General features: G+C 44.5%; 5 protein-coding genes across 16 annotated transcripts in view; 2 read left to right on the top strand and 3 right to left on the bottom strand.

Annotated features, from left to right (window-relative positions):
• NR3C2 (nuclear receptor subfamily 3 group C member 2) overlaps window positions 1-118,012 on the top strand; it is a 531,591-nt gene extending 413,579 nt beyond the window's left edge. For 3 of the 5 annotated variants that reach the window (XM_029604838.1, XM_029604888.1, XM_029604756.1), the window contains exons 4-9: window positions 2,522-2,638; window positions 36,364-36,708; window positions 38,808-38,952; window positions 68,416-68,546; window positions 75,461-75,618; window positions 106,560-106,715. In XM_029604838.1, coding sequence (XP_029460698.1) covers window positions 2,522-2,638; window positions 36,364-36,708; window positions 38,808-38,952; window positions 68,416-68,546; window positions 75,461-75,618; window positions 106,560-106,715 — 1,052 coding nt within the window. Of the gene's footprint in view, window positions 1-2,521; window positions 2,639-36,363; window positions 36,709-38,807; window positions 38,953-68,415; window positions 68,547-75,460; window positions 75,619-106,559; window positions 108,594-117,503 lie in introns of those variants that run through there. The other 2 variants (XR_003857159.1, XM_029604625.1) reach the window with 2 other exon arrangements.
• A 26,170-nt stretch (window positions 118,013-144,182) lies between these two features.
• Window positions 144,183-770,913, bottom strand: ARHGAP10 (Rho GTPase activating protein 10). Of its 5 annotated transcripts, XM_029604284.1 has the most exons (24): window positions 770,369-770,464; window positions 627,443-627,580; window positions 575,141-575,236; window positions 574,977-575,038; window positions 570,407-570,478; window positions 556,266-556,367; window positions 541,635-541,745; window positions 530,207-530,311; window positions 503,849-503,978; window positions 493,872-493,978; window positions 484,077-484,171; window positions 460,937-461,018; window positions 453,912-453,951; window positions 436,142-436,207; window positions 411,039-411,113; window positions 397,464-397,545; window positions 360,013-360,071; window positions 348,685-348,790; window positions 339,037-339,196; window positions 283,293-283,440; window positions 201,320-201,479; window positions 166,237-166,386; window positions 155,539-155,630; window positions 144,183-145,223 (listed from the first exon to the last, which is right to left on the bottom strand). In XM_029604284.1, the coding sequence occupies exons 2-24, from the start codon at window positions 627,477-627,479 to the stop codon at window positions 145,135-145,137; spliced, it is 2,226 nt and encodes a 741-aa protein (XP_029460144.1). In that variant the 5' UTR covers window positions 627,480-627,580; window positions 770,369-770,464; the 3' UTR covers window positions 144,183-145,134. The 5 variants fall into 5 exon arrangements, 4 of the variants coding, with proteins under 4 accessions (XP_029460144.1, XP_029460058.1, XP_029460222.1 ...); XM_029604198.1 differs by lacking the exon at window positions 627,443-627,580 and having other exon boundaries at window positions 770,369-770,908; XR_003857144.1 differs by lacking the exons at window positions 144,183-145,223; window positions 283,293-283,440; window positions 627,443-627,580 and having other exon boundaries at window positions 770,369-770,911.
• A 14,424-nt stretch (window positions 770,914-785,337) lies between these two features.
• On the bottom strand, window positions 785,338-907,473 carry MKS1 (MKS transition zone complex subunit 1). 2 transcript variants are annotated; one of them, XM_029604047.1, is made up of 18 exons: window positions 907,225-907,471; window positions 906,210-906,337; window positions 895,321-895,385; window positions 894,566-894,721; window positions 885,204-885,301; window positions 884,984-885,112; window positions 884,388-884,492; window positions 877,401-877,509; window positions 874,150-874,206; window positions 854,316-854,358; window positions 841,929-841,991; window positions 836,246-836,316; window positions 836,066-836,135; window positions 835,634-835,741; window positions 824,133-824,266; window positions 797,679-797,761; window positions 793,656-793,753; window positions 785,338-786,363 (listed from the first exon to the last, which is right to left on the bottom strand). In XM_029604047.1, exons 1-18 carry the CDS (start codon window positions 907,299-907,301, stop codon window positions 786,242-786,244), a joined length of 1,716 nt encoding a protein of 571 aa, XP_029459907.1. In that variant the 5' UTR covers window positions 907,302-907,471; the 3' UTR covers window positions 785,338-786,241. The 2 variants fall into 2 exon arrangements, 1 of the variants encoding a protein (XP_029459907.1); XR_003857083.1 differs by lacking the exon at window positions 824,133-824,266 and having other exon boundaries at window positions 786,321-786,363; window positions 907,225-907,473.
• An 88-nt stretch (window positions 907,474-907,561) lies between these two features.
• On the top strand, window positions 907,562-994,049 carry PRMT9 (protein arginine methyltransferase 9). Of its 3 annotated transcripts, none has more exons than XM_029603911.1 (13): window positions 907,562-907,730; window positions 920,288-920,507; window positions 921,457-921,605; window positions 923,270-923,506; window positions 932,684-932,851; window positions 934,248-934,350; window positions 950,303-950,409; window positions 954,180-954,372; window positions 969,998-970,181; window positions 979,011-979,707; window positions 988,828-988,981; window positions 992,598-992,720; window positions 993,640-994,049. In XM_029603911.1, the coding sequence occupies exons 2-13, from the start codon at window positions 920,322-920,324 to the stop codon at window positions 993,862-993,864; spliced, it is 2,526 nt and encodes an 841-aa protein (XP_029459771.1). In that variant the 5' UTR covers window positions 907,562-907,730; window positions 920,288-920,321; the 3' UTR covers window positions 993,865-994,049. The 3 variants fall into 3 exon arrangements, with proteins under 3 accessions (XP_029459771.1, XP_029459595.1, XP_029459684.1); XM_029603735.1 differs by having other exon boundaries at window positions 907,562-907,813; XM_029603824.1 differs by having other exon boundaries at window positions 907,562-907,853.
• A 21,651-nt stretch (window positions 994,050-1,015,700) lies between these two features.
• On the bottom strand, window positions 1,015,701-1,085,454 carry TMEM184C (transmembrane protein 184C). The gene is made up of 10 exons (XM_029603602.1): window positions 1,084,955-1,085,454; window positions 1,050,421-1,050,551; window positions 1,050,293-1,050,329; window positions 1,049,311-1,049,516; window positions 1,045,583-1,045,657; window positions 1,042,572-1,042,665; window positions 1,025,212-1,025,324; window positions 1,024,137-1,024,236; window positions 1,020,481-1,020,652; window positions 1,015,701-1,018,077 (listed from the first exon to the last, which is right to left on the bottom strand). Exons 1-10 carry the CDS (start codon window positions 1,085,069-1,085,071, stop codon window positions 1,017,782-1,017,784), a joined length of 1,341 nt encoding a protein of 446 aa, XP_029459462.1. The 5' UTR covers window positions 1,085,072-1,085,454; the 3' UTR covers window positions 1,015,701-1,017,781.
• Between the last annotated feature and the right edge of the window lie 27,095 nt (window positions 1,085,455-1,112,549).

The raw sequence follows: 1,112,549 nt of genomic DNA, 5'->3' as shown, positions 1-1,112,549 counted from the left end.
TGGATTTTAAAAATTCACCTTTAAGGCATTTATCATGCGGTATATACCCAACGCAGCTTAGTAAATATGCCCCATAAGTCAGGGCATGGCTTTCAAAAACTCTCACCCACGGTGGCGGTTGTGCCAACATTTCTAGTTTTTTGTGTTAAATGGATTTTAAGTGAGGAAAAGCAAAAAATAAATCTTTCTTGGTTTCTTTAAGAATTAAAATGAATCTCCCCTTAAAGTACAGTGTAAGTAAAAGTTCATTTATTAGTTGAATTAGTACCAGTTTAAAACTTGAGCAGTAGCATCAATCATCTAGGATTCAAAGCAAGGTGCAGTCCGTTTGTGCATCTTTCATAAGAGAGAGAGGAGGAATAGCCTAGTGGTTAGAGCAGTGGGCTACAAAGCAGGAGACCAGGGTTTGAGTCCCACTGTCGCTCCTTGTGACCTTGGGCAAGTCATTTTATCCTCCATTGCCTCAGGTGCAAACGTAGGGGCCGATACAGTACAGTGCGTTCCGACGGAGCTCCCTTATTCAGTAAGGGGCGAAAAATGCGCATCCAACCCGCAGAACCTAATAGCGCCCTCAACATGCATTTGATGGCCCTATTAGGTATTCCCACGTGATACAGAAAGTAAAATGTGCAGCCAAAGGTAGGCGCTAGTTTCTGCCAGCACCCCTGGCGATATTAAGTCGGAGGTCCCGAAGAGTAAAAAAAAAAAAAAAAAATTTTAAATGGGCCAGCAGCTGTCGGGTCGAAAACCGGACGCTCAATTTTGTCAGTGTCCGGTTTCCAAGCCCGTGGCTGTCAGCAGGCTCAAGAACAGACGCCGGCAAAATTGAGCGTCGGCTGTCAAACCCGCTGACAGCCGCCGCTCCGGGCTAAAAGGAGGCGCTAGTGTCCCTAGCGCCTCCTTTTGCCCGTTTCTACCACCGGGCCTCATTTAAATAGAGAATCGCGCGCACAGGCGAGTGGGCGTTCGTCCGCTCTCCCATGGACTATACTGAATCGGCCTGTTAGATTGTAAGCCCTCTAGGGATAGGGAAATACCTACAGTACATGAATGTAAACCAATGTGATATCTCAGATCAAATGTCTGTATATAAAAAAAAAAAAAAAGATAAAGCATCCATAATTTCTGTTACTGAATAAAAGCCCCTATAGTATGTTGAGATCAAACTACTGTAGTGGTTCCAGTGTCCTTCAAATTATGTTCTGTCGCACTATGCATCCTCTCACCAGCAGGCTTAATATTGTAGTAAGTCATAAAGATGTTGATTTAAGATAGTTCTGTTTTATAGAGCAAACAACCTTCATGAAGCCTACAGTAGAAATGCTTTTGCAACATTAGATGTGACCTGCTTAAGCCTGCAGTCTACGTTTTGTGTAAACATGAAAAAAATCTATTGTAGAGTTTCATTATGGTGTATATAAGCAAAGTGCTTTACCTGTTGTTTGGAATCATGTCGGCTCATTCATACTATAAGGGTCAAATCTGCAGTGCAGTTGTATTCATCCTGGGATTCTTGAGGGTTCACAATGTGACTGTACAATACAGACGTTTTCAAGTGGACCACAAATTTCCTAGAATTTATAGTTTATTAATGATGTTTTCAAAAGTGTCATTGTAGTCAAATTTAGAGTTCATTCATTGCTATCTGGATCCATGAATGATGAGAGCTGAAAATGCCGCAATGCCAGTGGAGAGTCAGGTGACATCATGAATGATAGGGATGTGCATTCGTTTTGAATGAATGCGCAATCCGCAACGTGTAGGTCCCTATTCGTTGCATTTGTAGGGTTCCGAAATATATGGCAAACCCCCACGAATGCTACGTATCACTAATGGATAAATCCCCCACCCTCCTGACCCCCCCAAGACTTGCCAAAAGTCCATGGTGGTCCAGCGGGGGTCCTGGAGCGATCTCCTGCACTCGGCTGCCAGTATTCAAAATGGCGCCAATAGCCTTTGCCCTTATTATGTGTCAGGGGCTACCGGTGCCATTGGTCGGCCCCTGTCACATGGTAGGAGAAATGGCCGGCGCCATCTTGTGCTCCTACCATGTGACAGGGGCCGACCAATGGCACCGGTAGCCCCTGTGACATAGTAAGGGCAAAGGCTATTGGCGCCATTTTGAATACTGGCAGCCGAGTGCAGGAGATCGCTCCAGGACCCCCACCAGGGACTTTTGGCAAGTCTGGGGGGGGGGGGGGGGGGGTTGTAGTTAATTAAATTTAAAGGGTTGGGATGGGGTTTTTTTTGTTTTTTTTAACTTTAATGGGAAATGAATACCATATGTAACTAATGGACGAATCGGGGTCCCCCGAAAACGGATGTAACGGATTTGGGTCCCGACGAATACTGAATCGAACGTATCCGTCCCTGCTGCACATCCCTAATGAATGACAACATTACAAAAAAAGCCATAAAGGTCAAAATGTTGAAGATAATAAAATAAGAGGAAAAATTCAGTCTCTAAAATTAGTAGCTATAAAAGAAACTTAGTTCTTTTGTTTTTTTCTGGTTTATTCAGGACAACACAATTACCTGTGTGCAGGAAGAAATGATTGCATCATTGACAAGATTCGAAGAAAAAACTGCCCAGCCTGCCGACTGCAGAAATGTCTACAAGCTGGAATGAATTTAGGAGGTAAGAATAATAACAGCCTTTTAAAAAAAAAAAAATGTCATTAAGCAAAAAATAATGTAATTAATCTGCATACATTCACCAACATCCCAGACTGAGTCAAAAATAATGCAAATGCTAAATGCACAAAAGCTAAATCCAGATGCAATCAGGAGATGCTTTTTATGGCTAGAAAAGAGACCACTATGTAGTTATAACAACATTTATTTGTGTGGTTTTACATAAGATTCCTGAAGCTTAAAGAATTGTGAACTCTTTGTTAGCCCCTTTCGGCATGTTTTGTCAGTGCAAAGAGCACATTGTTATTGCCATGTTTGTCCATTGGTCTTTCCGTCCATACTTGATGCATCAGAGACCTTCTCCGTGGATGGATTTGACAGTAATTTCATAGGAAAGTCTCTTACTGAAGTTTTATCACTCCTGCCAAATTCCAGCTAAACCTCTTCAAGGAGAAGGCTCCAAAAGATGTGTCAAGGAAGCGGGGCTATCCCTAATTTCACAGGAGCAGGCAGAAACTAGCATATCAAACACAGGAAAACCATTAAATGCACTTATTTTGTGTTACACTACAAGCATACTCTTCAACATATTTTTTGCAGCTAATACATTAATGAAAGATAAGTGTTGTATATATGCATCTGGTATAATGAAATGCTGCTACTACTACTACTGCTATTAAATATTTACATAGTGTTACAAGGTGTACATAGTGCTGTACAGAGTTACATAAGAGATAGTCCCTGCTTTGTTGAAATTCCATTTCTTAGCATCCAGTCAGATGAATCCAGAACAAGTGGGTTATGCACCTTGTTCCCTGTAAACCGACATGATATGATACGGTTCATGAATGTTCGGTATAGAAGAGAGTTAAATAAATAAATAAATAAATAAATGCACCTCTACCAGCAGATGGAGACAGAGCGAACTGACGTCACAGTATATATACCCCTGCAGTGACACCAGCCTGCCAGTATTCTCCATCTCCAGCAGATGGTGACATGCATCTCCCTACTGGGGACTGCTTCAATTTGAGAAAGAATTAAGGAAATAAATTTTCCCCGCTCTCCTGCGGTGATACCAAATGGCCCTTCCCCCAGCTGAGAATTCCTGAGGTGATTTCCGATGAGTGCCTTGGTCAGGTAGCTGGTTTTCAGCCAGCTTGGATTTAGCTGCTTAAGCAGCTGAAAGGCAGTGGGTACAGGGAGCAGAGTACAGCGGTGACAGCACATGCCCTCTCCCCTCGCCACCGGAGACCATCTCTGCACTCAGCCAGGTAAGGCTGAGCTCTGGCTTTTGTTGCGTAGGGCTTCCTCCTTCCCCTGGTCTCCATGCTCAGCGCGCTGTTCCAAAGTTCATCCCACTCCGTGGGAGGTCAAGGGACATGAGCAGCCTGGCAGGTTGAGCAGCCTCCTTAGGCTAGGCTCCACTCAGACTTTTTTGCTGCGTGCTGCATGGTAGGCCGCAACGGCATTTCGCGCACTTTCTCTGGTTGCCCTCTACAGGATTGTCGGTTCGGCTTGTGTGTCTAGCTGTGCATCCAGGTTGTGCGCCCAGTTTTTGGCCTGTGTGTCCAAATTATGCGGTGCTGTAGTGGCCGCATGCTTACCTGTGCACACAAGTTGTACTGTGTGCTTATCTTTGGGACTTCTAAGTCTTAGATGCCTAGTTAGGCTCCTAGGTGTGGGTCGTCTAAATGTTGGACGCCTAATTTTTGGGTGCCTAAGTTGGAAATATATATTAAAAAAAAAAAAATAGCTAGATGCACGCCTCCAGCCGCTACTCAGCTCCCCTGACGGCCATAATGGCGCCTATACCTAAGAAGCCAAAGCACCTTTTCCTTTGCCTGTCATATTAGGGCATCTCAGCCAGGAGTACCCGCTAACTTGTGCCATTGCTGATTGGAGGCTCAGGGAGAATTATCTTCCTCTGATTTCACTAAATCTAGTTTTTCCCAGCTGGATGTAGGTCTGGGTAAAGATGATTCAGGTGGGGTGCCTGAATTTGGGCCTCCCCTAACTGGTTTCTCAGCAGGGGACGTTAGCTCAGTGAGTGTGCCTCCTGGTTTGGATACTTCTTTCCAGGGGTTGCAATATTTCCTTCAGATGCAGTCTTCAACCCTGTCCAATGCTCCCAGAGCAGAAGCGCAGGTAGGAACCTTGCCTGGACCTTCTGTTAAGCATTGGAGTACTCCTAGAGCTGCAGCGTGACTTCCTGATGGAGATCCACATGGCACAGATGATGGTGCTGATCCTGACTCTCCTGAGGATGATAAAATTCCTCTAGGATTAGAACCATATAGAACTATGCTACAGTTCTTTAATAGAGATGAACTGCCAGCTCTGATCTCCCAGACCTTGGAAATGCTTGGGGTTCCTGGGGCAGATTCCGAATCTGAGCTGAAGAGAAATCTCATTTTGGTTTCCTTGCATAAAGCCTCTTGTTTTTTCCCCCATGATGGAGAGTGTTCAAGAATTAATTGATCTTGACTGGGGCAACCCAGGGGCTAATTTTATAGGGGGTCGGGTTTTAGATGGCCTGTACCTTTTGGATCCAGTAGTAAGAGAGCACTTACATTTTCCGAAGATAGATGCACTTCTGTGTGCCATCTCCATGCAGACCACTTTTCCCGTGGAAGGAGGTGCGGCCTTGAAGGATGTTAATGGTAAAATAAAATTGAGTCTATGCTTAAGCAAGCATTTGAACAGTGGCATTGAACTTGCAGATCGCTTTTTGTTGTTCCTTGGGGGCTCTCTCTTGTTTGCTTCTCTCCCAGGAGATAAATCTGTGGTAAGCTCCAGGGCATTTATGGAACCAGCTGCTGCCTTCTTGGTAGATGAGGGCTGTGATTAGTCTGCACTTCAGCCAGAGTGGTGGCTTCTATTGAAGCGGCCAGGCATCAGTTATGTTTGAAAAATTGGTTGGCAGTTGCAACCTCAAGGCTGACCTCATATTGCCCTTTAACGGCTCGCTTTTATTTGGGAGTGAGCTGGAGGAACTGGCCAGTAAGTGGGGCGAAACTCTTCATTTGCCGGAGGATAAGAAGCAGATGTGGCGCTCCTTTAACATGAAAGGTCGTGCTTGAGGACCTTGTGTTTTCGACCTTATAGAGGAGTGACCTTTCAGAGGACTCGACCTTTTGGTAGGTCTCAGTCCTTTCACCTCTGACAACCCAGAAGGGCGCAGGCTTGGGTAGTGGCACTTTCCCAAGCCTCCCAATGAAGGTTTGCTGACCCACCCCTGGGAACAGGAGATAGGAAGATGCCTCTCTCTGGTTTATCAGAGGTGAGTCGAAATCACATCGAATCAGTGGGTCCTGGAAGTAATACAAGAAGGACATGCAATGGAGTTTTGCAGTGTTCCTTGGGACATGTTCATGGAGTCTCCCTGCAGAAGAATCGGGCAGTGGAGAGTACATTGGCAAGGCTCCTCAGTCTGAGGGCTGTGGTTCCAGTGCCCATGTCTCAAGAAAATATGGGGCAATATTCCATTTTTCATCATGCCAAAGAAGAAGGCTCTTTTCATCCCATCCTGTAAGTGAAACATTTTTGCATGGAAAACTTTCACTCTGTTATAATGGCCGTGCAGTTGGGGAAACTTCTGACCTCCCTGGATCTGTCTGAAGCGTATCTTCACATTCCCATCCAACTAGAACATTAATGCTTTCTGCGGTTCACAGTTCTGGGGCACCACTTTCAGTTTTGGGCACTGCCCTTTGGTCCGGCCACCGCTCCCAGAACCTTTTCCAAGGTAATGGTAGTAGTTGCGGCAGAGTTGAGAAAGGATGGAATCCTAGTACACCCATAATTGGATGACTGGCTGATTCAAGTTGCTGGAAGAGAGCCGCTTGGTGACTCAAAAGGTGATTTCCCTGTTGCAGGAGCTCAGCTGGGTGGTGAACCTAGGCAAGAGCAGTCTTCAGCCTACTCAGTCACTGGAATACCTCTGGGTTCGGTTCGACAAGAAGCAGGGCAATGTGTTCCTCCTGGAAGCCCAAATTCAGAAGTTGCTAGCTCAACTCTATCTGTTGTTGAACACTCTGCGCCCGACCATATTGTCTTACCTGCAGGTACTTGGCTTCATGGTGGCGACCCTGGAAGTGGTGCCATGGGCGAGGGCGCATATGCATCCTCTTCAGTGCCCCCTTCTGTCGTGGTGGAACCCACAGTCTCAGGACTATTTGATTTGGCTCCAACTACCGATGAGGTCTCCTCCCAACTGCAGTGGTGGCTGCAGTCAGATCATCTATGGAAGGGGTTATCCACCCCCACCAGACTGGCTAACACTGACTAATGCGAGCCTCCTTGGTTGGAGCTGACTGTGCAAGGGCGCTGGAGTACAGAAGTCTCTCTCTGGAACATCAATCGGCTAGAAGCCAGGCCGGCCCAGTTGGCATGTTTACAGTTCGGCATCAGGCTGCAGGGTCAACCGGTCCAAATAGTGACAGACAGTGCAATGACTGTGGCTTACATTAAATCAGCAGGGAGATACCAAGAGCCAACAAGTGTATCAGGAAATAGATTATCTTATGGAATGGGCATAGGTGCATCTTCAGATGTTCTCAGCCTTGCACAATGCAGGCAAAGACAAAGTAAGAGCAGACTTTCTCAGCAGGATAGTCTAGACCCAGAAGAGTAGGCATTGTCAGACTAGTTGTTTCAGCTGATTTGGGATTGCTGGGATCTCCCGTTCCTAGACCTGTTGACAACTTTGCATAATGCAAAAGTTCCACAGGAGGAAGTCATTGGGGTTCAATGCCCTAATGCAGGAGTGGCTGGAAGACAAGTTGCTGTATGCCTTTCCTCCATGGCCCACGTTGAGCAGACTGATTCGAAGGATCGAATGCCATGGAGGGATGGTGCTCTTGGTTGCTCCAGATTGGCCCAGGAGAACGTGGTTTGCAGATCTGCGGAAGATCCTGGTGGATTCACCTCTTCGATTTCCAGCGCACAGGAACCTGTTGCAGCAGGGATCTGTTCTTCACGAAGATCTGACTCGATTTTGTCTTATGATATGGCCGTTAAAAGGGCTTGCTGCTGAAACATGAATACTCTGCAGCAGTTATTTCCACTTTGCTAAGAGCTAGAAAGTTCTCCACTTCCTTGGCCTATGTGTGAGTTTGGAGAGTGTTTGAGGCCTGGTGTGAGGATAGAGGTACTCTTCCTTCTTTGGTCAAGCTTCTGCTCATTTTGGAATTGCAGGTTGGCTTGAATTAAGGCTTGGCTCTTAGTTCCTTAAAAGTACAAGTAGTGGCTCTCGCCTGTTTCAGGGGTCAGGTAAATGGTGGATTCTTGTCGGCTCATCCTGATATGGCCCGTTTTCTGAAAAGAGTGAAACATCTTCATCCTCCTTTGCAGTTTCTGGTGCCCCTATGGAGTCTTAATTTATTTTTGGCAGGTCCTATGTTTAAACCGCTATGTACTCTGACCTTGCTGTTGCTGACCTTGAAAACGGTGTTCATGTGACAATTTGTTCTTTGTGCAGGGTTTCTCAACTGCAGGCCTTGACTTGCTGGGAGCCATTTCTCCAGGTGACCCCAGGGGTCTTACAGCTGTTTACTGTTCCTTTTTACCGAATGTGGTCACTGAGTTTCACTTGAATCAGTCAATCTCCCTGTCATCTCTGGACAGAGAGAGAGATATAGAGGAGTATTATCTGTTGCGACCCTTGCAAGTCAAAAGACATATTGTCAGGTATCTGGAAGTTACTGAGCCTTTGCGGAAGTCAGATCTCCTGTTTGTCCTTCACGGCAGTGCTAGACAGGGAGAGCCAGCCTCATGGGCTACAATAGCTTGCTGGATTAAGGTGGTAGTCACGGCTGAATACATGGATGCTGAGAAGCTGTTCCCTGGTCAGTTTAGGGCTCATTCCACTAGAGTTCAAGCAGTGTCATGGGCAGAAGTTAGACTATCTCCTGTCGACATTTGCCAAGGTGCGACGTGGTCCTCCTTGCACACTTTTTTCAGGTATTATCGTCTGGATGTTCAGGCCTAGGAGGACGCAGCCTCGGCACGTGCAACTGCGTTGGACTGCGAACAGCCTCCCGCCTTATTCGAGAGTAGCTTGGGTACATCCCACTTGCTCAGGATTCATCTGACTACACCCTAAGAAATGAGAAATTTCTACTTACTTGGTAATTTCCTTTTCTTTAGGACAGTCAGATGAATCCAGCTTCCCGCCCTTGGCTGCCAAATGATTGCATACTGATCCCACTGTGTGCCTACATGTTACAGGGATTGCTGGCAAGTATTACTCCAGTCCCTAGACTAGTGTTATTACATTCTTGTCTGAGCTCAGTGTTGGCTTTTGGCTGAGTATTGCAATGGTTATCTGTTTTAATCAAGTTTTTTGCTAGTCTGGCCACAGTTGCTTTTGAAGAGAATACTGGCGGGCTGATGTCACTGCAGGAATATATATACCTTATATATACCTTGTCATCAGTTTGCTCCGTCTTCATCTGCTGGTAGAGGTTCATAACCCGCTTGTCTGAATTCATCTGACTGTCCCAAAGGAAAGGAAATTTTCAGGTAAGTAGTAATTTCTCATGCTAGGCAGAACAAACAAAATAAATAAGAGTGTATGGGAAAACAGGGTTTGACACTGAAAGACTCAACAAATAGGTTAATTGGTAGACATGGACCGATTTAACTAATTGGTAAAAGCTGAAGGGAAGCAAGTATCTATCTCACTAACAATGTATAAAAGATAAACAGAAAGTGAGTGGGTGTTTGAGGGGTAAGGAGGAAGGGAATTAAAGATAAACCAAATATTTTCTCTTTTAGAGGGTAATTTTCAAAGGCATTTCTGTGAGTAAAACATTTTTATTCACAGAAATGGCCTTTTACAAAATTTCCTGCATGATATCAAATTAATTTTAAAATCCCTACGCACGCCAAAGTGCGGAGATATGTACATAAGTGGGGCTGGTGCACACTGCGCGGATTTTAAAAAACACCCATGGAATATAGAACAGAGATCAAATACATCTGAAAAGATCCAACAAAACCTGGTTCAAGCAGATTTAATAAATAGCAAAAAATTGGAAAATGTAGAACATGCCTTGAGGTCTCATAATTTAAGAGTATTGAATTTTCCTGTGACAGATATATCATCACCACTGGAATTATTTAAGACCTATATTATTCAAGTGTTGACGGTACCAGATACTGCAATGCCTGTGATTACAAAAGCCTTCTATCTTCCGCAAGCTCCTGGTAGAACTGAGGCCACATCCAGACAATTACCATCAATGGATTTATCTGAGATTTTAGAAATGTCTCAAGATATGGATATTGTTAAAAGGAGGCCAATGTTAATTTCCTTTGAATAATATCCTCAGACTTTTTTTTTTTTTCCGTAATAGACAGTCTTTATTCTACGATCAAAAAATCTGGGTCTACCCTCACCTTACAAAATCTTACCCAATCACGCAGGAAGAATTTTTTGCTAATGCGTTCTGATGTTCTTCAAAAAGGGGCTCAATTTCTTCTTCGTTATCTTTGCAAGTGCTGTATTAAGTACCAAAATGTTCATTATATCATTTTTCGAACCATCGCAACTTAGAGGGTTTTTGGATACGCGCACCTAATTTGTCATAGCTGGTTTTGGTATTGATGTATGATTGTTGTGATTCTCTCTCAGCTACCTTTATTTACATTAGAGTCGATTTTTGGTTTATGAAGCGCTCCTATTTCTGAGCGCCACTCCTCCTCTTCATTTTTATTCAGTTCATGTCTATACCTTGTATTGATTTTTTTCTCTTTGATGTAATACTTGATATGCTCTGATATTGCAACGCAAGGTTTTGCTTGTGATTATTTGAAATGCCGAAAATTAAAAATTAAAAAAAAAAAAAAAGCACCCGTGTACGGGCATCTCTCCCGATATGCGCGCACGTTAAAGGTTCAGGAAAGGGGGTGGGGCAAGGCCAAGAGATGTGTGCGTAAATACTTACGCGCACAGGCACGCACTGAGGTCCTCTGCCGCGGAACTTTACTACTGCTATGGATGGCGTGTAAGTACAAAAACAAAAAAATATCTGGGCCAATATCTGGGGAAAGGGACGCTAATAATAAATTAGGGAGGTTTGGAAGTCATATCCCTAAATTGGACAAACTGGGAAAGCATGCTATGGCGTCGGCACGCCTCCCTTATACAATTCTGTCCACTTACACGGTAGAGGCAGCATTCGTGCACACGTCTGTATAAAATTGTGCTGTTTTATAACATGCATGCATGCATGTACGCACGTATGTTATAAAATGGCCACGTCTCTGGATGCGAGCCGGCGTATGTGCGTACATGTGCGCCCACGTTGGCTGTTCAAAGGTTACCGTCCAAGTGGGTAAACATGCCAGCATCCCTTTGGGATAGCCACCACCCTCCCTCAGCTTAGCCCATTGGTGGTGGCAGGAGCCATCTTTACTCATTCCTTTCCTGTGGTGCCATTCTTGAAAATTAGCACCACAATGGGCATAGGGAAGCATGAGATCGGCTGGTGCTATTTTTCAAGATGGCACCAGCGGGGCAGGAGCAAGTGAGAATCACTCGTGCCCTCTTGAGACAGAACTACACTTGGGGGTAAGCTGGAGGGACTCCTGGGAAGGGAGTGAGGGTGGCGCTATTTCCAAGGGGGGGGGGGGAGATTAAACAGGGCAGAGTTACAAGGCTGGACGCTTCCAGAAGGGTTTCTCATGAGATGGGATGAAGGTGGGGCCTGGGCCAGTCCCATGGACCACCAGGGATATTCTTTCACGGGGGAGTGTGTGTGTGGTTACAAGGACATGTGGCCCCTTTAAAAGATGGGGGCCCTACCGCATGCATTGCTGTGACTGAGAGTGCATGGTTTTCCCAGCCACAGTAACACAAGGAAAATTCCTGCTGGATTTGCTAACCTGCAGAACTGAGATATCGCATGTAACTCATGCAACCCATCTTCCCCTCCCTCTATGCAACCATTACAACCCTTTTCGCCTCCGCTTTGCTTTCTTTGCATTACGTCTTTCCCCCTTCCCCCCCCCCCTCAAAACAATTTCTCAATGTCATCACTTCTTCCCTACAACTCCTAATTAAGTTTCCTTATCAAACCTTGTTGCCAATTGTATAGTTTTATCCACTGTTTTTGTATTAGTTCCATGTAAAGCCTCTGTTTGCTGAGTTTGAAGTTATAATGTAAACCGAACTGATGTTTTCTACGAAGTCCGGTATATAAAAACCACAAATAAATAAATAAATAGTAAATAGTAAATCCCACAGGAAATAACTTGCGGTAATATAGCATGACGATGTGCTATTTTAACACAGGTTAGTAAATAGGCCCCTTAATATGATAAGATCACACAAAACACACTTAAACGATCAATTTTGGAAGTAGCTCAGTGATTTTATTGGAGCTGGTTTTCTAGGTCCTTGAGTGCTTGTTCATGAAAAGTAGAGCCTTCTCTTCTTGTGAAGGTTGAAGAAACACTTGATCCAAGTTGAAGAGCTGATGATGTTTTAGTGGGATGGTATCTGATTAAAGATTATGTACTTTGAAAACTGATACACCCAGGCACCCTTGGTGCTTTTCAAATTTCACTTGCAATTTTGTAATTTTTGTAATTTTTTTTTTTTAAATAAGATTTCCTTCACTGCCTGCTTTCTTCACATAAGTCATAGGATAATAGGGGCAGCATTATTAACTTGTTACATAGCGATGTCACTGTAGGCAGCTCTTCATGGGAGCAATCACCTGGCAACAAGATATTTTGGCCCCTACCCCTCCCAACAAAAAAAAAAAATACTTATAATCTAGGTTTGAACAAAAGTAGGTTAAGCAGCTTGCTGTAGGTGAGCGATGGAGAGGAGGATCAGACAGGGAGATTGAGGCTTTACAGCTGCTCATTCTGACAGCCTCGCTGCTCTGCTTTCCCCAGGCATGGATGTTCAGTGTATCACTGTGATTGACCTGGCAGCACTAATAATGCAGTGAGTACATGAAGTCTGTGACATCACTGCACAAGAACAGGAAGGGGGGGGGGGGGGGAAAGCTCCCATGCCGATGAATTCTACAGTATAGATAATTACATAGTCTCATTTTCAACCTTTTTTCTCTATTGCCAAAACAGTCACTATTTCAGCATTAGAAAAAATATTACATTTAGTTGGTCTGCTCAGGCTAAAGCATACGCACAGTGATTTTTTTTTCTTTTTAATCCAGATCATTATAAATTATGGTGGTCGGCTAATGAACACCGGGGGACATTTTGCTCCGGCTTTGGTTTGGTTTGGTTTTTTTTCCAGCATTCATAATCAGTCTTTCTAGGATTTGCGGGTCGGTTTTTGATGTTGACACAAGTTTTACGACTGCTTGACTGCATGTGGATGTAATCCGCTCTGGACAGATACGTATCTTGGAAGTAGCGGGAAAATAAAACTTTCAAATAAGTAAACAAACAAACATAAATAAATAAATAAAGCTACGAGCCCCAGAATGATCTGCATAGGAGTTGAAAAAAAATTAGAACTGGAATAAAATGTACTCTGGAGACAAATAAGTCACCTCACCAGCCTGTTATAAACACGCTCTTTCTTCAAAGGTGAAAGTTTTCCTTTAAGCTCGGTATATTTACATGTAGTTAAAAGCAGAGGTACAAGAGTCTGTAATAGCATTTGTAGTTCTTTTTTTTTAATAAGACGACATTGTTTCTAACAAACAGTGCGTGTGCAAAATTTATACTTTACCTGACAATAGGATTTCCACCTCATTCCAGGTCATCCGAACAGGCTGATCCAGTCCTGGTCTTTCCTCATCACATACACTGATTTGTAATTCTGATTTTCTGATTGATTTCCCCTTCAGAATAATCAGAACTACAAATACATGCATGCAATGGGGCAAAACCCGGCCTGGGTCCGCCTGTTTGGCTGAACTGGCAGACCTACCCAGGCAAATGTGGAACTTGATTGTAATGTGTATAGTTTCCACTGTTTGCCATTTGTTGTTCCTAACATATACTATTAATGAAAAATAACCTTCTGACATTATAATGGTCCCCTGCCAAAATATAAATGGTAAGATAAAACCCAGATGTCTGTTTTCAAAGTAGGAAAGCATTATCCAGTCGCCATATTCTGCGATGCAACATTATTTCTGTTATGCCAAGTGGTCAGCAACAACCCTAAATGAAGGTAGTGGGGAATCCAATCAGCCAGTCTAAAATATTTTACTTTCATTTAGCAATAGGTACTATTGGCACTACACATGTTTTGCTGTGCCCTTTTTACATTCTGGTTGGTTTAAGAATTGTTCTGACACATCAGTCATCATCTGGGAATGGTGAATAAAACGGAAAATTTCATAATGCCTCTGTATCGCTCCATGGTGAGACCACACCTTGAATACTGTGTACAATTCTGGTTGCTGCATCTCAAAAAAAAGATATAGTTGCGATGGAGAAGGTACAGAGAAGGGCGACCAAAATGATAAAGGGGATGGAACTGCTCCTCTATGAGGAAAGACTAAAGAGGAGGTTAGGACTTTTCAGCTTGGAGAAGAGACGGCTGAGGGGGGATATGATAGAGGGGTTTAAAATCATGAGAGGTCTAGAACGGGTAGATGTGAATCGGTTATTTACTCTTTCGGATAGTAGAAAGACTAGGGGGCACTCCATGAAGTTAGCATGGGGCACATTTAAAACTAATCGGAGAAAGTTCTTTTTTACTCAACGCACAATTAAACTCTGGAATTTGTTGCCAGAGGATGTGGTTAGTGCAGTTAGTATAGCTGTGTTTAAAAAAGGATTGGATAAGTTCTTGGAGGAGAAGTCCATTACCTGCTATTAAGTTCACTTAGAAAATAGCCACTGCCATTAGTAATGGTTACATGGAATAGACTTAGTTTTTGGGTACTTGCCAGGTTCTTATGGCCTGGATTGGCCACTGTTGGAAACAGGATGCTGGGCTTGATGGACCCTTGGTCTGACCCAGTATGGCATGGTCTTATGTTATCTAATTAGAAACTAGTTTATTCAGACTGTTTTACGATAAGGTGAATTGTTTTTTCTAATTATAATTCAGAGTTAAAATTTGTTGTTTAAACGCGCTGATGCTCCTCCTCCTTCCTGTCTGTGCGTCCCCGGAAGTAAACGTTGCCGGAGCCACGTGGGCAGGAAGGCGAGAAGCATCAGTGCGTGCAGAAGAGGAGCAGGCATTTGCGTGGGCCGCCGCGAATTCCAAGTCGCAGTGGCCCGAGAAGAGGAAGAGGCCTCGGTAGCAGGGCTGCCGCGGCCCAAGAAGATCAGGGCCGCTGCAGAGCCCATCCTGTGGCGACCCGCGAAGAGGAGGCTCAGAGGTGAGAGAGAGGCTGAGGGTCTGTAGAGTGTGCATGTGTGCGTGTATGAATGATTGTATGAGAGAGAGCATGTGCCAGTGAGAGCCTGTGTGTGTGTGTGAGAAAGAGAAATGCATGTGAGAATGAGAACCTGACTGTGTGTTTGAGGGAAGATGGAGAGAAAAGAAACAGAAAAAAACACAATATAAAAGGAATTGGCAAAAAAATAAGAAAGGGAAGGTGGAAAAAAAAAAAGCCTGTGACCAACCAATTAGAAAACTAAGATCAGACAGCAAAGGCAAAAAAAAAAAAAAAAAATTACTTTAGTGATTGGCACATGTAATCTTTGGGAATGTGCAAGAACAGCACTTTCGCTATGCGGATCTCACAATGTACGAGATCAGCATGGAGAAAGTGGAAGCCCACGGGGCCTGCACAGAGGAGGCAGCAGAATGGGCTTCAGTGTCAGTAGCAGCAATCGGCGCCTCCCCAATAGCCACGCAGCAGCAGTGACAGTGGCAGCAGAGGAATGAGAGAGGTTCCGTGATTGCTGGCAAAAGAGAGGGGGTCTGCCTTTAGTGTGTGCATGTGTATGAATGGGACTCTGCCTGGGGGTGTATGTGTGTGAATGCATGGGTGCCTGCCTGGGGGTCTGTGTGTGAGAATGAATGTGTGCATGCCTGGGGGATGGGGAGGGAGTGGAGTGAAAATGAATGGGAGCCAATAAAAGAAACTGACTGACAGATGAAGTCTGTAACGCTTGCTTGGACTTGGAAGTGTACGAAATACCAACCTTCAATTGAAGATTTAGCCAATGAAATTCAGCAACAAAAAAGTCACTAAGCAGGTAAGGTAAAGAATTATTTGTTTTTGCTTTATTAATAAATACAGTACATATTAAAATTATAACTTATTGATTAGAGCTACAAATATCACAAAATTATAGATTTTTCTAGAAGTGACACACCACCCGAGTTATGCTCGTTTTTTTTATGAATTTTGACACACTGAGCTCAAAAGGTTGGCCATCACTGTGATAGTGGGTAGATGACATCTAGCATTGCTGCAAGCATGAAATGCCTAAAGGTGACATCACATGGTGCACGGAGCTGCATTTCAAAAGTGGTATCACTACAGTTCCAGATAGGGAGATGCTTTCACGCCCTAGCAAGAGAAGCCCAGCTCCAGCTGTGACAGTACCACTAGAATCAATCAGAAGCAACATGTTAAAAAAAAAAAAAGAAATTACACCAAAAGGAAGGACTCTTTTTTAAAACAGATGCTGTTTCCAAAATCTCAGCCTGCTGTTTAAATGATTTAAAAGGTTTGTTTACAGTAACCGTCTTTGCACAACAAAATGCACAGCAATTTCCCCCTTCAGTATCCTTTGGGATACTCCAAAAAAGTGAGAGGTCCTGTGGGGCAGTTTAAGCAACTGTATAGTAAAAAATAAAATGCACGGAATGCAAATTAAACATTTTGTCAACTGGCTTTCAAAGTTGCATAAACTTTAAACAAAACTTTCAGTAGATGATTGTAACATAATAAACAGCAACCTTCAACTTACCATATTGATTCGTGGGGGATGTGTAACACCTGTTTGCCAGTTGTGTGAATTTCTGGCCTATTCCCTTCTCAGAACTCTGCCCCCTTCCAGAGTGCATGATTGATTTATCTTCAGGCTGATTCTCATGCTCCTCCCTGCTGCTCCTCCTGAGCTACTCTACAGATTAGTTTATGCGCTTCACCACTGGCATATTTAACCAAGGGAGAGTGACCATAAAGCGCCACGTGAAAAAGGGACAAGCTGACCCAGTCCTAAATAAGACGTCTGGTCTTTTTCTGCCGACATGTTTCTAATTTTACTCACATTGCATGCATGTGGCTCTGCAGTTCTGGCTGACCAACCTTCCGATACTCTGGGTCTTTATCTTTCCGTGTAAGGGGTCCACACATATACTAATCTTGATCCCACCATTATGGATCTAAATTGGGCCATGACTGTATCGATCTATGTCTGAATCACATGCAGCAGTACAGTTTGTAATGTTGCAGGCAGCATATGCAGCAAGTGCACGCAAAAGTTACACCAAATTTCAAAGGGAAGGTAGACGTGTGCATTCGCACTGGAAATTATCCCACTGAAATGAGTTGCAGCTACCATGTGAAGTGTGTACATTTTCTCTGTAAACTTACATGCATACTTTTTAAGGTTGAAAAGTGTGTGTGTAAGTGAAAACTCCCCCCCCCCCCCCCCAAGGAGTATGTCTGCACAGTCCAGGTAAACTAACTTGTGAACATGACATGTGGTTAAATTTACCCACACATTGGGCAGGCAGCTTTATAAAACCCAATTTCTGCACATAAATCAGTGTTTTCCATGTGAAAATGCACTGGAAATTTACCCCCCATGGATCCAGGAAGCATTAAAGAGCCATTTAAAGAAGTGAGATTTTAAAAAACACAGGGTGTGCTTAAAAGAAGATGCATGCTCTTTTTTTTTCCAAGTGAAATCATAAAAAATTAAAGGGTGAAATTTCAAAACATTTATGGTGAATTTTAAAAGCCGGGCATATGCTTATCCACCCAGCTGCACCCACAAGTTCCAATGTGCGAAGATCTCACATCAGGAAAAAAGGTGGAATGTAGGTGGGGCGTTGGCATTCTAGGGTGGGGTCAAGAGATGTGTGGGCAAGTACCAATGCACCCTGGCGCCTCGCCCAGATATACCAGAGTGTAAGTTTACTTCTGCTATGAAGGAGGTGTAAGCCTAATAAAGCTATTTCCAAGCATCTCTGAGGTATTTGAGGGATCTGGGTTAAGTGAGAGGCGTGCAGACTAAAGAACCAGGGGGGGGGTTTGGATGACCTAGTTGTAGAGTGGGCAAACTGGTGGTGAAGCTGGTCATGGCGTGGACGCACACCTCTTATAAAATTCCTTCTGTTGCTTGGCTCAGAGCCGACATTAAGAGGCTGTGGGGCGGATTTTAAAAGCCCTGCTCGCGTAAATCCGCCTATTTTACATAGGCCTGCCGGCGCGCGCAGAGCCCCGGGACTCGCGTAAGTCCCGGGGTTTTTTGTCGGGGGCAGTCTTGGGTTGTTTCAGAACCGGAACCAAGAGGTACCCAGGCAAGTTGCTATTTTATAACACTTACATGCGTACATTTGTCAATTTATTCGCGTAATTTTACACCTGCGCAATTGATGTCTGACTCATATTGTTTACTATTGATTGGGTGAGAGGTCTTGGTGAACTGGGGGAGTTCAGAGTGAAGCACTTAGGAGGGTCTCTGACATGGAGAAGGACTGGGTGGGGGTTTTGGCAAACTGGTGATTTAAGTTATGCAGGCATATTTTAAAATATACTGACTCGCTGTGCATAAACAGGGTTTTACATGAGCAAGTCAGTTTCTTTCATGCACAAAATATGCACAAGTAAGGTTTTTAAATGGGTAGGAAAAGTATGTGCTTTCAATAAATTACAGATATTCACACGTAAGGAAACAATCATGTATGTTAAAGATAGACATATGCATATTTTATATTCTGCATGTACCTGATGTGTAGGTTATAAAGTAGATCTCCTCACAGCCATATATGTGCATATATGGTGCCCCACAGAGTTGTTTGAAAGTTACCTTCAAAATATACAGGGTCAAAAAATAAAGGCAACATATGAGCAAAACCAAAAGACAAAGGAATATTGTCAAGATAAAGAAAAATTGATATACTGAGATATCTAAGTAATTATGTTATTTATATTTATGAAAAAGTACCATCCTTGTTATGTTCCCTACATCTACATGGTCCATTGCTTATGTTACTGAATTGTAGAGATAGCAGAAATTGGTCATTGTGAGACCGAGTGGTGATCTCCCAGGCCTGGAGACACAAATGCAGTCTGAGTCTGAGTCCAGCCTTTCTTAAACACTTATCTTTATTACAGCTTCACAATCACACAACAGTAAGCAGTCTTCCTTTCAGAACAGTGTACTCAATTACTCACAGTTCATACTGCTTCCCGCAGTACTCACAGTTCAGCTTTGGCACAGCTCAGTGTTTGGGCAGTTTTATTTTACAGGAGCTGTCTTCCTCCTGGAGACCCGGGCCTGGTCTGATTATCCCCACCTGGATCCCAGCTCTTATTCTCCAGTCTCTGGTTATGCCTTCTGAGCCTCACCTACCCCGCAGGATCCTGCCCATAGAGCATACAATCCTTAAGTCATTTAAGATGGATCAGGCGTCTAGCCTGATCCTGCACAGGTAAATAGGGGAACACTAGAGGTACTGCCTCACGTCATATTAAAATATTTTCACAGTGTGAAGCACACTGTACAGTACTAAAGGATCTGTAGTACAAAAAATGTTCTTTTCTTCCATGTTGTTATATCTATTTATTTACAATAGTTATAGCCCACATTATACAAGAAAACTTGTTCTAAGCAGGTAACATTGTCAACAGTAAAGACATAAAAACAGACATCACTTCATATAAAGTAGCAAAAACAAAATAAAATTGCTTGGTAGTATAAGATTTTGCGAGATAACATTAAAAGCTCCATATCTAAATGACTTGGCGGCTAAAATGGTTAGAGGACTTGATATTGGGGGTTTTTCTGACCTTGGCTTACAGGAATATGCCACCTCACTTCATAAATTAACCTCTGACATTTACACGAAGGAAACGCAGTTTAAACTTGTGCACAGAGTTTTCCTTAATACAGTTAGAAGTTTTTTGTTTTGACTTTTTGATTCAGGTGCATGTTCTGTGTGTCAGATGGAAGGAACTGGTACATATCTATGCATTCATTTCTGAGGTGTGCTAAACGGAGGTCTGTTTCGTGTGACGTCCAGTGCAGAAATGAGGTGGTTTTGGGTGCAAATGTTGACCTCGCGGCCTTTATTATTTATTTATTTAAGATTTTTTTATATACCAACATTCAAGACTATAGTCCCATCATGCAGGTTCACAAGGGTTTTTTGGTTTTTTTTATTAGGAGCGGTTGCCGAGGCTGATAGTTTTAAGATTTGGTGGAGAAGCGCATCCTTTATTGGACGTATTTACTGGCCAAAAAAGTGTATTTTATCAAATTGAAGTAGCCCTGCCCCCTCGCATGGGTTTCCATAGCAACAGGAAGCTCCAATTGGGAGGCGGGGACAGGATGACGCAGGGCCTTGAGAGTGTAACCGGTGGCAAGAGGCCCTGCTCTGGATTTTATTTTTAGAGTTGTATTGCTGCTACTGCCGGAGCTGGGTGGCACCAGGGAGGGCCGCAGAGATGACTTTGGGGTGGGGGTGGGAGTGGACTCCTTCCCCCACTGCTTATGGGGGCTTGATTATATAAATACAGCCCTGCCCTCAACACTCCAGGATTACTGTTCCTCCACCTCTCAGCACTATATGCTTGCTCTCTCTTTCAGTCTCTCCCCATCTCTTCGCTCTCTCCTCTCTTCTCCCCAGACCCTTCCCTCTTTTATTTTTCCCATTCTCTTCTCCTTTGCTGCTTCTCCCTCCCTCTCCTGATTCTTCACTATCCTATCCAGAAAGAACATTCTCTTCCAAAAAGGTTGACGAATACCTTAAAAATTTAGTTTATTTTTGATTACCTCCAAATCCAGAGTAAGAGATCAATGCGCTTACAGTAAAAAATTAAAAAAAATACATTTGCATAACACAAAAAAATATCAAACAATCCAAGCATAATCAACCTAAAACTTGCCCTGACCAGAATCATAGGACCACCTATTGTTAAAATTAACAGTCAAATGCTTCAACATATAACAGTCTTCACGCCCTATCTAAACTTAGCATAATCAATTTCCTTTTTTAAATTAGCAGGGAGTGACTCCCCTAAAACTAGGGCCACATATCTAAGCAATGCATGGCGTGCACCCCTCTAGTCGGATGGTCGACGGAAGAGGAACACCAGCATGCTAGCATGATTTTTAAAGTGACAGAAACTTCATAGAACCTAGGAACTCTTGGGACACAAAGGGAGTAATATTCAGCCACCGGCTGGGTTGCAGAGTTAGCCAGATAGACTTAGCCAGCTAACTCTACAAAGTGAAGATCTACCAAGGAGGCTTGCTCCTGCCTGCTCGCCTATGCCAAAATAAAAAGCTGCTTCTTTTTTTCTTTTGTCTATGCCTTGTCCATTTCGCACTTTATTACCAAATGAAATAAGACTTGAGCAAGTCGAATTCTGCTGTTAATTTATGAGGAAAGCCAGGCTTGTGATTCTGTTTAATAAACTTCACATTTTTCAAGTATTTTTTTCACGTGCTGTTTCGTAATGTAAAAATGTCATTAAATGTGTTGCTGGGAAGGTTGTAAGCCTTCTTCCTCATAAAACTCACATTCATTGTGCAGGGGAAAAAATGGATTTTCTTTTTCAGTAGCTGCTTTCCCTTGATTATAACTGCATGCAGGTGAACGTGTTTTAGTTAAAGAAAACAGAGAATTCCCATAGAGCATCCAGCCAATATTGCAGCTCGTCACTAACAGTCTAGTTACACGGGCCAGATTCATGAAAGCCAGGGACAGCTGAAAGGAGCATATTCTCAAGAGAGAGGTGCAGGCCATTGTATTAAACCTCTGTTTCCTTGATGGACATGATACCCAGAAGTGTGTCTTGGCTTCCACAAAAGAACTGGTTCCTCAAAAAAAAAGGGAACGCATGGGGGGGGGGAGGAGGGAGATAACCTGTATACAGAGTTGCAGTTACTACCTTTAACCGAAGGCGTGGGGGTAACCTGCATGGAGCAGCAGTTTCCACCCTTAACAAGGCTTGAGAACATAAGAAGTCGCCATACTGGTTCAGACCGAGGGTCCATCAAGCCCAGCATCCCATTTCCAGCTGTGGCCAATCCAAGTTACAAGTACCTGGCAAATACTCAAACATGAATTAGATCCTGTGCTAATGATTCCAGTAAGTGCTGTGGTTATTCCCCAAGTCCACTTGATTATTAGCGGTTTATGGATTTCTCCTTCAGGAACTTATCCAAACCTGTTTTAAACCCAGCTACACTAACTGCCCTAACCACATCCTCTGGCAACAAATTCCAAAGCTTAATTGTGTGTTGAATGAAAAAGAATTTTTTCCAATTTGTTTGTAATCTGCTACTTACTAACTTCATGGAGTGCCCCCTAGTTATCTATTATCTGAAAGAGTAAATAACCCATTCACATTTGCCCGTTCTAGTCCTCTCATAATTTTATAGATCTTTACCATATCCCCGCCTCAGCTGAGTCTTCTCCAAGCTGAACAGGCCTAACCTCTTTAGCCTTTTCTCATGGTGGAGCTGTTCCATCCCCTTTATCATTTTGGTTGAACGTCTTTGTACCTTCTCTAGGCAACTATACCTTTTTTGAGATGCGGTGACCAGAATTGCACGCAGTTCTCAAGGTGTAATCTCACCATGGAGCAATATAGAGGCATTAACACATTTTCCGTTTTATTCATCATTACCTTCCTAATAATTCCTAACATGGTTTGCTTTTTTAACTGCCGCAGCACACTGAGCCGATGATTTCAATGTAATGTATTATCCACTATGATGCTTAGATCTTTTTCCTGGGTGGTAGCTCCTAATATGGAACCTAACATCGTGTAACTACAGCAAGGGTTATTTTTCCCTATGTGCATCACCTTGCACTTGTCCACATTAAATTTCATTTGCCATTTGAACGCCCAATCTTCCAGACTTGCAAGGTCCTGCAATTTTTCACAATCCACTTGTGATATAACTACTCTGAATAATTTTGTATCATCTGCAAATTAGATCACTTCATTTGTTGTATCCCTTTCCAGATCATTTATAAATATATTGAAAAGCACTGGTCCAAGTACAGATCCCTGAGGCACTCCACTATTTACCCTTTTCCACTGAGAAAATTGACCATTTAATCCTACTCTGTTTCCTGTCTTTTAAACAGGCTGCAATCCATGAAAGGACATCGCCTCCTATCCCATGACTTTTTAGTTTTCTTAGAAGCTTCTCATGAGGAACTTTGTCAAAAACCTTCTGAAAATCCAAATACACTACATCCACCCGTGTCACCTTTATCCTCATGTTTATTCACCCCTTCAAAAAAAATGTAGCAGATTTGTTAGGCAAGACTTCCCTTGGGTAAATCCATGTTGGCTGTGTCCCTATGTCTTTCTATATGTTCTGTAATTTTATTCTTTATAATAGTTTCCACTGTTTTTCCCAGCACTGAAGTCAGGCACTCCAGGAGCCCTTTTTAAATATCGGGGTTACATTGACCACCTGCCAGTATTCAGGTACAATGATGATTTTAATGATAGGTTAGAAATTATTTATAAATAGGTCTAAAATGTCATTTTTTAGTTCTTTCAGAACCCTGAGGTGTATACCAGTTGTTCGCCATGTCAGAGGACCTCCTGGTTCTTTACCCTGAACTCCCTCCGGTTCACCCAGACCTCTTATCCAACCAATAGCAGACAATAGATGACTCTGATATCAATTGCGCAAGATAATTAGCGAATAAGTTGTCAAATGTACTCATGTAAGTCTCTTACAAAATAGAAACTTGCATGCATACCTCTTGGCCCCGCCCCAAAACATTCCTAGATTGCCCATTTTTTCATAGGTAAATGTGAATACGAAAGTGAAAATATACATGCATGATGTTTATAAAATAGCATGTACATGTGTACGAGCTACTTATTTGCATATATGCTAAATTTTACATTTATTTATTTATTTTTGATTTTTATATACCGATCTTCCTGCATTAAATACAAATCAAACCGGTTTACAAAGAACAAAGAATTGCCTGAACGGCGATACATAGAACTAAGAATATACATAGTAAACAGGGCAAACACAGTTAAAATTTAAAATTTAACTGAACAGAGAAAAAATATTTACAATGCATAGTCATAAATGTCCTAAAGCATTCAAAGAGAAAATGTGATTAGTTAAAATGATTACATGAAAAATTACATGAAAAACTCTTGAAAATTCACCCCAAATTGTACCCAGTTTAAGAAGGCATTTAATGGCTACGTGGACACATTTGGTTTTGTGTGCCAGTCATCACTGAACATGGTCAGTTGTGTTTTTCTGGAGAATAATGAAGAAAATTGTTGATTGCTACCATTTCCCTGATAAAATATTCCAGTACAGTTGGTTTATCATTTTCCCCCATTGAATTGGGAATGTAGCTGGAACAGTTCAATTTGGGATCTCAGGATTTTCTGTTTCCTCTTGGGGCTTTCTTCTGCGTTTTGTAGGATCACTTGTTCCTAATCATGGCCTAGCTGGGATAGTAGGGGGCCAAGAGACAGAAAATGTGCTAGGTATGGAGAGAGCTATAACTGACAGTAAAAAGGAGTACTGCCTCTGTTCAGGTCATTGGTAAGATCTGACATGGACTGTGTCCCCAATTCTGGATGCTCTCCCTCTGAAAGGATATAGACAGAGTAGAGATGGTGCAGGGCCTATACCAGAAGACTTTTAAGATGAGACATAAGGACCTAATTATGTATTCCCTAGAGGAGAGAAGAAATGGAGGACACGATGGAAACATTCAAATATTCCAAAGTTATAAAGAATGCACAACAACAAAACTTTTGCAGCTAAAGGGATGATCTAGATCAAGAGGTCATGGCATGAGGCTCTAAGGAGGTAGGCTCAAGAGTAGTATTAGAAAATATTTATTCACGGAAATAGTGATGCATACATGGACCAGCCTTCCAGTGGCGGTAATGGCAGAGGCAAAAACTGAAATAGAATTCAGGAATGCCTAGGATCCGAAGTTGTGAAAAATAAATGAACTAGAAATCAGTTGGAATCTAGGGCATGCACCAGGAAGTAAACGGGCAGACTACGTAGGCCTAATAGCCTTCATATTCTGTTTCTTCTGCAAAGTGGGTGTTTTTCTTAGTTTGTCCTATTGAGTGCAGTACAAGAAACAAATGATCTGGAATGTCAGGTTTGCTCCACTGGAAGCAAACAGAAAACAAATAAAACAAGTTTGTCATGTTTCAGTTTTCAGTGGCTCCGTTCACTATCTGCTGAACATCAGAATCATAGATGAGACCTTTTTATTGGGCTATAACAGTACATCTGTGCAATGCTCCCTTCATTGGGTCAGTAAGGAGACAGTGTAGTTACTATTTAAATCCATTGTAACCATGCTGTCCCTTCGCTGACATGATGAAGGGAACAGAGCTCTTCAGGAGCTAGTCACGGATGTACTGAGTTTGTCCAATAAAAAAAAAAAAGATCTCACTTACAGCTTATTGTTGAGATTCAATGAACTAACACAGAAACCAGGATACATTCAATGAACTAACACAGAAACCAGGATACATTGGCTCAGTGTTAGAAACCACAATTGAACTGTAGTGATGCCTAGAACCGTATGGTTTTAGCTTTAACTTTTATGCAAACGTAGGTGCATCTAGTAAACTATTTTACAGAACAGATGAGTGACCTATAAGATACACTGAACATCAATATAGTGAATTTATGAGCCTACACAATTACTAGCTACAAGGAAAGACTGATGATCCAGCTCCACTTTCTCTTTTGCTTTTTCAGGTGATTTAAAGAAAAAAGTAATGCGGAGAAAGTGGAGGGTTTTTACGAAATGAATAACCTAGTAACATATACAACACTAGGTTGGAACAAAAGAGATATTATGACATGCCAAATTTTTTTATAAACCGAAATTCCTGTTTGCCAGGTACGTTCATGGGAATTCAAGCTCTGACTTGTAATACAGTAAGCAGCAGGAACCTGTTAACCTCTCTACTGTGAATCTCTGATGACGTGGCCACGATTTCTAGTGTTGCAGAATGAGGGCAATAGAGAGATTAACTAGTACTTAGAACTCGCTTTCAGCAGGCTGGAAATCTAAGTGGAATCCCCAGCCTGAGCTGAAACACACACAACCCTGAGGAAGAGCAGAGCCCAGATACTGTTCTTGAGTCATAGCTCATGCCAGCATGTTATAAAATCGGGCGTAGATTTGTGCGCGCCGGGTTGCGCACAGGTATTAAAATCCGGCCCTTGGGGTTTAGACCAACCTGGCACCTACCAAAATTGTGATAAGTGTAACCAATCATGATTCCCCTTTCCAATAATGATCCTCCTGTAAGTACATATAATTGCACATATTCGGGCAGAATTTAAATGCCCGGTGCATGCCATGTTATAAAATCGAGCGCGCACACATGGATGTGTGCATGCACCTTTTAAAATCTACCCCTGTGCTTTTAAATATAAAACTTTAAATTAATATTCAAACTCTGGAGTTGCTTCAGACAGGAACACAAACTGCCTCCACTGCCAGGCACTCAACACAAATCCCTGCAAAAATAGACACTCAGAGGACCTATAGATCAAATCTACTGTATCATAACAATCCTAACTCCAAGAACTCACACGCAAGGGCCATCTTGTTTGACTTTGTCACTTATAAAGGGGAATATGAACTCTGAAATTAAATTAAAACTACCTATGAAAAGACAGCACTGCAAATATTGCAAAAGGTCCAGAACACATTATGTCTTCAATTGGGAAAACAGAATATGTTAGACTGCTACAGAGCCCTACACAGGAACTGCATGCTAGCCGAATCCCTCACCTTGGTCACATGCAGAATAAGGTACAATAAATTAGAAATAGAAATATGTAGACCAAATTTAAACTGGAAACCACCAGCTTGTAGGCACTGCAACACTGGAGGAACAGAAACAAATGCAGTTCTTTCTGTACTGTAGAAAATATAAAGATATAGAGATGCACATTCCCAAATTTGACATTTTCCTATTGCTAAATTGAAAATAAAATTCTTTTTCTACCTTCCTCGTCTGGACATTTTCTGTTTCTAGTGTCGGTCTCACTTTCCTCTGGTCATTCTCCAAACTCTTTTTCCAGAGTCTGTCTGCCATTTTTTTCTCTCCTTCATTTCCTCCCCTACATCTTTCACACATTGATCTTTCCCTTTCATGTCTTCTTTCTCTGCCTTTCTGTCCATTCAGAACTAGATTTCTCAGTCTCCTTTTCACCTCTCACCTATCCAGCTTTCCATTGCTCTCCATCACTTCTTCCTAGCCCTTCTTGCCACTCTCACCACCTACTCAGCCTTTTCATTCCCCCTCACCCCCATCTCTCACTCTTGCACCAGCTTATCTCCCCTGTCTTTCACCTATTCCCAGTCCCACCCTCGGTAGTCTCCCCTTCCCCAGTCCTCCTATACATTTTTGCCTCTCGTCCCCTCACTGACTCCCATCTCTTTGCCTATTAGTTAATCCTCTCCTCTGCCTACAGCCATTTTCTTCTGTCTCTTATCCCCTACCCGGATTCCCATTACTCCTTTTACCTTCTCCCCAGCTCCATTTCTGTCTCTCATCCTCTTCTCAGACCCATTTTCTTTCTACTGCCTCTCACCATCATTCCAACACATCTCATCCCCCTTCTTACCCTTCAGCCATTCTCTTACACCTGTCTCAAATACATCCCAAACCCTCAACTCATACCTTCCCAGCCCTACGACTCATAACCTCCCAGCCCATCTTAACACCCCTCTGCACATTACCCCCATGCAATTGCCAAACCAACAGTTTCAGCAAACCCTATTCAGTCTCCAACTCCCTGCTCTATCTCCAAATCAAGCATCCCTCGCCACTCTTCCCATCATTCATTCAGCCTTATCCCACTCTCCCTCCAATCCACAATTAATCCGGATCCTTCTCCCACCACACCTACCCAGTGCCCAGGTAATAACTTTCCCCTAGCCAGTCATTACTTGAGTACCCACTTCCCTTCCCCCATCCCCAATAACGCCTGGAAGCTCCACTTTTCCCCCTCCCCAAATTCCTGAGATCCCAATATCCTCTGAGTATTCCATTCCTCCTCCCCCACAAATCTCTAAATGCCTAGGTCCATCCCTCTCTCCCTCCCTCCAACCCCCGAGTCTCCATTTTTCCCCGTCCCTAATTATCTCCCTACCTCCTGGAGCTTACGCCTGGTATCCCTTCTCACATCTTCCTTTTGTAACCCTGTTTCAGGACCCCCTAGCAGCTGGCACCACTCTTCACCCTTCCCATGTGGTTCAGTGATGTTTAATCGGTGCTCGGTTATCTACAGAGCCCCGCACGATTAAAACTGAAAAGAATAGAACCGCGGAGGGGGGGAGGAGAGGAGGAGCTGCAGCATTATTAGTGCATCGAGTCCCGGCACAGAATTACAGAATGGGGAGAGGCTGCTCTCAGGGCCTAGTGTTGTTCCATACCTCGGCTCCTCTTCAGCAAGACCCTGTACCCTGAGTGCTGCGTCACTCCCGAGTCCTAGGCCTGGGGGGGTGTTCTACGCACGTGCTCCGCTGCTAGGAATGCTCCTCCCACTGACTGCTCTCAGGCAGCGAGCCGGCGTGCCTTGAGAACCTTCTCCCCTGCCGCTGATCCTGCTGCTAATCTAGTTGATTGCGGCTGCACTGAACCAATTGATCCACAGCCTGATAAGGTTCCCCTATGGGTTTTTTTGTTTGTTTTTTTTACTTCCCCTGGGTGTCGAATTGTTGCTGGCTATTTCCTATTGGCCCCCCGCACCGGCAAAATAATTTGGGTGGGCCTGAATGAAAAGTGGGTGGGCCATGGCCCACCCGTAGCTACCCCACTGCTTTGAAACATATGCACGACGTTCAAAACTACCCCTTTTTTTTTTTTTTTTTTAAAGCGCGCAGTACTCTACAGAGGACGGATCGACAAGGCTCAAACAAGTTCCGAGTTAACATGGAATAACTTACATTAAATGGTCGAGAAGCCTGTCAGGCAGACAAGCAGGTTTCAATATTATAGGAAATCAAAACTTTTAATAGTTTCCTCTTTCCTTCTTTATTTATTTGATTTGTATTCCACTTTTCGGCACTTCAAAGCGGATTACATTCAGGTGCTGTGAGTTTATTTCCCTGTCCCCCGGTCCCTTTTGTTTTGAAAATTAGGCAATCGGCATGTGCGCAAACTCACTTGCACATGGTTACACCTGCCAATGGTAGGGTGCATCTTGAGCAAATGGATTTTTTTTTTTTGTATACTTTGGAAAATCCAAACCCTGTCTCTCCCTGCCCCTTTCCCGATCTTCAATCCTAATGGCTTAAGCCACGATATTAAATGGCATATCTGGCTAAATTCTCGCCGGCTACTGGGTTATCTGGCTAGATAAGTCAGGGGCTTCCTGGGGCCAGGGGGGAGGGGTGGGTAGGCGTTCCAGGGAGGAGTGGAGTTAGCCTATCTGGCTAACTCTAACACAACCAGGTATATTCAGCAGTGCTGCCGAGCCACTGAATATCCCAGTTAAGTTAGCCAGATAGGTGTACCTGCATTGTGGGAGGGGCAAGAGTTTCTTTTTGAGCTTTCACCTCAGTTGGAACTGGCCTCTCATGTGCCGTATAGCACCATAAGCTTTTTTTTTTTTTTTTTTTTTTTTTTTACAAATACCTGGGGATTTTTACCCTGTGATATACCCCCCCCCCTCCCCCCAAGCTCAGTCCAGCCATGGCATCAGTGGACCATGACCAGAGGCTACAAACCATGGCTCCCCCCCAGAACCTGCTTGACACGGATCTGAATTTTTGCCCCTTGATGATGTCACTGAGCAGTGGCTGATATTCTTCCCTGTGCTCCTCTCAGTACCCAAGGACGATGCCCCTCCAGCATCCCCCAACTCTGACCAATCCAGGGAGCAGTCCTGGCCTAGGTTTTGAATCCAGGTCCTTTATATGGTATTGTGCAGCACTTGCCACAAGACCAGCCCTTGCGTATCTCTCTTTTTGTTTACGTCAGTTGACATATTACCTTTGGCATAAAATAATAAAACTAGATTTTGTTCAAATAAATGTGCCTACAAAATGTACATTGGACCCAATTCATCAAGTTCTTTTCCCATAGATACAGACCTGGAAAAAAAAACCCTTAATGAACCAGCCCCAAGTGAGGGTTATTGTGATTAATAGATTACAATTTTTGGTCGACCTGCACAATCTTTTGGTTATCTTAGAAAAATATTGAAGCGTAATTTCACTTTGCAAGTGATTGATGACAAAGTTACGTTTATCCACACCAGGCCTGATTTTAAGGTCTGTTCTATCAATGTTGCTCCTCAGGATGGAGCACTAAGTAAATGTTTAAATATTATCCGTGCTGTCAGGGAAAACAGATGTAACACTGATGCAGTACTTTGGATAATAAATAATATTGATAAGCCTGCATGTTCTCTGGATCATCCCAGAAGTCAGAACATTAACCACATTGCATATAAAATTATATTGCCGAACATGAGCAGCGCCAAAAATGTTTGCAGTGCAAGGAAACGTTGCGCCTGTCTTAAGAGCACTGAAACATTTTTTAAAAATCTTTTCATAACATACATCATTCTGGCAAGGGTTTGCCAGTTAACCCCTCACTCCCTCCGCCTCCCCTAGCCTGCTGCCGTAACCAGCTACCCAGAGAAGCCAGCCCGCCAAACACCTAGTTGAAAAAGACCATGCAGGTGATGCATTGTTGAGGATTTTCACATGTGCTTTCATTATAAAATAGCAACTTGTGCGTGTATGTGCAAACCATGCCCCAACACACCCCTAATACAACCACATTTTTTTTCATGCTTACATCTGTGGCCCATATGGAAAATACATCTTGTGCCCAAACACTTCACATACGCATGTCTTTGTCATTTTCACCTGTGGAACTCTATTGAAAATTCACCCCTATGAATAAGTTAATGTCACACACGCATAAAGATAAAAGCTAATATCCTGTATTTCAGCAATATTGTACTGACATGAGGCATTATTTAGGCAACCACTAGAAAACAAAGGGGGTCATTTACTAAGCAGATCGCACGCGATAAGGGACGTTTCGCACGTGAAAAGTCCCTTTTCGCGTGCGATACCAGGATGGGGGTGGAGTCGGCCCCGGAAGAGGAGGAGTCGGGGCAGCACCGGGGCTGACGTCGCGAAGACTGCGCCGGCAGCAAAAGGTATGCACCTTTATCGCTGCCAGTTTCGCGCCAAATAACTATAACTTTTATGGTGCAGTTATTCGGCGCAACGCTGGCAGCGATCGCACCGTGGAGGTGTGATCGCTGCCGGCTAGCGCAGGACCACCCCCCCCCCCCCCCCGTTTCTCCCCCCATCACCGCGGGAATCACTATGCCTTGCGGCATTAGTAAATCCAGCCCTAAATGACAATGATGTTTGATTCTCTATTAAATATGCATAAAGTCATGAAACAAGGAAAAAATATACATTTTTATGCCGGGTTTGATTAACTCAAAATTATTTTGGGCAGTTACCGGGCAATTTTAGCCTTGATTCTAATTTTCCTTTTAAATATTATTGGCTGTAAGCTGTTAATTCACTGCCTGTACCTTTTTCCTCGGTCATAATTGTAAATCTGTAAATGGTAGGTCGGTTCCCTCAGAACTGGTAGAGCCCAGCAGCTTGCACAGGGAAAGGTGGTCTGACCACCCGTGGCTTCCGAATGGGGGGAGGGAGGGGCAAGGATGATGATGCTGATGATGCAAGCTCATCCTGACGTTTCATTCTGCTACACTACAGACCGAGAGTGAAGCTGAAGGCAGTGGATCAGAGAGGGTAGGTCAGGTGATGAGAGAGGAAATATTTCCGCCTTTCAGACAAAATCATGAGGCCTTGAGGGAAGCTGCTGCGACCAGCAGGTCCTTCCTGATTCCACTTCAGCAGCCTCCTTTCACAACGGCACTGAACTCCGAATCAGCCTCACCCCTGTACAATTAATTTCAGTACAGCAATGGTAAACAGCCAAAGCGTTTTCTTGCTTGGCTTACAGTTACAGAAAAATGCAGTTTGCTGGTATCGATGGCTGCAACCTGTTCAGTGGAACTGAAAGGGAAATCCTGCTATTATTTCTGCTGGGGAAAAAAAATAAATAAATGGGGAGAAAAGTTCCGCAGGTTACAGCAGCGCAGTGCAACAGACGAACATTTTCCCAAACCTGCACTGAAGAAGGGCCCCCTTCTTTCCCCAACATTTTTTTTTTCCCCTTTGGAAAACGGATCCCATAGAATTTTAAAACCATCTCCGCGGGGGTGGGGGGGGGGAGGGGAGAGGGGAGGGCCAGTAGAGAACTTGTTGCCAGTTTGATCTGTGAGAGATCTGCCAGAACCCTGCACGTAAAATTGCCCCCTCTTCCAGATTCTTACCCCAAGAGATTATGGTCGGGAATGGGCACTTAAGTATTATGGGGAAAGAGAGAAAATTTTGATTGCATGGGTATGAGCACAGAAAAGGAATACGTTTCTGCAAAGCAAGAGCAGCTAAGAAATATGAAAGCGAGGTTCAGATTGTTCTCTCCAGCGAGGATGAGAGTCGCTGTCCATAATGAAGCAGATGTTCTAAGGGTTAAGGGGGCCCAGCTTTTGTAATTTAGGGTCCCTAAATTGGCCTTTGGGACAGTTTGCTCGGAATAAGTTTCCTAAATTCAGGCTACCGGTTTCACTAGGTTCTTAAATTTAGATTCCCAGAAAGGTGGGCAGCTGCAGGGGGGGACGACTTAGGGTGGGAATAAAATATTACGTGCTTAGCATTGATTTTCAGCGTTAGGCACTTGGCTAAACTTAGGCTCCAAAGTTAAGTGAATTCGCCTAAGTTTAGGGACCTAAGGTTCAGGATCCTGAATTTAGCTGAATTTTCAGCTGAAAACAAACATAAAGGTGAATTTTAAAAGTGATGCATGGGCGCTAGGTTTCTTTTATAAACCTTGCACGTCCACGCGCAGTTATCTTTGATCTTGTAATAAAGGGGCAGGGCCAACATTTATGCTCATAAATCACAATTTTTGTGAACGCAGCGTGCATTGGGCTGTTACCTGCACATATTTACTTCTGCTCTTGACCAGGTGTGAACTTGGAATAAAACTCTTTATTGTCAAAAATTGACTGGGTGAGGGGTCTGGGCAAACTGCGGGGGAGGGGAGGGGGGGAGTGTAAGCTCAAGAACTAGAGGGATCTTGAAGATCTGGAGATAGACTGGGCAAACTGGTGGACTAATTGGTAAAACTGGGAATTTACTTAATGCGTGCAGATTATAAGATGCGCTCACTTGCGTGTGTAAAAGATGACAAGTCCTAGGGAAAATACACAAATGTCGTTTCCTCATGTAGCTGCTTAAAATTAGGAGCCCGCATATGCGCACTAAGCATATTTTATATAATACACACACGCTTGCGCCGACGATATCAAATCCTAGCGTGTGCGCACTCGCGCCCACATGGGCATGTATAGGGGCGCACCCGTGCTCGTTTTAAAGTTCCCATCCTAGGCCTCCTAAGTTTGCCTGAAAATTTAGGGACTCTGTTTATTTTTAACGTTAGCCTCAATAATAAGGGCATGGCATTTGAGAATCCTGAAAACTCCGAGCTTTTTATATTGAATCGCTTTATAAAACAAAATGAGGTTTACAACTGCATGCTAGTAAACGATCAAGAATGTTTTCCCAAGGGGGTGACATACTGAGAGGAAAACGTGGCTGCGTTTTATAAACTTTTTTTCTATGTGACATTATATCAGTCTTAGATTTTCAAACATAGACTTGATTCTGTGCCTTTGGCAAAACTCGTGAAAGCAGGACCTAACTTGTAACTCATCAATGCCTGCATTTTGCTGTTGCTGTAGCAAATAGTTGCGGGGGTGGGGGAGGGGGTTAAATTCACCCAAGTGGCTTTGGCCTCCAGGAGGCAAAATGCGACTGCACATCAAGTTTTCTCAAATATCTACCATCATAGAAAGGGATTCTTGGCTGCCGTTTGGTGTGCTATTCACAAGAGCCCACATAAAGATATTTGGAGCAAACAGGAGGCACGGAGCCAGCCTATTCTTTTCCCTTATCGGGTTCCAGCTCTTCTTCCAACCTCAAAGTGTCATTCATCCATCTGGATGTGCCGCGCTATTTCCTTTTATACTGTCCACTGGAACGGCGTTGATATATATGTTTCGGGACAGTCTTGTTTGGAGCCACGTAGTGCCTCTTTTTACAAGAAATCATATTACGATGACCGCAGTACATCAAGGCACTTTGTTGAAAAGCGGCTTTGCTAGACCCTACCTGTTCCATGGACATTTCAACACCTCATCGACACGTGTCGTCCTTAAACTCCCGCCCATACACACACACTTTCATATCTCATTCTCAAGCGTACACTGTCTGGAAGTATCCTGTATCACACGCTCTCCCTCTCCTGCATTTAGATCCTCCATTGAGAAGCACACAACATGAAGCCTAGGAAAAATTGGAAAGGTTCAGGTCTATTCATGTTTATTCAATATTTGACTTTACTGCTGTATGCTGAGGACATTTTAAGCGGGTTACTGTATAATTAGGGCACGAAATTGTAGCAAAAGGGAGGAGTTTTTATGTAATGCAGGGCAATGTTTGTAAACATTTTCCCTTTCTCGGGGGCAGGTGGGTAGGAGGACACTGGACTTTCCGATATTTCCACCACCACCATCTCCCGCCGCCAAAGGCCTACATTTTGTCCACATAACTTTTCGTACGCACATAGGGCCATATCTTAAAATCTTCACCCGATTTTATAACATGCACACGCTGCCACGCACATGTGATAAAATTCAGGCTCGGCGCGCGCAAGGGGGTGCACACGTGCACCTTGGGAGCGCCGAGCCCAAGGGGAGCCCCAATGGCTTTCCCAGTTCCTTACAAGGCTGCTCCGAAATCAGAGCAGCCTTGGAGGGAACTTTTTTTGGGGGGGGGGCCCCCCCCACCTTCCCCTCCCTTCCCCTATCTAACCCACCCTCATCCCTAACTAAATCCCCCCCCCCTACCTTTGCTGCAAAAGTTGCGCCTGCCAGCGTGCCATTCCCCCGCAAAGGCCGCTGTGGCGGAGCACTCGACCCCGCCCCCAAACCGCCGCCATGCCACCAGACTGCCCCTTTTTGCAAGCCCCGGGACATACACGCGTCCCGGGGCTTGCACGTGCCGCCGAGCCTATGTAAAATAGGCTCGGCGTGCACAGGGGCAGATTTTCTCGGATTACGAGCCTATGTTATGTGCGTAGCCTTTGAAAATCTGCCCCATAATTTATCTGGGGGCAAAAAGGGGGCATCAGCGGGGGGACATTCCAAAGGCGGGGCTTAACCTTACAATGGTGAGCGCGTGCTTTCAGCGCTGCCCAAGTAAAGCCACGCACATAACGCCTGATCGGAAGACTGGCAGTCCTGTCTTCATCCGAGTGTCTTCAGCAGCGTACCCGTGCGCCCAAGTGCCGCCGGATATCCCGGGAAAAACGCACAAGTCTAACTTTCCCTGGATGCAGTATGCAGTACGAACGCTCATCTCCGTGGTGCAGGGCAGGAGTCAGTGTTTCTACCCCCAACCCATCTTGGCGCGAGTGCCTAGTTGAATGCTTAAATGTTCAAGACGACGTTAGTTTTCGAATATCGGAATGAGAAGACAAATCTCTGGTTGGGCAAAAGTCACTCCCTCCTTCCCTCTTCACCACCGCTGCATCAGGCCTTCAGAATCGTGCGGCCGAGCCCTAGGTTCACAGATGCACTGGGATGGATGTGGGAACCTGTTCGTGTATTTTCTCGTTAAAAGATAAAGAGGCATGGCGTATTGTATAAATAAAATAGAGATCCGGCCTGTAATTTATGGAGAGTTATTCTGGTAACAACACCTAATTATCTCTGCAATTCGTTCAGATCAGTTTATTCCACGAACAACGTCGCAGAGATTATAAAGGTGTGTCGCGGACGATGACCAAAATTAAATATTTATTTATTTGCAAAACATTTTTATGCCACTTCCCAAAGTGAAGAAATCATTTGGGCGGTGTGCAACAGTGCATCTTAGGAGAACGAAGGCATGAATGATGAGAATTTTTCACGTGAAAACGAAGAAATACAAGGAAAGAGAGGATAAGATACACAGAGGCCGCTTAGAAGCAGAAAACAAGTACCGTCTTGCACTGGTTTTTACAGCCTGTTGCATGTAAAGTGCTGTAGCTGGGGAAAGCTTAGGGAGCAGCTGGGGGGTCCTGGGCATTGTAGCAGGATGACGTTGGGCAGACTGGAGCGGCTGCAGGTTCCTCATCTGCCATCGTGTTCCTTGTGTGCATGTCCCAGGTTTAAATAAACAGGCGCTCTACTGATATATATCTCTGTGTTCTGCTTACCTTTAATTTCCCTTAAGTTCTTACTGTAATTGACTTCTCCTAATGAAAACAAATCAGAAAACTTATTTATCCCTCCCACTCTTTCAGAGTAACGCATTATTATTGCTATTGTTGCTATTATTTTTGTCTCAGACCCACAGAGGGAAAAACAGCATTGCGTTCCCCCCCCCCCCCCCCCCAGCAGCTCTTAAACTTCTCTTGTGCCCCTCGTTTGCAGCACGCAAGTCCAAGAAGCTGGGGAAGTTCAAAGGCGCCCACGAAGAGCAGCCGCAGCAGCTGCCGCCGCCGCCACCCCACAGCCCGGAGGAAGGGGCTACGCACATTTCTGCGGGGAAGGAGCTGTCGGCACCCGGGAAGGCCGCTCCGGTTCCCGTCCTGTCTGGCATTTCACCGATGCTGACTCCGTCGGCCCTCGCAGTCCTGGAGAACATCGAGCCCGACGTCGTGTACGCGGGGTACGACAACTCGAAGCCGGACACGGCGGAGCACCTGCTCTCCAGCCTGAACCGCCTCGCCGGCAAGCAGATGATACAAGTGGTGAAATGGGCAAAAGTACTTCCAGGTAGGGAGTCGCGCCAGGCTTCAGTTACATTCTTCCAAGGAAGGGATATCACCATGGGTACTGTAGCTTCACATGCAAGTGGCAGGCATGATTTGGTTTTTTTTTAACTAATGCCAGGGATTTATCTTCAGGGCATGCACCGTTTCCTCCCCTGCCTACATGCAAAGATAAACAGATCATCTTCTTATTTAAACAGTCACGTGTGTGGCCAGTTTACTGCTGCCTCAAGCCAATTAGTTGTAAAATCTTAATGGAACGAATACTGGAATTTGATATTTAAAAAAAAAAAAAAAAAAGAGCCCAATTAAAATCCTGCGGCTTTTGGGAGTGCGCTCCTGCAACTGGTAAATTTTAAAAGGAACGGGCTTATTGCAGCAAGAGCAAAAATACACCTCATTTTATAAAGTGCGCGCGTAGCGTTTAAAATGCTGTTGCTGTGCATGCTTCTACAGCCTTTACACCTGTATCTGGGGAGAGAGAGAGCGCGCCGCTGAATAGGGTCAGCCTGAGGGTTGCGGTTGGGGGATGGGGGTTGTTAGAGACACATTCATGGTAAAACTGACATCAGTAAAGAATTATAGCCCTTATAAGTGATGAAAAGGAGTAGTAGATTTGTATAATGCAGCTGGCACTGCAGTGTACAAATCAACTCCTCTTGTTAGACTTTTCATCACTTTTAGAACATAAGAACATAAGAAAATGCCATACTGGGTCAGACCAAGGGTCCATCAAGTCCAGCATCCTGTTTCCAACAGTGGCCAATCCAGGCCATAAGAACCTGGCAAGTACCCAAAAACTAAGTCTATTCCATGTTACCATTGCTAATGGCAGTGGCTATTCTCTAAGTGAACTTAATAGCAGTAATGGACTTCTCCTCCAAGAACTTATCCAATCCTTTTTTAAACACAGCTATACTAACTGCACTAACCACATCCTCTGGCAACAAATTCCAGAGTTTAATTGTGCGTTGAGTGAAAAAGAATTTTCTCCAATTAGTTTTAAATGTGCCCCATGCTAACTTCATGGAGTGCCCCCTAGTCTTTGTATTATCCGAAAGAGTAAACAACCAATTCACATCTACCCGTTCTAGACCTCTCATGATTTTAAACACCTCTATCATATCCCCCCTCAGTCGTCTCTTCTCCAAGCTGAAAAGTCCTAACCTCTTTAGTCTTTCCTCATAGGGGAGCTGTTCCATCCCCTTTATCATTTTGGTTGCCCTTCTCTGTACCTTCTCCATCGCAACTATATCTTTTATAAGGGCTATAATTCTTTACTGATGTCAGTTTTACCATGAATGTGTCTGTAACAGCCCCCACCTCCCAAAAACTCACCCCGATTCAAAGTGCCCTTCTACACTGGTAACCTATATAGAGAGAGAGTATCAGACTGACCCTGTACAGAGGCGCTCTCTCTCCACCTCTTCCTCTCCCAGGCTCCCGCTCCTCATGAGGAAGAGTAGCAAAGTTACACAGACAACGTCTTGGTAACACCCATAACCTGCCCCCTTTTCTCGCCTCCTTATTCTGAATGCACATATATATATATGTGCATGCACACATGCCTTTCCCGGCTTCTTAAAATTTGCGCGGCCATGCACACGTGGCCATTTTTTGCACGAGCAGCACTTTTAAAATCCACCTCTGCGGTTTTTAAAATGTTCCTAAAAAGTGGATAGGGATGGGGAATACTTTTAGATGTTACTGTTAGTTCATTCCAGAGCGAGTAACGGAGGTGGGGAGATCCTGCTAATTAATTTTAAATCGTGCGCTGCTTGTGTTGAAGACAAGAGAAAGAAAGGAATGGAGTTGCCGTAGCAAGGCAAATTGTTAGAATAAATGTGGCGTATTGTAGCTAGAGCTAAAAAAAAAAAAAAAATTTATTTTGTATTAATAACTTATTATCCTTGTTATAAATATTTATAGAGAGGAACTTGGCTGCAGCCGGTTTATTAATATTCCAAGGATGAGTATAAGAGTGGCAGGAAAGTTGTGTGTGTGGTTTTGTGATATCATAATTTTGTATTCTTGGCCAGCTATGTGCTATGCTGCTTTTAAATACTGAAAGTTTAATGGTGATTTAATCGTTCTGCTCCCCAGGGTTTAGAAACTTGCCTCTTGAGGACCAAATTACTCTAATCCAGTACTCTTGGATGTGTCTCTCGTCATTTGCATTAAGCTGGAGGTCGTACAAACACGCAAATAGCCAGGTTCTCTATTTCGCTCCAGACCTGGTCTTTAATGAGTAAGTATCTCTTCATTCACTTTGCCGGAGAGGCTTTGATATGTTAAACCACATTTGGAGATGTACCTAGGATCTTTAAAAAAAAAAAAAAAACCATGCCAACTCTGCTTTTTTTTTATTTGTATGGTGAACAGTGGCCCTTTAAGCAATTGGGGTGGGCGGATCCATCTTCTTTCAGAGGAAACCTAGATTTTAAAGAAAAAAAAAACCTTTGTAAAGTTTGAGAAACATTTGTGAGGGAGCACTTTCTGTCACAAAATAATATTTGTATCCCTTTCTTTCCACCCATCTGTCTCACTTCTCACCCCCATCAGTCATCTTCATGTATATGAAATCATTTTAAAATGTTCTCAAAATCAAGATTAATAGAAAACGGTAGGGATGTGCAGTCTCCAATTTTTTATTTTTTCATTTGGTGGTGGTAGGGGGAGGGGGGGTCTTCTTTCAGTTCATTGGATTTTTTTTTTTTTTGTTCAGTTCATTTGCCCATCAAGGGGAAAAAAACCCCCCATAAAATACAAAACAATAAACTAAAAAAAAAACAAACAAACAAAAAATGAATTAACCAATAAAAAAAAAACAAAACAGGCTTCCTGTGGCCCTAGAAGCCCCCTTCCACCCAGCAAAACATAAATCCTGGATCTGGGCCTGCCTGGCTGGGCTTCCCCAGGCCCAGGGTCTGGGGTCTCCCCCCTGGCCCCTCCAACCCCAGCCCAAAAATCTAATCCAACCTGCCTTCCTGGGGGCCTCTCCGGCCCCTGCTTACCCTCTTCCTGGATCCCGAGTTAGAAAGGGAAACAGCGATCCCCCACCCAGGTGCCAGTTTTGTCAAAACGGCACTGTCTGCCTGCAGGATGGCACCGGAACGACATCACTGCAGCGCCTTCCTCTGGTACTGCTGACGCCATTTTGCTGCATGGCCGTACATTTGTGTGGCAGTACACCGGAAAAGACACCAGTGTGAAGTCACTTCAGTGCCTTGCACCGGACAGACGGTGCCATTTTTAAGAGTGGGGTTCTCTTCTACCTTTTCTGTCTCAGGACACGGGAAGGGAGAGGGGGGGTGTGCCAGGGCCAGGGCCAGGGCCAGGGCCAGGGCCAGGGCCAGGGTGGAATCTCCCTGGGCCTGGCACCTGTAAATGGGGGAGGGGACCGCCCTGACAGGCAGGCTCCAGCAGGGTCCCGGAATACCAGATTAGGTTTTGATCTGGGAGTGGGGGGTCTGAGGGGGGCCCAGGGAGGTCTGGCTGGGTCCAGGAAAAAGCCCATCTGGGAGGGCCTGGACTTCAGGTTTGCATTTTGCTGGATGGGCTTACCAGGTCCATGCGAGGCCTGTTTTTTGTTTTTTTTTAATGCCACAAATATGGAAATACAAGAACATTTCTGGCTAGTTTCATGCATTGCATTTTGTGCATTTGTTCCACAAGAATACACAACCCTAGGAAACAGTTCATTTTACTGCCTACTGGAATTCAGGTAATGATAAAAGGGGATGGAACTGTTCCCTCATGAAGGTTAAACAGGTTGGGGCTCTACAACCCGGAGAAGAAATGACTGAGAGGGGATTTGATAGAGGTTTATTTATTTATGGTACATCTTTAATCCTCAGGTCTGAATTAGCGTACCTTCTGGGATGGAACAGGCGAATAAGGGATGATTATTTACCCTTACAAATAGTACTATAGCAGGTAGCACATTTAAAACAAATTAGAATATTTTATTTCACTCAGTGGACAATCAGGCTGTGGAATTTGTTGCTGGAGGATGTGGTCAAGGCATGGAGCAGAGTGGGGTTTAAAGTGGTTAAGGCAAGTTCCTGGAGGAAAAGTCCGTAAACGGCCATTAGCCACCGCTTACCCTGGTAGTCAGCAACAGAAAAAGGATCTATTGTTTGGGGATCTGCCAGATGACTGGTGAGGCAGATTGACCAGTGTCGGAGACAGGATGCTGGGCTCACAGGACCTCCGCTATGACTCAGCGTGGCACATCTGATTTTCTTCTCTTCTAAGTTTTTATAATTTCTAAGAATTGTGAATGCTTAAATTGCCTTTTTTTTTATAGGCTGATTCATGTAATGAGACTTTTGTTAACAGTAAGCAGCTGCTCAATGTGTTTTTGTGACCTTTCTAATTACCATTCTCTGAAATATCAAAATAAGCCAATCTTTTCAGTAATGAAATATTTCTGCTTTAATGATGTATTTAAAAGAATAATTTGAATTATTTTTCTCTTTTGGCTGATACATTTTACATTCACATTTTAATAATGTTATCATGCATGGATTTTTTTTTCCTAATGTTTCTGCGCTTTTATTAAAAAAAAAAAAAAAAAAAAAAAAAAAAAGGTAGCCCTGGAAACTTCTAACTGAAGAGAAGCCAAGCTAGGACGGTGTCCAGTGTTTATCTACAAATCAAGTTTAGCACATGTTGTTGGACAAGGGGGGGTATCAGAGGAATAAAATGATATGGGGCTTTTGCTGTTAAAACAAAAGCTTTGTAGCCAGCTCAGAAGAACATCATGCCCCATTTCTCTGAGATCCTCTATGAAAAATACTGAAATCCATGCACCACACTGTTTCTTTGTTAATTTCCCCTGGGTATTTTTTTTTTCTTTCAGGAGTCTTTCTCTGCTTCAGCTTTAATAGTCAACTTTTTTTTTTTTTCCTTTTGACATTTGGTGTCCACAATAGGGATTGTAGGGAATGAAGAGAGGTTCAGGTCCTGCCCTTATTTGTTTGGTTCTGTTTGACGATATGATGATGATAATTAGGATTTTAGAAAGTTATTAGTGTTACCCGTTGAAGTCCATGCTAAGAAGGATGTCTGCTTGCAGGGGGCCCAACGTAATTAAACTCCAGTGAAAATTGTGAGTTAAAGTTTAAGCCCTCGTTCTCGTTACTCGCGCGGTAAAAATCGAGTTAACGCTCGATGCAGTTGAGCTAATGGTATGCTAATGTATTGAAGTTTAAAAAAATTAAAAAAAAAAGCATGCCAACCCAACAATGTGCGTAGAAGACATGCATAGCGCACATAAAATGCAACTTATATGCAGAAAACATTTTTTTTTTTTGCCTACAAATCGTTTTCTGCCCATAAAGCATGATTTATGGGCAGAAAACTCAGTTTGTGTGCATAAAAAGGAATTGTGTGCAATGTATCTTCCCTGCACAGAAAAACATGCTTTATGCACAGAAAACTTAGAGGCTTATTTCTCTAAGCTGCATTAGGCTATTTACTGCTCGAAAATAGCCCGGTAAATGGCCTAGCATGAGCGTAGCTTGTGTTGTTTCAGCCCATCACTGTGCATATTTAATTGAGCTGATTAGCATGCTAATCAACTCATAAATACCATAAACAATGAAAATCAAATAACGTGGCTTGCTGGGAAATTTGTAAGCTGTATTATTTGACCTGAAGTTAGCTGTATCTTCAGAGTTGTAGTGGACTTTGGCTGGGGATATCTGGACGTTATTGCACGTCCCAGTGTTCCCTTCGCCCTGTCTTAAAGGGACCATTGGCCCTGAGTATTCAAAAACCACAGCGGTCTGCCCTGTCTTACCCACCCACAAACCTCACCCCCAACTCCTCCCCTTCAATCAAAAAAAATCTGACCCCCCCCCGCTAGATGCTGGAACTCCCACCCCCTTGACACGTCCTCCCTTACAGTGGTCAGTGGGGGCTCCGAGCATCCCCTAGGCTTCAGTCCTGGTGGCAGCCATTTTTCAAAATTATGCCACCTGGCCTTAGCGGCAATGGCCACCGCCAGGGATAGAATTGAGAGTAAGGGGAGGTCAGGGGAGTGGGGGTCCAAGCCTCCGACAGGGGGGCGGTCAGATTTTTTGATCGAAGGAGAGGGGAGGGGCTCGTGCTGCACTTAAAATTTGCTCAACATTTTTTTTTTAACTAAGGCCACCCCTAGGGGCGGTGGGGGATGGGGACAAGAGGTCTAGGCAGACCTCCCGTGGTTTTGAGTCCTTTTGAGGGGGTTGACTCGGAGCCGTCAGTCGCTTCAAGCAATGTCAGCACCACAAACCCGGGTCCACCATTGTGCCATCTTTGGGGGGGCATTTACCTCTGTGGTATTTATCCCCATTGTTTTTTAACCGCAAGGAAAAAAAAACATGGGAATTACAAAGCAGCAGGGCTCATTACCGCGGCTTTGCGACTCCCGCTTAGTGAATGAGACATTTAATTTATGGCCAAAACAAGTTTTATGCAAATAAATCCAGATTAAGGACCCCCATAGACTAATAGCCCAAGTAACATTATTCCAGCTCTGACCAGGAATTACATTTCCAGTGTTAAGCAACCATGTTTTAAACCTAATTATCTTTCTGCTTTGGGAAATAATAGCTCATGTTTTCATTAATATGGGATTCAGATGAAAGTGATAATTTGTGCACACTTTGTTTTGGATGCAGAACCTACTGCATCACTAAAAAAAAAAAAAAGGCTGCACACAAAAATGTGCACGGATGTGCTGGTTAAATTTTCCTCATAGCCCAATGCATCCTTTTACATTGGACTAATATAAGAGTAGGCACGAGAGGGTTAAGTGATTTGCTCAAGATTATATTGGGATCAATTGTCATTTGCTACCCAATTTCTTTGGTTCTCTATTGTACTCTTGTTTCAGATCCACTAAACTTCCCTTATGGATGAATACCCTGACTGCAGGTAGAATTTGAGGTGAACACACTTTTTTTTTTTTTTGGCCAGCTCTGCTTCTTTCTAGCATCCTTCCAATTCCACTTCCCATCCTGAGTCTTCCTCAGCTCCATTTCTTGCTTTCCCCAAGTCGGATTTCCTTACCGTGGCTCTGCTAGCTAGGAGAACGATGTCAGGATATGGGTGAGCGCGGGCTCAGTGAGCCCCAGGGTGTATGTGATTACAGGTCAAGCAATGGGCCTGTTCCCTACTCCCACAAGGCTTCCTATTTGCAAAGTTGTGTGATTATACTGTGAAGCCACCTGGAAGCCTGTGATCATGTACAGGCCGGCCTCATACAGGTCCCCATGCTCGCTGACATGCTGACACCGCTGTCTCCTAGCTGCTGGAGACCCAATAGGGAGAAAGCTGAGGGAAGTGGTGATGGGATGGGATTTTCTGGGCAAGAGAGAGGGGTATTGAAAGAGTGGGGGGAGTGGTTTGAAAGAGCTAGTGGCCGAGGGTATGGGGATTTTGAAAGAGTTGAGGTCTAGGAGGGAGAGTTTTAAAAAGCTGAGGCCTGGGGGGGGGGGCGGGGGAGGTGAGTGTGATGGTGAGATGTGAAAATGCCAAAATTGAGGGGTTGTTGAAAGAGCACAGATCAGGGAGAAGGGTGTGTGGGAGTGAAGAGGGTAGTGTAGTGTGTATAGGGTTGGGTTTGAAAGCGCTGAGGTTCATTGGAGTAGTGGGGCTTGGCCTTTTGTTTTTTGTGTCAGACAAAGGAGTGGAGGGGTGTGTGTGTGTGTGTGTGTGTGTGTGTGTGTGTGTGTGTCAGAAAGGGAGGGGATGGGCGGGTGTGTATGAGAGAGGGAATAGATGCCATTGGGGGGGGGGGGGGGGTGTGAGATTGCTTGGGTCAGATTTTCCGTTGGGCACAGTAATAGGGTTGGCCTTTGCCACGCAGGGTGCCATGGGTTTAAAGTGCTTAGGCAAGTTTATTTTTTAAATTATAAACAAATGTATGATAATATTACAAGTGAAACCCATGGTGAGTTTAGTGAGGTCCCCATGCCTTAACACCATGACGGGTGATCCTTACCCCCCCCCCCCCCCCCCCCGATCCCACCTGCGGGAGGAGAATAACACCTCTTATCTGCCTCTGCCTCCGCCTCATCAGTCTGAAGTGTGAACGTGTGGAGCCCCATCGTCTGGCGGGGAACCCGTAAATACCACACGTTCAGACTTCGGATTGAGGACAGTCCAAGGAGGAGGAGGAGGAGGCAAACGCAGGTAAGACTCACTACTGCCATCCTGCAGGAGGGAGGAGGAACCGACTCCATGTTGTAAGCATGAAGGTCAGCTGCAGGTGGGGGGGGGGGAGACGCTGACGATCTGGCACCAGGGGCTGTGCAAGATGTAAATCAAAACCTGGGGGAGGGGCATAAAAACTGGACGGGGGTCAGCACTAGGGATGTGTGCCTGAAAGGTGGGGTTTGTGCCCAGGATGCTCACGTGAAAGAGAGGATCTGCACCAGGTGGGGGAAGGGAAAGTGAGAGGGGATCCCCTCCCAAATCCCTCCCCCCTACCATCCTTCTTCATCCTCTTTCCCTGGATCCCCATCCCAGATCCTCCCTTCATCCCAGAACACTTCTGTCTTTCCCTCCCTCTCCCCTCTCTCCTCGCCCCTAACCTTGCTAATCCCCCCTTCCTCTCTCCTTTCCTTCCTTTCACCAATCACTAAGTTCCCTTCCCCCCACCAAAAAAAGAAACTCCATTAAAAATAAATAAATAAAAATAAATCACCCAGACACACAGAGATCAGGAAATAATTTAAATTTTATAAAGTAAAATAACATGTGTGCTGTTTAATATGTAGATATATGCAAATTTATGCAAAAATGCCTCAGAATATTCTAAATCTTGAGCAGAATTAACCTTGAGCTACAGCAAAAAAAAACAAAAAAAAAAACTGGGGACTGTGCATATAACTGTTTATAGAATCTGCAAGGGCTGACACTGAAGCCTTAAAGGTAAATTTTAAAAGCCCAGAATGTGCCGAAACCAGGAGATACGCGCACAAGTCAGGGCGGCGCATGCCGAGCGGATTTTAAAAGCCACCCATGTCCACGCGTATTCTCCCGCTAGGCTCACAGATGAAACGATATGAAAAAGGGGCGGGGCTTAGGTGTGGTCTGGATGGGGCCATGGCGTTTCTGGATTTCACCTTGAAATTTGTGCGTAAATACGCCTACAGGCGCGCACCAGGGTCCCTGACGCCTAATTTTACTTCTGCTATGGATGGCATGCAAGTTGTAAAAAATAAAATAAAATAAACACATAAGCAGGGTTTTAAGGGAGAAGGGAGGCTATTAAACTAAGGGGGTTTGGAAGTCCTATTCCTTATCTGAGCGAATTGGGAACGAACTGATAATGGCGTCGGCGTGCATGTCTTTTAAAATCTGCCCACTTACGTGGTAGGAGCGGCATTTGCGCGCACAAGTGTGTGTCTGCTTAAAATTGTGCGCACACGTGCACATGTCCACGCTACTTTATAGCGTGCGCACCTATAAGCGCGTATGTTATAAAATGGCTTCAACCCTGGGCGCGGACTGACACATGCAAGCACGTGCGCCTATGCGCCTGTTTAAAATTATCATCTTAATAGTTAAAGCACGCCGCTGTGAAGTGGATGTGTGTATAAATATATGAACAGAAAAGAATAAAATGTATTTGCACGAGTTAGCTCTGCCTGCATGATTTATATTGATCCTTGGCAGATGAAGTACCTGATTCACCAAGGGTTTTTTTCCCATAGACACAAAATGAGTGAAAAGCCATAACGAATCTTGGCCCAGAATTTGAAATCTTAGAATTTCCTACCACATTATAAATTCTCATTCTTTTAAGTTTCATAGTTCTTTCTCTGATTGAACTATAACCGCATGATACCTACTAAAATATTTGGCCGGAAAAGGAGACTGACAGGAGAGCATTAGCCAATGAGTGCTAAACTGCATACACAATTACATTCAGAAATTATTACCATTGAATTTGTTGCTCTGGACAAGAAAAAAAAAAAAACAACAACTTGTTAGCTCAAAAAATCTTCATTCATTATTATTATTTATAATTTATAAGCACTGTCAGTCTCTCCAGCGCTGTACAGCGCCCGGGGGTACCATACAATACCCGGTATACAATGCATTACAAGCAGTGAGCATGAAACAAAGACAACACGAACAGCAGGCACTGCCGAACTCTCTCTCTCCCTGTGGGCTCACAATCTAAATGAATGCTGGGTAGGTAGTTGAATATTTGCACACACACACATATAATGCCTTTATGAAACAAAAGGGCAAATATAAATAGTCTGACGCAGTAGGTAGTGTAGAATTCCACACTCCTAAGAAGATAATTTCCTTATCAGAACTGAGTTACAGCAAGCAAAAGTTTATTGGTATCCCTGGTGTTACATAATGTTTGTATTTTAATATATGCCGTGTATTTCCCTGAGTAAAATGTGCATGCACCTTCATATTTACATTCGCCTTCGTATTATTGTCTTCAGTGGCCTCTCCTAGAACACTCTTGCAACCTGAGACCCTGGAGGGATTAGTATTGTATAGTATACTGTAAGACTACAGCTACCTTTCTGTGAACCCCTTACCTACTGCAGCCTGTAATTCTTGCTAGTGCTCTAATTTTGGTTGCAGGGATAAGGATAACTGCCACATAAACGTCACCAGAGTTTCATTTATCTCAAAACCAGCTATTTTGAAAGAAAACAATGGGGTAGACATCAAGGTTATAGGAAGAAACTGCTGTCCTCCATTGGGAAAACCAACCATTTAATCCTACTCTTTGTTTTCTGTCCTTTAATCTAGCGGGAACGCGTGGCACTAGATTCGCTTTGTCATAGCATGCCATCATCTTCCCTCCTCCCTACTTTGATCATAATCAGCTTTCCTCCCCAACCCATCCCCCTACAATCATCACCTTCCCTTCTCCCACCATCCCCAGGATCATCAGCTTTTCTTCCCTCCCTTGGTACATCTAAAGCCTCTTTTAAAACGGAATTACGTTGGCTACCCTTCAGTCTTTCAGGTACAGTGGCAGATAACTTCCTTCACATCTCGGAGCCGAGTACCATCAAGCCCTGGTGATTTGTCAGTGTGCTCTAGCATCACTTTCAGATTCTCAGTGATTAGCCACCCTACCACCAGTTAGATCTACTCTGTCGTTTTGACCTATTTTGCACCCTGGACAGTTACAGTGATCTGTTGGAAGTTCCCAGGATTGAATCAGGGTGTGATTCAGGTACTGCGTGCGTGGAAAGGCTTGGGGAGAGAAGGGGGTGGTTAGTATGGAGGGGGTGGTGGTGGTGCTGGATCAAGGAGGCCATACTATTTTCTACTATTATTTGCAGAGGGAGAGGGGACAGGGGGGGGGGGGGGGTCAGTGGCTATATTATATGTCCTTTCTCTTTGGAAGGTTTGGAGGGGCCTCGGTAAGCAAGGGATTTATATATAAATGATTCTGCTATATGAAATTTAAAGCAATGACTTGTGAGTTATCCAGCTAAATGCCACTGAATATTGACACCCCCACCCCCCCCCTCCATTCCTGTTCACAACCCGGTTATCAGCAATTACTTTCAATAATTTGAAATCATTTAAATCCACTTGAGCTGCCTCAGCTTGTTCAACATCCTCTCTTTCGGAATACTCTGGTTCTTCCTGTTTTAACGGTATCTTTTGAAAACACCGCACCGCAACCTCAAAAAAAGTTATAGCAAAACTAGGAAAGTACAAGAAAGGCAGGAAAAATAACTGGAATGGAGCGGCTTCCTTATGAAGAAAGTCTAAACAGATTAGGGCGCTTCGGCTTGGAGAAGAGGTGACTGAGAGGGGATAGAGTAGAGGTTTATAAAATTATGTATTGTATGGAACAGGTGGATAGGGAATAGTTTTTTACACTATCAGACAATGCTAGGACTAGGGGACCCCCCCTGAGATGAACAGGTAGCAGGTTTCATACAAATTTAAGGAAGTTTTTGTTTTTTTTTCAGTCAGTACATGATTAAGCCACGGAGATTGTTGCCGGAAGATATGGGTAAGGATAGCTTTGGACACGCTTCTGAAGGACAGGTCCATAAAAACTTGGTTTTTCCACCTCTTATTTCTTGTGAACTGCAACATGAAATAGGATAGGCCCCTCCTTTTACCAAAACGCACCTAACAAATCTAAATCCTTCCTCACTGTACTGCCATCTCATCCGTAGCTCAGCCTGCCACCAGGGCCCTGGGTAGAGAGCTGGGAGTATTTCTGAGAATGCCACTGTGAGCAATATTGCATCTAAATCTTTTGTGGGCCGTGTGCACTAAAAACGTTTTCATGTGTACCGTAATGTAGAGATTTGTGTGCAGTGCTCCTTAAAACACCATTCCATTTTCCTTTTCTTGCACATACTCTGTTTTCTTGTGTGTTAGTTTCATAACCCGTGTGCATGGACCCAGTCCTGGATTTTTATCTCCTATCTAGAAACCTAAATTTGGCCTATAGAGCATCCCTCCTGCTTCCTCCTATCTCATTGGTGCCCATGTGTACTATGACAGCCAGCTTCTCCTAAGCAGTCTCTCTAAAATCCTATCTAGGTGACACACACGAGATCTGCAACCTTAGCACCACGCAGGCAAGTTATAAAGTGATGCCCTCAGCCACCAACTACCTGCAACCCAACTATTTACATTTCTAATAACTGAATTGCTAATAATAATGGAGGTCCTCCTGGGCAATAGGGCCCTAGAAACATGTCCTTGGTGCAAGAGGGTATCACGTTACCTGGAAGACAGGTCCTGGCTTACAGCATCACTTCCTGAAATCCCAGGATGTCCTTGCAGATGAGCTTGTTCTTCCAGAGCAGCACACAGAACGCCACAGTGGAGGTATGACCATTCTCCTGTGTCCCTGGATGTCTCCTCTCTGTCCGCCTCAGCTCCTCCATGTCTGCCACCATACTTGTTCTCTCAGGGCTAAGAGCCTTTTGCATACACACACGTTGTATGACTTTCCCCAAAAGACAGATAATCATCTATGTGGCAGGCACTCTGTGGGGAAAAGACTGGATGGCCACCCATCCTGCTTGCCCGATCGATGCCTTCGTACTTTTTATTATTTAGTGGGCAGAGGGAATGCTTAACAAAATGTAAGTTCTTGTAAACACTTAACGGGTAGATTTTCAAAAGGTCGCGCACATTAAATAGGGGGTTACGTGCGTGGCCGGGGCCTTGCATGCACAGCGCACGTTTTCAAAGGGGGGCCTGGCCACGCGAGTAACCCTGTTACACACAGAACTACCAGGCCTCTTTGAAGGGGCTGGCCTGGGGGGCGGGCCAGGACAGCACCATTCGTCGCTGTTCTGGAGCCTCGTGCGCCGGCCAGCTGCCGGCATGCGCAGCTTACTTTAGGTCAGGCCGTGAAGTAAGTCGGAAGATAAAAACAAAAGAAAAAGGAAAAAAGGAGGATTTAGGGGTTGGGGAGGGGAGGGGAAGGGAGATTAGGGTAGGGATGTTCCCTCCTTAATTGGAGTGGACTGGGAGGGAACTAGGGAAGGCCGGGATGCGTTGCCGCACGAAGTTTGCATTAATGCTCCCCCCACCCAACTTGTGCACGCCGCCCACACGTAGGCGCGGATTATAAAATCCGGCGCGTGTGCCCGCACGGCCCACAATTTTATAACATGTGCACGCCGGCACGCGCATGTTATAAAATCGCTGCGTCCACGTGCGCTCGCGCCGGGAAGCTCGCGCACAGGGGGACACTCGTGCGCTTCTTTAAAAATCTAGCCCTAAATTTATATGGTGTTAGAGATGAAGTTGGAAGTTTGTTAGTAGAGATTTAATGCAAATAGCCTTTCAGTGGTTTGAGATTGTTTTAATTTAATAACCTAGTGTTTAGCCCCCGCCTCAAGCCTTCTCTCCCTCTAGCCTTAACTCTCACAGTAGTTCATCTCTTAGAAGTCAAGGCAGCTACTGGCTCCCTCCGCTAGAAGCTCACTTCCCTTAAGTAAAAGTCTCTCGCAGGGAAATTTCTTTTATTCTTCCAGCTAGGCCTCAGCCCCCCCCCGACTACAGCCTGTTCTTTTAATGGAATTAGATAATCTTTTTGAAGCCTCTGACCCTAGGGTGAGGTATATTTTGTAATTAATCCGTTGCACGTAGTTAAATAGCCCCTTTTGAAGACTCTGACTTAGGGTGAGGTACCTTTTTATTAAGTCATCAGCCCCACACAGTGCCAGGTTGAGGTATATTGTGTAACTTGTTGCAACTGTACAAAGACAGCAAGCCCTGGCAAATCCAGGAAACTCTCTCTTACTTTTGCAAGCTAGCAGCTCTTGACTTCTTTTTTTTTTTTTTAATTAAATTTAGCTTCTAAATTCATGCAAGAGAACATTCATATTTTTCTTTCAAAAATATAGAATGGTAAAAGGGAAAATGTTAGCAGCTTTACCTGTCCTCAGAGTAGCCCAACCCTCTCAGCAGCTCGCTCAGCTAGCCTCTCAGTCCACTGGACGTTCTCGCCACTCCTAATGTGATGATTTTTGATAGCTTTAATGTTTTCCTTTTTTGGGGAGGGGGCAGCAATTTCCTGCTGCTCCTTTAAGCTTCAATCTAGGCCTGAGCCTGTCTCTAACGTACCTTCGTTCACAGCAGCCCGTGGATTCCCCCCCCCCCTTTTTTTTTTTTTTATAACCTCCCTCCCACGCCTGTGTCGCCCGGCCCATCGCCACAACCACGTTTGGCCACAGACCGACCGAACTTTCTTCAGATCCAGGGACGCCGTGCGCGCCCCCGACTCCGACCGCTGTGTGCCGTGGTTGGTTGTGCGATGACCGTGATGCCACCTCCCCCCATTTCCCCCTCGCCCACCCAAGACCCTGTGAAGACTTGCCTCTGTAGCAAACCCCCCCCCCCCCCCCCCCCCGGCCGCCGCTGGCCCGGGGAGCAGAAGCTGGACTCGAGAGATCAAAATGACCGAAACACCCCCCCCCCCCCCCCCCGATCTCTTTGCATGGTGATATATACAACTCTGCCGCCGAGCCATTCTCCACTTTAATCAGCACCCGTTTCAAATAAATGAAAGCTGAACTAGCATTCTTGTGAAGGGGGGGGGGGGGGGAGGTTGAAACCAGTGAGCAGCGTTCCTTGGAGAAGGAATGCGAAACCTACCTCAGGGCAGGAGAAACAAAGTTGTCACGTGAGCACGGACAAGGGCGATAAATAACCCATGGTATACAGTGGCCTCCTAGATAGACATACGCGATAGCCTAAAAGCAAAAACATTCAGGGCAGGGCATACATAACACGAGACAAAAAAAAAGGCAGCGAAAAAGCACAGAATGGAGTGAACTTTCAAAGGAGTTGCACGTGTGAAAGTCTCATATATTGCAGCAATTCTGAAAAGCCCATCTATGCACGTAAAACTGCCTCCAATAGTTTCATTCATTTTTTATGTTATTTTAATTTATATTCTGCCTTTCCTGACTACTTAGTCACTTCAAAGCAGATTATGTGCAGGTGCTGTAGGGTATTTCCTGTGTTCCCAGAGGGCCTACAAGCTAAGGGCCGGATTTTCAAAGCCCTAGGCACGTTAAGGGGGTGGTTACGCGCACCGGGCCTATTTTATAAAGGCCCGGCGAGGCGCGTAAAGCCCCGGGACGCGGCTAAGTCACGGGGCTTCGAAAAAGGCGTGGGGAGGTCCGGGGTCAGAAGCTTCCGGGGGATCGCGTGCCGGCAGGCTGCCCGGAGGCAGAATGTAAAACAAAAGTCGGGGGGGGGCGGGGGGGCTTTAGGATAGGGCTGGGGGGGGGATAGGTTAGAGGAAGGGGTGGGAAGGTTAGATTAGGGGGTTAGGAAGTTCCCTCCGAGGCCGCTCCGAAATCGGAACACACTGTGAAATCGGCCGTGGGCGTCGGCGCGCGCGGGGAGCACAATTGTGCACCCCCTTGCGCGCGCCGTCCCCCTGATTTTATAACATGGGCGCACCTGCACACGCATGTTATAAAATCGGGCGTCCGTGTGTGCGTGCCGGGTAGCGCCTGCACATTTACACCCACGTGCTTTTTTAAAAATCTGTCCCTAAGGGTCTGATTTTAACCCATACTTTGTCTATGGGAACAGTGCTTAGCAAACGAGGTCCTGTGTTATAACTCGTGTTTCATACCACTCCAACACGAGGGACTTGGTGATGTGTTTTGATGTGAGGGATTAATTCTGGTGTATTCTATACGCTTTGCTTTCTGACCTGGTGTTCTTATTTTGTGTGTCTGCCCAGCTCTGACCTTTATTTGGCTGTGGAACTGTGTCATATATAAACTATAGAAAAGTGAGAGCTTTGTATCATTTATAAACTCTTGGGAGTTACAGTACGTATACAACGGGCTTGGACAGGAGTGCAGGTTAAGCAGAGGAAACAAAAATACATGAAAGGTAACATTAAAAAAAAAAAATTAAACTAGAGAGCATAGACTGAACATGAATTAGGATACATTTACATTAAAATAAAGAGAAGCCTTTATATCAGCCAAGAGATAAGGCTCTAAACTGATTTGCTATTATATATTATCGGAACATCTTCAAGCATAAACTACAAATGTTCTTAGCTCCTAAAAATATCAGTGGTGATAGGGATGTCTAAAACACCGAGAAGACTGTGTGCAATGCCAAATGTTTTTGTTCGGTCTAACAAAAAAAAAGCATCTCTGCAGTGTCAAAGTATGCAGACAAACCTGTCCAAGATGTTTAAAACCTACACAGTGTGTTTCGTATACTCTGTGCTTGTGCATTTACATAATACATAGATAACGTGCATACTGTAAATATTCAGCTTGTTCATGGTTAGCCAGATTCCAGATCCTGGGAGTTGTTGACATGGAAATTGTACAGCAGCTGCATTAAATTTGTGAAGTGGGAGAGGACGAATGAAAGTCCAGTTAAAATTGGCAGGAAAACGGGGGTCAGTGTATTGAGGTCTGTGTGCAGGCTTTCATTTAGTGTGTTGTGGAAGAAGAGACAGGATGCTGATTCCTGATTAATGTGACACTGGCAGAATGCCCTTAAACTTAAATATATATATAAATATATATATGTGTGTGTGTGTGGGTGGGTGTTTATTTATTTAAAAAATAAGTAACAGTGGTTAGGCACAAGAAGTTAATGCTATGATTTCCCACACTTTAGAAACTGGAGCTATTTAAGTAATAATAAAAATCTCTTATAAAGAGCAAAGGGGTAGATTTTCAAACATAGGGGCACGCGATTCCGTTGTGCACCATTTGTGTGCGTAAGTGGATGCACAGAAATTTATGTTAGATTTATGTTGTGGAAACTGCACAGTTTATAAAATACTGCACATTTCTGCCTTGAAAGCCTGCGCCTATGATGTAGTAAACACACATATTTCCAATGCCAGAAAATGCTAGGGCTGTGATTTTTAAAATGGGTTTTGCGCATGTAAATGTACTTTACCTGTCTAAGGGGGTTTTGAAAATTGCTACTATGTGCACCATTGAATTGCCCATGGGATTAACTCACATAAGTGCACTTTGCTCAAGTAAATGGCTTTTGAAAATTGCTACGATAGCATGTTACATTTACGCGCTAATGCCTTTGAAAATTACCCCCTTTCTCTATCTGCCTATTTTAATCCTGTTAACATTAAATTGTTCATGTTTGCCGTGTCTCTCCTGACGCAGCCACGTGGCGAAACACAGTCCGTGTCTGGGGGGTTTCCACAATGTTTATGCCATTTGTAGTATTATGGGACTGATTAAAACTTATTGGAACCGTTTCAAGATTTTTTTTTTTTCTTTTTCCAGGCATTTGTTGCTCACAGACAAAGGCGTTAGCGATTCACATTTTTCCCCTTTCCTAACCTATTTTGTAAAGATAAATGCGTATATTTTAGGTGCATAAAAATACATAACATGTCTGCCTAATAGGCCTGAAATAAACGCAGAGGCAGCTATTTTATAAAGTATGTGCAGATACCGTTCTCAAGAAAAAAAACAACACTTACGTACTTGTGCATTTGGACTCAGCAGTTTGCTGATGACGCCGCAAGTTCGCCCAGTCCTTCTCCGGTTCACCTAGACTCTCTAACACTTCATCCTGAATCCCCCCACAGTTCACCCAAAACCTCCCACCCAGAAATTTCAAATTATGTATCTGATTTCAATTGTGCATGGTCACGTTTGCTAATATAATGATAATATATATTTATTTATTTGTTCTTATATACCGACATCACATCGATTTACATTATAACAAGTGGAGACTGAAAGGAAATTACATCTGAACAAAATTCTTAAAAAGCTTATCGGTATAACAGGGCCGATGAAAAAGTAGAGGGATAAGAGAGGGGTGGAGGAAGGGGGAATGCAGAGAGCAGGAACATAGTAACAATAGTGTTAACAGGTATAGCCTAACAAGAAAGTAACATAACATTAAGTTTAACATGTATGGTATATAAACAGTTTAAATGTATGGTAAACAAAAAGTCTAACAAGTATGATGTGGTATCCACGGAAAAGGGGGTGTGTGGGAGTTTTTGTGTGTGGCTGTAGGGTGTTCAGGGGGTCATGTGAAGGCTTGATGGAACAGCCAGGTTTTCAATTTTTGGTTTTTTTTTTAAGTTTTGAGTGTTTGGTTCCAGTCTTAATTCTTGAGGCATGGTGTTCCATAAAGAGGGGCTGGCAATAGATAGCGCTCGTTCTCGCATTGTGGTGAAGTGCGTAAGTTTAGGTGTGGGAATAGGGAAGGGTTCCGTTATGGGCTGATCTGGTGCTTCTACGTGGGTTTTTGAAATGGAAGGCGGAGTTAAGCCAGTGTATGTCTTTGCTATGTTGAGTCTTGTGTATGAGTGTTAGACTCTTATAGCGTATTCTGAATTGGATCAGCAGCCAGTGAAGGTCTCTTTTATTTATTTATTTATTTAATTATAGATTTATTGATTTTTCAAATGTATACAGAAAAGTAAATACATATTCCATAATATAATTACTAGATAACACTTTCAAATATATTCAATCTAATTTATGATATAATCAATAGAATTTTGCAATCAACTTCTAAAAAAGAACAGAGGCATAATAACTAAAGGGAGATTATTACAATCAAATTCTAAGCAAAATTCTGCATTGTACTTCCTGCATTTATTTAATTTATTCACTGGGTATGGGGGACACTACGGCTGATCTTCTTTGTTCAATAAAAGTTTTCAAGTGATCAAGCACGAAAAAAATGAAAGTATCTTGCTGTTTTTTAATTACACACTTACATGGATAGCGCAATATAAACGAATATCCCATAGCAATAACTTCTTGGCGAAAAGCCAAGAAGCTCTTCCTCTTTAACTGTGTAAGTGTTGAAAGATCAGGAAAAATCTTTATTATACTGTCGTTAAATGAGATGGGATATTTACTAAAATAGGATTTCATCACTTTGTTTAAGTCTAATAGATTCATAAAAGAAACCAATAGTATACCCCTATCAATTATTTGATTATTTGTACTTTCTAGGAAATTTGTGAGATTCCCTTGAAAAGGAGTCTCCTCAATGTTCAAATTAGGGTTTCTCTTAGGAAGAAAATAACAATAACTAATTGCAGGCAAGTCGTTTTCAGCAAAAGACAATACTTCTTTAAGAAACCTATGTAAAGTTTCAATTGGAACTTCACCTACTACTCGGGGAAAATTTAACAATCGCAAATTCAATCGTTTCGTATTGTTCTCAGACATTTCAATTCGCCTGGACAAAAAATCCCTGTCTTTAACAACGGCAACCTGAAATTCTACATTTTTCTTCCCCATTTCCTCTAATGACTTAATTCTATCTTCTGTATTATGTAGAACACTCTGTATCTCTATTATTTCCTGATTATTTTTCCCAGCGATAACATCCATTTTTCTCTCTAACCCTTTCAAATTAGATGCCATCGATGCCATCATGTCCCACAATAACTCCAATGTGACCACTGTGGGACGTGTCGAAGTCTCTGGGATTCTCTCACTACCTGTAACTTGATCTTCTCCTCCTAAATCAGCTCCCTGGGTAGTCTGAACCCTCAGATCTTTTATCGAGCTTGAAATAGGTCTCTCTAAACTTAAATCCTCAATGCCATTTACACCTGTTGGCGTCTGTGGCCCAGGAACAGTAGACTGAGATTGCCCCAGAGTTACTTCAGATGCTCTCCACTCCGGTGGTAGTCCTAGATTTGGGCTCAGTGAAGCCTCCTCCATAGATTCTGACCGACCTCCCTTTTGGCCAGAATCAGCAGTATCCTTGGCTACTGGATTAGATGCAGGATTGGTCATAAAGCGAACAATTTCCTGCTGTGTTAAAATTGGAAGGGGCGAAGAGGGATATACCCTAACCTTCCCCTTCTGCTTTGGAGGCATGCCACTTTTAACACATCAGAGAACTCCAAAATAGAGTAAGTAATAGAGTAAGTAACACCACTAATGTTTTAAATGTTTTGAAATATGCTTAATGTTGCAAGCTTTATTACACAATGACAAAGAATATCAAAACTATTCAAAAGATAAAACTGGCACAATAACACACACACACACACATTGATAATGTTTCCTAGTCAGTCATTCCTCAATCACACTACTTCTAAACTCTCTTTAGTGTTATGCATTTATAGCATGTATAAATACCAACATAAAACATTGCCAAAATATGTACAGAGTGTTTGTAATGAAACACTGGATCTCGAGAAGGGAAATTGATCTCTTATTGTTGATTCTATTTTATAAGTCGATTTGCCAATTCAGTGTCTCAAGACTTCAACTGTTGTTAATTAGCAACAGAAAGTACAGGACTGCAAGGAAGCACTGAAGTCTGCTACAGATGCAGCTCTGGCAAATAAGACAAGGGAAGGTTTCCAACATGCTGACAAGATATTGGAAGTTCACATATGATCATGCTGTATTTAGCAAGTTGTTAATTAACAACAGTTGAAGTCTTGAGACGCTGAATTGGCAAATCGACTTATAAAGTAGAATCAACAATAGGAGATCGATTTCTCTTCTCTAGATTCAGTCCATGATATTAACGCAAGAATAGCTATGAACCATATTTTCCCCTGACGAAGCCTGTATGGCGAAACAGAGGCCCTTGTGGGGACAGAGAGAATACAGGACGTTGCAGAAGTGTAATAAAAACTACACAGGATACAGAAAAATCATTGGGACAGAGTCAATACAGGACCCAGAAATACTGGTGGAACCCATATGAAGTGGTAAAGATATACCCAGGACTCTACACAACATTCTTCTAAAACAATTACAAAGTATCCTTTCTTGTGGACTGTGGTTCATCTGTATCACCTTTTTAATGAAGGTGTCTTTCATGTTACTTCTTACTTTCACCCTTCCCCCCAACGGGCTCCCCCGCCGATCGTGAGGCTCTGCTCTTCGGCCCTCCGCTTCCACGGGCCTTGCTTACCTTCCTGCTGCATCGGGGATCACGCCAGCCAATCGACTCCGAGGCGCCCGTGTGACATCACTCTCGGGCGCCTCGCACGGCCTTTAAATCGGATCTTCACCGCCGGCTTCCTCCTCTTCTGCGACGGACCTCCGGGGATCGGCTGCTCGGGCCTGCGCAATCGGCGCTGAAAGCCCGTCGGGGTAAGGCTTCTTACTTTCACCCTTCCCCCCAACGGGCTCCCCCGCCGATTGCGAGGCTCTGTTCTTCGGCCCTCCGCTTCCACGGGCCTTGCTTACCTTCCTGCTGCATCTGGGATCACGCCAGCCAATCGACTCCGAGGTGCCCGTTTGACATCACTCTCGGGCGCCTCGCACGGCCTTTAAATTGAACCCTCTCCCCTGGCGTCGCGCGCCGGGCGTCACGCGCACGAAGGAGCGCGACAAAGGGGCCAGCCCCTTTGTGCGCCCCTTCGTGTGGCCCCTTTCGGACTGCCCCGCGAGGCTACCCTATCTCACCACCATTGCCACTCCTCGTCGCACCGATTCCCCCACATCCGGAAAGAACCACGATCAGAAGACAACGGAACCTCTCCCCCCGATGCACTTGCTTCCTCAGAGGGCCCAATATCGGATACCTGCACCCAAGACATCCGAGACCAACAGACCACCTGACCTCCAACCTTAGCCAAGCCCTTGCATCTGAAGCCTCTGCCGGATGAGATCGTGTGGACCACTTCCTACCAGACCGGATGAGATCGTGTGGACCACTTCCTACCAGACCCCAACCATTTTACTGGCTTTCCTTAAAAGAACTCTTCTGTACCCCTTAAGTCTCAGCTTCTCCTCCCCTCCCAATCCCTTCCTCCCTGCAGCCTTCTCTGCAGCCCTCCTATCTGGAAATGGTCACCAACCTTCTCCCACCTCTAACCTCCCGCCAATCACCCACTTCACCCTTCTACACCCAACTGTAAGCACCATAACCACAATGTACGCTACCTCTTAATTAAACATATTGGGAGCTGCTCATTATATTACTCTGTTTTTATAACACAATACTATTGCACCATATTATATTGCACTGTATTTCTGACCCTGTAATACTGCTCCCAGCTTGATAATCTGAAATTTTATCTGTATAATCTGCATAAACCTGCTTCGTTTATTCTGCATTGTATATCCAGTAATGTAATCCACATTGTCTTACCTCCACTGCACATCCTGCTCTCTCCTAACCTGACGACTGACCTCCACCCACCCGTCTCACAACCACCCGTCTGTCCCCCCCAAAATGTGCTTCCCTACTATACCTATCATACACCACCCCCACCGGCGGATCCTCCGCCCAGCACACCCGCTCTCTTTTACCCAGCATAAATCCCTAGTACCCATCATGATCTCACCCATTACACAGCTGCTAGGCCTAGCCACGCTTGCCATCTCCCTATTCAATGCACAATCCATCCTAAAGAAAGCCCCCATACTTCAAGATTTACTCACTGACACCAACCCAGATATCTGTGCTATCACAGAATCCTGGCTAAAAAATTCAGACCATGTTTTCATCAACCAACTCCCGACACAGACATACGATATTTTCTCCATCCCAAGGCCCAAAAAAAGAGGAGGAGGCATACTCCTAGCTACCAAGAAACACCTTAACCTCAAGCTACAAACCAGCTCCCCCCCCCCCCCAAACTTGAAATTGGTCTTTTTAAATCCAAATCCCTGCAGGTCTGCCTTGTCTATGCCCCCCCCCCCCCCGGCATACTTGAAAAGGACACATCCCCCCTCATTGAATACATCACCGACAACATAAAGCCGGACACACCCGCAGTGATACTCGGAGATTTCAATCTCCATGTAGACACCCACCCTACTACGCCTGCTTGTGAAACTCTACTTGTCACCCTCAAAGCCCTGGGATTCAGACAGCTAATCTCTGAGCCCACACATAAAGCTGGCCACACACTCGACCTCCTTTTTGTTAACACAAGCATTACAGTACCCCAAGCACCCATCACCACCCCCATCCCTTGGTCCAACCATTTTCTCATCAATGCCCACCTCACCATCAATACCAACACACCAATCGCAAGCTCACATAAAAAAACAATTTCCTTCCGTAAACCATGTTCTTCGGAGGAACTCTCCCGAGCCTTCAGCAAAGTAAGTGAAAACCTCGACCTAACTAACCCAGACACCGCACTACTGTCATGGGATAAATCTATCTCCAACATAGCCAATGACTTTTGCCCCACCATCCACAAAATAATAACCCCCACACGCACCGAGAGAAAGCCATGGTACACCACCGAACTAAGAAAACTGAAACAAGACCTCCGTACCAAGGAACGTACCTGGCGCAAACAACCGACACCCACACACAAAATGGCCTACAAACATACATTGCATACATACCGACAAGCAACCCTCCACGCCAAACGTGACTTCTACGCAGCAAAAATCCATAGCTATAAATTCAATCCAAATGCCTTATTCTCTTTCGCTGCAGAACTCACGAAGTCCCCCTTTCCCTCCTCCCAAGAAGTAAATAGCATAGAGAAATGTGAGAAACTAGCAGACTACTTTAAAAGTAAAATCTCCAAAATTCTAACTCGACTCCCATCCAATCCCGCCCCTACAGACCCACTACCTATCGACAACAAAACTAATCTCGACTCCCTTGACACTACCTCCTCGAAGGAAGTTGAATCCATACTAAAAAAGATGCGACCAGCCACACATATCGCAGACGCCATACCATCAAAAATTCTCCTCACCATTCCCTCTGCCATTGCAAAACCAATAGCAGAAATCATAAACTGCTCCATTACCTCCGGGAAAGTCCCCGACCCACTTAAACTTGCCATCGTGAAGCCACTACTAAAAAAACCCACCCTCGACCACAATGACCCTGCAAACTACAGGCCCATCTCCAATCTGCCTTTCATATCCAAAATAATGGAGAAAGTGGTTAACACGCAACTCACCGATTTCCTAGAAGAAAACAATATTTTACATCCCGCTCAATATGGCTTTCGTAAAGACCGAAGCACCGAAAAACTCCTACTTGCAATAACGGATACCATCCTCAAAGGCATGGATCATGGCCAATCATACCTACTTGCCCTTCTTGATATCTCATCCGCCTTTGATACTGTGAACCATCAAATCCTAATATCACGCTTAGCGGAGATAGGCATCTCAAACACAGCCCTATCCTGGTTCTCCTCATACCTTGACCACCGAAAGTACATAGTCAAGCTTGATAATTTTGAATCCACTCACATTCCCCTCACACAAGGCGTTCCCCAAGGCTCCTCTTTATCGTCCACCCTCTTCAATATATACTTACTTCCACTCTGCCACCTCCTCTCCAAACTAGGACTAAAATTCTTCTTATATGCAGACGACGTACAAATACTTATTCCCATTCAGAAATCCATCAATGAAACCCTCCAGTACTGGGAAACATGTTTGACATCGATCAATTCTCTCCTCTCCAATCTACACCTAGCACTCAACGCCTCTAAAACTGAAATCCTCATCCTAGCAAATCAACCAATCGACTCAATCCACCAAATGATCCAAAATGCCTCACAAAATTACACACTGCCGCCCAGTGTCAGAGATTTAGGTATCTCCCTAGACAATCAACTAAGCTTCAAACCTCACATTAAATCACTTCTAAAAGGGGGCTTCTATAAACTTCAAGTCCTCAAAAAACTGAAGCCCCTTCTCCACGCCCACGACTTCCACACTGTTATGCAAACCACCATACTATCTAAACTCGACTATTGCAACTCCCTTCTCTTAGGCCTCCCAGCCTCCACCATTAAACCCCTTCAAATCCTTCAAAATTCTATGGCAAGAATCCTAACAAACACCAGAAAAACTGACCATATCACTCCCATACTCCAAGACCTCCACTGGCTCCCCATCACCTTCCGTTCCCAATACAAAACACTTACCATCCTCCATAACACATTATACAATAACAATTCACCCTGGCTTGATGATATGCCACAATTCCGTCAAGCTAATCGCCCCACTAGAAACTCCCTTGCTGGCACTCTCCAAACCCCTTCACTTAAAATTGGACACCTTACCACTACCAGGGATAGAGCCTTCACCATTGCAGGCCCCACCCTCTGGAATTCCCTCCCCGCCAAACTCCGCCTAGAACCGTCCCTGAGCCATTTCAAAAAAGGAATCAAGACATGGCTCTTTAAACAGGCATACCCCATTTCCTCCCGATCCTAGTCATTTTCCTCCACGAACCCCCTCAGCTCCCGCTCAGCCTATCTACCTTCTCCCTGACCTCCCCTATACCTTCCCTTTTCCCCCCTCCTCCTTCCCCTAGCACCCCTCAACCTCCTCTTACCCCGCCCTTTCACCCCCTAGCAATCTCTCCCTGAAAGTACTCTTGCTCTGTTGTACCCCTGTTCCCTCCACCCCCCCCCGCTCCTTTTCCCTCTCCTTTTCCCTTCCCGCTCCCTCCCTCATTTCCTCCCCCTGCACCAGCATTTATCTGTACATACGTGCACTTGCCTCCTTCATACTGTAAATAAGTTCCATATGCTAAGTTCTTAAGTGCACATGCTTCCTTAACATTGTTTATAGTTCACTTGCATATCTAACCCTATCATGAATGCAAAAGTGGTAACTCTGCTCGTTGACTCTCTTCACCTGTACTTTTGTATATTATCCAGTTAGCCCTCTTTCCTCGTTCATTGTAATTTCCTTTCTCAGTTACTTGTAAACCGACATGATGTGTCCTACGAATGCCGGTATAAAAAAAGTGTTAAATAAATAAATACATTTGCAATTCACAAAGGGCCGGATTTTAAGAGGTACGCGCGGGCGTAGATTTGTGCGCGCAACCCGACACAAATCGGAGCGGCCTCGGAGGGAACTTTCCTTCCACCTTCCCCTCCCTTCCCCTACCTAATCCGCCCCCCAGCCCTATCTAAAAAAAAACCCCCTGACCTTTGTTAAATAAGTTGCGCCTGCCTCCGGGCAGGCGTAGGTTGCGCACGCCGGCTGAGTACCGGTGCGTGATCCCCCAGCATGGCCGCTGTGCCAGAGGTCTCAGTCCCGCCCCGCCCCTTTTTTCAAGCCCCAAGACATACGCGCATCCCAGAGCTTGTGCGCATCACTGGGCCTATGCAAAATAGGCTCGGCGCGCGCAGGAGCGGGTTTTCGCGGTTACCCTTTTAAAATCCACCCCAAAGTATTTTTCTTGAAGTTCAGCTCTTTTGCAGGTGTTTTATTGTTTCATTACAAGCACTATGTATATATTTTGGCAATGTTTTAAGTTGGTATTTATACATACTATAAATGCATAACACTAAAGAGAGTTTAGAAGTGATGTGAATGAGGAATGACTGACAAGGAAAATCGATCAATATACGTGTGTGTTATTGTGCTAATTTTATCCTTTGAACAGTTTTGATACAGTGCCAGTGCTTACACATATACACACTGCACACAAACATACACACATGTGGGTCTGAAGTCTGTGCCAGGCAAAATAGTAGAAACTATCATAAAGAACAAAATTGCTGAACATGTAGATAGGCATGGTTTAATGGGACAAAGCCAACGTGGATTTAGCCTGCCAATTTTCCTCATTTTTTGAGGGAGTAAATAAACTTGTAGATAAAGGTGAGCCAGTTGATTATAGTGTATCTGGATTTCCAGAAAGCATTTGACAAAGTCCCTCATGAGTGACTTCTTTGTAAATGAAAAAGGTCATGGGATACGGACAGTGCCCTATTGTAGATTGGGAACTGGTTCAAGATCAGGTCTAAAACCTCTTTCATGAGTATAGGATGTTATCACCAAAAGTTTGTTACAACTGCAGTTTGGTGTTTGTGTTGAATCTAAATTAGAAAAGTACAAACAAAACTTGCTGAGTCACAATATGTTAGATTATTTTGGCGGCTCTTTCTTTTGTTGTAAGATGGACTGGAGTTACAGAGTTTTAGCTGCTGGTTTTCAGTGCTTCTCTTTTCTTGGCAGTTTATATAGCAGCTATGTACCTCTTGTCGGAAAGGGGGATGCTTCCATAGATGTTTGATTAGGATTTAATGTGTCCTAATATCCCATTATAACTCCTGCAAGAGGATGAGGGTCATGCATTCACTGTGCAAGGTCAAGTTTCAAAGGGCTAGAAATGCCAGCTTTGATTTTTTTTTAATTTTTTTATTCTTTCTTCATTTCCTTTCTCTGTCGTAGAAGTGGAACATGGCCAAAAAGAATAACATACTGACGTGAACTTTCATTTAAATCTCTTGGTGAGGTTATAGTTGGAAGGAGGAGGAAGAGAGAGGTTTAGGGGCTAGTTATCAACAGGGAATGTGTTTTATTAACATTTCAAAAAAAGAAAATCTGCAGAATAAGGAAAGAGAGGTGCTAGAACTGGAAGATTTCATTAATCATCTGTGTTTGCAGAGTGACTTCAGCTATTTGATTCAGATGTTTCGAACAGCTGTTTCCTACAGTTACCTAAACATGACTAAAATCTTTTCCAAGAACAGCAACAAAGAAAGGACTGTGTATAATTGATCCATCGCTAGTAGCTATTATGAAGAGGCAGAATTTATGCCACAAGCCAGGAGTGTTGGGAATCGTTCAACTGATATTTTCTATGTTTCTGTGTTATTTTATGGTAATATACTGAATTCACAGGAGCAGGCGTTCCTAGCGGTCTTACATAGCAACTCACTTATACCATTTTTGACTTTGTGACGGGAAATAAAATGAGCTTCTGGTTATCGACAGGAGAAGGCTAATTGCAAACACGCATCATCATGAATGGTGGGTTTTTTTTCTGCGAGACTGGCTGATATATCATGGTAGTTTGAGTCTGTCGTATTTTGGGTTGGACTGTCGTTATTTGCAAGACTTCTGGCCTGATTGGACAGTCCTGTTGCAGTGCTAATCAGCCAAACCTTAGGAATGCTGCAGATAGTGGAGCTACGTCAGGAAAAATGATGATCAGTTTTCCTATCACTTAAAAGCATGCTAATAGGATTCATTAGATTACCCTAATTATATGCTGCGAACGATCTGACCCAAAAGGTGAGCCATGTAAGAAGATTCCAGGGTAAGAGTGGTTGGGGGTCAGGGAGAAGCGAAGAAGAAATGGACAGAAGGTAAGAATAGAGAAGAACACCGGAGGGAGAGAAAAGAAAATCCAGCGGGGATTGGGTTTTAAGGATGGAAAAGGTGAATCGGATGGAAAAAGCGCAAAGCAAGGAACTGGGAGAAAGGAATGCAAGAGAGGAAATATAACCCCTGTGATAGTTTCTTATAGAAATAATGGCCTCCGGGATGGACTTGGTATTGAAACTAGGGGTGCTGTAGCACTCCTAAGCATGTAGGTTTCCATTATAGACAGGTCAAAACACCCCCATTATTGAAACTGTTCCCATTTCCCTGCAGGCATTTCCTGTTTGTTGATGCCATGTTTAATTTTGTCTCCAGCCATCAACTCATCTACCAGTGTATTAACTGCAAGAAATCTGCTTCCCATCTGTATGCCCAATTTGTGATTTAATTATCTGGCATGAGCATTTTTAATTAAAAACTCGATTGTGAAGGGTTTAGCTTAAAGTGAAATGTTGTGGCCACTAATAGTTCGCTGTACTAGTGGAGTTGCTCACTTTTTGATATTGTAGCATACTGGTTTCTCGTTCACTGTCCCTGGTAGATCCAGGCATCTGTAGTATCGTGCACCCTGGTAATTGGAAATGTCTGACTTACTTTTTAGTTGTATCCGTCCTCTGTTTGCCGGAAAAAGGGATATTAGAGATTAGAAAATGAAATCTGTTTGAGCTGGAGGAGCTTAGTGTTAATGCCAGAAGCTGAGCGGTATATAATGACTCATGCAGGGTTATTACTGAGTTCTCATCTCTTTAAAACACAGCCATGTCCATGCATGGCAATAAGCTTCCAGCTCCTTCACATTGCACTATGGTGATCTGAAGCTTTTGGTCATCTATTTTATTTTATTGATTTGTAGGCCATGCTCACCTTCTTCCTTCCAGAAAATTAAATAAATAGCATTATTTTCACATCTTGGTAATACTCGAATAAATTTGAGGTAAGTTTGGCAACAAAATACTTACATTATGTTTTTCGGTACCGTACAACCTATTTATCCCTCTTTTAACATTTGGACAGGACAAAGGGGGGCACATTGGGCAGCTGCTGGGTTACCATACAACAAATGGGGCTCCCTGGGTTCTTCTGGAAGGGGGGGGAAAAACTTGCCTCGGGGCCCTTGGGATTCAGGAACAAAGACAAATCCATGCCAATTGGTGGTGTTCCAAAAATTAAATTTTACTGAAACGTATGGTAAGTGATGATCCATTGATAAAACAAGCCAAGGTCCTGTGAGCGACATCCACCATGGGGAAAAACAAATGCAAACAGTCACATTTAACAATTCGTCAGCAAGCAGGGGTTTCTTCTTCCTCCAAACCCCTATCGGGATACTCCCGGGGATTTCTGTTCTTAGAAACTTGCCTTTTTGGTACCTGAGTCCGCCTGATGATTTCTCATTCTCTGCTGAAATCTTCTGAATGCACAGGGTAAATCCCCGGCACCTTATTGAGATCCTTCCCACTCCACTAGTTGTCCGCTATGTATTCTTCTGTAATTCATACTGTTAGAAGCTCTTGTTGCTACTCCTTTTGGGCGCAACACGTCTTTGGTTGCACATACACTTTCCTTGGAGATTGTCCTACTCCTGAAGGGTATATCCACAAGATACAGATCTGGATGATTCCCACAAGAGCAAAAATCGTGGGAAAGGTTTTTCTCTCACTAGGAGTCTAACCAAGACTCCAGCTGAGAGCCTCTCACAGCTGCTGCTGCAAGCATTGCCTGCTACCAAAATGATAAGGGGAATGGAACAGCTCCCCTATGAGGAAAGACTAAAGAGGTTAGGACTTTTCAGCTTGGAGAAGAGACAGTTGAGGGGGGATATGATAGAGGAGTTTAAAATCATGAGAGGTCTAGAACGGGTAGATGTGAATAGGTTATTTACTCTTTCAGATAATAGAAAAACTAGGGGGCAGTCCATGAAGTTAGCATGGGGCACATTTAAAACTAATCGGAGAAAGTTCTTTTTCACTCAACGCACAATTAAACTCTGGAATTTGTTGGCAGAGGATGTGGTTAGTGCAGTTAGTATAGCTGTGTTTAAAAAAGGATTGGATAAGTTCTTGGAGGAGAAGTCCATTACCTGCTATTAAGTTCACTTAGAGAATAGCCACTGCCATTAGCAATGGTTACATGGAATAGACTTAGTTTTTGGGTACTTGCCAGGTTCTTATGGCCTGGATTGGCCACTGTTGGAAACAGGATGCTGGGCTTGATGGACCCTTGGTCTGACCCAGTATGGCATTTTCTTATGTTCTTATGCCTCTCTAGCAGCTCCAGGTACTCTGACCTCGAGTCCTGGCTCTACTTCGAGAGAGAGAGAGCCCAGAAACTTCTCAGGTTCTTGGTTTTATTTAATCTACCAAGACCTTCAGGCACCTCCTACCCGGGGAGTGTTTAAACTACACCTCTTCTGACATCAGTGCAGTGTGTCTGTGTGGAGACCTACGCCTCACTAGTAGTAAGGGACTATTTAGACTTCCTTATGAACCTGTTCCCGATTCATGTACATCTCAAATCTTGCATGAACATTCCACTCCTGCCTTTATTTGATAATGTTCTCCTAAGTTAATTTAGGCTTCCTGGGTTGTTCCCTCACCCCACCCCACCCCTACCCCCAACAACCACACACCCTCACCCCTGTTTCCTCTCCCTGATGATGATGTTACAGGAGCAGAGGTCTCCTACAGGCAGATTTCCTGTGCCGAATCCTATCATACTCTTCCTGCCAGCAAGGTCCCCCCTGGCACTGCAAAACTATCAGCGTTTTTCCTAGAGTCTGGACCCAGTACCACCAGAGCTCAGTCAAATATCAATGGGTCCCATCAGAAGGGTCTTCAGGATGGCAGCATCCAAAATCTTTCACAGGGAAAGACTCTCAGAATCTCATCACTTCTCCAGCAGAAAGGCTTCTTCCAATCTGAGGCGACCAATGGGAAACACGCAAGCTTCACACTCTTCTTCTCCCCTAAGATAACAAACATTACCTACAAAATATATTCTTGGTTACCACTGATGTGATTCTAAATCCAGCCTACGTCTCTGACTTGATATGGTTTGAAGAGTGTAGACACGTCGACTGTGATTTTTGGAGTGTGTGCTATATATATTTCCCAAATATTTTCTTTTTTTTTTTTTTTTGCTCTTTGTAGACAGCGGATGCGTCAGTCGGCGATGTACGAGCTGTGCCAGGGAATGCAGCACGTCAGCGTGGAGTTTGGCCGTTTGCAGCTTAGCTTTGAAGAGTATACTGTCATGAAAGTTTTACTGCTGTTAGGCACAGGTAAGTTCATTTTTCTGATCCAGTAAAATTCAGCCGCCAGTATTGGGGTCTAAACCAAGAACCAACTGCATCCGATTAGGAACAGCCTCAGCCGAACGGTCCCAGTCTCATTGCCTCACTTTTCCGATCTGTGCTGCTGCTGCTGCAGCTTAGAAAAATGTGAAATTTAAAACAAGGAGATTCACATAGAAATATGAAATAGTTAATTCTTCTTTATTTTTAAATAAATATGCACATTTAGCCACTTCAGTACTGATAGATATCACTGACATGTCACATCCCATGTGATCTCCAGGGCCCTGTTGAGGTACTGGTACAGGAAACAGAGCTGCAGCTGCTGTCGGTCTGCAGCTGTTGCTCCTGTGTTTTCTTTGAACTCAGGACCCCGTCAGGGAGGAAAGCAGAGCCTGGCCTCTGCTGAGAGCTGGAGTCAAAAAAAAGCCATTGCTCAGCACCACAAAGCGGGTTAGGGAACAGAACAATGACTAACGTATGAAGAAATGGGAGGGGAGAGGATCATTGCAACATCACTGGAGGTCTGGCCCGGCCCAGGAGATAAAGAGTTAAGGGAAGAAGGTATCAAACAAGCGAAAAGAACAGCGAGCAAAGGGGAGACAGCGAACCATAGATTGCCATGGTCATCTGCGATCCGCCTGCCTATTCCTCCCCCCCCGATGAAGCAGTGTCTGCGCAATAAGGCGTACGGACTCCAGTTATATTTACTGAAACAAGGGCTAAGCTTCAGTTGCAGAGGTGGGCAAGAGTTATTTCCCCCCTGAAAACTGCATTAACTCATAACCCCCCCCCCCCCACCCCTCATAAACCAGATCTGTTACCTCTGAATATGTAATCTTGCCGCAAATAACAGGCTCCAGTTTAGGAGGGGTTATGTGTAGGTGCCTTTAATTGAGTTGACTTAGAAAATAGCCACTGCTATTACTAGCAACGGTAACATGGAATAGACTTAGTTTTTGGGTACTTGCCAGGTTCTTATGACTTGGATTGGCCACTGTTGGAAACAGGATGCTGGGCTTGATGGACCCTTGGTCTGACCCAGTATGGCATGTTCTTATGTCTAGCTCCTGAAATCCTCATTTCATCTACGTATTGACGCTGCATTTACTGTTTTATGTAAACCGATACCATGTTCCCAACTAATGTTGGTCTAGAAAAACCTCAAATAAATAAATAATAGATAAATAATAGATAAAACAGAACTCGTGACAGCGCTTTTTATTCAGATATCTTTTCGATGGTGGAAAAGATCTGCGGATCACTTAGATTAGGAACAGCCATAGACCTACTAGTCCTGTTTTTCTTGCCATGAAAAGTATCTGCGCTCTCAGTCTTGGGCATCCTGCCACCAATAATATTTTCAGCAACCAGACAAAATGAGGGTTTCAGGAATTGTTGTTGGTTCTTCTCCCACTAAGTTTCTTGTACACATACCCCTGCCTTGACCTGGGGCATTGTTACTGGAAAGTGTGTGTGGTTTCACAATTTTACTAGTTAAGGAGGTATTATGAGTAAAAAAAAAAAAAATACATTATCCTGATTTAATCATTTTTATGAGAACCTCCACCCAGTCCCCATAAAATGCCTTTGGCCGTGAAGGCTGCGAACGCTTTAGCAGTCGATGAGTTCATAAAATTGTATCTTTGACCGCCAGCGTTTTTCAGTAATTGGATTTCTTTTGCGGGCTGTTTTGCTTTCACCTTGCTGTCTGGAGCAGCAGCAGCAGAGAGATGCAGATTTAAGCAGCCGATCTGGCTGACCGTACCGAATTCTGTGACACCCTCAGAGCTAGGTTTCAGGCAAAAGCAGTGTAAAAATGTTCAAAATGCCTTCAAGTCAGTCTGCTGGCGCGTAGTGAGGTGTTCCAGTGACCACATCGGTCCTTTAGAAGACTGGCATCGTCGTAGGTTGTGATATTTTTTTTATCGGACCAACACTAGCTTTAAAGACCACATAAGTTCTTTCCCCAGATGTCAAGTTTCCTTGCAGGGGTTTTGAAATGGCGCACCTTGTGGCCAAGAGTTTAATTTCCTGTGACTTCCGGGAGGGAAAGAATATCACAGAAGTGGTAGCAACGTAGATTTGTCTAGAAAACACTGTGTAATGTTTTTGCCTGGTTCATAAAATTCAGTAGGTTTTGAAACCTAACCCTCCGCCATATTCTTTGCAGAAGTTCTCGCTTGCACGGTTCATTCTGCAGATTTTCTTCCTTTCCTCAGGTTATAGGAATTTAAATCCTTGTGCAAAAGATCTGCTGTTTCATAGTTGTGCAAGCCAACTGACTTGCAGACATTTTGTACTTTATTTAATTTAAAATTTATTTTTTTTTTTACTTCTTTTTGGGGTTTATGGTCCTAATTTGCTGTCGTATTCCGTTCCTCTGTTATCCTAATTGTGCTCAAAATTTTAAACCTGGCCCTAAAAGGGTAAATAAATTGCAACCACCGCAAAATAGACTACCCAGGCCCCAACTCCTTAAAATATATGTAATAAAAACTGAAAATTGTACTGCAGGGAGAGATCATTTAGAGATGGAGAGAGTGATTCCTCAGCTGCAGTCCAGTAGGCGCAGTTTTCTGAGTGTTTCGGCTGGCCGGTGGTTACATTTTGTGATCGGAATCCAGACTAATGTTTTTAAGATCGACCTTAATCCCACCCCCCAAGACCGTAAACAAGTCCATTCTCTTCATTTTCAGATTACGTTCCAGTCTTAAATTTGCAGTCCCTAAGTGGATCGCAAACTGCAAAATAAACTCCAAAATCCTGAACTGTGGTGTCACGGTTCAGGAAGCACGCCACCCATCTCTAACCTCATTAAAATGATATAAGAATAGTATTAGGCTGTGAAAATTCTCATGGTCTAAAATGTTTTGGGGGGAGGTCTTTTTGTTTACATTCTTAGCAACCTTGGTGCTAGGCTTTTTTTTTTTTTTTTTTATTTTATCTTTATTAAGTTTAACAATTTAGACAGCAATGCGGAGCAAAAGGGTTCTGGAAATAAAATAAAAAGGAAACACGGTTGTAAAAAGAAAATTATGATAAATCTTGAGCCCTCAAGGTGCTAGTCTTTTAGAAAAGCATTGACTGTGACATTAGAGTTACCAGTAGTTGTAAAGGTAAGAGAGTCTCTCTTCCCCTAAATGGTGTTCTTCAGTCAGCAGGTAACAGGCAGTGTATTCTGAGACTTGCACGATGACCACATCAAAGATGCTCTATTAACATTTTACGTGTTGCAAGAAACCACAAATTATATCTCAGATTTTTTTTTTGTTTTCACTCTTCCTCATCCCATAGAGTTTGGAAGTTAGCCAGAAGCTCTTCTGCATTTAATAAGTCAAATCAGAGACCTTGGGCAGACCACCAGAATTTGGTGTTTTGCTAGAGTTCCCTTTATTTGTGGTCCTGCTTCTAATTTCTTTTAGAAAGTGTTTTGGTGCCAAGTTGTTCTTGTATTTTTTTTTTGCTTTTTTTTTTGGATTCGGCAGTTTCCTCCAGCTCAATCAAAACCGGCATCTTTTGGGGCTGAGGTGCCAGTGGCCTTCATTTTCAGGTAGCCTAGGGTGGTAGGGGGGAGGTTCCCCCCCTATTTTTGTATCCTCCTCTCAACTTACTTAACCCAGCCATTACAGTGACCGTCCACAGCCAGAGGCCACAGACCACGGCTCCCTCCAAAATGCAATAAGGTAGACCCTAAGTCTGGTGGCTGGGACTTCCTTCCTCTGGGGACGATGGGGCTGTGAACGCTGCCTCTGTGGCATCCCCTGGCCCAGGGGAACAGACCCCTGGCGAGGGATCAAAATCCAGGTCTTAGTCGTGGCAGCGTGTTAACACCTCTGACCCTGAGCCTCCGGGTTGACACCTGTGTTTATCAGTGCTAGTAGTAAAATTAAACGTGCGGTGCAAAATACCAAGGAAACGTAATGCTACTGCTCACGGATGTCTTAACTCGGTAACCACAACCCCGAAGTCCTAGTTCTCAGTTCACCAAGAAGAAAGAGCTATAATCCTTTTACCTGTGTACAAGGGACGCTCTTTTAATTTTTCTGAAATTTTACAAAGCTGCTGCAGCAGGTTTTGTCCTCGGTGCAGTGCATATACTGTATCAGCATAGAGATCTGGGGTCAGTATTCAAAACCATTTAGCCAGGCAAACTCATAAGTTATCCATCTAAATGCCGACTTTTTGAAAATTGGGGAACGTTTCTGGCTAGATTTTAGCCTGGCAAGTCATTATCTGGCTATAAAATCTAAGTGGTTAAAACAAAGGTGAATGTAACCAGAGCCAGTCAGGTTTAAACGTTATCCAGCTGAAGTTAGCTGGATACTTGAATTGTGGATATTTATCCGGTTATAATCAGCAGGTGCTAGGTAGCTGGATAACTTCTACTTATGTCTGAATAGTCCGCCAGAAAAGTTGTAGGAAGGCAGAGGGTGCATTGGGTGCTGCTGCTTAGCTGGATAAGTAGCAATATACAGCCTGAGGTGGATAACTTATCTGGCTATTTCAGACCTACTGAAAGTAGGTCTAAACTTAAATAAGACTTATTCACCTAAGTAACGACTTCTACGGGGATATTTAGCTAACTTAGATAATTGGCTTAAGCTTTTGAATATCTACCCCCCTAGTGTTTTAATTTACTAGAAAACTCGAGACGTTGGCTTTACACTGTTGAGTACCTTAAGCAGTACATCCACAACTCTGACCATATGTGCAGGCAGAAAGTGGCAAAGTGAGGGAAAATAGTTCTCAGAAAATGCCGGCGTAATGATCCAGAAAGGCTCTAAAACACTGCAAGATATCCTTCTGTGTTTAGTACAGCTGCAGATATCCTATTATGTTTGATATAACTTGAGTTCTGGACTTTGGAAGCGGGGAGAGCTTTGCTCACCGTTCTGTCCGTGTCAGCTTTTCCTTTTTCTTTCCGTGTCTGTCTGGGTGCGTCTCCGCCACCTACGATTCTGCATCATCCATTTCAGGGTTTGCACGGCGCTGCTTCCTGGTAAATCTTCTGGCTGAGTCACAGCTGCTTCTGACTCTCTCTTTCTCTCAACTGCAGTGCAGGCACCGTTTACCGAGGAACTAGGGCCGGGCAGGCAGCTGTAACACAGGAGAGCTCTATAGGGTCCTGGTGAGAGGTCTTTCTGCATCGTGGTGTTGCATCTTTCACTTCTGTCTTTGCAGGCTGCAGAGAGGATGTGGGAAGGGGGAAAGGCAAGAGAGTCACCAACTCTCAGTGTTTTTTTCTTCACTTTTTAAGGTTTTCTTCACTTTTTAAGGTTTTTCCAGACAAGTTTAAAATATATTCCGTTTGGGTTCCAAAGCCACCGTTGTTCAAATTCATTTGAAACTTAAAAGCATATTGTATTTAAAGCTCATTTTAGAAAATGCTAAGCAAGAACTGTACTGTGTGTCTGAGAATTCTCCAGAACATTATGTCATCACGAAACAATTGAGTATTTTCAAGGTATTTTTATGGTATTTACATAAGTCGTGGCAGCAAGCAGCCTGCTAAACCTCACTATTCATCAAGCAAATTTAAAGAGGACATCCTAGGTGAAGGTGACCTTCAAAGGCATTTTTGCAGGTTAAACAGTGCTTTAATTGCAAATATAGCTTGTTATAAAATTGTCCACCCAGTATGTGTATAAACGTGTACTCGTGCTTCCTGTATGCCCTTAAGTTTACTCAGACTGAGCGGAGGCGTCCCCCCAGGGTGCGAAGTTGGGGAACGGTTTGGCCTTGCACGCAATACTTTTTTGATTTTGAAAAGTATTGCATGTAAACAAACTTCCTCCGACTTCTGGCACACGTGTTAAAAGGAGTAATTGTGCGCAGGTAGTTTGAGTGGGATCATTTCTAAAGTGAACCTATGACGGTAACATTGAAACAGCCGTGCGGGCACACATGTACGCCCGAATGCCAGCTCGTGCCAAAGGACGCGGCTGTGCGTATATGTGCGCAAAGTGTAAAACAGGCTACACGCGTGTACATGTGCGTGCAATTTTATATGGACGCGCACCTGTGCGCGCAACTGTTGCCTGTGCTGCCTAAGTGGGGGATTTTAGTAGACATGCGCGCTGACACAGTTACCAGTTTCCCCATTTGTTCCCAGTTAGCCCAGGTAAAAAATAGGACTTCCTAACCTAGTGAGTTAAATAGCTTCCCTTTAGCCCCCATCCTTAAAACCCCTCTGACTAGCCTACTTTTTTTTTTGTTTCCTGGACTTACACGCCATCCATAGCAGAAGTAAAGTTACGCGGTAGGGGACCCCGGCGCTCGCTTGTGCACGTAAAAATACTTGCGCGCAGATTTTATTGAAAAACCCCGGGAGGCCTCGCCTGGACCACGCCCAAGCCCCGCTCCTTTCTTTTTTTTTTGGAGAAAGTTTTGGGGGCGTGTGCTGGGAGATGCGCAGGTGGCTTGCACGCTTTGTAAAATCCCCCACGTGTCTCCCGGCTTTGGTGCTCCTAGGGCTTTAAAAATTCACCCCGTGTGCGTAAATTTGCTGCGGAGACTGTAATTAATGCACCTATTTGCTGACTTTCTTACAAAATTACCCCCAATGTACGTTAACTCTCGTTTGCCCAGGTCTGTATAGCAGCTGTTTATGTTTGAAGGAGCTGCACTCGGTATCAGCATCATAAGCCTGTTCTAGGTCCTTTCTTCATGAAGTCTGAATTATTTGCTGTTGGGCTGAATTAATTTATGATCTTCCTTGCTTCATCCCATCCAAAGATTGTTGCATTGATTAGAAGATGTTGATATATGATCCCTAGTAGCTACTGATTTTTCAGGAATTAACTACGGTAAATGTATTTGTATATCTACAGCAGGGCGGAAAGGACCGAACATGCTTATTCAATGGTATTTGGGATTTTTTTTTTGTTCTTATACCACAGTACCTAGGGATGGCCTAAAGAGCCACGTGGCGTTTGAAGAAATGAGGGCAAATTACATCAAAGAACTTCGGAAGATGGTGACAAAAGGCCCCAACAGCACCGGGCAAAGCTGGCAGCGGTTCTACCAACTGACAAAGCTTCTGGACTCCATGCATGACGTGAGTGCAATAAATCGCTGCTAGCACAGAAGCCAAATCGGGTGGCGGGTAATACGCAACACAGAGTATGGAAATGGCGCCCCGCAAACATTCAAAACTGCTTCTGAGCGTGCAGAGCAAGGCCCTGAATCAGGGGAGTTTCCACGAAAAGTGTACGCGTCTGGGTGGGACTGGGCGGTGTTCATTAAGGGAAGTAACAGGTAGCATATTTCTGGTTGCTAATTAAAACTGAACAAAACATTTTAATTTCAGTATTTGTGGACCCTAGGATTACAATTTTGCTGGCTTTTAAATTGGCCTTTAGAGGGTGGCCCCCTGGAGGCTGAAGCCATGGTCGGCATTAGCTAGCAAATTACTATGATCTGTCCTTGCTCTGCTCACTCATAAGTATGTGTGAATTTTTGTGGAATATTGTTTCTGTAATTTGTGGTGAGTGTAATAAATGCAGGATCCAAGTGCAGAGTGTGGTGTGGCAAGCTGGCAGCTGTCCACGGAGAGGAGGCTGCTTCAGGAGGGGACTGAGCTTTTGGCAGTAATCACGAGTGTGAGCTTGCCATTAGAAAAGCAGGGATTTTCTTCCATTTTTTTACCTGAATAGGCACTCATAGACATGCTGAGGATAAAACTGACCTTTCTCAAACTGATGAAATAGCACACGGAGGTTAGGATGAAACATTCTAGAAATGGAGCAAAACAGGAGTTGCTAAATTGGATTAACTGGTGATGGAATCAGTCATTGCATCGCAAATAATTTGGTTTTAAAGCCACTTACCTCAGCAGTGACAGTCTTGCCTTAGCACCCAGGGAAATCTCATCCTCTTTTACCCTTCATTTCTTTCCTCATGGGGAGGCTAATTTTGTACCATCGCAGGTAACTTATGCAGCAGTTATGGGCATAAGTTACGCCTATTTTCAAAATTAACTTAGGCGGTTAATTTCACTTTGAAAATTATGTGAAAGTGTGTGCAGAAACTCATCTGCATAAAGTTGCACTTGCTTTTTGCAATATGTAATTTGTGGATGCGAATTTACACATTTAGGGGTAATTTTCAAAAGGATTTGTGTGCGTAAAAGTAGCATATATTATAGCAATTTTCAAAAGTTCACTTAGGTGCGAAAAGTGCATCTACATGTCTAAAATCCAGTTTTACGCACGCAAATCCTTTTGAAAATTACCCCCATACTTTTTAAATAGAAAGTATGTGTGTAAATCCAAACTCCGCCCCTGTAGTGCCTCTTTTTTTGTGAATGCAAACGTATGCCCAAAATCAGGTTTCGCGCATGCTTTAAAACTGAAACAGGCATTTATATAACAAGCCATTTATATGTATAAGCCCATGTAATTATGTATGTAAATGCTTTGAAAATTCACCCCTTGGGAAGTGCTGAGCTGAAGGCATGGAGAAACTGTTATAGCTTTCTGGTAGGACATATTGCCTGTAAACGTCTGTCAAGAGGACCAGCATCGTGCTCAAAGATGGCAAAATCTCAGCTCAGGCTGCTCATGAAACAGGCCAAAGTTGAACAAAAGAATGCAATCCAATTGCAGTTGTCTCTATAACAATTCAGGAGATATAGTCCTCTACTCACAAAAAAAAAAGCACATTATTTACCTCAGCGTCCATTAAAGTCCGTATAAGTCACTGTCCATCAAGCAAAGTTAACTGGATAAACTTACCTCGCTAACTTTGGAGGTATATTCAATTGAATTGGATAACTTTATCCAGCTACGTTAAGGATAACTCTACGACATAACCAGCGTACCGGAGGATCTATCAATTTCCCTATAATTATAATTGTAGTGAAATGGTCCGCCATGGGAAAAGAAGGGGCGGGGAAGCGATGTTGAGCAGGCGGCCTCATCGCAGCGGTGTGTTTTCGCCCGCCGCGGGTTGCGGGCATGCTGCGCACTGTCGCCCCCCCCGTAGCACCAGTGAAATAGCTGTAGCTATTTCCGGCACTGACGCGGACGATGGTGATGTGCCGTAACATTATCGCCTGCAGCACTACAGGCCCCTAAATTTCCTTAGCCTCGCCTAAACCCCCTCCCCCTTTCCCCGATTTGCGTTGTCAACTCGCAGCGCAGTAGTTAACGTCCCATCGCGATTTGAAAGATGACCCGCTTAGCTAGATATCAAAATCCGGCTAATGTAACCCCCCTCCCCGAAGCAGCCGTGGGAGCACCCCTAAGGCATCCGGCTCAATTTTTTTTTTTTTTAATTCTTTATTTATTGTTTTAAAGAGCATAAGTACAATAAATAAAATATACTGAAAATAACAACAGTAATGACCGATTCTTGAAATTGTACAACCTTACATCAAATTAATAGCATAAAGAAAAAATTTTCTCACAGGACAAGCAGGATGGTTGTCCTCACAAATGGGTGACATCGAGGATGGAGCCCACCACGGAAAACTTCTGTCAAAGTTTAAACAGAACTTTGACTGGCCCCTACTGGGCATGCCCAGCAAGGCACTGACCCTGCAGCCAGCAGGGGTCTCCCTTCAGTCTTCTTTTTTCCGCGCAGCAGTTGCCACGCGGTGAAAGGAGCTCTCTAACCACGTTCCTGACAGGAATTTGGAAATTAATTTCCTAAGAAAATTTGCCCCTCAGGGGTCTCCCTTCGACAAATTTTTTAGTCATCTTACGGAACCCGGTAAGTTTTTTGCCTTCTTCCATCGACTGCCGTCGATTTTGGCCCTCGAGGCCTGTGGGCACTTACCGATCCCCAGCCTAAATTTTGGCTTCCAGCCATGGCAACGGGGCTCCGTCGTTGTCCGGATTGTACCCGGACTATGTCCATCACAGACCCCCACAGGGTTTGTGTAATGTGTTTGGGTAGTGGGCATGATGTCCTGACTTGCACCAAATGTGCCTTAATGACACCCAAGGGTCGCAAAGCCAGGATGGAGAAGATGGGGCTCCTCTTCCATGCACCAACCCCAACACCATCGATAGCATCGACGTCATCGGAACCGGCACCGTCGAAGTTGTACCATCATCGTCAACCCTCCGGTGACCGTCCGCCATCGATCGCTTCTCGGCCGTCGACTCCCGTCCCTTCCCCGGATGGGCGAGGGGATCGGAAAGAAAAGCACCGCCATCGACGGCATAAGTCTCGGCCTGTCGAGGATCCACAGCCATCGACCTCTGCTCAAGCCGAGCCACCGACAAAGAAGCCGCGAACAGACCGGACGCCCTCCACGTCTCGTTCGCCGGCATCGAGGAAACCCTCACCCTCTCGGGGTGTGGGGGCCGTGATCCCACCGGTTACGGTGGTCCCTCCGGCCCTGCCTCAGCCTCCCTCTCCCGTCGAGCCGGGTATGGTTACCCCTGGTCTCCGGGCAGAACTGGACCGGCTGGTCCAGGAGGCCATCGAGAAAGCGATGAAGAAATTACAACCTCCATCGGCACCGTCTCCGGCACCGGTTCCAGTGCCGCCCCCGGCACCGACGCCGGCACCAGCTTCGCCACCGAGGAGGGAACCGACCACCGAGCCGTTGATACAAGCGCTAGCACCGCTACTGAGCCGCATGGAGGCACTCATGACGGCCCTTCCATCGGTGATTCCAGTGCCATCGACAACACCACCGTCTCCGACTGGTTTCTCATCGGCAGGAGAAACACCGTTTCGAATTCCCCCTTCCGGGGTAGTTCCATCGGTACCTTCTGGTATATCTCCACCGATTTATCCTTCGGCTCCATCGATTCCGCGCCAGGCACCGATTATCGGCAGCACCGAAGCCATCGATGCCATTTCTGGTTCCACCTACCACACCGATTCCACCTCGGTTTCCATCGATGCCTTCAGAGCCTCAGCCAGGTCCATCAGGGCTACAAGCCACACATGATCCCTACGATACCTGGGGTGATGATGATGATACCTCTTCTGACACAGATCTGCCTTCGCCACCATCTCCTACAGAGAGTAGAAAAAGATCTCCTCCTGAGGATCTATCTTTCATTAATTTTGTGAAAGAGATGTCAGAAGTTGTACCTTTTCAACTACAATCTGAAGCTGATGACAGACACCAGATGATGGAACTACTTCAATTTCTGGATGCTCCAAAAATCATCGCTTCCATCCCTATACACCAGGTGTTTTTGGATCTGCTCAAGAAAAACTGGGAATCTCCTTCATCGGTGTCACCAGTTAACAAGAAAGCTGACTCCACATACCTTGTCCAGTCAGCACCAGGTTTCCAAAAACCTCAACTGGATCATCGCTCTGTTGTGGTTGAGTCCGCGCAGAAGAAGGCCAAGCGTCTTAAGCCGCACTCTTCTACCCCACCTACCAGGGACAACAAGTTCCTGGATAGTGTAGGACGGAAAGTGTATCATGGAGCTATGTTGATTTCACGCATAGCTTCATATCAACTTTACATGACTCAATACAACAGAGCCATCTTTAAGCAGATGCAAGACTATGCTGACACGTTGCCGGACCAATACCAACCACAGCTTCAAGCCCTTCTTCACAAGGGATTTGAGGCAGGGAAGCACGAGATTAGGACTGCCTATGACATATTCGATGCTTCCACGAAGGTTTCAGCCACAGCCATCTCAGCCAGACGTTGGGCTTGGTTAAAGTCATCCAACCTTCGCCCAGAAGTCCAAGATCGTCTTGCTGATTTGCCCTGCTTAGGCGACAATTTGTTTGGAGAGCAAATTCAACAGATTGTGGCGGAGTTAAAAGACCACCATGAGACGTTAAAACAACTCTCATCTGTCCCACCTGAGGTGACCTCCAAGCAACCGCAAAAGAAGGACTCTAAGAAGTCGTTCTTTCGACCACGTCGCTACTACCCTCCGTCAACTAGGGCTCGTCCTGCACGGTCCTCTAACAGGCCTCAGCCTCGTCAGCCGAGAAAGCAAAGACCTACTGTAGCCCCACCTCCTGGGCCTACGGCGGGCCTTTGACTTCCCTGTATTGAGCACATGCCATCTCCCTCTTCCACACATCCCTGTGGGGGGTCGACTGTTCCACTTCTTACACCGTTGGAAACAGATCACCTCAGATCAGTGGATGCTAGCAATTATCGCACAGGGTTACCACCTCAACTTCATAACACTTCCGCCAGACTCCCCGCCCCTTCAGGCATGGAGTCTAACCAGCCATTTCACTCAATTACATCAAGAAGTATCCCTTCTTCTACAATCAAATGCTATAGAACCCGTCCCTCCTTGTCAACAAGGGAAAGGATTCTATTCCAGATACTTCCTAATACCAAAGAAATCAGGGGGGCTACGTCCAATTCTGGACCTTCGGGCCCTCAACAAGTATCTGCAAAAAGAAAAGTTCAAGATGGTAACCCTGGGCGCCTTGCTCCCTCTGTTGCAAAAGGGGGATTGGCTGTGCTCTCTCGACCTCAAGGACGCTTATACCCACATTGCGATCACACAATCCCATCGCAGATATCTGCGGTTTCTTGTCGGCCACGACCATTATCAATATCGTGTCCTACCTTTCGGTCTGGCTTCTGCCCCACGAGTCTTTACCAAATGTCTCGTAGTGGTAGCAGCATTCCTAAGGAAGGAAGGTGTCCACGTCTACCCCTACCTGGACGATTGGCTAATCAGGGCCTCCTCCCAACACATAGCTCAATCCTCCCTAAAATTGACAATTCAAACACTCCTTTCCTTAGGGTTTCTTGTCAATTACGAGAAATCTTGCTTAGTCCCGTCTCAAACCTTATCCTTCATTGGAGCAGACTTGGACACCTTGCAGGCAAAGGCTTACCTTCCTCTTCAGAGGGTCCACACCCTAATATCCCTGGCTCGCCAGCTCCAGTCTCAAAACACTGCCACGGCTCGCCAGTTCCTCATTCTCCTAGGACACATGGCATCCTCGGTTCAAGTCACTCCCATGACCCGACTAGCCATGAGAGTAACACAATGGACTCTACGACACCAATGGATTCAAGCTTTTCAGCCTCTGTCCTCCATAGTCACAGTCACACAAGCCCTGCGCCTATCCTTAACCTGGTGGACAACTCAGGTCAACCTCCTTCAGGGCTTACCTTTTCTTCCACCGGATCCGCAAGTAATCCTAACCACCGACGCTTCTCACATCGGTTGGGGAGCCCATGTGGACGAATTACAAACCCAAGGGTTATGGTCCAAAGAGGAAGCCGAACACCAGATAAATTTCCTGGAACTTCGCGCAATCCGCTATGCACTCCGAACTTTCAAAGATCATCTATTCCATCAGATAATCTTAATCCAGACGGACAACCAAGTGGCCATGTGGTACATAAACAAGCAGGGAGGCACAGGCTCCTTCCTTCTGTGTCAGGAAGCTGCGCAGATCTGGGCGGAAGCCCTCTCCCACTCTATGTACCTCAGGGCCACTTACCTGCCGGGAGTAGACAATGTATTGGCAGACCAGCTGAGCCGTGTCTTCAAGCCACACGAGTGGTCACTCGATCCTCTGGTAGTGACCTCTCTGTTTCACAAGTGGGGTTTTCCCCGCATAGACCTCTTTGCGTCCCCTCAGAACCACAAAGTGGACGATTACTGCTCTCTCATTCGGAGCCAACACTTTCAGCCGAGGGATGCCTTCTCCCTCAAGTGGACGACAGGTCTGCTTTATGCATTCCCTCCACTTCCTCTTCTGTCAAGGACTCTCGTGAAGCTACGCCAGGACGGAGGAACCATGATCCTGATAGCACCCCACTGGCCATGCCAAGTATGGTTTCCCATACTCCAGGATCTCTCCATCCGCAGGCACATCCCTCTGGGAACGGATCCGCATCTGCTCACTCAAAACGACGGATGCCTCCTCCATCCCAACCTCCAAGCCTTGTCCCTGACGGCATGGATGTTGAAAGGTTAGTCCTTCAGCCTTTTAACCTTTCGGATTCGGTTTCTCGTGTCCTGATAGCTTCGCGAAAGCCCTCTACCAGAAGATCCTATTCATATAAATGGAAAAGGTACACATCATGGTGCACTTCTCAGTCCCTTGATCCCCTTTCCTGTCCAATCTCTAAGTTCTTGGACTATTTATGGCACCTATCAGAATCCGGTCTAAAGACCTCTTCCATTAGGATGCATGTCAGTGCGGTAGCCGCCTTCCATAAAGGTGTACAGGGTGTCCCTATTTCAGTACAACCCCTGGTAACACGTTTTCTTAAAGGCTTGCTCCATCTGAAGCCACCCTTACGTCCTCCGGCCCCATCTTGGGACCTTAACCTGGTTCTTGGTCGTCTAATGAAACCTCCTTTCGAACCTCTACACTCCTGTGAATTAAAGTATCTCACATGGAAAGTGTTATTCCTTTTGGCTATCACTTCCGCTCGCAGGGTTAGTGAATTGCAGGCCCTAGTTACCTATCCGCCTTACACTAAGCTCCTGCAGGACCGGGCGGTACTCCGCACTCACCCTAAATTTTTACCTAAGGTAGTTTCTGAGTTTCATATTAATCAATCCATCATACTACCTATCTTTTTTCCCAGGCCCCACTCCAACTCCGGAGAACAGACTCTGCATACCCTAGACTGCAAACGAGCTCTAGCTTTTTATCTAGACCGTACAGTTGCTCACAGGAAGAGCACTCAATTATTTGTCTCTTTCCATCCTAACAAGTTAGGACATCCTGTGGGTAAGCAGGCTCTTTCCTCCTGGTTGGCGGACTGCATTTCTTTTTGCTATCAGCAAGCTGGCATTCCTTTTCAAGACCGTGTGAAAGCACACTCTGTGAGGGCCATGGCGACTTCGGTGGCACACCTTCGATCGGTGCCGCTTCCTGACATCTGTAAAGCTGCAACCTGGAGTTCTCTCCATACCTTTGCAGCCCACTATTGTTTGGACAAAGCTGGAAGACAGGACTCCATCTTCGGCCAATCTGTCTTGCGTAACCTTTTTCCAACATGATGTACCAACACCCTTCCACCTGCCCGGTAGGGTGCGGATGCCCTTTCCCAAATTCCACCCCAGTTGCTGTGCCTGTTGCACGCCGTTGGGTGCATTTGGTGCACGTCAGGACATCCTCAGCTCGGTACTCACCCATTTGTGAGGACAACCATCCTGCTTGTCCTGTGAGAAAGCAAATGTTGCTTACCTGATGTAACAGGTGTTCTCACAGGACAGCAGGATGTTAGTCCTCACGAAACCCGCCCGCCACCCCGCGGTGTTGGGTTCGTTTTACTTTTTACTTTTTTAGGCACTGCCTGTAGCTTTGAAAATCAGACTGAAGGGAGACCCCTGCTGGCTGCAGGGTCAGTGCCTTGCTGGGCATGCCCAGTAGGGGCCAGTCAAAGTTCTGTTTAAACTTTGACAGAAGTTTTCCGTGGTGGGCTCCATCCTCGATGTCACCCATTTGTGAGGACTAACATCCTGCTGTCCTGTGAGAACACCTGTTACATCAGGTAAGCAACATTTGCTATATCTAGCAAGAGTCAGCCTATTGTTTACATATAGGTAAATCACAGTGATAGTCTACTATCATATAAGCCGCTTTAAATTCAATACTAAGAAAGAATAAACATTAAACTTTAAGGAATAATTGCATTAATTAGACCCTTTCATATCAATGGACCCGATACTATGCACTGAGAAGGTTTCTGAGATCTTCTGGGTCTGAAAATATATAATTCTTCCCTTTAAATTTAACAAAACATCGACAGGGATATCTTAATATGAGAGATCCTCCCTTTTCCATTAAATCTTTCCTTAATGAAAGAAACTTTTTCCTTCGCAATTGAGTAGATCTTGCACAGTCTGGATAAATCCAGACCTTCTGTCCGTAGAACAATTTTGTTCTATTGAGAAAGAAAAATTTCATTATTGTATCCTTGTCCGTGATAAAAGCACATTGGACTAATAATGTATCTCTTGATTTAACTTCAATTTCGTCATCCGGCTCAATTTTAACTGGATAAATAAGATATCCAGCTAACACGTAGCTGGATAAAGTGCTCAAATATTCATTTAGTCAGATAACTTCTGAGTTATCCGGTTTAAATGCCTCTGAATATGGACTTCATTATTTTTAATAGGGCGCATTTGCTAGCAACATGCGTTTTCATGCGTGAACTCTTTGTGAATAGGAGAATTAAGGTAAGGGATTTGAAGCTAACACAATTCACTTCAAACTGTAATCCCTTCCTTTCCATCACATCCTCTTTTTTTTTGTTTTTCTTCTTCTGACTTCACCAACAAGGGTGCGGTCTATGTAATGGTAACTCTGCAGCCTGGGGATGATGAAGGAGACAGTCGCAGTGACTCCCCTGCCTCCTTAATGCTGCGGAAGATGTATAATCCTCTAGTTTCATTCAAGGCACAGTCAAACCTCTGTCCTGCAGCTTTGTGAGAAACTGCTAGAATGACATAAGGGCTTTTGTGCTTGGCTCCTTTATGCATTTTTAATATCGGCATAGGCTGTACAGTAACTGCAGAGTTCATTTGAGGCCAGAGCTGGCTGGGATAGCCTGAAGGCTTCTTACAGACCTTACATATGGAATTATTTTAGCAAGACATGTTTTCTGCTCTTTTGTTAATAAAACATTGCAAACTCAGTGGGCGGCGGAGACTTGTATTACCTCGGTAATTGTTCATTCCTTCAGAAAACGGTTCTTACTTATCTTGTGCCAGTGAGCGGCATGTGACTGTTTGGTGGTAAAGGAAGGGGGTTCGGTGATGAAACTACCATTATAAAGATTTTTAATGTGTGGAAATCAATTACACACAATTCAGACCTCCCAGGTCTTGCACGCCGTCTTTCTGTTGTTTCTATGGCATTGGGCTAAACAATACAAATGTATGGTTCATGAAATGTAAATTCAAAATTGTGCTTTCAACCTTATTGGTTAGCCTTCTTTTTAAAGGAGGAGGATGAACAGAAGGTATAATTTTACAGTTCGGGCAAATTAGCGCTGCTCCATGTAACCTGACTTCCCACGCACGGTTGACAACTCTCAGGCTGGTTTTTGAAGTTCACCACCAGGACTAAAGAATCTTTGACTTTTCGAAGGCCGCACACCAGTCAGGTTTTCCGGCTCTCCCTAATGCATATGATTGATTTGTGTGCACATTGCCTCAGTTGTATGTACATCTGTCTCATGCATATTCAGAACCGGTGTGTGGCCCTTGAGGAATGAACATTCCTCACCCCTGATTTTCGTGGTGGTGGTCCTCTCTGTCTGAGGGAACGGCTTAATTGGTGTATTCCAGCATGCAATGTGTGCTCAACCAAAGATACTCGATTATGTATTCCTTTTATAAAAGATTTTCCTTTCACTGGGGAAGTGCAAAAATATGTTGGGCCTTCCCTTTGGAATGCCCTCTTTAGAGAGGCCCGATCAGAACACAAACAGAGCCAGGATTTTAGGTGTGCTTTTTGCAAATAGTTATTCTAATTCCAATTATCTGCTTTTAGTTTCTTTGATTAGAAATTTATGGTTTATTCTATGGTGGTTGTTTTTTAAATTTTTATTATAACTTGTATATAATAATTTATTTGGAGTTATTGATTTTGTATGTACCATGTACAGTGTATATATTGATTATTTGAAGATATTTTTTTCCTATATTTTCATGTTCTTTTTATTTGTACATTATCTTGAGCTTTTATTGGAAAGGCGATTTAGAAATCTAATAATAAAACTAATCTACATAACAATCTTTGCTTGAATGTAAAAAAAAAAAAAAAGTTAACAAAACTCTTAAAGGAAAACAAAGATTTATTATTATCATTTCCTGTTGTATCTTGACATTGAAATAATCAATTGCTTGCAGATTGGCAGCTCCCACAGGCCAGATGAACTATAATGGCAGACAGAGTGGTCTCCACACATTTTGTTTGTATAACCCTGGGAGAAATAACTTGGCACGAGAGCCACACAAGGGTGCCATACTACATCTTTATTTTCTGATTGATTGGGGGGTTTTTTTAAATTTTTTTGTTTTGTTTTTTTTTAGAGTTTAGGAGAATAGAAAAATCGTGACCAGCAGAAAGCAAGCTCCTCCATTTTAAAGTACAGTGCATCCTTTCCTTTACCTAGGGGGCCAATGCAGTAAGACTCACGCTGAAACCGGGCGCTCATATTGATCGCCCGTTTTCCTAATGCGCACACAGCCATATCCCCTGGGCACCCAAGGCAATATTTAAATGAGGGGGCCGCGCAAAACAGGACCCGCTAGGGAAGAGTTGTGCGTCCATAGAATTATGCTCAAATACAACAGGTGCCCACAAGTACAATGGGCGCTCAATATGATTGTCTGTTTTTATCCTGCTTCTTCAGGCCATTTTCTGAGTTATTTTGCTGAGGTTGCTGAAGACGCCTATAGCTAGGCGTCCCTTGCTATGAGCATTTAAATTGTAGCAGCCATAAGAATTGTGTTGGGTTTTTTTTTTAAATCAATCCAGTATACATTTATCTTTCAACACCGCAAGCAGTTAATTTAAGTGCCACAACTATACTAAGTAGGAGGAACCACAGAGGATCGTATTTGTTTTTTTATTTTTCATGAGCTCTTGAGTCGCAAATTGACTTTACAGCACCTCCGGCGCTGGAGTTAAATTAGCAGCGTTAAAAAGTGTGCTTTGGGTGCCCTGCGATTTCCTGCATCGGGGGTTAATAGCGAATAGCCTCATCTACGTGGAATTTACGTGCGATGGGCGCTAACGGCTGCACATTTCTCTGGGCACGCGTTTTGGAAGTGCTAATCCCCTTATAGCATCGGGTGCTAAAATAGCTTGTCCAGAACGGGCTCCCAACCACGCGCTGACCCATGCACTAGGCTGAGTGCACCTAATTGCATCGGCCCATGCAAGCTCAGAAAGAGAAGTCTCTCTGATGTTCATTCCTAATCATGTGCTCGCTTCCAGCTTTTTATTAACACGGGGCACTATTTCAGTGTTGACGATGCTCAAGTGGACAGAAATTTGTGAAACCATTTCCCTGGATAAAACAGCACTGCATCCATGGAAATGGGTTCCTTAAAACTTATCCCTCCTGTATGCAGGTAGAAGTCTGCATGAGGTGAATACTTTCAGCCACAGTGGGGGTCTCACTCCTGGGGGAGGGATTGGGTTAGGATTTGGAACCACACACATACTTTTAAATGTTCACAAATATGCATATATTGTAGCCAGAAAAAGAGCAGGGGTAAACGTGTACGGGTACATTTTTCCTTCGGCATTTCTCAAAACAAAAACACAAACATACTTGTCCTTTGTAAACAGTCCAAACCCCAGCAAGGAAAAAAGTACCCATACACTTTACATTTAAATGGCTATGTTCACGGGCAAAAGGGCCATCTGAATATTGCCCACCCTATATGCAGGTAAAAGTATACCTGAGGATCAACGCCTACTTTTATCCACTGGAAGAGTAAGCGGGATCATTGGCACGGATTAAGGGGTAGATTTTAAGACGGCGCACGCACATGGACGCCTGATTTTATAACGTGTGCGGAGGTGCGCGCATATTATAAAATCGGGGGTCGGCGCGCATAAGGGGGTGCACATTAGTGCAACTTGCGTGTACCGACGCTCGTGGCCTTTCCCCGTTCCCTCCCAGGCTGCTCCAATTTAGGCCTTCCCTTAACCTACCCACCCTCTAGCCCTATCCTAACCCCCCCCCCCCCCCAAAAAAAAGTAATCTTACCTTTTGTGCCTGCTTTGAGCAGGTGCAGGTTGCGTGTGCCGACAGCCTGCCGGCACTCGATCCCCCGGCACAGCAGCAAATGGCCGCTGTGCCAGGGGCCTCTAGCCCCACCCCACCCCCGGGACTTACGCGCGTGGCCGGGCCTTTTTAAAATAGGCCCGGTGCGCGTAGGCTTTTGAAAATCCAGCCCTAAGTATGGGGAGGGTGGGAAGGTGAAGTATCTTTACTTTTCAGGGAAAATATATTCACAGAAAAAGGAGGTGCAGAGTCCATGAGGTGAAGTTCCCCATGGATTTTGCAGCAATCTGCATAGTTTCGAGATTTGCCCTCCCACCCACCCCCTCCATTTAAATAATGTTGGGCCTTACTTTTACCTTAATCCTCTCAACACACCTTGAGTTTAGGGATGGTAATTTTATAGCTCCTCATCTAGCCGATGCACACGCAAGACTTTACCATGGATTTTCAAAACAACCTTGTGTACAAAAGCTTGCTGTGGAAATCTTTCCTTAATCTGCAGGGAATGCATGGAACTGTCCAGGAACAAACTTACACCTTATTTATTTAATTAGTTAATTAGTTAGGTATTTAAGAGATTGATACCCGTTCAATTGACACTTCTAAACAGTTTACAAAGGGGATGGTAACTTTAACAGCCGGGCAAGTGCACATGTGTACATGTATGCTGGCTCGTGCTAATGGATGCGGCCATTTTATAACATGTGCGCATATATGCATGCATGTTATAAAATCGACTGTACACACATACATGTGCGCACAATATTATATGGACGTGTGCGTGTGAACACTAATGCTGGCTATACCGCGTAAGTGGGAGGGATTTTATAAACAACAATTGCCGACGCAATAGCCCTTTTTCCCAGTTCACTCCCAGTTAACGGATCGGATTTCCCACCCTCCACCCTGTTATTTAGCCCCCCTTTTACTCTTTTAATCCCGAACCTGAACACCCCCTCCCAACTCGCCTAGTTTTTTATATTTCAATACTTGCATGCCATTCGTAGCAGAGGTAAAGTTCGCAGTAGGGGACCCCGGCGCGTGCTTGTGCACATAAATATCTATGCACACATTTCAAGGTAAATGTGCATTGTAAAGGCAATACCTATATAACCGTGGTTAGTAAGTTACATGTAAACCGACACAATGTGCAAACGGTTGTCGGTATATAAAACTGTTCAAATAAAATAAATAAATAAGGTAACTTCCCGGAATGCCCATGTCCTGCTCATGCTCCGTTCAGACCACGCCCATTGCCCGCCTCTTTTTTTTTTTTTTTAAGTTTTAGATTTGTTCGGGTAGAGGGAGATACGCACATACTCATACCCTTTGTAAAATCCGCTCGGCGCTTGCTGGTCCGACACAACGCAAATCTCCCGGCTTTGGTGCACGTAGGGCTTTTAATATCAACCTTTATATGTTCATAAATTGGTTAAAGCATGCAAATTCATAAAACATGAAACAACTTATTAAAGTTGTGTACGGTAACTTACAAAAAAAAATCATGTGCAAAAGCCATATTCCTGCCCCTCCTCTCCATCCCCCCTCCACCAGAACATCGCTCCTCATGTCCCGTAAAAATACACGAACTGTCACCGCAGCTCGTTTTCAAAGTCTAGGCCCTAAATATAGTGCATCTTTCCTGCAAAGAACTAAGCAAGGTAAGAAATGCTTGAATACTGACGGAAGTAACTGTTTGGGGTTTCATTAACACATTTACTTGAAAACTAGACAAGGTGGCTTTACACTGTGGAGTGCTTTCAGCAGCACATCCACACCCTGGCCATATGTGCAGGCAGAAAAGTGGCAAGGTGAGGAAAAACAGAGTTCTCTGAAAAATACAGGTACGCCGCTGAGAACCTGAAAAGATCAGCGACCCTGCAAGAAAGCTTAGTAAAATGAAGCATGGGGAAAACAGAAACAGAGTGCTGCTCAAACTGGTCCTCAGGCCTGACCACATCATAATTAATCTCTTCACCAGCCAGCCTATCAGGTTTCAGAAATATCCCCAATGAATATGCATGAGATTTCGTTGAATGCAGTGCCTCCAATATCCCATGCATATTAGCAGGTAAAACAGTACTTAACGCAGAGTGCTTAATAATGCTTTTTTTTTCCCCCCTCTGAGCTTCTGTTTGTGTACATATAGGGGTAGATTTTAAAACGTATGCGCGGGCGTTCATGTGCGCGCGCTACCCGGCGCACACGCACATGGATGCCCGATTTTATAACATGGGTGCGCTGGTGCGTGTATGTTATAAAATCAGGGGTCGGCGCACACAAGTGGGTGCACATTAGTGCAACTTGTGCATGCTGACGCACGCGGCCTTCCCCCATTCCCTCCCAGGCCGCTGTGCTGGGAGCCTCTAACCCCGCCCCTCCCCACCCCTTTTTCGAAGCCCCGGGACATACGCGCGTGGCCGGTCCTTTTTAAAATAGGCCCGGCGCGCGTTAGCCCTCCTACGTGCGGAAATCTGGGCCATAATATGATTTTTTTTCCCACATTTTAATAAAGGGTAGTGAAACTTTGCTCTATTTTGTTGCTGTATCCAAAGTAAATTTTGATTGATAATTTTCCTATTCTCTTTGGAGTCTCTTCTTCTGCTTCTTCCTGTCTCTAGTCTTGTCTTTCCTGCTTCTTCATATCTTATTTTAATTTTATTTAGATTTATATTCTGATTTTCAGCATTTTAAAGATTACATTCAGGTACTGTAGTTATTTCCCTATCCACAGAGGGCTTACAGTCTGAGGCCTAGATTCATCAAAATACTATAAATACAGCAGAAATAGTGCTTGCGATTAAAAAAATAAATAAATAAATTTAGGGTGGGTTGGGGGGGAGGTTACGTACACAGTCAGAGGAATTAACTGCAAATTTGAAATCGCTGAAGAATTTCTATCACTTGAATCCATGAAAGGTACAACAAGAGGAGTTGATTTGAACGATGCAGTCTCTAGCTGTCTTCAACGTTTGAAGCTCCCCTGGAGACAGATTGGCAAATTTAACTGGTAAAAAGGTTAGACTTCTGAAAAGAATAGAGGACAAAGTAAATGAAGACGACCCAACACAACAACTTGTATATCTACATCAGGAGGCACTGTGCAACAATGTCCTGGACATGGAGCCTGTTCTTCGCACAGTAGTGCAAGTATTGACTTACATTAGGTCAAAGGCACTCACTTATCAGTTCATCTCCCTTCTTGATGACACAGATGCTGAACATCAGGATTTGCTTTACCATAGCAATGTCCGCTGGCTAAGCCTAGGAAAAGTGGTGCTGCACTGCTGGTCCCTAGGGCTTGATGGCTGGGACCAACAGAGTCCTGGGCGAGAGCTGTGGAAACAAAGAAGAAGACATAGCTACCAATGCCAAGAAATACACATGGACTGTTTGGCATCAGATGCACACTTTGCATCTCAATCAATGTGAGCATCTTATGTCAAATGATTTGGACAACTGTAGCAGGCTTGCCATTTACAGGTGTGAGGTGAACTTACCAGCTCCGGCTCGTGCGGCATCTAGCAAATCAACTCCTCTTGTTGTACCTTTCATTGATTCAAATGATAGAAATTCTTCAGTGATTTCACATTTTCAGTTAATTCCTCTGCCTGTGTATGTAACATCACGCCTCCAAACCCTGAGTTGAATGTGCCCATCAATAGATTCCTATTCTCCCTATTACAGTGCTCTCTCTCGCTCTCTCTATTTCTCCCCTGCGATAATGGCTGTGGTTGCACGATAAAAACAGTTTTCCCCTCTACCGCAAAAGAAAAAAAGGTGTAGTTATTTCTGACATTAAATCCCGCATTAAGTCCTCCCACTTGCATAATACATTTAAAATTTACATGCTAACTTGTGTTGAGATATTTATCGCATTTAACGTGCATTCGGGCCCTAACGCATTTTGATGAATGACCCTGCGAGTTTGTATCTCTAGCCTTAATGGAGTCTTTCTACTTCTGCTACTTTTGCTCCTTTTTTTCCACAGCTTGGAAGTTTGGCTGGCAATCTGGGTAACACAATAGGCAGGTACCTGACGTTTTACATCATAGGACCATCATTCACAGCTCTAGATCCTGCCTACCTTTGGTGTTGCTTTTCCATACAGTCTGGAATTCACGTTGACGTGCAATAAAATAGACCCTCCAGGACTCTCTAAAGAGTGGTAAACCATGCTTGCTGTCTTTGGGCAGCTTGGTAGATGTTGATACCAGCAGAACATCGTGATCCCCTTCTAGAGGCTTTGCATTGAACATACAGACTTGGTTGAGAATGAAACACAGCCCCCTTCCGTCCCCAGCCCAGTCCAAATTTGGTTATGCTGCCACTTCACTGGGTTAATAATTTAAGTAAATTGATTCTTGCTTCCATGACTAGCCAAGGAAACTGCTACCTGAATACAGAACCGGTCCTGGATTAACCATTAAGCAAAATAAGCATGTGCATAGGGCACTAAGGGAAGGGGGGCACCACAGAGTGTTGAAAATGTACATTTTTTCTGTTGCCCCATAGTTATAAGTAAATAATATGCTTATACTGCTTACTCCTATTTAGTGTTTTAAAAAAAAAAAAGTTTATTTTTTAACTTATATTTAGTGTAGTTGTGGGGTCTGGCCTGGGCGATGGCCTGAAAGAAAATAGAATTTTTAATCTTCTTTCACCTTCAGCACTTATTGAGTCTTAATGTCTTGTCAGTTAAGCAATGGAAGGGCCGAGGCGGCACCATTGTTGGGCTGTGCTTAGGGCATCAGATGACATTAATATGGCCCTACCCAGAACAGATAATGTAGATAATAGAATGTGCTTAAGGACGGTTACTTTAAAAAAAAAAAAAAAAAAAAAGGCACACGGACACACGTTCGAATGTATGTTGGCCCGCGCCTAGGGATACGACCATTTAATAACACAGGCGCATATATGCACACAAGTTATAAAATTGCCTGATCGCATGTTCTCCGTTAGTGCTCCGGAGTTGTGGAACTCGGCACCATTGGAGGTAAGGATGGAACAGAATTATCTTAAATTCAGAAAAAAAGGTGAAGGCTTGGCTTTTTCCGCCGTAGCCTGGGCAATTTTTAAATTGGGAACAGCATAGTTAGATGGGGCTTGTATATAAATTATGCCATTTAAGTGTCAAGTCGTTTTATTGTGTTTTTATTTGTTTTATGGATACATATAGATTGTGTTTTTATAGTATTTTAATCGTAAACCGTTCTGGCCAGATCTGGTATCCGATGAGTGATATAAAAGAAATGAGAAATAAATACATTTTTAAGTGGATGCGCGCCTATGCACACAAATGCCACTTCTGCCACGTAAGTGGGGGGATTTTAAAAGGAACGTGTGCCGACACCATTTCCAGTTTTCCCAGAAGAATGTTGGGCTGCAAAGGGAGGAGGAGGTGACAATGCCCTCGTACAAGAACTTGGTGAGGCCTCACTTGGAGTACTGTGTTCAGTTCTGGAGGCCGTATCTCAAAAGGGATAGAGACAGGGATGGAGGCGGTCCAGAGAAGGGCAACCAAAATGATGTGGGTCTGTATTGGAAGACCTAGTAGGGAGAGGCTGAAGGACCTGAATATGTAGACCCTGGAGGAGAGGAGGTGCAAGGAAGATATGATACAGACCTTCAGATACCTGAAGGGTTTTAATGATGCACAGACTTCGAACCTTTTCCATTGGAAAGAAAACAAGGGTACGAAATGAAACTCCAGGGGGTACAATTCAGAAGCAACATCAGGAAATATTTCTTCACGGAGAGGGTGGTGGATGCCTGGAATGCCCTTCCGGAAGAGGTGGTGAAGACAGAAACAGTCCAAGAATTCACAGGGGGCATGCGATAAACACTGTGGATATGTAAAGGCTAGAGGACGGAAATGAGAAAAGCGAGCGGTGCGGCAGTAACCACCCAAAACAGAAGGCATGGAGAGCAGTACCCTTAGCCAATAGGCCTTGATGATTCTAACGCAACTGCAACATTGCTCCCCACGTCAACAGCAGGGGAAAGGCGGAATAGGATACAGACACAATCAAGAAGGCCCGACTTCTACAGTCTGGGGTACTGATACTTGGACATAAGGGAAAAAGCACAGGACTGCTTCCACAGCCAAACCATAAGCAAAGCACATCAGGCAGCACTGTCTGAATTTTCAAGAAAACTCATCACCCATTAGAAAAATGTTGCTAACTGCAATTTTTGTGGGTACCATAAGGCTTTGGGGATAACTGCACAGAGCGACAGTTACTACCCTTAAGAGAAACATGGGAGTAACTTACAGAGAGTGCCACTTACTACGCAGACCGGATGGACCGTTTGGTCCTTTTTCTGCCGTTATTACTATGTTTCTCTTTTCTCAGTTCTCCCAAGTAAGGGATAGGACTTCCAAACCCCCCCTAGTTTAATAGCCTCCCCTCTCCCCCGTTAGCCTCGACCTATAAAACCCCGCCGATCTGCCTAGATGTTTTTGTTTTACAAGTTACACGTCCCCCATAGCACAAGTAAAGTTGTACGGCTGGGGACCCCGGCGTGTGCCCGTGTGCGTGAGTATTTGCACTCCGATTTCAAGTTGAATTCCAGGAACGCCCCACCTCTTTTTTTCGAACTTTTCCTTGGTGCGTGCAGCGGCAAGCACGCATGTACCCGGGCGGTTTTAAAATCTGCTCGGCGTGTGCCAGCCCGACTTGCGCGCACTTATCTCCTGGTTTCGGCGCACGCCTGGCTTTTAAGATTCACCTTTTTAGTATGTAGGCAGACTATTATAATTGTATTACCAAATGTGCGATCATCTTTTTGTACGGCAGACTTTTTTTTTTTTTTTTTTCATTTTGTATCTCAAACAGCAAATGACTTTTTCTTTTTGTGGCTAAAAGCTAGTTTCCCTGTTCCGGCTATGGAACTCGAGTTCAGTTTCTATAAAGCTGGTGACAAATGAGGATTTTGTCGAGAGGCTTTAATTTCAGCAAGTTTGTATTAAAATGCAATAAGAGCCTGCCTGGGGGAAGGGGCCCGGGTTCTGTTTTCTCCATTAGGAAAGGATGTTCTTTGGGATTCCTTGAATGAATAATTTATTTGGGTGGGGGGGGGGAAGGTGGAGTGAGGGATTTCCTGAAGAGAATGGCTTTTGCCAGAAAATCACTCTTTTCTACCAGCATGCTGTATAAGCTAGAACTATTATTCCCTCAGGAAGCTGAGAGCAGAAGTGTCATGTTTGGTGCACGAGAATCTACAAATAAGAACTTGAGGGTTGCACCTTTTTGGCTATAATTGCAGGATGCTAATAAGGAAGACTTCAGAAGTTGTGCTGTTACCCATCAGAAGCCAGTTACAGTTTCATCTCTGTGTACTACTATAGCGTGAAGGAGGCGTTAATAGTTCTGTTGGAAATGATGGATGGGATATAACATTCCCATGGATAAATTTGCAAGAATATTACTTAACTGATTCTGATCCCTGCAAGCAGAGACAGAATGGCTGCCTAGGACCTGCAGATGTCTCAGGGGGCATTAAAATGGTCTGAGCTGCTTTCAGCCAGCCTCTTTGACAGTACCTAACCCTGGTTGCTCTCTGTTCTCAGCATACGCCCTTCTTAGAGCCCAGTTCATTTTACTATTAGTTAGAGCTCCTTCTCGTGTCCAATACACTTTCAGATTAAGCTCTCTTCTCAGTCCGAACTCCCTCTCAGAGCCCAGACCGCTCCCCCCTCAAGAATTCACTCTGTTCTCAGATTGAGCCCACCTCTCTCAGTGCCTGCTCTAGTTAGCTTGTGGTTTTAGCCCCCTTTCCGTGCCCAGTCCAGGCTTCTCTCAGCTGGAAGCCCTTGAAGTGCCCAGTCTGGGCTGATGTCATCAGAAGTCCACTTCGATCCTGCTCGCGTGCATCATCAGATTTTTCTGCATCTGATGGTTGAAGTAGTGCATGGAGCTCTGCCAGTTGCTGAACTCCAGGGGCCTGAAGTGGTTAACATCATGGGGGTCGGCTGCCAAAGGTTGGCAAAAGGAATTGCCGAGAGAGTGTGAATAGGTAAATCAGTAAGGCACCAACTGCCTGTAACACTTACCGGCCGCGGGGCCGTCCCGGCCGGCCTCTCTAACCCTCCGATGCCTCCCAGCGTCAGCACCGGTGCCTGGCTCCCTGGCCGCAGCACCCAGCTCCTCCTGCTGCGGTTGGCTTCTCTCCCACGCCGCCGGGCACATCTCGGCTCCGCCAGCATACGGGGCGCCGCCGACTGCTCCTTCGACAAGGCCCTCTCCTGCGTGTGCGCGCCTGCAGCGGAAATCTAAAGGACCCGTGGCGGGAAAACGCTGCCGGCTCCCTCAGCTGACATCATGGCTCCAGCCCTATATAAGGCTGCGACGGGCACTCAGCGGACGACTTGGCAACAGGTCTCTTCGTTCTTGGTTCCAGCGTTCCTGATATTGCATTCTTGATCCAGCCTCCCTGATCCAGCCTTCCTCTTCTAGCCTCTTGTTCCCTCTCCTCTTCGGACAGACCTCCTTGGCTCCGACCTTATGGCCAGGCTTCACCTTGCCGCCTGCTGCATGCCTCCGACCTTTGGACCGGACGTCGCCTCACCTCCTGCCGCCTGCCTCCGACCCTTGGACCGGACATGGCCTCACCCCCCTGCCACCCTCGCCCTCCGGGCTCGTCCACGCAGGGGCCCACTTAAGTCCGGCCGGCCCCGGCACCCAAGGGCTCAACTCGCGGGGAACGTGGGCTGGTAGTGGAGAAGCTCCAGCTGGCCCCTGCTCCTCTCCGGCCTCGCCTCCCGACGATGGAGACCTGTGGGGGGGGGGGGGGGATTTGGCCCTCCTTAGGTAGCGCAAGCTCCGCCTCGGGCCGAGGGTCCACATCCGGCACCAGACTCGTAACACTGCCACGTTGACTTTTAGCAAACTGTGTGATAACCAGGTAGCTGAAGTCGTACTCAGGGAGGAGGAGCATGATAGCAAAAAAATTTGATTTTATAATTCTTGCAATGTAAAACAAAAGCATTTGCAAAGCTTTAGTAGAAATGGAAGTCTGTTTCATGTAAAATAAATTGCTAGGCCAGTCGAGGGGCACAAGTGATAAATGTTGTACACTGTCATGTGGGGAAGTCCCCAGTTCAGTCCCTCGTTGGGCCTCCTGCTCTCTGGGTCAGCCTGTGCCGGGGAGGCAGTGTTCACAAACCTCTTGGGGAAGGGAGTCATGGTCGTTGCTAGTGCCCTCGATTGCACTATCCTGGAAAGAGCCAATGTGCTGGTCCCCCCACCCCCCCCAAACCAGCACCATCTCTGCAGTGACTTGCTAAACATAAATTGGGTGAGGTTATAAGATTAGGGGAATAAAAATTATCCCCAGGTGGTTGCAAATGAAGGCTCTCGTAGCCCCAGATCCCAGCTTTGGTTCCAGTCGAGCTGGAAGTGGAAAGGAGAAGGAGGAGAAACTGCTGGGGGGGGGGAGGGGGGAGGGGGGTCCCGAAAAAAATGATTTTTACATGAAATGCTCCGAGGACAATTTTCAAAAGCCTTTTACCCTGGGTTATATTGGCTGTATGTAAATTGTCCGCCCCTTTCCGAGAGTAAAAGTATATATTGAGACCAATAAACATGCACAGGAGGGAAAATATAGGCAAGCTCGGGAGCGAGGTTAGGACGCGGGAACCAACAACACGTGTAGTGTTCCGTTTTCAAAACTACGCAGAGAGGAGGTAATTTTCAAAAGGATTTTACCCATGTAAAAGCAGCCTATACCGTAGCAACCTTCAAGTGCCCATTTATGTGCGTAAAACCCAGTTTTACCCGCATTGAATCCCGTTGAAAATGACCTCTGTTACTTTGAGGCGGGATGCACCCGTAGAAAAAGCAGGTGGTAATCTCTGCGGGTGCTGCTGTTCCCCTTTGCCAGTCTCCAAAGGAAACGTGTGCTTGCTTTCCCCTTTGAGGATTAGTGTGAAATCTCTGGGTAGAAGTACCCGGGGATTTTGCTAGATCTGTGGGCTGTTTTGGAATAACAAAAAGTTACCCAATAAATGTGCAGGCAGCACAAAAAAAGAGAAACACCAATTTTTAGTATCCTCAGAACCCCCCCCAAATAGCTGGAAAATAATTACCAAACTTGTCATTTTATCAACACAAAAATATATGTAGTTGTAACTATATTTAGTTCTACCTAAGATTAGACATACAGCAACCACAACACAGTTTTACTTCTTTGTATCACGGACAGGAGCCTCAAACTTCCCCTGGACCTACTTCGCTCTTTTTCTGGTTGTGCCTGCTTTACAGTCTTTCTGGTGGTTTATAAATAGACTCCCCGCAGAACTGGAAGCTTGACATAGGGAACATTAAAAAAAAAAATTATAAAATGTCCTATTTCTGGCTTTTCCCTTGCCTACCCTGCACATAAGCCTTAAAAAAAAAAAAAAAGCAAAAGGGACCCCGGTGAGAGTTCTAACGGTGCCTAAACACAGCATATTTGACAGTAGCTTATTACAAAGCACCTTGAAAGTCTGCATAAATATTGAATATATTTTTAATTTTTTATTTGCATTACCAAAAATGTAACCACCCCCACATAGAATCAGAAAGTGTCTGATGCCTGTTTATGAATTGAGTAAGGGTAGTATTTATCAAGCTAGGTAGGGAAATGTCCCCAATAACACTTCTTTTCCTTCTGTGACCCCTCTGACCACTCCCCAGTTCCTTCCATGAACTGAAAGATGCCTCTCTCAAACCCACACTTTGGGGTAAAGGCAGGGCCGACTCTAGAGCAAATGGTGCCCTCCAACTGATCCTTGCTTCTGGAGGGCAGAGAGTGAGGAAGTAAGATTGAGGAGAGGGGGGGGGGGGAGGGAAAAGAGTGAGCACCCATCCCCCCTTCAGATTGGCATGGATTAGCGGTGGTGGGTACACTTTATCTTTCCCCCTGACTTCAGCACTCTCACCATCCCCCCCACCCCCCCAATTTCTCCAGTCCTGGCCTTAGAAATATAGAAATATACATTCTCTAGAAAGGGAAATGCTGCATTTACAGAATAAAAAAAAAACATTTTTTCATTTTCTACCTATCATGCATCCCTGGATCACACATCACTAGCAAAACTGAGCCAAAAAAATCTCCAACACAAATTTCATATTTTGATTAAATAACCAAGAAGTAGAGCACACCACTAGACTACACATACTGTGGCCTGATACTATGTGGCTATAAGGCATTACAAGAAAAACTCCTAAGGGCCCTATATGAAATAAAGAAAGCCCTGGCCAGTTCTAGCTACCCTGCATAACTATTTTTAAAATTATTTGACATCATTGCATGAACAATTTTAGAAAATAGATACAAGATTTAACACCTCACAGATTACATAAATTATATCCACAGATGTCAGTTAACTGTTGGAGACAAATAAGAACATAAGAAATTGCCATGCTGGGTCAGATCAAGGGTCCATTAAGCCCAGCATCTTGTTTCCAAGAGAGGCCAAACCAGGCCACAAGAACCTGGCAATTACCCAAACACCAAGAAGATCCCATGCTACTGATGCAATTAATAGCAGTGGCTATTCCCTAAGTAAACTTGATTAATAGCAGTTAATGGACATCTCTTCCAAGAACTTACCGGTATCAAACCTTTTTTGAACCCAGTTACACTAACAGCACTAACCAGATCCTCTGGCAACAAATTCCAGAGCTTAATTCTGCGTTGAGTGAAAGAATTTTCTCCGATTAGTCTTCAATGTGCTACTTGCTAACTTCATGGAATGCCCCCTAGCCCTTCTATTATACGAAAGTGTAAATAACAAATTCACATCTACTCGTTCAAGACCTCTCATGATCTTAAAGACCTCTATCATATCCCCCCTCAGCTGTCTCTTCTCCAAGCTGAACAACCCTAACCTCTTCAGCCTTTCCTGTTCCATTCCCTTTCTCATTTTGGTTGCCTTTCCCTGTACCTTCTCCATCGCAACTATATCCTTTTTGAGATGCAGCTCCCAGAATTCCAAAATAAAGAAACCCTACACAGGCTCTCACTCTCTTTCACACACATATACTTACACATTTCATTCTCTCACACATTTTCTATCTCATAAACACACTCATTTTCTTACACACACTGGCTTCCTCTCCATCACACACATAGATGCACACAGTATCTCTCACACACACAAACACATATACTCTTTCACACACACCCTCTCTCTCTCACACACACACACATACACACTGTCTCTCAGGCCCTTCCTCTCTCTTCAGGTTACAGCAGCATGGTGTTTTGACTTTACCCCATCAGGTCATTGTGGGATGGGATCTGGCATGACCCCATCAGGTCTCTCTTCAGGCTATGTTGGGATGGGATCCACAACAGCTATGCTGGGCTTGTCTTCAGGCCATGGCAGGATGAGGTCTACCATGACTCTGCTGGGCCTCTCTTTCACCGCTGCGCGGTGGATGATGCTCACACCATCCCAGTCGCTCTCCCAGCTCGCCCCACCCAAAGGCCGCCTCTGGCTAAAGGAAGGTCTCATATGAAAAGGTATCTTAACAAAACTAAACATTTTGGGGTTTCAAGTGGTCAGAGATAAACAAAATTAAAATTCACTGAGTAAATCAGGGTTCACAGGCTCTTACGACACTGAATCAACAGCAACAACAAAACACTCTTTCTCCAAATCTTCAATGGTATATCATAGCACAAAAATTATCTCCCATTTTTCCTCACGTCAGATGACGTTTAGTACTCGCAACACTCACAGAATTCTTCTCAGTCAAAATACCATCTGTATCATTCTCTCACGTTCCAACAAATTTCCACCAGTTTATTGTGGTCTGTAATTCTCCTGGGCTGCCTAGGGACAAACGCCCACAAGCCCAGTAATGGTTCACCAGCCTTCCATGGCCTCTGCTGGACCCAGGTGACCAGCTGCCCTCCTTGGAGCCATGGAGCTCCTCGCTCAGTCTCTGCACTAAGACTCTACAGGCACACTCCCACTCTGACCACCACCTCCTAATTCTCCAATGAAACTCTCCTTGCGGTTCTCTTATAACACTCATTTAGAAAACTATACCAAATCCCCTTAATAAACCTCTGCCACAATAACTCATCATAATAACCCAACAGTAGAGGTTAACAAGGGGACATTTCTAATAATCTAGGGTCTAGTTTTGGACCCCTGTCACAGGAATATATCTTGAGGTCCCTACTATTTCACCAAATGGAAACATACTGTACATAGATTAAAATGTATTGTCCTGTCTAGATAATAACAAAGTGTAGATGGCTGAATGCCTCTTGGTGCTTTATTTATGAAATTCAAGTGTTTGTTTCAAAAGTCTTAATCACAGTTATATTTTACGTAGGCTTATACTTGAGCACTAAAATCACTGTGCTAGATTGCATTCCGTACTATATAGAGAGAATTTTCAAAATGATTTATGTGTATGAATCAGCTCTTGAAAATCATCTGGGTTGGTTGAGCAGGGAATACTATAAAAGTAATTTTCAAAAGGATTTGCGCGCGTAAAATGTCTTTTGAAAATTGTTTTTTTATGAACAAAACTCCTTTGAAAATTCAGTCGATGGGCTTTTGAAAATTCCTATGATATATGCAACTTTTGCATGCTTAACGCCTTTGAAACTTCACTCCTAGGTACATAACTTGATTACAAGGGGTTCATTTCACCTACTTGTGGGAGACATTCTAGGGGAAGGGGGAAGATTTGGAGCAGGAAAAGCATTTATTGCATGCGCCTTCAATTTTTGAAGGTGTATACATGAATGTACAGGTAGAAAGGTACACCCAGGTTTTATGCATACAAGTCGCTTTTGAAAAATCAGGCCTTAAATAGCTATCAGTGCTAACCTGGTTATTTCCCTAACATCTTCCCGCATAGGTCCCCTGCATGGTCTGCCAAAGAGACCCAGCTATATGAGCACCTGCATTTCCACTAGGACTTTATGTCATTACTGTACTTTTTAGCAGACATACCCAGCTGCTGATTAATTCTGTCATCCACAGCCTGCTAGACACACTTGGCTGTGTGGTTGCCTGTATTTCCACTAGGACTTTTAACATTTCATATTACCCATGTTTACCATTCATTCTGACAGCCTCAACATGTGTTAAATCATTCAATGCAAAAAAAAAAAAATCAGCATTCAAAAAATATAAGGGAACTCAAAAGATGAACATAGGCAAGAATATCAGGTGAAGCTGAAGGAAAACAAGGAATGAAATCAAAATGGCAAAAGCTCGAGTGGAAGAAAAGAATGCCAAAGAGATATATTAAATAAAGGAAGAAGACCAGAGGAGGCATTGCAAGATTGAAAGGAGACAAGGAGCAAAGTGGGGAGAAGATGAAGAAATAGCAGACATATTTAACAATTACTTTATTTCACTTTTCATTAAGGAAAACATGGGAGAAGGACCATTGCTGACTAGAGATGTGGATCGGAACCAGAATCGGTTCGGATTCCGGTTCGGATTCACATGTGGGTTTTTTTTCAATCGGGCCCGATCGCGGCTTTGTTTATCGGCTGCACCCCAGCCAATAAACAAAAAACCCACCCGACCCTTTAGCCCTTAGCTTCCCCCACCCTCCCGACCCCCCCCCCAAAAAAACTTTTTACAGGTACCTGGTGGTCCAGTGGGGGTCCCGGGAGCGATCTCCCGCTCCGGGCCGTCCTCCCGCTCCGAGCCGTCGGCTGCCACTAATCAAAATGGCGCCGATGGCCCATTACCATGTGACAGGGTATCCATGCCACTGGCCGGATTCTGTCACATGGTAGGAGCACTGGATGGCCGGCGCCATCTTGTGCTCCTACCATGTGACAGGGGCTGACCAATGGCACCGATAGTCTTTGCCCTTACTATGTCACAGGGGCTATCGGCACCATTTTGAATACTGGCAGCCAACGATCCGAGTGCAGGAGGTCGCTCCCGGACCCCCGCTGGACTTTTGGCAAGTCTTGTGGGGGTCAGGAGGATCCCCCAAGACTTGCCAAAAGCCCTGGTGGTCCAGTGGGGGTCCTGAGTTAATTTTAGAACTTCCTTTCTACTGAAGCTTTTACTTTTTTGTGCATTATTTGTACTTTTGCAGCATTTGACTATCTCTGTCATAGCCAGCCTCCCCTCCTCCCCGCCCCAATCTCTCTCTTCATCTAGAATATATATATATATATCCTTATGTCTCATCTCATAAAGGAGTGAATTTTCAAAGGAGTTAAATGCACATAAAAGTAGCATATTTTGCAGCAATTTTCAAAAGCCCATTTACAGACATAAAATCCATTTATGCATGTAAAACCTTTTGAAGTTGGCTCTATGGAGTGAATTTTCCAAGGCGTTACTCCCATAAAAGTGGTAATTTTCAAAAGCCCATTTACATGTGTAAAGTCCATTTACTTGCATAAAACCCAGTTTTACACCCTAAAATCCATTTGAAAATTACCTCTAATCCTTTTAATGTAGACCTTGCTCCATTTTGGCATCCTTTTCTGGACCACCTATACATTGTCTATATCCTTTCAGAAGTACCGATACACTCTAGGTCAGATCTCACCGACAACTTGTACAGAGGTAATATCATCTTTTGGGGGGGTTTTTGTATTAGTTATGTCACTCTTTATAGATGCTAGCATTCATCTGGCTTTAGCCATTACCTTATAACACTGCTTCACTACCTTGAGATCATCAGATATAATCACCCTGAGGTCTCTTTCTTGCTTGGCACCCAAGTCAACTCCCATTGTATTCTTTCCCATTGTAATTCTTTCACAAAAATACTTGAAGTTCCATTGCTGAATTCAGCCCTTTAGGCTCGACTGTATCAAGACGATGGATCCAACGTTGCTCCGCACGTAATAATCGTCTTGATACAGTCGAGCCTAAAGGGCTGAATTCAGCAATGGAACTTCAAGTATTTTTGTGAAAGAATTATTTTTGTGAAAGAAATCTTTTTCATTTTTTTGAATCATCTATTCTCTGTCAGGATCACGTTATTATTTTGACAGCGCTGCTCTTTGTTGACACGTCACCATAGTAACGTTTCGTCAGTGAGACGGGACGTCACACGTCACCACGCACACAAAAACGCGGGCTTTTTAAAGGGTCAGTGATTCAGGGTTTGTTCTGTCCAGTTCTGAAGATTGACTTTTGAGAGACAGTATCGTCCGGGATGAAGGTTGGCGTCGCTGTAACACCCCAAGCTAAGTACTTGATATAATTCTGTGCAGATTACATATTTGATATATGTTTCTTTGTTTTCAAATAGCATCTGTTCTACATTTATTGAAATCATTGTAATTGACTCCTGAAGAAGCGATTTTTATCGTGAAACACCGGCCGATGTCGGGCTTTATTCTTCAATCACATTTTAAGGAACAGATGTCACATATGTATTGATATTCCATAACAATTGGCAATTCTTCTTGAATATAGACTTTCATTTAATTGACAACAACGCCGCAAATGACGAGTAGTCCGGACGGCAAGTTACCCTACTGCCGTTGTCTGGCTTGCTGATGCGGTCTTATCAAAAACTTTAAATATAATTATCAGCACATTGGGTGCATACAGTTTTGAAGATTTGGATCCTGAGTCTTTTTGGTTTTTTGTGTTTTGGCATTATTACCCATGATAACGCCATCACACATGCAATATTAATGGTATCACATTGCACAAAAGCAAATTTTTCATAGGGGTGGGATTGGAGAGGGGTTTGGGCAGGATTAATGAAAATGAGGGTTAATATCACACCATGCAATAGCATAATGCATGCTATTGCGCATTTTTAACACCGGAAATAACTCCACCTTTTTTCCTGGCGTTAAGCTGTGCAATATACCCAAAATGGCTGTCTGCAATTTGTCATAATGATTGCATATGGGCCATTTCTAAGAGAGAGAGAAAACCTCTAAGGAGCCCTTCACAGTAGTCAACAATTTTTATCACTATAGGAGGGCCAGCTAATAACTCGAGGTGAGGTTTTGCGGTCAGTTTGACATACAGACCTCAGTGAAGATTTGACGTCATTTGGAGTGAGGAAAGTCTCCCAAAGATTAGATTTCTACACTGTTCTCTTGCCCTAGCTTGATAGTACCCTGTTATAGAGTCCATCAAGCTAGTAACAAGTAACAAGTAACAAAATGTAAGTATTACAGGGTGCAAAATCTTTTAACGCACCCCACAATACACTACGGTAATTCTAAAATGATCATAAACGCTCCTTTTTCTGATCGCGGGCGTTATCGATGCGAAATTATAGCATTTTGATAAATCTAGAGGTTAAATAGCAAGACACACAAGTAACAGCACCTACTAACTTGCAGAGTTTAACGGCACAGTAATATTATTTTCAAAACCAACATATAACTTTATAGTTATTTAAGAAGGTAAGTTGAGAAGAATATAACATTAATTTTAGGAGACACAGTAGTGTATTTGATGATACCAATATAGAAAATGTACTGAATAAAATGCTGTTAATGTACTGAATAAAATGCTGCAAATTAATACAATTGTCAACCACCCAAAATCTTTACTCAAACCTGAATCTTGAATAAACACTATGGACATCATGAACAAAATAAAAACTTTTTACAGTGTATGGTATGCCATAGTATATCACTACATATACTAGCTTGTGAAGGAGATTTTCATTCTTTAATTTCTCTTCTGTAGTAGCAAGATTAAATATTCCAGTTCAAAGAATCATTAGTTTACTGTCAAAGGCAGGGTTTTCTGGACTGTTCATTTCAGTTCAGTGAACTGATTTTTGTGTGTTTGCTGTTCATAGGTGGTGTCAGAATTATTTCAGGCAAAAGTCAAGTGTAAAAGCCCATGTTAATTTACTTGCATGGTTTAGAAATAGTGCATCTTTTGCTTAAAGCATTATTTCCCTACAACTTTTCAGAGGGCATACATTCTACAGAAAAAGTAATGCAAGCAAAAGTCACAGAGCATTTTTGTTTGCACAGTTATTTCTGTAGATATTTGAAATTGCAAGAAATTATATCCCTGGGTAAAAGATGCTTCATTTCAAAATTGTACAAGCAAACTGACCTGCAGGCTTAAAAATATTGCCTAACTTAAATTTTTCCTTTCAGTTTTATTTACCTTATGGTAATTATATAAAGCATGGAGAAAAAAGCAAACAAACATGAAAGAAAAAAAAACTAAATCAATTTACGAGCTTACATTGTCAAATTGTTTGATAGGAAGACAAGTTTATTCTAATCCCCATTGTACTGAGCACAAGTGCTTTAAGGTGTATGATCTCACAATGGGAACACACACCCACCTGACCTTCTCGTCTCATGTTCTTGTTTTCCAGCTTGTTGGCGACTTGTTAGAATTCTGCTTCTATACCTTCCGGGAGTCTCAGGCACTGAAAGTGGAGTTCCCAGCCATGTTGGTAGAAATCATTAGTGACCAGTTACCAAAGGTGGAAGCTGGGAATGCCAAGTCTCTCTACTTTCATAGGAAGTGATGGAAAATGTCTTAACAGAAGAACTTTGCCTTAAGTTTCCATGTGTTATTCCAACTCCATGAAGGACCCAAGAAACCACATTTTTAACATGCTACTTACGCAATTGTTCAGCTGTTTCTAAATATTTTAAAATCACTTTGAAGGAGTTCGGGGTTATAAAGAAACATTATATTGGATTAGACCTTGACTTGGACATTTGGGGTTTTTTTTTAAACACCCGAATCACTCGGAAAATGTTCCTGTTCCTATGGATGACAAGCCATATCTAGTCAATAACTTTTTGATTTTGATATTTTAACATACTGAAGTTTTAAATATGCCATGGAATTTCCAGTCTTGATTTTCTTGTTGTTTTAAAAAGGGTTCAAGGACTAATTTGAACTTTATAAAGCTTACCCTTGGTTTGCACACAAACCGTACTGTTGATATGGGGCATTAATATTCTTTTTCTTGTAAAAATAAACTATTGTGTAAAATAATAAAGGAGCACTTGTGGAATAATTTCATTATCCCACCTGTGGCATTTGTTATCTCATGTTATCCATCATAGTTGGCATACACTGTATGACGCCGCTCATCCATTATTTAATAAGAAGAGGATAAGATGCTAAAACAAATGCCTCAGCTTCAGTTTATAGTAGCTGTTGTTGCTGGCTTTACAAATAAGTTTTGCAGTCTTTGCTGTACTGTATATTGCTGTATGTATAAATTGTGAAGGACCTGAATTAAGCTGTAAGGAACTTTTGTAAATGAGAAACAAATCTTTAATGGTTAATAGGACGAATGGGAAAGTATTTTTGAAAGATTTCTATTTTGCTGGAGACTATTTAAGTAATAACTTTGTCTAGACAAACAAGGTAATTCTTTTTTGTAAAGTGAAATGTTCTGCATGCATAATGAACTGTTTACAGTGTATTTAAGAAAGGGAAAGCTGTGCCTTTTTTAGCATCAGATCTAATTTACCATTTTACAATATTGGTTGTAAATAACCTCAGCCTTTTTTTTTTTCCCCACCCTCACTGTATTTAAGCCTTTTCTTCTTTTCTGTACATTTTATTTTGTGTGTGTGTACTGCTTGCAAGTGACTTCAGCACAATTCTGAGCACATCCTAGGAATCCAGCTGCCTGTTTCCGTAGGGAAACCTACACCATGTTCTGTTTGCAGCTTCGGCAGCTTTCGTTTTCCAAGACAGAGAGGGCAACGCACTTTGGAAAGCTCCATCAGCTCCATAATCTGGTGAGAGTCTGCCCCGCTCATCTTACTTGAGGGGAAAAAATAGTAAATTTTATCATGTAAGGAAGCGTTAATATCTTCCCGCAAAACTGGCCTCAAAATAATAAAAATAATACATGCGCTAGGATCAGGTTAATATGTAGTTGGTTAAAGACTTCTGTCAGGTTATGGTATAAGTTTGTCTCATTAGCAACTAATCTCCAAACGCATATACAATTGTCTGGTTATCTGTATATGTTTTAATCCAGGAAAAAAAAATCAAATTACAAAACTATATGCATATATATGGATTAAACAATTCTGCCCCTTTTAAGGGCATTCCACACTCTTTTTTTTCTCACATTGAGAATTTTATTAGTTTGTGGTTTCATAGCCACGGTTACTGCTGTTTTATTGCTTTGGGTGTGGTGCGGGGATGGGACTGGGTGGACTGCTTGCCATAAGATTTATCAGTGAGGAGAAACTTGAAAGCTTTTAACAAATGCAGCGGAGGCTTTTTGGGAACTTCCTTGTTTAAGTACTTTCCTCAATGTTGAAAACGGTACCTTGTGATTTGTATAATACTAATTTTAGTCTACACAGTTGTTGAATAAACTTCAAGACATACTAAAAACACACAGTAATATTCCCATATTTTTTTTTTTTACTTTATAGCATTCAAACATGGTAGCGAGTCCCGATGCAGTGCGAAAAATATGCTGATGGACATTACATTAGAAAAACAAAGAAAGTGTTCTGCTTGTGCGCCAATAAGATGTTAGCCTCTTAATGTTAAACTTTGTACTTGGTACCAGTCGTAGAGCTCAGAATCTTTCTACTGAGACGAAATCTCTGCTTTGGTCATTTTATGATTAGGTTAAGTGGCAAGAGTGTGGAATACCTTTAAGTAGGTCAGTATCTACTCCTGATTTAAAGGTGGGACGGGAAAGAGCTATGTTATGAAAGCATTCAATTCAATATTTGAAAGATTCTGCCTGCTTAGAAAACAGACCAGTGGGAATGGTGCTAAGATTACTTTTTTTTTTTAATTTGTTTATACTGTAATCAGAACACATGAAAATTAAATTTCTTTAAATGTACAATACAGTTTTAAAATGACATCCAGCTTTTGCAGATAGGCACACTTCAGAGTAATTGAATTAAACTTGGTGGGTGTGGTTTAGGCTAAAAAAAACATTGCCATGTGACTGGAGCCAGTGCAATTAAACTGACACCCTTGCAAATATTGTGCATCTTTCTAGGGGGCCATGATTATTGCCACCACAGTTTAGGTTGAGAATATTTTTATGGTTAAGAATAACTGCAGAACACCCCTCCACTTATATGTGCATCAAATAATTTTAATTTCTCTGTTGATAAGCAGGGCAACAAAGCTACACACATGGGTCACATGAGTCCACGCATGCTGGCATAGAGAATGTTTGTTTCCAGATATTTCTAAGAAAAGCTTTCTAAGCATGTGCTTTGGTTTTCTGTACTGCCAGACCCACAGCCACTCAGATTTTAGGTACATTTCATCAATTCAGCGCATCTATTGCTATCTCTTGACTGCCCATACACATGTATTAAGGATCCTCTCTGTGGATGGATTTGGCTGAAACTTAGCAGGGGAAGTCTTTTTTTTTTTACTGAGGTGCCAGAACTCCTATCAGCTCATGACCAAATTCATTCAAGAGGACAGCCCCTGATATATACTGGGAGACTGGGACCATCCTTTACTTAGCAAGCGGAGGCGAACTGGAGCCTAATACAGAACACTAGGAAACACGGATTCCTTTGGCTTACACCAGAACCATGCAGTTATCTAACTTCTCTCTCCTTTCATTGCTGAAAGAAGACATTCCCAGGGCTGCCCTTCTGGAGCACAGGAGGTGGAGACAAAAGCAGTATTGGAATTAAAGAATGCATGGGATAAGCAGAGGATGGAAATGAAGCAAATCGGGATAAGCTGCACAGAGCATTAGTTACAATCCAAAACCGCAGTGATGCAATTGCATCAAGGCTAAAAAAATAAAAATGGGGATAACCTGCACAGAGCGGTAGTTACAACCAAAAACAGCAGCATTGGTACACTTGAAAGAGGGCAACTTGCATGGAATAGCAGTTATAACCCAAAAAACAGCAGTGACGTGACTTCATCAGGGCCCAAAGAAAGCATGGGGAGGTCAACAGTGTGATGACTGTGATGAAACTGGCCATGGCTTTAGGCAGATATGAGAGCAGAGTTCAGAGATTGGGTGGACGAACCAAGGAGGAGTTGATTTTGCTTTGCATTTGGGAATTTTATATGCACAGCTAACAACAGAGGATGAATCTCAACTGGGCAGACAGGATGAGCCATTTTGATCTTTGTTTGCTATTGTTTACTATGAGGTCCATATTCAGAAGCCTTTAGCTGAATAACTCTCACAAGTTATCCGGCTAAATGCTGACTTTTGAATATTTTGGGAATGTATCCAACTAAACATTAGCTAGATATCTCCTTATCCAGATAAAGTTTAGCTGAATAGTATAGAGGTGTTTCTGGGAGGAGTTAGATAAGCCAGAAAGGTTATCCAGCTAACTGATATTCATATATTCTGATAACATAGTTGATAACTCTGGTCATACCATATAGCTGTCCTAAAGGTAGCCAGTTACACTTTTTGGGTTATCTTTAAGATAGCCATCTATATTCAGTACTGCAGCTATACCACTGGATATGCCTCCATAGTTAGCCAGATAAGTTTATCTAGCTAACTTTGCAATCCAACCAGTGAGTTAATATGGACCTCTAAAATACTAGTTCTACTTTCTAGCCATTTTTTGCCTCTGGAAATTTTTGCTAATATGAATCCTAGTTGTTTTTCAGTGAGGTTCTCCCTTCTTCAAAGTAACACCTAAGTTAGGGTTTTCAGCATTTTGTATTTATCTTCGGTGCCTTAGAGATACTGTCGCTGAAAAGTAGTAGTTCTTCCCACATATAGTGTCAGTGGCCCAGCTGGAAAGATTTTTTTCTCCTAGATATCTCTTTCCTGAGAAGATGTATTCTTCTTTTGATTTTGCATCATAAGTTTTCCTCACCATGTCTGGGATGCAAATAATTGGTTTCAAGAATTGCCCAAAGTGCTCTCCGAAGATATTCCTCATAGATCATTACATAGAGAGCTACAAATGCCCAGACACAGATTACGTCCTTTTGCTTAGCATCTGCAGCAAGATGTTGCTGAGAGCAGTATAAGTCCTGCAGGAGAGGCTCCAAGTCTACTTGTATGATATGAGTAAGATGAACTCTAAACCATCCCTGAAGCTCAAGCAGAAGTCCTAAGGAAGCAAGGTTGCACTGGTAACCAAATTTTGGCAAAGTGGTCTTCCCTTTTCAAGTCGTCATAAATCATTTCATACCTTACAAGATAAAGTGGATCGGCATACAGTCTCAAGGCGAGGCTTTGCCATACAACTGTAAGCACCTGAACATGTGGATATTGCCCATGGTCCAAAAGGGCAATGCCTGGGAGACTCCTTACTACCAAGCCAAGTCATGTCTAGGCCTAGTCCAAGTCATGTCTTCTTACTACCAAGGCCAAGTCATTTCTATCTCCCAAGGTCATTGAGCAGTTCCACTGCATTGCCTTCAAGGATGAACAGTCCTCTACAAGGCCTACCCTAATCTTTTCTCTAGCCACATTTTGAGGGGAAATAGAATCATCACAGAGGTGTTTGGTGCCTCAAGCACATTGAGTCTCATATGTTGGGTATTTCATTGATGGATATGTTGTGATCCACCTCCAGTGACATCACAGTGGGCAGCAGGTATGTCAAAGTTAACATGAATTGATCCTTTACACAACATTCTTCCCATGGTTTGATGCACATAATGAAGAATCTGCACTTTACATATTGGATTGCAGGAGAGCTTTATCTTCTACTGGAGTAAAGTCCTTAGGACATCCACTCAGCGTTTTGAGTCTTTTGATCCCAATTGGCTCAGCCTCATAATGAGAAAAAGTAGTATCTCAAATAAAGTAGCAGATTACATATCCTATTGTTATGCCTTAGCAGGTCTTGACCATAGATGGGAATGTCAAAGCCTATACTGGCAGGGCCATGATGACACTGGTTGCCAATTTGCAAAGTTGTGACATGGAGTTTGGTCCATCCATTCACTGATTATTACTGTTCTGACATGGGCTTTCATTTGAGATGCTAAATTTGGGCTATTCATCATTCAAAGCCTTATGAGGCATAGAACCCAAGGCACTACCCCATACGATCCATTTTTATGACTCTGGGTTGCCTTCCTTGGTTGATGTTCTTGTTCTGTTGGGGGAAAGGAGAAAAGAAAACTGGAGGCTCCCTATACAAAAATGTTTTTCATGTTTGACTGTTGGCTACTGTTCATCTTGTTTTTCCTATTTGAAGACAACTGGCTAGGTATTCCAATATATGTGTGGTTCAGTGGCACTACTTGTTACAAGAGAAAGCAAAATTGCTTACCTGTAATAATACTGCCCCTGATGACAGTAGTGTAACAAGCCATACAACTCACCCACCCGCCTTTCCTTGTGGAGATGTTCTGTACTCCTACTCCCTTCTTCATAGACTTAGGTAATCCATAAACTGAGCAGCTGTGGGTCTGGGACATACTAGGAATCACTATTCATGAGCTGGAAACAACCTCCATGTTGGACACAAGATAGAATTCCATGACCCATATGTGTGGCATTTTTCACTGGTAGCAAAAGAAAACACCGATTTCAAATAAGTAAGTTTGCTTTAAGTAGGATGCACCAAGGCATCATTCCAAAATGCTCAGGGGCTGATATACAAATAAAGCTGAGCTTCTAAATTTAGGTGCCTAAGTTATGTGTCTATTTTCAGCTGAACTTAGGATCCTAAGTTTTCAACTGAAAATTCACATAATTTTAGATCATTAAAATTTAGGCCCCTAAATAGGCCTACTATTCATTTGCAAAGATTTCAGATCCTAAATTAAGTGCACAGTTCTGAAAATCAGTGCTGAGTTCCTAACTTTATCTCCCCACCCAACTCTGCCTCTGCAGCCATCCACTTTGTAAGCTCCTAATGAAAGCTGGAGTCTAAATTTAGGAACTCAGCCCTAGTAAATTTTCAAAATGGCCAATTTAAGAGCCTAACTCCCCTAAAATCCCCTCTCCCCCCTCAGTCTTTAGCCATCCTGCTTGCAAAAGAATGGCCATGTGCGAGGCTAGATAAAAATAAAAAAACCCATCAGGATGCGGCATATTGATTGATTTATGAGCTCCGAAATATTAAACCTGCATTTTTCTTTAGATTAAGAATGAGTAGGTATATGATTCCAGCACTGATAAATGCTATAGGTAAATAGAACCATGGGACCTTATAAATGATACCTGCATTAAACCGGAGGAAAGTTAGATTGTACTGAGAGTGCAGCATTTTATGCTTGCTGTTACTTTTGTAAAGTTGGCAAGTTCTTGGGTCCGATCCAGAGGACTTTTAAATAACAATCCACCACCATGCACTGAAATATTAAAGCCACACTTCCAAGCTGAAAAATATGCAGCATGCGTCGCAGTTTTATTTTCATTTTAAAAAAAATAAATCACAAATCCACTCTTTTTCATTTGCACTTTTTTTCCTTCACTGAATTTGAACTTAAAGCAACAACCAATGTAAGCGGAAGATGTTTCCAGTTAGCAGAACTTGTTCTGCTAGCTTTTTGCGTATAGCCCAAAGGGTAGCAAGGACATTAACGGACCGAGTATCTAGACAATCTAGCTGTGCGCCATGCACGTGCTGTGAAGGAAGCCTCCGCACTACTTGGGTGGGCCAAGATAGCTTTCGAGAGCCTTTCCCTCTGAGTTCTTTCTTCCAGCTATGCTACTGTGTGCAGAATTACTAAATTAGCACTATTGACCTTAAACTATATTTAATTACAAAAAAAAAAAAAAAAAGCAAAGTCACTTTAATTTCCTTCCAAATGCCAGCAAGAACCAGTCAGGAAATTGCTGCTGCTAGTCTCTTATTGGCTGTTACTGGCAGTGGACAGGAAGTGGGAGCACGGGCTGAAAAACTTGTTTTTTTTATTTCCATTCTGTGATATCATGTCTGTCATTCCGTTTCTACCATGTAGTGAGAGAGTACTCAGTAGTGCTACCCTGCATATTCTAGCATTGCACTTCTTGTAGGTGGAGAAAATGAGCCAGATTATTTGTGAATAAAGTCTCCATCATCTTTTTTTTTTATTAGTATTATTATTATTGCTAATTAACAAAGTTACTGGAAGTTTTGAGCTTGCAAGTAACTTTGCTTGTTTAAACGGCTAAGCCATAAATTCTAAACTTTACTGCTAAATGCCTGTCCCGCTCTAAACACTTGTTTGTTCACTCATCGTTTTGTCTTTTATCTTTTTATTTTGTTTGTGTGCTATAATCCATAGTTCACAGAAAACTGCCTCATATAATTAAATACCACACTAAATTAGTTTTAAAAAGCAATTTATACCTTTATGCAAAATTGTACAGTATGTCTGTTTTAGCAAACATCTGTAAGCAGGTTAAAATAAATCCTTTACTTTAATCATTATTGTTCACATTCATTTGGTTTTACAGTGCTCATACAAGTGATGTATTACAACTTTTTTTTTCACATTTTCTTCCAGAAGTCAGCATTTATTTTATTTGGCTATCAGTTTCACTGTTCAGTTCTAACATTTATATTTTTATTTGAGCAAATCATTATGATATTTTAGGAAATCTATTTTAATCTAGACTTACAGTCAGTTTCAGCCACCATTCAATGGTGATACCTTGCTAGATATGATATTTATCTCCCCAAAAATATATCAGACTAAATGAAACTTTCAGGTGGGGGAAGGTTATTTTTGTAACTATTTTTGGGAAGGGATGACTAAGTTAATACTGTTATTCCAAAGAGTCCAGAGAAAGTATGAGAAATGAACTAGGAGGAAATTACTTATATGGTATAATAGAAACATAAGAGATTTATTACTATATGATACATGCCTGCCATTAATGGACAATGCAAACAGGAAAACGCAAGATGTTTTTCTAAATAGAATCCTGTTTGAATAGATGTTTTAGAACCAATAATGCAGAAGTTAATTTAGAGACTGGTGTTTACACTGATTCATTCAAGCATTGACAGTAAAATGAAAAAAAAAACCCTAATAAAACTCTTTGAAAGTGTACTATTAAAGATTTGACTTCTTCAGAGCAAAGAACTCAGTGAGAGATCACTAATTACACAAAAGAACTGTTACAAGGACACAGAATTTCTCTACAATGTCTAGTACCAGATTCCTAGAAACGGAAAATACAAACAGCGTTTATGATGTAAACAGTAAAGAAAGAAAAAAAAGAAAGAAACCTATGCATAATAATTCCTTTGTAATTGGGATTTAGCTTCTATGTTGAAAGCTTTTTGAATAAATAGATCATGTTGTTTGGCTTGTATGTTAATGTCTGAAAACACAACCTTTTTTAACTCAAATTGTGCAAATACAACACAAATTAAAATGATTTGATTGCAAGCATTTCTTGCACTTTAATTGTGTGTTTAAATGCGTGCTGACTTCCCAGGTATCAGCATTCTTGTTGTTTTGCAGAAAAAAAAACTTTGGAAGTTATAGTTTTTGCAAGATTTCTAGTGTGTCTGTAGAGAATAATTGCCCTGTCCTTTTTGTTGGGTTAGTTGGTGAGGCAGCTAGGACACCATGTTGGAAATGCATGGGGCAATCAACTGAAGCTTTCTTTCTTTTGCAAAAGACATATATTTAATAGAAATTAAAACAAAGGCTTAGATTTATGTTTTAGGCAAAAGCAGGGAAATAAAGTGCCAACAGTCTGCAAGTCATTTTGCTTGCGCAGTTTGGAAATGGTAAATCTTTTCCCAAAGATTTAGGGGGCAATTTTAATACCGTGGAGCTTGCAGACTCCCATAGGCCTGCAAGCCACTTTACAAGAGGACACTCCCCTGGGAGTTTCTCCTTGAAAATTCAGGCTGCTAGAAGAATGTGGGTACTTTGCATCTGCTTTGAAGTAGCTGCAAAAGTACACACCAACGTATGTATGCAAGGAGACTTCCAAATGAAATCTCTGTATGTAATTTCTCTCTCCTGAATTAAACCTTCTCTTTTTCCCCTATGAATAAAAGTGCATGTATTGTGAACACTTGTTTACCTATGTAAAAAGGTTTGAAACTATATATTCAAGAAATAATTAAAAAAAAAAAAAAAAGAACCCAGAAAACAATTTGTACAAAAATGCTGAATTTAGAACATTCCATACACGTTTTTTGCTTGTATATGTGTTCTCTTTTCCTGTAGAGTATACACAGAAGTTCTGGCAAATAAAAAGTTTTGGTCAACAGATCTACCATTCCAAAATTGTGCAAGTCAAATGCTTCTATTACCCCACGCTTAAATACGGCCACAAGGCTGCTCTCAAAATAAATGCCAATTTTGTAGTCTAGGAATGAAGCAAATACCAGTTGCTCCTTAAAAACAAAAAACCCCCAACGTTGTTTTCTATTCTGCACATCGTGGTCCTGTTCAGCATTTTAATGGCTAATAAACCAAACTTTCCCTGTTTGTGGTGTGTGCCTGCAAATAGTGTACCAAAAGGAGAGTTTGTGTAGTAGCAGCAGCTGGCCTTGGTTCCATGATCTCTTATCAAGGTGACAGGGCAGGAGAAAAAGTAAGCTCAGATATAGACGTGCTCACATTGACGGTCACGTAAACAGGCGTACATGTATGCTTGCATAGCGGCCATTTTAACATATAAAATTGGCAGTACGCGCGTACAGGCGCACACAATTCCATATGGATGCGCGCATGTGCGTGCAAATGCCGCCTCTAGCGCATAAGTAAGGGGATTTTGCTAGGCACCCGCACCTATGCAAATATCCATTCCCCCAGTTCATTACTAACCGCCTAGCTAGATAGCCTCCCTTTTACCCTAATAGCCCCGACCCTTCAAACCCTGCTGACTAGCCCAAGACTTTTTAATTTTAAAATTTGCACGCCATCTATAGCAGAAGTAAAGTAAAGACTCCGGCACGCTTGTGCCTGTAAATACGTGCAGACTTCATACTGCAGACCCGGACCACCCATATCCTGCCCAGACGCTACCCATGCCCCGCCCCTTTTTTTGCCTTTTCGATTTGTGCATGTGCCGGGAGCACGCGCACGCTCGGGCGCTTCTTAAAATCTGTGCGGCGCACCCTGACCCCCAGGCACACGAGTATCTCCCGGCTTTGGCGCGCCTAGGGCTCTTAACATCCACCCAAATGCTTTTGCTCTCCTTTCCAACTCATAGGCCCTCGCACTCCTCTTCCAAATCCTTGTGTATTCCTGCCCCTGATGCAGGAGGTCGGACTTTACTTTCATGATTTCATTTACCTAAATGCTTAAATTCATTTTTGCAATCTAGGGTGAGGTATGGACTCTTATTTATGTTTGGGTTTTGAAGAGAAATCACCTAGAATTTTGGTAATGGATTGTTTTGTAAGTCCACAGGTATTTCCCAAGTAAATTCTTTTTTTTTTTCTAGCTCAGCAGCGGGCCCGAAGTTGAAACTTTGTAAGTATATAGTCCCTCTTCCTCCTCCTCACTGCCCCAAGCTTCCTCCTCTTACATGACTGATCCCCGATTCAGATTGGGAAGTTCAATGAGAAGAAACGGTCCCATAGAAATATGCAATATTAATGCAGAGGAAGTAATGATCTAGTCTGCCCAGTTTATTTCTTGGTGCATGCCATAGGTTCACGGGTGCATTTCCAGATTTTGCTTTACTGCTTTGCAGCTGGGCCTCCTTTGTGCTTATTTCAGGCTTTCTGGAACTCCATTACAGTTGTTGCCTCATGACCTCCCCCCATGCTATGCATCCACCACCCTTTCCAGAACTGAATATTTTCTGATGTTACTCCTAAGTCTAGCCCTTGGAAGACTAATATCATGACGACATCTTTTAGAGCTTCCTTTCCAATGAAAATCATTTGCTCCTTGTGCATTATTTATTTATTTTGAAATTTCTACTCCACTTATTTCCAATAATATTGTACAAAGTGGATTACAATTACAATGTAAAACACTGTAATAAAAATGATACATATCCTTCCAATGTCTATTGTCCTCTCTACGGTGTGTATATATATATATATAATGTGTGTATATATATATATAGAATAATCAGCATATGGTAGCAGAGGATGGTTTCGATCCATGGCCCTCTGGGTTATTTTTTTATTCACTCCCGCTTTCTTTCTGCTCTACACAAAGAATGCCTACTGCTCCAATAAAACAAATATCCATTTTAGGTTTAACTACAATCACTAATCTATTTAGCAAGGAAACCTTTTACACAAAATCTTAACCTATATAAATAGATTCAAAGAGTAACCACATTTATAGCCTGCTTTAGAAGATTAAAACTGTTAACACCTTCCTGTATAAAAAACAAACAACCAAACTTTGGTAAAAAATCCACTAACTAAAAACTCCTTATCATACTAATTATAACTTTCAAACTTACCCAATTTAACTTCAAACATTTCATAATTCCCTCTTCCTCCTTCTGAAGCTACACCATCACCACTGCTCACTCTGCAGCTCCCCGTCTCCTTACAAACCGCTGCAGAGCCAGAAGCCATGCGGTCTGAGGACAAAAGACCACTGTTTCTAGCTAACCCTCTGGACACTGAAAGTTTATTAAACACCAAAGAAACGTGAAACAGCTTAATAAAAATATACTACAAACAAACTTCGAAATTTCCGTATCTGCACCCGCTGACCTGCTTTAATAACTTCTATCCCAGTCACCTTATTAATTCTGATCCTCCCCCTTTCTCTCCTCTGTTTTTTTTTTATACACACAATAATATATATAATTAGCACTTTCTGTCTCATGTCAAAGGGATTTGTTGTAGGCCCTGAGGTCGTGGTAGACCTTGTCTCTACTGCCTCTATTTTGTCTATATTCTTTCAGAGGTGCAACCACGAGAATTGGACACAATATTCCACATGAGGTCTCAACAATGACCAGTACAGCACCATTATCACCTACTTTTTTTTCTATCAGCGATGGATGCCTCTTTCTATGCACTGTAGCATTGCTCTGGCTATTGCCTTTTTGCACTGTTTTGGTACCTTGAGATCATCAGATATGATCACCCTGAGATCTTTCTCATGCTTGATGGACATCAATATCCCTCCCCCCCCCCCCCCCCAATCATGTAATATTGGATTTCTGCATCCCAAATGCATAACCCTGAAACTTAGATGTCAACCACGTAACCTCTTTTCTGACTTAAATAGCTTCCCATTCTGTCTACACCCTCACCTCAAGGGTGTTCACATGGTTGCAAATCTTCGTGTCATCTGTAAACATACAAACTTTTCCCCACTAATGCTGCTCCAATATCTCGCAAGAAGATACTAAACAGAACCAGCCTCCAGGACACGTCCCTGAGGCATGCCACTCATCACCTTTCTTTCCTCAAGAGTGAGCTCTGTTTACAATTACTTCTAGTTACTTATCACTCATCCAGTTTCTAATCCAGTCCCGCACCTTAGGGCTAACCCTCAGTAGCTCAGGTTTGTAGAAATTCAAGTATATTATATCCAGCATGTGTTCCTAATCTATTTTGGTCACCCAATCAAAGAAACTGATCAGACATTTTTACGCTTCTTCCCTCTAGTAAAACCATGTTACCTAGCATCCTGCAACATGCTGTATTCAAGGTATTTCCCTGTCTTTTCCTTCAGTAGAATCTTCATTAATTTTCCCACCAAAGAGCTCAGACTAATTGGCTTGTAGTTTCCAACCTTTCTTTATTACCACCTTTATGAAGAAGCATTTTTGGTATAGTTGACATACAGGGGAATGGTAACTTTGCTCGTGTGCGCATACAACATATATATGGCGCCCCCACACACTCGTTTTATACGCAGAAATTTTAAATTGTCTCACACTTAGAGGGCATATCTATGCTCCTAATTTGTGGTTACACAAGCAAACATTATTCATGTATCTTCCCTAGGGATTTGTTGGCTTTAATGCATGCAGCTAAGCAGATCTTAAGACATGCACGCGTAAAGGAAATAGCCAGTTTGACCAATTAGACCAGCAATTTGCCGAGTCTATCTCTAGGTCACTCAGACCTCTCTGAATTTTCAATACCCACGAAAGTGAAGGATGAGGGGAATGGTACAGTGGGTTTGTAGCTATCAGATAAGGTTTCTAGAAGTTTCAAGGTAGCAACATCTGTATCCACCTGTCTGGTTTAATGAGAGAAATTGCCAAACTCAGCTCTGTGCTACAGTTTCTTAAAAGAGCAACACAGGGACTGATTTATCGAGTACCACTGTTATAGAATCTCCAAAAAGGAGAGTCCATCTTACTGCAGGCGCAAGGAGAACCTGGACTGTGGACTGCAGACATTTATTTATTTATTTGATTTATATCTTGCTTTTCAGACACTTCCTTTACACAGTAGTGCAGAAGGAACGTCTGGAGTCATCTGGAATAGGGATTAAAATTGATGAGGGGCTCCACTATAGTAAGGAAGTTAAGAACATAAGAACATGCCATACTGGGTCAGACCAAGGGTCCATCAAGCCCAGCATCCTGTCCCCAACAGTGGCTAATCCAGGCCATAAGAACCTGGCAAGTACCCAAAAACTAAGTCTATTCCATGTTACCGTTGCTAGTAATAGCAGTGGCTATTTTTTAAGTCAACTTAATTAATAACAGGTAATAGACTTCTCCTCCAAGAACTTATCCAATCCTCTTTTAAACACAGCTATACTAACTGCACTAACCACATCCTCTGGCAACAAATTCCAGAGTTTAATTGTGCACTGAGTGAAAAAGAACTTTCTCCAATTCGTTTTAAATGTGCCCCATGCTAACTTCATGGAGTGCCCCCTAGTCTTTCTATTATCCAAAAGAGTAAATAACCGATTCACATCTACCCGTTCTAGACCTCTCAATGTTTTAAACACCTCTATCATATCCCCCCTCAGCCGTCTCTTCTCCAAGCTGAAAAGTCCTAAACTCTTTAGTCTTTCCTCATAGGGGAGCTGTTCCATTCCCCTTATTTATTTATTTATTTATTTATTATTTTCTATACCGGCTTTCACGACTGGTAGTCGCATCAACCCGGTTTACATTTAACATTTAGTGTAATGAACATAAAACTAGATGAACTGAACTGGTGCAGGAATAGCAGTTACAATAAAACAAGGAAAAATACAACTGGGAGAGGAGGAAGCAAGAAGAAAAATATAGCAATAGGTACAAAAAACAAAATTACAAGATAATATTTACAATATGTACAAAATTAAAGGCATTATCATTTTGATAGCCCTTCTCTGTACCTTCTCCATCGCAATTATATCTTTTTTTGAGATGCGGTGACCAGAATTGTACACAGTATTCAAGGTGCGGTCTCACCATGGAGCGATACAGAGGCATTATGACATTTTCCGTTTTATTCACCATTCCCTTTCTAATTATTCCCAACATTCTGTTTGCTTTTTTGACTGCTGCAGCACACTGAACCGATTTCAATGTGTTATCCACTATGACGCCTAGATCTCTTTCTTGGGTTGTAGCATCCAATATGGAACCCAACATTGTGTAACTATAGCATGGGTTATTTTTCCCTATATGCATCACCTTGCACTTATCCACATTAAATTTCATCTGCCATTTGGATGCCCAATTTTCCAGTCTCACAAGGTCTTCCTGCAATTTATCACAATCTGCTTGTGATTTAAATATTCTGAACAGTTTTGTGTCATCTGCAAATTTGATTTATCTCACTCGTCGTATTTCTTTCCAGATCATTTATAAATATATTGAAAAGTAAGGGTCCCAATACAGATCCCTGAGGCACTCCACTCCCTTCCAATGAAAAAATTGTCCATTTAATCCTACTCTCTGTTTCCTGTCTTTTAGCAGGTTTGCAATCCATGAAAGGATATCGCCACCTATCCCATGACTTTTTACTTTTCCTAGAAGCCTCTCATGAGAAACTTTGTGAAACACCTTCTGAAAATCCAAGTATACTACATCTACCGATTCACCTTTATCCACGTGTTTATTAACTGCTTCAAAAAGTGAAACAAGACTTGCCCTGGGTAAAGCCATGCTGACTTTGTTCCATTAAACCATGTCTTTCTATATGTTCTGTGATTTTGATGTTTAGAACACTTTCCACTATTTTTCCTGCCACTGAAGTCAGGCTAACCGGTCTGTAGTTTCCCAGATCGCCCCTGGAGCCCTTTTTAAATATTGGGGTTACATTTGCTATACTCCAGTCTTCAGGTACAATGGATGATTTTAATGATAGGTTACAAATTTTTACTAATAGGTCTGAAATTTCATTTTTTAGTTCCTTCAGAACTCTGGGGTGTATACCATCCAGTCCAGGTGATTTATTACTCTTCAGTTTGTCAATCAGGCCTACCACATCTTCTAGGTTCACTGTGATTTGATTCAGTCCATCTGAATCATTACCCATGAAAACCTTCTCCATTACTGGTACCTCCCCAACATCCTCTTCAGTATTTAGGCTAATAATCCCCCTTTACCTCACCTTTCTTTCCTACAAGCTATTCTACCAGAGTCCATCAGATTATATTTCAGTTTAGCTTCCTAACTCTGCAGCCAACTACTCCAATTATGGGTTCCATTTACAGTGACTTTAATTATGCCAGTACGCATCTAGATCCTTAGCCAGGTTCAGTTTTAGCTCCTCTAAAGAATCCTATTACCTTTATCTATTCATTGTACATTATTTCCCAGTTCCGTTTCAGATCCAAGTTTATCTAACCTGTTCAATGTATTTGCATTCTTACATGCTTGTTAATGTTCTAATGTAAACCGAAGTAATATGTAACCTTGCTACATGAATTTCGGTATATAAAAATGTTAAATAAATAAACACCGAAGCAAAGAAATCATTTAATCTTTCTGCGATGGCCTTATCTTCTCTAAGTGCCCCTTTAACCCCTCAATTATCTAACGGTCCAACTGACTCCCTCACAGGCTTTCTGCTTCGGATATATTTAAAAAGGTTTTACTGTGAGTTTTTGCCTCTACAGCCAACTTCTTTTCAAATTCTCTCTTAGCCTGTCTTATCAATGTCTTACATTTAGCTTGCCAACGTTTATGCTTTATCCTATTTTCTTCTGTTGGATCCTTCTTCCAATTTTTGAATGAAGATCTTTTGGCTAAAATAGCTTCTTTCACCTCCCCTTTTAACCATGCCGGTAATCGTTTTGCCTTCTTTCCACCTTTCTTAATGTGTGGAATACATCTAGACTGTGCTTCTAGAATGGTATTTTTTAACAATGACCACACCTCTTGCACATTTTTTACTTTTGTAGCTGCTCCTTTCAGTTTTTTTCTAACAATTTTTCTCATTTTATCAAAGTTTCCCTTTTGAAAGTTTAGCATGAGAGTCTTGGATTTGTACACTGTTCCTCTTCCAGTCATTAAATCAAATTTGATCATATTATGATCACTATTGCCAAGCGGCCCCACCACCATTACCTCTCTCACCAAGTCCTGTGCTCCACTGAGAGTTAGATCTAAAATTGCTCCCTCTCTCGTCTGTTCCTGAACCAATTGCTCCATAAAGCTATCATTTATTCCAACCAGGAACGTTATCTCTCTAGCGTGTCCCGATGATACATTTACCCAGTCAATATTGGGGTAATTAGGCCTAAAACGCTGACAAGTGAGGAAAAGGCGGTAAGGTCTGCAGTGAAAGCAGAGTAAGTGAATAAGAGGACTTTTCAGTGAGCAATTCGGAAGAATTCATTGTTGACAGCAGCCCATGAAGCAGCATCGAGCGAAACGTACGTCGGGCAGGAGCGGAGCTAATCGCCCTTGGAAAAAAGAAATAATTCCTGCATCATCTTCCGAATTAAAGGCGTTGAGTGCGGTTGCACCATTGTATCATCTTCCGAATTAAAGGCGTTGAGTGCGGTTGCACCACATTGAAGAAACTTCATTTAAGGAAAGTATTATACCTCTCTCTACTTTTTAAGAAAAGATCGTAAAAAAGCTTTTGAAAAAATAAGATAAAACGAAAAACGAAGATAAAAGTGTTCAACAATAAAAGATATGGACTTGGACCTATGATTAATTATGACCCGAAGAGGCTATACATGATAACAAATAAGTCAGTAAGCCCGCGGGTGTTATGATGGTCCTTAAAGAATTAAAAAATTAAAAATAATATTTATATAGCACATGTAAAAATAAAAAGTGAGTTTCATAATGTTTTCTAGTAGACATTGTACTCATTGTGACGAAAACTAACTGTTTATTGTTTGGTAATTGAAGTCTCCCATTATTACTGCACTACCAATTTGGTTAGCTTCCCTAATTTCTCTTAGCATTTCACTGTCCGTCTCACCATCTTGACCAGGTGGACGGTAGTATACCCCTATCACTATAGTCTTCCCCAACACACAAAGGATTTCTACCCATAAAGATTCAATTTTGTATTTAGTCTCATGCAGGATGTTTATCCTGTTGGACTCTATGCCATCCTGGACATAGAGCACCACACCACCTCCCTGGTGCTCCTCTCTGTCATTGCGATATAATTTGTACCCTGGTATAGCACTGTTCCATTGTTTATCCTCCTTCCACCATGTCTCTGAGATGCCCATTAAGTCTATGTCATCATTCACTGCTATACATTCTAATTCTCCCTTCTTACTTCTTAGACTTCTGGCATTAGCACACAAACATTTCAAAGTTTGTTTTTTGTTTGTATTTTCATTCTGCTTTTTAATTGATAGGGATAAGTTAGAATTTTTTTTAGCTCAGGTGAGTTTTTAGTTACAGGCACTTGGACTATTTTTCTAATTATTGGAACCGCACTGTCGGGATGCCCTAATTCTAATGCATCATTAGTATCCTTTGAAGATACCTCTCTCCGAACCATGCGCTGCTGAGCGACTGTCGACTTTCCCCTTTGTTCTAGTTTAAAAGCTGCTCTATCTCCTTTTTAAAGGTTAGTGCCAGCAGTCTGGTTCCACCCTGGTTAAGAGACTCCCCCTTCCCCAAAAGGTTCCCCAGTTCCTAACAAAACTGAATCCCTCTTCCTTGCACCATCGTCTCATCCACGCATTGAGACTCCGGAGCTCTGCCTGCCTCTGGTGACCTGCGCGTGGAACAGGGGCCATTTCAGAGAATGCTACCCTGGAGGTTCTGGATTTAAGCTTTCTACCTAAGAGCCTAAATTTGGCTTCCAGAAACTCCCTCCCACATTTTCCTATGTCGTTGGTGCCCACATGTACCACGACAGCCGGCTCCTCCCCAGCAGTGTCTAAAATCCTATCTAGGTGACGCGTGAGGTCCGCCACCTTCGCACCAGGTAGGCAGCTTATTAGGTGATCCTCACGCCCACCAGCCACCCAGCTATCTACATTCCTAATAATCAAATCACCACCTATGACGGCCGACCTAACCCTTCCCTCCTGGGCAGTAGGCCTTGGGGAGATATCCTCAGTGTGAAAGGTTACTCTGGTTAAAAGAAAGCACAGAAGCACCAAAAGGAAAAGCATGAAAGTTTTGGTTTGGAAGCCCCCTTTGAAAGGAATAGAGTTGCGAAATATCTCTGGGGAGAAGAAAGATGTTTGCCTTCCATATGCCTCAGATTGCAGGGATGGGCAGAGAGTGCAGATGATAACTATAGAAATGTAAAAGGGAGGTGAACTAGATATCATTGTCCACTTAGACATAAATGAAGAGCTAATAAAGATTCAAAAGAAGTTCAAGGAGTTGAGGAGGGGTGGTGTACAGGGAGCTGTTTTCTGTTTCCGTTATCTTCTTACATTTGCTAGCTAACTACAACAGGGGAGCAGAAGGAATTGCCCTTACAAAGAACATAAAGTCATGGTTGAAATCAGGAGTAGGCAACCTCCAGTCCCCATTCAAACCAGTTTGCTTGGGTTTTCAGGGTATCCCTAATGAATATGCATGAGATTGTTGCATGCAAATCTATTTCATGTATATTTGCTAGGGATATCCTGGAAACCCCAGCAGACTAATGTCCATGGGACTGGAGGTGACCTACCCTGGTTGAAAGACTGGTGCACAGAAGTTGGTTTTGAGTACATTGATGTTTGGGTATGTACTTTGAAGGATAAGGATCTGTACACATGAAACAGTTTTCTGCTATTCAAGATGGGTATTACAGATCTTACCCATCATTTCAAGTCCTACTCAGACAAGCATTTAAACAAAGCAATGAGGGAGGCATCAACTGTTCTCTCCCACAAACAAAACCAAATGTATTAAGCCCTGAAAGGATCAAAGACCAAAAAATAAAATTAGTGGGAAGAGTGCTGCTAAAGTAGTTAATACAAAAATAATAAGAAAAGGAATATGGAGACAGAGTATCATCTCCGAACATTGTGTGCAAATCTGTAAAGTCTTGTTAACAAAATTGCTGACCTGGTGGCCACCATGGTAGAGATGAATTTGGATTAAATTGTAATCAGTGATTAGTAAGGGTCTTGTAAAGCCCCTCACCTCCAGTCTGAGGTACCTCCGGCTTCATGCTGCACCCAAGGAATATGACTGAACTTACTGCAACTCTTGAGCTCTTTTATAGGTCCTGTGGGCAGGACTTCCTGTGACATACACAGATGACATCACATCCTGCCTAGTATAAAGGGAAACTCAGAACTATTAGGCAGTGCCTTTGTGTAACCCCATCCCAGAGAGCTGACTGCGGTCCGATGGGGGCCATAAAATAATTTGATGGTCTCTTTAGCACTGGATCACTCCAGCTAGCTTTCACACAATCTCTTTTTCCCCCAGGGTCATGTGGAGGAAAAGATTTACTTTCAGGGCCCAGAGTAACCAGGATGACTTTTCTACATATTCTATCAATAGCTGTGTTCCCTAGGAAAGAGGGTACATGTCCTCACTGTGAGTGTAGAATGTGCCAAAGAAATACACTGGAGCCACTGGTTTAGTGTCCAAAATTAAGGATATTACTGTTGAAAACTATGATGGAAGTATGGCACAATAACTTAATCCTCAGCACCATAGAATTGCTGTTTGTTTACAGTCTCTTTCCCTCTATCTATGCATGATCTCTTGTACCAGGACCAGGGAAACATCCATCCTCCAGGGCATGGAAAAAGTGAACTTTCCAGGTGGACAGAGGATCCTTGTTTGGGCAGGAAAACCCCCCTCCAGCATTGGTAAAAATGGTTAAAACACAGTCTCTGCATATCAGTCCAATCCTCTCTCCCCCCCCCCCCCCCCCCATCCCAGGGGGGTGAAGACTCCATAAGAACATGCCATACTGGGTCAGACCAAGGGTCCATCAAACCCAGCATCCTGTCCCCAACAGTGGCCAATCCAGGCCATAAGAACCTGGCAAGTACCCAAAAACTAAGTCTATTCCCTGCTACTGTTGCTAGGAATAGCAGTGGCTATTTTCTAAGTCAGTGGTTCTCAACTAGTGTGTCACCAAGGGATGGAAGGTTTGTCACCAAAAATTTGACATGGCAAGCCTGTGCTTTCTATAACAGCCACGTGTGCTTGCTGCTTGAGGAGAGTGCAGAGTAAGGAGCCTGGTACTTAAAATTCCCCATCATCACTCCCTGTTCCTGCTTTTCTCTGTATCTTTGTGTATAATTTTTGGTCAGTCTGTATTCTGGATGTTTGACAGAGGTGAGGGATTCTGCTTACTAGGATGTAGATACTGCGTAGGAATCTAGAGCAGCCTGGCTCTCTTTGTTTTTCCAATAGTAAGTGTACTGTGTTCTAAGTTTGCAGTCTTACTTTTTCATCGGTAAGGTTATTGCCTTTCAAGTCCTGGGTGTTAGTTCTCTTATGGTATGGCTGCTATGCTATATAATTTCTAAATGTCTTTTTAGCAGTTTTTCATGTTATTTCACAAAGTGTTTGGCAGAAAGGGATTTTGATATAATATTACTGAGGCAGTATCAGAATTTGAATATATTTTTTTGTATGGTGAGTTGAAAGGGGACATTTCCTATCTCTTCTTTTTAAAAACTCCAGAAGAGGTCAGAACTTTCTGAGGTTGACAGTGAAATGCATGACAGTTTGTCCGTATCGAAAAACTATGTACTGCATATGCATATCAGCCCAGATTTCTCACTGTTGCAGTAAGCAAAGATTAACATTTTTGTGAAAAAAATATTTTATAATATTTTATAAGCAGTTTTTGAAATTAAAGAATATGTTGTCTTTCTCCTGCTGCATTTTCAACAATAAAATATCTAGGATTTCTTTATTTAGTATAGCTGTTAAATGTAGTGTGCAATGTGTCACGCACGTGAGCATCATCTATCAGGTATGTCATGATGGAAAAAAGGTTGAGAAACCACTGTTCTAAGTCAACTTAATTAATAGCAAGTAATGGACTTCTCCTTCAAGAACTTATCCAATCCTTTTTTAAACACAGCTACACTAACTGCACTAACCACATCCTCTGGCATCAAATTCCAGAGTTTAATTGTGCTTGAGTGAAAAAGAGCTTTCTCCGATTAGTTTTAAATGTGCCACATGCTAGCTTCATGGAATGCCCCCTAGTCTTTCTATTATCCAAAATTGTAAATAACCGATTCACATTAACCCGTTCTAGACCTCTCATGATTTTAAACATCTCTATCATATCCCCCCTCAGCCGTCTCTTCTCCAAGCTGAAAAGTCCTAACCTCTTTAGTCTTTCCTCATAGGGAAAGATATAATATTATATCTTTTATTCCATCCCCTTTATATTCCATCCCCTTTATCATTTTGGTAGTCCTTCTCTGTACCTTCTCCATTGCAACTATATCTTTTTTGAGATGCAGTGACCAGAATTGTACACAGTATTCAAGGTGCGGTCTCACCATGGAGTGATACAGAGGCATTATGACATTTTCCATTTTATTCACCATTCCCTTTCTAATAATTCCTAACATTCTGTTTGCTTTTTTGACTGATGCAGCACACTGAACCGACGATTTCAATGTGTTATCCACTATGACACCTAGATCTCTTTCTTGGGTGGTAGCTCCTAATATGGAACCTAACATCGTGTAACTACAGCAAGGGTTATTTTTCCCTATATGCAACACCTTGCACTTGTCCACATTAAATTTCATCTGCCATTTGGATGCCCAATTTTCCAATCTCAATAGGTCTTCCTGCAATTTATCATAATCTGCCTGTGATTTAACTATATTACACAAAATAATATATCAAAAACAAACAAACTGGCTAAGTGCATCCATAAAACTCCACTCACCAAACCGAAATCTCTGTTCGGCTAACAAAAGTCTACTAAAAATTCCACCTGCTCGCCACACTTACCTCAACTCGGAAAAGAGCCATTTCCCTAGGAAGCCCCGAACTCTGAACACCCTCCCAACCGAACTGAGAACACAGCAAAATTTAAAAACCTTCAAAAAAGAACTAAAAACTTGGATGTGCACTAAAGCCTACCAAAACACCCAATGACTCTATGCTACAACTTCCATTGCAGAACCAATACAAAGCACGTAATTAAACCTGTACATGTTTATAACGACTACGATAACTATGTCAACAAGCAAGTGAATTTCTGAACACTCTGTTAAACATCGAAACTTTGTAAACCATTGTGATGGCAAAACCGAATGACGGTATATAAAACTCAATAGATAGATAAATAAATAAATAAACTACTCTGAACAATTTTGTATCATCTGCAAATTTGATTACCTCACTTGTCGTATTTCTTTCCAGATCATTTATAAATATATTGAAAAGTACGGGTTCCAATACAGATCCCTGAGGCACTCCACTGTCCACTCCCTTCCACTGAGAAAATTGACCATTTAATCGTACTCGCTGTTTCCTGTCTTTTAGCCAGTTTGCAATCCACGAAAGGACATTGCCACCTATCCCATGACTTTTTACTTTTCCTAGAAGCCTCTCATGAGGAACTTTGTCAAATGCCTTCTGAAAATCCAAATATACTACATGTACCGGTTCACCTTTATCCACATGTTTATTAACTCCTTCAAAAAAGTGAAGCACATTTGTAAGGCAAGACTTGCCTTGGGTAAAGCCATGCTGACTTTTTTCCATTAAACCATGTCATTCTATATGTTCTGTGATTTTGATATTTAGAACACTTTCCACTATTTTTCCTGGCACTGAAGTCAGGCTAACTGGTCTGTAGTTTCCCGGATCACCCCTGGAGTCCTTTTTAAATATTGGGGTTACATTAGCCACCATCCAATCTTTAGGTACAATGGATGATTTTAGTGATAGGTTACAAATGTTTACTAATAGGTCTGAAATTTCATTTTTTAGCTCCTTCAGAACCCAGGGGTGTATACCATCCAGTCGATTTACTACTTTTCAGTTAGTGTAGCTGAATTTAAAAAAAGTTTGGATAAGTTCTTGGAGGAGAAGTCCATTACCTTCTATTAATCAAGCTGACATCAGTAGCGTGGATATGCTTAGTTATTGGGTACTTGCCAGGTACTTGTAGCCTGGATTGGCCACTGTTGGAAACAGGATGCTGGGCTTGATGGACCCTTGGTCTGACTCAGTATGGCATATCTTATATTCTTATGTACCAATGGCACCCCCAAACCCAAGGTTCCCTGTGCCCCTTGTCTGACACAGTATGGCAATTTCTTATGTTCAGGTAGCTCATTTTAAACAAATCAAAGAAAATTATTTTTCACTCAGTGCACAGTAAAGCTCTGGAATTCATTGCCGGAGAATGTGATGATGGCAGTTAGTGTAACTGGGTTTAAAAAAGGTTTTGATAAGCTCCTAGAGAAAAAATCCATAAACTGCTATTAATCAATCAGGAATAGTAATTTGAGATCTATTTAATGTTTGGGCACTTGCCAGGTACTTGTGACTCAGCTTGGTCACTGTTGGAAACAGGATGCTGGGCTTGATGGACCCTTGATTTGACTCTGTATGGCATATCTTATATTCTTATGTACCAAGAGCACCCCCAAACCTAAGGTTCCATGTGCCCCGAATCCAGGCAATACCCATTGCTCTCACAAGGCTCCTACTATAGAAAATTGTAAACCCTGAAAAAATCAACCCAGAGGGAACCCCAACCAGGGGTCACATCCAGACAGCAACAATCATGGTTACGTCCAAGCAAGTCATGTTCTTTGGATGCAGCATGTTGACAGAGGTTATGTCAGAGGTGCTTCAGATTAGAGGTTACCTGTGTGCACTGTGATCCATCTGCACCAGTGTATTGCTGTCTCTGCCTTGCTTGCCCGTGTTTCCAGCTCCAGGCCCCACGAACAGCCTTCCTGCAACCGGATGAACTAGTCCCACCCATCAGTGACATCATCAGAGCGGGACCTCTTTAAGCGCCTCGATGATGCTGGAAAGAACTCTTTGCCTACCTGCATTCTAGGATACCTGGGTGTATTGTGATCCATCTGCACCAGTCTATTGCTGTCTCTGCCTTGCTCACCTGTGTTTTCAGCTCCGGGCCCCGAGAACAGCCTTCCTGCAGCCAAACCAGCTAGCCCTGCCCATCAGTGACATTATCAGAGCAGGACCTCTTTAAGTGCTGCTGCAAAGACACCAGGAAAGAACTCTTTGCCTACCTGCAACATATGCCTCAGATGTGTGAAGTTTTGGTTTACTATTTGCTACATAAAGTTCTCTATGGTTAGTTCCCCCCCCCCCCCCCCCCAAAAAAAACCAACATATTTCTAGAGGTGAGCATAATGACATTGGACCGGATTGTGAAAGCGCTACGTGAGGATTTACGCACGCCTGGCCTATTTTGAAAAGGCCTGGTGACGCGCATAAAACCCCGGGACGCATATAAGTCCCGGGGCTTGCAAAAAAGGGCAGTCCAGGGGTGAGACATGGGCAGGGCAGTCCGGGGGGTGGGGCCAGACATAACGGCGCGAAAGGTAAGACAAAGGTCAGGGGGGGCTCAGAGTAGGGCTAGGGGGGAAGGGATGGGAAGGTCAGGCTAGGGGGAAGGGAATGGGGGAAGGCAGCGCGGCTCGGCGCACATAAGGTGCACAATTGTGCACCCCTTTGCACGCGCCGACCCCCGATTTTATAACATGCGTGTGCCTGCGCGCACATGTTATAAAATCAGGCATTCATGTGTGCGTGCCGGGTAGTGCACGCACATGTACGCCCGCGTGCATCTTTTAAAATCTACCCCATTATATTGATATTAATAGCCAAGCATTAAAGAAAAAACTTCCGATAATTTATGATATTCTATCAGATCAGTAACCAGATGGCATTTGTATTACAGAAACCTAGTTATTATCATCTGATTAAATTTTATTGAATCAATTTCATTCACTGGACTATTTCTTTATTTATTGGCTTTATATACCGTTGTTCAGTATTCTATCACAACGGTTAAGAAAGTAAAAAATATTAAACGAGACACCTACTACAGGTAAAATAAAATTATAAATACCAAAAACTTAAAATCAAATACAGAAATTCATTAACAAAATAAAATGGTTACATTAAACTTAAAATAGTTAAAAAATAAAATTGAAATAAAACAGTTTTCTCCCAGCCTAGACCAAATAAGTATGGTGGTAGTCTTCTGCTTGCCATTAAGGACAAATTTCATCCTAAATATCTGCGTATTGATAATTTGTTTCCATATGAAATACTCATTGTTACTTCAGACATAGCTTACTGTCCACCTGGTCTTTTAAATCAAAATGTGTCACCTTTAATAGAATGCTTAGCGAATCTCGCTATTGATCTTCAGTCCACTATTGTCTTAGATCTATTGGGAGATCTAAGAGCCGGAAGAATACCACACATGAATTGTCTTGGATCTACCATCACCTACTGTACATAGGTTGCTGATTAGTTCGTGATCGCAATTTAACTAATTATGTTTATTCTCTGTTACCTCCTCTAAGTTCCCCTATTCCCAATTATGTTATTTGTTTACTTTCATTTTTATTTGTATTTGATAATTGATTTTGTTTTTGTTATTGTTTCTATGTTTCAATGTAAACCTCTTATCGAGGAGTGAGTTAGTTCCTTGTAAACCGGTGTGATATGTATATTATACAGGAACATCGGTATATAAAAATTAAAAATAAATAAAATAAATAATGCATATAGAGACCAAGTAAAGAAAGAAAATAATTTTAGTCTTCTAAAATACAAGCGGTGTCCAATAACCCTAGAGAACTATTCAATATTGTATGGAAATTTGTTTATAACCAAAATCAAGAACATGACTTATTTAAAGACAATCAATGCGATAAATATGCCTTGGCCATGTTAACAAAAATAACTAACATTCACAATAGTTTTGCAAATTTGAAAGTTGAATACAAACATGAAACTGCTCCTACTGACTTAAAATGTGAATCTTAATACTGTAAATCATCTGACTGTTGTAAAACTTATTCAGAAGATGAACCCAGTATCATGTCCTTTCAACAATTGTTCCATAGCATTGTTAAAAAATTTGAAAGAGGATATTGCATTAGTTATGACTTAAATAATTTATCCTTAACTGAAGGCGCACATCCTCCAAGCTTAAAATCAGCCTCCATTCATCCAGACCTTTCCAATCTTCTAATTTACAGACTAATATCCTCCCTCTCGTGCTATTTAGTGCTGCTTGATGCACTCTCTACCTCAGAGGTTCCCAACCCTGTCCTGGGGACCTCCCAGTCAGTCAGGTTTCAGGATATCCACAATGAATATGCATGAGATGTAGTTCCATCCAATATAAGCAGTGTAAACACATATCTTATGCATATTCATTATGGATATCTTGAAAACTGGACCAGTTTGTGGCTTTCCAGGATGGACGTTGCCAATACATTGTGGATAAACTGAAAAACTTACTGGCTGGGGGGTCTCCAGGACAGGGTTGGGAACCACTGCTCTATCTGGATGCTTTCAAGCTAGAGCAAGAGTGCATTGTAGAAATCTCATCTCTGTGTACCTTTCCTCATTCCAAATCACATCAAATCTTTACCGATGTGTACTGTGCTGTTCGTACGTCTGACTGTGCATGTAAAACTGCCCCCAAACCCTAGACCACCATGAAAGCCTCACCTTGAGTTACTAGTTGCACCTCCTACAGTGGTATAAATAGATGACAAATAGGTGTGCCACCCCAGAGGCACTCTCTCTCTCTCTCTGTGATAACGTGTGTGGCACTATCACACGTAATGTTAAACACCCCTCATTTTCATAAATCCTGCCCAAACTCCTCCCCTTTGACTACATTTTCAAAATTTGCATGCACATCTCGTGATGAGAAAAATAACGCATGCGTTATGGCGTTATTGCGGGTGATATGGTCCTAATGCCCGTGATAATGCCTTAACCCATATTGATGAATGACTCTGTTATTGAATCAGTTGTGTTAATTCAATTATCAGATTATTTAGATAATCCTCTATTAATTGACCAACACCAGTTTGGCTTAGAAAAAATGTAAGTACTGAAATATTATTAATCTCTACCACCGATACCATCATCTATGGCTTCAATCAAGGGCCTAATTATGTACTAGTACTAGTCTTGTATGAACTACTACTTGTATGAATGAAGAGTGGGTGGCTCGCAGGAATGACGGCTACGACCTGGATATAATACCCTTATTCAATAAACATACACATGGTTAATGCGACTCCAACATTGCTCTAAGCTTCAACGGCAAGAGGAAATGAGGAAATGTGGAAAAAAGGATTTGCATTCACAAAAAAGCGGGGAGTAGCTTGCTTGTTACGACGGTTACTACCCCAAACCAAATAAGCCTGATACTTCACTTTCAATGCATATCCAGTATAGCTCTCTGCTTCAACGGCAGGGGAGAAAGACTGATACTTCACGCATATCCAGCATAGCTCTCTGCTTCAACAGCAGGGGAGAAAGTCTGATACTTCACTTTCAATGCATATCCAGCATAGCTCTCTGCTTCAACAGCAGGGGAGAAAGTCTGATACTTCACTTTCAATGCATATCCAGCATAACTCTCTGCTTCAACGGCAGAGGGAATGAAGAAAAGTGGATCTATATACAGACAACAACCAACAAGGACTGAATTACATAGTCTGGGTAAACAAATAAGCATTAGTGTAGCTTGCTTATTGCGGCGGTTACTACCCCTAACTAATTAAGGGCCTCATTTTCCAAGCACTTTACCGCGTGTGATAAATTCGCAAATCGTGTTAACAGCTGTTAACGCGAATGCAAATTAGTAATTTGGTATTCAGGGGGCGGAGCATATGTAAAGCGGGAACCTGTTTATCGTGTGCGGCGAAACAGCCGCAGTGTTAGCGCGGCTGCTATCGCGGCTAATAACTCCAACTCCAACTTTGCGTTATAGACTGCACTACGGGCCAGAAAAGGATTATCGCCATCCACGATAGTCCCAGACAGCCTGTTTCGAGAGAGAGAGAGAGAGAGAGAGAGAGAGAGAGAGAGAGAGAGAGGGAGAGAGAGAGAGAGACTTACTATAGTGCCTATGCCCTACATAGGTATTTGAATCCCTATGGGAGGGCTACCTACTAACTCGGGGTGGGGATTAGGTATGAGCGTCGGGGGTTGGGGGCCACTTTCGCATTCCACATGAGACCTACGGACAGAACAGTGGTCTCTAGTGCAGATTTGCTGGCCGTCGGAGTGAGGACGCTCACTCCAAGAAGTGGTTTGGGCAACGTTCTCTCTACCTAGCTTGATGGACACTCTACCTGGGCAACAACATGCTAGGTGGAGAGAATGTTGCCCAAATCTCCTCTTGGAGTGAGCGTCCTCACTCCGACGGCCAGCAAATCTGCACTAGAGACCACTGTTCTGTCCGTAGGTCTCATGTGGAATGCGAAAGTGGCCCCCAACCCCCTACGCTCATACCTAATCCCCACCCCGAGTTAGTAGGTAGCCCTCCCATAGGGATTCAAATACCTATGTAGGGCATAGGCACTATAGTAAGGCGCTCTCTCTCTCTCTCTCTCTCTCTCTCTCTCTCTCTCTCTCTCTCTCTCTCTCTCTCTCTCTCTCTCTCTCTCTTTCGTGCACCGCAATAAAAGACTGAAAGAATCATCGCACACTGGGAAAACATCGTGTGCGGCGCTAATGTTTTCGCGAATGGCGAAAACATCGCCGCACGCGATGTTTCCCCACTGCACAAAAGAAGCCTCATTTGCATTGGTAACGCCCCCTAATGCATTACCAATGCGATATTGGAAAATGAGGCCCTAAGCTAGATATTTCACTTAGATGCAGTTCCAACACTGCTCTCTACATTAATGGTGGGGGTGGAAGGGAAATAGAGCCAAAAGGTTACTAAGAGCCAAGAGTAACAGATAAGTATGAGAAAAAAAATGTGCGAAACTTGCTGGGCAGACTGGATGGGCCGTTTGGTCTTCTTCTGCCGTCATTTCTATGTTTCTATACTCGACATTTCTGCAGATTTGACACTGTAGAACATCAATTATTATTACACAGTTTATCTGCACTAGGAATCCAAGGCACTGTTCTAAAATGGTTCAAGTCATATTCTTCATAAAGAACATTTCAGATTAGCTAGGTTGTTCTTACTCAAACTGGCATAATGTTACTGCTGGAGTGCCCCAGGCTCCACACTAACTGCGACTCTTTTTTTTTTTCATTATATTTATTGAAATTTTTTATAAACAAACAAGTATTAAACTTGTATGAAATAATATGAGACAAAGTTTACAATTGCATAAATCAGTGGAAATTGTACAAAAAGAATACAAAAATAAAGGAAATATATCAAATAAAATATAAATAAACTGTCTCACACTAAATAATAAGAAATAAGGAGATTCAAGAAGAAAAGAAGCGATACACAATTGCGATACAATATGGCATGGAAATAATAAAGAAAAAGAGAGACAAGTGCTGAATATGTAGATATCCCGACGAGATTATACAAAGATAAGCAGAAATAGCTTGGCTAGCCAATGAACAGGGTCAAAATAAACAAATCTAGATCAGAGATGGGAAATCACACATTTACAAGGATATCTGAGAATAAACATTTCCCCTAATGCCACAGTTTCAGAATGCATACCAAGAAATTTTTTTACGACATTCTTGAATAGTACGGGTAAATATTGGGGTAAATCCAGACTCGAGGGCCATAAAAGAAGACAGTTTATGTTGTAAAAACTCCTAAGAATAGACGTCTTAGGGCAATTTTTAATTTGGATTGGAATCAGAACAACTCATTTCTTCATCCTGTCGAGATTCAGTAGTTTCTTTATTAAGGGATTTTATCAATTAAACATAATTGATTATGTATTCTGCAAATTATAGTAACTGCTTCAGGTGATGCAATACTGTAGGATACACTTTTCTAAAGTTTATGTTACACAATCAGTGGTAAACTTGCACGGGTTTCACCAATACACAAATCCTAGCAGTTCACTGGCTCCAGACAATTTTGGAATTAATTCTCTCACCTTTGCAGCATTATTAGGAGTTAGAATCTGTTTTCTTACCACACTGACAGAAGCAGTGCTTGCAGCTCGATGACGCCCTTCTCTCTCGGTGTCTGTGAGCAATGATGTGTGCTGGACAGGGAGAGTGTCGGCAGCTTGAGGTTCAGGGACTTCGGGCGTCAGCTTCTCACAAGAGAAAAGGCAGAAGGGTAGGCTGCTTCTGTGTAGGGATCTTCAGCTCGGGGATTCAGTGTAGGGATCTCTTGTACACTGTCTGGCTCCAGGCACGGATAGGGATGCAGGCATTTTCTGCTTGGATAGCAGTGGTGGCAACGCGGGGGTCCCAAGAGCGTAGATTGTAAGCCCTCTGTGGATAGGGAAATACCTACAGTACCTGAATGTAATCCACTTTGACGCGCTGGAAAAAAGTGCAAAAAGCGGAACATAAATCTAAATAAATAAATAAATAAATAGTCTTCGGCTGACTGGAGCCCGGGATGATGGTGGGCTGTGCTGATGGGCTCGCCCCTGCTGTCTTGTTGCCGGGTTCTGCTTACTCGGGCATGAGTACATGGATATTGAGGAGGGCCAAACTTTTTTTTTTCCGTTATTGCTCCTGGTCACTCTCTTTCTAGCTCTTGGAGCACTAGGGGACTGGGATCTGCTGACTTTTGAAATTAATTCTCACTAGGGGTCAGTCCTATCAATAGAATAGGAATCCTCAACATTCTTCCACCCGGTCCCAACTTTTAAATTGCTTTTCAGACCCGCATCCTTATGATTTTTAAAAAAATAGTCAAGGACAGGAGAAAGTGTCTTTAGGAGCTAATTAACTAGTAAGAATTCGTCCTTCCATTCACTAACATCTCACATAGAAATATAGATACTTGTAAGTGTTAATGCTTATTTTGAAGTGGTTGTTGCATTTTGGGTTTCTGACCATGTGGTTTATTTTTAGTGCAAAGTAACCGGAGAAGGACCATCGCGTGCTGCTTAGACTCCAGACGCAGGGCAATGTCTGCTCTCGTCCTCTGATGCCCTTTGAGCGAGCATGCTAAAGCTGCCTGAATAGGGAAGTGCCTCGATACCCAGATTGCATGTTGTTTTACTTGCAGGAAAGTGAAAAATACTCCAAAAATGTTAAAAACAATGGCACACATTCCTCTTGGACCAATGATTATATGTGACCTAAGTGTGTAGAAGCACAAATTTGGCATTGCACACACGGGTGGTTGATGGTCCTTCACTTTGCATAATAAGCAGTTTTGAAATAGTCTGTGAATGCTTTTTTTTTTTTTGTGTTCTTTACACAGTGTAAATTCTGCTTGTAACTGAGTCTCTCTAGACACCACTGACTAATACTCTTCTCTGAAATAATCCCTTTCCAGAATTAGCTCTACAGATGTAAACTACCAAGGATATACACACCATCAGGCAGAGACAAATAAAGTATCCAAGTTTTATCGCGGAAGACTCCTGACAATAACAGAATATAAAGGGTCATTTTTAACCATTTTCCAGTGTAATTAATACAGCACAAGTACGGAGAGCTAGTAATGTCACTCAACATAGCAGAAACTGCACTTCCTGTCTCACTGTACTAAAGACACACAGTCTAAGTATTATTTTGTGAGGTTAATAACGTGCACATTCTCTCTCTTACTTTACAGGTCTAAAAACTGTCATCTCTTTCCTTGCTTGTTTGTTGGAAGAGAATTTTTCATCATTACTTTCTCCAGTTTTTGTCCATTCATTTTCCCTTCTTTTCTAGACAACTTAAAAACCTGCCAGTCTAAACTTAAAGGCAATTATATGCAGGGAATGCAAACCATGAGCCTGATCTCAAAATCCTGGATTCCTATTGCCCCAAATTAACCTCTAGGCTAATTATTTATAATTGTAATGTACAAATGGGCTAAGCTTTAAGCAGACACCCTTTGTGGACCCCCCCCCCACCCCCAAACACACACACACACACACCTTCCAGGTTCTGTAAACATAAATCAACTATAGATATGTGACCCCCCCCCCCCTTCCAATAATGTTATCAGCTCTGGGCTGTCACTTAAAAATAGGAATTCACACAAAATTTATTAACAAAGCTTAGTAAAACTGTTACCCTACAATTGCTACCCCTTATATATCTATCACCTGAAGTTTAACTGCTTCAGAAGTCTGGCCAAATTGAAGTCCTTAACAGGGGATGCTGTTGTGCTGACAGGACTCTCTGTGAGGTTGTGTGCTCCTACCACACTCCGTTGCCCATTGTGATCTTCTTGCGTTAGACTTCTGTACTGGTGATTTTGCATATAGGAGGAATTTAGTTTGTCACCACCTACATCTGGATCATAAGAGGCTGTCTGGGGTTAGGCCTTTTTCATTGGTTAGCCAGTTCATAGCAACCTGAATTATTGGCCTTCCACGTATCTCATGAGCCTTATGACAATCATATGGACACTCTACAATGTCAGCAAGTTCTTACCAGCTGGCTAGAGTTCATTTCAAATCTGATTGGATGGCAAAGCTGTCCATGTCAGATCTTAAATGTAATCATGGTCTGTTTAACAAAACGTCCACAGTACTTTCCTGCGTTATACACTGCAGGGTGTTTCTCCGTGCTGCGCCAAATTCTGGTCTCTAGGTAGCTGTTCCCACTGGATGTGCACATTCCACTTTATTATATTTTATATGTATCTGGAGCAGTTAAACTCAGATTCATCTAACTAACCCATTCTACCCCTCCTTTTCAGTTTCCTGCCTTTGTTTCTCTAACTTCTGAGCTAGGAGGAAGTGGATCTGGATGTTTGTGTCCCTATTTCACAGCATGCATCTGTAGGCAGAAGTGAATTGTCTGTCTCTATGAGATGGATTCAGTTTTTGTTTAAGTTTAAAATGGCAAAATAAAATAGAAATAAAAGCATATATCTTGCGAAGGGTCCTTACAGGTATACTTTACACTGTTAGCCCTGCCGCTTCTGGTGTATCTTTTGGACGAGCATTTAAAAAAAGCTCTAAAAAAAAAAAAAAAGACATATGGTTTCTCTGGATTAATCAGTTCTTTTGTATTTTCATATATTAACCTTATGCAAGTCAGAATACTGTATATACTGATTCAACTCAATAGTTTTTACATAAAGAGAAGCTTAGGTTTCTTGAGACTTGAGTTTCTATATCAAACTTTATGTGAGGTTCTATTGCAAGCCTGTAGGTGGCTCAGTCTTTTAAGTGAACCTTGTGATACAGGATATGCCTGTCTGCCCACCAGCAGACTGGTTTGGTCACTCTTAACTGCTCTATGGTTCCCACTTCCTCTAAGGGCTATCTTGCTTCCTATCTTGTTATGGTTATATACTGAGTCCTTGCCTGCTTTCCTTGCCAGAACTTGGTCCTATATTATGCTAGTGTATGCTTATATACTTCAAGACTTCCTGCTGTGGTCCTGCTCCTTTCTGGATCTCAACTCATCATAGTATCTCCTTTCAGTCCTATCTCAAGTGCATTGTACTTGTGTTCCGCTGGAATTGTCTTTGTGGATGGTTCATTGTGTCCGTTATCTCACCTCCCAATACCAGACTTGTGTAGTGAAAGAAACGGTGACAGTCAACACTGGAGAGCTTAGCCTGAGAGGAAGATGGCTGCCCCAGGTGGAAGGCCATGCCTTACTTTTTCTGGTCCCAATGGTGCTTTGTTCAGCAACTTTCCTTGCCCTGACCATGCCTTTTGGCCCACTCACCATCTTTGAGCTCCTGCTATTTGACAAGAATCGTCGCAATTTAAAATGAACAAATGCAAGGGCAGACAGCAAACCTACCTTTTAGAGACTAGCCAGCCAATGGTGGGCCTAGTGGATGCAGAGGGGTCCACTAGTGGTATCTTGGAGAGGTCCATTGACAACGCAGGAGGTCTTGTTACAAGCCTGTTTGACTTAGACCTCAAAATATACGGCAAGCCTTCCCCCCTGCCACACACACATCCCCATGCCCACCCTGCATCGAGCTGCCAATAGTACAGCATGTAGCACATTCTCTTAGGGGCCAGTGAGGCTGAACAGAATGTTATGAGAGAGTGGATAACAAACATGGTGGGAGTTGGCAGAATCTTGTTACATGCTGGGGCAGGGAATTCTCCTCTTGGATGACTGGCCCAGTAGATGGAACAACTAGAAATAATATAAGTTCTGTGGTAACTGTGTCCCAGTCTATCCAACAGCAGATGTGGAATAGCATTCTTATAAAGCCACAGACTATTACCTTCAAGGAGCTATGGCTTGCTGTAACCAAATTAGAAATTTCTCTGTTGTATCAGATGGATAGTTTGGATTGATAGTTCAGATTTAAAACTTAAGGACTATGTATGGGATTTAAAGTTAAATGATTTTATTATCAAAATTGAAGATCTTCAGAGTAAGATCTCTGATTTTGAAGCCACCAGTTGTATTTTGGTGAACAATAACATAACTCTGCACAGTAAGATGGACAGAGAACACTACAGAGAATGCCATCAGGAGAAACAACCTCTGTAAACGTTCCTAGACTACCTAATGCTCCACCTAAGGATTTGTTTAGTAGATATTTAATTAAAATGTTGAAAATCTTTGAAAAGGCTATTCTGCCAGCTTCAACAGTATATGTTCGCCTACTACCAGTTGTACAGGAATGGGCCCCAGAGGGTGATGCTATGGGGCACTTCTCACAAGATAGTCGGACTTTGACTGATACACTGAAATGAATGCAGGCTCTAAAGGGCTGCTGATGGTTTGTTTTTTTTCTACAGCCAGAGACTGAGCTCTAAAATATTTTTTTGCAAAGAGGTTCCTTGTTTTATTGGATGTTGAGTTTATGCTTTCCTGGATATTACTATAGTGGCCCAGGCAAGGCATAAGAAATTTCTGGGATTATGGGATAAAGTTGTAGTAATGAGAACCGAACTTATATTTAAGTTTCCATACATATATGGAATAGGTTATACAATATATCTTCTATCGTCCCCCAATAATTGGAATCCCTTTTTTTCTTTTTTTAAGAAGTAAATCCACATGATGGCAATTTTTTTCCCTCTCCAGTTTAATTTCCCCTCCTTCTTGATATAATGGGGATGAGGGGTTCTAAACTGGATCCATAGATATTATTTCACTAGTAGGTTAATTTGTCTATTGTATGTAAAGATCTTAAGCTGCATCTTGTGGGTTATTTTTAATCTGATTTTATTATCATGTTTGTGGCTTGTCACCACTTTGAAAGTTTGATATATTGTATATTTCACAATGTCTACATTTTAAGGGTGCATGAGAGCTTCCCTTAATTTTTTTTTTTAATTCTCCATCTGTGCTTCACTGAATTATAGGATTTCCATTTTAAATGCTATTTTTCCTTGAAATATGTAAACTATTATAGATTGCAGATTTACAGAGATACACCTTCAATGGATTTTTCCCACAGTTTGTTATAAAGTGTTTTTTTTTTTTAATTCCTACGTACAACCAAGAGGGTCTATTTATTAAGGGGTGATAAACATTACTAGTGAACAGGCCCCATTAGAAATAATGGGACTGGGGTAAATAATGCGTAATAACAGTGCACTGTACCTTACTGACCCCTAGGTAAGAAAGCATCCACCTGAAAATGAAGCATTCTGCAAGCCCAGAAACACCTTTTTGTAAATGAAGAGCGCAGTGGAGTGAGATAAAAGCTCCATGCTTCCAGTGTTACAGAGAGTAATGCTTGGAGGTCTTGTTACTGGAGAGACCTAGCAAAATGCCCATTATTACTGCTGAATGCACCCATCCCACCCTACTGCAGGTTGAGAATCACCAAACCCTGTACCCAGGTACATATATATCATGTACAAGATCGCTACAACTCAGATACCAGGTCACCACAACACTGACAGAACAATTAAAAGGACAAAATAATCTCTCATGGCAACATACTTAAAAAATAATTTGTTATACCGTAATGGGATGGCTGAAACAATTGTTTCACATGAATTACAGTAGGGTGCTTTGGCTCTGATAAAGTCAGGATTCTGGATAATACGTTGAAATCTTCTGCTCAGTGTGCAGCGGCAGCCAAGAAAGCAAATAGAATGCTAGGGATTATTAGGAAAGGAATGGAGAATAAAACAGAGAATATCATAACGCCTCTGTATCGCTCCATGGTGAGACCTCATCTTGAGTATTGTGTGCAGTTCTGGTTACTGTATCTCAATAAAGATAAAGCAAAATTAGAAAAGGCATATATATATAGAGAGAGAGAGAGAGAGAGAAGGGCAACCAAAATGATAAAAGGGATGGAACGATTCGCCTATGAGGTTAGGGATCTTCAGCTTGGAGAAGATACAGCCAAGGGGAGATATGACAGAGTCTTTAAAATAATAAGGGGACATGAAATAAAGTTACTAAGTGTTACAAAAATGTCTCAAGTAGGAGCCGGTCCCTATGGTTCAAGTCATGGCACGACCTCAGATCATCCATCGGTCAGGTCTGGTTAGGCCCGATCAAGCAAGGGTGGTGCACTAAGGCTCTGGGAGGGAGGGAAGGTGTCTGCTGCTAATCTGGAGCCTCTGCTGCCCCTCAAGTGGTGCTGAGGGCACACTGCGGAAGAGGCACCACCTCCAGACCTCGTCAGGCGAGGCTCGTTAGAGCAATAATTTGGAAGAAATTGATTAAAATCAATAAGGCTCTGAGTGGGAAAATCCGGTGTTAAGATTTAAAAGCAGCCTGTCTTCTGATCCCCTCACCCAAACAACAATCATTACACTGTTAGTTATCAAGTAAAATGGAAAATAAAATTTTTATTTCATTTACAGTGAAATATATATATATTTTTTTTTGGCAAGGCCATACTTTAAAAACAGTTTGGTACATTGTGGAACAAATACATTTATATGTAGTCTATTGCTGAACACGAAACCATGATGCTGCAAAACAGTAATAATAATTTAAAAAATGCAACAGCACAAACTAAATGGATTTAACATAGTCACTCACTGGTTTCCTTTCATCACTTTATTTTAGTATTCGAAACCTTTCCTGAATAGTTCTTGCTTGCTTGTCAACACGACGTGTGTCTTGAATTTTTTTTTCTCAGTGTTTTTTCACTCAATTATACATTTCTGGGTTTTCATGGAAAGGGACGGTGGATGTATAGAAGGGCCTCCCAGTGGAAATGGTATAGAGAGGCCCAAGCAATACCTGAATTCAAGGCAGTGTGAGGTAAGTCCAGAGGAAAGAAGGGCAAGGCCAGAGATCACGTAAGACAGACAGACTGCCGGGGCTTTCTGGCCATTCTCTGTTTCAAATTCTCTAGCAACATCTTCATTAGTTCCAAAGAAGGCTTTGTTTGTTTTTTGGTTTGCGGCTAAACTGCTTTGATTGCTGGAAGCAGGATATTCTGTATCGTGAAAACGAATACAAAATAATAATCAGAGTCCGTGGGCTCTAAATGGTTCATATTCCAGTGACCGATCAAACAAATCTCTCATCAACCACAGCAAAAAGAGCCAGGCCAGATCTTCACAACCTGCAACACACTATTTCTAAAATTAAGTATTTTTCTGCCTTGCCCTCAGTAAGAAGTACGTTTTTCATCATTAAGTCCTCGCAAAGATGATTATTTTCATCCCACTGTCAGGTTGGTAAGCAAACAGTCCCACCTCAGAAGGACGTGACTGCAGCAAACATCCATGGATACCATGTACGTCTCTTTGAGAGTAAATACATTTGGCTAAAGAAACTGGACATAATTCTCTGGAATAAGTCCTCTCTTTCCATTCAGTGTTCCTTCCAGCCATCCGGGTTCCCTTGATAAATGCACTACAAATTAAGGGAGAAGACAGTACAAAAAGGTTTTACCATGGGATATTGTTTCTCAGTTCCAACCACCCTTACTGAAAGGTAATTTCATATATTTAATATATTAAAGCCACATTCACAAGGATCCTGCTGGACTCCATCCCACCCTGAACAGTCACAGAAGAGATTCTGCAAGCACTCAAGGGTGCAAACAAATCCTAGGAATTTATCAACAGCAGCAGCAGAGGTAGAAAACACTTTATGTCACTACAAGTTCAGTGAGGACCTACAAGTCCTGCTACATCTCTCGATGAGACACACATGAGCTTGGTTGCAAACCTGGGTTGGAGTTTGCTTTTTTTTTTTTTTATTACATTGTGATTAACAAATCAAAATCTGATAGTCTGCAGCCCTAGTGTCAATGCATATTGGCATTTTAATATGATGGTACCATAACAGCTGATCGCTGAGTTATATGTACTGTAGGAAGTTATATTTTTTTATCATTCTCCGTTGTATGTCCTATTGGTACCAGTAACATTAAGTAAGCAATGATTAAATGAAAAATGAAAATAACCCTTTCTAAACCGTGGACAGACATGATCTTTTGACTCTTTATAGACAGTTCTTAAGTTGAAGCAAGAGAAATTCATTGTAAGGTTCAGATAAGATGTGCCTATATTTAAATTAACTCTGAACAATTGAGTTTTACCTTGGTGGAGGTCATGCGTTATGCAAATTATAGAAACCCTTGATGGTTATTTGTATTCCTTCAGCATTCTAAGCAGATTAATGTACACAATTTTCTACTACAAAGTTCCCTTATGTACAAGAAGATCCTGTACTATATATGGGTATTGTTCTGTCTTTGTTATTTTGGATTGTTATGCTTGTCTATTGAATTATATTCTTAAATGTAATCCACTGAACTATATAAATGATCAGCAGATAATCAAATTTAATAAATGAAATAAAGTAGGTTAGTCCTTGAGAAATGTCTTCAACAATAGGTAGCCTCAAAGACTCATATTCCAATGTTCTTTAAAACCAGAAATGTAAGAGTACAATTCACAGTTTAAAAACGGGTTTACAGCAATCAGCTTATGACGACCCTGAAACTGCAGAAAAAGACTGAGTCCCATCTAGTCTGCTTATTTTTCGGTTCTGCTGCAATGCCAGGGACTCTGTCTAATCTCAGGATTTATTCTCATCATCCCCCAACTATGAATCCTCTCACGGTCCTGACATTATTTTTGCTTCCACCAGAGTCAAGTGCTGAAAGAGGCTAATAGGGAAACACAGCGGGTAAAAGCCCATTCATCCAAGACTGGTAGCAGTAAGCATCTGACTGATAGAACATAACTGGTTCACAATCTCTGCTGGGAGGCTGTTCCATGCATCCATGACCCTCTGCGTAAAGAAATTATTTCTTATGTTTCTCTAGACTTTCCTTTCCACTGAAAAATGCTTGCTTTAGGGGTATTCTTTATACCTTTGAGGGATTCAAATGTCTTTACCGTAGGCCTCCTATTTCTTCTTCTCTAGTAACTGTAATGATGGCAGAAAAACCCCAAATGGTCCATCTGCACAGCAAGCTTAAGAACATAAGAAGTTGCCATACGGGGTCAGAATGAGGGTCCTGCAGGGATCTATATTTTCACCATATACTTCAGTTGATTTGATCATTTCAGATGAAATCCTGCATCCTCGTGGCTGATAATCATCCAGCACTACCAATGGACCCAGCAAAAGTCATAAGAAAGTTAACCACATGTCTCACAACCACCCAAGAGTGGACAAAAAGCAACAAACTCCCACTAAACCCAAATAAACAGATTCTAAGGGTACAAAATATGAGCAGGCAGGTGCCAGACCTGAAAATCTCATTCAGAAACAGTGAGCTCCCTAAAATTACAGGTAAAGAGCCTTGGAGTCATGCGGACTCAGAGCTAACCATGCTTCCTTAAATCCAGACACTTAAAAACTGCTTCTTCCACTTCTGTCAAGTACAAAAAATGCTGTCCTTTCATTGAGAAGTGGAGCTAATCACAGTCATCCATGCCATGATAACCTCACAACTGAATTACTGTTATGCTCTTTATAATGGACCAACAACAAAGGGTCTTCACCAACGCCAACAAATTCAAAATACTTAGAGCTCAATAGTTCTTCCAGGAAGAGTTTTTTTCTTTGAATTTTTTCCTGATTGTTCTTACTTTATTTTCACTTGGGTTCCTTCCCTTAAATATATTGTGGACTTAATTGCAACATTTACTTTTCTTATGTATTTTGCATTTCATTTATTGTATACAAGCCGTTAAGCCCGTTAAAACGGGCTACATCCCTCTGTCTCTCACCTCCCCCTCTTTCTCTCTCCCCTCACTCTTCACCACCCCCTCCCTCACCCACTCCTCCCCACCCTCCCTCTCCTATCACTCAGTCCCTCCCTCCCACTCAGTCTCACTCACTCCCTCCCCCCCTCTCTCCCTCCCTCCCTCTCACTCACTCAGTCCCACTCACTCTCACTCAGTCCCCACTCCCTCCGTCCTCTCCCTCCGTCAGTCCCACTCCCTCCCTCCCTCTCTCTCCCTCAGTCCCACTCCCTCCCACTCAATCCCTCCCTCCCAATCAGTCACTCCCTCCCCCCTCCCTCTCACTCACTCCCTCCCCCCTCCCTCTCACTCACTCAGTCCCACTCACTCTCCCTCAGTCCCACTCCCTCCCTCTCTCTCCCAGTCCCACTCCCTCCCTCAGTCCCCCCTCTCCCTCTCACTCAGTCCCACTCCCTCCCCTCTCACTCAGTCCCTCCCCCTCACTCAATCCCTCCCTCCCACTCAGTCCCTCCCTCTCACTCAGTCACTCCCTCCCACTCTCTCTCTCCGTCCCTCCCTCCCACTCAGTCCGTCCCTCCCTCTCTCGCTACCGCCCGCTACCGCCGTCGCCGCCCGCTACCGCCGTCGCCGCTACCGCCGCCGCTCGCTACCTACCGCCGTCGCCGCCCGCTGCCGGTACCGCTGCCGCCGCCCGCTGCTGCCACTGGACGCCGCCATTTTTTTTTCTTTCTGAAGCTGCCTCAGAGCGACGTGCTCGCCCGCACATGCGCGGTAGAGCTGGTCTCTACTGCGCATTTGCGGGCCGTCGGTCACAGGCCATTTATAAGGTAGATTTCTGCATTATTGCTGTGCAAGTTTAATGCTTGTGTTATAAATTGAAAATGTATTATTAAAGAGTTTTTAAAAATCTGTTCAAATTACTACAGTTAATTTGAAAATGTGAATTATTTTTACAAATTTTATGGTAAATACAGGTTGTACATATTTTTGATCAAGGAGGCACAGAATATGAAGGCAGAAAAGGGACATGAAATCCGTCTAGTCAGCCCAATTTGCTCCCTTTTGCAATGCCATAAACCACAATTGATTTGTAAATCTCTACTCACAGACCTCCTTCATGCCCCAACTCTAAGCAATCCAGCATGTCCCGTTTTTTAAACTCCCTACACTAGATCTGAAAACATTTTACCATTCTTTGTGTTCTACAACCAAAAAAGGTTCACCATTAGGTTCACAGACGAGGATACACAATGAAAGCCTACAAGCAGCCAAGCTTTTCTGGTTGCCAGCTGGGACATATCCTTAGTAGTGTTGGCCAATACAGCTGGGCAGACTAGATAGGCCAATTGGTTTTTATCTGCTGTCATCTACTACATTACATTCTTGGCCTAACTAAAGGACAATTCTCTAAAAGAAATTTTGCTGCAATAAACTGGCCAGATGAATGTGATGGAAAAGCATTCAATCGTTGAGATCCACAATCCCAGATAAAACAGATTTTGCTTTTAAGCTCTTTACTGATGGCTGACTATTTATTGCAGACAATACATAGACAGCAATCAAAACCACCCGAGTCATTCAGCTCTCACGTTCCCTGTAAAGACTTGAAAATAGAACCATCTCTTCCACCCTAGAGTCCCCCCATGCCCAGTGCAGAATTCAATAATGGATCAGCAACGGTAGCTTTGAGGGGTGAGCTGCTCTCTCATCGTGCCTTCTATTGGGTTAAAATCATCACCAGATGACAAGAGTGAAGCTTAGATGCAAGACTTAAAAGAGGGCAAACTCTAAGCAGCCCGCATAGCGGTAAAGTCTGTGAGTATACTGCACGCACACAATATACAGAGTATTTTCAACATGAACTTATTTTATTGTTGCTTTGAAAATACTCGGGTAATTAGCCGAGCACACGCACACATTCACTCGCATAAAGTTGTGCCTCTTCTACGGAGGCATAACTTATGCAGACATTTGCACTCACACTTTTCAAAATTGGAAAGCATGCGTGCAAGCACTGACTTTGCCCCAACCCTGCTCTTTCAGAACTCCTTAGCGCACACAAAACTGTTCTGCGAGCATCCAGCCTGAGTCAATTTTAGAACAGCAATTGATGTGCATAAAACTGGGCTTTAGGGTCAGGGTGGGGCAACAAGAGTAGAAACTCTCAGGGGCAGATTTTAAAACGTACGCGTGTGGCCTACATTTGTGCGCGCACAAATGTACGCCCGATTGTATAACATGTGTGCGCAGCCGCGCGCATGTTATCAAATCAGGGGTCGGTGCGCACAAGGGGGTGCACACTAGTGCACCTTGCACGCGCCGAGCCCTCGGGGAGACCAGCTGGCTTTCCCCATTCCTCCCAAGGCCACACTGAAATCGGAGCAGCTTCGGAGGGAACTTTCCTCCCCCCCCCCCCCCCCCCCACCTTCCCCTCCCTTCCCCTACCTGTTCCGCCCCAGCCCGAAAAAAAAAAACAACCCGTACCTTTGTTTTAGAAGTTACGCCTGCCAGCCAAGTGCTGTGCTGGTGCACGTCCCCCGGCCGCTGTGCTGGAGTCCTCAGCCACACCTCCCGGACCACCCAGCCACGCCCCTGTCCCGCCCATTCAGAAAAGCCCCAGGACATACACATGCCGCCAGGGCTTTTGAAAATTTATACCCCCCCAAAAAAGTTTATGTTATTGCTAAAAAAAAACCCCAGATTTTCCCCTTTAGTCACAAACAATATTTGGTAAATGATTGATGGCTTCCGAGGTTCACTATCTAAACATAGAAACATAGAAATGACGGCAGAAGGCTAAACGGCCCATCCAGTCTGTCCAGCAAGCTTTCACACTTATTTTTCTCATACTTATCTATTACTCCGACTGCTGAGGTCAGAGCCCTTATTGGTAACTTTTTGGTTCTAATTTCCTTCCACTCCCGCCATTGATGTAGAGAGCCGAGCTGGAGCTGTATCAAAGTGAAGTATCTAGCTTAATTGGTTAGGGGTAGTAACCGCTGTAATAAGCAAGCTACTCCCACGCTTTTTTGTTTACCCAGACTATGCAATTTAGTCCTTGTTGGTAGTTGTCTGAATGTAAATCCTCTTATCTTCATTCCCCCCTGCCATTGAAGCAGAGAGCTACACTGGATAAGTATTGAAAGTGAAGTATCAGGCTTATTTGGTTTGGGATAGTAACCGCTGCAACAAGCAAGCTGCTCCCATGCTTATTCGTGAATGCAAATCCTTTTTCCCACATATCCTCTTGCCGTTGAAGCATAGAGCAATGTTGGAGTCGCATTAACCGTGTGTATGTTTATTGAATAAGGTTATTAATCACTAGGTAGTAGCCATCATTCCCGCAAGCCACCCCCATGCCTCTTCTCTTCATTCACATCCTCTAGAATTTATGGATCCACAGTGTTTATCCCACGCCCTTTTGAAATCCTTCACAGTTTGGGCGTTCCAGGCATTCACCACCCTTTCCGTGAAGAAATGCTTCCTGACATTGGTTCTGAGTCTTCCTCCCTGGAGTTTTAAATCGTGACCCCTGGTTCTGATGATTTTTTTCCAATGGAAAAGGTTTGTCATTGACTTTGGATCATTAAAACCTTTCAAGTATCTGAACTTTTGTATCATATCACCGCTGCTCCTCCTCTCCTCCAGGGTATACATATTTAGATTCTTCAATCTCTCCTCATAAGTCGTTCGATGAAGACCATCCACCTTTTTGGTTGCCCTTCTCTGGACCGCTTCCAACCTGTCTCTGTCCCTTCGGAGATACGGTCTCCAGAACTGAGCACAGTACTCCAGGTGAGGCCCTACCAAGGACCTGTACAAGGGGGTTATCACCTCCTTTTTCTTACTTGTTATTCCTCTCTCTATGCAGCCCAGCATTCTTCTGGCTTTAGCTATCGCCTTGTCACATTGTTTTTGTTATAGCTGAGTAACCAGAGATGGCAAAGTTACTGGATAACATCACCTTGTATGTCGTTTTAAGCTAAAGTGTATCATAATATACAGGCCGGTGCCAGTATTAGGCATCTTGGAGAAACTTACAGCCCGCCGCCAAACCCCCCCCCAGGTCATACCCACCCCAAACACATAAAAAGTTATGCAGTTATAATAATTTGACATGAAAAAAAAAAACAAAGTACAGCTATAACACAACTTTAGACAGTGAACCTGTAAGTTTACAACATGCATATTATATTAAGATGCACTGCTGTGGTGCCAACCTGAAAAATCCTGCAAGAAAAGTAAAAAGGACACTTGGAATTGATATTAGGCCTATTGTAACGTTTGTTGGATGTAGGCTTGGCCCTCAGAACGCCATGACTAAACTGAATTACAGTTTCAATATAGGAAACCTCCCATAGCAAAACAATATTAACTGCCAGCATTCAAACAGTAACAACTCTAGCTATGAAAAGGCAATACTGCAAAATGTACATCAGGCCCTAAAACACCAATACATCTCCTATTAGGAAAACAGAAAAAGCCAGGCTGCCATAGATCCCTACACAGAAACTACACCCTAGTAGAATGCTTCACCTCAGTCAGACATGCATGCAATAATACAGACAGACCCTCGTCAAATACAGAATAAAAGACCATAAAGTATAAAAAGTAATGTGCAGACAAAAACTTTATTGGAAACCACAAGAAGCCAAACTCTATATGCACTGCAAAAATGGAAAAACAGAAATATCACCATTCTTCAAATATCACCAATAAAATCAAGAAATATAAATCATCGCCTGTTAGCGGCCGGATACCGGGTGAACTGGTTATAGTCCGTGTCGTGTGGTTCATTGGCCTTTTGCTACAAATACCCACTTACTGGAGTTAGGAGGAGGAAGAATCTGGGGACTGCACTGAAGGCTTGTGGCTCTCATTTTGTCTCTAAGTATTATCTGTTCGTATGCTGGGTAAAGGTTTGCTGGTCTCCCAGGGGAGGGTTAGGGAATGGATGATTGGGCTGTTTGAATTGAAGAGTTGGATCGACGGATGAATGGTTGGAAGGTGCTGGGTTGACTGTGAGTGAGTTGGGGGAATGAGTGGGGGTGATTTTATTTTTTAAAGAAAAAACGGAGATTTGCATATTGGTGGTTATGACAGAGCAGTGGGGGGGGGGGGGGGGGGGATATGGTGGTTGTCTCAGTCTCTTTACTGCATACTCGCTGTCTCTGGTTCTAGCCTTGTATTTTGTATGATAATGTTCTGCCTATGAGCTGCATATCTTCTTAATAAAAATGATTCTGCTAAAAAAAAGAAATATAAATCATCAACAGAAGCAAAACCATAACTAATAAAAATAATAAATGTTTCAATTCAGCTGATGAATAGAATAACATCCAATAATTCAAAATTCATACAAATTTCCAAAAGCAATAAAATATTTCAAAACAGCAGATCTATCAAACATCACCCGACAGTTAAACTAATAAGGATAACAAATTCCCTTACTTCTAACGCCCCCAGCTCATGCTGCTCCTATGGGCCCCTCCTTCTCTTCCAATCGCTGACCACAGACCAGGACTGATGTTGCTCCTTCCTGCGGAGGTTGGGGGAGCCATGCGGTTCCTCATCCTCCTTCCGACGGCTGCTTGGCTGATGCTGCTTGTCCCGGCTCTGAGCCTCAGCGCTCTTCCTCACTGTGCAGACCCCGGGGCCAGCACGGCCTCGTCCTGTGGTGGGGGGGGGGGGGGGGGGGGATGCGTGGTTCTTCCCTTTTGCTTCTGGCAGGAACAGCATGGCCTCTCCTTCTGCCCGCCCGCCCGGGGCCGTGCAAGCGGGAAGGAGGACAGACCCGTATCCTCGCTGCCTGCGGACCGCTGGCGCCTAACCTGCCTATCCCTTCCACTGGTCCTGATAATGCAGGGGGTTACAGTGTGCTGCCAGAGCTTCATTCCCAACCTAACCTAGACACTAAAATCCATGCTCCTACCCTTCATCCGACATTGTGGGAGGGTGAGGGTGGAGAGGAAAAGATCTGAAGAGGTGCAGCAATAGGGCTGCATTCATGACTGGTCAGGCAAAGGTAGCGCAGGGCCGATCTTTAGATCAAATGTATTATTATTATCTAATTAGGTGTGTGTTCACCTTCATAGCCGTGTCTTTCTGGCTAGACAAAAAGAACTTTTTAAACTTGCCTAAAATATCAAATTATGAAAACCCTTTCCCTGTGTAAACTGGTTGTACTCTGCCCTCATCACTCAGCTCTTTCCCCAGAGGCACAGAAACGGGGGAACAGCTCTGGAAAAGCTGCATGGCCATGAAACCAAAACCTCTCAGAAACGGCATCTGCTTCTGGAAGGCAATTTGGTAGCAGCCTGCAGAAAAATGTCGGCAGAGACTTGGATAAGTCACACCAATTTGCAAAGCGAATGTACACACCTACGTTCGCTCTGAAAAATTATCCCACCTGATTTCCTCGCCTACTACTACGCCTGCTATAATGGATGCAGAAATGTTTCAGGAACCTTTGCATGCACACCTTAGAACATCCAAAAGTACGCTTGTAAGCGCAAACCCTTTGCCACCTTGCCCCCGGGATCACCTCGCTCAGTCCCCTAAACTGATGCGTCTATAGGACACATACGTGGAGGTTTGCCTGCAAATCAGGCAGGCAATTTTATAACAAGCATTGCTTTACCTGTAGACATGACCTTTCAAATGACCCCTCTCTATCATAAAAGCTAAGCTCTGGCCCAATGACATTCTGCAATTAAATAATTCTGTGGGGTAGAAAAGCCACAGATAGCTTCCATGCATCAGGCTGTGTTATTACAGGGTTATGTTGTACTCGTCTATGTAACGAGTTTTATTTTATTGGGCCGTATAAAAATCCATATTCAGCAGCACAGCGAGCAGGAATTCATCTGGGCAACTTTGGGTGAGAAATTCAGTGAGACTTAGCCAAGTCAGTCTCTACTGAACATACTCACCTAAAGTCACCCGGTAAGTTTACCTGGAGAAGCAGACCAGCATCTTCGCCAGCCAGGCTTGCTAGCATAAGTTTAGCCCAGTAGCGTTCAATATTGGGGCTTGCCAAAAGGAACTCTTTAGAGACTGCAAAACAGTGCTGCCCGTCAAGTTGCAGGCATAAAATCAGATGATCATACTACCCCTCCGTTTTGAAAGCATTGCACTGTTGCCAGTTTCTTGTTGGACTCCTTTTAAGATCCTGATTCTGGTTTACAAGGCCCTTCGTGGTCTGGCCCTGCAGTACTGGAGGGATAAGCTGTCCCTCTATGAACACTGTCCGAGTTCTCCGGTGCCTAGAGTCGGCACGGTTTGAATACCTTCAGCTAAAGCAGCCAGATTTCAAAGTACAAGGAATTGGGCCTTTTACTGTTTGGGACCGAAATGCTGGTGTGAGCTTCCTATGGAGATTAAAGCCACACCGTGACCTTTAAAATTTCTTGCACAGCAGGGAAGACATTGTTGTTCCAATCTGCCTTTTCTTAAGATGCAGATGAGGTGGCCTTAATCCGCTCCCAAATTAGGGACCTGTTTTATTGTTTCTGCACACTGCTGATTTAGCTATGTAATTAACCACCGCTATAATAGCAGGACTAAAGATAGCTTGGCTTTTGCATGAGAGAAGCTGATATTGGTGGAGCTGGGAGTGGGGGGGCAGGAACTGAACAGAGTCTGTTGAAGATTTAGTATTTTTAATCCATTTAATTATTTACCATCATGTGAGAGCTGAGTCACGTTACATCCCCTGTATTGTCTGTCGGGACTCCCTCCCAGCTCAGCTTTCTGAACGTAGCGAGATATAAATCTTAACAACATCAAAAGCAGCTAAACTTAAGCCCCGCCTCCGACTTCTTCCTTTTTACCCGGCTAAATTTTATCTGAGTACAAAGCGACTTTGGTAAAATGTAGCCAGTGAAGGGAGCAGGAAGGGATGTTCAATTACAGATTTCGGTTAGTTTCCCAGGCAAACCCCCTTGAAACATGGACTTCATAGTTTTTGCACAAAGCAGAACGGTCACCACAGAATCACTTACCGTCTTCAAAAATTGCTCCGACTTGAAAGGATAATTCGGAACTGTGTTCCGCCTCGCAGGGGTACACTGCCTTTGCCTTCCGGTTACCAGCACTGCAAAAGGAAGAGGGTTTAGTGCACTCTCTCTCTCTCTCCAATTTTACATGCTTACATCAGTGCACAGTTCCTTGGAGAGAAATGGTCATTATTTATTAACCTTGATACCGATCAGAACCACATCCAGGGGATTTACAATAAAATCCAAAGTCAGCATTGAACATTAAAATGAAAAGAGTAACAGGCAGGGTTGACTGAGAGGGGCTTCAAATCTCCAAGGAGTTTCCTTGCAAGACGTTCAGCTGCCTGTGGCTCTTCAGTATCTTCACGATTTCATTCGTGTATTTTACCAGGGGCTTCATCCCTTCATCCCATAAAAACATCATTTCACCAATGAAGATTCTCAGGGTTTGAACGAGTATCCTGGCAACTTCAAGAGAGAGGACTTATCGCTGAGCTACCGGGCCAGGCCTATTGCATTTTATTTGACTGCAATATTTATATAATGAACCGCACCAGGGTCCTTTTCAACAAATTATGTGCCAGTACAAGTCCCATCCCAGAAGAGCTTACAATATAGTCAGGTATTTGAGGAAATGGGAGACAACAGTGAATTGCCAGAGGTCTAAAATGAGTGTTTTGGAGTGGCGGGGAGAAGTAGGATAGGCACCTTGCTCTCCTGCTTTGCAGTCCCACTGACCTAACCAATAGTTCATGACCTGCGTATCAGATATCTTTTTCCTGAAATGGTAATTCTTGTCACTTGGCAAGAAAATTCCAAGGCCAGCCCAGAGGTCTAGTGGCTAGCACTCTGATAAGGGCTGGCAGGGGGACAGGGTACTGCTGGGATATCGCTGGAAGAGGGAGCCGTAAGTAATGCTTTTAACCAAAAAAAAAAAAACCCCAGAACTGGAGACAGCTCCGAATACATTCCAATATGTTCCACTGACCAAAGCAAGTCACTGCAGTATATGAGCTAAGCATGAAAGGGTCTGAGCGGACAAACTGTTCTTTTCTAACTCTGCTGTAGTGGAAATCAGGATTGGGATAGGACCATCCCGGGACTACAATCTCTTCAGAAAAGAGAGAGGAGAGAAAAGGGGAGAGGAGTATTTCTTAATATTAAGAACACAACGACAGACTGCAATAAAAGGAGAGAGTAGGGAGAAGCTGAAAATGCTTAAAGACAAGTTGAAAGTAATGAGAGTATTAAACACACCTCCAGCAAAGGGAAAGGAGGTGGACTCTGATATAAGAGGCATCATCAGGATGGCATGCAAACAGGAGGGCCTGCTGGCAGATTACTTCAACGCACTGGATATGGACTGGAGCCTACCAGTTACGTTGCCAGCTGGGAGTGAAGTAGTCCTGAACGCCCTGCAAGGAGCATTCCTCAAATAATTAGTGGAACAACCCACTCAAGGAGAGGCAATGCTGAACCTGACAAATGGCGATAGTGTCACTGACTTCACAGTAATAAGGGATCAATGTACCTCAGTGGTTCAACATTTAACTCTGACCTGACCTGAACTATACTAAGCCTAGTACACTGGACTTCAGGGGAGATGCCTTTAAGGGGATGAGTGCTAGCGCTGGAGAGGCCCTGTTGGGAATATAAGAGCTGAAGGGATGCGGAGAAACGTCTGTCACCCATTCAAAAGGGCACTGAGAAGACTGGGGAAAGGGAAAATAAAAAGAGACAATATGATTTTCTAAGGAGGCAGCAGAAACAGGAAGAGTAAAGAGATCAGCATTCAGAACAGCACAGGCCTAGGAGAAATGGAAGAATTTTCAGGAACAGCGAAGAGGCTAGAAGGGAGATTAGATGACCAATGACCCAAATGGAGGAGAAAACTGCCCAATCGCTACACAGAGGAGATAAAACCTTCTTCAGATAACAGTGCTGATAAAAAGTTTTGAGGAACCCCCCCCCCCCCCTTGGATGGGCTGCACAATTTATACTCAAAGCATGATTAGATCCTAATATAAACCCGATAAGAGAGAAAGAAACCTCACTGAAAACATAATTCAGATAAACAGGATATATTTAGATTTTTTATTCAAGACAAAGTATCCTGCTGTGAAAAAGTAAGTGAACCCTTCATTCAATAACTTGTGGCACCTCCCTGAGCAGGAATTATTTCAACTGTTTTGTAAACTGCTACGAAATGTTATGGTATATAAATGTTAATAAATCATAAACCATAACTAAATGTTTGCTGGAGGGGTGGCTCTATATGTAAAAGATGCCATAGAGTCCAGCACGACACAAATCCTGCAGTAAACAAAATGCAATGTGGAATCCTTAGGGATAGAAAATCCATATTTTAACGGAATATATTCCACCTGAGCAAAATGAAGAAAGATCGTGAAATGCTAGCTGAAACTTAAAAAAGCAAATGCATTTGGCACAGTAAGAATGGAAGATTTCTACTACCCCGGGCCAATGTCTCCTCAGGACATGCTAGAGAGGTCAAGTTTCTAGATGCCATAAATGACCGCTTCATGGAGCAGCTGCTCCTAGAACTGATGAAAGGGGCAGCTACTTTAGATCTAATCCTCTGTGGAACACATGACCTGGAGCGACGGGGTTACTGCGGCAGTGCCGCTAAGCAACAGCGATCATAACGCAATCAAATTTGTCATAATCACTAGAGGGAGGACAGTAATAAAACTACTACAGTAGCATATAACTTTAATAGGGGAGACTATGATGGAATAACGAAATTAGAAAAACAAAATAAAAGGAGCAGATGCAAGGATTAAAGGTTTGCAAGAAGTGTAGATATTGTTTAAAAAAAACAAAACAAACAACATTCATTTTGGAAGCCCAGATATATAGTCTATGCATTAAAAAAGGTTGAAGGAAGACCAAAGAACTGTCAGCATGGTTTAATGATGAGATAAAGGAAGCAGTTAAAGCTAAAAGGGCATTGTTAAAAAAAAAAAAAAAAAAAATGGAAAGCGGATCCAAAAGATGAAAATAGGTAAGAGCATAAGCCCTGGCAAGTTAGATATAAAACAGTAGTTAGATAGGCCAAGAGAGAAAAAGCTTGCCAGTGAAGCAAAACCTAACAACAGAAACCTTTTCAAATACTTTTGAAGCAAAAAGCCTTTGAGGGAATTAGTTGGGCCGCTAGATGACTGAGGGACAAAACGGGTGGTCAGGAAGAAAGAGGAAATAGCAGAAAAACTGAAAGAATTCTTTGCCTTGGTCCTTATGGAGTACAATATTGGGAATGTACCCCACACATGAAATATTCTTTAATGGTACAGATTCTGAGCAACTAAAACAAATATCTGTGACAATGGAGGATATAATGATCAGATTGACAAACTAAAATATAACAAATCACCTGGACCTGATGGCATCTACCCCAGCATTCTAAAAGAACTAAAACATGAAATTGTTAACCTGTTACTAATAATCTGAAACCTATCGTTTAAAACAGCCATGAGTCCTGAAGACGGGAAGATAGCCAATTTAACACTGATTTTCAAAAAGGGCTCCAAGGATGATCCGGAAAACTATAGACTGGAAAGCCCAACATCGGTACCAGGCAAAATGGTAGAATTCATTCTTAAAAATGAAATACTGACCATATAATAGGCATGACTTAATGGGGAAGAGTAAACTGTTTTAGCAAGGTAAAATCTCGTTTTACCAATCTTTTAGAATTTTTTGATGGTGTAAACAAACGTAGATAAAGGTGATCCAGTTGATTAATGCATTTGAATTTTCAGAAGGCATTTGACAAAGTCCCCCATGAAAGACTCCTCAGGAAAATACAAAGTCATGGTATAGGAGGTAGTGTTCTATTGTGGATTGGTAACTAGTTGACTCAAAATTATTCATATTTGTTAGAACAGCAGATGATTGTGAGGAACTGTAAAAGGACCTTGTGAGATTAGGAGACTGGGCAAACTGTATGGCAGGTGAAATTAAATGTGGGAAAAGTGGCAAGTGATACACAAAGGGAAAAATAATTCCAACTACAAGAACATGATGCTGAGTTATGTATCGGAAGTCATTTCCCAGGAAAAGGACCTTGGAATCCTTGTGGACAAAATCACTGGCTTAGTGTGAGATGGTGGTCAAAAACAACAAATAGAAAATTAGCAATGATTCAAAAAGACAAGGAGAATAAAATAGAAAATGTCATATTGCTTCTGTATCGAGCCATGGTGTCACCACACCCTGAGTAGCGTGTGCAGTTCTGGTTGCCCCATCTCAAGAAAGACATAGCAGAACTAGAAAAAGTACAGAGGACGGGGACAAAAATGTTAAAAGGGATGGGAATGTCTACTGATTGGAAAAGAGACGGCTAAGAGGGGACATGATAGAAGTTTATAAAATCATGAGTAAGGAGGAACAAGCAAATAAAAGATGGTTATTTGCCCTTTCAAACAATATTAAACAAGGGGACACTCCATGAAACTAAGAACAGGTTCAAAAGAAAACCTAGAAAGTACTTTTTCTTTCAGCGCACTATTAAGCTGTGGAATCTGTTGCCAGAGGGCGTGATCAAGGCGACTAGCATAGTGGAGTTTAAAAGAGGTTTGGACAAGTTCCTGAAGAAAAGGTCCATAATACACAATTAACCATTTAGGGCAAAGAAAGATGTTGCTATCCCTGGGAATGAGTAACAGGAAGTAGATCTTCTTTATGGGATCTTCCAGGTATTTGCAACCTGGCTTGGCCACTATCAGAGATAGGATGCTGGACCAGATGGACATTGTTCTGACCGTTTGGGACAGATGTTGTACCCCGCTTAGAACAATGGATAGCACAAGTTAGAAATGTCTTAAATAAATAAATAAGATGCAGAGGATTTTAGTAAGAACTGAGCCGAGAGGTTGCAGTATTGCAACAAACCAGCTTTCACTCCCTCAGCAAACGGGAGAGAAGAGGAGAAAACAGAGTGACTAAAGAAAACACAAGCTAGTGAACACAGCAGGCCATGGCTTAGCTAGGTTGATATCAGCAGGATACAATTCCACCCCCCAGAAACGAGCCAGGCCGATGTTAACAGGTTGGTGGTGGTAGCTAAATACAGACTAGCAAGATGACAAAGAGACAACAAGTCCGATCCTTTGGAATGTACTACCAGACTCACTAAGATCCATACCCAATTTGAATCATTTCAAAAAATCCTTAAAAACATATTTATTTCAAATTGCATTTAAAATTACACCTACCAAATAACAGATCCAAACTAATTCTTCACTTTTACTTATATGGCACCTTATATTTTATTTTATATTTTACATTATGCATTATTTAATTTTTACTAGAACTATGTTAGCTGTTTTTTATTTTTATTAGTTTATTTTAACTATACTTTTTGTAACATTATGGCCTTTCTTTTATCTTTTCTTTTTATTTTGAATTAATTTTAATATATTTATGTAAACCGTTTTGATTAAACACTCTTTGTAAAAGCGGTATACAAACACTTTTAAATAAATAATTAAACAAGTGCAGATAAATGAAGGACAAGCTGGAGTCACAGCAGGCCGTGGGGTAGCCAGGTGGGTGCCAGTGCACGACTCCTCCCCAGCACCCAACCAGGTCAATGCTGGCAGATTGGTGACGGATGGAACTATCCAGCAAGGCCATAAGGATCTAGGAGGCTGGATGTTTGGGTAACAGCCTCACTTATTTTGGTAGCCGTTTAGATCAGTACAAATTCAAGCTCAAGAAGAGTTACAAATTCTGATACAGCTGGAACCAAGTGAAACAGTTCCTCCTTTGGGTAATGTTTTTACTATCTGGTAAGCATGCAGAGGAACAGAAAGATCCAGGACTTTCCCGTGATAGCCTGGATCTGATGGCAATCCTGGAGCGATCTACAGAGGAAGAACGCTTTTGGTGGCCTTTTTTCAAGCAGGCCAGAAATGAATTTTCAGTTATTTTTTCATCTTAAAAGTGCCTTACCTTCAGGGCTTAGCCAGACCTATGTAAGGTGACACAAGGCAGAAGAGAAAAGCACAAGGTACAGGCATAGAGATCTCTGTTAGATTCACTTTTAAATGTCTTGAAATGTATGGAAATGCGATGTACATATTTATGGGAACATCCCAGTAGTAATTTTCCCTGAATGCAAAAAGATTTCTATTCCTGAGCCTAGGATTTGTGACCCTAGTGGGAGTTACTGGCTTGATGTTAACCTTTGGCTGTGCATTGTGCACCTAGCAGGTTTTTTGTCTATAAACTATTTCCTTTTCATGTTTCCTATATATATATATATATATATATAAATATCTCAATCTCCAGAGATTTCTATTCCTGAGTTCACCGTTTATGGTTATGATAGGGAAGTACCATGATTTATTTCTTTATTAATTGGAATTTTTATGTAATGCTTAATCCATTACTGCATCAAGGGTTCTGAAAACATTTTTGTTATGCATAAATAAAATCTAATATAAAATAATATCCACACGTGTCTACAACACAGGTAATTTTGCTGCCTTGTAAAAAGACATTGCCGGGGGGTGAGGGTGAGGATGGGGCATGAAACCATATTCATAGTTTTTTATAATCTAAACTACAGAAATTGTTTCTTACTGCAGGTGCAATTCTCTGAGTGCTATTTGTTTTGGGCGGGGAAATGCAATAATAAAAACAAAAGAAAGCACCCACTTTTGCTTTCCTTATGACGGCAAACCCCCATGGGTTAAAATTACCTGCCAGGTTTGCAAGAGCACAGGTAGAGTTTGATTATCCACCACCGCTGGGTGCGGTGGACATGCATACAACTAGTGCCATCCAGCTTGCACTAGTACAGCAGCAGGGGTCTTATAGTGCCATCCAGCTTGCACTAGTTAGCGCGCAGCAGAGTAACAACTAGATCTGCTAAGGAGAAGCTGAGAAGAAAGAAAGAGAATGCGGGAAGATCAAACGAACGTGAAGGAGATGGGGAGAAAATAATGTGGAGAGGGTAGGCAGGTAAAAAAAAGAACTCGGAAAACAAGAGAGAAGAAAGACCAGCCGCTCATTTGCTCAAGTTAGATTTCATTTTTGATCCCAGTATTTAAGGAGGCCACATTCCCTAGTTTTATCTTATTAAGCAGGTTTATTCTATTCTTTACTTGACCTCAAGGACCTATAGGAGATACCAAAAGTTTTACTACTAGGCAGCAAAATATGAATCCGGATTTCACAAAATGGATGATGACCTATATGTGGCCAGAATGGTACGACATGACCGAATTATCTGATCTGCCTGTTTAATTAAGCCTCTCTGAAGAATAGCATCTTCTCTCCATAAACACTGACCTAAGGCAATGTGGGCCAGGTGTAGGTGCGTAAGGACAGTTCCAAGACCTGCAGCAGAGCACGGAGCAGCCTGGAGATAGGATAGGCCAATCCTGAAAGGCAGACATCAGACAGGTCGGCTCACAGGTGAACTCTGTCACACCGCCAGGTCAGCTCTCTAGTCAAGATGCCACAAGACTGAGGATCATGCACCCTGGCCAGGAGCTGTCACGTGCCAGAGGGGTCCGGCAGCCCAAAGGAAAGAAGAAACCCCATGTGTGAGGTCTTACATATGCATATCCTTGTTTTCAGAAACAGTATGGGAGAGGGGCTGAGGGCGGCGGTGAAGATGACCAATTAACACCACCAGAAGAAGATGCCTGAGCCATCACTCTTGGACTGTCCCTACAGCCCAGCGGACAAGCTTCAGCACACCAGAGCTCACTGCACATAAGTAAGTCTCCTGCCTGCTACCTAATAGCCCAAGGTGAACCTGTCTTTTTCTCCTCCAGGGATCAGATAAGTCATTGTAGCCCAGCCAGTGACAAAGCCACTGACAAGTGCCTCCTCCATAGAGACAGCCTTCTGAATTCCAGTTCTCTCACAGCAGCAACAGAGACATCTCCAAAGGTGAGCTGCTGGTAACCTTCTACAGTTATGGGGATCATTAGCTAGGTTTATTAATAACATCCTAAGCAGATCAAGGTTATCCTGACATGTGTTGCTCCGAGTTCACCTATAATATGCTAAGCTTTAGACATAAGTACTTGCTGTGTTAAAGATTGTAGCATAAGTTTCTTACCTAAGAGCCTAACTTGTGTATATTATTCTGAGTGGTAAGTCTGATATGTCTGATTCTGAGGTAAACAGTTGTCCTTTCCTGGGTTTCTCAGATCGCACATGAGGTAAGTAAGGGATAATCCGCAGTAGCAGAGAGAAAGGGAGAGAAAGAGAAGGGGGAGGAATGCGGGCTATAACCCACAGGCCACAGGATACCCTTATATTCCTTATAGACCAATAATTTTGGAGAAAAATAAAGATATTAAGGGGATTCTCCCATTTTGCAAATAAAGGAGAACTTCCTAGCAGTTCAAGGCTATAGCACTTACATAAGCCCCTATCAGATCATTTATCACAACATGATTCTGGCTGAGGTTGCTGCTTTAATGCATAGTACAACTTTAGGGATGTCTTTCACAAATATTTCTTTTTTCAGTTGTAAAACCCTTTCCTACTATTTTATCACAATGCAAATATAAAATAGAACACAAAAAGAAACAAAAAAAACATTTAAATTTTCAAAGAACCAGAATTCCTAATACCCATAATGCCTGCTGACGCTAACTTTCTTCTTTCACAGCCTGGCTGCTGTAGTATTAATGATTCTTTTTACTAATACATATTCGATTTTGCTACATCAACATTTTAAGTTTTATCTCCATAGGGACATACACACCTGCCCTTACTTTATCATATGGCTCACTGGAATGAATTTTCTATTATTAAACAGGCTTACTGAAGTAACACTATTTTTAAGTTTCCCATGGATTCAAAAGCTCTAGTATTTACTATACTAAGGAGCTTATTTTATTACAGTGGCTCTAGCCTGATTGTTTGCATAGATCAAAAAGTTCCAAGATAGAAGGTCAATATTAGGCAAGATCTATATTAGCTGGTATTACTTGAGATTGCCTTTCTATTAGACAGCATAATACATTAGGGCATCTACTGCAAAATTATTTCTAAGTTCCTGACTATACATGGAATTTTAAAACAGAATACTGAAAATAATTACGGTACATAATGAATGCGCGTCAATTATCCATAACTTCCTTAGCTGCATATATCACTTAACGCTCACTCAGTCAGGCTGCTGATGGTTTGCGGACTGCATCCATCCAGCATGGATGAAAAATAATTACCCAGAGATCTGAGGAATTGCACGGTCTGTGGGAGAGTTCCTTGTCCTGCGCATTGCCATTGTAAAGAACGTGCACGACCCTGACCCGCACATCCAAACGTGTATAGGAAATGTCCCTATTCCGGTGAGGTTACACTAAAGTCAGACATCATGTATGTCATTTCTAGTAAACAAGGTATTTATTCAGTTATTAAACTCAGGAAAAAAAACAACTTTTTAAAAATGTACATTTTTTAAGTTTCTGCTGCTCAGGTCATAAAATTCTGGCCTTAGTAGTAAGGCAGTCGTACTTAAAAGCAACCAACAACCCATGGCAGAAAATAATAATTTTCAGTCCTGATTTCATTTTCTTTTCTTTTTTTTTTATTTTAACATTGCTAATTATAAAACCTCAGTAGGTGTTCTCCATAATTCTGTACAGCTCTGCCTTCATGCAAGGAACATATTTGATACGCTTGATAATGAAATACGAATGTGAACTTGTCTCAGGTGGACATCTGCTTCTCAGGACACTGGCAGCACTGACATCATTCACACGACCACCGAGAAAAGATTCTGAAACTTCCATCATTCACTGAAAGGCAGCTGAAGGAGCAGCATCAGCCTCTCCCCTTGTACAGGAGAAAGGCAGGTAAGGGAAAGGATGGTAGGGGCAGAAAAAAGGAAGGAGAGGGAGAGGAAGAAAAGGATGGAAATAAAAGGAAAAAATACAAAATCAAGAGGGAGCAGAGAGGGAGGATCTTCTCTCTATATATTTAATTTGCTTAGGCGCCAGATGTGTCTGTTGGCAGCTGGTGGGATTGGGGGTGCATGTGCATGCCAGCAAGCAGGCGAACCCCACCAGCAAGGTTCCCTCAAATTTTTGAAAGGCTGCGGACACAAAAAATGTCTTCAAATTTATGCACTTGAGGCAGTATAATGCAAACATCATCAGGATTTCCTGTGCGCAGCATTCATGACATCTGTGTGCACGCAGACGTGCGCAGCTTAGAGGGAACAATGCTCACCGGTCCCTGACAAAAAGATCCAGGAACTCAGCATGTGCACCCCCGCCAGCCACTAAACTACAGAAACCACTAAGTTCCAGTCCCTTCCTCTGCCCACCAAGCCCAGTTAAACAAAGGCTGCCCTGGCCCCCTAGGAACCCGCCCCCGACCTCCAGCCCTTAACCCCATCACATGTCTGGGTCTTCTGGGGGCAGGAGTGATTCCCAGTTGCTTCTGACCGGCTGTTCCGGCATTCCCCACTGGTCAACTCGAGGCAGATGCCATTATGTCGCGCAGCAGTATTCTGCTAGGGTAGGCTGCTGAGGAGGCAGGGATGCTGTACTGGGGAGGGGGAGGGGGATCAGAGTGTGCTGTGGTAGAGCTGAGGAGGGTAGAAGAGAGTGCTGGGTTCAGAATGAGGAGGAGGACAGTGAATAAAGGCCTCCAGGGAATTTCAACGGGATTCGGCTAGTAAGACCAGAGCGGTCAAATTACCTTTCGGTCGGTTTTTCGCTTGCTGTAGCTGGGAGAGAGAAGAAGAGAGGCGACGGTGATGCTGGGGGTGATGGTGGTGCTGTTGAGGTAGGCGTGGTCGGCAAAGTGGTATTCATCCATGAGACCATCGTTGATCGACTCTGGCTGGAGCTGAAGATAGAATGTTGCAAGGCAGAGTTAAGAACGTGCAAGAAATAGCCTGGAAGGTCAGAAACACTCGGTGTGAGCCACTGGCTAACATGACTGAAAGGACTGTTTCTCTCTCTAAATGGAGGAAGATTAAAAGTTCACTGAGATGTCTTGAGAACTCAATGTATTGAAATTCTGCAGATCCTGTTCCTCTGTCACCAATGCATCCCTAGAACTAGGGTCAATAATAAAAGATAACATTCTTCATGACCAACATAGTGAAAGCAGTTCAAGTTAAGCTGCATTTAAAAGGTTAGATTATTTGAACAGTCTTTTGTATTTGTTCTGTAGTAGCTTAATGAATTTATTTCAATCCTTCCTTTGAAAGCAGCCATAAGTAATACTGCTAGCAACTTTCAAAAGGCCTCAAAACACTTGATGAAACGTATTTGATTTCACTGTGTTAAATCCCTTGTTTGTTCTGCCAAATGTCCTATTAGATTACCTCCAGGCATTTTGCCCTGACAGTCACTCCCCATCCTTATTGCCTGAAACCTCAGTGTAACAAGACCAACTTTCACATATCCCCTCTACCCCACAAGACCACTCCTATGGGAGGCACCTGACCACCAGTCACCAGATCCTTCCTATTTTTTCTGGCGCTGTAGCAAAAGATTGCATTTTACTCTTGCACTCTCTATACTCTCTTGTATGTTTTATTGGCTGTTTTGGACCTTTTGGGAAATTTAAATAAGTAAAAATCAAAGGCAAAAACACAATAGTCACCAAACAGTAGCAAACTGATACTCTGTACAATCCACCAAGGTGACAGAGACAACAAGGGGCAGATAAAGGAAACACAAGTTAGTGACATGGCAGGCCATGGGGTAGCCAGGCTGGTACCAGTGCACATATTTTCCTTCTAAACTGCCCTTCTGCAGAGTTCTTTTATTGAAAACACAAGTACATAAAATATCATCCCTGAAGTCTCTTGCTGATGCAAGTCAGATTTGAGCCAGTGGGGCCCACGTGAAAATGTCATGCACTTCCAAGTAGGAACACCAGTGTTTCCTTTTGAAAAAGGCATCCCCAAATGTAAGCAGTGACCAGAATAAAACAAACTGACACCCCCCCCTCCCATACACACACACACAAACAGACAAGCTTGGATGCGTCCCTAGCTCTGCCCCCAGGGTGCCTGCTACAAGTTCTGGGGACCAACACCGATGAAATTAGTGAGTTGCCAGTTGCTTGCCTGTTTGTTATCTAGCTCTGTTGCCCTGAGTACCAAGACCTCCCAGCTTCCTTCATCTGCTGCTACTGGGCTGTGCCTGTTTCTCTTCACCTTTCCTCCCAGGGGCATGGACCTGTGCCTAACCCTGCCCCCAGTGATATCGCTGGGGTGCAAGGTAAAAGGTCCGGGTGTCAATATCGAAGGTGTCACACTGTGGAGAGTGTGCCCGAAGAAGCACAACATAGAAGCTTCTTCTTTCTGCACTCCTTCATGCGGGCTGTATGCTTGAGATTTTGTCTGGATGCTTTGTTCTACTGGCTGTCTGGCTGGTCTGTTTCCTTGATCCCATAGCTATGGTTCAATCATTCCGGTTATGCATTGATGTGGATGTTATAATGGTATTTGTCAGCAAAGATACAGGCAAGTTGCTCGCCCATTGTCTTATCCTCATTACCTAAGCATATTCCTGATTCCATCTTGCTTTTACTACCTTTATCTGTTTATTTGATCCATGCAAGGACGATTCGTAACAAGATTGCCTTGATCTTCGATTTGTTAAGAGGTGAGCAGCCGGACCTTTTAAATGTCACAGAAATATGGCTCTTTCATTCTGATATTGTGATTCTTAATCAATTATGTCCAGCTTCTTATACTGTTACGTCTAAACATCAAAACTTTATATGTGGCTGGGGCCTGTTGATTGCTGCAAAAATAAATGACTCTTTTTGTCATATATAACAGTTGTTAACTGACTCTCAGCATGAGATGATGCTACTAATGACATCCACCTTAGTTACGTACTTCATCTATGCACTTCCGGGGTTACAGTCTGCTAATTACTCTCCTTTTATTGAAACTTTTATCACCTTACAAAAGGAGATTTTAATCTGCCTATTGATGGAACCCCATTGCCTGTTTTTTGGAGGATTTTCTTGTAGTTATGTCTCCCCCCTTCGGTTGGGAGCAGTTCATTCATGAGCACACCCTCAGGAGGTCGCCCTCTTGGATTTGGTGTTATGTAATATATATATATCATGCAGAAAATGTGAAAAGTGATGCCACACTAAAGACACAGATGCAAGATAATGTGTCATAAGGAAGAGCAAGGTAACACTGCTGTGAGGGAACATTCATTTGGGACCAGACCCATCAATAACCTTACCAACAGGATATTAAAAAGGGAAATTCAGAATTATCCAAGAACATAAGACATTCAAAATGAAAATGATCAGACACTTTAAAGAAACCTAAAAGAATTTAATGCTTATGAGCTTTCTGACTCACTGCTAGGCCTAATGGCTTCCTCATCACTCCCCCAACCCTTTCCTCTTTATACCTCCATAGTAATGTAATCTGTCATTCACCTGTATATTTGGGTAATGTTATCCCTTGCCTGCTCGTTTTCTTTTTACCTAATGATGAGAGTTTAACCCCCTAAAGCAAGTCAACAATGGTATTGAGTCTAGCTAATAAAAAAAAGGTATAAACATGTATATTTCTGCGTTGTCCTTTATTTCTGGGCTACCGTGGCAAACACACTACATTAACCTAAATCAGTCAAATCAACCATAATATGTCATACATTTCTGGTTCCAAATCTTGTTAATATTACAATAAGATTACAAGTTTCCCACTGCCTCTCAACTGATTAATGGGACACTTTGTTCAATTCAGGATAACTTCAAAAAATATTGTTATACCTTAATCTGCCGTCATGTCAGCCAGGAATGATACAAAGACTCCTTGCACCTTGGGATGTGCTAATCCTACAGAATCATAAAATCCGAGCACAATATTGCTCTGCTACTGTGAGACAAGGTCCTTGATGGGAACCAACATTGTGCTAAGGTGAGCCCACTGTACTTGATCCAACCCCTTAATGCAACCGAGCTGTAGAGAAACAGGGTGCAAAGCTACCTTTCCAATCACCTGCCAGTTTCAACTCATACCTACAGATCAGGCAAGCAAAGCCTGATTTACCAAACAGGGGAGGAGGTGGGATTCAGTATCTAAGCATAATGTAATGGAAAAGGCATGAAAACAGTCGTCTATGTGCCTCGCTGGCCCTACTTGTATTTATTCTTTAAAGTCTCATTTTTATGGCCATCATAAAAAAATAACAATAACCAAAGACAGAACATGAGACACAGACCATGCAGCTCTGCAGGCCCCTGCCCACCTGGCTCACCGCGGCTGCATTTACAATATCCAGACTTATCTTGAAAGCACACTTAGGAACATTAACAATTATCACAACTGACAAAAATGGAAAACAAATCAAAATACCACACTAAACAACTCAAGAAAGAGGGACATACAATAAAGCAATATGACACACAATACACACACAATATCCTTTGAAATTCCAGGAAGTCATACAAGGAAGTCTTCTTCTCTCTGGAAATCTTTCCCCGGTTATCCAACGACTCAAATTGTGCAGAGGCCTAACATTGTGCCAAATAGGTGTCCCTTGTGCCAAAAGAATTTTCTCTTCCTTGGAAATCTGGTCAAGAAAACCCTTTTATGTCTGGAAGACGCCCCACATTTTCTGACTCTGTCTTCCTGGGCAGACATCTGGTCCACTTCCATCAATGACTGCAGTGAAGCCCAACCACTGCAAAATGTTTGGTGGAGATTTTTTTTAATTTTATTAACTAAGACATTTCTCTGTGGCATTCAGGGCAGAGTGAATAAATCTCTCCATCCCTGGTGATCTCTTTAGAACTCTCCTATTATCTCTTCAGAGCTAAAACTTTCCTTCAGAAGGCAGAGATACATTTCTAATTGTATTTAACATCTTTAGAAAAGAATTGTGGTTGCCAAGTTAGGCCATTTGCAGGCGATACATTTTTATTAGACAAATTTAATAGATCTGTGATGAGCTATCGAGAGTTATCATTCTCTCTTTGTCAGGACAATTTCTTTTCAAGTGTATGTCATTTTCTTCTCATGAATATTCATTGTTTGAATATCAGATGCATTTAATTTATTAAATTGAATGCTGTTATTGAAAATCCAAAACTCAGACACTGGTATCAATTGATAGATTTTTTATATTAGAAAAAAAGAACATTTTCCTATGAGCTTAGAGAAAGTTGGCTAGCTTAATTTCATCTTACAGGGCTCAAAGCAATCACCAACTACTACTCCTTAAGTAGGAAAAGAACAGGAAAAGCCTAAGTCAACTTCAGCTATTAGTTTATTAATTACATGCTTTACAATAAAATCACAAAGTGTGGTACAATTACAACACAGAAAAGCTATACATCATAAACATACAAGCATAAATATAACAAATATAACAACATCTACCAATAATAAGAAAACAATTTCTAAAATATCATCAACATAATGGGGACAAATTTCAAAGGCTTTAGGCTCCTAATTTTTGGCATTAGGCTCCTAAATTGGCCCTTTTGAAACTTTAGCAGAACTGAGATTCCAAATTTAGGACCCTAAAAATTGGGTGACTATGGGGGAGGAGTTAAGGCATGGAAACAAAGTTAAGAGCTTAGAATTGATTTTCAGAACTAGGCACCTAAATTTAAGCACATAAATCTAGGAAAATAAACAGCAGGCCTAAATTTAGGGCTTTAACTTTTAGGGCCCTAACTTAGGGACCTGAATTCAGCTGAAAATAGGTGCCTAATTTAGCAATCTAATTTAGAGGCCTATATTTAGGTGTTCATTTTTTTTTTTATATCAGCCCCAGGAAAGTTAAGCAGTAAAAATCAAACATATAATTCTAAAATATGGTTCTCTATTAGACCTTTAACAGCCATCACAGATCAAAGCTCCATGCATAAAAAGGTTTGGACCTTAGGGGTCCCTATTCAGCAGATTTGTCTAGCTAAGTCTGGCACGTAGCCGGACAAATGTTGGGATATGAAAATCTCACCAGTCCAACCGACCTGGACTTAGATGAATAAGTATTTAGTTGGCTAAATTAGGGGCTGTCCAGGGGCAGTATTCAGCTAACTCGGTAGCAGATATTCATTGCTATGCGGCTAAGTTGGCCAGAGAACTCTAGGATCGTCTCAGAGCAATCCCAAAGTTATCAGGATTATTAAAAAATATAGCCAGTCAAGTACAAAAAAAGATCCTTGTAGACCAATAGGCCCGATCCCCCACCCTGCTAAAGTAGACCGATAGGCCCAATCCCCCACCCTGCTGAAGTACCTCAACTGCTGGAAGGCTTCTGCCTGACTTCTCCACCCCTCCAGCCCACCAGCGTTAAGAACGTAAGAACATAATATGAGTGCCACACTGGGTCAGACCAATGTCCATCTCATCCCCGACAATGGCCAGTCTGGGTCACAAGTACCTGGCAGACCCCAAACCGTTCATCTATTTCACTGCCAGGGATAAGCGCTGGCTTTCCCAAATCTACCTGACTAATAACTGTTTATGGACTTTTCCTTCAGGAACGTATTTAATCCTCTTTTGAATCCCTCTGTGTTAGTTGGCCTTGACCATATCCTCTGACAAAAGATTCAAACCCTGATTGTGAACTCAATGAAAAAAAGATATCCTATGATTTGTTTTAAATCTGCTACCAGCTATTTTCATGTCATCTCTCCTAGCCCTAATGTTGTTTGAAAAGGTATCGATTCCCTATTCACCCGTTCCACCCCACTCATGATGTTATAAATCTCAAACATATTCCCTCTTAGTCATCTCTTCCCCATGTTAAAGAGACCTAATCTGTTTAAACTTTTCCCTTTTTCTCATCCTTCTCTGGACCTTTTCTGTGTCTACCGTGTTTTTCTTGAGATGGGGGTGACCAGAGCTGCAAACAATACTCAAGTCAGACCATAGATCTATACAAAAGCATTATATGATCTTCTCAGTTTTATTCTCTGTCCCTTTCCAGATAATTCCTAACATTCTATTTGCCTTTTTGATTGCTGCCGCACACTGAGTTGAAGATCTCAAGGTACTGTCCACAGGGACTCCAAGGTCCTTTTCCTGGGTGGTGACTCCTAACACGGAACCCAGCATCGTGTACCTGTGGTTTGGGATTATTTTACCCCGAGTGCTTTACTCTGCACTTGTCCACATTAAACTGCATCGGCCACATTTAGATGCCCAGTCTTACATGCTCCGTCTTCAGTTCCTTACAATCTGCTGCTGTTTTAACAACTTGAAACAATTTGGTGTCATCTGAAAATGTGGTCACTTGACTTGCTGCTCCCTTTTCTAGATGTTGGATGGAAGGGAGGGTTTGCATTGGTTGGCAAGTAGGGAGGCCCAGGGGCTGCATATACTTCTTGAATTTGAAAGGTGGAAAGTAGGGAGCCTCCTCAGACAGTAGGACTGCAACCTTTTTGCCAACTCTGCCTCCCTATGCTCACCACTAATGTACCAGGCATCCACCATCCACGCTGTAAAGAAATACTTCACACATTGCACTTTAGACCACGCACTTCCAGCCTCTCACTGGGACCCCTTACTCTGGAACTTCCTGTCCAATGAAAGAAGTGTTTGCCTCTTGTACTTCATTTATACTCTTGTGGTATTTGAGTAACTATTTCATCCCCTCCTGTTTTTTTTTTTTCCAGGGTTTAGGTCTTTAAGTCTCACTTCAATAAGGTTTGTGATGCATTTTGGTCATCTATAGACTACGTCCACTCTATCTTTCTAGAGATGTAGCCTCCAGAATTTGGCACAATTCTCCAAATTAGGTATCCAGGCCGTAAAAATCTCCCCGTGGTAAACTCTGGACCTAAATCTGGCCTGTCTGTGGCTCTCAGAACAGGAGTTGGCCATATCTGCTATCGATGGTCAGCCATAAACATAAGGCACCAAATCATTCCCGTTTCACTAAGGTGGCCATGCTGAGTAATAAACTTTTCATTGCATAGTCAACAATATCATAATGTAAAAGTATGCAAACAGGTTCAGTAATGTATGCACATATTCCAGTTACAAAATAGCAACTTATGTGAACACTTATGAGCCCCGACCTTGAACACCCCTACACCATCTCTTTTATCCCTGTCAATATTTACGCACAACATACGCACGTACTTGCAGTGTTTCCAAAACAGAATATATGAATGCACATGCTACTTACACACTTATATGCTGACTTTACATTTGGAAACCTTTTAAAAATTATCCCATTTATGTACCATTAAGACATTGTGAGGTTAATATTCAAAGGCATTTAGCTGGATAAAGGTTGAATTTTAAACATTGTCAGCACATATCCAAATTAAATGTATCCGGACAAGTAAGAAGTGTTTCGGGGTAGTTGAGCTAGCCAAATAATTTATTTTTATTTGGAGTTAGCTGAAGAAGTTATTATGTGAACTCACGATGTGACTAACAGCAAGGTTAAGGTGATCTGGGTACTTGTTATCAGATAACTTTTAACCTTAACTGGCTACATTCAAAGAAAACAGCTGGTTAAATATAGATGTTGGCACAATCCCAACCTCCCACCCCGGAGAAACCAACGCTGGCTCTTTGTGACCACACCAAGCAGTAACAAAGTACTGCAGGCTTAGAGGCCCAAAAAAAGCCTTCCTTCCACCTCTCCACCCCAAAATTTTCCAATTATGAAACAGAGGTACTCCCAGGGAAACTAAGCAGTTGCCTAGAGTGCCAACATTTTGGGGACAGCCTGCCAGTACAAGGCCCAGAGGGTACTGTGCTTGAGGCAGTAGGACAGACTGCTATGCTGGTGCTGCTGCCAATAGATAAGTTGGTGCATGACCGAAGGTTCTTCTAGGATGCCAAATACTCTTGCACCAGCCTTGAGTACTCCCCTTCCATCCATCCGCCCAAACAACCCCTCCTGCTTCAGCCAGAAACCCCCAAACTACTTACCAGAGCCAGGAGTTCAGAACAATTGTCAAGCTCCCGGTGCATCCAGCATTGCTGTCAGAGTATTGCTTTGGCAGGCACTGCCAGAAATTTGCTTTGACAGCAATATTGGTAGCTAATGCTGGATGCACTGGGAGCCAGGTGGCCTTCTGAAGGGGGGACTAATGTTTCATTATATTTGGCCATTTTGGGATGGAGCTGGGAGGCTCTTCTGGCCTATAGGCCCACAAAGCTTTGTTTGGTCTTGTATTTGGCATTTCTACTGAACCAACTATACTCTCTTAAGACAGCTGGTTAAAGTTATTGAGGCACATGTTCCCGGATAACTCTGAAAGCTAACCAGCGATAGTCAAACTTAGCCAGTTAGGTTTCTATAGCTCTCCAGGTAGGAATATCTGGATAACTTTATGCAAGGATATCCAGCGCGATGTTTATCTCATTGAATATCCATGATAACTTATCCTACTGACGTTAGCCAGATAAATTTCTGTTTTATGGGGGGTTTTGAAATCGACCTCTGTGATTTTTTTTTTTAATCATTCAAGAACACCACTCGAGGGATGTGGCTAATGCTATTCTTTCAGCTACATGACGTTGACATGAATCCCAGCTTTTTGGTTGTTTTCCAGGTTTACCTCTGGATTTTTAGGGGGTTAGCATTTTCCAGTGTCACCCCACCAGTGAACATCTTCTCAGAAGAACAACCGCAGTGAGATTGTATTCTGAAAGAGAAGGTTGTAGAAGCTGTAACTGTTTAGTGAAATATAACCCAACCAGAATGAAGTGGGAAGGCTGATAGGAGGCCTTGTCCTAGGTCTGAGAAAAAAATTAAAACATTCCCAAGGTTCACTGAACCAATCTGCTGAACATTCCTGAAAAAATCCAGACTGGATTCTAAAAATTTGCTTCCCCCAGATTGTTCCAACTCTTTTTGAATTTTCTTCAAAATGAATTTCCCCAGCCAATCGGAGGAAAAAAAAAAAAACCCAAAATCTGCTCGATCTCGAAGCAGGCTGAAATTCTCCTGGTTCCAGTTCAACTTAGAATTGCTCGGATGTCTGTGAAAACATCTTTTTCTTTTTTTTTTTGTAACAGATAGCAATTTCCTCTAGCGAACGTATCTCTGATACTCTCATCTGATAGATGTGAGGAAGCCTGTTATGTCCAACAAAAGTCATAAGGCCGAGTCAAGAGCCCAAAAAAATCCACCACAATCTCAGTGCTAAATTCTTCTGAGAGCTGGGCCTCTGGCATGTCTTCAGAGACAAGTGGAAAAAAATGTTGTGTTTCTAGAGTCCCTGAGTTACAGAGCCAGAAAAAAAAAAAAAAAAACCCCCGTCACAAACTGGCACTTTATAATAGGTGCAAAGGCTTTGCTTCCAAATGCCTGGACCGAGTAGGATACCACGCAGCACACCAAAGCTCACTCCAAGCCTGAGCTGGTGTGAAGGGGCTCAGACGCCTCGCCCATTTCATGTAGGTCGTTAATTCACATGCTTGAGATGACAGAGGAGAAAGACTTCCATTTCCCAGGCTACGGAACAGAAGCCGTCTGACAGCAGGCTGAACCGTGGGCGCCGACAGGAATTCATTTAGCAGTCAGCAAAAGTACCAGTAATTATGTGTGAGACTTTTCTTCCATTCAGTGCGCCGCTGTTTCCTCTGTCCCCCTGTCTTCTGATAGCCACTTTGTCAGTGGTTTTCCTCTTTGTGATTACAGAAACCCAGTGATTTCCTGATGCTTTGCTTTTATCATGAGCTTCTTCACCAATAGCCCCCTAAGCTAGATTCATAAAGCAGCTCGTTATGAAATCTTATAGCACATTATAGTTCAATTACAACATTGTTCTAAATGATTTTTATTTCTTTTTTAGTGTGAGATGTTCTTAAAGCCACAGTAGATTTTTTTTTTTTTTAATTTTGAGGACAGAATTTGGCAAGGAGAACGAATAATAAATGCAGCCCGTTTCCCCCTCAATTAGGTCTCATTCCCTCGACAATGTGAGCACCGTTTGAAGTTTTTGAATAGCCCTCCTTCTTGGCAAACACCAGATTGTGAACCTAAGTAAATCATGGCAAACGAATGCTGCTCATCCTCAGTAATTACTGTTAGCACCATGCTAATACACTCACAGTATAAAGAGAGATTCAACAGCTGAAGGGGGAATTCAAGAGCGGAGGGGGTCATAACATATCTGATGTGTTGTATGGGGAGTGAGGGGAAGGGGCAGTTGTGTTACCATGCAAGTAGAGTGCCTCCTGGGTCTCTACTAACGAAGCACACCAATTAGTTACGTGGGCAGAGAAATGAGGCAGGTTTGGTTGGGTTCTTGCTCCCCCATGTGGATGAATTCAATGGTGGAACCCTTGCCTATAAAAATCCAAGGCACCATTTTGTAAGTGTAGATCTTGAGTTGCCGCTTTCTAGAGGTAGCAGGCTTTCATGCTTGCTCCTGGCTTTTTTTTTTGTTTTGTGTTTTGGGAAAATGATCTTTTTTGGGTTTCTTAATGATTCCAGTGTTTAACCTTTTTGATTGGAGGAAGTTCTATCCATCCTTCTTGCCTCATTTTGGGTTCCCTTTCTGGAAGCCGGTTTATTTTTACCCTCTGCCTGAGTTCCCAAGGATCCAGGGACTCAGAATTACCATCTAAAAGGAGAGTAGGAGCCTTTTGCCCCGAGGCACCCATTGACCTATGAAGGTCACTGAGGGAATGAATCATGTATTCCTGGAAGGAGGGAGAAGTTGGGCTTCAGAGACGCGCAGTGCCACTCACCCAGTGTTAGCCACTACGCTATCACTTGGATAATGAAGAGAGGCGATTGGACTGGGAAGTGAGGAGTACGTTCTTTTCATCTGGGCAAAGGTTTGCCTTATGGGACTTTAAAGGGCATCAACTGAATTGGATGAGAGAAACTCGAATCCTTAAAATTAAAGGGCATCAACTGAATTGGATGAGAGAAACTCGAATCCTTAAATTTGTGAGGGAGCTTCTCAACTACATTTACAATTGGCAAGGATCAGGAATGAACTAGAACATGCATTTAGCAGTACAACTTTATTAAACAGCTAAATAATTAAATGGACAGGGCTGCGTGAGGGATTGTAAACAGTCTTTTTCACTAGTCCATCATTAACGGTCAGTAAAGTTAAGATGCGAAGCACAATCAAGTCCCGGCGTGATTATTACTGCTGTATTCAAAGACTGTCCTAACAACGCTTAGGGCCTTGGAGAGAAGTCTTCCCTGCCAGGGATCTTGGAACTTAAGTCTGAATATCGTGAGCCCGTGGATTTGAGGGTGGCTCGTGGACTCCTCAGGGAGGACCTCTGCCTATGTGTTGCATGTAAAAGGAAGAGAGACAGCAGAAACTGGTGCATAATCTTGTTTCACGAGCTGTTTCTCTTCCAAGGGCTCAACAGGGTTCCCTGGAATCTGTAGTTTTATTCTTTCTTTTATTACTGTTTGTAATTTTTTTCTTTGCTACTATCTGATCAGCAAACATGCTTATGGAGCCCTTTCGTGTTTGCCTTGTGAATCGCCATCTTTAGTTTCTGTAGCCAAGGCTGTTGGGCGATAGTGATATCAACAGTGCAGTGGGGAATTCGTGCCCACGGGTGGACTCCGTCTGCACTGGAGATGTGTCCTACATAGAAAGGTGGCCAGAGTTGGTGGGAAGCAAGCAGTAAGTGCTGGCTGGACGGCTGTTAAGAACCGAAGCAGGTGAGGCAGACAGGAGGGCCGGCAGACGGGAAAGGTTCAGGAGCAGCTAAGGAAGGCTATGAGTTCTGTCTGAGCAGCAGCAGTGGAGTCCCGAGGAGCCGCAGCGGAGGGATAACCTGCAGGAGATAACCAGCTGCATGGCGTGTGTGTTGTGTGGAGGGGGCTGCAAGGAAGGACCTACGGCGGGATTGCTGTAGGCAATAGCTGAAGGTTTACATGAAATACTGCAGCAGAATCAGCTGACTGTAACCTGACACCAATGGGCCTGTGAGAGCAGCAGCTGGATTCCTGCAGGGAGCTGTGGGAAAGGACACAGGAAGTGAGGGGTGAGAGAGAAATCCAGACCCCAAATGTGCTGCTGCGAAGAAACCTTCCTCGCCAAAGCTGCTCTGAACTGTATTTTGGTGTGTAGGGGCTGATAGAGTAAAACCTCTTCCCATTTCACCAGTCTCTACTATGTGTTTCTTTTTTTTTTTATAATAAAAATAACATAGGCTACTGCAGACAGGAGGGGGGTTACACTAGCACCAGCCCTGCTCTCTGGTGAACAGTGCTGGTCTGGGGTCTGCAGAGCAAGCAGCACTCTGATGTCGCGGAAAGGCGTCCCAGCAAAGAGAAGGCAGCAAGATGGCCGAGAACATAAAGCTTTGAAACTTCTGCTAAGCTAAGGGGAACAAGATATAAAACGTTGGCAGAGGTTACTTCCCCCCTTTAAATCAACATAAGTGCTTTATCAGCAGTTCCACTTCTTTTACAATCATTTTATCGAAAGGATTAAAGCTTGAGCTGCTACACCTGTAAAATCCCCACACGCAAAAGCGAGTGCCATATGCATCGATCGTCATTTCTCAACGCGCTGCCTCCCTGCTCACAGTCCAGGTGTTTCTGACAGTGAACTGGTTTTCACTGGATACCCAGCATGGCCCATAGCCCCAGCTCATGCAGGCCCTGGCATGGCAGGGGGACCAGAAGCTCCTGCCTCAGCTGAGCATCTCCACAAGACGTTCCTGGCTCAGTTAAAGCAGACGAGGTCCCCCATTCACCATTTCCTCTCTCTGTCTCTCAGCATGGGCTTAATGCACAGTACATGGTGGGTACCCATTAAGGAAAGGCTTCTCTTCTCCCTGGTCACTTTAGGAGGTGGAAAATTTCCATAAATCCATGAGTTAGTTACAGGAGGTTCCTCCCATCACGAGTGAACCGTCATAATAAAGCCTTCCTCCTAATGGAAACGTTTCAAGGACAATTTCCAAAGGGATGTGGCCAGATAACTAAGCACTTAACCAGACGGATTCCCCTGTATTAAAACCGACTCTTCTCAAAGCAACTAAAAGTATGCACGGGCTTTCACAACATGTGCACCCATAGCCAGATTTTTTTTTAAAGACTCCTGCCACAGGTGTGTTTAGATGGGGGCAGTAAACAGCACGCATGCGTTTGGGTTTTCAAATGTAGGCGTGGTGTTCTGCCCCCGTCCCTTCGCCCACAGAGAGAGCACATGCAAAGTAGGCGGGCAACTTTGTATCCACCGGCCTTGTAGGCAGTTCTCAAAAGGGAAGCGACCTGGGTGGTTCCCTGAGGACAACTGGCTACAAGGTCCACAGGTACAAAAGTACCCGAGCACTTTGCAAAAATGTGGGCTGCTGGAAATTGCCCCTGTGTGCATTGTTTGTATCCCTGAGAACGACATTTTGTTTGACTGTATCTTAGCACAACTCCTAAAGTAACTGTTCAAAGAGTCACACAAATAAAGCTCACCAATAAAGCTTTCCAGCAACCTCAAGGCAACACCACTTCTTCCTTTTTTGGCTTTGTGAAGCCCCATGACACTTCCTCTTCTTTATGCTAGGCCTCTCCAATTTAATTCATCATCGGAAACCATTTCAAAGATGGATTTCACTACCCCACCTCTCTACATTCTCCATCTCCCCATCCATTTTCTCTTTTGCCTTATCTGGTACTCGTGAGCTCCAGTGGTTTCTCTCCCTTATCCACCCATCACTATTCTCCCCGAGAGTATCACTTTCTCCTCATCTTGGCCTTCACCACCTCCTCCTGGCAATCCTCACCTCATCCTTCTCCACATATCAAATTGTTATCCCTCTATCCCTCTCTTTCCTCCATTTTCCATGCTCACTGGGGAAGGCCTGCTCAATTTCCAGCAAACTGCCTCTTTCTCTCTCCTTCTCTCAGTCTTCTAACTTTAACAGGGACCTGGCTCTCCTCAAATGATTCTCTGTTTCAGTTGCCACGCTCCATCATGGAGATGATCTGTTCTTCTATAAACTTTGCTCACCAGGCCATGGTGGTGGTGTCAGAAGGCTACTTCCTCCCCGTACAGGTTTCAATCCCTTTTTCCTCCTCATTTCCACTCCTTTTCTTTTTCTGAGGTCCATTCCATTGTTTTAAAATTTGCTTACATACGCGCGTTAAAGTGGACAATTTCTTAAGGAAGATACGCGAATTACGTTTGCTCGAGTAACGGCTTAAAATTAGGAGCACATAGACGCATGCTAGGTGTATTTAAAATTGTGTGCGTGTAAACGCATGCATGATTTAAAATTCCAGTGTATTTCCCGATTGGCATGGTGGATTGCAGCATACTGGCTTGATATTTTCTACGAATGTCGGTATATAAAAGTTCATAAATAAATAAATACCTATTTTGGTTTTCCTGTTATCTTTCCCATCATGTTTTTAGTATATCCTCTGGTGGTCCTCCTCCCACTATAGGTAACCGTGCCCATGACTCTGTCCTGGGTCCTCTTCTCTTCTTCCCTCTCTCCAGGTAATTCTATTGGTGCTTTGCTCTCCTTCCACAGCTTTCAGTATGAGCTTTATGCTGACAGCACTTAGATATACCTCTATACACCAGAAGTTTCACATCTCAGCCTGCTAGTCAGACATCACCACCTGGATGTCCGATCACCACTTTAAACTTAATATGGCTAAGACAGATGATCTTATTTTTTCTCTCAAACTCAATTCCCCTTTTGCTCTCTTTCTATCTCTCTGGATAACTCTGGCACAGGGGTGCCCAACCTTTCACACATCAAGAGCCACAAAACCAGAATTCCCAACAGCAGAGATCCGCCATACGTATCACGAGTGCAGGAGTGGGGAACTGCCCACTCCCTTCCCATCCAAAAGAAAAGGTCATCTCTCTCACAGCCACAAAGACACACACACACACACACTCCTCTCTCTCTCAAAGCCACAAAAGACACATACTCCCTACCTCTTGCCCAGCCACAAAAAGACACATACACTACCACTCACTCTCAGCTACATACACATACTTTCTCTCTCAGCTACAGACACACACACTCTCTCTCATAGCCACAAAAAGAGACACACTCCCTCTCTCCCTGACTCAGATACACATACTCATTTCTCTCTCTCTCTCCCAGCCACAAAAACACACACATCCATTCCCTCCCTCTCTCTCTCAGCCATAAAGACACACACGCTCCCAACCCCCTGCCCCAGACAGATATATATTCCCTCTCTCCCATACACTCACTCTCGAACACAAAAATACACACTCCCAATCTCTCTCTTCCAGCAACAAGACACATACATTTCCCTTTCTTTTTGACCCAGAAAGACACATACACTCCCTCCCTATCTCTCCCAGCCACAGAAACATACACTCCCTTTCTCTCTCAGTCACAAAGTCTCACACACACTCCCTTTCTCTCTCCTGCCATAGACACACACTGCCCCTCTCTCTCTCTTTCTCCCAGCTACAAAGATACACCCCTTTCTGTCCCAGACACAAACCCCCCACCCCTTCCAGACTCAGATACACACACTCCCTTCTCTCTCTCATCCCAGACTCAAAGACACACACTCTTCTCACTTTCTCCCATACTGGGTCTCTCTCCCATACTGCTGGTCACTCAGTGAATGTCCCCCAATCTCTGCGGGAAACTTTTGAGGGGGCAATAATAAAAGTAGGTGCATCCTTTGTTTACTTTCATTATTGTGCAAACATCGCAGGTAAAACATTGAAACATAGAAATGACAGCAGAAGACCAAACGGCCCATCCAGTCTGCCCAGCAAGCCTCGCACTTTTTTTTTTTCTCATACTTATCTGTTACTCTGGCTCTTAGTAACCTTTTGATTCTATTTCCCTTCCACCCCCACCGTTAATGTAGAGAGCAGTGTTGGAACTGCCTCTAAGTGAAAAATCTAGCTTAATTAGTTAGGGGTAGTAACCGCCGCAATAAGCAAGCTATATCCATGCTTATTTGTTTACCCAGACTAAATATTTCAGAACTTGATGGTTGTTGTCTGTATATAGATCTACTTTTCTTCATTCCCCCTGCCGTTGAAGCAGAGAGTTATGCTGGATATGCATTGAAAGTGAAGTATCTGACTTTCTCCCCTGCCGTTGAAGCAGAGAGCTATGCTGGATATGCATTGAAAGTTAACTATGAGACTTTCTCCCCTGCCGTAGAAGCAGAGAGCTATGCTGGATATGCATTGAAAGTGAAGTACCAGGCTTATTTGGTTTGGGGTAGTAACCGCCGTAACAAGCAAGCTACTCCCCGCTTTTTTTGTGAATGCAAATCTTTTTCCACGTTTCCTCTTGCCGAAGCTTAGAGCAATGCTGGAGTCGCATTAACCGTGTGTATGTTTATTGAATAAGAGTATTATCTCCAGGCAGTAGCCGTCAATCCCGCGAGCCACCCACTCTTCATTCACGTCCTCTAGACTTTATGGATCCACAGTGTTTATCCCACATTGCCTGCGGTGTTTGTAACAACATGGGCAGTCTTGATTATTTACCCCTACATAACGCTTCCTTCCAACTCCTCTCACATTTCTCCTAGGACTTGAATGGAATTTTCTTACTATCAGGAATACACAGGAAAGTTTAGATGAACTGTAGATATCTGCACCCCCTTTTAGTAGTTGGCTTCTATTTTTCCCAGTCCCTGCTCACTTGCTTTCCCCCAGGTACATAAAAGGGACCCTGTTAGTATATTCACCTTTGCAAGTGAGATTTTTAAAGTCTACAGTATTCTGCTTTATTCAAATAAATTATGAACACTTTGTAGGGTTCAAAATAATAGCAATTATTCTTATCTCATTGATAACATTGTTGAAAACTTTTGGGTGTATGCCGAATACCAAAGACAGAGAGCAAATAAATCCCTCTCAAGTTCAAAAACGAAGATTTTCAGCCTGCATTGATTTTTAAATGTGCATTTTATTTGTGGAATTAGAAGCACACAATCACAAAACCAGGGCAGACTGACCATTCGCGCAACTGGGCAGTGCCCGAGGGCCCACAGCATTGTCCCTTAGCCTCTGATGGGTGGTTAGCGGCAAATGAGGGGACAATGACTCTTATTAGCCGAGGGCCCACCTCACTGGTAGTCTGGCCCTGTGTCAAGCTGATGTTTAGAAATGGCGTGACATTTCTAATGACTTGATTCTGGCCCGGTCTGGGACAGATGTAAATCCCATGTGGATCTCATTCTATAGTTGCTAGAGCATGCCCAGTGGCTCAGGTCTTCTGTTCCCCGGGTTGATCGGGGCTGGGGATGCCGTGGAGGCAGCGTTTACAACCCCTGGTGGGGGGGGGGGGGGCGTCATAGTCATTGTGTAATGCTGACACCTGGTGTCTACATGTAGGGCTCATGATTGCAGGGTTCCAGAAGGAGCCCTGGCTCATGGCTCACAGCCAAGGACTGTCATTGAGTTTGAAAGTGATATAAAAAAAGGGGTCGTTGCAAATGTTGGCTCGTGGCACCAGATCTCAGCCCTGGTTCCGACGGAGCTGGACAAGAGGAAACTGCCAGGCTGAAAATAAATAAAGTATTCCTGCTTGCACAGGGGTTGAATTAGGACACGTCTGAAAGTTGTGAAAAGTAGCACATATGATCAAGGCTTCAAGTATTCCTGCTGGAATCAAGGCAGCCTTAAGCTGTATTCACAAATTATGTTTATGAGATCATATTCAGGATGGCAACATGGAAAAAAAAAGTAAGCATTGCATGTCTTCATTTTCCCAGACAGAAGGCTATTTACACAACAAAGAAAGCCTTGCATGGCTCTGGAGAAAAATGTTGTTACTCTCATTTCTATGTCAGCTCTTTGGTGAAGATTTGGATTATCTACCATAAGGAATCCTTTCTTGGGATACTTCCTCAGCTTCAACTCTGTTGGAGAAAGAACGGAGAGAAAGACAGATATGAGAACAGAATTTGTAATGCTGCAAACGCTGAGCCTCTTCATCTCAAGAGGGTAAACGATCTAACTTGATGGATTGCAGATGGACCATAAATTTTATGATACATGAGCGTGCACATAATTTTATTTATTCTTTCTCGTGCAGGGATGATTTTCTCTTTTTTTTCTTTTCCCTCTCAGGCCTTTTCTTCCTGCTCCTTTTCAGCTTCCAGCCACGGCGGGGCTACGCTGCCACAGGCCCTTCATTCTCTGCTACACCAGGGCTGCTTCCCTACTTTATGATCCCGTGGCTATTTCCAGGTTCTTGGGTCACCTAGAACCCGGCATGTGCACTCCATAATTCTGGCCAATAACTGTCGCCACAGCACAATGGCTGAGACTGCCTCCTGGCAGGGGCTGTGAACGCTACTTCTGCCAGGCCCAGGAAGTGAACCAGGATCTTCCCCGCAGCAGCACACAGCACTCCTGCAGAGGTACTGGGCCAGCCTAGGGAGATGACGATGTTTCCGGATAGGGAGTGGGATTATTGGATTGTGATAAGTGAAACTAAAAATCTATCAGAGAAATCTGGAGAGGATTTTCACTCTCAATTAAAACAAAATTCATGGTAAGATCATGAGGGTCAACGCAAGCATGTTTAACTGTAACTTAAACATGAAATATTTCTTACTTATGACTATTAAGTGAACTATTTAAATCATAAGTGTATCCAAGCGACCATCATAAAGCACTGGGTTGACCTTATATTCCTTATCCGGCAACCCACAACAAACTTTTCTGTGCTTAAAACTAATTAATCATCAGTCGCTTGAGATAAAACTCTTTAAACAGTCTTTTCAGTCAGACGCTGTGAAGATTGCCAGGAGGGCGATATCATAAAGACGTTTGGAGCATCATGTATAAAGATGAAGGAGTATAATATGCTGAGCTGACTGGAATGACAGAAAATAACACTGCTTGGAATGTGAGGATGCAAGGAGTTAGTGGCAACCCATGAAGGAGGAGTATTTCTCTGAAACGCTGCAGTGTGGGGTGTGTTGAAGACAGCGTGGGAGTTTAAAGACTTTACATGCGCAAGTTTTTAGAACAAGTGTGATCCAAGTATTTGTCCATGGAATAAGCAAACAGCCAGCAGATACGTGCATTTTTTGAAGAAAAAAAAAAAGCTTTCTCATAAGTGTATTTTTTGAAAAAGAAAGTTTTCTTGATAAAATTAATGAAAAGACTGTTTAAAGAGTGTTATCTCAAGTGACTGATGATTAATTTGTTTTAAGCACAGAAAAGTTTGTTGTGGGTTGCCGGATAAGGAATACAAGGTCAACCCAGTGCTTTATGATGGTCGCTTGGATACACGTATGATTTAAATAGTCCACTTATAAGTCACAAGTAAGAAATATTTCATGTTTCTGTTATTTTTTTCTTACAGTTAGAAGGGTTTTTTTGTAACTGAGTATTAACTGTAACTTAACGCACCCTTCATCATTATCTCTGAAGGAAGTGCTATATTTTCTTTTCTTATCCATGACATCCCTTCCCCCACACATCCCTCGGGTACTGGAACATCAGCCCTGAAAGGTGGCATCATTCGACATTTGTTCCAGCTCGGGAGGGACTCTTTAGAAAAGGCACAAGTTTCACCTATTTCCAAAATCAGCTTTTTTTTTTTTAGCCCAGTTTCAGAAAATGCGGTTTATGCGTGGCTAGCATACTGAATTCACAGAAAAAATAAAGGTGGGTAACGTGTTATGTCATACGCTGCCTGTCTGTCCTCTGGAAACAGCAGCTGCGCAGTAAAGCATCCTGCTGGAAATTGTATTTTATAAAACCAAAGTACGAGAACGGATGACAGTTCTTTCCCCTGCAATGTTAGTTACCCCTATTACATGAAATCTGGAACATTCTTACATAAGAATACCATGCCGGTCAGAAAGGATTTATGGACAACTGTGACAAACTAGCTATACAGGGGTCAATTTTCAAAGGGTTTACACTCCTCACTTTTGGAGTTAGGCTCATAAATTGGCCCTTTTGAAAATTTACTAGGGCTGAGTCCCTAAAATTAGGCACCGAGTTTCACCAGTGTCCTAAATTTGGATCCTAAAATGTGAGTGGCTACAGGGGCAGAGTCAAAGTGGGGAAACAAAGCTCGGAGCTTAGCGCTGATTTTCAGAACTAGGCACCTAACTAGGGTGACAATCTAAACAAATAAATAGCAGCTCTAAATTTAGGATCTTACGTCTCAGGCTCCTAAATTAAATCCCTAAGTTTAGGACCTCAGCTTTATTTGAATATCCACCTCTAAGTGATTTCATTTAAGGAAAGCTCACCTTTGTGCTGAACATATCATATGTATGCTGTATATGGTATATGACAACATAATACTGATTTATAATTATATTTCCAAAAAAGCACTCATTTCCTGAGGTCATGGAGGCTACAAAGATCTTGGTCCTCTTGCTTTTTTTTGGGGGGGGGGGGGGGGGGATAAATGTTCTGAAATTTCTCTCAAGAGGATTTTGAGAGAGAGAGAGGAAGATGGAAAATTTGAACAAGGCTGTTCCTAAAAGAAAAGGCCTTCCTCCTATGCATGGACAGCGAACCACTGGCCATGGTTATTGCAGGTCTTTGTCTTTGGCAGCTGAACCGTAAACATTCAATAAGAAGGACTTGGGTAACCAAACTAATGTGGAAATCACTGGATACCAGGAAAGTCGCAAACAGCTTCTTCCAAGATTTCAGCCAAGCATGTGACGCAGCAGGCTGCGGAAGAGAACAGGGATAGTAGGAATAAAGGGGGGATCCACGGAAGGAGACAGAGAATGATGGTAAATGGTTTGGGCCGTAAGCGTGAGGTTAAAATGATGAACATCATGGAACCATTAGTCTTCCATCGAAAATTCTATTAGCAATCTGCTCAGAGGAAGTGGTGAAAAAAAATACAAATATTTTGTATAGGTTTTACCTTCTGGATATACTTCAGTTATTTGCATACAAATAAAATTACATTACTGTATTTAAGGAGCGCACATGGAAAAACAGGTGCAAAATGAGTCCTCATGCAAGGTGTGCTGCCTTTTATCAACTGCTCATCTGCTAGAATCTTTTTCTGTTGTACGCCATTGTCCATCTTAGATGTCTGTTTTGGTTCCTTTTCCATTACCACCCATTTCTGAATGTTTCAGGCCATGTAAAAGTTGAGCAGGGTCTCCACTAAAGCTCAGTTCCTACAATCGTTGATTGGTGGCACAAGGAAACTAAGAGATGTTAGTCAGAACGAACAACGTATGAACTCTGAAGATCAGTAGGGCATGCAAGAAGGAGGCCCATAAGGAAAGCCCTATCTGACGATCTGCAAAGGGAAGCGCCGCAGATTGCTTTGGGAACCGATGCACTTTGCACCTGCATGGAAGCGGGTACACCAAGGGTGCATCAAAGTACACACAGTGATGTGAAAAAGAAATCTCCAGGCATATCTTCCCTCTCCTGACCTAACCCTGCACTTTTTTTTTTTACACACTAAGGGCCGAATTTTAAGAGGTACGCGTGGGCGTACATTTGTGCGCGCAACCCGCAACAAACGTATGCCCAATTTTATAACATGCGTGCGCAGCCACGCGCATGTTATAAAATCCAGGGTCGGCGTGTGCAAGGGGGTGCATAATTGTGCAACTTGTGTGTGTCGCGGCGTGCAGCCTTCCTCCGTTCCCTTCCACCCCCCCCACCTTCCCTCCCTAACTCGCCCCCCAGCCCTACCTAAACCCCCCCAACCTTTATCTTCTAAGTTGCGCCTGCCTCCGGGCAGGCGTAGGTTGCACGTGCCAGCCAATGGCCGGTCTGCGATCCCAGGCACAGCAGCAAATGGCCGCTGTGTGCCTGGAGGCTCCGGACCCGCCCCTGCCCTGCCCACACCCCCGCCCATTTTTCAAGCCCTGGGACATACGCGCGTCCCGGGGCTTGCGCGTGTCTCCGGGCCTATGCAAAATAGGCTTGGTGCGCGCAGGAGCGGTTACGCGCATAAATCCACCTGGATTTACGTGCATAAGCTTTAAAAATCTGCCCCTAAGTAGGGGCAGCATTCAGACTGTGTGTTCACCTGCATGAAAACTTTGGTTATCGTTCCTTATGATTTCACTGGGCAATCCTGAAAAGACCCGGGGATATAAGATGAAACTATGAAAAGGGCCACTGAAATTGATTTTAAGGAAGAACCGTTTTACTGTGTGTGAGGGCAGATAAGGACAACATGGGCCCTTGTAGACTGCCCAGTTCAATTCTTGTTGCACTTCTGTAGACTTCAATTGACCTCTGACTTTCCCTTCACTTTTTTGCAAATAGAGATCTGTGGAGAAGTTTTATCTATGCCCTGGTATTCTTTCCCCAGATCCTCTGTGCTTATCCCAAGCTTTCTTGAATTCTTTTACTGCCTTGGCCGCCTCCATCTTCATAAGGTGGCCATTCCATGCATCCACCACCCTTTCCATCAATGTACTGTAAGCCACGTTGAAGTATCTCAGGTTAGGTGTCATATAAATGCAACCTAATAAATAAATGTTCTAATGTTGCTCCTGATCTTATGCCCTTTTGAGCCTCCCATGACTCCGTGTTATAGAATTTCCTTTCCACTGCGATTCCTGCTTAAAGTGATTAAGTTATGAAATATTCTGCCTAGTTCTATCAATTAGACTTATAAGCCAAGCCCACAAAAACAACGCAAGGACTACAAAAATTCAAACATACTACAATCAATAAATACATTACAAATCTAATGCTCTTTAATATAAATATACTATTCTGAAGTGTGGGACCATCATATAAACTGCCACTAAAGTGTCTCAGTATCAAGGGCAAAGAGTTATAATCACATAAGTAATTGCAACACCTTTATCTGTTCACCTTCATTGGCTGCTTGTTGAAAAAGAGGGCGCAATTTAAGCTAATGACCATGATATATGAGAGGCACTATATGGGTTGGGTGCTAGTGACTTACAAGGTAAGATCAGGAGTTATGTACCTAATCGACATTTGAGTTCAGTAACAGCAGCTCTGGCACTTATTCCAACCAGACAGGAGGTTCGTAAGGTGGTAAACAGGAAAGGAATGTTTTCAGCAGATGGACCAGAACAGTGAAGCTCGGCACCCTTAGAGGTGAGAATTGAAACTAATTATCTTAGTTTCAGGAAAACGGTGAAGGACTGGCTTTTTCCATCATAATAAGGGTCTTCGTGTTCGTCATTTCTGAGTGGATTAGTCCGGAGAGGGTAGAAGGTGGTCCCATTGCTGAATATGTTATGGTGGGGTTTTGTTTTAATGGGGAGCGGTTTAATTTTTATGGCTAAGGAATGGTTGTTACATTGTGGTTTTTTTTTTTGTTTGTTTTTTTTTATTTGAGAACCGCTCTGGCCAGATCTTGATTCTGCTGTGTGGGACATAAGAAACAATAAATAAAGAAAAATCCTTATAGACCAACAGTGATTATGGAGATACTTAGCTGAACATGCTACAAAACTTTCCCAGGGTTTACGCGCGTGGCCAGGCCTTACACGCGCCAGGCAAGTTTTCAAACAGGCCTGGCCACATGCGTAAACCCCGGTACGCGAATAAGTGCCAAGCCCAGAGAAAGGGGTGGTCTGGGGGGCGGGGCTGGAGGCGGCCGGTACAGTGACCATTTGCCGCTGTGCCGGGGAAGCGTGCGTCGGCAGTCGGCCGGCACATGCAAGTTGCTTCTGCTCCAGAGGAGCAGCAACTTACAAAATAAAAAAAAAAGGTAAAGGGAGTGGGGAGGAGAGGGAAAGGGGAAGGGGAAGGGAGGTTAGGTAGGGGGGTAGGGAAGTTTCTTCCCAGTCCGCTCCTTAATTGGAACGGACTGGGAGGGAACTGGGGAAAGTCGGGATATGTCGCTGCATGAAAACTGCATAAGTCCCCCCGCCCCCTGTGCGCGCGGCCCCCAGATTTTATAACACGGGCGCGCTGGCATGTGTGCACGTTGGGAAGCGCGCAAGCATGGACGTGCGCATGAAAGTTTAAGAATCTACCCCTTGGCTTCTGATGCTAACAGAGCTTCAGCTAAGAACATCCATAATCGCTGTTGACCTAGAAGGATTTTTAATCGCACATATGAGAAAATCAAAATACTTGTATGGACTGGACCTTTGACTAAAACTCTGCCCTTGGCGCTGAGTTACTTAGTAGCAGTCTTGAAGCATCATAGAAATTAGCGTATATGTACGTAAGTAGTCTGAACACGCACATTCCATATTTTATGAAAGTCAAACATATGTGGCAACGTGTAACTATAGTTTAGATTACTTTTCCCTGTATGCATCATTCTGCACTTGTCCACATTACATTTCATCTGCCATGTAGATACCCAGTCCCCATTCTTGTAAGGTCCTCTTGCAATTCCTCACAACCAGCTTGTATCCCCTGCAAACCTCGCTCATCGCTCCCTTTTTCAGATCATTTTATTAAATATATTAAAAAGCACGGGTCCTAGTACAGATCTCTGTGGCACTCCACAAATTACCTTTCTCCATTGAGAGAAATTAGGACTACTCGCTGTTTTCAATCGTTTAGTCAGTTACCAGTTCACAATAGGCCATTGCTTCCTATTCCAGGACTTTAATTTCCTGATGAGCCTCTCATGAAGGACTTTAACACCTTTTGAAAATCCAGATTCACTGAATCAACCAACTCACCCGTGTCCATATGTTTATTAACCCCTTCAAAAAAGTCTAACAGATTTGTCAGACTTCCCTTGGCTAAATCCATGTTGGCTCTGCCCCATTAATCTATGTCTATTCAGATGGCCAGTAACCTTGCTCTTCAGAATATCTTCTACCATTTTTTAATCCAACTGGCTAATACTGATGGACGTTTTCTCCAGGAACTTGTCCAAACCCCTTGCGCCTTCACTACATTCTCCAACAACAAATTCCATAGTCTGTGCAACGAGTACAAAATAAATACTTTCTCCAATTTGTTTTGAATCTCCTCTCTGCCAGCTTTCAGATAGCACTAGTCCTAGTGCTATCTGAAAGGATAAATAACTGTTCCCTATTTTCCTGTTCCAACCCACTCGTGATTTTATAAACCTCTATCATAACCTCTCTCAGTTGTTTCGTTTCCAAATTTAAGAACTCCAATCTGTTTAGCCTTTCTTAAGGGAATCACTCCCTCCCTTTATGAGGGTAATTTTATAATTGAGCAGGAAGGGCCGATGTCTCCGTGTAACTTAGACATGTAGACTTTAGCCACCATTTGCAAAACAAACCCATGTGCATAGGATTTACTTTGAAAATGCTTGTGTAAATGGCCCAGTACTTGCACAGATTAACTTGCGTTACGCCTTCCAGACTGTCGGCAGTTGCAGCTGCCCGGGTTGCTGGATTAAAACAATTATCAATACTGGAGAAATCCGACCCAACGATGGCTGTTTTGTTGTTTGTGATATCGGTTCCAGGAAGAATTGCTCCCAATTTTGCAGTTTCAGTAAGGGTTTGTTTGTTTTTTTTTACACTACTCTAGCACCCATTTTCACTAAAGATTTTACATTTTTTTTTAAGCTTTGATATGTGGCTTTTTAAATGAAATTCAGAGCATTAGAAGTTCTTGATCAGATCCTTAAAAAAAAAAAAAGTAAGTCATAGATAAATAACTTTTTCTTGCCCACAGAATTAACTACCAGCTGGAAAGAGCCTGGCAATGATAGAGTTTATAGGTAAGTAATGTCTTTGAGATCACTGATTACATGAGTAATACTCCCCAGAGTCTTGAATGTTGCTAGAGGAAAGACAGCAAATCCTTCAGTATTTCTGCTGCCTGTTATATCATGCAACCTTATTTGCTCTCATGATAACTTCAGCAGTTTTGCTGATCATTGTTTTTCTCTCCAGTCTGCAGCTGTAACAGCTTTGTCTAAAAACAGAACAATCAGGGGAAAAAAAATCTTTCCTAGCTTGCACAGTCATCGCTTTCCCACATTCTTGTGAAAAAGGAGGAGAAGGGTTACCAAGATTATATATTTTCTTTATCTAATATTTTTCGCCATGCATGTTTGTACAAGTCAACAATGGCAGCAGAGCAGAGGACTGCATGTGGCCCCAGATGTTACACAAAACACAGAGGCCTGGGTGAAGCAAAGGAATTGCAGGGGCTGAGCTTGTATGGAGAAAATGTTTATATTGGCAAGGAAGGGAAGTGCAACGTCTACAACAGATGTGAACGTGTCCTTGTGTGTGTGCGAGGAGATAGTAAATGTATATAACATATATATGCAACACCTCTAGAAGACATGGAGAGGAAGGATTGGGAATGATTTTTATCAAGGCAACTGGCCTAATCTAGATCTAATGAATTAAGGACTTTTTTTTTTTTTTTAATGATGAGCATAATTGCTGGTCCCAGTAACACCATTTACATGAAGGCAGAAATAGAAGAGGTGAAAAACCACTGAAAATAGTAAAGGTCAAAAATAAAAATGATGGAAGATAAAATAAAGGATCAGAAAAAAGACCTACAGAAAAATGAAAAGTCAGGGTGTTCAAAATAAATCATACATTAAAAAAAAACCCCCAAATGAGTCCATAAAACATTTATATAGTAACACAGTAGACGACGGTAGCTAGAGGCCAAGCAGTCCATCCAGTCTGCCCAAAAGGAGGTTCAGGACTGTAACTGATGCTTCATGCCAGTTAACCCTCTTGCCTTCTTTTCAGAGTTGTAAAACAATTTTTGTTTTTCTCATTTTGTTTTATCGAGTATTAAATTTAACTCACATTTATACTGTGCAGTCTCTGTGAGGTCAATATTCAGGGAACTGGCGAACGGTTAAGTTATCCGGGTAACTTCATCCAGAGATTCAGCAGCACTCGCGCGGATAAGTCTGCTACTAAATATACCCAAATAAAGTTACATGCATAACTTTACCAGGCTAATGTTAGGACAGGTAATTTTAGCAAGACAGCACTTAATATTTGCCACATCGGATAAAGTTTAGCACCGCCCCGGAACGTATCCAGCGCCATCTCTCTCTATATATTTATACATTTTGTGTGCATAAAATGTATCCATTTAACAGGGGGAAAGGGTAGATATTCAAATCTTGCCTTTTGTCCAGCTATCTACACACGTTAGCTGGAAAAAGCCTCTGCATATCAATCTCTGTGCGCTTATATTATGTGGAAACATCTTGGTAATAGTTTAGCACTGGTGTGTTAATTGTGTTCCAGCTGTGACCCGCACACATACTGTAAGGTAAATTTTAAAAGCCAAGCAGATTTTAAAAGCCGCCTGTGTGCACGCGTATCTCCCGCTAGGTGCACAAAGGAAAAGTTATGAAAAAAGGGTTGGAGCATGGGTATGGTCTGGGCACAGGCGTTCCTGGATTTCACCTTGACATTTGTGCGCAAGTATTTACACGCCTGCCGCGTAACTTTACTTCTGTTAGGACGGCATGTAAGGCATTAAACAAAAAATCTAAACATGTCAGCGGGGTTTTAATGGTCGGGGCTAACAGGGGAGAAGGGAAGCTATTAAACTAGGAGGGTTTGGAAGGCCTATTCCTTATTTGGGTGAACTGGGAACGAACTGGTAAAACTGATAATGGCGTTGGAGCACGTCTTTTAAAATCCCCCCTTATATGGTAGAAGCGGCATTTGCGTGTAGAATTGCACACAAATTTGTGCGCGTTCAAGCTATTTTACAACATGTGCGCATATGTTCTAAAATGGCCACGTCTCTGGGCACGGGCCGACGAATGTGCGCCTGTTTAAAAGTTACCGTCCCTATATTTATCAGGCTTATATCAGTTATTTCCAACACTATTTGCTATCTAACTTAATCGTTCAGCACTAAGCTCCATTTCGTTTGGTTTAGTCTGACTCCTGGGATCTGTATAAACGGATGCATTTTACTCTTCAGACAGACGAGCACCCCATCATCAAAAAATCTCTCTCTGAAGATTCCCAACCTAACTTTCAAAAGCCCTTTTTGACTTCCTCCGGTCTTAAACGCATATCCTTGAGAATAAGATAATCATACAACAGGACATTTCAGCTCAACACAGTATGCTGTGATCGAGCTGCTACGTTCTGTCTGAGATTACTATCTTTTCAGACAAAAGCGATTTCCTCTGAAGCAGGTATGTCTGCCTAACATGGCCATGCCAGGACTTATATTTTAACGTCCTTTTTTTTCACATGGATATTTTTTTTAATCGAGTTCCCACTTAAGTGTTATATTAAAATTATATGTATGTTTTTTTTTAATGACCCACGTGCACTGTATGCTTTTAACATAGGATTGCTTTGGAAGACCCTGATATTCCATTTAGTATTTTTTTTTCCAGATCCTTTATTTTATCTTCCATCATTTTTATTTTGTAACATCATTTACATGTACGGGCACCTCACAATCAGGACTGCAAACCCACCCCGGGTTGACCGAATCACAGTTGTGCTCCATTGCATACATGGAGTTGTAGGTTCTAATCACCCCATTTATTTCCCCTTTGTTAGAACTATGACTCCAATTCACAGAGTGGGTCGAAAATCCAGGACTGGATCCACCTGCTCAATTGACCTGGGGGGAGTTGGTGACCCTACTTACAATGGACACCTTGCCTATTATGGAGAATACCCAAGTGGTCCTGCATGAACATTTTCCTCTTTCAGCCAGAAGACATGCCTGTCCTCCATCTCCGGCCCCCTCCTTACTATCTAACTTAACAACACATTCTTTCTGAAACATAGACATAGAAATGACAGCAGAAAAAGACCAAACAGTCCATCCAGTCTGCCCAGCAAGTTTATGGTAGCATTAGATGCGCCATACAGATCCCCCCCCCCCCCCCCCAATAATAGTAGCATCTGCCACACCATACCAGGCACTCCCATACTTAGTTTCCCAAACTGTCAAAGTCAGAGCCCTTGTTGGTTGTTGCCTGAAACAAATTCCCCCTTTCCCCCTGCCATTAAAGCCGAAAGCAATAATGGAGTTACATCAACAGTATGAAGGCTTATTAGTTAAGGGTAGTAACTGCCATACCAGCAAGTTACCCCATGCACTCTTTCTTCATTTCCATCCTCTAACCTTTAGGGATCCACAGTGTTTATCCCATGCCCCTTTGAAATCCTTCACCGTTTTTGTCTTTACCACCTCCTCCAGAAGGGCATTCCAGGCATCTGCCACCCTCTCTATGAGTCGTCCTCCCTGGAGTTTCAATTTGTGACCCTAGTTTTACTGATTTCTTTCGAACGGAGGTGGTTTGTTGATTGTGCATCATTAAAACCTTTCAAGTATCTGAAGGTCTGCATCATATCTCCCCTGCACCTCCTGTCCTCCAGGGTATACATATTTAGGTCCTTCAACATCTCCTCATAAGTCATTTGATGGAGACCCCCCCTCCCCACCATTTTTGTCACCCTTCTGTGGATCACCTCCATCCTGTCTCCGCCCCTTTTTGAGATATGGTCTCCAGAACTGAACACAAGGAGAGGCCTTACCAAAGACCTGTACAAGGGGATTATCACCTTTTTCTTACTAGTTATTCCTCTCTCTATGCAGCCCAGCATTATTCTGGCTTTAGCTATTGCCTTGTCACATTGCTTTGCTGTCTTCAGATCACTAGACACTATCACCCCCAAGGTCCCTCTCTTGATCTGTGCACAACAGCCCTTCACTCCCACATCACCTACAACTCTTTTGGGTTACCACACCCCAAATGCATGACTCTGCACTTCTTGGCATTGAATCCCAGCTGCCATCTCTTCAAACGTTCTTCAAGCTTCTTTAAATCACTTCTCATTCTCTCCACTCCTTCCGGCGTGTCCACTCTGTTGCAGATCTTTGTATCATCTGCAAAAAGTCAAACTTTATCTTCTATCCTTCCAAAATGTCACTCACAAAGATATTGAACAGGACCAGTCCTAACACCGATCCTTGCGGCACTCCGCTTAACACATTTCTCTCTTCAGAATAGGTTCCATTTACCACACGCTGCCTTCTATCCGTCAACCAGTTTGTAATCCACACCACCACCTTGGCGCTCACTCCCAAGCTTTTCATTTTATTCACAAGTCTCCTATTCAGGACCGTATCAAAAGCTTTGCTGAAATCCAAGTAGATGACATCAAGCGCTCTTTATCAATCCAATTCTTTTGTCACCCAATCAAAAAAAATCAAACACATTAGTCCGACAGGACTGTCCCCTGGTGAATCCATGCTGCCTCGGGTCTAGCAATCTTCCTGAATGTAGATAGTTCATTATTCTTTCCTTCAAAAGAATCTCCATTAATTTTCCCACCACCGAGGTGAGGCTAACCGGCCTGTAGTTTTCAGCCTCCTCTCTGCTCCCACTTTTGTGAAGCAGGACCACCATCGCTCTTCTCCAATCACTCGGCACCACTCCCGTTTCTAGGGATCTATTGAACAGGTCCTTCAGTGTACCCACCAGCACATCTCTGAGCTCCCTCAGTATCCTGGGATGAATCTCATCAGGCCCCATGGCTTTGTACACCTTCAGTTTTCCTAGCTCTTCCTGTACATTCTCTTCTGTAAAAAGAATGTTGTCTACTCCACCCTCATCCACTGTCTTGTTAATTAGTGATGATCCTTCTCCAGGGTCTTCTTTAGTGAACACTGAACTGAAGTATTTGTTTAATATTTCCACCATTTCTTCATCTCTCTCCACACATTGATCCTTTTCACCTTTTCAATTTTACTATACCACTTCAGACCTTTCTCTGATGTATCTGAAAAATGTTTTGTCACCTCGCATTACCTCTTTGGCAATCCTTTCTTCTGCCTGACTTTTTGCTTTCTTGATTACTTTCTTAGTCTCCCTCAGTTTCACCAGATATTCTTCCCTGTGCTCCTCTTTTTGGGATTCTTTATATTTCCTGAATGCTGTTCTTTTAGCTTTTATTTTATCAGCTACCTCCTTTGAGAACCATATAGGTTTCTTATTTCTCTTGCTTTTGTTTACTTTTCTAACATATAGATTTGTTGCCTTTGTAATTGCTTTTAGTTTGGCCCACTGCTGTTCCACCTCACTCATTTTCTCCCAGTCTTCTAGTTCTACCTCCAGGTACTTCCCCATTTTAACAAAGTCCATATTTTTGAAATTCAAAAGTCGGGTCTTTGTGTGACTTCTCCGTATCCTATCTGCGATATCAAGCCATACCGTTTGATAATCACTGGTGCAGAGGTGGGCACCCACCCGGACATTAGAGACTTTATCCCAATTAGTGAGCGTTAAGTCGAGTAGAACTCCCTCCTTCGTGGGTTCCATTACCATTTGTTTGAACAGAGCTCCTTGCAGGGGATCCACTAGATCTCTACTTCTGTTAGATTGCACAGAAGGGATTCTACAGTTTACGTCCTGCAGATTAAAATCTCCAACAATCAAAACTTCTCCTTTCTTTCCCATCTTTTGAATGTCTTCAACCAGCTCTCTGTCTAGTTCTTCCGTTTGAGTCAAAGGCCTGTAAACCACTCCAGTAAAAATGGATCTTTTTTTTAAGGACGGCCCATAATGCTTCTTCTCTACCCCACATCCCTTGCAGTTCAGTTGCTTGGATATTGTTTTTTCACATAAAGAGTTACTCCTCCCCCTTTTCTGTCCTTCTGCTTTGTAGGTATTTGAAACATCAGAGAGCCCGGACCTAATAACCTGCTGAAGAGGAGCAGTCACAGCATGAAAGCGCCTGCAGCAAACAAACAAAAAAATCTTCTTCACTAACTCACCCTCCAGCCCCCTCCAGAGTAAACCATTTTTCATGGCATTTAAATTTTTTATGAACAACAAAGCAAGGAATTGACTCGTTTGATTTATGACCACAATGTAATAAATTCCTTATGTTTGACGTGTGGCAGTATTTGGACTGGAACCCACGGTGTATTGCAATGGAAGGTGAAATCTGTCTGGTTGATATGGATCTAACACACACCCACTGTCTAAGGGAAAAGCATTTCTTATACCCTGCCAAGCAACCCCTAATTAACTATTTAAAGCAACCCCCCTCCCACCCCCCACCTACAGAAGCTTCTCTTTCACAACAAGCGATGTCAGAATCCGGGTTTGTGACATCACAGGTCAGCATTATGAAAACAACTGGGGCTACTGAAGTCAGCAAGTGGCTCCAGCAGGAAAAGCAAGGCTAGCACACATATTGCTAAAGGCGGAGAACTGCTTTAAGGTAATTTTAGCCATTCTTGGCATAACTCTTCTGCAGTTAACATGTTCATTTGAGAAACAAGGGCCAGTTTCCAACATTTCATAGCTACTGAAGTGGACATATTTTGAGGATTGGTGTGTCCATGTTGGGGGGGGGGGTCGGAGGACTAGAAAAGGATATGCATCAATAACCCCAGATCTCAGAACATAAATGAACCTCAGAGGAATTAGAGCAGCAGGCTGAGATCCCGAGAAGCCAGGGTTCAAATCCTGCTGATGCTCCTTGTTACCTTGGGCAAGTCACTTCAGGCGCCGTGGCCTCGGATATAAATGTAGGACCCTGTTTACTAAACATTTTTCCCCACAGACACAAAATGCGATAAAACGTTTAGTAAACTGACCCTTTAGATGGTAAGCCCTCTGGGGACAGAGAAATACCAATTTCATTGCAATTAAATTAACGTTGGCCACTTGGCATTTATTAAAGTGCCCGCTTTTGATGCAAGAGGCCAACATTATTTGAATTGCAAAAAAAAGTGGCTTGAAAAACATAAAACCTGGGGACTCCTATGATTAAGAAGTGGAGCTAAACTTGTTTGTGAATGGAGTGATCTGCAGCACCACAATAGGCCAAGTCTCAATCCCTCTTTTTCCACATTGCTCCTTAATATGATAGTCTCTTGATATAATATGTAAGTTGTTTTGTGCATGATTCAGACACTCCATTTTTTTTTTTGGAGGTTCATGTGTTGTTCTGCTTAAGTTGGCAATACCACCAACATCAGGTTAATATTGTATAGACCAGTGGTTCTCAACCTTTTTCCCATCGTGACACACTTGACAGGCCACGCTCACATGTGTGACACACTGCTCATTACAATTCACAGTGGAAAGAAAAAGTAAAGGTCCGGTAATTATTTTTATTGTTTAAAATGACACAAAGAAAAAATACGTATTCTGTCTGAACAGAAACTGCATAAATAGTAAACATCCCACACCAAAACAGACCAATTTCCAGCGCTTAAACAGTAACCACCTTACCTAAGAAAAGGCAACACTGATAATATTACAACAGGCCTTAAGACACCAATACATCTCCTATTAGGAAAAAGGACCAAGTCAGGCTGCTATAGAGTCCTACACAGAAACTACACGCCAGCAGAAAACCTCACCTGAATCACATGTGCTGACTCTCACTTAACAAAGAATAAAGAGACCAAGACGCATAACTAGAAGCATTGAGATAAAAACTGAATTGGAAACCGCAACAAGCCAGAGTCTCTGTATGCAGTGTAATAAAGGAAAAAAAGAAACATCACCAATCCTTATAAAACAAATTCAAGAAATATAAAATCAGTAGCAGTAAAACCATATTAACAAAAAGAACAGATTATTTCGAAACAGCTGATGAGTGGAATATCCAATAATTAAAAACTCATAAAAAATTTCTAGATACCAATAAAATATTTCAAAATAGCAGACACAAAGACCCAGTAATGAAAAATAAGGATACAAACATTTTTTTGTTCTGCATACCTGGGAACGTTTGGTATCCAGGTGTCCTGAGATTGTTTTGAATTAGCAGGAGGAGGGGTGGTTTGCTTGGAACTTTCTCCTCTCTCTCACACTGGCTCTCAATTTCACACCTATACACACATGCTCTCAGTCACTCACATATACATATGCTTTTTCTCTCACTTATATAGGCTCTTAATTACACATTTACACACATGCTGTCTATCTTTTCAGGCTTACACATACAGGCTTTCAATCACACACATACATGCTGTCTTTCTCTCACACACAGACTCTCATTCACATTATTACAAACATGCTCTCTCTCTTTCTCTCATTTACACACAGGCTGTCAATCACATACTGACATGCTCTCTCACCTAAACCAGCTCTCAATCACACACAGACACACATGCTCTCTCTCTTACTTATACATACAGGTTCTTAATCATATATACACATGATCTCTCTCACACACAAAGGATCTCAATCATACACACATACTCTTTCACACAAACAGGTTTTCAATCACAAACTTACACATACAGGTTCCCACTCTCTCTCCCTCCCTCCCCGGAACTAGCAGCAGCAGCAGCCTCCTCCCAACCCTAACCTCCTTCATTTTCAGCCCTCGCAGAGAAAGGAGTCCCATCGGCCGCGGGGGTTGACGTTCTTCTTCATTTTTCTCCAAGCCGCGCTGCTCATCCCTCAAGGCCACGCCTCTCTTCTGTTCTCCGGGCGGACGCTGCCCGCACTAGCATGGTCTCTTCTTCCTGTGCATGCACCCGCTGCTCACCACTTCCTCTTCCGGGCTGTGGGGGGGGGGGGGGGGGAGAGAAGAAGAGACCATGCCGGTGCCGCTGACGCCAGCTGTTCTGCTGCGTTCCACCCGGGCTGACAGCATTTTAAGCCCAGGTGGAAGAGGACCGGAGAGCAGCTGGGGACCGGGAAGTGTGGTGACACACCTGCGTGTTCCTGGCGACACACTAGTGTGTGGCGACACACCGGTTGAGAACCACTGGTATAGACAGAGAAACTCTTACTGTATCTTAATGTAACTCATGCTGAGCTCCCAATGAAACGGCATGAGCAAATATAATCCAAAATTAAATTTGAAAAAAAAATTAGTAAGAATAGTGCTGCCTTTTTATTCATTTTTATTTTAACACTATACCTCCAACCCTAACAAGATCAAAACAAGTCAGCTTCAAGATGACTTGTTGTGTTCCTACCAAACTCAAAGGGAATCAAATGCTTTGGATGCCAGTCACTTACTTAGATGATGGCCAGTCAAGAAGATCCCCACTGTTCGTAATGAGGTGGTTTCTGTCTGGCCCCGGTGGGCTGGTAGAAGCCATTGGTGTGGGAGACTGTGAAGAAAGCGAATCCATGCTGCCGGTGGGGGTGTCCTCCTTGGGGAAGCTATGATTGTCAACTAGAAAAGGAAACACAAGTTCAGAAAGTGAAAACTAAAAAAAAAAAATATATATATATGAAGACTAATTTGTCCTCCTGCTAATTCCAAGACGATTAATGCAAAACTCCAGCACCTGTGGAAATGACTGAATTTTTGGAGAGATGGAAACTTCATTCTCATGCTGCAAAACTGATATTTGGACATTTGGATCTGTCCTGTGGAACCCATTCCTGAACATCAATCTCTGCACGCTTTACTCTAACCCACCTTATTGTTCCTTAGGACCACCCAAAGTGGCTTGCAAAATTAAATACAATGCATGAAAAATACAATTCATAAATACATATTAAATTCAGATCATAAAAAAATTCTAAACAGTTCTGTACTTGGGCTGGTGCTTTTCAATATATTTGTAAATGATCTGGAAAGGAATACGACGAGTGGGATGATACAAAATTATTCAGAGTAGTTAAATCACAAGCAGATTGTGATAAATTGCAGGAAGACCTTCTGAGACTGGAAAATTGGTCATCGAAATGGCAGATGAAATTTAATGTGGATAAGTGCAAGGTGATGCATATAGGGAAAAATAACCCATGCTACACAATGTTAGGTTCCATATTAGGTGCTACCACCCAAGAAAGAGATCTAGGCGTCATAGTGGATAACATATTGAAATTGTCGGTTCAGTGTGCTGCGGAGGTCAAAAAAGCAAAGAGAATGTTGGGAATTATTAGGAAGGGAATGGTGAATAAAATGGAAAATGTCATAATGCCTCTGTATCGCTCCATGGTGAGACCCCACCTTGAATACTGTGTACAATTCTGGTCGCCGCATCTCAAAAAAGATATAATTGCGATGGAGAAGGTACAGAGAAGGGCTACCAAAATGATAAGGGGAATGGAACAGCTCCCCTATGAGGAAAGACTAAAGAGGTTAGGACTTTTCAGCTTGGAGAAGAGACGACTGAGGGGGGATATGATAGAGGTGTTTAAAGTCATGAGAGGTCTAGAACGGGTAGATGTGAATCGGTTATTTAGTCTTTCAGATAATAGAAAGACTAGGGGGCACTCCATGAAGTTAGCATGTGGCACATTTAAAACTAATCGGAGAAAGTTCTTCTTCACTCAACGCACAATTAAACTCTGGAATTTGTTGCCAGAGGATGTGGTTAGTGCAGTTAGTATAGCTGTGTTTAAAAAAGGATTGGATAAGTTCTTGGAGGAGAAGTCCATTACCTGCTATTAATTAAGTTGACTTAGAAATTAACCACCGTTATTACTAGCAATGGTTACATGGAATAGACTTAGTTTTTGGGTACTTGCCAGGTTCTTATGGCCTGGATTGGCCACTGTTGGGGACAGGATGCTGGGCTTGATGGACCCCTTGGTCTGACCCAGTGTGGCATGTTCTTATGTAGTTAATGTAACTGTATGCGCATTAACTTACAGGGCCGGCGGAACTACTAGGCAGGAGCCTAGGGTGCCAAGGTCCCAGGGGCAGCAGCCGAGGCAGCAAGAGCCAGCGACCCGTCCGTCCTCACCAGACCTAGCACTTCACTCAGCCATGCGGTAACCTGATCCCCCCCCCCCGTGGTGGCTCCCTCAGGCCAGACCCCAGCTCGCGCCACTTTCTGCCATCTTGCTCCCATTTCCTCCGCCTGGAGGAGTGGGAGAGAGTGTGTGAGCCCAGGCGAGGCGGCATGACTGGGGGGGGGGGGGAGAGGGGAAAAAGCAGAAGGGCGCTTGGGCACCTAATACCCTTGCACTGGCCCTGATAACTTACATATATGCAGTTCACAGTAAACAGTCAAGAGCTATAGCACTAAAATGTCTACAGTGTTTCCTTTCAAATTATGCAAAATAAAAGTCTAAGGGGCCAATTCACTAAGGGATATTTTTCTCATTCTGAATCCATGAGGGAAAAACCGTAATAAATCAGACCCTGAAAGATCCCAGGTCTTGAAAAATGTTTTTAAAACTCCCATAGAAGCAACCCCCCCCCCCCCCCCCAAAAAAAAAAACCCAACAAATCATATTTCCCATCAAACAGATTGCTAGACAACCTAAAAAACACAACTGGAGAAGAATTATTTTAGCAAGACATTAAGCAATATGCTTTAACAGAAGTCAAAGAATGAGGCAGGTAGCTTCTGGAATGACAAGTCCTGTGCATGGTTTTTAAATAGGAGTGGCAAAAATCCCTCTCTAATCATTAACTTTTAGGGATGTGAAGTTTCAATTTGATTACTGTGCACTCATTTTTAGGGCATGCGAAATCAAATTAGTTTGCACTAAAATCTTTAGTGCACACTAAAGCGAAATGAAAAAAAAACCAAATGAAAAATGTTTGGCTGCCCCTATGATCTTTACTTTTTTTTTTTTTCTTTTTTTGAGGGGGAGGGCTAAGCCCGAAGGGAACGTTACATTTAATGTCAGCTAACCTGAGCTGTGTGATCTACAGTTGCAATGGTTCTTTTCAGCCCATCCTTTATTTGAATATTGTCAGCTATGATTCATCTTTGAATTGCGTTCACAGACAAGAGGCTGCTTTACTTTCGAAACGGAAATTAATCAGAACCCAATCATTCCTCTTCATCTGAGTCAGCTTCTTTGGCTTAACAAAAAAATAATAATACTGAAATCCAAGCAATCAGCCCGATCCTTTTTCTTCCCTGTCACTCTGCTCCACTGCCCCCAGACACTATTTAGTGTTTGTTATTTACATTTTTATACTGCCTATCAAAAAGCTCAAAGTGATGTACAAGCATAAACAAACCCAACACAGGAATAAAATACAAACAATATAATAAAATCAGACACATAAAAACAGCAGAAAAGAAAAGTAATATTTCAGTAAATGATCCCTAATTCAAAATGATTCTATTGACATTCACTATTTAATTTTGGCTTGCCTAAAAACTAATCAAAAGCTTGTGAAACATGTAACTTATGTGGACCAAAGAAAAACAGAGTTGCAGGATGTAAGTCATCAGTTATTATAGAGCAGGGGTCGGGAACCTTTTTGGCTGAGAGAGCCATGAACGCCACATATTTTAAAATGTAATTCCGTGAGAGCCATACAAGACCTACCAAATTAATTTACTACAACCCCCTACTCTCCTGACGCCCCCCCAAGACCTACCAAATTAATTTACTACAACCCCCACCCTCCTGACTCCCCCAAGACCTGCCAAAAGTCCCTGGTGGTCCAGCGGGGGTCCAGGGCTCGCAGACAAATCTTTAATAAAAAGTAAAAATCTAACAAAACCCCCCACCCTCCTGATGCCCCCCAATACCTCCAAAATTAATTTACTACAACCCCCCACCCTCCTGACCCCCCCAAGACCTGCCAAAAGTCCCTGATGGTCCAGCGGGGGTCCAGGAGCGGTCCGGGAGCGATCTCCTGGACTTGGGCTGTCGGCTGCCAGTAGTCAAAATGGCGCCGATGGCCCTTTGCCCTCACTATGTCACTGGGGTCGACCAATGGCGGCGGTAGCCCCTGTGACATAGTAAGAGCAAAGGGCCGTCAACGCCATTTTGATTACTGGCAGCCGACGGCCCTTTGCCCTTACTATGTCACAGGGGCTACCGCCGCCATTGGTCGACCCCAGTGACATAGTGAGGGCAAAGGGCCTTCGGCGCCATTTTGACTACTGGCAGCCGACAGCCCAAGTCCAGGATATCGCTCCCGGACCGCTCCTGGACCCCTGCTGGACCACCAGGGACTTTTGGCAGGTCTTGAGGGGGGGTCAGGAGGGGGGGTTGTAGTAAATTAATTTTGGAGGTCTTGGGGGGCGTCAGGAGGGTGGGGGTTTTTATTAGATTTTTACTTTTTTATTAAAGATTTGTCTGCGAGCCAGATGCAGCCATCAAAAGAGCCACATCTGGCTCTCGAGCCATTGGTTCCCGACCCCTGTTATAGAGGATCAAACTCTTGTTCTGTTATGGTATGACAAATGAGAAAACTCTCAAAAATTAAAGAATAAGACAAAACTCAGAACCTCCATCCCGGCTGAAGGGAGATGACTTGAGCCGCACTGTGGAGAATACGGCCATGAGCAAGACTAAATGTTTCTTCCACAATGGTACTCAGAAGAATTTCCTTTCATTTGACACAGTGATTTATTCTCCCCCCAACATACATCTTTTAAATTAAACTTTTATTTGGAGGGCCAGCATTTTCCTCCTGCTCTTTTAAAGGTGAATTTTCAAAATGTTTCATGAGTAAAAATCTGCATTTCTGCGCGGTCTTTTTTTTTTTTTTTTTTAATTTTATTTTTATCATTTTCAACAAATATACAAGTAAGAAAACACTTACTTCCAGAAAGAAACGAAAAAGGCAAATACAATATACAACAAAATATTATCCAGGATAACTTATAAACAATCTAAATGCACATTTTCACCAACTTAAGTAATAGCCCAAAGGAAGGGGAACGGATTACAGGGAGATAATAAAAGAAATATTCATAACAGAAACAGGCATTTAACGTGATCACTGCTTCTTTTACTTATACTTAAAGATCTTCACAACCTAGATGTTTACTAGAGATAGGGTAGTTATGTTCCTAGAGTTAATGAATGACTTCAACTGTTCTGGAAAAAAAGAAATTAAAGGAATCATATTGTGAACGAATCACACATTTACACGGGTACCTTAAACAAAAGGAAAAACCAAAAGATACAATCTGAGATTTTAACAAAAGAAACTCCCGTCTCCTTTCCTGGATTACACGTGTGAAGTAAGCAGAGATATTCTTAAAATATCTCCACATTACTTCACTAAGGGGGTCATTTTCCAAAGCGATCGCATGCGAAAAGGGACTTTTCGCGTGCGATCACTAAATCGGGGTGGAGTTGGAGCGGACTCCGCGATGACTTCGCTGACGGCGAAAAGGTAAGGGCCCTTTTGCTGTCACTAGCGCGCCCAATAGCACCACCTTTTATGATGGCGCTATTGGGTGCGAAAGCCGGCAGCGATCGCACCACGGAGGTGCGATCGCTGCCAGCTTTCGCAGGCCCGCCCCCCGCTTCGCCCCCGTTACCATGCGATTCAGGAAGCTGTGGTAGCTTAGAAAATCTAGGTCTAAGTTCTTGCTCTGTAGAAAATGTAACCAAGAGAGTTGCACGGTCATACATCTCCATAGAGGAGTTTTCCAGAAATTGTGTTAAATTCTCTAACACCTCAGACTGCTTTTGAGAACTTCTCACTTTGGCAGAAACAGGCATAAATAGCAATTTACATACAGACGGTAATTTATCATCTTCATATTTTAGTATTTCCTTAACATAACTTCTTAAAATATAATAGGGTTCTTCCCCCATAATTTTAGGGAAGTTTAAGAAACGAAGATTTAAGCGCCTATTATAGTTTTCCAAATATTCTAATCGTCTTGAGGTACTAATAAAATCCTTAATTAACTTAACATTACAGTCATGTATTTTTAAAGAGGAGGCTTCAACCTTCTCTAATCGTAATTTAGCATCTGCGAACTGACCATCCATTTTTCCCTCCAAGAGATCAATTCTTTTTTTAAGGTGAACCAACTTAGTCCCTTGGTCTCTCAGTGAGCAGCCAAAACCGGCTACCAGGTCCCATAACGCGTCTAGCATTACCACCGCAGGCTTTGATGGAACCACAAAGGACTCACCCTCTACTCAGTGACAGGGAACGTCTGCCTCCTCTGATGGTCTCATAGCGGCAACCTCCATTCCTCCACATATATCCAGGCTCCCATTCAGTGTCAAAGTCGCAGGGAAATCCTCTGCGCCGACGCCACCAGCCACAAGGGGGAAATGGACTGCCTGAATAAGCCTCCTCTCTGGCCCCCACCTTCTGGACGTTCCTCAGAGATTTCATTGCCCAGTGCCACGGGCAACAGAGGAGCTCCAGCAGACCTCGGGGCAGACTGTGGTTGAAGATCCGGGGGGGCTAAGCATGACCTCCCCAAACAGTTCCGCTGTTCCCTCAGCAGGGAAATTGCTCCCCGATAGTGAAGCAGGGCCAGGACCGAACGATGTTATTAGATGCTGTCCAGAAGGGAGAGTTGTTTCGGTGGGGTAAGTACAAACTTTCCCTTTCCTTTTTGCCGGCATCCTTTCAAGAAGTAAGCTTTCGCAGGGAGAGAGCGTTTAACGGACCTGGCTCACGCTGCCATCTTGTTCCCCCTAGTCTTTAGTCTTCTAGATCAGCCTATACTCATGTATTCTGTATTCCAAAATACGTATGTATTTTCACTTTCATGTGCACACATACGTGTGAAAAAAGGGATTGTGCAGGGGCGTTCCCAAACAGGGAAAACAATTGCACATGTAAGTTTCGATTTTAAAAGACACTTATATGTGTACATTTTCCAATAAACTTGCTAATCATCTGGTGTAAGAGATATTGAACAGGTTTATTGTGTAGTACTGACTGGGTGGGAGGTCTGGGTGAACTGGGGGAGGGGGGATTGTTCAGACTGAAGAACCAGGAGGGTCTCGATGACTCGGAAAAGAACTGAGCAAACTGGTGGAATAACTAGTAACACTGGTAATTTCATCGACGTGCGCACGCATTATAAAATACATCAACTTATGTGTGTAAATTGGGACTTTGCAAGTACATCCTACTTTACTTTCACGTGTAGAATATATGCATGTATATTTTTTTAAACAGGTGGGTAAAATACGTACGCTCAATGCACTGATATTGTGGAGATTACTTACCTGATAATCTCGTTTTCCTTAGTGTAGACAGATGGACTCAGAACAAGTGGGTATAGTGTGCTCATGCTAGAAGTTGGAGACGGATCTGACGTCAGCACGGGTACATATACCGCACAGGAAGTGAAACAACTCAGTAATCTTCCTTGCAAAAGCTGTTATGGATATATGTGTACAGACGATCAAAGAAAAATAGTGAAAACAGGATTCCCCTAACCGATTGATAGTAGCTGGAGACCGCCAGCATTCCCAACCGGAAGGCGTCGACACCTGGCAGAGTGGACGCACTCATGTAAGAAGTGATAAGGCTTACCTTGAATCGGTGAAACCAATGACTACAGGCAGCTGAGCGGGATGCTGAGTCCATCTGTCTACACTAAGGAAAATGAGATTATCAGGTAAGTAATCTCCACATTTCCTGTCGTGTAGCCAGATGGACTCAGAACAAGTGAGATGTACAAAAGCTTTACTCCCGGACTGGGCGGGAGGCTGCCTGAGGACCGTGTAAGAACGCCCTCGCAAATGCTGTATCCTCCCTGACCTGGACATCCAGACGGTAAAACCTGGAGAAGGTATGGAGGGAGGACCATGTCGCCGCTTTACATATTTCTGCAGGCGACAGCATCCTAGATTCCGCCCAAGATGCTGCTTGGGCTCTGGTAGAATGAGCCTTGACTTGTAGAGGCAGTTACTTCCGGCCTCTACGTAGGCTGCTCTGATGACTTCTTTAATCCAGCGGGCGATGGTGGGCCGAGAGGCCGCTTCACCTTGTTTCTTCCCGCTGTGAAGGACAAACAGATGGTCAGTCTTTCGTACTGTTTCTGTCATTTCCAGATATCTGGGCAGCAATCTGCCAATGTCAAGATGGCGTAGCAAACGCCCGTCTTCAGATTTCTTCAGACCTGCCGTGGTTGGCAAAGATATGGTCTGGTTGAGGTAAAATTGTGAGACTATCTTAGGCAAGAAGGATGGAACTGTGCGAAGATGGATAGCCTCAGAAGTGATTCTGAGAAAGGGATCACGGCAGGACAGTGCTTGTAGCTCTGAGATGCGGCGTGCTGAACATACAGCCAGCAAGAATACCATCTTCAAAGTGAGAGAACGGAGAGACAGGCCCCGAAGGGGTCTGAAGGTGGATCCCGCGAGGAAATCCAAAACAATATTGAGGTTCCACAAGGCACTGGCCACTTCAGTGGCAGACGAATGTGCTTGACTCCTTTCAGGAAGCGAGAAACATCTGGATGCGTGGCAATGGTCTTGCCAACCCTCCTGGGACCATAGCAAGACAGCGCAGCCACCTGAACCTTGATGGAGCTGAGGGAGAGCCCCTTCTGAAGTCCATCCTGCAGGAAATCCAAAACAATAGGGATAGTAGTCGCATGTGGATTGGTGCCATGCGTGTCGCACCAGGCTTCAAACACTCTCCAGATCCTTACGTAGGTGAGGGATGTGGAAAACTTGCGAGCTTGGAGGAGTGTATCTATCACTGGCTCCGAGTAACCTCTTTTCTTCAGTCTAGCCCTCTCAATGGCCAGACCGTAAGAGAGAATTGAGCTGGATCCTCGTGAAGGATGGGACCTTGACGTAGCAGGTCCCTGAGCGGAGGCAGGGGAAGGGGCTCCCCTGCCAGTAGTCTTCTCATGTCCGCGTACCAGGGTCTTCTTGGCCAGTCTGGTGCCACTAGAAGAACTAGGCCCCGGTACTTCTGAATCTTGTGGATAAGGGTGCCCAGCAGGGGCCATGGAGGAAAGGCGTATAGCAGGGCCCCTGGAGGCCATGGCTGAACCAGGGCGTCGATCCCGTGAGAGAACGGATCTCGCTTGCGGCTGAAGTATCTGGGTACTTGAGCATTGGACCTGTCCGCTAGTAAGTCCATGTCCGGAATCCCCCAGTGATCCACAATCATCTGGAAGGCTGTGGGGGACAGCTGCCATTCCCCCGGATTTAGGCTTTCTCTGCTGAGGAAGTCTGCCGTGGTGTTGTCCCTTCCGGCAATGTGGACAGCGGAGATGTCCTGAAGATTCGCCTCTGCCCAAGCCATCAGCGGGGCTATCTCGAGGGACACCTGTTGGCTTCTGGTTCTGCCCTGTCGGTTGATGTATGCCACCGTGGTGGTGTTGTCTGACATCACTCTGACTGCTCATTTCCTCAGTCTGTGAGCAAATCGCAGGCAGGCTAACCAGACTGCCCATGCCTCTAGTCGGTTGATGTTCCACCCTGACTCTTCCCTGCTCCACCGTCCTTGGGCGGTGAGTTCTTCGCAGTGTGCTCCCCATCTGCTCAGGCATCTGTGGTGGCATCTGTGGTGGCAGTGTGCTCCCCATCCGCTCAGGCATCTGTGGTGGCATCTGTGGTGAGCAGAGTCCACGTGGGGGAGGACATCTTTGACCCCCTGCTCGTGTGGTTGGACTGCAACCACCACCGTAGCTGAGTCCGCACTCTGGCCGCTAGAGGTAGATGCATGGAGTAATGCCGGAAGCGGGGGCTCCATCGAGAGAGCAGGGAGCGTTGTAGAGTTCTCATATGGGCCCTTGCCCAGGGTACCACTTCCAGGGTGGATGCCATGAGACCGAGAACCTGCAGGTAATCCCAAGCTGTGGGCCGACTGGCTCCCATCAAGGACCGAAGACGCGTCTGAAGTTTTAATCTTCTCTTGGTGGTGAGACTGACTGTGTCTGCTTGGGTGTCGAACTGGACTCCCAGATATTCCAGAGATTGGGAAGGCTGTAGGCAACTCTTGTTTAGGTTGAATACCCATCCCAGGCTTTCCAGGAGGGCGATCACTCTGTTGGTTGCCCGATGGCTCTCCTCTCGCGATTTCGCCCTGATCAGCTAATCGTCTAGGTAGGGATGGACAAGGATTCCTTCCCGTCTGAGTGCCGCTGCTACCACTACGATCACCTTGGTGAAGGTCCGCGGCGATGTGGCCAGCCCGAAGGGCAAAGCCCGGAACTGGAAGTGGCGTCCCAGCACCTTGAAGCGTAGGTAGCGCTGATGATCCTGGTGAATCGGGATATGCAGGTAGGCTTCTGATAAATCCAAGGTCGAGAGGAATTCTCCTGGCTGTACTGCGTTCTTGACTGAGCGCAGAGTTTCCATGCGAAGCTTCGGGACCCGTAAGTATCGATTGACTGACTTGAGGTCCAATACGGGCCGGAAAGTGCCCTCTTTCTTGGGTACCATGAAATAAATGGAATAATGCCCAGAATTCATTTCCCGTGCAGGTACCGGGATTATGGCTTTCAAGGACAGAAGCCTCACCAAGGTAGCTTCCAATGCGGCCTTCTTGTGGATCGGACACGAAGATTCCACAAACCTGTCCGGAGGTAGATGATGGAAGTCCAGAAAGTAACCCTCTCGGATGATGGCGAGGACCCACTGGTCCGACGTAATCTCGACCCATCTGGGGGTAGAAGAGGGTTAACCTGCCCCCTATGGCCCCATCCCTCAGATGGATCGGCTGATTCTCATTGGGAGGCACGGCCGGGGCCTGAACCCGAGCCGGCTCCCCTCTTCTGCTGCTTGGGCCGAAAGGACTGGTTCCTGGCCTGAGGACGAGGTGCCTGGTAGCGACCCCTATAGGGAAGGAAGTGTTGGGAGCTTCTGCCTCTGGAAGGCCTTGGAAAGGTGCGCTGGTTCCTTTTGAACCTGTCTTCTGGCAGTCGAGGTATAGGAGAGGCACCCCATGTGCTGACCAGTTTATCAAGGTCGCTGCCGAACAGGAAAGAACCCCTAAAGGGCATTCTGGTGAGGCGTGTCTTCGAAGGAGCATCCGCTGACCAATTAGGTATCCAGAGCTGCCTCCTGGCAGCCACAGAAGATGAGATCCCCTTGGCTGTTGTACGGACGAGGTCGGATGCAGCATCCGTGAGGAACGAGAGAGCGGACTCCATGTCCACCGCCGGAGCATTGTTCCTGACCTGTGACAAACAGGAACGCGTCACCACTGTGCAGCAGGTTGCAATTCACAAAGACAGAGCTGCCACCTCAAATGTCTGTTTTAGGATGGTGTCCAGTCGCCGGTCGTGAGGTTCCGTGAGGTTCCTTGAGGGCCGCCCCCCCCCCCTCAACTGGAATGGTAGTGCGCTTGACCACCGCGCTAACCAAGGCGTCCACCTGAGGGCACGCCAGCATCTCCTTGATTGCCGGATCCAGGGGGTACATGCTTATCAGGCCCCGACCCCCTTTGAATGAGGCCGCTGGTGCAGCCCATTCCAGATCTATCAGTTGCTGTGCGGCTTGCAAGAAGGGAAAATGGTGGGCTGTAGGACGAAGACTTTCCAGCAGAGGGTTCTGTGTAGATGGCACCGTAGTGCTGGGGCCTGTAATATCCAACTCCGCCAGGCACTGAGATATTAGGTCGGAGAGATCTTCCTTGGGAAAGAACCGCCTCATGGTTCGATATGGCTCCATCCCCGAGGGAAGTTCCCCCTCCTCGGAGGGTTCTGATTCAGTCTCCGAGACATCAGGATCTGCCTGAACCGGACTGCCCGGAGGCGGGTGCGCTCGCCCCCTATAAGGGCGCGAAGGTCCAGGGGCAGGGTCCGCTGAAGCAGCAACAGGAGCAGCAGCCACAGTAACAGCAGGGCCTGGACGGGAAGCTGATTGCATCCCTCACATTGGGCACAAAGGGAGTCTGGCTCCTCGCTGTGCGTGGCTCTGAGCTGGCATGCTGAGCAGAGGCCGAGAGCTTTCACGCCGGAATCAGGAGGCGGCGCCGCCGGGGACACCGGGGCATTCGATTGTTCCATTGCGCTCTGAAGAATATGCGCTGAATAATATGCGGCAGCAATATGCGCTAATACAACAAGAGCTTAATATAATATGCGCTCAATATAATATGCGCTCAACAATATGCGCTCAATAATAAGCGGCAACTATATACGCTTAATACAATATGTGCTCAATAATAAGCGGCAGCTATATACGCTAAATACAATGGGGTAGATTTTAAAAGAAGCGCGATCAGCCTACTTTTGCTTGCGCATCAGACTCAAGCAAAAGTACGCTGGATTTTAGTAGATACGCGCGGAGCCGCGCGTATCCACTAAAATCCTGGATCGGCGCGCGCAAGGCTATCGATTTTGTATAGCCTGTGCGCGCCGAGCCGCGCTGCCTCCCCCGTTCCCTCCAAGGCCGCTCCGAAATCGGAGCGGCCTCGGAGGGAACTTTCCTTTGCCCTCCCCTCACCTTACCCTCCCTTCCCCTACCTAACCCACCCACCCGGCCCTGTCTACACCCCCCCCCCCTTACCTTTGTCGGGGGATTTACGCCTCCCGGAGGGAGACGTAAATCCCCGCGCGCCAGCGGGCCTGCTGCGCGCCGGGCCGCGACCTGGGGGCGGGTACGGAGGGCGCGGCCACGCCCCCGGGCCGTAGCCACGCCCCCGTACCCGCCCCCAAAACGCTGCCGACACGCCCCCGGAACGCCGCGACGACCGGGCCCGCCCCCCCGACACGCCCCCGACACGCCCCCCTCCGAGAACCCCGGGACTTACGCGAGTCCCGGGGCTCTGCGCGCGCCGGAAGGCCTATGTAAAATAGGCTTCCCGGCGCGCAGGGCCCTGCTCGCGTAAATCCGCCCGGTTTTGGGCGGATTTACGCGAGCAGGGCTCTGAAAATCCGCCCCAATATGCGCTCAATAATATGCGGTCAGCAATATACGCTCAATACAATATATGCTCAACCATATGCAATATACGCTCAATAAGAAGCGCTCAATACGATACAGGCGCCTATCATGGGCGCTCAATACCTGAACAGGGCCCACAAAATGGCAACCTCCGCTGCGTGCCGCATACAGGCAACGCCGCCGATCCTCGAACTTCGGAGACCAAAGTAAAAGTTGTGCGCCTTACCTGATCCTCGGTGCTTCCCGGCTGAAACCCGGGCGGTCTCCGGCTGCGGGGGGAGAGGGGAAATACCTTCACCGCCGCGCTTGAGGAATGCACCCGCTGCCTCCCAAGTCCATGCCGGGACCGAGGTGCCTCTTAGCCCAACCCAAGCCTTTCCTGCTCGGGGGCTTGGTCCCTGCCGTGATTCGGCCACCGGACCGAGGCCTAAACCTCCGAGGGATCACGGAAATCACCTCGGGAAACTCAACTGGGGGAGGGACCGAATGGTATCACCGCAGGAGTGCGGGGCTCGATGTTCCTGTAGAAATGTAGTAAGTAGAAAGTAGAAAATAGAAAGTAGATTGGAAACACGCTCAGCGAGCGTGCAGGCTCTCCAAACTGCTTTGGAGACGGAAATTACTGAGTTGCTTCACTTCCTGTGGGGGTATATGTACCCGTGCTGACGTCAGATCCGTCTCCAACTGCTAGCACGAGCACACTATACCCACTTGTTCTGAGTCCGTCTGGCTACACGACAGGAAAATGTGGTTTAAGTGCACTGGATGTACTCACGTGTAAGTCTACATATGCTTGTTTGCTGCAGGATAGTGATACACGTATTTTATAACACACATGTATATCATACATGTTATACATACTACAGCAAATCTACATGTGGCAACATACCCGCGTATATGCAGCCACATACAATTATTTGAAATTCATCTTCCCTGGCTTTCCAGTTCAATTGGAGACAGGGCTGGACCAGGCACCGTGAGACATCCTTTAAAATGTCCTGGGGGTCTTTTCCCCAATTTTATATATTCTTTGTCATTGCAGCAATTGTCCTCGGCACCACGGCCCATTCCTACAAGCAAGGTCTTAAGTCAAGCCACTAGGTATCTCTGAGTAATGACTGGGATTCTGCCTCTGCTCCCCACCTGCCACAACCCCCTGCAGAGGCTGTGAAAGCCACCTCCCTCCACAGCATCCTCAACCCCTACTGGAACAGTTAGCAGAGATCTGCTCCAAAAACGGAACCAACTAGGTCAGCCCTGTAATTTAACGTTTGCATGAATTTCCTTCTTTTTGCGCTACCACTTATTGAACCAAAAACAAGCCAAGGGATAATTCAAATTCAGAGGAGGATCTTTTCAAAATACTGGCCAAGGGGGAACTTTGAATGATCCCATTTAAATGATCAAGGAAGGTGTGGATAGGTGAAAGGAAAAAAACAAACCCTACGAAGAGGGAAGGAAGATTTACTAAGCGAATGGATCTATCACCTGATTAAGCTTTGGTGGATTTGGCTGTATCTTCTCTAATAACCCTTTCCCAGCTTCCTGCCACTGTGCTGTTATTACTTCAAGAGACTGATTATAATTTGTTTATTTTACCCCTTATCTTTCCTTTTATGTTTGTTCTGGAACTATGGAACATTTGTTGCTCTCCAATTTAGTGTTTAAATGGTTTCCTTCCTGTTTTAGGCACATTGCTCTTTATTTGTAGAATATGATGAAATGCTTTATAGTTTTCAAAATGAGTTAACTTATTTATTTTCCCAAAAGGTACTCAAGTCAAAACTTTCTGCCTTTCTTTTAAACAGGATGCCAATGTATAGCACTTATATATGTATATTCCCATTGCTAGGGTGCATAGCCTGCCATCATATTTTTGGCATCTACTGTATGTAGTAGAAAACGTCCATATATCAAGACTACCATCTCTGTGCAATATATAAGAAAAAATGTATTAGCAGACAATGTAGAGTAACCATATGGTTACATGTCAAAAGAAAGGCAGAGGCCTGGTTTTATTAATTGCATTCACAAAGATACGGTCCTTCCTTTCTTAGCGACATCAGAACTATATTTCCATTCACGCAATAGCAAAGAACCAGCAAAGAACCAGCACCATCGGGTGGCTGGCTCAGCCAGCCACCCGATGAACCCAGACATGAGCATTCTTACTTCTAATTCATGGGTATTAAAGTCAAATTTATAGAGAGAGAGAGAGAGAGAGAGAAGTTTGACTATTACTGTGTGGTCTGTAGAAACGTGATGCAAATTCAGACATTTAAACATCCAGATTTACCCATTAGGCATTTTCTTAGAGGTCATTTTACTTGTAATGCTAAGCAGGTTGCGTACGTCCTTGTTGCAAAATGTACATTGGTCATACCAGGTTAGCAAAAAAAAAACAAAAAACACAGATTATACAACATAAATCTTGTATTCAAACTAAGAAGCTAGACGTTGCTTAGGATATAATCATGATATGGATCATTTACAATTCTTTGTCATATATCACGTGGCTTTCTCCGGGGAGGCAACCTTTCTTTGTTGTTGCAATGAAAAGAACTGAAATTCATTTTTAGATGGCAGACAGTTCACCGTAAGGATCTTAACATATCTACAGAATGAAGCATCTACAAAGTTGCACTTGTCATAGGGGGTGGAGTCTGATTCAGCTAAAATGACACCTTCTGGTGCCTTAATGGTGACTGCTTAGCCAACACGAATGCGTTGGTGGATGCTGCAGAGTTGTGAGAGCAGGTACGACGCTGTGGTTTTCTTCAGGGGTAATAAATGTTTAGAGAGCAATTTCTATAGTCACAAGTTATTTTAAATGGTGTTTTAGATAGATCAGTGGTCCCCAACCCTGTCCTGGGGGCCCACCAGGATAACCACAATGAATATGCATGAGAGAAAATTTGCATGTTGTGGAACAGTGCATGCAAATTTTCTCTCATGCATATTCATTGTGGATATCCTGAAAACCCGACTGGGTTGGGGACCACTATTTTAGATGGTGAAAGGTATTTTTGTTTGGTTTGCAGTGGACAATTAAAAGAATAATAATTAAAAGAAAAAGATTGAGAAGCAGCTCATCAGAACATCCACATAGGAATATAACTCTGAGAAGAAGACGTTTGACAATAAAAGTTATTTTTAGAAGAATTAGCTTGATGTACGAGTTAATACCCCCTGAAGAAGCCCTAGTAGTGAGTGAAACAAGGGGCTTTGTTGGGGCGTGTGCTGAGAACTTTCTGCTCACATCAGAATGTGATCTCATCTCTTCAACAGCGGCAAAGGAACTGTTTTAAATGCTTTACTCGCATGACCTTTGGGAGAAATGTTATAGCTCGAGGACTCAAGAATCTGATTTTGAATCTTTCTTGAAGTTGTTAAAGGTTTTGTAAATTTGTTGGTCTTCTAAAAGATTAGCCAACGATGTTGGTGGAAAAGACCCAAACCACAATATGGGGCGGATTTTAAAAGGATTACACACGTAACCCCGAAAACCTGCTCCTGCGCACGCCGACCCTATTTTGCATAGGCCCGGCGACGCACACAAGCCCCGGGACGCGTGTAAGTCCCGGGGCTTGAAAAAAATGGGCGGGATGTGGGTCGGGCGGTCCGGGGGCAGGGCATGGGCATGGCCAGAGGCCTCTCCACTGCTGCTGGGCCGGCGCGCGCAACCTACACCTGTCTAGAGGCAGGCGTAAATAAAAAAATAAAGGGGGGGGATTTAGGTAGGGCTGGGGGGCGGAAGGAAAGTTCCCTCCGAGGCCACTCCGAAAATGATTACATAACTTGTGTTATATATAATTTTACCAGCTTGGAAAAACGGAGTGGCCTCGGAGGGAACGGGGAAAGCCATCGGGGCTCCCCTAGGGCTTGGCGCGCAACCCCCTTGCGCGCCAGCCCCGGATTTTATAACATGCGTGCGGCTGCGTGCGCATGTTATAAAATCAGACATAGATTTGTGCATGCCGGGTTGCGCACACAAATCTACACCCACGCGTAGGTACAAATATCTGGCCCTATGAGTTGAAGCAAATAGGTTAGGGAATGCAATTCACTGTCCACAGGCAAAACTTATTCATAAATCCTCATGTAAATGATTTTTAATAATGAGTGATTTAGCGGTCCCCCGACACGGGCCATGTTTCGAAAGACTGCTTTTCGGGAGGGACCAAATCTAAAACAGAAAGTAATAAAAGGTCAGAAAGTGGACAAGCAGGGAACTAGGACAAAACCAGCAGATAATACAGCAAAAATATATAAATCAACAATTATAAAACGTGGTAATAAAAAGTCTCGTCAGTAATTTAATAATCAATAATTTCAGTAAGCTCTCACATTAGGATTTCTAGAGAACAAAATCAGAAGAGACAAAATATAGCATGCTCAGTGAAAAATAATTTCCAAGCTGGTAAAATTATATATAACACGAGTGGCTTAGCAGAACATAGATTAACAAAAGTAAAGAACAGCAAAGCTGAAAAGGGACAAAACAGAAAAGTTTAAGTAGTGGTGAAAAGGACGCCAAAGCAAAGGTCAAATGACAGCATCTGTCAATCTTGTACACGTCAGTAGTCGTCAGGAAAACATGCTAGTGATATCGCGGGAGGTAAAAAGGAATAAGTAACAAACATGGGAAAACAGAAGGTGAAATAAAACAAAGATTGGGGGAATTGGAAAAATCGAAGAAAATAATTTTAAAAAAATCAAAAGGAAACAGTCCATCTCAGTATTAAGGCCGTGCGGGGATAATGATTTGAGAGTGAATATCCAGCGGAGTTTTCGCTGAAGTAATATACGAGAAAAATCACCTCCCTCTATTAGAACAGAAAATTTATCTATAATGAAGAAGCATAGATCTTCTATCTAGTGTACAAGATGCCTCTGGTCAATGTTGAACAAGTGGAGCGTTCTCTTGAGAATGACGTAGACATGATAGATGTTTATTGATTTATTTAAAGCTTTTTTATACCGGTATTAGTGGTCACATCATAACTGCAGTTACATGAGAACTGCAGGTAGAAAATACATCAAACAGGTACTGGGGGTGGGTGGGGGTGGGATGTTTTCAGATCCAAGATGTTTAAAGATCCAAGGGTGAATCATGAGAATAGTTTTGCCAATGTAGAGAAGGAAGCAAGGGCAATGTATCATATACACAACGCCAGTGGAATGGCAATCAAAGGGAAATCTCAGAACCAAAGGTTTATAAAGGAAGGGATGAGAAAACAGAGATAGTAAGAGAAAATGGACAGGCTTTACATATCCCACAGGGAGAGTGTCCAGAGTACAGAGGGGGAATAAAGGTCAAATCACAGTATTCAGAGGATACAAGTCTATCGCAAAGATTGAGTCCATGATGGAAAGCAAAGTGGAGATTCTTTTGAAAGAGTGGAATTGGCGTAGTAGAGACCTATTGCCCTGTTGTTCATCTTCTGACCTATATTATTTTCAGTTTCAGATTTGTTCCCTCCCAATGCAGCCCGTGTCAGGGGACCGCTAACTCACTCACGATTAAAAATCATTTACATGAAGCTTTATAAATACATTTTGCCTGTGAATATTATAAACTGGTGGACAGTAAATTGCATTCCCTAACCTACTTGCTTCCACTTCTAAAAAATTGTACATGAGGTTTGCAATATGTAATACTACCGGTTTTTTTTTGATAGAGGTTTTCAAGTTTCATTGAATGAGAATCACTGGTTTTAAATGATGTGGCATGTGTTACTGGAGATGTGAAAGTGAGTGAGTGGTGTTTATTTTATGGATTCCTTTGTTATAGTAGGTTACAACTATTGTAAGATGATGTGATTAAATAAAGGCAATATTATTAGATATGATTTAGTGGGGTTCAATCATTAAGCATTTAGAGTGTGTCTAGATTTATTGCCCCCATTTTTTTTACTTTCTGTGTAAGTGCCAGTTGTACTATACTATTTATCTATCTATCTAAATATAAACACACACACACACACACACACACACACACACACACACACTCTGCTTATTACAGTCAATGCCCCTAGCCTCCCATAACTGTGCAGCTGTGGGAAAACCCACATAATTAGTCTATTGATACATATTCGACAACCTGCCACAGAGTCAACCTTTCTGAAAGCTTTCACACCTCTTAAATCAATCTTTTGAAGAAAGCTGCCTGCCTTCAGTTTTTGTTCTTGCTCTAGTCCCTCCCCTCACAAGCAGCCTGCAGGGAACCCCCTCATTCTGTTGTTCCCCCCACCCCTCTTTCTTCCTGTCCTGAAGTGAACAAGAGGGTGGGTAGTGAAGTTGGAGTGGACAGAGGAAGCAGTCAGGAATGTTTGATCCATCAAAGATCTCTTAAACCCTTATCAAACCAAAGATGAGTTTAATATAATTCCTTGATGATGTCCCTTTAGAAGAATTTCAACATTATGCATATGTGGCTAATCATACACCATTTACAAGTCTGCAAGTTTTTGGAAGCCTGCATTCAATTGTTGGTGTCTCACAGTTGGCTGAGAGGGCATGCATTTCTATTCTTAGAAGCTATAATGACGGATATTAAGGTTGAAAAGTTTCAAACTTGTGCTAACTCAACCCCTTTTTGTATCTGAATCCATGTATCAAATATATATGCACATATCCACTGCTGTTGAGGGCATTACAGCATATAGAGGCTCATATACTTGGAAAGATTGACAAGGACTTTCTCAAGAAAATATAAAAAAATAGGTGGCACTATTTCAATTCAAAACAAAAATAACATTTCACAGTTAAAAGTTTGTAATATGATATCTTGATGAATTATTGATTTTTGTATTTGGTACATTTTTTATTTGATTATAGCTTAAATAGTTTAAAAGTTTTTTTTTAACAAAAACTGATTTTCACAGACAGAGGTGTAAATCTTTATGCAAAATTATTCTAATGTGTCCATAACTGCCACAACATTTTGAAAAATCTGCCATAGAATTTGCTAACTCTTGCCTCAGGACCTTGAAAAATCTGCCATAGGAAGCCGGGGGGACAGGACTCTGATTACAGAATGACGATCCCTGGTGATCTCCACTAAATGGCCCTTTTTAAGAACATGGATAGCAAGTGTGGGAAGCATGCATATCACTGTGCTACAGCACCCCTCTCTATGTGGTGGCTCTCGTGGGAGGCTCCTGCCTGTGAAGGTAAGCGTGGCATTTTGAGTCAGAATTTGTAGCTATTCTGCCTTCCTCTATGCCTGGTGCTAGGCACCATTGTCCTGGAACATGGACTAGGAAGGAGGCAGATAATCTTTCCACTACATAACCTGTCTGGCAGGGTTGTCTCAAGTTTTAAGTTGAGAGATTTGTGGAATTTGTTTTGGAAGTTTTCTTGCCGATCCTTAGTCTTGGCTCAGGGAGAGAAAGGTCCTACCTTGGAAAGGATAGGAGTAGAGAAGACTTGCTGCTTGCATCTCACACCCAGTGGATGGGCAGTGATGACTTGCCACAGGGGGAGCCTATTTTTGCCTTTTGAGTTTGGAGGAAGTTTTTGCTGCCTCCTGTCCTGTCCAAAAATGGAGAAAAGCATTTTCCCTCACTGAGTGCAGAATTGAAATTGTTTATCTAAGAAGATCGTATATTGCCATCTGGAAAGGTTTCAACCTGAGAGGAGAGAGAAAGACTGGGAGCTGCGAGATATTGGAGAATCTTTGGTCCTCAGATATTTGTTGGGAGGGGATTTCTGTTCACTTCAAGGATATCTGGGATTTTCACTTTCCATGCCCTGGAAGGTGATATAATTTCAGGAGCCCAAAAACTAAGAGACACCTGCATAGATAAAGAGAATTTGGAAAAACTGATCTGCAGCAGTAAAGTTTAAGATGAACAGCCACCCAGTCTCTCCCATCTAGTTATTTGACTTGTACCCCCATTCACACTACACGTACTGAGAGTGACACCCACAGAAAAAGTCCAATCCTCTACCCTTCCCAGCTTTTGTAGAATCCAGTCCCGGGGCTGTTGGGACTGTGAAGGGACTAAACCCCGGAACTGAGTGTTACCCCAGACATCAAGGATAAATAGCAGAAGAGGGGGCCACAATAGCATCTACAATATCATCATGAAAGTACTGATGCACCATAAGTAAATATACAATTTTTTTTTCTCTGGCAAATCCTTGGCATTTTCCTTAATGAGAACATGAAATAAGAAGTGCCACAAGTATCACATTTTTCGATCCATTCCTTGGGAGTTGGAATCTGCAAATTATATCAAGAAAATGAAAGAATGCAAAAAGGAAAGTGACAGATTTGTTATGGCTAGCATCTCTCTTATATAAGCTTGCATGCTGCCCCCTCACCCACAATCATAATGGCCGCCTATTGTGCTTTATCAGCTACAGTATGAGTTGCACATTTCTTTTTATCTATTCTTGAGAGCCTCGACTGACTTTTCAACATTCCATTTGTAATCCCAAATCAGGGTGGCTGCTGAATTGTGCAGGGGTCACACTCAGTCCCGGGGCTAATCCCCAGTTGTGCTGTCACCAGTCCTTTCAACCTGGGACGTGGATCTGTCTCGAGAGTTGGGGGGTGGGGGGGAAGCTATCCTTCAATCCCTTCCCTTTGTTTGACTAGCAAGTCTTCGGTATAGATGCGCTGAAAGAACAGGCTGGACATAATGGTGGGGTGTTCCAGATTAAAAGTTTACTGTGATGGGTTCAAAATGATCAACTGGCATCAACAAAGCTGTCCCAGTTACATCCGTGTCCAGACTGGTCTATTTTCATATACTTCTCTCTCACTCTCTCTATCTTTGTAAGTGTCCCTCAGCACTGGCTCCTGAGATTTGCTTACCCTCCATGGAGTGGAAAGGTTAGTTGCCCTAAGTGGGTGGGGGTATCCTATGTGTAGAGGGATCCCTTCCCCAACAGTTCCTGAAGTCCAAAGTGAACTCCAGATCTTCAAAAATCCAGTCAGTGTCCTGGGGTGAAGACTCCAGTGAGATCGCCAGATGGCATGATTCTACTTTCTCCTGTTCTCCTCGCCAACTGCTAAGCTAGATTTCTCAGGGAGAGGAGTCCCTGGCTGGGTAAAAACAGATCTTCAAGTTTCTAACTTCCTTCCCAACTCAGGAAAATACCTAAAATCAAAATCCACAGAAAACTCTCTCTCAGTCTCTCTTGTGGCGAGTCACCACTGTCCCTCCTCAAGGGGAGAGAGGGGCTCTGCAGATTTTTTTTCCTGAGGCAGGGCCTGTCCCTCTTCCAGCCAGGACCAGGGAATCACAAAAAGAGAAAAAAAACCCCCAAACTTTCCAAAATTGACTTTGAAAATAGTTCATGGAGTCCAAAAACGTGAGGAAAAAACCTTCCAATAGGGAGTACACCGACAGGGAGAACTTCATTTTCAGGAGGTGAGGCCCAAAACAAAATGCTGCAACCAAAACCAACTGCTTCAAAGTGCCAGACTACCCTCTCCACTCAACACCCCCCCCCCTCCTTTTATGCAACCAGGAGCGCACCACTCCAGCAAGCCTCAGAGGGGGTACTGATCAGAGTGGTACCCCCTTCTCCTAACTCTCCAACCCCAGTGCTTGAACTAGGGCCATCTAATCATATCCTATACTAGCTACAATGTTATATGTCTGTCCCCCTGCCCAGCAACCATACCCTGCTGTCCCCCTCATAATCAGCAGCCGTACCTTCCTGTTGCCACACATCTATTGCTTTTAAATACTATTTCTGGGCTTTGAATCCAATACCTGACTGACTTAATTCTAGGAGAACAGCTGGGCAGGAATCCACCAAATTCAATTATCTCACCATAAGTAATTCTACCAGCGAAAATAAAGCAGCACTAAATGCAGGTTCACTGCTTCACCTCCCACAGGAGGTATTTGTGCAGACATAATGGCAAAAGAAGCTAAAGACAGCAATTGCTCATTTTATTGATGTTTGAATTCACTATGTCTCTAGGTGAAGTCGATTCTGTTATCTTTTTGTTTCATTGTTTTACACTTCATGCTCTTTCAATTAAAATTAGAAATCCAGAAATATAGACAGAGCCTGAGGGCAGATGAAGAACTCCAAGGCCCATATAGCTTGCCCATTTCCTCCTCCCTGCTGTAATACCACGCATCCTGTCCAGTCTCAGTTTTACCCTCATTAAGGATCCTCCGTGCTCCTCTCCAGGGGCGGATTTTCAGAGCCCTGCTCGCGTAAATCCGCCCAAAACCGGGCGGATTTACGCGAGCAGGGCCCTGCGCGCCGGTAAGCCTATTTTACATAGGCCTACCGGCGCGCGCAGAGCCCCGGGACTCGCGTAAGTCCCGGGGTTTTCGGAGGGGGCGTGTCGGGGGGCGGTCCCGGTCGTCACGGCGTTTTCAGGGCGTGTCGGCAGCGTTTTGGGGGCGGGTACGGGGGCGTGGCTACGGCCCGGGGTGGTCCGGGGGCGTGGCCGCGCCCTCCGTACCCGCCCCCAGGTCGCGGCTCGGCGCGCAGGAGGCCCGCTGGCGCGCGGGGATTTACGCCTCCCTCCGGGAGGCGTAAATCCCCCAACAAAGGTAAGGGGGGGGTGTAGACAGGGCCGGGCGGGCGGGTTAGGTAGAGGAAGGGAGGGAAAGGTGAGGGGAGGGTGTTAGAGGATTCCCTCCGAGGCCGCTCCGATTTCGGAGCGGCCTCGGAGGGAACGGGGGTAGGCTGCGCGGCTCGGCGCACGCCGGCTATACAAAATCCATAGCCTTGCGCGCGCCGATCCAGGTTTTTTAGTAGATACGCGCGGCTCCGCGCGTATCTACTAAAATCCAGCGTACTTTTGTTTGCGCCTGAGCGCAAACAAAAGTAGGCCTATTCGCGCTCCTTTTAAAATCCGCCCCACACTGAATATCCTTGAATTTCGGAAGGGATTTTGCGCAAACACCTCCCGAGAGACTAATCCATGCATCCACCACCCATGGTTTACATGACTCCTGAGTCCACCTCCCTTCCAGCTTCATTATCATGACCCCAGTTTTTTGCATCTTCCTTTTCGCTACTCATGCAGGCTTTTCTTGGGGGAAACATTTGATGATTCGGTATACTGGATAAGTTTGCTTTTTTAAAATTGTCATTGTATTGTAGGGGGGTGAATTTTCAAAGCATATACACACACACCTAAAAATGAGCACATACACGTGTTAAGTAGCCTGTACGCATAAAAGAAGGGGCAGATAGGGGCATTTCAGGGTGGGTCAAAAGTTATGTGTGTATATTTTTAAAGTTCGTAGGAAACGTATGCATATTCAATACATTGAAATACTCACTTTCAATGCATTGCGTATGTTTGCCTGTAGGTAGACATGTGCCTGGGTTATAAAATACTATCGAAGATCTCCACACGGCCATAGACAAGTGTATATGTGGTCATGCAGATTTGCTTGACAGTTGCCTTCTATTTGTATTACTGAGGTACTGTTTGTTTAGTGACCATGTTTTGGAAGAATTATATTTGTATCATTATCCAATAGTTTGATGTTCACTACAATCTGCTTCAGGATGCTTATTTGAAGTGGAATACTACATAGGGCAATAAAGTAAAGAAAATTTTATGTCACTAAGCTCTCTGGGGTGAATCTTAAAGACCCATTTTGGTATCTCTTCTATGGTTGCCTGTGATCTATCTATAGCCCTTTGGAGATTCAGACTCCAAAATACATACATCACATAAACTCTCACCAAAGAACTGTACAGACATATTACCACTTCCTTGGGAACCAAATGGCTCAAGGTAATTGCCAGAGCACTATAAAGCTTTTTATTTATTTTTCTATTTAACAAAAATGTATAGTTCGCCTATAAGAAATTAAGCTAATCAGATTCCATATTCAACATAAAACAATTATAAAACAGACAAATCACAAAACATACAATTTAAAATACCTTTTAAACAAAGCAGAGTTGCTTATCTGTAATGGGTGTTCTCCTAGGACAGCAGGATGTTAGTCTTCACACATGGGTGACATCATCAGATGGAGCCAGGCACGGAACTTTATCTCAAAGATTCTAGAGCTTGCAGCGTGCCCTACTGAGCATATGCAGCTATAATCATCACCCTGCCCCCTAGGCAAAGACCTTCAGTCCATGATATAGCTAACACATGGAGAAACCAACTCCCAGGGGAGGTAGGAGGGTTTCGTGAGGACTAACATCCTGCTGTCCGAGGAGAACACCTGTTACAGGTAAGCAACTCTGCTTTCTCCTATGATAAGCAGGATGGTACTCCTCACACATGGGTGAATACCAAGCTACATGCCGTCCTTTGCCTGCGAAGCAGCCGACCTACCAGGCTGGAGAAGAGTTGAGTTCTACAAAGAAAGTCAAGAAAAAAACAGACACAAATCCCCATGCATAGCAGGGATGCCTGAAGCAGGGGAGGGATGTGAGTGCAAACAGAAGCGACTGCGCATCATAGAAGACCGTGCTCTTCTATCCAAGAAGGCAGAGTACAAAAGAAGAAAGACTGTCCTGGATAAGAAGAGATCTTGCAGGTGGTCATGCCATGGGGCTGGCAGTTAGGGTGTACTTTTAGCAGTGTGGACAGGGTAACTGGGCAGACCAGTCAGTCTTTTTCTGCTGTCATTTACTATGTAACAATTTTCCCCACTAAAGGCAACCCCAGCCGTAGGATTCAAGAAAGCTTGGGATAAGCACAGAGGATCTTTAGTTAGAGGATGTGAGGGTACAGCCTGAGACTGGGTAGGCTCTGTGGTGCTGCATAAGGAATGTGAAGACTAGACTAGCTTCATGGACCTTATCTGCTGTCATATTGTACGTTTCTATGAAACAGCTCCATCCTTCTCATCAGTCGATTATCCAGCTACTATAAACTCTCATAGCTGGTGCTTCTGTCGATAACCTATTACATCTTTAAGGAAGTACAGAGGCCTAGTAACTGTTCTGGGGAGAGGGAGGGAATGGGAAGTTTGCAGGCTGTGATACTTTGTAATGGAAAAATAGAATTATCATTGAAGACGCTTTACAGAAGATGGGGCTGATATGGTCTTGAGAGGTTATGGATAACATGGAGCAGTCTAGATGGGCCAATTGGTCCTTATTCACTATCATTTACTTTGTTACCGTGTCTTTGGATTATTTTTAGGTTCATTCAATAAAGAGTATTTATTTATTTATTTGAACATTTTCTATTCCACCCTTCCAAGGTTCAAGGCGGGGGTACAATAAAAACATCCATATCATCTCAAACAGAGAACAGCAAAAATAACAAATACAGATACAAATAAATGAACAGAATGGCTGCAAGCAGATCATTAAAATAACTGAGCTCTCAGAACTATAGGCCATTTAGAATTGATGTGTCTTTAATGCTTTTCTGAAAAATTTAGTGTCAGAGATGGAAAGTATTTCTCTAGGGAGATTTCCACAAAATGGAACTAGCCATAGAGAAGGCACAATCCCTCTTCTCATCAAGCCAGGCCAATCAGGCAGAGGGAACATCCAAAAGTCCTTGACATGCAGACCTTAATGAACAGCAGGGTGAGTACAATTTCAATGAGGCAGTGATACAGGGTGAAGAAAAAGAGTTCAGTAGCGTATGAATTGTTGTAGCCAATTTGTACTGGACACGATCAGTGATAGAAAGCCAGTGGAGAGTCTGCAATACTGGGGTAATATGATCATGCAAAGGTGGATTTGTTAATAGACGGGCCGTGGAATTTTGTATTATTTGTAGTGGATGAATTACATATTCTGGAAGGCCAGTGAAAAGAATGTTACAACAGTCCAGCCCAGAGAATAGAAGAGAGATTGAAGCACCTTGCAAAATTCTGAAGGATATAGAAGAGGTTTCAAGTGCCTTAACAGATGAAGTTTGAAAAATGAGGATTGAGTAAGAGCTTTAATGTGATCATGCATAGATAAAGAAAAATCAATAACACCACTAAGGTTCCAGACAGAATGTGAAATGAGAACTTCCTGGTCTTTGAAAAAGATTTTATCGGGCATACGTGTGATGGGAATATGTGAAAGAATGATGATTTCAGTTTTATTGATGTTTAAAGCAAGCCTGTTATGTTTTAACCAGGCATGGATAGAAGATAGACATACTGAGATGAACGGTTCAGTTTGTGACCATGAGAACTTTAGTGGAAAGAAAAATTGTATGTCATCTGCATACAGTTTATAGTGTACCCCAAGGCTCACCAGCAGACGGTATAAAGAGAGCAGAGAGATGTTAAACAAGGCTGCCGAAAGCGCTGAGCCTTGGGGTACACCAGAAGAAAGAGATCCATGAAAAATCACTGGAATCAAAATTAACTTGTTGAGATTGGAGAGAAAGAGTTACTGAACCATGACAGAACAGTACCAGGAAAACCCAAAGAACCCAGACAAGAGAGAAGACTAGAGTGGTCGATAGTGTCAAAAGGTGAAGCTATATCAAGAAGAATGAGAACTAAGGAAGTTCCATTGTCAAATCCTTGAAGGACAGATGTCAAAGCTAATGAGCAGCAGCATTTCAGTGTTATGATGTTTGCGAAAACTGAACTGATATTGATCGAGAATTGCATGTGAGACAAAGAAGTCTGTCAGTTGCTGAAGTACTATGTTTTCAACGATTTTTGCTAAATATGATAGGACAAGAAAGGGCAGTAATTTGATAGCATTGTTGGGTCAGCTGAGGATTTTTTTTTTTTAATGTTGGGCAAACTGAGGCAGTTTTCATAGTAGTAGGGAGAATACCAGATGAAAGTGATGAATTTATAGCTTGCTGTTTCAACTTTTATTTCATGACAGCGAGTGAGCACGGGTTCAATAGGCTAGTGGAAGAGTTTAGACTACTGACTATATGAATGATTTCAGTTTCAGACATGTTTCAAAGCTGTCCCAACTCGCTCCATCTGCAAAAGGATTATCAGGAGGTTCTACAGAGATATTGTCAAATGAAACCCTGATCAAAGCGATTTTATCAAAAATTTGTATTGCAAATGTGTCAGCCAGATTTAATCTAGGAGAAGGTGTATTGTTAGGGGAAGCAACTGGACTTATAATTTGTTTAACAGAATTGAATAAATCTCTAAGGTTATAAGTGAAGCGGATAATTTAGAGTAAAGATAAGTCCCTTTCTGGACCATAATGGAAAATTGATAATGTGACTATAAGGAGCGATAAATAGGTTAATATCTGTAAGGGACCGGATGCCACTTCCTTTCAGACCTTCTCACTGATCTCTTTTGCAGTTTCAGGTCATGTGTGAACCAGGGAGCAGTGTTGGTTCCTTTTTTAGAGAACGTTTTCTTAGGTACTAATTTATCTAAAATGCCATTTGTGTGGCATAACCTAAACAAAATTCTTAAGGAAAAAAAATGATTTTTTTTGTGCTGGAGTTGATATGTGTTAATTGCCTTGCAAGATTAAATGATCAATTAGAGGCTACAGTTGTTATGTATTTATTTAAAAACATTTCTAACCTGCTCAGTCTTGAGATAGTAGGAGCAGTACAAATAAGGATGTAGTCCATTTTGGCTAATCCAATTTCAGGTTGGTGCATATAGGAAAGCTTTCTTCAGGGCAGGTAAAATCCCAGGTGCCACATCACTCAGGCATCTAAACCACAGACCGGTAGTGGCTGCTGTCGGCTCGGGCCTATTAGTACTACTACTCCACTACTTATTTCTATAGCGCCACAAGATGTACCCACGTCTGTACAAATACACACAAGGCAGTCCCTTCTCTATAGAGCTTAGAATTTATTCAGGACAGAGAATTAAGAATGAAAACATAAGAAATTTCACTTATTATGGAAAATGGTTAAAACCACCATGGGTACGATTAGGTATCAAAAACAAAGGTATCTCTCCCCCCCAAAAAATACCAAAACAAAAAATACATTTCCCTAGTTCTTACAAATTTTTGGTTGGCACTGGCACTTCTTCATCATCATCATTTATTTATATTCACGTTCTTCCACCATAAGAGTTCAGAGCGTGTAACAGGTAACAGCACAACAAAAGGAACTTTAAAATAGCGAGGTACAATAAAATGAGAAACAATATCAGAGAGGAATCTGAAATTATTCAAGGAACAGGAGACAGGAAATCAGAGCTATCAATAATTCTTTGGCAGGTTTTGGGGAGGTAAATTAACCGGGTAAGAAAGCGAGAATAGGGCATCGGAGGTTCAACAATGGCAGCGGATTAAGTTTTCTCTATAATTTCTCCAGTGCTATTTTATCGTAATCTGTCATCTAAACTAGTTTGAAACCTGCAAAGGAAGAGAAATAACTCTCTATATTTATATATCTCTGTATTTGCATATAGATATCTCTCTATATATTTCTATCTATATCTATAGATAAAGATTAAATATCCATGTATGTGGAATAATGCTGCACAGATTTAAAAAAAAAAAAAAAAAAAAAAAGTTTGGCCATGATTTACTAAGCTTTTCTCCCACAGACACAAAAAGGGAAAAAAAAGCCCTAGAAAATTAGGTCATTTGCCGAGCTTTTGAGTCTAGAAGTGCTGCTGAAGCAGTGTAAACAGCCACTAGCTAGACAGACGAGTCAAGCAGTGCGCTCCTGAAGCAGAAAACAAAATCGCAGTTTTGGAACGGGAGAGCTACATCCTGCTGTCTCAGGCACAAGAATTTGCTGTAATACTGTTGCAATGCATGGGGTAATGTAGGAGGAATAAAGCCTGTCCCTCGAGCCGGCAAACGTAACAGTTTGGAGTATAGAACTCAATATGATCTCGCAATAACACAGGGAGAAATGATTTTCAAGAGTTTAGAAACAACAACCTAAATCTATTCCTCCATTTGACCGGGAGCCAATGTAGGTCCCTCAAAACCGGGGTTGTGTGTTCTCTTCTCGAAACACCAATTATAAACTCGGGCGGCTGCATTTTGTACCAACTGCATGGCACGCATCAGCCTGCCCAGAAGCCCAACGTACAAAGTCCAGCAGTAATCCAGATGACTAAGAATCAGGGCCTGAACAACCATCCTTAAAAATCCTGGGGACAGCAAGGAGCTTAAAGGTCGCACCAACTTGAGTTTGTAAAATGCAGTTTTAGCAACAAGGCAGATCTGCTCTTTCATAGATAATTGGGAGTCTAAAAAGACTCCCAAGCTCTTTATCGTGACTGAATAGGCACCAATAAGGTTTTAGAAAGCCAAACCTTACCCACCCACAGGATCTTTATCTTCATATTTAAGAACAAGCGATGGTTAGTCAGCCATGACTATAATTGCTTGACAATCTCCTGCAATCTATCTTCTGGAACATCCCCCCCTGGGGTACATGGCAGAAAGAATTGAATGTCATCTGCATATATAAAATATTTAACATTCAATTTGAAAAATGGCTCCTATAGGGGCCAGATAAATGTCAAAAAGTACAGACCACAAAGCTGAACCCTGTGGCACTCCCCACCTAACTCTGTGCCAATCAAAAAATTGAGATCCAATCTAAAATCTTTGTTCCCTATTGGTTAAATATGACTGAAACAAAGGTAAAACAGTGCCTCCCACACCATTAGAAAGATATCATGGTGAAGAGTAAGGCTGCTGACAGATCTAACTGGACCAGGACCCCCGTGGCACCCTGGTCCAGGCAGCCCAACAGAGTGAATAATAAATACTCTGTAGAGCGGTTCCTATGGAAACCAAACTGACACTCATCCAAAAGCTGTCTCTCAGACAAAGTCTTCCAGCTGCTCTAACACTTTTTTTCCAAAACCTTCACAACTGTGGGGAAATTTGATAGCAGCTTGTCATCCTTCTTAATAGGCCTTACAGTTGCCTGTTTCCAAACCTCAGGGAGACTGCCATTGCCCAGCAACCTATTAATCATCATTGTCATGATATCAAATGTAAAAGCCTTCAAGGTTTTGATAATTTGAAAAGGACAGGGGTCCAAAAACAGAAAAAAAATTGATCTCAAACTGGAGACTTTAGTCTCCACTTCCTTCAGTGAGATCATATCAAAATCTGACCATTGATCCTGTACGGAACTTACATCCCCACCAACTGAATCCATTGAGATAAGGCCAATTTGTTGTTGGAGGCTCTCTATCTTACTTTAAAAAAAAATCAGCTAACGAGTTACAATCAGGAGACACAGTCTCTACTATGACGGGCTTCTTTGTCACTTGCCTAACAATATTAAACAAGTCTAATGGCTTATTGATGGATTGCTCGAGTTTGAAGACATAATAATCCCTTTTTTCTTTTACACAGCATTCATGGTAAGCCTTAAAAGCATTCTTGTAAGCTTCTAAGGAGACCTCATCTTTTCTCTTTCTCCATTGCTTTTCAACTCTTCTCACAACTCTCTTAGGCTCTACAACCCAAATCGCAAACTTTCCTTTTTCTCAAACATTATGGGGCAGATTTTCAAAGGCTACGCGCGTAACCTGAGAAAATCTGCCCCTGTGCGCGCCGAACCTATTTTGCATAGGCTCGGCGATGCGCGCAAGCCCCGGGACGCGCGTATGTCCTGGGGCTTCAAAAACGGGGTGGTCCGGGGGCGGGGCCGGGGGTGTGGTGGTGGTGCGGGGTCGGTCCGAGGGCGGGGCCGAGTGCTCCTGCACAGCGGCCTGTGCTCGGGCATGGCGCGCCGGCAACTGGCACGCCGGCAACTGGCGGGCAGGCGTAACTAATGCAACAAAGGTGGGGGGGAGGTGTTTTAGGTAGGGCTGGGTTAGATAGGAGAAGGGAGGGGGAGGTGGGGGCGTAGATTTGTTCGTGCCGGGTTGTGCGAACAAATCTACGCCCACGTGTATTTTTTAAGATCTGACCCTAACTGTATATGTTGGGGCAACTTGATCATATATTTGTTGAAGTGATGATTGCCACTGCTCAATCATTTCATGAAGGGGCAATTTATCCCAATTGGCAATGCCCACCTTACTAAGCCAGCAATCTTTAAATTGATCAATATCCAAGTTCTGATGCTTAAGTTTTATTTCTCTTGATTGACTGCAGTTAGATTTTATGTTAGGCAATGCATGATTTTATGCTTAGTTGGAACAGTCACACAGGCAGCATAAAATCACAGAAACGAATATGTGCATAGCTGTAATGATACTGTCCAAATGATCCACAAGGTTAACAATTGCAAATTTCAGGCTTCTTCATTTGGGGCTTCAGACAGTAGTACAATATATAGAGAAGTCAGTCCCCAACTTGGTCTGCATTTCACCAATTGGGCTGCATCAGGAGAGACAGCGAAGGTATAATAGAAGCTTTCTTGCTGTTTTTCAACTTTTAAAATGATTCAAGGTCCATTATAACTTTGCTGTCCCTCCCGATGCAGCTCCTCCAGCAAAACATAGACTCTGTCAGGGACTGACTTTTCTATATGTTGTACTATAGTCTGAAGCCTCGAATAAACAAGCCTGAAATTTGCAACTATTTCCTTGTAGACCTTTTGGACAGTATCATTATAGCTATGCACACATTCACTTCTGTGACTGTAGATATGGGCTATTAACACATTTGCTATGCTATACCCTGAGCTCCAGCTCTAAGAAGGTGCATTATAAATGCTTTAAAGACAGAAAGATGAATTTACATACATTGGGGACATTCAGTCACTGGACGGCTGGAAAAGCTAGCCGGCTAACTGGTGGGATATTCAGCAGGGCAACCGCAGCACTGAATATACCCAACTATCAAAGAAAGCAGGATAAATTCATCCTGCTAACTTTAAGAATATTCTATGGCATAACCAGAGCTAGCTCATAACGCCACCTCGGATAATGAATTATCCGACTAAAATGGAGCTGAATAAGTGCCCAAAATATTAAATGGCATTTAGCCTGATAACTTATTTGATTTATATTCTGCCTTTCAGGTACTTAAAAATGGATTACATTCAAAGACCGTAGGTAACTTACAAGTTATCTAGCTAAATGCCTTTGAATATGGACCCCAAGGCGTCTGAGAACCTTGTTAACCTCTAATTTTATGACTCTGAAAGACCAGACCTGTTGGGGTTGAGAACTACTATTGAGAATCATGTCGCGAACCTCTGTCCTAAAGGGTGTACCTTGCTTTTATATGGCAAAAAGGAGAGAGCACGTACCTGTGAGTGGTTAAAAAAATTGGTGGATATGAAATGCATCAAGTAAGGTTCCTCTTAACTAAAATTCATCTTGGCCAAGATGGGCTCCTGCTTTAATTAACTAAATAAGAATTCTATGCAATTCTTCACCGCAGGACATACATGGGTATTTTAGTCCAGGGGAGCCACAAACAGGTCTGGGCTTCAGGATATCCACCATGAAGATGCATGAGATGTAGTTCCGTCCAATATAAGCAGTGTAAACACATATCTCATGCATATTCATGATGGATATTCTTGAAAACCGGACCAGTTTGTGGCTCTCCAGGACGGGAGCTGCCTGTACAATAAAAAGAATCTGATGGGACTGAATTTCCACAAAGTTCTTGCAAGGACACGGCACTGCTAATAGAGGGCCAATTAATGACGTGGCAACATCTTTGCAAGCAAGGCAGTTTAGTCTAGTTTTAAACCAATACTCACTGTGCCTCATTCATCTCCTCTGACAAGTGTAGCAGAGTGAACAAAGCTGGCTACAGTAATGATGGATAAAGAATAAGGGTGACGGCTCCAAAAGCAGCCTGCCGAACGTACTGCAGAATGTCTGCTCCTAAGCACTACACAGTGAGACCCACAGAGGTACAGCTCAAGAGTGACATAAATCCACTACACGTGCCAAAAGGCTTCGTCCCCAGAATTCATCGAGGGAACAAACACTAACGGGGCACAATGGGGTAAAGCAGTAGGCCCTCCCTGCTTGCTTAACTAGATCTTACCAGGCAAAAATATCTATGCAGTTACTACATAGGGTTGATCGTTTGTTCTGAGGCCAGAAATTAACTTAAGACGAATAGCTATTCTGCAAGGCCAGCGAATTAAAAAAAACCAAAACCAAAAACCAAAATAACACTTTTTAAAACTTAAGCAGAGGCTGCGCAGGGGTGAATTGGGCAATAATAAGCATTAGGGATTTGGGTCCTGCTCAAGTGGAACCACACAACTCGTTACCAACCCCATTACAATATGGATGATACTTACCTCTTTTCCAACACGCGGTTAGGCTGGTGACATCTGTCCACTTTGGAAAAAGGCAGGGAAAATGCAATGATCATGTGTGGGCTGTGACAGCAATAGAAACTAAGGGCAAGAGGCCAAACTTGGCTACCTGTGCTTGGATTTCCACACCACCTCATTTGGTAGCATGGAAACTGAAGTGCCTCTCTGACCGAGGCAGTGCTGGAAGCACCGGGCAGAGGGTTGCTTGCTCCTGGCTCATGTTATAAAGGTATCAGGCGGGATGGGGAGGGCTTGTTGGTGCAAGGATTCCCCTTTGTGGGTAGGAAGGCGGGGGAGGTATGTGGTATGTGTGCTTTTCAATATATATATATATATATATATATATATAAATATATATATATATAAATGATCTGGAAAGGAATACGACGAGTGACGTTATCAGATTTGCGGATGATATAAAATTATTCAGAGTAGTTAAATCAGAAGCAGACTGTGATACATTACAGGAGGACCTTGCAAGACTTGAAGATTGGGCATCCAAACGGCAGGTGAAATTTAATGTGGACACGTGCAAAGTGCTGCATATAGGGAAAAATAACCCTTGCTGTAGTTACACGATGTTAGGTTCCATATTAGGAGCTACCAACCAGGAAAAAGATCTAGGCATCATAGTGGATAATACTTTAAAATCGTCGGCTCAGAGTGCTGCAGCAGTCAAAAAAGCAAATAGAATGTTGGGAATTATTAGGAAAGGAATGGTTAATAAAACGGAAAATGTCATAATGCCTCTGTATCACTCCATGGTGAGACCGCACCTTGAATACTGTGTACAATTCTGGTCGCCGCATCTCCAAAAATATATAGTTGAGATGGAGAAGGTACAGAGAAGGGCAAACAAAATGATAAAGAGAATGGAACAGCTTCCCTATGAGGAAAGGCTGAAGAGGTTAGGGCTGTTCAGCTTGGAGAAGAGACGGCTGAGGGGGAGATATGATAGAGGTCTTTAAGATCATGAGAGGTCTTGAATGAGTAGATGTGAATCGGTTATTTAAGGACTAGGGGGCATTCCATGAAGTTAGCAAGTAGCACATTTAAGACTAATCGGAGAAAATTCTTTTTCACTCAACACACAATAAAGCTCTGGAATTTGTTGCCAGAGGATGTGGTTAGTGCAGTTAGTGTAGCTGGGTTCAAAAAAGGTTTGGATAAGTTCTTGGAGGAGAAGTCCATTAACGGCTATTAATCACGTTTACTTAGGGAATAGCCACTGCTATTAATTGCATCAGTAGCATGGGATCTTCTTGATGTTTGGGTAATTGCCAGGTTCTTGTGGCCTGGTTTGGCCTCTGTTGGAAACAGGATGCTGGGCTTGATGGACCCTTGGTCTGACCCAGCATAGCAATTTCTTATGTTCTTATAGGCACCGGGGCCTAGCATTGAATGCCGGGCACTTCCTCATGATTTAAAAAGTTTTTTTTTTGGGGGGGGGGGGGGGGGGAAGAGGAGAATATGGTCTGACAGGGCCCTAACCTCACACTTCGGGGAGGGAGGGGACTGGCCGCATGCTGTACTGTTATTTACTTAGCAAATGACAGTGCTACTTAGTTGGATATTTGTTCAAGATACCCTGTTAAGTAGTATGCTATTTGGCCACACAACTTTAGACCTGCTCTATAATATAGCCGGATAAGCAGCTTATTATGCTGCATTAGCCATATAAGGTAAACACAAAACTGTATGTCCTCTGAAAACTCAGTACATACTATATATTAAATCAGAGGTCCTTAGGCAATTATACATGCCATACTATCTTTTTATTTTCAACAATTAGATTACACCAATATTTTACACAAAAGATCTATTGCATACATGGACTCTTCCCTATATCACCTGTACTAGTTACATCCTATTACTAAAAATATTATCTCATATCACCCAATCTTGCTTTTTCCAAAGAATCTTTCAAGCTCTTAAGCAAGACAATTATAATTTATTTATTTATTTATTTATTTATTTATTTAAAGCTTTTTTATACCGGCATTCATGATAAAATCACATCGTGCCGGTTTACAAGTAACAAGGGGAGTGATAACCTTGAACATTTAACAGGTGGAGAGAAGCGAGAAAGTTACAATAAAACAGAGGAAGCAGGAACTGGGAGAAGAAAAAGAAGCCTGAATAGTTTTAGGAGTAAGAACAGAAACAACTATTTACATAGTGCTGGAATGTATCTTGATGGTTGTTGCAGTCAGTCAGTTAGGCCCATTGGGAGAGTCAGTGAGATTCGGGAAAGGCTTGTCTAAATAACCATGTCTTAAGTCTTTTTCTAAATGTTAATAAGCATGGTTCCTGTCTGAGGTCCGGGAGAATTGCGTTCCAAATAGAAGGCCCCGCCGTGGAGAAGGCTCGTTCCCTGAAGGAGAGGTGGTGTGTCACTTTGGATTGGGGGACATGTAACGATCCTCTGTAGGCTTCTCTGATGGGTCTGAATGAGGAGTGTAGTCTGAGCAGGATTTGAAGGCTAAGAGGGGCTTGGGAATGGATGGTTTTATGGATGATGGTAATGGACTTATGGAGAATTCTGAAATGTATTGGTAGCCAGTGCAGATTTTTTAGAATGGGAGAGATGTGATCTCTTCTTCTGGTGTTTGTCAGAATTCTAGCTACCGCGTTTTGGAGCATCTGAAGAGGTTTAATGGAGGAGGAAGAGAGACCTAGCAAGATAGAGTTGCAGTAATCTATCTTGGAGAAAATCATGGCTTGGAGAACCGTTCTGAAGTCCTGGAAGTGGAGGAGTGGTTTGATTCTTTTTAGTACTTGCAGTTTGTAGAAGCTGACCTTGGTGGTGCGGTTGATGAATGATTTCAAATTCAACCTGTTGTCAATTAGAACTCCTATGTCTCTTGCTTGGGTGACAAAGATGTTAGATGGTGCGCTTTGTGTGATATTACTGTTTTCCGGGGAGATGAGGAGGATTTCTGTCTTCGCTGCGTTCAGTATCAGGTTTAGACTAGAGAGAAGAAGGTTAATCTCTCATCGACAGGTTTCCCAGTGTTCCGAGTGTTTTAGTAATGGATTCTTTGATGGGGATCAGTATTTGCACATCGTCAGCATAAAGGAAGTGTTTTAGTTTGAGGCTGGTTAGCAGCTGGCAAAGTGGAAGAAGGTATATGTTGAAGAGGGTGGGGGAGAGGGAAGAACCTTGCAGAACTCCCAGTGATGACTCGCAGCGGAGGGATTCTTTGCTATTGATTTTAACCTTGTACCCTCTGTTACTAAGGAAAGATCTGAACCATGAAAAAGCCATTCCTGTTATTCCGATGTCCGCCAGTCGGTTAAGGAGGATGGAATGGTTGACGGTGTCGAAGGCCGCAGACAGGTCGAGGAGAATTAGTATAAAGGATTGGCCTTTGTCCAGGCCCATGATGAGGTGGTCAAGTCAGAGAAATGAGAAGGCTTTCGGTATTTAATGCCTTGCGGAACCCGTATTGGGTGGCGTGCAGTATTTTATGATTTTCTAGGTAATTGGAAAGTTGAGAGTTGACTAATTTTTCCATTATCTTGGCCACAAAAGGAAGATTGGAAATGGGGCGGAAATTGTTGGGATCTTTTGGATCCAGATTCGGTTTCTTTAGGAGAGGTTTAAGAGATGCCAGTTTTAGAGCGTCTGGGAAGATTCCCTGAGATAAGGAACAGTTTATGATATCAGCCAAGGTTTTGGAGATGGTGTCAGGTATTAGCAGTAGCAGTTTTGTAGGGATATGGTCGAGTGGATGGGATGAGGGTTTCATTATCTTTACTAGAGATTGGATCTCTGAAGCTGTGGTTGGTTCAAACGCTTCAAGGGTGATGTTCTTGTTAGGGAGATGGTAGGAGCTAGTAGTAGAGGAGGGGTTGGGGGGTAACAGAGTTAAGAGATTGGAGATCTTGTTTTGGAAGTACAGCGCTAGTTCATCGGCTTTGGATTGTGCTTGGTCGTTGGGGATCGCTGGGGCGTTAGCTTGAGTTAGATCAGCTACGTAGGAAAATAATGCTTTAGCGTCGAAATCCTGTGAGCGTAGAAATCCCTTTTTGCCCTTAGGGTGGAGTTCTTGTAGTGGTGGAGAGCGAGTTTGTATGCGTATAGTGTGCTGGAGCATGGGGCTTTGCGCCAATTGCTTTCTTTCCGTCTGAGGTTTTGTTTCAGTTTTCGGAGTTCGTTGGTGAACCACGGTTGTTTTTTGGGGAGTTGAGGTTAAATTATTTTGTTGCTAGAGGACATAATTTGTTTGCCACTGTCTCTGTAATGTTGCTCCAAGATAGAAGGGCTGAGTTGGGGTCTGAAAGGTTGATATGCAGAAGTTCATTAGCCAAGTGGTTGCTGAGGACTTCTGAGGAACAGTGTCTTCTGTAAAGGAAGGACGATTGAATGGGGTGGGTGGCACGGGTTTGTGTCATAGTGAAGGTGGCAGAGATTAATGAGTGATCCGACCAAGGGACCTGTGTACATTCCGGGGGGGATGAGTGTGTAATGCCAGTGTTAATGAAAATAAGGTCCAGAGTGTGGCCTGCTTTGTGGGTGGGCTTATTGATGATCTGTTTGAAGCCCATAGCTGAGAGGGTGGTAAGAATGGCCTCACAGTTGGTTGTGAGTGTGGTGCTGTCGACATGTAGGTTAAAGTCACCTAGGATCATCGCCGGACAGTCCAGATTCATATGTTTTGCAATAATTTCTACGATAGAGGAGGCATTAGATTCAAGAATACCTGGCGGTGCGTAGATGAGGATTTGGAGTTGGTCTGTTTTGAAAAGGCCGATTTCTAGTTTTGAGTCAGATGTTATTGGGAGTTGGGAGAATCTCAGCTCTTTTTTGGCTGCTAGAAGAATTCCCCCGCCTCTTTTCTTTTGTCTGGAAAGGGAAAAGAAGTCGTAAAGCTGTGTGGGGAGTTGATTTATTAGGGCTATGTCTGATGGTTTGAGCCAAGTTTCTGTTATGGCGCAGATGTCCGGTTTGGAATCTAGTAGATAGTTGTTAAGGATCAGAGATTTCTTGGTAAGAGATTGTGCATTGAATAGTGTAAGTGAGAATAGAGCGAGACCTAGTAGTTGAGTAAGAGGTGAGATCATGATTGGGATGAGGGTTTTGCTGGTGCGAGGTTACGATTGCATTGTTTCTTTACTTGTGGTGATGGGACTGTGGCGCAGAATCGGGATTGGGAGACCTGGCGGCATTGTGAGGGAGAGGATAGGGTTGAGTGCTTGAGGAGGCTGGATGAGAGCTTGAAGAGGCTGGATGAGAGCTTGAAGAGGCTGGATGAATGCTTGAGGAGGCTGGATGAATGCTTGAGGAGGCTGGATGAGTGCTTGAAGAGGCTGGATGAGTGCTTGAGGAGGCTGGATGAGTGCTTGAAGAGGCTGGATGAATGCTGGAGGAAGCTGGCCGAGTGGTGGAAGAAGCTATGAGAATGTGAAAGCTGGAGTTGGGACGCTTGAAACGGTGCTGGGAGGAGGCGGTCTGCTAATGGAGAGGGCCCGGTCCTGGGACGCTCAAAGGGGCGCGCTAAGGGGCAGGCCCCCCTGAGAGGCACTAGGCCCTCTGATAGGCCTAGTGCCTCTCAGGGGGGCGCGGCTAAACTCACCGCGTGGCGTTGGTGGCTTCCTTTCTTGGTTATAGCCCTCTCCTCTTCCTTTTTTATTTTTTGTTTAGTGTTCCCGCTAGCGTCTCCTCTGCACGGCTCACCGTTCTTGGTGAGCGGGCTCTTGCCCCGAGTGGGCCGTGCGAGCCCCAGCAAGGGAGGAGGGAGGAGCGGTTGTTGCCGAGAGTTGTTGCCGAGAGCTAATTCAGTGTTAATCCCGGTACCGTGTAGATATACACATTATGTATTAATGAAAAGCATAGGTTGATTGTTTATGAAAAAGGTTATGATTTATGCATATTAGTAGCTGTGATTATGTTTATTGTATTGTAGACACTGAAAGGATACAATATGATACAGTGGACCACTTTTTGTGAATACACGTGTTTGGCTCTATAATTAAGGCAACAAATCAAGACATGTATGGAAATTTAAAAGAGCGATGTCCCTGAAGAAGCCCTAAGTATTAGGGTGAAACGAGGCTCTCGTTGGACAAAGATCACAGGAACACATGAGGACAGTATAATACAATTATAGGAGTATATGAAGATAATGGAATATAATGATACTAGCTTGAATTATAATTGTCTTGCTTAAGAGCTTGAAAAATTCTTTGAAAAAGATCATTACAGTTTGAAGAAGTATTGAGCATGTTATAAGTATATTTAGACAACTATTACTGTACTTGTGCAAAATAAGTTTTAGTTTTTACATCATTTTATGTGAAGGATGAATGAATGGATGTGAGAGAGATACATGTATGGTATGATTGAAGTGATTGAAGGGTAAAGCAAGATTGGGTGATAGGAGAGAATATTTTTAGTAATAGGATGTAACTAGTACAGGTGATATAGGGAAGGGTCCATGTATGCAATAGATCTTTTGTGTAAAATACTGGTGAAAACTAATTGTTGAAAATACAAAGATAGTGTGGCATGTATAATTGCCTAAGGATCTCTGATTTAATATATAGCATTAGCCATATAGACAGATAACTTGTGAGTTAACCATCTAAATGGCTTTTGAATAATGACCTCATGATCTTGATGTTGAAGTCTGCACCACACCACTTTCATCGCCTAAGGCAATTAACATATTTCAGCACACGTGACATGTTAATTGTACATAACAGGTACCTCCACATTCCTCACATCTTTCTGCTGCACTATTGAAAGGACAAAAGAAATGGATACTGCAAACCAAGAACCCCACTTCCAGGGGCTTTTGGTTTGACTTCTGAAGAGCTGCCTGCTATTTACATCCATTTATTTATTTATTTATTTATTTAGAGTTTCTTCTATACCGATAGCCGTTTGCACATCGTATCGGTTTACAAACAACGCAGAACTTTCGGGCATGGCCCTTACATAGAACATAGAAAAATTTATATCAGTAAACAAGACTACAATAAGCTCTCATGTTCTAGGGCAGAGGGTGTCAACCCCATCTTTCAGTGCCATCTTAGCCAGTCCGGTTTTCAGGATATCTACAATGAATATACATAAGAGATCTGCATACACCGCCTCCAGTCTGCAAATCTATCTCATAAGAACATAAGAATTCATGCAGAGTCAGACCAAAGCTCCATTAAGCCCAACATCCTGTCAGACAGTAGCCCCACTGGGTCACAAGTATCCAGCAGATGCATATTCATTATAGATATCCTGAAAACCAGAGAGGTTAGGGGGTAATTGAGGACAAGACTGACATCCTCTGCTCTAGGAATCAGAGGGCTGCTGAAGCTCTAAAAGCTGATAACTGAGCCACCTAAATCACAAAAGAGAAGAAGACTAGAAGGCTCAACTTTCAACTCAGAGAAATGGAGGTGTTGGAAGAAGTGGACTCACAGTTTTCAAAGCTCTATGGGGAACATTCGGAGTCCACTAATGATGCTACCAAACAACAGATATGGAATGAAATTCATGCCACTGTGAACAGCATTGGCATGACATCCATGGAGATGAAGGAACTCAAACATGAGTGGAGAGATGTGAGTGCACAAGTGGTTTGCTAGCTCTCCCGAGCATGAGGACAGATGCTCTGTAGAGTGTGTGTGTGTGTGTGTGTGTGTGGGGGGGGAGGCCATCACTCCCACGGCAACTCACATTCCTGGAGGAGCTATGAAACAAAACACCATCCATGGGCTGTCAGGACTCATGCAATCCCAAAGAAACAAACCAGAAACCGATCCAACATTGCAAGTAGCAACCAAATGGAGAGGATCGGTAAACACCAAGTGAACTTTACTGAGATAAAATGCCCGTCTGAGGCCAAGTTTCGCTCAATTCTGAGCTACTTCAGGGGCTAATATAAAAACAGACATAATAAATATAACCATATTATGTCTGTTTTTATATTAGCCCCTGAAGTAGCTCAGAATTGAGCGAAACTCGGCCTGAGTCGGGCATTTTATCTCAATAAAGTTCACTTGGTGTTTACCGATCCTCTCCGTTTGGTCGCCTCATGCAATCCCAGACAGGAAAATGCAAAACTAGAGCATACCATTCTACAACTGTACTATATAAGTAATATAGCTGTATCACCAGATACCTGCAAAGAGGCACGTACATACAGACAATAATCTGCAAATGAGGCCAAATGTTTATCAAGGGAATACGTATGGTAACTTTGGTTTCTACAGCCAAGCACTTACAAGAGCAGCACAGATCCCATCTCCCCATCACTGAACCTTTCCCTTTTCCTAGGTAGACTTCCCACAGCCAAAAGAGTCCAAGAGGGAAGCATTTCTTTATCTGTCTGACTGAGCAATTTGGGACATCAGTCAGGCAGAGCATAGTGGAAGCAAGTGTGTCAGAGTAAACTGGCCCGCAAAAAGTGCATCTTCAGAGCTCCTTATGGTTCTCTAGATATGGTTTCAGTGCAGGCCATGGACCATTTTGGATGCCCTCTTTTGAGATGCCTCCACCTTATCAATGTTCTTCTGTAAGTGTGATTTCCAGATCTGCACCGGAGATCTATGCGGAGGAGATATCCCTTTTCTCTTCCTATATTGCTGACACCTCTCTGTATGGATCCTGGCACACCATTAACTTTCCCAACTGCTTGGTCACACTGACTGGCTAGCTTGAGGTCATCCGAGAGTAGGCTCTTTTTCCTGTTTGGCGATTACTAATTCTTCCACCCTTCAAAATCCCTTTGGATTCTGCACCTCAAACAAATGAATTGCAAAGTTTTTTTTTGGATTAAAATGCAGTCGGCTAAGCTTGACCATTCTTGCTAATTTTTAAAAGGTATCTTTTTTTTTTTTCCCCCTCACTCTCCTTTTCTCTCCTGCGATGTCTACTCTGTTGCAGATGTTTCACATCCTCCACAACCAGGTAAACATTCCCTTCTAGAGAAGCAGACTGTGACAGCTACCTCAGATGAAAACTGCTGTGAGCTCTGCTGCTTTAATGCTAGACATCTTTGTGTGGTCTAAAAGGAACGAAGCAAGCACAACTGACATACTTTGTGCGACTCTGTGACCTTTCCGCTCGTGGGTCCCACCGTGTGCATTCTTTCTCCCAGATTTCATTCTTATAAGAATATATACAATTGTCTGAAACAATCTCTGGCGCTTTCCATGTTTGTTAGGCTTGGCAGACATGAAATGTAATTATATGCCATGAGGCCACGGGTATCGATGTGACGACCGCACCCGTGGCGCTCAAGTTAAGCCACAAAGAGGAGGGAAGGGAGACCTCAATGCTCCATAAACCCGGGAGTTTTCTGGTCATTAAATCCCATTCCGTGAATGCGATAGCAACAACACAGGTTGGGATTACAGATGACCCTCTGACATAACAGTAAATCATGCAAGTGGTCTCCTTTAGTGTTCAAACAGTGTGACATTTACTTATTTATTTATTTAGCATTTTTATATACCGATGTTCATGTAGCAAAGATACAAATCAGATCGGTTTACATTGTAACATTAACGGGCATGTAAGAATGCGATTACATTGAACAAGGAAGAATAACTTGGATCAACTGAACTGGGGATGTGGTATCACCGTAAGCAATAAATAATATGATACTTTTTTGTGTAGCAACGGCTAAAAACATGGTTCAACCTGGAAATAACTTTGGATTGAAAAGCTGCAATGTAGGAGTGCTATCTGAAATGACATCATGGGTATAATCTGAGAGAGCAATTGTAAGATGGAGAAGGCGTGAGTAGTGGGAAATTATTGGCATAGATTAAAAGCTTGCTCGAATAAATGACATAAAGAATGACCTAAAGAAAAGGAGTTAAAAACTGTTTGGAAAAGAAGCAATTCTTTTTAAACAATTTGATTCCATATATACAGGAGGCAATTTTCAAACTGTCTGCATGAGGATAAAGACCATGCCTACTTTTTTTTTTTTTTTTTATCCATGGGCTTTCCACCGGTTTATCCATGGGCTTTCCACCGATTTCTTTGAAATCTTCCATGGTCACTTGGCCCTTGCTTTATCTTGTGGGTTGATTTTGGCTAGAGAAGCACCTGCGTGGATTTGAAAATGACATCCATGGGTGGGATTTTTCTCCCCTGATACTAAACATGGCCTAGGACGTGCCGTGCAATGTTCTATAATGCTTGGGCTTTCAGCCGCGTTTCGCAAGGGGAAATTTCAGCCTGCTGATTAACAGATATAAAACCAGTTTTTTTGCCCATGTAAATCAATCACTTTGAAAATTGCCCTCTCCGTGTCTTTAACAACGCCACAATTAAATTCAAACAAAATTCTAAAAAAGACAAAGTATGGGAATAGACAAAATATGCTGCAAAATAGTATTTGCAGTCATTATTTTCCATCTTTTTCTCTATTTCTATTACTTTTTTCTTTCAAAATTTGTCTTTATTATCAATAAACTTAAACAGTAACCCCTTTTTCTCATGCACTGTGCATATAACCAATTGTCACATTACATGAAACATTATTGGTCCAATAGTAATATTGGTGCCTTCTTGTAAACTGTTATGATGGTACCTAACTTAATGACGGTATAGAAAAGTTTTTAAATAAATAAAATAAATAAATAAAAATTAATGACGTCTTTTTTCTGCTTGTCACAATTTGGCTCATGCCACTCAGTCCTTTTGCTGGCTTCTAATCCAAATGTGCATTCATCTTAATCTTCTCAAATTCACATGCTCCGCCTTTCATCTCATTGCACTTTCTTGCTTGCAGGTCTTAAGTCCTTTTTTTTTTTTTTTTGTGATCTCCAATCTCACTTTTAGCGTCATTAGTAAAAGGCAGTTTGGGGGCCACCCCTTCCATTGTTTGTCCATTATTACAGGCCTGTGAGCAACAGGATGGGTGCCCGTACGTTTCTGTGTGTTGGTTTTCTGTATCAAGAAGGGTCTTGACAGAGTGGCGTAAGAGGACATGGAACATAGAGGGGAAGGGGAGCACCAAGCGACCGGGCATGGAAGAGGCGTGACATGTGAAAGTGTGCGCAGATATTGTGAGCAGGAAAGGGAGAGGGGCTGGAATGCTAAGAGGAGGGTGCAGGTTACGGGAAGGAAGTTTACCAGCGTGCAGGAAGAAATGGAGGAGATAATACTGGGAGAAGGGGACTGGCCAAGGCCAGAGGGGTAGAAGACAGATTCCCATACAGCCTGGACCAGGCCCATTGGATTCTGGCTGGAGGAATTCAGAACAGCACAGCAGGGGGGAGAAGGGATAGGAGACGTAAAGGCGGCAGTGCATGTACATCTATCTCGTGCATATTTATTGTGGATATCCTGAAATTCAGGCTAGCTAGAAAGTACTCCACGATGGGCTTAAGAACCTATTCCAGACTTACAGCTGTATAAGCAGTAGGGATGTGAATCGTTTTAGGACGATTAAAATTATCGTCCGATAATTTTAATATCGTCTTAAACCGTTATGGAACACAATACAATAGAGATTCTAACGATTTATCGTTATAAATCGTTAGAATCGTGAGCCGGCACACTAAAACCCCCTAAAACCCACCCCGACCCTTTAAATTAAATCCCCCACCCTCCCGAACCCCCCCCAAATGACTTAAATAACCTGCGGGTCCAGCGGCGGTCCGGAACGGCAGCGGTCCGGAACGGGCTCCTGCTCCTGAATCTTGTTGTCTTCAGCCGGCGCCATTTTCCAAAATGGCGCCGAAAAATGGCGGCGGCCATAGACGAACACGATTGGACGGCAGGAGGTCCTTCCGGACCCCCGCTGGACTTTTGGCAAGTCTCGTGGGGGTCAGGAGGCCCCCCACAAGCTGGCCAAAAGTTCCTGGAGGTCCAGCGGGGGTCAGGGAGCGATTTCCCGCCGCGAATCGTTTTCGTACGGAAAATGGCGCCGGCAGGAGATCGACTGCAGGAGGTCGTTCAGCGAGGGTTCCGGCGCCTCGCTGAACAACCTCCTGCAGTCGATCTCCTGCCGGCGCCATTTTCCGTACGAAAACGATTCGCGGCGGGAAATCGCTCCCTGACCCCCGCTGGACCTCCAGGAACTTTTGGCCAGCTTGTGGGGGGCCTCCTGACCCCCACGAGACTTGCCAAAAGTCCAGCGGGGGTCCGGAAGGACCTCCTGCCGTCCAATCGTGTTCGTCTATGGCCGCCGCCATTTTTCGGCGCCATTTTGGAAAATGGCGCCGGCTGAAGACAACAAGATTCAGGAGCAGGAGCCCGTTCCGGACCGCTGCCGTTCCGGACCGCCGCTGGACCCGCAGGTTATTTAAGTCATTTGGGGGGGGTTCGGGAGGGTGGGGGATTTAATTTAAAGGGTCGGGGGTGGGTTTTAGGGGGTTTTAATGTGCCGGTTTTGCGATTTTTAGATTTTTAGATTTTTCACGATTTTTCACGATATTTTACCCCCCCAAACGGCAACAATACGATTCCCTCCCCCTCCCAGCCGAAATCGATCGTTAAGACGATCGAGGACACGATTCACATCCCTAATAAGCAGTGCTACTGACAACTCTATTTAGTCATTTAATGCAGACAGAAGAGATTCAAGAGGCCTGGATAACGGCAGCTGTCTCACTTCCAAAAAATGGATGCACAGCGGAATTATTACTGTTTTGGATCCAAAATAGTATGGATTCACTAGGTGAAAGTCATGTGAAACAAATCCTTTTTATTTCTCTCAGAGATCAGGAAATTAGAGCAGGAGAAAGCAATGGATGTGATTTCTTTTCATTTAGATTCCAATAAGGCCTTTGACACTGTTCCACATAGAAGACTCATAATCAAGTTCATTGGCCAGGGGTGAGTTCTAAGGTGGTAAATAAAGTTACAAGGTGGTTTCATTATACAGTTCCATCTTCTTAGACCCCGTCAACCATGAGATTCTAATATCTAGGTTCATGGAGGCAGTGGGTTTTTTTTGCTTGGTTGAATGTGGAAAGAAAAAGCCTCATCATATAGTCACAATTGGGGAGGGGGCAATTTTATCTCCTACTCTATTCGATGTCCTTTACTAGATATAGTTAGATCATTTGGCTTTAAATCACAGTGCTATGCAGAGAATTTGCAAATGTGTTGTCCTTTCAAGATAATACAGAAGACTGTAAAGATCATTAATAAGTGCCATTTCTAACTGGACCCAGTTTAGTAAACTGGCACTGAATGCACCTAAAACAAAGATCCTTTGGCATGGCAAATCAGAGATGGATGCCAATGATCTAAAGAGAAACCTAGATGGGGTTATTCTCCAACTTAAGCTTCAGGCTGAAAGTCTGGAGCTGGTGCTAGATTCTGCTCTTGACTTGCAGATTCTTATTTCATTGGTCAGTAAAAAAGCATGGTTCAGGTTACGGCTTCCTTGTTCCTTGAAGCCTTTTCTGATGAACTCTCAGATGAAGACAGCTATATAGTCCTTAGCACTATTGCCGACAGATTACTGTAACTCTCCTTTTACAGGTCTTCCTCTGAAGACTTTACAGAGCTTGCTGATACTACAAAATGTTGCAGGCCGGTGTCCCAGACATTGCATTATTCACAATTTTAGCTCATCTTCACTGGCTTTCAGTGAGTTATAGGCCACAATATAAGTTCATTTGTCTCACTCTTAAGGCCTTCTATGGACAGCGACCTAAGTGTCTAGAAAACTTAAGATAAATGTTCCAGGATGCTGTATGTATTCAGGTGGTAATTATTTGCTCAGTGTCTCCTTGTTAACAGGTAAATTTTAAAACGCCGGCGAGCATAAAAAACAAACAAACCGGGAGATACTTGTGTGGCCACGCCGCGCACTCGCTGCGGGCATTTTGAAAGGGTCATGGCCACGTGCGTATCTCCCAGTACACGCGCAAGAGCCGGCTTTTAAAAAAGGGGGCGGGGCGGGCCAGGACAGCACCATTAGGCACTGTTCCGGTGAAGCAGGGGCCAGCAGCCAGCCGGCCCGCACGAGTTACTGCTGCTCGGGACAGCAGGTAAGGAAAGAAAAAAAATAATAATTTAGCCTAGGTTAGAGGATTTTTAGGGGTGGGGAGGAGAGGAGAAAAGGCAGGTATCGTAGTTAGTGGGTTAAGGAAGTTCCCTCCCAATCCGCTCGTTTATTGGAGTGGACTAGGAGGGAACTGGGAAAAGGCCCTATCGTGTCGCTGCACGCATGTACCAAAGCCCGCCCCCTTGCACGCAAGAGTCAGCACTCATGCACACATGCGTGTGCAGATATAAAATCAGGCACGCATGTTCATGTGGGTAACGGATTTAATAGCGCACGCAGGTTATAAAATTGGCGCGTCCATGTGCGCGTGCCGGGAACCGTGCGCACATCGACGCCCGCATGCAGGTCCAAAAAGATGCTTAGGGTGAAAGGTTTACATGGCTTTTGGAAGCCCATTTCTTCAAGTCAGCATTGATGTGATTTTACTCTAGGGATGTTACTCTGACAGTTACCTATGAGCAATATAATTAAGTGGAGCATTTTTGGTATGGTTTCAGAATATTTGCTGTATTGGCTGATTGATAAATGAAATCATTTACTTACACCTGTGTGCTCTGATTTTTATGTACCTGCATTGTAGTTATAATGTAGTGTGTACATCGCCTCCAGCTTTTTGGATAGGTGATTAACAAACGCAGGATTCCTAACAGTGGAAGGGCAAGTGTAAACCAGAAAATCAAGCAGAGTCTGCAGCAGATAGGAATCATGAGCAAACCATCTACCATGTTTCTTTGCTATCCATCCTCTAAAAAACAAACAAAAAAAAAGACAACACACACCTTCCTACATAAACCGAGAATAAATGCAGATAGAGAGATTCGTTATGTAGACCTCAGTGGCATTAGCATTAGAATACCAGGATCCATGGGAGGAGGTTTGCTGCAATACTCATGGTATACTTAGTATTTTACCTATGTGGTCTTTCAAGAAAAACATATAACTGCGTTTTATTACCTCACGGCAAAGTGTTAAAAGAGAGTATCTGCCAGTGATGGAATGTCTCCCCTATAAGGAAAGACTAAAGAGGTTAGTGCTGTTGAGCTTGAAGAAGAGATAGCTGAGGGGGCATATGATAGAGATCTTTAAAATCATGAGAAATCTAGAATGGGTAAATGTGAATCGGTTATTTACTCTTTCAGATAATAGAACTCCATGAAAGTTAGCAAGTAGCCCATTTAAAACTAATCAGAGAAAATTCTTTTTCACTCAACGCACAATTAAACTCTGGAATTTGTTGACAGAGGATGTGGTTAATATAGTTAGTGTAGCTGGGTTTAAAAAAGGTTTGGATAAGTTCTTGGAGGAGAAGTCCATTAATTGCTATTAATCAAGTTGACTTAGGGAATAGCCACAGCTATTACTGGCATCAGTAGCATGGGATCTACTTAATGTTTGGGTACTTGCTAGGTACTTGTAGCCTGGATTGGCCACTGTTGGAAACAGGATGCTGGGCTTGATGGACCCTTGGTCTGACCCAGTATGGCAATTTCGTATGTTCTTAGGACGAAAATAACTGGTGCTCAAAAAGTGTAGAATGCTCCAAATGCTTCAGACAATATGCTTCTTTGCTAAAATATTTCTTGGTTACAATGGGCTGCAGTTTAATAAAAGATGGTTCCAGAAATACCTGTTCTGGATACTAAATAAGGGCCTTATTCACTAAAGGCCTGATTTTAAAAGCCATTTACTCAAGTAAAACCCAGTTGCACATGAAAGATTTTAAAGTAACACCAGAAATGAAAAATATTTCAAGTCAAATAGGTTACTAAGAATGATTAAGATCGCAGGATAGTATCTGAGAAAAGGTGTGGTTTGGCAGGAAATATTATTGCGCTGATGTTGTTGGTACAGATTTAGTTCAATAAAAATAGTTTTTAAAGGGTGTTTTGTTTTGGTTTTTTTTTTTAACTATTTCAATGCATGGTGTAAGAATTGCCATGTTGGGTCAGACCAAGATCCATCGACCTCAGCATCTTACCTCCGACAGTAGCCAGCCTGGGCTGCAAGTACCCAGTAGATCCCATATTTCCTGTTACTCACTCCCAGGAATAGTAATAGTTTTCTACTGTCTGCCTGGCCAATAGTGTGTTAATGCCTAATCCACCAGGAATGTGTCCAGACCTCTTAAACCCTGCTGTGCTAGCTGTTCTGAGCATGTTCTCTGGCAACAGATACCACAGCTTGATTATGCACGGACTGAAAAAATACTTTTCTACAATTTGTTTTAAATCTGCTGGTTGTTAGTTTCATGGCGTGTCCCCTTGTTTTTACACCATTTATTATTTATTTGATTCTGCCTTTCAGGAACTTCAAAGCAAATTACATTCAGGTACTGTAGGTACTTTCTCTATCACCCGAGGGCTCCCAATCTCCTAGATTTACTAAGCAGCTGTGCTAATGGCAGGGGTTCGGGCAGAGATCGTCATCCCCTGGGGTGATTTTTTTTTTTTTTGCCTTTAGGGGCATTTTTCAGGCTGCTGGCCCTTTAAGTGATGGCAGCCCCAGCTGAACTGAGCTGCCATGACGTGGAAAGGACCCTTACTGTAGGGTGATTTTCTGTCACGTGTTTTTGTTGCGATAAACGATTGCACTGCAGTAAAGCCATGATAATTTTTCGGGGGGGGGGAGGGGCAAATATTGCAGGGACACCCCCCCCCAATGATAAACTATCACAGGTTAATGAATCACCACCTAATTTTGTACCTGAGGCAACAGAAGGTTGACTTGCCCAGGGTTACAGGGATTTGAACCCTGGCTTCTTCCCTAGTTTCACAGCCCAATGACCTAACCACTAGGCTACTCCTCCACTCCTAAGGGTTAAACTCTGTACAATATGCACAAACATGCACAATATCTTACCCCAAATAATTAGGAGACGCTGGTTAGGACTGTGTATTCTACAGAGTTCTTGTAAGGACATGGCACTGCAATTTGAATGACATTTAATTACATGCCATTTTTGCAAGCAAGGTGGTTGTTGAATATTAAACTGACATTCACTGTGCCATATCAATCTCCTCCGACATGTGTAACAGACTGAGCAAAGTTTGATATAGTAATCAAGGATAAAATAGAAATAGTGAAGCTCCAGAAACAACTTACGAGAAGCGCTGCAGCACTGCTTATCCCCAGGCACAGCTAACACCAGAGGTATACAGGTCCAGCTGGATGAGCATTGTTTGCCATAAAAGCAATTGAAACGGCAGGGGCAAAATGCCGAAAATTCATTTTCTCAGCATTCACAGGAATAGACCCTGCACTGTATATATATACAACGGGGCAAAGCAATGGTCTTTCCTTTCCTAATTAACTGCTTCTTCCTTAGGCAGAAATACAGTGTGTTTGAAATAACATTTATTACTAATCAAGCTGAATTCTCATTAAAGTAGCCAAAATCAAGGATTTCACAGCCTTATAGATCTTCACAAATTCTCTCAAATAACATAGACCCCCTTCGGCATGTTCTTCATGCTGTATAGAGGGCATCATGTTCCCTTCTATGTTAACAGGGAATGAGCAGGTAAATTCAAGGACACAGAAACAATATACCATGTAAATGTTTGTTATTTATAACTATGGTACGTGGCCTGTTTGTGGAGCTTGAGTTGAGTACTTCAGCAGTATTCAAAAACATAATTCCTTCTGAAGTACTGCTTGCTCATTCCAGTCATTCAGTATCAGAATAATTAATAAAAGTCTCCTATTATGAGACCCCGTGATGCGATGAGCTGCTCAGACAAGGTTTTGAGTAGCTCTGGGTGCCACCCCCGATCTGCAAAAGAAATGTTGTTCAATAGCTAATTTTGTGAACAGGAACTAGGTTGGAGAGCTTTCTTAATCAGTGCACTAAACTCTCAAAAAAAAAAAAAAGGCAAAGAAAAAGTCAGAGGCTCAGATCCTAAGATGGCGGATGACAACGTGGAGACGACTGGGCCCTAAACAGCGTAGATGGTCTGCGAGGTCTGTACAGCAGTAATTACTGCTATGGACTGCAAGCTAGACAAGATTAATTCTCATATGGAAAAGATGAGTTAGGGACTGTATGGCAGCTTCTCCGACTCTGGAAGTGGGAGTGGCAATATTGTTTCCCAAAAAGGAGGGGCAATACCGGAAGAGATTTATTGACTCGGAGAATGATTTGGATGGGGATACTCTGAGGTGAAAGGATGAGTTGATGTTCTACCTATGCTCCAAATCAACAAAGGCACGTCTTTTTCTCCTCATTGGTGGACAAACTGGGTGGTTATGAAGATGTTCGTATTATTTTAGGTGGGGATATGAACTGTGTAGCTGGTCCATTTCTAGACAAAAGTAGCAGGACGATGGGGCTGAGATTGTGACAGGACAAAGGTAATACCCTCATCTGTGCTGTAATTTGCAACTATTGGATGTCTGGAGGTTATTTCATCCTAGAGTTAAAGAGGTCACATGTTTCTAGAGCCCATCTTTCACCAAACCTTTTTTTCAAAAGTTCAGTTGGTGAAAATCGGGGTGTTGGCTATTTCTGACCATGCTCTGGTGATCATGGAAGTTAGATTTAGTAGGTTGGAGAATATTTATAGATGGAGATTACCCACTTATTTCTTGGAAGATGCTGAATTCCGGGAATTTTTAAGTGCTCAAGGAGAGGATTTTGCTTATCATAATCAACATGTGGGGGCTCCAAAACTATATTGGGAAACGGCAAAGGTAGTATTAAGGGGGGCATATGATTTCTTATACCAGTAGGAGACAGAAAGCATTAAATAATAATATAATTCATGTGGAGCAACAACTGAGAAAAGTTCGATTGAGGCTAGCAGGTAATCTGTCTTATTATTAAAACAGAGAACATGTTAGAGGTCCCAAACACATTGAATATTCTCTTCAGCAACATACCTCCAATACATTATTATATCAAACACAATGGCAGCTTAAATTGGTAATAAGTTTGGGAAATACTTAGCAAGGATGGTTAAGACTTTAGAGAGGGTCATAATTTGTTCCCTTTTTAAAAGATACAGCGTGTGTAAGAAAACAGTCTAACAAGGACATTGCCAATATTTTTCAACAATTTTTATAAACACTTGTATACTGAGGTAGAGGAGGATTGTGATAAACAGGCACATTGACATCAGAACAATTAGCCTCTCTTAATGGCCCAATCACAGAAGCCAAAATTGTAGGGGTGATCTAGAATGTTAAAGGTCATAAAACTCCTGAACCTGAAGGGTTCCCTGCAAAATGTTATAAAATCTTGAAAAATCAAATTGTGTACCCTCTGCAAGGGATAACTGTGGAGTCTGCGTAGACAGGGGAGTTTGCCTACATTCCTAACGGAGGCCTATATTACAGTTTTGATAAAAAAAAAAGGCAGGGATTTAGAAACACCAGCTGCTTATATAGACCTATTTCTTTGTTAAATGTAGATTGTGAGCCCTCTGGGATAGGGAAATACCAAAAAGCAGAATTTAAAATATAATAAATAAATAACGATATATTCTAAAGTACTGGTGAATCACTTGTCCTTGGTTTTGCCTCAGTTACACTCAAAGGAAGAAGTAGGTTTTGTTTAGGGAATCTGTAATATTCGCCAGGTTGTTGGCTGTAGTGAATGCAGCAAGACAGTTTGAAGTCCAACCAGTTATCAATTTCAACATTGAGAAGCCTTTGATCACCTGGCATGGGGATTTTTATTTTTTATCCTAGAGCAGTGGTTCTCAACCCTGTCCTGGGGACCCCCCCCCAGCCAGTCGAGTTTTCAGGATGTCCACAATGAATATGCTTGAGAGAAAATTTGCATAGACTGCCTCCATAACATGCAAATTTTCTCTCATGCATATTCATTGTGGATATCCTGAAAACCCGACTGGCTGGGGGGGTCCCCAGGACAGGGTTGAGAACCACTGTCCTAGAGCAATTGGGTTTTCAAAGAACTTTAGTGGAATGTCTGTGGATTTTTTATACAAGTAATTTCAGAGCAATTTTTTCTTTTGAGGGTTACTAGACATCGATGCACCTTATCATAAGAACATAAGAAATTGCCATGCTGGGTCAGACCAAGGGTCCATCAAGCCCAGCATCCTGTTTCCAACAGTGGCCAATCCAGGCCACAAGAACCTGGCAATTACTCAAACACTAAGAAGATCCCATGCTACTGATGCAATTAATAGCAGTGGCTATTCCCTAAGTAAACTTGATTAATAGCAGTTAATGGACTTCTCCTCCAAGAACTTATCCAAATCTTTTTTGAACCCAGCTACACTAACTGCACTAACCATATCCTCTGGCAACAAATCCCAGAGCTTTATTGTGCGTTGAGTGAAAAAGAATTTTCTCCGATTAGTCTTAAATGTGTTACTTGCTAACTTTCATGGAATGCCCCCTAGTCCTTCCACTATTCGAAAGTGTAAATAATCGATTCACATCTACTCGTTCAAGACCTCTCATGATTTTAAAGACCTCTATCATATCCCCCCCTCAGCCGTCTCTTCTCCAAGCGGAACAGCCCTAACCTCTTCAGCCTTTCCTCATAGGGGAGCTGTTCCACCCCCTTTATCATTTTGGTTGCCCTTCTCTGTACCTTCTCCATTGCAACTATATCTTTTTTGAGATGTGGCGACCACTCTTATTCATTTTGAGTTTACAGATATTAGCCAGAAGATTTTTGTAGAATAACGCTATTTCAGGGGTAAATGAGGAAATGAAGATAGCAATGTTTGCTGATGATCTTTTGGTTTGTCTGTTACAACCTAAGCAAGATTTGAAGAGATTAATGATTGTTTTGTAGGATTTTGCTTCTTTTTTGGGGCTTCATATTAATATGGATAAATCTTTTGTGTTAGATCTTAAAGGTTCCTTAAAAGATTATTGGGAAGGGTAATTCCCCTTAACATGGACAGGTGACAGTACAAAATATTTAGGGCTGTTTATGTCTAGAGATATAGCTAAGGTTTATCAATTAAATGTGAACCTTTTGCTGAAGGTCACAGCTCACCTACTTGATAGTTGGAGGAATCTCTCTGTCTCATTTTATGGTAGAATTCAATTGATAAAAATGATTGTCCTACCAAAACGGTTATATATCTTGCAAAATCTGCCTATCTTTTTAGCTAAGACAGAGATTCTGAAATTACAGAGGATCATGTCAACTTTCATATGGAAAGGTAAAAGGTCAAGAATGCCAATCCAAAAGCTACAAATGTACAAGGTGGATAAGGAGGGGTGGGAGTTAAACTTTTAGATATTAGGGCATATAATGTGGCTTGTTTACTACAGGTGGCCTGAGATTGGATTGCACATACCTCTGGAGTAATAGATATACAAACTGAAGTTGGCTTTGTGTGTCTATTTCAGTTGACTTACATTTTACAAGCCAAAGCTATGGACCTACCCTTCATAGTTAAAGAATCAATATTATACTGCCCTGTGCATAGAGGGTGGGAATGGGTCATAAAAAGTATGGTTTATCTCCTTGGATTTCCAATTACTTGCCATTTAAAGGCAACAGAATGTTTACACCTGGGTCGGAAAATAAAATTTTTGTGAACTGGAAAGCTAAAGGTTTGCGATCTATAGGGCAAATCTTAATGGAAGATTGACGATGTGTCTAAACTGTTGAGTTCTTGAAAGAGAAATTTAAGCTGGGCATTATGTGGTTGCTTTATTGCGAAAGGATGCTAATATATTCAGGGCAGGCCATTTTGAATGAGACTTATGAGGAGAGGCTGAAGGATCTTTATATGTATATCCTGGAAGAGAGAAGGCACAGAGAAAATATGATACAGAGCTTCAGATACCTAAAAGGTTTTAATGATGCGTGAACTTCGAACCTTCTCCTTTGGAAAGGAAACAGTAGAACTAGGGGTCATGAAATGAAACTCCAGGGGGGATGACTCAGATCCAACATCAGGAAATATTTCTTCACAGAGAGGGTGGTAGATGCCTGGAATGCCCTTCTGGAGGAAGTGGTAAGGATGAAAACAGTAAAGGAATTCAAGAGGGCATGGGGTAAATATTGTGGATCCCTAAAGGTTAGAGGTTAGAAATGAAAAATGGGTGCACGGGGGTAACCTGCATGGGGTGGCAGTTAATATCCTTAATCAGAAGGCATGGAATTACTACCATTGCCCGATTCGCCTTGATGTTTTTGGAGCAAATGCAACATCACTCTCCACTTCAATGGTGGGGGAAAAAGGGGGGAACTGGATTCAGATGATAGCCAACGCTGAGCACAGACTTTTAAGGTCCGGGGTACTGATAAGCAGGCATCAGGGAAAAAGCTCAGGACTGTTTCTACAGCCAAGAACAAAAACAAAACATGTCCAAACAGCATTGTCTGAATGTAAATATTACTACCCTTAACATAAGGCTTGAGAGTAACCAGCATGGAGTGGTACTTGCTACCCTAAACAGAGACATAGGGGTAATCTGCACAGAGTGGCGGTTACTACCTTATGGAACTTGCTGGGCAGAATGGATGGACCATTTATTCTTTTTCTGCCATTGTTATTTTGTTACTAAGTGATGGTTCCTAAATTAGATAAAGGATGGATTTCTAAATTCTATAGGAATATGATGGAGGAGATGGTCTGAAGATCTGGGTAAAGAAGTGCTGGACGATGACCTACCATTTGGTCCTTTTCTGCCGTCATTAATATGTTAGTCTGGGGCAAGTACATAAGTTGGTTGAATGTGCTGCTTTGAGGGAACTTTATTTCAAATATATTCATAGATTATACTTTTCTCCCAAAAAAGCTTATTAGGCGAAGGTGATTCTATCCAGGGCATGTCCCAAATGTGGAGAGGAAGGTTTCTTTATACATTGTGTGTGCAATTGTCATTATATACAACAACTTCCACCATATGCACTTATGGGTATACCTTTGGCTGCTGATTTCTGCCTTTTAGATATTGAGGACTATGAGGCGGAGTTTAAAAGGGTTACGCGCGTAAATCCTCAGGATTTGTGCGTGTAACCGCTCCTGTGCGCGTCGGGTAGCGGGCACAAATGTACCTCACGCGCGCAGGTTTTAAAATCCGGCCCTATATTTTTTAATGATTTAGACATACTCCTACTGATTAGGAATTCATGTCGTCTTATTAAAAAATGCATATTATTACAGTGGATTGAGAAAGACCTGCTGACTTTCTGTACTTAAACCAGCTTGACAGCGAAAATGTCTAAGATTGTGGGATCCGTTTTTTTAATTCTCTTACTGCAAGGATGTGTAGTTTTGCTGACAATTCGTTACGTGTATCTGATAATGACCGAGCTTGAATATAGTTAATTTAAAAACAGATGAGGTGGCATTCAGAACATAAAATGGAAAAACTTGTTTTGTAATTGTAATGTGTGCAACTGTTTTACTGCATATTGTGTCTTTTTTTTGTGTATGATTAATCTTTATTTTTTCACTTAGGGGTTCCCCCACTGGTTCCACAGGATTGAGCACTGGCTTTATTTTTATCAGAACAGGTCAATCCGATCTTGGTTTTACGCCACTGCATGCATGAGTTTGTATTCATGATTTACTTAGGGAGATCAACAGGAAAATCAAAACTACAAGCCTCTCTACAGGGTAACACTGGAACACGATCAACCTGATCTGAAGAACACAGAGCCAATTCACAGCTTTCTCCTGACAGAATGCTTTTGCATTCATGGGTCAGAATTAAAGCCTGTTTCACCAACTACCCGCAGGGAGAGGGAAATAAAGGTCACGCAGAAGTGATTCTGGATAGAAATGTAAAATAAAAAGCACGTGAACAAAATTCATCTCGGCATTTGTTACAAGCCAGCAAATTCAAAAGAGGAAAATTAAGATAATCTGTTAAAAGAGGTAGAGACAGCGATCAGAATAAATATTTTGTCATTACAGGAAACAATTATCCTGACACTGAATACCAAAAAAGAACAAGCACGACTGCTAAGGGAACTATGTTTTTGGATTCCACCAGGCGTACTCAACCTCCACAGACAGGTTTGGTTTTCAGGATAACCAAAAACAGGCAGATGAACTGGATTCCTAGATCAAATATGTACAATAAGATATCTGGTGAATCTTCATCACAGATCTCCCAAACACAGTGTGGCCCTTGAGGACTTGCATAGAGAGTATCCTTAAGTTGCTTCTGTGATCTTCGGAAAAATAAAACCAATTAATCAGACCGGGAGCCCTTCTCAGCCTTGTCATGACAAATGAGAACACTGTGATAGAACTGGTAGGACAAGCGGACAATTGTTCTCGCAGCATGCTTCGTTTTCAAACGACCACAAACTGAGAGGGCAGATAGCAAAATCAAAGTACAAAAAAAAATTAAATAAAGCCGATTTCCAATGGATGGACTCTCTCTTTGTCAGGGAGAACTGTAAAGAGTTTAAAGATAAAAAAAATATATTGAAAAGAAATGGCAGATTTCTAAGAGAACAACACAAGGAATGCAGACTCAATGCATACATAAAAAGAAAAAGTTTAGCAGAAAAAAGAAGACGCACAGATGAATGAAGGGAACAAAGTGTGTACTTTTAAACTGTCAATGGCAAGGGAAACAGCAGGGTTACTGAAAAACTCCAAGGACTTAACGTAATGAATCCAGCCAAAGCAACAGTGAGAAGAGAGTGCTATTGGATGTGAAAGGGACATAAGTCCCACTAAGATGGAATAGGAGAATACTGGGGAATGCAGACATATTGACTGACTCATTTTTCATTTGTAGGGAAAAGCAAATAACAGGTCACAGCAGAATATATGACCCAACCCAGGATAGGACATTGTAGCAGTAAGGTGAAAACTGAATTGCAGCTCCAGGACCAGAGAGCATGCAGGGGTTTAAAAATGTACCCGTGTGTGTTTAATATGCTGACAAAAAGCCAGATCAACGTGCACAGGATCTTTGGGGAGGAGTTCCTCCAGACTTTGCGTGGGTGCTCTGAAATCTTCACCATGAGTCCTATAAGAAGCCACCAACAGGCTATTTGTGAGGGGAGGGAATGGAAGGGAAGGCTGATGAGAAGCAGAGCAGCGAAGCTAAGCAGTCACTGCCTGAGAGCTGCAAAGTAAGGGAGTTTGACTTGATATCCTTCAAAGAACTGGCAACTGCTGGGGTGAAAAACTAAACGACCTGTTTGTCTGGGACCTTTTACGACTTGGACCCACAGGTTGCTGGTTCTGTACAAATAAACACAAAAAACATTCCTAACTAGAGGAGGAATACACTAAAGAAAACAAAGGAGGTAATTTTCAAACCAATACACTATTATAACAATTTTTGAAAGCCATTTATGCACTTAAAGTGCACGTACATGTGTAAAACCTATGGATAATTCAATGGCATATATTGTGGAAATTTTCAAAAGCCTACTTGCACAGGTAAAGTGCATTTAGAAGTGTAAAACCCAGTTGTAAATCCTTTTGAAAATTACCGCCAAAGGTTTTAATTTCTTCCTAAAGAGGGAGACATCGATTTCCTCTTTTAAAACAAGAGGAAGAGCATCCCCCAGCATGGAGACTACCTCAGGGAACACGCTCTTCCACATATTTTGTAACTGGCTCACTTTAAATATAGGGATAACTATCAGACTTCTCTGCTGACTCAATGTATGTACCGGGATGTATTCATGCAAAAGTCTCTTTAAACGTAACGGCCCCTCTTCCTTAAGGAAACTGATCAGTAGCAACATTTTGAACTGTGCCTGCTTAGGAATGGGTATTCAATGCAGACCAATCAATTAATATACTGCTAAACCAATAAAGGACGCACCAAAGGTCAGGTCTGAATAACAAGTTGAGAACATGACCTGCAGAATACGTAGGAACATGCAAGTTGCGATAATCCTAACGCTGAAAGAACGTCAAGGAAATCAGCCACATAAACTGGCAGGAATTCGTCTCCACGAATCCTACAATCCCTGATTATAATAGCTCGTTTAGTTGTAACAGAAAGAAGCCAAAGACTCAGGTAACAAAAAAAAAAAGCAGAGCAGCACGTGCCCCTGGGGAACGATACAATAGTCAAAGCAACCAATTTTCCAAGTGCAGCAGCAGAACTTCGCAAATCAACGGGAAAGAAGAAACAAACTGAATAAATACTAAACAGCAGTTAATCACTGCAACAACACCCCCCCCCCCCCCAACTCAATTTATTCATTCTTGGTCGATGTTCATAAGTGTATCCTTTCAGACGCAACTCATTGAGAATTAAAAGATCAGACTTGACTCAACTGTACAAACCATTTCCAACCTGCGCTACTGAATATGATTACAAATGGCAGAGTCCCTTATTTTCTATTAGTCCTGCCCCCACCCACACTTTAATACAAACCAAACGGAATGGCATCTCTGGAGCTGAAACGAAGCATTGAGAATAAACTCTAGATGGGAGGTTGGTAGTCAGACATAGTACAGACCACAAGAATAAAATATGGCCCTCTTTCCAGTATCACACAATCATAAGAGGAAAGCATACAATTTTATTCATTTATTTTCACAAAAAATTATAACGAATGTGTCCATGAATTAAAAACACACACTCACACTCATTCACTCATTAAAATACTGACAGAGAGGATACACAAAAGACCAGCATATACCCGTATTAACAGTATCTACTGTAACTTTGTAAACATGATTCCCTGTGGAAACCTCCACTTACAATCTATCCAAGATTACATATGTTTATACATCTTTTCAAAGAAGCTGGTATCTCCTGTGTTACCCCCCTTCATGAAAATTTCCAAATTTAAAGTTGATTGCATCGACGTGGTCAAACCCCAACAAGCGGCCCTTGTTTCACACTCGTTTGCTTCCTCAGGGGGAGTGCGGCCACTGAGAAAATCAAACGATAAATAAATTTCAAACCTAAGGACACATTCCCTGTTATATCTCATGGCTATATAACAATACTAAATATGTATTACCTGAATAAATTTTTGTACTAATAGCTCACCAGGCCAACACCTTTGATTTTCAACATCTACTCCGAGTGTATTCACAAATTTTCATAACGAGTCCTTTTGCACTAACACGACATCTGTAAAATGCCCATAAACATATTATTAAACCTTCAAAAAATATATACCCCCACTACACTCGCGACTCTTATGGCACTAACACATACCTTCATAAAACTTCTTGTTAACAAGACCGATATGGCTTCTCTTCACCCGTATACCTTCTCACTCCGACTGATAACAACATCACTTGTTTAAACATCGATTTGTAACTGCGCCATCGCTTTACTAACCTATTTGAAACGAGCCAAAACTTTTTTTTAAATAGAACGCTCCCACCCCTCTACGTCTACTGACGCACTCTCACGTATCACATGGTCGCACTCTGGCGACTTAACCACCTCTTGATGTTCTCACAAAATGCAAAACACACGCATTGTGCACGTCATCATGCCTTCACCCCAAGACACACAGTCCAACACAGCAATTCAAACGCAGCAATATCACAACAACAAACTCTCCCCACCAACCTCAATCTCACCAACAAAAACCACACGGATACATCCACCAACAAAACCACACATACAAACCACGTACCACACCAATCCCTACCAACTCCTCATCAGCCCAAGCTCTCAACAAAACAATTCTCCCTCACAACGAAAGAAGAAAACACACCAAAGTGAGCCCTCACAAACTAAACATCTCATTCAGCTCTACCATATGAGGAATACTACCCAGTAGGGCTCAACCAATACAGTATACTAATCATATGCGTCCCCATGTTAAGCCAATAACTACTAGCTAAACCTAGAAACAAGCATTCCATTCGATTTCTACATTTAAGCCTAAAGGTATCAGAGTTTGCCACTCGAATATGCATTGTTGTTCCCACCGTATCAACAACCGTTGGGTATCCCCTTCAGTACTATTACACTGCCTTACCACAAAGTACTTCACATCATTTACAGTGTGAGCCTGTTGCAACCAATGGTTTAACAGTGGAGCAGATTATTTCTTAGTTCTCACGCAGTTCTTATGTTCAATTATTCTCTGCCTAATAGCTCTGTTAGTGTGGCCTATATATACCAACCCACAAGGACAGATTGTAGCATACACCACGCGCTCAGAAGCACACGTGTAATGACCTAATAATCTATACGGCTGAGACAATTTCTTAAACTGATATTGTTTAACAGGCAACACATTGGTGCACACAGAACAGTGACCACACTGGAATTGACCCCAAGCTAAAACATCTCTATCCACCTGCTTTTTAGCTTTCAATCTCTGTCTCAAATTTCTGCCTTTTTTGGTGGCAAATATAGGCAGTTCAGCAAAACCTGGTAAGGAAGATATAATTCTCCACTGCTTCATAATACTCTGTTTAATGGCTGTGGTTCTGGTTGAAAATGGTAAAGTGCATACCACTCTAGAAATTTTCTCTTTAACTTGTACACTCAATAAATTTTCTCGATTACATCGAACTTCTACTTGGATGCCTCCTGTTCCCCCCCATCCCCTTATAATTGCATTTGAACATTTAGTGCTGGAAGATTTGAACAATATAGAAACAGTACAGGAAACGCTCAAATATAATCTGAGTAAAGCAGAAAAGTATGCGATTAAGGAATTGCAATCTGATACCACTATAGTGATATCAGCAGCAGGTAAAGGGGGCACAGTTGTTGTTTTAGATGCTACATGGTATCATGATGAGGCATTACAACAATTATCAGATACATCGACTTATATAGTACTAGTGGAAGATCCTACTGAAATGTTGTCTATAAGGGTGGGGGAGTTGTTGGAACAGGCTTTAAAAAATCATACGATTTCAAAACAAGAATTTAAGTGGCTGTTTCAACCACATCCAACTGTACCATACTTTTATACGGTCCCAAAAATACATAAATCTTTGGAGCGGCCGCCAGGTAGACCGATAGTGTCCGGCATTGGGTCCATTTTTTAACCCATTGCCAAATACATTGATTGTCTTCTTCAAGGTAGAGTAACCCAGGTTCAATCTTATGTGAGAGATTCTATGGATTTTTTGAATTGTATAACACAGATATCTGCTCATTCTGTACGATGGTTTGTCACAGCAGACATATCATCTTTGTATACCAACGTTCCCCAAGCACAGGCCTTTTTGATAGTGCAGACATTATTGGAAGAAATGGGTTTTTCTCACAGAAAGTATAACTTATTAATGAAATTGGTAAAATTGGTATTGACTGAAAGTTACTTTCGGTTTGAGGGAATCTTTTATAAACAAGTGAGGGGTATCCCTATGGGGTCCCCGTTGGCACCCACAGTGGCGGGACTATATGTTGCTCAATATGAGAGTCGTTATATATATGCTTCAGAATTTTTCGATAACATCATTGTCTGGAAGCGGTATATTGACGATTTGTTCTTTTTGTGGAAAGGTGATGAGGCAACATTAGTAAAATTTCAAACATATATGAATCAGTGTGATGTTAATTTACAGTTCACTTTTGTGAAGAATGTATCCATGGTGGCGTTTTTGGATATGGTGGTGACTAAACACAACAATAGGTTTGAGACATCAGTCTTTAAGAAACCCACGGATAGGAACACCTTGCTCCATGCTACTAGCTTTCATCCCCGGAAATTAAAGGAGAATATACCATGTGGCCAATTTCTCAGATATAGGAGGTTATGTTCCACAGTGGAGGAATATAAACTTAGGGCGCAGGAATCGACAAAGAGCTTTGTGGAGAGAGGGTATAATAAGAGGATAATAAAAAAGGCATATAAAAGAGGGCTTTATGCCAATCGAGAAAATTTATTGAGTGTACAAGTTAAAGAGAAAATTTCTAGAGTGGTATGCACTTTACCATTTTCAACCAGAACCACAGCCATTAAACAGAGTATTATGAAGCAGTGGAGAATTATATCTTCCTTACCAGGTTTTGCTGAACTGCCTATATTTGCCACCAAAAAAGGCAGAAATTTGAGACAGAGATTGAAAGCTAAAAAGCAGGTGGATAGAGATGTTTTAGCTTGGGGTCAATTCCAGTGTGGTCACTGTTCTGTGTGCACCAATGTGTTGCCTGTTAAACAATATCAGTTTAAGAAATTGTCTCAGCCGTATAGATTATTAGGTCATTACACGTGTGCTTCTGAGCGCGTGGTGTATGCTACAATCTGTCCTTGTGGGTTGGTATATATAGGCCACACTAACAGAGCTATTAGGCAGAGAATAATTGAACATAAGAACTGCGTGAGAACTAAGAAAGAATCTGCTCCACTGGTAAACCATTGGTTGCAACAGGCTCACACTGTAAATGATGTGAAGTACTTTGTGGTAAGGCAGTGTAATAGTACTGAAGGGGATACCCAACGGTTGTTGATACGGTGGGAACAACAATGCATATTTTACCCACATTGTTAATTGTAAACCGGGTTGATGTGATTCCTATCATGAAACTCGGTATATCAAAAATAATAAATAAATAAATAAATAAATATTCGAGTGGCAAACTCTGATACCTTTAGGCTTAAATGTAGAAATCGAATGGAATGTTTGTTTCTAGGTTTAGCTAGTAGTTATTGGCTTAACATGGGGACGCATATGATTAGTATACTGTATTGGTTGAGCCCTACTGGGTAGTATTCCTCATATGGTAGAGCTGAATGAGATGTGTTAGTTTGTGAGGGCTCACTTTGGTGTGTTTTCTGCTTTCGTTGTGAGGGAGAATTTTTTTGTTGAGAGCTTGGGCCGATGAGGAGTTGGTAGGGATTGGTGTGGTACGTGGTTTGTATGTGTGGTTTTGTTGGTGGATGTATCCGTGTGGTTTTTGTTGGTGAGATTGAGGTTGGTGGGGAGAGTTTGTTGTTGTGATGTTGCTGCGTTTGAATCGCTGCGTTGGACTGTGTGTCTTGGGGTGAAGGCGTGATGACGTGCACAATGCGTGTGTTTTGCATTTTGTGAGAACATCAAGAGGTGGTTAAGTCGCCAGAGTGCGACCATGTGATACGTGAGAGTGCGTCAGTAGACGAAGAGGGGTGGGAGCGTTCTATTTAAAAAAAAGTTTTGGCTCGTTTCAAATAGGTTAGTAAAGCGATGGCGCGGTTACAAATCGATGTTTAAACAAGTGATGTTGTTATCAGTCGGCGTGAGAAGGTATACGGGTGAAGAGAAGCCATATCGGTCTTGTTAACAAGAAGTTTTATGAAGGTATGTGTTAGTGCCATAAGAGTCGCGAGTGTAGTGGGGGTATATATTTTTTGAAGGTTTAATAATATGTTTATGGGCATTTTACAGATGTCGTGTTGTTAGTGCAAAAGGACTCGTTATGAAAATTTGTGAATATACTCGGAGTAGATGTTGAAAATCAAAGGTGTTGGCCTGGTGAGCTATTAGTACAAAAATTTATTCAGGTAATACATATTTAGTATTGTTATATAGCCATGAGATATAACAGGGAATGTGTCCTTAGGTTTGAAATTTATTTATCGTTTGATTTTCTCAGTGGCCGCAGTCCCCCTGAGGAAGCAAACGAGTGTGAAACAAGGGCCGCTTGTTGGGGTTTGACCACGTCGATGCAATCAACTTTAAATTTGGAAATTTTCATGAAGGGGGGTAACACAGGAGATACCAGCTTCTTTGAAAAGATGTATAAACATATGTAATCTTGGATAGATTGTAAGTGGAGGTTTCCACAGGGAATCATGTTTACAAAGTTACAGTAGATACTGTTAATACGGGTATATGCTGGTCTTTTGTGTATCCTCTCTGTCAGTATTTTAATGAGTGAATGAGTGTGAGTGTGTGTTTTTAATTCATGGACACATTCGTTATAATTTTTTGTGAAAATAAATGAATAAAATTGTATGCTTTCCTCTTATGATTGTGTGATGTAGGCTATATAGAGGAAATTGTTTCTATTACCCAGTGTATGTACCTCTTTCCAGTATAACAGGATTGTGGTTACCGGTAATGCCGTCAAACTATAAAGTGCTCGCGTTCCCAGGCAAAAGCAAAAGGAGGCTGACAGCTGGTGCTTTAATCGGATGATGGTCCAGGTCGAGATGTGTGATCCAGGCAACAGTCTCTTTGGTAGCTGGAATGTTTAAGAGCTTCACTTTTGTTACTTTAGTTTAAATAAAAATAGTTGCCTGCGGTTTTTAAAATTCAATTTCCTGCTGCAAAGCTTCCGTCCCTCAAATTCCTGACATGGCGGGTGTTAAGGAACGACAGGAGAAAGCATTATTAACAATCAACATAGCTTCAGGAGCAACCCATCCTGTTGGACCAACCTCAGAGTACCTAATATAAACAGATTTACTGATAAAGAAAATAACAGAATATATTTGGAATCTGCTAAGTTTTTTGACATAGTTCCATGTGTAAGGCTGTTGTACATGGGAGAAAGAAGGCAGAAATTGGGGATTCCATTTCTGTTTAATTGAAAGCTGACTAGAAGCCAGGTTCAGGAAGCAGTGATAACGGAAACCATTCTAAGGGGCATGGAGTGCCAAGTGGTATGCCTCGACAGATGGAACTAGTTTTGCGCGTGCTTAATTTATTTATAAATTAACTAGAAGAAGGTGATAATATATGGCCATTCTTACTGGTGACACCAAACCATGTCATTCTGTAAACACTGTTTAGAACACAATCCTCCAATAGATGGATACGGACACCCTAAGGGAACAGGCATATGAGTGTTGAATGAGATTCGAGGTAGACACATGCTGTCTTTCTCCTTCCTCCCACAAATTGTGGGTGCTGAGCTCACTGGCCCATGCTATCCTCTCTCGACTATTTTGGTGGGCCACAGGGAGAAGTTCACTGGGTCTTCTACTGTACTCCATCACCACCAACTTGCCATCTGACAAAACTTTCACAATATACTAAAATGAAGCCCTGTGCTCTTCCCAAGTGTAGAGAATGTTGGCAGACTGTTTTCATAGACAACCTGATACTGTGATCACAAATACGTGTTTGCTCTTTTTTTTTTACAACGCAAAATCAGGAAATATGTTCCCTGTTCATCAGAACGCTGCAGAGATACTGTGGTTACCATATACCTGGTTTGGTGGTGTTGGCAGAGAGGCAACAAGAATAACAGTGGCACGTTGGCATGTGTGGTGGGGTAGATGAGGGGGGAGAGCAGAGCAGCAGTGGACGGCATTGGTGGAGGAGCAGCAGCCATGGAATGAGCGGCAGCAGTAGCAGTCGGCTTGAGGTAGTGGGGTACAAATGTCAACAGGAGGCAAATGAGCAACTTGTAACTATTTGGCAAATTCTGTTGTATCTGCTGCTGGCTAACACATGCTACTTCCTTTCTAAGCCCTGCCCGATGCAAGGATGTCCAGGCGCCTTAGGCAGTGATCTCTCTCTCTTTCCCCCGACCCCCCTTATTGCACTATCAACGATCTCACTGACCTCTGCGTCGCAACTCGTGACGCCTTCCCTTTTCAAACATGGCGCCCTCGCATCCACTTACTGTGCCCCGTCCCATTCAGGCACCCTAGGTGCCACCTAGTCCACCTAATATGTCTCTCAGGCGCCGTTTCTAAGCCATTTTTTAAAAGCTAAATGCCAGAAATATACTGATAAACCACTCCCCTGAGACAGAGGAGGATACATGATTCTTAGAAAAGTGGACTGTAAAAGTACACAGGGATCCAGTTTTGATAAAAGGTGCTAGCTATTCTCCTCAGAACCTGAACATATCCCTGTGCAATAGTGAAAGTACATACTTGACAGTTTTACTCTTCGTACTTTTATTAGCTCATATCAAATTCACTGTATTCAGTAAACATCTACAAAGAAAAATAATAAGCACACACTATAATGCAAGCCTGCATAGTGACAACCTAACACAGTGTTTCCCCAGCTTTTCAAGCACAAGCCACGCCTCCATTAACAAAAATGTTGTGAGGCACACCAGCCTCCAGAGAGCAGGCAGTGCAGAACATAGAAACATAGAAATGACGGCAGAAGAAGACCAAATGGCCCATCCAGTCTGCCCAGCAAGCTTCACACATTTTTTCTCTCATACTTATCTGTTTCTCTTAGCTCTTGGTTCTGTTTCCCTTCCACCCCCACCTTTAATGTAGAGAGCAGTGATGGAGCTGCATCCAAGTGAAATATCTAGCTTGATTAGTTAGGGGTAGTAGCCGCCGCAATAAGCAAGCTTACACCCATGCTTATTTGTTTTACCCAGACTATGTTATACAGCCCTTATTGGTTGTTTTTCTTCTCCCCTGCTGTTGAAGCAGGGAGCTATGCTGGATATGCGTGAAGTATCAGTCTTCTCCCTTGCTGTTGAAGCAGAGAGTCATGCTGGATGTGCATCGAAAGTGAAGTATCAGGCACATTTGGTTTGGGGTAGTAACCGCCGTAACAAGCCAGCTACTCCCCGCTTTGTGAGTGCGAACCCTCTTTTCTTCTCCCCTGCCGTTGAAGCAGAGAGCTCTGCTGGATGTGTGAAGTATCAGTTTTTCTTCTCCCCTGCCGTTGAATCAGAGAACTATGCTGTATATGCATTGAAAGTGAAGTATCAGGCTTATTTGATTTGGGGTAGTAACCGCCGTAACAAGCCAGCTACTCCCCTCTTTGTGAGTGCGAATCCTGTTTTCCACATTTCCTCTTGCTGTTGAAGCTTAGAGCGATGTTGGAGTCACAGTAAGCATGTGGATGTTTATTTAATAAGGGTATTGACTCCAGGCAGTAGCCATCATTCTGGCGAGTCACCCACTCTTCATTGGCAGCCTCTTGACTTTATGGATCCACAGTGTTTATCCCACGCCCCTTTGACGTCCTTCACAGTTCTGGTCTTCACCACATCCTCCGGAAGGGCATTCCAGGCATCCACCACCCTCTCCGTGAAGAAATACTTCCTGACATTGGTTCTGAATCTTTCTCCCTGGAGCTTCAAATCGTGACCCCTGGTTCTGCTGATTTTTTTCCTACGGAAAAGGTTTGTCGTTGTCTTTTGATCATTAACACCTTTCAAGTATCTGAAAGTCTGTATCATATCACCTCTGCTCCTCCTTTCCTCCAGGGTGTACATATTTAGATTCTTCAATCTCTCCTCGTATGTCATCCGATGAAGATCCTCCACCTTCCTGGTCGCCCTTCTCTGTACCGCCTCCATCTTGTCTTTGTCTTTTTGAAGATACGGTCTCCAGAACTGAACATAGTACTCCAGATGAGGCCTCACCAAGGACCTGTACAAGGGAATAATCACTTCCCTTTTCTTACTCGATATTCCTCTCTCTATGCAGCCCAGCATTCTTCTGGCTTTAGCTATCGCCTTGTCGCATTGTTTCGCCGACTTCAGATCATTAGACACCATCACCCCAAGGTCCCTCTCCTGCTCCGTGCACATCAGCCTTTCCCCCCCCATCGAATACAGTTCATTCGGATTTCCACTCCCCATATGCATGACTTTGCACTTCTTGGCATTGAATCTCAGCTGCCATATCTTCGACCACTCTTCCAGTTTCCTTAGATCCCGTCTCATTCTCTCCACTCCTTCCGGCGTGTCCACTCTGTTGCAGATCTTAGTGTCATCCGCAAAAAGACAAACCTTACCTTCTATCCCGTCCGCAATGTCGCTCACAAAGATATTGAACAGGACTGGTCCCAACACCGATCCTTGCGGTACACCACTTAAAACCGCTCTCTCTTCAGAGAAGGTTCCATTTACCATCACACATTGTCTTCTGTCCGTCAACCAATTTGCAATCCAGGTAACCACCTCGGCACTCACTCCCAAGCTTCTCGTTTTATTCACCAGTCTCCTGTGCGGAATCGTATCAAAAGCTTTGCTGAAATCCAAGTATATGGATTTCAGCAAAGCTTTTGAACAGACATGGAGAGGGCTCCTACAGTCAACAGAAGCGCTGAAAGCCCCACCAGTCTCTCTTCCACTGTTTAAAACTAAGGGAGGGACACACATGAACCCATCACAATGGACTAGCTCTCTATATATATGTGCAGGAGACGGGAGAAATCTGTCTGATTTAGGCAGCCAGCTTGGCTGCTGCATGTGGGCTCCTCCACAGCTGCTGCTCCCAGCACTCTGAATGACTCACGTCCAGTGCCCATGGCACATTTTCCCCATCTCGCTCAGCCTGGGAATAAGACGGAGACTGGAAGGATTCAGAGGAGGAAGCTCAAGGGTGGGGGTGCAGTTTGGGGGGAGGGGGGGAAGATGAGGAGGTGCTGAATGCACCGTGTGTGCCACACAAAGCAGGGTCCAGCTGTTCATGCCTTGCACGCTGCCCATTAATTTCCACACTCCAGGGCTCAAGCTGTAGCTAGGGAGAAAGAGGCAGGAGTGATTACACGTGTTCTCAGAAAGGAGCTCCTACATGTGTGAGATCCCCCGCTCATATGTCTTTTTGCATCAGGCAGCGGAGCCTCTTCCGTCACACGTCTGACCAGGTCTGAAGGCACACTGGTTGGAAAACACAGGCCTCACCCCATTATGTTATAATAACCAAAGACAGAAAATTCCCATTAACCACTTAATAGAGGAAAGTGATATCTAGGAGAACAAGGGAAATGGCTTTGATTTTTATGTGCAGTGCATTCTGTTTCATGTCTAATTTTATCTTTAATGAAAAGAGGACCATAGCAGTGCGGGCCAAGAGATGCCCCATTAACGTAGAAAGCAGTATTATGCAGCCGCCACGCACAGCTCTCTGGTGAACATTTCTAAGTCCAGCTGTTTCACAGCTGTCCAGAATTTGTTTATAACTTTCATTGATAGCCATGATGGGGAAAGGGGCCTTTCTTGTTTTGCTCTGTCAAGTATGTCACTGCAGGCAGACTGTTTGACAGCCTGGCACATGGATTTCCATCTTCTGGAGTGTCTTTACTTCACAAATAGCACCAGCTCAGCATCTTGATCCCATGCTGCTCCACATTAATTGGCAATGAATTAACCACACTGAAAAGGTGAGGGGATGGAGGAGAGGAAAGAGGGTAGGTGTCATGAATTTCCAAACTACAAGGTACAAAATCAAACAAATATAAAAGGGGTAATATTCAAAGCCATTTACACGCTTTACGTGCCTAAATGGCTGTTCCAAAATTGTCCTGGGCTCAGTGCACATAAAAGTATGCGTATAACCCGGTTTCCTGCGCACTTTTGTGTGCACCTAGGAGAGTCGTTTGGGAAGGTGCCAAGGAGGGAACGGAGCTGGCACTTATGAGCATGCTTTTTTATTTTACGTGAGTGAATGTGTACATGCACTGGGCCGCGTACCTGAGTATCTTCAGAACAAACTTACACGCTTAAGTTCACTTTGAAAATACTCGATAAATTCTGCATGTACAACGAATGTGCAGACTTAATTGCAATGCACACCATTTGAAAATTATCCACTAAAAGTCTAAAATAATACAAAAACCATCACACAAACATACATACATACATATGCACAAACAAGCAGATAAGGTAGGCGAGTTGGGACCAGCAGGCAACAACTCCCCAGAATCCACCTGGGTCAGCAACAGCAGGTTAGTGGCGACAGATTACCTTTCAGAAATGCCCGAGGTATCCAGGAGGCCATAATTTCAAGCGTCAGTCTCGCTAGCGTTGGGAGCTGCTTAGATTATTACAAAGTTTGATGGTAAGAAATGGGAGGATGGGGTGGAGACAGACAATGCTGTGTGTTGGATTCAGCATGCTCATCTGACCAAGCTGGTAGAGAACCAAAGAATAAAGCAAACACTGACATGGAGAAGGAGTGAGTCGGCATTCATGGCTGGCAGCTGGGATATATTCTTACAGTGTGGACACAAACAACTGGACAGATTGGATGTTTTGTTCTGGTTTTCCTAGCATCACCAACTATCTTACTGTGATTTTTTTATGCCACTGCACTCCCCGGGGATGGGGGTCGGTGGGAGAGAATGGAAAATGCACAGTGGTGTGCACAATGAAGGGCGTGGATCCTACCCACTGTGTAAGCTAGCTATGGCGTGTCTACGTGTCCAGCAATATCATACCGAAATGAAAGCAGATATTTAACAGGAACCAGAGTTCCCAGTAAGAGAACAGTCATTTAGTTTCCCGAATATAAAACAGCTTATATATGCACACACAAAATTTGCAGAAAACAGAATGGCGAGATTCAGAGACAATGTGAGAATAGAACGCCACACTCTCTTAATATGCACCTTAGTTCCTTAACTTCCCCTTTCTAAATGCACACTCTAGATTGTGTAGTTCCTCACAAATTAGAAAATCTCTCGGATAAATGAGTGACACTACCAAGGTTGTAGGTAATATAAATGTAGGACCACTATTCAATCAGCCAATTGTTCTATATCTCTATAGGCAGTTTGAAGTAAGGTCTGTTTTACTATGAGTTTTATATTTATATATATATATATATATATATATATATATATATATATATATATATATATATATATATATATACACACACACACGGCAGAAAAATTCTTTCAAATAGCAGTGATAAAGTAAAATACACATACACTCAATAGCAAAAAAAACTACTATCATGTGAAAATATCAAAAAAATAAATGAAAAAAACTATAATATATATAAAAATCAGATGAGTTTATTATAAATTCATATTTAAAAATGGGGAAAAAAAGCCAGAACATAACTTAGCACCACCAAGGTAAGCAAGCAGTCTTATAAGGCTATCACAACAAGTGCCAACAGGCCTTAAAGAGATTCAGTCATTTCTGGCAAAAAAACCCAACAAAAACCCTTAATAAAAAGAATGGAATCTAATATATTGCCACCCAATTACTAGTGTGCAAAAGGGACACAGGGAGATGTATTTCAAAAGTGCGTCGTCAAGCCTCAGCTTGAAGTTTTAAGATTGCCAGGAATATTATTTAAATCAAAGGTTTAAATGTACGTGGCTATAGGCCAATGTAATGAAACCATATTAGATCAGCCCAACTGAAGATCCTCATTTTGCCAACAGTAAGTGGCTTCCTCAGGGGAGTAAAGAATTTAGCATTGAGTCTGCAGCATAAAAAAAAACCAAAAACCAGCTGATGATACATCCAAATTGGCTTACAGTATGCAGGTGGGTAAGTCAAGTTCAGAAATGTTTAAAAGGAAAAATGCTCCTTTCTTGCAGGTAGATTCTAAAAGCACTGTTCGTGCAAAAATGGCCCCCACCCATGCGTATGTGGGCTGTGCGCAAGCAATGCAAATTTTAAGAAGCTGGGAAGTATGCATCCATATACCTGTGCACGCGTCAAGAATAAGGAGGTAGAAAAGGGGCGGGGCATGGGGTTCCGGGGTGGGGCCAAGATTTACATGCATAACCCCCGAATTTTGCAAGGCTGAAAGTGCAACTCGCACCATGTTGCCTGCATAACTTTACTACTGGTCCTGATAAGGCACAAGTCTGGAGATTATGGACCACAGGCATCCTGAACACCGGGGGGGGGGGGGGAGAACTGAGAGAGAGAGAGACTCTGTTAGAGAGACTGTCTGACACTATCTCTCACTGTAAGAGGGGCACTTTCAATTCAGGGTGGATTGGGGGGGGGGGGCGGCGGTGCTACACTGGTCTGCCTAGGGTGCAAGGGTCTTTAGACCCTTGTAACACTGCTCCTCCCCAAAACCCACCCTGAGTTGAAAGTGCCTCTCAGAGTGGGAGATATATACAGGGTCGGATTGACTGTCTCCACCCCCCCCCCCCCCCCCCCATGGTCACAAGTGAGTACGCACGTAAAGGCTCCATTCATATGCGTGGTAGGGATATTTAAATGATATGCATGTACTTGCACGCACAATATAAAATTAAGCATATTTTTGGTCGCGTGCCCAATACGAGTGTTTATGATTTGAAAAAACGTCGATAAACGCACTTTCTTTGAACATCCAAAAATCTTTTTTCAAGAAAAGCATGGGTCACCAAGCGAAGCTACCACGTCACTGCTCTCCCACGTAGGAATGAAAGCAACCGGCAGCGTGTGTTACAGACATACATCAGAATGAAGCAATAGGAACCAGTGTGGAAAATGAAGTACAAGCCAATGAAAAATACACAGGAAGTGGAAAGGGATTTTTCCTTGCTGAGTTATAGTTAAATAATGCTGCCAAAAAATCAAAAGGATATTGTTAGACATGATTATTAATAAAATGCTTCCCATTCCATGGCCAAATGAAGCCCAAACTGTTGGTGAAACAAGGATCTTCATTTGGGCTGATCTAAGATCGCTCATTATGTAGCCAAGCACATTTAAACCTTTGATTTAAATAATATTCCTTGCAATCTTAAAACTCGATGAAGCACTTTTGAAAATCATCTCCCTGAGTATATAAGCCTTTTGCATACTAGTAATTGGGGTGGCAATATATGAAATTCTATTCAATTTATTAAGAGGTTTTTGCCAGAAATGACAAAATCTTTAAGGCCTGTTGGCACTTGTTGTCAGGACGATACAGTAAGGAGCGGTAGGAAGAGCTGCGTTAGTGCCGGGCGCACCCGCGTTTGCCACAAGCACAGTCCGGCTCACCTACCGCTCGATACTGTATTAAAATCGCATGCAAATTCAAGCTGCGTCCAACATGCATCCAACGCACGTCCATGAAGCGTAATCCATTTTACTGTATAGGCGCTTTATACAGCGCCTATACAGTATCCTGGGTGCGCTGGTACCTGTCATTTCAAATGTCAGGCACCAGGAAGTGGATCCCAACTTTAACCAAAGAAAACCTAAAAACCTAAAATCCCCTCCTCCCGAAGCGACTCGACATGTAAAATATGTGAATAAGTGTAACCGACTTACTTTTTGTTTCTTTTTCAGCCCTTTCAGCCTTCTCTGCCGTCCTCCGGGGGGGGGCAGCCGGCGGGGGCAGCCGGCGGCGAAAGCAGCTTCCGGCGGCGAAGACAAACGAACGCACGCCCGTAGTGCACGGGCGCTCAAGCCAGCGAAAGCACATGGACGGGCGTGCGTGACAAATGCCGTGACATCATGCACGCGCGTTCATGTGCTTTCATTTGCTTGAGCGCCCGTCAATTTGGGCGCTCTAGCCAGCGAAGCGCATGACGTCACGGCGTACGCTTCGCTGGCTAGAGCGCTCAAGCCAGCGAAGCGCATGACGTCTCGGCGTACGCTTCGCTGGCTAGAGCGCCCAAATTGATGGGCACTCAAGCCAGCGAAAGCACATGAACGCGCGTGCGTGATGTCACGGCATATGTCATGCACGCCCGTCCATGTGCTTTTGCTGGCTTGAGCGCCCGTGCACTATGGGCGTGCGTTCGTCCGTCTTCGCCGGCGGGGGCTGCTGGAAGCCGCTTTCGCCGCCGGCTGCCCCCTCCGGAGGACGGCAGAGAAGGCTGAAAGGGCTGAAAAAGAAACAAAAAGTAAGTTGGTTACACTTATTCAAATATTTTACATGTCCAGTCGCTTCGGGAGGAGGGGATTTTAGGTTTTACATATTTTACATGTCGAGTCGCTTCGGGAGGAGGGGATTTTAGGTTTTACATATTTTACATGTTCAGTCGCTTCGGGAGGAGGGGATTTTAGGTTTTTAGGTTTTCTTTTGGGGGAAAGTTTGCAGTCTACCCTTACCCCTGCCTCTAACGCAGGGGTAGGGGTAGGCGGTAAATTAGCAGGTTAAACGCGCGGCTAAACTGCAGGTTAAAAAGGTGATAGTCGGGGCGCGTGCGTTACTGAATTGGGGGGGGGGGGGGAATAGCTAATCCGATGATTTACATCTCATATACATGCCGCGGGCGGAAAGGGGTACCCGGTGATTTAAAGAAGCGGTAAGGATGGGTTAAAAGGGATAGTGAATCGCGGGTTGGGCTAACGCGGCCAAATTGTGAGTAGAAAGCGGGTTAGAAGCAGGCGGGTTAGAACCGCGGCCGCACTTTACTGTATCGGCCTGATAGATAGCTCTATAAGACTGCTTGCTACTTTGTTGGTGGTAGATTATGATCTGGCGTTTTTCCCCATTTTTAAATATGAATTTATAGTAATCTCATATGATTCTTTTATATATATTAAAGTTGTTTTTCATTTTTTTTTGTATGTTTACATAATAGTTTTTATGCTATTGAGAGTTTATGTATATTTTTTTTTATCCCATACAAATTAAAACACAATTAAAGCAGCGGATCTCTGTTAATGTCCAGATGTGTGCCCAAAAACCTGCAAAACATAATATCCAAACAGTACTTAACTTAGAAATTAGTCAGTGATGGCTATTTAGATATTACATTTTGTGGGTTTTTGGGTACATATGTGGACATTAATTGAGATCTGCTGCTTTAATTTGCATGGAATAAAATATATATATAAAAATAAGCAACTCATTGTAAAACGGACCTTACTTCACACTTTGCCTATAGAATCATAAAAATGATGGCAGAAGAAGACCAATAGGCCTATCCAGTCTGCCCAGCAAGCTTTCACACTTATTTTCTCATACTTATCTGTTACTCCGACCGCTGAGTTCAGGGCCCTTATTGGTAACTTTTTTTATTCTAATTTCCTTCCACCCCCACCACTGATGCAGAGAGCAGTGTTGGAGCTGCATCAAAGTGAAGTATAAGGCTTAATGTTTGAGGGTAGTAACCGTTGTATCGAGCAAGTTACCCCAATGTTTGTATACTCATACTACTCAGATCAATGCCTTGTGAGATGTTGTCTGGATATAAATCCTATTTCTTCATTCCCCCCTTCCACTGAAGCAGAGTGCTGTGCTGGATATGCATTCAAAGTGAAGTATCAGGCTTAATTTGTTTGGGGTAGTAACCGCCACAACAAGCAAGCTAATCCCACGCTTATTTGTTTACTCAGACTGTGCTACCTTGTTGGTTGTTGCCTGAATGCAAATCCTCTTTTCAACATTTCCTCTTGCCATTGAAGCATAGAGAAATGTTGGAGTCACATTAATCGTGTGAATGTTTATTGAATAAGGATATTAATCATCAGGTAGCAGCCGTCATTTCCGCAAGCCACCCCCATACCTCTTCTCTTCATTCCCATCCTCCAAGCTTTATGGATCCACAATGTTTATCCCATGCCTCTTTGATATCCTTCTCAGTTTTGGTCTTCACCACTTCCTCCGGAAGGGCGTTCCAGGCATCCACTACCCTCTCCGGGAAGAAATACTTCCTGACATTGGTTGTGAGTCTTCCTCCCTGAAGTTTTAAATTGTGACCCCTGGTTCTGCTGATTTTTTTCCAACGGAAAAGGTTTGTTGTTGACTTTGCATCATTAAAACCTTTCAAGTATCTGAGCATTTATTTCATATCACCCCTGCTCCTCCTTTCCTCCAGGGTATACATATTTAAATTCTTCAATCTCTCCTCATAAGTCATTCAATGAAGACCAACCACCTTTTTGGTCGCCCTTCTCTGGACCGCCTCCATCCTGTCTCTGTCCCTTCGGAGATACGGTCTCCAGAACTGAGCACAGTACTGCAGGTGAGGCCTCACCAAGGACCTGTACAAGGGGATAATTACTTCCCTTTTCTTACTTGATATTCCTCTCTCTATGCAGCCCAGCATTTTTCTGGCTTTAGCTTTCGCCTTGTCACATTGTTTCGCCGACTTCAGATCGTTAGACATTATCACCCCAAGGTCTCTCGCCTGCTCCATGCACATCAGCCCTTTACCCCCATCAAATACATTTCTTTCGGATTTCCACACCCCATCTGCATGACTCTGCACTTCTTGGCATTGAATCTCAGCTGCCATAACTTCGACCAGTCTTCCAGCTTCCTTAAATCCCTTCTCATTCTCTCCACTCCTTCCGGCATGTCCACTCTATGGCAGATCTTAGTATCATCTGCAAATAGACAAACCTTAACTTCTATCCCGTCCGCGATGTCGCTCTCAAAGATATTGAACAGGACTGGTCCCAATACCGACCCTTGCGGCCCTCCGCTCTTCACCGCTCTCTCTTTAGAGTAAGTTCCATTTACCATCACACATTGTCTTCTGTCCTTCAACCAGTTTGCTATCCAGGCCACCACCTTGGCACTCACACCCAAGCTCCTCGTTTTATTCACCAGCCTCCTGTGCGGGATCGTATCAAAAGCTTTGCTAAAATCCAAGTAGATGACATCGAGCGCTCTTCTTCGATCCAATTCCTTAGTCACCCAATCAAAAAAGTCGATCACATTTGTCTGACAGGACCTTCCCTTGGTGAAACCATGCTGCCTCTGGTCCATCAAGTCTGCTGCTTGTAGATAGTTCACTATTCTTTCCTTCAGCAGCGACTCAAATACTTTTCCCACCACCAAGGTGAGGCTAGCCAGCCTGTAGTTTCTAGCCTCCTTTCTGCTCCCACTCTTGTGAAGTGGGACCATCGTCGCTCTTCTCCAATCACTAGGCACCACTCTCGTTTCCAGGGATCTATTGAACAGGTCACACAGTGGAGCCGCCAGCACATCTCTGAGCTCCTTGAGATGAACCTCATCAGGCCCTGTGGCTTTGTCCACCTTCAGTTTTCCTACCTCTTCCCATACATTCTCTTCCATAAACGGATCATCATCCATTCCACTCCCCTCCAGTTTCTTGTTAACTAGTGACGGTCCTTCTCCGGGGTCTTCTTTAGTGAACACTGAACTGAAGTATTCGTTTAATATTTCTGCCATTTCTTCATCCGTCTCCACCCATTGATCCTTTTCACCTTTAAATTTCAGTATACCACTTTGGACTTTTCTCCTTTCACTGATATATCCGAAAAATGTTTTGTCACCTCGCTTTACCTCTTTGGCAATCCTTTCTTCCGCTTGACTTTTCGCTTTCCTGATTACTTTCTTCGTCTCCCTCAGTTCCACCAGATATTCTTCCTTGTGATCCTCCCTTAGGGATCCTTAATATTTCTTAAACTCTGTTCTTTTCTCTTTTATCTGCCACCTCCTTTGTGAACCAGATAGGTTTCATTCCTTTCTTGCTTTTCTTTACTTTTCTAGCATATATATTAGTCACTTCAGTAACTGCTCCTTTTAGTTTAGCCCACTGTTGTTCCACATGTCTCATTTTCTCCCAGCCTTCTAGTTCTTCCTCCAGGTACTTTCCTGTTTCAACTAAGTCCGTGTTTTTGAAACACAAACCCGGGTCTTTGTGCGACTTCTTTGTATCCTATTAGTGATATGAAACCATACCGTTTGATGATCACTGGTGCTGAGGTGGGTGCCCACCTGGACGTTACAGACATTTACCTCCATTAGCGAGCACTAAATTGAGTATAGCTCCCTCCCTCGTAGGCTCCATTTCCATTTGTTTGAACAGAGTCCCTTGCTGTTAGATTCCACAGAAGAGATTCTCCAGTCTACATCTGGCAGATTAAAATCTCCAACCACTTCTCCCATCTTCCCCATCTTTTGGATGTCTTCAACCAGATCTCTGTCTATGCTTCCATTTGATTTGGAGGTCTGTAAACCACTCCAATAAAAACGTATGCCCCATCATTCTTTTTTAGGATGGCCCATAAAGCTTCTTTCTTTGCCCCATCTTCCTTGCAGCTCGCTTGCTTGGATATTGTTTCTAACATAAAGAGCCACTCCTCCCCCTTTTCTGTCCTCCCTTAATAAGTTATATCCCGGTATGGCCGTATCCCAATCATGTGAATCCGTGAACCACGTCTCCGTGACAGCAACAATATATAGATATCAATATAGAGATATAGAACGACAGGCTGACTGAATAGCGGTCCTATATTTATATTATCTATAACCTTAATAGTGTCACTCTGTCCAGGGGATTTGACTATTTTGTTTGGTTTCCTGCTTTTTTTGAGTTATTTAGGGCGTTTTTATTTTTCACTGTGTAGTTCCTCAACAGAATGGAGCACTGAAATCAGTTTTCATATGCACAATAAGCAATGTTAGACCCATCCATTTATACTATCTTCTTTCTATTCAGACAATTAACTTTTTCCTTTGGTTGGTATAGTAGGAGGTGTTGTGGGCTTCCAAAAAAAAACCCCACAAACGTATCTAAAACCAGATTAAAATGTAGAAGTAAAGAGAACTGAACCCTATATTTGAAGTACCAATAGCTTCCAAAAAATCAAAAATTGGATTTCAGATTATGAACCAGCATTCGTCAAAAAAAAAAAAAAAAAAAAATTCCATTGCGATGGAGTCCACATAACCAACAGAGAACACAGGCAATAAGCCATGATAGCCAGAATAGCAGAGAAATCCCCAGGGATGAGAAGTAATAAAGATAATAAACCTTAGTAATAAAGTTGCAAGAAGAAAAAAAGAAGAGGAAAGCGTGTTTCTGGAAGAGACAGATCAGATCTCCATCTAAGCTAGCCATTTTCTCCAGGGGCCTAGAAAAACAGAGGGTCAGACTGGATGAATGGCTGGAGGAGGGCACCAAACTGAGGAGATGCTGGAATACCAGCCAGGCCTACCTCAAATTGGGAGTGAGAGCCGTTCAGTCAGCAGGGAGGGGAGTGCCGAAAACAACCCTTGCCTGGTTGCTTAGTTGCGATACATATGCGTGTGTATACACACACACACACACACACAACACACACACACACACACACACACAGTTTATATGAGATGGGCTGAAAAATCATAATATGATATCCAGAGAACCAAAAAAAAACCCCACTTGCTTGGGGAAAAGCCTAGACAGCAGACGGAGTTTACAATCCCAATCACAGATCTCAAGTTTTTAGTGCATTTCTACCATAGGTTTAGAAAGATGATAAATTGATATGAACATAAGAAGGGCCATGCTGGCTCTGACCAAGGTCCATTGAGCCCAGCATCCTGTCTCTGACAGTGGCCGTAAGCATTGTTACTGAAAATTGGCAGAGATAATTCAAATGGACAGATGCTGCGATATCATTCATTTAATTTCTCTCTATAAATACAATGATTAGATTTGACATACCTATATAAAATGTCAGCAGCCCCTGAAATGTCCTGATCAATGTACACATGCTCACTGCCACCAAGGTATTAAGAGATTCGACTAGGCTTCTCCAGGGCCAGCAGGTGACTTGACCTTTTAATCCAGCTACGTTTTACATTATAGTGCATTAGCTCTTGAAAGAAAAGATTTGCTTTAACCTGAAATCCCTCTGCATGTTATCTTGCTGCTAATGCAATCTTATTAAAAAAAAAAAAGAAGAAGGCGGCATGCAGATCTAGAGATGTGCTTCGGGTAAATATTTCGTGTTGGGCTTCGTTTCGGGGCCCCCCCCCCCACGGGAATTTCATTTTTCCCATGGTTCAGGGGTTTTTTTGGGGGGTGAGCCCCGATTTTCGGGTTATTGGGAGTTAGTGCACACCAACCTGGCAGTTAGCGAGCTCTAATTCCCGTTAGTGTGCACTAACTCAAAATTTTGGAAAAAATTAAATCATTTTTTGGTTCTCCCGAACCATTCCAAATTTGGCAATTTCGTTGACATTTCCTAATTCGGGAAAAACAATTGCACATCCCTATGCAGATCTCCCCCATCTCCCCCCTCCTATGACATAAAAAAGGAAGCTGAGCAGCAAGGATTCTTCCATATTCCGTCCTATACAGGTAAACGGCACATGAAGATGTCATCCTACTCATTCCATGGCCAGAATCATTCCAAACACCCGCAAAACACAACACATCACTCCAATTTTAAAAGACCTGCACTGGCTGCCTATCTCCTTCCGTTCACAATACAAAACACTCACCATTCTTCACTGCTCATTATACCAACTCAATCACACCTGGCTGGAAGAAATGCCTCGCTTCCGCACTTCCAACCGCCCCACAAGAAGTGATCATGCAGGTACCCTACACATTCCTTCCCTGAAGGCTGCGCATCTGTCCCTCACCAGAGAAAGGGCTTTCTCCATAGCTAGCACCTACCTCTGGAACTCCCTCCCCCCCTTCCCTCCGAATAGAACCATCACTCAACAAATTAAAAAAAGCAGTCAAAAATGGCTCTTCAAGCAGACATACCTCAATGCAACCAATACGTAGACTTCTCCTAAATGGACCTTTCTAAGAATCTCCACTACCTGCCCTCCCCCCCCCCCCTCCCGTGCCCCTCCCCCCCTTGCTCTTCTCCTTTTCCATCTGTGCCCCTACCCTCCCCCCCTGGAACTTTTCTGCACTTCATAACCCCTATACCACTTTCTCATTGTTAAAGATAAAGTTTTCTTAGTTTGTACAAAGTTTCTCTTTCTTTCTTTCTACCTTTATCCTCCATAGCTATTTAGTTCTTTTATGTTATTATATATAATCTCAGAATGTTTTTACGATACTTATATCCTACACCATTTGCGTTTAACTATGACATGTTATTCTGTTCATTGTATTTTCCTCCTTTCAGTTCAATGTAAGCCGGTATGATGTGCCTCTCAAATGTCGGCAAAGAAAAGTCTATAAATAAATAAATGTAAAAAAAAAAAAAAAGAGGGGGGTGGATTCTGGACAGAGGCGGCAGTTGGCAGTACTGTAGCCCACTTTCCTGCTACCCTCCCGGCCTGCTGCCAAGCTAGAGGATGCTGCGAGGACCTTACCATTATCCAGCTCCAGACAGAGATTGTACACAGCTACGGGTCTCTTGCTGCGCTGCCCTCTTCTCGACTGCCTCGGCGGGGCGTTCGGCGGCGATATGGACAAAGAGATCGATTCGGAGAGAGCAGCATCTGGTGGGGTTCTGAAAATCTGTAACCGAGAACACAAAGGGTGCAAATGATTCAGCAGGAAACAGCAACCTGTGTTGGGCAGCTGTAAGCAACAATAGGGAAGCCGAAGCCAACGGCAAGCCATTGTCAAGAAGAAACTGCTCTGGATTCCAGTCAAAGCCAGACACGAGAGCCAGAAATGCATTCCTTTACTTTTCGGGAGTGTGGTTATGGCTCTTTAACAAGAACTTGTTTGGAAAGGATACAAAAAAAAAAAAAAGTGTTAACACTGCCTACATATTAACTGCTCTGCAAATAAACTAATCCCGAGGGTAAGTGCTTGCCAGCCAAGAGGAAAGGAGATAAATATTGTGTTCGTTTATAGGCTCAGATACAAAATATAGAAAAACACAGTGCTAAGATGTAATCTGTGCCTACATTTTCGCAGGACTGTATCCTTTAATTCTTTGAAAAATGCAGCAAGAGCCAGTTCAAGTAGTTTTTCCAACAGGCTAGACCACATGTAACGTTAAAAAGACTGATTTTGATAGTTGCATTAAGGGGAAAATAAGAGGCCACAATTTTGTTGTACTTACAACACTGAACCTTGAAAACCCTTAAACAGACCTGCATCAAAGGAGGAGGGCCACGGAGTACAAGCCAGTCACTTAAGCCAACTTTTTACCAATTTACCCTGCACAACGGGGAGAACTGGGGAAAAGATCCAGCAGCTATTGCACCTACCTGAACCGGCCACAGGGCAAGCCCATACAACGCGGACCCTGCAAGTCACAGAACCCGCAAGAGCTGGCCTACTGTCAAACCTGGCCACGACAAGCCACGCCCACCAGCCACTGAGGTGATGATTCTCTGGCCTTACCGTTCCTTGGGGCAATACCCTTCCCAGCATGCGGGGGATGGGGGCTCCCCCTTTGCCCCTTCTTTTAGTGAACTAGCACCCTAACTGTCAAACCTGCGCAAACTATAAAACCAAAAGAAAGGCAGGCAAAAACCATCAGACAAAACAAGCCCTCTCTCTTTACCATCAGTCCCCCTGGGAATCTCCTTAAATGGTCCATTTTAAATTTAAAATTTATAGTGTGTCCTCAGAAGGACCAGGTCGGAGACTCCAGTCAGCCAATTAATTCAAAAACAGACCAATCCCATGCCAGCTTCCCCCCCCCCCCCCATCTAGCTCCTGACCTTGTACCCTTTCCCTATTGTTCCTATCCACTCCCCCCCTCCCCTTTACCCTTCCCTGTGCTTCCACTCCCCCCACCCTGCAACGTTTGGAGAAGGTAAATGACCATATTGTGTGCTATACCCTTCCCGGATGGACATTTAAAATGGCTCCTTAAATAGAAGCAGATGACAATGCTAATATCCTCCAGTCTTTAAAATGTAAGAAGTGCTGTTCTGGGAATCATCCCTGTAACTGTATTGTTCATTTACTGAAGTATTACTATAAAATACGCTAACCCTGTACTGAGAGACCCACAATAGCCCAGAACAGACAACTGTTTTCCATTAGTGGCTTTAGTTTTGATTTATTAAGACCTCAGGAACGCAGAAATGCCTCTGCCTGCTCTCCTCCGTAAAAGCCGCAGCTCGCGCATCTTCCACAACTGCGACACTTCTTCAAAAAAATGGAACTGAATGAAGCAATGGTCAGAACACAGAGTGATGAAACAGGAAGGACCCGGGTTCAAATACCTGTAACCAAGCACCGCATAATCCTGAGCAGGACAGAAGACCTCTTCAAATCCTCAACTTAAAGTCAGCAACGCTAGCTATAAATTCACATTGATTTTTGTTTAACACCTTTCGAAACCCAGCACGATCATTAATAAGACCTTTGTTTGGATTTCTATTTAATTTTTAAAGACAAGAAATGTTAAAACTTCTCTCTACTTGACTACTCCTGTCATTAGCTCACATATGAAAAACAAATTCATGTACATCATCGTCTTTAGATAATTCTTTCACTAGTCCAAAAAAAGAAATAAAATAAAGGTTTCATAGTCAGCAAAGAATTTATTTTTCTCTAGTATCACCATGGTTGTAGTTACTAGAATTCTGCACTACCATTATCAATGTGTTCAAATCCCCAGGTCTCATAACCTGAGGTTGATTAATTGGGTTAACGGTAAGGCGCTATCCATGGAGCACTCACCCAGTGGTGCAGTAAAGCTGTGCTAAATCTGGCAGATGGGAGGAGCACTTCAAAGCAAAAATTAAGGATTGGGGCTAAGGGTGGACAGCTTCTGGCATTTAATGGACTCGAGGCAAAGTTATTTAGCAGTATTTTAATGATATAACATAGAGGCCGATATTCAAAATGAGCTAATTGACTAATGAGAAATTACTACTTACCGGATAATTTCATTTACTTTAAGACAGACAATAAGATGAATCCAGAACAAGTGGGTTATGCACCTCTACCAGCAGATGGAGACGGAGCAAACTATATATACCCCTGCAGTGACATCAGCCTGCCAGTATTCGCTTGAAAAGCAACTGTTAACAGACTAACAAAACTTGATTAAACAGATAATCATTTCAATACTCAGCCAACAGGCATCACTAAGCTCAGCCAAGAATGTGTTAACACTAGTCTAGGGACTGGTAATCCCTGTAACACGTAGCCATGGAGGAGGACCATAATACAACCATTCGGCAGCCAAGGGAAGGAAGCTGGATTCATCTGACTGTCCTAAAAAAAGAAAATTATCAGTTAAGTAGTAATTTCTCATTTTTTAGCATCCAGTCAGATGAATCCAGAACAAGTGGGATGTACCAAAGTTACTCCCGAACAGGGGGGGGGGAGGCTGACCGCGGTCCAGTCAAAACTGCACGTGCAAAGGCTGCATCCTCCTGGGCTTGCACATCCAGATGATAATACCTGGAAAAAGTGTGTAACGAGGACCATGCCGCAGTTCGGCAAGTATTGAAGGGAGACAATTTCACTTCCGCCCATGACACTACCTGAGCCCTGACCTGACTAGGTAACAGCTTCCCAGCATCGACGTATTGTGGTGATCTGAGCCAGAGGTGAGTCTCTGTGCTGTAAAACTTTGGGTGTTTTCCTTAAGGTGTGAAGGAAGCAAAAGGAAACTACATTTCCCAGATGCCCTGGTAGTCAGCCCCGGGAAGGGTTGGGGGCAGGGAAACAAAGAGGCGGTGTCTTCCTAGCGAGGGGTAGTCTAACTCACATAAAGGGAGGAGCCCTCCAGAAAGGGGACAGGCAATTCAGGAGAGCTCAATGGAAGGCGAGGAGGATGGAGAGGTTGAGGCAGACGGAGAACAGTGCCCAGGCGCACCTTTATTCTAAAGCTAAGTCAGCCCTGAGGTATCTCTTTCCCTTTTCACTTCTGTGCAGCAGTTTGCTGAATAAGAGTCTCTAGCAAGCACTGTTATGGGTTAATTACAGTTGCTAGGTCTATTACTGAAGAAGCAAAGGTAGAAGGTTTTATTTAAATGTTGAGAGCACTTATTTGTGTTGTTGGGAGCCAAGTAGGAATTTCTATGAAGAAAAGGGAATGGTTTGGGGGTTAACAAGTCTATGAGCTAGTAGCTGTGTAAAAAGGGTTGTTGTATTAAACTATGGCAGCTGTTGAGAATTGTAATGAGGGCCATGTAGCTGGCCTAGGGAGCCCTTCTTTTAATGGGGGTTTTCCAGCACTACTTTATATCTGGGAGAATTAGGAGTTACTGTTGTATTAAACCAGCTTTGCCTATATGTAATGTTGAAGGAAGGCATAGTAGAGCAAAGAGAAAGAAGCTTGTTGTTTTTATTTTAACAAATCATTGGTTTAAAAGGATAGGAAACCCAAGTTCACATTGATTGGGTGGAAATGCATTTCAGGCAATACTTTTATGTTGTGCGTGACTTCTCTTCTGTGAAGTTTGTTTCAATAAACTCCAGAGCACTATATGAAGCTACTGCCTGGGTGTAATACCTTATTTTAAGTTATGGCAAAAGAGTGCCCTGCCTGGAAGGTGACTCTTACTTTTAGTATGGAATGAGTACAGACCTGTCTCCATCGCCTAGCTTTAAGAGGGCCTTCCCATACAAGTAACTTTAACCAATAGCCTCCTTGCCTAAAGGTTACATTGTCAGCATTACTCGCTGGAGAAACTTCAGTGTTGACTCAGTTACAAAGGAATCTGCTGCAGCAGTCCTTGAGAATAAGCTTCCAAGCCAAAAGTCACCACAAAGGACCTGTCACTAGGGGCGCCACCTATACAGTATACAGCCGAGACTACCTCCTTAATCCAGTGAGCTATGGTAGCCCCTGCTCTCCCTGCCTAGTAACACCATGAAGGACAAACAGGCGAACCATCTTCTGTAAAGGCTCAGTAACCTCCAGATACTGGACAATGTCTCTTGACATCCAATGGTTGCAACAGACAATACTCTTCTACATCTCTTTCTCTGTCCAAAGATGGCAGAGATATGAACTGATTCAAGTGAAAGTCAGTGACCACCTTCGGTAGAAAAGAAAGAACAGTACGCAGCTGTACTGCCCCTGGAGTCACCAGGAGGAATGGCTCTCGGAAAGACAAGGCCTGCAGTTCAGAAACCCTTGCATAGAACAAATTGCCATAAGAAACACAGTTTTCAAGGTCAGTAACCGCAAGGTCAGGTTACACATCGGCTTAAACGTAGATCCTACTAAGAAATCCAATACCAAATTAAGACTCCATAAGGGCACCAGAAACTACAAAGGACGACGAAGATGTTTCACTCCTTTCAGGAAACGAGCCACATCAGGAAGAGCTGACAAGGATCCACCATTCACCAGACCTCAAACAGGCGAGAGCTGCTACTTGTACCTTTAAGGAATTAAGTGCCAAGCCTTTATTCAAGCCATCCTGCAAAAAATCCAAAATGAGTGGGATCTTGATCAAACAAGGAAAAGTACCTCGATTCTCACACCAGGCCTCAAACACTCGCCAAACCCGCACAAAGGCCAAGGAAGTGGAGAACTTTCTAACTCTTAGCAAGGTGGAAATCACTGCCGCAGAGTATCCATATTTCAGCAAGCAAGCCCTTTCAAGATCCATAGCGTAAGACAAAATCGAGTCGGTTCTTCGTGAAGAATAGGACCCTGCTGCAACAGATCCCTGTGCACTGGAAGCCCAAGAGGCAATTCCACCAGGAGCCGCTGCAGATCCACATACTACGTTCTCCTGGGCCAATCTGAAGCAACAAAGAGCACCATCCCGCTGTGGAGTGTGATCCTTTGGACTAATCTACCCAACATGGGCCATGGAGAAAAGGCATACAGCAACTTGTCTTCTGGCCACTCCTGCACAAAGGCATCAGTCCCCAACGACTTTGGATCCCTCCTGTGACCAAAGAATTGTGGAACTTTCACATTGCAATAAGTTGCCAGCAGGTCTAGAAATGGGAGACCCCAGCAATCCAGAATCATCTGCAATGCCTTGTTAGATAGCATCCATTCTCCTGGGTCCAGACTTTCCCTGCTGAGAAAGTCTGCTCTTATATTGCCTTTTCCTGCTATATGCAAGGCTGAGATCATCTGGAGATATAGTTAGGCCCATTCCATAAGTTGATCTATCTCCCGTGAAATTTGTTTGCTCTTGATTCCTCCCTGCTGATTTATGTAAACCACAGTCGTTGCATTGTCTGGCATTATCCGGACTGCTCGACCCTGTAGCCTATCGCTGAACTACACACATACCAGCCAGACTGCCCTGGCTTCCAAACGATTGACTTTCCAGAAAGACTCTTCTGGATCCCAGTGCCCTTGTGCTGTCAGCTCCTGACAGTGAGCTCCCCAACCATGGAGGCTTGCATCTGTCATCGGTATTATCCAGTCTGATGGTGCTAGTGCAATTCCCTCTCTTAGATGATCCGCTGTAGCCATCACTGCAGTCAGGAGGAGACCTCCATTGACAGGTGAAGCCAAATCAAACAGTCCAGAGACTGTGGGTTCCATTGAGACAACAGAGAGCGCTGAAGAGGACACATATGCGCTCTCGCCCACGGTACCACTTCCAGGGTTGCCATCATTAAACCAAATACCTGCAAGTAGGACTATAAGATCGATTACAAAGTGTTCATCAATAAATGTAGCTGTGCCATCAACTTCTGAATTTGAGCTTCCAGCCGGAAAACCTTGCCCTGCTTCTTGTTGAACCAAACACCAAGATATTCCAACAACAGAACAGGCTGAAGATTGCTCTTGGCCAGATTTACCACCCAGCCGAGGGCCTGAAACAGGGAAATCATCTTGCAGGTCACCAGGTGGCTCTCTTCCAGTGACTTGGCTCGAATCAGCCAATCGTCCACATACGGGTTTACTAGGATCCCATCCTTTCTCAATTCTGCCGCAACTACCACCATTACCTTGGAAGGTCCTGGAAGGGGTGTCCAGACCAAAATGAGTGCCCAAAACTGATAATGGCATCCCAGAACTGCAGAAAGCATTAATGCTCTAGTTGAATGGGAATGTGAAGATATGCTTCGGACAGGTCCAAAGAGGTCAGAAATTTCCCCAACTGCACAGCCATTATCACTAAGTGCAAGGTCTCCATTCAAAAATGCATCACTCGCAGATGATGGTTGACACCTTTGAGATCCAGGATGGAACAAAAGGATCCCTCTTTCTTGGGCACAATGAAATAAACTGAATATCGCCTCATATTTTCTTGAGACATGGGCACCAGAATCACAGCCCTCATACTGAGGAGCCCTGCCAATGTATCCTCCACTGCCTGCTTCTTCTGCAGGGAGAGACTATGAAACTCCAGCGCAAACTCTTCTTGTATCACCTCCAGAACCCATTGATATAAAGTGATCTAGACCCACCTCTGATAGAAGAGAGAGAGGCATCCTCCAATCTCCTGTTCCTGGGGATGGGTCGGCAAGCCTTCATTGGGAGGCTCGGGAGGATCCTCTCCCCAAGCCCACACCCCTTCTGAGCTGTCTGGGATGAAAGGACTGAGACCTACCAAAAAGACAGAGTCTTCTGAAAGGTCATTCCACTATAGTGTTGAAAACATTTGGATCCCCTAACATGACCTCTTATGCTAAAGGAGCGTGGCGTCTGCTTCTTATCCTCCGGTAATTAAGGAACCAGTGATTCGCCCCACTTACTAGCCAGTTTCTCCAACTCACTCCTAAACAAGAGCGAGCCTTTAAAAGGGCAATTTTGTGAGGTTAGCCTTGGAGGTTGCATCGGCCGGCCAATTTCTCAGCCATAAATATCGCCTGGCTGCTATTACTGAAGTCACCCCTTTGGCTGAGCTGCGGACCAAATCACAGCCTGCATCTGTCAAGAGGCGGCCGCTGGCTCCATAACTGCCCTGGAATTCACCCCAGAGTCATCAACCTCTTGAGAGAGAAGTAATCAAGAGCGAGCCACTAGGGAACAACAAGAAGCTATTTGCAAAGTCATTGCCACTGTTTTAAATGCCTGCTTAAGAATAGTTTCAATCCTCCTATTGTGTACATCCTTCAAGACTGCTCCTCCCTCTACAGGGATAGTCGTCCGCTTGGAGACTGCACATACAAGTGAATTCACCTTCAGAAAACAATGCTCTCTCACCAACAAAAGATACAGGTCTTCAAAAACCAACCTCCTTTCAAATTAGCTTCTGGGGTGCCCCACTCAAGATCAATCATTTCTTGAATGGCCTCCATCACAGGCAAAAAAACCCAAGAGGCTTTATGCAGGGAAACCAAAATGGGATTTTTCTTTGGCTCAGACATGGAACCTTTCCCAGGCATTCCCAGCATTTTCAAGGTCTGGGAAAGCAGGGCCAGCAGTTCATCTCTATGGAAGAACTGTATCATAGTCCTATAGGCTCTAATCCTGGAGGAATTTCACCTTCCTCAAGAGAGTCATGATCAGCATCACCATCCGGATCTCTATAGAGCAGTCCTGCTGTCGCTCTAGGAGGACTCTAGTGCTTAACAGTAATATAGACAAGGTTTGCACCTGTGACTCGGCCCTGGGAGTATTGTATGGGGCTGGGGACTGCGCCTGAAGAAAGGATTGCAATCCCTGGAAAAATTCTACCCATGAAAATGTGGAAGCACCAGGAAGCACCTGAGGCATACTCAATGAGCTGCCTTCCCCTGCTGAATAACCATTTAGGGGAGTTCCAAAATCAGGCACCCCACCTGAAATGTTTTTACCCAGAACTACATCCGGCTGGGAAGAACCAGGCTTAGTGAAATCAGAGGAAGATAATTCTCCCTGAGCCTCCAATCAACGCTGACACAAGTCAACGGGCACTCCTGGTTGAGAAGCCTGAATATGACAGGCAGTGCAAAGAGAAAAGCACTTAGGTTTCTTAGATATAGGTGCCATTAGATTGGCAGAACTGATCGGTGACTGGAGATGGCGACTAGCTTTTTTTTTTTTTTTTTTTTTTTTTAAGATATCCAAAAAATTCTAAACCAGCCAGCCTAGGCATCCAAAAATGTGGCATTTAAGACTTAGGCGTCCCTAGGATAGATGCCATAAAAAAATTAAGTGCATAGCAATGCTCAACTTCTGTGCACAGTTAAGCGGATGACCACTTAAGGCGCCGCTTACTTGAATGAACAAACTAATAGGCCTGCCTAAGCGTCCAAAAACTAGACACACAACTTGGATGCATAGCTAGACGCACACACCAAACTGACAAACCTGTAGAGAGCAGCTGAAAGAAAGCACGCAAAATGCCGTTGAGGCCCACCACACAGTGCGCAGCTAAAAAGCATCAGAGCGGGGCCTAGCCTACAGAGGCTGCTCAACCCGCCAGGCTGCCCATGTCCTCGACCTCCAATGGAGTGGGACAAATGTTGGAATGGCACGCCAAGCACGGAGACCGAGGAAGGAGGAAGCCATACAGCAAAATACCCTCGTTCTCTGTATTTTTAATCTATTTATTTATTTTCAGGCTTGCCTGGCTGAGTACAGAGACGGTCTCCAACTGCAGGGGGAGAAGGTGTATGCTGTGACCACCGCGCTTGGCTTCCACTGAAAAACCAGCCTTTGGGCCAAGACACTTATCTGAGGGACCACAGAAATCACCTCAAGAATTTTCAACTGGGGGAGAGACCTTTTGGTATCACCGTAGGGCAAATTTATTTTCCTTATTTCTCCTTTTTCAAATCAAAGCAATCCCCAGTAGGGAGATGCATGCCCACCATCTTCTGGAGATGGAGAATACTGGCAGACTGTCATTACTGCTGGGGTATATATATACTGTGATGTCAGTATATATATATACCCACTTGTTCTGGATTTATCTGACTGGACACTAAGAAATGGAGTGATATACCAGTTTGTGTCTTAGTCTCTGTGCAGGAATCCCTGTGTAAAAACCATATGACCAGTGTAAGATTGGTTATAAGTAAAAAGTTAAGCAGGAAACTACAATTCCCAGGCTACTCCTGCCTAGTCTCCTGGGGCAGCCAGCACATATGACTCAGGACTGGGTGGAATCATTAGTAGTTCCTGGACTAGTAAAGGGGAGTTCACTGCTAGGAGTAAAGGGGAGTTCACTGCTAGGAGAATGAAGCCAAGAGACACAGCCAGGGAAAAAGCCGGGCAGCAGACATGGAGGCCGACAGTGAAGAGGAGGAACCTGAAGCAGCTTTAACTGGGTTCACCACTAAGATAAATGATTTTTTCCAGAAAAAGAATTTCTAAACTGTTAGTTTTGAGTAAAGAAGAAGTTTGAGGAAAGCAGTAAAGAAGTTTGAGAAGTTTGAGTAAAGAAGAAGTTTTTTCCCTCTAATATCTCCAATTGCATATTAACGCTAGATTTGAACCGCTTGACAGTTTTTCAACCGACATATAAGCCTTAATTAACACATAGTCTTTTCTTATAAAATATGTTACCGTTCTATGTTGGCACATGTATAATTTCTAATCTATACCAATTATAGTTTTTTTTTAATTGTGCCTTTCTGTAAACCGTTGTGATGGTGAATTAACTTAACGACGGTATAGAAGAGTTTTTAAATAAATAAGTAAATAAAGAGAAAGGAAAAGTTTTGCAGAAGTGTTTAGGAAAATTTACAAGGGAGAGAGATGAAAAAGAAATTAGTGGGATTATACCTTGGGTTGAATTTTTGGGAGACTTTTTTTTTTTAGAGCTAAGAACTAGAGAGTTAGTACTGCAACACAAACAGATGCTGAAGTATTAACCATGAAGAAACAGAAGAGGACATGTGACTGCGGCCCTGTGAAATCACCTGGGGTTAGCCAGCTAGGTTCCTCAAGTACACAGAAGGAACATTTCTCCTTAATTAGTTAGCAAGTTGTTTCTGGGAGCAATGCTAGAAAAAGAACAGAAGTGCTAGCTGGCTGAAATCTGACCAACCTGAGAAGCTGCAAGGATTTTTTGTGTCTGGTGTTTTTTTTTGGAAGCAGAGTATGGACTTTAATTGTTTACTGAATAATTGTTTGTTGCCCTAAAGATTAAAATTGTAATGCATTCTAAATGAAGGTGCACATGTGGAGCTTGGAAACAAACAACAAACAAGGAATTTCTGTAGAGTCTGGTCTTTTGCTTAGAAGCGCGCACTTGTAAACCAGTCAGCAGGTTAAATGACCGATCACTGATGCCTGTAGCGGAAGCCTCCAAACTTGGCTTCTGAAGCTAAGCAGGGTGCAGAGGATAAAGACCAAGGCTGGTGTCCTGACTAATATATGGGAAGTCAGTGCCATAGGAGCCCTTTAGTTCCAGTCTGTGGTTTGCGAGTACTGGGATTTTATTATGAAGACCTTATGAGGCTGACATAAGGGATATGACATGGTATAAAGGCTGGAGGATCAGTTCCTAGCCAAAAGGGGGTGCTGCCAGCATTCGAGACAACCCTGTGGGGTATGTCTTCCATGTGGAGAGAGTTAGTCTAGGCCAGTGGTTCTCAACCTTTTTCCCATCGTGACACACCTGACAGACCACACTCACATGTGTGACACACTGCTCATTACAATTTACGACGGAAATAAAAAATAAAGGTCCAGTATTATTTTTATTGTTAAGAATGACACAAGAAAAAGATACATATTCTGTCTGAACAGAAATTGCATAAACAGTAAACATCCCACACCAAAACAGCACCAATTTCCAGCAGTTAACAGTAACCACCTTTCCTAAGAAAAGGCAACACTGATAATATTACACCAGGCCTTAAGACACCAATACATCTCTTATTAGGAAAAAAGACCAAGTCAGGCTGCTATAGAGCCCTACACAGAAACTACACGCCAGCAGAAAACCTCACCTGAGTCACATGTGCTGACCCTCACCTAACAAAGAATAAAGAGACCAAGACGCATAACTAGAAGCATGCAGACAAAAACTGAATTGGAAACCGCAACAAGCCAGAGTCTCTGTATGCAGTGTAACAAAGGGAAAAAAGAAACATCACCCATCCTTATAAAACAAATCAAGAAATATAAAACCATCAGCAGTAAAACTGTACTAACAAAAAGAACAGATTATTTCAAAACAGCTGATGAGTGGAATATCCAATAATTAAAAACTAATATAAAAAATTTACAGATACCAATAAAATATTTCAAAATAGCAAACACAAAGACCCAGTAATGAAAAGGTAAGGTTGGAGTAGATGGTAACAGGCACCGAGGCAGGGCGAGCAGGCCCTCAAGGAGCGAATACCTGATCCCAGTAAGGCACCTGAAAGGAAAGCAGAGGGCCCCCGAGGAGCAGGTACCCAGGTTAGAGAATAACCCGAAGGCCAAGGTAGAGCTTCCAGCGGCAGCAGGAAGCAGCAGAGTAGCGTAGACCAGACAAATCCAATCCTTGCTAACTCAATGAGCTAGCAAACAAGCGTAGGCTAAGTACCCGGAGGGCGTGATGTCACTTGAGGGGAACGCCCTCGAGGTTCGTGCCATAGCTGGAATAAAGACGTGGGTAGCGCGCGCACACTAGGAGGGCCCTTGGGAGGAACATGGCGGGAGGCAACGCCATAGCTGTTTCGGGGACGCCGGAGAGAGCGGCTTGCAGTGGTGGCCATCTTCCCAAGGCTAGCGGGGAGAGCGGAGAAAACGGTGAGGCACAAGCGTCGAAGCCGTCTGAGACCGATGGACGCAACAGGAACAGGGTATAACCAGGATCGAATGAGCCTGCTCTTTATGACATGGCAACCTTACAGGCAATGATATTTTCCATAATATATTGAGGGGCGGATTTTAAAAGGGTTACGCGCGTAACCCTTTTAAACCCGGTCCTGCGCACGCCGAGCCTATTTTGCATAGGCCCGGAGACGCATGCAAGCCCCGGGACGCGCGTTATGTCCCGGGGCTTGAAAAAAGGGGCGGGGAGGTCCAGGGGCGGGACCGAGGCCTCCGGCGCGCGCCGATACTTGGCACAACTTATAAAATAAAGGTAGGGGGGTGATTTAGGTAAGGCTGGGGGACGGGTTAGGTAGGAGAAGGGAGGGGAAGGTGGGGGGGAGGGTGGAAGGAAAGTTCCCTCCGAGGCTGCTCCGATTTCGGATTGGCCTCGGAGGGAACGGGGAAAGCCATCGGGGCTCCCCTAGGGCTCGGCGTGTTCAAGGGTGCGTGCGCCAACCCCGGATTTTATAGCATGCGCGTGGCTGCGCGCGCAAGTTATAAAATCAGACATATCTACTAAAATCTGGCCCTTAGTATTGTTGCTTTATACTTTGAGCACATTAAATTAGCATTGTAATCGACTGTCCAGGGAGGAGGGTGGGTATCTCATGGCAAAGTCATCCTATCTATCATTTACGATAAACAAACTTGCTTTTTCCATCGACAAACAGGATTGAATTAGCCAAAATATTTGGGAAGTCCCAAGCTGAGAGTTGCGGCAGAGCGTTACTGGAAAAGCAACCCAGACTTCACTGTGGAACGTAGACCACTGCAACACGTACTGTCCGTAGTTGATAGGTTGTCTTCTCCCGATGAAGAGCGGTGTAACACGCACCTTCTTTTGCATTTTCAAAAGTATGCTAGGTTTCCCCCCCCCCCCCAAATCATCTGCGTACAAATTAGCAACTGTAGCCATGTGCATGTAGTTTTGGCAGCAAAATTTTTAAATGGGAAAAGTATGCAGTACTTTCCCTTCGAAAGCTGGTGTAAAGTACGTGACCGACTTCAATCTTATGCGGACTGATATAAAAGTATCCCCTGAGTAGTTAATATTCAGTAATTAGCAAGCAGCAAAAATATCCAGGTAATGTTACCCAGGTAACTTTTCCCAGATATTCAGCAGGATGATTGCACACAGGTCTGCTGCTGAAAATACCCTGGATAAAGTTACTCGGGTAAACTTAAGACTTTTATTTTTACGACTGGGCTCGTGCAGCTAACTTTATTCTGGACAGTACCATTATCCTTCCTTCCGTAAAAATAGAACATTCAAAAGCTGGCCACTCAGCCAAATCTTCTCCTAAACCTTATAGCAGATCTTGCCCCCTCGTTGCTCCACGTGGCAGGCGTTTCGTTTTTGCAATGAAATAAGAAATAGACGATATTTCCTATTTCGTTGCAATTTCGGAATAAAAATGTTTTGTGTGCTTTGTCCTATCGGTTTTTTTTTTAGGGGGGGGGGGTGTTAAAAAAAACAATTACAGAACCCACCATTTCTGATTTATTAAAATACTTCCCCCGCCCCCACCAGTGGAGCCATCCTGCCCACTCTCCTGACCTCCCAGGTGGTCCAGCAGGGGGACCTGGGAGCAATCTCCTGCTCGCGGGGCAGCGGCTGCCATTAGTTAAAATGGCACCGACCACCCTTTGCCCCTACCATGTGACTGGAGCTACCGGTTCCATCGGGTAGTCCCTGTCACATGGCAGGGGCAAAGAGCAGTCACGTCATTTCATATTTTTTTTCTTTTTTTTTTTCATTCCCAAAATGCAACAAAATAGGAAATATCATCTTTATTTCTTATTCTGTTGCAAACGAATGCCCACCCCTACTATGCACTGCTATCTATACAGACTGCATTGCTCAATTTTCAGTTACATGTGTCTGTCTCATTTCCTCTCCCCTCTACTTATGTACGGCAGTTCACATATTTTTTTGTAATCTGCCTTGTGCCTTCCTATGTGGAATATTAAATAAAAATAAATATATAAGCAAACAGTCTGGGACGATACCGGCACAATAGGTCCTGGCTAAAGGCAAAGGGGTGGACTGGATGTCTTGAGGTCACTTCTAGTCCTATGATTCTATGTGATTGTACAGCCATGAAAACTTGTAATTCTATCCCCTATATTTTATTCTTCACATACCCTGTTTCCAAAAGTGACCAATCCAAGTCATAATACCTGGCAAGTACCCAAACATTAGATAAATCACAAGCTAGTACTGCTTATTAATTACCAAAATAGCAGTTTATGGAGTTTTCCTCTAGGAACTTATCCAAACCTTTTTTAAACCCAGTTACACTAACCACATCCTCTGGCAATGAATTTCAGAGCTTAACTGTGCACTGAATGAAAAAGAATTTTCTTCAATTTGTTTTAAATGAGCTACTTGCTGCTAACTTCAAGGAGTGCCCTCATTATCTGAGAGAATAAATAACTGATTAACATTAACTTGTTCATGTCCTTTCATTATTTGGTAGACCTCTACCATATCCCTCCTCAGTCCAAAAGCTCATTAAAAACTCCAATTTTTTAAAAATAAAATACAATTTATTTTCCCTGTTAAATTATTCCTCATGAAAGGTGCCAGTCTGATCCCACTGAAAACTGAAGTCCTCCATTTATCTACAGAATGGGTACAGGATGGTCAGCTGCAATGCTTGTCTCCTCTCCCTACATGCCATGCCTAACAGTGAGAGGGTAATTCAGTCTCCATGGCTGTGCAATTTTGCCCTCTCTGCCAAGACTGACAACAATGGAGCCAATTTGTGCCAATTTGCAATGGCCTAGGCCTTTTCTTTAATAACATGGACACATGTCCCTCTTGGAACCGGACTGAGAACAATAACTCATTCCACCCAAAAATGATTTATGGATTAAATATTTGTGATCCACGAATCATAAAATCTATTGTGAAAGCCTCAAATGAACGATAGACCACTGAATGAAAGATTAGCGAACAAAAAAAACAAGGACGAAAACATGGGATCAGTCATTGCTATCAAATTGCTGTTTGTTTGGTTTTTTTAAATCTTAGAACCATCTTACTTTTCCAGAAGGTACCTGGTCTCCAGTGTGCCTGCTGTTACTTTTACACATCTCAAGTAGCTGAAGTCTGCCCAGTCTAGCTCCTATATACCTCACATCATTCTTCAGGCAAACAATGCACACCCTGCTGTGTTTTATTGCTCAGTGAGAGACAGCAGTGACATAAAAAGATTAACCATGATATACAGCACTGAATTACAACATTATAATTTTATATAGGCGGCACGGACAAAACCAATCTAAACTAACAGGTATCACGCACATACAACCTGCATTTCCTTACAGTTCCATACTGCCCCCTTATGTGTAAATGCAACTAGAGAAGTTTCAGCAGACAAGACACTGCAAATACTGTAATTAAGGCGGCCAGGACTCCTAATCACAACTTTCCATGCCCTTGGGGTTAACAGTTTGACTGGGGAGATCGTAAACAGCACTGTTCAGTTGCCTAACATTTTTTCGGAGAAAAGGTGGTGGATGCCTGAAATGCATTCCCGGAGGAGGTGGTGAAGACAAAAAAATGCTGACAGAATTCAAAAGGGCATGGGATAAACACGGAAGATTCCTAGTGGCAAGAGGTTGGAGATGAAGCCGGCGCGGAGTAGCCTGTGCTAGCTTTTGTGTACGGGGATGCTTTGCCCTGAGCAGGACTTAGAACCCTAAACCAGAAGGTGAGGGAGTAGCCTGCACAGAGTGGAAGTTACAATCCTGAACACCTGGCTGGGGCAGACTGCACGAGATATTTTGGTCTTTATCTGCAGTCATTTACAATGCTATTGTGTTATTAATGGACCCCTGGCAGCACAGAGAGCACAAATGTCCCCGCACATTGCACACATCCAGCTAATTGTATCTGCACAGACAAAAGTCTCAAGGCGATACAGTGGACCCTCGAGTTACAACCGGCTTGACTTACAAACAACTTGGGTCACAACCAAAATTTTAGTTTTGAGTTACAACCAAAGACTTGAGTTACAACCTGAATGCCAGCCAAGGCCATGTGTATCTGCTCGTGCGTGCGGTTGCTTCTAATTGGGCGTTTTTTCCTGTCAATCGTGTTTTTTTGGGGCTTAGTGGGTGGGACTTCTGCTCTGCTGTTGCAGTGATTGGATGCTGCTGCCGCTGCCAATGAGGCCTGTCCATCTCAGGCGCACCCAGAGCTGCAAATGTTCACAGGAGCACGTAGGCAGACCCGGCATGGCATTGCAGCAAGCAACAGCAGCACTGGTGACCAAGGAAGCTTCTGTGCAGCAGCAGAAAGGGAGTGCAGCACTCAGCTGGCTACAGCAAGGTATCAGAAGGGAAGGAATGAGTAGGCTGGGAGGAGGAAATGAGTGTTTGGGGGCCAGAGATGTGCTCTGAGGGGGTGGGGAGGGAGGACTCCTCCCCTCCTCCAAGCCAAAGATGTCAACTTGAATGGTGAGTACGGTATGAAATTGTTGTTTCTGGTAGGCTAGGCACTTTTTATAACTTTTTGGTGAGTACACTAGGAAAATTTTAGGTGTTTCTGGTAATTACGCACATTATACAACCCTTTTTTAATTTTTTTGGGAGGTTTGGAATGCATTATGGGTATTTCCATAATGCGTTCCAAACCTTCTTATGGAAAAAAATAGTCTTGACTTACAACCAACTTGAGTTACAACCTGCCCTCTGGAACGAATTGAGTTCGTAAGTCAAGGGTCTATGATACTCAGCCCTTTGATAATTTAATTTGTCAGCATGTGGATTTGTTTTCATTTTCTCCCTGGAAACATTTGGCATACTCCATCTTTACCCTGGGTGCGCCATTATTCTTCAGAACAATGTGGCGAGCAATATCCGCATTAGGCGTTGTAGAGACAAGGAACCGGGTGGAGTCTGCAGCAAGAGTTCTGCGTGCAGTCGGTCAACATGCAACTCACTTCATTGCTGAAGTATCACCGAATATTCTACTCCTCATAACTTCTCTGCAAGGCAGAAATCCATCATCAAGGTACACACTTCACCTAGCTACCTGCATGTATTTAAAAACAACTCAACGACGAAAAAAAAGCTAAACCTGTTTGGGGTGTTTTGTTTTGCTTTTTTTTGGCAAAAGGGATGGGTTAAGTGTAGGCAGAAAACACTCTGTACCTGTGACCTCATTGCAAGGTCAGTGCATTTTGCATGGTGCTCCTTTCTCACGCAAAGTGATGACACAAGGGAGACAAACACAGCAAACCCAGAGAAGAGAGGTAAGTAAAGTTCAAAGCAATCATTCTCAGGCAGTGCAGGAGGAGAGAAGGCATTTGTCAAGGCTGCCTTTCAATGGTGAACTCCACCCACATTTACCCTGTATCTGATAAGACATTGTGCTGCAGGGGCAGGCCCCCTGCGCAGTAAGGACTGGCATGTCTAATCTGATTGGCTCTCTTGACTCTTTCACTCTGTAAGGCAGACACCTACAAGCAGCAGAGGTATGAATCGAGCCCTCTGCCTGCGCAAAATCCAGTCATTACAACTTACACTAGCATGGTTTGTTTTGTGTCTACCTCATTACAGCAAAATCTAAGGTGCAGAGAAGTAGTATACTGTTGCTATTACACTGACTGCAGATGAATTTTCCTGCTCTTAGTACTGCAGCTTTCCCAGACACAGTATAAAGTCCAGAAATCTGTATAGAGAATCCAACTTTGGGTCAAGAGAACTTCTTCTGGGACACGAGTTTCTATTTCTCACTCTGCCATAGGCTATGGGGATTTGACTAAGTCAGCCGTAACTGGGCAACACAAATGATGAATCTCCTTTCCCTCTCCCCTTTGAAGAGAGCCATTCAGTTCAGAAGGTGCCAGAAATGGGCTGTCAGGCTCGTTCCCCAGAGCTGAATACACCTATCTTCCTGTAGTGTCCCTCAAGGAAATTCTTTCTGAATTCAAATTCACAGAAGCATGTCTGTCCTGAAGAAAAGTGAATTCTTTTACCGATCTTGTTGTCCATGAGCTTTTGAGAACATAGGCCCTTTTATTGGATGCAACAGCAAGATTCAGGACACCCTTCATAAGGGGTGTGGGGGAACGGAAATGGACAACACAGGAATCAGCAGGTGGTGACATGGTGAGAAAGTAGTGCCAACAGGCAAAAGCTTGCACACTGGAGATGTCAGAAGTATTGTGTGGATCAAGGTATTACAAATGCACCTCACCTGAAGCAGAAAGCCCTAAGGGCCATCATGAATTATAAAGCCAATGTCTTGGTCAGTCCATTATTCTTCTGAACCTAGTGGATGAATGTATTTTGAGTCCCATGTCCTCTCTTCTCATGTAGTTTTGAAGATATATCAGGTGGTGGGTGCCCTGGTTAGACAAAGTGCTGTCCCGTAAGTGTATCGGTCATCGGTTCATATTATTGGGGGTACTTTTGGAAAGGTTTCAGCACATGCAATTTGAAGTTAAGTGTGTAAATAGCATTTTGCAAAAGCCTGGAGTATGCCCGTATTAGCAGTGTTGCAAGAACCTTTCAATGAAAAAAAAAAAAAAAAAAAGGGCAGTTTCGGGATGTTTTAGGATAGGGCTCGGATGTTTGCACACAGGTTGGTATTTTATAAGCGGCACTTGCGCAACCATTACCAAACTGACAGGCATGCTCGTACATCTACTGATCAAGTCGCAGAAGCGAAACTGCACTTGTCTTTGGTCGGCAGTTTTTGGGAGGGTGGTCTGGGTTAAAGTGGTGGTGGGGGGGGGGCGGGGGATCAGGCTCAAACGGTGGAAGGTTTTAGTAACTGGCACAAGTGTGGGTCACCTGGTGGAGGTGTTGGCAAACTGGCGATTCCAGGTATGTGCCCAAATACCTATTTTCATAAGTGAAGTATGCACAGTCTTTATAAAACACCTGCTGTCGCACGTAACAAGAGTTATTGGGCACACATGCTGCAATTACTTTGCACAGAAAATATATGCACATACTTTTAGACAAAGTACGCGACTCTGCATTACAAAAACATGCATGTACTGAAATATATGCATCTACTTTTGAAGCAGAGATGAGCAGCATTTTATAAATTATGTCACACCTTCCACACAGTTTAAAATGCTGTTGTAACTTTAGACTCACCGACTTATGTGCTGGCTTACACAGACTACTGAAAATTACCCTCATGGCGTACCAACGGCAATTCATCCTGGCTTAGATGACCCGTTTATTCTCTCTAACATACTGCTTGTTGAGAAGTTTTCACTTTGGATGACATACACTGTATAATGGTGGATTTCTACATAAATCTCCCCTGCAGTTCTCTGGGCTTGTGATATACAGTGGAAACAATAGTTTGCGTTTGCAAATTTTGTATTTCTTCTTGGCCCTGTTTGCTTGGATGGTAGTCGATGCCAGATGAGCAGCTTGAAGCCATTGTTCATTAACTCTTGCAGGTGACTCACTGAATGTGTTTCGTCAGAGCTGGTAAATTTTAGTAATTGCACCATTTTGATGCACGTGGTGGTGGGTCCAAGAACCTGATCTTAGTGGTGAGGGGTTAAATGGCGAATCTTGTGGAGAGGCAGACGTTGTTGAAATCCTCATGGGATTAAGTAGAAGTCCAAGAGTCAATGCAAGAGAAGCACTTAGTCCCACACAAATACTACCTTCTATCTAAAGTGGGCTTCCACAAAGTCTAAAAACACATTTCATGTGCACCAGCCCTTTTTATTAAATAACATAATTTCTCTACAAATATTTAATTTCACCCACAGATGCACAAATCAACCTGGCATGCAGATCAGTGACTATCACATTTCCATTTCTTAAAACGTATTAAACGCCTAATACAAAAAGGTCTAGGCAATTTACAACAATCATACATAATATCATTAAAACAGCAACATGACAAACGTATCAAAAAACACAAGACACCAGCATTTCGGCATCTCCTACCTCTTATGGGGGTCTATATTGCTTCAGAATTACACCATATTCAACTGAAGAGCTATAATCTACAATTGTTTGAAATGTTTCCCTCCCATCTACTATACGCTTTCTTTTCATGCACATCTGAAATGAAATCTCTTTAAATGAAGTTAAAATAGAGAGAGGAATATCTAGTAAGAGAAAGGAAGTCATGATCCCCTTGTACAGGGCCTTGGTAAGGCCCCACCTGGAATACTGTGTTCAGTTCTGGAGACCGTATCTCCAAAAGGACACAGACAGGATGGAGGCGGTCCAGAGAAGGGCGACCAAAAAGGTGGATGGTCTTCATAAAATGACTTATGAGGAGAGATTAAAGAACCTAAATATGTACACCCTGGAGGAGAGGAGGAGCAGAGGTGATATGATACAGACTTTTAGATACTTGAAAGGTTTTAATGATTCATGGTCAACAACAAACTTTTACAATGGAAAACAAATCAGTAGAACTAGGGGTCACGATTTGAAGCTCCAGAGAGGAAGACTCAGAAGCAATGTCAGGAAGTATTTCTTCATGGAGAGGGTGGTGGATGCCTGGAATGCCCTTCCGGAGGAAGTGGTGAAGACTAAAATTGTGAAAGATTTCAAAGTGGCATGGGATAAACACTATGGATCCATAAAGGATAGAGGATGGGAATGAAGAGTAGAGCCATGGGGGTGGTTTGCTAGAATGTTAACTACTACCTGGTGATTACTACCCTTACTCAAAAAATCCCTTGCACGGTTAATGCAACCCCAACATTGCTCTCTGCTTCAACGGCAAAGGGAAATGTGGAAAAGAGGATTAGCATTCAGACAACAACCAACAAGGACTGAACTTCATAATCTGGGTAAACAAATAAGCGTGGGGGTAGCTTGCTTATTACGGCGGCTACTACCCTAAACCAATTAAGCTTGATACATCACTTTGAATACATATACAGTACTGCTCTCTGCTTCTACGGCAGGGGGAAAACAGGATTTACATTCAGGCAACAACCAACAAGGACTGAACTTCACAATCTGGATAAACAAATAATCATGGGGATAGCTGCTTATTACGGCAGTTAATACCCTAAACCAGAGCTTTCCAAACATTTTATGTTGGTGACACACTTTTTTGACAAACATAATTTCACGACATGGTAATTCAGTCTACCAGCAAACCAGAGGTGAAAGGTTAAACGAACGAAACATATTTTGACAATTTATGTATGTTTCCTTAAATATATACATAATAAAATGTTTCACGACACAACCTATCTCATGAAAACCTTTCATTTATATTAAAAACTAGCCGTTAAGCCCGTAACAACGGGCTACATTTAAAAAAATGTTTTTCAGTCCATTTCCTCCACTCCCCCACTCATCCCCTCCTCTCTATCTCCCCCCTCGGCCCTCTAGCTTATTCTCCCTCCCCCGTCCTTCCCCTCCTCCCTCTGATTCTCCCTCTCTCCCACAACCCCTCTATTCTCCCTCCCCCTTTCCTCCCTCAACCCCCCCTCCCTCCTTCCTCTCCCCTTCCTTCCCCTCCACTCTCTCCTCCTCCCTTCCCCTCACTCTCTCCTCCCCCTCCCCTTCACTCTTCTCCTTCCCCTCGCTCTCTTCCGTCCCCTCTGCCTCCGTCACACCCCTCTCTCATCCCCTCCCCCTTGCAGATCATCCACAACCGGCCCAGATCTCCGGGGGGGTCCCTCCCACGCGTGCGGCGGCCACTACTGCTCCCCCCACCCTTCCTGCTTCTCGTCCCGCCGCCGTTCCTGCTCCTCGCCGCTTTGCTGTCTGCTTCATCGGTAGGGGGAACTGAGGAAAACAGGATTTACATTCAGACATCATCCAACAAGGCATTGATCTGTGCAAACAAGCATTGGGGTAACTTGCTTGATGTGGCAGTTATGGCCCTTAACCATAAGCCTTATGCTCAGCTTTGATGCAATTCCAACATTGCTCTCTGCATCCTTGACAGAGGATGGCGGGAAATTTGAGTCGAACAGTTGCCAACAAGAGCCCTGAGGTTGGTGAAACAGATAGGTATGGGGAAATAAAAGTGTGGAAGCTTGCTGGGCAAACTGTATGGGCCGACTGGTCTTTTTCTGCCGTCATTTCTATATTTCTATAAGATAAGGGTTCATGATTGTCACACTGGCTCTGATTTACACATCAGACTGGTTTGGGTCCCTACAGGTGAAATGAGATTTTTGTAGAGAAGATGCATTAACAGGTCTATCCTGTAAAGTGCGGCCGCGTTTACCCTGCTCCTAAGCCGCGTTTTACTCACTTTCCGGCCGCGTTATCCCTTCCTGCGATCCCGAATCCACTATAACCTACTCCTACCGCGTCCTAAAATCCCCGGCCAACCCCTTCCGCACGCGGCATGCATATTGCATGCAAACGAGCGAATTAGCTATTCCCTAGCATCCCGTAACCCGTGCCCCGACTATCGCTATCTTTCCCTGCCGTTTTGTCGCGCGTTTAACCTAACTTACCGCCTACCCTGACCCCTGCGGTAGAGGCAGGGGTCAGGGTAGGTGGCAAGCTTTCCCCCCAGCCCCCGCTCACCTGCCCCGGCCGTGATCATGGGTGCCGGTCTCCGGGGCAGCTCCAGTCCTCTCCCCTCCTCCCGAAGCAAAAAAAAGCGAAAAAACCAAAAGCAAAAAGTAAGTCGCTTCACCGCTTCACTCTTCCCTCCTCCCGGAGCAGGGCGCGAAAAGCAGCCTGCTCCGGGAGGAGGGAAGAAGAAACAGTGAAGCGGCGAAGCGACTTACTTTTTGCTTTTGGTTTTTTCGCTTTTTTTTTTTTTTTGCTTCGCCGCTGTCAGTGTCTCTTCTTCCCTCCTCCTGGAGCAAGGCTGCTTTTCGCACCCTGCTCCGGGAGGAGGGGAGAGAGATGACAGCGGCGAAGCAACTTACTTTTGCATCCGATCGGACCCGACAGCGGCGAAGCAAAAAAAAAAAAAGCGAAAAAACCAAAAGGTAACCCTGACCCGACCCGACTTACTTTTGCAGCCGTCCGGCCATCTGTAGAAGATATCGTTGCTCCCCTGCCTCCCCGGGAAGATGGCTGCCAGCACGGGGGAAAGCGGCCCCTGTGCATTCAATTGGCTGCTCAAGACGTGATGGACGGACGGCTGCAAAAGTAAGTCGGGTCGGGTCCGGGTCCGGTCGGGTCAGGGTTAACTTTTGGTTTTTTCGCTTTTTTTTTTTTTTTTGCTTTGCCGCTGTCGGGTCCGATCGGATGCAAAAGTAAGTTGCTTCGCCGCTGTCATCTCTCTCCCCTCCTCCCGGATCGGACCCGACTTCCTGGTATCTGTCATTTCAAATGACATTTGAAATGACAGATACCAGCGTGGCGTGAAGCGTTAGGCCCGCGCACCCAGGATACTGTATAGGCGCTCTATCCAGTAAAATGGGTTGCGCGGGCCTAAGGCTTCACGGACGCGGTTTACATTTACATAAAATTAGTGTTCAGGATTGAGCGGTAGGTGAGCTGCTCTGTGCGTGCGGCAACCGCGGGTGCCCTGGGCACTAACGCAGCTCTTCCTACCGCTCGGTACTGGATAGACCTGTAAGTAAATAAAAAAGGACTGGTTACTACAGAACATGATTATAGTGCTTTGTAAAAGTCTTCACACCCTTAAACTTTTTTCTAATTCTGCATTAAAGTAGGAGATTGTTTCACTGATCTACATAGCATACTTTACGCTTTCATTTTGTGAAGAACAATTATAGAAATATTCCAAAAGTTATAAAGAATAAAAAAACAAAAAAGTCTTCATCACATAAGGCTTCACGTCATAGCAAACTCAAATTAGCTCTGATTAAAAAAAACTGCTGCAGCCAGGCCCATAACAAGCTAACTACAGCCCACCCGTGTCCAATCACGGTAGTTGATCTGATTTCAATACTCCTGAATAAGTAATCAAGCTGTTTCTGTTGTCTGAATTTGAAACAAAGGTAGAAACATGCTGAAGAATGCGCTGCCAAAAGAACTCCAGGTTAGCGTTATTTTAAGGTACAGATTGGGAGAAGGCCATAAGAACACTTCAATATTTGAATATCCCTTGGGGCACCGTCAGGTCCATCACTCTAAAGCAGAAAAGGATTTGGCACCACCAAGATGCCTAACGAGATCAGGTCATCCTTCCAAAGTCTAGCCATGGGTCAAGAAAACGTCTGAAGACAGTCACTGTGAGGCCTAAGATTACTTTAAAAGAACTACAGAGGTTTCTGGCTGAGACTGGCAAAAATATTGACTGTTCAACAATTTCAAGATTACTCCACAAACATGGCCTGAAGAAAAGCATAGCAAAAGAAAAGTGATATTTTGTGCCACATAACATTTGCAAAGAAGCACTTAGGGGACACTGCACACATATGGGAGATTTTATTATCTCATGAAACTCAAGTGAGCCTTTTGTCTCAGTGCTATATGTGGCATAGAACACTAACCTAGTGGTTACAGCAGCAGCCCTTGGACCAGGGAAACCAAGGTTCAAATCCTCCCTGTGATCTTGGCCAAGTCACTTCAATCCTATTTTGCCTCAGATACAAATGTAGATGGTGAGGCCTAGAAATACCTATAGTACCTGAATGAAATCTGTTTTGAAGTGGCTGAAAGGCAGAATATAAAAAACAAACAACAAAATATTTATTTTAAATCTTTTCTATACCGTCGTTAAGGTAGGTACCGTCACAACGGTTTACAGTAAGGCACATACACGTAATGTTATTATAATATTTTTCAGTTTACATAGGTGCCATAGGGTTCGGTAACATAGTTTTTAATCAATGTTAATTGTTAAATGTGAAAACATCATGTCCAGGTCAATTCTATAGCAGTTTTGAGTACAAGACTCATTTTATAATTGTAACTTATCCTTTAGTGATGTGCTCTCTATTAAAAATAACTACACACAGTGATTACTGTTGTGTGTGTGGGTGTACCTCGCGCTTTCCTGGTTTCTATTCTCCCTTCTCTTTTTGAAAAGCTTGTTTAAAGAGCCAGGTTTTTAGATTTTTCCTAAATGTTTTGTTTTCTCTTTGTAACCTTAACTCCAAGGGCATGGAGTTCCATAGAATGGGTCCCGCTAAGGATAATGCCCTTTCTCTTACCTGGGTTTATTTATTTATTTAGTGACTTTTTATATACCGCGGCACGTTAAAAACATCACCTCGGTTTACAATAAACAATAAATCAGCAACAGGCTTTACAGTCAATATGAACTAATGTGGACATAATATATATCAATTAAGAACAAAATTATATGACAAAATATATCAATTAATTAATAACATAATATATATCAATTAATAACAAAATTAAGAACAAATACAATAAACCAAAGATAAACACATTCCATAGTTAAATAGCAAGTCAAAGTGTTAGACGGGCGATCAGAAACAGATTTTGTCAATTTTAGCAGTTTTGACTGATGGAATAGTTAGGAGTGCTTTGTTGGCTGATCTTAGGTTTCTGTTGCGGATGTGCACACGAAGGGCTGTGTTTAGCCGGTCTGCGTTTTCGTTGTGTATTAATTTGTGTAAGGTGCATAGTGTTTTGTAATGTATTCTTTGTTCAATGGGAAGCCAGTGTAACTCAGCCAGTGTTTCAGTGATGTGGTCTCTTTTACTTTTGCCAGTTAGGACTCTTGCCGCTGTGTTTTGCAATATTTGTAGTGGTCTTAGTGAGGTGTATGGTAAACCTAGTAGAAGGGCATTACAATAATCAGTGCTTGCGAATATCAATGCCTGTAATACTGATTGAAAGTTGTCTGTTGTTAGAAGTGGTTTGAGTTTTCTGAGGATCATAATTTTGGCGCATCTCAAAAAAGATATAATTGCGATGGAGAAGGTACAGAGAAGGGCTACCAAAATGATAAGGGGAATGGAACAGCTCCCCTATGAGGAAAGACTAAAGAGGTTAGGACTTTTCAGCTTGGAGAAGAGACGACTGAGGGGGGATATGATAGAGGTGTTTAAAATCATGAGAGGTCTAGAACGGGTAGATGTGAATCGGTTATTTACTCTTTCGGATAGTAGAAAGACTAGGGGGCACTCCATGAAGTTAGCATGGGGCACATTTAAAACTAATCGGAGAAAGTTCTTTTTTACTCAACGCACAATTAAACTCTGGAATTTGTTGCCAGAGGATGTGGTTAGTGCAGTTAGTATAGCTGTTTTTAAAAAAGGATTGGATAAGTTCTTGGAGGAGAAGTCCATTACCTGCTATTAAGTTCACTTAGAGAATAGCCACTGCCATTAGCAATGGTTACATGGAATAGACTTAGTTTTTGGGTACTTGCCAGGTTCTTATGGCCTGGATTGGCCACTGTTGGAAACAGGATACTGGGCTTGATGGACCCTTGGTCTGACCCAGTATGGCATTTTCTTATGTTCTTATGCTGTTTTAAGCTTAGTTCTGTGTCGATTATTACTCCTAGATTCCTTGCTTTTTCTGCTAGTATTATTTGTTTGTTGTTATTGAGTGTAATTGGGCTCTGAGTGATCTCCATATTTTTTTTCCGTTCTAAATGTAGGAATTCTGTCTTCTCTATATTAATCACTAGCTCCATTTGGTTTAATAATGCTTGATACATGTTCGCTATGTTTAATGTCTTCTCAACTGTATCGTCAATGGGTAGTATTAACTGAATATCATCTGTGTATATGTAGTGTGTGATACCCAGCCCAGCTAACAGGTGGCATAATGGTAGCAGGTATATGTTGAAGAGTGTAGCAGATAGGGCAGAACCCTGTGGTACTCCTGTTTGAAGGTTTATTTTTTCTGACAGAGAAGGGCGACCAAAAAGGTGGAAGGTCTTCATCAAATGACTTATGAGGAGAGATTGAAGAATCTAAATATGTACACCCTGGAGGAAAGGAGGAGCAGAGGTGATATGATACAGACTTTCAGATACTTGAAAGGTTTTAATGATCCAAAGACAACGACAAACCTTTTCCATAGGAAAAAAATCAGCAGAACCAGGGGTCACGATTTGAAGCTCCAGGGAGGAAGATTCAGAACCAATGTCAGGAAGTATTTCTTCACGGAGAGGGTGGTGGATGCCTGGAATGCCCTTCCAAAGGAAGTGGTGAAGACCAGAACTGTGAAGGACTTCAAAGGGGCGTGGGATAAACACTGTGGATCCATAAAATCAAGAGGCTGTCAATAAAGAGTGGGTGGCTTGCCAGAATGACGGCTACTGCCTGGAGATAATACCCTTATTCAATAAACATACACATGGTTACTGTGACTCCAACATCGCTTTAAGCTACAACAGCAAGAGGAAATGTGGAAAAAAGGATTCACACTCACAAAGTGGGGAGTAGCTGGCTTGTTACGGCGGTTACTACCCCAAACCAAATAAGCCTGATACTTCACTTTCAATGCATATCCAGCATAGCTCTCTGCTTCAACGGCAGGGGAGAAGAAAAACTGATACTTCACGCATATCCAGCATAGCTCTCTGCTTCAACGGCAGGGGAGAAGAAAAACTGATACTTCACGCATATCCAGCATAGCTCTCTGCTTCAACGGCAGGGGGAGAAGAAAAACTGATACTTCACGCATATCCAGCATAGCTCTCTGCTTCAACAGCAGGGGAGAAGAAAAAAGGATTCGCACTCACAAAGCGGGGAGTAGCTGGCTTGTTACGGCAGTTACTACCCCAAACCAATTAAGCCTGATACTTCACTTTCAATGCATATCCTGCTTCAACGGCAGGGGAGAAGAAAAACTGATACTTCACGCATATCCAGCATAGCTCTCTGCTTCAACGGCAGGGGAGAAGAAAAACTGATACTACACGCATATCCAGCATAGCTCCCTGCTTCAACGGCAGGGGAGAAGAAAACAACCAATAAGGGCTGAATAACACAGTCTGGGTAAAACAAATAAGCATGGGTGTAGCTTGCTTATTGCGGCGGTTACTTCCCCTACTACCCATAACTAATCAAGCTTGATATTTCACTTGGTTGCAGCTCCATCACTGCTCTCTACATTAATGGTGGGGGTGGAAGGGAAATAGAACCAAAGAGCTAAGAGAAACAGATAAGTATGAGAAAAAAAATGTGAAGCTTGCTGGGCAGACTGGATGGGCCGTTTGGTCTTCTTCTGCCGTCATTTCTATGTTTCTATGTTTCTATGAATCATTGATTTGCACTTGAAAATATCTGTTGCTTAGATATGTTTTGTTGTTTAATCCTATTTCTTCTAGTCTATTTAAAAGTATATTGTGATTTACCGTATCGAACGCTGCTGAGAGGTCTAGCATCACTAGGATGTAATGTTTACAGTTATCAAATCCCCTCATGATATTATCTGTCAGCGCAAGTAGGAGTGTCTCTGTGCTATAGTGTTTTCGAAAGCCATGTTGTGAGGTATAGTATGTTATTGCTATCTAGGTGTTCTGCCAGTTGTTTTTGTATAGTTTTTTCAATTAATTTTGCAATTAAGGGTAGGTTTGATACTGGTCTGTAGTTGCTCAGGTTGAGTGGGACACTGTTTTTCTTCTTTAAAATCGGTTTTACTATTGCATCTTTTAGTGCGTCTGGCGTGGAGCCTTCCTCTAAGGAAGGCTCCATGCCAGATGCATGCGCATATCACTCTGTTAACACTATCCCTACAGAAAAGCATGGTGGCGGCAGCATTAAGTTGTGGGGTTCCTTTGTGAAGATGAAGGGAAAGATGGATAGTGCAAAGATCCTGAAGGAAAGCAAAATAGCTTACTTGTAATGGAGTTCTTTGTAGATAGCAGAATAAATCAACTATATATATATATATATATATATATATATATATACACATACATATACATACACACACACAAATATATATTATCTGCCTACCTTGGAGAGATAACTGCTCAAACATGAGTGACATCATCAGATGGAGCCCGGCATGGAAAACTTTGACTGACGCATTGAGCATGCCCAGCATGCTATTATCCCTGCGTCCACGCCGGGTCCCTCTTCAGTCTTATAACAGAGTTCGCAAAAATAAAATAAACCGAAAGAAACCTAACTCTGCTTTCTCCAAGGACAAGCAGAATGGTAGCCCTCACACACGAGTGAATATGTAGCTACAGGCTGCTCCCAACATATGCAGCTTTTAACAAGTGCAAATGTGCACAACAACTAGAGATTACGGAGGACCGACTGACCAAAATGAATGTGTGAAGTGAACTCCAAGACACTGTCTTGTATAATCTCACGTGTGGGTATCGCACGCAAGTGAGCCACTGAAACTGACATGGCTCAGTCCGAATGAACCTTGATGTGGCCCTAAAGTTGTAGTCCTGCTTGTGCATAGCAGAAAGAAATACAGTCTGCTTGCCAATGGAATAAGGTCTGTATGGACACTGCGACCCCCAACCTGTTCCTGTCAAAGGAGACAAAGCATTGAGTGGACTGGCAGTGAGGTGCTGTTCGTTCCAGGTAACAAGCCAGGGCCTTTTTACAATCAAGTGTGTGCAGGGCTTGCTCACCCTGGTGAGCATGCGGTCTTGGAAAAAAGGTAGGCAAGACAATGTATTGATTGAAATGGAATTCCATGACCACCTTTGGGAGGAACTTTGGGTGTGTACGCAAGACCACCTTATCATGACAAAATTTTGTATAAGTTGGATACGACAATAAAGCCTGAAGCTCACTGACCCTGCATGCTGAGGTGACCGCCACCAAGAAATAACTTTCCAGGATAGGTATTTCAGATTGCAAGATCTCAGGGGCTCAAACGTGTCCTCATGAGATGAGCCAAGACCACACTGAGCTCAGGAAACCGCTAGGGACCGGGTTGGAGACTTAAGCTGCAATAAGCCTCACATGAAATGCCCTACAAGTGGATGGGTGGAAACGGAGGCACCATATATCCCCTGATGATATGCCCCAATGGCACTGAGGTGAACCCTCACCAAAGTGGTCTTCAAGCCAGCCTCGGAGAGGTGCAATAGGTAGTCCAAAAGCTTTTGTGAGGGAAATGAAAACGGGTTCAAACCATGCCCTTCATACCAGAGACCCTCTTCCACTTGCGATTGTAAGATCTCCTCGTGGAAGGTTTCCTGGACTCTACCAGAACCTGAGACATGCCGTCCAAAAGGCCAAGGGTCAGCATAGTCACCCAGTCAACAACCAAGCCGTGGCAGGGGAGGATAAGAATTCAGGAGGCCGGTGTCCCAGGGCTGTGAAAAGGCATCCGACACCAATCCCCTGCCCGCTCAGACCAGGGAGCAGAACCAATCCACTTTCCTGTTCTTCGGGGAGGCGAACAGACCTATGTCCAGGGTCCCCCTCACTCGGAAGATGCGGTTCGCAACCTCCTGATTCAAGGACCATTTGTGGGGTAGGAAGGTCCAAGTTAACGAGTCTGCCAGGATGTTGTTCGTCCCCAGGAGGTACACAGCTCAGAGAAAGATGCCTCTCGCGAGAGCCCAGGACCAAATCTGCATGGCCTCTTGGCAGATGAAGTATGATCCCGTCCCCACTTGCTTGTTCAAATATTATATCGCCACTTGATTGTCAGTTTGAACCAGGACTACTTTGTTGGCCAAGTGCTCCCGGAATGCCCTTAGGGTGTAACGGATCGCCTGCAGCTCCAGGAAGTTTATCTGGAAATACTGCTCCTGTATGGACCAATGACCATGGGTACTGAGCCCTGTGGTAAGGATGATCTGGGGCTGAGGTACCCAGACAGGCCATCCCCTTCTCCAGGTTGGTTAGGGTCTCCCACCAAAAGAGGGATCGCCAAAGTGGAGTGGTGACTAAGATGCGAGCCCGAAGATCTTGGGTGGCTTGGCGCCACTGTGAGCACAGTGTCCACTGCGCTCTGCGCATGTGTAGCCCAACAAATGGTGGTCAGTGCCCCAAAAGGCGCAGAAACTGGTGCACTGAAACATGAGGGCAGCAGAAAATTATTCTTGCCAGGGAAAAGAGGGTTAATGCTTGGACCCAGGGCAGGAAGGCTTTCCTCTGGACCGTATTGAACCTGGCTCTGATGAAGTCCAACTGCAGTGACAGCTGGAGATGGGATTTCTGGTAGTTGATTAGAAATCCCAGGTCCTCCAAGTGGCTTGTAGGGAACACAACGCCCTCTGCCTGGAGTTGCTCTTGATGAGCCAATTGTCGAGATACAGGACGATGTGTACCCCCTTGCCTTCTGAGTTAAGCCCCTACCACCGCCAGGCATTTTGTGAAGACGTGGGGTGCCAACATCAGGCTGAAAGGCAGCACTCGATACTGATAGTGCTCCCCTTCTACCATGAATTGAAGATACCTCCGATCTGTGGGAGAAATGGGAATATGGGCATATGCGTCTTTGAGATCAAGGGAGCAGAACCAGTCCCCAGTTCTGGGGAGAGGAATCAGAGTTCACAACGAGACCATCTTGAATTTTTCTCTGACAAGAAAATAGTTTAATGCCCTCAGATCTAGAATGGGGAGAAGGCCTCTGCTTTTCTTGGGAATCAGGAAACACCTGGAGTAGAACCTGTTGCCCCGCTGGCCTGGCGGTACTGGTTCGACCACTCGAGCCATTAAGAGGGTGGAGAGCTCTACTCAAAGTATATGCTGGTTCTCTGAACATCTCCACCGAGGACATGGGGAAGAATGAGTAGGAGTCTGTTGGAAATGCAACCTGTACCCCTGCCGCATGATGGAGAGGACCCATTGGTCTGAGGTGACTGAAATTCACTGGTCTGTGAAGAGCTGCAGGCAGCCCCCCCAACTGTGGGGGGGAGGAGGGGGTCGGTGTCCTTTGGTAGGGTTTGCTGGCTCAAACCCCCTCCCCCACCAGTCAAAACCCTGTGGCAGAGTTCTGAGGTGGGACAGGGGCTTGTCGAGGGGCACATGGCTGCCGTGCCCTTGGTCTAGCTGTTGCCCACTGGGGTTTTGCTCAGGACGCCGGCACATAATACTTTTGTGGCCGATAGAAAGGGCGTCCTGTGTATTGCCTGGGAGTCTTCTTGCCTGAGGAATGGGTGTCTGAGGTGCTGGCTGAAACTGCTGAAGAGTTTCATGATAATCCTTCAGCTGTGCTACCGCCTCTTTAATCTTGTCCCTGAAGAGGTTCTCCCCTGTACAGGGGAAGTCCACCAGACAATCCTGAACTTCAGACATACAACGAGCCCCAATGCCTGCTGCTGCAACCCTCATTGTGGTTTCAAACACATCTTACATGGAACAGACTCCGTGTTTGTCACACTCCAGGCCCTGTTGAACTACCTTCTGGAAATCAGCCTGAAACTGTTGTGGAAGGTGTTCCACAAAATCTTGGACCTGTTTCCAAAGGTTTCTGAAGTATGTTCATGAAGTTGATGGCAGGCAATCCTGGCTGCCAACATTGAGCCCTGGAATACCCGTCGTCCAAGAGCATCCAGAGCCCTGTGCTCCCTGCGCCCTGGAGATTCTTTGTTTTCTTCAAGACAGATTTCACCACTACTGACTGTTGGGCCGATTCAGTAAATGCGCGCGAGAGCCGGCACTCCGAGGCGAGCGCCCGCTCTCCCGATGCGCGCCGAGGCCACTCTCCTGGGCTTGCGATTCTGTATGCAAATGAGGGCCTGCAGTAAAAAGGAGGCGCTAGGGACACTAGCGCGTTCCTAGTGCCTCCTTTTTGGCAGAAGTGGTGGCTGTCAGCGGGTTTGACAGCCGACGCTTAATTTTACCAGCGTCGGTTGTCAAACCTGCTGTCAGCCACGGGTTCGGGAAATGGACGCTGGCAAAACTGAGCGTCTGTTTTCCAACCCGCGGGCAGTTATTTCTGCTTTTCTGTACACTTTCCCGGTGCCGGCCGAAATTAACGCCTGCCTTTGGGCAGGCGTTAATTTCTGAGAGTAAAATGTGCTTTCTTTATCACGCGGGACTAACTAACTCATCAACATGCATTTGCATGTTGAGGGCGCTATTAGTTTCGGGGGGGTTGGATGCGCGTTTTCCCCGTGCTATTACCCCTTACTGTATAAGGGGTAATAATAGCGCGTGGAAAACACGCTTCCAAACGGGGGCTAACGGTGCGCTCGGCCTGAGCACACTGTACTGAATCGGCCTGTGTGTGAGTTGCCACCGTTCAAAACCTGTGGTGGGCTGGACGAGATAGAAAGTGTAAGTTTTCCAGTTCACTGGTGGGATGGAGATGGGATGTTCCCAGATCTGGACAACAAGCTCCTTAAAAATGTCGTGTACTGGCACAGCCACCACTTCTTTAGGAGCATCAATAAATTGCAGGATTTCTAACATTTTATGCCTAGAATCCTGCTCTGTTAAAAGCTGGAAAGGCACTAACTCCGCCATGGTGTTTACAAATCCAAACATCAGATCCTCTGGTGGGGCTTTATGCCTCTCCTCTGGTGGAGAGGGTTCGGAAGGCAAGTCCTCAGATTCATCTGGGAGGAAACTGATGCCTCTCCCTCCCAGGGATCATAGGGGGCATCCTCCTCATTTTGGAAGCCCTGAGACACTTTGGGTGGAGCCCCCACCGGGGTCTTAAGCCTAGACCTAGAAGGCCTGGGGAATATAGGTGGGATCGAAGTAGGCACCGAAGGCACCGGTGGAATCCAGGGGAACATCAGCTCCGATGGTCCCATAGGCGTTGGGAGTGCCAGGGGAATCAATGGCTCCAAGGGCACTGGCCCCGAAGGCTCCAGGAGGATTAGCGCTGGCCTGGGCACCATCAACCCCGATGGTCCTCCCTCGTCCGAAGAGTCACTCATGGAAATTGGAACCGGTGGAGGCAGTGGCAATACACCCTTTGATAGAAAAGGAACTCGAGGCATCAGGGCTGGCTGAATCGCTACGATACCAAGCAGCAGGTCCAGTCATTCCAACAGAGGTGCAAACAACAACGGAGTCAGCTCCTGTGGTGGTGGTCCCAGTGGAACCAGAGGCTCGATGTCATGCAGGGCCCGGCCAACCGCCAGCCAACTCCTCCTCAAAAGCTGCTGAAGACAGGATGGCTTGAGGAAGAGAAGGCAGCGGAATCGGATTGCCCCTGGAACCGTGGGGGACACCAAACCCTTCACCAGTATCGGTGGGGATCGCAGAGGTTCCTCGGGTTGTCCAGAGGGTACAACATCCTCCACATAGGTCCGCTTCAAGGGAGGCATGGACGAAATCTGGGCCTTCCCATGGTCTGACAACTTTGAGGAAGAAGACAGGTGCCAGTACTTCCTGGACGTTTCCCGGTGCTCACCCAGGTCCTTCCCCTGAGCTGAGGGAGATAGAGAGGAACCGTATCTTGAACGCGAGGATATAGGCCTCACACAGTCCCCCGCTCAGACTTCTACATCGAGGCTCGGTAGCAGAGGGGACACAGAGGGGTTTGTAGCCGAGACTCCCTTACTCTGCGGAACTGAAGTCCCAGATGCAGATGTCAACAGTTCCGATTTCTTAGCGCTGAACAGCTTCTCCATTTTGTCCAGGCATGCCTGATGACCCTTGGGGGTAATTCGAACACAAAGATCACAGCCATGGACATCATGCAATGCCCTCAGGCATAGGACACAGACCTTGTGGGGGTCTGTGATGGACATGGTCTGGGGACACTGGGGGCAACGGCAGAAGCTGGATGACGCCATGGAAAAAAATAATGTGGCACGCGGTCAATACCCAGCGGCCACCGGGATGCGACACCATCAGTAATTGACTGCAAACTACCAAGGAAACTTACAGATATACAGAGAAAAAAACCCCCAAAACATGCAGAGGGACCTGACAGGACTCGCGAAAGAAGAAAAAGGTTGTTTTCCACAGCAAAAAAGCGCAAGCTCCACAGCCGTAAGGCTTCAGCTTCACGGAAAAAGAGAAACTGAAGAGCAACCCTGCATGGGTGCGTGGTTAGCGGCATGCTGGGCATGCTCAAAGTGTCAACGTTTCTAGAAACTTTGACAAACGTTTTCCATGCCGGGCTCCATCTGATGATGTCACCCATGTGTGAGGTCTACCATCCTGCTTGTTCTTGGAGAAATTCCTTTTCACCAGGGCTTAAAAGTACTCTCCAGAAAAAGCAATACTTATAGTACCGGGAATGGGTGATGAGAGTTGAGACTGCCCTGGCAATACAAAATTCTCTTCGCAATGCAGAAGTATGATAAATCCTCAACGACATTTTAAAATAGTTTTGCAAATCCCTAAGATGGAGGCCTCAATCCTAAGAAAGCATTTCTATCAGAATTTCCTATATCACAAGTAGGGCTAGCTTTAGTGCTGGACCCCTTCCAAGGCCAGAGAAGGGGGAAGGATGCTCACTCCTAAAGCTATCCCATCCCTTTCCTCCCCCCTCCTCCCTTCCCAGCAGCCCAATGAGAGGAGAGTGGGTCTACTGACTGGTGCTTTTAACCTCCTGCTATTGCCAGCTCCTTTCTCTCCCAGGTGGGTTCATTTACATATCAGCTGTTTGAAGGGTACAAGAGAGCATAGAGCTAACAGCGGGAGGAAGAGATTAGAAGTATGGAGGCACTGGCTCTGCTCTCCTGTCAGTTGGGCTGCAGGGAAGGCAAGGCCACAACAGCTGTCCTTCAGCCCCCCCCACAAGCCAAGTCAGGAGGCCAGGAGACAGAATCTCTTGGGCCATGTTGAGAGGTAAGAAAGGCTGGCAGGAGCAATAGCCCTTCAGCCTTGAGAGTTTTATTGGAAGGGGGTGTGGGATGGTCTCACACACTAAAAGCAGGCTCAGATTGCAAGAAGGGACTTCTGGTGTTGAAGAAGTCTCATGTAATACACAAGTGCTGGATTAATCTTGAACTGGTATGATACAAGTTTCACAACACAGAAAGATCCAGTGCCTCCTAGGACCAGCTGCTACAACTTCCCCCTCCATAAAGGAACAAGCAGCCTGAAAAAAACATTTATGAGACTAGGTATTCTACTGGATCCGCACTTCTATATTTTGTATTTCAACAGAAGCTCAAATAAGGTAATTTTCACAATGACTTTACTGCCTTTATTAGCACTGTGATCATATATTTAACCTACTGAAATATCTGCCACCATGTCTACTGTAATACATTTATGAAACCTTCTATTTGACTTGCTTGTGTGTTTTGATCGGACTGAAAGCTCCATGGAGCAGGGACTGTCTCTTGTGTCCTATACAGCACTGTGAACATCTAATAGCGCTATAGAAATAAGCAGAAGTAGTAGTAGCAGTAGCAATGTATTCTTTACTATTCAGGTAGCAAATACCCCAACTGCATTGCTTTTTTTTTTTTTAATAATTCATAACTGGAAGTGCTGCAACATTTATTTGGTGAGATTTCTGATGGCTTCTGCTAGTTATAAGGGAATAATCTGCAGCCAATTTAGGGCAGCAGTTATTTTAACAAGTTCACACATCATCTTGTGCACACTGTCAACACCAAAGCTAGGGTGCTCCAGGCACACATTCACAGACTAACCCCTCTCCTGCACCGAGGCTGGGAGCCCGACCACCACCCTGGTTTCAGGCAGGCTGGGCGTCTTGGGCCTGAGGCAAACTGTTTTCAGTCACCCGAGAAGCTGCTATTCATTCCTAACAAGTTGCTGCTCCTGTGGGCTGTCATGAAGCAGGCCGTTGAAGGGGCTGTGGGGAGACTCTAAAGATTGATACCACTGGTAATTTTAGTCATATTCTTTGGGGGCGGGGAATTCCCCTTTCTAAGTTAAAGTGGTGGAACATCCACTTGCTTAGGACTTTTGATCTGAAGAATGACTTTGTATTAAGTACTGGAACAGATCAGAACCTTCATGGTCAAATTCTCCCTCGTTTCAGGCTGAACAGCAAAATCCCTGAAGCTGTCAGGTCCCACTGTTTTAATTGTCAGTTCAGGCTGAACATTTTTGATGCACACGAAGTTTCTTTTTTATAATGCATGCAGGGCAAAAAAAAAAAATAATGTGCCAGTCATTTCAGCTGTGCCACCTAGCTCCCACTAAGAAGCAGGTGGAATAATGCAAAACACCAGTGGAATGTCCATGGTTCTCTAAACCGATTCTAAAAAGGAGGCTCGGCTCTGTATTCCACCCTAAATGCACACATACATATCCTTGTCCATGCTAAGGAGCCACTGACTTGTTGGTTTGGGATCCTATAACAGCAACAATGATTGTGCAACATGTGGTCAGTCAGGTAAGAGCCATTTTGCACACTGCATCTTCATTTAATCTCAGAACTTACATTTTTAGCTTGGCTGTATTTTCAAAATCCCTGCAGTACTAGGCAGCCAACACTGAGAGCCCCGCAGAGTCACACGAAGCTCCCAAACCACAATTTTGACAACTGCAGTACTAATATGAGCTTCTGTTGTGCACCTTAGGTTGTACCTTTACACATTTGATAACCCAATATGATGATATAGCTAACTTAGAAGCCCATTTACCGAAACATAATAATGTGCTAATGCATGTTGTTAGTAAATAGGCACAACAGAGATTAACGAGGCCCATTTATCAACTTGGCAATTAAGACACTTTTGGCCAATAAGAACTGAAGGCTTGCCATACTGGGTCAGACCAAGGGTCCATCAAGCCCAGTATCCTGTTTCCAACAGTGGCCAAGCCAGGTCACAAGTATCTGGCAGGATCCCAAGGGGTAGATAGATTCTAAGTTGCTTATCCCAAAAATAAGCAGTGGATTTCTGCAACGCTACCTTAATAATTGTTAATGGACTTTTCCTCCAAGAACTTGTTCAAGTCTTTTTTAAATGCAGCTACACTAATAGCTTCCACCACATCCTCTGGCAACTTATTCTAGAGCTTAATTATGTATTGAGTAAAAAAAATATTTTCTCTTATTAGTTTTAAATGTACTACTCAGTAACTTCATTGTATGTCCCCTGGTCTTTGTACTTTTCGAAAGAGTAAACAACTGATTAATGTTTACTCATTTCACTCATTATTTTATAAATCTCTATCAAATCTCCCCTCAGCCGTTTCTTCTCTAAACTGAAGAGTCCTAACCTCTTTAACCTTTCCTCGTAGGGGAATTGTTCCATCCCCTTTATCATTTTAGTTGCGCTTCTCTGTACCTTTTCTAGTTCTGCTATATCTTTCTTGAGATGCGGTGACCAGAACTGCACACAATACTCAAGATGAGGTCGCACCACGGAGCGATACAGAGGCATTATGATGTTCTCTGTTTTATTCTCCATTCCTTTCCTAATAATCCCTAGCATTTTATTTGCTTTCTTGGCGGCTGCTGCGGCTGCACACTGAGCAGAAGATTTCAATGTATTTTCAACGATGACACCTAGATCCTTTATCCTGAGTGGTGACTCCTAATGTGGAACCTTGCATTTTGTAGCTATAATTTGGGTTACTCTTCCCTATGTGCATCACTTGAAACCTGTCTACATTAAATTTTCATTTGCCATTTACACGCCCAGTCTCCCATGTTTGCAGTGTCCTCTTGCCATTTCTCACAATCCTCTTGTGATTTGACAACTTTGAATAATTTTGGGTCACTGGCAAATCTGATCACCTCACTTGCTGTTCCCATTTCCAGGTCATTTATAAATATATTAAAAAGCATCGGTCCCAGAACAGATCCCTGGCCCCCTTCCTGTCTTAAATGCAAATAAGCTAGTCAGAAATTATGACTTAATCGCAACAGCATGTATGATCAGCATCAGCCCCAATAAAATAGCCAATGATGCATGCCCAGACTATACCATTCTGTAGGAGCTTGGACCGTAAAGAGAAGAGTTATTTCTTGCTTTTCTATCTTGATGACACCGTCCAACATTCAATGTCAAGGAAGAAGAAGAATCAGACCAAACTGAATGAACTAACATGGGATTAATTTGCCATGTTCTCTTTCATGCATATAAAAAGTTTGTAAACCTTCTAAATAGGTCAATGATTACATTTATTTATTTGCTTGTTTTCTCTCATTGTTTATCCTTTTGCTCCCCAGATTCCCAACGTGAGAGAACATGACATACAGCAAAAGTACATTTTATAATAAAAACGAATACAAAACAAAACCAGCAAAAGCTAGAATGCACAGAAACATTGTTCTGTAACAAACATTCATAACCAGCTGTGTGCAGTCACCAGTACTGTTTTCAGACATTCCACAGAAACAGACAATAGATATTCTCCCACCCTCCTCCTATAAATCATAAAAGGGGCCTACAAATCCTGAAACGAAAGCCATCCACCATGAACAGGCTTTAATGTGCAGAATCAAACGGCCAGGCCTTTGCTAACTTTCTAAAGGCCAGGTGATCCTTCCTAACCCTCAACTCCTTAGGGACAGAGTTCCACAAAGATGGCCCGGCACAAGATACTGCCCTTCAATAAGTTTCTGAATACCCATGGAGGAAGTCATTGAGCACGCCCTAATGGGAAGAGCGTGGCACTCTGGGATGGATGGCAATAAGGAATCAAATGGTCATGAAGGGACTGAAGAACGAGACCATTCATAGCAAACAGACTTGTTGGGTGGGCAGGGGGTAAGCTACTTGATGTATGAGGACTCACTGATGAAGCAGTGTGCAACTCTGGTCCCCAAGAGTAGAAACTGGTTTGGGTTGCAGGATGACAAACAGAAATACCCATGAGATATATATATATATATATATGCACACATCTACTCTGAGAAACTAAATGAATTTGCATGTTTGGTTACGCTGTAAAGCAGACTGCTCTGTGGCTCTCAAACACCAGCAACTACACACCCTTGCACTAACAGTATCTCCTTAACAATATTTTGCCCAAAGGCTTAGTTTGCTCGGTTTGATTATGTTTTCTTATTGAGCTCCTTTTGACACTGTGATTAATAAAGGTTTTTTGACCTTGCTATTTATTTTTCACCTAACACAAGGGGGTTAAGAATAAAAGGAGGACAATATAACACACTAACCAACAAATAATGTAATATGCCACTTCTAGTTATAGGTGACTTAGGACCAGATGGACTAATGCGCATCTTTTCAGTTTGAATCTCTGGCAAAAAAAAAAAATGCTTACAACATAGGTCCATAAATTGGTGCTTCTACCACTTAAAACCTGCTTTACTGTGGCTTTTCTTGCATTCTGTGCCTACAGGGAGAAAAAAGGTTAGTAAACTAAGTACTTAGAAAGAGAAAAAATGAAGCCCATGTCATATACGGCTCTCTGAAATGGTGGTTTTTATTTATTACATTGGTGAAATGTCTTGTGGAGGGGCAGCTTTAGCTCTCTTGCTTTATGTTTAACAAAAAAAGCGAAAAACAAAAATAAAACTGGCTCATTAATCAAGCTAGATAAAATGCTACATTTGGATGAGTCGCGGGCTCTGAAGGGAGTCACTGTAGGTGGCAATGCATAGCTGTGGCCCATCCTCACAGGGGTGGCAGCCTCTCAGTGAATTCATTCGTCCAGTTATTCACAGAACGAGGACCCGCTCCAAAGATGTAAACCTAATACATGCCAGGTGCAGATACCTATCGGAGCACTTTTTAAAATAAATTGAACACATTACTCACTGGCCTCATAAACCTAGATTTAGGCAGGGTACCCGCACATCACATACAGCCGGCTGCAGTTTCAGTAGGCCTGGAAACAGAAACACACAAAAAAAGCACACACTGGCCAACCCTGACGAAGTGGCAGCTCAGGTGCTGGCAATGACGTCGTTGGGTTGCTCACCATCATGGCCAGCGGCATTTTGCATGGCGCTCCATCATGCTGCCTATGTGTCTGAAATCCCGGATTATGATAAAATGTGGTAACCCGGCCAGCTCAGGGTGCCAAAGACTGGACACGGGGATCGGACCAGGGACATTCCACATGGCAGCGTGCAACACTGCCCCTGAGGTTGCCATGTCTGTTTTGTCTGTTTTTTTCTTAAAGATAATTATGTTCCGAATGCTTGCATAAGATGCACAATGGACAGTAATTAGGGCTGAAGCCTCGATTGGTTGGCGCTACTGTTCACAAATTTCAAACTTGTGCTTATTGGACCCCTTTTAGTAGCAGCAAAACCGCAATTTTTTGTGGGGTTTTTTTTGTTTTGTTTTTTTTAAACTTTGGGGAATGCCATGGGAAGCTGCCAGCTCACCTTGTGATCATGAGATCACATGGAAAAACTGTTGCCAGCTGCCAGCTCTGCAAAAGCAGAAAGACGATTCAAAAGTAGCATTCAGTTTTCTGCGAAGAAAACCTACACGGCAGTTACAGATCATGCTTCTTGCTAGAGCTCAGTAAAGGTTTATTGTCTTATAAAAACTTTTATGAATGCTGCAACTGTGTGGGGGTAGGGGGAAGGGAGCTTGTAGAATATTTCTCGACTTTTTACATTAGCAAATGTATTTAATCACATTCCTCTCAGAGCTCCACTAGGATCCCCCCCCTCTCAGGCAAAATATAGATGCAGTGATCGGAGCAAACCTTTCCAGCAAAACCCAGCCAGAAGAGCAGCTAAAGGACTGCTAAGTTGGTTCTGAGAGGACCCAGTGATTATGCACAATAGACAGAGAAATTCTGCATTTGAGGGGGGGGACTTGTGACCTTGGCATCACCCAGTGGCTGAGGAAGGGATTGTTGTACAAAGCTCAGCACTTAAGCTTCTGACGTGCACTAAACCACAGGCTTACAGACAAGCAGAGTACAACTTCTAATTCACAGCTTCGAAAATGTAAAATAACACAAAACTATGTTGCCTGGCTTCTGGAAATTCAGAGTTTTTGAGGCAAAGGAGGTATTATCCCACTGCCGGAGGAGAGGGGATGGTTGGAGGCCTTGTTTAGGGTAACTTGTGTATCTGGGCTCAGTCTTAAGTACAGTAGTGGGGCTGATGCCACACCATTTACAGAAAAGACTATTTGCATGGAACTAGAAAAGTTGAGTGTAGACAAAGCTATGGGGCTGGATGGAATACATCCAAGGATATTTAAGGGAGCTCAGAGAGGTTCCGGCATATCCCGCTCATGGATATGTCCAATCAAGTTTTGGACACAGGACTTGAGAAAGGTGGATGTCACATCTCTTCATAAAAGTGGCGACAGAGGCAGCTCGAAACTACAAGCCCGTTAGTCTCACCCAGGTGACCGGAAAACTAATGGTGGAATATCTTAAATCCACTGGGTTGCAGGCTCCATGGTAACATAGTTTTAACTCAAGGAGATCGTATCATACAAATCTGATCAATTTCTTTGATTGGGTGACCAGGAAATTAAATCAGGGATGTGTTTAGTTGTGGCATATATGAATCTCAGCAAAGCTTTTGATATTGCCCCACATAAAAGACTCAAACTGAGCAGGTTTAGGGATGGCCCCCGATGTTGCTGACTGGATAAGAAACTGGTTGAGTGATAGACAACAGATGGTAATGGTTAGTAAGATTAAGAACATAAGATATGCCATACTGGGTCGGATCAAAGGTCCATCAAGCCCAGTATCCTGTTTCCAATAATGGCCAATCCAGGTCACAAGTACCTGGCAGGATCCCAAAAAGTCTATAGATTCCATGCTGCTTATCTCAGAGATAAGCAATGGATTTCTTCAAGTCCACCTTAATAATGGTTTATGGAATTTCCTTTCAGGAATTTGCCTAATTCTTTTTTAAACCTAGCTACACCACATCCCCAGGCAACAAATTCCAAAGTTTAATTATGCATTTAGTAAAAAAATATGTTCTCCTATTTGTCTTAAACGTATCACCTAGTAACTTCATTGCATGTCCCCTAGTCTTTGTAAATTTTCAAAGAGTAAACAACTAATTCACATTTATCCATTCCATTCCACTCATTATTTTGTGGACCTCTTTCATATCTCCCCTCAACCATCTCTTCTCCAAACTGAAGAGTCCTAATCTCTTTATCATTTTGGTTGCCCTTTGCATCTTTTTTAATTCTGCTATGTCTTTTTTTGAGATGCAGCGACTAATATTCACTCAGAGGAAAGGATGATTAATAGATTTCCTCAGGAAAAATTTGTCTTTGTGAAAATGACACTAAGATCTGAAAAAGTGGATATCCCTAAGGGAACAGAAAAAATGAAGAGTGATCTAAGAAATCTCGAGAAGTGGTTGAGTGTTTGATAGCTAGGTTTCAATGCAAAAAAGTGCAGGGTCATACATTTGGGGAATAATTTTGGAACAGCCCATGTAAAAAAGTTGATACATATGCAAGTTACAGCAATTTTCAAAATGGAGTCATGCACATATGTTTGCTTTGACAATGGTCCCATCAAAACTACCCGCATACAGTTATACCTGCCAGTAAGCGCACAGGAAATTTTGGAGAAAATTTGTGCACACATTTTTGAAAATCTAAAAGTAAGTGCCTGTGTCCAAACCCCTCCCCATCTTCACCCTTGGGGGTGCCTCTGCTCAGTCTGGATAAACTTATGCATACACAGGACATACCCATGCATGTTTACCCAAATATCAGGTAGGCAATTTTATACTAAGCCATCTCCATGGGTAAAGCACCATTTTATCCATGGAAATGTCTTTGAAAATTACCCTTTCTTGAGTGCACATGTCCAAGGGAAAAATACAGAGCCCTAGTTGGAGGGGTGGTTTCATAAATGGAAATAATAAATGAAGTGCACCAAGCACAACAGTGATCTCTGGAATATGAAGCGTCTTCTGGTGGCAAAGATTACTCCAGCAGCTCAGGTAGGGGAGTCTGAGAAATCTTCAGATCAAGAGTTGAAGAGACACTAACCCATGACCCCAGTGATGATGAAGGCAATTTGATCTGGGTCCTCAGTCATCTCAAGAAGGGACACTCCAGATTGTAATGTCCTGGCTCCTCCACAGAGAGGGATGGTTGAGAACTAGATTCCATCACCGGGACTTCTAATATGATCTCCCATGGTGTAGAGGTGAGAGAGACTCCCCCTGAGGGAACAAATCTGCAGCTCTGGGCAGGAGAGGTTGCAGGGTACCCTTCTTGTCACTTGCTGCCAGTGAGGCAAAGAAAGTCTTCACCAATTCTCTGACCTGGTCTAGGGGTTGCTGTGTCCTCTGATAAAGAGTTGGGGGAAAACATCCTCTTCTGAAACCAGCATGAGATCATCCTCTTGAGAATATTCTAGTGGACTCCAAAAGGAATCCCCCTCTTGGGTCAACTGTACTGGTGGACACACAGAATCCACAGGCTGTTAGGAATACAGCTTGTGGGATGGCCCGCAAGCCTCTGTGCTCACCCCAGTGCCACAGTGAGTAGTCTAGGATGCCGTCGGCATGTTCCCTTTGGCTGGGCCGCTGCCGTCTCCTCAGCGACACGCCACCATGCTGCTCCTTTCCTGGATCCTCCTTAGGCACACATGTGCAAATGCGAACATTATATGGGCCCCGTGATGGGAAACACTGAGCCCTGTGCATTTTAAATACCTGAGAAGTATTTAAAATGCACAAGAAATAAACATTTTGCAATGGAAAGGAAATTGTAGAAATATGAATCATGAAATGAAATTCCATGGGAGTAGACTCAATAACATCAGGAAATTATTTTTCACAGAAAGGTGGTGGATGCCTGGAATGCCCTTCAAGAGGAAGTGGTGAAGACAAAAACAGTAAAATAATTCAAAAGGGTGAGGGATAAACACAGAGGATCCCTGGTCCAATGGCTTCACAACCCACAAACTCAAACTGTATCCTTCCAAATCGATACTCCTCTGGTTAAGCCAACAAGGGCATGCCTTACTATCCCTGCCCTCCCTGTCTGGTAGTCTATTAGAACCAAAAAATTCAACTTGACCATAATCTTACAATGGAAAACCACATCTCGAAAATGGTAAAGACCAGCTTTTATGCACCAGTGCCAGATTAGTCAACTTCACAACAATTCTGACCAACACAACCTGGCCAACATGATACACTCTTTAATCACCAGCCAAACAGATTATTGCAATTCTTCACTCCACAGAATCTCACAACACAACCTCAAATACCTCCAATTTTTTCAAAAGTATGGCTGCAAAAAATTTGGCTGGAGCCAAATCATCTTACCACTAAGCTCATCTTAAATCAATTGCACTGGCTTCCAGTCAAAAACAGGATCCAATTCAAAGCTAGCTCTCCATATTTGTCTTAAACAACATGGCCCCAGAATACCTTTCCCAGCTTTGTTTTCCTACTCCCTCACTAGGGAACTTTGTTCCTCCCAAATGGCTCTACTATACCCACCCCCCCCCCCCCTCTGACTTCTACCACACTAACCTAAAGCAGATTTTGCCCCCGAGCTATGGAACAGTCCATTATTCTTACGCCATGAGACTTCCTACCTCATCTTCAGGAAAAGAGCCAAAGCCTGCTGCTCAACCAAGCCTTCCTCTAAGCCAGAGCTTCCTAAATCTGTCCTAGGGGACCCCCAGCCAGTCAAGTTTTCAAATCTAATTTAGTTAAGGTTTTCAAGTCTAATTTAGTTAAGGTTCTAGTTCATCTACAATCGCCTTGCCTAGGTCCTCCTGACCCCCTTTATTTTCTCTCGTCTTCCCACCTTGTTCCTTTTAGTTCCCTGTTACATGTAACTTTTATTTTCCCTTTCTTAATTTATGTTTTTTCCCCCGTTCCTTGTAAACCGATTTGATATGCAAATGAATGTTGGTATATAAAAGTTTTAAATAAATTAAAAAAAAAAAAAAGATATCCAAAATGAATATACATGAGATCAAATTTGCATACTATGCAGGCCATGCATTCAGATTTACCTCTAAACACAATCTTTAAAACTGTGACGGCTGTAATAAAATCAGTAAAGTAAACTGCCTTTAATCCTTGGCAACTGGACCTCGATCATGAGACTGTATCATCCATCACTGGACCTTCTTACTTATTGACTCTCTCTCCTGCATTACACTAGGCTCCTACCGTCACAATCGGTTTTTTCATTGACCCACTCTCCCTATCTCGCCTAATGGCCTTGGTACCTCTGCCAATCATTCTACTACCCTAAATGACCAATCTATTCCCCTGTGCCTTCAATCTTCTTATATTCCCCTCTGTCATGTTACCTTCATTGACTGGAACCCGTTACACTATTGAAATAGGAACTTAACTTGAAATCTAACTGTAATCTACTTTGAGACTAGCTTGGAAAAGACAGAATATCAAATGCTTATAAATAAATAAATGAATGAAGCACTGGGTTAAACTTGCGAGTAATTTCTCTGCATGAGGTTTACCTACTTGGAGCAGCAGTTACAACCCAAAAACAGAATGCATGGGGGTATCCTGCAAGGAGGGGCAGTGATAACCCTAATCAGAAGACATGGGGTAACTTTCACAGATGTAAGTTACAACTCTAAACAACTTGCTGGATAGACCATTTTGGTCTTTATCTGCCAGGGGTCAAATCCCGCTTCTCTCACATACACTCCTGGTGACCTTGGGCAGCCCCTTTATCTTCAATTGCCTCATGTACCCAATTAGATTGCAAGCTCTCTGAGGTAGAGACATAGAAATTAAAAAAAAATGCTGGAAACTGCTCTGTGCTAAAAACTGGAAAGTTGGTGTAAAAATTCAAGTATTATTATTATTATTATTTGATTGGTTGAATGCCTACAAGTACTCCAGACATGTTAAAAGTAAGTACAGGTGTGCTATTATTTCTACCTTCATTAAGACTGGATTCTGGGACAAACTGGGAGCTGGAGACCCAAAATGCTAGCTTAATTAAAAAAAACAAAAAAAACGATTTTGCCCCACCCAGCAAACAGACGATTAATAAGTTAATGCCAACAGGAAAGCATTAGCTCATATTGTAAAACGGCGACTACAGAAAACAGCTGGAGATCCCACATCAAATGGAATTATTGCTGCTCGCTCACTGTACGACCTTGAACTCTACATGGCTTTTACACAAATATTGTTGACAGCAAGACTATTTTGAAAGGAGTATCCCCTCCCTCTCCTCCTTCCTCTTCCTCTCCTTTTTAGCTCCAATATCTGTAGAGTAGCTGAGCAGCTGCTGTGCTAATAGCTTTTCTGGATGTTTTACAAAGTACAGCCAGATAGCTGTATAGAGCAATATTGTGTCTTTCCACGTACCAAGTAGTGCCAGTAATGGATTCTTAGGTCAGTCTATCAATTAGGATGCCCTAATCTAATGCCCACTATGCAGAGCAGGCACTCGTGGCACTAAAAGCTGAATTCAAATTGGCCATTGGTCTGTTTCTCGTGGCATTTAGTTTCTTCTGCAAATGTTAGCCATCTGTGACCTGTGAGCCCTCTCACTGGCTCCTTTCCCTCCCACTGTGCCATCCTCACCAATTCCCTCTTCTGGACTCCTGTTAACTCTCCCAGCACCTCTCTCTGCCTTGGTCCCTTTTCTTCAGATCCCGCAATCTTCTATCTGGTTCCTTCTCTCTCTCTCTCTCCCAACCCTATGATCTCTCTTCTCTGGTTTCCTCCCAGTATTAGTTTTTCTCCACCAAACTCTCCTTCCCCTCTCAGCACCACAATCGCTTACCCCTTTTCCTTCCCTTCACCAAGCCCCCTCAGTTTTCCTACTCTGTTCATTTCCTCACTCCAAGCAAGTCAAGGGTGTGTGTGACAGAGAGAGAGAGAGAGAGAGTGTTGATGTGCAAGTGAATATGGGAAGCTGTGGTGGGTAAGGTCAGTATATATATTTATTCATTTATGAGATGGTAGTCTCTGACTAATGGAAACAAACTTCTTTTGCATACAATGTACAGACAAATAACGGTGGTAACCAGAAGACAGCAGCTCTGATCTGGAGAGGGCCGAGAGCAGCCAGGCAGATTGCTACAAGTAAATAGGTAGCTGACCAGGGAGGAAAATATTCACTAATCAGAGAGGGTATTTTTTTCCTGCTCCCCCCTGCTGTGTTTTGGTCAGACAGGGAGGTCTTGTCAGGTAATCTATCCCAAGATCCCAGGGAAAGACTATTTATTCACCACATGCACGTGCCACTCTTACGGGATATTCCCTGAACTGTGTGAATTTACATTTGTTGCCAAGGCTGCGTTTTCCATTGATCAGAGAGGCTTTGTTTAACATTTCACAAGTAATTAAATAATAAATGCCAAGCTTAGCCTTAATGGATAGTTTGATTTTGGATGTTATTAGTTGATGCAGTAGTTAATTGATTTTATGTGTTTTACATTATTTTATTTAAATGTATGCTATTTTATTGTGCTGCTTTAAATTATGAATGGCAAGCTGTTATCTATGTTGATCAATTGAAAAATGAGGATTATAAATAAATAATTCTGGCTCAAAAGACACTTTTTTTTTTTTTTTGGAAGATTTTTATTGGAACTTAAAAGGTATATGCTTCTCTATGGTTTCAACTTGAAGTAGCTTGGTTACAAAAGTGTGCAGATGTTCAAAGTTGTATGTTGGCTCCGTCAAAGTGCCGTGTGTCTGTCTGTCTGTCTGTCTCTGTAATGGTAGCTTAGTTGGAGTGCTTGGGGGACAAAGGGGTTTATAGGATTACCCCCGACCTAGGTCAATCTTGAAAGGCTGATCCACTTTTCATTTTGCATCTGTGGATTTGCAGTTCTGAGAGAAATGTATTTATTTTTTATTTTATTTAAGGCTTTTGTGTACCGATATTTGTGGATACATCATATCTGTTTACAATGAACTTGAAACAACGTACAAAGAACAGGGAGCAAAAACTTGCATCTTGCCAGGGTCAGCCTTTGGGTAAGACAAGCTGCACAACTGTCCGGGGTATAGTAAAACAAGGACAGCCCTGGATGCCACTGGTATTACTCGTTGGGCTGGTCAGTTAGAAGTTCGGCCAGCAGCAGGGCCTGGGTCAGGAGTGGCAACTCAGGCAAACGCTAGCTGCAGAGAGTCCTCCCCTTAAAGGTATTCCCAGCCTGGCGGCACTGAAACTGCCTATGTACCCCTGCGCCTCTGGAGGCGGACTCGGACGCTACTCTTTACTGGTGCTGGCACTTTTTTCCTCTTTATCCACAGCTGTGCGGCTTGCTGCTGAGCTATTTGAGCTGCATGGACACAGAACACAGACGAGGCACCGGCAGCACAGAGGAAGTGACAAGCCAGAAGAGAAAGGTGGCGTGGGGTCTTCCAAACTATTGCAAGCCTGATGGTGCTGTGGAGTGCTTTATTATATCTTGCTGTCACTTGTGGTGTTGCATAAGCTTGGGATGTGCTGCCGAGTTATCTGCAAAGAGTTTTATTTTTTTTCGGTTGCTCTGTTGTGCGTAGGTCTAGATGCCATTCCAGAGAGGTCAATTATTCAGCCAGCTGTGTCCAGGTAAAATTACTCAGACAACTTTGTCTAATTTTATCTGTACCTTCAGCTTGAAAGTGTGCTGGCTGAATATCTGCTCTGAAGCTGTCTGGGTAACTTGCAGGACCTGCTGCTTACCTGGACGGAGTTTCTCGGCTGACATTATCTAGATTGTGCTGCCTGGATAAAGTGAAACCGTGACCCAGGAACACCATTGCTGCCCCTTTTTCTTTTCTCGTATGGGTAAATTTTGTCTGGATAACATTTGCACAGACAAAAGATAGCCAGGCAGCGGAGGAAAAACTTTAAACCTCAGGATTAGTCTGGCTTTCTCCAGAGGTTAGCTGGACAAACCATTCCGAGTACTGATCTCAGAGCCATTCATATTTTCCAAGCAAGCTAAATTCTTGAAAAGAAATCTCCATATAAAACTCCATTGTGGGGATTATTTATATTTTTTTTTAGCTTGTAAGAAGCACAGGAAGAGGGCTGCTTGAAGTTCTTGGTAGGGGAGGGAAGAGTGCAGATTGGGAGGGGGGGAGGGAACAGTAGGCACTGGGAGAGTAGGTGGGAGGGAGAACAGTACTTGGATTGTAGGGGAAGAGGCAGAGTACAGGATTAGGAGGTTGGATGGGTGGGGGGGAGGGAGAGAGAACTAGGACTTGGGGATGGGTGAGGACTTGGAAAAAGAGCAGGGATTGAAGTGGAGGATTCAGCAATTAGGTGGAGAGCATTAGATTGGCTGGGGGTGATGAGTGAAGGGGGTGACATGGGAGCTGTAGGGAGCTCAGTCTGCAAAAAAATAAAAGGGAATCCATCCACAATCCTGGGATCCGGGACAGGAGGAGCACCAGCCATGAGTGAGGCGGCGCAGGGCAGCTGAACCTGGGTGGGCAGCATGGAGGGAGGCATAAATGTCGGGAGACAGAGGAAGAAGAGAAAGGGGCAAACAGTGAAGGAGAGAGGAAGGGGACAAGAGTGAGAGAGGGGAGGAATGGATGGAAGGAGGGAGAAGGATGAAGAAGGCTGGGAGGGGAGAGAAAGTGCCTGGAGGAAGAGGGGAGAAGAGAGAGAACGTGCTTACAGGGAGGAAGCGAGGAGAGAAAAATGGATGGAAGGAGGAAAATGCTAGGAGGGGTGAAGGCGAGGGAGAGAGTGACTAGGGAGAGAAAGTTGAGCTGGGGTGAGGCGACGGATGCACCATCAATTTTTGGCTGGGGAGCCATTTGCCCTAGCGCCAGCCCTGGATCTGCTAGTCAGAATTGACCTGCATCAGCTGACAACCCTTAGGGGTGTCTGTGTGTCTGCAATGCAAGCTCTGTCTTAGCGCATGGGATATGTGCATGGTTGCAATGTTCTGCTAGAATGTCATGTGTGTACACACGTGCGTTTGTAATGCTACCTATGTCCAAGTGCCTGGTGTGGGTGTGTGTGTATACCGGTAGCTCTTCTGGCATGCCTGGGAGAGGGGCTGGGTTTGTATGTGTGGAGTGCTATCTCTGTGGGAGTACCCAAGCATATGCTGCACGGTAGCGGTGTTTTTTAGGTGTATGCTATCATTGATCACATTTCTCTCACTCCTCAAAAGAGAGGTCTATAGCAGATGCCAAGTGTTACTGACCCTTTCTCTTAGGGATATTACCCTTCATACAGCAACAAGACTCAGGAACATATACCATTTCCTTACCATAACACACTTTGGCAATGCAACCCACCCTTGTCTCAATCTCCTAAACTTACTCTCCACCTCAATTTACAATGACCTCCATCCTTCCAGCACTGGCTACATTTTTGTATTCACAAAGGGATCAGTATATACAGTACAATGGCTTTTCTCTTTTACAGGGGAGCCAACGAAATAAAACAAGAGCAAGCATGCATGTTGTATGTATTTCAGCACACATTTTCTTACTGCGCATGCTAAAAATAAAAGTTAACTCCCAACGCAGTAAGCTAATAGTATGAAAATGCACTGGGGATTTAAAAAACAAAAATGCAAACTTAAAAGCGTGCACAAAATAATGAACAGCATGAGTTAAGGGCATAACATTTGTGCTCATATATTGTGTGCACAAAAGCTGCACATATACTGAGATCAGGGCCCCCGACACCACAAACTCCAGGTTCAGTTCTACAGACTAACACTAGCCCCTGAAATTATTCCAGCTCTGACCAGGAGTTAAATTTCCAGCATTAAGAAAACAAGAGTCAAGCCTACGCACATCTCTGCATTGGGGAGCAACAGCTCATGCCTTAATTAACATGGGATTTGCATGGAGGAGCACTAAGCTGTGCGCATGTTTTTTTTGCTCACAAAACTCCTTACTACATCAGAAGTACAGCTGTACGCACAAAAACATTTGCAGAGCCACCCGGCTAGCTCACATCATCACGTCAGGGCCAGAAATTACTGTTGCAGGTTTGCAGGTTCTGTGGTATGCAACAGGTTCTTTATCTTCCTACATCTTGAACCATAATTCTGCAAGGATGGTCTGGGTTTAGTACTGACACAAACCATAAACTTTATTTCTTCTCTGAAATGTCAAAACCAAAGGGGATCTTGATTTCTGAAAACCGAAAAACAGCCTTGTCCATTTGAGTTCCTCTTCATGTGCCCTTCTTCCTGTGGGTTCTCAATGCTTGCTATCAATGCCATGGTAACATGCCACCGTTACAAGCAGGGTTTCCTGGTTTCACAGTGGTCTAACTTTATCTACAACCACCATGCTCGGCAACGTTGCTGGGTCTGGTTCACCACTACACTTTACAGAAAGATACCATTACAATTTAAGGCTTGAAAAATTAGGTCAACGTTACTGTGAGTGGCTTGCATAAAATGTATGTATGTGTGTGTATATATAATATAGATATAGATATATATGTAACTGTAATTACACATCTATCATTTATGTCTAAGGCCTTTGAGAAAGCAGCGATTACACAAATTTCAGGATTTCTGGAAGATACTAGGGGCTTGGGAGTTTTTCAGTCTGGGTTCAGATCGGGCCACATTACTGAGGGGGTACTGTTGTCATTATCTGGCAAGGTTTTGAGACTTTTAGATAAGGGGCATTCTGCTTTTCTGGTGCTTTAATATTTTAATTGATAGATGCTGTCGTGTGGGGCTCTTCTTTGAGTCACCGGGTCCAATGTGCACAGATAGTTGATGACTGCTCCCAGGAGGAGTTAGGGGGAACAGACATTCCACACAGGTTCATGCCAGTCACCACTGCTCTTAAATATCTTTAGGTGCCCCTTAGTGGGTTTCTTTCAGGAACTGGATGTCAAATGCTATCTTCATGCCAATGACGTCCAGTTCCTGATCCTGGTGCACTGTGGTATTGGGGAGGCAACTTGTCAGTTGAATTATCTGCTTACAGAAAATTTCAGGTTGGGTAAACGAGAGCCGATTAGTGTTAAGTCAATCAAAAATGGGGATTCTGAGTATTGGGAATCTGTTTTTGGAACCTGTTGCTTTCTCAGTTAGGCGATTATGTAATCCCAATCTCATCTAAAGTTAAAAGTCTGGGGGTGTTATGTGAGACTTGGGCTTTTTCTTTGGAGCCCTTTATAAGCCAAACTTGTACAAAGGCTTAGTAGCAACCAAAGAGAAGTCGGCAGTTGAAACCTTTGCTAGATGATTCTGCGGTGAAAGCTATTGTTCTTGCCCTTGGTCATCGGAGAACTTGCTTACTGTAACAGCTTGTTGGCCGGGTTACCGAATGTTTTGGTACGGAAATTACAATTGAACCAAAGTAGTGCTGCATGCCTGGGGTGTGGGAAGGCCAGACGGGAGAGAGTCTCTAAGTTACTGCCTTCCAGTGGCAGTAAGGGCTAGGTTTCTCTTGCATTCGCTTACCTTTCGGTGCTTACGTTCTGGTAAGCCAAAGGGTTTGGGTGCCAAATTGGCCCTGCATAAACCTAACCACGTTCCCAGGAGGGCGGAGTGGAAGTTGTGTATGATTATAAGTTCAAGACTAGTAAAGGGGGGCAAAACGTGCTTTTTCATCTGTGGCCCCCTGAGGCTTGGAACGCTTTACCAATGGCTATTAGAAATGAGGCAAATCATTTAGAATTCAGGAAACTGGTTAAGGCATATTTATTTCCTTTTAACCGGTGGTGCTGAAGGATGGCTTTGGGCATCAATATTATGCAAAGCAGCAGCAGGATGATGAGGAAATGGGGGTTTCGTAAGGGAGGGTGGCAACTATGTAACTATGAAGATTTTTTTTTTATTATATATGTTGAAATTGTAATCCGCATTACAGTATTTTTTTTTTTACTTTTTATGAGGTATATAAATGTTTCAAATAAATAAATAAATATATAAATATATAAATACTTCTTATGCACTGCAGTGCAAACCAATATCATAAAAATGAGATATCTATCTACAGTGATCATTAGAGAATAATATGAAAACAGAGTGGAAGAGATCTTAAGAGGTCACCTCCTGCATACATCACTGAAGAGAACTGTTTGTCTAATCCTGCTCTTAGAACCCTCCATTTGGCACACATGATCTGCACTACCAACAAGCTTTACACAGGGAGATATAAGGATCTAAAGACCGATTCTCTGGAAGAAAGGAGGGAAAGGGGAGATAGAAGCATTTTCAGATCCAGGAGGCCTCAGTAAGGAACCAAAGGCACCGTTTGCTATGGAATATAAGAGTCAAGGACAGGGGGGGGGGGGGGGGGGGCACCGAATGACACTGGAGGACGGAGGAATGTGAGACACCACCTTTCCACCGAGAGGGTGGTGGATGCCTGAGCCCAAACAGTGAGAGAGTTTAAGCATGCTTGAGACTGGCAAAGAAACCACAGCAGTGGGGCAAAGGAGGAGGGAAAAAAAAACCCCAGGTGATCAGGTAGGAGCAGGTGCAGAACAGTTAGGTAGGTGCAAATGGGAACACTGGGTGAACCCAAGTCATCCTAATCTGCTGGCTCCTTCTCTGTTTCTGTTCCACCACCTCGCTTGCTTTTGCGCCAAGGCTCAAGTACCCTTAAGGGTTAAAAAGTTCTTAGTGCCTCACCTAAATCTCCACTGCTGCAGTTTAAACCTAAGATGCCTGATCGTTTCCCCCAGTGGAGCAACATGTCCCCATCCTAACTGTAATTCCTTTTCTGCATTTGCAGTCTGTTTATTTACCGGTAAAGTTATCTATCTGAGCCTCAAGTCAAGTAATGACCTAGCTCTCAGAACTTGGCAGCAAATTTTACTGTAGTAATTAGTCAACAAGGACATCAATTCAGCAGATCGTGCACAGAAGATCAATGAAGGTTAGTCACAAAGCATGTGAGCGCCCATTGTCCTAGGCCACGCTTACTTTTTTTTTTTTTTTTGGTCTTCTTTGCTTAAAAAAATTACCATGCGTTTCATGATTCTGGTTATGTCTATTATTCCTTGTTCTGAGGCAAGTTACAAAAAAGTTGTGTTGCTCCACTAATGACTGGGCAAGGACTGCCATGTAATTCCATAACGGTAGCTTCCTCTAGCGTTGACAAATACTTCAGAAGGCTAAGGCGGATTTCTCAGATTTCTTCTATCTGTCACATCCTCAATCTATCACTCTCCACTGCTACTGTTCCTGCTGCCTTCAAACGTGCTGTAGCCATACCACTCCTTAAAAAACCCTCACTGGATCCTACCTGTCCTGCCAACTATCGTCCCTTCTCCCTCCAAACTACTTGAACACGCTGTTCACCACCGCTGTCTTCACTTTCTTACATCTCAATCAATTCTCCCAGCAAGTCATCTCTCTTCACTGCAATCTGCCCTAAATTCAGCTGCGTGACTGATCTTTCACCAAAGTCACTACACCCATATAACCCCTCTTCTAAAGTCACTGCTTTGGCTCCCTTATCCACTCCTGCATTCAATTCAAGCTTCTCTTTCTCACCTACAAATGCCTTCGCTCTGCAGCACCTCACTACCTCTCCTCATGCACTCTGCTCGTCGGATAAGTCACTCCTATCTGTGTCCTTCTCCTCTACTGCTAATTCCAGACTCCGTGCTTTCCACCTGGCTGTGCCGGGTGCTTGGAATAGTCTTCCTGAACTGGTGCGTCATGCTCCCTTCTCTTGCCACGTTTAAATCCTCCCTAAAGCCCCACCTTTTTAAAACCGCTTTTAAATCTTATGCCTGATTGTCTGGTTTTAGTCTTAACTAACTTTCTTTTCTTTTTAATCATTATCTTACTTTATGAAACACCCCAAATCTCTTGTCCCGTATGTTTGTCTTATTAGATTGTAAGCTCTATAGAGCAGGGACTGTCTTTCTGTAAGTTTGTACAGTGCTGCGTAGATCGTGTAGCACCTATAGAAATGTTAAGTAGTAGTAGTACTAAGGAAAACACGATTCCATTTAAAGGAGAGAGAAAACGCAGCGCAGAGCAAAATTAGACTTCTACACGGTTGGCTCCTGAGATGCAAGCAGGATCACTTACCTTCTCGTGGTTTTCTATCAGGATTTCCACCACAATGTTTTGAAACTTCAGATCCATGATGGCTGCCACAGTCTCCTCCTGCGGCCTCATCAAGGTGGGTCCAAACACCACGCCCAGGTTGGCCACAGTCATGAGGTTTCGCTTGGCGTGCTCAGAGACACTGAAAAGAAATGGGAAAACTCGTTGCTATTTGCTCTCGGAGAAGATGCTGTGCAACTTACAAAAGACAAAACACACTGTTCCCCTTGGCTGCATTTAGGTCATTTACTCTGTATAAGGTTTCTATTAACAATAACATGCTGGGTTCTATGAGGCAGAAAAACTTTTTTTTTTTGGAGGGAGGGGGTCGCGGGGAGGGGGAGTCCATAGTTTTTAACAAAACATAACTTAAGGCTCTTGATAATATTCCTTGTTCGCACTCACAGAACAAAAACAAAGAAGCTGCACATGGCAATTTACAGGGTTGTTTCACAGCTCAGTAGGCCAAGAGCAATAAGATCTATAGCATTCCCAGTGCTGGGATTAGCAAAAGCAGAGCTTCAAAGCTCCGCTCTCTCCTAAATACCCTCGGTTGCTGGCACCTTCATTAGCAAAATGCTTATTATTAGAGATTTTTTATTTCTGCCATCGTCTCCAAAATACATAAGCACAGCAGGCCGCGTGCTTGTTTTGGAATCTCTGACTCTTAACTATGCACAGGGTTATAATGACTAGCTAAGTGCCAGGGACTTGAAAATAATGACTGTGTCTACGAATGCTAGATTCAGAAGAGAACTGGACAGAAGACTGTACTCCCTACATCCTGGGTGAGGTTTTCAAAATAGAAACACTCACCCTGTAGCAATTAAAAATTCAATTTTGAATCCACTAGGGTTTTTATAAAAAGAATTTAAAAATGCAATTGCTTTCATCAAATAGGAGCAGACACATGGCACAACTTACATTACTCACGCAAAGGAAAATTAGTTTCTTTCCTGATAATTTTCGTTCCTGTAGTACCATGGATCAGTCCAGACTCCTGGGTTTTGCCCCCCCTCTAGCAGATGGAGACAGAGAAGTTCTCAAAACAAACTCCGCCTTATATAGGATGGTGCCACCTACAGTCCGGCAGTATTACTCAATGTCAAAGCAGAATGGCTCTCAAAACCACTATAACTATGTACAAAAACCCATCAACAAGAAAAAAGAAATAACGGGTTCACTGAACCACCAGGAACCTGAACCTGAAGAACTACTTAAGGACGGCCAATCCAAATTTCTGCAGATCTGAAAACGAACTAAATAATAAAAACCGAGCGGACTCTCCCTCACTTCTATGCTTCTGACGGGCGGGACTCTGGACTGATCCGTGGTACTACAGGAACGAAAATTATCAGGTAAGAACCTAATTTTCCTTTCCCTGTAAGCACCCAGATCAGTCCAGACCCCTGGGATGTACCAGAACTTTCTTACCTGGCTGGGACCCGGAGAGGCCCGCTCGCAGCACTCCGCCTCCAAATCCTCCTGACCCCGGCGCTTATACATCCAGTCCGTAATGCTTCGCAAATGTGTGCAAGGATTTCCAAGTAGCCACCCTGCAAATCTCCTGTGGAGAAACCATCTGGCACTCTGCCCAGGACACCGCTTGTGAACGAGTAGAGTGGGCATGAAGCCCAACTGGAAGAGGCCTACCACGCAGTAAATAGGCCGAGGTGATAGCCTCCTTCAGCCAGCGAGCTATGGTAGTCTTGAAAGCCATTTGACCTCGTCTGGGACCATTCCATAGCATAAAAAGATGGTCCGTTACACGAAAGTCATTTGTAACCTCCAAATAGCACAGCAACACTCTGTGAATGTCCAGCTTCCGCAAATCCCCAGACAAGGGGTCCGATCGGTTCAAATCTGTAAAGGCTGGAAGCTCCACCATTTGGTTGACATGAAAAGAAGAAACCACTTTCGGAAGAAAGGAAGGAACTGTCCTTAAGGAAACCTCCAAATCCGAAATTCTCAAAAAAGGTCTAGACAAAAGCGATCTACTTCTTCCAAACAAATCGGCCCTTGATGCAGTAGGTCCGGAAGAACTGGAAACTGTAGCAGCCCCTCTACCGCCAAAGTGAGGAGGTCCGCAAACCAAGGACGTCTCGGCCATTCCAGAGCTACCAGGATCACCTCCGTCGGGTGAATCTCTATTCGTCTGAGCACCTTGCCAATCAATGGCCAAGGCGGGAATACGTACAGCAGGACCTCGGTGGGCCAGGGTAGCACCAGAGCATCCACCCCTTCTGCTCCTGTCTCTCTGTGACGGCTGTAGAACCGCAGGGCTTTGGTATTTTGAAACATCGCCATGAGATCCATGCTGGGCATGCCCCACACCTTGCATATAAGCTGAAAGGCTGTATCCGCCAACTCCCATTCCCCGGGATCTAGGAGGTGCCTGCTGAGAAAGTCTGCCTGCACATTGTCTATGCTGGCAATGTGCGACGCTGCTATGCTGACTAAATGCTGCTCTGCCCAACCGATCAACTGGCAAGCTTCCACCGCCACCTGACGACTCTTGGTTCCTCCTTAGCAATTGATATACGCTACCTTGGTCGCACTGTCCAAGAGAATTCTGACAGACCGCCCCTGGAGGAGAGGACGAAATGCTTGCAATGCTAACCACACCGCTTGAGTCTCCAGACGTTTGATCGACCACTGTGACTCCTCGGGAGACCATAAGCCCTGTACCGATTTTCCCCGGCACACCGCCCCCCCCCCCAACCGGAGAGACTGGCATCCAGGGTGACCACAGTCCAGTCGGGCATCTCCAGGGGGACTCCCCGGAACAGAGTATCCGCAACCAGCCACCAATCGAGACTGGACCGCGCTGCATCTGTAAGAGGAAGAGGAAACAGTTCGGAGACTGGATTCCAAAAAGAAAGCAACGCGGGCTGCAAAGGCCGCATATAAGCAAAGCCCCAGGGTACCAGTTCCAAGGTTGAAGTCATTGAGCCTAGAACCTGCAAGTAATCCCGGATCCTGGGAGGGCATTTGAGCAATAAGCCTCGCACTTGATCTTGTAGCTTGGAAATACGTTCTATGGTAAGAAATACTCTGCCCTGCTGAGTGACGAATAGAGGCCCCAAATATTCCAAAGATTGAAAGGACACGAGCCTGTTCTTGGAGAGATTGACCACCCAGCCCAGCAACTGAAGGAGCTGAAGCACCCTGTGAATCGCCACCCGGGCAAGCGGCTCCGATTTCGCTCGAATCAGCCAGTCAACCAAGTAGGGATGCACCAGAAGACCTTCCCTCCGGAGATGAACAACCACCACCACCATCACCTTGGTGAACGTCCTGGGCGTGGTGGCAAGACCGAAGGGCAGAGCCCGAAACTGAAAGTGCTGACCCAGTACCGAAAAGCGAAGAAACCGCTGGTGATCCTGAAGGATGCCAATACAAAAGATAAGCCTCCGTGAGATCCAGGGACGCCAGAAACTCTCCCTTTCTCACAGAGGTAATGATGGACCGGAGCGTTTCCATGTGAAAACGTGGCACTCGGAAGCATCTGTTTACTCTTTTGAGATCCAGAATGGGCCGAAAGGACCCTTCTTTCTTTGGCACCACGAAGTAAATGGATTAACGCCCCTTCCTTCTTGCCTCCACCGGCACTGGGACGATGGCTCCCAGCTGTAGCAGTTTCTGCAAGGTGTCTCGAACTGCTTTTTGTTTGGTGGCGTACCTGCAGGGAGAGACAAGAAACCGGGCCCGAGGGCGCCATGCAAAATCTAAAGTGTAGCCTTATCTTATCACGGTGAGCACCCACTGGTCTGTTGTCACCTTGGTCCATTCCTCGAAAAATAGGGATAGTCTGCCCCCTACCGCAGGCACCGAGGAATGGACTGGCGCCCCTTCATTGTGAAGACTTGGCCCCCGACAAAGCCTGGGCGGTACTCACTTTGCTGAATCTTTGGCCACGAAAGGACTGGGACCAGGACTCTTACCTTGCCGGTGCTTGACGAAAGGAAGAACTAGGCGCTCTAGCTGGACGCAAACGCCAATTCCCTCTGAATCTGGCCCGGGAGGAAAAGGCACCTCATGATCGAGGTCTGTTCTCCAGTAACTGATGAACCTTATTTTCTCCCAGAGAGTGGATCATATCCTCCAAATCCTTTCCAAAAAGCAATTTTCCCTTGAAGGGCAAAGATCCCAGCTGCGCCTTGGAGGACACGTCCATCGACCAGTTTCGTAACCATAGGAGTCTACGAGCTGAGACTGCCGACACCAAGGATCTCGCCGACGTCCGCAGCATCAGCACAGTAGGCCACTGAGGCTCCCAGATGGCCTGCTTGAGCAGCCTCCTCATCCGAGAAACCAGCGTTAACTTGTCAGTGCTGCACCCAGCGGAGACCCGCTCGTAATGCAAAGTTGCTGCACATGGCCGCCCGAACACCCAGTGCTGAAACCTCAAAAATTTCTCTTAGGCTGTACCTCCAACTTTCTGTCCTGCTGGTCCTTGAGTGATGTCGCCCCTGTAACCCTGGATTGTGATCTTTTTGGTAACTGCGGACACCGCAGCATCCACCTTGGGCTCTCGCAGCAGGTCCAAAGCCTCCTCCGGCAGAGGAGAAAGCTTATCCATGGCTTTACTCACCTTCAAGCCCAGATCCGGGGCATCCCATTCCCGGAACAATAAATCCGTGGCCGAGAAATGAGAAGGAAAGGCGGTAGCCGGACCTCTCAGGCCCAACACAGGATCCGTAACCCCCAATTTGGACTCCTCAGGTGGATCTTCAATGCCCAACTCAGCCAGAATAGAATGGATAAGTGGCTCCAGCTCCTCCTTCCGAAAGAGGCAGACTACCTTAGGGTCATCTCCTTCCGCAACCTGAGAACCTGTGACCGTCCCCTGGTGCTGTAGATCAAGGGTCCCCATTCACCCCCTGCGGGGGCTTGGACAGAAGATCCGGGTCCCCTGGGTCCATATCCTGCCCAGAAGTATCCGTTTCGGTATCAGACTGAGGAACCGCAGTATGGAGGGGGCATTTAGATTTAGCTGGCCCTGAAGCCCCCTTAGACCGGGACCGTTTCTTAGGCAGAGGCTTGGAACCCAAAGAGACAAACTTTCCACCGGGCTGTAACTTCCCTGCCTTCCTCGCTTTAAAAGCTTTATGGAGCAATAAAACAAACTCCGAAGAAAAAGAGGAGGAGGAGGAGTCTGAAGCCCCCTCGGGGCTATCCTCCGTTGCAGGGGAATCAGGCTGTACAGGTTCCCTTTCCCCGGGAAACCTTTGCTGAGGAGAAAGAAGAGGTGGTAAAATCAACTCCCCCATGGCTGCCTGAGTAGCAGACCTGAATGTCTGCAAAATGGCCTCCGTTCCCGCGCTGAGCGGGAACGGGTCACCCCCAGCCTGACCAACACCAGCTTTACCTGAAGAAGCTTGGGCAGAGTTATTTTTAACCATATTTTTCCTGTTTGCAGCTCCTGAGGATCCCTTCCCCTCCCCCCCCCCCCCCCGGCAGACACCCCGAGCACAAGCCCTCCCGAGAGAGGCACACGCGGCACGAGGCAGCCCACGGCATCGGAGGAAAAGGGAAAAGCACCCAACACAAAAAAACTTGCAAAATTGGGCATCCCCGCAGCAAAACTCGGCAAAAACAGAGAGGAGAGAGAGAGAGCCGCTGTGTTGCCGAAAACTAAAGTAAACTAAAAGATTTTTTTTTTTTTCTTTAAAACTTGCCCGGCAGTGGTCCAAGTGCTGATCCTTCAGGGTGGAGTGAACCGGGCTCCCCGGTATCACACCCAAGTTGCCAAAGAAGAAAAATAGGGCCTTCAACCCTGGCTTGCAGCTGCCGCAATACCAGTGGGGGATGGCCCTCACAGAGCCTCACGACCCCCTGGGAGGCTGAAGATCACACTGCTCTCAAAGATGTTCTCCTTTTGTGCTTTTTAAAGCACAAAATTTAAAGCAAAATTTCCTAAATCAGAAAGAAACAACTACAAGCTAATTCTGACTAACTCCTAAACTAAAAACTAACACACAGACCAGACTGTAGGTTTTGCACCTCCACCATCTGCTGGAGACAGAGAAATACTGCCGGACTGTAGGTGGCACCATCCTATATAAGGCGGAGAGAACTTCTCTGTCTCCATCTGGTAGAGGGGGGGGGGGGGGGGGCATAACCAGGAGTCTGGACTGATCCGGGTACGTACAGTGCACTTTTTCACATTCATGTGCGTAAACACACACACACACATGGAGTATGCATATACCTGCACAAGCATGTGAACACACACCATGCACAGGCATGCAATGATTCGCTGTCTGGTACTGTGTACTCCACTTACTACTACTTACCATTTTAAGAGCACTACTAGACATATGCAGTGCTGTAAAGATTCACATAAAGCACAGTCTCTAAACTAGTCAAGACAAATATTCATGACACAAGAGTCTGTGGAAAGTGTTTTTATTGTAGAAAAGTATTTAGGATTTAAAAGCATCCTCAAAGAGGTGAGTCTATACTCTGGACTATTTCATGCATATGGTAAAGCAAGGTAGAAAGCATGGAGTTGGGAGTCGGCAGTGGAGGAGAAGGGCACAGACGAGCAACTTGCCCGATGAATGAAATTCAAAAGGAAGAGCATAGTGAGAAAGAAGTGAAAATAGGTTATGAGGAGCTGCAGACTGAATGCATTTGTAGGTGACTAAGAGAAGCTTGAACTGTACGCAAAAGTAGCAACTTCAAAGAGGTATTACACATTGCTCATAGTGATGCTGAAGAAAAATTGTGCAGCTGAATTTTAAACAGATTGCACTGGAGAAAGATGGCTCAATGGGAAGGGCAAGCTGCAGAAGTCTAAGTGGGAGGTGAGAGCATCCACAGAAAGAAAAGGATGGATTTTTAGCAATGTTAGAGGAAGAAGCAAAGTGCTTTAGCAGGGTTCTAGCAGTGCAAAGAGAAAGAAAGAGAAGGCATCGAAGATGACCCCCAAGGTTATGACCCAAGGGCTCCGGAAGGATGAGAGCGCCCTCCTCAGTGTGTACTCCGTGATGTCGCATCCGAAAGGGGTGTGCTGGAAATTACGATAGAAGCAGGGAAGAAGCTGGCAACCCATCCATCATGATAGGAACATGGATTGGCATCACGGGTACAGTAATACAGAAAACAACAACTTATACTGAGTTAATAACAATATCCAGACGAGGACAGGTGGGATCACTTCAATACCAGAAGCATGATCTTGGTAAAGGCTTGAGATTTCTATCACTGCAGACTTATTTTAAGTTTACTGCCTTTTGTTTTATCTGTTTGCTTTCATTTTATTAAGTTCTGCATATGCATGTTAAGTATGTTAAATACTTATTAATTAGACAATGATAATATGAAAGAACTGATCTAGGATAATTTATAGTGATTGTGTTAGCTAATTTGGCTGTTGATTGCTGACTAGATTAGGTTCATTTTAGTGATGAATACTTCTGTAGCTATTTGCTCTTGTATGTTGCTTTTTTATCATTTTCATTTTAATTAACTTTGATATTTTGCTATTATATTATGTTATATTGTTATTTGATGTTTTATTGTATTTTCATTGTACATTGACTTGTTATATTTAGTAAGGCATTATCGCCCGGATTTTAAAAGCCCTACACACGTGACCAGGCTTTGCTCGCCGAACGAGTTTTCGAAGGGGCCCAGCCACACGTGTAAAGTTCGATGCGCGCACAGGTGCTGGGGCCTCCTCAAAGGAGCTGGCCAGCACCACTGAACGCTGTCCCGAAGACTCATGCGCTGGCAGCTGGCCGGTACGCACAACTTACTTCAGTTGAAGTAAGTTGTACAACCAAAAAAAAAAAAAGGGACACATTATAAAATCTACCCCTATATCAAATAAACTAAACTAAAAATAAAAAGTTGAGATGTACTTAATAAAGTCAATATTCAGAAAGCTGAGAGGCAAATTTATCCGGTTAAAGCCCCACATGTAATTTCTATCTGGATAAGTCAGCCGCTAAGTATATGTGGCTAAAGTTAGGGCAGCTATTTTTCCAGCCAAACCTCGGCGTAACTTTAGCCACAGAGTGCTCAGAACGTATGCTAACCAGCAAAAGTTTAGCCCTACCTCCGGAACACATCTAACGACGCCCCTTTCTCTCCTGATAAATTTTGTGCGCACAAAATGTATGCAGTCAGCAGGGGGTGGGCGGGAATATTTGAACATCAAGCTCTGTGCAGGTTACTCAAATAATTACTCATAGAAACCCTATCAAGATCGACCTTAATATATTTACCTATGGTGTGATGGAGTGACCCTATTTTCCCCTTTTAAACCTGTGCAGGACCAGGCATTTAGCTTGGTCCACCTTAAATCCCATAGAGGGAGAGAGCTCAGTGGGTGGGACCCTGCTGAAAGGCCCCACCCCTTCCTCCCTTTGTCTCCAGGAGCTCCTGACCCTCTCTGAAGTGGTGTGTGAATATATTGCAAAGGTAGGCAATCTACTGAGATGTAAATTTGCTGTGTAGGTTAATAAAACTTGAAATTGCATTAGAAAAGGCTGAAGTCAGTGTGGTTTTCTGCTCCAGCCCAGAAGACATTGCTTGGTCATCCTCACATATGGGTAAAATAAATGTTCAGACAGATTTTTAGATTATAAAAGCTTGTTGTAATATAATAATATAATATTAATTGCCAGCAATATTGTCTGACGTTTGAATAACTGCCATCCTGTGTGTACGGTCAACAAAATAAAGAGTCATAGGAAAACAATGCAGCTACTGAAGCCAATGGAATTTCATATCAAGAAATGGTAAGGCAACAACTTAAAACAGGTCCCAACAACTGAAAACTATATTTATTCTGTACAGAGTGACACTTACCCATGATTCTAGATTACTAATATATTGTATTTATTCATGTATTCATATTAAGGGGTGTATTCTTTTGATGAATTATTATATTTTTTTGATGTGAGATTGTTTTTATGATGCATCTGATTATTGTATTGTTTTGATGTAAACCTCTTTGAATCAAACCTTTGCTCATTGAAGGTAGCATATAAATGTGATATAACTTGACAAGTACCATTCCAAAACATTGCGCAACAAACAGGCAAATTTATTTATTTTGGAGGGAGGGGTATTGGGGGGAGCAGTTTACTCCTGCTCCTTTGGGCTTCCAGCTCAACAAGAATTGGCTTAGGATTTATTTTATTTATTGGTTTTTATATACCGACAATCATCAAAGATATCACATCGGTTTACAGTTTAACAGTAACTTATGTGTAAAATGTGTTTGACATGGAAGGATACCAGGAGATTTCATTCACAAGTACCTGGGGTTTTACCTCTATTTTATAACTCCCTTATTGCAGGGATAGGCCTTGGACGGGGGCCATAGGCTGCAATTCTCTTCAGAGCCGGTACACACATGCGCCTAAGACCAACCAATAAGTATCACCATCTGTATAATAGTGGAGACTCCCTCACCCCGTGGACCGTGAGAGCTGCCTCCAGAGCATTCCCATTCCCAGCTGGCCCAGGGAGCAGAAGCCAGGCCTGGGAATGGAACCCAGGCCTCCCACAGAGCAATGCAGAGCTCTGCCGCGAAGCCACCAGGCCAGCCTAGAGCCGGTTTATTTGCAGATATTTTCTTGAAGAAAGGGTCAGAGAAGCTTGGGTGCTTACTTCGATAAATGCTTCACCAGAATGTCCAGCATCTCCCTGTTCTTCTCCGGAAGTTTATAAACCAAGTAGTGGATTGCATGAACTCGGGATTCTGGAGTGCCGCATTCTGCATTCAAGGAAACAATAATCATCAGATTAAAAAAAAAAATAAAATGCCATGTCAACACCTTTTTCAGAAACACTTTTGCCTTTAGTCCCTGATAACTCTCTTAATGGGCTCCCATTTTCAAACAGCTGCTGTTTTCATCCCTCCTTGGCCTGCTCCTGCAAAGCGTTAACAGGCGGTGCTGTCTGCTGTACACTTGTCAAGCCAAAAGCTAATTTTCTTTTCATTCTGAAAACCCACACAAGGATGCCTTAGGTCTCACGTAGGTTTTTCTGTCTGCTTCCATCTCCCGGCTGTTCTCTCGGCCTGCAGCAAAACGTTCAACAGTTCTGGGCTGCTCTTGGATCAGGCCCAGGCCCACCCCCATTCCCCAAGGTGGCGCGGGAGGCGACCCTGCAGCGCTTACTCACACAGGAGCTGACCTCCCTCAATAGCTGTGAGAAGATATATGAGCCTACTTTCACACCAACTGCTGCTTTAAATCCTCCTTTTAGCCCAGTCACTAATCACCCATTCCATATGTTGTGATGAGATGCTAAACACAGCTGAAAATGAATGCATTTCTCGCCAGGGTTTTTTTTGTTTTTTTTAATTTAAGGCTAGACAGCTGCAGTTTTCTCCTAATGCATCACATTTTGCCGGCTCACAAGAACACTGCAAGGTGAGGCACTGAGCTTCCGCACAAAATATCTCATGGCCGGAGGGGGTGTGTGAAAGCAAGCGTTCTCCATCGTTTACGCAGGGCTGGAGGGATGGCGCAGTAACCTCAGATGCACTTGCCTAACTTTAGCAATACTGAAGGCAGGGGCGGTGGGTGGGGGGGGGGGGGGGGGGGGGGAGTATTAAAAAGGCTCACTATGTGAAGGACGTAGACCTTGGTCAGCCAATAAGGCCAGATTACATAGACGGGAAACGCAGCTTCAGTATGCGTTTTGCCTGTCGTGCTCATTGGTGTAACGAATGCACGTAAACTCATGAAGAGGAATTAACAAAGTATTACAGCTCTATGGATTTAAGTAACAGGAGTTTCAGTTGTCACTCGATGCCTGAGTTTTTTCTTTTGTGAGGTGCAGAAGGCAGTGGTCCTAACACAGCGGTTCCCAAACCCATCATGGCAAGACTCCAGCCAGTCAGGTTTTCAGGATATCTCCAATGAATTTGCAAGAGAAAGTAGTTTGAAGTTTCACAAATCTGTTAAGGCCTGGCTATTTGAGCAAGTATTCAGCGAAGACTAGGAACTGGTCTTATTTGTATTTCTTTCTGTTTTAGCCCGCTTTGAAGTTTGATACTGTAGGCTGGATTTCAAAACCCTGGTGTGCATAAGTCCCGGGGTTCATGCGCGTGGCCGAGACTTACGCGCGCCGGGCCCATTTGCAAATGGGCCCAGCCACGCATGTAAACCCCGGGACGCATGTAAGTGCCGGGGCCTTAAAAGGGGGTGAGGTCCAGGTGGGGCGGGCGGAGCGGGCCGGGACAACGTCATTCCGGGCCGGCGCACGCAAGTTACTTCGGGTCGGGCCCTGAAGTAACTTGCAAAATAAAAGGTAATACAACCTAAATTGGAGCGGACTGGGCGGGAACTGGGGAAGGCCCCGATGCGTTGCCGTGCAAATGTAGAAAAAATGACACCCCCCCCCCCCCCCCCCCCCCCCCCCGCGCGCACTGCCTCTGATTTTATAAATGCGCGCACCAGTGCGCGCATCTTATAAAATCGTGCGTCCATATGTGCGTGCCGGGTAGCACGCGCACATGGACCTGCGCGCGCATCTTTTTAAAATCTACCCCTGTATGTTTAAGTTGGCGTTTTCTATGATGCTGTTGTAACCTGCTGCCACACTCTCTCTCAAAATCAGCAGAGTTTTTCCAAGGGGGTAGGTTTTGGGTGCTTATTCCCCAGTGCTTTCACCCTCCATGTTCTTATGCAACTCCCAAAACCATGGGATTCACTCACTTTGAGTTCAACGGTCTCGTTTATTTTCTTGCATGCATTTAGCATAGAAAGCGCAGGTTCTGAGGTAGCACATTGCGTTCAGTGAAATTCCAAACCGTCAGCACATCAGCAGTTATTGCTATCTAATGCAACTGAATAGTCAACATCAGGCAATGCTGCTCATCCGTCTCAGATTTCGCTATCAGTGGAATTGGTGTGTTATAATTAGTGAGGTTTGGGTGGACCCTTGGACACTGAGGCAGCTGACCACGCCCACGGAGGGAAGTCCCGTGAGGGGCCACAGGTCAGGCTCAGCTTAGGACACACAAACACAGAGAATGATCTTTTATTAGACAATGTGATGAAGCCACCAGAGGTGGCAGTGGTGAGCAGTAGAAGTAGCCCGGCTGGGCTAGTATCCCTCAGGCGCTGAAACAGCGACTCCTCCGGTAGCAATGCTGTAGTGGAAAGGACTGAGAATAATGAGTATAGTGGAATATGCACAAAGCCCCAGTATGGAGAACCTCAGGATAGGGAGAGCAGGCCCTCGAGGAGCGAGTACCTGATCCCTGAGAGCTGAGAGGCTTGAAGGTAATGTACTCACACAGCGGGTCCATGTAGGAGATGGCACTAGGGCTGGAACGGGGGCAGGCCCTCGAGGAGCGAGTGCCTGGTTCCAGGGAACAGCTCTGAGGTGAAGATGGTGTAGAAGATAGCGAATCCTTCCAGGCAGAAGAGAAGGTAGGAGCAGGCAGTGAGTCAGGGAACATGGGCCCTCGAGGAGCGAGTACCGGTTTCCTGATAGCGACCTGAAAAGCAAGTGAGGCCCCGAGGAGCTGGTACCCCGTTAGCGTTAAGAGTCCAATGGGAATTGGAGGCAGAGTAGCTGGGTATGGAGAGCGAATCCCATCCATAAGGTATCCCATTGCTAACTCAAAGGCTAGCAAACAATGTAGGCTTTAAATATCCAGGCAGCGTGACGTCATCACAGGGGGACGCCCGAGGTTTGCGCCAAGTAGGAAATAAGAGTGAGGGCCGTGCGGTGCTCGCGCCCTAAGGTACTAGTGGAGCATGGCGGGAGGCAGCGCCCAAGCCGGTCCAGGGACGCCGGAGAGGACGACAGGCAGACGCCGCGGCAGCCAGGCATCCATCCACAGCAAGAGGAGGTGCAAAGAAAGAAAGGTAGGCGGAGTGAAGCCGTCGGGAAGGGACGGTTGCAACATGGTGTAACTCCATGCTACTCGTGATGGCTTGGCAACAGGAGTCCCACAAGGACTCCACAAGGAGCTGGGTCCTCTGGAGCTGTGTGCTGGAAGGTGCTGCTTGCTGCAAGCTTCTCCAAGGAGCAGCTCAAGTGAAACTGGAGCATGCGCAAATAAAACCACAAAACATTACGAATTCCACAAGGACGTCCGAGTACCATTTCAGCGAGTAACCACGGGTTACAATATATTTCACGTTTCTCTTGCTTTTATGCTTTGAATTTATTTAATGTCCTGTAATTTATTTTTTATTTTGGTTGTAAACCAGTAGGATGGTTTTTCTAAAACAGGCATGCTCTGTATTTTATTTATTTATTTATTAACTTTTATTTACCGACATTCGTGAAGCACATCATGCCGGTTTACAAAGAACTCAGGCGGGAAATACAATATAAAAAGTAAATATAAAGTAAATAGGCAGAATAATAATGGAAAGTTGTATCAGGCACATTCATTGCAGATATCCCGAAAACCCAACTGGCTGGGTATTCCCCGGGACAAGTCTGGAAACCACTGTCCTAGCAGTTTCCTCCTGCACCTTTTGGGGCTTTGGCATCATAAGCCTTCATTCATAACTACCTTGGGGGGGGGGGGGGAGGGCATTCCTTTGTATTCTCTCTCTCTTTCCTCCCATTTAACCATCAGGATAACAGCACTCAACCAAGGCATGCTAATTACATTTCAGGCCCAACATAGGTGATACGTACTATACAAAGTGTTCATGGAGGCATGATTTCCACAAGTGACTCTGATACTGCATATGAACCGGGTCATATATTTGCTCAAAGGAAGGAATGCTTATATGAAAGCCTTGGTGGGTCAGGGTTAGCCAGTGCTGAACAGATATTCTGCACTTTCCCATGGCCTGAGCGCTTGTCCAAAGAGCCATTCTATCATCTTCTGCTGAATGTCGTCCAGGACAGTGTTTCTCAAGTCGGTCCCTCAAATACCCCCTAGCCATTTCTGGCTTTCAGGATATCCACAGTGTATATGCATGAGATAGGTTTACAAATAATGGAGGCAGGGCAGGCAAATCCATCTCATGCATATTCATTAGGGACATCCTGAAACCCAAGACTTGATTTTGGCTCTTGAGGACCAGAGTTGGCCACCCCTGAGCTAGGGGATTAGTTTGAGAAACACCGTTCGAGGAGGCTCACACTGCTTTTCATGTCTGCACTACATCCACCCCCACTGCACACTGACCGAACCAGTCCCGACAGGTTGCAGCATTTAACATCTTCCTCATTAACTTCCTGCAGGTACCACACCACATTCTTGGAACCAACACTAGTGTCCCTGTGCCGTGCAAGTGTCCTGCTTCATTCTGCTCGCACCTGCGCTGCTCCTAGGCCCTGCCATTCCTGCGTCCTACTTTTGGACGGCCTTTCCAGCTCTCGCCTCAGCCTGGGTCCTCCGTGTGCTTGCTGGACCTGCTTGCCTATGAAGTGCTTTCTCAGCTATTCTGCCTCTCCGTGAACTGTATTTGTATTGGTCATCTTTGCCTTGGCCATTATATGACGAACAGCATGAGGTCTCCATTAGAAACACTGTGAGCTGCCAACAAATACAGAGCTGCCAATTCTCCCCATTTATGACGACAGCACCTCCCTCTTGCTTCGCTAAACATGCTGTTGAAATTCAGCACCCTCCTTCCTCCGCTTCCCTCAGTTCAGTGCATTTCTATGGAAGATTACATTGTCGCCTTCATTCTGCCACCAGATGGCCCGCTTATGAATGTTAAAACAATGACATTTGCGCACATGCTACATTGGTCCTTGAAGAGGCAATAAAATAAAACCCTCCTCCTCCTACTCCCTGTCAGTGTACAGACAGACATCCCATCTACAGGAGGCTGCTTTTGTTTCTTGCAAATTTCTCTCTCTCTCTTCAGGACACATTTTTGGGGTCCATCTTCTCAGGCTTCTCTGATTTGGCCCTGCCTCTTCGGCCGCGCCTGCTTTCCTTGATTCTGTAGTTCCACCGCCCCCCTCCTCCTTCAACTGGCTTGGAGTGCGTTATGTCTGCAGCAGGCGGCACGTAAAGCAGATCTGCAGAAATCACGTACCAAGTGCTTACAGAACTGGCCCGACTTCCGCGCTGTGCACTAACTTTAACTTTATTTATAAAAGGGGCTACAAAAAAACTAAGGTGGATCAGACCATGACAAACATTTCTGCAAAAAGCACAGCAGGACTTCTGCCTGGATCCTTAAATTTTGCTTCTTCAGTCAAAAATCTCGCAATGCTTTCTTTTTCTTTTTTGCACACGGATTTGATTGCACTTTTATTTTCCCTGCGGAACATTTTTCCCCAGCCAGAAGCTGCAGGAAATGAAAACCCTGGACAACAGTTGCCCTGTTTCAAAACTGTGCCTCGAAACCACCTTGTAGGCTTCCTTGCAATTTTAATTCCCTATTTTTCACCCAGCAGTTTAAATCTGGCCCCTTCCAGTTCTAAATTTGGAAGAGCTCTGTCCCTGCATCAGGCTTGTGAGTGAACAGAGCCTAAGTTTGCATTTATCTGTCTTTGGCTCTAAGAGAAGCCCGGCAAATGGAAGCTGGCACTCAGCTGCTTTTTCCAGTCTTTTAAGACAAGCAAGCAAGATAAAAGAAACTGCCCTAAAAACCAAGGTTAATTTCTTTTCCTGCAGGCTGGGAAGAAAACTACTAAATGTTTCCTTGATATTCTTATAAGCCACTTTATGGAAATCCATAATTAAATATATAACCATAGGCACTCACTTTCCAATTAGATGCTCTAAATTTTTGTTTTACCTAATCTATTTTTAATGGCAGAGAAACCTAAGGAACTTGGAACATGCAAGGGAGATGATAGGAACATGCAGAGACCAAGAAAGCTTCAAGGAAGTTCAAGAAAGAAGCTTTTCTCACAGAAAAAGGCGTTCAAAACGCAAGGGGTCATGATATAAAACTTCTAGCACGGAGGCACACAGGAGCTGAGGCTGCAAGGAATCGACTACCAACGGAGATGTGGTGACTAAAACAGAGGCAGAATCTGCCATTTCGGTTCAGAACTAGGACCCAAAGGGCGGAAGAAAGCACAAAAGAGGGAGATGATTGGAGATGGAGGGGCAGCTGGGTGGACTGAGTGGTCCTTATCTGATGACAACTACTGCGTTCTTTATTTGGCTTTCAGTGCTTTCTCTCTGAGCTTATGACTTCAGGGAGGGTGTCAAATTCTTACATTCTGTGTTATGTATACAAAACCAAGTCAGTTAGTTACAATAAATGTTAGTTATGATACATATTTCTGATGGTGTAATTTATACATTGATGTTTTGATTATGTAATATTGATGAGGCCAGTATTCAGGAGGCCGTTTAGTGGACAAGCTATCCAGATAACTTGTCCTGTATATTCAGCGGGATAAAAACATCCCACCGAATATACTTGCTTAAAATGATCTGGCTACATTTAGCAGAATAAGTTTAAAACTGAACTAGCTATGTTTGAATATGTTCTACAATTATCCGGGCTTCTGTGGCCAGACAACGTGCTACTTAACCGGATATCTTTAAAGATATCTGGCTAAGCAGCGCTGTTAAAAATGAAAACCAATAAAATACATGCAGCGGGCCATCCCCATTGTCAGAAAATGTGTTAGAATATGTGTTAGAATATGTGTTTCTTTGTAATCATGTATGTACAGTGGAGTCAGTTACACCAAGTTAGTATTGAAGCATAAGAACTGCTTTTTTGTACATTTCATTAGATGAGGGCCTCTTTTGAGATGCCTTCCAACTTCAGACACCTGTCTCCTTGGAGGCTTTTCTTTGTTCTTGGGGAGTTAGAAAATGTGAGCCCCCACCTGGCTACCCTTTGTCGGGTGGGCAAAAAAGTTAACTTTCCCATTTGGGATGCCTTCCAACTCCCTTATCTTTGTCCTTGGGGGGGGCTTCAAAATCTGAGCCCCCACCGGCCTGGCTGTTCTGTCTATAAAAAACCCCCTGTTAAGAACAGTACGAAAAGAGGAGCGGTAGCTGAGCAAGATAAACTTTGACTGACCGCAGGAGAGAGACTTTAAAGGGCTAATTGCTTCATTAGACTGGTAAGCATTTGATTTTTTCTGCATAAGAGAACCCTAGCAAGTATAATTGACCCTAGCTAGTATTAGCTAAGCAGGTACTAGGAAGACTTTATTTTACTAGGAAAATGTCTTTAGTAGATATTAATCTAATTGCTATAATTTCAGTAACTATAGTTATCATTATTCTGCTTATAGCTCTGTACTGTTTGATTAAGATAAGATTTGAAAAATATAATGCCTCATAAACTAATCACATACTTTAAAAGATTATAACTTTTATCCGAATAAAGAGATTGTTATTTTCATACAACCAGTCTGGCTCATTTCTCTAAATAACTCTATTGGGAAACTCTCATCTCTAAATAAATAATAAACTCCTTCCCTAAGGGCTGGAGGGTCTTATGAAAAGGTAGGACAGGAGCAGAGCATATCCTGTCTATTCACTGACACCATCCCTCCCAAAAAGGCCCCCCAACTCCTTAAAATATAAACAAGACGTCCGTCCCCCCATATTGGTGTACTGAAAATTATCAAAGCAGGCCGCACGCTCCCTTCTCTCCCTCCCACCCGCCCGCAAATGTTTACTGTCTAGCGGCACCCCCTTCCCCTGACTCTGCCGATCCCTCTCAGAAACCTTAAATTAGTTTTCCGGGAGCAAGGGATCTTTCACCCTGGTCTTGGCGCCTCCTCTCTGCTCTATGAGAAACATGGCTGCCTCAAGCTCCCCTATAATTTAGCTGGATAAGTAGCTGAATATGCCTAATTTGCCATTTAGATGGATAACTTTTGAGATATCCATTTAAATGGCTTTTAAATACTGACCTTGATTATTTTTATCAGCTGCACACTGCTGTGGGCAGGCCTGGAACGGTGGTTATTTATTGTAATTTTTTTTTTTTCTGACGGATTGCAGGTAGCTCACAGATCTGAAATTCAATCGCTAGTACGACTGAAAGAAAAGTGGCAAATAAATCCACAAATGAAACAACGGACAGCAACGGATTTAGGTTTTCGCCGCCCCTAGGCACTATTGATGCTATGGACTCACTCCTCCCACAGTAAGGCTGGACAACAGGAAGCAGAATGTCCAAGATACAGCTCCACAGATTCTGCAGCAGAAATTAGAACATTCTGCAGCTCACTGACAAATATTTCCATCTTTTGTTTTACATTAAAAAAAATGAAGTAATTTTCCAAACTTGCTTGCATCTGTATCATTTATTTTCTTTTTATTGGGTGACGAAAGGAGATCTCAAGTATTAGTACAGGGTGGGGGAAAAAATCTTAGGGATGAGAAGAGGAGGGGAGAGAGAGAGAGAGGACCAAGGACAGAGATGACTGGGTATTGGGGAGAGGAAAGGGAGGGTTCACCAGGAATGCAGTGAGAGGAAAGAGGAGAGGGAGAGAAACAGGAGATAGAAAAGAGTGAGGAAGGGGGACGATAAAAGATCGAGAATGCTTTTTTTAAAATTCAGGACAAACGATATCTGAATTCAAGGAAGTATAGGCTAAATGCAGGGGGGGATCTCTGAGTGAGTGATGGGAAGGGTAGTTAGGTAAATTATACGGACGGGCCAAATGGTCTTTTTCTGCCATCGTGCTTCTATGTAACCTGAGATGGGGAAAGAGGGCTGAGATGGAGGAAGGATCTTGGATCGGGATGGGGTGGAGTTCTAAGGTATGGGGGATCAAGGGAGAGGTGGGAAGGAAGGCAGGAAAGTCCCGGGATCTGGGGGACAGACTCAGATCTAGAAAGGGAGAATACAAATTACATTCAGGCCGATTCTGTAAAGATCGCGGCAGGGCGAGCGCTCCGTGTTGAGCGACTGCTCTCCCAGCACACAACCCAGCCGCCTCCCCTGGGCACGCAATCCTATATTTAAATAAGGAGTCGCGCTAAAAGGAGGCGCTATTGGCGATTATTTATAACTAATTGGCTGATTGTTTTTTTTCTATTTTTATGTGAACGGTGAACCGTTGTGAGGGCACCCCAAACGACGGCATAGAAAAATTGTCAAATAAACAAATAAATAAATAAATAAACACCACCTCCTTGGCCCAGGAAAACGGACGCTGGTAAAATTGAGTGTCCGTTCTCCTAACTGGACCGGCCGGCAGAGTTTTTATTTATTTCCTACACTTTTGGTTCCTCCGACTTAATATCACCAGGACATTAGGTTGGAGGGTGTACAGAAAAGCTGTATTTTCTGCTTTTCTGTACACTTTTTCCGAGTTGCTCATAAATTAACGCCTGCGCTTAGTGTAAGGGGGTAACAGACGCCCCTCGAAAACATGCGGCCAAGCCCGTGTTAAACAGTGCGCACGGCCGAGCGCACTTTACAGAATCGGCCTGAATGAGGGGTACGGGGAGAGGGAAGATGTTCCTGCTGAGCTGCAGTCCTGCTCCCCTTGCATTTCCTCTCTAAGCTCCCGCCCGCTCACCTGATCTGGCAATACATAACACAGGCACCTCCACATTACTCCCTTTCTCTTTCACATACACAAACACTACCTCCCCTTCCCCTGTTCCCTACCTCTCACATATTGGCCAGTGCCTCTCATCCCCCTGCCTCTCCCCACCCAACGATCCCCCACTCGTCCCCCTCCTAACCCCCAAAAGTCATCTTCTCCTGATCTGTTTATTCCGCACTCATCAGCTCCTCTCCTGTCCCCCAATGACAGGATGGGGGAGGCTGGATTAGGGAGCAGAGCAGCTCCCCCACGCCTGCTCCAGGCTCCCCCCTCCCCCCCTCCTGTTTCTTCATGCTTTCTGGGAGGTGAGCGCTGCCGTTTTCCCACAGAGTGAGATTCACAGCTGGAAGGCAGCAAATCTTCAGCCAGCCTGCTGCCCCCTTAGATTTCTGCCATCCTAGCGTGCCTATTAACAAATCGAGGCCTAGAAGCGGGTGGTAAAAATAGTTTCTTTGTTTATTTGTGTCCAGTATGTCTGGCTAGATTTCTTCTTATCCCATCCCACTGATGTATGGCAACGAGACACCCTTCTAGACACGGAAGCAGAGAAAAAGGGGGATTTCAGCATGTCAGCACTCTCCACCCATGCACCTGATGCGTTTATTCATTTAAGGGTTGATTTTAAGACGCGGGTGGTTCCTGAGGCGAGCACATGGACATGCCGATTTTACAACATGTGCGCGATAGCGCCTCCCACAGTTCCCTATACACCAGTTCCTTCCCCGACCCCTAACCCCTACCTACCCTATTTTTTTGTTGTTGTTTTATAACTTACCTGCTCTAATGAGTAGAAGTAAGTTACGCGCGCCGGCCAGCTGCCCGTGCATGCTTCCCCGGGACAGGGCTTAATGGCCACGGTCCTGGCCGGCCCCCACCCCACCCCCAGCCCTTCGGAGAATATCGGGGGATACGCGTGTGGCCGGGCTGTTTGCAAAAATGCGCCCAGCGCGGGTACGGCCCGACCACACACGTATCCCCCCGGTTTCTGCGCATGCGGGCTTTTTTAAAATTTGGCCCTTATTTAGGGAAAGTTGATCCAGTCCTGGTTTTAGCCCTCGGTGCGCATGGATTTTCTGTCTCGCTTTTCTTAAGGAAATCGAAATTACAAGTCCATGCACACGAAGGAGTAAAACCAGGAATGAAAGAATCGCTCACAGAAAAACTGAAGTGGGTCATCAACCCTCGACAAGGACTGAGGTAAAAGATCACACTGGCACAGGAACAGACACTAGGTAAGGGTTACGGTTTGCTTAAAAACATTGCATTTTTTTATACTTATTAACTCACATTTTTTAGGCAACAGGCAATTTTAAAATACATATAAGGAAAAGTCTGGCACAGCCTTGCTTTCCTTTTTTTTTTTTTTTGGTCTAAAAGTTGGCGTTAATTTAAAAGCTGCAGCGGCGAGCTTCATTTTATCTGCAACCACACGTCCGGTGCCTGCTCCTGAGCCTGGATAACAAGTGCTAGCGAAAAAGAGTTACAGCAGAATATAAACCAAATATTTACTGGCAGGGACGATGAACTCTCCGTGCAAATCGTACGTCATCAGGGGTTCTGGAAGGCTTCTGGAAGATAGAGAAGACACACAGTCAGCACAGGCCACTGTTCCTTTTATTCTCTTCTGTCAGACAAGGAATTGCAATGCCATTTTTCTTTCTGGCAAGTTTATGACTGCAGGAGCTCTGAAACTTGGAATATTACACTCTTCATTACCTGGCTTAATTTTTCCATCTACTAGTTCTCTGTAGTTCCCCATTTTCTTTTGTCTAGACATTTTACTCCTTCTACGGCTACTTTAAGTAACGGTATTCGCTTTATTTTAGGGCCTCCCGGCCTTTGTCCTTCTCCAATTCAGTTGCTGGTGTTTTATTCCTCTCTCAGAGTTATCAGGGTGGCATTAGCACTGGGATCTGATGACAAACAGCACCAGCGTGCTCAATTCTTACATTGCGGGGTTGGGGTGGGAGACAGAACAGTTAAACAGGAGAAGATACTTGTTTGATCTGATGAAGGAAACAGAAGTGTGAAAGAAACAAGGAAATATGTACAGCTTTCTTTTAAAAAAAAAATTAGCTGCTGATTTAATTTTTAAAAAACATGTTTCTTTGACAGTAATGCTGCTCTGAAAGCAAGCTGTGCCCTTTGTGTGCTGATATGCAGTTCAAAAGTATACATGACAACTAGGGTCTAGTTAAAATGTTACTGTTAAGCACTTTTATTTGAAATTCTTGGAGTAGTTATCTTAATGCCCTGGAAGCACCAAGCTACCTAGAAGGTGTCAAAAATTACCTCGTAGGCACACTGAATCCAACTGGGCTGTACCGACTGTGATATCAGAAAAGAACAGCAGTACAGACGGCCATCTTCTAGGAGGACATTCGTGACACTTTTCAGAACATGGCTGCTTCTTCTGAGAGAAGGTCAGGGATTTCTCAAATTTGTCCTGGGTACTCCACAAGCTACTTAGGTTTTCAGGATATCCCCAAAGAATATACATGTGATAAATTTGCTTATTCTGGATCTCTAGTGTATGCAACTTTATCTCATGCATATGTAACAGTTGGATATCATGAAAATCCAATTGTTTGTGAGGTCACCAGGACAGGTTTGGGGAGCCGAGATGTAGGGAGAGAGGAAGAAAGCAGCTTAAAGCAGTGGTTCTGAGCTCAGTCCTTGGCACCTGCCTATTCAAGCCTGGTTTTCAAGATACCTGCAATAAATATGCATAAGATATTTGCATAAAATTGAGGCAGTGCAAACAAGCATCTCTCATGCATATTCATTGAGGATACCACTGAAAACCACACTGGCTGGGCAGGTCCAGAGAAATTGGTTGAGAACCTCTGGTTTAAATAAAGCCAAGGATGACAACTTAGCAGTTAAGAATTTTAACAGAGTAACCAAGCTCAGTTTTGGAGAACATACTTTTGTAAGGACGTTGAGAGGATAGAATCAGTTCAGAAAAAGGATATTAAAATCGTACAATGCTCACCCTACAAAGGGAGGCCTAAGACATTCATTCAAAATGTGTTTACAGGAGGAAAGAAGAGGAGGGAAGATATGATAGAAACATTCAAATCTTTCACATGGTTTAATAAAGTACAGGAAGGTGACATTTTCCATAGAAAACGAAATTCAAGGACAAGAGGTCATGATCTGAAGTTTCAAGGAAGAAGGTTCACAGGAAATGAGGAAATATTTCTTTACTGCGAAAATATTTGATGCTACGATAGATATAGAGGACCCAGGTAAGAACATTGCAAACAGCCCAACTTTCACTCCCTTGAGAGCAGAAGTAAGGGAAGAGGAGATAAGGATACAAGGCATGGGAAAAGCAAGCACAAATTAGTGAGCCTGTAGGCTAGATGATGGTTGAATAAGAACCAGCAGGTTACAACTCCCCAAAATTCAACTGGCCAAATGCCTGTGGGTCGGTGGTGGAGACCATGGAGACCTAGGCGGTCAGATGTCAGGGCAGCAGCCTTACTAGTTTTGATAGCCATTTTGATTATTACAAAGCTTAGTGGTAAGGTATGGGAGGTTTTGTTGGACCTTGTTATTGGATTAAGTATGGGAGTTTGTACTCATCTACCTAGGATGGTAGAGAACCCCAGGGGAAGGCAACAAAAAAAAACTGACTTAGATAATAAGTGAAATCCTACAAGTGGTCATGTTTCTACAGGTAACAGCTGGGATATAATCATAGCAGCTTAGACCAGAAAAACTGGGCCAGCTGTATGAGCCTACTGGTCTTTATCTACCATCATCGATTGTATTAGAATACTATGTTACTACTTGCTATATACTTTTTTCAAATACTGCATATTATACAGACAGTGCAACTTTCCTTTAATCAGTGCGGGGACATTTATCTCAAGCATATTCATTGTGGATATCCTGAAAACCCGACTGACTGTGTGGTCCCCAGGACAGTTTTGGGAAGCCCTGTGCTATTGACCATACTAAGGCACATTTAGAAAGACAATAAACCAGCTCGACTTCCCATCTATCATGCTCTTCTTCTGTCCTTCCTCCCACTTCATGGTTGACACTGAAGACTGGTATGTGCACTACAGAAACACACAAACTGCTGATGGTTAAGGACCACATGCTTCACTCAATCTGCCTACTGTGCTGTCATAGATCTTATGTTATTTGCGGTGTTCTCCATCCCTCTGCCACTAAGGTCCCTTCGTGTTTATTCCAGATACTCGAATTCTACCATCACTTTAGCTCCTATCATCTCTGCTGGAAATCTATTCTAGGCATCCACTAATCTCTCAGTTAAAAAGTATTTTCTAAGATTCTTTTTGAGCCTTCAGTTTCATAAGGGTGACTATTTGTCCTTGAGCTTTTCATTCCATGGAAAACACTAGCTTCTGGTTCTTTATTGAAGCAGCCTAGATATTTGAATGGGTGTAGATTTCCCCTTTATCTTCTTCTAAAGGGTACATCTTTAGCTTCTTCAGTCTCCCTATATAGTATTTATAGAAGAGGAAATGCACCATGTTTGCGCTCCTCCTTTGAATTGCCTCTGTTTAATCAATGTCCCTTTCTTGCATACAAGATTCAAGGTGGGATCTCATTACAGAGGTAACATTACTTCTCCATTAGCTTTCTCAACTTTATGCTATACTGATTGGCTTCTTTGAGATAATCTGAGATGACGACTGCCACTTCTCTTTCCTTTTGGTGCTAGGTCTTCCTCTCCAAAATGGTATTTGGCCCTTAGATTTCTGCATCCAACATGCATGATCTTTTACTACGGTATTATTATTATTATTATTATTATTATTATTATTATTAAAGCGTAATTGAAAAAAATGTTGACCACTGTTCCAATTTTTGAAAGTCACCTTTCATCTTATCTACCCCCTCGGATATGTCTGCTCTGTTGCAGGTTTTCCTATCATTTGCAAACAAGTAAACTTTCCCTTCAAGCTTTTCCCCGGTGTCACTTATAAGGGACGATGAAGAGGACCTGGCTAGCACCGATCCCTGTGGTAAACCGCTGGTCGCTTCGCCTTCACCAGAAGAGACCACACATTGACCAACACTCGCACAGCTCATCCCACTTCTCACTGCAAAATAAACCTCCCCTGGAGGCAGTTTTCTCCTGCCTGGTTCAATGCAGTACAATTTTGACAACATATACTTTAAACAGAAAGCATTACAAGCCGCGTGCAAAATATTAAAATACATTTCGAGAGGAGAGAGAAATTGAGAAGCAGCAGAAGAGAGTCAGCAGAAAACTGAAATCCTAAACTCTGCACAGACAGGGATGAGGGCAATGGAGGGCATGCTGCAGAGGTGAAGGTCGGGGTCAAAGGCAAGAAAGAGAACCGCACGTATCGATCTAAGGTGTACATAGGAATCAGACAAGAGGAAATCATGGGCCGCTGTCCATCTCTTATAGAACAAATATTGAACTGTTACCGTTATTCTAGCTTGTTTCCCTGTACTCATACCGAATGTATATAAGAGGACAAAGGTGCCCAACATGAGATACATTCCTGTTTTGGGGGACTCTGGGATCGATGCTGCAGTCTTTTTATCAGTACTATTACTTTGAAATATAACAAACATTTAAAATTGTTGCAGAGCAAATAGTCAAATATCTATGTTTTTGCAAAAAAGAAAAAAAAAAGGCACAAGCGTTCACCTTTAAGAAGGTCTGAAGATAGGGTGGTCCTGGTATATGATTACCATACCATGTTAGACATTTTCTACTTCTGTTTTTGAGAGCTTTTCTATATTTGGACAATATCAATCTCAGAGGAGCCAACACCATAACACCTTTTTTTTTTTTTTTTTTTTTTTTTTTTTTAAAGCTTTCACTGATCAATTATGCTCACTCTATAAATCTGTGGATTCATTTTCCGTTTTAAAAGCAGTTTTGCTGACAGCCTGTCCTTCGTGGTACTGGTGATCTATTAATATCTTGGGTGGCAAACGAAAAATGAAAAGAGCCGAGATATTTAGGTCTGAGAAGAAGCTGCTGCGTAGGCAGGATAGGGATTCAGTTACCCTGTCGGCTGCGATGTGACCTTACAGAGCGGGCCCTGGAGCAATGTCAAAGCCAGGCAGAACAGGTCAGCACAGCTTCGGCTTGCTGTTCAAAATAAAAGGAAACCAAACACATATACATACACACACACACACAAAGAAATGAAAATCACATTGCTGTACTTCACAGCTATGCATAACTAAGGGTTTTCCCCACAGAAATACCTTGCAGCAAGCCTATGATCATGGATCTCAGGATGCTGGTGGTTACAGTCAGGCCTAGATGATACATGAGTGTTTCTACATTAAACTGGCATTAGGAATAAAAAACATGAATCTCCATTTCCTGACATTTATTTATTTATTTATTTTTAGAGATTTAAATGTTATGATGTTGTTTTTTTTTGGGTTTTTTTTTTTTACAGTTGCGGGATTTATGCTGTTTATTTTTCAGCCCCCTTGATATTTAAATGCTCTGACTTTTATAGCATTTATTCAGTGAGCTCTGCTTTGTGTTGTGTTGTATGTAAAAATGCTCTGGAACTCTGCACCAAAGAAATACAGGTCATAAAATCAGGAGCCCTAAAAAGGAAGCAGACAGTCCCCCCAGATATCGCTGCATCCATTAGGAATGCTAACTAATGCCCACTGTATGAGACATGGGCTGATTTCCAAATTAGCAGGACATCTGGATAAATCAGCTAGAAATGTACTGCACATTTCTAAATGCACTGCAGTCTCTAGGGGAGGCTTCCACATCAAGCCTCCCCTCTCTTTCTTAGGAATTTTTGTAAATTCTTTGGGATTATTTTAAAACAGATGTTTATGATTCATATATATTCCTTTTGAATAAGCATATTAAATGGCCCACTCCTTCATTTATCTCTATGTAGTCTTACAAGTGTGCTTGGAATCATTCTGCAAAGGTCAAATATCTTGTATTGTAGCAAATTATATATTTATTGAAGTCATCTTTAAAGCAGCAGTACTATTTGTTTTTACAATTTTTCTACCCTAACATTTTATGTAAATCATATATTTTTACATGGTTTCAGAATTATATTTGCCCCTTCCCTTTCAATTGCCTCTGTTACAGATATACTTTGCAGGTTTCAGTGAGATGTCTGCATGAGGTTCTAATGAGAATAAGCCAAATAGTGTAAATTTATCTTATTGCATATTCATTGTGGATATCCTGAAAATCTGACTGGCTGAGGGTCCTTCAGGACAGATTTGGGAACCACTGCTCTAGAACATCATCATTAACATGTGGTGCAATATTCTAACAAAGCACTAAACACATCCCAGACTTTAATAGATAATAAACTTGTAACAAATTTCAAAACCAGATCCTCTGATAGAACCACCTCTCCATAACCCATAACCCATAACCCATAACTCAAATCAGTGCAATGCCCCATTATTTTCAAAAAAAGACTTAAAACTTGGCTCTTCCACCAAGCTTTTCCATAACATCAGACAGCACAAGCTTCTCTGCCAAGGTCCCCCTTTAAATCATTTTCAATCAAACCATAAGAGAATCTATATAAGAACATCAGTTGTTGTCAACAACCTATAAGAGAACTATACAAGAACTAGACAAGTTCAATTCTAAAAACTCTTTGAACCCCTATTCAATACCCATAGAACAACACAAAGAATTCCATAGAACATCACAAAGAATTCCCCAAAGAATTCTTCAACTTTAACTCCTTGGCAGCCCAAAAGTACAAAATGCAATTCCCAACCTCCTGACAGTCTTAAAAGCTATACACAACCCCACACAGAAGTTATCTGCCTCTGCCTATATTAGGCTATGTATATTGTATTTCTTTGTTTAACCCCATATATTCATTTCCAAGTTATTCTTCCTGTTCTCTGTAAGACATTTGCTTGTCACTGTTATTGTTCAAAATGTAAACCGAATTGATCAGTAATTCTGTTATTGGAAAGTCGGTATAGAAAAGTTCTAAATAAATAAATAAATAAACTTACACATACTTTTAAAATTCCTGTGAATAAGCACTTCTTATCATCCATATGAGCTGGAAGAAACTTGTCCTTCGCCATACCACCCAGGTGGATCCTAGACTGATATAGCAGGACTAAAGGAAAGGAAATCAATAGGTAAGAAATTTCTCCTTCTTCCTTGTCATCCTACATCAATCCAGACTAGTGAGAAGTTCCAAGGCCCAACTACTCTGGGAGGGAGGAAGTAAGGGCCGACTTAAGGATACCAGCTCTGAAAGCTGTGTCCTCCCTAGCCCAAATATCAGTAATGTTTGACAAAAGAGTTCAAAGAGGACCAAGCAGCTGCTTTTCTAATGTTCTCTGGAGCAATAACCACAGCTTCAGCCCGGAAGACGATTGAGCCCTGGTAGAAAGAGCTCGAACAGATGGTAATATAGTAATGATGGCAGAAAAGGACCAAATGGTCCATCCAGTCTGCCCAGCAAGCTTCATATGGTAGTATATGCCTGATGACACTTGAGTACATACGCTGAGGAGATACTATCCTTAATCCATCTGGCCAAGGTAGTTTTGGAAGCTGCCTCACCCTTGGAAAGACCTCCAAACAAGGCTTATCTGACACTGAAAGGAATTAGTAAGTTCCAAATCTCTTAGGAGAACCCAATGGACATCCAAAAATCTCGAAGACCTGCTTGCACAGACACTCATCTTTGGAAAGGGCCAAGAGGTAAACAGAATGATTCAGTTGAAACACCAAAAGCACCTAGGGTAAGAAAGCATGCACTGGCTGAATAGTCACCGAATTGGCAGAAAACACCAGGAAAGGATCCCTGATGTCCAAGTTACCAGGACATCTGGATAATCAGCTTTGACTATATTGCACATTACTAAATCACTGCAGCTTCTAGGCCTAGAAAGACAAAGGGGAGGCTTCCAGTGCAAGCCTCCCCTTTTTTGACTTCAGACTCGCAGCTCTGAAATATGCCAAGCTGAGCAGATCGCAACCAAAAACACTGCTTTTAGAGAAAAATCCTTGACAGACATTTGCTTCAGAAGCTCAAATAGAGGGGAAGACAAGGCCTTTGAGAGCCAAATTAAGGTCCCACTAGGAGCCACTGATCTTAAGAGAGTTTCTGATCTCTTAACTCCCCAAATAAAGTGAACGTCAGGATGGAAAGCCATAAGAGGTAATAACTGCAACCTGGACCTTAAGTGAATTCAATGCCAAACTTTTATCCAGACCCTGCTGGAGAAAGGCTAAAATGATAAACATCAGCCTGCCATAGTAAATTGAATACTTTGCGAAAGGCCTAAAAACTCAGCCAGACTAAGATAAAGATCACAGAATTAGACCTCTTACAGGCTTTCAACAGAGTGGAATTACAGAGGAAGAATAGCTTTTCCGTTGCAAATGCAACCTCTTAAAAGCCAAGTCATAAATGAAAAGAGAAGAATCATCCATGTTGATTGGACTCCAAAACAGGAAGCCTCTGGTTTCTGAAAACCTTAGCAGAAGGTCTGCCTACAGTCTTATCAGATCTGCCTACTAGAGCCTTCTCAGCCAGTCTGGAACCACCAAGACCATCTTGACCAGTTCCTTCTTCAACCTTCTCTCTATTAAGGCCCATGGAAGGAACACATACAGTAAAATCCCGCTTGGCCAAGGCTGGACTAGAGCATCTATGCCTTCAGATCTGAATTCCCTGCATTGACTGAAGAATCAGCAGACTTTGGGCTTCCTACATCACCATGAGATCCACTTGAGGAAGACTCAAATGGTCCACAATCTTTTGAAAAGCAGCATGACTGGAATTCCCACTCTCCTGGATCCAAAAGGCTCCTGCTCAGGAAATCTGCTTGAACATTCTCCTGTCCTGCAATATGTGCTGCTGAAAACTGAGTGAGGTTCTCTTCTGCCCAGAGAAAGAGGGGAGCTGTTTCTTCTGACATTCCCAGACTCCGAGTGACAAATCTAGAGAAGCAAGAAATTCACCTTTCTGTACTGCAACAAGAACCAACTGGACAGAATCCATTCTGAAATGGAACATGTGAAGGCTGTTTGCCCCCTTCAGATTAGGAATCAATCTGTAAAGTGTCGATTTCTGGAACTACAAAATAGATGAAATAGCATCTTGCACCTTGAGTTTCTAGAGGAACTGAAACTACTGCCTCTAACAGCTATAACCCCTGAAATGCAGCCTGCGCTGCCACCCTTTTGACAGCTGAGATACAAAGAGAAAACATAAAGGTGTTGAACTGGAACAGCTAAACCTAGAGCATAGCCATGCTGAATAACTTCCAAGACCCATCGGTCTGAAGTTATATGGGTCCTACTTCCAGTACAGCTGCTGTAGGCAGCTGTTTACAGGCAACACCAGAGATTTCATTGGGAAGCTCTACTGAGAAGGCTGTAGAATCTGGTCTTGACTTCCTTGAGCCACAGGAGGACTGAGAAGCAAACGGTATTACAATATTGAGTCCGGACTTTGCTAGGCTGATAAAATGTGTTTTTCTTATGTTCTGGGAGCCTATTGGGCTTGGGACTTCCCAAATCCTTCACCAATTGAACTAAGTCCTTGCTGATGAGTAGTTTTCTTTTGAAAGGAAGTTTACACAGACAGATCTTCAACCAAGAATCTGCTGCCCAATGCCTCAGCCAACCACGGACTCAGGAATGGGTCCCCTGCCAGGAGACTCTAGAGCTGCATGACTCCAGCGCACTGAATAGCACAAAAGGTCTGATGGAGAAATCTGAAGAACTCTGGAGAGAATTCCCCCGATGAAATAGGGCCTGAAGGAACAGGCGCTTTAGAGATCCCATCCCCTATTGGGGAAAAATGCAGGGGCTCCAAAAAATGGACGGGGGGCTCAGCAGGGTCCATATATGTTCTAAGGAACCAGACACCAAAACGGTGGCTGTTCCTACCAAAAATGCTGACTCTGAGGAACTGGGTGCCTTGCTCCATGAGTGGGAACAAGAGGATTCAATTCCCAGGACAGCTGTCCTTGCCAATAAAGAAACAGAGACCTTAGAACTCTCTCTATTCACTCCTATGGATCTGAGTCAGCCATGTACAGAATACCCAAAACAGAAGAAGAGGACTTGCAGCCGCAAGCTGAGCTCCAGCGGCCCTTCTTCTCCATCAAGACTGTGGGCAGTCAAATTAGAACAGCGCTGAAGGAACTCTCGTCCAAAAAACTTAAGAGGAACTTACTCCCAATCCCGACAACACTACTTGCACAAAAAGAGCCTCAAGGTGTTCTGGAGTTGCAATCTGTTTCCTTTTTTTATTTTTTTAAATAAATCTTTAAAGGCAGAGAAGCCAGATGAAGAAGAGAAGATGGGGAACGGGAGGAGGCAGACTCAGAGGATCTTCAAACTTTTTTTTAACAACTACCAACTCATACCCCTCAGGCTCACTCAAACTCCCTCTAGGGCTGGGAACCATCTGAACGGGCATGCTGCCTTGGTATTATAAAACCAGGAGCCTTGCACCTTAGGACACCAAGGAATCCCTTGCCTTACTCTAACCTCAAGAGCTAGACAGGCCTCGTCAGAAAAAAAATCCTGCAACAGCACCAGTAAATCCCTCCAACTGCTCACGAGAGATTACTGAGGAATTTTCTGGACTGCACCACATTTTAGTAGCTGGGACAATGTCACAGAGAAAGCTACGCTCTCTACCTCCATTTGCTGGCAGGGAGGAACAACCCACTAGTCTGGACTGGTGTAGCAGGACAAGGAGGAAACACTAATTCATAGGAGGGTCAAATCACTCAATTTTTTTGGCCTCTAAAAGGTGAACACAGTCAAAACATAGACACAGAGAACATGATGGCTGATAAGAGTCTGCCCAATTTCATTTCTGTTGCGGTATAAGATAAATCCCAGTTGATTTCAGGCTTGTTCCTCAAAGACAGATATCTCTTTGATGTATACAACTGTAGTCTACCAGCAATGATCCTCTTTTATGAAAATTTGGTAGGAACGCTCTCTTGTAGGAGATGTTTTTTTAAGGACATAAGAACATGCCATACTGGGTCAGATCGAGGATCCATCAAGCCCAGCATCCTGTTTCTAACAGTGGTCAATCCAGGCCATGAGAACCTGGCAAGTACCCAAAAACTAAGTATATCCTGCTGCTAGTAATAGCAGTAGCTATTTTCTAAGTCAACTTAATTAATAGCAGGTAATGGACTTCTCCTCCAAGAACTTATCCAATCCTTTTTTAAACTCAGCTACACTAACTGCACTAACCACATCCCCTGACAACAAATTCCAGAGTTTAATTGTGCGTTGAGTGAAAAAGAACTTTCTCTGATTAGTTTTAAATGTGCCACATGCTAACTTCATGGAGTGCCCCCTAGTCCTTCTATTATTCGAAATAATAAATAACCAATTCACATTAACCCATTCTAGACCTCTCATGATTTTAAACATCCCTCTCATATACCCCCCCAGCTGTCTCTTCTCCAACCTGAACAGTCCCTAACCTCTTTAGTCTTTCCTCATAGGGGAGCTGTTCCATCCCCTTTATCATTTTGGTCGCCCTTCTCTGTACCTTCTCCACCGCAACTATATCTTTTTTGAGATCCAAATACACTACATCTACCGGTTCAGCTTTATCCACATGTTTATTAACTCCTTCAAAAAAGTGAAGCAGATTTGTGAGGCAAGACTTGCCTTGGGTAAAGCCATGCTGACTTTGTTCCATTAAACCATGTCTTTCTGTATGTTCTATGATTTTGATATTTATATTTAGAATACTTTCCACTATTTTTCCTGGACCTGAAGTCAGGCTAACTGAATGCCCCTGGAGCCCTTTTTAAATATTGGGGTTACAGTAGCTACCCTCCAGTCTTCAGGTACAATGGATGATTTTTAATGATAGGTTACATATTTTTACTGATAGATCTGAAATTTCATTTTTTAGTTCCTTCAGAACTCTTGGGTGTATGCCATCCGGTCCAGATGATTTACTACTCTTCAGTTTGTCAATCAGGCCTATCATATCTTCTAGGTTCACCGTGATTTGATTCAGCCCATCTGAATCATTACCAATGAAAATCTTCTCTGGAACAGATATCTCCCTAACATCCTCTTCAGTAAACACTGAAGCAAAGAAATCGTTTAATCTTTCCACAATGGCCTTATCTTCTCTAAGTGCCTCTTTAACCCCTCGATCATCTAACGGTCCAACTGACTCCCTCGCAGGCTTTCTGCTTCAAATATATTTTAAAAAGTTTTTCCTGTGAGTTTTTGCCTCAACGGCCAACTTCTTTTCAAATTCTCTCTTAGCCTGTCTTATCAATGTCTTACATTTAACTTGCCAACGTTTATGCTTTATCCTATTTTCTTCTCTTGGATCCTTCTTCCAATTTTTGAATGAAGATCTTTTGGCTAAAATTGCCTCTTTTACCTCACCTTTTAACCATGCTGGAAATCGTTTTGCCTTCCTTCCACCTTTCAATGTGTGGAATACATCTGGACTGTGCTTCTAGGATGGTTTTTTTTTTTTTTTAACAATGTCCATGCCTCTTGCACACTTTTTACCTTTGTAAAAGTTTCCCTTTTAAAGGTTTAGCAGTAGAGCCATGGATTTCCTTACTGTCCCCCTTCCAGTCATTAATTCAAATTTGATCATATTATGATCACTATTACCTCTCTCACCAAATCCTGTGCTCCACTGAGAATTAGATCTAAAATTGCTCCCTCTCTCGTCGGTTCATGAACCAATTGCTTGATAAAACTGTCATTTGTTCCATCCAGGACCTTATCTCTCTAGCAGGTCCCTATGATACATTTACTCAGTCAATACTGGGGTAATTGAAATCTCCCATTATTAATGCACTACCAATTTGGTTAGCTTCTCTAATTTCTCTTAGCATTTCACTGTCCGTCTCACCATCTTGGCCAGGCGGACGGTAGTATACTCCTATAACTATTACTCTTCTCCAACAGCCAGAATACTGACGGGAAAAAAGAGGAGAGACCATATAACTGAAACTCTAGCAGACTTACATTGGTTGCCCAACGAATACAGGATAAAATACAAGGCTTTCTGTACCATACACAAACTAATATATGATAAAGAAGCAGACTGGCTAAACACAGCCTTACGAGTACACGTACCACAAAGAAACCTCTGCTCAGCAAACAAAGCACTACTAACAATCCCTTCAGTAAAGTCAGCAAAACTAACCCAAGTGAGAGAAAGGGCTTCATCATTGGCTGGGCCCATACTATGTAACACGATGCCCCCTGAACTCAGATTACAGAATAATCTCAAAACTTTTAAGAAAAATTTAAAAACATGGCTATTTAAAAAAGCCTTCACTAATGAGTCTGGAGGGTAGAGAATGAAAGTACACGGAAACGCAGATGAGAATGATTTTATTCAATCCTACATTTAAGAAGTAATATCTCAAAGAGATAGTAACTCAATAATATACCTGGACTAGACCAACCTTGCTCAAATATTGATTTTATTTATGAAATTGTAACCAAACTTTATTGGCACCTGTTAGAATGTACGATAACCTACATTACATACCTTAGTCTATGTGCCTATTTGTAAACCATTGCGATGGTATATAACTTAGCGACGGTATAGAAAAGTTTTTAAATAAATAAAGATTTTGATTGTGCATTTAGTCTCATGCAGGATGTTTATCCTGTTGGACTCTATGCCATCCCGGACATAAAGCACCACACCGCCTCCCGGATGCTCCTCTCTGACATTGCAATATAATTTGTTGCCCGGTATAACACTGTCCCATTGGTTATCCTCCTTCCATCATGTCTCTGAGATGCCAATTAAGTCTATGTCATCATTCACTGCTATACATTCTAACTCTCCCATCTTAATTCTTAGACTTCTGGCATTAGCATACAAACATTTCAAAGTGTGTTTTTTGTTTGTATTTTCATTCTGCCTTTTAATTGATTGGGATAAATTAGAATTTTTTTTAGCTCAGGTGAGTTTTTAGTTACAGGCACTTGGACTACTTTTCTTATTATTGGAACCTCACTGTTGGGATGCCCTAATTCTAATGTGTCAGTTTCCTTTGAAGATACCTCTCTCCGAACCATGCGCTGCTGAGCATCTGTCAGCTTTCCCCTTTGTTCTAGTTTAAAAGCTGCTCTATCTCCTTTTTAAAGGTTAGCGCCAGCAGTCTGGTTCCACCCTGGTTAAGGTGGAGCCCATCCCTTCGGAAGAGACTCCCCCTTCCCCAAAAGGTTCCCCAGTTCCTTACAAAACTGAATCCTTCTTCCTTGCACCATCGTCTCATCCACACATTGAGACTCCGGAGCTCTGCCTGCCTCTGGTGACCTGCACGTGGAACAGGGAGCATTTCAGAGAATGCTACCCTAGAGGTTCTGGATTTAAGCTTTCTACCTAAGAGCCTAAATTTGGCTTGCAGAACCTCCCTCCCACATTTTCCTTTATCATGTACCACATGTACCACAACAGCTGGCTTCTCCCCAGCACTGTCTAAAATCCTATCTAGGTGACGCATGAGATCCTCCAACTTCTTACCAGGTAGGCAAGTTACCAGGCAATCGTCACACCCACCAGCCACCCGGTTGCCTACATTCCTAATAATCAAATCACCAACTATGATGGCCGACCTAACCCTTACCACCTGGGCAGTAGCCCTTGGAGACACATCCTTGGTGCGAAAGGACAATGCACCACTTGGAGAGCAGGTCCTTGCTACAGGATCCTTTCCTGCTGCACCAGATTGATGCTCTCCGATCATGAGATCTTCTTTCTCCAAGGCAACACCAGGGCTGCCAGTCTGAAGTTGGGACTTGGCTATTGTGTCCCTGAAGGTCTCATCTAAATACCTGTCTGCCTCAGCTCCTCCAAGTCTGCCACTCTAGCCTCCAGAGATCGGACTCGTTCTCTGAGAGACAGGAGCTCTTTGCATCGGATGCACACGTACAACTTCTCACCGGTGGGTAAAAAATCATACACGTGACACTCGATGCAAAAGACTGGGAGGCCCTCTCTTGCTGCTGGACTGCTGCCTTCATCTCAAATTTGTTCAGTTCCTAGTTAAATTTTAGGTTGCTATGGGAGTAGGAATGTGTCTAATTAGTGTCCTTTAAATGTATTAATGAATTCACTATGGGCCAGATTTTCAAAAGGGTACACACGCAACCGGTCTTACGCTCGCCAGGCCTATTTTCAAAAGGCCCGGTGATGCGTGTAAAGCTCCGGGACGCGTGTAAGTCCCGAGGCTTGCAGAAAGGAGCAGGGAGGGGTCAGAGGCTCCCGGCATAGTGGCCATTTGCCACTGTGTCCGGGATCGCACGCAGGCATGCATAACTTACTTCAGCCCCAGGGGTAGCGCACACACATGTACGCCCATGTGGACCTCTTAAAATCTACCCCTATATGTCTGGTATTGGCCTACAGGGGAATGATCAAACTCTCAATAAGGTGTGAGGAATTCGTGAAGTTAAAAGGCTGATTTGATTTTTTTTTTCTTGTGTGAAAGTTGATCAAAGCTGACTGACTAGGGTTGTGCCTGATCAGAACTTTCATTTCCCATCTTTAAAAACAGATGAGAGGAAGCTTGGCCACAGATGTGAAAGTGCTGGCTACTAGCTTCTTCAAGTGAATCGTGGAAGACACAACTTATCATCGGTCTATTTTCTGTCTTAAGAACCATAAGCATTACCACTACCTGAACACTCACAGCTGCTTTGATCATTACTTGCTGGTGACAGATATGGTAACCAATTGTCTCAGGTTAAAAAAATTTGCTAGTACTGCTGCTTTAATCTTCATAACCTCTGCTGAATTACAAGACAGCAATTAGGCTCAGACAATTTCACAGCACCAACACAAGCTTCTGGCAACATCCCAGAGACCTTTTCTCTTCTTAGAGACAACTGTGCAAAATTCTTACATAGGAAGCCACAAATGGTATGATTGTTAAGAGATAATAATGATAATATAAAATAAACCTCCAACAGGCACAGCATCAAGTTCTCACAGGCCATACACTTTTGAACCTCTTTTTTTTTTTTTTTTTAAATATGGTAGATTTCTGTGAGCAGGCAGCCCAGCTCTGTGACTAGGTTTCCCTTCTTGCTGCCTGTAATTTGTCTGTCTTGCGCGGAGGGCCATCACATCGCCAGAGGAATCTCTTCCCTGTGCTGTATTAGAGGGCTTTCCCCTTCTGCACAATCACTTCCCTCCTCCTCCTCCTCTCCCGCTCAGCGTGACCGATCATCTCTCTCTCTCTGGCTTCAGTTCCCGACTTGAAAGCACAGCGCACGTGGCTCTAGACCGCCTCTGAAGGGAAACTGTGCTTATTTTTACCTTGCAGAGAGTGGACAGGGCTCTGTACACCTCTCCTTAAACATTATGAAGCATGGACAAGGAAACAAATCATAAACTAGCAGCAAGACAGGCCAGGGCCTTTACATTAAGCGGCTCAAGCAGCATCCAAATTGTTTTCAGTCGGGAATAGAAGGGGGGTCACGACAAGCATTCACTGCAAAAGGGCGGTGGGTAGCAGACCTTCTGAAGGGGCTGCTCTGGGCACCTTTTCTAACCAGTTTCGTTGGAAGAGAAGAGTGTCTGCTTTTGTTCTGACGCTGCCGTGACCGAGCCGTCTCACGCTGCCTGGAGTCAGACTCTCCCACTGCCTGATCCTGCCACCTCTCCCCCTCCATTAATGCAGGGGTCCTGTAGGTAAATCAGATTGTGGGGAGGGCAGTCAGTGGTTTGGGGAGAAAAGCAAAGGCGCAGGGACTGGGGAGACTACAGCCCTGCGAGTGGGTTGTGAAGCACGGGGGTTGGTTTTTGGTTTGTTTGGTTGTTTTTTTTCTGACAGTGAAATCTTGGGATCCTGAGTTTCCTGACTCTCACTAATTAGGTCGCCTGGCAACAGCGCTTCCCGCTCAGAATCCAAGTGCCACAGCTGAATGGCACGGAAAAGTCAATCCAGCTTTGAGGGACATCTGAAAACGTAAGAGAGGCACAAGCCCAACCCCCTCTCCAAGACTAGCTCCAGTTAAAACCCTGTTATTATGAAGTTCCACAAATACCATATCCACCGGCTAGTTTCCGTATATTCCTCTCCCAGCCAGAAGAATCACAATTTGTCCCTTTTTTTACACTCTCCCTCCCCCAGTCAGCATGCCTGAACCACACAGCGGATCCCTTGCTAACCAGGAGGGCTGAAGGAAAACGTCTCCTTTGAGACAATGCCTCAGTGCCATGCCTTTTGGCTGGCAGCGGAGGTCCCTCACACCTCGAGATCAAGTAATAATAATAATATTAATATTTATTATATGCTTTACTACTAAGTATTCAGAGAGTGGCACAACACTTAAAAACAATACACTCTCCAATCATGATATAAAAAGGCGTAATAAAATGACTAATATACATTTCAAGAAATTGCATCTTCATATTAATATCATCCTCAGAAATGCCTGAAAATTCACCCAACATCAGTACCACACTGGATCCCAGCCAGCTACAATAGACGGGCAACCTTCATGCATTTTTTTTTAATTTTTTTAATACGACACCCTCACTGGGTGACATAGGTGGTTCGTTGCTGCTTCCCTTGCACCAGGGAATGCTGTACAGAAAATGGAACATGCAACCAATCCAGCCAACAAGTCTCCTGGGTTTCCAAATCTCTCTCTATTTTAATCTGCAAGCTCCAACGTTCAAGCCCTGGTCATCTAGCTGCCCTGGTGGGGCTGGAAAGAAGCCAAACTGCTGGTGATAAAAAGCCTTAGTATAAAAAAAAAAAAAAAGAGAGGGGAAATATCTACTGAAGCAGAGCTCTGCTGGAACAGACTAACCAGGTAGTACTCTGTAAACAGGTCACCAATCATGCATGTAGGCTATTTGACCATGTTTGCTACCAAACAGGCCAGAAACTTCTGAAGCTTTCTGGAAAGGTAAAGGCATGTGCGACATTTTCTGCTTTGCAGCTGCTTTCCTCAGTTCTATGAAAATCTTTATGTTAGAATAACTCCAAAGGGAAGTAGGTAGGCTTGTGAGACTTGGGAACAGCGTTCTTCAGAGAGCATCTGTTACAGCTAAATAGCTTGGCTTCCTCTGAAGACAAGAAGGTTCATGAGTTAGAAAAGTGAGACTCCATAGCTAAATGATTATATTGAAGGAAAGGAAAAAAATGGCAAATGCCATTGGACAGAGAATATTTTTGTTGGGAATATCCCTTTTAAAATGTTTTTAAACAGGGAAGACAATCTGAAATCATGAAGATGAGCTTGGGTGGAAAGGAGTTGGCTCTACCTCTCAAAGAGACCATGGATAACACACTCTAAAACTACAATTCCACCGGGAAGCCATGTCCAGACAATAATCTGGACCTGAGCACATAGACTGTACTCCACGTCACAGCTTTGCAAATCTCAACAGAGGAAACCTGAAATGGGTGACTGATGCAACTATGACTCTTACACTATGGGCCTTGACGTGCTCCTCTAAAGTCAGGTCTACTTGGGCATAACAAGGCGGTGATGCAAATGACTACCCAATTTAAAAATAGTATTCATTTATTTATATTCCACCTTTCACATACTTCAAAGTGGATTACATTCAGGTATTCCCCTGTCCCCAGAGGGCTCACCACCTAAGTTAGTATCTGAGGCAATGGAGGGTAAATTGACTTGCCCACAGTAACAAGAAGCGGCAGCGGGATTTGAAGCCTGGCTTCCTTGGTTTGTAGCCCACTGCTCTAACCACTAGGCTGCTCCTCCAACTCCATACTACTCGCGAGCCATCAGTGGGAAAAGGAAAGACATTGGTTTAATTTTGGAGCAGGCTCTCCTGCAGCAATGGTAGCAGAGTAACTATTAACAAGAGCTGCAGATGCATGCACTAGCTCAGGCTGAAGTGTTTGTCTGCATGTAAGAACAACCTTTTGCTACAGCAATTCCAGGTCTATTTGGACTAAACCAAATAAGAAGTTGGGTGGACTTTCTACAGACTTAACTATGCTGAAGTTACAAGGTGACAGCTTTCTTGCAATACAATGAACAAAGGGCCATTTCACTTTATGAAGAAGTGGCTTACGGAAGAATGCTGGCAGAACAACTGACAGATGGAAAACCAATACTAACAATCAGAAAATTAAGGTGCATGTGAATGATCACCTTATGGTGAAACCTAGTATAAGGTAAATAAGGTAATTGGGGCTGGAGTTCACCGACTCTGCCACCAAAAATGTGACCTTCCACTTATGATACTTGAGCTCCTAAAGGGTAAGTGGTTCAAAAGGGGCTTTCATCAGATGAGTAAGAAAAGTGTTTATGTCCCATAACTGCAGAAGAATTGATGCAGGGTTCAATTGAAACAAGCCTCATGTGAGTCTGACATCTAAAGGGTGAACAGAAATGGTGCCTTAGTGCCAAATAAAGTGAACCTTACAAGAGTTGGTTATGAGGCCAGACTCTGAAAGATGTAAAAGGCTCTTTGATCACTGTATTGCAAGAAATCTGTCACCTTCTAACGTCAGAATAGTTAAGCTTGTATGGGAAAAGAGAAGGGATCTAGAGCCTTGGTTTCATACCAGATGGCAAACAGAAGGAAATAAGAATTGCCATGCTGGGTCAAACATAGGGTCCCTCAAGCTCAATATCCTATTTCCAGCAGTGGCCAATCCAGGTTAAAAGTACATGGCAAAATCCCAAACAGTAGACAGATTCCATGCTGTTAATGCCCAGGGATAAGTAGTGGCTTTCCCAAGTCTATCTGGTTAATAATTTATGGAGTTCTCCTCCGAGAATTTATCCAAACCTTCTTTAAACCGAGCAACGCTAAATGCCTTTACCAAATCCTCTGGCAATGAATTCCAGAGCCTGATTATGCATTGAATGAAAAGGAATTTTCTATGATTTGTTTTAAATTGATGCTTACTCACTTCATAAAGTGTCCCCTAGCCTTTGTGTTTTTGAAAGAGTAACTAACAGTTTCATATTTACCCATTCTATTCTACTCATGATTTTAAAGGGCTCAATCATATCCCCACCCCTCTTCTCCAAGCTAAACAGCCTAACCTTTGTTGCCTTTCCTCATAGAGGAGTCATTTCATCTCCTTTATCATTTTGGTTGCTCTTCTCTGTACCTTTTCCAGTTCATTCTTTTGAGATGTGGTAACCAGAATTGCGCATGGTCTCACCATGGAGCAATACAGAGGTATTATGGCATTCTCCATCCGTTTCCTATTAATTGTTAACATTATTTGCTTTATTGACCATCGCCACACACTGAGCCAAAGATTTCAAACTATTGTCCACCAGGACGCCCAGATCCTTTTCCTGGGTGGTAATGCCTAACATGGAACTCAGTATCATGTGACTACACTGTGGGTTACTTTTCCCTGTGTATATTTACACTTGTCCACATTAAAATTTTTCTGCCACTTAGATGCCCAGTCTCGGAAGGTTCTCCTGCAATTTCTAACAATCCACTAATGATTTAACAATTCGGAATAATTTTATGTCTGTAAATTTGATCACCTCACTCGCTGTTCTCTTTTCCAGATTATTTATAAGTATATTAAAAAGCACTAGACCCGTAACAAATCCCAGAGGCACTCCACTGTTTACCTTTCTCCATTGAGAAAACGACCTACTCTCCATTTCCTAACTTTTAACCAGTTTGCCTCCTATCCTGTGACTTTTTAATTTTCTCAGGAGTCTCTCATTGGGAACTTTATCAAACTTCTGAAAATCTAAATATACTATATCCACCAGCTCACCACTAGCCACATTTATTAACCCCTTCAAAAAATACAGCAGACTGATGAGGCAAGAGTTCCCTTGTATAAATCTATGCTGGCTGTATCCCATTAAACCATGTTTTTCTATATATTCTGTGATTTTGTTCTTTAGAGTAGGCGCTGAAGTCAGACTCACAGTTCTACAGTTTCCTGAATCACCCTTGGAGCCTGTTTAAAGATTAGCATTACATTGGCCATCCTCCAATCTTCAGGTACAATAGACACTTTTAATGATAGGTTAAAAATTACATAGTAGATCTACAATTTCATTTTTTAGTTCTTTCATCTGCCATTTAAAACCATAAGACTTTGTGATAGATTCTTTCCTAGAAGCCAGAAGAATTTGAGAAACCTTATCCAAGTAACAGGGATCATATTACATCCCCCTTCCATATCCAGGCATTGAAGGCCAGAGCCAGAATAATGATCCCCGATTCTGTATGATAGAAGTTGGAGAAGTTTCCAACCTGATCGGGTTCCCCAAGGACAGGTCCTGGAGAAGTGTAAACCAAATCTGTCTCTGCCAAAGACGAGGTGGAAGAATCTTACTTCCCTGGATCTTTCCCAGTTTTCTTAAGGTTATGGACACCAGAGGTATGGGAGGATATGTATACAGAAGAGGTGTCCCCCAGGAAAATGTTCTTGACTGCTAGTCTGTCTTCTGATCTCCTCCTGAAGCAAAAGATAGGCACCTTTCTATTCTGGATTGTTGTAAACAATTCTACCCTGGGTGTTCCCTAATCAAGGAAGATCCAAATTGCCTCATCTTTATGCAGGAACCCCTCAAAGGGGTCCAGATGGCAAATGAATCTGTGTGACTGGATGTGGCTCTTAGGGTGGTCCTGTGAAAAATGGTTCAATTTCATACCTTAACAGCTTCCTGACTCAGGATGTTGCAACTTCTTGAAGTAGACCATTAGTATTTGACTGTCTGTCTTAACAAGGACAATTTTGTTTACCAGCTGCATTCTGAAAGCCTCTACAATATTCAGAACTTCCCATAGCTCCAGTAGAGTGATGTCCAACCTTTTTTCTGATGGACCGGGGTCCTGGGTATGAAGCTCTTGTAGGTCCATTTCCCAGTCCAGACTGGATGCATTTGTACTTAGGACAATTTGGTGAGGAAGGATTGGTTAGCATAACCCCAAGGCCAAAACGAAATGAGAGTACTACCAAAACAGAGATTTTGAGTTCCTCCATGCTTCAAATGGGATTTTAAGGGCCATTGAGCTTATTTCATATGAAGATGTGCCATGGAAGTTAAATGAACTGGAGAAGCCATTAGGCCAAACGTTCTCAACACTGGCCAAGCAATTGACTGCTGACTTTTTCCACCATGGTTACTATGTCCTTGGTCCTTTTATTAGGGAGACAGGCCAATGCAGAGTTTTACCTAGCAGAGACCCTATAATTGCCCTACTTGGACTCAATTGGATTTAGGACTGTTGACAAATTCTAGTGACTGCAGGACCTGGGTAAGGATTTGCATGGATACATCCACCCCTACCAGAGATGCACTGTTGATCAGTCAATCATTCAAGTAAGGCAACATATGAAACCGCAGTTTCCATAAAAATGCTGCGATGACTGAAAGACATTCTGTGAATACCTAGAGTTGATGCTAAGCCAAAGGACAGTATATGGGATTGGAGATGCGGTGTCCCTATCATAAATCGGAGATACTTCCGCTGACTAGGATGAATATATAGGAATAGGCCTTTTTTAAATGCAGAGAACAGTTTCCCTTATTTAAAGGGGAAATAACAGAGCCCAAGGTAAGCATTTTGAACTTCTCCCTCTTCAAGAATCTATTCAACATTCTTAGATCTAGAACAGATCAGAATCCTTCTGGGGTTTTTTTGTGTTTTGGTTTTTTTATCTTCATTGATCATTCCATTTACATCAAATTAAATAATTAAAACATTTATTAAACTACCCATTTGTTTCATGAATAACCTACTTGTTTTGGAGGTAAAATTATACAGCAACTCATATATCAAGCCCACATAAAAAGAAAAAGAGGCAGATAAAAAAATATATTAAGAGAAAAACTATAAAGAAAAGAAGGAAAAGAGCTAGTATTAATTAGTGAAATAGCCTCCACCTTAGCTACCACCCTAAACTAAACGCAAATCTTCCACCTCATCCACCTTTATCAGAAAGACAATTCTCTAGATGAGATGGATCAGAAAAAGTAAACATTCTGACAGATAATCAGGCAACGACATGGAAATTTCAAAAATAATGTAACTCCAACAGCCAACACCCCTGCTTTAAAGAAAGAAAAAACTTTCTCCTAGTCTGAGCAATCTGAGACACATCCAGAAATATCGTGATTCCCTGGCCACAAAAACTAATATCTTTAGACTTGAAATACAATTGGAAAATGTAATCCTTGTCTTGTTCAGAACAAAAGGGGACCAATAATGTAGACCTACTAAGTATATCACTTATTGAGGTTTCTAAAATTGTAGAAACGTCAGGGCTTGATGTCAAGGTAAATATCCCTCCCCTTCTTCATTTCTCTGCAATACCTTCCTAGGAAGATAAGAAACCAAAGATAGTATCAGGACTTTCTCTTCTGGAATTAACAACACTTCACATACATATTTTTTTTTAACATTTCTCTCACAGATAATCTCATTTCTGAAAAGTTTAAAAATGACAAATTTTTAGATCCCATATTATTCTCCCAAATCTCCAATTGATTATGAATATATATAAACTATCATTAATGAAGGCTGCCCAATAAAAGAAGAGAGGAGACTTGTGGTCCAGCCACTGCAACAGTTTCCTCAAGCCCAACCAAACTTCTATCATGCTCTTCAAATTTTAATCGTGCTTCAGAAGTAAAAGTGCATAGTTGAGAAATAGATTGAGTCTAACATAGCAACTAATTTCCAAACATCTCACAAGGAGACATTCAATAATTCTTCTGTTTCTACCGTTATTATATGTTCAATCGGAACTACAGACAGAAGGGGCATCTGAACAACATTCCTTGGGGCATCTTCAATTCCAGACAGATTAACTGGCAAGGATGTTGCCAACAAAGACTCTTCCACTTTCTTCTCAGTAGGCATAGAATCAACCGTGGAACAATCAGAAATATCTAATAAGGAATTTAGTCTCTCAATTACCTATCCTGATGGTTGAGGTAGTGGCAAATTCATACCCAGACTTATTGAAGCTCCCAAAGAGGAAGACTCCATATTCAAGTCATTCCTAGGTATATCATATCCAGTTCCTAAGGAACTGGATATGATCATTTATAGGTCCTTTCGTCAAGGCTATAGCTGGCGAAGATGTTACATTTTTACCTTCCTCTTTTTTCCCCATCTAGGCATAAGGGGTGTGCCCCTTTGGCATGTGACTTTGGCTGTGCACCACAGGTCTCATTTTAAATAGGGGATCTGACACTGGTGTCACTATGTACCACTGGGGAGGCAGCTCACAGTACTTGATGACAAACAGGAAGGCAGGAGCAGATGTTAAATCATTTGCTTAGACATGCAAGCATTTCCCACTCTGGTAGCTCTTCCTTTAATCATTTGTCCCCCCGAATCCTTTTTGTCTTGATAACCAGTGAAAACCTGGAGCAAAATTTCTGCCTTGACTTTTGTAATAGGTCAGCTTTTAACATGCTCGCCTGCAAAAGGGAGTAGCCTTCCATACTGAGCTGGCATCTAACCCTGTTCCTCTCTCCTAATTTTCCTGTCCAGGCTCAAAACCTGCCTTTTAAACTGACCTTTCCTTTTAGCACCTCATGCGTTTGGCCTTTGTCACTTTCAAAGTACCATTTTCATCTTATTTTTAGTAAGCTAGGGAACTAAATAAATATCAGAATAATCACAGTAGTAATCTAGTCTCTGATAACCATAATTTAGCTGATTTATGTGCTGTTTTAGAGGTAAAGTGATCTATGTGGTGTTTTAGAGGTTTTAACTGGAAGATTTTCTTCAATGGAATAGAAAGTTAATCAGGCACAAGTTCAGCATTCTTAACAGATTTTGTTGTAGGCTGTGATGATGAAAATAATTTGCTATGAAATTACAAACTGGGTCCGTACCACAATTTGCACAGATGTTCATCCACCACTGCAAGGTGTTTTGTGAATATATGAGGTGTTGATGCCAGGCCAAAGGGCAGCATGCATTATTAGAGGTAGTGCTCCTTACTACGAATCTGAGATATCTCAAGTGAGCTAGAAATATGTCTATGCGGGTCTAAGCATTCCTTAGATCTAGAGAGCACAGCCAGTTCCCTTTTACTAGACAGGGAAACAAGGTGCTAACGGAAGCCATTTTGAACTTTTCTTTTACTAAGTATTTGTTCAAAGCCTTTAGGTCTAGGATGGGGCAGAGTCCCTCTGTATGTATCAGGATCAGGAAGTACCTGGAATAGAATTCCTGACCTCGTTTCCCTTGGTGGAACAGGTTTAACTGCATTGGCTTCTAAGAGGGAGGATAATTCCTTTTCCAGAAACTCCTGATGCGGAAAGCTGCCCAAGCACTTCTCAGTGAGCGATCTGGAGTGTCCCATAGTCGAATTAGTATTCTCTCTTGATAAAGATTAGAACCCAGGTGAGGTTACCAAGGGTCAAAGGTTTACATAAAACTCAGCTCTCCCAACAAGCAAGTTCTCGGGCATAGATACTGGGAATCTGGTTATGCTCTTCCTGACTCAGTCAAAAACCTGTCCCAGGATTTGGCTGGGATACTGGCTGTGGATTCTGGGCCCTCTGCTATTTAATACATGAGTGAGGTCCCTGTTGCTGATCAGAATGAGAGGGTGGAGGGAATAATCTCCTCTGAGGATAGAAATGTCCTGTTCCCTCTTGGGTCCCTCCTGGATGAGAAGGGCGTATCCGAAGTGGCAATGGAGAGAGTCTGAAGCATTGCACAATTTTTCATTTGGGCCACTGCTTCCTTGACCTTATCTCCAAAAGAGATTCTCCCCTTTGCATGGTATATCAGCAAGAATATCCTGGACATCCTATCATTGGTCTGAGCCTGCAGCCAGGAGAGTCTGCAGAGACTCTCAATGCCATCTCGAAAACATCTCAAGTAGACCATGTGTTTTCCACCCTCCATCCTCTTGCCCACTGGTGACTCCAGGGTGTCACATTTCTCGAGGGAAATGCTCTTGACAACTTCTTGACAACTTTCGAATGTTTTGTATGCACTGGCACATGAAAAGCTGGTAGGAGGCTATGCAGGTATTCGCCCCCTGAAAAACCCTCCTTCCAAGCAAGTCAGGTGTATGAGAATCTTTCCCTAAAGCCACAGGGGAATGAGTTCTAGACCTCTTGGCCTTCTTGAGGGCTGATTCTATCACCATCAACTCATGCAGCTGCTGAGTGTTGAATTCAGGAGCCTTCTGGACAAAATAAAAAACTGTGCACGTGTCCTTATTCCCAAAAGCTATAGAGGGGGAATGCCCACATTTTCCTCTGGGTCTCATGAAAGATCTCATGTATGGGCACTGCGACAATATCCTTGGAGAATGTCAAACATCTTGGTCCTGGACTCTTCCTCCTGCAACTCAAATGAAATTGCCTCCATTAATCTCTTCATAAACTTGGCAAAGGAGAGGGCCTTGGGAGGAGACTTTCTCCTTTCCTGTGGTAGAGAGGATTTGGAGGGAGTCCTATAGAGCCCTCCTGATCAGAGAAGTCATCCGACCTACAGTCATACCCCCAAGAATATGCAGCATAGACAATTCTTTTCTATTGGACTCTAGACCCCGATGAACTCCTGCATAATCAGTGAAGTTTCCTCCCTGATGCTTTGAAATGAGAACTGATGTGCCTCGGGTAATTTGGTTGCTACCCTTACTCTTCGAGCTCAGAAAATATATTGCATTTACTGTGACAGTGGACTTGAAAATGCTATATTCCTCAAACAGAGACAGACATGTCTTTGGAACCACAATAGTGCTCACGAGTGAAATTATACTAAAGGGTTTCCAGCTATCTGTCAACTGTCTGCATCATTTCAGAGAAAATATCCCAACCACGGTGAAGTCTGGTCTACCTTAAAGCAAGATCAGGAGACTAGGCATCTAAATGACAGATGAAATTGAATATGGACAAGTGCTAAGTGATGTACATAGGGAAAAATAATCTAAACACAGGCGATTTTTATATCAGCGAAGCAGTTATGTTAAATAAAACAAATAGGTTCTACATTAGGTGTCACCACACAGGAAAAGGATCTAGGGGTCACTGCGGACAATACGTTGAAATCCTCAGCTCAGTGTGAAGCGCCAACCAGAAAAGCAAACAATGTTAGGTATTATTAGGAAATGAATGGAGAATAAAACTGAGAATATCATAACACCAGAGGATGTGGGAAAGGCAGCGTAGCTGGGTTTAAAAATGTTTTGGAAACATTCCTGGAGCATAAGTCCATAAACCATTATTAATCAGGTAGACTTAAGGAAAGCCACTGCTTATCCATGGGTATAAGTAGCATGGGATCTATCTACTACTTTAGATCCTGCCAGGAATTTGTGAATTGGACTGGCCACTGCTGGAAACAGGATACTGGGCTTGAAGGATCTTTGGTCTGAAGCAGAGTGGTGGTTCTGATGTTAAAAAAAAAAAAAAAGGATGTGAAAAGCAATTTACAAACCATTAAACTATAAAATATTAAAACAGAATAAAAAAGAAGACATTTTCAATAAGATGTCAAAGCAGAGTATTTCCTTCCTATAAAATGTTTGGACTAAGAACGGATTTGCATAAGTGCTAATGTACTATTAACATACCTTTTATACAAAATAATCTTTAAGAAGCCATGGAGCCAAAATACTTGTTTCAAAAGAGAAAATGAAAAGGGACTTTGAAGATGTAAATAATAAGGGTTGGAGAGAATTTTAGAATTTGGAGAATTCCAGAAAGAATGGAGTGTGATGCTCCATTGAAACTTATCGAAATATAGATATGCGTGAACCAGTTGATATAGTATATCTGGATTTTCAGAAGGTGTTTGATTAAGTCTCTCATAAGATATTCCTATGAAAACTAAAAAGTCATGGGATAGAAGGCAATGTCTTATTGTGGATTCGTAATTGGTTAAAAGGCAGGAAATAGATCACACCTTGAGTACTTTGTGCAGTACTGGTTGCCCCATCTGAAAAAAGGCAAAATGGACATGTAAAGGATACAGAAAAAGTCAAGAAAAACGATAAAGGGGATGGAAAGGCTAAACAGCTAAACTTCTTAGCCTGGAAAAAAGATGACAGAGGGAATATGACAAATTTATAAAATCACGAGGGGGGAGAGAAAGAGGAGAGAGCACCCGAGGACATTTGTACTGCACGGCACCTGTGTTCCAGCTAACGGAGGGAGAGGTCCTGACCTGCCTGACCGGAGTCTGCCGCTGACGTCATCTGAAGGGGACGGTAGGCTATAAAACCGCCCCTTCCTGCGAGTGAACTTGGGGGAGAGAAAGAGGAGAGAGCACCCGAGGACATTTGTACTGCACGGCACCTGTGTTCCAGCTAACGGAGGGAGAGGTCCTGACCTGCCTGACCGGAGTCTGCCGCTGACGTCATCTGAAGGGGACGGTAGGCTATAAAACCGCCCCTTCCTGCGAGTGAACTTGGGGGAGAGAAAGAGGAGAGAGCACCCGAGGACATTTGTACTGCACGGCACCTGTGTTCCAGCTAACGGAGGGAGAGGTCCTGACCTGCCTGACCGGAGTCTGCCGCTGACGTCATCTGAAAGGGACGGTAGGCTATAAAACCGCCCCTTCCTGCGGCGCGCAGCTGCCACCGGCGCGCTGCCGAAGCCGCGCGCGCCAAAGGGGCGCGCGCGGCTTAGTTCTGGAATAGGATTGAATCCACCCGTTTCCCTCAGCATTCTTAGATTTTGTAAGTAAAAAGATTTTTTGAATACCTAAAATCTCTCTCCTACTCTCTATTACCCCCGTTAGGCAATTCCTATATTTACAAGTTAAATGGTTCCAGAGATATAGGAAGAAGTCCCCCAAATCCTCATAAAGTACCTATGCCGCATTCAAAAAGAAAAGCGAGGATTAGGGAGCTGGAATCCGGAATCCCTACCTCAGATATGTCACAATTGAAGATTGAGGGGTTCATGCTTCCGGTTGGTGCTACTATGACTCCGCGGCAGTCCTTGGCGACCAATCCAGAAGAGCAACTGGACTGCTCGCCGGACACACAGGTCACCTTGAGTCCCGGAGCTCCGTCTACCCCCCCCTTTCCCTCAGAATTGTTGTTCCCGGAATCCGGAGCAGTGGGATTTTCGGAGGGCTTGATGCAGGGGGAAGTTTTAACAACTCCCCTCTTGGTAAAAGCCTCTACTCCTAGAGAGAAAGAAATAACACCGGGGGAATTAAGAAACCATATTGAGAGCCAAGGACTGGAGCACAAACTGTTACGCCCTGCTATTCCAAGGCCTACTTCGGTCACAATGGACTCCATATGGACTGCAATAATGGTCTTAGAAAAATCTGTTTCCTCTTTGGTTGATGTTACCTCTAATTTGGTGGGGAAAAATCAGCCTATGGAATCAAATATTTCCTTAAATACGGAAAACATAGCAAAATTAGATCAGAAAGTTAACATTATGCAGAATACTCAGTTACAACTGATAAAATCAGATACCAGTAATCAGAGAAAATTGGAAAATATAGAAAATTCCATTAGATACTTAAATCTTCGTATTCTTAATTTTCCATGTTATGATAAAATAGCTCCTCTAGAAATGTTTAAAAAATATTTAATGGAAGTCTTAAGAATTCCTAAGGAATTGATGCCTACACTAGCTAAAATCTATATGACTAAGGTTACCCCTATAACAATACCCAATGAAAATGAACCTGAATTAGAGCTAGATTTAACTCAATTTCTTGAAACTTCAATGGAATTAAAGATAAACAAGAGAGGAACTTTGTTTATACAGTGTGTATTTGCTCAGGATAGAGAAATGATATTAAAAGCTTTTTTCCGCAATAGGAAATCACTCTTTATGGGTCAATCCATATGGATTTTTCCAGATATCACACGTTCCACCCAGGAACGGAGAAAAAAGTTTCTTTTGATGAGAGACGAAGTAGTAGGTATGGGAGCTAAGTTTAGTCTTAAGTTCCCTTGCCAATGCGTAGTGAATAGACAAGGTGTTAAAAATGTATACTTTGAACCTGATCAATTACGTATTTTTTTGGACTCCAGACCTATGTGAACTCAATTAGAAGTTATCTTGATTACGGTATAAGTAAAGATAGGTGACACCATTATCTCTGGTCCTATTTATTTCCAATAGAATAAGTGTATGTGATTTTCTTTGATTTGCTCATTAGGAATTGTCTCTCTTTTCATTAATATTACATAGTAATTAGGCAGAGTAGGCAGTAAATTTTTTTTATGTATTAATTTTTTCTCCTTATTTGTGCCAATGTATGGTCAAATTGATATGCTGATGCTGCAAAATCACTTGTATTTTTCCTAAAATTGTGTACCTGATTTGTCGGTCAAAAATTTTATAAATAAATAATAAAAAAAAAAAAAAAAAAAATCACGAGAAGGGTGGAATGGGTAAATAGTGAAGAGTTATTTACTTTTTCAAACAACACTAGGACTAGGAGATGCTCCATGAAACTATCAAGCGGCAAATTTAAAACAAATTGTAGGAAGCACTTTTTCACTCAGCGAACAATCAAGCTATGGAATCTGAGAGGACGTGGCCAAGGCGACTAACATAACGGGCTTCAAAAGAGGATTAGACAAGTTCCTGAAGGAATAGCCCATAACCAGTTATTAACCAGGAAAGCCAGCGCTTATCCCTGGGAGCAAATTATAAGAAACAGATCAAACTATTAGGGATCTGACGGGACTTGGACTGCCCACTGTCAGAGACAGAATGCTTGGGCTTGTCGGACCTTGGTCTGACCCAGCATGACAATCCTTATGTTCTTATGAGAACAGGACTAAATGGTCAGTTTTCCAAATGGAGAAAAGTGAACAGTTGAGTGCCTCAGGGAGCTATACTGGAACCGGTGCTGTTTAACATATCCATAAATGATCTGGAAAGGGAAGCAAATGGGGGAAGTGATATGTAGGAAAACAATAATCCCAACGTTGAGTTTTGTATTACAAATCACCAGCCAGGAAAGGATCTTGCAAACATGGTTGAAATCCTCAATTCAGTGGGCTTGGTTTGGGTGGGGTGTGGGCGTGTCGGAGAAAGGCCAAGAGACGTGTGCGTAAATACTTACGCACACAGGCGCGCGCCGGGTCATCTGCCACGTCACTTTACAACTGCTATGGATGGCGTGTAAGTAAAACAACAAAAATATCTAGGCCAGTCAGTGGGATTTTAAGGGTTGGGGCTACCAGGGTGAAAGGGAGGCTAATAAATTAGGGGGATTTGGAAGTCCTATCCCTAAACTGGGCGAACTGGAAACGAACTGGGAAAACTGGCTATGGCACTGGTGCGCATCCCTTATAAAATTCCCCCACTTATGCGGTAGATGGCGGCATTTGCGCGCATACGCCTACATCCTTTTAAAATTGTGCACACGTACGTGCGTCCAGGCTATTTTACAACATGCACACATATATACGTGTATGTTATAAAATGATTGCGTCTCTGGACACGAGTCGGCAAGCAGGCGTACATGTGCGCCTGAGTGACTGTTTTCAAAGTTACCATCCCCGTGTGCAGTTCTGTTCACCCCATCTCAAAAAAGACATATTAGAAGTAGAAAAGGTGCAGAGAAGGGCAACAAAAAAATAAATAAATAATGGAATGGCTTCCTTATGAAAGAAGGACAAACAGGTTAGAGCCCTTCAGCTTCCGGAAGAGGCAACAGAGGGATATGACAGAGGTTTATAAAATCATGAGTGGGGTGGAACAGGTAACTATGAAATGGTTATTTACCCTTTCTAACAGTACTAAGACTAGGAGTCACACCAGGAAACTAAGTAGATTAAAACAAATCAAAGTATTTTTCACTCAACTCGCAATCAAGCTAAAGGAATTTATTGCTGGAGGATGTGGTGAAGGCATCGAGCACAGCAGGGTTTAAAAGGGGTCTGGACAATTTCCTGGAGAAAAAGTTCATAAATCCTTATTAGCCAGGTAGACTTGGGAAAGCCACAGCTTATCCCTGAGAGTGAGCAATGAGAAATGTTTACACTCTTTGGGCTCTTCTGAGTACTTGTGACCTGAATAGGTCCCCGTCAGACACGATGCTGGGCTCAATGGTCTTTGGTCTGACCCAGCATGGCATATCCTATTGTTCTGTAAACAATGAAAAAAATCTACCCATCAATTTTTTTAAAAAAAACACTGCCATAAAGCACAAGTATGGACTTAAATCCCAGTTCTAAGGGCATGATATTGTTATAATCATTGGTCTTTCTTGCTTAAATTATTTTTTATTTTTAAATGCAGATAAAACCCATAGGTACTCATTCAATGATACTCTAATTCCTTCCTGTTTTTATTTTTTTAATATAAATAAAGGTCCAGCGGTACTACTCCAATGTTCTGTCCAGTTCCCAAAAAGTCCTGTGGTGCTTATCCAATAATTCTCCATCCGTTTCCCCAAAAGCTACTGGAAATTCACTTTTATGAAGATCTTTAGGAGTGAAAGAGCACACAGCATGCTTCATTGTAACACCAGATACAAAAAATATTCAAGTCCAATGGTGCTTCCCATCTCAAGATACCCTCAACCGGTCTTCCTCTGGTGGAATGCCCCAGAACGCCTTACCTGCAGCTTCCACTGTGGTACTGGTGGAGAGTGGGCAGCACGTCCCCATTTTGCAAAGCTTCTTTCCCCTCCATGGTGATGGAAAGTACCAGAATGCCATTCTGGGGCAGAAGGAACAGCACAAGCAGCTAAACGTGCAATATCCAAGCATCTGAACCGCTCACTCACCAGTGGAAAAAAAATTAAGGAAGCGGAGGCAATGCCTCCACCCCCGTTTTGACTCCCTATCCCCTCCTGCGCAATCCTTGGTCCTCCCCTTTGCTCCCCATAGGATTCTCTTGTCAATTCCCTTTTAGCCAGCAGGTGGAAAGCAATGTTCGCCTGCATCTGACGTCTCCACCAGCTGGCTTCACTTTGAAATTTCAACAGATAGGGTCTATGCTATGTCACAGGCCCTGCCAGCAACCACACATTCAAACTGCAAAGTGAAGCCAGCAAATGGAGCAGACAGATACAAGTAAACACTGTTCTCCTGCTGCCTGTCGAAGGAGTAGAGGAGTTTGTTAGTTAGAGGATGGGTAGATGACAGAGAGAATTCCTTAGAATGGATCAGTTGGCAGCAGCAGTCCAAAAAGCAAACAGAATGTTAGGAATTATTAGGAAAGGAATGAAAATTAAAATGGAGAATGTCATAATGCCTCTGTATCATTCAATGGTGAGGCTGTACCTGGAGTACTGTGTGCCGTTCTGGTCACCACATCTCAAAAAAGATATAGCTGCATTGGAAAAGGTACAGAGAAAGGTGACCAAAATGATAAAGGGAATGGAACAGTTCCCCTATGAAGAAAGGCTAAAGAGGTTAGGGCTGTTCATCTTGGAGAAGAGATGGCTGAGGGGGGATATGGTAATCACAAAAAAGAGATAATATAGACCCCCTACTCTTTACACAATACACACATACATAAGGGATCCAATAATATTGATATGTACATTTTTTAATACATAAATTGATCAATAAACATATTTTCAAAACATATTTATCAAAATATTTCAAACATGTATTAATAATATTACATACACATTAAATTCACAAATATTTTCATAATTACATCATTAATACATAAGCATATGTGCAACCTTATAGACATTATCACCCCATCATAGCACCCATAAACTAGCAGCATTACCACCCCACCATAGCAGCATTAACTTAAAAACCCCCTCCAAAGCTCATACATACATCACACACACACTCCCCACCCACTAAAAACCAGCCTCTAAAACCACCCAACCTAATGAACTTAGAGCTATCTTTTATCCCAGTATGCTCCACCACAAATTAATTTAGTATAGGAGCACTCAAACATCCCTCACACCTCTAAAATCCCCAAAATTATTTTGGTAAAGGCTATCTTTATTAGGGTATGCTCCGCTACATATTAATTCCATATGGGGGCAATCCACCACATCCTAACAAGGATCCCTGCGGTGAAACAGGGATTTTCAGAAGGTGTTTGATTAAGTGGTGGAGCATACTGGGATAAAAGATAGCTCTAAGTTCATTAGGTTGGGTGGTTTTAGAGGCTGGTTTTTAGAGGGTGGGGAGTGTGTGTGCGATGTATGTATGAGTTTTGGAGGGGGTTTTTAAGTTAATGCTGCTATGGTGGGGTGGTAATGCTGCTAGTTTATGGGTGCTATGATGGGGTGATAATGTCTATAAGGTTGCACATATGCTTATGTATTAATGATGTAATTATGTAAATATTTGTGAATTTAATGTGTATGTAATATTATTAATACATGTTTGAAATATTTTTATAAATATGTTTTGAAAATATGTATATTGATCAATTGATGTATTAAAAAATGTACAGATCAATATTATTGGATCCCCTATGTATGTGTGTATTGAGGGGGGATATGACAGAAGTCTATAAAATCATGAATGGAATAGAACAGGTAAATGTAAATAGCTTATTTATTCTTTCAAAAAAATACAAAGACTAGGGGACACTCCATGAAGTTAGTAAGCAGCACATTAGAATCAAATCAGAGAGAATTATTTTTCACTCATTGCACAATTAAGATCTGGAATTCATTGCCAGAGAATGTGGTTAAGGCAGTTACCATAACGAGATTTAAAAAAGGTTTAGACAAATTAATAAACTATTAACCAAGTAGACACTGGGAATAGCCACTACTTATCCCTGTGCAATAGCAGCATGGGATCTATTTACTGTTTCGGCTTCCTCCTGTCAGGTACTCATGACCTGGATTGGCCACTTTTGAAAATCTGACCCAGCATGGCATTTCTTATGTGAAAGGAAAGAGGCAGAGAGAGAGAGAAGATCAAGAGGGGATTGAGAAAAAGGAGGGAGTGTTTAAGAGAAGATTGGGGATGAGAGAGGATCAGGCAGGAGCATTTGAGAGATAAGGGGTGAGAGAAGATTGGGCAGTGAGAAGGATTTGAGAGTCAGAGAATCAGGTGGGCAGGCAGGGTGGTTTTAGGAGGTGGGGGGGAATGCAGAGGGAAGGAAGGAGAATCATGCGAGTGAGGGCATGGTATTAGAAAATCAAAGATGGCATGAACCTTTCTACCTAGAAAAACTACCCTAAACTACTGGAAATCCAGACAAGATTTCAAGACACAAGGCCCTGTACTGTGGAAAAGAAAGAACGTTTTTATTATCATGGATATAAAATCACAGTACACAAAAGAAAGAAGTTTAAAGCAATGCCAGAGCAACAAAGAACTATGAAAACAAAAGTTTGGGCTTGGGATGAGAGTTACTGTGAAAGATAGAAGCAAAACCCTTAAGGATCCTGAAGAACCTCAGTGTTACATTTGATACTTTTTCAGAAAACAAAATGGAGATCCAGTGATTCATATATGCAAAAGGAGACAACAAATGGACAACAGGAGAAAGAAGCTTATACTCTGTCGTCCTAGCTAAGAGATGTCATGAACCTTTCTCCCTAGAAAAACTATCCTAAACTATTGGAAATCCTCTCACTATAACTGCAACCCAGAGTCTGTATATACAGGTTCAGGTTTGAGAACCATCTGGATTACAACTGACTATAGAAAATCTGTAAATACCTGAGAGATTTAGGGAGAATCATTCTGAGTCAGCTCATGTGAGGTTTGAGAATTTCTGATCTGCAGGAAGATTTGTTAGGGCTACTGTGAAGTCCAATGGTGCAAAAGAACCTATCATAACAACAAAACTGAGTTCTGTAGCGACTCTATGCAGTTTGTAAAATCTTCCAGAGATCTCTTGTGTAATGTAATGGCCATGAGGAGCATGCATTGCAGTAATTGAGGTCTATTATGGAAATCTTGTAAATATACTCTGATACATCATTTAATTTTAAATGTGAATTTAAGAGTTTTGACCACACCTTTGGCTTTCATAGAAAATATGGAGCTGAAGATATGAGAACACGGGCAGTCTACGGGAGTATGTTTTTGCATTATAAGGTGCGTGAGAGCACGTGCATGGACTTTCAATTAACCATCTTAAAATGGGATAAGCCATTATGGAAGCTTGGCATTTTACACAAATAAAAGGAAATAATCTGAGAATTCTACAGAGATCCAAGAAGTCCTATGTGATCTAGGAGCCCTCAGAAGAACTGATGACATGATGGGGCGGATTTTCAGAGCCCTGCTCGCCTAAATCCGCCCAAAACCGGGCGGATTTAGGCGAGCAGGGCCCTGCGCGCCGGTATGCCTACATTCAAAGAGGCCTACCGGCGCGCGCAGACCCCGAGACTCGCGTAAGTCCTGGGGTTTTCGGAGGGGGGGCGTGTCGGGGGCGTGTCGGCAGCGTTTTGGGGGCGGGTACGGGGGCGTGGCTACGGCCCGGGGCGGTCCGGGGGCGTGGCCGCGCCCTCCGTACCTGCCCCCAGGTCGCGGCCCGGCGCGCAGGAGGCCCGCTCGCGCGCGGGGATTTACGTCTCCCTCCGGGAGGCGTAAATCCCCGGAGAAAAGTAAGGGGGGGGTGTAGACAGGGCCGGGCGGGTGGGTTAGGTAGAGGAAGGGAGGGGAAGGTGAGGGGAGGGCGTTAGAGGATTCCCTCCAAGGCCGCTCCGATTTCGGAGCGGCCTTGGAGGGAATGGGGGTAGGCTGCGCGGCTCGGCGCACGCCGGCTATACAAAATCGATAGCCTTGCGCTCGCCGATCCAGGTTTTTAGCAGATACGCGCGGCTCCGCGCGTATCTGCTAAAATCCAGCGTACTTTTGCTTGAGTCTGATGAGCAAGCAAAAGTAGGCCAAATCGCGCTGTTTAAAAATCTACCCCGATGTATGAATTCATGACGTTAAATCTGTAATAGGGATTGAGAACTACTATGTAAACTGGAAAAAAGACCAGGTTGGTGTAATTGCACAGTGCAAAGGCTTCCAGAGAATTCCTTGGAAATGCAGCAAACATATGGAATAGCAACATCGTGTACAACTATTAGAAACACGTCTCTTGACTTTAAATATGATGTACTGAGCTTAATTAATGACCCTGGCTTCATTTGAGAATGTGTAGGAGAGGACTTAAAAGTGCAGGATGTAGAAGAGATTGTATATAGAATTATATTCTGCATTTTAGGGGTTGTAAAAATGCATACACGAGTCTTAAAAGTAATAAAGGGATAGCACTGGGGAGTTTGCAGTTTTAATCTAGAAGATTCTTGAAAGTTAGATAATGAAATATTTATAATGTTACTTGGAGATAAATTCAATGTAGTAGTAAGTTAGATACTGAGACATACCAAAATGCTGGGATCTGAGAGGGTGGTACAGGCTAAGTATAAAGTTTGCAATAGCTGTTCATAGGATGGTTATTAACGTGAAACTGATTCAGGGATGTAGTTATTGGAAATGGTTGATACATGTACTATGCTAGTTAAAATGAGTGAATAGGATGAAATGAAATGAGTGAATAGGATGAAACGAAAGCAAAGGTAAAAGCCAGAAATATGTCTAGAATAAGTGAGATTATCAGACTGGAAAGTGACTGCGTGGAAGAGTAATGGAAGGAGATTAGTTTTCTTAAGGAATCTTCCAATACATAGGTAGATTCCTGTTTTTAGATCTATTGGGAGCAAGTAAGGTGAGAAGATTGAATAGCAGATGCTCTTACAGGTTTTCTGAAAGGAACTCGTGGGCTAAGTATTTGTTCTGGGGTAAAACTTTTTTTTTTTTTTTTTTATAGCTCATAGTTTATTCTGGGAGGGCTCGACTGCATCAAAAGGTCTGATGTATGGTGGTTCCTGATACAAAAATGATGCAGTAAAGATAATGCGTGCTGTACAATATGGTGATAACATCCCCCCATATGATTTAAATGTTTTGTACAAACCGTATATGAAATATTCTTGTGAATTCAATAAAAATATAGGAACGCACCCAAAATAATTTAGAAAGAAATAAAAGGGGGGTGGAACAGGTCTCCAAGATCATTCTCTATAGGTGCATTAAGAATAACGCATAAGGTTGAGGGTGCTCACCTCAAATACTGCTTCAAAACACTAGTAATGGTCTTCACTTCCCACTCTACCGAGTCTTCCAGGTCCATGTCTTCTTTTGTATCTATGGAGAGTGAAAGATCAAGGCAGGCATTCAAACACAGTGCATCTAAGTATAAACTTTCATCAATCAGCAACAGTTAAACTTGTTTATCCCATAAGCCTGCAAGACATTACTAGGGCATCCTTTGATGCCGAGATCAGCTATGATCTCAGAAGAGGGAGAGCAAACTTGCAGCCAGATTACTAATGTCACCAGATGCTGCTTTTTATGAAGGTTGTAAGAGCCGTTAGGAGTCTGAATAATTTCAAACTCAACCCATTAAACACAAATCTGTTATGTCTATTTATTTTAAGATTTGCTTCTAGCAATAAAAGTCATATTTGCAGATTGCAGATCTGGGTTGCAGATATACGTGGGTTCTATTTAGAGCTCTTAGCTACTGGATCCCTCCCTCAATGCAGGACTTTCCTAGTATTTCTCGTTTTGCATTCATTTTAATACAAATCTTGGGCTTCTTACTCTTCAAAAGAGAGAGTGTCAGCATTAGAGATGTGATTCGGCCGAACCTTTCGGTTTGGCCTTCATTATCGGCCCGCCGCAGGAAATTTCGTTTTCCTGAGGTTCAGGCCGATTTTATTTCGTCTGCCTCCGAAACCCACCCCAACCCTTCAGATTTAATGAATTACAACGGGGGGGGGGGGGGGGGGGGTTGTAAAAGAAAAAACAAAACCCCAAACCCACTCCAACCCTTAAAATGGCGCAGGCCATCCATTGCTCCTACCATGTGACAGGGGCCAACCAATGACACCGATAGCCCCTGTTACACGGTAAGGGCAAAGGGCCATCGGCGCCATTTTGATTAGTGGCAGCCGACGGCCCGAGAGGGGGAGATCACTCCTGGGACCCCACTGGACTACCAGGGACTTTTGGTAAGTCTTGGGGGGGGTGGGTCGGGCAAGTCTTGGGGGGTTGGGAGGCTGAGGGGTTGCAATTAATTAAATTTGAAGGGTTGGGGTGGGTTTGAGGTTTTGTTTTGTTTTTTTAATGTACCCTTTTCTCCCCCTCCGAAATACGATAAGAAAACCACACCAAATTTCATGGGTTTTATTCTCGTTTCGTCGCCTCCTCAAAACGCAACGAAATACGAAATATCGTCTATATTTCCTATTTCGTTGCAAACGAATGCACATCCCTAGTCAGCATATTAGAATTAATTTAGAATTTCTTAACCTTTCCTCTCAGCATCAAAATGTTGCTTTTGCTGGCCCCTGGACTCTGATGGTGTATCCTTCCACCAGAGGAACCGTTCAGGATTTTACACAGCGATAATCTTAAAACCCATCCAAATGTTATCTGTGTTTCCATGTTATATACTATTTGCGTTGTTCACCAGTTAAAACTCAGCTTGCTATTTTTAAAAGTAAAACCTGATTAAAACAGTGATACTTAAACTGTGCCTCTTCAGGATCCTGAGTTTGGCACGTCGCATGACTGTTTCTGGCACCTCCTCCTGGGGAATTTTGGCACATTCAGCACTGATTTCCAGTGGAACACAGAGGGCTCCAAATACTACATAATGTGCTGAGATACAAGTTCAAAATCCCAAACTAGCCAGAAGTCTTTCTCCAGAAATCAGGCCCCTTGGCAACTCCAGTTCAGGCCACGTAATGACTTTCTTGCACTCAAATTTGTTAATATTCAAGTGAGCTAAATCTCACATTGGGAATCCAAGCCAAGCCATAGTTTCACTAGTGAGGGGCAGAGATTGGCAACAAAATTAAAGTTTAAAAAAATGAGTGTGTCCAGCTTAAATTTGGGTGCCCAGTTCTCAAGCCCCTGCCAGCTTCTCTCAGGTTGATCCCGGTGCAGCCATGCCTTTGAGAAAGGGTAAAGGATGGACAGAGACTGGGATGGAGGAGCCATCACAGGTGACATCTATAGGTGGGAAGGAGAGCACAGGCAAATATGATTGGAGGATCTCAGTCAAATGACATCGAGCCTCTTTTTAGCTGAGTAAACAACAGCATTATCAACTAAAAGAAACAAAATACAACAGACTAATTTTGCTGTAAAAAAAAAAAAAAAAAAAGAGGTACCAGGGAACATTTTATTTATTTACATTTCTTAAACGCTTATCCTGAAACCCCAAGCTGCAAGTTTATATTACTTTAAAAGACATTTTTGGAAAACACTGTGGTGTTAAGATGGTTTAGAGATTTGTGGCACAACGAAGTTTGTTTACATAAAAGAAAGGGAGGTTTCCTTTTTACAACAGCATTAAAGCAACACTGCTTTCATTAACAGGGTAAAATGGAGCTGTAAGCAGCCAGCAGCTTAACTCACACAGAAACAGGTAGAAAGTAAGTATACACGCAGAGCAGTATGGAAGAAGCCGTAGCTCAAAACAGTTCAGTATTGGCTAACTCAATACAGTCCAGCACAGCGGCATGATAGATATTTCCAATAAAAATGGTATCCAATAGGTCAGAGTTAGCATTCACTTTTAAAGGAGAGGGCATGCGATTGTAACCCTGCAAAGCTTGGGTTATTATCAACATGTCCAGAGAACAGCCCTACAGTTGACTAGAACTGCGTGTTTGACATTATGGTCTAAAACATTAAGGGCTTAATTCATCAAGGTTCTTTCTCCATAGAGATGGAATGGGAAAATCACAGCGCTGTACAGGAGATACTTGGGAGTCCCTTGTCAAAATTGTTTTAGGACAACAAAGAGGGCAACAGTAGAAGGAAACTGGTAGGTCATCCCTGGAAAATATCTCCGTGAACTGGCTTAACAGCATTCTTTACTGAACTTTTCTCTGATATGCCAACCTCTGTTGAATTTTTTGGGGGTTATCATTAAAGAGGCCTGCAGAGTGGCAAAAGCCGATTTATCCCTCAATTAAAAACGACTTGAGCTGGGTCTTTTCAGATCATGGCCTCAACAGTAAGCCAGAGAGCAGCTAATGTCATGACAGGAAAGAAAGCAGCTAAAATTGCCCAGAGGTACTCATGGTAATTTGTACTAACAGAGCAGAATTGGATTTTAAATGATACAAAACACAAGACGTGCCCAGGCCAATATGAAAATGCACACACAGACAAACCCAAGGGCTTCAGTTATATAAAGTGATTTATGTCACAGAAGAGACATTTTAAGGCTGCAACACCAGGTGTTTGGATTTCTTCATATGTGAGCAAGGCTTAGTGTAATCCCTCTGGCTAAAATAACCCACCTGAATCCGTCCCTTCCATGTCTCTTGGAATTAGAAGAAAAATACTTTTAAGGGGAATCCGCTTTTCAATAGAGTTCCTAATGCAGCCATAGAAGAAAAGAAATAAGAGCAGATAAGGACTGTAAGGCCTCTGCTCAGGTGACTTCCCAGTGCAATGCCAGGGACCCTGGGTGATCGCTGGCTTTCTACTCGCTTCTCTGCACCTAGCTTTCCTCAGGGCATATGCCGGGCTTTCACTCCTCCAAGTCACAACCACAACTTCCCCTCCTGCCTTAGGGCTTTTAGCAAGGTCCTACTGGCTACATGAAAAAGGGGGGGGGGAGGGGAGGAAGAAAGGGGAAGCCTAGCGCCACAGCAAATTCTCCAGCTGGAAATGGGAAATGGAGAAAGAAGCACGGCGGCCACAGCCACTCTCACCCCACCCCCCCACCACCACAAGAAGATTTAAAAATTCAATAAAGCAGCATGGCAAAGATTTCTGCAGCACAGAAACCCTTCTGGAAGCGAGGACGTGTCTCCAGGGCAATGCCAATTAGTTACATACGTTAATAAGCATGGGCCTGGGCTCTCTTTTCCAGTACAAGGGTCCTTGCAGGCAACATGTGGAGCACCCTGTTTATATACCATACAATAGGTGTGTGTGACCCAGGTCTGTATGGCACATGCTTGACCATCACCATAACGTCCACTTAACCTCCACCCCTGTAAAGCAAAGGGTTGGAATAGATGGTGCAAAATGGCATGTATATCCTTAAGCCTTGGTTATGTCATAAGAGGACATCTAAGCACTATAAAGGGTGAAACTTTTAAAAGTGAATTTTAAAAGCCCAAAACCGGCACGTGCCAAAACCGGGAGATCTGAGCACAAGTCGGGTTGGCGCGCACCAAGCGGATTTTAAAAAGCTGACCGAGTACGCGTGGCTACACGCACAAATGAAAAGTTCCCAAAAAAAAAAAAAGGGGGGGGGGGGGGTTCTGGGCGTGGTCTCGGCACTGCCTGGGTGTTCTTGGAGTTTAACCTGAAATTTGCACATAAATACCCACGCACACAGGCGCGTGCCGGAGCCCCCTACTGCGTAACTTTACTTCTGCTATGGATGACGTGTAAGTTGCAAAACAAAAAGGCAGATCAGTGGGGTTTTAAAGGTGTGGGGCTGACAGGGAAGAAGGGAGGCTATTAAACTAGGGGGATCTGGAAGTCCTATCCCTTACCTGGGCGAACTAACTGGGAAAACTGGTGATGGTGTTGGCGTGGGCGTGCCTGTCTATTAAAATCCACCCCCCACCACCACCACTTGTGCTGCAGAAGTGGCATTCGCGCTCATCCACTTAAAACAGGCGCGCGCACGTGCGTGCAGTCAGGCTGTTAGAAGATGGCCAAGTCCCTGGGCGCGGGCCGACAAACGCACGCACGTGCGCTCGCCTGTTTAAAAAAGTTACCACCATAGCGAGGAAGGGCCCGTTTTATTCCAAACATTCCTGCTTCAGACACTGCTGTCTGCTTGCTTTGCGTTTGCTCGCTAGGGCAGAGACTAGGAAAAGGAACAATTTTTGTCCATGGAGGAATGAAACCTTAACCACAATGTCGTCCCCCCCCCCCCCCCCACCAAGGGGAAATAAAGGGATAGCAACTCGAGAGATCTGCCCGTCTGGAATCCTCCTCGTTTATCTCAGCTTCAGAATTAAGGGACTGGTTTTCTCCAATGAACCGTGCTCGGTTGTGTCAGAGATATTTCCCTATTTTCAGGAGTCCGTGGTGCTACTCACATGTTTTACTTTGCTACTGGCTGTTTTTATAACTGCAGGGCTTCACAGGGATCGCTCTCAAAGGACTGTGGCCTAGTAGTTAAGTCGGGGCAGTGGAGCGAGGAGAAATGTACCACTTATGTCACAGCACCCACGGTGCTGGTTTGTTCCTGCTTGCATGGAAACAAGAGACCCCCAAGTGTCCGTGTGAATTTTTAAGTGGATTCCAAGAAAGGGGCGTCTCCTTTCAGTGCTCTTAATTTTGCAGAGTAAAGGCACAAAGCCTTGACTGAGGAGCCTTAGAAAGTGAAGAGCACTTTTCAGTTCACACCCAGTGGCTGATGAGTCACCTCTAGTGATTTCTGCAGTTAAGCATCCTTAGCGGATTTAAAAAGAACCGTTTTATTAAAGCAAATCAACTTTATGAATGATTTTGTACCAATATAACGAAACAAGTTTATTATAGCAATTAGACATAAAATACACAAGATTGGAAGGAAGTTTTTTTGCACCCTTCCTGCCCAGTCAGAGGGGGCTCACGGACGTTGTTTTCCTGGCCAACCTGGTTCTGCAGTGCCCAAACAATTCCTTTGCCCACCTGGCAAATGTGGAAGGAAGAGGAGAACGAAGGATCCAATGCAGGGAGATAAAGTATGGGATGAGAAGGAGAAGCACCCATACACTGTTTAACCACAATAGCTACCCACAAGATTCCTGAGAAAGGAGAGAAGAAATTGGAGGATTCAAGATCCAGCACTGGGAAGAGGTCCCTATATTTCACCGTAAGCCAGGGCAACTTCACTTTCTAGCCAATAAGGAATAAATAAGGGAGGGTTCCCCTAAGGATTGAATCAAGGGCTCACAGATTTGCTGCTTCGACCGACTGAATGAGAATTGTACAAAAGTGCCATGTTTCATGGCTGCACCACCTCTTCAGTAATTTTTCAACACCAGCTTTATCCACAGCTTTGTTCTCGACACTCACCAAGGAAATTGCAAACAACCCCCAGGTCCCTGGAGGTTATAGCTCCCCCCCCCCCCGAATCCTAATATACCGAGGTTTGAAGAGAGTGAGTAATCTGGGAAAGTCAGAATCAGCCCCTAGTAAAGAGTAGGTGCCTTGTGGCTTACATGACTTTCTCCGAGGAAGGCTGTTGAAATACTTGATTGTGACTGAATACATTTATCACTATCGGAAACCACCAATCCAAGACTGAATCCTTTATCCCAGGCTTTGAGTTCATTTGTGGTGAAAAAGGCCTGTCAAGAGTGTCAGGAGGGTCTGAAGAGTTAGCCAGTTTCTAGGAAGGAGAGGTTTATTCTACCCACAGAGGTGGATTGGGTTTCCTGTCCAGTAAGGACACGCCTACTCTTAATCTGCCATCCCAGCTCCACTCCCCCCCCCCTCACCCCTCCCCTAACCCACACAACCTCACACCCAGACACTTTCTTCCCCCTCCACCCCCCTCCCCTCCTCACCCCCCCAACCTCTCATCCCATCCCCCCCAACCTAGCCTCCCCTCCACTCTCGCACCTTGTATATCGAATGTACTCAATAGAATGTTTATAGAATGTACTTAACCCCTGCTTTTTGTAAATAAACCCCTTATTCCCCCCCCTGCTCCCAGCATACTCATATAGTTCCAAGTTACTACCCTGCCCCTTCCCTCCCCCCTAGTTATAATATCAGTTACAATGTAAAGCCCTGTTGGCTGAATTTGCTGTTGTCTGGAAACCGATGTGATGTCTCGTGCGAATGTCGGTATAGAAAAATGTTAAATAAATAAATAAATAAAGATCACCAACAAAAGCCTTCTGGGATTTGTAGTTCTTTGTCCCCGCTCCTTCTAGATTTCTCCACACCCCTCCTGTCCCCCGCCATTTGAATATAGGACTACAGGCCTCCTGATGCTTTGGAATGGGATAAGATTCCCCCCCCCCCCCCACCCTCCCCAAATCTAACAACAAATGCGACTGGATAAACTCATCCCAAACACAAAGCCGTTTGCTCACTGCCCTTTAAAAACTAGAAGAACACAAGATGGCTTTTTGTGAAGCAGAGAATCACTTAAATACAAAGCCAATTATTTGAGATGTCTTGTAAATGTCTCCTTTAAAGTGTTCCAAATTTCTTGATTTCAGCAAGCGGGGGCAGTGTGCTATAAACTGCAGCGATGGTAACTGATACTGATTACATTTTGATCACTTCTGACAGTCCAGGATCCGCTTGTTACTGGGCTTCTCAGGCAAACCTAAGAGGACCTTTGATAAATCAAATTAGGCGTCCTGATTACAAGTGCAGCCCTCTATCACCACCAAATAACTGTTCCAGGGCTGTGCCAACCAATTATCCCCGTAACAGAATATTCTCTCGCTCATTAAATCCATTACTTAACCTCATTTTAAACACCCAAGTCGGAAAGCATCTTCTATCAGCTCGCTGTCGGCACACATTACACTCCCTCTGCCTTTCCAAGGCCGGCAGACTTTGTAAGTTAAACCCATTTCTCCTTTTCACTGCGTCGCCTTCCTCAAGGCGGCGTTTGCTCCGCCCAGAAGGAATGTTTTTTGTTTTTTTTTATAGCGTTTATTGAGTGCCATGCAAGGAATAAATAACTACCACCCGAGCAAAATGAACTGGGCGGTTACATTGCAATCGTAAGCTGAACCAGAGGAAAAGGGAAGGAATGAGGTAACTTCAGCAAGAGCCCGTTTTTATGTGCTGTATATGGGTCTTGGTACTAGGCTTTTCATTTAGAGCCAAGCATGATTTTGCTAACATTGCTTCTCTTTGTGGCCCCCCCCCGACGCAGAAAAGTCAAAACACTGCCACAGTGTCGGGCCTTCATAGAAGAGACCATCAAAACGACTCTCTTCTGAAAGATAAGTGTTTGGGGTTTTTTTATTTTTTTATCTGCAACTTAAAAATCCAAAAATGAACAAACATGACCTACGATGATACCCTATGATGCTCTGAAACGCGGATATATGAGTGCAGGCAGTGTCCCGCAATATATGACGGTCATGCAACCATAACAGCTGCCTTAGCCTTTTTCTAGGTGGGATCTATTGTATTACGAAAGCTTCAACCAGAATAAATATATTTGGGCCCGAAAGCTGTTGGACGTAAATAAAAGCTGAGTATGTACATGCATGAACAAGTCTGTGTGTGTGTGTGTGTGCTTATTTGTTTAAAATATGCATAGCCCGCATTATACAATGAAACCGCTTCGAAGCAGGTAAGAGCATCAGCAACATGTATGCAATGGATTGAAAACAAAACATGACAAACAAACATGGCACATAACTGAGCAATTTAAAAATATTATTCCCCAATGATTACATCAACATACAATACCATGACAGAGCAGCAGTCCAGCAAATACTTGTGGAGAAAGCGGAGGGTGTAGATGGGACCACCTATGGTGACTCTCCCTCCTGCTTATTCTGAATATCGCTTTTCAGGCCATGATGATTATTGTCCTGTTTGCAAACTTTCTGCTGATACGCTAGTCATTACTCATGGGGTTTTAAGATTCTCCCCTCCAGAGGCCTCTAATTGTTTGGATGGATAGACCCCCAAGTTATTTATACCCCAATTCCAGATCGTGAACTACTTAATCCCTCACCATGGCAGTACCTGGGCCACAGGTGGGCTTTTGAATCTCTGGCCCTTTTCTAGTTGCTAGCATTAAGTTATTGAGTGTACTACATTACAGAGCTAATACGGAATGCAAAAAAGAGTTGATAATCCATCAGTTTTACTGCTGATTCCATGAAACAAAAATGAAATTATAACTTTAATTAGTTCTCTGGTGATAAAAATCACTTTGTAAAAATGAAGCCTGGATTGCTGTATGATTTACAGCTCATATCTTCTCAGTTTACTGCTTAAAAACCCTCTTCTTATTTAACACACCACGTTAGAATGCCTTGGGAAGATTCTTCCAGACGCCGACACAGGTAAACACGGGCAAAAGGCCTGAAATAATGAAATTTAAGAATGGGGTAAAGTTCAATACTACTTTCTGCAGACACTTTTGCTTGCATGATTGATTGGGGTTTTTTTACCTGTTTAAGAGAGGGTGATTAAGACCTTCACTCCCGGCAGGGATGGATTTGGGCAATCGGGGGGGATAGGAAGTCTGGGGGTGAGCCCACGTTTTTGTGCCACTGTGGGAAGGAATGGGGATGGGAACCAACCACAACCTTCCTTTTGAAACTGGGCAAAGGTTTCTAGGGGGGGCTGAGGGGAGGGATTGGCAAGGTCTGGGGTAGAGGAGCACTGGGCTCCACAGGAAAGTTTATTGATCAGTGATGAAGGCTCACATTTGTTTTTTTTTTCCCATTTGTTTTTTTGTTACACTGATATCTCTGAAGAAAGCCGATTAAGTAGAAGTTTATCCGGCCAAAGAAGGACGGATACCTTTAAAACCTAACCAGCTATTTTCAAACATATACATGTAGTCGGATAACTTTAAGCAAGTATATTCAGCGGGACGTTTATACCACTGAATATACAGGAGAAGTTATCTGGCTACCTTTACTCTGATACCTCAGCCACTAAACAGTCATAAGAACATAAGAAAATGCCATACTGGGTCAGACCAAGGGTCCATCAAGCCCAGCATCCTGTTTCCAACAGTGGCCAATCCAGGCCATAAGAACCTGGCAAGTACCCAAAAACTAAGTCTATTCCATGTAACCATTGCTAATGGCAGTGGCTATTCTCTAAGTGAACTTAATAGCAGGTAATGGACTTCTCCTCCAAGAACTTATCCAATCCTTTTTTAAACACAGCTATACTAACTGCACGAACCACATCCTCTGGCAACAAATTCCAGAGTTTAATTGTGCGTTGAGTAAAAAAGAACTTTCTCCGATTAGTTTTAAATGTGCCCCATGCTAACTTCAGTCTACTGAATATTGGCCTCTAAGTTTGACTAATATAAGAATAATGGTTTTAAAGCAGAGATAGATAACTTGAAAGAAATATTTTCCTGAGAATACTGGAGGGACTTATAAGACTTTCATCAAACCCATTACCTTATTTCTAGTTTACTTAAAATGGCAACATTATGCGTGGCCCGCTGATGCTTTGACATGCCTGCTCAAGTGCCCGACGTCATCGTCGAAGGCCCGAGTCGCTATCGATGATGCCTTGAAACGCGAGCTTTCGGGCCTTTGGTGATGATTTCAGGCATGTGGCCAAGCAGGGCCTCAGAGCATCAGCACGGCAGCCTGGAGAGAGGAGACGAATAATTTTAAATTGGTGTCTACTATCTGCAAGCCAATGAGAGGCAGCAGATGTGGCAGCCATACTGAAAGCCTGCCGCTGGTGACGTCTTCCCTCCCCCACCTTGGCCATGAAGATAAGCTGAAATGCTGCCAGGGGAGGGGGAGGGTTTGCAAAGGGAAAACATCTTGTGGTCTGGGGTGGGTCTGCTCCCTCCTCAAGCGCTGCTCACAATCCGTGGGTTATAAGGTTGGGGGCAGCATGCAGTTTTGCTGCACACCGTGGCGCGTGTGCAGCAGTTGCTGCAAAATCTAAGGGAACAGGAGGAGACAGACACAGCAAGTTAATCTTCAGGCTGAACCAGGCTAGAATTTTTTTTTTTTTTTTTTTTTACCTGGCCCAGTCTGGGAACTAACTTGCTGAGAGAGGGGGAAAGAGACAGCAGCATCGTTGGACAGGGTTGGGGGGAGGGAAGGAGAGGAGAGAGTCCAAGCAAGTTAATCCTCCGGCCGGACCAGGGGAGGGAGAATTTTTTTTTTTTTATACCTGATCTAGTCTGGGGGCTAACTTGCTGGGGAAGAGGGAAAGTGACAGTAGCACTGTGAGAGAGGAGGGAAGGCGAGGATGATATGGGGGAAAACAGAGAGAGGGGTATGTTGAGCACAATGGGAAGGGGAAACAACAAAGAGAGGTTGGGGGATACTATTGCTGGGTAGAGGGTGTGAGAGGTACTTCCTGCATACACTCAGAGATACTCTGCTTAGTCTCTCACGCACCCCCTTGACCACCTTGTCACATACACACACTCCACTCAGTCACCCTCCGCTCACTTTTCTCTTCTCTCTCAAGGAGCTCCAAGGGGGAACTCCCACCCCTGGCTCCTGCTGTGGCTGGGAACTTGCCATGTGGACCCAGCACAAAAAGGTCTGCCCACTCCCGTACTAGAAGACTCTCACGGCATTTCTAAAGCAATTTTAAGCACATAAAAATCACTTTGAAAGTGGCAGTAAAGTCTGCACATAAGAAGTGTATGTAGACTTTACCACTATGCAGGGTGTTCTACCTGTACCCTCCTTAAGTTCTTCTAGTTCCACATGAACCCTCACTTCTACTGCATCTACTCAACTACAATACATACTCCCACGATCGACTGACGGTCCATTTCCAATCCCTTCTTCAGGAAGTCCCCAACATTAATTTTTTTTTTTGTTAGTATTTCTGCTTTTTCCTTATTCCCCTCAACCCACTTCTCATTCTGCCTCTCAGTGTTTCAATCCTGCCACCTTTGCCCTCCCATATCTAATGAAAGTCTCGTCACCTCACATTGCCTCGTTGGTTACTGTTTCTTCCACTTGCGCCTTTGCCATCCTGACCACTCCCCCTGCCTCTGTTGTACCAGATATTATTCTTCCCTGTGGCTCCTCTTTCTCAGCTCCTTTGTGTCTGAACACTGGTTCTTTTACCCTTCCGTTTTCTGAAAACCATATTGGTTTATTTAGTAAGGGAAAATAAAGACTCAAGGGTGGGGTTGTCATCAAGGTTAGTCCTCTCTTTTTATCATCTCGTTCTCACAACAGTCTCCAAGTTTTGTTTGTAATTTTCCAGAAAGATAAGCATTCTTGCTCCGTAACACGGCATTCCCCATTGACACAGGTGACATCTAGACTCCAACAATTTGGTTTCAGATTTCACAAAGACTGTGTTTATGGAAAACTGAAATACAAGGAAAGTCCCTGAATATAAAAGAATATGGCATTAATCTACATGGAGGTCATAAAAACAGAGGATAAGAGCAAAGGTATTTTTCGTGCCACTTTATTAACACATACATGTAGATTAGCATAGCAGATATATCAGATTTCCACTGAATTTTTCCCTCCTTTGACTGCCAGCAGGTGATTTCGATGACTTTTTGTAGTAGATAAAGGGAACATAGTTCTTGCAAGCTACACGAAAATGTCTTGAGTTAGACGATTAAGGAACTACCTACAAACTTGCAAGTTTGGCCTTTTATTTCTACAATTCTGATCTCTGAAATTTGAATCTTGCTACAGGTCCAAAGCACTTCTGATTTTTAAAAATGAAGCCAACCTAGAAACTACCAGGCCTCTCCTCCCATTCCCTCCTCAACCTCTGGCAATGAGAGGTTACTTGATGGCTACAAATGCAAATCTAGCCTCAAGCTGTGAGGCTGGGAAATACATTTAGTTTCTTGGCTGTTTTCCCCATTGTATTCTAATAGCTCTGGCTAATGACAGGTAATTCTTCCTGTGAGTTTTGGCCGTAAAAAGAGCAGCCACTTAAGTCTTTAGCTCAAACACAGATGAGCAACTAACCTTACATAATGTGTCTTTTATCCCTTAGTAATCACGGATTACGCTCGGCTACAAAGGCTTTAGGACAGAGTTAATTTATATGTAATAACGACATACCTCGAGGCACTAATAATATTGATTAACTGAAGCGAAACATCAACATATTAATATTTAGCAACATCATTAGAGCACACCGTAGCGACACAAAGCCTCAAGTCTTACTGGTGCACCTGAAGAGGCAAACCTATAACAACTAAAAAGATGTCCTCCTACAGGTGGCAAGGAGCTGACAGCCACGGCCGACATCAAAGCACTTTCTCATTCCCCTAACGTCTGGGGGTAATGAAATGCATTCACTTGCTGGCTTCCTCTAGCCTGCCTTGCCAAAGAACACTGTGTTATCAGCACAGATGGAGAATGCATGGATCTGGAGAGGAGCCTGGTGCAAGCTGCAAACCTGCCGCACAGAATACCAATGAAGCCCCAGGAATTAAGACCCTTGCTGTCAAATGACACACTCAGGCACTTCATAAAGAAATAACTTGAAAGAAACGTAATCCCATTAGCGCCGTCAAGCAGCACGTACTGCCACAGCATTTTGGATGAGCGATCTGGAACTATTTCATACGGGGGGGCAGGCAAGGCTGCTCCAGTAGTGGGGAGCAAGCTACCAGTGTGCCAAAACTTCTCTGGGTGGGGGAAAAAAAAGTGATTACTTGGACTAAAGGCAGGAAGGAAAATGAGCAAACGATCACTTTTATTGTCATCAGCCAATGCCATGGCCTTTTCACCTGATTTTCCTAGTCAACAAAAATTCATTTCCGATAACTGTAAATAGTAAAACAGCCACCGCCACTTGGCCACGGTTGCTGAAATTACTGTAGCGCAGAAGGCACAAGTATCTAGTTTACAGGTGATAACAGCCGTTTGGATGAGCAAGTACGAAATGGAGCAAAAGTGCATCAAGCTCGATTTAAATCAGAACGTGGTTAAGAAAAGGATTATAAAATGGAGGCATACCCATCAGCAAACCGAGAAGTCTCTGGACCTTTGAACTCACCCCCACAACTCTGTACAGTCCTTGGTCGTTTATACCTAGCGGGGGAAAAAAAAGACAGCAAAGTTAGTCACCACGTGATCCATGCAGAAGAGAAAACAAAGCAATCCGTAACCTAGGGAGCTGCAAACACAGTTGCACCGGCCTGAAAAGCCCATTAAATATGGGCACTGTTAATGCCTATTTCTTGCATTTTGCTGTTGGCATATGGACTGGAAGGGCTGCCGGTGTAAAAGTAACAGTGCATTTTTTTTTGCAATTTATATTTTACTTTTCAAGCACTTCAAAGCGGATGTCTTCTTAAAAGCCAACTGCTTGCTGAAAATGTGATGCTTTTTTTTTTTGTTTTGTTTAAAGGCTTTATAAAAATAAACACCATTAAAAAATACAGAATATGAAGCCAGATAAAAGACTGCCAGGCACATTTCCTTTGCCTATCACAACACCGCAGGCTCTGCTTTGTTTCTGGTTTTACCCTCCTCTGCTGGAGAAAACTCTATGCCTGTGGTGGACGCATGGAACAGATGCCCAGCGGAAGTGGTGGTGACAAGGACAGCGTCTGAATTCAGGAAAGCATGGGACAAGCACAGGAGATCTGTCAGGAAGAGGTCGGGATCACAGAGCTGAGCGGTCACGTGGTTGGGCAGACAAGACATACCGCAGGGCCTTGTTCGCTGTTTCTTGTCCTCCCCATGCCATTTTTTGCTTCCGCCACCCTTTTTCTGTGGAGGAAAGTTTTCTTACGCTACCCTCTTCCTCCAGCCTCACCTCATGACTCTTCTTAGTTCTGGCGATGCCTCACAAGCACAGAACAATATTCTGAACTAGTGTTAAATTTTAGCTCTCATCAGTTACCGGTCATCATCCTCTCATGTTCTGCGTTCATTATTTCAAATCATAAGAACATAAGAAATTGCCATGCTGAGTCAGACCAAGGGTCCATCAAGCCCAGCATCCTGTTTCCAACAGAGGCCAAACCAGGCCACAAGAACCTGGCAATTACCCAAACACTAAGAAGATCCCATGCTACTGATGCAATTAATAGCAGTGGCTATTCCCTAAGTAAACTTGATTAATAGCAGTTTCTGATTTTCTGAACCCAGCTACACTAACCACATCCTTTGGCAACAAATTCCAGAGCTTTATTATGTATTGAGTGAAAAAGAATTTTCTCCAATTAGTCTTAAATGTGCTACTTGCTAACTTCATGTATAAAGATAGGACAGCGATAATTAGGAAGTATCTGTCCACAAAAAATAAATAAATAAAAAGAGAGCTAGAGCAAATTAGGCCAAATCACACAAAACTTGTCCTAAATTCACGTATGATATTTAAAGGGGTGAAAAAAATATGGTGCCATGAAGACAGCAGTTCTATATTGCAAATTACTCGGACAGAGCAACATATGTGATGATGTAATACCTGCTTCCTTCACTGTCTGTCAGTTAGCCAGATCACTTCATTTCTGATTTTGAATAACTGCGGGCTGCCATCCTGAAGGTTTAGTCTCACTACTGATGTGTGAAGGAAAGGAACAAAAAAGCAGAAGAGGCAGCCAGAAGCTTTGGTTGCAGTAATTTCACTCATGCATAAAATACTGACAAATTCTACACCTAAAAGACAGCCATTACAAAAATCAAACAAAACTAATCTCTAATGTTTCTGTTGGGGTGGGGTGGGGTGGGGAGAAGAGGTGGTTTCTACAGCATTTGGGGTTTCCTCTCACAGTATTTAAATGCTGAAACTTGCTCAGTCCAGCTACTCATTTCGTGAGACTATACCCACCCCTGCAGGTTTAGACAGGTTCAGCAACGCTGCAGCCTAATTACCAAAGAAATTCTTGAAGGTGCATCCTCTACAACTCCAAATCCAAGGTCATTTGTTGTACAGTCAAGTAAAAAGTAGCATCAACACCTCACCCCTGGCTTAGACAATGAGGTAACAGACTTAAGCTGACTGCATGATAATTCAACTTGAGGATGCCTCCTGCTTGGTGGAAGCAGCCATTTTGTACCAGCAGGTGCAGAGCAAGCAAGCCTATTCACTGCAGGAAGTACGGGGCAGCATATGATCACCATCTCAAATCGTTCTTCTGCTATTTGGGGTAAGCTAGCTCACAGTTTGCATGGGTCAAAACTTAGGGCGGAGTTTCAAAGGATTACGCGCGTAACCCCGAAAACCCGCTCCTGCACACGCCGAGCCTATTTTGCATTGGTTCGGCAACGCGCGCAAGCCCCAAGACGCGCGTTATGTCCCGGGGCTTGAAAAAAGGGGCGGAGCAAGGGCGGTCCGGGGTGGGGGCATGGCCAGAGGCCTCCGAAGGCCTGCTAGGCAGGGGGGGTCGCGTGCCGGCGCACACAACCTACGCCTGCCTCTTAAATAACAAAGGTTGGGGGGGATTTAGCTAGGGCTGGGGGGCTGGTTAAGATAGGGGAAGGGAGGGGAAGGTGCAGGGGGGCTAAAGGAAAGTTCCCTCCGAGGCAGCTCCGATTTCGGAGTGGCCTCGGAGGGAATGGGGAAAGCCCTCGGGGCACCCCTAGGGCTCAGCGCGCGCAAGGTGCACAAGTGTGCACCCCCCTTGCGCGTGCCGACCCCGGATTTTATAACATGCATGCGCCTGCGCGCGCATGTTATAAAATTGGGCGTAGATTTGTGCACGCCGGGTTGCCGCACAAATCTACACCCGCGCATATGTTAGAAAATCTGGCCCTTAATGTTTAATTGAAAGGGGCTTTTCAAGCAGCTGGAAAACAACACGCCCTCTCCACCTTAATTTTAAGTGTGGTGAACCCCCTGGTCAGACACTAGATCTCTGCCCATTAGGTATAGTAACTGCTTAGTGGGTCTAGCATCCTGATAGTGTCTCTCCTACTGAGGTTGGCTTTGATTGGCTCCCTTAGTGCACTTGGGGGGGGGGGCTAGTGTATAGAGAGTGTGGTCATTTTGAGTGGGCTCTTGGACAGTAAAGAGCTGTTTTGCTTCTCCCCTGCTGAGTTGAGCCCCACTAACCCAACTTGGTGTATGTCCGTTAAGAGGAGGGTCCTCATCAGTAAGCTCCCTATCTGAGAGGGTATCCCTCATTTTTTTGGAACAGAGATTTTGCGAATTTTGATCAGGCTTTGTATTTGGTTTTTTTTTCTCGTTCTGGGGAACACCCTGTACACTTTGGAGAGGGACAAGCCCCAATGCAGAGAGCAGGGGCTGAAGGCCTTTGAGCTTTCCTGCTACTTCCCAGAGGAAGTGACAGCATTTCCCAACGTGCGATTTCTGGACTAAGAGTATTTGGGATTTTTTTCCCTTTTTGGCAGCGTGAAGGTTTGTCCACCCCTCCTCACAAATTGGAGCCAGGAGGCTGTGAAGCCAATTCAGGAATTCAGACACCAGACCTTTCCTTCTGAGAAGTCGCACAGACCTGCAAGGACGTGCAGGAAGAAGAATCAAGATCTGGAGGTCCTCCACAGGATCTCCATCTTTAAGGGACTAGGACATAGGTTGTGGGCGAGAGACAGAGCTTTGGATTCAGGTAGGATTTTTTTTTCGGGCTTCGGGGTTTCCCCAATTGGATTCCCCTCACACGCTGGAACAGTCTGTACACGGAAGAGATAAGTGACAAGCTTTACCCCTGAGATTTGAGAAAAGCACCCAAGCCCAGCATCAGAGAGATAGTGTAAGTGTTTCCCCTGTATAGTTTCAGTTGTGGAAACAGCTATTGGACCTTGATGGACATTTTGGAAATAATCGGTAAATTTTATTTGAACACTCAGTCTGCGTCCAGCTTGTTTGTCCCTGAAACAAAGACACTACCAGAGAGATGAACACACTTAAAGAAAATCCCACCATCACCTGGGCCAGAAAGGACTACCTTAGCCCCCCACAGAAAGAACCCACCCTTTGGGATCTGTTTTGAAGGGGTGTACTCTATGTGTGAGGAGACAATACATTCTTTTATGGCTCATGGGGAAATAGCCAACCCCCAGAAAAAGGATCACATAAAGCAAGGAAGTCACTTTAATTTCAAAAGATTCAAACAGAGAACTCGCCGCAATTCTACCTCCAATTTTAACACATGCACAACTTTCTCGCACTGAAACTGTGCTGGGTTTTGTAGTTACAAATGGAAAATGTCTAAAAAACAGTGGGCATTCAAGGAAATAAGCTTTTTCTGCATTTCTTCATAACGGAATGATATATAGTGGAATGATCGCCTGCAGCCAAAAAAGGGGCAGGGGGGCGAAAGCGTGCAGCCAGCTGCATTGCGGCGGCTGTGGCCGTGCTGAACCCTTTCACCCCCCCCGTAGCGCCAGTAGAAAAGCTGCAGTTATTTCTGGCGCTACTGCCGGCGATAATGTGTGAAACGTTATCGCCCGCAGTGCTACCGACCCCTCATTGTTCAAATCCCTGCCCAAACTCCTCACTTTTTAAAATTTTATTTCAAATTTAAATTTTCAAAGCACAATGCGGTAGCTATCGCGTGCATTACCGCAGTAACGCATGCAATAAGGCCCTATCACGATTTGATGAATGACCCCCTTAGTACATCAGGTCCTGAACTTGCAGTGGTAATTTCCTATGCTATTTCTTTTTCATTTCATTCATTTAATACAGGAACCAACCAAAAAAAAACAAACAAAAAAAACCTGAAAACTAAAGTAACATGGAAGATACAAAAATAATTCTGTAATTTTCAAATGTGAGTTTTTCACCAGCTAAGTAGCACAATTTCCTGTAAAAGAAATAATAATAAACAGTTCTCCTTGCCCCACATCCATCCCCGCACCCCCTCCCCACCCCCGCTCTACTTCCTTCCCCGCTCCCTCCCTCCCAGCCCCCTTTAGCCCCTGCCATCATTTGTACATAAGTTCATTTATCTACCTAATATTGATTATAAGTTCATATGTTTATTTAATTTTAATATGGATAACATAAAAATCCATTTAGTTCAACCAAATTTTATTTTGCTAGTTTATCTTCTATAAAAATGTACTTTCATTTGTTATCTAGCTATCCTACTATCATCGTTCATTGTAATTTCCTTTCACCGTTACCTGTAAACCGACATGATGTGTCCTACGAATGCCGGTATATAAAAAGCTTTAAATAAATAAATAAAAATAAATTTAACAAATCCCCAAATACTAGTATTACAGGATTTTTGGACTCCAGGAGGTTCAGGGGTTCTGGAGAAACGCACAGAACCAGACTCATTAGGAAAGCTCTCGTTTGTGCTGTGACCATGCTCCTAATATGGGAATGCATTTGTATCTCTCACCAGTTTTCAGCAGGATTACACTTTCCTATTTTGAATGAAGTTATACTTACTGCTTGCAATATCTCTTGAAAACCAACTCCAAAGAATTTTAAGAAAGAAAAACAAACATTTAAAAAAAACGCTTATATTCACATGGGGTATCCCAGTGAGAAAAAGATTGAAATAGTGCAGGCTTTGGTAGCACACTTAATCTTCCACTTCCACTGCCACAGACACACACATATACTCTCTCTCTCTCACAGGGAAACTGCTGGGGATGCCGCTGAAAGTAATCCTGTTTTGAAACTGACAAGTTCTATGTGGCGTTTTTCCCCACCTTGGGTACAGATCAATGTGTTGCTTAGAGCTTCCGCATGTGTCAATAACTAATCCAACACTGGAAGCGTTCATTGGCCTGATTACGTTTCACTGAGCCGTATCATTTAATAGGCGTTTCTATTCCTACTGCTGTTCAGCTGGAGTTACCAAGGTTGCAACTTGGGAGTTACTCAGACTTCTAGGTCTTTTGTTTTTACATATGTGTAGAAACCGTTGTGGCGGGGAACTCCTTCTGCCACTATTGTCCCTTTTTTCAACCACCTCAAGGCTTTTTTTGGGGTCCTCTCTTTGGCTTTCGCCTTCCCTTTTTTTGGGGAATGGTCTAGATGCGCCCAGCAAACAGCAAGGCAGAGACTTTGGAAGTGAAGATATTGTTCTCGAGATGTTTGTGACCGGTTCCTATGGTGAGGCCAGTACTTCCTTACTGTGGGAGCTGGCTGTTTTATCCCCTGACCAGGAAACAGTGGGTAAGACTGCTGGTGTTGTGAGGAATCATCTAATTTTCGAAACCGGAGAAATGTCTCCATCTGACCCCTTGCCGAAGAGACTTTTCCCATCCTCCACGGAGAAGAGATACTGGAAACTAGTTTGGTAAAAGAAAGAAGAGTGAAGAGAGGAAATGTTATGAATAAAGAGACCACCGCTTTTATTATTATGATTTTCGTTTTGCTGTTCATGATTTTCGTGATCCTAGCCTGGCTCTTGATTTTTAAGTTAAAGTACATTTTCAGTGGAACACCATCCTTCGACTCTGCGTTTTATTCGAGTGTGCCTTTCTTCTAAGAAGACTCTTTTATTGTGAGTATTTACCAATCAGTAAGAGAGGAAAAGAGTGGAGTGCGAATTCATGACTAAGATATGGGGATAACCCGCACGAAGCAGCAGTTAGTACCATAAAAAACTTGCTGGGCAGACTGGATGGACCATTTGGTCTTTTTCTACTGTCATTATTATGTTACTATGTAAAGACAGTTACCAACTACTACATCAGTAGCCCAGAAGGTTGAACCTCCCCCCACTGCCAAATGAACCCTGGCATTTCCAGAGGCTTGCATATACAATGTGGGAGAAGAAGAGAGGTTCAGATATTGAGGAGATGCCCTGGGAACTGTGTGCCCCTCTTAATCAAGTACAAACCAGTGGGTGGGGGTTACAGTTGGGACCCAATGCTGCAAGGGTAGTGAAGGATTACAGTGAAAACCCCATTATTTTTGGATCTTTGTGTGGATTTAGAGGATTTTGCAAAAAAAACAATCACAGTTTTGACAAGATGGCATCTTTCCCGCTAGAAGGAAGAGAAGATGGCAGGTTCACGGCAAATCAGTGAGAAAAAGAAGTTTGGGCACATGAACAAGATCTGGAACAAAAAGTGTCATTGTTCAGCAGCCACTTAACATATGCCGATGTTCCCAGGCTGCAGGTGGCACCACCCTAGTAAGAGAAGAGCTTATGCTTACACATGCATGCCTCACCCAAGGAGAGAGAGAGAGATCGAGAAGAATTCAAGGGAGTGGATGCAGCCATTGATCTAGGAGCAGAACAATGGGGCTTGCAGTACTGGAGAAAGATAGCAGACCTTCCTACATCTTGGGGAGGGGGGGAGGGAGATGGACCTCAGGCTAATGATTTCAGGAAGATCCCTTAGCAGTCCAACTAGTGGAATATCGACCAGTGATACCTCCACTCAGCCTGGACGGCCTGTGCTGGAAGGCGTGAGGCTCTTTTAAAATCCAGGACACCTACAGCAATTGCTCATCGGATGTACAATGGTGGCAATAGCAGTGTGTCACATTTTTCACCGGCTACAGCCTGTGGCCTTGCAGTGTTATGGATACTATGAAGCAATATTTCTGGAAGCAGATGCCAGAAATAGAATGTTAATATATTGAAAATCTTGCTATAGCAATAGAATGTTGGTACGAGCAAATACAGAGATAGCACTAGTAAGTGTACTATCCCAAGTGACAACTGGGGAATGAGTCAGCCAGGCTATGAGTCTCAAGACTGAAACCAGTAGGGAAAACAGTGGGGTTTCCTTCTAGAGCTGTAAGCACAGAGGTGTTGGGGAGCAACAAAGGAACAGGCCCCCAAACCAGTCCAGTCACTGATAGTGAGAGGGGGCTTGAGATGCCTGTAACACAGTTACCTACTCCAACAGAGAACCTTGGTGTATTGGTGGAGGAAGTTGTTGAAGAGAGCCCCGTGGAGGCTGTTGGTGATGGGGCCACAGAACCATCCTGGGCTGAGTTTGTCTATCACACAACAAAACCCACCCACACCAACTGGTGTATTCTAGTACACACCACTGTCAACAACCAAAAATAAACTGTGTACTAGTTACAGAGCTAACATAACACCCAAAAAACGCCAAACAAATTTTAAACAAATTTTGTAAGACCCTCTATTCACGAGAAGACATATTATGTGTTCAACTCGTTTCTCATAGGGGTCACTATTGCTTTTAATCATTCAAATATTCAATTTTGTTTAAATTAAATTTAATGTTGTTTAAATGTTAATTGTTTCATGTAATGCCATTTGGTAAGTTATTGTTCTATGTAAACCGGTTTGATTTGCATCTAATGTAGGAAGATCGGTATATAAAAACAAAAAAATAAATAAATAAATAATTTTTGTTATCTTTTTCAAAGTTTTTTTTAAAAGTTCCTCAACCAATTTTTTGGCAATCAAAATGCAACGGGTACTTATCCGCGCTGAAAAGGTCCCAGGTAACCCGACATGGCCATGTTTCGGACCGCTGTCCTGCTTCAGGGGAAAAGAAGGAAACCGATTCAGATGCTTGTAGACTTGTAGAAAACTTCTTCTTACGGCGTCTTTTATTCTGTGCCGGTCAATTTTTTCTAGCAGGCTGAAGTGCCCACTGTATTTCAGCGGGCTGAAGTGCCCGCTGTATTTCAGCGGGCTGAAGTGCAGCCTGCTAGAAAAAATTGACCGGCACAGAATAAAAGACGCCGTAAGAAGAAGTTTTCTACAAGTCTACAAGCATCTGAATCGGTTTCCTTCTTTTCCCCTGAAGCAGGACAGCGGTCCGAAACATGGCCATGTCGGGTTACCTGGGACCTTTTCAGCGCGGATAAGTACCCGTTGCATTTTGATTGCCAAAAAATTGGTTGAGGAACTTTTAAAAAAAACTTTGAAAAAGATAACAAAAATTATTTATTTATTTATTTTTTTGTTTTTATATACCGATCTTCCTACATTAGATGCAAATCAAACCGGTTTACATAGAACAATAACTTACCAAATGGCATTACATGAAACAATTAACATTTAAACAACATTAAATTTAATTTAAACAAAATTGAATATTTGAATGATTAAAAGCAATAGTGACCCCTATGAGAAACGAGTTGAACACATAATATGTCTTCTCGTGAATAGAGGGTCTTACAAAATTTGTTTAAAATTTGTTTGGCGTTTTTTGGGTGTTATGTTAGCTCTGTAACTAGTACACAGTTTATTTTTGGTTGCTGAGTTTGTCTATGCCATGCCATGGAAATAGGGACAGCCCATGCTACAGAAGCAGCTTATTGTTGCTAGGCCTCTGGGGGTGTTCCGGACTTGCCCTGTGCTAATCGTTAAAGGGCAAGGAGATTCACGATAGCATTCCTCTGATGAAAGTTCAACTGGCTTAAGAGTATCACAATGGGGAGGCTGAATGGTGATAAGAAGGAATTATTATTCTCGTGACAGTGAGTGCCCAGAGGAGATTTGTGATTGTCATCCTGCATAGCAATATGATAATCAGGGGTCCAATGACTATGCTCGATTTTTGCTGGATGTGCATGGACCATACATTTATAGGGTTCCCTGCCAGAGGGGCCAGAAGTCAAATGTCCTCTTCCGCATCTCTGCATAGCAGCCAGTCAGAGGGGACCATCGTCATCTCTGGTGAATCATCAGCTGCTAGCACTGGACCTGGGGGTCTAGTGGATAGTGATGTTCTGGATCACCAAGAAGTGAGGGACCAGTCTTGGGTTGTCCTGAGCATGATTGAGCATGGACAGATTTTACCGAGGGCATCACAAGCAAAAAGGATGGTGTGGCGCAAAATCCAGACTTTATTTGGTTTATACCAGTGGTTCTCAACAGGTGTGTCGGGACACACTAGTGTGTCGCGAAGTCACGGAAGGAGTGTCGCAGACCCAGCAGAAGGCTGCTCTTTCCTCATAAGTCTGGACAAGAGTTGGCTGATGTCTCCTTTATTCAGTATGAGAGGAAGCTACTCTTGCTTCCTTCTCCTCTTCCTGGCCCAGTGGAAGGTTATTCCCTTTTCTTTCACCCAGAGCAAAATATCACCAACTCCTGTTCATATGGGCCCTGCAGGACACAAACTTTCTCTTCCTCTGTCTTGCAGTGAGGCTGCTGATGCTCTCTTCACCCCATGGGGCCTGGACATGAAAGCAGGAACATGAGGAAAAAAGAATGCATGCTCTGTAGATCCACTGCTGACTTCTGCTGCTGCTGCCTCATTTTCCTCCTCTCCTCAGTGCTTCTTGCTCTCATCTGCTGCTGGTAAAATGGGAGGAAGACTCTAGATTGGACTGAAGACTTATGCTGGCTAGGAGCCAGGAGGAGGGGGCAATGTGCTGGGCAGTAAGGCTTTGGGAGATAGGGAGTCACAGTCTGCTGGGTAGGATGGGGAAAGGAGGTTGGGGTTGCTGGGTAAGGAGAGGTGGAAGAAAGAAGGGCTATAGGCTACTGGGTAGGGAGAAGAGATGGAAGTGGAGGGAGAGATGGAAATATGGAGCCTGCTGGTTTGGGGGAGAAGGGAGGTCAGGGGATGCGGAGCAAGAATAGGTGCAAAAGAGTTGGTCAGATGTATGCTGGCTAAGGAAGAGGAGTGGAAAGGGCAGAGAGAGTTGAGTATGGGAGAGAGGCGGCATAGGGAAGAGGTTGCAGGGGTGGAGGGTATCAGAAATATTGGACATCTCAGTTGTGTCCTGATAGAAAAAAGGTTGAGAACCACTGGTTTATACTATCCATGTGTCATCAATCTTGTGGAAAGGCATCGTGAAGAGTGGATCTTAGAACATGCAGATAAATGTATTATTAAAGATAAGACCAACCAGGAGTTCGTGTAAAGTCATCCTGATTATTCAACTGCATTGGAGAAGAGATCTGAGTTATGAAATTGGGACTCAACATTTATTAAAAAAAAATATTGTGCAATACCATCAGTGGGGTGGATGGATTGACAGAGCTCAGATCAAGTGCCAGTTGCAGTGCCATTGGTCAAGAAACCTCATGCTGACCATTATGATCCACTCCATCCTTCAGATGAAGACGACGAGGGGTATGAGTGGCCTCTTCTGTTCTTGTTGAAGGGCAGTGTGGAACAGTGTAATAGTAATAAATAGGTTGATTGAGATTAGTGTTTAAGTACTTTTACTGTTCTATATTGATCTAAGACGGCCTTTGTGGGAAGATATGTTTTCTTTGTGTTCTCTTCTAGATTTCTACACGTATCTACCTCAGCTTACAAGCAAGTGGCACCTGCCATTGAAGACTAATTGAGAGATGAGATTCTTGCTACTTCCTCATGGACTGTTAAGGAATAGTTAATCCCACATTCCGGCATGGGAAATTTATTTTAAATGATTGCAATATGATATTTATTTATTTATTTATTTAGAAACTTTTATATACCGGTATTAGTGGGGACATCATACCGGTTCACATATTAACAAAAGGTTTAGAAGTACATTTCAACAAGGTAGGCGAACTGGGCAGGGGGTTAACCTAGGGCAGTAGGGAAAATAGATTAAACAACAAGAAATCAACAAGAGGTCATAACAAGAAGACAACAATGTACAATGTGATTAAATTCCTTAATATAAGGATATGTATATGTTTTGTGATCTGACTTTGATTATTCCTATTTTGACAGTTTTACAGGTGCCAGGGTATTAATGTGGTACTGGTTGGTGGGAAAACAGGCAAAGCAATTCAGATGGTGTGATTAACTGGTTAACTATTAACTAATACGATTTCTTTAATTGGGTAAAATGTGTTTAATATATTCCTGTGACAGCATACAGAAGGTATTTGTATTAAATATGTTGAGGTCGAAAAATCCCTAAAATACTATAAAAATAGAAACATATTGTACCCACCTCCCAACAAAGGAGTTCAATATCTTCATTTGAAATTATTTAGTCTAACTATTTAATTGTACAACAGTGCCATTTTTGATTTGAGGTTGTTTCAGTCAAAAGGAGCACTGAGCCTAGTGCTTTGGTTCAGACTTCTCTGCAGCACGGATTTGGAAGGCCATGTGATTAAAAGGCGATTATAATGAAAGGAAGTTAAGATGCCTTATTCATCTCAAGGGGAATAAAAGTAGCTGATTGAGTGTTACTCCATTTTCTCCAAGTAAATGGAAGCTGGTGCCTCTTTTAAGGCATAATTCAATTAAGGTCTTAGTGATCTCTCACAGGGATCACATTTGTGGTTAATTGAAAATAGAGGTAGATCCTTCTCATCCCCGGAGATGTGACTGCCACCGATATTCTTCGTAGAATGTTTCTGTAATTTGTTTCCCCGCCAGTCTTTTGCTGGGTGTTACTGGAGATGGGCAGTTCCCCCCATCCTTTGGTGCGTTTTGTATTAGGTTGGTAGAAGGGACTTGTGTAACCATTGTTTCCCACCTTCTGGGTGCAGGAGGCAGTAGAGGGCCTAATTTTTCTTGAGTTTTTTTTTTTTTTTGCTTTTTTTTTTTAGGTAATACTATAAAATTTCTTTCTTAAGCTTTTCCCTGAGAACTTAAGTAAGGAATACTTTTTCAAGTGTGTTCTTCCTCAAGGAGAACAAAAATCTAATTATGTGACTTGTATTCTGATTATGGGATGTGCTATTCTATTGCATCATGCTGGTTATGGAGTGTCCCTTGGGTTTGAGCTCCCCCAAGTGGCCTAATGGAAAATTACATCACATTTAATTAGTGGCTGATTAAGTGTATTGTTGTACGTGAATACTGTATTGTTGCTAAAAGAAAGAAAGAGAACTGAAAAACTTTCCTGCTTTAAATTATTATAATTTTTTTTTCTTTGGCTGGGGGAAAAGATATAGCAGGGCATTGCCTCTGCCACTAATATTGTCCTTATTTTTCAACTACTAAAGAGTTTTTGCATTTTTTGGGATCTTCCTGCTGCTTTTCACCTTTGCTTCTTTTTTTTCTTTTTTTGTTTAATAGGTCTATAGAGTATAAATTGCTCCTGTGCATGAGCAGATGGTTTTTCTGCTCTCTGGTGGATAAATCAAGAGGTGCTTCCCATCGACTCTGTGCTTTATTGAAGAGTTCTTTTCTTCCAAGAAGACTCTATTTACCAACCAGTGAAAGAGAGAGAGAGCGGGGTGTGAGTTCATGACTAAAACTGAATTACCCACTACTGCATCAGGAACCCAGGAGATTAAACCTCTTTCCCCCACCCCACCCCCGCAGGATTAACCGGGCATTCCCAGAGGCTGGCATGTACAACGTGTAAGAGGAAGAGAAGTCCGGGATATTGAGGAGCTGCCCTGGGAACTGTGAGACACCCCCCCCCCTTAATCCTGTGCACCCAAAGATATGGGGGGGGGGAGGTTCATTTTAATATGCTATAATGAATGTATGGTTACATATAGATACTATTATATGGGAATTTGAAAATTCCTCCAAGACATGGAAGAAATGCAAAACCTTGTACCCCATACAAAAAGTTCTCTTCTCCCTGCCACTCCCGTGCAGTCTTCTCACTACCCTCCCCCAACCCCCTACACCCTGAAAGCCGAATGACGTTCCAGCTAATTCTTAGGCCCCTCTCAAATTGGGGCTAGAGCTGCCACTTCTTTTGAAAGTGACTAAAGATGTCGTCTCTATCTCCCAGCCTGCATGGGCCAAAGATATCACCACCCCATCCTTGTTCAGACTGGGCTGAAGGTACTGCCTCCACCTTACAGCCTTTTGGGCTCACAGTTGCAGCCCCTCTCCCTCTCAAGCCAGGAGCACCAAAGATGCGACTTTCTGGGCCTATATGGGTAGATGTCACCTCTTCTTCCTGGCCCAATCAGACCAGTGCCTCAGGGATCTGTACTTGGACCGGTGTTTTTCAATATATTTATAAATAATCTGGAAAGGAATACAACAAGTGAAGTAATCACATTTGAAGATGATACAAATTTGTGATAAATTGCAGGAGGACCTTGTGAGACTGGAAGTTTGGGCATCCAAATGGCAGATTAAATTTAATGTGGACAAGTGCAAGGTGATGCATATAGGGAAAAATAACCCATGCTATAGTTACACAATGTTAGGTTCCATATTAGGTGCTACAACCCAGGAAAGAGATCTAGGTCTCATAGTGGATAAATACATTGAAATCGTCAGCTCAGTGTGCTGCAGCAGTCAAAAAAGCAGAGGGTTAGGAATTATTAGGAAGGGAATGGTGAATAAAACGGAAAATGTCATAATGCCTCTGCATCGCTCCATGGTGAGACCGCACCTTGAATACTGTGTACAATTCTGGTCGCCACATCTCAAAAAAGATATAATTGCGATGGAGAAGGTACAGAGAAGAGCTACCAAAATGATAAGGGGAATGGAACAACTCCCCTATGAGGAAAGACTAAAGAGGTTAGGACTTTTCAGCTTGGAGAAGAGACGACTGAGGGGGGATATGATAGAGGTGTTTAAAATCATGAGAGGTCTAGAACGGGTAGATGTGAATCAGTTATTTACTCTTTCGGATAGTAGAAAGACTAGGGGACACTCCATGAAGTTAGCATGGGGCACATTTAAAACTAATCGGAGAAAGTTCTTTTTCACTCAACGCACAATTAAACTCTGGAATTTGTTGCCAGGGGATGTGGTTAGTGCAGTTAGTGAAGCTGTGTTTAAAAAAGGATTGGATAAGCTCTTGGAGGAGAAGTCCATTACCTGCTATTAATTAAGTTGACATAATAACCACTGCTATTACTAGCAACGGTAACGGTAAGACTTAGTTTTTGGGTAATTGCCAGGTTCTTATGGCCTGGATTGGCCACTGTTGGAAACAGGATGTTGGGCTTGATGGATCCTTGGTCTGACCCAGTATGGCAATTTCTTATGTTCTTATTTATAAGATTGTATGTCCCCCGAAGATCCAACCCGGTGAAGACAAACTCCTCAAAGTCAAACAATTCAAATATCAGTAGCAAGGATATTTATTTTTTATGGTGATGGCATTCAAACCCCGGTAATCAATACACAGGCGCAAAAAAACCCATATTTATTGCCAATGAAGAAGAATCCTGCTCCAGTAAGCGAAGTAAACAGCCTGATGTACTCCGACATTGCTTCCGTCTCGGGGATGGATAGTGGGTGCACTCTACCCAAAGGCGGTATTTTGCCTGGCATTAAGTCCATGGTGCAAATCGTATCTGCAATAGGGTGCGAGTGTCTGTTCGTTTTTGCTAAAGACATCTGCAAATGACACATAAGGAAAAGGCAAACCTGGAAGAACTGGGAGATCTGATCTGAAAACAATGCGTGCTCCAGGAGAGGATATCTCCAGTTCTCCTGTGCTGTAACCAGGGTAGACCAAGCAGAAGTGGATTGACTGCTTTCTGAAGCACAAAAATTGAAATACCTTCTTCAAGCAGGATCCCTCTCATGAATGACATAGGGCCTGTAGCATAGCGAGGGTCCTTCGTTTTCAGTTTAAACCTATTTTCACCCATAAATTCCCAGATTTTTCCCAAAGATGACATTCAGTTTAAAACCGATATTCGCCCTAATTTTAGGCTGATTAAAAAAAACTGCTCCAGAGCTGCAGATGCAGCGTTTCAAGGCCTCCAGCAACTGCTGGAGGCCAGTGTGGGCCAAAGCGCATGTGGTATTTCAAGTCCCATCCTCCACCAGTGAAAGCTCTCGCCCTCCAGTGCCACCCATGCAATGTTTTAAGTCCCAACTCCTCACCCTCTAGGCAGCCAAAGTGCCTGCTATCTGGTGCTGCGAATACATTTCAAACAGGCCCTGTCCACTAGAAGCACTTCCTAGCAGGCTCCCTGGCCCTGCATAAAAGCAGACCTGCAGTGCTGCAGGGCACAGGAGCCTCAGTAAGCAGGCTGCCGAGAGACAGAGAGAGAGAGAGAGAGAATCGAAGCCTGGAGCCACCACAGGTAAGGATGAATGCTGTTGCAATGTTGGGGGAAGGGGGAGAATGGGGTAGGGGGGAGAATGGGGGAAGAGGGATTCTCAGAGGGTTGGGAGGAGAGAGAGGAGGGCATGTTAGGCAGAGGATGGGGGTAGAAATGGTGATGCTGCTGAGTGGGTGGGTGGGAGAATTTGTTGCTGTTTTATTATCCTGGCTTCTGTCCACCAAAATAAACTCCGATATTTATCTGGAACAAGGAGTCATTTTTGTCAACTATTTTTCTCTTGTTTTTGTTCTTATCATAATAATAAACCCTAATAAAAACAAACAATAAAAACCGAAAATGAAGGTCCCTAAGTATAGCGATGGTTTCTGACAAGAGTTCTCCATAGACTGAAGAAACACAGACATGATTTTTCAATGGTACATGAAATTTTTCCACCAGGGCTTCAGCGATGAAATTGCAGGAGGCGCCAGAGTCCAAAAAAGACTTCTGAGAAGAATTCCTTACTTCCGAAGTCCAATTGAACAGTCAATACAATTTGATGTGGGGGAGGAAGGTGACTTCTCTGGACAGGAAGAGGTATAATAATCCTTGCCTGCACAGTATAAACAGAGGTTGGGCAACCTTCACTGGCACTTTTCCTCTTCTGATAACTTGGATCTCCCTAGTTGCATGGGTTCTTCCTTGGGATACGGACTGTGAAGGGGGCTGGACAGAGGACAGCATAGGTCTTTGAAAGCTGGGGGCCAAGCAGGTACCATGTCTGGGGGACTACCCTTCTTGGGACCTCTCTTGAAATCGAATGATCAATTTTCACACACATGGATACAAGGTCATCCAGTTTGGCGGGCCAATTCATCCTTGACCCTGTCCGATAAAGTCTGTCAGAATACAGCTATCTGGGCCTCTTCATGCCAAGAGAGCTCAGAGGCCAGGCTATGGAAGTGTACAGCGTATTTCCCAACACTCATGGACCCCTGTCTCACGCAGAGTAATTCTGAGGCTGAAGAGGATGCTCAAGCGGGCTTGTCAAAGAGATTCCTGAAGCGGGTCAGGAATACATGGAGATTGCACAGACTGGGGTCATCTCTCTCCCATAAGGGAGAAGCCCATGCCAGAGCCTGACCAGACAGCAGAGATATTCTAAAAGCCACTTTCGCTCGTTCAGGTGCAAAGTTAATTGGCTGGAGTTCAAACTGAATCAGGCACTGAGGACCTTGGGATTGCCATCATAACAAGGAGGCAGAGGGAGGCAAGGCAAAGAAGTAGTCAGAGACGAGATAGGGGCAGCGACCAGCTGTGGAGACATTGGGGTTGGTATAGCCATAGGTAGGGATGACTGCAATTCATTTAGCTACAAAGAAAGGTAGTGTAATCTTAATTTTGTATTATTGCTGGACCGTCTATGAAAGGTCCCGAAGAAACTCCAGCAGGGGAAAGTCAGCCAGGTCTTATGGCCTGAGCAAACTGTCAGAAGTTTGGAAGGATGAACCCTGGGACCACTGACTGACAGGACAAAGGCACGGTACAGCATCATGAAGCAGAGACTTGGTCGGACAAGAAAGGCTGAGGCAGGCGGAGTCCCCTCAGAAGCAGGAGACAAGCAAGGATCCAGGGCAGGCAGCAGACAGAAGCAAGGTCAGGAACTAGGCTGGGTCTATGGCAGTGGGAATCAGGAACTGCTAGATGCAAAGGAATGAAGAATCAGGACCTGTTGCTCAGGCACCAGCCCAGAGAAGTGCGTTTTCTTTTATGTTAAAGCAGTACTTATGTCATCAGTCTGCGCCACAGGAAATCCTGGGTGCTGGCCGATAAAGCTGGTGAGTTGCTACGGGTTCTTACTCAGAGCAGCTGGATGCAGAAGAGGAGCCGGACACTGGGAACCATGCTGGGAGGCCTCAGAAGGTCACAGATCACTGTGCTAGACCTTGGACCATGAGCTACAGGACGGAGACCACAGTGCAGCACCCCATGATTGGCGGCATGTTACACTTCTTGCATTCCCTCATCACTAGCTCAGCTTTTATCACGTTTTTCCCCAGTTACAACACAGAAAAATGATCCCTCCTGCTGCTGGTGGTTAGGTTCACATGCCTACGGACAGCTTAAAGGTGGTGAGGGAGTGAGGGAAAGCACATTTAGGAAAATGCATGCTCTTTCTGATACTTTGCTCTCGAATAGAAAACAATCCAAAATCCTAATTTATTTGATTTATATTCCACCTTTCAGCCATTTCAAAGGGGATTACATTTAGATACTGTAGGTATTTCCCTGTCCCCAGAGGCTCACAATTTGAGTTTGTATCTGAGGCAATGGAGGATAAAGTGACTTGCCCAGGTCACAAGGAGAGGCAATGGGATCTGAACTCTGGTTTTCCTTGTTTGTAGCCCTCCGAACTAACCACTAGGCTCTATTTTATCTGGTGAGTAGGTACAACTGCTAAATATTTTGTGAATATTATGGTAGTATTTTGTACTGGTAATGCTGATCTTCCAGTGTAAATCTCTGGTATTTCCTTTGTATTTTGTTGATTGGGATATGAGTTTTAGTGACTTTGAGATCCCAGGAAGTTAATCAATCTCCTTTTTGAAGGAGTGGAAGAACTGAATCTAAGGAATTCATTTTGAATTTTTATTTATTTATTTATTTTTAGAAAGAAGTTAAATTCCTGGAGATCTCCTGGGTTTTTTTCAGGATTAGGAAGTAGCTGAAATAGAATCCTGTCCCTCTCTAAATTTGTGGAATAGGCTGAATGTCTTTTGATTATAGAAGATATTGTGATTTTTTTTGAGTATCTCTAAACTGTTGGCCTGAATGATGATAACATGGAGGATTCTGTGGAGGTAATTCTTTGATAATCTTTAATACCCATTTATCTGTAACAGACAGACTCCACTGAGTTTTGAAATATTCAAGTCTTCCCCTACTGGTATGTCTGCAAGTTAGTTTTGGTTGCTAACTAATTTGAAGTGAAACCCCCAAGAAAGTTTTCTGCAGAGGCTGCAGTTCCTCTTTATTGATCTAGAGTGCTGCCGATTTATTGCTTTTGTGCCTGATGAAGTTGATGCATTATCATTGGGCATTGTCTTTAATATTGATATGTGAGAGAAGAAGGCCTTTTGTATGGTTCTTATTTGTATCTTCTTTGAGATGAAGTAGCTAGTTGTGATGTAGGAAGAAACTGCAGAGTTGAATTTTGTTCTTTAATTGCTTCTTGCCTCTTTTACTTCTATTCAAATAAATTGTCGCCCGTACATGGAATGTCTGCCAATTTCTCATATACATCCTTCTTTGAGTCCAGATGACCTAAGCCAAGCTAGCATTTTTGCTGCAATGATTGTAGCGGATGTTCTTGAAGCTGTGACAAAAGAATCATAGGACCGTTCAAAAAGCTAGTCCCAACTTACCATCTCTCCGGGACTCAGCCAGCACTGACGATCCTCTCACCCAGCACGCTAAAGGCAAGCTCCGCAGGGGCTTCACAGAAGGCAGATCACTATCGCAGCTTTCGCTGCTGCCTGAATTGAAGGAACACCGCGGGACGCCCCTCCCCCCACCCGATCACAGCAGGCGACAAGGAAATACTCAAGGCCTACCAGAAAGGCCTCTGATCGGCAACTACACCACCTGACCTGCAGCTAAGCCAGCCCTCTGACATCACCGGAGGGGGCCGGGTGAGTGAATTTTAAATTTACATTCGCCCCGGGTGCCCCCCCGAATCACCAGAGGACCGTTCAAAAAGGTAGTCCCAACTTACCATCTCTCCGGGACTCAGCCAGCACGGACGATCCTCTCACCCAGCATGCTAAAGGCAAGCTCCGCAGGGGCTTCACAGAAGGCAGATCACTATCGCAGCTTTCGCTGCTGCCTGAATTGAAGGAACACCGCGGGACACCCCTCCCCCCACCCGATCACAGCAGGCGACATGGAAATACTCAAGGCCTACCAGAAAGGCCTCTGATTGGCAACTACACCACCTGACCTGCAGCTAAGCCAGCCCTCTGACATCACCGGAGGGGCCGGGTGAGTGAATTTTAAATTTACACTCACCCCAGGCGCCGCGCGCCGTGCGAGCGCATCCAAAGGAGCAGGCCCCTTTGCGCGCTCCTTCGTGCAGCCCATTCAAAGCAGCCCATAATTCTTACCCACCCCAAACTCCTACCTTCCTCTTCCCGCTCCTTCCAAATGCTAAAAAAAAAAAAAAAAAAAATTGAAGATGAACAAGATCTCTTCTCCAATCAACCCTCCCACTTCCTTCTAAGGAACTCTCAACACAAAAAAAACATTCTTCTTCGAAACCTCTACACAACGTAAAAAAGTCAACCTCCATCAAAAACAACACACACATCCAACTCTCAAGCTATATGCTTCTCTCATTTATACTTATCAATACTCGCTCAATAATTTAAAAAATCCCTCTATTCAATGACCTACTCAGCGACTGCAAACCAGATTTCATTGCAATCATGGAAACCTGGCTAAAAAACACAGATTCCGTCCTAATAAACCAACTATCCAACCAGGACTACAACATCTCATCAATTCCCAGAAAAAATAAAAAAAAGGAGGAGGCTTAATGCTTATATCTAAAAAAACCTTCAACTAAAACTTCGTCCATCTACCAATCCTCCACCTTTTGAAATTGCCTTATATGACTCACCAAAACGTCAGATATGCATCGTTTACTCTCCACCAGGAGCACTTGAGAAAAACTGCTCACCTCTAATTGAATTTCTCATAAACAACATCTCCCTCAACAAACCCATCATCTTACTTGGCGACTTCAATATACACTTCAACTTACCCTTCCAATCAAAAACCTGCCAAACAATCATTGATGCACTATCAGCTCTAAATCTTGAACAAATAATCCAATCTCCAACTCACAAAGCAGGCCACACAATTGACCTCATCTTTATCAACACTGAAATTTGGAAATCAATCTCTACTCACACTACAGAAATACCATGTTCTGACCATCACCTAATCCAAGCTAAACTACTCACCAACCTCAACCTAAAAACACTTCAAAGCACCCCAAAAATAATATCTTACCGTCCACCATTTAACACAGATCTCCTACAAAAATCTTTTCAATCAGAACTAAAAAACATCAACCTATCTAACGCAGATAATGCTATCTTATCATGGCTGAATATCACAAAAAAAGTAGCAGACAACATCAATCCCATCATTACAAAATATAAACAACAGTCCAAACACAACAACCAATGGTACAATGAAAATATCAGAACTGCCAAACATCTACTCAGAAAAAAAAGAAAGAGAATGGTGGAAAAACAAAAACCCTACCACACTAAATAACTATCGGAACAATCTAACTCAATACAAAAATATCATCAACAATGCAAAAAAGAATTTCTTCTCCAATAAACTCTCCAAATTTCATCATAACCCCAGAATGCTATTCACAATAGTTCAAAAACTTACCAAAACCACCCAAGATTCTACATGCACCAAACATGGAAGTGACGCCTTTGCGGACTTCTTCAACAACAAAATAGCTCATCTCATCCACTCCAACATAACCAACAACAAACTCAACAGCATGATAACTTCATCCTGGTCAAACTTTGACATCTCCTCCACTCTTGAAATTAAAACTATTATAAACAAAATGAACCCAGCCAACCATCCCATTGGACACCATCCCAATAACCTCCCTCAAAACAATTGAACCAACCATTGCTAAAACCATCACCAAAATCGTCAATTTATCATTGACCGAAGGCTACTACCCCAAATGCCTCAAATCTGCTGTCATCAAACCAATCCTCAAAAAGAACAACCTGGATACAGAAATCCTCACCAACTACCGCCCCATATCAAACCTTTCATTCCTAGCCAAAACCATTGAAAAAGTTGTACACACCCAACTAGATGATTATCTGGAGTCAAACATCCTACATCCATCCCAAGCAGTACATGAAGGAGGTGCAAACCGAAATATGGAAAACATCCTTTTCTGTCACACCAGTAGCTAAAAATATTAACACCAAATACACAGGCCTATTCAGAACGGTGCGCTCAGGCCAAGCACACAGTTAGCCCCCTTTTGGAAGCGCGTTTTTTTTTTTTTTTACTAACTTTGTGTTTATACATTTCACTGTGAAATCCTTGTTGTGACTGCTGGTTTTCTTTGTAGATTTAAACATTGTTTGCTAAATGTCCTTTTCACTAGAATAACCTTATGCTTTGGGTAAGCTGTTCATATATACTGCTCTGTCTACTTTTCAGATGCTTAATATCCATTTTATATTGTTGCTTTTCTGAATTTGATTTTTACTTTTTTGCCAGGTTCTCTCCCAATGTAGTTTTTGCGAAACACTGCCCGAGTCGGGGGACTGCTGACTCTTGCATATGAGTTTTTTGGCTACATGCTGACACATTACAAGCTATGTTTAATAAAATTGCAATAAACTTTTTATGATCCCTATGGACATTGTCAGTGGTTTATATCCTTCCTCCTTATATGTTAGTTGACTTCGATAGTTGGATTCTTCGCCAGTCCCTGTTGCTGTCTGCTTTTAGTACCAAACTAAGCTGGACTAATGTGTTAAATATGGGTTTCCCTATTTCTTCTTCTAACAAACATGTGCATTAGTCATCTTCATCACATAATCTCATTAGTACTCACAGAGAATCACTGAATTCTTCACAGTAAGAAATTTCCAAAAGCAGCTACAGGATCTCCCATAATGTAATTAGTGTGCATGCCTCCTCCCAGGTGTCTCTTGGCAAATGCCTAGAAGCATTCCCATGGCAAACAAGCACCCATGGTAACAGATGGCTCTGAGAACTGGAAGAACTAACATGCCAAAAGAGATTCCCCAAATCACTTCAAGTCTTTCCCTTCAAGTCATGTCAAGGAAAATCACTCCTTCCCAGTCCGAACTCAGGCATATATCTACACAGGGCACACTACCCCTAGAAGTCATTTCTCCAAACACTTACTTAAAGAGATAAGCAAACATAATGCCATCTACGTCTGTACCACCATATCCTAAAGTAGTGGTTCTCAATTCAGAACTTGAGGCACCCCTAACCCGCCAGATTTTCAGGATATCCACAATGAATATGCAAGAGATAGACTGGCATACAATGGAAGCAGTGCATGCCAATCTAGCTCATGCATTTTCATTGTGGCTATCTTGAAAACTCGACTGGATAGATCTGTCTCGAGGACAGAGTTGAGAACCCCTGTCGTAAGCATAAATTACTAGTGGCATATGGACAGAATTTAGGGCATAGGCCACACTCGTGTGGCGGTTGTTTTAACATCAAGTCCCCTAGGTCCTCTGCATAGCCTGTCAGATAGACCTGGCAGTGTGGTTGCCTGCAAGTTCCATTAAGACTTCTAGCATTTCATATTATCCACTTTGCCATCTATTCTAGCAGCCCTAATGCTCACTGCTGAATCATTCAAGTAGGATGCTTCAAATACGTGCCACTAAGTTGTGCTTCTGCTATCGCTTCATTTGTTATTGCAACTGAAGATCCTCTGTGTTTATCCCATGCCCTCTCGAAGTCTGACACTGTCTTAACCTCCACAACCTGTCCCAGGAAGTTGTTCCATGCATCCCAGCTGTTGTGTGAAAAAATATTTTAATAAAAATATAGCACAAGCAGCCCACTTCCTGTCTTCCACCCCCCCTCTCCAAGGTTGACAGCACTAGCACAGTTACTGCTCAGCTTCGTCCTTCATACAATCCCAGGCTTCCATTTTCTTAAACAAAAAAAAAAAAACTTCACTAACAATATTTTCTGAGGAGTGAGTTTGGCCCAGCTACTTTCTCCTACTCCTCTGGGCTTCCAGAAAGCCACAGCACCATCAGTCTTCATTAGCTAGGACTCAGGTTCCCCCAGCCCCAGACAGTCTGAGAAGCAAATGCTGCGTTCACAAATTGAACCCAATCTCCCACAGATGGCGCTGCCACTGAGCCATGAGCTAGGCTTCCAAGTACTCTCATTTTCAGAAACATCTATTCTGGGGGATAATTTTGTAACAGCGCACACAAGTAGTCCAGAAAATACATGCAAAGATTATGCCCATTTTCAAAGCTTTGACAACGATCCCACTGAAGCTTTACCCATATACACAATGACACCTGCTAAAATGTATGCAGATTTTTTTTTTTCAGGAAAATTTGTATTCATGCGTTTTAAAATCCAAAATTCTGCACATAAGTGGAAAACCCCTCCTCCACCTCCGGAAACAGCTCCACTCCATCCATGTTAACTTGTTTGCATTTATAGATCACTCCCACACAACAAGGTGACCCAGGGCTGTCTACAGCATATTATCAAGTTACAACTGAATAATCATCAAACCCTAACATACAGGCCGATACAGTAAAAGTTGCGGGAGAGCGGGCGTGTGCTCTCCCGGCACGCACAGGCCACTCTCCTATTCGTGCGATTCAGTAACAAAAAATATTCAAATTAGGGCCCGCAGTAAAAAGAGGCGCTAGGGATACTAGCGCGTCCCTAGCGCCTCTTTTTTGACAGGAGTGGCGGCTGTCAGCGAGTTTGACAGCCGATGCTCAATTTTGCCGGCGTCAGTTCTCAAACCCGCTGACAGCCACGGGTTCGAAAACCGGACGCCGGCAAAATTGAGCATCCGGTTTTCAACCCGCGAGCCGATTTTAATTTATTTTTATTTTTAATTATTTTTAACTTTTGGGACCTCCGACTTAATATTGTCAGGATATTAAGTCGGAGGGTATACATAAAAGCAGTTTTTACTGCTTTTCTGTGCACTTTCCCGGTGCCGGCAGAAATTAGCGCTTACCTTTGGGTAGGCGCTAATTTCTGAAAGTAAAATGTGCGGCTTGGCTGCACATTTTACTTACTGCAGGAATAACTAATAGGGCCATCAACATGCATTTGCATGTTGCGGGCGCTATTAGTTTCGGGGGGTTTGGACGTGCGTTTTCGACGTGCTATTACCCCTTACTGAATAAGGGGTAAAGCTAGCGTGTCGAAAACGCGTGTACAAATTTTCCCGGGGAAAAAAAAAAAGTCTGCATACATTTTAGCAGGTATCCTTGTGTATATGGGTAAAGCTCCACTGAAGCACACTGTACTGTATCGGCCTGAGTGAGCCTAACCAAACCAGGGAAAGACAGGGCTAAATGATGCCTAAATCCTATCCCTCCCTCCCCCCAACCTCAAATCGTCTCAACATCAACAGAATGCCTCGGTTGACCTGCACATCCGGCAGGACATTTTTTAAAAGCCCATTTCTGCGGGTAAAACACGGTTTTACTCATTGAAATACTTCTGATCAATGTACCAGAACAACAACGTGAATGTTACCTCGTGTTTCAACCGCACCGATACATTTTCTCACAATTGTGAATCCGGTTTCATCCAACTGCGCCCCTAACAGAGGAAAAAAAAATAGTTGTTATAATACGACTCCTGCTTTTAGGCATTTAAAATGTATGAATTTCGGTGGTGATTTAAAGCTATTTTACAGCTTTATGTAGATACAAAATGAAATCGGGATTTTTTGGGGGGGGGTGGATTCCCCGCCCATCCCCATCATTACTCCTCCCTAACAGTGCTCGACTCCCTCCCTACCCCTTTGCTCCATTCTGTCTTACTCCCAAGTTCCATGGCTCGCCTGCCCAAGCCAGGGGGAAGAGAGGAAAAGCCCATGGGCTAAGAACCTGTGCAGCTGATGACTCTTCTGTACGGAAAAGACGCAAATACAGGTCCAAAGGTAGACAGGGGGGTGAGGGTGGTGAGAGTACTGGGGGCAGCAGTGCTCTCCGACTGTTTATTTAAATTTCTTTTCTTTTTTTTTTTTTTTTGCGCAACCGAGAGGGTTTTATCAGTGTTTATCCAGTTAAAATCTAAAGACAAAAGCTCTGTACTAAAGCAAGGCACTATTATTTTGTTGTCATACACAGAAATAGGGCCCTTGGGGTTTCACGCTGCTCTCTGCACGCCCTCAGCGCTTTTCTGTGGTGATAACGTCACTGCGCAACAGGGAGTCCTTCGTTTTGACTGTGGGGGGTTCTGCTCTCAAAACAAAACAAAACAAAAAAAAAAAAAAAAGGCAAAGCACCAGGCAAGTCAAACTCAAAAGATCCCCATTCTATTCCATACCAGTTCCAAAGTTTTGTCTGGTCCAGAAAATGAACTGTCTTCAGGCATATCCTTTCTTGGATCGAATATAATTTATTGATTGAATTTGATATACCATATGTAAAAACAAATTATACAGGTAGTTTACAATAAAATTTAATACAAAATACAAACAGTAAACAACTAACACAGGGAGGAGTTGATGAGAGATATCCCTCGGAGAGAGGGAAAGGCCACGGGACTGTGACGGGGCCTTCGCTGCACCCAGGAGGTCATGGGAACATCCTCTCAGTACGCGACCCCAGTGACATCATCTACTGGGGCCCGGACTGCCCGATAAATTCGGAAGGACTGCGGCAGAGAACCGGAGGAGTCGGTGAGAGATATCCCTCGGAGAGAGGGAAAGGCCACGGGACTGTGATGGGGCCTTCGCTGCGCCCAGGAGGTCGTGGGAACATCCTCTCAGTACGCGACCCCAGTGACGTCATCTACTGGGGCCCGGACTGCCCGATAAATTCGGAGGGACTGCAGCGTGCAGCCACCGGGGCGCAGCCGAAGCCGCGCGCCAAAGGGGCACGCCCCTCCTGAAAATGTTTCTTTTTCCTTTTACACCTATATATGGGTAGGAAAAGGAAATTCAAGCTGTTTACTTCGTCACCGGGGGCCTCTATGGTTAGAGGACCTATGGACCTTCATGTGGATCGTAGGGTAAGCTATTTTCCCAGGAATATTCCTGAAATTTCATTTTCCTTTGGTTCCCCCGAAAGTCCAGGCCCAGTGCAGATATCCCAACTACAGATGGAATCGTTAGAAGTAGTCCCTCAAGATATTAATCCTGAGGGAACATTACCTGTAATTAATTCTCCTAGCAATATGGTTACTGAGGGGGAACAGATCGAACCTGGTTTACAGGCAACATCGGAACCCCCTCAAGATAATTTAAATTTAGTAAGTATTGATCCTCAAAAAGTTACTTTGGGTGGTGTTTGGAAAGTCTTAATGGATATGCAAAAATTTCTTATAAATTTTACCACTCAGTTTAATAATGTAACCTTGGAGATTAAAAAAGTTGCGGATAAACATGAAGTACGCTTGAATCAGTTAGAAGAAACGTCTAAAATGGTAAATGTGCAAATACCTGCGATACAGGCATCAAATACTGCTTTCATTAAAGATAGCTTAATAATACATAGACAACTGGAAAATATTGAGAATGAGAATAGAAAGAAAAATCTTAGACTGTTAAATTTTCCAGTATCTAGACTCCTGTCTACTATAGAATTATTTAATAAATATCTATCAGAAATATTGTCTATTACCTCAATAGAGGAAAAGAATATTTCTAAAATATATTATGTTCCTAAAACAAAGATTAGGCCTCAAAACGATTTGGAAGAAATGGATGTAATACAAAGAGAATCACCTAATTTAACTTCTTTCTTAGAGGCATCAACAGATGACATACTGGAAAGAGCGACTCTTTTGGTCTCTTTTTGTAGTGAAAAGGATAAAAACTTGACACTACAAAAATATTTCAAAAATAAAGATTTTGTATTTTGTGGCCAAAGAATTCAAATCTTTCCAGATGTCTCTCACACTACGCAACTCAGAAAGAAACAATTTCTAGCTTTGAAGTCAAGGGTACTAGCTATTGGAGCGACTTGTTTACTTCGATTTCCTTGTAAATGTTCTGTGATTTATCAGAAGAATAAATTTATTTTCCAAGATCCTGTCCATTTAGAGACTTTTTTGACAGATAAAGAAGTTAGTTGAGATATATATCTGCACAAAGAAATGAATGATGCTCTCAATTAATTTGCTGATGCAAAATGTATATTTGGTTTCCTTTTTTTCTTATGTGTATCCTCCCAATTATGAGGACTTCTTTTTTTATGTGTACTTATAATGTGATAACTTGTTTCATGGAATTTACTTGTACACAGGAAAAATTTCTTATTTTGTGCAAATGTATAAATTTGTGTAAAATGAATAAAATATAAATAAAAAACAAAAAACAACTAACGCAATCAAAATATACATATACAAACTAATATACCGAGGTTCATCTGAATGTGCAGTGCCTGGCATTTGAACTGCCCTTCATGATTTTATCTCATTCTGGTCCAGATGCACCCATTTTTTTCTTATTGCTTCTTACTCCTGGGGGTGAAAGGGAGAGGAGTAGGGGAGCCATGAGACTCTGTCCCCCCCCCCCCCTTGTACACAGCTGCCAGCAGAGGGCGCTGTGATATGGCATGATCCTGTCTATAAGTCAGAAGTGGAACAGTTGTTGAACCAGGAGCAATGATAGCAGATAGATAGTGTAGTACAAAGGAAGAAGGCAAAAACTGATTGTCCTGAATAGGGAAAAACCTTGCAGGCAGTCACACAAATCGCTGCTGACCAACTGGGCAGACTGGATGAGCCTAATGATCTTTATTTTTTTAAATTCATTTGCTATGTGTAACAGGCCATCAGAAGCCTTACAAGTCCCTGCACATAAAGGCAAGCCCTTAAAAACCCAAGACAGGACCCGTTTGAGACAAAACAGTTAAAGCTAAGATGGCTGCCCCATGGACTACATTTCCCAGGTTCCCTATTAACCAGGGCTGTGGGAATCTGAACAGGGAGGAGCTGAGATGGGATGGAGTCAGCACTATGTCAATAGGCTACCAGGTGAAATAAAAGGGAAGTGTCTGCAGTAGCTAGAAGCCAGCAAATGGGAAGAAGAGTACAGCTTGCCAGCCTAGGGAAGTGGAAGAGACTGTGCTTATGGAACCCATTCAGTCAGAGTTAAGTTAATCTTTATAGCTATTAAGAGAGAGACCTTTTTCCTCACTTAGAGCCAGATTCATTAAAGCTTTTCTCCAATTTTGTTTCTATGGGAAAAAACTTAGTAATCAGGTTAATTAGGTTTTAGAAAAAACATGTAAGAAGATAAGCAATGTTGTGTTTCTGTGGGAGGTGAGACGGTGAAACACAGGCTGCAGCTGTGATTTAGGTTCTAGGGAACTGAACTACTCTAGATTGTTTAAAAGCTGCATTTTGGCTCCTAAAGAACAAAAGATGCTATAGGTTAATTGGAAAGCTATGCATTTGAATCCTAAGGAACTGAAGTTGTCATTAATTGCATAGCAGTAATGTTTTAATGCTGAGGAACTGAACTGCACTAGATGGTTTAAAGGCCGTATGTTTTTCTCTTTTGCCTGTGAAAACTGAAACAGATCTACATTCATTGAATAGCTGTGCATTTGAATCCCAAAGAACTGAAGATATCATTAATTGGGAATTACAGGTGCTTTTGATTCTGAAGACCTGAACAGATAGAGATTGTTTAAAAGCTGTACTTAATTTGATTGAGACTGCTATGCATTACTTAGAAAGTTATCTATTCTTCAATCCTTAGAGAGACTGAAATCGTATATAAACAGTGTTTTGACCAATGAAACTGGGGTAGTCCCACTTTAATTTTACAGGTCTGGTATCTGATAATAAAAGGAGAACCTCATAAAAGGCAGAACACCTCTAGCTCAGACCAGGAGTAGGTTTCATTCCCAGCCATGAGGACAGCAAGCCTTTTAGTGCTTATGTTGAAATAGGGGAGAAGCAGTTACCAAGCCTTAAGGCCCTTAATCGTGCCTTAAGATACAAGCAAGAGGGGAAGCTAAAGATGGGCAAACCCCCTTGTGCTTGTAAATGTGAGTCCCAGTGACCAGTCCACAAGGAGACTAAAGGCACCAGAGGAGACATGACCAGAGACCGCGAACATTGAGGGTGCTAAAGATGATGTGCCAAAGGCCTGACCATGAGGACTGGATGCAGGTAAGACTGGGCACACTCAAGGCTTGTCTGACAGCCCTTGACCACATGTTTACACTTCCACAGAATTGGTCTCCGTCCAGGCCCAAGCCGGCCAAACTCAGCCAGCAGACCCGAATGCACCCTAACACTCCGCCTACATCTCACTATGTTACTATGTAAATTCAGTAGTGTGATTGCACACAAGAGCTTGGAACCCTCCCGATCTGACCAGGAAAAATAGGGGAAAAGGAAAAACCTGTGGACAAAGCATGAAGTCAGAGAAACAAGACGGAAAGGGCAAAGATAAAACCACAGAGGGGAAAGCAGCTGCAGTAAAACATGGGAGGAAGAAATTCAGAAAAAAAAATGGCAAACAGTAACAGCAAAAGAGAAATAGGCAGACATAGAATGAAACAAAACTGAAGCAAATGCAGAAGAGAAAAAGACCAGAATGAAGGCAATCGCAAGGAGAAAGGAGAAAGGTGCAAGAAATGCAAACAAAGGAAACATAATATTGGAAAACAAGGAGGTGGAGATATTGTAAAGAATACAAACCCACAAAATACAACACAAGTTTAAAAAAATGTCTCCCTTCTTAACTTTTTATATCGGGAAGTTACGGGAAGAGTGCACCGGCGAGGAGTGTTCTCAGCAACTGGGCTCTGTCTGACACATCATCTCTAATCAGAACATGTCAGAAAACTGTAGCTTCACACAATAACCTGTACCGAATTCATTAGAATAATAAGTAAAAAGGATCAAAGGGAGATGGTAATAATCAGTTAAGAAGAAAATCCACAGGGATTTTGTGATTATATGAACCTTAAAAAATCCACGTTCCACGTTAACATTTTATGCATTTTTCCCAAAGCTCAGGTCTTTTATTAATTCCTCACACAAAAGATCATAAGAAGTACAATGTTGGGTCAAAACAAGGTCCATCAAGCCCAGCAACTTGTCTCTGACAGTGGCCAGTCTGGATCACGAATGTCTGGCAGATCCCCAAGAGCTGATCTATTTCTTATATCTCACTCCCAAGGATAAGCAAGGCTAATAACTGTTTATGGATTTTTCCTTCAGGAACTTGTCCAACCCTCTTTTGAACCCCACTATGTTAGTTGCCTTGACCATGTCCTTGGGCATTAGATTCCATAGCTTGATTGTGCATGGAATGGAAAAATACTTCCTAGGATTTGTGTTAAACCTCCTGCTAGTTGTGAGTTTCATGGAGTGTCCTCTAGCCCTAATGTTAATTGAAATGTTAAATAACCGTTCCCTATTTACAGATTCCATCATACTCATGATTATATAAATCTCAATCATACCCTTCTCAGTTGTCTCTTTTCCAAGGTAAAAAGCCCTAATCTGTTTAGCCTTTCTCCATAAGGGAGTTTTTCTATCCCTTTTATTATTTTTGTTGCCCTTCTCTGTACCTTCCCTATGTCCACTATGTCTTTTTTGAGATGTATGAACAGAACTGCACACGATACTCAAGGTGTGGTCACATCATGAACCTATACAAAAGCATTATGATATCCTCAGTTTTGTTTTCTATTCCTTTCAAATAATTCCTAACATTCTATTTGTCTTTTTGACGACTGATACATACTGAGCCAAAGATTTCAAGGTATTGTCCACAAGGATTTCTGTTTGTAGTGAAAAAGCTTTCCTGTTACGCTATTATTACTGCACTGTAAAATTGCACTGATCAGACTTGCAAAACTATCTAAGGTTGCTGAAATGACAGAATGCATGCTGAAATGACAGAATATATGTAAAAGATCAAAATGTATGTTAAAGTTCAACAGTGAGTTTAGTTTTGCCTTCTGGGCTCAACTTACAAGAAACTGGAAGGCTTACAAGAGTTATTTTACTTGCCGGTGTTTGTTTTTATTTAATTAATTTATATTCACTTTGCAGCACTTCAAAACAGATTACATTCAGGTATTATGGATATTTCACTGTCCACAAACAGCTCACAATCTAAGTTTGTACCTGAGGCTACGGATGGTAAAGTGAATTGTCCAACGTCACAAGGAGTGGCAGTGGGTTTTGAATGCTAGTTTCCCTAGTTCATAGTCCACAATGGTTTAGATTCAGATACTTGGCTACCACAAGGCCCAGCAGATCCTGTGATCTTTACGTTTTATCAAAATACATTACGTGATCTACATAATTCTTTCACTTCTCATCAGTCCTTTTCCAATTTGACTATATCAGAGGCTCAAGCTTTGAAAGAACTACAACAGAACAATAATCTCATCATCAAGCCTGCAAAGGAGGAAAGACAGTGCAAATGGATAGAATCCAATATGTCGCAGAAATAGAGCGTCAACTTCAAGATCAGCGTTTTTATCAACCCCTCCACACTTATCCTACTGAGAATCTTTCTAGGATCATTGAACATACAGTGAAAGAAGGCATCAATAAAGGTTTTTTTTGACTACACATGAAATTTCTTTTTTACTTAAGAAAAATCCGGTTGTCCCAGTCTTCTATAATTTCCCAAAAATCCATAAAAACATCATTAACCCTCCGGGCCGACCCATCGTCTCGAGCAGAGGATCACTTCTGGAACCACTTTCTAAAATTATAGATTATTTTTTAGCACCATATGTAAGTCTCAAAAATCTTATATCAGAGACTCACAAGAAATGATTCAGTTTTTAGATGAGTTTCATTCAGATACCTCACAAATACTTCTGGTTACCCTTGATGTCGAAGCACTCTACACTAACATCCCACAAGATGAAATGATACAAATTGCTTTTGAAGTTTTTGAAGATAGACCTCGTCCACAAAGGATTCCATCCACTTTTTTATTGTCTTTGTTAGAAATAGCCTTGACAAAAAACATTTTTTGCCTTTGAGGGCTCCTCCTTTCAACAAAACTAAATAAATAAATAAATAAAACTGTGGGACAACAATAGGGGCCACCATGGTCCCGGATCTAGCCAATTTGTATATGGCACGTTTTGAAGATCGATGGATTTATAATAACAACCCCTACATTCAACACATTAGTGTGTGGAAACGCTACATCGATGACATACTAATGTTTTGGACTGACACTGCTGCAACTTTCTAACAGTTTCTCCTTTGGCTCAATGGACGTAACTCACACCTGCATTTCACAGCAGATATCCAAACATCCGAGATTCATTTCTTGGATATTAAAATCATCAAAACCTCTGAGAGATTTGAGACCACACTATATCGTAAACCAGTTTCTAGCAATACTTTCTTGCACTTTACTAGTGCACACTCGCGGTCACTCAAAGAAAACCTTCCTGTCAGCCAATTTTTTCGCATTAGACGACTATGTACCACTCTAACAGAGTATCAACAACAAGCAGTCGCATTAAGCGGCTGGTTTAGATCTAGGGGCTATCCTCAACACTGTATCAAACGAGCCTACACTAGGGCCAAATTCACTCATCGTGAATGGTTATTTTTACCATGCCCGGAGTCCATTGAAACATTGACTTGTGTTCTTCCATTCTCATCTATGACCTATAAAATGAAACAAATTATTTTCCAAAATTGGCACATCCTTCAACTTTACAAAGAATTTCAAGTACGACCTAGATTTGCATTTTCTTGAGGGGCCAACTTACAGGACCAATTCGTCCATTCAGATTCTTCTGCAACCCTTCAGCCTTCTACAATAGAATCTCATGCACCTCGTGGCGCCTGCACTGTGGTGTCACATAATGATAAGCACTTTGGCTCTATATTTTTCCAGGCTCAATTTTACTTTCATTTAGAGAAATGTGACTGACTGCTGCTCTATAAGAGTCATTTACCTTATTCAGTGTCCGTGTAATCTTTGGTACATGGGAAAAACCAAGCGGGCTCTTAAGACCCACCTTATTGAACACCACTCATGTATCAACACGAGCCGTTTAACCGCTCCCCTTACATCTCATTGCATTCAACATGCACACACTTTTGTCCTTGAACAATTTTTTCTGAATTGGCCCGGAGGGGATTTCAATTCCCTGTTGCTTCAAGCTGAACAACGATGGATCCACCGCCTGAGCACCGTCGATCCAGATGGTTTCAATTCAGCATTGGAACTCCAAGTGTTACGATCCCTCCTGTTGCTGCGCTACAGGAGGCATCTCACCTTTTCCTCTGGAGGCCGCTCCAAAGCCAGGGCCTTGCCTGCAAACTATCCAGGACTTGCTCCAGGGCCTGGGAGGTCTTGCTGTTCTTGAGACCTGCCTGTGGCTTGCTTGGCTCTGCTTGGACTTCCTGGTTCGGCCACGCCCTTCTCCCTAGGGGCCGGCCCACGGCACTCCACCTCAGTTATAGGGCCAGCGAGGGGCGGTCCAGGTGAACTCCTCCCAGGGAGTTGCCTGCAGTATAAAAGGACTTTCACTTCAGTTCTTGTGGGCCTTTGAATTGGGTTCCACAGTTGTCTGTGTCTTCAGACCAGTCCAGGTCCTCCGTGGTCTCGCTCGTCTTGACGGCTCCCTGTCCTGTGTCTCCGCCTGTTTCCTTGATGTTTGTTCCAGATGTTCCTGATGTTTGTTCCTGTTCCAGTTCCTGATGTTCCTACCTGCTTTAGGCTGCCAGGAGCGCAGCAACCTGCCTTAGACTGCCAGGAGTGCAGTAACCCTCCTCTTCCCTGTGCTCGTCCCGCTCCTGCGGCTGTAGGACAGGGTGGTCCGTGACCAGTCCAGCTGTGCTGGCTGTGTAGGGCGCCCTGAGAGACAGTGCCAATGTCTTCCTTCCCAGCTCCCGTCTGTGATGTCTTCAGTGTTCAAGGACTCTGTCTGCCCTCGTCCTCTGTCCGGCCTGCTGCCCAATGCCGTTACCCAGCGGCAGGTCCGAAAGGGCTTGGAACAGTCGGAGGACCGTTCATCAATCAACATTGCGTTGTTGGTTGCCATGGGCGTGCAGGTCTGGCTGAGGGTCAGACTCCGTTCTCTATTCCTGCTTCAGTTCCTGTCTAGCTATCCATGCTCGCATCGGCTCACCTCCCACGGTGTGGCTTGGGGCTCCTCCCTGAGTCTCGCCGTGGCCCAAGGGCTCACTACACCTGCTCTAGAGGTGACCGCGCTCCTCGCGCCTGCAACAGAATCCAAAAGGCCTCCAAGCCCTCGGTTCGTCAGCGATGTGGAGGACGCGCTTGTAACAGAATCCGAAGGCCCCCAAGCCTTCAGCCCGTAACACCAAGTTTTTCTGTAAAGATTTCACATTAGCTGTTCCCACAGCAACCTGATGCTCAGACGTCATCACGCTGGAAAAAGCGCAGGCTATTTAATGTTACAACCAGTTCAGGGTGGTATCTGTCCCGTAGTACTGTAATTTTTGTTGAGACCTGTTGTCCATATGAAAAAGTTTGCTACGCTGCTGACATCAAAGCTAAGTATTGTTTATAATTGTTGGGCTAGATATTAAGTCTGGTGTTCCCTTTGTCTTTAGAATATTCATCTGTCATTTAGACTCCTGAAGAAGCAACTGCTAGGTTGCGAAACACCGGCCGCTGTCGGGTCTATTATACACATACTTGGCACAGGAACAGATGGACTTAATAGTTTCAAAATTGCTTTTTCAAATCTCTTTAAGGCATATGAAATGCTATTCTAAAATCCACAAATGAGGAAAAGACCGGACAGCTCTGCCTAAAGCACAGCTCATTGTCAGGCTTGCTGATGCGGTTCTTTCATAATTTTCTTTATAATATAGTAATTTCAAATCATATTTGTCACGGTGTTGGCAATTTGATATGAAAATAATTGAACAGTGTCCTTTTGTTGCATTTGATTATATTTGTATAGGACCATATTTTTCAGGCTTTTTTTGTTTTTTCTTAGATTCAGATACAACGACATAGGTCTTTTTCCTAGGTGGTGACTCCTAATATTTTAGGGTCCTCACTTCTGCAGAATTCCTGAGTTTCCTAAACAGACATATATCTGAAGATATGTGAGATAGGAAATTTTTCTCGTACTGCAGAAAATAACAGAATATTTAGAATGGCTCAGGGTATATTTGAATGTGTCTTGTGCCTTATTTTTTTATGCTTCTGACTTCCACAGGATAGAGCTCAAGTGTGAGCAAAAGCTGAAAGATGTTACTGTCTGAAGACTCGAACTGAACCCCGAACTCAGGCATCATCTTCCGAGCAGAGGAATCCAAATAAAAGGGAACCTCACCAGTACCCTAGCTAGAATCTCTCTAAACAAATGGCCATTACGTTTCAGCTCCACTGAGTCTGTTTATAAATGTGGCATGCTGCTCATGCAGTGCATACATGCTGCGTTAAACAAAACTCTACATCAATGAATTAGTCCAATTAATCCTCAAGCTCTTTTGGCTGAGATCAAGGCTAAGGTCTGAGTCATGCACCAAGAATGGTTCTCCTTGGCATTATGGCCGACACTGAGAACCCATACAATGAGGATTTAACATCCTACCACCCAACCCCACTGGGGCACTGAACCACTGAAAAGATCAGATCTCCCGTTTAAAAAAAAAAATCAAAATTTGTCCTATTGCTAAAGGCAGTTTTTTATTTTTTTAAATCATTTTTGTTTCATTTTATTCTTGAACTTTAAAGAGAAAGATTGTTACAAGTGGAACATCACCATATCGGCAATTCCAGTTCTGTATCCAGTTCTTTACAATGTCATCACTTCAAATTTGGCAAGGAGCTGCTGGCACAGGCTATGGTAACTCCTGTATACTCCCACCCACGGAGCAGATGCACCTCCACACGTCCACCTGAGCCAATGATGGTGTTGCTGGCTGGCCATTTGAATGGAAGGAAGCATCCCTAGCCTTATGCTTCTTTAATTTGAACGTGTGTTTGCGCTTACAGCCTGTCTCCTCTATACTGTAAGAAGTGATGAGAGTAACTACATTACAGCAAAATCAACAAAAGCAGCTGCTTCATCTGCACGCAATTCTGTCAGACTTAGTACCCTTTTACCAGAGAAAAAGCCACAACTTGTTTGCTTTTTGTGAAACTAGAGGAGGAAGCACGTGTGAAGAAAGTACTGAGTTGTGTCCATATTTGGCTGCAGAAGACCTGACCCCTTCATAGACATAGAAATGATGGCAGAAAAGGACCAATGGTCCATCCAGTCCACCCAGCAAGCTTCCTATGGTAGTATCTGCCACGCATTGCAGGCTATCCCCTATGCATCAGTCAGTTTTGCTGGACGTGCTTTGCTTATGGATTTGACCGTAGAAGCAGTCCTGTGTTTTTTCCTTGATGTCTGTGTATCAGTACCCCAGACTGTAAAAAGTCATGGCTTGTTTTGGTTGTCTCTAAATCTAAATTCCTATTTCCTATCACCCCCCACCCTCCTCCTTCGAAGCAGAGAGTGAAGTTGCAGTTGTATCAAAAGCATCAAGGCTTATTGGTTAAGGGTAATAATCCCATGCCTTCTGTTAAGGGGAGTAACTGCTCGTCTGTGCAGGTTACCCCCATGCTTATCAGTTCCCCAGACTGTAACAGTCAGGGCCTTCGTTGGTTGTTGTCTAAATCCAATTCCTCTTTTCCCCTGCTGTTGAAGCAGAGAGCAAAGATGGAGTTGGATCAAAAGTATTGGTTAAGAGCAGTAACCACTGTACCAGCAAGTTATCCCCATTCACGCTTTCTCATTTCCTTTAGGATTTGGCCAATGAAGCAGTCCTGTGCTTTGTCTCTTATGTCTGTGTATCAGTACCCCAGACCATGGAAGTTGGAGCACTCTTGTCATCTGAATCCAATTCCTGTTTTCTCCCTGCCATCTAAGAGGGGAAAAATGCTGCAGTTGCATTAAAAGCATCAAAGCATATTAGTTAAAAGTAGTAATCTCCATGCCTTCTGCTAAAGGGTTTAACCACCGTACCAGCAAATTACCCTCTTGCACACTTATCTCATTTCTGACCTCTAGAGAGCCATAGTGTTTATCCCATGTCCCTTTGAATTCTTTGACTGCTTTCTTCACCACTTCCTCTGGAAGGACATTCCAGGCCTCCACCACCTCTCCGTGAAGAAATATTTTCTGATGTTGGTTCTGAGTCGTCCCCATCTAGAGTTTCATTTCGTGACCCCTAGTTCTATTGTTTTCTTTCCAACAGAAAAGGTTCAAAGTCCATACATCGTTGAAACCTTTTATTTATTTATTTATTTATTTATTTAACGGTTTCATATACCAACGTTCATCAGAGATATCACATCAGTGTACATTGAACAAAAAACATTACACTGAAGTGGCGTCTGACAAGGAACATGGAGGATAAATATATAAGAACTTAAACTAGAAATTCGGTATTATATATGATATTCACAGGATAGTATAAAAGTTATATATGATACTTACAGGTTATCATCAGGGTTATATATAATATTTACAGGATAACATCAGTATTCATTAATCAGAATATTACGCTGGGGTACCCAGGGGTGGGGACTAAGGGAGAGTTAAAGAGTAGGGGAGAAGTAAGTGTAAGGTATGAGATTGGAGTGTGCAAACGAAGAAATTAGCTCGGGGTGGTTAAGAGGAAAGGTAGACAAGGGAGGAGTGGGACCAAGGAAGCTAGGTAGCAGAGGTGTAGGATTTAGGTGTAAGCCTGTGTGAAGAGCCACGTTTTTAGTTTTTGCTTGAAGTTTTTTGGGCACAATTCCTGGGGTAGATCTGTGGGCACTGAATTTCATAAGACAGGACCAGCTAAGGAGCGCGCACGTGCTTTTGAAGTTGCAAGGTTGGTGAGTTTGGGGGAGGGAGTGCGTATGGTGGCAATCTGATTTTTTTTTATTGTGTAACTAGAGAATTGGATTGAGGTAAAGTGCTCAACGTGATCTATTTGGATTTCAGCAGGTATCAGAAGGTCTGTATCATATGTCCCTTGCACCTCCTCTCTTCCAGGGTTTATTTATTTATTTATTTAAATAATTTATATACCGGAGGTTCCTGTATAATATACATATCACCCCGGTTTACAAAGAACAGTAACTATCGCTACATTTAGCGGTTTCCATAGAACAGAATTAAAAACGAAGTTTTTACATTGAACAAATGAAGTAAACAAGTTTTTACATTGAACAAACGAAGTAAATAAGTTTATACATTGAAAAAATTAAACGAAGTAAGCAAATAGTGTATAATATTAAACCGTTAATAAATGGTATATTTATATATATATATATAATATATAATATATATATATATTCAGATCCTTCAGCCTCTACTCACAGGTCTTCCAATACAGACTCCACACCATTTTTGTCGCTCTTCTCTGAACAGCCTCCATCCTAGCTCTGTCCTCTTTAAGATACGGACTCCAGAACTGAACACAATACTCCAGGTGAGGCCTCACCAAGGACCTGTACAAGGGTATTATCACCTCTTTTTTCTTACTGGTTATTCCTCTCTCTATGCAACTCAGCAATTTTCTTTCTTTAGCTATTGCCTTGTCACACTACTTTGCCATCTTCAGATCCCAAGACACTATCACCGCAAGATCCCTCTCTTGGACCGTGCACATCAGTCTTTCACACCCCCCCCCCCCCCAAAACATACAGCTGTTTTTGGATTACCACACCCCAGATGCATGACTCTGCACTTCTTGGCATTGAATCCCAGTTGCCAAATCTTTGACCACTCTTCCCAGCTTTCTTAAATCACTTTTCATCCTCTCTACTCCTTCAGGAGTGTCCACTCTGTTGCAGATCTTAGTATCATCCGCAAATAGACATACTTTACTTTCTATCCCTTCGCTTACAAAGATATTGAACAGAACTGGTCCCAACACCAATCCCGGTGGCACTACACTTAACATGGCTCTCTCTTCAGAGTAGGTTCCATTTACCATCACACGCGGTCTCCTATCTGTCAACCAGTTAGTAATCCACACCACCATTTTGGCGCTCACTCCCAAGCTTCTCATTTTATTCACAAGCCTCCTATATAGGACAGTATCAAAAGTTTTTTGCTGAAATCCAAATAGATCACATCGAGCACTCTACCTCGATCCAATTCTCTAGTTACACAATCAAAAAAAATCAGATTTCTCTAACAGGACCTTCCCCTGGTGAATGCATGCTGCCTCGGGTCCAGCAACTCACCAGATTGTAGATAGTTCATTATCATTTCCTTCAGCAGTGTCTCCATTAATTTTTCCACTACCGATGAGGCCAACCAGCCTTCTCTCTGCTCCCACTCTTGTGAAGTAGAACCACCACCACTCTTCACCAATCCCACAGCACCATTCCCGTTTCCAGGGATCTATTGAAAAGGTCCTTCAGTGGAGCTGCCAGCACATCTCTGAGCCCCCTCAGTACCCTGGGATGTACCTTATCCTGCCCCATGGCCTTGTCCACTTTCAGTTTGCCTAGCTCTTCCCATACATTCTGTTCCGTAAATGGAGTTTCATCTACCCAATCCTCATCTATGATCTTTGTTTACCAGCAATGGTCCATCTCCAGGGTCTTTTTTAGTCAACACCGAACTGAAGTATTTGTTTAATATTTCTGTCATTTCTTCATCTCTCTTCACATAGGGGCGGATTTTAAAAGGAGCGCGAATAGCCTACTTTTGTTTGCGCTCCAGGCGCAAACAAAAGTACGCTGGATTTTAGTAGATACGCGCGGAGCCGCGCGTATCTGCTAAAAACCTGGATCGGCGCGCGCAAGGCTATGGATTTTGTATAGCCGGCGCGCGCCGAGCCGCGCAGCCTACCCCCGTTCCCTCCAAGGCCGCTCCGAAATCGGAGCGGCCTCGGAGGGAATCCTCTAACGCCCTCCCCTCACCTTCCCCTCCCTTCCTCTACCTAACCCACCCGCCCGGCCCTGTCTACACCCCCCCCTTACCTTTGTTGGGGGATTTACGCCTCCCAGAGGGAGGCGTAAATCCCCGCACGCCAGCGGGCCTCCTGCGCGCCAGGCCGCGACCTGGGGGCGGGTGCGGAGGGCGCGGCCACGCCCCCGGACCGCCCCGGGCCGTAGCCACGCCCCCGTACCCGCCCCCAAAACGCTGCCGACACGCCCCGAAAACGCCGCGACGACCGGGACTGCCCCCGACACGCCCCCCTCGGAGAACCCCGGGACTTACGCGAGTCCCGGGGCTCTGCGCGCGCCGGTAGGCCTATGTAAAATAGGCTTCCCGGTGCGCAGGGCCCTGCTCGCCTAAATCCGCCCGGTTTTGGGCGGATTTAGGCGAGCAGGGCTCTTAAAATCCGCCCCATATTGTTTCATGTCACCTTTCAATTTCTCTGTCCCACTTTGTAACTTCCTTCATTCTCTGATATATCTGAAAAATGTTTTGTCACCTCATTTTACCTCTTTGGCAATCCTTTCTTCCTCCTGACCTTCTGCTTTCCTGATTTTCTTTCTTCATCTCCCTCAGATTCACCAGGTATTCTTCCCTGTGTTCCTCTTTTTGGGATCCTTTAAACTTCTTGACTGCTGTTCTTTTTGCCTTTATTTTTTCAGACACTTCTTTTGAGAACCAGATCGGTTTCTTTTTCCTCTTACTTTAGTTTACTTTTCTAACATATATATTTGTTGCCTTTGTAATAGCTCCTTTCAGTTTGGCCCACTGTTCCACCTCATCCATTTTCTCCCAGTCGTCCAGTTCTTCCTCTAGGAACATTCCCATTTTGACAAAGTCTGTATTTGTGAAATTCAAAACTCGGGCCTTTGTGTGTCTTCTCTGTATCCTGTTTGTGATTCCAAACCATACCATCTGATGATCAGTGTTGCTTAGGTGGGCACCAGTGATCATCCCCTCTGCACACTCCATCAGCTGCACTTTTTGAAAACAATTTCATCAAGAGATGACTTAAGCAAACTCATAACATTTGAAATCACAAACATATTTAGGGGGTAATTTTCTAACAGCTGACAAATTTGTGGGTTCTTACATGCCATAAGTTTCACCAGTTTTCAAAGGAAACTTTTCCAGACTTTAATAGCTGAAAATGCTGCTTCTTTCCTTCCCAACAGACCAAGATCTGACCCAAGGTAGATTTATTTCAGAGTTCATTCTTTTTTTTAGTCTTCAATTATTTTATTTTTTTTTTAAATCTCCATGTTTGTTTTCAATAATTTTAATACTGTTTTTTTCCAAATTTTTACCCAGATTCTCAAAGAATCAGTATATTTTAGAGGCCGATGAATAACAAACTTTTGAATAAATTGAAACACTACCACTGGAGCAGATATGGGAATGATCTTATTAGCTAACAGAGTGTGCTTGTACCTGAGGGATGGGTGTGAGAAGGTGGTGAAGGAGGGGTGGGGAGTGTGCGCATGTGTGCATGAGACATGAGCAGAAGAAGCGAGAGAGGTTTGTGTGTATGGGAAGGGGAACGTGGGTTGTATGTGTAAAGACAAGTGTGGTGGCAGCATTATGTGTGGCACAGGAGGTGTGAGTAAAGAAAAGTGTGGAGGCTATGTGCATAGAGAGTGTGGATTTATGCATGGGAGGCAAAGCGAGTGTCTGTGTGTATAGGGGGAAGTGTTATTGGGGGAGCCTAGGTTTGTTCAGGATTGATACAAGGTATTATGGATGTGGGGAAAAAGTAAACGAAGGTACCTGTGTGTTGGTGTAGTGTGTGTATCTATAGGGGGAGGCAGTATATGAGTTAGATTCACAGTTCAATAGTCTGTACCTGTTCACTCTCATAGCAGCTTTCCAATGGTTTATCCTCATTGTTAGATGAAAAATAAAAAAAAAATCTGCCATACTTTATCTTCATCATTCTCATCTCTGACTTTTGCTAGCAAAATACTGAAGTTATGATGTAATTAGAAATGTTGTTGTGAATACAGAAAAATTGCTGGTAATGTTCATAACAATGATGCGGTATATCAAATTTTACTGAATTTAAACTTAGAGCCTGGCTAGTTCTAAAATACCAAGGACAGAATACATAACTAAGACATGACTCCACTGTCAAAAATGTTCCTGGTCTGGAGATGCTGTCAGAAAAGAACCCGGAGGCCAAATCACTTTTCCATCCTGCTGAAAGCAAAAAATGCTTGAACGGCACACTGATCACCTCAGCATAGCCTGCAAGAAGCAGCACCTAGAGTGTGTCAAATAAGCTCCATAAAAAACCAGCTTGATTCTGCAGCCTGCAAAATAAAATATTACATAGCAATGCATCTTGCTGAGGGTCAACAACATAAGCACATTAACGAGACTGAGCAAAATAGCAAAAACCTGGTAATAAGTAGGTTATTTACCTCCCTCCCGTCGTATGCTGGCTCTGTTCAAATTGAAGAACTGAAAATAGAAATAAAGCAGAGCATTAAAATTCACAGCAAGACAACTGATGCATGGAGCTTGAGTACTGCAAGGATAAAGCAGATAAATAAATTAGACTTGCCATACTGGTTCAAGACCAAAGGTCCATCAAGCCCAAGATCCTGTTTCCAACAGTGGCCAATCCAGGACGCAAGTTCCTGGCAGAATCCCACACAGGCCCTTGCTTCCCGACCCCTATGGATCCTCTGTGCCTGTCCCATGTTTTCTTGGAGTCTGAAACCATTTTTGTCTTTACCATGGAGCTTTCCAAACCTGCCCTGGGGATCTCCCATAATCCATCGAGTTTTCAGGATATATGCAGTAAATAGGAAAGAAATCGGCACATGCTGGGTTTCCAACGTATGCAAATTTATCTCATGCATATTCACCGTGGGTATCCTGAGAACCCGACTGGCTGTGGGATCCTCAGGACCGGTTTGGGAAGCGCTGATCTACCATCTCCATGGAAGGCTGTTCCTTGTATTCGCCACCCTTTTCTGTTCTGGAATGCTTTCTGATGAAGAAACAGATAACACAGGCACATAGAAAGTGATGGCCCAGAAGGACCACAAGGTCCATCTAATCTGCACGTTCATGAAGCCGTATCACAGAGCTGAGCCAGTCTTTGGGTTTATCCTTACAACCTCACGTTTAAGGATCCTCTGTGCTTATTCCAGGCTTTTTTAGACTCTGTTGCTGTTTTGGCTGTTCCGTCCGTCGCTCTCAGATGGCTTCAACCTCTGTGCCTCGCCTTTCTTCCTTCTCTCTCCTCAAGCCTTGGGAAGATGGCTGCTGCCGTGTCTTCATGCCGCTCTCTCTGGTGTCCCCGGATCGGCAACGGTGTTCGCCATGATTTTCCTGAGGGCCTCCTAGGATGCACGCGCGCGCACGCCATCCACGTCATGGCGGGAACCTCGGGGGCGTCCCCTCCGAGTGACGTCATCACATCCTGGTATTTAGCCTGTCCTTCGTTTGCAAACAAACTGAGTTAGCAAGGATTGGATTGCCTCCGGTCTTAGCTGCTCTGCCGCTTCCCAGCTGCCGCAGGAAGCTCGCTCTGCCCTTTGGGGTATTCTTCACCAACCTGGAAACCCCCTCCTTGGGGGCCCTTCTGCTCTATTTCAGGTACCTATCTTGGGATACCGGGTACTCGCTCCTCGAGGGCCTGCTCTCCCTAATCTGGTGCCTGCCACTGAACAACTTCTGCCTGCCAAGACCTTCTACAATACAGCTTTCTACTTCAGTGAGTACCAACCCTTTCAGTCTGTCTCACCTTCAGCTTCAGTGCTCTGGGTTTACATTTATTTTATTTATTTATTTATTTTAAATTTTTATATACCGGAATTCCTGTATGCAATACAAATCAGTCCGGTTTACAAGTAACGAAAGAGGTTGCCCTGGTCTGGGAAGTTAGACCTGGGTTTTTTTACATAGAACATGGAACAATAACAATAATTATTTATTTATTTATTTAGCAGTTTTCTATACCGACCTTCATAGTAGATAACCATATCGGATCGGTTTACATTTTAACAAAGGGTAAAACTGAGGTAACAATTCTGGTAAATAATAGATAACAAAGGAAAAGGAATAAGTCAAAGTTACAATCAACAAGGTATGGAAAACTTGGAGGCTTAAAGACAAGCTGGAAGGAAGATAGAGGCAGGTAGAATAAATATAACATGATACGAATAATTTAACGGGTTAGAGCATATGCTTTAACCAGGAAATGCCAGTGTCCATTGTTCAGGAGGAAGTGTGTCAAGGTCCTTGTAAGAAGTGAGGCTCAAACTAGTGATTATCCGGTAGATCTGGGAAGGCTTGGTATATTATATTATACATCCGGGACCTGTCCCTGCTACGCACACTGCCTATCACCTACTCGAGTGTGAGACTGGTCTCCTCTGCTGAGGACCCCTGGACTATCTTCACTGCTGCCCACCCCGGGCAGTACCATCGAGCTGTACAATAAATACTACTTCTCTGTGTCTGCGTGTATAGAGTCTAGCCTAGTACTGCGGTTCCTCACGGGGCTCCTCCCCGTGGGAGTGGCCATCACCGCAGTACCCAAGAATCCACTCCAACACCTCATAACCATAACATCGGCCTCCTACATCTCTGCTGGGAGGTTGTTCCATATATCCACCACACTTTGGGTCCGATGCAATAAGACTCGAGTTGAAAACGGGCGCTTGTACTGAATGCCCGTTTTCCTAATGCACATGCAGTCACATCCCCTGGTGCCCAATGCAATATATAAATGAGGGGCTAAGTAAAAAATGACACGCTAGGGGAGCATTGTGCATCCCTAGCGCTCAAATGCATCATGTCCCCACAACTGCAACAGGCACGCAATGCAAGTGTCCATTTTTTTTATCCTGCTTCTCCTGGCCAATTTTGCTAAGGTTACTAAAGATGCCCATAGCTAAGCACACCTGTGCGTCCAGAAGAAAAATTTTTTTAAACAAGCCGATATACATTTATTTTTCAACACCACAAGCAATAAATTTAAGAGTCATAATGATACTAATTAAGAGGAACCACAGAGGACAACATTTTTAAATTTCTCATGAGCCCTTGACTCGCGGATTGGCTTTACGTTGCCTCCGGGGCTGGAGTTAAATTTGCCACGTTAAAACAAGCACATTGGGCGCCCAAAAGATTTCTGCATCAGGGGTAATAGTGAATAGCCTCATCTACATGGAATTTACATGTGATGGCACTATTGGCTATGCATTAAGCTCTGGAATTTGTTGCCAGAGGATGTGGTAAAAGCTTTTAGTGTAGCTGCATTTAAAAAAAGGTTTGGATAAGTTCCTGGAGGAAAAGTCCATTAACCATTATTAAAGTGGAGTTGCAAATATTCACTCCTTATTCTTAAGATAAGCAGCTTGGAATCTATTTACTCCTTGGGATCCTGCCAGGTACTTGTGACCTGGCTTGGCCATTGTTGGAAACAGGATACTGAGCTTGATGGACCTTTGGCCTGACCCAGTATAGCAAGTCTTATGTTCGTATATGTTTGTTTGGGAGCGTGTTTTGGACATGCTAATCTCATTGCATCAGGTGCTAGTCTAGTACATCCAAAACGCGCATCCAACCGCATGTAAACCTGTGCACAAGGTTGGGTGTACTTTATTGCATCAGCCTCTCTGTGTGAAGAAAAATGTCCTTATGTTATTCCTGAGTCTCATCCCTCCCTATACTTTCAGCCTGAAATCATGATCTTTTGCTTAATTTCTTTTCCACTGGAAAATGCATTCTTCTTCTGCATTATTTATATCTGAGACAATTACATTTCTTTTACATATCGCCCCATTCCCTACTTTCTTCTACAGTATATACATTTAATTCATTAATTCTCACGGGCCTGATAATGCAGATGTTGCGTCCGCCGGTCTTCGACAGCTTTGCCCCTATCTCGCCCCTATCTCGGCTCCTCCTGCTTACCTGGGCAAGATGGCTACCGCAACATCATCAAGCCACCTTCTCTGGCGTCCTCAGAATGGCTATGGTGCAGCCGTGCGCCATTGCTCCTCCCAGGTACCTGGCTAGGGTGCGTGCACGCAACCGAACCTCGAGGGCGTTCCCTCATCTGGCGTCACGCCAATCCGGGTATATCTGCTTCTCAAGATTGCTAGCTCATTGAGTTGGCAAAGACTAGAATGGACTCTAACTGTTCCTGTCTGCGCTACTATGCCGCTTCTCTGCTGCCTGCAAGAAGCTTTCCTTCTGCCCTTCGGGGTTTACCACTAACTTGGGTACCTCCTCGGGGGCCCTCTGTTCTATTTTCAGGTGCCATTCAGGGAACAGATACTCGCTCCTCGAGGGCCTGCTCTCCCTGCCTCAGTGCCTGTACCATCGACAACTATCTGGTGGAATCGCAACCATAACAGCTAACACCGAGTGAGTACTCTATCTTATCTGTCTCATCCACAGTAACTCCTTGCTGCGGAACCTCCTGACGTTGTCTTGGAGAGGACTCCCTCTGCCGAGGTCCCTGAGACTACAATTCACCACTGCCACCTGGTGGCTACTTCAAGCTGTATAATAAAAGAGTTCAATTCCGGTGTTTTGTGTATAAGAACGGGCTTTCTCTACAGCGGGACCAACCATATGGAATGCTATTCCCCCCGAACTCAGACAAGAATCCTGCCTGGTGACTTTTAGAAAAAGGCTTAAGACTTGGTTATTTAAACAAGCCTTTCCAGAAACTCACTGAATCAGCATAGCAATCATTACTGTACATTCAGCACAATGTAAATAATTGCTCTTCTTACCGTTGAATTACTTATGCTTTGTCTTCCTCTTCCCCCAGTTCCAGCACCCCTGTTTTATTGTAACTTCTGCTTCTATTCGCTTTGTTAATATCTAAGGTTATTGTACCCCCGTTCCATGTAAACTGACATGATATGATTGTATCATGAATGCTGGTATAGAAAAGCACCAAATAAGTCTAGCCCAGTGCTGTGGCTCCTCACGGGGCTCCTCCCCGTGGGCGTGGTCATCTCCACAGCACCCAAGGATCCACTAAAACACACGTAATAACAGCAGATAATGTACAATTTTGGTAACCCTTCCCTACACTATATCTAATAACCTTTTGGAGACATGGCCTCCAGAAGTGGATGCAGTACTCCAGAAGAGATTCTGAGTTTCTCATTCTAGGCTCAAGTCATCTGAACCAGATGCATGTCTTCCCTCCATCCTATTCACGTACTCAGTAATGCAGAGAACTGGATGCAGTCTAGGAGGGGGTGGTCATCCATTTTTCACCATACTTCAGCAAAATAACTCATTTCTTTTAACCAGCTCTTTCAATTATGCTTTTATTGTATCACATAGAATTTTATAATACATGCAAGGTAACTTTTGGAGTTACCTGGGCAAAACTCCAGATTTGAAAACATCCTCCCGCTACTTGGCTAGATTTTTTTGCGGGTAACTTGTTACCTGCACAATTTATCCAGATAAAAAGAGGCCTTCTGGGGGCAGGGCTACATTTTTGCCAGCGAGCGCTCTCTGCCTAAAATTATCAGGATAAGTCTGGTCAGAAAACTACCCATCCTAAGTTCACCCAGATAATTGTAGCCAGGAATAATATTCAGTGGCAGACTTAAGTACTGCTGAATATCTGGGTAAAGTCTGTCTTACTGGCCCACTGAACATCTACCTCAATGTTAACAAGAGATTCAGGACTTGAAAAGCTATCGATAAGAGCTGCAGGAAGGAAGGCATGAAGAAATAGAAGCCAGAGTAAGGATGTTAGCAAGAGCGGTCAAGAAACTGGTGAGCAAGAGGCATATTACTCGGGTGGTAAAGGACAAAGGTTAAAACTCAATGGAAGACACCTGTGCGAAAACAGATATCAACAAGGGAGAAAGAGGACACGGATTTGTGACAGATCAAGGATTTCTTGCCTGAGAAGAAGATTTTGCCCTCAGAGACATTCAAGTTAACCCATGAGTTGCATAATTAAAGAAAGGGGATACATTATAATAAGTGGGATCATCACATGATTTAAAACAGATTTATATCAGCATGTCATCAACATAAAATGGTATCTGAGATTAAAGCATGAAATCAGTTGTCCAAGGGAGAGAAGCTAGGGAAGCGTAGTAGGCCAAGGATATAACTCAGGGGTACATTACAGAGACAGGTTAGTAGGAAAGAGAATTCACCACAGGAAACAAAGTGGTGGACAGATAGGTACAATCATGAAATGAAGAATCCAGAGACCCCAGCATAATGTTCAAGGCATTTCAAGAGAATTGTTAGATCTGTGTGGAAGACAGCACAGAGTGTGAGAAGATGCAGGGGACAGTAAGAAATGCAGTCAGCAGAAAGGAAGTGATCAAATGCTCGCACAAGGTCTATCTGAGTCCAACAACTTGTGCGAAAGCCAGACCGAAAATAGTCAAGGGTACATTTAGTGGAAAGATGAGGAGAGAGATGAGAGAAGACCACTTTCTCAGGAGTGTTACTGAGAAGGAGAGGCTGGAGATGAGACAATAGATAAACAATTCGGATAAAGACAAAGTTTCCTTGAAAACGGGACTGTTACTTGCAGTTCTCAACAGGGCTGGGGAATCAATCAGTTGAAAACCAAATGAAGGCAGTGAAATAATTCAATATCAGTAGATAGAGCTCATCTGAAACATGTGCTGTTATAGATCTTCTCCCAGCGTATATGTCCAGCCACTAAGATCCCTTTGTGTCTGTCTCAATTCTGCTAGTGTTTCAGCTCCGACTGCCTCCACTGGTCATCCATCACCCTCACAGTCCACCACCCTCACAGTGAATAAGTGTTTTCTCAAATTTCCTTTGAGTCCCCTTCTCTTCGGTTTCATAGGACGATCCTTCCAGTACATTACTGACAACTGCTAGATATGCAAATATTTGCTATCTCCCATTTCCTTCCTTTATTATAGAGAGAGCACATCTTTAGCTCTTTAGGATTTCTCGGTTCATGGCCGTCCATGTACCACCCTAATGGCCCTTCTGCGAATTGCCTCCACCTAATTCACGGCTCTTCATGCCACCAAACCTACCAAAATTAAAAGGATGAAAAACTAAATTAAAAGTAGATGTTTTGCGAAATTGGAGTGCTATGATTTGCCAAACCATGAAAATGCTTTCAAATATGGTTGCACAAAATTACTGTGACTGCCTGATGATAGCTGATATAAAAGTATTGCACTAAGTTTTATATCCAGCTTTCCGAGTCTATACCAGTAGCCCCGTTTGGCTAAAGACTTTTTATCTCTACATGGCACCTCATTTAAAAAATTGTATTCTATGGTACTGAATGTTGATCTTTTATGTTACTTGTAATTACTTCAGCACAAGACAAAACTAAAGCCAGAACAAAATTGATGATGTATGAAAATTAGAATGTATCTAGTCACACTTGTATATTATATTCAAAAATTACCAATACTGCATTGGCATTTTAAATACGTACAGTGTCTATTCCATCCAAGGCTTGCATCCATAATTTTCGGTCTTCCTCGGATAGGGCCTGCATGGTGATGATAATGCCAGGTCTGTAAAACAGTTACAGAAAAAGTAAATAATGCATCTTTTATTTATTTTTACTGATAATATAGCATTCAAGGACATGCTCTCTATGTGTAAGTTACTCAATTTTCTCACCATTTTTTCCCCATCTCAACAGTCATGCTGGACATTCCCAAGTTTAGTAGTTAATAGAGGGCTGGAGAGTTTTGTGGCTCAGCCTTTCAGCACACACAGTGACACTTCTGGCATATGCAGTTTAATTAATGGTTCTTTGAATCCAAAAACATAGCTGTTCTTACTAATATAATACATTTATTTACGGTGAAGTGCCCTTTTTCATACATACTATGGTTGACAGCTTTTATAAGTTATTACTGAGCACACAGATGCTACCCAAAATAGTAATATAGTAGCATAACAAAACAGAGGCACTTTTCAAAATGGACGCTTTGCTGCAAAGTCTGTGGGAAGATATTACCTAGCCATTTGCAGCTACTTTTTGAGCAGCCAGATTTTTCGTGGAAAACAGCACGCATAGATTTGAAAATCCAATCTGACGTGTATTATTTTCCAATCCTGCCCAAAATAAGCACCGCCCCAGGAATTCCAAATGTGGCTTAAAGTGCCTGAGGTGTGGGACACCGCAAGTATTTTCACGCAGTTTAAGGGACAGCAATTTTCAGGTAGACAATTTATTCAGGTAAATTGTTCTCTATCTGCATACATGGCTTGGGAAACTGGCATCAATAACTTTACTATTTTAGCTAAGATTAATTTCTCAAAAACTGGATACAAAATACCTAAACGTTTCTCAAGGCTCCTTCAGCTGTAAATCCAGTTGTGTCGTGGCCTAGCGTCTAACACTTCACAACCATTTTCTTCTCTTTCCTTCTGGTGCTCTTTCCCCCCTTAGGGAAATGAAAGCTGATTTTGTATTGCTGGAAGCTGGAGCTACTCCCAGTTGGGGCCGACAGATCTTAAGGCCTCAGAGAGCTTTCAACGGTCATAAACATTCTGAAATATCCATTTCTAATCTGAAACTGCAAATTGCTATTGGGCAACACCCAGCTACCCAACTACAACCTGTAAACGGTTATCAGAGCATAGTATTTCTGGGGGGGGGAAAAAAGGGCCATTGCACATAAAGTTTTCCGTTAATGGGAAAGCATACATTTCTCATATTTTAATCTCACATGGTTCTCCTCTCCCAACCCCCACCCACTCCCCACTAACCAGTTCCGACCCCAAAGCTTTAATTTTTCACGTCACACAAGGGTTTTGTTCAGTGGTGCACTATACCTGATACCACATACTCGCTAACATAGACAAAACCATACGAGTGGAAGCAAGGCTGTTTTGTAAAGTGAGCTCTTCAGATATGATCACCTCAGGCTCTCTCCCATATTTGCAAATCTACACTTTTTTTTTTTTTGCACTGAGTGTTAGCTGCTAAGCACTTTACCGTGCCTCAATCTCTCTCAGATCATTCCTAATTTTGTCTACTCCATCGGAAATGTCTATCCTGATGCAGGTCTTAGTTTCAGAAACACAAAGGCAAATCTTTCCTATTAACCGCTCTGCAATATTACTGAACAGAACTGGATCCAGAACTGATTAATTAAGCACCCGAGCAGACGTCTTCTTTCCTTGGCATGAACTCCATCCATGTACCCTGACCCTCTGTTGTCTTATCACTCAACTAGTTTCTAACCTAATCCCTATCGTTGGGACTCACTCCTAGGCTGCTCACTTTAGGGGCCTGCTCATGTCAAAACCCTGGCGCACCCATGTATATTTTAGGCATGTAAAAACATATAACATATATGCGTAATAACCTCGATTTATAAAATTCCTGCCTCTGTGTATAAAGTATGCACTTATCCTGCTTGGAAAATACTTGCACGCATCCTTGAAATCACCTCTGCCAATTAAACCAGTCCTTTTCCAGTTCACCTAGGCCCTCTAGTACTTCGCCCGTATCCCCCACCAGTTCAACCCACCCAAAAACTGCAGACAACAGACAAGTCTGATTTCACTTACACGAGTCAATTAGTAGGTGTACACATTTATTTTTTTATTTATTTTAGATTTTTTTTTATACCGATGTTCCTGTATGAAATACAGATCACATCGGTTTACATTGAAACAGAACAAAATTTTGCCTAGAGGCATTACATAGAACAAGGTTACGGAACTTGGAACAGGGTAAACTAGTTCAAAATTAACATTGTAATGTAAACATGGTCAAATAAGTTCAGTAATGAATACTCAAATCTCTGACAAAACAACCGCTACCGCATGTACTTCTGAACCCCGCCCCAGAAAGTCCCTGAACTGCACTTTTCTGCGGTAGCAGCCACACTCGAAATGGAAAATGCACGCAGACTCTTGACATTTACAAAACCGCACACATGCACATCATGCTACTTACACGCTGTATGTACTTTTATGCGGGAAACCCCTATAAAATTTCACTCCTTAGAACTAAGTTTACCAGTCACCCCATCATGGAAATTGACCTTACTCGTTTCCCATGATCCTCCTCTGGTATGCCTTCGGTCCTATAACCTGCCTGATTCAGGATACCCCATAATCTTCTCTTTTAATATTGTTACACACAAACCCTCTCTCTTATAACTGCTGTGAGTTTATGAGCTGCTTCTTTTCTTACGTTTCTTATTGCTATAGGTTATGAATCATGGCATTTTATGTATCTTCTATATTTATCTTACGATTTTATTACTTTAAGTCAATATTTCACTTGTTTTTTAATCATGTTCTACGTTATATTGATTGGAAACTGCCGTGATTTGTTGAGAATGCAGGAGAAGAGCAGTAATCCTCAGTCCTGAGGAAGTAGAGAGAGTAGAAGATTTGGCTGGTGGCTGAAGAGGATTGGTGAGCATTGCTTGCTGGGTAATTTTGGGACTTAAAAGTTTGGGGGAGAGGTGAAACTGTGTGCTGAATTCCTCTTTAGTGTCTGCACCTTGATAATAAAAAAAAAAAAAGCTAGGAAAAGGTAGGTAATTTCTTGTAATGTATGTTGTGTGCCTTGATAAAAAAAAAAAAAGATAGGAAATAAGAGAATTGCTTTTGGTGTCTTTCTTGCGAGACTGGAAGATTGGGCATCCAAAAGGCAGATGAAATTTAATGTGGATAAGTGCAAGGTAATGCACATAGAGAAAAGTAACCCATGCTATAGTTACACAATGTTAGGTTCCATATTAGGAGTTACCACCCAGGAAAAAGATCTGGGCATCATAATGGGCAATACTTTTAAATGCTCAACTCAGTGTGCACAGCGATCAAAAAAAGCAAACAGAATGTTAAGCATTATTAGGAAAGGAATGGAGAATAAAATAGAAAATTTCATAATGCCTCTGTAGGTGGGAATACCATGTTCAATTCTGGTCGCTGTATCTTAAACTACACTGGAAAAGGAACAGATAAGGACGACCAAAATGATAAAGAAAATGGAAAGGCTCCCCTATGAGGAAAGACTAACGAAGTTAGGGCTGTTCAGCTTGGAAAAGAGACGGCTGAGGGGGCATATTCTAGAGGTCTATAAAATCATGAGTGGAATAGAACAGTTATTTATTCTTTCAAAATATACAAAAACTAGGGGACACTCCATGAAGTTAGTAAGTAGCACATTTAAAACAAATTGGAGAAAATTCTCTCTCTCTCAAAACACAGTTAAGCTCTGGAATGCATTGCTGGAGGATTTGGTTAAGGCAGTTAGCATAGCTGGATTTAAAAAAGGTTTGGGCAAGTTCCTGGAGGAAAGGTCCATAAACTGTTATTAACCAAGTAGACTTAGAGAAAACCATTACTTATCACTGCTTGAGTGTAGCGTGTGATCTACTTATTGTATAGGTACTTGTGATCTGGATTGGCCACTGTTGGAAACAGGATACCGGGCTTGCTGTACTCTCGGTCTGACCCAGTATAGCAAGTCTTATGTTCTTATATCAAATTTTATTTAAGTTAAAATAAATTCTGTAAAGGGAGTGGGGTCCACCCCTTCACCATATCTACCCCCCCTGTAGACTGTCTGTCGTTCTCCAAAACCTTCTTTGGTGAACATGGACCAAAGTATTTGTTCAATATTTCTGCCTTTTCTTTGTCACCCCCGCCACACATTCCTCCTTTTCACTTTGGTCTTACAATCCCACCTCTGCACTTCCTTCCTTCGCCTTGTTTTACCACATTTGCAGTTTTTTCTTCCCTTTGCAGCTTTGCTTTCCAGTTTCCCCTCAGCTAACCAGATATTCTTCCCTGTCATCCGCTGAGGGCTCTTACTCTTTTTGAATGCTAAACGTTTTGCCTTTAATTTTTCAGCCACATCTTTTGAAAACCACACTGGTCCTTTTTTTCCTTTTTTGCTTTGCCCTTACAATAGCTCTATTTAATTTAGACCCCTGTTCCTCAATTTCACCAAGATATCCCCACCCTGCCAGTACTCCCCCATGGGTTTAAAAGGGGTTACGCATGTATATTACACACGTAACCCTTTTAAAATCCGCCCCTAAGTTTGTACCTGAGCCAACGGAGGGTAAAGTGACTTGCTCTTAGGTCTCCAACCAACCCTGCTGGGAGTCTGTGAGCTGGGTCAGGAATCTGCCTTTCCTAGCCATTCCCAGGTATAATTTGGCCTTGAAAAGAGTTTAATTTGTAGGAAGCCTGGTGAATCCCTGTGCACCACCTGGACTCAGGTGTTTGGGGCAGTCCAGGTTAGAAAAGACCTGCCCTTCCCAAGCGCTCAGTGAGGAAGGAAGGAAGGAGTGGTTTCCCAATGCCAGGGCCCTCCCCGGTATTATTCTCAGTTTTTGGGAAAAGAAGAATTTTTGTAAGACGATCTGGGAGGACGTTTTGGCTGCCCCTCTTCCGGCCCATATGAAGGAACGACCAGAGCTGCTGCTCCAGCCTGGATCCCTCCCGTCAGAAATTTGTCTGAACCAAGAGAAGACTGAAAGCCACCTGTGAGTAAAGAAATAATTGAGAACTCTGAGGAGTCTTCACCCGGGGGAGAGAGCGGTCGGGACTCTCTGTGCAGAGACAGAGGCTTTTACATTAGGGGCTTCCGGCCATTCCAAGAGCAGTCCTGCCCCACCTGGGGACTCTACTTTTTACAAGCCTTGCAGGGCAGACGTTCCCTTGTCCTGGTATAAGAGAGTCCTGCACAGACCGAAGAAAGAGACTAACAGACAACGAAAGCCTGTGGTGCTATAGACTGACTTTAATTGTGCCATTCTCATCTGACTTTTTGAAACGGTAAAACCATTTAATTTTGGACACTAACCAGGCGTCCAGAGTAAGGAAAAAGTACTCCTTCTCCCAAGGGCAAAGGTGGGAGGGTCTCCTCTAGCAGCCTGGGCCTTGAAAGTAAAATTTTCCCCCCACCAACAAAGGATCCTGGCCCTGGGGAAGGGAGAGGCATGCTAGCGCTAGCCAGGAGTGGTTCCAGCCCCAAAGAGACAAGTCAGTTTTTTATGGCATCAACGGGTTGCAGTCTGCACCCAGGGATGGGGCTACATGAGTAATCAAGTGCAACCAAACGATTAAATAAATAAATGCGCAGAGTACAAAGTGATACACTGCAGGAAAGCTGTGCTGTCCTCATAGAACAAGCAGAATGCGTATCAGGGGCCTGAATTGTTCAGCTGACGTGACACGTCAATAACCTCTGAGTAACAGCAACCGTGCATTACAAAGCCTTCCCAGAATGCACATGCATTCAAGCCTACGGGCAACTGTCTACAGCGCCAAATTCTGAAGGCTCAATCTGGTCCTGCCACCAGCATGCCAGCTGCGATCCAGGTGGTCCTGTGCTCCTTGCAGTAATAATAAAATAAATTAATAAATCAGCTCAGGGCCTGTGAGCTGGCGTATGCTCACAGGCCCTGCCACAGGGTTTCTTATTAACAGGAAGCCCGTGTGGGAAGAAGAGGGGCGGGGCCACTGCAGGGCCCCCGGTCAGGCCTTGCTCTGATGGGGATTTTTTTTTTGCATGCTTCCACCTGAGGATCTCCACAACACCGGCCGAAGGAAAAGAGATGGGAGGACGAAGGAAGAGGCCCATGGGAGGAGGTCTCTGCAGAAAGCAGAAACAACCCCATCACCACAGCGGCGCCTATAGGCACCGAGGACCTAAATTTGGCCCCACAAGCACGCAGAATGCCAGACATGGCCAGCTGAATTCTGAACCCTGTCCCTGTGCAGAAAGTGAAGCTTTATATCTCGCTCCATGTATCCAACAGAGAAAAACATTAAGCAGGATATCCACAATGTCAAAGTACTGTAAGCGAATGGCTAGCACTCAGAACATAATTACTGGCCACTTTCTCATGATGTACAGTATGCTGCAGAACTAATAGTGTACTCGGGGGAGCCAATTACTGAAAGGCGAGAAAAAGCAGATATAGTATCTCTTCAGATCAATGAAGAGAGAAAATAACATTTGTACCATGCAGGAAGCTGAATTTACTGATCTCCCAAGAGACGTGCTGCAAGAGGATGACCACCAGCCTTGACAAGATAAAAAAAAAAAATCTGAAAGGAGGCTTTTGGCAAATTTTCGAGTGTTGCAGTTGGGAAAGTTAAAAGGTCTTTTCTCCACTTGTACTTTTTTTTTTTTTTTTTGGAGAAAAAGTGACAGAGGACCAGAGGAGCACTGAAATGTAGACTCATTAGTATAATAAAAAAACAAAACAAACCAGGATGTAGGTTATCCCTTCTGCTGAATTCTTTACATCTGCACAATGGGTGTAAGATGCATGAAATACAGTGCCTTGCAAGTGTCTTCATACCCATGTACATTTTCTCAGAAAACTAATATAACCTCCAATTTGGAGGGGCAGACTGGAAAACAGACCAAGCTGGACTGCTACCACAGAAAATGCACGCTAGCAGAATACCTCACCTCAGTTAAAAAAAAAAAAAAAAAACAGGCAGACCCTCACCAAATACAGGGAAAGTGAACACAGACTAAAAATAGAAAAATGCAGACAAAAACTAAACTGGAAACGCTAAGAAGCCAGACTCTGTATGCAATGCAACCCTGGAGAAATAGAAACAGAATGCATTTCCTTCTCTGCAGTGCAAAATACTAACCCCTAGATTCATCAAAATTTTGTACTATGTTATCTCAGCCTAGCTTGATGGTACCCTAGTATAGAGTCCATCAAGCTAGGGTGAGAGAACATAGTAGAAATTTCATCTTTGTGAGACTTTCCTCACTCCAAATGAAGTCTAATCTTCACCGAGGTGTACTGTATTGTTCGTATGTCTCATTCTGCATGACAAACTGGCCCCTAAACTCTAAACCACCACCAACACCTCACCTCGAGCTATTAAATGACCCTCCTCCTATAGGCATATAAATAGTTGCACACTGTGGGAGTCTCTCCAGAAGCTCTCTCTCTTTCTACTCCACTCCACTCCCTCTCCCCCCAAGCCCAGAAATGGCCGAAATGCAATTCTAAAAATTTATCACGAATTGCGTTTCGGCAGTTTCAGGCATATCGCATGGCTTAACGCCAGGTAAAAAGGTGTAGGTTTTTCCGGCGTTAAACCCATGTGATAGCATGCTTGCAATAGTGCCCCTCATTTTAATAATCCCCGCCCAAACTCATCCCTAATCCCGCCCCTTCCTGAAATTTGCATTCGTGCCGTGCGATAGGAGCCTTTAATGGCGTTATCGAGCGCGTTAACGCCATAACACATTTTGATGAATAACCTTGTAAGATATCAAAGGTGCACATTTCCCAAAGCGGACAATGAAAAGCCAAGACTTCCCACAAAAAAAATGAGCAAGAAAGACTCTGAATAATCCTGGGAGAAAGAGGAGAAACAGCAGCTATGGCAGCAAAACATGTGCTATCCTGCCACCAGGCCAGAAATGAAACCTGACCAGGGACAATATGGACCAGAACCAAATCTGAGATATGTCCGTCATGCTGTACTTCACGCAGGGCCGGTGGAACCGCTAGGCAAACTAGGCCTGGGCATAGGGCGCTGACCATTAGGGGGGCATGACCAGCTCCGGAGGGAACTTTCCTTCCACACACACCCCCCCCACACACACACCTTCCCCACATGGCTCACAACTGGGGCAGTGGTGGCGGCATGACAAGGGGGGGGGGGGGGGCGAGTGCAAGGCAGAAGGTGCCTAGGGTACCTAATCCCTCTGCACTGGCCTTGACTTCACAGAACCTGTACCTTGACTTGACTTATTAACACGTTGTAATTTTTTCCCTTCTTTTCCTACCCTTTAATTTTAATCATTTTGTATATTTCTTTGGCAACGCATATAAAACTGTCATGCCAATAAAGTTATCCGAAACATGTGCTGTTAAAAAAAAAAGAAAAAAAAACAAATCAAAACGTACTTAAAGCAGGAGTTTGTATCACTTATTCACACAAACTAAAGAGGTAGCCATAAAACGATTACACCGCTCTTATTTTTTGTTTCACTGATCCACACAACACACTCTACTCTTTCATCGTGGAAGAACAATTAAGGACATAGTCCAAATGTAATTAAGAATAAAAAAAATCCCAAAGAGTTGATTAAATACGTCTTTTAGCTGGGTTAAAGATGATTAATTTTCAGACTGAATAACAAATGGCTATAGACAACTGTCTTCCTCACGTAGATAATTCTGACATTAAGAGGCGAGGGGGCGGACAAAGAATATATACAACTTCTACCCAAAAAAGCAAACAGAGTGCATCCATTTTTAAGCTACTGCTCAAACCCTCGTCATTTAAACTTTCATCAGGCGCCTAATACATGTAATCAACACAAAATCTCGACAACAAATCATGTAAACAAAAGTCATGCAATTAATCTTTTTAAAATATTTATCACAAAACAGAAGATGCGTTAAAAAATAACTCAATTTCTCCTAACATTACAGAATCGCTATTGACCCTCTCATGGAACCAGATAAAGTCAATGACAAAATACTCTCAAACAGGCCAATGCAAGTATTTTCTGCTTTTCTGTTAACTTTAGGGACTCCTCAAGACAATGCCTGCTCCGGGGCAGAGTGAAAATGCGCGTGTCGGGCGCACATTTATTTTTTATGTAAGCGGGTAACAGCTACTAGCCTCATCAACATGAATTTACATGTGAAGAGTGCTGTTAGCCATGCGCTGGTTTGAACGTTCGTTTTGGACACGCTAATCCCCTTACTGCAAAGGGAGTTATGGACGCATGTCCAAAATGCACGTCCAACAGTGGATTAAAATCTGTGCGCTAGCCTGAGCACATGCGTATTGCGACGGCCTGTTTGAGCAATCCCAGTTCCTTGATCAAAGAAGTCAGACCATATATGTCCTTAGATGTCACATTATGTCCCTCAATCTTTATCAGACCTTTTTCTGAAACAGCCACTGTGTCTCTTTTCACGGTAGCCGCTATGGCTGGCTCAACCAACCCACTGGACTGAATCCCACTGATTATATCTTCACGTACAGAATTGTACTGGCTTTAACAACTCGTTATGCATCGCTCAGAAATTATTCCCTTTTTCGGCGTTGCAGCGTTTTGGCAAAAATCATTGCCTGCATCAGGAGAATAACATCAAGCTGTAACAAAAGATAGTGGTACCAGACAACATTGAAATGCATTTTTTTTTTAATTAACTAACTAGGAAAACATCCACACAATTACTTCCTGCTATATCAGCATCTATGTCTATCCAACATGGTGGTAATAAAGCTCAACTATCATTATACTATTTAAAGAAACTACCATCCAATCCCCAAGCACGTTTTTCAGATGTACTTATGAGTATTCAATACAATAAGAAAAAAATGTTGAAAGAACTTAAAAAAAAGTCTCCCCGCTCAACCTTCCTATTGATGCCCCTAGGGGCCACCATATCCTATTTGGAAATAAGAGTTTGTTCTTTTTATAACAAAAATGTTTCAAAATTACCACCTCTACCATGTGGTTCTGGTTTCCCCAACACACTGAACTTTAAGTCAACGCTCTGATGACCCTTATCTTTCCAATGGGAGACTAAAAGGGCATCTAATTTATCACATTTAATGCAGCTCAAATGTTCATGAAGCCTTGTTTTAATCCTGTGGATGGTTTTCCCGATGCAACACAAACCACAGTGGCACCATATTAAACAGATCACCCCGATGACTTGCAAGTAGTATGTGATCTCAACTTAAACCACGCAGACTAGTTTCTGCACAAAGCAGAATGAGTTATTAAAGCCAGTTTGATAATGCACGTGAAGATTTGATCATTGGGATTCAGTCCAACGGGTTGGTCATGCCAGCCATAGTGACTACTGTGAAAAGAGCCACTTTCAGTGGCTGTTTTGGAAACAAAGATATGATAAGATTGTGGGACATAATATGTGACATTCTAAGGACATATGGTCTGACTTCATCCATGAAGGTACCGGGATTGCTCTATGAGAGCATTTTACCAGTGACTTTATATGGTTCTATGAGAGGATCAATAGTAATTCTATAATGATAGGAGAGATTGAAGTTTGTTTTTTTTAATACAGTCTCCTTTTTGAGATAAATGTTTTTATAAGATTTATTGCATGATTTGTTGTTGAGATGTTGTGTTAATTAAATGTATTAGGCGCGATGAAAGTTTAAATGATGTGGGTTTGAGCAGTAGCTTAAAAATAGGATGGCAGTGCCTTGAAAAGTTAGTTAGTTGTTATATAAGTTTTGTATTACTAAATAATAAAATGAGTTAAAATCATTCATTATCTCCTGGAAATGCTTTAAGCCTCTACACTGTTCTACATTTTGGTTTTGAATAAAAAGGTTGCTAACTTTTCAAATCTTGATTTAATTTACAAAGGGTGCATAACAGATTGTAAAAGTGCATTCAATTTCTCAGGATATAAGCCCCAAGTCATTTTATTTGATATTGCTGTTTAATTGTATCTCCAACATGTTCAATGGTAGCAAATCCATTTTAGATGATTTATCTCTCAGAGTACAGAATAAACTTCCCATCTTTTATGGGAAATCTGTTTTTATTTTGGAACAGAAACGAGCAACATACAAAGAGCGACATATGATACATAATGCACTCTTTTACATATCATACCACCATAGACTTTGTGATCTTACATTTCTCCCTCAGAAATCCCTACCCATCCCTCCCCCCCCCCCCCCCCCCCCCCCCATGCACCGAAAGGGACCCAAAACCAAAAGATTGAGCAGTCTGCCAAGTCTATAACATCTGAGAGTATAAGAGCACCATGAATTCCAGATCTCAACCATCTATATGGTTAAGAAAGAGACTTTTCAAGTCCTGCGGTAAGGTCAGAATAAACGGCATCCAGATTACAGTGATAGCCCTCCTGGTCCAGATCGACAAGTGGCTAGAAGCCAAAGTTTCCATCGTTAGCAATTGTATGTTAGACAAACGCCAGGGTTGCCTACACGATTATATGAGACCCTTCCAACCCCTCTACAAAAAAGTTTGTTCTTATTATATTTAATAAAGAGAATTCCACAGTTTGTGTAGGTGCATAAAAATGTAAAAAAATATTTAAAAACAACAAAAACTCTGCAATAGTATACATATAAACGTTTTTCACAGTGAGTGAACCTTTTTGGTTCCTTTTTGATTATTTAACACTGTGCATGTGGCATTGATATATTTATAACTGTGGCCTTAGCCACATTATACACAACATCTTGGGAAATGCATTCCCATCACTAAAATGGAAATATGACCTCAAAGACCTCATCAATGGAATATTCTATTATAGGGTTTAATAAAAAAAAAAAAAAGGCAGTTTGAAAGTTCATTTCTTTTGCATTTCCTGGTTAGGCCAAAATGCAAGCAAGGAAATGGCCCCTACAGTTACCTTCTGCAGTATCTTGACGACATTAGTGCTACACTAAAAATCACATCGACACATGAATATGCATTCTTTTGGATAAAATTAACCTTTTTTCCCCAAAGGCTGCACCAATATCCAAATATTTCTGTGTGTCAAAGACATAACAGTCTTCTTCTGAATAAGGAAACATGAACACCAACAGAAATCCCCCAGCAGCAATGGTCATTTTGGAAGGTAATTTTATAAGAAATATGCAGATATGTTACACCAATTTTCCAAGCGAACTTAAGTGGGTATTCTTGCTTTGAAAATTTCCCCATCAAAACTACCTGACCACAATTACACCTGCTAATTTATACAGAGAAAACATTTGCTGTATCTGAATGTAGCTCACCTTCAGCTGCCAATGAAAAAAGACTGTGAACTAAATACACAGCATGTATAAATAAATAAATAAATAAATAAATAAATAAATAAAAGCTAAACGCGTGCACGTTAGTGAAAACCTCTCCCCAACTCTGCCTCAGGAAATGCCTCCCCTCGATCCTTAAACTGAAGCACACGCAGGACACACAGGCGCAGGTCTCACCCATGGGAAAAGCATTGTTTTATCTGCGGAAATGCTTTTGAAAATTATCCTCTTTAAACTGCAAAAGATGAAATCGTGAAAGGTCTCGAAAGTCTCCTAGTTTTAATGCCAATCAAATTTATAAAACTACAGACGTCAGATTTTGTGAAAACAAATTTCCACTTGTTGGAATAATAGTGGCATCAGGCAATAGCGGCCTGAAGTATACAAAGCTTTAGATTTCCCATGCCAGATTGTCAATGAGCTTTCTCTAATCTAAGCTCCTGATCACAGTCTAAAGTTGATGATAGCATTATAGAAACCTCAAACTATAACTGGTTTAGTTTGACTCCCTCATCCTGAAAATCCTGATATTGTTAAGCCATTGTCAGTTCTGGTTCTCTTTCAGCACTTTGTTTGCCCTCTGTGTGTCCTGATAAAATCCTGCTGTTGAGTTTGTTTACTCGCTGAGGTATACTTTCATTAGCCTCCTTACCATAAGGATCAGGGGCTTACCAATGTCAGTTTTATTTTATTTATTTATTTAATCTTACATACCGTCACTCGGATTCCATCGCAACAGTTTACAACAATAAATACATTATAAACAATAAAACAGCCAAATAAAACAAAATCAATATAAAACTTAAAAAATTTAAACAGCGACATTTCATAAATGATCCTAAAGTACATCAAAACTCCTGTTCAGTCCTTTCTCCTAGAATAAGCTATTCTGAAAATCCTTATAACCTAAAACAGTAAAATCAGAACGTTAATACATAAAACAGTAAAACATAAAATGAACTATATCAACTCTAAAATCCATACATAAAACAGTAAAATAGAGCATAAAAACAGACTTTAGGACTGATTGGAGTATGCCTCCTTAAAAAGCTATGTTTTTAAACCTTTCTTAAACTGTTTAAAATTCACCTCCATTCTGATTTCTATCGGGAGTGTATTCCATATAATCGGGCCTGCCAGTGTAAGGGCTCTATCTCTCACTTGACAGTTATGTCTGTGTGTGTCTGAGCTCTCCCCTTTCAACTTCTAAACAGCTAGACTGAGCTGAAACAAACTTACAGGTGAATTTTCAAAGGAGTTACCTATGTAAATGTAACATACGTTACATCCCACTAAGAAGGCAAACTTACGCCACTAGGGCTTCAGTTGTATCCTCCTTGTTTCAGATACTTCAGAAGGCTGGAATCTCGCCTGATGTTTTGCATGTTCTCCATCCATTGCATGCAAATCTATCTCATGCATAAGCATTGTGGCTATCCTGAAACCAGAGTCTGTTTGTGGCTCTCGAGGACCAGAGTTGGCCACCCCTATTATGGTCTTTCTTCCCATCAGTGCACAAATTTGGAAGAGGTTTTCAATTACTGCATTTCAACAAAATTAGTTCATCCTGCGTGGCTCTTTCCTCCCAAAAAATTGGTATTTAAGTTTGGGAACAGAAGCAGTCTGTTACGTCCATCGGTGCTAGACAGCTTCGCCCCATTTGACTCACTTTATTCACGGCTCCCCCCGCTTACCTAGGAAAGATGGCTACCTCCGCGCCTACAAGCCGACCTCTCCAGCATCTCCGGAACGGCTATAGTGTTGCCTCCCACCATGCTCCTCCCAGGTACCTAACTAGGGTGCGCACACGTCACCCACATCTTTATGCACCCCTTGGCGTGAACCTCGGGGACGTTCCCCCTTACTGACGTCATGCCATCCGAGTATATAACATCTACTATTTTGCTAGCTTGTTGAGTTAGCAAGGACTTGACGTCGGATACGTTCCGTTCCTGTCTACGCTACTCTGCCGCTTCCGTGCTGCCGCTGGAAGTTCTCTCTCTGCCCTTCGGGGTAACTGCTAACCTGGGTACCCGCTCCTTGGGGGCCCCCTGCTTTATTTCAGGTGCCTTACAGAGAACAGGTACTCGCTCCTCGAGGGCCTGCTCTCCCTGCCTCGGTGCCTGCACTTACTTCTACAACCTGGTGGAATCGCCTATCTACAGCAAACACCTAGTGAGTACACTAACTCTCAGTCTTTCTCATCCACAGTACTACCTTGCTGGGAAACCTGCTTCGGGACCTCCCATTACCAACGGAGTGAGAAGGGCTCCCTCTGCCGAGGTCCCTGAGACTGCGACTACCAGACTGCCTCACTACTGCCACCTCTGGTGGCACTCTTCAAAGCTGTTTAATAAACAACAACGTGCGTCTGTGCGTTCTGAGTCTAGCCTAGTACTGTGGCTCCTCACGGGGCTCCTCCCCGTGGGCGGGGTCATCTGCCACAGTACCCAAGGATCCACCCAAACACCGCTCATTCACAACACAGTCATCCTGGCTTGCAGCTCTAGGGGAGCACATGGAGAAGAAAATGTGTTTCGTTTTTTCCATGTTTATCGTTTGTTTCGTTTTAATGAGCGCTAGAGTCTTACAACACACATACTTTACTAAATACTGTGAAAAGCATGCACTGAAATGCTTTGGCGTGTGCCAAAATAGCATAGATGCCAAGTGATATTTTGTTTTTTTTTGTTTTTTTGGAAGGGAAATATCACAAAATGATATGACAAATACTGTTGATGTTTTCACGTCATTTTTAAAACAAAAGAACATCTCTACTCTTAAAAAAGAAAAAAAAAAAGCAGACTACTGCAGATATTTTTTTTATGTTTATCTGTAATTAAGCACAGTAATCATTACCTGTTCAGGATGCATTTTTGCTCCAGCATCTGATTTATTTATTTTTTAAAAAGTATTTTTGATATATTTTTCATGCAGTATTATGATCCTGAGAACTTTAAGCCCAATGTTTAAAGCGCACAGAGGCCCCCAATATAGCTAAAGTTATGTGTCTACATTCAGCTAAAGTAAGGCGCTTTCGTTTTGGACTGAAGATAGACCGCCTATGGTCTCACCCAAGTTAGGCAGCCTGCACTGCAAATCAGTGTCAAATGGGGGGGGGGGGGGGGAGAGAGAGAGTGGCGGGATTTTTATTAAGGAATATCTAGGATCTTTTGAATATTGGGCACTTGGCTTTTAATGTTACCACCGATATGAAATTTCCTGCAGTGATATCAGAAGCCCAATGCCTGCAGTCACGGTGCTGTTGGAATCAATTACAAGGACTGTGTTAAAAAGAGAGGACTGCTTTTTTTTTTTTGCACATGGGGGCCGATGCAATAAAGGTGCGCCGAAAGCGGGCACTCACTGTTGAGCGCCCGCTTTCCTAACGTGTACCCAGGTACCTCTCCTGGCTGGCGCCATGCAATATTTAAAATTAGGAGTTCTGCCGCCAAGGAGGCACTAGGGTCAATTGCATGCCCCAGCACCTCCTTGGCAGCGGGTGGTCAGCAGAGGTCGGCTGCCCACAGGTTAGGAAAGTGGACACTCAATTTTACGAGCGTCCATTTCCCTAACTTGACCACCGGCGCTTTTTGTTTTTTTTTACTTTTTAAACTTTTGGTTCTTCCGACTTAATATCGCCACGATATTAAGTCAGAGTAGGTACAGAAAATCAGTATTTTCTGCTTTTCTGTACAACTTTTTGGGGTGCTCAGAAATTAATGCCTGCTCTGGGCAGGCGTTAGTTTCTGAGCGTAAAAATGTGCGAGTCCAGCGCACTTTTATTTTTGCATGTGGGGTGAATAACTAATAACCTCATCGACATGCATTTGCATGTGATGAGCGCTATTAGTTTCGCGGCGCGTTGGACGCGCATTGTGGACGCACTAATCCCCTTACAGCATTAGGGGCTGTGGACGTGCCTCCCACACGCGCCTCCAACCGCGGGTTAAACAGCGCACTCGGCTGAGCGCACTGTTCTGCATCAGCCCCACGCTGCTTCCAAAATCACAGGCTCTCAGAATAAAGAGGTTACAGGGTTCATTTCCAATCTTTTTCTTTTCTTAATAAAAACACTTAAATATAGAATATGATGGCAGGTAAGAACCATGAGACCTAGTCTGCCCAATTTCAGTCCTGCTATGGTGCCATGGACTCCAGCTGATCTCTGGGGAGCCCTCTGTCCTTATCCTGGGATTTCTTGATTTCAGTTACTGGTTTTGTCTCTACAACCTCCACCAGGCGGACACTCCTGGCATCTACCACCCTTTCATGAAGAAATATTTCGACTTTGCTCCTGAATCTACCCCACTGGAGCTTCATATTGTGACCTCTTATGCAGCATTCTTCCTTTTGAAAAAAGTTTGCTTTCTGTGCCCGATTTATATCTTTAAGGCGCGTCTTCTCCCCCAGTCTCTCTTGCCTTCTAGGGTATACATATTTAGGCCCGCAAGTCTCATCTCATTACTTTTGATGTTGACCCACAGTACTTTGGTGGCCTCTGGACTGCCTTTGGTCTATTTCCTTTCGCAGATACAGCAACTATGGTGTACTGCTCCCTTTAAGGTGAATTTTAAAAGCCCAGTGCACGCATTAATTAGAGACTGCGTGAATAAGTCGGGCTTGTGCACAACGAGCGGATTTTTAAAACTGCCAAAATCTCCCGCAGTGTGCACAATTCCAAAGATTCAAAAAAAAGGGACGGGGCTTGGCAGTGGTCTGGGTGGGGTGTGGGCGTTTTGGAGCGTGAACCTGAGATATGCGTGTAACTAGGTACTCACCCCAGCGCCTTCAGTGGTCCCCTGCCGCGTACCTTTACTTCTGCTATGGATGACATTTAAGTTAAAAAAAACCCCAAAAAACCCCAAAACTAGGCACCATCTGCGGGGTTTTAAGAGTCAGGGATAACTGGGGGGAGAGAAGGCTATTAAACTTGGGAGGGGGGGGGGGGGTTTGGAATGCCTCTCTCTTAACTGGGCAAACTGGTAAAGCTGGGCATGGTGGCAGCACACGCCCCTTTTAAAATCCCCTGATTAACATAGTACAAGTGGGATTTGAGCAAACATGCATGCACCCAGTTAAAATTTGGAACACATATCTGCACATACGTTATAAAATGGTCGCGTCCATGGGTGCGGGCCGATGCCATGTGCATAAATGTGCGCCAGTTCCAAAGTTACCATCTTTGGATTTATGTACCCAAAACGCAGGAATCTGCTTTTTTTTTTTTTTTTTTTTTTGCACAAACTTAACTACCAAGCGCTCCTTGAACACACTTAGATCAATTCTAATTCTGTCTACTCCATCAGATGTGCCCACTGTGCTGCAGATCTTAGTCTCATCTGATAAAAGGCAAACCTTTCCTTCTAACCACTCTGCAATAATGGCTCTCAAAGATATCAAACAAAAATGCCTTCAGAACAGACTCTTTGGGCACACATCTATTCACTTTTCTTTCCTCCGAGAAAATTTCATTTACCACTATCCTCCATTGTCCATCACTCAACCAATTTCTCATTCAGTCCACCAGCCTGGGTCCCACCTCCAGGCTATCTAATGTGTTTACAAGCCTCCTACACGGGACAATATCAGAGGTTTTTCTGAAATCAAAATAAATCACATCCAGCCCTTGATCTAATTTTTTTTTTAGACATCCAATCATAGAAATCAATCAGGTTTGTTTGGCACAATCTCACTCTGGTCAAACCAAGCTGCTTCAGATCCTGGAAACTGCTAAATTCTAGATACTCCACTATCCTTTCTTTCAGTAGAGTTAAGAACACGCCATACTGCATCAGACCGAGGGTCCATGAAGCCCAGCATCCTGTTTCCAACAGTGACCAATCCAGGCCATAATAACCTGGCAAGTACCCAAAAACTAAGTCTATCCCATGTTACTGCTGCTAGTAATAGCAGTGGCTATTTTCTAAGTCAACTTAATTAATAGCAGGTAATGGATTTCTCCTACAAGAATTTATCCAATCCTTTTTTAAACCCAGCTACACTAACTGCACTAACCACATCCCCTGGCAACAAATTCCAGAGTTTAATGGTACGTTGAGTGAAAAAGAACTCTCTCCGATTAGTCTTAAATGTGCCACATGCTAACTTCATGGAGCGCCCCCTAGTCCTTCTATTATCCCAAAGGCTAAATACCGTATTTTTCACTCCATAAGACGCACCTGACCATAAGACGCACCTAGGATTCAGAGGGGGAAAATTAAAAATAATAATAATAATAATGGTGTGCTAAACTGGCTCTGTTCCCAGGCGTCTTATGGAGCAAATTTGGGGAGTGCATAAAGATTTTTTTTGTCCCCATTTCATTTTCGGGTCTGGGGAGGACCATTTCGTTCTCTTTCTGTGGGGGGGGGGGGGGGGGGGGAAACCCACCCCAAACCTTTAAATTTAATTAACTACAACATTGCAAAAGTCCCTGGTGGTCCAGCGGGAGTCCAGGAGCGATCTCCTGCGCTGGCCGTCCATTGCTCGCACCATGTGACAGGGGCCGACCAATGGCACCCATAGCCCCTGTGACATAGTAAGAGCAAAGGGCCATTGGCGCCATTTTGATTACTGGCATTCAACAGCCCAAGTGCAGGAGATCGCTCCCGGACCCCCGCTGGACCACCAGAGACTTTTGGCAAGGCTTGGGGGGGTCAGGAGGGTGGGGGGTTGTATTTTAGGTTTTTTTTTTATATTCGCTCCATAAGACGCACAGACATTTCCCCCCACACACACACATTTGGGTGGGGGGGAAATGTCATATCCCCCCTCAGCCGTCTCTTCTCCAAGCTGAAAAGTCCTAACCTCTCTAGTCTTTCCTCATAGGGGAGCTGTTTCCATTCCCCTTATCATTTTGGTTGCCCTTTTCTGTACCTTCTCCATCACAATTATATCTTTTTTGAGATGCGGTGACCAGAATTGTACACAGAATTCAAAGTGTGGTCTCACCATGGAGCAATACAGAGGCATTATGACATTTGCTGACGACGTGCAGATACTCATCCCTATTAATGATTCCATTGCAAACGCAATGAAGATCTGGAACTCTGCGCTATCTGAGATAAATAAACTGCTCTCCGATAATTTCCTTGCACTCAATACTAACAAAACAGAGCTACTCATTCTCTCCCCTCCCAACAACCCTTCACGCAGTCTCTCCCCCACACCCTCACTACCCAGTTGCCCTCCTACCCTACTAGTCCGCAACCTTGGCATTATGATAGACGATCAATTTAATCTAAAAAAATTCATTTCAGCCACCATAAAAAGCGGATTCTTCAAACTCCACACCTTGAAGAGAATCAAACCTCTTCTTCATACCTCTGACTTCCGCACAGTTCTGCAAGCTATGATCCTGTCCAAACTTGATTATTGCAACGCTATCCTCCTAGGCTTACCAAAAAGTACCCTACAACCTCTACAGTTATTACAAAATGCTGCAGCACGCATCCTTACCAACACTCACCATCATGACCACATTACTCCTGTCCTTCAATCATTACATTGGCTCCCCGTAGCCTCCAGGATACTATATAAAGTACTCACTCTCATACACAAAGCCATTCATAACCATGACATGCGATGGTTCCCTGAACATCTCCTGCTTCACGCTCCGACAAGACCCACAAAAACGCATCACCTGGCCAAACTCCAGATACCCTCTCCAAAGTTCATGAAGCATACCACCTTTAGAGAGCGATCTTTCATCATCGCAGGAACCGCCCACTGGAATAAAATGCCTTCCCAATTACGCCAGGAACCTTGCCACAAAAAATTCAAGCACAATCTTAAAACATGGCTGTTTAAACTAGCATACCCTGACTAACGAATTGTCTCTCACCTAAGATATGACTTGACCGCCCATCCGACCGCCCACCTGACCCTCGCCCTTTCTTTTTTCTCTCCCTACCGAATTGACCCTCACCCTCGCTATCCTCTCCCCCCTCCTCCCAACCTCTTTAGGTCTTCTCCTCATCTTCCCCCCCCATCGTTCACTTCACCCTGCTGATTTTCCTGATTGCTTTATATAACTTTATTGTTAAAACTAACATGTACATTTGTATATATATCTCGTACTATCATCCCCTGCCCTATTAACCGCTACCTGTTAATGTTATTATTGTAAAGCTTGTTCCTAAGTTATTATTATTATTATTATTATTATTGTAAAGCTTGTTGCTAAGTTATGTTACATTGTGAACCGAGGTGATATTTTGCAAACGTGCCTCGGTATATAAGAAACCCTTAAATAAATAAATAAATAAATAAATTTTCCGTTTTATTCACCATTCCCTTTCTAATAATTCCCAACATTCTGTTTCCATTTTTGACTGCCGCTGCACACTGAACAGATGATTTCAATGCGTTATCCACTATAACACCTAGATCTCTTTCTTGGGTGGAAGCTCCCCTAATATGGAACCTAACATTGTGTAACTATAGCATGGGTTATTTTTCCCTATATGCATCACCTTGCACTTATCCACATTAAATTTCATCTGCCATTTTGATGCCCAATTTTCCAGTCTCACAAGGTTTTCCTGCAATTTATCACAATCTGCTTGTGATTTTACTATTCTGAATAATTTTGTATCATCTGCACTCATCGTATTCCTTTCCAGATCATTTATAAATATATTGAAAAACACGGGTCCCAATACAGATCCCTGAGGCACTCCATTCCCCACTCCCCTCCACTGAGAAAATTGTCCATTTAATCCTACTCTCTGTTTCCTGTCTTTTAGCCAGTTTGTAATCCATGAAAGGACATCGCCACCTATCCCATGACTTTCTACTTTTCCTAGAAGCCTCTCATGAGGAACTTTGTCAAACGCCTTCTGAAAATCCAATTACACTACATCTACTGGTTCACTTTTATCCACATGTTTATTTACTCCTTCAAAAAGGTGAAGCAGATTTGTGAGGCAAGACTTGCCTTGGGTAAAGCCATGCTGACTTTGTTCCATTAAACCATGTCTTTCTATATGTTCTGTGATTTTGATATTTAGAACACTTTCCACTATTTTTCCTGGCACTGACGTCACTGGTCTGTGGTTTCCCAGATCGCCCTTGGAGCCCTTTTTAAATATTGGGGTTACATTAGCCACCCTCCAGTCTTCAGGTACAATGGATGATTTTAATGACAAGTTACAAATTTTTACTAAATGATCTGTATACCATCTGGTCCAGGTGATTTACTACTCTTCAGTTTGTCATTCAGACCTACCACATCTTCTAGGTTCACCATGATTTGGTTCAGTCCATCTGAATTATTACCCATGAAAACCTTCTCCGGAATGGGTATCTCCCCAACATCCTCTTCAGTAAACACAGAAGCAAAGAAATTCTTTAATCTTTCCGCGATGGCCTTATCTTCTTTAAAGTGCCCCTTTAACCCCTCGCTCATCTAACGGTCCAACTGACTCCCTCACAGGCTTTCTGCTTCGGATATATTTTAAAAAGTTTTTACTGTGAGTTTTTGCCTCTAGGGCCAACTTCTTTTCAAATTCTCTCTTAGCCTGTCTTATCAATGTCTTACATTTAACTTGCTAATGCTTATGCTTTATCCTATAAATTTTTCCAATAATTCGCACAGAATCAAGGTAAGACTAAGCAGCCTGCGATTTTCAACCTCTTTTCTGTTGCCACTTTTATAAAGAGGTACAACATCCACCATTCTTTAGTCCTTGGAAGATCTCCTTCAGCATACACACCAGAACCGCTCTGAGCTCCAAGAAAGCATTTGTGATTCAACGATGAACTTCTGGTCTGTGGACCGTTGCGTTTTTAATTGGCGAGCTCTTGAGAAAGAGATAGATCTGCAGGCTAGTCAGTTAAGGGTGAATTTTAAAAGCCCTACGCGTGGCAAATCTGGGAGATACGCATGTGACAGGGACGCGCACCTGCCACTCTGATTTTAAGAGGCCTGCAGCCACGTGCATATCTCCTGGTACGCGGATTAAGAACAGTTTGGCAAAAAAAGGGGTGGGACGGGCGTGGGGGGGGGGGGGCTGGGACAGCACCCATGAAGTCAGTTTCATGCACTAGCGCACACCGGGATCCCACAACCGCGTAACTTGCTTCTGCTATAGACAGTGTGTAAGTAGTTAAATTAAAAAAAAAAAAAAAAGGGTAGTCAGCAGGGTTTTAGAAGTTGAGGCTAGCAGGGTAAAAGGGAGGCAAGTTAGATAGGGGGTTTAGGAAGTCCGCCTACTGAATCGCCGCGCATATCTACTAAAATTCCCCTCCTTCCGCGCTCAACTCGGGAATCGTGATATAAAATTGTGCGTGCACGTGCATGTGGTAGCCAATTTTGTGACATGCACGCATTATAAAATTGGCACGTCCGCGTGTGTGCGCCAGCAAACGCACGCGACTCAAAATCTACCTTTATATGAGCAGCTTTCCCACATGGCAAGGGCGCAGCGTCATGTGGGAGAGGGGAGGCACTGAGCTCTCCCCTTTTAGCTATAAGAAGCGCCAGTGGCTGTAGAGATTTTACAGGGTGGTAGGTCGAGAACACATGGAGACAAAAGAAAAAAACCCTCTCAATTTACAGGGCCACAATGAAGGCTCAGAAATAGAATGATGAAGGATGTCGCCTGTAAAACGTCTGCCAAAAAAATACAAGGCCACTCCCTCCATAATGACAATTACCGAGTCCTGAGCCAGCTGGCAAGGGGAGCTGAAACGGGGTAGGATAGTGACGAGACATGATGACAGGAAGACAACAAGAGATGAATTACACAAGGGAAAATGCTCATTTTTTTTCCTTGTTGACTTATGAGTTATGCTATTTAAAAAGCAAGTGACACTCAACTTACCTATCTGAAGCTTCTATGTCAAAACAGAAGCGTCTGTCTATTGTATCCGTATTCCTTTTCATGCAGTTTTTTAGTGTGAAAAACTCTCCTTCACCCTGTCACACAACAAACAAATATATATTTTACACACTTCAAATGTCCACATACAAATACGTTTGTTTCTGGATAGAAAAAAAAGAAAATATTAGTTCTAACAGTATTTCAGCCAGATGACATTTTCCATTCTTTTTTTTTTTGGCCTTCCACATTATATAAACCTTAAGGGGGAGGAGGAATTACTACTGAAAACCTCATGCTATATGAAACAAGAATTGACATTAGGCCCCATTTTCATTGATAAAGGGTGCACAGCAAGCCATAGATTAGGGATGGCAACTCCCGCTCCAGGAGTGCCACAAACAAATCCTCGTTTTCAGGACAGCCCCAATGAACATGCATGAGATCTACCTGCATGCAAATCTCTCTCGTACATATTCACTGCAGATATCCCGAAAACCAGACCTGCTTGTGCACTGGCGGACTGGAGTTTCCTACCCCTCTGCTGTAGAAAAGGAAACGATTGTCCAGCTTTCAGTGAATGCCACCACACATCCACTTTCAGCACACAAGCCACAAGCTGTACAGACAGATAACTGCAATATTTATAGGACAGCATTTTGCATTTTACAGCTTACTATTAAGTATTACCTACAGGTGAAATGAGTCCCTTCTCCAGAGAGCTTACAAACCAATTGGGTACCTGAGGTAACAGGAGATAAAGTGACCAGCACAACATGTCCGTTACAGAAGCAAGGCTTGAGTTCCCAACCCATTATTCTAAAGACTAGGCCACCTATTATTTTCCAGTTCTGCACCAGTAACACATGCAAGAAATTGTATTTATTTTATTTAACAGTTTTTACTTACTGACGTTCATCGGGGATATCACTTCGGTGTACATTGAACAGAAACATTACGCCAGAGGCGTCTGACAAGAAACATGATGGAATATATGAATTTAAACTTGAGTGAACAGCATAATACAAGAGAATTGCAAGGTAGTATAAGTGATATATAAGATATTTAATGGATAACAATGCTATATAATATATACAGAATAAAGAACAACGAGATGCATTAGGAATGAAAAAGAGGGGGGGACCGAAAGATGGGACTATTGGGGGGAGGGGGGAAGAGTGTCTCAGGTATAGGAGGGAGAGATGCAGAGAAAGGAAGTTAACTCAGGGGGGGCTGAAAGAAGAGAGGCTATGAGGATGTGGGATGAAGGAAATTAGGTGGCTGAAGTGTAGATATTAGAATCCACTCCACTTTCACATAAAGGCTCATTATCTGGCATAGGGGCATCAACTATTGTGAGATCCCGCAGCTGGTGGAAATGGTAATCAAGTCCCAGAGGATGGAAAGTATGCGGATCCTTCCGGCAGCATTCTCATCTCTAGAAAGGGTCAATCAGTTTCAAAGCTCAAAGCAGCACTGCCACAAGCAGTGGGATGCAGTGATTGCTGCATGGCATGGATCATTATTTAGTCCTGGGGGAATTCTGCTTTGGAGCACAGAATTTGTGCAGAATTCCCCCCCCCTCCCCCATGCGCAGACTTGCCAAATCTGCGCAGAAAACGACAGAGGAGACCCCAGCATGTTGCGAACGGAGTGCACCGTTCACGGCAAAGATGAAGGTCCCCAGTGCACAGTTTGCAGCAAAGAAGGAGGCCCCCACGTGCCTTGGGACCCGCTCCACTTGCGGCGAAGATGAAAGCCCCGGTGAGAACAAACGTGTGTAGAGAGGTGTGTGTGTGTGTGTGTGTGTGTGAGGAGGGGGAAGGGAGAGGGGTGCAAGAGAAGGGAGGGGTGTGAAAGAGAGAGCAAAAGCAGGGAAAGAGATAGAGAGACAGCGGGGGGAGGTTGTGAAAGAGAGAGCAGGGCAGGTGAGAGAGAGAGTTGGTTGGGGCTTGAGTGTGGGTGCCAGAGAGAGGGAGCCTATATGAGGAGATTGTGAAGGAGTGTGTATGTGTGCGAGAGATTGGGAGCTCGTGTGCATGAAAAAAGGATTGTCTGTATGTGAGGGTGCTAGCCTGTGTATGTGTGAGACAGAGCCTGTGTGAAGGAGTGCGTGAGAGAGAAACACATAGGTAGCCTGTGTGAGGGTGTATGAGAGAGAGAAAGGGAGCTTGTATGGATTTGTATGCAAGAGAGAGGGGCCCTTTATGAGGGGATGTGTGTGTGTGAGGGAGCTTGTATGAGGGCGTGTGTATGTGTATTAGAGAGAGGGAGCCTGTGTGAGGGGCAGTACTGAGAACGGGGTCAAATTCTGGGACTGGCAATAGAGTGGAAGGAGTTGAGGTTAGAGGTGGAGGGGAAAGATACTGGCAGGTGGGGAAGTTGGGGCCTGAGAGGGCAAAGTGGCCAGGGGAGTAGGGAGAGCGAGTGGAAGGGACACTTACAGTGAATTTCTAGGGAAATTCTGTTCAAAATATTTAAAATTCTGCATCTCTAAGTAATAACTTTTTTCTGTATTAATGTAAAATGTAATTACTTAAAGACTATCATGTAAACTGTGTTATTTTGACCAATATAAAGTTTGCAGAATTTTAAGTTTTTGTGCGCAGATATTACAGCATAGTGAGTGGTGGTTCGTTCGTTCAAAGGCGAGGATCCAACTTCAGGAAAAGTTATTTTGTTAAAATGGGGAAGTACCTCAAGGAGTCATAAAACTGGATGAAGAAAGCTAGAAGTAAGGACATAAGAATTGCCATGGTAGGTCAGACCAAGGTCCATCGAGCCCAGCATCCTGTCTCTGAATGATAAAGTTCTTCCTATGATTTGTTTGAATCTTCTGGTTTTTCGTTTCATGGAACATTCCTTTGTTTTAGTATTTTTTGATGATCTTAAGCTGGCCAAACAAGTAGCTAGAGAGATCACAAAACCCAGTAGGATACTTGGGGTGCATAGGGAGAGGAGGGGGGAGCTAGGAGGTAAAGGAAGGCGATATTGCCTGGGTGCAAGTCTCCAGTGAGATCTCATCTGAAGTACTGTGTACAGTTCTTCAAAAGGTTAGAAACTGGATTGCGTCAGTCCAGAAGGCAGCCACATGAATACAAGCATTAAATGAACAAGAGGCAGTTCTCTTTCAACAGAAAGGAGGGGTCATGGGATGAGGGCGAAAGGGCATAAAATGTAGTAATATCAGGAGATATTTCTTTATGGAGAGCAGGGTGGGGGACACATGAAATGGCCTCCCAGCGGAGGCAGCGGAGACTGGGATACTGTCGGAGTTCAGGAGGGCATGGGATCGGCACAGAGGATCTCTGAGGGAGAGAAAGGAATGGCAAAGTTAAGCGAAAGATGTGTGTGTGGGCAGACTGGATGGGCCGTTTTAGTCTTAATCTGCGGTCATGTCCTACATCTCTCCATTTAACAAGTTATAATGCACGGAGATCCAGTGGCTGCAAGCATGCAGGAGTCCCCTTCTCTTGGACAACGGGGCACCCAGCTTTGCTGCGACAGCAGGCCAGCAGTGAGGAGACAAGAGCACCCCATATCAGAGTGAACCATGTATCACACCTCCCAAATCACCAGCCAAATCTCAACTTCCACAGGCTTCAGTGGCGTCAGCCCTCTTTAAATGTCCCGGGTACCCACATCTATCCACCTGTACAGTCTTCAACGTTATCACGCCATTCAGTTTCACTATACCTTTTCAAAATCACATACAACTCACTCATTAGGGGTACAGCAGATTCCAACTCACAAAATCCATCAAATTAAAGTGGGAAAAAATACATATACATATTAAATTATATTTCGCAATAGTCTTTCTTTAAGAGACATTTCAATGTCATAGAGAAAAAGAAACCAGCGGAGTTCAGAAGTCACTTGACTGAGTTCAGAGATGAAATGTAGCGTAGTGGTTCTTAAAACAACAAAAAGTAAAATGTTATCTTCCAGAGCCAGGAGTGTCCAACTCCAGCCCTTGAGGCCACACACACCAGTCGATTTTCAAGATATCCTTAACAAATATGCATGAGAGATTTGCATAAACCATGCCTCAATTGTATGGAAATCTCTCTCATGCATATTTCACTAGCAATATCTTGAAAAGCAGACTGGTTTGCAGTCCTCAAGGATGCCCCTATTCCTGACCATGCAGAGCAGGAGGACTCATCCTCCTGCTCCAGCAGTACTGCATTTCGACAGAGAGTAGTCAAGGGCAAGGCACCCCAAAGCACATTCCAAATCTAAAATAAAAACACTTATGATTTTTTTTTTTTTAGATGTGGGACTTGCTTTTGGAAGGGAATGGTGAATAAAACGGAGAATGTCATAATGTCTCTGTATCGCTCCATGGTGAGACCGCACCTTGAATACTGTGTACAATTCTGGTCACCGCATCTCAAAAAAGATATAGTTGTGATGGAGAAGGTACAGAGAAGGGCAACCAAAATGAAAAAGGTCTTTAGTCTTTCCCTATGAGGAAAGACTAAAGAGGTTAGGGCTGTTCAGCTTGGAGAAGAGACGGCTGAGGGGGGATATGATAGAGGGGTTTAAAATCATGAGAGAACTAGAACGGGTAGATGTGAATCGGTTACTTACTCTTTCAAATAATAAAAGGACTAGCGGGTACTCCATGAAGTTAGCAAGTAGCACATTTAAAACAAAGCAGAGAAAATTCTTTTTTACTCTACACACCATTAAGCTCTGGAATTAATTGCCAGAGGATGTGTTTTGGACAGTTAGACGCAGCTTGGTTTAAAAAGGGGTTGGATAAATTCCTGGAGAAGTCCATAAACTGCTATTGATCAAGTTGATTTAGGGAATAGCCACTGCTGTTTCTGGCATTAGTAGCATGGGATCTATTTAATGTTTGGGGAGTTGCCAGTACTTGTAACCTGGATTGGCCACTGTTGGAAACAGGATGCTGGGCTTGATGGTCTGACCCAGTATTGCAACTTCTGATGTACTTATTCTTTTATATTGTGTTATCGTTTTTACTACATTGTACCATGCCTTGAGGACTGCTTTGTGAAGGCAAATAACACACAACTGATTTCACATAAAAGTTCATATTTTTTCTCTTTCACAGTGTATACCATGCAGATCAAGACAAATATGTTATATACATTAAGAGCCAGCCCTTTAACACTGTCAGCCAGTACTCAAATTCCCCATTGACTTCAACAGAGGAAATTCTTGGCTCAGACTCTGCGGAATCACATAAGGTTTAAAAGGCCAGCACTGGATACTAAGGCACAATAAATTAGATACAAGTACGGGTATATTGTGGAATTTATCTTATTGCTTTGTGCCCAGTTTCCACATCGTGCTAAGATTATATTTTTGGTCAACTTCTGATAAAGAAAAGGAGTGAAAGGACAAGATGTCACATCAGGTGCTCTTGCTTCCAGATTCGCAGTTGCTCTTTCCAACCTTGCATTAAAACAAGCGTTGGCCATGAGCATGCAAGATGATCTCCTCGGACTGTCTGAGGCCTTGCTAAATTCTGAAAAGAAACTTCAGTGTTCATAAACCAAACTTTTAGAAAGGAGGTTGCTTGTCTATCACATGGCTTGCTTTGTCTGTAAGTACAGAGGTCGATATTCAAAAGGTTTTTTTCGGCTAATAAAGATTTGAATTGTATGCTCTGTGGCTACATTTTAATCAGGTAAGCGATCATCTGGTTATAAACGTTAGCCAGACAAGAAAGATGCGATGCAGGGGCATCCCAGGGCAGAACTTAAGTTCATCTAGCAAACTGTGGTTGGAAAATTTCCTGTCCTTAAGTTAGCTTGATAGCACAGAAAAAAAAAACCCCCAAACATCTATTTGCCAAGCAGCATCCAACCCCCCTTCCCCCTCCTCAAAATGAATCGAAAATGTTGGACAGCCAATCGGAACCCCCTCCCCCCTTCGCCAACACATGCAAACCTTGCAAGCATAGCCAAGCTGGACCCCTGCCCTGCCCCAAACAATGTAAAACTGTCCCATGGCAAGCAAAGCTGATGCCTTCTCCTCCTCAACAACTCCTGAAAAGGGATTAATACCTTCACTGAGAGCTGTCAGCGAACGGCATAATCATTGCCCAATGGCAGTGGATAAATGAATACAAAGCTATCAGCACTTAGTATTCAGCAGAGCAAGCAAAGGTAACAGTCTTGGAATACTGAGTGCAGTTCTACAGGCCGCACCTTTAAAAGGATATAAACTGGATGGAGTCAATCCAGAGGGCGGCTACTAAAATGGACAGCGGTCTTCATTCTAAAGCATATAGAGATGGACTTAAAGATCTAAACATGTACACCCTGGAAGAAAGGCGAGATAGGGGAGATATGATAGAGACATTCAAATAGCTCAGAGGTTTCCATGCACAGGAGGTGAGCGTTTTTCAATGAAAAGGAGGCTTTAGAATGAGGGGTCATGAGATGAGGGTGAAAGGGGGTAGACCCAGGAGTAATCTTAGGAAATATTCTTTATAGAGAGACTGGTGGATGTGTGGAACAGCCTCCCAGTGGAAGTGGTGGAGACAAAACAGCATCTGAATTCAAGAAAGCATGGAATAAACACAGGGGATCTCTAAGGAAGTGATGGGAATTATAATGCTGAATTAATTGGACGGATGGGCAGACTGGCTAGGCCATACTGTCGTCTTCTGCTGTCATGTTTCTATGCTTCTAAGTCTCGCCTGCTTCTGCTCTGCTTTCCGGACAGTTTTGAAGGTTCAAGGTTGGAGTTATTTGGCAGAAATGTTTTAAAGATGATGGTTGAGCAAGATATTAATACTGCCCACCACGAGACAATTTCAAATTATGCTACGGGGCAGGAAAAGGGTCCGACTCAGCCAACATACAAGGTTTGTATGTATTGTGGGGATCCACTTGGCCATGCAACATTTTTGATACAAATTAGGGATGGGATGGGGGTAAGGGTGGAAAAACTGGCCACCATTTAGCTGCTAAATTTCTTTTTGATGGGGAGTGCACTGGAGAGATTTTCCTCCCGCTGGAGGAATCGGCCAGAAGGGACTGCTGAGACCTTGTTACACCAGAGACTATCGCCCAGACGGAGCGACTCATGCCACGCCCCTGGTGATGTCATCTGACTGCAACATCGGAGCAGGTAAAGCCAAGGAGGCTGCAGCTGGTTCTTGGGAGTGCACTGGAGAGATTTTCCTCCCGCCGGAGGAATCAGCCAGAAGGGACTGCTGAGAACCTTGTTACACCAGAGACTACTGCCCAGACTGAGCGACTCGTGCCATGCCCCTGGTGACATCATCTGACCGCGACATTGGAGCAGGTAAAACCCAGGAGGCTGCGGCGCGCAGCCACCGTCGCGCTGCCAAGGGGGCGCCCCTTGTCGTGTTTGTCACACTTGTGGATAACAATTCAATTTGAAGATACATGGGCAGGAAAAGGAAAATTAAGGTATTTACCCCAGTTTCAACTTCTTCTACGATAAGGGGGCCTATGGATACACACCTTATTTATTATTTTTATATACCGGCATTCGATCTGAGATATCACATCGGTTTACATTCAGGTATCGTGGGTATTTCCCTATCCCCAGAGGGCTTACAATCTTAGGGGGTCATTTATCAAAATACGCTAAGGCTTTTTCGCATGCGAAAACGTGTTTAACACATGCGATAGCACCATATTGTATGGTGCAATGCAAATATGGAAAATAGGAGGAGTTAGGGGTGGGGATTGGGCTGGGTTTGCCTGGTTGCGAAGAGCTATCGCACAGACTTAACGTCGATTTTAACAACATCTTTTTGAATTGCGTTAGGCTGTGCGATAGCTGCTGTGACCGGGCGGTAAGGTTTTATCACCTTGCGCGATGTCTCCCGCAAGGCCTATTTAGATGAATTGAAGCTCCCAGAGCATCCAACTAGCCATCAGGGACCTCTGCGGGGGGGGAGGGGGAGAGAGAGAGAGAGAGAGAGCACATGGCCATAATGTCATCTCCCTAAATAGGTATTTGTATCCCTATGGTAGGCCCATCTAGTAACTCGAGGCGAGGGTTAGGTATCAGTGGAGGGGGTTAGGGGTTCCTATGACATTCAATGTTAGATGTACGAACAGAACAGTGGTCTCTTGTGAACATTTGATGACCCTCGGAGTGAGGAAACTCACTCCAAGATTAGATTTGTACAATGTTCTCTCCACCTAGCTTGATGTTACCCAGGTACAGAGTCCATCATGCGCACTGTACTGTATCGGCCTGATTGAAAGAGGATATTTCTCAAGATAAGAAGCAAATGGGTGAACCATTAGCGGTTGGCAGAGAGTTTGAAACTCCTCCAATAGCAGGTGCAGCAATGGTGGATAGCTCCAATGTAGAAACCCCTGAGCTTAAGAATGTGACTTTGATTGATGTATGGAGGTCAGTTAAGAATATGGAGAAGCTTCTAGCTCAAGCTATGGCTCAATTTGGGACATTTAACACTGAAACGAAGAATACTCTTCAGGACTATAGAGTACGTTTAAATAATCTGGAAAAAAAACTCTTCTGTGGTAACCTCTCAGGTTGCCACATTATAGACAGTGAGCACCTCCTTTAGTTTGGTAGCTCAAAGACAACTGGAGAGTTTGGAAAATGTGATGAGATCTAGGAATCCCCACTTCCTAAACTTTCCCGTTACTAGGCTGTTGTCTGCAATATAATTACTTAGAAAATACTTAGGAGAAGTGCTGCAAATTTCCTCTAGTAAAGAAATTATATTTTCCAAGATATTTTATGTTCCTAAGTCTAGAATTAGCTCTATGAGTCAAGAAGAAGAATTAGATGTGGTACAAGGGAACAGCCCTTATTTAACTTATTTCTTGGAAGCATCAATAGATGATATTCCAACTCGGGCTACTCTCTTAGTAACTTTTTGTAGTGAACTAGATAAGAATCTCGTCCTACAAAAATATTTCAAAAATAAGGATTTACTCTTCTGTGGAAAACTAAAAATACAGATATTTCCTGATGTGGCTAAAAGTACCCAATTGAGAAGAAAACAATTCTTGTTATTAAAAGACAGGGTTTTAGCTCTAGGAGCGATGTTTTTTCTTAAATTTCCATGCAAGTGCTGTATAACATATTGTAAAAACAAATTTATTTTTTATGACCCTTCTCATCTTGAAACTTTTCTTCTTGCTAAAGAATCTAAAATATAATTTAGTTTAGTTTGATCCTTTGAGGTTTAGATGGGGGAAAATAAATATATGTGTCTCATATTAGTTTTTATTTTTCTTCCAGGAATGTGTACCTATGTAAAAGTACTCTCCAAATTAGGATTCTGGGGACTTGAACCAAGGTGTTATGGATAGTTTAAATATCTTATTGGTATTATATTTTTTCCTTTCTTTTTCTTGATATCCTTGTTTTTGCTTATATTATTGATGTAAATGTTGATAATTCAAATAAAGTATTAATTTAAAAAAAAAAATTCTTTTTGTTTTCAAATATTCAGTAAGCCGGTGAACAGCAAAATTTCCAGGTAACTTTATCTGGGTAACTTCTCTTCTTATTGGCTTTCTGAATACTGACCTGATAGTATTTATAATATAAAACATTCAGAGTTGAATTATGACAAACAAACAATATAAAATTAAATGAGCAAATTAAAACTGAACCAACAAAAACAATATAAACAACTGTAAAATAATTGAAATGTAACAGTGAGAGCCAAAACTGATTAATGATAAAAATTCAACAGAGAATGACAAGAAATAACAGAGGACAAAACTGAACGTATCTCATGCTTGACACCAATTCTGATCCGTGAGAGAGCTAGGCATAATTAAAGGTACTCACTATCTTTCCACCCGATCTGTGTTCAAATGGCACCATGGTGAATTTCTTTGTCTCTTTCCTGTACATGCAGTAGTGTTTAACCCAACTTGAACCAAATGGAGCAGGTCCTTAAATAAAAACAAAAAAAATCAATCAATTTTTGTCACATGTGGGAACTTCTCAGCCCCTTCACAGTGATGTACATAATGCTCCTGTACTGATCCATGGTGCACCTTGAGTATTGTGTGCAGCCCTGGTCGCCCCAACTCAAAAAAAAATATACATAGCAGAACTGAAAAAGGTTCAGAGAAGGGCAACAAAAATAATACAGGGGATGGAACAGGCCCCTTATGGGAAAAAAAAAGGCTAAACAAATGAGGGTTCGTCAGCCTGAAGAAGAGACGACAGAGAGAATATGATAGAGGTTTATAAAATCACGAGAGGGGTGGAACAGGAGAATAAGGGGGACAGCTATTTTCCCTTTCATGCTCCATGAAACAAACAGGAAGCAGATTCAAAGCAAATCAGAGAAAGCGTTGGGGTTTTTTTCACTCAACACACCACCAAGCTGTGGAATGTGTTGCTGGAGGAGGTGGGTGAAGGCAGCCAGTTTAGCTGGGTTTAAAAGGGTTCGGACAAGTTCCTGGAGAAAGTGTCCATGAACCATTATTAGCCAGGTGGACTCGGGAAAGCCACCGCGTATCCCTGGGATTGAGCAGCAAAGAATGGACTTTACTCTTCGGGATCCTGCCAGGAACTTGTGACCTGGATTGGCCACTGTTGGAATTAAGATGCTGGGCCTGCTAGGTCTTTGGTCCGACCCAGCATGGTACATCTTACGTCTTATGTTTTAGGCACTTGAAAAAACAGGCATGGGAAAGCAGAGAATGAGGCAGAACAATAAGGTGCCGATTAGCTACTCCTATTATATGTAAAGGCGGGTGAGAAATTCAAATAAATAAGTGAATAAGCATGATATTCAGGGCACACAGTCCGGGAACCTGAATCCAGGCAAGAAAATTAATCTGCTGACTAAATGCAGAGGGAGGGTAGAGGGGGTGGAGGAAAAGGGCCAAAGCTTACAATTCGGGTGACCCTGGCCAGTCCAAATCGCTGCTGGATGGGGAATCTTGAACAAATCTCTGCTTCGTGAGAGGGTTCGAAGGTGGTTATTGGAAATGTATTTAGCTTAACACCGAGAGGAAAAGCACTTGGATCTGGTTTATTTCCATCTGCACGCCATCTAACTGAAGATCCGCATTGTATGCAGTTTGTAACTGTGAGCAGCTGGATCTGAACGTGTTACATTTTTAAGGAACTCCAGATCTTCTCTTCCATCCATGCACGCCTTCCAGTTACTGTTGGTTCCGTTTTACTTAGTAGTGGCACTGCTTTACCATAGGGTTGACAATGGCGGCACTGCTGTACGATACTGTAAGTGGGGGGGCATTACCTTTTGCCATGGTTGGCAGCAGCTTTCCCCTACGATACTGCTGGTACCAGGTTCTCCTGCTGTTTAAATTAAAACATAATCCTGCTCACAGCAGTTACCACATACCTATCCTGTTTTAAACCCTAGGGAGTAGAAACCATTTCAGCAACTTTCCAGAACCTCTTCCACCCTCACCCTCCATCCCAACCAAAGCCTTCACTGCCTCGACTCTTCCAGGATGCAAATCTTTCCTGTATGCATTCTCAACACTCCATACGAGCTAACAGCCAGGAAACGTTAGTACATGTCTTCTAAGAACTAGTGACCTAATTTGGCACCACATCAACATGCTGGTTTCTTGCTTCTGTTGCTTTTTTTTTTTAATCTTATTCCTACAACCCCTTTATTGTCCTTATGTATTCTGTGGCCTTCATCGGCATATTAAAAGTTGCTAGCTAAATAAATAAATAAATAAATAAATAAATAAATAAATAATCCTTAAGTGAGCAACACACTCTGGGGCCAATGCAATAAGATCCACGGTGAAATCGGTGCTAGCTGTCTGCATGTATTTGTTTTTAGCACACGTGAAAGAAGCAGGCACCTCCACGGGATATAATAAAAGACACATACACAAATCAGATGGACACAGAAAATCTGCGCTAAAGTAAAGCACGCAAAAAAGCGCGGTCAAGGCTCTATGTAATAGGCTGCACAGAAACCCGCATTAATGTGGCAACCCACGAGTGATAAACAGGACAAAAGCCTTACGCTTTCATAAAACAGTGAAGAAGTTAGTGGTCTAGGAGTGGGACTCAAGGTGGGTAGAGCAATCATGTCCCATCTCTGACTGCATTGAAGGAATACTGGCAAATGCTGGTAAGCGCAGGAAGTGTGCACAAAAACGTGCAGCAGTTTTAGCGCAGCTTCTTACATCGGCCCCTCTAACTGTACAAAGGAAATTCCCTGAACCTGCTCATTTTACACTTTGCAGGTATCTGTATGATGCCTACACAAGGATTCCAGTGAGGAGCAGCACAGCTGTGCTCTGACTAGAGGTCAAATTGATTCAAAACAGTAGGTATTGTTAGGTAGGTGGAGCTTTCAAAACCTTGAAAGCAGAGTTGCTTACCTGTAACAGGTGTTCTCAGACGACAGCAGGATGTTAGTCCTCATACATGGGTGACATCATCAGATAGAGCCTCAACATGAAAAACTTATGTCAGTTTCTAGAACTTTGACTTGGCATACTGGGCATGCCCAGGATGCTCTACACCACGTGTCCACGCAGGGTCCCACTTCAGTCTTATAGCATAGAAGTATATAAAAGGAAAATTAGGGGGAACCCAATTCCGCAGGGTGGCAGGCAGGTTTTGTGAGGACTAGTAATCTGCTATCCCTGGAGAACACCTGTTACAGGTAAGGAACTCTGCTTTCTCCGAGGACAAGCAGGATGGCAGTCCTCACACATAAGTGAGTCCCTAGCTACAGGCTGCACCTCAAAATAAAAGGGGACCAACAGACACCCCAAACAGGTGCCAACGGGCAAAACAACAACAGTGCTGTTGGTAACAGAGGGAGGAGACAGCCTGAAATCAACCAATGGTGGGGAGTTGGGTTCTATGCCTCAGATTCCAAAGGACAGACTGACCAAACCTATTGTCACATCAACCATCCCTATCCAGACAACAGTGAGATGTGAATGTGTGGCGAGAACTTCATGTCACAACCTTGCAGATCTCCTCCACTGGAACTGCTCGCAAGTGGAACACCGACGCTGCCATGGCTCAGACAGAATGAGCCTTGACACGACCCCTAAGATTCAGTCCTGCCTGGACACAACAGAAGGAGATGCAATCTGCTATCCAATTTGATAGCGTTTGTTTGGCAATGGTAATACCCAACCTATTCCTATCAAAAGAAACAAAAAGTTGGGTGGGCTGTCTACGGGCTTCTGTCCGCTTCAGATAGAAGGCTAAAGCTCGCTTGCAGTCCAAACTGTGCAGGGCGTGTTCACCTTGGTGCGAATGTGGCCCGGGAAAGAATGTTGGCAGGACGATGGACTGGTTAAATGGAAGTCCGTCACCACCTTAGGCAGTCTGTACCCAAATATTAAATAAATCTCAAGCTATAATTGCTTATTAATTAATAGCAGATTATGGAATTTTTAAACCCAGTTACACTAGCTGCTGTAACCACATCCTCTGGCAATGAATTCCAGAGCTTAAGTATGTGCTGAGTAAAAAAGAATTTTCTTTTAATTTGTTTTAAATGAGCTACTTGCTAACTTCATGGCGTGCCCCCTACTCTATTATCTGAGAGAGTAAATAACCGATGTACATTAACTTGTTTAAGTCCTTTTAAGATTTTGTAGATCTCAATAATATCCCCCTTCAGTCGTCTTTTCTCCAAACTAAACAGCTCTATTTTCTTTAGATTTTCCTCATATTGTTGCCATTCCATGCCCCTTATTTTGGTCGCCCTTTTTGTGCAATTTCTCCAGTGCAATCATATCTTTTTTGAGATGCAGCGACCAGAATTGCACACAGCATTCAAGATGCAGAATCAGCATGGAGCGATACATGGGAATTATGGTATCCACTGTTTTATTCGTCATTCCCTTCCTGATAATTCCTAACATTCTGTTTGCTTTTTTGATCACCACAGTACACTGAGCCAATGATTTCAATGTATTATCCACTCTGACACCAAGATCTCTTTCCTGGGTGCTAACTCCTAAGATAGAACCTAACATTGTGTAACTACAGCAAAGGTTATTTTTCCCTATATGCATCTCTTTGCAATTATCCATGTTAAATTTCATCTGCCATTTGGAAGCCCAATCTTCCAGTCTCGCAAAGTCCTCCTGCAATTCATCACAATCCGCTTGAGATTTAACTACTCTGCATAACTGTGTCATCCGCAACTTTGAATACCTCACTCATCATACCCCTTTCCAGATCATTTATAAATATATTAAAAAGGACCAGTCCAAGTACAGCGCCGAGGCACTCCACTGTTTACTTTTTTCCCACTGTGAAAATAGACCATTTAATCCTACTCTCTGTTTCCTGTCTTTTAACCATCTTGCAATCTACAAAAAGACATCACCTCCTATCCCATGACTTTTGAGTTTTCTTAGAAGCCTCTCATGCGGGACTTTGTCAAATGCCTTCTGAAAATTCAAATGCACCACATCTACCAGTTCACCTTTGTTCACATGTTTATTCAACCCTTCAAAAAAATGTAGGAGATTTGAGAGGCAAGACTTCCCTTTGGTAAATTCATGCTGGCTGTGTCCCATTAAATCATGTCTGTCTAAATGTTTTGTGATGTAATCTTAATAAGTTTCCACAATTTTTCCCGGCACTGAAGCCAGGCTCACTGATCTATAGTTTCCCGGATCACTCCTGGAGTCCTTTCTAAATATCGGAGTTACACAGGCCATCTTCCAATCTTCAGGTACAAAGGATGATCTTAATGATAGGTTACAAATTAATTGAAATAGGTCTAAAATTTCATTTTTTTAGTTCTTTCAGAACCCTGATGTTTATGCCATCTGGTCCAGGTGATTTACTGCTCTTCAGTTTGTCAATCTGGCCTACCACATCTTCGAGGTTCACCGTGATTTGGTTCAGTTCATCTGAATCATCACCCTTGAAAACAGTCTCCGGAATGGATATCACCCCAACATCCTTTTCAGTAAACACTGAAGCAAAGAAATTGTTTAATCTTTCTGTGATGGCCTTATTTTCCCTAAGTGCCCCTTTGATCCCTTGATCATCTAACAGTCCAACCGACTCCCTCTCAGGCTTTCTGCTTCGTATGTATTTAAGAAAATTTTTATTGTGAGTTTTTGTCCCTACGGCCAACTGGTTCACAAAGACCCACAGCCTGTCCCCAACTGGTGGATCCATCATCCTGGGTACGGCTAACTGGACTATGCTCCCTACAACCCAGTCAAAACCCTGTCCCTGGAGTTGACTGAGCTGGGGCTTGGGGACTCTCTGCTGCCAGGGATGGCCACAGGAGCCCTGATGCTGTTGATGTGAGGGAGGGGGTGAAGGATAGGACTTCCTCTGACCCTATCTTGCCGACTAACTAGCAGAGGAGGATGGGTCTGGAGTGCTGGCAGAGATTTGTTGAAGGTTTCAAGGTAGTCCTGGATCACTGTGTTCCTCACCCTATCACCGAAGAAATTCTCTCCGGTACACAGCACATTAGCGAGTCGTTCCTGTACCTCTAGTCAGAGATCTGAGGCCCACAGCCGATTCCTGATGCAGAGACCCTTGATGTTGTGTCTCAAAAACACTGTAGTTCGCTCAGACCTTGTGTTTCCCGCACTCCAGGCCCTTATGCACCAGCATATGAGGGTGTCCAGCTGCTCTGCCACCTCCTGCACCTGCTTCCAGATGTCCCGCAAGTACTGGCTCATATAGAGCTGATAGTAAGATATGCGGGCAATGAGCATGGCTCCCTGAAACACTTTTCTCCCAAGGGCATCCATCGCTCTATGATCCTTCCCCAGAGGCACCAAGGAATGGGGCCGAGAATGCATGGCTCTCCTGAGAGTGGATTTGATTACCATCGACAGGTGGGGCAGCTGTCATTTATTGAATCTGGCTGCCTTCTGGACTATGTAAACCCCATCAGCCTTCTTGTTCACGGGAGGCAATGTGAGAGGATGTTCCCATATCTTCAGCAGTAACTCCTTAAGGATATCATGTGCTGGGACTGCCACGATCTCCTTGGGAGGCGCCACAAATTAGACTCTATACTCTGTATCCTCGGGACTCTCCTGCTTCGTAACAATGACTGCAGAGCAGAACTAAGACATTTCCCTGTACAATTCACCATACAAAAAAGACATTCTGATTCTGGTGTCATCTTAATAACAGCATCACAAACTCCCTCTACTACAGGTGCATTGTAAAATAAGACGGACAAACCCCACTCTGTACACATCTATCAAACCTGCCCTACCTCAGCAGTACTAACTCCAAGAAATGAAACAGCAATAGCCCTACCATGTGAAGGCAGCAGCTCACCACCAGTGCAATATAATATTGAGAAAATACAACAAATAAGGCTGATACAAACCTCTGGACTAGTACTTCATCTCAGTCACATACACACACAGAACATAGACAGACCTGCCTTCACCAATATAGAATAAAAGACCACAAACTACAAATGTGGAAACAAAACCTGGAATGGAAACCCCAAGATCACCTTCTGCATGCAGTGCAAAACTGGAGACTAGAAACAAAAATATATTTCCTCCTATACTAAGCAAAGTTCAAAAAGAGAAGAAATGCTTTTTCTCAAAACTGACATAGTATGGCCCTTGTAACCCTTCACCACGTCCCCATCACCCCTCACTTCCTCCCAACTACTCAATCATCCCTTCTCATGCTCATATCCCTGTCCAACATTCAGGAAACCCCCCACTCCACATCCTCTTCCCTGTGCTCCCTTTCTCCCCTGCTCAACTCTTTCTGTCCTTCCCTCTCCCCTTCCCTACCCAGAATACCTCTGACCACCTCTTTCCCACTCCTTACTGCTCAGCATCCCCTGACCTCCTCTCTCCCCAACCCAGCAGGCCCCACACCTCTGTCTCTCTCTTTCCACTTCTATCTCTCCTCCCTGCCCAGCAGCCCCCAGCCCCTCCTTACCCAGCAACCCCAACCTCCTTTCCCCCAGCCCTTCCCTACCCAGCAGACTCCTGACTCCCTATCTCCCAAGGCCTTCCTATTCAGCACATTTCCCCCTCCTCTTGGCTCCCAGCCAGCATAAAAGCCTTCAGTCCAATCGAGAGACTCCCTCCTGCTTTACCAGCAGCAGATGAGGGCAAGAAGCACTGAGGAGAGGAAGAAGATGAGGCAGCAGCAATGGAAGTTGGCAGTGGATCTATAGAGCAGGCACCTCTCTCCCTCATGCTCCTCATGTCCAGGCCCCATGAAGAGAACATCAGCAGCCTCCCTGCCAGGCCAGGCAGAGAAGATAAAGTTGGTGTCCTGCCGGGCCCATATGAACAGGAGTTGGTGATATCTCACTCTGATCTGGGTTAAAGAGAAGGGAATAATCTCCCACTGGGCCAGGAAGAGAAGGAAACAAGAACAGCTTCCTGTCATACCCAGGGGCGGATTGGCCTATCGGGGGATCGGGCATCCCCCAGTGGGCTGATCGCTCCAGTCACGTGGTCTGCCATGCACGACCATGACAGAGCCGCGCTTGGCAGACCACGTGATGTGTCCTGGGCCGGCCTGGGCGGCGAATACCCGGGCCGGTCCGACATCGTGAATCCGCCGCTGGTCATACCCAATAAAGGAAAAATCAGCCAATTCCTGCCCAGACTGATGAGGAAAGAGCAGCCTTCTGCTGGCTCTGCGACACACCTCCCATGACCTTGCAACACACTAGTGTGTCCCAACACACCTGTTGAGAACCACTGAACTAGAAGATTTTTTTTTAAATTATTTCTATTGAAAAAGAAAAGATAACAAGAAAAACTTGTATAATATTGAGAAAAGGAAAAGGAAAAAAAATTCCAATTCCATGGAACTTTTATTTCTAATAATGATTAAAAAGACAAAAATGAAATTCTATACTTCTCAAGAATTTAGAAGGAAGATAAAAAGAGGAGAAACAAGAAAAGGAGCAAGACAACAGCAATAGTTAAAAGGTAAAAATCTGAGTGAAAACATCATTATACATCATATATGATGTATAATGATGTACACCTAAGGTCTACATTAGCCATTTTTTGCATGAGAGCCAAGAAGAATCTTAACTGAGAGGGTTTAAAAAAATAGATATTTTCTTGAAGAGGGTTTCATCATGCATTTACATAGATAGTGCAGGACAAAGTGAACACCTTTTCTTTTTAAACATGGTCTTGCTTTATACTCCAAGTCTCTTGTCTTCTTAGACTGTAAGCTCTATTGAGCAGGGACTGTCTATGTCATTGTAGACCTATAAAAATGTTAAGTAGTAGTAGAAGAAGTAGTAGTAGTAGTACCACCTATAGCCAGAACTTCCCTTCACAGACAAAATCTTTATCCTTCATTCTTGAGACGCTTGGGTAATGTTTGGATAAACCCAGGAATTGGAGAATTTCAAGCATTTTGTGCCTGGCATCCTTCTCCGTAAGTAACTGAAATGGAATGGCCTCTATCATCACCCTCACAAATCTGCAAAGGTTACATCGTCAGGTGGAGACTTTCTTTGCTTTACTGGAGAAGGGTCTGAGGGGAGACCCTCAGAGCCATTGGAGGAGGACTCCGTGGTAGCATCCCCCAGGGGTCATAGGGACCCTCATCCTCAGTGACAGCGATAGGGGATGGGGACCTGGGCACTCGGCCTTCATCCAGAGATGCAAGCACCGGAGAAGCTGGATAGGGGGATGCAGGCCTCGGCATCTCAGCCGGCCTGGAAGAAGCTTCTTCCTCTAAGGAACCGGCCATAACCACCTTATCTGTAGGGGAAGGCTGCGGTGCCCCTATGGGCACCAACGCTGACCCAGGAACCGATGAACACATTGAGCTGTTCCAATAGCAGTTCTAGAATGGACGGTACCGGTTCTGTCGGTACCACAGGACCAATGCCACACATTGCCTACTCGACTGCCAGTTGGATTCGCCACTCAAGCTCTTCCTCAAACATTGCCAATGCTAACACTGACTGGGAGGAAGGAGGTGTGGCCAGACCCTCCTTGGAACCAAGAGGCGAATTGGTGACTGGCATCAGGACCTGTAGAGACTATAGCAGACTCCCGGCACCAATGGAGGACTGGCACTCCTCACCACGGGGTCATTTCAGGGGCATCACAGCATAAGATCATCTCCATGCCCAGCACAACATCTCCATGCCCAGCACTGTGCATAGACAGGGACCGCTGCTGATGCATCTTTGGCTTCTCTCAATGCTTGATGAGGTCCTTCCCCGGTGTTGAAGCCTATGATGAGGGACCCAACGTCCTCGATTTGGAGAAACTTGATGGTAGTCAGTCTCCTGTGCCCCTATCTGTTGAATGCACAGACGGCACTGATGGTCCTACCAGGGTCGATGGCTCGGTGTCCACTGGAGAGGCTCCGAGGTCCTTTGCTGCCGATGCTGCTAGCTTAGTCTTCTTCGACCCGAAGAGTTGATCCATCTTGTCAAGTCAAAGATGATGTCCCTTCGGGGTCATTTATGCACTTTTGTGGCAACCCCAGACATCATGCGATGCTCCCAGATAGAGGACACATACTTCATGGGGGGTCCGTGGCTCAGTTTGCCAAGTCAACGTTCTGGAAACTTTGACATACATTTTCTGTGTCATGGCTCCATCTGATGATGTCACCCATGTGTAAGGACTACCATCCTGCTTGTCCTCATAGAAGCCCCTATAATGCCTCAAGAATAAGAAACAAATCAGAGAGCATAAGATGGATCTTAATGATCTGCATTTTCTAATGCTGTCATTTGAACTTTTTTTTCTCCTATAACCAGCTCCTTTAATAAATATAACCTCCAAACACTGGTCACCTCAGCTGGAATTAAAGGCTAAAACTGAGTAGCTTACGTTTCTCCTGAATAAAGAGGTAACCTTCCATGGTAAACAGGCTGGCTCGCTTATGCTCCTGGGGAGCATGACGGATCTTGTTCATGAGTTCTTCAACTTCTGACCTCGTCCCTTCAAAACGATTCCGTGTCTGAAACGAAAAATGACAACAAAGGCTCAGTTAAAATCAAACTCAACCTAAAGAATACCTGGCGCCAAGAACGGCAGGGCAGGGCAGAGAAGTACTTATTCTCTTTTGCTCAGGAGCATCAGATCTATATCATATATGATCTGCTTTCGTTTAGATGGGCATTAAAAACTTTATTTACTGCGAAGTAGGTGGGGAAATCTCCTTTGTATTATCCTTTTTGTTTCTTTCAATTAGTATTGATTGCTGCTATGAGAAGAGTGCACTTTATTGTTGCTGTGTATTACATGGTTCATGCTTGGTCTATTCCTTGGGCCAATAAAAGTACTCCATGCAGTCCATTACTGAGGCCACTCGCATATCAGTATCACACACTCAACTACCACAATACCACACAAACTGCAGAAGTACAGAAAAGATAAATCTCCAATTAACCGTAACCTAAACAGGACAATCATGTAACTCTTAGAAGTGTAATGTCAAGTAGTAAAATATTCAGTTTTAATCATAGATCCCAAATGTGTTTTGTCAAAAAAAAAAAGAAAAAAGAAAAAAGTTTGTAATTCTGTAACATAACTGACAGCAGAAAAAGACTGATGAGTCTGCCCAATTATTTCTGTCCATGCTGCTAAGGAAATTAAAAAAAAAAAAAGGTGCCTATTAATCCCACAATCCAAAATAATATAGCAAAAAAAAAAAAAAAAAAGCAAATGAGGGACAAAAATTCTTTTATATAAAAGGTTTATTCTAATGTGGCGTCATATAAATAGTGCTGAATAATTGCTATGGAAAAACCTAGCATACAACCATCCACCCTCAATTATTTTTAAAAGTTTTAAAACTATAGTGCTTGTGACCCAAAAAGGTTCAATTCACTCTCACTGGAGCAATGTGAAATTAACATACAGACTTCATAACGGTCAGAATAAAGCTTCTCCAGGCGTCTGCCCTTTACGAATTCTCTACGTTAATTTCACATCTCTGCAATGAGAGTGGATTTGTCTGCCTAAACAAATGAGCACGTTACTTTGCGGACACTGCTGAGTGTGTCTCGCTGAAACGTTAGCATTTGACCTCACTTTTCATCACCAAGAAGGATTTTCAGACTTCTGCTCGACTGCAGTTTTGGACTTTGAGGAGGACTACTGGGACTCTGGGAAGTGTCATCGAGCAAAAGATACGTTTGCAGTTTTGCCCTTTTCATTTTCAATATTATAAAATGAGCCTTTCTGGGTCACAGGCATTATTTCATTAGTTCAAAATTAAAAATAATTATTGTAGCTGGATGGATATGTATCGAAGTGCCTATGCGCTAGGTTTTTCCATAGCGATTATTCGGCACTATTTGTGGGACACCACATTAGAATAATTCCTTTCACATAAGATAGTTTTTGTCCCTCATTTACTTTTTTACATGCTGCTAAGGATTTATCCCAGCTTACAGTCCCCCCGCCCCCCAGCTGGCCTGCTTTGTATTTCACCATCTTGAGTGGAGGAGCAGGCAGGATTCCTTCGGCACCCATGAAGCTCACGATAATCTAAACAGCGAGCAATGTTAAGTGTGGCCAGTGCCCGACCTCTGAGCAGCCTGCCAGACAGACCCGGCTGCATCCTGCATGTCCGTTAGGTCAACTAATTATATTTCTAGTTTTTACAGCACTTGCAGCCTGAAAGAGAGACCCAGCTACGGAAGTGCCCACGCTCCCAATAGGACTTCTAGCTTTCACAGAACTTGCTGCCTGCTAGTCGGACCTGGCTGTTAGTCAATTCTAACACTGCAGCCTGCCAGAGAAGGCTGGCCATCTGGGTGCCTGGGTTTCCACTAGGACTCTCCCATTGCCATTTATTTTGGCAGCTCCGAACATTCACTGCTGAATCGGATGAGTGCAGCACCATAAATACTGAAACACATACTGCAAAGCTGGTGCTTTCTGCTGCCTTCACTTTTAGCAACCAAGCATCCTCTGTGCTTATCCTCCATGCTCTTTTAAGCTCTGTTACTGTTTTAGACACCACCATCCATCTTGGGAGGGAGTTACATGTGTTCACCACCTTTTACGTGAAAAAATTATTTCCTTACGTTGCTCCTCAGTCTATCCTCCCCCCCCCCCCAGAGCAATATATCGTGACCCCCCTTGTTCTAGAACAGTGGTTCCCAACCTATATTCTGTGGACCCCTAAGGGTCTGTGAGACCATCACAGGCAGTCGGAAGGAAATGCAGCTGAGCAAAAGCATTGCTGGAAGGATAGCGGCTAAGTGCCACTTTGGGGAGCCCAATTCTACGCCGCTGAGATGAGGAAAGTGGACCATTAACTAATTGCAGGAGCTCCCCAATTCTCCCCAGGTTTTTTGTTTTTTTTAATTTCACCTTATCTCTCAGTGAGAACAACTTTAACGGTGCCACAAAATCATTCCTACTTCCTGGTTCACGGGCTCAGGAGCCACTCCTCCTGCTGGACTACTGCATAGCAGCAGACGCCTTCACTGTGCATCCTGTTGCTTCTCTGGCCTCTTCTGCTTTCCCTCACTTCACAACAGCAACTCGGGTGATGCCACAACCCTGACCTCACATCCAGGCTGCTCCTGTCTTTTGCCTCTGCACTGGGAGCCTCATAGCAAAGCTCCTGCTACTCTTCCAACCTTTGCTCGACCTCTGCTGCCTTCACTGCAGCCCAGGCCCCTAAATTCTGAAGGCAGCCAAAAACTAGGGCTCTCCCTGCTGCTCTCTGACTTCTGGGAGCAAAACCTTAAACACGGAGTCTTCTACCTATGGGTGCCATAATCTTAAATCTGCAGCCACATGCTCTCCCCTCCAGCAACCACTACCACAATGAGGCCTCAGCCCCAGCTGCCGATCTATGCAATGCGCCAATCTTACAATTCAGATTTCTGGGGTTCATACACAGACATTTTGAAGTATGTTTATTTGTACTTCCATTTCTCTTTGTATTCACTACCTGCTTATTAGTAAACGATTCAGGCAGTGCAGAGGCATTCATTATTTGTGTGTTCTTTGTCTATGTCCGTCTGGGTTACTTCAGCCTTAACCACAACCTCTCTACTGGGATATTCTAACTTCCCTGTTTCACAAGTATCAATTCAAGATACAGCCCTCGGAACCATGTGCTTCTGCATGACTGTCGGCTTTTCCCCATGGTCTAGTTCAACATTTCCCAACTAGTGTCCCGTGACTGAAGTACAAGTGTATCACGGCTGCAGTCTCATTTCCTTTTTCCCTCCTGGTAGCAGGGTCGTTGGAGAGAGCAGAGTTGCTTACCTGTAATATTTATTTATTTATTTAAGGTTTTTATATACCGGCATTCATGATAAAATCACATCATGCTGGTTTACAGTAAAACAGTGGTGCATAAAAAGTACAAACAGGAACTATAGTGCGGAAGAAAGCAGTTACAAAAAACAAGGATGCTTTAACTGGGAGAGGAGGGAAATAAAGAGAAGGTTAATAGCATTTAAAATATTTACAACGCACTGAAAATTGATGTAATAGGTGTAAGAACATAAGAAAATGCCATACTGGGTCAGACCAAGGATCCATCAAGCCCAGCATCCTGTTTCCAACAGTGGCCAAGCCAGGCCATAAGAACCTGGCAAGTACCCAAAAACTAAGTCTATTCCATGCTACCATTGCTAATGGCAGTGGCCATTCTCTAAGTGAACTTAATAGCAGGTAATGGACTTCTCCTCCAAGAACTCCTAGGTCAGCTGGATGTTAGTCCTCACACGTGGGTGACATCATCAGATGGAGCCCAGCCCGAAAACTTATGTCAAAGATTCTAGAAACTTTGACCAACACACTGAGCATGCCCAGCATACCACTATCCACGCAGGGTCCCTCTTCAGTCTTATAACATAGAATCTGCGAAAAAATAAAATACCAAAACCAAGGAAAAAATCAATTCTGCGGGTGAGTTTCATGAGGACTACAAGAACACCTGTTACAGGTAAGCAACTCTGCTTTCTCCTAGGACAAGCAGGATGGAAGTCCTCAGACATGGGTGAATCCCTAGCTACAGGCTGTCCCTGAAGACAAAAAGACAGACAGGCATCCAAACCAGGTGCCAACGGCACAACAACCGCAGTGCTGTCGATCACAAAGGGAGACAGCCTGAACCCGAAGAAAGGGTCCAAGTTGGAAAGAGTTGGTTTTCATGGCTGAAAAAAATTACAGAAGACCAACTGACCGAAACTGCTGTCACGTTGACCATCCTTGTCCAGACAGTAATGAGAGGCGAAGGTGTGGAGGGAACTCCAAGTCACAGCCTTGCAGATCTCATCCATGGGTACCGCAAATAAGTGAGCCACTGAAGCCGACATGGCTCGTACAAAATGAGCCTTGACATGGCCCTCAAGTTGCAGTTCTGCTTGCGCGTAGCGGAATGAAATACAATCTGACAGCCAGTTGGACAAGGTCTGGTTGGGCATGTCACTGCCATGTGCCCCCAAAAATGTAGGATCTGGTGCACAGAGGCCCGGTGGCTGCGAGAGATCGATCCTGCCAGGGACACCAGGGTTAACACTCAGTACCGGGGCAAAAAAGCTCTCTCCTGGATTGTATCAATCCTGGCTCCAATGAAGCCCAGCTGTAGCGATGGAACCAGCTGGGACTTCAAGTAGTTGATTAGAAACCTCAAGGCCTCCAGGATCCAGATGGTGGGTGGAGTGGAGAAAATGTAATGCTCCCTGCCTGTCACTTTTGAAGAGCCAAGCATCTAAGGTAGGGGAAGACATGCACCCAGTGTCTCCTGAGATAAGCTCCCACTACTGCCAGGAATTTTGTGATGACGCAGGGTGTGGATGCGAGGCCGAAAGGTAGCACCAGATACTGATAGTGCTCCTCCCCCACCAGAAAACTAATGTATTTGCGATTGCAGGGAGAGATCGCAACATTAGCATATGCATCTGAGATCGAGGGAGCAAAGTCAGTCCTCAGTCCTGAGGAGAGGAATTAGGGCCCCCAACGAGACCATTTTGAATTTTTCTTTTACGAGAAATTTGCTCAATGCCCTTAGATCCACGATAGGGCGAAGGCCTCTGGTTTTCTTAGGAATCAGAAAATGCCTGGAGTAAAACCCATTGCCCCGCTGATTTGGTTGAACAGGCTCGTCCAATCGAGCCATTAAAAGGACGGAGAGTTCTAGTCAAAGTATTTTCTGGTGCGCCATAGACCCTCCCCCCCCCCCCCCCCAAAGGGACATGGAAGAGTTTGTGGATGGGTCTGTTGGAAGTTCAATCAGTACCACAGCCGAACGATGGAGAGGACCCACTGGCTCGAAGTGACTGAGAGCCACCGGTCGGCAAACACCTATAGGCCCCCCACCGGAGGGTCATTCCTCAGGGGTATGGATTGCTGGCTTAAACTCCCTCGTTGTCAGTCAAAACACCATGGCAGGGCTCTGCTGCGGGGTCGGGAGCGGTTGAGGGGCGCGAGGCTACCTTACTCTTGGCCTAGTTGGTGCCCGTTGGGGTCTTGCCCAAGCAGTCGGCGGATAATTCTTCCACAGTCTGTAAAAGGGGCAACCTGAGGTTTTCTGTGATGGCTTTTTGCCAGAGGACTGAGGGTTCGAGGTGCTGGCAGATAGCTGCTGAAGGGTTTCATGGTAGTCCTGATAATATACAATCTGGGTTGCCAACATGAACCCCTGGAAAACTCTCCTTTCCAGAGCGTCCAGGGTCCTATGTTCACGACTTGGAGGAGCCAAAGTGTGAGTCTGCACCCTATTTGCTTTCTTTAAAGCAGATTCCACCACTATGGACTGGTGTGGAAGCTGGTGACGTTCAAATCCTGTGGTGGGCCGCAGCAGATAGACCACATCAGTCTTTCGGTTTACTGGTCGGATGGAAATGGGGTACTCCCATAATCGGACGACCAAATCTTTAAAGATGTCATATACTGGCACTGCGACCACCTCTTTTGGAGAGTCCACAAATTGCAGGACTTCCAGCACTTTATGCCTGGAATCATGCTCGGTCAGGAGCTGAAAAGGCACGGACTGTGCCTTGGCCCTCAGAATCCAGCAAAAGTTAAGTCATCCAGCGGAGACTTACACCTCTCCTCAGAAGGAGATGGCTCAGGGGGAAAATCTTTGGAGTCCTCCATTGAGGACAGGGACTCCTCACTCTCCCAATAGTCATAGGAAGCATCTTCCTCACTCTACGTGCTCAGGGGCACCTGAGGTGGAGCCCCCAGCGGTCTTTTATGCCAAGACCCCGATGATCTTGGCGGCATCAAAGGCACCGGTGGAACTGGAGGGTGCACTGGTACAGAAGCCCCTGTGGGCACCGGGAGCACCAAAGGAGTTGGCAGCTCAGACGGTATCGATCCTGAAGGCCCTAGGAGGGCTAGCCCCGGCCGGGGTGTCTTGCACGGAACTGGCGCCATCGACCCCAATGACCTATCCTCGTCAGAGGAATCACTCACTGGGATAGCAACAAGTGGATGCCACATCGATGCCCCCTGCATTAACGAGGGGGCCCGGGACATCAGGGCAGCTGTGTCAGCAACACATGGGCAGTAAGTCCAGCCACTCCAAAGGCGCAAGCACACATGGAGTGGGCTCCAGTGGCAGCGGTAGTCCGGGTGGAACCGATGGCTTGAAGCCCTGCAAGGCCTAGCCGACTGTCAGCCGCACGTCTCTCCTACTCCTCGTATGCTGACATGGACAGTAAAGCTTGAGGAAGAGGCGACGAAACCAGAACTTCTCCGGGATCACAAGGGGAATCTGTGACTTCCACCAGAATTGGTGGGGATCGCCGTGGCCCCTCGGGCTCTACGGTAGGTGATGCTTCCTTGGCCCAGGACTGCTTTAGGGGCAGCACAGTCTGTGCCGGTGTTATGAATCGGCTCCTGAGGAAGGGAGGAGTTAGCAATCTGTTATGCTTTACTCCTCAAGAAGGGAGGAGTTAGCAATCTGTTATGTTATCTGTTGCTGAAGACTCCTGATGGAGAAGGGGTAGCAATCTGTTACCAGCGGAGTGCTTGAAGAGGGCACTCAGCTGTGGAGTAATGAAGATAGGTGGATCCTTGGGGCGATGGCAGATGACTGCACCCCCAGGAGGATATCCTGAGAGGGACCACCGGCTAGGCTTGGGTACGGAGACAGACACAGATAATTCTTTTATTAGACAGGTTAGTAGAACCACCAGAAGTGGCAGTAGTGAGCTGATATGCCCGGCAGGGCTGAAGTCCCTCAGGTACTGGAACAGCGATCCCAGGGTTGCTGAGCTGTAGAGAAATTATAGATAGTGAGTAGACAGGGAATGCTGTGTTCATAGCCAGAACTGAATGACAAAACTCACACAAGGTCTTTAGGAAGCTCAGTAGCTGGAAAGGGTTAGGCCCTCGAGGAGCGAGTACCTGGTTCCAGGGAAGGCTCTGAGAGAGCGATGGTAACTCACAACTGTCTGTATCTGCGATAGCTTCCAGGCAGTAGAGACTCTTCAAAGTGTCCAGGAACATGGGCCCTCGAGAAGCGAGTACCGGTTCCTATCTGCAATAAAGAAAAGAGAGCGAGGCCCCCGAGGAGCGAGTACCTCTGGTAAGTCCGAGGAAGCAGGGTAGCTTGGGAGTAAAGCTGAAGCAATCCCCTTTGCTAACTCGATTCGTTAGCGAATACTGAGACCTTTTTTATTGGAAGCGGATGACGTCATCTCAGGGGGACGCCCCCGAGGTTCGCGCCCTTGATGGTACATCCGTCAGAGCACGCGCACCCTACGTCATCAGGAACATGGCAGATCCGCAGCATTGAGCTGGTCTGGGGATGCCGGAGGGAGATGGCAAGAAGACGCCGTGGCAGCTAACCATCCATCAGACCCGGAGGGAGTCGCCATAGAGGTAAAGAGGGTGGAGTGAGGGCGTCGAGCAGCGACGGATGCAACAGCCAGTGCCTTCCCATGATCAGATGCATATGACGACGAGGATAGATGGTGATATTTTCTTGATTTCCCCCGATGCTCAGCCTGGTCTTTCCCCAGAGCCAAGGGAGATAGAGAGGATCCATCTCTGGAATGAGAAGAAACTGACATCAAATGGTCCTCGCACCCAGCTCCAGCCAGGCATCCGGTAGTGGAGGCGATACCAAAGTGGGGTTCGGGTTCGCAAGGACCTCTCGACCTTTTGGTGTCGATGTCCCCGATGCTGAAGTTGAGGGTTCTGACTTTTTGGCGCTAAACAACTTTTCTATTTTATTGAGGCACATGCGACGGCCTTTAGGGGTTATCTGGGCACAAAAATCACAGCCCTGGACATCATGTGACGCCCCTAGGCACAGAACGCAGACCTTGTCTGTGACTGTCATGGTCCTGGGGCACTGGGGGCAATGGCAGAAGTTTCCTTCTATGTGAAACTGCAGTTTCCTTCTAGGTGAAAAAACAACCGAAGAACAAACTGGGGTCCGAGAGCCATCCAGAAGAGACTGTTGACACTGACAGCCAAAGGTCTGAAGAAGAGTGACCAGATATAGCTGGCAGGCCAAATGGGCAGAAGAAACCCACACAATGTTTGAATGAACAAGTAGCAAACCACAACAGGGCCTGGGACAGACCCTGTGTGCTGAAGCATCAGACATAGTTGAATGTGCAGGACAGAGTCAAGGGTTTCAGGGAATGAGAAACAATCCCCGAAACTGACCTGTAGCATAAAAACTCCCAAACAGGAAGATGAGATAGGCCTGAAGCTCACTCAAGAGCACCTGTCAGAACAGGTTCATCTATCCTGTCACAGGATTGCGAGGGGAGCAGGAAGGCCCTTTGGGCAACCTAGAGAATGAGAAAAAATGAAGGCACTATTGGCCAGAGAATGGCAAAAATAAGTGGGAAAATGTGGTGTATCCTTTCCTGCAGGTATATACCACAGGTGCCTTACCTTTACCTCCCTTCCCCTCGACAAGCCAATCAGAAGTCAGAAGGAGTGACAAACACAAGGATGCAGATCAGAGGACTGCCGGGGCAAGCACAAGTCGCCCGGTTGTTTATTAACCCTAAGCAAATTCACTGCCGAAACTAGCAGGGAGTAACCTGCTGAGCTGGAGTACTCAGTCTTCTGGAGACAGCAGAAACTGGGAGCAATTACCCCAGAGGAGAAGCTTCCCCTCCTAAGGGAGCACATGGCCCAGAAATGGACAACGTTGCATGACCCAGGACTCCTCTATCCCCAGATGGGGTGATCCTGAAAAAGGGGAAAAACAGCTTGTATGCTACTGCAAGCAAAGGGAAGTGCCTCTGTTGTGGGGTACTCGGTCCCTAACTCCCTTAGCCACAATCATGGCAAAAGGGTGAAAGGCACAAGGGAAGTTGCGGAATTGGGGCCACAATAACTCCAACGGAGTGGAGAGGACAGTGTGACAATGGCAGCCCCAGCACCATTGGCGCTCTGGGTAAGGCATGGTGGAGGGTGGCAATCTATGGCGTCGCCCCATTCAGTACTGAGAACGCTCTAGGAGGCAAGCCATCGAAACTGCAGTCGACGGCCACAGTGGCGACAAGGGCGCTCAATGGCAAATCCAGTGCCTGGTCAGGGGGGGCTTGAAATAGTTGAAGTGGTAATGAGAGGCATCAGTGGTCCAAAGGCCTCTCCAGTGGCCCTACACCTTGATGGCCCCGAGGGCATCAATGGCTTTGGGGCAGCACCGAATCGTGATAGCATTGAGGACATGCAGGCACCAAGATTGTTGACCTCGACAACATAGTGGGGTCGACAGCATCGAAGGCTTGCCACCGCTTCAATCTCGCCAACCCCTAGGATGGCCATGCATACACCTTGATGGATCAAGGGTGTCTATGGTATCGAGAACATCACAGGCATCGAGAGCACAACAGCATCGATGGTACCATGGTCACCACAGCACTGAGTACAGCGAGGATACCAAGGCAATGAGAGCCACAAGCTTACCGAGGCATCGAGTGCACTGAGGGCACAGACTGCGGCAAGTGCCCGAGTGCCCCAAAGGCACCGTGACATTGAGTGCCTCAAAGGCACCGTGGCATCGAATGCACAGAGGGCACCGTGGCAAATGCACCAAGGGCACCATGCCGAGGGATCAAGTGCACTGAAGGCATTGTGGCATTAAGGTCATCAAAGGCACCGTAACATCGAGGGCATCGAGGCCACTGTGGCGAGGGCACCAAGGACACCGAGGCCACCATGGCAAGTGCACCAAGAGCACCGTAAGCATCATGGCATCGAGTGCATCGAAGGCACTTGACATCGAGTGCGCCGCATCACAGCACCACGGCACCAAGGGAATTGAGACCTTGATGCCCAAACCAGTGCAGCGAGAATCCAGTTCCACTGATAAGAACATAAGAAATTGCCATGCTGGGTCAAACCAAGGGTCCATCAAGCCTAGCATCCTGTTTCCAACAGAGGCCAAACCAGGCCACAAGAACCTGGCAATTACCCAAACACTAAGAAGATCCCATGCCACTGATGCAATTAATAGCAGTGGCTATTCCCTAAATAAACTTGATTAATAGCCGTTAATGGACTTCTCCTCCAAGAACTTATCCAAACCTTTTTTGAACCCAGCTACACTAACTGCACTAACCACATCCTCTGGCAACAAATTCCAGAACTTTATTGTGCGTTAAGTGAAAAATAATTTTCTCCGATTAGTCTTAAATGTGCTACTTGCTAACTTCATGGAATGCCCTCTAGTCCTTCTACTATTTGAAAGTGTAAATAACTGAGTCACATCTACTCGTTCAAGACCTTTCATGATCTTAAAGACCTCTATCATATTTCCCCTCAGTCATCTCTTCTTCAAGCTGAACAGCCCTAACCTCTTCAGCCTTTCCTCATAGGGGAGCTGTTCCATCCCCTTTATCATTTTGGTTGCCCTTCTCTGTACCTTCTCCATCGCAACTATATCTTTTTTGAAATGCGGCAACCAGAATTGTACACAATATTCAAGGCGCGGTCTCACCATGGAGCGATATAGAGGCATTATTACATTTTCTGTTTTATTAACCATTCCCTTCCTAATAATTCCTAACATTCTGTTTGCTTTTTTGACTGCTGCAGCACACTGAGCCGACGATTTTAAAGTATTATCCACTATGATGCCTAGATCTTTTTCCTGGGTGCTAGCTCCTAATATGGAACCTAACATCGTGTAACTACAGCAAGGGTTATTTTTCCCTATATGCAACACCTTGCACTTGTCCACATTAAATTTCATCTGCCATTTGGAAACCCAATCATCCAGTCTTGCAAGGTCCTCCTGTAATGTATCACAGTCCGCTTGTGATTTAACAGCACCGACGCTGTTGTCTCGCGGTTGTGGAGCTCAGGCCTCGGTTGCCACTAACCAAAATGGCGCAAGGGGCCTTCAGCCCCTACCATGTGACAGGGGCTACCGGTGCCATTGATTGGCCCCTGTCACATGGTAGGGGCTAAAGGTCACGGTGCCATTTTGCTTAGTGGCAGCCAAGGCCCCGGGAGCAGCAGATCGCTCCTGGGCCCTCTGCTGGACTACCAGGGGGGGCGTCAGGAGGGTGGCACTTGGGGAGAGGTAGGGCAAGTCGGGGGCTAGCAGAATTTTGAAAGGGCACTTTTTGCCCTTTCAAAATTCTGCTGCCTGCCGCAGCATCCCCTAAGTCTCGGCGTCCTAGGCACAGGTCTAGCTCTCCTAGTGGTTCCTCTGGCCCTGATTAGGCAAGGGTGGGGAAGAGGTTGTGGGAGAGGGAAGGTGATGATAATGGGGGTGATGAGAAGGAAGGTGATGATGCCAGGGGTTGGGGGAAGAGAGGAAAAAAGAAAGGGAAGATGATGATGATGATGATTCCAGAAATGGAGAGAGAAGGTGATGTTGATGCCAGGGAGTGAGCGGACAGGGAAGGTAATGATAATTCGAGAGAGGGGGAAGAGGTGATGGGAGGGGGAAGGTGATGTTGATGCCAGGGAAGGAAAGAAGATGCCAGGGGAGAGGCATGATTATGATGCTGGAGAAAGAAGGAAGGGAGAAGGTGATGATGCCCAGGGCTGGGGGGAAGAAAAGAGAAAGTAATGATGGGGAAGTGGATTGTGTGCCATAATGTAGTGACCCCTGTGCTAGGTGTACCCCGAAACAAAAAAGGTTGAGAACTACTGGCCTAGTTTAAAAGCTGCTCTACCTCCTTTGTAAAAGTTAGCACCAGCAGTCTGGTTCCACTCTTCTTCCTCTGTCCCAAGGAGTCACTTTCTCTCTCTCTCTCTCTAACCCTCCACCCTCCACCCAGTCTGTCCCATCCACACCAATCTCTCCCCCCCCCCCCCCCCCCCACACAGTCCACTCCAAACTCTTCTCCCTCTCTCTCTCCCCCACCAGTCCATCCCTACCAGGGTCTGTCTCTCCTCTCCAGTTTCCTTCTGCCTCTTCTACAATCCATCTTGTCTCGCTCTCTCTTCTCCCCCAGTCCATTCCTACCAGTCCCTCTCTACCCCAATTACAGTCCAGCCCCACCAGTTTATATCAGTAAACATTACTCTATGTTTTATACATAATGATATGCAATGCACGCCAGAATCATTCATAGTTATTACATTACTGCATTTGCCATATATGGTACATAACTATAAGAAAACTTAAAGTGGTATATGGGGGTCCACAAATATACAGAGGTTAAAAAAGGGTCCACACTGTCAAAAAAGCGGGAACGCCCCTGCTCTAGAATATCCTTTCCTATGAAACAGTTTTCTCCTTGTGCATTATTTCAGGTATTCGAATGTTAAAAAGACACCAAGTGTTCCAAATGCATACGAACAAAACAATTGGCAAAAGACAGGAAAAGTACTTCCCAAGTGCTCCAAGCAGATAAAGCTCCTACTTCATCCTACGTGAAGGGACAATCTAAGAGGATAGCGTACTGACACTTGACATGATCCTTGTTTTGACAAGACTGTCTGTATCAGGCAAATGTATAATACAGTCAACCCTGTCCAAGAACGCCAAATGTACCTTATGCTGCAACACTGCATACGTGACAGGCTAAACACTGGAGGCATTTTTAAACTAGAGTCAATTAACAGAAGAAAGATAAACTCCATTCTCTAAAGACTTCATGGGGGTGTGTTGTTTTTTTTTAAACAGACTAACGCATCCTCTGTGTTTCAGGACTTTGTAAACATCTTTCTTGGCATGATGCACCAATTTAATATCGTCTATTTGGATTTATTTAAAATTTCTTATATTCCGCTTATATAGAACAGCTACTCAAAGCTAAAACAAAGAGGCGTAAAACACAAACAAAATTAACAACCATGTAAAAAACATAACTTGGATGTAAAACTACATTAACAATAAAAGACAAGCGTGCAAAGCTCATTCTCCATAAACAGATAGTTAAAAAAATAAATATGAGGGGGGGCGCTGTTCGCCGCGCATGTGTGTGGACGCGTGATAGCTCGGCTCCGCGATCCCTCCCGCCGAAAGACCTGCTAAATCGCTGTTTTGAGCTTTGAATGACCGGCGATTCTCATCAAAAACGTGAGTGGGACCCCGCGCGCCCCGAGGCAGATGGCTACAAAACGCAAAACAATGGATTTGCGGCATTTTTCTTACGAAAAATTGTCGGGGGAAGCAGGCCAAGATGGCGCCGAAGCCGCGAGCTGCGAACCGCGCGAGCAGGGAGAGGAGACAGGGCAGTTTACGGACGTAAGCCTGCCGGCTGCACAGATTGATCCCTCGGAGATACTTACCCGATCTGAGGCCAGGAATTGGTTTATGGAAATTCGGGCCGACTTAAAACAGCATCGGGATGCCATAATGGCGTCCGTGGCAGACCTGAAGGACGACCTGGCTGCCCTGGGGAACAGGGTGGATGAGGCAGAAATTAGACTGGAAGGCCACGGGGAGTCTATCAACTCCCTAATCTCCCAGCACGCGTCATACTCATCAGATCTGCTCAATCTGCAAAACAAGGTGGAGGACCTTGAAAATAGAAGTCGGCGCAATAATTTGCGCATAAGGGGGGTGCCAGAAACCCCAGAATATGTTGGGGTAGCAGAGACAGCGGTACAAATCTGCACCTTTCTCTTACAACAAGCACAGGAGGGTGAGGTGTTGGAATCAACTTGTGGAACTGCTATTCAATTTGAGAGAGCACACAGAGCGCTGGGGCCCAGAACGGATCAGAGGCCTAGAGACATTGTGCTGTGCTTTTCTAGCTTCCCCCTCAAGGATAAGATATACAATATAGCCAGGAATTTAAAAGAAATTAAATGGCAAAATCATCACATATCCATATTCCAGGATTTGTCACCGGTCACCCTGAAGAAAAGATTTGACTTACGGGAAGTCACTGCGCAGCTGCGCGAGAATAACATTCGCTATCGCTGGACATACCCCTTCGGGCTCTCCTTTCAGGTCCAGGGTGTGGGATATAAAATTACTTCACTGGAAGAAGCACTTGGAGTATTTTCTAAAGCTCAGCTGCCGGTTCACTTCCAACTTCCAAATTCCAAGCAGCCGCAACCCCGGAGGGATGAGGCGCCCAGATGGCAGAGGGCGGATAAAGGAGGAAAGCGCCTGCGAAGACAACCTGGACTACGTGGTTCCGCTCCATCAGACAAGGGCTGACTTTTTCTGCTAACCTGTCTCCTTCAGGAAGTATTGGTTCCTTTTACGTAGAGCACATGAGGCTTCTGTGCATTTAGCCATTTCCCTTGGCTTGGATGAACTCTTGTGCGGTTTACAGGGGTTCCGTTCTCTTCAAATTGATGGGACATGAGATGTTATTCTACTGAGTTTTTGTTAGATTTAGGTCTTTTACTGTTTTAATATTGCTTCTGGTTCCATGCGGCGGGTGGGGAGGTCGCGGGGGGAGGGTCACGCATCGCATACACTACAACAGACCTCCAGAGGTGGAGTATCCATTCATGTGGGAGTGGGATACTATAGGAATTATTAGGGGTGACACTGGTAGTTTATGGATACTTGTGGAGGCTGGTACGGCAACATCTGTGGGTGGTTATGAGCGTGGGATTGGGACTGGGGGCAAATACTGCCGGCTGGTCTCACACTTTGCGGCTCCACGGTTTACAGTGATGGAGGCTGAGACGGGATGTGGTAGTTCTTTTCTATCTTGTCAGGAAACATGGCGACCAAAATATTGTCCCTTAATGTAAAGGGGATTAATACGCCCCGCAAGCGCACATTGTTACAGCGGGAATTGCATAGGCAGGGGGCAGGCATTGTCTTTTTACAAGAAACGCATATCAGGAAGCATCACCAAAGGTTACTGCACTTTTCGCAGTATCCAACTGCACATTGGGCGGCCAGCACCAAAACTTCTAAGTATGCTGGGGTGGGTATACTCTTTGCGTCTACTTTCGCTCATGAGGAGCTGTTTCATATATATGACTTACAGGGGCGTTTTGTGCTGGTTCGGGTGCGGGTGGGCAAACAGGTTTTTACCCTGGTCAATGTTTACTTTCCTAATGCACATAAAACTCAATTTCTACGGGAGTTTAGGGACTTATTGACCATGCATGTGGAAGGGGAACTCATCTTAGGGGGTGACTTTAATTTTGTACAGGTACCGTTGTTAGACTCCAGTTCTGGAAAGATCTCTGACCCCCAAACTAGAACCAGATGGAGTGAGATTATGGAGGACTGGAGTCTGGTGGATGTTTGGAGGGCTAGATACCCGAAATCCCGAGCCTATACTTTTTATTCTCCTGTTCACAACACATACACTCGAATAGACTGCTTCTTCATGTCCAGGTCACTACAGAACTCAGTTATTAACACTGATATTGACAACATTACTTGGTCGGACCATGCCCCAGTCTGGCTGGTGTGCCATTTTAGAGACCTGAATAAAGGGTTTCGACCTTGGCGTCTTAATGATTGCTTGCTCAAAGATACTGCCTTCATCGGTCAATTGGAAAAAACGCTGAAAGATTATTTTCAGGCTAATCAAACGGAGGGTATGTCCCCGTTGGTCGTATGGGAATGCTCCAAGACGGTGGTCAGGGGAGAGTGTATTGCCCGGGCTGCATATTGTAATCGGGAGAGGGAGAGTCAACGGCAAGCTTGGCTGCAGGAATTGGCTAAATTGACCCAAGCACATAGTCGAACGCATTCCGGAGCTACTTATCAACACATCCTGCTCCTCAAAGATAAATTGAGAGCATTAGATGATACCGCCATTAGTCACCAATTAATGCTTCTCAAACAACAGTTTTATGAGGGAGGGAATAAGGCGGGAAAGTATCTGGCTAGACAGTTAAAAGCGGCTCAATCTAGAACGATCATATCTACAATACAGACTGCCTCAGGCAATATGATCACAGTGTCCGAGGATATTAGGAAGGCCTTCACTGACTTTTATTCCACCCTGTACACTCAGGACACCAACATTAGGGCGGCGGCCATAGAACAGTATTTGACTACCGTACAGTTGCCAGTTCTTAGCGAGAGATGGCAGATTGCTTTAGATACTCCCATTGCAGTAGATGAAGTTTTGGCTGCCATCAAGAAACTTAAGCCTGGCAAGGCACCTGGCCTGGATGGGTTCACAGGAGTCTACTATCGTAAATTTGCTCCCCAATTAGCTGAGCCACTGGCAATGGCTTTTAATTCCCTCCTTGAGGGGCACACCTTAACGCATGAATCCAATACAGCTGGGATTTCTGTACTAGCAAAACCAGGGAGGGACCCCACTAAATGCAGCTCCTATCGCCCCATTTCGTTAATCAATATTGATTTGAAAATCCTGGCTAGAGTTTTAGCGGCCAGGCTTAATGGAGTTCTTCCTGACCTGATTCATAATGATCAGGTGGGTTTTGTTCCAGGGCGCTTGGCAGCAGACAATGTCCGGCGTATTGTCAATATAGTCGATTTAGTGCAACAACAGCAAATCCCAGCGGTACTATTAGCTCTCGATGCTGAAAAAGCGTTTGATCTTGTCCACTGGGAATTCTTGTTTAAAGTCTTAGGCAAAATGGGTTTTGGGGTTGCCTTTTTGAAATGGATACAGAAGCTATATGAGTGCCCCATGGCTAGGGTGAAGGTTAATGGAGGATATGGCCCCCCCTTTGATATACAGCGCGGAACAAGGCAGGGTTGTCCCTTATCACCTCTGTTATTCGCACTGTTCCTGGAGCCATTTGCCATTAGGGTACGCGAGGCCCAGCATATTACAGGGATCTGGGGAGGCAAGGTTCATTCTAAAATCTCCCTTTTCGCGGATGATGTTATGATGACCCTCTCTGATCCTGAAGCATCTTTGAAGGGGGTAATGATAGAATTGCAAGGATTTTCGGCAGTTTCAGGCATGCGCATTAATTATGACAAATCCGAAATACTTAACTTGACCCTCTCACCTAAGGTGGCGCATGGCCTTAAGACCCAATTCCCTTTCTTATGGGCTCCTACCTATTTGAAATATTTAGGTGTTAAGATTGGACCCCACGTTCGCCAATTGTTTGATCTCAATTATACTCCCTTGGTGGCTAATATTCGAGAGCATTTAAGACGCTGGGATAGACAGGTATTTTCCTGGTTAGGCCGATTGGCCATTCTTAAGATGAACGTCCTCCCTCGTTTCTTGTATTTCTTCACTACTCTTCCCATTAGTATACCCTCTATACTCCTCAAACAGTGGCAGCAACTATTGTGTGGCTTCATATGGCGGAGACGCCCACCCAGGGTGGCGAGGTCTATTCTTTATTTACCTAAAAATAGGGGGGGTCTTCACCTACCTAACATACTGTGGTATTATTATGCGGCTCAACTGCGTGCCCTGGTGGCCCTACATGGCTTCCCGGATGTACCTCAATGGGTGCGGTTTGAACAGGGGCTGATAGGCTCCTTCCCTATTACGGCTCTACCGTGGCAGCCTAGCGCAACGTGGGGGGTATTCGGGTATTACCCCTTCGCTTTGCGTACCACGATGCGGATTTGGCATCGGTGGAAAAATGAGTTGGTGGGACCTGAAAATCACTCCTTGTTAACCCACTTATTCACCAACACAGCAGTGCCTGGCTCGGAGCGATTTGTGGGTCTTAGCGATTGGCGTAAGGCTGGGGTCTTATGCATGGGCCATATGCTACAGCAGGGCAAGGTGCTCTCCAGAAAGCAACTCTGTGACCTGCACCCGGGTAGCACTCTGGATTTTCTATTGTATGCTAGATTATCATCCTACATACAAACTGGTTTACGGAGAGGCACTGTACGGTTTAAAAATACTCTATTTGAGACCTTGTGTCAGCACGCCTCGCTCATAAAGGGGATTATATCAAAAGTTTATACTATGTTTAATAATAAATCACTGGTGGTTCATAAATATAGGGCACTCTGGGATTTAGATTTTCCGGGTTCTTTGGATGACAATGATTGGGATGTCATATATACCGTAGCTGGCAAATGCTCCGTATCAGCGGGTTTACAAGAAAACTGCTACAAAATGCTCTATCGTTGGCATTACACCCCTCTCGCTCTACACAGATTCTATCCCCATATCTCAGATTGCTGCTGGAGAGGCTGTGGGGCCCAGGGCACATATATACACATATGGTGGTCTTGTCCCGGAATTCAGGGTTACTGGCAGGAGGTGATTCAATGGATCTCCCAGTTGTTACATACGCCTTGTGTAGCGCATCCCTGGCATGTTTTATTAGGTGCGCCTATGAAAGACTATGACACTTCACACCAAAAGTTGTTTTTGCAAATTTTTATTGCAGCGAGGACAGAGTTGGCTATAAAATGGAAACAAATTACGATTCCTACGCTTGCTGCAGTGCAACATCGCCTTTTCTCTTTATACCAATTGGGCAGACTTACTGCTGTACATCAGAATCGTTTGTCCTCCTTTCAAACTGTTTGGGGTCCCTATCAACAGTGGATAGCTGCCCACAATTCCACGTAATGCTCATAGCTTTCACCGCGTCTTACCAGTCCACTCGACAGCGGTGCTAGTTACTGTTTACCAAGTACCATTACTCTGTAGAATCTGTATGTAATACACCAGTGTGGGGAGGGGGGTGGGGTGGGGGTTGGGGGGTTACTTTGGTTCATATGTATATCATGATCACCCTGTAATCTGGTCTTTTCAATTTAGTTTTTCCTGCAGTTTGCTATTATTATTGAGGCTGTTTTTTGATTATCTCGAATGATGTATCTCATTGGCAAGGCTACTGTGATATTGTTAGTTCACCGTTATGTTGTTTTACATGCTTCACCATAGCGGTAGTCTAATATCAGCCTGTATCTTGTATATTGATGTTTATTGCAGCTTGTTCATAAAATAAAAACAGATTATATACAAAAAAAAAAAAATAAATATAAGGAACAAGACCTCAAGAAAACGCTAATTTAAAAAGATGTGCCTTTAGCATCATATGAATCAGCTTGTAATCCATAACTCCCCGTAATTCAGAAGATAAACTATCCCATAATGCAGGCCCAACCACTGAGAAGGCTCTCTGGCATGTACCCTGAACATGCACTGCCCCGACTGCAGTAAATGCCCATCAGCAGATCATAATCTCTTGGCAGGGGCAGATTTGGACAGCTGGCTTGTGAGAAAAAACGGCATTTTGTGTTTCTCAGAGAACCACATGAGGCACGTGTCCCCAATTTTGGCTATTCCCAGAATGTGCTTGTGGAGCTGGAGAAGCATGAATTTGACAAGCCACCATAACATTTTTTTGGGTTATGTCATATCACCCAACAGTCTGGCCGGAGATTCAAAAATGTCCAAGGCAGTGGCTGCCTGGCCTCAAGCTAAGGATGTCAATGGTGACTCCTGGAGTTTGCTAACTCTTGCCGTCACTTCATGGAAGCACTCTGCCAGTTAGCTCAGCAGTACCATCTTTGTCTATGAAAGGTACGTCCTTCCTTTGGATGGCAGAGGTACAGAAGGGTTTTGGACTCTCTTATTTCCGCTGCTATCCCAGCACTGCTGTTTATGGCTCAAACCATTGCACTCAGTACTGCAGTCTCAACTGCAAGCACTTCAGAGCTTACTCCGCTCTGTGCATTTTACCCTCGGAGGCTGTCTCCCAGTGGAATGCAACTATGACATCCGAGACAAGTAACTGCGGCAATTAAGATGACCTTCGAGGAATGCTGCCACATCGCTGAATGCTTCCCCGTTCAAGTTTTCGCCGATCACAAAAGCCTGGCATATTTAAGAACAGCATGACACTTTAACCTCTGACAGATCTGAGGGGCTCCTTTCTTTTCTCAATTTGAATTTATTGAATGAAGCCAAAGAATGGAAAGCAAATGCCCAGCCTAGGAAAGATGCGGATAAACACATAGACAGGCCTCTATCTAGGTCAGTCCAATAACTATAACTAAAATAGGAACAGCTGTTTTATTACCAATTCCTAACACTGCAGCCAAACACTTTCAGTAGGAGATTTGTAAATGACTGATTTTTTTAAAATTAAATTCTTTACAAATTATTGTATGTCACTGTCTCCCACTGGATGCAAAATTATTTTTCTGAAACACAGAGGTACCCTGTGATACCTTGTAGGTTTCTCAAAGAGAAAGGGGGAAAACAGAAAAAAAAAACAACCCCTATAACCGGATGTTTATACAATACTTTGTACGTATTCACAAAGATAATCTTCATCAAGCACTACCAACACAGTCTTACGCACCAGAAAAAACAATGGAACAATCCGATTGGTCTTAAACAGATTCGCCAGGACACATAAGCACTTTATGCTGGGTGCACATCTTGAATCAAACGTTGCAAGTGGCCTTGTTTTCAGGAGATTCAAAATGGATGGTAGCGAGATGGATCTGCATACATTTAGTCCAAGACTCAGTTTCATTTGCCTGCTTCCGTCCAAGGGAAGTGAGAGCTTTTATCCTGAAAACGCCACCCATCTTCTACACAGTAATATGCGACGTAAGAAAAAGAAGGAACTGGGCCCTTATAAAGAATTATGACCGTGTGCTTTAGGGCTCGAGTCTGCATGTAGAAAGCACGTGCAGAGTTTGGTCCGAATTTCCAGAGCGGACTTATGCTTTGCAAGTCCCGCCCTGGAAATCCACGGCTGCGCGCGGAGCCCAGCACCACGCACGCATATTTATACTTCCTAGGGAGCAGGCGTAAATGCGCACATGTAAATGTATGCGCTTAGTTTTGGAAATCAAAAGTATGCGTGCAAATTCGTTTTCCCGGCCCCCTCCCCGAACGCCTCTTTCTAGTGTGCGCAGAAAAGTACAAGCGGAATTCCCTCTGCATTTAATTTTATATGTACAACACCCCACCAAGCAATTTTCAAAAGCTCAATTTGTGAGCATAAAGCCACATTTTATGCATGGAATCCATTTGAAAATTCAGCCTAAAATGTATTAATTCTGAAATTTAAGGCAGAAGGTCCACTGCCTCCTCACTGATTTTAAAAAATAAATCCGTTATACGGCCTCACCAGGACTACTGTATGCAAGTGCCCTCGATAAACCTTTCAGTAGGGGGATCCAAGTTTTCAGGGAAACAGTTAGAGCTAGATGTTCTAGGCCAATGGTTCTCAACAGGAGGGTAGCAAAGTCCTGGGAGGTGTGTGCTGCAGGGCCAGTAGGGGCCTGCTCTCTACTCATCAGCTCGAATCGGTTGACTTCTCCTTTATCAAGCCTGACAAGAGGCTATTCTCGCTTCCTTCTCCTCTTGCTGGCTTAGCGGGAGGCTGTTTCCTCCTCCACCCAGATCAGAGCAAGACACTGCCAAACTCCCGATCTTCTGGGCCCGGCAGGACATCGACTTTACCTTCCCCATTGCTGATGCTCTCTTCACCCTGTGTGGGGTGGGGGAACGGAGACTGGGGATGCTGGGAAGAGAGAGGGGGAGTTACCAAGCAGGCGGGGAGGGGGAGGATGGGGTATTGAAAGTTGAGCTGGTGGACAGGAAAGAGGATGCAGAGATTGGGCAGGAATGCTGTGCAGGGATGTGAGTGCAAGGAGATGATTGAAAGGGAGCAACTGGAAGAAGGGAGAGATGATGGGGGCATGATAGTAGCGTAGGAGGATGCAAGAGCCATATGATGTCAGTTTTTGGCGAGTGTACATTGCTTCAAGGAAATGTATTTCTGGTTTTAATTCTCCAGTTTTGCACTGCATGCAGCATGGCTTTTTGGGGTTTCCATTCCAGTTTCTGTCCCCACATTTGTAATTTGCAGTCTTTTACTCTGTATTTGATGAAGGTGGGTTCTGTGTGTGGGAGGTGAGGTATTTTACTAGCAGGTAGGGATTTGTATCAGGCTTATTTGTTGTTTCCTCAGTAGGATATGCATTGGTGTGCACTGCTGCCTTTTCATATGCAAGGCTATTGCTCTTTGAGTCCTCGGCATTCATGCTGTTATGGTATGGCTGGTTTGCTACCCATATGCGAGTGTTTTGGGGTTTTTTTGTTCAGGTTTTGTATTTTACAGTGTGCCTAGAGTTTGAATTACTGAGGCGACATCTGAATCAGAATAACTTTTTTGAATGGCAGGTTGTATGGGGAAATATCCTAGTTCTCCTCTGCGCCCATTGTGGGAGATCATTCCTGTGGATGTAGAGTATGGGGAAAATTATTCAAAAGCGTTTACATGCTTAAAACTGGGTTTTCCACATGTAAATGCATTTTACCCATGTAACTGGGCTTTTCAAAATTGCTACAATAGTATGTTACATTTGCATACCTAATTCCTTTGAAAATTACCTCCCCTATGTTTACATTTATCCCAGTCATGGCCATGTGTTGAGTGGGACATGCAAGAAAGCATCATCTCGTCAGGCATACCGGGACTGAACAAAGGCTGACAACCACTGTTATAAGCATTTCTCCCCACAGACACAAAATGGGGAAAACCATTCTGCACATCCGGCCCTTGGTGTTGAAACCTGCCGAGCGTCAGATCTAGAGTAAGATGTGGCCCATCCTCAGCCACTGACCCAGCTATCTATTTCTTTGTTAACTTGTATGCGGGCTCATCACACATGGGGATAAAACAATATGGCTGTGAAGGAGCAGAATCCATGGACCCAGAGATAAAACAGTCTGAGGAAGCAAGAACACTGGCTGCTGAACTGTTTTAATAGATAAAATATCCAGCATGAGCATTAACACTCATGAGACTAGATCACAGGCCACGTGTAAGGTTCCTGGCTGCTAGGCAGTCCCCCTGCTAGCAGAGGTCCTCCCTGAGCCATGCTCTCTCCTGTTCTAGCCACCTCACCTCCTTGATGGCTCCATGAAGCAGCAAGACCAGCCCTATTTAAATCTGCTTCTCCCACAACTCAGTGCCTCATCATCGAGTCAACTCTACTCCTTGCCTTATTATTGCGGTGCCTTGTGGCCTTCTTGCCTTTGGACCTTTGGGCCTTCTAGTTTTGTCTTGCCTTGTGGCCTGTTTAGGCTTCCTTGTTTGTTGCCTCTCTTATAAGTACCTTGTTTGTCTTGAATCCCATTTTTCTGTGTTTGTATTTTCCTTGTCCTGTTCTGGTGCCCCTGTTCCATCCTCTCTGGGCCTCTTAGTGGCCCTCCTGTTCCCTGAGTTCTCACGTGGCCCTCCTGTTCCCTGAGTTCTCACGTGGCCCTCCTGTTCTCTGAGTTCTCCCGTGGCCCTCCTGTTCCCGCAGGCCTTGCAGTGGCCTCCTGTCTCTTATGTAGGCCTCCCTCGGGCCTATCCTGTGTTCCTGCTCTCTGTCCTTGTCTGTCTGTCTGTCCTTTGCCTTGTACCCCCTGTCCTGGTTTGCTGTGTCCATGCAGTGTACTTAATTACCTTGTTCCTGGTCCTTGTTACCCTATTCCTGGACTTCTCTCCTTACTCCTGCCTTGCCCAGTCTTGCCTTGTCAAGTTTCTGTTTGTCCAGCCTACCCTAGCCTTGCTTCCGTGCCACCCTGCTGCAGGCCTACTTACCTCGTTCCTGCCCGTATATTCTCTCCCTGTTTCTGCTTTGTCCTTCTGCCTGCCTCAGTCACGTGCCTGGACTCCAACCTTGCTTGACCGCTGCCAGCGCTGACCTCAGCCCACCAAGGGGGAGGTGGCTGGCCAAGCGGAAGACCTTGCCCGGCCATGAAGCCCTGTACTATTCCTGCAGGGGGAATCCCCAGACACAGCTGGCCAGTCTGTGGCACCAAGGAGCTAGGCCAACGGTAGTAACTGAGCTATTCTCTTGTAAAAGAAAAAGGAAATTAGAATTTCAACATTTCCTGAATGCCCTTTATGAGATCCTCATGAAGATTATGACTTCAGTCTCCTCCTTCACAGAAAGGATGTTATTTTCAGGACTATTGTATCTTTGAGTTCATAAATTGGTAGCCGTAAAAATGAAAGGTCAACAACCAAACTGAATGTGAGACCTTCTCATTGGGCTAGTTTAATATATTTGTGACTACTTTTTGAGGGCTACACTTCCTTCATCAGGTCAATGCATTGGCTTAACATAGCAACCTCACTGCTTTATTTAAATTGTGAGAGAAAGAAAGAATGTACTAACACACAGGACTTTCAAATCTAATATAGAGAAAACAAATACACAGACCCAGTTTACAAGAAGCCAGGTGTGTATTTTTAAACAGAAAATGACCATGCTGTAAATGGAACAGAAAAATCTTTATGTTGGCAATTCTATTTTCCATGAAATAAGAATTATAGCTTTATAAACTGACTAGAAACAAGGTTTGAAAGGCTAATCTTTAACTCAAGAGAATCTCCTAAAAGTGAAGTAAAAACACTTTTTAAAAAAATGTATTTTAATTTCTTTCAATTCCTGGTGGCAGGCTCATTTACAGCCCAGTGCTGAGTCAAATATGGGGGCAGATAAAACGCCCCAGTATATCATGGTGTGATTTTTCCACCAGAAATACCAGCCAATAACCCCCTAGTGAACCCAGACACTGTCGGCACCCCCATACATCACCTCCTAAGGCACAGCGCTGTAAGGGAACACTCCAGAGAGCATGGGGTACGTACAAAAAAAAACCCATTAATACTTTTCATTTAAAAATAAGGAGAGGGCCTGGAACACTCCTCGGAGTCCCCTCTGAAAGAAGAGGGAACCCCCCTTCAGATCAGACCATCACTTGCAGCATCGATCGCGATGGAGCTCAGTCTGCGATAGCCAGACGACAGCCAACACTGAAAGGGCCTCTCACTTAACTACTCCCACCGTCACAAAACTAAGTAAGCTGGGAGCACTGCTGTGCAGATCCTCAGCAGAGCCCCACACCAATAAAAAGGAACAAAAACCTAAAATAAATAAATATATGCAGTAATATCACACACACACAAAAAAAAAAGTTAAGGATCCCAGATTTAAGTATTTTAAAGAACCTAGCAAAAACTGCTGCTTTCCAGTAAATTGGCCAAGTGAAAAGAGAGGCAATATTCCCACAGTGAGCCTTCAGGGCCACTAGATGTCAGGGTTTAATGCCTCATTCCATTTAAAGTCTGTGCTACAGGTTCAGCTCCTCGAGCAGGAGATGGCAGTGTTCACTTACGATTGGTTTTCTTTGCTTCGTCTGTGAATGAACTCAAAGACGGCCAAGCCAGCTCTGAGATGTCACTGAGCAAAGGCGCAGCCTGACGCCTTACTGCGGTGTCACCTTCCCAAAGGGGCGGCACACATGACCCCCATCATGTCCCTTTGTACCGCAGTTCCATCATGATAACAAGATGCCATGGACGCACAAGGAAACAGACTATAACTGCACAAGCTGGGCCATCCTTGGGCAGGAGGGGGGCAGGTTGGCAAATCAGGGCAACTGGCCCAGGTCCCGTGTTCTTGCGGTAGCCCCGCCTCCAACACCTGACATCACTTTCTCGGCAGCGCTGGTGGACCAGGAGCTGAGGTGGAGATATCAGTGCTGGGCTAATAGGTACAGTGCCCACCCCCACACCCCCTCACCGCCACCACCTAACTGGCTCTTCAATCTCATGGGAAGCCCACACCCTGCCCGTCTGGTCTGCTCATTTCCCTCCCTGCTGCAATACTGTACAGCCTACGAGATCTCAGTGTTCCCTTTGCTTATGTTCCTCTCTGCTTGTCCCATGTATTCTTTAATCCCAATACTGATTGTATCCCCACCACCTCCACAGAGAGGATATTCCATACATCTTTCATGCTTTCTGTGAAAAAAAAAAAAGTTTCCTTAAATTATTCTACCCCCTTCCAGTTTCACATCATGACTTCTTCTTTTACAACTTCTCTTCCACTGAAACATACCAGACTCTTGGGTATTATTCACACCACTGAGGTCAATAAGAGGACTCTTTCAAATGACTCACATTCTGAATGTTGATTTGTAGCTCCATTTTATAGTGGTTGAAGTCCTTTGCCAGTTCATAGCCCTGGTGATAAAATGTGAAGATCCCTTGAAAGAACGCCAACATCTAGAATGCAAGACAGAAGGAATTACGGCACATCCCATCAGATCCTGTACAGCACTGTGGGGTCTACACTTAAGCCCCCTTCCTGTACCCCTTTAAAATGCCGAAGCAGACTTGAGATGCTCATTGATAAGCAATGCCAACAATCAGCAGGCAAGAGACCTACCGCAATGCATCCAGTCTTCATATGGAATAATGATCTCCCTGTACCCATTGTTGATATTAGTTAGGGGCCCAACATTCAAAGATACCCGGTTAACTAAGGGGATCATTTTCTGTCCCTATCACACACGAAAAGGGACTTTTCACGTGCGATAGCTAGATAGGGACGGAGTCGGGGCAGCATCGGGACTGGAAGAGGAGTCGGGGTGGCATCGGGGCGGAAACTTCGCTGGCGGCAATAAGGTAAGACCCGTTATCGCCGCCAGTAGCGCCCCTTTCACGGTGGCGCTATTGGGTGCGAACGCCTGCAGCGATAACACCGTGGTGGTGCAATCGCTGCTGACTTTCGCAGGCCCGCCCCCCCCCCGCCACCGCGGGATTCAATAAGAGGTGCGTTGTAAGAAAATCCAGGCCTAAGTTAGCCGGATATAACTTATCTATCTCACTTACAGGCCGATACAGTAAGGAGCGGTAGGAAGAGCTGCGTTAGTGCCGGGCGCACCCGCGGTTGCCGCACGCACAGTCCGGCTCACCTACCGCTCGATCCTGTATGTAAATAGCTTGCAAATGCAAGCCGCGTCCAAGAAGCGTCCGTGAAGCGTTAGGCCCGCGCAACCCATTTTACTGTATAGAGCGCTATACAGTATCCTGGGTCACTGGCCTAACGCTTCACAGACTCGCTGGTACCTGTCATTTCAAATGACATTTGAAATGACAGGTACCAGGAAGTGGACGGTTCTCCTACGATCGGGATTGCCAGTCCTCTCTCCCCTCCTCCCGAAGCAAGGCGCAGGGAGGAGGGGAGAGAGTACTGGTGAAACGACATGTAAAGTGTAAAGCAACGAAGCGACTTACTTTTCTTGCAGCCCTCCTCCGGAGACGGACATTGGCGGAGACGGACTGCAGCTCCCCTGCCTCCCAGGGGGCAGCCGGCGGCGAAAGTGGCCCCGCCGGCGAAGATGGATGCCTGCATGGGCGAAAGCGGCCCCTGTGCGTGCAATTGGGCCGCTCAAGACGTGACGTCACATGCCGTGACGCCAAACGTCGTGACGTCACGCCTTGAGCGGCCCAATTGCACGCACAGGGGCCGCTTTTGCCCGTGCAGGCATCCATCTTCGCCGGCAGCTGCCTCCGGGAGGCAGCGGAGCCGCGGTCCGTCTCTGCCGATGTCCGTCTCCGGAGGAGGGCTGCAAGAAAAGTAAGTCGCTTCGTTGCTACTTTTTTTTTTTTTTTCGGTTTTATTTTTTTATTTTTTTGCTTTTTCGATTTTTTCCGCTTTCATTGCTTTGGGAGGAGGGGAGAGAGGACTGGGGCTGCCCCAGAGACCAGCACCCATGGACGCGGCCAGGGCAGGTGAGTGGGGGCTGGGGGAAAGTTTGCCGCCTACCCTTACCCCTGCCTCTAACGCAGGGGTAAGGGTAGGCGGTAAGTTAGCAGGTTAAACGCGCGGCAAAACTGCAGGTTAAAAAAGCGATAGTCGGGGCGCTCGTTACTGTATGGGAGGGAATAGCTAATTCGACTGTTTATATCTAATATACATGCCGCGGACGGAAGGGGTTACCCGGTGATTTAAAGAGGCGGTAAGAATGGGTTAAAGGGGATAGTGTCTCGCGGGTTGGACTAACGCGGCCGAAAAGTGAGTAGAAAGCGGGTTAGGAGCAGGGTAACCGCGGGCGCACTTTACTGTATTGACCTGTTAGAAAAGGGATATTCAGCGGCATGGCTATGCCACTGAATATATCCGGATAAGTTCTAGTTAGCTGGATAAGTTATATCCAGTTAACTTTAGACCTGCTATTAAACAAGTCTAATTCATTCCATTAACTTGACCGGACAAGCCCAAATATCAGCACTTATTCAGCTAAGTTAAGTGGATAAGTAGTTCCTCCCCAATCTGCCCACATGTTATCCGGATAACTACTTAGCCAGATAAGTACTTATCCAGCTATGTGGTGACCACTAATCACAGCCAGATATTCAGTGACTGCCACTTAGGTGGATAAGTTGCTAATTAACTGACTAAGCAGAACTGAATATTGGTCTCTAAGAATACATGTAATTTATTTTTATAAATGAGTCTATGAAAAATACATCATATATATCTTAAAATAGATTACTAGAAAACCTTATTACCTGGACCATGGATAATGTTTACCTTGATTTTAAAGTACATTTTTCCTTGATCAGTTTTAGTCTGACCCTCTGCTTTTATCAATTCCATTTTTCTTGTTCAGGGTTTGGCATCAATCTACAATGATCCTCATATTTATAAAAGCATTATCACATCCACTCTATTGCTGGACCCCTCCTATGGAACTCTATTCCACAGGAATTAAGATTAGAAGCCGACATCAAATTTTTGATTTTTGTGAAACTATTGTAAACCACTTCGTTCAATCATGCAATGGTGAAACGGTATATAAATGTGTAAGTTAAATAAATAAATAAATAAATAATTTAAAAAGAGGATTAAAAAACTTGGCTTTTTAAACAAGCCTACCAAGAGCTGTTAGCATAATTATCTCATACTTCTGATTTTATACCAAGGTAATGCATATTTTTATTTTTATTATACTATCTCTACTCTAACTATACTTCTTCTCTAAGGGGGTCATTTTCAAAGGAGTTACGCATGTAAATGTGACATACTATCGTAGCAATTTTCAAAAGCTATTTACTCGAGTAAAGTGCACTTACTTGAGGAAATCCTATGGACAATTCAATGGCATATATTGTAGCAATTTTGAAAAGCCCACTTACTTGAGTAAAGTGTATTTACTCGAGCAAAAACCAGTTTTGCTCGAGTAAATGCTTTTGAAAATCTGGCCCTAAGTGTTTAAATTTTGATTATTTAGCCTACTATTTAGTTTGCTATGTTAATTATTTATATTATAAAACAATGTATTTACTGCCTTTCTTCTTTGGAAATGGAAATATTTTTAAATGAATATTTGCAAACTACTGTAAACCGATTTGATATGCCTGCATGAAAAGTCGGCATATAAAAATTATTAATAAATAAATAAAGTTGCCAAGTTCCTCCCATTCTACGTACTCCTTTTTTGCCACTAGTACTCTAGATGACTTTCCACAAAACTAGCCAATCAATGCAACTTCCCCCAGGCTGTATCCCACTAGCTGAGTTCAGGTCAATCTCTCCCAAAGTGATATAAAAGATTCTCCAGAGAATCAAGCAATCCATTTTCCCAACAGCCCCTGCAACCTAAGCAAAACCTAGCCCTCTGGCTAGTCAACATAATAAATTCTATGTTAACCAAAGAGTCAGTGATCAAACCCATACTGAAGAAACCAGGTTCTGATTCTAAAATAATCAATAACCATTGCCAGGTCTCCAGCCTTCCCTTCTTTACATAAGAAATGCCATACTGGGTCAGACCAAGGATCCATCAAGTCCAGTATCTTGTTTCTAGCAGTGGCCAACCCAAGTCACAAGTAACTGGCAAGTACCCAAACATTAAATAGATCCCAAGGTATTAATACTGGTAACAGTGGCTATTCCTAATTGATTAATAGCAGTTTATAGACTTCTCCTCTAGGAACTTATCCAAACCTCTTTTAAACTTAACTAAACCAACTATCTTAACCAAATCCTCTGGCAATGAATTCCAGAGCTTAATTGTGTGTTGAGTGAAAAATAATTTTCTCCAATTTGTTTTAAATGTGCTACTTGCTAACTTCATGGAATGCCCCCTAGTCTTTCTATTATCTGAAAGAGTAAGTAACAGATTCACATTAACCCATTCAAGTCATTTCATGATTTTGTAGACCTCTATCATATCCCTCCTCAGCCATCTCTTCTCCAAACTCAACAGCACTAACCTCTTTAGCCTTTCCTCATAGGGAAGCTGTTCCGTGTCCTTTATCATTTTGGTTGCCCATCTCTGTACTATATCTTTTTTGAGACATGATGACCAGAATTGTACACAGTATTCAATGTGTGGACTCAACATGGAGCGACACAGAGGCGTTATGATATCTACCATTTTACTCGCCATTCCCTTCTTAATTCCTAACATTCTGTATGCTTTTTTTGACTGCTGCAGCACACTGAGCCAATGATTTCAATGTTTTAAGTACTATGATGCCTAGGTGGTGGTTCCTAATATGGAAACTAACATCAATTAACTACAGCAAGGGTTATTTTTCCCTATATACATCACCTTGCACTTGTCCACATTAAATTTCATCTGCCATTTGGATGCCCAATTTTCCAGTCTCACAAGGTCCTCCTGCAATTTATCACAATCCGCTTATAATTTTGTGTCATCTGTAAATTTGATCACTTCACTCATAGTACCCATTTCCAGATCATTTATAAATACATTAAAAAGCACCGGTCCAAGTACAGATCCATGAGGCACTCCACTGTTTTACTTTTTCCACTGTGAAAACAGACCATTTAATTTTTTTCTCTGTTTCCTGTCTTTTAGCCAGTTTGCAATCCACAAAAAGACATCGCCTCCTATCCCATGACTTTTTAGTTTTCTTAGAAGCCTCTCATGAGGGACTTTGTCAAACACCTTATGAAAATCCAAATACATTACATCTACCAGTTTACCTTTATCCACATGTTTATTCACCCCTTGAAAAAAATGTAGCAGATTTGTGAGGCAAGACTTCTCTTGGGTAAATTTATGCTGGTTGTATCCCATTAGATCATGTCAATCTATATGTTCTGTGATTTTATTCTTTATAACAGTTTCCATGATTTTTCCCGGCACTGAAGTCAGGTTCATCTGTCTATAGTTACCTGAATCACCTCTGGAGCCCTTTTTATATATCGGAGTTATATTGGCCACCTTCCAGCCTTCAGGTACAACAGATGATTTTAATGATAGGTTACAAATTACTTGTAGTAGGTCTGAAATTTCATTTTTTTGTTCTTTCAGAACCAGGGATGTATACCATCCAGTCCAGGTGATTTGCTACTCTTCAGTTTGTCAATCTGGCCTACTACATCTTCCAGGTTTACTGTGATTCGGATCAGTTCATCTGAATCGTCACCCGTGAAAGCAATCTCCGAAAAAGGTATTTCTCCAATATCCTCCTCAGTAAACACCAAAGCAAAGAATTAATTTAGTCTTTCCGGGGTGGCCTTATCTTCCTTAAGTGCCTCTTTAACCCCTCAATTATCTAACGGTCCAACTGACTCCCTTACAGGTTTCTTCCTTTGGATATATTTTTAAAAAAGACTGTATTATGAGTTTTTGCTTCTACGGCCAACTTCTTTTCAAATTCTCTTTTTGCCTGTCTTATTAATGTTTTACATTTAACTTGCTAATGCTTATGTTTTTTGCTATTTTCTTCAGATGGATCCTTCTTCCAGTTTTTGAAGGAAGATCTTGTAGCTAAAATAGCCTCTTTCACCTCACCTTTTATCCAAACAGGCAATTGTTTGGCCTTCCTTCCACTTTTCTTAATGTATGGAATACATCTGGACTGCGCTTCTAAGATAGTATTTTTTAACAATGTTGTACACTCTTAACCTTTGTAGCTATTCCTTTCAGTTTGTCCTATTTTCCTCATTTTATCAAAGTTTTCCTTTTGAAAGTTTAGTGCTAGAGCCGTGGATTTACTTATTGTCCCCCTTCCAGGCATTAATTCAAATTTGATCAAGTGTCCCCACCACCATTACCTCTCTTACCAAATCCTGCTCTCTACTAAGAATTAGATCTAAAATAGCTCCTCCTCTAGTTGTTTCATGAACCAATTGCTCCATAAAGCTGTCATTTATTCCAACCAGGAACTTTATCTCTCTAGCACGTCCTGATGTTACATTTACCCAGTCAATACTGAGGTAACTGAAAGCTTCCATTATTACTGCACTACCAATTTGGTTAGCTCCCTAATTTCTCTTACCTTTTCATCATCCATCCCATCATTTTGGCCAGGTGGACAGTGGTATACTCCTATTGCTATACTGTTCTCCAACACACATGGGATTTCTATCCCTAAGATCCACATTAGTAGAAAAGTAGTCTACCTTCAACTCCTAGACTTCCTAGAAGAGGCCAGCATCCTTCACACATACCTGAATCCAGATTCAGGAAAGGCCGTGGAACAGAATCTATCCTGTTATCATTAACCAACATCCATCTATTTGCTGACCAAAGTGGTGACTTCCTTCTAACCCTATTAGATCTTTCTGCCACATTGATACTGTCAATCACCTGCTCCTCACTCACTGCCTAAAGGACAGAGTATAGCTATTTGCATATTCGTGGATTAAGGCTTTTCTCTGTCATTATTAGTGAATCAATAGGAAAAATGTATTTGGATAACTGATAAGGTAAAGATTAGATTGTGTGATACATGTATTGTGTATCTTTACCTGCCTTTGTTTTTTGTTAAGTTACTCCTGAATCTCTCTTCTAATGTTGTTCCCCAACACTCCCACAAGGGAATGTCGATCACCCCAACTGGCCCTTCTTTTCTCCCCTCCACTGTCTTCTACCAGATTATGTTCTTATCATGCACTAGAAGTCGGCCATTTAGCTACTCAGATGCAAAACTATGGAAGAAACCACCGCAAGACACATGCCTTGAACATTTTACCTCACCTTCCAAAAAAATAAACCCCCCAAAACATCAAAGCTTGGCTGTTCATCCAAGACTTCCCCTAGACTCCAAATCAGAGACTCTGCCATCTACTAGTTGACTACCCAAACTCTTCCAGATCACTTATTTAAACTTACTTATATTCTGCTACTTACTAAACATAGTTCAGTGCAGATAACACCACATACATTCAAAAATATTCTAAAGAGAAATGGCAAACAAATCCATAACACCCCTAAAACAAGATAAAAACCATTAAAATTAAATAAAACTAAATTTGGTCTGATGTTTAAGCTCACGTACCGATGGAGCAAAAAAGCACAGGCATTGGAAGAGCACAGTAGGCGAGCCATTTTGATAAAGATCTAATTTCACTCTCAAAAATCTTACTAAACCAGCATATGAGGTGCAGATATGAAACCCCCTCAGAACACCTTAAAGGACCTGCCACAGCTATCTGTACCGGTCCTCCTTAAGTCCCAAACCAGCAAGGGATTCTGGGCTAGGGTGGATCCCGGGAACCTGGGATAAAAGAGGGATGAGTGGGCCCCAGGTGGTAGACAGAAGCCTGGAGAAAGTGAACATAACTGAACTGTAAGTTGTAATTACCACGTTTGTTTTGCTGACCCGCATGAAAACAGCAAAGTTGTTTGTTTTCTTACTTTTCACCAATAATGAAGTTTATAAAGATTTTTTTCCAAGAGTCCAGCCTGTTCTCTGGCTAGATCTGACCGCTCAGTAGCACACAGCAGTGTTTCCCAACCTTTTTCAGCCCAAGGCACATTAACGTAAACAAAAACAAATTTGTGGTACACCAGGCCCCTCCCCTGCCTCTGCTCCTCGTCCTTCCCCGACCGCACAACACATACCTCATTGATCCCAGCACATTATTAATAATAAAAACCAAGTATGTTTTTACTTTATATTTATTAAGTTTGCTTAAACCGTGGCCCTCAGTTCCATTGCCCCATTTCATTCCTCCATGGAGGGAAAAGGAGATTATTATGATGGAAAGGAAGAACAAGGGGAAGGCTATGATGGGGCAATGGAACTAAGGGCAACAGAAGAGGGCGGGGCAGAGAGACAGAGATAGGAAGGATTTCATGTCATACAAGAACACTGCAGAGACTTAAAATGGTTTTCTTCCTTGCCCCTTTCTATTTAGTAGCATTCACTTACTTATGTGCAGGTTGTGAGCTCTACTGTCTGCTGCCCTGCTCTTGGCCTCCTCCAACTGCCACCAGCAGCAGGGCCGGTGCAAGGGTCTGTAGCTGAGAAGGTTTTATGGATGTTAAATCTCCAAGTCAGAAACCGTGAAATTGATTATATATCTTTAGATATGGACCCCTCAACAACACATGCTCTCTAGTATTTAAAGAACTGAAGCCATCTGCTAAGAGTGGTTACCTGGTTAGCTTCGACAGTCACATTTATTGGATGAAAATGAATGCTATCCATTAGAAGAACGGGGATTTGCCCCTTTCTAGTACTTTTATGGGGCACTATGGACTTTTCAAATGGAAAGAAAGTTTACATTTGCAGTCTCTGCTTCACTTAAAATTAAATGAAAGAAATAAGTAAGGAAAGCATGCAGAGGCATGGCTATGGGAATGCTTTCCAGCATAGTTATGGGACAGGTTTGCATGGAGTCATTGGGATCTCGGATTAGCTACCCACAAGTCTATGATTCAGAGGAGGAGTCTGCTTTGACCCAGAAGACATCTCATACTCCAAGTTTCTTAACAAAATGGGTAAAGCCATAGGAATCAATGTTCACCAGGACATGGATCCACGTATGGAAGTCATCAGAGCCCAGAGACATCCCAGTTTATAAAGATTATGAAAGACCTGCTAACAAGAATGTGGGATAATCTAGATCGCTAGAAAATTAGACTTCAAGTATAGGGTACAACAGACTCCAGGGTTCAGGGAGCCCATCAGTCTGTGATCATGGAATCAGCCCTGAAGTGACATAAGAAGACCCGCATCTTCTCAAACACTGCACGTGGTGAAGACCCTAGACTGCCGGACCTTAGGAAGAAAGTGTTCCAAGACTCCATGCTGAATGCCCCCATCGCAACCTATCAACTCTACATGGTACAGTACTTACATGACTGCATGAGAAGTTGAAACCACTGGCCAACACTCTGGAACGGGAGCAAGAAGGATATCATCAGGCTCCACTGGATACAGAAGAGTATCAGTGTCATTTCATACGGTCGATGTACAACCACTAGAACTTGGGTCATGGTGACCACAGCACATCAACTGGCCTGGCTCAGGACCAGCGGTCTGCAAGATGATGCCCAAGAGACGCTAGCTGATGTTCCCTACGCAGGGACAATTTCTTCAGGGATAAAGTCAGAGTAACGGTTGCCCATATTAAGGAACAGTCCCTTTCAGTAGCAAAGGATCAAGCATCTGAGCCACAACATCAGTTCTTCTCTTTTAAGCACCCCGTCTTTCAGAGTCACCCTTCCATTTTTTCTAGCGTTCTGAGCCCCACCATCTCCACTGCAACAGCAGCTTCTGGTACAAGAACGCTCTTGTGACTCACAAAGAACATACCAGCAGACCCACCCAAAGTTAGGCCCAGTTTTTATAGGTCCATCCCCTTGAGATGTGACCCCCTCTAGCGGAGGGGAGGATCCATTTGTTTTTGACTGAGTAAGGATACTGCTTCTGTTTTCCCCCAAACTCCATCTTCTTCCCAGCATCCAATCTGGAGCTGTCTCACGCGACTCAGAAAAGATTCAAAGTGGAGTCACTTCCCCGTCAGCAGGCGACAAACCTGGTTCCAGCCAAGGAATGTGACTAGGGGTTCTACTCCCACTACTTCCTTATCCCCAAGAAATCAGAGCGTTTGAGGCTTATCCAGAATTTATAAAGAAAAGAACAAGAAGAAGTTCAAGATGAAAGCCCTCCACACAATTCTTCCCTTTATTCAGCCAGGAGATTGGATGCATGCTCTGGACTTGAAGGATTCATACGTTTACATCCTCATCCCCCCGTTTACATTGGAAACTCTTCAAGTTTGTGGTGGAAAAGACTCATTATCAGTACAAGGTCCTTCCATTCAGTCTCTCAGTGGTCCCGAGTTTTCACAAAGTGTTTGGGGGAGACAGTAGCGCACATACGTGGCCAAAAGATCTGTGTCTTTCCGTATCTGAATGAGTGGCTAATGACGGAGCCTTCTCAGGAGAATCCGTTAGACCTCAGAGACAGGAGAGGGGAGAAAAGACATTATGGGTGTTGGGAAGACCGGGGGGGGGGGGGGGGGGCTGCTGGGCAGGAAAGGAGAGAGGGGGTAAGGTGGACATTATGCTTGTAGGGGTAAGTTGAATCATTGTACAGGAGGACCAGCTAGTTGCAACACTGGAGGCAGGCCCCTTCCACAGTCTGCTGTGACATTAGAAGCATCCCTCTCCTCCTTCCCCCTCCCCGGATGGCCATGAAATTAAAAAGAACACCTCCCCCCCACACACACACATCCACCCACCCCTGTAACCCAGACCTGCTCTAGCCCTACTAGATCCAAATTGGCCCTGCTTAAAAAAAAAACAGAGAAGACCACAAACGTAAGGTTTCTGTATGAGCTTGCACAGGTCTGCAGCGGATCTGTATGCGATCCACGTGGAAGTGGCATGCCAGACCTGTCCCTCTTATGAGGCTGTCAATGGATGCTGAACTGAAGTAGTGAGAGGACCATGCCCTGTGGTACACGCACAGCCTTCAGGATCATTACTCACAGCATAGAGGTTTATTCCCCTCGCCCACATTCAATTCCACTGTCTGGTAAAATCCCTGTGGCTGAAGAGACAGGAAGCAACCTTTAGCAAAACTGGCCCTCCTGCTGCACCGGGTGCAGTCAAGCAGGAGTGACTGAAGGAGCAGCGTAGGAAAAAGGCACATTTCCAAGATCACAGGCATGGACTCCACAGCACGCCTCGATCTGTCTGGTTTATACAATCAGAGCTAGAAAAAGGAAGAGGAGAGAGAGAGGGAGAGCGGAGGCTGGAAAGGGAGACTGAAGCAGAAGTGTAGGGAAAGACAACAAAAACTGGGAAACACACAAGAGTAACGGAGGGAAGACAGGAGAAAGAGAAATCAGCATGGGATGGAAGAGAAAAAGACACAGGAGTAAGAAGGGAAGACTGAGGAGAGGAAACATGGGGGCAGAAGAAATGGCGACGGGGCGGAAGGAGAGGATGGGCAAAGAGTGCGGGGGCAGAGGGAACAAAAACAGAAGCAGTGGAAGCAAGAAAAGAAGCTGGCGAGGAAAGAGGATGGCGCTTGGGTGTCTTACTGGATAATGCGATTATACTAAGCTTACACAGATCGCGAGCAGGGTCATGGGACAGTCCAGGAGCAGTCCCAGTGTCAGGCAGACAGGAAAGTCCCTTTGCGCTCCGGCACCTCTGCACACCCTCAGAAAAGCTCTAAACCCCAGCAGCCCCTCGCCACACAGCACGGTTAGGGCCTCCCGTTACTTAACATTCTCTACGGCACAATTTCTTTTAAACAATTTTTTTTCCAGCCATCAAGTGCATAGCACAGTTCATCTGAATCGCAGAGTTCAACTCACAGGTTCCACAAACTCAAACTTCTTCCGTTCCTGGATTTCCTGCAGCTTACACACGTATTCCAGGGACAGCTCGTAAAAATGCTGACGATTCTGCTCCACCTGGCCGTCGGCCTGAAAAAAAAAAAAAAGCAAAGCTCTTTGAGGCGTCGGAGACGGCAGGCCCTTCTCCCCTGATATTTATTCCATCCGCGTGGCAATGATGGCATAACGACGCAGCAAATGAGGGCAGATAAAGGCCGGTTTGCCCAGCAAGGTGACAAGTTTCCCCTGAATCCTAATCTCTCCCCCCCCCCCCCCATCTCCTTTAAATAATGCAGCCATGCTTTGCTGCCCCCCACAGATATAATGATGCTATTATGAGCGCTGGCCTTGGAGGTTTTGCAAAACAAGGTACATTATTTACATTTTCTACCTCATCTCCCCCCCCCTTTCCAATTTAAAATCCTTCAGCCAAATCATGCAAATACTTTTTCCAGGGGTCACTTTTCAAAGCACGAATTTGGCCAGCTCGGTTACGTTGATGTCCAAGCAATGTAGCTACCTCAGCTCAAGCACCTTGCGCTGCTGGCGTACCCGGACCGGCCAGCCAAGCCTACTCTCCACCTCCCAAGCCACCTCCCAGGCCACCCCGCTTTATTTTTTTTTTTTTTGTGGCCAGCTAAAATGTATTTGCCTACTGAATCTCGGAGGCTTAGATTTTAGCTGTTCTGCAGCCAGGTAAGTTCTTACTTATCCCCCCCCCCCCCCCCCCCCCCCCACGTATTTCCTGGCTGTGAAATGGAACTCGTTAATGTCAAGAAGTTCAAAGGACTTCTCTTTATTTACATTTAGCCTGCACTTATAAAGCCTGTGGTCATTGCTTGAAATTATTAAATCTGGAAATACATTTCTGGCGATACTGAAGTAGTTTTATTTGCTCAAGTAATCCTGGCTGTTATTCTTTCTTCTGCATTTCCCCTACAGACACAACAAGGGAAAATCCCTTTGGCCCATAGGAAAATTAGTTCTTACCTGTTAATTTATTTTATCTTTCTGATTTTTATATTCCACTTTTCGGCAGATTACATTCAGGTACTGTAGCTATTTCCCTGTCCCCGAAGGGTTTACGATTTAAGGGCCTAATTCAGTAAGGCATTTTCCCCTCAGACAGAGAATGGGAGAAATGCCTTAGTGAATCAGGCCCTTAAGTTCGTACCTCTGGTACTTAAAGATTATTATTATATTATTATTATTATTAACTTCATTCCTGGAATCTTGGGAGCACCTCCTGAGCTTGAGGCCTGATATATTTGTACTTCCTTTGCCCCTCTCTCGTCAGGACTGCTGATGGATCCTAAACCAATGCTGCCGCTCTTAGGTACTCCCTGCAAGGTGGGGAAGAGCGGGTTTGAAAGCACGGCCATTATTTCTTAAAGTGACACAGTCAAACTCATTTTTTAGCTAATTAACGTACTCTCGCTTAATCGCTAAGCAAGCTCACGCCTTAGGGGGGGAGATGGGTGGGTGTGGGTGACATACGTTATATTTACACCCTCCGGATGTACGAGAGGGGCTACAGAACGGAGTTCAGTGCTGTACTGCTATTATAACCTGGCCCTAGGGAGAAGCTAGTAGCTGACTATCTGGGACGTCAGCTAGAACGGGGAACAAGGAATGGGGTAGAGTCAATACCAGGAGCGGCAATCATGGCCCAGGCTGACATTCAGGACTCCGGGTATTGCAGCTCAGCACATCCACCCTCTTTCTCCTTCATCTAAATCAGGGACGCGCTAATGTCTTTACCGTGATATACAGGAATGTTTGTGTTACGTGCAATGCTTTGCTGCACCTAGCTTAGCACTGCAAGGTGGGGCTCTACAACTTTTGTATGCCGAACTTTATGTTTAAATTAACAGACTTACCAAAATGAATCCTGCATGCACAGGGTTGCAGGGTCTCACCCTCGCAGCCAACTTCCTGCCTGCCTGCTTCAGACTGGCTCTGCAGCTGCTCAGGCAGGAAGGCAGCGGTCTGAAAAATACTCAGAACTGCCAGCAGCTTTTAGTAAGTTTTGTATTAACACAAAACAGAACGGTAGATTTCTTTCACCTGAGAATGGCGGTGCCGCAGCGTGCAGCTCCTGCACCACAGGAGCCAAGCTCAACACCCCCAACAGCACACTGGCTGCCAAGCTGCTGCTTTCCTCCACAGGAACCATACTGTTTGCATATAGTGTCTTCAGCTGAGCTCACCCTGCCCTCTTTGGCTTTTGGCTCATAGCATGTATGCTTTTCTGAGGTATCATGTTCCTACGCCGACTGGAATACTTAAGGTTTAGCATTCACATGCCAGGATCTTAAAACATCCCAAGCCAGCAAACTGAACACGTTGCACTTTCTAACTGATCCGGCAATGTCATATGCAGCTGCACCCTCCTTGTAGGCTGTAAACATTCAGCGTAAAGCAGCAGCAGCAATGCAATATAAGTTACTATTTTGGTTGGCTGTTGGAACCCAAGGAATTGTTAAGGATCATTTCGGGTTTAAATCTTCAGCAAGCAGCAACTCGTGGAAAGTCATGGAAGGGATCCCTGGGCCCTGTGCTGACTCCTTTCTCCTCCCAGGGCCTAGGAAAGGGATAACTGGTGCCACATGCCAGAGGATTGCTCTGTGTGATGGTTTTACTGTAAACACCCACCGGACAGATTCTTTGGGGGAAGACGTTCATTTAGACAGTGCATTATGTTCCTTAAAAATGTCATTTTTCAGTAAAACTAGAGCTTGTACACAAAGGACACCTCAACCATGCTTGTAGGGCAACAGAAAATGATCCAACAGAGCATCCACACAAACACAGCGAGGTCCATATTACTAAACATGGAGTTTGCGAATAAACAAACAGGTGAAGTATTGGATAAGTCCTCCCAGTTAGCTGCCCCATTCATGATGAATCCACCATGAGCCTCACCATGCGACATCCGTAGGCAGCAGAGATAGCGGAAAAATGGCTTTGGGAGTGAAAAAGTGTAAAGTAGAGGCGTCGTAAGAAATTCTGTGCAGGAAGTTGCAGATCGGGCCTCATGCCCTGGTATATCTAATTTTTAATTTTTTTATTGGCAAAAACAGCGCTACTTACCCAGATATCTTTTGAAGATATCCAAATAAGCAGCAAGTTATCCGGCTACTCAAAGCTGGATAACTTAAAAACCTAAACGACAATATTCAAACATAGCTGGTTAGATTTTTTTTTTTACTGTAAGCAAGCATATTCAGCTGGAAATTTATCCAGCTGAATATCTGGGATAAGTTTTTCAGCTAACTTTAGCCAGATAACTTGTCAACTAACTGGCTTTCTGAATATGGACCTGTAAGGGTTTAGGCTTTCAAACCTATCCACAGCACAGCATCTGTGTGTAAGTGGACGCACAGAAATGAATGCTAATAATTTATAAACTGTATGGCAGAAGCTACACAGCTTATAAAATACTCCAGAAGTGCAGGTGTATATTTCCAACTTTAAGTTATCCTTCTAAATGGCTTTGGAATATTGACCTCCCAGTGGTAAAGCATAGGCGCTGGCAAAAAAAAAAATATATTTAAGCTAATTTGGTGGGCAGGTACAATAACGTCATAGATCACAATTCCTTTTTTTCCCTTAATATTTGCATTTCATTTCCAGGGACGATGCTAATGTTTAGTGTATATGAAAGCTCCTTTACTTGGCCGCTTAACAGAGGGTAAGAGTTTACAAAAGAAGGTCAGGTGCAGGAGGAGGGAGGTTAGTGTTGTGCTGATCCTTATCAGATCAATCCTCACATGGACTTGGCTGCTGGATTTTGCACAGCATAAATATATCATGATGGTTGGACTCAGATTTATTTTTATTTTTTTTTTTAAACCCAGTTACTTACAAAGAAACTGGTCTTACAAGACCATCAGGTCTGCGTGTTCTCCCATCTATAAATATGTCTCTCCCCTTCCCCAATAACTTTTGAACTGCTCATCCGATTTCATTCACATTTCGGCTACAGACAGCTGAACGCCCGCTGACCCTCAGATCACATTTCAAGTGCTCCTGATGCCCTCTATACTTAGGACTATCTGCTTCTTTTTCTTACTTATAGGAAGACCGAACAGTTCGGTTGACAACTCAGAGCACCCTGTGAAGTCATGAAGCATTTTGAAAGCTGCCTTGCTACTGGCTGAGATCAAGAATTTTGAAAGTTGCCCTGCAGGAAGTTAGTAATTGCAACCATATGCAAATTCCTGTGCCAATGAAGGAAACAAAACATCATTTATTTATTTATTTAAAAACTTTTCTATACCGTCACTAAGTTATGTACCATCGCAACGGTTTACAAATAGGCACAAATAATGTATATATAGGTGGGTATCGTACATTCTAACAAGTGCCAACTAAAAACGGTTACAATGTCATTAATAAAGATAAATTTTTGGGTAGTGTTGAATTAGTTCTGGGAAGGTTTATTGAGGTACTTTATTTTGATCTATTTCTCTAATGTACTGTGTATTTATCATATTTGAGGTGCCATTTATTCTGGCTGCGTTTTCTGTATTTTTTCGTTCTCTCTCTCTCCCTCTCTACTCCACTGTTTCTTTTGGAAAGGCTTGCTTAAAGAGCCATGTCTTTAAGGTTTTTTTTAAAGGATTTGATGTCACTCTGTAATCTTAGTTCAGTGGGCATTGAGTTCCATAGAAAGGGCCCAGCCAGTGATAAAGCCCTTTCTCTTACTTGGGTTAGTTTTGCTGATTTTACTGTAGGGATTGTTAGTAGTGCCTTGTTAGCCGAACGAAGGTTCCTTTGCGGTACATGGACTCTTAGAGCTGTATTTAGCCAGTCAGCTTCTTTATCATATATTAGTTTGTGTATTGTGCATAAGGCTTTGTACTTGATCCTGTATTCAATTGGTAGCCAATGTAGTTCTGCTAAAGTTTCAGTTATATGGTCCCTTCTTTTTTCCCCTGTTAAAATTCTGGCTGCAGTGTTCTGGAGTATTTGTAGTGGTCTGATTGATGAACTGGGGAGTCCCAGTAAGAGTGCATTGCAGTAATCGGTACTGGCGAAAACAAGTGCCTGTAGAATTGTTCTGAAGTGGGCAGGTGTGAGTAATGGTTTCAATCTTTTAAGGATCATGAGTTTTGCGTAACCTTCCCTTACTTTTAAGGATATGTGTTGTTTTAAATTGATTTCTGGATCCATTATTACTCCCAGGTTTCTTACTTTTTCGGCCAGTTCTATTTTCTGGTTATTTCCTAGCATTATTGGTGTTTTGACGATTTCAGATTGTCTTCGTTCAAGGTGTAGGAATTCTGTTTTATCAATGTTAATAACCAGCTCCATTTGGGTTAGGAGTTGTTTTATTATTCCAAGGTACATGTTTGCTAATCCTAGTGTTTTATCCATGGAGTCCTCTATTGGTAGAATTAGCTGAATGTCGTCATGAAATATTTACACAGCTCCTTTTTTTTTTTTTTTTTAAAGTCATAATAAAAAGGTGAACCCCTTTCATATATTAAAAAGTTTAAAAGTAAAATTAATTAAATATAGCAGTACAACAAAGAGTGTCCGGTTACAAACGGTAACCGGACACTGTAACACCCGGTCGAGCAAAGGGTGAAGATGTTCACGGCTGAAGATACGAAGAAGCCTCAGTGGGCCGTGAACGAAGGCCATCCCGTTCACAGCAGAAGAATGAGGCCCCCCCAGTGGGCCGCAAAAGGAGCCCATCCCGTTCGCAGCTGAAGACGGAGGAGATCCTGGGTGCTCCGTGAGCAAAATGCCACAAAGTGGAAGGAGGCCCCAGTGGGCCATGACTGGGGCCCATCCTTCTCATGGCTGAAGCTGAGGAAGGTGCCGGAGGGCCACAGGCGAGGAGCAGTAAGCAGCTAATGACCTCAACGCGGTCTGTGAGTGTGTGTGTGCATGCACCAAATGATAGGCACAGTGACAGGAGTGTCTATGTGTGTGATTTAGAGTCTTTGTGCCTGAGTGAGGGTGTGTGAGCAAGGGATTTTGTATGTGGGGGTGTTTGTGTGTGAGAGGGAACCCATGTGAAGGGGTGTAAATGAGTGAGAGAGAGCATACGTACAGGGGTGTATGAGTGTGCAAGAGAAGGAGCCTGTATGAGTGTGTGTTTGCCAGAAAGAGATGGAGCCTATCTGAGGGTGCATGTGTGTGTGCGAGACAGGGGGAGCCTGTGTAAGGGTGTGTGTTTGAGAGAAGGCTAGAGGGAGACTGTGAGGACTAGGGTGACCAACTGTGATAGAACAAGCCTGTGTGTCAGTGCATCCACTGAGAGAGAGGGAGTGTGTGTATGAGAGAATAAACGTGTGTGTATGAGAGAAGAAAGTTTATGCATCCCCCTCACCTCCCTCCACGCCCCAGTAATCCATGACAATCTCAGAAAGATTGAAAATCAAAAGGTCCCAGGTATAAAGAATTGGAGGTTTTTAAATTCTTAACTATTGGATGTTATTTGATTGGTTTGCTGTTTTTAAATATTTTATTTGTGGTTTGGAAATTTTATAAAGTTTTTAAGTTTAAATGAGCTTTCAAATATTAGAGATTCTATTCAAATTGTTTAAATTATTTACTCTATTAATATGGATTTATTATTACAATTGATGTTTTATATTTCTTGATTTATTAGTTATTTTATGAGAAATTGTGATGTTTCTGTTTTTCCATTATTGCACTGCATGTAGAGCTGTGTTTCCAGTTCAGTACTTGTCATATGTTTTTATTTATACTATGGTCTCTTTATTCTGTTTCTGGCAAGTGTCTGACTCTGCACGTATGACTGAGGTGAGGTAGCTAGCATGCTAGCACGTAGCTTCTGTGTAGGAGTCTTTGCAGCTTGGTTTGTTCTTTTTCCATGATAGGAAGAGTATTGGTGTTTTAGGGTCTGGTGTAATATTTGCATGTTGCCTTTTTATGACTAAGGTTGTTACTGTTTGAGTGCAGGCAGTTCATCCTGTTTTTGTCTGGGAAGTTTACCATTTTGTAATAGTAATTTAATTTATTCATGGCTTTCTGAGGGCCAAGCCCACAAACAATGCATGTTACAATAGGCCCGATACCATGAGATCAAGGTGGATGATCTGAAATGTATGCAAATTAATGCAAATGAGGGGGGAACAAACACGCCTCCTTGTGATTCCTCTCCCCCCCTCCCCTCAGAGTACGCAAGCGTTCACGTGTGGTCTGTGGAAAGGTTGGCAAACCTAGACACAGCACCGTCACCAAAGAGCAAAGCAAGTTGAAATCTTGTGGAATCCAGCGAGTACGGCAGCTTTGATGTCTAATGCAGCTGTCAAGGAGCCTATTTGCTCATTATTATTATATAGTGGAAACCTTTTTACAACACCCCATGCAGCTGCAAACGACATGGGTGCTTTCAGCACACATAGCCTACCCACATTTTCAAAGAGAATGTTGCTTCTCTTTGAAAATGAGGTTAAAGTGCATGCACAGAGGGTGGCCACGTGCTTTGCTCCCGCTCTTTCGTGCGGACGGCCGGGGGGGGGGGGGGGGGGGGGGGGGGGACGGCACGACGATTTTGTTATCTGTTGAAATTCCGCCACGCGCACTATTTATCTCCCCTGACCTAAACGCACCTCTGGGACTGCCTCTTGGCAGCCCAGCTAAAAACGCTCGCTAGGGAAGGACCAGAGGGCGGCCAGCTTTCGGACAGGCCACACTGCCCAGGTAAATGGCTTGGAAAGTTGTCAGTGGGAGCCCATTGACCCAGCAGCATGGAAATTCCAGCTGCGCATTGACCCCGTCCACCTTTTTTTTTTTTTAGGCACTCAGCCCCAATCAATTTTCAAAGGTGTCTTTGAAACTTGACTGCAAAACAATCTGGCAGCGCATCTTTCGATGACTCTTATGATGGTTCAACATCAGGTATCCCAAGACGCCAGTTTTCCAGAGGGACCACTCCAGCTACCATAAAGTCTAGCACAGAGATTTTTCAAATGCTAAATGACCGAGGGGGGGGGAGCTGATCGCATAGCTAAGCGGCAAATGCCTTACAAGACAGAGATGACTACAGCTGAAACAGAAGGTACATCTTAAATCTCGCAGGCCGGACAACTCCTCGGTAACTTCGATAGCCTGGAACATTCCATTCATTGTTTCACACAGAAAATCTTCACTGCTTTACACCCTTTAGAAAACAGTCTTAAAAATATGTTTGGGAGTCATCAATGTTAATTTAACCTTCAGACTTAAAAGCTCAAAGTTTGGTTTTATGCAGCTTCATGTTTTGCTAATTTTATTTTCATGCAAAAAATAAAAGAATTAAAAGGAGGAAAGTTTCTTTCCTGATAGATAACCCCATTCTCCAAAAGGTCTCTGCAACTTCCTCTCCTTTTCTTCTCATGCATTCTTAGCCTCAGAAGAAAAAAAAATAAGAGACACTGAAAATAAAATTTGCAATGAATCTCTTGAGAGAAAATGACCAAGCAAAGTAAGAAATTTTCTGTGCGCGAGTGTTCATCTGAAAAAGCATCAGCAATTTTTCCTCCCTCGTTCACTGTATACCCATTGTTTCCACACAGGAAAACCAGGCTAGCAAACGGCAGAACAAAGAACCTGCAAGCAGTGATGCAAGAGCTGGGAGGAAAACCATTCTTGAGAGATAAAATTCACTGTAAAATGAAACCGCTGAATTTCAGAAATACTAGAGAAAGCTTGGCATGCTTCCTTGGAATTCTTTCATACCAGCCAATCAGAAAGGGCTCCCACTGCCAAGGTTCCTTCGAAGTCTCCTTTCATTGGCCCTACCAGAGTTCCGTGCTGGACTATTTCCCGACAGCCTGGAAGGTTCCACTGCTGCACGATCTGCTGGGGGTATCCCGTTCATTTTCATTATTTATTTCTAAGCACAATTATTTTCCAACTTCAAAAATATAGGAGCCTGCAGGGCAATCCCATCCCACCCCTCACAATAACTTATAAAGGTTCTGTTAGGTCATTCTTGTCTCATCCCCCAAAACATTTTAGCGCCAAAGCTCCCTGTCCAGGATTTTGTTCACATTTGTTGACGAACAGCCTGCCCACTCCCTTCCCTCCCACCCTCCTGCAAATGGTGGGATCCCCCTTCCCCCCCCCCCCCTCCAACTCTCCATATTTCCCCAGTACCTTCTTTTTTTTTTTTTTTTTATTGCCAGGAGGGACTAACTCAGGCAGCACTGGAAGCGTTAGCTTATATTAAGCTTATATTAAGCTAACGCTTCAAATGCTTACTGTCCTAGAGCGGCACTGAGCGTGCCGGGAGCGGGGCAGAGGGTCCATTGCTCCTGGCAATAAAAAAGAAGGGACTGGGAGGATGAGGAGGGTCGAGGGGAAGGGGGGGGGGGTTTGTGCCATTTCTCTTCTTTGCGGGAGGGGGCAGGTTGTTTGTCAAGATTGGTATAAACGTGAACAAAAGCCGGTGCTGAAAAGAGGTGGGGAAGGCATTCTAATGGTAAAAGGGTATGAGGAGGAAAACTCTTTGGAGGTTGGGAGAGCGATGAGGAAACAGGAAGGAGTAGGGTTGCCAACTTTCAACCATCAAATTTCCGAACACTTTGAGGTGCTGTTTCATATTTTCGCTGATGGTGTTTACACACAGCCTGAAGTATGTGTAATTCAGTTTTCAGAGAAGAGAATGTGAGAATATGGTTAATAGAAAAATGAGAATAATGTGAGTAGAGTAACTGCTATGAGCTTTCGTTAATGTCAACTGACAAATAATAAATAACTTGATCTAGGGACATAGATACCATTATTTGGTAGTATTTTTCCCCCAGTTTCTGTGAAACTAAAAAATTTTTGTCTGAAGTGTGTGTTCATTATTGTTTTTATTATGTATGTATTTTTTGTTCATCGCCTAGGCCTATTCTGTGTTAGGCGATCAATAAATTTTAATAAATGAAATGAAACTATTCGCCATACGAAAAACACAGAAATACTGAATACAATGACAGATCCATCCAGCCTGCCCAGTTTACTTCCTGCTTCTGTGCCACCGACCCCAGTTGATCTCTGACTTCCCTCTAACTTCTTTGCAATTAATGATCCTCTGTATTTGTCCTCCTAACGTCCTCCTGAGTTTACCCCCATGGAGCCTCTTACCAGGAATGCTAGTTCTAGAACAACCAAAAAAGGTTTGCCTTTAGCAGTCCAAGGGCCAAACAACTGTATTGTAAAATGTTTAGGCCCCTGTTTAAATCATGAACTGAAGCCTATAAGTGTGACACAAAATACTGAATATAGAGTAGCTATCAAAGCACATACCATATTGTATAATTACAGGGGAAGATTGGATGCTAATCTGCAGTGGAGGGCTAAAATCAGGACATTTCCTCTTTTTTCCGTACAGTACCCCAAATATCTGTACAGAAAAAAAAAAAAATCAGGACAGATGGCCACCCTAGAAACGAGAGAGCTGTTAGGCCTGCACAGAAGTGTGAGGGAGAGGCGAGGCCTATGGAACAGGCCGAGCAGTAGATTGCAGGCCTCTAAAGGAAAATGAGGAGATGGAATCTTACTGGGAAAGAAATGGAAGCCAGTGGGTGCAGGGGCTGATGCAGGGGCAAGGCCTTGGAAACATTGCACATGGGCTGCAGCGGAAAAAAAAAGTCAGAGAGGATAGTGAGGTGGTGGAAGAGGCGATCAAGCGAAGAGGAGCCATGCATTCTCCTAGTTCACGTCACAGATAAAAAGATATTCTGAGCCTCGTACTGCTTTAATTTTAGTTTTCTGCAGGCTCTATAACTTATTTAAGGAAAGCTGGCACATGACCAAGTCCCAAAGGGAATGGAAGAGCAAATAGGAAATGTCACATCCGGCATTTTCCTAAAGCCTTGCTAATTCTGAAATGAAAACTTTCCTTTTCAAATGTTCTGTGTAGGAAAAATCAATGCTGCATTATGGTTATGGCTTTTAAATTGTTCAGTAAGAGGAAGGCACCTTTGCTTTATTTTCATTTATGTTCTGCCTTTCAGTGCTTCAAAGCAGACTACGTTCAGGTAGTGGAGGTATATCCCTACGCCAAGAGGGCTCACAGTCTTAGGGGTTCCTTCACAAAGCTGTTAGGCCGTTTATCACATGGTAAAACGGCCTAACACAGGGATAATGCGAGCTATTTGAAATACCTCACGTTATCCTACTGCCCGCACCACTCATATTAAAATGAGCTGATCAGCAGGCAAATATATGCTAATCAGCTCATTACTAGCTTAAAGTATGCTAAATAAATAACACGACTTGCCTCAAAAATAGCAAGTCAACGCTATTTGATGTGAAGTTGTGGCTGACTTCCCCTGGGAGCAATGCTCATGGGGCCCTATCTTAAAGGGGCTAATGGCATAGAGTTAGCCCTCCACAAAGTGACCAAAAAAACCCCAAGGTCTCCATAGACCCCTCCCCCCATCACCACTACCAACCGTAGAGGCAGCCATAGTCTTAGAAAAATATATATATACATAAAAAAATAAAAAGTCTGGCGTTAGCCCTGCCTCCAGCTTCCCAACCATTCGCTTCAAAATAAAAAAAAAAAAAAAAAAAAGCTGCCTCCTGAGGCCAGACCCTCCCCCGGCACCTCCATAACTTACAATTTTGTCCCTGGTGGTGTAGCGAGGGCCGAGAGCACACTCTAGGCTTTGGGCCTGGTGGAGGCCATCTTTTAAAGTGGCTCTGGCTGCCCCATTATGCGATGGGACAAAAGATGGGCCCCGCCAACCAGCACCATTTAGAAAAATGGCCATTGCCGGGCCTGGAGCTTAGGGGGTGCTCCGGGGCCCCCACTACACCACCAGAGAGCCAGAGAGAAAGCTGTAAATGATAGAGAGGTTCGGAGAGTGGGGTCCTGCCTCAGGGGCCACATGTTTCATTTGTAGGGGAGGAGCTTGATGGGGCTGGGAGAACACTGGACCTTTTTTTTTTTTTTTATTAATATATGGTTTAACACTACGGTCGCCTCTTGGGGCGGCGAGGTTAACAGGGGGGTCCTATGGAGAGTGGGTCCTTCCTCAGAGCTGAGCGACCCCTTTAAGCTATGGCAGCCTCACAGTCCCAAGGCTGCCATCGCACATTCTCTGGCTGGTAAAATACATGGCAGTATTTTACCAGCAGGAAAAATACCACAGGATTTACAAAGCAACAGGGCCAATTGTGGCCACTTCGTAAGTACCATAGTGTTTTCCCCTCCGGGAAAAATCCCATAGCTTGGTGAACAAGCCCCTAAGTTTGTACCTGAGGAAATGGAGGTTAAAGTGACTTATCCAAGGTCACAAGGGGTGGCAACGAGTGGTGGAATCATCAAACAGCCTCTCAGTGGAGGCAGTGGGGGGAAAAAAACAGTATTGGGATTCAAGAAGACATGGAGGAAGGAAAATGTAAGGAATAGCCGGAGACAGAGTAGAGTCTCCAGTATAAAAAGAAAATCAGAGCTTAGCAGCCTAGCTGTCTTTACTCAGACCAATATCTAGGTTTCTGTGTTTGCATTTTCACTAAAGCAGCAAAGACGACAATGGCCACAAGGCTTGCCGTCCTGCGGGCAAGGTCATTTTCAAAAAAAGAAACTCCTCAGGAAGCTTCCCTTTGAAAATCTGGTCAGCATGCCCAATACAGGTGACAAATATACACCGGAAATTCCCTGCAAAAATCCGATTATACAATCCCTGTGTGCAATTCCCCTCCCCCAACCTGCCTCCACCCACCTTTCTCAGGGAGTAAGAGGGCGCGTTTACTATTAGCTGCAGAGAGATGGGGGTGGGGGAAGTGGGGAGGGCGGAATAATCAGCCTGCGATTTCATGTGGATGAACACAATTTTGTCCACCTACATCGGGTGTGGTTACTGCCCCCTAAATAGCTCATGCCAATAATTCCCAGATGAATTGTATGTTTTTCTGTAGCTTAACAGCAAGCAAACCAGCCTTGCAATTCTTTTTCTGTGTCCAAAACTCGGCAGACACAGCAGCTTAAAGAAGACGGGGGCAAAACACACTCCAGGCAGCAGCAGCAGCAGCAGCAAGGGGCCGATAAAACCCAGCTCAGAAAGGATTTCCCGATACCTGGCACGTTCACGTCTACCAGAGAAAACGTACGTACGCACACAAGGAAAGCGGGACACGACCCGCTCTCTTCTCCTTCAGGAAGATCCAGCTCCTGAAGGGCACCGAGCTAGAACAAGTCTGGACATACATTACACAGACAAAACTCCTCGGTGACGAAAGAGATAATCAAGGATTCTACAGGACATCAATCGGGCGAGGCAGACAAGAAACGGGCGAGCAGGCAGAGCTCACTAGGTGGGCATGGTGGGGGGGGGGGGGGCGAGGGAAGGAGTAGGAAAGCAATTCTGCATCCTCACTCACCTGCCAAAATGTACATGGGCGAACATATCGAAACCAAGCAGATGCATCTGAAAAAGGAATCACCGTAGCACAGTGTACATAACTCAGATTCCTGTCATCTGGAGCTCAGATTCCTTTTATGGACGAGTCGGCTCTGTTTAAATAGGTTTGCCCTTATACGGTTTTCACAGAGGATTGTCCATGTCCACAACACATCGCATCACAGCAAGTTACTTTGGACTGGCGGTGTCGCCAAAATAACAGAAGGGCGAGCGAGGGTCAGCATAACTGCTTGCCTGCTTCAACCATTTCTTCTTGTCCCCAAGCTCCATCCCCTCTCCTCTCACAATAACCTCTACCAGCTTTTAGTCCAGCTCAGGGTTATGTGATTAATCACTTTTACAAGCCTTGTTATAAGACTCCTGTGGCACGGGGAAGTTTTGACCATGGGTTACAAACTGTTTGTTTTCCATGGAAAGGATTTCGCAAGAAAGACTATCAACATCTCAAGAGTGTTTTACGATCAGATCTGGGCGACACAACCAAAGGCCGTTTCCTCAGGGGCATAGAGGTATATTAAAGGCTGCAAATAAAACCCATTTTAATAGTAAGAAACTGCAGCATTTCTGCGACTGTGACACCTCAGAAAATATACATTCTAGACACCTCTAGGGTGGAATGTCAGCCTGCACATTTTGATGCCTTATCTGCAAGTCAGCATATAAAGGCAGACGTGGAGCGTGAACAATGTTAATAATATAAAACCTCCAATGATGTGCACAGAGGCAGGGAGCGATCAAGAGCCTTGCCTCTCTGGCGTGAAAGTAGAATATGAATGGCAGTCCCCGCACACACTAGTCAGTTCCCTGGCTCCTACCACTACAGCGCCCTCACCCCACTGCAGCTCAAAGCTACAGTGCTTAACAGTGCGTTTGAAATTGGTGAAATTCTCAGATTCACATTTGTGAACCTGACCAAGGTTCTCTCTTATTACATAACGGCAGCTTTGTCAGAGAGAATCTTGAGCATCTCTGCATTGGTGACATCCTGGACAGAACTTCCGGGAAATAATTTTATGGACAAAAAGAAGGCCTCGCCAAGGGTTGCTGAAATGGTGAGAAACACCCCCCCCCCCCCCCCAACACACACACACACACACACCTTTGATAAGAACATTGGTAGCACGTCCCTGCTCTGCATCCACCAGCAGTAACATGCAAGTGACATCCTTCCTGGAAGGAAAAGATCTTATGGGAGTGTTCCTTGCACAGCCCTCTCAAGCAGTACCTCATGAAGATGCAGCTCCTTTTTCTTCGCCGACAAGCTCAAGTGTTTATCCAGGAGGCTGTAGTTCTTCTCGGTCTCTTTGTCAAATTTCTTTTTCTCCTCCTGCAAGTCAGAAAAAAATTAAAATGAAATGATAAGTCTCCAGAACCTGGAAAAAAAAAAAAAAAAAAACCACACAGGATGACAGGCACATCAGGAAAAGGATCCCTTACTAGAGGTTACTTCTCACCACCTTTTAAGAGACAGTACCATGATTGCTGCAGCATCTAGACCACTACTAGTGTGAGAGAGAGGGAAGTGATCAATGGCACAGATGAAACATCTTGTGCTCATTTCTTACAGTTAACAGCAGCCTCTACAACAGAGGTACCAACAAGATGGTGCTTACTTTCCATTTGGTCTAACTATGATGGACATCAATTTGAAGTACATCTCAAATGCTCTAAGAGTGCATCTGAGACCCCACTCTTGACAAGTCCTCAGCGACCCACACTCCTAGCCCTCCTAGTCAGGGGATTTCCCTGTTTGAGAAAACATTGCATCTGACGGATGTGTGGCGCACATTACATCCTCAAGAAAGGGAATTTACTCACATTTCTAGGGCCCATGCCACGCACTCCAGACTGGATTATTTTTTGGTAAGCACACATGGTTTCTCTACGGTGGGAGGGGCAGGGATAGAGGACATTGTGATCTCTGATCATGCGCAGATCTGGATTGAATTCACTAATCCCTTGGCAAAGCATGCTACCAAAGTATGGAGGTACCCCTTCTTTTTAGCGGATGATGTCGCTTTTCAAAACTATTTGAAGGATTGTTGGGATGCTTTTGCCATATCTAATGTGCAGCATAGAAATGACCCTGTTCTCTTTTGGCAAACTGCCAAGGCTGTCCTCCGAGGGGACATAATATCGTATGTCTCCCATAGGAAAAAAGTTATAGATAAACGAATCCTTACTTTGAGTGCCCAATTACATAAAGCTAGGAGGACTTTGCTGCAGGGTAATACCACGGTTAATAGGGAATACTATCTCTCGTTGCAAACGACTATTAATTCACTCATTCATCAACGGACAAAAAAAAGCCTGTTGTTTTATCAATATAAATTGTTTCAGTTTGGGCAGAAGTCGGGGAAGCTGATGTCCAGATTGGTACAGTCAGCTAGAGGGACGAGATACATCCCGGCCATAAAAAACCATCGGCAGCAGATAGTGACGGAGGAAGGGGCCATTAGGTCGGTTTTTCAGACATACTACTCTGGATTATACCGGTCCGAGGGATGGGATGTGTCCCAATGGGAGGCATTTTGTGACAGGATCCAGTTGCCTTGCCTAACGGTGGCGCAAAGTCGGTGTTTAAATGAACCCATATCCGAGGATGAGGTTCGTCGGGTTATACAGCAGATGAGCAAATTGAAAGCACCAGGACCCGATGGGTTCAGCTCAGAATTTTATAAAGCTATGGCAGATTCGGTTGCCCCTATCCTTCCCCAGGTTTTTCATTCCTTAATCGACAGGGGAGCCTTCCCATCAGGGGGGAATCTGGCGCATGTCACCCTTATCCCGAAACCGGGTAAAGACCCTCTGTTACCAGAGTCTTATAGACCTATCTCCCTATTAAATGTGGATCATAAAATTTTGGCCAAAATATTGGCAGACCGCCTGGGGCATTTTTTGCCCTCTTTGATACAGCCGGGGCAAGTAGGCTTTGTTAAACAGAGATATGCCCTACGGAATGTTCGACAGGTGGTTACGGCCATGGCACTTTGTCAGAGAATAAATGATCCCTATTTGGTGGCGAGCTTAGACGCTGAAAAGGCGTTCGATAGGGTGGAATGGGGATATCTGTTTCAGCTTTTGCGACAGGTGGGGATTGGGGGATTTTTTTTACAAGCGATCCAGCTCTTGTATAGGCTCCCGCAGGCCTGTCTATGGGTTAATGGGGGTTTGACGGACCTGTTTATGGTGGAGCGTGGCACACGCCAGGGCTGCCCGTTGTCCCCCCTCCTCTTTGTTTTAAGCTTGGAACCCTTTTTACTAGCCATCCAGTCCACTGCTTCCATACGGGGCATTCTTTTCCAGGAGGGGCAGACTCGTGAAATATTCAAGTATGCAGGATTTGCTGATGATATTTTGCTTTTTCTTACTTCCCCGTCTCGGTCCCTGTCTACCTTACTAGATTTGTTCCAACAATACGCTACCTTTTCGGGGATGCGTATTAATTGGAATAAGTCGGAGGCCTTGGCTTTCCCCGCCTCCCTTCGGGAGCGCTGGGACGGTGTATTTCCTCTGCACTGGGCTGGAGACTCTCTCACGTACTTGGGATCATTCTCACCGCAGGACATCCATCAAATGTATCGTAGTAATGTGTCCCGCTTACTAAAAGCCACTCAAGACAAATTAATGGCATGGCATGATTTGCCGCTCTCTCTGGGGGGAAGGATCAACTTGTTCAAAATGGTGGTCTTACCCAAATAGCTATATGTTATGCAAAACTTTCCCCTGCTCCTGCTGGCCAGGGATCTGGCTCGGGTGGACAAATTATTGCGCCGGTTTATTTGGCATGGGAAAAAGGCCAGATTGCCATTGCGCCAGTTACAACACCCTTGGCGTTGGGGGGGTATGGGTCTCCCCAATTTGTTGCAATATGGGATGGCAGCTAACTCTCGTTTGATTAGGGGTTGGCTATTGGGGAAGTCCCCTTTTTTAAATATCACTGCTGAGGCCACGTTTACAAGACCGATCGCTTTGAGTTACATTCTTATGACTCCTTATACCAGGCTTCCACCAACGTTGGTGACTCACCCGTTGGTACAGCCTGTGCGGAAAACGTGGAGGCTTATCACTAACCTTTTAGGGCTTCCAAATCATTGCACGTGCTTTACCCCCATTAGGGGGAATTTGGACTTTACCCCAGGGTCTACCACTTCTTACTTTAGGATTTGGGAGCAGAAAGGGGTAATATACTTGGGACACGCTTTAGATGACACTGGGCAGCTGCTATCTTTTACCAGAATGTATGAACTGTATGGGCTGCCTAAGCAGCATTTTTTTGGATATGTGCAATTGGGACATTATCTGCGCAGCCTGGGTCCTCCAGCTCAACATATGACAGTGTTTAAAGCTTTGAATGGTTTTTTCAATTTGATCATACTAAAGAGCCCTCTATGTCCAGTTACTACAGGCAGCTGATCAGGCAGTCACAGAAGGAGGCTGGTGTCATTCCTGTTGATCGTTGGAACCGCGAGGGTATATTTTTGATGACCTCCCGTATTTACTTGCATAGTTTACGAAATGTTCTTCAAATTACTGGGAACATGTACTTTCGGGAGATGCATCTTAAATTTTTAAGCCGGGCGTATTTGGCACCACAATTGGCTTATAAGGCGGGTGTTATTAGCACAGCTCAGTGTCCGCGCTGTCGGGTGGGGCTGGGGACCTTGGCGCATGTTTTCTGGGGATGTCCCTCAATGGTGAACTATTGGCGGCGCATTGCTTTGTATTTGGGAGGGCTGGTTGGGGTTCAGTTACCAATGTCTCCTTACCTCTGGTTACTGCATTGCGTAACTCGCTTCCTGGTGGCGGAATCTGGCCCCCGGATATTGCTTCAAAAGGCGGGTCTAGTGGGGAAGAAGATCATTCTACTACACTGGTGTGACCCGGACCCGCCGACATTTTGGTTGTGGAGGATTCACTTTCATAGACTGATGCAGTTGGAGGCGATTCATGCTCGGACTTCACCCAAGCGACGGAAACTTTTCTTGCATACGTGGGAACCATATTTGCAATCTTTGCCTCATAGGGCTCGCAGCTTGGCCCTGAATGATTAACTGTGCTTTAGTGGAATTGTCTGGACGGTATCTGCATGGGTTTCTGGTCTTCGGTGGGGGGTTTTGGGGGAAGGGGGTGGTGTTTGAGTAGGGCGGGGGGAGGGGGTGGGAGAACAGTAGGGATTGGTTGGGTTATCCCTGAAAAGAGTGTTCCAGTTTTCATGGCAATTTAATGTGCATATCTGGTGTACCTGTATTGGTTTTATTCTTTCCTGTTGCATTGTGATTTGTGTGTACAATCGCTCAATAAAAATATATTGAACATAAGAGTGCATCTACTCTTATATGTGTTGCAGGAGATGCCGAGCCCCCTGTGGCAGAACTTTTCCAAACTGTAAGGTAATTTTGTCCAGGGTCAGGTTTTAGAGAGACCGCCTGATTGGATTCAGGCTGTTCCACCTTCCAGCTCTGTGAGAAGCTACATGATGGGTTTTCCGTATAGACTGCCCTCATTGCTTGTCACAGCTCTGCAATACCTTGCTACTATGGCCTTTCAAAATGGTGGCACTATTCTATTCAAAAGATATCATGTACGTGACCTAGGAGTGATATTGGACACAAGGCTAACTATGAAGACACACACCATAATTTAATAAAAACAGAATATTAAGGTGACTGAGACCTCTCTTGGAACCTCTGATTTTAGAATAGTGCTTCAAATGCTAATATTCTTAGGGATAGACTATTGTAATTCCCTGATGTTAGGCCTTCCCAATAGCACTCAGAGCACAATTGCTTCAGAATTCTGCAGCTCGTGTTTTAACTGGGCACACCATTTACAATCACATTAATCCTTTCAAAGCGTCGATGGTTATCCATTCAATTTAGAGTTCAACACAAAAGTTCTTCTGTTAATACCCAAAATAGTTTAAAATGATGACACATTATGGTTAGGCGCAGCCCTTCATATTTACACCCCACAAAGAACATTAAGATTGGCCAATGAAGGCCTTCTTGTGGATCCTTCCATATATCAAGCACATCTGAGGGAGGTTGGGGATCGGGCTATTTCTGTGGCTGGCCCTTTATTATGGAACACTATGCCAGAACAGTTTGTGTTATGTCTGACTCTAAGGCCTTTAAAAAAGAACTCAAAACCTGGCTATTTAGACAAGCATTTTGAGCCTTGAAGCTACAAATCTCATTGCTTGTTTTTATTTGCTGAGAAATCGGGTTTATTTGGCTTGTTTTTTTCTGCATGGCTTTTTGTGACAAGTATGGGCTGTATTTTTCTTTTTTTAATGCTTTCGATTATGTTTTATGTTGTGACTATGCATGTTTTTATTGTAAGTCGCCTCGATCTTTGAACGGCAGTGGATAAATAATTTTAAATTAATAAATGTATTTACTTCCACTTTATCTACTGCCTTTCCAAGGCAGATTTACAATAACAAAAACCAGAGCATATAATAAATCAATCTCAAACCTGCTAAAAACATATAAATGAAGTACAGATTTAACATATATTAGAACATTTTATATTTTGCCTTTTTACCAAGAATGGCCTCAAGGCAGATTACAATCAAACTGAAGAACAGACAAAATTGCAATGAAGATCATTTACAGCGGTTCTATGCACCAAAAATGGGGAACAAGGTACCACTACCCCTACAGCTTTAGCCTTGCTACCTCATTTCAGAAAAAAAAGCCAAAGCACAGCTCATTAGCCAGGTTTTCTTAGCAGAGACGCCATACACCTTGTTCTAACTCTTTGTCCTGATTAGGACTGCAAACCTCCAGTCTCAATGCTTTCCTAACTGTAAACTGAATGTATATTTGATTAAACTTGCTATATATGGAGAACCTGATTTACAGGTAAGCAAATTTACTTTCTCCGTTGACAAGCAGGATTAAATCAGCCATAACTTTTGGGGAGTCCCAAGCTGAGGGTTTCATTTCAATGCAATTTCTTAACAGACAATTCAGTCCCACCAGATGGAGAGGGGACTACTGGTTGAACAGGATGGAGAGGGGACTACTGGTTGCCCAAAATTACTGTCTCCCCAAGACATGTTGTCCAGATAGTAATAAACGTAAAGATATGAACCAGTGGCGTAGCCAGAATTGATTTTTTGGGTGGGCACAAGGTTAACATGGGTGGGCTGTAGGCATGCAGGTCTACTAGTTGTTTTTTTACTGATAAATAATGCCAAATTATGCAGCATAGCATTCACATCTACGCCTAAGTATGAGGTTTACTTAATGATACAAACATAATTCACGGTGATTTGTGGTACTTTTAGCCTTCTTATTATTACGATTTTATACACGGCTCCTACCTGTCCATAAATTTTGAGAGAGCGGTTGTGTTGCTTATATTTAAATTGCTAACATCTCAAAATATAGATATATATTTTTTACCTTTGTTGTCTGATCTTTGTATTTTTCTAATCAGTTGGTCCTGGTCTCTTTTTCCCATTTTTTCCCTTATAGCTCATTTCCTAATTCCTTTTCAGTGTCTTTCTTCTATTACTGTCTTCTTCCCTTCCACACACACACACACACATACACGCTTTCTCTCACAGACTCCCTCTCACACACTCAAGCTGTCACTCTCATATGCTCTCCCCCCCCCCCACCCCCCTACAAGCTCACATTCAAGTTCTCACTTTCTCACCCCTCCCCAGGCTTATATTCTTATGCACACACAGATGCACATCAGGCACCCATTCTCACCCACACACATAAACCCAGACTCCCATTCTCACCCACAAACCCATGCTCCCAGTCTCACCCACACATATTCAAGCTCCCATTCTCATCCATACATATACACATTTAAGGTACTATTCTCACCCACACATACACACATTCAAGCACCCATTCTTATCCACATATTCAAGCTTCCATTCTCACCCACCCACACAAACCCAGGCTCTCATTCTCACCCATATATACACACATTCAAGCTCCCATTCTCACCCACCCACAAACCCAGGCTCCCATTCTCAACCACACATACACACATTCGAGCTCCCATTCACCCACATATTCAAGCTTCCATTCTCACCCACATACACACCCAGGCTCCAGTTTTCACCCACACACACTCCCATTCTCATCCACACATACACATTCAAGCACGTGCACAGCTTCCGCTTTCTCCCCCAGAGCAGGAAGATCAGCTGCCTCTTCTGCTGCCACCGGCCTCCTGCTATCTTCGGGCGTCGGGCGGTATGGCTCGCCGAACTTCCTGTCGGGGGGGTGGGAGCGGAAGCGCAGCGCACAACGTCCGCTTCCTCCCTCCCCCCCAAGCAGGAAGATCGGCGGACCATACGGCCCGACGCCCGAAGAAGATAGCAGGAGGCCGGTGGCAGCAGGAGAGGCAGCTGATCTTCCTGCTTTGGGGGAGAAAGCGGAAGCTGTGCGCAGCGCTTCCGCTCCCCCAAACAGGAAGTTCGGCGGGCCGTTTGGTCCGAAGATAGCAGGAGAACGGGTGGCAGCAGGAGAGGCAGCTGATCTTCCTGCATTGGGGGGAGGAAGCGGAAGCTGCGCGCGGCGCTTCCGGCCCCCCCCCGAACAGGAAGACCGGTTGGCCATAAGGCCGCAGCAGCGCTGCCCCATGTGTGCCGTGATGGCGCGCGAGGCGTGGGTTCTCTTGTTCGCTGTCGCGGGGATGGGATCCCGCGACAGCCTTGCAGTTCCGGTGCCAGTTGGGTGGGCCTGGGTCTAAGTTGGGTGGGCACCTGCCCACCCAGGCCCACCCGTGGCTACGCCACTGATATGAACAGTCAACGAAGTAGCAGCTTTGCATATGTCAACAATGCAAACGGCCCTCAGATGAGCTACTGAAGTAACCATGGCTCTCACTTGATGAACCTTGACAGACTCTGCAAAATGTAAGCCAGCCAGAGTGTAACAGGACACTATACTGTCCACTAGGCAATTAGACAGAGTTCTTTTGACAATTGTCTTTCCAAATTTATTGGGATCAAAGGACACAAACAGTTGAGAAACTTGATGAGGATGAATCCTCTCTTGCAGTCCAAGGACTAGAGAGCGGGTTCTCCTTTGTGTGCATGCAGTTACAGAAAGAGTATTGGCTGTACAATAGCTTGGTTAACATGGAATACTAACACCACTTTCAGAAGGAGTTTAGGGGGAGTTTGTAGAATCCTGTTGTAGAAGAACAGCAGGATGGCAAATAAGAAACTAGAGCCTGTAGTTTGCTAACTCTTCATGCCAAAGTGATGGGCATGAGAAACACTTTCCAAGTTAGAAACTTTGAGATTCACATTCAGTAGCATTTAGCTGGATAACTCACTATCTACAACCCCCTACCTTTATCGCGAAAGTTACGCTTGCCCCAGGCAGGCGTAACTCGCGCTGGTCGGCCGCCACCGCGCGATTCCCCGGCCCGGGAGCGATTTCGGAGGCCTCAGCCACGCCCCCGGGCCGCAACCACGCCCCCCCCCCCAGAATGCCCCGAACGTCGTGCCGCCCCCCAACACGCCCCCTCTAGCAAAGCCCCGGGACTTACGCGTGCCGCCGAGCCTATGCAAAATAGGCTTGGCGCACACAGGGGTGGGTTTTAAAGGGTTACGCGCATAACTTATGCGCGTAACCCTTTTAAAATCTACCCCTAACAGTGCATCTACTTTTATATGTATTGCAGGAGATGCCGAACCCCCTGTGGCAGAATATTTCCAAAATGTTACGTAATTTTGTCCCGGGTCAGGTTTTAGAGAGACTGCCTGAATGGATTCAGGCTGTTCCACCTTCCAGCTTTGTGAGAAGCTACATGAATGATGGGTTTTCTGTATAGACTGCCCTCATTGCTTGTCACAGCTCTGCAATACCTTGCTACTATCCAGCTAAATTTATATCTGGCCAGATATCTTATTTGGCTAAAATTTAACTGGATAACTTAGGGGAATTTTGGGGAGGAATTATGTTAGCCGGCTATGGGGAACATTTTAAAAAGGTGCACACACGCACTTCCCAGCCCACACACATGGTTGCGCCGATTTTATAACATTTTATAAAATCCCATGGCCGAGCATTCATGTGCAGGTGGTGCGTGCAGGGGGGCCCAATTTTGTAAGGTTACACTCGGTGACGCAATCAGACTTCCCCTTGTTCCCTCCCAATCCACTCCAATTAAGGAGCAGACTGGGAGGGAACTTCCCTACCCCCTCCCCCATCCTCCCTCCCTCTTCCCCTCTCCTCCCCATCCCCTAAATCCTTTCGCCTACCTTTCTTTTTTTTTGTTTTATTGCTTACTGCTCCATTGGAGCAGAAGCAACTTGCACGCGCCAGCCGACTGCCAGTATGCGCTTCCCCAGCACAGCAGCAAATGGCAGCTGTATCGGCTGCCTCCAGCCCCGCTCCCTCCTCGCCCCCTGGACCACCCCTTTCTCTGGGCCCAGCACTTCTGCATGTAACGGGTATTATGCGTATGTCTGGGCCCCTTTGAAAATGAGCGCAGCGCGCGCAAGGCTCAGCCACGCGTGTAACCCATCTTTTTTTACGTGCGTGGCCGTGTTAAAATTCAGCCGTAAGTTTATTCAGCTAACTTTGCAATCCATAGTGACTGAATATGTACCCTTTCAAGTCCATCAACTCAAGAGGTTTGAAGGGAGGTTTCATGAGTTCAGCCAGGTCCACGTTGAGGTCCCAAGGCACTGGATGTTTACTGACCAGAGGCTTGGAATGGCACAGTCCCTTCATGAACTCTGATGCTAAATAGTGGAGATAGGAGAATCATCTAGTTACTGATGATACACTGTTGAGATGAACTATAACCTGAGAGGTGCTGAGATGAACTTTAACCTGAGAGGTGCTAAAGCCTGAGGAAGAAGAGATACTGAAGTAAGTCTCTTGGGCCACAGGGAAACAGATCCAGCTGGTTGGTCTCACACCTTGTAGAGAACCTCTTCCACTTGAAACTATAGTATTTTCTAGTTGAAGACTTCCTAGCTTAAATCAGCATGTCTTCTAAAATAAAGAGGAAACTACTGCATGTTCAACATCCCCTATGAGGAAAGACTAAAGAGGTTAGGACTTTTCAGCTTGGAGAAGAGACGGCTGAGGGGGGATATGATAGAGGTGTTTAAAATCATGAGAGGTCTAGAACGGGTAGATGTGAATCGGTTATTTACTCTTTCAGATAATAGAAAGACTAGGGGGAACTCCATGAAGTTAGCATGGGCACATTTAAAACTAATCGGAGAAAGTTCTTTTTCACTCAAAGCACAATTAAACTCTGGAATTTGTTGCCAGAGGATGTGGTTAGTGCAGTTAGTACAGTTGTGTTTAAAAAAGGATTGTTTAAGTTCTTGGAGGAGAAGTCCATTACCTGCTATTAAGTTGACTTGGAAAATAGCCACTGCTATTACTAGCAACAGTAACATGGAATAGACTTGGTTTTTGGGTACTTGCCAGGTTCTTGTGGCCTGGATTGGCCACTGTTGGAAACAGGATGATGGGCTTGATGCTTGGACCCTTGGTCTGACCCAGTATGGCATGTTCTTATGCAGTGAGGGCCAGTGATGCCAGATTCGGGTGGAAGAGTCTTCTGCCCTCCTGAGTGAGGAGGGTTGGAGACACCCCCAAGGGAATCAGAGGCTGAATAGACAAACAGATAAAGGTACCACACTTGCCATGGCCAAGCAAGAGCTATGAATATTACCTTCACCTTGTCCTGAAGGACCTCCTAGACAGTTCTGGCAATGAGAGGAATTGGCTGGTACACATAAAGAAGTCTGATGCTTCAGTTTAGCACAAAAGTATCAAGAGCTGCACTTGCTTGGATGCATAGAGCAGAACTTCCACTTGTGCTCTGACGTGAATAGTTCAATTTTGGAATTCCCAATGATGGAACAAGCTGTTCGAGACTTCTTGATCTAAAGACCACTCATAGGGCTGTAAAACTCTGCTGGGATGGTCTACCAGGCAGAATGGCAACTTATGTTGCCATTCTGCCTGAAACAAAAGTCTGCAGGAGGTTTTCCCTTACTCATTCTGGCAACAGTGATGAAACCTTACGGTTGAAGATTGTTTACAAAATCCTGCCTGAATCTGGCTGGAATTAAGAGAGAACTAGAATTTGTTCAATTCTCTGACATCACTTAGGAAGCTCCGCCTCCCGGGCCTGACTGACAGTTCCATGACAGCATGGCTAATTCAGCCCTGCTATCGACAGGAGATGAGCAGTTGCAACAGCAACAAGACAACTGAGACGGAAACAGATAAGGAAACAAAGTGTGATGTGGGCAGAGAGAAACTGGTTAGAATGGGCTGGCTCTCTCCCCTGCCCATCTGCGGTAGATGCAGTACATTCATTTTTCATGGCTACAAATATTTTCTCATATTATACACTGAGTCGTCTGAAAGGGTTGGCGATATGGGCACCCATCTGGGGGAGACAGGATGAGAGGGATTTCGAGTTTAGCCCCCAGCTTCCACACAGCTGGGTAAATAGGAAGGGGGCCCCTTTCTCTGGCCCAGCCTAGACTTAATCTGGGATCCCTTTTTACATTTTTTTTTTTATTATTATTATTATTATTATTACTTTTTTAGAAATCACCGCTGGAAGTATTGTTAGATTTGAAGAGATTTTTACATGTTAAGAGACCAGCATTTCTGCTGTTGGCCTGCAGTGACTGTGCTTTGCTCTATACCTAAGGAACTTCTGGCCACTGTCTGAGACAGGATTCTGTGCTTAATGGACTTTGGTCTGACACTCATGAAATTCCAAGCCGGGGCAGATAGGGCCCCTTTTCACCCCGATTCTCCTTTTCTAGTACAAACTTGCCTATGCTTAAGTATATCTGAGCTGTCAGGACCCCTAGCATTGGAAAAAGTCAAGTGGTTCTTCCTCAAATTAACAGTAAAATGTTTTTAACCAAATTAATAAGATGTATTTAACTATCTGAGTCGGGTGAGTTAACTCTTTATTCGGCCAAGAGAGGTCTTCATCAAACACAGTAATGATAAATTGGGCATTTACATACCTGTTTGCTTGTAAAGACAGAGCACATGATGCTTTGTACTTTCCACAGCCACGGACGGTAATGTTTGTCCTTTAGTAAAGTGTAATTCTGTGTGTGGGTGAGAGTGTGTTCTGGGGTTTTCCCCACTGATTTCCTATGGAGTCGGGAGCAAACAATGTTTCACAGATACATGAGATAGTGTTGAGAATAAAATGTGAACAGGCGATTTTGCTTTCTTCCCCCTTTATTCATGCTGGGATCATAGCCCCTGCATCCTCAGTGGAGTTTCCAACCCTCTGTCTTTTTCTATAGAGGACCGATTTCAGCCAAGCAAATTTATAAGTCCGAAATGCAAGAATGAGTTTCATGCACGAATAGGGCCTGCTCAATGTGGGGGTGGGGGCTAATCAGATTTTTAAAAATCCAATGACAAAAGGCAAGAATATTTTATTTATTTATTTGAGTTTTTTCTATGCCGGCATTCGCGATGGAATCGCATCATGCCGGTTTACAATTAACAAGGTGTGCCGAAGGAAAAATAATAATTACATTAACAGGTGCAACAGAAAAAGTAGCAGTTACAATAAAACAGGGCCGTAATACAACTTGGAACGGTGAAGAGGCGATAGAAATTTAACAGAAAAAACAGAAAACTGCCAAACCTGGCAAAGTTTTTGATTACCCTGTTGGGTGGTCAGAGTTGATTAAGGTGAATTGAGGTTCAGTTGGTGTCTGGAAAGGCTTTCATAAATAACCAGGTTTTAAGTCTTTTCCTGAATGTTGGAAGACTGGGTTCCTGTCTCAGTTCTGGTGGGATGGAGTTCCACAGAGTGGGTCCTGCTGTGAAGAATGCTCTGTCTCTGAGAGTTATGTGCTGAAAGGTTTTGTAAGGAGGAACCTGTAATGAGTCTCTGTAGGACTCTCTGATCGGTCTGGTGGAGGTATATTTTTTAAATGGGATTTGAAGGTTGAGCGGAGAGAGTTGATGGATAGCTTTGTAGATGGTGGTAATGGATTTGTTTAAGATTCTGTGGTGAACTGGCAGCCAGTACAAGTCTTTGAGGATAGGAGATATGTGGTCTCTTTTTCTTGTGTTTGTCAGAATTCTGGCCGCCGTGTTCTGAACCATCTGGAGGGGTTTAGTGTGAGAAGACGGGAGACCTAATAGAATGGAATTGCAATAATCTAACTTAGAGAAGATTATTGATTGCAGGACTATTCTGTAGTCATGGAAGTGAAAAAGTGGTTTAATTCTTTTTAAGACGTGAAGTTTATGAAAGCAGTTAATATGTATTAAACTGCCAAAAGCCCGAGTAGGGAATTAAGTGAAAGAAACAAGAAAGATATTGAACCAATGGCTACAAAAATGTCAGCAAAAACTGACACAACTGTGAAGCCAGAGATAATACATCCTACTGGGCCAGCAGCTGCGGGTCTACTATGGCCCAGGAAGTCCCGCACATGCTCAATAAAGGTTTATCGTCTTTTCTAGAACGTTAACTAAAATAAGTTCTGCTAATATCACATGACCCAGTTCTGCGATAGGTAAATTGCATGCCTTCAGAGAAAATATTCCCAGACAGGTTCAGTTTATTCTTAGGGTTAGAACCCTAAGCAGGAGTGGAACAGCAGCATCAGGATTCCAAGCAGCATGGACTTGACCAGCATGAAGAGAACATGGTTAAAACCCAATTTCAATGAGCAAGGGGAAGCTAGATTATATATATTTTTTTTTTTTGCCAAAATTAGAAAAAGGGTTCACAGGCAAGGTTAAAAAAAAAAAAAAAAAAAGACATGGAAGAGGGAGACGTTGGTGTTGAGCTGAATCTGGGAATTTATACACGCATCTACCCATAGTGGACGAATCTCAACTGGGCAGACTAAATGAACTACTTTTTGTCTTGATCTGCTGTCATTTCCTAAGAATTATTTTCCGTGGCCTCCCTACAATGTGCTGCCTGAGCTATAGCTCTCAAAATCAGAGACACGGTGTAAGCTGTGAAACAGGATCCTTAGTCATAAAAAGATCATAGTGGGTCCAATATGAAGCCCAAAATTACTGTTCAGAACTTAAAATTGGTTAACAGAAAATTTAAAAAGCTGTTGGGTAGAGAGAATACCTTTACAAGGCTAATGAATGTTTAAAGATCCAAGCCTTCAGGACTACCAAGTTCCCTTCCTCGGGCAACGTCACTGGCAATGAGAGAGGGGTAGGACGTCGCCCAAGGAAAGGACCTTTGGGGTTCCAAACCTTTACATTTATATTATCGCAGCCTGGATCACTGGCTTGCATGCAAATACTCAGCCTAGAAGAGAGATGTAAGCTTGTGACTGTGATCATTTGGCTCCTCTGTAGTAGTGCCTGCTCTAGCTCTTACCTTCACAGCACCCAGCTGCTCTTTTCTGAATCGTTCCAAAGGTTTAATCAGGGTTTCATTCACGCTCAAAGCCTGGAGAACGATAACACAAATGCACAATTATTAGATTACATTTCTGTCTGGAAAGAAAGCACTCAAAGAAATATTTTTTAAAAACTCTTAAAATAAGCTTTTAGAAGTAGACGTTTTGGCCCAAACAGTATGGTAAGCCATACATTTTAAAATGCAAATGAGTACTGTAGGCACTAGAGGATGACAAATAACCACTTGTGTTGTTCCAGGTCTGCCTTTTTCATGAGCAATACAAAATAAGAAGTAGTTTTCTCTGTTTCAGAATAATAATAATTATGAGGTCCACATTAAAAAACATTTAGCCGAATAACACAGGAGTTAGTCAGCTAAATTAATATTTGGACACAAACACGGCTAAATTCTAACCTGATAATAAGTTAGGAGGCTAGAATTTAGCTGGATAAGTTAGGGTTATTCTGAGGGCATAACCAGCTAACTCAGATATTCAGAGCTGGCCGGAAGACTTAGCCCACTAAGTCTAGTCAAGCCAAAGAGCTAACCTAAAGTTAGCCGGCTAACTATGGTATTATCTGCCAAGCCAAGAATGTTGACTGTGTCTTGGAATGTGAGCTCCTTGCTGATGACACAAATGATGCCCTGATTCATCCTGGGTCCAAAGAGTATAATGTGGATCTTCTGTGCCACAAAGGAAGACAGCACTGCGCTGACTAGGCTATCTCCTGTCTCAGCGTCGAGGAAGAGCCTATTTTCATGGAGCTCTGTGCTGACGATGTTGATGACCTCTTTGGCTCTGAGGGGATGGCCCTGAAGGAGGTCCCCCTTGCTGCTTAGGAGCTCTTCCTGCCAACTCTTCTAGCAACACAGGCGTTTGAAAACAGGCTCAGAAAGGAGGAGATCATTTTTTTATAGCAGTGTTAGATTTAGGTGTGGGGGGGGGGATTCTTCTTAAAATATCCTGCTAAATGTATAATTAAGATAGATAGCAGCAGATATACCTTCTTTGAGCTTAGTCAATTCAAAAATCATTTAGACAGTAGGATTACTAGGGCTCCTGCCTCAACTCCAGAGTTTGTTTGATTCGTGGCTTTGAATTTATACAATTTGCTCTCAGTCCTTGTTTTTCTTATGTAAATTGTTTCTTTTTTTTTATTAGCATCCCTTAAGTCTTTTCATTGTAATCCTTATATAGGGAACTTGAACGAAGGTATTGCATTTTGATTTTTTTTCTTGTATGTTTTGGTTGTTTATATTTTTACTTGTATGTAATACCCTATTTCTGTCAAGTGGTCATTTTTGCTTGTCATGCAAATGTTTGAAACTTGTGAAAAGTTTAAAAAAAATAAAAGAACTTAAAATTCTGTTTGAGGGGCTGCCGAGGTAGATGAAACAAAATGACGCAAGATGGTAAAGACTGAAGAGTAGAAAAAAAAAAGTTATAAGACTGGGGCACATCCATGTAGTAACCCAGACAAGGTAAAACCGATGGGCTTGAGAAGCAGCACGCTCGTGTGGGAGCACCCACACATGCTCAGTAAAGCTTTCACTGAGCTCCGAGAGCGGAGGCCATGGTGGCAACATCAGCTGATGTCATCTGCACATAATGGCCAATTCAACCTTGCTTATCGAGTTGCAAAACAACTCGCAACGTACAGTAATATCTTACGTGCATCTAATAATGTATGTAATACATAAGACCACACAGCTAAACATGAACTTTTTGGACCAAGTCTTCAAATATTCCTGTAACACTAAAACAAAAAAGTATATGAAAGTGTATTGTTATATGAAAAAAATATTTTAAAAAATTATCCTTGGCAGAGTCTAGATCCTCTGTTTCAAAACTAAGAGGAAACCCAAGATAGAAATTATACTGCTTTTAAAAACCTCCCAAAGTATTCCAAATTGTAAGCTAGAAAAAAAAATAAAACAACGTGCTATTTGGCAGTGATTTAGGTGATAATTGTGTAAATGGAGGGCAATGTGATACAACTTCACTCGTTTTTCATGCACTTTAAATATTTCCATCGGCACTGCAGGAGGCCCTAATGTTCTACTTTACGTCAGCCTTGGGGAAGATAGTCAAGTCTTGAAGTGATGGGAAAAGGGGCAATTTATTTCAGCTGCTGCCATATTATAATCATTAAACTGCAAGCTCTTGGATTTGTCCTTCACAAGTCCATCAACTTCTGCGGTAACAAAAAAACAGAAACTTCGCTGTCTTCAGATGCCTCTAATGACACAGAATGCAAAATGGCCTACGCGTAATCACTTAGCTTACATTATTAGTGCATGCTAGGCTTACGAAACTGGTACTAAGACTTGTTTTATGGGTCTGATTTTCAATGCCATTTATGTGCATAAAACCCGGTTTTGTGTATGTAAATAGCCATTACAAAAAAGCCCAGGCCCAGTGCGCGTAAGCTGGTTTCGCATGTACTTTTATGCAAACTGGGGGTTGGCATTCCAGAGGGCGGAGTTTGGGGGCAGGGATATGACTGATGCATATACTTTTTGTTTTTTCCAAAAAAGTGTGTGTATAAGTTATCCACGCAGCTTTAAAAATCCTTGGTAAAGTCTGCGCGAGTACACATTGTACATAGAGACTTTACTGCTATGCAGGGAGCTATACAATTACCCTCCCCATGAATAGTGTAAAAGGAAAATTATGCAGGTACATTCTGCACAGTTTTATGCTTTAAAGCATCTCCGGTTTTACTCAGAGCTGTACAAAAAAAAGAAAAACCACCAGTAAAAATGTTTTTACATGTAGCTAGGGACCCCAAGCATTCTGCATGGTAGTTCGAGTAGCAAGCTGAGAAACAGGGAAGCCAGGGTTCAAATCCCACGGCTGCTTCTTGGACCTTAGGGAAGTCATTGCACCCTCTGTTGCCCTCTCAGGCAAGGACCTGAATTTTCTTGAGCTTGGATTTGAAAAGGTGAACAATTAACTACAAAATCCAAAACACCGATTTCACAAAACAGAATTGGTTATTCTGGCATGATCCTTGGTGCACACTTATGTGAAACTGACCGAGGCAGAAATGACTATTGAGATAAAATTGTCTTTCTATTACATTCCCAGCAGTCTGCATTACAGGGAATTAAAAAAGCAGAAGCTTAAAGAGAGGGTTCCCACTATCATACTGAGCAATCTCTTTCTAAAACAACCGTGTACTGTGTAAGGTAGGCAAATAGATGTTGGCAGCTAAGGACAATTTAGCACATATAGTCTGTGCTGTTTTAACTTCCGGCTGGCAGCAGTACAGCCCTTACCATCTTGACTGTTCCCTTTCTGCAAATGCATGCAACAAATCCCTTGGTGCTGCTCCACATAAGTCCAGTGCAGAAGCTCTACCTTCTCCGCACAGGACGACAGCATCACTCAAACCGAATTCATACCCAGTAATCTGTAAGCTTGAACAGTACATCACTCCCCACCTAGAGACAAGGTGTTCTTTAATGCATACAAACTGAGGCATTTCACCTCCAGTCATCAAAGGGTTTGGTTCTTAGAATAACTACATTTTCCTAATTCACATGGGTCGTATGCTAAATTTATGGAAGTAAAAGTAATGAATCGTTACTGTGGGTAAACTAAATAAAGCAGACCTTTGTTGCCCTCAAGGAAAACGAGTTGAAGAGCTATGCTTTAGGCCACTCTAATATTCAATATTTTGATATTCGAGAAAGCCAGTATCTTAATTTCCCCCTTAGGTCTAAACGATGGAATTCTTCTGACACACCAGGGCTTTGGGTTACATGAAAACCTTGTGGAGGGAGGGAGGGTGGCGTGAGAGGGTCATATTTTGCACTAAATTCAGAAACAGCTCTTTATACAACAGCCGTGGGCAGCCCTATCCACTGAAGGGATCAGGACCCATCCCTGTCCCAGCATTTCAGGTAGGACGTCTGTTATAGGAGCTCCCCGAGTGATAAGAGAAATCTATTTTTAAAAAGGGGAGAGCTATCCCTAATATCCTCCTCTGAAGGTTAAGACATGAAGTAAAGGTGCGAGACCCGCAAAGGAGAAAAATAAAGAGATGAACCGGTGGCAGGATTATATCATTATACGCACTGGAAAGGTACCAGCATCATGCTACCAAACAGACCAATTGGACTCCTGTGCAGGGAGGGCGGGGCTGTCTGATTTTTGTTAAAACAAACATATATTCCAGGTACAGCATATGAAATCTGAAAGCTGGGCACATGACAGGGACTGGACTATTCTACCTCTGCTCTGTTTCCTTATCCACTTTCTCTATACATCCACTACTTGCCAGCATTGAAAGCAAGAAGATGAGAAAGATGGACTTCTGATCTGACCCAGACTGGCACTTTTTATGTTCTCAACCAGTCCCAGTACCACAGACAAAGCTGTAAACCGCTCTTACAGAGCAGTTTTCTCCATTTGCCTCACTCCTCTAGATGTCCGACCAGAGCATAATGCGTTTGTAAAGTATATCCGATACTGCGGGCACACCTATGACACCAGCTGTGTATATGCCCAGCTGCAATTCCCATGTAGACCCAAACTCACCATGATTTCTCTCTGTTCTTCCAGGTTTTTCAAAAAAATGGCAAATTCCTGCAAGGATGCATCTGTAAATATAAGAGAGCAGATCGGGTGATTCGAAAAGCAATTCACAAAGTGCAGCGGAGGCAACTGGGTGAATTCCGTTTAAGCAAGCTCTTCCCACCTACCTATGCAGCGTTCATCATCCGTCTCGGCATCGCCAATGAATTCGAATTTAAAATCTCGGAGAGAGTGGGCAAACTTTCGCTGAGCGGCAGAGAGATCTACAAGGAGAAGCGACACGACTTTAGAATTCCCATTGCTAGGGCAAGTCAAGTGGCCATTCTCAGAATCAGGAATTGCATGGCTTCGTTCACCAGCTCTCATCTGCTCTTCAACATTCAGTGAAATTCCACTGGGAGGGTCTTTTTTTTTTCCCTGCGTCATCCCCCCTCCCCGTGCAAACCAACGGCATCTTCAACATGACTCCTACTGGCAGAAGAGCCAGGACGCTGCCCTGCAGCAAATCTCAGGTATTGGCACAGGTGGGAGTCCGGTTCAGTATATTTCTGAACCCTGGATAAACGAAGGGGGTTTACGGCATGAGGCTGGAAGTATTTCCTCGGAGAAAGGCCCATGGATGCATGGAACACCTTCCCAGTGGAGGTGGTGAGAAGCAAGCCCAGTACATCCTGATTCAAGAAGGCACGGCACAAACCCAGAGCACCCTTAGCTGTAAGGAAGGGAAGACGACGAGAGAGATCAAGCACGAACAAATTAGATAAATACTGTAATCATTACCCGCCGTCATACTATCTGCTTCTCTGTCAAAGCATCAGTAGGCTGACATAAGACTATCTGTTAAGCAAATATTCTATACAGATCTTGCTACCTGCAGGCATCAAGACATTATGGATAGTCATTCTCGAATGTTGAAAAGACCAAGAGAAGAAGGTCCCTTTTGTTCATATAACCTACATGCAGATAAGGAGAGACTTCTATCTTGCCAATTTTGGGGCTGCCTAGAAGGACAAGTGCAAGCAACTTATTTAAATAATTCATTGAGTGGATACTGCTGGTTTGGATAATGTGTGTTTGAGAAAGGTGAAGGGTTTCTCAGGTTCTGTGTGGTGCTAGCCACTAAAACAGGGCAGAGATTCCAGGAGAGCTGTCGATGGATCGTGGCCTGGATACCCCGAAATCCCTGGAGCATTCCCCACAGTCAGCAGCTGGCGGACTTACAGGTCAGCATTTCCCAGCCCTCTCCTGGAGGCACACCCTAGCCAGTCGGGTTTTCGGGATTGCCACAACGAATATGCATGAGATAGATCTGCATACGCCTGCTGCCCAACACGTGCAAATCTATCTCATGCATACTCAACACGGATATCCGGAAAGCCAGACCGGTTAGGGGTGCGCCTCCAGAAATACTGCTGCAGACTATCCACCGGAATCCTTATCTTGAGTGGAGACCCCAGGAAGCGCGCGCAGGCTCTAAGCCCCTACGGCAACCTAGCTGCAGTGTCGCCCACTTTTTCCCCGAGGCAGAGGGGGAATTAAGGGGAAAGAAGAGTGGGAAGGGAGCAGGGGCTGGAGGAAGAGGATCGGTGAGAGCAGGCAGGGGGCAGGCTGCACTGCTACAGGGAGGTTTGACAGCTTTGGCACCGAGGTGCCTCACATTGCAGCTAGGTGGCACCAAAAGGGCAGTTCTCCGGGGCAAGTCCCCATTTCCTTCATCTTGCTTTGCAAGTGCTAGTTAGCTGCAAGAAAGATACATCGATACATCCCAGCAAGTGCTGATTATACATTTCCACCCTTCTCCATCCCCTGTTTGATCCCAGCGTGAGCAAGTCTGGCAAGTGGAACATATTTTGGCTAGTGCAGTCGAAGCTGGAATTTCACACACCATGCCTGCGTGTTTCTTTTTCCAATAATAAAGAATATTTCTGTTGTGCCTCTCGTTCATCCACACACGATTTACCGCTCTAGAATCTTGTTCCCAGCCACCTAGGAGATGAGATGAGGAAAGGAGCAATGCAATCACTATTCTTATTATCCAGTTATGCATCGTGATCTGTACAGAGCTGCTCAGCCATGATGTGCATGCCTACAGCACTGGCATAATCTGCATTTATCTGAAAAGTTGCAGCTAGCCCAGACTGCTGCTTTCATTATATCCCCTCATATTGGGCGCTGAGGGAACCTGCAGCCACTGGCCACGACAGGTACACACACCTGAGCCGCAGCTCGGCACCACTACAGCCACCATCTCACGGGACGTTCTGCAGGCTTTCACTGAACTCGGACACCCCCATTTCAATGGCCTGACTCTAGTCAGGCCCCCACCGAGGCTGTTATCAGGGTATTTTACTTTAGAAGCGGCAACCCTGCAGGACACAAAAGCAAAATAGCCCATCTCTCTCGCGTTAGCTTTATTACTGCCCTGCTGGCAAAGCAGTACAGCTCTTGAGTTTGCAACTACAGACCCCCCCGACACGTGTGACGGACCAGTCCAAGTACCTTGGCGTGATACCACCCATCAAAACCCTCATGGAAAGGAGGTTGATCCACTGTCCTGGCCTAAAGGCCTACCCCCTCCGCAGCATCTCAACTCCCTCTGCAGGCAGCAGCCTGAGCTGATAAAATGGCCACTCCTCCCCCAGGAGAGAGAGCTAGAGAACTCAGCATCCTCCCCTTAAACAGACAAAATCCGTTATTATTCACAGCCGCTTTCTCCCAGCACAGAAGGGGAAGGAAATATGCGTGCTTTGCGAGAGCCTGAAGGTCAAAAGTACGAGAGATTTTCTCAGGAGCAACCCAATTCCAAAAAAACTCCAAATGCTGCTCCTCCAGCAGGCAACCCATTCCCGTCTCCTTATTTAGGCATAAATTCTGCTCCGTCCCCGGGGGAATCTCTTGAGAAACGGACTTCCATGTTTACAGATGCTACGCAGCTCACCCTTGAAAAAAAAAAGCTGCTAGGGTGCCAAATAAATGAACTCAAGCCTAACGAGGCCTTCAGAATCTCGAGCTCCTCAGAGAGATCTGCGTGCCCGAGACAAGCACGAACTCGTCTGGGCTTTTCAAATGCAAGAGGGAAACTGCATTAAAATAATACAGAAGCAAGATTAAAACAAGCAGATTTTGCCAGGGGCGAAGGCGGCGAATGGCTTCAAGCTTTCACCCCAAGAACCTATTAGCAAAAGGGCTCACTTTTTGCTCGCCCGAGCGGCTGGCGCTAGTATAAAGGACACCTCCCACAATGCTCTGATCCCTGCAGCGCCCCTGAGAGGGAGCAGACGCTGCTCCGGGACAGGACTGCGCCCAGAACGCCAGCCGTGTCTCCTGCAAAGCTTCTATTCTCCCTCTGCCCGCCTCTCCTGCAATTATCCCTTCCACTTTTCTCTCTCTCTCTTGCCTCCCCAGCTGTTTATTTGTTCACATCTAATACACAAATTTATTAAAAAAAAAAAAAAAAAAACAACACCTCAGATAGGAATAATTAAAAAAAAAAAACAAAACCCATCACACCCCGATCATTCAAAATAAACAGAACATCTTGGGTGGGTCTCTAATCCTACCTCATTAACCCCTTTCCCTGCATCTCCGCATCCACGGTCTCACTCACTAGCCCGTCAACGCACCTCCATGTGTCCGTGTGTCTAATCTCAATCACTGACCCCTTCCCAGCACGTCCCTGTCTACAATTCCCTAACTAAATCCAACCCTTCATAGTGATACTCTAATCCCTCCCTTCACCTCCATGTGCCTGTAATCTCTCACTGACCCCTCCCCCAACTCCACACCTCTGTATCTTTAATCTCCTTCACAGAACCCCCTTTCCCCTCCCTGTACCTCCTCCGGTCTGTAATCCACTTTACTAACAGCCTCTCCTGCACTTCCTGGCATCTGTAATCCCCCTCACTAACCTGGCCCTATAATGCCACTCACTAACCCCCCTCTCCCCGCACCTCCTCATGTCTGTAATCCCCCTCTCACTAACCCCCTCTCTCCCCGCACCTCCTCATGTCTGTAATCCCCCTCACTAACCCCCTCTCTCCCCGCACCTCCTCCCGTCTGTAATCCCCCTCACTAACCCCCTCTCTCCCCGCACCTCTCCCGTCTGTAATCCCCTCACTACCCCCTCTCTCCCTGCACCTCCTCCCGTCTGTAATCCCCCTCACTAACCCCCTCTCTCCCCGCACCTCCTCCCGTCTGTAATCCCCCTCACTAACCCCCTCTCTCCCCGCACCTCCTCCAGTCTGTAATCCCCCTCCCTAACCCCCTCTCCCCCTGCACCTCCTCCCGTCTGTAATCCCCCTCACTAACCCCCTCTCCCCCTGCACCTCCTCCCGTCTGTAATCCCCCTCACTAACCCCCTCTCCCCCTGCACCTCCTCCCGTCTGTAATCCCCCTCACTAACCCCCTCTCCCCCTGCACCTCCTCCCGTCTGTAATCCCCCTCACTAACCCCCTCTCTCCCTGCACCTCCTCCCGTCTGTAATCCCCCTCACTAACCCCCTCTCTCCCTGCACCTCCTCCCGTCTGTAATCCCCCTCACTAACCCCCTCTCTCCCCCTGCACCTCCTCCCGTCTGTAATCCCCCCTCACTAACCCCCTCTCCCCGCACCTCCTCCCGTCTGTAATCCCCCTCACTAACCCCCTCTCCCCGCACCTCCTCCCGTCTGTAATCCCCCTCACTAACCCCCTCTCCCAGCACCTCCTCCCGTCTGTAATCCCCCTCAATAACCCCCTCTCCCCGCACCTCCTCCCGTCTGTAATCCCCCTCAATAACCCCCTCTCCCACGCACCTCCTCCCGTCTGAAATCCCCCTCACTAACCCCCTCTCCCCGCCACCTCCTCCCGTCTGTAATCCCCCTCACTAACCCCCTCTCCCCGCACCTCCTCCCGTCTGTAATCCCCCTCAATAACCCCCCTCTCCCCGCACCTCCTCCCGTCTGTAATCCCCCTCAATAACCCCCTCTCCCCGCACCTCCTCCCGTCTGTAATCCCCCTCACTAACCCCCTCTCCCGCACCTCCTCCCGTCTGTAATCCCCCTCAATAACCCCCTCTCCCTCCCCGCACCTCCTCCCGTCTGTAATCCCCTCACTAACACCCCTCTCCCCGCACCTCCTCCCGTCTGTAATCCCCCTCACTAACCCCCTCCCCCCCGCACCTCCTCCCGTCTGTAATCCCCCTCAATAACCCCACTCTCCCCGCACCTCCTCCCGTCTTTAATCCCCCTCAATAACCCCCTCTCCCCGCACCTCCTCCCGTCTGTAATCCCCCTCAATAACCTCCTCTCCCCGCACCTCCTCCCGTCTGTAATCCCCCTCAATAACCCCCTCTCCCCGCACCTCCTCCCGTCTGTAATCCCCCTCACTAACCCCCTCTCCCCGCACCTCCTCCTGTCTGTAATCCCCTTCATTAACCTCCTGTTCTCTTGTAAAATGGTAAAAGCTTTAGGGAGGAACTAATGGGATTCTAGGAATATTTAACTGCATGGAGGTGGTGAGGACAAGCTGTCAGGGACTTTAAGAAGTCTTGGGACTAAAATAGGAGGCCGATGCAATACAGTGCACTCAGCTGAGCACACTGTTTAATCCGCAGTCGGACACGGGATAAATAGGCACTAATCCACCCCCTAATGCAATAGGGGGTTTAGCACCTATTACCACGCGTCTGACGCGGTGAATGAGATAGCGCTCATCACATGCAAATGCATGTGAATGAGCCTATTACTCATTCACTCCGAATGCAAAAAGATAAAGTGCATCTCAGATGCACATTTATCGCTCAGTTATTAATGCCTGCCTGGAGCAGGCGTTAATAGATGAGCGCATTGAAAAGAAGTACAGAAAAGCAGAAAAAACTGCTTTTCTGTACTTCTTTTTTGAAGTAAAAAAAAATAAAATAAAATACCTTTGCAGACCGTCGAGTTATGAAGACCGACGCCGGTAAACTCGGCTTCGGTTTTCATAACCTGCCTGTCTGCCAGTAATAAAAACGGCCGCTGACTTTCAGCGCACATAAATTGCATGGGCCCCATAGTGGAGCCCCAGTTAGGAAGACGAAGGGAGAAAGCCAGAGATCAGGAGGGGTGTACAGCACTGCACCAGGAACGTAACTGAGCAGTCTGGATGAGCCTTAAGGGTCCTTTCCTGCCCTCCTATTCTGTATTTGTATAATCTACGCATTATTTCCCACAGATGTTCATTATTTGTCAGAAAATAGAATGTTTTGCGTCATGTGCCCAGCTGGGAAAGCCAGGCAGTTTTAACTGACAACACGGCGCAGGAGGCCAGTGCAGGTCAATCATCTGATCAGTACTGCAGTGGCTTGAAAAAAAATTAAAGCATTTAGCACATTATATTTAACATTTTTTAAACTTTGTGTGATAAAAGCAATAGCGTTCTTGGTGGTGGGCATATCAGATACTGTGATTGACCTAGATTAAGGAGGAGGAATAGCCTAGTGGTTAGAGCTAGAGTAGAGACCAGGGTTCGAGTCCCGCTGTCGCTCCTTGTGACCTTGGGCAAGTCACTTTACCCTCCATTGCCTCAGGTACAAAAACTTAGATTGTAAGCCCTCTGGGGATAGAGAAATACCTACAGTACCTGAATGTAAACCAGTGTGATATCTCGATTGAGATCAAATGTCGGTATATAAAAATAATAATAATAATAATAATATGTTCAAGCAGATGCCCTCGTCTGCTGCTCAGGGCACCTACCAGGACAAGCGGTTATCTCACAAGCCGGATCAACAGAGGAATATAGTAATGACGGCAGAAAAGGATCCAATGGTCCATCCAATCTACTCAGCACGCTTCTTATGGTCGTATCTGCCGTGCTGTGCAGGCCTTCCAAACGCTACTCTTAAGGGTAGCAATTGCTGCCTTATGATAACCTGTATAAATTTACTGCTAGCAACATCTTTACTGGATGATAGCCTAACTGATATCAGCGCCAGGGAGGGTAAAGTGTGCTGGGGACTTTTTGCACCCGCAGCTTTTTAGGCCGAATTTTCAACAGCTGCCTCTGAGGCATCGATGGGCTTTGAAAACTGGCAGGTTGGGCCGATCCGGCTCGGGGAGCAGGTGTAACATTTTTGCACTCGCATTTCGGCGCATACTTTGGATAAAATCAAAAAGCACAAGCGTGAATCTTTCCCCTCGCCTCCCGCCCGCCTCAGCTCCCGCTGGTGAAAGGAAGCGCGGAGTCGGGTTTCTCACACACCTTTTATACACCCGACCCCCTAGGGTTTAATGCGCCTTGGAAAATCAGCTCCTGGAGGATTACTGTGTGGAGCAACTGAATAAAACACCATGCAAGCCCTGCCGCTGCACTGGGATTCTTGCAAACTGCAATGAGAAATATTTAGAAAATTTAGGTACCCACCAAAAGTTTTAGGAGCCCGGAAATGTTTTCCCTTTTTTTTTTTTATTTTGCTCTCATTTGGATTATTTAATTTTTCTGTCAGGCCTGACAGTTTCCTCCTGCTCCTCTGGGTTTCCGGCTCACTCAGAACTGGGGCTGAGACTCGGTGCCGTGAGCCTCCATTCGCAAATATCAGAGAGTCTTCCCCCTGTTTCTTATTCCCTCCCCCTCCCCACTCCGCCTAATCTGTGCGCCCTCGAGAGGGGGCTCCTTCCGGAGCTCAGCAATCGTGAGCCCTAAATCCAGCCACCAGGGGTCGATGTTGCCCGAGGACTGTGACTCCCACCCTGCAGGAGTCTGAATTTCTACAGCATCCCCAGCCCCAACCGGCCTCTCCCTGGTCCCAGGCCCCACCGATGGCAGCAACAGCTGCATCTGTATCTTTCTCTGGTCCAATGCAAGGCACTAAATTTTAGACACATTTTTGCAGCACATTAAAAAAAAAAAAAAAAATCAAAAAACAGGTGATAGGAGCACTCACATTCATGCCAAAATTATTATAAAAGTAGATGTTTTATTTTGTATTTCACTGGCATGTGACCCCATGCTGATCTGCGCTACGCTATAAAGTTTTAGGAGATATATATGCAGAATAAAACGAAAAGATACCCCTCTTATTACCTTAATTGCTCTAGAATATTTACTCCCAGTGCTATTGTATAGAAACTTATACATATACTCATATCCTCAGAATCAGAAATAGTCCATGTGTCAATAATTAAAGCAATCATGCTGTTAAATCACCCAAACACACTTGCTAAAAATTATTCTGACACTCAAACCATACCAGTCACACTACAATGAAATGGTTAAAACAACCACAATAGGTTCCACAGCGCCTTACAGGATATCCCCCAAACAATATATCCTGAAAAAACCTCACAGGTGTGAGGGCTCCAGCTAGAAAACCAGTGTGGAGATAGCTGCAAGCTGACAATTCAGCTTTGGGGGGACGGAATTGGGTCTCATAGGGATGAACAGTCAACATGTTGCATGGAGGGTGAAGAGGGGAGAAGCACCGGAAGCAGACTTTGACCATCCCTGAAATGCCAATCTGACTTTCCCCACAATCCAACCACTGATCTGGTAAGGCTGCTTCCAAGTCATGACTTGCTCATCTATTTGACAGCATCGGCAGCATCCACAGCTCATTTTGCATTGCTCCGGTGAATGAAGCGTAGCTCTTGAAGGTTAGTCGCACGTAGACACGTTAGCCCCAAAAAAAGGTCTCACTAGCTACTTGTTTACGGACCTTTATTTCTATGTATCCAAATGGACTAACACGGCACACTATTAGTAATCTGTAAACTACCATTAAAATCACTTATGGTGACTGAAGATTGCAGGATGGCCAAGGCAACCCCAGTTTTAAAAAGGGCTCCAGGGGTGATCCAGGAAACTACAGACTGCTGAGCCAGACCGGGAAAAACGGTTGAAACAATTCTAAAGAACAAAATTACTGAATCCATAGATAGTCAAAGTTTAATTGAACAAAGCCAAGGGAAGACTTCCCACATCAATCTGCTATGTGTTTTTGAAGGTGTGAATAAACATGGATAGAAGTGAGCCAGCTGATACAGTGTATCTGGATTTTCAGAAAATTTTGACAAAGTCCTCATGAGACACTCTTGAGGGAATTAAAATCATAGGATAAAAGGCAATGTTTTGTTGTGGATTAAGAACAGGTTATTAAAAGACAGAAAACAGTAGAGCTAAATGGTTAATGAATAGTGGTGAGCTCCAGGGATCTGTCCTGGGACCACTGGGTTTTTTTAAATATATTTATAAATGGCCTAGATATGGAAACAATGAGTGAGGTGATCAAATTTGCTGATATAAAATTATTCAAAGTTGTTAAATCACAAGAGTATTGTGAGAAACTGCAAAACAGCCTTTCAAGACTGGGCGACTGGGCATGCAAATGGCAGATAAAATTTAATATGGACAACTGCTAGGTAACGTACATCAGGAAAAGCAACCCAAATTATAGCTGCACAATGCAAGGTTCCACATTGGGAGTCACCACACAGGTGTCATTGTGGATAATACGCTGAAATCCTCTGCTCAGTGTGTGGTGGCGGCCAAGTAAGCAAACAGAATACTAGGATTTATTAGGAAAGGAATGGAGAATAAAATAAGAATATCATAATGCCTCTGTATCTCTCCATGGGAGACTGCACCCTGAGTATTGTGTGCAATTCTAGTCAATGTATCTAAAAAAAAACCAAAACGATATAGTTGCACTGGAGAAAAGTGACCAAAATGATAAAGGGGGCGGAACAGCTCCCTTATGAGGAAAGGCTGAAGAGGTTAGAGCTTAGAGAAGAGATGGCTGAGGGGGGATAGGATAGAGGTGTTTAAACTCATGAGAGAAGTGGAATAGGTAAAACAATCAGTTGTTTGCTCTTTCAAAAAGTAGAAAGATTAGGGGACATGCAATGTAGATACTAAGTAATACATTTAAGTCAAATAGGAGAAAATATTTTTATACTCAATGATTAATTAAACTCTGGAAGTTGTTGCCAGAGGATGTGGTGAAAGCTGTTAGTTTTAATAAGGTTTGGACAAGTTTCTGGAGGAAAAGTCCATAAAGCATTATTAAGGTGGACTTGGAAATCAACAGCTTATCCATGGGATATCAGGATAGAATCTGTCTACCCCTTGAGATCCTGCCAGGTCCTTGTTACCTGGATTGGCTGCTGCAGGAAACAGGATGCTGGGCCTGATGGACCTTTGGTCTGACCCACTATGGCAAACCTTTTGTTCTTCACCACACTCAACCCTTCCCAGCTTCAACCATGCAAATAACCAGCCCAGTGCTGAACAATGGCGTAACTGACTCAGCTTTCAAATGAATACTTTCAATAAAGAAGTGCAGCTGTCCTGTCAGTCCACTCCAATGGATAGTAACAAAGGTCAACAAACACAAAAATACAAGGCAATCCCTTTTTATTAGATTGATCAAGAAAAGTTAGTTCAATAAAAAGGGATCGCCTTTTTTTTTTTTTTATATATATATCTACTTTTTTGACCTTTGTTTCCAAAGTAATACCTAAGAAGGTAACACTTAAACAGGTGCGTGGGCGCATATGTGCGTTCGTCCACCCGCTTCCAGAGACGCATCCAATTTATAACATACGCGCGTGTATGCTTGCATGCTATAAAATAACCTGGATGCGCGTACGTGCGCGCACAATTTTAAACGAATGCGCTTCATGTGCGCGCAAATGCCACTTCTATTGCGTAAGGGGTGAATTTTATAAGGGACGTGCGCTGACGCCATTCGCCATTTTCCCAGTTCGTTCCCAATTCGCCCAGTTTAGGGATAGGACTTGCAACATCCGCCCCTCCCCTCCTGTTAGCCCCCAACCCTTAAAACCCCTTCTGCCTTGCCTATATTTTTTTTGTTTTACTACTCACACGCCATCCGTAGCAGAAGTAAATTTACGCCGCAGAAGACCCCGGTGCGTGCAAGGACACATAAGTATTTATGCACACATCTGTTGGCCGAGCCCCGACATTCCCACACTCCGCCCAGGTCACGCGTACACTCCACCCCCTTTTTTTTTTTTAGAAACTTTTTACTTGTGCGTGCGGCAGGAGATATGCAGGTCCTCAGGTGGCTTTTAAACTCCGCTCGACACATTCCGGTCTGACCTGTGCGCGTTATCTCCCAGTTTTGGCATGCGCGGTGCTTGTAAAATACACAGGCAAACACAAGAAATATTCAAAAGATCACAAGATGGCACCACAGCTCCATGAATTTTAATAAGCAATGGAGTTTTAATGCTGAAGTTTTCGTTTGGAAATGTTTTTTTTTAAAGATCATTTAGTTGACAGAAAAAAAAAATTCTTAACCCTCTTCATTGAGATAATGTATTTGAAGTTACTTGAATTCTGCAATTTCCAACACCGAAGTCAAGCTGTGAATGTGTGGATCCTGATCAGAAACCTACGTAGGCATAACATTGATAGAGGCAAAATACAAATATGCCACAAATAGCTGAAGAAGTCAGATGGTTTTTTCCTCACATCTTCCACTAAAATTACTCAGTCAGACATATGACATCTTTCAGTCTGACTTCTGCAATTCATGCCTTGTTCACCCTTCTTCTATCCCTTAAATAGGACAAAAAGGGGGTATACAGATGAGTCTCCAAAATCCATGTGATTTTTTTTTTTTTTTTTACAGTATTTTGCCATTTTCATCTGTAAACACACTTTAATATCTTCTTGCTGACCATTTGTGAATTCCACAGCCTAGCCCTATAGCTTGAACTACCAATCTCTTATATTAAGTGCAGTAAACTTCTTATTGGTCCATCAGAAATATTTATTATATTATTCCAACATGGCGACTCCACATGTATATATACAGAATTTTAGATGAAAGGTCCCCCGACATGGACCCCATGTTTCGCCAGTCTGGCTGCGTCGGGAGGGACAAATTTTAATGCCACCAACCTGTAATGACAGAATACGTGTATATATCGACCAACTTAAATAAAGGGCAATGAACACATTTTAAACAGAGTCATCTTAAAATATCTCAATAGACCTACCGGTGTTTCAAGCTACATTCATTCCCAGGGGAGCGCACGGTACCGGTAGGTCTATTGAGATATTTTAAGATGACTCTGTTTAAAATGTGTTCGTTGCCCTTTATTTAAGTTGGTCGATATATACACGTATTCTGTCATTACAGGTTGGTAGCATTAAAATTTGTCCCTCCCGACGCAGCTAGACTGGCGAAACACAGGGTCCGTGTTGGGGGAGCTTTCATCTAAAATTTTGTATATATACATGTGGAGTCGCCATGTGGGAATAATACAATAAATATTTCTGAGGGACCAATAAGAAATTTACTGCCCTTGTTTTATGTACATTGGTACTCTTGAGTACAGTACTTGCTCCAGTATTTGTATTTCTGGATTCTCCTCTCCATACCACCATCAGTTCCTGCTTTGTAGCCCCTCAATTTAATAACTGTATCAGCTGGCCCTCGACTCAGAAGCACTTGCAATACCCTTATAATAATAAATAACTCTGCAGGCACCATGAAAAGATGTACATCTTTCATTCAACAACAACAACAAATGAACAGACGGGAAATACGATACATTTGAACAAAGAAGACTGGAAATCTAGAAATGAGCCTTAATAGAACAGAGCCAAAAAAGAAGCAAACTGATGGACCATTGCTTTATGAGGCCAGTGTTGCCTGTGCTACTTTTTACACTAAACTAACAAAAGCATTATCCCAAAAATGATACTGGACATAAAGTTTCAAGAAGGGCATGGGCCTAATTCTTCACACGTAGACTTGAAAGCTTCTACACCAGCGGTTCTCAACCGGTGTGTCGCCACACTTCCCAAGTCCCCCGCTGACCCAGCTGCTCCCCCTGCCCCAGCAAAACAGGAACTCATCCTCCACCCGGGCGGAACGCAGCAGGAGGAGAGCTGGAGTCAGTGGCACCAGCATGGTCTCTTCTTCCTGCCCCCTCCCGCAACCCGGAAGAGGAAGTGGTATGCAGCGGCCGTATGCACGGGAAGACGAGACCGTGCTAGTGCATACAGCATCGGCCCAAAGAAGAGAGGCGTGGCCTGAAGAAGAACGGCGCGGCGCAAAAGAGGAGTAAAGTCAGCCCCCACAGCGGATGGGACTCCTTTCTCGAGACAGCGAGGGCTGGAAGTGGAGGAGGTAGCTGCTGTTGCTAGTTCAGTAGTGGGGAAGAGAAAGCGTGAGCGAGCAAGAATATGTGTTTGAGATCGTGTGTGTGTGTGTGTGTGTGTGTGTGTGTGTGTGTGTGTGTGTGTGTGTGAGATAGCATGTATGTGAGTGATTGGGAGCCTGTATGTCAGGCCGATACAGTACAGTGCGCTCCGATGGAGCGCACTGTTAACCTGCCACTGGACGCGCGTTTTCCCTTACCCCTTATTCAGTAAGGGGCCGAAAACACGCATCCAATCCACCAAACCTAATAGCGCCCACAACACACAAATGCATGTTGATGGCCCTATTAGTATTCCCGTGCGATTCAGAAAACAAAATGTGCAGCCGAGCCACACATTTTGCTTTCAGAAATTAGCGCCTACCCAAAGGTAGGTGCTAATTTCTCCAGGCACCGGGAAAGGTCACAGAAAAGCAGTAAAAACTGCTTTTCTGTGCACCCTCCAACTTAGTACCATGGCGATATTAAGTCGGAGGTCCCGAAACTTTCCAAAAGTAAAAAAAAAAGAAAAAAAAAATTGAAGTCGGCCAGCGGCTGTTGGGTCGAAACCGGATGCTCAATTTTGCCGGCGTCCGGTTTCCGAGCCCGTGGCTGTCAGCGGGCTCGAGAATCGATGCCAGCAAAATTGAGCGTCAGCTGTCAAACCCACTGACAGCCGCCGCTCCGGTCCAAAAGGAGGCGCTATGGACGCGCTAATGTCCCTAGCGCCTCCTTTTGCCCGTTTTTACCACTGGGCCTCATTTAAATACAGAATTGCACGCACAGGAGAGTGGCCTGTGCACACGCCGGGAAAGCGGGCGTTCGGCCGCTCTCCCGCGGACTTTACTATATCAGCCCGTGTCTAAGTGTGTGATTGAAAACCTGTTTTCATGAGAGTATGTCTGTGTGATTGAAAGCCTGTGTGTGTGATTGAGAGCCTGTGTATGTTTGAGATCTTTGTGTGTGAGAGAGAGAGATAGCATGAATGTAAATGTATGACTGAGAACCTGTATGTGTGAGATAGATCATGTGTATGTATGATTAAGAGCCTGTGTGCATAAGTAAAAGAGAGCATGTGTGTCTGTGTGTGATTGAGAGCTAGTGTAGGTGACAGCGCATGTGAGTATGTGACTGACAGCCTGTTGTGTGAGAGAAAGAGAGAGCACATGTGTAACTGTGTGAATGAGAGTCTATATGTGTGAGAGAAAGAGAGCATGTGTGTGATTGAAAGCCTGTATGTAAGTGTGAAAAGACAGAAGGCATGTGTGTAAATGTGTGATTAAGAGCCTATATAAGTGAGAGAGAGAGAGAGAGAGAGCGCATGTGTATATGTGTGTGATTGAGAGCTTGTGTGTGACTGAGTCAGAGGAGAAAGTTGCAAGCAAACCATCCCTCTTCCTGCAAATTTAAAACAATCTCAGGGCACCTGGATATCAAACGTTCCCAGGTATGAAGAGCAAAGCATTATCCTTATTTTTCATTATTGGGCCTTTGTGTCTGCTATTTTGAAATATTTTATTGGAATCTAGAAATTTTTTATATGAGTTTTTAATTATTGGATATTCCATTCATTGGCTATTTTAAAATAATCTGTTCTTTTTGTTAGTATGGTTTTACTGCTACAGATTTTATATTTCTTGATTTGTTTTATAAGGATTGGTGATGTTTCTTTTCTTCCTTTATTGCACTGCATGCAGAGACTCTGGCTTGTTGCGATTTCCAATTCAGTTTTTATCTCGATGCTTCTAGTTATGCGTTTTGGTCTCTCTATTCTTTGTTAGGTGAGGGTCAGCACATGTGATTCCGGTGAGGTTTTCTGCTGGCGTGTAGTTTCTGTGTAGGGCTCTATAGTAGCCTGGCTTGTTCCGTTTTCCTAATAGGTGGTGTATTGGTGTCTTAAGGCCTGGTGTAATATTTTCAGTGTTGCGTTTTCTTAGGTAAGGTGGTTACAGTTTGAGTGCTGGAAATTGGTGCTGTTTTTGTTTACTATTTATGCAATTTCTGTTCAGACAGAGTACTTGCCTTTCCCTTGTGTCATTCTTAACGATAAAAATAATACTGGGCCTTTATTTATTTCTGCCGTGAATTGTCATGAGCAGCGTGTCACACAAGTGAGCGTGGTCTGTCAGGCGTGTCACGATGGGAAAAAGGTCGAGAACCACTGATCTACACAATATAAATCACCGGATCACTGTTATTTCAATAAAAGTAGAACGTTCCTGTATTCTCCAGAACCCTCATGGCCACCACTCATTTAAAGAGCTGGTAATAGCCAGATCAAAGCTATCCAACCTCCCCTTTCTCACTGGTTTCACTATACTGTTATCAGAGCATACTGTAGTTTTATCCAGACTGAATTTGTCATTGCCTCCTATTCTACTCCGTCCTACCATCATTATCATGAAGTGGTCCCTGGTGCTCAGAAGGGAACTTCCCATGGAAAACAGCGATGAAAAACATTAAGAGTTATTTAAGTAACAATCCTCCATAGACAGAACAGACAACAGACGTTCAGGACCCCTTTTGCAAGAGTTGAAGGCCCAAAGTGGAGCCAAGACCTTTTAAGCCCTGAGTATAAACACAATGTCCAGAGAGGATTCTTGCTATTATACAAAACAGTTTGCTCGTTTTAGGTTTTTCTTCGCGATATTTTAAAGACAGAAGCAGCCGGTGCAAATATTCCAACTGGTTTACTCAGTGAGACAGGGACGGGCCTAAGTCACTACCACCTTTAATTCTAGTCCAGATGTTCCCTGGGTATCCTGCATCGAGTCAGGTTTTCAGGATGTCCACAATGAATATGCATGAGGTAGGTCTGCGTGCAATACAGGCAGTGCATGCAAATTCATCTAATGCATATTCATTGTGGATATCCTAAAAACACAACTGGCTGGGGTCCTCCAGGACTAGCTATAGATTAAAATAATAAACACAGAAGGATCGCTAAATATGGAAGGGCAAAAAAAGAAAAAAAACCCTCAAAAACCCTTGATGAAATGATTAATTCTTCCACAGCCTTACAAGAGTTACTACTTGGCATTTATTTACTTTGCCCTTAACGTTATGAAATTAAAGACACGGATATTCCCAGCTAAGATTATGCGATTTCAGTTAGATTTAGTTGCTGCCTAGTTAGCTCAACAGATACATTTATATTGTAATCTGTACATTTATATTCTAATCTGCTTTGAGATGGCCATTTTAAGCGGAATGATAAATTTGACATTAAACTAAAGCAAACTCCTGCGTAACATTTCTATAGCACCAGTGGATGATGTATGAGCGCTGTACGGGATACCTATCAAGGATCGATCTTTTCAAACTTCGGTATAGGAAAGTAGGGCTAGAATCTGTCTAGGATAGGCTAGGAGCAATCTTGTGATCTGGGTCTGAAAAGGACTTCCCTCAGTTACTGCTCCTGCTACTGAGGCTGTCTATGAACACGCACGAGTCTGAGATGGCCGTAATTTCTGTAATTACAAAAAAGAAAAAAAAAACAAAACAAAAAAAGAAAGTTTTCTTGAAGCCACGCACGCACCAATCTGAGCTTTACCACACATAGGGCAAAAGTAACAGGGAACTGCCCACATCCATCGCGTGAGCACGTCTAACATAACTTAAACCTCGGAATATACGCACCCAATAAGAGGCAAGAAAGACAAATGACAGTCGCAAGCATGAAGAATAAATCAAATGAGAGAATGCATGATGCTCAAACAACCCACAGACTAAGAAGTGAAAACTACCTTATTATCCGTGATTACCAACACGGTCGTAATTCCACCTGCCCCAGAAACCGCCTCTAGATAGACAGAAATTAATACCTACATAGGAACTCCAACATTCTAACCAGTCGTTTAGTTTCGCCTAGGTTTATCTGTTGAATGTATAACTATGAATGCCATCTTGTAAACCGTGGTGATCTATACATGGAACGACAGTTCATAAAGGGCCGGATTTTAAAAGCTCTACGAGCGTAAATCGGCTTACGCGCGCCGGGCCTATTTTATAAAGGCCCGGCCACTTGCGTAAAGCCCCGGGACGCGGCTAAGTCCCGGGGCTTTACTAAAGGGGCAGGGCGGGGCCAGGGCCAGAGGCCTCCGGCACAGCAGCCATTTGCCACTGTGTCGGAGGATCACGTGCCAGCAGGCTGCCGGCACGCGCAAAAATTAAGACAAAGGTCAGGGGGATTAGAGTAGGGCTAGGGGGGATAAAAGGTTAGGGGAAGGGGTGGGAAGGTCAGGCTAGGGGGAGGGAACGGGGGAATCCCGCAGGCATCAACGCGCGCAAGGTACACTAGCGTGCAACCCCCCCCCCCCCCCGCCCCCGTGCGCGCGCCAACCCCGATTTTATAACATGCGCACGCATATTATAAAATCGGGCGTACATGTGTGCGCACCGGGTAGCGCACGCCCATGTACGCCCGCACGCAGGTTTAAAAATTCACCCCTTAATGTCTAAATAAATAAATAAACACAGCTGAACTTCCAAAAAGCGCCAGCACAGAAAGCACAGCTCTGTTCTTTGGCAAGCGCTCAGCCTGCCTGCACTGTTCCATTACTCCTTTTGGTTTCTGGTACGTGTGGCTGGAAGCGGTGTCTTGTTATTTCCTAGTTACTCTTCTACTGAAAATAGCTTCTTTATTATTAACGCGTCGGTGAACAATAAGATCTTTCACAAAGGCACTGGCCCGAGCAAACTTTAAAATCAAGGTTTCCATCGGTTTCTTTTTTTTTTTTTTTTCCTTTCACTACAAAAAATTATTTTCAAGTTGAAACCCATGCTCTCGTTTTCAAAACATGTTCTAATAATGAAAACATAAACCATGTAATGCAAAATCTTTTAAAAGAGAGCTGCGCCCCACTACATATTGGGTAGAATGTCAAAAGTAGCTATGGCACATTATTACCCTCTTTCAACTAAAAATGGTGAGGGTAATTCTTTTTTTTTTTTGTTTTGTTTTGCAAGTGGCATAAGCGCCGGTCAGAAATGACAGGAAATAAAAGCATTAAGGATTAGTACCAGCACAGAAAGCAGGAGCAAATATTTGCAGAGGTACCAGAAAAATCATCTGAAACACATCGATGTGCTACACAGAAGTTCAAATGAAGGTGCCTCCAGGGCATCCAAATCAACATTTAAAGCAAAACCAGCCAAAGGGTGAGGTATATATCTGGACATAATATCTTAGTGGCCTTGAGGAAATAAAATGTCAGCTTGCCCTCTATATTAATCTCCGAGAGCAGAAACTGCATGTGTCTTGAACTCTTAGAGGGGCAATTTCTAACTGCCCCCATCGGTGCAAAGTCCATGGGTACTTTTTACCACCCAGTTTTCAAAGTGAAAGTACACACTTTGAAAATTCTCTCAGGTGTGTACACCCGACGCTCCTGCTTGTGAAAATTCAAAAGTTTGCGTGCAAGTGCAAGCTCCTCCCTAACCCCCGTGAACACCTCTTCTCCTCACACGCAGAGTTACATGGGCAGTGACACTACACAGGCAGGTTTACCACACCCAGGGAGGGCAGCGTTTCCCCCTCTGGAAATGACTCAAAATTATCTTCATTTAAATCTTTAACTGAATGGTTCAAATGTCTGCACTGAGGCTTTTAATGCTGTTCGCTCTCTCTCTCTCGCTGTATCATAGTGTAAACCTTGAATAGGTTATTAGACTAGGCTTGGTTGAAGACTCTATATCTAGACCATAGAAAATGCCTGCTGTTTAACTTTTCCTTACAAAAACAATTTCCCTTGCAGCTTCTATACTGTCAGTTCAGGGAACTGAGGACCGGGAACTGGTAATGAACTTGACCTCTGGCTTCTAACACAATGACCTCCTCACCATCCAGCGGTTCCTGAAATTGTGCCCTTCTAGCATGCAAGCAAATTACTGCTGGGCTATTATGGCATTTCAAAGGCGGCTACTATCTAGTAAAGTAAGACCAGTTCAGTCAGTTTTGGAGGAAAAGTCCGCTGCACATCATTTCAGTCAGATTCCTCTCGACAGCAACCGTGGAGCCAAGGAAATGGGAGTCAGAAGCAGCATCCACAATAAATCATTAGGCTAAGGATAGACAAACAAGTTTCCCGAGATCTCCCCACTTCTGGGTCTATCACCCTCTCTCACGCCAATTGCTGAAAACAACGGATCATCGAATGGTGGAATTACACTGCAAATTTAAATTTAAATTAAATCCTGGCTCTGGAGGGACCGGCAGCATAAAATGACTGATTGTAGCAGAACATCCTAAACCAATACAGGATTATCTAAACATAAAGGACTTTCCCCCATTCTCTGCCTATGGAAAGCACAAACTTTACTGAATACGGCCCACGGCTTCTTAAGCCCAATGTCCATGCAATTGATCAGATCATCCTTCAGTAGGAGCCTTATATTATAACTAGAACGAACTCAGAAATATGCATGAAACAAACACCTCCCCATTCCTCCAGGTCTAAAGACACATCATTGGTAACTTTCAGAAAGTCTGCGTTTTGAGCTAGATTTCTGTGCTTTGTAAGACTCCTCGGGAAGTCAAAAAGTCGTGGAATAGGAAGCAGGATTAGTGACTGATTAAAGACAGGAAACAGAAGGTAGGACTAAATGGCCAGTTTTCCAAATGGAGAAAGGTTATTAGTGGCAAGCCCCAGGTGTAGGTGCTGGGGGCCTGTGCTATTCAACACATTCATAAATGATCTGGAGAAAAATAACCAGCAAGGTGACCAAATCTGCAGATGACAGGAAATGATTCAAAGTTGTTAAAGCTGCAGCAGATTGCAATTAACTGCGGAGGGATCTCGGAAGACTTAGGAGGCTGGGCATCCAAAATTATGGAACGCACTCAATTACGATTACAAACGAGCCTTCAGACATTCAAAAGAGACATAAAGACCTGGCTATTCACGAAGGCTTACCAAGATCCTTAACAACCCACTCAGCCCTTAGTACCTATCCTATACAATCACTCCATGATATTTTAACTCCTACTTGTCTTGTTTTTAATATTTTTTTTTTTTAATGTTTAAATGTAACCTTGATTCTATTATTTTTTTGTCATTTATTCTATTATTTTTTCCCATTTATTTATTTATTTATTTGAAGCTTTTATATACCGAGGTTTAGCACATGCCTTCACCCCGGTTTACATTGAAACGAAACAATGATACATAGAACAATTTGAGAAACAAAAGTATATGCAAATAGCATATGGAGTAGGTTGTAACAGGAAATAACTAAAAATAACTTAAGTCAAATAACGAAAATGAAAATAGAAACGAAAAACGAGGAAGGTATATACAAACTCGTGCTCTGAATACAAGAAAGTATGAATGGGAAAAGAAGGAAAAAAGGGGGGATGGGGTAGGCAATGGAAGGAGGAAGGGGTAGGTATGCGGAGAAGAGAAGAGGGGAGAAGCACTGTACTTATATGTATTAGAAATTGTACATGTGATGCCTGGTTAGCCGTTGTGATGGCCCCACCGAACGCCGGTATACAAAAATCAATAAATTAAAAAAAAAAAATTAAAGAAGCGATGCGCATAGGGAAAACTTATCCCAACTACATATATACAATGCTGGGCTCCGTTTTGAGAGTCACCACTCAGGAAAAGGATCCTGGAGTCCTAGTAAATAGACAATAAACTGAAATCCTCAGCTCAGTGTGCAACAGGGATAAAAAAAAAAAAAAGCAAATAGAATGTTAGGAATAATCTGAAAAGAAACGGAAAAATATCACGTTGCCTCTGAATAGATTCGTGGTACGACCGCACCTTGAGTACTGTGTGCAGTTCTGGTTGCCACATCTCAAAAACAGCAAAGCGGAACTAGAAAAGGTGCAGAGGAGGACCACTATAATGAAGGGAATGGAACGGCCCCCTCTACGAAGACAGGCTACACAGGTTAGGGATCTACAGCTTGGAAATGAGAGGCACAGGAAAAAAGTTTAGAGAATCATGAGCGGGCTGGAATGGATAAATAAAAGAACAGTTATTTATCCTTTCAAATATTAAAACAAGGGGACACGCCGTGAAACTAACAACCAGCAGATTTAAAAACACATCGGAGAAAGTACTTTCTCGCTTGGCGCACAATTAAACTATAGAATCTGCAGCTAAAGGACCTTGGTTAAGGCAACTAGCATAGCAAGGTTTGAAAGAGGGCGGACAAGCTCCTGGAGGAAAGGTCCATAGAACATAATTAGGCAGGTAGATTTGGGGAAAGCTACTGCTGTCCTTCAGGGTGAGTAACGAGAAACAGATTACCTTTTTGGATTTGCCGGGTACTTGTGACCCTGACTGGCCACTGTCCGAGGACAGGATGCTGGGCTGGATGCACCTTGGTCAGACCCAGCATGGAATCTCTTATATTCTTACACAAGAACATAAGAACATGCCATACTGGGTCAGACCAAGGGTCCATCAAGCCCAGCATCCTGTTTCCAACAGTGGCCAGTCCAAGTCACAAGTACCTGGCAAGTACCCAAACAGATAGATCACAAGCTGCTATTGCTTATTGATTAATAGCAGTTTACGGATTTTTCCTCCAGGAACTTATTCAAACCTTTTTTAAACCCAGTTACACTAACGGCTGTAACCACATCCTCTGGCAATGAATTCCAGAGCTTAACTATGCACTGAGTGGAAAATAATTTTTTCTGATTAGTTTTAAATGTGCTACTTGCTAACTTCATGGAGTGCCCCCTAATCTTTCTATTATCTGAGAGAGTAAATAATCGATTTACATTAACTTGTTCTTATGCCTTCACATCTGTTTCACTAAACAAAACTTGGGATTCAAGAGAGAAAAATATGAATTAATTCTGCTGACAAGGAAGAGGAATATAATCAGAGTACTCATTGATATGCTTAGGGTTTTTAATTACTTTTATTTACAGTATTTTTTTAAGAAGTTTTTTGAAGTCTGAAAAAAAATATTGTCATCCTCAAAATGTTCCAGATTACTCTGGCAAAGACATACAGAAAATCAATCTGTGGCCTCCTTGCCAGACTCCCCAATATTCCCCCTCTATATGTTGGAGTTTTGGAGAGCAAATCTCTTAGTGTAGTCCCCTTCTTTTGCAAACCACACTGATGCATCAGACCCCAGAGGAGTTGCATTCTAGTCCCATTATTTCTTCAGCAGCTGGGCCCTGGCATGGAGCTTTGGCCTCGTCTGCCAGGCCTGAATATAATCCAACCTAGAATAGTCTTCCCCGTGACAGCCAGCAACCCAGCTTGCAGTTCCGTCACTGAGCTGCCAACCCATGTCACGTGGCATGAGCCACTGATCTGCAGGAAGCACCGCGCACCTAAACCATGTGGAGCCCAACAGGCACTGGAGAGGAAGGGCATACAACCAACAGGGCCAGAGGCCACAAGATCCAAAGAGGAGTTTGCCCTCGAACGTGAGAATCAAGTTGACATTCAAAAGGAAACATTCTCCACAGCATTTTGTCACAGACCTCTTCTTGCAGAGACACCATGAGGCAGGGAAATTATATCGTAAGTCCCATCTGTTGGAAACTTGACTATCACGGGTTTACAAGAGACTTCCCTCTTTCTTGACCCGTATACATCTTTTTCCATTAGTTCTATTCAGCAAACTACAGCCCTGAGGGATAAACTGACACCAGCAAATTGCAGCATAAGGTCCACGGGTGGAGAGTTGCAGTGCGGGAGCAAAGCAGCATAAATGCATCTCTACACACAAGACTAACTGTTCTTTCTATAATTCATTCTATAGCTCCCTCTGGAAAGACATCAAAGGGTAGATTTTCAAAGCCCTACAGGCGTAAATCCTGGGGTTTACGCGTGTGACCGGGCCTTGCGCGCGCCGGGCAAATTTTCAAAGGGGCCCGGCCACGCTTGTAAAGCCCGCCACACGCATAAGTGCTGGGCCTCTTTGAAGGGGCAGGCCGGGGGGGGCAAGGGACAGGCTGGGACAGCGCCATTGATCGTTGTCCCGAAGACTCGCGTGCCGGCCGGCTGTCGGCGCATGCAACTGCCTTCAGCTCGGGAGCTGAGATAAGTTGTAAAACAAAGAATTAAAAAAAAAAAAAGTAGGGTTTAGGGGTTGAGGAAGGGAATTTAGGTAGGGAGGGTAGCAAAGTTCCCTCCCAGTTCGCTCCTTAATTGGAGCAGACTTGGAGGGAACTGGGGAAGGCCCGAATGCATCACCGCGCAGAAACTGCAAAAGTCCCCCCCCCCCCCCCCCCCCCCAAATGTGGGTGGATTATAAAACCTAGCACGCATGTGCGTGCGGCCCACAGATTTTTATAAACATGCGCATGTTGGCGTGCGCATGTTATAAAACTGGCACATCCATGTGTGCGCACTGGGAAGCACGCACACGTTTGAAAATCTACTCCAAAATATCCAAATCTACCTTTGAGGACGTCTTTGCGCCATATTTCCATCTGATCATTCCATAAGCATACGATCTTATTCTTAGCCCATTCTTATCAGAGCAGGCCCGTCCTTTAGTAATCACCCACTGACCCCCAGGAAGAGCAGCATTCCGCCTACACCCAACTGTTGGTGTTTCCTTTTTGGATTCTCACTTTTCCAAATTCATGGCTAAAGTTATCATCTTTGTTAAAACACCACACTCAGAATCATTAAGCTAGGAGTGGCCTACTCCAGTCCCTGAGAGCCAGGCCAGGTTTTCAGAATATCCACAATGAATATACATGAGATAGATTTGCGTACAATGGTAGCAGTGCATGCAAATCTACTGTAGATATCCTGAAAACCTGGTCTGCTTATGGTTCTCAAGGACCAGAGTAGGCCAATCTTGAATTTAAAAAAACAATGTCCCCTTCTGAAACAGCAAATATGAAATGCCTAAACAAACAAATATCGAAGGTCTAGAAACTTCTGGAAAATTGAACAAAGACAACTGGGAAAGTATAAACACTTATTTTTATTTTTTTTGGGGGGGGGGGGGAGGTTTTTTAAGGCTGAATCCTGTGCAAAAAAAACCTCCCTGACAATCTACTTCAAATCTTTTGTTTAACCATGGTATCCAGAGCTGGATTTGAACTTTGAGAATCATTATGGGCAATTCCATGTAGTTTAGAGCAAACATCCTTGGACTTTGTTTATTTACAGTATTTAAAATCATTTATGAATCGCTTAACTGAGAATCTCTCTAAGCGATGTACAATAAAATCAACATATAAAATGAAATACAATAAATTCATAAAAAACAAACAATAGAATAAGACCACAAAAGGGATACTGCCTACCATGTCAACACCCCGCACATTGTAGCGTCATCATACTCCAGACCTCTAACTTGTCACTGTCAATTTACCCCATCATCAACCAGGTCTTCAATTGTTTACAAAATTCCAATAGGACCGTTTCCTCCCTTAATTTCAATGGTAAATCATTCCATAAAGTTGCATGGCAGAGGAAAAGGACCTATTCTGAAGACATGACCGTATAAAAGCTTTAGCCACAAGAAACAGTAATAAACGCTTTTTAGTTGATCGTAAATTTCTCTCCCAGGATCCATCCATTTCAAACGACCTCACAATTGTTGGGAACCTAATCCATGCATGGATTTGAAAGCCAAAAGTAAGTTCTTGAATGTACCATGTGTTGCAGCTCTGGTCCGCAGCCAGTTCCTCTCCCTACCTCGGGGCTGCTCCGACTGACCGCGGCATCCTCACTGCCCATTCGGGCCTTCTCGGTGCTTTTCCGCGGCGCTCCCTCCACGAGCGAGACGCCGCCGACTCTCTGCTGCTGATCCCGCCCCTTAGGTGCACGCGCGTGCAGGGGCCTGGAATTTAAAGGGACCAGCGTGGGAAACAGCTCTGCCTCGGGAAATGACGTTAGATGCCTTCAATTATTTAAAGCCAGCTGTGAGTTCCATTCTTTGCCTTGCAACAGGTTGTCTCTGCTGAGAAGTGAGTTATTTGTTCCTGATTCCAGCTTGTTCCCGATTTCTGCTCCTTTCCAGCTTGTTCCAGATTCCTGCTCCATTCCAGCTTGTTTCTGATTCCTGCTCCTTTCCAGCTTGTTCCTGATTCCAGCTCCGTCCTTGCTTGCTCCTGCTCTCCCACTGGCTCGTCTTCCTGGCTCCTGACTTCGGTACATCCTCTGGTATTCCTGCTTCGCCGCCTGCCTCGACTCTTGGTCCGTCTCCGGTTTCTGCTGTCTGCTGCCTGCCCTGACCGCTGGTCTGTCTCCTCATTGTGCATCACTGCTGCCAGCCCTGACTTCTGGACTTTTACTAGATTTTCTACACCGCTGCCGGCCCCGACTCGGACAGTTCTCCAGATTCCTCTTCACCAGGAAATCCCGCCTAAATCCTGTGTGATCTCCTGGCCGATCCGCCTCCTGGCTACGAGTCGCTGTAGGCCTTTCCTCAGCAGGTCTGTGTCATCCTCTAGCCGGCTCAAGGGTCCACAGTTTCAACAGTTTCAACACCATGTGCCGTCACTGGGAGCCAACGTAAGGTCTTTAATAAAGGTCCTGCCTGGGTCAGTCTAATATTCCCAGTGACAACATGGGCTGCCATATTTTGGACCACCTATAATTTCCGCATTAGTTTCCTTGACAGCCTCAAATACAGCGTGTTGCAGTAATCAATATGAGACAAGACTAATGCATACCCCACTGATCTTACTTTATTCTTACCTCATCCAATAACCCAGGGGTGGCCAACTCCAGTCTTTGAGAGCCATAAACAGGTCTGGTTTTCAAGATATCCACAATGAATATGCATGAGATAGATTTGCATACAATGGAAGCAGTACATTTAGGCCCACAGCTGGGCCTAAACTCTGGAACACTCTCCCATCAGAGCTCAGATCAGTGCAATGCTCCACTACATTTAAAAAAAGACTCAAGACTTGGTTATTCAACCAAGCTTTCCCATAACATCAACCTGCGAAATATCCCTGCCAATATCCCCTCAGTGGTAACACGCTAGAGAACTATATAGATCTTCTCTAGAAATCACATGATCTTTGGCAGTCTATTATCAAAACCCAACCTCTAGCCTATATTAGGCACCGTACATGTTAATTATGTTATTACCCCCATATATCTTAATCCAAGTTAATTCGACCTGTTCATTGTAAGACATTTACTTGTCATTGTTGTTATTGTTTAAAATGTAAACCGAATTGATCAGTAATTTTGTTATTGGAAAGTCGGTATAGAAAAATGCTAAATAAATAAAATAAATAAATAAATACATGCAAGTCTATCTCATGCATATTCATCGTGGAAATCCTGAAAACCTGGCCTGTTTGTGGCTCTAGAAGAATGGAGTTGACCACCCCTGCAATAACCCTTCCAGGACACACTGTTCCTTGCTGGGGTAAGATCCAGCCCTTGAGGTATACATATGGGCCCTGCAGTTACAACAGTGTCACTGCAAATTGGAGATTTTGTCGGCTCCACCGTCACCTTGCCAGTGCTCTCCCTGCATTCTCTGCTTTTATGGGAGCAACCTGAGCCAAATTTAAAGCACAATCTTGCTTTCCCTGACTTTCCTCTCCATTTAAGAGAGTTACCAGTGGCAAAAGAACAAGCACAGCTCCAATTCGACATTCCCAGGGCACTGAAAAAATGAACTGCAACTGTCTGACCTACTCATTATGTCTGCAAAGAGCAAGCAGCATATTTTTCACTAGGGCTGCCACCAAGCTCCATGTCAAAAGGAACATACCATTCTACTCTTGGTTTTACTCCAACACAGGTATAGATTTTTGTTCTAGTTTTCCAAGGGAAATACATGAGAGAATCAGAACCTTAAGTCCATGCTATGCATCTGGGAAAAACAAGGACCGTTTTAGCCTGTTCCTTGCAACATGGAACCAGATGGCAAGCCTCCTTACAGCCGAGACCCAGACGTAGTAACCTGTGTGAGAGAGGCAGGGGGCGCCAGAGGACGCAATTGGAAGCGTTGCAAGATCTCGTGTGCAATTTCATTCATCTGAACCTGCTTGGGCACGGGCTATGCGCCCATGATATAGACTGGAGAGAAAAAACAGAGCACAGCAGGGGCCACGGCACTGGAAAATTACATCTGGCATCTCTTCAATAATGCTTTCTTATAAACAGCCAAACAGTGAAAACAGGTGAATAAAGTTTTGCAAACAATGCAACTCCCTAGGAACGGCAAACTTTCCATTTGAGTCAGAGCGACAAGAGCATCAGTCGACAGGGAATACATGCTGTGGTTTTACAGCTTCGACAGTAAAAGAAAACCCCCTCATTTTGCCATTGTATTGCTTTGGACTGAACAAGGAGCATTTGGAACCATTCCCACTTTTGCTTCGAGCTTAATAAGCCAGATCCCTTCTACATTTCTAGGAAATAAAACCCTCAAGTTACAACCAATGAAGCACAAAGAAAACAGCTTGCATGACTTACTGTAAATTGCTACACAAGTGGGAGTGCTGAACGTATTCCCCAGCATGAGCTAAACAAAACAGATATACATTTTCCACTTCCCCTGTTATATTTTCTGAAGTCATGTGAATATTAATTGTGTGTGCAGAAGGTTATTAGCAAGGGGAATAATTAAGCACCAAACACACAGTGCTTAATTATTCCCCCCCCCCCCAAGAAATCCCAACTAATACTGTGTTTCCCCTTTCTGTGGGGGGAGGGCGGTGTTAAAGGGTGATTTGTGGATTGAAATACCATTTATAGAACCAACATTCAAACCATCCAAAAACGAATCTAAAAATCGACCTCTTCTTCAGATGCAACCACAGGACTACAAGGCTAATAGAACTCTGCACTCCAGTTTTCACTAATTTATCATGCGGCTTTTATTTCCATAGGCAAACGTGGAGAGAATTTTGCGGAACCCCATCCTAAAATCTAGTTTTTATTTTATTTTATTTTTTTTATTACTACTACTATCCAGTTACATCTCTCAAACGCGGTGAAGTAGAATGAGGTACCTAAGGGCAAAAGAGAACCAGCAGCAGAGACCAAACTGAGCCTACTAAGAAGAACTCTGCTGGCCCCTTAGTCAGCCTCCCTCTTTCACCAAGGGGCCACACAGATGCCTAATGCTGGCATAGGGCTGGAACTTGAGATATTTTGAGTTAAAAGTTAATCTGAGTTTTTTTATTACAGGAGGACCTTGCAAGACTGGAAGACTGGAAGATTGGGCATCCAAATGACAGATGAAATTTAATGTGGACAAGTGCAAAGTTGATTCATATAGGGAAAAATAACCCTTGCTGTAGTTATACGATGTTAGGTTCCATATTAGGAGCTACCACCCAGGAAAAAGATCTAGGCATCATGGTGGATAATACTTTAAAATCGTCGGCTCAGTGAGCTGCGGCAGTCAAGAAAGCAAATAGAATGTTAGGAATTATTAGGAACGGAATGGTTAATAGAACGGAAAATGTCATAATGCCTCTGTATCGCTCCATGGTGAGACCGCACCTTGAATATTGTGTACAATTCTGGTCGCCGCATCTCAAAAAAAGATATAGTTGCGATGGAGAAGGTACAGAGAAGGGCAACCAAAATGATAAAGGGGATGGAACAGCTTCCCTATGAGGAAAGGCTGAAGAGGTTAGGGCTGTTCAGCTTGGAGAAGAGATGGCTGAGGGGGGATATGATAGGTCTTTAAGATCATGAGAGGTCTTGAACGAGTAGATGTGACTCGGTTATTTACACTTTCGAATAACAGAAGGACTAGGGGGCATTCCATGAAGTTAGCAAGTAGCACATTTAAGACTAATCGGAGAAAATTCTTTTTCACTCAACGCACAATAAAGCTCTGGAATTTGTTGCCAGAGGAGGTGGTTAGTGCAGTTAGTGTAGCTGGGTACAAAAAAGGTTTGGATAAGTTCTTGGAGAAGAAGTCCATTAATGGCTATTAATCAATTATACTTAGGGAATAGCCACTGCTATTAATTGCACCAGTAGCATGGGTTCTTTTTAGTGTTTGGGTAATTGCCAGGTTCTTGTGGCCTGGTTTTGGCCTCTGTTGGAAACAGGATGCTGGGCTTGTTGGACCCTTGGTCTGACCCAGCATGGCAATTTCTTATGTTCTTATGTTCTTATTAGAGATGTGATTCGGCGGAACCTTTCGGTTTGGCCTTCGTTATCAGCCCGCCATGGGAAATTTCGTTTCCCGCGGTTCAGGCCGATTTGTTTTTCGGCTGTCCCGAACCGAAAAAAAGAAAACCGCTCCACCCCTTAAGATTTAATTAAATATAATCCCCCACCCTCTTGACTCCCCCAAAACATGCCTAAAGTCCCTGGTGGTCCAGCAGGGGTCCCAGGAGCGATCTCCCGCTCTCGGGCAGTCAGCTGCCAGTAAACAAAATGGCGCCATGGCCCTTTTCCCTTACCTTGTGACAGGGGCTATCGCTGCCATTGGCCGGCCTCTGTCATATGGTAGGAGCAATGGATGGTCGGCGCCATCTTAAAAAATGGCACGGGCCATCCATTGCTCCTACTATGTGACAGGTGCCAGCCAATGGCACCAATAGCCCCTGTCACATGGTAAGGGCAAAGGGCCATCGGCACCATTTTGATTAGAGCAGCCGACGGCCCGAAAGGAGGAGATCGCTCCTGGGACCCCGCTGGACCACCAGGGACTTTCGATAAGTCTTGGGGGGGGGGGGGGGGGGATTGTAATTAAGGAAATTTGAAGGGTTGGGGTGGGTTTGGGGGGGGGGGAGGGGTTTGTGCCCTTTCTTCCTCCTCCCCCCAAAAAAATGATTAAAAAAACACCACATGAAATTTCGTGGGTTTTCCTATTTCGGTGACCCTCCGAACGCGACGAAATAGGAAATATAGACGATATTTCCTATTTCTTTGTTTTTGTTTTTTAGTTTTAATGGTTTTTATTCAGGAAATTTCTCCAAAAACAATTATTTCGTCGCAAACAAATGCGCATCCCTATTAAGTTAAACTGTCTATTGTAAAATTGTCTTGTGCATTGATTGTAAGGAAAGGGAAGTTTTAAATCAAAATTGATGATGATGAAGATTATGATGGAGGATATCGTTCCAGAAAATGAGAACACACACAAGAACAACCAACAAACAAAATTCAGGACACTTTTAAGGGTTATTTTATACTTGTGTGGGTGGGGCTAAGGTTTACATGCAGTTTTTATCCCATTGTGGTCACTTGGGAGCAGCCATGAGATGGGTAAAAGCCAGGAGACCAACTCCGACTGGTTCCACACAAACAAATTCTTTATAAGCCCAAATCGCAATACAGCATAGAGGCCGCTTACCTCAGCAGTCTCATAACAATCAAGTATACACAGTTCTTGCATAGACTGGCTTCCTGCCTCCTCCTAGGGACCTCCCCAGTCTTCTGGGCCCTGTCGTCTTATCCAAAACTGCAGGGTCCCTCCTTAGCCCAGAATCCCTTGATGTGATGGTTATTATGGAGAATGGGCCAGATAGTTGTGGCCGGTCCTTTAACTCCCTCACACACACACCCCCCCCCCACGCTCCCCAGTCCCCACGTCGGCCTTCTGAGGTCGAGTGTCCAACCGTGCCCGGACTAATTCCCGGCTCCTCAAGGATGGGTGGACTGCCCCGGCCACCCATGAGCTGGCCCCACAGCTGGGGACAATCAACGACTGGCTACAGGAACTCTCGCTTCCATAATGGCTTGACCTGCCAGGGTCGTCAGCCGGACCTGACTGGAAACTTCTTTTTTGTCCCCGTGTATACAAGCAAGTGTCTCTTTCCTCTTATGGTTGATGTGCTCTTTTTGAAGCAGGTCCTCATGAACGAGAATCTTGTCAGACCCTGAATCCACCGCAGCTTGGGTGGGAACTTCATCCGGTTCCACCTGGATCACAAACTCCTTAAGTCCTTAATGAGGAATGTCCACAGAGTTGCAACTTCGGAGCTTAGAAAAAGTGCACACCCATTCGTGCTCCTGCTCCTCGCACTCTCTCCAAAGGTAGTCCTTGACAGTGTGCGCTTTCGTTCCACAGTGTGGGAACACACACTTGGCTCCTGCACTGCTTTACTCTCAGCAGATGCCCACAAGGGACTGTCAGTCTCCCCTCCACCCAGAATGCCTTGCCTCAGTTCATGTAAAAATACACGTGAAACAGGATTACATGAATACTTTAACACACACAGCCCTGGCCTATTTTATAACAGCCATTTACCCACCTAAAACCATTGTTTGATGCATGTAGATGGCTTTGAAAATCTGGCCCTGTGTGTTCAAGACACGGCTTCATGTGGTCAGGATTTCTGACTCCCTCAATACTTTTCCACATGTACTGTTAACTCCCTCTTAAAGTCAAACTCTCACAATTTGCCAAAAATATTTAGCAAATTAATATATATAATCCTCACAAGGTTTTTAAGACATAGGCGCCAACTTTTCAAAATGATTGGGGATGCTAAAGTCAACACAAATTACCCCTCCCTGGACACAGGGGTACTCAAACACACTCTGCACCCACAGAGCTGGCACTGGTTTAAGATACCGATTTAGCACTGAAAATAGTAGGAAACCTCGCTCCCCAATGCACACACACACCAGCACCACCAAGTCTCAAGTTTACCAAAAATAAACAAAATTGTCCATGTTAAAGTGTTATTCATATGAAAACACACTCTCCAGAGTGTCCCATCTGTTTTAATGGCACCTACAACCACTCATCCACAGTGCACACCTACTGACATAAATCCCACAACAAGAGTCACCGCCTACACCTTGGGCATGAGAATCCATGCCCCAGGGCTGCTGGAATGTGCAAGCACTTTGCCCCAGGACTGAGTATGACCCCTGGACTTCTCAGCTTAATGCTAGAAAAGGGGCTACATATCTTTCAAATTACATTTTTTATAAACATGAACTGAGGTGGGGAAAACGAGTGCAGATACTCGTCATGCTTCCTGTGTTCCATCCATATCTTGACTCATGCCTTTCCTTCCTCCATCACCTGTTCAGTTCTCTTTCTCCATCTCCCCATCACCTTCCTCTCTTCTCCAGTGTCCCCCTCCTCAGGATTCTCTCCATCCCCTGCCTCCCTCCTTCCATTCAAGTTTCACTCTTCCTCCCTCCCTCTTTCAGGCTTCCAGTTCCCGTCCTCCCCTGTATCTGTTGCAGGTTCCTCTCTTCTCCCCCTTTCCTGTCCTCCTCCCTCTCTCTCCTCCTCAGATTCTTGATCCTCTCCTTCTGCCCTAGATAATTTATGTACTTCTCAGTCCGGGAGCTAGAGCAGGGTCAGCAACACTGCGGACAAGCTAGGAACCATGCTAGAACACAATCAGCACGTGCTCCTAAGTCCTCATGGCTGCTGCTGACCCTCCTCAACACGCTTCCATTTCAAACGGGAAGCGGACGGTACCAGGAGATTGACAGCGACTCTCTATTACTGCCACCATGGAAGAGGAGCGGGTTTTCTTCAGCCACAGGCACCCTTCTTCATCTTTTCTTGGCCACTCTGGGGTGAGAAAAATTCCAATGCAAAGTACTGTAAATAGGGGTAAATAAATTAAATATGTACCTGGGGTCCTGATGTCCGGAGGGCCATGGTGGGGGCTGGAAAGGTGTGTCCAAGTTGCAAGCCTGGTGGGGCTGATGTTGTGTTGGGACTTGAAACACAAGAAATATGGCCAAGGATTTTTTTATTTTTTTTTAAATGAGTGGACAGGAATGAAGCTGCTGTCAGCCACACGGTTGCGGGAGGCAGCGTCGGGGCGGGAGCTGCAGCTGGAGCGAACAGCTGTTTTTGCTGTCGCTGCCGCTCCAGCTCTCCTGCCCTGACTAGGGTCACGGTGGTGGGCCTAACTGGGCCACGGTAGCCTGGGAAGCTCTCGGCGGCTTATGCGGGCATGCGGTGAAGAAGAGACTTGGAGCAATCAGCCGATTCAGTTGACGCAAATGCTCCGAGCCTCCCACTTCAGTGCCAGGTCACAGCGGTATTATTAAAATTAAGCGCCGCCATGGGGAGATGGCTCACAAGGCAGCGGCGGCACTGGGGCAGCTGCTGCTGCAGAAACCAGGCAATCTAAGGCACCGGAAGCATTGGGAAAGCTCCCGGTGCAGAGTACAGGCTGCGCCCGCTGATGTCCCTGGTGACGTCAGTGGGGTCACCGGCCCAAGGCTAATTTTAAATGTCAAAAGTAAGGCAAAATAAATTTTAAAAAGTCCCCGATTTGGGTGGGGAGCCCTAGGGGAGATTCCCCATTGAGTGTGGACACCAGGGAAGCACCTTGGTGAACCCAGAGCCAAAGAGATTAAAAACACCCTAAATTTAATAAATTTAAGGAACTTGCTTTTTGTGTTCATGTGTGAGGTGGCCGAGGACCTGAATGAAGCCCTTATTTGGATGGTAAAAATACATTTTAAGGTCAGAATTTCTCCTGTTTTCTAAGGAGTGCATTCTGGGTTTAAAAACAAGCAGATCACCACAGAAACAGCTAGCAAGTAGTTAGGAACATCTGGAATGATGGTAAGGTCCCTAATTGACCCTTTACTTGGGTTAAAAAATTATAATCTCTAATTTGGGTATGGAGGGTTTTACATTATTTCCATGAGTTATGGTGTTTTTAGGGAATAATGGGGGTCTCATGGGAGACTTCTGACAAGGATGAGGTGCTTGGGGTGTGTTTGGATGATTTTACATTTTTATCTCTTGAAGGGGTTTTGTTTTGGGTTGGTTTTTTTTTATAATTTGGGTCCATGTTAGGGAGTTTTCTGTACTAGGCCTGTTAAAAAAAAAAGAAAAGAAAAAGTTCTGTTAGCTCAGAAAGATTTTTAAAACCTCAAAATTCTTAGGCTATCACTGGGGAGACACCATGACGCCATGGTTACGAAGTAAACAGAGAGAAAACCTCAGGTTAGAAGGCCAGCGCAATTCCACTATGAATGGTCAACATTACAATTTTATTTTGGTTTAAAAAGTTCCTTTTCCAAATTAAAACTCCCTAAACTTCTTTTGAAGGGTATATCTTTAGCAAGGATTTGAGGAGCTGGAGAGTGACATGTTTATATGAGATCTCAGTTACCCTCAGCACTATTTTAGTGTGATGCCAGTGAGAGGAGGGTTTCAGGCTTAGCTGTGTGACAGTTTAGAATCTTGGGAGGAGAGAGAGTTGTTGGCTACAGAGAGCAGGAGCTGTGTGTGTGTGAGACCAGTTACAGTAAAAACACATTAGGGAGAGGCGTCTTTTCACACTAGTATGAATGTGTTGGTGTGCTTGGTCATTTTTAGAAGTTTTAAAAGTTAAGAGTCCAGGTAACAAAAAGAGCCTTAGTTAAAATTGAAATTGTGGCTGACTGTGGGATTTTGTCAGCTTTTTGAAGGAGTTTGAAAGCTTGCTCAATAGACTCAAAGAGGTGGGAGGAAATTAATAACCTTAGTTTCCCTTAAAATACACTTGATACAACATATGTGGTGAATAAATGCTGGAAGGTGTGTATTGTAACTATTCCTTATACATTTTAAGAAAATCTCAAAGTCCAATTCAGATATGGGTTATTTCATTTAAATACTCACTGGTGTCTTGTAATGATCTAATAATTCCCTAAAACTTGTGTGAGGGGATAATTAACAAGGTTTCATTAAAATACACCTGCTGTAGTATATGTGGAGAATAAATGCTACCAAGTCATGTGTTACTACCAGTTAAAACAATTATTCTATAGTGTCTTGTGAAAATAAACCTCATGTAAGGAACTAACAAAGTAATGAGAAAAATCAATCCAAGCACTGTAGTTCACATAATTGAATGGAAGTATGTGAGAGGAATGTTTCTTCACTAGTGCTACAGAACATTATCATTTCTCTGTTATTTAGTCAGAAAAGGGAAGTTCAATTACCTTTTGTTTTTTCACTTAAGCAAGACCTGTTCAACTAGCCTACGTGACCAGGTAAAGAAAGATTTTAGTAACAATCTTGGAAGAAATATCGCAATAGAGCAATTAGGAACATGCTATTCATTTATTTAAAGCTAATTACGCTTCAAGGAGAAGTTTTATACTACTTCTCAGTTAAAACAGAGAACCAGCAGCGACATGCCAGGTGGAGAGAGGAAGAGAGATGGTAAAAGACAGCTAGAGACTACTCCCCTGGCCACTTATACCATGTCCTCTAAGAGCGAGACCAGCAGCACAGCACTAGCTAGTGTCACAGCAGGAGAAAAAGAACTCAGCACATCCTAACATCCAATAAGGATAACAGATAAGTGTATACACAATAGAGATGTGATTCGGTTTGGCCTCTGCTATCGGCCTGCTACGGGAAATTTCGTTTTCCCGTGGTTTGGGCCAATTTTTTTCGGCCGCCCCGAATTTCGGCGTTAGTGCACACTAACCCTGAAAAACGAATTTTCCCAAAATTTCGGGAAAATCCGCTTCGTTTTTCGTGGTGGCCGAACCAGGACGAATGTAGGATTTTAAAGGCGGTGCCTATACAAAAATGCCCACACATGAGCAACACAGATTTTAAACAGCCGCAAAGTTTGCGCATATACACCAGTGCGCACATGTCAGAGAGAGTGGGAAAGGGACGGGGCCAAGACGTACGAGCAAATGATTGTATTTTTAAAAATGGCCGACAATGGCACGCATTGGCTTATCCATGTAACTTTACTGCTGTTCCTGATGAGGAGCAAGTCTAGAGATTTCGAGTTTTAGGGCTTTTAGCACAGTGTGAGGGGTCAAGTTCAAGTGGGGGGGCTTGTAAGATGAAGAACCACAGGGGTCTGGAAGACTTCGATATTAACTGCAAAAACTGGTGGACTAGTCTGAAAAACTGAGTTGTCCCTCGTGCAAGCATGTTTTAAAATCCGCCCACATACACACATAAAAGCCAAAGTCCTATGGAAGATGCGCGCTATCTGTGGTCGAGTAACCACTTAAAATTAGGAGCATACTTATACGCAGTTGGCATACATTAAAACATATGCGGCAAGGGCACACACGATTTAAAATTCCAGCACATCTTTGCTCGCCCACCAACAGGCGCATGTATGGGCACACGGGCGCTCATTATCAAGTTACCCTTCCACTATAACAAAGTCTCGCTAGACAGCATAGAGAGTACTTTCAACATAAATGTACACTCAAATTTCTCCAAGAAAGAGTGAAAGAACAAATAGAAACAGAGGTACAACAGAAAGGAGACGCCTGCAAGTTAAAGAATTCTCAAATTCAACTCACCTATTCAGTGATTTCTCTTTCTTATGGGTCTACTCTCACAAAATACAACTGAAGTTTCAAAGAAGTGGTTGTGAAATCTCTTGAAAGAATACTTATCTAACTGATTTCCTGATTTCTATGGTGTTTTGACAGTTTAAAGACGTTTTCCTAACATACAGTAACTGTATAAACAGTGAAAGTTAAAGTAAAGTTATTGGCCACTGTGATAGATGATTTATCAATTATAGTATTAATGCTTAAGTAATTACCAGTAACAGCCGTGATTACCCTCACTTAAATAACTGATACTGTTAGTATCTCAACCAATTTAAAGGTACAAATATCATATAGGGAAATGGTGAAATCTCATAATTCTGGAAAATTTACAAAGTACGTTAGAACATTCAAACACTCACATTTCAGGCAGCTTAATTCAACATTGCAGCTATCTCACAAAAAATAATGCATTTGCTGGCACGCACACATGGATGCACCGATTTTATAACATGCGCAAGTTTATGCTCGCATATTATAAAACCGGCTACCCATGTGTACATGCACGCACAATTTTATGCCGTCACCTATCCAGGTGAGCTGTATTATTCCAAATTATCTTTTGCATGTAGAGACAAAATAAGCAGGAGATCAAACTACAATTCTCACAGCAAAGAAGATAATACCTTAGTGTAACAGGCCAGCAGAGGCACGCCACATACTTGCATAATTGCAGTCACCTTTAACGAGGGTTTTCAACACTACCAAACAGTTAGGCATTTACATCAGGTCAAAGTTTTACTTGTCAGCAAATCTCTCACTCCCTCCCTGTGCCTAATCCAGCCTTCTTCCTATCCCAATTTCTGTTCAGCAGAAGTGCACAGGTCAGTGGATCCCAGTGGTTGTCACGTGGACAACATAGTGCATAGGCCAGTGGATACATGCTGAGGTGCACTCTGTTCCCAATGCATTTCTATGGGGAAAGCCTTCCATTATCATGCATAAGCACAGGGTACAGCGAAGAATGACTGGATCGGTTAACTGACAAATTTCAGGAGTTGAATTATTTTTTTTCTTCTAGCCAGCTTTCTGATTAACCTTCTCAATTATAATCTGAAACACAAGTGGTATATATCGGGTTGTCTTTTCCCTGGAACATGCAGCACTTGGATGGCATGTTGTCTTCATTTCTGACAGAGACCAGAGCAGAAATTCTTCTTTGGAAAATCTCCGATCCAGCATATTGTTCATGTCCATAATTGTGAGAAGATCTGAGAGCGCACCCCCCCCCCCCCCCCCAGCCCCTTTTATTTATTTATTTTAATAGCGGGCACAAGGTGGATGCTAAACAAGGTACGATGGCACTGCCACATAGGAAATTATGGCAGAAAAAGACCCAAGTGGTGTATCCAGTCTGCCCAGCAAGCTTTTTATTTTTTAAATAAACTTAATTTAATTAATTTATTCTGTTAAGGGTAGTAACTGCCGCTCCTTGCAGGGTACCCTTAATGCAGGTTATAAGCTATCTTCGTTTCCATCCTTTAGCCATTAGGGATCCTGTCAGGCCAGTGCAATAAAGCGCACCTAAAAAATGTGCATCCAAACCTTCTTTTTTTTTTTTTTTTAAACGCACACACATCCAGCTCTTCTGGGCACACAATGCTATATTTTAATGAACTGCCGCGTTAAAAGGCATCGGGTGCCCAGGGGAGCTGTGGCAGGGCGCTCGTTGAAAAAAAACAGGCGCCAACTTTGGACGCACGTTTTGCATCAGTTCCCCACATCTCTTTCTCCCTACCTAAAAGATATTACTTTTTTATATCGAACTGACTCCCAGCATGGGAATAAATTGTGACGCTGCCTGATGCCATAGCTTGTTTTTCTGCATTGATTATGTAAAATCTATTATGTTTCCCCATTTAGGCTGCTGGCGTTTAGTGATTGCAAGTTTTATTAATATTTTATGTTACGATCAGTCACTTAATCCACAATTTTCCGAGTCCTTTTCAGTGATTTTGGCTCAGGACATGAAAAACCTGTGCATTAAATACCTGGAACTTTGAACACACTGCAAGACAGCAAGAGGCGCGAGGCAGACCCCGGGGGCATGGACCCTCTCTCTTTCTCCTGCCCACCTATCAGAGAAGCAGCAGGGGTCGGGGTGGGTAGTGGTGATGAGGCCGCTTCAGAGAGTTTCAGTATAAAAAAAAGAAGTGGCAACACCTGGCAGCCCCCTAATACGCTTCAGTAGTAGGAAACACAAAAAAAATTTGTTTTTTCAGATGAGCCCTTGACACGCAGCAAGACTGAACGCCAGATCTGGGGCTGGCATTAAATTTGCCCTGTTAAAGAGCGCACGTCAGGAGCACGGCAATTTATTGCATCGAAGGTAATAGCTAATAGCCTCATCTACATGACATTTATATGTGATAAGCGCTATTAGCTACACATGATTTTGGGCACGTGCTTTGAACATGCTAATCCCCTTATTGTATCAGGTGTTAGCCTAGCGCGTCCAAAACGCGTGTCCAATCGCTGGTTAAGTTGTGCGCTAGGCTGAGCGCCATGATATTGCATTAGCAAATATGTGTTTATTCTAAGCTGTTTGGAATTCCAATACAACTCGTCTTTCCATTGGAAAATGCATGATTCTTGTGAATCATTCATACTCTTCAATTATTTAAAAGTCTGTATCATATCTCTCCATCCCTTCTCTCTTCCAGGGTATACATATTTAGATCCTTCAGTCTCATCTCATATGGCTTTTGTCTCAGTCCCACAGACGTATGGGTACTTGGTTGATCTACCAATAGAAAATGCTTCTGTCAAATTGTAAAGATCGAGCTATTCATCTGATATATCACACGGCCAGTACAGTGAAACTGTGAATGGCTCATTAAATCAGTTATGGCTCCATCTGGTTATTTGTGCAGCTAATGAATGCCAATGAACACTGACCGCCAAGGCGTACAGTGTGGTGAATCACAAACAGTACAAAGTCATCAAAACCCCCAAGGCCTGGAAGTGTGGTTCATCATAAACATCACAAAGGTGTCTAAATCCCCAAGGCATGAAGTTTGGTCCATCACAAATAGCACAACGTCATACATAGGCCTTGACAGCAAGTTGGAAAAACAGAAAAGTGGTGAGGCGGGAGGAGAAACGTGTATGTTTTTTCTTTTTTCAATTTTTTTTTTTTTATGACAAAACACCCCAGTATAACCAATAAAGAAACAGGGTGGGAAAACTAGACTGAGCTTCAAAGAGCAAACAAGGAGGCACCAAAAGTCCCATGCTGGTACATTATAGAAATGGCAGGTAGGCATATTAACGGCATGACCCCCAAGCTGGTATATAAGGGGCATGGCATGTTGGCACAGCAGCAATAAAACCCATAAGATGGAATACCAACAGCATGGCACTTAGGAAGAGCGATAGCAGCAAGATCCCTATGGTGGCATATCTGAGGCATGACAGATAGGCAGAGTGGTAGCAGCAAGATCCTCAAGGTGTTGCCTTAAGGATCATCTTGCCAATCATCGCATGGACATTCTAGAAAATCAAGCAAAGTCAGATTGATTTTCAAAAAGACTAGCTTTTCCAGCAACTCTGGTTCCAGCTAGAGAAATGAAGTCCTCTGCCACTGAGAAGACACATTCACTGGGCATGCAGGTTGGTGGGCAGAAAAGATATTGCTGAACCACCTTCGCTAGATCTGCCCAACCTGTGGATTTGTGTGCCCAATATGCCACTGCATCTGTGATCTTGTCCTCTATAGGCTCTGAGAGGTAGAAAATTGTGCTGGGGTCTCCTTTGCTGGGATGAACTGAGGGTATCTCTTGCTAACTGCTTTAACTATGACCTGTGTCAAAAGAGTTTGTTCTTTGTGAGCAATATGCCTTTGGCTTATTGAAGAGAGGGAGGAAGTGGAGCTGATAGGGTGCTATTCCTGTTTGCACTACTCTCTGAGGTGGCCACTCTTTCCTATGCTACATTCCCACTGTGCCTCTGCCTATGGCACTCCTTTTCACACACCCTAGCTACCAGTATCTCCTTCATGAATGTGAGATACTGGGAATAAATGGCAAGACTCCCTTTCACTCCCTGGATCACAAAGAATGGCAAGTATATCTGTATTGTTTTCTGTCAAAGGTTTCAGTTTCTCTTAACACTTGCTGCTGCAAGGAAGCTGTAAACTGCAACACCTCTGTTTTCCATTCCCTCTTGTTCACTGAAGCTCTCTAATTTTTCCTCCAAAATATTAATATAGGTATGACACTTCTGGAACTCAGATCCTACGTGGCATCCATGAAGGGATTCAGGATTTCCATCAGCTGCCTCATCATTACCCAATCATGATGCCCCAGGGGGCGATCCACACCTATTTGTCTTTTTCATTCTTATAATTAGAGGGAGATATAAAGACTACTGCGGACAGGGGAGACTGCGAGAAAGAGCGAGTGAGAGAGAGAGCCCTGGACGTGATGATACAGCTGAACCTTTGGAAATGTAAGCTTTCTATATCTATGTAGCAAATGTTATTATCTACCATTACTACTTCTATCACATCTGATTTTATTTGTTCTATCCTCCTATCACTCAAATAGACTTACTTCATTACCTGGAATCATGATGTACTGAATGAACGTTTGTGTGTGGCTCTATGTGTTAGGGATAAGCCCCTGGGTTCAAGCCCCCAGGTATAATCCCAGTAATTGTGTGAGTTTATATGAGATTAGCCCTCCCCAGGTCAGAGCCCCTGGGCAGGATACTAGTGTGCACGGGCTGCACCCGTAACAGATGGAAAGTTATAGTGACTCTGTACAAAGTGCATGCAACGTGACCCATGATTGACAGGGATGTTCCTCTTGTAAACCGCTTTTTAGGCTATTTGAGACAGATGGCCAGCAAATTTGAAAATAAATAAATATAAAAGTCACCCATGATTGTCAGAGACACTGCCAAAAAGGTATGACATGAAACAAAACAGAGGAACTTTGGAGGTGACGCCATTACCACCATCAAGAAGCACATATGTACAGATTGATCATCTGACCTCCCTGACGACTTGATCTACAAGATGAAGTTTGGGCAATTGCCAGTAAGTCATACAACAGTGCTTGCAACAGTAAGTAGCAGCGCCTTGCTTTCTGTTTACATATTCTCTTTCTAACAATTCCTAGTGAATGCAAAATATCTAAATGTATGTATAATCATATCCTATAGGCTAATTAGTGTACTAATCTGTAGTACTTGTAGTTCTTATAAGAAAATATTAGTTAATTTTGGGTGACATTTTTGTCTCCAAGATTCATTTGGTTTCATTTGTAAGTTTGATAGCACATTTATGTATTTACTTATCGGGTTTTATATTCTGTAGTTCGGTTTTGCCATCACAACGGTTTACAAAGTTACACATGGTTTTGTTAACACACATACAGCTAGTTCCCTTTCACAAAACTGGCAATAAATGGAAAAGGAAGGAGGGAGATGGGATGAGAGCAAGACAAGTAGATTCCAGTGAAGGGTTTTTGAGGAGAGGTGGGATTATGGCATGACTGAAAGTAGTGGGAATGGCAGTAGTGGAAAGTGAATAATTGAAGCTGTGAAAATGAAGGGGGCTGACTGCAGGGGACACAGAACTGAGGGGCCAAGTGGGAAAGAGGTCAGAGGAACAAGTAAAGTTTGGAAGAGGAGGGAAATAGGCAAGTTCCTCGTCTAAGATTTCAGAAACAGAAAAAAAAAAAAAAAAAGAGTAGCAGGGATTAAGGGAATGTTATGGTTGTGGACTCTTGGGCTGGAGTGAGTGATGATGGAGCCACTGAGGGATTGCCCCCAATGGATCTAGTCTCCAGTAGGTGGAGCTGGTGAGGACAACCCAGCTGGACCTTCACCTATACCAGCCCTAGTTCCCCTCAGGTTGAGCCCTTGGGTGCCGGAGCCATCAGGACTTAGGTGTGGGTGCCTCGTGGAAGATGATGGAGCTGAGGATGAAGACAGGGTCAGAGGTCCAGGTCTGGGCTGGCAGCAGACAGGCAAGAACGAAGTACCCGGCCAAGGGTTGAGACAGGCAGAAGACAAGCAGAGATGAGAAAACAAGCAGAGGTCAAACCAGGAGATCAAGCCAAGGATGGGAACACAGGAACTGAGGATCAAAGAGAAGACCAGAGACTGGAACGAAGGCATGGGCAGGAAAGCAGGAACTGGAACGCCAGGACAGGACTTCAGGAACGCCAGGACTGGAGCAGAAGCAGAAAGGAACCAGGACCAGGATCATGGCAGGAACAGGAACGAAGACGTCAGGAACAGCAACTAGCACTCCGAGGAGACGACCTGTTGCAAAGGCAAAGGACTGAAGACTGCTGTGGGGTTTAAATACCTCTCCCTTGTGACGTCATCTCCTGGGGCCGGGCCGTGGTTTACCGCCGCAGCCCCTTTAAAGGGTGGAGCCTCCCCCACGCGCGCCTAGGGAGAGCCCCGGACGGAGGATGGCATTCGCGGCCATGCGGTAGGCCACAGTCGGCCTGCCATGGAGCGGGTCACAGAAGAGGCTGGTGGTGGAGCAGGTAGGAGGGACCAGTCGAGGCCTGCTGTGGCCGGGAGCCACAACAGGGAAGGTGAGCCTAATGAAGATGAAGTGGAAGTGGAAGAGGTAGAGAAGACTGGTGGGGAACTCCAGATTAATCCCATAAACCTTTTCATGGAAGAAACCAGTCATTGTCTGGGCCAAGTATGAAGTCAAGTTTGAGGAAAGGGATGGATGCCGTGAAGAGACAGTGAGGGCTGGAAACAAATGCACATCTCAAATAGCCATAGTAGGCTTGCTTGGCAAGTGTAATAGTAGAGTGGAAGGAGCTGAGCTACAATCTGAAATGTAGGAAGTCAGCATGGGAGCACGATTTTGGCCAGAGATGCAGAGTCAGTATAGAAATACAGGAAACCCAGGAACTGGACCAAGCTAGGGGTTTGGTATGCCTGAAAGGCTATAAGGAGGGGCATGCAAGTGTGTCCAAAGCAGAGGAGCATGTGGTGCTGTAGTTCTGTAAGATGAAACTGCCTCACCAGATTCTGAGAAGGTTGTGGAGGTCAACAGCCTAGAGAATTCTAAGTGGACAACACTACGAGGAAAATAGTTAAGCATGAAAGTTATCAGAGAATCAGAGAGGAAAAACAGAGGTGAAGAAGCCTGGGAAAATGCAGTTGGCAGAAAAGACCAGGTCATGCTGGTAAGTGAGGATGGTAGAGCATTAGTTGGAGATCAAATGAGGCATAAGAGAGTCACAGGGTTCATGGAAGTTAAAGTCCCCAAGAGCAAGAGAAAGGAAAAACAGGACATGAAAGAAGGAAAATTAGCAGACATAGTAAGTGATGAAGGAGGATGAGAACTTATCAGGTAGGATAACACATGTGTCCCACAGTCACCCATTCTTGACAGATGGGAAACCAACAAGTACACCCTCCCACTCAATCAGTTCATCAAGTAAATCATTAAAAAACAGGATCACAGTGGGCTCTGGTAGAATTAGACCTGTAACAAGGAGACACACACAGTATCATATGCAACAAGAACATAAAGCCCTCCCTATATTAACTGAAGAAATTCTAGAGAAAAACATTGAGATGGATAACTCTGTCATCAATGGCACAACTGCAAAAGGAACGAGTAAAGTGAATAACAAATCTCAACTAAAGTCTCATAAGGAGTACAGGAAAAGCAATAACCGTAAAGAGAGTACCTGGAAAGCTATGACTACAAATGCTCATAGTTTGGGAAATAAAATCCCAGATCTGCAGGCCCTAATGACAGAGGCAGAATTGGACATCGTTGCTATCACAGAGACATGGTTCACAGAATCTCATGATTGGGACACGGCAATACCAGGCTATAACTTGTTAAGGAAGGACAGAGTGGATAGAAAAGGGGGAGGTGTGGCTCTTTATGTCAGAAATAATATCCAAGCATCTGAGCTGCAAGGTAGTTGGGGCAAGGAAGAAGCACTATGGGTCGACCTAAAAACAGATGATGGAGCATCCATTTATATTGGAGTGGTTTACAGGCCTCCAAACCAAAAGGAAGAGCTGGACAGAGATCTGGTTGAAGACATCCATAAGATACGTAAGAAAGGGGAAGTGGTGATCATTGGTGACTTTAATATGCCAGATGTAGACTGGAAAATCCCATCTGCAGAATCTAAAAACAGTAGAGCAATACTGGATGCCATGCAAGTATCTTTGTTCAAACAAATGGTATTGAAACCCACGAGAGAAGGAACTATTCTCGACTTAGTGCTCAATAATGGAGAAATCGTCTCTGATGCCAAGGTGGGCGCCCACCTCAGCACCAGTGATCATCAAACGGTATGGTTTAATATCACTAAAAGAATAGGGAAAAGAACCACAAAGACCCGAGTTTTACAGTTCAAAAACACAGACTTTGAGGAAATGGGGAAGTACCTAGAGGAAGAACTAAATGGATGGGAAAATGAGAGAGATGTGGATCAACAGTGGACCAATCTAAAAGGAGCAATCGCCAAGGCAACTGCTCTATATGTTAGAAATGTAAAGAAAAGCAAAAGAAAATTGAAACCTATCTGGTTCTCAAAGGAGGTGGCTGACAAAATTAAAGCTAAAAGAACTGCATACAAGAAATACAAAAGATCCCAAAGGGAGGAGCACAAAGAAGAATATCTGATTCAACTGAGGGAGACTAAGAAATTAATCAAGTTGGCAAAAAGTCAAGCAGAAGAGAGGATTGCCAAGGAGATAAAATATGGTGACAAAACATTTTTCAGATACATCAGCGAAAAGAGAAAAGTCCAAAGTGGTATAGTGAAATTGAAAGGTGGAAATGATCAATGTGTGGAGGGAGACGAAGAAATGGCAGAAATATTAAACGAATACTTCAGCTCTGTGTTCACTAAAGAAGACCCTGGAGAAGGACCATCTCTACACAACAAGAAACTGGAGGGAAGCGGAACAGAGGAAAATCCATTTACAGTAGATAATGTATGGGAAGAGCTAAAGAATCTGAAAGTGGACAAAGCCATGGGGCCTGATGGGATTCATCCAAGGATACTGAGGGAGCTCAGAGATGTGCTGGCGGGACCGCTGTGCGACCTGTTCAATAGATCCCTAGAAACGGGAGTGGTGCCGAGTGATTGGAGAAGAGCGGTGGTGGTCCCTCTTCACAAGAGTGGGAACAGAGAGGAGGCTGGTAACTACAGACCAGTTAGCCTCACTTCAGTGGTGGGAAAAGTAATGGAGTCACTGTTGAAAGAGAGAATAGTGAACTATCTACAGTCCGGAGAATTGATGGACCAGAGGCAGCATGGATTCACCAGAGGAAGATCCTGTCAGACAAATCTGATTGACTTTTTTGACTGGGTAACCAAGGAATTGGATAGAGGAAGAGCACTCGATATCATATACTTGGATTTCAGCAAAGCTTTTGATACGGTTCCGCACAGGAGACTGGTGAATAAAACGAGAAGCTTGGGAGTGAGTGCCGAGGTGGTGACCTGGATTGCAAATTGGTTGACGGACAGAAGACAACGTGTGATGGTAAATGGAACCTTCTCTGAAGAGAGAGCGGTTTTAAGTGGTGTACCGCAAGGATCGGTGTTGGGACCGGTCCTGTTCAATATCTTTGTGAGCGACATTGCGGACGGGATAGAAGGTAAGGTTTGTCTTTTTGCGGATGACACTAAGATCTGCAACAGAGTGGACACGCCGGAAGGAGTGGAGAGAATGAGACGGGATCTAAGGAAACTGGAAGAGTGGTCGAAGATATGGCAGCTGAGATTCAATGCCAAGAAGTGCAAAGTCATGCATATGGGGAGTGGAAATCCGAATGAACTGTATTCGATGGGGGGGGAAAGGCTGATGTGCACGGAGCAGGAGAGGGACCTTGGGGTGATGGTGTCTAATGATCTGAAGTCGGCGAAACAATGCGACAAGGCGATAGCTAAAGCCAGAAGAATGCTGGGCTGCATAGAGAGAGGAATATCGAGTAAGAAAAGGGAAGTGATTATTCCCTTGTACAGGTCCTTGGTGAGGCCTCACCTGGAGTACTGTGTTCAGTTCTGGAGACCGTACCTTCAAAAAGACAAAGACAAGATGGAGGCGGTACAGAGAAGGGCGACCAGGAAGGTGGAGGATCTTCATCGGATGACGTACGAGGAGAGATTGAAGAATCTAAATATGTACACCCTGGAGGAAAGGAGGAGCAGAGGTGATATGATACAGACTTTCAGATACTTGAAAGGTGTTAATGATCAAAAGACAACGACAAACCTTTTCCGAAGGAAAAAAATCAGCAGAACCAGGGGTCATGATTTGAAGCTCCAGGGAGGAAGATTCAGAACCAATGTCAGGAAGTATTTCTTCACGGAGAGGGTGGTGGATGCCTGGAATGCCCTTCCGGAGGATGTGGTGAAGACCAGAACTGTGAAGGACTTCAAAGGGGCGTGGGATAAACACTGTGGATCCATAAAGTCAAGAGGCTGCCAATGAAGAGTGGGTGACTCGCCAGAATGATGGCTACTGCCTGGAGTCAATACCCTTATTAAATAAACATACACAGGCTTACGGTGACTCCAACATTGCTCTAAGCTTCAACAGCAAGAGGAAATGTGGAAAAAAGGATTCACACTCACAAAGAGGGGAGTAGCTGGCTTGTTACGGCGGTTACTACCCCAAATCAAATAAGCCTGATACTTCACTTTCAATGCATATACAGCAAAGTTCTCTGATTCAACGGCAGGGGAGAAGAAAAACTGATACTTCACACATCCAGCAGAGCTCTCTGCTTCAACGGCAGGGGAGAAGAAAAGAGGGTTCGCACTCACAAAGCGGGGAGTAGCTGGCTTGTTACGGCGGTTACTACCCCAAACCAAATGTGCCTGATACTTCACTTTCGATGCACATCCAGCATGGCTCTCTGCTTCAATGGCATGGGAGAAGACTTATACGTCACGCATATCCAGCATAGCTCCCTGCTTCAACGGCAGGGGAGAAGAAAAACAACCAATAAGGGCTAATAACATAGTCTGGGTAAAACAAATAAGCATGGGTGCAGCTTGCTTATTGCGGCGGCTACTACCCCTAACGAATCAAGCTAGATATTTCACTTGGATGCAGCTCCATCACTGCTCTCTACATTAAAGGTGGGGGTGGAAGGGAAATAGAACCAAGAGCTAAGAGAAACAGATAAGTATGAGAGAAAATATGTGTGAAGCTTGCTGGGCAGACTAGATGGGCCATTTGGTCTTCTTCTGCCGTCATTTCTATGTTTCTATGTATGTTTCTATGTTTCTATGTTTCTATAGATTAACAGCTAACCGGTATAGTGAAGTGAATAGGCAGATGGACTGGGACTCAAAGGAATTGGATTCAGGAGGAAGAAGACGTTGAAACGTGGTGGTGGACTGCTGTCCTGTGCCTCACCACAGCCTGCCAAGTGAGCTGTGCGGGAGAAATGATGACCTCCATGACAGCAAGCAGCAACTGAAACAGAGTCCTCAGGGCAAAGACAGGGAGTGTATAAGAGAGAAAGAATTAATATACAGAAAAAAAATATATATATACATATATAAATAGGAATAGATATAGATATTTCATAAATCCCCAGCCAGTTGGTATTCTCTCTGAACTAGTGGCCTTACCAGTAGGATCATTACACTATTGCCACTTACTCTTGGCGAGCTATCCTACCACAACCCCACTTCCCAACTTTATAACGAATAATGGGATAACCCATAAAGCTTAAGATTCTCCAGGAGACAGAGAGGAAGCTAGACATGGAGTTTTAACAATCAAAGGCCAGTAAATTTTTCTTTTACCAATCCTTCAACCCATTCAGGTTCAATCTATCTGATGTTTACTTCTGTGCTCTTTTACACAGAATTTTCATCAGAATTCACGCCTTGTTGGTACCAGAGAAGATGAACAGGAAAGGCTTAAAATAATTAAAATACTAAAAGGCTTGATTCAGCCAGAAGGTAATTATTCTTTATTGGCCAATAACCACCACATATTTTGGCAAGTTACTTTGCCAATAAGATGACCTTACTTTGTAAAGAGTTAGAAGGTGGAGATCCCAAGTCGCAGATGAGATGGACTTGGCCCTTAAGCTACTCTAGGTTTTATGATTGTTCCTAGGGCGGACATGAGTCCCCCCTTTCCCTTCCACTACTCTTGACTCTAAAGTAGAGATGGAGGGTTATTTAGATGCCCTTTGCCTGCAAATTAATTCCTCCCTCTCAGCAGGGGAGTTGCAGACAAATTGTGAAGCCCTCCTTGAAGAAGTTATGTTTAGACCCTGCACTCCCAGAGAACTATCACTCAGTCTCTAATATTCCCTTTCTAGGATGCATTCTTGAAAAAGCTGCGCTGGCCCAATTACAGGAATTTGTGGAGCGTTTATCTTTTCTTAATCCCTATCAATCTGGGTTTAGAATATTTCATAGTGCAGAGACAGCTCTTCTTGCTACAGCAGATGCCCTGCATTTAGACCTGGATAAAAGGACAGACTCCCTTCTTGTGCTTTTGGATGTCAGGGTAGCTTTCAGCATCGTCGATCATGATGTTTTCGTAAGATGGCTGTCAGTAGCAGGGATAGCAGATTTGGCGCTGCAATGGTTGAAATCCTTCCGGTCAGGAAGGTGTCAGTCTGTGTCAGTAGGGCCTAAGTCACCGGGGTTCCATTCATTGTCCTGCAGACTTCCACAGGGCTTCACTGCTCCCCTTCACTCTCCCTCCAGCCTTTAGGCGTCATTAGTGATGAGAGTGGGACATGACTTGCTTTCAAAGTTAGCACTCTTTAGCCAAGCAGTTGACTATCCATATGTTGGTTCTGATTTCCTATTGTCTTTTTTTTTTTTTTTAAGTAGCAGCTTATCGTGATCTTTTAAGTGGAACTTTTTAATTTGATCATTTATGCAAATTTTTGAATTTGTTTTTGCAAAGACTGTTGAGAAAATGATTATAAATAAATAAAATACTGAATCTGCTGCGCAGCATTTTTTGATGGCTCAGTCCCTTCTTGCCAGCTCTTCTGACTCTCTACACTATTTATTTTCTAACACTTAAGCATCTTTAAATAAAAAAAACACCTGACTGAATCTGCCTCCGTGATTATCTTTTGAAAGGTCCCTGGAGGTAGTGTGATGCTATCCTCACAACTGACTTACTTGCTACAAATAAAATTACATTTTAAACTATGTCTTTCATTTGTAACTTTCTCTGGTTGGAACAACTAAGCAGATGCATAAGAGCCTGAAAGGATCAGGTCTAAATAAAGTTGCCACTATATACTGCAGCTTTTTTTAAACTTTTGGGCCAATGTAGCAAGGTGCGCTGAAGCTGCCGCGTGTTTACACGGGCGTTTTCCCGTGCAAAGTCCTATATGGAGATGTAATAAGGGTTTTGGATGCAGGAAAAAAGCGTAAACAAATGTGCTTACTGACCCGCATTTTATTCTGCACGAATGCATGCAAAGGAGGCGATTACCTAATCTTAGGCAATGCAGGGAGCCACGCTAATGCTAGTGGGGAGGGGGGGGGGGTTAATGCGGATTTTTTACCACCATGGTCAGGGCACGAGTTAAGTGACATGGCCGACTCAGGGCCATTTTATTCCACACTGCTTGCATTGGTGCGGTGTGGTTGTGTGTCCATGTAGCTCCGGTGTGATTTCTATGACAGAGATTTCTGATTGGGTCCAACTGATTCCTGATGCTGGACACAATCAGGATGACAGCAGCAGAAGGTTTGGCAGGTGACAGAGGTCATGGCGGGAGAGAGAGAGGATCCAGAGGGAGCAGGCAGAGAGGAGAGATCTTGAGGAGCAGGCTGTTCCAGCTGGAACAGGCCACAGAAGGGCACGGAGGAAGCAGATATTTCGTCTCAGGACCACGCTGCTGGGGATGCCAGAGTAGTTTGTGGTGAGAACCTACAGACCGAGCTCCAGGGCTATCATGGGCCTGTATGAAGAGCTCAGAGAGGGCACTCTTCCCCTCATAGAACGTGGACATGCCATCCCAGGCCTGGCCACCGGTTCTTTCCAGAACACAGTGGCTGTGGTGGCTGGCATGGAGCAATCCACATTCTCCCGTCACTTCACCCACTGAGGGCCATGCTGAAGAGAGTGAAGCAGTAAATCACATAGCCACAGCAGCTTTAGGAGTGGCAGCAAATGAAGAGAGCGTTTTTGACATAGCCGATATGACAAATGTGATGGGAGTTATCGCCTGTGCCCATGTGGCTCTCACCCCTCCTCATGTAAGACAGATGGAATACCGGAATCAAAAGCATTACCACTCCCTCAATATGCAAGCGGTGTGGGTAACGCTGACCAGAGGATTCTCAGCATGGTGGCAAAATTCCCTGGTTGCAGCAATGATTCTTTAATACAGGCGCAGTCGGCACTGGCACAGAAATTCGCTGAAGGGAAGGCTAGTTGATGGATAAGTGTGAAAAAAAAAAAGCTGGTACAAGTACTTAGAGTAAGTTTCAATCAGTTCTGTGGGGTACACGTGCACAAACAATTTAAAATGTAAGTGTGATGAGGGTAGGAATCTAAGGCATTGTAGCAAGTGCTTTCTTGTACATTGGTGTTATGGTTAAGTGGTGTTTGGGTGGATTCTTGGGTACTGTGGCAGATGACCACGCCCACGGGGAGGGGCCCCGTGGGGAGCCACAGTACTGGGCTAGACTCAGGACGCACAAACACAGAATTAGCTCTTTTATTGTACAGCTTGATGTATACCACCAGAGGTGGCAGTAGTGAGGTAGTCTGGATGTAGCAGTCTCGGGACCCTCAGCAGAGGGGCCCTTCTCACCCCGTTGGTATAGGGGAAGTCCGGTGTAGGTTTCCCAGCAAGGCAATGCTGTGGATGAGATAGTCAGAGTTAGATTACTCACTAGATGGTAGCTGTAGGTATGCGATTCCACCAGACTGAAGTAAATGGTACTGGCACCAAGGCAGGGAGAGCAGACCCTCGAGGAGCGAGTACCTGATCCCTGTAAGGCACCTGAAATAAATCAGAGAGCCCCTGAGGAGCGGGTACCCAGGTTAGTCAATACCCCGAAGGGCAGAGAGAGAACTTCCAGCGGCAGCACGGAGGCGGCAGAGTAGCGTAGACAGGAACGGAACGTATCCGGCGTCAAGTCCTTGCTAACTCAACAAGCTAGCAAAATAGTAGATGTCATATACCCGGATGGCGTGACATCAGTAAGGGGGAACGCCCCCGAGGTTTGCGCCAATGCTGGAATAAAGACGTGGGTGGCGCGCGCACCCTGGTAGGCCCCTTGGGAGGAGCATGGCGGGAGGCAGCACCATAGCCGTCCCGGGGACGCCGGAAAGGGCGGCGTGCAGACACAGTGGTAGCCATTTTCCCAAGGTAAGCGGGAGGAGCCGTGAATAAGGTGAGGCAAACGGGGCGAAGACGTCGAGGACCGACAGACGCAACAATTGGTGCCAAAGCTTACTTATCTGTGATCTCACATTTTTTATACATTAATAATACCTTTTTCTTTTAAAAATTCAACTTTTTTCGTTAAGTGTGTTTTGGAAAGTAGGGGATTACTCAGCAGTTCGCAATTATTCCTTGTGAACAGGGTTAGTGGAGGGGGAAAGGTTACTAATTTTGCGCCTTTTTGTTTTTTTACAAATTGGACTTGAAGGCAGACAGGTAGACAGCCAGGAGATTAGTCTTATATGTCATAAAACTGATTTTTTTATTGGGTAGTATGGCCTTTAAAGGATATGGAGGTTCGTGAGTTAGAGAACAAACAGTAAAGAATGGGCCACATTTTGCTGGCACACATGAACCAGATAAGTAATAGCAGCATTATCCATGCTATCCTGTACATGGCTGTCATTAAGTCTATTAATATGGAGAGCAAGTTGGTAAACAGGGCTGAGTCCCAAAGGCAGAATAGTAATTTTTTTTTTATTGTACATAGGAGCCTCATTTGTAATTTAAAAAATGTTATAGATAGCTTAAAGGAATTTAGTTAATTTAATGCAAAATAATTTTTTTTTCTACAGGTGATGCTGACTATGCGTGCAAATCATGGTTGCTAATAACTCTTGCTGTCCCTAGGATGGCTATTGAATTGAGGTACCAAGAGGCACATGTGAGGACACGGAGCATCACAGAGAGAACATTTGGTCTGCTCAAGAGTCATTTCCACTCAGGAGGAGCGCTAAGTACTCACCTGAGAATGTAGTGGGTATTGAGGTGGCCTGCTGCATGCTTCACAACCTCGAACTGCAGCATGGTCTTCCACAGGACATGAATCCTGACCTGGAGGGAGAGCTGGATGTGAGCCCTGCAGATCCTAGAGAGAACGCAGCTAGAGGAAATGAGGTCAGGAGATATTGTCAGTCTCCAAGAAAGTCTTGTATAACATAAGGACTGTGCCTTAATGAGTACCTCTTCTTCAGCCAGTTATTTGTCCTTGTACATACTTGTTACTATTGTTAATAAATGTTTATTTCTTCACAAAAATACTGGTTTTTAAATGTTCTCTATCTCTGTTGGATGCTGTCCTTGGTATGGATGGACTTTGGGTTTGCCAACCTAGTGTCCAGGGTCCACTACCTTGCAGAACTGGGCAGGCAACACATATAGCACACCTCTGCCGAGCTCAGCAACCATATTGCAGTTCATTTCCCTTCACACTGGGGTGGTATTCTTTGGTGGACTTTTCAGAGGGCATAGGTAGGATGGGAAAAAGGTGGTAGGAGAGGGATGAGTGAAGGTAATAGTTGAAAGTGGGGTTAACAGTGGGGGAAGGCAGGATACGGTGTTAGGAGAAACCCATGCTTGTGAAAGGAGAGGAGAGAGAGTAGTGGGTTGATGAACTTTTGAGAGGGGGGAAGGAAGAGGGGGGAAAGAGTGGTTGGAGAGGGGTGGGTGAAAGTAACACTTGGAAGGGGGTTAGAAGTGGGGAAGAGAGAGGATAAGATGTTAGGAGAAACCTGCTTAGCTAGGCACTTTTCTGGGTGCCCGATCATCCAGATTCGCAGCCAGCTGAGCGCCTATATCTCAATGCCCGAACGGCCAGATTCACAGTCAAAAGAGCGCCTACTGCAGCACCCGAGCAGCCAGATTCGTCATTAGCTAGGCGCCTTTCTGGGCACCCAAGCGTCCATATTCGTACCCAGCTGAGCACCTATCTCGGTGCCCAAGCATCCAGATTCATGCAAAGCTGAGCACTTATCTAGGTGCTCGAGCAGCCAGCTTAGCTAGGCGCCTTTCTGAGCATCTAGATTCGTGACCAGTTGAACGCCTATCTCAGCGCCTGAGCAGCCAGATTTGTGGCCAGAAGAGTGCCTATCTCAGTGCCCGAGCAGCTAGATTCGTGATTACCTAGGTGCCTTTCTGGGCATCCAAGCATCCAGATTTGTGCCCAGCTGAGCACCTATCTTGCTGCCATGCCAGTGTGAGTTATTACCCTTGAAAATATTTGGCATTTTTTCTGCAGCGCATTTATTCAAAATGTTCAAGATACATTCCAGGGTCATACTTTCACTGAATAGGGAGAGCTGTTTGCTCACTCGCTTTTACGCGCGGATTATTGGCAAGGTTTTCAGTGCGGATGCTTATTACATAGGGATTTCTTCAGGAGTGCGCAGATTTGTGCGTACAAATCCATAATTTTTTTTATTTTATTTTTTTACATCCCACAGAAGTGCCAGCCTTAGCCGCACGAAGTGATCAAAACCCACGCTCATAACTAGTGCCTGTTTTGCCACAGGTCTTATTACATCGGCCCCTTTGTCAGATAAACAAATCCACAATCCACTTCCCTCCCATGAGAGCAGATTATTATTTATGCCAGGGTCCTTGAATCAGGTTCACAGTATGATTCAGCCTCCAGTCACTTTAAATTAGGGAACAGAACAATTACTTAACCATCAATTTGCTAAAAGGAATCTTCTCCCTTTTTTTGGTTTCTGCCAATTAGCAATTATTATTTCATGCATTATGTATGCTCACATGCAAGACTGAACCCTCTCTATTTACAGAATACCCTAAAATTATTTAATGTCCTTTAAAGCACATCCAGTAAAATCATTCTCACAAACTCAAGAAGCTCAAAATACCATTAACCCTTAGACAACACACTGCTCCTTTCTGCAGGCAGCTCCTGTTTCCCTGTCTCAGCTTTAACAGCTCTACACCAGTGTTCCAGTAACTCAGGGCTGGAAAAATCCCAGAAGCCAGCTCACCTGGGGCCTTAAATTCAGAAAAGCAAAAAATAAAAATAAGGTAAAAGAGGAAGAAAAACTATACGTAAAAAGCAGACAAAAATACAACAAAATAAGAAAAAAAGTTAAAAAAAAATAACAAGCAAAATAGCAAAAAAGAAAGCATTTCCCTACCAACTAAGTTATCTAAATATATTTTCAACCCTGCAGCAGATAGCTTTTTTCTAAAGTTGAAAGTCACTAGAATTCCGAAGTTGCCTTGCATGTGTAACCTGCCACTGCACACACTTTGCAAGTTAGCAGAATTTTATCCAAGGGTTATTGTACATTCTGTCTACGTAGTTCCTCATGCTCCATGCATGCTTGTGAATCCAAATAAAACTATGGAATCCACTCTCTTTGAGTGCAACCCTCTCGTTCCCTTCCTGACACACTCAAGACACGGAAGATGCAGGTTCCATACATGAGGTAGATCAATACATTCACTAAAATCCCAAAATGTCAGCACATCAGTGGAAGACTTTACCATCTGAAGTGATTTATTAAGTCCCACATCAGACAATGCTGCTCATAACTTTGAGAATTCACTAACTGCGGAACTGCTATAACCACATTTATTTATTTGTTTAAGGATTTTTATATACCGGGGTCCGTAAGAAACATCACCTCGGTTTACATTCAAACATTAATTCAGCATAGAGCTTTACAATATAACATAATAACTGTATGAATATAAGACCAAGTATAACTTTGTAATAAAATAAAGAAAATCAATAAAATAGTGTCTGTAGAAATATTCTGAAAGGTATATAATAGAACTCAGTTTATTGATAGAAGGCTTTTTTGAATAGCCAGGTTTTTAGGTTTTGTTTAAATTTTTTGTGGCAAAGTTCCTGGCGTAATTCAGAGGGCATAGTATTCCATATTGTGGATCCAGCAATGATGAAAGAACGTTCTTTTGTAGTCGAAAGTTTGGTCAAATTAGGCGCTGGGATCTTCAGTTTCGCTAAATGTACCACATGGTACATAGCCTGTGCCTCAGCCAGAGGAGTCCCAGAAAAATAGTTGGCTGTATGCTCTACATGGAACGGGGTTGCTCTATAGCTGCATGCTGAGGAAAACTGATGTTGCTGGTTTCAGTGCCTCCGAGGAATGATGTCACCAATGCAGGCGCATGCTCTTATATAGATGCAAAAATATGAAGAATTACCACTAAGGGCCACTGCAGAACCATGCAGCTAGGAACATGGATTACACAAGCTTTAATCTTGACTCCTAAGCGGCCCTTAACTCAAGTTCCAAGCTAGGCCCACAAATCTTAGTAGTCAGAAAAGTCTCAACCGTTCTGGGACAAAAAAAACATAATTGAGAATACCTAACAAAATGTACACACAGATGAAAAAGAAAAGTAGTGCCAAGAGAGTGCATTTCCTAGCGCACAACCAGAAAAAGCTTCCTTTTTTCTTGTGTCAATTTTGTGATATCTAGAAATATCCAGATTTTTTGCCTAATAAATTTTACATTAGTCTTAAGAAAGCGCAAATGCAAAACCATCATTCAGATATCATTGAAAAACAGAGGAGGATAACAAAGTAGCTCCATCTTGCTCTCTTCATTCTCTGAGCCCTCTAATACAGATGTTAAATTGAGATTGTCCTGGGATATTTGAGCCTCACAGAACTCTCTTCCTCCCAGGCAGATAGTAAACCTTCTTCATAGGGAGGGTAGCATCTCCTGAGAGGCCCAATATGTCCACCAGATATCTTTTGAAGGCTTCACAAGGTGAAAGAGCCCGGGATCTAGGAAGTTCGGAAGGCAAAGATTTAATTGCTTAGCCTGGTTCGCAAATTGTTCCAGTTTACTGTGCAAAAACCTCTCATCCTGGATCAGAGAGGCATTTACAAGTTTTAGTTCTCGCACTTCTTTCTCCGGTGCCTCAAGCTTCCCCTTAAATTCTCTGTTGTCAATCTCCAACTTCATGGCTGGCGTATGTATAGTTTTGTAAAACTACACGTCTCCCCCACCCTACTTTTTTTTCTGTTGCTTCCCATGCTTATTTCTACCCATGTCCAGAGTGGGCAATTTTCAAGCAGCACTATAAATACAGCCACCTACTGCTGCCAGATGACCTGACTTAGTTTTTGGGTACTTGCCAGGTTCTTGTGGCCTGGATTGGCCACTGTTGGAAACAGAATGCTGGGCTTGATGGACCCTTGGTCTGACCCAGTATGGCATGTTGTTATGTTGTTATGTTCTTATGACCCCACGTTAAAGCCAGCACCATCAACAAAATGACCACTCATCAGGAGCTCCAATCCCCACATCAAAAAATAAAGCCAGCTGATCACAACCTCCCCTCCCCCCCACTTCCCTTTGCAGTATACGTCTCGCTACAAAAACGGCTCGTCAACCATCGCAGTGGCAATGCTCTGCTGCCACAGCCCGACAGCTCAATGCAGCATCTATCTCTTGGGGCACACTTCCCACTGCATGAAGACGTCTTGTGTCTAATTATTAATCTACCTACATGATTTTATAAATAAATATAATGCAGTTATTAAGCAACAAGGCTGCATATGCTGCACAGCACGTTCCTGCTGCACTGTTCCTTATCACCACCTGCCCATCCATTTATTACATCCTGTACGTATACCACAAGACAGCTTTAGCGTGCCGTAAGTGTTCTGAGCTGAGATATCGTGTTTCCACAGTGCTTAGCAATGACCTCGCTCTGACGCCACGTGTGGTATCAAAGTGTTTCCAGAAAACAGCACCGGTCTGATCCATCACTGGTAGCACACACAATATGGAACCTGAAGAGCCGCCTTCCCCCAAACTCTTGACAATAGGGTTACATACCACACACCAAAGGCCCTTTCTATTTCTCACAGTTGCTATACTAGCTAAAGGGTTAGGGTTAGGGAATTCAATCAGCCATTAAAACTAATAAAACCATTAAGATTCCCCCTTTTCTCATTGCTGAAAAAAAAACAAATAATCGCTTAAACGTAAACCTGAATCGCTGCTAAGAGGATATAGGTGTCCACGCAAATGAGTCTGAATGAACACTGAGCAACTGAGGAGTTAATGCCAGGAAATAAATAATAAAAAAAAAAAAACCCAGCGATGGATGCAAATAAGAGGTTCATACCCAATATTCCCGCTAACTTGTCAGGGAGTAGGGGCAAAGAGGGCTCAGATTCCCTTCTGCCCATCTGGCACCTTTCTTGACATCTCACAATTCGAAGGGCAAGGAGGCCGGCAAGCCCAATGAAACTGAAGGGACCCCCCGCGGCTCAAAGTATGGGACAGATGAAGGGGGTACCAGGTGCTTAGAACGGAGGAGGACATCCTCCGTACAGGTCAACAGAAACACTGTTCACACCTTTCACCCCGAAAAAGCGTGAAAAAGAGAGAAGAAATAAGATATACGGGGGCAAACAGGAAAAAACACCTAGCTAAACAACTAAAAGAGAAAGCAACAGAGCGAGGGAGCAGTCAAGGGGAGAACGGATGGAAATACAGGGAGAAGACAGCCCAAGGAGCTGCAGCTCATCACAGCCTCAAGCCAAATTCCTAGGACGCCGTGGCTACAGCACTGGGCGACAATTTTCCATAGGCGCATGGAAAGAAAAATCATCCTGCAAAGGCAGGAGGCCAACTCTGTCTTGCATGCTGGCTCTCACCGACCGGAATGTAAACAACTGAGCCGGCAGGAGATCCTGGACACACAAAAGCATTTATAAGCTTCATTAGAGAGGAACATGGGAAAAGAAAAGCTTTGAGGCTTTTCTATCAGTAATATTGGTATTTGTAGCCAACAGTAGCTCTACCCATAATTTGTCTATGAAATATAGATTTTTTTTTTTTTTTAAACTGCATGTCCAAGAAAGACTGGTGTATCCAGTAGTGAATGGTTATTTATTACAAACCTCCCCATGGCCATAATCCAGGCGTTCAGCAAGCTGGGTTCATCAGTATGATTGATGACTATGATACGGGACCTGGGGATTGATGTAACAATAACAAAGTCCCCCAAACATACAAGGACTTTGTCCTTTGCACCCAGATTTCTTGATCTTATAATCATAATTAGTGTGTTCAGATCTGCTGCCCAACAGGGCTAGCAGGGCTCCAAGTGTGCTGCAGCGGCGATGCAGATCCCTGGGAGGGAGGAAGACAACTGCCACTACTGCCATGGCCTCTGCTGGCCACGAAAAATGGTGCTGAAGGATCGTCTCAGAGACATTCGTCCAGCACTCAAAGCAGGAAGAGCTCCCTGGGTCACCAGAGCGGGCTCCTTTTGGGTTTCAAACTCAATCTGAACCCGCCCCTATTGGGTAATGGACACCATGAGACACAACTAGCCGAGGTTTTCCCCACTGCATAAAAATCCCCTCCCCCACTGAGTTCAGCCATTAGAGCAATAGTGTTATGAAACAGGGGTTTTACACTGGCAGAAGCAGCCTGAAGAGAGGGGACAATTCAAACTATCCAGAAGACAGAGGTAGCTCTAAAGGGAGTTCCAGGGAAAACACTGCTGTAAAGCAGGAAGAAAGAGAGAACAGTTGTCTTGGGGATTACAAAGCCAGAAGAAACAGGAAGCCCAGGGCTCGTGGAAATGTAGTTTGGAGATCTTTGGCAGAAAACCAATTAGGATGAAGGTAGCAGCCACAGAAAGGTGTGGTAATAATTGGGCAGCACGGCTGAGGATAATTACAGAGTTACTAAAAAGAATTACTCTCTCTCTTAAGGGAGAGTGTACTGCCTTTCAGGCAAAGACAGATAGAAGGAGGTGCAGGGATATCACAGCCTTCGTCTGGGGATTTTGAATCTGCAAAGGCACACTTGGGAAGTAGTTTCTATACAGCCCTGGGGAATTGGCTGGCCTGCAAGAAACTACGAATGTATCCTGATGCAGAGATGTCCACAGCCTATGGTTAGAGATTTTGAATCTGCAATTGTGCAGTTGGGAAACTGTGTTACCTAGTGCGCATGTTCACTGTAATTCTCTTTGGTATATTTATCCCTTATTGACCAGACGTGGAGTGCAGGGATACCAGGTTCTGGCAGGAGCTGAGTCTGGGCCCTGTACACCTACTGACAGATCTCTGGAACACACAGTTGAGAGCCAACTGCTTGCAGTAAAAAGAAACTTTATTCCATGCACTGTTTATTTCACACTCAGATCTTTGGGTCCTTTTCCTGAGTCAACAGCAGTATCATCCCAATAGGATACATTGGTAGTCACTGAACTCAGCAGGGCCGTATGAAACCTGCATATTAATGCTGCTGATGTAGCATTAGTACACCAAAATGCAGTTGCGACATTTTTTTACACCCCTATCTACCTAAAATATGCAGACACCAATGCAAAGAGCTCATTAACACAGTATTTACAAAGCAGTGGTGCTGCCAAGGTAAATTTAACTAGACCACTAGAGGTAAAATTACCTGCTACCGGGTTACAACAGGAGGAGGCAGTGTCCTAGGTCTCAGCCAGGCAGACGCGGACTCAACTCCACTCCTTTGACTCAAAGGTGGCAAGAGCCCACCTCCCCTTGTACCAAGACAGCTATCCCTCAAACCAAGGAAACAGCAGGAGAAAAGCAGCTCATATCCAGTTCCCTTAGGCTCCAGCAATTGTGCAGCAGCAGGAAAAACCAAATAATTAGCTTCTTGGCGCATAATTGACAACCTACTGCAGAATCAACATTCCTGAAGATTTCCTACCTCTTAATTCAAATCTTTTGACCAAAACTACTGGGTGTCTGCCTGCCTTCAGTCTCGGCTCTCTCTCTGCTCTTGTTCCAGCCTCTCCCTTCACAAACAGCATGCAGGGATCCCTAGCCTTACGCTGTCTTCCTCCTGTCAGTGAAATGTTGGCGTGCACTGAGAAAGCAGTCATAATGTTTGATCTCATAAATCCTCATTGAATCAAAGAAGACTCTGATATACTGTAAGTCCTAAATGGAGTGATGTCCCTTTAGAATAATTTCATCTTTATACAAAGGTTCTTGCACCTGCATATTTGGTTAACTACAAAGACTTGGATGTGGGTTTTGGATGTCTACAACTGCAGGTATCTCACAGCTGGCAGAGAGGGCATTAGTTTCAATTTATAGAAGCCTTGGTAACTTGCAGTACTGCTGACAAACTGCTGATACTGAAGGCATTTTCAACATACAGAAGCTCATATACTTGGAAAGATAAAAGACTTTCTCAGGAAAATATAAAAAGGATGGTTGCACTATTCCAGTTCAAAACAAAAGTGGTATTTCATAGTTAAAAGTTTGAAACATATCTTTACTTGATAAATTAGTTGATTTTTGTGCTTTTTTTTTTAATTTGTATATAGTTTAAATATTGTTTAAAAATAAAATGGTTTTCAATTTTTAAAAAATTGACTTTTTTTAAATAGAGGTATGAATCTTTATGCAAAATTATGCAAATCTGCAGCATAACTGCCACGGCGTTTGCTGACTCTCTTACCACAGAATTTTGTTCCACCTTGAACTGCATTCTGTGGTTCACATCACAAAATGGCAATGCCACCTTTTAGTGTGAGGTCAGCAAAGCGCAGAATGGGATGGGGAGGAGAGGAGAGGAGAGGGAAGGCAGCGATATCCACAGGGGAGAAGGGGGGTTTAGAGGGTGGGGGACCTCTTGCCACTTTCCTAGGAGGGACAAAAGGCTTCATTTTTGGCACCAAACCCTCCCCCACACCTGTAACAGGTCTTCTGCAGCCCGACCTAACCAGCCACATTTCTCCAGACCAGTAAACATGGCCTGCAGGGGATACCACAAGGCACAGCTGCCTTAAAATGGAACGTGTTCAGATTCTAAGTGGCCCATTTTAACGCAGTCACATCCCGCCCATAATTTATCTTCGTAAGTCTCACGCTACAGCAGGCTTTTCGGTGCACGTTAAAACCAGTAGGTGAGGCACATCACATGCCAGACAGGCTTTAGTACACAGACCCCTAGGTGCAACCCAAGATGCAATAACTGCGATCCCCTCCACCCAGGGGCTGCAAACTTGGCCTCCGCCTCATCCCCGGCCTGCCCAATCAGCAAAGACCTGGACTAAGGAATCAAACCCAGATCTCCCAGGTAGCAGTGAGCGCTTCCATTGATCCATGGGGCCGTCCTCAAACGCTCGTTTTTAAAGCTTTCAAGCACCCTAAAAAAGTCGGCTGTTTAAAAGCAAGAGTCATCTTGAAATCAGTTCACTAAGGATTTCCAAATTTTATAGCTATACAACACGTACAGACCTTTAAATGAGCAGTTTTGTTTCCCTGGCTCAAGAAGTCAACAAAAAATGAAATGCTCAGATACACACAGTGCTAAAAAATATACACACACACATACATATATATATACACATATACACACACATACATATAATATATACATATATATATATTCCTTTATTTTTTTTAATTTTGACTAGTGTTATTTGTTATTCTTTGTTTAAACTTGAAGCTACCACAGATTGCATGCCTGGTGCTACTTTCTTCAAAAACTCAATAAATCAAGTTTAAGGAAAAGGTTAAAAGTTGAAAAGTTATTTTCTTTACTTGAGGATTTAATGTGCAATATTTCAGAGTTATATGCCCTCAAGGAGCACATTAGCTTCAGAAACTTTTATTACAGATTTATTATGGTTACCAAGATAAACACAAAACATGAGCCAGAGTTATAAAGGGTTTTCTCCCCACCCCCCACCCCCCGTTTTGTGCCTTAGGGGAAAATGTTGATAAATCAGGGTCTTTCATGTCTACTTGAGGGGGGGGGGGATTGTTTTGGTTTTTTTGCTTGATTGACCAAAATAAAGATTTCTTGCATGGTTGATATTTTGGAGGAGAGCAGGCAGTACTGCTGCTATACATGGACTGGGACTTTGCTGATAAAACAGTCTTGAATAAAATAGTCTGGTTGAGGTTGGTCCACTTGGGTACAGAGAAATAAAGGTCAAAATTTACTGAACTAACAGAATATATTTGTTAACTAGTTTTCAAAAGTTATGACCCCTTTCATCAGGTTGATGTTCACTTTGACTAAAGTCAATATTACCCGAGCCCTGAAAGGGTCTTTACGGGACAAGGGGATTGGGGAAGTGTTTGCTAGGTCTATGACCTTTTAAGATGAGGTAATAAAGTATGCAATACAAATGCTCCTTCTGCTGACTGCACCGTGCAAGGAACTGCTTGGATGCTTTAGAGGATGGAAGCGGCATCCTGGTTTCTGCATCCCAGAATGTGGGGAGAGGAAGCTTCCGCTCTGACAGGCCGATGCGATATCGGCGCGGGGAAACTGGGCGCTCACGATTAAGCACCCGCTCTCCCAACACGTGCCGATCAACCTGTCCGGGGCGCCCGATTTAATATTTAAAATCGGCTGCCGCGGTTAAAAGGAGGCACACATGGGGGAAATTGCGCGCCCCTAGCACCCGCTCGGCAGCGGGCACCCAGGAGAGGTGGCTGTCAGCCGGTTAGGAAAACAAGACGCTCAGTTTTGCGGGCGTCCACTTTCCTAACCTATGCACAGCCACGGGTTAGGAAAATGGACGCTCGTTAATTGAACATCTCTTTCCCTAACCTGACCGCCGATACATTTTTTTTTTTTTTTTAATTTTAAATGTTGTCCTTTTAGCTCCTCAGACTTAATATCGCCTCTGATATTAAGTCAGAGGTAGTACAGAAAAGCAGTATTTTCTGCTTTTCTGTACACTTTTTGGGCTGCTCAAAAAGTAATGCCTGCTCCAGGCAGGCGTTCATTTCTGAAAGTAAAAATGCGCACACTGGGGCAGATTTTAAATACTTATGCGAGCGCGAACAAAAGTACGCTGGATTTTATAAGATACGTGCGTAGCCGCGCGTATCTTATAAAATCCGGGGTCGGCGCGCGCAAGGGGGTGCACATTTGTGCAACCTGCGCACGCCGAGCTCAGCGCGAGCTGCCTGTTCCCTCCGAGGCCGCTCCAATTTCGGAGCGGCCTCGGAGGGAACTTTCCTTCGCCCTCCCCCACCTTCCCCTCCCTTCCCCTACCTACCCCCCCCCCCCGGCCCTATCTAAAACCCCCCCCCTTACCTTTGTCGGCAAAGTTACGCCTGCTGAAAGCAGGCGTAACTTTGCGCACAGCCGGCTGCCCCGCTCCGTGGTCCGGTCCCGGGGGCTGTTCTGGAGGCCGTGGCCACGCCCCAGAACGAAACCACGCCCATGTCGCCACCCCCCGAAACGCCGCGCCCCGCCCCCTAAACGCCGCGTCATCCCGACATGCCCCCGACAGGAAGCCCCGGGACTTACGCGTGTCCCGGGGCTCTGCGCGCGCCAGCGGCCTATGCAAAATAGGCGCGCCGGTGCGCGCAGGGGTTTTAAAAATCCACCCCCACTGGGCGCACTTTTTTTTTTTTTTTTATGAGGGAAGAATAGCTAACAGCCTCATCAACATGCATTTGATTTGCGGGAGGGAGGAATACGCGCATTTCGGAGGCGTTATTCCCCTTCTAGCGTAAGGGATTGTGTACAAAATGCACGTCCAACCAACAGTGCGCTCAGCTGTATTGCATCGGCCTGTAAAACAGAGAAGAGGGATGCGTTCTCAGTGGTCTCCCTTCCAGCCTCTCTCTCTCTGCTCCTTAACATGGAGACTTCCCGCAGGAAGGCAAGCAGGACCTGCAAGCTTACTCTTTGCAGGATTTTAAGCATAACGACACAGATTCTCTTCCCTCAGGGACAACACAAGGGTTTTAGGGTCAAAACAAGTTATGTTATGAAATGTTACATAAGCTATTTTTGCTCCCCGATTTTGTGATTGGGGGGGGGGATAGTTTTAATATGAAAAGGTGTTCAGTTTGGAATACCAAAACTAAAGAAAACTGTAAGATAACATGGAAAGCCTGGGGATTGATCATTGCTTTGCTGTATTTCAGCCTTCTCAGCTGTAAGAACAGGGTTTCCCCACTGCCTTTTCTCTACTGTTTTGAGTTATAGGTAGGTTCAGTTTGTTATTGTAAAATGAAAAACAAAACAAAAAAACCCCTCTATGACGGTTCAAGTGGAGCTCAGACTCCAGGAGCATGCAGACAGCCTTCTGAGCCCTAACAGTAAGTTTCCCACTGCCTTTTCTCTATGCTTTTGGATTGCAGACGAATCCTGAGGTCTCAGAATAAAGCGGTTATCTTCCCAACCAGCGTGTCCGGTCTTTCTCGGGCCCGAGCAGTCATGGGTCAGCAGGCAGCCGCAGTAAGCTGGCTACACTTTCTATTTTCAACTCTCCTCGCCTCACCACTACCACCGCCGCCAGAAAAACTGTTGCATTTATAATTTGTACAATTTTGCTAACTGCACTTTCACAGAAGGTGCATAACTGGGGTAGTTTTAAACAATTTTGATTTGTTTTTTTTCCCATAGGCAACACCACTGTGTATGCCAGCACAAGAGCTTTATGGGTGTGAAAGAATCGCACAGCAGAAAAGAGTTCGGCCATCTAATGTATCCACAAGACCATAAATAAACAAACCCAGATCCCATATCTCACACTAGGAGGACTCGAGGGCCAGATATATTAAGTCCTTTTCTCACAGAGACAACAGAAAAAAAAAAAAAAGACAACCTTACAAGAGAGTGTTTAGAAAATAGGATATATGTGACCAATTAAAAAATATATACTTTTCATTTTAAAATATTAAATTAAGAAACAAATTTAATGTTTTTGTGTCACATATGTCTTATGTTGCAAAGTCATGATGACCTTTTGAATTTTGTTATTCTGGATTATTTATTTTGTATGTCATTTTGATTCTGATAGAAAGATGGTATATTAAAAATAAATCTTATCTTATCCACACAAGGAGCCAAGGAGCTCACTCGAATGTGCACTGGGCCAAAAAAAAAAAAAAAAACAAGCCATAAGAATATAAAATGCTGGGTCAAGCTAGAGGACCCACTGAGCCCAGCATCTCGTCTCTGACAGTGACCCATCCAGGTCGCAAGTACCCGGCAGATCCTAAGAGAAGATTCATTTTTTGTTGACCACTCTCAGAGATAAGCACCAAGCTTACCTGGCTAATAATGATTTATGGACTTTTCCTCCAGGAACTTGTCCAAACCCTTTTTAAACCCCGCTATACTTGATGCCTTGACCACGTCCTCCAGTAATAAATTTCACAGCTTGATTGTGCGCAGAGTGAAAAATATTTCCTATGGCTTGTTTTAAAACTGCTATTTGTTAGTTTCGTGGAGTGATCACTAGTCTTAACACTGTCTGAAAAGGTAAATAACCATCCCCGATTTACCTGTTCCACTCATTTGACTTTATAAACTTCTATCAAACCCCTTCTCGGTTGTCTCTTCTCCAAGCTGAAGAGCCAATGCAAGAGGTTAGTGTTAAATGCAGCACCTACACAGAGCACTACATTGTGTTATTATTGCTTTTTTGGTCACCAAAGTATGGTGATGTCATCTTATGACATCCAGGAAGGAAACTCAGAAAATGCTGACAAACACGGCAACCCTGCCCCTGAGGATACGAATTGGTCCTTAGGGTTTCGAAAGAGGTGTCGCGTCCAGGACAGAGATTCCAGCAATTAGATGGTTAGGAGGGGCCAAGCTGAGACAGCCTGGTAACCTGCGAGTCTTAGGAAATAACAGGTAGATTTTCAACTGCCTGCGTGCGTAAATCCCGGCGTTTATGCACTTACTTGGGCCTTGCGCACAACGGGCGAATTTTCGAAGAGGCCCAGCCACGCACGTAAATGCCGGTACGCGAATAAGTGCCAGGCCTCTTCGAAGGGGCAGGCCGGGAGGGGGGGGGAGGGGGCAGGCCAGGACAGCTCCATTGTTCGCTGTCCCGAAAACCCGGCTGCCAGCTCGTGCAACTTACTTCAGCTCGGGAGCTGCGACGGGGGGAAAAAAAAAAAATAAAGGTAGCATTTAGGGGGTGGGGAGGAGAGGGGAGGAAGGGGAAGGGAGGTTAGGTAGGAGGGTAGGGAAGTTCCCTCCCAGTCCTTAATTGGAGCAGCCTGGGAGGGAACTGGGGCAGGCCGGAATGCACTGCTGCATGGAAATTGCAGAAGTCCCCCCTCCCCCCCTGCACGTGCCGCCCGTACATGCGTGCACGGATTATAAACTCTGGCGCGCATGCGTGCATGGCCCATGGATTTTTCACCACGTGCGCGCAAGGTAGACACTCGGTGCATCTATGTGTGCACGCCGGAAAGCACGTGCACATGGACGCCTGCACGCAAAGCGGAAAGTCTACCCCTAAGAGTATTTGCGCCTGTATGGTGGTTCACCGAGCCGTTGTGTAACTGCACGAGCTGACCTCGACTGGACTAGATTGTGATTATTGCATTTCAACCTGCTTATTTTGATCCTAAAACCCTTGTGACGTCCCTGAGGGAAGAGAAATCTGTGTCGTTACGCTTAAAATCCTGCAAAGAGTAAGCCAGGATTCTGTTATTCTTTCTGTAAGGTGCCTACTTAAATAAACCCTCAGCTTGGAATCTGGTCCAGAGAGTGGCTGACCCCTTGCAGGGGCTCCCAACCTGACACAGCAAAATACTCAAACTCTGACTGAGCACAAGCAGGCCAAGTTTGATCTCTTCAGCTCAATAACTTTTAATTTTCCTTCTCCATTGGTTTACAGCAGTTTGAATTTTAGGTTAGGTCCAAGTTTGTAATTAATAGCTTTCGTCCGATTAATACAGAATGGCGACCTACACACCAATATGACCTGCAGTTAACAGTAACTTTAGCCGCACAAATGGCAGGATCTGAAAATCCTGCCACACTGATCCCACGTGAACTGGGGTGGAGTCAGCTACATGGCTAAGTTAGCCAGATAAACATTGATTTTTAGTGTCATCCGGCTAACAGAGCCAGATAACTTTAGCAGAGCCAAAGAGCTGTCCTAACGTTAATAGGATAAACTTACCTGGCTAACTTTAAGATAGTAGGGGATATTCAGCAATATATCCATGCCACTGAATATCCCTGGAAAGTTAGCCTGACAAAAGTTAGCTAGGTAACTTTGCTAGCCAGCTAACAGCTGTCTATGGACCTGTAAGTACGCAACATTTCACGAGGTCCATAATATGCAACTGCTTCCACAAAGATTGTTCCTGCCACTGAATTTCAGCTTTTCCAAATACTAAGACACTCGTCAATCTGCTCCAGGATGTTAAGCCAGTCTCACATTTGAAAATTTTACCACTTGGTAAAACCAAGTGGTAAAATTTGATGTCCAGGGAAGCAAACTTTACAGATCAATAATAGTGCCATAGAGCAACCTGTTCACATCTAGACGTGTGCTGCTCTAACATGGCACACATCGAAATGTTATGACAGATTGGAGACGCCATGGGGGGAGGGGGAGTGATTACAGATCTGGTAAGTCCAGATTTTTAATGCTGGTGGGTGCCTTGCTTTTGAGTTGCTTTCCTCTACATTCCTCTGGATCATGTACCTAATTACCTGAAGAATTATAGATTATTCCACCCAAAAAGCAAACTGGTCACATCATTAACCTGCTCCAATATGAACTATAAGTTGAATTTATAAAAACACCTTTCAACTAAGATTTTTAACACTTTATTAGCACTGAAGAGCACGGGAAAACATCCATGAAGATAAGAAAATCCTTAGATAAAAGCAACAAACTGTAGGTATAGCCAGAATGGGTATCAATGTTAAAAAAAAACAAACAACAAACAAAAAAACCTGAGTTAAAGCTTCCTGAAGTCACTGGATAGTCCATACATTCAGAAATACGTTTTTGGTTTTATATTCATGGTAAATTTTTCTAGGCTGAAGTATACTATTAGTTAAAGTAACTTTTGACACCTGATGTTAGCTTGTTTTCATTAAGATTTCTGATATTCAGACAGTTGGATGTCTGGTGTAATGATGGAATTTGTAAACTCCGTGTAGGATTTTTTTTTTTTTTTTTTTTACAATTACTGTGAGATTAGGCTACACCCAGGAGTTTGTTCATTTTGCTTAAAATGTTGACACACAAGAGATAAGCAGCCGCTTCCAGCTCAGCGTCACTAAGTCAGTTGCCCACGATGAGTAAACTTAATCCCAAAATAGAATGCAAAAGGGCATTCTATTTTATCCTGTAAAAATGAGAGAATGCACTGGTAAACATGCAGTTTTTCCTTATTCCCACTATACTTTGTTCTCGTTCGCAAACTGTAGACGACAATTCCAAATGCTAAAGAACTGCATTTGCAGTCATGGAGGATGGTGCACAACTGTATAGAAGAGAGAAGTTTGAAAGCTCCAGCACCAGCAGGAACCTTCCTGCCACTGCTGAAATAGCCTGAAATGGCACCATGGTGACTGGCATCTCCTCAAACACCTCCCTCACAGTTGTCACCTCAGAGCTACGCCCAAGAATGTCTACAGTCAGTTCTATTAATAAACATTAACTTTCTTCCTCGGTGTCTCAGGGACTAGGATGGCCGACTGGATTGATGCTGCCCGGTTAAAAGCCTTGTCAAAGCTTTTGCAACCACTGCCTCAAAAGCAGTTCAACTCCGTAAACAGAGCACACGAAGCATCACTCGGTTGCTGAAAGCTGCTCTGGAAAACGTGACGCTGGAGCTCTATTCAGGCTTAGAAAAGTCTCAAGCATCAAGATGCCCAAGATCTGAGATCAGGCATCCAGTGGCACTATTACTGATGGGGGAGTCGGATGGGGGCCCAAGCCAGAGCGAACTACAGCAGCTGCCAACGGTTAGGCTTGGGGCCTCTCATGCCAGCTGCCCATGGAGGGAGAGGGGTGCGTCCAGGAAAGTGGGGGCAGCTGCCAGTAGCAGAGCGCCATTGCTGTGCCCAGCAGCGCAAGCTTTAAGTGACAAGTGAGAGAAGCGGGATTGGCAGGAGAGTGCCTGGAGGGAGGAGAAGGGTGAGGAGTGCTTGAAAGTAGGTGAAGGAGAGAGAGAAGAGTTTCAAGAGGAAAGGGAACAAAGAAAAGCAAAATGTAAAAATAAAGCAATAAGTAAGTCCCCGCAAAACAAATATACAGCAAAAATCAAGAGCAAAAAAAAAAAATCAAGAGCAAAACAGGCAAAGAAAGAACAAAAAGATTCCCTGGCTCTTAAAACGCTTAGCTGGCACCTCACATTTTCTAAAGATGTTTCCACCCTGGCTCCATGTCCTATAACTTCCAGATAATATCCTCTCAGGCTTTTTCTTTGTAGTGAGAACTGCTTTCGTTTCTTTAACCACTTTCCTTGCTGCTCAGGTGAAGTTTTGCTCCACGTACTCGCGAGATCCTCAGGGAGAGCTCATCCAGCCCTCACCAGCTCTCCTCACTGAAGGGGAAAGGAGAGAAACGGCGCAGGGCTGACTTGGAAGCCGCGACGCAGAGGGGCCTGGATTTCCTATGCCCAAGGAAGCAAAATCGGGGGGGGGGGGGGGGGCTGCATGGCAAACCTGCTGCCCCTGTCAGAGCCGCCGCCGCCACCAGAAGCCATGAGGAGGCCTAAGGAGAGGGGGGGAGCGGAGCAGCACAGACAGAGGCAGCTGAAAGCCGAAACAGCCACACACACACGGAGCACAAGCACTGCCTATCCCTACGGCGACCCTTTAAGCCTTCCCGCTTCTTGTTGCGGGTGGGTGCAAATAAACGAGCCATGAGCACGCAAACGCTTTTTTTCTTGAATATTCAGCTTCCTGCCCGTGAAACTTCCCATGCAGCTCGATAACCCCACGGGATGGCTCAAGCCTGGCCTGCAATTTTCCTTTACGCATGAGGAGGCCAGGAAATGAGAGCAAGATACGCCAAGAGTCCAGACCGTGCTTCCTCCGGGCTTTGCACACAACTGAAATGCCAGCGCGCGCCATCAGCAACTTCCAAGATCCCCCCGATCTGATTCTGGCATTTTCTGCGGCGTTAACCAACACTGTTATAATCAACAGCAGTTCAATCGGGCATTAAAGGCAGAAAGCTAAAGTGCGTCTGACCTACAAGCTTTGCCATTTCACCCCCCTCCGTAATCTTGGCTCTTACTACGGTACGGACATCACCTATACAGCGCGGAATGCCTTGATCCAAGTAACTACACCACAACCTGCTATATTTCGGTAAATATTTCCTTCTCAGCCTTCAGGCAAAGATCCTCTAGGAGAATTCTGTGCAACTGCTTCATGCCGAAATCGGCACGGGGACCAGCAGCCTCCATGCACATCAGAAGCCAGAGTCAGCCCCCGCAGTCAATACATGAAAGAGGCCTCAGCATCAGCCCTGGGAGAGAGGGAATGCTGGGCGTCTTGTTTGGGGTGAAGGGGGATAGATAGATGGGGATCTTGCTGGGGGGGAGAAAAAGTTGAAAGTTTTGAGGGAGGAAAAAGGAGGAGCTGGCGCAGGAAGGAATTCTAACTTGGCAGGGAGGAGAGGGAGTGCAGAGGAAAACGGGAGAAAGCTTGAGGAGTGGCAGAGAGAAAAAGAGACCTGGGGAATCTTGGTTGGGAGGTGTCCCCCCCCCAGGGAAAAAGCTAGGGAGATGGTTGACCGTGGGTTTGGTGGGGGCTAGGAAAGGAAGAGAAAACTGATGTGGAAAACTGAGGAGAAAAAGCATGAGCTGAGGGTGGGAGTCAAGCCAAAGGAGTGAGAAAGCAAGAGGGGGTTCAAAGCTTTAAGGGGAAGGTTGGTGGAATACTGCCCGAAAACTTTTTTTTTAAATTCTGCATCTTTGAGTAATAATTTATCTATATTGCATTTTCAATTATTACTCAAAGACCGTGGTTACATTGTGTTATTTGGACAAATCACGCATGCAGAATTTTGCAGAATGATGTGCACAGAGTAATTTTTTGCACAGAATTCCCCCATGAGTAAAGATGAGATGCAGAATCAAACACAGGGTTTGCGCTATGAGCGGAGCATGCAAAGCTGGAACATGAGGGGCTAATGCCCTGCTACCCATCCCCACTGGGGAGGTGATGATGTAATGACCACTGCTAAAGCAAGGAGGCTTAAACTTCCTGGCAAAAAACAAAAAAGATAAAAACCTTCCCACAACCTGCTCCTTTCAGGGTTTCAATCTCCCACACTTCCCCTGCAAAGGAGAAGGGCAAGAAACCACTTTTTGGCTAAGATCTAGTCTGGGCTAGGAGCTCAGGACAGTCCCTTCTTGGCTTTGGCTGAGACTGAGGATGTGTACGATATGAGGGGCGAACAACAGACTGCCCAAAGCTAGTGGGGGCGTGATAAGGTAGCAACCATTGCCAAAGTGAGAGAATTAAAAAATAATAAGTAAAAAAGCAAATTTATTCATCCTAATCGGGGTTTCTATATCCTGCCGTTCTAGGCCACCTCAAGAGCACTCAGTGCAATTTGTTTTCTTAGATTTAGCTAAGGCCTGTTCATTGGTAGCTGAAGGAGAGGTACATTCAGGTACTGTAGACATTTCCCTCTCCCCAGAGGGCTCACATTCCAAGCCTATAACTGAGGTGCAGTGACTTGCCTAAGGTCACAAGGCACGGTAGTGGGATTTGAACCCTGACTTCCCTGGTTCTCAGCCCGCGGCTCGAAGGACTAGGCTGCCACTCCTCCACTCCATCAGCATAGTCACATACCTGCCATAATACAGATCATTATTTTCAAAATACTTTTTAAAAACCCGGTAATTCAGTCCCTGGCTCAGCAAGAATCTCCCTGTCATCCTATATCACCCTATACCTCTTCTTTCAGTTAGTTCAATTTCCGCTGTTAGAACTCTATCAGTTGTCCTCCCCCCCCCCCTGTTTATTGTATTTTCCACCTTTTTGTTATTATGTGAACTATGATGTGTACTTTAATGTCGGTATAGAAAAAGCTGTTAAATAAATTAAATAAATAAATAAATCGGATATCTCCTTTCTCTGAACAACTGTGTGTGCACATCAACAGTAATAAAATAAAACTGAAAGCATGCCAAAAAAAACCAAAAAACACTTGGGTAAAGAAGATACTTTTATTAGGCTTACAAGTGTTTCAAAATGCACATTTTTTGCAGTTACTAAAAGTCCCTTCCTCTGGCATCATACTGGAAATGCAACTTGTGCTCCTTATACAGGAGAGAGAAGGGCACAGGTGGTGAATACAAAATGTATAGCCACTGCATTTCAGTCCTAGGATTCAACAGTGCTCTGCCAAGAAACCCAACTCGACAAGAAAATAATAGGAGAATCCTGGCAGGAAACCCCAATACAATCGTTTACCCAAAAAGGAAACAACACAGCCCTACACAACCAAACTCCAGTCCATGAAAAGGCGGAAGACGACAGAACAGGGAAAGAAAAAAAAAAAAAGATAAACTAAACACATTCTATTGCCTCAGATCAAGAAACTAATCTCCTCCAAGAAATCATATTTAATAATATCCCTTAAACCCAGCTAGCATAATCCCCACTGCATTAAGAAAAACACTTTGCAAAGGCAACAGCGCAGCAGAACCCCCAAAACTGCTCCTTCAGAAACCTTTCCAATGGGCCAGGATGGAGAAACATCCTGGTATTTATTCAGGCATTACACAGGAAATTAAAAAAAAACACACGTGCTCCCAGCACAACAGCCTGGCCCTGCAAACCTAGATAAGAATTCCAGACAATCTGATGAGAAAATAGAAGATCTGTATTGCAAAAAAGAAAGCAGATCCCAATGGCCAGTCCCTATCCGAATCTAGGAAAAAAGTCATTAAGAGTAGGTCTTGCAATCTTCTCCTCCTGAGCTGATGAAGCCGGGTCTCTCTGCTCGCCCAGCCCTGCTGCGTCCGTCCTGGAGACCAAGTCGTAAGACTCGGGTCCGTCTTTACACTTCCTATCCACTTAACTATAAATCGATAGCTCTCGATTGATATGCCCGACTTCTGGACCAGTTCTGGCAGAGCTCCAGGAGCGTGCTGCTACTTGAAGTTGGACATCTTTATCCCTTGCATTTTTATTTACATACTTTTAATAATGCATCTAAAAACACAGCATGCAGATGGTGAACAGACATGTGGCACCATGCGATCCAGTCACCCATGTATCCAACAAAGCAGCCAGAAGTAAATGTCTATTCAGGCAGGCTGGCAAATAAGTTTGCTTTTCAAACCCGAAGCAATGGTTGCAGGGAAGCCAAATAAAGGCGAAGAGGGCAAAAAAGGGGCATATAACGAAACGTGGTGGTCTTGACTAGCTCCAGTCCAACAGAATGCATTATCTGCCCGATTCCCTATGCACGCACCTCATTATTCCTTTTCAGAACTGCAACATTGCACTGTTCATGTCAGCTCCCTATGGAAACAGGCAGGGAGGCCACACAGAGCATGCTCGGGTCATGGTGACAGTATGATCCAAGGGCAAAAGGTCCATGACTGCTGCCCATACTTCAGTGGCCATACCGCCTCGTTTGCATCCTCTCTGAATCACTTAACGTCCCTCCTCTGTATGAAGGAATATACAAACGCCAGAAAACAAATCATCAATGCCACAGGAAGCTGTAAGGCGTGATGAGCTGTTGGCAAGCACGACATTCTTTAGTCAGCCTTCTCTTGCAACTCTCTTCTCAATGAAGAGACATCATTCTGCAGACCCAAGCCATTCATTCTTCCCTTACCCACACACCATGCTACCTTCCACTGCCACAGAGCTGGCAACCCTCCCTGTCTCCCAACCCACTTCCAAACTGGCTACACACAAGGGCTCCTTCACTGCACCACCAGGTCTGTATCCCCAGCAGTCACGCCATAATAGATATGGCGTTGCTTTACTCCATCCCATTCCTGCAAACTCTCTGCCACCCCCTACAACACATCTATCATACATACAGGATGGCAGAGTACCATCTAGACTAGGATGCCCTGCAGTCTCCTTCCTGCCTATCCCCCAAAAAGGGGAAAATGTTAAATAGTAATTTGTTTGTAAACAAAATATATATATATATATATATATTCTTTTACATCTGATGTCTTGTATGCATGTTCCTAGGCTTTGAGGTGCGTGTGCAGGAGCGTGGCTACAAGTATACAGCGCTGGTCTCAACAGCACTGGTGTTCTCAACCTTATCATGAAGTCACACCCAACCAGTCTGGGCTTGCAGGATAGCTACAATGAAGATGTGAGATAAATTTACATACATTGGGTCACCAATACACATAGCGATCCATCTCATGTACATTCATTATGTGGATATTCTGAAAAACAGGTGAATTAGATGTGGCCTCCAGGACACTACTACAAGTGCATACTTGTGAAAGAAAGCGCGTGCGAGAAACATGTATAAATGGAGGGATTCTGGTGGACACGTGCAGATGCTGTGTGGAAATGATTATGCAGTAGGTAGGGACTGGCAATGCCATTTCTTTAACAGAAAAGTGCCACAGTGTGGTGTGGAGATCATGGTACCATCTCTTTAAGGGGCAGATGTAATAAAACTTGCCCTAAAAGAGCACTTCACATGTTAGCACGGATACACACCCACAAGTACTTCTTGTTTTGGCTGTAGGTGCTCTTCCCAGAGAGCTTACTCTAGGGCCGATGCAATACAGTGCGCTCAGCTGAGCGCCGCACTCCATTACCCGCAGTTGGACGCGGGTTAAATAGGCACTAATCCACCCCCTAATGCAATAAGGGGATTAGCGCCTAATTAACGCGCATCCGACGCGGAGTGAATAAGATAGCGCTCATCACGTGCAAACGCACGTGAATGAGGCCATTACTCATTCACTCCGCATGCAATAGAATAAATGTGCATCTCAGACGCACATTTATCGCTCAGATATTAACGCCTGCCTGGAGCAGGCGTTAATAGCTGACTGCATGTAAAAGAAGTAAAGAAAAGCAGAAAAAACTGCTTTTCTGTATTTCAGTAAAAAAACAAACAAAAAAAAAATACCTCAGCAGACCGCCGAGTTATGAAGACCAGCAGACGGCCAGTTATGAAAACCAGTGCCGACTCATGTTGGTCACACTGCAGAAAAGTGTTTTAAAAACAGGAGGAAGGTGCCTGAAGTCAGAAACAGTGTGACCAACATGAGTTTACATGCAAGACTGGCACTGGACATTCCAACTTGGGCACAATCTCACATGCAAGGCCATTTGGTCAAGGCATGCCAAATGAAATCAAAGGTAAGCTCTCTGGGAAGAGCACCTACAGTCAAAACAAGAAGTACTTTTGCTGCTGTGCACCCCGACTAGGGCACAAAACAGTATGCAATGTATGGCTGTAGTTGCCCGCAGCAGAGAACTTACCCTTTCATTTCACTTGTCATGCTTTGCCCAAATGGCTTTGCTTTGCAATGTGCCCAAGTCAGGATGCAATCTTTCATGCAAGGCCCATTGTGCCACAGCGCCAGTGCGTAACCTTTCAGCCGTAGGTGCTCACCCGAGAGAGCTTACGCTTCGATTTTACGTTTCATTCCTTGCCACATTGGAGCAGGCACCTACAGCTGGCCTTCAGAAGTGTGAGTGTATTCCACCTCAGGCCAAGGAAAGAGTTACATTTCCAGTGGAAGCTCTCTGGGGCATGCACCTACTGCTGAACAAAAATGTAAGCTCTCAGGGACAGGCTGAACAGCATGCACTTTGGCACTGTGCATCCTGATCTTGGTGTTCTCTGCAGCTGTAGGTGCCTTCCCCAAAGAGCTTACACTGGAAGTGAAACTCCTGGGGCTGAGGTGAAGAACCCCAATGGGCACAACAACAGACACCACTGGCCACCAGAACTATGAGCTTACTCCGTCTCAGACCCAGGAAATAAACTGCCAGCATAAGCTCTCCGAGGCTGGCACCAGTCACAGATTTTCTTGCTTTTCCCGAAGCTGAACAGTTACGGGCACAGTGCCAAAGCGACTACTGTTCAGCTGTTGGTGTCTGCCTCAAGAGCGTACACTGGAAACTAAACTCCTAGGACCAAGGTGGAGTAAGCTCACATTACTGGTGGCTGAGTTAGACTATTGCTGTCGCAGTGTGGTAGAAAGCAGCCAGACACCACCACACTGGGCAGGGCAACAGAACAACACGGCTACCAGAAATGTGAGTTATCTTTTACCCCTGCTCTGATCCAGGAGGCACATTCCCAGCATTATGAAAATAGGCCTTAAGCTGTCTGCCCTTTAATGTACAGCCCTGCATTGTGGGAATAACTCATTATTCTTTTAACGTAGGATTTGCATACACTGGCATTAATTTTAGGAAAGTTACCAAGGTGAAAATGCACACTAAAGCAGGAGTAAGAACCTGCGTTATCGGCGCACCTTATTGAATGAGCCCCTAAAACCAGCTAGAAATGCTGCTGCAAACAGGTCCTTCTTCAAAACTTTTCCTCTTTTTGCTTCCGTTCTAATGGAATTAGACAGAAAAGGAATTAATGCGTCTTGGGTCAGTCTCCATACTCTTCCATGCACAGGTGTCGGAACGGGATGGGCCACGGGACCATGGCCCCACCACCTTCGGCCGGGGCAGGCCCTAGCGATTCCCACGGCTTCTCCTGCAGAACGGGCCCGGTTCCCAGGGAATCCCTGCGGGAGATCCGGGAACGAACTGAGCAGGCAGCAGGCTGGCTGGGCAGCACCATCCGATTCCCTCCCCCTCCCGCGCCGATCAATGAATTCGTCGAGCGACATCCAGCGGCCCCCTCTGCAGTCACAGGCTCGAGACCGCTGCTCTGAACCACAAGCTGTTCAGCCACGCCATTCAAAGCAGCAGCTGGGCCAGGCAGCAGCGGGGGGAGGACGCGGGCTAAGGAACCATCTCTCACCGCCTCCTACTGCAAATCAGCGTGGGAGGAGAAATGATGGGAAAGGCTAAAGGGGGAGGGGTGACCAGAGGGTGTGTTGTGGCTACTCTTGGTCAGACTTGGAGCTTAGGCTGGGGGCACAGAGGGAATCAGTATGAGGAGGAGGGGGGGGGAGCAGGGAGAGGTGAGAGAGAGTGCGGAGACAGGAGGAGACAGAAAGAGAAGAGGGGGGGGTGTGGAGGCAAAGGACAGAGAGAGGGAAGGGTGGTGAAATGTATTCTCCTGCCCTTGCTTCCAAGGGATGAAGATAAAATTTAAAACATAATTTTTCCTTCCATAAAGATAGAACAGGAGTTCCCCAGGCAAACGGAAAGTCCACCTGCCTTACTCCTGCTCTCAGCTGGAGAAAAGATATTTGGGGTGGAGACTTCCTGAAGCAAATAACCCCCACCCCACCCCATATGTAAATGGATTTTATGCAATACTGTTTAACATAGTAATGACGACAGAAAAAGACCAAAATGGTCCATCTAGTCTACCCTGCAAGCTTCCCAAGGTAGTAACTGCCGCTCCATGCGGGTTACCTCCATGTTTCTCTTAAGGGTAGTAACTGCCGCTCCGTGCAAGTTACCCCTGTGTTTCTCTTAAGGGTAGTAACTGCCGCTCCGTGCAAGTTACCCCCGTGTTTCTCTTAAGGGTAGTAACTGCCGCTCCGTGCAGGTCACCCCCGTGTTTCTCTTAAGGGTAGTAACTGCCGCTCCGTGCAGGTCACCCCCGTGTTTCTCTTAAGGGTAGTAACTGCCGCTCCGTGCAGGTCACCCCCGTGTTTCTCTTAAGGGTAGTAACTGCCGCTCCGTGCAAGTCACCCCCATGTTTCTCTTAAGGGTAGTAACTGCCGCTCCGTGCAAGTTACCCCCATGTTTCTCTTAAGGGTAGTAACTGCCGCTCCGTGCTGGTTTAGCTTTTTTATTTATTCCCATCCTCTAGCCTTTATGGATCCACAGTGTTTATCCCACGCCCCTTTGAAGTCCTTCACAGTTTTGGACTTCACCACTTCCTCCGGAAGGGCATTCCAGGCATCCACCACCCTCTCCATGAAGAAATATTTCCTGACATTGGTTCTAAGTCTTCCTCCCTGGAGTTTTAAATCGTGACCCCTAGTTCTACTGAATTTTTTCCAATGGAAAAGGTTTGTTGACGACCATGGATCATTAAAAACCTTTCAATTCTGCTCTCACCAGCTATTCTTCGCTTGTGGCAACAGAAGATCTTTGGGTTCATATGGCGCAAAAGACCTCCTCGGGTTTCACGCACTACTTTATATCTTGCTAAAGATAGAGGGGGCCTGGGAGTCCCGAACTTACAATGGTACTACTGCGCGGCCCAGTTTCGGGCTCTGCTGGTATTTCATTCTCTTCATAACCTCCCACTGTGGGTCTCTCTAGAACAGGCTGCAATGGGGGATTTCCCACTCTCTGCCCTCCCGTGGCAGCCTAAGGCCTCCTGGGCTGTGGGCCCTTACCTGCCCTTTGCTTTGGGTACCACACTTTGCCTTTGGCAGCAGTGGAAAGCTCTGTTGGTTGGGAAGGAGCCTTATACTCCTCTCACTCATCTTTTTGCTAATGCTCTTTTTCCTCGTACCTCCACTGCTGCGGCGTCTCAGCCATGGCTAGCCGCTGGCATTCGCTATATAGAACACGTTATTGTCCAGGGCTCTATCATGACAAAGGAGGCTCTTCGCTCTCATTATCATCTTAGAGACGTGGACTTCCTATTGTATGCTAAAATCTATCATTCTATTAAAAGGGCTGTCCAACAGGGTACTATGCGCCTTAATGTCACATTGTTTGAACATTATTGTCTTAATGTACATAAGTTACGGGGTCTCATTTCCAAAGTCTACGCTTTGTTGGCAGGGAGAGCCTCGGGCCACTTTTGCCAACAGAGGGCTTGGGTGTCTGACTTTGCTTATGAATTAGATGAGGATGACTGGACTCTAATTTTCCTGATGAACCGCAAATGTTCTATATCTGCTACCCTGCAGGAAAACTGTTACAAACTATTATATCGTTGGCATTATACCCCTCAACGTCTACATCGCTACAACCCTCGTATACCAGACACCTGCTGGCGGCAATGCGGACAGATAGGAGATTATTATCATGTATGGTGGCAATGTGGGAAAATTAGATGCCTGTGGACTGCGGTTTTTGAGTGGTTATCTCGTATCCTTCGAGAACCACTGGACATCAAACCGTGGCATGCTCTGTTAACCTTGCCAGTGACGTCAGTCAATAAGCCACAACAAAGGTTTATCCAACAAGTCTTTATTGTCACTAGGCTTGAAATAGCCACACACTGGAAAGCAAGTAGTGTCCCCAGTCTCGCTCGAATTCTCCACAGACTTCATAATGTTTATCAACTGGAGCGCCTCACGGCAGTACATCATAACCATATGAAACCTTTTACAGCGATCTGGGAACCGTATTGTACATGGCTCCAGGATCAAGCTCAGGGGGACTTTGCCCCTGATATGAGTGCTGAGTCCACTTGTTAATCTGATTTTCTCATTCCCTGGTCTCCTCTTCCGGGCTTGGGCTTCCCCGACGAGCATCGGTCGAATGATTCACTTCCAGCTATGTACTTCAGTCACCTTTCACTACAAATAACGCTATGTTATGTATTTTTGCCACTCATCTCTTCATTTGTTTTCTCAATTCCTGTTGTCAGGGGGGGAGGGGGGTTGGGGGTTTTATATAGCTCTGATGATTGCTAGTATGGTTGTATTTACTAATTTGTATTTGCTAAATCATCCAATAAAAATTGTTTAAATACGAAAAAAAAAAAAAAAAAAACCTTTCAAGTATCTGTAGGTCTGTATCATATCACCCCTGCTCCTCCTCTCCTCCAGGGTGTACATATTTAGATTCTTCAATCTCTCCTCATAAGTCATTCGATGGAGGCCACCCACAATTTTGGTCGCCCTTCTCTGAACCGCCTCCATCCTGTTTAAGGTGGATTACAGTCATAACAAACGTTTGCCAACACATATTCTGCCATACAAACACAGAATCATATTACATGAAATGCATATGTAGAGCCTAAAGTTTCTCCACCACAGAGTTTTTGTTTTATCCAAAGCGGTGAGGGGGGACAGAGTTTTTGTAAATCTGAGAGAGATAACGCCCCCATGCGAGAGCCTGAGACGGTTGGACCCCTGCCACCATCTTAAGGCGTGGAATTCTGAGGGGACCCTGATAGGGGCAGAATGGTCCTTGCTGTTCCCTATTTTATTTTGGATTGGGAAAGGACTCTGTGGTTGAGGCCCGGGGGCAAGGATGGAGACAAGAGTGCTTCTATCCATTTTACATTCAAAGGTTTTGGATATTTTTTTATTTTTTTTTTACATGAGGGAGAAATTTTCCACTCTTGCCACCTCTGTGGTTTCCTAATTTAGGGTGGAGGATCCTTTTGTTTTTTGCCAACGGCCCTCGAGCTCAGGCACTCAGGTTGCTTTCCTTTCCTGTTTCACATCGAGAGGCAGGGTGCCTTTCACCGACGGAGGACACTGGGATCACCAGTATCCCCTGGCAGGCACGATACTGGCGACATCCAGAGGGAGAAAGGAATGGAGTTAGGGGGAAAAGACCACAGCCCACAACCAGCTCAAGGAGATAAGAGGAGCAGGAGAGCAAACCAGGTGGCCGTCAGGTACCACCAGCAGGGTGAAGGCCAGGGAGAGTTGCGGGACTTTGTTATGGAGCAGAGACTTTGATGAAAGGCCTTTTCTCTATCAGTTGGGAGGGAGTTAGTCATTACCACAGGAGAATAACTAAATTTAAACAACTGGCTTTCAACTAATATCAGGCTGAGGGAAAGATGCCTAAAGGTACGATTTTTGCAATGTAAAGGGGACCCCTCCTCTAGGATTCCCACAGCACAGTCGCTAGGAGATTTAGCACATTTAAAGATCACCAGGGGCTTTTCTACCCAGAGGTCTTTGATAAGGACACCTACCTACCCATGCAGAAAACCCTGTAACTACAGTCAGATCCCACCACTCATCATTTTGGACAAAATGAACTTTATTTCACATTATGAATCAGTAAACCTTATTTTAACACCCAGACCTGTTCCTAATAGCCTCTCACCTCATGGGAAGCACTTAAGGTACAGCGCGCACACACTGGTGACCTTTTCTCATTGTCTGGGCTGTAAGTGAGAGCTCCTCCCTGGAAAAAAAAAAAAGAGTCCCCCCAGGGACTGAGAGTCAGTGCGGGATGAAATGGTTAGCTGGAGCAGACCCAGAAAATATAAACTAGACTGGGTGCCCTTGGGACTTAACACACCCCAAGTAAGGGTTAAAAGGATATAGTAGTGAATATTTTCTATCTGAATTCTGAACAGAAGACCAATTTATATCACTATGAAAAAAATATCACAATGTACACTAATTGGCACCTTTGTTCATGTTCGTGCACATCTTTAAACAATAAAGCCTATGGCACCGAGAAGAGGAGGCTGAACCAGCAATGCTTTGAAACTTAGAAATGGTAAAGCCACTTCAAGATTTCAGCATTCGTTTATTTGCCTCCCAAAAGCACTCAGTCCTCGGAGCCAGCTTTCCGTAAGTAAGTTATAAGGACTGACCGAGTACTTGTGAAATGTGTGTGCACAGGAAAGTAGCGAGACCTAACCCCTTGGCTTGGCTTTGTGCTTCACCTTTCAGCTCTTTCTGTGATGGAAGAGAGATTTAATCAGAAGTGGATTCTTTCTTTCTTTTTTTATAGCTTGTTTTTGGTACTGGACGCGACTTCAAGGCCTTGGCCGGCTGTCATCTTGCCCTGTGTCTTGGACTCTTCCATGGCGCTCTGACACAGCACATGGCAGCCGGCTAGGGGAAAGGCTTGGAAGGGTAGATGGTAGCCATCAAGGCTGGGAAGCTCTGCAATCTACAAGCAAGAGGCTCCCACAGTCACCTGAGCAAACTGGAGGGGGCCAGCTGGTCTTTACCCAACCTGACTTACTGTTACCCTCTAGTAACGACCTCCTGGCAGCTCTCTGGATCCCTGAAACTGCGCTCTGCTATAAAAAGAACTTAACTTAATCCATCTTTATCTCACAGAAGATGCAATCCTTAATGTGATCAAACAGCTCATTTTCCTCTAAAAAGGATTAGGTTCCTAGCACCAGCAGCCGTTTACCTCATCCTGGTAGTTCGTTCTGGTTTTGCACTGCTGCGGTTGTCCCGTGATGGTCCTGCCAGCACACGCTCACAGGAAATATCACTGCAGTTATTCCCATGATGCGTTTTCCGACACGGTCTCCCCAGAACAGATTTATGATTCATCTCCTGAAGACAGAGCCCGCCCGCCCCCTCCCCCACACAGACTTTTCCGCTGTGTCTCATTCACCCCAGTTTTCAAACTTTTTGGTTTTTTCTTGTATTGACATTTGCTTTAGTGTAAACGTCAAAGGTACCTTATTTTAATGACAAGGAGACTTGTGCCTAATGAATCCCAGTTATAGCAGGGATGTGCCACCCAGCAAAATAACGCTTCTCCCCAGTTAAATGAACAAAGGGGAGCTAAACTGCAACAGGCTTGATAAAGGTGTTTAAATAGAACCTTAATTTAAAAACTCCTTGCACCTGCCACAGCCAGTGCATTTCCTGCACTACTGTAAACTTCCATAAGGAGTGCATCGATACACAGTGAGACGCAGCACAACGGCAACAGAGGATAGGACCAAAGGTTTGAAAAGACTAAGAAAAGCAGTGGGAGCAAACGGCACACCAAAAGCCGTTCAGCGCTGGTTACCCCCAAGCCTTATGTTAAGGGCAGTAACTGCCGTTCCGCGCTGGTTACCCCCAAGCCTTATGTTAAGGGCAGTAACTGTCGTTCCGCGCTGGTTACCCCCAAGCCTTATGTTAAGGGCAGTAACTGCCGCTCCGCGCTGGTTACCCCCAAGCCTTATGTTAAGGGCAGTAACTGCCGCTCCGCGCTGGTTACCCCCAAGCCTTATGTTAAGGGCAGTAACTGCCGTTCCGCGCTGGTTACCCCCAAGCCTTATGTTAAGGGCAGTAACTGCCGTTCCGCGCTGGTTACCCCCAAGCCTTATGTTAAGAGCAGTAACTTCCCTCCGTGCTGGTTACCCCCAAGCCTTATGTTAAGGGCAGTAACTGCCGTTCCGCGCTGGTTACCCCCAAGCCTTATGTTAAGAGCAGTAATATTTACAAAATTTCTGCTAGCAACCTTTTTATAGGGTGAGCAGCCTTCTTTATAATTCAGACAATGCTGCTTCTTGAACCTGCTTTGCTTCTGGACTTGGCAGTAGAAGCAGTTCTTGTTTTTTCCTTGACTGCAACTAACATTTGGGAAGAAAGATTACAAATATCTGGACTGAAATCTGTTGAGAAATAGCAGTGGCAGCAGTCCCAAATGTAACAAAATGTCACTAAAATGGGACTGTCCGTGCACCACAGGATCTGAAAGGAAATGACAAAACCTAGAAAAAATGAGAAATGTTTGCATCGATAAGATAAATACATTTAAAAAGGGGCTCAATTTCAGAGATGCACAATTTAAAAAAAAAAAAAAAAAAAAAAATCACAAATTTACCCTGGCACAAACTATATTTTTATTTACAGACATTTCCACCTTTTACCAAGAATGGCCTCAAGGTGGATTACAACAAAATTTATATCAGACCATTACGACTGAGATAACGTGCAGTTTTGGTGCCGTCACGGTACAGATATATAAAAGTCATGCACACATATATACGGGATTGGAAAAATCCAGGCGATCGCCCCAAATTCAGCACCTGGTGCCACCTGGGGCCCAAACAGCTGGAGGAAAGAAACAGAGGAAGTAAAGGAAGGCGAGAAGTAACAAAATAAACAAGGAGCAAAATAAGAAAAGCATTTCCTTGTCTCCTAATATATGTTCACAACTTATCAAGAACGGGCCTACTGACGATACAGAGAAGAGGAAATTGCACTGAATGGAGTAACCAGAGTGGGGCAACCTAAATGGACCATAATATAGCAAAAAAAAAAAAAAGAAAGAAAGAAATAGCAACCCTTTTAAAAACGCAGCCTTCTGCATTACTACAGATAGCATCGACAAGGACTCAAATATTCCAAGCATCTGTAGGCAGCCATGACCAAATGCTCAACCTCTCTTTCCTAAGCAAGATAGTGGGATATTCTCAGCAGCAACAGAAACCTCCTTTCTTGAAGAAGGGAGAAAAAACGAAAAACAGGCTAAGTATGCATAGTGTTCCAAGTCTTACTCTGCTGACTAGTTCAACATCATGTAGCACTAGTTATTAAATAATCATTCACTTACTGGCTAAAGCACAAGGCCTGCAAATACTTGACAGACCGGCAGAAGTGCCATTCAAGATGCCCGGGTCCAATTCGGGTCCGCAGGCCGATATGAGATGCTGAGGAGGCCATGGTCACAGACCCGAGGGGGGAGGAAGGGTGGCAGAAGGAATCTCAGACCTCTCACGGGAGCAGCACCACTGATGGGTAGGATTCAGACTGCAGGCATACTGGGCTTCAATGGGACCTGCAGTCCATGGCTCTCCACCAAGGGCCATCATGATAATTTCTGGGGTTACAGAGAGAAAAGTGTGTCGGATGACAAAATGAAGGAAAAGCCAGAGGTAGCTGGTGCCGCATTTCAAGTTGGGACAGGTTGTGATTGAGCTGGAAGCCAGAGGAATGCAGGATATTTGTTTCCATTAGTTAGCACCCAATGTTTAAAACTAAAAAAAAAACAAAAAAACCCCCACAGTGGTTTCCAAGCCAGCTCTCCCAGCCACCCAACAGGACATGCGCAATGATCTTTTGATCTTATCATGGTCCACGTGGAAGCCCTTGCTGGACACGATGTATCCCAGGAAGGGGAGATTCTATTTCAAAGATACTTTTGTAGTTTCGCGTACAGATTGTTGTCTCGCAGTCTCTGGAGGACTAGATGTACGTCCCCAGCAGTGAGAATCAAGGTCTTTAGAGAAAATGAGGATGTCATCCAAATAAATGACAACTCAGACGTAGAGAAGGTCTCTTAAGATTTCATTCATCATTTTTTGAAATACTGCGGGTGCGATACAAAACCCAAAAAGTTTTACAAGGTACTCATAGTATCCATCTCATGTACTGAATGCTGTCTTCCACTCGTTTCCAGACTGATCCGTAAAGTTATCGGCACCTCAGAGGTCCAGCTTAGTGAAGATTCTTGATTCTTGGAGACTGTCAAATAACTCAGCGATAAGCGGTAAAGGGTATCAATCTTTCTCTGTAATCACATTTAGCCCTCTGTAATCGATGCAGGGGCATAGGATCGAATCTTTCTTGGAGACAAAAAAGAAGCTGGCCCCAGCCAAGAAGGTAGAGGGCCGAATGAAACCCGAGTCGAGTTCTCCTTGATATATTGCGCCATTGCTTGGGCCTCTGGGAAAGATAGTGGGTACACCCTCCCAATAGGAAGTTCTGAGTTAGGAAGCAGCTCAATGACACAGTCATAAACCCTACAAGCGGGCAGAGTCTCAGCCTCATGTTTGGAGAAGACATCTGCATAGTCAATATTCGGTGGGGTCATCCCAACTAGGCTGGCTGCTAAAGACAAATTGTGGGGTGGTTCTATTTGTTGCAGGCGGGAGTCATGATAATGAGGGCCCCAGCTGGACAGCTGTAGTGAAGCCACAGACTGCCCAGCACAATGGGATGTGCCACTGCTTCATCACTAGCGTGGAGAACCATGTCTTCTACAATTGATTTGCCTGTGCACATTTGCAGGAGTGCTGTAGCGAGAGTGATCTTTTTCACTCAACGCACAATTATGCTCTGGAATTTGTTGCCAGAGGATGTGGTTAGTGCGGTTAGAGTAGCTGGGTTTGAAAGAGGTTTGGATAAGTTCTTGGAGGAGAAGTCCATTAACTGCTATTAATCAAGTTGACATAGGGAATGGCCTCTGCTATTACTGGCATCAGTAGCATGGGATCTTCTTAGTATTTGGGTACTTGCCAAGTACTTGTAGCCTGGATTGGCCTCTGTTGGAAACAGGATGCTGGGCTTGATGGACCCTTGGTCTAACCCAGCACGGCATGTTCTTATGTTATTATACATGAGATAGGCTGCTTTCTCAGTCTATCCACAATGAATATTCAGACCTATTGGGCAGAACTTTAGCAGTAGGTTGGCAATCGGCCTGACTTAACATTACTTTATAAGCTCTTTAGGGAAGGGACCTTGTAGCCAGGTAAATTCTCTTGCTTAGTGCAGTGTACACCAATGGTGCCATATAAATGCAATAACTATTGGAAGGATATGAGAAAGCAAAGGAAGGCAAGAATCTACCTTATAAATAGGCTCTGACCGACGGCCCGCAAATGCGCAGTAGAGAGCAGCTCTACCGCGCATGCACGGGCGGGAGACTACGTCGGTCAGAGCGGAACTAAGATGGCGCTGGGAGGAGCAGCAGCGGCGGATCGGCGGCGGTATGCGAGTGTCAGGTGGGCCGAGGTACGGCGGGGAGGAGCGGCAGCAGCAGCAGCGATATCGGGAGGCAATGTGGCGGCGGTGCGCGCTGGGGAGGGATCCCCGGAGATCTCCCGTCTCCATGAGCAGACCACGCTGAAGAGCATAAGAGGGAGAGGGAAGGGGGTGGGGATTGAGAGTGGGTGAGGAATGACGGAGGGAGAGTGAGGGAAGGGGAGGTGAGAGTGAGGGAAGGGGAGGGAGAATGAGGGGGGAGGTGAGAGTGAGGGAAGGGGGGAGGGGAGAATGAGGGGGGAGGTGAGAGTGAGGGAAGGGGAGGGAGAATGAGGGGGGAGGTGAGAGTGAGGGAAGGGGAGGGAGAATGAGGGGGGAGGTGAGAGTGAGGGAAGGGAGTTTGAGTGGGAGCAGGGAAGGGGGGGGTGAGTGACCGAGGGGGGGAGGAGGATGAGTGACTGCGATGAATGAGCGAGGGGAAGGGGAAGTGAGGGAAAAGAAGTGTAGACGGGTGCAGGGTCCGAAAACGGACTGAAATTTTTTTTTTTTTAATGTAGCCCGTTTTAACGGGCTTAACGGCTTGTGAATAATAAATGAATCAAACTGCTGCTCCAAAGGCAATTAAACCTACTATTTTAATGGATGGGGTGGCTGAGAATGCGCTAGTTCCAAGTGAGCTTGAAGGAGGATGAAAGAGGAAGTGCCAGAGTCTGCATACAACTGTGGCCTCCCTGTATCACGCTACCTATTGCTGGTTTTGCTTAAGTAACAGGATTTTTTTCTTCGTTACGTTCATCTTCTATTTCAGCTGCGACTACACAGAAAGCAAAAAAAAAAAAAAAAAACCCCAAATCTGTTTGTCTCACTATTTTTTTTTTTTCCAAGAGCAAGACAAATAAGATGATTTGAATCCAGGAGGCAGTGCCTGCAAATCAGCCTCCTGCATATTCACTGTGGATATCCTGAAAACCCAACCTGCTTGAGGCTCTCCAGGGTCGGAGTCGCCTCCTCCGATCTAATCAGAAGTAAATCAAACACTATTCTGCCTGATTTCCTTCACCATTTGTTGGCTTTATAAAGTTATTTTGTTGGTTTTCTTTAAAAGTTGTTTTCTTTATGGCAATAACTCTGTACAATCTCTTGTCTTTCTATTTATTTAACTAAATATAGAACCACTACCAAAGCAAATAGATAAGGAAGTTGACATTTTTCTCATACAATGGAGCGTGATATTACAAGATTTAGGGCCAGGCTTATCTTTCCAGTCATAAAAGGCTAAAAATAGCCCGCAAATCAGTCTGCACAAATTTCAAAATAGCGCATGCTTTGTCCACAGCTTTACTTTCCTGCAATTTCAGGAAGGAAACAAAATCAACAGAATAAACCGTGCACTACGGGACTTTCACTCAAAATTGCTAAGCGTAAGAAAAATCAGAGCCCTTCTCGCACAAGGATTTGCTGGCAGAATTTTTTTTCCCGGTGGAATTCTAAAATTTCCTGAAAGGGAAAAATACCTTTGGACAAAAGATGGCTGTAATATGAAAGATGGAAGAGTTTTCCAAGGCGATCCAGCTTCTTCTCATTCTTGCAGCATAATCTACCCCTCCGCTGCTGCGGGAAACTCTGGGGCCACGCTTTAGACCTTTTACTTCTTCTTCTCCGACCACCTTGTGGGGAGGGCAGCAGCACCAACAATGCCCTGGAGGCGGCGAAAACCATAATCCATTGCTGCTGGTGGGACATCGCCCAACCATGACGTCAAGAAAATCAACGCAATGGTCCCTGCTATGCGTTAAGATACTCCAGGCTGTTGTGGATGTCAACCTTGCAACGTGCTTGGATCGCTGGACTGGCCTTGATCACACTTATTACTTTTCTCCAGGTCCTTATATTAGGCTGGCGAGCACTGTGCCTTGAATTTGATGACCACATGGAAGTACTGTCATTTCTGCCTGGAATTCTTGCCATGGTTTTTCACGACTTAAGTAATTCACAGCTGCAAGTCCACCTATCCGGTGCAGTAAAGCCTTTACTGGATCAGCCTGCCCCGCTGGAGTGCTCACTTGTGAGGATTTCCCATGCCATCTATTAATCAAGTTGACTTAGTAATAGCAGTGACTATTCCCTAACAGTAACATAAGATCTATTTAGTGTTTGGGTAATTGCCAGGTACTTGTGGCCTAGTTTGGCCTCTGTTGGAAACAGGATGCTGGGCTTGATGGACCCTTGGTCTGACCCAGTATGGCATGTTCTTATGTTCTTATCCCCTTTTCAGTCCCTCCAAAATCTCATTCCCCTCAGAGATCTCTCTCTTAGCCCAGAACATCCAGTACAATAATCCACCTTTCCCTCCTCCAGCCCCATGATCCTCCTCTCATCCCCAGATCCTATCTCCATCACTGCCACTGATCTGAGCCAGCAGAAGAGCATTGGCCAGTGCCTCAAACTGTATCCTCTCCTCTGCCACCAGGGGCCCAACTCCTGCTTTAAACCATGCAGTACCGTGGTATCCCGCAAAGTTCAAAGTGGCATCGCTGCTCTCCTCAAGCCGGCCTGGACGGTGATAGGTATGAGGATCAGGGAGGGTGGGGGGTGGGACTAAGATTTTAAGGCACATGGGGTGGGGAGGGGGGGCAGCCATGCAGGTTTGCTTCCCATAAGCCATATCATGGGTTGAAAGAGGGGAAAGGAGAAGGCACCAGCCATAAGAGGAATTTAAGAGGGCTCAGTCCCATAGGGACCTGCCCTAATCAATCAATTTAATATTATAGTAAATTCTTCCTCTCAGAACAAACCTGCAAAAATATACAACTTGTGTGAGAGATCCTCTTGTCCTTACAATGTTTTATTGTTAATGGGTTGGTTTCTATTTATGTAGGTAACCCACCTGGGTTTATAGACAGGTGGGATAGAAATATTTTAAATAAATACATGTACACCAACCACAGAGTACCGTTTTTTCTGCTTTGTACTGTTTACTCCACCCTCAACCCTCTTACCTTCTATTCTCTGCACCAGAGAGAGCAGGGAAGGGGCTGGATCAGGGAGCAGAGCAGCTTTTCTTTGCCTGTCCCTTCCATCTTCCTTCCCTCCCCTCCTGTTCCCTGCATGCTGCCTGGGAGGGGAGAGGAGGGGCTGGAGCAGGGAGCAGAGCAGCTTTTCTTTGCCTGTCCCTTCCATCTTCCCTCCCTTCCCTCCTGTTCCCTGCATGCTGCCTGGGAGGGGAGGGGTTGGAGCAGGAAGCAGAGCAGCTTTTCTTTGTCCTGTCCCATCCCTTCCATCTTCCCTCCCTCCCCCCTCCTGTTCCCTCTGCATACTGCCTGGGAGGGGAGGGGCTGGAGCAGGAAGCAGAAGGCTGTTTTTTCTGCTGCGGGAGGTTCAGCACAGCTGGGGAGGCAGCAAATCTTCAGCTGGTCTGCGGCCTCCTAGATTTTTGCCACCCTAGGCACAGGTCCTAGCATGCCTATCGGCAAGTGCAGGCCTGCACCCCCGTGCTTTGGCTCAAGCAATAGAACACAGGTAAAGAACATCACAATGCAGTTTCACCAGTCAATCATATCCATCAGCATTCAAGGTCATAGTCTCTGCGTTTAGATTGGATTTCCCCATAGAAACAAGGAAGATGATGGCAGATAAGGACCACAATATCCATCTGTCTGCTCGTGTTCAGTCCTGCTGATCTTACTTGAGCTAAGGTTCTAGGGTCACTTGTCAGCCAGTAAGGACCTTCTTGTGCTAGATACAGTAGTGTGGTTGTTGTGTCAATCCACTTCAATATGCAGACAACAACAATCTCTACAAGGTGATGCGTTTTTATTAAGCTAACTCAACTTGACTATCTTACAGGAGCTACGCTTCCTTCACCAGGTTGAAACAAATTAAACAGGTCAGAGCAAAAGATGACAGACTGCATTACAATGGCAGTGTGTGGACAGGTTGGCACTCTGCTAATACATCCCCCACCTCCCGCCACCATTGTAGTGTCATTCTAATTGGTTGGCTCTAGGACAGTGATTCTCAGCCGGTATGCTACGACACACCCAGTGTGTCGCCACGCACCAGCAGTTGTGTTGCGTGCTGCCCGCAGCCAACGGGGCCAAAGACCCAAAGATCAGCACTGTTGGCCGCCACCGGAGACCAGGCCAGCGGGGGCCAAAGAAATGAAGATTGGAGCCAATGGCTACTGCCTGCTTGGTCTCTGGCGGCAGCCAGCAACTCCAGTCTTCAGGTAGCACACAACACACCTGCCAGAGCGTGGCGACACACCAGTTGTGAATCGCTGCTTTAAACTCATCCTGCACAACGCTTCTCCACAGGGGTCCCTGACCTGCAAGAAGGGGGAAGCACCAACTTGCACTGCTCAACCGGATTCAACATGAGATTTTTATGTTATAAGAACACTGGTTGTATTTTTAGCTTTACTAAAGACATCACAAAATGTCACATTCTTTAAAGCACCAGCCCAACAAATGCGACGGTTTACTTCTGTCGGTCCACTGATTAGCTGGAGATCCCGAAATGGTTTAAAATGAAACCTACAAAAAACTTGCTGGCTGGCTGTTTAGGAGAACTGCATCAGAAGACATATACCATACTGTTGCATGTTAATTTTTTAGTCACCAATCTAAAAAAAAACCTCCCCAAAAATGGGCTACCCGAATTGAAACTGTAGACCAGAGATGGTGAACTCCAGTCCTCGAATGCCACAAGCAGGCCAGGTTTTCAGGACATCATCCACAATGAATATGCATGAGATAGATTTGCATACAATGTCTATGCAAATCTATCTCGTGCATATTCATTATAGATATCCTGAAAACCTGGCCTGTTTGTGGCACTCGAGGACTGGAGTTTGCCATCTCTGCTGTAGACCCACAAAAGAGGGCTGAATATTTGGAGGGGGCGAGGTAAAATATATTTAAACGCTGCTGCGGTCCTGTGGCTCAGTGGTGAAAACACGAGTTCGAGTCCCAGGGCCTGGCTTCTGCTCTCCGAGCCGGCTGAGACTAGGGATGCCATGGGAGAAAGTGATCAGAGACCCCTCGCGGAACGGGGGGGCGCATCCTAATCATTGTTTAATAGTAACCCCTAGTGGTCGGTCTTGGGGTCCACGGATGCCAGAATCCAGAAGGAGCCCTGGTGAGCGGTTCCCAGCCGAGGACTGTCGCCACACTGACTGGATAAGTGAGGTGGAATATAAAATAGGGTAAAATAAAAAAAAAACAAAAAACCAACATAGGTAGGTACAAATGAAGGCTCACGGCATCCTAACCCAATAGAGACTGGTTCTGATTGAGCTCGAAGCTCATAGAAGCAGGAGGAAACTACCAGGGCCGGGCCGCGCCACGCTGCCCCCCCCCCCCCCCAAAAAAAAAAAAAAACACCACAAGAAAAAACACACTGCTTTTAGAGAAGAAACAGCCTTTTTCTTAAAACAGCAGGATGAGTAAGATTTTAAAACTGTTCATCCATACCCCCTTCACACACACTAAAAGTAATCAGCAAGGGGGGGGGGGGTCTACAATAAACAGGAAAGCTTTATTCAGGCCGGAAGCTGAGAAGAAATGCACCATGGGATGCTTTGTGCGCCATCCCTACTAGCCTGTTAAAATCTGATTGCAGCAGGCAGGCACCACTTTAATCATCAACCGGCCTCCCACAAACCAATTCTGAATGACGTTAACCACGCGGTGAAAGGTGCACAATGGGCTCTCTCTTACTGCATTGATCATCCTCTTCTGGTGCAAATTCCTTGCTTGCTTAACCTGCCACAAGGCTGGCTATGCCTGGCGTGGGTAGGACCCCCCCCACCCGACACTGTACCAGTGCCCTCCTGGGCTGCTGCACCCAAAGACAAACAAGGGGATTATTTTTGAAGAATGATGGCATGGAAAACACAGCTTTCAAGATAAGGAAAAAAAATGTCAAGATTTTATGCCAAACAGTGCAATAGTCAGATAAGTACTGTGAAATGTGTCAGAAATTCAAGTCAGCAAACAGGAAGCAGAGCCACCTTCCTATTGAACCAATTTTGCAACTTTTTTTTTTTTTTTTTAATATTGTTGTTGCTGTCGCCATGGAGCTGGACACTGGCCTGCGTGTCACACATACACATCAGAGGTCAACAGACCTCTAAGGCCACGCTGCTTCTCTTCATCTCCACAGCTCCGTCCTTCCCACACTATAACTAGATGCTGCTCCACTCAAAAATACCTGCATCAACTGTGCTCCTGCACCGACGACGGCCATCAACAGGAGCTGGACAGAAGCTGGGCCGCTGGAAGTCTTAATTCTCCCCTTCCATCTTCCTCTGACCCAGCCGAGTCTAAATATATATATCAACATCTGTTCTTGTACAAAATAGCCTTAACATTATAACAGGGAAACCCTGCCCTGGTTTTATATTACACCATCCACCCAAAATAAACCACGCGCAGCCCGAAGCGTTCCTACAGCGAGGTCTCCTTTAAGCAAGTTCCTATCGCTCTGGAGCAGCCCGAGTAGTCTCTGCCTCACACGTGACGCTGGCAGGCCATGCCGGGTGTTACGTCTGGGCCAATTTACCTCACAAAGCTTGGACAAGACCCTTTCAGAAGTATCTACGGCTTACCCGGGGCTTCAGTGCGGCGCATGTAAATCTTGCCTAGGTCAGCAAGGCCTTAACCTAATCCAATCCCCGACAGCCGAATCCTGTAACGTGACCGGTGTCTGTAGAGAGAAAGAAAAATGGACTATTTGTGGAACTTCTGAAGAACCTGCACTGTGTGTTTCTCCCATTCCTATACGCCCTTCACCTACCTGTACATTTGCTCATTTTGGTTCTGTTGTCAATACTTGGCCACCTCCTTTTTCAGGCCCTTTGTTTCATACTGCGCTTACCCATTTCCCCTTTTGTTTTTCACAAAATGGTACTGGACCTTTCTTAGGTATTTCTTTTTGTGATACTGTCTATCATGCTATGTATCTAGAATTTGGTTCACAGCCTCTCATGGATGTTTTCTGGCAATGTGGTATTTCTGTCTATCCGTTTCTTCCATTTCGATGGCATGGTAACTTGTGCTATGGTGATTTTAGCTGCTCCTGTGTTTATTTCTCCCCTTTCTATATTTTCACCCTCTGTGTTTTCAAAACGTGTACGTCGTTCTGCGTATCTTACTCCAACTGATGTACCTGATGAATTTAAACCGTTTAGTCGAACTGAACGATAACACCGACTACCGCTGCTTCCCGACGGGCCACTCCCTATCCCCGTTACATGCTTTCTACTATGACCTGTGGGAGCTCGTCCCACCTGTCAGAGCGCGGCGGGTCATCTGAGGGATGGAATTCTGCGCCGTCCTCATGCCACCCGGTGAAGTTGATTTTTCAGGCTCATCCCACCCTCCGCACACACGTTCATCCGGCGCACACCTGCTTTAAAAACCCGGCACGTCTGGACTAATCCATTACCCCCCGATTCAAGCATTTACCCCCCCCCCCCCCCATTATTAGTGATTTGCTCCATCAGTTTTAATTGCCAATCGATAAATGTGTGTGAACTGGGCATTCACGTCTGCAGGATATCACCTTGTTTTAAAGGATATCTGCCCCGATAAAATGTACGAATGACCACAAAAAAAAAAAAAAAAAAGGCAAATTAACTGCCAAAATTAATTCCTCCCTTTTTAAGGAATGGGAGGTAATTATCCTTTTGATTCCCTAAAACCTGAGACTTGCTGTGCTAGATAAGCCAAAGAGGCCACAGCCAGATGGGCGTACAAGACATAGAGAGAGTTAGGAGAAAAGCAGTAAGGAAACAAGGCACACAATAAGTACTAAAGCCAGCGCACCCGAAAGAGGTTTGCCTTGTCAGGATTAAGATTGAGAGAGGCGATGTTCAGCACCCAAGAACTGTATTGAAATCCTTTAATGAGGGGGTGAGCAAACGGGGGGGGGGGGGGGGGGAGGGGGCTCGAACAACCCTGAAGAGGGGCCCACTGGCTGCCCAATCAGGAAGAAAAAAAAAGTGACTACGCTGCCGAGTCTCGGTGCCATGGAGGCACTGCAAGCTCAGGAGGGAAGGGAAGGAGCTGCCAGACGGAGTGACATCACTGCAAGCCTGCCGCGGCCTGGCCAGGGAGAGGAGCTGCTTCTGCCGTGGTGGGCACGGGCTGGGAGTGAGTTACTTTGCGGCAGGTCTGGCCATGGGAACAGCCATCGTAGCGTTCTACAAGCCAGGAAGAGCTGCCGCTTCAGGCCTCAGCCCGGGAGCAGTTCCTGAAGAGGCCGGGCCCCTAGCCAGGAAGAGAGGTCACAGCTGTTGCCCGCCAGGGCAAGGGAAGTGGTGAGGCTGGGGAGGAGAAGGGGCAAATTGACCATAGAGAATGAGGAGGTGGGGAAGGGAGAATAAAGGCAAAAACTGAAGGGAAAAAAAAAAAGGTTCAATAAGAAAATCAAAACATGAGCAAACTACGAAAAAGGTAAAGATAGTGAGAAAAATAGGAAAAATTAATAAGAATAGTAATACAGCAAACAAAAAGAAAAGTTGGTAAGTTTTTTTTGAAATAATTGCAGCCCTTTCCATTGTGGTGTGTGGCCTGAGTCTGGTGTGCTTTGGTCTGTCTGCCTACATCTCTCTCTCTCTCTCTCTCTATGGGGCCGATGCAATAATTTTCGCAGAAAACAGGTGCTGACTTTTCAGCGCCCGCTTTCTTAACGCACGCATGGCGCCCGCAAGGGGGGCACCTTGCAATAGGCAAATTAGGGGTTCGCGCTAGCAAGGAGGCATTAGGGTCGCTTGCACGACCTTAACACCTCCTTGCTAACGCAACCCCGTGGCGGCTGCCAGCTATGAAGACCGACGCCAGTAAACTCGGCATCGGTTTTCATAACCGGCCGTATGCCAGTAATGAAAAAGGACGCCGAGGTATTTTTTTTGTTTTTTTGTTGTTTTTTTTTTACTGAAGTACAGAAAAGCAGAAAAAACTGCAGTTTTTTCTGCTTTTCTGTACTTCTTTTACACGCGCTCAGCTATAAACGGCTGCTCCAGGCAGGCGTTAATATCTGAGCGATAAATGTGCGTCTGAGACGCACATTTATTTTTTTTTAATGTGGAGTGAATGAGTAATGGCTTCATTCACGTGCGTTTGCATGTGATGAGCGCTCTCTCATTCACTCCATGTCCGACGCACGTTAAGCAGGCGCTAATCCCCCTATTGCATTAGGGGGTGGATTAGCGCCTATTTAACCCGTGTCCGACAGAGGGTTAAACGGTGCGCTCCTGTGAGCGCACTGTATTGCATCGGCCCCTATATCTCTGTGGTGCCTGCCTGTATGTTGGGTTTCTATCTCTTTGTCTCTCTGCGTCCACCTGGGTGTGGGATAACTGATTTCTGTGTGTATCTGTTTCACTCTGTCGGTTTGCATGTGGGGGTGTCTGTACGAGGTATCTGCCTCTCTGTGATGCTTGCTCCTCTCAGCAATTTCCTCTCAGCAATTTCAAGAAGTGTGTCTGTGTGTGTGACTGTGTCTTTGGGGGACACCAAACATTGAATAAACTTCGCTCACCCCTTTGCATGCTCTGTTCTATGTTACTCTAGCTATAAATTAGCATGACAAATTACATTACTTAATTTAATTGTATTTGTTATTGTCTAGGTCAGGGGTCAGGAACCTATGGCTCGGGAGCCAGATATGGCTCTTTTGATGGCTGCATCTGGCTCGAAGACAAATCTTTAATAAAAAAGTAAAAATCTAACAAAATCCCCCACCCTCCTGATGCCCTCCAAGACCTCCAAAATTAATTTACTACAACCTCCACCCTCCTGAGCCCCCCCAAGACCTGCCAAAAGTCCCTGGTGGTCCAGCGGGGGTCCAGGAGCGGTCTGGGAGCGATCTCTTGGACTTGGGCTGTCGGTTGCCAGTAGTCAAAATGGCGCCGACGGCCCTTTGCCCTCACTATGTCACTGGGGTCGACCAATGGCGGTGGTAGCCCCTGTGACATAGTAAGGGCAAAGCGCCGTCGGCTGCCAGTAATCAAAATGGCGTCGACGGCCCTTTGCCCTTACTATGTCACAGGGGCTAATGCCGCCATTGGTCGACCCCAGTGACATAGTGAGGGCAAAGGGCCGTCGGTGCCATTTTGACTACTGGCAGCCGACAGCCCAAGTCCAGGAGATCGCTCCCGGACCCCCGCTGGACCACCAGGGACTTTTGGCAGGTCTTGGGGGGGGGGGGTCAGGAGGGTGGGGGTTGTAGTAAATTAATTTTGGTGGTCTTGGGGGGCATCAGGAGGGTGGGGGGGGTTTTGTTAGATTTTTACTTTTTTATTAAAGATTTGTCTGCGAGTCCTGGACCCCCGCTGGATCAACAGGGACTTTTGGCAAGTCTTGGGGGGGGGGGGGGGTTTAGGAGGATGGGGGGTTGTAGTAAATTAATTTGGCAGGTCTTGGGGGCGTCAGGAGAGTAGGGGGTTGTAGTAAATTAATTTGGTAGGTCTTGGGGGAGTCAGGAGGGTGGGGGGTTGTAGTTAGTATGGCTCTCACGGAATTACATTTTAAAATATGTGGCGTTCATGGCTCTCTCAGCCTAAAAGGTTCCCGACCCCTGGTCTAGGTCAAAATGCTGGTGAAGCTAATGCAAATTGTGACATTCCTAAGGGGTACATTTTCCAAAGGATCTAGCTGGCTACGTAAGGACTTGGCCAGTTACATCAAAGCCTTGGAAAATTTACCCGCCTAGTTTCACTGGGAGGCTAAAGATAGCTGCTGAAATTCTGGGCGTGCCAGGGCCGGGGAACGAACGTTAGGCAGCTAGTACTAAGTTTCGGCACTTGCCAGCTAACATAAGAACATAAGACTTGCCATACTGGGTCAGAGCAAAGGTCCATCAAGCCCAGTATCTTGTTTCCAATAGTGGCCAAGCCAAATTACAAATACCTGGAGGATCCCAAGGGGTAGAAAGAATCCATGCTTTTTATCCCAAGAATAAGCAGTGGATTTCTACAACTCTATATTAATAATGGTTAGTGGGCTTTTCCTCCACCTTTTTTTTTTTTTTTTTTTTAAAGCAGCTACACTAATGGCTTTCACTACATCCTCTGGCAATGAATTCCAGAGTTTAATTATGAGTTGAATAAAAACATATTCTCTCTTATTAGCAAATTCATTGTGTGCCCCCTGGTCTTTGCACTTTTCAAAAGAGTAAGCAACTGATTAATGTTTACTGGTTCCATTCCACTCATTATTTTATAAATCTCTATCAAATCTCCCCTCAGCCGTTTCTTCTCTAAACTGAAGAGCCCTAACCTCTTTAACCTTTCCTCGTAGGGGAATTGTTCCATCCCCTTTATCATTTTGGTTGCTCTTCTCTGTACCTTTTCTAGTTCTGCTATATCTTTCTTGAGATGTGGTGACCAGAACTGCACACAATACTCAAGATGAGGTCTCACCATGGAGCGATACAGAGGCGTTATGATGTTCTCTGTTTTATTCTCCATTCCTTTCCTAATAATCCCTAGCATTCTAGTTGCTTTCTTGGCTGCTGCTTTACACTGAGCAGAAGATTTCAATGTATTTTCAACGATGACACCTAGATCCTTTATCCTGAGTGGTGACTCCTAATGTGGAACCTTGCATTGTGTAGCTATAATTTGGGTTACTCTTCCCTAAGTGCATCACTTTGCCCTTGTCCACATTAAATTTCATTTGCTTGCCCAGTCTCCCTATTTTGCAATGGCCAGACAAACTGTGGCACAGGGATAACGAGCCTAAATCTGGCCAGCTATGCCTGTACTCGGTGCTAGCACCCACCTCCCCAACCCCGATGCTGAATTTTAAGATGTCTGTGGCATAGGCTCCACCCAAACTCCCTCCCCCTCCTGCCCGATGCTGAATTTTTCTTTTTTCTCAGAGGGGGGATCACCATATCTCTAGCTGGCTAACATTTTACCTGGTCACACTGATGCAGATTTTCAGCCAAACATCTATCCAGCTAGGCCAGCTGAAAAGTAATCTGACGCAGCCACCCAAATTTTGTACTGCTAAGCCAAGCACTGAATGTTGGGGGGGGGGGGGGGGGTTGAAAACTGACCCTCAAGTGTTTAAGCTGCCTTTCTAACTACTCATGCCTTGTATTGGGCCAAATTGCACCTACAAGGATTTCAACCAATGGCGCCAGAATGCATGCTTCTTTCCATCCACTCTGTACAATTAAATTACTTGTTGACGAAAAACTAAATAAAATGCAACTCATCTCTCTTCCTTTAAATCCCGATATGAAGTCCACCTTACAACCCACCCGTCTTGTACAACCAGCTTTGTAGATGCAGAGCACGCTGAATTTTCCGTAATATTTTTATAGAATGTATCGCCAAACTGTCAGTAGCAACACCATATCCAGTAGACATCCAAGGCCAAATTTATTACTGAGGTATTTGCATTCTGTGCTTATGGGAAGCATCTTTAAAAAAATCAGGTCAGTAATGTGTAGATATAAGTTAAATCGTAGCGGAGAAGGAGTTTTATGCTTTTCAAAACTCCTGGCCTCCCCGACCCTCCCCCACAAAACATGTCAACAAGAGCGCGCACAAGCACGCAAGATCCCACCTGTTTTCTCCGATTTTGAATGAATCAAGTCTTACAACTTTACATGCACGGGGCTCGAGTCATACCTTTAATGTGACTATGCAACTGTGACTATTTTCTAGCAAAGCACAAATCACCCAGGAGGGTTGGATGATCATGGGATTTTCCTACGAGCCAGGCTCTGACAAGAAGTTGATAAATGACCATGTGAACAACCCAGTCCAAATGGGAACTGCAGTCTATGAATATCTGACATCTAACACCTTAATTTTCAGACCAAGGACTGAATCACTGAGCTACATGTGCAGTTCCACTAACCAAATTTGCAGACAATTCCTGTTATCTCAGCCAAGTTAACAGAAGAACATAAGACATACCATATCGGATCCAACTAACAGTCCATCAAGCCCAGCATCCTGTCTCTAACAGTGACCAGTCCGGATCACTTGAAGTGTCCAGCAGATCTCAATAGGAAAGTCCATTTCACGTTTAGCACTCCCAGAAGAGGTGGAGATATCTAAGTTGATCTAATTGTTAATGGACCAGTCCTCCAGAAACCTGTCCAAACTTTCTCCTAGTGCTTCAGCCTGTCATATACATGCTTGTAAGAAAAAGTCAAATGGAATATACTGCTGTCTATAGAAAAGACAATTCTTTTTTTTTTTTTTTTAGCATCAAGCTGGTTCAGACAGAGAAGGCCAACTCCCTTTCCTGCCTCAACCTAAAATGAGGGGGAGTACTCACAATAGCTTGTTGTCAAGGATAATAATGATTTTCCCAAAGGAAAACAGCAGCACATGAAGCAGTCCCTCTACTTGCCCTTCATGATCTGGATTATGACATAATGTACCGTAACTAAAGCAATATATGAACCTAGCTAATACTGGCCTTATGTTTCTTAAACTGACTTCATACATGTTTCACCGAAAAGCACAGGGGGAGGGGGTGATTTTCCATTCTCTTAGCTGCTACTTTGATTCCTTTCTGTTGCATTTACTTCATCATTCAATTCTGAATTTGTTTGCAAGTCCAAGTTGCTATAGCACCGAAGCTGTTTAAGATAAGGCCTGGGACTAATTTAAGAAGTTTTATGTGTGTCTGGGGCTCGGTAATTTTGTGCTGTGACACTAATGAGAATCATCATCAGCCAAGAATGTTTTGCCTTATCTGATACTAGACTGACTCATTGTTGGCATCTCTCCTTACGCTTAATCTTATTGCAGGGAGAAGTGGACCCTTGGGCTATAATGTGGCACACCACAGCTGGTGGATGATTCCCGAGGCAAGACTAACTGGATCTTTGCCTTTACTAACTGCCTTCCCCAAAGGTTGAGTCCTTGGGTTCTGATGGCCGGCAGGTCTTAGGTGGGTCCCTGGAGGTCATAGAGGAAGCGAAAGTTAAAGTCCAAGCAAGGGTCGGGGCCAGCAGCAGACAGCGTAATCCAGTACGCAGACCAAGTGCCAAGGCGGGCGGCAGACAGTGTACTCTGAAGACAGGACAAGGATCGAGGTGGGTGGCAAACAGGGTAATCGGAAGACAAGCTAAGGGTCAAGGCAGGCAGCAGACAGTGAGCAATGGGTCAGGTACAGGAAGCAATCCAGGGAGGTCAAATCCAAACTGAGGCCAGTATCCAGATAAGCAGGCAGACGACAGATGGACAGACAATGTAAAGAGAAGCAGAACAATGAGATACATGATAAGCAAGGCAGGGTGTAGAAGGGAACAAGGAGAAAGCACAGATAAGACACAAGTAAGGAAGGAAACAAGACAGATCAACAGGCAGCAAAACAGGACCATCAGGAAATAGCAACATGCACTGAGGAGGAAGGTTTTACAGAGGTAAATCTTTGCAGATGAATCTGATCATTTTCTTTGATTGGGTGACCAGAGTGTTGGATCAATGAAGTGCGCCAGAAATAGTGCACTTGGATTTCAGCAAGGCCTTTGACACTGTTCTGCACAGAAGACTTATAAATAAATTGTGCGTTCTTGATATGGATCCTAGAGTGACTGATTAGGTTAGAAATTAGTTGAGTGGGAGACGACAAAGGGTAGTCGTAAATGGAGTTTTCTCCGAGGAGGAGGATATTACCAGCGGTGTTGCCTCAGGGATCGGTCCTTAGGCCGGTACTTTTCAACATTTTTGTGACTGACATAACGGAAGGATTGTTGGGGAAGATTTGTCTTTTTGCCGATGGTACCAAAATCTGTAACAGGTTGGACAGCCAGAAAGGTGTGGAAAGCATGAGAAGGGATCTGGCAAAGCTCGATGAATGGTCTAAGGTCTGGCAGCTAAGATTTAATGCTAAAAAATGCAGAGTAATGCATTTAGGATGCAAAAATCCAAGGGAGAGGTACAGTATTAGAGGCAGAATTATTCTAAGCACAAAAAAAGGAGCAAGATCTGGGGGTGATTTTGTATCCGATGATCTTAAGGTGACCAAACAGGTGGATAAAGTGACAGCAAAAGCCAGAATGATGCTTGGCTACATAGGGAGAGGATTGGTGAGCAGAAAAAGGGAGGTGATATTGCCCCTGTATAGGTCCCTGGTGAGACCTCACTTGGAATACTGAGTGCAGTTCTGGAGACCACACCTGCAAAAGGATAAAAGCAGGATGGAACTGGTCCAGAAGGTGGCTACTAAAATACTTGGTTGTTTTCATTCTAAAGCACATGGGGATTGACTTAAAGATCTAAAAACATGTATACCCTGGAGTGAGATAGGAGAGATACGATAGACATTCAAATATCTCAAAGGTTTCCATACACAGGAGGTGAGCGTCTTTCAATGGAAGGGAGGTTCTAGAACAAGGGGTTATGGAATAAAGTTGAAAGAGGTAGATTCAGGAGTAATCTTAGGAAATATTTCTTTATTTCTTTATTTATAACTTTTATATACCGAGGTTCAATTAACAGAATTAATTATCACTTCGGTTTACATTACAACCAGCAAACGACAACAATGTAATACTGCATGAGTATGTCTGATACCTTTCTATGACAAAGTCATATGCATATATGATATGATTTCTTTTATGGTGGCCAGGTCCTCTTTACAGGAGAGGGTGGCAGATGCATGGTATGGCCTCCCAGTGGAGGTGGTGAGAGAAAAACAGCATCTGAATTCAAGAAAGCATGGGATAAATTCAGGGGAGCTCTGAGGAAGCGATGGGAATTATAATGCTAAATTAATTGGACGGATGGGCAGACTAAATGGGCCATACTTTTTTTTCTGTGTTTAGGGGCTTCAACTCTTGGCTGAGAGCAGCATTTTAGTCCTCACCAGCCAATGGAAAAAGAACATAAATCTGAAACCATATCTCCTATTTGGCAGTGCAAAGAACCTACTAGGCTACCAAGTTTGGTCCTAAGAACTCTACCAAGATACCTTTGGGTCTTCTGGTTAAGATCCAAGCGCAAAGTTTGTCCCTTTTCAGCTGAGACTGAGAACCTGTACAATCTGGAGGTTAATGCACTGCCACCTGACCCCACTGAGGGCGCAATGATGTCATGACCATTGTCAAAGCACCAGGATCATGCCTCATGCTATATACAACATAAAAACTTTCCAAATATGGCCGCGTACAGAGGATACGTCATAACTAGGGTTTCCAAATGGCTTCAATTCATCTAGAGAGGCAGACTCAGCCTTGGTTTTCCTCATTGCACCTATGGACGCATTTCTGATTACTGCAGGTTCACAGCTGCTCGCTGGTGCTGCTAAAACTCTGCATGAGTATGTCCGATACCTTTTTATGACAAAGTCATATGCATATATGATATGATTTCTTTTATGGTGGCCAGGTCCTCATTTATATGACCATGTGTTGTATTCTTTAAATAGTTTTTAAAAAGGAGCAAAATAAGCGGTACAAAACTAACGTTATAACATGGCACAACCCTGTTTGGCAAGCATGGGGCAAAATCACATTGGCAAAGTTATTTATTTAGAGACATATGCCTGATGGACAAAAGATGTTCTACATCTACATTTATGGCTAGACCTCTTAACACACACAGTCGCTTAACAAATTCAAATATTATTTTTGGGGTCTGCAGGATTAGAGCAAAGGGTTGGATGGGGGGGGGGGGGGAGATTAACCAGCTACTGAAAACTGCAGGACACTAACAGAAAAAAAAGTGCTGCTATAAACCCAACAAAGAAATACATGCAGAGTTTTGCAGCAGTCTACTGTTCTGGGTTTTTTTTCATCATTTAACTTCTTTTTATTGACAATAAAACATAAACCATCACAAACACAGGGCCAGGTGTATGAAAGGATTCTCCCCACTTTGCATCTGACACATCCATAAGCAGGTTACATTACGCTGTGCAGAGATTCGGCTCCCCTCTTCCACAAGTCGACTGGTTTTTAAGTTTCCTCTTGCACCTGTGGCAAGCCACAACACATGGGCTAAATTCTTATAAAAGAATAAAATCACAGAACATTTAGACAGACACGGTTTAATGGGGCTCGGCCAGCATGGATTTACCTGAGCGTAGCCTTGCCTCAGAAATCTGCTACATTTTTTTGGAAGGGGCGAATAAGCCTGTGGATAAAGGTGAACTGGGTAGATGTGATGTATTTGGATTTTCAGAAGGTGTTTGACAAAGGCCTCTCGCCATACGACTTGCAGTCAAATTCTGAATGGTTTCTAGCTTAGATAAGTAAAGGTGATTATTCTCACTTACTGACATGGGTTTATATAATAATATTCACTATATTATGGAGAGATGTGTGGTGAAAGGGAGGGAGGGATTGGGGAGAGGACAAGGTGGGGGATGGGAGTATAGGGGTGATAAAGACTAAGTCACCTTGTTTTGGTGTGTGACGCAGTTTCATTGTTATGTGGTTACTGGATTTTATAAGTGTTTTGAAAATCAATAAAACAGATTAAGATATTAAAAAAGGTTTGGATACGTTCCTGGAGGAGAAGTCCGTGCTAATATTCAATAGGGAATAGCCACTGCTAGTTGCCAGCATCAGTAGCATGGGATCTATCTAATGTTTGGGTACTTGCCAGGTACTTGTGACTTGGATTGTCCTCTGTTGGAAACAGGATACTGGGCTTGATGGACCCTTGGTCTGACCCACTATGGCATATCTTATGTTCTTATGAATGTGCTGGATGCTACACACCATTGTATCTCTAAATGTTTCCATGCTACAAAATTGCTTTAGAACAGCGCGGGTACTTGAGAATTGGCCTGGACTGAAATGCGTTGTATATTTCTATTTTATTCAATCATTGGTGATGCGAAGAGTACAGCCAATTTCTTATATCAGCACCAGGAGAAGAGTATAATTAATATTACAAGTAAATCAGCCTATAGTCCCAGAGGGATGGATAGAGCACTTCGGCATAGGAAATTCACGATCAGGCATTTCATCTTCCATAGTTGTACCCTTCTGAGTACCTGGCATAGCTGCATGTGTCGCACGTACCAACAGAATAGCCTAAAATTAGACTTCACAATATCCCTTCTGGCTGAAGATAAATGGATTCTCAGACTAACACCCGAAGAAATAAATTAAACTAAAAGTGATTGGAATTTATATAGCACCTTACAAACAAATACAATTCCAACATTATTTACAACTGAAATACTTCAAAAACATGAATGTAACCACTTCTAAAATAGAATTGGTGGGCTTATCTATCAATTTTGATGCCAGATCCATATAATTGCTTCCATTTTAACATTATTACTAGATGCAGTGTGTTTTTTCCATAAATTACCATGAGTAGGGAAGGTTGGAATCAATGGACTTCTCGTCCTCTTCCAAACTAATCAATCAGATTATTTTCACTTGATAATTTTCTTTCCTTGAGTCCTGCTAGACCAGACCATTACCTTTGGAATTTCCCCATTCCTCAGCTGCCAGAGACATATGTTACACCCCCTTTATGATTTCTCTTTTCAATGAAGGGGGGAGTAATCAGAGGCCCTCATCGGTAGCCTACTGTCAAAACAACTGGACAAGAACCCCCAGTATTCCCTTCTATCTACTCATCTATATACAGTGTATATATTTTTTTGATCCCTTGAGGTCATCCCCTCAAGGGAGGGCAAAGAGGGAGCATAGGGAGGGAAAGAGAAAAAGAAGAAAAAGAGAGCTTAGCTGTAGGCATGACTCTGCTTATGACCCTTGTATTTCTGGGAGGGGCCTAGACTGGTCTAGCAGAACTCAAGGAAAGAAAAATATCAAGTAAGAATAATTTAATTTTTTTCCACTCACTAGATCAGTCCATTACCTTTGGGAGATTCAAAAGCTACCCCCAAGAGTGGGGCTGGAAGGAGAGAGGGCCTAAAGACCAATCTTCTCCTTCGCATGTACATCCAAGCCTGTAGTGCTTGGAAAACGAGTGCAGGGATGAACAGGTGGTAGCCCTGCAGATTTCCTCTGGGGAAACTGCGGAAGCTTCTACTCAGAAAGATGCCTGCACTCTTGTAGAGTGTGCATGCAGTGCTGTAGGTATCTGCTTGCCCTTGAGTACATATGCCGAGATGATCACTTTTTTGACCCATTTCACTATTATGGATTTAGAGGCTGCCTCTGCTTTTCATAGTCCTCCGAACAGCATGATCAGCCTGTTTTCCTGAAGGGATTTGTCACCTTCAAGTATCTTAATACCACCAAACATATGTACCGTCGGTGCAGACTACTCTCCTCACCTTTGTATCCTTCCACCTGAAAGCTGGAAGGACCACTACTTGATTCAGATGGAAATGGGATATCACCCTGGGAAGAAAGGAGGACACTGGTTGTAAAGGCGAATATGTATTGAGATATTTACAAATACAGCTCTCTACATGAGAGGGACTGCAATTCCAAAATGCGTCTAGCTGAGCATGCTGCTATCAAGAATGCCGCCTTCAACAAAAGGACCTTGATGGATGCCCTCTTCAGAGGCTCAAAAGGTTCTTCCAGCAAGGCCTTAAGAACCAGATTAAAGTCCTATTGAGGGGAAATTGGCATGAAGAGTGGTCTAATTTGCTTCATCCCTCTCAAGATGCCCACCACTTCTGGGTGCATGGCAAACTGGGCGTCTTTAATGTGCCCCTGAAGCACAACATGGCTGCCATCTGTACACTCTTCGTGAATTGATGGCAAGTATAGAAAAGGGCAACCAAAATGACAAAGAGGATGGAACAGCTCTCCTATGAGGAAAGACTAAAGAGGTTGGGTCTATTCATCTTGGAGAAGAGATGGCTGAAGGGGGGATATGATAGAGGTCTATAAAATCATGAGTGGAATAGAACGAGTAAATGTAAAACAGTCCTTTACTTTTTAAAAAAATACTAAGACTAAGGCAGGACTTTCCAAACTTTTAGCCAATGTGACCCCATTTTAGCACTTGAAAATTCACATGACCCAAGAGGATAACCAAAACAAATTAGCAGGGGTATGTGGTTTCCTCCCAACAATTACTCCACACTCATTCTCCGCATTTGAGCTGATCCCATCTCTCAACCTCCAGCTTCTCCAGTCAATCCTCCCTATTTATTTATTTACATATTTGATCGATTGCAAATCTTATATGTTGATCTAAGTAGACCTAAGTAGATGTCTTCCCAAAGTATGTGCTGAACAAATATATGAATGTTATTCTTGAAAACTGTTGTGATCTTCATTTGGAATGATGGTATATTAAATAATTAAATAAATAAGCAAATAAAATGATCTAAGCAATGTACAATAAAAACAAAAAATTAAATACAAAACACAAATTAAATATCTAGTATGAAATTACAATAATAAAAGCCAAAAATCAACCATAAAATACATAAGCATAATAAAACATAAAAAAAGGAATTTAAAAAAATGAATAGATAATCTCCACCCCGTTCCTCAACCTCTACCCCAGAGAGGACCTCCTCAACTTCCTTAACTCCAGTGGACCCTCTCTTGCAAACTCTGCTCCTCTGGCTAATCCTCTTATATTCCCCAGGTCATCCCCTCTCTCTCACCCAGTCCAGTACTTTTCACATCCCCCTAGTTGATCCTCTCTGACCCCCAAGCCCTTCTCATAATCGACTGATCCTCTATCATCTCCTCCCTGAAACCCCATCCCTCCTCAATCTCATCTTCCATCCTCTCTCTCACCACCCAGCTTCCCCTTCTCCTCTCCAACTCTTCTCTCACATCCCCAGCAACTCTTACATCTCCTAGTTGATCTTCTGTCATTTCCCCTTTCATCCTCCACAGCCAATCCTTCTCCAGCTGATCCAACCCTCAAACCCATCATGCATCTGATCCCTTTTCCAAACATCTCCCTGGTAGGATCAGCAACAATATTTTCCTTTAGGCCCCAGGCCAAAGGTGGATGACAACTACTGAGAAGATATGCAAGGCTGATGATGGCAACATTTTTCTCTTGGGTAGGTTTAGTTCTGGGTGAGGAGATAGCAGTGGCAATCTCTACTGGCCTATGCACATTCAGCCTCCTCTTATTGCTGGTCTCAAGCCCCGATTCCTCCTCAGGTAGGGCTTCCAATTACCACAGACACTCGTGAGAGGGTTAGATCACTGCAGGACCTGTGAATGCAATGTGGCTCACAGATCTTACGCTGATTTCCACTACTAATGCTGCTGCTGGTGTCTGAAGGTCACTACCATTTAAAGCACTTGTGACCCCAGCTAAAGGTCTGGTGACCCCATTTGGGGTCCTGACCCACACTTTGGTAAGTTCTGAATTAGAGAGAAGTCCATGAAGTTAGTAAGTTTCATATTCAAAACAAATCAGAGAAAATTCTCTCACTCAACACACAATTAAGCTCTGGAATTCATTGCTGGGGGATGTGGTTAAGGCAGTTAGTGTTGATGAATCTAAAAAAGGTTTGGACAAACTCCTGGAGGAGAAATCAATAAACTTATTAACCAAGTAGACTTAAAAAAAAACCCACTAATCATCACTGCGCAATTGCAGCATAGGATTTATTTACTGTTTGGGACTTGGCTTGGCCACTGTTGGAAACAGGATACTGAACTTGATGGACCCTTGGTCTGACCCAGTATGGTAAGTTATGGGGTTTTTTCTAAAGTAAATATAAGCTTTGCCCCATCCCTGGGGGTGGGATTGGAACCAATGCTTCCAAGCCCCATAATCTTTGCAGGGACATTTCTTTGCCCCACTAAACCTGAATGAAACTCAAAAATATTTCCAGAGCTAGGATGTTGCCCTTCGGCATGTGATCCTTTAAACTTATAAATGGGCTCTGGGCCCACGTCATAAAAAGCCAGGCTAGATGACTGCAGAATGGCCAGTGCTGTATCACTGAGCGAGGTTACCATCTCCCAAGAATGCAGGTGGGTCAGTCCTTGGTCTCTTGGCGCTGTGGAATGACTGAAACCTTCCCTTAGGCTCATGTAAGGCTTCCATCCCTTGCTCCGAGGCTGGTATTTAAACTGCTGTCTTCAGAGTCCTCACATGTTCACACGACCTCTATCCTCTGGTAGTCTTTGAGGCTTGGTTTCACTTAAGTCCTTTTTACCAGCCTCTCCAACTCCTCATCAAACAGGAGCCCATCCTTAAAGTAGAGCTTGCCCAGATGTGCCTTAGATGCAGATCCATTGCCCAGCTGTGGAGCCACAGCAATCGTCTGGTTGCCACCGCAGATGTACCCATACTAACATAGTAATAACAGCAGGTAAAGACCAAATATTCCATCCAGTCTGCCCAGCAAGTTGCTCATGGTAGTCACTGCTTCTTCGTGCAAGTTACCTCCATACCTTCCTATTAAGGGTAGTAACTGCCACTCCGTGCAGGTTACCCCCTTGGCCCCCTTTCTTCATTTCCAACCTCTGTCCCAGAGTTTCCCAACCAGTGTGCCATGGCACACTAGTGCACTGTAGCTGTGGCTCTGGTGTGCCGCGACAGTCTTCAGTTTCTCTTTCCCCCAACAGCTGGCTTGCATGATATCCTCCCGCCAGCAGGGGGAGTCAGAGAGCAGCACTTTGCTGCTGCTGCTGCTGCTCCTGTTATCCCCTCTGCCGGCTCTCTCCTCCTCTGCAACTGAAATGGCATGGGGGGATCCTATAGGGTCACAAATCCTGCTGGCCCCATGAGCTTCCGATTACAGAGGGAATAAGGCGAAGAAGAAAGAAGCTGCACCAGGTAAGGGCTGCTAGAATAAGCAGCTGAATTTACTAGGAAACTGGGGATATTGGGGGGGGGGGGGGAGACAGAAGGGAAGGGAAGAGAAAGTTCTGATGCCAAGGAGGGGAGAGGGGAGGGGAGGGGTGGAGTGGAGTGGAGTAGGAGGGTAGGAGAGAGACTGATGAAGATTATAACGGGGGAGGGTTGGAAGGAGAGGGTAGGTGATGGTGATGATGCCGGGAGGGTGGAGGGAGAGAGCAAGGAGGGGAAGGTAATAATACCAGGGGGGTGAGGGGAGAGAAAAAGAAAGAGCAGATGATAATGCAGGGGGTAGAGAGGAGTAAAAAGAAGAGAAGATGCTGATGCTGGGGTAAGAGAAAGGGAAAAGAAGGTGATGATGCTGTGGGAAAGGGACGGGAGGAGAAGGTGATGTTGCCAAGGGTGGTGGAGAGAAGACAAGGATTGCAGTGGAGTGAAGGGAGAGGAGAAGAGAGGGGAAAAGATGGTGACGATGTGAGGGGGTGAGAGAAGGAAGAGAAGAGGTGATGATGCGGGGGGGGGGGGGGGGGAGTGAAGGGAAGGTGATGATACCCAGGAGCTGAGGGGAGGAAGAAAAGAGAATGAAGATGCCAGGGGGAGTGGGGGATAGGGAAGGTGCTGGTGAGCTATGATGAAGTGAACCCAATGCCAGGTGTGCCACGACATAAAAAAGGCTGGGAACCCCTGCTCTAGCCTCCAGGGATCCACAGTGTTTATCCCATGTCCTTTTGAATTCGTTTACTCTATTCGTCCTCACCACCTCTTCCAGGAGGGCATGCCAGGCATCCACCACCTTCTCTGTGAAGAAATACCTCCTTCGCTTGGACATTTAACAAATCACTCGCTATTCTCAAATGGTGTTTCAACAATAAAAATAACTCAATAATCAATTTATTCAACAGAAATAATTTGACCCAAGTACATTTCAAAGGGGATGAAATGTATATTCTCTGTTTTGCATTCACAAGCCACACGCTCCACATCACCTTGCTGTCCTCTGGCAGGATCTCCTATTGCGCTGGCCCTGGCAATTCCTTTACCTTCTAAGATCAGTAGTTCTCAACCTTTTTCCCATCGTGACACACCTGACAGGCCACGCTCACATGTGTGACACACTGCTCATTACAATTCATTGCGGAAATAAAAAATAAAGGTCCAGTATTATTTTTATTGTTAAGAATGACACAAGGAAAAGATACGCATTCTGTCTGAACAAAAATAGCATAAATAGCAAACATCCCACACCAAAACAGCACCAATTTCCAGCACTTAAACAGTAACCACCTTACCTAAGAAAGGCAACACTGAAAATATTACACCAGGCCTTAAGACATCAATACACCTCCTATTAGGAAAACGGAACAAGCCAGGCTACTATAGAGCCCTACACAGAAACTACACACCAGCAGAAAACCTCACCTGAATCACATGTGCTGACCCTCACCTAACAAAGAATAAAGAGACCAAGACGCATAACTAGAAGCATGCAGAAAAAACTGAATTGGAAACTGCAACAAGCCAGAGTCTCTGTATGCAGTGTAACAAAGGAAAAAAAGAAACATCACCTGTCCTTATAAAACAAATCAAGAAATATAAAATCAGTAGCAGTAAAACCATACTAACAAAAAGAACAGATTATTTTAAAATAATCGATGAATGGAATATCCAATAATTAAAAACTCATATCAAAAATTTCTAGATACCAATAAAATATTTCAAAATAGTAGACAAAGACTCAGTAATGAAAAATAAGGATACAAAATGTTTTTGCTCTGCATACCTGGGAATGTTTGATATCCAGGTACCCTGAGATGGTTTTGAATTAGCAGGAGGAGGGATGGTTTGCTTGCAACTTTCTCCTCTCTCTCTCTCTCTCTCTCACTGGCTCTCACTCACATATATACATGCTTTTTCTCTCTCACTTATATAGGCTCTTAATTACACATTTACACACATGCTGTCTATCTTTTCACGCTTACACACACAGGCTTTCAATCACACACATACATGCTGTCTTTCTCTCACACACAGAGTCTCACTCACATGCTTACAAACATGCTCTCTTTCTTTCTCTCATTTACACACAGGCTGTCAATCACATACTCACATGCTCCCTCACCTAAACCAGCTCTCAATCACACACAGACACACATTCTCTCTCTCTCTTACCTATCACACACACATACTCTTTCACACAAACAGGTTTTCAATCACAAACTTACACATACAGGTTCTCAATCATACACTTACATTCTTGCTCTCTCTCTCACACACAGGCTCTCAATCACACACATACTCTCTTTCACATATGCAGGCTCTCAATCATTCACATTCATGCTATCACACACACAGCACCTCAAACACATATGCTTGCTCATTCACTGTCTCCCCCTCCCTCCCCCCTGGAACTAGCGGTAGTAGCAGCCTCCTCCCAACCCTAAAGGCAGCAGCAACCTCCTTCATTTTCAGCCCTTGCAGAGAAAGGAGTCCCATCTGCCATGGGGGTTGACCTTGTTCCTCGATTTTTTCCGAGCCGCGCTGCTCATTCCTCAGGCTGCGCCTCTCTCCTCTTCTTCGGGCCGACGCTGCCTGCACTAGCATGGTCTCTTCTTCCCACGCACACACCCGCTGCTCACCACTTCCTCTTCTGGGCCGCGGGAAGGGAGGGGGGGCGGGAAGAAGAGAGCACGCCGGTGCCGCTGACTCCACCTGTTCTGCCATGTTCCGCCCGGGCTATCAGCGTTTTAAGCCCAGACGGAGGACCTATTTCGCTCGGGTAGGGAGAGCAGCTGGGTCAGCGGGGTGACCGGGAAGTGTGGCGACACACCTGCGTGCTCTTGGCGACACACTGGTTGAGAACCGCTGTTCTAGATAACCCCTGGGCACCTTGAGCTCTGCTGCTTTTCTAATCTTGGGTTAGTGGCCAGGTGATCCCATTCCTTTCTCCCTTGGTGCAGGAACCAGATGGACTGGAAAAGCTGGTGAAAACGTATTCTCCATTCCAAAACTACAGCAAATTAACTGCAGGTCCCCGGGGTCCCTTTCTGGAGAGCCAACATTGAACAAAGATCGTGATTTTCTCCTCCTCCGGGAAATATCCTGAGAGTCAGAGCTATATTCCCAGATAGTGGGAGGATTCTCCACGCCTTTCTCTTGTCCAGGAACGCAAATTTAAAAGAAAAACAACATGAGAAAGTTCAGTCATGCTTCCCTCTCTTTACCACCCCCCCCCCCCCCCCCCCCCCCAAAAAAAAAAAAAAATCAGGGAGAGCGATCACAAGCTTCTTCCTTTGGGCATGAGGTTACTCCCAGGACACCACACAGATCGCACATTATCTGTCTCCCTTCTGCAGCTTATTGCAGGAAAGAGGGGGGACAGGGACTGCTCTCTCTCCTTACTGATTGAACAGTAAAAAGGAGATAATGCGGGGCGCTAGAGTGCATCCGACCAAGATGGACGCCTAAAAACCCAGCTCCTCTCCCCCAGCCGTTTTATTGAGGTAATTTACAACACAGGAGTGTTTCCTACTCACAAATCTACACCGCTAAATTGAGGGCATACATAGCTATGGCCAGCAAACGAAAAACGGGAGACTTAAAACACTTTGCTTTTAACAAACATGCGGGTGAGTTTCCTGCCGACACAGACACACAGGCCGCAAGTAGTGACAACAGCACACAGCACGCGGAGCCCAATATTAACCCCACAGAGGGGGGGGGGGGTGATCCTCCGGATTTACCTTCCCGGATGGAAATCCGTGGGTGGTTTCAGGAACTAAGGGCAGAAATACGACAGCAATCCCAGAATTTACTAGCGTCTTATAGCGGAGATCCAGGAAGATATGTCAGCAGTGCACAATCGAGTCGATGAACTTGATGCATTGTGAACTGCTGTGTTCTCTTGTGTTATTAGCCAATTTTAAGGTATAGTATCTGCACTTTGCCTGTAACTCTTGCATGCAAGCATGGCCGTCTCACTGGGACTCTTTCATTGATGCTGATTTCTATTAACCTGAAGTAGTATTTTTGGACGCTTGTGGATCCTGACCAGGGAGGGGGAGGGGATCTATTGGTTTTGTTTGGATAACCCACTTAGCATGTGTATTATAATCTGTATTCCTGTTGGCATGTATGTTATACTGAAAATTTCAATAAAAACTTGTTAAACCAAAAAAAAAAAAAAAAGGAGATAATGCTTCCCTGTAAATTGTTGCTGAGATTTAAAGGGAATCATCTCCTTTTTACTGTTAGTTATGTCTCTCATTATGCACAGAAGTATCCCTCTGGCTCTATCGCCTTATCACACTGTTTCACTACCTTAAGACCATTGAACATGATCGCCCTGAGGTCTATTTCCTGGTTAGTGCAAATGAATATCTTATCCCCTGTTGTGTACTGCTCCCTTGAATTTAGTCACCCTAAATGCATAGTTCCTCATTTTTTTGCTTTGAATCTTAGCTGCCAAGACTCGACCACTCCTCGTGCTCTCTTACTGTAGATCACCCCTCTCTGTTCATGCCCTCAAGGGTATACACATTGCTGCTGATCTTAGTATCATCTGTAATACAGCAAACGTTTCCTTCTATCCCCTTCACAATGTCATTCACAAAGATGCTGAGCAGAGTCGGCACTAGGACAGATCCCTTTATTCCATTTAATTTACAACTTTGTCCTGCCTTTCCAAAGAATCTCTGCCCAGAACAAGGTACGACCCTCTCTGTTGTCTATCAATCAGTTTTTTAATCCAGTCCACCACCTTAGGGCTTACCCACAGGCTGCTTTGTTTACTTATGAGCCTCTTATATGGGAGAGCATCCAAGCCTTTGCTGAAATCCAAGTGCACCAACAGCCAGCGTACACCCCCTGACCTAACTCTCTGGACACTCAAAGAGACTGATCAAATCTGTCTGGCCTGTGAACCGCCCCCCCGTGAGATGGGATAACCTCCCACTTTGTATTAAGACGTCCTTGGCCGCGAATTACACTTGAGGTTCCCTGATGTTGCTCACAGGGGATTCACTGACCGAAATCCCCTCTCTGATTAGGTTTTAAATGAAAAGGGGCCCACAGCCACCCAATCAAGTCTCCCGGTGGTAGGGAGGGAGAGCGGGAATAAAGAAAGGGTAAGGGAATGATAAATGGCAAACAGATTTACAATTCCAGATATTCTGTCCAATGTGTGTTGTTTTTATTATACTTCATCACACTAGAACAGTTTCTAATGCTTAACTTCTTTTCTTTGGTTTTTTTTTCTAGAACCAGTTATATAACTACTGTTAAGAAAACATCACATAGATACAATATTTTCTAATTATCTTTCTCATGAATCCTTCAATACTTACATTTTACTAATACCTTATCTATAATCAGAAATTGAGTCTGTGCTTTCTTTATATTTTTCAGGTAAATAAGACTTTTGGCATTCACCTTGGTAAGTATAGCACGTGTTTCTTTCTTTACTTTCTTTTCTGTATTTTCCTATTATGTCTTTTACTGTCTCTTATATATCTGTCTGTCTTTATTCTATTCCTTTTCTTTGTTCTGTTGTGGTTTTCTCCTTTCCAGATATATTGATGGTGTGTACACTTAGCTGTTCGGTGTTTTCTCTCTTTTCTTAAGTAGATTCTTGTCTTGAAGTCGTCTTCTTTTTTGCTACTATCCTATAGTACAAATAACATAAAAAGAGACTCTATCTCCCTGACACCATTCCTCTTCTGCAAGCTAGGGTCAGTGAGTTCCCTAGAGGGTACTGTTCATGTAATCTTGTTGTTTACTGGTACTAGCTAAATAGGAAATAAATGTTAATTATAATAGCCCTATCTATAGACAAAGGCAGGTCCCTAGTCGTAGTATTTTATACTCACTTAACAAGCATACCATACTATACTGTCTCTAGCTCATTATTCTTTATTCAATTTGAAGAATTCTCTATTATAAATTGTCAGTTCCACACTACTTAGTGCTTCTTGGTGCAAAGGTTCCTTTAATTCACTCTGTATAATTCCTTATTTTACGGAGTTCAGCCTCGCTAAGAGTATTTTATTTGGGTTACTCTAACTTATAAGTAACCTTATAAGTAGCCTTATCTTTGTAGTACACTTTATCAGGGCTTCTGGGAAACAATGTTTCTTCTCCTTATTAGGATATTCTTTTGCAGAGCTTCTGCCTTCAAACATACAAGAGCCTATCTCAGCTGACAAAAGATTCCACGGGTCAGCCACTTAATAAGTGTCTTAAATGTTATGTTCTTACCTTGACTGGAACTTATATTACAAATGATACTTCAAACATACATTCACTCATTCTCCTATTTCCCCCACTACCCTTTGTCAACAGAATTGTGCTTTTTGCAACATTCTAGACCTTCGTGATGAGAGACAGAGTTGTGCGCCTGCTCCCATGCCATCTCACCAGGCTTCTCCTCAAATTCTAAACGGACACAGGTTTGAAGAAAAATTACTGTAGCCCCCTTCTCTGTGGTCGTCACTGGGCTCATATAGCACCCAAGCCATCTTGTTTCCCCTAGGTAACCAGCTTCTTCCTTTCATGTTCCACGCTATCTGGAACACTGAGTAGCGCTGCTAATCTCTTACTGAAAATCACAGCTCGACTTGCAGTGGCTGTTAGAGGCGTCCCACTGCTGTCTGCCTCTCTCTCCCCTAGGTGCAGGAGGTCAGTGCAGCCTTTATGTCTGTCCAGCATACCCCTCTATGATGCTCCCTACTTGTGGGAAAGTCAACTTAACTATGACGACAACTCACCCAGCTTTCCAGCCCTGCTATTCTTTTCTTTTTTTGTAAGTTGTTTTTTTTTTACATTTCATCATCAAAGCTGCTGTTATTTTCTGGCAGCACTACACTGCCCAGATGCCTGTCTCGTCTCCTCAGCTCCCAAACAGCATAGGATCCCTGCACACCAGACCCCCTACTCCAGGCTACTGACAGGCTCAGGACTCAAGTAATTTTAAAACTTGTTCTTTTTAGCACCTCTTCACAGACACAATCTCCCTTTGTTAAAACCATGCTGCCTTAGATCCTGCATTCTGCTGGATTCAAAAAAATATTTCACTTTCCTTTTCTTTGGTAGAGTCTCCAATAAATAATTTGTCTACCCTAACTGGTCTGAAATTTCCCATCTTTTCTCTCTTACCATTCTTATGAAGAGCAATATCTGCCCTTCTCTAGTCCTGCAGAACCATTCCCATCTCCAAAGATCAACTGAACAGAGTCGTCAGTGGACCCACCAGAACTTCTCAGAGCGTCACTAATATTCTAGGATGTACGTCTCCAAACCCATAGCTTTATTCAGTTTTAGTTTTGCTAGTTCCATGCAAACACTCTGTTCCGTAAATTGTGGGATATCTACCCCACTATCAAAACATGGCCCTCCCAACTCCTTCAGTGAACAATGAACAAAAAGAATTTTAGCATTTGTCTTTGTCTTGTCATCCTCCAACCATTCCTCCTTTTCTTCTGTGTTGCAATTTCCTTTCACCAACAAATCTGAAAAATGTCATCACCTTGTTTTATGGCCATTGCAATCTTGTCTTCCGCTCACACCTTTGCCATCTTGATTTTCCCTGCTTCTCTCAACTTTTCCAAATACTCTTTCCTTCTCTCCTCTTTTGGATCTTTTCAGTGCGAAGCTATTTGCCATCCCTTTTGTGAGAGAAGTTTATCTTTGGTATGAAGCACTTTTATAGTTAAATACAGGGTAGAAATATCAGAAATAAGATCTGGAACCTCAAATTTATATTGTTGTTAACACCATGCCCAGCAATAACATAAATGTCATGCCACATCATAGAAATGAAAATGGGGAAGTTGTAGACCACCATAATTTTTTGAGCTCATAAGAGTGGAATATTTTAATCTGGACACTTCGCCTTGCCAAATAAAGTGTATGACCAGTTTACGTAGTTGATCGACAGACTGTTTCATTCATACTTGAAGAATCTGCAATTTATACAGAATTTTTGATAATGTCATTTTAAATAGAGCACAGCGTCCCACTAATGACAGGGGAAGATCTTTCCATGCCAATAGTTGATCTCTGACGGACAATCATTTTGGTTATATTCAGCTGATATATTGCATAAGATAACAAGGTACCCAAATACCTAAATACTTTAATATTCCCGAGGACCATGCAAGGGAGAAAGTGCTCGTCCACTCAAGTTTCAATTTATCTGTTACTGGCATTGCTTCTGACTTTGAGAAATTTATTTTTAGACCAACAAAAAGACCAAACTGTTCTATCAAAGTAAACGTGTGGCTCAACGATAATACGGGATTCCGTAAAAACAAGAGCAAGTCATCCACAAACAAACAGATTTTGTACTCTTTGGAGACCAGAAGAAAACCTTCAATTTTGGCCGAATCCCTTATTTTGATTACCAGAGGTGCTACTGTTAATAGATATAAAAGCGGCGATAAGAGGCAGCCTTGTCGTGTGCCCCCTTCTAATTGGAAAGGAGTGGAAATCTCACTGTTAACAGTGATACTGGCTTTGGGGTTGGTGTATAATATATGTATCTAGTTAACAAAAGAAAAAGGTCCATACTTCTGCAAAAGCCAAAACGTATATGGCCATTTGACATTATCAAAGGCCTTTTCAGCATCCAGGCTTATAATCAGGCCTTGTGGATCATGCTCCCTCCCGGACCATAACGCTTCAATCAACTTGCGTATATCGGTAACCCCATTTCTATTTCTCACAAAGCCTGTTTTGGTCCTTAACTACTAACATTGGTAGTACCTGGTTAAGACAACCGGCCAGAATTGAGGCCAGGATTTTTAAGTCCACATCGATTAAAGAGATTGGTCTCTAAGATCCTGCTTGTGTTAAATCTTTACCAGGCTTTGGAAAGACTAATAAGGGCACGATTCATGTCATATTAAAAAATGTCCCCCATTAGGCTGCTATCATACATTCTGTTTAGAGGGGTTACAGTTTCTTCCTTGAGAATCTGATAAAATTCTGCACCAAATCAGTCTAATCCCAGTGCTTTTGCTAGGGGTAATTTCTTTATAACCATCATAATTTCAGAGTTTATTATAGGTTTAGCTAACATTTGTGCCTGCTGGATAGTAACTTGTGGGAGGCTTAAATTCTCAAAGAATTTTGTATGAATTTCCTCTTTAGCAGGTTTACTTGAATATAATGTTCGGTAACACTCAAGCATATTGTTAGTAACAGAATTGGTAAAGTCTGCAAATCACCCTTTATGTCCATCAAGGCTGTTATTTAATCCTTGGATTTAACATTTTTGACTATGCATGTCAATAGTTTACCTGCCTTGATGAAACAACTGGCTTTTGTATTGCATTACATACTGAACCTCCTCCTGTACAATAAATGAATTCAGGGATCGTAACATGGAGTCAAATTTGCACCTGTATATTGGCCTGCAGAGATTGAACATGTTTTTTCAGTATTTTAAACTGACCATGAAATTTTAAAATGTGTCTCTAATCTTATTTTTATGAGCTGTTTGTGCTATGATTTCTCCACGTAACACTGCTTTCCCTGCATTACAAAAGCTAGCACCAGAAATATCTGCTGTATAGTTAAATTCCATATATTCTTTCCATTTCACCTTTAGATAGTAACAGAACTCTTTATCATTAAATGATAGTTGTAAACTCCATTGGAAGCTAGCTTGACTTGTTTTCGAATGTTATCTCGATCAGTACAAGTGCATGATCTGGAATCGTGAACACATCAATAGAGGCTGATCGGTGTTTTGGGAAAAGACTAGAAGAGACCAAAAAAATAATCAGTTCTCGAATATGAACTGTGTGCACTTTCAAACAGAAAGAAAAATCCAACTCAGTAGGATGGAGTGATCTCCATGCATCCAGTAACTGGAGTTCTTTCATGAGAAAATGCACGCCTTCGGACTGCTTGCAACACTCTTTCAAACGGATAGGTTTGGCGTCCAGCTCAGGACAAATAGGCAGATTAAAATCCCCTCCGATTATTAGTTGGTATTGTAAGAATTGCCCTAGCACTAACCAATTTAGAAAAAAAAAAGGCTTGATTGAATACATTTGGGGCATATACATTACAAAAAACAAAGTTTTTGATTCGCTATAGCTCTAGTTAAAATGAGGGAGCGGCCATCCTTACCAGCAAATCTTTTCTCTAATACAAATGGACAATTTTTATGTCACAAAATGGCCATGAATCGCTGTCTCGAGAAGCATGTCACAAAATGTCATTCATTGACCCAGCCAGTCCTGTTTTAGCTTCACATACTCTTTTGTCTGAGAGAAGAGTTTCTTGGAGAAAAGCAATTTGTGCTTTAGCCTTTTTGAGCAGACTCAAGAGCTTTTTTTTCCTTTTTATTGGGGAACGAACCCCATTCACATCGAGAGACAGCAACCTCAACTCATCCATTATCTTTGCCACAACAATAAATTAATGGCTTCAAGAATACAATTAGAGAAAAGTCTAGGATGCTGCCCAGCCACAGCATCCCAGACAAGAGAAAAAAAAAAAAAAAAAACGCAACTCGGACTCTTCTACCCTTCGGAGCTTGCCTTAAGTTCCCTAAGAGGTGACTGCAAACATACAAACCATCCAGTTTGCTCTCCTTTTTGTAGCCACTTCTTTGAAAAACCACACTGGTCTCCTTTTTCTTTACTTTCTTTATACAAAGAGTTATAGCCTTAGTACAGCTCCTTTAAGTTTAGTCTACTGTTGTTCTCTTTCACTAAGAGTTTTCCACTCTACCAGTGTCTTCTTAAGGTACATCCCTTATTTTAAGCAAATCAGTGTGGCACTATAAAAGTGTGAGCAGGTCTGCCCACTCGCTTCTGGCGCTTTCTGGCGGTAAAACGGGTGAATTGACCTCTTTGCTTTTTTAAAAGTTGTTCTAGTTGCCTCTCAACTCTCCAAGAATACGTGTGCCGTGGAGGAGCAGCCCTAGTGCTTAGAACAGCAGGTTGAGAACCAGGGAAGCCAGGGTTGGAATCCTGCTGCTGCTCCTGTGACCTCGGGCAAGCCACTTCACCGTCTGCTGTCGTAAGTATCAACCTGACTGCAAGGCCTCTGGGGACAAGGGAACTACCCAATGTAATTGGGTGCACCTTGCCTTGAGTTTACCAATGAAAAGGCTCAATCCATATAAATACCCTTCGTCATACATTAGAAAAGAGCTGCAATCCCAAAGGAACCCCACACTACTCCAGCAAAGCTTCTGCCTCAGTGCTGGCCTTCAAAGGAATACCACCACCGACATTTTTGTAAAACTATCACCATGAACCAACACAGCTGAACTCACTGAAGGAACTGCTTTTACCCAGTAACATTTGTCCCCACTGTCACCATGTCCCATTAAAAATCGTAAGCCAAAAGAATGGTATTTAAAATGGATGCAATTTTCAAAAACTATTCATTCTTACAAAACTGGAAAGCAGCCCCCTTCATAAGTGCTAGAGAGTTCCACCACCCCAGCAACCTGCGGTGGGTAAAAGTAAGTATTGGAACAGCCGTTCACATCCTGCAAACATTTTTATATTTTTCGGGGAGCAAGGTTCAAAGAGAACAACCTAAGACTGAAAGGTAAACATTTATCATATAAAAAAAAAAAATGTAAATACACACCCAAACATACTAGGGGCCTTGCCCCAACGCCACCCGGTGGGTTCTCCGCCCTGGTCTATACGTTCATGCCTAGGACCCTATTGTAACAACGTAATCAGCCGGATGTATGACCCCCGAAGCCAAGAGCAAGCGGTGCACAGGCAGGGTGAGGTTGCAGTAAAAGCAGACAGAGGCATCTTCTGCTTGCTTTGGCTATCTTCCTCTCGGGTTCAGCCCGTGGGAGCTGGTGGCTGAAGGGTCTTGAACAGGCTAAAACGGGATCCACACACAGGCATACGCCAAGGCAATGTGGGACCACGAAGGTGACCACTGCCGAAAGGCTGTAAGCCCATGACATGTTAGAGAAGCAAATATACCCACAGGAGAGTCAAGAAACACAAAGGCGCAGACTGAGGCAAGGAAACACCACTGCAGGAAGGCAGGAAGCATCAACATGCTGGAGTAGCAAGGACTGCCACAGAAAAATCAGGAAGCACAAATGCTATAAGATCACTGCAAGAAGACTGGAAGCACAAGGCACATGCTGGTGTAGCAAGTATTATCACAGGAAACACAAAGGCATAGACTGAGGCAACAAAAGACTAAGCTCTGGCATCCTGCTGCCTGGAAGCCTGGATATATGAATGTGTCCAGCACGAAGTGTGGGCCATAAAGATGGGAGAACTAACCAGGTAGCCCCACGGGTCCAGAAAGGCTCCTGCTGGCTCCATGATGAAGTCCACGCAGGCTAAGCCACCTGCAGGGCAGCGGCAGTGCCTCACAACTCCTCCTCTCCTCACTCATCTCTTCTCCTACTCATCTCACTTCCTGCCTTCTCCCTTCACTCACCCCCCTCCATCCCGTGGTTTCCTTCCCCTCACTCATTCTTCCCCTCCCACCTCGTGCCTCGTCTGCCTGCCACCAGTGGGCCTGGGGAAATCCCGCCAACTTTTCTTTCTAGCACCTCTTTCTTCTTCCGCTGGTGGGGCCTAGGAAAGCATTACCGCCACCGCTGTCACCTCCACCATGCTGAGCCCACAGCCTTTCAACCTGCTGCCTGAGGGCTCCTGCGCCAGCAGGCCATCCCAAATCCCACATATGCGCAGACATGCCTCAGTGCTCATCCAGAGCCCCTTTTATATGATAAACAGACAGAGGAGAAAAGTCAGTCAAGAGAGTTTCCACAGTTCGAGTGCTTTACAGTCGAACCCCAAGCCAGCAGACAAAAGAGTTTCTTTTGTTCTGCCCTGACTCAGGATCCTCAGCTCTTGGATTCCCTTAGTTTCTTTCAGCCTCCTCCATCACAGAAGTTTTACCAGTGATATCATCGCCCCATCACTTTTCAAGATAATATGGTCACTAAGCCCCTTTACTAAAGAGTTTACAATCTCTGAGCGCACTACAATTAAATGTTTTAATCAAGATCAGGCTTTGTTTTCAGTTTTTTGGGTTTTTTTTATGGAATTTATCAGTGTTTATTACAAGAAACAAATACTGGGGAAAAAAAATCAGTGGGGGGAAAAAAACAAGCCTTTTTTTTTTTCCAGTGAAGTTTCTCCTCTTTTTGTTCGTTAGGATAAACACTGGAATTCCGGGAGGGGGCTGGGGTGAAAGCCCTGAAAACAAAGGTCCCTAAAGATCCTGCAGTGAGCAGGGCTGATCTCAACTTTGCCCTTCATCCCGGCAGTCACGTGGGGGTTTCAAAAGGAGCCCTGGTACAAGGGCTCTGGGTCAAAGACGGCCGCTGGACTACGAGCTAGGAAAATGCTGGGGAGTGCCGGATCCCTGCCCCGGTTCCAGCTGAGCTGGAAGCCTAATGGAACAGCAGAAACCCTCTGGGCCAGGACAAAAATATAATCCAGGAAGCATGGAAAGAGCCCACGGAAGCATCCACATCTAACAAATGAAAAAAGGAAGAACGAGAGGGGACAAGTAAATATTCTAAAGGGGCCAGCTAGCGCCAATGCTGTGAACAGGCTGTCCTAGTCCTGTGTTAAGCACGTCCTAATCTAGGTATACTAATTATTGCCCTAAGCTACTGCTGTGTATTTCTGTAGAAACTAAAAAAAAAAAAACCAGTAACAATACCGTGATCAGGCCAGACTTCCTAAAACGACATCGCCTCAGGTCACCTTATTTCTCCGCATGCAAACATATTCTAAAACACAAGCCTGAGTCACGCTATGCTAAAGCAAATGGCCAAAGTCTCCATAGCCATATACACCATTGTTGCCCTACTGGCTAACAATTTGCTGGTGAAAGATCTAGCAGGGGGCTCCAAGACGCAGGGGCAGGTGTCGTCCTATACAGCCACACCATGAGTCTAAATCTGACTCCTCCCTCAGCAAATTCCAGAAATCCATCAAAGCAAACTGTAGAAAAGTATATGAGTGGGCCTGGCTGACCTGCAGCGCGACCCTGCCAGAGGAGTAGGTGCAGCCTTGCTCTGTCCCCTCCTGTTTAAACGATTTCCCACAGATGAGCATCTTTGCTGCAGAGAAGTGTCCTCTTCCTGCATAGAGAGGCAACGCTTCTCCCCTCCTCAGGTTACACAAGTCCCCCCATAGGCCTTTAACCTGTCAACAGTCCTGCGCCTGTCAGTTTCAGTCTTTCAGTCCCAGATTGATTACGGCTCACAAAAGGCACATTCAGAACAAGGGGCCTGAATAAGCCAGGCAGTCATTTTCCAACTTTTCCCCACCTCCCCTGGTCAAGAGTTGCTTTCCTGTTACTTCTTTCCCTTTCTAGAGTTGGCCATGTTCTAATCTACGACACGGCTGAGCCAGCACGGATACACAGTCCCTACAGCGTCTGTCTCTCCTGTGAGAAGTTTCGGTGAGTCGCATCTTTTCACCACCTCTACCGACTTGGAAATCCATCCCCATCACAACGGCCCCAACATCCGGAGACTGAGAAGAAGGAATCCTCCTGATTATACACAAAGCTGAACCGAAAGGAGGTGTTGGCGTCTGAACGCACAAACTGTTCTGTGGGTGCTGTGCCACTCTGCAGGGACCGACAGTCTTCCTGCTCCCCTGCCAGGCACACACAGGTTTATGACGACTGTTCAAACTCTTTTGAAGGCACAGTTAAAGAGGCTTCCTGCTTTAAAGCCTTAGAAATAACTCATAACCGTGCATTCAAAACGCAAGTGCCTGGCAGTGCAACATGCACGGTATTGTCCTGACAGCATCTCAGGGACTTCCTGCCGTGAGGAAGCAGGCACCACTGGAGCAAAATGAAAAAGTTCCAACAAGCGAGGTATTTCCGAACAGATCACAAGCCGTCTGAAGTTACAAGCTGGCCTGTACCCAATCCACAGAGACGGCTGACTTGTTTCGTTAAGAACAGGAGGCTGCAGCGTGCCAGCACCACAGTGACAAGTGTGGACAGAGAACACACATTCGGGTGATCAAGAGTGAAAATCTGCTAAAAGCAGATAGAATAACAAGGCTTATCCTACTAGATTTTGGCAGAAAGTGATAGATTTATGTGGTACATATATATTTAAATAAAATAAAAAAACAGCTCACCCACCAAATGTTTACATTTGCACAAGAAACTGTTGTCTGAATGAAAAAACAATCTGCAAGCCTCCATTGGGTGCGGTCCATCTCCACTCTGACCTGTCTGGCACTAAGTAAATTGGGAGGAAACACATTTGCAGGTCCCCTCTTTGCCCAGCCCCAACGGACAGATATAAAAGGAGGAAAACACCCCTGGGATATTAAAAACGCAGCCTCGAGGGATGTCGAGATCTTTCACAGCCCAAATTATTTCCTCATTTACAATCCACCACCAGGTAATTTGTTGGATTACGTCTACAGCTGTGGGAAGGGGGGGGGGGTGGCATTAGAGAGAGGAAACCTTCAGCCCCTGAAAACTTATTTTACAACCAGAGAAGCCTTGTCAAAATGCTAGACCCCCACGTGGAGCCTCCCAGGAGAGAGCTGGGACAGTTCAGGAGCAGCGACGTGGCCGCTGCACTGGGGCTAGCAGCTGCACTGGGGCTTCCCAGATAGGAAGGGGGGGGCAACCTGCAGGGAGCAGCCCTGCTCACACCCCTAAACATCAATGAGCCGGAGTGGCTGCATGCTTGTGAGAAGAAACTGGTTGCAGTCAGGCTGCCGAGTGGTGTGGACTCAGATTTATTTAAATGAGGCTGGACTTTCCTTTTGGGCAAGGCTGTGTTCCAGTTTGGGGACATGGTAGGTTCTCAGAGTGGGTTGTAAATGCAGATGTTGTTTGTGCGCTTGATAACCCTTTTGATGATGGCAGACTGCAGATGAAGACTGTAGCGGTATATGAGAAAGTTTTCCCGAGGGAGCCTTTGACGGGTGAAACCTGCTGGGATTCTGAATGCCACGGGATTTTAGATACGTGCATCTTGTATCCTGCTGGAGATACAGCTTGGACTTATTTAAAACCTTAAAGCAGTTCCCCGAAAATGTTTGCGCAACTTTTTTGTTTGCGCAACTTTTCCCTTGGATTTGCCATTTCAAATGTTGAAGCAAATTCTTTGGAAAGTATTTGTTTAGGGGCAGATTTGAAAAGATTTACGCGCACCGGCCCTATTTTCAAAAGGCCCGGCGGTGCCCGTGTAAGACCCGGGGCTTGCAAAAAGGGGGGGGGGGGGGCATGGGCAGTCCAGGGGCGGGGCCGAAGCCTCCAGGCACAGCGGCCATTTGCCAATGTGCCCGGGATCGTGCGCCGGCACTCAACCCAAGGCAGGCGTAACTTGTAAGTTAATTTTTTTTTTTTTTTTTTTTTTTTTTTTTTTTAGAGGGGTTTAGCTTAGGGCTGGGGGGCGGGGGTAGGAAAGTTCCCTCCCAGGCCGCTCCGATTTCGGAGCGGCCTGGGAGGAAACGGAAGAAGGCAGCGTTGCTCGGCGTGCACAAAGGGGCACAATTGTGCACCCCTTTGCGCGCCTTGACCCCGGATTTTATAACGTGCGCGTGGCTGTGCGCACGTTATAAAATCGGGCGTACATTTGTGCGCCGCGCACGTAGGTTTTAAAATCCGGACCTTAACTTTTACTGGTCATGGTTCTTTTTCTTCTTTTTTATACAATTATGAAAGATCAGCTTGTTTGCAACTTATTTATAGCCCGATATGGGGTTGTGAAGATGCTTCCAGGGCAGGGGAGGGACTGTCCTCAATTGGTTTAAATCCTACCTGAGCAATCGATCTCATGCTGTCAAATTCAATTACAACCTCTCAAATCTGGAGTCCCTCAAGGATCAGCTTTATCCGCCTCTCTGTTTAATATCTATATTGCCCCTCTATGTAAAATCCTCGCTGCTTTGACTGTTAAATCTATGCCGATGACATCCAGTTTGTTATCCAAATTTGGCACCCTAGAAATGATAAATATTTGTTTTTCTACTCTCCAGAAATGGCTGCATCTCAATACGCTTCCACTAAACATGACCAAGACTGAATTTCTCGCAATTCACAGTCCTTTCTCAGCTTTTGATGAAAAGACCATTTTGATTAACAACACTTCCTTTATGATTCAAAAGAAGATCAAGAGTCTTGGTTTCATTTTAGATGAGACCTTATTTCGTGACCAGATCAAGCAAGTTATCAAACATGGCTTCTATAGATTATGTGTTCTTTCTGGTTTAAAAAGGTTCTGTTTGATAATGATTTCCACACCGTTTTTCAGGCATCAATTTTTCCCATAATTGACTACTATAACAGTCTCTATCTAGGTCTTCCTTACATTTCTCTTCGTACTTTACAGTTACTCCTTAATTCTGCTGCCCGCCTATTCATCGGTCTAAAAAGATCTGAGCATATTACATCTGTGCTTATTGAACTCCATTGGCTCGCAATACAAGAAAGAATCCAATGCAATGCTCTTAAATGCTGATTTTTCCCACTGGGCTAACTCTTTGCTCAAATTTTATCAGCCCACATGAGCCCTAACATCGCTCCAACTTCACCTTCTCGAAGTTCCATCTCATAAGACAGACCGACTGTATATTACCAGAGAATGCGCCTTTTCAGTGGCTAGACCGACATTCTGGAACACACTTCCATTGGATTTCAGACAATCAGAATCACTTAAGGATTTTAGGATAGCAATAAAAACATTTTCATTTAAACAATGATATTTCTGATAGTCTACATCAGTGGTTCTCAACCTTTTTTCGGCCGGGACACACCTGACAGATGGTTCTCACATGCGTGACACACTGAACATGTGACCATCACGGGACAAAATGTAAATATACATTCTGCATCCTCAGGAACCAGGTCGACCCCCAAAAATGGGTGCAGAGCAGAACTAGGGCATTACCCGTACGGCTCACCATACAAAAAAAAGATATTCTGGATCTGATGACATCTCAGTAAAAGCAAAGCAAACTCTCTTTACTGGCAAGCACAATATCCCTCCTTATGAAAAGACAGTAATTAACCAGGCCCTAAACACTAATACACCTCCTATTGGGAAAACAGAGCAAGCCAAGCTGCTATAGATACCCACTTAGAAATAATTGTAAAACTATACTAATAAATGTTACAAAACAGCTGATGAACGGAATAACATCCAACAATTAAAAACTCATAAAAATTATTTAAAATTGTCTAAATATCAAAATATTTCAAAACAGCAGACACATCACATAACACCCAATAATTAAAATGGCAATCAATCAAGAAAAATAAACTTAAAAAGCTGCCTTTACTTACCCTCTCCAGCAACTCTCCTACTCCTTTCCCTTGCAGACCAATAGCACTCACCAGAAGCAGCAGTGGCTGCTGAAGCTCTGTCCTCACAGTCCTCTTCCTTAGGGCCCACAACCAGTCACAACCAGTCTCTGTCTCACACAGACCAGTAACTTCCATAACTAGTATCTCCCTCACACACACCAGTCACCTCCCTGACCAGTCTGTCTCAATCACACACATGCTGTCACTTACATACAAGCTCACACATACTGTCACTTACAACCACACACACTGCCACTTATGCACCCATTGTACCACACACACAAGCTCTCACTCATGCACCCAAGCACCCATTCTACCACATACACACACACACTGCCACTCATGCAACCAGGCATGCATTCTAACACACACATACACAAAGCTGCCACTCACGCACCCAGGCATGCATTCCAACACACACACACACACACAAAGCTGCCACTCACCACTCAGGCACCCATTCTACCACAGGCACACAAGCTCTCACTCATGCAATCAGGCACCCATTCTAACACACACACACACACACAAAGCTGCCACTCACGCACCCAGGCATGCATTCCAACACACACATACACACACACAAAGCTGCCACTCACCACTCAGGCACCCATTCTACCACAGGCACACAAGCTCTCACTCATGCAATCAGGCACCCATTCTAACACACACACACACACACAAAGCTGCCACTCACGCACCCAGGCATGCATTCCAACACACACATACACACACACAAAGCTGCCACTCACCACTCAGGCACCCATTCTACCACAGGCACACAAGCTCTCACTCATGCAATCAGGCACCGATTCTAACATACACACACACACAAAGCTGCCACTCACGAACCCAGGCATGCATTCCAACACACACATACATAAAGCTGCCACTCACGCACCCAGGCATGCATTCTAACACACACACACAAAGCTCCCACTCACGCACCCAGGCACCCATTCTACCACAGGCACACAAGCTCTCACTCATGCACCCAGGCACCCATTCTAACACACACACACACACACACACACACAAGCTCTTACTCATGCACCCAGGGACCCATTCTACCACACACAATCACACAAGCTCTCACTCATGCACCCATTCTACAACAGGCACACAAGCTGTCACTCATGCACCCATTCTACCACAGGCACACAAGCTCTCACTCATGCACCCAGGCACCCATTCTAACACACACACACAAGCTCTTACTGATGCACCCAGGCACCCATTCTACCACACACACACACAAGCTCTCACTCATGCACCCAGGCACCCATTCTACCACACACACACACGCACACAAGCTCTTACTCATGCACCCAGGTACCCATTCTACCACACACACACACGCACGCAAGCAAGCTCTCATTCATGCACCCAGGCACACAAGCTCTCACTCATGTACCCAGGCACCCATTCTACCACACACACACACGCACACAAGCTCTCACTCATGCTCCCAGGCACCCATTCTACCACACACACACACACGCACACGCACACAAGCTCTCACTCATGCACCCAGGCACCCATTCTACCACACACATGCACACACACAAGCTCTCACTCATGCTCCCAGGCACCCATTCTACCACACACACACACGCACACAAGCTCTCACTCATGCACCCAGGCACCCATTCTACCACACACACGCACGCACACAAGCTCTCACTCATGCACCCAGGCACCCATTCTACCACACACATTCACACAAGCTCTCACTCATGCACCCAGGCACCCATTCTACCACACACATGCACACAAGCTCTCACTCATGCACCCAGGCACCCATTCTACCAAACACACACAAGCTCTCACTCATGCACCCATTCTACCACACACACACGCACACAAGCTCTCACTCATGCATCCAGGCACACAAGCTCTCACTCATGCACCCAGGCACCCATTCTACCACACACGCACACAAGCTCTCACTCATGCACCCAGGCACCCATTCTACCACAAGCACACAAGCTCACATGGAGCCTCTTCTCATTGTTTGGCCTCCACTTCTCAGCCACCTCTGGCCTGACCTCCTGCAGTACGCAACGTCTCTCCAGCCGCCTCCCACAGTGTGCAGGGTCTCTCCTCTCTTCAGCCGCCGGCAGCGGCGCAGTGTCTCTTCGTTCTTCGGCCCCACCGCCGGCAACGTGCAGGTCTCTGCGCTCTTCAGCCACCGGCAGCGGCGCGCAGCATCTCTTTGTTCTTCGGCCCCGCCGCTGGTGACGCACAGGTTTCTCTGCTCTTCAGCTGCCGGCGGCGCGCAGCGTCTCTTCGTTCTTCGGCCCCGCCGCTGGTGACGCACAGATCTCTTTGCTCTTCAGCTGCCGGCGGCGCGCAGGTCTTTTCGTTCTTCGGCCCCGCTGGCGTTGGCGCGCGTCTCTTCATTCTTCGGCCCCGCCCCTAGGGAGAAGGGAAGCACAAGCGGGGCAGTGGAACACCGGGAGCCGCGACACACCTGCCGGAGCTTGGCGACACACTGGTGTGTCGCGACACACCGGTTGAGAACCACTGGTCTACATTATGTTTTATTTTCATTTATTTTATTTCGTTTTTATCTGTTTTAATTTGTAACATTACTGTTTATTTATAACTATTCATGTTTTATTATTTATTTATATTTGAGTCTGCTACATTGTTTTTATTCTTTTGAGTATTGTTATTTACATGATTATATTATGTATGTAAATGTAGGCTTTGAAGGCCATGGTTTTTGGGGGGGTTTTATGTATTATGTTGTATGGTGCTCTGTGAATTTCAATTTTTAAAGAAATATTTTGACATGAACAAAAATTAATTTTTGTAATGAATGATATTTTTGGTTACTTAGAAGGAATATTGCACATCACACCTTATTGTCTGTTGTTCATTATGAAATTGGTGATTACTAGTTAATCAAGTTTTTTTCTCAACTCATTATGAACCATAAAATTAAAGTGCCGTCCCATTCTCCTTTATTTCATATAAGGGGGGGAAAGCTTGGATAAGTTATCTTTGATCATATGCAGATGGCTGCACCGAATGACGGTATATAAAACTCAACAAATAAATAAAAATAAATATGCCAAACAGTGAAACACGTCCCCTGATACAAGTTTAAAATTCCACCCCTTGCTCATAAAAGCAACTCTACCCAGTTTACCTCTATCATTAAGAGGTTTGAGTCGTCATTTTATTAAAATACAAAAAAGAAGGGAAACCCAGAAAGAAACTTCTGTTAGCATTCTTCCAAAATCCATTTCCTTCTTGAGGCTCTGGCAGACCAGTTACAGCCTTTACCCAGCAAGGTCCATCCTAGTCATAACTGGTTTACATGCAAGAGAAAGAAAAAGGCAGGCGTTCAACTTATTTTGATTTTCTTTTGCAATTCAAAACATTTATTTATTATCATTCAAAGTGTCACTCTTTTTACCTACTTTTTCCTGTGCTGAAATTAAATTTTAAGACAAGAGACAGAAACATAACATAGAAACATAGAAATGACGGCAGAAAAGGACCAAATAGTCCATCCAGTCTGCCCAGCAAGCTTATGGTAGTATCTGCCACGCCATGCAGGTTACACCCATATTTATCAGTTTCCTGGACTGTAAAACTCATGGCCCTCGTCGGCAGTTGTTGGAATCTAATTCTCCTTTACTCCTTGCTGTTGAAACAGAGCAATGTTGGAGTTGCATCAAAAGTAACGAGTTTACTGGTTAAGAGTAGTAACAGCCATATCAGCCAGTTACCCCCATGCGTATTTGTTCCCCAGACCGTAAATGTATGAGCCATCATTGTTTGCTGTCTTAATCCAATTCCCCTTTTTCCCTTGCGTTGAAGCAGAAAGCAATCTTGGAGTTGCATCAACAGTATCAGGGCTTATTGGTTAAGGATAGTAATCACCGCACCAGCAAGTTATCCCCATGCACTCTTTTCTTCATTTCCATCCTCTATCTTTTAGGGATAGACAGTGTTTATCCCATGCCCCTTTGAATTCTTTCACTGTTTTCTTCTTCACCATCCCCTCCGGAAGGGCATTCTAGGCATCCACCACCCTTCTCCATGAAATATTTCCTGACGTTGGATCTCTGTCATCCTCCATGAAGTTTCATGTCATGATCCCTAGTCCTACTGATTTCTTTCCAACGGAAAAAGTTTAAAAATTGTGCATCATTAAAACCTTTTAGGTATCTGAAAGTCTATATCATATCTCCCCTGCACGTCCTCTCTTCCAGGGTAAACATATTCAGATTCTTCAGTCTCTCCTCATAAATCTTCAGATGCTGACCCCAGACCATTTTGGTCATGCTTCTTTGGACCGCCTCCATCCTGCCTCTATCATTTTTTAGATCCGGGCTTCAGTACTGAACACAATACTTGAGGTGAGGCCTCACCAAGGGCATCACCACCTCCTTTTTCTCACTGGTTATTCCCCTTTCTATGCAGCCCAGCATTCTTCTAGCTTTAGCTATCTATCACCTTGTAACATTGCTTCACTACCTTCAGATCACCAGACATTATCACCACAAGGTCCCTCCCCTAGACTGTGCACATTAGTCTTTCACCACCCATCACATACAGCTCTTTTGGATTACTGCACCCCAGATGCATGACTCTGCACTTCTTGGCATCAAATCCCAGCTACTATATCTTCGACCACAATTCAAGCTTCCTTAAATCACGTCTCATTTTCTCTACTCCTTCCGGTGTGTCCACTCTGTTGCAGATCTTGATATCATCTGCAAATAGAAGGTATAGTTTTTGTCTATTCCTTCCGCAATGTCGTTCACAAAGATATTGAAAAGAACCAGTCCCAAAATCGATCCCTGTGGCACTCCATTTAACACACTTCTTTCTTCAGAATAGGTTCAATTTACCATTACACACTGTTTCCGGTCAACCAGTTTGCAATCCACGCAACTACCTTGGCACCCACTCCCAAGCTTCTCATTTTGTTCAAGAGTCTCCTATACTGGACTGTATCGAAAGCTTTACTAAAATCCAAGAAAATCATGTCGAGTGCTCTTCCCTGATCCAATTCTCTAGTCACCCAATCAAAAAAAATTCAGATTTGTCTGACAGGAACTTCCCCTGGTGAATCCATGCTGTTGCAGGTTGAGCAACCCATTGAATTGTAGATATAGATAGTTCACTATCCATTCCTTCAGCAGCATCTACACTAATTTTCCCACCACCAAGGTGAGGCTAATCAGCCTGTAGTTTCCAGCTTCCGTTCTACTCCCACTCTTGTGAAGCAGGACTACCAATCTCGTGGCACCTCTCCCATTTCCAGGGATCTATTGAACAGGTCTTTCAGCGGACCCAACAGCACATCCATGCAATCCCTCGGTATCCTGAAATGTACCTCAGTTGGCCCCATGGCCTTGTCCAATTTCAGTTTTCCTAGCTCTTTCCATACATTCTCTTCTGTAAACAGAGTTTGTCTGCTCCACCCCCATCTACAATCTTGTCAACCTGCGACAATCCTTCAGAAGGGTCTTCTTTATTAAAAAAAATACTTCAGTTCAGTGTTCATTATTTCTGCCATTTCTTCGTCTCTCTCCACACATTGATCTTTGTCACCGTTCAATTTCACTATACCACTTTGACCCTTTCTCCGATATATTTGAAAAAATGTTTTGTCACCTCACTTTACCTCTTTGGCAATCCCTTTTGCTTCCTTGATTTCTTTTTTCATCTCCCTCTGTTTCACCAGGTATTATTCCCCGAGTTCCTCTTTTTGGGATTCTTTATACTTCTTGCATGCTGTTCTTTTTGTCTTTTTTCAGCCACCTCTTTTGAGAACCAAACCATTTTCTTATTCCTCTTACTTTTGTTTACTTTTCAAACATATAGATTTGTTGCCTTTGTAATTGCTCCTTTTAGTTTGGCCCACCGTTGTTCCACCTCTCTCATTTTTCCCAGTCTTCTAGTTCTACTTCCAGGAATGTCCCTACTTCAACAATGTCCATGTTTTTGAAATTCAAAACTTGGGTCTTCGTGTGACCTTTCTGTATCTTATTTGCAATATCAAACCATACCGTTTCATGATCACTGATGCTCAGGTGGGCACCCACTCAGACATTAGAGACATTAGTGAGCATTAGATAGAGTATAACTCCCTCCCTCGTGGGTTCCATTACCATTTGTTTGAACACAGCCCCTTACAAGACATCCACTATTTCTCTATTTCTGTACATTCCGCAGAAGGGATTTCTCCAGCCTACATCCAGTAGATTAAAATCTCCAACAAGCAACACTTCTCCCTTCTTTCCCATCTTTTGGATATCTTCAACCAGATCTCTGTCTTGTTCTTCTGTTTGAGTCTGAGGCCTGTAGACCACACCCGTAAAAATGGAAGCACCATCTTCTTTTTTTTTTAGGTCTGGTCATAATGCTTTTTTTGTCCACCCCATGTCCCTTGCAATTCTGTTGCTTGGATATTGTTTTTGACATAAAGAGCTACTCGTCCCCCCTTTTCTGACCTCTCTTATCCTGTTATAGCCAGGGATGGTCATAACCCAATCATGAGACTCAGTGAACCAGATCTCTATAACAGCAGCTATGTCAAGTCAGGTTCCACCATTAAAGCCTACAGGTCTGGGATTTATTGCCAAGCTTCGAGCCTTTGTGGTCAAAGCTTTCCAACTCTTCTCCCTAGGATTGCTGCTCTTCCTAATCATTTTTTCAGCTATTTTGAGCTGATTGATTTTATTGTTTTCTTCTCCCAATTCCTGTATTGCTTGGGGGGAGGCATGGCAATTTCATTGGCAATCTCTTGCCACCTCCACCTTCTAGTTTAAATGCTCTGAATTTCTCCCTTAGCATCCTTTTCTGGTGAAGATCACGTGTAGACCATCCTTACAGTAGTAGAGCCTTTTACTGCCCCATACACGGCCCCAGCCACCAAAACCACTTGCGTTATACTAAGTGTTGAGCCAGTCACTGAAGTTATCTATATGGCAGAGCCTTTCCTTCCCCTTTCCATGAACAGGTAATACTTCTGAAAAGGAAACGGTCCTTGCCATGTGTCTAATCTTCTTACCTAGGTTTTGGAAATCTTTCTGTACTGCAAGGATACCATGTCTAGCAACCTCATTGGATGTAGGAGAGTTATAAGGATGAAACTAATGAGAATTGTTGAAGCCTAAAGTATTAAATGAAGGACTTTGCTAATCATCAAAGATAAGCGTATGAGAACAATTACAAGTTACGGTGTTCCTGTTTTCAATGAATTATAAGGATAATAGAAAAGTAAAATATTAGAATTTTTCAAATGATGATAGAATAAGGATAATAAATTTCTATAAAATAATAAAGGTTTTTTTAGACTAATGATTTTGCCCTTTACCAGACTGACTTTCAAATCGGTCAGTCTGGCATCGGAAGTCTTTTCCTCCTTGTAATGGAAATTGTTTTTTAGAAATTCAGTTATATAAATTGTGTTAGTGATGTGGATAAAATAAGAGAGTGCGGTATATTTTTTGTCTGTAAGCAGGGAGCTGGCACAGTCTTCCTCTGAACCGAGTGTTGTCCCAACCACATTTCAAACATGCATCCGATTTCTCATCGGTCTATAAAGAACATTTGTGTGGATAGATTTTTTTCTTTTTAAATATGGAGTGTGACAAGTCATCGAGAAAAAAAGGTCAAAGAATAAAAAGAGAAGTTGAAAGACATTGGTAGCTGAAGTTTCTCAGGTGGCTGTGCTGGCACAAGGAAAGAAAAAAAAAAAGAAATCTGAAAACGTTTTGAAGAAATTAGAAGCTGTGACCTTTAGGATCACCAAATTCAAACGAGCGGCTGCAGAGCTGGAAGCCTGACTGGCTAACCCAAGAGGAGGAGACTCGTGAGTTCTCAGAGGAAACTAAGCAGATTAAAGCCTTATCAAGACTGGTTTTGTTTTCCATTATTCCCGGACTCCACCGCACTCATAACTACCGACTTTTTACAAATTATGTCATGATTGATTCCTAGTTTCCCTAGAAGTTTAATTCTTTACTGGTTCTTAAGTGTAATCATTTGTGATTTCTTGTAACTTTTACTTGTGATTGATTGAAGAAGTAAAAACAAAAGAACCCTCAATGGGAATGGTTTGGAAAATCGCTCAGGAAGAAATAATCTTTACTTGGTGAGTATAGTGGAGTCTATTGCAGAAAACCACCATGATTTCTAAAAAGCCACCTAGCTTATCTAAGACAGCATTTCCCAATCTTTTCAAGCCCAAGGCACACCTACATTAACCAAAATGTTGTGTGGCACAAAAACCTCCACACATCCTATGGCCAAAAGAAATGCTAATGAGGCAGTGAAAGCCCTACCAGTCTCTTCCAATTTTTAAAACAAAGAGGAAATAGGGGCAGAGACACACAGATACCCATTGCGATGAACCAGCTCCCTCTACATACAGGTACAGAAGACGGGAGAAGTTAGTGTGGTGAGGGAAGCCAGCTCTGTCATTTGCTTTGGCTTCTGCATGCAGCTGCCAGAGCTCCAGCACTGCTGCTGCTCCTAACACCCAGAGCGAGTCACATCCAGTGCTCGGTGCGCGCTTTCCCTGTCTCACTCAGCCTGGGGATAAGACAAAGGCTGGAAAGTGCTGTTTGCAGTATGCGAGCTGCACAAAGTGGGACCCTGGCCCTGTCCCCTGCCCATTAAATTACTACACTCCAAGGCTCATGCTGTGGCTAGGAAGGAGAGGCATGCATGATTACACAAATTCTCAGAAAGCAATCCCCTCATGTTTAAGAGCCACTGTTGGTGTTTCTTGCTGCGAGCATCAGGCAGTGCCAACTTTTCCAAGGCACAGCATTTGGGAAATGCTGATCTAAGAAACTGGAGTTGGATGCGCCTGGAGGGAAACTGAAAATTGGGTACACTTGCCGAATCGGAGCCTGCCCAACACTGATGGAAGCCTTCCATAGTCATTACAATTTTTTATTATTATTATTTTTACACACAAAGTAGATTTTATGTGAGCCTTCAGAAACTGCAGAGTCCAGAATTTTCAGGATTTTGCAAATAAGATAACAACTAGCATGGAAAGGATTAGCCTCTATGTGCTCTGCACTGTTTGGCGAAAAAAAAAAAAAGTGTGTTTTACCATGCAATATCCTGCCAAACTGAGGCATGCCACAAGGAAACGCTGGTTCTTAAACCTACAACGGGAACAACTAAGTTCTTGCATTTTATTACATCTCATTCTCAAGATACAGGATCTCCTGGAGCAATTTCCCTTCTTTTCGAGTCTGCTCTTGACAACAGGAAAAGAATACTTGCAGAGAAACAAACTTTTTGGGACTTTTTAGAAAGGAAGCCGAGAGTCTTCAATGTGTTTGTTTGGATCCTGAAGGACTGCATTTCATTTGGAATACTGGATTTCTGAAGAATACTGTGGAACAAAGACGACGTTCACATGTTTATGACCGGTCTGAGATATAGAAACATAGAAACATAGAAACATAGAAATGACGGCAGAAGAAGACCAAATGGCCCATCCAGTCTGCCCAGCAAGCTTCCCTCATTTCTTCTCCCATACTTATCTGTTTCTCTTAGCTCTTGGTTCTAATTCCCTTCCACCCCCGCCATTAATGTAGAGAGCGGTGGAGGAGCTGCATCCAAGTGAAATATCTAGCTTGATTAGTTAGAGGTAGTAGGAGTAGTAACCGCCGCAATAAGCAAGCTACACCCATGCTTATTTGTTTTTACCCAGATTATGTTATACAGCCCTTATTGGTTGTTTATCTTCTCCCCTGCTGTTGAAGCAGAGAGCTATGCTGGATATGCATCGAAAGTGAAGTATCAGGCACATTTGGTTTGGGGTAGTAACCGCCGTGACAAGCCAGCTACTCCCCGCTTTGTGAGTGTGAATCCTTTTTTCTTCTCCCCTGCCGTTGAAGTTATGCTGGATATGCGTGAAGTATCAGTTTTTCTTTTCCCCTGCCGTTGAAGCAGAGAGCAGAGAGCAGATAGCTCACATTGCCTTACACTGCTTGAGATTTTTCATGCTGGTCAGGCATCCAAAAAAGAAAAACTTGCTCTTTTTGATCAAATTTGGACAGTTACGTTTGTTAGTCTAGTGCAAACCGATGATGCTAGTGTTCAGCATAGTTGCTTTACCCCAGTTATCTAATAACCTGGATCACACAAGTCAAGTAGGTTTGCCAATGTATTCTTGCTATTACACATTTAGGATGGGGGAGAGGGATGGCACTCGATCACATATGGTTCTGCTCTTCATATCAGAGCGGGTGATTTCCTCCAGGTAAATTTCTATAGTTTCATGTTCAGTTCCCATGCCAGAAATGATATTCAAAGGTGAAGATTCAGAGGAACTGAAAAAAATTTCAGTGAACCTGGAAGATGTACTAGGGCTAATTGACAAACTAAAGAATAGCAAATCACCTGGACCAGATGGCATAGAGTGCTGAAAGAACTGAAAAATGAAATTGTGGACCTGCTTTTGGAAATCTGTAAACTATCAATAACAGCGTCTATGGTTAATGAACACTGGAGGGTTGCCAATGTAAAGCCAATTACAAAAAGGGATTAAGGGGGGATCCAGGAAACTACAAACCAGTGAATTTGGCATTTATGCCAGGCAAAATTGCTGAAAATACAGATAGGCATAGTTTAATGAAGGCACAGCCAACATGGATTTAGCCAAGGGACATCTTGTCTCACAAATTTGCTACATTTTTTTGAGGACATAATTAAAACATGTGGATAAAGGTGAGCCAGTTGATATAGTGTATATGGGTTTCCAGAAAGCATCTGACAAATTCCCTCATAAGAGACTTAAGAAATTAAAAAGTCATGAGTTAGGAAGCAGTGTCTGACTGTGGACTGCCAACTGAATTCCAGTGGAAACACTGAGAGGAGAGGATCACCTTGCTGGTGGCTGAAAGGAATCAGTAAGTTTTTGCTTGGGACATTGTCTTTTTTAAAAGCATTGGGGCAAAGTTAACTATTTGGGAATATCATTTAGTGTGTTTGTGCCTTTAATAGTCAGAAAGGCAGTGAATAAACAAGTTAGACTTTGCATTTTTAAAAAGTCAGTCAATAAGGTAGCAGTAGGTCTGCAGAACTGAGTGTTCTCCAGACTTTTAAAGAGCTGAGTGTTTGTATTTAATACTGAGTGCTTGTATTGAAAAAAAAAAAAAAAACCCCAAAAAAAGTAGCCAGAAGCTAGAAATAAGCTAGGAGCAGTAAATACCAAAGTAAAAAAGTTGAATAGTTCAGCTCAGTTACTCACCTTGGAAAGGTGTTGAGGTAGCGTGATTGGGTTTGAATAGGGAACAACATTTGTTAATCAAGGGAGCAGTGAGTCACTCAGGCTGACTAACTGAAGTTAGACTGTTTGTATTTCCCAACCCTAGCTCATCCCTTAATTTATAGGCAGGTGCCACTTTCACAAAAAAAAAAAAAAAAATCAACAAAAACTTTATTGAGAATTCGATCAGACCCCGGTAGGCCACTACCAGACTCATAGTGAATTCACTAATACATTTAAAGGAAGTTAGACACATTCCTACTCCCATAGCAACCTAAAACTTAACTAGGAACTGATCAAAATTGAGATGAAGGCAGCAGTCCAGCAGCAAGAGGGGGGCTTCCCAGTCTTTTGCATCGAGTGTCACATGTACGATTTTTTACCCACCGGTGAGAAGTTGTACATGTGCATGCGATGCAAAGAGCTCCTGGCTCTCAAAGAACGAGTCCGATCTCTGGAGGCTAGAGTGGCAGACCTGGAGGAGCTGAGGCAGACAGAGAGGTATATAGATGAGACCTTCAGGGACATAGTAGTCAAGTCCCAACTTCAGACTGGCAGCCCTGGTGCTGCCTTGGAGGAAGAAGGTCTCATGATGGGAGAGCACCAACCAAGTGTAGCAGGAAAGGATCCTGTAGCAAGGACCTGCTCTTTAGGTGATGCATTATCTTTTCGCACTGAGGATATCTCCCCAAGGCCTACTGCACAGGAGGGAAGGATTAGGTCAGCCGTCATAGTTGGTGATTCGATTATTAGGAATGTAGATAGCTGGGTGGCTGGTGGGCATGAGGATCGCCTGGTAACATGCCTACCTGGTGCGAAGGTGGCGGACCTCACGCGTCACCTAGATAGGATTTTAGACAGTGCTGGGGATGAGCCGGCTGTCGTGGTACATGTGGGCACCAACGACATAGGAAAATGTGGGAGGGAGGTTCTGGAAGCCAAATTTAGGCTCTTAGGTAGAAAGATTAAATCCAGAACCTCCAGGGTAGCATTCTCTGAAATGCTCCGTTCCACGTGCAGGTCACCAGAGGCAGGCAGAGCTCTGGAGTCTCAATGCGTGGATGAGACGATGGTGCAAGGAAGAGGGATTCAGTTTTGTTAGGAACTGGGGAACCTTTTGGGGAAGGGGGAGTCTCTTCCGAAGGGATGGGCTCCACCTTAACCAGGGTGGAACCAGACTGCTGACGCTAACCTTTAAAAAGGAGATAGAGCAGCTTTTAAACTAGAACAAAGGGGAAAGCTGACAGTCACTCAGCAGCGCATGGTTCGGAGAGAGGTATCTTCAAAGGATACTAATGATGAATTAGAATTAGAGCATCCCAACAGTGAGGTTCCAATAATAAGAAAAGTAGTCCAAGTGCCTGTAACTAAAAACTCAGCTGAGCTAAAAAACTCTAACTTACCCCTATCAATTAAAAAGCAGAATGAAAATACAAACAAAAAACAAACTTTGAAATGTTTGTATGCTAATGCCAGAAGTCTAAGAAGTAAGATGGGAGAATTAGAATGTATAGCAGTAAATGATGACATAGACTTAATTGGCATCTCAGAGACATGGTGGAAAGAGGATAACCAATGGGACAGTGCTATACCGGGGTACAAATTATATCGCAATGACAGAGAGGAGCACTCGGGAGGAGGTGTGGCACTTTATGTCCGGGATGGCATAGAGTCCAACAGGATAAACATTCTGCATGAGACGAAATACAAAATTGAATCTTTATGGGTAGAAATCCCTTGAGTGTCAGGGAAGACTACAGTGATAGGGGTATACTACCGTCCACCTGGTCAAGATGGTGAGATGGACAGTGAAATGCTAAGAGAAATTAGGGAAGCTAACCAAATTGGTAGTGCAGTAATAATGGGAGACTTCAATTACCCCAATATAGACTGGGTAAATGTATCATCGGGTCACGCTAGAGAAATAACGTTCCTGGATGGAATAAATGATAGCTTTATGGAGCAATTGGTTCAGGAACCGACGAGAGATGGAGCAATTTTAGATCTAATTCTCAGTGGAGCACAGGACTTGGTGAGAGAGGTAACGGTGGTGGGGCCGCTTGGCAATAGTGATCATAATATGATCAAATTTGATTTAATGACTGGAAAAGGAACAGTGTGCAAATCCAAGGCTCTCGTGCTAAACTTTCAAAAGGGAAACTTTGATAAAATGAGAAAAATTGTTAGAAAAAAACTGAAAGGAGCAGCTACAAAAGTAAAAAATGTCCAAGAGGCATGGTCATTGTTAAAAAAAAATACCTTTCTAGAAGCACAGTCCAGATGTATTCCACACATTAAGAAAGGTGGAAAGAAGGCAAAACAATTACCAGCATGGTTAAAAGGGGAGGTGAAAGAAGCTAATTTCAGAATTTGTAACTTATCATTAAAATCATCCATTGTACCCGAAGGCTGGAGGATAGCAAATGTAACCCCAATATTTAAAAAGGGCTCCAGGGGCGATCCGGGAAACTACAGACCGGTTAGCCTGACTTCAGTGCCAGGAAAAATAGTGGAAAGAGTTCTAAACATCAAAATCACAGAACATATAGAAAGACATGGTTTAATGGAACAAAGTCAGCATGGCTTTACCCAGGGCAAGTCTTGCCTCACAAATCTGCTTCACTTTTTTGAAGGAGTTAATAAACATGTGGATACTTGGATTTTCAGAAGGCATTTGACAAAGTTCTTCATGAGAGGCTTCTAGGAAAAGTAAAAAGTCATGGGATAGGTGGCGATGTCCTTTCGTGGATTGCAAACTGGCTAAAAGACAGGAAACAGAGAGTAGGATTGAATGGGCAATTTTCTCAGTGGAAGGGAGTGGACAGTGGAGTGCCTCAGGGATCTGTATTGGGACCGTTACTTTTCAATATATTTATAAATGATCTGGAAAGAAATACGACGAGTGAGATAATCAAATTTGCAGATGACACAAAATTGTTCAGAGTAGTTAAATCACAAGCAGATTGTGATAAATTGCAGGAAGACCTTGTGAGACTGGAAAATTGGGCATCCAAATGGCAGATGAAATTTAATGTGGATAAGTGCAAGGTAATGCATATAGGGAAAAATAACCCATGGTATAATTACACAATGTTGGGTTCCATATTAGGTGCTACAACCCAAGAAAGAGATCTAGGTGTCATAGTGGATAACACATTGAAATCGTCGGTACAGTGTGCTGCGGTAGTCAAAAAAGCAAACAGAATGTTGGGAATTATTAGAAAAGGAATGGTGAATAAAACGGAAAATGTCATAATGCCTCTGTATCGCTCCATGGTGAGACCGCACCTTGAATACTGTGTACAATTCTGGTCGCCGCATCTCAAAAAAGATATAATTGCGATGGAGAAGGTACAGAGAAGGGCTACCAAAATGATAAGGGGAATGGAACAACTCCCCTATGAGGAAAGACTAAAGAGGTTAGGACTTTTCAGCTTGGAGAAGAGACAACTGAGGGGGAATATGATAGAGGTGTTTAAAATCATGAGAGGTCTAGAACGGGTAGATGTGAATCGGTTATTTACTCTTTCGGATAATAGAAAGACTAGGGGGCACTCCATGAAGTTAGCATGGGGCACATTTAAAACTAATCGGAGAAAGTTCTTTTTTACTCAACGCACAATTAAACTCTGGAATTTGTTGCCAGAGGATGTGGTTAGTGCAGTTAGTATAGCTGTGTTTAAAAAAGGATTGGATAAGTTCTTGGAGGAGAAGTCCATTACCTGCTATTAAGTTCACTTAGAGAATAGCCACTGCCATTAGCAATGGTAACATGGAATAGACTTAATTTTTGGGTATTTGCCAGGTTCTTATGGCCTGGATTGGCCACTGTTGGAAACAGGATGCTGTGCTTGATGGACCCTTGGACTGACCCAGTATGGCATTTTCTTTTGTTTTTAATCCACAGGCCAGGATTAAAATAAATGGAGCATACTCTATAGCATTTGACGTTAAAAGGGGAACCCAGCAAGGCTGTCCTCTGTCTCCAATTCTATTTGCTCTTACACTAGAACCCTTTTCAACGAGAGTTAGGGCACATCCACAAATAAGGGGCGTCGTGATAGGAGGTACAGATTATAAGATCTCACTCTTCGCTGATGACCTCTTGTTTACTGTTTCTGAACCAGAGAACTCTCTCAAAGCGCTATTAGAGGAACTCAGCACATTTGGCAAAATGTCTGGGTTCAAATTAAATGCAGATAAATCAGAAGTTTTAAATGTTTCCCTCACACCTGCTCAGTTCACAGAGCTGTGTAGGACATGCCTTTCCGGAAAGCTAAGCAATATATAAAGTATTTGGGAGTCCAGATTGGCACTAACCTAGATGGGTTATATGGACTAAATTATGAAACACTGGTAGCTCACATTCAGCGAGATATGGATAGATGGGATCGGTCAAATATCTCCTTGCTGGGCAGGGTGGCAGCAGTAAAAATGAATATTTTGCCCCAATGATGCTACCTGTTTTAGACTTTACCAATCGCAGTTCCGGACGAGGCTATGTGTATTTGTCAGCGCAAAATCTTCCAATTTATTTGGAAAAGGAAACCTCTGAAGGTCTCTAAGCAAGTGTTGTATAGAGATAAGGCATATGGTGGGCTTAATGTACCAAACTTAGGGGGTCATTTATCAAAATGCGGTAAGGCGTTTTCGCATGCGTTAAGGGCTTATCGCATGCGAAAAAGCCCCGTTTTCGCATGCGATAGGCCTTTAACGCATGCGAAAACGTGTTTGCCGCATGCGATCGCACCATATTGTATGGTGCGATGCAAATGCAAAAACTGGGAGGAGTAGGGGCGGAGAGGGGATGCAAATTCAAAACCTGGGCGGAGAGTGGGCTGGGTTAGCCTGCCTGCGAAGAGGTATCGCAGAGCCATAACGCCAATTTTAACAACACCTCTTTCAGATGCATTAGGCTGTGCGATAGCAGCCGGGACCATGCGGTGACGTACCTTCGCCATTGCAAAATGCGATAAATACTACATTAGCATAAACCACGCCCCTTTTGCTATCGCATGCGGTACATACCGCATTTTGATAAATCCACCCCTTAATGTGGTATTACATGGCTTCCTTACTGAGCGTGGTGGTGAGTTGGCATGGGAGAAGAGATTTGAAGCCGTGGATAGCCATTGAGCAATCCAGCTGCTGGGGGAATACCACTGATGTCCAGGGTCTGGAACAAGAATTTGGGGAAGGCTAATAGTGAGTTACTAACTCCCTATTCGAAGATAGTACTCCGCTTGTGGTACAAGTAGCAGAAGCGCTTAGTGGGAGATAACCGGGTTTATCACCTCACATCCTTTTTAGACAATCCTGACTTCCCTCCGGGAATGAAAAAAGAATTTATGGAAAGGTGGAGGAAGAAGGGTCTCACGACCATTGGCCAGTTCTTTATGGGACGCACCTTGATAAAGTTTCAAGATTTATGTGCAACGCATGATTTATCTCACACTGAACTGTATACATACATACATACAATTGGTTCACTATTTCAGCTCAATAAAGGTTGCTGCAGAGTTATCCAAAGGGAGAACCATGTTTGAAAAAATTGTGTGAAAATATTGCTCTCTTTAAACGCCCGATTTCCCGCCTTTATAAACTACTTAGTGGGGAAGCCACGGCAAAGATGTCATATCAGTTGCGTTGGGAGGCTGACATAGAAGCGCCTCTTTCCGAGGCTGACTGGGATAAATGTCATATGGTTACAGGCCGGAGCTCGGTGTCTGCAAATATTAAGGAAAATGGATATAAGCTTTTATAATCTGTGGTACCTGACACCAGCGCGGCTTTATAGGATGAACACTCAGTTTAGTGAGAACTGCTGGCGGCACTGTGGAGAGAAGGGCAAGTTTTATCACATGTGGTGGGTTTGCCCTAAGGTTGTGAGAACATGGGAAGTTGTGGTGGAGTTTTGAGGGAGGTCTTGGGCGTAGAGGTACCAGGAGATCCCAAATTATGTTTATTAAGCCTAGTATAGGGGTTTGGCACAGAGAACCAACGACTCTTTACTCTTCAGGTGGTGATTGCCACGAGATGTGAAATAGCAAGATGGTGGAAGAAGACTGAGACACCTACATTACCAGATATCAGTCAACAGATAAAGTGTACCAGATGGGTTACTTCACTGCTATAAGAAATGATAGGGTGCGAAAGTTTTATGCTATATGGGATCCCTATTGTACCTGGTGTAAGCAATCCTCATCAAATGTCTCAATTTAATGTCTCACATTGACTCGGTTCACTGTAATACTAAAATCTGAAACTAAGGAAGGGTGGTAGGGGAGGGGCGAATTTCTCGATGGGGATAACAAAACACCAAAAAAGCTTATGCAGACGGTTATGAGATATTGTTAAGTTTATTGTATAGGAGTACTGTTTGTTACATCATGCATTGGTCATATTTATTATTAACTTTTTTGTTAGAGACTCATTTTGCGAGGATTGTTGTTTATAATACATCAATGTACTACTTTCATATACTAATGTACCATGCTATGATATTTGAATAAAAAAATTACACAAAAAAAAAAAAAGAAAGCCTGAGTTCTGTCTTTAGTATTTGGTTGAAATAAATGTCCAGTAAATTTGTTTTTTGATTTTCACCTCTCAAGATATAAAAGTAATTGTGTTTTCCTGACGTCACCTTACACACCAATTCAATATGTCTAGCATTTAGTTCACCCAATAGAACTGAATTGCTCTTGCATGCTAGATCATCCCAGCTCCTTACGTGCTTGAGAAATAATTCTGTTACTGATTTAGAAAAGGTGACATAGCAGTTTTTGTATGCTAAAATTACAATGGTTTCTACTCTAACTCCCAATTAGAGGTAATCTGAAATTTTATGCAGGTAAACAGAGTAGCATCTTCAAACGCTGGGCAAACGAGGGCTTTCAAACTATTTTGCATTTGCTTAGAGACTGGAATTCTATAAACATTTCATGAATGGAGGCTGGAATACAAGTTAAGCAGCATGGATTTCTGCAATTTTTGCAACTTGGACACTATGCTCTTGCGTTAAACAGCGACGACCTTCAACAACAAGATATCTGCTATTTTACAGATTTAAGAGGTTAAAATTATTTCATCAGCTCTTTATTTTAAACTAATAAAATAACAGATGCTTTATTAAATAAATGAACAGAAACAAATCTTAATGACAAATCTGGTGCACTGTTTCACTAATAGTAACAGATAGCATATTAGTGTGGGAAACACGGTTTTAATTTTTTAGAAGACTTTTCATTCGCAAAATGAAGCATTCACAGCCAAGACAACTTAGTCTTGTTTCAAATGTAAAAGTGGCATGGGTATGTAGTTCCCTTCCTTTTGATCTTGTCAATATATTAGAAGATTGTGGGTGACAATGAAAATATTTAGTCAAAATCTGTTTATTAAAATTCAGAAATAGAACATTCTTTTACACTGACAGAAAAAAAATGTTTTATAAATTAGAAACATTCTTTTTCAATTTTTTATTATTTTGCCTGGTAATTTATCAATGATTTTTACAACAAAAATAAGTGAAATTAATAGAAAAAAAGACCCCATTTTTCCAGGCAAATAAAATGCTTGTTCTGGTTGTAATAATGACTGAAATTCCAAGGAAAAATAAAATGAAACATGAAAAGGAAGGTTGCTATAAATAATCCAACTCACTTCCCTCCTCCTCAACCCAGTCTTTCAGCCACCTGAAATAACGAGGGTATGGTAGTCATGAAGAGACATGACCATAGTATTAAGGAGCTTACATTAAGACATTCCATGCTGGGTTGACCAATGTTCTATGGAGCCCAGCATCCAATCTCCAACAGTGGCTAATCCAGGTCACCTAGAAGTATCCAGATCTTGCGTATCTTGGTAAGCCTTCATTGCTCATTACTAGGCTTTTGGCTCTATGTGGCAGAGCATGAACGTAGAAGTCCCACACTTCTAAGAAACTGCCAAATGCTTTAGGTTGAAAAAGCTATTGTAGTCCTATGCTGCATCACCATTAGGTCATGAAATCATGTTTCCCATTGTGTTACATAATGTCCTTCCTGTAGCCATCAAGATACTGTGGGGTTTTTTCCCCCCAATCAAAAACACCTTTCAGAACAAGTTTGAATTGTTTCTCTCCAGAGCCCACTGCCAACAGATCAAAGAGACATTTCTGGAGAGACAGGGAACTGACATTTTAAGAACATAAGAACATGCCATACTGGCTCAGACCAAGGGTCCATCAAGCCCAGCATCCTGTTTCCAACAGTGGCCAATCTAGGCCATAAGAAACTGGCAAGTACCCAAAAACTAAGTCTATTCCATGTTACTGTTGCTAATAATAGCAGTGGCTATTTTCTAGGTCAACTTAATTAATAGCAGGTAATGGATTTCTCCTCCAAGAACTTATCCAATCCTTTTTTAAACACAGCTATACTAACTGCACTGTTATATTCATTAAATGTCTCAGCAGATCAGTCCAGAAATTAACTCTCAAAAGCTCACCACAGATATATCATTTATTTATTTCATAATTTTTATATACCGAACTTTCATGCGAGCATATCAAATCAGTTTACAGTAGTTAGCAAATATTCATTTTAAAATATTTGCATTTCCAAAAGAAAAAAGGAAGTAGTTACATAGTTTCATAATTATATAAATAAAATAGTAAATTAAAAATAGTAGGCTAAATAATCTAAAAAATTAATCAATTAGAGAAACAGTATAGTAGGAGTAGATATAATAAAATCAAAATATATACATTACCTTGGAATAAATTCAGCAGTTTGAACTCATTATGTTAACAACTCTTGGAAGGCTTGTTTAAAAAGCCAAGTTTTAATGCCCTTTTTAAATAAGTTGATATCTGCTTCTAATCGTAATTCCTGTGGAATAGTGTTCTATATTTGGGGTCCATCAATAGAGATGGTTCTTTCTCTTACATTATTTAAATGGGCAATTTTAGGGGAAAGAATTAGCAACTTCCCTGTTCCGGTTGATCTAGTGATTCTAGAAGGGATGTGGAAATGAAGTGATGAAGTTAGCCATTCAATTTTTTCATTGTAGAGGGTTTTATGAATTAAGGACAAGATTTTATGCTGGGCCCTGTATTTGACCTGTAGCCAGTGAAGTTCTTTCAATATTGGGGTGATATGTTCGGATCTTCTAATTCCTGTCAAAAGTCTAGCTGCTGAATTTTGCAGAAGTTGCAGTGGTCTTGTAATATTTGTGGGTAGGCCTAAAAATAGTGAGTTGCAGTAGTCTAATCCTGACAAGACAAGTGCCTGTAAAACGGTTCTAAAATCTTTTGGGAATAGGAGGGATTTTAATCTTTTGAGGATATTTAATTTAAAATAACCATCGCTTATGATTTTTTTTAACCAAGATTTCATTGAGAATTCGCAATCTATGAGGATCTCTAGATCTCGTACTTCTAGGGAGATGGGGTCATTTTTAGCTGCTTCTGGAATTTCAAGCTCTTTAGTCTTGCTTAATTTGGGTAAGATATATAGAATTTCAGTTTTATTAGTGTTAAGGGAAAGATTCATTTGGGTTAATACCTTTACAATGGCGGATTGGTATATATCCCAGAGCTTGAGAGTTTGTTCGATAGATTTTTGAATCGGTATTAAAATCTGAACATCATAAGCATAGACAAAATGTGTTAGACCAAGGCCTGATAGAATTCTGTACAATGGGAGCATATAAATATTAAAAAGGGTTGAGGATAGCGAGGATCCCTGAGGTACTTCATTGTGGAGATAGATTGGTTGCGATTCATTATCAAGACATTTTACTTTGAAGGTTCTGTTTTTTAAGTAAGAGTTAAACCATTTCAGTACGGAGTCTTTAATGCCTATTTTGTTTAGTCTATCAAGGAGGATTTTATGATTAACTGTGTCAAAGGCTGCTGAAATGTCTAGCATGACTAGGAAGTAAGTTTGGCTATTATCGGCTCCTCTGAAAGAAGTTAAAAGGGTCTCAGTACTAAAATATTTTAGTTAGTCCAATATAAAAGTATCACCTACAACTTGTTTGTTGGCCCTCAATTCCACGTATCTGGAAATTAAGTTTTTCACATTTCCAAAAACTACGTAAGAAAGTTCCTTTCACTAATGTATATATTTTTATACACAGCATAAAGTTTGCTCTAAAAATCCAGCTTTGTTTTAAATACATACAATTTAAGAATTTAAGTCCATTAACACAATAGTCTCAGTAATTGTGTTAATATTCCTTAAGCATTCCACCATCATATTCTATTTTAAATGTACTTCCTTTTTCTGCAGCCATTTTTCAAATGTTATCTCTGTTTTATTTTATTCATTTAAAATCTTTAATATACTGCTTTTTCCAAGTCTTTATTTTATGGGATTTACAATAAGATACATTCATAAATAAAATGCAGAACAAGCAAAGTTAAACTAACAGTAAACAATACATAACTACATGTACACCTCCTTAAAATACAGAGCCTTTATCTTTTCCTTAAATCTCTCTCTCAACTCAGCTGGCAAGGCATGCCAAAGGTTGGGACCAACATAAGAAAAAGCTCATAAATCTCATTTGTTGCAGTCTATAATCCCTCGTTACAGGAACAAACAACAAATTAGATTCAGATGATCATAGCAAGTGTACCGGAACATATTTGTTCAACTTTAACTAAAGAGCATGTACCTTCCAAATAAAGTGGTTTATGTATTAGCAGAATTTTAAACTGTATGTGACACTTTATTGGCAAATAGGCAGATGTGTGAAATAAGGGTGCACCTGTTCAAAACTTAAATCACTCAATTTATTTATTTAGATATTTTATATACCGGAGTTCCATGTACAGATTGCAATGGTTTACAAAGTGACATTCATAATTATAACTTAAACAAGCAAAGATTGGTTACAGATGTGGTATTCACTGGCAGGCATTATCAAGTCAAGTGTTCTAGTCCCTATTAAAATTGATCTATTACATGAGGCAGAGATTACAGATAATTGAAATGAAATGATAGTTTTCATGTCTTAGGCCTGGATTCATCATTCTTCGCAGAAAGATGAATCCTGCGAAAACGGGGGGGCAGAAAGCCGTGAAAGATGGTGCTATTCAGCGCGCTACTGCTGACGATAATGTTAGTAACATTATCCTCCTCCCCTCCTCCTAATTTGCATTATATCACATGCGAAATGGCCTTATCGCGTGCGTTAGGGCCCTAACGCCTGCGATAAAGCTTTAGAAAATAATCCCCTTAGTGAGTTGTTTTGAGAATCTTGCATTGTCTCGTTTATTCTTCATAATTTAGTATCCTTTGTCCTTGTTTTTATCATTATGTCTGTCTGTTATGAGTTTTTTTATGTTAAGTTATAAGCGTTTTTGAATAGACGTTTTAAATTCACGTTTAAATTTATTTCTATCTGGTAAAATACCCAGCGCCTCAGGTAGAGAGAGTTACAGAGCTTTGGATCTGCCACCGAATAATCAATAAAGAAGTAACCGTTTTCAAGTTAGATAATTTTAAATTGAATAAAGAATTTTAATATAATACAGTCCTCCAACGTAGCTGTGTTTCGCCAGTTGAGCTGCGTCGGGAGGCCACTATTTGTGTTTTGTTTTCATGCATTGTTCATGGGTCCCACCCGACGTAGCCCCACCGGCGAAACACGGCAGTGTCGGGGGACTAAGTTATATTAAAATTCTTTATTCAAACTAAAATCTGCTACCATTTCATCGAATGATTTAAGCTTGAACATGTGTACCTTATTTCACATCTGCCTTTTCCTTTTACTGCTTCGTGTGTGACCTCTACGCCTCCTACACTTACCATTTTATTGGCAGCCAGCGTAGCGTGCACAAGAGTGGAGTAAAACGCTCAAAGCGGCGAGCACCAAATAAGTTAGCAGCTGCACTCTGTATCAACCAGAAAACCCGCAAGTATTTCTTTGGGAGTCCTACATAAAGACTACTGTAGTAGCCCAGGTGGCCAAATATCATTGCCTACACCATAGAGAGAGATCAGTTGTAAGCAAATATTTCAATGGTTTCAGCATTTTCAGTTTATGAAAGGCATTTTTTTTTTTTGCCATTTGTTTAATCTGAGCTTTAAAAGTTCATTTGGAATCTAAAATTACCCCAGACTCCTGTTTCCCTATCTACAGTTAAAGGTGAATTTCTAAAAAGCCCTGTAGGCGCATTAATTAGGGGAGGCGCAAATACATTAGTCTTGCACGCCAAGCGGATTTTAAAAGCTGCCGAGATAAGGGCGTATCTCACGGGGCACGCACATCTCAGACATTTTCAAAAAAGGGGCAGGGCATGGGCATTTCAGGGCGTGCAAATACTTACGGGATCCGGCGCATGCCAAGGCCCCCTGCCACAAAGCTTTACTTCTGCAATGGATGATGTGCAAGTTAAAAAAAATAAAGACAGACAGTCAAGTTTGCAGGATTTTAAGGGTTGGGGCTAACAGTGAAGGCTACCAAACTAGGGGGATTTGGAGGACTTCTTAACTGGGCTAACTGGTGACGAGCTTGTAAAACTGGCAATGGCGTCCGCATGCACCCCTTTTAAAATCAGCCAATTTACACAGCAGAGGATGGATTTGCATGCACAGGCGCACACGCCCACTTATAAATTTGGCGCATATTTGCGCATGGCCAGGCTATTTTATAACTGTTACGATCCCTCCCGCAGGTGGAACCGCAGGAGGTCTCTTAACTCCCTTCCCCTGCTGTGTTCACAGCCAGAGGCCATCGCCGACGCCAGAGTCTTCTCTGCGGCAGGAGCCACCGACCTTCTCCTCTTCTTCAGCCAGGAGGCCGTTCTGGGGCTCTGCATCCCGGCCTGGAGGCCACCGCGGATATTTTCGGGCGACTGAAGCCTTTCCCAGCTCCTTGCTCGTGGCAGGAAGCCACCTCCATGCCGAGGCTCGCTCCTGCGGCCTGCTCGGCATCTACGTCGTCAGCTGCAGGGACGCGGCTCTCCAGGGTCCTGCAGTCCACCTCCTTAGGCGCGGGGCCGCGCCTCCTCTACACTTTTAAAGGACCCAGGGTTGGAAGCCCTGAGCCGGCCTACTGATGACGTCACCCAGGAAGGGCTATTTAAACCCCCTTCCTGTGTTCTACTCCTTGAGTTAGCAAGGACTTTGGGTTTGCTACTCTGACTGCTTCTAATCTGCTCACTTGGATTCCTTTTTACCCTCTGGGGTATATCGCTCCTACAGAAGCTCTGGGTACCCACTCCTCGGGGGCCTCTCGCTTCTAACTGCCCTTCGGGGTTCAACTGACTAACCTAGACACTCGCTCCTCGGGGGTCTTGTCTACTTTCTTCCAGGAACCTTCGGCGCTCCTAGGTACTCGCTCCTCGAGGGCCTAGCCAGCTAAGGGTATCCTGCATCACATCTCTCGGAGGACTCTGCTTAGCTGTCTCCTATTCCTGGGTAGGGATCCACTGAACGCGGTCCGTGACCAGCCCTGACTGTCTGAGTAGGGCGTGCCAACCGGCATGGTCTGCGACCAGCCAGCATCGGCTGAGTAGGGCGCGTGAAGTAGAAGTACCGACTCAGTCCTAGTCTTCTTCATCTCCTCAAAGGGCCTTCATCATTCCAAGTCCTTGTCTTCTTCATCTCCTCAAAGGGCCTTCAACATTGGCATCTCTCTTCTCTATATTTACTGAGTAGGGAACCACTAATCGTGGTCCGCGACCAGCCAGACTGGCTGTGTAGGGCGTGCCTACCAGCGTGGTCCGCAACCAGTCCGCTACCAGTCCGCTTTGGCTGTGTAGGGCGCGTGAAGTGGAAGTACCAACTCAGCTCTCGCCTCCAGCTCCGAGTGAGTATCCAAATCTTCGGATTGTTCCTGCTCCTTAGGAAAGAGGTTCTTCATCGGCTTCTCGGAAGTTTCCCATCACCTGCTGTACAATAAAGACTTGTTTTACTCTCTCTCTCTTACTGCGGCAGCCAGCATATCGCAGCTAGTCCCCACAGGGTCCCACCCTGTGGGAGGAGTCATCTCTAGTTACGACTAGGGGTCCACCACTTTAGTCATGACCTGACACAACAATAACATGCACACGTAAGTTATACAACAGCTGCGTTCCTGGGTGCGGACCGACGTACACAGGTTTGCTTGCGCATTGGTTTAAAAGTTACCAGCCCTGGTTGTTTTCTGCAGACTTAGCACAAACTTGATACTATCCAATTAGTAAAAGTGGCAAAACATTTACGAAAAAAAAATGACAGAAGAAAATCCTCATCATCCCCACATGATATATAAAACTGGATGTTGACTGCATTAATTACACTATTCCCAACTTCAATACCTTTTCCCAACAGATGCAAACCGATATGAAAACAGAACAGAGCAGAACCTTGGGGTAGATTTTGTGTTAATGTCCTCCAAGTAGAGGACTCGCCCATCTGAATATTGTGTGTCTTCCGTTCTTCAAAAAAAAGAAGCAAACCAGGACAACACACAAACCCCTGCTATGCCTATAGAAAAAAATCCAGCAATTATAGTAACAACATGTTAGCGCTGGGTGCTTTTCAAAATCCATATTGTTAATCATCAAGAATAAAATGCTCATTTGTTCAATTGCAAAAAGATACATTTTTCCATGTTACCCAATGAAGGGAGATTAGAGATAGGACAAAGATTTTAACAATTGCCATAAACGAAGAGCTGAATTCTTTTGCACAGGTTTAATGGTTGCTATTTTTAAACACGCTGGCATAGGCCCTTCACTTAGGGACTTGTCAACTATAAGCTGAATGCTATCAATAGCCAGTTCTTTCAAACCCTTAAACTAAAAATGGATCGATTTTAACTTACCCATTACTGTTTCAATTTTTTTTTTTTGCAGTGGTCTGCCTGAATATTGACCATCTCTCTCCCATCCCTCATCGGGCAGGGTATTTCATCCTCAGCAAGAAGCAGAGGGGCCAATGCAATAAAGTCGTGTAGAAAGTGGGTGTTGAACAGTCATGGGGGCACCATGCAATATTTAAATTAGCTTGTGCGACCCTAGCGCCTCCTTGCTAACGCGAACCCAATCGGTTTTTGTGATTCGGCGGACAGCCATCATGAAAACAGACGCCGAGTTTATCGGTGTCTGTTTTCCTTACCGGCGGACAGCAGAGTTTTTCTGCTTTTCTGTACTTTTTTTTTGATGCGCTCAGCTATTAATGCCTGCTCCAGCCGAGCGAACTGTATTGCATCGGCCCCAGAGACTGTCATTTCAGGATCTCTTCCTCAAAATAATTTATTTGACCACTGCCTGGCTAAATCTGAACGTGTGGAACATGTGGATTAAGCATGGATTTTAAACACAAACTACAGAGAACAATTCCAGTCTCCTGTTTAATGACTTTGCAATGTTTTCCACACTCCAGGCACTTTTTCCTTTTTAGCAATTATTCCTCTGTTCTTTCAACAAACACTTATACTGCTCTTTGGACAAAGCATCTGGATGTTTTTCTCCATTTTTTTCCTGCTTTCCTAAGTGATGGACTCTGAATTACTAACCCTCAGGAATACCCCGGAGCATGCTTACACGCACACCCCTTCAGCGAGGCGCATTTATCAGAGAAGAGGGTTAAGGAGGGAGTACCCTTTGCCCGTCAACTCCTCAGCTGTAAATTCCTCACCATTAACAAGGCTAATCCCCAACTGCCAACTACTGCAAAAATCCTCCACCTCCAGTCTCGTTTTCTTTTTGCCCTCTTATAGTGTTTCCGTATCATCTTAGCACTCAGATTAAACAAAATGAATGAGCGCTCAGACCAAAGCAATTTATGTATTTATTTATTTATTTATTTAGGGTTTTTATATACAGACATTCTCGATATACATATCAAATCAAGTCGGTTTCCATATAACAAAACTGTCGCCGGTAAGGCGTTACATTAAACAATAGACAGTGTATTGAACAGAGAACGTGCGGCGTTACATTAAACAATCAACAGATTATTGAACAAAAGAACGTAATCAATAAATATTAAATAATAAATGTAAAAAAGAAAATATATAAAATAGACAACAAAATTTCGTCAAATAACATGAATAAATGATACGATAACTGCAAAAAGTTGGTAGGTAAGGTTGAAATGTACCGGTAGGGGTATACAGGTGACAGTGATCACTGTTGAAAGACATAACTATGGGAAGAGCATGTACCCTCAGCTGTGAAATTAACCCGAACCAATTTTCATGGCAAAACAGCAGGCCTGCTTCATGGGTTGGTGAATTAATAAGCTGGACCAAATGAATAAGCAGTCCTAACAGACAAAACCTCTTTAGCATAAGCAGACTCATCAACATAGACATTACAACCCCTAACTATTAACAACTTGTTAAATCTAATTAGAGAGAACAGAAGCACTGGCAAGTAATTAATCTCAACTATTACAGCTCCTGGAGGTCGAAACACACACAAGACAGTCCCAACTAAGGGGCCGATGCAAAACAGGGCACCATTTAACCCGCGGTCGGATGCACATCCACAGCCCCTTATGCTGTAAGGGGATTAGCTCGTCCAAAACACGCGTCCAACCCCCCCCCCCCCCCCCCCCCCCCCGGGTGAAACTAATAGCGCTCATCACCTGCAAATGCAGTTAACAAGCATCCATTTTCCTAACCCATGGCTGTGCACCAGTTAGGAAAACGGACGCTCGTAAAATTGACCTCTCCTGGGCGCCCGCTGCCAAGGAGACGCTAGGGGTGCGCAATTGACCCTAGCGCCTCCTTGGCAGCGCGACCCCTCACTTACATACTGCATCGCGAACCCGGGAGAGGTGCCTGGGCGCACGTTAGGAAAGCGGGCACTCAACACTGAGTGCCCGCTTTCCGCCCTCACTTACTGCATCGGCCCCTAAGTATTCTAATGACAGGGCCTGTAACTTTTAAACAGGCCTGCGGGCGTACCCTGTGCACGTGCTCGTTGGCCTGTTCCCGGGACGCAGCCATTTTTATAACACACGCACATATATGCAGTTTGGGCTCTCTCTGCATGGAAACCAAAAGCAGAAGAAACCAGGATTTCATTAGAAAAAGCACTGGGACAATCTCATCGCTCACGCTCCTGCTAGGCTCATACTTATGGCAGAACAAAACGTAGCATAGAATGTCTCACCAGTATTACATCTGAAGGCATGAAAGAATTAACCTAGACGTTATGACTATGGATGGTAAATATATGATAAATATTATACAGTGTAATAAAGCAAATGTCTGACAAAACACCAAGCGCTGACTTCAATCCATTAATGCTAGGTTGCAACATGCATTATTTGTGAAAGCAGCCGTCAGTGCAAGAAGTATTTAGGAGAAGCCACATCCTTATCTCCCCAGATGTGAGAAGCCATAAGAAGTATATCTAACTGAGGTCAGACTGAAAGACAGTGTGGGAATGCTTTATAGATAGAGACGCACTGAGATTACAGTGCTAATCTTTCTTTCAAAGTTTCTCTCTTCTCACTCCTTAGAAAGACAGAGAGGAGTTTTTCTCTTACAGTAACAGATGGCAGAAAGCCGGCTTAAAAGCAGACCTAAGTTTGTGGTTCAAGCTGCGCTAGTTATTAATTTATAAAATTTGAGGAAACGCAGAAGAGGAGGACAAAACCCAGAAATCTTGTATGCAGGGGTGGAAGAGCATTTAGAAGAACACTTAGGCTCCTGCCACAACGGGAGAAAGAGGCCTGGCTTTTATGATCCTGCTTTCCTTGCCCTTGTAGGAGACGGGGGCGGCTTCCTAATTGTTCCCCCCTGTTTTTCTTTTGACATTTTCGATTTGTGCTCATCTTCCTTTTTTCCCCCACCTGCCTGCAAGCCTCCCTCCCTTCTTCTGCAAGCCGGTGGCTGCTCCAGATCCCTCCTAACCCCCAGCTCTGCCACCCTGCAGCAGGTGCTGAAGTTTAGATATCCAGGTTTGTTTTTTTTAAGTCCTCCTGGTAGGACTAATAGGATGGATGTGCTAGAAAGGAAAGCTGATTACATGGATTATCGCAAATATGTCTGCTTGCTGTTTGATAACATGAGGATATTTTTGGTCCTGTAAGAGTTGTACCTGTTTAGTCCCTAACAAAAAAAAAAAAAAAATTGCAAAAGAAAACAGAAGTTAAAAAAAAAAAAAGGAACTACCTCTCACATCCAGGCATGGGGAGATATTCTCACATCACGTTTTTCATTCAAACTACTGTCAGCCATATGAGCACTTGGTCCTTTCCAGGTCAGGATGGGCGCTGGGATTTTCGTGTGTCTGCTATGTGCCAGCACAAAAAAATCCCACGCACATCCTGTTTCCGGGCTGCACCAAACTCTTACCTTCCAGCATTACAACTAATCCAGAATTCTGCCCGCCCTTCTAACTTCCGGATCAGCGCTGCGTGACCACGTTTCACCTATTTTAGCCGACCTACAGTGCTTGCCAGTCCCCCTTGGCGTGTGAAGTTTAAAACCCTCTACCTCGATTTTCAAGGCCCTTCATGAGCTCGCTCCACCCTGCACTGCGGCATCAGTGCGGGCATGCACTGCCTACGCTCCTCCACCCAGCACTGCGGGCATGCACCTCCTACGCTCCTCCACCCAGCACTGCGGGCATGCACTGCCTACGCTCCTCCACCCAGCACTGCGGGCATGCACTGCCTACGCTCCTCCACCCAGCACTGCGGGCATGCACTGCCTACGCTCCTCCATTCAGCACTGCGGGCAGGCACTGCCTACGCTCCTCCATTCAGCACTGCGGGCAGGCACTGCCTACGCTCCTCCACTCAGCACTGCGGGCATGCACTGCCTACGCTCCTCCACCCAGCACTGCGGGCATGCACTGCCTACGCTCCTCCACCCAGCACCTGTTAGAAACCCCACCCCCAAAGCAAGCTCGCTTACTCGAGTCTCACAAGCGGATATATATATTTTTTTTTTTTTTTTAAACATAGCTGGCCCTGCTCTTTGGAATGGACTTCTGGAGGTGATCAGATCTGATCCGATTCAGAACGTCTCTCCGGTCTCCTTTCTTCACTTGAGCGTTCCCTAGCTGACAATGCAGCTTTGCAGATTATGATGCCTAAGTTTCCCCCGCCCTCCCCCGCTGTCCTCTATCCTTTTGGGTTTAATATTGCCTGACCTGTCTGTGTTTCTGTCATCCTTATGTCTGTGGTGTGACTTTATTGTACACGTTTGTTACCCGCCCAGATTTGCAGATCAGCAGAATATGCATTTTTAAATAAATAAAGATAGAAGATGACCAGAATGTACATCATGCAGAGTTTAAAAAAAAACAACAACACAGTTATTCAGAGTCAGTAGAATAGCATTTTGGTTAGGAGGGGAGTCAAACCGAGCTTTACTCCCAGTTCCACCTCTTCTCCCCCTCCCCTCCCTGCTCAGCACCTCCTGACCCCCCCCCCCCCCTTCCCTATCCTGGATCCTCCTGCTCCCATGTCTCCCTGCCTGGCAGGTCCCTGATCCCCTCTCGCTCCCCACCCCTGCCCAGCATCTCCCTGACCGCTTCTCTCCCCTACACCTCCCTGCCCAGCAGCATTCACATTGCCCCCTCCTCCTGGCTCCCAGCCAGGCGAAAAATCTTGCTCCAGTCCAGAAGGTCCTTCCTGCTTACTAGCCACAACTTTTGGGCCTGCAGATGATGGCAGGAAGCACTGAGGGGAGGAGGTGGCTGTGAAGAGAGAGGGTAACGGCAGCCTCCAAAGGATATATATATATATCCTTGTGGCTCTGAGTAGAGTGTAATATCCAAAGGAGATATATATCTCCTTTGGATATATATATATATATAGCACGTGCTTCTATTCTAACACAGAAAATGACAGCAGATATCGGCCCAAAGGATCCAAGTTGTTTTAGGTTGTTAACTGCTACCCATACAGGTTACCCCTTGCCAGCTGAGGCAGTAATGACACCGGAGGCGCGAGGCCTCCAATTTCCTGCCCTGCCAAAAGTTGGTCAGGCCCACCCTTTCCCACTGTAGTCTAAGACAAAAGGAAAAAAAAAAAAGAAATCACTGCAGCTCTTAAATGAAATGCAGAGTAAGATTTGTTTTTCCTTGATGGCAGAGGAATACGAATGCAGCGGAATGACGAGCCACGGGAAAGAAAGGTGTGTGTGGGGGGGTGGGGGATACACTGAGCAGGAGGCCACATCGCGGCAGTGCGTTTTCGCCCGCCGCGGTTGCGGCCACACTGCGATGGAAAAGGTGTAGGCATTTCCAGCATTAACTGCCGGCGATAGTATCCGAAACATTATCGCCCGCAGCGCTACCGGTCCCTCGTTTTCCCTAAACCCCGCCCAAACCCCATCCCCTTTCCCTCATTTCAATTTTCAGTTCGCGATAACGGCCCATGGTGATTTGAAGAACGACCCTGTAAGTTTGTACCTGAGACAGTGGAGGGTTAAGTGACTTGCCCAAGGTCACGAGGAATGACAGGGAGGGGGTGTTTAATCTTCAAATGAATATACCGGGGATACATTTGCATACAAGGGAGGCAGTAAATGCAACCCTATCTCCGTGTTTACCAACCAGTGTGCCATGGCAGTCTGGGGTGCCTTCAGAGCTGATCAGCTATGCCAGAGGAAAAAAAAAAAAAGTCACCCCCTGCCTGATGCTCAGATCCAGGCCAGCACCTGGACTCTACTCACAGCCACAAGAGACACCAGCCGTGGCTCTTAAACATGAAGGCGCTCCTTTCTGAGACCCTGTGCAATCATGCACGCGCCTTCTCCCCAAATACAGCATGAGCCCCATGGGCAGCAGGCAGGGCACAGTTAACTGGACACTGCTTTGTGCTGTACACACACTGCACGCAGCACAGACTCTTCTCCCCACCCCACCTTCGAGTCATTCCAGCCTCCGTCCTATCCCTTCACTGAGCAGGATGGCGAGAGCATGCACCAAGTACAACTTACTCTGTTACCAGCAGCAGCAGTGGAGGGAGCCAGCCGGCTGCCCGCACCACACCGACTCCTCCCCTCGTATATAGAGGGAGCTGGTCCATCAGTGATGGATTCATGTGTCTCTGCCCCCCCCCCCCTCTCTCCCTTGGAAGAGATGGTGCTTCCCCAGCTCTCCTTCTGACTACCAGTCCTTTCCATGTCTGCACTGCCTGCTCTGGGGACGTCTGCCAGCCACACAACATTTTTGCTGAAGTAGGTGGTGCCTCGGGCTTGAAAAGGTTGGGAAACCCTTCCAGCTCATGAATACTCATTGTGGATATCCTTTAAAAAAAAAAACCACACCTGTTTATGTATGGCACTCCAGGAGTGGACTGGCCTACCCCGCCGTACTCTAATAAATCACAGGACCGGGAACTCCTTTTTACGATTTTATGGTTCCTAAAAATATATTTCATTGTACCTGAGACGTGGGGGAGGGAAGGATAGCAGATAACCTTCATTCCCCCCCCCCCCCTTCAAACCAATCTTCCCATGATCATGAAACAGGGGGGGGGTGAGTCTCGCACACCCACTCCCAACAGCCCAGGGATCAGGAGCTAAGCTTATACTGTGATCATTCACAAGGAGAGAGCGTTAAACCCACGGATGGCAAGTTATTTTTAATTTAATCTAAGCACATAGCCAGCATTAACAACTACACAGAATGGAAAATTTATTCTTCTTTTTACAAGTATACAAAAAATAAAATTAAGAGAAAATCCCAAATAGTTGGCTTAAAAAAAAAAAGAAAAAAAGGCAGAACTCCACCCCCACCCCCCAAAAAAAAATAAACTCTGCAAAATGTTAACCAGAAAGAAATGTTATTAACAAAGCAAACCACATTAACTCTTCCTAAATAAAAAAAAAAAGGACTCAATGCGTAGTTGTTAATCCAAGATGGAGATAAGAAATACAAAGACAAGAAAACAGGTAAAAAAAAAAAAAAAAAGCAAAGCATAATTTGCTTGGAAATAAAATCATCATAAACCCCAAAGTAGAAAGAGAAAAGCCTGGGAGCATAAGAATGAAAAAAAGCGGGGGAAACTACTCAAACAGAAAGGAAGAGGCCAGGCACAGAGCTCTCCTTTTATTGTTCCCCTTTCTTGTTTAAAGCACCTGAGTGCATTAGGGGTGGGGGTGGGGGAAGGCGTATCCTTATGTAACTGCCACTTTAGGGTTTTCTTGTATTTCTGTCTGCTTTCCAGATACATCAGGCTATAAATGTGTATTTTTGGGTGAGGTTTCAAAATAAAACATTTCAAATTAAAAAAAGAAAAAAGAAAGGACGAGTCCTCCATATTGTGAGCCCCTCTAAGAAACCAGGTAATTGCTCTGGGTCAAAAAAAAAAAACCAAATGTAATAAGACCCCTTATGACCCTTCCTACATTTGGCAGGGAACCACAGTGAGAAACTTGCACCAACAATCAAAACTTTTAAGAACACAAGAACGCAAGAAGTTGCCATACTGGGTCAGACTGAGGGTCCGTCAAGCCCAGCATCCTGTTTCCAACAGTGGCCAATCCAGGTTACAAGTACCTGGCAAGTACCCAAACATTAAACACATCCCATGCTACTGATGCCAGTAATAAGCGGTGGCTATTCCCTAAGTCAGCGTTTCCCAGCCGGTGTTACACGACTGCAGTCTTCATTTTGCCTTTCCCTCTGGGCATGCATGATGTCCTCCCACCAGCAGGGGGCATCAGAGAGCAGCGCTTAGCAGCAGCTGCTCCTGCTTTCTCTCTGCTGGCTCTGTAAGACTTGCTGGCCCCACGCAGTTCAGATTGCAGAGGGAAGCTGGCAAAGGTGGAGGAAGCAGCAGCACAGGGTAAAGCATTGCTCCCAGATTTCTGCTGTTCAGGGATTGGGGGTGGGGAAGGGAGAGGGAACTTGATGCCAATAGATGAGGGAGAGGGACGACGATGATGCCGGGGAGTGAGGCTGAGGAAAGGTGATGACAGGGGCTGGGCTGGGCGGGGGGGGGAGGTGGAAAATTAGGATGATAAATGATGTTGGTCAGAGAGAGGAGTTTGGGAGGGAAAGCGATGATGCCAGTGGGTGAGGGAGAGGGGTGGAGGCAGAGGGAAGGAGATGGAAGGTGAGGATGATAGGGAAGGTCATGATCTGTGAGTGGGTGGAGGGGGGAAGAGGTGGTGGAAGGTGCAGATAATGCCTGGGGGTGGGAGAGAGGGATGATGCCAGATATGAGGCAGTGGAGAGGGATGGTGATGCTGCCAGGAGGTGAGGAAGAAGGGTGGAGGGGGAAGGTGATGGTGATGCGAGAGGAGTTGAGAGAGGGAACATGATGAGGAGGCCTGGGAGTAGAGGAGAGAAATGGAGGGAAAGGGAAGGTGATGGCAGGAGAGGAGGAGAGGGAAAAATATGACGATGATAGCAAAGGAAGTGCAAAAGAAGAAGAGGGAAAGAGAAGGTGATGATTCCATAGGGAGATAGAGAGGGAGAGGGTAGAGGGACAAATAAGGTGGTAATGATGCCAGGGGCGAGGTGAAGAGATGAGGGAGAGAGGAAATGTGATGATGATGCCAGGGGGTGGGGGAGTTAGAGAGAGAAGGAAAAGGAAGATGGTGACGATGATGCCAGGGGTAAGAAGGTGGAGAGGGAATGTTGATGCCGAGGGGGGAGGGATAGCAGGAGAGGGATGGTGATCATGTTGATGATGCCAGGGGGGTGGGAGGGGAGAGAATTAGGGTTAGAGAAAGTGAAGATGATGCCAGGGGGTGGTGGCGAGGGAAGGGAAGACAATGGTGATGCCAGGGGAGAGGAGTGTGTATTATGGTGGAGAAAGAGGGAAGGGAGAAGGTGAGGATGCCAATGGGATGGTGGGTGAGGGAAGAGAAGAGGAAGTGGTCAGTGTACTAACTGCACTGACCACATCCTCTGGCAACAAATTCCAGAGCTTAATTGTGAAGGAGTTAAAAAGAATTTCCTCCGATTAGTTTTAAATGTGCTACTTGCTAACTTCATGGAGTGCCCCCTAGTCCTTCTATTATCAGAAAGAGTAAATAACCGATTCACATCTACCTGTTCTAGTCCTCTCATCATTTTAAAGATCCCCCCCCCCCCCCTCAGCCTTTCCTCATAGGGAACAAACATATTTTCCTCCAGGCCTGTGTAGGCCTACCAATATCAGGGAACAGCTTCAGATCCTTATCAATCTGAAAAGCCACCTCAACTCTGGATGGTAATAGACACCGCGAATTACCCGAGACATGAGAAAGATCCACAGTGCGCACAGGGTTTAGCTTCTTTTAGTACTTCCAAATTTTCACCCCTGTATTCAGGAATATAAAAGGCCTTAACAGGTAGAAGAGATCCTTCCAGGACTTTCCAAAAAATTCTATGATGCAAGGCCCAAGTTTTTAACCTAAGTTTTTTGGAAAATTAAATCTGCCTGAGATGTTTGCTTTTTACCGTAACTTGTTTTCCAAGTTCCCGTGAATCTCTTTTCTGCTGCCTAGGGGGGGAAAGAAAATGTCAAAAGAAGGTGTCAACATCCTGTCCAGAGGTCAACCCTACAGACATAAGCAGTTAATCTGCAGTCAGTTCGTATTAAAGGTACAGCAGGTAAGACCAGTAAGCCCACACATCTGCACACTTCTTTCCTGCTGCAATACCAGAGGTCTCACTTGAACCCGGGGTTTACCTTCACTTTATCCGAACCAAGGATTATTCATGCTTTTGTGACTTCTCTTACAGTTTTGATGCTTCACCAATCGCCACTATTTCCTTACCTTGCTCCCCAGCCTAATCCCCTTGAACTCCTATATTATAAACACTTGTTCATTCATACCTGCTGAGGGGCTTGGATATCTCCATCATCCCTCCTCTCCTGTACGGTAGAGGAACATTAGAGGCCCTTAAGTCTCATTTCATGGATGCAGAATCTGCACCGTGGGGGCAGCCCGTCTCTGCCTACATCCCGTTGGAGGTTTCAAAGTTTGCTTTAAAACTACTGCATTTCTAAAACTTATACACACACACATATATATATAATTGTATGATGCAGAGTTTCCAAGGAGTTAATTGTCTAAAAAAAAAAAAAAAGCTAAGTTACAGAATCTGGCCCCAACTGGGGCTAGAAGAGTTTACCTGCGCAGCTTAGCAACGAAGGCAGCAGGTTTCTTTCACTAAATGTTACTTTTTTTTTTAAAGAGTGAAGTTTCTAACAATTCTTTCTTTCTTTTTCATCTTGGCCACAGATGTCCAAGATGCATCCTTTGTAAAGGGCTTTTTTGTTCTGATGCGAGTCTTAGAAATCACCTTTAGCAGACGCTCAACACTCTCAGTTGCCTGGGACTAAACATCTCTGGCCATTCTACCGCTAAGTAAAATGCTCTGAACATTACTCGGGCAAAGTTATAAAAACTGCTAAAACGACACCGTCAAAACAAAATAAAGCGTGCGTCTGAAGGAGCTTTCCAACATGCAACAGCGGAACTATACCTAACATTAAAAAAAGGTTAGCGTAGGGGATTGCGAAGGGACAAACTGGGATCTAACTGAGCCCTCAACACGAGTGCATACTGACATGAACGGAGAAAAACAAGCCTTTCCAGACACTGCCTAAATCTCAAATCAACATTTTCTTCAATCAGACACTTCAGAATACCGTATATATACTGTAAATAATTACACCTCGTTCTGTTATTCTGTCTAGCTTTCCCTCTTCTCCCAGTTTAACCAGCCTTGTTTTATTGTAACTTCTCGGTTGCTGTGCACTCCTTCCATGTTCTTTTTTTCTCCCACTCCCCCTGTTAATTGTAAACCAGCATGATGTGATTCTATCATGAATGCCGGTATATAAAAACCTTAAATAAATGAAAAACAATGAGGAAAGGAAAGTGAGGCTTTTGCGGGGAGGGAGGATCTACAGAAGACGTTTTTCCAAACAGCAAATTATCTGTTCAGGCAAGGAATGAGATCAGGATGTCCTTGGGAGCCTAAAGAGACAAACTAGCATGGCTGCAGGCAGGGTGAAGACATTTTCCCAGGATGTTTGGCGAACAAATCTGGAACAACTTCATGTGCCAAGCTGGGGGTGGGGTGCGGGACTCTGCGATGTCTGCCACTTTCAACGCACAGAATTAAGAGCCGACTCTGGACGTGCCACGGGGCTATGTGGTGCTCAAGCATTCCCCATGGCTGCTGGCATCCGGCTGGGTCTAGACGGAGCCACAGACAACACTGTCGGAGCCAGAGAGAGGGAGCATGCAGGGGAATCTCTGTTTGCAAACCTCTTCTGAATTTAGGTTTGAATGACAGAACTGATTTAGCAGTGGGGGTCTGGTTTGGCTTTCTTTCATAAATATCTTTTTCCACTTCTGAATGAACTAATAAGTAACAGGGTCACGGAATACACAAACTGTGACAGAATGCCTAACAAGCAATTGTAAATAGGTTAATGATTCACCTGCGAGAAATTCTTTGGACATTAGTTGAGCGACACAACGGACGGTGCCCTACAGAATTCACCATTTATAAATGAGACAGACCAAACCAATTTATGAAATGAAAAATGCTTACGGTGCTTCTGAAAACAGATTCATTGTAGGTAAGTAATTCTCTTTTGAAATTGGCTGAATGATGCAATTGTTTTGAGGAGATGGGGAGAGCGGCATGAACTATGCTGCTGTTTCACAATGAATCGACTTTGATAAACGATTTTGTATTGACTGCTTACAAATGACTTAACTTTTCTAAATTAGAAGTAGTGAAAAATAGATAAAAATGACCATCTGGCAAGTGATAGGCTGTCCCGGTGCAACACATAGGATTGACTGTAAGGCTTTTGGCAGCTCCCTTATAGAAGGTGCTCAGGTCAGCAGTAGCCAACATAGTAACGTAGCAAACGATGACAGATAATGACCAAAATGGCCCGTTTGCACTGTCCAGCAAAGGCATTCAAGGATGGAAGAGCAGAAAATAGGAGGACGATTTTTGTCCACGAGATTTCATGCCAATGATAAATTCCCCTCCGATATGGAGCCCGCTTATTTGAAAAACGCAGAACACGGAGGCTGCTTGTAGAAAATAATTCATTCACAGATATAAGCACGAGCCCTTTCTTTCCAGCTGCAGTCTGAACAGTTTACAAATCTCATAGCAAAATTGTTCTGAGTCAGTCATCTGGTGATCTTTTTTTTTTTTTCCATGAGGATGAAAACCTCAAAATATAAATCGCTACTCATATTTTTCTGCTGTGCACGGTGCACATAATCCAGTCCACCCATGTGTTTCCATTGATTTTTGCCAAATATAGAGGACTGAATGATACACTGTACTCTATGCCCTATTAAAGTGCCCTTTTACTTGACACAGTGTCTTACAAGGCCTGCACCAAGCATGTACACATTTAATGAAAAGGCCTGAGTTTATGATCCATAGGGGACCATTAGAAACTTTGAGTTTCGCCAGCATCGCTGTACCATTGTTTGGGAGTACAGTTCCCTAGCGCCAATGTCACATGGAAGGATCTAACTTCAATTTTGGGTACTTGCCAGGTTCTTGGGGCCTGGATTGGCCACTGTTGGAAGCAGGATGCTGGGCTTGATGGACCCTTGGTCTGACCCAGTGTGGCATTTTCTTATGTTCTTAATTGGGCAAGCCGTAGAGCAGGGGTGGACATGCTACAAGCCTGCGGGCACCTTTCACCAGCCCGCCGTCCTTCCCTCACCCCAAGCCTCCATTCTCCCTTTAATGGTCTCTGTGACCCTTAGCTCAGCTGGGCTTCCCACCCCCCCCAGGGGCTGCAATGCAATGCAGGCTGCTTCCCCTGCAGATAACTGATGGATGGGAGCTGTGCACATCAAGACTCAGAACAGAGCCGTATACAATAAAGTCCAATACATATTCATAATTAAGATAATATACAGAAACCCCACAAATACACAGCACATAATAAAAATAACAAAAATCTGATAGCCAGCAGGACAGTACCCCATTTATCCAGAACCATTTTTTAATCATACAGATAGCTCCACAAACTAGGGATCTCTCTCATCTAGAAACTGGCTTCAGCCTAAAACCAAACTTCCTGCCCAGCTCAAAAATTTGAGATCAGCTAGAAAGTTAAAAAAAAAAAATCATCTCAGGTCCTTCCAGAAGAAGCATAATTTTGTTCTCAGGATAACGTATTCCAGAACCAGGGGGCCACTACTCTTGTTTTGAGTCATCTGAACTCATGTAGCAAAGAGATGGCAGTGCTTCCCAACTTCAGCCGAGACCTCTTATAGACTGGTATCGACTCAATCACTCCATTAAATACACAGTGCCAATTTGCTCTCGGAGCCCTGAAGATTAAGATACGAATCTTAAAAACTGATTCTTCTCTGTACTGGCAGCCGACGGAACTCTTAACTAGAGCGCGTCACGCCCTCTCTGCATGACTTCCCGATCACCAGACTCTGTCACTATGACCCAGCACTTCCAGATTCATCACACTGGCTCCTTTCCTCCTCTAGGGATTTTATCACCCTAGCCTGGGCTCCTCGGGTCCACGTTTCCCTCCCAGTGGACTGCCAGCAATCTCTACCTCTTTCTGCACTGCTTCCCCAAACAGCTGATCACAGCAGGGAAAGAAGAAAAAACACTCCGGCCTTCCCCGGGGCCTGGAATGGTCCCCATCCACTGATGGCCGGACCATACAAATGAGTCTGGCCTGGCAGAAGGGGGGGAGGGGAAACTGGTTTCCTCCACAGTCTGACCAGACCTCTTTAAAAACAGGTAAAAAAAAAAAAAAAATAGAAGTATTTCCTGTGTGAGAAAAGGCAGAGTCCAGACTGCTTCTATCCTCCCTACCCTCCCTGAAGCCAAGGGCCACTCCCTTATTATCGCACAAATATATGCACCTATACAATGTTTTGCTAAAATAAACACAGCATACTTATATTTCCTGCACTCTCTCTTTACTTAACTTGAACGAGGCAGTTGGGTGAGAGGGGTAGGTGGATGGCGAATGAGTTGGGGGGGGGGGGGAGATAGCTGTTTGGATGGAGGTAGCTGGAGGCTGGGACACCAGATGTGACTGCTGGGCCTCCTAAAGGGTTACCACCCCCAATAAGGCAGGTTAAAAATGTAATTAATATTTTTATATATAGCCAGGGATATAAAACTGAAAATTATACATTTACATTTCTTTCAGCGGCTCTAGCTCTTGAACCATCAGAGACCCAGCCAAAATATGTTGCATAGTTTTCTTTGAGGCCTTAGCGAACATCCACACAAAATTTTATTCAATTTGAAGGTCGAGCGTGGATGGTTTTCTAAATTGCTCCACTTGACATGCAATGCCCCTTGGGTTCAATAAAGCTAAAGGGTAGTCTAGTGGCAGCTTTTGCCCTGTAATATTGCATATTTGTTCCAGCACAACTTTCCAAAAACCTCTGTCTCTCTACAGCTTCTCTGGTACATTCCAGCTCGTTCCTTGAGATCGCAAGACAAGAGATTCCTGGTTATTCGGTCAAGAGATCTGCAGCAGCACGTTGTAGAGCCTTCGGGTGTTTTGCCTCTACTCTTTGGGATGGTCTCCCAAGGAAGATAAGTCACCAGAGAGCTACTTCCTTTTTGATAATTACTGAAATCTTGACCCTTTACACAAATGTATGGCCCATCAGAGTTAGGTTAGGGCATTCAGAAATTGGTCTGCGCTCAGGAGGTGTTCCCCACATTTTGTCGGTGATGCTCTATGCTCCTTAGGGCGCTGGATGAATTAAGGGTTAGGTTTTAGTAAAAGGGTCTAGCTATTGGGGTAGTTCCCCATTTACTAGTTATTTCTTGCCAGTTATGATAAATTTGTTCTTTAGGGGCATTATATGGGAAGGGCTGACAATTGTTTTTCTGACGGTATATGGTTTGCCTGCATCTGCTATACAATGCTTTGTAAAAGTCTTCATATCCTTGTACATTTTTCACATTCTGCCAAGAAATGCAAAATCAGAATGCACTGAAGTAGGAGCTTGTTTCACTGATCTGCACAATATACAATTACAGCAATATTCTAAAAGTATTAAGATTTTTTTTTTTAACTAAGTCTTGACTGCATGAGACGTCACCCTTTGTCACAGTAAAACCAAATTAGCTCCGGTACAAAAACTTGCCTTAACTAGGCCTATGTCCAATCACAGTGGTTGAGCTGATTAGAACACTCCTGGATGAAAAATCAAGCTGTTTTCTCTTATATGAAGTGAATTTGAAACGAAAGGTTCAAAATATGCCAAACAAGGAGCTGCTGAAAGAATATGAGAGTAACATTATTCAAAAAAAGATTCAGACTGGGGGGAAGGCTTTAAGGAAATGGCAGTGTGTCCGAAATCCTTTGGGGTACTGGAAGGTGGAAACAATTTGGCACCACCAAGAAACTGCCTCAAATCAGAGCATCCCAATGAAGTCAGTAGCCATGGGTTAAGGAAACTGCGGCGGAAGGTCACTGCAAGACCTAAGCTTACTCTAAAAGAAATACAGAGGTCTCTGGCTGAGATTTTTCCCCCAATGTTGATTCTTCAACAATTTCAAGTTTACTCCACAAACATAGCCAATACAGAAGGGTGGCAAGAAGGAAGCCACTGCTGAAGAAAAGCCATACGATGTGCTGCAGAGCGTTTGCAATGGAACACGTGGAGGACGCTGCACGCATGTGAGAGAAGCTTCTGTGATCTGAGGAGACCAAAGGGGAACTTTTTGGTCTCAATGCGTGCGGCATAAAACAAACACCGCGCAACACCCTGCTAACACTATCCCTATAGCAAAGCGTGGTGGAGACAGAATGACGTGGGGGATGGGTTGCAGCAGCGGGGGACAGGGAGGCTTGGCAAGATACAGGGAAAGCTGGATGGTGCAAAGGTAGAGGCAGACCCTGGAGAAAAGCCTGTTTCCAGTCTGCCAGGGACCTGGGACTGGAGAGAAGATTCACCTCTCAGCAGGACAAGGACTCTGAAGCACAGAGCAAAAGCAACAATGGCGTGGCTTAGAAAGAAGAAAGTGGACCAATCAAAGCCCAATTATGGCAAAACTTAAAGACAGCAGTCCACAGACACTCCCCAACCAGCTTGAAAGAGCTCAAGTGCTTCTGCCAAGAAGAATGGGCACAGACTGCATCATCCCGCTGTATAAAGTTGGTAGACAATTATCCGAAACGACTCCTGACCGTTGTTCCTGCAAAAGCGAGCTTCCACCAAGTACTGAGTCAAGGGGGTGTGAACACTTATGCAATCAAGACTTGGGGGTTTTATTCTTAATTACTTTTGGAATATTTCCCCAATCATTCTTTCACGATGAAAGCGTCGAGTATGTTGTGTAAATCAATGAAAAAAACTCCTACTTGAATGCATTTTGCTTTGTAATTTTTAGGTAGCAGAATGTGAAAAACGAAGACTTACACAGCACTGTGTTTTAAGAGCTTATCGTTTTACTCTTTAATTGTTTTGCTTTTGGCATTACTGGATTATTTTGCGAATGTATTTTGCTCTATATGCATCATCCAATGGGCAATGTGCCAGGTGTTTAAGTATGTGTTGTATTGTTTTCTTTTACTTGATTTTTGTATTATTTGCACCTGTATCTCGCTTTGGACCCGTCCGTGTAATGGTGAGTAATTACATCATTTTCAAGTACGTTTCAGTGTACCTTTTATTTCACATTCTCTCAACAGATATCAGGCACATTGATCATACTTTATTTAATCTGGGTGATGTGATATATGATGGATATAGAATTCTGTATTGGGCATTGAACTGTGAAGTACCAATAGAAACGATGGTTTTACCCATATTATGTCCAACTGAAAACCCGACAGTTTGGTAGTTTTTCCAAGTAATTGCAATATGAATACCAAAATTCCTGTTTTCAGATGTCAGACACAACCACCCTTTTTCCTTATATTCAGATTTCAATGGAATGGCATGTGAAAAAAATCTCACAAGAATGGAATTTTTTTTAAAAAGTCACTTTTTGAAGCCCTTTTTGAAAATATGGTATGACAATTGCTGCAGTACACCACAGCATTTCTCGATCGAAAAGCAGCTTTGGACAGTCCCTACCACCCTGGCAAGAATCACTAGCCACATCTTATATCCTCCCATTCACTCTCATAGTTACACTACGGGAATCTGAACTGTACGCATACACTCATGCATCACTAAAACTATGCAATATCACGCCCAGGACAAACAAAAAGTTTTAAATTTGTGTTAATAAAAATAAGGACCCATTTTTTTTTTATTTCCTACCCCACCCCCTTTCCGAGGAGAGGCAGAAGAAGGGTAGCCATGTCTCCGTGCCTCTTTGGGGGTGCAAGGGGTTTAAAGGTCCTGCGGCAGACCTACTCTTCCTCAGGGTCCTTGAGAAAAGGTGATGTAGTGTACAATAATTAGCTAAAGAATCTAGCATTAGTTTACCGGGACATTAACATTTAGTATCACACTTCACGACGGTTTCATCCATCTATTTCAGAGAATGCTACATTAGAAAATGTAGGATTTTTGTGCCTGTATCATTTGCAATTTACCACTAATATAAAAACCACTTACTTGATCAACAGAACATTTTTAAAAAGCCAGACATCAAAAGGCTTCTTTCCTAGTAAAATATTAAACCCCATTCAGCATGAACAATAACTCTCGCCAATGATGATCTTTCAGTATGTTGAAGTTACTTGCCAAGAATTTGCTTATGTATGCAGTTACATCAACTAGAATGTCCTAACTTCAGCCAGACAATAGGGCCAGGTTCTCAAAGTCAATGCACACAGTCCAAAATGTGATTTTTGCCACAGAAAGTGGCCAAACAGCCAAGGAGTGCAACAACTGCTTCCTCTCAGCCCACGCAGGAAGCCAAAAAAAACAAATATACATTGGGCCAGGAAACTCTCTGCCTGTTGTAGGCTATAGACTAGTTTAAGCAAAGATAAGTTTAGCTGAGCCTTGGTCATAATTAACCCATGGTCCAGGACAGAAATAAACTGACACAGCTGCTTGCGTCTAGAGCGGAGACCCAGAAATACCTCCCAGCAGTGCCCAGATATCTAAGACAGACAGATGCACCGCCTCTTAAAGATGTTCCACAGTGATAGCTGCCAGCCAGTGATCCCAGGGAATTCCCATGGATCAATACACACCCAAGCCCAGCTGGACTTGTCTGAGGCCTTTGACACCCTTCATCCTGATATTTTATTGAATGGCTATGCGTTCAAAGGGTGTGGGAGCTTCTGACCGAAAGGGAACAAAGGGTTCAAACTGGATCACGACACTCTGCATGGCATGAAATTAAATGGGGCGTGCCGCAAGGTTCAGCTTTGTCGTTGACGCTCTATAATCTCGATTTGGCAACCATAGGAGCTGTTTTTCAGACTTTGAATCTCAAACATTTTATCTACATGGATGACATTCAATTTTTTCTTCTATATAAATACCTGAATTTAGATTACAAGAAATTGTTGAAGTTGTAAGCATGGTTGGTTAATCACCGCCTATTTTTGAATATAAGAAAACAAAGATCCCATGGGTAGGAAAGAACACCGAGTTAAAAAATAAGAGCCAGATCTGGCTATCCAACACTCTTTTGGTTCCAATACACTCAGAGATAAAGAGCTTAGGAGTATTTTTAGACTCCCAATTGTCTATGAAGCAGCAGATTTGCCATGTTATGAAGACAGCTTTTTATAAGCTCAAGATGGTTCGACCTTTAAGAGTGTTCTTGTTTTCAATATTCTTTAGGATGGTGGTACAAGCTCTTGTACTTAGCCATTTAGATTATTGGGCTTTCAGAAAGGTTGTTGCGTGTGATGCAGTCAGTACAGAACTCAGCTACCTGAGTTATAACGGGAAATTCAAAAAAGAGATCATATATCCCTGGTCCTTAGAGAGTTACACTGACTCCCAGTTAAGTGGAGGGGCAGATTCAGGCTTTCAAACTTATGATTAATCTTTCCCCTTGTATATTACAAGATTTTATTGTGTTACACTCCTGCGCACACATTGAGATCTGAGAATTCGCAATTGTTAAATGTTCCCCTAGTTAAAAAATTCAAATGGGTTAAAACCAGAGGGTGTTTTCTCTGTTGTTGCACCAAATGAGTGGAACAGACTTCCAGCACAAGTGAGACAGTTACAGGATTTTAACGTTTTTAGAAAGGCATTGAAGGCAGTATTTTTTGAGGCGGCATTTGGGTGAAGTGGGATGACTCATTTGAAAATGTTTTAAAAAGAGACAATATTATGGTGGTGATGCTCTTAACTTGTTTGTATATGTCTGTCTTTAACTGTTTTAAGACTGTTATATTGTAATCCGCGCTGAACTTTTTTTTATGGAGGTCGCGGAATAAAAGCATTTTAAATGAATAAATAGATTCTTCTCCAACTCAAGCTTGCCTGGACCTGTGCTCCACACAAGTCTGGGAGCGTTGCCAAAATCATCTCTCATCCATCTCAAAATTTCAACAGTGCAGATTTTCGCAGCTAAATTCGGTGCAGCGGAAAATGCCATTTTATGGCTTATTTTTGCCCACCCCACTCCCATTTCTCCCCACAAATGTACCAATGCGTGCAAAAAAAAAAGAGGCAGAGAGTTGGGACGTTCTGCTACGGCATCTTCCACTTCTACCTCCATTTTGGACAGAATGCTACAAAAGCCACTAAGCAGAATTTAAAAGGACCTGAGCCGTTAGATTTAAAAATTATGAATATTGAGCCTTTAATTGCCAAGATCTTGGAACAGCGAGAAAAACAAACCACGCTGAAAACAAAAACTTTCCACTGCTGCCGTTCCCCATTTTTAGCTTTCTGGAAGCAAATGGCTTTTGCCTGCAAGACAAACTGATCTGGAGACATCAAGATTCATAAAGAACACATAAGTGCTTGCGGCACGGGTAAAAGGTTGAATAAATAGGCAAGATAAAAGCTTTTGACAGCCATCCAAAGCCACACTTCTCAGTATGCAATAGTGCCGATTACTGTTTCAATTTGCTCCACTCCTTTTTAAGTTGTGCAGATACAGTTTAGGATTTATGAAGACCTGCGTGCTACTTTTTCACACCAGGAAAAGCAGCTAGAAGAGAATATTGCATATTAGGGACATGTTAGAGCAGCGAGCAGCACCTAAGACAAGATGGGACAGGCTCCTGCTATTTCCAAACAAAAGCAAAATGCACCCTGTCCCATACGGTGCCATCGTTTTGCACCCAGATAAGAGCAGATTTGTAACCAAGCAGTGGCCCTATGCTGAAATGATTTTCTTACGTGTACAAACTGCGGCGTTATCCGCCTTTCAGAAAACTGCCAGCTCCTCATTTACAACTGCCCACCTTCTATTCTGACAGCTCTATGGCATCTGTGGAGGGAACAGCATGATCCAAAGTCTGTCTCAGGTTCACTTTGCCCCGACGCAGGTGAGGATGCCGAAAACATGGATCACCTCGGGTTTTTTGGATGAGTGCAACGGTCTCCTTCCGTTTTGATTGAGCAGAATGCTACACTGATATAAAGCATTCATCTTTTTTTTTTCTTTCAAAATAATTTTTATTAACAGGAAGACATATCCCAACAAGGGATATAGGTAACCCAATACACATAAAAAACTCATACATGCAAAGCGATGTACATATAATGATATTACAACAGTCAATTGCACTGTGAGCGTGCTTCCTGCTTTTACTTTTATTCCCTGCAGCCAAACCCCTCCCTATCCCTTCCCCCCCTTAACCACTTCAAATATACTTCCATTCACATCCCAAACATACCTCATACACGTCCCACCTCACTAACCCCTCCCCTTCCTGAACCTCAGTTATGACCATGTAGATTTATATCCATTATTACTGAGCTCGGTCTGAATTGCAGAAGGAATAGCGCATAGCATGCATTCCAAAAAGCACAATATATCGTGTCCGGCTTTCTCTTGCCTAAACAAAAATCCATATATTCCATTTGGAGAAGAGAGGCCATCCTTCCAAACCAAGTATCAATAGATGGTTGGGCCAGAGGGTCAGTCCATATAGCCAATATATTGCGGCATGCCATCATAACCGCTAGACGTTCAAACATTGCCCTGGATCGCATACCTGGGACTTGTCCAGCTTGCTGGTGAGTCAATAAAATGTGACCCTCATTAGGGATAACAGTTCCAGTGCATTTATGAATCACTTCAATAACTGGCCGCGGGCATGTGAACAGGTGATGACAGAAATGACCCTCTGCAGCGTTACACTTGCTACAGAGAGGAGATTGAACTATCTTCATGCGAAAACGTCGAACGTCATCATAGTAGATAAAATGCAAAATTTTGAATTGGACCTCTCACAAGCTCACATCAGGCAGTAACCGGTAGAGGGCCGTGAAGCAGCCCTTCAAGTAAGTCGGAGCAAGCGGGGTACCCAACATAGTTGTCCAGCGATTGGTGAGATGATGCAAGCGACCTGCTGAGCCATGAGATTGTCCCAGTTTTTTCCAACCAGTAATCGTGTTAGTTAAGCAGGCTATATCGAAGGGAGTATTAGCAAACTCAATTTCCTTTGTCAATTCTTCCACAGTCCAGGAAAAAAATTAAAGGTATGGCGGGCTTGCAGGTATGCATAAAAGGATTTGGTGGGTAAGCGAAACGTGCAAGCCAAAGCAGCAAAGTCCTGGATACTGTGAAAGTCCGGGTCTAGCGAGTGAAAGAGATACACCACTCCATTATCCGCCCACACCTGGAAAACAGCCTTGCTATCTAGCCCTGGAACAAAACTTGCATTCCCCACAAAGGGCAAGAAGAGAAAGGCAACTCCCCATAGTCCCCATTGTCGCCGCAACCAGCGCCAGGCTGGGGTCAAGGAGTATTTTAGGGTAAGCCATGGAACACCATAACCCCAGGCACAGCTGAATAAGACTTAAAGGGGAGCTAGGCCGGGACATCTTATTTAACATCCCAAGCGTACAATAAGAATAGGTTTCTGTGATCCATTCTCCCACATAGCGTAATTGACATGCCACATTATAGAGTCTGAAATCAGGCAAGTTAAGTCCACCTTGTTCCCGGGGGCATTCCAAAACCGTATATGCCAGCCGGACCCGCTTCCCCTTCCACAAGAACTGTTGTAAACTGGTGTGTAATTGGCGAAGGTCTCCAGCCTTCAGCCAGCAAGGGATCATATGCAGTAAATAAAGAAGCCGTGGCACCAGGACCATTTTGACAAGAGCACTCCTACCAAATCGAGAAAGCGGTAAAGGAGCCCACAACTACAGCTGCACCTGGAGCTTAAGGAGACATGGGGTAATATTCAACTCATAAAGCTTGTCAAAGTTTTGAGGAGCCTATACACCCAAGTATTTAATTTTCTCTGGAGCCCACTGAAAAAGGGAACGGGCCCCCCCAAGAGACCAGTAGGTGAGCATTCAAAGCTAAGACCTCTGACTTTCCATAATTAATTGTCAACCCCCGCCACCATTCGAAACTGGTCAAAAAGTTGGATGATAATAGGCACGCTGGAGTGAGGTCGTCCCACAAACAATAGAATATCGTCAGCAAATAAAGCAGTTTTCAAGGGATGGCCATCAACACTAATTCCAGTGAAGCCCAATTCACTCTGCAACCGTATGGCCAGGGGTTCTAGAGCCAAGACAAATAACAGCGGAGAGAGGGGCAACCCTGTCGAACCCCACAATACAGCGAAAAGAGGTCTGTGGGCTCCCCATTGAGTAAAATAGAGGCACTAGGGTTGTTGTAGTGAGCTTCCAGCCATTGAAGATACGCCCCAGAAAAGCCATAATGGCGCAGAGCCCAAAATATATATTCCCACGATAGGGAATCAAATGCCTTTTCTGCGTCAAGGCTCAGAATCAAGGCCTCTTCAGATGAATGGTAGCTGAGGACCGCTAACAGTCTTCGAATATTACAGACCCCTTGTCTCCCCTTGACAAAACCCGTCTGGTCGGCATGGATAAGATGGGGTAAGATGCTACTCAGCCGGGCCACAAGGACAGCCGCCAAAATTTTTACATCTACATTTAACAAGGAAATGGGTTTATACAAGCCCACTTCCAAGAGGTCTTTCCCGGGTTTTGGGAGGACTACAATAACAGACCTGTTAGAGTCCCCGGTAATATGGAGAGTGTGCAAAAGGTCAGCATAGTATTTCTGTAGGGGGGAGGGGACTGAAAATTTCAATATCTTGTAAAACTCTGAGCCCAGCCCATCCTGTCCCGCTGCTTTACTCAATTTAAGCTTCTGAATGACCGCATAAATTTCTTCATTTGTAACAGTACTATTTATTTATTTATTTATTTTATTTATTGTTTTTGTTATACCGAGTTTCATGATAGGCATCACATCAACCCGGTTTACAAATAACAAGGAGTGTAAAGCATAACGTAACGTAAAAAACAATATTTTCAATAAGAACCTTGAACTTTAAATACAGTGAATCAGAAAAAGGGAGAGGGAAAGTTACAAAAAACAAGGAAAATAAACTTGGGATGGAAGGGGAGAAATTGAACAGCACAATATTTACATTTAGCGTAGTGAGTTGTTCTGCAGTTAACGAGGGCCACAAGATCCCCTGAAAGAGGGACTCAGCAGTATGGGCATCCATAGGCTTAGGACCATATAATGACATATAGTACTCCCGAAATCTGCACGCAATGTCTTGGTGAGTATGCACACGGACCCCTCCGGAATCCCGAATCCCCATGACAGATGCTCGCTGACCTTTAGGCCGAATAAGGTGAGTCATCAGTCGGCCGGCTCTGTTACCATGTTTATATAACTGGTACCAGTAGTAACGGAGCGATTTGGACACCCTTTGATGGAGCAAGCCATTAAGAGTTGTCCTTGCCCTATCGGCAGTTGCCTTGGACTCCTCCGTTAAGAAGGCCATATGGTGTTGTTGGGCTTGTTTAATAGCGGTGAGCCGCAGAATTTCTGCGTTCATTTTTTATTAGCCTTGGCCACATAGGCTATGGCGGCCCCTCACATCACCGCCTTTCCAGCCTCCCATACAGTTTGCGCGCGCTCATATCAGGGGTAGCATTGTGCTGCAAGTATTCTATCCAACTATTTTGCAAGTAAGTGTAAAAAGCTTTATCCAAATATAAATCGGGGAGCAGGTGCCAGGAAAATGGGGGCCAAGCACCAACACCACAGCATATTGTCACCGTTACAGGGGCATGATCAGAGATGGAAATGGTTCCGATATTGGCCTCCACCACCCTCGGGAAACAACAATCTGACACCCGTAAGTAATCCAGCCATGAATAAGTCTGGTGGGGTTTGAATAAAATGTAAATTCCGAGTCTCCGGGATGGAGTACCCACCAAACATCCAATAAGTGTAGTGCGTCACAGAAAAGATTAACACCCTTACCACGGTTTGAGGTGTGTACAAGTTTGGGGGGGGGGGGGGCAAATATCTAACTGCTGGTGCGCAACTATATTAAAGTCACCCTCGACCACCAGGCGACAGTCTGAGAACTCAGCTAATCGACTCACCAGGGATGCAAAGAAAGGAGGAGAATAAACATTTGGAGCATAAATATTATAGAATGCCATTCTCTGTCCAAATAGTGTACCTACTATGATCACTTATCGGCCCTCTGGGTCCTGGTAAGATTGTGCCAATTAAAAGGTCAAATTTTTGTGAATAAGAATAGCAACCCCTCGCTGCCACGAATTAAAAGAGGAGCAGTAGCATTGGCCCACCCAGTCTCTCCGCAGTTTAGCATGTTCCGTATCACCAAGATGCGTTTCTTGCTGGAACACTACCTGGGCCCGCATGCGCTTAAACACTGAAAATAATTTCTCTCTTTTGATCGGGGAGTGGACTCCGTCCACGTTTAACGAGACAAATTTAACCTCCGCCATACCAGGAACTCAGAAGGGCACACAATAAGGTGCTATTGTCTATGTATAAGCTTCCAAGACCTCCCAGCCTGGGCCTTGGAAAATAACAAAGCAGACATTGAACCAGCCAGAAATGTAAGACATACTTCACCCATAATGAGGTTCTCCCTTTACCCTTACCCTGCCCCCTAATTTCCCTCACAGTCATGCAAACACTCATGCCATTCATACCAATCAACACTAACATCCACAGCCACCACCACTGTCGAAACAGCATACCTCCACACTCCAGGAGGTTTAGGCCCACCCCATCCCATACATAACCAGCAGGGCTGGGGGTCCTCCTCTAGCCCCACTCCCCTCCTAGATCAATCTAAAATGCTCTCCCCTTCAAAAACACCAAAGAAACACATCAAGAACAAAGGAACACACAGTATTCCAACAGGGGCAAAAAAGGTTGTCCCGAAACAGAACACCCTTCAACTCAAGTGAAATGAGATAGTGAGCCCCAAATAATCAAGGATGTGGGAGGTATCCTGGTTTCCCACACTCCGCCCCACAGGAGGCCGTCCAGAGCCGGTCGCTCAAGCTCTCATACATTGGTTGGCGGGTCCAGTGGTAGAGGAACCAAGACCCCCCAAGAATAACTAACTATCTCGCTCATCCAGGGATCAGCACTGGGGCCACCATGATTCTTCCAACTGAACCATGCCAAATAGTGGAACTAAAACTGTATGCAAAGCCTTCTTGACTCAGTCCCTTTCGCACTGTGGTAAAGTTTGAAGGAACGCAGCGGGCTGAAATGCAGTCTGTTTGGAAGAAATTGACCGGCACGAAATAAAGACGCCGTAAGAAGAGGTTTTCTACAACTACCTGAATCGGTTTCCTTCCTTTTCCCCTGAAGCAGGACAGCAGTCCGAAACATGGCCATGTCGGGTTACCTGGGACCTTTTCAGTGTGGATAAGTATCCATTTTATTTTGATTGGCAAGTGCCAAAAAAAATTTTTTTGACAAAAATTTTTTGAGAAAAAACTTTGAAAAATATAACAAAAATTGAGTATATAAATGATTAAAGTAATAGTGACCCCTATGAAAAACGAGTTGTACACATGATATGTCTACTCGTGATTAGAGGGTCTTACAAAAATTTGTTTGGCGTTTTGGGGTGTTATAGTAATTTTCTAACTGGTACACTGTTCATTTTTTGGTTGTTGACATTGGTGTGTACTGGAGTACACCAGTTGGTGTGTGTGGGTTTTGTTGTGTGAAAGTTTGAAGGAAGCCATCAGCTGCCTCCTTAGAAGTGAAAAACAATACTTTATTATCATGATGCATGTGTAGCTTCGCAGGATACAACAACATGAATTGAATGCCCCATTTATGAAGTTCCATGCAGGCCGTTGATAATTTCCGTTGCGCTGCAGTGCCCGCAGAGAAATCATTGAACAGCATAATGCAGTTGTTCTGGTACTCCACCAATGCCTTCTGACGAAAGGCCCACAATTTTGTTTTATGCTCCCAGTGCAAGATGCGTGCCATCACAGGCCGAGGTCTACCATTTCCGTCGCGGAGAGGTCCCATTCTGTGAATTCGTTCACACTGAAAGCGCTCCTCTGCTAAATCCAGCCCCACCTGTTCTGGGAGCCACTTCTCAAAGTTGCGCAGGTCCCCATCCCTGACTTGCTCTGGCAGGCCAATGATTTTCAGATTATTCCTCCGTCCTCGGTCTTCTTGTTCTTCCATCTGGCTCAGGAGGTCACATTGTTTGGTACGCAGCTTCGCCACATGTCTCTCCGCTTCTAAAACCCGATCTCCAAGATCAGTGATGGTGGCCTCTGCCGTGTCCAAATGTTTGGACTGACCTTCCATGACTGCTTTAATGTCTTCTATGGAGGTCTGCAGTTTAATGAGCCTACCATCTAAGGCTGCCATAACTCGTTGAGAAATCTGGTTTAGAGCCTCATCTGTAAAGGAGGAAGTAACATTTTCACAGGCAGAAGTTGCAGCCATTTTTTTCTGCACTACACGTGGTCTGTGTGTGCTGCGATCGCTGGCGCAGAGTCCACTGCGATTTTGCATGCCCAGCGCAACTTCACAATGAGCCTGCCGCTTGCTTGGGGGTGCTGGGATCAGTGGGAGCCTGGATCATCGAGGGAGCAAATCTTTTAGGCAGCCTCCGGACTCATGCGGCACGACGTTCAAAGGAGAAGAACCCCCGTCATCTTACTTTGTTCTCCCGGCAGACCCGCAAAGCAGGAGCACAGCGTTCGCTCAAATCCGACCAGCCCAACGCCGCTTCACAAGAAGACCGCCGCTGCTCAAGGGGTGCTGAGAGCAATGGGAGCCAGGGTCAACAAGGAAGCAAATCTTTTAGGCAGCCTTCAGACCCGCGCGGCATGTCGTTCAAAGGAGAAGAACCCCCGCCATCTTACTTTGTTCTCCCGCGAATCAGGAGTGCAGCGCTGGCTCGAACCCGGCCGGCAGGTATGGTAGCCAGCATTTTTAGGGGCCTCCTGTATCGGCGTGATCACGTTTTGGCGGGGAAGAGCAGTTATTTGTAGGCAATTTCAGGGAGCAGGGCCACGGAGCTCTACCCGATTGCTTCCGTCTCCCGTGACGTCATCGCCGGAAGTCCATAAAGCATTCATCTTAAATTTACGCACCATGCGTGCACTTTTATTGCCTTTCACTATTAAAGATGGCCTATATGGAATGACAGTTTACACTATTACATAAGCGATTTATTTGCACCCAATTCCCGATCTCCTTTTCATCGGACTCCTCTTTAGTGTTTAGTCACATGTAGGGATGTGAATCGTGTCCTCGATCGTCTTAAATATCGATTTCGGCTGGGAGGGGGAGGGAATCGTATTGTTGCCGTTTGGGGGGGTAAAATATCGTGAAAAATCGTTAAAAATCGTGAAAAATCGAAAATCGGCACATTAAAACCCCCTAAAACCCACCCCCGACCCTTTAAATTAAATCCCCCCCCCCCCCGAACCCCCCCCCCCCAAATAACTTAAATAACCTGCGGGTCCAGCGGCGGTCCGGAACGGCAGCGGTCCGGAACGGGCTCCTGCTCTGAATCTTGTCGTCTTCAGCCGGCGCCATTTTCCAAAATGGCGCTGAAAAATGGCGGCGGCCATAGACGAAAAAGATTGGACGGCAGGAGGTCCTTCCGGACCCCCGCTGGACTTTTGGCAAGTCTCGTGGGGGTCAGGAGGCCCCCCACAAGCTGGCCAAAAGTTCCTGGAGGTCCAGCGGGGGTCAGGGAGCGATTTCCCGCCGCGAATCGTTTTCGTACGGAAAATGGCGCCGGCAGATCGACTGCAGGAGGTCGTTCAGCGAGGCGCCGGAACCCTCGCTGAACGACCTCCTGCAGTCGATCTCCTGCCGGCGCCATTTTCCGTACGAAAACGATTCGCGGCGGGAAATCGCTCCCTGACCCCCGCTGGACCTCCAGGAACTTTTGGCCAGCTTGTGGGGGGCCTCCTGACCCCCACGAGACTTGCCAAAAGTCCAGCGGGGGTCCGGAAGGACCTCCTGCCGTCCAATCTTTTTCGTCTATGGCCGCCGCCATTTTTCGGCGCCATTTTGGAAAATGGCGCCGGCTGAAGACGACAAGATTCAGAGCAGGAGCCCGTTCCGGACCGCTGCCGTTCCGGACCGCCGCTGGACCCGCAGGTTATTTAAGTTATTTGGGGGGGGTTCGGGAGGGTGGGGGATTTAATTTAAAGGGTCGGGGGTGGGTTTTAGGGGGTTTTAGTGTGCCGGCTCACGATTCTAACGATTTATAACGATAAATCGTTAGAATCTGTATTGTATTGTGTTCCATAACGGTTTAAGACGATATTAAAATTATCGGACGATAATTTTAATCGTCCTAAAACGATTCACATCCCTAGTCACATGTTCCCCACTATAGTGTTTCCTCACCAGTGCGCCATGGAAAAGTCACTTCTGCTTGATGCTCAGATGCCAGCCAGTACCTTTACTCTTTGCTGCAAGGTGCTGCGGGCAAACATGTAGGCGCGCCTGTCCAAGCACATGCAATACCTCTCCTTCCTGACTACAGCAAGAGACCTGGAGCGTGGGAATTAATAGGTAGCGTGCCGGGCATGGATAGCTGAGTTCCACTTTCCGCAGCATTCACACGGCACCTCATTCTCTTCCCCCTCTTGAGTTTCTTCTTTTGGGTCTTGCCAGCATCAGTCTCATCCCCAGGCTGAGTGAGCTGGGAAGAATGCACACTAAGCTTTGATTGTGACTCACTCAGTGTTTGGAGTAGCAGCAGTGGAGGAGCAGCCAAAGTAACTAACCAAGCCGGCTGCCCACAACACACAGACTTCTCCCTTCTCCAGCACTTGTAAATAGTGGGAGTTGGTCCAGTCTGACAGAGTCGTGTATCTCTCTGCCCCCTATCTCCTTTTCTTTTAAAATGTGGTGGGGCTTTCAGTGCTCCTCTAGCTGTTATTTTGACCATTGAAGTTCTTGTCCAATGAGTTACAGAATCCAAGACAACGTGGTTTTACTGGACAGAGGTCTTGTCGAACACATCTAACTAATTTTTTTTTTTACTGGGTGAATAGAGAATTGGTTTGAGGAAGCGCATTCGAAGTGGTTTACTTGGATTTAGCAAGGCTTTCGATACAGTCGCGAATAGAAGGCTCGTGAATAAAATGAGAATCCTGGGAATGGTTCACAAGGTGGCGGAATGGATTACAAATTGGCTGACAGAGATGCCAGCGAGTAGTGGTAAATGAAACCTATCCTGAAGAAAGAAGAGTGAAAAGTGGGCTTCAAGGACTGGCTCTGTTCAATATCTTTGTGAGCAGTATTGCGGCGGGATCAGAAGGTAAAATTTGTCTTTTTGCAGATGACACTAAGACCTGCAATAGAGGGGACACACTTGCTTTAGGAAAGCTCGAGAAGTGGCCGAAGGTTTGGCAGTTGGGATTCAATGTCAAGAAGAGCTCCTTGTGCATTGGGCAAGTCACTTTACCCTCCATTGCCTCAGGTATAAAACTTAGATTGTAAGCCCTCTGGGGATAGGGAAAATACCTTCAGTACCTGAATGTAAACCGATGTGATATCTCAGATCGAATGTCGGTATATAAAAATAATAAAGAAAGAAAAGAAAGAAAGAAAGAAAAGAAGTTTTAAAACCAGGAATTACGATATGAAACTCCAAGGGCAAAGGCTCAGCAAAAATGTGAGGAAATATTTCATCACAGAAAGGACAGTTAATCCTCCCAGAAGAGGCGGTGAAGACAGGAACTGTAATGGAATTGAAAAAGACGTGGCACAAACACAAAAGATCCCTGCTAGCTAGAAAATGGAAATGAAGACATGGGGTAACTTTTCTATTACATCTAAAGTTTAAGTTTCTGCTTGGAGATAACCTGCACAGAGCATCAATAGCTACTACCGTGAACAGAAGGCTTGGGAGAGGCCTGCACTGAGAGGCAGTTGTTACTACCCTTAACAGAAGGCTTGGGGGGTAACGAGCACAGAGCAGCAGTTGCTATCCTAAAAAAATTGCTGGGCAGACTAGATGGACCATTTTGGACTTTATCTGCCATCATTTAATATGTTACCATGTTTAGCCCTTTTATATTTAAATAAATAAATAAATAAAAGAGAGAGACATAAAAGGCCAACCCCAATGCCATTTCACAAAAGTGTTTCCTCGGAGTGAACTTTCTAGAGATGTGCTTGCCTAGACCAGCAAATGGAGGAGTTTTCAAGGGGCAGGGTGCTAAAATAGGCATTAATTGGTCTTCTTTTATATGTATTCACCTGGTCTAGCAGTTATTTGAGGATTTCTAGAACTAAGTGCTAGGATTTAGAAAAATAAAAATGTAATGATTGAAATTCTTTTAATTTTTTCCCAAAATATGCAAAAGCTAATTCAGTAGCATTTTTTAAACCTAATATAAGAATATATGCTAATCAAACCTTTAATCCCAACATAAGATGAAGTTTTCAAATAAAAATCCGAGGTCGGTGGCATGGCAGCTTTGAGTTTCATAATCAGACTTCTGTTGATTGAGGCTGCTCATAGCCTGGGGCAGAGAGCACCCCCTCATCATGCACTAGGCAAAGCCTACCTGCCAGCTACAAGGGACGTTCATACAGGGCTCCAAAGGTCAATCCTTCAATCAAGGATTACTGCTGTGAAGGCTGGGCTAAGGATGGGGGGGTGGGAAGGACCAGAGAGGCCAGTGGTGCTCTAATTTGAAACACAGTCCCCCCCCGCCTCCTCCCTCAACCATCGATGGCAGTGAGTAGGGCGAGAAGCCGAAGGACAAGATGAGAAAACCAAAGTTAAATATAAGTAGACAGGGAATATTAAATTAAGAAGCTAAAAATAAAATTGGTTCAAAGCAATGCATAAGTATGATTCGTTCATAAAAGCGAAAGGGTGTGAGCAACATATAAGAAATAAAATAAATACTGCATGAAGAATGCTATCGAGACAACTCAGATCCTTTCCTTGGACACTGCCGCATCTTCCAAAAGGGAAGCCAAAAACACAGTGGCTGAACTAAATGACAACTTAAAACACTAAAAATTGAAACAAAAAAAAATATCTTAAATTAAAACATAGGCGTGACAAATGACTAAACTCAGATTTGAGGGCTTTTATGTTTTAATATATATTTGTCTGCTAATAAAAACATACAGAAATATAAATATATATTATATAAATTTTAAAACACACATTGCTAATAAAACAAAAGAAGGATACTATAAACTGCTAATATTGAGAAGACTAAAGCCTCTGTTAAAACTAAAGGATTTCAGAACAGTGCTTCAGGCTTTAATCTTTCAATCCATAGATTATTGCAATTCTTTACTGCTTGGATTACCTTATACAACTCTTAGACCTCTACAAATCATGCAAAATTCTACCACAAGGTTATTAACAGGTACCAATCAACAGGTTATTAACAGGTACCAAAGAACACATCACACCAATACTGTAAGAACGCCACTGGTTACCAATCGAACAGCGAATACAGTTTAAAACCTTATGCATTCTTCATAAAGCAGTACATGGGGAAAATGTGGAGTGGCTGAAGGCCACAATAAGGGTACACACACCCCAAAGAAACTTAAGATCTGCCAATAAAGGCTTGCGATCTATTCCTTCGATGGTTTCAGCAAAACTAACCTCAGTAAGAGAAAGAGCTCGATCACCTGCTGCCCCAAAAATCTGGAATAATCTACCAGTCGAAATTCGACTAGAAACAAATAGAATAGCATTCAGAAAAAAAAAAAAAAGTCGAAACATGGCTTTTCCAACAGGTATTCAATGATGGTGACAGTAACTGTGAAACAAAAAAAAACTAAAGGCTGATAAATGCAAAATGAGTCAGTCACAGTGTTGAATGTTATTGTTTATTAGTCTTGTTTGTTAGGCCATTTTTATAAAAAAATTGTAATGAAGCTTTTCATTTTTTAGTATCGTCGGTATATTATTTGTAATCAAGATTTTGTTATCAATGTTTTTATGAAACTATGTAAACCGATATGACGGTCCCCACCAAATACCGGTATAGAAATTTTGATAAATAAATAAATAAATATACCCTCAAGAAGTGAACATAACTTCTCAAGAAAAAAAAAAAAAAAAAGAGAAAAAATTCTGAGCAGTAGCTGCGCTTTTCTGACCCTCCTCACTGGGCCTGGCAGGCATACGAGTGCTTTCTTGGGGGGGGAGGGGAATGTTTTACTTTTTCTTCTTGGCCCTTGCTAAGTCCCAAAACATTGGAAAATACCTTCCGTTAAAAAAAGGAGATTAATTTTTAGAGCCTTCCCAGTTAGCTGAAATGTGGGCCCAACTTGCAAACAGCAGGTATCGTTGCAAATTGTGCAGGCTCTTAATCCATGTATTTTATGCAGATTTTCAAGGAGAAACTATCCAGGTTGTGTGCCTTTGTACTTTGTACCTGTAGGTGCAAGCAGTGGGATCCTATGCAGGTGCACCATTCTTCCTTCCTGACCTGAACATACCTACCAAAAAGTCCTTGACATAGCCAAGTTTTGGGACTTCAATTTTCAAGAAATTTTTTGAACCAGTTCTTTTATTATTACTGTTTTTATTATTTGTATTTAGCCTGCATGTATTGTTTACATGCTTCTACGATTTATGATGGTAAAAGCTATTTACAGAGGGAAGGGAAAGAAAAGGAAAAAAACTGACACCACGGATAGGGTGTGATTTAGCCACAGCTCAGTAAACATACCATTCCCAGCCTTAGGTACATTTATTTAATTTCCAGCTCTCTGGGTCTTTTCTATGGTAAATGCTATTAAAGCAGGCCTCTGGTGGTAAGTCCTTTTGCAAACACACGACCTTGGGGCTGCCTGCGTTCCACGGCTCAGCGACTGCCAGTTCCTGGCTGCTGGGTTTACCAGTTACTCACAGTAGGTTCCCCTTAGCTTGTTTTCAACAGCTGATGTCACTAGCCCATGAAGAAGCCCTACAGTCTGCCGACATCCGCTTCGGACAGCATCCTTTGGCGATGCCATAACCCGCTGCTTGCCCAAAGCACAGATGCAACCCTCACACAGGTTTTTCAGCAACCTCCAAAATTTTGTTTCCAGTTTGTCCCACATCACAGAGCCAGGAGAAGCAATGGCCACTGGGTGTGGCCCGGTGGCAGGAGAGCAGCAGTGCTCTTAAAAAGGGGCAACACTGGCAAGACCGTCCACCACCAAGAGGTCCATGCTCCATAGGATTCCTCCGGAACAGTTTGGGACTTAAACAGATAAACCCAGGGATTGAATACTCCCCTCCTCTGACTAGATAAGTTTCAGCTGGCTAAGTCATTGCACTGGCTTTCCAGGTTAAGTCTGGACATGCTGGAGAGCGGATCTAAAGTTATCGGTGTACGATCACCCAGAAAAATAAAAAAAACTTTAAAACCTATCCAGCTAAATGATGCAAAAACCCAGCAGCCAAGCAGGGGGTAGCAGCCGGGCTGCCCCCAACCATCAAAATAAAATGTCAGCAACCTTGGTAGTTACTCTGAGATGGACACGGTTAAAAAGAGTTGCTCTCCTGCCACCAGTGAACAGAGGAGGTTTAAGAGGGACAGAAGGAAGCCTAGGAAGAGTGAGAAGGAGGGCGAGATAGATGGAGGGAGAGAGAGACAAGAAGGTAAAAAGGGAGACGGAGGAAAGAAAGGGGACTGAGACACACGGTTGTGGGAGACGAAATAAAGGATGAGAGAGTGTCAACAGGGCATGAAGTTGAAGCAGAGGGAGAGCCAGCACCATCCTGAAACCCCCTAGTACTGGCCGTATGTAATTCGGTCACCCCCCTCCCCCCACCAGGAGCAGCAGTCAGCAGACAGGCGAGGTCTCCCCTTCAAATAAATGAGAGGTTTGGGGGGGGGGGGGGGGGGGGGAGGAACAGAAGTACAAGAGAGGTATAATCAGCATCTGGAAATGGGAATAGTGTTTACGCTGTCCCGACGTAGTCCCGTGCGCTCGTATAGCTGTTCTGATCACAGCACGCGGTGGATGGCTTTGCCTACGCTATGTTCGCTGCCACAGACCTCATGATCCTAGAGAGCGAGGTGCGGCCTTCATCTTTTAAGTATGAACAGCCAGCTGGCCCTCGGGCTATTGAATGCTGGCCATTCCTGACCCGAGGCTGTGCATTCCACTCCCATGACTCTTTTCTCTCTCTGTAAGCCAAGGAAAGTGCAGGTCTCCGCTAGTAAGACTCACCTGGCAGCAACGAATGCCAGTAAAGTTTTCTCCGGCAGCTGCGACAACCTGACACATGCCACCTTGAACTACTAGGATATGCTACTACTACTCCTCCGGTCACAATCAGTTAAATATTAAATATGAATTCATTCCTGTGTGCTTTACAGTAATAAATGCAATCAAAACCAGGCACTCCATGAGAGAACTACAGCAGAAGCTCAACCCAGCATGCGAGAATGACATTTCTAGTCCTATTCAGGAATCTTCAGCAGAATAAAAGACATTTACAGATCAAGGCAGCATGTATATAATGCACATCTACGTGCAGAGTTCACCAAAATGCCACAAGACAGGTAAAAATAAGGGAAATGCAAATAAATAAAGCATAAAAAAAAAATTCAGAACATGATATATTACACTTTTTTTTTTTTAACCTGGTGGTTTTTCGGCTTCTTTATATATTTCTATCTCCATCAGAACCAGGTCTGGGATCTGGCCCCCTGAAAGCCTTCATCCACAACTACTTAGGGATTTTTCACCCATGCAGTGCATGCAAATCTCTCTCATGAATATTTATTGCGGATATCCTGAAAACGAGATTGGTTGGGGGGGAGGAATTCCAGGACTGGCTTTCAGAAACACTGGAACACATGGCCTCTTAAGGTCCCTTCTAACTTTTATCTTGCTAACCCTCCCCCAGCATAGCAGAAAAAGCACTGAATGACCTGTCAAGACAACACCTGACATCCAGAGTCTGAGTCCCCTCCTCTCGCTGGTCAAGAAGTTTGACTTCCCTGGACAATAGTAATAACAACGCTCTCCAAAGCGGATCAAACACCACTCGTGCTGGCAGGACCGTCCGACCCCCAGAGGTGACGGCATGCATGTTTCAGGGCAAGCCCCCCAGAGAGAGACTGGAAGCTTCCGGCACTGGAGGTGTGTAAGAACAGAATGGGATGCCACGGTGGATGGGACCAGATAACCTTCTCAGGTCCATCCCAGCCTTATTCGTATTCCAAATGACTATTACCCCCACTTATGTGAGAATAGGAAATTCGCCCGAGGGAGGAGAATTTCCTCCCTCGGGTGAAATGTCTGAAGAAGGTGCACAGTATGGGGCCAAACATGAAATAAAACAAGTCAAACTTCATTACTAAACTTACAAACAACATCTGAGCTAAACAATAGGTTGCAGTGCATTCCAGGCACTCCGAGTGGCGTTCAGTTTGATGGAAGTGCAGGGGCATGTTTCAGCAAGCCGGGGGTGCTCGACTTTGGATATTGTTATGAATTACGTTTCTGTATTAGAGGGAGGTATACAGACGAGGTGGGGAGGGGGGAAGGTGAAACAGGATGGGTGGGAGCTGGCTCCTATGCGGTATTATGCTTTGGGGTTGGTACGATTAAAAGCAGGTTATTAAATATAGTTTGCCCAGAGAGACAGTTCAGCTTGGATCTGGATTAAAGCAACATTAGTAACTATTACTTCAAACTTCCCTCATCACCCGGTGCCGGCACACTTTAGGCTGCGATGTACAGCAGGAGCCCTCGCTTACATAAAAGACAGGTTAGGTAATTACTGCTCTTCAGTTACACTCGCCCGCCCGTTTTATCCACCTTGAAAGGATGAAAAGCCGAGCCAGCCTTTCCATGACTTCACGTCGTAAACCTCTCACCCAGGTTTGAGGCTGGTGCCTCAGACCACTCGTCTCCCCATCTTTGGCTAAAGAACTGTAGCACTAAACCTTTTCTTCTGCTTGAATCACAGATTTTATCCCGCTGTGCAAGTTTCCTCAACTCGTTTGTCACAATTTTTTTTAAATTTCAGGAAAACTTCAACTAACTGTCTTTAACTCAATTTGGGAGTTCAAACAGGAGTGGGAGCAAACCCTGATGAAGTCATATATGGACTGAGTAAATTTATTAAATATCTGCGGAAGGAAAAAAGGGGGGCCTGCTGTGTCCTGGGGGAGCCGCCACTGCCTGCAGCGGGCCCAGGCTGGAAGAACGCAGCCGCCAGCACCGCTCTCCGCAGGAGATCCAGGCCCAGGCAGAGCTACAGTGACCCGGGATGGTTTCCTGCCTGCACAGAAGAGGCTGCAGGGAGGTGGCACAAAGAAGTTAGACAGAACGAGAAAACCTTTACACAAAAACTGACAAAACACACCAAAAGGCAAGAAAGCAACAAAATAACCACAGAGAAAACAAGAAAGAGCAAAAAAAAAAAAAAGGGAGACATCACTCAATGGCGACACCTAGTGGCCAGATTATGGGCCCAGGATTGCAGGGTTCTGGAAGGAGCCCAGGGCCAAGAACCACTGCAGCGATGGCTGGGACTGAAGCATATTAGGAGGGGGGAAAAATCCCCAAAGAACTGCAAATAAAAGCTCATGGCGCCAGAGGCCAACTGAGCCAAAAGTACAAAGGAGCAGGAGACTGTGAATCAAATAAAAACATAAAACAACAAAGACTGGAGCAAAAAAAGCAAAAAGTACAAAGGAGCAGGAGACTGTGAATCAAATAAAAACATAAAAACAACAAAGACTGGAGCAAAAAAAAGCAAAAAGAAAAATAAAGAGAAAGAAAAAGAAAAAGAAAAAGAAAAAAGAAAAAAAGTTTCCCCAGCTCCTAAAATCTTTTGGCTGATGCCCAAGCTTTTTGTTCTCGCCCTGGGCTGAGAGGCCCAAGGGCGCCTCAGGGCAGCGTGATAACTCCCAGCTTCAAACCTTAACAAGGAGGATTCTCAAAGCGCGAGTCTGCAGCCACTAGAGAGAGGGGGTCCCGGGGGGGGCCGTGGAGCTGGGTCAAGAGCCAGAGCGCCAAAGCGGGAGAGCAGCGGACGCTTCCAGAGCCTCCGGCGCAGCATTCACCATCAGAGGAGCGGCACGGTCCGGCTGGGAATCGGATCAGATCACTTTGTGGCAGGTCCTGCGAGGATGGGGAACGGAGGGAGGGAGGGCGGGAGGGCGGGGCAAACTCTGATCTAAAAACCATCCAGATGAGCAAAGATCAAAATATTTACACAATAAAACCACAGCTCAGCCAGGACGTCTTCTGAACGGGTTTTTTTTTTTTTGGCCCACGCAAATGTGCTCAATTCAGAAAGAATAATCTGGCTTCTAAAGAAAGCCAGAGGCAGGAATCAGTCCCTAGCAGTTTATTTTGGGAAAGGATATTTAACTTTGTTTCGTTCGTGAACCTGCTGCTGAAAAATAATTGTAGATTCCAAGCTCCTTCCCCCACAATTTCCCCAACAAGAGCACACTCACGAAGAAGGACTAGTGACTGGCAAGGGGCAAAGTGCAAGGGAGGAAGCTTTCGTTGCCCAGCCCAAGTATTTCAGTCTGGGGGAACGTTGTCCTTAGCACTCGAAGGATGCAACCCTTAATGGGAAAAAAGCCCATTACTGATCTACTCGTCCTGATTGAAGCATCCTTTCTGGCTTCTGGAGAGAAAGAGAGCAATATCTCCATGAAGTGAAGCTCACAAAAGCAAGTCCACAAACCGCGATGTCGGCGAGTTCAATGCACCTCAGTTTCTTTAAAACAAAAGAAATGGTAGAAACGGGTATGCACTGCGTTTTCTGCTCCACAAAACCCTTGTATCTTTGCTCGTGCCCCTGGGGAAACAGAATATGTGTTTGTCCCCGTGTGTGCTGGATGAGCCAAATAAAGTCAATGGAGCCACTGGGATAGTGTCCAAATAAATCAATACTGTTGCAAGTAAGTGGGAAATGGCACAGCACTGATCCACAATATCTACTCCTGGGGGGAATTCTGCGCACAAAAACTTAAAATTCTACAAAATTCTGCAAACTTTATATTGGTCAAAGTAACCCAATTTACATGACAGTCTAAGTAATTACATTTTAAATTAATACAGGAAAAAAGTTATTACTTAAAGATGCAGAATTTTAAATATTTTGAGCAGACTTTCTCTAGAAATTCACTGTAAGAGTGTCCCTTCCACTCGCTCTCCCTATTCCATTGGCCACTTTGCTCTCTCAGGCCTCAAATTCTCCACCTGCCAGTATCTCTCCCCTCTACCTCTAGGCTCAACCCCTTCCACTGTATCATCAGTCCCAGATTTTGACCCAGTTCTCAGTACTGCCCCTCACACAGGCTCTCTCTGTCCCTCCCTCTCTCTTGCATACACACCTACACAAGCTCCCTTTCTCTTTCACACATAAATCCTCACACAGGCTACCTATGTCTCTCTCTCATGTACCCCTTCACACAGGCTCTCCCACACATACACAGGCTAGCACCCTCACATACACACGATCCCTTTTTCATACACACAAGCTCCCAGTCTCTCACACACATACACACTCCTTCACAATCTCCTCATATAGGCTCCCTCTCTCTGGCACCCACACTCAAGGATCCCCCCCCCTCCCATGCTCTCTCTCACACACCCTCCTGCTCTCTCTCTCACCCTCCCCTCCCCCCTCTCTCACCTCCCCTCCCTCACACCCACATTCACTCTCACTGGGGCCTTCATCTTCGCCACGAGCGGAGCGCGTCCCGCAGCAGCCTTCATCTGCGCTGTGAACGGCACGCCGGGGCCTTCATCTTCGCACACTCTGTTCGCGGCATGCCGGGGTCTCCTCTGCCATTTTCGGGGGGGGGGGGGGGGGGGGGGAATTCTGCACAAATTCTGCGCTCTATAGTAGCGCAGAATTCCCCCAGGACTAAATATCCCTAAATTCGGTACATTTTTCCTTCATCTGCCTTACAAGATTTTGTTTGCAGGATGCGACACTGTTTACTGAACCAAGTAAAGATTTCTACAAAGATCAGATCAGTCATGCGCATTCCAGAAGAAGGGACTTATGTGACCCCCGAAAGCTTTAGTTTAAACGTCTCTGGATCATTCTAATATTGGCCCAATAAAAGGCAGTGGGACAACAAAGAAGCCAGTTCTAGAGAGAGCTCCAGCACACCAGGAACAAAGGATTGCCCAGAGATGAAAAGTTTGGAGTCGAGCACACTGCACTGTGTACTCCTTTGTCCACTAACAGTAGAGGGAGAGGCGCGAGGCATTCAAATCAAATATTGTAGTTTTTGCAAAGGACTCTACAGAGGACTCGACTGCCCTTCATCTCTTTGGTTGGTACAGGATTTATAAGACTCCCATTGTTACAGTGGCTTTAGCCATTCCTACTTCTGCTTTAAGCTTAATTAATTATAGCGGGCCTAAGAAGATATCTCTTAGGATTTCTGTCCCTGTCAATCAAGCAAATGCTGAAATGGCTCCAACTGCTACACAGTAGGAGCCTTAAAACATCCCATGGGTGGATTTTGCTGCACTGTTACCTCCTGAACCCCATCACAGCCTTGAACCAAAAAATTCTAGAGAGGACTGAGCCCCACTACTAATGCAGATGAAATTTAGCAACAAGACAACAAGGTAAGGGGGTGAGGAGGAAGTGAATGATTGGGAAGAAGGAGGTCAGGAGGAGGAGGAGGAGGAGAGGTAAAGGAGTGGGGGCGGGCAAAGTAAAGAATGCCAAGGGGGAAATAGTGCATACACCTCCATTCCCCCAACTCACCTCGGCCAAAAGTCCACATTACATATCCCATTGTAGAGCTAATACAATGCCATGTGCAAGGGCTAGCGTGTGTTTTGGACACCCATCCATAACTCTCCATGCAATACAGGAATTAGCGTGTCCAAAACGCACGTCCAAATCACCGCATAGCTAATGACGCTCATCATATGTACATTCCATGTAGATGAGGCTATTATTGGCCAATGCCCACGATGCAAAAAATTTCCCACACAGCCAATGCACCCATTGCAATGCAGCAAATTTTACACCAGCCTGGGGCTGGCATAAAAAAGGTATGGCACACTCAAGGGTACATTGAGAAAAAAAAGAAAAGTCCTGCTTTCATTGATTCCTCCTAATAGTATTGTAGCAATACTAAGTAGAAGGAACCAAATTAAGCAGATTTAGTTAAAAAAAAAAAAATCCTGGATGCCCAATAGACACACAACATACACAGTCCAGGCCGTGTATCTTGTGCGTGTCTATGTCGGTAGCGCGACCCCTAATTTAAATATTGCATCACTTGCCCAAGAGAGGTGGTTGAGTGCCCGTTTTCTGCGCACAATGATTGCATCGGCCCCTAGTAATCTTCTTTCATTACAGTCCCCATGCAGTGATTCAGCGTGCGGGGGGAGGGTGGGGCAGTGAAGGAGGAGTAGGTGCTCACGGCTTTCCCCAGCAGGGGTAAGTCTAGGAGACCCCCTTACTCTCCTCCCACCCTGTATAGTTCAGGGCAATGTCTCCAAATGAGTTAATTCTGTGCCTACCTCGATGGGAACGAACCTCACTGGGAAACCAAAGTATGCTGCCTCTCAAATTTACTGCCAGTGCCCTTCTTAATACTTGCATGCAACCATCTTCTGTGTAAACCGTGCACACTTCAAACAAAGCTCCCCGAACCGTGCCGGAGGAGGGGCGAGGCAGCGCCAGTGGCTGGAGGAGCTGTGCTGAGACCCCTCGAAGCTGGGACACATAATGGGAAGACGAGGGAACGGGGTGCCTAATGGGGGGGGGGGGGGGGGGGGGGAGTCGGAGAAAGGGTGCACCTGGATGGGGGCAGAGGAAAAATGTAACCTTCTTCCTAATGCAGGACGAGGGCAGACTTTGCCACCAGGTTGCAAACTGCCAGGCGAGGGCTCTGACCTCACGACTGCCAGCCAAGGGCTCCGCTCCCACCGGTTTCCTTTACTCTCTTCCAAGCGGATTTTCTTAACTCGCTCTGCACAGATTTCAGGGTCAACAACAGGCATCTTTGTTTCGCCATTTGGCCCCCCGGGGCCCCATCTCCCAGGCATCCGCGCCTTGCTCGCGGCAGGCACCGGGGCCGGGAGGGCTCCGTTAAGCCGTCCATCGGTGCCAGCACAGCCCCGCCACGCCGGGCGCCTGCTAAAACTTGTTGCACTTACTTCTGGTGGCGGAGATCAGGTTCTTGCCGTCCTTCAGCAGGTCTTTGATGAACTTGTTGGTTTTTTCCAGCTCCAGTTCGTGGGCTCGGATCCTGTCCCGGAACCAGGGGCTGTCCAGGTAGCAGTCGCTGAACTCCAAGGGCTGCAGCCCCATGCTGGCCGCGTCGCGGAGAGCCTCTCCCTCCCGGCGCAAACGAGAGCGGCGATCAGAGAGGCAGGCGGCGAGCCCAGGCGACCCGGGATCGCTTCAGCCCGGCCACGGAAAAAAAAAAAAACCACAATCCAGCGAGCAAAAAAAAAGTGCCCAATCTGATCTCTCCAGGGGGATCGAAGCAAAAAAAAAAAAAAGTAAATAAAAGCAACGAAGGCCGGACCGATCCACTTGGGATTCACCGCCCAGGAGCTCTCACCATAGGTCCCCCACCCGTAAAATAAAATTAAAATAAAAGGCTGCCAGGAGGCCGGTGCAGAGCTCAGAATTCACGCGAAGGACTTCAGCGATCTCCCACCGCCAGCTCCAGCCGCCCTCATTCCAGCAAGCCCCGCCTCCCCGGGCCGGCAATAGGTGGCGAGGTTTTTTTCTCTCTCTTTTTTTTTTGTAACCGGATACTTTATTGAACACGTAACACATAGAAAGCATAGCCTGAGAAGGAATCAGGAGACACCGAAAAAAAAACGCGTGGTTGAAAGTCAGACTATTCCTGGGGAAATGCTGCGCAAAAAAAAACAAAAACGCTAATTCTGTAAAGAAACTTTAAAATTCTGTGCACAAAAATGGCAAATTCTGCAAAATTCGGCATACTTTATATTGGTTACAATAATTCAATAAGGCCAACATAATAGCTGAGGATGTAAACACACCAAAAAGGTAAAACCACAAAAATGGAGGGGTGTGTCCAAACACTCAAGTTCATCTACAGATAAAATATGTCTTCAATGTATAAAGTAATTTTATTTATGTATAATTCAGAATAGTCAGGCAGTCGTCCCTCCTGAAGCAGCCACTGCGAAACACGGCCTGTGTTCAGGGACCGACAGTGCTGCTAACTTACAGGTCGATATAGTACAGTGCGCTCCACCGGCATTTGGACGCGTGTTTTCGACGCGCTAGCTTTACCCTTTATTCAGTAAGGGATAATAGCGCGTCGAAAACGCGTGTCCAACCCCCCCCCCGAGACTAATAGCTCCCGCAACATGCAAATGCATGTTGATGGCCCTATTAGTCATTCCCACACGATACAGTAAGTAAAATGTGCAGCCAAGCCGCACATTTTACTTTAAGAAATTAGCGCCTACTCAAAGGCTGGCGTTAATTTCTGCCGGCACCAGGAAAGTGTACAGAAAAGCAGAAAAAACTGCTTTTTTGTACACCCTCCGACTTAATATCATAGCGATATTAAGTCGGAGGCCCCAAAAATAAAAAATCTTAAAAAAAAAATCTGCCCACGGCCCGCGGGTTGGAAAATGGACACTTAATTTTGCCAGCATCCGTTTTCCGAACCCATGTCTGTCAGCGGGTTCGACAACTGACGCCGGTAAAATTAAGTGTTGGCTGTCAAACCCGCTGACAACCGCCGCTTCTGCCAATAAGGAGGCGCTAGGGACGCGCTAGTGTCCCTAGCGCCTCCTTTTTACTACGGGCCCTCATTTGCATAGAGAATCTCGCGCCCAGGAGAGTGGCCTGGGCGCGTGTCAGGAGAGCGGGCACTTGCCTCGGAGCGCCAGCTCTCCCGCTCATTTTACTGAATTGGCCCGACAGAAATAAGAGACTATCGGTACAAATTAGAAACAGAAATATGCAAACAACACTGAAATGGATAGCCTGAGAAACCAGATTCTGATTAGTGGAATTCTGAAGAAAAAGCAAATTACATGTAGAGACCCCTAGGTTTCCACTATCCATTTTTCTCCCTAGCAAAACCTAGGCTAGGATTTTAGGAAGAGAGAGTAGTTTGCAGACTATCCCTGCAGGCACCTCCACAGAGACTTGTCTGGATGGGTCTGCAACCTCCCTTTAAAGCAGAGGAGCACTGGAGAAGTGTGGTATGTGGCATTTGGAGTTTTAAGAGAAGGGTTTGACAGTTGCTGTGTTTTGATTGATTGTAAATATTACTACCCTTATCATAAGGCTTGGGGGTAACTGCACAGAGCAGCAGTTACTACCCTTGAGAGAAACATGGGGGTATCCTGCACAGAGTGACAGATATTACCATAAGACGCTTGCTGGGCAGACTGGATGGGCCATCTGGTCCTTTTCTGCCGTCATTATTATGTTACTATATTCCACGTAGTTCTTTGGCAAAGGTGAGAAGAAAATTCTGACACTTACCACTGTTTCTGCTGATCCAGACACTGAATTTGAAATTCAGGACATCGTGGACTTAAGATGCTGAAGGGCAGATTGTATTACCTCATTGACTGGAAGAGCTACGGCCCTGAGCCACTCCAGGAGAGAGGGGGGTGCCAGCATGGCCATTTGGCTAGGGCCTACAATGTTCAAGGGGCCAACAATTTTTGTTGGGCAAAATTAAAAAAAAAAAGCTAAATATATCTATTTCTAACATGTATAAATAAAACTTTCAATTGTAATTGAAGAATTTGTTAACAAAAAAGCTCGTAAAGCCTTCTTAAATAAATAAAAATTATTTGGGAAATTTAGAAAACAATTTCTCTTATTAAGTATCACATCAGAACCTTACATAGGGGCCTACTTTTCTTAGCCGGCACGGGCCTAATTCCTGCTCTCTCTCATGCCCTTACCTGAGGAGAGATCATGGGAATCATCAACTAATCTCAGTGCCCCTAAATTGATCAGGAAATGCCCTTGCCTCTTCCCCCACAAGCCCAAGATAGGCGGCCTGGGGAGGAGCTTAAGAGGAGGGGGTACTGTAACACTCCTCACCACCGCAGCACCATCCTCTGGCCTCAGGTTCCTCTGACATAGCTCCTGGGACCATGTTGCATCCTAACTAGTAGGAGACTGCAGCTCCTGAGCCCTGCATCCAGGACGTCCTGTGATGCTGGCTGATCTCATCACTGCCTGAATACATAAGGAAGCTCAGTGCACCTTGCCAGTGTATGCCGCTGCCAACCTGGAATCACTGGCTATTGTCGCTCCGGTTCCTAACTCCTCTTCTTTCTTGCCTTCCTGCCTGTTCCTGCTTCTGCTCCAGTCTTTGCCCCTGTTTCCCACCTTGCTCTGTCCCTGACTCCTTGCCTGAACCCCTTCCTACTTGCCTTGCACCTCCTCGCCCTCGGACTGATTCTTGTTGCTGGCCTGCCCTGGCCCTTTGTCGTTGCTTCGCTCGCTGCCTTCCCTGACCTCGGCTTGTCTTGTCAACTCTGCCCGAACTCCACCAGGCCTGACCCCCACCTGCCTCTTGTAGCTTCCTTAACTTTGCCAGTCCTGAATCTTGCCTGCCTCCCATCTCTGCCTGGACTCTGCCTGTCCGGACCGTAGCCTGCTACACATCAGCCGCCGCCTGTTGGGGGCCCAGGCCGTGCTTAATTTCATTTTATTTGTTTATATTCTGCTTTTCGGTAATTCAAAGCAGATAACATGCAGATACCTCAGGAATGTCCCTTTCCCCAGAGGGCTCACGATCTAAGTTTGTACCTGAGGCAATAGAAGGTAAAGTGACTTGCTCAGTGGGATTGGAACCCTGGTTTCCCTGATTCGTAGCCCCACTGCTCTAAATACTCCATGAACTAGGCTGTGCCAACCCGACAGCTGCGCAAGGGCTCACTTTCCTACAGCGTGCCAGGGAAGAAAAGTGGCCCCAGGAACAAGGGTGTGCCTCTGAATTCTAGGAGGTCCGTGTACAAACTATAAGAAATGCACATTCCCAAAAGACAGCGTATTCCAATCCCTATAAACACAAGATACCGGACAATGTAATCAAATGTAGCTAAAGTGCTCAATTATTATACTCACTACTAATATCCCTACGGAAAAGAGCACTAATGTGTCAATTTAAAGACCACCAATCACATGCAAAAATACTTTACTACATTAATTTATACTAATCTTAAAACATGAACATTTTTTGTTATAAATTGTGGTTTTCTAGAACTCTCATGCGTTACATCAATATTTAAAATGCATACATTAAAAAACCCCACTTTGTGCCACACCTTATCTACAAACTTATGCAGCCACCTTTGCAAAACTGAACACCATAAACACCACAATCATACTATAAAAATCCAGCAAACAAAAAAAATTTTGAACAATAATATTACGATTACAATTTTGAGCCAGCAAGTCCAGAAACAGCAGGCTCCAGCGATCCACTATTAGCTGAAATGCCTCGCTTGACAGTTCCCATTCTCCTGGATCCAGACTCTGTCTGCTGAGAAAGTCTGTTTTCACATTGTCTTTTCCTACAATGTGTGAGGCTGAGATCTTCTAAAGATGCACTTCCGCCCATTCCTTAAGTTGGGCTATTTCCTGCAACACTTGTTGGCTCTTGGTTGCTCCCTACCAGTCAATGTATGTCACTGTTGTTGCATTCTCCAACATTCTCCGGACTGCTCGACCCTGTAATCCATTGCCAAACCACAAGCATGCCAACCGAACCTCTTGATCTTCCTCCCGACTGATGTTTCGGAGAGACTCTTCTGCCCTCCAGGGCCCTTGCACTGTCAGTTTCTGACAGTGAGCTCCCCAACCCTGGAGGCTTGCATCTGGTATGAGTACTAGGCAGTCTGATGATCTTAGGGAAACACCCTTTCCTAAATGATCCATTTTTAAACCACCACTGTAGTTGAGATCAGACCTTCATCGGCAGGTGGAGCCGAATTGAATAATCTTGAGAATGTGGCTCCGAGACAGCAGAGTGCGCTAAAGAGGATGCATATTTGCTCTTGCCCACAGCACCACCTCCTGCCCACAGCCGCTATCAATCCAAGCACCTGAAGATAGGACCACATTCTTGGGCGTATTGTATTCGTCAACAGAAGCACCTGCGGCATCAGCTTTTGAATACAGCCCTGTTTTGTGTCGAACTAAACACTAAGATTCTCTAGTGACTGTAATGGCTGAAGATTGCTCTTGGCCAGGTTCACGACCCAACCTAGCTCCTGAAACAAGGATATCACTTTGTGCAAGACCCAGAGGCTCTCTTCCAGGCTCTTGGCCTGAATCAGCCAATCATCCAAGTATGGATATACCAGGATGCCATCCAAGTACAGGTGTACCAGGATCCCATCTTTTCTCAACTCTGCTGCCGCCAACACCACCACCACCACCACTTTGGAAAAAGTTCTGGGCACGGTGACCAAACGAAAAGTTAGCGTTCGAAACTGATAATGATGTCCCAAAATCGTGGAACAAAGAAATTGTTGATGCTCTAGCCCAGGGTTGTCGAACTCCGGTCCTCAAGTGCCACAAACTGGTCTCGTTTTTAGGATATCTGTAATGAATATATATGATACAGATCTGCATACAATTGAGGCAGTGCATGCAAATTTATCTCATGCATATTCATTAGGGTTACTCTGAAAATCAGATCGGTTTGCGGCCTCAAGAACTGGAGTTGGACACCCATGCTCTAGCTGGATGGGAATATGCAGATACGCCTCATACAGATCCAGAGACGTCAGGAACTCCCCTAACTGAATTGCCATTGTCACTAATGCAAGGTTTCTGTGCAAAAACGAGTCATATGCAAATGACGATTGAATCCTTTGAGATCCAGGATGGGATGAAAAGAGCCCTTCTTCTTGGGCACAACGAAATAAATGGAATATTGGCCCGTATTATCTTGACACGTGGGCACTGGAATCACAGCCCGCAGGTTGAGGAGTTTTGACAATGTACCTCCCTGCCTGTTTCTTCTGCAGAGTTGCAGGGAGACACCTTGAACACATCCTAAGGCACGCTGCAAAACTCTAGCGCATAGCCATCCCTTATCACCTCCAGCAGCCACTGAATCTAGACCCATCTCCAATAAAAGAGAGAGAGGTGATTTTATATCTCCTGATCCCGGAGGTGGGTTGGCACACCTTCATTGGGAGGCTTGGGATGCTCCACTACCTGAACCTGTGCCCCTTCTAGCTGCATGGGATGAAAGGACTGAGATCTACCCAAAGGTCAAGTCCTTTGAAAAAGTTGCTCCGCTGTAAGATTGAAAATGTATGAACCCCCCTAGCATGACCTCTCATGCTGAAGGATCACTGCACCTGTTTCTTATCCTCTGGTAATCGAGGAACCGGGGACTCACCCTACTTATTGGCCATTTTCTCCAGCTCTCTCCCAAATAAGAGCGAGTCTTTAAAGGGCAACTTAGTAAGGTTAGACTTCGAAGTTGTATCGGCCGACCAATTTCTCAGCCATAGCTGACGCCTAGCTGCTATTACCAAAGCCACCCCTCTGGCTGAAGTGCGGACCAAATACAGCCCGCATCTGCCAAAAAAGTGGCTGCTGGTTCCATCACTGTCCTGGAATTCACACCATATTCAGTCTCCTGAGAGAGCAATAAACAACAGCAAGCCACCAAGGAACAACAAGAAGCTATCTGTAAATTTATTGCCATTGCTTCAAAGGCCTGCTTAAGGATAGCCTCAATTCTCCTGTCCGTGCACCAAGGCCACTCCCCCTTCTACGGTAATAGTCTCGCTGTTACCAAGTCGTCTGCTTGGTAACAGCGCAGACAAATGCATCCACCTTCAGAAATGTAATTGCTCTCTCGCAACTAGATCCAGGGGGTACAGTCCTTTCAAGACTCAACCCCCTTTAAAATTAGCTTCTAGGGCACCCTATTCAAGATTAACTAATTCTTGAATGACTTCCATTACAGGGAAGAGGCATGAGGCTTTACGCAAGGAAATCAAAATGGGATCTTTCCTTGGCACAGACATGGATTCATCCCCAGGAACTCGAAGCGTCTTCAATGTCTAGGAAATCAGAGCTGGTAACTCATCTCCATGAAAGAACCTCAACATAGTTCTATATGGCTCCAATTCTGGAGGAATTTCCCCATCCTCCAGGGAGCAAGGATCGGTCTTATCTGTGCTATCTGGGTCCCTTTTGGGAAGATCAGCTACAGGCATACCTCAACGCTTACCCGCAGCACCTGGGGTGTGGGATTTCATCACTTGCAACCTCGACTTGTCAAGACTGACCGGGGGTGGGAACCTTGCCTGAAAGGAGTGCAGTTTTTGAAAAAATTCTACCCAAAAAAAGGCAGAAGATCCATGCCAAACCAGGGGGCAACAGTCCTGTGCCCACTGATCTACCTTCCCCCACAGACAAACTAGTTAAGGGAACTCCAAAATCAGGCTACCCCTTCTGGCAGCTTTTTTTCCATTCCCACACCAGGCTGGGAAGAATCAGGCTTAGTAAAACTCAGGAGGTAATGCCTCCTGAGCCTCCAAACAGCGCTAACACAAATTTGAGGGAATGCCAGGTTTGGATGCCCGAATATGACAAGCAACACAGAGCAAGGTGCTTAGGTTTCTTCGGAATGGGTGCTATCAGCGTCAATACACCTTAACAGGTTCCTGACAATAGTGCACCCAAAAAATTAGGTGCTCACCGATAAGGCGCACAACATTGTGCCTATATAAGTGCCCAAACTGAGTTCTCCCAGGGTGCTGAGATAATGCACGCAACAAAGCATGTGCATATGTATAAAAAAGGCATGTGCTTGCACGCACAAATGGGCACTCTGATAGATGCTCCTATGCGCCTAACTATGCACCCAACGTGCTGCACAGGGATGACCTGACAGAACTGAAGAGAGCAATCTGCGGTGCATAAAAATGCGTGAAAACCCTGCTGCAGCCTACCACACAGCGAACCAGATGAGCCTTGGAGCGGGGACTAGCTGCAAGTGCTGCTAAGTCCACCAGGCTGTCCCTGTCCCCTGAACTCCAGAGGTGGGGAATGACCGTCGGATCACATACCAAGCATGGAGACCGGAAAGGGGGTGGAATCCCTACTCAACTCCCTTTCTCTTTACCATTTTTTAAAAAAAATATAATACCCTTCGCCTGAGCTTAGCCCGTCCCGGCTGAGTACAAGGTCGGTCTCTGGCTGTGGGGGGGAGAGGGCATAAACCTTTACCACCACGCTTAGCTTCCTGCACCCGCTTGCCTTTCACTTGTTTTTTTTCTTTTCACATCTAAGTCCATGCCAGTTTGAAAAACCAGCTAGTGGACCAAGGCACTCATTTGATGGACCACGGAAATCATGTCAAGAATTCTCAGCTGAGGGAGGGACCATAAAAGAAAATTATTCCTTACCTGCTAATTTTCGTTCCTGTAGTACCATGGATCAGTCCAGACAGTGGGTTATGTCCCCCAGTCCAGCAGATGGAGTCAGAACAGATTTCGAGGGGGCGTAACCATATATCCCAGTACCCCTTCTGCAGGAGTTCAGTATCGAGTAAATCAAAGCCCGATTAGAACAAGAATATTCTGGATCAAGATTGCATAACTATGCATAGAAACAGTAAAACATCAACAACCGGTAACAGAAGGAAACCAACCAACTTGTAAGGAGCTGTGACATCAGAAGAAAGAGAAAACTGCGAGACACAAAGGACTGCTATAGAACAGAGCAGAGCGGAGCAGGACTAGAAAACCCAAAAGTGGTGGGCATCTGGACTGATCCATTGTACTACAGAAACGAAAATTAGCAGGTAAGGAATCATTTTCTTTTCCCTGTACGTACCAGGATCAGTCCAGACAGTGGGATGTACCCAAGCCCCCTAAATCGGGTGGGGTCCTGCGAGGCCTGCTCGTAGAACCGGCTCCCCAAAGTGTCCAGAGACTGGAGAGGCAAGATGCAGGCGATAGTGCCTCGAGAATGTATGCAATGATTTCCAGGTTGCAGCACGACAAATCTCCTGGGAAGAGACAGAGCGAGACTCCGCCCAGGAAGCTGCCTGAGAGCGTGTAGAATGCGCTATGATGCCGCGAGGCGGAATCCGTCCCGCTCCAATATAAGAAAAGGCAATACCATCCTTTAACCACCGAGCAATCGTCGTCTTCGAGGCCTGGAAACCTTTCCTGGGACCGGACCAAAGCACGAACAGATGATCAGACATTCTGAACTCATTAGTAACCTGCAAGTAGTGGAGCAACGTGCGCTTGACATCCAAGAGCCGGAGAGTTCTTGGCTCGGAGGAAGCAAAGGACGGAAGATCCACTGTCTGATTCAAATGAAAAGACGACACCACCTTCGGGAGAAAGGCGGGAACGGTACGAAGGGAAACCCCCCAATCCGTAAATCGAAGATAAGGCTCTCTACACGACAAAGCTTGGAGTTCTGAGATGCGCCGAGCAGAACAGATGGCCACGAGAAAGACAGCCTTAAGGGTGAGATCCTTAAGTGTTGCACCGTGAAGTGGCTTGAAGGGCGGTCCGGACAGGGTGCGAAGGACGAGATTAAGACTCCAAGAGAGACATGGGTCCCGGAGCGGAGGTCGGATATGCTTGACATCCTTGAGGAAACGTGTGATGTCCGGCTGAAGGAGTAGAGAACAGCCACACTACAAAAGCGAGCCCAGGGCGGCCACCTGGACTCGCAATGAATTATAAGCAAGCCCTTTATCCACCCCATCCTGGAGGAATTGTAGAATCTGGGACACCGAAGCCCGCGTGGGGCTAGTGCCCTGGCTGGAGCACCACACCTCGAAGACCTTCCAAACTCGAACATAGGCCACCGATGTTGAAGTCTTCCATGCCTGCAGCAGCGTCGAAACTACCGCTTCTGGGTATCCCTGGCGCCAGAGGCGGCGCCGCTCAAAAGCCAAGCCACAAGACAGAAGAGTTCTGCCTGCTCAAAAAATACCGGGCCCTGATGAAGAAGACGGGGAAGATTACCGAGCCTTATCGGCCCATCGAGCACTAGCTGCAGGAGATCCGCAAACCAGGGTCGTCGGGGCCACTCCGGGGCGACGAAGATCACGGCCCCCTGATGACTTTCTATTCTGCGAAGGATTCTGCCCACCAGGGGCCACGGTGGGAATACGTAGAGTAGAAGATGGGGGGGCCATGGAAGAGCCAGGGCATCCACCCCTTCTGCCCCGCGCTCTCTGCGACGACTGAAGAAGCGGGGGGCCTTGGTGTTGAGAGCGGTCGCCATCAAGTCCAAGTGGGGAACCCCCCACCGGTTGACGAGAAGTTGCATCGCGTCTTCGGAAAGAGACCACTCTCTGGGATCCAGCTGTTGACGACTCAGGAAATCCGCCTGAATATTGTCCACCCCGGCAATGTGCGAGGCCGCTAGGCGGACGAGATGCCACTCTGCCCACTTCATCAGAAGAGCTGCCTCAACCGCGACGTGCCGGCTCCGCGTACCTCCCTGTCGATTGATGTAAGCCACGGTGGTGGCGTTGTCCGAGAGGATTCTGACCTCCCGGTTCCGAAGAAGCGGGAGAAAATGTCGCAACGCTAGGCGGGCCGCTCTGGTTTCCAGACGGTTGATGGACCACGTCGCCTCCAACGCTGACCACATGCCTTGCGTGGCGCTTCGTTCGCAGACAGCTCCCCAGTCGACGAGACTGGCATCGGTGGTCACCACCACCCAGTTGGGAACCTCGAGGGAGACCCCCCCCGAGCCAGATTCGATGGGTCCAACCACCAACTCAGACTGTCCCTGGCAACCTGCGGTAGGGGAAGTATCACCTGATAATCCTGTGAGACTGGTTTCCAACGGGAAAGAAGTGCCGCCTGTAACGGCCGCAGGTGCGCAAACGCCCAGGGTACAAGATCGATGGTGGAAGCCATCACGCCCAGGAGCTGCAGATAATTCCAGGAGGTGGGCTCTGATAATGCAGAGAAGCGCCGTATGTGTTCCCGCAAGGATTGAGCCTTGTCCTGGCGTAGGAAAACCATGCCCTGACGCATGTCGAAGCTCGTCCCCAAGAAGTCCAAGCGCTGTGAAGGGATGAGGGAGCTCTTGGAGAAGTTCACTACCCAACCCAGGGACTGAAGGACCTGGACGACCCGGGCTACCGAAGCCTGTCCGTGGCTGAAGGATTTCGCCCGTATGAGCCAATCGTCCAGATAGGGATGAACCAGGATGCCCTCCTTCCGTAGAGTCGCCGCCACCACCACCACCATGATCTTGGTGAAGGTTCGGGGAGCGGTCGCCAGCCCAAACGGAAGTGCCTTGAACTGAAAATGTTGGCCCAGGATCTTGAAACTGAGGAAACGCCGGTGGTCTGGGAGGATGGGGATGTGTAGATATGCCTCTGTCAGGTCCAGGGAGGCTAAAAACTCCCCCTGATGCACTGCCGCAATCACCGATCGGAGAGTTTCCATGCAGAATCGCACAACCCGCAGACACTTGTTGACGTCCTTGAGGTCCAGAATGGGACGAAAAGATCCGTCCTTCTTGGGCACGACGAAGTAAATGGAATAATGGCCCAAGCCCACCTCGCCTAAAGGGACGGGAGAAATGGCCCCTATGTCCCGTAGTCTGTCCAGAGTTTGCTGCACTGCTCTCCGCTTGAGATCGGAGCCACAGGGGGAGAAAATGAACCTTCCCATCGGGGGGCGGACAAATTCCAAGGCATAGCCGTGCTTTATGGTATCCAGAACCCACTGATCTGAGGTGACACGTACCCACTCCTCGTAGAAATTCGTCAGTCGACCCCCAATCCTGGGGGCGGAGGAGTGGGCGAGCCTGGCATCATTGGGTGGACTTAGAAGGAGGGTTCCCCGATCCTGCCCCATCCCGCGTGGGCCGGCGCCCACGAAAGGAGCGAGGCCAAGACTGCGATCTGGGGCCGGGAGTCCTAGGCCCAGCCGGCCTGTAACTTCTGTAGCACCGCTGCGCTCGGGCTCTGGTCCTGGATGAAGCAAAAGCCCTTGAAGGTCGGTGTTTATCCTCAGGGAGACGGTGAACAGCATTTTCCCCCAGGGACTTGATAAGCTGATCCAGATCCTCCCCGAAAAAGAACTTGCCTCTGAAAGGTAGAGAGCCCAGGCTCGACTTGGAGGAGGTATCCGCTGCCCAGTTACGAAGCCACAACAGACGTCGTGCTGCCACCACCGAAACCATAGACCTGGCCAGCACCCGACAGAGATCGTACAAGGCATCCACCCCATACCCAATGGCGGCCTCTAGCCGATCCACCTGGGCAGCTTCGTCAGTCGGCAGGTCCTGAGACGTGAGAAGTTGTTGCACCCAGCGAAGACTAGCCCGCTGGGCGAGCGAGCTGCACATCACCGCCCGCATTCCCAGGGCGGAAACCTCAAAGACCCGTTTGAGAAAGACTTCCAACTTGCGGTCCTGAGTATCTCGTAGAGCCGTTCCGCCCGTCACCGGAATAGTTGTCCTTTTTGTAACCGCGGACACCGCGGAATCCACCTTTGGCACCCTGATGAGCGCCAGGAAATCTTCAGGAAGAAGGTACAACTTCTCCATGGCTCGACTGACCTTTAGGGAAGCCTCCGGGGTATCCCATTCTCTGAGCAGGAGCTGCAGGAAAGAATCATGTGTGGGAAAAGCCCGTGACCTCGGTCAAAGGGCCGCCAGAACTGGGTCCCCTTTCCTGGAGGACGTGACGACGGCCGGCGTTACCGGGGCGGGTGGGTCCGGTGGTGGATCCAGGTCCAACTCAAGGAGGATCTGTGGAATGAGGTCGTCAAGCTCATCCCTCTGAAAGAGGCGTAGCGCCCACGGGTCATCCCCGTCCGGCGGGCCGTCCGGCTGTCCCAAATCCAGGGGGTCCGGGGGATCTCCCCCCAGGTCTGGGGTCGCCCCCCCCCCGCTCCAAGGGCCAAGCGAACCCAGGCGGGGATTGGGGGGGCCCCCGCGCCTGAACCCACCAGGTCAGGGGGGGCCTGTGGTATAACCGTGAGCCGAGGAACCTTGACGGGGGGGGGGTGTGTCTCTCGGGCACCCCCCCCCCCCCCCCCCCCCGGGAGCTGCCAAACTTTGCAAGTAGGCAGAGTGCATTAATAAAATAAATTCCGGGGAAAACCCCGGCCTGCTCGGGGGGACCCCGGGGCCAGCCGCATCCGAAGGCCCCTGGGCCTGAGAGCCGGACTCCGGATCCAAAATCGGCGGGGAGATCTCCCTAAAATCATTTTCCCCCTGCGCTGAGCTTGTAAAATGGCCGCCGTTCCCGCCAGAAATGGCGATGTGGCCTGCCCCCACCGCCCGGGCAATGCTGAGGCGGCAAAATCGCTGAGGGACTGCGAGGTGCCTTCCCCCCCCCCCCCGGGAAGGCATCGCGCGCAGATGCCCTCGCGAGATATGCGAGACCCCGGCTCTTCGCAGGCCGAGCAGCGCTCTGGCCGCGGCATTGAAATCGCCGGGGAATAGAAGGAAAGCCTCGGGGGGGGGGGGGGGCCCAGCAACAAAGAGAGAGATGATGCGAGGGGGCCCTGCCGGCCTGCGCTGCCCGCTGTGTCAACTGCCGAAGGGGTGCCGCGCGGGGGGGGGGGGGGGGCCTGCCTGGCCAACACTACCCGCTCGGGGAGTCCCCCCTCCCAGCCCTAGCAGCCCTCGAGAAGCTCGAATTGGGCCGCGGGCAAAATACCGTCGAGGAGAGGCCGGCCCCACCGGCTTCCACGAGGCACCGCTGAAGTCGCTGAAAAAGAAAACTCACAAAGGCAAAGAACACTATAAAGAACAAAACTTACCCCCGGCAAGCAATAAACAAAGACGCGGGAGACAGAAGAGCAAAGAAGAGAGGCAGAGTAAGAAGCCACGCCTCCCCAAAAATTGAAGTTGCTCTAAATTTTTTTTTTTTTCAATAAAACTTGATCCAGAACTAGACAAGAAGAATAACAAGAAGAGGAAGAAGCAGAAAAAAAGAATTCCCTGCCAAACTGGGGAAGCACAAATTCCCCTACTCTCATCTGCTGGAGTCAGAAGATACTGAACTCCTGCAGAGGGGGTACTGGGATATATGGTTACGCCCCCTCGAAATCTGTTCTGACTCCATCTGCTGGACTGGGGGACATAACCCACTGTCTGGACTGATCCTGGTACGTACAGGGAAGACTGATTTAAATTCCTTCTTTTCTCCTTCTAAAACTTAAAGTAGTCCCCAGTAGGGAGATGCACGTTTACTATCTGCTAGAGATGGAGAATACTGGCGGGCTGATGTCACTGCAGGGGTATATATACTGTGATGTCAGCTTTGCTCCGTTCCATCTGCTGGTAAAGGTGCATAACCAATTGGTTTTAGATTCACCTGTCTGTACGCTAAGAAAATAAATAATATATCTCAGGCCATGAAGCGACATTTTGAATGGCCCTTTGTAATGGAGCCACTCAGCTTTATCAACAGTCATCTTCTGACACTTTCTCTCTAGAAAGGGAAGAGATGAGTTAGGGTGAGGCTAAAGCTTCAAGTCCTGCCCGATGCATGTGATGTCAGGCCATCGATGGGCAGGCAGATTGAGGATTGAGGATGAAGACATAAGTAAGCAGGCTATAAAAAATATAAAATAAAAATAGCGGGGGAGGCTGCTTCCTTCCCACAGGACATAGCGTGCTCACCCCTCTTTTAGCCAGATGTGGGGAGGTGTACTTGAGGGCATGATTTGGACAGGATTGGAAAACATGACTCAGATTATGCAAAAACATATATAAACCTGAAAACACAAATCTATACATAAAGCAGGTGCAAAAACCACAGGTACTTTAAAACATGCTGTGAGTATAAAGTGAAAGTATGTGCATAATTCATTTCATAAAAAAAAATATTTTTTTAAAATTATCAATAGCGTTTGTGCAGAGCCTTGGCTGGCATGGGAGATTTGCCGTATAATAAGTCACACTCACTTCAACCGAACCCACACTGTAAACAAAATTGATTACCCAACACTTCGGTTGAAGTGAGTCTATTATAATTACCCCCACTTTTTGTAGATTGGAAGTGTTTTATATAATAAGTCACAGCACTGTTGTACGAGTGTTAATATCAAGTCTCTGACTAATCTTCTGAAGATCCTTATCACAATAAATTAGAACAGAAAAACCAGGCAGACATGTACAATTCTGTAAATAAATTTCATTCAAAATATATTTTTTTAAAAACCCCAAATATACACAGCAATTATTTCTTTGATTTAAAAGTATAAAAATGACACTGCAGCGAAAAATCAGAGAACTTGACTTGAAAATTCCAGCTTGTGATTAAAGTGCTAGTGCACACAAGACTGTCTTGTTTCTCTAAGAGAGTTTAGACAGCTGATCTTCTGGCTTTTTAGTTTCCTTTATGCTTGTGTGCACAGTCCCTCTTCCTTACGCCGTCTTGTGACCATCAAGCCCAGAATCCTGTTTCTTTCCACAGCATGTCCTGGAAATGGGCCAAATTCTGCAGTGCCCTCTTTCACAAGATGAGGCTGACTGTGGTACCCCGATGCTGCCCTTTGGCTGGTCATTAAGTTCCATGAAGCGGCTCTACGAGCATTTCAGCAACCTCAGAGACAAGAATTGAATTCACATGGCTGATCCACAGCTCTTAATGCTACAGTACTGCTGAAGACTCTTCTTGGGTCACACTCTGCTTCAATGTTTTTAGAATCAGAGTATGCAACAAAATTATTGCAGTTAAAAAAGTCATTTTAATGAATGATCAAGACTGGTTCCAGACCCTCAATGACTAAACAAACATATCTGGCTGATTGGAAACCATGTTTTCCACCCATTGCCTCTTGCACAGAGAATAAGACTGCATTTTAAGATTGCAAAATGCTTACACTCATAAAAGGGTTTTCTTTGGTAAAACAATAATAATGTATGAAAAAAATATTGGGTAGACAGATGTATCTCTTGGTTACTCCAACTCTAGCCATGTGATTGTCTCACTACCATTTGGGGTAGCTCTAGGGTCTCTTTACATTCTGTCAGTAGGCTCTGCTCCCTCCCTCACTGAGAGTGCTGGGAGTACTGCAAGATCATGCCATAGGCTGATGGGTGGAGGATACAGCGTCGGCAGTGGTGGCACTAGTGTTAACCAGGTCCTGTGGGAGGCTCTCTCTGGCATTCTGCATTCGGCGGCGTGCTCTTTGAAACGCTTCTATAAACAAAGCAAGAAGCAATCAAATCACATTTAGTGTTTGTAAGGAGCTGGACAGGTTCACCATTATCTGGGTGAGACAGGAGAGGGAAAGAGAGGAGGAGACAGGGAGAAAGTGTGTGTGTGTATGTGTGTTGCTATGTTCTCTCTAGCTATATGAGTGTGCAGGGACAATTCAGACCACCATTTTCTGAGAATATTTTAAAGGAGTTTGTTCTCTCTGAATCAGACATTGGAAGAAAAGACAGCAAAGCATTATGGATATTATTCTATGTGTGACAGAACTGAGAAATGCAGGCATTGCAGAAAATATTCCTAGGTAATAAAACATACTCTTGGCATAGTTTCAAAGTTGAGCACATGAGCGATCACTCATACATTTCAGAGCGTTGCTCACTTATTTTTCTTTGTGCTATATACAGAAATATTTTAATTAATAAAACTCTCATTAAAATCTTTAATTGCAGATAAATTTGTTTCATTGTTCTTATCAAAAACAAACTCTGATCAACAATAATTTAATAAATTCATAAACAGTAATTAGTACAAAAGAAGATTCCAAGTAAAAGAAAATTATTCCTTACCTGCTAATTTTCATTCCTGTAGTACCACGGATCAGTCCAGACAGTGGATAGTGTCCCTTCCAGCAGATGGAGTCAGAGCAAAATTGTAAGGATGGCCCCTTATAGGTTAGAGTGCCCTCTGCATCCCTTCAGTATTAAGAATATCCAAGTCATTAAGAACACAATTGGATGAATCATGAAACAGGTAACACTGAACCTTGAAAAACTGGTATTGAGCAACAAGATGGCCCAGAAACTTGCAAAATGAACTGGTAGGCACATAACAGCACAAAGTGAAAACAAGTAGTTGAGCTGAGAGCAATCCCTATCCCATAGATCCTTAGGGAGGGCGTCTGGACTGATCCGTGATACTACAGGAACGAAAATTAGCAGGGAAGGAATAATTTTCTTTTCCCTGTATGTACCCGGATCAGTCCAGACAGTGGGATGTACCAAAGCTTCCTACGTAGGGTGGGCCCCATATAGCCCAGCTCGAAGGACGCGTGCACCGAAAGAACCAAACACCAGTGGCTGTACATTTAAGCGATAGTGACGTGCAAAAGCGTGCAACGACTTCCAGGTCGCCACCTTGCATATTTCCTGAGGGGAAACAGCCTGGCTCTCTGCCCAGGAGGTGGCTTGAGCACGAAGTGAATGAGCTTTGATACCTACCGGAGGAACACGACCCGCCCCGATATATGCGGAGGAGATTGCGGCCTTTAGCCAATGCGCAATGGTGGTTTTAGAAGCCTTGTGTCCCTGGTTGGGACTGCTCCAAAAGGACAAAGAGGTGATCCGATAAGCGGAACTCAGTGTCCTCCAAATAGCGAATGAGTATGCACCTAACATCAAGTCGTCAGAGTTCTCTGGAGTCTTCGTCTGTAAAAGATGGGAGTTCCACCATCTGATTAATGTGAAAGGCGGAAACCACCTTTGGCAGGAAAGCAGGAACCATGTGCAAAGATACTCCGGCGTCTGAGAAACGGAGGTAAGGTTCTCTGCATGACAATGCTTGAAGCTCAGAGATCCTCCGAGCCGAACAGATAGCCACTAGGAAAACAGTCTTGAGCGTGAGATCCTTGAGGGAGGCTCCTGTCAATGGCTCAAAAGGTGGGCTGGATAGGATCTGGAGGACCTAATTCAGGCTCCACGAGGGACAGACACTGTGGACCGGTGGCTTGACATGCTTTGCTCCTCACAAGAACCGGACGATGTCAGGATGAGACGAGAGAGGAGCACCATCCAAGTGACGCACTAGAGAGCCAAGGGCCGCCACCTGGACCCTGAGGGAATTGTAAGCCAAACCTTTGTTCAGGCCCTGCTGTAAAAAGGCGAGAATGTTGGCTACCGAAGCACGCCTCGGAGGTACCTGCACGGCGTCACACCAAATCTCAAACACCTTCCAGACTCGCACATAAGCAATGGATGTAGAAGTTTTTTGGGCTTGAAGGAGGGTGAAAACCACTGCATCGGGGTAACCACGCTGTCTCAGCCTGCGCCTTTCAAAAGCCAGGCCGTAAGACAGAAGCGATGTGCCCAGTCGAAAAATACTGGTTCTTGACGTAGAAGGTTCGGGAGCTGAGTCAGCCACAGAGGTCCGTCGACCGCCATGTTGACTAGGTCCGCAAACCATGGTCTGCAGGGCCACTCTGATGCCACGAAAATCACCGGTCCGTGGTAGACCTCTATTCTTGAAGCACTTTCCCCACCAGAGGCCACGGAGGGAACACATAGAGGAGAAGGTGTTGTGGCCAGGGGAGAACCAGGGCATTCACTCCTTCCATGCCGTGCTCTCTTCTGCGACTGAAGAAGTGTGGAGCTTTCGCATTTTGGCGAGTGGCCATGAGGTTGAGATGAGGGGTTCACCATCGACGGAAAATCAGCTGAACTGCTGCGGACAGTTCCCACTCTCCGGGATCCAAGCGTTGACAACTTAGGAAGTCTGTCTGAACACTGTCCACTCCCGCTATGTGAGAGGCTGCTAGACGGGCGAGGTGGAGTTCCGCCCATGCCATTAACTTGTCCGTTTCCAGGAGCACTTGACAGCTTCTTGTCCCTCCTTGACGGTTGACATACGCTACAGTCGTCGCGTTGTCGGAGAGTATCCGTACTGCTTGTCCCTGGACCAGAGGAAGAAAGCGCTGCAGCGCGAGGCGGACCGCTCTGGTTTCTAGACGATTTAGTGGCCATTGTGCTTGGTCAGATGTCCATCGACCCTGCGTCGATGGTCTCTCACACACTGCCCCCCAGCCGGAGAGGCTGGCATCCGTGGTGATGATCACCTATTGGGAAATTTCCAAGTCCACTCCCCACAATACGTGATCCAGACGAAGCCACCAGAGCAGGCTGTCCCTGGCCGAGTCTGGCAACGGTAATTGTGCTTGAAACTCCCGAGATACTGGCTTCCAGTGAGAGAGCAATGCACACTGTAGAGGACGCATATGTGCGAAGGCCCAAGGAACTAAATCTATAGTGGAAGCCATAGAGCCCAGGACATGGAGATAGTCCCTTGCCATGGGTAGTGGAAGGCGACTGAAGCGCTGGATTTGGGCGAGGAGGGCTCGTGCCCTGTCCAGACGAAAAAAAACCTTGTCCAGACTGGTGTTGAAATGAGCCCCTACAAAGTCTATTGTCTGTGATGGGGCCAAACTGTTCTTGGCCAGGTTGATGACCCATCCGGGGGAACAGAGGAACTGGAGAACTCTGTCGACCGCCCGCTGGCACAGAGCCTTGGACTTCGCTCGAATAAGCCAGTCGTCCAGATAGGGGTGGACCAGGATTCCTTCCTTTCGTTGCACCGCCACTATGACCACCATCACCTTGGTGAACGTGCGTGGTGCAGTCGCCAGTCCAAATGGAAGAGCCTGGAACTGGAAATGCAGGCCAAGGATCTTGAAGCGGAGATAGCGCTGATGATCCTGGAGGATGGGTATGTGTAGATAAATCTCTGTCAAATCCAAGGAAGCTAGGAACTCCCCTTCGTGTACCACCGCTATCACGGAGCGCAAGGTTTCCATCCGGAAACATGGAATCTTGAGGGATCTGTTTACCATCTTGAGGTCGAGAATGGGACGAAAGGATACTTCCTTCTTGGGAACCACGAAGTAGATGGAATAATGGCCTGACCCTTGTTCTCCCAAGGGCACCGGGAGAATGGCCCCTAAGTCCAGGAGACGATCCAGTGTCTGGCGAAACTATGCATTGTTTGTGTACTGGTCTGCAAGGGGAGAAGACAAACTGATCTCTTAGAGGTCGAGCAGATTCTAACGCGTAGCTGTGCCTTAGAATATCCAGGACCCACTGGTCTGAGGTGATTTTGACCACTCCTCGTAGTGGAGAGACGGCCATCCCCCTATCCTGGGTGTCGAGGAGTGGGCCGGCAACACATCATTGAGAGGACTTGGTGGGAGCCCCTTGCAAGGGGCTATCCCTGGATGATCTCCATCCCCGAAAGGAATGGGACCAGGACTGCAACCCTGGAAGAGAGAGTCCTCTGCGGGAGTGTCCGTGACTGACGGAAATAACGTTGGCCCCGGAATCGGGTGCAAGTGGCAGCGAAAGTCCTGGTACTACGAGGACTTTCTCACCCAGGGACTTGATGAGTTGGTCCAGCTCTTCTGCGAACAGTAACTTCCCTTTAAAAGGCAGGGAGCCCAGCTGAGACTTGGAGGAGAAATCCGCCGATCAGTTGCGGAGCCAAAGCAGATGCCTGGCCGAGACTACCGAGACCATAGACCTGGCCAGTACCTGGAGTTGGTCGTAAAAGGCATCTGCCCCATATGCTATGACCACTTCCAGACGTTCCGCCTGCTGTGCTTCTTGTGGAGAGAGATCTTGGGTACTGAGCAGTTGCTGCACCCATCTGAGGCCTGCTCTTTGCATAAGGGAGCTACAAACAGCCGCTCTGACCCCCAGAGCAGACACCTCAAGGACTCTTTTGAGGTACAACTCCAGCTTGCGATCCTGCATGTCCCAGAGTGCTGCACCCCCAGTGACTGGGATAGTCGTTCGTTTCGTGACCGCCGACACTGACGCGTTCACTTTGGGAACCTTGAGGAGATCCGAGTCTTCAGGAAGTCGGTACAACTTGTCCATCGCTCTGCTGACCCTTAGAGAAGCGTCTGGAGTATATCATTCCCTAGACAACAACTGGAGGAGCCTAGGATGAAAAGGGAACGTCTTGGCTGGAGGATGGAGGCCCGCCAAGACAGGATCACCCTTTTGTGACGTTGTACTGGAGCCTGAGGTATCTTGTGGGGCCTCAATGTCCAGTTCGTCTAGCACATGGGGAATAAGGGGATCCAACTCATCCCTTTGAAAAAGACGTAACACTCGGGGGTCATCACTTTCTATTGGTGTGGCCGGTGTCGGGTCATCGAGGTTGGGATCTGTATCTGGATCCTGATTAGGGAGACTGGGAACGGACGGGTGAGCGACCACCCATACCCAGGAAGACCCTTGTGATGGAGCCTCGGACACTGGGGGTACTGGCCCTCCTGTAGGCCCCTGAGGCAAAGTGGACCCAGGGCCTCGTGGGAGCCCTGGGGGTTGGAAGGGAGTCCCAGAATTCCCAGGCTCATCCAGCCTAAAAACCTTAGCAGGTGGAGAGGCGGAGGCAGGGTCCATACGCACTAGGTAGGCATTATGCATCAAAAGAATAAAGTCCATGGAGAAGGGCGGGGGTGGGCCCCGAAGGAGGTTCTGGGGCTGGGAGGATTGCGGGAGTCAGGATCGGCGGTGCTAGGGGAAAACCACCATCAGAAACAGAGTCTGGCTGCTCCGGAGCAGGCAGAGAAGGAGGCAAGATGGCTACCGTTCCCACGTCGGACGGGAATGGGGCTGGCCTTTCTGAAGCCGTGTGCGCGCGCGAAGAAGAACGACCCCCTGGGCCCGAGGTGCCTTCCACACCGGGGAGACAGCTGGTATATAGGCCTTTGCGGGAGAGCCGTGATCCAGGCTCCCCGCAGGCACAGCATCGCGCCGGGCACGGCATCGGAGGGGAATCAGGACCTGCAAATAAACCACCCTCCGGAAACTAGCAGCAGCCACAAGCGGAGCCTGCGCTGGCTAGGTAAGGCAGGCTGAGAGAAGTAGCACAGAGGAATGGCGCCTCTCTGTGGGGGCTGCTCTGAGGAAAGATGACGCCTCAGAGCAGCCGGCCGGAGGGGGAGAGGTTGGACCACCAATGTGCACCCCAGCCGGCAGGAAATTAGGGAAGAGGATTCCTGTGAAAGAGAAAAAGAACAGAACTTACCCCACAACAAAGAAAAAGTTGGCAATTTGGGAGTACCCAAGTTCTGACTGCAAGTTTTCACTCTTCGACTAGACCTATCACTCTTCAACTAGACCTATCAGAGGAGCTTATAAAGGCACACTCTATGTACCTTCAACAATATCCTTACATCAGAAACGAGCCATTTCGTTAGCAGGACCCGTCCAATGGAACATGCTCCCGCCAGACATCCGTCTTGAGATCTGCTACGCTTCCTTCAAAAAGAAAATTAAAACCTGGCTCTTTAGCCAAGCTTTTCCAGAACTATGATCATTTTTTTTTTTTTTCACCTCCAGCTATTAAGATTTTCTCACCATCGCAATATTCATGTCTTTTATATTACTTGACATTGATTCCAATCCCTTCTGCAGATCACATTTAACTTTGACAGTTACGCCTTATTTTATGATTTGGATACTCAAAGAGACTTTACAATTTTCTCAATGTTAATTTTTGAATCTAGTTTTCCCTGTTTCCAAGTTCTATAACCTTGTTATATGTACCGCCTCTTGGCATAATTTTATGTTTCAATGTAAACCGATGTGATCTGTATTTTAATACAGGAACACCGGTATATAAAAAACTAAAAATAAATAAATAAATAAGTTTCAGATTGAAAGGAGGAAAAGTCCTCCACAGATCCTCTAATTTAGGATTTTCCTTTTTTTTTTTTTTTTTAAAATATGATCCATCCAAAGGCAGAAAATTAGTAATACAAACTATCAATAAAAAGGGGAACCTCAGGTGCAACCTTCATCTGCTGGAGTCAGAGTAATACTGAAGGGACGCAGAGGGCGCTCTAACCTATAAGGGGCCGTCCTTACAATTTTGCTCCGACTCCATCTGCTGGAAGGGGGACACAACCCACTATCTGGACTGATCCGGGTACATACAGGGAATCATATATATATATATATATTATAGAGCAATTATTACCTAAAGGTGCTTGGGAATGTGTGTGTATATGGAACTGGCTGCAGTTCATGTATTTGCATGAGAGGGTTATGAATGTGTATGGATACATTTGTCTAAGCTTAATATGGCTATGAACGATAGGTAATTTAAATACACATGCATGTGGAGGATATAGCCGACCATACTCACTGTGGTTGTAAATAACTGTGGAGAGAGAAGGGAGGTAAACTGACGTGAGTATGCACTGGAATTAATGGAAGCAGAATAGCCATGCAAGCGGAAGGAATTTTGCTGTGTATTGTCTGTCCTTATTTGCCTGATTCTTGAGTAGAGGGCAGCAAGAAGCCATCTCTGCTTCCATATCCACAGCAGGAGCTCATGTCACAAGAGTTCAAAGAAAAGGCTAAAGAGGTGGGAAGAGAGAGAGAAACGGAGCAAAGGGGGAGACAGTGAAAGAAGTGAGAAATAGAATGGAGAAAAACAGGAGAGTAAGAGGAAGCAAAGAGAAGGAAGAGAGTTTATACAGAGCAGAAAAGCCATACCAAGGACATTATGGATGGAGCTCTGCTGACTGTATCCTCCCAGCCTATCCAACACGCTCTGCATCCTTTTCCTGAAGGCACTGGATTCCATGAAAGCCCTAAAAAGACAGAAAAAGCAATCCTCTTCAACATTCATCCTCTCCTTACACTCACAGTCACATGCTCTGAAGTGAGAGACAGAGAGGAAGAGGTGGCAGCTTAATCTGTCTCTGCCATGTATTAAGAGTCAGGTGGGAGGTCATGAAAAAATGGAAACATTTTGGGACAAACAAGGAAGTGCCACTCCCAAAGACAGAGACTTGGGAACTCCTTCACGCCAGAGTTGGGGCTGCCAGGAAAGCAGCAGAAACGACACGCACAGTGCTCTGCCCTCCTACCTCAGTGCAAGAGGGAGAAGCCTGTACTAAAGGAACAGAGAGGGTAATTGGAAAGGCATTTCTGGGCGTTAAACAGAGCTGTAGAAATGGCTTGTTAGAAAATTGCCTGCCTGATATGCAGGGAAATTTACGCATACGTGTCCTGTAGGTGCTTCAATACACTTTGAGGGAGCACAGACGTTCCTGGGGGCAAAGCTGGGGAGGGATTAGCCCTTAAGTACACACTTTTACATTTTCAAAAGTACCAGTATGCATGTAAATTTTGCTGCAGACAAATTAGCTGGTGGGATACATTTCTAACGGGCCAATACAGTAAAAAAAAGGGAGAGCGGGCCTCTTTTTGGACAGGAGCAGCGGCTGTCAGCGAGTTTGACAGCCGACGCTCAATTTTGCAGGTGTCGGTTCCCAAACCCGCTGACAACCACGGGTTCGGAAACCGGACGCCGGCAAAATTGAGCGTCCGGTTTTCAACCTGCGAGCCCATTTAAAAATTTTTTTTTTTATTTTTAACTTTTTTAACTTTTGGGACCTCCGACTTAATATCGCCATGATATTAAGTCGGAGGGTGCACAGAAAAGCAGTTTTTACTGCTTTCTGTGCACTTCCCCGGCGCCGGCAGAAATTAACGCCTACCTTTGGGTAGACGCTAATTTCTTAAAGTAAAATGTGCGGCTTGGCTGCACATTTTACTTACTGTATCGCGCGGGAATGACTAATAGGGCCATGAACATGCATTTGCATGTTGCGGGCGCTATTAGCCTCGGGGGGGGGAGGGGGGGGTTGGACGCGCGTTTTCGACTGAATAAGGGGTAAAGCTAGCGCGTCGAAAACGCGCGTCCAAATGCCGGAGTGCACTGTACTGTATCGGCCTGTATGTGAATATACACAGGTAAGTTTGCTTAGAAACTGGTGTAACTTGTGTATATTGCTGACTTTCTTATTTAGAAATGTTACAGAATCACACTCATAGTGCTCTACTTCCCTCACACTGGGTTGAGAGGGCTATCTGTACAGAAAGGCACACAGAAGTCCATTTTCAAAGGATTTTGGTGCTTAATGTTGGGAGTTTTGCTCCTAAATTGGCCCTTTTAAAAATTCACGAGGGTTGAGTTCCTAGCTGCAGTAGGCCCCTAAATTTAGATGCTTAAGAAGAGTACGTGGAAGGGCAGAGTTAGGCTGGAGAAAAAAAAGTTAGGTGCTTTGTTCTGATTTTCAGCACAAAATGCCTAACTTAGGAACCTAAATCTAGGCAAATGAGCAGCAGGCTTAAATGTAGTTCTGTAAGTTTTAGGACCATAAATTTTAGTGAATTTTTGTCTGACAACAAATGCCTAATTTAGGGCCTAATTTACTAAGCACTTTTCTCAGACTCAGAATGGAAGAAAAGCTTTAGATAATCAGGCCCTTAGATTCTTAAATTAGGAACTCAGCCTATAGAAACATGATGGCAGAAAGCAGAGTTGCTTACCTGTAACAGGTGTTCTCCTAGGACAGCAGGATGTTAGTCCTCACACATGGGTGACATCATTACATGGAGCTGGCACGGAAAATGTTTGTCAAAGTTTCTAGAACTTTGACTAGGCACACTGAGCATGCCCAGAATGCCACTATCCACATGGGGTCCCTCTTCAGTCTCATAATGTAGAATTACGAAAAAATAAAATAAACACAGGAGAAACCCAACTCCACGGGGTGGTGGGCAGGTTTCGTGAGGACTAACGTCCTGCTGTCCTAGGAAAACACCTATTAGAGGTAAGCAACTCTGCTTTCTCCCAGAGACACCGGTGGGGGAGCCCTAACCACGGTCTTGGGTCAGGGCACCACAGGCATTGATAGTGCTGCGGGCACTGGAGGCACTGATGGACCTGGCAAAGGCTCAGGCAACTCCAGCCACGGGGTTGGCCTCAGAAGTGGAATCGGAAATGGGAATGGCCTCCGGGTGAAGTAGTATTGGTGCCCCCTGGCTTCCGGGGCACTGGCACAGGCTGTGTCAGCAGCGCACCAAGCAGCAAATCCAGATGCTCCAACAGTGGTGCTAGCAGCGACAGAGTAGGCTCTGGTGGTGGCCCGAATGGGGCCGATGGCACAATGCCTTTGAGGGCTCATCCAACTGCCAAGCACAGCCTGCAATCCAACTCCTTCTCGAAGTCTGCCAAAGATAGGACAGCTTGAGGAGGAGGAAGAGGTGTGACCAGGCCTCCCTTAGAGCCCCAAGGGAGACTGGTGGCCAGCACTGGAATTGGTGGGGACTGCCTCGAGCCCTCGGCCTCGAGGGAGGGCTGCGCCTCCTCGGCCCATGGCCGCTTTCAGGGATTCTCAGCTGAAGCTGGTTCCTTCCCGGACTTGGAATCATGGGAGGAAGGTGACCGATGTCTATACTTCCTCGTTTTCCCATGGTGCTCGGCCTGGTCTTTCCCCGGCGCTGAGTGAATGGTGAGGAACCGGACCTGGAACGAGAAGAGAGAGTGCGGCTGGTCCCCAGCGCCTAACTCAACATGGGGATCCGGCAACAGAGAAATTAATCCTGGACTGGTGGCTACCTCATTCCCCCGAGATGTCGATACCCCCGACACAGAAGTCGATGGATCGGACCTCCTGGGCCCGAACAACTTTTACATCTTCTTGAGTCGCGCGCAGTGACCCTTGGGGGTCATCTGAGCACAGAGTTGATGCCCCCTGATGTCGTGAGATGCCCCCAGGCACAAGACATAGACCTCATGGGAGTCTCTAATGGACATAGTCAGAGGGCACCAGCAAAAGCCCGACAACGCCATAGCAAAAATTAACCAGCGAGCGGTCGATGGCTGGCAGCTACCAAGAGATGGCACCATTGAGAATCGACCACAGGGGACGTATAAACAACTTACTGAGACGTCCTCTAAGGCCAGGAAAAAATAGAGGGACCTGGCATGGAAGAAAAAGGCTAGAGAGAACTCGAACGTGGAAGTTTTCCAGCAAACAAAGTACGAGCTCCACATCTGCGAGACGGTAGCATCACAGAAAAGAAGAGACTGAAGAGGGACCCCGCATGGATAGTGGCATGCTGGGTATACTCAGTGTACCTAGTCAAAGTTCTAGGAACTTTGATAAAAGTTTTCTGTGCCGGGCTTCATCTGATGATGTCACCCATGTGTGAGGACTACCATCCTGCTTGTCCTAGGAGAAAGAGACCGTACGGTCCATCCATCCAATTAATTTAGCATTTTAATTCTCATCACTTCCTCAGAGATCCCTGCATTTATCCCAAGCTTTGTTGAATTCAGATACTGCTTTTGTCTCCATCACCTCCACTGGGAGGCTGTTCCATGCATCCACCACTCTCTCTGTAAAGAAATAATTCCTAAGATTACTCTTGTGTCTACCCCTTCTTAGCCTCATCTCATGACCCCTTGTTCTAGAGCCTCACCTCCTGTGCATAGACACATTCAAATATCTCAAAGGTTTCCATCATATCTCCCCTATATCACTTTTCTTCTAGGGTGTACATGTTTAGACCTTTAAGTCTATTCCCATATGTTGTAGAACGAAGACCATTTTTGAATATCAGCCTCTTCATGCTATGTGAGCGCAAGGGGGAAGAGCCTGTGAAGAAAGGCATAAAGGGTTCTACCCTCTCACTTCAGTGCAAGGGCTCAATCTTACTTACCTAGACTGCTGAATGCAGTAAAAATTAAATGTGACACTCCCCGTTGTCTCTGTTCGAAACCCAAAGCGACTCAAACGATCTCCCTGCAAACAAAGTGCAAGTAAGTTATCAACCTGAGGCCTGAATCTGCAATCTGCTCTCCAGACACGGCATCCACGAGTACTGCCTAGCCTGAGGTACAGCTACTTCTGGGGGAACTCTGCGCAAAACAATTAAAAATTCTGTGCACAAAAGCTTAAAATTCTGAAAACTTATGGTCAAAGTAACCCAATTTACATGACAGTCTTTATGTAATTACATTTTAAATTAATATAGAAAAAGGTTATTACTTAGATATGCAGAATTTTAAATATTTTGAGCAGAATTTCCCTAGAAATTCACTGTAAGTGTCCCTTCCACTCGCTCTCCCTACTCCTCTGGCCACTTTGCCCTCTCAGGCCCCAACTCCTCCACCTGCCAGTATCTCTCCCCTCCACCTCTAGGCTCAACCCCTTCCACTCTATTGCCAGTCCCAGAGTTTGACCCCATTCTCAGAACTGCCCCTCACACAGGCTCCCTCTGTCCCTCCCTCTGTCCCTCCCTCTCTCACACACATGCTCCCTCTCTCTAGTACACATACACACACCCTCATATAGGCTCCCTCTCTCTTGCATATAATCCCACACAAGCTCCCTTTCTCTCTCACACATACATCCTCACACAAGCTACCTATGTCTCTTCTCACGCACCCCTTCACACAGGCTCTTTCTCACACATACACAGGCTAGCACCCTCACATACACACGATCCCTTTTTCATACACACCAGCTCCCAATCTCTCACAGACATACACACTTCTTCACAATCTCCTCATTTAGGCTCCCGCTCTCTGGCACCCACACTCAAGCATCCCCCCCTCACCTCCCATGCTCTCTCTCACTCTCTCCTGCTCACCCCCCCTGCTCTCTCTCACACACTCCCATCATCTCTCTCACCCCCTCTTCTCTCACACCCCCTCCCCTTTCTCACACACACACACATTCACTTTCACAGGGACCTTCATCTTCACCGCGAGCAGAGCACACTCCGTTCGCGGCACACGGGGGCCTTCATTTTTGCGGCGAATGGCATGCATCCTGCGGCACCAGGGGCCTTCATTTTCGCCGCAAACAGCACACCAGGGCCTTCATCTTCGCGCGCTCCGTTCGCGGCATGCTAGGGTCTCCGCTGCCATTTTCTGCGCAGAATTGCCAAATTCTACGAAGAAAAAGCAGAGTTGCTTACCTGTAACAGGTGTTCTCCCAGGACAGCAGATTGTTAGTCCTCACAGATGGGTGACATCATCAGATGGAGCCCTGTCATGGAATACTTTTGTCAAAGTTTCTAGAACTTTGACTGGCACATTGAGCATGCGCAGCATGCCACTAACCCTGTGGCCACACGGGATCCCCCTTCAGTCTCGTTTGTAGCAAAAAGTACGAGCGAAAAATAAAATAAAACTGTATCGAACCCAACTCTGTGGGGTGGCATTGTGAGGACTACCATCCTGCTGTCCTGGGAGAACACCTGTTACAGGTAAGCAACTCTGCTTTCTCCCAGGACAAGCAGGATGGTAGTCCTCACAGATGGGTGACTAGCAAGCTACAGGCTGACTCAGAACAAAGCAGGCCAACCAGCACACAAAATGTGCAGCAGGCACAACAACTGGGGTGCTGTTGGCAATGATGAGGTAGCCTGAAATTCACAGCGGATCGATGTAAAACGAGTTGGGTTTTTACACTGGGAATAAATTCTGTAGGACAGACTGACCAAAGACGGAGTCTTGTCGTCCAGCCTTGTCGAGATAGTAGTGGGCTGCGAAGGTGTAGAGAGAGCTCCACGTCGCGGTCCTGCAGATGTCTGCAATCGGTACTGAACGGTAGTGTGCTACTGACGTTGCCATGGCCCTGACTGAGTGCACCTTCACTCGACCCTCAAGAGGAAGGCCTGCTTGCTGGTAGCAGAATGCAATGCAGTCTGCCAACTAGTTGGAGAGAGTCTGCTTGCCCACCGCAACTCCAAGCTTGTTTTTGTCAAAAGAAACAAAAAAGAGTTGGGTGGACTTTCTGTGGACTGCCGTGTGGTCTAAGTAAAATGCAAGCGCACGTTTACAGTCCAAGGTGTGCAGAGCTCACTCACCTGGGTGAGTGTGAGGCCTTGGAAAGAAAGTGGGAAAGACAATAGATTGGTTTAAGTGGAAATCAGTTACCACCTTAGGAAGGAATTTAGGGTGAGTGCGGAAAACCATTCGATCATGGAGGAACCTTGTAAAGGATGAGTAGGTTACAAGGGCCTGCAACTCACTGAACCTGCAAGCAGATGTGATAGCTACCAGGAAAAGTACTTTCCATGTAAGATATCTGAGTTCATAGGAATGGAGGGGCTCAAAAGGAAGACGCATGAGTCGTGCAAGTACTACGCTGAGGTCCCATGCCACGACCGGCGCTCGTAGAGGAGGCTTAAGCTGTAGTAAGCCTCTCATGAAGCGACCCACAAGGGGTTGAGCTGTTATTGGGGCGTCTCCTATTCCTTGATGGTAAGCAGAGACAGCACTGAGGTGTACCTGTATGGAGGAAGTCTGGATACCAGATTCCGAGAGGTGCCAGAGATAGTCTAAGAGTTTCAGTGTGGGGAAGAAAAGGAATCAAAGCCTTTCTGTGCGCACCACAAGGTAAACCTCTTCCACTTAGAGCGGTAAGACTTCCCCGTGGAAGGCTTTCGTGAAGCTATGAGGACTTGAGAGACACTATTAGAAAGATTGAAGGGCTGTAGTATCAACCTTTCAACATCCAGGCCGCCAGGGACAGGGTCTGGAGGTTCAGGTGGCATAACTTGTCATGATTCTGTGTTATGAGGTTGGGTGCTGTGCCCAGGCGAATAGGTTCCTGGACAGAGAGGTTGAGAAGTATGGGAACCCATACTTGGCGTGGTCAATAAGGGGCTATGAGTATCATTGAGCCTTTGTCCTGCTGTAATTTCACAAGAGTCTTGCTTATTAGCGGAATCGGAGGATACGTCTATAGGAGGCCTGTGATCCGGGGGTGGGCGAAGGCGTCCACGGCTGGAGCTGTTCGGTCCTTGTGTAGTGAGCAGAACCGGTCTACTTTGCGGTTGTGCTTAGACGTAAAGAGGTCAATGTCCAGTTGACCCCACCGGTGGAAAATTCTGTTCGCTACAAAGGGAACCAGTGACCACTCCAGCTGAGGTGGTCCGCAATTGCATTCTGTGTACCTGCCAGATAAGTGGCTCGCAGTAGTACAGAATGCGACAGGGCCCAGGCCCAAATCTGCGCTGCTTTCTGGCAGAGCAGATAAAAGCCCGTGCCTCCCTGTTTGTTCAGGTACCACATTGCTATTTGGTTGTCTGTTTGAATCAGGACGACCTTGTTGGATAGGCAGTCCCTGAATGTATAATGCATCGCTCGAAGTTCTAGAAAGTTGATCTGATAGGTTGCTTCGGCTCTTGTCCAAATCCCTTGGGTTTGAAGGCCTTCGACATGGGCTTCCCAACCTAGGTTGGAGGCGTCCGTGGTTAAGGTCACTTGAGGAGTTGATTGCTGGAATGGAAGTTCTGTTTGCAAGTTGGCCTTGTGCATCCACCAGGCAAGGGACAAACGAAGCTGGTTGGTTATTTGGACAAGGGACAAGAGTGGCTGAGTGGCTTGGTGCCACTGAGATTTTAGACTTCATTGTGTGACTCTCATGGCTAGGCATGCCATTGGAGTGACATGGACTGTTGATGCCAAATGGCCGAGCAACGTGAGCAGTTGGCGAGCCGAGGCTGTTTGCCGATGGTGGATACAGCTGGCGAGGCTGGACAGCATGGTTGCGCGTTCGTTAGGTAAGAATCCCTTGGCCACCCTAGTGTCCAGGTCTGCTCCTACAAAGGAGAGATGGCGAGACGGTGTCAAGTGGGATTTTGGGTAGTTTATCAGAAATCTCAATGAGTGCAGAAGTCGTATGGTGAGACCAAAGGAATCGAGGGCTCCTTGCCTGGACTAGCTTTTTATGAGCCAGTCATCTAGATACGGAAAGACATGGATGCCCTTATGGCGTAACTGTGCAGCCACGACTGCCAGGCATTTCGTGAACACTCGGGGCGCCGAGGCCAGGCCGAATAGCAGTACTTTGTTTTGATAATACCTGTGTCCCACTACAAATCGCAGGTATTTGTGATGAGGAGGGAAGATTGCAATATGGGAGTAAGCGTCTTGAAAGGCCAGAGAGCAGAGCCAATCCCCCTGTTGCAGGAGAGGGAGCATGGTGCCTAGGGACACCATTCTGAACCGTTCTTTGTGAAGAAATCTGTTCAAGGCAAGAGATCTAGAATGGGTTGGAGGCCACTGGTCTTTTTGGGGATTAGAAAATATCGAGAGTAGAACCCTCTCCCCTGTTGAGTCAAGGGAACTGGTTCTTCGGCCCTGGCATGCAGAAGGGTTGAGAGCTCTGACTCGAGAAGTGCTGTGTGATTGTCCTGGCTCCACGCTGGAATGGGTGGGGAGTCCGGGCGTACAGCTGAAAAATTTAGACGGTAACCGTGGGTTATGATTTTATTTATTTATTATTATTTATTTAACAGTTTTATATACCGACCTTCATAGTAAATAACCATATCGGATCGGTTTACAATTAACAAGAATAAAAAACTGGGGTAACTATTCAAGTAAACGAAAGATAAACAGTAGGTAGGAATGAGTCAAAGTTACAATCAACAGGGAAGAGAACTTGGAAGCTTGCAACAAGCTGGAAAGAAGATGAGGCAGGAAATAAATATGAAGTGATGCCATAGGGCGTACGGGTTAAAGCTTAATGGTGCTTTAACCTGGGAGAGTCAGAGTCCATTCGTGAGTATAATCACCATAACGGGTAAGCGTGAAGGACAACTAGTGATTGTCTGGTGGGTCGGCGAAGGCTTGGTGAAAGAGCCAGGTTTTAAGTCTTTTTCTAAAAGTTAACAGGCAAGGCTCCACTCTGAGACTTGAAGGGATGCTATTCCAGATAGATGGGCCAGCTATCGAAAAAGCTCTGTCTTTGGTCATCGAGAGGCGTGAAGCTTTAGTAGGGGGAAATTTCAGGGTGCCTTTGAGAATATCTCTAGTTGGTCTGTTAGAGGAGTGGAGTTTGAATGGGATTTCCAGGTCGAGTTGAAGATGATGATGGATAGTTTTATGAATTACGGTGATTGATTTGTATAGAATTCTGAAATTAACTGGTAACCAGTGTAGGTTCCTGAGGATGGGAGAGATGTGTTCGCTGCGGCTGGTACTGGTCAGCAATCTCACAGCCGCATTTTGTAACATCTGCAGTGGTTTGGTAGTGGATTTGGGAAGGTCTAGGAAAAGGGCACTGCAGTAGTCTATTTTGGCGAACAGTAGCGCTTGGAGGATTGTCCTGAAGTCGTGGAAGAATAAGAGTGGTTTAAGTCGTTTTAGAATCTGTAATCTGAAGAAACAGTCTTTGGAGGTTGTGTTGACCATTTTCTTAAGGTTTAGACGATTGTCTAGTATTACCCCAAGGTCTCTAACCTGCTTGCAAGTAATGTGAGAGATGTGTGGAGATGGTGGGGAGATATTGATTTCGTTTGAGGATATGTGGAGCAGCTCTGTCTTGGAGGCATTAAGAACCAGGTTTAAACTGTTGAGTAGATTAGTGATGGATAGAAGGCAGTTGTTCCAATGGGTGAGCGCTTTTGAGATTGATTCTGTTATCGGTATTAGAATCTGCACATCGTCTGCGTACAGATAGTGAATTAGGTTGAGGTCTGTTAACAATTGGCAGAGGGGGAGGAGGTAAATATTAAAGAGGGTAGGAGATAAGGAGGAACCCTGAGGTACGCCAAGAGTTGATTTAGTTAGGGGTGACTCTTTATTGTTGATTTTGACTTTGAAAGTCCTATTGCTGAGGAAGGACTTGAACCAGTTGTGGGCAGATCCGGAGATGCCGATGTCTGTTAGGCGATCCAGCAGGATGGTATGGTTGACGGTGTCAAATGCTGCCGAGATGTCTAACAGGACCAACAGAAAGGAGTGTCCTTTGTCTAACCCCATGATAATATGGTCAGTAAGTGAAATGAGAAGGGTTTCCGTGTTGCGTGATTTACGGAACCCATATTGCGATGGGAATAGGATCTTGTGGTCTTCAAGATATTCAGAAAGCTGGGTGTTTACCAGTTTCTCCGTTAGTTTGGCAACAAATGGGAGGTTAGAGATGGGTCTGAAATTAGCTGGTACATTAGGATCTAAGTTGTGTTTCTTGAGGAGGGGCTTGAGTGAGGCGGTTTTTAGACTGTCTGGGTAGCTTCCTTGCGTTAGAAGGCTGTTTATGATGCCGGTCAGAGGTCCTGAGATCACATTTGGGATGAGAAGCAGGAGTCTCGATGGGATGTTATCAGCCGGATGGCTTGATGGTTTCTGCCTTTTTAAAAGGGATTCAATCTCTTTAGTGGAGATTGACTCGAAGCTGTCAAATTTGGGTCTAGTAAGAGACTGGAGATTCTCACCTGGCTTGGGAGGTGTAGTATTTGAAGGCAGGAGGGTGAGTGTATTTAAGATCTTCTGTTGGAAGAATGTAGCGAGCTCATTAGCCTTGGAAAGAGCTTGTTCGTCTGGAATAGGTGGGGGGGTAGATTTGGTGATTTGTGTCACGTAGGCGAATAGGGCCTGGGCATCATATTGGAAATGGTGTATTTTGTTTGCATAGTATTCCTTTTTTTTCTGTAGAATGGCGGTCCTGTAGTGATGTAAGAATCCCTTGTATGTAGAAAGGGTAGAAGTGTTAGGGGTTTTTCGCCATCTGTTTTCCTTATGGCGTAAGGTCTGTTTCATTTGTTTAAGTTCAGCGCTGAACCAGGGTTGATTTCCCTTTTTTGTTGGGTTGATTGATTTGGAGACTAAAGGGCACCATTTGTTTGCGACTGCTTCTGTAATCTTTTGCCAGGAGGATAGGGCTGAGTCGGGGTTAGCTAGGTCTAAGTTAGAAAGTTCTTTGGAGAGCTGATCGCTGAGTGTATCCGATGGATATGCTTTCCTAAATTGAATGGTGGAAAGGAGTGAGGCGGTGTGTGTCTGTTTGTGTGTGGAGAAGGAAGATTCTATCAGGAAATGATCTGACCAAGGGATTGGGGTACAAGAAGGTTCTATAGTGCAAGTGAAATTGGAGTTGATGAATATTTGATCCAGAGTGTGTCCAGCTTTATGTGTGGGGCTGTTGATGGTCTGAGTAAATCCCATAGCGCTGAGGGTGGTGAGGAGGGCTTCGCAGTTTGCAGAAAGAGGTGTTGCGTTTGTATGGAGGTTGAAATCCCCCATGATCATTGTTGGAAGGTCTGAGTTAATATGTTTCACGATGGATTCTATGAGGGGTGACGGGTCCGTTTCTAGAACTCCCGGGGGAGCGTAGACTAAGAGTATTTGTAGATGTTTTGACTTGACTAGACCCATTTCCAATTTGGACTTTGTCTTGATTGAGAGTGTGGTCAGTCTGAGTTCTTTCTTGGAGGCTAGGAGGAGTCCACCTCCTCTTTTTTTGTGTCTATGGAAGGTGAAAATGTCATATGTCTGGATGGGTAGTTGGTTGGTTAAGGCTATGTCTGAGTTTTTTAACCAGGTTTCTGTGATGGCACAGATGTCTGGGTTGGAATCCAAAAGGTAATCATTGAGGATATGTGTCTTCTTAGTTAAGGATTGCGCATTGAAGAGGGTGACTGATAGAAGCATGAGGCCTAGAAGTTGGTTCAATGGAGATGTCATGATGGACAGTACCCATTGATCCGTGGTAATTGGTTACAAAGTGGCAGAGGTGGCCTCGCACTGGTGATCTGGGTTGTGGGATGAGGGTGGGAGGGGTGGCTGCTGTTCTCTGGAAGGGAGTCAAAATCCAGTTGCAGGGCCAGCTTGTGGAGGGGCCTGAGCTGTTTGAGCACGGGACGCAGAGGGTAATACCTGCGTGGTCTGTAGAACTGCTTCCTGGTGTCCCTACGTGTGCCCCTGCGGGCTACGGAGGGTGTTTCGGATGTGACAGTTGACAGCTGATGCAGGGTCTCATGGTGGTCTTTTAACTGGGCCACTGCATCCTGGATCTTATCCCCAAACAGGTTGTCTCCTGTAGAGGGGAGATCTGCTAGTTTGTCCTGCACCTCCGGGCGAGGGTCTGAGGCCTTGAGCCAGGCCCAGCATCTAGCACTGATTCTCGCTGCCGAGACTCTGGATGCTGTTTCAAAACAGTCGTAAGCAGCTCTGACCTAGTGTTTACCTGCTTCCAATCCTTTTTGCTGGATGGAGGACAAGGTCTCTTGATGTTGCTGTGGTAGGGTGTCTGCAAATTCCTAGACTTGTTTCCAGAGATTCCTATTATATTGAGTCATGTATAATCGGTACGCTGCAATTCATGCTATTAACATGGACTCTTGAAAGACTCTGCGCCCCAATGTATCCAACGCCTTCTGTTCCTTTCCAGGAGGAGCAGAGGAGTGTAGACGGGATCTTTTAGCCTTCTTTTGGGCTGATTCCACCACTACTGAATGGTGGGCAATTGGTTCTTCTGAAATCCTGGGGCTTGTTGAACCAGGTACATAGCATCTGTCTTTCTGTTGACTGGAGGTACAGTACCTGGATGGTCCCACAGGCGGTGCAAGAGGTTAAGAAGAACCTTGTGAACTGGTATCGCCATTACCTCTTTTGGAGCATCTATGAATTGTAAGACCTTCAACATCTTGTGGCGAGCGTCTTCCTCCATTACCAGTGGAAATGGGATAGTTTCAGACATCTCCTTACAAAACTGGAAAAGGAGAGGTCTTCCAGAGGAGAACGTCGCCTTTCTTCCGGGGGCGAAGGCTCTGAGAGCAGTTCATTAGAAGCTTGTGAGGAATGGTCCGAGGATGCATCCTCCCATGGATCATAGGGAGTTTCTCCTCCTGCTGGGCCTTCAGAGGGAGGAAGGATGCCAAAGCCGAGAGGGCGGGAAGGCATCAATGGAGGCAGCACTGGCATTAAAGGAGACTGTACTGGCATCAAGGGCACAGAGGTAGATGAGGTGCGCTTAGGCATCGAAAGACCTGATGGCCCTGGAATGGGTTCCGGCCTTGGTGGGTCCCATGCAGGGATCGGGCTGGAAGCCATCTCTTCCTGCTCCGATGAATCCGGAATGGGAATCTGGATCTGTGGAGGCCTTGATGGTCGACTCTGTGCCAGCATGTCCGATGGCACGGGTTGAGTTGGCAGGGCACCGATGAGGGTGTCCAAGAGCTCGAGGAGTGGTGCAAACATCAAGGGCGCCGGTTCCGGTGCTGGTATGGGGGCCGGTGCCGACTGGAAGCCCAAAAGGGCATTCAGTACTGCCCGTTGGACCAGTCTGTCCAATTCCTCCCTTAAGGCTGGTGTGGATAACACTGCGCCTGGGGTAAGAGGCAGGCTAGGCGTTACTGGTGCCTCCACAGAAGTCTGTGGAGGCTCAGTACCCGGCACAGATATCGGTGGGGAACGCCTCGGGGTCCTGGGTCCAGAGGAGGATGGGGGCTCCTCTCCCCAGGCCCTCTTCGCAGGTGGTTCGGTGGAAGTCGATGCCGCTGCGGTGTCGGTGCTGGCACCGGGCAGGGATGCATGACGGTGCTGGTGGCCATGTTTCCCACAGTGCTCGGCCTGGTCCTTCTCCGGCACAGAGGATGCTGACGCCGATGTCTTTGAATGGGTCGGTGACGCACAGTCACCCGCTCCATGGTCTTCCTGCATCTCCAAGGTAGATGGACCTCCTTGGGTCGGAGCACTCTGTCCCTGAGTCGATGGAGCAGAGCATTTTGAAGCAAATAAATACTCCATCTTTTCCAGGCGAGTGTGCCGGCCTTTGGGGGTCATTTGTGAGCAACTGGGGCAGCTACGGACATCGTGTGAAAGCCGTAGGCACAAAACACAGACATTGTGTGGGTCCGTTATGGACATAGTCCTCGGACACTCGGGGCATTTTCTAAACCCGGTCGCCATGCTGAAAAAAAAAGTGGCGTGCGGTCGGGGACCGTTGGGCACCAAGAGGTATGCTGCCGGGAACCGATAGTAAATCGCAGGAAATAAACTTTCCAAGTGAAGGGAACAAAGCGCAATGGGGGACCCCGGTAAGGGTGAAATAAAGAAAATGAACTTCAAAGTTTTCCGTGAGGAAAAGTGTGAGGAAAAAATTCTTATAGAGCTGCGTGGAAAAAAAAAAAGAGACTGAAGGGGGACCCTGTGTGGCCACAGGGTTAGTGGCATGCTGGCCATGCTCAGTGTGCCAGTCAAAGTTCTAGAAACTTTGACAAAAGTATTCCGTGTCAGGGCTCCATCTGATGATGTCACCCATCTGTGAGGACTACCATCCTGCTTGTCCTGGGAGAATGGCAATTCTGCGCAGGAGAGGAATTCTGCGCAAATTCTGCGCTCCGCAATAGTGCAGAATTCCCCCAGGACTAGGTACAGCCAAAAATGGGACCTGGACATAAAGAGGTATTCATATACATTTTTATATCACACATCATCTGGGTTGTACAGAGAGTGGTACCTAGTCTGAGATATAATCATTACTAGGGATAAGATGAGCCTGCTGCCAAGTTAAGAACTTGCCTGGGAAAGTGTGCCTTTGCATGCAGAACATCTCAATTATGATCCCAGGCAATTCTTTCCAGTTCTGTTTCCTATTTAAATCTAAGGCCATTGTTTCCTGTATAAAGGTGAGACAAAGCTGATTAGATAATATATTGTGTGTGGAAACTGTGGCCTCGGTTCCTGTTTGCTCTGTTTGTCTCGACTGGTCCAATCTAGTGTGCAATAGACATAGCAAAGCTGCTTACCTGTACCATGGTTCACTGTAGACTGCAGGATAAAATCAGCCATAAACAGTGGGTGACTTATCTGAAAGCACCAACAAGGACCCAAGCTCTTGGCTCAGAAGTCTAAGCATGCACAGAAGTCCCAAGTGCAAGGTCAGTGCCTTGTGAGCCCCTCAATCTCTTCCAGAGGTTTAAGCTTTAGTTGAGTAGTCAACTCTCCAAGAAGGCAGGTGGATAATAAAATATGGCTGATTTATACTGTTGTCTATGGAGAAACCTTGGTTATAGGTAAGCAACTTTGCTTTCTCCTTCGACAAGCAGGATTAAATCAGCAATAGCTAGTGGGGAATCCCAAGCTGAGGAATGCATTGTGTATGGATGAGGCAAGCTCTCATCATTGGAAACAACCTGAAAATATGCAAGGGGCAACCATCTGAGGCTGCAGATGGCACTGTGTGGGAAGCAAGGGTGCAGTGGGAAATGCAATGAGTGTGTACAGGTGTGTCTAATTAACAAGAGCTTTCCAGAGAAACAAAAGCCCTGGGAAAAGGTAGAATAGGGCAGACACCAAGGAAGCCAGAGTGCTGTCAGGAAAGCACTGCCAGAGAGTTGTGCAGCCGGAGGAGCTAGGGCTGGCCAGAGGGGTCTGTGGTGAAGACAGAGCCACCATTACTGGGAGGCTAGAGATCCTGAAGGAAACTGGTAGGACTCACAACTCAAGGCTGTCCTCAGAGTGGCAGGCTATAGCCTGGAAAGTACTGGCAGAAAGGTGCTGTCAGGGAGACAGTGTGCCTGAAGAGCAAGGGCTGCTCAAGCAGGATCATGGTGGGAGATGGAGCCACCAATACTAGGAGGCAAGAGTTTGAGGGAAACTGGTTGCACCCGTAGTTCAAGGCTGGACACAACATGCCACAGTAAAACCTAGGAGGTTAAGGCTGAGTCTGTTATGGAGAACATGAGGTCTTCCTACACCACAATGTAGGTTTAAGACATTGCTGTTTTTCCGTAAAAGCGTAAAGCAGAGTTGCTTATCTGTAATAGGTATTCTACGAGGACAGCAGGATGTTAGTCCTCACACATAGGGTGACATCATCAGATGGAGCCTAGACATGGAAAACATGTCAAAGCTTCTAGAACTTTGACTTGATCACATAGAGCATGCTCAGCATGTCCTATACCATGCATCCACATGGGGTTCCTCTTCAGTCTTATAACATAGAATTGAAAACAAAACAAGAAGAAACCCAACTCAACAGGGTTTCCTTGGAGAACACCTGTTATAGGTAAGCAACTCTGCTTTCTCCAAGGACAAGCAGGCTGTCCCTCCAAGGAGCTAGAGGCTGTCCCTCAAAGAGGACCTACAAAAACACCCAAAACAGGTGCCAATAGACACAACAAGAGTTTTGTTGGTAGCAAGAGGAGGGAACAGCTTGAAAAACAAACAATGGGCTCTTAGTGGGAAAAGATTTGGGTTCTACACCTCAAACAAATTAAAAAAAAAAACAGATTGGCCCAACCTACTACCACATTGGCCAAACCGATCCAAGCAATAGGACTGAAATGATCGCCACCAAAAATATGACCTTCCAGGTCAGGTATTTAAGGTGACAGAAGTGCAGTGGCTCAAAAGGAGCTTTCATCAGCTGAGTTAATACCATGTTGAGGTCACAAGACACAGCGGGAGGCCTTAGGAGAGGCTTCAACTGAAACAGGCTACACATGAAGCTTACAACTATAGGTTGTACAGAGATGGATGTACCATCTACACCAAGGTGGTATGCACCGATTGTACTCAGATGAACCCTAATGGAGTTGTTCTTTGCCATTTCCAATAGGTGTAGAAGGTAATCAAGCAGTTTTTGTGTGGGGTAGGAGAACAGATCTAGGGCCTTCTGCTCACACCAGATGGGAAACCTCCACTTCAGTCCACAGGATTTCTAGAAGCCATCAGGACTCGAGACACATCCTCCGAAAGATCGAGTGGTTGCAGAATTAACCTCTTAACGTCCAGGCTCGGAGCAGCAGGGCCTGAAGGTTGGGATGCCACAGCCTGCCTCGATCCTGTGTGATGAGATCTGGGGAAGTCTCCAGATTGATCAGTTTCCAGATGAATAACTCCCGCAGGAGTGGAAATCAGACGTGTCTCGTCCAATGAGGGGCTATGAGAATCATAGTCCTCACTTGTTCTTGTGAAGCTTCAAGAGAGTCTTTGCCATCAGCAGAGTCAGAGGATACACGTACTGAAGACCCTTGCCCCAATGTTAGGCGAAGGCATCTGGGCCTGGTTTGCTGCCCAGCCTGTACAAAGAGCAGAAGTTAGGAACCTTCCTGATCCAAGGGGCTGCAAAGAGATCTGCGTCCAGGCTTCCCCAGAGGTGGAAGATCCAATTTGCAACATTTTGGCCCAGAGACCATTCATGGGGTTTGAAGGCATGACTTGATCTGTCCGCTAACACATTCTCTGTTTCAGCCACGGAGTAGCTCCAAGTTCCATCCCATGGGACAGGGTCCATGACCATAACTGAACCACTTCCTGACTCTTCTGCTTGTTGACATTCCACATTGCTACTTGGTTGTCTGTTTGAATCAGGACAACTTTATTGGACAGCTGATCTCTGAAAGCCCATAGCATGTATCTGATTGCCCAGAGCTCCAGGAAATTTATTTAGCAACAACATTTCTATGTGGACCAGAGTTTGAGAACTGAGCCCATCTACATGAGCTCCCCAGCCCAGGGTGGTCGCATCCATCGTTAGGATAATTTGGGCAGGACGACTCTGAAAAGAGACTCCCCGTTCTAGATTTGAAAGTACCCACCACCAGGATAAGGAGTTCCAGGGGGCAAGGTGACTTGGATGCGATCCTAGATGTTCTGTGTGGCTTGACGCCCTTGCGACTTCAGGGTCCACTGGGCCATTCGCATATATAAGCGTGCCAAAGAAATGACGAACTGTCGCAGCCATGCGGCCCAACAATCTCAACATGTGCCAAGTCTAATCCTGTTGGCTCTGTTGAATCTCTGCCACGATGGCCATCAGATTGATAGATTTTGTTGAGGCAGGAAGGCCTTGGCCTGAGCCGTGTCTAGCAGGGCTCCTGTGAATTCCAATCGATGTGATGGGCTGAGATGGGACTTAGGGTAGTTGATGACGAACCCTAATGACTAACATTTGGATGGTCGAGCCCATGGACCTGATGGCTCCTGCCTGAGAGGTGTTCTTGACCAGCCAATTGTCCAGATAAGGGAAAACATGCATCCCCATCCTGCAGAGGTGCACTGCCACCAAGGCCATGCATTTTATAAAGACACATGGTGTGGATGTGAGCCCAAACGGCAACTCGTGGTACTGGAATTGCTGTTTTCCCACCACAAATATGAGATACTTCTGGTGACGGGAAGATCTCGCTATGGGTATATATATCCTTTAGATTGAGGTAGCATAGTCAGTCCCCTTTTTGCAGAAAAGGGATCAAGATGCCCAGTGAAACCATCTTGAACTTTTTCTTTTTGAGAAATTTGTTCAAAGTCCTTAGGTCTATGATGGGCTGGAGTCCTCCTGTTCTCTTTGGAATCAGGAAGTACCTGGAGAAAAATCCCCACTTTCTTTGCCCTGGAGGACTGGGCTCAACCACTCCTCCAGGGCAAAGAAAGAGAGAGGAGAGCTCCATGAGCAGTAGCAAGAGGCGTGGTCATTGTTAAAAAATACCATCCTAGAAGCACAGTCCAGATGTATTCCACACATTAAGAAAGGTGGAAAGGCGGCAAAACGATTACCGGCATGGTTAAAAGGGGAGGTGAAAGAAGCTATTTTAGCCAAAAGATCTTCATTTAAAAATTGGAAGAAGGATCCAACAGAAGAAAATAAGATAATGCATAAGCTTTGGCAAGTTAAATGTAAGACATTGATAAGACAGGCAAAGAGAGAATTTGAAAAGAAGTTGTCCATAGAGGCAAAAACTCACAGTAAAAACTTTTAAAAATATATCCGAAGCAGAAAGCCTGTGAGGGAGTCAGTTGGACCATTAGATGATCGAGGGGTTAAAGGGGCACTTAGAGAAGATAAGGCCATCGCGGAAAGATTAAATGATTTCTTTGCTTCGGTGTTTACTGAAGAGGATGTTGGGGAGGTACCAGTACAGGAGAAGGTTTTCATGGGTAACGATTCAGATGGACTGAACCAAATCATGGTGAACCTAGAAGATGTGGTAGACCTGATTGACAAACTGAAGAGTAGTAAATCACCCGGACCGGATGGTATACACCCCAGAGTTCTGAAGGAACTCAAAAATGAAATTTCAGACCTATTAGTAAAAATTTGTAACCTATCATTAAAATCATCCATTGTACCTGAAGACTGGAGGATAGCTAATGTAACCCCAATATTTTAAAAGGGCTCCAGGGGCGATCCTGGAAACTACAGACCGGTTAGCCTGACTTCAGTGCCAGGAAAAATAGTGGAAAGTGTTCTAAACATCAAAATCACAGAACATGTGGAAAGACATGGTTTAATGGAACAAATTCAGCATGGCTTTACCCAAGGCAAGTCTTGCCTCACAAATCTGCTTCACTTTTTTGAAGGAGTTCATAAACATATGGATAAAGGTGAACCGATAGATGTAGTGTACTTGGATTTTCAGAAGGCGTTTGACAAAGTTCCTCATGAGAGGCTTCTAGGAAAAGTAAAAAGTCATGGGATAGGAGGCGATGTCCTTTCGTGGATTACAAACTGGCTAAAAAACAGGAAACAGAGTAGGATTAAATGGACAATTTTCTCAGTGGAAGGAAGTGGGCAGTGGAGTGCCTCAGGGATCTGTATTGGGACCCTTACTTTTCAATATATTTATAAATGATCTGGAAAGAAATACGACAAGTGAGGTAATCAAATTTGCAGATGATACAAAATTGTTCAGAGTAGTTAAATCACAAGCAGATTGTGATAAATTGCAGGAAGACCTTGTGAGACTGGAAAATTGGGCATCAAAATGGCAGATGAAATTTAATGTGGATAAGTGCAAGGTGATGAATTTAGGGAAAAATAACCCATGCTATAGTTACACAGTGTTAGGTTCCATATTAGGTGCTACCACCCAAAAAAAGAGATCTAGGTATCAGTGGATAACACATTGAAATCGTCGGTTTAGTATGCTGCGGCAGTCAAAAAAGCAAACAGAATGTTGGGAATTATTAAAAAGGGAATGGTGAATAAAACGGTAAATGTTATAATGCCTCTGTATCGCTCCATGGTGAGACCGCACCTTGAATACTGTGTACAATTCTGGTCGCCGCATCTCAAAAGATATAATTGCGATGGAGAAGGTACAGAGAAGGACGACCAAAATGATTTATTTATTTTATTTATTTATTTAATTTTATATACTGGCAACCGTTTGCACATCGTGCCGGTTTACAAGTAACTTACAACAAAAGATATATAGGCATAGCCTTTACAGAGAACGGTGTATAACGTAAACGCAGTAACAGAACAATTAACTAACTAACAAGGGGAGGGGTGGGGGGGTAGTCGAGACAAAGGAGGGGGGCAGGAGGAGGGTGCAAACAGATACATAGGGATGCGATATGAATAGGGATTCGAGGTAGGAATATGTACACTGGTTATATACAAAAATTGTGTGAATCTTTAGAGGGGGAGGGTGTTGGGTGTAGGTCCTGAAAGGGGGGTGTTGAAGAGAGATGAAGGTTGGGCTAGCGTCTTAGTTGGTGAAGATGATGAAGAATGGGGGTATGCTTGGAGGAAAAGCCAGGTTTTGAGTTTCTTTTTGAAAGTAGGTGTGGATGTTTCGGTACGTAGGTCAAGAGGCATAGAGTTCCAGAGGGAGGGGCCTGCAAGGGAAAGGGCTCTATTGGTGGTGGAGATGAGTCTAGTGGATTTTATGGAAGGGGGGATAAGAGTGCCACGGAGGGAAGCACGGGTGGGTCTTGTAGAGGTACGAGGGAGGAAGGGTGGGTTTAGCCAGTTGTAGTGTTCGTTAGTAATACTTTTGTGGATGAGGGTAAGGGTCTTGTAAATAATTCGTGAGTGAATGGGAAGCCAGTGGAGATCAATGAGGGTGGGAGTGATGTGGTCTTTCTTATTGACATTGGTGAGGATGCGTGCAGTAGCGTTTTGGAGGAGTTTTAGAGGTTTGATGTGGGTAGAAGGGAGTCCAAGTAGGAGGGCGTTACAGTAGTCAATTTTCGAAAAAATTATGGATTGGAGTACCGTACGGAAATCGGAAAAGTAGAGAAGGGGTTTGAGTTTGAGGGTTTGTAGTTTGAAATAGCAGCTGCTAAGGATAGATTTGATATATGGTTTGAAGGTTAGTTGGTTATCGAGTATAACACCCAGGTTTCTTGTGTCAGAGAGAAAGTTGGGGGAATGGAGTGTGGAGAGAGTGGGTGTGGCTGCTTGTCTAGAGGAGACGAGGAGGAGTTCAGTTTTTTGCAGATTGAGGGCTAGGTGCATGTCAGTGAGGAGCTGGTTTATGGAGGCGAGAATGGTGTTCCAGTTTTGGAGTGCAGTGAGAACAGAGTTTTTGAAAGGGATGAGAATTTGCACATCATCCGCATAGATGAAGTGTGTGATACCAAGGTTGGAGAGGAGGTTTGTGAGGGGGAGCATGTAAATGTTAAATAAGGTGGAAGAGAGGGAGGATCCTTGGGGAACGCCACAGTCGAGATTAACAGGGGGGGATGTAAAATTGTCGGTGAGGACTGTGTAGGTACGGTTTTGGAGGAAGGACTTTATCCAAGAAAGAGCAGTACCTGAAATTCCTATACAGATGAGAGTATTGATGAGGATGATAAGGGGAATGGAACAGCTCCCCTATTAGGAAAGACTAAAGAGGTTAGAACTTTTCAGCTTGGAGAAGAGATGGCTGAGGGGGGCTATGATAGAGGTGTTTAAAATCATGAGAGGTCTAGAACGGGTAGATGTGAATCGGTTATTTACTCTTTCAGATAATAGAAAGACTAGGGGGCACTCCATGAAGTTAGCTTGTGGCACACTTAAAACTAATCGGAGAAAGTTCTTTTTCACTCAACGCACAATTAAACTCTGGAATTTGTTGCCAGAGGATGTGATTAGAGCATTTAATATAGCTGTGTTTAAAAAAGGATTGGATACATTCTTGGAGGAGAAGTTGATTTAGAAAATAGCCACTGCTATTACTAGCAACAGTAACATGGAATAGACGTAGTTTTTGGGTACTTGCCAGGTTCTTATGACCTGGATTGGCCATTGTTGGAAACAGGATGCTGGGCTTGATGGACCCTTGGTCTGACCCAGCATGGCATGTTCTTATGTAGCTTCTGATGGGCTACTGGGCCCCAAAACGGGCTCGGAGGGCAATTTGGCGGGACATCCAAAAGATTTAATTGGTACCCTTGACGGATGATGGAAAGAACCACTGGTCTGAGGTTATACTGGGCCACTGGTTCACAAAGAACCATAGCCTTCCCCCGTCCGGTGGATACATCGCCCTGGGTACAGGTGCCCAGGCTATGCTCTCTACAACCCAGTCAAATCCCCATCCCTGGAGTCGACTGAGGCACTGGCTGGGCCTTAGGTGCTCTCTGCTGCTTGGATGGCTGTAAGAGCTGTGATGCTGCTGACGGAGGAAGAGGGCAGTGGATAGTACTTTCTTTGGCAAAAAAAAGACTTCTGCCCCAATCTTGCCAACCTCCTAGATGAGAAGGACAGGTCCGGAGTGCTGTTGGAGATTTGCTAAAAAGTCTCAATGATGGTCCTGAAGCTGGGCCACTACATCCTTCACCTTATCTCTGAAGAGATTCTACCCAGTACACGGCACATCAGCGAGTCTTTCCTGCACCTCTGCTTGGAGATTGGAAACCTGTAGCCATGCCGTTCTGCGCGTGCCAATTCCCAATCTAGAAAACCCTCAATGCCGTTTCAAAAACATCTTATGTTGCACAGACCGCATTTTCCACAGTCCAGACCTTTATGTACCAGCGACAAGAGGGTAACCTGCTGCTGCTAAGGCAACTGCTCAGCCACCTCCTGCACCTGCTTCCAGATATCTCGCAAGTACTGGCTCATGTAGAGATGGTAGGAAGCTATGTGGGAAATGAGCATAGTCCCTGAAAACATTCCTCTCAAGAGTATCCATTACTCTGTGATCCTTCCCTGGGGGCACTGAGGAACGGGTCCAAGAATGCTTGGCTCTCTTGGGAGCAGATTCGACCACCATAATTGATGGGGCAGCTGGCAGTTATTGAATCCAGGAACCTTCTGGATGAGATACACCATGTTCACTTTCTTATTCATGGGAGGCATCGTGAGGGTGTGTTCCCAGATCCTCAACTCCTTAAGAATGTCATGCATTGGGACTGCCACAACTTCCTTAGAAGGCTCCAAGAACTGGAGGATGTCAAGTATTTTGTGCCTGGCATCCTCTTCATTTAACAACTGAAAAGGGATGGCTTCAGCCATCAGCTGGACAAACCCTGCGAAGGTCCCTCAACTGGGGGCCTCCTTTGCTTCTACTCCGGAGATGTGTCTGATGGGAGACCTTCAGAGGTGTCGTCTGAAACCTCTGTTGAATCATCCCCCAGGGGTCATAGGCCACCTCATCCCCAGTGTCAGACTGGGGTTGGGGCCTGGGTGGAAAAAGTTTCCAAATTAGGGCAAAAAATATCGAAAAGTATGAGGTTCACAAAAACCACGATGCTGCAGCTCCACGGAAAAAGAATGAAGAGGGATCCCACGTGGACGTGTGGAATAGGGCAGCGGTTCTCAACCAGTGTGTTGCCAAGCACCAGCAGTTGTATAGCACACTTCCTGGTCTCCCTGCTCTTTCCTCCCTCTTCCCATGAGTTAGAGAGAGTGATCCAGCCTGTGTAAGTGTGGGAGAGAATGTGTGTGATTGAGACTGTGTGTGTAAGTAAGAGAGAGAAAGCATGTGTAACAAGAGATTGGTCAGGGAGGTGACTGGTGTGTGTGAGAGAGAGATTGGTCAGGGAAATGACTGGTGTGTGTATGAGAGAAAGAGAAAGATGACTGGTATGTGAAAGATAGAAAGAGTGTGTGTGTGTGTGTGTGTGTGTGTGTGTGTGTGTGAGGCAGACTAGTCATGGGCTCTAAGGAAGAGGAGTATGAGAACAGAGTTTCAGCAGCAATTGCTGCTTCTGGTGTGTGCTTTTGGCCTACAAGGGAAAGGAGTAGGAGAGTTGCTGGAAAGGGTAAGTAAAGGTGGCTTTTTAAGTTTATCTTGATTGACTGTCATTTTAATTATTGGGTTTTGTTTTTTTTTTAAATTTAGATTTTCATATTCTTGTTGCACTTTATCAGCACTTCAAAGCAGATTACATTCAGGTATTATGTGATGTGTCTGCTGTTTGAAATATTTTATTGGTGTTTCCTTTCCTGTCTGTACCCCACATCAGACCAGTCAAGTGGGATGTACCAAAATACCCCTACACTGGGCGGGTCCACGGAACACCCCCACATAATACACTCTCGCCAAAGGACGTTTCCCCCAGAGCCTGAACATCTAACCAGTAATGGCGAGAAAAAGTGTACAAAAACAACCACATCGCCTCTCTACAAATCTCCTGTGGCGAAATCAACAGACACTCGGCCCAAGAAGCCGCCTGCACTCCGGTAGAGCGCACATGCAATCCATGAGGAACCTTCTTTTCTTTGCAAATTGTAGTTTGAGACAATAGCTTCCTTCAGCCAATGCAATATCGTGCTCTTGGAGGCCTTACAATTCTTTCTTGCCCCTCCAAATATCACAAACAAGTGATCCGACCGTTGAAAACTGTTGGTGACTAAGATAATACAACAGAACCCGATGAACATGCAAAAGATGGAGCTCCCTGAACTCTGATTCATCCGACCAATTCAGGAAAGCAGGCAGCTCTACTGACTGACTCAGATGGAAGACCGAAACCACCTTAGGCAAGAATGAGGGAAGCGTACACAACAAAACCCCCTCATTTGAGATTCTCAGAAAGGGCTCCCCTACAGGACAAAGCCTGCAACTCTGAAATCCTCCGATCTGAACAAATCGCCACCAGAAAAACTACCTTCAGAGTGAGATCCTTCAACGAGGCCTGTTTCAATGGCTCAAACGGAGGACCACAAAGCACCAGCAGTACTAAATTCAAACTCCACGCTGGGCACAACCTATGCACCGGCAGCCACAGATGCTTAACCCCCTTGAGAAACCTCACCACATCCGGGTACAAGGCCAACAACCTCCCTCGCAACCTGCCTCGGAGACAACCCAAGGCTGCCACCTGAATCTGCAGCAAATTGTAAGCCAGACCCTTTGAAAATTTGTGCTGCATAAAAGACAGAATATCCACCCGCAGCGGATCAACACCTTTCTCTATGCACCAGTTGTGTCGAACATGCGCCACATCCAGACATAAATCATAGATGTGGTTGGCCGCCTGGACTGAAGCAAAGTGGAAATCACTGGTTCAGAATAACCTTTCAAGAGCAAATGTCACCTCTCAAAAGTCAAGCCGTGAAACAGAAGTGATCCGCCCGATACAAGAAAACAAGCCCTTGCCTTAGCAGCCCCTTTAGATGAGCCAACTTCAGAAGCCCATCCACTGCGAGCTGAACCAGATCTGTGAACCACAGACAATGTGGCCACTCTAGCACCACTTGGCCTGGATCTTTCTCTATGCATCGTAACTCTCGACCTATGAGAGGCCATTGTGGGAACACATACAGAAGAATCCCTGTGGGCCACAGAAGAACCAGAGTATCTATGATCTCGGCTCCAACCTCCTGCCTGCGGCTGAAGAACCTTGACACCTTGGCATTGCTCCTGGACACCAACAGATCCAGACCTGGACTGCCCCAGTGAGACCGGATTAGATTGAACGCTTCTACCGAGAGCTCCTATTCTCCCGGTAGTCCGCCTGTACATTGTCCACTCCTGACACGAGAAGCAGCTATTCCCCGCAAATGCAGTTCCGCCCAGACAAACAGCTCCTGGGCCACTGCATGACTCTTCCCCTACCAATTGATATATATCACTGTAGTAGCATTGCACAAAAAAATTCTGACCATCTGACCTTGAATCAATGGAAGGAACGCCACCAATGCTCTGCGGACAGCTCTCGTCTCCAAACGGTTGATCGACCAAGACTCTTCCGTTGGTGACCACAGACCTTGCGCTGATCGCCTTTGGCAGACTGCTCCCCAAACCTTTAGGCTGGCATCCGTGGTCACCAACACCCAGCTTGGGATCTTCAGATCCATCCCCTTTTCTAGATTTGGCCAAAACAGCCACCACGAGACTGGACCTGGAGATTCCCAGGAATGGCAACTGTCGATGAAACTCCTCTGACAACAGGGCCCTCTGAAGTGGACACATGTCAGCAAAGCACCAAATCCAAGGTAGATGCCATCATCTCCAGGACCTGAAGATAATCTCAAGCCCTGAGGACTGCCATCCTCAAAAAACATTGCACCTGAGCCTGCAACTTCAAAATCCTCTCGGACACGAAGAAAACTTTCCCAACTCAAGTATCGAATCTCGCCCCCAGGTAATCCAGAGTTTGGTTGGGACACAAGTGGCTCTTTGTCCAAATGATCACCCAGCCCAAGATCAGTACCCTCCCTCCCCACAGACTCAACATTCTTCTTTCGACTTTCCTCGAATCAACCAGTCATCTAGGTAAGGATGAACTAAGATCCCCTCCCTGTGAAACACTGCCACTACCACTACCATCACCTTCAAGAATGTGCATGGCGCTGTTGCCAGACCAAAAAGGAGGGCCCGAAACTGAAAATGCTGTCCCAGGACCACAAACCGCAGGAAAGGCTGATGCTCCGCTTGGTTGGGAATGTGGAGGTAGGTCTCTGGCAAGTCCAACGATGCTAGAAATTCTCCTTGATGAATTGCCACTAAAACCATCCGCAACGTTTCCATTAGGAAACGGGGCATCCACAGCGACACATTCACCTTCAGCAAATTGAGAATGGGGCGAAAGGACCCGTCCTCATTTGGTATGATGAAATAAACTGAGTACTGTTCACGGCCTTGCTCCACCGCTGGCACTGGGATTATGGCGCCCAGACCCTGCAGGCGCTCCAACGTTGTTTAAATTGCTTGCTGCCTTCCTCCTAAACCGCAGCAAGAGATCACAAACACCTCCCTAAGGGACTGAGAAAATTCTAAAGCGTAGCCGTCTTATTACCTCTAGGACCCACTGATCTGAGGTAATCCTAGTCTACTCCTTGTAGAGAAGTGAAAGACGGCCTTCCACCACAACACCGAGAGAGTGGACCCCACCAGCCTCATTGAGAGGTCTTATTGGTCCCAGCCCCTTGGCTGGAGGTCTCGCTGGGATTTCTATGGGTTCTTAGAAAGGACTGCTGCTGCCTGGCCCCCTACCTCTGCCCCGCAACTGGTGCAGAGCTTTTCAGGGAACGAAAAAGGCGACTTCCAAAAACAGGATCAAGACGGAAAGGTTTTCTGAGTCATCTTCTTGTCCGCTGGCAGCTTATGGCCCTTTGATTCTTCCAGCATTTTGATCAACTGCTCCAAGACCTCCCCAAACAGGAATTTTTCCTTAAAGGCGAAATTACAGCGTTGTGACTTGGACCACATGTCAGCCGACTAATTTTGTAGCCATAACAAGTGAAGGGCTGAAGTCTGGATCAAATTGTAAAGAGCATCCGCCACATACGCAATTCCGGCCTTCACCTAAGCTGCATGACTATCTGTGCCAGCCGTGGCTGAAGACTTCCCTTGTGCCTTCTGGACCCAGCGCAAATACACACTTTGCATGAGGCTCCTACAGATCGCAGCTCAGACAAAGCTGAAGACCTTGAACATCTGCTTCAGAAGAATCTCCAGCTTACAATCCTGCGCATCCTTTAAGAAGCCGACATGGCCACCGATATCATAGCTGAAGCATGTCCTCTGTCAGGGGATACAACTTTGCCTTAGCCCTGGCCAACTTCAGGCCCGCCTCCAGGAGATCCCACTCCTGGCTTACCAGCTTCCTGACTTTCAGGAGTGGAAAAGCTGTAGGTGGTCCCCGGAGACCATACAAACCTGGGTCCACCCCCTCATTGTCTGACCCCTCTAGAACCAGTTGAATCCCCAGCTCCTGCAGAACATGGGGGATAAGTGGCTTTATCTCCTTTTTACGAAATAGCCATATCACATGGGGATCACTTTCCACTACCAGAATCTCCTCCGGATCCGCCATGTCCTTATCTACCCCTTGATCGGGATCTGGGTCCCCAGGGTCGACAGGCACATCCCCGGGAACAGCATTCGGGTCATCCAGGTCTGATGCCCCCGAACCACCCTGCCCCAGGCGGCAAAGAAGGTCTCTCCTGATGCCCTAGATGAGGAGCAGAACGAATCTGAGGGCTCGCAGACCGCTTAGCTCCCACACTTCCTGGTCAGGAACACCTCGGGAATAAGCAGCACAATTCAGAGGAGAAGCTCAAATCCTCCTCCTTATCAGACCCAGAGCGGCCTGATCCTCTCCCTCCAGCTCCTGTGCTGCTGCCACAACTGGTGACAAAAGGGGACGGGAATCACCATGCCCTGAGGTAGTTCTCCTCCTAGACCTAGTTTTACCCCTATCAGCAAGACTCTCCAGATCCCCTGCTTCACCAGCGACTGAGCCCTGAGATTGAGTGGTCCTGTGCCCCGGGCTCAAAACCCCCCCCTCCCCGGAGGAGCTTTCCCCACCTGAAACACAATCACGGCACTAAAATGCCAAATTCAAGTGCCCCTGGGACTGTCTGCACAATCGGTAATTTTTCCCACAGTGTGAATCAGCCGGCGACGCCATCTTGGAACACACGCAATTGGGCCTTCACCTCACCGCGCGGCTGCGGCGCATGAGAAACTAAGATACAAGAGGGGAAAAACTGGCCCCACAGCTCAGCCCCTGACTCCCTGAGCCAGTAGCTGTGATTCGCGGTATCCGTGACGCTACCTACCTAGACCTGGCCTGCCCTGGCTTACTAGGAAGCAGCCACCGCTCAGCTGCTCCTTTGATTTTTTTTTTTTTTTTTTTTACAAATCTCTTAAAGAAGCAGGAGCAGCACAGCAATCCAGGAAAACACCACAGAAGAACAAACAACAAAACCCCCTCAAGGATACTTTCCTGTTACAGGAATCTGGGAACTCTTCAGGGACGCAGAGGGAACCAGGACCCTTGGCTATCAGCTCCCTGGAACCGCTGCAGGTCAAGCTGCTCAGGGATTGCCAACCCCCCCGCTTGCCGAGTTCAACCTGAGGGATGGCCCACGAAGGAACCTAACACCTCAGGGAGCGTCGCCTCTTCGCTAAACCTTCTTAAAAGTTAATTCTCTCTTTTATTTTTTTTAAACTAAACTCCAGACTGCAGGTTAGCACCTCTACCATCTGCTGGAGACAGAGAAATACTGAGGGACTGCAGGTAGCACTCTAGGTTATGTAGCTGTGTCTCAAACTCTTTGGTTCTCTGCCTCTATCTGCTGGTAGGCATGCAAAACCCATTTGTGTCTGGACTGATCTGGGGTACCAACAGAAATATATTTTTCTGTGAATTTTAAAATTTAAAAATTATATATGAGGGTGCCAAAGGAAGTATCCATCCCGGGTGCCAAATACTTTAGGTATGCCACTGCATCCTGCCACAACTGAGGAAATCTGGGGCATCGAGGTCTGGGCCCAAACAGCAACTTTCGGTGCGATGGACATACGATGCCTACACCCACAGGCCTTGATACCACCAACCATGAGTTTCTTTGCCTTAGACTTCTCCAAGGCAAAATATATATATATTTTTTTAAATGTAGAGCTAAAAGTTCTTTTGAGGGGCTGCCAAGATAGCGATGAAAAAAAATGGAAAATTCTCAATTAGCAAATTCGTTAAAACTGAAAAAGCAGTAAACATTTGAGAGAGACTGGGATATCCATCTGTGTCAGCACCATCAGATGTAATAACATACTGATTATGGCTTATTTAATCCTGCTTGTTGATGGAGAATCTTTGTTCTACAGCTTAATCCCCTCCTACCTCCAGAGAGATAAGGGCTGAATATGGTCTGCAGGGGATGGAAGAACAGTCTCTCCAGAATCTGTCTGGTGGACAATGCTCTTAACTGCTAAGCAGGAGTGCTGGGTTCCATTTCTGCTTTTTCTTCCTTTTGTTGGAAGTGCTGCTGATGTGGTGCTCACAGCTCCAGAAAGGAGGAAAGTCAAATACAGTTCCTACAGACGTGCAATAGGATGCTAGAGGGCAGAACAGAATGGATCCAGCCTGCTGTCAGTCAAGAGAGGTCACTACTGTCACTGATCGGCACATTTTAGGGATATAGGTAAAAACAGGGGAAACTAAAATAAGGCTGTGTAAATGACTCTCTGATGTGATCCAGGAAAAAAAGGGAATAAGGTTTTCATGACAGCCACCAGATAAAAGCCAGAAGAAAGATAGTGCATGATGGTCCCCTGATGAAGATCATATACACAAACTTATCTAACGAACCAAGTCCCCACATTTAACTTATACCAGAATTTGCAGACTGGATTTCACAGAACAAAGGAAAATTCTTTTTACTACCTAAGAACAGCCATACGATGGAGCAACAGCATCAAATGCAAGCCATAACTGGAAAAGCCTGCACTGGGATCCCCCAGCACTGAACTCACCTGAAAAGTTCCTGGCACTCGCACATACGTGATATCCTCCAGCTCAGGGGATCCCCCGATAAAAAACCTGCGCAGCTCAGAGTGTGTGCCTAACTCAATGGGCCGCCAGGTCGGAGCCGTCAGCACATGCCGCCCTGTGCCATGAGCAAGGATAAGGAATCAGCACAATTCCCATACACACACATATAACCAACATGTAGATAACCGAACAGAAACACAGGAATATTTACACACCAATGCAAGGGCTGCAGGTTTGCAGGTCTGTGCAGTAGATGTAACTGTAATCAAGCTGCTCGCAGTTCTGGGGAAAGCTGCAGTGTAAGCTGTGGGCTTGCAATTTTACACATTCAAGGGCAGTTCCACCTAACGTTCGCTCTGATTTTAGTTAAACCCAAAGAAACTGACTATGTCTGTACTTCAAAATCTTAAGAGAAGAGCTTGAAAACCAGTAATCCAGTCTTAGATTCCAGTAATCAAGAGTGCTAAATTACACCATATCTTGGCAAGGACCACAGCAGGCATTGCATCTCAGGGAATCACACCCTGTCCCAGCAAGGGCCATGGCAGGCATTATATTTTGAACAATTACAGCATTATCGCAGTCAAGGATGCTGCGTACAGACATCACATCCCTTGGATGGACTCTCAACTTCTCTAGAACCGATAATTTTACAACTATTTTAGAATTTTTACCTGCCTTTCCAGATGATGCCCAAAGTGGCTTACAGAATTATTATAATTTATTTATTATTTAATGGTTTTATATACAGACATTCATCAATGATAAAACATCGGTTAACAGTAAACAATAAACTACGCTTAAGATGCATTTGACAAGAAAAAGGAGAACAAATATATGCAATACCATGAACAATATATATGTCAGAATGATTAACTATATATGGATATATGAAGGTTCAAGTTAACTATATATGGAAATATAAGGGTACAAGGAAACCTTCAGTCAGGAGGATTAATTAAAGCTGGAAATATGAATACATGAGGTGGGAACTATATACACAGCACAAAAATTACTAACAAGATTGCTTCAAGTATAATAAGATTCTTCAAGAATATTAAGGGGAAGGTTATCAAATACTTGCAAAGTTGTTTGCATTATACTGAGGAATTTGGGAAAGTTGAACATATATCAAGGAAATAGAATCTAGGAAATGAATGGGAATATTTAACAAGTATCAAGGATATAGTATCAAGGATATGTAACAAGGAAATTGAGAAAGTAAAAAGTAGACATAAGAAGGAGGAAGGAACAGAGGGGGGGTTGGGTGCCTAAGGTGTAGTGTGGCTAGACTGGTAGTGTTAGGTGTATGCTTGTGTGGCTAGACTGGGTAGTGTTAGGTGTAAGCTTGTGTGGCTAGACTGGGTAGTGTTAGGTGTAAGCTTGTGTGGCTAGACTGGTAGTGTTAGGTGTAAGCTTGTGTGGCTAGACTGGTAGTGTTAGGTGTAAGCTTGTGTGGCTAGACTGGTAGTGTTAGGTGTATGCTTGCGTGAACAGCCACATCTTTAGTTTTTGCTTGAACATTTTTTGGCAGTCCTCCTGGCGTAGATCTACTGGCATTGGGTTCCATAAGGCGGGGCCGGCTATGGAGAGCACACGTGCTCTTGTGGAGGCCAGGTTGGTGTTTTTGGGGGAGGGTGTACGGATGGTGGCGAGGTATTGGTTTCTGTTTGTTTTAGTTGACTCGTGGAGTATCAGTGATTCGTTGAATCAATTCATCTCAGGATTATGAAGAGCCTTATGTATGATAGAGAGGGTCTTATAATGGATTCGGGATGCAACTGGGAGCCAGTGTAATTCCTTTAGTACCGGTGTTGTGTGTTCATTTCTGCGCGTGTTAGTAAGGATCCGGGCAGCTGTGTTCTGTAGTATTTGGAGTGGGTGGATGGAGTTTTTGGGTAAGCCTAGGAGGAGCGAATTACAGTAATCGATTTTAGAAAATATTGTAGTTTGAAGTACTGTACGAAAATCAGGAGGGTGGAGTAAAGGTTTTAATTTCTTAAGGGTGTGCAATTTATAGAAACACTCTTTCAATGTGGCATTAATGAATTTCTTGAGGTTAATTTGATTATCAAGGATGACCCCTAGATCTCGTACCTGTTGAGAGAATGAGATTGGTGGTGATAGGGAGTGAAGCAGGGAAGGGTGGTGGGGTGACTTTGAGGTGAAATAAGTATGATTTCAGTTTTTGCTGTGTTAAGGGCAAGGTGAATGTTGGTTAGGAGCTTGTTGATTGAAAGTAGTGTGGATTTCCAGATGTTCATGGCTTTAGGAAGTGTGTCAGATACTGGAATAAGTATCTGCACATCATCTGCATAAATATAGTGGAGAAGCTTGAGGTTGGATAGGAGGTGACAGAATGGTAGGATTTAAATGTTGAAAAGGGTGGAAGACAAGGAGGAACCTTGTGGGACTCCTTGGTCGAGGGGTATTGCTTTGGACTCATGATTTCCGATTTTGACTTTGAAGTTATAATTCTTTGTTCGCTGTACATTGCACACCCTGTTTATTGTAAACCGGCATGATGTGATTCCTATCATGAATGCCGGTATAAAAAAACACTAAATAAATAAATAAATAAATAAAAAGTTTCGATTACTGAGATAGGAATTAAACCAGTTATGGGCAACACCTGTTATTCCAATTTCATTCAGTTGCTGCAGGAGGATATTGTGACTGATGATGTCAAAAGCTGAGAATATGTCTAAGAAGGCTAGGATATAAGCTTGTGCTTTATCAAGGCCTTTAATAAGTTGGTCTGACAAGGAAAGGAGGAGGGTTTCCGTGCTATGGAGTTTCCAGAATCCATATTGTGAGGGAGCAAGGAGTTGATGGTCATCAAAGTATTCTGTGAGTTGCTTCTTGATTGTTTTTTCAAGGATTTTTGAGATGAATGGAAGGTTTGAGATAGGGCGGTAATTAGACAGGTCGATGGGGTTGAGCTTCGGTTTCTTCAGTATTGGCTTGACAATAGCTTGTTTGAAGGGGTTGGGTACAAGGCCTGATGTGATGGAGGCATTTATAATGTTGGCTATGGGTTGGGCGATTAAATTAGGGATAGAGAGGAGGTGTTTTGTAGGGATTGAGTCTGAGGGGTGGGAGGAAGGTCTGGTTTTCTTAATAAATGATTCAATTTCACATGCAGTGATGTATTCTAAGGAATTAAGGCCTTTGGGGAGGTTTTTTGGGAGGGCCGGGTAGTCTTCTTGTGAGGTTTGGATTGGTGAAGAGGTGGGGAAGAATCGGGTAAGCAGTTTGTTGATTTTGTCTTGGAAGTAAGTAGCGAGTTCTTCATATTTGGTTTTGGCTACTTCTTCTGGAATATCTGGGGGTGCTGATTTGGTTAGCGAGGCAATGTAGTCATAGAGGGCTCACAGATTACATTGAAATTGGTGTATTCTAGAAGAATAGAAATCCCTTTTGACATTGTTTAACCTTTCTCTGTAGCAGTCTAATTGTGCCAGGAGAGTGGGGGGTTGGATCTTTGCGCCAAGCCTTTTCTATTTTCCTAAGGTTGTGTTTCAAGTCTTTTAGTTCTTGCGTGTACAGGAAAATTAGTTCTTATCTGTTAATTTTCGTTCCTGTAGTACCAAGGATCAGTCCAGACTGCTGGGTTATGCCTCCCTTCCAGTAGATGGAGTCAGAGAAAAGCTGAAAGGCACCTCCCATATAACCTGGTGTGCCACCTGCGATCCCTCAGTATAGTCAATATCAAAGCAGAATGAATGTAACATATGGTAAACAACCAATGACTAGATCAAGTCAAACAGTAACCTCTGAAATAACTATAAACATTTGACAAAAAGAACTATGTCGCGTCTGAAGGTATGTTCTGAAAAAATCTGCAAAGAGAAACAATACAAGCAGACGAGCGGGACTCTCCTTCCTCTGGGCGGGCGCCTGGTCTGATCCTTGGTACGACAGGAACGAAAATTAACAGGTAAGAACTAATTTTCCTTTCCCTGTACGTACCAGGATCAGTTCAGACTGCTGGGATGTACCCAAGCTGCCCTAAAGGGGGTGGGACCTGGAGAGTCCCGCTTGAAGCACACTGCTGCCAAACGAATCCATCTTCGGATCCCACAAATCCAAGCGGTAATGCCTGGCAAACTTGTGCAAAGATTTCCAAGTAGCCGCCCAGAAAATCTCTTGGGGCGAGACACATTCGCTCTCCACCCAGGACACCGCTTGTGACCTAAGAGAATGCGCCTTAAGTCCATCCGGTACTGGACGCCTGTGACATATGTAAGTTGAAGCAATAGTGTCTTTCAACCAGTGGGCAATAGCAGCCTTAGCAGCCTTAGTCCCTTTCTTAGGACCACTCCACAAGACAAAAAAATGGTCGGACAATCGGAAAGGATTAGTTATTTCCAAGTACCGCAAGAGGACTCTGCGAACATCCAACCTCTTGAGATCCTGCGCCTGATGAGCATTCCTATCCTCATCTGAGAATGCCAGAAATTCATTCGACTGGTTGACAAGGAAGGCCTATACCACCTTAGGCAAGAAGGAAGGTACGGTCCGAAGGGAAACCCCCGAGTCAGCGATGCGCATGAAAGGCTCCCTACAGGACAACGCTTGAAGTTCTGAGATCCTTCTAGCTGAACAGATAGCCACGAGAAACACCATCTTAAGTGTTAAATCCTTTAGCGTAGCTCGCTTCAAAGGTTCAAAAAGAGGACTACATAGGCCATGAAGAACCAAAATTTAAGCTCCAAGACGGACAGATTGAGCGCACCGGCGGCTTTAGGTGTTTGACACCCTTCAAGAATCTGGCCACGTCCGGGTGAAGAGCGATGGAAGTACCATCAACCTTACCTCGAAAACAGCCCTGTACTCGCAGCGAGCTGTACGCCAAACCTTTCTTTAGGCCGTCCTGCAAGAAGGCAAGAATGTGACTAATGGCGGCCTGCCGCGGGGACACACTCAACCCATGGCACCACGAATCAAACACCTTCCATACCCGAACGTAGGTAACAGAAATAGAGGTTTTACGAGCGTGGAGGAGGGTAGTAATAACAGCCTCAGAGTATCCCTTCTTTCTCAATTGCCTCCTCTCATAAGCCAAGCCGCTAGACAAAAGCGATTGGCCTGATCGAAAAATACCGGGCCCTGCCAGAGGAGGTGTGGTAGATCGCCGAGGTGTAGGGGGCCGTCCACCGCCAGGTTAAGAACATAAGAACATGCCATACTGAGTCAGACCAAGGGTCCATCAAGCCCAGCATCCTGTTTTCAACAGTGGCCAATCCAGGCCATAAGAACCTGGCAAGTACTCCAAAAACTAAGTCTATTCCAGTTGCTAGTAATAGCAGTGGTTATTATCTTAGTCAACTTAATTAATAGCAGGTAATGGACTTCTCCTCCAAGAACTTATCCAATCCTTTTTTAAACCCAGCTATACTAACTGCACTAACCACATCTTCTGGCAACAAATTCCAGAGTTTAATTGTGCGTTGAGTGAAAAAGAACTTTCTCCGATTAGTTTTAAATGTGCCACATGCTAACTTCATGGAGTGCCCCCTAGTCTTTCTATTTATCTGAAAGAGTAAAAAACCGATTCACATCTACCCGTTCTAGACCTCTCATGATTTTAAACACCTCTATCATATCCCTCCTCAGCCGTCTCTTCTCCAAGCTGAAAAGTCCTAACCTCTTTAGTCTTTCCTCATAGGGGAGCTGTTACATTACCCTTATCATTTTGGTAGCCCTTCTCTGTACCTTCTCCATCGCAATTATATATTTTTTGAGATGCGGCGACCAGAATTGTACACAGTATTCAAGGTGCGGTCTCACCATGGAGTGATACAGAGGCATTATGACATTTTCCGTTTTATTCACCATTCCCTTTCTAATAATTCCCAACATTCTGTTTGCTTTTTTCACTGTCGCAGCACACTGAACCGACGATTTCAATGTGTTTTCCACTATGATGCCTAGATCTCTTTCTTGGGTAGTAGCACCTAATATGGAACCTAACATTGAGTAAATATAGGAAGGGTTATTTTTCCCCATATGCATCACCTTGCACTTACCCACATTAAATTTCATCTGCCATTTGGATGCACAATTTTCCAGCCTCACAAGGTCTTCCTGCAATTTATCACAATCTGCTCTTGATTTAACTACTCTGAACAGTTTTGTATCATCCGCAAATTTGATTACCTCACTCGTCGTATTTCTTTCCAGATCATTTATAAATATATTGAAAAGTAAGGGTCCCAATACAGATCCCTGAGGCATTCCACTGTCAACTCCCTTCCACTGAGAAAATTGTCCATTTAATCCTACTCTCAGTTTCCTGTCTTTTAGCCAGTTTGCAATCCACGAAAGGACATCGCCACCTATCCCATGACTTTTTACTTTTCCTAGAAGCCTCTCATGAGGAACTTTATCAAATGCCTTCGGAAAATCCAAGTACACTACATCTACCGGTTCACCTTTATCCACATGTTTATTAACTCCTTCAAAAAAGTGAAACAGATTTGTGAGGCAAGACTTGCCTTGGGTAAAGCCATGCTGACTTTATTCCATTAAACCATGTCTTTCTATATGTTCTGTGATTTTGATGTTTATAACACTTTCCACTATTTTTCCTGGCACTGAAGTCAGATCTGATCAGATCTGCGAACCACGGCATTCTTGGCCACTCCGGCGCCACCAGAACAACCTGTCCCCGGTGGGATTTGATCTGGCGTAAAACCTTCCCCACCAGCGGCCATGGAGGAAACACGTAAAGGAGAATATGTGGAGGCCAAGGAAGAACCAGAGTGTCCACTCCTTCTGAGCTGTGCTCCCTTCTGCGACTAAAGAAACGAGATGCTTTCGCGTTCAAACGAGTTGCCATCAAGTCTAACCGGGGAGTCCCCCACCGGCTGGTGATGAGCCGCAGTGCCTCGTTTGATAGTTCCCATTCTCCGGGATCTAGCTTCTGCCGGCTGAGGAAGTCCGCCTGTACATTGTCGACCCCGGCTATGTGGGATGCCGCTATGCGAAATAGATGGTGTTCCGCCCAGTCCCATCAACATGTCCGCTTCGGAGGCTACTAGCCAACCTTTTGTGCCCCCTTGTTGGTTTATGTAAGCCACGGTGGTCGTATTGTCGGATAGGACCCGTACTGCCCGGTGGTGAACCAGTGGAAGAAATTGGCGCAGCGCCAAGCGAACTGCCCTGGTTTCCAAGCGATTGATGGACCACTTGGTCTGTGACAGCGTCCAAAAACCCTGCGCTGACCGCAACTGACAGACTGCCCCCCAACCTGCCAGGATGGCATCCGTCATCACGATTATCCATTGAAGGGGCTCCAGGTCCACGCCTCGAAGCAAGTGATCCGGAATCAACCACCAATCCAGACTGGACCTGGCCGGTTCGAGGAGCAGTAACGGCAGCTGGAACTCTGCCAACTTGGAGTCCCAACGAGAAAGTAGTGCCCTCTGCAAAGGCCGCATATGAGCAAAAGCCCAAGGGACCAACTCCAGGGTAGATGCCATAAAACCAAGAACCTGCAAATAGTCCCACACCACGGGTAAGGGAAGAGCTAACAGGCACCGAACCTGAGACATTAGCCGCTCCATCCTCACCAGTGGCAGGGAAACCTTGCCTATACTGGTGTTGAACTGTGCTCCCAGAAATTCCAACACCTGGGACGGGACCAGCTGGCTCTTGGTATAGTTGACAACCCAGCCGAGGGAACTCAGACAACTCAAAACTGATTGGATTGCGTTCTCGCAGAGCACTTCAGACTTCGCTCAGATGAGCCAGTCGTCCAAGTAGGGATGTACCAATATGCCTTTTCTCCGAAGGCTTGCTGCTACCACCACCATCACCTTGGTGAAAACCTTCGGAGCCATCGCCAGCCCGAAGGGTAGGGCAGAAAACTGGTAATGTTGTCCCATGAGCATGAACTGTACAAATCTCTGATGATATTCCTGGATCCCTATGTGGAGATAAGCCTCTGTTAGATCCAAAGAAGCAAAAAACTCGCCTTTGTGGACAGCCGCAATGATGGATCTCAATGTCTCCACTTGAAATCGAGGGATTCGCAATGCCCTGTTGACCTGCTTCAAATCCAACATCGGGCAAAATGAACCCTCCTTCTTGGGAACGATGAAGTAGATGGAATAGTGACCGGTCCGACGCTCGGCTGCAGGAACCGGAACAATGGCTCCCAGAGCCTGCAATCGAGACAGTGTTTGAAGAACCACTTGCTGCTTCGCCTGAGACCCGCTGGGAGATACTAGAAACAGATTGCAAAGGGATCGTGCAAAATCCAAAGTGTAGCCGTGATTTATAATGTCTAGAACCCACTGGTCTGAGGTTATCTTGGCCCATTCCTCTCGAAAGCGGAAGAGTCGCCCCCCTGATCTCCGGAACTGAGGGGTGGGCCAGCGCCCCTTCATGGGACGTTTTGTTGTTGGCGAGGGCATGAGAGGTTCCAGAGCGCTGAGGCCGCCTGCCACGAAAGGAATGCGCCCATGCTTGAGACCTTGTGGGTGTCTGCCGAGGGACGTAGGAGGAAGAACCCCTACCTGAACGGAAATAGTTGTCCTCGAAAGCGACCCCTAAATGCGCCAGGTGAACGAAATTATCTGGGCTTGTCCTCCGGCAGCTTGTAAACCTTGTTCTCTCCCAATGAGCGAACCAGCTGCTCTTGCTCGTCTCCGAATAAAAGCTTGCCCTGGAAAGGAAAATAACCCAGCTGTGACTTAGAGGAGGCATCCGCCGATCAGTTACGGAGCCATAGTAGTCGCCTTGTGGAAACCACTGAAGACATAGTGTGGGCAGAGGTGCGGAGGAGATCATACAAGGCATCTGCCATATAGGCCACCGCAGATTCCATGCGGTTCGCCTGCTCAGCTTCCTCCGGAGGAAGGTCTTGGGCCGTAAGCATCTGTTGGACCCAGCGGAGGGTAGCCCTATGCATCATGCTGCTGCAAACCGCGGCCCGTACTCCCAACGCTGATACTTCAAAAATCCGCTTAAGCAAAACTTCCAGCTTCCTATCCTGGAGGTCCTTGAGCGCTGTGCCTCCTGTCACAGGAATGGTAGTATGCTTGGCAATGGCCGTGACTGCCGAATCCACTTTAGGGATCTTAAGAAGATCCACAGACTCATTAGGGAGTGGATAAAGCTTTTCCATGGCTCTGCTGACCCGCAAGGTGGCTTCAGGGGTATCCCATTCCCATGACAAGAGCTGGAAAAGCTTTAGATGAAAAGGAAACGTTTGCGGCGTAGCGCGAAGCCCCAATAACGCTGAGTCTCCCGGCGAAGAGTCCGGTATCGCCTGTGGAGCTGGGATCTCAAGTTCCTGAAGCACATGGGAAATCAACGGGTCCAGCTCCTCCTTGCGGAACAAACGGAGTATCTTCGGATTGTCCCCCTCCACCGGATTGACACTGCTCACATCATCACCCACATCATGAGTGGAGGGGTCCTGAGTTATTGGATCCGCAGGTGGGACAGGAATGGATAGTCCATCCCCTGGGACCGCGTGGAGTACCCTTGGTCCAGGTCTTTCCTGGTCTTCTGAAGCCTTAAAACACTTAGCTTGGGCAGGAGACCGGCTTTCCCAGTCAGCTTCAGCTTCTACATAAGCCTTATGCAGAAGCAACACAAATTGAGAGGAAAACGGGTGATGTCTCTTTAAGGGCCCCCCTTCCCCCGTTGATAAAAGCGGGGGAGGGACAGAGTCCTGCGGAAAATCGCGCGGTCTTTGAGGGCTGAGTGCCGGCGGGGAAAGAGAGGAAGCTCCTCTCCCTCCCATACTGAATTTACATCAGGTTCTGAAGGAGACAAGATGGCCGCCGCCCCAGTGCCGATCGGGAGCATGCTGGACCTCTGCCTCCGAGCAGGCTGCTCGCTTTGATGTCCCCTCAGGCGCGGTAGGGCTGATCCCCTGCCTGAAAACGGCCACTGCGAAGGCCCCTCGCCCCCGGGGATACACCAGGAGCAGAGGCCTTCGCGGGAGAGCCGGTACCCCGGCTCTCCACATGCAGTGCAAACAGCACCCCGCGGCATGGCAAAAGCACGCGAAATCAGCTGGGTGACAAGCCACCTCTTCCGGAGTCCTGGGAGATCAAGACAGGCAAGGGCCGCAAAAGGTTCGTATTGAAAGGACAGAAATAAAAACACTATCTACCTAAAAAAAATAAATTGTCTTACTTCTTTTTTTTTTTACTAACTTTAATCAGCCATCCCAACTCAGGGGAACAACCTCCCTGAGCCACCAGGACACTGGTTCATCAGAGGAATTTTAAACTTCTCTGGAAAAGCTCTGCCTCAGAGGGATGCTACTTCTCTGCAGGAGGGGCAGAGTGACCGGCCCACCGGTAAATCCTCCCCCCTTATAGCTCACCGGGTTAGGGAACAAAATCTTTCTCCGGGAAATGGCTGTAGGGCAATGCCCTGCCTTGCCTGTTTGTGTCCTACTTATTTATTTATTTATTTATTTTGATATCCCTAGGAATTGATCTAGTCAGAGGATTCTCCCTTGAGTTTAAACCAAACCTGTAAGAGGAACCCTCCCAAATTTAGAGATGATCAGGACCGCAGGTTATGCTCTCTCAATCTGGAGTCAAAGAAATACTGAGGGATCGCAGGTGGCACACCAGGTTATATGGGAGGTGCCTTTCAGCTTTTCTCTGACTCCATCTGGTGGAAGGGAGGCATAACCCAGCGGTCTGGACTTATCCTTGTACATATAGGGAACAAGGGTTTTTTATTTTGTTATCCTGTGGGTTTAATTGTCTTGATTGTAAAGGGCAGATCTTGTTGGCTACAGTATTTGTAATGTTGTGCCATGATAGGGCAGCATCTGGATTTGAAAGATCTAGGTTGTCTAGTGTGTTAAAAAGTGCCGAGATGTGATAGTCTCTTTTACATGTTTTTCTGTAATGTATGGTGTTGCCTGAGTTAGGGAAGCTGGGGTGCTTCTTTAAGGAACAGGAGGTTCTAATGAGGTAGTGGTCAGACCAGGGGATGGGTGTACCAGATGGGAGGTCTACCTGAATCTGGGAATTGGTAAAAATTAGGTCAAGGGTATGACCCGCTTTGTGTGTTGGGAAGTTGATGGTCTGCTTGAAGCCTAATGCGTTCAAGGATTCAAGAATGACATTGCATGAGGGGGTTTGAGGTGAACTGTCAACATGTAGATTCAGGTCACCTAGAATGATTGCTGGAGTGTCTATGGAAATGTTTTTGGCAATATATTCAATAAAGGACGAGGGGTTGTTGTCAAGAGTTCCTGGAGGGGCGAAAATTAAACAGATTTGCAGGGATGGGGATTTAAAGAGGTCTATTTCAATTTTAGGCGGAAATTTGGTGTGTCATGTTGAATTCTTTTTTTACGGTTAGTAGGATTCCTCCTCCTTTTTTTTTTTTTGGGCCTAGGAATGGAGAAAATATTAGGTACAATAAAAACAGATAAAACAATATGCTCAGTGTTCAGCAGGGCAAAGCTCTCTGGATTCCACATAGGGAATTTTACCTGGAGTTGCTGGAAGCACGAGAGATCCATAGCCCTCCACACGATATCTGTGCCAGAAATCTAAAGAGAGCACCTCAAAGTACAGCACAGGCCACTGAGGAAGAGAACCTGAGAGCAAAGGGCAAAAGGGTCAAATGAAGAGAGCAGGTAACTCATTTACTGATCTTCAACACTACCCACTACTTCAGTGCCGAGACCTGCCCACAAGGCTCTGCTAAAGCACCCCAGTCCCAATCTGCAACACCTCTGCTACTGCATTACTGAGATCTGCATGCACAGCTTTGCTAATGCACCCTAATCCTGAACAACAGCGCTCCCTGCTTTTCCAGTCCTGAGATCCCCAGACACAGCTCTGCCAATGTGCCTCAGTACTGGGCTCACCACACAAGGTATGGCCTTATTGAGAGTCCAGCCCTTCTCACAGAGACGCACCCTCAGATTCATCCTCTTGTGTGAAGAAAGCCTCAAAGTTAAAGGGATAGGAGAAGTATGCCACACTGTCCTGGGAAGAAGGAAAAAAGTCCTTGTAAGCGCCGCGTTCCTAACACGTGACTAGAATCTGCTGCAACATCACAGAATGGCCTCCTTCTCCCTCTCTGCTCTAGCCCTCACCTTGTCCAGGGTCTTTGTGGCACATGTCTGCGTTACTCCTGAGAGTTGCTGGAATGCTGGACTCGACCAACCTAAGAAGAAAAGGAAAGGACAACGAGGTAACATGACATGCCACCAGGATCTTGTCACTCTTCTGTACTTCTAGACCTGTGATGACACAGTGTCACAGGATCACACTTATCCCATGCAAAGATGAGCGGAACAGCAATGACAAGGGGGTTTCAGAACCTAAAGACTTCACATTACTTCCCTATCCACTTACACTGTGACACTCAGCCAAGTCCCTTAATGCATTCAGGCTTTGATTTTAAGATCTTTGGGACAGCAGCTGTTAACCATGTAAATTATCTTGTATAGTGACAAGTGCACAAATGGTGCTATCTAACATTATCATCCAATCACACATCACAGAAAAGAAAATTAGTTCTTACCTGTTGATTTTCATTCCTGTAGTACCACGGATCAGTCCAAATCGTGGGTTGAGCCTCCTGTCCAGCAGATGGAGACAGACCAAAACTGAAAGGTATCCTACATCAGGACAGAGCCTACCCTGCAGCCCTTCAGTATAACCATTGTCAAAGCAGAAAAAAAACACAAAGAACAAGATCAAGCAAGTAACTACAAAACTCAATTGAGTAACTCTACAACCTTTTAAGGAACTCTGTAGAAAGAAACGCTCTTGCATATACTTGGTCATCAAAACCAATGCTTCCGGTGTTCTGAAGAGAAGAATACAGTACTGGCATCCGAATATCTGTAGGAAAAGCTTCGAGTGGACGACGTGAAAGAGCAAACAGGGAAGGGCGTCTGGACTGATCCGTGGTACTACAGGAACAAAAATTAACAGGTAAGAACTAATTTTCCTTTCCCTGTACGTACCCGGATCAGTCAAGACAGTGGGATGTACCAAAGCTTCCCTAAACCGGGTGGGACCGAGACAGTCCCGCTCGAAGCACTTGCCGACCAAAAGAACCAAAAACCGGTGCTTGCACATCCAGGCAGTAGTGTCGAGCTAAAGTATGCAGGGACGTCCATGTAGCGGCCCTGCAGATTTCTTGCGGAGAAACCGATTGACTCTCCGCCCAGGAAGTAGCTTGAGAACGCAACGAATGAGCCTTTAGGCCCTCAGGAACTGCCCGACCTTGACAAAAATAGGCCGAGGAAATTGCCTCCTTCAACCACCGAGCAATAGTAATCTTAGAAGCCGGTTTGCCCCGATTTGGACCACACCAGAGGACAAAAAGATAATCCGAGACCCGAAAGTCATTAGTAACCTGAAAATACTGGAGTAAAATGCGTTTAACATCAAGCCTGAGAAGGTCACCCCCAGCGGTACCCGCAATCTCCTCTTGAGAGAACGCTGGAAGCTCCACCAACTGGTTGACATGGAAAGCGGAAACGACCTTCGGCAAGAAAGAAGGCACCGTTTTGAGAGAGACTCCTGAATCGGAAAACCGCAGAAAAGGTTCCCGACAGGACAACGCTTGGATCTCTGAAACCCGCCGAGCGGAAGAGATAGAAACGAAAAAAACTGCCTTGAGCGTGAGATCCTTTACCATAGCCCGACTGAGGGGTTCGAACAGAGCCGCACAGAGAGCCCGAAGGACGAGATTAAGACTCCACGACGGACAAGTGGAATGAGCGGGCGGCCGCAGGTGCTTGACGCCCTTCAAGAACCGAACCACGTCTGGGTGGCCCGCTAAGGGATGACCTTCGATCCTTCCAAGAAGAGAGCCGAGAGCGGAGACTTGCACGCACAAGGAACTGAAGGAAAGACCCTTGGAGAGACCCATCTGGAGGAAGGAAAGTACCAACGAAACCGGAGCGGAGCATGCCGAGACCCCCCGATTCCGCACAAACGGTCTCAAAAACTTTCCAAATGCGTACATAAGCCAAAGAAGTCGACTGCTTACGAGCCCGCAGTAAAGTGGAGATAACCTCCTCCTTATAGCCCTTACACCTCAGGCATCTCCGTTCAAAAGCCAGGCCGCTAGACAAAAGTGATCGGACTGGTCGAAAAATATGGGCTCCTGCCGAAGCAGACGAGGAAGATGGCCGAGCCAGAGAGGTCCTTCCGTCGCCAGGTTGACGAGATCCGCGAACCACGGTCTGCGAGGCCATTCGGGTGCTACCAGAGCCACTGGCCCTTGGTGGAGTTCTATTCTTCGGAGAACTTTTCCCACCAGAGGCCACGGAGGGAACACGTAGAGAAGGATGTCTGCTGGCCAGGGGAGAGCTAGAGCATCCACTCCCTCCGAACAGTGCTCTCTCCAGCGGCTGAAGAACCTGTTGGCCTTGGCATTACGCAAGGTCGCCATGAAGCGGGAGAACCATGTGAAACTGATCCGACACCGGCTGCCAACGGGATAGCAAAGCTCTCTGTAATGGTCGCATATGCGCAAACGCCCAGGGGACTAGGTCGATGGTGGAGGCCATCGAGCTCAGAACCTGGAGGTAGTCCCACGCAGTCGGGAGAGGGAGCAAGAGAAGGTTTCACACCTGGTCGATAAGTTTGAGAGCCCAAGCGCAAGGTAGGGACACCTTGCCGATCCTAGTATCGAAGCGGGCCCCCAGAAATCCCAACACCTGGGAAGGCTGAAGATTGCTTTTGGGAAAATTGACTATCCACCCGAGGGAGGCGAGGAGAGCTAGAACCCGATCTACCGCCTGCCGGCAGCGACTCTCCAACTTGGCCCACACGAGCCAGTCATCCAGATAGGGGTGGACCAGGAATCCTTCTCAGCGGAGGGCAGCCGCCACCACCACCATGATCTTGGTGAAGGTGCACAGCGCGATGGCCAGACCAAAGGGCAGCGCCAAAACTGAAAATCCCGGTTGAGGATGTGGAAGCGAAGATACTTCTGGTGATCGTGGCGAATCGGAATGTGGAAGTAGGCCTCTGTTAGATCGAGAGAGGCGAGGAACTCGCTGGGATGAACCGCTGCGATGACCGCTCTCAAGATCTCCATGCAAAAATGTGGGATCTTAAGGACCCAGTTGACCCTCTTGAGGTCCAAGATCGGATGAAAGGCACCATCCTTCTTGGGTACCACGAAGTAAATGGAATACTGGCCGGCGCCAGGTTCCTCCTCCGGAACTGGGACAATGCTGCCCAGACTCAGAAGCCTGGTGAGTGTTTGGTCCACCGCCTCCCGCTTGAGAAAGCAGCAAGGAGAAACTACGAAGAGGTCCGGTAGGTCTCGAGCAAATTCTAAAGCGTAACCGTCTCAGACAATCTCGAGAACCCACTGGTCCGACGTGATTTTGACCCACTCCTCGAAAAACAGGGAGAGATGACCACCCAGAAAGGGGACCGAGGAATGGGTCAACCGAACTTCATTGTGGGGCTGGCTTTGGGGTGGCGAGCTGAGACGCTCCCTCGCAGAAGGGCCACGCCCACGAAAAGGCTGGGACTAAGATTGAGACTGGGAAGCATAACCTCTAGAGGAGCCACCACGCCAGCGAGGCGCATATCTCCGTTGACCCCGGAATCAAGGACGGGAGGGCGCAAACGACCGAGATTGCTTCGGACAGTCCTCCGGCAGCTTATGAACCTTGTTTTCCCCCAAGGAGTTAATAAGCTGCTCAAGGTCCTCTCCAAAAAGCAAATTACCCTTGAAAGGCCACGTGCCCAACCGCGCCTTGGATGACGGGTCCGCGGACCTAAATCTGGAATGTCTCACTCACGAAACAGGTCAGTGACAGAAAGATGAAAGGGGGTCGGACCACAGAGACCCACCATGACTGGATCAACAGCTCCCATCCAAGAATCTTCCTGTGGGGTCTCAATGCCCAATTCCTTTAGAACTGTTGGAATAAGCAGACCCAGATCGTCCTTATGGAAGAGACGGACCACCTTGGGGTCATCCCCTTCAACCGCCGGAGACCCCGCCGCCTGTGGCTCGTGGTCCTGCAGTTCACGGTCCTGGTCGCCCAGATCATGGTCCATCCCTTATGGTGGGTTGCCCCTCGACTCATCCAGCTCAGAGGAGGAGTCCCCCACAGGTCATGAAGGCGCGGTCCTGAGGGGGCGCTTGGCCTTCGTGACCCCCTCACCCTCAGGAAGCCTGGGCCTCTTGTCGATCGGGACCCCCCATTTGGCCAACTTCGGAATCGAGTGGGAGAGATAACTTCCCCCCGAATGTTTTCTAGCTGTCTTCCTGACATTGAATGCCTTGTGAAGAGGCAAGACAAATTCTGAAGAAAACGAGGAGGAGTCTGAATCCTTCCCCCCCCCCCCCCCCCCCCCCGGGGCTCTCCTCTGTCAAAATTGCCAACTCCTCCGACAATCTGGAGGCAGCCTGCTGCGGGGATAAGGAAAAAGGGGAAATCCCTTCCCCCTCCACTGTGTGCGCTGCAGCGTGAAGGGAGGACAAAATGGCATCCGTTCCTTATCCCTGCAGCAGGCCGCCTCCAGATTGTCAGAGGAGTTGGCAATTTCGACAGAGGAGAGCCCTGGGGGGGGGGGTGGGGTGGGGGGGAGGATTCAGACTCCTCCTCCTCCTCCTCCTCATTTTCTTCAGAATTTGTCTTGCCTCTTCACAAGGCTTTCAATGCCAGGAAGACGGCGGCTCCCGAAGTGCTAAGGGAAAAAGAAAAAAAGGCAGCAACGATGTCCAAACAGCAAGGGGGGGAATGGAGATTCAGGCCAGACAGCAATGAAGGAATAACTATTCACTTTTTTTTTTTTTTGTCAAACCTGACTCCACCAGGATACCGGTTCCTGTTCCCTGCAGGGTGAGTTAACTGGACTCCCCGGTATCACTCCGAACGCTGTCAACAGGGAGGGCAGCAGCTGAGCTCCACACAGCCTCGAATACCAGGGGGGATGGTCCCATCAAGACCTGCCGACCCCCTGGGAGGCTAAGGATACTCTTCTGTCTGGAATTGAAAAAGGTATTTCTAAACTTGTCTTGGTTTTTTTTTGTTTTGTTTTGGTTTTTTTTTTTTTTTTTAACTATTACAGACTGTAGGATTTTGCACTTCCACCATCTGCTGGAGACAGAGAAATACTGACGGACTGTAGGTGGCACCTCAGGGTATAGGACAAGGTCAGTCAAAACTTCTCTGCTCCATCTGTGGAGGGGAGGCAAAACCCTAGGAGCCTGGAATTGCTTTTTACATAAAGAGCTACTCCTCCCCATTTTCCTATCTAAAATGGTTATAGCCCAGTATGGCCATATTCCATTCATGAGATTCACTGAACCATTTCTCTGTAACAACAAGATGTAAGTCCACCTCCATCATTGGGGCTTGCAGATCTGGAACATTATTGCCCAGACTATAAGCATTTCTCTGATAGCTTTCCAGCTATTTCTCTTTATTTGCTGATTCTCCTGGTTTCCTTCTGTACCCTTCTGCAGAAAAGTGGACTATTTCTTTTATATTCCCCACTATCCTATGTATTTGCCAAGCTGACATTCAAAATACATCTACTTCAATCTAGTTTAAATGCCTGTCAATGTATGACCTGAATTTTATCATTTAGAATCAGTTTTCCTGTCATAGAAAGATGTAGATCATCTCGACCATATAGTCTTATTGTTCCATATATGGCCCCAAGCTTTCTTTATATCTAAAACCTTCTTTACAGCAGGTTTTGAGCCACGTATTGACCCACAAGAGACCATTTCCCAAGGCAGAGTTAGATTCAAACTACATGGGATTAGTGACATTTACTTACGGATTGGCAATTCCATGAAGAAGTGAATGTAGAGATGATCAAACTCATACCCCTGAGCGGACACTGAAAGAGAAAGAGCAGAAGGCATGCAGCATCTTTAAGAACGTGACTAAAAGTGAAGAAAAACTAATGTTTAATCTTAATTGTAATCTAGGGCTATAGAAGTTTGCTCACAAAAAATAAACATGAAGTACTTGGGTACTTGCCAGGTTCTTGTAGCCTGGTTTGGCCTCTGTTGGAAACAGGATGCTTGATGACCCAGCATGGCAATTTCTTATGTTCTTATGGAGTTAATGAGAACTGGCCAGGCAGGCAACTCTGAGCCAGGAATGTGAGCACAGAAGTGCTCTCTCCCAAACACACACTTTTAAATTTATTTATGTAACGTATAACTACAACTGTAGCTTTTCGGTCAAGATTAAGTTTTAGGAACAGAATATGAAGAAAGATAAGAACTGTAAAGTCCATCCAGTCTGCTCCATTTGCTTCTTTTTATAATGATATAAACCTCAGTTGATCTTTGGCTTTCTCTTCACTTCTTTGCAACTAAGAATTCTCTGTGCTTATCCCAGGCTTTCTTGAATTCACTAATTGTTTCTGCCTCCATCATGGTTTACTGGAAGGCCATTCCATGTTCCCAACATTTTTGGTGTTTTGGATTAATTTTGGCATGTCAAGACACTGAAGTAGACAAGTCTCATTGCATTAATTCTAGCAGTAGCTTGAAACATCTTAATCCACTATTGTGATGGAAGATCAGTCCCATAAACAGAAGATCTTCCAGGGACCAGCATAATGGGATCATGAACAGCAACAATAAGAAACCTGTAAAATCAGGGAGTATTTTTTTTGGGGGGGGGGGGGGGGGGGGGGGTTGGTGGGGAATACTCAATGCCACATGCAAATCAGGTGCATCGCTTGCCTGAATTTCCAGAGTTCTTTGTGTGATTTGTCATGATCCAATAAACTGTTTCACACAGAAGAGGTTTAAGACGTGCAGTGTGATTTTTCTAGCCCATCTTTTCTACCAGTCTTAGAACTGGTTTTAACATCTAATAACCTAATCTCTAAGATACCTGAAATTATAGAGAACAACAGAAAAATAGGGGTGGTGAGCAGGAGAATAGAATCCACTAATGGCAGGAAGTGACACCTAGTGGCCAAAACCTTGAATTACATTAAGAATTGTTGGGTTTAAGTTCAAATCCTTTTTTGTCACCAATTTTGAGAGACCTCATACAAGTCATTTAAACTTCCTCTGCTTTAATTTTCTATTCCAGTGACTATTTGATCCAGGGCAAGTATCTTTATTTCTCTGAGGACAAGCAGGATGGTAGTCCTCACACATGGGCGACATCCCGACAAGGAAAATTTATGCCAAAGTTTCTAGAACTTTGACTTGCCACACTGGGCATGCCCTATACCATGTGTCCACATGAGGTCCCCCTCTTCAGTATCCCTTTTTCTGCAGAGCTGTAGCATCATAGTTGGTGAGCTCACTTTAGGCCTTTTTGGCCTGCCTTGGAAAACTTTACATTTTTGCTTTATTTTTTTGTGTGCAATTTTTTCGCCTGTGTTCAATGCCGGGTCCTTCTTGGTCCTCCCTCTAGTGTTCCTAGTCAGGGTTTTCGTCGTTTATCCGTAAGTTTCCTTTCATGGTCGATCCCCCGTGGTGGCAGTGCTATGGTGCGCCGGTCTTCGACGCCTACTGCCATCGATTTTAATCTTGGTCCCCATTTATTTCATCCCATCATGGCCATGTCTGGTTTCCGGCGGTGCCCTCAGTGCCTGAGGACCATGTCCATCATGGACCCCCATGATGTATGTGTCCTCTGCCTGCGGGTATCGAATGACATCCAGGGTTTCTGCAAATGTGCACAGATGACCCCTGAAGGGACGTCTTTTTCAGCTCGATAAGATGGAGCAGCTCTTCGGGTCAGAGAAGACTGAGCCATCGGCATCAAAGGACCTCAGAGCCAAACCAATGGATACAGAGCCTTCGACATCAGCAGGACCATCTATACTGTTGGTGCCATTTTCTGATAGGGGTGCCAAAGACCAACCACCGTCGGGCTCCTCCAGGGTGAGGACATCGGGTTCGTCATCATAGGCCTTGGCACCAGGGAAAGACTGTGTTGAGCATTTAGGGAAGCCGAATAAGCATCGGCATTGATCCCAGTCAATGCATGGTGCCGGGCACAGGGATGCGCCAGCTCATGCTGTGCTGCCCTCGATGCGACCCCTTAGCGAGGAGCACCAGTTCTCCATTGGTGCCAGAGGTCCCGACGGTCTCCACTGGTCCTGATGCCAGTCACCGATCTTCCTCTTGGTTCTGAAGAGGATCTGACGACCCCTCCTTCCTCCCAGTCAGTCTTGGCATCGGAAATGCTCCAACTGGCGTTCGATCGAGCAATGCAGGGCATCAGTTCTGTGGCACCGGCAGCACCATCTGTCTTAGAACCGCTGTTGGAGAAGCTCAATACTCTCATCAGTGCGTTACCGACCCAGCTGGTGTCAGTTCCAGGGCCAACATTGGTGCCCGCAGGGGCACCACAGCCTCCCCCTGTCAATATAGTGGCCATTGCCAATTCCTCGGAGAAAGAAGTTCCACCCAGGCCAGCTGAGATGCCGAGGTCTGCAGTCCCCCCAGCTCTGCTGGTGCTTGCACCTCTGGACAAAGGCTGAGTGCCTAGGGCCCCATCCCCTGTTGGTTTCAGGATGAGGGTCCTTATGACCCGTGGGGTAATAACACCAGAGTCTTCCTCCAATGACTCTAAGTGTCTCTCCTCAGACCCTTTTCCTCCAGAAGAGTGAAGGAAGTCTCCAACTGAGAACTTAACCTTCGTAGGTTTTGTGAGGGCAGAAGAGAATGCCAGGCACAAAATGCTTGAAGTCCTCCAGTTCGTGGAGCCTCCTAAGAAGATTGTGACAGTCCCAGTACACGATATCCTTAAGGAGTTACTGCTGAGGGTGTAGGAACACCCTCTCATAGTGCTTCCCATTAATAAGGCTGACGGGGTTTACTTCGTCCAGAAGGCTCCTGGATTCGATAAGTGACAGATGCAGCACCTGTCAGTGATGGATCAATCCACTCTCAAGAGTGCCAAGTGGTTTCGGACCCATTCCTTGGCACCCTGGGAAAGGAACAGAGCGATGGACACTCTTGGGAGAAAGGTGTTTCAAGGAGCCATGCTCATTGCTTGCATAGTTTTTTTTAAGAGCATTACATGAGCCTGTACTCGCAGGATATTTTATTTATTTTATTTATTTAAGGTTTTTATATACCGGCATTCATGAAATGATCACATCATGCTGGTTTACAAATAAACAGGGGTGCAATAAATACATCAAAAACAGAAATAACGTGTCGAAGAAAGCAGTTACAATTAACAAGGACTATTGAACTGGGATCAGAGGAAATAAAGATAGTTTAGCAGAGACTAAATTATATACAAGGAGAAGAGGTACAGCTGCTCTGTTGGATATGTTGATGGCGAGGTGCATTAATTTAAGTCCGGGAAAGCTTGCATAAACAGCCAAGTCTTGAGTCTTTTTCTAAAGGTTAGGAGGCAAGGCTCCTGTCTGAGATCGGGAGGGATGGAGTTCCATAACAGTGGGCCAGCTGTGGAGAGGGCTCGATCTCTTAAGGTAATGTGACTAGTGGTTTTAGTAGGGGGTACATGGAGGGATCCTCTGTATGCGTATCTGGTATGATATCTGGAAGCAGGTGCAGGAGGTGGCTGAGCAGCTGCTTCAGCAGCAGCAGGATACTCTCATGCTGCTGGTGCATAAGGGCCTGGAGTGCGGGAAACATAAGGTCTGAGCAACCTATGATGTTTTTGAGACGGCATCAAGGGTGTCTGCAGCAGGAATTGGCGCCCGCAGAATGGCATGGCTTATGGGTCTCTGATCTCAGACCAGAGGTACAGGAATGATTCGCTGATGTGCTGTGTACTGGGGAGAATCTCTTCAGAGATAGGGTGAGGGATGTGGTGGCCCAGCTCTAGGAAAACCTTGAAACCCTCCAACAACTCTCCGCCAGAACTCCGCCAGAACTCCAGACCCGTCCTCTTCGGCTAGGAGGTTGGTGAGATCCGGGCAGAGGAAGTTTCTTTCACCAGAGGAAGTACTATCTTCCACCCCCTCACTCCTGTCAACAGCATCAGGGCTTCCGCGGCTGATCCAGACAGCAGAGCCCCCAAGGCCCAACCAGCACCTCAGGCAACTCCAGGGACGGAGTTTTGACTGGGTCATAGGGAGCATAGTTCAAATTGCCCATACCCGGGACAATGGATCCGCCAGTCAGGGGCAGGCTGCAGTTCTTTGTGAACCAGTGGCCCCTTGTAACCTCAGACCAGTGAGTTCTTTCCATTTTCCACCAAGGGTACCGGTTGAACCTATTGGATGTCCCACCAAGTTGCCTTCTGAGCCCATTTTGGCAGCCAGTAACATATCAGGAGGTACTTCCAACAGAGCTCTTCTCCCTTTTAATGGCCAGGGCGGTCGAACCTGTTCCACCAGAGCAAAGAGGGCAGGGATTTTACTCCAGGTACTTCCTGATTCCAAAGAAAACAGAGGACTCTGTCCCATCCTAGATCTAAGGGTCTTGAACAGATTTGTCAAAAAAGAAAAGCTCAAGATGGTTTCCCTGGGCACTTTGATAACTCTTTTGCAAAAAGGGGACTGGCTATGCTCCCTTGATCTAAAGGTCACGTACACTCACATTGAGATATTTCCCAGTCACCAGACGTATCTCAGATTTGTGGTGGGAAAACAGCACTTCCAGTATTGGGTGTTGCTGTTTGGGCTAGCATCAGCCCCACAGATCTTCACAAAATGCTTGGCCGTGGTGGCGGCGCACATCCACAGGATAGGACTACATGTTTTCCTTATCTGGACGATTGGTTGGTCAAGAGTTGTTGTTATTTAGGAGAGTTGTAGGTGGATCCTTGGACCGGTGGCAGATGACCACGCCCCCGGGGAAGACCCCGAGAGGGACCACCGGTCAGGCTCAGAGTATGGAGACAGACACACACTAGTTCTTTTATTAGACAGTATACTGAACCACCAGAGGTGGCAGTAGTGAGCTGGAATGCCCGGCTGGGCTGTAGTCCCTCAGATACTGGAACAGCGATCCCTGGAGGCTGAGCTGTAGAGAAACTGAAATATAGTGAGTAGGCAGGGTATGCAGAGTTCATGTACCGAACCTGATGGTAACACTCACACAATGTCTCATAGAAGCCCAGGAGCTGGAATGAAGTAGGCTCTCGAGGAGCAAGTACCTGGTTCCAGGGAAAGCTCCGAGAAAGCGATGGTAACTCATAGATGTAGTAGGCAGCGATGACTTCCAGGCAGAAGTGAATTCCGAAGAAGTCCGGGAACGAGGGCCCTCGAGGAGCGAGTAATGGTTCCAGACTGCAACCTACAAAGTAAGAGAGAACGAGGCCCCCGAAAAGCGGGTACCCCTGGTTAGTCCGAGGAGGCAGAGTAGCGTAGATAGAACGAATCCTTATCCTTGCTAACTCAAGTTGTTAGCAATTCAGAGACCTTTAAATATCTGAAGCGGATGTCGTCATCTCAGGGGGACGCAACTGAGGTTCGCGCCACTTCTGGTACTTGAGACGGGGCCGCGCCGTGCATGCCCCTAGGCATCAGGTCAACATGGCGGATTGCAGCGTCGGGCCAGCCCGGGGACGCCAGATGAGGACGGCTGAAAGATGCCACGGCAGCCAGCCTTCCATCAACCCCGGAGGGAGTCGCCAATGCGGTAAAGTGGGCAGAGTGGAGATGTCGGGCAGTGACGGTCACAACAAGAGTATATCTTAGGCAGGAGCCACTTTATCAGAGTAACAGTTGGCCGAAGACTGCTTACCTTGAGTCAGAGAGACACAAGGAACTGAAGATCGTCCACTCAGGAACCAAGAAGAGGCAATCCCGTGGGTATGCAACCTGTAGAGTAATCCAGATAGGCAGTCCAGGTCAGGGCAGGCAGCAGACACAGGAACCAAGGCCAACAAATCCAGTAGGCAGGCAGCAGGTAGAGAAATCCAGGTAGGCAGTCCAGGTCAGGGCAGGCAGCAGACACAGGAACCAAGGCAAACAAATCCAGTAGGCAGGCAGCAGGTAGAGAAATCCAGGTAGGCAGTCCAGGTCCAGAAGCTGAAGCAACAGGCACGGTAAGCAACAAAAACACTCTCCAAACGCACTGTGGCCGAAGCGAGGAGCCCAGGAAGAAGCTCTCCTTAAATGTCAATTCTTCCTGCGCAAACTGAAGCTGGTCGGCGTCTGACGTCAGGGGGCGTGTTCAATGCGCGAATCGCGCGAGATCTCACCTCCGGCGTCAGGGAGGATTTCCTGATGGCCTCGGAGGACGCCGGCCCCGTGAGGAGAGAAGTCGAGCTGCTGGCGTCACAGGAATGACCCTGCCGGACGCGGGATGACGCTGACATCGGGGGGAAGTTCCGCCAGTACTGGAAATGGTAACAGGATGAGCCAATCGTCCAGATATGGGTGAACTAAGATCCCTTCGCGTCTGAGGGCTGCCGCCGCCGCCACCACCACCATTACCTTCGTGAATGTTTGGGGGGCGGTCGTAAGACCGAACGGGAGGGCCTGGAATTGAAAATGCTGACCCAGGATCTTGAAACGGAGGAAACGCTGATGCGCTTTGAGGATGGGAATATGAAGATAAGCCTCTGCCAGGTCCAGCGAGGCAAGAAATTCCGCCCGGTGGACTGCCAGGATCACCGAACGTAGAGTCTCCATCCGAAAGTGGAGGACCTTGAGGGACTTGTTGACCATCTTGAGATCCAGTATGGGGCAGAAGGAACCCTCCTTTTTGGGAACCACAAAGTAGATTGAATAGTGTCCTGAGCCCACCTCCTTGGGAGGTACTGGAATGATAGCCCCGAGAGCCAGGAGCCTGTCGAGAGTCTGGCGAACAATAAGCTGCTTGTGGGGTGTTCCGCAGGGAGAAAAGAGGAACCTGTCTCTTGGGGGGGTCTTACAAAATCCAATGCGTAACCTCGCCTTAGGATGTCTAAAATCCACTGATCCGAGGTGATGCGGATCCACTCCTCGTAGAAGAGTGAGTTGCGCCCCCCCGAACCTGGGGGTTGAGGAGTGAATCAGTCTGGCATCATTGAGAGGACTTGGCGGGAGCCCCTTGGGCCACCCCGTCCCTAGTTGGTCTGCGGCCTCGAAAGGAACGAGTCCACGACTGAGATCTGGAAGAGGGTGTCCTAGGCTTCGTCTGTTCAGTGGTGTGGGAGCGGCGCTGCGTGCGAAACCTACTTCTGGAGGGAGTAAACGATCTGGAGGATCTGGGTCGGTCCTCAGGTAGACGATGTACCGCATTCTCACCGAGTAACTTAATGATCTGGTCCAAATCCTCCCCGAAGAGGAATGACCCCTTAAACGGGAGAGATCCTAATCGTGCCTTGGATGACGAGTCTGCCGACCAGTTGCGGAGACACAGGAGGCATCGTGCCGAGACTACCGACACCATAGACCTCGCCAGAACTCGCAGCAGGTCGTACAATGCATCCGCTCCATAGGCTATAACCGCCTCCAGGCGGTCTGCCTGACTTGCTTCCTCTGGTGGGAGAGCCTGAGAGGTCAGTAGTTGTTGTACCCAGCGAAGCCCCACTCGTTGCGTGAGGGAGCTACAGATGGCTGCTCGGACCCCGAGGGCGGAAACCTCAAACACCCTTTTGAGATAGACTTCCAGCTTCCGGTCCTGAAGATCCCGCAGGGCCGTGCCTCCTGTGACCGGGATAGTCGTACGTTTTGTGACCGCCGATACTGCTGAGTCTACCTTCGGGACCTTAAGAAGATCCAAGAAGTCCTCGGGGAGAGGGTTTAGCTTCTCCATCGCCCTGCTGACCTTCAGTGATGATTTCGGCGCGTCCCATTCCCTGGCTAACAGTTGCATGAAGGTAGGATGGGTAGGGAAGGCTCTTGACAGGGGACGAAGTCCCGCTAGTACTGGGTCCCCCTTCTTTCCTGAGGTGGTGGGCCCTGGTGGGTCCTGGGGAGCCTCAATGTCTAACTCTTGTAGAATGTGCGGAATGAGAGCATCCAACTCTTCCCGCTGGAAAATCCGTAGTACCCTCGGGTCGTCTCCTTCCATCTGTGCCGCGAGCAGTGAGTCATCCAGACCAAGCAGTGGATCGACTAGACGGGATCTGGAACTGGAAGAACTCCCTCCACCGGGGGCAGTGCGAGCCGCACCCGGGAGGTCCCTTGTGGGGCCCCTGATGTCATCCCCCCCAGGGGTATCCGCAGCCCTGGGCACTTTGGGGGGCGGGGGTCCTGTCGTGGGATCTGGAGGCTGGCTCATTCATGCCAGATAAGCGTTGTGCATGAGTAGCACAAAATCCGTGGTAAAAGGTGAAGGGCCCGGGTGGGGGGCATAGCAGGAGGAGTCCCAGGCTGAAAACCGGGGCCCAAGGGCTAAACCGGAATTAGAACCGGTGGCTGTATGTGTGAAAAATCCTCTAGCTCTTCCCCGCAGGCAAAAGCATGGCTGGCTCTGGAATCAAAATGGCCACCGTTCCCGCCCTAGATGGGATCAGGGCCGACCCAGGAATATGAGGGCGCGCTTGATCACGCGATGGAGGCCATCCCGTCGGCTGCAAGGTGCCCTCCCCACCAGGGAGGCACCTTGTATATATCCCCTCGCGGGAGAGGCTCGACCCCGGCTCCCCACAGGTTGAACATCGGTGTGCTCTTGGCATGAGAGCCAGGAGGGAGAGAGTGGGGGGGGGGGGGGTCGCGAGGAAACCTGTGCCGCGGGCAGCGGGTAAACGACCCCGAACTGAGCAGCGTGCTCTCTGCAGGCGGCTCGGGGCCACGGGTCGGGCCGTGGCAGGGGGAGGGGCTGAAACCTTCAGCTATCACGCCCGGGTAAAGCCGCTTCTAAGGAATCTAGAAAGAGAGAGAAATTCACACAGACTTACCCCAATGAATCAGGCTTGTGCCGAGAGAAGGAAAGAAACAGGCTAGCCCCAAAGAGAAATAGAACTGTCTGCAAGTTAGGAGCAAAGGAAATGCCTGCTCTCTGATACTAGTTGGTTTTTTTTCCAATTAACTTGATCCATCAACACAAGAAATCAGAAGGAAAAGGAGAAAGAATAAATCTCTCTTCAACCCAGGGGAAGCCAAGGTTCCCCTACTCCTATCTGCTGGAGTCAGAAAGATACTGAGGCTTTACAGAGGGTACACTGGTTTATGAGACAGCACCCTCTGAAGCTTTGTTCCGACTCCATCTGCTGGAGGGGGACATAACCCACCGTCTGGACTGATCCTGGTACGTACAGGGAATTATATTTTATTGTGTTTATGATGATTTCTGGTTTTCTGCAAAGATGGTTCATGAAAGAATACATTAATTTTTGTTTTATTACATGATTGGATCTGATTGTTTTCTATACTTGTGCATTTATAAACTGCAATAAATATAAAATAAATTCTGATTAATAAAGAATTTTTTAATGCTGGTAAGTGCTTGAAATAATTGAGGTAAATTATTTTAAAGTTTCATACATGATGCATAATGGCTGTTGCAAATTACTTATAAAGCCATTCTAGGGTGCAGTATATGGCATTATTTATCAATAAGAAAACAACTAGTAGACCTGCATGCCTACAGCCCATCCATATTAACCTTGTGCCCACCCAAAAAATCAATTCTGGCTATGCCACTCGTTGTGCCTTCAGACCCCGCGAGTATCCCCGGCCCAGAGAGTTGCGAATCAGATATTCCACCTCTGGGGGAGCCCGGACATGGCTCTCTTTGCATCCGCTTGCAACAGATAGGTGCCTTGGTTCTGCTCCCTGTACAGGACAGATAGAAAACCAGCCTCAGATACCCTGGCCCAACATTGAGGCAAGGGTCTTCTGTATGTGCATCTTCTGATTACCTTAGTGGCAAAGACTCTCTCGAAGCTTTGTGAGGACAAGGGGACTTAGTCCCCCATAGCCCCTTATTGGCCGAGACAGGTCTGGTTTCCACTCCTGCAGGAGTTGTCCATCCGGAGACCGATCAGTCTGGGGACTTCCCCAGATCTCATCACGCAAGATCGAGGCAGGGTGTGACATCCCAATCTCCAGGCCCTGTCACTTTACAGCCTGGATATTGAGAGGTTAATTCTCTTAACACTCAATCTCACAAGCGGCTGTATCTCAGGTTATGGTGGCTTTTAGAAAGCCTTCCACTAGAAAGTCCTACTCACTGAAGTGGAGGAGTTTTTCCGTGTGGTGTAAGCAGAAGGCTCTAGATCCATTCTCCTACCTGATTACCTTCTACACCTATCGGAAGCTGGCTTAAAAACCAACTCTATTAGAGTTCATCTCAGTGCAACTGGCGCATACTACCATGGTGTAGATGATACACCCATCTGTATAAGCCTATAGTTGTACAATTTATGCGGGGCCTGCTTCAACTGAAGTCTCCCCCAAGGCCTCCCACTGTGTCTTGGGACCTCAAAGTGGTGTTAGCTCAGTGATGAAAGCTCTTTTTGAACCACTGCACACCAATGACCTGAAGTACCTGACCTAGGTGGTCATATTTTTGGTGGCGGTCACCTCAGCGTGCAGGGTCAGTGAGCTCCAGACCTTAGTGACTTATCCATCTTACACTAAGTTTTATCATGACAGGGTTGTCTTGCATATGCACCCTAAGTTTCTGCCTAAGGTGGTGATGGACTTCCATCTTAACCAGTCCATTTTTCTGCCAACATTCTTTCCCAGGCCCCATTTGAACCAAGGTGAAAGAGCCCTGCACAGTGACTGCAAGCGAGCCTTAGCCTTCTATTTGGAGTGGACAGAAGCCCATAGACAGTCCACCCAAATTTTTATTTCTTTTGATAGGAACAGGTTGGGCAATGCCGTTGCCAAACAAACACTATCAAATTGGCTAGTAGATTGCATCTCCTACTGTTATGCCCAAGTAGGACTGCATCTTGGGGATTATGTCAAGGCTCATTCTGTCCAAGCCATAGCAGTGTCAGTGGCCCATTTGCGAGCAGTTCCCATGGAGATCTGCAAGGTTGCAATGTGGTGTTCTCGCCTCACATTCACATCTCACTATTGCCTGAATAGGGATGGCTGACACAATTGTAGGTTTGGCCAATCTGTTCTTCGGAATCTGTTTGAGGTGTAGAACCCAACTCTCTCCCGCCTAGGGCTCGTTGTTTGGGTTCAGGTTGTTCCCCCTCTGTAACCAACAGCATTGTTATTGTGCCCATTGGCACCTGGTTTGGGTGTCTGTTGATCCCCTTTTATGCTGGGGACTAGCCTGTAGATAGGGATTCATGTGTGAAGACTACCACCCTCCTTATCCTCGGAGAAAGCAGAATGCTTACCTGTAACAGGTGTTCTCAGAGGACAGCAAGATGTTAATCCTCATGAAACCTGCCTGCCACCCCACGGAGTTGGATTTCTCCTGTTTTTTGATTTATGTCTAATTCTATGATATAAGACTGAAGAGGGACCCCCACATGGACTTGTGGTATAGTGCATGCTGGGCATGCACAGTGTGGAAAGTCAAAGTTTTAGAAACTTTGACATAGGTTTTCTGTGTCGGGGCTCCATCTGATGATGTCACCCATGTGTGAGGACTAACATCCTACTGTCCTCTGAGAACACATGTTATAGGTAAACAACTCTGCTTTAACTCAATTGTAATTGAGTCCAGCAAGTCATTGACTGGCACATGCCAGTGCAATATGGGCCCCTGCAGGGAAGGACTGCAACCTTTATTCTCAAGATCGACTGTTGTTTTCCAGGGAAAGGCCACTCTCAGGACAGAGGCTGTCATATTACTGTGGGGTATATCTGGCTGAAATGTGCGAGATGCTATCTAAAAGTACTACCCTGTATTTTATTTTATTTTATTTTTTTAAGGGAAAAGTCAGTGGTAAATTAGAATTTCTGATATTTTCTTTCCCTCAGTCACCCAGTTTTATCTCCCGTGATGTGTGCTGGGCTTTACACCTTGTCTGAATATTGGACTGTCTCAGTGGATTAGACCAGTGCTGCCTTTTAGGAGAAAGTCATGTTGGAGTCACATTTTTCACCTTGAAAGTGGTTGCATACACGCTTACGAAATGTTTGTAAAGGCTCCTGGTTTGACAAACATGTTCTACCTCTACAACTTGATGGGGCTCCAATGCCTCTCCCTTCACCTCAACTTCTGATCTAAAGAGTGAGAATCTTCCCTCAGATTCTTAAGCTACTGCTTCTATTACAGTTCTAACCTCTGGCTGGAGGACAGGATGTACATGCACCTCTCCTTACTTATGACTCTCTTCTTTCCTCATCCCACAGGAAGCAAATAATTTGGAGCAATAACCTGGAAATATGATGAACAGGACAGACACCTACCTATCTCTCCATTCACAAAGAGCCTCAGAGTGCCAGGTGCAGGCTGTGAGAAAAGAAGAAAATGTCAGGTAACAGAGTGGTTGGGAATATGGTATTCATTTTGGAATCCCACAAGACAGAAGAATAGAAAGAACAACAGTATTATTCGTGACCCAATGCAAAGAACCCTAAAAATGTTGGCTTTTGAGGGTGGGGATGGAAAACAGGGGTTCACAGGTCCTGCAGTCCCAATCTCTCCCAGCAAGAGGTGTTAAAGGGAATGGTGCAGGAGTGCTGGATGTAGAAGGGAGAATCTCACAGTTACTGTCTGTGAAAGAACTCAAGGTTCCTGCGGTTCCAACCTCTCTCAGTAGGTGGTGCTGTAGAGCTCATAGCAACTGAGGTCCTAGCATTTCGCAGCAAGAGTTGGTGCAGAAAGGAAAATTGGTTTTTATCTGCTATTTTCGTTCCTGTAGTACCACAGATCAGTCCAGACTCCTGGGTTTTGCATCCCCTCCAGCAGATGGAGACAGAGATGTTTTGACTGACTCTGCCCTATACCCTCAGGTGCCACCTACAGTCCGTCAGTATTACACTGTATCCAAGCAGAACAGTCTAAAACCACCATAACCAATAAACTACTTTAATTCGAATTTTATCCCCGCATGGACTGGGGAAAGAAAAACTCAGCAACACACACTACCTAGTCACTAACCCCAAGAAGGAGCAGAACCCGTGACAACTTTGAAAACTTTGAAAGTAGTCTGCAGAAAAGATAAATAAGTACTGAATGAGCGGACTCTTCGTTATCCCTACGCTGAAAAGGGCTGGACTCTGAACTGATCCGTGGTACATCAGGAATGAAAATTAGCAGGTAAGAATCAATTTTCCTTTCCCTGTACGTACCCGGATCAGTCCAGAATCCTGGGATGTACCAGAGCTTTCCTACACAGGGTGGGACCTTGAGAGCTCCACTCGGATCACACATTCACCAAAACCACCAGAGCCTGGGGTCTAGACATCCAACCAATAATGCCTAGCAAAGGTGTGCAAAGATTCCAAGTAGCCGCCCTACAAATGTCTTGCGGCGAAACTTGCTGACACTCTGCCCACGAGGTGGCCTGCGAATGGGTAGAATGTGCTCAAAGGCCGACCGGAAGCAGCCGGCCATGAAGCAGGTATGCTGAACCAATTGTCTCTTTCAACCAGCGGGCAATCATAGCCCTAGACGCCTTATGTCTTTTTCTGGGGCCACTCCATAACACGAAGAGATGATTCAACATGCAGAAGCTATTTGTAACCTCCAGATAATGCAACAAAATCCGACGCACATCAATCTTCTTCAGATCTCTACACTGGGGATCAGAGCAGTCCAAATCCGGGAAGGATGGGAGTTCCACCGACTGATTCAAATGAAAGGAGGGCACAACCTTTGGGAGAAAGTTAGGAACCGTCTGCAAAGAGACTCCCGCATCCATAATCCTTAAAAAGGGCTCCCTACAGGACAACGCCTGAAGCTCTGACACCCGGCGGGCTGAGGAAATAGCCACCAGAAAAACCACCTACAATGTTAGATCCTTTAGCGTCGCCATCTTCAGAGGCTCAAATAGCGCCGCACACAGAGCCTTGAGGACCAAATTTAGGCTCCAGGATGGACAAGGATCCTTGACTGGAGGATGCAAATGCTTCGCCCCTCAGAGAAAAACGTGCCACATCCGGATGCGCGGCTAAGGTTACACCGCGTATCTTCCCACAGAAACAACCGAGGGCCACTACCTGCACGATAAACCTTTAGCCAGGCCAGCTTGTAAGAAGGACAAAATATCAGACACCAACGCCTGAGCAGGGTCCACCTTGTGCTCCAAAACACCAAGACTCAAAAATTCCCCACACTCTGACATAAGCCAGGGAGGTAGAGGTTTTCCTTGACCGCAAAAGGGTAGCCATGACTGCATCTGAATAGCCTTTGTCCTTTAGCCATCGCACAGGGAAGAATATCTGGTGAAACTGAGGGAGATGAAGAAAGAAATCATGAAAGCAAAAGGGATTGCCAAAGAGGTAAAGCGAGGTGGCAAAATATTTTTCAGATATATCAGAGAAAAGTCCGAAGTGGTATAGTGAAATTAAAAGGAGACAAAGATCAATGGGGAGAGAGAGAAAAAGAAATAGCCGAAGTATTAAACAATTACTTCAGTTCGGTGTTCACTAAAGAAGAACCTGGAGAAAGACCGACACAAATTGACAAGACTGTGGTTAGGGGAGGAATAGACGAAACTCCATTTACAGAAGAAAATGTATGGGAAGAGCTAGGAAAACTGAAAGTGGACAAGGCCATAGGGCTGGATGAGATACACCCCAGGATATTGAAGATGAGATGTGCTGGCGGGCCCACTTGAAGGTCCTGTGCAATAGATCCTTGGAAACGGGAGCAGTGCCATAAGATTGGAGAAGAGTGGTGGTGGTCCCACTTCAAACTACAGGCCAGTTAGCCTCACCACAGTGGTGGAAAAATTAATGGAGTCTCTGCTGAAGGTGATATATGGGCAGCCTAATATGGAGACTAATGCTAAGACTATTGCTCACTCCCAGAATCCTTCATTGTCTGTGGCCTGCTTGCAATTTTGGCCATAGGAACAAACCTGTAAAGGAAAATTAGTTTCTTACCTGATAATTTTCGTTCCTGTAGTACCAAGGATCAGTCCAGGACACCTGGGTTGTGACTCCGCACCAGTAGATGGAGACAGACTAAAACTTGTGGGCGGAGCCATATATGCCCCTGTGCCAGTCACAGCCCCTCAGTCATACGTAATGTCAAAGTAGAACACAACCAGAGAACTAAACTATCTATAAACCGCTAATAGAACGGGGAAAGAAACACCCCTCCTGGAAACGGACTCTCCAACCGAGAGAGCTAAACAAGCGGAACAGAATAATTCAGAACAAGAGCGGATTCTCCATTACTTCAGCGCAGCACTGCGGGCGGGATCCTGGACTGATCCTTGGTACTACAGGAACGAAATTATCAGGTAAGAAACTAATTTTCCTTTCCCTGTACGTACCAGGATCAGTCCAGGACACCTGGGATGTACCAGAGCAAACCTAACGAGGGTGGGAAGCAGAGAGTCCCGCTCGGAGTACCCTCTCTCCAAATCCTCCGGAATCGGTAGCCCGGACATCCAACCGGTAATGCCTGATAAAGGTATGTAATGACTTCCAGGTAGCCGCCCTGCAAATCTCTTGAGGCGACACCTGCGAAGCTGCCGCCCAAGACACTGCTTGAGGACGAGCCGAGTGAGCCCTAAGGCCCGCAGGAAGTGGTTTTCCCCCGTACCAAGTACGCCGACCCAATGGCCTCCTTGAGCCAACAGGCGATCATTGTGCGTGACGCTGCGGCCCCTTTCTTTGGACCAGAGAACAGGACAAACAGATGATCTGTGACCCGAAACGGATTAGTGACCTCCAGATATCGAAGGAGGGATCTCCGCACGTCAAGCTTCCGTAAATCCCTTTCTTCTGGATCGGAGGACTCCCTTCCCGCGAAAGCGGGCAACTCCACCGATTGATTCACGTGAAAAAACGACACAACTTTCGGAAGAAAGGAGGGAACCGTCCGCAAAGAACTCCGGAATCCGAACAACGCAAGAAAGGTTCCCTACAGGACAGGGCCTGTAACTCGGAAACACGCCGTGCCGAGGCAATCGCTACCAAGAACGCCGTTTTTAAAGTGAGATCCTTAAGAGTTGCGCGTTTCAAGGGCTCAAACGGCGCCGTGCAGAGAGCGGAGAGAATCCAATTGAGGTTCCAAGCCGGACAAGGGAGACGCAATGGAGGGCGAAGGTGCTTAGCACCCCGAAGGGAACGAGAAATATCCGGATGAAGCGCCAGGGACGTACCACGGACCTTACCTCGTAAACAACCAAGCGCCGCTACTTGGACACGTAGAGAACTGCACGCCAGACCTTTGGCCAGACCTGCCTGGAGGAACGCCAGAATGTCGGAGACTGACGCCGAAATGGGGTCCACCCCACGCTGCACGCACCATTCCTCAAAGACCACCCAGACTCGGACATAAGCCAGAGACGTCGACTGTTTCCGGGAACGCAGCAACGTAGCCACCACCGCATCTGAGAAACCTTTTCTCTTCAGCCGCGTCCTCTCAAAAGCCATGCCGCGAGACAGAAGTGATCCGCATCCTCCAAACAGACAGGGCCCTGACGGAGTAGGCCCGCCATTCCTTGGAGCCGAAGGGGAGCCGCTACCGCCAGCTGGACGAGGTCCGCGAACCACGGCCGGCGCGGCCACTCTGGTGCCACCAAGATCACAGTGGCCGGGTGCAACTCTATACGCCGTAGAATCTTGCCGATCATCGGCCACGGGGGAAACACGTAAAGCAGCACATCCGTCGGCCAGGGAAGCACCAACGCGTCGACGCCTTCTGCCCCCCGTTCTCGACGTCGACTGTAAAATCGCGGGGCCTTCGCGTTGTGCCACGTGGCCATCAGATCCATGTGGGACACACCCCACGTTTCGCAAATGAGAAGGAACGCTGCGTCCCCCAGCTCCCACTCTCCGGGATCTAGGCGCTGACGGCTGAGAAAATCCGCCTGCACGTTGTCGACTCCCGCAATGTGAGACGCTGCTATGTTGCTGAGATGCAGCTCCGACCAGGCCATCAAGCGCTGAGCCTCCTCCGCTACCTGGGGGCTCCTTGTCCCGCCCTGGCGGTTGAAGTATGCCACGGTGGTCGCATTGTCCGACAACACTCGGACTGCCCTTCCCCGCAGCAACGGCAGAAAAGCTTGCAGGGCCAGACGGACCGCTCTGGTCTCCGGGCGATTGATAGACCACTGGGCTTGTGACACTGACCATAGGCCTTGGACCGAGCTCCCTAGGCAGACCGCTCCCCAACCGGAGAGGCTTGCATCCGTGGTAACCACTATCCAATCGGGCACTAGAAGGGAGACTCCAGAAGACAGATGACTGGGATCCCGCCACCAGAGCAGGCTGGACCTCTCCTCCGAGACCGGCTTCCAGCGGGACAGTAAGGACGACTGTAATGGTCGCAGATGAGCGAACGCCCAGGGCACCAGTGCTAGCATTGAAGCCATAGACCCTAGGACCGTAAGGTAGTTGCAGACCCGCGGTTGGCGGAGAGACAATAAGCGCCTCACTTGAGATTGCAGTTTGCATACCCGGTTGTGCGACAGGAACACCTTGCCCTGTTTCGTGTCGAACACCGCTCCCAGATATTCCAAGGTCTGCGTGGGGGCCAGATGACTCTTTTTGAAGTTGACCACCCATCCTAGGGAATGCAGAAGATGGAGGACCCTGGCCACCGCCATCCGACACTGATCCTCGGACTTCGCCCGAATCAACCAATCGTCCAGATAAGGATGGACCAGGAGACCTTCCCGGCGCAACTGCGCTGCCACCACCACCATCACCTTTGTGAATGTACGGGGGGCCGTCGCGAGCCCAAACGGGAGCGCACGAAACTGGTAATGCCGTCCCAGAATGCAGAACCTGAGGAAGCTTTGGAACGATGGCTGAATGCCTATGTGAAGATACGCCTCCGTGAGATCCAGGGAGGCCAGGAACTCGCCGGGCAGAACCGCGGCTATGACGGAGCGAATCGTCTCCAGTTTGAAGTGAGGAACGCGAAGGCATCGGTTTACCCCTTTGAGATCCAGAATTGGTCTGGACGTGCCGTCTTTCTTTGGGACGATGAAGTAGATGGAATAACGGCCCTTGCCGTGTTGGCTGACCGGGACGGGGAAAATAGCCCCTAAGCCTTCCAAGCGTCGGATGGTGTCTAGCACCGCCACCTTCTTCTCGGGGGCCTTGCAGGGCGAGACGAGGAACTTGTCCCCTGGAGTGCGAGCAAAATCTAACGCGTAGCCGTGTCTTATCACGTTGAGGACCCACAGGTCCGACGTTACACCGGCCCATCTCTCGAAAAAAGACATCAACCGCGCCCCGACGTTGGGAACGGAGTGCTGGGGCTGCGGCGGGAGATGGGCCGACCACCTTTCATTGTGAAGACTTGGCCCCTGTGATCGCCAGGGGTCCGCCTTGCCGTCCGAAGTGCTTCCCCCGAAAGGAATGCTGTTGCCACTGCGGGGTACGGGAGGAAGACGACCTGGATCTAGCCTCGGGCAGCCTGAAAACCCTGTTTTCCCCCAGGGACATCATTAAATCGTCTAATTCCTTGCCAAACAGCAACTTACCTTTGAATGGTAGCGCCCCGAGGTGAGCCTTGGAAAAGCCGTCCGCCGCCCAGTTGCGTAGCCACCGGAGGCGACGCGCCGAAACAGCAGCCACCATAGATCTCGCCGAGGTGCGCTGCAGATCGTGGAGCGCATCTGCGCCATAAGCTATCGCCGCTTCCAACTTATCCGCCTGCGCTGCCTCGCCTGCAGAAAGATCCGCATTGGCTTGAAGAACCTGAGCCCAGCGCAAGCTAGCTCGCATCGCGAAAGTCGTGCAGATGGCGGCTCGTACTCCGAGCGCGGAGACCTCGAAAATATTCTTAAGCTAAACTTCCAGCTTCCTGTCCTGAAGATCCCTGAGGGCTGTCGCTCCCGTGACTGGGATGGTGGATCTCTTCGTTACCGCAGAAACCGCTGAATCCACCTTGGGCAGTTTGAGAAGGTCCAGCGCATCCTCCGGGAGCGGGTGAAGCTTGTCCATGGCTTTGCTGACCTTCAGACCCAATTCTGGAGTGTCCCATTCGCGAAACAGGATGTCCGTGAAGAAAAATGAAACGGAAAAGCAACTGCGGGGCCCGTGAGGCCTATCAGGACCGGATCCATGTTCGCCTCCTGCCGAACCACTACCGGAGGGGCCTCTATTCCCCGCTCTTGGAGAATGGCTGGAATTAGGGGCGGCAGTTCCTCCCTGCGAAAGAGCCGGACCACCTTGGGATCGTCTCCCTCCACTGCCTGTGATCCTTTTCCTGCGCCGGACGGAGCGGATCCGTCCGCTGCCACCTCGTCGGCCCCCTTTTGGGGTTCTTCAGTGGAATCAGTGTCCGAACCAGTGGAGGAATCTGAGTCTGCCTCCTGTGGGACGCCACGCGGAGGCCGTTTTGCCTTCGAAGCGCTCGGGGGCACCTCCGCAACCCCCGATGGCCTCTTGGACTTCTTCAGCCGTGGAGCCTTGCGGGATTCCCTCCGGCCGCGCTTGCTCTTCTTATATTTCAGGACTTTGCGCAGCAAGAGCGCAAAGTCCTCTGAAAACGAACCGGAATCGGAAGAAACTTCAGCGGGACTCCCCGGGGACCCCGGGTCCCCCGAAGGACCCCTCTCCGTCGCAATTCGCTGAGGAGAAAACGCGGGGGGCAGGGCTGCAGGCCCTGCCGTTTCCCGCGCCATTTCGCGGCCCGTGGCCAAAATGGCCGCCGCACCCGCCCTGAGCGGGAAAAGCTCCTGGAGCTTCTCTATCGCGCCCCCCCCCGCTCAGCGGCGCTCACGCGGGTCGCGACCGAGCCCCCCGAGTCGCCCCGGACGACCCCTCATTGCCCGGGATGCAGGCCGCGCAAAGGCCGTCGCGTGAGAGACGCGCGTGCGCCGAGCCGCAGGCCCGGCAAATCGAACCGCGAGGCATGCCGGCGAAAACGGCGCGAAGACGGGGAGCAACGGCAGGTAAGCAAAATAAAATTAGTGCGAACGGCCTCCCCCCTGTCAGCGGCGCCCCCCCCGAGAGCGGCAACGCAAAGAAACAAGAGAGCCGGCTCACAATAAAAAAACACTTTTTTTTTTTTTTTTTTACACAAAAAAGCCTGTCGCTGACCAAGGTCCTGGAGCCCTAATCCAGCAGGGGTGAGAAACCGGGCTCCCCGGTGTCACCCCTGACGCTGCTACTTGGAATAGCCGGGTCCTCGACCCTAGCAGCGGCCTCAACCGGGGGAGGGTAGTCCCCTCAGGACCTCTCAACCCCCCTGGGAGGCAAGGCGGACGGGACGTCAGGGACAATTTAGTAAAAGAACCCAAATAAAAACGCCTTATCCTAAACTGGCCTAAAATCAAGAAAAATATAACCAACCCTGAAGGAATACCAGAACCAGGGCAGGAAGGAGCTGTGACCGCACCTGTACCATCTACTGGAGACAGAGTAAGACTGAGGGGCTGTGACTGGCACAGGGGCATATATGGCTCCGCCCACAAGTTTTAGTCTGTCTCCATCTACTGGTGCGGAGTCACAACCCAGGTGTCCTGGACTGATCCTGGTACGTACAGGGAACTGACCTCAGATTCAAGACTTGAAGACATCTGGAATACATTTAGGCTCTGCAAAGCCTATGTTAAAAGGTCATGAGGTTACAGATGGCAAATGGCTCAGGACATATGCTCAGGATATACCGTCTCCAACTGAGAGGCTCAACTGAAATCAGAGTTTCCCACTGCCCCATGGGGAGGAAATGATTGATCTATTGCCAGAACAAAGAATCTCAGAAGAAGCTTCACACATCTGGCAAAAGCAAGGCTAGAAACAAAGGGGCCTTAATGTGGGTGGAGAGTTTCAGGTTAAAGTAGTTTATTCTATTTCATTATGTCACACTGCGTAAGTGATCCTTGTCACAGGCATGCTCTGTATGGTTTAAACCTATAAAATACAGTTCTTACAAGATACTGAGAGAGACAGGCTGTAGTGCTTTCCCTGTGTTGAAGGTCTGGCTGTCTGTGTCTCCCAAGGATATTCAATAATAAATTTATATTTGCTCTTACTAAATTCTTTGTGATATCCTTGTGTCCAATATCTGCAGAGAAGCGCCTTTTACAGAGAGAGGTAATTTATACAAAGGAAAGGATAGTGAACTATCTAGAATCCAATGGGTTGCTCAACCTGAGGCTACATGGATTCACCAGGGGAAGGTCCTGTCAAACAAATCTGATTGAGTTTTTTTGATTGGGTGACTAAAGAATTGTCTTGAGGAAGAAGAGCGCTCAATGTGATCTACTTGGATTTTAGCAAAGTTTTTGATACGGTCCCACACAGGAGGCTTATGAATAAAATGAGAAGCTTGGGAGTGAGCGCCAAGGTGTTTGAGTGGATTACAAACTAACGGATAGAAGGCAATGTGTTGATGGCAAATGGAACCTACTCTGGAGAGAGAATGGTGTTAAATGGAGTGCCACAGGGATCAGTGTTGGGACTGGTTCTATTCAATATCTTTGTGAGCGACATTGCGGAAGGGATAGAAGGTAAAGTTTGTCTTTTTGCAGATGATACTAAGATCTGCAACAGAGTGGACCAGCTGGAAGGAGTAGAGAGAATGAGAAATGATTTAAGGAAGCTTGAACGATGGTTGAAGATATGGCAGCAGGGATTCAATGCCAAGAAGTGCAGAGTCATGCATCTGGGGTATGGTAATACAAAAGAGCTGTATGTGATAGGGGGTGAAGGGCTGCTGTGCACGAAACAAGAGAGGGACCTTGGGGTAATAGTGTCTAGCGATCTGAAGATGGCGAAGCAATGTGACAAAGCAATAGCTAAAGCCAGAAAAATGCTGGTCTGCATAGAGAGAGGAATAACCAGTAAGAAAAAGGAGGTGATAATTCCCTTGTACAAGTCCTTGGTGAGGCCTCACCTGGAGTATTATGTTCAGTTCTGGAGACCGTACCTCAAGAGGGACAGAGACAGGATGGAGGCGAAGGGCACACCAATGCCACCTGGGCGTACTCACATACCCCTCCAAGACGTGCGCAAATTAGCACTCAAGACTAGGTTACAGTTGTACACGCACAAGTACATGCTCAAATACGTGCTTGTATAAGCTGTGGTCATACATGCACAAGTACCTGTGCAAATATGCGCTCAAGTTTAGGATGCAGTCTTAAGTGCACAAGTACCTGCTCCAATCTGGGTCACAGATGTACATGCTCAAGTCTAGGCCATGGCCTTATGCTCACAGGTCTCCGTGCATGCAACCACCACATGGCAAGAATACGTGCACATGCCTACACACGCGGGAAAAGAACTGCTGCCGCGGCCTTCCACATGGCTAGGCAAAGCCTGCCTGCATTTTTATCGTGTTTAGGCCCACGACAGCACTCCCCAGAACCCCGCTGCTGCACAGATTCCTCTAACTAGCTCCTTGTTCTCTTTTTTTTAATTTACTCTCGAGAACAAATAAAGATACATAGAAACCAATACTTTCCTTTGGTGCAGAGATTCCAGTTCCAGGAGTGCAGGCTGCATGGCAGATCAAAAAAGAGCCAGACCACTGGCTATATCAGTCTACTTTCGCCAAAATGTAGTGACCCAGCCCAGGACAAACCATATAAAAGGGCTACTTCTCTACTCTACTGGGCTTGCAGTACAGAACTGCCAGCAGATTCCACTATTGTCTTGTGAGGGATGAGGGATCTGGACCATCAGATGTCCACCCCACTGACCTCCGGACCGAGCTATCAGAATCGCCTCAATCCAGGTGGGAATGGACCCACCATTACCTCACAACGCCCTGGGAGGATCCAGAAATTTTGTCTTTTAAATCTTCTTTTTTTATCCTTTCTCTCCAGACTGCAAGTTATACACTATCTATCATCTGCTGGAGACAGAGAAATATGAGGGTCTGTAGGTGGCACACTGGGTTATGTACAGTGTCAGTGAAACTTTTTCTATCTCCATCTGTTGGCAGAAAGACAAAACCAGGAGTCTGGACTGATCAGGGTACATACAGGGAACATCAGATTCCAAGACAGAATCGTATCTCTCACCGGAGATCCAATATGTTTCACTCCCACCCTCCCCTAGGTTTGTGTTTCTAATATAGTCTACCTAAATTCATAATTAGCAACAAGGTAAATTAGTATTTCCCTAATTTCTATCCATCAAACAAATTACCAAAATGAGGACTATCCAATGCAACTGTTGTGGAGCCTTTATATTGAGGGTAATCATATGGAAACTTAAGGCTTGCCCCATTTGTTCAGAACTCTCTACCTTGGAAAAAGATCTGACTGAAGTTAAATCTGAATTAGCTTCAATAAAGAAAGTCCCAGCCACTTTTCATTATTCAGGAATTAATTACCCATTACCATAGAATAAGCAAAAGTCAAGGAAAAAGAGATTTACTGTGGGCTCAGGAAGGATAAGACCTGTGACCCGCAGACACCCGTTATTGACAGCTGTGCATCCCAAAACTCTACCCCTCCCACTCATATAGGGCATTAAGGAACTCAAAAAACAGTACTACAGTGGGCTCTGGAAGAACTAGACCTGTGATCCAGAGACACACACTGTATCAAGTGCAACAAGTACAAAATTCCTTCTCTGTACTAAATATTGAAGAAGTTCTTGAGAAAAAGATTGAAGTGTTATCTGAAAAGAGAGAAGAAACCCAATGCATACAGAAATTCCAGATCAGAAACCAAAGAAAAAAGCTCACTGAGATGGATGACTCAATCAGAGGCACTAATCTTTCCCCTTGCACAAATGCAAAGGGAAAAGTGGATAACAAAACTCAAATAAAGAGGTCACAAAAGGAGTCCAGGAACAGCAGTAAACTGAACAAAGAAAGCTGGAAAGCTATGAGCACAAATGCTCGTAGTTTGGGCAATAAAATCCCAGATTTGCAAGCCCTAATGGTGGAGGCGAACTTGGACGTTGTTGCTGTCACAGAAACGTGGTTTACGGAATCTCATGACTGGGATACTGCAATACCAGGCTATAACTTGTTAAGGAAGGACAGAGAGGATAGGAAAGGGGGAGGAATTGCTCTTTATGTCAGAAACAATATCCAAGCATCTGAGCTGCAAGGAAGATGGGGCAATGAAGAAGCACTATGGGCCGACCTAAAAAAAGATGGGGCATCCATTTTTATTGGAGTGGTTTACAGGCCTCCTGCATGAGACTAAATACAAAATTGAATCTTTATGGGTAGAAATCCCTTGTGTGTCAGGGAAGACTACAGTGATAGGGGTATACTACCGTCCACCTGGTCAAGATGGTGAGATGGACAGTGAAATGCTAAGAGAAATTAGGAAAGCTAACCAAATTGGTAGTGCAGTAATAATGGGAGACTTCAATTACCGTGAGAAATCCAAAGGAACAAAAGCAAGGTACTGCACTACAGAATAATCCAAATCAGAGAAGTGCAGATCATAGAACTTTAGTCCTGATCAAAGGAGATTCCAAACATTTTATGCAAAAACAATTTATAAATTTTATTGCGGCGACTCCACTGCATAATGTTATCACAGAAAACAATTTTCAAGGTGCCCCAACACGGTCCCGTGTTTCGCCGGTGGCTGCATCGGGGGGACCAACAAAGATTCAATCAATCTTGGTGCGAAGTGTTCATAAGATGGCAGGGAGTGCACTCCCTGCCATCTTATGAACACTTCGCCCCTGCCATCTTATGAACACTTCGCACCAAGATTGATTGAATCTTTGTTGGTCCCCCCGATGCAGCCACCGGCGAAACACGGGACCGTGTTGGGGCACCTTGAAAATTGTTTTCTGTGATAACATTATGCAGTGGAGTCGCCGCAATAAAATTTATAAATTGTTTTTGCATAAAATGTTTGGAATCTCCTTTGATCAGGACTAAAGTTCTATGATCTGCACTTCTCTGATTTAGACTTCAATTACCCCAATATAGACTGGGTAAATGTATCATCGGGTCACGCTAGAGAGATAACGTTCCTGGATGGAATAAATGATAGCTTTATGGAGCAATTGGTTCAGGAACCGACGAGAGAGGGAGCAATTTTAGATCTAATTCTCAGTGGAGCACAGGACTTGGTGAGAGAGGTAACGGTGGTGGGGCCGCTTGGCAATAGTGATCATAATATGAACAAATTTGATTTAATGACTAGAAAAGGAACAGTGTGCAAATCCAAGGCTCTCGTGCTAAACTTTCAAAAGGGAAACTTTGATAAAATGAGAAAAATTGTTAGAAAAAAACTGAAAGGAGCAGCTACAAAAGTAAAAAATGTCAAAGAGGCGTGGTCATTGTTAAAAAATACCATTTTAGAAGCACAGTCCAGATGTATTCCACACATTAAGAAAGGTGGAAAGAAGGCAAAACGATTACCGGCATGGTTAAAAGGGGAGGTGAAAGAAGCTATTTTAGCCAAAAGATCTTCATTCAAAAATTGGAAGAAGGATCCAACAGAAGAAAATAGGATAAAGCATAAACATTGGCAAGTTAAATGTAAGACATTGATAAGACAGGCTAAGAGAGAATTTGAAAAGAAGTTGGCTGTAGAGGCAAAAACTCACAGTAAAAACTTTTTTAAATATATCCGAAGCAGAAAGCCTGTGAGGGAGTCAGTTGGACCGTTAGATGATCGAGGGGTTAAAGGGGCACTTAGAGAAGATAAGGCCATCGCGGAAAGATTAAATGATTTCTTTGCTTCGGTGTTTACTGAAGAGGATGTTGGGGAGGTACCCGTAATGGAGAAGGTTTTCATGGGTAATGATTCAGATGGACTGAATCAAATCACGGTGAACCTAGAAGATGTGGTAGGCCTGATTGACAAACTGAAGAGTAGTAAATCACCTGGACCGGATGGTATACACCCCAGAGTTCTGAAGGAACTAAAAAATGAAATTTCAGACCTATTAGTAAAAATTTGTAACTTATCATTAAAATCATCCATTGTACCTGAAGGCTGGAGGATAGCAAATGTAACCCCAATATTTAAAAAGGGCTCCAGGGGCGATCCGGGAAACTACAGACCGGTTAGCCTGACTTCAGTGCCAGGAAAAATAGTGGAAAGTGTTCTAAACATCAAAATCACAGAACATATAGAAAGACATGGTTTAATGGAACAAAGTCAGCATGGCTTTACCCAGGGCAAGTCTTGCCTCACAAATCTGCTTCACTTTTTTGAAGGAGTTAATAAACATGTGGATAAAGGTGAACTGGTAGATATAGTATACTTGGATTTTCAGAAGGCGTTTGACAAAGTTCCTCATGAGAGGCTTCTAGGAAAAGTAAAAAGTCATGGGATAGGTGGCGATGTCCTTTCGTGGATTGCAAACTGGCTAAAAGACAGGAAACAGAGAGTAGGATTAAATGGGCAATTTTCTCAGTGGAAGGGAGTGGACAGTGGAGTGCCTCAGTGATCTGTATTGGGACCCTTACTGTTCAATATATTTATAAATGATCTGGAAAGAAATACGACGAGTGAGATAATCAAATTTGCAGATGACGCAAAATTGTTCAGAGTAGTTAAATCACAAGCAGATTGTGATAAATTGCAGGAAGACCTTGTGAGACTGGAAAATTGGGCATCCAAATGGCAGATGAAATTTAATGTGGATAAGTGCAAGGTGATGCATATAGGGAAAAATAACCCATGCTATAATTACACAATGTTGGGTTCCATATTAGGTGCTACAACCCAAGAAAGAGATCTAGGAGTCATAGTGGATAACACATTGAAATCGTCGGTGCAGTGTGCTGCGGCAGTCAAAAAAGCAAACAGAATGTTGGGAATTATTAGAAAAGTAATGGTGAATAAAACGGAAAATGTCATAATGCCTCTGTATCGCTCCATGGTGAGACCGCACCTTGAATACGGTGTACAATTCTGGTCGCCGCATCTCAAAAAAGATATAATTGCGATGGAGAAGGTACAGAGAAGGGCTACCAAAATGATAAGGGGAATGGAACAACTCCCCTATGAGGAAAGACTAAAGAGGTTAGGACTTTTCAGCTTGGAGAAGAGACGACTGAGGGGGGATATGATAGAGGTGTTTAAAATCATGAGAGGTCTAGAACGGGTAGATGTAAATCGGTTATTTACTCTTTCGGATAGTAGAAAGACAAGGGGGCACTCCATGAAGTTAGCATGGGGAACATTTAAAACTAATCGGAGAAAGTTCTTTTTTACTCAACGCACAATTAAACTCTGGAATTTGTTGCCAGAGAATGTGGTTAGTGCAGTTAGTATAGCTGTGTTTAAAAAAGGATTGGATAAGTTCTTGGAGGAGAAGTCCATTACCTGCTATTAAGTTCACTTAGAGAATAGCCACTGCCATTAGTAATGGTAACATGGAATAGACTTAGTTTTTGGGTACTTGCCAGGTTCTTATGGGCTGGATTGGCCACTGTTGGAAACAGGATGCTGGGCTTGATGGACCCTTGGTCTGACCCAGTATGGCATTTTCTATGTTCTTATGTTCTTAAACCAAAAGGAAGAACTGGACAGAGATCTGATTGAAGACATCCAAAAGATAGGAAAGAAGGGAGAAGTGGTGATTGTTGGAGACTTTAATATACCAGATGTAGACTGGAGAATCCCATCTGCAGAATCTAATAATAGTAGATGCCCTGCAAGTAGCTTTGTTCAAACAAATGGTAATGGAACCCACGAGAGAAGGAGCTATACTCGACTTAGTGCTCACTAATGGAGATAATGTCTCTGATGTCCAGGTGGGCGCCCACCTCAGCAGCAGTGATCATCAAACGGTATGGTTTAATATCACAAAAAGGATACAGAAAAGAAGCACAAAGACCCAAGTTTTGCAGTTCAAAAACACGGACTTTGATGAAATGGGGAAGTACCTGGAGGAAGAACCTAAAGGCTGGGAGAATGAGAGAGATGTGGATCAACAGTGAACCAATCTAAAAGGAGCAGTTACCAAGGCAACTAATCTATATGTTAGAAAAGTAAAGAAAAGCAAAAGAAAAATGAAACCTATCTGGTTCTCAAAGGAGGTGGCTGACAAAATAAAGGCTAAAAGAACAGCGTTCAAGAAATATAAAAGATCCCAAAGGGAGGAGCACAAGGAAGAATATATGGTAGTACTGAGGGAGACGAAGAAAGTAATCAAGATGGCAAAAAGTCAAGCAGAAGAAAGGATTGCCAAAGAGGTAAAGAGAGGTGACAAGACATTTTTCAGATACATCAGTGAAAGGAGAAAAGTCCAAAGTGGTATAATGAAATTGAAAGATGAAAAGAATCAATGTGTGGAGAGAGATGAAGAAATGGCAGAAATATTAAACAAATACTTCAGTTCGGTGTTCACTAAAGAGGACCCTGGAGAAGGACCGTCTCTAGGTAACAAGAAACTGGAGGGGAATGGAGTAGATGTAACTTCATTTACAGTAGAGAATGTATGGGAAGAGCTGGGGAAACTGAAAGTGGACAAAGTCATGGGGCCTGATGAGGTTCATCCCAGGATACTGAGGGAGCTTAGAGATGTGCTGGCGGGTCCGCTTTGTGACCTGTTCAATAGATCCTTAGAAACGGGAGTGGTGCCGAGTGATTGGAGAAGAGCGGTGGTGGTCCCGCTTCACAAGAGTGGGAACAGAGAAGAGACTGGTAACTACAGACCGGTTAGCCTCACCTCGGTGGTGGGAAAAGTAATGGAATCACTGTTGAAAGAAAGAATAGTGAACTATCTACAGTCGCAAGAATTGCTGGACCAGAGGCAGCATGGATTCACCAGAGGAAGATCCTGTCAGACAAATCTGATTGACTTTTTTGACTGGGTAACTAAGGAATTGGATCAAGGAAGAGCGCTCGATGTCATCTACTTGGATTTCAGCAAGGCTTTTGATACGGTCCCGCACAGGAGACTAGTGAATAAAATAAGAAGCTTAGGAGTGAGTGCCGAGGTGGTGACCTGGATTGCAAATTGGTTGATGGACAGAAAACAATGTGTGATGGTAAATGGAACTTACTCTGAAGAGAGAGCGGTGTTGAGCGGAGTGCCGCAGGGATCGGTGTTGGGACCGGTCCTGTTCAATATCTTTGTGAGCGACATTGTAGATGGGATAGAAGGTAAGGTTTGTCTCTTTGAGGATGACACTAAGATCTGCAACAGAGTGGACACGCCGGAAGGAGTGGAGAGAATGAGACGGGATTTAAGTAAGCTGGAAGAATGGTCGAAGATATGGCAGCTGAGATTCAATGCCAAGAAGTGCAGAGTCATGCACATGGGGTGTGGAAATCCGAAAGAACTGTATTTGATGGGGGGAGTAGGGCTGATATGTACGGAGCAGGAGAGAGACCTCGGGGTGATAGTCTCTAATGATCTGAAATCGGCGAAACAATGTGACAAGGCGATAGCTAAAGCCAGAAGAATGCTGGGCTGCATAGAGAGAGGGATATCGAGTAAGAAAAGGGAAGTGATAATCCCCTTGTACAGGTCCTTGGTGATGCCTCACCTGGAGTACTGTGTTCAGTTCTGGAGACCGTATCTCCGAAGGGACAGAGACAGGATGGAGGCGGTCCAGAGAAGGGCGACCAAAAAGGTGGAAGGTCTTCATAGAATGACTTATGAGGAGAGATTGAAGAATCTAAATATGTACACCCTGGAGGAAAGGAGGAGCAGCGGTGATATGATTCAAACTTTCAGATACTTGAAAGGTTTTAATGATCTAAAGACAATGACAAACCTTTTCCGTTGCAAAAAAATCAGCAGAACCAGGGGTCACGATTTAAAACTCCAGGGAGGAAGACTTAGAACCAATGTCAGGAAGTATTTCTTCACGGAGAGGGTGGTGGATGCCTGGAATGCCCTTCCGAATGAAGTGGTGAAGACCAAAACTGTGAAGGATTTCAAAGGGGCGTGGGATAAACACTGTGGATCCATAAAGTCTAGAGGATGTGAATGAAGAGAAGCGGCAAGGGGTGGCTTGCTTGCGGGAATGACGGCTACTACCTGGAGATTAATATCTTTATTCAATAAACATAGACACAGTTAATGCGACTCCAATATTGCTCTATGCTTCAACGGCAAGAGGAAATGTGGAAAAAAGGATTTGCATCCACAAAAAAGCAGGGGAGTAGCTTGCTTGTTACCCCAAATCAAATAAGCCTGATACTTCACTACCCCAAAATCAAATAAGCCTGATACTTCACTTTCAATGCACATCCAGCATAGCTCTCTCCTTCAACGGCAGGGAAAATGAAGAAAAGATGATTTATATTCAGCATCAACCAACAAGGAATGAATTACATAGTCTGGGTAAACAAATAAGCATGGGTGTAGCTTGCTTGTTACAGTAGCTATTACCCCGAATCAATTAAGCATGATACTTGACTTGGAATAAGTATCCAGCGCAGCTCACTGCTTCAGCAAAAGAGGGAATTAAGTAAAGAGGATTTTTATTCAGACAACCAACAATGGCTGAATTGCACATGCAGGGTAAACAAACGGGAGTAGCTTGCTTATTACGGCGGTTACTACCCCAAACAAATTAGCTAGATACTTCACTTAGATGCAGCTCCAGCACTACTGTCTGCATTGATGGTGGGGGTGGAAGGGAATTGGAACCAAATAGTTACCAATAAGGACCCTGACCTCAGTGGTCAGAGTAACAGATTATGAAAACAAATAGGTGTGAAAGCTTGCTGGGCATACTGGATGGGCCGTTTGGTCTTCTTCTGCCGTCACTTCTATGTTTCTATGAAAACAAGCTACATCAGGAAAGCCTTTAGCCTCGCATCCTAACACTCGACCCCTATAACAAATAACTGCTACCTGAACCTTCAGAGAATTAAGAGCCAAACCCTTAACTAAACCTTCCTGCAAAAAATCCAGAATGCAAGGAATTGAAGCCTATCTGGGAATAATCCGTTTTTCCCGAACACCAGTTTTCAAAGACTTGCCAAATCAAAGAAACAGAAGTCTTCCTAGCATTTGAGAGTATTCACTATTTCCTAGGAATAACCCTTCTTAATCAGTAAGTCCTCAAGGGCCAAGCCAAAAGCCAGAATGGATACGGCTCCTCATGAAGAAGCGGGCATTGAGATACAAGACTCCTGTGCTGAGGCAAATGCATCGGCTCTTCATTCAACAACCTGACTAAGTCCATCTACCACTGTTGCCTGGGCCAGTCTGGAGCAACCAGAATCACGAGACCCCAATGACCAGAAATCTTTTGCAGAGCTATGCCCACCAGAGCCATGGGGGAAACACACAGGATTTCCTCCAAAGGCCACTCCTGAACCAAGATATCCAGATTGACTGAACCATCCTCGACTGAAGAACCAATGCACTTTTGCATTTGTGTTGGTCACCATAAGTCGAGAGAGAGAAAGATATCAATAGATCCCATCTCTGTACTCCCTGAAGCACTACACAGTGTCAAGATGGCCACTATGGTTACAATCATGCTGATGTCAAAGTTGTTCTTTACCATGATTTGCACGGAAATCAGTTCCAGCACAGTGCCATCCTCCACACTGCTTTCCCCCAACTCCACACATCATAGCATCGGCCACTGTTCCTGGTGCTTGTATGGCGGGAACTATTTGTGCAGGCCCCATTGCCTTCTATTGACACCCCAAGAGGTTACCCTTGCGGGCTAGATTGGAGCTCTGCTTGCACAGCATCTTCACTTCTGCCTCATGCCCTTTCTTTATTTTTCTTTTAAAAAACTTTGTTCACAGGCTCCCAGCCCCTGCTTATTTAGGCAAGGCCTAAAGCAAGGGTGGGTGGGGGAGTTTGGAGGAAAGAAAGGGCAAGTCCAGAAACTGGTCAACCCTTCAGTCCAGGAGCACTGATCCTGCTATGACCTTGGAAGCCCTTTGACTCAGTTGGGGAAGAGCAGACCCTCAGGCTAGTGCACCAGGAGCAAACCAGAAACTTCTTTCTGCTTTAGTCTTTGTATGGCCTAAGGCCTGAATTCAGAGACTGCACAGGTATGTTTGCCTACCATCTGCTGGAGACAGAAAATACTGGGAGACTGATGTCACACTATATAGGGTCCTGTGCTAATATCAGCAAACTAGTGTTTCTCTGTCTCCATCTGCTGGTAATGGAGTTTAAACCCTAGGCATTTGGACAAAGAGGAAAACAATTTTGACAGTATTTCCCCTTTAAGAAAGTGCATTAGGTATGAGGGTAACCACAAGAACTGCCAATTTCAGCAAAATTCACTTACCATCTCAAAGTCTTGGCCAACCAGAGTGTTCAGGTATTCCTTGTGACGAATGTACAGCTAGAGACAGAAAGATAAGCTAAGATAAGTCAAGGACCTTCACAATCCCTCCTACAACTGATCCTTCCACATGAATGGTCTTTGCTGACAGTGTATATTGGACACCCTACAGATAAGTTTTGTAAATTTTCATGACTGACAAAGACCAAGCCAAAACATATGAAAACTAGTTCTTACCTGCTAATTTTCATTCCTGAAGTACCACAGATCAGTCCAGACAAGTGGGTTTTGCATCCCTACCAGCAGAAGGAGGGAGAGAACTAAAAGTTTTGAGGCACTGCTACATAATCGAGGCCCACCTGCAGTCCCTAGGTATTGACCTGTACCCGAGCCAACTACAGAGTAACAACTCCTCAACAACCCCCTAAATGAGGGCAAATGCTAAACCCAAAGGGGTGGATTTTAAGAGCCCTGCTCGCATAAATCCGCCCGGATTTACGCGAGCAGGGCCTTGCGCGCCGGTGCGCCTATGTTCCATAGGCCTACCGGCCTATGGAACATAGGGGGCGTGTCGGGGGCGTGTCGGATCGGCGCGGTGTTTTGGGGGCGGGACGCGGCGTTTCGGGGGAAGAGTATCAGAAAGATCCTAGAGCTGTTTGAACAGGTTTCTGTTGTATTGCGAGATGTAAATCTGGTAAGCTGCAATACGGGAGATTAACATGGCTCCATGGAAGACTCTATGCCCAAAAGCATCGAGGAATTTCTGCTCTTTTCCTGGAGGTGTGGATGAGTGAGGTCTTGGTCTTCTGGCTTTTTTCTGGGAGGACTCAACCATCACTGAATGGTGGGAAAGTTGAGACTTCTGAAATCCAGGTGCTGCTTGGACCAGATCTGTAGCATCAGTCTTACGGTTTATCGCAGGAGGCTGTCTGGAGGTTTGGGGCTCCTCGGCATGGGCCTTCTACCTCGGTGGTTCCTTGGAAGTAGAAGTGGAAGCCACCGGTGCGCTCGGATCAGATGGTAAGGGTTTGCGATGCCGATGCTTTTCCTTATGGTCTCCCTTACTGGTATCCGGCGCCGAAGAAGCGGAAACTGAAGTCCTCGATGCGGGTCGAGAGTCATCGGTATCTGACTGATGACGGGACTTGGATGGCGACGATGTCGATGACTTTGACGCTTTTGATTAGGAAACCTGTTTGGAATGCAACAATAAAGCCATCTTTTCAAAACGAGCCCGATGCCCTTTAGGGGCCATTTGGGTGCAGTTGGTACACGACTCTACATCATGGGTAGGGCACAAGCACAACACACAAACCTGGTGAGGGTCGGTGATGGACACTGTCCTCGGACAGTCCGGGCACCTACGAAAACTCGTCGCCATCGTTGTTGAAAATTTAGGCTGCGGCGCGGTCGGTGACCTCCGGGCCTAAAAGCTGGAACTGACGGTAACCGACCGAAAGGTAGTAAAAACTTACCGAACGGGGATCGACGGTATACAAGGGGGACCTCAGCCGGGGTGAAATTTTTGAAGAATTTGAACTTTTTCCTGAAGAATATTTTCCTGTCAAGAAACCGTGGAAGAGCTCCTATCTCCGCGTGGCAAAAGCTTCGCGGAAAAAAAAGAGACTGAAGGGGGACCCCTGCTGGATGCAGGGCTGGTACCATGCTGGGCATGCTCAGTGGTGCCAGTCAAAGTTCTAGAAACTTTGACAAAAGTGTTCCATGATTGGGCTCCATCCTGATGATGTCACCCATATGTGAGGACTACCATCCTGCTTGTCCTGTGAGAATTTGGTTCACCGGAGAAAGAATGGGAGGGGCCTCCTCCTCCCTCAGTAGCCGCCACGAGTTACCCTCCCCTCCGAGGAGGACCGCGGCCCAAAGGACTGGAGCCCTTGCCTGCTTGCTGCTCTCCCCGAGGAAGTTCCCTCCTGCCCTGAAGAACAGAGAGAACACAGGGAACTAGCATTTATGGCCTGCCCTGCGCCCCATATGCATGGCAGGTTCCCAACTTAGGCCGGGGTGCCATTGAGAAAAAATTCCAGTCAGAAAACTTTCGCGCGACTGCAAGAGCTAAAAATAGAAAAACTCCCTGCCGGCGCAAAATTGCTGTGAGGAGAGCTGCCAGCGCAAACATAAAAAGAGGCCTCACACGCGCGTTAAGGCCTACCCCCCCCCCCCCCCCCCATCTGGAGCCCTGGGCCGTCGTGAGGACCTGCGGGGTTAAGCTCACCACTCCAGCTGGCCTGCCGACTAAATGGCATGGACCGTCACCCAGATGAACTCCTCCTACCTTGAAAGGCTTCTTCCTTGTTGTCTTTCTAACCTAAGAGAGTTGGAGTGTGAGGAAGGAGCGAGAGGAGCCTCCTCAGTGCTCGAGGAAACCAGAAGCCCCTCAGGAAGCTACACAACTAACTACAAACTAGTCTATCCTAGGGGAAAAAAACCAAAACTTTCCCTAACCTTTGGAACTCTACCATCTGCTGGAGTCAGAGAAATACTGAGGGGCTGCAGGTGGCACTCTCATTAAGCAGCAGTGCTCAAAGTTCTAATTGTTCTCTGACTCCATCTGCTGGTAGGAATGCACAACCCACTGGTCTGGGCTGATCTGGGTATGTTCAGGAACTTTAAGTTAGTTGGATAAGTTACCCATGGTATTCAGTAGGAGAAACGTCCTGCTAAATATCCCCAGTTAAAGTTATCCAGCTACCTTTAGCCGAATAGCGTTAAACTAAACTGACTACCATTGAATATTGCTGGTTAGGTTTAAAGTAATCCAGTAAAATGTACCTGGATAACTTTTAAGCTTGAGTGGCTATATTCAAAGAATACTGCCTCAAAAAGCAGACAAAAAAACCCCCCATCTGAGCTAAAGGCAAGGATTCCCTAACCTGCAACCCCCCACAAGCAGCACTCAAAATTGGGCAAGCAGGCACATGCTCTGCCCCCAGAGCTCCCTGAAATTAATTTGAAGTGTTGGGTTGAAAAGTCCCCTCCCAATCCCATTGCCGATTCAAATTTTAAGTTCTTAGGGAGCTCCCGCCAAGCTAACCCCATCCTTACTTTAACTGAGGATACCCAGAATTGTAGTTCAAGTGTATCATTCCTGGCAGAATCTGTCCTTGCCTCGACAGTAATGCCCATTCGGCAGCTACTGCTTACCCTGGATCTTTAACTCTTTCTGGATTTCAGTGGCTTCTTTCTGGATTTCAGTGGCTTCTCTAAGCCCCACCCTTTTTCTAGTTGGTTCTTACATCTTTATACATGCGCTGCTCTCGCTCCTGCTCCTCTGGCTGTGCGGATACCGATGCGTTCTCTATGGTGTATTTCCACAGTTCTCGCCTCTCCCCGTCCATCTCAATCCTGGGGTCCAGAATTCAGCAGCAGCCAAATATGGAAGAAAAATATCAAATATGCTAAATTTTGACCAGAGATGGTCCAAATCCTATTCTCCAGAGCTGCCATGGCACCAGAACCAACCCCCCGACAAAATGCCTGCCTTTTCCAGTGTTCCTATTTTCTTTTTTTTAATTTTATTTGTAAGATTTTAAGAATTACTAAATAAAAAATTACACTTGAAATAAAAATAAATACTGAAAATTTCCAATTAAGGGAAAAAATGGTATAATTAGGTTTCTTACTGGCTAATTTTATTTCCTGAAGACCTACCAGACCAGTCGCATAGGTTTTTCTCCCAAACCAGCAGATGGAGACAAAGAATGAAAGCTTCACTGGAAAGAGCCTTATAAGGCTCCAGTGTAACAATAAACTGGAAACCTTATAAGTTTTCCAGTGTATTGTTAAGAGTACTATATAGTTTTTGTAGCCCTGCGAGTAGGAGGATACATCAGTTGAAAAGGTTCACCATATGTGCATTTGGTTATTCCTGTACCCCTGCTTGAGGGGAGGGGTTGCTTTGGGAAGTTAATACTGAAAGCCTACAGGTAGCACAGTCCCATATATATATAGGATCACAGGTGGCTTCTGGACTAGTCTGGTAGGACTTCAGGAAAATAAATTAGCCTGTAAAAACCTAAATGTTAACTTCCTTATCGTCCTTACTAGACCAGTCCATACACATGGGACGTAGCCAAGCCACCCTAAACTGGGAGGGAATCTGCAATTCCTGGTATCAAAACGCTTGCCCCTTATGAGGCAGCATCTCGAGTCTGCACATCCAGACAATAATGTTTCACATCCTGAAAACATTTAAAAAAGACCTAAAAACATTTTTATTCCGCAAACTCTATTCTGACACCTGATCATCCCAGCCCTCAACAGAACTCGCAAGCATAATCCTCCTCTTCATGCTCTCCTGATGTACCCTCCTTTTTTCACCCCTCCCTGCTCTCTCACTTGATTCATTAAGTTCATTGAAAATGTTCTCCTCACTATTCTGTTATTCAACTACTAAGAAAAAATGTTTACTGTTCACAATACTCTACTGTTCCCAACTACCATGTTAACTCCATTTGATTGTATGCTAATTGCATATTTTGTAAACCGTTATGATGGCTCTACCGAATAACGGTATATAAAACCCTACAAATAAATAAATACATAAATCCAGACAATAATGTCTGGTAAAAGGAACATAGCATCCCTACAAATCTTTTATGATGATACAAACTGACACTCTGTCAGTGATGTTGCCTGGGCCCTAGTGGAATGAGCCCCTCGCCCCTCTGGTACTTTCAAACCTTTGCAAATGTAAGCTGACACGATTGCTTCCTTAATCCACCCTGCAATTGTAGCCTTGGAGGCCATCTGACCTTTCTTATACTCACTAAACAGCACAAACAAATTATCTGACTGATGAAAGCTGTTGGTCACCTTCAAATACCTGTTTCAGCGTTCTACACACAACCAACATGCCCATTTCCAGAGTCTGATCTCCTGAATATTAGCAATTCCACAGATTGCTGCAAATGAATTGGTGAAACTACTTTTGACAAGAAAGTTGGAATTGTACAAATGGAAATGCCCTCAAATGTAATCCTTAAGAATGGATTTTTGCAGGATAAGACCTGCAGTTCCAAATTGCCATAAGAAACACCACGTTCAACATTAGATCTTCAGTGAGGCCGTCTTGAGGGGCTCAAACAGAGCTGTTCCCAAAGTCTTCAAGATCAGATTAAGATTCCAAGAGGGAGCCAATATCCTAATCAGGAGATGCAACTTCTTGACCCCTTGGAGGAAACGAACCACATCCAGATGAGATGCTAAGGGACTGTCTCAAATTTTACCTCGGTAATACACCAAAGACACCTCGGTAATACACCAAAGACATGTACTTCCAGAAAATTCAATGCAAGACTCCCTCTCCAGGGCCTTTTGCAAAAAGGAAAGGATGTCAGAAATCTAAAATGGAAGGAGCCTCGTTTCCTTATACCAGACTTCAAAGACCTTCCAGATTCTAACATAGGTTAGGGAGGTCGACCGATTCTGAGCCTGAAGCAACATGGCAATTACTTCCTCTGAATAACCTTTACCTCTCAACCTCCTCCTTTCAAAAGCCAAGCTGTGAGACAAAAAGCAAACCTGCTGCTCACATATTACTGGCTCCCGATGTAACAACTGTTGCATATAACTGAACTTCCAGAGTGCCCACTCTTTGATTTGTAGGAGATCTATAAACTACTGCTGCATGGGCCACTCCAGAGCCAACTCTTGGTGTCTTTAAATCCTCTGAATCACCCAGTCTATTAATGGCCAAAGTGAAACTACATAAAGCAAAAGTCCTTGAGGCCACTTTTGAGCAGGAGCATCAAGAGCTGCTGATCCTGGTTCCTGTCTCCTACTGAAAAACTGTGGATACTTGGTATTCCAAGCTGTCACCATCAAAATCATTTGAAGAATTCCCCATCTGGAATGAACCAGGGCAAATGCTTTCTCCACTAAATCCCACTCTCCAGGGTCTAAGATGTACCTGCTCAGAATATCTGCTTGGAGATTCTCCACTCCAGCAATGTGCACCGCTGAAATTGCCAATTGATATTCTTCTGCTCACCAGAACAGAAGCTTCACTTCTGCGGTGACCACCATACTTTTCGTCCTCCTTGCCTATTTATACATGACACTGCCATAGCATTGCTGGAAAAGACTCTTACAACTTTTCCTTGAACTGGGGGCAGGAACTTCAGCAAGGTTCTCCTGACCACTCTTGCTTCATGCTAATTGATGGGTGTTGCCTTCTCCACTGGGACCAAGAGACCCTACACCATCAGGCCCTGAGAATCGGCTCCTCAACCACTGAGACTTGCATCTATAGTCACCACTGTCCAATCTGTAACATCCAACTGCATTGCCTTGGACATGGAGAGCCACCATGTCAGACTGCATCTGGTCTCTGACAAAAGAAGCAATCGAACCTCGTAATTCTGAGATTGAAGAGACCAGCGAGAAAGAAGTGCCATCTGCAATTGGCACATATAGGCTGCTGCCCAAGGGACAAGAACCAGTCAATACCATAGAATCCAGAACTTGAAAATAATCCCATGACCTGGGCACAGTCAACTGATGAAACCATCATACCTGAGCTTTCAGTCTGTCCCATTTCTCATCTGTCAGATATATTTTTCCCTCCAGAGTATCAAAGCGGGCTCCTAGGTCCTCCAAGACCTGGGAGGTTGAAGTTTGCTTTTCAGAAAATTTTCATCACTCACCCCAGATCCTGAAGGAGGTAAATAACTCTGTAGGTGATCAGACAACTTTTGTCCTCTGACTTTGCTGAATCAGCCAGTTGTTGAGATATGGATAACCCAGCACCCCTCTCTTTGGCACACCATCACTATCACCACCATTACCTTGGAAAAGGTTCTGGGGGCCAATGCTATTCCAAATGGCAACGCCTGAAAATGTTGTCAGAGAACGACAAAGAGAGGAATCTTTGATGTTCTTCTGAGATCAGATGTGCAGATAGGCCTTGAACAGGTCTAGGAACATAAGAAATTCCCCTGTGCGAACTGCCACAATCACTAAGCTGAGTGGCTCCATGCAGAAATGAGGAATCCTCAAGGCTGAATTCACCTTCTTCAGATCCAGAATAGGTCGGAATGTACCTTCATTCTTCAGAACTTACAAAGTAAATGGAATAATGCCCACAATCCTTCTCTTTTCTCAGCACCGGTACAACTGCTGCTAACTGAAGAAGATGGTCCAGGGTTTCCCTCACTGCCGCTCTCCTGCTTTTGGAGTGACAAGGAGAAATCATTAAAGTGCCCAACATTGGGCAAGCAAAATCAAAAGCATAACAGTCTCTGACTGACAGCATCCACTGATCTGACGTGATTTGGGTCCATTCCTCGTAAAATTGGGACAGCCACTTATCTTAATCTTTGGAATAAGGAGTAGACAACCTGACCTTCATTGGGAAGATTTGATTCCCCCTGAGCGCCTCAGACGCCTTCCCAGGCACTCTGCGGCTTGCACAAAAAGACAGACATACTCCCCATTTTCTGCAAATAAGAAGACAAGACAAATTTAGACTTCCCCAGCCAATAGTGACATACTTCTCTAAACCTTGGCCTGCTAGGGAAACATTTCCAAGAAGATCTAAGCTTATCCTTAGAGAGCTTAAGAGACTTGGAATCACTATAGTGTCTCCAAGTTCTCTCCAAACTGAAGCTTTCCCTTACAGGGCAGCTTATCCAAGTGAGAGTTGGACCACACATCCACCAAACAATCATGGAGCCACAACAGCCATCTGGTGGATACTGATGTAACCATTCCCCTGACTGCTGTCCAGATGAGATCATACAGAGCATCAGCCAAACAGGTGAGATTCGACTCCAAACACTCCATGTCTTTCTTGTGAAATTCTTATCAGAAGGACCCACTGGAACCTGCTGCACCCAGTGCAAGCAGGCCCTGGCCATATAGCTTCCATATACAGCTACCCGGACGGCCAAAATGGAGACATCGAAGCTTTAAGGAAAACCTTATTCTTTCTATCCTTAATGCCCTTTAAGACCACAGAACCTTTGACAGGGATGGTGGTCTTTTTTTGTAACCACTAAGACAAATGATCCAATTTGGGAAACTTCAAAAAGGTTCCAAAGCCTCATCTGGCAGAAGATATAGGTTAGCCATAGCCCTGCCCACTCTGAGGCCTGCCTCCAATTATGCAGAGACTAGAGCCTTCGGCACCCAATGGAAGGGAAAAGTTCTAGCTGGACCCCTGAAACTTTCCTAAAATGGAATCTTCATCCTACGGGAGTTCTGCATCAGACTACCGACCCTTAATCTCTAACTCAGCCAGAGCCTGGGTGATTAGATCTGGGAGCTCTTCCCGCTTAATCTCAGAACCCAGGGGATCATCTCCTACCACTGCTAGGAACTCCTCCAAAAAGGGGGGCCTCCCCTAGATTACTTTCCACCTCATCTTCAGGAATGAGGCTCTTTGAAGATCCCTCCGCTGACCCCATGGAACTGATATCCCAAGTCAGATTCAGCTCGTTCCTTGCCCTTTGGGGCCAGACTGGAACCAATAGATCAGGAGCAGAAGACGACCTATTCGATACAGGCTTCTTTCTCAGGGCTCCATGCTTAAAGAAGCTTTATACATTAAAAATACAAATTCAGGGGAGAAGGGCTCCTCTGAAGAGACCTTCATTTCATCTAGAGGCACATTCCTATTCTCACCAACAGAAAGTTTGATGCGCGAAAACCAGATACTGTGGTAATGAAGAAGAACACAAGAACGGCATTGCTAATAGAGGTATCGTTAACCAGTAATTATTCTGTAGATTGTACATAAAAAGCAAAGATCCTTAGGTACCTAGAGATGCAATCAGTGATCAAGAAAATGTGGCAGAAAGATACAGAAATAATACCAATTAAATTGGTTGCCAGGGATCTGATTAAGAAACATTTTCAAGCGCATCTTGATATGTTGCCTTTTACGATTACACCTTATGAACTTCAAGAATAGGCTTTCTTTGGCACATTACAAGTACTAAGAAGGGCATTAGCAGTAAACTTGAGCGACTGAGATCATCCCCAACATGTTAAGGCTTACTAAAGAGGGTCATTTCTGTCAAAGTATGCGCAAAATAAATTCATTTGGAGAAACTGCCCCCAGTAATCCGTGTGAACCCTGGAGCCACTGGGGATAATCCTGGAGGCTCCCTAGCAACCTCTCTGTCAGCTGAAGTACTGCCCTGTGCTGTTTCCAAGTCAGGATCAGTCACCTGTAGCACTTTGTCTCCCTCCAAAACCACCTCAGAGGGTTGTTTTACTGCCTTTTTTGCAACTCCCGGGGCCTCTCCAGAGCAACTCTCACCCCCTGGTGCAGCCCCAACCTAGAAACTCAATCAGGGAGTTGGGGGAAAAACACCACCGCGTCACTCCTCTGAGAGATCTTCCATGTTCACCAGACTGCGGGTTTGGCACCTCTGTCTGCTGGAGTCAGAGAAATACTGAAAGTCTGAAGGTGGCACAGCCCCTTATCAGGCTGCTTCTAGAAAAGCTTTCATTCTGTCTCCATCTGCTGATATGGAAAAAAAAAACACCCATGCATATGGACTTGTTTGGTAAAGATAAAACCCCCCAGAAATTATTTATCATCTAACATTAGACCACAATCCAATGACCCAACATTAGATCACAATCCAGAGCGCCCCAAGTATAGGAAAAACAACAGTAAAGAAGAAATAGTCTTCTTAAGAAAAGCAACAAAAATGTGGGGTCAAGGAGATTAACCCAAATAAAACTGAACCCAATGATTTGCTGCAGCCCAACAAACTATTAAATTATTAGGTCTAACCGATTGCTCACGTGACCCAGTTCATAAAACACACATTTAATACTGTCTAGCTTAATTTCACATTTACAAGGACATGTGAGCATGAAAGTGGCTCCAAGGAGCGCACTTCCTGCTCATAAACATTATCCGTTTCTGCTGCATAGATCCTTACCCACGATGAATTCCATTCCTGTTCTCTCTGGATAAAATTACCTCTGCCAGAAACCCTCAATGGAAAAAGTGAATCTGTGCCCTGTTACAGCTTTTTGTGGAAAATATTGCTACCCTTGCTTTCACATCAGCCACCCTTCAAAAGAGAAGGCGCGGTGCTTTATATGCCTTCCCCTGGATTTTGACTTCTTTGGGGGGGGCAACAGTGCTCCTGTTGCCATCTGTTTCATCTTCTTCTAGGGTCGGGGGCAACACTCATTGCTCCTGTCATCAGCTGCCTCACCTTCTCCCGAGCAGCAGGGCACAGCACTCATTAGACACTGACCTGTAGGGCCCTTTGCTGCCAGTGATATCTGGTTTTATTGTTATTACCCCGTTGCCGTCAACTTTAACTGTGCAGAGAACATATTCATGCTCCTTGTGACCCAGCCTGAATAGAGACAAAAAGCAGGTGGAACATTAAAAGAAATCTAAACTTCCTCTGCTCTGTGCTGCAGTCCAAAAGTATTCACAGTAAGCCTTGCCACTCGCCTGGCAGCAAAAAATTACTTCAAAGATTTAACTGCATTTTTGCCACTGAGCACACACCATCCAGTCCTTGTCCTATAGGGTGAACACTGTGGCTGTTTCCACAACTTAGAGTCCAAAGGCTAATTTCATATGAAATAATTTCTGTGTTTTCAGTCATTGTTTTCACAAGAGAAAGGCAGTGAGTCCTAGAGAGCCATGGGAGGGGCTGTGGACCAACTTCCCTTTTCTCTGTGTAAATGCTCACTAAATAATTAAATATCCAAGCCTAAATTCTACTTTTGAACTGGACAAAATATTTACATTTTTTGTGTAATGGCTTTTCACCCATAATCCTCTTTCAGCAGTGCTTCACAGCCCCATCTGGCCCCTCCTCAGCTAGGCCTCACTTACTTGCCATAAGGTCCCAGGTCACCCATGATATACATAGTCTGCACTGGCGTGTTGATCACATGGTTATTCTTTATGAATTCTTCTGAGGGTTCCCAGGTGATGACTCTCACCTTGAGACCTCCTCCATCCCTGCCAAAAAAAAAAAAAATGAAGACCATCGAGATTATAAACCAAAATTTGCATTGGCTTGTAACTCTTTCCCACTGCTTTTGGCACTCACATGGGTCTCCTGTCCTGCCGCCTACGCCGGACATTGGCCATTCTCTCTGCCAGGTATGTGGGCAGCTCTTGCACGGAATTGGTAACTGCCTGCCAATGCTGTATATCAGGGCACAGAAAGTGCAACAATCACTTCTATTATAGTAACAAGCAGATCAGCGACAACTTAATCCTCTGTATATTAAATGTGTCCTTAATAATTTATTTATTTATTTATTTATTTTATATACCGACCTTCATGACAGGTGTCATATCAAATTGGTTTACATGGAACAAGGGGGTAAAACATTCTTATCAACCATTTAACAGTAAAATAATCAGAGGAGGTAAAAAAAGTTACATATAACAAGGAGATCAAACTTGGGAATAGAAGAAAGAGAAGGACAATTGTTTCAATAACAATTTTCATAAGTTAATTACATGAATTTGATGTCCCTCTTATTCAGTCATACATATCTCCCTAAACTCTATGTTCCTCTTATTCTATCATGTGTATGATTGAATAAGAAGGACATCGAATTCATGTAATTAAGTTATGAAAATTGTTATTGAAAAAAATGTGTGTGAGAATAAATAATTTAAGGACACATTTAATTTCATATAGATAGACCTCTCAATCACTCAGCGGGTTAATGTACTATCAGCTGGTTTATGTGAATGAAACATTTATTTGTTGGTATGATGTAAGTGTAGGGAACACTATCGTTTTGTTAAGAAACCTGTTGTGATTTCAATGTGAGGAATATTTCTTTTTTGTTATTTATTTATTTATTTATTTTTGGTTTTTATATACCGATCTTCCTGCATTAAATACAAATCAAACCGGTTTACAAGGAACAAGAAACTGCCTGAACGGTGATACATAGAACTAAGAACAAATGGTAAACATGGCAAACATAGTTAAACTTTAAAATTTAACTGAACAGAGAGAAAAATAATTACAATGCATAGTAATAAATGTCCTAAAGCATTCCAAGAGAAATAAGTGATTAGTTAAATGCAGAATCTGGAAATGCAAGGTTGAATAACCATGTTTTTAATTTTTTCTTAAAGGATATTGGGCAAGGATCTTGTCTAAGGTCCGGTGGGAGATTGTTCCATTCAGTGGGTCCTGAGGTAGAGAAGGCTCTGATCTTTCGTGATGTTTTTGCTTGAGGGACGAAGAGAGTGCCTTGATAAGCTCTTCTCATTGGCCTGGTGGGATTATTAGGGCGAACTTGATGAGTTAAATCGATTGGGGCAAGATTGTGTACAGATTTGTACATGATGGTCAAAACTTTGTAACGGATTCTATATTTGATAGGGAGCCAGTGAAGGTTGTAGAGAATGGGAGTGATATGGTCCCTCTTTTTGGAACTTGGTTAGAATCCTGGCGGCTGAATTCTGTAACATCTGAAGCGGCTTAGTGGTGATAGCCGGGAGTCCAAGTAATAATGAGTTACAGTAATCGATTTTTGTGAGTATGATTGCTTGTAGAACCAAACGGAAATCATAAAAGAGCAGGAGAGGTTTAAGCTTCTTAAGGACCTGAAGTTTGAAGAAGCCCTCCTTTGTTGTATTGTTGACAAACCTTTTGAAGTTCAACTGGTTGTCCAGGAGGGTGCCTAGATCTCTTACATGAGAGGTCTTTTTGATGTTATCTAGTTTTGTTGAGGGGAAGTTAGGAAGGGCTTGGTTGTCAATTTGAGATTGATAATCTTGGTGAAAAATTGTCTCGCTGGAAATGAGGTTTTCATCTTGAGATATGATTATGAATTCAGTTTTGTCTGAGTTGATAACTAAGTTAAGCTGGAAAAGGAGTGAACTGATTTCCTTAAAGCAATTATCCCAAAACATAAGAGATTTTTGTAATGATTCCCTAATTGGAATGAGAATTTGGATATCATCCGCATAGATGTAATGCTTGATTTTCAACTTGGTAAGGAGGAAACAGAGGGGAAGTAGATAAATGTTGAAAAGAGTTGGTGAAAGGGCGGAGCCCTGTGGGACACCCAAGTTGGATCTAATTGGATGTGATTGTTTATTGTTGATTTTAACTTTGAATGATCTATTGCTAAGGAAAGAACGGAACCAGTCAAGGGCAGAACCAGCAATACCAATATCTTTGAGTCGGTCCAGCATAATTGAGTGGTTGACCGTATCAAAGGCAGCTGAAAGATCAAGGAGGATCAGAAGGTGTGATTGTTTTTTATCTGAGTTTACAATAATGTAGTCCGTAAGAGATATCAAAAGTGATTCTGTATTACGATATTTACGGAAACCATATTGTGAAGATGCTAGGATATTATGTTCCTCCAGAAATTCAGTGTTAAGTAAGGTTTTAGAGTAAATGGGAAGCATTGATAGGTTATGTATGAATGAGTACGGATGTGGTTTGGTATGAATGAGTATGAATAGCTTTTTAATGAGGGTATTTGGAAAAATGGTTTAGGGATGTGCAATTGACATAAATGAATGTTTGTTAAAACATTTATGTAATCACATATAAAAATGTTTTGTAACAAAATGTTTTTTTGATACTAAGTTTTTGTAATAAAAATATTTAAGAAATTTATTGAACATATATTATTGAGTGAGTTTAGTGCTTATACCCCACTCTGGTATAAACTATGGGAGACCAAGGCCTATATATAACCTCCAGGACTGGGTACAGATCTCTCATGGCAGATATTGCACCTGCTAACAACTGTGGGTAACTGGCTCCAGTCCCTGTTCTAGACACCCAAGCCTCAGCAATTTTCCGCTCATCCCCAACCACTTCAGTGCCCTGGAAATTGGATCAGCTACTGCTGATCTTGTTCAGGGGCCCGATGAGGATGGGATTATTTCCTCTCTGCTTTCCTAACAAAGCTGTTTACCAGTAACAGATGTTCTTGGAGGACAGCAGTTCAGTCACATGATCACGAGGCACCAAAAAGAACATTTTCCAGAACTTTCTAGTACAACACGCATAGGACTACCTGTGCTGGACCGGCCCCACAGCTGCTTTCAGTTCTGAATTAGCCACTCAAAGAACAGGGAGAGAGCAACTATCAAGAGGATGAGAGTGGGTGTGTGTGATTGATGAACTGCTGTCTTTAGAGAACAAGAAAAGCAGTTCACTTATCATATAGCTGGGCCTCCTTAGTGAAGGGTCATCTTCAGTAAAGGAGAGAAAAACAGGACAACAATAGTAAACAGGTCAAAAACATGTTTTTATTGAGACAATACCCTTTCTCCCTCTTATTCTCGTATAATTTTAAGAATAGAGAGAATGGGAAAACCAAGCTAAAATCATAAAAATGGTATCTAGAAGGGAGGGTGTTGAACTCTACCTCTCAAAAAAGGCCAGGGAAGATGGGCATGCTAATCTTAGCATCCCAAAGGGTTGCAAATGTATGGACTGAATTCCACATTGCAGCCTCGCAAATCTCCTCAGGGAAGGTAGACCTTAGATTGCCAACTGACGCGTTGCCATGGCCCTGACATAGCCCTGCCCAGGCATAACAGAAGAAGATGTAGCTTTACAACACAGCTGGAACTGGTATGCATTGTCATCACACTGCCAAGTTTATTGGGATCAAAAGAAACAAAATCTGGGTGGATTTCCTAATGGCGCAGGTCCAGTCTATACAGAAAGGTGGCAAACTTTCTTGCAGTCCAAAGCATGGAAAACTGTTTAAGAACATAAGAAATGTCATACTGGGACAAAACAAAAAGTCCACCGATTTATTTATTGGATTTATATTCCACCTTTCAGGCTCTTCAAAGTGGATTACATTTAGGCATTGTAGGTGTCCCTGACAGAGGCCAATCAAGGTCACAAGTACCTGTTAAGATCCCAAAGAATAGATCCAATCCTTCCCGCACATAACCAGGATAAGCAATGGCTTTCCCAAGTCTGCCTGGCTAATAACTGTTTATGTAATTTCCTCCAGGAATCTAACCCCTTTGTAAACCAAACTACACTAATTGCTTTCACCACATCTTCTGGCAACAAACTTCATAGATAATTGTGTGCCAAGCAAAAAATACTTTCTCCAATTTGTTTTAAAAGTGATACCTATCAGATTCATGGAGTGTTCCCTAGTCCTATTGGAAAGGGTAAATAACAGTTCCCTAAGTACCTGTTCCACTCCATTCATGATTTTATAGACCTCTATGTCTGCTCAGTCATCTCTTCTCCAGGCTGTTTAGCCTTTCCTCATAGGGAAACTGTTCCATCCCCATTATCATGTTGGTCGCCCTTCTCTGCATCTTTTCAAGTTCTGCTAGATCTCATGAGATGGGGTGACCAGAAGTCCACACAATACTCAAGAAGCGACTGCACCATGGATCAATACAGAAGCATTATACCTTCTGTTTTACTTTCCAGTCCCTTCCTTATAACATCTAACATTGTTTGCTTTTTTGATCTCCGCTGCACACTGAGCTGAGGATTTCAAAGAATTGTCCACAGTGACACCAAGATCCTTTTTCTGGATGGTGTTGCCTAATAAGGAACCCAGCCTTGTATACCTATAGCTTGGATTTATATACAGCATATCTATATAATACACTAGGTGCCAGAAGTTGTCGATCTGTCTTTGGTTGATGGGGTGTGAAAGCACGTGCCAGTTACCAATGGACAGAACCAACAGCAGCTTCTGTGGCCGAGAGCTGGTGCGGTATGCATGTCTTTTATGTGATATGTCAGCTATACAATATAAAGCGGCTGGCTTTGGGATGACTGGTAACCATTTCAAACTGCTGAAGGTGCAGGGTGGGAGTGATTAGGGATCGCTCCTACTCCCGACACACCTGGATCTGCGCTAGAGTAAGGGATGGGGGAAAGTCAGGGGGGATTCTGCAGGCCAAAGAGGCCAGTTTAAAATGCACTTGGTTGGCAGGGGTAGTGGAGCAGGAGCAACTGGGAAAATTGCTCCTATCTGAAAGACCTGGACCTGCAATGGGCTATGGGATAGGGAGGTAAGGGGACACTCCTGGGGGCCACTAAAACCAGTCTGAAGTGGATCTGGTCCCAGAACTGGGACTCATTTTTGGAAGAAACTGGAGGTTAGTGGCTGGAGACAAGCTGGGGGAAGACGGATTGTAATACATTACAGGAGGACCTTGCAAGACTGGAAGATTGGGCATCCAAATGGCAGATGAAATTTAATGTGGACAAGTGCAAGGTGATGTATATAGTGAAAAATAACCCTTGCTGTAGTTACACGATGTTAGGTTCCATATTAGGAGCTACCACCCAGGAAAAAGGCATTATAGTGGATGATACTTTAAAATCGTCGGCTCAGTGTGCTGCAGCAGTCAAGAAAGCAAATAGAATGTTAGGAATTATTAGGAAGGGAATGGTTAATAAAACGGAAAATGTCATAATGCCTCTGTATCACTCCATGGCGAGACCGCAGCTTGAATACTGTGTACAATTCTGGTCCCGCATCTCAAAAAAGATATAGTTGCAATGGAGAAGGTACAGAGAAGGGCAACCAAAAAGATAAAGGGGATGCAACAGCTCCCCTATGAAGAAAGGCTGAAGAGGTTAGGGCTGTTCAGCTTGGAAGGGGAATATGATAGAGGTCTTTAAAATCATGAGAGGTCTTGAACAAGTAGATGTGACTCGGTTATTTACCCTTTCGGATAATAGAAGGACTAGGGGGCACTCCATGAAGTTAGCAAGTATCACATTTAAGACTAAATCGGAGAAATGTTTCACTCAATGTACAATTAAGCTCTGGAATTTGTTGCCAGAGGATGTGGTTAGTTCAGTTAGTGTAGCTGGGTTTAAAAAAGGTTTGGATAAGTCCATTAACTGCTATTAATCAAGGTTACTTAGGGAATGGCCTCTGCTATTTATAGCATCAGTAGCATGGGATCTTCTTGGTGTTTGGGTACTTGCCAGGTTCTTATGGCCTGGACTGGCCACTGTTGGAAACAGGATGCTGGGCTTGATGGACCCTTGGTCTGACCCAGCATGGCAATTTCTTATGTTCTTATGCTCTTTCCTATTTTCTTCATTTTCATCCACCTACCAGTTTTTGAAAGATGCCCTTTTGACTTTAATATCTTCTTTCACCTCACCATTTAACCATGATGGCAGTCATTTGATCTTCTTTCTACTTTTCTAATGCATAGAATACATCTAGTCTGAGCTTCTGAGATGTTTTTGTTTTTTTTAAACAGCATCCATACCTCACACAAACGTTTAACCATAGCAACTGCGCGGGAGAGGAGGGGGGGGGAACGCGGGCCCAATGCAGTCTCCAGCTCCCCGAGCAGCCCAAAGCCACAAACAGAGGCGATACACTGCTCTCTTCCCCCAGCCCGGGTGTGCCCTGATGATCAAACCAGAAACAGCTGGAGAGGTTGCTGCTGAAAGAAAAATCTAACACTTTTTTTTGTTTAAAGAAACAGCAGCCACAACAAAGGAAGAAATTCAAGCAAAAGTAGGAATACTTCCCTGCTGCTGGCAACCCCTCTGGGAAGGAGCCAGGGTGTTGAAGAGTTCAACACCCTGGTTCCCTCTTATCCTCCTTCGGGGATAAGAGGGAACCAGGACTCCTGGCTGTCAGAGCCCTGGATCTGCTGTGGGCTAAAGCTGATCAGGGTTTACCAACCCCCCGCTTGCCCGGCTCAACCTGAGGGATGGCCCACAAAGGAACCTAACACCTCAGGGAGCGTCTTCTATTTCTCTTCTTCCTTCCCTTTCTTTTTTCTTAACTGTAGGTTTGCATCTCTACCATCTGCTGGAGACTAAGAGACTACAGTGACCCTCTTGGTTATGTAGCAGTGCCTCAAAGGTTTTAGTTCTCTGCCATCATCTGCTGGTAGGGATGCAAATCCCACTTGTCTGGACCGATCTGAGGTACGAACAGGAACTACTTGATTGCCTATCTGGATTAAGCCAATTTTGTTGGTCACCTTATTTCTCAAGGCATTTATAACCATTCAGTACTACCCTTAACTCCAAGACATTTACATTGTATTGATTTTTCCTAGAAGGACCAGATACCTCGAGTGTGAAACCACTGTAAGTGGGATCCCCAGCAGAGTGTGGATGCATCCCTGGTAAGAATAATTTTATTAGTGAAAATCTGAAAGGATAATCGCTTTCTCAAACTGAATGGAAGAGCCACCAAGACCAGGAGTCTGATCTCTATAGTAACACAGATGCAAGTCTGAAGACTTTGCCTTGAGGAGCTGCACTATGTCAGAGCCTCTGCTCGAGGCTCAGCATTTGCTGCCTTCTGTTCTCAGTGCAAATCTTTGGAACACTTGCTCAGAGTCAAGCAGAGAGAAAGATTTTGACTCAGCTCTTGGGCTTATCATTGGAACAAGTCACCAAAAGAGGCTAAGGACCTTTTTTGATGACACCTGGCCACCAGTGTGACAGGAGTCAACTCCCCAGGCCATGTGTCGCACCATTAAGGCCAGGTTCTTGGAGCTAGAAATAAGTTCACTGGCAAGGTAGGCGTGAAGCTTCTTCTGAGCTTGAACTGCTTTGGATGATATTCTTATGCAGATATCACAATCATCAGTGCTGTGGTCTTTCCCAAGGCAAACACAGCACATTTTGTGATGGTCAGTGATGGAAATATTTTATGAGAACCTTGGACAAAATTTGAAACCACTGGCCCACTTCTGACCCATGGTGAGAAAATTCAAAGCTGCAAAATCAGACACAGAAGACATTTTTCTTCACAAAAAGACACCTGCAACGGGGAAACTACGAATGGGCTGTACAACACCTCTATTCTGCTGAAAACTGGCATGGGTTAAGCAGAAAATGGACAAAAGGCAATAAAAAACAAAACAAAACATTAAATGTCACAAAACCTGACTATGGAAGTAAGAGCCTGATTCACTAGGTTTTTTTCCCCTTAAACACTGAATGGGAGAAAAGCCTTAATAAATCAGATTTCAAACAAGGTGAAAGATTTCTGGCTGAATGGCTAGAACAGTATTTCCCAACTTTTTCAAGCCCAAGAAATACCTACATTAACAAAAATGTTGTAGGCCATACCTACCTCCACAGGGCAGGCAATAGACATGGAGAGGACTCACATGGCCGAAAGGAGAGCCAGGGAAGCACTGAAACTAGACTCTCTCTCTTCCAAATATTAAAACAAAGGGAGATAGGGGGCGGAGACCCATGAATGTGTCACAGTGGGCCAGTTCCCTTTATATACAGGTGCGGGAGAAGGGAGAAGGAAGAAGTCCATGTGATGGGGCAGCCAGTTTGGATAGTTACTTTGGCTGCCACAGCTCCCCCACTCTTGGTACTCCCAACAATCAGAATGAGGGGTGCAGCCAGTACTCCGTGCACACTCCTCCTGCGGTTAAGACAGAGGAAGTGAAGATGGGGGGATGAGGAGGAATTGTGTTTGCTGAACAAAGCAGGGCCTGCTATTCATGTCCTGCTTGCTGCCCACCGATTACCACACTCCAGGGCTCATGCTGTAGCTAGGAAGAGGCGGCATTCATGAGTTCACATGCTTCCAGAAAGGAGTGCCTACATGTTTAAGGGCCACCACCCAGGTCTGAATCTAAGCATCAGGCAATGGTGACTTTTCCACTGCAGACCTCATCAGGGCTGAAGGCACACTGATTGGGAAACACTGGGCCAGAAGACAACTCAAAAATGGTGAGGAAGCTGTGAAGTCTGCAGGAATGTGTCCAAGCGGGCTAGTAGAACAAACAAAACTGAAGGGAGATGCGAGGAATGCCACAGCACTGGAACACCACCTGCTGTCATGTGACTCAACTATGTGACAGGTGAACTGCTTGTCCTCCGAAAAATCACATTTCTCCCACCAGAAAACCCATGTCTTGCCTGAGACCCAGCACTCCCTCTGATGCCGTCAGATTACACCCACTTTCTCACCCAGGCAATATCACTTCATTGTTTTAACATTTTATTTTTCTGTTAAAATTCTATTCAAATATCAGAAATTTGAATAAAACTTTCTTCAAATCCCTAGTTCTTAATACTGGCATTTCCATGCACTCTATTACTTCCCCTCTGAGCACTCACAACTCCAATGTGTCTCTTTCACTTGTTAGGTATCCTTAACAGCTCCTCAATCTCCTATCACCAGGTTCTGTCTCTCATAACCTCCCCCAATAAATCCTGGGCACAGAGACCTTCTCTTTATTAATGCATTGCACAAATAATCTCTGTACAATCACACAGCAGCCTCCTTGCTAGATCCCTCTCTTGGCTGGAAACCCTTCTTTCCATCTACTGTACTAGTTTATCTTTTGGCATCTGTCCCTCACAGAGTCTCCAAGCCATACTGTTGGCACTGTACAAAACTTAGGAGTAATAGATAATGCTACAGAATCAAGTCCACTCTAGCAGGCCCGGTCATGCTGTAGTCTAGGTACCTCCTCCAGATTGGTGTAGCGGTCATAGTCTGTGTAAGTGAAGATCCTGCAGTTCTTCCTGCCACCTGCCTTCTCCAGTTTCAGGATCTCCTGATGATACTGGCGGTCTAGTGGGCTCTGGCAGGCAGCCTCATTTTGGAATAAGTCATATTCAAACTGAGAAGGGCACAGAAGAAGAGTCAAGAATGGTTACTAAGGCTTGAGACAGTAACAAAAACAAAAACCGACAACCAAGTTTCTTCTTGCAAACTGCTAAAACCACATTCCACTGCGTCACCAGCTAAAGGCAAAACCTTCACTTATCAAAGCATCCAGGGAAGTGAGCTGGGGCTCCAGAACCTTTATCACCCAGAAAAAAAAAAAAAAAAAGACTCCAGGTGACAGCAACCTCTTTACCAAACTGGACAGCACCACTGTTCAGGAAACAAATACTGATTCAAACTAAGGATGGATGCAAGAAGACAGAAGGTTTGTCTTTTTACACTCCACTCTTTCCCCTGCTTCCCCTTCCCACATGATCCTACACCCACAAAATAACTCACATCACCCTGCACCAAGAGCAAAACAGCTGATATATTCAAAGGACAGCTTCTGGTTGTTCATAAATTCTCTAGAGCACCAGTCATAGAACAGGTGAAAAGCAGAAAAACCAATGCAAGAGATGCAAGTAACTTCAAATATCAGCATGAGTTAATCAAGCATGCGGAAGAGAAGCAGCAGGCGATATGGCAGTACAGGCCCAAGCTGTCACCCACCTGACTGAAGAGTTTTTCCTGCCAGCCAACCACAGCTTCTTCATCATCATCCGGACGATACCCACCTGCAAATCAGCACATGGCACTCTTTAGAAGCTCCACTCAGCCTTCTGTACGTCATAGACAAGCACTATATAGGAACAGAATAACTGAGAACCCAGTTTGCCCAGATCACCTGCCTGCATCACTGCTCATCTCCATTACTTGCCCTTACTACTGCCCCTTATCTTCCTCAAACATTCTGTTACAGTTCTGGAAATATTTGCCTCTGCTGGAGGACTATTCCAGGTATCCAGCAACCTCTCAATAACAAAGTATTCCCTCATATTTCCTCTGAGCAGATGTTTTCCAGTTTTATCTTGTGACTCCCTGTTTATTGAAAAGGTTATCCTCTTGTATTTCTGGAAGTGGAGGAGTATCCTAGTGGTTAGAGCAGTGGGCTCTGAACCAGGAGACCAGGGTTCAAGTTCTGCTGTTGCTCCTTGTGACCTTGGGCAAGTCACTTTACCCACCATTGCCTCAGGTACAAACTTAGATTGTAAGCCCTCTGGGGGATAGGTAAATACCTACAGTACCTGAATGTAATCCACTTTGAAGTGCTGAAAAAAGTGCAAAAAGCAGAATATAAATATTAAAAAAAAATAAATGTAAGATTTCTTATTAGTATCATGCTTCTATTATTGTTGCATTATTCATACCTCATGTGATGAGGTCATCACAACAGCCAAGGCCTGTACTGTAGTCTGATAGTTAGGCTTAAGCAGTGATAAGCTCTTTTGCTGGCTCATCCCAGCTTAAGAAGGGGGAAATGTAGGAGATATCCAAGGTGGATATTGACAGGCAAAGAAACATGGCTTCCGCAGAACAAAATAAGCTAAGAACTTTGGCAAGCTTATCAAGATCTGCTTATTGACTATAAACTTGGGTAAACAGCCAGAACACTAAGGAGAAAAACAACTTAACTCCTAAGAAAAAAAAAAACAGAGCCATCCAAGGATACTTCAGACAGGAGCTGGGTCCTCCGCCCATGGACAAAGGGAGAGCACGTGAAAAGAAGAAAATGCAGACATGGCAAGACAGTGGGGCAAGATGTGGCAGGACCCCCCCCAGGAAAAAAAAGGGGGGGGGGAGGGAGGAACAACCTGCAATACAGAGCTGATACCATCCTCTCACTGCATGCTTATGCATGAAATTTATGCACAGGTATCAGCTGACTAGTATAAGAAGGGATACACAGGGAAGAGGGGGAGGAAGAGCTGACTACACGGAGGAGGCCGACGACGCGAAGATACCCCCCTGCCCCCTCGTGAAGGAGGAGGACTGGGAGACTGACAAGAGGGAAGCCCTGCCTTGGTACTGAAAAATCCTGCCACAAAGTCCAGGACAGCCCAGAGTGGAGAGACACTTCTTCAGCCATCCAGTACCAGAACCCAGGAAGCAAGCCTTTCCCTCGAGTCGGTCCCTGAGATCTCGAGCCAGAGACTGCTCTAGAGGTAAAAAGAGGGGAATCTCCTAAAGACGGGTGGGGCTAGTCAGTTACCTGTATTAATACTTTATGGAGGCTAAGGTATATGGCATGTTTAAAGCCACTAATAATGCAGAACTTTTAGTATAAATCTATGCTCAGTAGCAAGGATGTTAGAGACGTGTACTGTTTATCTTTTTCTAAATGCTAAGCTTGTAAAAATTTGACAAATAAAAGTCTAATTCTGTAGATAAAACACATTGTCATTCCTGAACTCTTCAGTTTGGATGTGGGTATAGAAGGTAATAGGGAGAACTGTCTGTAGCCCTGCTAGCCCCGACAGGTGTGGGAGAGGGAGACATGAAGTGCACAGTAGCCAACAGTTCCTGTACCCCTCAAACCAATCCTGATAGACATCTGAATGTTTCTAATGACAGATAGTTCCTTTCCCTTCTTTCTTCTAGAAAGTACATTTTGAGTTTTGTAAGCTTTGGGGTAGAGTTTGTGTTGCAGGCTCTTTAGCTCTGTGCCATTTTGGTTGCCCTCTTAAGAACAGCTTCCATCTGTCTTAGAGTTCTTACAAAGGAGCACAAGGTCGGTGCTTCCATTAGGCAAACTAGGCAGTCGTCTACTGCACCAACATTTTGGGAGCAGCAAAATCCAGCACAGAGGAATGCTGTGTCCGAGCCAATACTGTGAAGAAGAGCGTGCTGTGCTGAAGTCACTGTTACTAGCAGTAGGAGAGCTGTGCTGGAGCTACTGCCAATAGGCAAGTTGGAGGAGGGCGTTCGCCTAGAGTGACAAATACTCTTGAACCAGCCCTGAAGGTACAGCCTCCAGAACTAAACCCAGAACATAAGAAATTGCCATACTGGGTCAAACCAAGGGTCCATCAAGCACATCATCCTGTTTCCAACAGTGGCCAATCCAGGGTACAAGTGAGGGCTGCATTAGTGACCTATTCAAAAGGTAATATTACCTCCTTTCCTTACTGGTTATACTTCTGTTTGTGCATCCAGGTACCATTAGCATTTCACATTAACTAGCAAACTTCAGTTTCTCTAACTATCACTCCTAGGTCCCTTTTCTGTTGGTAGCTGACAGTTCTAGCCTAATTCATAAATGGTTATCTATATTACACTCCTAACATACACCATTTCAATTAATAACCTACTTTTCCCACTTATTCCAGACTAATTTAGCTTACTCCTAAACAGGCAAGGGCAAAATGTGAGAAACCAGTGAAAGAAGCTTAGGACTAATGTATTGTTCCTGTTGCTGGATGAGCTCATAATATTTATTTGCGATCCTATTCAATAAAAGAACGCAAGATCCATCCAGTCTGCCCACTTTTTTTTTTTTAACCTTCTGCAATACCAGAGATCCTGTTTGCTCTTTGGTTTTGCCCTCCTAGACCTGTAGATAAGATCTGTGCTTATTCCATGTTGTCAAGATATTTGATACCATTTTTAACTCCACTACCTCTACTGGAAGGCTGTTCTATGAATCCATCACCCATTCAATGGAGAAATGTTTTCTTTGAAGGGAGGGAGGATGAAAAGGAATGGAAGGAAATACTTTTTCACTGAAAATTTGGTAGACCCCTGAAGCAGACTTCCACTTGAGATGGTATGACCCAAAATAGGACTCATGCTTGTATTTTGGCACTATTAGGTGAGACATGAAGACCTAAATAAGTGTATTTTAGAGGAGAGGGGGAAGAAATGACATAGCCAGAGAGGCATTTAAACACCTCAAAAGTATAAATGTGTGGCAGCCAGGCTGGTTATATAATATTATGTACTGCAAATACTAATGCTTAGGCATACAGACTCCAAGTAAACGTACAGGCTGAAGAGACAACTGCAAAATGGTTCTGCTACCTACAAGATACCAAACTGATAAACTGTCAAATACTGAAAAAGATAAATTTCAGTGAAAAGAAGCAAGATCAGTGAGTTCTTTGTAAATCATAATGGAAAAATACAGACTGCTGCATGCAACCCAAGTTGAAATTATTTCTTACCTGATAATTTTCTTTCCTCTAGGACAGGCAGATCAGTCCACACAAGTGGGTTATGCACGCCAACCAACAGATGGAGACGGAGATCACTGAATCGCTGATGTTACCTCATATAGTCCTGCCAGACATTAGCCAGCCAGTATTTCTGCAAAAGTCAACTGTGGACAACTGAACAAACAAAACTTTAACTATGTCTTTTCCTCTTTTTTTGTCCACTTCCAGTAGAAGAGGAAGCACTGGACTCAGAAAGAAAAAAAATGCAATAATGAAAGTAGGAAAATCTACCCTCCAAAAGGCATAAACTTGTCAGATCCCTCACTGACCTGGAAATTTGAACTGGCTTCCACATGTTCACTGGCCTCAGATTTCTGCCTTTGGCAATGCCCCTAAAAGAGACCAATGAAAACATGATAGACCAGATAGCAGCAAAGGGAGTGTGGACTGGCCTGCTTGTCCTAAAGGAAAAGAAATCAGTAAGAAGAAATTTCACCTTCCGCTTTATTCAGGCAGGCCAGTCGTCAAAACGGGATGTACAAAAGCTACTCCCTGGATGTGCTCCCATCAGAACTGTCCTGGCAAAGGTTGTGTCTTCTCTCACGCCAACATCCAAACTATAATGCAAGGCGAAAGCATGCAAAGACCACTTTGCCGATCTATAGATCTACCGGAGAGATCAAGCACAATTTCATCCAAGATTCTGCCTGCGCTCTGGTAGAATGAGCCTGAACTTGTTGGGCAAAGGCTTCCCCGCATCCACATAGGCCGCCATTACTACACCTTTAATCTAACGGGCTACCTTGGCAAGTGAAGCTGTTTCTCCTTTCTTCACGCCCCCATGAAAGACAAAAAGATGATTGGTTTTCCAAGAAGAGTTGGTAATTTTCAGATAGCTTAACAGAAGCCTTCACACATCCAACGGAGGCAAGATCCGAAATTCCTGCTCATCCAAGCCCCTATCCAAAGAAGGTAATGAGATTGACCGATTCAAGTGAAAATCTGAAACCACCTTCGGCAAGAAGGAAAGTACAGTCCTAATCTGCACTCTGTCTGGAGTAATGACCAAGAAGGCTCTTGACAAGAAAGAGCCTGTAGTTGTGAAATTTGCCTGGCTGAACATATAGTGACAAGGAAAATCATCTTCATGATCACTAAGCGTAAGGAAAGCTGCCAAAGAGGATGAAAAAGTGGGACCTGCCAAAAAGGCCAGCACCAGATCCCAAAGCAGCACCAGTATTCGCAAAGGCTGTTGAATATGCTCAAAAATCTAGAAACATTCAGGTGAGAGGAGAGAGGTTTACCCTGAACTCATCCCCTATAACACACCAAAACCTCTTTTTGTACATTAAACGTATTGAAAGCAAATCCCTTAACCAGACCTTCCTGTAGAAATTCCAAGATTAAGAGAATCAGTGCCTTCAAAGGAAGACAGGACCGTTCCAGGTACCAACTCTCAAAAATTCTCCAGACTCGAATGTAAGCCAATGAAGTAGAATGAGCAAACACCAAAGGGACCAATTCCAAAGTGGAAGCAATAGATTCAAGAACCTGCAGATAATCCCAGACCCTGGGAACTGCTTAGCAATCTGCCAATCTGTGCCTGGATCTTGATAATCCGCTCCTCGGTTAGAAAAACTCGCCCGAGACTGGTACTGAAGCGTGCTCCCAGGAAATCCAGAACTTGAGATGGCACCAGCTGGCTCTTGGGAAAATTCACAACCCAGCCCAGGGACCGTAAGTGCTGCAGCACTATAGCCATCGCCCGATGACAAAGGTCCTCTGATTTTGCTCAAATCAACCAGTCGACCAGATACGGGTGAACCAGGATGCCCTGCTGCCGAAGAGTTGCTGCCACTATGACCATCAAATTTGTTAAGGTCTTCGGTGCTGTTGCCAACCCAAAAGGCTGGACGCAAAACTGAAAATAATCTCCTAGGATCATGAACCTGAGAAATCTTTGATGATCCAGGTGAATTGGAATGAGGAGATATGCTTTGGTCAAATTTAGAGAAGCCAAAAATTCCCCTTTGCTCACTGCAGCGATCTCAGACCTCAACGTTTCCATCCAAAAATGAGGTACTTTGAGCGCCACATTTACCTTCTTTAAATCCAGAATCAGACGAAAAGCACCATCCTTCTTTGGGACCACAAAATAAATGGAATACTTTCCTGTTCCCTGCTCCTCGACCAGTACTGGAATGGTGGTCCCCCAACAGACTTAGACGACCGACAGTTTCTTGAACTACACGTCTTTTCTGCTCGTAAGCTCAAGGGGACCTTATGAACAAATCCTTTAATGGACGTGCAAATTCTAGAGTGTAACCGTGCTCTATCACACTTAGGACCCACTGATACGACGTGATCTTGGCCCACTCCTTGAGAAAAAGTGTTCACCGACCTCTGATTATTGGAACAGAGGAGCGGGCCAGCCTCGCTTCATTGGGAGGACTTGGAACCGGAGGCTCCTGACCTGTACCATTTCTGGTTGGTCTCTGGCCTCGAAAGGACTGATTTCAAGACTGCTGCCTCCCAGCATCTTGTCTCTGACCTTCACCAGGAGGATGAAACTGCCAGGTACAATGGTCAGACAGAAATGAGCCCATGCTGAAGAGATTCCTCTGCTGACCTTCGGCTTGTCCTCTGGCAGCTTCTGCCCTTTGGTCTCTCCAAGAAGCTTCACAGGCTCCTCCAAATCCTCACCAAAAATCAGCTTCCCATTAAAGGGAAGCAACCACAGCTGAGACTTAGACCAAACATCCACAGATCAATTCCTTAACCACAGCAGTCTTCTAACAGAGACCACGGACATTATAGATCAAGAGGAAGTGCGTATGAGATCATACAAAGCATCCACACCGTAAGGCCACCACGGCTTCCAGCCTCTTGGCCTGCTTTTGTCCTCTGGCAATAGCGATCCATCAGATTGCAATTGCTGTACCCAGTGCAATCCGGCCCAGAGCATAAAACTGTTACATACAGCAGCATAAATGCCCAACGCTAACACCTCAAAAATCTTCTTGAAGTGTACTTCCAGCTTCCTATCCTGCATATCCTTAAGCACCGCCGATCGTCTCTGGTTGTCTTCTTTGATACTGCCGAAACTGAAGCATCCATCTTTGGCATCTGCAAAAAGATCCAAAGTGTCTTCCGGCAACAGATATAGCTTCTCCATGGCTCTGCCAACCTTCAAACCTGTATCTGGAGTCTCCCACGCCAGAAGCATTAATTATTTCACTGACCTGTGGAAGGGGAATGCCTTTGCTGGCCCCTCAAGCCCTGAATGACTGGATGCACTCCCTCATGGTCTGAATCAGGATGGGGTTCTTTAATACCTAGTTCCTTTAAGACACATGGTATTAAGGGCCACAATTCCTCCCAGCAAAAAAGATGGACCACCTTGGGATCATCTCCTTCCACCAAGGGTGCTTGATTCCGAACATCATCAGGGTCTGCACTGTCCAAATCAGGATCCATCCCTGATGGATCTCCAGCCAGACAATCATCATTCTCTGAGCTATCATTTGCATCCCCCGAATGCAATTGTTGCGCCAGGACTCTCCTAACTCTGATCACCCCACCAGATCGAGCCGAACAAGGCCTCTGGGTCGGAATTGGCTCCTGCAGGTCCACTGACTTGGGAAGGTGACGGCCAGCCACCCTTCTCACTAAAAAAGCCTTCTGCATAAGCAGAAAAAAATCCGGGAAAAAGTCCCCGGAGTTATCTGGATCCTGCTCTAGGAGAGCTTCCTCCTCCTCCTCCTCCTCAACAGAGGATCCCAGGACCCCCAAGGCTCTGAGGGTCTTTGATCTGCCGGCGACAGCAGCAGGGGTAGGGCAGCATTCTTGCAGGCACTGTCAGACATAGCAGCAAAAAAAAACAAAAAAAAAAAAAAACGGCTGCTGTTCCCACCAAAATCAGGAAAACACTTTCGGGCTGCTCTTCTCCCCTCGCACTCCCTGCGGAGGATCGCTGCCTGTCCGAGGCTCTCTTAGCGCTCCCCGATCTGCATTCTCCCCCGGAGATGCAGCGGGAGCAAGTGCCGGCCAGAGAAAGGCCTACGCTTGTCTCTCCACATGCTGCGCACTACCCGCCATGCTGTGAATTTACTTTTTTTTGGTTTTTTAAATTGCCGCACCAGCTCGCCTGCACCCAACACCGCAAGAACCAGCCTCAAACGTGCCCAATGTCCCCGAAGCAGTATGCTGCGAACCACGGCCAAAGCACCTGACCGGCACAACAAAAATAAAAAGGCCTGTTCCAGTTTTAGGTTTTTTTTAACTTTATACAAAGAACTTCCCTTTAGCGGCTGCAGGCTCCGGCTGTCTACCTGCAGGAGGGAGGAGAGGGAACTGGTCCCACCAGTTATCTCCCCCCTCAGCGGGTCAAGGATGCGGACAGACCCAGGGGTTCCCAACCTCTCCCGTTCGTTCGCTCCTTTGCCTGAAAGGATGGCCCCACCAGGATCTATCGACCTTCAGGGAGGGCTAAGAAGCCATCTTAACCCTAAACTGCCTTTAAATCTCTAACTTTTCTGTTTTTTTCCTTTTCTTAATATCTTCTCAAACTGCAGGATTTGCACCACCTTCCATCTGCTGGAGACAGAGAAGTACTGACGGACTGCAGGGGGCAGACCAGGCTAACTGATAGTGTCAGTAAAACTCTCTCTGTCTCCATTTGCTGGAAGGGAGGCAAAACCCAGGAGTCTGGACTGATCTGGGTACATACAGAGAAATGGGACATTGTTTGAACTAGCTGACAAAGTATGGTATTTTTTTTTATTTTATTTATTATTTTAGTTGGACACGAACCTATGGAGGCGACAGTGCCTTCACAGGCATTTTATCAGTTAAGAGGAATATTTTGATCAGCAATTGTCTCTCCCAGCATGCCTGTCATGTGAACCTGCTACCAGAAGAAAAAAAGTTAGCTTTAAATCACCCGTCAATGATACACCCACAGCATCTAATCCATGCCTACTTTTGTGATCAGGTGAGCATTCATGTGAGGACCTGGGGGCCATGATAACTTGAGGCAAAGGAACTAACCAAAAGAGGAAGAGACAAAGAAGAAGAGAAAGATAAACAGCAGTTTTCCTGCTGGATTTCTCTTTGAACCCCTTGTCTGTGCTGCTGCAAAGTCCTATCTGCTAAACCTCATCTCTCCACATCTGATCAGTAATTTTCCAAGCGCCATTTGAGAGCCTTTCCTCTCTAAAAGCTATCTACCATTCCAGAATTGATAAACATTTCATGACTATATGGACATTGTGGAACTGTTTCCAGCCTAAGCCATGGAATTAGTTGAACTCCCTGGATGTGGTGCCAGCCCTGCGATGGAGAGAAGCTGTATATGCTGCTACATATGTAAGACCTGAGCTAATTTACTCTTTACATGCTGGGTATTTAGCTTTGCAACGCATATGTGAGAAATGTTAGGTGAAACCGATTTGGTACTGGTGATATAGGTATTTCTGAATCCAGAATGAATTGGAGGTGTTGCCGAATGAGTCTAAGCCATAGCTCATGTAACTCATTCATTCACAAAAAACTCCATAAAAGAAACAAAAAAAAAAAATTGTAGTAATTCTGACCACTATAAAGAGCTTGGGTTGTTTATTGGCTGGGATATAAACAGTCTCAGCAGTTATACATGTGGGTCCTACAAGAGTCAGGAGTAACATGACACATATGGTCTGCAATTAAGGACCATTTAGTTTTCTCACCATGCTGTGACAGGTCTTACGCAAACTGTAGTCTTCTGCCTCCCTCCCCCTGCCACTAAAGTCCTTCCATCTTCTGTCCAAGTACTGAAGTCTCTGTCCTTTCTGTTTGTATTCCTGACACTTATTTGTGGTCTCACACTGAATACCTTTTTATTAATCATTGTACAAGAATGTGTTCAGTATGTCTGCTTTCCCTTGTTGCCCTTCAGGTATTCCTCCCCGTTTCTATTTCTTATGATACTATTCCTGCATGTCTTAATTTAAGATATCAAAAGAAGAGATGTCACCTTGTTTAACTGCCATAGCTAATTTTTTTTATCTATCTATATCTATATACACACCTTTATTTTCATTTTATGCTACTCTGAACCAAAACGTCTTGCGTATTTTTTGATTTTCAAGATAATTCCTAACCCCTCAGTATACGAAAGGTTAAATTACGAGCCCAAGAGGAACTATGAACAAACTAAAAACATATTAGTGCTGCGTACAGTTCAAACTCCTCTTACTCAGCTACAAAGAGCCTTCAACTCTGCAGCTTCTTACTACCTCTTCTCTCTCCCTATAGCTCTCCAGCAGGCCGATACAGTACAGTGCGCTCCGGCGTAGCGCACTGTTAACCCGTGATTGGATGCGCATTTTCGACGCGCTAGCATTACCTCTTATTCAGTAAGGGGTCGAAAACACGCGTCAACTCCCCCGAACCTAATAGCGCCCACAACATGCAAATGCCGCACATTTTACTTTTAGAAATTAGCGCCTACCCAAAGGTAGGCGCTAATTTTTCCGGGCACCAGGAAAGTGCATAGAAAAGCAGTAAAAACTGCTTTTCTGTGCACCCTCCGACTTAATATCATGGCAATATTAAGTCAGAGGTCCCAAAAGTTGCAAAAGGTTAAAAAAAAAAAAAATTTGAAGTTGGCCCTTGGCTTGAAAACCGGATGCTCAATTTTGCCGGCATCCAGTTTCCGAACCCGTGGCTGTCAGCAGGCTCGAGAACCGACGCCAGCAAAATTGAGCGTCAGCTGTCAAACCCACTGACAGCCGCCGCTCCTGTCCAAAAAGAGGCGCTAGGAACGCGCTAGTGTCCCTAAATTAAATTCCCAAAGTCTCTTTTGCTCTGTATATATGTCTTGATTAGTTTGTAAGCTCTACTGAAAATAGACTGCCTCATATGCTTTTGTATAGCACAGCATACATTGAGTAACATTATAGAAGTGGTAAGTAGTAGTAGGGTCAACAGTGCCCATGCAATCAAGCTATTTAGTAATCCACCAGCTAGCTATCAGATTCCCAGGTTGGTTAGAAACCATAGCTGGGAATCTGGAGATCCTAGTTTGGTTCTTCATAATCAATTACTGAATGATATTGGCTACTGTGTTTCTCAAGCCAGTCCTGGAGCATCCTGGGCGGTATAGTTTTCAGGAAATCCATGAGTATGCATAAGATAGATATGCACACAATTGAAGCACTGTGCATGCAAATCTCTCTTATGCACATCTTCATGAGGGATATCCTGAAAACCCAGTGGACTGTCGTTCATGGGGACTGGAGGCTGCCTTCCCCTGCTCCTTGGCCATTGGCTCTATTACCTTATCTAGATTAACCATGGCACCTGGAAAATATTTTGAAAGAAGAGTCACAGCAGGCAAGGTAGCAGAGGAGTGCCTGTATCACCTACTTGAAGCAGCTGTAGCCCCACTGGAGGCAAAGGTGGCAAGCTGAAGAAGGCCCTTTCCAAGCTGTGCAGTTGGCTCCTGAACCTGCTGTAGGAGGACACTAGTGGATGTGATGCGCTGCAGATGAATTCTGAGAAGGACAAAATGGGTGTTAGGATACAAGCAAAGTTACAACTCACCCAATGTCTCAGGTATTCATCTTCCCAATTAAACTATTATGGTCAGGAAGACAGCAATGAGGTGAATGAGCATATAAGAGGTTGATCATATCAGAGAATGCATAGTGCCTGTTTGCAGTTTACTATAGTACTACTTTGGATGCTGGCTGGATGATTAATAAAGAGAAGGAATTAAGAAGTCAGCTAAAAGGGTCAAGGACAAATAAAAAGATAATGATACAGGAAATATAAACTGCAAGAAAGATGCAGAAACAGATATGGTAAAGAAGGGCATGGGAAGAATAATATGAAGAGGAATGGGATGGGGAGGAAGTAAGGAAGCAGGCAGGCAGAGAGGATAGAAAAAGAATGAGGAGTACTAGACATAAGGGGATGAAAGCAACCGGAATGAATCAGCAGGCGGGAGAAGGGCTTTGAATTAGTGGCCTAATGGTTAAAGCAACGGACTGAAAATTAGGGATCAAATCCATCTCCCCCCACCTACACTCCCTGCGGCATTTATTTTGCCCGTTCCGCGATAAAATATTGAAGCATAGTAAATAACTCCCTTAGGGTCTGATTTACTAAGCATTTTTTCCATAGACTCAGAATGGGAGAAAATGTTCAGTAAATCAGTCCCTTAGCTTGCAAACCCTCTGAAGTCAGGAACCTACTGTACTTGAACCGCATCAACTTTGAAGTGTCAGAAACAAATATAAATCAAATCAAATAAACCGCCTTGGGCTTCATTTAGAAAGGCGAGTAAAAATTTAACGATTAAAATTAAAGCAAGGGGACAGGCGGTGGGCCAGGATCGCGGGTAGCAGATGCACAGGGCTCTCTGCTACTCCTTACCCACCGAATCTTTAGGTTCTTGACGGGGTCCTGAGATCGATAAACAGCTTCTCCGGTGTCCCCGTTCCAGGCTTCCGCCATCCTTAAGTACGAGCACGACAGACCCGCCGGTGCCTCCAAGTCCCGGGGGAAGTCCGGTGTAGATGCGTTGGCCAACGCGGAGCTTGCTTACGACCTTAAAGCCCCAAACTCCCAACTCCCAGCCTCCACCTAACTACCACAGAAACCCTCCAAACCCGCCCAGAGGGAGAGGCAGACTCCTCCCACGCCAGCCCCTCCTCTCCACCAATCCGGCCGAGGCGCGGCGCGCGCCGTGAGACGTCACACCCCCCCCCCCCCCCCAAATCCCACCACCTCGGGGGACGCGCCTCGCTATTCCCGTTTGGCTGTGAAGCGCCTGGATGGTCTCCTAGCAGCGCGACCACGGGACGTCTCTCGTGAGAAGCTAAAGGGCAAGGCAGCCGCCGATTGGCTACTGGAAGCGGGTCCTTGAGTGCTGCGGTGTGATTGGTCTGTGTCGGTTTCTCGGCGCGCCTGTAGGCCTTTTCTCCTGCAGCGCGCAGGGCATGTACGAGGTTGCATCCTGGGGTCAGGTCGGTGACGCTGGTGACCGATGGCTATCGGCCGCCTGGGGTATGGCGGGATCGGGATGGGTTGAAGGTTATGACAGGAAATTGTGACTGGTCACGTGCGGATCTGCGAGCTGCTGTGTGATCAGAAGTCTCCAGAACGAGTGGATGGGGGTGGTGAATGCTGTTGTGGGTTTCCAGTCTCAATGAGGCAGGAGAGAGCAAGACTGCAGATTGTGATTAACTGGAAAATCTTTAGGTGCAGGGTGGACAACATCTGAGAGCTCTCATGGACTTTTATGGGAAACTGATGATTCTTCCACAGCTGAAAATCGTATTTCAGGCAGTTTCCCCAATTCGCAGAAATAGAGGTCAAGAAAAATTAGATAACAGATATGAGGAGATATCTGCTGTAGGATTAACGCAATACATTTCTTGACTAGCTTCTGGGAGCTACATTCTTTTCATCAAGTCATACCAAAAGACAATCGTCTTGTTTATTCTTTTCCAATTAGAGAGCTCAAAGCCTGTTAAATTAATATTTACATCCTACCTGAATCTAAAAGCATATAATTGATTACCTTACAGTGGATGTGTGAAGGGGGGATAGGAGAGAGTTAATTTGTTAGCAGAGTGATAAGAAGGTGACAGAGAGATAGTAAAGTTATAGCTGCCTAAACGCTTTCTGGACCACGAATCCCTCGAGGGTCCCTTCTGGGCTGTTTCCACCCAGCTTGTTTTTAATATCTCTTGCAACTCATGGTGCTTAACTTCTAAACTGTGTGTGTATGTATATATGTATATATATATATATATATATATATATATATATATATATATATATATATATATATATATATGCAACACTTATAGAAAAGATATCTCCTTGCAGTCTACCTCATCTGTATGCATACATTACTTATCTTCTCAGTGTTGCTTTTAATTTTAATGTAATCTGCAAGTGGTATACTTTTAGGAAAATAATCATGTAACCTACAGAGAAGCCATCCATTAAATGTTTAGTAAAGGTGGTTGTAATTAGATGGTGCACATTTACTATTATCAGTGTTTGGTAATTTTCAACTGCTGATCATCTCTTATGCTGCACTCTTTGGCCATGGAGCTGATTGTGGTGTGTGTGTGTATAGAGATAATTATATAACATGCAATTGAAGTAAAAATAAAAATTGTTGATCTCTATCAATGTATGTGAAAGGTATGCTGCAATCAAGATGATAAAACAGAAGTATATGCCAGAAACTTTAGTATTTATTAATGGATTACTCACAAAAAACTCTGTATGCATTACTAAAATTGGGGATGCTGTAAGACAGAATGCAAAAAGTGTCCATCAAAATATCCATGTTCATTCTTAGAAAGGAAGAGGCTCAACTTATTGTACATTTCTACTCCTGTATCTCAATTTCCAGCAGAGGTTAATCCTTTGCTCTGCAGTCATTCACCAGTCTTTAACCTCATAACTGGATGAAGTTTAAAGTGTTTAATGTTCGCACAGCGCACCAGCAGCATGAATTGCAAAATGATTTAAGGTGAATTCAAAGCACATGTCCCTCACTGATGCTTACACACTTGCAGAAACCAAAGACTTCACTCTGATAACTTCAAGCTTGCTGACAAGTGAACAGTTCTACAGCTAGCAACTTTATTTTCTTTGCTATCACTTTACCTGATGGGTTGAAACTCAAGGCTGCTGTTTTCAGTGGACAATGGAGGACAGTAGTCACAAAGTCTTCTTTAAAGTGTGCATGTGTGCCACCCGGATGGTAGGAGGCATGGTGGAAGCTTGTCCTGTAGCTACCAAGTGTTAACTGCTCTACCCAGTTTATGATAGTTCTATGAACATATTTAAAACTTACGGATTGGCACTTCCTGCCTGCTGATCTCATGATGCATGTGATCAGGCAAGAAGTGCTAGCCTGCACATTTTGAACATGCAATGGTGGGACAAGTTCCTGCTACATAGGTTTACTGAGGGAGGCAGGGAGATTGGATGATGGGAAAGGACCAAAGTGGAGTGGGAGATTAGGCCTACGTGCAAAAGTTATCTGCATAACACACCCTGAAAAAAAAAGAGGAAACATTGGTCACAGAAACCCTCCAAACCTGCCCAGAGGGAGAGGTAGACTCCTCCCATGCCAGCACCTCCTCTCCACTTTAATAGTAGCCAATGCTGTCAACAGCATGACAAGGCCACAGCCATGCAGTTTTTTCTCAGGTCCTCCGAATCTGTTTCTGGGCTGCAACATTTGCTTCTAAAGCTTGGTTTACAAACCAGATGCTTAAATGTGCATGCTCAGGAAGAGACAGAAAGCAACATTATTCTGTGTAGTGGAAACAACATACAAAATAATCACTTACTGAAAGAAAAATACAAATGAATCCAGTAAGTGCAGAAAGCAGGCAGTTCCCTGTACGTACCCAGATTTGTCCAGACTCCCGAGTTTTGTGTTGCTCTCATGGTGGAACCCGTTGTCAAAGCAGTTTCATCTTCCATTACCTCTTACGGAGCTAGCCATGTCCAGTCTCTCAAGGTGGCTTGGTCGGGACCAGTTGTGTCACGGAGTGGACTTGGAGGTTCCGAAGTGGATAGTAGTTACCACCGATGCCAGTTTCTCTGGATGGGGAATTATATGCCAGACTTAGTCAGCACAGGGCCAGTGGTTAGCGGAGGAGGCATTGTTGTCTATCAATTGCTTAGAGACAAAAGCAGTGCAGTTCGTGTTGCATGCCTTTCTACGTCTCATGTGCGGTCGGCCAGTAAGGATCTTGTCGGACAGTGTGACAACAGTGGCTTATATCAACCAACGGGGTGGTATCAGAAGTCGGATGTGGTTCAGGAAGCCCAGGAATTATTTTACTGGGAAGAGCAGCATCTGGTGTTACTAGCGGCATTTAACATAGCAGGTATAGACAATATGCAAGCGGATTTTCTCGGTCGGCAACACCTGGGTCCTGGAGAGTGGGAGTTGTCGAAGGAAGCAATGCATCTCATTCGTTGCAGATGGGGAAGGCCTCATATGGACTTGATGGGAACTCAGCAAAATGTCAAGGCCCCGCGCTTCTTCAGTTGCAGAAGGGATCAATGCCTTGATTCTTCTTTGGCCACAGGGTATTCACCTGTACGTGTTTCTGCTGTGGCTGCTGGTGGGCAAAATATTGTGGCGGGTAGAGATTCATCCTGGATAGGTGATTCTAGTGGTGCCGGAGTGGCCTCAATGGCATTGGGTTTGCAGGTCTGGTAAATCTAGCGGTAGACAGGCCATTGTGCCTTGCTGATCTAACAAAGCTTCTTCACCAAGGTCCCATGTTTTCAGATCAGGTGGCTCACTTCTGTTTCGTGGCTTGGCTTTTGAGAGGATATTCTGAGGATGTCATTTCCACTCTGGTGCGAGCTAGAAAGACTTTAGCATATGTGAGGGTCTGGAGAGTTTTTGAGGCTTGGTGCGCAGAGCAGGGGGTTGAACCTACTCGAGCATCTGTCACGCATATTCTGATTTTCTTGCAGTGAGGGTTGATGAAGGGTCTAGACTTTAACTCCCTCAAGAGTTCAGGTGGTGGCTTTGGGCTGTATTCGAGGGAAGGCGTAGAGAGCGGCTCTAGCTGCACATCCTGATATGGTGCGTTTTCTCTGGGGGGTGAAGCATTTGCGTCCTCTGGTGCGGAAGTTGTGACCCTCCTCGAGCCTTAACTTGGCCCTTAAGGGGATATGTGTGCAGCTCCATTCAAGCCTTTTAGAAGGGCAACTTTGAAAGATCTTACTGTGAAGGTTGTGTTTCTAGTGGCAATTTGTTCAGCTTGAAGGATTTCGGAACTTCAGGTTTTGTCATGAAGGAATCCCTTTTTGAGGATTACAGATTCTAGAGTCTAATTGCGTGCAGTTCCTTCCTTCTGAAGGTAGTGTCGTTTCACCTAAGTCAATTGGTAGAGCTTCCGACCTTTCCAAATTTGGATGCTATGGTGCCTCATGCTGTACCTTAAGGTCATGAATAGCTTCCGGTTGTTGGACCATCTTTTTGTGCTATGGAGTGGTGCAAAAAAGGGTCCTAAAGCTTCAAAATCCACCATAGTATGGTGGTTGAAGGGAAGCCATTGGTTCGGCATACATCTGTCAGGGTCGTCCTATTCCTGAGGGTTCACTCTACTAGATCTCAGGCGGCATCCAGGGCCGAATGTAAACAAGTATCACCACAAGAGATTTGTTGGGTGGCTTCTTGGAAATCGTTGCACACTTTTGCCAGGCATTATCATTTGGATGTCCAGGCCCAGAGGCCATGAGTTTTGTTGAGAGTATACTTCGAGCAGGATTCTCGCAGTCCCACCCTGTTTAGGGAAGCTTGGGTGCATCCAAAGAGTCTGGACTGATCTGGGCACATAGAGGGAAAGGAAAATTAGATCTTGCCTGCTAATTTTCATTCCTGTAGTACCACAGATCAGTCCAGAGTCTCTCCCAATTGATGTGGGGAGAATTGGAGAGTCCGCTCAATCTATTATTGTAATTGGACTGTTTAATTTCTCACGTTATTAAGGTTGGAAAGATTTATCCATTATAAAATTCCATTTCCTACTGCTTGTTCAGGGGGATGTGATTGTTATTCGTAGTTGTATTCATTAGTATCTTGGCTTGGGTACTTGTCAATTCTGAGGGACTACAGGTGGGCACACCAGGTTATGTGGCAATGTCCGCAAAACTTTCTCTGTCTCCATCTGCTGGAAGGGAGGCAAAACCCAAGGGTCTGGACTGATCTGTGGTACTACAGGAACAAATATTATCAGGAAAGACCCGATTTTTCTTTACCATTCTTCACTCAACTTGATAAGCATGCAAAATCAACATAGCTTTACCTACAAGAATGACCCATTCTGGATGCTGAAGGAATTTTTTTTTTTCCCCCCTTTATGGTAGGAGGAGAGGCTTAGTGCTTATAGCAGCAGGCTGGGAAATAGGAAAGCCGGGGTTCCAATCCTGCTTCTCCTACTGATGCTCCTTGTGACCTTGGGCAAGTTACTTCACCCTCCATTGCCTCAGGTACCAACTTAAATTGTAAGCCATCTGGAGCAGGGGCCAATCTTATCTACCTGAATTTATAGCTCGCTTTGACCATGGGTTTGAACATGCATGTAATTTAAATCCAAAATTTGTTCAGATTATTTTCTTGTCCTTCCATGGTACATTCTGGGAACTAGGCTGTGCCATCATCCATTTTCTGTTTTGTTTTTTTTTCACATGAATGGAAATGAAAGAATAAAAACTGTCGAGACAGCTCTCAAAAGTTCAATTTTGGCGGCCTTTTTCATAACTTTTTAAAAATATGATACTGCCTTCTTTGCTGGCACTCATCTTTTTTTTTAATTATTACTTATTTAAAGATTTTCCATTACAACTTCAAGAAAACATGAGAGGAAAAAGCATGGACAAAGACAGAAGAAAATAAAGAAAGATATCAATCTTTAAACGTTTTGCCATCCGTGAAGTCCTCTATTATTCTGAGTGATCCATGTCTCAATCTAAAGAAATAATTGGTGAACCAAAACCTCAAAAAAATAAAGAAAAAGAAAAGTAGAAATTTCAAAACATTCAAGGCCGATACCAAGAATACTACTTGGGAGGCAGATAGTTCAGGAATGGTCATTTCCTGAACTATCTTATCACTTAATAGCAGTGTACGCTGGCAAGGCTAAGAAATCTTTCAGGTCCCCAGAGGCAGGCGGAGCTCGGGATGAGATGATGGTGCAGGGAAGAGGAATTCAGTTTGTAAGGAACTGGGGAACCTTTTGGGGATGGACTCCACCTTAACCAGGGTGGAACCAGGCTGCTGGCGCTAACCTTTAAAAAGGAGATAGAGCAGCTTTTAAACTAAATCAAAGGGAAAAGCCTACAGTCGCTCAGCAGCGCATGGTTCGGAGAGAGGTATCTTCGAAGGATACTAAGGATACTAATGAAGCATTAGAGTTAGGGCATCCCAACAGAGAGATTCCAGTAATAAGAAAAGTAGTCTAAATGCCTATAATTATAAACTCACCTGAGCTAAAAGATTCCAATTTATCCACGTCAATTGAAAAGCAGAATGTTAATACAAAACAAAAAACACACTTTGGCCTGGATTTTCTAAAATCGCAGGCCTTAGTGAATCGCGCGGTACCGGGGGGGCCAGGCCAGGTACCGGGGGGGCCAGGCAGCGATGGCACCACTGCGGTGCCATCGCTGCCGGCCTTTGCAAACCAATAGCGCCACTGTGAAAGGTGGTGCTATTGGGCGTGTTTCTTCTTGTTGCCCTGGCTTTGAGTCCAGAAATTATACAGTGGCGATAAGGGTCCTTACCTTTTCGCCGTCAGCAATGTCTTCGCTGCGTCCACCCTGGTGCTGTGCCGACTCCACACCAACTCTGCCCCGGTCTAGCTATCGCACACGAAAAGTCCCTTTTCACGTGCGAAAGCTATAGAAAATGACCCCTTTTGTTTGCTAATGCCAGAAGTCTAAAATGTAAGATGGGAGAATTAGAGTGTATTTATTTTTTTGTCAGTTTTCTATACCGTCAATCTGCGTGTGTGTGTGTATATATATATATATATGTATATATATACACACACAATCTTAATAGTTTACACTACAATAAATATATAGCAGTGAATGATGATAAGACTTGATTGGCATCTCAGAGACATGGTGGAAAGAGGATAACTGATAGTATAGCGCTATTCCGGGGTAAAAATTATATCGCAATGATAGAGAGGAGCATCTTAGTGCAGGGTGGTGCTTTATGTCCGGGATGGCATAAAGTCCAACAGGATAAAGATCCTGCATGAGATTAAATGCACAATTGAATCTTTATGGGTAGAAATCCCTTGTGTGTAGGGGAAGATTATAGTGATAGGAGTATACTACCGTCTACCTGGCCAAAATGGTGAGAAGGACAATGAAATGTTAAGAGAAATTAGGGAAGCTAACTGAATTGGTAGTGCAGTAATAATGGGAGATTACAATCACCCTAAAATTGACTGGGTAAGTGAAACAGAGAGAGAAAAGTTCCTAGGTGGAATAAATGACAGTTTTATGGAGCAAGTGGTTCATAGACTGACGAGAGAGGGAGCAATTTTATATCTAGTTCTCAGTGGAGCACAGAATTTGGTGAGAGAGGTAACAGTGGTGGGGCCACTTGGCGATAGTGATCATAATAGGATCAAATTTGAATTAATGACTGGAAGGGAGACAGTAAGTAAATCCATGGCTCTAGCACTAAACTTTCAGAAGGGAAACTTTGATACAGTGAGAAAAATAGTTTAAAAAAAACCAAACAAACCTGAAAGCTGCAGCTACAAAGGTAAAAAGTGTGCAACAGGCAGTGGCATTGTTAGAAAATGCCATTCTAGAAGCACAGTCGAGATGTATTCCATGCATTAAGAAAGGTGCAAGGAAGGTCAAACGATTGCCAGCATGGCTAAAAACTAAGGTGAAAGAGGCTATTTTAGCCAAAAGATCTTCATTCAAAAATTGGAAGAAGGATCCAACAGAAGAAAATAGGATAAAGCATAAGCATTGGCAAGTTAAATGTAAGACATTGAAAACAAGTTGGCTGTAGAGGCAAAAACTCACAATAAAAACTTTAAAAAATATATCCGAAGCGAGGGAGTCGGTTGGATCGTTAGATGATCGAGGGCTTAAAGGGGCACTTAGGGAAGATAAGGCCATCACGGAAAGATTAAACTATTTCTTTGCTTCGGTGTTTACTGAAGAGGATGTTGGGGAGATACCCATTCCAGATATGGTTTTCAATGATAATATTTCAGTTGAACTGAACCAAATCACGGTGAACCAGAAAGATGTGGTAGGCCAGATTAAAACTGAAGAGTAGTAAATCACCTGGACTGGATGGTATACATCCCAGGGTTCTGAAAGAACTAAAAAATGAAATTTCAGACCTATTTCAATTAATTTGTAATCTATCATTAAAATCATCTGTTGTAAATCCATAGATTTAATTCTAAGCATAGTGCACAGTGTTGGAAGGGGTGTGGTCTGGAGGGCACATTCTTCCACATGTGGTGGTCCTGCAGCTATCTTCAGCGATTCTGGGCACAGGTTACTCAGTTAATAAGGGGCATCCTGAAGACGGAGGTTACCCTCACCCCTGAGCAAACGCTTCTAAACCTGCCCTATGATGTCCCAGTAGCCCAGGGGAAACTGTTGTCATTTATCCTCTCAGCGGCTAAATGCAAAATAGCCTTGGAGTGGAGGAAGACTGGCCACTTGTCGGTGGGGAAGGTATCCGCTAGATTAGGCAAGCTACACCTCATGCACGCACAGATGGGAAGCACTACACACAGAGACATGGCCCGGCGCCAGGGCCTCTGGAGACCGTTGGAGGCTTGGCAAGAGACAGGGGCAGGGGTTGATCTTGATATCTAATCAAATTGCTATTTTCTAGATCCTTACGTGGTGAACCGGCTAACTGACTTGGTACCATTGCTGTATAGCTCTTATAGATCTGTGGCTTGCTTTTCTACTGCTTGGCACACACTTCTGGGAGGGGGGGGGAGGGATGGGGATAGTCACATATTTTCACTCTCAATGTACGCGCTAACAGGCATTGTTATATACACTGGTTTTCTTTATTGTATCGTTTTGCTGTATGCACTGCCACATTTATGCTTATTCAATAAAAATATTAATAATAAAAAAAAAAAATCATCCGTTGTACCTGAAGATTGGAAGATGGCCAATGTAACCCCGCTATTTAAAAAGGGCTCCAGGGGTAATCTGGGAAAGTATAGATTGGTGAGCCTGACTTCAGTGCTGGGAAAAATTGTGTGGAAACTATTATAAAGAATAAAATCACAAAACGTTAGGTAGACATGGTTTATTGGGCCACAGCCAGTAGGGATTTACCCAAGGGAAGTCTTGCCTCACAAATCTACATTTTTTGAAGGGGTTAATAAACATGTGGATAAAGGTGAACTGGTAGATGTGGTGTATTTGGATTTTTAGAAGGCGTTTGACAAAGTCCCTCATGAGAGGCTCCTAAGAAACTAAAAATTCATGGGATAAGAGGCGATGTCCTTTTGTGGATTGCAAGCTTGTTAAAAGATAGGAAACAGAGAGTAGGATTAAATAGTCTGTTTTCACATGGAAAAAGGTAAACAGTAGAGTGTCTCAGGGATCTGTACTTGGATCGGTGCTTTTTAATATATTTATAAATGATCTGGAAAGGAATATGATGAATGAGGTGATCACATTTGTGGATGACACAAAATTATGCAGAACAGTTCGATTTCAAGCGGATTGTAATAAATTTCAGGAGGAGTCTGTGAGACTGGAAGATTGGGCTTCCAAATGGCAGATGAAATTTAATGTGGATAAGTGCAAAGTGATGCACATAGGGAAAAATAACCCATGGTATAGTTACACAATGTTAGGTTCTATCTTAGGAATTACCACACAGGAAAGAGAACTAGACATCATAGTGGATACTACATTGAAATTGTCTGCTCAGTGTGCTGTGGCAATCAAAAAAGCAAACAGAATGTTAGGAATTATTAGGAAGGGAATGGCAAATAAAACGATAGATGTCATAATGCCTCTGTATCACTCCATGCTAAGACCGCATCTTTGAATACTTGTTCTGGTCGCCGCATCTCAAAAAAGATATAGTTGCACTGGAGAAAGTGCAGAGAAGGGCTACCAAAATAAGGGGCATGGAATGGCTCCCCTATGAGGAAAGGCTAAAGAAATTAGGGCAACTGAGAAGAGACAACTGAGGGGGGGATATGATGGAGGTCTATAAAATCATGAAAGGACTTGAACAGGTTAATGTAAATCGGTTATTTACTCTCTCAGATAATAGAAGGCCTAGGGGTTACTCCATGAACTTAGCAAGTAGCACATTTAAAACCGAAGACAATTCTTTTACATTCAGTGCATAGTTAAGCTCTGGAATTCATTGCCAGAAGATGCGGTTACAGCAGTTAGTGTAACTGGGTTTAAAAAAGGTTTGGATAAGTTCCTAGCGGAGAAGTCCATTAATTTTTGTTAATCAGTAAGGAGTAGTAGCTTGAGATCTATTTAATGTTTGGGTACTTGCCAGGCACTTGTGACTTGGATTAGCCAGAGCAGGGATCCCAGCTGTAGGACCCTAGGTCTCAGAAACGTCTCTGTGTGGCCTTTGAAACATCGGGATAGATTCCGATTTTCATATTAAGAAAAAGCTCCTCTTGAGGTTTAAAATAAATCCTTAGGAGCTAGTCTGTAACCGGTCTTTTGGGGCTTGATGCGCAAAAGCATTTCCATGCATAAAATCTGGTTTTATGCACGTAAATTGGCTTTTGAAAATTATCCGGGGGTTTGTGCATGTCAGAGTATGAGCAGAAGGGAGTTTGCCTGTACTTTTCTGCTCGCTGAACGAAGGCATTGTGGAGGGGCAGGAAATTAAGGGTGGTGAAACCATTTCTGGGCATATTTTTTTTATGCCTGCTCCCAAACGGACATCTGCTGGGCAGGGGTGCGGGCATACCTGCTAAGTTTTGACAATTCAGTCCAGGGTCTGTATGCACTTTCTACAGGCAGACTTGGGCTGTTTATAAAATGACCTTCTTTGAGAACACCTCTGCTGATCTTACTGACCGCGCACCCAGCCTAACGCTTACATGAAATACGTGTATCCCTCCCACTCGCACAATACGAGTGCTGTTCTTGAGTTGTGATTCCAGCTGCGCCTGCTCTGCTGCCAGAGGCCAGCTGAAATTGAGCTCGGAGGCTAAGCCAGCAGAAGGAAACCGCTAGACCCAAAAACCTGCTTTGGCCACTGTTGAAGACAGGATATTGGGCTTGAATGCCCTTTGGTCTAATCGAGCATGGTACATCTTATGTTCTTAAGTTGTTGTGGGGAAGAAAAGAGATGGGGGCAAAGTGTTTTTTTTTATAATTTTTTCACCCCTGTTGACCTTCCATGCCAGCAGCTCATCCTGCTTTAGATCTTTCTTAAGCCATTGCTGTTATTGATTGGACTCTAACAAGGCATTTTCTGTTCATCTTGCTGCTGGCCTTTTCCTCATTTATACCCGTGGAACCGGGCTACATAAGTGCTGCAGGGGAAGGATTGAGCTTGAAGGGTGGACAGGCTTTTATGTTTTTTTTTGCCCTTGGATTATGCTGACCTCACTCTTTGAGAATGCTCTGTATGTTGTCTTCGACCACATCTGGGTGGTGGTGTTGGAGCAATATGACAGACTTTCAGATATTTCAGGCTATGTCATCCTTTTCAAACTCAGGATAACATATCAGGAATATACCTCAGCTTCCCAAAAGGCTGTTCACCTCTGTCTCTAAGTGGGAGAGTCGAACCCCCAGTGTGAATATTTTCATAAGTGAATACTCCTTGTGTGTCTCCCATGGATGCATACACCAAGCAATTTTGGAATCCAACAGAATGAAACATAACATAACCAGAAAAAAATGGTGTGCTGTATGACCAATCACTTGTCAGCAAGTCAAATGTCGTCTGCTTTCTGTGTGTGTATTTTAAGAAGGAGGAAGAGGCACATGCTTTGAATTCACCTTTAAAATCCTTTTGAGAATTGTGCTGCTGCCATATTTGTTGGAACATGGTAAACTTTAACCTTATAGCTGGATGAAGTGTAAAAACTGGTGAGTCACTACAGGGCTAACTCCTGAGGGATACTGATGCCGGAGTAGAAACATACAGCAGGTTGTGCTGCAGCATTAGCTTAGTCCAGGGGTGGCCAGCTCTGGTCCTCATGAACCACAATAAATAAACAGGTCTGGTTTTCAGGGTATCCTTAATGAATGTGCATGAGGTAGATTTGCATGCATTGCCTCTCTTGTATGCACATAACTCGTACGTATTCATTGTGGATATCCTGAAAACCCGACCTGCCTGTGGTTCTTGAGGCCCAGAGTTGGTCACGCCTGGCCTGCTCTTAGTAACCACAGTCAATGACAGCAGATAAAGAACAAAAAGGCCCATCCAGTCTGTCTAGCAAAGTGTTTAGGGTTGTAACTTGCACTCCGTATGGGTTACACCCATGACTTCTTTTTAGAGTTGTTACTTGTGGATTTACCCCCGTGCCTTCTGTTTAGGGTTATAACTGCCATTCTGTATGGGTTACGCCAATGCTTTTCTGTTTACGGTTGTAACTGCAGTCACGTTAGCCCAGTGCTTCTTTGCCATCCTCTTGCAACTGGGAATCCTTTTGTGTTTATCCCATGCCCTTTTGAATTTTGTCACAGTCATTTCTGGATTTGAATGTTGGCACTGACAAAGTCTTTCTGTTCTGTCCTGTAGCACCACCTCTTGTAGTGATTGCTACGTAGCTATTTGCAAGTAATCTAGTCCTCAGTATTGCGGTGTTTGGTTTTGTGAGCTGCACATGCGTGTTCTGTTGGTCTGTACAGGAAACGTTCTGTAAGGTAACATCTGGACAATCTTTTTGCTTCTTTCTCTCACGCCTTGTTCTTTGGACCAGCTAGCACATTGCGCAGTTGGGAGCTTTGCGCAGAATGTTCAGCGCCAGAGGTACAGCGCGGCCCACTCGGAGGCGGGAACAGAAAGCCGGCCGAAGCCAGCTGGTTTCCCGATCGCTTCAGAGCGCTCAGCACTGTCTGGAGAATCGGGATTTTGGAACAGCTTATGCCCATTATCTGCTTGTTCTAAACCTCGCCCCCGAGTTGAGAAATGACCTCAAGGTGAGCGTTTTATATAATCCCATTCATGGTATGGCTGGCACCCAACATATCAGCAGCAGATTTTAGGGTGAGGGTTTTTAGGTTTCTTTTGGGAGATGCTGGTAAAGGATGACATATTTAAAGCCTCACTGAAATGTGTTGGACTGAAAACTTTTTTTTTTAGCAGGACAGAACAAAATCATTGGCCATTCTTTGTTAACCAACTTGAACCAAAACGCCTGGTTCTGAATGGGGGGGGGCTGGCAAAAGCTGTGGTAGCTCCTTCCGGTCAGAGCCGGTCTTCAGAAAGGATTTTGGAGGCTCTTATTCCAGTTCAGTAATTTTGCATTACTGAAGCAAGGCCCTCTGCTAAGGGCCTACTAACTCCTTTCTGTGGCCCAGCATTTAAAACCCCAGGAAATTTCAGCACAGAGCTTCAGACAGAAATGAGTGCAATTTTAAAAGTATGTTTGGACTGTGAACATGTCAACTGGTAACACTTTAATAGTTTAAAATGTGTATTTTTTTTTCAAATGCTATTTCTCTCCTTCCCCCTGTCTGTGGTGAGAGCTGAGAACCCCAGGATTAGCTGGTGCAGATGTCTGAGGTTGGAGTAGTACCCTGAACCCAGTATAGTGGGACTTAGCTTCTGTGCTGGGTGCAGGATCAGAAAGGCGCTGCCCTGCGGCTGCAAATGCTTGAGGGAAGCCATGGCTGATGGCTCCGTGGGCTGGACTCGGCATAAGACTGAACAAGGGAAGTTTAAAATCCAGCACGTGGCAGAGTTTCAGTGCTTGGAGCAGAAATTTCCACTTGCTCGTCCCCATTAGTCTGGTGTCGCTCTGGGAAGACTTCGCGGCACTCACTGGGGATCAGGAGACTGGTGGCCGGGCTCCAGCTGGCAGTCTGGGCTGAGCATCCCATATTTTGATATTGCCAAACTAGTCTTTTTGTGTGTGTGTGTGCCCAGGAAATGTTTCAGTTTACCCTCTTCAAGTGGGCGGAAGAACTGGCAGCTCTTGGTCGGACTCGAGATGTCTTGGACTGTTACGAGCAGGCGCTGGAGCTGTTTCCCACTGCCGAGGTGATCTGTAATAGCATGGGGGAGCACCTCTTCAGGTCAGTACTACCCGGGCCCAGTTTTATATTGGAGTAGAGGGATTTGCATTGTAGAAAATGCCTAAACTAACTTGTGTAATGCAGGAATTAGTTTGGGGAAAATGTATGGGCAGGTGCCTTCTTTCACAGTAACCTCTCTAGTGCAGCCCTCCATTTTCATACTCCCCCCAAAGAATCACACGCTCAGCCAGCAATGGTACCCTGCCAATACAGTCTCCAAACAGCAGATGCCAAAGCAGCATGCCAGGCAGATGCCACTGGAGCAGAGACCCAGAGAAGGTGCCATGATGGACCTTTACATATATGTAGGAAATACTGACTGGTTCTCTTCTACCAACTGCATCTGGTCCTCTGGCTCTTCATATCTCCGAGGGGCCTCTGCCATCTCCACTGCTATTCCCTGGAGAAAGGAGGCCCCAGACTGGGATGCAGTGCCTTCTGGTCTGAGAAACATTTATGAAAACAAAAATGCTCTGTAGTGAACTGTGTCCAAGATGTATAAAGCAACGGATTAGTCTAGCAGAAAGACTTGCTGTCGCCCTAGCACACACACTGGAGCCATGAGCAACATGTGCAGACCCTGTCTTTCTCACGTAGAAAGTTAGGAGAAAACATGCCAGACTTACTGGAGTTGGCAGGAAGACCTGCCAGTGGTAGCTCTTTGTCCTAATACTCGTCCTGGAGTATTAGATGTCGGGAGGGCAGTGAGCATGAAATACCTACAGGTTTGTTTTATTCATTCATTCATCTAATTACATTTTATAGACCACCTTTCCATGATATCCGTGCTCCAGCTTTATACTGTCCTGTGCCCCACCCCCAGGGGGCCGCGTTACCAACTTTTGGGACTATGTCTGTATTGTCTAGTTACAGCTGATTGGGTCCTAACTAGAGAACCTTGGAGAAGGGGCAAGAAAAGTGAGTGGCAGCGGTTACTTTTCAGCCTCCAGATGTGACTGTTTGCATGTGCATTGCATGATTACATCCATTAGGAGATCCTTGGAGCAACCTATCCTAGAAGGCACTATCCCAGTGTGTGTAACGGATGCATCCTGGAGGATGGCAGGGTGTTTGCAGAAGTGGGGTACATCAAGGCAGGACCCCCTCCCCCCCCCCCCCTCTATTCTGCTAGGACAGCTGGGGATGCAGTGATAGTGCTCCTGTGTATGGCAGATAAGGCTCCAGTGCCCCTAGACTTGTTGTCCTGTGTTGATGAGTGGTAGGAGGTTGGGAGATTAAACCGTGATGACAACGCGGAGGCTGAGAATTGCCATGGCTACTTGCAGTTCTCAGCCTCTGGCATTATAGTGACCCCTCCTTTATAACAAATGGATAAAGAGCCAACTTCTGTTATAAAGGGAGGAGATGTCACTGCCTGCTGTAAGATTTACTTCCCTGGACTTCAGTTTATGTATTGGGGCCACTCTACTTATCAAGGTAAAGTTGAGCTACATTAAATGTTAACTTTTTTTTCTTTATGAAAAAAATCTCACGCCATAAGGCAATGATTGTGAAAACCTTTGTACTTGCGGGGTTCACTGATGAACATTTTAAGGATTGCCAGTGTGTTCTTCATGCCGGTTTTCACTTCCCAGCAGATCTGTGAATGGCCGCCCCCCCCCCCCCCCCCACTGACTCTCTGTCCTCTTCTGCTGCTGCTGTAGGATGGGCTTCAGAGATGAAGCGGCCGGCTACTTCTACAAAGCCCTGAAACTGAACCCTGACTTTGCGGAGGCCAAAGAGAATTTTTACCGGGTCGCCAACTGGCTGGTGGAGAGGTGGCATTTCACCATGCTTAACGACAGCAGGAGGAATCGGATGTACTGGAGCGCCATCCGGAAGGCCGTGCAAGGCGGGTGTCGCAGTGTCCTGGACATCGGGGCAGGGACAGGAATACTCAGGTACGGTATGGCTGAAATGGTTAGCAGGGACAGAGCTCTGTGCACTGTGTACGCTTAAGAGACCTCAGGCTGAAAAGTGAGCAGGATAACCAAAGGCAGCCTGCAGTGCAGGAATGTAAGCAGACTGACCCTAGGCCAATTATTGCTCTTAACTGTGCTGCAGTTATGTGCATCTATAGGTTCTGATACCTTATTATTACAGAAGTCATTTGCTTTTCTATTTGCCATTCCCTGTACATACCCTGATCTTGGCCTCAAATTCTATCTTTATGCAGATGACGTACAAATCGTAATACCCATCCAAGGCTGTCTATCTCACACCCTTGAATTCTGGGGAAATTGCCTCTCAGCTATAAACACCCTACTCACAAAACTCCACTTAGCGTTAAACACCTCCAAAACCGAACTGCTTCTCATCTCTCAACACTTACCCATCAATTCCTCTCTCGCTAATGATCCCGCCTACAAAACACTCCAACCCCAACATTGTGCCAGAAACCTTGGGGTTCAGATCGACCAGCAATTGAACCTAAAAAGACACATCCATACAATCCTCAAGGAGGGTTTCTACAAACTCAACGTCATGAAGAAACCTAAGCCTTTACTTCTTGCGAATGACTTCCGTACGGTTATCCAGGCCACCCTCTCTTCAAAAATGGATTATTGCAACTCCCTCTTCCTTGGCCTACCCCTGTCCTCCCTAAAACCCCTCCAAGTTCTGCAGAATGCAATATCCAGAACCATTTCTAACACACGCAAATACGACCACATCTCTCCTGTACTGAAAGACCTTCACTTGCTTCCTGTCCCCTCCTGTATCATCTTTAAAAGCCTCACCATTATTCACAAAGCCATCTACACACACAACTCGAACTGGCTTGATGACCCCCTCCGCCTCCTATGCTCCAAGCGACCCTCCAGGTGCCGTCCCTAAAGAAGGCACACCTCACCTCCACGAGAGATCGGGCCCTTTCCATTGCTGGCCCAATGCATTGGAACTCTCTACCGACCCACCTTAGGCTAGAAACTTGCCCTGCGAAATTTAGATCCTTATTAAAGACGTGGCTTTTTAAACAAGCCTTCCCCCACATCACTTAACAGCCCCTGTATTGTTTCCTCCTGCTGAAATATTGCCCTGTATATAATCGCTCCCTCTCAAGTATTGTCCATAGCTGTATTAATTTGTACATAGCCGTTTCTTTTATGACAATTTTATAACTGCTCATGTTGCCCGTTGCGAGTTTGCTCTTGTTTTTCCTCCCTTGCTTTTACTTAATTGTATCCCTTTCCCCTTTCATTATAATTTCCGTCCTATAAGTTCACTGTAAACCGATATGATGTCCCCACTAATATCGGTATAGAAGACTTTCTAAATAAATAAATAAATAAATCGGTCCAGACTCCTGAGTTTTGCATCCCTGCCAGCAGATGGAGTCAGAGAAAGTTTTACTGCCACTGCCACATAATCGCGTGTGCCACCTGCAGTTCCTCAGTATTTTTCTGTCTCCAGCAGATGGTAGATGGTGCAAAACCTGCAATTCTGCAGTCAGGAGACTGGTGTGGATTTTTTGAGCCTTCCTCCCAGGGGTTTTTGGGTCCTAGTGGGTCCTTCCCTGTGTGGATGAGCTGGGGGTTGGTGACCCTTTTGTACGCTTGGTCCTATCTTCCATGGGGTATAAATGTGGTGGTCCAGATCCCTCCCCCTCATGTGGCAGCTACAGGCTCAGGGCAGCTGTTTTCTTTTAGTGGTCCCTTTTTTAATTTGGCTGATTTTGCCTTTCTTTTTTCTGCTGGCAGCTCTGTGTTCCATTCTCGGGAGTAGGTATTGATAGTTTGGTAAAGTTTGACAAAAAAAAAAAAAGGAACAGCAGAGGAAACAAGAGACCGGGGTAAGTTGAAGGGACGGCTCCCTGTCTTTGTGATCTTGGTGGCCGGGTAGGTTTTAGGGCTTTCCCGTGGTGTTAGCGGGCCCTGGCGCATTGCGAGAGAGTTTTCCCACAAGGAGTATTATGGTGCCTGGCTCTGTGGGCCGCGCATGTGGCGTGGCTCGTGCGTACCTGAACCACTTTGGTTCATGTTCCGGCTGCTTGCCAGGTGGTGAGGGGTTCGTCCAGTGGCCCAGTGCCCACAAATAAGAGGAGAGTCTCTCCTGCATGCCGGGGTTCAGATCGGGTTGGGGCCCCTGTTTGTCGGTGCAGGAATGGCGGTCATTTTGAATTATCCTGCCGCTCTTGCCACGTCGCCGGTGGAGTGGGGTGGAGGAATTTCCCCTGAGGCTTTCCCCAGCTTGTTTGAGCTCTGGGGAGGAGCAGGAGGGAGCAGATGGGGTTGATGCTCCCATTCTGCCTGTTTCTGGGTCCCTTCAGCTGGAGGCTGGTGTCTCCAGGCCTCTTCCTGCCGATTTTTGTTCTGCTGTTGCATGAGGCCTATTTAGCACAGCAGGAAACCAATGTGGCAGGGCTGGGGACCCGGGCTCAACCTTCCAAGGGGTCTGGAGATCGGAGCCAGACCAGGGCGGTCTCAGAGAAAGCGACCTTTTTAATGGTTCAGCGTTTGTTGGGCCCTGCTGTGACTCCCAGGTAGCAGGGGGTGCCTCTGTCGCTGGACCAGGGAGTTGATCCGGATGCGGCCAGCACAACCCTGGGGGAGGTTCTGGAGGAGATCCCAGTATTTGAGGGTGAAAGAAACATAAGAAATTGCCGTGCTGGGTCAGACCAAGGGTCCATCAAGCCCAGCATCCTGTTTCCAACAGAGGCCAAACCAGGCCACAAGAACCTGGCAAGTACCCAAACACCAAGAAGATCCCATACTACTGATGCAATTAATAGCAGCGGCTATTAAACTGAAGAGTAGTAAATCACCTGGACCGGATGGTATACACCCCAGGGTTCTGAAGGAACTCAAAAATGAGATTTCAGACCTATTAGTAAAAATTTGTAACCTATCATTAAAATCATCCATTGTACCTGAAGACTGGAGGATAGCAAATGTAACCCCAATATTTAAAAAGGGCTCCAGGGGCGATCCGGGAAACTACAGACCGGTTAACCTGACTTCAGTGCCAGGAAAAATAGTGGAAAGTGTTCTAAGCATCAAAATCACAGAACATACAGAAAGACATGGTTTAATGGAACAAAGTCAGCATGGCTTTACCCAGGGCAAGTCTTGCCTCACAAATCTGCTTCACATTTTGAAGGGGTTAATAAACATGTGGATAAAGGTGAACCTGTAGATGTAGTATACTTGGATTTTCAAAAGGCGTTTGATAAAGTTCCTCATGAGAGGCTTCAAGGAAAAGTAAAAAGTCATGGGATAGGTGGCGATGTCCTTTCGTGGATTACAAACTGGCTAAGAGACAGGAAACAGAGAGTAGGATTAAATGGACAATTTTCTCAGTGGAAGGGAGTGGGCATTGGAGTGCCTCAGGGATCTGTATTGGGACCCTTACTTTTCAATATATTTATAAATGATCTGGAAAGAAACACGACAAGTGAGGTAATCAAATTTGCAGATACAAAATTGTTCAGAGTAGTTAAATACAAACAGATTGTGATAAATTGCAGGAAGACCTTGTGAGACTGGAAAATTGGGCATTTAAATGGCAGATGAAATTTAATGTGGATAAGTGCAAGGTGATACATATAGGGAAAAATAACCCATGCTATAGTTATACAATGTTAGGTTCCATAGTAGGTGCTACCACCCCAAGAAAGAGATCTAGGCGTCATAGTGGAATCGTCGGTTCAGTGTGCTGCGGCAGTCAAAAAAGCAAATAGAATGTTGGGAATTATTAGGAAGGGAATGATGAATAAAATGGAAAATGTCATAATGCCTCTGTATCGCTCCATAGTGAGACCGCACCTTGAATACTGTGTACAATTCTGGTCGCCGCATCTCAAAAAAGATATAATTGCGATGGAGAAGGTACAGAGAAGGGCGACCAAAATGATAAGGGGAATGGAACAGCTCCCCTATGAGGAAAGACTAAAGAGGTTAGGACTTTTCAGCTTGGAGAAGAGACGGCCGAGGGGGGATATGATAGAGGTGTTTAAAGTCATGAGAGGTCTAGAACGGGTAGATGTGAATCGGTTATTTAGTCTTTCAGATAATAGAAAGACTAGGGGACACTCCATAAAGTTAGCATGTGGCACATTTGAAACTAATCGGAGAAAGTTCTTCTTCACTCAACACACAATTAAACTCTGGAATTTGTTGCCAGAGGACGTGGTTAGTTCAGTTAGTATAGCTGTGTTTAAAAAAGGATTGGATTGTGCATTGAGTGAAAGAATTTTCTCCGATTAGTCTCAAATGTGCTATTTGCTAACTTCATGGAATGCCCCCTAGTCCTTCTATTATCCGAAAGTGTAAATAACCGATTCACATGTACTCGTTCGAGACCTCTCATGATCTTAAAGACCCTTGGGTGGTCCGTTTGTTTCATAAAGAGGAGATAAGGCTGTTGATTCCTCAGGTTCTGGAAGAGCTTGCGGTGAAAGTTCTGCAGGAAGACTCCGATATGGAGGGGGCGGACTTGGTCCTGGATGGGCTTCTCATATCATAAGTTGGTGAAAAAGCAGGTGGTTTGGGAGTGGGGATCTCCTGATGCTGGCTTGAGTCAAGAGGGTGATGGCGAAGCTTTATTCTTTGCCTGAGCAGACACTGGATTGGCTTTCCCTTCCAAAGATGGATGCTGCGGTTTCGGCGGTTTTTAAAAAGACGACTACCCTGGTTGTGGGGTCCGCGGCTTTGAAGGATGTTCAGGATCGAAAACTGGAAGCTCTCCTCAAGAGGATTTTTGAGGAATCAGCACAGACTTTAAGAGCGGCCATCTGTTCCAATTTTATGCAGCAGGCTTGCCTGTGTTAGGTGCAGCAGCTTCAGGATGGTCAGGTCTCAGATTTTGGTGGCTGCAGTATCAGCCAGAAGGTTGTTATGGTTGTGTAACTGGTCTGCGGAAGTGTCGTCTAAATCCCATTTGGGGTCTCTGCCGTTCAAAGGCTGGCTTTTGTTTGGTAAGTATCTGGAGCAGTTAATTAAGAATCTGGGCAAGAATAAGGTACATAGGTTGCCGGAGGATAAGCCTAAGGGCAAGATGTTTTTTCAGGCTCAGTCCCAGTTTTCAGATAGTTGGAGGTCTCGCCTAGTGAGAGGAGTGCCAGGTCCACAGAAGCAATTGTGTCTCTGAGGTCAGGCCTTTCGAGGAGGCCGCAGGACCTTCAGAGCCACCACAGGTGGTGGTGCTATGGGGGCCAAGTCCTCGCAATGAAAGAGGCTGTTCCATGCTGCCGTTCCTTTTATAGGGTGTCGCTTAGCGTGGTTTTGCGGGGAGTGGGCCAAAATTACCTGGGATCAGTGGGTCCTCAGTGTAATAAGAGACGGTTACATCTTAGAATTTTGCTTGGCCTGTTCACGATTTGTTTCTAGTTTCCGCCGCAGGTCCTTAGACAAACAACTTGTGGTGCGAGAGATGCTAGACTGATTGTGGAAGTTAGGGGTGGTAATTCCTGTCCCTCGAGATGAGTGAGGCAAAGGAAAGTATTCCATTTACTTTGTCGTTCCCAAAAAAGGAAGACACGTTCCGCGCAGTTCTGGACTTGAAGCGTGCAAATGCAGTTCTCAAGGTTCCGTGGTTCCGGATGGAGACCCTGAGGTCGGTAATAGCAGCAGTGCGCAAGGAAGAGGTCTTGGCTTCTCTAGATTTGACAGAGGTGTACCTGCACATTCCCATTTGTCCAGATCATCAATGGTTTCTGCAGTTCATGGTTCTATGTCGGCATTTTCAATTTCAGGCCCTTCCCTTCGGGTTGGCCAGAACTCCATGTACCTTCACCAAGGTTATGGTGATGGTGGCAGCAACTTTGTTGTGAAGGAGTCCTGGTGCACCCTATCTGGACGATTGGCTTATCAAGGCAATCTTGGAGGACCTTTATCGTCGGTCAGTGCAGAAGGTGATCGGTATATTGGAGTCACTTGGCAGGGTGGTGAATTTGTAGAAGAGTCATTTGGTGCCATTCCAGTCCCTCGAGTATCTTGGTGCTCAGTTTGATACTCAGAAGGGCAAGGTGTTTCTCAAGGAGGAATGGGTTCTAAAGCTGCAGGGCAGATTAGTCGCTTATTGGGGCCGCCGGTGCTCAGAGTCTGGGATTATTTGCAGGTTCTGGGTTTGATGGCTTCAACTCTGTAGTTAGTGCCATGGGCCTTTGCATATATGAGACCTCTATAGAGCTTTGTTGACTCAGTGGAACCTGCTTTCGGAGGAATTCCAGCTTCCCTTGCTGCTCGAGGGTACTGTGCAAGACCGCCTGTCTTAGTGGCTGCTAACTTCCAGTCTGGTTCGTGGTGTCAACCTGGAGGTTCCTTATTGGGTAATTCTTACTACCAATGCCTGTCTATCTGGATGGGAAGCGGTTTGACAGCAGCAGTCTACTCAGGACATCTGGTCCACGAAGGAAGCTTCGTGGTCTATCAATCGCTTAGAGACCAGAATGGTGTGTTTAGCTTTACTTACGTTCCTGCCATTGGTGTGAGGTCTGTCGGTCAGGGTCCTGTCTGACAATGTGAAGACAGTAGCCTACATCAATCGGCAGGGAGGACCCAAGAGTTGAGCAGTGGCCCAGAAGGCTCAAGAGCTGGTTCTCTGGGTGGAGCAACACCTGGAACAGATAATGCATCACAGGAGTAGAAAACATCTAAGCGGGTTTCCCAAGTTGCAGATTGTTAGATCCTGGAGAGTGGGAGCTGTCCGAGACGGCGATGCAGCTCATCCACGGGAGATGGGGCTGTCCCCATGTGGATCTAATGGCGATTCGTCTTAATGCAAAGGCAGCTCGTTTTTTCAGTCAGAGAAGAGAGCAAGGGACCGAGGGTGTTGATGCTGTGGTGCTGCCTTGGCCTCAGGAAGTTCTGCTTTTTGTTTTTTTTCATTGGCCTCTAGTAGGCAAGGTTTTATGGCGGATAGAGAGACATCCAGACGAAGTAGTGTTGGTGGCACTGGAGTGGCCACATTGGCTGTGGTTCGCTGATCTAGTTGCCGTGGATGGTCCATTACACACCGGCCTTCTTCGGCAGGGCCCCATATTTTCAGACCAGGCTGCTTACTTTTGTCTAGCAACTTGGCCTTTGAGAGGAGGCAATTGTGGCGCAGGGGGTACCCCGATGCGGTTATTGCTACTTTCCTACAGACTAGATGAACATCTACTTCCCTTTCATATGTGAGGGTCTGGAAGATTTTTGAGTCCTGGTGTATAGCTAACGAAGTGCAAGCTTTATGATCTACGGTGTCTCATATTTTATCCTTTCTTCAAGGAGGTTTGGTCAAGAGTTTGGCTTTCATCTCTCTTAGGGTACAGATAGCTTCTCTGGGTTGCCTATGAGGTAAGGTAGAGGATTCCTCTCTATCTTCTCATCCTGACGTGGTTTCTTCGAGGGGGGCAAAGAATTTGCGCCCGCCAGTTAGAAGAGTTTGTCCATCCTGGAATCTTAATCTCGTCCTTGGAGGTTTATGTGAGGCATCTTTTGAACCTCTTAGGAGAGCGACTCTTAATAATTTGACCCTTAAGGTCATTTTTCTAGTGGCCATTGGTTCAGCTAGGAGAATCTGAGTTGCAGGCTTTGTCTTGCCATGATCTGTTCCTGCAGATTTCGGACTCGGGTGGGTCATTGCAGACAGTACCTTCGCTTTTACCTAAGGTGATATCGGCGTTTCATGTGAATCAGACTCTGGAGCTTCCGGCTTTTCCTAAGATGGATTCTTCTGCACCTCAAGCGAGGGAACTTAAGCTTTTGGACGTGTGGAGAGCCTTGTTGAGGTAACAAATGATTTTAGGAGGTTGGATCGTCTTTTTATTTTGTGGAGCGGTTCGAGGAGAGGTTCTCAGGCATCTAAGGCTACTATTGCATGGTGGCTCAAGGAGGCTATTGGGTTGACATACATAACTAAGGGTTGTCTGGTTCCAGAGGATTTGCGAACCCACTCTACGCAGTCTCAGGTGGCCTCGTGGGCGGAGGCTCAAATGGTTTCGCCAAAGGAACTTTGCAGGGTGGCGACTTGGAAGTCGCTGCATACTTTCGCAAGGCACTATCGCTTGGATGTGGGGGATCCAGAGTCCCAGTGTTTTGTGAGCAGGACTCTCCAGGTCCCACCATAAGTAGGGAGCTTTGGTACATCCCAGGAGTCGGGACTGATTTGGGTACGTACAGGGAAAGGAAAATTGGTTCTTACCTGCTAATTTTCATTCCTGTAGTACCACAGATCAGTCCAGAACCCGCCCGATCTGTGGAGGTGGAGAGTCATCTGCTTATCTGATTTTATTGGTATGGAATACAGACTTGTTTAAAAAAAGAAAATTAGTTATTTTGAAAATTGTTTTTGGTGTTTTTACTGTTTTTATGCTTGTGTACAGGTCAATACTGAGGAACTGCTGGTGGCACACTAGGTTATGTACAGTGTCAGTAAATCTTTCTCCATCTGCTAGCAGGGATACAGAAACCAGGTGTCTGGACTGAGTGGTACTATAGGACTGAAAACAGCAGGTAAGAACCAATTTTCCTATATCCAGCATATCTCAAAGGATACCTGTTTTCCTCTTCCTTGTTTTTTTCTTTATTTGCTCTCTATTTTTTGGTCTTTTCCCTAAATCTCCTTTTATCAGATTTGGGCATTGCATTCAGCCAGTTCCCATCAAGCTAGCTTCCCAATGAGCCTTGGATTATTTCCCTAAAATGAAATCAGTCACGTAAAACCGCTGATTTTTAGTATGACGTGGTAGCTGCTGCGGTAATTTAATGTACTTTTAACTTGAATGCCCATTAATTTCCTTGGTACATGCTATTAAGCTATTTTATGTAATGTCAATGTCCTAGAGGTTCAACATTTAAAATACTTTAAAACGAATGAGCTATACCCATAGGAGTGAGTTTTCAAAGGAGTTACGCACATAACAGTAGCAATTCAAAAGCCCGTGTATGCGCATAAATCCTTTTGGAAATTACCTCTTTAATGAACAGCAATCGCCAAGCAAAAATGGTGATAGTGAACAATGGCATCGGTCCTACAGGGTTTCATTATGTTTTTCAGGATGTGATAATCTCTGGATTTTTGCAGAGAGTACAAATGAACAGATCCTCCTCAGGTTGCATGTTTTAGATTAACGTGGCCTTTTCCTTCTGACTTTTCAGCATGTTTGCTAAGAAAGCCGGAGCTCTCCGTGTCTCTGCCTGCGAGCTGTCAAAGACCATGTACGAAGTTGCACGTGACGTGGTGGCAGCCAATAACATGGAGGGAGAAATCCAACTCTTGCACATGAAGTCGCAAGATATAGAAATCCCCAAACATATACCTGAGAGGTAGCGTAATCCTCTGGTTTATCATTTCCGAGGGGATGGGTTCATTCCGAGTCGTGTTCTTTCTACCAATTAGCTTTTCACCTATTTTTCTTTGCCAGCATAGGGGCTAGCACTATACTTCAGTCCTCATGTCCCTGATATTAATCTCATTGGAGGAGGGGGTTTGAGAATACCTCTACTGGTGTCATATTGTTAGAAGAGGGAGCATCCTCCCAGGAGGTAGAAACAGCTGAGGGTGTGCATGAAGAAACCGACTGAGAATTTGTTTTTGTCTTAACATCTGTCACATGATGAGATGCCAGTGGTTCTGTCAAACTGGAGGCATGACAGCATGTCTGTATTCATTGACCGTTTCCTTAGCTTTTGTACAACATCCCTGAATTTTTTTTAGAGTAGTTTTATGCTTAACATTTACAATGGTGGTTGTCTAGGTGGACAGAAGTGTCCTCTGACTGAACAGGAAGCTTCAGACTGAAGTATCTGCAAGCTAGCGCCTCCTGAAGAGTGGTTTCTACTGGCAGCTGTAGAGTAGTGATGTCAGAAGCATGATAAATGACAGCTTGATGACCTCAGTGACTGCTTTGCCCTGCGGCTGGCACAAAAATGGCTGTGCCAGCAGCATTGAGGAGAATCTGAGCTGTTGAAGTCTTACTTTAAGCTACTCAGTGAGCCAGCATGCATCAGGTTTTATCTGGGGAAAGTTATGCGTGCCACTTTTCCCAGGTATCCACTGGGACTTACACGCACAAGTCTCACTGAATGTACTCTGATAAAGTCAGAATTGTGATTTTTTTCTAACCAGACTTGTGCACATCACTTTAGTCAGAGAGCGCTCGGGATGCGTACTTCCCAGCTAAGGTTTAGCCTTGCCCCGGTAATGTTTCGTTTGCCACCCCTTGTTATCTGGATACATTTTGCAGTGTGTGTGTGTGTGTAGATGTCAAGGGGGTCATGAGGATCGTGAGAGGGGTACTTTCTCCGAGGACAAGCAGCAAAATCTCTGTCTGTGAGTTTGTGTGTATATTTCCCCTCCCAATAACCTTTCTGCTTAGTATTCTCTCCACATCAGATTGTCAGGGGTCTGCGCCAATCACTGTGTGTCTTCCCACCACCAGTATTTTTTTTTTTTTTATCACTTTGTCTGTATCCCCCCTTAATAACTACTGTGTTAAGTGGGTTGTTTTTTTTTTCCAGATCTGTGCATATCAGTCCGTGTGCGCATCTCGGAAAGTAGGCTGCATTAGTTCTGGCTGGAACTTTCCGGCCTTTAGCTGCCGTCATTTGCTATAACTTTTTGTTTGATATGCATCTTCCTTCCTTACCCCCTCTCTTTTCCCCACAAAAACCCCACATATTTGGATCTTAACACCTTTTTTTTTTCTTTTCTTTTCTGCAGAGTTCACCTGGTTGTAACAGAGACAATGGACGCAGGTTTATTTGGAGAAGGAATTGTGGAGAGTTTGATACATGCGTGGAAGCATTTACTTCTCAAACCAAAGGTACGGCATAGCACAAAGATACCAAAACAGCGCTAATCCGAAATGGTTGCAAAGATGAATTTCCTTTTCCCTGTACGTACCCGGATCAGTCCGGACTCCTGGGTTTTGCCCCCCCTCTAGCAGATGGAGACAGAGCAGTTTTTAAAACAAAACTCCACCTTATATAGGATGGTGCCACCTGCAGTCTGGCAGTATTTCTCTGTCTCCAGCAAAAGGTGGAGGTGGAGGTGGTCTGTGTGGTTAGTTTGTTCTGGGAGTTAGTCAGTTAGGTTGACTATTATTTTTTTCTTCTTCAATTTGGATTAAAAAAAAAAGTTTAAAATACTTTAGCAGGAGCAGTGTTGTCTTCAGCCTCCCAGGGGGTTGTGAGGTCCTGAGAGGGCCATCCCCCACTGGTCTTGAGGCAGCTGCATCAGAAGGTTGAGGGCCCTATTTTTCTCTCTTTGGCAGCTCTGGGTGCGACACCTGGGAGCCCGGTTCACTCCACCGTATAGGATCAGCACCTTGGACCACTGCCGGGCAAGCTTTAAACAAACAAAAAAAAAAAAGTTAAGTTTTCATTCGGCTTGCAATGTCGCGGCTGCTCTCTCTTTCCTCCTTGTCTTGGCGCGTTTTGGGAGCGGGGATGAGTTATGTTTAGATTTTCTTGTTCGTGGGATTTTCTTTCTCTCTCGATGCTGCGATCTTCATCGTGTGGCTCGGCCTGCGCACACCTGTCCCAGGAGGGCCTCTGCTCCACGTGTCTGCCGGGGTGGGGATGGATCCTCCGGAGCTGTGAACGCTGCCAAAAGAGCTAAAACTAAATCTGCCCAAGTGCCTGCGGGTACAGCTGTTGCAGGTCAGGCTGGGTCTGATCCATTCCCACTCAGCGCGGGAACGGAGGCCATTTTGCAGTCTTTTAGGTCTGCCGCTTGTGCTGCGATGGGGGAGGGGATTTTACTGCTTCCTCTTTCTCCTCAGCAGGAGGAGGGAACCTTTGCAACAGGATTCGAACACAATGGAGGATAGCTCCGAGGGGGCTGCTGACTCCTCCTCTTCCTCGTCGGAGTTTGTGTTGCTGCTCCATAAGGCTTACAAAGTGAGAAAATCAGGGAAGCAGCAGTCTGGCTTAAAATCCGCCTCTCTGGGGTCCAAGCCTATTTCCAAGAAACGCTCTAGGTCTCAGGGGGGTGCTGGCCCATCAGGACAGGGTCCCTCAGACGGACACAGATAACTCCGGACAAGATACTGACCCTGGGGACCCAGACCTTCAGTCCAAGCCCCTGCAGGGGGTGGATTCGGATGCTGATGTGCAACAGCAGGGCTCAGCAAGGGGCTCGCATGTGTTGGAAGGTGACGACCCTAAGGTGGTCCGTCTCTTTAGGAAGGAGGACTTGGGACCTCTTATCCCTTCTGTTCTAGCTGAGCTAGGCATTGAGGGTCCGCCCGTGGAATCCAAACTGGGAGCTATGGAACCTGTGATGCTGGGTCTGAGAGACCCTGCTACTTCCTTCCCATTTCATTTCTCGGCTATGGATTTGCTGTTCCAGGAGTGGGATACTCCGGACCTCGGTTTGAAGGTGAGTAGAGCCATGGATAAGCTGTATCCTCTGCCGGAGGATGCTTTAGAACTGCTGCGAGTGCCCAGGGTAGATGCGGCGGTATCCGCAGTTACCAAGAAGACCACTATCCCAGTTACAGGAGCCACAGTGCTCAAAGACCTGCAAGACAGGAAGTTGGAGTTGCAGCTTAAAAAGATATTTGAGGTTTCAGCACTGGGAGTGCGGGCGGCTATGTGCAGCAATTTTGCCTTGCGAGTGGGTCAATGCTGGTTTCTCGGATGAGGAGGCTGCCCAAGCAGGCCATCTAGAAGTCTTGCAAGGTCCTCCTGTAATGTATCACAGTCCTACTTGTGATTTAACTATTCTGAATAATTTTGTATCATCCGCAAATTTTGATAACCTCACTCGTCATATTCCTTTCCAGATCATTTATATATATATTGAAAAGCACCGGTCCAAGTACAGATCCCTGAGGCACTCCACTGTTTACCCTTTTCCACTGAGAAAAGTGACCATTTAATCCTACTCTCTGTTTCCTGTCTTTTAACCAGTTTGTAATCCACGAAAGGACATCGCCTCCTATCCCATGACTTTTTAGTTTTCGTAGAAGCCTCTCATGAGGGACTTTGTCAAACGCTTTCTAAAAATCCAAATATACTACATCTACTGGTTCACCTTTATCCACATGTTTATTAACCCCTTGAAAAAAATGAAGCAGATTTGTTAGGCAAGACTTCCCTTGGGTAAATCCATGTTGACTGTGTCCCATTAAATCATGTCTTTCTATATGCTCTATGATTTTGATCTTGAGAATAGTTTCCACTATTTTTCCCGGCACGGAAGTCAGGCTCACTGGTCTATAGTTAACCGGATCGTCCCTGGGGCCTTTTTTAAATATTGAGGTTACACTGGCCACCCTCCAGTCTTCAGGTACAATGGATGATTTTAATGATAGGTTACAAATTTTAACTAATAGATCAGAAATTTCATTTTTGAGTTCCTTCAGTACCCTAGGATGCATACCATCCGGTCCAGGTGATTTGCTACTCTTTAGTTTGTCAATTTGGCCTACTATATCTTCCAGGTTCACAGTGATTTCATTCAGTTCGTCTGACTTATCACCCCTGAAACCATCTCTGGATGGTATCTCCCCAACATCCTCATTAATAAACACGGAGGCAAAGAATTCAAAGATATTTTATTGGTACTTACTGTTTTTTATTTTAATTTTATTACCTCCTCAATGCTATTCTAAGATGTATTCTGGAAAAAGGTATAGTAAAGATAATACAAAAAATTCTAAAAAGACAAAATAAAAGTTGGTGATCAGGGAGTGGGATACATACTCCAGAGACTGGCTTGAAGGTTGTAGAGTGATGGATAAGTTTATATCCTTTGTTTGAGGTCACACTGGAGCTCTTGCGAGTCCTGAAGGTGGATGCCTCCGTCTCGGCAGTTACTAAGAAGACAACTATTCCGGTGGCCAGTTCTGCAGCGTTGAAGGATTTGCAGAATAGGAAGCTCAAAGTCCATCTTAAAAAGATTTTTGAGGTGTCTGATCTTGGCAAACGAGGTGTGGTGTGCAGCAGTTTTATGCTTTGGGCTGGGCTACAATGGGTGCAACATCTGCAGGCTGACAAGGCCATGTCTGTCTTGGAGGTGAAGCAGGCAAAATTGCTGGAAGCTGCGGTTGCCTATGGAGCTGATACGTTATGTGACCTCATTAGGACTTCCTCTAGAATGGTGATGTTGGCGGTCTTGGCCAGGAAGCTTCTTTGGTTGCAAAACTGGTTGGCGGATGTTTTGTCCAAGTCTCAGTTAGGAGCATTGCCTTTCAAGGGAAAGCTGCTTTTTGGAGAAGACTTGGAAGAGCTGATAAACCATCTGGGAGAGAATAAAGTACATAAGTTACCTGAGGAAAAGCCTAAAAGGGGCAAAAGGTTCCTTTCCTTTGTATTTTTGGTTTCTAGGGAATAGGTGTTTTCGGCAAGGTAGGGCTTCAGGAGGAGAACAGAGGCAGACCTCAGGGAGGCAGCTGTCCTGGAACCAGTCCTTTCGAAGTCGAAAGCCAAACAGGGATGACTCTGGCCAGGGTGGTGGCCGAGCCAAATCCGCACAATGAAGCGAGGCCGGCCCATTCCTCAGTTCCGGTCATAAGTGGTCAGTTGATTTTTTTTTTTTTTTTTTTTTTTTTTTTTTTTTACGAGGAGTGGGCCAGGATCACGTCAGACCAGTGGATTCTAAGCATGTTAAGACAAGGATATACTTTAGAATTTGCTTGTCCACTAAGGGACTTCTTCACAGTCTCCCCTTGCACTTCGTGGAAAAGAGGCAGGTGGTGCAGCAAACCATCAGCCACCTACAGATGCTGGGAGCCATTGTTCCCATCCCCCTAGAGGAATGAGGGATGGGACAGTATTCCATTTATTTCATGGTTCCAACGAAGGAGGGAACTTTTCACCCAATTTTGGACTTAAAGAAAGTAAACGGGGCTCTCAAAATTTCCTCATTTTCGGATGAAAATTCTGCACGGTCATTGCACCCATGCGCAAGGGAGAGTTTTTGGCTTCCCTGGATTTGACCGGGGAGAACTTGCACATAGGGATCTGGCCGGTCCATCAGAGGTTTCTCCGGTTCATGATCGTCTGGATGCAGTTTCAGTTTTGTGCCCTTCCATTCGGTCTGACCGGCTCCAAGGGCTTTCCCTAAGGTGATGGTGGTGGTTGCTGCAGCTCTCAGGAAGGAGGGCATGTTGGTTCACCCATGTCTGGATGAGTGGCAACTAAGTGAAATGCCAAGGTGCCCCGCTTTTTCAGTTGTAGAAGAGAATACAGAGCAGAGGGAGTCTGCCTTGGTTCTTCCTTGGCCGTGGGTCATTCTGCTTTGTCTTTCCGCTGTGGCCGTTGGTGGGCAAAGTATTGCGGCATGTGGAGATTCATCTGGGAGACATAATTCTGGTGGCACCGGAGTGGCCTCAGAGGCCTTGGTTTGCAGATCTGATCAACCTAGTGGTGGACAGACCATTGAGACTCGCTCATCTGCCAAAGTTTGTGCACCAAGGTCCCATATTTTCAGATTAGGAAGCTCGTATCTGTCTTGTGGCGTGGTTTGGCTTTTGAGAGGAAGCGCTTAAGGGAGAGAGGATATTCTGAGGATGTCATTTCTACTCTATTGCAGGCTAGAAAGACTTCCACCTCCTTGGTATTCGTAAGGGTCTGGAGAGATTTTCATGCTTGGTGTGCGGAGCAGGGGGTTGACCCTATCCGAGCTTCCATAGCACGTATTCTGACCTTCTTACAAAGAAGGTTGGTGAAGGATTTGTCCTTTAACTCCCTCAGAGTTCAGGTGGCTGTTTTTTGGTCTGTCTTCGAGGCAAGATGCAGGGAGCGGCTCTAGCTCCCTGGATCTTGGAGGTGGTACATTTTTTCCAAGGGGCGAAGCATTTGCATCCTCCAGTTCAGAAGTTGTGTCCCTTTTGGAGCCTTAACTTAGTTCTTAAGAGCATGTGTGCAGTTCCATTTGAGCCTCTTAAAAGGGCTAGTATGAATGATTTCACTTTAAAGGTGGTTTTCTGGGTGGCAATTTGTACCACTATATGGATCTCAGAACTTCAAGCCTGGTCATGTGGGGATCCTTTTTTGAGGATTACAGATTGTGGAATCTCGTTGATGTCGATTCTTTTTTTTTTTTTTTTGCCTTCTTTCTTTTTTTGTATCCTCGTTCCATTGAAGTCAGTCTGTGGAGCTCCCGGCTTTTCCAAATTTAGATGCTATGGCACTTCATGTGAGAGAGTTGCACCTCTTGGATGTAAAGCATGCATTGTTGCGGTAGCTTAAGGTCACTAATAGCTTCTGGATGTCAGATCATCTTTTTGTGCTATGGAGTGGAGCAAAAAAAGGGTCTTAAGACGTCAAAAGCCACGATTGCACGGTGGTTGAAGGAAGCCATAGGTTCAGCGAACATCTTTCAGGGTCGTCCTATCCCTGAGGGATTAAAGGCTCATTCTTTTTTTTTTTTTTAATTTTAAATATTTTATTGCTCAATTTTGCATCAATACAAAATGTATGACATTTCTACATAACAATTTATATGTAGCTTACATCAGATAACACCTGAATGAATAAAGCAATAAAAAACATTATGAAGCATCGATTATCGAATAATAGTACTGTGTTTTTGTGATATACCATTACTAAACAACCGTAAAAGCTCAGTACAGAGATAGAAAACCACTGTCCCTCCCTCCCTCCCCCCCCCAATCAAACTGATAAAATATAGGTGATATTTGACCGCCATTAGTTTAATCCTAAGGTATACTAAAACAGGGTGAAGTGTACATTAGTCCAAGACTCCTGGGCAGTTGGTTATAAAAGAGGGACGACAAGCATCTCATGTCTCCTGGCCAACCACACAGCCAGCACTTAAACCTTGACAGAACTGCCCAGACCCTTCCGCCATTCATAGTATTTATGCCAGATGCTCCTAAAACCTCCCACTGTGTGTTGGAGGTGGGCCGTAATTTCCGCAAGCCTGTAAATTTGCTCTACTTTGCTTTGAACTTCCACTAAAGTGGGAATCTGAGGGGATTTCCATCTTTTAGCTATTTCGATTCTAGTCGCCGAGAATATATAATTAGCCATAGTATTAGATTGGTCCTTCCCCAGAGACAAGGGAAAACCCAACAAGGCTTGTTGAGGAAGGATACAAATAGGGGTCCGGTAAATCTGGGTCAGCCAGGCTTCCAATTGAGACCATAATAGGTGCAATACTGTACATTCCCACCACATATGGAAAAAACTACCAGTGACCGAGCATCCCCTCCAACATTGTTTAGAAAGCGAAGGGAACATGTGATGTAGCCTCTCTGGAGAGTAATACCATCGCAGCACCATCTTCCAAGAGTTTTCAACTATATGTGAGGCTATTAGACCCTTGCCCATTTGAGAAAAAAGTGCTTCCCAAGTACCCTGCTCAAAGGTGCGATGTAAGTCTGCTTCCCATGCTTTGACATAAGTGGGTTTCTGGAAGCTCTCCTTTCCCAGAAAAGCATATACATTCGAGAGTAATTTAGTTGTTTGATGTGTATTCAAGCATAAGAGCTCAAAATCAGATTTCCCTTGCGCCAAATACCCCTGAAGATGGTGAGACTGTGCAAAATGACTTAGCTGTAAATATAAGTACTCATCAGATGACGCGAAATCAAATTTTTGTTGTAACTCCAAGAAGCTTAATAAATTCTGAGCTTCCCAAAGCTGTCCCCAATATCGAATTCCCTTCCTGGCCCAGTCCTGGAAAGCATAGCTTTCGAAACCTGGAGTAAATAGGGAATTAGCATACAAATATGTGCTGTGATGAAATTCCTGATCTCCTACCAGCCATGATTTCTTAGATTCCCATATCTGTAGAGGGAGCAACATAGAGGGTGGCAGAATATCTCGGGGCTGAAGAACCCAAGTCCTTTTGGGCTGCCAAAGAAGGCTACATAACGGTACGGACGCCAGTAATTGTTGACTAAACACTACCCATGGCTTCTGTAAGAAGCTCCTATGCCATTCCACCAGTGTCTTAAATCTAGCTGCCATATAATATTGTTCTAGATTAGGTATACCCAATCCTCCCTGTAATTTATTCCTGTAAATAATCTTACGGGCTAGTCTAGGTCTGCGGCCCCCCCCAAATATAGAATAACAGGCGTTTCTGCCAAGTAATAAGGCTTTGCTTAGGTATGGCTAAGGGAAGCGTTTGAAATAAATATAAAAATTTGGGCAGAATCATCATTTTCACTGCTGCTATGCGCCCAAACCAGGAAATCCTGTATCGATTCCACTCTTCTAAATCTTTAGTTATCTGAGCCCATAATTTATCATAATTGAGTTTGGTCATATCCTGTGTAGCGCTGATATAAACTCCTAAATATTTAAGACTAGTTGACTCCCATCGAAATCTAAATTTCCCCCTCAGAGACTGTTCCATATCAACTGTGACATTCACATTAAGGATCTCTGATTTTTCCCAATTGATTCGGAATCCAGAAACCTTACCAAATTCCTCAAGAGTTTGGGATACTAGCATAAGGGACTGCTCTGGTTCAGTAACCAGAAGCAAAATATCGTCCGCGAAGAGCGATATCTGTGTTGAAAAAGCGCCCACCTGAACCCCATGTATCTCTGGATTACTCCGAATTTTATTGGCCAGTGGTTCTAAAAAAAATAGCAAATAACAGTGGTGACAGAGGGCAGCCCTGCCTTGTGCCCCTCTGAACCCTAAAAGTGGACGAATATCCCCCATTGACCTTTATGCTCGCTAAGGGATTCTGATAAGAGTTGATGAAGCCACTGTAGAAAGTTTGGCCTAAAATTCAAGCGTTGTAATAAAGCGAATAGGTAAGGCCAATAAACCACATCAAAGGCTTTCTCGGCATCAACCGAGAGAGCCACCGCTGGTATCCTATGTTTTACCCACCAGATCATATCCAGTATTTTATGCATATTATCACTGGCCTGCCTACCCGGAATAAAGCCAGCCTGATCTGGATGAATAATTTGGGTCAAAAACCCATTTAACCGATTCGCTAGTATCTTGGCAAGAATCTTCAAATCAATATTAATAAGGGATATCGGTCTGTAGGACCCACAAACCGTAGGATCCCTGCCCGGCTTAGCCAAAATCGTTATGCCAGCCGTATTAGCCAATGGAGAAAGTGCAGGGCCGGTGAAACCACTAGGCGAGCTAGGGCGCCGAGACGTAGGGGGCGCCGCGGCAGGCAGCAGAATTTTGAAAGGGCAAAAAGGTGCCCTTTCAAAATTCTGCCAGCTTTCGACTCGCCTAGATGGAGACCAAGCACCGAGATTTAGGGGGCGCCACGGCAGGCAGCCAGCTCCTGACTCGCCCTGCCTCCCCCCGAGTGTCACCCACCCGACACCCCCCCTAGTGGTCCAGCCGAGGTCCCGGGAGCGATCTGCCGCTCCCGGGGCCTCTGCTGCCACTAAGCAAAATGGCGCCGGTGGCCTTCAGCCCCTACCATGTGACAGCGGTCAACCAATGGCACCGTTAGCCCCTGTCACATGGTAGGGGCTGAAGGCCACCGGCGCCATTTTGCTTAGTGGCAGCCGAGGTCCCGGAGCGGCAGATCGCTCCCGGGACCTCCGCTGGACCACTAGGGGGGTGTGAGGGGGGAGGCAGAGCGAGTCGGGAGCTGGCTGCCTGCCGCGGCGCCCCCTAAGTCTCGGCGCCGATCTTCTTTCTGTGAGTGTGTGTGTGTACGTGAGAAAGGAATCTGCCAGTTTAAAAAAATGAAATATGATAATACATATACCTGAACTTTTGAAAAGTTGGATGAAAGATGAAATTACTGAATTTTAAGTATCCCTCTTCTGGAAAATAAAATTTAACTTAAAGTGGGTAGAGACAAATACTAAAGCAAAAAAAAATAAAGTATTTAAAATGTTCATCTCAGCAAAATCACAAATTTAAGATACTGCTGCCAGGTGGGGTTTGGTTTTTTTTTTTTTGGTTTTTTTTTTTTAAGCATAATTTAAGCATGAAGACTAGAATAGAACCTGAAATGGTATTGCATTTTTTATTTTTGGTTTTTTTTTTAAGCCTTTAGAAAATGTATATTTTTAAATGACTAAGACTGGAATCTTCCTATTTAAAAGGGAAGCCGACTAAGGATGTCTTTCTGTTCCATATCTCCCACATGAATAATCATACGACTAATAGTTTGAAAAAAGACACTTGCTTTATTGTCTGGAAGCGTAAAACAAGAGAAGCTGTACTGTGTGGGTGGTTGTCCCTTGGGAGGACAGAACCTGAAGGAAGGGTGTCATTTCGCCTTTTGATAGGAATGTGGTTTTCTTATTTAATGGTTGGGAGCATCACTTTCACTTTTAGTAAAAGTGAAAAATGCTGCAAGTCTGAAAGCAAGGTGCTTCCGTGAGAGTGTAATATGTATGTGAGTCAGGGAGGGTGCTTCTGTGCGTCAATGTGTGTGCACGAGAGAGATGGAGCATGTTTTTGGCTGGCTTGTGGCTGTGAGAGAGGGCACGTGTGTGATTGAGCCTGTTTGTAAGTGAGATAGAATATGTGTGTGATTGAGAGCTTGTGTGTAAGTGAAATAGAGCATGTGTGTGATTGAAAGCCTGTGTGTAAGTAAGAGAGAGCGAGAGCATGTGTGATTGAGAGAGACTGGCCAGAGAGGTGACGTGTGTATGTGTGAGAGAGGCTGATCAGGGAGATGACGTGTGTGTGTGTGAGAGAGAGAGAGACTGGTTGAGGGAGATGATTGGTGTGTGAGAGACAGAAACTGGTCCTGAGGGTGTGACTGGTGTGTGTGTGTGAGAGAGAGCAGAGACTGGTTGTGGTCCCTAAGGAAGAGGTCTCTGAGGACAGCTTCAGCAGCTACTGCTGCTTCTGGTATGGCCTGCAAGGGAAAGGAGTAGGAGAACTGCTGGAGAGGGTAAGTAAAGGTGGCTTTTTAAGTTCATTTTTCTTGATTGACTACCATTTTAATTATTGGGTAGTATGTGATGTGTCTGCTGTTTGAAATATTTTATTGGTGTTTGGTAAAGCTTTCAAAATTTGCATGAGTCTTTAATTATTGGATATTCTATTCATCAGCTGCTTTGAAATTATTTTATTTGTATGATTTTATAATTATGATTAATGATTTATATATCTTTATTTTATTGATTTGTTTCATGAGGAATGGTGAAATTTTTGTTTTTCCATTGGTACACTGTATAGAGTCTGGCGTGATGCGTTTTACAGTTCAGTTTTTGTCTGCACATTTCTATTTATACTTTATGTGGCTTTATTCTGTATTTGGTGAGGGTTTATGTTCTGCATGCAAAGATTGAGATGAAGCATTCTTTTAGCATATGGTTTCTCTGTAGGGATTTATAGTAGCTTAGCCTGTTCTGTTTTCCTGATAGGAGGTGTATTGATATTTTAGATTCTGGTGTAATATTTTTGGTATTCTTTTTCATAGGTAGGGTTGTTATTCTTTGAGTGTTGGTAGATAGTATTGTGTTGATACGGGAGGACCATGCCAAAATATATCATAATAGGTATGATGCCATATGAATTCCAAGATGCAAAGTTTTCTTGTTGGCATCACAACAGTGCATGAAATTATCACAACAACTTGTATATTAATTTTACCTTAGAATTTCATTTTTCATGTAAAATATGCTATAAATGCATAATTTAAAATTGTGTATGGGGAGGGGGCGCCAGACTGTAAGGTTTGCCTAGGGTGCCTAATACGCTTGCACCAGCCCTGGGAAAGTGACTGCCCTTCCTTCAGTGACTTGAAAAATTTAGCTAAAATAGGGGCAAGCTGTGGAGCAAACTGTTTATAAAATCTCCCCGTGAACCCATCCAGACCAGGCGATTTTCCAGGTTTAAGGTTTTGAATGACCTTTTGGATTTCAAGTTCCGAAATATCCTTATCCAGGATAAACTGCTGGGAGGGCTCTAAGGCGATCAGGTCTGAGTTCTCCAAATACTCCTCTATATCACTCTGGGAGATCTGACCATTAGCGGAATACAACTCAGAGTAAAATTGCTGAAAGCGCTGCCTGATCTCCGTGCCAACGGATAACATAGTTCCCTCTTGACTTTTAATTTTAACAATGGTGGCCTGATCCGGTCGGCGTTTCAATTTGTGAGCCAATAGTTTCCCAGCTTTATTGCCGCCTTCAAAATATTTTTGTTGGGTCCGTTCAAGCTGATACGCAATAGCAGCAGCATCAAGGGACGCTATCTGTGTGCGTACAGCCTCAAGGGACGCAAGAGTGCCCCTTCGTGTCTGATCCATTTTATGGGTTTTCTCTAGTGCCGTCAGCCGGCGCACCAATCGCTCCCGTTCTGCTGCCCTTTGGCGTTTAAGATAAGAGGCTCTAGCTATGAATTTTCCCCGTAGAACCGCTTTTAGACATTCCCAAACCGTCCCGGCATTCACCTCCCCATTATCATTAAGTGATAGATAGTCCTGAATTTCTTGTTCTATGTGAGAAATAAAACCCTGATCATTAAGAAGGGAATCATTCAGTTTCCAATAGTATACCCCTCGATCATAATCCTGAAGCTGTAAAGTAAACCAAATGGGGGCATGATCCGACCACACAATGGCCTCTATTTCCACGTTCGTCACCCGGGGTAACAAGCTTCTACTACCCAGGAACATATTAATTCTTGAGTAACTGCCATGTGGGGTAGAGTAAAATGTATAGTTCCTGGATTTTGGAAATCGATTGCGCCAAATATCCAAAAGTCCCATATTGGCCTTCAGGCCTTTAAGTGCCCGTCAAGCCATCTTAGGGTCCGAACTGTGCCCTGTGGAGGTGTCCTTGCCCCGGATCCAGGGTCAAATTAAAATCCCCACCTATTATAAAAGATCCTTCAATTTTAGAGGCCAATGTGTGATTCAGTGACCGAAAAAAATCTGCCTTTTGAGCAGTAGTAGATTAAAGAAAAGATTCCCCCCCCCCCCATGAAAATTTCAACAGAACCATGTGTCCTGATGGGTCCGCAATAAGATCCTTAAATTCAAAGTGGATATCTTTGTGCAATATAATTCCCACCCCCGAGTACTTCGAGGAGGGAGTTGCGGCCGCCCAATATTGATAAGGGTACTTAGGATGTTTCATAAGGCCCAGATAACTTTTTCGTAAATGGGTTTCTTGAAGGAAAACCACATCTGCCTTCATACGATCTAATTCCTTAAACAATAAATGACGCTTACCTGGGCTATTAAGCCCTTTGGTGTTAAGGGAAAAAAATTTAAGAGTAACCATTAAAATGAAAACTCCCCTCCGTCCTGCCACCTCCCTCTATGAGACCACGACCCAGGATCCAATTTTTTGGAGAAATTAACAATATCACCTTCATTGCAGTAAACCAAACCCCCAAATCCCATCCCCCCACCCTCCCCCTCTGTCATACTCAGAAGAACAAACCCTGTGCTCCAAATAAGCATGGAGGAAGTCTTCGTCGCTCCTCATGGCACCTAAACGGGTGGCAATTGAAACATAAAGTAACCGCCAGTGTTTCTACTGCCAAGCAGAAAGACGTCCCAGCGCATGTATAGGCCAAAAACTCAGTCAATCCATGTTGTCGGTTGAGTGATCATTCTCAGGATTCATCTGACGCCTTCTTCGTCCCTTAGGGACTCGTTGCCAGCGAGGCTGAGAGTTGATTGTAGTCGCAATGTTGGTCAGGGAAGGGCCGGCTCCTTTCGCCGCAGGTGGGACTTCGATAACAATACCTGCCTCCTTCAAAATCACGCTGGCCTCCAAAACTGTCTTAACTCTGTGGGTGGCTCCCTGAAGCATAAAAGACAAACCTCCTGGATAAAGCCAGCGGTACCGGATGTTAGCCTCCAGAAGCTTAGTGGTAACACAGCGGAATTCCTGATGTTTTTTTAAAGTGGCTGAGGACAAATCAGCAAAGATGGCGATATCATGGCCCTCCCAAAGCCACGTGCGCTTGCTCCTGGAAATATTGAAGAGCTTTTCTTTCAAAGTAAACGAATGGAAACATACCACTATGTCTCTAGGTCTATTTGTAGTTTTGGGTCCCAAAGCTCTGTGCGCCCTGTCAAGAAGAATATGAGGCATGGTGGTATCCTTCAGGGTTTCTTCATTTTCCCAAAGAAAAATAGCAATTTTTTCCACCACAGCAAAACAATCCCCATATTCCTCCGTTTCCGACACCCCTCTAATCTGTAGGTTACTTCTCCGGCTCCGATTTTCCATATCTTCCACCTTGTCAGCTAGAGCTTGGCAGCTAGCTTGTAAATTCTGATGGCAGAGTTGCATCTGAGCCCAGCCCTCCCCTTGAGTATCTAGCCGGATCTCAGCTTCATCCACCCTTCTGCCCAGCTCAGCAGTCTCCTCTCGCATTTCAGCGATTAGATTAGTGATTTCTGCCTTGTAATTTTTAATATCCTGCCTCAGCTCAATAAACCAACCTCTCAATTCATCCCGGGATGGAGCTTCAATTTCAGGGTTCGGCAGGACAGTCGCTCCCTCCTCGCTCTCCGAGAGCGGGTTCTCCGGCGCCATTTTGGAATTTTCGCCGCTGATAATCGCCGGTGTCCCTGGCGTATGAAAACTTTCTTAAATCGCTTTCTTTACGTTTGGCTGTCATGCCCCGAGGTTCAGGATCCCCTCCGATCGTGATCGCTCCGATTTAAAGAAAAAACCGGGCGGTTTAAGCCGTTGAAGCCCACGGTGCTCACGGAGCAGCAGAGTCAAGCTGCTCGCATGAGGGGTGACGTCACTTCCTCCGGATTAAAGGCTCATTCTACCCATTCTCAGGCGGCCTCCTGGGCCGAATGTTAACAAGTCTTGCCGCAAGAGATTGTTAGGGCGGCTACTTGGAAGTCATTGCACACTTTTGCCAGGCATTATCGTATGGATGTCCAGGCTCCAGAGGCTATGGGTTTTGGGGAGAGTGTACTTTGAGCGGGACTCTTGCAGTCCCACCCCATTTAGGGAAGCTTTGGTACATCTCGGGAGTCTGGACTGATCTGGGTACGTACAGGGAAAGGAAAATTGATTCTTATCTGCTAATTTTTGTTCGTGTAGAACCACAGATCAGTCTAGAGTCCTGGTAGGGAGATTTGGAGAATCCACTCGATCTGTTATTGTAATAAATCTGAAGAATGGCACAGGTTTTGTTTAGTCCTGCATGTTTTTAATGTGGGCAAGGTTATCTGTTCAAAGTTTCCACTTCCCACTGCTTGTTCAGCGGGATATTATTTCGTTATTGATATTGTTGCTTTCTTGGCTTGGGTACCTAGCAATACTGAGGGACTGCAGGTGTCACATTAGGTTGTGTGGCAGTGTCTGTGAAAATTTCTCTGTCTCCATCTCCTGGCAAGGAGGCAAAACCCAGGAGTCTGGACTGATCTGTGTTACAACAGGAACAAAAATTAGCAGGTAAGAACCAATTTTCCTTTCTTTACCCCACTGCCTTTCACCCTCTCTCCAGTCCTCCACGTCATCAGTACTACATCTCAATCCTTTCCCAGCTTTCAGTCCCTTTCTCTTACCCCTATCTCCCACTCTCATCCCTACCCCTCACCAGCCAATCTAGTATCCACCCAGTTGCTTAGTCTCCGCTGCTCCCCAACTCTGTCAAAATTCCAGCTCTTAACCCTACCCCAATACAAAAGTCCCTGTTCTTCCCTTGCTCTCCACACCAGTATCTGCTCTTCCCGAGTCCCCCAAATCTGATTCTTCCCTTGATCTACCGGCCCAGTCCTGGTCTCCCATTGTTATCCTACATTATCCCTCGGTCCCTGATTTCTCTTCTTCTTCTCTTTGCTTCCCATTTTCCCCTGCTCTCTCCCTCCATTCTAACTATGTGTGTAGGGCAGCCAGAAGTGCTCAGAAAAAAAGGGGCAAGTTCCTTGTTAGTATGTAGAGCAGGGGTGGGCATTTCTGGTCCTCGAGGGCCACAAACCAGTCGGGTTTTCAGGCTATCCCTAATGAATACGCATGAGAGAGATTTGCATGCAGTCTGCCTCAGTTCATTTGCAGCCCTGAAGGAACAGAATTGCCCACCTCTGATGTAGAGGGTTAGTAGCAAATGTAAATTTACAAGGCAGAACATAAAGTCACATGGAATTCTGCTGCCAATCATGACAGAGTGGTGAGATTTAGATGGGCAAAAAGTATTTCTGACGCCTCTTTCTAGGAAGAATGGTGATAATCCAGACACCCTTCACCTGCTGAACCTAGCTAGGCAGCAGCTGCATTTGCACTGTTGAGGACTCTGTTTGTGGCACAAGAGGGCATGGAGGGGGGGTGGAATCCATGAAATGCAGGAAACAAGAGGAAAGGAACAAATGCAAGCAGGACAAATAGGAGCTGGTGCTTCATATTCAGAAAACAGGGCCGAAAAGAACTTGAGTGCCTTGTAGAAAGCAGAAAGGAGTCCTGCTAACTATACTAATCAGAGCAGTTCAGGAATAGTCACATCATACGGTTGACATGACAACCTATGTAAATGATTCTTTGGGCAGTCACGCAATGCTAGAATCTTCTGCAACATTGTATGTTATCTATAAAAGAAGGATCACTTCCTGTATACGATGAGATGCTGGTGGTCTGTTTGTCAGAGACATGGCATCAGCAACTCCCAAGAATACTTATATTGTTTAATAAAACATTATGCTTTCAGTGAAAATCTAAGTGTTCTTGTATCCCTGGACATAAGCATCATAAAAAATGGCGTGGCGCTTAACACTATCCTTTCACCAAGAGTGGAAATGTTGGAGCATGATTGAGTGTCAAGCTTTGAAATAAGGATAAATGAAAAATTTGCCAGGTACAAGAACCCTGCTTTTCGACTGGAAGTGCAGCTCGTTTTCCTTTTCCATCTCTTTCTTTCTTCCTCAGCCCAAAGGCCACCACGTTGGTGCTGAAGGGTTTGGCCAAGTCATACCTGCTGGCGCTCTTCTCTTTGGGATGGCAGTGGAGTGCCCAGAAATACGCAGACATCACAGGTGGGTTGGGATCTCTGAGAATGACTAGAGCAAAGAAACATCTAGGAGTATCGTCAAAATATATTCCCAAGGGCATTGTTACAGAATTTTCAGATATATTGATGTTCTGAGCTTTTTAAGCATGTGATAAGTTGCTGGCATCCTCAAAAATGGCTTCTGCCAATTTGTTGTTCTGCATGTTGCATGAAAGGACTGGGCCTGTGCAGGAAAAAGAAAGGCTTCTGCCTGAGAAACAGCTTCAGAAGTAGCAGTCGATATTGCAGATTTGCAAGCCTGACCTCCTGTCCCAAGTATTCGTACAGTTGTCAGTATGTTTGTTGTCTCGAATCCCATGTCTCTTCTGAACCCAGTACAGTCAGGCTTGTCCACCAGGAGTCATACAGTCCCTCATTGTTCTCAGAGTATTTTGCTGGATGGATTTTTTTTTAAATGTTATTTTGCCCCATTGTATGGTATTTTGCACAAAATGTGAGTTCAAACATGATTCAGACTTTCCATTCTGTCCAAGAGAAGAACTACGTTTCATGACTTCCCTCTCAGAGGTGTAAGTGAAGGTGGTATTACCACATAAAGATGTCCGTTTTGGGCTGAACCACCAGAGCTTTCACCTCATTCTTACTGCGCTGCCGCATCCCATCAGTCACAAACTTGGCAGTGCATGTCCGAGGCAAGCTGCGTCCTCGATTCCTTTCCCTTTGGACTGGCTGCAGTAATGCATGTCGGCTGATTCCTGAATGATCTGCCAGGAAGGAGCTGCCTCCTGGTGATGATGTACAGGATTGTGAGACTTGCTTCCAGGCGTTCATTTTATTTGTGTGCACCAGCGTGGCCACAGCAGCAAAAATACAAACAAAGCTTTCCCCGAGGAGGTCTGGGACATTGGCCAAGCCTCTCTCTACTTGAAGTATTTGGGCTGGGGGTGTCTGTCTGCTCCCTCCTCCCAGATGACCTCGTCACAGACTGGCAGTGTTCCCCCTTGGCACAGCTGGGCTGGGGTCTTTTACTGCAGGTTTAGCAGGGTCTTCCAAATTCCTCCTGCTTTCTTGCTTTTGACTTGCTGCCGCTTCAAGCTCTTGTTTCCCTGAGCCAGAATAGTTGCCTAGGGAGTGAGCAGAGCGTCCTCCTGACTGTTAAGGTAGACCATCAGTGTTCTCTTACTGGGATCCCTTCAGTGGGACCATCCTCCTTTATTCAGGCTGATACATATCCATTCTTTGCATATATATTCCAGCACTGGCATAATGACATTCTTCCTGTAGAAATAACCAAATTAGGCTTAGAAAAATACCTGACACATCTCAGTTTAAGTGCACAACACTTGGGGAGAAAATTGCCATACAAGCACGTAATGGTTAGATCAGGAAACTTCTAATTAAAAAAAAAAATAAGAAAGACATGAAGCCTTCCAAACAGGTCGTCTTCATCTGTTTGGCTCTTCCTGTTAGGTTCGTTGCAGCAGTGCATTTAGAGAGGCTTTGGGTATTAGGAGACGGTGTGCTTTGTGGTCACGATTCAGGGTGGCCTGTTGTCCAACCAAGTCACAAAGAAGGGGTTCTGGATGCCTTGCAGTCAAACAGATGATGCTTCACCACTTCTGGTGGAAGCATTCACACCATGCCCCCAAAGAAGCTGAGCAGGATTACTGACCCTGTCGCAGAAGAAGGGATCCCGGATGCCCTGGAACCAAGCAGAGGATGGTGCATTTTTAGAGCACATTGCTCTGAAGTTATGGAAGTAAATAAGTTGTTGGGGGTTTTTTTGTTTTGTTTTTTTTTGATGATTATCTTCTAAAATAATGCTTTGCATCTGTGGATAAGCACTTCAGTATAGAAGACTCAAGTGAAATGCTGCTATAAAAAAAAGAAAATATTTTGTGTTCATATATTCTGGATGCAAATTGGCCCACCAAGCTAAAGATAGAACTAATTTCCACATTTTGATAGAAATAGTACTTCCCTGTACGTCCCCGGATCAGTCCAGACTGCTGGGTTTAGCCTCCCTTCCAGCAGATGGAGACAGAGAAAAAACTTGAAGAGCACCCCCTCTTAACATGGTGTACCACCTGCATCTCTTCAGTATTATCATTACCAAAGCAGAACATAACAACATAATATGGATCAAGCAATGGGCAAGAAGAAACCCAACAAAAGTAACCATAAACTTGAAAGAACTGGGGACAGGATAAGGAGACACCTGTAGCCTTCTTCAGAGCTTAGAACAATCAGAGCGGACTCTCAAGAAACTGACTGATTTATCCCCCCAATGGGAGGGCGTCTGGACTGATCCATGGTACTACAGGAATGAAAATTAGCAGGTAAGAACCAATTTTCCTTTCCCTGTATGTACCTGGATCAGTCCAGACTGCTGGGATGTACCAAAGCTTCCCCATCTAGGGTGGGACCTTGAGAGCCCTGCTAGAATGACACTGCTTCCGAAACTGCTGATGTCCGGTGCCTGGACATCCGAGCAGTAGTGCCTGGCAAAAGTAGGTAGAGACTGCCAGGTCGATGCCCTGGAAATTTCTTGTGGCGAGACCAACTGGCACTCTGCCCAGGAAGCAGCCTGAGATTGAATCGAATACGCTTTCAAACCATCAGGTACAGGCCGCCCGTGGCAAACGTAAATGGAAGCAATAGCCTCTTTCAGCCAACGGGCTATGGTTTGCCTTTGATGTTTTGTGACCTTTCTTAGCGCCGCTCCACAAAACGAACAGATGATCCAACACCTGGAAGGCATTCGTGACCTCAAGATAACGCAAAAGAACCCTTCTGACATCTAGACGCCTCAACTCCCTAGCGTGAGGCGCTTCTGTCTCTGTCTCCAGCAGATGGAGGTGGTGCAAAACCTGCGGTCTTGATCCAATCTCATGATTTCAAGAACAGCAAAAAAAAAAAAAAAATAAGGAAGATTTGATCAAGCAGGATAACAAGATGTGGAGAATCCTCCCAGGGGGTCGGCAGGTCCTGGTGGGATCATCCCCCCTGGTAGCAGGTCTGGTGGAGCAGGGTAGGAATACCCCATGAGGCTCCCTGCTCTAGTCAGGCGACAGGGGTGATAACCGATGGTACGATCCCTCCCCCTCCCCAGCCTGGATCCAGAGCAGCCTGCATGCCTCACCCACCGGTAAATCTTTTCCTTTCTTATGTTCCGAGCAGTTAAAAGAAAAAAAAAAAGAAACACGAAGTCATACATAGGCTCTGTTTCTGCTCGCTGCGCAGCAGTTGTCCACACCTTTGCAATCCGAGGTGGCACACCATGTTAAGAGGGGGTGCTCTTCAAGTTTTTTTTTCTCTGTCTCCATCTGCTGGAAGGGAGGCTAAACCCAGCAGTCTGGACTGATCCTTGGTACTACAGGAATAAAAATTAGCAGGTAAGAACCATTTTTCCTTTTTGGTCTTTTCAGAGCAGCATGTATGTAGGATTCATTGTCATGAGTGAAACAAACAGCTTTCAGATGCTGGTCCTGGCAGTGCATCTTCAAAGCATGAAATCCTACATTGGAAGAGCTGCACCTATCTTCAGGGTGGGCCATGCTTCTCTCTCATGTGAATTGTAGAGCAGTCATGGGTTTTTCTGATGCCTGCTTTCTGGCTTTCAGTAAAGTCCATTATTCTGACTGCCACTTTATCACTGGCAGCTTCATGTTTTAATATGATAAGAGCACAAGGACAAATCCTTTCTGTGCTAGTGTATGCTTTCACTCTAGTAATCAAGCCAGCAGATGTGTTTATTGTTTCATGCATTATTTTTGCATTTTGTTCCCCTCCCAGAGTTAGTGTAAAGGAGGTTGCTGGCGTTCAGCTGGAGGGCACAGTGGAATTCCAGAGTCCAGTGCATTCTGCAGTCCAGTCCGATGAGTCCACCGAACCGTACTGCACAGAAAAAATGAGTCGCATCCCCGGGGGCTACACAGTTCTCACCGACCCTTTCCAGGCTTTGAGGATAGATTTCAATAATCTCCAGGTGAGCATAGTCCAGGAAGGTTAGGAATGTGATAAGAACTCTGTACCTTCTCAGGAGAGAGAATACCTGCGGCCCCATGCACATTGCCTTTAATTTTTCTAATGCAGACCTTAAAATTATGATTTGGAGTTGTTGTCTACCAACACAGACTAATGTGGGCATGCTTTGCATCATTTGGTGGCCAGCAGTGAGAGTCCACAAATCCAGAAGACTTTCCTCGCTCTGGATCCTTTTCTGTAATACCACATTCTTCTCTGCCTTTTCCTGTCAGCTTTGTGATTGTTTTCAAAACTAAATTTGACAAAGTTTAGGGCTCTTTTTTTTTTTTTTACCTTTGGCATCCACCTCCAACTGCAATTCTTGCTCACAGCTGACATGTCATATTGCTGCTAAGTGCAGGAATGAATCAGGGGTGTTGCTGCAGAAGTTGCTTTCCTGCAGTAATGTGAGAAGCCAGATTCTCCCCTATGAAGGAGGCAATGCATGCAAATCTGTCTCATGCATGTTCATTGTGGATCTCCTGAAAACTAGACGGGCTAGGGTTACTCCAAGATGGACTTGAGAAATACTGGTGTAGATTGTGCACCAACTTTTTTATTAGGCCTTTTTTGGACTGTCTCTGCTGACTCTGTCGTTTTGGACCTATGAAGGTAAATTTTCAAAATTACATAAAATTAATAACTTATCCAGCTAAAGTTAACTGAATGAGTTGTTGGGGATATTTGGCGGAATAAACTGCTAGTTTGGTTTCAGAGTTATTTGGATATGTGTATTTTATTTGGTTAACTCCAGAATACCCCTGAAATCCCTCCCACTTATCTGGATGAAATGTATCCCGATAAGTGGTGGTGGTATTCAAAACATGGCATTTTTCTAGATAAATTTAAAAGTTATCTGGATAAATGCTTTGAAATATATTTACCTCATGGTCTTCAGTTTTGGACAAAATATTCCAGATGAGGTCTTACCAGTGTTTTCACCTGGTAATACTCCTTACTGTGCAGCCTAGATTTCTTGGTTCTCGCCACTGCCTTGTTGTACTGTTTTGCTACCTTTGGCTCATCAGAAACTTTTCTTCCTGGGGAACACATGGGAACCTGCTGCAGGAGGCAACCTGAGACCACATCTCTTCTCTGGCCCTTATATAGCTGTTTATACTAGTCCCGACAAATTGCTGCTTTACCTAGATCCGCCCATCATGTCAGTGGTATGTGTTTTTTTCATTCATAATTATCTAAAACTGCTAACTTAGTGCCTCAGTTCCATTAGAAATCCTGGGTTTTTAGGATCTGGAAAATTTGATGACCCATGTTAAGTTATTGATGGTAGTTTCTCAGTTTGAAAGCTCTTTGATTATAGGTAGAGTGTAATTTTGCACAGTTGTACAGTACCTTGAGCAGCTGATGAAAAAACATTTTAAAATTGTAATAAATAAATAAATAGAGGTTTATCACAGTGTTTCCCAACCTTTTCAAGCCTAGGGTACACCTACATTAACAAAAATGTGTGGTACACCAGCCTCCTCAGGGCAGGCAGTGCAGACATGGAGAGGACTTGTATAGTCAACAGAAGAGCTAGGGAAGCACTGAAAGGTCAAATCGGTCTCTCTTCCAAATTTTAAAACAAAGGGAGAGAAGGGGCTGAGATAGACATGAACTCATCAGAGTAGGCCAGTTCTCTCTATGTACAAATGCAGAAAGAAGAAGTCAGTGTAATGCGGGCAGCTCAGTTACTTTGATTACACATGTGACTGCCAAAGGTCTTCCACTGCTACTGCTTCTAAGATTCAGAGTCCCATCCAATGCTCAGTGCACGCTGTCCCTGTCTCGCTCAGTGTGGGGATAAGACAGAGGCTGGAAGGATTCAAAGGAGGAGGATCAAGTGGAGGAAGATGAGGAGGTGCTGTTTGAATTGTGTGTGCAGCACAAAGCTAACCATGCCCTGCTGCTTATTAATTTCCATACTCCGGGACTCATGCTGTAGCTAGGAAGAAGTGGCTAGGACAAGGTGAACCAAATTTTGTGTGGAGCTGGGGCCCCGTGGGGGAGAAGGGGCGGGAGAGGGCATCAGATTTTTGTACTTTTCAAAGTTGGTGAGTAATTCAGGAAGGAGGGTCATAGGATGGGGACAAAGTTGACAATCTCTGTAAGATATGCATGGGACACATCTTCAGTACATTCTCCCAGGACAAGCAGGATAGTAGTCCTCACATGTGGGTGACGTCACTGGACGGAGCCCTATCACGGAAAACATTTCTGTCAAAGTTTCTAGAACTTTTGACTGGCACACTGAACAATGCCCAGCATGCCATGATCCCTGCAGCCACAGGGGTCTCCCTTCAGTCTTTTTTTCCACGCTGCAGTTTGCCTCGCGGTTAGGAGCTCTGTGAGAATTTCAGTCGGTGGTAGTTGAGTCTGCACAAAAGAAGGCCAGAAGACTGCGACCACACTCTTCATCACCTCCTGGCAAGGACCAAAACTTCCTTGATATCTTAGGTCTCAAGATGTTTCAAGGTTCTATGCTAGTATCACACATAGCTGCATACCAACTTTACATGACACAGTATCAAAGAAATCTCTGGAAGCAGGTTCAGGGAATAGCCGACTCTCTTCCCAACAGCAACAAGATAGTCTCAAAGCCATACTATATAAAGGCCTTGGGGCTGGCAAACATGAGGTTCGTGCTGCGTACGACTCCTTTGAAACAGCTTCTCGTATATCAGTGACAGGAATCTGCGCCAGGAGGTGGGCCTGGCTAAAAGCCTCTGACTTGAGACCTGACGTCCAAGACAAACTTGCTGATTTGCCATGTACCGGTGAAAACCTATTCGGCGACAAGATAAAAGATGCAGTGGCTCAATTAAAAGACCATAATGAGACCCTGCGGCAATTATCCACAGTGATTTCCGAGGCCCCTTCTTCTACAGAAGATCCACTAGAAGGGACCCTAGAAAACAATTTTATCGCCCACACAGATACTACCCACCTGCATCTCGTGTGAGGCCAACTAGACTGTCTCAGAGAACACATCCTCGACAGGCCAAGACATCCAGGCCTCAGCCACCATCGCAAACAGGCCAGGCCTCTGGATTTTGAGGCATATCCAGAGAACAGCAATCGCTCCATAAATCCAAAACCAGATTTGCCAGTAGGAGGTCGAATTCGCCACTTCATAAGAACATAAGAAAATGCCATACTGGGTCAGACCAATCAATCCAGCATCCTGTTTCCAACAGTGGCCAATCCAGGCCATAAGAACCTGGCAAGTACCCAAAAACTAAGTCTATTCCATGTTACCATTGCTAAAGTCAGTGGCTATTCTCTAAGTGAACTTAATAGCAGGTAATGGACTTCTCCTCCAAGAACTTATCCAATCCTTTTTTAAACACAGCTATACTAACTGCACGAACCACATCCTCTGGCAACAAATTCCAGAGTTTAATTGTGCGTTGAGTAAAAAAGAACTTTCTCCAATTAGTTTTAAATGTGCCCCATGCTAACTTCATGGAGTGCCCCCTAGTCTCTCTACTATCCGAAAGAGTAAATAACCGATTCACATCTACCCGCTCTAGACCTCTCATGATTTTAAACACCTCTATCATATCCCCCCTCAGTCCTAACCTCTTTAGTATTTCCTCATAGGGAAGTTGTTCCATTCCCCTTATCATTTTGGTAGCCCTTCTCTGTACCTTCTCCATCGCAATTATATCTTTTTTGAGATGCGGCGACCAGAAATGTACACAATATTCAAAGTGCGGTCTCACCATGGAGCGATACAGAGGCATTATGACATATTCCGTTTTATTCACCATTCCCTTTCTAATAATTCCCAACATTCTGTTTGCTTTTTTGACTGCCGCAGCACACTGAACTGACGATTTCAATGTGTTATCCACTATGACACCTAGATCTCTTTCTTGGATTGAAGCACCTAATATGGAACCCAACATTGTGTAATTATAGCATGGGTTATTTTTCCCTATATGCATCACTTTGCACTTATCCACATTAAATTTCATCTGCCATTTGGATGCCCAATTTTCCAGTCTCACAAGGTCTTCCTGCAATTTATCACAATCTGCTTGTGATTTAACTACTCTGAACAATTTTGTGTCATCTGCAAATTTTGATTATCTCACTCATCGTATTTCTTTCCAGATCATTTATAAATATATTGAAAAGTAAGGGTCCCAATACAGATCCCTGAGGCACTCCACTGTCCACTCCCTTCCACTGAGAAAATTGTCCATTTAATCCTACTCTCTATTTCCTGTCTTTTAGCCAGTTTGCAATCCATGAAAGGACATCGCCACCTATCCCATGACTTTTTACTTTTCCTAGAAGCCTCTCATGAGGAACTTTGTCAAACGCCTTCTGAAAATCCAAGTATACTATATCTACCGGTTCACTTTTATCCACATGTTTATTAATTCCTTCAAAAAAGTGAAGCAGATTTGTGAGGCAAGACTTGCCCTGGGTAAAGCCATGCTGACTTTGTTCCATTAAACCATGCCTTTCTATATGTTCTATGATTTTGATGTTTAGAACACTTTCCACTATTTTTCCTGGCACTGAAGTCAGGCTAATCGGTCTGTAGTTTCCCGGATCGCCCCTGGAGCCCTTTTTAAATATTGGGGTTACATTTGCTATCCTCCAGTCTTCAGGTACAATGGATGATTTTAATGATAAGTTACAAATTTTTACTAATAGGTCTGAAATTTCATTTTTTAGTTCCTTCAGAACTCTGGGGTGTATACCATCCGGTCCAGGTGATTTACTACTCTTCAGTTTGTCAATCAGGCCTACCACATCTTCTAGGTTCACCGTGATTTGATTCAGTCCATCTGAATCATTACCCATGAAAACCTTCTCCATTACGGGTACCTCCCCAACATCCTCTTCAGTAAACACCGAAGCAAAGAAATCATTTAATCTTTCCGCGATGGCCTTATCTTCTCTAAGTGCCCTTTTAACCCCTTGATCATCTAACGGTCCAACTGACTCCCTCACAGGCTTTCTGCTTCGGATATATTTTAAAAAGTTTTTACTGTGAGTTTTTGCCTCTACAGCCAACTTCTTTTCAAATTCTTTCTTAGCCTGTCTTATCAATGTTTTACATTTAACTTGCCAATGTTTATGCTTTATCCTATTTTCTTCTGTTGGATCCTTCTTCCAATTTTTGAATGAAGATCTTTTGGCTAAAATAGCTTCTTTCACCTCCCCTTTTAACCATGCCGGTAATCGTTTTGCCTTCTTTCCACCTTTCTTAATGTGTGGAATACATCTGGACTGTGCTTCTAGAATGGTATTTTTTAACAATGACCACGCCTCTTGGACATTTTTTACTTTTATAGCTGCTCCTTTCAGTTTCTTTCTAACAATTTTTCTCATTTTATCAAAGTTTCCCTTTTGAAAGTTTAGCACGAGAGCTGTGGATTTGCACACTGTTCCTCTTCCAGTCATTAAATCAAATTTGATCATATTATGATCACTATTGCCAAGTGGCCCCACCACCATGACCTCTCTCACCAAGTCCTGTGCTCCACTGAGAATTAGCTCTAAAATTGCTCCCTCTCGCGTCTGTTCCTGAACCAATTGCTCCATAAAGCTATCATTTATTCCATCCAGGAACGTTATCTCTCTAGCGTAACCCGATGATACATTTACCCAGTCAATATTGGGGTAATTGAAATCCCCAAGAACCATTTCTTTTTGTTACACTCGACATAGTTTCCCTCTATACCAGCATTCCCCAACCTGATGCCTTACGGGTTATTGAAAAAGTTTTGGACTCTCGGATTGGCCCTCAACGTATTCCCACCTCCTTTCTAACCGCCTTAGCCACATTGGCACTCACAAAATTTTTTTTCCGCATTAATGATTCATTCTACCTTCAAATTAAAGGGACAGCTATGGGCGCCACCATGGCGCCGAGCCTTGCCTGCCTTTATGTGGCAGAATTTGAAAATTCCTTCGTGTATTCTGCTGAGGGTTTCCAAAATGTCACACTATGGCTTCGCTATATTGATGACATTTTTTTATTATGGGTAGGCACAGAGGTTCAATTGTTTATGTTTATTGACTATCTCAATGCAAGTAACCCTAATCTTCAGTTTAATTTTTGTACACATCGTGCTCAGATTGCTTTTTTAGATGTGCTGGTATCGGTAGAGGACGATCGTTTTTTTACTACCATTTTTCGGAAAGAGACGGACCGTAACACTTTGTTATCTTTTCAAAGTTGTCACCCCAGTGCACTTCGTAGGAACATCCCCACGGGCCAATTTTTTAGGCTGCGTAGATTATGCACTACTCATAGGGAATTTTTAGATAAAGCCCATGAGATGTCATCTCGTTTCATGTCAAGAGGGTACCCTAAGGCTGTAGTTAAAAAAGCAATGAAACGAGCTCTATACACCAACAGGGATTTATTATTTACCCCATCGCGGCATTCTGACTCGTCAGTCACTAATTTCATTCTACCTTTTTCCACCCTGAGCCGGCCGATCACTCATATGATCCGGAGACACTGGGAGGCCTTATCTTTAAACACGCTGTTCACTGATCCCCTCAGGTTCACTTTCCGTCGGGGAAAAAATTTACGCGAAAAATTGATTCATGCGGACCTCCCAGTACCACAGGATCCTATCAATAATCCCGGCCACTATCCGTGCGGCCGTTGCACAGTATGTACTTATACGAGGGTTACCACCTGTGTGAGTCATCCGTCTACTGGCAGAAGGTTCCAATTGCGTTTTCACTCTGATTGTACCACATCGGGAGTAGTTTATATTATCAGTTGCCCTTGCTCTTTAGTGTACATTGGGAAAACTGCCCGAATGGTAAAGACTCGGATCATAGAGCATTGCTCTAACATACGTTTGCAGCGGGAAAAAGAACCCTTAGTTGACCATTGGATTAAAAAATCACATTCGCTTTCAGACCTTTCATTCTGTGTTATTGAGGTTGTTCCACGGCCTGCACGGGGGGGTAATTATGCTGAGGTACTAGGCAGGATTGAACAACGTTGGATCTTTACTCTGGACACAGTGTTCCCAAAAGGTTTAAATCGTGAAATCGAATGGTTTCTTTTTACTTAAAAATAACACCCACTAGCAGGGTAGGCTGGTTCAGGTACTGCTTTGGTGCACTACAGGAACGGCAACCAATGAATGGAGTCCTTTGACTCACGTGGTTGTCTCTCCCGTAGTTTTGGCGCCAGCTGTCATCTTTAAATACCTGTCAACTTAGAAGGGCATTGCGCTCCCGTTATTTTCTGAATGCTTTGATCAGGTATGTGTGAAATTTTGTATATTGTATCATGGTCGGTTGTAAGTCCCTTTACAATCCTGACACTTATTTTATTTTCCATGTTACAGCTTTTGTGTGAATTTCTGAGTTGGCGATCCCCCCCGATGCAGCCCGCGGCGAAACACGGGACCGTGTCGGGGGACGCCATTAAGCTGATGCCTGCATAAATTTGTGGAGTTGCCATATTGAAAGAATAAAACACTATGTTTTATATGACTTTTGGAGTATTTTGTCAGGATTGAACATTCACCTGCACTATTTGTACTCTGTGATATCGCTTAAGGTGCAGTACTTGCTCATTGTGGTCTCTTGGTAATTGAAATCTCCCATTATTACTGCACTACCAATTTGGTTAGCTTCCCTAATTTCTCTTAGCATTTCACGGTCCGTTTCACCATCTTGACCAGGTGGACGGTAGTATACCCCTATCACTATAGTCTTCCCTGACACACAAGGGATTTCTACCCATAAAGATTCAATTTTGTATTTAGTCTCATGCAGGATGTTTATCCTGTTGGACTCTACGCCATCCCGGACATAAAGCGCCACACCTCCTCCCGAGTGCTCCTCTCTGTCATTGCGATATAATTTGTACCCCGGTATAGCACTGTCCCATTGGTTATCCTCTTTCCACCATGTCTCTGAGATGCCAATTAAGTCTATGTCATCATTCACTGCTATACATTCTAATTCTCCCATCTTACTTCTTAGACTTCTGGCATTAGCATACAAACATTTCAAAGTTTGTTTTTTGTTTGTATTTTCATTCTGCTTTTTAATTGATAGGGATACGTTTGAATTTTTTAGCTCAGGTGAGTTTTTAGTTACAGGCACTTGGACTGCTTTTCTAATTATTGGAACCTCACGGTCGGGATGCCCTAATTCTAATGCATCATTAGTATCCTTTAAAGATACCTCTCTCCGAACCATGCGCTGCTGAGCGACTGTCGGCTTTCCCCTTTGTTCTAGTTTAAAAGCTGCTCTATCTCCTTTTTAAAGGTTAGCGCCAGCAGTCTGGTTCCACCCTGGTTAAGGTGGAGCCCATCCCTTCGGAAGAGACTCCCCCTTCCCCAAAAGGTTCCCCAGTTCCTAACAAAACTGAATCCCTCTTCCTTGCACCATCGTCTCAACCACGCATTGAGACTCCGGAGCTCTGCCTGCCTCTGGTGACCTGCGTGTGGAACAGGGAGCATTTCAGAGAATGCTACCCTGGAGGTTCTGGATTTAAGCTTTCTACCTAAGAGCCTAAATTTGGCTTCCAGAACCTCCCTCCCACATTTTACTATGTCGTTGGTGCCCACATGTACCATGACAGCCGGCTCCTCCCCAGCACTGTCTAAAATCCTATCTAGGTGACGCGTGCGGTCCGCCACCTTCGCACCAGGTAGGCATGTTACCAGGCGATCCTCACGCCCACCAGCCACCCAGCTATCTACATTCCTAATAATCGTGACCAACTGGCTCAACATAACCACAGACCAATGGGTTATATCCATCATAACCCAGGGATACGATCTAAACTTCCTCATGGTACCCCCAGACTTACCACCCAATCCTCTGTGGATGCAAGAAGATCACACAGGTCTTCTAGAGCCAGAACTGTCCACCCTTCTGGGTACCAGGGCTGTGGAACCTGTCCCCTGAGCACAGCAGGGCAGAGGGTTCTTCTCCCGCTATTTTCTCATTCCAAAGAAATCAGGTGGCCTTTGCCCCATCTTAGACTTCCGCAATCTCAACAAATTTCTACGAAAAGAAAAATTCAGGATGGTGTCCTTGGGCACCATGCTTCCCCCTTCTGCAAAAAGGAGATTGGCTCTGTTTTCTGGATCTTCAAGTCGCTTACGCTCACATTCCAATATCCCCACATCACTGCAAGTACCTGCGCTTCCTAGTGGGACATCAACACTTTTAGTACCGGGTCCTGCCTTTTGGACTTGCCTCGGCACCCCGTGTATTTACAAAGTGCCTAGCAGTGGCTGCGGCCCATCTACGCAAGAAAAGCATACACGTCTTTCATTACCTATACGACTGGCTCATCAAGAGCCAATCCAAGCAAGGAGCTCTCGACGCTCTCAAGCTCACTATCAATCTGCTACACTCTCTGGGATTTCTCATCAACTACCAAAAATCCCATCCGACTCCACCTCCTGACTTTCATCGGAGCAGATTTGGACACCACAGTGGCAAAGGCCTTCCTGCCCAACGACTGCGCAGGCACACTCTCCAGACTAGCTGTATCTCTGCGCACAAAGAAAACAGCCTCAGCCCATCAATTCTTAAAGTTGCTGGGACACATGGCTTCCAAGGTCCACGTCACTCCTATGGCCAGACTGACCATGAGAATAACTCAATGGACTTTGAAATCTCAGTGGCTCCAAGCCATTCAACCACTTTCATCCCAGATTCAAGTAACCCACCAGTTACGTTTATCGCTTATCTGGTGGATGAACAAAGTCAACTTGCTAACAGGTCTACCTTTTCAGCAACCAGTTCTACAGATAACTTTGACCACAGACGCATCCACCTTGGGTTGGGGAGCTCATGTGAACAATCTTCAAACTCAAGGTACTTTGACACAGCTCGAAGCAATGTTTGACATCAACTTCTTAGAGCTCTATATGCGTTCAAGGACTGCCTTTCATACAAGACTGTTCTCATACAAACAGACAATACAGTTGCAATGTGGTACTTGAACAAGCAGGGTAGCACAGGCTCTTATCTTCTCTGCCAAGAAGCCGCGCAGATCTGGGACTGGGCCCTTGCACACTCCATGAATCTACGGGCCACTTATCTGGCAGGCATGCAGAACATGGTAGCAGATCGCCTCAGCCGACAGTTCCATCCCCACGAGTGGTCTCTGGATCCTGTGGTAACAACCAGAATCTTCCAACGCTGGGGTCAACCAACAATAGACCTATTTGCATCTGAACTGAATCACAAAGTGGACAGATTCTACTCCCTGCACAGACAAACAAACAAGTTAGCCATGGACGCCTTTGCTCACCCCTGGAACACAGGCCTCCTATACGCGTATCCCCCGATACCGCTGATAGCAAAAAGCTACAACAGGATAAAGGGTCAGTGATACTCATAACCCCGTATTTGGCCTCGACAAGTATGGTTTCCCATGCTTCTCGACCTCTCGATCAGACAACCTATTCGCCTGGGCACAGCGCCCACTCTCATAACTCAGAACATCTGAGCAACCTCCCTTTTAAGGGGAAGCTGTTGTTCGGAGAAGATCTGGAACATCTGTTGAAGCATTTGGGGGAGTTGAAGGGAAAACATTTTTGGAGGATAAGAGTGCCAAGAAATCCTTTCCATCCCATTTCCATTTTCAGGATATGCGGAGGTTTTGTGCTGGCAAGAGTTTTTCAGCTTTGGGACAGAAGCAAGGCTCAGGAAAGCAGCAGTCCTTTCGGTGCTCCCACAGAACTCCTAGGGATTCTTCCGTTCAGGGGACCGGAGGAGGAAAGTCCTCGTAATGATGTCAGATTGGTCCACTCTTCCAGGGAAGAGGTAGGGGGAAGATTGACCCGCTTTTAAGAGGCGTGAACCAAGATCACATCGGATCAGTGGGTCCTGGAGGTGATAAGAGATGGTTACGCTTTAGAGTTTTTTCTTGTCCAATCAAAGAGGCTTTCATGGTGTCTCCTTGCGCATCCTGATGCAAGTGAGAGGCAGTTTGGGATACATTGCAACGGTTACAAAGGCTAGACGCGATTATGCTAGTACCATCAATGGAGAGGAAGCATGGGAAGTATTCGATTTATTTCATAGTTCCCAAGAAAGAGGCCCATTCTAGATCTCCAAAAGGTCAATACAGCGCTGCAAGTTCCACATTTTCATATGGAGACGTTGTGGACAGTGTTAGCAGCGGTCCGCAGAGGAGAGTTTGTGGTGATATTGGATCTGACTGAGGCCTACCCGCATATCCGGTAAAGGAGTGCTACTTCAAACTCCAAGTTTTAAAAAGATTAAGACCCCTCCTTCATTTTCACGATTTCAGGGTCAGTCTTACAAGCTATCATTTTCTCAAAAATTGACTATTGCAATGCACTTCTACACGGCCTGCCAGAAAACTCTATCAATCCCCTCCAGTTGCTTCAAAATGCAACTGCTAGGATTCTCACAAAGACAAACAAAAGGGACCATATAACACCGATCCTAAAGAAGCTTCATTGGCTCCCAGTCAAATTTAGGATCCTCTACAAGCTTTTATCTATCACCCAAAAAGCCATTTTTAACATCTCTCCGCTGGACCTCTCGACCCCCCTGCAACTTCATACCTCAGCCCGACCTTTGAGATTAGCGCAGAGAGGCACGCTTCAAGCACCTATAATCAAAACCTCTTTAAGTAAAAGAGCTCTTTCCTCTGCAGGACCCAAACAGTGGAATTTGCTTCCACCGGACCTTAGGCTGGAACAATGCCCGAATACTTTCAAGAAGAGACTCAAGACTCTTCTGTTCAGACAAGCTTTCCCATAAGCTATGCGTGCCCGCAATAATTGCCATGGTCCATCTTCCACATCTCCTCCCAAGTAAATTTTTTCCTTAGCATATTCGGTCCCCGCTTATGCTTTCAATTCATTCTTTCGTCTTCCAATAATGCTGCAGTAACCTCCTTCCCTCCCCCCCCCCCCCCCCCTTCTCCTCTCAACCTCCCTATCCCATTTGGCCCACCACCCCAATAATCCTGATTTACTAGTTTTGCTACTGATTTTACTAGTTTGTTCTTCCCCTGCTTAAGTTCTCCAAGTTTATTTCCTCCTTGTTTCATTGTAAGACAATTTTTGTTACTGTCGATTTTAAGGTTGAAATGTAAACCGTAGTGATAAGTAACCCTGTTATTTGAACTTCGGTATTGAAATTTTTTTTATAAATAAATAAATAAATATCCCCATACGATTTGGAGCATTAGAGGTTTCTATGTTTCATGGTGCTAGGTCAGCATTTCCAGTTTGGGGCTCTTCCTTTTGGGTTTGCGACAGCGCCACATACATTCACGAAGGTGATGGTGCTGGTGGCTGTGGCCCTGACCTGAGAAGGGAGTCATTGGAGTATCTGGGAGTATGGTTTGATACCCGGATTGGCAAGATGTTTCTCACTTCAGAGAGAGTGGTGAAGTTGCAGGCACAAAGTGACTCTTTTGCTACGACTTATGGTGCCCAGGGCCCGGGATTATTTGCAGGTTCTGGGTTCTTTGGCTTCCACGTTAGATTTGGTGCCATGGGCGTTTGCTCACGTGTCCCTTCGAGAAGGCAGTTGTGTCCCAATGGAATCCGTTGTCGGAGGAGTTTCATCTGCCTTTACCTCTGCAGGGGAACTCCAAATCCAGTCTCTTGTGGTGACTGTATTGCCACAGTTTGGAAAGGGGAGTGGATCTGGAGACTCTGGACTGGGTGGTGGTGACCATGAATGCCAGCCTCAGAGGCTGGGAGGTGATTTGTCAGGGACAGATGGCTCAAGGTCTTTGGTCACCAACGGCAGTTTCCTGGTCTATCAATCATTTGGAAACAAGGGCGGTTTGCAGGCGGTGATTTTTTTTCTTTCGCAGGTCCGAGGAAGGATGGTGAGAGTTTTCTCAGTCAATGCAACAATGGAGGCGGATATCAGTGGAAGAGTAGCCTAGTGGTTAGAGCAGCGGGCTATGAACCAAGGAAACCAGGATTCAAATCCCACTGTCACTTCAAATCCCACAATCCCACTTGTGACCTTGGGCAAGTCGCTTAACCCTCCATTTCCTCAGGTACAAAATTAGATTGTAAGCCCTCTGGGGATAGGGAAATACTACAGTACCTGAATGTAATCCACTTTGAAGTGCCTAAAAGCAGAATATAAAATGCTTAAATGCTAAATGCTAATCGTCTGAGTGGAATGAAATATTGCACTAGGGCACTGGAAGCCCGGGAGCTTTTTGTCTGGGTGGAGTAGTATCTGGAAGGAATAGCAGCATCGCATGTTGCCGGAGTGGACAGTGTGCAAGCAGATTATCTCAGCAGGCAACAGTTGGACCCAAGGAAATGGGTGTTGTCCCTGGAGGCATTGGACCTCACTTGCATCAGGTGGGACAGTCTCCAGCTGAATATGATGGCATTGTGGGGCAACACCAAAGCGACGTGGTTTTTCAGTCGCAGGCAAGAGGTTGGGTCTGAGGGGACCAACACTCTGGTTCTTCCTTGGCCAACGGAGATCTTGCTTTATGTGTTTCCTCCATTGCCGCATAAAACGTCACCCAGGGAAGATTGATCTGGTGGTGCCAGAATGGCTGCGATGTCCGTGATTTGTGGCTCTGGTGCATCTCGCAATAGATAGTCCTGTCAGATTGGCTTCCCTACAAGGGTTATTTCGGCAAGGGCCCTTCTTCTCAGATCGGTGGATAACATTTGTCTCATGGCTTGACTTTTGAGAGGCGGTGTTTACGTTTGAAAGGGTACTCGGAGCTGGTTATTGCCACCTTGCTTCAGGTTAGAATGCCTTCTACTTCTCTGGCTTATGTTAGAGTATGGAGAGTGTCTGAGTCCTGGTGTTTAGGAGGAAGCTCTTGAACCTTTGCGAATGGCCAATCCTGAGATCTTAGCCTTTTTGCAACAGGGCTTGACTAAGGGATTGGCCTATAATTCATTTTGGATACAGGTGGCTGTCTTAGGATGTCTTGGCAAGCTACAGGGAAGGTCTTTGGCTTCTCATCCTGATATTCATTTCCTGAAGGGGGTTAAACACTTGCATCCCACCGGTACGTAGGATATGTTCACAATGGAACCTTAACTTGGTTCTGCATGTCATGTGTGAGCCTTTGCGGGGGGGGGGGGGAGCATGACTTTGAAGGACCATACCTTTTTAAGGCAGTTTTTCTGGTGGCCATTTGTTCAGCCAGGTGGATTTGTGAGCTCCAGGCTTTGTCCTGTAGAGATCTTTTCTTGCGGATTACAGACAATGGAGTGTCTTTGCATACAGTGCCTTCGTTTTTACCGAAGGTTGTTTCCTCGTCCCATCTGAACCAGACAGTGGAGCTTTCTGCATTTCTGAATTTGTCATCGGAGACTCCTCATACGAGAGAGCTTCACTTTTTGGATGTTTGTTGGATACTGTTGCAATAACTTAAGGTCACTAACAGTTTTCGTCAGTCGGATCATCTTTTTGCATTGTTCAGTGGGGCAAAGAAAGGAAGTAAGGCATCTAAAGCCATGATTGCTCATTGGTTAATGGAGACTATATTTTCGGCCTATCTCTGTAAAGGTCAAAAAGACCCTGAGCGGTTGTGAGCGCATTCTACTAAGGCACAAGCAGCCTCCTGGGTGGAGTGTCGGTTGGTGTCACCTTGGGAAATCTGTAAGACTGTGACATTGTCTTCACTTCACACTTTCACCAGACATTACCGGTTGGATGTTCGGGCGCCAGAAGAAACCATATTTGGGGAGAGTATATTATGAGCGGGTCTTTCGGGTTCCCACCCGGTGTAAGGGAGCTTGGGTATGTCCCACTTGTCTGGACTGATTCGGGGTATGAACAGGAAAGGAAAATTGGTTCTTACCTGCTGATTTTTGTTCCAGGAATACCACAGATCAGTCCAGATGCCCATCCCCTTGATTCCAAAAGCCCGATTTGATGGTAGTTGTAGATTTTGCTGTGTATACATATGTTGAAATTAGAATTCTGAAAGGTTTTTGGTTCCTTTGTATGATGTGAGGGCTCCAACCCGGGGTTTATCTGTTCACCCTAGAAGGCGGAAATTTGGCAGTTTTTGGCTGTACGCTGATTTGGGTGCAGGTCAATACTAAGGGACTGCAGGTGGCACTCTCGGTTATGTAGCAGTGCTTGAAACGTTTTATTCTGTACCTCTGTCTGCTGGTAGGGATGCAAACCCACTTGACTGGACTGATCTGTGGTATGCCAGGAACGAAAATTAGCAGATAAGAACCAGTTTTCCTTTCTAGCACCTGTCATCTTATGAAATTGTTCTCCTTATCTTTTCTTGGGCTTCATTTTGTAATTAGCACTAGCCTAAGCCTGATTAGTATTGACAATATGCAGTGGAAGACTGGTGTAATTTGACTGTCTGAAAATGAGTAGAAGTATGAAAGGATTCCTTGTTTTTCAGAAAGATCAGACTATGCTGTTTTGTATTCCAGAATATATTTCCAAATTCCATACATAGAGAGTTTTGAATTCATCTTGCTAGGTATATATATCAATTTTTACATCTGTTGGTAGTATTGCCTACAAAATGGAACCAAGGCGATTTAGAAGTCAGACTTCCTAGTGGTTAAGTCCTGATTGTTCTGTCTAAATTCTCTCTCTTTGTTCATTATCAGGAGCTGGAAAACCTTGCTACAAAAGAGCCTTACAGGATTACTGTCCCTGTCACTACGGAAGGCGTCCTGGATGCCATTGTGGCCTGGTTTGTACTACAGCTGGACGATGAGCATTCTCTGTCCACAGGTCCCAAGGAAGAAACCTGCTGGGAACAGGCTGTTTATCCTGTGAAGAGTCTACCTGGTATGTTGGCTCCGGTTTTATGTGGTATTTGCTTAGAAACACAGTACATGATGGTAGATAAGGCCTTGGAGTTCTATCTAGTCTGCCCAGTTTTGCTTCCTTTCGCAGTGTCATGAACACATGTTTTTGCAATTAAGGATCCTCTGTGCTTATCTCAGTCCCTCTTGAACTCTGTTTTTTGCCTCCACTACTAACATTGGAAGACTATTCCATGCTTCCACCATCCTTTCTGTGAAGAAATATTTTCTAATGTTATGCTGAGCCAATCCGTTGGAACCTAGTCCAGTGACCTGTTCTAGAACATTCTTTTCAGTGAAGGTGTTTCTGGTGTTTATTTATACCTGTAATGAATTTGAATGTCTCTGTCATCCCCTGTTGCTGTCCTTTTAGGTTATACATGTTTAAGCCCTTACGTCTCATTTCATAGGGCCTTCTCTGGAGAAAGGCTACTAAAATGGTAGAGAGTTTTCACCAAAGACCTATGAAATGAAACTGACAGTTAAGCGAGTTTTTATTTATGGTATCCAAATTACATAGAAACATAGAAATGACGGCAGAAAAGCACCAAATGGTCCATCTAGTCTGCCCAGCAAGCATCTTAAGGTAATAACTGCCTCTCTGTGCAGGTTACCCCATGTTTTTCTTAAGTAACTGCCACTCCTTGCAGTTCTCCCAGAACTAGCAGGATGGTAGTCCCCACAGATGGGTGACATCACCAGATGGAGCCCGGCAAAAAATACTTTTGTCAAAAGTTTCTAGAAACTTTGACTGGCACACTGAGCATGCCCAGCATGCCACTAACCCCGCAGCCATGCGGGGTTCCCCTTCAGTCTCCTTTTTTTCCACAGTGCTGTTGCCTCACGGTTTGTAGAGTCCTTCATTCCTTTTTCCCTTCACAGAAGAAATTTATGTTTTTCCTGCCTCTGGGTCCCCCATCGCGAACTGGTTCCTCTGACGTTCGGTAGGTACTTTGTTCTTGTTGCGATTGGTTCCTAAGCGTCTATCTCCCGGTGGCCAATGGCCACCGACCGCATGCTGGCTTTTTTCAATGGCTACCGGTTTTCGGAAGTGTGCCCCCAGTGTCCGCAGACTGTGTCCATCACGGTCCCACACAACATTTGTGTCCTGTGCCTGGGGCCTTCCCTCAATGTCTGTCGGTGTCCCAGCTGTGCTCAGATGACCCCCAAAGGCCGGCGCGCCTGCCTGGACAAGCGTATCTAGTGGCTCCCCTCGGCCCTCCGGTGTCAATGCCTCTGATGCTGGAGTAGATGGGTTAGACCTTTTGGGCCCGAAAAGCTTTTCCATCTTGTCCAGCCAGGCGTGACAGCCTTTGAGGGTCATTTGATCGCAGAAAGCACACCCCTGGACGTCGTGCAATGCCCCCAGGCAGAGGAAATAAACCTCATGTGGATCAGTGATAGACATGGTCTGTGGGCACAGGCGGCATCGTCGAAAACTGGACGCCATGAAAAACAGCCGGTGAGCGGTCGATGGCCAGCGGCCACTGGGAAGCGACACACCAGGAATCGACAGCAACAAAGGGAAAATTTTCAACCTACCTCGCTACAGGAAGGACACCAACTGGTGGAAGAGGGACCTGGTGCAGAGATCGAAAAATGACAGAAAGATTTGGAACATCAGAGAGACACATTAGAAGTATTTGAGATTTGCGGTACTAGGAGAACATTACCAATTCAGGGCACTGCCATTCAGGTTGGCTACGGTGCCAAGGACATTTATAAATGTAATGGTGGTGGTAGCGGCATTCCTGAGAAGGGAAGGCATCCCGGTGCACCCAATATTTAGACGATTGGCTCATCAGAGCCAAGTCAGAGGAGGAGAGCAGGAGGGGTCACAGGGAGGGTAAGGATTCTCTTATAGTCACTGGGGAGGGTGCTGAACAAGGACGAGCAATCTCCAGCCATCCCAGACTCTAGTCTGTCTTGGATCGTAGCTCATCACCAGACAGGGGAACGTGTTCTTGATGCAAGAGAGGAGCGACAAGTTAAGGCATCAGGTGAGAAAACTGGCAGGAGGCAGGAAGGCTAGGGTGAAAGAATGCTTACAGATGTTGGGCTTGATGGTGGCATCCATAGAGGTGGTCCCATGGGTGAGAGCTCATATGCAACTCCTGCAGAGATCTCTGTTATCTCAGTGGAACCATAGCAGTCAAAACTATGGAAAAATTGACAGCTGAGGCCAAGGATAGCCTGCACTAGTGGCTATTGCAGAACAGTCTCGTAGCAGGAGTCAGACTGGTCCCTCCAGTGTGGGTTTCTCTGGAGGGGACTTATTGCGAGGGACATATAGCACAAGGCAGGTTGACAACAGAAGAGAGAAATGGCTCAGTGAATCTGTTAGAGCTGAGAGCAGTAAGACTAGCACTTGGGGTACTAAGCCTCACGGTGAATGCAAGGCCAGTAAGGGTGCTCTCCAATGTCACCACACCAGTAGCTTAGATAAACAGGCAAGGGGACACACGAAGCTGGAAGTCAGAAAAGGAGGTAGAATAACTAATGGTTTGGGAAGAAACAAACCTGACAGGATTGATGGCCAACCATATAGTGGGTTCAGAGTACACCCAGGCAGGTTACCTACCTCAGCAGGCACAAGCTAGATCAGGGAGAATGGAAACTAGCAGACAAAGCATTCTTAAGAATAGTAGAGGGGTGGGGGAGGCCTGTTGGGACTTGATGGCAACTCAGAGGAATGCCAAGGAGAAGAACGTCTTCAGCAGACACCTAGAAAAGGGGTCAAGAGGAATAGATGCATTAGTTCAGCTGTAGCCACAGCTACAGCAGATCAGTTGTTATAAGTCTTCCCACCATGGCCTTTGATAACAAGAGTATTGAGGAGAGTGGCAGATCACAGGGGTTGGGTCATTCTGGTAGTACTAGATTGGCCCAGGAGGCCTTGGTATACAGACCTGTTGAAGCTAAGCAGAGATGGGGCAATGAAACTAGGGAAGGCCAGGGGCCTACTCAGGCAAGGCCCAGTGGCCATGAAGTGCCCAGGTCAATACTGTTTACAGCCTGGCTATTGAAAGAGACAGATTAAGCAAAAGAGGTTATACAAAGGAAGTAGTGGCCACATTGCTAAAGTCAAAAGCATTTTACCTTCCAGGCCTATGGGAGAGTCTGTAAGCTATTTGAAAGGTGATGTAAAAGGAGGAACAGTACCCCAGATAGGGCGCAGTTGAAAGATATCATACAGTTTTTACAGGACGGCCTGGAAAAAGGACTAGCCTTGAACTACCTTGGGGTACAGATGGCAGCCTTGTCATGCGTTAGGGGCCAGGTACAGGAGAGCTTACTAGGCTGCACCCAGATATTGCACATTTTCTAGGAGCAGTAAAATATGTACACCCGCCAAAGCAGCAGGGAATACCCATGTGGGATCTGGAAATGGTTCTGAGAGCTTTGTCCATGGCACCTTCGAATCCTTGAAAGGGGCATCGTTGAAAGACTTGATGCTGAAGGCAGTTTTCCTGGTGGCTGTATGCTCAGCCAGGAGGATTTCTGAAATCCAAGCTTGTTTTTTAGGGAATCCTACCTAGCTATACATAAAGACAGGAATTCCATTTGGCCAGTACCATCCTTTCTCCCTAAAGTAGTGTCTGAATTCCATACAAACTATGAGATTGTTTTTCTAGCAATGACAAGAATGGAAAGGGGTCAACCAGGAAGTAATCCCCATCCATTGGATGTCTCTTGCCTTACCTGAAGATAACCAATGGGTTTAGATAGATGGACAGGATGTTTGTCCTGCTAGAGGGGCAAAGAAAGGGCCAGGCATCAATAGAATGCTGGATTAAGGAGGCAATACTAGTATCAAACATTGTACAGGGAAGGCATGCCCCGAGGATGCTGGATGCACGCTCTCTACAAGGACACACACAACCTTGTGGGCGGAGAGCAGGGTGGTCTCCTGAAACACATTCATAAAGCATTTCAGGCTAAACCTGCAGGTAGACAAAGAGTTACATTTCAGTACATCAGTTTTGAGGGAGACAAGGGCTATAGCCCACCCAAGCTAGGTACTGCTCAGGTATATCCTGCAGGTGGGGACTGGTCTACAGGATGAAAAGAAAGGTGAAATTTGGACTTACCAGATAGTTTCCTTTCTTTTAGTCCTAGCAGACCAGTCCAAGTTCCCCCCCCCCCACCCCCAATAAAAAAAGAAGGGGGGAGGCAGAGAAAAGGGGGAACGCAGATAAAGAAAATGAAAGCTAGTATTTTCAGCTAGGGAGTTAGGGCAAGAGACTATGAAGGAAATGCCCAGCTATTCCATAATATATAGCTAAGTGATATAACAAGTTGTGAAAAGTTCTCTGCCACCACCTACTGGTAAGTAAGAGAATCCCGCAAATGGGGACTGGTCTGCTAGAGTTAAAAGAGAGGAAATGATGTGGTAAATCCAGATTTCAGCTTTCCATCTAAATTCGCATGACCCATGTGTTTAATAAAAGACTAACTCACCAGTGGAAGGTATTTTGCCTTCCTTTCTGAATATTAAGGATAAGAGTATTCTCCTAGGACAAGCAGGATGGTAGCCCTCACGTATGGGTGACATCATCAGATGGAGCCCTGTCACGGAACACTTTTGTCAAAGTTTCTAGAACTTTATTTATTTATTTATTTAGCACTTTTATATACCGATTTTCCAGTAACAGAATTACTAATCAAGTCTGTTTACATTCTAAACAAAAACCATGACAAGAGGATGTCTTACAATAAACAGGTAGATTGAACTTGGATAACAATAAATGGGGATAACAACATATAGTAAAGTTATGGGGCCTAATGTAGGGTGGAGTTAAGAACAGGTGTTGGGCATAAGTCTAGGTTTTTAATATTGCTCTCTGGGGGTTACCAATGAAAGGGATCATAGGTTGGAATTCAAATAAAAGCTGAAGTTAGGAGAATGCTTTGATGGCACACTGAGCATGCCCAAGATTGCTCGTCAATTACGAGAAATCCTATTTAGTCCCATCTCAAACCTTGTCGTTCATTGGGGCAAACTTGGACACCTTACAGGTAAAAGCCTTTCTACCTCAACAACGAGTGCAAACCCTCGTGTCCCTCGCTCACTAGTTGCAGGCTCTGTATACAGCAACAGCTCGGCAATTCCTTGTCCTTCTCGGACACATGGCGTCCATAGTCCATCTCACACCAATGGCCCGCCTGGCCATGAGGCTCATGCATTGGACTCTGAGGTCACAATGGATTCAAGCTATTCAGCCTCTGTCGACCATTGTCCACATCACCGACGCACTCTGTCTGTCTCTCGCCTGGTGGAAAGATCAGAACAATCTCCTCCAGGGACTGCCCTTTCAACTACCAGATCCTCAATCATTCTCACCACCGACACTTCCAACCTCGGGTGGGGAGCCCATGTGAACGATCTACAGACACAAGGATCTTGGTCTCCAGAGGAAGCCAAACACCAGATAAATTTCCTGGAGCTTCGAGCAATGCGATATGCTCTCAGAGCTTTTCAGGATTACCTATCAAATCACGTCATCCTGATTCAGACGGACAACCAGGTGGCCATGTGGTACATCAACAAGCAGGGAGGCACAGGCTCCTTCCTTCTGTGTCAGGAAGCTGCGCAGATTTGGGCGGAAGCGCTCTCCCGCTCGATGTACCTCAGGGCCACCTATTTGCCGGGAGTGCACAATGTCTTGGCAGACAAACTGAGTCATGTCTTCCAACCACACGAGAGGTCTCTCAACCCCGTCGGTAGCGACCTCTCTCTTCCAGCAATGGGGTTATCCCCAAATAGACCTCTTTGCGTCCCCTCAGAATCACAAAGTGGACAATTACTGCTCCCTCATTCGGAGCGAGCGCTCTCAGCCCAGAGATGCATTCTCCCTCTCGTGGGCAGCCGGTCTGCTTTATGCATTCCCTCCACTTCCTCTTCTCTCGAAGACTCTCGTGAAGCTCCGTCAGGACAAGAGAACCATGATCCTGATAGCACCTTACTGACCACACCAAGTGTGGTTTCCCATACTCCCAGGATCTCTCCATCCGCAGGCACATTCCCTTGGGAACGGACCCACTTCTGATCACTCAGAATGACGGATGTCTACGCCATCCCAATCTTCAGGCCTTGTCCCTGACGGCATGGATGTTGAAAGGTTAATCGTTCAACCACTTAACCTTTCAGATTCGGTTTCTCATGTCCTGATTGCTTCACGGAAGCCTTCCACAAGAAAGTCTTATTCCTATAAATGGAAAAGGTATACATCATGGTGTTCTTCGCAATCCCTTTTCCTGTCCAATCCCAAGGTTTTTGGACTATCTCTGGCATTTATCGGAATCAGGTCTAAAGACTTCTTCCATCAGAATGCATGTTAGTGTGGTGGCCACCTTCCTTAAAGGTGTCTGGGATGTCCCTATATCGGTACAACCCCTCGTAACACGTTTTCTGAAAGGATTGCTCCATATCAAGCCACCTTTACGTCCTCCGGCCCCTTCTTGGGACCTTAATCTGGTTCTTGGGCGGCTCATGAAACCACCATTTGAACCTCTTCACTCCTGTGACCTAAAATATCTCACATGGAAAGTGATTTTCCTTTTGGCTATCACTTCAGCTCGCAGGGTTAGTGAGTTACAGGCCCTAGTTACCTATCCGCCTTACACTAAACTCCTGCAGGACCGGGCGGTACTCCGCACTCACCCTAAGTTTTTGCCTAAGGTAGTTTCGGAGTTTGACATTAATCAATCCATCATACTACCTATCTTCTTTCCCAGGCCCCACTCCAACCCAGGGGAACAGGCTCTGCATACCCTTGACTGTAAACGGGCTCTAGCGTTCTATCTAGACCGTACAGTTGCCCACAAGAAGAGCACTCAGTTATTCGTCTCTTTCCATCCCAACAAATTAGGGCAACCTGTGGGTAAGCAGACTCTCTCCTCCTGGTTGGCGGACTGCATATCTTTTTGCTATCAGCAAGCAGGCATTCCTTTTCAAGACCGTGTTAAAGCACACTCTGTGAGGGCCATGGCGACTTCAGTAGCACACCTACAATCGGTGCCGCTTCCTGACATTTGCAGGGCTGCCACCTGGAGTTCTCTCCACACCTTCGCAGCCCACTATTGCATGGACAAAGCCGGAAGACAAGATTCCATCTTCTGCCAATCTGTCCTGCGTAACCTATTTCCAACGTGACGTACCACACCCTTCCGCCTGCCCGGTGGGGTTCAGGATGCCCTCTACCAAATTCCACCCCAGTTGTTGTGTCTATTGCACGCTGTTGGGTACATTTGGTGCATGTTCAGACATCCTCAGCTCGGTACTCACCCATATGTGAGGACTACCATCCTGCTTGTCCTGTGAGAAAGCAAGTGTTGCTTACCTGTAACAGGTGTTCTCACAGGACAGCAGGATGTTAGTCCTCACGAAACCCACCCGCCGCCCCGCGGTGTTGGGTTCGTAACGTTTTGTTTTGTTTTATTTTTTTGGCACTGCCTGTAGCTATCAAATAAGACTGAAGGGGGACCCCTGCTGGCTGCAGGGTTAGTGCCATGCTGGGCATGCCCAGTAGGGGCCAGTCAAAGTTCTGGAAACGTTGACAGAAGTTTTCCATGATTGGGATCCATCCTGATGATGTCACCCATATGTGAGGACTAACATCCTGCTGTCCTGTGAGAACACCTATTACAGGTAAACAACACTTGCTTTCTTACCTGCTAATGTTCGATCCTATAATCCAACATCCCCTTCTTTCGAAAGACTTCCTCGCTTCTGGATGTTGCTGAGGCAGTATTTAAACATGCAGAATCACTAAAGTGTACGTAGCTTAGTATATTCCTTGTATGAGACAAGGGTGGTCCTAGTTTTAGGGAGCTCTGACTTTGAGTCTCTGCTTACCCAGAGTTTATTGGGGTTTGTTAATTTGGACATCTTGGCTTGTGTACAGGTCAATTCTGAGGGACTGCAGGTGGCATTCCTGGTTATGTAGCAGTGCCTGAAAAGTTTTTATTCTCTGCCTCCATCTGCTTGTAGGGATGCAAAAACCACTTGTCTGGACTGATCTGTGATATTACAGGAACAAAAATTAGCAGGTAGGAACAAATTTTCCTTTTGTCTAGATCTTGCATAAACTGAATTGAATTTGACTTTGAAACCAAACAAGGTCATGCTAAATATCCAATCTAAAGTTATCTGGACAAAGTTGTCCTGCTCACCTTTATGCCTCATTTTTGATCGACCAGAGATAACTGAATGCTGAATATCTGTACTGACCAGTCAAAGTTTAACTGCATTCTGGGAATGCCCCCAGTGCTGCCTTTTTGTGTTAGACTACATTTTTCCCCAGTTAGCCAGTCAGTGGGGGGAAAATTGCAAATGTCAAGGTTTTGTCCAAGTAATTCCCCAAGTTTGCTGGGCAAACCCTTTGAATATCAACCCCTGTGCCACCTGTCATTACAGAAAAGCCTTTGAATATCAGTGGCAATGAGTGCAGCTGCTTGACGTTGGAAGGCTTTGGAGAAACTCTTTGCAGCAGTTTTCCAGAACTGTGACTGTTCTTTTTTTACATAACATCTTCCATTCTCACTTCATCCCTCCAGCAAGGTTTTCAGGACCCACATAAGAACAGCTGAAATCAGAGCTGCTTGTGATTCACCTGGATTTTTCCCTCCTGAAAATGAAAGCCTTAAAAAGTTAGTCTTATGTAGCATCATTTTATTAGAGAAGTAGGTTTGCTTTTCTTTGATATCCTTGAGAAGCGAGGCTGGCATTGGGGTTAAAAGTTTGAGCATAACTCTTAGCAAATCATTCCATGCCGTTGTTTGTTTGTTCCTTACCTTTCTTTCCACAAAGATTATTCCGTGAAGCCTGGAGACAGAGTGATGGTGGAGGTGGCTTGCCAGGACTACTACCTGAGGATCAGAAGTGTCCTGGTTTTAAAGATGGAGGAAGCAATGGACAGTTCAAGGACCTCTGGAGAGATGGAGAACATCTTGGCTTGGCAACACGAGACAGAGCTGTGCAGTGCGCTGGCCAGCCTCCACACAACAAGCGAACGGGCGTCGGAGAGGCAGCCGTGCGCCCTGGAAGCCACTGAAATTGCTTTGCTGAACAATGTGCAGTATCATGAACAGTTTCAGGCTGCCATCGGAAGAGTACTGGCCTCCCTGACCCCGGGCAGAGAAGGGCAGGCTGCGGGTGGCGATGGCCATCTCGGGACCGGGGAGGATACGGATTCACCACACTCTCTCTACGTGCTTGATGTGTCCGATGGCTTTTCCATTTTGCCCATCATTGCCGGCAAACTGGGCTTGGTCAAAGTGTACAGTTCTGTGGAAAAGGAACAGCATCGGCTAGCCCTGAGCATCATTTCAGAAGCTAGTCGCTTTCCTAAGGAAATGCTAGAATTTTGGCTGAGTCAGCTGGAGGACGAGAGCACAGTATTACAAAGACCCCGGTCGGACAAGCTATGGAGTATTATCATCCTGGATGTCATCGAGACCTCAGGCCTACTCCAGCAGGAGATGATGGAAAAGGCAGCAATATCCAGGTACTGTAAACTGGGATAATTTTATTTTGCTGCATTATCCTGGGAGTCACAGCTGATACGTTTGTTCCATGCAGTATGGTGATTTATTTTTCCATGCTTACATGTAGGGGCAGAGTTGGTTTAGATTTTGTTTAAATTTGAGGACACACTTAATCCCTAATCCTATTAGAGCCTTCTCAGATTTCTGAACAAAATTGTTTAATTAGTGCTGGAAATATGCTGGGAACAATTCAGCCTAGCTGACTGTGACATCCCCTTTGGAATATACAGCATTTATAATGTAGAACATGTCCAGAAAAAAATGGGTCACCAGTCCTTAAACCACTATTAAAATCACATCAGTTATTTTAATTTAATATGGCATCAAACATGATACTTAAGAAAGAAAATTTAATTAAAAAAACAAACCACCCCTTCTCTTTATTTCACAGTTCTTTTAATGTTGCTTCTTAAATCCTTAATCACCAAAATTCACCCTCTGTTTGTAAAAACTCCATACAGCAATTAACATAGTGATGCCAACGGTCAATCATTTCCAAAAATCGATCACATAATTACTTAGTTTTCATTGTGCCCAATAGCTACTAGTGTCCAATATCCATCACGTCTTGCTCCTGAAACTGTTTCAGTATATCTAATTCAGGAAACTGCTGACAAAGACTGAAACTATGAAATGTCTCCATATAGATAAATATTGCATATAATTTAATGTCTGCAATCTCATGCATCACATGACTCCAACCAACCAATCACCAATTGATTTCTAGAGAAAGCAGAAAGTTCAAATTCTTATAATTCCAAATATCCTATAAAACAAAGATAGGAAAACAGACCAATCTATTTCTATGTTTATCCGCAACTGTGATTAGTGATTGGTTGGTTGAGGTCATGTGACACACAAGATTGCTGATGCCATTTCACAGTGTTAGTCTTTGTCCACAGGTTCCCTGACATGCACATATCGAAACATCAGTGTCAGGATCAGGACATAATGGATGTTGCAAATGGTGGATGCCACAAGAAGTCTTTTTCAAATAATAAGTTTTGTGTGAGAGGAGACAGATCGTGCCGGTGTAGAAACAAGATATATATATGCACGTCTGAATCTATTTAAACCATCATCTCACTGATTCTCTGATACAAAAGCCCCTGAGGCAGCCACCCACAGTGGCGAAACTCGGCCAGAGTCGGGCATCAATATATGATTTTAACGTCTCCTACAATAAATATTTGAAAAAGACTTCTTGTGGCATCCACCATTTGTTATTTCCTTACAGCTTCACTGGATCGCCTACCCTGCTGTTTTTTGGGTCCATAATGGATGTTGGACACTAATAGCTGTTGGGCACAATGAAAGCTAAGTAATTTTGTGAACGAGTTTTGAAAATGCCTGGCCATTGTTATCACTGTGTTTGCTATGTGGAGTTTTTACAAACCTGAGGTGAACTTTGGTGACTATTGGTATTAGAAGTTCCATGTTAGTAATGATTTGAAATTAAGAAGCAACACTAAAAGAACTGGCAAGTGAAGACAAGAGGTTGTTTGCTTTTAAAATAATTTTCATTCTTAAGCACTATGTTTGATGCCACAATAAATTGATGTGATTTTAATAGTGATTTAAAGATTAGTGGCCCACTTTTTCTGGATATATTTTGAAGTGTGGATCCTTAATTACTCCTAGTTTTCAATTTTTCTGATAATATAGAATATGACACATTTAGAAGGAGTGAAGGCCCTAAAATTCTCTTCTGTTACTCAGGAGTTGGAATAATCATCTCTGTAAACTCTTGTAGAGGCAGCAGGGGACTGGAAGGCAGTCAGAAGCTGAGACATCTGGACGGGAACCTGAAAATTACAGCATGAAAAACTTATCAAAAAATTTCTTCCGAGAGCTCAGTGTTGTATTTTAGTATTTCGGGTCACCCTGAAGAATATACTCCCTAGCTCACAAATTGCGTGTGGTATTCGGGAAGTGCTGCCCAGGTAGCAATGTGTTTGGAGGTCCTCTGCTGCTAAGAGCTATCAGCAAGGTTCTACTGAGCATGGTTCACTGAGCCGACATGTGCTCACAGTCCCTGCAGCAGCTCCACCACCTCCTCTTGCAGCAAATCTGGAGGAGGGGTCAGGGCGACTGCAGGGACTCTGACTGTACACCAACTCACATTCCTGTATTTTAGAGTGGCACCCAGCAGCAATAATGCTGGTGTGCTGATGAGCTACATTAGGGGTGGGAGGGAGCATCAGTGGAAGCAGCAGTCTAGGAAGGGGGAGGGAATTAGAAGTATGGGTCTTGTGGGTTAGAGTTGTTTCTAATTCGTGAAGGCTGCTGGAGAAATACTTCTTCCTTGTACGTACTCAGATCAGTCCAGACTCCTGGGTTTTGCCTCCCTGCCAGCAGATGGAGACAGAGAAAGTTTCACTGACACTGTACATAACCCAGTGTGCCACTTGCAGTCCCTCAGTATTTCTCTGTCTCCAGCAGATAGTAGATGGTGTTAAAACCTACAGTCTGGAGTATATATAAAAAAAAAAAAAGAAAGACAAAGAAGAAAAAGAAAAGAGAGATCTCCAGTTCCTCCCAGGGGGTGGTTTGTTCCTGGTGAGGCCATCCCCCCTGGTTTGAGGCAGACAAGCAGGGGGTTGGGGACCCATGATGGCAGCTCGCTCTGAGAGTGTGTGGGGGTGTATATCTGGTGGCCCAGATCCCTTATCCCCCACGAGGCGGGGTTGATTCCGCAGGCAGCTCTGCATTTCAGGCCCCGTCTGAGCAGGAAAGTACTGAATTTCTGTTCCTCTTTCTTCAGAGGCTAGTTACAGCAGTGGATGCAGTTTTAAAGCTAGTTAAAAAAAAAAAAAAGAAATCAAGCAAGAGCAACCGGGAGGCAGTGGAATTGTTGTGTGGTCACTCAGGGTCTTGATCGCTGCTGCAGAGCTGGTCACCCAGGGGTTTCCTGAGGGTCAGGTAAACGGGGTGGCGATAGCAGCGCGCAGCTCACTCTGAGGCAGACAGTACTGTTCATATGCAAACTCGCTATTGCTCCTAAATTCAGATGGTTTGTATTCTCTGTGTATCCCTGGTGGGGAAGGCACTTCGAGGGAGCCCAGTGCTGGACCGATGGCTAAACGAGCCTCGTAGGTGATAGCTTCTAGCACTGAGACTTTCCCCGTCAGCGTGGGAAGTTGGCAGCGTCAGTGGGAAAAGCAGGGGAATCCCCTCCTCAGCTATCGCCAGCAGTTCCTTGTCCCGCGGAGGTGCAGAGAGATTCTTGCACCAAGGAAGAGTCTCTGGTTCTGGTAGAAGTCTACTGCCAGTGTTATTTTGCTTATGCACAAAGTTTGTTTAGCAGAACAGGCAGTTGGGGATGCTGTCTCTCGGCCCCAGTCTCCAGGGATTCTCGGCCGGTCAAGAAGACTGAGCTGTTGAGAAAATCTTCAGGCCTTTGATGATGATCGTTGTTAGATGTTGAACGGATTCGGGTCTAAACACGCTGAATTTGCAGGCAGACTTTGCTTAGACGCGTGGTAAGCTGGCGTGGCAGTTCTTTTCCTGCATGTGTAGGCATGTCTGCGCTTTCTTGCCGCATGGCAGTTGCATGCGTGGAGACCTGTGCACATAAGGCTGCAGCCTGGATTTGAGCGCATATGTCTGCGACCTAGACTTGAGTGCATACTTGCACAGGTACTTGAGCGTGAATTTGCGTAGGTGCTTGTGCGCATAAGGCCGCATCCGAGACTGGAGCATATATTTGCAAGGGTACATGTGCACATAAGACCGTGGCCTAAACTTGAGCTCGCATTTGTGCAGATACTTGTGTGCATACAACCGCAAATAGTTGAGCTTGTATTTGTTCATGTACTTATGCGCAAACGACTGCGACCTAGTCTTCAGTGCATATTTGCACGTGTCCTGGAGAGGTTGAGGCTTATGCCTGGATGGCGTTGGTATGCGCAGGAGGCCGCCTAGAGCCAGAGTTCAGGAGAGCTTGGCGCCGAGGATGAACAGGTCCAAGCACCTTGCTCTCTCTTTGTGTCAGTGCTGTTTAGATGCTCAAAGCAATGCTGGGACATCCCCTCAGCCTGTGGTGTATCTGGGGGGGAGTGGAGTGGGAGGCGAGACAATGGTCAGTTCTCCTCTCTTGTTCCCGATGGCAGAAGCTTCCCAAAGAGAGAGAGAGAGTGAGAGAGAGAGAGAGAGGTTGGAGAGAGCAAGGTTGGGCCTATGGGCTTTGATATAGATCCATCTTCCTTCTCTTGGGTGGAATGTTTCTAGGGCCTGCAGACCTTTCTGCAGAGGTGTCCAGGAAAGGCAAAGCAACCTACTATGTAGGGGTCACATGCCTGGGCCTCCTATTTGTCAGTCATGCGGGCAAATGCTGCAGGGAGGCTGTCCCTGGTAATGTTCAAAGGGATGTGGATCATGAGACACCTGAGTTTACCTCTAGAAGAGGGAGAAATTACATCTGATTGAGAGCCGCATTGGGCTCTGCTCATATATTTTTCTTTATTCACAGAGATGTCTTGTTGAGTTTGTTGGCTCAGACCCTGAACACGCTCAGTGTAGCCAGAGGTCAAATTAAGTTAAGTGTCCTATTTCTTTCCCCCCTGTATCCAATTCAAGAATTATTTGGCCTTCAGTGAAATGCCTCGGAGGCAAGTTTTAAAAAGGGGAAAACCAATTGTCCTATATTCTATCCATTTTGTGGTTCTGAAAAAAGAAAAAAAAAGGAAGGGATGTTTCAGCTGATATTGGATTTAAAGGAGGGTAAATGCGACTCTTGAGGTTCCCTATTTCTGCATGGAGATTCTGCGACCAATTCTGAGTTCTGTCATAAGGGAGGTACACAAGGGTGAGCTTTTGTTATCTCTCGACTTGGCAGAGGCACATATACACATAGCCATCAGGCTATGTGTATATCATGGTCCTAAGGGAGCATTTTCGATTTCGAGCCCTTCCCTTCAGCTGGCGATGGCTCCACATACCTTCACCAAGATGGTGGTGGTGTTCAAAAGGAGGGTGTATTGGTGCATCCATGTCTGGATGACTGGCTAATTCATGTCGACAATCAGTACAAAAAGTACCAATGCACTTGAAGTCTCTAGGATGGGTGGTGAACCTAGCAAAGAGCCATTTAGTCCTCTCAAACTCTGGAGTATCTGGGAGTTCAGTTTGACACACTGGCGGAGAGAGTGTTTTTCACAGAGAGAGATTGCTGAAATTGCAGGATCAGATTTGGCACCTGCTAGAGCTTTTGGTGCCCAGGTCCTGGGTTCTATGGCATCTACATTGGAATTAATGCATTGGGTGTTCGCATATATGCGACCTCTGCAGGGGGCTCTTCTCTCCCACTGGAATCAGTTATTAGAAGAGTTTCATCTTCCTCTTCATGTAGAGAGGGAAGCCAGGGTCAGTCTTCCGTGGTGGCTTACTCACACCAATCTCAAGCATGGTGCAGAATTGGAGATTCTGAATTGGGTAATAGTCACCACCAATTCAGGCCTCTCTGGATGGCCTGTCAAGAACAGTCGCCTCAGGGCCAGTGGTCGAAACAGGTGGCCTCATGCTGTATCACATAGGGATGAGGACAGTGCATTTCGCATTGCTTGCCCATTTGCCACGGTTATGCGCCATCCAGTACGGGTCCTATCGGACAATACACAACGGTGACCTACATCAACTGTCAAGGTGGAACCAAGAATCAGGCGGTGGCTCGAGAGGCCCAAGAGCAGTACTTGGAGCAGTTGCTGGCATCTTACATCGCTGGACAATTTTCAGGCAGATTTTCTCAATTGAAGAAAGTTAGACCCCGGGGAATGGGAGCTGTCAGAGGCAGCAATGTGTCTCATTCACGGAAAATGGGGATATCCCCATATGGACTTAGTGACAACCAAAGAGAACACCAAGGAATTGCGATTTTACAGCCACTGAAGAGAGCACGGTACAGAAGGAATTGATTCTCTGGCACTGCCATGGACTAAAGGGATTCTTCTTTATATCTTCCCTCTGTGACTTCTGATAACAAAGAATTATAGCGGATAGAGAAACATCCAGGCAACATGATCCTGTTAGCTCCAGAGTGGCCACGTTGACCATGGTTCCCAGATCTAATCAACATGGCCATAGAAGTACCGCAGAGGTTCGGATATCGGTCGACTTCTCCACCAGGGCCCAATATTTTCAGGTCAGTCGGCTCACTTCTCTCTTGTGGCTTCGCTTCTTAGAGAAGATGACTGAGATGGAGGGGATATTCCAAAGCAGTTATTTCCACTTTATTGCAGGCTAAGCGACCTTCTATATCCTTGATATACGTGTAGATGTGGAGGGTCTTAGAGTCCTGGTCTGCTGTTGACAGAGTGCAGCCTCAGTCTGTTCAGGTTATAGTATTGCATATTTTGTCTTTTCTACAGGAAGGTTCTGGTCAAGGGACTGGCCTTTAACTCTCTGAGAGTCAAGGTAGCAACATTGGGTTGTCTCCGGGGTAAAGTGCAAGGGTATCCTCTGTCTGCACATCCGGATGTTATATGGTTCCTTTGGGGAGCTAAGAACTTGTGTCCTCAGGTGCAGAACATTTAACCTTCTTGGAATCTGAATCTAGTCTTTAGAGGATCATGTGAGGCTTGGTTTGAACTGCTAAAGAGGTCTACGGATAAGGACTTGATACTTAAAGTGGTTTTCTTGGTAGCTTTTCAGCCAGGAGAATTTCAGAGCTCTAAGTGCTGTTGTGTCAATATCCCTTCCTACAGATGTCAAATTTGGGGGTATCTTCTTTTTTTGCCTAAGAGCATCATTTTCTAAGTATTTTTGCCATAGACACAGAATGGGAGAAAATCTTTTAGTAAATGACCTCCTGCATTCTATCTTAGTCAGATAGTGAAATTTTGAGCTTTTCCAGATTTGGATTCCTCTATGCCTCATGTTAGGTAACTAAGGCTCTCTTAGATGGGAGGTGTGCATCATAGAGGTATCTAAAGGTCACTAATGATTTCCATAGATTGGATCTCCTTTTTGTAGATCAGATACTTCTTTGTACTGTGAAGTGTTCCAAAGAAGGGAGGTAAGGCATCTAATGCGATGGCTGAAGGAAGCAATCGAGTCGACTTACATTTCTAAAAGGGCGCCTGGTGCCGGGGAGTATAGTGGCTTTCTTGATGTGTTCTCAGGTGACCTCCTGGCCTGAGTCACAACAGGGGTGTCTGCATGAAATTTGCAGGGTGGCTACTGGGAAGTCGTTGCACACTTTTGCTAGGCATTATCACTTGGATGTCAGGGCTCCAGCTTTCATGTGCTTTGGTGAGTGTGTTCTACAAGCAGAACTCTCCAGGTCCCACCCGAGTTAAGTGGAGCTTAGGTACATCCCAGGAGTCTGGACTGATCTGGGTACATGGCTCTTACCTGCTAATTTTTGTTCCTGTTGCACCAAAGATCAATTCAGAGACCCACCCATTTACTGGGGGGAGGGGGCGAGTTCGTCGCTCGTACTGTTGCTGATCTCTTATCTTAAATTTGGGAAACAAGTTTTTCATTGTCTTTTTGGGCAACTTCCTCCTACTTGGAGGGGAGGGAGTTTGCTTAGACGTTTATGGTTGTTGCTGTCATCTTGACTTGAGTACAGGTAAATACTGAGTGATTGCAGGTGGTACACTGGGTTATGTACAGTGTCAGCAAACTTTTGTCTACATCTGCTGGCAGGGAGGCAAAACCCAGGAGTCTATGCTGATCTGTGGTATTACAGGAACGAAAATTAGCAGGTGAGAACCGATTTTCCTAAATACCTGCGGTTTAGGTAGGTCACGTTGAAGTGCTTCTTTAAAAAAGCAGCAAGTCAGAGTAGCTAAAATAATTTTGGTTACTGTATATACTCATGTATAAGTCGATCTCATGTATATGTCAATGGGCGATTTCAAGACCGGAATCCATTGGCCCATGTATAAGTCGAGGTTTACAATGAGCGATGTATCAGGAAGATAAGAATTCAAAAAAGCCATATCTGTATTAAAAAAAAACCAAAACGTCAAGTGATGCACTAACTTTAGGACAGGTCAGCGGCACGACCAGCATTAGCCACATAAGTTAAGTGGCTAATTGCTAATATCAGAGGTAGCCATTTAACTTAAGTGGCTAACTCCATTCCATTTTGGCGGTTGGCGCATATGTACAGGCATACCTTGGGAACGTTGTAGTATACGCGGTAAAACTGATAGTATGCATTAGAGATGTGCAGTCATTTGCAACAAAATAGGAAATAGAGATGATATTTTCTATTTTGTTGCATTCCAGGAAGCAAAAAAAACGATAGGAAAACCCACAAAATTTCTTGTGGTTTTCTTAGTGGTTTTTTTTTGTTTTTTTTTAGGGAGTGTGCACCTAAAACAAAACAAAAACCTGCCCCAACCCTTCAAATTTCATTAAATATAAAGCCCCCCCCCCTCAACCCCAAGACTTACCCAAAGTCCCTGGTGGCCCAGCGGAGGGGGGCCCAGGAGCAATCTCCTGCTCCCAGGCTGTCGGCTGCTAGTAATCAAAATGGCCGGCCAATGGCATCGGTAGCCTCTGTCACATGGTAAGGGCAAAGGGCTGCCTGCGCTATTATGATTACTGGTAGCCAACGGCCCAGGAGCGGAAGATCACTCCCGTGCCCTCCCGCTGGACCACCAGGAACTTTGGGTGAGTCTTGGGGGGGGGGGGGCTTTATATTTAATTAAATTAGAAGGGTTGGGGTGGGTTTTGGGGTTTGTTTTTTTTAAATGAAATTTTGATGGAAAAAAATTCCAATCTTGGGGGTGGACCAAAATGGCCCACCCCCAATCCAAAAACGAAACGGGCACAAAAAACTATGTACAACTCTAGTATGCATTTCTTGACTTATACATAGGACTGCTAAGTACTGTAGCACAGTACTGCAATTAGAGAGCACCTAATCCATGCTCGTTTTGCACTGGTGAAGGGGGTACAATTCTCAGGCTTTAGTCACAGATGTTTGGTTAGTCCGGTATAAAGATAGCACCTGCCACTAATTTGTTGACCTTCCCGGCCTAGGCTTTTTCGTTATCACAGTTGCACTCTTCATGTTTAATCCCCTGCAATTGTTAAGCAAGTGGTTTTTTTTTTCCCCTATGCTACAGGTGCTTGCTCCAGTCAGGAGGCAAAATATTCCCCCAATACGTGGTGATGCAAGGAGTGTTGGTGGAATCGGAGACTTTAATGCAGGAGAGTGCAGTCCAAGGGACGGAGCCCACGCTCGGCTTTAATGTAGCACCTTTTATCAATCGTTTCAAGGTACTGAAAGTGTTTTGTTGCAGGCCTGCAGTGTTTCATGCAGCAGGATACATGCCACAGGGTCTAAAAATGATTCTTTCACCGGCTGCGTAGAAGACCTGGAAAACAAAGCTAAACCAGAACAGACATTTCTTAATGCAACTCTTAATTTATAAGAAAAAAATCCCTACTAATATAAGACAGGAAGGTTAATAGCAAAAAAAAAATCCCATACTTCCCTGTCTCACACAATGGTTATCCTACACAAGTCCTACTTGTTTGTAAGGTATAGCAGAGTTAGCCACCTGGGTGACAGTCCCATGGTACTTTACAACTCTTACAGCACTGTTAGGATCCAATATTTGTTTTCTTGATAGGGACAGGAACATATTGCTCTGTGGAGAGGATTCTTGTAAAATCCATTTTGCTGCTGTCCAGTCGTACGGCTCATGCTCTGTTAGGAGACAGTTTGCTCATACAAATTGACTTGAATAATGTGATTAATTTATTTAATTGTCACATTTGTAACTGTTCTTTCCAGGTGTTCACCCATCTCAGGCGAGGCGCAATTCAATTCAAAAAAGCGAAGAAACCCAAATGATGGAGATAAACCAAATATGTCAAAAAGTAGCCCACCAAAGGCTAATAATAAACAGGCCGATTCAGTAAAAACGCGGGAGAGCGGACGAACGCCCGCTTTCCCGGCGCACGCACCGGCCACTCGCTGGTGCACGCGATACAGTATGCAAATGAGGTGGTGCGGTAGAAACAGGCAAAAGGAGGCGCTAGGGACACTAGCGCGTCCATAGCGCCTCCTTTTAGCCCGGAGCGGTGGCTGTCAGCGGGTTTGACAGCCGACACTCAATTTTGCTGGCGTCGGTTCTCGAGCCCGCTGACAGCCACGGGCTCGGAAACCGGACGCCGGCAAAATTGAGCATCCGGTTTTCAGCCCGACAGCCCATTTAAAATTTTTTTTTTTTTTTACCCTCCGGGACCTCCGACTTAATATCGCTATGATATTAAGTCGGAGGGTGCACAGAAAAGCAGTTTTTACTGCTTTTCTGTGCACTTTCCCGGTGCTGGCAGAAACTAGCGCCTACCCAAAGGTAGGCGCTAATTTCTTAAAGTAAAATGTGTGGCTTGGCTGCACATTTTACTTTCTGTATCGCGGGGAATACCTAATAGGGCCCTCAACATGCATTTGCATGTTGAGGGTGCTATTAGGTGCCGCGGGTTGGACGCGCGTTTTCCGCCCCTTACTGAATAAGGGGCAAGGGAAACCGCGCGTCCAAGAGCAGGCTAACAGTGCGCTCCGTTGGAGCGCACTGTACTGTATCGGCCTGACAGTGAGACAAATTAAAGAGACCTTCATAAAAAGCATAGCTGAGCAAACTCAGAACAGTATTGTAACTTTAAGTAAGAAGTCACTATGGATGCTCATAAGCTATGACAGATTTCCTGTATATACCCAAATCAGTCCAGACAAGTGGGTTTTGCATCCCTACCAGCAGATGGAGGCAGAGAACAAACCTTTGAGGCACTGCTACATAACTGAGAGTGCCACCTACAGTCATAGTGTGGAGATGCACTGAAAATGGGGTGCACCAATGTTTCCTCAAACTTTTTAAAGGCTTAAAGGTGAATTTTAAAAGCCTGGTGCGTGCGTCAATTAGGAGATGGGCGCACAAGTCGGGCTTACACATGCCTATCGTATTTTCAAAACTCCGAGATGCTCGCACATCTCAGGCTGCCTGAACATCTCGCTGGGTTTCAGAAGGGGGCGCAGACTGGGCGGGGCATGGGCATTCCGGGGCAGGGCCGAGAGATGTGTGCGTAAATACACGCCTGGGCATGCTCCCAGGTCCAGTGCCGCGCAAGCTTACTTCTGCTATGGAGGAGGTGTAACTTTAAAAAAAATAGCCATTTCTGACGGGTTTAAAGGGCCTGGGGATAATGGGGGAGTGCAGTCTAGGGGTTTTGGAGGACCTAGCTCTTAACTGGGTGCACTGATGGACGAACTGGTGAAACTGGCAATGGCATGGACATGCACCCATTATAAAATACCCTGACTTACGCGGTAGAATAAAATTGTGCGCACGGCCAATGTATTTTACAGTGTGTGCATGTTATAATATCGCCGCGTCCCTGGGCACGTACCGAGAAAGATGCGTCAATGTGTGCCTGTGCAGCCATTTAAAAGTTACCGTCTTAGAGCATACACATTTTCTTTTGTAGAAATGTTTATAAGTTGCGTTCAGATTTGTGCACTGTGAGCCAGTATAAACAAATAATATTGGGATTTCTTATGTGCGCTATGTTTTGTTGCATGCTCAGGGTTCATGACCAGTGAGCATGTTCACAGCGTAGAAGGAACAGTGGGTGACACCCTGACTGCTGGGTTAAATGACCTGTGACTGAGCTCCCTAAATTTGTCTGATCCCTTTTTTGGACCTTGTTTGTGTCCATCTGCCTCCGCAACCTCCTGTGGCAGTAAGTTCCGTGTTTGGGTGTTTGGGGAAAAAAACACTTCCTTGCGTTTGTTTTAACCTTGCTGCCTAATATTTTCAATGGGTGTCTGCACAGTGAACAATAGTCCTATTAACTTTCTCCAGATTGTTCAGGATTTTATATACGTCTGTCATATGCCCCCTTTTTTTCCAGGGTAAAGAGTCTTGTTCAGAAGTGGTAATACTTAGCTTCTGAATGCGGGGAAGCATTCAGAAGCTACCCATTTAAAATACTTTTGAACAAGCATTTTAAGCGGGTAGAATTTGTCACCATCACCGAGGAGTATAAATTTTGCAAGTAAAGGAGATTTTTGGCTGGTGATCATGCACCCTTAAACCAAACGATTAAGCCTTGAACTTTTAGTTTGGTATCGGAAGCCTTTTCCTCCAACATATATAAAGATACCATTGACTGTGTGCGAATGAAACATCTTGGGGTATTTCTCTTTTGTTACTTTTGGCTTTTTTTTTTTTTGTCTGTTAACCTTTACATGGTATAAAGTTAATCTTAACTTCTGTATACTTAGAGATTCATTGAAACATACAGTTTGATCAGGGGTGCCTAAACTTTGGAATACATTCTTGTTTTTTTAATTGAAAAATTTGCTAAAAATATTGGCTTTGTGTCTAGCCAGTAATGCCACCGAATTTTGTAACTCTTGTTGCAGAATCTATTCTTGAACTTCTGCAGTAGACAGGAGATGGGGGGGGGGGGGGGGGGCTTGATCGTATTGCATTTCTGTAGCTGGTGTTGGTGTTGAAACAGGAATTGGAAGTTGATTTCAGCCAGTCGTTGGATGTGCCGCTTCCTCGTACCTGCACAGTTGATAGCTGTGTTCTGTGGGAGGGAGAGCAGGAAGGCAAAAGGAGACCTGTAGGGTCTTTAGGCAGACGCTTGGCGGAATGAGAGAGGGTGAGCATGAGAACATAAGAAGTTGCCATGCTGGGTCAGACCGAGGGTCCATCGTGCCCAGCGTCCTGTTTCCAACCGTGGCCAGTCCAGGTTTACAAGCACCTGGCAAGCGAAACAGATTGCTGACAAAGTGCTACCGTAGACGTGTTCATAATGGCTGATGTCTTACTGTCCTTTCTGAAAAAGGAGCTGACGTTGGACATTCATTTGCTTTCAGGTGCCCATTTATGTTTTCCTTAACCTTTCGACATTACCTTGTGTGCCCTTAAGCAAGCCCGTAGACCTTCTGAGGCTGGATTTGATGAACCCATATTTGAACAGCAACACTGCAGAAGTGAAGGTAAGGTGGCAAGCCAACTTAAGCATTCACTTTAGAGATTTAAGTATAGGAAGCTTTTGGCAGAGGGGTGGAACCACGATTTCCTCTCCTCACTCACCATTTTTGGAGTCGGGAAGGATTTTTTTTTTCTTCCCCTTTCCTTGGATTATCACACGGGGAGAGCCAGTAGGCAGTCAGAAAAAGATTCAAGTTGATGCAATTTTGATCTTTCTTTTTGTCTTTTCCCCTTTTTTTTTTTCCCCCCTTCTGTGGTCTCTGGTGGCCCAGTGGCTGGAGGAGGGTTTTCTTCTGAGGTGCACCCTTAGTGTCCCTGGATGGTGGGCAGGAACCACAGCGAAAGCAACAGCCATTTTCCCTCTCTCCTGAGTACATCTCTGCATTGCGCCATAGTAACGTAGTAATGATGGCAGAAAAGGACCAGATGGCCCATCCAGTCTTCCCAGCAAGTTTCTTATAGTGGTATCTGCTGCTCCGTACAAGATACCCTCATGCTTCTCTCAAAATGCTGCTCCGCGCAGTTACCCCCAAGCCTTATGATAAGGGTAGTAATATTTACAGTCAAAACCAAGGAACTGTCAAACCTATAAATGACTGCGTGCAACATTTTTACTGGGTGATGGGCCTTCTTGATAATTCAGACAAGCTGCTTGACGTTCTTTGCTTTGGGACTTGGCCATAGAAGCCATCCTGTAGGACACATATGTAGTCGTCCTGAAGAGCTCTAATGGCCACGGGATCTGAACGAGGACCCCCATGTCATAATGCTACAGCCTGAGCTGCAGGGCCTGCCTGACCATTGGTCTTTCAGCCTAAGCACCTATGTAACTTTACATCACCAGGCCGTGTTCAGTCTGTGGGTCATAGAATACCATTGGGGCTTTTTAAGTCAAAATCTGATTATTTATTTTTAATCTTTCAGGTGCACATTTGCAAGTCAGGTCGCTTGACTGCCATTCCATTTTGGTACCATCTGTATCTAGATGAAGACATCAGTTTGAATACCTCTAGCGAGTCCTCCCACTGGAAACAAGCTGCCTTTGTACTAGATAAACCTATTCAGGTTAAGGCTGGAGATGAACTTGTGCTTAATGTTCAGTACCAGAAAAGCAATGTAAGCATCACAGTGAAGATCACTCCCCTATAAAATTGGTTCATCATGTATAGCAAAGTGAGATTAGCAGAAACAGCGGCCCATTTGACATACTTTCCTGTATATATTTCAAATGCTTGGATATGTAAACCATGGCCCGTTTAAAACTGTGGATTTGCATTCTGGAAAAAGGTTTTAGATTCTGTTAATAAATTCTTTTTTTTACACACTGTCAAAAATGCATTATTTTGTTTCTCTTGATGCCTTTTACTCATGGCATGGAGCATATTTAGAATAATGAGAAATTTGGCTGTGAGGGAAATATTCATGAAAAAAAAAGAAATATGAGTTTGTTTACTCCTTCATATGTCATGTTAACAGAGATTAGTACAAAATATGAGCCTCTGTGCTGGCCTGTTGACCACTGGTTCACCTGTGTTTATTGGTTTTCTTATTTGGTCACTTTTCCCTCTAGCTTAGCTTATTCTCATGTAGTTGATGAAGTGTGGGTGTGACTTTTGGGATAGCTTTGAAGTGCTTTCAGCTTTGCAGAGATTTATTGGTCTGAATTACTTATAAACAGCACAAAGGAGAAGCAAAAAAGCCAACCACAAGATAAGATTCTGTTGGGGAGGAATGAGGGACGAGGGCACCAAAAATCATAAAGGTAAAAGGAACCCAGAGAAAATAAAGAAGGACAATAACATTATTTAATAAATAGTGGAATAAAATCAAACACAAAAATATACATCATAAAACAAAAATTCCAAAAATCCTGCCCTGCTCTTCCAACTCTGGCCCATAGCAAAACAGGCAGACAGAGACCAGGAAGAAATAACTGAAGCAGCTGGTAAAGGACAGCTCCAAAAGGCACCTTCAGAGTCACCTTCCACCGACACTCTACATATGCATGAGCGCACACCCACCCAGCATCCTTACATACTTCCACCCACCTGCCCTCTATTTCCCACAACCCACACTTTCCTACACATACAAACCCACAAGCCACATGTGCCTACTCTTCCCCCTTCCATTATGCACCTACATCTCTAATCACCATACCCACACTGCTCCACTCAAACCCATAACTCCTTTGTCCAACCACTATGCACCTACCCACCCACACACTCTCCTGCACCCTCCACCCCTACATCTCCCCGCAAAAATCCAAAATCCTCACAGACCCCCTACACATACCCACTCCAACTCCCATTACCTGGCACCCACCACACTCATATGCACAAACTCACAAGTCACACTGTGTTAAACTTACCTCCCTCCCCCTCGCAGAATCGCATATCCACAGCCACACAGGGAGGCTGAGGATAGATAGGGATCAGGATATACAGAGAGGTGATGAAGAATACATTTCTGGAGGACTATGCGTACAAATGCTAATAAAATCCCAGCCTGGGAAGATTCAGATATTATTCTATCACAGATGTGATGTAATAGATCCCATGCCTGGTGTATGTATACCCAGTGTATCTGTACAGGATGGACAGTTTAGGTAGAAAGGAGGGAACATTAAAGCAACAATGCAGATGGGATGGGGAAGAGAGGAGATAGGGGAGATGACAATATGATTAACAGAGCTCCAACACAAACAGAAGAGTTGGATGGATATTTAGTCAAAGATGGTCCATCAGGTTGCAATGAATGGGGAGATGTTGCTGATGGGAAATTTTAATCTGACGGATTTTGTTTGGAACATCCCTGCTGCCTAAAGAAGCAGGCAGAATGCGGACTCCTTTGAAAGGATGCTCTTCTCAATATAATTTCTATACCCAAATTGTGGCCCTCTTTGCCAGCTGGTATATTCACATTTTTTACTTGAAGGGAAGAGACAGTAGGAAAACTGCCTTTTCTCCCAAGCAGAGAATCTTTGTCTTTAGTGTTTAACACTAATCATCCAGGAGTTAATGGATGATATCATACTCCTGAAAATATCCTTTGCCAACTTCCCATTCGTACCACAGGTAAAGAAAAGCTGGATATCATCAGCATATATATAGAATTTTATACTAAGTTCTTAAAACTTTAGCCAGTGGTTGTAATTATATATAAAATAAAACTGCCATACTGGGTCAGACCAAAGGTCCATCAAGCCCAGTATCCTGTTTCCAACAGTGGCCAATCCAAGTCACAAGTAACTGCAAGTACCCAAACAGATAGATCACAAGCTACTATTGCTTATTAATTACTGTCATACCAGTTTATGGAGTTACTCTCTAGGACAGTGATGGCCAACCTTTTGAGCTCAGTGTGTCAAAATTCATAAAAAAACCGAGCATAACTCGGGTGATGTGTCACTTCTAGAAAAATCCATAATTTTGTGATATTTGTAGCTCTAATCGATAACAAGTTATAATTTTAATATATGTACTGTATTTATTAATAAAGCAAAAACAAATAATTCTTTACCTTACCTGCTTAGTGACTTTTTTGTTGCTGAATTTCATTGGCTAAATCTTCAATTGAAGGTTGGTATTTCGTACACTTCAAGCCCAAGCAAGCGTTACAAACTTCATCTGTCAGTCTGTTTCTTTTATTGGCTCCCATTCATTTTCACACCACTCCCTCCCCATCCCCCAGGCATGCACACATTCATTCTCACACACACAGACCCCCAGGTAGGCACCCATGCATTCACACACATACACCCCCAGGCAGCGTCCCATTCATACACATGCACACACTAAAGGCAGACCCCCCTCTCTTTTGCCAGCAATCTCGGAACCTCTCTCATTCCTCTGCTGCCACTGTCACTGCTGCCACATGGCTATTGGGGAGGTGCTGATTGCTGCTACTGATCCTGAAGCCCATTCTGCTGCCTCCTCTGTGCAGGCCCCGTGGGCTTCCACTTTCTCCATGCTGATCTCGTACATTGTGAGATCCATAGAGAAAGTGCTATTCTTGCACATTCCCAAAGATTACATGTGCCAATCACTAAAAAGTAATTTTTTTTTTTGCCTTTGCTGTCTGATCTTAGTTTTCTAATTGGTTGGTCACAGGCTTTTTTTTTCCACCTTCCCTTTCTTATATTTTTGCCAATTCCTTTTATGTTGTGTTTTTTTCTGTTTCTTTTCTCTCCATCTTCTTCCCTCAAACACACAGGTTCTCATTCTCACATGCATTTCTCTTTCTCATACACACACAGGCTCTCACTGGCACATGCTCTCTCATACAATCATTCATACACACAGGCTCTCACTGGCACATGCTCTCTCTCACACAATCATTCATACACACAGGCTCTCACTGGCACATGCTCTCTCATACAATCATTCATACACACAGGCTCTCACTGGCACATGTTCTCCCTCAGACAATAATTCATACACACAGGCTCTCACTGGCACATGCTCTCTCTCATACAATCATTCATACACACAGGCTCTCACTGGCACATGTTCTCCATACAATCATTCATATACACAGGCTCTCAATGGCACATGCTCTCTCTCGCTCTCTCACACACACACAGAGGCTCTCACATGCTGTCTCTGCAAACATTCAGGTCTTCACTCCCACACACAGTCTCTCAGCTCATCTCAAACACGCACAAATGCACACTGTACAGACCCTCAGCCTCTCTCTCACCTCTGGGCCTCCTCTTCGCGGGTCGCCGCAGGATGGGCTCTGCAGCGGCCCTGATCTTCTCGGGCCGCGGCAGCCCTGCTACTGGGCCTCTTCCTCTTCTCGGGCCGCTGCGACTTGGAATTTGCGGCGGCCCGTAAATGCAAATGCTGCTCCTCTTCTACACGCGCTGATGCTTCACCTCCTTCCTGCCCACGCGGCTCCGGCAATGTTTACTTCCGGGGCCGCACAGGCAGGAAGGAGGAGGAGCATCAGCGCGTTTAAATGCGATCTTTGTCTTGAGCCTCATCGCTGCGCCGCATGAGCCTCCCTGCACCCGGGGGCATTGGTGGAGGGGTCCGGAGGGTAGGGGGATACTAAAAAAAACAAATTTTAAAGGGTCGGCGCAGCTGAAAAAGAAAAGGCTCGGCGCAGCCGATAAAAAACAAAACAAAACAAAACAAAAAAACCCAAATTCCCGATAGTCCTTGAAACGCTGCGCGTGTCAGCAAAAACGTCTCAGCGTGTCACCTCTGACACGCGTGTCATAGGTTAGCCATCACTGCTCTAGGAACTTACTCAAACCTTTTTTAAACCCAGTTACACTAACAGCTGTAACCACATCCTCTGGCAATGAATTCCAGAGCTTTACTATGCACTGAGTGAAAAAGAATTTTCTTTGATTTGTTTTAAATGAGCCTTCAAGGCGTGCCCCCTGGTCCTTCTATTATCTGAGAGAGTAAATAACTGATTTACACTAACTTGTTCAAGTCCTTTCATGATTTTGTAGACTTCTATCATATCCCCCCTTAGTGTTACGGCTATGGCTGCTGTGCAACCGCCTCACCACCAGGGGTCCTTCAAGAGCAGGCTCTCCTGGCTGGCCCAAACCTTCTGCTCTATGTCCTGGATGTTCCTTTATAGCCATGCCTACCCTAGACTCCAGTGCTTCAGCATCGAGCTCGTTGGGCTCCCTGCTCTAGCCTTGCCTTGCTGTGTGTGGCCTTCGGGCCTTCTGCCTTGCCTTGCTGTGTGTGGCCTTCGGGCCTTCTGCCTTGCCTTGCTGTGTGTGGCCTTTGGGCCTTCTGCCTTGTCTTGCCTTGCTGCATGTGTGTGGCCTTCGGGCCTTCTGCCTTGCCCTTGCCTTGCTGTGTGTGTGTGTGTGGCCTTCGGGTCTTCTGCCTTGCCTTGCTGTGTATGTGTGGCCTTCGGGCCCTCTGCCTTGCCTTGCCCTGCTGTGTGTGTGTGGCCTTCGGGTCTTCTGCCTTGCCTTGCCTTGCTGTGTGTGTGTGGCCTTAGGGTCTTCTGCCTTGCCTTGCTGCATGTGTGTAGCCTTCGGGTCTTCTGCCTTGCCTTGCCTTGCTGCGTGTGTGTGGCCTTCGGGTCTCCTGCCTTGCCGTGTGTGTGTGGCTTTCGGGCCCTCTGCCTTGCCGTGTGTGTGTGTCTGGCTTTCGGGCCCTCTGCCTTGCCGTGTGTGTGTGTGTGGCCTTCGGGCCCTCTGCCTTGTCGTGTGTGTATGTGGCCTTCGGGCTCTCTGTCTTGCTATAAGGTTCTTGTGACCCTGCCTGGGCCTTGACTCTGTTTGCCTGCCGCCTGCCTTGACCCTGCCTGGACTTTGACTCTGTTGCCTGCCGCCTGCCTTGACCCTGCCTGAACTTTGACTCTGTTGCCTGCCGCCTGCCTTGACCCTGCCTGGACCTTGATTTTGTTCCCAGCCAGCACTCTGCTCCATATATCACAGCCATTGCCCAGCTCCATACACTCCTGCCGCATCACATTCCTTCCCAGCCATTATCAGAGACCTTCCAGCTATCCCTGTCTCTCTCTACCTGGAGACACTCCTGAAGGTGGTGTTCACTACACCGGATCACTGCCCAAACGTAACACTTAGTCATCTCTTCTCCAAACTGCATAGCCCTAACTTCTTTAGCTTTTCCTCATAGTGCAGCCGTCCATGCCCCTTATCATTTTGGTCGCCCTTCTCTGCACTTTCTTCAGTGCAGCTATATCCTTTTTGAGATGTGACCAGAACTGCACACAGTGCTCCATGGTACGGTCTCACCATGGAGCGATACAGAGGCATTATGGTATCCTCCGTTTTATTTTCCATTCCCTTCTTAATTCCTAACATTCTGTTTGCTTTTTTGGGGAGAGGTAAACTATTGGGGCATATTCTTTAGTGTGCGTGTATGGATGTTTGTTTGTTATAAAAAGCAAGCCAAAAGGTAGGAAATAGCTTAGAGTTTGTGTGTGTGTTTCTTTCCCTCCCACCCACCCTTAGCTCATCTTTTCATTTATAGGCAAAATATTCTTTTACATTAAAAATCAATCAGGCTTTTAAATATATGTTTATTTAGCAGTACCAGCACTGATACAGGCTCAATTACATTTTTATGCCCATATCATGATTGCATCCATATGAGGATACTGTACATTTTTCTATTATCATAATGTCCTGCTCTGTACGATTTGGTACAATGTTTCTAATACTTACCTGATTTTAGAGCTCAGACTGCTGTTTGCTGCCTGTATCTATTATGGTATTGTGTTGTGGTTCTGTAATGTCATGCTTGATATAAGACTAATAAAATAATAATTTACAAAAAAAAAAAAAAAAAATCAATCAGGCTTTTATCTAAAACACAGGATTGCCTCAACCCTTATCAAGAGTTTAATTATCCCATTGCAGGTCACTACCAGATTTAGAGTGGATATACCAATAAATTTTAAAAAATCTAATTGTGCACATTCCTACTCCCGTAGCAACCTAAACGTAGGAACTCAACAAAATTAATATGAAAGCAGCAGTCCAGCAACAAGAGCGGGGTCTTCTGGTCTTTTGCATCGAGTGTCACATATGATTTTTTTTTCTGAGGACAAGCAGGATGGTAGTCCTCACACATAGGTGACATCAGATGGAGCCCTGATGCAAAAGACTTATGTCAAAGTTTCTAGAACTTTGACTAGGCACACTGAGCATGCCCAGCATACTCTATACCACGCATCCAGAGGGGATACGTGGTATAGAGTATGCTGGGCATGCCATAGTCACTTCTTTTCCGTGGAGCTGTAAGCTTCATGGTCTGAGTGAGCTCACGTTGGCTGTTTCTGGCATAGTGGAAACATTTTCTTTTCATTGTGGTTTTTCACTGTTTTTTTCATATTGTTCCATCACTGGGTCCCTCTTGGTGTCTTCCCATAGTTTCCTAGTCAGGGTTTTCAGTGTTTCTGATAAATTTCATTTTGGTGGTTGAATTTCCTCTCATGGCAGTGGTGCCTTGGTGCCCACCAGCCATAAACAGCCACCGCCATCATTTAGTGTTTACGGCCCCCTTTTCTTTTGTTCTGTCATGGTCACGACCAGTTTTAGTCAATACCCCTGGTGCCTGAGGACCATGTCCATTACAAATCCCCATGAGATATGTGTCCTCTGCTTGGGGGCATCGCACGATGTCCGGAGTTGTTGCTTGTGTGCCCTGAAGGGATGTCTGCTTTGACTTGACAAGATAGATCAGCTCTTTGAGTCAGAGAAATCTGAGCCTTTATTTTATTATTTTTATATACCGACATTCGATCTGAGATATCACATCGGTTTACATTCAGGTACTGTAGGTATTTCTCTATCCCCAGAGGGCTTACAATCTAAGTTTTGTACCTGAGGCAATGGAGGGTAAAGTGACTTGCCGAAGGTCACAAGGAGTGACAGCAGGACTAGAACCCTGGTCTTCTGGTTCGTAGCCCACTGCTCTAACCACTAGGCTATTCCTCCTCCCTATTGATGGACCTTGGAGCCGCACCAATGGACACTGCGCCATCAACATCGGCAGGACCGTCTCTTCCGTCGATGGATAGGGGCACTGGAGACCGATTGTTGTTGATCTCCACCAGGCTGAGGACACCAGGTTCATCGTCTTTGGCCTCAGCACCAGAAAGAACCGGGCAGAACAGTGAGTGAAGCCTAAGAAGATTCAGAACTGGTCCCTGTCAATGCACAGTGCTAGGCATGGGGATGCAGCGACTTATGCCGCGATGCCCCTGAAGTGACCCCACGGTAAGGAGGGCCCATCCTTATTCAGAATGAAGAAATACAAGCACAAGAGAAAAAATGCTCAAGACAAACCATTTACTGAATTCATAACATCTAGAATAATAAGAGAGCTCATGTAAAATCAGAAAATAGGAAATGGAACATCCAGAGTTCTGCTGAAGAATATGGGGAAAAGTTTCTTTTAAAAAAACAAACCAAAAACAAAACCCTAACAACTTAATTTAAAAGATAACCCCACTCATTTATGAAACTTTTCATAGAAAACAGAGAAATGATGGGAGAAAAGGACTAAATGATCCACCCAATGTGCCCAGCAAGCTTATGCCAGTATCTGCTGCACTGTACAGGTTACAGTCATGCTTATCAGTTTCCCAGACCATAAAAGTCAAGGCTGTTTGAATCCAATTTCTCTTAAGCATTGCCATGAAAACAGAGAGCAATGTTGGAGTTGCATCAAAAGTATCAGGCTTAGGGGCAGATTTTCAAAGCCTACGCGTGTAAATCCAGGTGGATTTACGCGCACCGAGCCTATTTTGCATAGGCCCGGCGACGCGCGCAAGTCCCGGGACGCATGTAAGTCCCAGGGCTTGAAAAAATGGGTGGGGCGTGGGTGAGAAGGGGTGGTCTGGGGCGTGGCCAGAGGCCTCTCCACTGCCGCTGGGCCCGGGGATCGCCGGCCGGCACGCACAACCTACGCCTGCCCAGAGGCAGGCGCAACTAACAAAATAAAGGTTGGGCGGGGGGTTTAGGTAGGGCTGGAGAGCAAGTTAGGGAGGGGAAGGTGGGGGAGGCCCGAAGGAAAGTTCCCTCTGAGGTCGCTCCGATTTCGGAGGGAACGGGAAAAGCCATCGGGGCACCCCCTAGCATGCGCCGACCCCGGATTTTATAACATGTGCGCGCGGCTGTGCGCACATATTATAAAATTGGGCATACATTTGTGCGTGCCGGATTGCGCACCCAAATGTACACCCACGTATACATCTTAAAATCCATCCCTATGTGATTAAGGGTAGTATGTGCCCATTCAGCTAGTTACCCCCATGTTTATTTGTTCCCCAGATCGTAAAAGTCAGGGCCTTCGTTAGTTGCTGTCTGAATCCAATTCCCCTTTTCTCACTGCCATTGAAGCAGAGAGCAATGATGGAGTTGCATTAACAGTATCAGGGCTTAATTGTTAAGGGTAGCAACTGCCACACCAGCAAGTTAACACTAGTTACCCCCATGCATACTTTTATTTCCAGCATCTAGCCTTTAGGGATCCACAGTGTTTATCCCATGCCCCTTTGAATTCCTTGACTGTTTTCATCTTCACCACCTCTTTCAGTTTCTTCACCCTCTCCGTGAAGAAATATTTCCTGATATTGGTTCTGAGTCATCCTCCCTGGAGTTTCATTTCTTGACCCCTAGTTCTATTGATTTCTTTCCAATGGAAAAGGTTTGATGATTGTGCATCATTTAAACCTTTCAGATATCTGAAGGTCTGTAGCATATCTCCCCTGCACTTCCTTTCTTCCAGGGTGTACATATTCAGATCCTTCAGCCTCTCCTCATAAATCTTCCGGTGCTGGCCCTTCACCATTTTGGTCACTCTTCTTTGGACTGCCTCTATCCTGACTTTATCCTTTTTGAGATAACTGGCGCCAGTAGTGAACACAGTACTCCAGGTGAGGCCTCACCAAGGACCTGTACAAGGGCATTATCACCTCCTTTTTTTTCTTCCTGGTTATTCCTCTCTCTATGGAGCCCAGCATTCTTCTGGCTTTAGCTATCACCTTGTCACATTTCTTCACCATCTTCAGATCATCAGACATTATCACACCAAGGTCCCTCTCCCAGTCCATGCACATTAGTCTTTCACCGACCATCACATAAAGCACTTTTGGATTGCCACACCCCAGATGCATGACTCTGCATTTCTTGGCATTGAATCCCAGCTGTGGTATTTTAACATTGAAGGTACTAGGTTCCCCAATACAATCCTATCTTACTACACATTAAAGGAAACATGCTTTGATGCCTGTTTGCCACACTAGAAGCTATCAAGGGTTCATGACCCTTGCAGATGCCCCAAAATGCCACGTCACTCCCGACACACCCCTCCATGCAAGCCCCGGCACTTACGCGCACCGCCGAGCCTATGCAAAATAGGCTCGGCTAGCGCAGGGGGGGTTTAGGGTAGGTTTTCGGGGGGTACACGCGTATCTTACGCACGTACCCCTTTGAAAATCTACCCCTTAGTCTTTACTCTCTACTTAACAGAGAATTAAGACAGGCGAAGAAAGAATTTGAAAGGAAGTTGGCCGTTTAGTCAAAAACTCACAATAAAAACTTTTTAAAATATATCCGAAGCAGAACGCCTGTGAGGGAGTCGGTTGGACCATTAGATGATTAAGGTGTTAAAGGGGAATTCTGGGAAGGTAAAGCCATCACAGAAAGATTAAATGATTTCTTTGGTTTGGTGTTTACTGCAGAGGATGTTGGGGAGATACTAATTCCAGAGATGGTTTTCAAGGGTGATGATTCAGATGAACTGAACCAAATCACGATGAACCTGGAAGATGGGGTAGGCCAGATTGACAAACTTGAGAGTACTAAATCACCTGGACCAGATGGTATACACCTCAGCGTTCTGAAAGAACTAAAAAATGAAATTTCAGACGTATTTCAATTAATTTGTAACTTATTAAAATTGTCCATTGTGCCTGAAGATTGGAAGATGGCCAATGTACGCTGATATTTAAAAAGGGCTCTAAGGGTGATCCAAGAAACTATAGACCAGCAAGCCTGACTTCAGTGCTGGGAAAAATTGTGGCAACTGTGTTAAAGAATAAAATCACAAAACATTTAGATAGACATAGTTTAATGGGACACAGCCACCATGGATTTACCCAAGGGAAGTCTTGCTCACAAATCCCCTACATTTTTTGGAAAGTATGAATAAATGTGGAAAAAGATGAACTGCTAGATGTGGTGTATTTGGATTTTCAGAAGGCATTCGATAAAGTCCTGCATGAGAGGTTTCTCAGAAAACTAAAAAGTTATGGGATAGGAGTAAATATCCTTTTCTGGATTGCAAACTGGTTAAAAGACAGGAAACAGAGTAGGATTAAATGGTCTGTTTTCAAAGTGGAAAAAGGTAAACAGTGGAATGCCTCAAGGATCTGTACTTGGAGCAGTGATTTTTAATATATTTATAAATAATCTTGAAAGGGGTGTAACACGTGAGGTGATCAAATTTGCGAATAACAAACTTATGCAGAGTAGTTAAATCTCAAGCGGATTGTGATAACTTTCAAGAGGACCTTGCAAGAGTGGAAGGTTGGGCAGATGAAATTTAACACGGACAAGTGCAACTTGATGAATATATGGAAAAAAGACCCATGCTGTCTTTTTTCCATATATTCCATATATTTTTTCCATATATATACCCTAACATTACACAATGTTAGGTTCTATCTTAGATTCCACCCAGGAAAGAAATTTAGGTATCATAGTGGATAATACATTGAAATCGTCGGCTCAGTGTGCTGCAGCAGTCAAAAAAGCAAACAATGTTAGGAATTATTAAGAAGGGAATGGCAAATAAAATAATGGATGTCATAATGCCTGTGTATCACTCCATGGTGAGATTACATCTTGAATACTGTGTACAATTCTGGTCGCCGCATCTCAAAAAAGATATAATTGCCCTGGAGAAAGTGCAGAGAAGGGCGATCAAAATGATAAGTGGCTTGGAATGGCTGCCCTTTGAGGAAAGGCTAAGGAAGTTAGAGCTGTTTAGTTTGGAGAAGTCAAGACTGATGGAGGACATGATAAATGTCTACAAAATCATGAAAGAACTTGAACAGATTAATGTAAATTAATTATTTACTCTCTCAGATAATAGAAGGACTAATGGGCACTCCATGAAGTTAGCAAGTAGCTCATTTAAAACAAATCAAAATTCTTTTTCACTCAGCACAAGGTTAAGCTCTGGCATTCATTGCCAAAGGATGTGGTTACAGAAGTTAACGTAACTGGGTTTAAAAAAGGTTTGGATAAGTTCCTAGAGGAAAAATCCATGAACTGCTATTAATAAATAAGCAATAGTGACTTGAGACTTTGGGTACTTGCTCGGTATTTGTGACTTGGATTGGCCACTGTTTGAAACAGGATGCTGGGCCTGATGAACCCTTGATCTGACTCAGTATGGCATATCTTATGTTCTTATATTACTACATAGTGTTTTATCGAGTAGTGTATATTTCAAGTTAGATCCTATTGATTTACTTCAAGTTTAATTCTATTGTCCATTCTTCTTCAAACTAGATTTGTTAGGCTGCTACATGTATTAGTTTCTGACTATATGTTACTATTCTAATGTGTTGCACCCTGGCTTGGGTGAATTTCTTATTCAAACAAGCAGGTAATAAATCTAAATAAATAAATTAGTGTTTTGTAAGTGGTATATGCGCATTCATTACTGAATTTGGCTGTAGACTGCTCATTAAGTCATGGAAATGAAACTGTGCTAGTCTTTTATCTGCAATTTTTAAGTGGGAGCTCTGGGTAAGTGGTGAGGAGGGTGTCAGGGTGAAGTACTGGAGGGTCTGGGTAAACTGGTGGGGAGGGGAGAAAGTACAGAGAAGGGCAACCAAAATAATAAAGGGGATGGAACAGCTCCCCTATGAGGAAAGGCTGAAGAGGTTACGGCTTTTCAGCCTGGAGAAGAGACAGCTGAGGGGGGAGATGATAGAGGTTTTTAAGATCATGAGAGTCTTGAACGAGATGTGAATCGGTTATTTACACTTTCGGATAATAGAAGGACTAGGGGGCATTCCATGAAGTTAGCAAGTAGCACATTTAAGACTAATCAGAAAAAATTATTTCTCTCTCAACATATAATTAAGCTCTGGAATTTGTTGCTGGAGGTTGTGGTTAGTGTAGCTGGGTTCAAAAAAGGTTTAGATAAGTTCTTGGAAGAGAAGTCCATTAACTGCTATTAATCAAGTTGACTTAAGGAATAGCCACTGCTATTAATTGAATCAGTAGCATGGGATCTTCTTGGTGTTTGGGTAATTGCCAGTTCCCTGTACGTACCCGGATCAGTCCAGACAGCTGGGTTATGCCTCCCTTCCAGCAGGTGGAGTCAGAGAACAAACTGAAAAGGCACCCTGGATAAGCCAGAGTGCCACCTGTGGTCCCTTAGTATTTCTCGGACTCCAGCAGGTGGAAGACAGTATACCCTGTGGTCCTGGTCTTATTCAGTTCATTTCTTTTGTTGTTGAATCTTTGTTTTAACTTTTGGCCAATGATTAGAACAACAATTTAGTGAGTATATTTGAATAAAAAAAAAAAAGTTAAAAAGGAGTTTGGATAGTTTTACTTATTCAGTTTCTCTAGGCATATTTTGTCAGAGGCTTAGCTGAGCCGTAAGGCTTCCAGCTCACTTACCTGGAGAGCCAGTGGGTAGGGGAGATTTACCAGTGGGCCGGTCCCTCTCCCCTATGTGGCAGAGAAGTCTCCATACCTCTGCAGCAGAGACACCTTCATTCCTCTGCAAGCAGGGACGTCTCCTTCCCTTGCTCGTTTAAAAAAAAAAAAAAAAAATTCTATCATAGCCTACGTGTCCCCGGGCCTCCAGAAGGGGTGGAATTTCACCCAGCTGCTTTGTTTTTTGATTTGTAGAACTCGGGGCTGTCAGCCATGCCGCGGGGAGTTCAGTGCTCCGCATGTGGAGAGTCGGCAGCACGACTCTCCCGCGACAGCCTGTGTTCCCGGTGCTTACCAGGGGGCGAGGGTACCTCACAACTGCCTCTCCCGGGCAGCAGATTGACCCCGTGGGCGCGGGGAGCAAATACTCTGGCACTGGAGGGGTCTAGTTAGTTGGTCCCGTTCCCGCGGAGCACGGGAACGGTGGCCATTTTGAATGTTTCCCCTGCAGTAGAACAGAGCTTCGGAGGAGGGAACTTCCCTCCCCCACCGCATTTAAGCCCGGTCCCCGCCCCCCCGATGACATTTCCCAGCCTCTGCCGCCTTCTCCTCCTCCCTTGGCCCAAAAGGAGGGGGGTCTTAGAGACAGCACCCTTTTTCTTCGCAGTTTGTGCTGCTATTGCACAAAGCTTATTTAGAGGCAGAGGCTGATGATTTTCAGCTACCGCAGCAGTCCAAAAGGCCCAGGCCTGATACTCCAGCGCTCCAATCGCCTCGACCGGCCATAAAATTTCCGTCAATGCCGGATTGTTCGATTGACCCCGCGCCTCTAGACCCCAATCAAGATCTGGGAGATCACATGGGCGACGATGTGGATTCTGCAGCGCCGGCGGAGGGGGATGATCCGAGGGTGCTTCGTTTGTTCCGGAGGGAGAAGTTGGATCCTCTCATTCCGCATGTGTTGGCGGAGCTGGATTTACCGGTCCCACAGGCTGGGACAGATAAACACCTGGGGGATCCCATCCTGTCCAGTCTTCGTGCTCTCCCTCGAGCCTTTCCTTTCCATCCTAGCCTTTTACAGCTCATGACTCGTGAATGGAATGTGCCGGAGGCTCCTCTTCGCGTCAGTAGAGCAATGGAAAAGCTCTATCCGCTCCCGGACGAGTATCTGGAACTTCTTAAGACTCCCAAAGTGGATTCTGCGGTTTCGGCTGTCGCCAAGCACACTACTATTCCAGTGATGGGCGGCACGGCCCTAAAGGATCTTCAGGACAGAAAGCTCGAAATACTGCTTAAAAGGATATTTGAGGTGTCCGCCCTTGGGGTGAGAGCAGCAGTTTGCAGTAGTTTTATGCAGAGAGCCACTCTCCAATGGGTTCAGCAGCTCCTTACTGCACAGGAATTACCACTGGATGAGGCCGAACAGGCAGACCGCCTGGAGGTGTCTGTTTCCCCTACTGCGGATACCCTCTACGATCTACTGCGAACTTCTTCTCGGGCAATGTCCTCCGTGGTGGCGGCAAGGTGGCTGCTGTGGCTGCGCCATTGGTCTGCGGATTCCTCGTCCAAGTCTGTTGGGTTCCTTTCCCTTTAAAGGGGAAGCTTCTCTTCGGTGATAACCTGGAACAACTTCTCGAGGCTTGGGAGACAATAAGGTGTACAAGTTGCCAGAGGACAAGCCTAGGTCTACTCGCCCTTTCTCTTCCTTTCGCGGGAGTTTGAGGCCAGAGGCATTTTCGTTCGGCTAGGGCGCTGCCCCTCCCATCTCGGCAAGCTCCGTCTAGGTCCCAGGTTTGGGCCCGTTCCTTTCGGGGTAGACGACCTTCCCGAGATGGTGCCTCCCAGGGCTTCAACAATAACAAGGTGGCTCAATGAAGGTGCGCCGGCCCATTCCTCTGTTCTGGTGATCGGGGACCGTCTCTCTCTCTTTTGGGGGGAATGGCTCAAGATCACGTCGGATCAATGGGTCTTAGACATTATAAGTCACGGTTACGCTTTAGATTGCTTTCCCTCTAAGAGATCTCTTCATGGTGTCCCCTTGCAGGTCGCGGATGAAACGGCACGTGGTGCTCCAAACCTTGGATCGTTTAAAGGCCCTGGGAGCGATCATCCCGGTTCCACCGGGAGAGTATCGGACAGGCAGGATTCCATTTACTTTGTAGTTCCCAAGAAGGAGGACTCCTTCCGTCCCATCCTGGACTTGAAACAGGTCAACAGAGCCCTGCGGATTCCACATTTTGTATGGAAACCTTGAGATCAGTCATTGCGGCAGTGCACAAAGGAGAATTTTTGGCCTCTTTGGATCTGTCAGAGGTTTATCTACACATAGGTATTTAGGAGCATCATCAGAGATTTCTCAGATTCATGATACTAGGGGAGCATTATCAGTTTCAAGCGCTCCCGTTCGGTCTGGCAATGGCGCCCCGTGTGTTCACCAAGGTCATGGTGGTGGTAGCGGTGTTGCTGAGAAAAGAAGGGATTTTGGTTCATCCTTACCTGGACGACTGGCTCATACGCGGGAAGACGCGGAGCCAGTGCAAGCAGGCGGTTCACTCGGTGGTGCTTCGATTCCAGTCCTTGGGCTGGGTGATCAACCTTCCCAAAAGCCAGCTGATTCCCTCACAGGACTTGGAATTCCTGGGTGCCTGATTCGATATGAGAGTGGGCAAGGTGTTTCTACCCATGAAGCGAATGGACAAGTTGATGTCTCAAGTTCGTCGACTACTGGCCACTCCATTACCCATCGCCTGGGATTATTTACAGGTTCTTGGTTCTATGGCTTCTACTCTGGAAATGGTCCCATGGGCGTTCGCTCATTTGCGACCTTTACAGAGGGCATTGCTCTCCCGTTGGGACCCCAAATCCAAGGATTTTCATCTTCAGTTGCCTCTCCTGGATCCGGTGTGAAGCAGTCTACAGTGGTGGCTAATCCCAGAGCACTTAAAGCAAGGGATGGATTTGGAGAGCCCTCAGTGGTTGATCGTGACAACAGACGCCAGCCTCTCCGGTTGGGGGGGCAGTGTGCCAATCACACTCTGCTCAGGGCCTGTGGTCACTTCCAGAGTCCAGATGGCCCATAAATCGCTTGGAAACCAGAGCGGTTCGTCCGGCCTTATGCAGCTTCCTTCCCTTGGTCCGGAATCGGTCGGTGAGGATCCTCTCCGACAATGCCACCACGGTAGCGTACATCAACCGTCAGGGCGGAACGCGAAGTCGACTTGTGGCTGCAGAAGCCGACCAGCTGATGGCATGGGCGGAACGCAATCTGCAGCGTCTCATATAGCCGGAGTAGACAATGTCCAGGCAGATTTCTCAGTCGACAACAGCTAGACCCAGGAGAGTGGGAAATATCCGAGGAGGCAATGCAGCTCTTGATTCGGAGGTGGGGGATCCCTCACCTCTATCTAATGGCAACTCGAGCAAATGCAAAAGCAGCACGATTTTTCAGCCGCAGAAGGGAACATGGAGCGGAAGGAGTGGAAGCCCTTGGCCCAGCAATGTACTCCTCTATGTGTTTTCTCCTTGGCCTCTCGTGGGCAAAGTGCTCCGAAGAATAGAGTCCCACCAGGGTCCGGTAATCCTGGTGGCTCTAGAGTGGCCGTGAAGACCCTGGTTCGCAGACCTGATCAACCTGGTGATCGAGGGTTCCTTGTGTCTCGGCCACATCCTGAACCTACTCCATCAAGGTCCGGTATTTTTTGATCAGGCGGATCTCTTCTGTCTAGCGGCCTGGCTTATGAAAGGTGCCAGCTGAGGAAAAAGGGGTATGCTGAGTCAGTGATTTCTACTCTGCTTCGTGCGCGCAAGGCTTCCACATCGCTTACTTACGCTCGAGTTTGGAAAATCTTTGATTCCTGGTGTACCGGTTTTCAGGTTTCCCCAAGGAGGGCCACGGTAGTCCACATCCTAGGATTTTTACAATAAGGTCTGAAGAAGGGGTTGGCGTACAGTTACCTTCGGGTTCAGGTAGCGGCCTTGGGCTGTCTGTGAGGCCCCGTGGATGGTACTTTCCTCGCAGGCCATCCAGATGTGGCATGTTTTTTGAAAGGCGCCAAGAATCTAAATCCTCCAGTTCGGCAAGTCTGCCCGTCGTGGAGTTTGAATCTGGTCCTACGAGCTCTATGCACCCTGCCTTTTGAGCCCCTCAAACGGGCCACGTTGAAGGATTTGACACTAAAGACAGTGTTTCTCGTGGCTAGTTGTTCGGCGAGACAGATATCAGAGCTCCAAGCATTGTCGTGTAGGGAACAGTTTTTGCGGTTTTCATCTTCAGGAGTCTCGCTTCGGACGGTGCCATCCTTCCTCCCAAAGGTGGTGTCCGCCTTTCATGTCAACCAGTCGGTCGAGTTGCCGGCTTTCTCAGATTTGGATCTTGATTCCCCTCAGGCTCAGGAGTTGCGAAAGTTGGATGCGCGTTGAGTCCTTCTTCGGTACCTGGAAGTGACTAATGCGTTTAGGTTGTCGGACCATCTCTTCGTGCTCTGGAGTGGACCTAAGAAGGGACAGTATTGCTTCTAAGACTACTATTGCCCGTTGGTTGAAGGAGGCCATCGCTTCGGCGTATATATGTAAGGGCCGTCTGGTACCTGAGGGTCTTAAGGCTCGTTCTCTTAGATCTTAGGCAGCATCTTGGGCAGAGAGTCAAAATGTTTCTCCTCAGGAAATTTGTCAGGCGGCGACTTGGAAATCTCTACACACTTTTGCTAGGCATTATCGCTTGGACGTCCGGGCTCCAGATGCGGATTGTTTTGATAGCGCGGTTCTTCGAGCGGGACTTACCGGATCCCATCCCAGTTAGAACGGCTTGGGTACATCCAAGCTGTCTGGACTGATCCGGGTACGTACAGGGAAAGGAAAATTAGTTTCTTACCTGATAATTTTCGTTGCTGAAGTACCACGGATCAGTTCAGACGCCTGCCCAGGTGGTTAGGTAAGTCCCTTGTTTGCCTTTTCTTTCTCTTGCAGAGTATACAGAAGGTTTTTCAGATGCATTTCAGAAGATGAGCAATTCATTGAACTGTAAGGGGGGGAGGGGAACAATCTCACTCCTTGCAACTTTGTAATTAGTTCGGTCCTCGGACCATGTTGGAGCCATGTGTTGTTGGGTTTTTTTGCTCTAGTCATTGGCCATTGGTTTCTTCGGCAGTTGGATTGGGTTTCTTCTTTCTGCTTGGTTATTCATTATACTGAGGGACCACAGGTGGCACACTGGCTTAGCAGGGGGTGCCTTTTCAGTTTGTTCTCTGACTCCACCTGCTGGAAGGGAGGCATAACCCAGCTGTCTGGACTGATCTGTGGTACTACAGGAACGAAAATTATCAGGTAAGAAACTAATTTTCCTGTTCTTGTGGCCTGGTTTGGCCTCTGATGGAAACAGGATGCTGGGCTTGATGGACCCTTGGTCTGCCCAGCATGGCAATTTCTTATGTTCTTATGACCTTCATTTTCAGTTTAAATCGATTTTCATCTGTTAATTCCAGGATTTTTCCAAAGGTGGAAATCAGTTTAAACCTTTTTTCACCCTAATTTTGCGTCTTGCACAGCAACATTTCCAAACCAACCCGAGGCAGAACAGCCTGCTGTATTCGAGTCCCTCCCTCCTCCCCCTAATGCCTCAGTCTGCCTGCTGATGCCAGCAAAGCTGTCCTACAGGAGCAGAGAGGAAGCTTGTAGGCTCAGCTTTGCTGACCTCATCTCCATGCGCTGAGAGAAGCCTTGCATGCTTAGTTCTGACGACCTCTTCTGCATGCTCATGGGACGCCAGTACATAGATGAAAGTTTTCCTGGCCCATGGAGATAAGGTCTTGCAAAACTGAGGCTGCATGGCTCCGCTTGGCTCCTGTAGAGTGTGACTGCCATCAGGAGAAGGGTTGGGTCGTTGGTTTATCTCCAGGAAAGGGCTGGAACAGAAGCATTGGCAGAGCATGGTTTCACTATCACCCACCCAAGCACAGTGAGCAGCAACCCCCCCGACTAAATTTCTGGCAGGATCTCTGGCTCAGCGCAGACTCAGAAGTGCAGTGTAAGGCTGGACTGCAGAGCACAGGAACATGTGCATGCTGCCAAAAATGGAGAGAGGAGGAGCATGGCGTCACCACAGCCGGGTCGATTAAATAAATGTTTGAGGGAGGGAGATTTTGTGAGGGGTGAGAGAGAGAGAGAAAGGGGGATTCTTGGGTGGAGGAGAGTTTTTTTTTTTTGGGGGGGGAAGGAGATTTTTGGAAAGCAGGAAGACAATGTAATAGAGGGAGAGGGGGAGAAAAAGAGAACATGCTGGGGAGAGAGGTAAAGGAATCAGGCTCACCTGAAGAATCATGTGAAGGGAGGTTATTGATGTGGGTTGGGAGGGGATCAGTCAGTCAGTTGGAGGATTCTGTCCACCAAACTAAATTCCGATACTGATGAAACATTTTTTTCCCACTGAATGTCTCCTGTTTTTGTTCTTGTCAAAATAAACTCTGATAAATTCTCAGGACCAATTAAAATGAAGGTCTCTAGATGTCCCTGAGCTGTGTATGCCAATGTGTGAGCAAAGGGACTGACTTCCATAAAATAGCAATAGTGAATCGGGCAAGCGGGCACCATTTGATCACAGAGTTTAGTTTGGGCTTTGCTCACAAGCAACACCCAATAGACAAATCATGGCAGTTGGGTGAATATCTTTGTGTGAAAGTTTTTTGTTTTTTTTTGCTTCTGCCAATAGTTTCAGAATTTTTAGACCTTTTCTGTTTATCACAGAAAATCTTTGTAATGTTTCATGTTTTAGGACTGCACACGGGCAGAAAAGCATTTGAAATTAAGATGATCAAATACTTTGAAAAGGACTGAAAAAGAACATTGGCTTTCTCACCTATCATTAGATATCAGCCCTTTCAACTTCAGTTTTGCTGTCTCATCACATCTGTCGTTCGCCACCTCCCACCTTGCCTTTTACTGAGCCACAATAGTAGATGCAGGGAGCCGAAGGCCTAGATGATTCTGTACTATGGAAGATCTGCAGCATGGAGGTAGGATAGTCATTATCTGCAGGAACCTCTCCTTCCTCCAAATCCACACCACTATCTTCTGGAAAATTCCTAAGACCATCCAGCAAATCAACTGAGAGAGGACACTCCTCCCATCTACTTCGCTGTCTAGTGCTCTTTTTCCCTGAGGAAACTGGAAGGGAAGGTGCAGGGACTATCGGAAGACTAGGAGTAGCTGGAGTGAAAATATTAGAGTCCGTTCCCCAGCACAGATCTTTGTCCTTCACAAAAAAATCCTGCATGCTCCTTAAAACTTATTGGTCAATTAAGGCCCAATGAAAAGAGGATATCTCCAAAGCAGGAGGAATGGCAGCAACGGCCCTAGGGCCCTGCAAGCTCAGTAGTACATTCAAGATGTGACGGGGGCAACTTCACCATTTGCCCCTCACGGCTGCAAAATGGCCACTGGTGTAAGAATTGTTGCCCCTGCCTCTCCCATAGTCTCGGATCACCTTGATGGCAGCAAAATCGCTTGAGAGCACTCACAGAAAACAGCAGCCCTGGCCTGTGTTTTGCACAGAGAACATGTGGTATACAATGCAGTCTTCCTCCTGTGCTCCATGTTCAGCCCCATCTTTAAACAGCTCATGCTGATACAAAGATCACAGCCGCAGCTCCAGGTTTCCACATAAAAATATATCGAGCAAGGCTCCGATCTATCTACTGTTGCCAAGATCCGCTTTCCTCCCCATGCCAACCACTGCCATGGTACATCACCGCTGTGCAGGATCCACCTCCTCATCTCATTTTTTTTTTTTTTTACCTTATTTAAAAGCCAATGAAAAAATTTAAAGGCATAGGACCCTCATATGACAACACAGGGGAGGAGAGAAAGAGGAGACATAGACGAAGGCCAAGAACACCCAAGTCTGCCTGAAAGCCCCCAAGCACTCACCAGCGGGAGGGGCAAAAACAATTGCCGATGGAACTCTCAATTACCTCTTGTGGGTCTCCTGTCTACTTCACTACAAGGTCTCTTGCTTAACTGAGGGAGGGAAAACCTCTCTCTCATTTCAAGAGCAGCGCTCCTGTTCAGCCAGGCCAAGCCCACTGAACGGGATGCTTTTCAACCCTCTGCTGGAGACGGAGAATACTGACAGATGTATATACCTCAACAAGGCTGTTGCGCTCTGTCTCTAGCTCCTGGTTTGTGCATGTAACCCACTGGTCTCACTGGAGGAAGAGGAAGAGAGGATTCTGTTCGTGTGTAGTTTGTGTGTGGGGTCTATAGCAGCCTAGCTTGTTCTGTTTTGAATAAGAAGTGTATTGTCCTTTTAGGGCCTGATGTAATATTTGCAGTGCTGCTTTTTCCTGGGTAAGTTGGTTGCTGATTGAGTCCTGGGAATTAGTGGTGTTTTGGTACAGATTTGGCTTTTGGGATAAACTGTATTCTTGGCAGGCTGTGATATTTGATCTACAAAGCACTATTCAAATTTTTGTACACTAGTTAAGACAATAGAGGCCCTGTATTCAGATGTGAATGTCTCCGATTTGAAGAAGGGAACTATGCAGTTTCAAAAGCTTTTCTATAATATTTTAGGTAATTCTTAAACTGATCCAGTAAAAGGTTTCTGAATGCCACAAATGAAATGTAATTTTCAGTATTAAGTTATGTTCTATATACAATTTATTTTGTTATCTGGACAGAAGTGGTGGAGAGTTAAACAATTTTGTGAAAAGAAACAAGGAGCACTCCACCAAGTGGAACAGCGCTGGTGAGAGCCCCTTGCTTTGAAATTGGCAGCACATTACTGATGGAGTAAGAGTGAACCAGAATGAACCACTTTGGCTCGTGCACAAACATAAGGCTAGCCAGATCAGTTACACTCTGCTCTTTTTTTTTTTTTCCTTAATTCTTTTGGGGAACAGAGATGAGGTGTTGATAATATCAAAATCTCAGGGTAGGGGGTCTTATGTACCTAGTAATGTTTTTTTTAGTACAGAAAAGACGATAAATGTTAATTTAACAGATGTAACAGGAGCCCTGCTCGTCATGGTTGATACACTCAATGGAAAAATTGGCCACCCCACCTATGAGCCCATGCCCTGACTCTGAAGTAACTAGCAACATCCCTGTATTGCAGGATCCCCTTTTTTTTAAATTTGGTATTTATTTTAAATACAATACCATGTAGAACCACCATAGTGAATATTACAAAACATAAGTTAAAAAAAAATAATTAAAAAAAATAAAAACATGCCAAATCTTGAGCAAAATACCACTACTACTAGTGGTGAAAGGGAGGCTAATGGTCAGAGCAGTGGGCTGAGAACCAGGGAAACAGACTTTCCCACCAGTACTCCTTGGAAAGCATTTCACATCACACTCCACTGACCCAGGTACCAACTTATTTTCATATACAGTAGGCATTATCCTGCCCCAAAAGGCTTAGAATTTTACTTGCTTTGAGTTACAGACTGGAAAGGTAAGTAAATCTAAAATCCAAAGCTGGTACATAATTACAAATATTTCAGTAAAAATGCAAAATAAAGGATTAACGAGTTTAAATTAAAATTTATGTATTTACACTGAAGGCAATGAATCAAAGCTTAAGTTGAGTTTCTCACAACTGTACACAGCATACACTTTGAGCTTCCTCTTTACAAAGAATGCAGTATAGTGTATAAGGCAAAGTGTATATACACATGACACTCATACTGTAACAAAACATTTGCACTGGCAAGAAAACATAAAAGAAAAATATTCTCATATCGGGAGAATGCCAGAAAGGAAATTGTGCACGGTTTGTCCACAACAGGGGTTCGCAACCTAGCCAGTCAGGATATCCACACTGAACATGCATGAGAGAGTTTTGCATGCAAATCTATTTCATGCATAGTCACTGTGGATATTCTGAAAACCTGCCTGGCTAGCTATGAACCCCTGGTCTATAATGCTGCACACAAAGATTTGACTTTATTCCCTCTTAAATTGGAGATTTAATGATAGCTCTCACCTGCAAATGAAATCCTACACTTTCATGATCACAGCGGTTGAGAACCTTCATTGGTCAGTGAAAAAACCCAAGTACAATGTTCACGGTTCTAAATCTTAGTGCACTTGGTAACTTGAATATTATGGTAAATTAAGCAGAGTTCCTGCCACTCCTTTTCTGGGCTCTACAGCCTTAGCTCCCCCCCCCTCCATTCTACCAGCAGTGGTCAGCACTCACCTAGTTTTCTAGTCTGAGGGATATGAGTAAATTGTTAACATTTCTCTTCATACGAACATTACAGAATATCGTCTTATCCATATCCATAGCCTGTTATATCTGATCAAAAAGTGGAACATTGGAATTTTTTTACAATGATATTTTGCTTTAGCAGCAGAGTCACCAGAAGCGTATACTGAAATACAGGGCCATATGTTTCTGCTTTACTTTTAGTAAGAAAAACATTTTTTTGTAAATCACTTAGCTTTAGCTTATTTGGTTACTCAAGTTCATTTCTCAAGTCTCTCACCTAGCAGCACTAAGTTGTACCCATCATGCAACCAGAACAGAAAAAGGGGTAATTATTATTACTGATATAAACGGAATAGCTTTTTTTTTTACTAAAGTGAAACATCAGGTGACCGAAAAGCCTTTTCTTAAGCAAAATATGAATTGTGTCACTGTATATACTTAAGAAGAAACTGTTGATCATAAAAACCAGTAATTAGGACCTTGAACTGTGACAATTTCAGACAAGTCGTTTTTGCACCGTTGACACATTTAAGTCAGGTTTAGAGTCTTGCTGTGAAAGATACACTGGGTACAGACGTCACAAAATGATTCTGGTTTCTGACATCTTCCCATGTTATGCTGCGGTGAATACATTTGTTAGTTCAGACATCCATGAGCAACAGTTGTCAATATCGCGGGAAACTTTAAACCGGAGACTACTAAAAGTTAAGTTTCTGATGCACTCAAGAGGGCACGTCCTTGTTGCTTGTATGCGAAAGTTCATCAGAGATGAGCTCTGGATCCGGGAAGTCTTCCTGTGCCGGACTGGGAATACCATCAGGTATAGCTAAATCTGTGATGGTGGACTGCGGTGTTATCGTCTGGCCAAATCCTTGGTAGTGGCCCATGGGAGAAGGTGGCATGGACGAGGCAGTAGAAATTGGATCTTGCGTAGAGGAAGAGAGCAAACTCGTATGCTCATTCTGTTCATGGTTTTCACCAAAGAACATTTTTCTTGGTCGGCCCAGCACAGTCCTTCCTAAAATAAAATTACACCACAAAATGTATGTTAATGGCCGTTTCCTAAAATTAACAAAAGCTTGGGAAAAGGAAAAACTAACCACGAAAAGGAGTCTAAAATGTTTGTGTATGATGGGGGGGGGGGGGGGGGGGGGGGGGGGGGTGGAGGGGGCAAGGTACTTATGAACACCACGAAAACCATGTATTTGGCAGTATGAATACCCAGCTGAATGCCAAGGGGGTAACTTTCAAACAAGTCCATGTGGCTATATACAGGCACGTGGATGGCTGCATGGAGACCTATGACAGAATTTTATAACCCGCGTGCATTCTAAACAATGCATGCAATGCACTGAAAGCGTGGATTTTTCCTACCAATTTTATTTTATTTATTTAAAGCTTTTTTATACCGACGTTCGTTTGCACATCACATCGGTTTACAAGGAACATATAGAAAAATGTTGTGAAAGGATTAGGAAAAGAAATTACCTCTCAACCATTGTAAGTAAAAAAGTTACAATTTCAGGGAGATAAGTTGAAGGAGGTCTGGAAATATAGGGAAAAATAAAGGTCTGGAGAGGTTTAGGGTGCGCAAGGTGAGAACAAGAAGTTAAATGCATTTTTATATAAATAGTGTAAAAACATTAAAAACTATACGTATGCAGATTTTAACACATGCAAACATAATTGAGCTTGGCAGTTTTCTAATTCCTCCACCAGTTCACCCAGTCATCTTGACCCTGCCTCGCTCTTCAGTCACGCAGACCTCCCACCCAGCCAATAGTGCACCATAAACAAAGTCTGACATCACACCAGATATGAAGTGTAAAATTACACAAGTTGCCAAATGTACTTGTAAGTAAGTTTCTTTGAAAATAGCAACTTAGACACATGTAACTGTTGCCCCTGCTCTGGAACTCCCCATTTTTCCCCGCACGTATATGGGAGTGTGAAAGTAAAGTGTGTGTACTTTTGACGTTTATAAAAATACTGATTACATGTATAAATACTATTTACGCATGTGCTCGCTTTCAAAATGTACCTTTAGACGGTGTACTCAGAGAGGTACAACCAGCAAACCAAAAAGGATGATAATACAGGGCATGAACTTTCAGGTTCAATCGCACTGGCCAAAAATCAACTTTGCACTCGCCAGATTTGTGGGGTAGGGATAGGGGGTACATGTTCTGGTACATACGATAGCGCCACAAAATCACCGGCAACAAGATACAACAAAAGAAACAAGAAGGGATCCACCTACCTGCACACAATCTCTAGCAGTCTCGTACGTCCCAGAAAATTTTAACCAATGCCCGTGCTTCCTCTCTCTCCCTAGACTGTTCCTCCCCACTTCCCTTCTACAGCTTTTCACACACTTCAGGTCTTCTCGAACTGCTTTTCCTCTCTCCTCTGCATGGAGGCCCAGCTTTTCCAGCCTGCAGCACCCTGGCTCCTCTTCCCCATCCCATTCTCCTTTTTCTCCCTCTGTCCCTTCACACTTTTGCTCTCTCGCTCTCCCCCCCCCCAAAATGCTGATAGTAGATGTGATACCGGTGACGGTGCTCAAGTGAGAGCGCACTGCAGGGGTCAAGAAGCACTGATACTCCTGCTGCCTGCCCACTCGTGCTGCATCATCATCACTGGTACTCACTCACCAGCTGACTTTACAGTTACCAGTATCTGGCTATTTATTTATTTACTTTTGACCACTTGATATTCTGCTTTTTGCTAGGTTTGGTCTCAAAGCGGATTACAAAAATTAAGATTTAGACAGGGGAGGCTAAATAGCCTAAATATGTATACTCTGCAAGAGAGGAAGCAGAGGGGAGATATGAAGAGACCATCAAATGTCTATATGACCAAAAATAGAGAAAATTTCAGTGCAAAAGAAGAAGTTCTAGGAGTAAGTTCTAAGAGTACATAAGAACATAAAATATACCATACTGGGGTCACATGGTAGGAGCACAAGATGGCACCGGCTGTCCATTGCTCCTACCATGTGACAGGGGCCGACCAATGGCACCGGTAGCCCCTGTGATATAGTAAGGGCAAAGGCTATCGGCGCCATTTTGAATACTGGCAGCCGAAGGCCCGTGTGCAGGAGATCGCTCCAGGACCCCCGCTGGACCACCAGGGACAAAAAAAACAAAACATTGGTTGTAGTTAGTTTTTGTTTTTCTTTAATATTCACTCCATAAGATGCAGAGACATTTTCCCCCCACTTTTGGGGAAAAAAAAGTGAGTCTTATGGAGCGAAAAAGTACGGTAAATCCATAAGTTAGGCATTGCCTACAGACTTCCAGTGGAAAAGGGAACGGGGCAGGCTATAAAGGCTTTATGGTCCATCATAATCTAAGTTTGCATGCAAGAAACATTTTGGCCAATTATTAGCATGGCTAGAGACTCACACTTTGGTACTTACCAACATTGCGCACTTGTTCTGATATATCTGCTCGGACATCAGAAATATCCCACATTGCAAGAAAGGAATCAAAGCAGGACCCCTCTTCAGCTTCCTGGATGTAGGGTTTGTAGGAAAAACTGTAGTGATGAGCAATGGCAGCAAGGAACATTTCAACACAGATAATGAAATCCTACAAACAACAACAGAAGCAGAAAACATTTTTCTTTGATATGAAACTTGAAAAAGGAAGTCTCATTGCACTGCTAATGCTGTAACTGTATAGAAAGTACAAATGCTATGTTTAATTCATGCTGATCCTACCCTCCAAGGCCACTCCCCTTAGTCATTATGCTCCTGTATTTCTGTCTTACAGACAAAAAGCAATAATCTTTGATGACGAAGGCAGCAAGACGCAGCTCTCTAGAACTTGCTTGCATTGCTACCCATTTCCTAATCACCGAGTTTCCCTGAAAGACCTGGCTCAGTCCCCTCCCAGAGCCAGAGAGCACTGCTTCCGAAACATTCCTAGTATAAAGGAGTCGGTTCCTATTTAAAGAGTTCAGCCCAGTTCTCCTGCACAGCACCACACGAGTTTTCAATTGGCTCCCTGTCAGTCCTGGCTATGTCAAATCCTTTCACTGTTGCACTGCATCCACATATGCTTAGTCCTACTATGAGGAAAAAAAAATTGTAACTATGACCAGGACTGGCTTCAGCTGTTCAGGTGAGAGCACCATGTGATACGGTAGGACAGCACAAGGAGTGCTAACATGGTGGTAAATGATGGCAGAAAGAAAACAGATTGCCCATCTATTCTGTCCAGTTTAGAAAAAAAAGTGTTCTAGTGGTCGTTTAACTAAAAGGCTGCTGGGAAGAGACGCCAGTGCTCTCCCGCCCTATTCTTAAAAAATACATTCACCATTCATACAGGAATTGATTCACCTTGGAAGTTTGGGCCTCCATTTGGTGAACAGCAGCCAATTTCTGTTTTTTGCCAAATATCTCCCATCGTAAAAAGGGATAATCAGTTGTTATTTGGAAAGTTTGGGAAGAAGCATGAAGCTTGTTGGGTTGGCCAGGAAAAAAAAAAATATATATATACATATATTTGTAGTGCAAGGAGGAAGAACCAGCTTATCTTCTCCATTACTGGACTTTGCTCTGCTGTTGCCATAAAGGCTTATTCACCCATCTACCCACTTATATGGGGTTTACTCACCCCTTTAGGGCCTCTAACCCTGATGCAATTATGGGCAGATTTAGTAAAATGTGCGGGAGAGCTGGCGCTCTGAGGCAATTCTGTATGCAAATGAGGGCCTGCGGTAAAAAGGAGGCGCTAGGGACACTAGCACGTCCCTAGCGCCTCCTTATTGGCAGAAGCGGCGGCTATCAGCGGGTTTGACAGCTGATGCTTAATTTTACCAGCATCAGTTGTCGAACCCGCCGACATCCATGGGTTTTGGAAAGCCGGCAAAATTGAGCGTCCGTCTTTCAACCCGTGGGCAGATTTTTTTTTAAATTTTTGGGGCTTCCGACTTAATATCGCTATGATATAAAGTCAGAGGGTGTACAGAAAAGCATTTTTTCTGCTTTTCTGTACACTTGCCCGGTGCCGGCTGAAATTAACCCCTGGCTTTGGGCAGGCATTACTTTCTGTATTGCGCGGGACTAATAGGCTCATCAACAAGCATTTGCACGTTGAGGGAGCTATTAGTATCTGGGGGGTTAGACGCGCGTTTTCCACGAGCTATTATTACCCCTTACTGTATAATAGAGCGTGGAAAACGCGCGTCCAAAAAAGAGCTAAGGGTGCGCTTGGCCTGAGCGCACTGTACTGAATCGGCCTGTTAGTCTTGCTCAGAGCAGACGTCTAGACAGCCTCCCCTGTAGTTGCATAGCTATTTTCTGTGGGAGAAAACATGCCATTTTTATGTTCCTTTTCACCCATGAAAACAAATCACAGAAGATGGACTATTCCAGCTTGGTTCTTTTTTCTCAGTTATATTTCACTGGAATTGAATGGGGAAAAAAAAAGTATCAGAAAAGATCTGAAAATGCTCTGTTCTGGAGTCTTTTCTTGCTTCTTTTCATGAGACAGTACCGCAATCACCACTGCACTGCACTACTGGCACTGCACTTGTGCCAGTACTAGTTTGGCAGCACCAGCTATAGAAAGCGGGAGTGGTCACTTGGCACTCATCCTGTGCTCATTTCTGACAATTAGCAGCAGTCTGTAGCAAAAGGGCACGCAGAGGTTAGCCCTTTCCTGCTCACTTAGCATAGTGAAGATGGACATGCATATAAGGTACACTTGAGTGGCTCTATGAGTGCATCTACTCTTTTATGCACATTGCAGGAGAGGCCGAACCCCCTGCGGCACAACAGTTCATGCCGGATCAGGTTTAGAGAGAGACTGCCTGATTAGATTCTGCCTTCCTCACCTCCAGCTCTGTGAGAAGCTGCATGGATAGTGGGCTTCACATACAGGCCACAGAGGTGAAGGCGATGACCGCCCTGCATTACATGTCTATTGGCCTCTTTCAGAGGGTGGCAGGCGAAGTGATAAGACACTGGCTCTAATATGCTCATTACTACCAAAATCACTGCTATTAGGCCTTCTATGCAGTTGCTGCTCAAGCTCTGAATCTCATTTTATACTCCCAGCAGCTATTTTGCCAAGGCCTCCTTTCTGCCGTAAATTAGGTGAATTGATTTCCTGCTACTAGAGCAGGAATATTTTTGGTTTGTAGTTGGACTGTAGGCGATAATCAAATTATACTATAGTCAATCTCTACCTTATAAATGTAACTAGTCGGTTACTAGTTACAGGTGGAACAGCAAGCTCAGATTTTTTTTTAAAGTCTCTATTAAGTTAAAATTACCACTTTTTATGAAAAATAAATCTTTCAAAATGTGACCACTTTAAAAAAAAAAATTTTTTTTTTTTAGAAAGATTACAAATAGTTTGTAACTGAAGTAATGAAGATTTATTTTATAAATATCTACGCTACAAAGAAACACAGAAGATAGTGGAGAGTCAGAAACACCAGGCCCATCTGGTCTGCCTAATTTACCGCTTGGTTCAGTGCCACAGGACCCAGGGAGACCTCTGCCTTTCCATATTTAGTTATCCTGAGAGAAGAGTAAAATTAGTAGCATCAGTGACTTTGAAAAGTAAGAAATGGCAGGGGCAGGAAGGAGCTTCTTTCTTTGTGTATATATATGGGAAAAAGGCTCCCTAGGTACAGGGGAAAAAACCCCACAACCCAAAGTGTTCTTACTAAGCACCTCACCATCTCCTTGTTCTTGGGTGCACCCTACTTGCAGGACTGCAAGTGTTGCATCCATGTGAAACATTCTACCTATTTCACCATCACCAAGTCGCTGCAGGGGAAGATCCCAATCTTCCTTTGCATATGAATACCTCCAATACCATAGAAAAGACCAAAATAAATGGAATATACATATTTTCACTCAAAGGAAGTACTTGCTGGGTCAGATTTTGCATTTGTACGGGTGACAGACTTGTGTATTATAAACTGCCTATTGTCACGTTCCCTGCTGTGGCTGCAGACTCTGTTGCAGCTTCCCTGGTATAATTGCAGTCACCGCCCTGAGATCAGATACAAGCTTGGCACAAATACTAGGATACAACATCATCAGCTTTCGTGTACCTGTAGGCCAGTGGCCACGGCTTCCACACTCTTCCATTCCCAGGTCTTTTCTTCAGAAATAACACCAATTTTTACCAGCAGGGCAATTAACACAGCTTGCCTATAAATGGGTCATACAATGCAACGTCAGACAGTGCTGCACAGGGACCTGTTCAATAGAATGCAATGAACTTTTGCTAAAGCTGAATTAAAAAAAATTAATGATAGCACGACTTTACTTTTACAAGGCCTAAACACTGTAAAATTGACCACTTCACATACACCTTCCTTGGGAAGAAGGTAGCCATTAGGGTTTGGGTACTTGTCTGCAATTATTTTAATACTTGTTTTGTATTGTTCTCATTTACTATTTTATCTCTATTCATATTCTGCTCCTTTATTAAATGAGTTATTTACTAAAACAGATTTTACCATTTCATTTTTTAAATTGTCCAATATGTAGCCTTTAATACAGTAGCTAAAATGGTGTGATTAAATATTCAATTGTGAAACATTATCAGAAAGATTCTAAAAGTCAATGGAAATTTGAGTTTTTAGAGACTGAAAATGAATGAAACAATAGGGGTCCTTCCCTAAAACAAGAGCTCGAATAAAAAAAAAAAATGCTCCAAGAAGTCACTAAGTGCCCATTCTCATGTCTACATTTGTGATCAGAAAGGAGAAATCTTTTGTGAAACACCCCGTATCTGCTCTGATGTGATGGGTCCCAGCCAGGCACAGCTCTAAGATGGCACCTAGTTCACACTGCATGGGAAATCATTATATTAGAACCACAATACTTCAAAATCACACACAAAGATTGCTCGTACAGACAGCAGAAATACCACAACATGATATCCAAGAACCCTGTTGCACAGGGCAACTACAAGGAAGTGCCAAAACCTATGGCTCATCGGTTCATTTCTCTTTCCATTTTTGGATATGTTCACATCAATTTTTCCCCGACAACAAAAGGCTTTCTATAAAACGTCAGCCACAGCAACTATTTTAAAAAGTGGTGCATGGGCTCCTGAAACCAGAAGAATGGTTGCTACCGATGACGCTGCCTTCTCCAAAACCCCAAGAATCTACGTACCAGAAGGACACAAAGACCACCATCTTCACACAAAGGAACTTGCCAACGGGTTGGAGCGGGCGGAGTTCTTCCTTCAGCACTTTGTAGAAAAGCACAAGACAATACATAGCAAACTGAAAAATAAAAAGGTGGACAAAAATCTCTTACCTGGCTTTCCAACATATATTAAAACTTTTTTTTTTTTAAGAAAAAATATAAAAAGATTTAAAATAGTAAAATATTTGATGAATGAGCTTCAAAAAAGGCAGAGTTAGTCTTTTTGGGGGTATAAAATATTTTGTCATCAACTTGCACTCGTGTCTGGTAAACTAATTCGATACCAGAACCAATAATCTCTCTCTCAATGATAACACGATACCTGTTAAAGCAGGACTTTGTAAAACTAAGCCCTCCGTGCTCTGTATAGAAGGTTCCCCCCCCCCCCCCCCCAAAAAAAAAACCACGGATGAATTGTTCAGGAGCTGACTTGAACAGTGCCTAACAATGTCAGTTACAGAAAGTATCACCCAGAGCTACCTGGTCTATTGCAGTTATCGTCTCATTGGATGACACTTTAAAGCAGCTGGGATGTCAAAAATGTATTGCATAAATTAAGGCCTAATCTACTAAGCTTCCCTCCCCCGCCCCAATAAACACAGACTAAGAGAAAAGCTTTAGTGAAGCTGGCCTTACATCAGCATCTAAAATTGAATCACCAAGACCTGACTTTTTCCATTCAAAGGTGTTCATAAGTGCCATGTCGAGTCAAGCCCAACATCCAGCCTCCGACAGTGACCAGTTTGGGTCACCTGGAAGTACTCGGTAGATCCTAATATGATCCGAGTCTGCCTGGCTAATAATTTGGAATGCACCTGTTCTCCAGAAACGTGTCCAAACCTTTTTTTAAATTAAAAACTCAGCTATACACCATTAGCCTTGACCACATTCTCTAGCAACAGCTTCCACAGTTTAATTGTGCATTAATTAAAAAAAACAAAAAAAAAAACCCCTGTATTAAAATTTGTTTTAAATCTTCTTGTTAGTTTCAGTCCTAGTACTCTTGGAAATGGTAAATAACGGTTCCTCATTAACTTATTTGTTGACGTTTTTTTAGTCACCTACTTCTAAAAGGCGGTATCACACTGCATAAATCATTAAATGTATTACATAAAAGAACAAAACAGGAAATATACTGTCCCACCCCATTCATGTTTTTAGAAGCCTCCATCATACCCCCAAGTCTTCTCCAAGCTAAAGAGGCCAAAACTGTTTAGCTTTTATTCATAAAGGAGTCGTTCCATCCTCTTATTTTTGTTACCCTTATCTACACATCTTCTAGTTCTATTATTTATTTATTTGGTGCTTTTCTATACCGGCATTCATGATACAATCATATCATGTCAGTTTACATGGAACGGGGGTACAATAACCTTACATATTAACAAAGCGAAGAGAAGCAGAAGTTACAATAAAACAGGGGTGCTGGAACTGGGGGAAGAGGAAGACAAAGCATAAGTAATTCAATGGTAAGAAGAGCAATTATTTACATTGTGCTGAATGTACAGTAATGATTGCTATGTTGATAAAGTCTTTCTTGAAATGGGGCGACCAGAACGGAACACAATACTCAAGCTGCAGTCACACTATGGATCGATAAATATAAAGAGTATGATCTCTGTATTTATTATTATAATTCAGCCATGCTGTAGGGGTGTCTCCAGCCCTTGCCAGTTTTAAAACTGTGTTTTGTCCTTTGTCCAGCATTTTCTCTCAGAAATAGCAGTTATGACATTAAATAAAGCATTCAATAAACTAAACTTAACACCTAAAGTTTTCAAAGTTTAAACCAATCTTTTCACTGGAGTCTCAATCCCTTTGTATGTGTCTTTTCATTCGTATCATGTCTTTTTTGGCTAATATTTTACGGACCATCATAATACTCCACGGTATACGGGCATTGCTGCTCCAACTTTAACTGCTATGGGTCATCTTTAATCATTGGTCCAAACACAGTCCATGCATTTAAATTTTTCACTGTCCATGCATTTAAATTTTGGGTTTTTTTGCCTTTCCTTTTACACTAAAAACGCTTTCTTTTAATTATTTATGAAAGCAAAGTATAAGGTACTTTCCTTAGATGAATATTTCGGTGCTTAAGTTCAAACAATTAGTTCATGAATGGACATGATCACATTTCGCATTCCGCTTCTTCGGGAACGTCTCTGGTATCAATGATATCACTTATTTTCAGGGATTATTCTCCTTTACTCATGATTTTTCTAAAAATAAAAAAATTGTCACAACCACACATTACTGGGACTTCACTTTTTAGCTTTCTTGGTCCGTAAAATATTAGCCAAAAAAAAGACACAAGATACAAAAGAAAAGACACATACAAAGGGATTGAGACTCCAGTGAAAAGATTGGTTTAAACTTTGAAAACTTAAAAGTGTTAATGTTTAGTTTATTGAATGACATTTTGTCTCGTTAACCAAGAGAGGAACACATTTTAATAATTTAAAAAAGCATGACAGAAAATGGTAAAGGTGAAATTGCTTTTTATCTGATAATTTCCTATCCTTGAATACAGTCAGACTAGTCCACACGAACGGGATACGCACACCAACCAGCAAGATGAAGACAGATCAACAGGCTCACTGATGTAAAGCAGAATTAAGAACATAACATCATGCCATACTGGGTCAGACCAAGGGTCCATCAAGCCCAGCATCCTGTTTCCAACAGTGGCCAATCCAGGCCATAAGAACCTGGCAAGTACCCAAAAACTAAGTCTATTTCATGTTACTGTTGCTAGTAATAGCAGTGGCTAATTTCTAAGTCAACTTAATTAATAGCAGGTAATGGACTTCTCCTCCAAGAACTTATCCAATCCTTTTTTAAACACAGCTATACTAACTGCACTAACCACATCCTCTGGCAACAAATTCCAGAGTTTAATTGTGCATTGAGTGAAAAAGAACTTTCTCCGATTAGTTTTAAATATGCCACATGCTAACTTCATGGAGTGCCCCCTAGTCTTTCTATTATCAGAAAGCGTAAATAACCAATTTACATCTACCCGTTCTAGACCTCTCATGATTTTAAACACCTCTATCATATCCCCCCTCAGCCGTCTCTTCTCCAAGCTGAAAAGTCCTAACCTCTTTAGCCTTTCCTCATAGGGGAGCTGTTCCATGCCCCTTATTTTGATAGCCCTTCTGTGTACCTTCTCCATCGCAATTATATCTTTTTTGAGATACTGCGACCAGAATTGTACACAGTATTCAAGGTGCGGTCTCACCTTGGAGCGATACAGAGGCATTATGACATTTTCCTTTCTAATAATTCCCAACATTCTGTTTGCTTTTTTGACTGCTGCAGCACACTAAACCGACGATTTCAATGTGTTATCCACTATGACGCCTAGATCTCTTTCTTGGGTAGTAGCACCTAATATGGAACCTAACTGTGTAACTATGGCATGGGTTATTTTTCCCTATATGCATCACCTTGCACTTATCCACTTTAAATATCATCTGCCATTTTGATGCCCAATTTTCCAGTCTCACAGGTCTTCCTGCAATTTATCACAATCTGCTTGTGATTTAACTACTCTGAATAATTTTGTATCATCTGCAAATCTGATTACCTCACTCGTCGTATTTCTTTCCAGATCATTTATAAATATATTGAAAAGTAAGGGTCCCAATACAGATCCCTCTCCTTTCTACTGACAAAATTGTCCATTTAATCCTACTCTCTGTTTCCTGTCTTTCAGTCAGTTTGTAATCCACGAAAGGACATTGCCACCTATCCCATGACTTTTTACTTTTCCTAGAAGCCTTACCAAGTACACTACATCTACCGGTTCACCTTTATCCACATGTTTATTTACTCCTTCAAAAAAGTGAAGCAGATTTGTGAGGCAAGACTTGCCTTGGGTAAAGCCATGCTGACTTTGTTCCATTAAACCATGTCTTTCTATATGTTCTGTGATTTTGATGTTTCCACTATTTTTCCTGGCACTGATGTCAGGCTAATCAGTCTATAGTTTCCTGGATCGCCCCTGGAGCCCTTTTAAAATATTGGGGTTACATTAGCTATCCTCCAGTCTTCAGGGACAATGGATGATTTTAATGATAGGTTACAAATTTTTACTAATAGATCTGAAATTTCATTTTTTAGTTCCTTCAGAACTCTGGGGTCTATACCATCCGGTCCAGGTGATTTACTACTCTTCAGTTTGTCAATCAGGTCTACCACATCTTCTAGGTTCACCGTGATTTGACTCAGTCCATCTGAATCATTCCTCTTGAAAACCTTCTCTAGTACGGGTACCACCCTAACATCCTCTTCAGTAAACACCGAAGCAAAGAAATCATTTAATCTTTCTGCGATTGCCTTATCTTCTCTAAGTGCCCCTTTAACCCCCTCGATCATCTAACGGTCCAACTGACTCCCTCACAGGCTGCTTCGGATATATTTTTAAAAGTTTTTACTTTGAGTTTTTGCCTCTACAGCCAACTTCTCTTCAAATTCTCTCTTAGCCTGTCTTATCAATGTTTTACATTTAACTTGCCAACGTTTATGCATTATCCTATTTTCTTCTGTTGGATCCTTCTTCCAATTTTTGAATGGAGATCTTTTGGCTTACCTGTAACCAGGGCCGGCGGAAGCACTAGGCGATCGCCTAGGGCGCTGAGCATTAGGGGGCGCCGAGCCGCTGATGGCCAATGGCTGCCGGTGGACGTCATCCCAATAGCGGCTGAGCGGTGAACTACTGCTATGCTGTGTGCCGAATACACACAGCAAGAAGATCGGCTGGGCCGTGGTGGAGCTCAAGTCACCACGGCCGGAAGAAAACAATCGCGTCTAAACATGCTGGTGCTCCAGCTCCTTCCTGCCCGCGCGGCCCCGGAAGAAAAATGTTGCCGGAGCCGCGCAGGCAGGAAGGAGGAGGTGCATCAGCCAATGCAGGAGCTTCTCCTCCTTCCTGCCCGCGCGGCCCCGGAAGAAAAATGTTGCCGGAGCCGCGCGGGCAGGAAGGAGGAGGATCATCAGCCAATGCATGAGCTTCTCCTCCTTCCTGCCCGCGCGGCCCTGGAAGAAAAATGTTGCCGGAGCCGCGCGGGCAGGAAAGAGGAGGAGCATCAGCCGCGTACAGAAGAGGAGCAGCGCGGCTCGAGAAGTCCGGGGCCGCTGCAGAGCCCATCCTGCAGCGGCCGTGAAGAGGAGGCCCAGAGGTGAGAGAGAGACTGAGGGTTTGTACAGTGTGTATGTGTGCGTGTATGAGATGAGTTGAGAGACTGTGTGTGGGAGTGAGGACCTGAATGTTTGCAGAGACAGCATGTGAGAGCCTCTGTGTGTGTGTGAGAGAGACAGCATGTGACAGTGAGAGCCTGTGCTTGAGCAAGACAGCATGTGGGAGTGAAAGAGAGCCTGTGTGCCAGAGTCAGACAGCATGTGCCAGTGAGAGACTGTGTGTATGAATGATTGTATGAGAGAGCATGTGACAATGAGAGCCTGTGCTTGAGCAAGACAGCATGTGGGAGTGAGAGAGAGCCTGTGTGCCAGAGTCAGACAGCATGTGCAAGAGAGAGACGGTGTATACATGATTGTATGAGAGAGAGCATGTGAGAGTGAGTGCCTGTGTATGTGTGTGTGTGAGAGAGAGAGAAAGCATGTGAGAATGAGAACCTGACTGTGTGTTTGAGGGAAGAAGACAGATGGAGAGAAAAGAAATATGTTATAAAAGGAATTGGCAAAAAAATAAGAAAGGGAAGGTGGAAAAAAAAAAGCCTGTGACCAACTGATTAGAAAACTAAGATCAGACAGCAAATGTAAAAAAAAATAAATTATTTTTTACTGATTGGAACATGTAATCTTTGGGAATGTGCAAGAGTAGCACTTTCTCTATGCGGATCTCACAATGTACCATGAGGCCTGCACAGAGGAGGCAGCAGAATGGGCTTCAGTGCCAATAGTAGCAATCAGCACCTCCGCAATAGCCATACAGCGGCAGTGACAGTGGCAGCAGAGGAATGAGAGAGGCTCTGAGGTTGCTGGCAAAAGAAAGAGAGGGGGGTCTCTGCCTTTAGTGTGTGCATGTGTATGAATGGGAGTTTGCCTGGCGGTGTATGTGTGTGAATGCATGGGTGCCTGCCTGAGGGTGTGTCTGTGTATGAGAATGAATGGGTGTCTTCCTGGGGTTTGTATGTGTGAGAATAGATGCCTGCCTGTTTGTGCTGTATGTGTGTGTGTGTGTGAGAATAAATTGGTGCCTGCCTGGGGGTCTGGGTGTGAGAATGAATGTGTGCATGCCTGGGGGATGGGGAGGGAGTGGTGTGAAAATGAATGGGAGCCCGCCCGGGGGTCAGTGTGAGAATGACTGGGAGCTTGCCTGTGTGTGTGTGTGTGTGTTTGTGTGAGAACGATTGGAAGCTTGCCTGGGAGTGTGTGTTTGTGTGTATGTGAGGGAGCCAGTGAGAGCATGAGTGTGTATGAGAAAATCCAGGGGAGTAAGAGTTTGTGGGGGGGGGGGGTGTGGAGGGGGAGAGAGTGCCTTAGAGCCTGAGTGTGTCAGTGTCTGTGAGAGCGAGAGGTTATGGTTGGGTATAAGAGCATGAATGTGTATGTATGTGACAGTGTATGTGTGAGAGAGAATGGACATGTGAGTATGTGTGAGAGGGAGAGGATAACCTCAATCAAGAGCTCCCATGTATGGAGAGCAGGGGCTTTTTAAAATCCTTATTAGTTTTAATTATTGTGTGTTATTTGATATATGTGCTGTTTTGAAATATTTTATTGGTTTTAGGAAATTGTAAAAAATGTATATGATTTTAATTAATAGAAATTCTATTTATCAGTAGTTTTAAAATATTATTTTATTAGTATGGATTTACTATTATAACTGATGCTTTATGTTTCTTGATTTTATTTGTTTTATGAAGAATGGTGGTTCTGTTTTTCCATTGTTAATACACAGAGTCTGGCTTCTTGGGGTTTCCATTTCAGTTTTTTCTAATTTGTGCTCCTTTATTTTGTATTCTGTATTTGGTGAGGGTCTGTCTCTGCTCTGTGTGTGTGACCATGATGAGAGATTCTGCTAGCATAGGGATCTATAGCAATCGGGTTTGTTTTGTTTCCTCAGTAGGTGGAGTATTGGTATTCTAGGACCCAGTGTAATATTTACCCTTGCTTATTCACAGGTAGGGTTATTGTTGTTTGAGTCCTTGGTGTTATTACTGTTATGTTATGATGGGATTGCAGTATAGATTTTGAGTGTCTTTTTTGTGGTGTTTTGTGTTAGTTCACAATGTGCCTGGCAGTGGAAGCTGTTTGTGCTGCTGTTACTGTGAAGTGACACCAGAATTTGAAAATATCTTTCAGTATGATGAGCTGTAAGGGAAACATCCAAGCTCCATTGTTTGGGGGAATTTCAGTGGATGCACAGAGTTACAGAACTGGAGGTACAGGATTTATATTGACATTCTGTTCCTTCCTATATATTCCTGACTTCACTCTCATAGCCACATAGAATCAGTTGACTGAGGCTATCAACATAATTTTATAGTGTGAAACTGGCCAGCTTTTTAAAATAACGCAGAGGACCCTTTGGACTTTTTTATTAACACTTTTTTTTAATAACCAATTTTAAAGCAGGATCCATGCTATAGAGGTGGGTGAGATGAAGAAATGTCATTTTGGCGCCCCCCCCCCCCCCCCCCAATTCTTCTGTCTGGAGACACCACTGATTTTCTGTGACCTTAAGCATTAGTACAAGAAGGATTAAGGGGGGATGCTGGAGAGGCACACATGCATTGGCCCCCGGGCACCGGAGACCCTTGGTGCGTCACTGGGTGCGAGCCATATGGAGCCGCAAGTGGTGGCAAAGAGGAGTGGAGTTTGGCAGGCCGCAAGCAGTGCCCAACCTGCTTGCGACCCAGAAAACCCCAGTCAGCGGGCGTGATCGAGAATGAGGTAAGGGTCGGGGCCGAGACCGGGGGGGGGGGGGGGGGGGGGGCGCAAGGGAGAAGGCTCGCCTAGGGCGCCAAATCCCCTTGCACCGGCCCTGCCTGTAACGTGTTCTCCGAAGACAGGAGGATGTCGGTCCTCACACATGGGTGACATCAGATGGAGCCTGGCACAAAACTTTGATTTCAAAGAATCAGGAACTTTCAAACATGCCCTATCGAGCATGTGCAGCTGTAGTCATCACCCTGTCCCCTAGGCAGAATCCCTTAGTTCATAATATAGCTAATACATGCAGAAACCAACTCCCAGGGGAGGCAGGTGGGTTCTGTGAGGACCAACATTCCTGTTACAGGTAAGCAACTCTGTTTTCTCCGAGGACAAACAGGATGGTATTCCTTACACAAGGGTGAATCCCTAGCTATAGTTTGTCTGAGCAGGACCCTGCACAGTGCAGAAGCACTACCAGTCTCCTTTTAAAACTTCGAGGCAGCTGACCCACAAGGGGTCCAGTCTGGAGAAGGGTTTGAGTGCAACAAAGGAAAACTATAGAAATGACCGAGTCACACAAAACCCTTATTCATAGTAGGGGCGCCTAATGCAGAGGAGTGATGCGAGTATGAACAGAAGCATATTCTGCATCACAGAAAACATTACAAGCAGGGTTTCGGATTAATAACCCTGACAATGAAGTAGGCCCAGAACCTCCTGGGTACAGAAAAAAAGCCTAGAGATGTAAACAAGAGAAGGACTCTTGGACAAACACTACAGTTTCCTTCGTTGTTAGAAGACAATCAAAAACCCAACTGAGGCCAGAGAACTCCCCAGAAAGAAACTGCGATCCATTGACATCCAAAGGACAAAATAACTCTGCAGAAGTATGCCCATGTGTGACTGATAGGCACAATATACAGAAGAGCCAAAGCAACACTTGGAGAATAATCAGCAACAATGGCAAGGCCTGAGACAGATCCTATGTGCCAAAGCATCAGACCAAGCTGACCATGCAGGACAGCATCAAGAGTTTCAGGGGATTAATGGCAACTCCTGAACAGATTACTAGCCCAAGTCCCAAGCAGAGAGAGAAATTAGGCCTGTAGTTCACCCACACTGCACCCTGTCAAGGGCAGGATTGGTCAAGTGAACAGGAAGGCACTTAGGGCAACCTGGTGAAGAGAGAAAAGCTGAAGGCAGTACTGGCCACAGCCTGGCAAAAATATAGGGAAAAAACATGGTGTATCTTTCCCTGCAGGTATACACTAAGATATACCACAAATGCCTTAGCTTTTCCTTCCCTCCCCCTGACCTCCCAACTGAAAGTCAGAGGGAGCAAGAACACAAGGAGGCAGACCACTGGACTGGCAGGATAAGCACAAGTCATTAGATGGTATATCCCAACTCCAAGTGAATATCCCACTGCCATTTCCAGTAGGGAGTTACATACAAGCAAATAGCTCTGAAAGTACCCCCATATCCTTTATTGTTTTTTCTGAATCAAAGCTTTAGTCCCCCTCCCCGAACGCCTTCGTTATAATTTCATTGGGATCTCCTGCCACTTTGGGCAGCATATCTACCCCAAAGCAGGGATCCCGACTGACTTTTCATTTTATGTTTGTTATTGGACCCTGAACACATTTTACTCAGGCCGAGCAATTCTCTCTTCATGGTGTCTGCCTTCTCCGTTGGAATTTGTATGCCATGCCAGAGATGGTTTTTGAGACACTGTTCTCGGTCTTCTTTGGTATCCTGCTGTAGACCCTGATCATCTGTAAAACCTACCAAGTTCATCCTAGCAATAACAAGCATCCCATGCTTGCGCTATGTGTAAGTTGTCAATTTTTCTTTCATTGTGAATTTATTTCATCCGACCCACTACAGAATCAGTTCAGAATGCTTCACGGCAAAGATTTTCCTATATGTCAATTACAGATTTGAAAACACGGCTTGACAAAGTTTCCTCTAGAAGAAGTTTAAAGGCTCGTCAGCCACACGTGTTAATTATAGTTCTCTTAATTAGGACAAATTATCTTCCTGAAAGTCCCAGTATTTAGTAATTGGGTACACCGCTTTTTCATCATTTCATTGATACTTTAATTATTCAGTGTAAGGAGCAAATTTATTTTAATTGGTTTGTATGTTTCATACCATCAATCCATATGTAATTATTTATAAATGTGCAATCGATGGAGCAGAAAGGCTCATTTCTTCCACAGATGACCGAAAGCCCTTTAAATTACACCCGTTGAAGCAGGTTAATAGAAACATAGAAATAACGGCAGAAGAAGATCAACAGGCCCATCCAGTCTGCCCAGCAAGCTCTCACTCTTATTTTCCCATACCTTTCTGTTACTCCGACTGCTGAGTTCAGGGCCCTTATTGGTAACTTTTTGATTCCAATTTCCTTCCACCCCCGCCATTGATGCAGAGAGCAGTGTTGGAGCTGCATCAAAATGAAGTATAAGGCTTAATGTTTGAGGGTAGTAACCTTCTTAATGAGAAGTTACCCCGATGTTTGAATACTCATTCTGCTCAGATCAATGCCTTATTGTCTGGAAGTAAATCCTTTTTTCCTCATTCCCCTCCTGCTGCTGAAGCGGAGAGCCATGCTGGATATGCATTCAAGGTGAAGTATCAGGCTTGATTGGTTTAGAGTAGTAACCACCTCAACAAGCAAGCTACTCCCACGCTTATTTGTTTACCCAGACTGTGCAGTTCAGTCCTTGGTTGTTGTCTGAATATAAATCTTCTTTTCTTCATTCCCCCTGCCATTGAAGCAGTGAGCTGCGCTGGATATGCATTTCAAGTGAAGTATCAGGCTTAATTGGTTTGGGGTAGTAACCGCCGCAACAAGCAAGCTACTCCCATACTTATTTGTTTACCCAGACTGTGCAGCCTTGTTGGTTGTTGCCCGAATGCATGTCCTCTTTTCCACATTTCCTCTTGACGTTGAAACAGAGCAATGTTGGAGTTGCATTAACCATGTGAACATTTATTGAATAAGGTTATTTAAAATCACCAGGTTGTAGCAGTCATTTCCGCAAGCCACCCCCCATGCCTCTTCTCTTCATTCCCATCCTCTAGGCCAGGGGTCGGGAACCTTTTTGGCTGAGAGAGCCACGAACGCCACATATTTTAAAATGTAATTCCGTGAGAGCCATACTAACTACAACCCCCCATCCTCCTAACCCCCCCCCCCCCCCAAGACCTGCCAAAAGTCCCTGGTGATCCAGCAGGGCTCGCAGACAAATCTTTAATAAAAAAGTAAAAATCTAACAAAACCCCCCACCCTCCTGACCCCCCAAGACCTGCCAAAAGTCCCTGGTGGTCCAGCGGGGGTCCGGGAGCGATCTCCTGGACTTGGGCTGTCGGCTGCCAGTAGTCAAAATGGCGCCGACGGCCCTTTGCCCTCACTATGTCACTGGGGTCGACCAATGGCGGCGGTAGCCTCTGTGACATAGTAAGGGCAAAGGGCCGTCGACGCCATTTTGATTACTGGCAGCCGACGGCCCTTTGCCCTTACTATGTTACAGGGGCTACCGCCGCCATTGGTCGACCCCAGTGACGTAGTGAGGGCAAAGAGCCGTCGGCGCCATTTTGACTACTGGCAGCCGACAGCCCAAGTCCAGGAGATCACTCCCGGACCGCTCCTGGGCCCCCGCTGGACCACCAGGGACTTTTGGCAGGTCTTGGGGGGGTCAGGAGGGTGGGTGATTTTGTTAGATTTTTACTTTTTTATTAAAGATTTGTCTGCGAGCCAGATGCAGCCATCAAAAGAGCCATATCTGGCTCCCGAGCCATAGGTTCCTGACCCCTGCTCTAGGCTTTATGGATCCACAGTATTTGTCCCACGCCCCTTTGAAATCCTTCACAGTATTGGTCCTCACCACTTCTTCCGGAAGGGCGTTCCAGGCATCCACCACTCTCTCCGTGAAGAAATACTTCCTGACATTGGTTCTGAGTCTTCCTCCCTGGAGTTTTAAATCGTGACCCCTGGTTATGCTGATTTTTTTCCCCCCAACGGAAAAGGTTTGTCGTTATCTTTGGATCATTAAAACCTTTCAAGTATCTGAATGTCTGTATCATATCACCCCTGCTCCTCCTTTCCTCCAGGGTATACATATTTAGATTCTTCAATCTTTCCTCATAAGTCATTCAATGAACACCATCCAACTTTTTGGTCGCCCTTTTCGGAGATGTGGTCTCCAGAATTGAGCACAGTACTCCAGGTGAGGCCTCACCAAGGACCTGTACAAGGGGATAATCACTTCCCTTTTCTTACTCAATAGTCCTCTCTCTATGCAGCTCAGCATTCTTCTGGCTTTAGCTATTGCCTGTCACATTGTTTTGCCGACTTCAGATCGTTAGACACTATCACCCCAAGGTGTCTCTCCTGCTCCGTGCACATCAGCCCTTCACCCCCCCATCGAATACATTTCTTTTGGATTTCCATACCCCATATGCATGACTCTGCACTTCTTGGCATTGAATCTCAGCTGCCACATCTTTGACCAGTCTTCGAGCTTCCTTAAATCCCGTCTCATTCTCTCTGCTCCTTCCGGCATGTCCACTCTGTTGCAGATCTTAGTATCATCCGCAAATAGACAAACCTTACCTTCTATCCCATTCGCGATGTCGCTCACAAAGATATTAAACAGGACTCCGCTCATCACCGCTCTCTCTTTAGAGTAAGTTCCATTTACCATCACAAATTGCCTTCCGTCCTTCAAAGACCACCACCTTGGCACTCACTCCCAAGTTTCTCGTTTTATTCACAAGCCTCCTGTGCGTGTCCATATCAAAAGCTTTGCTAAAATCCAATTAGATGACATCGAGCGCTCTTCCTCGATCCAATTCCTTAGTCACCCAATCAAAAAAGTCTATCAGATTTGTCTGATAGGACCTTCCCCTTGGTGAAACCATACTGCCTCTGGTCCATCAATTCTGCCTCTTGTAGACAGTTCACTATTCTTTCCTTCAGCAGCGACTCCAATACTTTTCCCACCACCGAGGTGAGGCTAACTGGCCTGTAGTTTCCAGCCTCCTTCTCTGCTCCCACTCTTATGAAGCGGGACCACTGTCGCTCTTCTCCAATCACTCGACACCACTCCCATTTCCAGGGATCTATTGAACAGGTCACGCAGCGGAGCCGCCAGCACATCTCTGAGCTCCCTCAGTATCCTGGGATGAACCTCATCAGGCCCCATGGCTTTGTCCACTTTGTTTTCCTAGCTCTTCCCATACATTCTCTTCCATAAACTGAGTTTTATCCATTCCACTCCCCTGCAGTTTCTTGTTAACTAGTGACGATCCTTCTCCGGGGTCTTCTTTAGTGAACACCGAACTGAAGTATGTGTTTAATATTTCTGCCATTTCTTCATCAGTCTCCACCCAGTGATCCTTTTCACCTTTCAATTTCACTATACCACTTTGGACTTTTCTCGTTTCACTGATGTATCTGAAAAATGTTTTGTCACCTCACTTTACCTCTTTGGCAATCCATTCTTCCGCTTGACTTTTCGCTTTCTTGATTACTTTCTTAGTCTTCCTCAGTTCCACCAGATATTCTTCCTTGTGATCCTCCCTTTGGGATCCTTTATATTTCTTAAATGCTGTTCTTTTATCTTTTCAGCCACCTCCATTGTGAACCAGATAGGTTTCATTCTTTTCTTGCTTTTCTTTATTTTTCTAGCATATATTTATTTTATTTAAAGTTTTTCTAGACCGACATTTGTTGGGAACATCATATCGGTTTACACAGAATATAACAGCGAAAAGGCTTTACAATGGAACAAAGTTGAGAACAAGAAAACGACGAGGGGGGGGGGTTGTCTACAATAAAGGAGAAACTGCATACACAATTTACTAATTAAGGTTCTTGAGTAACATGATATATAGGCAACAAAATATTTACAAGGCGTGGGAGGTTGCTAAGAGATATGAAGTGGTTAAGGAGGAAGATTGCGAGGGGGGCCTTGAAGGAGAGGAGGGGAGGAAAGGGGAAAGGTTGGAGCTGTGCAGATAAGGGCAATATAAGTTGCAGGGCAGTGCAGAGTGTGTGTGAGTGTGGGTCAAGAGTATGCCTGTATGAAGAGCCATGTTTTTAGCTTTTGTTTGAATATTTGTAAACAGTGTTCTTGGCGTAGGTCGGTAGGCATAGTGTTCCATAATGTAGGCCCTGCAATGAATATTACGCGCTCTTTAGTGGAGTTGTGGTGAGTAAGTTTAGATGGAGTGTGTAGGGTTGCTATGTAGCGGGTTTTGGTGAGTCTATTGGTGTTGCGGAAGGTGAGGGAGTTATTGAGCCAGTGCATATTTTGGTTGTGTAAGGTTTTGTGTATGATGGTAAGGGTTTTATATTGGATGCAATGTTGTATTGGGAGCCAGTGTAGTTCTTTGAGAACTGGGGCGATATGCTTGTTTCTGCGAGTGTTGGTGAGGATACAAGTTGCTGCATTCTGGAGCATTCGGAGGGGGGTGATAGTGATTTTGGGAAGGCCAAGGAGGAGGGTGTTGCAGTAGTCTATTTTTTAAAAAATGGTGGATTGGAGTACTGTCTGGAAATCGTTGAAGTGGAGGAGGGGTTTTAGTTTTTTTATGGTTTGTAGCTTGAAGTAACATTCTTTCATGAGGGTGTTAATAAATCTTTTGAGGTTGAGTTGGTTATCAATGGTGATGCCTAGGTTTCTTGCAGGTTGTGTGGTGGGGGGGAGGGGGGGAGGGCGAGTTGGTAATTGCTCCTTTTAGTTTGGCCCACTGTTCCACATCTCTCGTTTTCTCCCAGTCTTCTAGTTCTTCCTCCAGGTACTTTCCCATTTCAACAAAGTCCATGTTTTTGAAACACAAAACCCGGGACTTCGTGCGACTTCTCCATATCCTATTAGTGATATGAAACCATACCGTTTTGATGATCGCTGGTGCTGAGGTGGGCGCCCACCTGGACATTAGAGACATTATCTCCATTAGTGAGCACTAAATAGAGTATAGCTCCCTCCCTCGTAGACTCCATTACCATTTGTTTGAACAGAGCCCCTTGCAGAGCATCCACTATCTCTCTACTGCTGTTAGATTCCGCAGAAGGTATTCTCCAGTCTACATCCGGCAGATTAAAATCTCCAACAATCACCACTTCTCCCTTCTTCCCCATCTTTTGGATGTCTTCAACCAGATCTCTGTCTAGTACTTCTATTTGATTTGAAGGTCTATAAAACACTCCAATAAAAATGGATGCCCCATTATCCTTTTTTAGGACGGCCCATAAAGCTTCTTCTTTGCCCCATCCTCCTTGCAGCTCGGATATTGTTTTTGAGAAAGAGCCACTCCTCTCCCTTTTCTCTGTCCTCTCTGTCCTTCTTTAATAAGTTATATCCCGGTATGGCCATATCCCAATCATGTGAATCCGTGAACCACGTCTCCGTGACAGCAACAACGTCCAAGTCCGCCTCCACCATTAGGGCTTGCAGATCTGGGATTTTATAGGCCAAACTACGAGTATTTGTGCTCATAGCTTTACAGCTATTCTGGTTAAGAAGGCAAAACGTGCGGCTACTGGCTATTTGGGAACTATTTTTGGACAAATGGCTGTATTTATTGGATAACATCCCTGTACTGTCCAACATTCTGGAGGCTTCTGCTTGTAACCTATTTTCTGGATATTTTGATTGATCCAATCAAGTGACACCTCTGCACTTCACAGTTTGAATTCTTCACTCACCTGTTGGGTAGCGAGGGCAAGTGCAAGGAATGGTTTGAAGCTCTTGGTGTAGCTTCTACCATGTCTATTTGATGTTGATTCAATAAGTCCTTGAGGTTATCTGACCATCTTCTACGTGATCTTCCTCTGGATTAGTATGTAAGCTTTTTGGTCAGTTTATTCCAGGGCATGCTTGTAATGTGGCCAAACTATGTAATGTATTATCATCCGACATACATTTCAGACTGCCTAGGTTTCCTATGAGAGTGTTGTGGCAGCCGTGACGGCCAAACCGAGTCACCCTAAACATTTCTAGCTAACGGGGGTCTGGTGAAGCTAGGACAGGCCTTGCAAGCTCATGGAAGATATAAATTGCTAAACCAAAACAAAGGAAGAGCAAATCAGTTTGATTTAACTACATAAATCTGAACCTTAGTGAACTAATCCGCATTTCTGAGTAATGTTCTGAACAAACTGTACTGTACTGACTTGCTGGCAACTATTGCAGATTTCTTTAGCTCTGTTTTATCTAAGAGAGTTTTGGCTATTTGTCATGACTTCGAATTGTACATTATTACTAAATGATTTTCTTCATGTACATTTTGAGGCCCACCCCCTTTTTTCTTTCTAAATTTTTGTATTTATCTTTCCACCGATTCTTTGTCAATTTACTTACCCATGAGAGATTTTTGCTAGTGTCGATGGTGGTGTCATATTTTACTTTAAAGTACTATCAATTTTCGGTGGTCATTTTGCATTTCCTCTTTTTACTCCATTTTCCCACAACCATTATACGATTATATTAGGTAAGGCCTTTTTCACTTTAGCATATTAAAATTATCCTCGCGCCTTTACTCTTGCTCGGTGAATGAAGTTCACATTATAAACCCTTTTCACTGTTGAATTATAATGGGAATGTTATTCCAAATCCCTTTGGCATCAGTTTCAGATTGTTTTCAACACATCGTTTTGCTAATTCAACCATGTGGATCTCACTCTTCTTGGTGACAGCAAGTACATTAACACCAAACATACAGTTAAGTAGGTTGTCAAACTATAAAGCAACGTGGAACCTTTCAACAAAGTCATTTCTAGTTCATATGTAATATATTTTCCCAAATTCCCAAGGTTCCCTGGGAGGGGAAGGAATTTTTCCATCCTCCTGACTGTCTGGAACCTCTGGCCTCAGGTTCTCGAGAAGCTGAATTAAGATTAGTAGCGAGCATGGGATGCTGGCACAAATTCCTAGCAGATCCGCTCAGTGCGAGTTGGGTGCAACAGCAGTGACTCTGTAAAATGGCAAAAAAGCGAATCTCTGGTCTGAGGGGGAGCTGTCTCCTTTCTCTCTTCCAGGAAAAGGAAGAAGAGAACCCAGAAGTCCAAGAATGGGGTCTGAAATTTGGAAAACAAAAAACCCTCCAAACGATCCATTTTTTTTTTTTTTTTAAACTCCTGTGCTCTTTACTGACATCTGCGTTTATGGTTGCTGGGTGAAACCAGGTACAGAACAGCCCACCCCATGGCATTATAGATAAGCTTTGAGTAAGTTCTGCTCCTTGCTCTATTACCAAGAGCAAGAGAAGCAAGTTTTAAAAACGGTGTTTGTTACATTATTTCTGGGGCTCATCTCATTGCTAGTTGTTAGGGAAACGGGATGCCAACATTTCAAATGCCCGAGAATCTATTATATGAAAGAAGAAATAAAATCCCCATAACTCACCAATTGAGACAAATTGTTGAATATTACCAAGTAAGTCCATGCATTTCTAAAGCTAAAATTTCCTTCACCATAGACACCAATCAACTGACAGATTCTGGAAGAAAGTATACAGTTACATACAGGACAGACATCAGTCACGTTCCAAAGCTAAGTTCATTAAATTCACAACACTGTTCACAGTCAAATACCAGACGCTGTAAGGATTTTTCTAGGTAATTTTAGAATTTGTCTTAGGGGACAGGACAAAAGTGGAAAGCAGAGGACAAAAACATGCAGGCTTCAGCGATATGTGAACAGATGCACCTTGTGAACAGAATCCCAAGTGCTTGTAAAGTCTGCAGAATTTTTATTAATTAAACCCTAGCAGCACTCCTATGAAGATTTGAGCAAACTGACAAACTAGTAAGGGTAGGGCCTGATATTCAGCACCACTAAACAGGATAAATTCCGACTTATCCAGCTAAGTGTGGTGTCTGAATATCCAGCTACATTCAGCAGCCATCACTTAGCCAGATAATTACGTATCTGGCTAAGTGGTAAGGAGGATGGAGGCTTATGGGGAGGAGCTACTTATCTAGCTAACTTAGGCCTAGATTCAATGCCCAAGATAAGGAAAAGGGGCATGGTTAGGCTAATTTTCCTGTTACTGCTTTACACACTGCATAATTTCACATTGCGCCCTGCATTTCTGCCCAGACAGGTTTCGTCGCATTTGAGGCTGCTCCTGGAGACAGGAAGCGAGAAGGAGAGAGACTCCTTCTAAGGTTCTCATATAAGTAAAACTATTTATATCACTGTAGGAGGGGCAACTAGTAACTTGGGACGAGGTTTAGGTGGAGGTCTAGGGTTTGGGGGGGCAGTTAAACATGCACAGTCAGAAGTACGAACAGCACAGTACACATCAGTGAAGATTTGATGCGATTTGGAGTGAGGAAAGATACACAATGTACTCTTGACCTAGCTTGCACGCTCTACCTAGCTGTTATGCTAGGGCGAGACTACATTCTACAAATCTCATCTTCGCGTATCTTTCCTCACTCCAAATCACATCAAATCTTCATTGATGTGTACTGTGCTGTTCATACCTCTGATTCTGCATGTAAAACTGCTCCCCAAACCCTAGACCACCACCAAAACTTCACATCAAGTTACTACTGTGTTTCCCTGATAATAAGCCCTACTGCGAAAATAAGCCCTAGCTTGACTTTTTCAGGATTTTTGGAGTGGGCTTGAAATATAAGCCCTAGTTATAGGTGGTTGTGCGGTTGCACCCCAAGACTTGCCCGCCCCCCCCCCAAGACTTACCAAAAGTCCCTGGGGGGGGGGGGGGGGGGGGAAGTCCCTGGGGGGAAGGCTGTAAAAAAAACAAAACAAAAAAGACCCCAAACCCACCCCAACCTTTCAAATTTAATTCACTGCAATCCCCCCTCCCCCAAAAAAACTTGCCAAAATTCCCTGGTGGTCCAGCGGGGGTCCCGGGAGCGATCTCCCGCCTTTGGCTGCCAGCTAACAGTAATCAAAATGGCGCCGATGGCCCTTTGCCCTTACCATGTGACAGGATATCGGTGCCATCCATTGCTCCTACCATGTGACAGGGACCGCCCAATGGCATCGATAGCTCCTGTCACATGGTAAGGAAAAAGGGCCATCGGCGCCATTTTGATTACTGGCAGCCGGCAGCCCGAGAGCGGGAGATTGCTCCCGGGACCTCCGCTGGACCACCAGGGAATTTCGGCAAGTTTTTTTTGGGGGAGAGGGGATTGCAGTGAATTAAATTTGAAAGGTTGGGGTGGGGTTTTTTGGTTTTTTTTACACCCCCCCCCCCCCCCCGGGCTTCATTTCAGGGGGCAGATGAAATAAAATCGTCCCGAACCGCGGGAAAATGAAATTTCCCCGCGGCGGGCCAATAACTAAAGCCGAACCAAAAGGTTCAGCTGAAAATTGAATCTGATTGGTGAATGAAAGAGGAGGCGGGCTTAGCCTTGTCCTCATTCACCAATCATGGAAAACAAATAAGACATCCCCTGAAAATAAGCCCTAACCGTTTTTTCAGAGCTAAAAAAGAATATAAGACCTGCCTTATTTTCGGAGAAACACGGTAGTTGACCCTCCTACAGTGGTATAAAGAGTTGGTTCTCTCTCTCTTTCTACTCAACTCCATTTCCTCTCCTCTCTCCCTGCCTGAAACGGAATTTGTGAAAAATGCCGTTTCGGGCGTAAGGCACAGCTATCACAGGTCATAACGCTAGGAAAAAAAGATGTAGTTAATTTCTAGTGTTATATCCAGCAATGAGCACTTAAATTTACATTAGTCTCCCAAACTCCGCCCCATCTGAATAAATGCTGCAAATTTGTATACGCAGCTCGCAATGCAATAAATAACACATGCGTTATAGCATCATCATGGGCGTTAGGGCCCTAGCGCGATTTGATGACTGACCCTGTTAGCTAGATAAGTAGTGATATTTAGCCTTCTGCAGCTTAGTTAGTTGGATAAGTTACACCGGCTATTGAGCCAGGTCTAAGGTTAGCTGGATAAAACTTATCCAGTTAAAGTTGTGCCGCTGAATATCCCAGCTAAGTTAGCCAGACATGTTTTATCCGGCTATCCTGCCTAGCTAGATAACTTTGAATATGGACCTCTACAGGTAAAATAGTGCTTTAACCTCAAAAATGACCATTTTGAAAATTGCCCAGCTATGTGTGTGCATCAGGGAAAGGTATCCTGGGGGCCAGGGTCTGGGCAGGGTTTGCAGTTACCCAAATACTTTTCAATTCTGAAGCGTGTGTGCGCGCAAATTTCCCCTGCACAAAGTTGCAGATGGAAGTTTAAAAATCAGATTAACTTAGGTGTACAACATCCCACAAATGGATGTGAGAAGTTATAAAATTACTCCCAAAATACATTGTTAAAATAAAAATTAAAAAAATCCCCCCAAACAAGCACACAACTTTGGTTATAGAATAGTCTACACAAGCAAAACAGACCAATTTCCTTTTGAAATACTTACAAAGCAATGATGGTGGTGACTGGTCTGACCACGGTGTACTGCAGTACACCTAGTTTGCACCTGAACAACAATACACTGTGAAAATAAATAAATAAAAAGATTGATTTTGTGCACAGATCAATCCAGGACTGTTTACATTACTCTCCACCTTCCAGCCCCACACAACATGCACACTTTCTAATCTCTGCAGTGTCCTGAGGATTTCTGGCAGGTAGGAAGGAGTCCGCGACACTTAGTCAGCTCAATAAGCCTGCCATAATGGGGAATTCTCTCTCATTATTCCCGGACCCCGTAGACCTGTGTACTAAGCATTATTCCCATAGACACAAAATGGGAAAAATGTGTGTGTGCAACTGACCCATGGTCACAAACAATCACTTAGAAAAAAAAACAAAAAACAACTTACAGTATAAAAAAAAAAAAGACTAGACTCCCCTCAGAGATTTTTAGGCCCTATTCCATCTCTAAGAACCAAAAACCTTCTTGTGCCCTATTCATCAAACAGCTTTTAGAATTAGCAAGACCCGCATATTTCTCTTTAGTAATTACACGCTGGTCGAGGTGGCTGGAAATACTTCTTACCCCACGTGATTTACACTCTTACTTTTCCTGTATCCTGAAAATATGGCTATGCACGAGTTGCAATGTCTATTTATATGGCAGATATACACCTCGCAAGCCACTGCTTTTAAATATAAGCTCTGTCCATCACCAATTTGCGAAAAATGTAAGGAGACTGATTATTTGCACAGTTTTTGGTCTTGTACACTAATTCACCAATTTTGGGACGCCACAGTGCAGACATGCTCCAACATGCTGCAAGTCCCTCTCCCTCTCGCTCTACCCTTCTGATTGGCCGCTACACATCTATTTCCCAGCCTCTGATCAAATGTTCTAAGGTATACGTGGGACACACAAGGAGGGTCATTAAAACCCGGTTGATGGAGCACAGATTGCGAATTAATAATGGAGTTTTGTCTGCGCCATTGGTTAATCACTGTGCTGAGCACGGTTACAGCTTTGATGATTTAAAATGGACTGTAATCGAACAGGTCACTACGAAGTCTACATGGGACGATTTGATTACAATCCTTAATCGAAGAGAACAGTATTGGATTTTTAAATTAAAAACCGAGACACTTTCAGGTTTGAATGATTTGATTGATTGGTCGTCCCTCCTATGAGCGGCTTCCAGGAAGGAGGAGTTCTTTTGACATCTAGCCATGTGTACAATCACGTGATGGTTGTCCCTTTAAACCAGGGACACTGACAAGGGAGAGCAGGTTCGCCATCTTTTTGAAGATGGAAATGGAGGGAGCAGCGTTTAAACGAGCTCGTTACTGATTTGAAAAGGCTACATTCATTCAAACATTTTGGATATAATTTGAGTGGGCTCTCCTGAAGAAGATTCGTCAAAACTGGGCCTTGTTGGGGCAAGTGCCACTGAAAAAGATCAGTTTTATGGACTTAGAGTGTAACACAAATGCAAGCTAAGTAACTTTCTGTTTTTCAAACGATTGGCGACCTGAATCCCTTGTTTCAACACACAGTGTTTCACGTTGTTGTTCCTAACCATTTTCTTCAAACTATTCAAATGGATTGAGTTAATAACAAGATAGAATATGAAAGTTGGTTAGGCAACATTAATTTTTAATAATACATAATATAAAATATATAAAAAAGGATAAACATATATAAAAAAAAGGGACAAATAAAAATCTTTTGTAAAAATAAAAGTGGTGGAAGGTGGTGCTCATGATTATAACATAAAAATTGAGCTAGACACCAAGGTTTGGTGTTCTGGAAATTATATGAAGCATCATCTAACACTCGATAAATATTTAATAACATTTTATACAAAATTCTAATTTTTATATTTGGGGGACACTGAGGTGTGATTAAAAATTTTCAAAAAACATTTAAAACACATTTTATTCAATGATAATAAGATTTCATTAGTGTGTGGGTTGTTTGGTTGATTTGGTATATGGGTTACCCCCACATTTTGTGGATGGTTAGTGGTAGATTCTAAATTAGTTCTTGACAGAGCCAGCCTCACTGCAAAACAAACAATTCTAGTAAGTTGGATTGGTTCATCTCCCCCCCTCTCCCACAGTCTGGGAAACAAAGATGATAGAATTGCTTACTATGGAAGTCATGTCTGCTAAATCCTTCTCTTGCAAACAAAAAAAAAAACCCCAAAAGGCGTTATTCGGTCCCCTTAGCAGCCCTTCCTAAATTTATACCACCACAGCCCAAAACTCGTTTCCCAACTTTAACTACACACTATGGGCTCCCACATTCCTGGGCCTCGACAATCCCTGTCTCCAGCACGCCCCATCTAAAAAAGCCTCTTTTATCCAACTCTACCAAGGGCATTTATAGGCTTCACTTAGCCTGCTCTTAATTGGTTCATCCTTTAATTGCTTATCTTGGGCGTTAAAGCCATTTTGCACCTGGTTCTGGGAAAGGGGATAGATAGGGAGTGCTATCTGGTTAGTCACTTCAGGATTAAACTTCTGTATAATTGTTCACAACATTGTAATGTATTGTTATCTATGCAAAAACTTCAATAAAAATGAGAAAAAAACCCAACAAAACTTGACTAAAGTCGTGTGGTTGCTGGAATTTTCCCCCGTTTTGATGCATAAAAATAAAAGTCAAATAAATTGTATGCGAAACCTTTTTACTGGACTAATATACATTTTTGAGAGCTACGCTACCATCATCTACTCAATACAGAATGAGTTCAACTTGTCTGATAACCTTTATATCTACTGTTATTCTAATGGTTTCCTAAGTGCTCTGAATTTCAATGCTCATTTTTAACGCCTTGATTAAAATTATTTTTAACTTCTGATGCAGTAAGCTGAATGCTATACAAATGCATCAGGAGTTTAAAAAGCACATGGAGTGTAAAATGTGTGTACGGCACAGGTCAAACACACATTTTAACTCAGGAAGAGGGGAGCACCCTGATAAGTATAAAAACTTATCCAGTTAAATAGCTGCTTATCTGGATAAGTGGCGGCTGCTGCCACTTAGCTGGGTAAATATGGATTTATTTGGATAAGTGGTGGCAATTAGCCCGATTTCTATATTATTTTTTTTTTACTTTTTGGAGGGTTTAAATGCGAGTGTAGTAGCGCTGGAAACTTAACTCTATCTCTGACCGTGGTTTAAGTTTTCAACAATAAGACAGACAGTGTTTGGCCAGTGCACCTCTCTGCATCGGGAAGTACTGCTTAATGCTCTTATTTGCAAGGGATTTCTATGTGGGGATGCTAAGCAGCACTGCCATTTTGCAATACACATTTTCTGCATGCGAAATTCCTTGCTTGCATCGGTAGTTAAAGTCTTGTGCTCAGAAAATGTGTTGCATCTTTCTGCATCGGCCCCTGAAATGGCGGAGTTTCATGCCGAGCAGAATGCAGCCATCAACTCGGCTTTGCTTTCTGCTCAGTGAACCTTTCGGTCTCCCACTCGGTTCTCAATGCTGCTCAATTCTCTAAAGAACGAACAAAATCCTTAAAGACCCCAATACCCCATATTGCTTATGATGCTGCATTCAGCAGACTCCACTTCAAATCTGGGCTCAAGCACTCAAACTATATACAATACAGATCCGTGCTGGAGAACCTTAACTGTTATAGAAAACATCAAATAAATGCATTAAAGAGCTGCAACAGGAACAAGTCCAAATGTCAGTACTCTGGGGTCTAACTTACTCTCCCATAGCCCATGGTGGACAGCAGCACAGAGGAGGCAGATGCTTCTGCTGATCTTTGGCCTCTAGGATTATAACCAGGTTTGGACATCGGTTGGTCAGATAGTTGGAAAGAAACACCATGAAGTTGTAGATTACGTACGCTTCGTAGCATTCTCTACAGGTATCCACATAAATTGCAATGCTGGGGTATTTCAAGGCTATCCACTGGCAAAAAAAAAAAAAAAAAAGAGAGACAGTAAAGTAAGCAAAAACAAAGTCAGGCATTTTTCTAAATTTTTGAGAATCTCCTTTAAAATAGGGCAATTTTCATACCAGCCACGCTGCTGCAAAGTCTGTGGGTCAGCTGCATCGACTTTCAAAGGAAAGCAGGTGCAAACCTTTACTCTGAAAATCGCCTAAGGAAAAAAAAAAAAAAATACCCGTGGAGATTTGCACCCGCTTTTCCTGTGGGTGCTTTTGTCCCACCAAACTCCGCCCTGGGAACATTTGCTAGCCCTCGCGGCACAGATGTAGTCTCCTCCCTACAGAAGTGGAAGCTTTCTTGATCTCGGCCAGGAAGGCTTACGGCTTCGAACGGAAGAGGTTTTGGGTCAAGCTATCCCTTCCTTCTTTGGGACTTGCCATGTCCCAGAAATGAACACATACACAAAAAAAGCATTCCCTCATGCTCTCTGTGCACTTTACTCTTGTACTGAGTATAAGGAATTCATATGGAAGGTTTTCTTCTGCTGCTACTTTAAAAATGTTCATTTGTGTTTTTGACTAGATCCTAAAAACGGTATAATTTTTCTGGGTCAAAAGAAGGCAGAACAAAAAAGTGATCCAGAGTGCTACAGGTGAGGCTACTAGGCCCCAGCCTTTTCCAGAATGAGCAGGGTTCTCTGCTCCACAGTTAAGTGGGCTGAAAACAACTTAGCCCAACAATTATTTATGGAAGAACCAAAGGAAATTAAAAAAAAAAAAAAAAAAAAGACACTTACGCTGTCTAAACTGTAAATAGGAACCATCCACAGTATCCTGTCAGAAGGATAAAGAAGAAGAATTGAAGCATCTTTTCAAGCAGCAGAATCACTTTTAGCACAATGCCGCAAGGCAGGAGAGTCATTACCGGATTATGGGTTTCTGTAACTCAGGTTGTGTGTAATGCACCAAATGTTGCAATATTCCCCACAGCGAGATTGGTATGGTCATCAGCACAAATATCCCAGCGATAAACCAAGCCTTGGTGTGCACCCCAACCTGAAAGGAAAAGGGAAAGGTATCAGGTACATGATGTTTCTCAACCACTGTCAGCTCAATGACATATTCTTATGGTGTATCATGTCCTTTGAGTACCAAACAGTTAATCTCATACATGGTTCTAACAGAAGGTGACATTTAAAGCAGATGAGCAGCATAATTTAGCCGTTCTATCGATGTATGAAATTGCAAGATCTGTTTTAAGCTCTTTTAGAGTCTTGTTACTCTAGCATTTATATCAAGTCTTAAATACCAAATTTTCAGATGGATGAACCCAGGTACAGAGTAGTGTGTAGATGCTCAGTGCAGCAGCAATGCCTCAGAGAAAACATTGTAAGGGGGCTTTGAGAGGGTTTCCTATGGAGACAGACCAGCTGGCAGTGATGAAGAAACAAAAAAGATAATAACAGCATAAAAACAACTGATCAGATCTGTAGAAATAGCCAAGACTGTTGAAATGCTTAAAATCTATGCTAAAGGTTAACCAGTATGTTAAAGGTCAACATTAAGTTACGCTTCTACCTTTTAGGCCCAACTTATAAGAGTGCAGTTATATTAGCATATTTTAGATAAAATTATAATGCCAAGCAGCTGAAAAGTGATAAGCAAACAAACATTGGTATGTATGTGTAACTTTAGGCATAGTGACACATTTAAGTATAATACCTCAGAAGAGCTGAGCTGGTATTTACTCTACATTGCTTGGTAAGCACTGCTCCTTAAAAGATTTTTCTCTTGCTTGCTCTTCATATAGTGTTTATTAGCACCCCCCTACATCATCCTTCTAGCCTTGGGACAGCAAATGAATTTGTATCTAAATCCAGACATGCCATTTGAAAGAGGGGGTGGTGTTAAGTGGGAAAAAAATAGGAGGGAACCTTTTTTTGTTTTTTAAATACTCTTTTCAGGGAATTTCTATGGATCTTCCTCCATTTTTTCTTTAAGGGAAAAAGTCTCATGTAGGAACCGGGGAACACTTTGGTGTTTATCTGGGTTGTATTGAATTGCTGCTGCTCTGCAGCAGGCATCTCCCTTTTCATTACAAAGTGCTCATTCTGAGTTACTTAAGCTGAAATCTCTCTAATGCAAGTAAAATATTGATATGCTGCTTAAACCCCCCCCCCCCCAAAAACAAAACAAAAAAAAACTTTAGACCTAGCCATCCTTTCATGTCTTTACTCTCACAAAAACAGTCTCCTCCCCCACCTCAATAAGGGGGTGGGATTTAACCAAAAGGTGTATGTATTTGCTAATGTTATGTCCTTAATTCCTGTAAGTTGCCCTCTGCTAGGCAAAACGTTTCATTGCACTAAAGCATCCCATCATGTATAAAGATAATGGATGGGGCTGCCCCAATGGCTTAGCTGCAGTGCTTCTGATTCTCCGGTGGCTCAGGTGCAGAGAGGCAGTGCTCAGTCTCTGGGGAAGGAGGGAATTTGCATGTCGCTCCTCAGTGACACATGCTGACAGGGTAAGAGTACACGTGCACCAAGCTCCAAAAAGAGCTGCAGTTTATGCCAGAGGCGGCGGAGGGTGTGTGGGTGGAGTGGGGAGAAGAAAAGAAGGTAAGGATTAATTTGGCAGAGGAAAAATCCTGAAGCTGGCCAAAGATGCCTTATGGTATTTAAGAAAGGTGCCCTAGCCGGAAGGCCCATACACACCAGTAAGAAGCTGCAGGGAGGACCCAGTTTATCTGGTAATATGGCAGACTATAAATTCTTGTAAAAAAATAAAACAAAGGGAATGGATAATGTAAGCAAATAATGGGTAACAGGAATACAGTTTATTAGGATTTTAGGCTAAGATGTTTTTTCATTTGTAGTGCTGTTAAATCTGTGTGAAATTACAGAACTAAATACATTTAACATTTCCATTAAACCCTTGATTATGCAATTATATTTTTAACCTACGCTTTAAAATTACTTTGATAATTACATTTTACAATTCGTTTAGCAAATATTGTATTCTTAATCCTTTAAGTATAATATAAGTCACTAGAATGCAGAGTTCTCTACAGAGCACACTTTTAAAAAGGAGAAGCTACGCAATGAAAATAAAAGTCTGAATTGAATTTGATTAGATAAAAATAATTTCTGCAGAAAAAAAAACTGAGCTGACAAAACAGCACATCATTTAATAAATTCTATGCCCCAGTCACGTCCTATAATTCTCTAGGCCAGGACCCCAGAAATCCTTCAGATAGGGTCATAAGTGCCTGAAATGGCTGCACTCTTCAGACCCCAGCAGCCATAGTAGTGGAAGTAAGAATGGAGCCTGTGAGCAATAACAGGCCCTACAGAGAGGCCCCACCCTCACGAGTTTGCGGAAACAGGAAGACCTTGCGTGAAGAAGGATCGGGGACGCTGCATGGCTTGTGAGCTTGCATCGGCTCACAGGCCCTGCACGGATTTTCATTAATAACGCTGCTGCTGCCTCTTGCAGATCACCGTTGGGCTTGGGTCCAGCCACGGGGGGGGGGGGGGGGGGGCTAAGTGTGCACAGGCCAGTGTAGACTGCCACGGCTCCTCTTTCCTCATCCACCACTGAACCTACTCAAGAGAAAAAAAACAAAAAACACAAAAACTGTTGCCCTAAAATAGGCCTGCCCTCTTTCCATAGTAATTATTCAGCTTTGCCCAGGGCCCAAAGGAAATTGCCCCTGATCATGGGCAGGGAGATGTCTGGAGGAGGGGTTATTTGAAGGGATCAATGACAGGCAGGGGAGGACTGAGGGTCGGATAAGGTGAGTAGAGAGAGATTGTTTGTGGAAGGAACAGAAGATCAACTGGGGGAGGTGAGAGGAGCTGGAGCTGAGAGGACAATCAGCTGGGGGAGGGGGTGCAACAAAGGTCGATGGGAAGAAAGGGATGGGGGATGAGTGTGAGAGGAAAGGGATAACAGAAGGTCAGCTGGGATGTTATAAGAAGGGCGGCAACTGACATAGGAAGAGGAGGCAGTAAGAGGATGTGGAGTTTGAAAGAGGTGTGTGGGGGGGGGGGGGGGCGGGATCAGTAGGCGTGTGGGGAAGGTAAGGAGGAATGATTTGTTTTGGTCATCCTCCGGGGTCTTGTGAATTTCCAAGTGCTAAAATGGGGTCACACTGGCTAAGGTTTGGGAAGCCCTGTTCTACGCCCACTCGCCGCAATACCATCCATAACTGAGAAATTGTACAAGCCAGCAGACTTGACCCAGCTCTTTTCCTGCGGTGTACTGTAAAAAATGATATGTTTTGGCCTTTTTGTTCCACATTTTCTGTTTTTTCCTACATATGAATTCAGAGGCGGGCTGCGATTCTGTTTTGTTCACCTGACAAGCAGTTTGCATAGTAACTCATGTTCCAGAATATTCCATCAGTAGAAGAGGAAGAGCACAGGAAAAAGTAAAAATGATGCAGAGGTAACCTAGGCAGAAAGCCAAAAGCATGTCAAATCTGGGTGCCGAGGTCATAATTCCAGAGAGTCAGAGGAAGTTCAGACAGTCTGGCGGCTTGCTTGGCCGACATGTCCTCTGTTTCTAAAGAGCCACACAGTATCAGAGGGCTGTGGAATGGCGGTTCTGCTTAGCATCATGGGAAGCTTTTTCCTTGTGGCAAACTTTTATACTTGAAAATACAAAAAAAAAAAAAAAAAAAACCCAAAAAAATCAAACAAAAAACCCCAAAAACCCCACCCTCTCCAAGCACCTAAATTCTTGGCAGATTTATAAAGTTAATGCATGCGGTGGACGATATCTCTATATCTGAATGACACTGCGTGCAAGTTTGGCTCTCCAGAACTACTTGTCTCATAGCAGCCCCAGTTCAAGCCAATCCAAGGCGTGGAAAACTTGACTCTGGGATCAAACCAAGGACCTTCCACGTGGCAGTGCACAGCACTACTGCTCCATCAGGCCAGCCTAGCAGGTCCCTTCTTAAGATGCAGAAGCAGGGGGGGGGGGGGGGCTATCTGGTTTCAAAGCTCACAAATGTCATAAGCTCTCGATAATCCATGTGTTAGTCCAGCAAATCAATCATGACAAAATGGTTCTGAACTTTTAATGACATTTCCAAGCATTTTGGGATAGGAGATCTCATTCTGGACTGAAAAAGCAAATCTACAGCTCTCAAAAGGAGCTCACTTTAAATGTATTTCTCCAAATGTGCTTCTTCATAACATTTCACCATTTCTAGTATATAAAAGGGGAGTAATTTTCAAATGCACTCACACACAAAGATGAAATTATTTCTTACTTTAATTTTCTGTCTTCAGGTCCTACCAGACCAGTCCAGCAGATGGAAGCAGAGGACAAATTTTCATGCTGATGGCATCCTTCCCTATATAATCTGATACATCAGTAGACTTTTTTTTTTTTAAACTGTTTATAAATTTTTTTGGTGTACATGGCACAAAACAGGCTAGCCATACTGGGTCAGACCAAGGGTCTATCAAGCCCAGTATCCCGTTTCTAACAGTGGCCAAGTACCTGGCAGGATCTCAAGGGGTAGATAGATTCCACATTGCTTATCCCAAGAATAATCAGTGGATTTCTGTAACTCTACCTTAATTATTAATGGACTTTTCCTCCAGGAACTTGTCCAAACTTTTTTTTTTTTTTTTAATGCAGCTATACTAATAGCTTTCAGCACATACTCTGGCAACAAACTCCAGAGCTTAATTATGTGATGAGTAAAAAAATATTTTCTCTTAGTTTTAAATGTATTACCTAGTAACTTCATTGTGTCCCCCTTGGTCTTTGTACTTTTTGAAAGAGTAAAACAACTGATTAAAGTTTTCTTGTTACATTCCACTCATTTTATAGACATTATCTTATCTCCCCCTTAGCCATTTCTTCTCCAAGCTGAAGAGTCCTAACCTCTTTAGCCTTTCATAGGGGAACTGTTCCATCCCCTTTATCATCTTTGGTTGCCCTTCTCTGTACTTTTTTTTTTTTTTTTGGAGATGAGGTGACCAGAACTACACACAATACTCAAGATGAGGTTGTACCATGCAGCGATAGAGGCATTAAGATATTCTCCGTTTTATTCTCCATTCCTTTCCTAACAATACCTAAAATATTTGCTTTCTTGGCTGCTGCTGCACAATGAGCAGAAGATTTCAATGTATTTTCAACAATGATCCCTAGATCCTTTTCCTAAGTGGTGACTAGATGTTCATATAGAGAGGAAGACTTCATGATTCCAGTTTACATTATTTGCTTAACTTATAAAACACGATGAACACAAACTGAAAGCACAGACAGCAGCTTCGCCACCGCTTTTCTCTTTTCAAAGAACAATGTCAAGTATAGCTGCAATCTATGACTGAGAAAAGACATCCAAACTGTATAGTCATGTTATCCTGCAACTTCTACAAAAATCTATGGTAAATCCCCCAGATTTTATTATATTTAAATTTTCATTTTTAAGCACAAACTGGAGACACTCAATGTCTACAATATCCCATATCCTCTAAGAAGGATTACGCTTCCAGAATATGGCAATGCTAAAGCGAGCTGCCAGTAATAGCTGGCCAGCTAGGTTTATGTGGCACCAAAGACCCATCCCACATACCCAGGAAATTTCCTGCGAGATCCCCTGCCAGAAGAATTGTACATCCTGGCAGTGCCACCACATATGAATGTATGTACCAGTGTCACCACACCCCCTGGAGCATGCAGTGTCTACAGCCTCGTACAATTTAGAAGAAAAAATCTGTATGATATGTTCTATGCAATTTGATCTACAACTCAGTTTGCTGCATACACAAAGAGCTATGATGAGCTGCTGTCCATGTGTGTGTCTCTATACTTTAGCATCCAGTGCATTCCACTTTTCTATCAAGGACAAAGGGGTTGACTTCCCAAACTTTCCTATTAGAATTCCCCAGTACAGTAATTTCTTTGCATATCGCATCAGGGTCTCCCAGAAAGCCCTCCCTCTCAGTTGATGATCTTTGATGAGCTGAAAGGTCTGTGTCGTTAGAGAGAGCCTGGCTCAGTTGTAAATAACTAGCATGGATGTAGGCTGGGATCAGGTTCTTCACTAAAGGAGGAAAATGATCGATAAGTCCCCTCCTCCCACAACTGTGTTTGACAGAGACCATGGACCCTCCATGAATGAAAAGCTACCAGGAAAACATGACCCGAAATTTAAAAAAAATAAAATAAAAAGGTTTCCATAAATAGGAGCTAGGGGAGAAAGCTTCTCTCCATCCAACCACAAGAAGTCAAGAACCTGACTCCATACCCGAAGTATATGAGCCAGAATGGGATTACACATAGTCACCCTTTGTTGAATTGGGGAGCTGGGAGAAAAAGAGGCAACGATAAATCCACAACATCCACTTGGAGAATGTTCCATCTGTATCCACGATGTGTCAGGACAGCCCAAACAAAGGGGGTTATTTTCCAAGCTGAAAGCGAAAGGCACCATAGCGCATGGTACGATGCTAATTTGGAAAAGGGGGAGGAATTTGGGGCAGGATTTCTGTCCAAGTGGGCTGGCTTCGCAGACTGTGAAGCCGTATTGCAGTTTTAATGCCGGAAATAACTACACCTTTTTCATATGCGTTAAGCTGTGCGATATGGCTATATCGCCCTTTGTGATCTTTTAGCAAGACGCATTTTAGGCTGTTGGAGGGGGGGGGGGGGGGGGGGAAGAGAGAGAATATGGACTCTCTACCTGGGTAACATGATGCTAGGTTGAGAGAACACTGTACAAATCTCATCTTTGTGTGAGTTCCCTCACTCCGAAGGACATCAAATCTTCACAAGAGTGTACTGTTCTGTTTCTACGTCTCACTCTGAATGTCAAAGTGGCCCCTAACCCCTACACTAATACCTAAACTTCACTTCGAGTAACTAGGTGGGCCTCATATAGCAAATGTTGCTTACCTGATGTAACAGGTGTTCTCACAGGACAGCAGGATGTTAGTCCTCACAAATGGGTGACATCGAGGATGGAGCCCACCACGGAAAACTTCTGTCAAAGTTTAAACAGAACTTTGACTGGCCCCTACTGGGCATGCCCAGCAAGGCACCGACCCTGCAGCCAGCAGGGGTCTCCCTCCAGTCTGATTTTCAAAGCTACACGCAGTGCCTAAAAAGTAAAAACAAAACGAACCCAACACCGCAGGGTGGCGGGCGGGTTTCGTGAGGACTAACATCCTGCTGTCCTGTGAGAACACCTGTTACATCAGGTAAGCAACATTTGCTTTCTCACAGGACAAGCAGGATGGTTGTCCTCACAAATGGGTGAGTATCGAGCTGAGGATGTCCCGACTTGCACCAAATGCACCCAACGACGTGCAAGAGGCACAACAACTGGGGTGGAATTTGGTAAGGGCATCCGCACCCTACCGGGAAGGTGGAAGGGTGTTGGTACATCATGTTGGAAAAAGGTTACGCAAGACAGATTGGCCGAAGATGGAGTCCTGTCTTCCAGCTTTGTCCAAACAATAGTGGGCTGCAAAAGTATGGAGAGAACTCCAGGTTGCAGCTTTGCAGATGTCAGGAAGCGGCACCGATTGAAGGTGTGCCACCGAAGTTGCCATGGCCCTCACAGAGTGTGCTGTTACACGGTCTTGAAAAGGAATGCCAGCTTGCTGATAGCAAAAAGAAATGCAGTCCGCCAACCAGGAGGAAAGAGCCTGCTTACCCACAGGTTGTCCTAACTTGTTAGGATGGAAAGAGACAAATAATTGAGTGCTCTTCCTGTGAGAAACTGTATGGTCTAGATAAAAAGCTAGAGCCCGTTTACAGTCTAGGGTATGCAGAGTCTGTTCCCCGGAGTTGGAGTGGGGCCTGGGAAAAAAAGATAGGTAGTATGATGGATTGATTAATATGAAACTCAGAAACTACCTTAGGTAAAAATTTAGGGTGAGTGCGGAGTACCGCCCGGTCCTGCAGGAGTTTAGTGTAAGGCGGATAGGTGACTAAGGCCTGTAACTCACTAACCCTGCGAGCTGAAGTGACAGCTAAAAGGAATAATACCTTCCATGTGAGATACTTTAATTCACAGGAGTGTAGAGGTTCGAAAGGTGGTTTCATTAGCCGACCAAGAACCAGATTAAGGTCCCAAGATGGGGCCGGAGGACGTAAGGGTGGCTTCAGATGGAGCAAGCCTTTAAGAAAGCGTGTTACCAGGGGTTGTACTGAAATAGGGACACCCTGTATGCCTTTATGGAAAGCGGCTACTGCACTGACATGCATCCTAATGGAAGAGGTTTTAAGACCCGATTCCGATAGATGCCATAAATAGTCCAAGAACTTAGAGATTGGACAGGAAAGGGGATCAAGGGACTGGGAAGTGCACCAAGATGTGTACCTTTTCCATTTATACGAATAGGATCTTCTGGTGGAGGGCTTTCGTGAAGCTATCAGGACACGAGAAACCGAATCCGAAAGGTTAAAAGGCTGAAGGACTAACCTTTCAACATCCATGCCGTCAGGGACAAGGCTTGGAGGTTGGGATGGAGGAGGCATCCGTCGTTCTGAGTGAGCAGATGCGGATCCGTTCCCAGAGGGATGTGCCTGCGGATGGAGAGATCCTGAAGAATGGGAAACCACACCTGGCGTGGCCAGTGGGGTGCTATCAGGATCATGGTTCCTCCGTCCTGGCGAAGCTTCACGAGAGTCCTTGACAGAAGAGGAAGTGGAGGGAATGCATAGAGCAGACCTGATGTCCACTTGAGGGAGAAGGCATCCCTCGGCAGAGAGTGGTGGCTCCGAATGAGAGAGCAGTAATTGTCTACTTTGTGGTTCTGAGGGGACGCAAAGAGATCTATGTGGGGAGAACCCCACTTGTGAAATAGAGAGGTCGCTACCAGAGAATCGAGTGACCACTCGTGTGGTTGGAAGACCCGGCTCAGCTGATCTGCCAATACATTGTCTACTCCCGGCAGGTAAGTGGCCCTGAGGTACATGGAGTGGGAGAGGGCTTCTGCCCAAATCTGCGCAGCTTCCTGACACAGAAGGAAAGAGCCTGTGCCTCCCTGCTTGTTTATGTACCACATGGCCACTTGATTGTCTGTCTGGATTAAGATTATCTGATTCGAAAGACGATCTTTGAACGTTCTGAGCGCGTAACGGATTGCTCGAAGTTCCAAAAAATTTATCTGGTGTTCGGCTTCCTCTGGTGACCATAACCCTTGGGTTTGGAAATCGTCCACATGAGCCCCCCAACCGATGTGGGAAGCGTCGGTGGTCAGGATTACTTGTGGATCTGGTAGGAGAAAAGGTAAGCCCTGAAGGAGATTGATTTGAGTCGTCCACCAGGTTAAAGACAGGCGAAGCGCTTGTGTAACTGCGACTATGGAGGACAGGCGCTGAGAAGCTTGAATCCATTGGTGTCGCAGAGTCCATTGTGTTACTCTCATGGCTAGTCGGGTCATGGGAGTGACTTGAACTGAGGATGCCATGTGTCCTAGGAGAATGAGGAATTGGCGAGCCGTGGCCGTGTCCTGAGACTGGAGCTGGCGAGCTAGGGACATGAGAGTTTGGACCCGCTGCAGCGGAAGGTAAGCCTTTGCCTGTAAGGTGTCCAAGTCTGCCCCAATGAAAGATAAGGTTTGAGATGGGACTAAGCAAGATTTCTCGTAATTGACAAGAAACCCTAAGGAAAGGAGTGTGTTGATTGTCAATTTTAGGGAGGAGTGGGCAATCTGAGGGGTGGAGGCCCTGATTAGCCAATCATCCAGATAGTGGTAGACTTGGACACCTTCCTTCCTGAGGAATGCTGCTACCACTACGAGGCATTTGGTGAAGACTCGTGGAGCAGATGCCAGACCGAAAGGTAGTACTCGGTATTGATAATGGTCGCGGCCTACCAGAAACCGCAGATACTTGCGATTTTTATCCCAATGTGGGTATAAGCATCCTTTAGGTCGAGGGAGCACAGCCAATCCCCCCTTTGCAGCAGAGGGAGTAGCGCACCCAGGGTTACCATCTTGAACTTTTCTTTTTGAAGGTACTTGTTGAGGGCCCGAAGGTCCAAAATGGGACGTAGCCCCCCTGACTTCTTTGGAATTAGGAAGTACCTGGAGTAGAATCCCTTGCCTCGTTGAGAGGGAGGGACGGGTTCTATAGCATTTGATTGCAAAAGAAGGGATACTTCCTGTTGTAATTGAGTCAAGTGGCTGGATAGACTCCATGCTTGAAGAGGTGGGGAGTCTGCCGGAAGAGTTATGAAGTTGAGGTGGTAACCCTGTGTGATAATTGCCAGCACCCACTGATCTGAGGTAATCTGTATCCAATGCTGTAAAAAGTGGCACAGACGACCCCCCACAGGGATGTCGGGAAGTGGGATGTGGCATGTGCTCCGTACCGGGAAGTCAAAGGCCTGCCGCAGGCCCAGGAGGTGGGGCCACAGCAGGTCTTTGTTTTCGAGGTTGGCGTGGCTGAGGTCTAGTGGAGGATCGAGCCGGACGAGGCCTAGCCGACGGAGGATAATAACGACGTGGCCGAAAGAAAGACTTTTTAGAGTCCTTCTTAGGTGGTGGTTTGGAGGATACCTCAGATGGAACAGACGAAAGTTGCTTCAACGTCTCGTGGTGATCCTTCAATTCTGCCACAATTTGTTGAATCTGTTCTCCAAACAGATTGTCCCCTAAGCAGGGTAAATCGGCTAGACGATCCTGGACCTCTGGGTGAAAGTTAGATGACTTTAACCAAGCCCAACGTCTGGCTGAGATGGCAGTAGCTGAGACTTTTGTGGAAGCATCGAAGATATCGTAGGCCGTTCTGATCTCGTGCTTCCCAGCCTCAAATCCTTTGTGAAGAAGGGCTTGAAGCTGTGGCTGGTATTGGTCCGGTAACGTGTCAGCGTAGTCCTGCATCTGTTTAAGGATGGCTCTGTTGTATTGAGTCATGTAAAGTTGGTATGAAGCTATGCGAGATATCAACATGGCCCCATGATACACTTTCCGTCCCACACTATCTAGGAATTTGTTGTCCTTGATAGGGGGAGTGGAAGAGTGTGGTTTTAGGCGCTTGGCCTTCTTTTGTGCAGACTCAACTACAACAGAGCGATGATCCAGTTGAGGCTTCTGAAATCCTGGTGCTGACTGAACAAGGTATGTGGAGTCAGCTTTCTTATTAACTGGTGACACAGATGAAGGAGATTCCCAGTTTTTCTTTAAAAGATCCAGAAATACCTGGTGAATGGGGATGGAAGCGATGATTTTTGGGGCATCCAGAAATTGGAGCAGTTCCATCATTTGGTGCCTGTCATCGGTCTCAGATTGCAACTGAAAAGGTACAATTTCTGACATCTCCTTTACAAAATTAATAAAGGAGAGATCTTCAGGAGGAGATCGTTTTCTACTCTCTGTAGGAGATGGTGGGGATGGCAAATCTGTATCAGAAGATGTATCATCACCCCAGGTATCATAAGGATCATGTGGGGCTTGCAGACCTGAAGGACCTGGTTGAGGATCCAAAGGCATCGATGGAAATCTGGATGGAATCGGTGCTGCAAGCGGAACTGTAAACGGCATCGAGGGCTTCGGGGCTGCCGATGGAATCGGTGCCGGTCTTGGAATCGATGGAGCCGAGGGATAAATCGGTGGAGAGGTATGCGAAGGCACCGATGGGACTACTCCGGACGGGGGAATCCAGAACGGTGTTTCTCCTGCCGATGAGAATCCTGCCGGAGACGATGGTGTAGTCGGTGCTACTGGAATCACCGATGGAAGGGCCCGCATGAGTGCCTCCATACGATTCAGTAGCGGTGCCAGCGCTTCCACTAGAGGCTCGGTGGTCGGTTCCCTCCTCGGTGGCGGAGTCGGTGCCGAGGTCGGTGCCTGAGGCGGTGCCAGAATCGGTGCCGGAGACGGTGCCGGTGGAGGCTGGAACCTTTGCATCGCTTTCTCGATGGCCTCCTGGACCAGCTGGTCCAGTTCTGCCCGGAGACCAGGGGTAACGATACCCGGCTCGACGGGAGAGGGAGGCTGAGGCAGAGCCGGAGGGACCACCGTAACCGGTGGGATCACGGCTCCCACACCCCGAGAGGGTGAGTGTTTCCTCGATGCCTGCGAACGAGACGTGGACGGTGCCAGGTCTGACCGAGGCTTTTTTTGTCGGTGGCTCGGCCTGTTCAGAGGTCGATGGCTGTGGATCCTCGACAGGCCGAGACTTGTGCCGCCGATGGCGATGCTTGTCCTTCCGATCTCCTCGCCCATCCGGGGAGGGGACAGGAGTTGACGGCCGAGAAGTCATCAGTGGTGGACGGTCACCGGAGGGTTGACGGTGGTGGTGCAACTTCGACGGTGCCGGTTCCGATGACGTCGATGCTATGGATGGTGTTGGGGTGGGTGCATGGAAGAGGAGCCCCATCTTCTCCATCCTGGCTTTACGACCCTTAGGTGTGATTAGGGCACATTTAGTGCAAGTCAGGACATCATGCTCACTTCCCAAACACAGAACACAGACCCTATGGGGGTCTGTGATGGACATAGTCCGGGTGCAATCCGGACAACGACGGAACCCCGTCGCCATGGCCTAGGGCCAAATTTAGCCGCGGGATCGGTAAGTGCCAACAGGCCTCAAGGGCCAAAATCGACGGCAGTCGATGAAAATCGGCAAAAAACTTACCGGATTCCGCGAAGGTGACAAAAATTTGTCGAAGGGAGACCCCTGAGGGGCAAATTTTCTTCGGAAAGAAAAAACCGAATTCCTGTCAGGAACGTGGTAAGAGAGCTCCTTTCACCGCGTGGCAGCTGCTGCGTGGAAAAAAGAAGACTGGAGGGAGACCCCTGCTGGCTGCAGGGTCGGTGCCTTGCTGGGCATGCCCAGTAGGGGCCAGTCAAAGTTCTGTTTAAACTTTGACAGAAGTTTTCCGTGGTGGGCTCCATCCTCGATGTCACCCATTTGTGAGGACAACCATCCTGCTTGTCCTGTGAGAAACAGGTATAAATACCTAACTACTATAAGGGCCTTATAGTTAGTCTCTCTCTCTCCCAGTGGTTGTAGGTAGGAATTGCAATAACTGTGGCACTTACCGCAAAGTGTGAAAAAGTTATCGCACTATGCAGTAATACCTCTGTGAAGCGCTAGGATAGCCTATTTATCGTAAAGTGCACTATTACCATAAAACATGTCTCTTTTCCTATCGCATGCGATAGTTTGATGAATCCTGGCCCAAGATTTTAAACAATTTAAATGAGCTGCCCAAAAGTAAATTTTAAGATTTGGCAAAAAGATACCCCTCCTTGCTTTTTTGGGAGCCAGAGCTGAATAAGATGTAAACACACTTGCTTTTGATGCCAAACAAAATTTAGATATTGAACTCTGCAATTCATCAACTACTCGAGATGGGATGTTACAAGGCATGTGCTGAAATAAGTATAATAATTTAAGCAAGATAAACTTTTTGAAAATAAGTATTTGTCCAGTCCATGAAATAGGCAAGTCAATTCATTTCTACATGACATGCCTACATTTTACTACAATGGTATCAAAACTTTTAGAAAAAAGGTTTTTAAAATCTTTCAAGATATACAAATCCATCGTAAATTACCTTAAAATCTCACAGGCTATCAGAGATAGGGACTCTTTGGCCAAGTGGAAAATGCTCGAATTTATCTAAATTATTTTGTTTCCCAACAACTTTCCATATTGTGCTAGTACCCACAAAAGTGCTGGACCTGAAGTACATGGATTAGCCAAATATACCAGGACACCATCAGCATAGAGAGAAATTTTGTCTGCCCGCCCAACTGGAAGCCAATTGCTGGGTCTGGTCTTACAGCCTCTGCCAATGGCTTGATCACCAAATTGAATAGTAAAAGGGAGAGTGGACATCCCTGTCACATATCTCAGATATAAGGAAGGCAAATGGCGCAAGACCCCTTGCACTACTACACTGTCTGATTATAAAAACACTCTCCACCTCTACAGGAGCGCCACCCTTCGGACAAAAAGATTTCTACGCCAACAGAATTCACGACCTCCAATTCGATGCCAGGGCCTTGTTTCCCAACTCACAAAAACCTCCACCCCGGCTATCCCAGACGAGCAAGCACAAATCAAGGCCAACGAGCTCACACTCTTCTTTCAAAATAAAATCTCAAACACACTAGCACTCCTCCCCACCATCATAACTTCCCCTCCCCTAACTCCTAACACCACTCCTCACACTGGAACCATCCTTGACACCGATCTCACTTCCTCCCTGGAGGTTGAGTCCCTACTTAAGAAACTTAAACCATCCAGTCACCCGTCAGACCACATTCCTACAAAACTACTGCTACTCATTCCTGACACCATTTCCAGACCTTTGGCCAACATCATAAACCGCTCCTTATCTCAAGGAATCTACCCAGACAGGCTGAAAACTGTGTCCCTCAAACCCCTGCTAAAGAAACCCAACCTAGATACAAGAGATCTCTCCAATTTCCACCCTATTTCTAATCTCCCTTTTATCGCTAAACTCACAGAAAAACTGGTCAATACATAACTCTCAGATTACCTTGAGGAACACAAAATACTCTACCCATCCCAATACGGCTTCCGTAAATCCTTCTGCACAGAAACCCTACTCATCTCCCTCACTGATCCCATCATCATGGGCCTTGATAAAGGACAATCATTCCTTCTAGTTCTTATAGACATCTCTGCTGCTTTTGATACTGTGAACCACTCTATCCTTCTAAACCGCCTCTCAGATATCAGCCTTTCAGGAACAGTTCACAGATGGTTCAATTCCTCTCTCAGCAACAGAAGCTTCAAGGTCAAAATCAACAATAAAGAATCTCCCAGCATCAATTCATCATTAGGCGTACCCCAAGGCTCCTCACTGTCACCTACCCTCTTCAATATTTACCTCCTTCCCCTATTCCAGTTGCTAACAGATCTAAAATTAATGCATTATCTCTATGTGGACGACGTACAGATTCTGATCCCGATCACAGAATCCCTCTCAAAAACACTCATATTCTGGGAAAATTGCCTCCAATCCATCAACCGCCTTCTCACCAGTCTGAATCTGGTCCTTAATGCTACCAAGACCAAACTCCTCCTCATCTCCTCCGACCACTCCAACCCACCCACACTGAGCCCACCCTACACCCCGATCATGCATGTAAGAGACCTCGGAGTAATCTTCGACCACCGCCTGAACCTAAAGAAATCCATTAACAACACAACCAACGACTGTTTCTATAAACTACAAGTTTTGAAAAGGCTCAAACCCCTCCTCCACTTCCATGACTTCAGAACAGTCCTCCAAACCACGCTCTTTGCCAAGATAGACTACTGCAACGCTCTCCTCCTTGGTCTGCCAACCTCCACAACCAGACCGCTACAGATGCTCCAAGAACACGGCTGCCAGAATCCTGACCAACTCCAGCCGCGTAGCTCATATCACTCCCATCCTCCGGAACCTTCACTGGCTTCCAATTAACTACAGAATTCTACACAAGTCCCTCACCATAATCCATAAAACCATCCACAAACAGCTACAGCTCAACCTTCAGACCCCTCTCAAACTTCACACCTCCACAAGACCCATCAGAGAAGCATACAAGGGAACCCTGCAAGTCCCCTTAATGGAAGCCACACTTCATGCAGCCACTAAAGAGCGGGCATTCTCGACAGCCGGAACTGTCATTTGGAATGCCATGCCCCCAGACCTCAGACTAGAACCTTGCCTAACATTTCAAAAAAAAACTCAAGACCTGGCTATTCCTTCAAGCCTTCCCATAACCTTCAGAAACCTACAAGATGCCACCTAGTCATCCCAGCTACTTAAGCAGCTTGACATCCACTGCCAGTTAGTTTTTTTTTTTATTTACCTCCTCTATCCTTTGTTTTCCGGCTACCTCAGCCCCCAAAGTTCATCTCTCCTTGTTTTAATGTAACTTTGCTTCTTATTAAATGGTTTGTTTTACAGTTATCACCCATTGTTCCATGTAAACCGATGTGATATGATACTTGTCATGAATGTCGGTAGAGAAAAAGAGTTAAAATAAATAAATAAATACCTCGAGCAATAGGTAAAAATGCAGAAAGAGATCCATTAAGTAAAAGACATGCCCACAGTACCACATACATAGCATCAATCTAGGCTATAAACCAATCAGTCTGGAAGTCCCGCATTGTAGAGTTTAGCAAATAAAAAAAAAGCCATGCCAGGCGATCAAAGGCCATCTCTGCATCCAAGGAGGTGACAAGGCCCATCTGTCACGCTGCTGGGAGAAACGCAATATGTTAAAGAGCCTTCGAGTGTTTGAGGTGGAAACATAGCACATTTAAATCTAAAACTAATCGGAGAAAGTTCTTTTTCACTCAACGCACAATTAAACTCTGGAATTTGTTGCCAAAGGATGTGGATAGTGCACTTAGTGTAGCTGGGTTTAAAAAGGGTTTGGATACGTTTTTGGAGGAGAAGTCTATTTCCTGCTATTAAGTTGACTTAGAAAAGAGTCACTACTATTACTAGCATCAGTAGCATGGGATAGACTTAGTTTCTGGGTACTTGCCAGGTTCTTATGGCCTGGATTGACCACTGTTGGAAACAGGATGCTGGGCTTGATGGACCCTTGGTCTGACCCAGTATGGCATGTTCTTATGTTCACAAAACCTATTTGGTTTCTATGCACCAGTATAGTCAGTATTGATTCTAATATCAATTGTAGGATCTTCACAAGAATTTTCAGGTCTGAATTTAGAAGGGAGATAGGTCGATAGGAACTACAATCCATCAGATCTTTTCCCTTTTTAGGAATCAGGGATATGGTAGCATCTCCCAGAGTTGCCCAAGAGCTTGGCTTCATTGTACAGCCGTAGCAGGAACGGAGAGACAACACCCAAATATTTCTTAAAGAAAATTTAGGTGAAAGTCACTGGCTCCAGACACTTCTTACCCCTCCCCCCCCAGAAGAAATTTAACTGCAACTTGTATTTCAGCCAATATGAGAGCTGCATCAGTAGACTTTTCAAAAATAAAAATAAGTGACTAACCACCTTACAACACAAGCAAATGTTTTCTAATCTATCCCTATCCCCCAATAAGGACAGAGGACAAGAGAAGGCTTTGTGTTTCCCTTTCCCCAGAGAAAATACACAATTGAGGAATACCTTCCCAAATCTCCAGAGATGCTTTAATCCACTTCCCCAACTCCTAAAACAAGCACCCGACAGTTTTTGGTATGGACTCCCTTACTGCTAGGTGGTTCCTGGGCTGGGCTGGCAGGACTCAAAGAAAGGAAATTAATAGCTAAGAATAATTCCACCTTCCTCTTTGTCCTGCCAGACCAGTCCAGATGCAAAGGACTTACCCATGCAGCGCCTAAACTGATTGGAAGAAGTCAAAGCAGCCTTGAGAACCTTTGCTTCCAAAGCCGCATCTCTAGGCTTGACCTCCAATCTGTAACACTTAGCAAATAAGTTTAACAAAAGTCCAATTTGCCATCTTGCAAACTTCCTCTGGCAACACACAACTACAGACCACCCACGAAGAGGCCTGTGTTCTAATATAGTAAGCTCTCTTACCCCTCTAGGACTTGACAGCCCTTCCCCATATAGGCCTCCTTACTCTATTTGGTGATCTATTCATTGGACCTCAGAAGGGAGCGGTAGCTTCCAAAGAATCTAACAAACAGTCTTATCTGATTTCCAAAAAGGATTGGAGACTTTCAGATGGTGTAACAGTACCACATGAATAACCAAGAAGTGTAGGACCTCTTTTGACCCTACACATTCTGAGAACTCAAACTAAGGAAGGCAAACTGACTGGATCAAATGAAACTACACAATCAACTTGGGTAAGGTCAAAGGAACGGGACGAACTGTGACCTTTTCCTTGGAAAACATCCAACAGTGGTCCTGGCCTGACACTGCCTGAAGCCTTGAAATTCTTCCAGCTGAAAAGACTGCCACCAGGAATATTGCCTTCAGAGATAGCTCCTTTATGTAAGTGATCTTCAAGGTGCAGATGATAGGTCCTGAAGGCTCATATTAAGATACCAAGGTTGGACATGCTTCACTCCCCTGAACAAACAAACCACATCCAGCTGCAAGGCCATAAAGCCTCCTCATATCTACCCTCAATCAGAAGATCATATTTTTAATCACAGAATGAAGTCAAAAAGGCCTTAAGGGGATTTATCATCCCAGACAAAAATCAGACCCCTCTACCACTTCTTTTACCAGTTCCCCTCAGAGCTTCAATGATTATTAGCCGAGAAGTGACAGAATTGAGCTACCCTTCCTAAAAACCTTAGCAAAGTGTCCTCTACCCCCCCCCCCCCCCCAACTCCTCCCAAAAAGTCTCTCCTCTTTCAGAACACTGGGAGAATTATGGGCGGGAAGGGAAGGAACAAAGAACCAACTGAAGCACCTGGTCCAAAACCAATTTAGGCTTCTTAGGGTAGGCATTAACCAGGAAAGAACTACAAGGAAGATGAGACAGGTACAGACAGATTCCCTGCCCCACCAGTTTGTCCCCTTCGTGGCTAAAGTGTTGATAGCACAATCCAGTGCAAAGTCCTTGTTTCTCAGGAGGAACTGCAGTAGAAGCAACAGGCTCCAGTGACCCTATAGAAGCTGCAGAGGAAATCAATCAGCCAGCAGAAACATGGCGAGAACAGCCCACTGAAGAGGACAGCAGCCTGGGAAACATGGTCACCGGCCCAACTCGTGGATCCCCCTGGTCTGACAGATTACTCTCTGCTCCTGCTGGCCCACTGCAAGACTTGCCTTCACCTCAACCAGGAGGGGGAATCTTCCAGCTATAATCATGGCATCAGGGTAGAGACTTCTTTTCATCACAGACTCTGCAAAAGGAGTTTGTCATGCTGCTCTGGCACCTGCTCCTACACAACCTGCCTTCCTCACCCTCTTCAACACACCTTGCAGGTTTTGGAAGGGGATGGATTCATTGTCTTGGGACCCAGAGGAAGCTGCTAAACACAGGCAAGCCACTCAGCTGGAGCTCTGCACAACTCACTCTCTCTTTTCCCCCTCTCCCCCCACACACTTAAGCTGCAGCACTCACATGCCAAGGAGGAGAAGAAGAAATCTTCTGCTCCCAAAGAGGGCTAAATCCAGATTTCTGGAACTCTGAATCCTGAACCAGGAGTCTGTTCCTAGAGGGCAGGAAGAACATCCAAATAAGACAGTCATCCAAACAATAATCCTCAAAGTGAAGTGGTCCCTTGCTCAACTTAAAAGCAGAGCAGCATGGAGGCCATCACCTTAGGAGCTACACCAGATCAGACCTCCTTCCATCTACTGGAAGCAGAGAACTACTGACTACTGATGAATTCCACTGCTGCACCAGATTATATAGGGAAGGATGATGTCAGCATGAAAACTTGTTCTCTGCTTCCATCTGTTGGTGGGAAAGCATAACCCATGAGTCTGGACTGGTCTGGCAGGATGAAAAGAAAACCTAATTTATGTATATAAGTAACTTTTTGAAAATTACTTCCATGGATATGTGCATAAAAGTACATACAGAATACAACTGGACATTTTATTTTATGTGCATACTAGATAGGCTTTCTAGGGGGTGGAGTTACGGTGGGATTGGAATTTACACACATACTATTAAAGTTCAAAATTATGCAAGTAAATCCACATGCTTTCGAGACAGTTTCTGGGAGCAAGGTGAGGAGTAAACATCTCACCAGACTAGCTCCAGAACCAGCACAGAAAATTCCAGTAAAATCACCATACTTCTAGGCTGGACTTGCTGACTGCCTCTAGGAGGAGCTCTTTTTGTGTGTCAGCATCTAAAGACTGAGTCAATATCTTGGCCATACTGGGTGCCTAGTGGAATTCAGGCCACAACCCAGGCAGGTTTTCAGAATTTCCACCATTAATATGCAGGAGATCTACTTTCATTTAAATAAAATCTCATCTATAATTCATTATGGAAATCCTGGAAAACCCGACTGATTTGCAGCCCTCAAGGAACATGTTTGGGGGGAGCTTACCTTAATATTTCTGAGATTCCCAAGTAGAAAAAGTCCATCTACTCATGAAAGTAGGGACTCTGTGCACAGGTTTAGTTACTCCTGAGGTGCCTGTCAGCCTGAACTTTAAGCTGGCATAGCTTCATCCAGTGTGCATGCCCTTATATAATGTAATGTTTTACTGCTGCTACACCCGTCTCAAAACATGAAATGAAATACATTTACTGTGGAGTTTCCTGCGAGTTGGACTTTGTAAATATTCCCTCCGTAAACAAAAAAAGGACACACGATTTGGAACTAATGGAGTTGCATGGACTTTTACACTGGAATGTGTTTCACCCCCTGCTCTATTACAAACTCTAATCGACCATGGACTACATCAGAATCCAGAACATGTATCAAAGCTATACCTCCAATACCAGTTACATTATTTTATTTTTATCATTTCTATTCTGCTTTTTCAGGCACTTCAAGAGCAGATTACATTCAGGTACTATAGGCAGTTTAACGGACTCTAGGATTCCTTACTAATTTAAACGTGTCCTTTTTACTTGGGGAACGTTTTGGAGTATAGGGCAGTGCCAGATTTAGGGACACATTACCTAAACTACAATTTAGGGCCTCAGATTATGAGGGACCTCTAAATATAAACAAGTGACTAAAAATTTTGTGTTTTATTTCATTTGGTAATACGAGGCCTCAAACTTGACACTGCTTAGGGCCTTAACTTGTCTTACTCCATCCCTAGGACCTGGTGTTATTATTGAGGTTGCCAAAACAGATTATTCTGTAATGGTACGTAGATAACCCCTAGAGTTTTCTGGAAGGAGTGCCGCATGGTAATGGAGAAGAGAAGAAGCCATTTTCTCTCACAGGCAGTGAGCTACAGGAGGCGCACACACAGCACAGAAACTTGTGTGAGGGGAGTGGCTGCAGGCCCAGAGGAAGAAGCTTGAAGGCTCTTTTTTTTTTTTTTTTTTAGTGTAATGTGGAGAAAGTGAGTCTGAAGTTTTCCATTTCTGTTTTCTCTCTAAGTTACTAAGGTGGGGGACAGGAGGAGTAGTGAAAGTTTCCCCAGGAGTAGCAGACAGCTCGTACTCATAAGACTTTTCCTAAGGACGGTGCAAGCCCTACGTCAGACTTCTAGCAAGTCCAGTTTCTGGTTTGGCAAAAAGGGATCGGGAACACCGCTGTCTACTGTGAATTCAAGGAGAAGGATTTTTTCATTCTGATTGATCCAGTCAGTGTGACCAAGGATGCTGGCATAGGCATGGGATTTTAGCCAGAGATGCTCTGCAGAGAGAGCACAGGAACATAGGAAGCAAATTGTGGGGGATGAGCTAAGTCTGGGGTTTGGATAAAGGGAGGGAGCACTGAGAGGAGAGGATCAACTTGCTGGTGGCTAGAAAGAATCAGTAAGTACTGTTTGGAGAAAATTTTAAAACTTAAAAGTATTGGGGTATATATTATTTAGTGTGTTTTGTTTAAATAGGTAGTCAAAAGGCAGGTAAACAGAAGTTTGTATTTCCCAACCCTCCCACCCCTAGCTCATCCTTGAAATTTATAGGCAGGTGTCACTCTCACACTAAAAAAAAAAAAAAAAAAAAAAAAAAAAAAAAAGAGTGTGTATATAATTAAAAAGGAATTCAACAAATTTGAGATGAAAATTTCCTCAACAGCAAAGGATAAGATTTAAGTACTAATTTATTTTATAGCTGATATGGATAGGATTGGACATGACTTATCACATCTACCAATTAATATTTATTATGAAACTGTTACAGTATCTCGATGGCACCTGGTTTTTTTTTTTTTGGTTTTTTTTTAAACTTTTCTATAACGTCTCTAAGTTATTTACCATCGCAAGGGTTTACAAATAGGCACATAGACTATGGTAAGTAAATGTAGGATATCGTACATTCTAACAGGTGCCGATAAAGTTCGGTTACAATTTCATAAATAAAATCATTATTTGAGTAATGTTGGTCAAGTCCAGGTATATTATTGAGTTACTATCGCTTTGAAATATTACTTCTTAAATGTAGGATTGAGTAAATTCATTCTCATCTGCATTACCCTGTACTTTCAATCTCTACCCTCCACACTCTTTAGTTGATATAATTTAATACATTTAAGCAACATTAATTTATGTGCCCTATTGTGAACCGTTGTGACAGCATCTAGCTTAACGACGGTATAGAAAAGACTTTAAATAAATAAATGAAGGCAGCAGTCCAGCAGCAAGAGAGGGGCCTCCCAGTCTTTTGCATCAAATGTCACATGTATGATTTTTTACCCAACAGTGAGAAATGTATTTTATTATTTTGTAATGAATAGTATATAATTTGTTTTATGATATTTTTAGCAATTCCAAAGGGCTTTATGTTGTTTTTATTTATAATAATGTTTTTGTTATTTTTATAACAGATTACATGTTTATGGGACAAAATATTCATGGTTTATCCCTCAATTAATATTGTAAACTGACATGAAATGTATACAATATGTTCAGTATATAAAAATGTCTAAATAAAATACATTGTACGTGTGCATGTGATGCAAAGAGTTCCTGTCTCTCAGAGAACAAGTCGATCTCTGCAGGCTAGAGTGGCAGACCTGGAGGAGCTGAGGCAGACAGAGAGGTACATAGATGAGACCTTCAGGGACATAGTAGCCAAGTTCCAACTCCAATCTGGCAGCCCTGGTGCTGCCTTGGAGGAGGAAGGTCTCATGATTGGAGAGCATCAACTGGGTGCAGCAGGAAAGGATCCCGTAGCAAGGACCTGCTCTCCAGATGGCGCATTGTCCTCTTGCACAGAGGATGTGTCTCCTAGGGCTACTGCCCAGGAGGGAAGGGTTAGGTCGACCGTCATAGTTGGTGATTTGATTATTAGGAATGTAGATAGCTGGGTGGCTGGTGGGGGTGAGGATCGCCTGGTAACATTCCTACCTGGTGCGAAGGTGGCGGACCTCACGCGTCACCTAGATAGGATTTTAGACAGTGCTGGGGAGGAGCCAGCTGTCATAGTATATATGAGCACTGACAAAGGTAAATGTGGGAGGGAGGTTCTGGAAGCCAAATTTAGGCTCTTAGGTAGAAAGCTTAAATCCAGAACCTCCAGGGTAGCATTCTCTGAAATACTCCCTGTTCCACGCGCAGGTCACCAGAAGCAGGCAGATCTCCGGAGTCTCAATGCGTGGATGAGACGATGGTGCAAGGAAGAGGGATTCAGTTTTGTTAGGAACTGGGGAATGGGGAGTCTCTTCTGAAGGGATGGGCTCCACCTTAACCAGAGTGGAACCAGACTACTGGCGCTAACCTTTAAAAAGGAGACTGTTCTAGTTTAAAAGCTGATCTAAGGGGAAAGCTGACAGTCGCTCAGCAGCGCATGGTTCAGAGGGAGGAATCTTCAAAGGATACTAATGAAGCATTAGAGTTAGGGCATCCCAACAGTGAAGTTCCAATAATAAGAAAAGTAGTCCAAGTGGCTATAATTAAAAATTTCCCTGAGCTAAAAGATTCCAATTTATCCCTGCCAACTGAAAAGCAGAATGTAAATACAAACAAAAAACACACTAACAGGATAAAGATCCTGCATGAGACTAAATGCACAATCGAATCTTTATGGGAAGAAATCCCTTGAGTGCTGGGGGAAAGAGTATAGCAAAAAGAGTATACTACTGTCCACCTGGCCAAAATGGTGAGAGAGATGGACAGAGAAATGCTAAGAGAAATTAGAGAAGCAAACCAAACTGGTAGTGCAGTAATAATGGGAGATATTAATTACCAAAACAGACGTTGCTCTTTATCCGCTGTACAACGAATTAAATAACTTCAAAAGATACGTTGTATCACAATGTTTATATTTGACTTATCAAATGTTTAAGCTATAATATTTTTGCATCACATTTATAAATTAATTAGGGACCTTCATAACATCCACGGTGCTGCAAGTTGATACTTGTGTTTATGCACCTATGTGGATCATTCTTCCTCAAGAATATTTCAAACTTTGACGTTTTTGTATTTTCTTAAAAACACAGATAGGTTACTTCCCTGTTTTTGCTTAACCGGAGTCAGAGATCAGACGCGCGCGTTTCGCGGTCCGCTGCTTCAGGGATATTTAAAGCTGACTCATATCACCTGGCACTCTTCACCACGATGCAACTACGGGTAAAGGCTCCGTGTATTGCAACTTCGCAGGGGTCCCTTTAGTTATTTCGGACCTGTCTTCATATGTCAGTCGAAACTGAATATGAAGGCAGGTCCGAAAGGAAAAGAAGTAGGGAAGAGGAGAATAAGAATAAGATTGGAGGGGGTAACACGTTTGATGTATACAGATCAAGTAAAAGTTGCCTTGGAGAGCCAGGACGGGGTGGATCTATGTCCAGCAGGAGAATGTGGAGAAGAGAGATGGAAGTATAACAGCAATGAGGATGAAATGCTGTCAGGAAGAGTGGAAGATAAGGGCAGATAAGGTAAAGAACGTAGAGAATGAGGACAGTAGACTTGATATTAGCAGTGGTTTGCAGCAGGCAATAAAATTGGGGAGGATCATCTTCAGGAAGAGTAGATGCAGTGGAGACAGGAAAAAGAGGGGAAAAAAAAAAAGAAAAATTGTACTGACTTGAGTACCACTTGGCTAACTAGGGGAAACGTGAGTGGGTTGGCATGCCCTCTGGAGGCAGCTGAAAGAAGCATGCAGATGTACGGAAACCTCGCCAGCATTTGGCCGGCTGCTCCAGTTGCACAGGATGAGAGCAGCTCAGGCCCAAGGGGGCCGATGCAATAGTGCGCTCAGCCGAGCGCACTGTATAACCCGCAGTTGGTCGTCGGTTGTTTAGGCGCTAATTAATCTCCTTATGCAATAAGGGGGATTAGTGCCTCCACAATGCACGTCCAATGCGGAGTGAATCTAATAGCGCTCATCACATGCAAATGCATGTGATTCATGCTATTATAGTCAGTCATTCACTCAGACACAATAAATAAATAAATGTGCGTCTAGGATGCACATTTAGCGATCATAAATTAACTCCTGCCTGGAGCAGGCGTTAATAGCGGACTGCTCTTAAAACTAGTACAGAAAAGTAGAAAAAACTGCTTTTCTGTACTGTCTCCTACTTAATATCGTTGCAATATTAAGTAGGAGGAAAAAGAAAACTAATTAAAGTTAAAAAAAAAAACAAACCACAATGGCAGGCGGGTGCAGGAAATAGACACTCAACTGACAAGTGTCTGTTTCCTGAACCCACTGGCTGTGCGGCGTTTAGGAAAACTGATGCCGATAAACTCTGTGTCTGTTTTCCCAACCGGCGGATGGCCGATGCCGATCGGGTTCTCGTTAGCAAGGAGGTGCTAGGGGCACGCAAGCGACCCTAGCGCCTCCTTGCTAACGCGACCCCCTAATTTAAATATTGCATGGCGCCCGCTTTCTGCGCATACTTATTGCATTGGCCCCAAGGTAGGTGGTGGTGACTGCCAAATTCAACCAGAGGCATTTGGGAGAAGTATGCAGATGTACTGCAACCTCCCCATGTACCTGGATCAAAACAGAAGTGGCATATTTTCAACCAAATGGTTGAGGAGCCCACTCATGAGACAACACCAGACCTGGTACTGGCAGCAGACAGTGGAGAGTCTGGGGTTCTAGCGATCACTCTCCCATATGATTCGATGTAAACATTGGAACAGAACCAGAAGTATTTCAGGGCAAGTGTCCTAGGCTTCAAGGAAATGAATGAGTATGGTAAGAAAGATATGGAGGAACTATGGTCTGCAATAAAATGAGCATTGAAAGAGCAACAAACCATTGCATCAAGCATATTAGCAAGAAAAGCAGCAAATAATAAATGGATAGCATTCAGAAAATACAGACACTGGAGAAGACAGACAGGCATGATTATAAGAAGAAACAGAGCAACACAGAGGGCATTTAGACATGCAAAGCCTCAAATGCAGGAATATAATGGTCAATCAGTAAAGCCAAGGGATAATATTTTCTTTACATATACAGTCAAGCACCTACCGGTATAATACATGCACAAAGAATTGAGACTATGGTTATTATAGATAATGGCAGTAATGTAAAAAAAACAAACCCAGAAATAATGACTGCAGTGTACAGCTGTTTATTAAGTACTACAGAATGGCCGAATCTGTGAATGTCTGGCTGTGACATCTATGCAATGCCAATCTCTTCCAAACAACAGAGCATAGTAAATAACGACAGAAAGGCACACTGGATGGCCCAGTCAGTTATTTCTACCCATGCAGTCAAGGATGCATCCAGGCTGCCAGTTATTGAGTGCCACCACCTGCAGAATACAGAACCATATCCAAGACAGGTTCTGTCACTTTCCTTCCCAACTGAATAGATGAGCATGCAAGACCTTTTTGGTTTAGGGCTTCTAGTTTTAATAAATCTTGCTCTTACAAGCCTGCCAAACAGAACCAACTGCTAATGAATCCTTAGGCTCTCTCTTCACGCTTTGCAACAAAAGGATCCTCTGTGCTTATCTCATGCCTTCTTGAAATCCGTTACCACTGTAGCCTCCGCCACCTGATCGGAGCCTCATAGCGCGACTCTGCTCTAGAATTTCCTTCCACTAAAAAGGTTTACTTCTTGTGCAGAAGCCCCCGATTTTCCATATAATGGGTGCTCTTGGATAAAGGAATATTGGATATATGATGTTCTACTATATAAATAAAAAAAGGAATATTAAAAATGAAAGGGGATGATGGCTTTCGACTTCTGAAGTGGAGAGGAAGAAAGCAGATTATCTCAAAGTAAACATTTTTGCTCTGCATTTACAGTAGAAGGAGCAGGGGACTCACCAAAAGGTAAAAAGCAAGAACATAAGGTACTGAGAGGTGAACACACTGCCATTTACCGAGAATGCAGTGTTCAATGTACCAGCACAAATGGAAACGGACAAGGCAAAGGATCCGGACAGGATTCAGCTCAGAATATGGAAGAAACTGCTGTGGTCCGCAGGCCTCCGAATCAGACAGAAGGACTGGACAGAGATTTGGCCAAAGACATCCAAAAGGTGGGAAAGAAGGGAGGAGAAGGGAGGAGAAGGGTTGTTCGTTGGAGATTTTTAAAATTTCCACGATGTGAATTGGAGTATCCCTACTGCAGAATCTGTCAGGAGTAGGGAGACTTATGGATCAGCCTCTGCTATTCCTGGCATCAGTAGCATGGGATCTACTTAGTGATTGGGTTCTTGTAACCTGGATTGGCCACTGTTGGAAACAGGATGCTGGGCTTGATGGACCCTCGGTCTGACTCAGTACAGCAATTTCTTATGTTCTAGATTGTACCCCGCCCTGAACATAGGAAGGGCAGGTTAAAAGTATTTTAAATACAATATAACATTCATAAATAAAAACATGGAGTCAAAAATTACAAACAATTATAAGACATACATCACATTGCACAAAAGCTTAAAACATAATAACAATCTTTAAACGCTTGTTTAAACTTTTCAGTGCTTAAAAAAAAACAAAAAAAACAAAAAAAAAAACCCACCTAGGATTTTTCAGGTTTTTAAATTTCATTAGGCAATGAAATGCAAAAAAAAAAAGTTGGAGCTGCTATTGAGAAAGCTCTTTCCCTGGTTTCATCGAGATGTGCTATTTTAGGAGAGGGAATATCCAACAAATTTTGATTTGCTGAATGAAGTGATCTCACCGGGGTGTGTATTTTCATAATGGCATTTCTCCATGGGGAGTGTACATTCTTAATGAGGGCGTGGATGATCATAGCCAGCTTATACTGAACTCGGAACGCTATTGGCAGCCAGTGAAGTTGATGTAATACTGGAGTAATGTGCTGGTGGATTGGTGCGCTAGTTAATAAAACGGGCAGCAGACTTTTGAATAATTTGTAAAGGACGAATAAAGTAATTAGGCAAACCAATGACTAATGAATTGCAATAGTCCATACTAGAGAAAACAGCGCCTGTAAAATGGTACGGAAATGAGTGGTGTTGAGGAATGGTTTAAGATGTCGTCGTAAATTCAATTTGTGATGTGATATCAGTATTAACCTTATGACCTGAGCATTGTGATGGGTCAGTTTGGCCACTGAGAGTTCAGGTGCAGCATTGCAAAGGGGAAATCTTCTTAAAAGTATTATTTCAGTTTTCTGAATGTTTAATGCTAATTTGTTTTGGCTTAGTCAGTTTTGGGTAACAGTAAAATAATTGGGCAAAGATGTTCAGTCTGAGCCCAAGTTGAATTAACTGGAATGCCTTTAATTGTAGATTCCTTTCAAAGGGCGCTGCTTAGACAAATGGTGATGGAACCCACGAGGGGAGAAGTGTTACTCACAAATGGAGACTGAATCTCTAATGTCCATGTAGGTACCCATCTGAAGGTATGGTTTAATATAGCAGCTAAGATGGAGAGAAGTCACAGGAAGATCAAAATCCAGGATTTCAGAATTGCAGACTTTGTTAAAATGAGAAGGTACCTTGAGGAAGAACTAGAAGGCTGGGAGGAGATGGCCAAAAGTGGGTTAAATTAAAAAGGAGCTATAACAAAAAGGCAACAAATCTAAGTGAAGAAGAAAAGGAAAAGATGTGGGTGAAAAATTAAAGGCAAAAAGATCCTCTTTTTTTTTGAACACTGACTGGAAAAATGAAACTCACAGGGAAGAATACCTAGTGAAGCTGAAAGAGATGAAAAAACTAAGCAGGATAGCAAAAGCTCAAGTGGAAGAAAAGATCGTCCAACAGGTAAAGGAAGGTTACAAAACAATCTGATATCGCAGAGAAAGGAGGAAGGGAAGAAGTAGTATTATAAGACTGAGAGGAAAGGAGACAAGGGGAGAGATAAGGAAAAAGCAGAGACAAACTTCATATTGGTGTTCAGTAAAGAAGACCTTGAGGAAGGACCACTGATGGTTGGTTAGAGCACGGATAGGAGCGGGGTAGATACCGCTCCGTTTATGGAAGAGAGTGTTTGGGTGGAACCAGTGAAATCAGAAGTGGACAAGGCCATGGGGCCGGAAGAGGATCATCCCAGGTTACTGAAGGAGTGCAGACAGCTGCTGGTGGGTCCATTGAAAAATCTGTTCAATAGACGCTTGGAAACCAAGAGTGGTATCACAAGATTGGAGAAGGGCGGTTGTGGTCCCAGTTCAGCCTGTAGTTTCCAGGAGGAGCTGGTTAGCCTTACCTCAGCGGCTGGAAAACTAATGGAGATGCTTCTGCAGGAAAGGATAGTGAACTATCTGCAGTGGGCTGCATGATCCGAGACAACAAATGTTTATAAAATTTATAATCCACAAATTTCTGTAGATAACAGAGCAGTCATATTAGTTAAATCACTATATTACATGACAATACAATACAACAAGGAGTAGAGCACATAGAACAAAAGAACGAACAAGGACTGCTGATTAGATAGGCGGAAGACACCCATTGATCCAAGGCGGAGTCAGGCAGCATAGGTGCAAGAGAATGTCAGTCTTAAGTTATTTATGAAAGCAGAGTAAGTCATGTTCAGCCCTAATCTCATCAGGAAAATTATTCTATAGCACCGGGACAACTACACTGAAAATCCAGTCTCTGGATTCAACTAAGCGGACTGCTTAATGGAGGAAACTTCTATCAGGTTTTTTTGAAGAATGCACAGAATGAATAGGATGATAGCCTAAGATTGAAGAGACAATGCATGAAGGAGCTTGGCCATGAAGAGCTTTGAAAATCAAGCTTAGTATCTTAAATCTTACCCACCATGAGATGGGAAGCCAGTGTAACCCGATCAAAACAGAGGAGATGTGATCTCAGAGATGAACCAGTAACGAGCTGCGCTGCAAAGTTATGATGTGAAGACAGGAGGCCAAGAAAAAACCATTACAGTAATCCAGGAAGGAGGGCACTAAGGTTTGGAGTTACCAACTGACAGTCTTGGGTACAGAGAACAGATTTCAAAGTATGTAACAGCTGCAGTTTGAAGTAAGATGAACGTACTAACGTAATAACATGGGGCTTGTGTGAAAGCGATGAGTCAACCACCATCCCAAAGTCACAGGCTTGCCAGGAAGTGAGTATCAAATGATTCTCAAAACTGAAATTTGCAGTGACATCTGCCGGATTTCTAGAGAGGACAATTTCAGACTTCTTTGCATTCCAAGTGAGTTTATTGGTAGTTAGCCAGTCATTAAGTGGTGTCAAGCAAGAGGACAGCTTTGAGAAAGCAGTGTCAAATGTGGAGGTTATTGGAAAAAAGAAACAAACGTCATCCGCATACAATTTAAAGGTGATGTGCAGATGGCAGCAATGTATATTTTGAATAAATTGGACAGAGAAGAGCCCTGAGGAACACCAGTATCAGGTGGATAAACAAACATCGGAAGAGGCATTTCCCAGCATGACCAAGAACAAACAGTAAAGGCAATCCCTATGGAATCAAGATGGTGCAGCAATGAGTCATGATTTAAAAAATGTCAAATGCAGAAAAGATATCAAGATTAGAAGGAATTTAATGCTGGAATCAAAACCCCGGACATATGAGGTCAAAAGCAGTACGATAACAGGAATTCTGTGTTATGTAGTTAGCAAAACCCAAATTAGGAGCTGTCAAGAAGATTATCTTCTATGTAATCTTTTTAACTGACCAAGGACTACCTTCTCAATTTTAGAGAGAAGGGGGCAGGATGGAACTAGTGCGATAACTTGCAAGACTGAGTGCGTCCAGGTCAGGCTTTTTGATAAGGGGACAAACCACAGCAGACTTCAGAGAATGAGGCAGCAGGCCCTCAGAGTGAAGCATTAACCAGGTCTACCAAAAAACTATCAACTTCAGTGCATAATATTTTAACCAGCGCAGTGGAACAAGAGTTAACATTTGCAGAAACTGTCACTTGTTCAGGCCATGATTTCAGTTACTTCAAACAGAGAAGCGAAAAGGAACTCAGTTCAAGTAATCCGAGTAGCCTGCGCCGGCTCTAAAGGAGTGAAGATTGAGGATAAATCCTTCCATGCACCCCTATGAGGGAGTTTATCACAGGCCTGGAACACAGGCGCTGTGGTTACAGAATGGCCAATTCTGAACAACTCACGAAACTGAGAAGCAGCCTCAGAGATGTGCTGAGAACCACGGTCGCTTTGCATTGTCAATCACAGTTTTGTAGGCCTCTAGCCCAGTGTGGAAAGCAAACAGATTAGAGTCAGACTTGTCCTTATGCAACCAGCATTCAAGCTAGGGCATTCTTATTGGTTCGTAAGCAAAAGAATACCAGGGTGCAGTCTTAAGAAGCCTTACAGTCAGGCCGATACAGTACAGTGTGCTCTGGTGGAGCGCACTGTTACCCCAAGAGTGGACGCGCTAGCTTTACCCCTTATTCAGTAAGGGATAATAGTGCGTCCAAAACACACGTCCAACCCCCTGAACCTAATAGCGCCCGCAACATGCAAATGCATGTTGATGGCCCTATTAGTCATTCCCGCACGATTCAGTAAGTAAAATGTGCAGCCAAGCCACACATTTTACTTTCAGAAATTAGCGCCTACCTCTCCGGGCACCGGGAAAGTGCACAGAAAAGCAGTAAAAACTGCTTTTCTGTGCACCCTCCGACTTAATATCATGACAATATTAAGTCGGAGGTTCCAAAAGTTAAAAAAAAAAAAAAAAGTAAAAAAAATAGAAAAAATTTTTTTGAAATTGGCCCGCAGCTCGAAAACCGGACGCTCAATTATGCCGGCGTCCGGTTTCCGAACCCGTCGCTGTCAGTGGGCTCGAGAACAGACGCCGGCAAAATTGCGCATCGGCTGTCAAACCCGCTGACAGCCGCCGCTCCTGTCAAAAAAGAGGCGCTAGGGATGCGCTAGTGTCCCTAGCGCCTCTTTTTACTGCCGGCCCTAATTAAAATAAATTAAAATACTGAATCACGTGCACAGGAGAGTGGCCTGTGTGCGCGCTGGGAGAGCAGGCGTTCCGCGTTTTTACTGTATCGGCCCGAATGATAGATACCATTGCCCCGGTGAAGTCTGATACCACATGTAAGGATGACTGCCATTATTAGTCAAACTAGTCACATCCTGGGGGGAGGGGGGGGCTATGGTGAGAGAAGGCAACCAGCGAGAGCGCAGCTGCTCCACATCAATAGATGGGCGAGATGTGACGTAACATGGGACGATTGCCATGAAATAGTATTGAACGTTTCAGTATGCAACGTATCAAAAAGTGGTCAAAACCATGGGACTTCTAAACAAGATATTTGTGGCTGTGCACTGCACTGTCAAACTGCCAACACCTCTTGTGCAAAGACCAAGCCAGAGCATGCCCCCCCCCCCCATTGAGTGGGGGCAGTGAGCAGCGCATGCATAGTATTCAGGAGTCAGAGGGAGGGAGGTGCAGTCAACCTGCAGATTGAAATCTCCAAGGAGAATTGTGTTTTTTGGCATCTGCCTTCACGGCAATTAGGCAGTCAATAAATGCAGACAAATTAGAGGGGCTTAAAATAATAGCAAGTGTTATCTGCACTTAGGCTTTACAAACAATTAGGAGCCTTCCCCATCTCTTCTCGAGTTGTGGCTTTGAAATGGCTACACAGTTGATTTAGCAGGACCGAGTCCAAGGGGAGCAACCATGATTCAGTTAATCATAAAACATCAGGGGCTTCCTCTTAACAGCTCAAGCAGGACGGGAATTTTCTTCCTAACAGCTTGCCCTACCAATAAATGGGATAATACAGAGTCATTTACCTATTTATCACAGGTAACTGGGATGCTAAAGGAATTCAAAATACTTTTAGGGTGAGATAGAGAGGCACGGTGTGCCAATTGAGCATAGCGTCCCCTATCCAGAATAACTGGAATCTGTTGTTCCATAGGGAGGGGGCAACAAAAAGCAGGTAAAACAAGGCACAACGTAAAACCAAAACAAAATTGTGATACAACCTGCAACACACATCCTGGCAATGACAAAATAGCGACACATAGGTTAAAGTCCTTGCTGTCCCACATAGGTGACTCATGAACAAACTGAGAAGCCTGAGAGTGGGTTCCATGGCAGTGGAATGCTTCAGAAATTGTGTGACTGACATGACAGCGAGTGGTCATAAATGGAACCTGTTCTAAGAAAGGAACAGTGATAAGTGGAGTGCCTCAAGGATCAGTTCTGTTCAATTTCTTTGTGATATCACAGAAAGGTTAGAAGGGAAAAAAAAAAAGGTTTGTCTTCTTGCAGAAGGCTTGCAAAAGATTGGACATGTCTGAAAGAGTAGAGAGAATGAAAAGCGATCTACGAAAAAAACTGACTGTGGTTGAAAAGTTGGCAATTAGGATTCAATGCCAAGAAGTGCAAAATCATGCACTTAGGGTGCAGAAATCCAAAAGGAGCTATACATGCTGGGGGAACAAAAATCTAATACACACAGACTGGGAGAGAGACCTTGGGGCTATTATGTGACAAGGTGGTGGCTAAGGCCAGAGGGATGCATAACCAGCAGGGAAAAGGATGTGATGCTGTCCCTGAACAGGTCATTGGTGAGGCCTCTGCTGGAGTACCTTGTTCAATTTTGGAGACTGTATCTCAAAAAGGATAGAGACTGGATGAAGTGGGCCAGAGAAAGGCAATCAAAATAGTGTGGAGGCTACACCAAAGAGTTATGGAGGTGAGACTGAAGGATCAAAATATGTATTCTCTGGAAGACAGTAGAGATAAGGAGGATATGATACCTTTCAGGTATTTAAAAATCTGTATTAATAATGCACAGGAAAGAAAACTGTAGAACAAGGGGTGTGAGGCGGTTAAGTCAGGGCAGACATCAGGAAGTATTTAATCATGGAAAGGGTGGTGATGTATGGAACACTCTCCTGGAACAGGTAGTGAGGACAAGGACAGTAATGGACTTCAAAAGGGCATAGGATAAACGCAGAGGATTCCTAGAGGCTAAATGATACAGACAAAGGCAAGAATAACACATGATGACTGAGGAAACCTGCACAGAGCAACCATTACCTTAAAAATAAAATTTAAAAAAAAAATAAATTTCTCCTGGTTTTTTTTGTGTTCTTGTGGTAAAAAACACTGATAAATTCTTGGGAAAAGGTAAATAAGTAAAAACTGAAAACAAATATCCTTATGTATTGTTAATTCCAATTTATATTTACCACTTTGGGTAGATGCTCGTCAAAAAAAAAAGGATGCATATAATAGTATGAAGAGAAAGCACCAGAAAGTTGCATTTTCCATAGAATACAGGATACACCTAGGTTATATCTAAATTTCTTAATTTATTTGCAGAACGCCACGGATCAAGAGTTGCGAGAACGCATTAGGCAAGTACAAATGGCCAGACTAAGTGGTTCAAATAGCTTTTAGTTATCGATATCGCCTGTGACCACAGAAGAGGGGAAGATGAGATCAACTCCATCTTTGGTCAAGTCTCATGCTGGATCAGTAATAGTCAAACAAAATCACGTATTTGCAGCAAAGATTCTCAACAAGGTAACAACAGTGGGTGAGCCGAAGAAGGCCACAGTGGATCTCACCTCCATCTTCTGCAGCTCCCATACACACAGCGGAACCGCCACCAGCAGTCCCACGAAGTACAAGAGCACGGCCAGAGGCCGGATCCATCGCCTCCAGTTCCCGCAAGTGCACGGCATGATGAGGCCGAGCAGACCCCCAGCCTGAGCGGGCAACCAGCAACTCCTCCTCCTCCTGCCGCCACTGCGCAGCGAGCACCGTGGACGTGCGCCGTTAAGAAAGTATCAGAAAAGTATCGACAAGTCCCTTGGTGGCGGCAAGCCCTGCTCCCGGTTCTACTTCAACACGGCACGCAGTGAGGTTCTGTCTCTAAATTAGCAAAACCTTCCTCAGATCTGATATCACACAGCAGCGAAGCACCTGCAACGCTGCACCACTTCCGCCTTCCACCCATGCTCCGCTCGGCACCCGACAGAGCGCCCCGCCTCTCTCCGCCACCGATTGGTTCCGTAGCCCTCCACAATGACGACCCTCATGGTCTGGCTCACTCCGATTTGGCTGTAGAGGTATCACTCATTCCATTGACGAATGGAAATAGGGTTCGGCAGGCGTGGTTTTGCAGAACACGGGGTGATGCAGCTTAAAGTGGAAGGTGAAAGAAACCAGACAAGGGTGAGATCGGCTGTCAATTTAGCACGTGAGCCAGTGACGGCGAACATCAGGCTTGAACTCGATTGCTTTCATTCTTCTTGTCCCGGCTGTAGAGCGCTTGCGCAGTGTGTGTTGAGCCTGTTTCCAGTTTTGGATTATGGCAGCTAGGCAAAGTGTGGAACTGGGTGTTTACTTCTTCTCAATATAACCTGCCAAGGGCTTGATTCTGATGATGGAGAGATCTTGGCAGTGACGTTTTTAGTAAAGACAGACTGGGAAATTGCTATTTATTTAGCTTATTTTCATTTGATTACCTGCTTAGACCCAAAGCAGGTCACAATAAAATTAAATAAAATATATTTCTCATCATCCTGTCAAACCAGTCCAGAGAAGTGGGACTTGCTCCTTCCTACCAGCAAATGGAGGTAGACGGCAAATTTTGTCCTGACGTCCCTCTTTCCTATAAAGCATTGTACACAGGGACGATATCGAGCTGTCTGCTTCCAGCAGATGGTAGGAATCATCTGTCTAGCAGGAAGACTAGGAGGCTCCTGGGATAACAGCCTTGCTTAAGGTTGATTTCCCCAGTAGTAGCCTGGGCTGAGTCGGGGGAGAAAAATAAAAAAGGGAATGGCAGTCAAGGACAATTGATTTTCCTTCCCCAGAGCAAGCAGATTTCTAAGGGACCTGCATTTCCCATTTGGAGAGAGGTAATCCTCAGGGACTAAAAAAAAAAAAAAGTTGCTGCAGTTTCCAGGGTCAAAGTGCTATCTTATACTCATGGCAGCAACTTGGCCTTTCATTAGCGCCTTTGGCGGTTCCCCTGAGATCACAGGTATGGATCACTGGTCTGCAAGTGAGGTCAGTGTTCAGCAAGGTGCGTACCAAGCGCCACGGGTTCCTTTTGTAAGAATTGGGATGGGGCCAAGGGAGGGGTGCACTGAAGGTGGAGGGAGGAACTGACTGAGGGCCCTGTTGGATTAGTGGCTATGTTTCCTGCACTGCTGGAGCTGGGTAATTAGGATGCAGGCCAATCCCGTCATTCCTCCACGGTGTCAGAGTCAATTTAGTACGGTGTCAGAGTCATTACAAGGAAGACCTTTAGCCTCAAGGGCCCAAGGAGGCTTAAGTGGCTGGAGTTTTCATCATAATTGGTGCTCATAATGCACAAAGTGTATGATGGTGAAATGAAGGGGAGGAAGCTTCTGGAAGGAATTGCTGGCAAAGATCTCCCCCTTAGGAAAGGAATCATTGGATAAAAAAGCCTAGGCTGCAGCCAGGGCTGGATATAATTCCTGAAGATTGGGCACCTTCATTAGCAGTGAGGGATGAAGGATTCTCTCACTGGGATTCCTATGAGGTAGAAGAGGAAGGGGAACTGCCCTCACTGGGAGAAGATTCAGCCGTCTGATTGTTTAAAAAGGAGGAGCTGAGTTCCCTCATTGCTAAGACTGAACAAAGATCAACCAAAGGAGGAGGTATCCAAAGGGTATCCGATCTTGGCAGGCATCAGAAAGTCAGCCAAAACATTCCCTATATGCAGCCATAACACGATATGATAGGTGCTGAATGAGATTTTCCAGATTTAGCACTGAGGAGTATGAAATTAATAGAAAAGCTGTACCCTGTTCAGCAATCAGAGAAAGAGCGCCTATTCCAGATGTCAAAGATGGATGCCTCGGTAGCAGCAGTGGTGAGGAAATCAATTATCCCAGTAGACCAACGATCAGCATTGAAGGACCCTCAGGATAGGAAGAACACTTTTAGCTGGGCCAGTCCGTCATTGCACGTGAACGTGTTTGAAATTTGTCGGCAGCTCAGCTCAATAGAGTGGACAGCCCCACCACAAACACTTTAAACAGCTCCTGCATCTTAAATGACTTTGAAAGTATCACGTGAATTGTTAAATATCTTGGATTGCTGCAGTTTGTGCTGGGTTACGGCATATTCACCGCGCTCAAAAGAAGCATTCGGATTATCAAGTTTCTTGCGCATGATGTTCTTCCTTGAACAATAGGAGCTCGCAATGTTTCTGTCTATTGTTCAGCTGTCTTTGATTTTTTTTCTGTTTTTAATATGATGGAGGGAGTTTGAGTGAAAAGATTATTATTATTATCATTATGTGTTTTATATACTGTCATTCCATGTGAGACTCACTAGTTCATAACAGAGGTAGTCATACATACAGATAGTAAGCTAGGGGAACATTTGAAGGATAGATCCATTTAGGAAAATATTAGTGGGTGTAGTGGTTTATAGATGGGTTAGGGGTGGTGGGTTGTCTAGCTCATGTCAGACAATAGGCATTTTTGAATAGCCAAGTCTTCAATTCACTCTTACATTTTTTGTGATCTGTAATTGTTCGCAGGTCCTCTGGCATGGAATTCCATAGTTTTGGTCCAACGACTGAAATCGCTCTTTCTCTAGTTTGCATTAGATGAGAATTTTTTTATGGTCGGGATTTCTATGAGGCCTTTGCTTTGAGATCTGAGTGATCGTGGTTGATTATATGGTTTAAATGATATTCCCATCAGATTAATAAGAGGCTACATATTTATTGGATGTTAATAAGGGTTTTCATCTTTTCAGAGATATGGTGATAAATATTGTAGAAATGTGATATAGTTGTGGAATCTAGTTGATAAATATTGTTGAGAGATGTCAGAATTTTAATGAATTTAATGTGATAGAAATAAAAATGGATATGGCTGAATTTACAGTGATATTTATAGGGTGCTAAAGTATTTACTGTTTTGTGAGGGATTTGTGGCTATAAGCCTTGGTGATGTCATATGATGACATCTAATGATATTACAAGATGTGACTTGCAGAAAGCACAGACCTTTTGGTTGAGCACATTTCTGCCTTTGGACATATTTTGTCTAGACATTTTGCCTGTTAAGTGGTGTTAGCTCTCTGTTTCAGAGACCAGTGGAAACAATATGGGAAGATGTCAGAAGCCAGACTTATTTTATAAAGTCTGTGCCCAGTATATTTTTCACAGCAAGACTCTAAACATGACTTACATGTCAATGGTGCAAACGTGACTCGTCTGAAATATCTTTTTCCATGGAAGGGTTAGAGCCTCTACTCCTAGGCTGAAGACCTAGCATTTTTTGGGGAAGAACCCCTAGGAGGAATTATGGGATATCATCAAGGAGGACAGCCTGCCTTGGAAGTCTCATCATTTATCCTGACTTCTGAATTGGAGTAATATATTTCTTACTGATGCTGGGTTTTGCCAGGAAAGAATTCCCTTTGAGTATTTTGTTTTTGCTACTGCTGGTTTTTGCTGCAGAGGCCTACAGAAGTGTAACTTTTTAAGACCCAGTTTTGTATTTAATAATCTTTGGCGTTATTGGAACTGCCAGGCAGGAGTGAACTGAATACTTTTTTGTCCAGGGCATGGGTTTGTCTGAGGTAGAGATTTGCTAGTAAACTGATGTAAGTTTGAAGAAGTCAAATACTTTGGAGTATGTCTGTTCATCCATAGAGGGGAAAGAAAAGAAACCCCTCTGTACCTGGTCCACTATACCAGCTACTCAACCATTTAGAGGTCCCACTGATCAGTGCAAGAAGTGGAACATTTCAGCACCTGGTTTTATTTTATGCATCTTAGCTGGAGTTACGTAAATTTGGCACCCAACCACTGTGGGGCATAGAGATTGATTTTATGCAGCAGTAGCATTTAGCAGCTTTTTATGATAATATTTTATGGTGGTTTTTTTTTTTGCTTTCCAGTGTTGTTGAACTGTCGGGCATGAAAACATTGGGGCCAATGCAATACAGTGCGCTAATCAATCCCCTAATGCAATATAGAACATAGAAACATAGAAATGATGGCAGAAAAAGACCAAACGGCCCATCCAGTCTGCCCAGCAAACTCCCACACGTTTATTTTCCCATACTTATCTGTTTCACTGACTACCAAGTTCAGGGCCCTTGTTGGTAACTGTTTGATTCGAATTTCCTGCCACCCCCTGCCGTTGATGCAGAGAGTAATGTTGGGAGTTGCATCAAAGGTGAGCATAAGGTTTAATAGTTAAGGGTTGTAACCGCTGCATCAAGCAAGTTATCCCAATGCTTGTTTACCCATACTGCACAGATCAATGCCTTGTTGGATGTTGTCTGAATGTAAATCCTCTTTTCCACATTTCCTCCTGCCATTGAAGCAGAGAGCAATGCTGTATATGCATTCAAAGTGAACTATCAGGCATAATTAGTTTAGGGTAGTAACCGCCGCAAAAAGCAAGCTACCCCACACTTATTTGTTTACCCAGACTGTGTAGTTCAGTCCTTGTTGGTTGTTGTCTGAATGCAAATCCTCTTTTCCATATTTCTCGTTGTCGTTGAAGCAGAGAGCAATGTTGGAGTTGCATTAACCATGTGAAGGCTTATTGAGTAAGGGTACTAATCACCAGGTAGTAGCCACTATTCCAGCAAGCCACCCCCATGGCTCTTCTCTTCATTCCCATCCTCTAGCTTTTATGGATCCACAGTGTTTATCCCTCTCCCCTTTGAAATCCTTCACAGTTTTGGTCTTCACCACTTCCTCCAGAAGGGCATTCCAGGCATCCACCACCCTCTCCATGAAGAAATACTTCCTGACATTGGTTTTGAGTCTTCCTCCCTGGAGTTTCAAATCATGACCCCTAGTTCTACTGATATTTTTCCAACGGAAAAGGTTTGTTGTTGACCATGGATCACTAAAACCTTTCAAGTATCTGAATATCTGTATCATATCACCCCTGCTCCTCATCTCCTCCAGGGTATACATATTTAGGTTCTTCAATCTCTCCTCATAAGTCATTTTATGAAGACCACCTTTTTGGTCGCCCATCTCTGGACCGCCTCCATCCTGTCTCTGTCCTTTTGGAGATACGGTCTCCAGAACTTAACACAGTACTCCAGGTGAGGCCTCACCAAGGCCCTGTACAAGGGGATCATCACTTCCTTTCTTTTACTAGATATGTCAGGGCATGAAAACATTGGGGCCGATGCAATACAGTGCGCTAATCAATAACAACAACAATCCCTTCAGTAAAGTCAGCAAAATTAACCCAAGTGAGAGAAAGGGCTTTATCATTGGCTGGGCCCATACTATGGAACACGATGCCCCCCGAACTCAGATTACAGAATAATCTCAAAACTTTTAAGAAAAATCTAAAAACATGGCTCTTTAAAAAAGCCTTCACTAAAGAGTGTGGAGGGTAGAGAATGAAAGTACAGGGTAATGCAGATGAGAATGAATTTACTCAATCCTACATTTAAGAAGTAATATTTCAAAGCGATAGTAACTCAATAATACACTTGGACATGACCAACATTACTCAAATAATGATTTTATTTATGAAATTGTAACCGAACTTTATTAGCACCTGTTAGAATGTACGATATCCTACATTTACTTACCTTAGTCTATGTGCCTATTTGTAAACCGCTGCGATGGTATATAACTTAGCGACGGTATAGAAACGTTTTTAAATAAATAAATAAAATAAATAAATCTCTATGCAGCCCAGCATTCTTCTGGCTTTAGCTATCGCTTTGTCACATTGTTTCGCTGACTTCAGATTGTTAGACACTATCACCCCAAGGTCTCTCTCATGCTCCGTGCACATCAGCCCTTCACCCCCCATCAAATACAGTTCTTTCGGATTTCCACACCCCATATGCATGACTCTGCACTTCTTGGCATTGAGTCTTAGCTGCCATTTCTTCGACCACTCTTCCAGCTTCCTTAAATCCTGTCTCATTCTCTCCACTCCTTCCGGCGTGTCCACTCTGTTCCAGATCTTAGTATCATCTGCCAAAAGACAAAGATTACCTTCTATGCCATCCGCAATGTCGCTCACAAAGATATTGAACAGGACCGGTCCCAACATTGATCCTTGCGGTACTCCGCTTAACACCGCTTTCTCTTCAGAGTAAGTTCCATTTACCATCATACATTGTCTTCTGTCCATCAACCAGTTTGCAATCCAGACCACCACCTTGGCACTCACTCCTAAGCTTCTCATTTTATTCACAAGCCTCCTGTGCGGGACCATATCAAAAGCTTTGCTGAAATCCAAGTAGATGACATCGAGCGCTCTTCCTCAATCCAATTCCCTAGTCACCCAATCAAAAAGGTCAATCAGATTTGTCTGACAGGACCTTCCCATGGTGAATCCATGCTGCCTCTGCTCCAGCAATTCTTCTGACTGTAGTAAGTTCACTATTCTTTCTTTCAGCAGTGACTCCATTACTTTTCCCACCACCGAGGTGAGGGTAACCGGCCTGTAGTTTCCAGCCTCCTCTCTGCTCCCACTCTTGTGAAGCGGGACCACCGCCACTCTTCTCCAATCACTCGGCACCACTCCCGTTTCTAGGGATCTATTGAACAGGTCATGCAGCAAACCCACCAGCACATCTCTGAGCTCCCTTAGTATCCTGGGATGAACCTCATCAGGCCCCCATGGCTTTGTCCACTTTCAGTTTTCCTAGCTCTTCCCATATATTCTCTTCTGTAAACGGAGTTTCATCAACTCCATTCCCCTACAATTTCTTGTTAACTTCTCCAGGGTCCTCTTTAGTGAACACCAAACTGAAGTATTCATTTAATATTTCTACCATTTCTTCGTCTCTCTCCACACATTGATCCTTTTGATCTTTCAATCTCACTATACCACTTTGGAATTTTCTCCTTTCTCTGATGAATCTAAAAATCCTCTCTTCTGCCTTACTTTTTGCTTTCTTGATTACTTTCTTAATCTCCTTCAGTTTCACTAGATATTCTTCCCTGTGTTCCTCTTTTTGGGATCCTTTATATTTCCTGAATGCTGTACTTTTAGGGGCGGATTTTCAGAGCCCTGCTCGCGTAAATCCGCCCAAAACCGGGCGGATTTACGCGAGCAGGGCCCTGCGCGCCGGTGAGCCTATTTTACATAGGCTCACCGGCGCGCGCAGAACCCCGGGACTCGCGTAAGTCCCGGGGTTTTCGGAGTGGGCGTGTCGGGAGGCGTGTCGGGGGGGCGGGGCTGGAGCGCGCGGCGTTGCGGGGGCGTGTCGGCAGCGTTTTGGGGGCGGGTACGGGGGCGTGGCTACGGCCCGGGGGCGTGGCCGCGCCCTCCGTACCCGCCCCCAGGTCGCGGCCCGGCGCGCAGGAGGCCCGCTGGCGCGCGGGGATTTACGCCTCCCTCCGGGAGGCGTAAATCCCCAGACAAAGGTAGGATGGGGGTTTAGACAGGGCCGGGCGGGTGGGTTAGGTAGGGGAAGGGAGGGGAAGGTGAGGGGAGGGCAAAGGAAAGTTCCCTTCTAGGCCGCTCCGATTTCGGAGCGGCCTAGGAGGGAACGGGGGTAGGCTGCGCGGCTTGGCGCGCGCAGGCTATACGAAATCGATAGCCTTGCGCGCGCCGATCCAGGATTTTAGCCGATACGCGCGACTACGCGCGTATCTACTAAAATCCAGCGTACTTTTGTTTGCGCCTGGAGCGCAAACAAAAGTAGGCTGTTCGCGCTCGTCTGAAAATCTACCCCTTAGCTTTTATTTTAGCAGCCACCTCCTTTGAGAACCAGATAGGTTTAATTTTTCTCTTGCTTTTCTTTACTTTTCTAACATATAGATTAGTTGCCTTTATTTAGCATTTGTTTATATACCGAGGTACAGCTGACATAGCCTTCACTCCGGTTTACATTATAACCAAACCAGTTACATTTAAATTCATAACAGTGTAAAGAGAATGAATCAGAACATTAACTTAAAAAGTCAATAAATACATTGACCCATACATTGAACAATAGTTATTAGTGTAAGCAACACTTGAAGTAGACGGTTGACACCGTTAAAGAGAAAAAGGTTTCTGCAGGACAGGACGGAATACAGAAGGAGGGGATTGCAGGCATAAAAAGGAACGTGAAGGTGGATATGAAACAGATTATGTTCAATTGTCATTAGGTGAGCAGCCATTGTACGACTGTGAGAGTAACCAATCTTTGAGATCTTTTTTAAAAGATTTAAAGTTTTCTTGCGAATTGAGGTGTTGAGGTAGTGCGTTCCATAATTTTGGGCCGATGATGGCGATGGCTCTATTTCTAGTGGAGGATAATTTGGCTTGAGGTAAAGAAGGGACATCCAGCTGAACTTTATATGTAGATCTTGTTGTATGTGAAGATTTATGTAGATGTATAATATTGTCCAGGGCAGAGAAGTCAACTTTGTGAATTGATTTGTGTAGGATTGTGAGTACTTTGTACTCTATTCTTTTTTTAACTGGTAGCCATTGTAAGTTGTATAGTACTGGGGATATATGGTCATTTGGTAATTTGGTCATTTGGTAATTGCTCCTTTTAGTTTGGCCCATTGTTGTTCCATATCTCTCATTTTCTCCCAGCCTTCTAGTTCTAGTTCTTCCTCCAGGTACTTCCCCATTTCAACAAAGTCTGTGTTTTGGAACTGCAAAACTCGGGTCTTCGTGCGACTTCTCTGTATCCTATTTGTGCTATGAAACCATACCGTTTGATGATCACTGGTGCTGAGGTGGACACCCTCCCGGACATTAGAGACATAATCTCCGTTAGTGAGCACTAAATCGAGTATAGCTCCCTCCCTCATGGGTTCCATTACCATTTGTTTGAACAAAGCCCCTTGCAGGGCATCCACTATCTCTCTACTACGGTTAGAGTCTGCAGAAGGGATTCTTCAGTCTACATCCGGCAGATTAAAATCTCCAACAATCACCACTTCGTCCTTCTTTCTCATCTTTTGGATGTCTTCAACCAAATCTCTGTCAAGTTCTTCCATCTGATTTGGAGGCCTGTAAACCACTCCAATAAAAATGGATGCCCCACCATCTTTTTTAAGGACGCCCATAATGCTTCTTCTTTGCCCCATCTTCCTTGCAGCTCAGATGCTTGGATATTGTTTTTGACATAAAGAGCCACTCCTCCCCCTTTTCGGTCCTCTCTGTCATTCCTGATATGGCCGGATCCCAATTATGAGATTCCGTGAACCACGTCTCTGTGTCACTGCATGTTTCCTGACACACCACTGCGTTGTAAGCTCTATTTTGAAAACTAATACTCAGATTGATAGACTGACTTTTGCAACGTTGAGAGTATTTCACAATACGAAGCCCCTGATGCAGCCTTTTGGTGAAACTCAGCTTGAGTCGGGCACTCTTAATAAAATACTTCCACGGTGTAAGGTAGTCCCTTTGTTGTTTGTGGCCAGGACAGAAGGAGACAGCACTCAGGAACTAGGAGCTAACAGAGATGAAGGCAGCGAGCAGGCACACAGGAACAATGAAGTGGCAATTAGCACTACCGGAGGGTAATCGACCTATTGCCAAGGCACTGGAAGGGCATCCAAGGAGTCCTTATATACTTCAGGACCTATGAAGGAACCTCTCCAGGATTCCCGCCAGTGGATCTTAAATTATGCACTGTTGGCACACAAGCACCCTAAGGAGAGCAAGGCCTGGGAAGTCAGCAGCATTGTAGGGTGGCCACGTGCGGTGGCCTGCTACGCAGTCAGAGGGGAAGCTGAGCCAGAGTAAGCAGTAGCTGCCGGAACAGAAAGAGAACTGGGGCCAGAGTCATGCTGCCTCGGGGGCCGACCTCATCGTCGGGGAATGTTGGTGCCTGGCCTGGGCAGGAGGTGAGTGTGGCAGCTCACGGGACGCCGCAAGCCGCCAAACGTAACAAAGGACAATTTTGAGTGAAATTAGAAGGAATGAAGCTCTTAGGATGTTATATATGAAAAACAGTTAGTGGGGCGGGTGGGACTTTGGAAAATGAATTGTTGGGTGGCATTCACATGAGTTCAGGAGCTTCAACCCTCAACTCACCACTGTTTTTCCCATGCTAAAAACTATTGCAAGACTGGACACTTCCCCCTGGAGCCTGCTTGCAACTATCAATGGATTTACTACTAGAGTCCAAAATGCAAGGGTTCATTTTCTCTGGGACTTGTCATAGCTGCACCTTTATGTGCTGGAGAGCTGTTAAGCAACAGAGTGCAAACTCGCAAACTGATATTTTTATTTTTTTGTTTGGATACATTTGCCTTTCAGGACTACAGCTCTTAATGCTTTGTACCTTCTTAAGGCACTGACATTTGAGTTTTGTGGATGAGCAAGAAGAGGTTTTCTCTGTGTTCTTTCTTGTTTCTTTTCTCCTCATTATACCTAAGAACATAAGAACATGCCATACTGGGTCAGACCAAGGATCCATCAAGCCCAGCATTCTGTTTCCAACAGTGGCCAATCTGGGCCTTAAGAACTTGGCAAGTACCCAAAAACTAAGTCTATTCCATGTTACTGTTGCTAGTAATAGCAGTGACTATTTTCTAAGTCAACTTAATTAATAGCAGGTAATGGACTTCTCCTCCAAGAACTTATCCAATCCTTTTTTAAACACAGCTATACTAACTGCACTAACCACATCCCCTGGCAACAAATTCCAGAGTTTAATTGTGCGTTGAGTAAAAAAGAACTTTCTCCGATTAGTTTTAAATGTGCCACATGCTAACTTCATGGAGTGCCCCCTAGTCTTTCTACTATCCGAAAGAGTAAATAACCGATTCACATCTACCCGTTCTAGACCTCTCATGATTTTAAACACCTCTATCATATCCCCCCTCAGCCGTCTCTTCTCCAAGCTGAAAAGTCCTAACCTCTTTAGTCTTTCCTCATAGGGGAGCTGTTCCATTCCCCTTATCATTTTGGTAGCCCTTCTCTGTACCTTCTCCATCGCATTTATATCTTTTTTGAGATGCGGTGACCAGAATTGTACACAATATTCAAGGTGCGGTCTCACCATGGAGCGATACAGAGGCATTATGACATTTTCCGTTTTATTCACCATTCCCTTTCTAATAATTCCCAACATTCTGTTTGCTTTTTTGACTGCCGCAGCACACTGAACCGACGATTTCAAAGTTTTATCCACTATGATGCCTAAATCTTTTCCTAGATGGTAACTCCTAATATGGAATCTAACATTGAGTAACTACAGCATGGGTTATTTTTCCCTATATGCATCACCTTGCACTTATCCACATTAAATTTCATCTGCCATTTGGATGCCCAATCTTCCAGTCTTGCAAGGTCCTCCTGTAATGTATCACAATCTGCTTGTGATTTAACTACTCTGAATAATTTTGTATCATATGCAAATTTGATTACCTCACTCGTCATATTCCTTTCCAGATCATTTATATATATACAAGCCGTTAAGCCCGTTAAAACGGGCTACATCCCTCTGTCTCTCACCTCCCCCTCTTTCTCTCTCCCCTCACTCTTCACCACCCCCTCCCTCACCCACTCCTCCCCACCCTCCCTCTCCTATCACTCAGTCCCTCCCTCCCACTCAGTCTCACTCACTCCCTCCCCCTCTCTCCCTCCCTCTCACTCACTCAGTCCCACTCACTCTCACTCAGTCCCCACTCCCTCCGTCCTCTCCCTCAGTCCCACTCCCTCCCTCCTCTCCCTCAGTCCCACTCCCTCCCTCCCTCTCTCTCCCTCAGTCCCACTCCCTCCCTCAGTCCCACTCCCTCCCTCAGTCCCTCCCTCCCACTCAATCCCTCCCTCCCACTCAGTCACTCCCTCCCCCCTCCCTCTCACTCACTCAGTCCCACTCACTCTCCCTCAGTCCCACTCCCTCCCTCTCTCTCCCAGTCCCACTCCCTCCCTCAGTCCCCCCTCTCCCTCTCACTCAGTCCCACTCCCTCCCTCTCACTCAGTCCCTCCCCCTCACTCAATCCCTCCCTCCCACTCAGTCCCTCCCTCTCACTCAGTCACTCCCTCCCACTCTCTCTCTCCGTCCCTCCCTCCCACTCAGTCCGTCCCTCCCTCTCTCTCTCTTCTCCCTCCCTCGCTACCACCCGTTACCGCCGTCGCCGCCCGCTACCGCCGTCGCCGCTACCGCCGTCGCTACCGCTGCCGCTCGCTACTGCCGTCGCCGCCGGTACCGCCGCCGCTCGCTACCGCCGTCGCCGCCCGCTGCCGGTACCGCTGCCGCCGCCCGCTGCTGCCACTGGACGCCGCCATTTTTTTTTCTTTCTGAAGCTGCCTCAGAGCGACGTGCTCGCCCGCACATGCGCGGTAGAGCTGGTCTCTACTGCGCATTTGCGGGCCGTCGGTCACAGGCCATTTATAAGGTAGATTGAAAAGCACGGTCCTAGTACAGATCCCTGAGGCACTGCACTGTTTACCCTTTTCCACTGAGAAAATTGCCCATTTAATCCTACTCTCTGTTTCCTGTCTTTTAGCCAGTTTGTAATCCACGAAAGGACATCACCACCTATCCCATGAATTTTTACTTTTCTTAGAAGCCTCTCATGAGGAACTTTGTCAAATGCCTTTTGAAAATCCAAATACACTAAATCCACCGGTTCACCTTTATCCACATGTTTATTATTCCCTTTAAAAAAGAGAGGCAGATTTGTGAGGCAAGACTTGCCTTGGGTAAAGCCATGCTGACTTTGTTCCATTAAACCATGTCTTTTGTAACATTTTTCACATACTTTGCTGGCCCATAATAAGAGAGGCAAGCTCAGGTTATGTTCCAAACTTTGCACTGGGACTTACCACCAGGGGTTGTACTAATCCACAAGATTTCAGGCCCCTGAGAGGTGTTATCGGGCTGCAGCACCTGGACAAAATGGCATATTTTGGTTGCGCAGAGCATAGTACTCAGAGGTGACCTCCATTCTACTGCCTCTAGCTCTCCAAAGAATGGAGATCCAGGTGAAAAATATAGTATGGTTTTGTTTGAGACCCTAGAGTACATCTGTGCAAAACTTTGTTTGATTGTCATCATTTTTCTGTGAAGGTTCTGGATAGGGTCCATTCTGATAACTTTTTAGTGCCTTGCTTTCTCTTTGTCTCAATGTCTCTGCTCTTTAGCATGATTAGTCCTGTATACTAAGGGCCGGATTTTAAAAGTTCTACGTGCGTAAATTGCCTTACGCACGCCGGGCCTATTTTATAAAGGCCCGGCGACGTGCGTAAAGCCCTGGGATGCATCTAAGTCCCGGGGCTTGCAAAAAGGGGCGGTCTGGGGATGGGGGCGGGGAGGGGCGGGGCCAGAGGCCTCCGTCACAGCGGCCATTTGCCGCTGTGTCGGAGGATCGCGTGCCAGCAGGGTGCCAGTGCGCGCAACCTGCGCCTGCCTCCAGGCAGGCACAAAAGGTTTCATAAAAATTTTGGGGGGGTTAGGGGGAAGGGAAGTTCTCTTCCAGGCCGCTCTGATTTCGGAGTGGCCTCAGAGGGAACGGGGGAAGCCTGTGGGAGTCGGTGCACTAGTGTGCACCCCCTTGTGCGCACCACCCCCCGATTTTATAACTCGCGCAGGACTTAAAATCTACCCCTAACCATATCTCTTTTTGTTCCATAGCTGTGTGTTTCTTACTGGTCTACAGGATTGAGTTGTAAGGAATTATAAGAATGTCAGTTCTTTTTCTCTCCGTGAAGGAACACAATTTGGGTTCATCAGAGATTTTAAGTTTTTCACCTTTTCTCTGATTTACTGCTTTAAACGTTGGCTGCATACTGAGGTTTGTTTTCAGTCACTGTCTGGATAGCAAAGTCAGCCAGAAAAACTTTTCCGGCTAATTTTGGAAGCATATTGAATAGTGCAGCCACATGATTGAATATAACTGGCTAACTTTATCTGACTAACTTTAGGGCAGCTCTTTGGCCCAGCCAGACTAAGCCGACGAAGTTATCGGAGTTAGCTGGCTAACTCAGCTCTTCCCAGTTATGTTCCTGGAATGCCTCTAACTTATCTGGCTAATTTATCATCCAGCTAGAACTGAGCTGGGTAAGTGCCCACATCTGAGTTATCCGGTTAAATGCTTTGGAATATGGACGTCATTGTTTCTGTTAGACCAGGAATGGCCGACTCGAATCCTCAAGAGTCACAAACAGGCCTGGTTTTCTGGATATCCACAATGAATATGCATGAGCTATATTTGCATATAGTAGAGGCAGTGCCTTACCATACAAAAGGGAATAAAGAAAATGTAAAGTTTTTTCCCCCTGAGCATATTCCCTTGCTTTTAAAAGTTCTGTTTTATTTCATATATTTTTTTTTGTTTTGATTGCCCTGTTGCCTATTGACAAAAATTGAAAAAAAAAATGTTCTTACCACTAAGGGGCGATATAGTTCTAAAATTGAATGAGGCATCACCTGTCTCCTGAATAGTGCACATACATGCATGCATATTCATTGTGGGTACCCGAAATCAGATCTGTTTGTGGATCTCGAGGACGGGAGATGGCCACCCCTGTGTTAGACGGTTTCTGTGTAGCAAGGAGTTGATTTAAAATTTAAATACTAGTCAAGGTTTTTTGCCTTTAGAAGTGCACATTTGTCTAGTGCTCCAACCTTCTCTACCCCACGCTCCCTAACCCATTTCCTGCCTTTCTAAGATAGATTTCAGAGCAGTGGAGGCCTGATTTTATTTTAGCTTTACTCAGATAAATTGGCGATTACATCCTATCCATGTACTGCTCTTGGGATATAAATCCTGGGGTCTGCCCTTTGAATTTCATTAATCATAGCCTTAGTGATTTTAACCCAAGACTCCTTGTGTTTTCTCTCTGTCTTGATAGATTGTAAGCTCCACAGGGCAGGAACCGTCTCTTATGGGTGTCTGTACAGAACTATGCACACCTTGTAGTAGCATGTAAATGTTTAATCGTGGTATTAGTAGTGTTTTCTCCTTTCACAATGTTCAGCACACCAGTGGGGGGAGGTGGTAAGCAAAACCATGACACAATTCAAACAAATTTGGGACAGATACAGGACACACTGCAAAGGGCAAGGGAGGAAGGTTACCACAGGTCATGAATATGTGGTGTCCCAGTAAGCAGGGATAACTGGACGGGCCAAGAGGTCCTTATCTGCATGTTTCCCTTCTCTGCAATGTTTGCATGTAGAGGTTTATCAGATATTTTGTAATGCAGATCTAATTAATGGTATGAGAATAGAATGAGAAGTATAAGGCAAAAAAGGATTCTCAGACAGAGATAAATGTAAACTTTTCCCAGCGAGCCCAGCCTTAAGATAATTTGCTAGCATGCCAAGGCCGATAAGTTCACCGTTCCCTTGTCTTTAAAAGTTCCATTTTATTTCACGTTTTTATTGTTTGCCCTGATGCTTATTGCTTTGCTTTATATGACAAGACGTGTAAGAAATGGTGTGACAACTAAGGGGCGATGTAGTTCTAAATTTGAAACAGGTATCAGCTGTCTCCCGGAGAGGGACAAAGACCGAGCACTGGGCCATATACCAAGTACCATGTAATCCTGAAAGGATTTAATTCGGAAGGGGAGGTTGGATATCCATCTATAAGGAAAAGGAAGTCTTAGTTTTATTACAACACAGGGTAAGCTGTAGCTGGAAAATTAAACTTTCTCCCCAGCTGTACCAGATGGTCATGAAAGGAAACAATTACTTAATAATAATACATTTCAACTCAGGCTGGTGTTTTCTTTATTTTACTTTTAAAATATTGTAAAAAAAAACAAACCCTAAAAAATAAAAAGGTGGGAATACATTACTTCCAGAAACCTCAGATTAATTCCTATTTTGGAATTTTAATCCAATCCAATTCTAATTTTATATCCTGCCCTTTTAGACCCACAGGACCATCCAGAGAGACTTACTTACAGCAAATGGAAAAACAGTTTCATAAAAATAATGATTATTAATACCCAGACTTGTTTATTTTAAATTAGAGTTTACATTTAGTAAGATCATATCAGAAGTGAATCTTTCACAAGGGTTTTCCACCTCCCACTCTGTGCCATTTCCCTGGAAGGGCATTCTACACCCAATGAATTAAAGTAGACAATGTCTTTCTACGTAGTTCATGTGTTTTTGGTTTTTCTTTTTAAAACGTCAGTCTCACAGGGACACGATGGTCATCAGTAGGGCTAAAGGGTGAGCAGATCCAGCACCCACACAGGGCCAGGCTGTGACACACCGGGCTTCGGCAGATCACGGGGGCGACGCACTCGAGTCAGTGGAGAGCCCTGCTGCGGCAAGAGTAGCCCTGACGGGCTTCAGGCAGCTTTCCCTCCAGCCCTCCACCAGCAATAGACCCCCCCCCCCCCTCCATGCTACTCCGGCAGGCCTCCTGGGAAGGAAGAAAATAGAGAAGATACATATTTTTTTTTCTAACCGAAAGATGCATCCAAACTTTTATCCCGTCATCACCATCTCCAGGCTTTGCTTTATTGTAAAAATGATGATCAGTGATTGCAGTGGGGTATTTACTCTTCATCCATCACTAACGAGCCATAGCACAGAAATCTATTGGCCTGACCTCTTGATGGGATGTATTTCAGTGCAAACATTTTCTTAGGCACTCCTGTCCATAAACTCAAGTCCCCTGTAGCTCAGTGTATCGCACTGTGGTGTGGGAGACTTTGCTTCTTAACTGCTTACTAAACAAGGTGGTTTCACAGAAAACTTTCCTGTATTCGTTTTTCCTTTAATTCTTTATCTTCACCGAAGTCTCTCCGATCATAAAAAGACGAGACCATCATATGGGTCTGTGGTGCTACTTCTTTACGACTCTCAGCTCCTGTCGTTTTCCTGGTTAAATGCACTTTTACATCCACTCAGTTCCTCCGTAATGCATTCTGCCCACAGTGGTTTCCTGACCAGAGGGACACTAGCTAACATGATGGGGGGGGCCTGTTATTTTGTGTCGTGTCAGCCTCAGCTTTTGATAGCCGGAAGTCCTTGTTTCTGTGTGGCACTTGACTCTGTTGTGTTACTTTTCAATTCACTGTTAGAAGCCTGCCCAGTTGTTATGCCATAGACTAGAGATCTCAAAAGTATTCAAACTCTACAGGGATGGGCAAGCTGCTTCGGATTCGAACTAATTTTATCTCCTCGGACCAGGGGTAGCAGCCGCAGTAGCTTCTATGGGGCCCAGACAGTTACAGGTCTCGAGCCCAGGATGGACCTTGCCTTGCCGTACGAGGCCGCCACAACTGAAGCTGCTGTGTTGCCTAAGTGAAGTGGATGCAGAGAGAGAGAGAGAGCTTGGCCCTTTTTTAAAGCAGGCCTGACTTTTGTCCTAGGATCTCTCGAACGTCGACTGAGCTCTCCTATTTGTCTCCGCCTGCCTGGGCGACGAAGAACAGCGGCGAGAGCAAACAAGCACAGGCTGACTGTCCCTGTAGCTGCTCCTTCTCCCCTGTAGCCTTGGTTTCCATTCTAAGCAAGCATAGGGGAGTGGGGGGGGGGGGGGGGGCGGAGGTCATACTGCCGTCATGGGACCACCTCCATGTGGTACCACTGCTGTGGGCCTCCTTTTTACTACTGTGGAGCTGTGATGAGCCGAGAGATCATGGCCGCTTCTTGGTGTCAGTGATGCGATGCCTCCAGGTCCACATCCCCTTTGCTACCACCTTTCGTTTGGGTCTCGTGTTGCAGCCACATGAAGGTGAGGAAGGAGCTATAAGGAATACGGAACGGGAGCAGGAAAGGGTTGAACGGGGTGAGAGGCGAAGGCAGCTGGCGGTTTGGGAAGGCGGAAAGAAAGAGGGGGATGGCGACAGCTGGAAGGCTGGGATGGGCGAAAGACAAATGGAGAGACAGACAGTAGGAGGACTTAACAGTAGGATGGCTGCTGATTAGGGATGTGAATCGTGTCCTCGATCGTCTTAACGATCGATTTCGGCTGGGAGGGGGAGGGAATCGTATTGTTGCCGTTTGGGGGGGTAAAATATCGTGAAAAATCGTTTAAAAATCGTTAAAAATCGAAAAATCGAAAAATCGAAAAACCGGCACATTAAAACCCCCTAAAACCCACCCCCGACCCTTTAAATTAAATCCCCCACCCTCCCGAACCCCCCCCAAATAACTTAAATAACCTGCGGGTCCAGCGGCGGTCCGGAACGGCAGCGGTCCGGAACGGGCTCCTGCTCTGAATCTTGTCGTCTTCAGCCGGCGCCATTTTCCAAAATGGCGCCGAAAAATGGCGGCGGCCATAGACGAAAAAGATTGGACGGCAGGAGGTCCTTCCGGACCCCCGTTGGACTTTTGGCAAGTCTCGTGGGGGTCAGGAGGCCCCCCACAAGCTGGCCAAAAGTTCCTGGAGGTCCAGCGGGGGTCAGGGAGCGATTTCCCGCCGCGAATCGTTTTCGTACGGAAAATGGCGCCGGCAGGAGATCGACTGCAGGAGGTCGTTCAGCGAGGGTTCCGGCGCCTCGCTGAACGACCTCCTGCAGTCGATCTCCTGCCGGTGCCATTTTCCGTACGAAAACGATTCGCGGCGGGAAATCGCTCCCTGACCCCCGCTGGACCTCCAGGAACTTTTGGCCAGCTTGTGGGGGGCCTCCTGACCCCCACGAGACTTGCCAAAAGTCCAGGGGGGTCCGGAAGGACCTCCTGCCGTCCAATCTTTTTCGTCTATGGCCGCCGCCATTTTTCGGCGCCATTTTGGAAAATGGCGCCGGCTGAAGACGACAAGATTCAGAGCAGGAGCCCGTTCCGGACCGCTGCCGTTCCGGACCGCCGCTGGACCCGCAGGTTATTTAAGTTATTTGGGGGGGGGTTCGGGAGGGTGGGGGATTTAATTTAAAGGGTCGGGGGTGGGTTTTAGGGGGTTTTAGTGTGCCGGCTCACGATTCTAACGATTTATAACGATAAATCGTTAGAATCTGTATTGTATTGTGTTCCATAACGGTTTAAGACGATATTAAAATTATCGGACGATAATTTTAATCGTCCTAAAACGATTCACATCCCTACTGCTGATACATCCCCCAAAATACAGTGCTGCTCCTTTGTGTCACATGGAAAAAGGCCATCCTCCTTCCAGGGATCTGTGTTTTATCCAAGAGGACTGATCCATGTCCCTAGCCCAGAAAACTACATGTGATCAACAGAGGATTTGGAAAATACCACAGAAGTGTGTATCCTGTAGAAGCGTGCTATGAGTGTGAGTTTATTTTGTGTTTAAATGTTCATCTCCGTTTCACAGAGTTGTGCTTTTGTAACTCATTCTTCTCCATTCAGGAAAAGTAACCTACCTCAATATCTTTGTTATAAATGTGCACACTTTGGTTTCATATTCATTGTGGAGCTAAGTACCATTCGCTTCATATCCTGTGCTGGACACAGACCCACTGAGGGCTGAGTCTAAAGAGGTGCCCAGCTCTAAAAATTGATTATCCCACTATGTTTAGATTATGTACTAGGAAGGCTGCCTAGACTGGGAGAATCTTGCTGCTATATGTGTCGCTCCTGTGCTTGTGGGAGAAACAAGAAGGTGACTGCATGCGATGTGAGTGAATCTAGAGTTTGGGAGTTCCAGGAGGTGAGACCATAGCCCAGGTCTAGTAACTAGTTCACTGTTAGATTATGTTAACTGTGTATACTGTATCTCCCTGCAAGATTCTGCTAATTGCTATGAATTGAACGAGTTAGCAGCTGATTAATTCTTTTCTGCCTATCTGTGATGTAGGTTTTTCTGGTACTAGCCTGACCCAATCTAGTTGTACAGGGTGAGAACTGGGTTTGTGCAGCAGGGACCCCCACACCTCCAGGAGAAACACTTACTATAAAGCAGAAATGACTCAGCAGTCTTCTGTAACAACATGTAAGGATACTTTATTGATTTTCTATCCCTGTTTCCCCAAGTAAACATTATAAACACAGTTACATGGTTCTGTACATATTGTTTGTGCTGGTGTGATATGCACAGTAGGCAGGGAGAAAAGATGGAGACTAAAACTCACTAACCCAGGTTACATCCTGTCAAGATAAACCTTACGGTCTTATCCCTTCCCATGCAGGGTCAGCTAACACAGCCAGGGAATGTTGACCTCTTGTTGCCTGTGTAAGGGTTGTGGACCCCTGTGATAAGGTTGGCTCAACCTAGAGGGGAGGCTCTGTAGGTTTTTACCAACACCAGGACTACATTGTGAAACGGCTGGTCAGGCGCTTCACCTATACCAACCCCTTTCCCCTTGGGATCTGAGGGCCAACAGGTTTTAGGTGAGAGTCTCTGTGGCGAAGGTGAGAGCATAAGTCCAGAGTTTTACTAAAGTCAGTGGTGGGCAGCAGGCAAGAATAATCGAGGTCCAGGCTAAGGTCAGAGGTAGGAGTCAGTCCAAGGAGTCCGAGGAAGGTGAGGACGACTGGGCGGACAGATGAAGAGGCTGGGCTACACAGATGAACGCAGGCAAACAGGAGAACAGCAACTCAAACTACATGCAGAGGAGTAGTCGATCCATTGCTGAGGCAGAGAAGTGTAGTCCATAAGGCCCTTTTATAGGGACGAGGATCCTGATGTCATTGGGCGCCGCCGTTCTTTCCTGGCTTTAAGGCTGTGGCAATTGGGCCCACACACCTAAGGAGGAGGGTGTGGTAGCCATAGCAGCATTCTGCTGCAAAAAGAGGTCGGTAGCATTCTGGGCCACAAACTGAGGCTGGCAGCGTCAGAGCCGCAGATTATAATAGTACCCCATCTCCTCAAGTCCAGGGCTTAGTTTTAGAGGGGAATTAATGGTGAAACTCATTCAGTAGATAAGGAGCATTGATGTAATTTGCAGATTCTCATGAGTTTTTCTCCAATCCATAATGTTTCCACGCAATGAGATACTCCAATTGGTTATGACATCTGCGGAAGTCTAGTGTCTCTTTTACTTCATATTGCATATCCTCTTCTGAAGAGATTCTAGTGAGTTCTGGAGTCTTATGGATTGGCCAGAAAAGCTTCAATGGCTTTAAGAGAGAGACATTAAATGTTATGAATTTTTAGTGTGGCAGGAAACTGAATTCAATAAGTCACTGGTCCTACTTGTCGTAGGATGGAAAAAAGACCTATAAAGCGAGGCACTAGCCGGAGAGAAGGTATGCGGAGGTGTAGATGCCTTGTACTTAGCCAGATGTCTCCCACCTGGAACTGTGGAGCCGGCCTGCATTTGGCATCCACATGTTTCTTGGCCTGGACGGCAGCTTAGGTACGTAGCCGAGTTGTTTTGAGTCCAAAAGTCCTGAAGTTCTTGTGCAGTTAGCCGGGCTGCTGGGCACAGTACTGAGAGAGGAAGTGGAAGAAGAATCCGGGGTTGTTTGCCATACACTATTTGAAGCAGAGCAGGGTCCGTTGAGGCCGAGGCCATGGCATCCAGCTTGGCCTTGGTGTCAGGTCTAAGCCAAGGCATCGGGACTAGGCCTCCAGGCCTTGGCCTTGTGTACAGCCTAGGCTAAGGTCGCGGCGAACTACATTGACCTAGGCCTACGCAAGGACAAGGCTTTGGCCTGCGCATAGGCCTCACCAGTGGATCCCCACTGGACCAGGTAAATGGGGGCTGGGGAGGATCCTGGCCCTGTCATTTTCTGGGTGAGAGGGATGGTTGGTGGGAACTATGGGAGGCCCAGTTTCCTATTTATTTTCATTTTGGGGATTTTTTTTTTAAATTTGGGATTCATTATTTGTAAACAAAAGAAACAAATATTAAACTAAATGAAATTCATGGGGGGAAACCCCCTGAAAATGAAATGAAAAATGAAACTAATTTTTTATCCCTGAACACCCCAACTACACAGGGGCTGCTGGACTGTAGTTGGTCCTTAGTTTCTGTGTCTCTGAAGGTCTCCTCTATATACCTCTGTCCGCCTCAGCTCCTCCAGGTCTGCCACTCTAGCCTCCAGAGATTGGAGTCGCTCTCTAAGAGCAGGAGCTCTTTGCACCAGACACACATGCCACCTCTCACCCACTGGTAGATAATCACATTGTAAAAGACTGGAAGGCCCCCATCTCACTGCTGGACTAGGGTTTGCATCTTAATATTGTTGAGTTCTTAGTTAATTTAGGTTACTATGGGAGTAGGGTTGTGTAAATCAGAGTCTTTAAATTTATGTGGTCTATTTAAAGTTAATTTGGCAGTGACATGGACTAGGACAACTAATCTAATTTACAAGTGCTAGGTCATCCCCTTGTTTTAGATAAATCCCTAATTGATTTTTTATGTGAAAATGACTCCTGTTTTCTTATGTGGGATAAGAATAAGCTTAGGGGTGGGTGGGAAGTAAACAAAGATACTAAAAGAAATTGCCTTCCTTTTCTAGTCTTTTTTTAAAATCAAGGCAAACAGATAAACTAAAAGAAATTACCTATCTTTCCTAGTTATTTTTTTTTTAAACCAAGGCACACACACAAACTAAAAGAAATTTACCTTTCTTAGCTTTTAATGAAGGCACACACACTAAAATTTAATTTACCCCTCAATTTGTTGCACTGGTGGTGGACCCTTGGCCCAAGGTGAGGTTGACGGTACCCGCAGGGCAAGCCCCACGGGTCCCCACCGTCGGGAGGCGGAGCAGGCTAGGAACTGGAGGACGACTGCAGCTTCACCAATACCAGCCCTCGTTCCCTGCAGGTTGAGCCCTTGGGTGCCGGGGCTGACTGGTCTTAGGCAGGCCTCTGTGAGATGACTCCCCCCCCCAGTAGATGGTGTAAAATACAAAAACTGAAGTGCTGTATGGTAGACCTAGTAACTCAATATAGTAAAAAAAACCCACACATTCCGTTTCTCTCATGGCCACGTTTAGAATGCGGGTGAAATAATTGGCATGCAGACACCTAGTGGTTGGTCAATACATGATTAAGGCCCCCGAGGAAGGTCGCGAAACACGAGCCGTGTCGGGCCGTGCGCTATGAAACCAGCTCAATGTATATTCGTGGAAGCCCTGCAATTCTTGAGATAAGAGTTTTTTTATTTCTTTAATAGAGCGCAATAAAATGGTGGCATTATATTATGTTTAAAATCAAAAAAGTGGAGCCCAATGATTATATTTAAAGGTGGTAAAATCACTTCAGTGGTGCAGACATGGCATCCCTTTAAATAAGTGAATGCGGTTTTGCTTGCAAACGGCATAAAAATAGCACCTATATATATGAGGTAATTCCACTTTTTATATTAAAATTTCCAGAATGTGTGGTATTTTTACTATATTGGTCCCAGTAGATGGTAGCAAGAGTGTGCCAAGGACCAGCAGAGGAGTCAGAGGACCAGGGAAGGTCCAGACGAGGCAGGGTTCCGAAGACCTGGATGCCAATGGAACAGCATAGGACAAGGGGCATCCAGGTAATAGAAAGCGAAAGCCTAAAAGGTCAAGTCCGTAGGAAACTGAAGAGTAGTGCAAGGCAAGCTGAAGTCTGGGCAGGCAGCGATCAGGCAAGGTACGAGGAAGCGGAGCAAGGGTCAGAGCCAGGAGATCAATAGAAGCGTAGTCCAACGAAGCAGGGGTCAAAGCCAGAGAGTCAGTTCAAAGGGACAAGGAGAAGACAAAGGAGCAAACAAGTACAGGAACCAGGAACGGAGTCAGGAGCTGGAGTCAGGAAGGACGACAGGAACAGGAACCAGGAACAACGACAGGAACCAGGAATGGAGGGCAATGAGCACACAAGCAATCGTGAAGACCTGTTGCCAAGGCAGGGAACAAGTGGCTGGGCCCAGTGATGTCATCAGCCGGGGCCGCGGGCTACTTTCCCGCTGTGGCTCCTTTATGAATGGGGGGAGTTGCGTGTGCAGAGGACGGCAGCGTCACTCCGCGGTCTGCGCGGGGAGGCCCGCTGGGTGTGGGAAGGAGCCACACAGGAGTCAGAAGCGGCAGAGGAGGCTGCAGGCACTCGGGGACGGAGATGGCTGTCCACCGCCGCAGGCAAAGATGAACTAGCAGCTGGGATCCTGGAGTGAGTAGGCCCAGGACATGTAACACAATTTACTGAATGTGCTTAGAATTCGTTCTCCTTAATGGAATGGCAAATCACAGGTTTGCAACATGGTCCTGAATCCAAGTCAATAAATCTTTCTACAGTAACTCCACAAACGTATACAGTCTGGTCACCCTTTATACATCTGCACTGCACATGCGCCTCTACTCTCACCATCACTCCCTTTGAGCATGTTCAGATCACCCAGACTATACCAAAACGAAAACGATGGTGTTGGGAATGAGAGAGTAAGGTACTCTGACACAATATCTATGACATCATTTATTAATGTGACATCATGGTAATATACGTTATTTACATGCCACATGATTGCATATGCCATTCAGCACCCTTTGTGTCAGCCTTGTATTGAGGAGTTGTCAAGTCAGCAAAGGCGAGAAAGGGGTTTTCAGAGTCCAGCACTCTATATGTCTATAGAGGCAATATCTCCTACTCCCGCCGGACTCTGGAAAGTCCTGCTCTTTTATACCGTGCCGTAAACAAGTGTGCGTGCGAGAGAGAAATGATTGATCATTATCCCCCCATGTTATGTATCAACAGTTGCTACTACCCAGTCGGACTCATCCGGTCCCTGGCATGTAGGCGGCTGATCAGACCGCCGTATTCCTGACAGGGAGCCAGAAAGCTGAGCCGCACAACCTGTTTAACAAGAACATGTTTATCCTACAGATGGTCAGGGTGTCTGGACTATACCATTAAAAATAACCAGGGTTACACTATGTGAAAAGAATGAGAATATATATATTTTTTTAATTTCTTGTTTAATGTTTTAACTTGTCCCATCAACCTTTAAACTACCCATCTTTTCCTGCACTTCATTTTGCAAAGGTTCCTGGACTTTGTCTGAAAGAGTTACAAAAACGGAGACCAATTAAAAAACCCCCCCAACTACAGCATTTTGTGGTCAGAATACTGCCTTGAATTTCCCTTGATCCTTGGGTTATTTAGTTTAGTAAATATCACTTTAACATCCCCATGTGCATGAGATCGGGTTGCATTGGGCATCTTGCAGTCCAATGATTCTTGCTTTTGCATCAGAAGCACTAGGAAACAGAAAGCCATATGAGGATGGAAATAGATTCTGATCCAAGAAGTGCACAGTACAAACATGGAAACACTGGACGACCTTCTTTCTTATTCAAGGCATTTGAAATGGATCCACACTTTGACTCCAGCCAACATAAAAAGGAAACAAAAGAAAGGCAAACAAAAGAAAACTAGTGTTATATATATATATTTTTTTAAATGGGAAGAACTTCATGTGACAAGAACCCGCTAAACAAAATAGTATTGTTGGGATCTTTGCACAAAACAGCTTGTGCGGTCCTGTAGAGGCGGGTTTGATAATCCATGGATCCCCTAATCTGGGCCCCTTCTGTACTCCAAAGTGGCTTCCCTGGTCCCTTGAGTCCTTCTGGCAGGTCAGTCTCAGACCTTTATGGACTGGGCTGCTGCCAAACAGTTTCCTTTTCCCACAAAACTTTAGCAAAACTTGAGTCAGTGCTGGATCTCACAGCTGCACATTCCCCAATGAAAATATCAAATACCTTGCATTAACAGGACCCTTTCTACTCAGTGAATTAACCCCACATCTTAATAAAGCACATGAACCAACTCTCCCTCTGCCCCTTAGTTATTGCCATGGTTTTGCAAATATGTCCCTTGTGCTGCCTCTGCCTTTCTTAGAGGAGGACTATGTTATATTTTTGTAAAGAATATTTTTACATCACTTTAATGTCATCATTGCAGGCATTCTGTGCCTGCAAGAACAATAGAAGCCAGGATTTTACTGTCACACTGTCCATGAAAAAATGGATAAAAAGGAGAGCTGTTTCCAAAATCACACAGCTTCCTATGATAAATGATAACAGCGCTCATTTGCAGTAATACTCTTTGAAACATCTGCAGTGGTTCATGGCAGTTGACTGAGAAATGATTTCTCGATTCACGGTATGTGGCAGGTTTATTTCTTGTATGTAGAGACTCCCTTGGGATAACAACTAGATGGCCATAGTTTAGGACTTGGGATTAGGAGTTAGGAGTTTACCAATACCTGCATTACTCCCTACGAGGTTGCCTGGAACGATGAGCTCCTGCCTGCTAAAAGGCAGGCACAGCAGGAGATCAGTGTAGCATTTAGAGTTGGCAGTCTATGGGGTGAACTTTAAAAGCGTTGCACACATTAGAAGGTCCATATACACAAGTCTATGGGCTGCGTGTGAGCAACGGGAATTTTATAAGCAGCAAATTCTGCATGTATATGCGTGTGCGTGAGTTAAAAAAAAAGGGCCAGAGTTGGGGCGTGCCGGGGCATTCTGGGGGCGGGTTCCATATTTACATGCGTCACTCTGAATTTTAAATCTGATGGCCACAGTACGCAGTACTTCTGCTCTTGAGGTGTAAGTCTGCATAAATCTCTGTTTAGGCCTAAAACAACTGGGTGAGGGGTCTGGGTCAACTGGGGTACGTGCAGGCTGAATAAGCAGAGGGGTCTGGATGACCATGAGATGGATTAGGCAAACTATTGGAGTAATCAGTAAAACGGGCAATGTCCTTCACACGAGTATGTTTAAAAATCCACTTACCTGCACGCGTTAAAGCCAACAAAGTCCTAAGGAACATATGCAAAATACATTTGCTCGAATAACCGATTAAAGTTAAGAGCACACATGTGTGGTAGGTGTATTTTAAATCACATGCGCGCAACTGCACGCATGATTTAAAATTCCAGCAAATGTGTGCTGGAGTGCCCATATGTGCATGTATGAGCGCCTACATGCTTGTTTTTAAATTACTGTCTAAGTGTAAGAAGTGATTTTTCATTGGTTCCCTAATTTCTGGTGGGCCAGGCTTATGACCTAATGTTAAAAGTTACATGCACAAAGAGTAGGCATGCACTCTGTGGATCGGGAGCAGATCGAGTTAACAGTATAACTTATAACAGTATAACCAAATAACTACCGATATTTGGAGTTAGCTGGATAAGTATATGTATACTTTTAGACGCTCCATAGAAACCTAGAAACATAGAAATGACGGCAGAAGAAGACCTAACGGCCCATCCAGTTTGCCCAGCAAGCTTTCACACTTATTTTTTTTTCTCATACTTATCTCTTATTCTTGGCCCTTATTAGTAACTTTTTGGTTCTATTTACCTTCCTCCCCCGCCATTGATGTAGAGAGCAGTGCTGGAGCAGCATCTAAGTGAAGTATCTAGTTTAATAGGTTAGGGGTAGTAACCGCCCAATAAGCAAGCT

The sequence above is a fragment of the Rhinatrema bivittatum genome, chromosome 1 (assembly GCF_901001135.1).
Source record: "Rhinatrema bivittatum chromosome 1, aRhiBiv1.1, whole genome shotgun sequence".
NCBI lineage: Eukaryota > Metazoa > Chordata > Amphibia > Gymnophiona > Rhinatrematidae > Rhinatrema > Rhinatrema bivittatum.
This window is presented reverse-complemented; position numbering and strand designations above follow the sequence as displayed.

What these genes read in the sequence shown, in the direction of transcription:
- ARHGAP10 (XM_029604198.1), bottom strand. Translation starts at nt 770,522, where the DNA reads ATGGGGCTGCAGCCCTTGGAGTTCAGCGACTGCTACCTGGACAGCCCC. An exon ending in CCTTGGATGGAATAGACACT is followed by an intron (nt 453,952 to 460,936) that starts GTACGTATTTAA and finishes TTCTATTTTCAG; the next exon opens with TTCTTCAATTTGAACAGAGC. An exon ending in CTGGTGAAGCATTTATCGAA is followed by an intron (nt 339,197 to 348,684) that starts GTAAGCACCCAA and finishes ATTTCTTTTCAG; the next exon opens with TGTCTCTGAGCACGCCAAGC.
- MKS1 (XM_029604047.1), bottom strand. Translation starts at nt 907,301, where the DNA reads ATGGCGGAAGCCTGGAACGGGGACACCGGAGAAGCTGTTTATCGATCT. An exon ending in CTTTGTGAATGGAGAGATAG is followed by an intron (nt 841,992 to 854,315) that starts GTAGGTGTCTGT and finishes TTTCTCTTTCAG; the next exon opens with TGTCCGCTCAGGGGTATGAG. An exon ending in ACAAGAGGATGAATCTGAGG is followed by an intron (nt 835,742 to 836,065) that starts GTGCGTCTCTGT and finishes CTTTGCTCTCAG; the next exon opens with GTTCTCTTCCTCAGTGGCCT.
- PRMT9 (XM_029603911.1), top strand. Translation starts at nt 920,322, where the DNA reads ATGTTCAGCGCCAGAGGTACAGCGCGGCCCACTCGGAGGCGGGAACAG. An exon ending in CCCAAACATATACCTGAGAG is followed by an intron (nt 932,852 to 934,247) that starts GTAGCGTAATCC and finishes TCTTTTCTGCAG; the next exon opens with AGTTCACCTGGTTGTAACAG. An exon ending in GAAAAGGCAGCAATATCCAG is followed by an intron (nt 979,708 to 988,827) that starts GTACTGTAAACT and finishes CCTATGCTACAG; the next exon opens with GTGCTTGCTCCAGTCAGGAG.
- TMEM184C (XM_029603602.1), bottom strand. Translation starts at nt 1,085,071, where the DNA reads ATGCCGTGCACTTGCGGGAACTGGAGGCGATGGATCCGGCCTCTGGCC. An exon ending in GGGAGCTGCAGAAGATGGAG is followed by an intron (nt 1,050,552 to 1,084,954) that starts GTGAGATCCACT and finishes TTTTCCTTTCAG; the next exon opens with GTTGGGGTGCACACCAAGGC. An exon ending in TCAACAATTTGTCTCAATTG is followed by an intron (nt 1,025,325 to 1,042,571) that starts GTGAGTTATGGG and finishes TTTATTTTTCAG; the next exon opens with TTTGCTATGTATTGTCTTGT.